Below are 1,153,433 nucleotides of genomic sequence, written 5' to 3'. Positions count from 1 at the left end.
GGGTTCTGTGAAGAACTTATCAGCTCTGCTTTTGTACTCTACATGGTACTGCATCTTAAATAATCCAAAAATAACATTAATTAGGTAATATTCCTTCTTGGAAGCATGATGGTGTCTGGGATGACAGAGCAGATCCTTTTACTCCAGGCTTCTGGTAAGAAACTGGATACACGACCCAGTAACAGGCTACACAAGCAGGTGAGCTCAGTCCAGTGTCCTTTCTGTCATTCCCAGGTGTGGTGGGCTTGCTGCCTTTCCATGCCAGAGCTGCAGCTCCTGGGGTGGATATTGTGCTGAGCTGTATGGGACAGTTTTTGCCTCTGCCAGGGAGCCCATCCAGCAATTCCTGCAGCATACAACTGGAATCACAACTTCAGCCACATTTTTGTCACTTTACTCTGCTCTCCTGTTTCTGCAGCCCTCCCCCAGGAGCCATTTCAGTCATTGACATGACAGGCCTCTCACAGAGGATGGCCTTGGATGGCTGCAGTCCCTTGCATGGACATTAGCCCAACAGAGAGCTCCCAAGTCTAAAAACAGAGACATTGAACAGGACTTTGTTTTCCAGGATAGACAGTAAGATAGATCGTAAAGGTGCAGACATGAAAGGGACCCGCTCAGGCATCACCAGCACTATCTGGGAGATACTTGTCTAAGCCCCTCTGAAAACATCACAGGAAGGATCTACCATTGCACCCTTGGTTGTTTTCTCCAGCATTAACTAGCCTGACAGAAAGTTCTTCCTAATATCATACCTTAAATATATCCATGGATACTTATACGTGCTAAGCCTCATACCAGCTGGAGCTTTTTCAGGACCTGTGGCTTTACTCCTAAGTATAGAGGGAAACTGTCAGTTTGAATCTGTTTCCAAAACGAGTGTGTTGTGGTTTTTTTACTAACATTTTTTTATGTCACAGTAGCAGCCACAAGGCATTATGAATTGTACAGATAGCAAGGGAAGCGTGGTCTTCCCAAAATCCTACATGATTCATGAAGAATTAGGACACTGACAAAAGGTGGGTAGCAGGAGAGCGATAGTGATGGTGACTAATATCCTGAAAGCCAGGAGCTGTTTTGGCTCTCCTACCCACGCCTGAGACCCTCCGTCACTCTTGTGGTTTCACAGTCATATATTCCACTTTCTAAAAAAGCTTTCACTCTCCCCCAAAGGCTTGTGCAAGGCCCACCCAAACAACGGAAGAAACTCACTGACCAGACGAAAACTGATTGCACCCAAAGTGCTGACACACATACCGCACAACCCAGCCGGGAGCCAAGCATCAGTGTTTTCCTCCACTCTTGGGCTCTTGGGAACTTCAGAGCTCAGCAACAGGATGGAAATAACTATCTGAAAGAAATGCATTTTTAAGTAGATAGCACCCTTTCAACAAGTTTCTATGTCCTCTGCAAAGAGATAAATAGGTCTATCCCAGAATCATTTGGGATGAAGATAAAACATCTGCCACCTTCTGCTGGTTCAAAGGTAGGGAAATCCTTCCTTGTCTTGACCTTTCTCTTGGTCTGTGATAAGGAGTCAGCCTCCATCCCAACACCTATGGCCATTCCCACCACATGGCAAGGCTTTCACTCTCCAGGCAATGGAGACAACCAGCCCTATAATCATGCACCAAAGACACTGCTGACCATGTCACAAGGAAGAGGCTGGGGGACAGCAAAGAGCAGGCTGCCAGTTGCAGGAATGGTTTTCAGAGCCCATAGCCTGCTCCTCATGGGCCTCTGAGGGCTTCAGCAAAGAGGGGACAGAAGAAGGAGCTGGTACTGTGCCAGACTATGTGGTCTGGCAGACCCCAGGCTGGGGACTATCATCCCAGCTCCACAGGATAATGTGATGTGGTATGGCAGTCCCATGTGCATGGCGAACTACCAGATGTTACACCAAGCATGAGACACAAGTAGGTAGAGCAATACCCTCCAACATCAGCTCACTCCACGCCAGAGCCAAGCACTGCCCCAACCCGGGGTCATTGCACTGCTCATCCAAGCCAGGACCACATGGCACCCTGGGGAAGGGTTTGTGCTGGTTCCCAACCTTTGGCAAGGCTGGCAATCAGCTCCGAGAAGGGCTGACCACCACCACAGCATCAATAGCCTTGGTATGCAGAGCCACCCACATTCCTTCCCCCTGACTCCAGGGCAGAAAACCAGGCACTGTCTGGCAACTTGCTGTGTTATTTGGGGTTAGGATCCTGGCCAAGTTGGTGTGTTTGGTGTGTTGGCTATGCTGCAGGCAGAGCTGGCTGTGTTTGCAGCACAGCATGGAAAACATGCTGCTAACAGGTCCCCAGCCTCAGCCCCAGAGGGCCCTTGTCACTCTCTTTCCACCAGAAAACCCTGCCCTGGAGGAAGAAGCCTGGTAGAGAAGGCAGCTCCCAGCACTGTCCAAGAAGTTCTGATAGTGGGCTGTTTGCGTCCACAAAGCTCAAAGGCTCAGCAAGGGGAATTATCAGGAGTCCCAAATTGTCAGATGATTCTCCATCCTAACACAGAGGTGGTACCAGTCACAACTTCTGCCCTAAGCCCCACATAAACTCTGCACATCTCTGCATCATTCTCAGCCTTTGCCTCTTCACCGGGTATTCCCATGGAGGAGAAAACATGGATTTGTGACTAAAGCACTGAGCTTAGGACTCCCTCCTCTACATGAAGCAAGCAAGTCCCTCCTGGTCTCAATCTCCTCTGGGAGCCACGGCTGACAGGTCACTGTCCCCTTCTCCCAGTGCAGTGGGAAAAGAGAGCTGCTAAGGGCTGCGTAGGCATCAGCCTCCATGCTTCCTGATGGGGAGCAGGTTAACACGTAGCTCATGCGTCATATTTGCAGTTTAAAATCAAAGACAAGCAGGAGAATAGCAGGGATGCGTTGGCTAAAGGCCACTTATCCTGCCACCCCCATGTGTGCAAAGCCTCCGTTTGAGACATCTGTGCCTCTCCAGGGACACATCATCTGCTCCTGGACTGTGGGCAGAGCCCTCTCATTCCAGCTACCTCCTGCCCCCCAGCCCTGCAATTGCCTGTGAATTAAAAGGAGCTATTCTTGCTACTTCTCTTGAAACCCAGAAGTTCCCAGAAAAGGCGCTTCTACAAAAAAAAAAAAAAAAAAAAAAATCTATGCTAACAGGAGCCTTCGGCAAGGCACCCACCTTTGTCTTCCTGCCTCACTGCCACCCACCCAAATCAGCAAGAGCAGTGGGTGGCATTTATAGAATATCTCCCTGCTGAGAAGCAAAAGCACTAGGAAGGTGGCCCAACTACCAGAGTGGGAAATGCAGTGGTCTGCAAGCACTTGGCCTCAAATCGAAGTGGTTTATTTCTGGTAACTCAGCCACAGCAGCTTCCAGTAACGCTCATAATGCTCCTTTCCGCTCGGGAGACAGTGGCTTCCAAGGGCCATTGCAGCTTGAGTTCCAGCTTGGCTTCCTTTAAAGCATGCTGATGGCAGGCTGAAGTCAGTGAGGGAGCTGAGGCTGCCCAAGATCCCACATGGGGGACACCAGAAATTTCCTAACAGAGCCCACGAGGCACTTCTACACTATGAGTAGTGACAAGTCAACCTCATATGGTCTGGCCAGCATCCACGTGTTTGAAGAACAAGAGGACAGGATGGCTTATGAAGACAGCCTGTTTCTGTCATTTCTAAGATCTGCCTTATCCAGGCAGGGATTCCAAAGACCTTCTCTGAACAGGTTGTTCACATTACCTCACACCCACCAAGCCCAAGATGGGGCAGTCTTAGCTGGGAACAGTTGCAGCTTTGCCTTACATCTACTCTGGACCTAATGATGTCCTGCATCTGCACTGTCCCATTGTGAAGCTGGGATGTTGCCTGAAAGTCATGTCATAGAGGAATTGCAGGAACAAAACCACAGCACATCAAAGCCCAGACTTGCCCAGGGCTGTTGTACAACCAGATCCAGTGACCCCATGCTGTTTACAGAACATACCACCAGAACTGGACCAAGGTGGAGTGAAGCTGCAGAGGGCAAGGGCATGGTCCAGTCAGCTACCACAAACCCTTCTCTTGCCATGCCAGACCCAGTCAGTGACTTTCTAGCCTGCTTCTCACCAAACAGAAACAGGAGGTCTCATCTATCACAGTGTCCTGCCTCCCTGCCACACTGGAAAACAGTAGCAGGGTCACAGTCAGAACACCAGCTCCAGAGAGGCAGCTCTATGCAAAGCATCACCTTTGCTCTCCACAGCACCCCTTGCTCTGTGTGGGGTTTCTCCTGACTGCATGTGTCCAGCTTCTCACCATTGTCACATCCAGGCACTCATCCCTGAGAACCTGACCCTGACCGAAGTCCCTGCAGATCCTGGCTCCAGTGGCTAAACAGCACCACCTGGGGCACTTTATAAAGCAATTGGCTAACACTGCTTGTTGGTCATTAAAACTATTACATTGTGTTCTGCACTTTATTGTTTGTCTGTGTTCGAGGGTTGCACAACCACCCCTTTTATCTGCCTGGAGTTTGGTCCCTTTGCATTTTGGCCTGTACCTCCTTCACCCGAGCCTGAAAGCTACGACACACCAAAGCCTCTCTGGGTTTATCTATACCATTCATTCCACTACCATGTTGCCCCTGTTTCCTCTTCGAGCTACTGGCAAGGCCAGAGTGCTCCCTTTCTTGAGACCATACACTTTTCATATTGCTCCATTTTGTCTCCTGTCCTGTCATTTTGGGACTTCGAGCTGGTTGTGAGACTCTGAACAGGGATGCAGCACTGAGACAGGAAAAGATGGAGCAGTGAGGGAAGACAAAATCTATGCCCACATAGAGAACACCCAACAGGTACATGTAACTGCCTGAGTGGCATCCTGCTCTGTTATCAGACATAGACATGCAAAGATGCCAGCAGCACACACACATACACAAGCATCAATAGTGTTTAACACCAGCACACTGGTTCCAGAGCCCAGGTTGAGGCATCTGTCCCTGAACCTCCACCTACCACTTTCCATTTATTCACCCTCCCAGGGACTCCCCAAAGTACTCATTGCCAACCATCTTCCAAATCAAAAGTCAGGGCTGGAGCACCAAGCAGGTTGTCCCAGCAGATCCGGTAGGCGAGTGCTGCCTGTTCACTGGGGCCAGTCGGGGGCCAATGCTAGCAAGGGGAGAAGGAATCTCATTCCCAGCTGATGTGGAAATGTTGGGGATCAGCTGAGAGCCCATCCCCACCCCTTCCGCTGCTTCAGGCTGTGCTCTGGCCTTTCCTTGGGGTAGACATTTCAATGACTGAACATGTCTCTGAATTTCCTGCCAAGTTTTAGTCACAGGGATGGAGAAAGAAATACATACAATGAAGGGGAAAGGGGAGCGAGGCAAAGGGAGGGAGAGATATGTTATCTTCAGCATGTCAGCTGGGGAGAGAAGGGCCTGAGCAAATGAAGGCAAGCAAAGCAACATGTACAGCAATGGGTGGCTTCTGCCCCAAGCCAGCCAAGGACCAAAGCTGGGCAGGGAGGTGAGGTGCTGCAGCGAGAAAGAAACACAGCTAAAGAGCAAAGGACCCCAATGAGGAAGGCAGAGGAAGAGAGGGAAAAGGTGAATAAGGGTGTAAGCATCCTCCATCCTCCCCACAAACTCCTAGTAATCAGGAGTATCTAGGAGCCTTCAGGCTCCAGACAAGAGAATTAGTGAGGATTAAGAGCCAGTGATCAGGCAGCCAGGGCAACTTGGATGATTATTTCTCAACACTGCTCGTTTGCAAGGAGTTTGATCACCAAAGCTCATAAACACAAGAGCCCTGTGGTGCTTCCAGGTACCACTGGCCCTCTCTCTTGGGAAGCCCAGCCTCTACAATGCATGGCCCTAATACATGATGTTTTCCAATTGAGGCATGTTCCCTTCTTGCCTGTGCCTCTGTCTCACCACTCAGCAAAGGAAAACACCAGCAGAGACGTAGCCATGCTCTGTGTACCCTAAGAGGGTGCCAAGGCCGGGGGTATGCCTGTCTTTTCAGTTCCCTGGCTGTTGCTCACCCTGGACAAGGATCTTCCCTCTGTCTGCCAGGGGGTCTGGGTGAGTTGGGCTGGCTAAGGCTCCTTGGTGAGGAACCCAAAGCCTCTTCTGCTCATGCCTCTCCACCTCTCTGATCCACTCACACCACTGCCCGCATCCCACCTCAGTTTGGACTCTGGGCAAATAAGCCTTGAACTCGTGCTGTCCTCCCACAGTGGCCGAATTCCCCCAGGATACAATGGAAGTGCCTCCCCAGGGCAGCTATGTTTGTCACTGTGGCATTTTGCCAAGCCAGGACCAGAGTGCAACTCAGACTGGGCTCCTACAACCCACCTGCCTCCCTGTGAGACCCCACATCACTGACCTCCAGCAGCCTCAGTGTCACGTCCCTCGTCTCTCACACTCGGCACACCAAGGAGGGCAGGAAAAGCTTTTTTTGTTTGTTTTGGTGAGGGGAAAAAAATGGAAAAGGTGGTAAAAAGAGCTGATGGCATCTGCAGTGTCACCTCTCTATACAGACTTTGACTTCTGCTTAGTCTATACAGACTTAGACTTCTGCTCTCAGTTCTTCAAATAGCAATAGATCCTATGCATTGATATTAATGCTGTTTTAATTATTGTTACTAATAACACAATTGATAATAATAAACAGTGGTATCTGATGACTGGAGAAAAGCCTCAAGCGGATCCAGAAGAAAATTAAGTCCAGGAGAAGAAGAGAAACTTTCCCTCTCCCCATATTACATACAGGGAGAGTTGTGCTTCCCCCTGTTCCCCTGGGGTTATTCAACCCACAGTACAAGACCCCTCTCAAAAAACTGCCAAAGCTGCTGAGTCCTGACTCAGTGGGCCAAGGCTGCTCACACCCAGCTCTTCCAACAAACATCTTCCGCCCCCTGAACACTCTGAGCTCTGCTTCACGGGTGGATAGCCCATGCCTGTACTCCCTACACCACGCTCAGCCCCTGTGCCACCACTCCTTATCACCCCACAGCTCCTCTGGCATCTCCCAAAGAGCACTGTGGCATCAGGACAAGGCCAGTATCCTGGGCTTCCTCTTGCCCCACTGGGAGACACTACGCCGAGTCCCTGCTCACGGCAGCCCTAAGCTGGCCTGGAAACCTCTGTGAGTGGCCAAGGAGAGGAAATGAATTCCTAGGCCTCTCCGCCACGAAGCCTAAGAAGCTAATCAGGAAACTTTATTAAAAAATAATGACAATGATAAAAAAGGAGAAAAGTAAGCCGCCTTGGAAGCCATTCAACCGCGAGCACAGGGAGCACAGGAGGCCCTTTCAAATGCAAACACAAGCGAGCGTCCTCCAGGCCAAGCCACGCTTGGGGTGGCAGGTTGCAGATATCAGCCGTGCTGAGGTCCAGCGCCAGATCACTTCTGATCAAAACCAGCCCCCACTGGCTCTGCTGGGAATGAAACACATCCCTTTGCCGCCTTTTGCCAGGATCAGTTCCCGCCTGGACGGCAATGAATGAAAGCATTTCACAGAAGCTGGCGGTGCCTCTTCCCAGCAGTTTTCCTCTCTGCAGCTGGGGATTCCCCAGCAGCGTGCCTGAGGCTTACCCAGGTCCTGCTCTGTGGGCAGCCCAGAGCTCTCCCAGCATCCAGTGCTGTGAAAGGACCAGGATCATCTCAAAAGCCTTTTTTAAAAAAGCTTTTTTTTAATAGTGTTTACAAACAAAGCATTGCCCAGAGGCTCAGGGTGCACATCTGGGACTCCCCCAATATCACAGAAATCCGGTGGGGCAGGATCTGATGTTGCCAGAGGTACCTGCACCTTGTACTGGTATTTCCTAACCTCTCCGTCCCCAGTACCCACTTGGCCACCACTGCTAGGAAGGCTAAGGAGATGGGAAAGTCTTGCCGATTTTCCCCTAGCCCCTTCTCAGGCTGGGGAGCTGTAGTGTGATCGAGACCCATCAACAGTCCTGTCACCTTCCAGCCATGCAAACAGTGAGAAGCCACCCCCTTCCTGGGGATAAGGTCTCATGGACTCAGAAATGCTCCCTGAAGTCCAGCCTGTTCACCTGTGCTGCACCTCCCCTCCCTGCAGCAGTCCTGCTTCACCACTGGACATCACTGCTCTCCTGCACTAGATACTATCCTCCACTTATCTCTGACTTGGGCAGCTCTCCAGCAGTTTCCTATCATTTTTTTGGCATCCTTCCGCTTAGGTGAGCTCGCTTGACTTGAGGGAAGGGCTCCGCTGATTTATCCTTCTGCCTCTGGCAGATGTCCCTTAGGTTGCTGTGGAAGTCCAGCATATTTCCCCACTTCTCTTCATGAGACTTTCATCCTTCCAACACTCACAGTTTGCATCTCTCACAGGAGATGTGCTGTTTCAGCAAAGCATGATGCTCCATTTTCCATCACACCTGGAGTACATTACCCCATCAGTGAAACCCTCCAGGCAGAAAAAGGCAATTCAGCATGCCCCAGGGTAGGGACAGTATCTTCAGCATTAGCCCCCAGGATGGTACTGTCCTCACCCAGATTCATCTTGCTTGTTCCCTCACTAGCAGTTAATGGACAAAATGGGCATTTCATGCAGGCAAAGCCCCTGTGGCAGAAGATTGTCTCTAGGTAGGATGATGTGCTCCTCCAGGGAGACCCAAGCAAGAGGCAGAGAAGCCGAGGGGGGAGCTCAGGGACAGAAAAGGCAAAGCCACCGCAGAGAGCAGAGCTACTGGTGAAAGGGACAGCACCATGGCCTACGGATGGCTGGGGCCTCCAGAGCTCAGTCTGCTGCATGTCAGAGCCATGGTTGCAGTTGCGCCATCACCATTGTACTGGGTTTGGCTGGGACATCCCAGATGAGGTGATGCTGTGGCCACTGGAGATGAAAATCACTTCTTTGTGTCTGGTCAGTGCATGTTGCCCTTCATGCTGATCCTGCCCACCCAGCCCCTTTCCTCTGCACCCCAGCTGTCCTACTGTGCTCACCAGCAGCAGGGCTAGACCAGCTCCAGGCAGCCAAAAGCACCTTCCAGAGAGGTCCTCCTGTGCCTGGCCGGGAGTGGTTTTGTCAGCCTGAGTCACTCCTGAGACAAACAGCCAGCAGTCCACCTCCTTGCAAACACAGCTGGTGCTGGAGCAGAGCATGCCGACTTGTCACTTCAGGTGCCTCACGCACAAACTTGCCTGCAGGTAGAAGAAAGAGGCAGGGAAATCATCAGATTAAAGAAACCACAAAGCCTGACTCTGCGTCTCCCCATCACCACCACCTCTGGACGGGATTGATAGGAAACCAAACATCCTGTACACACACTGCGTATTGTGTGGCAGGGACCGGAGCTTATCACCCGCTTCCTCTGTGAGCCTGCCCGTACCTCCCAGGGCTCAGCCCCACTCCCAGCTCCACGTAACAAGGTGAGGTGCAAATAAACTGCCACCTCATGCCGACCTCTTCCCTCCCCAGGTGGCCTCCTAGGAGCAGCTGTCCTCCCCTTCTCCTCCCTGGGGCACAGTGAAAGCAGGAAAAAATGCTGTTTCCCCTCCTGCCCCAGGAGGGGAAGGAAAGCTGGAGCCTGCACTGCTGCAAACTCAAGTGCTTTTTCCCCTCCAGGCAGCACTCACTGGGCTCATCCCCCAGCACCTTGCCTGTGTGAGAAGGAATTGCTCCAGCCTCTGGGCTCGTCCTTTTCCCCAACACCAGGGGTGCTCCAAAGCAGCCCATGGAGTTACCCCAGAAGAGGAGGGTGCAGGCATCTAGGGCAAGGGAGTTAACAGCCACTGAAGGCCAAAAACACATCAGCTAGGGGAGAAATTGGCACTGGGGTCTGTTCTGCATGTCTTGGCCACTATCTATGAGGCTTTCCCTTGTAGTATCTGTTTCCCTTTGGGCCAGCCCTCACATTTCTAAAGACCCAATCTCAGCATGAGTCCATTGCTGCTTCTGTTATTTCCACCATGCAGTCCATTACTGCAGTCCATGCCATGTGGTGGGATGCCTCACACGACTGGAGTGCTGCAGTCAATGGCCACAAGCTCTTCAGGAGTGACAGACAGGGAAGGAGAGGTGGTGGAGTGGCCCTGTATGTAAGAGAATGCTATGACAGCTCAGAAATCAAGTATAGTGATAATGGGGTTGAGAGTGTTTGGATTAGGTTAAGGGCCAATAAAGCAGATCTTGCTGTAGGAGTCCTCTATAGATCCCCCAACCAGAGCAGTGAGGTGGATGAAGCTTTCTATAAACAGTTGGGAGAAATCTCGTGGTCACTTGCCGTTGTTCTTGTGGGGAATTTAACCTCCCGGGTATCTGCTGGGATCACAGCACAGCAGAGAGGGAACAATCCAGGAGGTTCCTGGAGTCTGTGGAGGAAAACTTCCTCACACAGCTGGTGAGTGAGCCGAGCAGGGAAGGTGCCTCCTGGACCTGCTGCTTGTGAACAGGGAAGAGCTTGTGGGGGGAGTAAAGGTTGGAGGCCGTCTAGGGTGCAGTGATCATGAGATGATTGAGTTTTTGATCCTTGGAGAAACAGAGAGGTGTTAGTAAAACTGCCACCTTAGACTTTTGGATAGCTAACTTTGACCTGTTCAAAAGACTGGTTAACAAAATCCCTTGGGAGGCTGCCCTGAAGGATATGGGATTCCAGGAAGGCTGGACATACTTCAAGAGAGAAGTCTTAAAGGCACAGGAGCGGGCTGTTCCCAGGTGCTGAAAAACAAGCAGGAGGGGAAGGAGACCAGCCTGGCTAAACAGGGACCTTTGGCTGGATCTCAAGAGCAAAAGGAGAATCTATTGCCTTTGGAAGAGGGGGCAGATCTCTCATGAAGTCTATAAAGATGTAGTGAAGTTATGCAGGGAGAACATTAGAAGAGCCAAAGCGCAGCTAGAGCTCAACCTGGCTACAGCTGTTAAGGATAATATAAAACGTTTCTATAAATTCATTAACAGCAAAAGGAGGATTAGGGAAAAACTCCCTCCTTTACTGGATGCAGAGGGAAGCATGGTAACTAAGGATGAGGAAAAGGCTGAGGTGCTCAACACCTACTTTGCATCAGTCTTTAGGAGTGGAACTGGCTGTTCCCTGGACACCCAGCCTCATGAGCTGGGACATGGGGAGGGGAAGCAGACTGAGGTCAGCACAGCTGAAGAGGACGTGGTCAGAGACCTGCTGCACCACCTGGATGCACACAAGTCTGTGGGACCAGACGGGTTACACCCCAGGGTGCTGAGGGAGTTGGCAGATGTGCTCGCCAAGCCACTGTCCATGATTTACTTGAAGCCATGGCTAACTGGGGAGGTCCCATTGGACTGGGGGCTGGCAAATGTGACACCCATCTGCAAGAAAGGCAGAAAGGATGATGCAGGAAACTATAGACCTGTCAGTCTGACCTCGGTGCCAGGGAAGGTCATGGAGCAGGTCATCTTGAGTGCCATTACAAGTCATATAATGATCAGGCCCTGTCAGCATGGGTTTATGAAAGGCAGGTCCTGCCTGACAAACCTGATCTCCTTCTATGACAAGATGACCCAACTATTGGACGAGGGAAAAGCTGTGGACATTATCTACCTGGATTTTCAAAAAGCATTTAACACAGTTCCCCATAGAATTCTCATAGAAAAACGGGCTGCCCGCGGCCTGGATGAGTGAACAGTCTTCTGGGTCAAGCACTGGCTGGATGGACAGTCCCAGAGAGTGGGGGTCAATGGAGCTAAATCCAGCTGGCGGTGGGTCACAAGTGGTGTTGTTCCTCAGGGCTCGGTGTTGGGACCATTTCTGTTCAACAACTGTATTGATGATCTTGATAAGGACATAGAGTGTATCATCAGTAAATTCGCAGATGACACCAAGTTAAGCGGGAGTGTCGATCTGCATGAAGATAGGGAGGCTCTACACAGAGACTTGGATAGATCAGATCAGTGGGCCAATGTTAACGGGATGAGTTTGAACAATGCCAAGTGCCAGGTCCTGCCCTTGGGCCACAACAACCCCCTGCATGGCTACAGGCTTGGGGAGGTGTGGCTGGAGCTGTCTGGGAGAGAAGGATCTGGGGGCTCTAATTGACAAGCAGCTGAACATGAGCCAGCAGTGTGCCTGGGTGGCCAAGAAAGCCAACGGCATCCTGGCTTGTATTAGAAATAGTGTGACCAGCAGAAGCAGGGAGGTGATAGTCCCCCTGTACTCTGCACTGGTGAGGCCACACCTGGAGTATTGTGTCCAGTTTTGGGCACCTCAATACAAGAGAGATATCGAGGTGCTGGAGCGAGTGCAGAGGAGGGCAACGGAGCTGGTGAAGGGCCTGGAGAACAAATCCTGTGAGGAGAGATTGAAGGAGCTGGGACTGTTCAGTTTGAGGAAGAGAAGACTGAGGGGAGACCTCATCACTCTGCAACTACCTGAAAGGACATTGTAGAGAGGTTGGTGCTGGTCTCTTCTCACAGGTGATTAGTGACAGAACAAGAGGGAATGGCTTTAAACTGCAACAGGGGAGGTTTAGACTGGACATTAGGAAAAAAATTTTCACAGAAAGAGTGGTTAGACAGTGGAATGGGCTGCCCAGGGAGGTGGTGGAGTCACCATCCCTGGATGTGTTTAAGGGTCGTTTAGATGAGATGTTGGGGGATATGGTTAGGGGAGAACTTTGTAGAGTAGGGCTGATGGTTGGACTCGGTGATCCCAAGGGTCTTTTCCTAACTTGAATGATTCTGTGATTCTATGATTACACAGCTGGATGTCTGAGAGGTAAAAAGCAGGTCTCATGGCTAAATTGACTGTACTGCTGCATGCTTCATCAGGGCTGGGAGTTTTCATCTTGAAGGAGAAGTGAAGTGACAGAGGTCACTGCACTGCCTCTGTTAGGTTAAATGTGAATTTGTCTGGGGCTCTCCTGGAAAATCGGGTCACCTGGGAGCTGTGAAGTGCCTCTGGGGAGGCCTGAACAAGGCTGAGGAAGGCTGACAGGGGAGTAGGGAGCTCACCCACAGACATGGTGTGCATCTCAAGCACTGAAACTGAATAAACCCAACGAGCAAGTTCTCCCTTTGCCCAAGGACACCATCCCAAGGGAAACACATGCATAGCTGGCTCCTGAAGGAGATGCTGCACCAAAAGCCATGAGCTAACCCTTTGCCTTCACCTGCAGGCAGAGGAGATATTTACACCTTTCTCTGAAAGCCCACCAGGTTTCCTCTTCCCTCTGCAGCCCACTCTGCCTGGAAGAAAGGACCAAGGTAAGGATGCTGAACTGGCTACCCCTCGAGCTCTTTGCACTCCTCCACCCTGTTCCTGGACTCCGGGAGATCATTATCAGACACAGGTGACCCCCGGATGAGCTCTCAACACCCGCCAGGCTCCTGCTTTCTCCCATCCATTATGTGCCCCCTCCCTCCTCAGGGGCAACCTGGCTTTCTGGACCTCCCTGCAAGTTTGTCAGAGACGCTGGGACATGTAAGGGGTGGTGGGAGCCCTAACCGATAGCCCATGACTCACTAATCCTGGGATTAGCCAGAGTTCAGGTGTTAATTACAAAGGTGTGGAGAGGAAGAGGGGAAGAACATCGAAAACAAGAAGGTCCAAAATGGCTCCTTCACCTAAGCAGCAAGCCTGGACCCAGGTTGGCTGCAGTTTCTGAAAGACAGAATGAAGGAGACAATACTCTGGGAGGACACAATGTCCCACCTGGGGTCAGAGGGGCTGAGCACCTCCCAGGCCCCAGCTTATAAAACTGGCACAGTCCTTCACACAGGAGGGTGAGGAAACTAAACCCACTGGAGACTGTGCATGGCTGTAATACAACCCAGGCCATGCAGGAACATAAAATGGGGACACGCAGTGCAGATATTTCAGGGGAGGTGGCAGGATTTACAAATCTTCCCACCCAGACTGATTTCTCAGCCATCTCTGTGGCAGAGACATCATGCAGGGAGACCTGAATGGGCTCCCAAGTGGGAAGCAGCATAAACGCTTCAACCTCAATTCATTATCAGAAAACATCACTAATTTGCTCCAGCACAACCCTACTAAGTGCGGCTTTCTGGCTTCCAAGCCATGAAGTAGCTATCTCTGCAGGACACTTCTCTTGGATTAAGTAGCTTTACCCACATGTGGAGAGCTGCCTGGGTGCCCGGTGTGGCAGAGGGAGCCCCATGCCACCCACCAAGCCCTGCTGATTGCAAAGGGAAGAGAGGGACGGCAGAGGGTCCCTTCCCAGCCAGGGTCTCCAGACAGCAGCCTCCAGGGAGTCAGTGCTGTCAGCCCACCAACAGGTTCCTGGCGTGCCCCTTGCCTGGCCGCGTCACTGCCGCATCCCCAGGGCTTTCCTCGGGGATGTCATTAGTCAGAAACTGCGGCATATGACCACACATCTGGAAGGAGTTAGATGACAAGAGCCTCTGCCAGCTGTCTCCGTTTAGGTTTGTTCATACTTGGAAGCGCTCTGCAGCGTGATCTGTAAAATAAAAAGTTGCGTTGATTGACACAAGCTGAGGGTTTCCTCCAAGGCGCTCCCTGCCCCCACTGCCTCCACCCAGGACACCAGCATTAGTACTTATTACATCCCGGAGGCTGGCTGCATACAGTCGAGGAGGCCGTGTACAACCGTTAGTTAACTATCGCCTTTCTTCCTGACAGAGCATGGTGAGCTCCAGCAGGGACAGGGAATGTCACTGCCGGCTGACACCGGGACAGCCCCAGCAGCGCAACCCTGCTGGGAAGCCAGGACCCCTCCCGAGGGGACTTCACCCCATGCCAGGTGCTGCAGCCCGGGGGACTCCCATGGGCTCTGGGGCAGCTAGTTCCTTCCCATCCCCATTTCTATTTGTGGGGCTCCTCCAGCTCCTTTCCCAGGCCCCAGTGACCCCCTGAACTCATGCATTTTGTTCTGCTGGAGGCAGAGTAAGGAGACACCCCCGCTGCAGTGGCTAGGGGGGATGGTCTTCCTCCAGCTCCTCCCTTGGACACCCACATGCTGGACTGGGGCGGCTGGGCAGGTCATGCTGCCTCTGCTCTAAGGAAGGAGATGGGGAGGGGGACACCAGTGTTGCAGAGCACACCATGCACAGGGTAACACAGCAGCGAGCATGCTGGCAGCGGTGTATCAGTGAGGATGTACACCCTGTCATGATCACAGGTCAGGCATCCCTCACCTGTGAGTTCAGCCTAAATATCCCAGATACCTGCAACACCACCAAGCTCAGGAAGGGCTGCAGAGCTCACTGGAGAAGTAGACAGGAAGCTCAGGGACCTCCCTTTTCCGCACCACACACCAGTTTCCCATCTGAAGATGTTTCTGCAGCCTTGCCTCTGGGTGCAACAGAGATTAACAAGGCCTGGGATCAACCAAAGGAGGTTATCATCAGAAGAGCAGTGTCTAAGCTTCACTGAGTCTTCACGGATTTGTCAACAGACTTGAGATCAGCTGTTCCCAATCTGATAATCCAAGTCCCACACAGGCAGCCAGGGGCTGCCCGGAAAACAGCTGATCTGTTTTAGGATCCCCCAGGGCTGGATCCTTTCCATGAAAGATGAAGCAGGACGGGAGCAGCCAACTGCTGACATAGAGTCCTTCCCAAGAAAAAGAACACTGTTACACAGGGAAGTGGGGAGGGTGGTGGGGAAGTGTGATGCTGGGGGAGTATGTACACCTGCAAGAGTGCCATGGGTTTGCACAGTCATGCACAGCCTCTCTTAGCTTCCACAGGGCACATGGGACCTGCCCAAAAGCAGCATGAGGGGTTCGCATCAGAGCCTGGGCAATCGTCTTGTCTGTGTGATACATGATCTCCCAATGAGGCTGCCAATGCTGGGCCCCAGCCGAAGGATTGCGTTCTTAAGGACATGTCTTCAATTAATGTCTTTTCTTCCCCATTTTGTTTAAAATTGGGGTTGAGCTGCTTCTAAACAGATGTGTTGGGGTAGCCAAAATATTTGCCTTTCTGCTGGCTGCTTGTTTGGCATCCATGCCTGGCTGATGCTAAAATATTCTTTCCTCCTACCCGCAGAGAGTGAGAAGCAGCTCAGGGGGTGCAGTGGGCACCCTCCATTCAAATACCCAGAGAGTTGAATTCAGCCAGGTTCCTGCTCCTGCCATGTCTCATTTGCAACCCTGGCATCTCCCACATCACCTACAGCTACATTCTGTGGAAGCACAGGAAATACAAAAGGAGTTTCTCCCCTAGGAAATGCAGGGAAAAAGGGTCCAGCACTGCATGGAGTGTGCAGGAGGCTGGGGAATGAGCATCCATGGTGGGGACACGGCAGCAAGCAAAGCCCTCCTGCAGCACCATGAGACTGCATGCAGCAAGAACCACTCACTCTGCTCGTCCTGCAGCCCCTGCACTCAGCCCACACCAACAGCACCAAGAAGCAAACCCTCCATCAAAGGGGTTGCAGTGGCTCCTGCTGGGGTGTGAGAGTCCCACACAGCCCAAGTCACCCAGGGATTTTTCACGCACACACTGGGCCAGGAAGCACCATCAGGGCTTGTCTACCCTGTGGAGGGAGATGGCTTCAGAGACACCCTGAACTGCAGGAAGAAGTAAGGATGCACTTGGGTGAAAGACACCACACCAGGAGGTGCAGGATGGCCAGCACCTCCTGTCCCTGTGCTCGCTGCAGGGACGGACCCCACAAAACACAGCAAAGCCCCTCAGGGACTTCCAACCACTCAGGGACTTTCTCAGCCCTGGCTTGTCCAGAAACATGCCCTTGGAGACAATGTCCAGCTGCCTGCAAGGAGGCTTCTCCGCACGCAAACCCTTGCACTGGGTGATGGGAAAACCCCCTTCTTGCAGCCAGGACCTGACCCCTGTGATTCAGAGGCCGGCTGACCGGAGGGACAGTTTACGTGCAGGCACTGATGAAGGCACACCGCTAGCTCTGCTGCGTGCCTTGGGAAGGAGCTGGGCTGCACAGCGTGCAGACGCCCCCGTGACTCAGAGCAGCCTCGCCATCCCGGCGTCAGGCTCGGGCTGCAGCTGGGGAGATCGCCAGCATCACAGATGTGGGGGAAACCTCTGCCTGTCTCGTCCTTTCCTTAAGAGGCATAAGGAATAGCATCACGCTGTCCCCTCCTTCTTCCTCCCGTGCAGACACAGACTTATTCGTGCTGGAAGAAAACCACAGTCAGTTTTGGCGCTGGAAAGGGAACTGTCTCCACAGATTTCAGCCTCCCAGCACACTCTTATCCCCTGCCCTCACAAGTGCTCTCACCAAAGCTCCCAGAACCTGACACACCAGCTTGACTCTGCAACAAGCTAATAACCAGTGGAGAGAGCATTAAACCAACTGCTCCAGTCCAGCAGCTAGATTCACCCCTACTCAGTCATGCACCTGGACACCCATCCATGACACAGACAACCATTTATGCCAAGGCTTTCAGGCTACAAACAGCCCTAGTACATCCTCTGGCCCTGAGCCTAAGAGACCATGGTGGGAGGAAGACATTTCAGCGTTGCAAGCTCCTGTCTCTTTTGCTAAGTAATAACCCGGTGGGGAGAAATGCCGCTATTGGTTCACCCCAACCCCAGGCTGAGCCATCCCTGCCTATTTCCACTTTTTTTTTCCCTCTACCATTTCCCAGACTTCTCTTTCCTCACTCATCGCTGCCTGGGTCCACATGTTCAGGACAGACCTGTATACCCAAGGACAAAACACACTGGTCAGGTCAATCCCCAGATCCCATCAGCAGCGATGTGGGTCTCACTCAGGGGCTTATTCTTGCTGATGTCTTATACAGCCACCAAACCCTCAGACCTGTGACTGCAGCCCTGCAAGATGAGATGTCATGATCCTGAGGAAGAGAGACATTTTTACACTGCCCACCTGACAAATTGTTTGAGATGAGTAAAATTCACCTCTGAGCCAGCAGCCCACAGTTCAGCACCTCAGTGATGTGGCAAGCCATAGAAAGCCCTTACCCAAAACAGGAGGGTCAGGAGCTGACCTGGGAACTTGTCTCTTGCTATGCTCTCATGTAGGTTTTATGAGTTTGGGTGCCAATTTTTTGAACCTAGGTGCTTCTAAGCTTCCCTTGGTCTCTGTAGGCTTCAGTGTCTCTGCTACACTATTTTGTCTTCCACCATTTCCCTGAAACAAGACCCAGTCTCAGCTAGTCTTGTCCTCCAGCAGCAGACCTGAGCAGGCCAGACAACCCAGTGCTCCAACTCAGAGAAAAGTAAGTTAGTTTCAATAACAGGTTAGATGCCAAGCTGCCCTGTGGGTCTGGCTTGCAGTGCCCCCCAGCTGGAGGTCTGCTCTAGACCTGATATTCAGACTCTCAGCTGCCCTAGAGTTTTTTGCAGCTCACACAGACTCAGCATACAGGGACCAGCATTTGGCAGTGGCTGAATCCAAACAATAAGAAATGAGAGTCAGTGGCAAGAAAGAAGCAGCAGGTGGTGGGATATGCTGGTTGAAGACAAAGAGTTGGCACCTGTGGTCAAGCTGGTCAGAAGTGCAGAGCCAGAGGGTTAGCACGGTCCATCTCAAAGGGACACGATGCAGTACCAAACTCCTCCTTGCTGCTCCATCTGCACAGCAGCCCAGTGCCACCAAGGGTTTGAAAGTCAGGTAGGCTGTAGGCAAACATAAAGGCCTGGCAGCTGTATCACATATGCCTGTGGTAGCTCTGGCTGCATAAACACGTCAGATCAGACCATCGTCCTGGCTGACACTCCTGTTTGTGCAAATAGTAGGGAGCACATTCACACAGCAGAAAGGAGGTGTTGGTAACTCACAGACAGAAGCCTTTAGGTGACAGCAAACGTGCTGGGCTCCAGCCCCATGAAGGAGAGGAGTCAATGCGGAGCTCATCCCTGTGTCAGGATGTCCACATAACTCCCTGCCCTTTCCCTTCACTAAGGTCTTGCCCCCTCTCCTCTACCTGTGAAAGGCCAAAGGGAGAGGACAATGGTGCAGCAGCCTCAGTCACAGTACTATACCCCAGCAACACCCTGCAGCCTCCTAACTACACTGCCTAAATGCCACAGGCTATAAAACGGGTTTCCACCAGTGCCTGGGGGATCATGGCTGGGATCCATCCCTTCACCAAGTAGAGGCTCTGCCTCTCCAGTTCTCCCAGTCCAGCACGTCGGGAGACCAGACATCTCCCCCTTGCTGTATGGCCCTTAATCCCTTAAGTGTGCAAGTGTGAAGGGGTGAGGTGTAAAGCCATAAAGGACACCCCTGATGATCCCACAGCGGGGCCAGCACCAGCTCCTTCAACAGCTGGGCCTTCAAATAAAGGGCCACAGGGCCCAGGAATATCCAGTTTCTCACCTGAGCTTCAGATGACTGTGGGCTCTCTCCAGAGCCCATCAGGAAAGATGTGGGCATGTTGTGAGTGTGCCCCACAGCAGCACATCTGTGACCCAGCTGCGTACAACTGGCAGCACTGGCAGCATCCAGAGCCTTCTGAGGGGTTACAAATCACTAGCCCTTTTGTGCTGCATGGACTATTCCTATGGCTCTGAGCAAGGACTCGGTGCACCCTCTCAGCCTTCGAGGTGGGAGCTGGCTGGTTCCCTAAGGAGGATCCCCCGCAGCAGGGCTTTATGTCCAGATGCCACCACACACGAGTATCCAGTGAAGAGGGAGGATGGTGGCCTCGCCTGTTCCCTGGTCACCACTCACTGCCTCGTCATGGTGCCCCAGACAGGTCGACCTCCAGTAAGTGCTCCCCCCAAACACCCACCAGGATGAATTCCTTCCCTCTTAGCAGAAATGTCTCATGGTGCAACAACACTTCCCTTGTTTCCTTAATACCTGAGATTTAGTGCTTTGATTGCCCAACACTAGTCTGATGGACTTGAAGGGAGGAGGAGGGAGATCAAGCCGGTGTCCTCAGAACTGATGAGTATCATTCCAAAACAGCCTCAAGCATGCCATGAAGGTCTGCCCCGAGTCATTCACTGTTGAACTCCACACAGTCATACAGTAAACATCCTAATCTTCAAACCAGCAACGTCAGACGCCAAATGTTGCGATTGGCTGCTCACGTACGCTACTCATGTATTACTAGAGAGCACTTACATCTTCATCAAAGCATCAGAGTGGGACTGTATTTTTCCAGTCTGTTGTGAGTCAGTGGTGAGCAAATGGGGACATGTGGACTATGTCCAGTGATGGTGTGCCATGCGTACGCACATCTGGGGGAATAATTAGACACATGGCCACACTCTAACCTCAGCCTTCCTCTGTGGTCCCACACTCAACCTGGAAGCCAGAGAACTAGAGCAGAGTCTGGCCTAGCTGAGGCCAGGTCAGGGAGAGCTCTGGTTTGAGGACATCACTGGGGTGAGAGATACTCCAACGTTCACTTCAGCCCTCACTACCCAGTGCCTTATAGGCAGGGCAAATGGCAGTGAGATGATGAGAGGGGGAAGGATGCTGGTGAGGCTCTCAGTTCCCAAGGCCCAGCACAACACCCGGCAGTGTGTGCCCCCAGGGTTCCCAGCCCTGACTGCCCCCGTCACTCCCCCTGGACCCTCAGCTGCTCAGCAGTGTGTCAGGCAGGGTGTCTCCCAGCGGGTGCCACCAACGGGAAGCACAGGCATGCTCAGCTATGGGAAATGTGGCCCCCGTTCCTTAGGATTCCCATGCCGGACAGGTAGAGATGACATCTACAAAAATTTGCTTTTTATTTGTAAAAGACCCTTGCTCTTTCCTTTACCTTTCCATAACCCCCATATCTCTCTCCCCACCTCTGACAGCTCTCCTACCTGTACCTCTGAGGAGGAGGCTATGATAACAGCAGAGCTGGATGATGTCACTTCTCTGATGCCCAGAAAGCCTTTGGTATGTTTGCTAAGAGCTGTCTCTGGGTAGCCGCAGCCCAGGCTCAGGCAGGCTGAGACATGGGGGAGGTTTTCTGCCACCCAGAGCGTTGATGGGGAGGATGGGGATTCCCCAGGCTGGGTGAGGTGTGAGCACCACCACCCCGGGCCCCTGCAGATAAACTCCAGGGGTAAGATGGGGTGCAGCTGCCAGGAAGCAGTGGGGGCTGGCCGCCCAGCTCAGCAGAGAAGTGCTCCCAGATGAAGAACGGCTGTAGCTTAAGAAATGCAAAGCTTTCTCATATTTCCCTACCAGTGTGTTTTCTACCCCACCTCACTTAACATCAGACCTCGAGGAACATGAAAGGAGCAGGACCACCTCAGGCAGAAGCGGGGTGAACCCATACACCCTCTGGCAGGGTCACCATCACCCACCAGTTCACACCAGTGAATGCTCCTCCCCAGGGGCTAAAATGCCAATTTGCTGCAGGGACGGATGCTGCTCCTCCCCAGTTCTGCCAATAGGAAGGTCAGACAAACCCAGACCTGTAGACAGTCCACATCCATTTTGAAAAATCCCTTCATTAGGATAACAAATCCTTCCTAACAACTTATTTTGATAATATCTGTGCTTCCATGCTCCATATCAAAGCTAAGGCCTCTTGGCAAAGCCAGGCTGAGCTGGCAAAACCTCCTTGGCTATTATGGCCTGGCACAGCCAGGGACTTTTGGTTTGGGGCTTTCACACCATTGTCTTTCAGCAGCTCTTTAACACACAAAACATAAAAGCAGAGCTGCTCAACCTCTGCTCTCCACAGAGGAAGCAGGAGTGAGTGTTTGCAGGCTGCTTTTAGAGAAGAGGAGTCTATTCCAGCTCACCCCAGCCCAGTCCTCACTCCTCCCCTTCACTCATAGCCAGGGAAAGGGCTTGCCGGCCCCAGCTGCCTCTCCACCTCAGCTACCTTGCCAGATGTTGGCCATTAACAGGGACCAGCATGAAGCAGGGCTGGCCTCTGGGAGCAGGCTCCATGTGCTGTTAGTGGGGTGTGTGTGTGTGTGTGTGTGTGAGCAAGAGTGTGCGCGTGCAAACCAGCACGTGTGTTTGCAAGTGTGTCTCCAAGGGCTGCAGTAATGTAGCCGCTCCTTTGGCTTGCTGCCAGAGGTTAAACGTCTTCCTCGCACACGCACGCTCTTGGATTTTTGCTCACCCTTGCCCCCTCGCTGTTTTGCAAAGCCCCAGGCCCAGCTGACTCAACAGCTGAACTATCCAGAGGCCTGGAGCTGGAGATCTCCCTCCTCCTCGACTGTGTTCACGTCCAGCACACATCGCTTTCCCAGCACGTGGAGGTGCCAACTTCTGATGCTGCTTCCGCTGTCCTCATTCGGCTCGCTTGCTCTTGTCAGCCCAGCTCAACCTCACACACAGGAAAAGTCTAGATTTCTGATTCATCTGTTGTGAGTCCTGAGGAAACTGAATTCTCAGCTTTTGTTTTCTGAAGATGGAGTGAGATCTGTTTACTCAGGGAGGCAATGAAGTAATTTTTTTTCTCGTTTATGCCAATAGCGGAAAATCATTTCAAAGGGAAAGGAGTGGGTTCAGATCTGGCCTCAGACAAAAGCCGAATGAACACAGACCAGAATCAAAGACAAACAAAGCTTCTGGGTGGCTTGTCCATAATGCTGATAAGTCCTGACCCACGTTCTCCATCACCACAATCAGAAAAGAACTCTCCATTATGGATAGGGCTGCAGCCTACGAATCCTGGCTCCTCATCCCCTCTCTTGGCCACCCAACCTCACCCCCTCCCACTGCTAGGGCATGATTTCAGCAGTCCTACCTCCCAAGGGCCTGCTTCATCCATTAGGTCAATTCCTCTCCTAAAGCTGGAAGCGGAGTCCTGGAGTCCCGCTCCTCTTGTTTGGCATCAGTGTTCTTGTTCCACCCACTGAATCAAGCAGGGGATGTAGAGGCACGTAGAGATAAAGCAAAAATCAGGGCTGGCTTTATCCATACACATCACCCCTTCAAAACATGGACATAAGATCCTCAGCTCATGCCCAGTTCAATGCCAGGTGGATCTGAGGTCAAGTACATCTGATTCTATAACAACATTGTCACTAATATAAGGTTTTTTCTCCTCAAAGCTTTGTTCTGGTCTTAAGGTCTTCACCATTTGTCATTTACACATTGCAGCATGGCTCCCCAGTAAATGCAGCCAGAGTGCATCAGACACTGGGTGGCTGTTTAGGAAGATGAGCAGAGGCTTGTTGCTTTCCTTGCTGCAGAACCCATGGCAACCACAGCTCCCACTGTTAGCTTGTGAGGAGCAGCACCTGGAAGGTGGCTGGCAGACCCCAGTGGCTGATAGCTTCAGCCTGTCCACAGCTCTCTTGGCTACAGTGGATCAGTGGTCTTAGGTGGCCCCAGCTCCCACACAGGCCTCTGCATGCAGCAAAATTCCAGCAGAGAGCACAGAGCAATGGACAATGTATTTATGTAAACCTGTGTTGCTAAGCAGACATGCAGCTTGGATTCACACCAGTTGAAGTCTCGTTCACCCCCCCTTGGCTCTGTTCCCAGATATAATGAGTTGTACTCAAGGAGCTGAAGGGTCCTGCTGCCAGATCTGCATCCAACAGAGTAGGCGTGGGGGTGATCCATGGTCATGTAACCCCCAGGACTGGAAATGTCATCACTGACTTCACTGGGTGCATTCACTGCTCTCCAGAACCCCGTGGAGCAACTCACTGACATCATTCCTATGGCTGGGCTTGGCAGAGGTGATGGGGATGAGGCCCACAACAGCCAACAGGCCAGGGATGGTCTGCATGGTTTCCATATGTTACTTCTTTCTCAAGACTCTGTCTTTGCTGCTCAAAAGCCTCAAGTGCCCTCTTTAGCTCACCTGTGCAACAACTGTGACTGCTGTTATGTGTGCAATTTCAACAGAGCTGCTGTGAGACACCCTGGCTAATGGGGCAACCAACTTGAAATCCTTTAGCTGCTTCTGCTATAGGCAAAGGGAAATTAAATGAGTCATCCATGCAGAACCCTTCCTTTTTGGTGAGTTGGCTACAAAATGTAAAATTTTCACCACTGCTGGAACACTTTCAGCAAGTCACAGAAGGATTTTGGACTGTAGACACATCTGTGCTTCCCCAAAGGTACCTGGACAGTGGTCAAGTGAGGCGTACAGGCACATGCCAAGGGATGTGCAGAGGGGAAGGGGAGAGGAGGAGAGACCGCTGGAGAAGCACAATAGCAGAGCACTGCTCCAGAAATGATCAGCAGAGAAAGAATAATCGTTGCCATTATCAATCAACATCATTACCTCCCAATAGTTGAGGTCCACAGCATCCATAAAACTGAGTGGGGGTCACAAGAAGCTTCCTCCCAGTAACATTTCTTTCCAAAAGGAAGTTAGAACAGCACAGATTTGACTTTACCTGGAGCAAAATGCACACACCAAACAATAGTGTTGTCCCCAAATAGCCAATGAGAATGGCTCTGCATCTCAGCACTTCAAAGACAGAGAAAAATAAAGACTCTAAGTAACGTAACAAAAAGGATACACATAACTTGTCCTAATGAGCAAGAGAACTAGTTCCTAAGAAATTCATGTATGTGCACACTATCAGAGAGAAAGATGTGCTTGAAAGGAGGAGAGATTTCACTGTAGTTTGGAAACTGAGACAGTGAAGACTTCCACACACAGTCTTGGTCAGGATACTATGAAAAGGGCTTTAATTTCTCAAGAAAAATACCACTGGACTCCTCATCAATGAAGAGGAAGACCACAGGTCTGTTATCTCAGCCAGAAGATAGCACTTCCTACAGCCTAGTTTCTCCTGGCACTAGGATGTGCCACTGGGTTCAGCAAGGAAATGTGCCAAATCCTGAATCATCAGGACTTCCTGTTCACTCAACAATGATTCAGAAGATACCTAACATCTATCCACTTCTTGTTTCCCTTTTCATCATGCTGTTCATATTAGATATGGGTAGTCAGGCAAAAAATACTACACAGCCTGATTTCTGTTACTGGTGTGTCAAACTAAAGCTCCTTTCTGATTTTTCACTCGCATATACTGGAAGGTAAAAAGCTTACTGATAACTTTGCATTTTTTTCTCTCTGAGATTCAGCTGGTGAAAGATGATTTCTGGTGCAGATTCTCTTCTGGGAAGAAGACTGACATGTCTAGACTAGATCTTATCTGATATTTCTCAGTAAGCTTTTTTTTTTTCCTGATTGTGAAAATATCAATTTACTCAGAATGAACCTTTCTATGGAAAATTATCAGGGCTGAGAGATCACACAGGTCAAGGTTACATACTCAAGAAGAATGTGGGATACCCAGATTCATGGTCTGCATCAAAAGGACAAGAGAGACGGATTCATTATACTGCTGTGTTTCCTTTGACAGGATGAGGCCTGTGCTCAAATCCCTCACCTAATGAATACTGAATCCCTTACACAACAATACAGCTCCTTGGGAAGTGGGAGAGTACCTCCACAAAGAAACTTGCAGGATGGGGAAAATGTCCAGGACACTAAAGACTGAGATCTCGGTCTCTGCTTCAAGCCAAGAAAATATTTAAGCAGCTCGCATTTACAGCATTTTCAAAATACTTTGTGCCACATTGCCCGCAGTGCTCTGGGTGGCCACTGTGCTCACTGTTAATGCAGTGATCCTTGCCTGGCAAATCCGACCTGAAGCACACTGCTTATGTGTCCTTTCTCTCAGGGGGATCACTGCTGAGCTGCTCGCAAGCACAGATCCAGTCATTAAAGAGCTGAAGCAAAGCACTGAACACCTGCAGAGATTAGTCAGGTGCCCGCTACAAGGGTAGTAAATGGTGACCACAGGAGATGTTAAAAACTGTCTGAGCAGCCACTGATGAGCCACCTCATTTCTGAGAAAACAGTGGGACCTAAATCTCCTACAAAGTTCCCTCTGGCACCCTGAAAAGCAGATGGGATTTCAGGTGCTTCAGGCTGTCCACTGAAGGACCTTCTCCTCACAGGCCCTGGACAGTCCCAGTGGCCCCAAGTATTTTATCTTGTCCTCCCCCCAAACCTCATTGCCTGAGCAGGCCCCTAAGCTGGTAAGAAGCTGGCATCTCCAGGAAGACTGAAAAACAAGACAGACTGAGCAAATAAAAGCCACACTGCACACCCACTACCTTTCTCTCCAGCAGAAAGCACATGGTATTGGTCCACAAGCCACATCCTGGCTACATTCAGCCCTCAATATCTCAGCTCTCCTTGTGCATTGACAACAAAGTTCAGGTTCAGACCTCATGTCCTTTTTCTCTACCAACCCATACCTGACAGTGTAAGAGGCCACCTCTGGAGCTGGACACCAGCTGTGGGTTCATTTTGTACAGTGAGACTTCTCTGCTTGCCGCAGGGCCCCAGAGCCTCTGCCTGGCTGCAGCAGCCCTGTGGTTGGGCACACATTTGCCGTTCTGTGGAAAACCTGGCTATCAGGAGCGCTTTGCAAGCTACTGCCAGCTGCTCCTTGGCAAAGCTGCTTTCTGGCGGAAGGAATTCCCCATTGCTAGCTGGCTGCCATAGGCTAAGGAGGGCTGTACCTTCCTGGCACTTCTGATCTTCCTCCCCACTCCTCAGTGCTAGCCTTCACCCAGCTGGGGAGCAATCCTTTGCTGCCCTACTTCAGGGGCAGCAGCTCCTGGGCTGAAGGACCAGCCCTCCTGACTGCAGAGGCTCTGTGCAAGGCAGCTACCCCCAGCTCTGCCCTCCCCAGTCAGCCCCATCCCACTCCAAAAGCCCTGTTGGCAGAGTGCCTCCTGGCTCCTGAGAAAGCATCTCCCTGGGGGCTGTTCCTAATTGGTGGTTTCCTCCTCTTTCTCTTATGTCGCAGCGTTTCACTTCCTAGCTCATATTTTATAAGGCTGGTTTTTAATAGGCCGTGCAGGCTGCCAGACCTGAGTCTACCTTCAGACTGGTGGGAGAAAACATCCTGTCTGCAAACCAGAGGATATCTGTGGCTTTGTGTTTCAGTGCAGACAGGGTCTGTGGGCCCATCCAGAGGCCAGTAAGAGCTCTAAGCTTTGAGGCTTCAGGCCTCCAACAATTTGGGTAGTGCTCAAGTATCACAGTGATGGGCTGAAAGAATGCAGCTGAAAGAAGGCAACCTGGGGGTGGTTTCCAGTGTGTACTCCTGAGATCCTCTAACCCATGGCGTTGTGTATGTGATGGGCAGGAACAACCTTCATAGACTGTAAACAACTTGAATCATTACTACGTCCTCCTTCTCCAGAGGATCGCCTGGAGGTGATCAGCAGGGGATCAGCTCAGACAGGGAATAGATGAACCTGAAACGCAGCCAGATTTTATTGCTGTATGCCCCAACTGCTGAGAAAGGAGTGACTAGACACAGATAATTTGCCAGGACATGACAAACCCACAGAAGTCTTCTGCTTCCTTCAGTGGGCCAGGCATAGAAGACAGAGGCTGGCAGATGCAGCATGCTCCCCTCCTGCTGCCTTGATCATTTGTGTCTCTGTTCTCCCCTTGAGAACCCACCTGGTCTCCCCTGAGAGCCAGGACACTGCTGTCTCCAAGGCTCCTTTGGCCCTTTCTTCCCATGCAGGGACCTGTGTGGTGGTTTGGGCAGCAGAGTCAATATAACAAAGCTGAACACCCATCGCACACCAGTGGCAATTGGGCTTGGCAGCATCTTTCTCCTTGTTCTGAGAGCAAGTCCTGGCTCTGACAGGGCTGTCACAGCAGCAGGGCATGCATCCATCCACAGGTGAGCCTCCACTTGCCTGAACAACCAAACTCCATGCCTGGGAAGCAGGCAGGGATGAAGGCACACATCTATGGTTGATCAAAGCCGCAAGCTATTCTCCAAGAAGCAGCCCAGGCTGAACTCTGCAGTGGCAGCTGCAGTCCCAGTCCCTGGAGGCAGACTGCAGTGAGGAAGCCAAAGAAGCCCCACACAAGCACAGACAAAATCTTCCTCCCTCCTGGCAGACTGGTTCCCTTGCCAGATGCTCAGCTCATCACCTCCAAATCCCCACCAGCTCCTGGGCCTGAGCAAATCCACAAGTTATCCAACCTCATGTACCTCTTTGCTCAGATCCAAACCAGGGCGCTGTCACCCCTCCCCACTCCCACCTCTCACCCTCATCGCAGTCCCATTGCTGCTTGGAAAGGTTTCTCCTCTCTGAGAAGCCCACACACGGTGTGACAACTGCACCCCACACGTGGCTGGCAACTCATGAGGGGCTGTTTGTGCTCCTGCTCCCATTTGCAGAACAGGCCAACATACCGTGAATTACAAGTGTCAGATATCACAGGCACATCTCCAGCTGGATTTTCCATTCAGAAGGGAGGTATTGATTCAACAAATGGAAGCAAGTGCCTCTCAAGTGTAAGAAAGAGGGGTGACTGTCAGCGAAGGGTCAGGGCTTGATCCCCCACATCCATCCCTCCTCCTCCTAACTTGTGAGCTGAGGATGGGTTGCTCTGAAGTGCACCGCCTGTCACTGCCTGCTGGTGAATATTCAGGCAGTCTATCTCACATCTCAGAGTCTTTGATTCTATTTGCATACAAATATCCTGGGAGATAAGGGGCAAAGGAGGGAGACAGAGACAGGACTGCTTCTAGAGAGAACGGTGTGCCTTCTGCTTTCCCATGGAGAATCAGGAGCACTGCATCCCTCCCAAGCCACTGGCCTCGTTGTGCTCTGGGGATGAGCCCTACCACCAAGCCTGGGCACCAGGTCACCAAGAAGCTCTCAGCTCAACCCTGTGAATGGCAAAGAAGGATTTATTTAAGTGTGAATTACTATTAATTGCTGGATGTACTACAGCAGAACATAGAGGTTCCAGTTGAAATCATGCTTTGCAGACACAAACATACACATACAGAAGCTCATCCCTGCCACAAAGCATATAGTCTAAAGAGGAGCAGATGCCGATTCAAAAGGTCACAGCAGGAAACAGACCAAGCTGAGTGCCTCAGCTATCAGGTAGCAATTCTAGGTAGGGAAGAACACTGGGGGGAAGCAGGGTCTGTAAAAGAAAGGAGGTAAAGTACATGGGAGACTCGAGCAAAGACATTCATTGGCACAAATCTCCAGCACCATACATTCTGGCAACCAGACATCATCCTGACAAAAGCATACAAAATACAGAAATACAACTGGGTGATGCTGTTGTCCTTGGACACACAAGGATAGACAGATATTCACTAAAATGAAGTAACGAGTTCAAACTTTATCAGAGTAAATAATTTCTGTCACATCATCTGTAATTGGACTAAACCATCCCTAACACAAGAAGCTAGGGAAGCCAAGAAGTTAGCAATCCTTACCAAAAGATTGGACACTGATGTGGATGAGAAGACAAAAAAAGTATAATAATGATAGCTAACAAAGCTTTTGCAAAAGATGCTAAAATTCGTATTCCTGGTGCCAATCCCAACTCTAATGAGTAGGAACCAGAAAGGGATGTTAAGCGTGGAACAACTTATGTTACAGCTGCCTACTGCAAAGTTCTTGCACCTTCCCCTGAAGCATCTGGCAAAAGCATCAGAGAAAGCATCAGAGCACCAGAGACGGGTTCTGGGACTAAATGGATTTTGGGGCTCACCCAGTTTGGTCATTTCAAGGCTCCAGTATTTCCAGGGTCAAGATGGCAATCTCTGTATTGACATATACAAAGTCCTTGCAGACACCAGTGAAGTGGAAGCCATTTGAAGTAGCATTGCCAGTGCTTGTGATGGGTTGTGGATCTCATTATACTGTTTTTCCTTAAAGATCTAGATCCTGATGACACATGATTAGGTGAGAAACATTTTGTACATGACAAGTTTCTAGTCCTCTTGATTGTGGGGAAAACTGAAAATTATGACACCAATGTAACATGTTTTCAACATGAAAGAAGTTTCTAGTACTCTTCACTGGGAGAAAAACTACAAAATTAGACTTGAAGGCTCAGAAACCAAGAGGCAAAGAGAGAAAATGCAGCATTTATTCTTTTGCAAAAGCTCATGATTTTAAAGTTATCGCAAATTTTTGTGGTTCAGCTTGAAATGTCTGAAACCTTGAGGCTCATAATACTGAATTTAAGGCAACATGAACTGCTTTAAGCTCCCTCATATCTCAGTTCTTGCTAGCTTCTCTCAGTTGCAGGCTTTCTGCTCGGCAGCTCTTCAGAAGTCCTCCTCTACAGGGTCTGTGTCCCCCCAGGCTGCTGACTTTCTAAATTTCATCAGACAATCCATTCAAGTCACTGTTTTTCTTAAAGCTCCGGCTCTCAGACTCACTCAATAAGTGAGTGAATCTTAACACTTGTAAGGGAAACTTCCTCCTCTTCATAGCTGCCAGGAAAAGCTAGCAACAGAGTCTGACTGTAACCCAAAAGCCCAATATTGCAGGCCTGAGAAAAACACCAGTATCTTCTTACACTACTGAGACATTTATGATTTGAGAGATTTGGATCTTGGATCGTGTATCTGAACTCCTTCTGCTGGCAGCGTTGCTCTCCCCACCCCTTGATTCTGAATGGGTCTCTCTTGCCTCCAGACTGATGCTATGCTCTCCTAAATTTACACCACCACTTCCTAAAAAGGCTAAAAGGCTAAAAAGGGCTCCACAGTAGTATGGATTCTAGATGAAAAAGGAGACTGATGTTCAGGTCCTCTGAACTCTGGCAGAGTTTGGTCCAGTGCAGACACTAGTGGCATATCCCTAGTGTGGTCCTGGGCTTTGACCCAGCAAATGTGCCTGTCTCTCACCCTCCAGCTGAGCAATGTGTCCCTCTCGCTTGTCCCAGGTACAGCATCCTCTGGTCCCAGGGAGAGAAAGCAGCTCTCCTCTTCTGCCTCCGCTCCATTCCTGGCTCCCCATTTAGGTGAGCAGAGGTAACTAGGAGCTGGTAAAGGTCACAACCAGTTTCCCAGTGCTGTTGTAATTTGGCTCTTGTTTCTACAGCACAGCACCCTGTTGAGGCTGGGCTTTCAGAGCCCCAAGGGCTTTCCAACTGAAGTTGGAAGGAGTTGGACCTGAGGGTTAGGGCGTTCACAATTTGCATGGGAAGCAAGTTAGTGCTCAAATCCAGGCTCTGACCCAGGTTTAGCATATAATGTGAACATACCCACGTACTATAGTCCTGTCCTGGTGCCAATGCCTTATGGCAGCATCTTGAATGTACACATCTCCTAACTTTGTGTAACCTGCTCAGTGAGGGGTTTCCAGTGTGTCCCTCATCCCGGTATGCAGGTGTGCTGAGATTTGCATCTGTGGCTGCTGCACACAGGCAGAGCTTTCCAGAGGTGTGTTTTCCAGCTCTTTCCTGTGCCAGTATTGCCGCCACCTGGAGATGAGAGGAATGAAGGGCTCCCAGCCACTTCCCTACCTTCATCCTTCTGCTTTTTCTCAGCCACAAAGCATTCTCCTCTACTTCAGCTGGAGGGAGAGCTGGCAGCCTCCCAGCTCCTGCGATTACCATGTCCCATGTGCACAGCATGTTGCGAGCCCTACTCTAAGAAGGACGGGGCCCTTACGCTTTTGGTAAAAACACAGCTCCTGGGCACTAAGGGAGGCTTTGGCAAAAGAAAGCAACCCCCACGCAGCACACGCTCAGTGCTGCACCTTCTGAGAGGAGGCAATTTGCCCTGGGCTTTCCTGTCCTTGTTAGCTTAGAATTTAAGTTGCAGATCTGCGGGAATGAATACAGGCTTGTGTATTCGGCAAAGCTGTGCACGTAAAGAAGGGGTTTTCTGCACATATTTTATGGCACTGTCTGGGTACAGAGATGGGAGAGAGCATATACACTGCATGTGCACGTGCACATTTTCATGTTGTCTGCACGTGTGTGCATGCGTATGTGCATTTCCATATTGTGTCTAATAGGCTCTTTGTTTCTCCAGAGAAGAAGGAAAAGGAAATCCGCATGTAATGAATCCATTTATTTTATGGAGCTCCCCTGGCGAGGGGCAGGGGAGCACGATTTATGCAAAAAACCAGGCAGCTGCTGCTGGGAGGGGGACATCAATCTGGTTTTGATTTTCATTCGTAAGTGGAGGTGGCCACACAAGCCAAGGCCTCGTAAACTCCCTGTAGAGGAGAGTGGCCCATTGGTGTGAGGCTGTCAGAGCCTATATGGCCGTTAGTATCGAGCCGCTCTCCTCTGCGTCTGACTAATTCCCGCCCTGTTGTTCTGCCTTCCTAGGATGTGTTTCCCCGTGCTGAGGCCTCCCATTAGAAGACAGAGGCAGAGCTGTACTGGGGCACAGACTGAAATCTTTGTACTGAAGGGCGAAAAGCCATTTACAGAGCATCTGCAGTTCATGTCACAATCCAGTCTACTTTATACTATTAAAAAAAAAAACCAAAAGCAACATGACTTGTACACTACAGTTCAGTTCCTCTCTACCATTTATAAAAACACAGGGAGTGAGATGGGATGGAAAGACTCCTGTGCTGGAAGAAATGGCCTGGAAACTAGATACCACTCACCAGTCTTTTTTCCATCCCTGCCATTTTGCATAACTCAATGCATATTGTCAGGACTGTGAGAGCAAAGGGACAGTGGAGTTTCCCAGTGGGAAAGATGTCTCAACAGAGGCAGTGCTCTTGACAGAATTCTGTTCTATTATCTGATTCTTCATTAGATTAAGGATCCATGGAGTTTATCCATCAGTAGCATAAGACACAACTGCCCTTAGCATACTCTGACTCACTCTATGACTGTCCCATATGACAAGTAAGTGACATTTGGTTTTCTGATGATCTGCCCCCAGCTGTCTATGACAGGCATAGCTCATATGCAAAGAATTTAGCTCAAAACCTAACTCAGGTCTATGTTCTTCACCATCACCTCATGCATGCCCAATAGAGGTAGGCAAGTAAATGGACAGATATACCAATTCAGGAAACCAAGAATGAAAACTGTACTCTTCTGAAAACTGTCCTCACATGCTACCAGCTATTAATTACTGGACAAAGTTAATAAATTTTGTATTTTAGTTACTCTCTGTAACTTGGGTCTCTACAGAGGACACAGATTCTCTAGTTCTCAGCATAGAATGATATTTTTAGATCCCTCAGATACATGTTGTCCTTACAGAGAACAGAACAGCACTTGCCTGTTGACACTGAACTTTAAAAGATTTTCCCTTGGCAGAATTACGGCCCAGTGGTGGGTCAGTGAGAGAATTTGGAAGAAGAGGTGTGGTTCATTTACCACTCCCTAAAATGCCCAAACTACCTTGCAGGAGAGGATTCATTTTGAGAGCTGCAAAAAGGAAGATGGCTCATTCACAGGTAACACCTTTGTTGATTTTCCAGGTAGTCTTCACATGGCTTTCTAAGAACTTCCTTTGCCACCAGCTTGTAAGATAAGCATGTTTACACTACACTGCCAGCAATACAGTTTCTGGCATCACATTGCTCTTGCATTACCAGACATTCTGAACCTCTTGTTTCCTAGTATCTGAGGAAAAAAAAAAAAAAAAAAAAGCCGCTTTGAATGTATAAAGGCCAAGTATGCACTGATGTTAAATGCTGACTTTAAAGAAGCAGCCACAAGGAATGTTTTTTTTTCTGAAACCAGTGGGATCAGGGCCTCTTCCTGAAGCCAAAAGTGGTAGGTCAACTGGGCCATCAGTTTTCAGGCCAAGAGAAGGAGCTGCTTTTACAGGCTATATTGGGAAAAGCTCCTGTAACAGAGGAGGAATGGATCAGATCACAGAGCTTGCACCAGCATAACCTTTCAAGTATAGCGTTTGATCCATTTCACTATTTTATTTTGAAAGAGACCTAATGTGCACTAAGTCTCAGAACTACTGGCCCTGTAGCAGAGACTAACAAAGATCAGCTGAAAGGCCTCAAATATACAGTACCGTGCCATTACCCACGCTTGCCCCTTGAGAACCCTCAGTTCAGTAATTTTACTCTGTTTGAGAGACAAGACTGAGAACCAATGACCAAAACACTGCAATCCAGGTGAGTAGCTAAAAGTAAACAGATCACCTTAATGCTCTCCTGTTTTACATTTTCCTTCCTTGTACGTAAACATGGGTAGTAGCATTGCAAAGGATATTGAGAATTAGGGAAATGTTAAACTGATCTACCTCTCCACCTCATGCATGTTTTCACTTCCACTTAACAAGTCCATGTTTCAAGTCATCTTATGAGCTGAACGTCTTATGAAATCTTTGTTGAATTATACTGTATTTACCAAAATTTTCCAACGGTCCCTTCAGTCACAGCTTGTGCAACTCTTAATTTTAATGTGTTCACCTTCACACAGACCTACAGGGAAGGGAGGCACAATTATGTCCCAGTTGTGGTTAAGTCCCTGAGGAACTCAAAGACTAAGGCTCACCCCACACTGTAAAGCTCCTCCAGCCAGAGGGCTGCTGATGTAGCTGCGCTAGCATCATGTAGATGCATTTAAACTGATGCAGACCTATACTGTCCTCATTTTTGTTACTGGGTAAACAAGGAAATGGCCCTAGGCTGTGAAGAGAAGAGGCAGTAAACAATGCCCAGTCCAGCAGAAAGACTTCTAGACATGCAGACCATATTCCCACTAGGTGGCTCTGCCAATGTAGTGATGCTCTTGATCATTCGATAATTAAGGTATTATTCCTCAAACACAACCACATAGACCTCATGTAGTACTCTGTACTTCATGAATGGCCAGCATGCAAAAGCTTACTCTTGCTATTCTCTTGCAGTTTGACTTCTGCTTCTAAAAGTGTGTCATTTGATTGGTCACAAGAGAAGCACGTTGGAAAAATCACTTCATGATTTGCCAAGGTCATGCAGAACATCTGTCACAAAACAGAGAATTGAACCCAGGTGGCCTGCATACTCAGCTAGTCAACTAAGAATATGGATCAGAGGCTGCATTAGAAGCAGGACAGCCTGCAAGCACCCCAAGAAAGTTTATGCCATCATCAACAACCCAGAAAACAGGAAGCAGAATAATCTTGGGAGAAAAGGTGAGCTGCCTTCACAGATAGACTCACAAGGGCATGCTCACATAGGCTACTGCATGCCTAGAGACAGGGCATGCCAAATATCCCACAACACAGCACTATATACATGCTATGATATGACACCTCCAAATAGACGGCTCTGAGGACAGTGAGAGGAAATAGTTTCCTGCAGGATCTCTGAAGACCAAGAAAAGTCTCCATACAACTCAGGCAGGACTACACAGTAGAATTAGACAGCTGTAAGCAGAGAAGGTTCCAGCCTGGCCTCAGGGCACCTGCAAAGGTCACAGTAAATTCTGCTACTCCTTATGCAAAAGCTATAGGTCCATTGCTGCCTGATTGGAAAGGGTCTTAACATGCAATGAGGAAAGTTGAGAAAAAATTAAAGAGCCTAGTCTAGTTCAGCTGGTTGAGAACAAAGTCCCTTCTAGCAGCAAATAATTCAGCATGGCCCTGACATCTAGGAGGTGACTTCCATCCAAGAACTCCTCACCAGGAATTACACCTTTTCAGCCAGCTCTCTGCAGTTCCTACTGACTTGGCCTAATGAAAGTGACTCCTAATCAAGACTGGTTTAGTAAAGTTCCTACCAGATCAAAACTGACCTCAGCTGGCTTCTGTCATTTCCAAAAAGCTCCTGCTGATTTGGCTGACTGTCTGAGCTCCGGGAAAATTCATGTAAGCCCTGCATTTGCAGAGGGTGAATTCTCCCTTTTTGGAACACAAAGGAGATAGAAGCAAAGTCAACAGGAACAGAGTCAATTTGTCTGGGTGGAAATGTTTGCCGCAACGCCTGCTCTAGGGCTACTGACCCTGAGCAGGACACCAAGACATCCTGGGCAGACCAGCATCCTGGGTCTCGGTGACACAAGTTTCCCCAGCACCTCAGACACTTTCTTTCTAGATTTTTTTGACTGCTTCAGGCCTAGACACCAGCACAACTTCATGCTGCAGCCACTTGCAGAGAGAACTATCCTTACAAAGAGTTATTTCATCTTGCAAGGGGACAATGTCCTGAAAATGACACTCAGAAGCACCCTGTACTTTGGAGATGAGCCCAGCAGGATTTTCATCCACATTCCTCACCCCTCTCAAGCCCTTGGCAGAATGGAGATTCAAAACAATCGCTTTGATTAGAGGCTTACGGCCACTTAAGCAGCTGACTTCCATGCATGGCCCACCTGGCAAAGCAGGCACACCTCCCCCAAACCCACACCGGGCCCATAACGTTTGCAGGCTGTGTGGGCTACTCTACTTCAGGGCCGAGGAGCCTGACGCATTCCCCTCCAGCTGCGTTGTCGGCAGCATCATGCTGACAGGTTCAAGCCATGCAGAGAGGGTTGTTTTTATAACCAGCTCTCTTTTAACAAAACTTTCCCAAGCTTTTTCCTCTACATTATAGTCAAGATCACCTGCTGCTTAGGGGGATTCAAATTCTTAAAGGAAAATTGAAAAAAAAAAAAAACATGAAAGATTGACACATAATGGCATCCAAGAAAGAAGAAAGCACCTCAGCACTAAACAGTTACTCCAAATACTGAGCTCTGCCAACATCCCTCATTCCTGACTGGCAACTCCCCTCCTTTCTCTGTTGTTCCCTGGTGTCATCAAACAAACTGCAGATGCTCCTCACACTGACCTGCAGCTCTCCTACTATTCAAGCCCTGGGACCACAACATGTTGCCCAGTAGTTGTCTTTGAGCTTCGATTGATAGACCCTAATGCCACATTGACATGTTGGTCTACTCACAAGTTAATCACAACCTAGCTAGCTCTGTGATCCCATAACCCATTTCTGCTGGCATGCCTTGGCCTTCACTTATGACACCCCAACTGTTCTTGTTCCAGACTCAGAGCGCAGCTCCTTCCATACGTGCACCTCAGTCCTGACTCACCACCTCCTTTAGCCCATACAGACAGAAATGAGCAGATGTGGAACACACGAGTCACTCTGCTGTAGCAGTCCCAAGGTCTTTACAGTTCAGTATTTCATCTCTAGAAAAAGCTACCAGACAAGTCAGGGGAGGATGTGAAATCCACCTAGTAACCTGCCCACCATCCAAATTTGAACTGATACTAGTTTAAAAGCCAGATACATTATGTTTATTCTGGCTTTCAATTATTTTATTAGTAACTACAGTGACCCTCCACATACTTGCCATTCACACACTGCCCAATCAAGTATATTCTCAGTAATACTGATAAACACACTGAGCTGTGTTGCTCAGGTCTTCTCCTAAACTAAAAGAATTAAATTAGAGCACTTCAAGATGCCTGAGCAAGTGGGTTTTCTCCCAATCATGCATTATGTTCTGGCATTCTACAGGGGACTTAATTTGCCATGAGCTGCCTTTTCAGAAAGCTTAGCTGGGTATCTCTGAACTTCCTCACAGTTCCTCTCTAGTCTTGACCAACCTAAATTTGGCTAGTGCTCACATACTAATATTTAAAGCTCCCACAGTGCAAAAGAAAAAAACATGCTTTGACAGGATTCTAAACAATGCCGTTTGTTTTTTGCTTTAAAATTTTTGTGTTGAATTTCATGCTCTCAAATCCACAGCCCTGGACACCCAAGCTCCCTTCTTCCCCAAAAGGAGCTGCACAGGCAAGAGAAGAAGTTTATTCACAGCATGCTGGAGGATCAACTTCTGTGTTCCCTAGCTATTTTAGACTCTGAGGAATATTTAGTCCACAACTTCTTTGACTGAACTATCAATGAGCGCTGTGAAAGTCCATGCCTTTATGAGACAGGGATGTTCCAGCCCACTAGGAACTGGACTACAAAAAAACAACTTATTTCACACATGTGCTGCCAAAGAGCTGTCAAATGGAAACAGCTTATTGTGAAATGTTTTTGTCATGAGAATGAATATTCACTCAAGAACAAAACAAAACCTATCAAGCTCTCTGACTTCAAAAACAAAAAGCCCTCTGGCCAAGAGTTTCGAAGTTGTTCACTGCCCTCAGTTGGCTTGAGATCCAGGACCCAACAAAGTTCAAGAGCTGCTGCCCAGTAGAGCAGGGAATGAGATCCCAAACAGGTGTGGACCAGGTGTGAAAAAGTAGAAGGTTAACACACCCCATCCATCACTGGACAGCACATCTGTAAAAACGGAAATAAATATTAACTCAAGTCAAAATCTTGTCTGGAGATGAGCAGAATTCTCCCCAGTGGCAACTAAAGAATATCATGTGGTGAGGACTGCAGCTGAGCTGATTTACTGCTAAACTGTGCTTGTATGGCTGCAAGAGGCTCTTGTTCCCTCGTTGTTGAATTGCTTCTTCTCAATACCAGAGACAAGGGGTCCTAGTGCTCTTCTGAATATCTCTCTGGTTCATTTTTCCAGTTGCAAAGCAAATGGTTTGAAGTTTCATTGTCTTGCCAGACTCATAAAAAGAAACTATCAAGCGCTAGCCAAATTCTGAAGAACAGCATGTTTTATGAAAACCCAATTAAACTCTGGCCATCAGTATCTCACTTTCATCTCTGCCGAGCACTCTCAGCTTTCTTGTTGCATGCCAAGCTCATTTTCCTGATTCACTCAGTGATATTACAGTTAACAGTTTTGCTTTGTTGTTCTGGAGGGGAACGAAGGCAGAGTCCTTCTTGTTTATATACTAGATCTGCAGGGTACCAGAAACAAGTATCTTTGGGGTCAGAAGGGGAGTTTATTTCCACATCTCAGATATCAAAATGGGAATCGCTTGTCATTATCACTCACACAAACAAGCTCTGAATGCCTTTCCCAGAAAGAACTGGCTGAAATTAAATTAAAAATGAAGAAGCACTGCACTGCAATCCACTCTGGCAATCCTCATCAGTGGAATAGCTCTTCGAGCTGCACAACATGGCAGAGGCCCATATAGATCCTACAGTTCAACATACCAGGAGAATTGGAAAGTGTCATAGAAGTACTCCCATGCCCTTCTTTCCCCAAGGGAAATTCCCTTTTCCCTTATCTGTCTCTAAACAGATAAGGTATCCAGCTGGCTGTGACTCATATTAGGAAGCCATAAGAAATTGTGTTTTCACCTGACTGGCAAGGAGGCCAACAAATATCTACTATTATTTTCCAGCAGCCTCCAAGTCTCTTCCAGGCCACTGATTAATGGAAGTAAAGAATTCACTAAAAAATGCAACACATTACAAAGCAGAAAGCAGATAAAGTTAGGGATGAAGAAAAAGTGATTTTAATAGACCAACAACCATCACTACAGACCATCTGATCTTTTTCCAACACACCAGTCCAGGAAGCAAGCTTGATGATGACTGAAACAAAACAAACAGAGATGTCCTACTGTCTTGTACTGTTATCACTCTTCTGTTGTCTTCTGCTGACTTCTGTTTAGAAGACTGTCTAATAACACCATCTCCTATTGTATACTACTCAGTGTAATTTTGCTGCTAAGTGATAAAAATGCAGTGAGAAGAGCAGTCCTTGCTTTTATTTGTCATGATATTTGAGGATTTTCATGCTGAACAATATCAGAAAATACAAAAAAAAAAAAAAACCAACCACAAAACAAAACTAGAGAGCAAATCTGTTCCTTTCAGATTTGCAAAATGCAAAGATAAATCAAGGTTCAGATAACTGTGCTCTGCTGGTTAGACAAATCTGCTAGGACTCAGGGTGGTAGTAAGCACAGGTGTGTACAAGAAGTGCCACGTTCTAAACTTCTAACCAACTGGAAAACAGTAACATCAAAAAGAAATACCACTCTGAGAGCTACATCAACAGCACAGTTGCCTAAGTTAGCTCTCTTCTCAGAAATACTTGGAGGAATTAGATGACTGAAAGCCTCCAGAAGTGAAGGGCTTTGAGGCGAATCCAGCTGATATATTTGTTATATGGTGCCAGCATAATTTCCCCGAATGGCTAGAGAAAAGGGGAAGCATGAAAAGGGTCAGTTGGGAATATATGCGCATGTGGGGGATGGGGGCAGAGAAAAGGCAAAACTAGCTGAGAACAGGCTCCATTTAAATTGCATACAGACCTCACACAAAGCACAGAGAATTGGTCAGTAGATTGAAGCCATCTGGCTGGAGGAGCCATAAGAGTAAAACCCTGCTGGAGATCTCTCCATCACGTCCCATCATGGTCCAACATCAGAGCACAGCATGGGCTTCCCCCACTCCAATCTCATGGAGCTAAATATGGGCAGAAGAGCAAGAAGACGACTGCAAAGTTCATTGTTATGACAGAGCCCCTACTCTTCTTGCAAAGTATAAACGCAGCTGGCACTCTCTTTTGCACACTCTTTCGGTCTTGACTCTAATCCTTGTCACAAAAATTCCACTTCACTTGAAGTCTAGGTGTTTGATTCCTGGCTGGAACCGGCTGCAGAGCCCGCTCTGCACTCAGAGAGCCTCATGTAAATCTTGACTGGACTGATCAGAGGCTGAGCTTGTGGATCCTTGTGCACGCAGAGACGGGGATGTGAAGCTTGCAGATGTCCGCACCAAATACTCAGTGAAGCTGTTTCTACAGCACCACATCAGTTTGCCAGAAGGAATCATTGGGCATCACTGTTTTTGCTTACGCTGCCCCAAGGCCTCTGGTAAACTCAGGCTTTGGTGGCAGCAAGAGAGAAATTGTCAAGGCTATATGTGCTGCAGCCAACAGCACAAAACACGGATGCAGACAGCTGGCTTCAGGCTTTCGTGACTCCCCAGTGACAGACTACCGCAGGGTCCCCCTCATGTGAATGAACTGGAGGACTCCAGGTCTCCTTCTGCTTATCCTTGCCATTTACAAGCACGTCTGCTGTTGAAGGCAAACTCAGCATTTCTTACAATGCAGCCTGGAAACGTCTGAAGGCACAACATTTTTATTGTAAAAACATATAAAAATACTCTAAAACATATAAAACATATCTAATTTTTATGTTGTAGATAAACCCTCTGACTTAATTTAATGGAAATTAATACTGCTTGTGTTTCAGCACACTGGCATCTGAACATTCAACGATGTGGTGGTCTTTATACCAACCAACCCTTACAAATTCAATGTTTTTCATTGTCTGTTTTTCTGAAGTCCCTCCTTCACCTGCGCTGGAAAAAAAAGGCACTTAACATCTGGAAAAATTAAAGCTTTGGAAGTTTGCCGGTCTGATTGCCATGGTGTTATTACAGAGTTTTTGTTCCTTATGATTCTCTCATGCAGCCCAAATATTAATTGCCAGAGATCAAATCTCAGTGCAAATGGTTCAGTTGTTTTCTATCATTTTGACTTGCCCATATGGAACATTCCCAAAATGTCAAAAGTCATTAATATTTTTTAAACTCTGAAAATCTCAGAACTTACTATTTCTATATCAGAAGTGATCCTCAGTGACAGTAAGGCTTCTCCCTCTAACAAATGCCATCTCTGAGGTATTTCAGCTGGTGTCAGCAATGCCACAGAAAATGGGTATAAGAACGGTAGCAGTGAAAATATATGAGAGAGGCAGGGGGAGAATGAGAACTGAAGTGCTCTTGAAAAAGGAACTTGGATTAATTTTCCCACTGGATTTTTCTTGTTTACACTTAGCTTGAAATCTTGGAAGGAAACGTAATGAAATTACAACTTGGTTATTTTACTTTGAAAAATAACCATATCCACTGGGAAAATACGAAAACCTTAAAAATATAAACAAGTTATTTTCAAGTGAGTCGCTCATTCTTCTACCAGAGTGCCATCTCTTCTTGCTCTCTTTGCAGCATTTTCTTCTTACCACCTCCAGCCACCTTTTCATCGCCCTCCACACTTCAAATTATTAATTTCTGTCCCAGTATCATTCTCCTCCACCCTCTGAAGGTTGTTTCAGAAGCTGGTTGTCACTTCTTCATGAACACAGGCATTTGGGGTAAGCTGTTGTGTGGAACAGGCAGGCCTTTCCTGATGATGAGCATGTGGCCACTCTCGACCAGGACACCTGATTCACACATGTGAGATGAACTCTGCAGGAGCCTCCATGCCTTAACAGACTCAGGACACTGGACAATCTTCAGATAGGTTTCTCTATTGCAACAGTTGAGGAGGATGAACTGCATTTTTAGTGCAACGGGATTGTTTCTCTCTTCCCTTATTCAGACTTAAGAGGGGTTTTGTCACTTCGTTTTTTACAATCAGAAATTTCATTTGAATTATCCAGACTTTTTTTTTTTTTATGTAACTATAAAATATTATTGTAATATGCTTTTTCTAAGTATGGACTACCCAACAGGATAAACCTGTGAATCTGTGTCTTTCTCGCTACAGCTGAGCATGCTCAGAACAGTCCTCAGGATCTGTAGCATTTAATGTATGTACATAGCTAACAAGTAACTTTGAAGAGCTCATTAAATTTCCTCATTTAAATCTTGGATCTTCAATAGTTACTCTTGAACACATTTCTTCTGCATTTGATCACCCAACATCAAATTACAAGCTATAATATAAATTCTAGACATTTCACAACCTACTTGTCACCAGATTCAGGTTTCCTAATTTTTCAAGAAGGGGGAAGGGACGCAGGCTGTTAGATCCAAAGTGAACACTGACCTGCACTGACCCCTTCTGGAAAGCACCAAAAATGTACCATTGGAAACAAACCTGTACTGGTCTGGGGGTGCGTGTGGGAACTATGTGACCTAATAGCTTTTTCCATCTCAATTTCTATGACTTTTAATCATGCTTGGTTGGAACAGCCTCAGCCTTCATAAGCTATTTGCACGGATAAGGCTCTAGAGCAGATATACATGTCATACATTAGCACCCAAAGGACCAGAAAAGTTTCTGTAGTTGGAAGCAGAAAATAGTAATGCATTACAGGAAATAAACAGCAAAACTTACTCCATTTTTCAGACAAGAACAGAACACAAAGTAGTATGAAAAGAACATCTACAATGTCTAATCCCAAAGCAGTTCAAACAAAGGAAAATTGTTTCTTTGACAAAGGTCCCATAAAATCCCTGGAGGCCATAAACCATTAGGACATAGGTTTCTCATCTAAAATATGATATTTCCTTGCTCCTGATCAGAGCCACATTCGGGAGCGCAGGTTTAATTTTAATTCAAAAGGAAAAGGACTCATTCTTCAATGGCCAGTAACATCCCATTCTGTTCCTTGGAAACGTTCAGTGCTATCTTAAACTGTCCCTTTGCAGTGCTGACAAATCACAGACCATGACTTACAGAAAGAAACTCACTTTCTTTTCTCTCTTGTGTACATGGATATAGTATTCAGGGATCTTTTTCTTTTCCCCTGAATACAAGTGTTTGATGAAATAAACACATTCAGAAATGATCTGCAAGAAATCAGAAATATGTCAAATTTCCAAACTTGGAAAGAGATGATGGGCTCCAACTCAAATTGGCACATGCTTTGTTTGTCTCCTTGGGACTCGATGGTCTGCATTGCTAACAGTTGTAGAAAATACTCAGAAGAAAACGAAAACATCTCTGGAGAAGAGACAATTCACTCAACCCAGAGACTGCAGGTTTTTAAGAAAGCAACTATTTTCCTTCTTTGCGTTAAATTAGGTGTCACTTAAACTCCTTTAGAGACAGCGTTTGTTTGAAGGTGAGGCAAGCAAGCGGAATACTTAATCTGAACTATCACCATATTGCTGGCCTCTTTCTGTCCAACCAAAAGCCATAGTGCTGTTTAAATAGCTGCATCAAAAGTCCTGCAACACGAAGAAACTCTTGACCAGCCCCCAACACTCTGTCTACATATCTTTACCATGGTGAGCCAGCACCGTGCTTAACAACTGTTGGTTTCTACCCCATGAAAAGAGTCAGCCCTTTAGTTTTCCCCATCACAAGAGGTAAGGAAGTCAGCAGAAGAAATGCATTTAATTTAAGCCATTGAATAAACTCTCCTGTTAGGTTGTTGCAGACAAACTCCTTTCACCAGTATAAAACTCTCTATATAAAGAAAAAAAGAAAAAAAAAACTCATAAAAACCTGACATCACTCTACCACTGTGCCTAGCAATGTTCCTTCTCCTCATAAGGAAGTCATCCCTAGACTGGATGGCAGTAAATATTTTGTCTGGCTCTTATATTTAAGCTTTTGGACAAGCTAAAGATCACCCTGCTTCTAGAAATCATTACATAGCATAATGCGGCGAGAGAGGAAGAGATCTCTTCCGGCAAGCATTCTTACTCAATTTATTCTCTGAATAACTGGGATGGCCCTGTTTTCATTGCTTGGCATAGAGCACAAAAATCTGGACAGAAGCCCTGCCTTCATTCCCACTTCTTTGGAAAGTCCCGGGGTTGAGTACTTAGATCTGCCACAGAAAGAGATTTACAAATTGGACTGCAACAAAGACAGACATGTAACACACAAGAGGAAGGAGGTGAAAGAACTGAGACAGGAAGATCAAATTTTATTTTTAATTAAATTTTACACTTATGTCACAATTCATATTTTACACCACATTTTAGCTAAAAACTCAGAAAAATGTACAGAACATCATATGAGCACTGTTGACCACTGATGGAATAGAAAGGCATGAATATCTATCAGTGCACATGTCTTCCAAGGGATTGTTTTCTCACTCCATTAATTGTGCTTCCTGGATTTTTTTTAATGAGTTGAAATAAAGACAAAGCAAACAAGCATTTGGGGAAACCTCATGAATGACCTTTGCCATTGAGTACAGTTCAACTCAACCTTAAGTACGCTGTTCATGAAGATACAGCATTATCATCTAAGACGAATGGTTTGTTGGTATCTAAAGTCCCAGCTATCTGACACACTTCCTCAAATGCCGCCTCTAGGTTACCTTTCACCTAAGGCAAGTAGAAGAAGCTACGAGATGAGGCATGCTATGAAAGACGATGGGACAAGTGATCTCTCAGAAGCCTACAAGCTGTCTGAGACTTGCCAAAGGCAAGTGATATTAAAACAAAAATGGAAAGCATCTAAACTGGACCAACTGGTTACAACAGTCCTGGCAAAATACTGCTTCAAATCTTCACCTGCTGAATTACAACCCAGTGCAGGAACATGCACTGACCTCAGCATCCCTGGCAGATACAGATATGAAACTGGCAGATTTAAAACAGGATCCCTTCCCTGGATCCCACAGCTGGCCTGAAACACCCCCTAATGCAGGAGTCACCCTCGAGCCCATCCAGAGGAGCTTCTCCACCACATAGTATAAGCTAAACCACCCCTTGCTCTTCCTCTCACTAGAGAGCAAGGCAAGACTCAGAAACTGTGGCTGGACCGTAGCTCAGGCCTCCACAACACAAAACCAGCACTACCTCTAGATTCATCTCCATCCCAATCTAATACAAGCTCAAAAAAAAAAAAAAAAAAAAAACACCACACCAAAAAACAACCCCAAACAAACAAAAAACCCCAACAACTAAAAACCATAAAACAAACAAACAAACAGAAATAAGGAAAACCATGCCAGCGGGAAGATGTTGGGTAGGAGAATAACGGACTTTCGCCCCCTCCTGCCCCTCAGGTGACAGGGGCGGGGGAGAGACGCGCATCAAAATGGCGGCGGCAGAGCCCGCCTTCCCGCCGGCGGAAGCGGGAGTGACGGCAGCGCCGGCGACGGCAAGATGGCGGCGCCCAGCCTGCTGCGCGGGGGGTTGAGGCGGTTGTTCACCGGGTTCTTTGGAAGTGGTTGGGCTTCGCCACCAGTCCGAGCCCTCCGGGAGGGTGAGTCTAGGGGTGGCCCCCAGCTGCCCTGCACCGCCTCGCACTCCGCTGCCTCGCCGCGGTCGGGAGAGACGGTTGAGTTCTCTGTATTTCACCTTCTCCCCTCAAAAGTAGTTTCTTTTAGTCTGAATGAATCTCAGGTTTGCCCTCTCTTCTTTTTTTTTTTTTTTTTTTTAATTTGCAGTCGTGGAGGTGACTGAAGGCAACACGACCACAGTAAGTCTCTGCACTCTTTTTCCTCAGTAGCTGCCCTTGCCGCTGCGTCTTTCTCCTTCAGGGTGTGTGTCCGTGTCCGCCCTCCATCCCCCAAGCTAAAAAAAAAAAAAAAGGGTCTCATTTCTCTCTGAAAGACATCTCAGGGTGTGAAAGCAAAACCAAGGTAGGAGTGTGTTACGAGTGCAAGTAAGGAATGGAGGGTTTGACTCCCAAATTGTGACCCTGTTGCTAGTGATGGGTGGCTCCAGTCAGCCACCTCTGAGTACCAAACACCTTGCCATACCGCTGGTAAAGTTGGAAACCATGACTAGAGGCATTTGGGACCCAAAACACAAGAGGCAGTTCTTCAGATGGCTTTGTTTCTTAAAGTAGTGACACTTGGCATCATCTCGAGTGTGGGTAGGCATGAAGGAGGTTTGCCCAGTGGCTTTGTCACTTCACTTTGGGCTAACAACGTTGTGTGGCATCGCAGGATTGCTCTGTGTTGGTAGAGTGAAATGCACATCACTTGCTTTTGACCTGTGTTGTGTTAATCACTGTGTGTGTGCCATAGTGACTGCAGGTAATACAAAGCTTACACCTAGTAACACACTTGGTAAGAAAAAATTTTCCGTGAAAGAGGTATTGTCAAAGGAAGACCTTAAATACTAAAGGAAGACTGCTCCTGAAAATAAACCAGAAACTGTGAAGTAACTGATAAAAAAGAGCTTTTTCTTAGCTATGGTTTAAGACAGGAAGAAAAAGACCAAAGCCGTAGAATTAAAATTTTATTTAATTAACACCATGTGATCTGTTGCACTTTATCAAGAGAACTGTCATTGTTTAGAAGAAGCACTGACATTACTGGGAGGTGAAAGGAGATTGCATTATTCTGGTCACATTATGTAGGCCAGTAGTAATCTATGTCTTAGCTGGAGACAAATAACACAGATATTGTGAAATGTGTAAATATGATGAGAGGAGCAGGAATTATTTGGGAATAGCTAGAAGAGAGTGCAACTAAATGCTAACCTATATATACATAAATAATAAGGAAGGGGCAAACTTTTTTGCTTGCTAATGAAACCGACAAAACTTGGTTGTTCATGCCTTTGAAAGCCTTGTTTAAAACCTGAATGGAGCAGGTTACTTATGTTAGCTATATAATATCAAATAGAGTATGGCAGTTAGCAAGATCTCTAAGCCTGTCAACAAAAATAAATTTAAGATGTGACAGTAGATGTGATGGAAAGTCTCTTTTTTTTCTCTTACAAGTACCAGACTACTAATCTTTTCCCAGAGATCTGAAGAGCTTGCAAGCATGCCTTGAAGCTGTTTTAACCAAGTCAGGAGTGTGCACACCAACACAATACATGCAGTGGATTGCTGTACTTTGCGCTCAGTCAGTTTCAAAGGGGATGTGAATTATTATCACAAAGTTCCAATACATTAACTGAGGCTTGAAGTAAAAAAATTATATACTGTAGGAGCAGAACCCTTTATATACTGTAGGAGCAGAACCCTTTACAAAAATAATTCTTCCTGGCCCTTTGTAGAAGCATAAGGGATATTTGGATATTTCTACTGATGATTGATCCTAGCATCAATTTAATATCTGTCAGTGCCCCTAGATGAGGAAGATCTTGTAACAAATGGTGTAAATTGACCAACCAAAGGGCCGATACATTTCTCAGCATATTCTCTGGTCACTCCATTTATCCTACCAACTCTATGTCAGTCTTTTCTGAATCCATCTTTCTATGTGTCATTGCTTTTATCAGTATTGAAGGAAATGTTTGACTTGAACAAGATGAATGAATCCCAGAGAAATCTGGATTTCATCAGCATAATGAGATTGTAGAGCCCCTATATTCCCTCTTTCTAACAGAAGAATAATAGAGTCGGTTAACAGTATGAAAGTAGTTGAGGAATAATGGCCAAAAACTGTACACTGAAATTTATCTTAAGAAAAAAATTATTCTGACATAGCATTCTGAATCTTAACTCATTTCCAAGATGGAATTACAGTTAAAGAACGGACTGAAGCCAGAATAGCAAGAATCAAGACCAGCTCCCCAGAAGACAACTTTACTGATGAATAGAAAATGAGATGCTGGCCTATATTTTGTATTCATAGTTACTTTTTTGTTTTTGTAAAACTGTCTGTTCTACTTGTGGGTGGAGGAATCTTACTTAAAAATTGACAATATTCTCTCTCTTTGAGGTAGCTAGATGCTTGAACTACAAATAATGTATCTGTTTCCATTTTGTCATCAGTAGATAAGAAGGATGCAAATTAATGGCATAAAATAGTTCTGACAGTTCAGCTGGATGCCAGTTTCCCATGCATACTTACAGAAAATGACATGCTTTTCTCTTCCCAGGTTTTCAGGTACAGAACCTGACAGTTCAGTCTAAAACAGTCAGCTTTTTTCTTAAGAGTAACATTGCATTCCACACAGACTTTCTTTTTAAACTCTCTGGTGCTAGCACTATTTCAGGCTGTCAGCTGGTGTTCAAAATCTGGTTTTAATCTTAATTTGGCCAGAGGAAACTTCTAAAGTATTTTGTAAAAAAAAAAAGGCTAGTTTTATTGTCTTTTCTGTCCAGCTGCAATTTGAGATAGCTCTTGCTTCTATTCATGACCTAAAAAAAAGACAAGCGCACTTCATATTCCTAACATACCTACATGTAGAAAACAAATTTCTCAAGCCCTTCCCACAGGCACCTTCTACATATCTTTGCATGTTACTCTTGAGAAAACTTGAGTGTTAGATGTCACCATTTTGTAGTGAGATAGAAGAGATTATGAAATTATGTCGTAAAGGAATTGTTCAGGGTATTAAACTGGATAAAATATTGGTGTATTAAAAAACAAAAGCAAAAAACCACCAACACAAACCCACAGACATCTCCTAGCAGTCCTTTCTTAAATTTAACTTTTGCTCAGAATTTTCCATTGGTGATTTATAATCGAGCAAGCCCATGCATGTTTTTATCTACAGTATGCTTCTGCTATTCTGTGACATTATCATATTCCCAGAAAAAATGTGGTTTAAAGCTTTTGGCTAAAGAGCCACTACAATTTCAGGGCATGGTGGTTCAAAGGAGTGCTTCAATAAATGGAATTCAGGTGAATATGAGAACTTCACGCTGACTGTGAACTAGTTTATGTTTAGTAAAATATATATAAGAATTTACCAAATGGTTCTCTGTGCTCTTTGATTTTGTTCTTCTCCCCATAGTCTGTATAACCAAAGTGCTTGCTATATCTATATATAAGCGAGTTGAATAATTCAGATACTGTTCCCCTTACATTCACACAATACTGATCAACATGTTGTGGACTTGATGAAAAGTATTCCCCAAGTCACAGGTGCAGGTAGAGGTCTAAACCATGCCTGATCATTATATCATTTGAATTGTTCCCTAGATTGAAGGGAGAATTATAGAGGATGCTGAAGCACCAACTCCTCCAAACCCCTCTGGCCAGTGTCCCATCTGTCGCTGGAACCTGAAGCATAAGTATGATTATGTGGTAAGTTTAATGAAGGAGAGTTCCCCCATCCTCACAGCTAGATAAATATTGCTTTCAGATCTGCATACTGTACAACCTGCCTCTCTCATCTGGGTGTAGCAAAGATAATTATCTCCATCTCTGCTTCTCTGGAGTGTCACAAGAGCTTCCTACATAGTAATTGTTTGCCTTGGGTGATGGTGTTCCTGGGAAAAAGAAGGATGTGCTCATATCAAATAGGAGGTTTGGACTTACACACATGGCCATCTGATCCAAGAAGGCCATATATCTCTTCTATGCCCAGCTGCTTTTCAGAATTGCACTTCCAGGAGAATCAAACTGGAATGCAACATTTAGTCAACTGATTCAGGCCTGTTCTAACTCCAGAGAGACCAAAAGACTTGACTAGATCAATTATGTATCTTCAAGCACTACAATTTCTTACTGGGTCCACCTAGGTAATAACGAGCTTTATGTAACTTTTAAAACTTAGTGAATATGAAGGAGAGCATACGTGTTTACATTCCTTGCGATGGAAGAAATAGGTTTGATTCAAGCTTTTTGCAGGAAATGCTAATGAGAAGTTTATTAACTAATGAGAGGATTACTAACACTAAATGTAGAAGGTGAGAGGGAAATCCTCTAATGCTTTAAAACAAAAGTACAATGGTCAAGAACACTTTAAGAAGCGTGAGATAGAAGATGCAGAATGTAAATTTACAATAGGTCATTCAAAAACAGAGTTTACAGAAGGACTAAGTGTTCCCCTTGCAAGCTAAAAACCCAGTATGTGGAATTAAAAAAGAAGACCACCAGACAGGAACATGCTGTTACTAAGATAAGCCAACAGAAAACTCAGAATAAGTTAATGTCAATAGGATTAGGGTGAGAGATACAAATGCATCCGGAGGAAAATAAATCTTTGTGAGAACAAAGGTCTATTAATGAGAGGAAAAGAGGACTGAAAGCCATCTTGCCTGCAGAATGACTAAGCTGCTTGCATGAAGTCTTAGCGCATACACACAAAAGAAAAATTATGTTTTAATATCTAGGTAGTAATGGTAGTCTTGCAAATGTAAAACAACAGGAAAAAAACAGGTACAGAAATAACTTAAGCATTGAATTATCCAGTAGGCCTGGATTGCATGTAGCCCCAAGACCTTAAGGGAATTAGCTAACAAATATATTTCTTCACTTGTAGTGAAGCTTTACAAAAAACCTAAGGAACCACCAAATGATTTGAAAATAGCAAGTGAAATGTTAAGTAGTTGAGAGAGGAAGGAGAATGATGCTTTTGATTACTTACTAATTCAAACATTGCAAATTCCAAGTAATATAGCATCAAGTAGGAGTAAAACCAAATAACCTGTTGGATATGACTATTATAATTCATGAATTATGAAGACATGAGTACAGCTATAGTGCCAGACAAAATACTTGCAACTACTGCAGGCAGGTGAAACAACAGATGTGAGATGTAAATGAAATATCAGTTTAAATATTTTCCAAAGCCTGTCTTGCAGAAATTAAGTTGTTAAGGATCTGAGTGTTGTCAGTGATTCTGACTCAGGCTGAATGCAATATTAAAACAGTGAAATAAATTGGAGGCAGGGGTGTATTTAGTGTTCTCTGCTCTGGTTTCTCAATAATCTGGGAAAGCTGAAAATACAGTGAATTTGCAGATGATAATCAGGAGAAATGGCAGACACCATTAAGGTATGGTAAGTACTACAAAACCAGATCACATCTGTTTTGTGTGGCCCATGTTTGAATGCAGTGATTTCTTGCAACTCTTTTCTTCATGGTTGCTAAATTGTGATCAAAACAGACTAATTATACTGAAAAATACTTGCTTATGGTTAATATAGTTTTATGTGACGTTTAAATGTGAGGAGTCAACAGCATCATTAAATTGGGTAGTTCTACAGATTTCCAGAAGGCATGCCACAAGTTACAGATTAACAACTCCAGAGAAACTATAAACCACTGCTCAGGGATGAAATGAGCCATGGGAGCAGATTAAATCTTGGAAATTAATATATAGACTCACTCTCTACTGCTGTCTGTGGTAGAAGACTCTGTTGCACATATAAATAACAGGGCCATTGAGACCCAAAGAAGCCGTTTTGGACAATGTGATGCTGTAGAGCCTGGATTAGAAGTAGGCTGTTGGTCCCAACAGACAATGTAAAGCATGAATCTTAGGTGTGTTTGCAGACTGAACTAAGGTTTCGAGTTTTCTTCCACGCTTGAGTTCAGTTTGATTCTTAGATCCTGATTTCTACTGCTCAGTATGGAGGCAAGAGAAAACCAAATGTGAGGAGAGATCCTACAGCAAGAGTCTTAAGAATCATTGCTGAGATTGTTCCTAAGAAATTGTGGTCCTGAGAGACAAACTAGGAACATGTCCATCCTGACTGTCACATAGTTGTTGAATGCATATGCATCTGGTGTATATATATCCAGTACTCCTACTGTAGAGCAGAGGAGAACCTGGACCAAAAAGTAAAGAGGGCAGTATGAACTGGTATTTCAGAATTGCAGAAGTTTCTTACCTCAGTATTTAAAAGCATTCTTCTGTTGGGCTGATGAGAACTAGAAGAAATTTCAGTTCTGGAGTAGACCACCTCTTCTGCTTGAATAAGTCCCTTATATGTTTGAATACTTTGTAGCAGTCATGGATTTTCAGGCTTTTAAATGTTAAGATGAATAAAATCTCCATTTTCTGAACAAAAGCTCACTCTGCTTTTTTTTTTTTTCTTTTTTTCTGCAGCAGTGATGAGCAACAGAATCTGGAAATGCTTACATCAGAAAGTGCAGGCCTTTAACTGTGTGGGTAATTAAACAGTGGCACAATTTACTCACTGGTGGTTAATTGTCCTAAAAGTCTGTAAATTGAGAACAGCTATTTTTGTTAAAGATATAGCCTAGTTCATACAGCATAACCTATAATCTGTGCTTGGAAAGAGATCAGAATAGATGGATCACAGTGGTTCCTTTGAGATTGATAAGCTGAGATCAGTCAGTTGCACAGAAGGGAAAGTGTGAGCTTTTTTGCTTGGGACGCTTGTAATTGGACTGAATGAGGCACTGTGAAAAGGGAAGTGTTGAATTAGCCCCTGAGGGAGCTGAGTAATATGACCTCATAGGACTTTCCTTTTGTCATGTGCAACTAGCACAGTCTAAAGTAGCGGCATAATGAGTTACTTTGGCTGTCAGGGAACTGGGGGACCAATGTCTCCAAAGTTATTAATCAACTGAACAGGCATTGTGAGCACTAGCAGGTCATGATTCCAACCTGCCTCAGCTGTGTTGTGGAGGGCTGCAGTTGTCTTTGCCAGTTCAGTCCTTAGTCTCAGCTAAGGCTCAGGATAACAGAGCCAAAGGTATAAATTCCCACAGTCTGTGATCTGCATGTGTCTGTCCATTGAAACTGAGACCTCAGTTGAGTTTTTTCGCATCCAATGGATGCAAAAATTATTTTGGTCATTGTCAGGATGCAACTGGATTGAAACGTGTAATCCTGTTATGATATGCCTGGAGAATGGTATACAGCTCTCAGGAGTAAGGGAGGAAGGAAAAACCAGACTCTTGTATAATTAGAAATAATGACTGGCAGACTTGTCTGATACAGCCCGGTAGTTATTTGGCTACACAGACAGAACTCCTCTTGTGGTAAATGAATGTCTTAATGAATCGCACGTAAGCAGTCAAGGATCCTGCTTTTCAAAGTGTCTGCAAATATTAAAATGCAGAGAAGTCTCTGCACTTTGGTTGCCATCCATTCACAAGAATGTGCTGTACATAGTGTTTCGTTTAGCAAGTTTGTCCAGCCCTTTTAGAGGTGAAGGCTAAACTTGTTTTTCATTTCCCCCTTATCCACTTCAAACATCATTAGTCTGAGTAGGCAGTAAATATGTCATCTTGCTTTGGCAGCAATTAGGGGAAACCAAACTGCAAACTTTGCCTATTAGCCCTCGATTAATTCAATCCAAGTTGTTTTCATCAAATGCTGCAGATTACAGGGGTGGGAATCTGGATGCAGCCTCGTGGGAGCTGTCCAGTGATTAACGCAAATCTGTGGTTACAGGCTTGGCTGTCCACTAGCACAAAATATGAATTTCATGGAACATGACGGCACCGTGAGAACTTGCCAGACATATTTTTTTCTTTGACCGTTCCACATACTTGTTCGCTTCCCTCCACAGCTGCCCCATAAAGTTGGCTGTACCTGTCTGCTTTCTCCCTGTGGTAAGATGCATCTGTGTGAGTACTCTGGGAGAGGCACCTGACCTGTTAACTGTGTAGATCTTCAGAAATGGACAAACCCTCTGTCAAGTGTGCAGCATTTGAAGCCAAATGGCGTGAGTGCAGTTCGGAGCCGCAGCTGGGGCATAGATGATTTCAGTGAAGAAATGACTGCCACATAAGGGTGTTGGTCAGTTGGTGACAACTGTTGGACAGAGATGATAACAGAGAATGGATTTTCCTGGTTTTTTTCCACAGGGAGAAAAAGAGAGCCTATCTCCCTTTGCTTCCCACCTCCCCCCTTTGCATGGAAACACTTGATAACAACCCTGTGACTCCATGAGGCGTGGTGGTAATACGAGAAATCACTTGGACCACACACACCCTTCACAAGAGCCTGTGGCCTACTTAGGCTTTCATGACTGCAAAGACTGGAACAGCCTCAAACTTGCCATCAGATCCCTTTTTCCTCTTCCCCACAGAGTAATGCAGCAGACTAGTAGAAAAGTCTAGAAAGTTTTCCTCTCTCTAGGCACTTGGAGCTGAACAGCCCTTTTTCACTTAGGGAAGTGATATGTTTGTGCTAAATGGCAAATTTAGCTGTTGGTGATTTGGAGAACTGGATGGCTAAAGAAGAGGAAAAAAGGGAATGGAGTCTTGCTCTGGTTTCCTGAATCCCATTCGTTTGCATTTCAGGAGTGGCTGAAAGCGCCCTTGGAGTGTTTGGCTGGCCTCTGTCCAGTTTCCACCAACCGGTCCCCTGGTTACTGTTCTCAATGGCAAGGCCACGTGTTAGCTGGGCTGAGGACGCACTGCTTCCATTTTAACCATAGATGGCCTCTCAGGAGCTTGCTGCTAGTTGCTCAGCTGTGCCTTTCTTGTTCTTTGGATACAACATCACTCTCTATGGTGGTTGTTAAGTCACTTTGTATCAGTGAGAAGTTGTCTAACCTGCCATGTTTTTAAAGGGGCTGGATCTGAAAATCAGTCTGATCACACTCATTGTAGACAAAAGGAGGTAGAAAGGAAGCCAGATAAGGGAAGAGGAAAATTGTGTGTCATGATGATATTAGTGAGAGTGGGATTGCAGGCAGGGAGGGGGAAGGACAAAAACAAACCAGAAAAACCCAAACCAAACAAAAAACCTCTAAATTTTGACTACAACACTTGCATGACAGCATCTGTCAGAATCATGTCATTACCAGAAAGGTGTACTGAATTCCAGCAGGTGCCCCTTCAGAGCCGAGCTGGTCTTGTCCAATGGGGATGGATGTGTATTTCCTAGATATCTGGATAAAATGAATACTCATTTTATATCCACGTGTGATTGCCTTTGCAAGGGCAGTAAATGAATGCTCCAGGGAGCTGTTTGTAGAAGACCAAAGATAGTGGGGTGGGAGCAGGTCTGCAAATCTGTGAGCAACAGGCAGAGTCAGGGTCACCCAACGTGAAAAGCAACACGTACTCTTTGTTCTTGCCTGTTGCCCTAGACAGCAGGGGGTGTAAAGTGCTGACGTACCTGGTTTGAATTCTTGTTCTGTCAGGGTGCTTGCTGGCAGGTCCCATCCAGCCTGCAGGCAGCCTCTGCATGGTCCAGCTACCTCAACTATGAACATGTTTACAACAGCAGTGGAGAAGTAAACTATCAACCAGCAACATCTGTCAACAGATGGGGGAAAAAAACAAGCACATAATCTCCAGAGGCCCTTTGGGCCAACTTATGCTGACGTCAGCATGTCAAGGGGACCTGCCTGTATTGGCCTGAGGGGTACAATTGCACTGGTGCTGCGTGTGGAAATGGAGAGCACGTATCTAAATACTGGGCTGTTGCACTATGTGCAGTTAATAGGACACTCGTGCAACAGCTGTTCCTGCTGTGTTTAAAAGTTTGTCATCCTAGCCCTGTGATACTATCTGATCCTAGAGATCCCTTTAATTTTGTTTTTATTAAGAGTGCTTTACATTTCTAGAGCTCTTAATTGGAAAGGTCAACATCAGTGTAATCTAAATGATTCTTGAATCACAAACGAACCCTCAGCATGCTTCGGGTGCTCCTTGCATCCAGTGTGACTGTAACAGCCCCACCTAATGCACGCACAGTCCTAGGACTGAAGGCAGCAATTCATCCTATTAGGTCTTTCTCATCAGCACACATTCTTTTCTTACAAAAAGCTTCTTCGTGCAAGATCTTGGACTGTTTCTCTGCTCTCCACCCCTCCAGAGAGACATGAGGGAAGTTCCACCATGGGAAACTGGGTAAAAGTTTGAGGAGTAGATAGCAGAGAACAATCCTGCTCTGAGGGAACAAGGAGGAGACCAGAGGTGATCTAACATATCTTTGACCTTTAGGATAGCAGCTGTGATGGCATTTCCAGTTGTGTAAACACTATCCATCTGTAGGTCTTGTGTAACTGTGCCTGAGTACCTAGGACACATTATCAGAGCTAGAATCTTGGAGCAAGCGACAGTGAAGTAGCAGGAATTGCAGCTGACATCATGTGTTTACACTAGTGAAGTCAGGGGAAGACTCGGACCATCTGAGTGACCTTAGTGAGCTAAGCTGGCAAGCAGAGTGACAGCAAGCAAAAGCCACTTGTCAGGCTGCAGCCAAAATGCGTAGGAAGGAATCATTGTTTTGTTTTGCTTTGAGTTCTGTACACAGCGCAAGGGTCAGTGCAACACCTAAGAATCACAGCAGTTAAAGTAGCTGTAGCACTGGTGGTTTTGCTCTTTTGCTCCCTCAGGATGTCTTGCTGCTGAGTCAGTTTATCCGTTCTGATGGAGGGATGCTGCCACGAAGGATCACAGGCCTCTGTGTGGAAGAGCACAGGAAGATTGCTGTCTGTGTGCAGATGGCTCACCGTGCAGGTACCTAGCCACCTCCTGAAACAACCTCTTACTGTGGGGTACCCACAGAACCCCTTGAGAAGGATCTCCCACCCAATTAGTATAGCTCAGTGAGATGTCATTGTCCAGTCACCTAGCAAACTGATTTATGGTCCAAGTGCTGGGACAGGATGATGGACCAGAGACCATTTGTTCTGTTTGATATGTGTCTTGGCTCCTGCCTTGGCAGCAGACATTTATCTCTGTAGATAAGTCTACCACTGCAGAAAGATCTGGGAAAGTGGCTCAATCTCTAATAATTAAAGATTAAATACCAGCTTCTGAAATTACTTGATTTAGTGTAAGCTTAACCTACCCTGTTAATAACATGCACCTGTCTACCATCTGCCATGTGAAGACTTTTTTGCTTTACCCTGGCAGTGGGACCCAGGTTGATGCAGAGTATTGTGCTGATCTTTATGCCTGGTACCTGAGTTGTATCCAAGTTAAATGGGTCAGAATTTTAATGGGCAGATTTTCATCCTGGAGATGAAATCTGATTGGACGCTTGTGCTCAATGTCCTCTCAAAAAGCCTCTTTAATGAACCCAAGTGGCTGTGACTTTATTGTATTTCCTCTCTATACCCAGCAGAACCTCCTAGCTTCTCTTTGGCTGGGGTGCAGGTTCAGCAATGACTGAAGGTAAAATACCCTTTCTACTGTTCTTGTGTTTTTGCTCTGCTGTCTCAGTGGGGACCTGGGCTGCCTGACCTGCGAGGTGCAATGTAACTTCCGGATGCTATAAAGGCAAGGAAGCCCTACAAAATATTCTCACGCATTTCTTTTTCTGTTTCAGGTTTGTTGCCAAACCACAGGCCTCCACTGCCTGAAGGGCATATTCCTAAGAAACCCAAGCTCAACAGGTGAATAGTCTTGTCTTTCCACATCTCTTTTTTTTCAGGAATAGATTGGGAGAGGAAAAGCAGTTCCTTATAACTGGGTACAACGTGCCTCAGGCAACAGAGCTCAGAGTATTCTTAGCATTTCAGAGAAGGAAGGTCTGTCACAGTATTCTCTTGTCTTTTAAGGAGAAACCACATCTCATTCAAACCATTTATCCACACAGGATTAAAACTGTCACACCTGTTAGTCTGCCCTCCCTTCCTCAGCTGCACTCACCTCATCACTAACGCTCAGTGGGGCAGTCACAGGAGGCTGCCACAGAGATGGAGTCACAGCATCACAGAGTAGTTGAGGTTGGAAGGGGCCTCTGGAAATCATTTAGTGCAAACACCCTGCTCAGGCAGGTTACCCAGGACTATGTCCAGTTTTGAGTGTCTCCAGGGATGGACCTTCCACAGTTTCTCTGGGCAGCATGTTCCAGAGAACAGCCCTCGTGCTGAGACAGTGTTTTCTTACATTCAGACAGAATTTCTTGTGTTTCGTGTCCATTGCCTCTTGTCTTGACACCGGGCACCACTGAGAAGAGCCTGGCTCTGTCTTTACACCCTCTCTTCAGGTATTTATTAACATTGGTAAGACACCCATGAGCCTTCTTTTCTCCAGGCTGAGCATTCCCTTCTCTCTGAGCCTTTTGGTGCTTGGCCCCAGCAGCAGGAGGATGCCCAGGAGGGGTACCAGGAGTTAGTGGGAGGCTGAGCAGCTAGCAGGGGCCCATCACAAGCCTGTTCCCCTCTGCTCGGTCCCCATTGCCCCCAGTCAGTGATTCGCCCTCTGCCTGTCCTTCCTATGCAACAGGGTCTCTTCCCCCTCCCCGGCCTGAATGGCCCCTGGCCTTTGGTGGGCAAAGGGAAAGCCTGCGGCCGCCTTCTGTGCTGTGCTGGGCACTCAGAGGTGCTAATCCCCTGTTTATGACCTCACACTCTGTTTCCATGGGGATGTCAGAGCGGTTTATGAACCTCGCATTAGCAAGCCATGGGGTTACCAGAGGCCATGGGGCTGTTGCTGGGAGAGTTTAGGCTGCAGGGCTGGGGATGGCTGGAGATTTGAAGCGAGTTTTTGGAAATGTCCCTTGGATGCTGGCAGTCTATGTACTGGGTATCAGTGAGGATCAAATTCAAGGGCTCTACATTCGATGCAGCTCTGTAGCCATCAGATATTTCAACCCTGAAAACTTTTTCTTTCCTATGTCTTACCAAGTCTTTGGGATTCTTTAGTAGCTGTGTCTATGTAGCAGCTTTGGGGTGGAGCGCGTTACCTAGTTAGCATTCACATAGCAACCCTGTACAGCAGGTTGAGACAGGAAATGGTAAATCCTGTATCTTGCTGGAATTACACCAGTACTCCAGATGTAATGGCCTGACTCTTATAAATTGTTCCATAGACTTTTAGTGAGAACAAAGAACAGCTACCTCTGGATACTTTCTACATGCAAGTAGGTGTGCTACACCTCTAAAATTAAGAGATTTAAAGTGTAAATTAGTATCCAAGCCCTCCCTATTGCATTGCTAGTCCCTCCCTACACCACCCTTGTTTTTCTCTTCCCAGCAAAGGAACGTAGCAAGCAGGGTGGAAGCAGAGTTCAGAAAGAGAGCAGAGCTGTTGCTGACGAGATGGAACAGCATTGAAATAGGCAGGCTTTGGGGTCTGGGTGGAGACGAGAAAAAGAGATAAATCGGATTGAAAGTTTTGGTGGTGGGGCTGGAACTAAACAAATGAGTCCCAGAGCCAGGATAGAGTGCAGGGATACTTTGGGTGTGCTCTCCTGGTGCCTCAGAATACTGTCTTCCTGCTAGAAGGGAGAAGCTCTTGGAGCCTTGCGAAATCTTGGCCATTGTGGTTCTCTGAGAGTTTTGACTGTGCGTACCTGCACCTGCACTTCTCGCATTGCTCTCTGGAACAATAGCTGGCACCACATAAGGCAGGAGATATGACTGCTTTCTTCCTCTAGCCTGAAGGGAGTACTGAAGGGTACCCACATGCTGAAGACATTCAACCAGTACTTGTTTTGGGAATGAAGCCAGAGCTCTTATCAAAAGTTTCCCACAAAAATTACTCGTCCAAGCTTACCTCGTCTTTGCTGCTGTACTTGTTTCTAAAGCTGTTTGTAAGTCTGTAGTAGGGAAGCACTCAACCTGTGGTGCTGCCATATGCAAGTAAGCTGGCAGGGGAGGACAGGGGCAGAATCAGGCCGGGACTTTTGAGAGGAACAAGCTGCCTTGTTCAATGCCATGAGAACATGACCAGGTCGTCCTCTAATCTTGCCTCGTATAATATCAGAGCTGCACGCCTAAATTAGCCTGTTTCTTCACTGCATTTGTGTCTGCTCGGTTTTTAAGTGCCAGTTCAAGAAAAGATCAACAGGATCTACAGAGAATCTATTATAACAGGCAGTACATTGCACAGTTCACTGATGTATTTTCCAAACTCTTGAGCTTCAGTTCTTGAGATAGACATATTGGCTGCTCTAGTCACCTTTACCTCTCTGCTTAGATGAGAGATAATACCTTTTTGCACTGCTGCTGTAGCCCTGAGAATGCCAATGGTGAGAAACGGAGGTGCCTCATAATATGCTTGGGCGCCCCGTTAAAGCTCTTTCAAGACAGAAACACAGGTAACGTACATTCCTTAACATCAGTTTAACCGGCCCCTGTGCTTTCTGGTTCTGCCTGCCATGATGGCTTTTTGCTTCACCACTGGGTCTACTGTGAGTGTGGTGTTGAAATATGTTGAAATACGCTCTTCTGCACACCATTCTGTCCAAAATAACCCTCACCAGCCACTCTTCAGGAGCAGACTGAAGTGCCCATGTTGTAGATGCTGGAGCTATCAAATTGTCACCAGCTGCCTGAGAAGCCTTTAACCTGATCTGTGAAGGAATCGGGGATCCTGGCACAACAGCATGCCCATTGATGTGCACCAATGCTTGCAAAGGTGAAAGAGGTGTCACTTTCTTGGCTCTGCAGGAGTCTGGTCCTCCTTGGCCAAAAGAAAGTAGTCATGCAGCAACAAGCCAGCAAACAGAGATGGAGACAAACCTGTATCAGGGCTGCAAACTGAGAGGGATAGTTTTCACGGGGGACTAGTAGTATGCGGTATACTGTGAATTTAGTTCATTCTCAGTCACATGGCCTCCATTCCTGGTGTCTCCCCCTTGTTCATCTGCACTTGCTCTCTTATCAGGATCTTGTCATCTAACATCAGGAGCTTGCATTGCACATGGAAGACAGCTTTGCATACAGAAGACAGTTCCTGCTATACTGTTCTAAACTAGGAAGGTGCGAGGAGAAAAGAGTAGACAGAGCACTGTGAAGATAGATAGCATGTCTCAAGACTGTGACAGTAAGCTTTGCCCTGCTGAAGGACAGCATTTCTCTCGGTTTTATCTGTACTTTTGAGTGCTCACCCCTTCCGCAATCTGTTGTCTAACTTTGCTCTGAACTGAGAAATTATTCACTTTTTTAAAGTAAGGATTTCTGAGAAGTCACTGTCTACTCCAGATGTTACCCCACATACTTCTATGAGAATTCCTACCATCTGTGGACAGAAAATCTTACACTGAGCTGAAGAATGTTTTGCTGATGGCAAAGCTCTTGACATTAGACTACACCATCAGCTGGTAGACTGACAGGACCAAGATGAAAGCCTAAGATAACCTTAGGGAGTGGTTCCACTCACACCACCTGAGACTGAGGGAGATTCATTCTGGGGAGTGTAACTTGAAGCAGGAGTCAGAGCCCAGTATCTCTACCATAATACAGACCTCAGTGTTCACTTACTGCATGTAGACTCAGAGGAGCAACTCCTGCCTGGCTGAAGTCTGGCAGATTACTTCATTTGGATAAGAAATCTCTTTCATTTCTCTCCAGTCTTGCAGAGTTCTGGTTGATGCTCCCTTTAGCCAGGCTTCTTTCAAGGTTGTGTCAGTATTTTTGAGAGCAGCTTCATCTGCTGCCAAAAGAGGGATGAACCAGCCTGATGAAAAACTGCTTTGTCTTAGCTCTTTGCCCCTGAGACAGTGCACAGGCCAGCTGCATGGGAGGAACCCTATGGCTCCTGGGCAGAGGTGCTAAGGAAGCATATAAAGAAGGGCTGAGGAGTTGTGTTAAAATATACTTTTGGGAGCACCAGAAAAGCTGCTCTTCAGCTTTTCCTTGGCTGCAGTTGTGGCTCTCTTGGCCAGAATGTTGGGCCCTGTCACGGTCACCCTGTTTAAAGTGAGCCTGCTTCAAATCCAAAGTGTCTGGCATGCACTGGCTAGCACCTAGCTAAGATTAAAATGTAACATGCCACTGTATGGAACTATCAGCAGACTGTCTTAATGAGGGTCAGGGGTGCTGCCCTGCCATTGACCTAGTGATCTGAAGTGTGGATTTGTCATCCAGAACCCTTCTGCCTTCTCTGCCCCTCCATAAGGTGCTCTTCTGGTGCTTATTCCAGGATGTTTTCCAAACAGCAGAATCTCTGCTCTATTTTCTGAAGTGGTTTTATTGTCTCCATTGTACAAATTTTGGACATTCCCTCCTACATGTCCCAAATTTATCTGCAGAGGTAAGAATTTCCTTGCATTGCACTGGGTCACTTGGCAGCTGGCCTTTCCTTACCCACCCTCTCCTGATCCTGTTTCTACCTCTGGAATGCAAGAGGAAGAGCAGAATGCTTTGGGAAGTAGTGGCCTGCAGATTCTGCCTTATTCTTGATCATCCAGCTGTCTAGCACATGGGATCACCCATTCAGGATGTAATGTAACGTAGAGGACAAGATTGGGAACTGCAGAAAATGGTGTAACATGAAAGTGAAATGCCAGTTTGAGCCAAGCTGTGTGGTCCTGGGGGTGGTAAGAGATGTATGGGAACACCCTGTGGTCCGAATTCAACTGGGGAGTGCTCCACAGCTCTCTCTTCTACCCCCTGCAGGTGGGACAGCATCCAGGTGAGACTAACCATGATATTTTTCATTCCTTGGACTTCAGTTCTTTGCCTTTTCTCTTTCTGCCTGATTTGGTTTTGACAGTGATAGCTCATGAACGTTTCCAGTTAACTGCTTTACTAGCTCTGGTTTCTTTTGAAGAAATATAGCCATGGGAGTACCCACATCATCCATAAACTCTTGAGTCTACTGTCCTCCCCCTCTCTTCCATATCATTTGTCTGCAGAACTTGGACATGGAAAACCAATGAAGTTTATCCCCATCAATGAAGAATTACTCCCTGCAGTTCATTTTCTCATGTTTGGCCCAGTCTGGGGTTTTCAGTGTTTCCAAGGAATGACTCCACAAGCCAGTTTGTCTCGCAGCCAAGGATTGTTCCCTCATCCTCAGCCTGAATTCTCCCTTTCATAACTTCCTGCTGTTATTTCTGTATCCGTTTGTGCCCAGCCTGGCATGTTCCAGTTAAGTGCTGAAGCAACAAAATATTTTCACTAGCTTATGAAGCTGAGGATGTTCTCAGGAATTTCACCAGCACACTACAGAGTGAAAACTGTTCTCCTATTCTTGAGTCATGTGTATGCAGGCCACCACACACCAGAACCATCTGGGAAATGGTCAAGCACAGCTGCAGGTCAAATTTCTGTCCTTACTTTCAGGAATGGAAACCTGAATAGTTCAGCGGTCTTCTTTCCAGCATGAAGGTTGTCTCATGGATAACATGGACTAACACCCTATCCAGAACAGTCATGGACTTCAAGCCAGCATCTAGGTGCTCTCTTAATGTGAATATAGCACTCATTTTCTTCTGGCAAGTCCAAAATACTGGTTAAAGCACAACACTGTAAAGGTGTTCCCTTTCCAGAAGGGCTAAGGGATGTCATATGTTCCCTGTGTCTGAGCTCTGTCAGCAAGAGGTGCTGTAGATTATGGAGTACGTGATTTTGAGTGCTCAGCTGCCGCTCCATTTTCAGATTCCTACTGGAAGAACAGAACTTGGCACAGATAATATCCAAGCCAATTCCTCCTCCATCACCTGAACTGAAGGAATTGCTGTGTGTTAGGAAAGAGTCAGGTTCCCTATGAACTCCTCATGAATTACAAAGTTCTCAGGCTCTGTGGATACCTCATCCCTGGGAGCAGAATCCGGTTTCACTGCTATCAGCGTTTCACTCCAGCAGCATGTGGTTTCTCTCATCTGCATGGAAACTGTGCTGTTCATAGCATGTGAATTCAAAAGCAAAGAGCCAGAGCGGCTGCAGGTGAGCAAAGCCAAGAGGTGTCATGGGAAGGGATGTGGCAGGGAGGAGGCAGTCTTGCCAGCACTTTGATCGAGAGCTTCCTGCAGTTTGTAGCCCTCTGCCTTCTGCTCTTAATCCAAACAAAAGCCATATTGAAAAAGTCCGATGAGGGTTCAGAAGTTCAGCCTTGAACTGCACCAGCATGGCCTGTGTTTGGGCTGTGTGCAGGATTGCAATTGCCCCATGGGTAGGTCATTTCCATCATCAGGCACGTGGAAGCCCTGTGCAAACTCCCAGGTGTTAAGTGGCAGCCTCTGAGTGGGAAGCCATTGGGGCCCTCCTGCCCACTGAATAAAATGCATGGAAATGGACTTCCGCATGCCACAGGGATTTTAGGCAACTGCAACAACTGCAGGTGACTAACCACAGTTGTTTCCATCCTGTTTATTTCTTGCCTTTTCCCATCAGGGAAATCCCACCAGGATTCCCATCACGCTTTATCCAGGCTACTCATTTGTGCAGCTGGAGTCTAGGGATTCTGGTTATTGCCCAGGATCCTACAGTACTCAAGGGGGCAAGAAGAGCCCCGAGGTGAGTTGCTGGTCCCCAAGACTGGCAGTTTTGTCCCACTTTGTCCAGAGTAAGAGCTCTGCACACTGAGGTAACTGGTTAGGAGACTGTTGGACCAGCTGCATTTGGCATCCACGTGGAGGCTCTGTCCTGACAACCCTCCGCTGGTTGAGAAAATTCAAGAGAAAATCTGCCAGTGTGTGTTTGTAGGTTATTTTAAAAACTCCCCAAGACAAACCACATGGTTGGATACAATGGAAAGTTGGGTGTCTTAGCTAGAAAAGGGGGTACACTACCTTATATGGACAGAATAGTTTGCAGAGAAGTCCCGTGTGTGCTGGGGTTCGAAACTCTCATGTGAGTTTTGTGGATTGTTTTTACTCTCAGAAAAAAAAATAATCTGTGAAACAGTAGGAACTGGGGTTAGTCAAAGAGGAAAAGGAACTTTGTAGACTGACTGCTCCCAGGCATCAGGCTTTTGCCACTGCTGAATCAAGGTAAAAAAAAAAAAAAATGAGGCAGCAAACAAAATAGGACAAGTTTGAGTTTGGGACAAAGCAAGTATTAAAAGCACTAAAAGCAAATGTGCTCCAGGAAGGGAAAGCGTCCAAATGTGTGTTTCAGCTAACAATGAAAAGCCCCAGCCTGCAGTCCCCAAAGGAAGCCAAAAGCCTGGACCAGAGGGCTGGATTAGACCTGCTCAAAAGAGAAATAACAAAAGCTTTAAAATCAGGCCATTACTAAATCCTCCTTCCTATGCAGAATTGGGGTGTGCACTTCCAGCCCCCACACAGAAACAGAGGGATTTCTTAAAAAGCCACTGTCTGTCTAAACCTGCACACAGCATTGATGTGTATCTCACATTCACACATTCACTTCTCTCCCAGTGAGATCATTTATTATCACGGGAGCACTTTCCCGTAAGCGTGTGGACACGTGACCAGAACTGCACTTGGCCCACTGATTCATTAAAAAAATTCGGGATTCTTTTTCCTCCTTTGCTGTAAGTGCAGTCTCATGATACCAAAACTTGCACTACAGACCTCCCCCTGCAGCAAGGGAAATATGAAAAGGACCTACCCCCATGTGCCCATCCAGTACCCCTACAGCTTCTCCCAAAGGAGCTGCCTTTCCATGGTTCTTTGCCAGATTCCAAACTGGGGACCTGCATTTGGTCTCTCTGAACTCCCTTTGCATGTGAAATTAGAGACAGGAGAGTCTTTTTCTGCTTCCTATCCTGATGTTGTTATATAGGGGATTCCACTAACATAACATTAAAGGTCAAAAGGTCAATTTAGTGCACGCATAGGAGAACAAGTGGCTGATCTTGCTCTGTGTTGTCTCCCAGATCCCTCCTGCTGTTGCTTCTAGGTGTTTTAACTACCATAAACTCCTCAAAGCAAAAGCAAAGCATTTTGGAAGTGGCTTCATTTCAGTGGCAGGAACCTCCAAATGTGATTCATTTTTCAATTTGTGCTCTTCGGGATTGCTGAGGAAGAAAAGTGCAAGGAAAATGAGCTGCTGTTATATAGTCTGTAGCTGCCTGGCATAGCGAGCTTGCTTTGTAGTTCTCAGGAATGTGCCAAATGCCTTCAGACAAATGCATTACATGGTCTCTGTCCAAAGTTCTTAATATCTCAAATTTTCACGATGCAAATAAAAGGTAACAAAGCTGTTTGAGGAGAGGATGACTGATTGAGGTTACATTAAGACCATGGGATTACTCAACAGAGACATGCAAACATCGCTGGACAAAGTTTATCAGTCTGTTCCAAATTCTAATTTGTTGGAGCATTGTTTGTGCAGATTATGCTAGGGTTTTACTTTGGATCTTTATTGTCTGAAAAGACTCCTCTTTCTCTGAAGACCTCTATTCCCCTCTCTACTGGTAGCAAAAGATTTAAAGCCTAACAAAACTCCAGGCCACCCAGCCACAGGGTAAGACTTCCAGTAACTGATTCTGGATCTGAAATCCCCTGCGTGTTTGCAAAGCCAAGTCTAAAACTTCAAATGGTAAAAGCAGAGGATATTTGCCAGACATTGCTCTTCACAGAGATTTGTAGTTGTGATGATAATTCCATTCTAGTACCTCTTATATTGTAGGTTCTGACTTCCTGCACCAGCAAGCTGCAGTAGTATTGTACAGAGAACGCTAAAGCAAATGTGGACATACGAAAATAAAAGACTAGGCCAGAAACCCATCCCATGCAGAAGAAATAACCAATTATCTGCCGACAGTAAACAAATCCCTTTTTAGAGACTTCATTTCTCACAGAATTTAGCCTTTGTAATTAGTTTACCTTATTGAGGCCAGCTGTTGAAATAACACCTCCCATAGAGTCCAGATGCATTCGGTTTTGGACTTAGTTGCAATGAAAAGATTTGGCACTCCAGTTTAGCTGCAGATGGACAACATGCCAGCAGCCTAGAGGCTACACCTGATTTGTTTGTGAGACTGGAAGTCAAGGAGGTGCCAGTGGGTTCAGTACAGAGGTGCAGCTTAGAAGTTCCAAAACAAACAAAAAATCCTGTCCAATGATCCCTTCTGGATTGAAGGAGCTCTGCTCACAGTTACTCGTTTTATAAAGAGTCATGTGGGGAGGCAAAGGCTACAGTGCCTGCTTCTGCCTCAGTCAGAACCTCTTCTGAGTGATCGGTCTCAAACTTAAATGTATTTCTGTTGTTTTGACAGGTATCTGACCTGCTGGTCTGTCAGATCTGCAAAGCCCATCTGGAAGAGGGGCCCTAAGTGGTGCAAAATACCCATGCCGGTCGGACACCCTTTGCTGAAGGATAATGTCAAATATACCCACAAGCCTCTCTATTTAAACCACTAGTGGCCAGAACTGGCACAGTCAGTAAGCACAGCTGTTTTCCATGGTTCTGCTTTTTTTGCAAGTTTGTCAGTGTCTCCAATTTTCTTATTCCAAAACTGTCATTTGTAAGCTATATTGACTCCAGTGCACGAGCTGCAAACTGCTCCTCAGGAGAATACAAGATTCAGCAAAGCAAAGTTCAATGTGCAGAATAATTTCGAGAAAGCTGGGGGCAAAGACTCGTACCTCAAAGCCAGAAAGGATCTGAAGGCTTTTGATTCATTATGGTCCACAACTGCATTTGGAAAATGATGTTTCCTTCTTTTTCCAGCAGTGAATGGTGATTCCCCGTTAACGTGTGTTTCAACTCAGATTTGCCTCATTTGGGCTTTTGTACCTGTAACACTGATGAAGAAAAAGTCTCCTGCAGCACTGTTTCCTTGGCAGTAACAGAAATTGTTAACAAATTTTTTCATAATCAGTAATTTGCAGCAGAACACCTGTGGCAGTGGCAGATGGGCATGTGTGTGTCTTATATGTCCCCTGAAGGATTCCTGGCTTGTGCTTCACTCCTGGATCTAGCAAATACAGAATGTTGACATCCTTAATGACTTGGCCTGTTTTTTTCCCCTTGCAAATGGATTTGCCATCAGTCTTCTGTGTCAGTGATATGGCTGCTTTGAGGGATAGATTGGGACTGATGTGCATAATTTTCTGTCCTGTAACTAAAAGGTGGCACCATTTCTCTCCCTGTACAGTACATGTCGCACCTTCCACCTACTGACCACTACTACTTGAGAAGTGCTACTTACAGGGCTGGTATAAAAGGCTCATTAAATTTATTAGGGTCAGTATTGCTTTGGCTCCATTTCTTTGATATTTATCTGGGAGCTACAAATAGAGCTTTTTTTATGGACTACTATGCCACTTAACCTTGTACTGCTTTCATCAGAATCATCTGCTAATAGTATCGGCGTGGATAGGAACAAAGGATAAGGATAAACCTGCATTACCCAGGAAATCAAATCAGATTATAATGGTTCTTTTTAACCTTACTTTGTGAAATTGAAGCCCTGCATTCAGCCCCTTGAGCTAGCCAAGATCTTTTTGCTTTGGGAGACATAACCACGACTTCATTAACTATAGTGAGATAAAATCTCTGGCTGACCATCTCTATTTTATGAAGCTTTGAAACGAACAGCCCTTCAGAAAGGAAAATATTTTTCTTTCTTTTCCTACGTACAGGAGTTACTATGTCTTCTAGTGCAGGTAGCTCCGTTCAGTGAGCTTTACTAATAGAGAAGTCACTGGATTAAACCATTGCCTTAAGATGAACCTTGACTAACACATTTTGCGAAAGACCAGGTGATGCCCGCAGTTAACTTTTTTCCATAGTTTAGTGCCATGAACTGGAAAGACCCCTCTAATTTTGACATCTGAAAAACAAAATATTCTCCTTTCTTCAATATGCCTTTCTAGAGTTCAGGGTTTAGTACAGATCCCTTACAGTATGCATCAGCTTTCTACTCAGAGTCCAACTCTGGTTTTGTTTGTCATTCATGGGTGACAGCAGGCATTCATTCATGTTGTCTCCAAATTAGTTTTTTGTGTAAGCATGGTGCCTTTGTAATCAGACAGATGGCCAAGGTTTGATTTCTGACCTAGGGCTTTGCCCATCATGGAAGAAAATGCCATTTGTTACTAAAGGATCTGCAGTGACACATTACAGGGAATTCACTCTGGAGTTGAGGGAGGATTGCACACAGTGAAGTCCTAGGAAAAAAATCTAGACCAGAGTGCAAGCACAGAAGAAGCCTACTCAAAGTGCAGAGGTTTCACACATTTATTAGAACAAGCAGTAAACAGAAATCTAAGTATAAAATCAAAATGTTTTCGAGTCTTCGTCCCAGACAGGAGAGTCACATCATGAAGGGCAGATCTAAGTTCTTCTCGCCAGAGCCAAAGTAGATGTAGCCATATTGCTTGGTCATTGGGACGTGGTAGAAGGTCAGTCCCAGCCACAGCAGGCTTCGCAGCACCACCACAGTGCCTCCCTTCTCTAGCTGGACAGTCCAGGAGCCTGTGTGAGAACATGCTCATCAGTCATGGGAAGGGAGGAAGAGGCACCATTCCTGAAGCAAGCAGTCCCTAAGCTGAGAGCAGGACTGCACTGGGTTCTGTCTGACCGGTTAACAGTGCACAAAGCTGCACTGGAGTTTGTGATGCCTATAAAGAGGGAAGTTGGGGAGACCAGAAACCCTGATGTCCTTTTTTCTTTTGTCAGTTTGGCATTATAGACTCCCCTTGTTTCCAGATGTCTCTCTCTGGGTTCACACAGTAGCATATTCCCATGGCTATGATGGTAATGTCATATTATGCGTCACAGGAAGAGACCCCTGGTGCTCCAGACTTGTATACTTGATCCCTAGGAGAGACTACAGCTATTCTTGGCTGCTTCCGAGTGGGCAGCAGTTACTCTAACAAGCTCTGCCACCTACTTGGTCTAGCTAATAGCTATAGAGAGCCAAGACTAGCTATAGCAGTCATGCATAGGTATGAAATCTCTTCTTAAAATAAACTTGTAGCATTAGTAGTGGGAAGAGGAAGAAGGCGCTTTCCTGCCCCATGGAAGACTGGTTTCCCTGGTGTGGTGACTGGGAAAGGAGAAGAGAAAAAGAAAAGCAGAGTACTTAACATCTCAGAGAAATTTACAGAATTCTCTTCAGTCTTTTTTGGCTCCTCGCTTGAAGAGGATGTGCATGGTAAGGGCAAAGGGATTAGTTTCTACTTTAATCTTGCTTTGGCCCTGCAGAGGAGGTTCAGAGCCAGTGTGAAATGCAATTTCTTGTGGATGCAAGGAGCTCTAAGCCACTGAGTATTTGTTTTGCATCTGACATGACAGCCTGGGAACAATGCCGGAGGGGAGGGGGCTGGAGCACCAGCTTGGATTCAATGCTGGACAGCAAGGAGCTGCCAGGAGAAGAAAATACCAGCTTCAGCACCAAATCAGTAATGCCTAGAGGCTACAATGTAGGGAAGAAAGTTCCTGCTGAATCTCCATCTCAAAACAAAAGCAGTGGGCCCAAATTTAAAAAAAAAAATGCAGTTGGAGCTGTCAGGCTACTACTGGCCTGGAGTCAAGCAGTCAGCCTATCTGCACCCAAAGCCAAAATCTGCCAATTCCAGAGTAAACAGAAAGCCTGTAATGTGTAGGGCCAGTTAGATGGTTTTCATCGTTGTAGATAATTTTAGGCTCATCAATTTATGCTGTGACTCATGCTTACTCATGTCATGGTTAGCCTGGGGATGGGCTTCTGTGATTGCTGTCAGCTGCCAGTCCTCCCCCTCCCACTAACTTCTGACTCTTGGCCAATTCTAGTCACATCTGACAAAGGGCTGAAGGGCTTTAACACCACAAGTTCCTACAACAGCTCTCCACAGGACGTGGCCCAAGGGTTGACTGCAGCTCCTGAAGCTATTTGGTCTGCCAGCAGCTGCAAGGAAGCACAGGCTGTTTGGCTTGCCTGGCAGCCAAGAGGCAGCAGCTAGCTGGGCAATCAGTGTTTGTGTAGCTTTGGGCTCTTGCACATTCGCTCACAGTACATGTAGTCTCTTATGCAGTTCATAGCAAACTACAGTATTCAAGGGCTTGAGGGAAGAGGAAAGTTAAGGGGAAATGTATATATGGTGGCTGCAGAATCAGAAAGAAACAACACAATTCAAAGCTCTGTAAAGCCAGGTGTCATAAATCGTGCTGCTCACCTGTTACCTATCTCTTCTCTTTGTATTTCGGTACTTTTCAAAGGTTTCTTGGACACCACTGTTTCCCCTATCTCCTTCAGTACCAAGTTACACAGGTTTGTTGTATCATAATATGCATAGTGCAAGTCCTGTGTCATCTTTGATCTGTTACCTTTCGGAAGTACCCTCTTCTGTTATGTACAAACATGGAACCAAATGAACAGCAAGAACACCTACCTTCCTTGACAGCCACTGAACTTTCTGACAAACTGACTCTGGCTGAAGGACAGAAGTACAAAAGAGACACTCACAGTCTTTAAAGACTTGGGAGATTCCTGAACTTACTTCTGACTCACTCAGCTCCATGTTGCCACTAAAGACAAAGAGCTGGAACCACAGTAAAGCAAAGCACTACTTAATATAGGGCAGGATCAGTGTGGGTGTGTACCATCTTTTCAGCTTCCTTGCACTGTGACATTCTTTGTGTAGGTCCTAGTTAAAACACGAACTAGTGCCTTCACAAGCAGTGGTTTCACATACAAGGCAACCCCAGTCCCCCACGCAGTCTCACCAGTGCCACTCGTATGGACACAAACTGGACTGGATCTTTGTCATACCAGGAGCAAAAACATTTATTATGGTTCAGCCACTGGGATTACAAATTCTGACTGACCAGGTTTCCGACAAAATCTTCATGTTCTTAAGAAACTTCACTACTTGGATAGCATGGAAACCTAGATGAAGAACACTTTATTACAAGGCAGATCATCTAGTGGCTGAAGCACTACAGCCATCTGCTGTCAAATGACAAGCTTTCAAACAGTTTCCTGAACTTCACAAATTTTCAGCATTTGCTAGTGACAGTAGCTAGACTATGCCTAGGGGTGTTCAGTAACAAGAGGCAAGTATACAGGTCTGAATGTAACTGTGACAACTTTTTCCATTTCTCCTTCGAACACTAAGCTGACTTTGTTTTTAGTGCAGGATTCTTACAGCTTGAACTTGCAGAAATGATCTGCAAGCCCTTCCTCCAAATACTGGTGGTTCTTGCTGCAGCTTTACACATTGGTTTGCAGGGAGGACTGCAAGCTTTTGGAAGAGTTTCTCTGACAAAAAGATAATGGAATGAGGAATTCTTATTGTCTTTGATTTAGAACCAGTCCTCTGAGAAGCAAGTCTGTCAAGAATAGGACTGTGCCTTGCCTTGCTGGGTGGTGAAACCCTTTAGGGATTATCTAGTTGCTAACACCTCCTAACATACTGGAAGCATCCAGCAGCCTGGGTACATGTAATAGCTTGTGTATGTATGTTCATGGACACAGATGAACTCTCTGCCCCAGACTATTTACAAAGAACAAAAAGAAATACCTGGAGCATGACAAGTGGGAGAGGTGAGAGGGAAAACAGGGATACTAATACTCTCAGGAACTATATCTGGATTCAGACTTCTTTTTGTTAGACAAAATCGCAGAGAAGGTAGATTAAATCAAGTTCAATTTGATTAAATTCCCATATCTATGCTCTGGGGCAATACAGTACATGGATCCATGATCTCCTCAGAACATTTACCCAGTGTCACACAGGCTTATCAATCTCTGTGGAGTATTCATCAGCACTTAACTGCTGATCAAAGGAACTTCCCATGCATCTTCACACCTGGCAGAAATGGACAGATATAATTGAAGACAGCTCCATTCACTTTTATGCTAGATCTCTGAAGGCTGTGATGTGCAGCTGCTTCATTTCCCTACCATCTGTCCAAGCTGTGAACTCTCAAAGGGTTCAAATTTGTCATTTCATAAATGTGAGACCTTTGGGGAATATTAAGTTATTACACTTCCCGGCTCTTCACTGATCTTTGATTCTGCATCTAGTTCTATGCAAATACAGACAATAAAGTTTTGTTGATGCTGCCCAAGTCTTCCTGTGAAATGAGGACCTGGACAAAACAAGCAGGTTATTTAAGGAGACCAACGCAACATAGGTTGGGGACAGGAAAAAATTATAAGAAACTGCCCGAAACCATGATGTAATTTTCATTCAGATCCTGTTTTCAGCCAGAATGATGATTAGTTATAAAGCTGCTCTTTATTCTGCAGAGCCAAACAGCAGCAGCAGTGCCACCTTCTACCTTTGACTAAACAGATCACTGACAACATTTTTCTAACCCAGCTATCAAAGGTGATTTATTGAGTATACTTTTCCAGACTGTACTTTTGCAACACATAAAACCCATTTAGAAACTGCAATCAATACACTGTGCTGGTCTGCCTTCTAAGAAGAAATCACATTAAAGTTCTGGAACCTATCTGCTTATTTTGGTCCTTTTCTTCAAAGGAAGAAATGAAAGCCCATTATCTCAGTACTTTTTTTTTCCATACCTCACCAAGTTATCAGTATTTGAGCAAATGGTCCAGAAAACAAAATTAATATTTGACCTCATGAGACATGAAGAAAGTTGTTCTCCTTGAAAGATCCAAGACAATTGTATTCCCTTCCATCACAGCTCAAATCTCACAATCTTCAAACAAGATGTTTTTTTCAGGCCCACCTGTCTTGTAGGAGTTGGAAATAATGATGTCATAAATCACTCAAAGTACTTTAATCAGTAGCTAACGAACAGTATTAAATAATAGCTTAAAATGAATATGCCTTCTTTCTTCCTTCAATAGAATACCTTAGAAATGCATTTAATAGTACAGTATAAAAAGAGATGAGGAGAATCATGAAAATTAAATGCTGCTTTTACCCTTGGGGTTTTTTTTTAACCTTTCCTGCTATTACAAATGGTTCTTGGAGTAAAATCATTGCATAGGTAGGTGTAGATCTGTATTACTATAAAAATGCAGAAGCAGGATACTGGGTTAAAATCGTTTCTAACATTGGCTCAGAATATCCCATGGCAGTCCTTGTGACAGACAACATGTCTCTTACTGGGAGTCCGGGAAGCTCAGAGCATCAATCTGTAAAGCACACCAAAACTCCTAGATAAAACTTGTCAGGAAAAAAAAAAATAAGTTATTATTATTTGCATTGGAGGGAATACAACTAGAACTAGGAGACAGCAAGAAAAAGCTGACTTTTCTAGAGTTAAATACTTATTTTAACTTGCATCTGTGTATGAGCTGTAGCCTGTATTGTCCCTAATTCAGGCAGCAGATCTACTTCACTCATCATGCAAAGCTTACTGAGATACAGGGAAAAGGAGGTCATTGCTCTCACACTAGAGGTTTCTCACAGTAACTGCTCTGGTGAGGTTTCCATTCTTCAAAATATATTTTTTTAAACAGATCAAGTTAATTCTTAAGCTGCACCCAGCAAACCTAAGGAAGCCAAGCACTGTCTGTGCTGAAACTATTGCCTGTTGCTGCTCCAGAAGGGAAGGGAGGGAGCTGATGTGTGGGAGGAAAGAGCATGGGAAAAATATCCGCTGGATGAAGATCTGGAGCTTCCTATTCCCTCTTTGGATCAGGCTGCAGCCTCCACCCCTCCAAACACAGGCAGGAATTCTGAGGAGTTCCTTACATCTTTCCCAAACAAGAAAGTGTTTTGAAGATCCTGATGCTCACCCAGTGTGAAACCACTGCCTTTTTTTTTATGGCCCTTCAACAACTGCCAGGACACCAGGGCTGAATTTCAAAAGTCAACCTCCTTCTCAGCTCCTTCTTCCTTTCCAGTCGCCAATAGAAATCCCTGTCTCATCCCCCACGTCTGTCTCCGCTACAGGCTGAATCTTGTAATTCACAGAGGCAATAGGATGCGTGAGACATTAGCTTTTAAACAAAAGTCTTTTAAGAGGTTTGTTTGCAGAAGAACTTTCCTGCCATAACTGGTCCACTTTCAGTATGACCTCTCATAACATTGCTCATTGCTGCTTTGGAGGTGATTCAGCAGTGCCTCGTTTCAGTGCAAGCTTGAGAAGAAACAGCTTTAAGAGCTAGACAGCCCGATAGAGAGGTTCCATGTCGCAAAAGCTCACAGAGGGTCATAAAAGTGACATTCTCAATTCCTCTTCAAAGGAGGAAATGTCTCAAGGGAAAAGCAGCTACAGCATGGCTGCACTTACCATTAACACAATATGCTGCCACAAGATCAGGTTATAACATATCTTGCTGCAGTCAGTCCTGAGCGAGAGTGAAGTACAGTTACAGGACAAATATTAACACCCAGAGAGGGGCAGCATAACCGCTTCCCTTTGCAAAAGAAGCCACTGCTTGGCTGTGTGACCCCAAGCACTTAGTTCTGACAATGCTCCTGCACCCGTGGGATTTAGCTTCCATTTCACTCCAACAGAAAATCCTACACTGGGAAGCGATTCCTACTTCTAATTTGCTGTCTGTAGGGAACAAAGACAAATGGCAAAGCAGAGCAGCTGTAAGGAAAGGTCACTGTGCTCTGGCTCTCAAGAAATTTCCCCACACGGACATTTCACACATAGCCTACCAGCCATAAGGACACATCCAAACACTCTTATGTGGGGCTCAAACTCCTTCATGCCACTTACTGGCTTCAGACTAAATCTCTTTCATTTGTTTGACACACCACCTGCACCCCATATGTTAACACTGCTGTCAATATTTCCAATTCCCCATATAACTATTTAATAATAATTAAATAAAAACACAGACTGGTTGCAGGTTCAGTACTATTTTAAAAAGCCTCCAGAGCCAGGAAAGCACAGCTTACAAACAGTCAGACGCTGCCAAGCGGCTCTTGCGTGGTCCTAATGCCTGCCACGTCTTTGACACACAAATACAACCATGCCCAAACCTCAGAGTAAAATGATCTTACTTCAGAGGCTTTTTCTCTCCATTATCCTCTCTCACTGAGGACACCTCTGCAGCACAAATGATTAAGATGGGCCTGGGCCTTCCATTTACAGACAAAATACCTGCTTCCCACTGACAAGGAAGACTCAGGGATTGCGGTGTTGTCGCAGATGCACAGTATTCAGGTGCCTCCAAGTACTGGGTGAAATTCAGGCCATACTTAGACATCTGACAACAGTGCCGCTTAATCCAGTTTGAAGCAGCCTCTGCCCTCAAACCCTCATTCCCTCCCTCATCATTCTTCCATCATAGAGACCACAAAAGTGTTTGTTTAATTTACTGCTTAGTGAACCAGGTCAGGGAAATGATCTGGCTGAAAAATAGTCTAGCCAAAAATAAAGTTATTTTTCCAGCTGGAATCTGGCTGCACAGCCAGCAATGCCAACACAAAATAAGGGACAATACACAGACATAAATGAGCAGCAGAGGATGGGAAGGACTGAAAAAGGTAGCACAGAACTAATACACAGCAAATTAGTATCCCTTATAGCCCAGTTAGTTTGCCCTTTAGTCCTAAATCCACCTGATAATTAGAATAGAGATAGAATCCTTTAGAACACTTTTTACCTTTTGTTGTTATGAAAAATATTCAGACTTTGCACAGAAAGCATCCAGAACAAAGATTTGGAATGGGGCTGCACACTAGAGAAAACAGCAGGACAATATGCAATCAAAACTTATAAGGAGTAGGGAAAACTGATTAAAATCCCTGCTATTTGGATTATGACAACGACAATATAGATCATTGTATCTTGGGTCTTCTGCAGTAAATTTAGAAATCTCTGAGTGGCAAAGCACCCTTCTTCCAAGCACAAGTTTATGCTGGATCTCATCACACTCCATATTTCTTGTTCAGCTGGTCGCTGTGGAAACGTTTTTGGAGCGTGCCAGGAGTCACGTAGCATCTACCTGGGGAGCCCCTGCATTAATCCGTCACCTTCGTGGGCTTCTGTGAGCCCATTGGTTGGTAGGAAGAAAAAGGAGTCTCTCGCCCCTCCCTGCTCTGAATGAAAGACGCTTCCTCTAAATCTTGCTACAGGATTTCAGGCTCAATTCAGCTTCTTTGGGGCTTTTGTCACCAAACAAATGTGATGTCTTTGAAAGAAAGATTAACAGTTTGATGAAAGGATGCAATGGACAGCTTTGTTCTAGCCTGCTTCCCCCTAGAGCTTTCGGTCACTGTCACTTTCTTACCCACAGGAGAATATCTGTCTGACTCTCTGAGGAGATTATGGCCACCTTGTAAGATTTTGCCTCTCCTGATAACAAAGCACTGGCCACTTTGAGGAAGTGATAATGATGAACAGGGGCTAGATTAGGGGCAAAGAACCTCACATTGATCTCTGAATTCTGAGAGAACACAAAGCAGTTGATGCTGGGATTCAAAACCCACCAAATGCTTAGAGCACATCCAATTCACCCTCCTGCAGGAGGGGCAAGGCTACAAGCCCTGTCAATCCCACAGTTGCATTTCTTACCTCATCATCAAGTTAACAGGACTAGTTAAAGGGGCTTAGGACAAGGAACAGATGGCACGGATTATAAACTGTCGATGTTTTCATACTAAACCACATAGGAATTCTGGCCCAAATTACCTGAAGAGTTTACCACTTTGAGAAGACTGTCACACTGAGCATATCCATGCAGCACAGTGCAGTTGTGTTGATATTCAAGCTAATTCTGAACACTAAAGATGGCTAAGCATCTTCCAATGCCTGGGATAGCCTAACTATCTCTGCATAGCACAACTGCTATACAAATATACCCATAGATCAACCATCCCCTGTCCTTTTCCCTCTACACACAGCCATACAACACTTCAGTATGCAGAACTTCAAACCATATTATATTTGTTTACAGTAGAACAAGACAATGCCTGTTGACTCCCTCCCTGCAAAAGTTCTGTGGCCAAAGGGGCAGCAAACAGCAAATGAAAGCTATACACAGGGCTAGCACCAATGGCAGCTGCTGCACAGGCAGGAACTGCCACTTCTCACATGGAGCCCCTTCAGAGATAGATCACTGCCAGCAAAAGCTGACCTTGTTCAGACTTTAGTGACACACAGATAGCCCTAGGCTTTCCCCTGCAAGTAATTTTTCATCATTCCCTAGAGAAAGGGTTAGGCCAAGGCTGACTGATAAAACTACAACTTCTGGTTGTAAGAGGCTTTACCAGCATTTCCCATCAGTTCAGCAAGGAGTTCTTCTTTCCATGTCCAGTGAACAAGGAGCTGAAATGGAGACAGGGTGGGTGATGATTTCTTTTACTAACGAGGAAAAAACTTTAAATATAATCCCTGGAAAGTTGCTACGAACACTCTGCTTCTGTCCTCGTTGTTTCACTGCAGCAGTCAGATGGGCAAAGACTCCACCACAGCTCTCAGCTGATGGTCAGCCCTGCTCCAGTATAAACTCATCCAAGGCCTCTGACTAAACAAGACCCCTGGGGTGATACAGACCTAGGACCCTAAAGCAGTGAATGCACTGCTTTATTACCCTTAGACACAAAGCCCAAGGAAAACAGACTCCTTTCCAGAAATCAAGGCAGACCATGGACAGCCAGTCAAAAGCTATAATAGTAGCTAGCACTAGAGTCCTGCTCTGCTGCCACGTGAGAGGTTCCAGTCTGATCTTGAACTCCTGAGCTGGCTGCACCCCAGCTTGTAGGAGGGTCAATATCCTATATTGCTCCCAGGCAGCTCTCTTGGGTCACTGCAGGAGTGGCCTTAACAGCCTCTAAAGGCTCCCCAGTCCACACATCACTAGCAAAATGAAGAGTGTCTACTTTTGAAGGATGCAGGAGACATGCTTATGTGTTTGTGTATGTCCATTGCATGCCTGCAATTACTAAGGGTGCTAAGAAAGCCACTGAAATGCCCAGTGGCCATTCCAGAAATTGCCTAAGCCTGGAAGGGACAGCGTACCTTCTCCATACCTACAGTTCAGGAGGTCAGTATACCACACACAGGCTGGAAACTCGGGCCATACCTTCTCAATTTGATGCTGCTCCTGGTGCTTTTCCTTCTCATTTTACTGTTCTGTGGTTTCCTTTTCTGTGCTCAGCACTGACAATGCTGGCACCATAGTGCACCCTGCTGGAAGGCAGCAGCTATGGCCATCCTAGAATTAATTCTAGGGATAGCTGACTTCAGTTTTAACAGAGAAATTCAGGTACCAATGCTTTAACTAATAACTCGCTGAGCCAGCTATTCGGTTCAACTCCCACATCTGAAAGCCGACTGTTCTGATGCACACTAATCTGTACCACTCCTTCTGTACCACTGTGTTATGAAGCTTGTTTGTCAAAACCACTTGTATAAATGTCAGGTAACTCCATGGGATACTGCAGCTCAGTTTCACACGCCTCTCCCAACCAGGAATAGCTGTGAGCCACACTAGATATTTCAGTCTACATTTTGGCTACCTCTTTTTATCCTTGCTAACGTGAAGCACTGCCCTCTCATTCATTATGGGTCTTTTAGTTTGGATTTCAGTGAGACAGCTTAAAAAGCCTTGTCCCCGTGTGGCTCTTGGCAGGCTAAGAAGTGCTCTTGCTCTCAGCTTTCACAGAGCTGGGGAGGTACTGCTTATTGTTAAGCAATGAAAGGGGAGGGCTCAGGTCACATCTGTGAAATGTTAGCGGAGAAGGGAGGCTGGGTGAAAGTAGGTGGCCAGCACAGCACAGCACTTTGCTGGATTTTGCAAGGCCACTGGGGAGATAGGCAGCCATTTGTCTTAGAGCCCTGATAACGGGCCGACTTGCTCTCTGCTGGTGAGCTGAGGGTTGTAAATACCTCTGCAGACACAGACTCTTCAAATGGCTGGAGACAAGGCTGATAGAGGATTAATCGCCTGGGGGGGGGGGGGGGGGTCGAAAGGGAGTTAATTAGCTATGTTAATGCATGGAGATAAAGCAGGTTTGTGTCTCCTGGCCTTCTTCCTTAGAGCACCTGGGCTTATGGGGCAGCCAAGATCAGGCTACCAAAACGGCCCTTGAGAGTGGCCAGAGGAAACCATCTCCCACTTAGAAATCCAACCTCTCCATCTTCAAGGGCCCATTAGGCACCAGCTTTTGCTAAACCAATAAAGAGCGTGCTAATGAAGCTCAGAGGACAGGAGGTTAGTGTTCTAAACCAGGCTACTGTTCAGCAAGAAAGGCCAGTGCCCAAAGTATTCAGCCAAGGAAATAGCCCCAAATCCCTTTGTCTGTAATGCTATATAAGGAATGCTCCAAAACTACTGCACTTTCAGGTGAAGAAATAGAGCTACAGTCTGAGTGGCTGTCACTTCCTTCACAGTCAAAACAGCAAAGGAGCTGAAATGATCTTCTGTCTAGGCCCGTTTCTCCTCCTCTAGCTGAATCTTGAAACAGCAAGTAGGCAAGCCTCACTATGATCCCCCTGCCACTGTATACCCATTTAGAATAATGCTATAAAATCTGTCCCAGCATTACAGAGTCAGTCAGCAATTACATGAGAGGTCTCAGCTTCCCAGTTTACAATGGACAGAAATAAGTCAGGAATCTCCTCAATCCTCATGCATCCATAGTTCAGGAAGCAAAGCCAGCTGTACTGAGTCCTGCGCTCAGTCACTGTCTCAGAAACCCACTGTCACCTTTGTGTTAGTGTCACTGACAATGAAGAAGCCCAAGCTAAACATCACCCTCCACAGCTATCGTCAAGTTTACAGCCAGGCATACCAGGAAATCATCTGTTCTGGATTCCTGCGTACCACTGCCCATTAAACTGAACTCAGTTACTCATGTCTGGGACTAGCAACTTATATTTGCATTTGGCTAAAACGCAGTTCCCAGGAAGACATCCAGCATGACACTAAGATACCAAGAGACGCAAACTCATCCACTGCGCTTGCTAGCCAGTAATCATTTCACTGTTAAAATTTATACCTAATTTTTCATTTTAGTTTTTCTGGCTATAATTTTCAGATGCTGGTTCCTGCTATGCCCTTCTCTGCTATACTAAATAGATCTTCAGTACCCAATACTTAAACTCCATGGAGTATTTACACAGTGTAATACAGTCATTGTCATGTTCTTTTCTGTAAGATAAACAGATTGAACTGTTTATGTCTCTCACCAGTCCTTGAATAATTTTGTGGCTCTTTTCTGCTACTCTTTGGTTTTGCAATGTGCAGTAATCCCGTTCTGATTCCACTAACAGTATATGCAAAAGTAAAGTCACCTCCCTGTTCCTATTTGCTACTCCCCTGTTTATATGTCTACAGCTCATATTAGGCTTTTAAGTCTCAGGATCAGACTGTGAGCTGATGTTCAGTGGGTTGTGTCTGGATTTCCTTTCAGAACCGCATCTTCCAGAGTACAAGTCTGGCTTCCAGTTCCTGCTCTTAGATACATGACTTTGCAGGTAGCTACATCAAATGTATTTAAGTAAGCCCAGTTTATGAGATCTCTAACTGTCTTGCCCTTGTCTTTATTTGTCTCTCCACCAATCCTTTACTTCTAGATCATTTATAAATAAGTTGAAGAACATCGGTATTGGCACTGGTCCCAGCTGAAGCCCCTTCTGACCCCGTACAGAAATACACCCCTTCAGTGACTTCTGAATGAAGTGACTGAATTAGTGACTACTAATCAAGATAAGTTGAGGGGAATATTTCTGCAATGCTGGGATTTATTAAAGGTTAGCATTGTATGCCACAAGTCTCCAGAGATGATTTCAGAAGTAAGATATCTTGGCTCTGCCATTTTCATTTTTTGATGAACAGAAAAGGTTGCCTAACTCTACACTCTCTTAGCAAATAGTCTGAATAGTGTCTGAAACACTATTGTCTTCATTTGATCTGACTTTATATTCCTTTCCAACCAGAAAAAAAGAGCATTTTTGCCCTTCCACATTCTTATCAGCCTTTTTACTGTCACCATTTAGTGACAGTTTCTAGTACCATTACTGTGCTGCCTTTTCCTCTCCATATACTTGAAAAAATCCTCCTTACAGCTGTTATGGATTATTTCAGGTTATCCTGGCTTCCTTTGTCATTTTCTACTCACTATCAACTCCAATTTGTATCAATCATTAATTGTGACCAACTTTCTGCATTTCTTTGTATATTGCTTTTTTTTTTTTTTTTTTAATTCTAATTCCTACTTTTACTCCATCAGTGAACTGTGGTACGCTTTCAGCCAAAAGCAGCCATTTCTTGACTGGGATTCATGATTTTTGAATAAACTCTTCTCACAGAAATCCTATTTCCATTCATATCTTTTCCTAGCTACATTTTTTCTTTCCCTTTGCCTCTGACATATCACCCCTCCTGCATCAGTTTCTAACAGTGCCCTGTTGGTGTCCCTTATCTCCATATCAAAGTGATCTGAGTCAGTAATCTGTAACAAACCTTCAGAGTCAAGTTATTGCTTTTCTGAACTGTAGTTTGAAAGCACCAAAGAACCGAATTCTCCATGCCCTGTTTTGCTTCCCCAAGCTTTCCATTCTACACCTTTAGGCTTTCTCCCATCCCCTTGCTTTATCCTTGCAGAATGTAGCATTGCCTGACTGTGGTCAAAGTAAAATCATCCTTCCCCCTCCATTTTCACTTCCCCCATCATGCCAAAGTGACTATTATTTCATATCTACACACCATTAGGTCAACAAGTGAAAATGTTGTAGGCATGCTAGGAATTATTGCTATTTGCTTTGCCATTCCATTATCTACAAGAACATGTAAAACTGCCACAACTCTAGTTGCTGAAATGCTAACACCCAGGGTGCCAAACTTCATGCAGCAGAAAGGACCATGCTGGCAATCTGCCAGCAGCTGAAAGGCTACATCTAATTGTGCATAAAGTTGAGCAGATTGTCTGCTCAGACTAGAGCAAACAAGCTTATCTTTAATGCAGACATATGGCCAGCAAAACCTACAGATCCCAGCATGCCATGTTCTGGCCAGCTGGCCATTTGGATCAGAATGAAGCATTACATGATCTGATACTGCAGTGACAGAAGATCAGTATCTAAACCCCCCGTGTTCAAAAATCATGAGTCAGGCCACTCAAATTCATGAGTTTGGCTCTGAGCTGGAGATTTTAAAGGGAATAAACCCACTGAATTTACTTTTGAGACGGGGTTCACATTCTCCCACTTTTCTCTACAATCATATAAAAAAATGCATTTTTTTAAAAAAAAAGCTAAGTGACACAGCCACTTATCTCTGGGAGCTGAGACACCAAGAAAAAATAGATTCACAGTATGATTAGGGGAGGAGCAGCAACACATTCTGAACTCTTAAAGTGCACAGATAACCTGATAGATAGACAGAATCTGGAACCTGCAATCACCACAGATATCACTAGTAAAGATCAGGGTGGCAGACAGTTTTGTTACAAACCCCAGGTTTTCCAATCTTGCACTAAACTCTCTGTTTTTACCATTGTTTCCTTTATTCAACCCAGTTCTAACTTCCTTTCTTCCCACCTCTCAGCTGTCATATAAAATGTTCTCTCTGCCTCCAACTTTCCATTCTGTAAGACACCTCTGCTCTCCTATAATGACACACCATACATTTTATGACAGTTACCCCCTTGACAGCCGTCACAGATGCTCAGTCTCCAATTAATAAAGAAAACTATTCCAACAGAGTTTTTACTTTTAGACAGGTTAAAATCAGCCCTTAATCTCTCAGTCCTGTTCTTTAGGTCTTTTAAGATGCTAGGGGAATTCTAGCCAATGCAGGCTGGGAGCATCACTCAGATGTTGCTCACCCCCAGTCCATTTTTTGTGTATTTGTTGAGGGCAGAGACAATTCTGGCTTCAGTCACAATTCTAAATGCAATGGATTTGGGAATTCCTACTTCTGTTCTGTCAATAGCTGTTCAAGAGAGGACCTATCCAGGAAGGGCAAGAAAAACTTCAGGTCAAAATGAGGGGATTTGCCAGAGCTATGAACATGTCAAGAAACAGAAAAAGCACTGTCTGCTCTGGGTCAGGACTGACATGCACTGGCGGACTTGAAGGGAGGTAATCTAAGAATCAGAGTTTGAGCGCCTTGCAACCAGGAGTGAGCAACTTTGGCAGAGCCATGCTGATAAAATCAGCAGAAAGCCTGTGTCTGCCCTCTTTTGGGGTTCCCCCCCCCCATTTTCACAAGCAACCAGTACTTTAGACACCTGAATGCTCGTTAAAGGGAAGGGAGTTGATCTTTCTTTAATGTCAGAGCTCCTATCTGCATGTGATAAAGTGCAATTAGAGAGGCTACATGCCTTGCTAATCCTGTAACCAGTTCCTGTCTTACTTCCTTCGCCTGACAAACTCATTCCATCAATCCCCAAGTTCAGTCCAAAAAAGAACAGGACAATACAGCCAGAGTTGCACAGGCACTATGATAAATCTTCTCCTCTTCCATTAAGAAGCACTCAGCTGCACTTGAGCTCAGGTAGTCTTCAAGAGGCAAATTTTTTTGAGGGAACTGACATCTACACCAACAGCAACAACCTTCCAGGAAGGGGTCAAAGGTTCATGCTTACACAGACCTCAGGTTGCCACAGGAAGACAAAACATGGCAGTGGCACAGCTGAGGCCCACTTCCTATCTGCCACTGGGTAAAATACAGCTACAAGTCAAATTTGATTTAAAGACTTCAACAAAACCTCCATCTTTATGGCTAACACACAGCATGACCTGCCAGTTGCCTAGATGCGAAACACTGCAGAATGATACCTGTAATCTTTCAAAGGTGCCATTCTCCATCACAGCGGATGATGAAGGTGGCTAAAGTCAGCTCTGATGCAAACTAGCCTTCAGGCTCTTAGTCCTTGATGCCTGTTTTCTAGTGCAAACATAGAAAGCACTCCAAATTCATCCCCTTTTGCAGTGGCTCTGTGGTTTCAGGCCTCAGAAAATTAAAAAGTCTCCCTACAACAAACCCTAGAAAAAAAGAGGGGAAAAAAATGTAAACAGTAGCAACACCTGAACTACTGTACAAAACCACAGCTAGTATTTTCTTAGTAGGAACTAACCCCCCTTGCAATACTCCTTTTTGAGTCAAAAGGGCCACCTCGATGAGCCAATGTATGTAAAAATATACAGTGTCTTCAGACTACACCTCTGGAAAATGACTGCAGCAAGGACACTGCCAGTAGTTGAACGCTTTAGATTTTAGCACTGTTTATGCTCTGAACAGTCAAAAATGTTCTGAATTCAGGTGGAAGCTCACTAGGTTCATTCTCAGTTCTTTTTTGCCAAAGAAAAGATTGGGCAATATATATATGACAAAGTCTGAAAAGCTATTTACAGCACTGGCAATTCACTGTCCTTACAGCCAATTCCATCTGGCACAGGTCACCTACTATCCTATCCTGCTACTCCAGGATAGGAATAAAATAGCAAACCTAAGTTCTGATTGTGTCCCAAGAATCCTTCTAGAGAACAGGATGTGAAAACACTTGGCCCAATCCAAAAAAATGCAACAAATCAGCAAAAAGCAGTTAGAAACAAACAAGAAGTCATTCCCATCTCTTTAGAGGAATACTCTGCCAGAGGAATCCCTGGAAGAGGCTTTAAATATATTTAACAGTTGTCCAGCAGAACAGTAGAGATGTGAACTGAATATACATTCCAGTATGCAAATCTTCCTTTCTCCTTCCACAGTGTGTAATCCCACTAGAGTACAGATCATTCCACACTACAGCATTTCTAACAGTTTATCAAACGAATGTTTGAATTCAGCCTCTCAGAGATATCAGTTTAGTGTTAATGAGACCCCATTTAGATAAAGAAGAGCATTACTGAGTGGGACAAGAGGTATGAAATACTTCAAACCACATAAATTGCCCCTATCACCGGTGGAATTATCTCTCCCCATAGGGACACCAGCTGTCACAGGCTTTACAGAACTCAGGAGGGAATATGGCACTCAGGCAAAGGGTGCTGCTGGTGTGATCAGACCTGTTGTGAGGATGTGACAGCCCTGGTACACTTATATCTTACCACTGTAAACATTTAGAATTGCTTAAAAAAGGAATTAAGTACACTATTCAGTAAAGGATAAAGCTCCTTTACAGATTCACAGGAGCTTCTCCCAAGGATACCAACTCTACAGTAACACACACCTTGTCGCCTTGGTATTTCCCAGACTACTCGGGTTGCCTTCCCCTTCATTTCATCTGTTGATTCTGCTACCTTTACCTTGTGGGATATCATGCTCCAGAGAGTCTAGAAAGTCAGTGGATGGGTCCAGGTCAGCCTTTTCCAGCAGGGTTTTATTCTTCAGGTTAACAGGCTCAGTAAAATGGAAATAGGAACTTAACTTTTTTGCATCAGTCAAAGAAAGACCTGCAAACAGCCATTGGTGACCATTAATACAGTGAGCTAACATTCATTATACCATCGAATATCACATTGTTTTTCTAACACCCACAGCATAGGACAGAATCACAACCTTTCTCTAGTGGACTCCACAGAAGACTTGCCAGAAATGTGTGGCAGGACCCCCCAGTGCTGTGCATTGCAGACCATGCTAACTGCAGTCCCGGATAAAGCCACAGGCTTGAGACCAACTCTCTGTGCCCATTTAGTTACATCCTACATCTAGATGAAGAATTCACTGCAGCTATAATTGCTAAACGCTGACATAAACTATACACAGGCAAATAAAACTACAGGTTTAATGACTCAGAGCCATTACTGACTCTCCTCCCACCTTCCAGAGCTGAATCATGCACCTGAACATTACTGGCACTGGATACTCTCCTCCCTGTTCATCATACCCAAGGAAAAAATAAAACTGAAATCAAAACATCAACTAGAGAAAGTCATCTAAATTTACAGCCCTTATGATCAAAGTACAGTTGATCCTGATAATAAGAATTTACCTTCAAAGTTTCTGTTTTCATGCACAGACCCAAGAGGAGTCTTCACAAATGCTCCCCGGGGAATGATACCAACTGCTCTGTCTATCTGTTCTATCGTAGCTACGAGGCGGGCCTCCTCCTTGATCATGAGCTTTAAAGAAAAATAGGCAAATTTTAAAGGCAGGGCTTTCCTTGTTGTCATTGCTGAAAACAAACTCGAGGTGACAGTACAAACCACAATGGACTCACCAGCTTGGAGCCCAATGGCACTAAGAGGAGGACCACAGATCTGACATTCTTCTCATAAGATATAACAGAAAATGGGGCTAGGAGCAGCCAGTCTAGACTCACCAGAGAGCTAACTATCCCCTCCCTTCATCCATCTTATCCTCCCTCTCAATTAAGCTACTTATCACTTGTCTATTCATTTATAAAGAATGGTGCCTGCAGCTGCTATTAAAGCTTCAGAAACCGCAGTGAGGATCTGTATCAATTGTGCGTAATAAAACATGAGGGAGATAAAATATTTCTGAGTCATGTGTAACTCCAGGAGTAACTGAAGAAAGAGTTCAATCAAGCAGCCGTTGCTACACAATGACAGTGAAGAAGAAATCATATATATTCTACCTGAGCACAGGCTCAGCCTGCATGTTACAAATGAGGAGGAAGATCCACCACCTGTCCAGCGTGAGTGGTACAGCTGTAACAGAGTTCGAAAGTGTTTTGCTATATTTACCTCCTTACCATCTTCAATCAATCTTTCAGCATCTTCTGCATTTATCTCAGTGTACTCATACTCAAAAGAAGGATCTCCCTGGAAGCGGCCCTTCAGCTGCTCAGCCTGCACAACCATCTCCTTGGTCGCTGGTGGCAGGAGGCTCCATTCCACACAGTTCAAGCTGCCAGCGACAAACACGACACAGGCCCGACCCCGATGAAGAACAGGGCTCCACGCAGCCCTGCCAGGCCCCTCAGGGCACGGCGAGGGTCCCTCCAGGAGAGCTGGGCAGCCCCCCCCGGCTCCCCAGCCCCCTCTCTTCCCCACAGCCCCCAAACCGCCTCCCGAGGCCGTTTAGGCCTCCCCGGTCCCACCTCCCCAGGGAGGTGCCCGTCCCCCCGCACGGAGCGGCGGTGAGGCCCGGCCCGGCCTCCGAACCTGTAGAGGCGGCTGCGGGGCGCGGCGCGGTCGGGGCCCAACCCCTCGGCGATGTAGTAATTGCCGCGCACGCCCTGGATGCAGCCCCAGAACCAGACCCGCTCGAAGCGGTAGTCGCGCTGGAGGAGCAGCAGCGAGGACCCCAGCACCGCCCGCTTCTCCGGGCTCAGCCCCGCGCCGCCGCCGGCCACCAGCTCCAGCGCGGCGGGCAGCGACGCCGCCTCCATGGCGGCTCCGCGTCGCCGTTGCCAGGCAACGGTCGCTCGGGCCGGCGAGGGTCAAAGGTGATGGCGCGCTTCCGCTGGAGGGAACGGCCCGGAACGTCAATCAAAGTCAGCGCCCTGGCAACGGCTGGGGGGGAAACGGCGCCGACACGGCAACGGCGGGTCCCGCCTCTCCGTGCCATGGAAACGGCGCCAGGAGGCGCAGGCGGACGATGGCGGCAGACTCGCCGCCGCCGGCGGCCCCGCCGGGCGGCCGCTGTCGAGCCGCCGGTGCCGGGCCGCCGGTGCCGGGCCGCCAGCTGGGAGGGCGGCTGGCTCGGGCTGAGGGCCCAGCCGGGCAGGCCCCGCAGACGAGACGGGACGGGAGCCGCCGCGGCGGGCACCTCACGGCGGGGGCCTCAGTAGCGCGGCGCCTGAGCAGAGCCCGGGTGACGGCACCTCCCGTGCGGTTCAACAGCCGCCTCGGCCCAGGCCTCCCTTCCGAGGGGAGCTGAGCACGGCTGGGCACCTCGCCGGGAGGCTGTGCGTCGCCTGTGGGTCAGCCGGGGGCTTCCTGTAGAGCAAGGAAGGAGAAAGCAGGGCTCTGGAGAGCCTGCAGGCATCTATCTGCCAGTGCAGGCAGATCTGGCAGTGCCAGTCGCATGTAAAGCTAACCCCGTCCCCACGCCCAGAGACACTGCAAGCCAGACCATTAAGAATGCAGTTACTGACCTGCATAGGTGTTCCTCCATTCGGGAGGCCTAAGTCCAAAAAGCAGGAGGGTCTGCAACTGTACTGCACCTTAGCTGGGATACCACAAAGGGCTCACTCCATCTTCCTCATTTCTTACATGAACAGCAGTAAAAAAACCCTTCTGCATTTCACTGCTTAGAGTATCATTTTTACAGATCTTACCTAGCTCATGTACATCTACAAATAAATGGCTTATTTATGAATTACAACATTTGGATCACCCTTTGGAGGCTTATTGTGCTGAATCACATACAGACAGACATCCATGAAACAGCTCCTGCCCTAAAAATCTTGCAGTCTGGCTTAATACAAAATGCAATGAATAAATAATGAGACTGTGCAGCTGTTCAGACAAATAGAATTTCTGTTTGACGTCTTCAGGAACTTTAAGCTTTTATATGTGTGCATTATATAAATATATGTGTATGCACTTACCTTTAAATCCATTGTCACGTCATAAATTTCTTTTTCTTTTTCATCCATTTCCTGTTCACTTCTAAGGAAAACACTGATTCTGGGACTGCTGCCTGTAACACTCGTCACCTGCTTGTCTTTCAAGTGAGATGTTTAATGAGCTGTACAGCACACAATCTGACCCATTAGTTTTACTTACACCACACAAAAAGCAGCTCAGATTCCTGAACGTTAACCGCCTCTCTTTGACATGAATCAGGCGGAACATGCAGGAGTGACCACAAACTTTTTGTCCACACTGCCACCTAACACTGTGCCGTAGTCTGATTTTCTCTATGGGAATAGGAATTTTCTGGCTTTTTAATCACTGATGTTGCTAGAACCGTGTGTTAATATTTTATGTTTTGGCTGTTATCTGGCCAGTAAACAGTAGAACTGCAAGGCAAACTTATTTCATATGAGTCAGAGAGGCAACCTGAGACTATAATGAATTTTTGCCACTGTCAGCCACAGCTGGATTCAAACCAGATGCTAACAGCTGAGAGGCTCTTTAGCCTGTGACGGAACTTCTAATACACCCAGTCTCCAGTCTTTGCCTGTCCTGCTGAAGACTATCAAAAAGAAAATCTACAGCTTAAGGAAATTCTTCCTGGTTCAGTCAAGTCTGGTGGGTAACTGTACTCTGCCTTGCTTTGTCTTGACCCCAATTACTAAACACTGATAAGGATCGGGAAGTAAGTGGTTGTATTATTTAACAAACAAAAGGTCAAAAGCGCTGCTATTCAGCAAGGTCAAAGGTTACCATCACTGTTATTAAACAGTTTGAAGGCAGTTTCTCCCATCCCTTGCCATCCCAGGCTCGAACAAGGAGTTGCTCAGAAGTCGGGCAGCCAGGGGGGAAGAGAGGCACCAGGCATCTTTCAGCGGGCTGCTGGGTAGGTGGTTTTTCTTAGAGACCGGCTTCAGCGACGGAAGGTGTGCTCCACTAACGCACAGCAGCTCCCATCGGAGGACTGAGCTCTCCTGCCTTTGCACAGAACATGCACATACCTGTGTGCCAAACAGCTTCAGCTCCTCCCAGCTCCACCCCATTATTGCTGGTATCCTTTTGGGTGGGAAATCAAACTCGAGTTCCCTTCCACTTGTCTTGGGCAAGGTACTGAAGCTCACAGAACTATGTGCAGCCTCAGAGTTAAATATCTTGAAATACGTGTAAGTTACTGCTGAGTGCAAAGTGGCTCCTGTATGCTTGTGCAGCTTTAGAAAACACTTGAAAATACTTTTAGTGATGTAGTAGGAAGTGAGCTCATCTTCCTTCATGTTTTTTAGCATACTTTATCTCAAGAGAAAGAAAAATAGCTATTTATCCATGTCACTATTTCTGCCGGTACAGATTAAGAAGGCTGCACTCAAAATACTCTTGCAGGACAACTTGTTGCACTGTCCTAGGCATCTGTTAGGCTGATACTGCTCTCAAGTTATGCTGCTATCCATCATCCAGGTCACTTTGTCATGTGATGGGGACGGTCTGCGGTTGGTTCTGATGCATCAAGAAATAGATAGGGGTTATTCCTTCCAGGTGTGTTGGATATAAAGTCTGGTTTTCCTCTCAATTATCTCAAAAGTCCAGACTGTCTCTGGCTTCAGAAACATTGTGGCTTTGAATCATTTTCCTGCATGTAAGTCATTACTGTATAAGGCAAACAGGATAGTAAAAAATAGTAAACAAGAAAGGAAAACTGAGCTTTTCTCAATAAGGAAGGCTTGATAGATGGCTGCTTGACAGAAGCGGAGGAGATTGTGGATGAGAAACCTTTGAACAAACTTCAAGAACTGCAAAGCGAAGCCTTGAGCAATGCTGAGCATAAAGTAAGGAACTGGAGCCAAGTTAACAGTTTAACATCAACAAAAGGGAGCAGGGATGTCCCTATCTAGTATAATACTGGCACTTTCCTCTGTCTTGGAGATTCTACTAAACATGGCAAAACTCTGGGAATACTTTGTCTGCAGACTGTTTAAAAAGGATGTGGGTCTTTTGGCTTGGCCAGCACCAGTGACATTTTCTCCATTAAGGAGACCTGAGCTATCTGTGCACAGTCACTGGGAGACTCAGAGAGGAAGGGGTGAAGGTGCAATGTGTGCCATGGGCTGGGCTCCTCCACATCTGGAATCCCTGCCGTAGCAGTCCCAGTAACAGGTCAGCAAGGAATCAGGCTAGTAGGTCAGGGTGAGAACAGCTGTGCTGAGATAAAGAGGAAATCTATGGAATGACTGACCAGCCTTCCCTGGAGATTCTTTTTGGCATAATCCTGGGCAGGCAATATGCCCAAAAAAGTGGTTAACCTGCTCTACTCAGGAAAAGACAGGCACAAGAGCCAAAGAGCTTTGTCATTTTGTGACATGAAGTTTTCTATGTCTTTAATGGTTTTCATCACTCCCCTAATAGAATCTATCTTCCTGACTGCTCTTGGCACAGGGGACAGGTAAAGAGTTTACTGGGGTAAGAAGTACCAATGCGCTGATTATATCATCTTGCCTGGGCATCACATGAGTAGCTGTGATTCTTCCAGCTGATAACTGAACACCCATGTTTGTATTTTTAAGGTATCCAGAGGGGTGAGATGCAGCCCACTAGCTTTGCAGCTAGTCAGATTGCCGACAGTCTGAGTAGGAGGATGCTGGTGAGGAACCCTTGTAAAGACAAAACAGCACAGTGCAAAGCTTCTGTGTAAGTGTAGTCCTGACTGTGGTTAGGCTTCAGGAGGATTTAATGCATTGGTACGGGTATTATCCACATTTCAGGCTGCTCATCATCCTAGTGCCTTGGAACTGGGAGTTAATATAACTAATACAGGTTTTTCTAGACATCCTAAGCAGGGATAGGCACTGCATGAAAGATTGCTGAATTGTTTTGGTGATACCCTGGAAGCAGCTTGCTGACAATGATCCATGGTCTTCACAAGTTAAATTTTTAGGACACTGAGCTTGTCTCTACAAGCTGCAGTTGCTACAGCAAAATGGTGGAAGAGCATGTCTTAGTAGCAGGGACCTGAATGATTTCAGCTTTTCAGAGCTATGACCAAGACTACATATCACAGAGAGGAATGAATCAGCAGCCATTAGTAAGAACAGTCTTGGTGTAACAAGGTTTAATCAACTTGCCCTTGTAAGAAAGCCTAACAAGTCTGCAGCTGGCAGGTGGCTCCAGGCAGAACGTCTCTAAACTGTTTAAGTACAGGGGCAACAAAAATCTGAGTGATGTGTGAGAAAAGCATGTGGCAAGCTGACCATGGGATGAGCATTTCTGGCCTACTGCCTGAGAGCCCAGAGCAGAAATGAGGAAGTAGATCCAGGGGAGCTCTGGGATCAGAAGGCAGATCTCATTAACTAAAGATGACATTTTCAGGAAATATTCTTCTTCTAGTAAGCTTTGCTTTTATCTAGGCAGAGCTTATTCCCGTTGGAGACATCTGCGTCCCTCCCTTTGCCAGATAATCAGAGACCACTGGCCTTTTCTCATGTCACTTTCTGTAGTGATTGCTATTTCCAACACCTTTTTTTTTCCCCTCAGAAAAATACTTCCAAATCTGAAATTTCTGCTCAGTCTCAGGCACCTGCTTAAAACTATTAACCTTTAAAAATGCGTAGGAGCCAGAAACCAACTCAAGTGGAGTGGGTGGCTTCAGATGACTGTCTGTGCCCTCTAAGCATCAAACACCCAGAGAGGTGTTTGCATCCTCATCTCTGGGGCACTGACTTGTCAGCAGAGCTCAGCCACCCACTCAGCAAGACTTTTGCTTTTGTGTGGATTCACTCTTCCCACCTGCTGATGAATTACTTTGTTTGAACAACCCAGCTGTGTCACGCTGACACTTTTATGTGGTTTCTTTTCCCAGTAATAGAGTGGAGCCAGGTGAATTATATCTGAAAATGGGAGGAAAAGAGGGCTCCCTGCACAGCATCTGTTGCAGAGTCTGTCGCTCTGCATGCAGCATGTGGCCCTCACCCAGCCAGCCCTGCAGTTGAGCTAACAAAGGAGGGTTTTCCTTGTTTTTACTGCAAGACTGAAAAATATGTTCTTTTTAGTTCTGGAGAAAATGTTACTCCTCTGAAATTTCCAGCCTTTCTTTCCCGCCTGTGCTCAGTTCTGGGCAGAGATTGAGGAAATCTGAGATGACCCATGAGAGAGAACAGCAGAGACCTCTGCCTAAACTGTTTGAATAGCTAATACCCTTTCCAAATACTGGCACCTGGGAATCCTTTAATGACTTGGATGGTGCTTTGGGTAGACTGAATATCTCCTTTCAGAAACAAAGACTTATTCTTATTATTTATTTATCTGCCTTAAATCTTACAAGCAGTTAGAAAGTAACCCTTTGTTGTATTATATTCCTGCCCCTATGCTGGATATCACGAGGCAAAAGTGTACTCTCATTTCTCTGATTTAGCAACAACTTTAAGTCTATATTGATCAGATACTTCAGATTTATGTCAAATTTTCAAAGAAGAGAATTTGTCCCTATTCATTTAGCAAAATCTTAAATGCACACTGCCCATTCAGAAGAGAATTATATATGAAAAATTCCAAATATTAAATGGATGTGTGCCTCCAACATAGCTATTGAAAAGCTAAGTAATCATTTGTAACTGAGAGAAGGGTTGTCACTGAAAGAAGTAATAGACCACCCTGTAAAATATATTTTATCCTCTGTGTTGGGAAATTGTTTTAATCAACTGAAACTTTATTGACCTTTATTGACAGAACTCCGGTAGGAGAAATTTTTCCTTCTTCTCTGCTTAGAGACCCCTACTTGATCTAAAGAGAAAATGCAATCTGTGGTTTCATCGGCATGCGTGAAGACTCTTCTTAATAATACAATCCAGAGTCATAACCATTTGAAATTTATTTCCTACCTTTCTCCTCCTTGCCTTGATTTGTTTATCATTGTCTGCATCACTCCCAAAGCCTAATTAACTCTATAAAATCATCATTTGTAGGCTTAAGCCACACAGTTCCTTGCAGACTCCAACCTTTCTTGGTTTGATCTCTTTTCCAGTTCTCTGTTCTTTAAATAAGTGAAAGAATTTAAAGCAAAAAAATGAACAAGTAAATGCTGCAACGTTAGAGATTTTCCTTTACATGAGCGCAGCTTACACCTGTAAACTGCAAGGGTGCAGGATCACTCTGGGTTTGTTCAGCAAACCCAGCAGAATTAATCCTCCCTCCAGTCTCATTGTGGCCTGCAGTCTGTACAGGGATACAAGTAGTGTCACATATAATTATGATAATACTGAGTACCAGCTTGCTGTCCTGCAGTAACTGTTATATTTGCCTTTGCTTCTACCAGCATCTACCTCAGAATTTCTTGCAGCACAGTAACCTTGTCCTTGGAGGTCATTGCAGATCTGAGCCAGGGAAGTTTCCTCAATGACAATAAGAGAAACCACGTGCCCAAGCCCCCACTGTGAGTTTGTCAATGCAGCAGCACAGTGCTGTGCCAAGGGAAAATGGGGTGGGTCTCACTCAGTTAGTTGTTTGGCCTTTATAGGCAGCCACAGGCAACTTTGAGGCTCATGACAACCTTGGAGGCATAGAGGTGCATCTGAACTGTGAGGCCTGGGACTGTTTTCTAGCTCAGAAGCCCAGATGTGCACTGCAGTCACATCCTGCTTGCTTGTCAGGATGCAGCCTGGGTGTGTAACTGTCTGCCCTCTCTTCCCTCTCCTCCGTGCCATGCTTCCGGCTGTCTGTTGGAAAGAAAACTGGGATTGAGGGCAGGCGAGTGGGTGCTGTGGTAGACTTCTGGTTTAGACAGCCATAGTGTCTCTTATAGTTCACCTCAGGCTAATAACTGCACATTGCCAAGCTTGACCTGGCACAGTAGAATCACTGTGAGATGGGCTGTTGCCAGCTTCTGAGCACCTGAGACATGCAGACTTGGGCTACTTGGAACTGAGCCAAATTTCCTTTCCCAGAGAACCATCATGGGGCAACTTCAAGTACCATTTGTTTTATAGCTACCAGCAGGGATTAGTTAAGGTGTAATTGTTTTGGGAGAGTGCTCTTCGGATCAGTACTGACTGATCTGGCTGCCTAGTTCTAGGACTTCAGTACGTCTCTGTGTGCAAATGCTTACTCAGATTCAAAATACAAAACAAATTGATATTTCCCTTTCATTTGACCACAGCTTTATTTTTGCCCCTGTTAACCCAGAATCATATCTTGGCAGTTTCTTTGCAATGATGGGCCACAGCTGTATGAACTTGGCTGAGGGTGGGTGAAAGCTGCAGCCTCTTTCAAAACACTATCTACTTGATGTAAGCAGAAATAGGTAGGCTCTTAGATGTGTGTATTGCTGAGGGGTTAGAAGAATTGTACTGTGAAAAAAACTGTAGTCAGAAGCTGTATCTGGTTTAAAATACAGGTTTAGCTGCTGGTTGAAGCCTAGGTCTGGCAGAAATCAGTGGCAAAGCTTTCACTGATTTTGCTGGATCAGGATCTCATCTGTAGAGTGCAAATGAGGAGCTAATGGTACAGCAGTAGCAAAAATGGCAGTAAAACAATTGTGGTAAGGTCAGGTAGGATGCTCGAAGTTTTGCATGGAGAAACAAAATTATAAACCTACAATTTGAACTTGATGAGAAAGTTAAAGTGCTTGTGAGGTGGCTACATGCTCTGAAGAAATGCTGTAAGGTAATGTCATGGGAGATGATTAGAGTGTGACCTGGGCTCTGGTCATTCAGTGTACCTCTCTTCCAAAGAGAGCTCACAGCTGCTCCACATTACTGACTAATGTGGACTCCTAGGGGGAGAGATGCCTCAGAAATTGTTGTGAGAGCACAGCAGCATGGTTCAAACTCCCAGAGGACTTCTGATTACAATTATATAACAATGCTAAAGTCCACTGAACTGATTGCTTAAGCCAGAAGTAACCTTGGCTGATGACTAACTCCCTTATATGCTGTAGAAATCCTACCTTGTAAACATTCATAGACTTCGTACTCACCAAAGCAGCCCCCCTGCTCCCTCAGTAGTAAGAACATCAAGGCACTCCTTCCTACCCTATAAGCATTGGTTCAAGAGAAGGCAGCATGCAAATCTCTTTTCTGTTTAGTTTAAACAGCACCTCCTTGGGTGCTATGAACAACTCATGAATAGTAACATCATCATTCCTCCTGCCCTTTAGCTTTTAAACAGAGATTTAATGCTCATAGAACCTGAAGGTAGCAAGGGAAGCTTTTGTTTGTGCATTTAATAAGTACTTTTCTTTTTTAAATCATATTTTATAAGTTTTTTTCTTTGCAAGGTTATGACTCTAGAAAAGACCTAGGGTGGATGAAGAACTATATCTCTCTCTTAGGTGCTATGGTCCAGAAACAGATGTGAATTGTGTTCTATAGGCAATTCATGTTGATTTTTTTTTGTTGTTACAGTGGTTGGGTCAAAAAATAATGGGTCTGGTGAAAACAGTCGAGACAGCAGGCCTGTGAAAGTAAGGAGCAGGCAAGCAGCAAATGTGAATTTCACTGCACTGGTTTTGTGCAGCGAAAGCTTGGTAGACAGTGCCCTCTTTGTTCCACAAAGAAGAATGCATTCCTCTGAACCTTGCTGTTGCAAGAAGTAAGTAAAATTCTGGCTAAGAAGGATGTTGAAGAGATGCCAGCCGTTCAGCCTGGCCTGCTTAATCTTTGTGTGTTTGGAAATCCTGTTCAAGTCAGGGCTCCTCTAGCCCAAAGTGGAGACTGCAACAAATATTTGAGCATAGAATTTTGTGTCCCTGCAGGGACATCTAGCAGATGTGGACACACAAGCCTTTGCCACCAGAAGTAAAGAGGAGCTTTGACCCTCTGTAGGAGCACCAGGACTGTATCCATTTCCAATGCTGTTTCTCTTGAAAGGCTCTTGGAATTTGGAGCTATGGGAGGACCCAAACGCAGACGAAATTCTCACTCATTATATTCCCTGTGCTTCTACTAGAGTTCAGCCAGGCTTGTCACAAGCTGGAACTGTTGCTACCAAAATTAGAAGAGGGAAACAAGAATGAGAGTCTTTCTGGGGAGCCCTCCTGATTGAAAGAAATACAAAACACAGAGGTGCCAGGGGCTAAGAGCAGAGTTTTGATGCTTCAGGAAAATATTAACTTTCTGGGCGTAGAAACAAACCTGCATGGGAAGGATCTGGAAGTAGCCTGTGGGCCAGTGGTGTGCAAATGCGTGTGGTGGACAGGCTACACTCAGCACTGGGGGATGCAGCAGCTGCTGTGCCTGGCGCACACACACAGGTGCTACAGAGGCCTCAGCTCCTTGCAGTTCCAGGAACTGGAGGAAGAAGCAGCCAGGAGGAGCAAAGAAAACACAGGCTGAATAATCAGGAAAAGAAGATAAACTGTGCTGAGTGGCAGCTGGTCTTTAGAGAACAGGCTGTGTAAATACCCCAAGGGCCTTGTGCATCATCCTTGGGAAGCTAGTCCCCAGAGAGGGACTCAGCTGGATCACCATACCACTCCACTCTGGAGGTATGTTTACTTCTGCACAGCCTTCAGTGTTTCCTGTGAGAACATTCCCCTGCTCATAACCAATATATGCTGACCTTTCAACAATCAGTGTTTCCTTTCTGTGTCTATACACATCTGTCCATGCCAGAAAAAGCCTCCAAAAAATTTATTTACTGCTCATCCTCTTCTAGGCACAGAAGGCAGAGGTGCAGTCCTGTCCTACTTTTTCCAGTGTCAAGGGGGAAGACCAGCCACCAAATAACAGGATTCTTCATTTTGTCTTCCATACACAGGTGACATATAGTGTTGTTTCTGTACCTGTATGTCCTTATAATGGAAGCACTTTGTAGGAAAAACCTGACTGCCATAATTTTCAGCATCATACATACTGAGAGGTCTGCACTGATACTGTTACAGTGGCTTGGATGGGTGACTTTGGAAGACGAATGCAGTTTACCAGCACAGTGAAGTTTCGGTGCCTGCTGTTAATGTTGCTTCTGGCTGTAATTGTGCAAACCATCATTCAACAAATATTTAACAAAAGGTATCACCAGTTTGCCCTTCTAATTTACCCTTAGGTCCATTTTGTGTCTGTTATGTCCCTTTCTTTTTCTTTTTGTCCTTTGCTGTGTTTCCCTCTTCACTCTCTGTCTGTCCACTGAATCTCCAGCTATGTGCCTTGTTATGTTCATTCCCTACAATTCAGTTGTACTGGTAGGCTTGCCAGTGCTGGAGGCATACAGCAGTTTTGGCACTGGCTTAGACATGATCTCCAGTGATCTTGGCAAAAGAACTGACCCCAGCCTGGAGCTCCTGTGGGGCTCTGCAGAGGCCCCACAGAGCAGGGATGGCTGAAGGAGAGGAACAGCTGAAATTATTTACTATCATCAAACAGTTGCTTTGTAGAAGCTGATGTTTGGATCAGACGACCAGTGCTGTGGAAGCAGTGCTTAGGTGCCTTTCAGCCCTACTCAGCACTGGGGCTGTAGCTGTTGTAGCAATGAGACATTTGGTCTTGCACCAACCAAATCTTGGGCTCTCTTCCATTGTCCCTAGGCTGCAGTTTCCACCCTCCTCTTCCATGCTTTTGGTACCTGTCATCACCTAACACCTGGTTCAGCAAAGGAGCTGTCAAACAGAAAACTTTCAGTGACTGTTTAACTCTAGGAAATTAATAAATAAGAAACTCTTCTTAGTACAGTCTATACCAACGACCTGTCAAGCATACTGCTGTGCTATAGACACACTGTGCTTGCTCCCTGACACAGGCAACATCCCTGCTCTAAGAAACTGTCAGTCTGATTTAGAAATGAAAAATGGCAAGAGACAGCAAGGAAGATGTGCTCCATGGCAGGGGTCTGCCCTCTCTCTAAAGCACAGACATTATCTGAGTGTTTATTTCATGCAGGGGAAAGGAAATGGGGATTAATTTGTCTTTAGTCTGTGAGAGGCAGGTAGTAGAAAAAAACCAGAGAGTGGAAAACAAATGTAAAGAAAGAAGTTGGATGTTCAGAAAAGGGGGTGAAAGGAACTAATTTCACGGTGACTCCTGGGATCTACTTCTGAACTTACTGTCTCACTCCTTAGTTCTCTATCTAAAATCCATACAGTGTCAGTTAAAGATCTGAGTTATCCTCTTGTTTATTGGCTGTTGATGGTGCTCACAGGCTCTAAATGAGGACAGATAATTCTTTGCATTTACTGGGATACCAGAGAACTTCTGCTGTGGATCAGAATCTAATTGTTCTAGGAATATAAACAAACAGAAAATACAGAAGCACAGAAAAAAAGCAAAGTCGCTTTCAGTCTAAGTAGATAAAAGAAAGAGCTGGAGAGAGAAAGCATTATCACCTCCTTTTCATGGATGGGAACTAGAGCATTAAGAGATCGAATAACTTGCCCAAAGTCATAGAGAGGGTGGGCCAGGAAGTGAACCCAATCCATCATGAGCCCTTGCTTGCAATCCTATCTCTTCTTCTCATAAGGACTCTGCTCCACCTGTGCAGGGAATGTGGTCATTTAGCTACCAGGCAGTAGTCTGAAAGGGAGCATAAAACTCCAGTTTTAGGATGTCAGAGAATTTGTGGGTTTTATAAGGTATAAGAATTAGACTTTGGGATTTCTGTAAGAACTCATGCTGCTAATAACTGGCTACTCAATTCTGTGAACCCATAAGGAGGACTCAGTCAGATTATTTCTGTGTTTATACTCACTTGCACCTGTGACTTGCCTAAATCGACAATTTACAGGAGGTACAATAACCACCTAAATACTAAGGGCAATGTTTTAGGATGGGAAAACAGGGAAACAAAAGACTTGGAACAAAAATCTGGTTTGTGCTACCTATATTTAATGGAGACTGTCTTGAATATGCTCTTTAAGAACGTCCGTCTGGAAGCTGCTGAGGGATGGAAAAGACAGCTTGTTTTTCCAGAGATTGAAGTTGTTGCAGCCACTTGCTGTGTTGCAGGTGAGCTGTGGGCACACAGCTGGTGGCTCCTGTGAGCCCATCAATTTGCCACTGTCATCACAGTTGCTGGAGATCCATTCCTGTATCCTTCCCTCTGTAAACAGCAGCTCATAACCACAAAGCACCAAGCGTTTCTGGTCCAGCATCAGCTCAGGGAGCCAGAGAGCTGCTTGCTGAAAGCTGCCTTCTGTTTGCTTGCAGACGTGTCAATATTTACTGAGTGAGGCTCCACTTTTGCCCAGCTGGAGCATGACAGCTTTGCCACTCTTGCACTCAGTGGCCCTATCTTCCAGCATTAACATCAGAAGGTGATGAGTGACCAGGCTGGCCTGATAAATGAGAAGAGCTCTGCAAACAGAGAACAGCAAACACTTCCTGGGGGGCTCAGGACACCTGCTGAAAAAGATGTTCTTTTTTGCAAGGATCGGGTAGCATATGTTGCTGTATCAGGAGAGACACAGGAAAGGTGCTATTGGTGATGTTGAGTGCTGGGGAAGGCCCAACCATGAGCAGGGGTAAGTGGAGAGCTGTTTAGGTGTCCTGCAGGGAAGGCATGGTGTGACCTTAGAGCTGTAGCCTTGTCGCTGGGCTCTCAGCAGAGTTCCGTGGGCGCATCAGTCTGGAGCATGAGGCAAGGAGGAGGGAAAAACAGTCCAAGAGGTGCATCAGCAAGGTTGACTCCCTCTCCTGTTTCTGACTATACTGGGGATGGGGAAAGCAGGATACAGGGTACACTTGCGGGGACAGTGCTGTCACAGGCTGGAAGGCAATGAGCTCCACTGCACGGTTACAGATGCAGTTTTTCAGTTATCAAACATGTATGAGTGAGCCGTTATATACAAATATAAAAATCAAGAGGCCAGTTTCTGCCATTAAGTCTTCGAGCTTAATTCTCTGTGATTTCACGGCTATTTGTGGAAACTGTAGTGGTAGGCACATTACAAGTAATGGTTTGAATTTGGCCAGAGCTTACTGCCATGTTCTGCTCTGCATTAGGCAGACAATAGCTCCCAGTGGTGGGGACTGGCAGAAGGGAGGGATCAGTAAACAGTGGAAAGGGCTTAGAGATACTGAGGGATAATATTCAAAAGAGGCTAAGCTGTTCAGTTTGAGCTGTTTCTGCTCGGTTAACTTTATTTCGTCCCTCTCCATCAGGACCCTCTAAGGGAAAGGAATTTAAATGACTGAAGACTGGGCCTTTTTGTACTGTCTAAGTGACATAGGAGCATAAGTTCTCCAGAACTGGCTAAGGTACCTTCAAAAATCCCTCAGATATATCAGTGTGGGTGGCAGCATTTCCCTGAGGATTTAGGAAAAGGGAGGGTGAGCAAAAAGAATATGAGGAAAGAGAGTCCAGCCATTATATGATTAAGTGGTGGCTTGACGCAGCACAGTACAGAATCAGGGAGGCCGGGATAGACAGAGTATTGAAAGGAAGGCTATGGACAATGAAAGGAAGGCACAAAAAAGATACAGAAATGGGGAATAATGTGGCTTATGCACTATGTGAGAAAACCAGATTTTGCCAGCTGAACTGTGTATGGAGTCAAGCAGCGTCAGAAGCCTGTTCTGTCTTTTCTGATGGCAAGAATTGCATCACAGATGGTTTAACATGGCTTGGGACTAATGACCCAGTGGTTCAAATCTCCTTTCCCATTATGGATTGGACAGTTCACCTCAGTGGGGTCCATCATCCCGCAGTTAAATGCTCACTCTTATGATTATGGGGGTTCATTTAAATGAATTTTTACAGAAAGGTCACCCCATGAAACAAGTGCCGCAACAGAAAACGGCACCAGCAGGGCCATACTCAATACTGTCCTCTGAAGAGCAGTGCAAGGCTGCAAGGATCCCAGCCCTGTTACCTTGAGCTAATAGACCCTGGGGCAGACAACAGCTGCACTGGGCTGCCTCCCAGAAGCAGGGTGGACAAGAGCAGCCAACATCTGTTCCCCTTTAATCCCTTGTTCCTTTATGTTTTGGTTAGTGCTTTTGTGCGTAATGAGTTGCATGATCTGGCACATTCCCAGCCAGTCTCCTGGATGGCAGTTCCTAGGCAGGCAGTGCTGCCGGGACTGAAGAGCTCTCTGAGCCTGTGATGTGTCAAGAGGTGGTGGAGGCTACAAACTCAAGTGCATTTCCGATGGCCCAGCTCCTCCTGTTCCGCCAGACTCAGCAGAATTCCCAGGGCTCACCAGAACCAATCAGGAAGAGGCTGAACCATACAAGTTGGTTCCCCTTGATGTCACTGCTTCCAGTTGTTTTGATTACAAGGGTTTCATGTCAGGACAACCTTCAGGGCTTCCTTTCACTCACACCCCATTATGCAGTTAGTGTCTGCACCTGCAGGGTCCGGTCTCCTGGAGCTACCTATGCTTTTAACCTCATGTGTGTGCCATTGAACATACTCACTTACATTAGGAGAAATGGAAAGAGGGGAATACTAACAGTCTTCCACAAAGGCCTTGTGCATTCTCAGCTTCCACCACTGCCTCCAGTAGTTCACTGTGACCCTGGGAAGGGAGTCAAAGGTGGTATCTTGCTGAGAAAAGTGGTCACAGATACTCTGTGGCATCTTTCTCCATTTAAACGTCCCACTGAATAAACTCACAAAGCAGCACCCAGGGTGGCAACCTGGAGGGTGAAGTCTCCTTGTGATACAAAGGGTTTAGACAGACTTCAGGAGGGAATGTGCTTTTCCCTCCAAACTGTATGAAACTCTAGATAGCTTCCTTTTGCCTTGGTGTTTGATGGCATCCCTGCAACTCCTCCAGGTCAGGAAGCACAGGAGGATAATATTAATTGCCTTCCACCTCTGAGCTTTTTAAAACATGAGGGCCAGGATCCATGCAAATGCTTGTCATCCAGGAAATCACCAGCAAGAGGAATGTACACGGGACTGAACTTAGCCAAAGCAGTGAGGCACCAGATTCTGCATGACTGTATTCTGCAGTCAGGATCAGTAACAATGGCAGAATCACACACGGAAGAGCAGTTCAGATGGAAAAGGGAAGTCAGGAATACACAATGGGACAGATATTGGAGGCCAGTGAACCCACAGCAGCTCCAAAGGATTGTGAAATGACCCTTTTCCATGTCCAGCTGTAAGACAAAGCTGGCTGGACCTATATTCCCAAAACTCAGAGCAAGGGAGGATGAATAATGCTTGAGGCCCTAAGCAGAGGGGACTGCTGCCTTCCACATTTCCCAGACCAATATAATTTCACACTGGCCAGCATGTCTCTGCTTTGGTGCATGCTTTCTCCTCCTCTTGAAGTCAGAATGGGAAAGGGTGGGATAACAGCACCCTGCAGCTAATGTAAAAGAGCAAGAAAACATCTGGAAAGCTGAGCTCCTGCTCACACAACCAAGAGGCAGGAGTCAGTGATGGCTGTGACCTGTTGGTGACACATCACCCAATAATTTGGACACCTTTTTCTGTCCCCATCTCTGTGCTAAGGGGAGGATGGTGGACTTTCTTGCACCTCCTCCCTCGGGGTCTATGCAGCAGAGAGGGGTTGTCATGGTTGGGGAACACATATAGCTGTGGAAGCTATTGCTGTTCCATGGGTCGCTGTTCAGGAGTTCAACACTTCTTTTTTTCTTTCATGCTCACAACAACTTTATTTTCTAGAAGCCAGTGAAAACAGGATATGATGAAATCAGACGAACCTCTCTGACTCCTTCTCCCAGGAAAACAGCCTATGGGCAAGGACCCTACAAAGCCGGGAAAGAACCGCCAGGAAAAACAAAACAGTCTCCTAGCAGTGACTTTCCCTCCAGCTAGGGGGACCTCTGCCATGTCTTCCGTAACAGAACAGTTTGTACCTCCCTCTTCATGTCACTGCACAGGTCAGGTACTTGAATGCATTGCCAGATACCCTGTGTATGTTGCTTTGCAATAGCGGAACCTAAGGGTAGGAGATATTAGAAACCAGAGCACGGAACAATAAGCACTTCAGTACTGGTCTTGTTCTCTCCCCTTCTTGTCCTCAGCTCAGAGATACCCAGTTTGGGAACGTGCAGAAGATGCTGATAAAAAACAGATATAGGGCTTTAGGTTGCCAGAAAAGACATGAGTTAGTGCCCTCTATTGGAAAATCACTTTGCCTTTATTTTCCTAACAATTTCTTCTAAGTATGCAGGTTAGAAGTCTGTCTTACAGGTTTGTGTGCTCTGGGTCCCAGCTGCTGTGGCATGGAGGCATGAAGGCCTTTTTGGGCACAGAGCTGCCCACACCAACTATCCAGAAGACAGAAAGAGGAATTTGTCCTCTTTCCTGGGAACCCATGGTTCTCAAAACAAATGAACACTGCTTGGCTTGCTTTTGCTTAAACAGAGATCCAGGTTTGAATTAGTATTAGAATCAAAACAAAAACTGTTTGCTCTTTGATTATTAATCTTTAACAGGAACCTGAAAACAGTGGACTGTGAGGGTAATGCTCTAGTTGGTGCATTAGTCTGCCCTCAGGGTCTGAGATAGGCTGATGTATTTGAGTGTTGATTCTTCAATCTGAGGGAAAAAAAAAACAAAAAATGTTGTTGCAGACTGTAGGAAAGGGAGCTGGTTAGCCATATTTGCAAAGAAGCCCTCTGAGAGGAGACAACAGATTTGCCCTTTTTTTTTTTTTTTAAAGGCCTGTCATCATTAGTACAGTTCAGTCCTATAACAAGACAAAAGAATTAGGATTTTCTTTTCTTAAATAGGGGATCTGGGAAGGAAAGGAGGGGTTGCTGTCTTTTATTGCTTTCTGTTTGGAGACAGTTTAGTTACTTGAGCTCAGTTTGCTTCCCAAATTTTCAGGCTTACTCACACTTAGGACATGCCTACCAAAGCACCAGCATGTATTTGCAGCATAGCAACTGTATATAAACTCTAACAAGGACAAAGTAACAGCAAGACAGACTTCCAGGAAGGCCAGTTGAGTCTAGTCAGGGCAAGCTTGTTAGACCATGTTGCTGCAGCTTTAATTCTGTTGACATCCCAACTACTTAGAGCTAGATGAGTCTGCTCGTGCAACATCCCCTTCTCCAATTGCATTTTAAATAAGGAACATCTTAGGGATCCTCTGCAAAGTCCTGGTGTAACAAGGCACGCCACACATTGGACAAGTCCAGAATAGTTCCTTTTCCAGGGCTCTCCATATCATCCTGAAGCTTTTGGCTCTGCACTTTTTAAGAAAATGAATCCCAAATCTGTGCAGGGAGCTTGTACACAGAGCTAATTTTCATGCTGGCATGTTCCAAGGACTGATGTGGCCCCATCAGTGGCTAAAGGAGGCAGATGGAGGGACAGAAAGGGAAGAAAGGGATAGCCTGGTATGGGGAGGTTTGAATTTGGGTACCAGGTGGATGATTGACAGCTGGCAGAAGGAAAAGTGGGAAAAGAGATGGCTCTCAGCTATGCCAGTGTCCCTCAGACTTCACCAGCAAGTGATACAGAGAGGGGAATGAAGCAGAAGAGCTGGGTTGGTGAAGGTTAGTAACTCTGCAAGACCTGTACGAAAGCACACACTCAGTGCCACAGGGGAACTGGATATGGCAGAAGTACAGACTGGGCTTAGATGAGCAGACAGCAGATGCCACCCCTGTACTGTCCTGGTTTGTAACGCTTGATTTATTGAGCACTGATAACATGGGCAGGCTGGCAGCTCCTAGCAAATGATGGGCAATACCTCTGTCTTAGCACCATTTTCCTGTGTTGTGCTTACAGGAGCACTCAGAGGCTGCCCCCTCACCTCTCCCCGCTGTGAGGACTACATAAGCTTTTAACCTACCCCCAGGTGCCACAGCTTTAGCTCTGCAGCTTAGGCCTTCCTTCAGCACTCGCACAGTGTGATCCCACCAGCTATGTACGTTCCCAAGTTGCTAAATTTGCTCTTTGAAGAGGCTTGGGCAGCACCAGGGCTTGCAGTGCCACAGCTCTGCTAGCTTGCCCAGTGCATCTAGCTCACCCTGTCCTATCCTCCTCGGCCCCTTACTGGAAGACTCCTTGCACCTCTCTCCTGGCTTGTCAGACAGCTGGGGAGGGCTGCCTGCCCCTGGGGAGGGACCAGGTTGGACCACTTCCATCATGGCCATCTTGCAAGCCATTAGAGGTGCTCACTTGTGTCCACACTGCCTGGTTCTCAGTCCCCTTGGGTCTCTCCAGCACAGCCCTCCCAGCCCACAGCTCACTACTGGTTCATCAGCACGGCGAACACCTCATCACCCACTGCTATGAGGCTCTGCCAAAGTTGTGCTACGGTAGACAAATCCATGCAGTGAGGAAGCCAAACCTGGACTGCAGGGCAGGCAGGATTTTTGTGTCCCCTCTCTAGACCTGTCTGCACCTGTAGGTGGCACATCGCATCAATATTATAAATTCAGCACACCCTTCCACACCTTGTTCTAGGCACCGGTTCAGTGTTTGCACAGAGGAGGATGCCTCCACTCCCTTCCCCACCAGAAAAATAATTCTCCAGAATCAGGACAAACGGTGATGTGTCTCATGGGCTGCCTCCAACCACTGTCATGCCTGACCAAGTCCCCAGACACCTGCTTCCTTGGAAAAGCATGGCAAGGTAGAGAAGTAGCCCTGGCCTAAAATCAGTATTGCTCTAGAGCACCCCCCAAAATATGTCATAGGCTGGCAAAGAATAAAGATCCTTCTTGGAACCATATATATTTTGAAAGTTGTGGATTGGGGAGGACAGCTTGGATTTCCTGGGACTTCTGACACTTTTCTTGAAGGAATGACTTCCCTTTTTCAAATAATTTCTTACTTCGTGGTATTGCTATCTTCCTGTCCCCATAACACTTGTGTGCTTTACCCACCAGTCATCTCCTGACTGTGATGTAGACTATGGCTGCTCTTCTTGACCAAGGGTCTCTATTCCTGGCCTGTGCTATGCTTACCCTGACAGAGCCCTGATCTTTCATTAGAGAATCAGAATATGAATACCTCCAATTCACAGCCAAATATCTCACAGGTAGAAAAAAATACACCAGGAAGACTGGGCACATTTTCTTTGCCTCATTTCCACCAATTACTCATTCTATCTTCCTTTATTATGCCGAATAATTTCTCTTCACTCTTCAAATATTTGGAGGTTAGGATCCTGCTCCTAATCAATCATCCCTTACGCAAACTAGATTTTGCTTTTGTAATGTTTTTCTACATAGTAGCTCCAGCCTCCTAATCATCTTTGTTGCTGTTCTTTGAGCTGTTTTTAGTTTGTCATGATTTTTCTGGTAATGCAATTCCTGGAAGCAAGCACAATATTCCAGGCACAGGAGCCCTGCGTGTCCCATTGCGTGGGTGATGTTGCCCTCAGGTGGTTACTCCAGGGAGAAGATACAGCTTTAAAAATAACCTCCAATATATTCAGAATGGAGATTTGTAACTGCATGGGAGCTGTGGAGAGGATAACTACACTCTTGTAAGTGATGACTTTGTGACAGAAACCGGGATTACACTGGCTTTTTCTTGCTGGCCATCCTCAGCTCTAGCTCTCTGCATTTTAAGTGTAATTCCCCATGTGAATGTTGTGCTTAAAGAGCAGCAGGAAGAATCTCAGCTTTAGTAAGCTACACAGAGCTAAATGGGAATCCTAAAACAAGAGACGCAAGTACTGACAGACTTTCACCATCACCAACTTTATTAATATTAATTTTATCACTACAGCTAGTTGTCTTGGTCACATTTTTCAGCAATTCTTTTTGTCTCAAATTTATATGCATCATAAAATTATATTTCCTTTCTTTATTACACCAGGTGTTGTGTAACTCCTAGATTATAATTCATATAAAGTCATGGAAGGTGCTCAGAATGTGACAAGAGACTTTATTAAAGGTCAAATTAGAAATTCCTTGTTCTTGTCTCTCCCCTAACTCAACTCTTCACAAAGCTGACCTGTCATGCTCACTCATTCCCATCTCCTATCACAGCCTCCACTGTCCCAGTGATAATCATGTCAGGTTTTTTCTGCCTCTTCTATTCCTCTCTGCACCTTTGTTACAGAAGTAACCATAGCTAACACTGATTTTAAGGTGGAGACACACAGCTGATTTATTTAGGAATTATTATGGTAATATATACATGACATCTTATTTTGGTTTTGCTTTGTTCTGCACTGAGCTTCCTCTCTCAACACTGTGCTATCCACAGAGGTCCCCAGAGCTTTTCCCTGAGATCAACCCTAACACAGAATTTTTCATTTAAATACTAGGTAAGTGAAATATTTTTTCCAGCTTCTCTTAACTTATACTGGCATACAGAGACCTCCATCTGCCACCACTTTGTCCTGCTTACCTAACTTTTGGTTCATTCCTGCTCCCACTGAATGCAAATGCCAAAGCATGCATTGGGTTTAGAAGAAGCAGCCTTTACTACGGCATTTTGAAGTTTTTTCCAGTCATGCTGTATCTTGATTTGGCCACCTCACTGAACACTTCATCCTCTGGATGTGGTGCAAAAGTAAACTGTGGTAAGCAGTAAGCAATGAAGATTTTGCCATTGAAACCAAGGGAGCTGGCCTAGATCTTTCTTGGCTACTGTACGTCTCAGCGCTGATCACGGGGAATACCTTGCAACTCCTGTCAATGCAACACTGCTAAGAAACAGATGCTTTCTCCTATGTTTTCTTTCACAATTTCACGTTAGTTCCTTGCTTCCTACAGAACCAGTGCCTGTACAATAATTCGATGTGTCTATAGGTGCATCCTCCCAGTAACTTTTTGATCTATTGGCAGAACTTCAGCAAGCAGATGTTTCAGAAATCAGTTTTATTAAAACTGATTGCTTTGGGAAGTGGAGGGGGAATTTTATAAACATACCTAGAGAAAACAAAGTCTTAGAACAATTCGGTTAGAAAGCTTTTGTGTTTGTACTTGCAAAATACAAACTCCTTGTACTTGCAAAGAGTAGCTGTATTTTGCAAATACATGTAGAAAATGAGGCTTCATTAGTTGCACTGCTTGTGGAACTGCTTATTAATCTTTGGCAAGGATTCATCCTGCAAGCTGTTGTTGCCAAGTTTTCTTAATAACCACTTGCAAAGGGCTTTATCCTTGTACCTTTGGGAAGGGCCAGTCAGTTATGTATGCTGGGATTTTGCTTAGATAAGTCTTTCCAAGAATACTGAAAAGCTGGAGGAGAGAAAAAAAAAAAAAGATACTTACAGACTTGTTGATAGAGTTGTTTACCATATTCAGACTTACATCTTAAAATACAATACCTAATTATTTTCCCAGCTGTATTTGTGAGTCTTCGTATAAGGCTCAAGGTCCATAGTGCTATTTTCTTTAGTGCTGTTTTCTGCAGTGCTGTTATTACATTATACTCAAACATCCCTGGTTTTCCAGACTAGCTGTTTTTAATGAAAAATGAAAATGATATCCTTATGTCAGAAGTTCAGCTGATTCAGTCTTCATTTTCTTAATGCCTCTGGACGTAAAGAGTTTCTTCATATTACTGTTGTTGTTGTTGTTATACAATGTAGGCGTAACAACTAATAATGGGCAGTAGGAAAAACCAGAGAGAGAATAAGTAATTATTCAGACAGGAGGCCACAGAAATATTTCCAAATAGCTAGCGCAGTTCCCAAAAAGGGAGGAAATAACACACAGGATCAGAGAAGAAAACTTTCCAAAATTTCCAGTGAACTAAACACATCATGAGACCAACTTCTCAAAAAATACGTCTCCTCTTGCACGTTTGGGCCTGCAAAGGGGAGCTCACATGCTCCAGCAGCCCCTTGGCTGCCTCCTGTACTGATCGTGGGAGCTCTATGGGTACCTAATGCTCAGCTGATGTCTCTGCAAAAACCACACTTAGATTCAGGCTTCTTCTCCCTCTGAAGCCCTTCTTTGTAAGGGCTGGTTTTGGGAAGTTGGCTATGCAGAGCTATGACAGAGCAATGGGACAGACGAACTGCTCCTCTCCTGCAATGCACATACCCCTCGCATCGGCTGAGCACTGATACTCACCAAAAGCAAGACCAGGAGTTTGCCAAGAAGAGGATGGACAAAAGGAACTTGGGATCTGGCCTGTGATAATCTTTATTATTACAGGATCCTCAGCAGCGGTCATTGTTATTGAGAAGGATGGAGACTATTCTCTGCCATTTCTTTTTGCCTCAGCCAAATATGATAATTGCTTTTTTAGAGATTTTTTTTTTGTTGAACTAAAGAAATTATTGCGCATAGACCCCCCTATGCATACTGTCTTATCTGCAACCCTTTGTTGAAGACCTTTGTTTCTGCCACCAGTGCTCCTGTCACTACAGTAATGACAAATCACCTAGGATATTCTTTTCCATAAGATATTTATATCTATATTGTCCATTACATCTTAAGACTAGTCCCTTCCTCAAGTGCCTTTGGGCAGTTGCATCCTTTTTTCTTTAATAATTCTTGCTTCCTTTGCAAGATGATTTCACATGGAGCAACAGTTGCAGGAGATATAAAATGCACTTCTAAGCTTGTAAGAGAACAAAAATGGCATAACTGATCAGGGTTCAAAGTTGTATCTGGACTGATTGTGTGGAATTTCCTTCTGTATAAGAAATTCCTCATGTCTAGGCTGCTGGGCATCTAGGTTAGCTGAACCAAGCCTGCAAACCTTCACCACACTCACCAAAAGGTCAGCAATGCATGCAAGCCCGAGAGGGCTCTGCCTCACATTACACTCCAGGATTAACACTCCTAGTGCACAACATAGCAGGACCCATATGCCAGAGCACAGCAAGGACCCGTCCACCCACCTTTCAGGGCATGGCCGGGCGCACATGCAGGGACCATCACCTTTTGCCCATCCAGACTCTGAGCCCAAGCTCCCAGTGCCTGCTGCCTGCCTCCCATCGCCAATATCCCCGAGATTATCCCCGGGGTATCAGTGACCTAAATACACTGTTTTGGACTTGAAAGTTGCTTTTGTTTTTAATGTTGCTGAGTCGCTAAAACCAGCACACGTAACGAACTGCCTGTTTCTAAGCAGCTGTTGTGTAACTTTGCTCCCCACCCCCAGAGATGTTGCCTGCAGTTCATTTAATAGGCTCGTTTTCACTGGGAAGTGCCTGGGGGAACCTCCCTAATTAGCAACAGAGGGGGCCAGTCCTTGCTGGAGGTAGCAGTGAAACATTTGTGAGGTCTCCTGAGAATAAGGGAGGCAGAGAAGGGGCTATTTCCAGCTGGGAAAACACTTTTATTCAGCATACAGTGCAGACCAGAGCACTAAAGAAGGTGTTGGGGGGAAGGTACTTGCAGAAATGATGATGTACTTTCTAGGCAAAAAAGGAGCATTTGTGAAAGGGGAGGAGGGAATGGGAGAGATTGTCCCTGGCCATCCCAAGCTGTTCATTGCTCCTGCAATCTGAGCTTTATATAAAATACTGTGGAGCAGCACAGAGGCCTTGCTGCTGGTGGAGGCAGGAGCAAGGTTTGCTGAGATCTACTCTCAGATGTTTGAGCTGGCTCTTGTTAATAAGATTCAGGAATTAACAGCTTGAAAGCGCTTAGGAGCTCAGTGTTTCCTCTGGAGATATGATCACTGATGCTGTGCACAGAGCCTGCCATTCAGGGCTGGAGTAGACTTTGGTGCAAAGCAAATCTCCCGCCAACCAGCTGAATGTCCTGACTCTTCACTGGGAAGCTGAAAGCTTTGCTCGTCCGTTGCAGGTAGGGTGATGTGCGTGAGGCTATTCGTTAGCCCCCAGGACACAGCCATACATGGTAAACTCTCCAATTTTTCCTATGCAATCCCATTTCTGGGCAGGGCTTTTTTCATATAATACCAATTGACAAGATTTGCACGTGCTTGGACCTGTTGGATCATGGGGACCATTCCCCTCCACAAGCCATACACATTCTTTATCTTTGGCCTGTGGGAGCAAAGATCCAGTAAAGCAAAGGAAAGCCTCATTAGCCTTAAGGCCCTTCCTTAAAAGCAAAGGAAGAAGGTGAAGTTCAAAGGCAGAGTGATACCATGGGGCAAGAGGGGTTATGGGAGCCTGGAGGAACATAGGGACATAGGGGAGATCTGAAGCTTCCAGATATTCCCCCGCCCTCCAACATCACCAGCCAGCAGCTCACCAGTAGTGGCCACTGACCAGATAAAAATGAGAGACTTGGTCCCTGGCATAAGTCAGGAGACCATATTCATAAAGATCTCCTGTTACTGAGCACCATTTGCTCCCTAGTAATATTCTTAAGACAATGAACCTGATTTTGTGCATGCAAAAGGAAAATTATACAGCAAAGTCTTCACACTGTAAGATAAAGGGCAGTGCTTTACAGCTGAGGCCAGCAAGGGCCTTGCAATGGATCTAAAGATCAGAATAATCTTTTCCAAGTTGCCACAGCATCTCAAGCTGTAAAAGAGCTATGTTCAATGTGCTCCACTCATACCCCTGCTCATTAGCTCATTTGATAACCAGAGGTCGACAGCTTTCTTCCTTGTACATCAGGTTTCAATATTAATAGTATTTATGAGGCTTGAATTATGATTATGTGTAATTGGCAATGAGAAAAACAGAAAATCCAAAATAGAAAAAAAGTGGTATTACATGTACTGCAAGCTCTTTTTTCCCACTAGAGGACACCCAGTATTTGCAGAACTGCTGCTTGGCCTTTGGGTGCTTTCTCCAGCAGCAGGTCACACTACTCCAGCATTAGTGAATGGGCCTGGGAGAGTTGGCAGGTTATGTTGTGTTTGGCTCCTCCTGCTTGTATACAGCTGCTAAACCAGCTGAAAAAATACCTTACAGTAACATTTCTATGTGTGCATTTTCTATCACTGCTGCAGGGGTGATCCTGCAGGACAGTGACAAGAGCAAGAGAAAAATATAGGAAACAAACTCTCTTGTCAGTATGTGCAAAGGAAACATATGAAATCCCTTTATAAAATGATGCCAGTCATTAAAGAACTGCGGGATAGCAGCAATTGGAAGCTTAGATTGAGATGCAATAGTGAGATACAGTATATCAAATACTATTCTCTCTCCTTTTTTTTCCCCCCTATGACAGAATAGAAGCTGAACCAGGAAAATCACAACACTGGGACAGAGGCAGAAAACTCTGATAGTGCTCCAAGGAGGTTTTTTTAAAAACAGGTTTGCTAAGATATCTGTCATTACGGATAAGGGATCCTGCCCCAGTGCAGCACACTTTTGCAGGTCCTTTCCTGTGGGATTCCTCTTTTCATTTATGCGATATGCATCAAAATCTCGTAGAAGGCAGCCTCGTTGACCCCGGCAAGCAGTTTCTGCCTGGATTTGTGCATTTTGGCCACTAGAGGTTGTATGAGAGAGAGGAAAAAACCTTGTTTTCCATGAACAAGCTGCTGCAGCATCCCAGGGCAGGATTTCTTCTGGGACTCTTTGATCTCTGCCCATCAGCACTCACACAAAACTCCTGCACATACCCTGCATTTCAGCAGATGGGATCCTGGCATCTCAGCTGTTTCAGATTTATCAGTGAGGGGTTGTTGCCTTTTAGTCCCAGGGCCTTGTTGTGTCACCATATATCTTAAGCAAAAGCCATTCTGGTTCTCCCAAATCTTTTAGACAGAGAGCAGTGACTTGTATCTTTTCTTTGCAGCTTTAACTACCTCTGCTGGCTCTTTTCCCACATTCCTGGTATAGATAATTTCACTCTCAGATGTTTAAGCCAGAGCTTCCTCTACCACCCTTTGTGCTTTTTCCTAGTGCTAAGTAAGAGATAGAATTTTTCTGAGGTCTCTCTTGTCTCCTGGAGACATGACAGCCTGTTGTACCTCAACCTGGCACCTTACAGGGTCCTCAGCTACCTCCCTCATGGGTTGTAATTCTTTTCTCTTACTCCTAATAATTCTCTAGTCTTCTGACTAGAGTCCCCCTTTTCAATCAGGGATACCATCTTCCAAGAGGCCTCAAGAGAGCTAGTTTTGTTTGGGAAATAGAACCTTAAAGCTAAGTAATCCCAGATGGACATAACCAGAAATAGGTATGGTGTAGCAATAAATTGAACTTACCAAATGAAGGGTTTACAAGCTTTTCTTCCTGATGGCTCTTTTTGATGGCACAGTGGCTGCATACAAACTCACAGCAGTTTGAGACCTAATCATCATAGAGCTCACTGGTGATGATACTTCACTTTGAGCATTGCATGGAGGTAGGAATCATTTCCTCTGACAATAAAGTGTAGCTATTTCTGGAGAGAAGTACAACAAGGACACTGAGACAATATAGGAAGGAGAAGCCTTTATCCAGAAAGATTTTATCAACTGTGAGGAAATAAAATCTAGTTCCCTGAGCTAAAACAAAGCATTGCTTTCTGTGGAAAATTAAAAACAACTTTTCCTTTTTGTTTTGGCTGCTGCAAATCACAAGTGCACATGGAATAGAGCCATGTGATACACAGGTTGGAAGAGAAACCTGGAGGTCAGTCATCTCAACTCCTGCTCAGAGCAGGTTCAGATAGGTCAGGTTGCTCAGTGCCTTGTTCCTGCCAAGTTTTGAATGCCTCCAAGATGAAGATCTCACACCTTCTGGGCCACTGTCCCAATGTCCGGATACCTCCATGGTGGACAAATTTCTCATCATATCTAACCAGAATTTTCCTTGTTGCAATTTGTGTCCATTGCCTTTTGTCCTTCAACCGTTGCTCCTCCAGGATGAGTCTGGGTCCATTTTTCCTACGCTCTTCACTAGTTATCTGTAGACAGCACTAAGACCCCATCCTTTGCCTTCTGTTCTCCAGGTTGAACAAGCCCAGGTCTCTCTGTCTCTCCTCATGTGCCACATGCTCCAGCTCCCTGGCAGCCTGGTGGCTGTACACCACCAAGGGTGGGCTCACTCTAGTCTTTACCATCAAGGCCAGAACTGGACATGGCACTCCAGATGTGGTCTCACAAGTGCCGAAGAGAGTGAAGGATCACTTCACTCAACCTGCTGGCTAACATGCTTGCTCTAGAGCAGCTGGCCTTTGCTGCAAAAACACCTCGTTGACTCAGGCTCGGCTGAGGACTTCCTCAGAGTTGCTTTCTATGCATTTGGCATCCGGCCTCTGCTAGGGCACAGGGCTATTCCCTCCCCATGGAGGACTTTGCCTCTGTCTAACTTAATTTGCAACTACACACTTAGACAATAGGTGGCACTAATGGATGATGTATCTTGCATTGTCACCGAGAGAGCGTCACTGCCGAAGAGGAAGCCGGCAGAGGGAACACCTGGGTTGCTTCGCTCAGAGCAGCAGCCAAGCGAGGAGGAGCAGACATGTGGCAGGAGACCCTTCCAAAGGCCTGGTGAGCTCTCCTCGGTGCGGGGAGGAGGCACTCTGAACGGGGCTCCCGGGGCTGGGGCGGGAGAAAGCCCCTGCCGGGTCCCAGGCCATCGGAGGGGGGGAGCATGCCGCTGAGTTCTCCTGAGTGTGAGTGGGAAGGAGGGGTTTTATTAGACTGAACCTTGGTTTGTGTCGCTCAGAGAGCTGCTTCTGGGACATGCTTGCTTTGCTAGCAGTGCCCAGTTTGTGCTGTTGCCCTGATCACTGGTTTCATGCCTCTCACTAAACTCTGGGATGGAAGTGCAGAGGGATATTATTACCTGTTGCATAAGCTGCTCAGCCTCCAGGGAGGTGAAGGCTGACACTATTTGCTCTCAGGAGCCCTGTTCTTCCTTGTCTGGGAGCGGTTTGAGGAGATACCTCCTTAAAATTACACATAGGTTGTCTCAGAGATTGTTACCAAATTGCCTGTGTGACTGCTGGGGCCTCCACTATAGACACTGGGTTCTGCATCTCAGGCAGCAGTGGGAAACAATACTAGGTAAAAAGAAACAGTCAGCAGACCTGTTTTTTATGAAGTTTCATGTCCTTTTTTTTTTTTTTTTTTTTTTTTTTTTTGTCTCAAGATATTGTATGACACCAAATAGCTCCCTAACATAGCTGCCTTCTACAAGGCAAAGTAACAAGATTTTCTCTTGTTGCTTCTAATTTTGCTAGATTTTAGATTGTGCTTTTCTTGCAAGAGAATCTACCAGGCTGAAAGAGAATGGAGAATGTTTTCTTTTTCTTGCAGTCAGATGAGGCCCAAAAGCTTGGTATCAAATCAGGAGTAGTTAGAAGTAGCAAAGGTATAGCAGCTCGTTGAACTCTGTACAGGGAAATGTCCCACAAGCCTCTCATGCCAGCCCTGCAGCATGATGAGTATGACGTGGTTGGCAGCAGAATAACCCTTGAGCTTTACAGTCCCCTTTCAAGTCTGTGCACCTATTGATACACAGCAGTTAAAAGTAACTATTTTCTTGGCTGAAGTAACACAGCCACTGGTAGGATGAAACACCCCAAGGACACTTAGCGAGTTGTTTAGTGCTTTTTATCTACGTTGTGCTGAAGAAGGGAATATTATGGCAACAAACTATCTAGCTAAAACACAGCCCAGAAACATTGTCTCTTTGTGCAGAGACAGTACTCTGAGCCCCTCTCTGTCCCACCCAAAAAGTAGGAAAAACAATGGCAGATGTTGTCAGGTGGCTAAACAGCTTGTGATCCCATGGCTGGGCAGTAAAGGCAGTTCTTTGCACCATCCTCAAGGGTCAGTACCATTCAGACATCCCTATCAGACTATAAAGATTTTTTTTTTTTCCACTTTTGCAGGGAGAGCATCCTGTCCCGCATCAGGTGAGTGAAACAGCTGCTCTGTGCTGAGGGCCCCACTGCTTCTATTAGCACCCTGGCTGGGGCACAGCATAGTCCCTTCCCTACCCTGTATGACAACAACAACAAAATCTTCAGTCCCCTCACAGCCCCCTGTGATAGCCCCAGACACCTCTACTAATCCCCAAGGGAAGCCGGAGAGCTTGAGGTACAGGTCAGAAGGATGGGAAAGTACCCTACATTTAGGACTTATTGCTCAAGCATTTGAACAGTTTTGAAACACATTGCATGTCTGTTAACACCAGCTCTGGTGACTTAGCTCCCACACCTCAATAAAGTATGAAACCCTGCTGTCTAGAACAGAAAGAGGTGCACCAGACAGACAAACTGAGATCTTTATCCATGGAAAGCTATGGTGTAAGACCAGTGTTGCCCTAAAAGATGACTGAATCTGTAGTCTATAATAGTGCTATATAGTGCTATAAAGCACTGCCAAGAGGAACACATCTAGCACATACAGCTCTCTCCATCAGCTGAAGACCGTTGTCTCTGCTTCTGCCCCTCACCCCATTCTGTCTGTGCAGTTTTTATTCCTGGAAGAGTCCAGCTGCTACTAGCCCATTCACTTCAGTACCTGCCTTAAATAGGTTGGTCCATATCCTATTGATCCTTGTTCCCCAGGTCACCCTGGTTCACAAGCAGAGGGACAAGGAATCCTTGTGATCAGCAAGTCCTGATCAGCAAAGACTTGAGATGCCTAAGAAACGCTGGTGGATATAACCCTGACCCAAATCTTGCCTGTGATCTTCAAAAATAACAGAAACTCCCAGCCCCTGATGACTCCATGGGATTTGTAGGCATTTGCTACTGCTCAGGACTAACCGATGAGAATACAAGACTCAGCATAGTCCCTTTACTTTACACGCTTCTGTTGTGGAACACAAACAATTTTATGCCTCCCCAGGTCTTTTGAATATTCTCAGAAGAATGCGGTCCTGGTCCCTGCAGCCATGCTAGGGGTTGGAGGGATGCTGGTTTACTGGCTGAGGTCTAGACACAAGATCAAGACTATTGAAATGGGCGATGGATGGTGGGGCTCAGGTGAAAGACCCCTAAAAGGGAAAGAAGATGAAAGTATCCGTCCCTTCAAGATTGAAACATCTGACAAAGAAATTGAGGTACCGGTAGCTGGGATGTAAGGAGGGGCAGAAAGCTGCAAGTTGGAGCCAGTCCATCACCTGCCTTACTGCTTTGAGATGATGTCCTGGGGGTAACAGCAGTGCTCTGTTAGATGATGGGCTCGTTGCCCTTCATGAATGGTATTTGAGCTCAGATTCATTGCAATGTCCCACAAAGACTTTCTGAGACCACAGACCTTCCATGCAACCTGGGGCTACTCCTGCAGAAAGGCCACACTTTGAGCACCAGAATTTGACAGTAGGTCTGCAGATGGTGGAGCAGGGTGGGAGGGCATTGGGACAACAGTGGCACCGGTGGAGCAGGATTGAGGAGCTTCCACAGGGCTAGAAAGGTGAAGAGGGACAGGGTCTTGACTGAGTCACAGTATCTCTGTCCCTATGTGTCTGTTCCTAATTATCTGGCCAACTAACAGTTGGCAGCTCAGGCTGAGCTTCTTATTATTCTCCCATTTGGCAGTGCTGGCAAACTCCTAGTGCCAAAAACCCCAAAGCAAATTAGCATCAAGGAAAGAGTAGGATTTGGTACTCCTGGGTGCCCTAGGGGAACTATTAACCTGTAGGAAAATATATTCCTCATAAAAATGATTCAGGAGGTCATGCAGAGTATGGCACTGCTTTGGGAGGGCTCCTGGTGTCCCAAATAGAGATACAAAAGCTGGCAGAGCCAGGAGAGCCCATCCACGCCCGCCCTGGCGTAGGGCATGCATGGGCAGCTGGCCAGCCTCAGAGGAAGGGCTCCCCTCTGCAGGACCTGCACCGCCGCCTGGAGCAGGCCCGCTACGCGCCACCGCTGGAAGGGGCTGCCTTCCACTACGGCTTCAACTCCAGCTACCTGCAGAAGGTGGTGGCCTACTGGAGGAACAACTTTGACTGGCGCAAGCAAGTGGAAGTCCTGAACAAATACCCCCATTTCCAAACCACCATTGAAGGTGAGGGGGTCTCTGTGGCTTGAGCAGGCCTCACTCTGAAATGCACAGAGAGAAGGGGGAGATTTATGAAGTTACAATATTTAAGACAACAGTATGCATAACAGCTTAGTGATATGAGTGATAACACTAGTGGAGACTATATTACTAATAACCTTCTCTAGATTAACACCATTACACAGTGGCAATAAGATTAGGTCTGCTTCAAGATGGGCTTCATCTAGCTCTGAAACTATGCTAACTAATGACGAGGCTTTCTTCTGCTATGCCTTGAAGCCACCTTTGAAAATTGCAAAATTTAGCCAGACTCTGAGGCTAGAATATCCCCCACCACCAGTTTAGCCAGATGAGGTCAGCAGTTACACTTCAAGTAAGTGATCTGCAGGTTAAACTTCTATCTTGCACTTTTTCATTTTTCTCTTTTTATCAGACACATATTTTTTAATTTTTCATGTTTGTGCATGTGTCTTAACTGCATTATGCTATTCATTTAAGTGCAGCTCTACTTATATACTGTGAGACCAGTTTCTCAGGAGAGGGATGCTCAGTCTCCTGTGACCCCAGTATCTGGGGTGGGATCGATACCTCTGTCTGTGTGTACAAGATGAGACATAGGTACAGTACCAGGCATCCCCTTTCAGCTAGGCATCTTCTTGCCATGGGTTGTTTGTGTAACTTCTGCTATGAATGCTAATTACAATTTTGCCACCCTCCTTCTTCAGAGTCCAGAGCAGAAACTGTGATGGAACCAGAGCTTTAATTTATCTGTCTTGGATGTGTGGCAGGGATCGATATCCATTTTATCCACGTGAAGCCCTCCTATGTCCCTCACGGTCGAGCTGTTCAACCTCTGCTGATGGTCCATGGCTGGCCTGGCTCCTTCTATGAGTTCTACAAGATCATCCCTCTGCTCACAGAGCCGGCTGCACACGGCCTGAACGAGGGTGACGTGGTGTTCGAAGTCATCTGCCCATCCATCCCAGGCTATGGCTTCTCAGAGGCACCGCACCAGAAAGGTAAGAGATGAAAAGGCTCCATCGAAATCTGGAGGTTTTTGGAGTAACACCTCAGCCATCCCCGGGTTCCCTGGGCACTGCAGTTCGTGAATGCAGATGCTTGACTCTGCACTAACACCCACATGGCTGAGGCTCTGGGGCTGGCTGTGGAGATTTCAAAGGCAATGGTAGCTGGAAGCCAGGCGTGCTTTCCACTTTCTCCACCTTCCACTGAATTTCTATCTTCTTATGTTCACTTTATCGGCAAGGAGTGAGGCAGAGCAGCATATATTCACGTGCCTCTGTCAGGCCACAATCTTTGGCCGGGGATGAACACTACGACAAACAGGTGTCCTGTGTTTCTCTTTACCTACAGGCTTTGACACTATAGCAACTGCTCGGATATTTCATAAGCTGATGAACAGATTGGGCTTCAAGGAATACTACCTACAGGGAGGAGACTGGGGATCTCGTATTACCACAAACATGGCCCAGATGCTGCCACAGTGAGTAGCAAAGGGAATCAGTGCAGAAAAGCTGCCTCTAGTTCTTACGCTACCTTCTGGCTCCATAGTCCAGGTCCCACCTTCTGTTTGCCCTGCCTTCTGCTTTGTTTCCTCCAGGGACATTCCCACTCCTGTGCATTCGGTTGTATTCATATGCTTTGCATTGATGTTGGCACAGTTCTCATACTTTCTAAATCTCAGTCCCATTTGGATTCTCTTTCACTAGCTGTAGAAGTAAACTCTATTGCATTTTGATTTGAGACCTCAAGGAGACAGACTATCATTCTAAATCAGAAAGGAGATAAATTTAAAATCAGCAGGGAGAAAAGGAAGGAGGGAACTCAGCCTTTCAACAGCTGAACAGTACCATGAAGTATAGAACTTTCCTGTCTAAAATGCAGAGTTGAGACTGATCGGAAAAGAAACACAATACCTTCCTCAGGAGATGGTATCACAGCTCATTGTTTAGCATTTAATGAAAAGTGGGCACCACAGCCACGCTTAGGTCAGAGAACAGATGAAGTGGAAAGCTGTTAAATCAGTTAGATCGCAGGCTGAGCAGCTCACTGTTCCCAATTGCAGTTGTGCTTCACAGCACCCAGAGCACTGTGGCCACATGTGATCTACTCAAGCTTTTCAGAAAATAACCAATGCAGCCTGTTCCCTACAACACAGAACAACACAAGATCAACAGCCAGAGCTGCCAGCAAGGATACGCCACATCCACAACTTGAGTAGCTAAAGCTAACATCATACCAGTGGCACATCTGGATGGAGATGGCACCAGCTGTACCATTTCTAACACCCATAATTATTTTTTTTTAATCATGATGAACCTGAAGGGCTTTATATATTTGGCTCAGTGAAATGCTTCTATCACAGGTCCAGTAAGATTTTCTAGAAAATTTGGAGACAGAAAATCACCTGATTCAACCTTCTATTAATTAACTTGATTTTAGATCTGTGAAAGGGCTTCATCTGAATCTCATCTTTGTCGACAAACAAGGTTTGAGAAGGATAATTTCTGTGATGCTTGGGGCTTACGTACCATGGCTGGTAGGCCTCAGTAGGGAAGATGTTCGACGTATGTACCCTTTCATCCAGAAGAATATATATGAACTTCTGCGAGAGTCTGGATACCTACACATCCAAGCCACCAAACCAGACACTGCAGGTAATGAACCTTCTCTATATTGCTATGAACATTGTATACTAACTTCTTATGGTATATAAAAACCTATAGTTGAACAAATGCCAACCATGTCTGAGAAGCAATGAGTTCAGGGGACTGAATGGAAGACATGGGGACAAGAACTATGTAAAAGGAAGTTAAAGGAACAGCTTAAAAAAGATTAAGACTACAGATATCACTTTTCAAGGTCTTTGAAATGGCATGCCACTTCTCTTCGGGAAAGAACGCCTTTGCAAAAAGCCTCTTAAAGTAAAGCACAGGGTCCTGAAATTGAAGATTCTAGAAATAAATGTGGGTGAAAACAAGAAAAATATCATAAGCAAGTGCAATGTGAAACTTGCAGAAAGGTGGACACAGCCCTAACACCTGAGAAGTCAGAAACTTCACATAGTGAGGCCAGTAGATGAGGAATCTGAAGAAAGATAGGGCCATCTCAGAAAAGGTAATTAATTATTTACATCAGTCCCCACTAGCAAGGATTATGGAGTATTCCTGTATTGAAATAATCTTCATCAGGAAAGACAGCAGAGCTGTCTCAGACGGGTGTCGGATGTGGAGACCATAGAATGAATGGCACCCCATCCTGGCAATTCACTGAAAAAGAAGAAACTGAAACATTGACTAATGCCTAGTCTGTTGCTTGAAGAGATCACACCACTAAAGAAATAAAAGGGGACAAATAAGATACCAGGTGGGCTTTTGGTTTTTTATGAGCCAAACAGTGAAGGTAGCCCCAGAAAAATGAGGACCAGTATGTCTAGACTCTGATCAGAAAACTAGCAGAACTATTTTAAAGAGGATAACTGATTTGCAGATGATAACATCACAGGGAAATCATGCTTCAAAAATCAGAATTCTGGCAGAATCAAAGAGCTGCAGATCCAGTAATGGAACATATTTCATTTCCAAAGAAGTTTTTTGGAGGTTCATCCAGCAATGTTTTGAAAGAAATTAAATTGCCTTAGGAAAAGGACTAAGTTCATGGATTAGTCATAGAATCCAAGCATAGGAATAAGTAAGCAAGTTCCAGGGGAGGGAGAATATCACAAAAATCTGTGCTGGCACCTGTACATTTCAACATGACCCTAATTATTCTACAGATAAGAGTTAATGGTTAAGTGAAAATTTGACAGCTATCCAGGGTTTTGTTTAATCTAAAGATAAGTGCAGAGAGTTGCAAAAACATTTGACTAGTTGATTAAACTGGCCAATAATAAAAACTGCTGTCAACAAAGTCCAAAGCCATTTAAGTAGAGGAAGAATATCACAATGGGCTCTAGTTTGGCTGCTGCCATATGAGAGAATCCACGAGTCATGGACAGTGTTTTGAAATGTCAGCCAACTCAGAGTTTGAGAGAATCCTACAAACTCTTAAAGAAAGCAAAAAGAAACTAAGACAAAACACTAAATCCATGATACTCAGAATCTGTTGCACACCCGTTCACCCTGTTTTATAAATATATTTTAGAATCAGAAGAATACAGGAAGGGGAGAAAAGGAAGACTGAAGTGACCGAGCAACTTCCGTACAAGCACTGTACGTAGTCTAGGACTCTTCAACCTGGAGAAAGAAGAGCAGGATTTTGTAGCACACTAAAATTGTGAAATGTAGAAAATGAGTAAGGGAAAAAGCATGTATTCCCTACTCAGTCTCAAGAAATATCTACATTATCAGTTCTCATTAGGCAGGTTTAAAGGAAAGCTAAAGTATTTTCATTCACCACAGGTTGTGGTACCTAAGATGTAGTACAGGTTGAATGACTAAGTTGGAAACAAGACTGGTATTTCTGAGCATCTAATCCCTAGACATTGAATACGGTGGTTCAGAGGCAGCTTTCAGACCAGACAATGCTCATCTCCAGAGGGGTCATGTGTTAACTGGCACATTTTAGCCTGCCCTACCATGGCTGGTCAAAGCATTTACATGACTTTCATCTGTAGCAAACCACTCCAGGCCTGCCAGTACAGGGAAACTGTGGTGCCAATGCACAGACTTACTATGCTTTAGTTATGACCACTGTTAAATTGAGACCATGTTGTACATCTTCTTTTACAAAGGCACTCAGTGCTAAAGTCACACTAAAATACACAAGAGTAGGCAATACTGAGTATACTGTAAAACTACAGCCTGGAGTATGCTACAGGAATTTTCCCAAGGCAAACCTTTATCACTACTGAAGTAATCCCCATCCTGTTTTACAGGTAAGAAAGAACACAGATATAATATGCTGTGTACCTGCTATGTTTATAATGTTTGTTAGTGTTCCCCAAAGGCAGGAACTGATAGATACACAACCCTCCACTGTTTAAATTAAACAAAGTGATGAACAGCACTCAAGGTCCTGGTTATTCATCCTAAGCAGGACAGTGCTCCCCAAGAGTTTATCAAAAAATGCTTTTCAGAGTGTAATCCCTTTATATCTGAATTTGCTCCTTGTGCTACACATTACTAAGAAGCCATCAGGACTTTCCTAACTCCTAGCTTCTTTTGTATAGGAATTACCCAAGTTGGTAGTACTATCAGTTAGAGCCAGAATTCCATTGGGCTGAATTTGTCAAGAATAAAGTACTACCAGGGCTAGTAAAATACAGGCTCTCTACTGAATTCTCATAGAAAACTCTGAGGAATTCTTGAAAGTCCAGTTTAACTTCCACTGAAGTATTGCACTGCCAGGCAACTGCAGTAGCGCTCCTGTTCTTCTCCTAAATTAGGTTGTGGACTGAATGACTCCCCTGTGGGGCTTGCTGCATATATTTTGGAGAAATTCTCTACCTGGACAGATAAATCCTTTCTGCATAAAGATGATGGAGGCTTGGAAAGGTAAGTAAGCAGATGCTCTTCCATGAGAAGACTCATTGAAAGAATGAGTGATAACTAATGAGGAGATAGGTAAAAGACTGGCCAATCAAAGATTCCTTTTAAGGACAAAAGATTATACATGACAAGTAGTAGTTTAAACTTACAGCAGACTGCCTGCAAACTACTGCTTCAGCACCAAGCAGTTTTGCTCTGGGCACATGGGTGCCGATTAATTTGCTGCTTGAAAATGAGTGGAGAACAACTGTTCTTCAGGGCATGAGCCAAATACAGCATACTAAGAAACAGCTTGCAATGAAATTTCTTCATTTCTCTCTCAACAGCAAATACTCTCTTGATGAGCTTTTGACCAATGTGATGATATATTGGGTAACATCCTCCATTGTGTCTTCAATGCGATTCTACAAGGAGAACATCTCCAAGGTCTCTCATCTTACTGCTGATGCCAGGTAATGAAGTGACAGGTCCAAGACAGATTTGCAAATGAGATTTGCCTGTATAAATGTTTAGATCTAAAAACTCCAAGTTCTTATTTTCTTTTGATAAATATAGTTAAGGGTCACTTTTCTTTTGAACCTATAATTCACACAAGGTAGCCTGTGGCCAAGACAGTGCAGACGACTTATCAAAGTATATTCAGTCATTTATGTTCAAAATACAGGTCTATATACTTATTGTAATCTGGGGCTCAGTTCAGTAAAAACAAAACAGAAAATCAGCATTTCCAAACGAGTTTAAACTGAAATAGGAAGGATATGGCTTACTGGTGGATAAACTAAGAACTACAACTGTTAAGCACAAACTTGGGGAAGCAATTTGGAGAGCAGCACTTGAAACCAAGCACCTTCTAACGGCCGCTGGCTTTAAGATGACTGTAAGAGAGGCTGACCAGGAAAAAGCTGCTGAGCAAAATTCTCCAAGTGACTGATCATACAAACAAATAGGAGAGACTTTTTTCTTTGTAGACCAAACCGGTTTACCTTTCCTCTCAAGAAACTCATTTGTTAGGTTGCTACCATAAATTCTAAAGTAAACATGAGGTAGCTCATTTCTGACTTTCACAAAGAGATGTGGCATCTTGCCATGTATTACTAAACAAAACAAGGTAAGCTTAAAAATCCGAAACATTTCAAGGTTGAACTGTGTACAAAGTTGGCTCTACACATTATTAATTATAACATTCCTAAACTGAAGGAGATCCAAATACAAGTGAAGCTCTTCAGCAGATTACTGCAAAATGGGTTGCTGGGATCAAACTTCCCCAGCTGACTGTGGCAGTAACCAGAGTCAGAAGATTCTTATAGACTTTCCCCATGACTTCTTTCCAAAATGAAGTTAACTAATGTCTTCCAGGGTTGGAGTATACGTTCCCACAGGGATTGCAGCTTTTCCTCAGGAAATAGTACATACACCACATGTCTGGGCAAAGAAGGTCTTCAAGAACATCATCACTTACTCTTACATGCCACGTGGAGGGCATTTTGCTGCCTTTGAGGAACCAAAGCTTCTAGCACAAGACATCATGCACTTTGTCAGAAAGGTGGAACAGCTGTGAACATGCAGTTTAGATACATACTGGAAGCAAGTTGTTCTGCCATCAGCAGAACCTTTACTTTGAGGGATTAAATAAATCCAATGTAATCACACGCAGAAGCCAGCATTTTATTTTGATAATTATTATAGTACTAAACTTGTTAATCAAGGTCTAAAGCTCTTAAGGAAAAAAAAAGGCATCTTGTCTTTTATTTCTGGCACCATATCATTGCTGCATTCATAGTTCAAGTATAACAGAATATGTAAACGGTTTAATGCAGTAACATTACACTCATCTGGGTAAGAGAGTAGAAAGGAACTTGGCCCTTGTTCCTCAGAACTAAGGCTTCTGTTGAAAAGCTTCTTTAAATACTTGAGTGTTAGCATTCTTAAATATGCATTACAAGCAGCTTTGGTGGAAGTGTAAAGGGTTTTGATCTCCTGAGCACAAACACTCCTATGTTCAAGTTATATTTCATTCAAGTCCTGTGATTACATATTCAAGTGGGCAGCTGCACATAAGGCAGCCTTCTTCATTCTAGCAGTTTTTGCCCTAGAGCTAGATTTAGCAGTTATGACTACTATTGTAAACACTTGTTAATGGATAAGGGAGAGACAGCACTCCCTAGTGTTCTCCAAGCTCAAAAATATCAACTTAATTCCCTCATAGCTCTACAGTCTCACTCCATTCCAAAAGGTCAAAGTTAAAATATGCACCAAGTTTAGGTTACTTCAACCTTTAGCCTCCTTTCAAAGGATTTTTACCACCCCATTGTGCAATTTATGCTAGCAAGAAACTGCAAGCAACCTTGCTACTAGTAGGCTCATTTCTCTTCAAATGGGATAGACCTATTTGGAGCTATTAAGCTCATTACATTACAGATATATACCCAGCCAAATGAAGATAACTGCAGCAGGTATCTAGTTCTGACACACTATGCTCTAAGGGTTTCTCTCCCTCCCTGTCCCATTTGGCACTAGAAACCAGGCCAGAAGAAAGGGCTCAAGTTCTGCTTCTAAGTAATACATTCCAACTTAGATCAGGAATTTGACAGGTAAAGATAGCACTGAACTTGATCACACTCCTCTCACCCCTTCTTCACATTTCAGAAGCATTTAGAGTCTAAGACTTTTAAGATGTAAAAGCAAGAATATAACTTTTCTGTTGTTAAGTGAGAATAAACTAGCATATTGGGGCAGGAGTCCTAACTTCAGAGGAAGAGGGTTAGAGCAGAAACTGCTTACTTTTAATTTTAACTGTACATCTAACTGATTGTCAGGGCTGCTGGACTAAAGGTTAGTAAGAAAAAAAATAGGAAGGTGACTCCCCTGCCTCCACAGGACTGCTCAACCTCTTTTCATTACCATATAAGACCATAATAAATACAAGACCTCCAAATTGCTGAGAAGTCCCACTCTTTGGATTATTAAGTAACTGAAACTGAGTTATGGGGAAATCTAATTTTAGTCAAACATATGGGCAAACCTTGAGTACTTGAGTCTGACCAGACTGCACGGAAAGGTCTACTTTTATAGGAATAGGGTAGGTAAGAATGGTAAAGACCTTTATAGCGAAGACCAAGTGTATTAGCAATCACATACATTACCTAGAGTCCCAAACAATCAGCTAATTATTACCAGATAAATGGCTATATTAAAACTCAGGAGAGAGAAGACTTTATCCAGTATCTGCCAGTTCAGCAAGTATATGGCAGGAAAACTTTACTCCCACCACTGATTCATCTCCTGTGCCACAATTCAGCTCCCTAAAGAATCACTGTATCTGTGTGCAACTGTGCCTTAAAGGGTATTTGCTTTCAACAATTCAGGAGATGAAGACAGATGAACTCAGTCAAACTACAGGAAGGCAGTAGACACCCTGGAGAAAAGATCCAGACAGAGAAGAATACATGGCTACATTTGATAAAGTTATTATTGCTTAAGCAGCACCAAAAAATTATTCAATATTCCATTAAAAGTTCTACAGAGCACAGATCATTCATGAAAGCCTTTGAGCGTCACAGGTGCTTGAAACCATACATAGTCCTCCCAGGTAGAGGTCACATGCTGAGGAGGCGAGGAACTTATGTTGATGACTCCATCGCAGGACAAGTTAACAGTTAGTTTCCTTCCTCGGGTCGGCACTTTATAGTTGAGCTTGGGCCGGAACCAATCAACACCACAATCGCGGTGTCCTTGGAGCATAACAACAGTGCCAACAACAGGGAGAGCCTTAAGTTCACTGAAGACATCCGCAACGAAGAGCGCATGAAAGAGCTTGCGAACACAGGATGCAGTTTTCAGGCTCTCCTCAGCACAGCCCTCGTAGATACCCTCTAAATTGAGCTCATAGAGCTCCTTGGGGCTCATGACATTGCCTCCAAGTAGAATGAGAACCCGAGGAACCAGTGTCAAACTAAACATTACTTCCAAGTGCTGGAGCACTCCCTCCAGATCCATCAGCACCTGCTGGCACTTCTTGCTTGCCGAGTCCACAGAGGGTGGCTTCTTAATCAGGTCTCCATCCTGAAAAACAAACAGACAAAAAAATTAGTACATTTCATTGTTAGGAAATATTAGTCCTAATACATTCTTCAGAAGCATAGCCTATCCCATCTCTGAAAGTCAAGGAAGGTTCAGAGGGTTTTATGCTCCTTCTGAAAGATATAAGTACTCACATATAGAATCAGGAAATCCAAGAGGAACACAAAAGGCTGCTCTGTAGTTGCTTGGTTTGAATCTGAATTACACTACTGATGAATTCCCACAAGAATTAAACCCCCTGACTTTTAAAGATCAGATATAATTTCAAAGCCACTTAGGATTAAAAAACCTTTTTCTTACAGTTGTTTAAGCAACAAACAAAACAATAACGTGCTTTGGGCAGAAACTGGGAGAATGAAAGAAAACCAGTAACTTGCTGAGAACTTTAAACACCTAACTTCAAGCATTTTAAGTTGTAGCAACATTTAAAGCTACAACTACAAAAAGCAAGTTACTTTAGAAGCACTTGACATACTAAAATGAGACTTACTGAGCTAGAACAGTTACCTGACAGGCAAAACGCAAATGCTGCAGCCTCAGGGGCATAACCGCCCCCGGGGTCCCTCCCGGCAGCTCCCCGCAGCCCCCCTCACCTGCATCGCCCGCCGGCAGAAGTAGGCGAGCTGCTCGTAGGGCAGTGGGAGCTGGTGTCGCTGGTGCAGGACGTGCTTGAGGAGCTCACAGGCGAAGCGACAGCAACTCTCCCGGCTCACGGGGCCCGGGAACACCACCGACACCGAGGGGCAGGCCGCCGCCAGCCCACTCCGCTGGGGCATCATCCCAGAACCGCAGTCCAGGGCCGATGGCGCCTCAGCTATAAGGAGCGAAGGAGAAGAGATCGCTCGGGCAGGAACAAGAGGTAGCGCAACCCTAGGAGCCGCCATTTTCTGGCCAGCGGAGGGCGGCCGGCTGAGATTTGAATGGCCGCCGCCGGAGGGCATCATGGGAGTGGCTAACGCTCGTCTCGCGAGACTTGCGGCGGCGCACGCGCCCTGCTGGGCGGGGCTTCCGGCCCGGCAGGAGGAGGAGGAGGAGGAGGAGTAGGAGTGTCTGTGGGCAGCCCAACGCCAGGGGGCGGGGTGGGCTGCGCTGGGCTGCCGGGCACGTTCGCTTCTCCTGTCCTGGGCTTGTCAGCCGCGCGGGGGGTGCTCGGTAGGGCTAAGGACCGCCCGTGCTGAGGAGGCACCGCGGCAGGCTCGGCTGCTCCAGCCCGGGCAGGCGCGCCGTGAGCTGCCGCTGCCTCCTTGCAGGGCTACCCAGGGGGGCTCCGGAAAACAGGTCAACTGCCTTTACCCCTGCCCCGTGCTGGGGCCCGCCCAGAGTACATTTGCAAGGTGCGTGGCAGTGAGGGGGCAAAGCCCCGCCGGCCGTTCCCGGGCCGCTGAGCTTCCTTCGCCCCCGGCTGGCAGCCCTGTTGGCTCCGGTCCCTTGCAGAGGAACCCCTTTCGGCCCGCGGCGGGCCCTCCTCCTCCCGCAGCGGGCAGGGAGGCGGGGAGCGTGCAGTGAGTGGGAGCGGCCGTGTTTGGAAACAACGTGGCCGCAGCCCCATTGGGTGCAGCCTCCGAAAGCGCGGCGAGGGGCGGGAGGAGCCGATCCCTGGCGGTGACGGCGAGCGAGGTTTCTTTACAGCAGCCTCGGCTGCCGCTTAAAAGCGTCAAAGACCGTGAAAGTTTCACAGACACTAACCAAGCCCTCACCAGGGGATGCGGCGGCGAACGATGAAGCTTGGTGCCGGTGGTATCGGAGACTGGCAAAACACTCGTTGAGGAGATGCGGCGCACGGCAGGAGAGTGTTTTGCTGTTCCCCCACACCCCTGGCAGGAGCTTAAGGCGTCCTTTGGGGTAGCTCGGTACAGGTCTGTCGCCGTTGTGTGCTTATGAGGTACCTCCAGTGCCAAACGCCTTCAAAACCGTCCCAGCTCCCCCACGCCTGTCAGAACGGGTGCTGATAGCTCGCTGCCGCTGAACGGGCACCCGGGGCTCTGCCCCTCCGCGAAGCCTGTGACCCGCCAAAGGGGAAACCCGCGGGCGCGGCAGGTGCCGGAGGGCAGGGCCGGGGGAGCGGCGGCACCCCCTGCGCCTTGCGCGCCGCGGCCGCCAGGCGGCGCTCCCCTTCCTCGGACTCCAACTCCCATCCGTCCCTGCGGAGGGCGCCCATAGGGGAGCGGGTGCGCGCGCCGCGGGGCACGCCGGGAGCAGTAGTTCTGAGCGGGCGGGGCGCGGGGGCTGCTGGGAGTTGTAGGCCGCCGACGGGCGGGACTCAGTTTCCCGTGGCGCCGCGCGGCGGTTGCTGACGCCGGGGTCGGGGCGGTGGGGGCCGGGGTGGGGAGCCCGGGCGGGGAGCGGGCGCTGTACCGGGGCGGCGGGGCCGTGCCGGCAGCCATGGATTCACGGGTGTCGGAGCTCTTCGGGGGCTGCTGCCGGCCGGCGGGCGGCGGGGCGGGCGGGGCGCTGCGCGGGCGCGGAGGGGCCGCGCCCGGCGGCGGCTCGAAGGCGAAGAAGAAGAACGGGCGGAGCCGGGGGGGGAAGGCCAACAACCCGCCGTACCTGCCGCCTGAGGTGAGCTTCTCCCCGCCGGGCCAGCGCGCCCTGTCAGCCGCGGAGGGGGCGCCCCCCGCCCCGGGGCCTGGCGCCGCGGGGGCTCGCGCCTCTCCTGTCAGGGCCGGGCAGGGCCCGGGGGCGGGGGGCGCCGCCACGGCGGGGCTGGAGGCGGCGGAGGGACGGGCGCCCCTGCGAGCGGCTCGGTGCGACGCGGGCTTGCCGCCCCTCGGCAGCCCCGGCCCCTGGCAGGTCTGGTCGCGGGTCAGGCTGGAGGCAGGTTCTGGAGGGGCTCGGCCGAGTGTCCCGGCGGCTTTGGTGCGGAGTCGTGCCGGTATCGGGCTAGCAGCCTTGCGGGCGGTCCTGCAGCCCCGGCCCCGGGAGCGGTGTGCCCTGTTTCTCCCCTGCCCCGGTCTGTCCTCCGGGGTTTGACGTGGCAGCGCACAGTGCTTGTGCCCCCGGTGCCAGCGAGCTCCCTGCGTCGTCCACCCAAGCCGTGTCCGTTAGTAGTAACTCACTGCCTGGCTTCTGTCTGTGCGTGCTTGGCCGTCTGGGAACTAAATAGCTTCGGAAGTAAAGCTTTGCTCAACTCCTAGTCCGGAGCATCCTGTTCGCATCCCTCCCTGGGAGCCAATCTGGTGGGTGTAAGTCCCTTTCCAGCTGCCAAACTCATAGACATTGCTCAGCAGGTTCTAGTGACTCCCTTCCCAGCTAATTTGGCAACTGTTTTCTTACATAGCGATGCAGACGGTACTGACAGTGTGAGGCACTTGCCTCCTGCAGCAGGAAAAAATGGCATTGGTAGTAAGTGGGTGTGTTGGTTAGTTCAGGCAGCTGGTACCGCACTAACAGGACTGCCACTGTGGGGAGCATTACATTGCCCCAGAGTCAATTGCTTGGCCCCACTCAGCGAGCTTTTTGTGAAATATATAAAAGCCTGTGCTGGAAGGGAGCAGTTCCTCCACAAGGCAGGGCTGTGACTCTTGGCAAGAAGAGAAAACAGCGCTTTGCTACTGTTAGATCTTCTCCACGGGCAGGATTGTCCCCTGCAGTCGCAGTTTAGTTTTTGTTCCTTTCAGCTGGAGGCTGGACAGCCCCCTGTGGTTTCAGCACAGCTTCCTGTCCCTGGCTACCCTGTGCAGTATGTAGCCCAGCAAGTCTAGGCTTGTTTCTCTTCTAGTCTCAGCTGCCTTGAAGGAGACCCACCCCCTTATTTAGACGACAGCACAATGTATGAATGTGTTTTTCTTACAGCTGGAAAGCTAGTAGGTGGTTAACAGGGGAAAACGTTCCGCAAGTACCCTTTTCTCACTGCATAGCTCTGCTGCCCAGGAGCTGAGCTGACAACTCAGAACTTCCTTCTGTTGGCCTTTTGCCACCATAAGCACCGCTGTGGTTAGGAGCTGAGCTAGAAGGCAAGGAGAGGGCTGTTGCCTCTCCTGATGTGCAAATCGGTGTCCAGAGGAAAAGGAAGTGCTTAGTGTTGGCAGCCCCATTTAGTCTGCCAGAGTGCTTGGTTTCCTGCAGGCTCCAGCCCTTTCTCAGTGGTCCTTAGACCAAATCAGCGGGAAAACTACTTCAATATTAGCTATGCGATCTCTTTGCAAAGATGGAGCCTGTTGTGGTTGCAGTGAGCTTGAGGAGTACCCAGGCCTTTCTGTGACAAGCCAGAGTCTGGCTCCAGCCCTTCCTGGGAGAGTTCTGAGAATGTTGTGTACAGACAGTCCTGATCAGGTCTGGTTCTCCAGAACTGCCAGGTCAGACTCCAGCTTGCTGTACTTCAAAGAAGTCAGTTGCTTCCTTCCTTATGTCTGTAGTCCTCTCCTGCAGAGAGAAGGCAAGGATATGGAAAGGTGTCGATGAAAAACTAGTGGAGTGAGGGAGGGTATCAGAAGATACAGGAGAGGAGGCAGCAACTTTTATTCCCAGTCCCCTGTTCCTGTGCACATTGAGTAGATGGAAGCTGCTGAATAGGGTGGGAATGGGGTGCTGTGGGTGGCGTTGTGGGTAATAGATGGGTGAGGTGGTAAACTTCTAATCATTTGCTGGCCTGTGCCTTTTTGAAACTGGAACTCTCTCTCTGTGACTGTTAGACTGGCCCTATTCTTTACCAGTAGTAAAAAAATCCCCCCAGAACAGTATTTACTCTCTGTGTCCCTCTCTAGTTTTGTCCTCTGGTTTTCATGATGTGGGATGCAAACAGCAGAAACAAACCTGGAGTAAGTTCCAGTTGAGTGTAGGAATGAATGGCCGAAGAGGGTGTGACCTAACACAGTGTATTTCTGCCACTTTCCCAGTCTCTGAAACTGTCAGCATGAGCTGCAGAGTATCTGGGCAGCTGATGCTCATAGAAGTCCCTGCTGGCACAGCATCTAACCTTTCTGTCTTGTTTCATTCTCTGACCAGGCAGAAGATGGGAACATCGAGTACAAGGTGAGCCTTTTGAGGTTGCAGAAGGAGGTTATTTTGCAGTGAGTAACTTCACCAAAGACAGCATATGGGCAACGTGTCCGAGAAAGGGACAGAAAAGTGGACACTGTAGTAAGGAACTATCAGTCATCTTTTGTGTCTCTGTACCTAGCAACACCCAGTACGTTGAGCCGGAAGATTTTGATCTCGTTACTCGTTTTTAGGAATCTGTTTTAGGAGATGAGACGCACTGTGTTTTTCTTGAAATCTTCCTTTTGAGAGGCACTGCAGGTGTCCCTGATAATCTTTTGTCACTTCCTTGTGGTTGCTCTGCCATTTACACTCACTTGGCTCCTGTGTCACAGATAGGTCCCACAGTGCTGTTTTTACCCCCACAGCAGGCAGAGTAGAGATCCCTTTGGCAGGATGCAGAAAAATTGTTCTACCATATGTATGCACCTTTGTGAAACCCTTTCTCACCTGTCCTATGGCTTCTGTGCAGATACTAACATGGGCTGGGTTTTCTAGAGGTGGGTCAGTGTTGAGGCCATTGCTTCATGGTGTTGGGTTAGGGAGTTGCTGGCTTGAGCAATGGGATTTCCTCTACATCCAGGCTGTGACTATAACTAACCCCTCTGTTAAACAGCTAAAGCTGGTGAATCCCTCACAATATCGCTTTGAGCACCTGGTGACACAGATGAAGTGGCGACTGCAGGAAGGCCGAGGTGAGGCCGTCTATCAGATCGGCGTGGAGGACAACGGGCTGCTGGTGGGCCTCTCAGAAGAGGAGATGCGTGCCTCACTCAAGACACTGCGCCGTATGGCAGAGAAGTACGTATTCCCTTTCTTCTGCACAAACAGCCTCCAGTAGAGGCTTGGCCCCGGGAGTCCCCTGAGGAGCCAGTGGCTCCATTCTGCAAAGCCCCTGTATGACTGAAATTACCTCATCATGAGGCTCTGGAAATATGAAGACAGTTATAGGGCTTTTGGCTGGAAAGCTAGAGGCCCCTTCCCTGCTATCCCCAGCTTTCATCTCATTCACTTTGCTAGCTGTGATTCTAGAGGTGCAAGAGCTGCTGAGTACAAGTGTGTCTTACTCCTTTCTTTCGTGTCTGTGGCAGGGTTGGGGCTGATATCACGGTGCTGCGGGAGAGGGAGGTCGATTACGACAGCGACGTTCCGAGGAAGATAACGGAGGTGCTTGTCCGAAAGGTGCCTGACAACCAGCAGGTAGGAACCTGCGACTTGGCTGTCCTCTCCTGCTGGAGACTTAGAGGCTTCATACCAGCAGTTCCCTTTTGGGATGGGAGCCCAAACCCTAGAGGGACTTTGTCATAGATTGGCCCATAGCAGATGCTTTAAATAGCTGCCAGAGGGAGACTTGATGATAATACTTTTCATCTCCAAGATTGTGGTTGAGGCAGATACCAGTAGGGAAGATTGCTTGGATCAGAGGTGAGAAATTATTTCACTTCTACAGCAACAGTTCTCATGAAAGCCAGTGTGCAAACATGGAAGGATTTAGAGTTCCTGCTGCAGCAAATTACCTTTTTTGTGATATCAAAGCCTGGTGTGTCACATCACAGTTCCTGGCAGTGGTTTGCCAGAAGCAAGAGCAAAATGAGCAAGATTACACTGCAGTGTCCATTGTGGAGGGAAGCTCTCTGAGGCACATCTCCATGTAGTGATCATGCACACCCAGCACAGCAGCAGTTAAGTTTCATGTTTTCTCTGTTCTTATTCCTGTAGTTCTTAGACCTTCGAGTAGCTGTTCTGGGGAATGTGGACTCAGGGAAGTCAACTCTGTTGGGTGTCCTAACGCAAGGAGAGCTGGACAACGGGCGGGGCAGAGCACGCCTCAACCTCTTTCGGCATCTCCATGAAATCCAGTCAGGAAGAACGTCAAGCATCAGCTTTGAGATCCTAGGCTTCAATAGCAAAGGAGAGGTGAGAGAGTGGGCTGCTGAACTTGGAAAGCTGGAGAATAGGACTACTCTCCTGTTACAACTGTGAGTGGGACACGAGGGAAGAGAGGTGGCACAGCTCTCTGTTCCTTCAGCTGAACCTGAGTGCTATTTGTCCATTTGCAACAGGTGTTATTTCTTGCACCCTCAGTGATTCTGAGGTCAAAGTGAATAGATAAGAGCTGGGTTTTCTTTGCTTGTCTGCTGGGGCTCCTTCTCTCACTGAGTCCTTACGTTCCTTCAGGTGGTAAATTACAGTGACTCCCGAACAGCAGAAGAGATCTGTGAGAGTTCTTCCAAAATGATCACATTCATTGACCTGGCTGGCCACCACAAGTATCTGAAAACAACCATCTTTGGCCTCACCAGCTACTGCCCAGACTTTGCTATGCTGGTGGTGAGCGCCAACACCGGCATTGGTGAGTGTTGCCCTGCCTGCATGGGTTGACAGCAATGTGTGAAGAGAAATGGAGAATGGGGGGAGTGGGTCCTTGTTAGCTGGGAACGGTTGTCAGAAAAAAAATATTAGTCTGGAAGCCTCTACTGATTTCTTGCCAGCCAATACCTGAGAGGGGAGCAGAGCTGGGATCCTTTTACCAGCTGTAGACCACATTAAACTGTAGTCTCTACAGAGAGGCTTTGTTTGGAATTTGAGGCTGTGTTTATCAGAAAAGAAAACAAAGAGCTTCGACATATTCTTAGGGGTGCTGAATCCTGAAGCCTTGTAAAAAGGCAGCTGGAGTTCTCCCACATCTTTCCTTGACATTTTTGTGGCTGTATTCTGGCAAACTCTAGCCCAAGAATGAAAACTACTGCATCTTTCTGAAGCAAACAGATCAGTCACAAAAATTCTTGGTGGCTTTTATTTTTTTCTGGACTGATGTTTGGTTTTGTTTAAAAGAATAATTTTGCTTTTTCATTGCCTGATGAACTAAACAGTTAGAATGAAATCTCTAGCATGGGCCTGTGGGAGAGCCAGGAGACATAGCTGTCCCATAAACAAGCAACAGCAGTGACTGCCACTGCACCTCCACTCTCCCTTGTCTCCTGCAGCAGGCACAACTCGAGAGCACTTGGGCTTGGCCATGGCCCTCAAGGTCCCCTTCTTCATTGTCATCAGCAAAGTTGACTTGTGTTCGAAAGCCACTGTGGAACGGACAGTGAAGCAGCTGGAGCGAATCCTGAAGCAGCCAGGCTGCAACAAGCTCCCCCTGCTTGTGAATTCAGATGACGATGCTGTTACAGCAGCACAGCAGTTTGCACAGTCTCCCAAGTAAGGCACAATTTCTTTCTTCCATGGAGAGCAGGCAGTTCGGACTGGGTTGCTGTGCAGAGCTGGGGAAGGGCAACCACGGGGGAGGGGACTGCACCTTTAACTCTTTCCTCCCAGGCCTTTTTCTGGGTTGTGGGAGCAGAAGGTGCCTGAGTCTGCACTGGAGTTACTTCTCCATGACAGAAGTGTGGGTTGGCAGGGGTCTGATGCCTCCACCAACCACTGAGGCAGAGGTTACTGCAGAGTTGTACCTAGTCCATGTGCTCTCCTGCACTGACTGTGTATCACTGTAGTCTGTGTCCTCTTGCTGGACTCAGTAGATTCAGAATCTCAGCCACCTCCTGCAGCTGCGCTCTGGCCTTCTGCTTATTCCTGTCTGTTTGTGTCTGACAGCATCACCCCAATCTTCACACTGTCCAGCGTTTCTGGGGAGAACCTGGATCTCTTAAAAGTCTTTCTCAATATCCTCCCTCCACTGACCAACAGTAAAGAGCAGGAAGAACTGATGCAGCAACTCACAGAGTTCCAGGTGTGTACAGGTAGTTTGCTTCCAGTTCTGGTACTGCACTCATTGCTGTCACATGTGACAAGCATCTGGCAGCTCTGGACACTGTGAGGAGGGACATGCTGTGCTCCTGGACTATCAGGAGACATTAAAGTTAAGAAAGGACTTAGGCCTCAAAAAAAGCCTGTTAGGCTGGGTTCTGTCCTACCCAAGGGATGCCCACCTCAGGAATGTCTCTCTGGTTGCCACTTAAAAGCAGAGGTCCCTCTAATGGGAAGGTAGTGGGAGCTGGTGAAAGCTCCAAGATGGTGTCTGATGACCAGCAGAGAGCTCACCTCGCTCCACACAAGGGGTGGGCACCTTGTTCTCATTCTGGAGTGCTATTTCACAGCTGTCTGAGCAGCTTATTCTTGTTGCCTTGCTGCAGGTCGATGAAATTTATACTGTGCCAGAGGTGGGGACTGTTGTGGGAGGAACTCTGTCGAGGTAAGTGAGGCTAGGCAGACAAAAGTGGGTGTGAATGGTTGCTGGAGTCCCCGCAAGGTTAGAGTCACCTGCTGCAGATGTGAAGGCAATGTGAGGCTCAGTCCTGACCACTGCCAGGTGACTGAGCCAAGTGGGGGTAAAGCCCTACAGGGTGTTGGGAGGTGCCATGAGGAGACCATTGGTCATGTGGTAGCAAGCAGAGAGTCTGCTCTAAAGTTGCTGGGTTAGGAATGTGACCTGTAGCATGCTGAAGGCAGGCTTGCTGGGACCCAGAGTCAGTAGAGGTTAGCTATGATCCCAAGGCGTTGCTCTCCTCCTTCCTCAAGCAGGGAGACGAAGCATGCCCTCCAGTCCCAGCAGAGGTTAAGTGCATGCTGCCACATGAGAAGGCAGCTGTCCCTCAGTGTTCAGGAGTGATCAGAGCAGTTTGGCTACCAGCACATCCACACAGAATGGGTGTCAGCTGCAGTCCCTCCAGCAGAAACAGTGCAGTGTGGCAGGGCACTGGGGACAGAATGGCTCCTGTCTGAAGGATACCTGGTGTTCTTAGGATTGATTCTTAGGATTGCTTTCGCTCTTAACTGGAGGAAATCCCTGGTCCCACCAGCTTTGCATCCCAGTTAGTTGGTCCCAGGTAAGAGTCGAAAGACACTCACCTCCTTGGCCCTGGGGAGTTTGTGCAGGTTGATCTTGGAGCGTGAGATTTCTTCCTTGTCTCCTGATGAACTCTGTCCCGCTCTTCTGCCCTTGGCAGTGGGATCTGCCGAGAAGGAGAGAACCTGGTGGTTGGTCCCACTGATGATGGGAAGTTCCTCCGGCTGAAAGTGTGCAGTATCCAGCGCAACCGCTCAGCCTGTCGTGTGCTGCGGGCTGGGCAGGCAGCCACACTGGCTCTTGGACCCTTCGACCGCTCCCTGCTGCGTAAGGTGAGTCCTGCTTTTGCCAGGTTGCTCACTGGACCAGTGAGCAGGACTGGAGGCTTCCCTGGAGATCCCCCATTGGTAGGGTGGGAATGAAGTAGAGATGTTTGCAGGAAACTTGCTGGAAGGGGAGGAAATGGCCAGGGGACAGGCCCTAACTAGTCTGAGATTTGGATTGTTGTGCAGGGCATGGTCATGGTGAGCCCAGAAATGAACCCCACCATCTGCTCAGTGTTTGAAGCCGAAATCGTGCTGTTGTTCCACGCGACGACTTTCCGGAAGGGGTTTCAGGTGACAGTGCACGTGGGGAATGTGCGACAGACTGCTATTGTAGAGAAGATTCATGGAAAGGTAGGCCTGTGAGGGAAGGGAAGAAAGATAGACCTCCCTGTGGGGCGTGCTGGGATTCCACCCCATGCCTTCTAGTAAAGCTAGGGGCTGCTGGTATCTTGAGTAGCTCTGTCCCTTCCTAGGAGCACACTCCATCCCTTTATCCTGCCCATTTGGTTGATTTTCTTCCCAACATGTTAAAACACTTCCCTCCTCACAAAACAAGCCGCATGACAGACAACAGCAAGACTGTGAAGGGAGATGAACTCTCCATTCTGCAGAGCTTGTCTCTTCCTGTCTCCCCTAATGCGTACAGTAATGGGAAGAGCTCGAGCCGTGCAGTCGGAGGGAGGCATCCTGCTCATTTGCCTCATCTTAGCATCCACATGCACCTCTCTTGCATACATTGGTATGGTAGATGGCTCTAAGCTCTCCCCTTTTTCTGTTCAGGACAAGCTGCGGACAGGAGAGAAGGCAGTTGTCCGTTTCAGGTTCATCAAGCATCCTGAATACTTGAAGATCGGAGCTAAGCTGCTTTTCCGTGAAGGAGTCACCAAAGGCATTGGGCATGTCACTGACCTCCAAGCCATCACCACCAAAGAAAACGGCTTGGAGGAGTCCCTGGGGCCTGGACAGCTGAGCTTCTGACTACAACGAGGTCAGAGAGATCTCCACTCACCAGCAACTGAGGAGAAGGATGGAAGCTCTCATGGCTCTCTGAGTAATGCTTGGAGCTGCTGCTGTCCCCTTCTGGCATGGGCGTCCCTCCTCCGCAATGTGAGATGGAGCCTGGAAGAGTTTCTCGCATTCAGTGCCGTACAGGGGGCAAGTTAAGCACATTCTCCATGCTGCCTGCAGCTTTTGTTACTCTGCCCTCCTTCAGAATAGATGAGAGACACCTGCAGACCTGGGCAGGCAAGTTCTGGCTTTGTCTAGTGTTCGAAAATTACTGGTTGGGAGGAGCAGAACCCTTGACTAGTGGTGAAGGGATGTTTTTCCATCTCTGACACAAGATCTGGTCCTATTTCTGCTCTCTGAGCACCGGGTTGATAACAATCCTCTTTTGAGTCATCCTGCAGCACATCCCCCTGGGCAGGGGATGGAAGAGGCCCTGCTACCCACAGCAGGGACTTGGTTGAACCTCTCAAAATGCATTCAGGACACTTTTTAACTGTTTTAATCTTGTTTGGCTTTAATCTGCTGTGTGTCCATCTGTGTGTTGGTTTTGCATTTCTCCAATTGAGTGTCTTGCTGTGGGACAAGTGTCCTGTTTCCCACTCTCCTTCAGCATCCCACTTTCTGACTCCCAGGAAGCTGTGGCTGCTCCAGGTGGCACAGCCTCCCAACGTAACGGCATGAAGGCAGAGTTTGCACTTGCATCTGTTCCTCGCAGCAGCCGGGCAGGAGGCCATTCTGTGGAGCAGAGTGGGGCCAGGGCCTGTGCTGGCGTGTGCAGATTGTTCCCATGGATGTTTGGCTGCAGGAATCACCTGCATGTTGGCAGCGGTGGTTTGCAGTGGGCTCCCTGGTGTGGCTATTCCAGGGCCCAGACCAGCTTGGCTCCTCACATGCTTGCCTTAACATGTGAGGAGGATGGGCCATGTTACTAACACAGAAACAGGTGACTTCTATTGTTTGGATGTGATTTGACAGTGGCGTGATTTTATTTCTGTTTCTCCTCAAGAAAGATGACTTTTCTTTCCCTTGCCACTGGGGTTTGTTGTCAGAGGAAAGCTGGTGTTGCCAGCAAGGACTGTGCACAGTGGAGCACGTTTGTCTCCCACTCACTGTTATGCAGCTTCCACAGCTGTGTGACCGTTACTCCAGGCTGCTTGTAGGCTGGAGGGTGCAGCAGGGGCTGTACAGCTGTACATAGGCTTTTGGTTTTATTGCTGACTGTTAGACCAAACGTGTCAGCTGTGAGCAACAGGCCTTCAGCCAGCCCTATCGCGTGGCATGGTGGCCTGCCAGCCCTGACTGAAGAAAAGGGTGGGGGCCCGTGATAGCATTTGGACACCCAAACAACCCTTCCACCATCCTGAGAGCAAATTCTGCTGCTGGGCTGATCTGTGGATGTCACAGAGCGGTGCTCGCCACTGGGCTGGGCTCTAGCAGGTGGGGAGGTGGCGGCTGCGCCCTGCAAAGAGCATGCTGAGGCCCGAGGAAGCCAGTGGAATGGTGGTAGATGTGAAGGGATTCAGAGGCAGCTCAGTAGTGACAGGAGTGGCCTGTCTCTTGAGGGGAGCACTAAGCTGGGTGAAAACTCTGCTTCTTCCCTATCAGTGAGACAGCAGCTGCTGCCTCAGGGTCGCTGCTCAAGCAGGATCCCTCTTTCTCCCCATCCTGGCATGGGTCTAGGTGTTAGAGTGACATGGTCTTTCACCTATGCCTGCAAGGACAGGCCCCAGCTCCCAGCAGGCTCTTCCCTTTGGTGCTAGTGGGTCACTATGAAAGCTGCCTGAGGGGTGGGGTGGGGCTCCAGCTGTTTGCAGCAGCCCTGGTGTTTTCTGCCCCAAAGTGGGCATGGGGTGCTGTGACCCGCTCTGAAATAGCCAATGGCTGGTTTCACCTCATCCCTGCCATCTGTGGCATGACTGTTCTTGGTGCCATGCTCTTCATAATTGCTGTTTTGTTGTCTTGAATTTTTCTAATGCTGGGGGTTGTCTCTGTTCCCCAAGCATCTATATATATATATGTACAGAATAAAGATGTTTTATTGAGCTTGCTGGCTGAGTTTTACAATGAGTGAGGGTGGAGCTGGACTCTTGCCCTGCTGCCCTTGGAGCTGGGTCATGGGTGGAGATGGCAGCCCTTCACCGCTTTGTAAGCTTTCTACATTCAGCCCTATAAATACCATCCTGTGGTGTGGAAGGAATGCACACGTGCTCCTGTTTACAACCGTGCTCTCCCAGCTTATCTGAGCCAGCCTGGGTGTGCAGCCTGGGGTGACAGGCAGCCACGTCACCCTGAGCACAGCACTTCAGGCTGTCGTGGGCGGAACAGGCTGTGGCGAGCGCTTCCTTGCAGCCACAAATTCCCCCCGCACCCAATTAAAGGGATGCTTTCTAGGGCACACATCTAACCAGTGGTTTGGTTTTTAAAATAGCTTTGACCTTGTCAAGGGGTTTGCCACTGCCTTCTTCCATGAGAACAGGTTGTTCCCTTGGGACAAGCAGGGGCAGAAAGGCTTCCCTGTGGAGGTGACTTGTGTCACAGAAGGGATTTGCATGTTCTCAACTTGTTTTTATGTCAGGTAGTGGCATCTGCAGAGTCTGGTCCTTCCAGACACTTAGAAAATGAGACATGCCACAGGAGCGTGAGGCAACGCTGCCAGACCGGTTGCTATTTCTCTTTATGTGAGGACTTTGGGAAACTTGTCACTTTGCAGTTAGGGCTGTCATTAATGGGAGTGACTCTGTAATTCCTTCCTCTGACGATTACCAGCAGAGCTGCACGCACCAGAATGAGCTTCTTGTGCTTCCTGAAATCTCACAACTGTGTTGTCACGTATTAGACCCCCAGTGACAGTAATGCAGCAGCTTCTCAGCACAGGCAGTCTGCTGGAAGGAGAGCAGCTCAACAGCTGCAAGTAGGATGGTGCAGTTCAGAAAAGGGGAAACAGCACATGCCAATACAGCTGCACTGTGCATCGTTATCTGCTGCCTCAAAGGCTCTCTCCCCCTGCTCAGGGAGGGGAAGCCTGCAGCTGATGAAATTCTCTGCAAAGTGTGTTTCTAAACCCCACCCAGTGCTGCGTTGACGTGGCACGTTCCTTCCCCCTGTCCTGAGAGCCAAGTTCAAATTATTGGCAGCAGCACTTATGGAAGAGGCTGGCAGCTTCCAGGCAGCTAGTGGTGTAGCACAGAGCTGAGCCCTGCCACACCACTGAGCACAAGCACAGCTCTTGCCCCGGAGCCAGTCTCGCCCTCTCCTCTCCTCCTCAATACTCTGCTTTGTTGGCCCTGTTGCAATTTGTGGAGGGCTGGGGCAACCATGCTGATGTGAACTGTGGCCCAGAGAGCTGAACAAGTCATTCAGCAGAGCATGAGCAAAACAGAGACCTGTCATCGAGTTGCATGTAGTATAACCCAGTCTTGGGAGGAGGAAAAATGTGGTAATACGCTCTTTCTGCAGTGGAGGAAAGCTTTCAGAAGACTGTGTGACTCCGGCATGTTTCCCATCCCTTCCATGAGGACTCTAGCAATAGACTATTTAAGCATCAATAGCAATTATCAGGAACTGGTGCCAAGATTTCAAAAAGCTCAACAAAAAGAATGCCTGTGCAGCTCCAACTTCCTCAAATCTTATTTGACAGGAGCAGTCCGTCTTGTGCACTCCAGAGCTGGTGATAAGCACTACGCAAGGCTGCTGCACACAGGGAACTGCCAAACAGTCTACAACAAAAATCCTGACGTGGCAAGGATAAAAATCTGTCTTCCAGGTGGAGGGGAGAAGGAATCACAGGGCTAAGCTACCATCTGTAAGTTACACAGTGAAGGCAAGGCCTGCAACTGCAGCCAGAGAACCACCCTGAGCCGAGGGCTTCATATGAAGTGACTGGATAGGGGTTCAAGCTGAGGCTTGGCTGGAAAGGCCCTGGGATAAGCCGCTATGCTTACAGTGCCTGCTTTTACCGGAAGAAGAGAAAGCCATAGGAACGGAATGACTGAGGAGTGATGCTATGGAAATGCCCATGGCAGGAGGCATAGGTGAGAGAGAATACAATACAGCTCCTAGTAGCACCAAGCAGGGGAGGCACACTAGCTGCCACCAGCTAAACTGGATACATCCAGCATCACACACAGTTCGTGAGGTCCAGTTCCTCTTAGACTTGGGATAGAGATAATTTATTAGACTCTTCTGCATTAAAACTGTCAGGCAATATAAAAACTTTTAACCGTATTTAAAAAACACTTGATTCTTTAAAAACACTGATTATCTAAAAACCTCCCAGCATAGCTGGGAGTTAAGGAGGTGAGCGCTTAAAGAAAAAATCCAAAGTTCTTGTCACACCTTCTCTGGGTCGTTTTGCACTAGATGCTGCTGGAGTCTTGGGCTTGGATTTTGCCTTGGCAGGAGACCTGGAAGCTGCAGCCTCTGGGCTGGGAGCTGCTGCTGGAGCCATGGGAGCGCTGGGCTCGAGGAAGGAGCTTTGCAGCTCCAGAGCAAAGTGGTAGTCCAAGTGCTCTGGGAATTCCCATACCAGCACAAGCTGACCGCACTTCTCACAGCGCTGCTGGTCCCCCGGCGAGGCAGGAAGAAGCGGTGCGAGCTCAGGAGAGGGTGGCAAATTCTGCTCATTTCCCTCCAGAGCTGGCTCTAATTTCAGAAGGGTCCTGGAGCTGGGTGGAGTTAAGGGTGTTTGTGTAACATCAGACAGCAGCTTTTCACAGGGAAGCCTCTCGTAAGGAGAAGTAGGGCTCCCATTCCTGGGACTCTGCTTCGCAGGGGACTCCAGGTCACGCCGTACAGAGGCCAGTCCACCACCATCTGTCTCTGGGGGCTCTGGGGAGCTGGGCACAGGTGACCCTGCTGTGGTAGCAGCGGGCAGGCTGGCTGCTGCTGCCATCTGCGACTGCTGCATTTCTGTTGCCTTTTGGAAGAATGACTCAATAGCATTAGCTGACTTCTGCCTAACCTCTTTGCTTGGGCTCCTGAAGAACTTGACCCTGGGCCTCTTAGTAGAAGACGTGGTGTTTTGGCTGGTGGTGGCAGTGCCATCAGTCTGGGTGTCACTTGTCAGGAAGGTGGCGATGCCTGCAGAGAGGAGCGTGGCAGGCTCAGAGAACTTGTTTGCTGAGAGAAGCACAGATATGAGCGGTGGAGACCTATGAAAGACAGACCAACATCAGCTCAGACATCAGCCTGGGAAGCAAGAAGTCTTTTGGAGGTAAGGCTTTAACCAACATAGAATGTTCACAGGCAGGGGACAGAACTGCAGTCCAGGTATCTGGCAATGGGTAGTAGAGATGTTTCCTCTGACAAAGTATTAGTATTGCTACCTCCAGAACAGCCTCACGGAAGAGGCTGTGCTGGGCAGAGCAGAAAACCTCTTCCCAGAACAGCATTTCCAAAAGGAAAGCACACTGGAGCAGGGGGAGGCAGCTGTCAGCCTGGACTTTCAGTCCACCACAGGCCCAAGCTGCTGTGAGACTCCCAGGCAAGGTGAGAGGGTCTTAAAGGAGCAGCAGCCTTGTTGGAGCCTAACGGGCAGGACCTTCTTGCCTTAACTGTGCCTTAGCCTTCACTGCAGAGCACAAAGCAAGTAACGTTGCATAGGGGAGCTTAGTTTTCCTTCCTGTCCCAACAGCCTCCTCTCAAAACACACTCTTATCTTTAGGGTAGAAGAGCAAGGCCTAGCTAGCTTCTCTAGCCCAGCAGGGCAAGGACTGCCTCACTCCTGCTGGACATTCCCCTGTGAGTAGCAATCATCAGCTCCAAGCAAAGAAGTCAGAGGTGTCTTGCCAGATGTGAGGCCAGACTCTCACGGCTGTCGTACCGCTAACAAGTGGAGGTCGCAGCACTCCACTGTGCCCGGGATCACTTTTCCTGCCTGTCGGCATAACACTCTAGTTCCTTTCTGTCAAGTCCCTGGCTCATCCTGCACCCACCGCAGCAGAACACCACCTGACAGGGACGTGAACCCCTTCTTCCCACACTCACCAGGCTGCCTGGTGAGCCCCAGCCACGTTGCAGTTTTGGATGAGGGCAAAGGCGTCGTTGCACATCTTCTGGGCATCATAGCGGGACAGAGCGCAAAAGCGGGACACCCGGATGTTACCTGGCATGCGGATGACCACCATCAGCTGCTTGGCCACTCGGTGGTTCTGCAGAGAGAAGACGTGGCTGTGGTTCAAGCCACATCTGCAGGAAAGGCCAAGGAGACCTTCTCAGCACCCAGAACCCCAGACTATCAGCTACTGCCTCCCAATGCTACTGTTTAAGAGATGGCAGCTTGTCCTGCCCGGCCTGATCTCCAAGGGATGGGATACAGAACAGCAGGTGCTTGTACAGCTGTGCCACACAGGACAGGAAGCAGTTAGTCCTTGCTTTCCTTCAAAGGCAGCTGCACACTTTTTCTTGGCCCTCTGCAGTGATGAAGTTAGCAGATTAACCTCCCCCTGGCCTGCAGTCTACCATCCGGATTTGAGCGTATCACTTCCTCTCACAGCCCACAGCACAGGCAGAGCTGCATTGGCAGAGGGCTTGCAGGGGAGCAGCAATGCAACAGGATGAAGGGGCAGGGGCTTTCAGGTCCCTGCATCCTGAATCACAGGACAAGGAGCGTCCTTAGCCCTGCATTGTTCTGGGTCAAAACCATCCCTCCTGGCCAGGCTCCTGCACACCTCTGCTTGGGGCACCTTAGCACACAGGCACACATCTGAGGGCGAGCAGATTTCCTCCCCCAGCACACACCACCCTCAGCCTCCCGCAAAGAGCTCATGCTGCAAAGACGCCGCACGGCTTCCTGAAGGCCAACAGGGAGAACGCTGTCCTTGTGCCTCTCCTCTTTACCTGGCTCCTGTCCTTGATAAGTCTGGATTCCAGCTCCAAGGCCAGCTGCAGGAGCCAGTGTTGCACCTGGACAAAACAGTGGTAACAGACAGGTTGGGGTTCTGCTCGCAGCACTGCCGCCAGGCCAGAGCAACGCTCCGCACACTGGGGAATGCTGGAGGGAGATCAGACACAGACTATCATGAGGCCTCATATCTGAAGTACTCCTGCAGAAAATCATCCCAGGTGAGGATTTGATGCTGGAGGCAAGGCAGTGTAGATACCATACAAGTCCTGCAGCATTACTACTAGACTTTGCCAAGTAATCTGGGTCCCCTGCCCTGGATCTCTTTTTACATCTCCCTACAGCTCTGTGGGAACCTCTCCCCAGCTAACAGGTAAGGAGCATCCTCCCTCTTTCTTTGAGCTAGTTACATTCTTTCTAGCAACCAAGCCCTTGAAGCTTGGCACTGTGAGCAGCACAGGCCCACAGTTTTGCTTGTGGATATTACAAGGTTGGACCTCTCTGTGCAGGAGTTGGTCAATACATTTCTGTCAAACAGGGATTTCCCTAATTTCTGGGGTCCAAAACCACCTCCTCCCACTGAGCCTCTAGGCTGAGTTTCAGGGCACCGTGACACAGAAAAACAGTAGTTTTGCAAATTACGTCTTGGCTAAAAGGCTTTTAGCATTCTCATCTTCTCCAGTAAAAAGGCCAAACCTTGTACCGGAAGGCTTATCCTACCTCCTTCTGTGTGGCCAGGGCTGTCCTCCCAGGGAAGTTCTTGCTGCAGCCAATGGACTGAGGCAGGTACCGGTTTTTGACAGGTTCATCTTCAATTCCTCTGCACAAGTCATAAAGCCAGGACCTGAAAGCCACAGAGGAAGCATGAGGTAAAGCAGCCACAAACAGGCAGGCATCACTGGGCAGCAAGTCAGCCTGCTGCTGAGCTGTGTTTTCAGCTCTGTGCAAGCTGTGACTGCCTCTCCTCCCCAGCTCTGCAGCCGCAGCTCTACAGGCAGGCTTCCTTCAGGCCACAACTGCCTGTCAGCACAGCTCCTCCGCCTCTTCTCCTGAAGTGGCAACAGTTCACCAGTCTGCAGGGCATCCCAACCACCGCTCTGGGCCCAGATGTGGTATTCCAGGCTCCAATCCAGCCTTGTCATTTCCTCTGAAATGAGACTGTCAAGCCTGCCTGCTTCTCAGCCTGCAGGGAGCCTTTCCACAGCCTGTCCCGCTCCTTAGACACTGTAGGGGAAGACAGAGGAGCTGGCTGGCAGGCAAAACATTACCCTGGGGAGGGTGCCTGGGAGCAGGTGAAACTGGAAACCTGTTTGTGGGCCTGACCACACTTCTCAAAGATGTCACTGAAGTTTTACCTTCCAACCTTCCTGATCTCAGCAGAACAACCTGTGACTGAAAGGAAGTCTCAGTTCCTGCCAAGAGCCAAGTTGTGGTGAGTGGTTTATCATTACCCAGTTTTGTCTCCAAAGTGAGTCTGGAGCTCTGTCTCACTGAACTCTGTCAGCTGCCCAATGTACTCTACTCCCAGGATGTCTGTGATGGCAGTGCCAAGCTTGCCTCCCAGGTTACGGCTATGGCAAATTAAAAAAGAAGGAAAAGAGAAAAAACAGAAACGAAGCATCAGTTGGAGACTATGCCAGGTCTTCTTGCAGCAGCTGTCCCAAGATCAGGGCAGCCAGAAGCAGTCAGGAACTAGCAGGACAAAAGGGAACACTTGGTACATAACAGCTCTTCTGCTCAGAGGAGTTGAAATGGGAACTGCTCTTTCGCTCACCCAGTTTCAGTCTCATCCCTCAGCTCCACCTTCAAAACACGATCCCAAACCATGCTCTGAAGAATGCCTCACACACTCCCTACTTCCTCCTACAGAGAGAGGACCCTTCCCCACACACCCCCCTCTCCATCCCTAGTGAGACACTGAAGGCAGAGAGCAGCCATGCAGATCTGGAGAGCAGGACCAGGGATCCATTCCTCTGGAGCAGTGATGCTGGTTACTCTTCCCTGCACCAGGAAAAGTACTTGTGCACAGTGTGGATGCTCAAAACCAATCCGCATCTGCTCTCTGGGAGCACAGCACTGTCACTCACACTGGGGCAAAGCTACGGCCTCCCTGCCCACAGGTGCTCCTGGCTTATACCTATGCACCCCAGCAGCCGTCCTGAGCACAGCTCTGCCCAGAGAAAAGCTGCCCATGGGATGCTACAGGCTCTTTGAGTCCCTTCACTGGCAGGGCTGCAGCTCCTGAGCATGTTTCTCCTAACCTGTCACTCAGAGCTGTGAGGGATTACTGACAGGATTTCCTCTCCATTTCTTACAAGCATCAGTGAGCAGTTACTGTAGAGTTGAAAGCCTTTGCTGTTGCTATCAGCATCAAATTGCTCTCTGTCGAGGTGGCCAGGAACAGCTTCCTATCCCCAGGTCATTTTAGTTCTGCTCACACAAGAGATGACAACAAACCAACAGGAGCAAGTACAACAGTGAAGACAAACAGGGCTCTCTTCCTGATAACAGCCTGGACTGTGGAAGCACAGCACCGGCATTTCACATACATGCTCTTGACACAGAGCAGCTCAGCCTGAGCCCCAAGCTGTACAAAAGCAGGCAGCTCCTCAGTACTTACATACTGCTGACAGGCAGTTGGCTGAAGAGCTGCGGGACAAATCGTGAAGATATTAGTGTCTGGCGGTTGGGCTTGTTTAACCCACAGGCCAGTTTTGCCAGCGTCTGTAACACAGAAGAGGGCGGAAACCCTGTTATTATAAACTACCTAATCCCTGGTACTGTATCACCTCTGAGAGCTGCCTTTCGAATAGCTGCTAGGAAGGACATGCAGGCTGCACCGCTGCTTGCTCCCAGGTAGTGCCCACCTTGGGACTTGGCACCCGCTGGCTGGGTACTCTGAAAGCACTGCTGCTTCCAGACTTCCAGTTCCTGCTCCAGGCAGCTTAGGACATCTGGATCTATCACTTGTTCTGGTTGGCTTTGTTTTCCATCAGGCAAGCATGCTAGAGCTTCCAGAGCATCCCCATAATCCTCCCCAGGCTATTTCTCCACTATGTCTTGCTCCATCTTCTGTGTTTGCCTCACTTTTTCTCAATGTCACTACTTTAATCTTCTCTCTGTGAGGTCCACAGCAGCATAATGCTGCAAAAGGAACCTGCAAAATACAGAATTGCTAGTGTTGATAGTCTGGAAGGGATGTTCTCCACTCCAGCCTACCTGCTATACAGCTTTTTCTCACACTCTAATCTACTGCAGGATCAAAACCACACAGGTCAGCTTGAAATACATTTAGCTGGGTGTTTGGGGGTTTTTTTGAACAAGTTAACAATTTTCTCTTTCAGTGCTTTACCACACATCCTATCACTAAGGAAAATTTTTTCCTGCCTATTGAGCTATGATCTTTATTCAAAGCCTGTCTTACAGGCGTACATATGTTCTCACTCTTTTCTAGACAAAGTGGATTCCTTTCCTTCAATTTTTCATATCCGGTCATTTTCCAGATGTCCAATTCTTGTTTCACTGGAGGCTCTTCCAAGTTTACCCACAGTGTTCATAAAGTGAAGTGCTACAAGCTGAACCAATCACTGAGACTTCATGGGGAGAAATAATTTACTTTTTTCTGACACCTTCTCTGATCTACACAGGCTGTAAGAGGATTTGCCATTTCTTCAAGAGCATTCATATTACTGACTCATCCTGCTGCTTGTCCACAATAACTCCAGGCTACTACTTCACTTACTGCGACTTAGCCAAAAGCCTGCTGGTTGCTTTTTTCCTATAAACCACAAAAACAGTCAGTGGAGAGCATAAGACGCACTACTTGGTGATTTCAGACTGTTTCTGGGCTTTTCTAAGCCCAGAATTTTCAGCTCTAATTTCACCTCCCAGAACTTTCTCAGCCAGGCCCTGAGCCCTACCTGTGCTTAGCAGCACCTGAATTCCTACAACTGTTCCCTCTCTATAGGCTTCAGTAAAAATAACAGCTCTTAGCAAACCTCAGACAGATGCCCCCAGGATCCCACTCTAAACATCCCAATTTGAGCGCAACTCAGTGAACAAAATCATTACGGAAAACGGTAAGATTTTCTTCAGCTAGATGCATGCCTTTCAGATAACCTCAGACATGTTGTGCTTTGCTAGGGTGTCATCGTCAGCTTTTGAAACTTGGTGAGGTGCATTAGAAACCTACAGGTGAACACCTTGCATGTGCAGTTTCCCCTGTACATTAGGCTACTTATACTGTCAAAGAGGGCAAATAAATTAGTTTAGTATGAATGGTTCTTGATAAAACCATGCTGTTATCCTCCAAGTGCTTCCAAAGAGCTCATTCAATTATTTGGTCTCGCTTATCAGCTGGGTTCCTGGTGTACTCTAATGAGTAAGCTGACTGGGAAGAAAAGGGGTTTAAGTCCCACAGGAGAGTTTTGTTTGAAAAAACATGACCTTAAAGCAGGAAACCTCCACCTTGAGTTTTCAACAACAGTGGCTGTAGCCATGGAATGGGTTTTACTGACACAAATTCCCAGCAGCTTGGAGGAAGAAAATACCAGTTTGGGGCACTGAGGTGAGTCGGGTTGCTTTTCCTCTTTCTGGTCAATCAGACTTTACACCCACTGGCCACGCTTTGGGTGATGCTCAGCCAGCTGCTGAGAGCAGCCATGGGAGCACTTCGTGCATGACAGCAGCTGCAGAAACAAACGGACTTTGATGCTGCAGCTATGAAGGGTTTCCTGCTGGGTGAAATGCAGGGTGGCTTACCAAGAGCACCTAGCACTTGTTTCATTCTTTGCAGAGAAGATTTGTACCTACAGAGGTGAGCTGGCTGTGGAAGCACTGTAGCCTGTTCTGCACAACCACATGTAAGCCCTGGTAATCTCTGCATTGTGCTTGCTGGTATAGATATACAGTTCTTCAGGGACAGCACAGTACATCACAATTTCCTTACTCCCTTTAAAAAAAAAAATAAAGCAAACAAACAAAAGAATGCTGGCATAGAAAATGGAAGCTGGGAGATGCTGCTAGGCGTAGCAGGGATGTTCTCTGTTATTCTTGATTAAAGATACCAAAAAGGCAACTTGAACATCCCTTCCACTGGACATTTCTACACCAGTGATCTTCCTCAGCAAATTTCTGCTGCACAGACTGCTCTAGTTTCAAGGTGAGCCAGTGCAGAACCAGCTCTGGTACCCATGTACAGCTGGTAATAGTTCCAGTGGTTTCTGCAGCAATCTAAGGTGAAATTTATCTTCCTTAAGTTCCAAAGCACCCATTTAGTCTTTATCCTTTTCCTTCTTTAGCCAGAGCCTGCATTTTTAAAGTCACAGCTGTCTGTGAGTCCCTTTTGCAAAGAAACAAGTGCTAGGTGCTCTTGGTAAACCACCCTGCATTTCACCCAGCAGGAAACCCTTCATAGCTGCAGCATCAAAGTCCGTTTGTTTCTGCAGCTGCTGTCATGCACGAAGTGCTCCCACGGCTGCTCTCAGCAGCTGGCTGAGCATCACCCAAAGCGTGGCCAGTGGGTGTAAAGTCTGATTGACCAGAAAGAGGAAAAGCAACCCGACTCACCTCAGTGCCCCAAACTGGTGTTGTTCTTCCTCCAAGCTGTTGGGAATTTGTATCAGTAAAACCCATTCCATGGCTACAGCCACCGTTGTTGAAAACTCATGGTGGAGGTTTCCTGCTTTAAGGTCATGTTTTTTCAAACAAAACCCTCCTGTGGGACTTAAAACCCTTTTCTTCCTAGGGAGCCAACTCATTAGGGTACACCAGAAATCCAGGCAGTAAATCAATTGAGTGCTGACTGCATAGGCCACATCTCTGGGAGAAAAACTCCTCCCCTTTCCAGATGTCCTATAATTTCCCTGAAGGTGTGCTCACATATGGCTGTATTCTCCACTCAGCATCTTCTACAGGAGACTTAATAGTGCATAAGGAGAGTGTCTACAGCACATTCTGACTTGCTACTCAGAAGAAATCAGACTGATGTGTTACACACGTACCTTGTTGTGCGAAATCCCAGCTGAACACCTGAATCCAGTGGCTGCTTCTACAGCCACCCTCATTTCTTCTACAATTACTGCACCCATGGTCAGCTGCAGGTCAGGACAATCAGGGTTATCAAAAGACAGCGACGCCAGCCACTCGTGCAAGCCACGTTGCCGCAGCTCCTCTAGAAAAGGGACACAAAGGGCATCGACATGGGCATTTCTTGCTGAGCCCAGCAAAGAGACCAGTAGCATCGGCAATGGCGTGCCCACAGCAAGGACCAGAAGCGGGCACCTTAAAAGCAGCTCACTAGGGAAAACGGAGACCCCGTTTAGCACGCTCTTGCTTCGGGGGAGATCAAGCAGCCCGCCCTTTACCTCTACCGACGTACAGGGAGCGTTACCGACGGAGCAGGACAGCAGAGGGGGCCAGGCGGTGGCAGCACTGGACTCCTTTCTCGCTGCGCGGTACCGCCACAAAGCGAAGCCGTCGGAGCCGCCCCGCCGCAGTACGCAAAGCGCCGGTCCCGGGGGCCGAAGCCCCGCGGGGCCACCCCGTGCCGGGGCCGGTGCGTACCCTTCCCGCCGGGCTGGGGGCCGGGACCCGGCTCGCCGGGCAGCCCCTGGACGAAGGTGGTGGGCAGCATCGTGGCCGCCAGGGGGCGCCCGCGCAGGGCTCGCAGCCGCTCCCGCGCGCTGCCCGTCAAGTCCAGGTACGCCTCGTCGATGCTGGCCCGCTCGATGGCGGCGAAGCGCGACAGCACCTTCATCACCTCCGCGCTGGCCTCCCGGTACCTGCCGGGCGGCGGGCACAGCCTCAGGGCGCCGCCCCGCCTGAGGCGCCCCCCCCCGCCACCGCAGGCCCACCCGCCGGCCCCGCTCACCGGGTGAGGTCGGCCTTGCCCCGCGCCTGGGGTACCCGCGCCAGCGCCAGCTCGGGGCACAGCGCCCGCGCCTCCGACGCCCACATCCCGCGGGACACGCCGAAGGCGCGCGCCTCGTAGCTCACCGCGATGATCCTGCAAGAGACGGAGGGTGCTGCGGGGCAGGAGCGGCCCGGCCCGGCGGGGAGGGGAGGGAGGGAGGCACCTACCCGCCACCCTGCCACTCGGTGTACTGCACCACGGCGCAGGGCCGGCCGCGCAGCTGCGGGTCGAGGCGCTGCTCCACCTGCATGAAGAAGCAGTCCATGTCCACCAGGGCCACCACGCGCTCCCGGCCCCGCGCCATCCCGCCGCTGACCGACCGCCGCGGTGGAGCGGAGCGGAGCGGAGCGGAGCGGAGCGGAGCGGAGCGCCCCGCCCTTGGCCTTCCCGCCACCCCCGCGCGGGGCACGCCGGGAGTTGTAGTTCCCGGGGCGGGGCGTGCGTGTGGCCGCCGCGGCGGCGCCCGGCGCGTGCGCTTTCCCCCCTGGCCCCTCCCCCGGCACATGCGCAGAGCTGCCGCCGTGCTGCGCCTGCGCCGCGTGCCGGCCGCCCCCTCCTCTCGCCCGTAGGTGCCCGGTGGCGCGGGCCCGTCGCCGCCGCCATGTCCGCCGAGCAGGTGAGCAGCCTCTGCGAGCAGCTGGTGAAGGCGGTGACGGTGATCATGGACCCGGCCTCCACGCAGCGCTACCGCCTCGAGGCGCTCAAGGTACCTAGCCGGGGAGGGGAGGTGCCGGGCTCCGGCCACGCGGGTGCCCCGTCCGCACGGCCGCGGGGGGCCCGCTCGGGCCCGGTGGGTGAGGGGGGAGCGGGCCCCAACCCGTCCCCAAGCAGCCCCCAACCCGTCCCCAAGCAGCCCCCAAGGCTCTGGGAGTCGTTGGCAAGCGGGGGAAGGCGGCGGGGGTTGCGCCTGCGCGGTGCTGAGGGGGTTGGGCGCCCCCCTGCCCCCGGTGTGCTCCCCGAGGCGTTGGGGCTGCCCCCTCCTTCCCCCCCAATTACCGGCCGCCTCGTGCCCGCTCCCGTGTTTTAACTGCGTGTGCGTGTCCTTCCCTAGTTCTGCGAGGAGTTCAAGGAGAAGTGTCCCATCTGCGTGCCCTGCGGGCTGAAGCTGGCGGAGAAGACACAGACAGCCATCGTCCGGCACTTCGGCATGCAGATCCTGGAGCATGTGGTCAAGTAAGGTGGCTCGTCCCACGCCCCTGCGCCGAGGAAGGGTGCCGGCCCGCTGCCACGCAGCTACTGGCGTGGGCTCCATTCCAGTTCTGGCACCTCCAGCTTCAGGGTGGTGCTTTCAGGGCACAGAGAGCCTGTTCTGCATCAGAGGACAGTTGCTGTCCTGCTTTGTTTCTTCCCTCCCCTGTAAAAGAAGGAAAGGAGGAAATGGCTCTCAGGCAGGTTGGGAAGGTTAATTCACTAAGCTCTAAGACACATTGACATCACAAGTTGTAAATAAGCACACAGGGTTATCAGTAGGTCTTTGCAGCGTTGTCTGTCATTAGCCTCATGCTAACAAAGAGGCTTTGTATTAGTTCATCTCTGAGATTCCTGTCTCTGCTGCTTCTACAGACCTGATGCTTTGTGCTTTTGCTGCTGTCTGTTGACCTCAGTAGTGCACACCCACTTGCCGGCAGCAGTTTTAACTCAGCCTTTTCATTAAGGGATTGGGCACTGGCAGAGTTAGTGAGCTTTAGTGTCTCTCTCTAGTTGAGGTAACGAAGTGATGGTTCATTGAGAATCAAGTCAGAGATCTTTATAAATGTTTTGACTTGGTGTCCTTTTTGTTTCTCTCTTTCTTTAAAAAAAACCCTCTTGAACAGGTTCCGCTGGAACAATATGCCTCGTCTAGAAAAAGTTTATCTAAAGAACAATGTCATGGGCCTCATATCCAGTGTAAGTACCCTCTACCCCAAATTGTTGTCTGGAACATGATTCTCACTTGGAGATAGAAAGTGGGAGCAAAGGAAAAAAGACTCTAGTTAATTAGAACAGAGAACCTGAATTCAATTCTGCATTTCATTACTTCCTTGATGTGCATCCCTGGTTGTTCCAGTGCTTTTCTCTGTCTTGTAGTCAGGTCTATAACCATGTCACCTCGCATGGCAGAAAGTTGTAATGTTTGTATAACATATATAAGGTGTTCAGGAGAAAGTTCAGTAAATATGGATGTTCTTATCCATTTCAAGAATACTATGGTCATTATCTCAGTTGTGTTTACTGTTGTGATTGCTCTTGTGACCAAGTGACCTTCTTTGGAAGAAAATCCTTTGGGTTCCCAGAGCTCACTGGCTGGGGTTGCTTGGGGGAGGGTATGAGTGTCATACAAGGTAGCTGGGATGAAGAGCTGCCCAATGTTGTGTTTTCTTTTACTGGTTTTATTTTGTGTGGTTTAGAATATTTGCAACCACTGTGCTTCCCAAGTCATAATTACAAATGTCTGATATTTGCAGTTTTATATAACTGACGCTCTTCTGTGACAGGGAACTCAAAGTATTTTGGAGGAGGAAAGTCACATTAAGGATGTTTTGTCTCGAATTGTGGTGGAGATGATCAAGCGTGAATGGCCTCAGCACTGGCCTGACATGCTGAAGGAGCTGGATACCCTCTCCAAGCAAGGGGTACGAAATGCACCTGTCTGTTCTCTTCTGCTTGCTCGTAGTATGGGTTTCAGTCTTCCATCATCCTGAGGAAAGCCTAACTCACTCATGGTCAGGTGAGAGAGGCTGATGATGGACTCTCCCTGTAAGATTAAATTATTCTAGATGATTTTAGCCTTGTTTTCCCAAGGTGTGACTTGTATCTTCATGCATGCCCACTTTCTCTCTACATCTCTGAGCTAGCCTCTAGAGATTTTAATGTTTGAACTGTGCTGACGGAGCGTATTTCATTTTGGGACATCAGGAAACTCAAACGGAACTGGTGATGTTCATACTCCTCCGTCTGGCAGAGGATGTGGTGACTTTTCAAACTCTGCCTACCCAGCGGCGACGAGATATCCAACAAACTCTCACCCAGAACATGGAGAAGATCTTCTGCTTCCTACTAACTACCCTGCAGCAGAACGTCAACAAGTATAGACGCATGGTAAGAGTCTCATTTCCTTGGGTTCAGTCAGTGCTGGAGGCATTTAGGAATTGGGATACATCTTGCAAGTGGTTGGGGAAGCAAGCGCAGAGCTGTCTGATATCCTTTGCTGTTGCTGTGAGGGAGGGATCTGCTGTGGCCTGGGAAGCCGGTGCTGACCAGAGGGCCTGAACACACAAGGCTGGCAGGGTTAGTGTTGATGGTTTGGATTTGCTAGTGTAAATGGCTTGAGTGGGTGTGTGCCTCGTGTACTGTTGGAATGCTCCGCTGACACTAAGACTGTATGGCTTAGCAAAACAGAGGTGTGGCTGTGGCAGAAAGAGGTAGATTTGGTTTAACCCCAGCTGGCAACTAAGCACCACTCAGCTGCTTGCTTACTCCCTTTGCCTTCCCCCCAAGCCTCCCCACTCCCTGGTGGGGTGGGGAAGAGAATCAGTAGAGTAAATCTGAGAAAACATGGGTTGAGATAAAGACAGTTTAATAGGTAAAGCCAAAGCTTTGTGCACAAGCAGAGCAAAACAAGGAATTCATTCACCACTTCCCATCAGCAGGCAGGTGTTCAGCTGTCTCCAGGAAAGCAGGGCTCCATCACACCTAATCTTACTTGGGAAGACAAACACCGTCACTCTGAATGTGCCCCCCCATCCTTCTTCACCCAGATTTATATGCTGAGCATGATGTCCTATAATATGGAATATGCCTGGGTTCAGCCATCCCAGCTTCTTGTGCACCCCCAGCCTACTCACTGGCGGGGTGCTGTGAGGAGAAGAAAAGGCCTTGACGCTGTGTCAGCACTGCTCAGCAATAACAGAAACATCTCTGCATTATCAACACTGTTCCCAGCAGAAATCCAAAACATAGCCACATGCTAGTTACTGTGAAGAAAATTAACTGTATTCCAGCCAAAACCAGCGTGGTTTATCTAACTGTGGTAAAGAGATGCTCTCCCGGGCTTGCATCTGCTCTCCTTTGCTGCAGTGGTGTCTTTGTGATGATGCACAAAAATGCATGAGTTTTTGGTGTCTCAACATTGCATCTGGGCCTCCCTGGTCCTTTTTTTCCTGAGAGCTCAGGTCAGGAAGCCCTATTTTTTTGTCAAGTTGTGGTGAGGAGTGCTCTTCCTTTTTTGCGTAAAGAGACTTCTCCCCTGACTTCTTACCTGGAATCAGAGATGTGCAGGTTGGTCAAGATGGATGGTGAAGGCAAGTGTCTACCCCACCCTGTTCCTGTGAGAAGGAAGTGGATTTGAGAATGAAGCCCAATTGAGAAATCAGTCTAGAAAGAAGTTGCTTAGGTGTATCTCTTGTTCATCTTTTCTGTGAATTAAAATCCAGAGTTTCACTAAACATGAAAACTGGGAGGCAGCAACAAACCCTCTCCTACCTGTCCTCTGTTCATTTTCCTGATGCAGTGGACAGGCTCAACAAAGCCACCTGTAGAACAGTGTGCAGTTCATGGTGGTGGGTGGGAGACCCTGGTGCGTTTTGTAGTCTGGTTGAAATGCATTTCCAGGTAAGGTTTGAATTGCAATGCTTGAGGCTCTGAAGTGTGGCTGCTTCTGCTAACGGTGGAATCTTTCTGATTGGCAAGGTTGGAGCACCCCAGGAACAAGAAGCCCTCACCACTCCACAGGTTAGCAGATCTTTGGGATGTTTGTGCACAGGGTAAATTCTGAGGGTTGGGTGTTCATTTACCTGTCTGCACACTGAGACTTGGGGACATGATGGACAGTTCCCCAAGACCATCAGAATCTGCAGTGCTTATAAGTGTGCAGTTCTGGTATGATGGCTCAGTTGTTAAATGTGTGGGACACAACCAGATTAACTTAAAATCGCTGCACACTCTTGGACAGAGTTTCCAAACCAAAACCTTGCGGCGGAAAGAAATGGTTGTGGTGTCTTTGCATATGAAAACCAAATCAAACCTGAGTGTTTAAGAGACTCGTTTGTATTAGTCAAAAAGACAGTGCAAGCAGTGCATTGCTGCTGTTAAGTGTTTGGAACTGGGAGTCAGGCTGTAAGCTCTTGCCCCAGTGCTCTCTCTAGCTGCCTTTCTGACCATGGACAAATCACTTACCCTTTTCAGACATCAATCTCGGGACATAAAAACTGCCAGCATCTTTCTGAGTCTGGCTTTTGGATGTAAGATACTCTAAAAGGTCAAAAGTTTATTCCCTGGAAGCTTCCAGGAAGCAGTGAAATGCCTTTCCTTCTTATCCTCTGTCTCCCTGGTGCCTGCTGACTGGAGTGTCATCTTTTGGATGAGAAGGAAATGGCGGCTTAACTTCTAATTCAGAGTCCTTGTTGTCTTACCTGCCAGGGGGCTGCGGAGGTGGCTGTGATGGCTGCAGCAATGTCCTGAGCAGGAGACTGTGTCGCAGCCTCTTTGGCTAGGGAGCTGTTCTGTGAAGCTGCTTCTGGCTGCGTGGCTGGGTGGAAGTGTGTGCTGTAGCTGCTCACTTACCATCTCTTATTTTCTTTTTCAGAAGACTGATCTGGCTCAGGAGCCAAAGGTGAGTGGAGCTATGCATGAGTTAGTGCATTAGTCGTTCTTAAAGTGAAGTTTGCTTAGAACTAGGCTTTTCCCAGGCTTTGGAGTCTGTTACCTGCAGTTCTCATTTACAGATGGATTTGTTCACTCATAATACAAACTCCTGGAGAAGAGAGAAGTGAGGGGTGGCAGCAGAAGGGTCCAGGTCTCTCACTGTCTCAGGGTGGTTCCTGGTACTGTTCTTCCAGGGAGTGGATGGCTTTAGATGAGAATTCATGTTTGTGACTCTGACCTCCTGCCTCCTCTCTGTTCACAGGCGCAGGCAAACTGCCGCGTGGGGATAGCAGCACTCAACACCTTGGCTGGCTATATTGACTGGGTGGCCCTGAGCCACATCACAGCAGACAACTGCAAGCTCTTGGAGATGTTGTGTCTGCTCCTAAATGAGCCTGAGCTCCAAATAGGAGCAGCAGAGTGTCTCCTGATTGCTGTCAGCAGGAAGGTCAGTTCTTCCTCCTTAGCTCCTCTCTCTCCCCTTTCTGTTCTTTCTATTCTATGTAATTCTTCAGATTGATCAATGATATCTTTGCCCTTTTATTTAAGAAACACAATTCAAATTTGGCTCCTTATGTTAATGATATTTGACATGAATGTCATGCCAGCATAACACATACAGCAACTGTTGGAAAGTTCTCCAACTCCATGCTCGCCTCTCCTTGCAGTTTTGAAGTTGGAGATCCCTGTTGACATTTTTTTCCCCCACGTTCTACAACTGTGAAGTGGGAAATAGTGTCACCAGCTGTGTCATCTGGCAGCTCAGAGAAATGGCAGCAGGATCTACACAGGTGATTTGACCCATACATTCACAAGCATCTTAGTTTTGAGGCTGAGTGTTTATCAGCTGCCTTCAAGTAACTAGCCAGTCTGCAGTGAAGAACAGTTAATGTCTCAGAATCAGTTTTTCAGTTTAAAGTTCCTGTGGTGTGATTGCTTGGGGAAATTTCTTGAGAACAGGAATACCTTAGATTTTTTGGCAAGTTTTTACTGAAATCATTTGTGGACTGTAAGCCCCTCCCCAGATGGAAGAACAGCTGGACTTCTCCTAATTTCACTTGCAGATACAAATAAATAGTTATGTTCTAATTGAGGCATTTGGTGTATTTTACACATAGGGTAAGCTGGAGGATCGGAAACCTCTGATGGTCTTGTTTGGAGACGTTGCCATGCACTACATTCTCTCTGCTGCCCAGTGAGTACCATCCTGCCGCAGTAATTTCACAGAAAACTGCAGATGTGATTTGCAAAAGATACTGCTGCTTAAGTACAGGAAGCTGGGACTGGTTTAGGAGGGAACAAACCCACCATTCCTTTTGCAAAACCTGAAAAACTGCAAGTTTTTTCAAATCCCATAATTGAAGGACAAAGTGGTGTAAATACCACAGCTTCCCCAGCTTTCTCTTTTACCCTGAAACTGATGAGGAGGGAATCTTATCAGAGAGGCAATTTCTGAGGTTTTAGATGCCGATAAAGCAGTACTTCTTGATAATAGCAAAGGAAATCCCACTGCAGTAAAATCAAGTTGTTCTAGTCCTCTTTTTATCTACAAGATAGATAGCAGTGTGCCTGTTACCTACAGTGTGAGTAACTGTGATCCTGTTTTTCCCTCCTCCCGTCTTTCCCAGGACAGCAGATGGAGAAGGCCTGGTGGAGAAGCACTATGTTTTCTTGAAGAGACTGTGCCAAGTTTTGTGCGCGTTGGGCAGCCAGCTGTGTGCTTTGCTAGTAAGTCTCTACTAATACCATCATCAACCCTGGCAAGGTTAGTTTTTAGGGCTAGGGGTTAGGCAACCTTGATCTAAGGTAGGACCAGGTTCTCCCTGCATATTTGGTAGCCACAGGGTTCTCTCCATGCACTTAGAAAAGGCAGAAATGGCTCTGCTTGCAGGTGGGATAGCTGTCAAGTCATGGGAATGTAGAGTGGAGGGAGCCTGACTGATTCCAGGCCTCTGCTTTCATCAGGAATCATCTATAACCTCTCAAATGCTGAAGCTTCACTGAGAATTGGTCAGGTTTCTTGCTGTCTACTGCTACAGCAAAACTACTCTAAGAAACTACTCTTGTGTTGGAAGTCTTTCAAATTTCCCTCTTAAAAGTAACTCCAGAAGTATACCTGTTTGTTCTTCTACCAAGATTCTCTCAAGCTGAAGGAAGAAACAGGTTTTGTTTCTGCTGTCCATCTTCCCGATGCTTTGTGTCCATGCAGAGATGAAGACGCACACTGATACTTTGCATGCCGTGCTGAATTCCCGCTCCCTCCATTCAGCGTAGTGCTCTACATTAAAGAAGGCAGACTTGTTGAAAGATGCTTTTGTGAGGTGACTGAGCCAGCCAGCCAGCCTGCCTGTGCAAGTGACAGCAAAGTAAATTCTCACAGGGAGGGAAAGAAAAAAAAAAAAAACCTTGAGAATTTAGCCCTAAAAAAATGGACAGCAATCAAAGGGTGTGTTAGTACTTTAGTACTTTCAGTGACTTCACTTGCTGTTAAGCAGTGGGAGCTGTTAGTCTGTAATGAAGTAATGAGATGGGGATTTGAGTCCTCTCATCCAGATGCACTTGAGAGAGGCAGAACTGAGGTGTACAGCTCCAGAAGAGGGATCTTGAGGGCACCAGGTCATATTACGGTTAATGAGGAGAAGCAAAACCTTGAATTTATGGCTCCAGGCAAAACTGATTTTCCTGACAGACTTCCCAGAATGCTTTTGGTGAGAGATGTCCATATGTTAAATGCAGGAAACTTTTGGAGGAATGGGGGTGAAATCATCTGGGTGTATTTGCTTGTGAAATTCGGCAACTGCAAATTGTTCCACTTTGGTACTGCTGGGTGGGCTTGACCAAATAGAGTAAAATTGTAACTTATAGCAGCAGCAGCAGTTGTGAATTTGGTTTTAACAGAACTCCAGTATCTGAGAAGTCACCCTTCTCTTGTGAATGAGGATGGTGCTGTCCTCAGCATCTCCAGGCAGTTCAGCAGAACTTGCTACTCAGGCTATACTTGTTTCAGAAAAAATCACAGTTGTTCAGTGTTTTTGTCTCTGCTCCTTCGCAGTCTATGACCTTCCATCTAGTGCTCCTGCTTTACCCAGAGACATACCACTTGTGAGCGCGGTGTGACACACAGCTAATATTTTTAATGAGATTATTTGTCTTCCTAATAGGTCTCGGATTCTGATGTGGAAACGCCAGCCAACTTTGGAAAATACCTTGACTCATTTTTAGCCTTCACGACCCATCCCAGCCAGGTATGTAAAGGGCTGAAAGTCTCATGTATATCTGCGTAGAAATGTGTGAATGCATAGTTGAGCTAACCTGCAGAAGACTGCGAACTTCAGCTGCCACATATTGTTCTCTGGGCTCTCCATTTCAGCTGAAGACCTGGAAGGCTGCGTGGTTTCTCCTCCATTCCCACACCACTAGGAACAGCGCCTGACAGAGGTGCTGAGTAGAAAGCGCAGAATTTGCAGTCAGCTGTAGTATTTATTTACTTAGAGACTTTCGGTATTCTGGAAGTTGGGTTTTGCCTGCAAGATGCCTTGGCCTCAACTGAATAGTCAGTGTAATTAACTATTGCCTTCTGATAGCAACACTTAATGTTAGCAGTGGAGATTCCAGCACTGACATCCTGCTCTGTTCCCCTCTTTTCTCCCCCTAGTTTCTGCGATCTTCCACCCAGATCACATGGGGAGCCCTCTTCCGGCACGAAGTTCTGTCTCGCGATCCCCTGTTGCTGGCCATGATTCCCAAGTATCTCCGTGCCTCAATGACCAACCTAGTGAAGGTACGTGGGAACTGCGGCCAGATGGGTGTGAGAAGGTGCCTCGGTGAACGTGGCCTGTGGATCATGGGAGAGGAACTACATTTTTATTGTGTCTGCCAGAAGCATGATCTTCAGATTGCTGAGCAAACGACTCTGTCTCAACATTTTCCTGCCTGCTCCTTGCTTTCCATCTTCATCTCCTTGAAGCTGGTGTTATCTGTGATGAGTGACTTCTCTTCCTTCCTGACTTTGTCTGCTCTGTCTCCAGGTGGGCTTTCCATCTAAAACAGACAGCCCCAGTTGTGAATACTCCCGCTTTGATTTTGACAGCGATGAGGACTTCAATGCCTTCTTCAACTGTAAGTTGCCATCACCCTGTGTGGATGCTGTTGTCAGTGCCATTTCTTTTACTTTCAGTTGCTGGCTGAGCTTGGAGCCAACATGGTAGCGTGTTGGCTTGGCAGCTTCCACTCGTGTCTGAACTCTTTCAGACTGGATCTTGGAGTTAAATTAATTTAGGATTTTCTTGTAACAGCTCAGGCGTTTCATTTTACTTACTTATTGCTATTATTTTGCTTGCTGGCCAGGTAGGTGGCCTAGTAGCATTTGCTACCTAGTGTCAAAGAAAATGTGCCTTTTGGTTACCTAGAGGAGGAAATGAAACAGCCTGGAGTCCTGCTTGGGTTAGAGGACGAAGACAGCTCACAATAGACTTTAAATGTTATTCCAGAAAGAAAATCTATCTTGACCCTGCTAAGAAGCTTCTGGTGTGATACCACGAGCTAGAGTTGAGCAATTAAATTAGGCAAATTTAATAAAGATCTTAAGCCAACAAACATGAAACCCTGGATATTTGGTTTTTTTTTTCCTTTTTGTATTTTACTTCCTAAAATCAAGGTTGGTTCTCATTAGCTGGTATAGTTTAGTACTCACTTGGTGGCTGGGAGGATATACTTAATAAATTTCTTAAATTCTTAACTTTTTACATTTATGTTCGAAGATTTCAAGTGTTACATTTTTTTATTGTTTATTAGATAGTTTACTTTTTACTTACTGTAATATATCTGTTTGAGGGGAAACCAGAAAGTAACTAAATGTACAAAGCCAGAATCCGAAATAGTTTTAGGGAGTTAAATTATACTGCAGGTATTACATCTATAAGAAAATAGAACTGATTTGAAACACAAAATAAAATTACTTGATAAAACAGCTTTTTTAAACAATGTGAGTTGCAACTGTAGTCAGCAGAGCTGATTCTTTTGTGTGGTCAGGTACTGGAATATTTTGGAATAAATGAAATTCCTGTTCTGTACTTCGCTTTTAATGTCTCTGAAATTGAAGACAAGACCTCTCTGGGTTTTTTGAGTTCACATTAGCTTGTCAGCCTAGAATCTGAACTGGGTTAAGTCAAATCATTTAGAAAAAGTGTGTTTAACTGAAAAAAGTGGTAGTTAGTCTAATGCTGTTTTTCTATCTCAGTCCTTTGTAAGCAGCAAACACATACTTAGAAGAATTTTTAAATTGAAAAATAGAAACTTAATTGTAGTAAATCTAGGTTTCGCACATATTTTCATCATTCATATTGCATTTTAATTGTACTTCTTTTTATGTTAATCCATAATTTTTTAGTCTAAGTCACTTCACTTCAAAAATTGCTCATGCTGTTACACCTAGTTTACTGATTATATATCTGAGCTTACTACACAGCTATTGCCAGAGCAACAGTCCATAATATTCTGCAGAGCTGCAGGTGAGCTTAGGGGAAGGGAGCATTTTACAGCATCAGCTGGTTGCATGGTGTCTGATTTTTCACTGCAGCTTTCCGAGCCCAGCAAGGAGAGGTGATGAGGATGGCTTGTCGTCTGGACCCTCGAACTGGCTTCCAGATGGCTGGTGAATGGCTGAAGTACCAGCTCACAGCTCCTGTTGATACTGGACCCATGAACTGTAAGTTACCTGAAAAAAAAATAAGGATACGGGATTTGTTTTCTAATTTGACCAAGAAATTTATTTGCCTTTTTTTTTTTTTTTTTAAGTGGGAGCCAAGACTCAATACTAGGTTTTCAGGCTTTTAAGGTTAAAAGCAAAATCAAATCAATCCCACTGCTCCCCAAATTTAACCCTTTGCAGTCTACCAATGGAGTAGCTAATCTAGAGCCCCTGGCTTCTCCTTTCCCTCCCCCAAATCTCCAGGCAAAGCAGGTGCAGTTGTTGCACTGATACAACTTTACAGCTGTTTGGGCCTCCTTATCTCCATAACATAGTGGTTACTTTTGCCCAAGGAAGTTCTGCCTGTCTAGCAAATCCCTCTGTCAGTCACCTTGCTTTCCTCCTGTGAAGGAAGGCCACTTGGTGCTCTGCAAAGTCACACCAAGGACAGTCTTGCCTACAGTGCTGAGTCTGCACATGTGGTCCATTTTCTTTTCCCTTCTGTGATTTGCTGGTGTTGCTCCCTATAGTATCTCAAAGGTCAGACTTACATCTCAGGAGCCTTCACTGGAATAAGGCCAATCACACAGGAGTACCTTAATTGCTCCTGGTGCATCCCCACCAGGCATCTATGGAGAGAGCTGTATGACCAAAATATTTGTGAATGCTAAGATGTTGCAGCGTGGGAGCTTCTCAGCCTGCTGTTGTGCATACAGCAAGGAGCATGGTGAGAGCTCCAGTGTTGTCTTCCTTTCAGCTAAGACGGGCGAAGGTCTCTGCTCCATCTTCTCTCCATCCTTTGTGCAGTGGGATGCCATGACCTTCTTCTCAGAGAGCGTCATCAGCCAGATGTTTCGAACCCTGGATAAAGACGTATGTGTATCAGATGGTCTTGCCTGCTCTCCTGGCTTGTTCTGGGTTGACATGAGTGGGTTTTTTCAGCTATGTTGTCCTTGAAAAGTTTTTGTAGTGACCAGTTACCTCCATGCAAAGACCCAGTTTGTTTGGTGAGTGCCTCTCACAAGGAGGAGTGACCCTTCTTTAGATGGGACCGAACTCATTCTAGCTTACTCGCAAGCACTCTTGCTTCTGGACACTGCCACGAGAGGTCACAGGAGAGCACTCAGGTGGTGTACTTTGACATAGTGCCTTCCTAGAGGAGAGAAAGACTGATTAAGCAGAAATTTCCCAAGTTTATTCTTTTTAATTATCTCCTGATTGGATTTTTTTTAACTTTTAACTATATGAGAGAAACTTATGCTCAGGAAATAGGAGACCAGAAGCAATTTCTATCTGCTTTTTGTTTAACAGCAGGTGAATCAGTAGGAAAGCATTTTTTCTCAGTCTAATGTGGACTGAGTTGATTTTTTCATTAGATTAGTCCACTCATGCAGTTTAGTTCATCATTCTAATCACAGTAAAATGATTACAGGGTTGATATAGCTGGTTAAGTGTAGTATCTATTGGACAGAGTCAAGAGGAGAATTGGGAGCTAAACAGAGGAAATATGCCTTTCCTGGAGGTGCAAGCAATAGTATGGGGACTTGAAATGGTAGGGCAGTCTTGAGATGTCAGTGATAATGCTGCTGTCCTTTTTCCATCAGCAAGTGCACATAGCACACAGTTAAACTGAGGTTTCTACTGCTTTTCTTTCTGCTTTGAGAACAGCTGTATTTAGCTGAGAGGCTGGCCTGATATGATAGCAGCAGCTCCGTGGCCTAGCTGTAGGAGTTGTAGGATGCGTGCTACAGGCTTAAAGTACTGAGTGTTGCTTCCTTCTTTTCTTTCTTCCTTCTTCCCCTTTGCTGCCTTTGTAGGAAATCCCAGTGAATGATGGCATAGATCTGCTGCAGCTTGTCCTTAATTTTGAAACAAAGGATCCTCTCATCCTGTCCTGTGTGCTCACCAATGTGTCTGCTCTCTTCCCATTTGTCACTTACCGACCAGAATACCTACCACAAGTACTTTCCAAGGTAGGTACTTGCAGACCGTGCTAAAATTAGGTAGGCTTCTTGTGGTGCAAGGCCCTCGTACTAAACTGCAGGAGTTAATCCTCTTGGTGTTGCTGTCAGGGAAGGACTGTCCGTCATGGTAAAGATGGGGAAAAACTGAGTCTGAGTCTTGTTCAAGAAGAAACAATGTCAAATAGCACAAATTTTTGCAGATTCTAGCCTTAAACCTTAACATTAAGCGTATGCTCTGGCCAGTAAACATGGCGTTTTATTTGAAGGCCTCACTGTGCTGATGATTCACCTTTGAACTTAGAGGTTCTTCACTGACTGTAATGAAATTGCATTAATCTTACGATCTATTCCTTGACCTCAAAATACATGTGAGTGCTAGATATTAATAAATGATGTGAGTTTTTGGATTTTTTCCTTCCTTTTCTCACAGCTCTTTGCTTCAGTTACCTTTGAAGTTATAGAAGAAAGTAAGGTACGTCTGAATTACTATCTACTAATGAACTATAATAGTTGGATCAAATCATATTCTGTTTGAGAGCATGCTGAGTCTAAAGACTCCGCTGTACTAGGCTTCTCAAGTGTAGTTGTGCTCCTGGAAAGGGCTGGGAAGTCTAGATATAACTGATCTCTTCTTGGTTGACAGAGCCTAATAACCTTTGGCTCACAAAATTAGAAGGCCACAGGCATAGTCTAAGGCCGGTGCACTTAGTCTCCCAGTCTGTGCTGGCCTTCCTGAGAGTGAAACCCCTTCATTAGCTGTGGGTATTCTTCAGTAGTTGGTATATGTGGCTCTGAAGGATGGCTGTAAAGCTGCCAGCTACCTAGGGAGTGCTTGGAGTCCTGAAGTAGTAAGATCCATGGCATCCTCACTCTTGGAGTACAGCTTGTTAGAACATGGGCTTCTTGAGTCAGCTGCTGCTCCAGAGGAATGAACTTTGTTGCATGATTGTTTGGGGTGGGGGGTGTGGAAATGCTTTTTTGATCTGTACTGAAAAGTGCAGAAAACTGTATGTTTGTCTCTTGAAGATACCCTGCATTTGTCTGAACTTTTGTTTTGTTGCATTGAAGTTTGTTGTGTCTGTCCAGGCTCCTAGAACTCGAGCAGTGAAGAATGTGAGAAGGCATGCATGCTCCTCAATCATAAAGATGTGTCGGGATTACCCTCAGCTTGTCCTGGTATGTAAATTCATCTTGATCATGAAGAGTCTTGCCTCAATTTCATCTGGATTTTATGGGATCTTCAGCTTGCTAGGCCACAGCCTCTGTTTTTCTTCCAAGAAGCATTACTGCTGCACAAATGGCACAGTGTTTTATTCCATGCACCTCTTTTTCTTCCCCTCACCGCACCTGAATAATTCTGTGCCTGAAGAGTTCAGTTGTAAAGTGATGAGTTAAATGAAAAGGTGATGAGTTAAATGCAAAAGAGATGTTGAGGAGTATATGAGCAGCACTAGATCTGGTTTATGGGAATGTGCTGAATTCCCATTTTGTCACTTGTGGTGGTCTCAATTGATTCCTTAGCTGAAGATGCTAGCAATGACTGATCTCCAGACTGTCTTCTGTTACTTAACAGAATGTAGAAGCAAGAAGAGAGTATTTGCTTTCTGGATTAGCTTGAGGAGACTAGAAAAAAACAAACATGTTTAAAATCCAGGAGCTAGTGTTTTGTTTGGTTTTGCTGAACTAAACAGCCTTCATGCAACATGTGTTGCTCTGAACTCCTTTCTTTAGCAGTGTTTGTGTGGACTGGCGCTAGGATTATGGAAGCACCATAGGACATTGCTAGTTTAAATGAAGACATATTTTGAGGATGCTAATTAAGGTAATTTAGAGGTTCCAGTCTGCATTCTGCGATAGCTGCTAAGAACTAGCATGTTTGTCCCACTCTACTGGTCCTTGAACTACAGCTCCCTCTTTCCTGTGGCCAGCCAAGCATCCTCACTGAAAGAGCCACGGGCCCAGAGCAGCCTTAAAATATGTTCAGATGACTTTGCTGAAGGGGGTGATTGCTGATGCTTATACAAAGTTACAGGAAGCCATGGTTGCAACTACCAGTGAGTAGGGAAGAAACTCGACTGTTCTTCTGGAGATAGTGATAACCATATGCATTGTTATGAACCTAGTTGTGAGCAAAGAGATGGAGGAATCTGAAGTCTGACACTTGAGAGCCAAAGGAGCAAGATACTTTCTGTGTGCAAATAAAAGCACCAGAACTATTTTGAGGTGTGACACTGCTTTAAGGGATATGACTGCCTACAAAGAGGGAGATTTCCTCTGCTTGCTTCAGTCATTCTGGAGACTAAATTAAACTGGATGCGGGATGATGATAGAGGGATAGGGAAGAAAAGGTTATTTTAGACTGAAGAGGTGGCTGTGTAGAGAAAAGATAACTTACACATGCTCCTACATCTGTTCTACATAGTATAGTACACCTGTCTCTGCCTACCCCAGTGGCCCTCCTCCACACCATATGTGTGACACTCTTCCACTTGGATGTGTTTTCTAGCCAAACTTTGAGATGTTGTACAACCACGTGAAGCAGCTGCTCTCCAATGAGCTACTTCTGACGCAGATGGAGAAGTGTGCTCTTATGGAGGCCCTCGTCCTCATCAGCAACCAGTTCAAGGACTATGAGCGGCAGAAGGTTTTCCTGGAGGAGCTCATGGCTCCTGTTGCTGGCCTGTGGCTCTCCCCAGAGATGCAGAGGTATGGATCATTTCTCTGAGCTTTGAGTTGGAGATGTTGCAAAGATAATATTGTGCCGAATAAGAGAATGTGCAACCCAAGCGAGTGGGGTGCCTCATGACCACCATTGTGTTAATAGCTCTCCTGCAGTCCAGAAACTGCTAAGTAAGTCTAAGTGCTGTTTGTTGAAAATTGCTAGGTAAGAGTTGTTTAAGGTGATAGAGGAACACCTCACACTCAAAGCATTTGCAGAACATGAGAAATAAAAGATGTCTTTGCTCATCTCCAGGAGAAGTTAGGAAGATGAGCTCTCCTTACTAAAGCTGAGGTGTCCTGCAGCCCTGGGCAGCTGGGCATGCGCAAGAGTTTTCCCAGCAGGACTATCTTCATAAGAGATTCAAAGGTTGTAGGCCCCCGTGGCCCACAAGAACTGGAGGTGTTTGGAGAGTGCACACACCTCTGGTACTTTTTTATCATCTTCCCATGTCCAGTGTGGAGCACTAGCTAGTCTCCCTAGCCTGCTCTGTATTTGTTAAGAACTTTATTGCTAGTGCAAAGCTATGCTCAAACTTGCTGGTACAAACAGTAATTCCTGCTGCTGTCTTTTGCTGCTGCCAGAGTCCTCTCGGATCCTGAAGCCTTTATCTCCTATGTGGGTGCAGACAACAAAATTGCCGATCCAGTCTTGGAAGATCCTAGTGGCCTGAACCGCTCTAGAGTGAGTATCATTACCAGGAGAGGTGTAATCCTTACCGAGATGGAACTTGCCTCCTTCCATCCCCCATTTCTGTTGTAGTCACACACAAGATCTCTCCTGATCGTTTACTACTTTAGGATGCGCATCAGTAGGTTTTTCAGATTGCAGAATAACAGGCCGGCTTTTGCCTCTTTAAGCTGCAGTAGTGAGCATGTAGGCCATGCAAAACCAGATTATTCAGCAAAGCAAAGCACGCTATTCCTACTCTTTGTGCAGCAGAGTTTGGTTTTGGAGCAGCAATTGGTTTACCTAATTTTTGGAAATACGATGCAGTGAATTGTGCTTGTTGAGCCAGGCAGTATGGAAAGCATCATGCTGAGAATGCAGCATGGAATATAATTAAAATTCAACCAAGGAGAACCATGTTGAGTTAGTGAAATGTCTTCACTTCTTGGACAGACTGCAAGTGGAGTTGCTATATTTAGGTCTGTAGAAGACACTGATATGCAGTCCACAGAGCTGGATGCAGTTTGATCACTGTGTCATCACAGATCTCTACATCTGTCCCAGCACATGAAGGAGATGAGAAACTGATGATGTAGACCCTTCCTTTCAGAGGGCAACCTGCCTGGTTGCTTGCATACTCATGAGACCGTATGCATTGATGCTTTGTCTAATTGCAAGTTCCTAGGCTGTCCTGCCATGGCCAAGGGTTGCTGAAGGTGACGGAACGTAGCATGATCATTGACTACATTTTCTTGGCAGCAAACCCACTAGAGTTTTTTCCTGTCACCAGATTAGGCTCACTAGAGTGTTCCCTTTGAGATGGGATGATGATGGGTTTCTCTGAAAACCTATTTACTCAGGTTGTACTCTGGCTAAGCAACACTCTCTCTACATCTCTTGCTGCAGATAAGCTTTTGTGTGTACACCATTCTGGGAGTTGTGAAGCGAGCCCGTTGGCCTGCTGCTACCGAAGAGGCGAAAGCTGGAGGATTCTTGGTGGGATACATGCCCAGTGGAAGTCCAATCTACCGTAATCCCTGCACTGAGCAGGTCCTGAAGCTTTTTGACAATTTACTTGCTCTTATAAGGTGGGTCAAGTTGACTTGAAATCATTTATGTTGACTTAAGAATCTCTGAAAGCCAAACTGTGATAAATAGGTGGAATGCTCAGAGCATGTTCTCCCAGTGAAGCGAGCGGGAACACAGGCTGGTGCAGGTGCCCAAGTACTGTTCCTGACTGTTCACAGTGGGGAATGGCACTGGGGAAACCGGAGCCTTCTGAATGTTCATTGGCCTGGCCTACAAGAGTCCATCAAAGCCAATGGGAGCTTGGGCTGGGGTTGCCTCCCCCACCTCCAGTGCTATAAATCTGCCTCTCAGTTAATCATTTCTCAACTAACATCTCTGCTCTGCCCTCAGCCCCTACAAGGCCGCCTCTCCAGTCACCACCAGGGCAGTCCCAGCTCTCATCGCACCCTGTTTGCGTTGTTCTCTCTTCAGTGTTAAATTAAGCTGGTTTTGCTGAACATGCACACCAGCCTCCTGAAGCACTGTCTGCTATTGAAATCAGTGGATGCATACTCTCAGGCTGTTGCTACCTTGCAGTGCCTCTGCACATCACTGGTGTTGTGTACATCTGTGACAGCCAGAGGAGGGAGCAAGAGAAGGTGGAAAAGGGGAATCCTGAATAACACAGTTCCCAGAATTATAAAGGAAGAATCTGTCTCAGGGTAACTGCTGACACTGGGATTTTGCCAGGCTAATGGGGCCATTTTGTGAGATAATGCTACATGTTATGTACTTGAAAATTTGAGGCTCTGTCCTTGACAGGAGCTTGTTGGGAAAGAGCATTTTCAGATCCACTTAGCTTTTCCAGCACATAGATTTTCCAGCTCCCAGGTCTGTCAGGGAAGGGGCCCTATTACTCAAGCTCTGTCTAGTCAGGTATGTTTGGCAGTCACTGAGCTCAGGACTGTGCTGCTACCAGTGAGAAGCAGCATGCTGGACTGGTAGGATGAGCACATGCTGTCTTGGCCCACTCTAGCCATGCTTCTCATCGCAGAGCTCCGTGTCACGCAGCAGGCAGCATTTTGGCCAGTGAGCAGGGCTGAACTATCTTGTTACAGCTGCGGCATTTTACTTCAAGTCGTTTTGCCTTTTATCCTGGAAGGCTGAAGATCCTGTCAATGAGCTTTTTGGGAGAGGCTGGGTAAAGTTGCCCAAGTAGAGGTAGCCTCATGCCATTTCTTCCAAAGCCTGGAACATGCTCCATATTGTGGAAGACCAGCTAAACCAGTGCCCAAGGTCTGAACAGGTGCAACAGATGGACCTATTTGCTTGTGTGTTTGCTGTTCTTGCATTATTAAAAACACTTGGGATCTTTGTTACAACAAGCTTAGGAAACTATTGTCAAACTCTACCTGTAAAGAAGCAGAAATTCTGTGCCTGCTTGTTTACCACTTCCAGGAGAACACATGGGCTATGTTCTATTGCCAGTGCTTCCCCATCTGCATAAAGAAAGAGGCTCCCTGGCTGTTTTTTGAGATAATGCATCTGTGTTGTTTAAACATCTCCCCTGCAGACCAAAATCTTCTCTGAGCACATGGTAGTAACATACGTGGAGCAGCCTGTACTTCACTCAGAGGTATCCAGGCTTTTCTTAAGGCTGGATGTTCCAACAAGAACCAGTGAATGATGTATTAAGAGTGGTAGATCCTCCACCTCATTCCTTTCCTGGCTGCTGCTGGATGTAGAGGCCTCTGTGTAACATCTGCAAGCTCATAGTCCTTCAGTGCAAATGTTGATGATACTTATGTCTTTCTGAAGAAATTGGAGCTTGTGCTGTGGAGCTTTTGATGTGTTTTTTGCTGGCTTTGAGTGTCTTTTCTATGTACTGCTTCCTCAGGCCTCCTTTAATACAAGTTATACAAGAGAATATGGAGTCTGTAGCAGGCCGTCAGCAGACAGGAAGTACAGGGGTATGAGGAAGGCTGACTGGCAGGAAAGCTGCCTGTGTTGAGGATGCCTTCGGGAACATAGATGCATTACTGCTTGGGGATGAGTGCTTCTCTTAGCTCTGTGCTATTAGGCAGCTTTCTGTGGGGATAAGCAAGGCTCAGTGTGGCTCATGTGCTTACGCAGGAAGCGGATGTGGAAGTCCTCACAGATTGTGCTGGTTACTGTGTGAGCAGATCTGCAAGTAGCAAGCAGCACGGGTCCTACTGAGCAGCTGTGCTGAGCACCAAGTCAGGCACCAGTATGCAAAAAAGGGTGATTTGCTGGCTGAGCAGTTGGGTGTGCTGCTCTGGATATTGTGTGACGTTTGTCTGCTGTGTTTGCAGACAGAAGCAGTGAGTTGTTAAGCCATTGGGTCTTTGCCAGGGTAAGCAGCTTGAAGGTAGGTCATGGATGAGACCAAAGAGCCGAGAGGAACAAGAGGGAGTCCAGGTAACAAGGAAGACAAAGCTAGTTTTGGGTGGCAGCTTTTTGTGCCTACCCATATTTGTCTCCGTCTTGGTAGCTATATTTACCAAATTATTTTGAGGTTGCTTTGTTAATCACTGCTTGCAGCTTTTTGAGTGATGATTCTCCTGTCCTCCATGGTACCTTATTTCAGTTGCTTTCTAGCTTCTGGCTTAAATTGTTCTCTCCTTAATTTAAACCCAAATCATGAGCTCCAGCCATCTTTAGATAAAGGCGCATTTTTGGAGTCAGTCGCTGCATGAACCGATTGGCACAGCACCTTTATTGTGCTGGGATTTGTTCATGTTTTGTTACAGATGGACTGGTCAGGGTCAGCAAATGCTTTGCACAGACAAAGGCTTTTTTAGAACTCCTCTTGATGAGATGCTAATGTTACCAAGGCATTAATGCTAGTGAAAGAATTGTTTGATAGAGATGGATGCTGTAGGCATTTCTGTTGTAGATGCTCCAGCTTTGGATAAAGATTCTTCAAGCACTGAGTGTCCTAAAGGACTTATCTTCTGGCCTTCAAGCCCATCTCTAGGCATCAGGCACTTCTTGCAGCAGAGCTGTGACCATCCCTGAAAATCCCCCAAGTCCTGCCATATCCTTTGCTTGTCTTCTCTAAAGCATAAATGTCTCTTGAATTTTGTTTTTCCAAGTTCTTCTGTGTGTGGGATGCCTGGGAGTGCTGCTCACTGCTGACAGTCTCAGCTGGAACAAGCCTAGGGGTTACATCTTCATGTATGAGGGCTGTTGGATGCTTTTTTAACTCCTGTGGGAGATCAGCCATTTTCTCTCTGTTACCACTGGGACCTTGCTTAAAGTATTAATTGAGGGAGATTGGCCTGTGAGTAAACATCTGCCCTCCCAACTGTTAAACTTGAGAAGATGCTTCAAGGACTCTGAAACAACTAAGGACCATGGCCACAGCTTCGGGATATGACTGACTGGCCCATCTTGCTGGAGTTAGAGCAGTGGGATTTCAAGGTTCACCGCCACAATTTCACAGTCCTTGGGTTTGCTCCACTGCCCTGCTGCCCAGCATGAGGCAAAGCCAACATTGGCATGGAGCAGGCAGGAGACATATAAGAGGAGGTGATTTTAGCAACTAGGTTTTAGGATAGCCTCAAGCAGAAATGCACAGTTTTTTGAGTCAGTGAAACAATAATATCCAAACTTTGTGGAGGCTGGGCTGCTCCCTGGCCCCATCTGGAAAACTAAAACCAGCTTGTGCCCCCTTGAGGCCTGTTGCATGGTGTTAGATCCAGCCCAGAATGAGAGTATGAGTCGTTAAGAAGTCATTTCTGTAGCTCTTTCTTATGAAACTTACATACTTGCCTTCCTCACGTGCAAGTGAGCAGGGAAGTATTTAACACTTGCAGAGAGAAATGGGGTAGTTGCTGTTTTGGAGCTAACTCAGGCTCTCTGCAAACTCAGGCAGACGTCACTGCATTGGGGTTGCCAGGATTGTGAATGTAGATCTTCCAAAAAAAAAAAAAAAAAGTAAAAAATCATTGAGACATGAGTGAAAGCTGAGACTCTGGAGAACATATTGAGGTCTGTCTGCGCTCCCTTCCCCCAGCCATTCCCATATACCCCCCTGCTTTGGGAAACGCTGCTCTAGGGGGAGATACTGAGTTGCCCTTGATCACCTCTAGCAGCAGGTACAATGGCATTGCAGTTTTGGAGGAGGCTGCAGGATTTGTGCTGTGTGCAGCTGGCGACACCCAGAGTGGAGGTCTGAGGTCTCAAAGGAGAGAGGTAGGTGAGAGAGACACCCCCTGCCGAGTCCAGCTCTGAGTGTCAGTACCCTGGCTAAGAGGGGACCCATTTTGGCCTGGATGGCAAGAACCAGCCACCCGTGGCTGAATTGGTGTCCCTTGCTGAAAGCTGACCGTGGCCGCCTCCTGATGATGCGGAATGGTTCCCAGTTGGATGTGTTGTCCAGGGGGCACATGTGTCTGCCATGAGTAACATCTGATCGGACTGATGTTCTCCCCAGAGTCCCTCCAATGCCACCTGCCATTCTGGGGACTGTGACCCATCCCTGGGGGGCAGTGTGTGTATTTTGGAGCTGAAACAGCCCCTCCCTCTGCAGGGGCCTTAGGTGCAGAAGATCTTTTGAGATTATAGAATCTGTGTCTTGTCAGTTTTTAAAATACATTCTCTGATCCCTTTGGCCAAGCTAATAAGCTGTTGCCAGCATCAACCGGAGAATTGCTGGGAGTTTTTACTGCCAGTGCTTGCAAGGGGTGGGGTGAACCGAAATAGGTGGAAGGGGCAGCCAGGAGATTCAGGACATGAGGTGGAGTCACTCCATGTCTCTGTCGGGTCAGCCTCCCCAATATTTTTGCAGGTGGGGAAGGGGGATCCCATGCACACGTGCTTGGTCTCACCTTCCTCATCATCTGCCTCAGAGGAGCTGTTCACAAGCTGAAGGAGAGGATCCCACTGTCAAGGGCAAAAGGGGTTGATCCACATGAGTATAAACCGAGTGCTCTTCTGTTTCAGGACTCACAACAATCTCTACATGCCAGAGATGGTGGCTAGGCTGGGGGAAACATTTGCAAAGGCCTTGGACATGCTGGAGGTGGAGAAGAATGCCATCCTAGGTAAGGGGCTTGTCTCTGGGAGAAATGTGTGGGCAGATTCTCACAGGTATTGGAGGTAGTGGTCCGACAATAGCAGTGGAAGTGAAGAAGGGCTGGTGAACTTGCTGGAATGAAGAAGTTACGTAACTTGTCAGTCTCAGACAAATTGGTTTCTTCTGCATGAAATGAAGGGTACCCTACCAAACTGCTTATCTCAGCTGGGTGGTGGTCTCTGCAACATGGCATTTCAGGCTGGAGAGACTGTGGGTGCTGCAGTTGTCTGCCTTTGAGCAGAATTAGTGCTCAGCAGGATCCCTGAGTGCTGGTGCGGAGATCTGTCCTGGAGAGTAAGAGCCAAGTCCTGCAGTATGGCCCTGTCATTTGTTTCCAGATGGTGCATTAGAAACAGGCTTTTGGAACTGTCTTGAAACAGATTTGAGGTTGTGAACACAAGCCTTCCCAGCCAAGCAGAAGTGGGTGGCCTTGTGGATAAAGTGTGGGCCATGTCTCTGGAAATTGGGGTTTAATTTCAGGTTCTGGCAGACTGAAATATTTTAGAGAAGTTGCTTTGTCTTTCTTATCTCCACTTCCTATCTGTAAAATGAGGAAATGCTTCCTTTACCTGTTTTCTGTGACCTATAAACTCTGTCTGTGAACCAAAGCAGCAGGGCCTTGATCTCTGGTCTAAACTTTTTAATATCAGAATTCAGCAGTAGCTTGTGTCCCAACAGAGACGATCCCTTCAGAAACTAGAAGAGATGGGCTATTAGAGGAGCCGCACAACTGTCACCTTTTGCTTCTGACTGGGTTCTGATAGCTCCAGTAAGGGTTTTTTTTGGAGAAATAAGGGGGCTATAACAATCTTAGTGGGAACACCTCTGCTCCAGGTACAGACAACCTGAACTTGGCTGAACTCTGAGGGGAGGAAATTCTGCCCCAGGGTGCCTGCACCTCTTCCCACTTGGCTGCATGTTGATCTTGCCATGTGCTTCCCCTGCTGCTGTCAAGGTGGCTGGGACCAGCCCAGCATGTTCTGAAGGTGCACTGTGCTCTCTTATTTATGTAGCTAAAGCTTACTCTTGCCCACAGGTCTCCCTCAGCCTCTGCTGGAGCTTTATGACTCTCCTGTTTACAAAACAGTCTTAGAGAGGATGCAGGGCTTCTTTTGTACCCTCTACGACAACTGGTAAGAGCACCAGATATGCCCCACACAACCCAACATGGCACGGCTGGAGCAGTAGGCTATTGCTGGGTGCTGATTCCTTCTTGAGTTAGACTTTTCATGTCGGCTGTATCCTGTAATATCCAAGTAGGAGCAGCAGTGGTGAACTATACTCGGTGGTTGTAACCTACCACGTCCACGTTGAACACAGTTGCTGGAAAAAGTACTTCAAAATGTGAATCTGCTTTTACTTCTTTGACAGGTGGTCGGATTAGAGCACTTACCTGATATCCTGACCTAGTTTGTCTCTTTGCCGCTGTCAGCACTTGAAAGTGCATTTTATTGCTTAAATGTTTAATTCATTGTCCCTCTCTAGGTATCCCACAAAAAAGATACTGTGCTAAAGTTCCTCTATAGTATTTAAGAACATGGCAGCTATATAATATCAGGATGATAGTACTTGTAGCCTTTGCAGGCCAGAGGCATGGTATCTGTTATCTAGCATAGTTGCAACTAACTTGGTTTTTGTTGAAGTTTCCACATCCTAGGCAATGCAGGCCCCTCCATGCAACAGGATTTCTACACTGTTGAGGGTCTTGCCACCCAGCTCCTCAGCACAGCTTTCATCAACCTCAACAACATTCCTGATTACAGACTGCGTCCAATGCTCCGTATCCTTACATCATTGTCTCAGGGCCAGCTAGGGAGGCTTTGAACACATAAATTGAAAACCTGCATTGTTTTCAGTAGGGTCAAGCCAAAAAAAAAGGTGTTTGAGGAGGTAAACAAACAGGGATACACCTGGTGTGGCTGTGGTGTGAGCTTAGGAGGGCACGAGCAGATACAGCAGTGCTGGTGTAAGAGAGTAAATGCAAAGGATTTGTGTGGTGCTGGAAGCACCATGAGAGGTGGGTAATATCTTCTGGGGCGGGGCGCGCTTGGATACTGTAGAAGCTTGGCAGCAGGGTGTCTGACTAGACTTTGTGCTTGTGTGGGAGACTGTCTGGGGTTCTCAACCCACTTTACAGGGCTGGACGTTCAGTCTCACAGCTAGGAAATGGGTGCTAAGCACCCTCAGCTTTATCAACTGAACTGTCAGGGGAGGGGGCTGAATACCTGATGCTCTTGCTGTATAGAGATGCCCCTTGTTAATTCAGGGCTATGAGAAGATGGGCTTCGAGGTGTCTGTTGCTTGGGCTCCCAGTGGAATGGGCTGGTTTGGGCAGTGTGCTGCAGTCCCCCCAGCAGCTGGCCATATGTGCTGGATCTTTTCCTTAACTGGGCTGTGCAGGTGTGTTTGTGAAGCCCTTGGTACTCTCCTGCCCTTCAGAACACTACGAAACCCTTGTCTGCCCCATGCTGGGACCACTCTTTACCTATCTGCACATGGTAAGAAAACCACTTGCTTGATGCCTGTTCCCTGGCAGCCCAGACTCCCTGTAGCAGGTGGCAGCAATGTGTGAGAACATCTGTCCCTCCAAAGCCAGCAGAGACCAGGGCAGAGCCTTAACACTTAATGATTTTGATGCTGTTTAGAGGGGGCTTCTGAGACACATTGAACCCTGGCTGTCGCACAGCAGCCCTTGCTGTGAATTCAAACCTGTGGATATTAGCTCCTCAACCTTCAGCCGTGAGAATTTTTGTGGGGTATTTTTTGCCTGTGTCCTTTGATTTTCTTGACAGCTCACTCAGTGTCCCACAGCCAGTACAACCGCAGCATCTTCAGCACAGTCGGTAGCAGTTCTTGACCCGTTTAAAATGGGGCTTGGCATGAGAGCTGTGTTTACAGCTCTTGTGTTTCCATTAGCAGCTACCACTTGGGCCTCTTCGCATTGTGTCCAGTGTGGCTCCTTAGGAAGGTATTGAATCTTCCCTTTTGTCTTGAACAGAGGTTGTCTCAGAAATGGCAGGTGATCAACCAGCGAAGCATGCTCTGGTAAGCTGCTGCCCCTTCATGTGACAGGGGAGTGGGGAGTGGGATGGAGCTTTGGTCTTTTTTGTGGTCCTTTGCCCAGGGAACAGCCCTGCCAGCAGAATGCTGGAAAACATTGTTTACCCTGACGGTGACCCATTCCCCGTGGTTGGGCAGAGGGGAGACTTGAAGACATTGGCTCCCTTCACATTAAAACCTGTTCTCCTCAGTGAGGATGATGCTGCAGATGACAACCCTGAGTCTCAGGAGATGCTTGAGGAACAGCTGGTCAGGCTGCTGACCCGAGAAGTCATGGATCTCATCAGTAAGTGAAATGAAGCTAGGTCCCCTGTGATATTTGGGAAGTTTGCCCTGGAGAGGACAACAGGAATTTCTAATGTGCAGTAAAACAACTGTAATGGCCAGTAGTATTTAACATAATCCTTAAAAGCCAGGTGTGAGACAGTTAACCCTGCCAGAGTCCTAGCTAAAGCCTAGTATGAGGTCAATTAAAAACCTTCAGAAGAGAGTTTCTTGAGTTTCTTCCTTTTGTTTTATTAACATTTAGGGCTCCATGTTTTTGCGCTGTCCCTGTAGTCCAGTCTTCCTTTGGGTGTGCTCCCTTTTGGCACCCTGGAGCCCAATACAGGACACTGATTTGTGAACAACCTGAGTGTAGAGCAGTGTTGTTGCTGGCAGTTGCCATGTCTCTAGCCAGACACGAGGGAAGAGTCCCCTGCCCGGTGCAATCTCCCTTCTTTGTGTTCCCTTTCTCCAACGTGTTTTTGTCAGCGTGGCTCTGAGCAGAGTGACTGGGAAAATTGACTCAGCATAGAGATTACAGATCCTCAACCTTCTATCTCCTTTCTTGATTGCTCTTGTTGCCTTAAGATGGTGTTCTTCAGGTTATAGGCTTCAGACGTTTTTGCACATTCCTGGTTCTCAGTAGTTTAAAGCAGCCGTGGTGAAGCAGGTTCCACTGGGAGGATGCTGTGGGTGGGGTGTTTCAGCCTTCCAGGTAGTGCAGTATTTGGCTTTACACTGAGCCTTCAGATTCTTTAGATACTGTGCAAGAGCTGGGGGAGCTTAAAGCTGCTGTGAACCCATCAGAGTCTGTGGGATAGTATCTGCATGCTCTGAAGTAACACCTTCCCTTTTCTGCTCCTCTGACCTGCAACTGTTTTTGCAGCTGTTTGCTGTGTTTCTAAGAAAGGTGTTGAGCATAACACTACTGCTGCTGCTGTAGATGGAGACGGTGAGTAAATGCCTACTTTTGTCTTTCCTGCCCTTTGTGTATACAAACATTTTTCCATTTCTTCATGCATTTCTTGAGGAAGAGGCTGGCCTGTGGCTGGAAATTCTGCGTGAGGAGGGGTATAGGTTTGGTAAGAAGCCTTCAGCTCTGTCCTGCCCATTGTGTGTGGGGACCACAGAAAAGCCCTGTCTAGCCTAAGAACAAATGTGCTGTAGGGCTCACAGGTAGCATGTTGGAGCAGCTGGTTCTCACCATACCGAGAAGAGGGGGATGTGTACGGTCTTCCCCAGAGCTGGAGGTAGCGAGTTGGGTGCCCTTCCTGCCCCACAGAGGGTGGGTGGGTGGGTGCTTTCTGCTTGGGAGAGGTGTTCAGGCAAAGCTGTGCCAGCACACCGATTCTGTGTGCTGTCTCCTGGCTCCCAGCTTAGCCCTCGGGAGGCCATGTTCACAGTGCTGCCTTTGCTCTGCTCTGCAGATGATGAGGCCATGGCCACGGAGGTGACTCCCCCTGCCAGTGCAGAGCTCACTGAGCTCGGCAAGTGTCTGATGAAGCAAGAGGTAAGAGCGCATGCTCCAACTTCCACCATCCTTTGTACTTTTTGTCACACTTGTCTGTGGTGTGGCCAGATGCTGCTACAGAGATGGAGGCTGCTGGAGCATTCCCCAGTGTGAGAATCTTGGGAACATTTGTGTTTGAGGGCTTTGTTAATGGTTGCAGAAGCCACAAAGCAAATGGGGGTTGTGATCTGGTATAACATGCAGCTACAGAGTTTCAGCCCTTTTGGGGGCAAGGCTCTGGGCATTCAGCCTCCAAGGCACTCCCTGGCTCTGCCTCCATCTGGGCTTCAGCCTTTATGAGGAAAAACTTAACCCAGCAGCTCTTTTTTCCTGTAAAACCTGCCAGAGCTGGCACAGGAGCCACAGTACTAACCCATGTACAGAGTACCTTCATCCTGATACCGCTGTACTACTCCTCTCCTGTGGACGCCTCAAGCTCTTGCAGAAGCTGTTTCAGTGACTTGAGAGTAGCAGCTGATGGGAGTCTGTACGCCAGGGCCTTTCCAAGGGACATGAAGGGAGCAGGTTTCCCTGACATTGGATCCTCACAGCTGTGATGATGCATACTGGGTGACTTTGAGCCCCTTCAGGCGGAGCAGCAGCAGCACACAGGATTCTCAGAAGATAGCCCCAAGGAGCTCTTGCAGAATCCCTGGATTGCTTCCTGGCTCCTTTCAGGTTTGAACCCTGGAGGTGGGAAATAGTTCCTCTGACTGGTTTCCCTCTCTGACTCCTTTTCAGGATGTCTGCACTGCGCTGCTGATCACTGCCTACACATCCCTCTCCTGGAAGGACACCTTGTCCTGCCAAAGAACCACAACACAGCTTTGCTGGCCGCTGCTCAAACAGGTACCTCGATGAGGAAGAAGGAATTAGTTCTGGCAGGGCTGGGAGTGGAAGCTCTGAACGTAGCAAGAAGTGTGGCTGCTTCACCCCTGGGCACCTTCTCCCTCAGGAAGACCAAGCTGCTGCAGAAGGGCAGTCATGTATCCTTATCCTGCTTCTCTGCTGACAGTGCCTCTTCCCCAGGTGCTTCCGGGAAACCTCCTGCCCGATGCCGTGTCCTGGTTTTTCACAAGTGTGCTGAAGGGCTTACAGACACATGGGCAGCACGATGGCTGCATGGCTGCTCTTGTCCACCTAGCTTTCCAGATCTACGAGGCCTTGGTGAGAAATTCCGCTCTTTATCCAGATGCGAGGTTGGCTGGGGAGCGGTGAAAAATCAATGCCATGCCCGCTTGGGTATGGGCAGAGGAGCTAATGGCCCCCGAGGAGGGCAGGGCTGCTCCTCTATCAGAGCTGTGGTAACCATACTTTTCCCTGCAGCGCCCTCGCTACGCTGAGTTGAAGGCAGTGATGGAGCAGGTCCCAGGCATCCAGAGGGACTCTTTGGAGCAGTTTGATTCAAAGCTGCTCAACCCAACGCTGCAGAAGGTGGCAGACAAGCGCCGGAAGGATCATTTCAAGCGCCTCATCACAGGTTGCATTGGGGTAGGTGCTACCCTGGAGGAATATTAACCTGTTTCATTTCACACCCATACCCTGCAGAAGCAACGGGGCAGCCAGCCTGCCTGTGTCTCCCTAGCTGCTCCCCCTTCCCAGCCAGGAGCATATTTTCAGTGTTTGTTCTGTCTCTTTTCAACTTGGAGGTAGAGTGGGGATGGCAGCACAGACTGAGCAGCCCCCCAGCAGTGACTTCTCACAAAGAGGCAGGGGGTACCTTGCACAAGGGTGCTTGGGGGAACAGGGTGTTAAAATGTTTGAACAAAGCTGTGAGGTGGGTGCTGGGCTTTTGTGAGGATGGTGGTGTTGGAGCCTGGTGGCACTGAGTGAGAAGCTGGGGAGCTGGTGCACTGGGGGTTACCTCAGTGCCTTGGCACTTGAGAAGGACCAGGCCTGAGATTCTCCCAAATGCAAGCAGGGGCTTCAGCCTACAGATTGCTCAGAATCTGGGGTCTGCCTCTGGTCTGCAAACGGGCTGCCCCGGAGCTGAGTTGGGGTGTGAAGGCGGTAATGACTGACGCCTGCCTGTCTGTCTTCTGCAGAAGCCCCTTGGGGAGCAGTTCCGCAAGGAGGTTCATATCCGGAACCTCCCATCTCTCTTCAAAAAGGTGAAGCCATCACTGGAGACGGATGTGCTAGAAAATGAGGATGGAGAGGGCCTCACTGCACTCTTTGAGCCCTGAGCCTGGGATGCTGCAACCATCTCTTCCCCTACCTTATACTTTGTCTCTCCTCATAGTAAGCACATTAGATTCTTCTTGTCATTGCCTCCACAAGCATTCGCCTGAATAAAGCCCCTTACAGGTCCTGTCCCATTCTCCTCCCTACACTGGGATGGGGCCTGCGGTGGCATTTGAACCAGTCTGTTAAGCTTTCCCCAATTCCTTCCCCTCCCCTCTGCCGGACAAGCATCTTTAGACCTCTGCTTCTCTGTAAGGTGGGAGCTGAGCCCATAGACTCTATTAGGTAAAGCCTGGTCACCCTGCAGCCTTGGGTCACTCTTGCTCCACCTCTTCATCCCTTGGGGTTTAGGATTAATGCAAAAGGCAGAGTAGTGCGCCACGTGAACAGGGGCTACCCTGATCTTCCTCTGGGTGCTAGCAGCCAGGCTTGGCAGGGAACCCATCGGACACTCCCGTCGTGCCGATCAGCACCCGTCTCCGGCCGACTGGAATTCTGATGAATGCATTTCCCTCCAGGATGCTGAGCCTTGGGCTGAGGGCTGCGTGCCAGGAAGCCTAGCAGTGCTCTAGGATCTCCCTCGAGATCAGCCTTTCTAAGGTGCAGCTGCTCTCTAGAGACAGACACTGTCATACATATATATACATATATATGTATACATATATGATCATACAGCTTGTTCTACCCAGAGCCAAATGGAAGGCGTTTACCTTGTGCCAGCCTTTCTTGAACGTCTCAGGGGGAGCAGGACATTTTTTTTTTTAAATTATTTTTTCTTCTTACCATGCCCTGTAGACTAGAACATGGCCAGTGCAGGGCACACAAAATCTGGACCAATTTCTGAGGCACCTGCAAACCAAAAGGGATCTCCTCACCCTGTTGCTGTGGAGTGACAGTAAGCCTGTGTTTTTACCCAGTTTGGTACTTCTCAGAGAATTGCATGGTGTGCCAGGAGGGGCAGGGCTTAAACTGCAGTTCACAGTAGGGAGCCAGGTCAGAAACTGGGTTTTAGGTAAGGTGGGACTCGTATCAAGCCACTCCAGTCTGTAAAGCTAGTTCTTCTTACGTGACAGATGGCTCGCTTGATCTATCCTAGTGTTGGCACAGGAGCTGGGAGGGTCTGTCTGGAGCTAGCTGGCAGCAGTTTTGCCATCCAGACAGAAAAAGTAATAAACGGTGGCGGGTGAAGGAGGTGGTGTCCCTGCTTGGTCAGACTGGACAGAAAAGCTGGGGAGGAGTGGGAGCACAGAAAGGAAGAGCAGGCCTTGGGAATCCACTCACCATCCTGCCCCTGCTGTTCCACCAGCAGCCTCCACTTTCCTCCTGACCTCAAACTTTTTTAACCTCTGAGCTAACATGGCTCCTGGCTCTAGCAGAGGCTGGGTGTATTTATTGTGTTGTGATATTTTTAACATTCTGTGACTTCATGCTAGACACAAGGGGTTTTTTTTAAACCAGTTTTTAGAACCTTTTTTGTAGGAATGTTTAAATCTGAAGCTGTCTCTGAACTGTTTGTGCTACACCTCTGAATGTCAGTAAAGTTATTCCAGTTTCATACACATGGTGTCATGTTTCATTTTTATTCTTTTCTCTGTTTCCATATGATCTGAGGCCTCTGCTCAGACTGCCTTCCTAAGGACTGCTCAGCACTCCTCATTCCAGCTACCAAAAAAAGGGAGCACCTTTGCTGGTAGTCAACATACATTATCAGGGAGGGGATGAACCATTCCAGACTACATAATCAAATTTTAAGGCAAGGAGAAAATGCAGAAGTATTTATATGTCATTCACAGCTGGTTACTATTAATTCCACAACAGCCACGAGGTCCCAGTTCACAGCTTGAAGTGTAGGTGTTGCCAGAGAAACCCTTTGGCATGGCTGTTCCTATAAGCACTATGGGAAATACATGAAGCAATAGCACAGAGAGGTGCATATGCTACTAGAGTAGCCTCTAAGCCTGACCCTGGCTCGTGTGTAGTACCACAGTTAGGGTATTATATCTCTCAGCTGCCCTTTTCAGCAAGAGGGAGGTGATGCAGCTGTTGCCTTTGGTCTGTCCCCTTGCCTGATGAAGGGTGTGTGAAAGGTCTCGCAGCACAAAAGCAGAAGCCCTCAAAGAGGTGGGGCTAAGCAGCATCAGTGTTTTTGTTGCAAAACGTTTTTCCAAAGCCCCAGCTGTAATCCAGCTCAGCATGGAAGCTGCTTTGGCTTGTTTAAACTGAAAGGAGCCAGCTAGAAATCAGTTTTTCAAATGGGATCAACACATAGATGGTGTTGATTAGGAACTAGTGCCAGTGCAGATGGAACTTCCCTATGCTTATGCTGGCACTGGGGCTATACCCTGTACAGGCTCACATGTGAGACAGGTACTAAACAGCTGAGCTGTCTGAAGCTTTAAGCAAGCATAAAGCCCTGGGGAGGTATCTTGGTTAAGGCTGGTAGGAGTTTAAACGAGGAGGTACAGACTACAGGATTTAAGCCTAGCTCTTGGGTTCCCAAAGCTCCCTTCTAAGGGTAAGGGGATCAATGAGACCCTGTGGGATGGGTCAGCAGCCAAGGTCTCCACAAGCCTGCTGAAAGCAAGTGAGGTGCAAATGTCAGCAGGCACTGACAGCTCCCAGAACAGCCCTGCCAGGGAAGCAGCCTCTTCCCCAGCAACCAGTCACCAGCTGTCCTGAAAAATACCTGGAAGCAGGGCATGGGTCTGCAACACGGTGTGGTGACATGTGGCAGGCTGGGATTGTAGCCAGGATGCCAAGTGTACCTCTGCCCTACAGCACATCTGCCCTAATACCAGTAAGGATGTTTAGAGTGTAAGTAACAATATCCCTGTGAAACAGGTAGAAAAAAAGTACACTTTGCTACACTAAATTCTAGCATTGTAGCAAGGACTGACTTAAGCAATGGGAGCACACCAGTACTCCCAGCCATTCTCTGAAGTTCTAGTTTGTCAAGAGAGACTTCACAAGCCAAGACCTACCCAGTGCTGCCTAAAGGTAGTGCTCACCACTGAGACTAACTTGCAAGTTCTCCCAGGGTGGAGACAGGCCTTAGACTGTCACTTGCCCTCCACCATCCAGTTCTGCTTCAAGGTCAGCCCAGAGTACATTCAGCCACTTAGAGAACAGAGCAGTCAAATCTAACACCTAGAAAGAAATGCTTTACCTAGAGATATTTAAGAAGGGACAGACAGTCCTTACACAGCATGTTTTTAAACTCTTACCTTTGTACAGAGAAGCCCAGTACTGTACCAGAGAAACCTAGAATCATTTGGGCTGGAAGGGACTGTCAAAGCTCATCTAGTTCCAACCCCCCCTGCCATGGGTCCAACCTGGCCTTGAACACTTCCAGGGAGGGGGCAGGCACAACCTCTGGGCAACCAATTCGGTAAAGAACTTCTTCCTTATATCTAATCTAAATCTACCTTCTTTCAGTTTAAAACCATTACCCCTCATCCTATCACTACACTCCCTGATGCAGAGTACCTCTCCACCTTTCCTGTAGCCCCCTCTAAGTACTGGAAGGCCACTATAAGGTCTCCCCGGAGCCTTTTCTTCTCTGGGCTGAACCCCAACTCTCTCAGCCTGTCCTCATAAAGGAGGTGTCCCAGTCCTCTGACAGTACAGCCCTTTATCCACTACATTAGCTACCCTAGAGCTGGTTTGAGACACCTGCAAAACAGTCCTGTACTGATACTGACTTATTAAATCTCACTGATCTGCTGCAAAGTGCTTTACTACACTGCCATTATCAGTCCTCTTTGTACACTGCATACAATCTACTGTATTGCTATTATTCATCTTCAGACCTGCTGCCACTTTCTTCTCTGTGTATTACGACCTCATAATTGTGTACAGCACAGAAGGAGACAGCTGTAAAGAAAACCCTTTATTTTAGTGCATCTCCTCACTGAGGCTCGTTACCAACAGACAACAAATTCAAAGAGATGGTCCTAGGACTCTTAACAAGCCCATTTCAACCCTCTTGCCTATGGAAGAGGAATCACCCCTGCAGGCTGATGCAGGAAGCCCCAAAGAGCAGCGCAGGGATATGCTTCCCAGGCTCAGCCTGGTCAGTCCATAGGCACAGAGTCCAGCTCATTCAGGAAGCGCTGACACTTCCCCATCAGGATCTTGATGGCTTCGCTCACCAGCACATCTGGAGGCAAGATACCCGTTGACTCCACTGAAACTGCACAGAGACACAAGTCAGCACAGCCACTAGCAGCTCCAGCCTACACCTGGCTCCAGCATCTCTGTCCCTTGTCTTCCCTTACACCGCACTTCTGACAAGCCAGATCTCCACAGCCAGGGGAGAAGAGGTTACATTTGCCAGCAGGAAGCACAAACACATTCAATCCCAAAGCACAACCTCAGTAGTTACCCATCGGAGTAAGAATGTATGAATGCTGATGATGTGGGAGGGGAAGAGGGAGGCGGAGACACAGCTATACCGGCTGGCCAGTCTCTGCTTGTTTGCACAAACCACAGCAAGGCTCTGTGTTCTGTGAAAAACGGGGCACTTACAGATATAATGGTTTCGTACTCTTGCCAGGCGCACAAGGTTTTTCAGACCCTCATGACGGAAAACTTCTCTGCTGAATGTGTCCAACCGTGCATTGGCTACTTTTGCCACCTTTTTTCCTAAAGGGGAAAAGATGAAACAAGATGGGCACCTGCAGCAGGTGCTTACCCCTCAAACATGCACTCCTCCATGAGCACAGGCAGTGAAGCCACCAATATAAAGAGTTAGCACATCCCCAGCACGAAACTCCAACCTGACAAAACATTTTCTTGAACAGTTCCAACCCAAACACAAAGCTTGTGTGCACCTCTGGGCACAACACACGAAGTCTTCTCCATGCTCAGCTGCTGGAAAGAGCAAGCTTGCTACCCACTCTTACAGACAACTGAACAGCACTGGAAGCTGTTCAGCACCCAACGCCTTAGCGTTTCAGGGAGATCCCAGCTCATCACCCAACACATCTGCACGTGACAGCCACTCATCCGTAAAACCAGGCTCAGAATAGCATAAACAGTCGCTGATCAGCAAAGCGACATCACAACAAGGTTTGGCTCTAGTCTAATCAGTGTCTGCTCAGGCTTGTAAGGGACAAGGCACTTAGAAAAGGAAAAAAGTACCCTTGATATTCTGGATCTCGATGACTCCTGGGGAAAAGCACTTCTGCAACATCTCAGCTGCCTCATCCTCAATAGGCTGCAGGAGGGTAATGTCAGGAAGCAGTCGATAACTAGCCGTGGCCACAGGAGAGAACTTGGCATGATCTTTACCTGCATGAAGAATCAAGAGTCAAGGATGGAGGCAGGCCTCAGGGAACGAGAGTGCAAGGATGCCAGGGCCTAAAGTTCCAGGGGAAAAGCCAGTTCTCCACCCTTTCCCTCCACAAAGCTGTGCCCTAGTCCAAGTGCTCACCCTCTTCCTCCTGCTATCCCAGCACCCACAACTCACCTACACCCTTGACACAGTGCATAAGCACATCTATTTCCTGGCCAGGTCGCAGCAGTGCAATGAGGATGTCATCGTGAACAGGTCGGAAGTCAGCATCTGGGAAGAGGTCTGTCTGATTCCCCAAGGGCACCCATGTCATATGTTTACTGTACACTGCAAAGAGAAGCCACAAGCATCAGCCAGCCGCTGTCTCAAGCCAGGTCACTGACCTGTACAGGCCTGGACATGGAAAAAAGCAAGTTTAACAAAATGAGGGAATTGGCTCGCTCTGCTAAGAGAACAGACCAAATCCTGTCTCCCAAGACCAAAAAAGAAAAAAAAACAGCACCTATTTTTAGGAGAGATCTCACCTTTGTGATTGAAATATAGTTCATCAGGATCAGATGACTCCTTGGCTGCCTGAGGGTTTCGGCTGCATTTTATTTTCAGCTGGAACTGCAGAGTATCAATTTCTGTGCCTTCTTCATCTCCTGGGAAGGGGAGAACAGCATGAGCCTCTGTGGGATTACACTTCTGCTCAATTTACATGATTCTGATTTCCTGCTTTGAGGGAAACCTTCAGTATTTGTATTTGATCCAAGGCCCTCACCTTGGTTTCTATATTCGAAGAGTCGAGGGTCAGCTCGGATAGGGATGAGGCCCAAGCGATGAGCCAGAATCTCATCCTGCACAATGGATGTGTTGTTGTACACAAAGACTTTCTCTACAGCCATCGTTGGCACCTCAAGGAGACGAGAGATCAAGTCAGCATAAGGTGACAGCTGAACTACACACCAACAGAATACCCAGTTAGTGTCCCTTCTCTCCCATAAATAGCTGCCTTATGGACTACTTTCAGCGGCATTTCTGCCAAACCAGACTACCCAATACACCCTTACACCCAATATACCCCCTTCCTCATTCTGATGGTGTGGTTTTTTTTAAGAAGTGATAGTAAGAAGTGAAGGGCTGGTTGATCTCCAGCCACTGCCAACGGCACCCTGAAGAGCAATCAGCACTATCGCTCATGCTGCGAAGGCCCTAACTCTTTGGGCTCCTGGCACACGTGTAGAACGAATTTGCGCTTCTCTTCCAAACCCAGCAGCTGTCGGCAGGGGCAGGGCCGTCCCCGTTCCCCATCACTCAAGCCCCCCGCCCTTAGGCTGGCGCCCCCAGGCCCTCCCCGCCGCTCCCCGGGGGGCCTCGTTCCGCGTCCCATCCCGTCCCGCCCGCAGCGGTACCTCGGCCAGCAGGATGCGGCGGAAGGCGTTGGCGATAGCGGCGTCGATGCCCACCATGTCGAACTCCAGCGTGCCCTCCTCCTCGCGGATTACGTCCACGCGGAACGTCTGCACGGGCCACGCGCCGCGGGTCAGGCCGGGCGTCGCGGCCGGGACCCGACACCCCGCCACACCCCCCCACCCGCCGGCGGCGGCCCTCACCCACCTCCTCGAAGCGCCGCTGGTCCCAGGCGTCCTCGTAGCCGGGGTAGTTGCCGGGGAAGTCGGTGGTGTGGACCTGCGGGAGGCAAACGGCCGGGGCCGTGAGGGGCGCCGGGGCCGTGAGGGGCGCCGGGGCCGTGAGGGGTCCCCCCGCCCCCCCCCCACTCACGTTGCGGACGCCGAACTCGCCCAGCACCACGCGGTCCCGCATCTCGTCGGTGCCCCGCTTGGCCGCCATGGCCGCCGCCGCCAGCGGGAGGCGGGGGGGGCGGTGCTCCCCGGCACGTGACGAGCCCCCGCCCGCCCACGCGTGGCCTCGCCGCTCGCGGGGAGCACGGCGCCCCCCCCGCCGGCCCCGGGCGCCTGCAGCACCGCATCGCTCCCGCCAGCTCCGCCATTCCCCCCCGACCCTCCCCGCGGGCTCGTCGTTCCCCGGCTCCTCTGCGCCCTTCCCCGCCCCGCGCCACACACAAAATGGCGGCGCCGCCCGCCCGTGGCCTCGCGAGAGCGCGACGCCCCCCTCCCGGAACGTCCCATCCGGGTGCGCAGCCGCTGCCGAGCGCAGCCCCAGCCAGCGCGGCGCGGGCCGGGACGGGCACCATGTCTGCGCCGGGGGCGGCGGTGGCGGGCGGCAGCAGGAGCGGCACCGCTGCCGACTGGGGTGGCTTCGAGGACAACATGCAGGTGGGGCCGGGCCGGGAGTGGGCGGCGGGGCCGATCCGGGCGGGCGCTGACGCTGTCTTCTGCCCCGGCGCAGGGTGGCGGCTCGGCCGTCATAGACATGGAGAACATGGATGACACGTCGGGCTCCAGCTTCGAGGACATGGGGGAGATGCACCAGCGCATGAAGGAGGAAGAGGAGGAGGAGGCGGAGGGCGAGGCGGGGGCCGCCGAGGAGGAGGACGGGGAGTTCTTGGGCATGAAGGGGCTGCGGGGGCAGCTGGGCCGGCAGGTGGCTGACCAGGTGAGCGCGGCCGCTCCCCGCCCCGGGGGGCCCCGCCTGCCCGCCCGGCCGGCCGCTGCCAGCTCCCTTCTTTCCGCAGATGTGGCAGGTGGGGAAGAGGCAAGCCTCTAGGGCCTTCAGCCTCTACGCCAACATCGACATCCTCCGGCCTTACTTCGACGTGGAGCCCATCCAAGTGCGAGCCAGGTGGGCAGGGCCGGGCCGGGGCCATCTCCACCGGGGGGGGTGGGCAGCAGCTCGTCCCCAGCGGGAGGCTGGCAGTCCTCCCTGAGCGAGCAAGCTGGGGTGGGCTGCCAGCCTTGCCGGAAGGCTCAGATATGGGGAAACACACTCTGCATTGTCCCGCTCTCCTTAATGAGGTCCCCCAGGTGGGCTTGCAGCCCTGTCACCCAGCACTGCTGCTCAGGGCAGAAAACAGGACTTTGGGGCATCTTCAGTCTTTTAGTATTCAGCTGCATTATGGGGCTTTTGTTGGATTTGCAACAGAGCTGTGTCCAAAAAGATAGTTTTGTGAAGCTGTATGAAGAAGGGTGTCTTCCTGTTGTTCTGTCAGTGATCTCTCTAGTGGATCCCTAAATGTTTTCGTTAAATCCACCCCCAGCAAAGCTAACCCCCTGACAGTGAGGTTTTTCTCCTTTAGTTACCTTATGTGACCCTTTAGAAGGAATCTCTGTTCCCCAAGGCCTGTGACCACAGCAGAAAGCACTGCTAATGGGTGTGTGGGATCTTTTATTTTTGAAGCACTTTGTTAAACATGCTGTTGTTCTTCCTGCTCCTGATGTCATTCCCTGCTTTGCTGTGATGCAGACTGCTGGAGTCCATGATTCCTGTGAAGATGATTAATTTCCCACAGGTGAGTTCTCTTGTGCTTAATCAGACTTCATGGCCAAGCGAATGTCCCCCAGACACCTTGTAAAACTAAAGTAGTCCATATTATTAAGGACATGAGTTTGTTAGGTGCTTATCTCCCTGAAAATGTTGGTAAACCCTTTCCTGTGGTGGTTCCAAACCTCAATGTGCCATCTTTAGTGCTGGAACAGTTCTAGATCTCTAGACTTCACACATCCTAGACTCCTCATCACACATATCACATATTCTGCCTGGCTCCTGTCAGCACTGGCCTTGCTGTTACTTCTCAGGCAGCAAGGTGATAAACTTCATCCAAGGCGCTTTTCGCTTCGCTCGGGGTGGGGACCCTGGCATTCAGGAGCACTAAACCAGACCTTCCTTGATCTGTCTCCTCATGTAGAAGATTGCAGGTGAGCTGTATGGACCCCTCATGCTGGTTTTCACACTGGTGGCCATCCTTTTGCATGGGATGAAGACCTCGGACACCATCATCGTATGTCAAGTCTCAGTGATAAGTTGTGGTTTGAATGGGCTCTGGATTGTTATAATGGTCCTATAAACAGAGAGAAAATCTCTTCCATGACTGAATAGTATCTTGCTGAAAAGCGGATTGGTTTGAGGAAGAACATGTTGGTTTGGGGATGGGAGGAAGGACGCATAAGAAAGTCTTGATGCTCTGCTGCTGGGAGAGCTGGGGTGTAGGTCATGTGGCACCCTGAACGCTACAAGCCAGATATTTGATAATGCCTAGAAAGGCTCTGGGACTATGTGAGATGGAAATTGGGTGCTGGCAGGTCACTTCTTTGAGTCCTCCTCATCCTGACACTGTCTCCACAGAGGGAAGGCACACTGATGGGCACAGCCATTGGCACCTGCTTCGGTTACTGGTTGGGCGTCTCCTCTTTCATCTATTTCCTGGCATATCTGTGCAATGCCCAAATCACGATGGTTCAGATGCTGTCACTGTTGGTACGTACAGATGGAGCTGCCCCAAGATGTGGGTTGGCTGCACAGTGTTCCATCACAAGTTCTTCCCAGAGAACGGGAAAAGTCCTTGTAAATTGTTGGTACCAGGTAACTGCACTGGGACAACCTGGAATTCCAGGATGCTATTCTGACCTGCCCCATCCCAGGTGCAGCGATAACACAAAGAAGCAGTTCCTTCGTGCAGATCTCCTACTCTGCACTTCCTGATTTGAGAGCCTGGTGGTAAAAAAACCAACCCAGCCAAAAACCAGGAGATGCCAATTTCTCTGGAATCAGAGGCTCTCTCCTTTGTTTCCCAAGTTGTTGCAATCTCCGACATCCCTGTGAATCTTTCAGATGATCTGAAAGAGCTGCTGTTAAAATGGTCGTGCTGGTTGACTCTTTGGCACTGAATGGTGATTTGTGCAGCTTTGCCTTGGTGAAGTGTTGCAGGAATAGGCTGCTCATTCTCTTGATCAACAGCCCTTTGTGTGGGACTGACATTTGTAACATGGATATTTTTGTTTTGTCAGGGCTACGGTCTTTTCGGACACTGCATCACTCTCTTTGTCACTTATAATATCCACTTCCACTCCCTCTTCTATATCTTCTGGTTGGGTGTTGGTGGACTCTCCACACTACGAATGGTAAGGACTGGGCAGCCTGGGGCCCTCCTCTTCTGGGGATAAAAAAAAGGGAGGGAAGTGTTGCTTGTTTTCTGTTCCTTGGGCCTGGAAGTTCATTTCACAGCCAGTCAGGCTGCTGTGAAGAACAGCCTGATGCTTCTGGATCATTTGCCACTGATGTATGGAGGTGATGCTTAGATTAATATGCTCCCCCATTCTAACAGCTGCAGGAGCTTTACTCTGTTACGGCCTTTGCTGCTATGGAATCATGCCTGAGCATCCTGCACTCTTGGTGAGAGTGGGCAAGGTTCACTTACATGAAACAAAGTCAGATTACTCTGAATTTGTTGGCACAAACTGCGAAAAGGGCTCCAAGCACTGTTTCCACTGGCTCTCACTACTTGGTCCATCCTCCTGTGTGCTCCTGACTGCAATGCCAGAGACCCAGGTAGCGGCTACCTTGTGTCTGATCTCCACCTCTCTCCTAGGTTGCTGTGTTGGTGTCACGTACCGTGGGGCATACCCAGCGGCTCATCCTGTGCGGGACCCTTGCTGCTCTGCACATGCTTTTCCTCCTCTACCTGCACTTTGCTTATCACAAGGTGGTAGAAGGTAAGCAAGGGAGATACGAAGATATACTCTGTTAGATCTGGGGGAAGAGGAGCTGCTTTTTGCTCTCTCTGAGAGAAAGGATAGAAAGTTTGGATCTGACCTGAGGGCATCTGTGCCAGTTTCCAACCCAGGAGTGATCAGCACTAGCTTTATTAGAGGAAACTGTCAGAGCAGGACAGCAGGTAGATGTGGGGTAGTTTCTGTGTGCTGAGTTGTAGTACTTAAGACCTAAGTTGTAAGGCAGGACACTTACTCTCTCCCTCCAAATGAAGCGTAACAGCACTGGCTGTTTTTGCATGCAGAGGTCCAGTCCCTTCCTGAATCTTGCCAAAGTCAGGTTGCTTTTCTCTGACCAGGAAATGTGTCATAAGTCTTTTTCCTTCTTTGTGTAACACCTTTTTATCTTGTGTAGTACAACACAGATAGCAGAAGCCACATCTTCCCGTCAGTGCTGTTTACCAGGCCATACATGTTCAGGTCCCCATGCAATTCTGCAAGCCTCTTCATGAGTTTAGACAGCCAGATCTGTTCATGATATTTCACATTAATCTGCAGAATTTGGGGTTATAGCATAGCATTACAACTCCTTTTAGATGTAAATACTGTTCTTTCCTGGATTCATTCTTACGGTGAAGGTTCTGAGTCATGATCTGCAACTTTTCTGCTGATGAAACAGTATAAAATATACTCCAAGCAGTTTTCTTCAAAGCACTCCAGGACTGATTGTCAGTCTTGAGAGAGTAATTGACGGAGACTGGAGGACACTTGCATTGGTATGCCTGTTTCCTGCCAAGCATGCTTGTATGCTTGCATTGCAGTGATAAAAAAAATCCACATTGCACCCCCAGCTGCAGCTCCTAATGTGAGTCTGCAAGCGTGTCTCAGGATTAGAGCAAACAATTGGTCTAAGAGCAGGATCTGTGCTGGGATGAGGTGGTGAGAGGATTTTATCGATCTGCCGTGGCAGAGCAGCAGTCTCTGCATTTGGGTCAAATGGCAGGGGACTGGATGTGGCACCCTGAAAGTGAAAGGATCTGTGCTTTTTTTGGGAGCACAAAGTTTCCCTGCCCCAAGGACACGCTCTAATCTGTACCCTGTGGTCTCTGGATGGAGACGTTTACTCTTGTTCAGTCTTTGGGGCTAGATGTCTTCTCCCATCGCCTGCAAGTGCTTCGCATGTCCTGGGCCCTGCCACCACCAACCACTACCTGGCCAGAGAGAAAAGCAAGAAGAAATGTGCTGTCTGCATCTGAACTGACTCTTGCCACTCTCCCCTTATTTTTTTTTTGTTCCCTGCAGGTATCCTGGACACATTGGAAGGACCCAACGTGCCACCTTTTCAGAGAGTTGCCCGAGACATTCCAGTTGTTTCCAATGCTGTATTGAACACAACAGCCAAAGCCATTGCATTGACCCTGTAGTTTCACAGACTTGGACTTGCTTCCTTCAGTACTTTTGGGGCTGCATAGGGCCATAATAACCCACTGCCTCTTAGGAACAGGACAGAACAGCAAGAAGAAGACTTGGTGTTGTTTTCCTGGACCTGTCCTTTGGGTTGCAGTTTTGGGCAGCTGAGTGGACTGCACCTGAGTGACTCAGAAGAACTAGGTTCTTCCCCCATCCAGGTCTGGGCTGTCTTGAGTAGAGCAGTTCTGCTGCCTGCATGTTTAGCTGGGATTTCCCAGCATGGTTTGTCCCTTACCCCTCTTTCCGCTTGCTGATGTAACTCCAGGGTTATCTGCCCTGTTCCTGTCCTGAAGAGGGAAGAATTAAATTGATGTTGGTGCTGACTGATGTCTTATGTTTGAGCCTACTTGTGTAATGGGAGAGGGCTGTTGGGTTGGGTCTTCTGCCTTTATCTGTCCTGCCCTAGCCTCAAAGCAGGATTCTTTGCAGTTTTCTGCTGTCTTCCTTCAAATGTTGAGGTATGCCAAGAGACACAGCAACTTTAGTTTCTCTGGACACTTTCAGGAACAGCACAGTGTTTAACTACATGCTCTACCTTGTCAGGTTCCACGCTGATACTTCTTTTGATTTGGTCCAAGCTGCTGTCTCACCTCACTGTCCCTTCTGTATATGTCAGAAATGTATCTGTCCCCACACTTTCACAGCACCTTTTCTTATCACTCTTCTGCCCAATGTTGCTCTGTGGGACAGCAGTTCTGACTCCATGGGCAGCATGTTTATGCATGGTCTTCTGTGGGCGTTTCTGTTAAGAGGCTGGTTCAGCCCACTCTCACACAGTTTGCTCTCATGTCTCCCAGCCACGGGACTTCCACCTCGCTGCTCTGAGCAGGAGCAGCATCCTATGCCCCCAGACGCACGGTCTCCTGTGTCCTGCCTGGCTTTTCAAGCTGCATCTATGCCTTATTTCTGAAAGAACTCCTGAAGCCTTGAGACTCTCTGGCAAACTTTTCTCCAGTGTTTCCATTAAACAAAGGGAGAAATGGGGGAGTGTGCAATGGTAATAGAGTTGGCACATTTGTCTCCAGGGTACTGATGCAGGAAGGCTCCAGTAAGGATGAGGAAGCAGAGGCAACCCAGCCTAGGCTTACTTGCACTGCAGCAACTCGCAACTGAGTAGTTCATATGTAGCCTTCCCTCACTGCTCTAACTTTTACTGGTCCAGGAGTGGAAAGCTGTTTGCTGATAACTGGCTTTCACCTTTTCTCTCCCTGGAGTTCTGGATGATTGAGGGAGAGGAGCCACCAACCCTCAGAGAAGTTCATCCTTATGTTCTGACTGAAAAAAAACCCCCATGTTTCCCTTTTTTTGGTGTGCCCATGAGTTAGCTGTGCACAAGGCAGATAGCATGTGAGAACCACATTCTTTGGTCCTTTGCTTATATTAGTGGGAGAGGATGCAGCTGTAGTGGCATTCAGACTAGTGCCAAGGTGCAAGGAAAGAGAGGAAGATGGTGCCAGCTATTGTTGTCAGACAGGTTATCGGCTTCAGTTACAATAAAAATGTCACCAGATAGGAGTAGAGCATTTTCAGTCACAGACCTACTTTCCACTGCTTATTCCTGAGTTCATAATCTGTTCCCCTTTCAAGAGCAAAAAGCTCATCTGCTAAGAAACACATGCGTAGTAGACACGTTCTCTCTTCTCTCCCCCACCGCCTTGGGAAACTTATTTTCGCTAAAGACCACCACTCAGAACAAGTTATTTGGGAGAGTCAAAGTAATTATTTGTGCTAGTAATCTTCACATTTTTTGGGCCAACTGAACCACTTTAAACTCCTAGAATTTCTATTACTTTCAAACTTGACAAAATGGAAGTGTTAGTTTGTAATACTGACTCTGGTATTTCCCTCTTTATTACTCCACGGGAGGTTGGTTTCTAATTTGCACTTCTTGCCCTGGCAGCCTAGAATGGGTCTGTTTCCCTTGGTGCAAACTCTCCAAGCACAGGCAGGGGGGAAGCAAAGGAGAAAGAGACAATTGTCACTAGAATAAGTCCAGCCAAGAAAAAAAAATCATTCTGTGCTAAACTCTACCACTGCTGATCTATGGACACTGTCGAAGAAGAGCTGTGCTCCCCTCCTGCCCCTAGTCCTTGGCTAAATCAGAGGCATGGATCTGTGCCCTGTGTTTTCACTCAAAGCATGGGAGCAGCAAGAAAACTCTTCATGCTTTCCCTGCCCAGCTTGTGTGCCATGTCAGCTGAGGACAGATGACCAGGGTGACAACCAACCACCCTCTCGGAAGCTGTGGGGCTTGCTCTGCTCCAGTTCTTCAGCTCTGATTAATTCTCTGTGCAGCAGCAGCTGGAAGCTGAACTGTTCTGCACTGCCAGAAATTCAGTACTCGGCTGAGAGCTTCAGCATCTCATTTTGCTGACAGAGAGGGACGCGCTTTTGCGGGGAAATGCATCCATGCTGCAGTTCCAGGGAGCATGCTGAGCATGCTGAACACGCAGCCTTAGTAAAGTCCTTGTGGGAGGGCATCTCAGTGCTTACTCAAGTCCTCTAGTTATCAGAACAAGCCTTGCAGCCCTATCGTGCCAGACTATCTCTGCCATTGTTTCCTGCAGTGGCTCTTAAAGCAAATCTAAATCATTTTTTCCCTCCTCCCTTGCAGCAAATCTGAAATAATTCCCCCCCCCATCACACTCCCTTTTGAGGAAGGGTAGCTATGTGAGAAATGTTTAAGCCCCTTTTTATTCAATATGAAATAAACATACAAAGCTGCCAGATTACAAAGAGGAAGATGAAATGTATATTAAAGCATCTATGACCTCGTCCTCTCCTCTGCAGTACCTGGGAGTCCAATCCTTCTTACAGTCCATCCCTGTTGCACTAGTTGTCATCTGAATTGTGTTTTGGGTTACAGGAAGGCTGTTTCTTCTCCCATTTGTTTTCCTTCCTGCACCTAGTCTCACTCTAGCTGCTTCTCATCCACTCTTTTTCTCTGTTTAAAGTGTTGGCTCTTAATGGCATCAGTCTAGAGAGTCAACTCCTTGTGTTCCCAGTAGGTAAACAATAAACTACCTTCCTCATACCTGCTGGGTAACTGCATGTGAAAAGGAAGCAGTGTCTAGTTCTTCACAAAATATCACAGCCAAATTCTCCTCTGCATAGCCGTTAACTAGGTTTAGTGAGCCAAAGCTTAGGTCCTGTGCTACTTTCACTGATGTATCTGAGCATAAATGGAGGCAAGATGCTTGTCTTCTCAATGTGCTCTTGCTCCGGACAACAGGCAGTGAGGATGCCAGCACTAGGGCATCTTCATCAATGCTTTGGGGCTGCAGCTGTCAATTGAACTGGGACATCTCCCAGGGGCTTGCCTCCAAGCACCTCTCTAATAATAGCCCGTTTAACGAAGCATGGGTTAATTAGCGCCGGGAGGTAACTACAAGGTGAGACTGAGTGCAGTCTTTCAGCTGACCTGTGTGGATCAGCAGCTGGTATTTTCTTGGTCACCTCCCTGTCCACCATTCTGACATCCAGCCTCCTCACCTCACAGCCCTGCAACACATAGGATCCTGTTCTCAGCTGCACCATTTAATGTGATCCTAGAGATCAGTAGCTCTTTTTTTGAAAGCCACCACCTGTACCTCAGCTGGATGCTTGCAGCTGCTGCTCATATCCCAGTACAGATGTGTTGCCAGGCCAGTGGTCTGTTCCTGGCCTGTGTTGCGGGTAGAGTATCAAGCTCATGCACCCCTGTGCAACAGGGAAACAGGGAGAGGTGTGTAGATAGCTCTAGAGAACAGCAATGGATTACTCAAAGGGCGTGGTGATACCTGCACTGTAAGTCAGATGCCGCAGCCAGTCTTAAAGCTGACATCTGAGTCCAGCTGCTTATCTGCTGCTCCCCTTGTCTCATTCAGGACCTAACGTGCAGCCCTCAGCTCAGGTGACCTGCTCCTCCATTTCAGTAGAGAATTGTTTCACATCCCCCTCCACATCCTGGTTTTCCCCTCACTTTCCATCCCTTCTCTCCCACCCTGGCCTGCAAACCAAGCAGAGGAGCCTGGGTTTGCCCCAGAGTTACCCACTGGACTGGAATTCGCTTGAGCGCATATGCAGCCGGATTAGTTATGTGCAGAAAGCTGCCTACTTAGGCGGTTTAACCTAATTTCCACATCACTGGCTTCCTTTTTCAGCTCAGTGGAGTTGAAAACACAGGGGCCCTGCTTCCTATTTCTCTCCAAGTACAGGATTACCTGACAGGGGAGAGAGGGGACATGTCCCTCTGATCCGTACCTGTGAATTAGCAGGGGGTGGGGTACGCCCCTCACACCTCTGGTCGGGCTGAGGGTGCAGGCTGTGTGTGGCAGGGCTAAAGAAGCCTGTGGCACTTCCCCAACCCTCCACCTTTCACTAGCCGCCTCCCAGCTCCGCGAGCCCTGGGCCACGAGGAGTGGTTCACACCCACCTCGCCATTACACCATGGGTCCAAGCTCGAGGTGTAGCAGGTTTAAGCATAAATGTCACCAAAGCTGGCGGAAGACTGTTGTTCCTCAGACCAAGAGGCACCCTGAGTACGCCATGGCCCAATGGCTTTGGCCTCTTCCCCAGGTGGGAGCGGGGCTGGCAGGCAGAGCCCTTCCCAGGGCCTTCTCCCACCCTCCCGTGTCCTCTCGGCTCGGGGGCCGCAGCCCCCGCCGGCCTCGGCCCCCCCATGGCCTCAGGGCGGCAGGAGCCAGCGGGCGCCGGCATTGCCTCTTACGGGCTTCGAGTGGCACCGGAGCTCAAGATGGCGGCGAGGGGTGCCGGGGTGGGATGGGGGGTCCCTGCACCCCCGCCCCCTTCCGCCAGGAGGCGGCCCGGGCCGGGGGGGGAGCGCGGCGGGCGGTGGCGGCCCACCTCGGGCGGTAGGAGGGCCCGGAGCGGCGGCGGGGAGGAGGCGGGGCGGCCCGGCAGGTGCGGGCGGAGCGGGGCGGGGAGCGGCGGGGCTGCGCGGCGCGGCCCCGCGGGGCTCAGAGCCCGGCGCCGGTCCGGATTAGCCCCCGCCGATGGCTCCCCCGGGTCTCGCCACCCGCGGAGGGGTGGCGGCCCCGCCGGGTGGAGCGGGGCGGCCCGGCGGCCGCCGGTAAGGCTGCGCGGTGACGCCCCCGGGGCCGCGGTGGGCCGGGCCGGGACTGCCCGGCGGCAGCGGCGGCAGCGGCAGCGGCGTTGGCGCCCGCCCCGGCCCGCAGCGCGCAGCGCGGCTCCCCCCCGGCGCCCAGCCGCCGCGACGGGATCGGCGGGCAGCGGCGGCGGCGGGCGGCGGCGGGTCCCCGAGCCGGGGGAAGATGCTGCCGGGGTCCATCCAGATCTCCGGGGAGACTCTGTCGGGGGCGGAGATCCGGGACATCTGCGAGAGCCTGCGGGAGAACTCGGTGCGGCTGCTGTCGCTGCGGGGCTGCCAGCTCTCCGAGCGGGACTTTGGGCACGTCTGCCGGGGGGCGGCCGAGTCCCGCTCCCTGGCCCAGCTCAACCTCAACCTGGGCATCGTCTCCAACATCAACCGCGTCAAGCAGCTGGCCGAGGCCCTGAAGACGAACCGATCCGTCCAGTCCCTCTTGTGAGTACAGCGGAGCGGGGGGTGCCCCTGGGCCCCCTCCCGGGCGGGGACGGCTCTTTCAGGGGCTTGCAGCTCGGGGCCAACCCCTGAATTTAAGTCTTATAGGAGGAAAAAACGCCCTTGATGTTGCAGAGGGTAACCCCTCGCCCTTCACCCGGCTGGGAGGGAGCCACCTCTGCCCCCGCCGGCTGGGCATGGCCCTGGCTTTAAGTCCGGCCCCTCCAACCTGGTTGCCCCGGTGCTGGGCGCTGCCCCTGCCCCACTGGCATCCCCCTGCACTCCCTCGTCCTGGCTGAGACAGGAGGGCCACCGTAGCAGCCAGCTGATCCTCGCAGCAGAGGTTTTCCTGCACTTTTTCCCCATCTGGGGTTAGGATTTGTCATCCTCATTTCCTCTGCTTCTCCCTCTGGCCAGGTTAGTTAGCCCCCAGGAAGAAGGCTCCATAGTAATTTTCCCTTTTACCTGCACAGCCTCCACGGGAGTCCCCTGACAGATGCAGGCTTGGCCCTCCTCAACCCTGCTCTCTCCATCCACCCCTCACTGGTGGCTCTGGATCTAGGAGACTGCATGCTGGGTGATGAAGGCATCAACCTTATCTGTGGGCTCCTGCCGCCTGACGGGGCCAAGTCCGGTAAGCACCAGGGGCCGTGGCTGCACAATGACCGGTGGAGCTTTCACATAGAGCAGATGCATGCAGCAGTAAACCCTCAGCCCTGGAGGAGGCAGGCTGTGTATTTTGCCTGGGCTGAGGGATTTGTTTCCCCAACTTAAGCAGAAAAGCCAAGCAACAGAGGAGTGGTGCCCTTGGGCAGGCATGCGCTTTCTGCTATTGATCTGTCCTGCTTGGCAGTTTGGAGCTCAGGGACCAACAGGTTGCTTCTGGTTCGTGGCAGGAGCGTTTGAAACTGGAGGAGGGGACAGCTTGGACTTTGAATTTATTATTTTGCATTTGCGTGTTGATAATGACCGTAGATAAATATATGGTGTGCCCCCCCACCTCAGCATTTGGATTTATTGCCAGGGCCTGGGAATTGTCCCTGCTTGTGGGTGCGCTCTGTATGTAGTTGCATGGTCCTAGCCTCAGTGCCACGACTGAGGTCTTTGCAGGGAAAGATCTCTGGTGGTTAGAGGCCAGTGGGCCAGTTAAGACGAGAGCTGGCATGTGCTGAGGTAACACCACCCTTCTCTTCTGACTCTCAGAGTGCTTTCCACCTCTCTCCAGCACCTTCTCCTCCATGTGCTCCCAGTGCCACAGATGCTGTTATCTGTGCTGGCCACCCCTTGCAGGTGCAGGCTTCAGAGCCTACTGTGGCTGTTACCTCTCTCCAACCTGTCACCTCATGCCACCTCCTTCTTGTCAGTCACCTCACACACCCCTTACTTGTTTCCATTGTATTTGCTATTCAGGGTAAGCAGGACACAGGTTGGGTGAGCAGAGAAATGGGGCAGTCACAGTGTGGGTAAATGAAGGGCTGCTGCTGAAGGCAGTGAAATATTTCACTGATCAGTGAAATATGCATTGACAGTTGTCAGAGCAAACCAAACCCTTTAGCGTGCCAGAGTACAGAGGACACAACTCAAAGCCATTCTGGTTAGCTGAACTAGTTTCTCTGAGACCACCTTGGTGACCTTAAGGCTCTGGTTTGGCTTCTCTCTCTTCTCCAGGCCTCAAAGAGCTAACGCTGAGCGCCAACCCAGGTGTCACAAGCAAAGGCTGGGGACGCCTGGCCATTGCAGTGGCTCACAGCTCACAGCTCCGCGTGCTGAACCTGGACTACAACCCCCTAGGTAAGCTGAGGGCCCAAGGAGGAGGAGCAGGGGCAGCTGCACTCCTGCCTCTCAGTGTTTGTGCAGTTTGAGCCAGTGGATGGCTGGGGACCAAGCTCTAGAAAGGCAGTAGAGCATCACCAGCAGGATGGGGCAGCTTCTTGCATAGGTGCCTTCTGATCCCCAGCAGCAGGTTCACCCTGCCAGGCGCCTTTGGCTTCAGGGAAAGCCAGCCTTGCTGCTCTGCTTGTGTGGCCACGTGCCCTGCAGGGAGGCGCAGAAAGGAGGCTGTGCCTTGCCCACTCCAACGCTTTTGTTGTCACGTTTGACCCTCCACATCTTCCCTGTTCCTGAAGCCCTGGGTGCCGATGCTGGCTTGGCAGATGCAGTATGTCCCCATGCTCCCCCCTTCATCTTCCCAGTGGAGCAGGGAGGAGGAGGAGAGCCTGGCACTCGTTGCCATAGAAACCAACTCTCTCCAGCTCTGCTGCAAGGTGGTGAGGAGGAGACCAGGCCATGCCTCCCTGAGCATCAGCCGGGTGCTCCCCTTTTCACTCTGTCTGGAAACAGAGCCTCCCTCCAGGTCTGTCTGACCAGGTACCTCCTCTTGGGCAGGAAAGGCCCCAGGGTGTTACCTGACAGCAGCCTGGGTTTTTTTCCAAGAGGGGGTGTCACAGTTTTATGGTATCTTGGCACTCGTTGGGAATGTCAGAACATGCTGGAGTCTTGCCTCTTCACCAGCATCAGTCTTTAATGCTCCTAGTCCTGCAGTATCCACCCCCAAAAGTCTGCCCCCTTTTCAGGGAGGCAGTCCGTCAGCTGGTACAGAGTCCTCTGTCTGGCTCCAACCTCCCCCTAGACCGAGGTATTCAGTTCCTTATTCTGCATCTGGATGCCTTATGGGACTGTTAAAGGCCCTCCTGTCCTTGAGTAGGAAGGAGTTTTGGGAAGATACGGTTCCTTGGGGAATAAAACCAATTTCACTGTGTTCGTTCATGTTCCCCCTGATAATCAGTGACTGCTCCTGTAACCACAAAATGGTGCACCTTTACCTTGTTCCTTTTCTTAGTTAACAGTTGTTTCTTTTTTTTCGCCCCCCAAGGTAACTGAGATTTGGAGGTTGTCTGATGGCAGAAAGAAGGCATATGGTATTACATGAGGGAAGGCAGGTACTCCTGACAGCCTCAGTTTGCTTTTCCCACAGGTGACCAGGTAGCAGGGATGCTTGCCGTCGCTGTGGCCTCCAGTCGAACCCTCGAAGTTCTGGACTTGGAGGGAACAGGACTTACCAACCAATCAGCTCAGGTATGAGAGCCTACAGTTACTCTACAGCATTACTGACATCTCAAGGGCATATAAGTCTTGGCTGTCTATAGAGGCCCTAGGACCTATACCTGCCTCCATCCCCATGCCCACAGGCACCCCCTTCCTTCCTGTGCCCAGGGGTGCTGTTGCCTTCCCCTGGATCTTTGCATTCAGCCACAAGAGGAGCTCGTAAGCCACAGCTCTGACCTAGGGCTCCTGGATCTCCCTCAAATCAGCAGGGAGAAACATGCAGCTCTATCTGTAGTTTGGTTTTTTTGGAAGAAGTAAGGGATTGGACTTGTGACTGAGGATCAGAGCTAAAGCTCTGTGGACAGACAGGGGCCAAGGCTTGGTAGCACAGGCTCTCCTCTCAGAACCCCAGCTACCAGCGGTAAGAGAGGACTAACCTAGATATGTGGCAGCAACAGGGTGCAGAGCAGTCCCTTCCTTTTTAGATAGAGCCAGGAAATCCAGGCTCAGCTCTTTCCATAGAAAGATGGGAAGTCCTCAGGTTCTCAGAAAGTATGGCAAAGGGAGATCAAGGCCAAGGGAAGGTAGAGGTAAGAGAAGGGCTGGAGTTTGCAGGGAGACAGAGTACTGAAGTTCTTTCCACTCAACCTAGCTGCTGTTTGTGCTACTTGTCAGCCTGTTTATCTCGCTCTCCACCCAGACCTTGCTGGACATGGTAGAGAATTACCCCACAGCCCTACGGACACTCATCCTGGCAGAGAACAACATTAGTCCCGAGCTGCAGCAGCAGATCTCTGACTTGCTCTCAGAGGGTGAGGAAGAAGAGGAGACAGAAGCTCGTGAAGTCACAGCCAGGGAGAAGAACCCCTGGATCTGCCAGAACAGTAAGAGCTCTGGGACCAGGGCTGGGTGCAGGGGCTGACAGGCAGGAATTGGGGTGTCTGGGGTGTTTCCAGTGCCACTGGTCTCTCCTGATGGGGTTGGTGAATGAGACCTGTCCCTTATCCCTGTGCACTGGAATCCAGACAGCTTCCAGGCATGACCTTCATGTTAAATAGCGTTGGGCTGAGCCGCGCTTGGAAAGGCAGCCTCCAAGGACAATGCGGCTGCTGCAATGAGTGGAAACAGTACTTCAGAGGCGTTTTCCCTGATGCTGCAGGAACGAAATCTTTGTGCAAAGTCTTAAAACTCAAGGGCAGGAGCATTAAAGATCTTGGGAGCCTTTGCCAGATATCCTAGCCAAAACTCGTGTCATTCCTCACTGCTTCCAGAACCTCCCTGCAATCTGCACAGCATCAGCTATTCCTATCTCTGCGTCTCAAACGTGTGAAGGGTTAGCCAGGTGCCACAGCCCGTCTGTTGCTTGTAACAGAAAAAAAGGTGTATTATGGAGATAGTAGTAGCCTGTTGTGTATTGTCTGTATATATGATATTATATATTGTCATGCTTACTTTGCGATCCTGATGGCTTGGGTTTGGGGTTTTTTTACCTTTAGTTGTCCTTTGCTCTTCTCAATTCTCATATCGGACTAGCAACAGACAAGCACAGCCATTCTCTGGGCCTCAGAACATCTGGATCCTCATTTATTAGAGCCATAAAAATCCTTTACTGACAGCTCTGGCCAAGTTTTGGATCTGGTTTCCAGAAACTGATCCCCAAGATAGAGATCCCACGCAGCAGTTTTCAATGTACAGGACTCTGGCTCTGAAGCACAGAGCTACTAAAGATCTCCTCCCTCATATCCACGAAAAACCAAATTTTTTTTCTGTTTAAAAAGGCTTCTGGATGGGAAACTGGTACCCTGCCGAGTTTCCTACTTGCTCTGCGTGCCCATTCTCCTTGCAGCTGATCCACTTGGTGTGGGGAGAGTCGCAGCGTTCCTGGCTGTCGCTCTGTGCCATCACAGAGAGCCAGCAAGCTGCCGTCATGTTCCCGAGGCGGGCCGAGGAGGGCTGCACAAAACCTTCCATTCATGCAGCACAAAGTCAGGATTTCCAGGCCTCTGTTGCCATAAAATGGCTGCTTGCCTGCTGTGCTCCCTGCTCTTGGGAAGGCAACACCACCGCCCTACATGGGTTTGGCTGGCTTGCAGCCTGCCAGCCCATCCCACCTGGGCACTTGCTCTAGCTCGCCCTCGGTGAGTGCAGATCTAAAGGTGTGTGCAGGGCTGGGTAAGGGCATGGCTGGGCCACCACAACCACTATCACCTGCAAGTGGTTCAGAGCTGATGTTTCTCTCGGCAGGCAAGATAACAAATGCAGATCCCCACCCTGGAGCTCTCACTGCTGTGCCTGCCTTCCTCCCCTCCCCAGACATTGATTCTGTTCTGCTGCGTGGCCAGAGTAGACCTAGTTACGACTTAAATCTCATAGTCCTCTCAGCTGTTCCCTTCCCACCCTGCGGTGCTCTAATTCCTCATCCTCACCTCTGGGTCTGGAGTACAGCCCCGTGCTCTCTGCTAACCCAAATGCCTCATGGTTTTCTCCCTTCTCTCTCCACAGATTCCAGCTCCCAGATGGTCCTGATGACGTCAGGTCTCGGTGACAGCCTCTTAGCAGAAACAGAAATGTAGCTGGGCTACCCTGCCTGCTTCTGCCGAGAAGAGCACTGTGCCCGCCAGGGGAGCGTGTGTCCACCAGCCCCCCGCACCTCCGGTGGGCTGCCCTTGCTGTCTTCTCACACATTTCACGTCCCATTGATGCCTCCTTCAGCTCCCTGAGGGCCGGAGCCCGGTCCGAGCAAAGCTCTACACGCGTCTCTGTGTTGTCACACGCCCCGTCGGCCGCTTGTGATTGTCCAGTCACTGCATGTGTAGCTGGCACTGCCCTGCCTCCCCCCCGCGCCCGGCGCGGGCTGTATTTATTCAGATGTGTATAAGAGATGTTCTTTCTATCGCTTGTACTGCTGTCGCGATCAGAGTTTTATAAAGGTCACCGAGGTGGCACCACTCGTGGCGGCGTGAGCCTGGGTCACTCACTCAGCGCCCCGCCGGGGCAGGCTTCTGGCAGGTACGGGCCGGGCCCGGCGCAGGCAGGAGCGGCGCGGCGGGCCCGGAGCGCCGGCAGGGGGCAGCAGCGCCGCGCCCGCGCTGCCCGCCCGCCTGCCGCCTTTCCTCGCCCCTCGCAGGGCGACCGGCTCCCCGCGGCGCTCGCCTTGCGCGGGGGGAGGTCGGGGCTCACCCCGGTTCGCTGTCCCGGGGCCTCCCCTCGGGCCGGAGGCTCTCTGCGGGGAGCTCGGCCCGACCCGGGCGAAGGCTTTCGCCCGCACCAGCGCTGCAGGTTTCAGCGCTCCTACAAGCGGTCCTTGCTGGAGCAAGGCAAGGAAGATTATATTTCAAAGCTCAGATTAGGCTGGAAGATTAAATTGTGGCAGCAGCTGCAACTCAAGGGAACACAGAATAAAATCATTAATTATGGGGACAAAGAAACAGGAAACTCTTCCTGGGTTACCCTTTGCCAGCGCCTAGGTCAGAAGGGCACAGGCAGCATAACTTCGGAGATGGAAGAAATTTCATCAGAGCCCTCTGACCTCTGCAGCACCATTTAACATGAAAAGGAAACGCTTCCAACTATCTGTATCGGCATCTTCCAGGAACTTCCTCTCATGTTTGGAGGACTTCCTGTCTGGGGTATGCCCAAGCAACCCCAAGCCTCCGTCCCCACATAAAATAAAACCACAAGATACCGGCACTAGAATTATAAAACTTACAACCTCTGGGAAGGGGGGTATGTTACACATTCCCACATAACTCAGCTACTGAAAGGGAGAACCAATACTCACATACAACTCTCCAAGCTGGGGCTTCAAGAAAACCAACAAGTATTAAAAGAATTAGCTACACCTCATCCTACTCTAGATCAGCACGTGGAGGTCTTTGCCAAGACACAGATCAGACGGAAGGACAGCCAGCAAAATACTTGAAACAGCATAGGCAGAATTTTATGAACAACACTGAGGCTGCTTACAGCACAAGCTTTACTGCAGAGGTTTGGACAAGCCTAGCCTTTATAGCCATTAAGTAATGTGAAAATTGCCTACGTTGTGTTTTAACATTTCTCAAACTTGCCTGGTTAAATAATCTGCCCTTTTTTTAAGCTGTTGTCAGCTTCCAAGACAAAAGTGACAGGAGTACTGCTGTGAACAATGGATTCTGGTCTGCAGGCTCAGTCTGATCTTTGAGCTGACAGTACATTCAGACCCAGAGAGCAGCTTCCAGAGCTTGGATACAATTACAGAACACTGCCCATCCCACACATCACTCCTTGCCTGGGACTATGCCTCTTCTCCACCACAGATGGCTTGATTTGCACAGGCACCTTGAACCAGGCTGCTGCTGAAGTGGGCACTCAGGATGATCAGTGAATTCAGAGCCTCCTGGAAAGCTCACAGAATTGCTCACCCTGGGAGAGCTAATGGGTAGCCAGTGCAGTTCAGCAGACTCAGGACACTATACCGCAACAGGCTCTGCTCCCTCACATGCTCAGGATTGGTCCAGTCTTGGTCTTAAGCAAGAGAGAACGCTATAGCCATTAGCACTTACTTTTAAAATAGTTTATTTCTGGTCTTAAAATATACATCAGTTTGAAAATTTCAGAAAAAACCACATTAGTTACAGATTAACAGTCTGGAGTTGGGACACTGAAAGTGGGGTCAGCTCAAGGCCCCAGAGCCAATACTGCTGGCGGTGAGGAGTGCAGAGGGCAGGCACTGTGCCTGCCCCGCAGAAAAGGGGTCTGCTCCTCTGGTGGCCACTGCTCCTCCTCAACCTCCGCCAGCAGCCTAATGCTGTGAAGTGAGGCCTTGGGCACCCCTTTGCCACCCCTCCATTTCTCCACTGGTTTAAGTCTGCCTTGACCAAAAGCAGAGGGAGGCTGGCTCTGCCCAGCACCAGCTGCTTCAGCAAGAGTGGGTTTTGTCCCCTGACTGGCATGCCAGGATTCAGGAGAGATAGGGCTGAGCCCCAAAGGGTAATGCCTCCCTCCCCCACTGCCCAAGTAGCTGTGCTGTCCCACAGGCAGGCCACCAGCAGCCTCAGAGCCAGAGGAGCTCACTCAGTGAGCATCCAAGCCCAGGTGATGGCTGTGAGGCAGGAGCTGGCAGCTGCTGCAAGTGCAGGCCCTCAGCAACACAGCAGCAGCTGAAATGCAGTAGTGGAGCAGCTGATGAGAGCAAATGCAAGGACCCCACCACCATCTTCAGGGCAGGGGAGATGAACGACCTGCAGGCTGAGCGGCAGCTCCCGCTCTCAGCACCAGCCTGTTTGCACAGGTATCAAGCGAAATACTGCAGTGAAATACTGAGTCCCACCTCCCCACCAGAGGGTGGCATCCAGCTCACAACTGTTGGAGGTGGGGAACAAGGTGAGCGGGTAGGCAGCAGCTCCTAGCCAGGGTATGTAAAGCAACCTACACAGTGGCCAGAGAGGCCGGCAGCTCCCTTTCACAGGCCCTGGAGCCTCCAGGCTCGAGCTGAAGCCCTGGCTGGCCCCAGCTGCAAGCTGCAGGCCCTTTGCAGAAAAGGGGGGTTGGGGAGGGGAGCAAGATTCCCAGGGAGCTCTTGGCTGCATATCTTGCTGTAAGTATATAAATGGGAGCTCCCTCCTGAACAGAAGGCTGCTCTCCTACAGCCCAGTGAAGAGCCCTCATTGAGTAGGATGGGAGGATAACACAAGCCCAACTCAAAAAACAGACAGCAGGCTGAGGACAGAGCCAGCAAGGTTTGAGGGGGGCATGGCACAGGGAACCAGGCTGTTCTCTGCCTCACACCCCCAGGGGAACCAAGAAACACCAGACAGACGAGGGCACAAGACAAAATCAAACCAGGATGCCTGGGCTTTGCAAGCCCTCAAAAAAATACCTACATCTACAGACCTCTTCCCTCCCCACCCCCGCCCCCCCAACAAGACACTGATCACACAAGACTGAGAAGAAAAGTCACACAATATCACGCTACACTAGGAAAAACACGCAGAGAGGCCCTACCCAGAAGGGAAGGCCCCAGAGAGGCGCCAGAGCCAGCCTGGAGCCCCCCAGAGAAGGGGGCGTGCGAGGAGACCCTGGCAAAGGGCTGCTGCCGAGCCGTGAGGTAGTGCATCTACAGGGAGCAGCTCCTCAGCACGCTGCCCTTGCAGCCCTTGCGGCCCTGCACCCAGCCCTGCCCAGAAAAGCCCGGTAGCGTCCTTCACACCTTGCTCGCCTGGGGCAGGACCTTGTTCTTGAGTCTAGAGGGGTTTCTGCAGGCTGAGGCCGGGATCAGAGGGAAGCGCAGCTCAGAGCTGAGCCTTAACACACCCTCAACGCAAGCATTGCACCGGCTGCCAACGGCTGTGCCTGTTTATGCAGGGCGGGGAGAAAGAAAAAACAATACACCCCAAAACCAAAGGCTTGGAAAGAAGAAAGAAGCCCACCCAAGAGCAAAGCATCAGCACCGTTCAAACAAAACAACAGCACAGAGAGCGGGGGAAGAGGTGTGAGGGAGGAGACACACAAACACAAACCCAGTGCCTAGCAGGCAGCGTCTCCCCGAACCACCTCGGCAGACGGCACCAGCATCCCTGCATTGCCTCAGTGGGGGCCGGGTGCTGAGTCCAATGCAGGAGCCAAGCGATGAGGACCTGCAGAGGCAGATTCTGGAGAATCACCCAGAGGGCAACTGGGGGAAACAAAACCCAGCAGAAAAATGAGACACCAGCTATCCCAGCACATCCCCAGAGGCTCACAGCCATCCGCTGGGAGAGCCCTCGTGCCCCACTCATGGCCTCTGGGGGTTCCCCAGGAATCAGACACCATCACACAGGCACTCTGCCCTGTTGGCACAAGTTAAAAGAGAGCAGAGCAGCTGCGGGCAACCAGCATGAGAGCACTCAAGGCCTCAGGTACCTGAGTGGGAAGGGGGAAGGAAGAGGCAAGCATGAAGAGGCACAGGCACCAGGACGAGGGGTACCAAGAACGAGCTCCGGTACAGGCACCAGTTGAGGCTGTGAAGAGAGCTGCGAGTGTGCCAGGGCAGTGGGTGTGCTTCTGCACACTGTGTGTGCTAGTACTGTGGGTCTGAGGTGCCAGGGAAGGGGGACCTCAGCTCTTCCAGGTAGCAAAACAAGAGAATAAATATAAAATTTCAGAGCAGAGCCCCCCACCCTGTGAGGAGAGTACTAAGGGAGGTCTCTCCCTCAGAAGGTGGACAGATGGAGGCATCCCACAGCTCCGCAGCATGTGGCTGCTTCTTGCCCTGCCTCAGCTGAGAAGGTTGCCCTGCTCCTGGGCTTGTGTCAGACTGTCCTTGCGATGTAAGTGGTGGACCCCCATCCTCTTGGGGCTGCGGTGAGGCCGACTGTAGGGTGGCTTGACCCTGCCTTCTCCACTTTCCTCCTGGGCACCTCCTTGGTTGCTCTCCTTGCTTCCCTGGAGCAACATCTGTCTCTCCTCAGCTGGGCTCTCCGGCAAGCCAAGGTCCACATAGTCCTTGTGCTTCTCTGGTGAGGGGCTTCCAGGCTCAGCAGTGCCTCCACCGCTTTCCTGCAACAGCTTCTGGGCTTCATCCTGGGAGAAATCCGTACCATAGTCTGAGGAGAACTGGCTCCTGCGGGCTCTGGACTCGGTGCTGTCTGTGTCCACACTCGAGTCCCGGCTCACCGTCCAGCTGCAGCTCTGCGCAGACTCCTCACCATCTGAGTAAGCCGAGGCTGCTCTACCCAGCTCCTGCATGGAGCGGCTGAACCTCTTCTGGAGCTCGGGAGCAGTGTCACGGCTGAAAGCTGTGCGGTTCATCAGCACCTGCTCTGAGGTGGGGGGTGCCTTGTCCACAAACATACGCTGCCAGTTGGCAAGCAGGTCCTCCTCTGAGCTGGCAGAGCTGGCGAAGGCGCTGGGGATTTGAGGTGGGCTGCTGAACGGGCTGCTCTGGGAAGAGCCATGAGCCCTGGCTGCTTTGGGCGACTGCTGACAGGAACAGCTGGAGGCCGAACGGCGCCCTTCTGAAGCAGGGCTGTTGGGAAGCGTCCGGTGCCTGTCGCAGCTCTCATCTTCACTCTGTACCAGGCTGAGGGAGATGGCCTGGCGTGTAGCATATGTACAGTTGGGCAGGGGGCTGTTCTTTGGGATCCTTACCTTGTCCTCTGAGAACTCAATCACTTTGCGCCCAGGGTACATAGGATGGGGAGGTGAGGGTGTAGGGTACGGGCTTAGCTTCTCGAAGGCAGGCACCTCCTCTGGCACGCTTTCTACACTGCTCTGTGGCTTGCAGCCACCATTCTGCTGTTTCCCCACATCTCCTCCCTCCTTCCCCATCTGCCCTGCGCTGTTGCAGGCATCAGGAGGGGCTCCACTCATGTCCACATGTACAAAAACATCTTCAGCCATGGGACAGCTGCCACTGCTAGACTTGGCTGAATTCAGAACCAGAGATTCTGGTTTCTCCAAGACTCTGGCAATGACTGAGGTGGGCACAACATCAGATGGAGCCAAGGTGTGGGTTGCCTCTTGACCAGGGCCTGCAGACTCCTGAGTGCTGTGCAAATGCTTATTGACCATGTCCTGCAGCTCATAGGGAAGCTAGGGAGAAGGAAAAGGACATTAGAAGGGGGCTGACACAGAAGCCATTTAGTTACAAATAACCCACCTTTTCCAACTAGCCTTCATGTGCACTTTGTACTCCTTACCTTGACCCTAACATTCACCTACCTTGCCTTGAGAAAAGTACCTCTTTCCAAAGCAAAGCTGCTCCATGAGGGACTAACAATGCTGTCTAGCTGTCACACCAGTCACATTTCTAGGCCATGGTTCACAGGTCCCATTTTGCGAAGAGAACAAGAGAAGATAGCACACAGGCTCCGTCCCCCACGCCTGTGAGCACAGAGGCAAGGCATACCCAGCGCACGCTAGGAAGAGGTCTATCGATCTATGGAAAATCAGCCAGTGGTTGCACCGAAGTGACTCAACAGCCCCCAGTGCTGGGATCCGCAGTGCTCCCTGAATGCAGTAACTGCAGCCATGCTGCCTTGGCAGCCTGCCCACAGACCAGAATTGATGCCTTCCCTTGTTTCCACCAAACATGGGGTTTATTACCAAAGCTGCAGGACTGGGGACTTAACAGGGGGTAAGCACTGCTCCTTGTCCTGCAAATGGTGCTTCTGCTCTCCCCACCACCCTGCCAACCCTCACCACACACATGCACAGCATGAAGTGGAGAGCAGAGCTCCGCAAGTCACTCGGTGGCACAGTAAGGTCTGCCCTATTGCAGCCAGAAGGAAACTGCGTCCAAAGCTGGGGACACACAGCACACTGCATGACAACAGCTGGCTGTGAGGCAGGTTGTCTGCACAGCTGCTCAGCACCAACCCCCCTCCAGTGGCAGCCACGTGGGATGCGGCGCTCTGGGGGGCAGAATTCAAAGCTCCAGGGAGGGGAGACAGCTGGGAGAGAGGTCAAGGTTACCCCAGCAGTAACTGATACACTGACCTCAAGAGTGCTAATTTGAGACACAATGGGGGAGGGTGACATATTGGTCACCTGCTAAGTTAAAAAAGACAAGCACATGGTTTTGCTGAGAGGAACATAAGAAGGGATGGAGACTAGGGGTACAGCAAAGAGAGAGCTGGGGCAAGGGCCTGAATGATACTTCCAATCAAAGAAGTGATGTTACTAATGTGAAAGGCCTAGACTCCATCTTTGCTCATCCTGAGGACAGGATGAGACCCCACAAGGGAGAGTATGAGTTGGTACCAATTTCTGTTCAGGAGGCTTAAAAGACACCCCGAATGCTGCCTCACACATTTCTCCTCAGAGTAAGAACTGAAGCAGGGCCAGACTACCGCTGCTTGACTCCTTATCAGGCAGCATGGCCCTTCCATGTGCCCAGGTGAGGAAGGGAAGAGGACAGAGCAGGGTAAGAGAGAGGTCTGTCTTCCTGCCAGCTCCCATCAGGCACCCAGCAGGCTATCAAATTCAAGGTTACTGTGCTTTTTATAACAGCTCCTGACTGAGCTGTGAAATGGAGCTGGCCTGAAAGAGGAGCTGACAGAGGCTCTGTGCTGCCTTCTCAGGGGGAGTGGGAACAGGAGCCCCCACCCCTTCTATCTGAGACTTAAGGATGAGAGGCCAACAGCCCTACAGAAAAAGCTGGAGAAAGCAAGATGCAGGCAGAGACCATGAAGCCTTCCTCCCCACCTCAGCAGGACTGCTACTCACATCAGCAAACTTGTGGTTCCTGAAGTGGGACTTGTTACACTTGAGCAGCTGTACTGCAAGGTTACAGTCCTGTCGATAGCGTTCCTGCAAGAAAGGGCACAGGTGTGCAACAGTGTCAGACTGGCCCAATCTCTTACCCAAAAAGGCACCACCTGACCAGATGCTGCTTTAACAGAAGTAGGAGGCAACATGTGATGGAGCACTCGTGAGGGCACCTGCCATTCCCTCCTCTCCATACCCCTATGTATTTTCTCACAACTCAGCCAAGGTGCTCCTTTCAACTCCAGTCCTTGCTGCAGGCATGTACTCCATCAGTGTATCAACCCTCTCTCCCTCTGAGGATTTTAATAATCTTCAAAAGTCCCACCAGATTTACTAACCCATCCCAGAGCTCTCAGCCATGCCTGAAGACACTGTCTGATGTCAGGCATCTTTCAGACAGACAGACTGGAGGATGCTGAAAGCAGGTAATAGAAACAAACACTGGATCCAGAAACTTCATTAAATGGTGTAGAAAAGACATCAGCTCCCTCTCAGCTCTAAGTGACCCCTCCACTGGTACAGTCTGGATTCAGCTCAAACCCTAAACTCAAAAGAGCAACTACATCAGACTTGAAGATCAGGTCTTCCTTGCTCAACCCCTCAGACCCTTTTTTGTCTGTCCCTACTGTTGCGTACAGCTCTCACACTTTCATTCACACTGAAGTCATTCACATACTCCTTCACACTAATGACTTTGAACAAGAGGAAAAGCCCACATTCTCACACTTCCACAGCCATTTGCAGACTGACACTTACATTGAGTTCCTCCAGCTTATTGATGGTGGTTTTGGCATCAAGCAATTTATTAGTGAGCTCTACAATCTCCCAGTCCAGTGTCTTGCGGTCCATCTCTGCCTTTTTAATCTGGGATGTAAGAACACCAGGTGTAAAACTCCCCACAGAAGAATCTGGCTTCACCACCCACCTCAGCCCAAGCATAGCGCAATGACACGTTCAGCTGGGATACAAAAACTTCCAGACCAGACAGACAGACAAGGGGGACAGCCTGGCTCTTCACCAAGGGAAGGATTCAAAGGCCAAATGGAGCCAGCCACTCCACTAGCTGCAGAGACACCAGATTGAGTCTGAACCTCCTTAATGCAGTATCTCTTCTTGCAGCACAACCATGTTTCCCGCCTGCCCTGGTTCACACGGTGCCTGGTGGAAAGCTAGTGGTTTTGAGCAGTCAATCCCATCCTGCCACTGGCAGCAAAGACCTCTGAGCTTGTGATACCCAGCCCTCTTCTCTGGGGCAACAGAATGGGAATGCTGCCTATAGAGATCCAGCAGTCAATGCTGAATGGACAAAAGGAGTTTTTTTGGCAGGGAGAGGGCACCATCTTGAAAGAGCTTAAGTCTTGCTCTAGTAAGAAAAAGAATCAGTGTAGCTTCACCTGGAGCTCAATTAATGTCCTCCCTAACACAGACAATCTTGACTCTTTAGACTCCCTAACAGTATAGGGCCGATAGAGACCCAGATATAACAGCAGAGAGGTTCAACAGCTCAGAACAACCAAGCCATCCCCTTCTCAAGTTATTCCAACAATGCCCAAGGGTGCTCAGAGGCTGTGACCACCCAGGCCCAGCTGTGCGTCAGGGGTATGGCACAGCAACACAAAAGGGGGTAGAAGACAGTGCTTCCCACATGTGCAATCTCTTCAGGCACCAGTACAATGAGTATTAACCCAAGAAACTCAAGTGCTAGAACCAAAGAAATCTCATCCTGGGCTACATGGAGGCAATCAGCACCTCAACTGTTCAACTTGCCTGCTCACAGCCCAGAAGGGGATGGAAAGGGAGCAAATGAGGCTCCCAATCATCCACATCTCATGCAGTGCCACAGCTTATGGGCACCACTTCCCGACATGCCATGCTCCAGCTGGCTCGAAGTCAAACGCTCTTAAGATGGAGCACTGCAAGCTAGGACCTGCTGCATCTGCGGGCAGCTGCTGGTTACCAGATGAGCCCTTGGCTGGACGGGGACTGGGGCCCCTCCATCTGGGATGGTGTATGTGGGACTGACAATGAAACCAACAGGCTGAGACACGTAAAGAGGAAAAAGAAAAAACACACAAACTAAAAGACGCAACTGCAAAAATCCAGCTTTGGCTGAGAGAGGCCTGAGAGGTGAGCGTGCCCAGCGTGTGCCAGCAGCAGCATGGGGAGGAGAAAGAGAGAGAGAAGGGGAGGGAGAGAAAAGAAACAGCCATGAGTGTTATGAATGCACACAACAAACATACACACACATTGGCTCTGCTCTGACTGCCCCCATCCTCCCAGGATGACCACCCCAAGACTGGCTGACACATCCCTGGCATTTTGAGAGGGACTGAAGCAACATGACGGAATACCATGCAATTATGTTGTGGGGAACCAAAGCTCATGTGCATGACCAAGTAGGGGCCCAATAAATCAAGAAAACAGTTCATGACACCAGCCAGAATGGGGAGTAGATGGTCATGGCCAGAATCTCACCCCTCACCCACTGCCACATCTGCTGGATAAAGCCAGGGCCCCTTCCCTCCTCTGCTCCCTTCCACCTCCTCTCTGTAGTGACTTAAGAGGGCACTTACCAGGGCATGCAGCTTCTCCTCCAGGTCTTGGTTGGTTCTCTGGGAAGCAGTGTAGCTGTTCTGCAACCTACAGAAACAAGACTGTATACATGGGAACGGATCTCGGGCACCTACTCAAGCCCCCTTCATAGCTGCTAAGCAAACCACTGACTCCACAACTCCAGAGAGATTGGTACTAAGACAACCAGGCATATTAATTATGCCTCATCTCTGCCACATAATGGCCTTCAGGCCCCAAGTTACTGGAGGCAAGATGAGGTTGGCTGGGTGAAAGGATCTTTCAGGGGAGGGTGTGAATGACTTTGAAGGACTCCTCTGAGCTATGCCATGTATATGTATGTGACCAGTGACTGACATTGATTTTTAACTGAGGTACTTTCCAGGTAAAGTGGTGATGTATTTTCTTGCAGCCATCAGTGGCTCCTTTTGCACATGTGGGGTAACCATCCCATCCAAGCTGGATCCTGCCTTACATCCAACAGATGAAGAATTGCCGTTGTTGCCAGCTCCTCTCTGTACTCTGGAGGAAGTAATGGCTGCAGAACCTTTAACCCTCCTACAATCTAGGGGTGCACCTTGTGAGGGTGCAGCCTGCCTTTGATTTACACAACAGGGTGCAGCCTGCCCACATTAGTTGAGGGAGTCTTTCGTGGGAGTGATGTCTCTACCCTTCTCATTTTCGTACCTACGGAATTTGTCCTTGAATTTCTCCAGCTCCTCACGGTTCTGGCCCAGCTCCATCTCCAAGTAGTCTTGACCTGACTCCAGCTCCCTCTCCATCGCCTCCATTTTGTTAGTAACATACGTCAGCCGTCGGCGCAGCTCCTCATTCTCATGCTGCAGTAGCCTGGGGCACACACGAACAAGGTACCACCGAGTGCACAAGGAGCACTCCACACCTCCACCGTGCACAGTGCTGCCCTGCTCTAGGGCCCAAGATCCCACACAGGGGCCCCAGGAAGTCAGGAACTGAACTAGCAGAATACTCCAGCACACACAGTGAGAGGTACATCTCTGTCAGGAGAGGGAGACTCAAACTCTCTTGGAGCAGGGGCAAAGCAGCACATGCCAGCTGGTCAGCCATGGCTCCCAGCTCCCTCTCAGGTTACAGTGCTTGTATAAAGCACGCTAGCCAGATGAGCTGCACAGCTCTAGTGTCCCTCAGCAGTGAATGAAACTCACTCAATAATTTATCCCAGTCCAAGGTAGAAGAGTTGAAGGCAAAAAGAAAAAAAATCATCTCCTCCCCTGTAACTGTTCAGAAGCCCTCACACCTTTAATACATGGTAGGAGGAGGACTCCATACAGCCTTAAGCCCAGAAGCAGAAGCAGTGGGGTGCATTTACAGATGTGATCACAGCTGCCAGTCAACCCCATTCCAACACAAACTGCTCTATTCCTCCCCAGCCAGGACATGTCTGCTGGTCAGAAGGATTTCCTGTTGTTTTTCATTCCTTTGTGCTCAGCTGCTTGAAGAAACCCAGAAGCACAGCTTTCTCCTCAGTATGGCTTGGAGCTCAGTGCTAGCAGCTGTGTGTGCCCCACACCACCACCAGCAAAGGGCTCAGCTCTCACCCTCAGTCAGTAGCAGGCCTCTGCATACTGCTTCTGGTGGCTTACACCAAAACAGTGGCAACAACAAGAAAGGTTGAAAAAAGGCACTCCTCTCTCCACCTGTATAAAAGGCTCCATCTCCTACTTTCTTTCACATCCACCAACTCCTCTGCTGCACCTGCACTGAAGGTCTAGATTCCCTCTCCCTCCAGGGGGAGAAACATGCAAGGCAGAGGCTGGCAAGGCACAGACTAAAGCTCTGCCCACAGGGCCCCAGGAAGACTGAAGATCTGAGAGGAGCCCGCAGGGCCAGTCAGCTTTGCTGTGCAGGTGATACAAGCAGGATGTGAGGAATCAGCACCCACACAGTTGCAGTATGACAGGCATAAAGGGGGAGCAGGACACTTACTTCATTCTTTCCGCATCCGTCAAGGGTTCCTGCACAGGGAGGAAAACAGCTGTGAGATTCTTTCAGAGGAGTTGGTCTCTCACACTGTCCTAAAGGGCACAGTCTTGGTTGCTAGACCCTACATGTGACTCTTCCTTGCCTGCTCTGACAGGTCATGCTAGACAAGCTTAGAGCTATTGGGATCTGTACACATCACTCAGCTGTCTGCTACCAAGACAGACTGTGTGTTCTGGTTCAGGGTAGGAGAGCTAGACTAGAAACCACCACACAAGTTAGGTAACTTTACTCTCCCATGGTGCAATCTCAGCATCTCTTGTAACATCCCCACTTTAGCTGGTGTTTCACCTTCCTCCACATCCACAGTTAATGGGTAGCAGGAATCTCACAGGCCATCATACACTGAGGATTAAATTGTCACCACAGCAATCACAACACCCTTAAAACCCCACAAAATGAATGAGAGAGAATCATTTGGGAGCTGAAAAATGTGTCTACCATTTACACCACCCAGATGGCGCTGTGTAAAGGGTTTCTTTCTGCAGACGTGAAACCAGTCACTGTAACTATTCTGGGACAGCAGAAGAGACACCAAAGGTCAGAAAAGCCTGTGAAAGAAATTAACGTTCTGGACAAGATCGTCAGAGATGGCTGGAGAACTGCAGAACAAGACGACACAGTGCAGTGACATTCCTTTGCACTCTCTGTATGTTAACCCATGAAATGGCTGCTGCCTGCCAGCACAGTTGGTAGAAATTTAATTAGCACTAGCAGCAACTATATTTTCTGTGAAAGCCCAAGACTATGCCCATTTGCACAAAGTCCAAGCTGCTCATGGATTACTTTTGATGCTTGGTACAAACACCACTGTGCAAACCCGAAGTGCTGCCATGCTTTAGATTGTCCATTAAGTGTCACAGCCAGCTTTGGGTGTTTTTACAGACAGCTGTGGATGAGGTTGTTGAGCTGCTAGCTGTATTACAGAAGGCAAACCACCTCAGTCCTGGCCCTAAGATATCATGGGGCTGCTTCCTTCACCAATTCACATTTTAAAATAATTCTTACCACCTGCACACATCCTCCTGTCCCTAAAGGCAAAGTATCAATCCATTCTTTTCTTACCTCCTGACCCCAGATGGCAATCAGTTAATTCATGCAGAATTACCTAGCAACTGCCTCCCCTACCCCACAAATACACACACAGCAGATGCTAGTGGCCAGGAAAAGGGGATAATGTGATTCCTATTAAAACAAGGCAATGGCCCCAAAAGCAGGCTGGAAAAAAGAGAAGGCTTAAAAAGACCTGAAACAGACATCATACACAGATCCAGTACCCCAAGACAGCCAGGAATATTCCAACACCTCCAGACAACAGAGCTGCCTGCCTCCTGCCCCACAGCCTGGAGGGCCTCCAACCTGCAAACCTAGGAAGTTTGCAGTGGGGAGAACAGCACCAGCTCCTGCCTTCCTAACTCCTGGGACCAAAGGGAAGCCGGTTCTTCCCAGTAAGATATACGCAACTTGGAGCACAGCCATGAGTGGCACCCACAAGAGAGCAGCTTCTGGTGATTAAGCACCTACAGCCTGAGGTCTGGGGGCCTGCTCTCACTCTCCCCACTGCCATTACAGGCTAGATGAGATCCCCGTGGGGCCTCTAGCCTTTGTGAGACCCCTGACTGTGAGCCAGTGGCCTTGGCACCTACCTTGTTTAGTGCCAGGCTGAAGGAAGGGGAGGATCTAGATGGGGCAGGCCTCTCCTCCCAACTCCAGAGTGTTGGAGTGGAGAAGGATCCTTTCTCTGGGTAGTTCGGCTCCACTGCATGCTTCTGCCCAAGTTTAGCACACAGATGGTGTGGCTGTAATAGCTGTGAACAGGGACTGCTTTCATCCCTTCTGCCCTCTGCACTGCTTTTCCATGAAGACAGTGGGTGCTGCTGCCCAGAGGATGTCCCTGCCAGCCCCAGGTCTGCCAGCTGCTGCAGCTCATACTGACACAGATCTACTACCCTTGTCTCCAAGGAAAGGAGTTTTTCCTTACTGTTCTTCCTCCCAAGGACAGGTTTCTTTCTTAGTCTGGAGGTTCTCCCAGCCTCCTCAGCACACTTTCTCTGACACGAAGCCATTCCCAGCCCCTCACATCTCTTTGCTGTCTTTCTTCTGCTTGGGAAGGGGGATCTTTCAGTTGCACGCTTGGTTTTGACCCCTTGCAGGTGACCTTCCCCTTGGCGTTCTGGCATGGGGCTTCTGGGGAAAAGGAGAGAGTTCCGGTCTTGTTCTGCTCCCCTGGTCTCTCCCAGTGAGCGCAAGCGGATGGGACTCAGCACCTGCTGGGTAATCTCATCTAAGAATTTCGAGAACTGCAGTTTTTCCTCTGTGATCTTCTCCCTGTGCTTGACAGAGCTAGTGGCACTGCTGCTGCTGTGCTCCGGTGAGCGCTTCTCCCTACGGCTGAGGCAGAGCTGCGGATCACTGTACTTCTGTGAGCCACGACCACAGGAAAGTGTCTCTACTGAGTGGGACTTGGGTAAGCTCTCAGGGCATGGGCCTGTCACACTGGTCTGCTTCAGGATCCCTTTGAGAGGCGGATGTGTAGAGGAGACCCGAAACTTCCCCGGTGTCAGGACTTCAGGAGGCTCTTTAAACATAAGTGAGCGTTCCAGGCTTCCGCTCTTGAAAGAGCAAGGGGGATGGTGTCTTTCATCTCCAGACACTGCAACTGTCTCCATGCTATGGCTCACAAATTTGCTGAGGTGCCCACGACTGCGGTTTGGGCACCGCTTCCCACTTCGCTGACCCATCTTCCCACCACGTGGAAGTGCTGGCAAGACAGTCTGGTTCTTGATATTCAACTCTGCTCTGCACCCTGTCACCTCCTTCTCACTGCTGGACTCCAAGGACCACGATGAGGAGAAGTTCAGGTTGCAAACCCCAAACCCCTCTGCCTGCTTGAGCTGGCCTGCCTCGGTGTAACTAAACCCTGTTTGCTGGTGCAATGGTGTTAAGCCCTTTGCCACCCGGCAAGCTGTTACCTGACTCTGCTCGGCCAAGATCACTCCATCCTGGTCATCACGAATGATGGGTACCTCATGGCGGATCTCACGATGCTGCGGGGGCGCCTTGCGGTAAGGCTTCTTCAATGGAGCTGTGCTTGACATCCTCCCACCTGCGTGGCTCCGAAAGCAGGTTACCTACCAACAGCAGAAAATGCATAGAAGAGAGTCACAGGTGCTCCATCCAACCCTAGAAGTGACCCAGCAGGAATTCAGCTCCCCTGGAGTCCCAGAGCAGGTCCCCATGCAGAGTGCTAACAGAGCAGGGAAAGGATGTGGCCATAAGCCCTGAGCAGCAGCTGCAAGAGAGGGAGCAAAGTAAGAGGTAGCTGTGTCTTTCTCCCAGCCAGTGAGAGCAGAGGGGTGGCACATCCTCTCCCCCCTCTACACACACTCACTCACGTAGTTTGTGTGTGTCCCGATTATATATAGCTAACGAGAACAGACCTCACAGCAGCATATTGATTAGGCTCTTTAGGAAAGGCCTTTTCCAATATGGAAACTGCAAGCCTTACAGGCAGCAGTGACAGCTGGAGCAGGAGTTATTGATCATGTGCTGTCACTGTCAGCAGGGACTATGTGGGAGGAGACTCCAGCCATTAAAGAGCCCAAACCCAGAAGTTTTTGGCTTACACTGGAACCCCAATGGAGCTGACCACAGGATGCTTGTCAGAAGGAGGTACCATACCATTACAATTACTCACTCTGTCAGAAAAGAGAAAGACCACCCCTAAGTCACAGGTGGCATCAAATTAGGGAGCAATGACACTGACATTGGTACCTAAGGTCAGATTTTGCAACATGCAACAGTACTACTAGCAGAGAGACCAGATTAGTCCCTTTATCTGAGCTGTGCTGGGCAGGATTCTTCCTGATGCAGGAGCAGTAGCAGCATAAGAGCAAAAAACGGGGTAGAAGGAGAGTAGCTCTCTTGTACACATGGAAGAATCTCCTTCCCTTGCACTACTTTGGGACTGCAGTGGAGAGCAGGAAGACTTCCCCCCGAGCAACCAGGATTTCAACCACTCCATAGTACACAAGTCAAGAAGTCTTGGAGATGCCAAGCAGTCCCTGCAGAGCCCAATACCAGACTTTCCCCGATGCAACATATGCATTGTTCAAAGTCCCCTTATATTTGAGGTAAGCATCCACTTCTCCTTCCCCTTTCCCTTGCTGGATCCTGACACCGATCAAGTCTAGCATCTCTGCAATCTTCAGCACCCAACCTGCAGCACCTCAAAGAGAAGGACCTGCCTCAACTCAGATCACCCTCTCCCCTCCTCTAGAGGCAGCGTCATTTGACTCCCATTCACATACCTTCAAGGCAGTCAATGGATACCACTGGGCCAGTGACCTAGCAGACTTCACTTGCTTTGTGTTTTGGCCAGTGGAGTTTTACATGTCAAGTGTTTAAATGGAGCCCCAGGAATTCTCTCCAATTCTCACCCACTCTTGCCTAGCTGCATCTTCTTGACGCTTAGACCAAGTCCCCCAGGAGGACTGGCAAGTGTGAGGTGTCTGCACCAAGTACAGAGTGGCTTCAAACCACAAAACGCTTTGTACTTCACAGGAACATCTGCAAACTGTCCTTCACTCTGCTAAAAACACAAGCTAACAAAAGTTAGTGCCTTTCCATAGACATGAACAACTTTCTAGCACTAACCTGTAAATCTCCACCACCAGAATGCTGGAAATTCCCCCTTGCTGCAGTCATTCCCTCAAGGTACCTTCTGCTAAAAAGACTCAAGTAGGCAAAGAGATCCCTAATACTTAAGAAAAATCACATCCAGCATACCGAATGCACATTCCCCTGCATTCCCAAGCAAAACAGATGGGTCTGACCTGCTAGGAAGGCATTTCCCCTTTTCAAAGAGGAATGCTGAAGTCCTGACCAGAAGCAGGTTTGTCAACATTGAACCATAAAACAGGTGATCTAGGGAACTCTTCTGTCAATTCCTGCCAGGCTAAGGACAGGAGATGTACATGGAGATATCCCAAGCTGAAATCACAGTCATTTCTCTAGCCCACAAGGAACTGAACACTTACCAGACAAGGCTCAAATTCAAAGCCTCATGAAGCAGGGACACTCACTCAAATGCCCTGAAGAGGAGAAACAAATAGTTTAGCATCCATCAAAACAACCAGTTTGAAAACTCACCCCACAGATATATAAGAAATAGGGAATGTTTATAGTCAAGGACAACTGGATGCCCCAAACCACATTAGATCTTCCAAAAGTAAATGAAATTATCTTAGAACAGTTGGGCCACACAGCCCAGCAAGAGCTGGAAAGGCACCAGTAAGGGCATGTCTAAGACACTGAGATAACTGGGACCACACAAACTCAGAATTCATGAAGCAATAGCTTCAAGGAAGCCTTGGTTCCAGGAAGGACTAAGCAAACCTCCTGTGAAATGGGACCCTCCCAGCTAATCTTCCCCACTACTGCAGAGGGATGCTACCTGTGAAGCCTTTGGTACAGAAGTTTGGTAATGCTAACAATTACCTCACTCGTCCTTTTAAGTCAGGGCTTCTCTTCTACAAATAAGCTGGCAATTATCAGACTCTCATTTGAGCCAAAACATTACGTCCTCATACCTACAGCTGTGATAACCCACACTTCCAGGAGTGAGGACAGCAAGCTACTCTCTGGCTTCCAGCAAGCAGCGTATCATGCTCTATGTTGCTGCTAACAGGCTTCTGTAAAATAGCATCCAACCAACCAGTGATACAACACAAGTTCAGAAACAACTTTCCTCTCTGTTCAAAGGCCAGGGTACCCATCACTACAGGAAGAGAATTGGGTTGATCTGGGAGCCAGCTGTAAGAGTGTAGCTTTGTGGCCATCACTGCCACTGGTACAAGAGAAACTGCAGTGGAGCCTTCCCTTCCCTGATGCACTTCTGCTGCCGTGCTGCTTTTTCCCTGTCAACAGCACCGAGGCCTGGGAGGCAGGACAGAAGCGTGAGGTGTGGAACAGTTGTACGCACATGGGGAGAGACACATTGGAGGTGAATGGAACAGGCAGGCAACCAGGACCACGCAAACTCAAGCTTTGCCAAAACAAACTGAAGAGGTGCCCTAGTGCTGGCCCTGCCCCAACAAGCTGTCTGGCCCCTTTCCTTACTACAATGCTATAGTCGCGTCTCAACTAGCACAGGAGAAAACAGCTTCACAACAGCATAACTACTCTGCAGGGCAAACCGTAAAGTAGGGGAGGGAGAATGTGCACCTTGAGGAAGGATCAGGCCAACATAGTTTGAATCTGCTTTTCCACCAACTCCCAGCAGGAGCTGGTTCAGCATCAAGGCAAAACCATGAGCCACACAGGCTGGTAGACAAGCAGAGGCTTCCAGGAACAGCTGCACCCATGGGTCCACACATGTTTCCATTGCAGAGGTGCTCAGAACAAACATGCCAAAGGCCTCCTTGTCTCTCAGCACACCGTTCCTCAGGCTCAAACAGGACTGTCCTGCTTCCTACCCCAGAGCCAGCAACTATTCTACCTGCCATCTCATCCCCACCTACCTGGAAAAGATACTGGGATTTGAAACCTGCCCTTATGATCTGAGAATTTCCAGAGACACTCAAATACTCACAGTGCCTCCAGGCAACTTTCCCTCAAACAAGGACTTACAGATTCAAAGTGAGGACGTGTCCAAACATTTCTGGCCGCTTGTCTCCAAATCAGCTTTCCCCTGTCAGCATCCAGCAGCATCTGGCCAACAGCTCCTGAAACATGAGAAAGGAAAGTTGGTGTCAGTCACCTATCAGCACAACACATGGAAACAGCCAGGCATGCGCAGAGCAACCCACAGCCAGGTGCCAGGGCAAAAGTCAGCAGCAAACTGCTGCACCATCAGGCTACTGTCTAATGCCAGGACCCTCCAGTGAAATAAGCTCCTTGTCTTCACTGTGTCCCAGAAAAGGAAGGCCTTTTAACCATCTCTCCACTGAGCAGGATGCCTGTGCAGACTAGTAACTGACCTCTGAAAGGCAGCTGTTTTTTCTAGATGGCTCCAGGGGTCACTGCTTCCCCACCGGCATTCCTGCCCAACACCAGGAATCCAGCCTCTGTCATTCCGTTCCAACCCCTGCCACACCAACCTAATTTTGTTCTGCAGATCTCCCCACACTGAACAGCACAGTTAAGCCCTCCTGGCCTACGATACTTGAGCATCCTTTACTACCACAGAGAGAGAATCCCAAGGTGGCAGATACTCTGCAGAATAGACGGACCTTGTGCTCCAAAGCAGAAACGGATGTAGGTAACATGCAGAAATAGAAGGCAGCAGTAATTCTGCTCACTATGCTATTCACAAGCCTCTCTCTACGCTATTCACAAGCCTCTCTCTGAAGGAGCTTGCTGTCAAGTCCACATTCTGACTACCCTGTAGAAGCTCAACTTGAGCCTGGAGGCTAGCCAGGAGGTAGCTCTTCAGCTATTCAAATTAGCACTGTAATACAAGAGGAAACTTAACCTCCTGGTTCCTTTTATCTGCCCTTTCCATCTCTGACCTGTAACGTTCCTTAACATTTACAATCCTCTTCCTAGCAGTCTACAGTAGCTTCAATTCTACTGTCTTCTAGCTACTACCCACTGTAGTTTCAGTCTCATTTCTAAACTCACTGAGAGTTACAGCTTCACTGGAATGGCTCATTGAGGGCTACAAGGCTTGGGCTCACACTGATAAGCATCAGCAATAGTCACATCTACCAGGCAAACATACAGGAACACACAAAGGGTCAGAAAACTGCAGTGGAAACCTAACAATTTACTTTGTTAATGCAAAAAGCTGAGGATTTCTCCACCCCCTCACAAGGACAAAACAGACACAACCTCTTTCCTCTTCACAGTGACAGTGCAGCTGCACAGGCAGTATACAAGCTCGACTCTAGCTGGTTTTACCAGGATCTCTCAGTGTAAAATCCACTTGCAGAGCAGCTATGTTCTCTGTGTGATCTGAGAAAGGCAAAACCTTTACCGCACACCAGGAACAGATGTGATCTAGCACTAGATTGCTTATGACTATTCTGTACAGGGCCCACAGAACTAACAGCCACTTGGCATGCATGCAAAACAATGACACTACCTGTTAGCATCACTTTGCCTCCAGTAACAAGAAAGAGGTCCATAGCATACAGAAAAGGTCCAAAAAGGAATCCTTTGGACAAAAAGGGAAAGCACCGAAGAAAAAAAAGCAACATTTGTAGGCACCTACTGTCTTCCTGATACTTGGCAAGTCCCTTGAGGCTTGAGGTAGCTGATACCTAGGCTTTGGTTCTAGAATGCACAGTTTCTGCCTGCCTGCTGTTGCAGCAGCTGAACATTCCCTACAAAGAGGCAGAGGACTTGCAGACTTTTTCTCATCATCTTCTCTTGTGTTGCCTTTTCTGACCTTATAAAACAGCCTGCTTACTGACATTCAGGGTCTGCAGTCTCTCTTCCTCAGCTGAAATACGGTGATTATGTTGCAGAGATGTTTCTTATTTCAGGTGTTGTGTTATCTTTCCAGCCTCTTCCTCTTAAAAGCAGCATTTCTTTAACCTTCCTTTTCATTCAGAAGGACAAACTTGTATGACAAAGAAAATACATTTAATAAAGAATCAGTCACATTTGTTTCTAATCATAGAATGGTTTGGAAGGGACCTTTAACAACCATCTAGTTCCAGCTTCCCTGCCATGGGCAGGGACACCTTCCACTAGACCAGGTTGCTCAAAGCCCCGTCCAGCCTGTCCTTGAACACTTATGGGGAGGGGGCAGCCACACCTCCTCTGGGCAACCTGTTCCAGTGCCTCATCGCCCTCACAGTAAAGAATTTCTTCCTCACATCTAACCTAAATCTAACCTCTTTCAGTTTAAAACCATTACCCACTGTCCTATCACTACATGCCATTGTAAAAAGTCCCTCTCCAGCTTTCTTGTAGACCCCCCCTTCAGGTACTGGAAGGCCACTATAAGGTCTCCCCAGAGCCTTCTCTTCTCTGGGCTAACAACCCCAACTCTCTCAGCCTGTCTTCATAAGGGAAGTGCTCCATCACCCTGACCATCTTTGCAGCCTCCTCTGAACCTGCTCAAGCAAGTCCATGACCTTCTTATGTTGGGAGTCCCAGACATGGACACAGGACTCCAGATAGGGTCTCACAAGAGGGAGTAGAGGGGGAGAATCACCTCCCTCAACCTGCTGGTCACACTTCTCTTGATGCAGCCCAGGATGTGGTTGGCTTTCTGGGCTACAAGCACACATTGCTGGCTCATAGTCAGTTTTCTATCCACTAACACCCCCAAGTCCTTCTCTGCAGGGCTGCTCTCAATCCACTCATCGCCCAGCCTGTATTTGTGCTTGGGATTGCCCCAACCCATGTGCAGGACCCTGCACTTGGCCTTGTTGAATGCAACACTAAAGAAACATTCATTAGCTGTCACAGAGACAGTGTACTCCAAAAAACTCCAAATGTAATACCTACATGTAAAAAAAAAAATAAAAAAAATGCTTCTACTGTTCTGTGCCACATATCTGACCACCACAGCTAACCCAGCATTTTTACGCTGTGTGGGCCAGCCTATACTCTGTATGTGTATCCAGTACAGGACATTGGCACATCCTGCTTTAGGAGGCAACAATGTCTCTTTGCTCACATCACAAGAAGCAAAAGCAAGAGAGACTTGTACTCTTGCCCTCCTATGCTTACGGATAGAAGCAACCTTAGTCTCCAAGTGTCTCAAGCCAGTCTATGTGAAGAGCTGCTGCAGTAAGTCTGATCAACTAATCAGCAAGATGGATGATGAAGTAACTGCATCAAGAGGTCTTGTCTGGGACAGCCAAACAAGCTGTGTGAAGTTAAAAGCAATACCTGTAGACTTCTGGTGCCAAGTACGATGGAAAAGGACTGTAAGGTTATTAAAGGACACTTTAACATTTAATGAGAGAGATCTTTTCATTCAGAGAAGGCATATCAATTAAAAGTACACTCAGATCCATTCTGCTGCTGCCTACTTTGAAGCCCATTTTAAAATAAAAAGGATGACAGCTCCTAGTGCAGAAACTTGCATCTCAGTTCTGCTTGTACATTAATGCTCACGATTCAGATCTGAGTAATAGCATTATAGTGACTCTTGGATTACAATCGAGTTTCAGCAGGATTATTGCTCATTCTTGCTTTTCCATACCAATTAACCTTGACTGTTAGGCAGAAACCTCTGTTCCCTGCATGGGAACAATTCCAAGAGCCATCAAGAAAAAGGGATCAGGCTAGCTGTTGAACAACAGTCCGTGTAACAAGCCCTACTTAACACCTAACATATTTCCAAGGTAAATGAAATCCCTAGACTCTACAGTCTTACGTAGTTCTTGCTGAATGTAAATACCACCAGATGTATCATTTGTCTGCCATACCCACTGCACCCTGCAGAAGTCTCTTAAAAGGAATCAGAATCATACTTTTCTTACAGTCCCGCTCCCTCCTTCCAGAATACAAAGATCCCAGTTCCCCTAATTCAAATGCACTCCATAACCTTAAGTATGCATTTTACTACCTACTTTCTTTGCTGTGTTAAGAGTAGCTTAGCTTCCCTAACCCTTTCATAGAAGCCAGGGCAGATCAGCATTGCCCAAGAAACACTAACATCTCTAACATGTAACTGGAATAGAATGCAACAGCTGATTAACATCTGAACAGGAACAGGGCAGGAAGTAAAGGACCCGAATCCAATTCCCAGAAGGAATGTTAATGGAGAATAAAAATACCCAGGGGAGATTCTGACCAGGAAATGAACACTAGGTTTCTAATGCATATAAAAGCATAGAATCACCTTTAATGGCTACATCTGAAATTGCACAAGAACCAGCTTGGCAAAAGGTCATTTGCCAAGTTACCTTTAGCACTGACAGCTACATTGGGGGCTAATGACAGCTTCTCATCCAGAAACGCTGACACGCCAGAAGCCTGTTTAGTTTGTTCAGTGATCCTGTTAGCTTGATCTCTTTAGTTTGTTCAGTGATCCTTTCAACTCTCACAAGGCGGTTTAGGCTACAAAATTCCAGAGCCTCTTCATCTTTGCACCTTGGGCTTCATGTCCACTCACTCTACTGTCTTCTTACCTGTGTTCTTTTAAAGTCTTCCGTGGGAAGACTTTTGGAACATGTTTCTTAGATACTTAGAGATGTATACCAGACCATTAGAAAACAACTCACAAAGTTAGGAGAACTCTCAAAAGTGCCTGAAATAACTGTCCGGGCCCTGCTAGAAAAAGCAAATCTCAATACTCTAACAACATGTATCTGGCAAAAGCTGGGAGATCACGAGGGAAATTTGGGAGCCATGGCCTTAAACTTTCTCAAACACAATTTAGGGAATGGCTACAGAAAGCAAACATTTGAAAAGAAGTGAAGGAAGGAGTGGGTGAACATTTCTGTAGAAAATCAACGTGTAGGAATTCCCTTTCCAAGACGCCGTCAGCTCCTGTGCTGTGTAGGAGGGGAAGGGGGGGGAAAAAAAAAAAAATCATATACTACCTTCCTAGAGCATAAACTCAAAAGGCCTTTAATTAGGACAAAGTAGGGACAGCTTAAATTCCTCAACCACTGAGAAGCAGACCCTCAGCCCCTGTAAGTATTCCCTATGTTTCACACAACCCCCAGCAATTAATATCAGCAGTCCTTGTTTCAGCCTTTGGTTTCAGAAGTTCTAGGAAAACTAGTGTCTTCAGATCCTCAGTGCCAGGGACTGAATGTCACTTAGCCAATCCTCTAACAGAGGATATAGCAATGCTAGAGAACGCTCCATTACTGCAACCGATATACTTGCCTCAATATGGTCTCCAGAACATCCCCTCTATCTATAAGTCAGTGATGCACAGATGGCTAACACACTATGTCGTATCTACACAACTGGACAATAGAACAGAGCACGTTATTTGCATTATTTACAGAGGACAGATGGACAAGTTGTTGCAGTGACCCAGCCTACAGAGCACGTGCAATACTGAGGAGGCGTTAAGTCCCTGATGCTTGCAGGTGCTGGCAAAAACAAATTTCAAGAAATGAAATGTCTGTTTACAGCAGGCAGCTTTATTCTGAAATGCTATCACTACAACCACGCTTGTGGAGTAATTCACATGCCAGTTTTGTTCCCATAGAAGCTTCAGCTGCAAGTAGAAAACACAAGATGTATTGACTAGATTTATCCTTTTCAACAAGAAAGAGAACTGACAGCTGCAGTACTTAGTACTAGTACTGTAGTAATGTAGTACTCCTTTCTTGTACACAGTAACTCCTTCCTTGGCCATGAGCTTTGTATGTGCCTAAGTCACCACACGTATTAAGGCATATACTGAGGCGAGACAGTGACCAGGAAACAGCATTGAAATTAAGCAAAATTTCTTTCAAGGTCTGCCTAGGTGTAGAAAACTCCAGCTCAAACCTGCTCAGCCATCTGAATCTTTTGAAACATTAAACATTTGCAAAGTTTTGAGATGTTGCTTTTGCTGCATACACAACATGGCTAAACAGCTCTGCAGGCACTTTTATTGGCAGGCTGAGGAGGAACCTTAAAATAACATTTCAGGGGTCTCACAACTGTTCTAGACAAGAAAAAGCCTAATTTGTAAGGAAGAGTAATCTACTCTAATTAAACACTATGGCTAAGAACGACCAAGTTGTACAAAGGCTTGCAATGATCAGTTCGCCCATCCTCCACCAACATGTACCACAACAGACTCTTTCATTCCACAATCACATGGCTGCAGCCAAACATGACATACTGTTCAGCAAGTAATGAAAAGGATCAGCTTTTTCCCCAAGGTCTTGTCTACATATACACTGCACTAAATTAAATTGACTTAGAAAATAATGTAAAACAGTATAACCCTCCTGGGTAAATGCTCTTAATTCAGTTTAAGGGCACTTTACATTGAATCAACTTAAGTTAAATAGATAGATACAGGACACAAACTAAATTAAGGATGCCTATACAAGAATGCTGCACTAATAAAATCACAGCTGTTTCTAATCTGATTAAGTTAAATCAGCACAACTTCCCTGCAATGGCAAAATCCTTACCAATACTGAAGTTAACCCTTTTTTTTCCCTTTTTCTACTTCCAAAGAAAATTTTGCTAGGTTTGTGTTTGGGCTTTTTTTCTTCCAAAATCCCGCAGAATGGCAGGTCTCTCAGAATTAATATAAGCTAACCACACTCAAGGTATATTAAGGTGTTAACAGTATTGACATTTATGACTTGAAAGTTTTGCTACTCCTATGCCAACTAAACACCGTAATAATGCTCAGACAAGCATGGCATAACATTTTCTCCACTCTCCCCATGCAAGAGAGGAAGGGGGATCACAAATACTTGCACTGTACCCTGCTTTCCACACACCCACACAGCTTTTGCTTGCTGATGTCCAACATACCTGGAGCAGTTCAGACACTGGGAAGACAACGTTCCCCACTTGCTCATTCCTAAAGGTATGGCTCACCAACAACTTATCTGAGGAGTGTGGAGTTAGGGCATGTTATCTAACTGCCCCCAGGCACGGTCTTACTACTGCCCCTCTTCCACCAACATGTGAAGTTCTCTTGCTAACTGTGGGGTAAGGACATACACAAAATAAGTCTGAGGTCACAGATCTATCATGCTACAAATCCACACTCTAAAATCACCTCTCATCTCCTCAGTTCCCACAGCATTTCCTCTTGAAACATATCTGTCAAAATTAAATTCCAGCAATTCCAAAATTACTGGGTTTTTTTCCATTGTTCATTCAAAACTATCTGAACTGTTCCTCCTGAATATCAAGACTTAATTTATCTTCATTCTTTTGGTACTCTCATCTCTACCTGCTTCTTCAATCAGGTCTCTTTCTCACATCCACTCCAGCAACGCAACCATCCACCTCTCCTCATTGCCGCCTTCTACTGCCATGTCTGAGCTACTACATACAGAACTAACTTCCTCTTCAGTACAAGTTTTCCATGTTCAGCACGGAAAGATGATAGTAAGAATTCTCTCACAGCCCCTTGCACAGAAATAAATCCCTCACTGGCCTACAGAAACTAAATTGTGCCAAAACTCTGAGCAACATGGTGAGCTGCCACTTCCGCTGAGTACAAGCAGCAGCCATGAAATCAACCAGTTGTAAGTCCATTTAATTTATTATTTTTTTGAAAGAGCTGTTCTAATGTCCTGATCACATGACAACATGGATTATAGGTACACACAAGCGTTCAGTTGCTAAGGGAACCACACTTGCACATTTTCTATTTTAAGAGATTTAAACTTCAACTCTCAAAGGGCTGCAGGCACATTTTCACAATAAACTGTTTGGTCTTGAGTCTCAGATTCACCACTGGTAGCTTCTAGCAATTCTACAGTTATGTGGCCACACCATCTCTAGGATTCATGCTCACCATATATACATGCAATGAGGAAGGCAGGAATAATTTCCATTCTATATGTAAAGAAATTGAGGCATGAGGAGAAAAAATAGCTTTGTGCACTGTTTTTGCATGAAATTCCACATTAAAGAAAGACAGCCTCAGCTCTCATAAGAAAAGAATGGCAAGAAAATTCAGCAAGACACAGCCTTATTTCTTGCATCTAAAACAAGAGAGACCTGGGATAGAAAAGAGAAGGAAAGTGTGCATGAGCTAAACACCTACCTGAGAGCAACTGAGTTGAATAGCCTGCAATTCTTTGTAAGTACAAATAAAGCAGCAACCCTCCAGTAGGAGAACAATATTTGTACTATACCCAATTCTCTGCTGCTGGCGTTTAATCCCAGCAAGAATCGTTTTGGTTTAATTAGCTTTTCCCTAGCAGATGGTCAGATGTGAGAGGCAGAGAATGGTACAGGCTTAACTGTTGGGTGATTGTGCAGCTGCATCTGTAGCTGAACAGTTAAGCGTGTCCAGGAGTCCAGCTGTAGTTTGCACGACACAGTCCGTCTCTCCCATTAGTCAAATGTCTGTTCCTCTTTCTCCAGATTATGTATCAGTCAGAGGCACTACCCAAAGGCAGGCAAACAACTAACATGCAGTCTCACCACCATTCCCTCTCAGACAAAACCCTCAAACCTTAATCAACTGAAAGTCCCTCTTTCTTTGGTGACAGAAGCACATTCAGAAGCATTGCCATGGAAACTTGAGACATCCTCTGTGGTATTCATCAGAAAAGATCTTTTAGCACAGAAATATTTTATGATCTCTACAGCACTGAATACAGACAGTAGTCAGCATAATGAAGTAAAATTACAGACTCCAGCATTGTGTGAGGATAGCAGTGGATCAATTCTGCAACCATGCTGCCTGATCCTTGTTCCACCTACAACAAGCAATAGCTCATTAGAAACTGGCAGGGAAAAGCAGGGTAGCACTAAGAGAAACAGAAGTGGTGTTAGAGGAATAAACCTATCCAGCCAGAGGGAGAGCTGATCACATCCTGTGGCTCTCCCTTCCCAGAGGCTATGAGTGACATTGCTATTGACTCCTCTGCAAAGCAGGATTCCTGCCAGGCACAGATGCCTTCCACTTAACTCAAGTCACAGCCATTGCCTACTCTGAAGACTTCATCAAGCATTCTCCATCAACTTCCACTCAGTCTCTGTACCCAGGCACGCTGTGGAGTGTTAGAGCACACCCACCTACACACTGGCAGTAGTCATCTCAACAGGCCACAAAGGCAGAACAAGGAAAGGAGACAGCTTTCAAAAAATATGCTTTGGGCCTAGCAGATTCAGAACCTGAGCCAAGGGCAGGAACAGACACAAAACTTGTCTCAGCTCTGTAAACAACAGAGCACCATGGCTCCTGAAGCAGAATGTAACCCTGGAGCATCTTTCTTTTTTTCTGACGTGGCCCTGTAGTTAATCTGCCTCAGTTTGCCTCATTTGGTTTGGGTTTTTTGGGTTGTTTTTTTTGTTGGGTCTTTTTTTTTCTTAGTCTTAAGCACCACTGAACTGCTGAGAGATTTTATTCTGAGAGTTCAGTCACAGAAACACAACATGGTTTAATCCAGTTTAGGAAAAACAAACAGATCCACCCACCCATCTTTCATTGGTGACCTGTATAGAGCATGCCACTGGCTATGGCTCTTCTCTCCCCATTCACGTGGGCTCAGTCAGTCTTTTTATCAGCAGGATCCTAACCTCAGCAGAGTGGACCCACACCTCCACTCCCTGCCCTATGGGCTGTACATGAGGAGGCTGCCTGTCACCAGCATTCACAGGCTGCACTGCTTGACCTTCTGTATATGCTGTACTGTACCTCCTACGTTCACGTTCCTCCCATGGCGGGGGATAACCACAAATGCACCACTGAGACCAAGCAGGGTTGCTTCAGCTCTTCCCTCAGACGCAATCCCTCCTTGGGGCAGAGTCAGAGCTCTCATCAACCATCCCCTTTCATATTTGTCATCATTGCTAGCACCAGTGTTGTTCTTCAGCTGGACCTAATAAAGAGCATAAATTGTCTCAAGGGGCAATTGCAGCAAAGACCCAGCACTTTAGTTTTACCACAGGGTCAGCTTGTTCAGACTAGCACTACATCCCCTACCTAGCATTACTCTTGTAAAACTGAAATGCCTGCTCTTTACCACTGTTATCCTTTGGGATAGTATAAGCCTGTTAATTATTCAGAGGTTAAGGAAAATCATCTCCTTCTTAGCAATAAAGACAAGCTCTTCACCGTCACAGGGCTCCTCCCTGTAGACCCCCCTGTAAGTAAACTCTATGCAGCTCTTCAGAGAGCAAGCTGGGCATAAGAGATAGTCAAGCTGCTCGTGAAGTCCCCTATCCTCAAAAGGGTTCTAACTGAGAGTAGAGGATGACCAGTCCCAGATATCCTAAAGAAAGCAAGACATCATGTTCGAGGTACCCCTTTTTTTTTTTTTTTTTTTTTTTTTTTTTGGTGGTCAGACTAAACCACTCAAAGAGCTAGCAGCTCACCGCTCTTCTAAGGGCAAAGACCATGAACAAATGCCAGTGTATAGCCAGGCAGATGTTGCAAAGATAAGGTGTTTGTTCAGTGCCGACAGCAAGCTGTTCGCTCATGCCTTCAGCTTCAGGCAGCTGCACGAGCTCAGCTCTATGACTCTGTGACTCTGGACTAAGGAATGTCTCAACTGGAGAAGCACCACATCTGCTGCCCGGCTCAAAGTGCCCCAGGATCAGACCAATTCCCAGTTTTACTGTCCAGCCATAGCCCTGCTTTCTGCTCCCTGTCCCACCAGGGGGAGATGTAGCTACTTGGTGAGGGTTACTGCTCTAGCCAGAGGAGCACATCTCCCTGACAGAGGTGTTTGGAACTGGAAACAGAAGCAGAGAGATCTGGATTTCCTGCACAGTCCTGAAGGCGAGCATGGAAGCCAGAACAAGGAACTAGTCACTTTCTCTTCACAACATATTAAAAAACTCACTGACAGGAAAAAAAGCAGCCAAGAATCTGCCCTCCTTCCTCCTTAGCCAATGTCACATTCATTTCATTCCAGCACCCTTACACCCTTCCTGGCAATGGGAAAGTGACAACAGAAGCAGTATTTAATCCTAAAAAAGATCTCCATTTTTGCAGCCGTAACCTATATTGCATGACAAAGCTGAAATGCCCAGTGATTATATACACTTAGATGTTCTATCAATAATATTCCACATAGCCCATTTTCAGACTTACTTATATTTTGCTACACCTCATGTTGCCACAGGGCATACTGTTCAGTTTGGCACTGCAGAACAGAGGAAAGAAAACAAAGATTCAGGCAACACACTCTCTTGTCAACCAACACCCAAGCCCTGAAAGTCAGGTATGGAGTCAGTGGCAACTAGTTTGAAATAAAACGCACAGTTTACATTAAACCAAGAGAGAAGAGAGCCCAATGTGAATAATTTCTAACAGTTTCACAATGGCAAGAATCTTTTGCAACAACTAACATGCCCCTAATCACCTACCATTGAGGTCCTGCTTTGAAAAGTGACACACAAGTAGACATTGGATATTGGGTCCAATGCAGCTTAGTATCTTTGTAAGTGATCTGGATGATGGGATCAAGTGTACTCTGATGAAGTTTGCTGACGATACCAAATTGCATGGGGAAGTGGACACTTCAGATGGGAGAGCGACTCTGCAGGAAGACCTGGATAGGCTGGAAGAGTGGACTAACAAGTACCTTATGAAATTCAGCAAGGACAAGCATAAGGTCTTGCACCTGGGAAAACATAATCCAGGAGTGCAGCACAGGCTGGGATCTACCTGGCTGGGGGGCAGGTCTGTAGAAAGAGACCTGGGGGTCCTGGTGGACCACGAGCTCAATATGAGCGAACAGTGTGCTGCAGCGACAAAGGAAGCCAATGGGATGCTGGGTTGCGTCAACAAGGGCGTCACCAGCAGAGATGAAGAAGTCATTATCCCACTCTACCCAGTGCTTGTCAGGCCACACCTGGAACAGTGTGTTCAGTTCTGGTCCCCGCTATACAAAAAAAGATGTGGACAGGCTGGAGAGGGTCCAGAGAAGCGCCCCAAAGATGATCAAAGGACCGGGAAGCCTGTCGTGTGAGGAAAGGCTGAGAGAACTGGGTTTGTTCAGCCTTGAGAGGAGAAGGCTTAGGGGAGACCTTATCATCATGTTCCAGTATTTAAAGGGTGGCTACAAAGAAGACGGAGACTCCCTTTTTACAAGGAGTCACATGGAAAAGATGAGAGGTAATGGGTACAAGTTACTCCTGGGGAGACTCTGACTGAATACAAGAAGAAATTTTTTTACACTGAGAACAAACAGCCACTGGAATAATCTCCCCAAGGAAGCTTTTGATTCCCCAACATTGGACACTTTTAAGATTCAGTTGGACAGGGTGCTGGGCCATCTTGTCTAGCTCGTGTTTCTGCCAGAAAGATGGACCAGATGAATCTTGAGGTCCCTTCCAACCTGGTATTCTATGATGCTTTTGTGAGAGAGGGTGGCACATACCAGTCTGGTAACAGCAGCTCTGCAGAAACTGACCCAGAGACTGTGGCAACAGCTAAAAAGCAGAAGCTATGCTATAAAGCCAGAGCACTTCTGAGAGCCAATTCTTTCATGTCTGCTACTGTCTAAGGATGACAGTAGGGAGGTCTTCTGCAGAAGACTAGCTTTAATATGGAAATGACTGGCAGGTCACAGAATTTCAGGCTACTAAAGATTGCCAGAAGGAAAACTGCAAGTCCCAAAGATCAAAACATATTGGGTAACGAAGTGAACAGCCCAGGGCACACCCAGGACACAGAAGATGCTCTGCTATCCTTTCCACAAACCTTGCCTATGGGCTGCCCATACTGACACTGCCAAAAGTGACCACATTTCCCTGTGCCAGGCAAAGTAAAGACTTACATAAAGAGGACAAGGATGACTTGCATGATAAGGGTATATAAAACTGGTGACCATTTCTCACAGAATCATGTCAAGGATGCCAAAATAACGCATCTACACCATGATCTGTCACCCTTCACCAAGCTTCCCATCCTCATCTCTTGAGGTATCAGTCAGCAAAAGGAAGCTTTTCCAGAAGAAGCTGAAGCAGTTCAGCTGCAGCACATATGTGTAAGAACATTTACCCACCGACTGAGGGAAGCACTCCTACCCGGGTTAAATCCCAGAGGCATTCCATCTCCAGGCAGACATCTCATGCACAATTTGTACTGAACAGAGCCTGATGGCACAAGTCACTCAATCATCTACGGATTGCCAAAAGCACATGGGCTGGAGGGGGGACGATCCAACCTTAATTGGCCTTATCGGTGAAAATTAAACCCTACAACACACCCAAGCAAACAGTCAGTTCCTTTGGAGGAGCAGGCATGAGTTATTTTGCTGCAGCTATAAAGGAAACATTGCTGCTAGGACATGCCCCTGGAGTGACTGTGCCGCTCGGCTCTCCCGCTGCATTCCTGGGGTTGTTTAGCGTGGACTCAGCTCCAGCCTTTCCACAAGCAAGAAGTCTGAACCCTGAATGCCATCTGCAAACACAGCCAGACTCCACCTCCTGCATGCCTGCAGGCCACCAGGTGTGGCCAGGAATGGCACAAGCTACACACTAAACACACCTTTGATGTGGAGCTGAAAGCATGTAGCCAGGGGCCATGAACAGCACGCCGCCCGCCGCCGCGCTGACTCCCAGTGCAGGAATGTGGCTGCAACCACAGGCCAAGGAAGGCAAACACATTGCATTCCTCACCAGGCAGAGAAGGAAAACAAGCAGCAAGCCCACACACCCACCACGCTGACACCCGCCACGCTCCCCACGCATGCCAGCCCTGCCACTGCCAGGACCCCAACAACTGCTTCAACCTCAAACTTGTCTGTGTGAGTCCGAGTTCTTCAGGCAACTTGAGCCATGGGGCAAGAGAAACAGAGCAAGGCAGATGTGTTATCAACTGGGCACACAAGCCACCAGGATTGGGAAGTAACTACATTCCAGGACAGGAACAGCTCTGTGCAGTGGCCTGGGAAGGGAATTTCCCCGACTTTTTCCATAAGACAAAGGGCAAACGTAAGACTAAGCCTTGTTGAGCTGAGAGGGCAGAGCTGAATAAGAAGCTGACTTTGGGCATCAGGGGTGCTTGGAAGGATCCAGGCCTTTTTCCACCCCCAGAAAACCACTCTATCTTAAGTCAAGCAGCATCTCTGAGAGGCAGGCACTCCTCACTACCCCAAAAATCCTTTTGTAATACTTTTTGTCTGCCCCACTGCCCACAGAAACAGATTTGATCTTTATTGTACGTTATCCTCCCCCTACAGCACTGACACCTGATCACCTACGTGATCAAAGTAAGAGAGACTCAATGTACAAAAACCCAAGACATCAGGTAACCTCTTATTGCTGAACCTGTTTTAGAGTCACAAACAGACTCTATGCTCTAGTCAGAAAAAAAAATTACTCCTCTTTCATGTGGCACTCCTGAAAATCCCAAAGCTTTCCAAAGAATTCACAGTTCACAAACATGAAGTTACTCTGAACAGAAAAACATGAGGATGCATCAGGAGGTGAAGCTGCCCGCAGCATTCTCAAGTGCACAAAAGGAAGTCTGTACTGTGAACCCCCCATGTTCTGAATCTGCACTGACTTTGTATAATACAACTAAACATCAACACACTCCTAAAAACCCATTGCCCCGTGCTAAGGGCTAGCTGTGAGATTTAATAGCCAGTGTTCTCTCAGCGCCAAGCAGGAAAGCCAACACTGTCACAAGCACTGTAACGAGAATATATCCCACTTGAATCTACACCAATATCCCAAAGGCTGCCAAAAAAAAAAAAAAAGAGCCTCTACCTGCTGTGCTTCAGAGTAGGTTCTGAACTTCAGCAAAGCACAGGGATGCCAGAAAAGAGCAGGATTTCATAAGGCAAAAGTGACAGAAACTATTTAATGCAAACAGGTATGGTAGAATGCGTATTTCCTTCTACTTGCCAAGAAGCAAATGGAGGGAGACCTGCGCTGTCATTGCACAAAACAATGTCAGCAAATTCAAAGAGGAACAACGAAAGCCTCAAACACTGTAATCTGTGGGGAACCTGGAAGGGGAAGGGTCAGTGTAGCCACAAGCTCCAGAAACATGCCAATGCACCTAGCAAGCTGCCGGAGCAGGGATGGTTTATAAGGCTGTGGCCCAGCTGTTCCACACTCCCACATGTGCATTTCGAGGCCCTCACCAAGGGGACTAGTCTGGTATTAGGTAACAAGAACAGACCAGATGAGGTCCAACAGACTTTCCCATGCCCATTAAAATTCAAAGCCTCAAGCTACCTATTCCCTTCTAAGCCAGTAAGGCAATCTGCTGCAGTAGCTCCAGTACTTGGAAGAAAGAGGCATGAAAGGCCAGATTTACCAATAGATTTATAACCAAAGATATAAATAGAAGCCTGGCAGGATTTACAAAAGCACACAAACAGATTAGGTGTCTAAATCACCACATGCAGGAGAAAGGGCTTCTCCACTTCTAACCACTCCATACCTCTCCAACCCCAGCCACCACAAGAAAACCCATTTCAGGGAGGATGGAAGCCCCTGCTGCTCTACAGGTTGCAAAGGGCCATCCCTTTGCAATCCACTTCGATGGTGATGGCACCCAAACTCCCACAAGTCTCAACAGTGCAACCTGCAATGGCTGCAGCTCTCACAGAATGTAGGTCTGCCTGTTTCCCAGAATAGGAGCTGCCTCTTCAGCCTCTCCTCCCCCTTCCCCCACTACATCTTTATTTTTCATTGACTTAATACTGTTTCAAGGTACAACCCTCATCCTGCCACTGGTGGGCGGGTGAGTGGGGGAAAGGGGCCCTTTATAATTGTAGTGTTGCAATCTGCCAGCCCGGCCAGGCGGCCTGTTCCCGCCTGCACTGTATTAAATACCTTATAACTGATTACACCCCCATGGGGCATGATTAGCAGTCTTCAGAGAACAAAGTCTACTTTCATAAGAATAAGAACAGACACGTACTGCTAACCTACTACACAGCTGGGCAGGTGAGGAAACAGAGAAAAAAGAAGGGGGGGGGAGGCGGTGTAGAGTTAACTTTACTGCTAACTCTATTCTTTCCTTCCCTCCCCTATCCCCTCATCTCTGAGTTGAGATTTCCAGTGCCCTGTATTGTTCCCTTCAGACCTACCCTAGAAGATTCCAGTAACGTAAGCTCATGAACAAATGGCTGCCCATGGAAGTTGGGCAAAGTCCTAACCTGGAGGGGCAAGGCCCTGAGGCAAGCAGATTGAGTTTTGTTCTGAGTGACAGCAATTCCTTCACACCAGTTCCTAGGAAAAGGGAAGGGCAAACTCGAAGAGCAGCATCAAAAACAAAGAGAAGGAGGGAAAGCTCAAAATACGACCACATACCCACACCCCTCTCTAACCTTTGTATATATCTGGAAAGTCTATATAAGTAACAGCAAAACATCTAATTCAATCTGGAGGTTAACAGCTCTTCAGTATCAGGTGATTACTTTTTTTCTTGTGGGGAGAGAGGAGGCAGCAAACAGGAGGAAAGTCCTCTCCATCTGAGATAGATAATAGGGATCCCCAAACATACACAGTCCATATGCATTGCCGCAACAAAGAAACAGCCTGATGGAAACTTAGCCAATCTGACATGAAATGACCTACAACTCATTAGCAGGTGCCTTCCAAATCCCAAATGCCCACACAAACAGCCACAAACGTATATGGTGCTATCTGGCCTCCATCTCAGCAAAGCACAAAGAATCAAACAGACTCTACAGCCTTTCACCAAAAGGAGTAAGAAAAATGGAGGCAACTCCTAAGCTCAAACAAGCCTAGGATGAGCCCTTCCAGCTACTCTCCCCAACCCTATGACAGACGAGAACAGAGCGGGAAGCTCAAGAAAAATAGTCTTATTTCAGAGGGACGCCTGTGCAGCAGCTTTAACAAAACAGTAAGAACCTTTCTAACTGCGTCATTTTGGAAACAAGTCACCTGCTTTACCCAGAGCCCACTGGCTTTGCCCATGGCCCCATGGATGCTCATGGTACAATCCAGAAGCACTTGTGTTCAGCTGATGATGCATCTAGAAGGGGGCACCCTTGCTGACACATTCCACCCAGATTCTTACCCAACCCACCCAAGAAAGGATTTGTTGATGGAGACACCAACCCAGCTAAAAATGATCTACTTACATCTGCTTTACTCAGCAGCTGGTCCTTCAGCCAGCGCATAGGAGGTATCTGAACTGTACTGCCTAGTCTCATTTGCACAGCAAAACCTGTATATTGTCTTTATTACAGAAAGACCTGAAGGTACCAACTGACTTCAGGCTCTGATGTACTCGGCATTGATGTAAAAGCATCAGTACATTTAGAGTTCTCAAACAGATTGTGCTGCCAGGGTTTAAACAAATGGGAGGTTTCACTATTAACGCAAGTTAGTCATTAGAAGCTCCAGGAGGTAATTTAAATTATCACAGCCACCACAAAAATAGTTTTACTTTGGGAGTTGAAGTTGCAAAGCTGTAATAAATCCAAGTGACACACTAAATTTTTTAATAAAACCTGGAAATTAGTTGTGAAACCCCAGATGGCCTTATATATAATTTGATTCTGCTACCATGGGCTAGGAAAAGGGAAACCACCGTTCACACTGTAAAAAAATAAGAAGACCCAAAACCTCTATCATCCTTCAGCTCCTAGGAGACAGAATCCATCTGCTTGCATTTTGTATGTGTATATATATACACGCATGTAAAATGTATAGAAATAATACGTACATAAATAAAATCAAGAAACCACATAGCTAAGAATAAATTGTTCAATCCCCCACCATGCTGGGCTGCTATCAGTCAAGCATCTAAGTTCAAATTGGAGCACTGCAGTCCAACACTCTACCCTGGCTGCTGTACCCACCCCCCATTCCCAGAGTAAATTGCCTTCCACTCCAGAGAAGCACTCCCGCTATTCCAATACCGGTATTCACCACCAGGGCAAGAGACCCTAATTTAGCCCCTGCACGGGCCTTCTGCAAACTGCTAATCCTCAATACACAGCTGTTTTTCAAATGTACGGGCATGAGCAAACCGTAAACGATTTATGGCGCGTGGCAGGAAGACTCCTGGCTCCCTGCGTAGGTGGGGTTTTGGGACAAGATCATGCTTGGACTAATGTTTATATTGCAAGTTGTCAGTTGGGTAGTAAATCATCTCTGAAGCTGCACAGTAATACAGCTCTCTCCATCCAGCTGGAGCCTTGATGACATTGAATCCTCTTATAGCCATTTCAGATACACCTGGGGACCTATAGACAACGGCATCATCTAATCAAGGAAAATGGATACACTTTTAAGTAGACTGTACAGAAATTCTACAGTCCAGCAAGGGTGATTTGCTTGCAGGAATCAATCCAACCGAGTATGATAAGTTCCTAAAAAATGACACTCTGTACTAGTCCTAGAAGAAACTGAATTCAGTGCCTACATAGACATCTACTAACAGAGCGGATCGCTAGCAAAATTCAGTTACCTGACAAAATCCATCTAAACAGTTTTCATTTCCTAGTATTTACATAACCATAATGCAAGCAATGCTTAGAAATTCAATCCTAAAAGTTCAAGAAATATATTTTGCATACTTTAGTACATGAGACACTTTCTGCTCAGAAAAATGAAACCAGTCAAAGCTAGGATGAGAACTTGAAGTCCATTCCTAAGGAAGGTTACTTAAAACAACTCTAATTTTAAACAAATATCCTGTCATTTTCCATTATTTTCCTTGACCCCATTTGAAAGGGCTGTGCACACAATACATTGGGTACAGTTCTCCCACAGGTAAAAGGAAAGGGGGAAGAGTTCTCAATAAGGAAAAAAATAAAAACACACAAGAAAAAAACAGAACAGTAGAATTAACTGCCATCACTTTTTAGTTACGTGAGATAGACCAGATTTCAAGTCATCTCCCTAGAATATTTTTAACCTTCCCTTTGGGCAGCAGCAGAGTCCTCACTAATGAGGAGCAAAGCTGCAGGATAAAATCTGATTTAGGAGACAATGAAGCAAGGCATCTTTGGGAATTGTATAGAGCTTGTGCACCAAGACATACCCAGGTCTAAAAGCAGTTACCCTGCTAAAATAATGGTCAAAAACCTTACTGCCACAACAATTATCTAATATCTTGGAAAAATAACTTTTGAAACAAATGCTATAAAATAAAACTCATCTAGTGCTTTTTATAAGCCTAATCCCCCAACAGTTAAAGAAACTACCTCATCTGTCCCTTCTGATTTCAGAACCATTCATGCATGAGTGTCACATTAATATAGCTGGACAACTGAGACTTTAAACACAAGAGTAAGAAAATCCAGTTATGACTCCTACAACATTGCCAAAGCCAGCTTTATCGCAGAGCCAAAATACAAATACAGAACTCAACCAAAGATACAGTAGTCACTGTGGGACTTTCATTTCTGAATTTGCTGACCCCTAAAAATCAGAAATTTAAACAAGTTCTCTCTTGCCACTAGTAGCAGATCAGGTCCTCTGTGCCTATAAACCATCCTAACTCTGCAGGAAACCTTACTTTCCAATCCTGACCCATTTCACTTTCTCAGCACCACAAAACTTCTGTGAAAGTCTGTAACCCTCTACTCACAGCTGTTACGCCTGCCACAAAAGGGTTACGTTGTGCTCTAAAGCACATGTTCCCAGAACAGCCCATAAGGGAGGGTATCCATACAGGGGTCTTAAGGTTTGCACGACCTGCTCCTAGCTCTGAAAACCCACAATCACACTCTTTCCTTCAGGAGTTCCTCTTGCATTTAGGTAAACATTACAAACAAACACCTTTTTAAACATACCACTCTCCATAACCACTGCCACTTACCTTTATTATCCTATCCATCAAACCAAATTTATGCCTACTTGACCAAGCAGCACTGATGATTCTCTTGATCCTCAACACAGACGGGACATGAGCACTGGACACAGACTGTGTCTTCCCAAACACCAGTACATGGACGCTCATGCTACAACATACTGGATCTCATGTGAACAGCCCTAAAGCCCTCCCTTTCAGGCACCTGCCAGACTAAAGTCCACTACAAGACTGCAATGTGGAGAGGCCAAACTCCACACATTCTTTTCCCTCTTACAAGCAAAGGCACGAAGCACAAAGCGCTTTGCCTGACCACTCAGCATGAAGAGACAATATTTACAAGTCTTCACATCCATGAATAAGACAGTCCTCATCCACAGACTGCACTATCTTTACAAGGACCCTGCTCTCCACCAGCTTAAAATCCTCAACTACCAGGCCTAACCAGAGCAGCTGGAGTGCTTTGTGGGTTTTATTTTTGGGTTGGTGGGCTTTTTTTCCTAATGCAGTTATCAGAAAAAGAAAGGTTAGTGGGCAACCTAACATAGCAAATAAGAGTGATTCAGTACCTTGCCTCTAACACAGGCCAATACAAGGTGGTTTAGAGGATGGAGCAAGAAGCCTCAGTGGACAATTATGGAACAAACCGGCCTTCCTTTGATCCTTTACCTGTTAAGAGATTGGGTTATGTCTGAAAAATACAACTTCTAAAACAAGTTTTTTAGCTAAAGCAAGTCTGAACATTTCCACTCATCAGTGCTTGATCTTTTCTGAATCCTGCTCAGCTCTTAGCCTCAGTGCTATTATGTGGTAGTGAATTTCCACAGATCAGACATCATGTGAAAATACTTTAAAATCATTATTCAGTTTGATGCCTATCAGTTTCACTGAATTGCATTCACCTCAACTGAAGAATACATTCCAGCTCCTTCACCTCTGCACAGCAGTCTTCCTCAGGCTTGGCACCCAGCATTGTTGAAAAGCAGAGGAAAACTGAGCCCACCCAAGTGATGCTTATCCTGCATTCCAAACATTGCAATGCTATTCTCACACTCCTACAGGGCCTTCCACGCCATTTCCTTCCTAAGCACAGCTCCCAGGAAGACACTCCAGAAAAGGTAGCTCATGTCATTCCAAATATGAGACAGCCTGCAAGCTGCTGCTCTTGGCCCTCTCCGTCTGAGCACATTAGCAGTAAGACCATACATGCACATCCTGACAATGAAGAGAACAATTTCCGAGTCTGGAACAAACAATGGTACAAAAGAGAGAAAAAAATAATTAAAGTCAAAAAGATTCAGCCAGATAAGACGTTACAAGCTGGGGAAACAAGCAAACCGCTCCTAGGGAAGGGAAAAAAGCGAGGGTCTCGTAGTGTCCACTTGCCTTAAACAAGGGAGGACCTGACTTGCACTCTAGCAATTCTACCACGCTACAGAACACATAGGACAGTGGATCACACAAGGGTCTGCTTCATTTTAAAGTCAGGGCTTGGAATATCCTTTTCATCTCTCCTCCACTGAGCTTTTCTAAAGCATTCAACACCACAGTATCCAAGCATCTTATAGACACTTACGGACTCTTCCTCAAATCTGCAATAAGATGGGTGTTAATTGCATTCTGCAACCAAAGAACAAAGAGCAAGAAACCGTAATGATCTGAACACATTTACACAATAAATCTGTGGCAGAAATTAGGTATCCTACATTGCAGTTCAGAATTCTGACCGCAGGGTCATCCCCTCCAACCAGCTGTAAAGGTACTTCAATTTTAAGGAGTAACATTCTTTCTACTACAGTTACAGACCCAGCCAATCAAGATCTAAGGAAAAGCCCTCAGGTGGGGGAACTGGCAGAGAAACAGGATGGACGATTTCTGCCCTAAGGCATTAGCCCTGCTTGCATATATTACGCACATAGTTCCTTTGTAGTCCTGTGTAAAATGAATTTCAGAGAGGATCTTATTTACCCGGTTACTAATGATCTGAAATACACACAGCTAGCACAAATGTCACAAGCACTCACTCTCTCTGTAGCTCAAGGTGTCGTACAAAAAGGAGGTATCTTCCCAACCAAAGCCTTCAAGCAAGGAGATGAACTTGCCCAGCTTCAGGACCTTTAATTTACTCTCAAAGCAACAACCAAGTTGAACAGCCAAGAAAATCTGCTCTATTATGACAATTTCAGTTCCTGATAACCCTAGTCAAAAGAGCAGAGATGCGTCAGAAAGGTGTCAAGCCACATCGTCATTTCTTAGCAGAGAAATCCTGCCCTCAATCTGTATCACATTCAGACCCATTTAAGACCCCTACATGTTATGTATCTCCCAGCAACATGAAAGGCAAAGGGTTATTAGCCACTACTACATTATTCTTGTCACACTGTGCTGTAAAATCTAGGCCTTTCTAACAAGTACACATGAGAGTTAATTTGTTATGATCTAACAACCTCCAGAACTATTTCTTGGGATGATGCTGTAGATGTGGTGACACATGGAGATCTCAGAGAATTCAGTCTTCAGTGGATCCTCCATAAAACACAGCAGACATTTTAACAGATCAGGGAGCTCGCCTTCAGAAAAATCACCAGCCTCCAGGACTCAAAGGAATCAAGCCTACTTCAACTACCGAAAAATAGTCGCATTTTACTGAAACTTGTTTATTTTGCTATTGTTCAAACAGCTTGGCTCTCTTCACCTTTTTAAAAACACTTTACATACCATACCAGCTGCCAAACCCTTTCTCCAAGCCAGCTCTGGTTCCATTCACAACAGCACACCAAAAATCACTTGTGCCATCTGCCTTCATTTGTCCTGCTCTGGAACAAAAAGGGGGCAGACCTGCAAAGGACTTACACCTCTTTGAAAGCTAGTCTATTTCCCCTACATACTATGCCACATGATTGTACTTAAAAGTGGATAGCAGAGGTGAGAATTAAGGGTTTGAAAGCTGCAAAGAAAGTGACTTAGCAGCAGCTAACCAGCGACTTGAAACAGATTGGAAAAGAATGCACCTTTGGTCAGAAAGCTGGTTTGAGGAGGCAACAGGTCTTGGCACGTAACTCATCCCCTCCTGACCCACCGCCTTGTTAATATTAAAGATTAAAATAGCCATGGGCTGCACTTTGGAACTCTGCTGGCCCTGCTGAAATGTATTCCCATGATTTCAAGAGCACTGGCTGCCTGGAAAGGAATGAAAAGCCAAAAGCTCCTGATACCACAGCTAAGACCTGCTCGCTTAAATGCTGATTTAACATCCAGAAGCTGAAACACACTGTATGCAAAGCACTGTTGGGATACATATGCTTTCTGCAGTGATTCACTAAGAAATGAAGAAACGAGAAAGGAGCTGTACTGAAAGTGATTTGACAACTGAAAGGTATGATCAAAGGACCAGCTGCTGGGACCTAAACAGCTGCCCCTCTAAAATGGATCTCAGTGGTGAGTTCAGGAGAGGACAGAAAGCCCAGTGGTATACCTGCACCACCCATCAGGGGATCAGTTAAAATACGGGTGGAAAAAACAATGTGGTGGAATAAACAACCTAACAGAAGGGAGGTTCACTAGAATTACCTAACTTTGGCATTGCAATTATTGCAAGAGCAGGATCATCAGAAAGGATTTCATGGGGATTCTGGCTGCATAGACCTCTTGTGATTACACAGAAAACACAGCTACTTCAGCCCTGGCAGAACACACTTTAGACTGCTTCTCTGGATGGCATGAAAAGAGCAGTAGCTTACATCTTTAATTGCACTTTTCTTCCCAGGAGCTCTTACTGAATTTTTCAGGATCATTCCCATTCCATTGACACCCCTGGCCTCTCAATTCCGGCAATGTAGGCCTACTATGATACAGAGAACCCCACAAAGAGGGACAGTTTTTCAGATATGTGGTTCACATATTCTCAAAAAATTCAAATAGTGGGACCAAAAGAACACAGTCTGACTCAGTATCAGCTCATTCCTGGCTTTCTTACCTGCTGTCTGATGCTTCAACAAGGATTCATTGCTTCCTGTTACGCAGTCCCTTTATCCCAGTTCCTTCTCTGAATCTGTAAAACAGAGATGCATACCTCTGAAAAGCTTTCGCTGGCACAGAACTATCTATATTTGATGGATGATTCTTTTCAGCGGACAACCTCCTCTGGCATCTCTCAGATCCAGGTCATTCTCAGCCTTGCCAGACTTGCATATCATCTGCACACCCTAACGTCTACCAGTGCAATCTCCTGCCCATCTAAAAATCCATTTATTAGCACTCAACCTTTTACTCTGCTCCATGCAGTGTGCTCAGGCCCAGAGCCAGATGTAGTTTGGTATTTATTGTTCACCTGTTTTTCTTTAAAGTCTTCCCACATTCCCAGGGGCTGCTCACTAATTCTATAGTAGGAAGCATCCCTTGCACTAGAGAGGGTGTCCAGGCTGGTAGAGAACTTCCCATTCCCCCCTGACAGGTTTGGCACCAGGAGAGTGCTGCTCCCTCCCTTCCAACTCTGCCTCTGTCAGTTATACTCTGATTCCTCAACATACACATGCTGGTCCAGACTTGTTCCACTTTGCAGCTCCTACTCCAGCAATGCTCCCTGCACAGAATCTGCTTTCTCATCCCCCACATTACCTACCTCTCCATCACCCAAACAAGGCTACACCCTGCACGGACCTGGCTCGGCCTGCCACTTTAGTGTCTGCTCCGCTCCCTGCCACAGGTCTCCCCCCCGGCAGGGAGAGCTCCCTAATGCCCTGATGGCCTAAGCGATGTCACTACCGTCATCCCCCAGGGGTGTGGCCCCTTCCCCGGGGCGGAGGCTGTGACCCTAGCACCCTCCCGCACCCATCTGCCGCCCGCTCCCCCTGCCCACGGTGCGACCCGCCGGGACCCGCTGCCCTCGGGGGACTCGACACCTCCTCCCGACCCCAGGACACACACGAGGACAGGGGCGGCAGGCCCCCGCTCGCAGAGCACCGGCCCGAAGCGCGCCCGGGACGGCCTGCTAGGCCCGGGGGCGCGGGGGGCCCCGCCCGGGCCCGGGCTCGGTCCCCAGCCGGTCGCGTTCCCCGATCCCCGCCCCCGGGGCCCCAACCCGGCTCTGACCCGGTCGGGCTCGGCTCCGCCCGGGGTCCCAGTGACTTTGCGGCCGGTTCTGCCCCGGTTCGGCCCCGCCTCGGGCCCGCCCCAAACTTTGCCCCCGCTCGGCCCGGCCCCACGCTCTTGCTTCAGGCCGCCATTTTGCCGCGGGGCACGTCGGGTAATCCGGCGGAATCCCCACGCCGCAGCGCAGCTGCGTCATCGGGCAGCACGGGAGGGGGCGGGGCCAGGCGCGGCGGCGGGCGGGGCCAGGCGCGTCTCCCCGGTCACCGCGGCAACGCGAGGGGCGGGGCGGGGCGGGGCGGGCGGCGGGGAGAGGGGCGGCGGGACGACACCAACGGGGCCGCGCGGGGGTGGGGGCCGGGACGAGCCAACCTGAGTGCCGGAGGGGGGGCCAGAGTCGGTGCCCTCCCCTCAGGGGGGGCGAGGCGGGTGGTGGTTCTGTACCGGCGCTGCCAGCGCGCTCAGGCTGCCGCCGCCCCGGCTGGGCCCGGTTGCCTTCTGCGGTCTGGTGGGGTCCGGGGCCATGGTAGCAAGCGGCGGGTGGCAGCTTCGGGCAAGTCCGCGTTTGTCTCGGAAAGCTTTGCCAGGCTGTTGGGGCTCCTTCTAGGCAGGCCCCGTGGAGAGGCCTCCCTCCCCGATCGCTCCCCTCCCCGTGCTCCCCACTAAGCGAAGGTTCCCGTGAGGCCTCTGCACGGCTCTGCCAGCGGGGACACTTGGGGACGCGGTCACACCACGAGGCTAAGCCCGAACGTTCATATTCAATAAATCTCCCTGATGAGACAGGCCGGCTCAAATAGTACCACCAAGGGCATGGCACAGGGGTAAACCAACAAACCGGGGTGGGGCCCACATGTCCTCGCATAGGAGAACTGGCAGGGTTGAGATGTCTTCAAATGTATTGAAGGACACAGGACAGGCTGACAGGCTGTTGCTCAGGGGCTTTTCACTGCATGGCTCTGGCAGAGGCCTTTCGCCTGCCTGGGGCAGGATGCAGAACCTGCCCCTGCTCCTGCCCCTGCACTTGCTTCAGCCAGCCTGCAGCTCTTGATCACCTCGCAGGCTGCCTCCGAGGTTACACAGATGAGAGCAGACCTTCAAAAGAGGCAGCTCAACCCCTGAGTTGATGAAGATGACAGAAAAAAAAATGGTATAGGCTGATCACAGCAATTAGAGCCTCCAGGTGTGCTCAGGACCCCAAAGTGGGCTCACAGTAACTGCAGGGTGATCTGCCCTCTTCAGGTTTTTGCCAGCCAGGACAATTTACAGGAGCCAGTGTCCAGCATCAGCTTCTTCCCCTTGTCACACGCCTCAGTTTTTGAGAAACATCCTGACACTCTGGGGCATACCACAGCTTGTCACTAGAGAAGTATAAGCCCATCTTTGGGGCCAGGTGGCAAAGTAGGGAGAGGGGGAGAGTAGTAAATGGAAAAATCCACCTAAAACTCCCTAGAACAACTGCCTACTTCTTAAAGGAGAGGGCCTGAGGGCAGCATGTACCAGTCAAAGGAGGACAAGAGCTAGTCAAACCTGGACACAATTTGGCTTTGGTCTTTATTTGCAGTATCCTCCCTTCTATTGTTCTAGCCTTGGGACTTCAAGCAGTCAGTACATTTTAATTTTGAACCCAATTGCCCTATTTATTACACTCTGAGCTCACACAGGTACTTTGTCCATTGCCTCTCATGCCTGCTGCGCAGACTTACTCACCCTCTGCTCCCCTTCCCTGTTATAATTTCTTTCACAAACATCTTCTGAATTGTTTATTCACATGGTAAATAATGGAGCCTAGTCCAGAGGAAATTTGCATGGTCGAGAAAAGTCCTGATAGTATTTGGATGACATTCCTCAATGTACTACATTTACAAATCCTTCAGATTTGCGTTCAGGTAGTACCAGACTCGCAGCACTGCAAACTCAGCCCAAATGGTCCCCTCTCTTACACAATAAAAGACAGGTGCTCAGCAGGACCCTGCTTCCATGACCTTGGGAATATTGTGCAAAAACGTCTGCTGCACACCCAGCAAGTGCCGTCTGCACCATGCCACGCATCAGCCAGGGATATTTCAAGAAAGCCTTCGGTACTCGTGCCCCCATAAATTCTCCAAATCCTCCCTGTGCCGGAGTCAGATAACAAGCAGAAGGACAATGGCTCCAAGAATCCAGGCTGCCCATCTGCTCTGCACTTCCAGATTCTTGCTTCCACAGCACCAGCTGATGAAATTTTCATAGCTGATGAGGTTTCTCATTTCCATCGGGCCTTGCTGCCTTGGAGCCTTCACAGTTGTGGTCTGTTCAGGTTTCCGTGGCTGCACAGTGATGGCAGCAATGATTACAGTCCTGTGCTTGCTTTTGGTGACCTGTCAGAGTAGGATCTTCAAGCTTTTTGAAAGTCTAGGTGAAATAAGCCCCACAGGAGGGAGAGAGTTTGATTTTCAGATGGTCTCAGCATCTACCGCTTCCATTAAATTCATCTCTTCTCAGAATCACATCCCAAGGTCAGACAGCCAGAGGGAGGCAGGAACTGAACTCTGGATGCCTGAACACCAGTCGCCTGCTCTGAGCAACAAAACCCACTCTTTCCTCAGATCTCGAAAGCCTTGATTCCCAGTCCCTCTCCCTCTCCTCACACACCCACCCTGCCTTTTCCTGTATCCGCTGTGCTTGTGAGCTGGACTCACCACTGCCCTGAGCCCAGAGATGTGACATGATGCGGAAGCATGACGTTAGGTTACATTATATTCATTTATATAACGCCATTAATACCAAAGTGCTGCTCCCTGCTAGAGCCAGTTGCTCGCTAAAGCCTCTGAAGTTCAATTAACAAGCACCAGGTAATCTAACACTTGACTCCCAATAATCCTTTTATTTTAAGGGGCCTCTGGCGGATGTAAAGCCCTCAGCAAACAGTCCTGGAAGTACATTTGAGATTCTCTCAAATACCAGCTGAATTTATGACCCTTAGTGAAGAGCAGGGAGGAATCTCTTCAAAATACTTTCCAGCTGGCAGCACTTTATATAGACCCCTGTAACTGTATAAAAGGAACCCCTGGAGGGGCAGGTGCCACCCTGTGGAGGGACAAATCCCTCTGAAGTGCCTACGGTCTTGGCTAGTGAAGAAGTAGATGCCAGAAATAATATCTCCCCACCAGAAGAAGGCAGTACAGGCTTGGTCCTCTGGAGTTCCCCACCAACCCAGGTCAAGCAGGGAAGATGGTGGGTGCCAGAGCACCCTTTGGTGGCTGGCTCAGAGGCTGTCACCCTCCTGAGAGTTGCATGAAGTCACATCCCCTCCAGCTTGGATGCTGCAGTCCTGAAGGGACTCTTAGGAAACACATGCCTCCTCCACTACCTCTCTGACTCCAGCTGCACAGAGGATTCCCCAGTAGACCTCAGCTGGGAAACCCTCAGAGGCAGAAAAGGTTTCATGGATGGGCTGAGCCCACCAAAACCAAAAAATCCGAGACATATTTTGAGCAGAGATTGCACTCTGGGATATGCCAGTACAAGAGGAGCTCAGCACCCAAAACCAACAGCATCTCAGGAACAATAAGATCAGTGAAGCACAGGCAGTCTGGGACAGCCAAACAAGTCTGTGGATGCAGAATTGGACAGCCAAACACATCCTGCCAGTATGCCTGGAGCATGCACCTACCAGAAAAATACAACCCACCAGTAAAACAGTTGCTAACAACACCCACATGTATAATTCAGTCCATCCCACTACATAAGAGTGACGGTTGGGGCTCAATTTTTACATGAAGATGCAACCCTGAGAAAAATCCTGGAGTTTTATCACAGGCAAGCGCTAAGCTGTCAGGCTCTCCAGCAACAGCAGCTGAAGAACAGAACTGTGCTGACCCATCCCCACTCAAAGTGCTGTTTGTCTTATGGGACTGCCTAAAGGCACCCATCATGTTTGGGATGTAATTGTGCTGGGCACTGCACAGAAAGACAAGCAGACACAATATCCTGCCCCCAAGGTTTGAATCTCTGAACCTCTGGAATCTCTTTCAAAGCATCTCTGCCAATACGTGATGGAGGACAAAGGCAGAACTGGAAACCAATGACAGAAACCCACCGTTGCAGTACCCTGGTGCTTGGCATGTCTCCATGATTTCATGCCATCACAGGGTTTGAGCAGAGAGGGATGCACAGCTCACAGTGGTATTTCAGACATACTTAGGGGCGCTTTCCCCAACCTGTATGCTTGATGAATACATTGCACGTCAATATTTCCCCATTACAATTGCCACCTATGCATGGTTTTTATAATTATAAACGCATATGTATAAAACCAGAATAAATAGATATCGGTGACCCCTACTGGCCATTTCTAACTAGCCATAAAACAGCCATAAAACAGCTTCCTCTTGCCTCTTGCCTCATCCCTAGTGCAGTCTTTCATAGTGGAGCAGGGAGCGCACAGCCTGGCAGTGGTGGATTTGCACTCTTTGCCCTCACTTTTCTTCAGTTGCATCATTCCTGGGGGCAGGCAGCAGAAATCAGGGTCTTCCAGCCTCAAGTATTTGATTGTGGCATCCCCCTCATCCTCATCTCTCTTCTCACCGTTGGCTCCATGCCGTACTTGTCCGGTGAACCAATCCCAGCTCTTGCACCGAGCCCTGCACAGGTGCTTCCAACTCAGTCTGCATGGCACCATGGCTCTCCAAGGGACCAGGTACTGGGCTGTGACCTTGTACAGGGTATTCTGTCAGAAAAAGAGTTCCCAGCTGGGACCCGTGCCATGGTTACTACTGCTCCCTGCGGGGAGCTCCCTGCAGAAGTAGCTGCCCCAGCACTGCACAGTTTCTCCTCCCAGCAGCCTCACCCGAGCCCTGCCAACGCTCCCTGTAAAGCCTTTGCCCCAACGGGTGCTAAATCCAGTATGGGTGCTGCTGTGCAACAGAGACTGAAGGGCAGTTGCCCTCTCATGCCAGCGACTGAGCCTGGTGAAGGAGTGGAGAGAAATGGCATATCTGCCCGATGGGCAGGATGGCTTCTCCAATGCAAGGCAAAACTCTACGGGAAGCAAAGGCTGGAGTCACAGTGTCAGCCTCAGACCGAGACTCGAGGGGCTCTGCCTTCCTTCCCCTTTGTCAAAACTTGCTTAGCTTGTCATGCTAATAAAGTGTTTGAAATGAGCTGAGTTAAAAGTATGTGGAGAGGAAGGGGGAGGATGTCTCACCAGAGCACATGGGGAAGTGGCGGAGGGGTTAGGCGTGACGCTGGCTCTTGCTGGTGTGCGCAGGCAGACAGGGCTTTTTCCAGCTGTGGGGCAGAGCACTCACCTGCACGCAAGGGGAGGACACTGCATGCTGGGGTGTTGGGGACAGCACTTCACCAGGGTGCACAAATGGGGGGAAAGGATATGATCCCCCAATCCCTCTGAGGGCAGAGCAGGGACTCACAGGCTCTTTCAGGTAGAGGCACGTGGCTGCGTGTCATCTCCCAAGGAGCCCTTCTGCACGCCTAGCACGCGTCTCCAGCTCACAGAGACCTCTTTTTTTTTGTGAAATCTGAAGCACTACTCTCCCCATGCAGCTCTTGTTGTTTATAGGGATGGGTCCAGGCAGGCCAGGGAGGAATTACCTTTCCCTAGGACACGCTCGGTGCTTGGCTGAGCACACTGCTTCCCTGCTTCACGTGAACTACTGAAGGCCAAGGAGCCAGTCAGTCTGCAATTAGCCTCCCCCCCAGCACTCGTCCACATCCCCTGGGGCTGCTAATTACGGACTCCTCTCTTCTGCACCCAGGATTCAAGCCTTTCTAAGCACAGGACGTAGTTTTGTAAAATGACCTTGAAATTCACTGCAACAGGGTCTCCTGCCAGACTTCACTGCAAACGCCAAGATATGCCAACCTCTGTAAACATCCAGAAGCGAGATCAGAGGCAAGCACTGAGGAAGCTCAAAACATTTGCTTCACGAGACTCCCGTTAAATGCTTGCATGTTCCCGGTGAGATTAAGAGGTTTCATTGCTTGAGCTGCCAGCTGGAAAGGAAAAGGGAGAGGGCATGGCTGGAAGTGGGCTTTGAGGTACCTGTGGCTGTGTGCCAGCAAAGGGAAAGCCTGGCAGACATCTCCTTCCCTCTCTGGTCCTTCCAGACCTCCTCCTGGCAGTGGGAGGCAGGTGGGGGAAAGGGGTACACCCCCTGAAGTCTGTGCCCTTGGGAGAGCCCTGACATTAGCTGTCACACCCGCATACAGAGGGAAGCCAGAAATCACAGGGCAAAACAAGATTCTACACCTTCTCAATGAACTCATGGGGTTTTTTTGAAGGGGGATGACTCAGTCTTTTGAGCTGTGGGGGTGCAAGGTAAAATATCTTTTCTCTAGCCACCCTCCATCTATACCTCTGTCTCTTTCCCTCCCCCTTCAAGTCTAACTCCTTTTGCCTCCAGTATTGCACCTTTTATTTTTTTCCCCCTCTGGTGTCTCTGTGCTCTTTTGGATAGAAGTACTGAAAGTGGGCTCAGGGAATCTGTATCTCAAAATAACATGTGACTTAAGCTTACTTTTGCAGCTCCTCACAGCAGGTTTGGAGGCTGCCAGGTACTGAACTCAAGTTGACACAATGACACATGCACTCTCCTACACTCAGAGGATCTGTTTTAGTGGAGCAGCCCACCAGGCAGTCAGATTTTAACTAGTCCAAACAGAGCAGCTGCCTGGAGTCCAGTGCAGGGTACAGGCACCCCACCAGGAAGCAGCAGCCCTGATGATAAGGTACTCCCCGTAGCTGTCTCGGAGTGGAGGAGCAGCAAGCTGGCAGTCAGAATCTTGGACGGATGATGACATTTGGCTCTGAATACACAGGAATCACCTCTCCAGGACATCTCACAGGCACTACCAAAGCATCCATACAGTCCGTCCCCCCTTGGCCTTGGTGATGGGAAATGTGTGCTGACTACCCAGTGAATCCAGTGGGTATGTATGGATGGTGCCCCCTCATGCCCAGCATCCTTCCTCTCCCAGGTCCAGGTCCACATGGCTCAGGGGAAGGTTCAAGCATTTTTCTGTGCAAAATTACTGAAGAACCTGCCCTCATGGAAAGCTGCTCCTTACTCCATGGCCTGGAGTTCATCTTCAGTGCCCTGGAGCAAGAGGGTTTACAGCTCTTTGGAGTTCACTCCTATTTATTCTCACTACCTATATAAATGTCTGGTCATTATTTAATTTAATGCCTTTTCTTGTTCCTCAGTGGCAATGAGTTCACCGTATCATCAGCGTTTAGGATAAAGGCGATCCTTCCTGTCATTCATTTGGACTGCACATATTTCTGATTTTGCCGTGTGTCCTGGCAGACCACAATGGATGCAAATAAAAGAGGCTCATGCCGAGCCTAGGCAGTGTTCCCGGGGACTCCAGGGTTGCAGGGAATGTGACACTGGGCTTGGGCAGCATTCCTGGAGGCTTTGGGAAAACACAAAATACATCCTGGGGTAGCCCAGGGTGGCTACCCTTCATGCAGTACTGAAACAGAGGGTGAATCCCAGGGCAGCTTTCAAACACTGAGGCATCCCTTGCAGAGCCACCAGGCTAAGGGAATTAGGTACTCCTCTCCCCAGGGCCATTTCTGGTGACCTCAGCCACCAGACCTAGGAAGGTTTGAAGGGCTTTTGGAGGCTGAACTGCACTTTTGCCACCAGAGAGCAAAACTGAAATCAGGGCAACACAGGATGGATTCATCAAGACCACAACTTGGCCTTTTCTCCATTGTTCCCCAGATCTGCTGCCAGTCCTGCTGTTGAGTGTATGTATTGTCATCTGTCAACCCGGCCACAGAGTGGCAGATCATTGAGATGGTGCAAATTGGGAGGGAAGAGGCGGGAGGCTTTCCGCCTTCGACCTTCACCCTCTCCCTGCTTCTCTTTCACCCACCCCCTCCACTTCCCCACTGCAGGCACAAACACCTACTGCCCATGGAAGCTATTTCTAAGCAATCCCGGGCATCTGGGGAATGAGGGTCTGAACAAATATCGGAGCGTGCGTGTGCAGTGAGCACACGCGCGCGCACACACACACACACGCACAGCCACGTTGCTGCCGCAGAGTCAAATATAGACCTTGGGGAAGGGGGAACAATGGCTGGGGTTGGGTTACATGGCTGCAGGGCCAGCGAGCTGCTGATGTTTGTTGTGGGCTGGGGTGGAATGGGAAAAGCAAGGGGGGTGGGATGGGGGAGAACATTTGTTTTAACCTAGAGACCCCAGGCTGGTGCTGTGCGTAAGGCAGAGAGGGTGACCCAGAGCGAGAGCTGCGGGAGAGGATGATCATTTGAGTTGGCAGCTTGGAGGTGTTTGCGGTCTTTCTCCAGCTGGTTTGTGCTGCTTCTCTGCTTCCCTCAAGGGATTAGAGTGGGCAGGAAGGGGTGAGTTTCTCCGGGATTCTGCACAGGGAAGAGTTTCTTTCTTTCCTTGCTCTGGGGAAGGGTCCTCAGTGGAAGAGACGACATCACCTGTTCCCTCAGCCCAGCATCTGCTCCTCACCCCTGATGTCCGGCTGCCTCCAAGGTGCAGGTTCCAGACACTGGAAGAAAGGGAAGCAGCTCCAGCTGGTTTTGACAGGTAATTCCTCCCTCCAGCTGGGAGCAGTGATGGTGTGTTTGAAGGACGGCAGGGGAGGGAGCCTGCGGCTGGCACGTGTTGGACGGGGAGACTGTGGCAACGGGTCATTTCCCACTCCCACTCCAGATCTCTGCTTTGTGGGATTTCCTTCACTGGAAGGAAAAGCAGTGGAGGGACTCTTATGGCTAGGAAAAAATCCTTCCTAATTCTGACCCAGCAGCTGTTCCATCCGAGACGCCTCTAGGGATGGCATGGCAGGGATCAGAGCCCAGTAGAGCAGGGTCTAAGCCAAGTGCAGGAATCCTCTCCTCAACGCCCATTTCTTGGGTCCACAAATAGAGTTTGTGTCACCCTGGGCAGCCCAGGAACTGCCAGAGCAAGCCTGGGACTCAGGAGCATTCTTAGGAACAGGACAGGAGCTCTTCAGTGCTGAGGAAGGGGTGCACCCAAGGTCCATGGTGCTTGGGGTTTCCTTATGGTCCCTTCCCCCTCCTCTGTACCCACCTTTTTTACTCCCACCCATCCCTGCCTTCTTCTGTGCGTGATACCCGCACACAAAACTAAACCTCAAACCCCAAATGCCATTTCCTCAAATATGCCCATTTCCCCTGCTCTGAAATCCAACCCTGGTTTATGTTCTCCATTCCCCTGCCTCAGCGTTCAGATCTCCAGCAACCAGCTTTACCTCCTCAGCCTGGATGGCCCTCGCTCCGTGCAACAGCTCTCACCTCTGAGAGAAGTGGTACAGGGAGAGCCATGTGTCCTGCTCCACTGACTAAAACTTAACTGTGTCTCCCTCTCCCACAGTGCTGGTGTTGAGATATCAACTTGCGCAGGGACCCCTCCACAAGCACCCTCCTCTCTGCCCATTCAAATGCACACAGAGCATCAAGAGGGTTTTCTTAGACGCGTTTAACCAAGTGAGGCACAGTTGTGCAATGGCGTCGCAGCACAGTGTGGTCGGGATGGGGGCAGATCCCAGCAGAGGAGCACAAGAGCAGGTGAGGATGTTGCAGGTGGTGGTGTCGTATCTGAGACTGTGTAGGCAGTAGAATTTCAAGGAGGAGGTGAGGGTGAGGCTGAGCAGCCTACACTCAACGTTGGAAGTGCCGCCAGTAAAAACTTGGCCTCCAACCATGACTGGCAGAGCAAAGAGTGCGAGGCAGAGTGTTGCGGGGGTCAGAGGAGAAAGGTGGATCCTCCCAGGTCCTAGAGCAGCAGTGACTAAGGGAGAGGCTGTCTTGTTTTTTAACCCAGTACCAGGAACTGTGCTTTGCTCTCAGCTTCTCCCTCTCCCTTTTGCTGCAAGCCCCAGATATGGTGTAAACCAGGACTCGGAAGCAGGCTGAGCTGGACATGAAGGACTGGGGCATGAGAATGGATGGAGGACCACAGGAAGCATCTTGAAACAGAACTGGTGCGTGCCTGTCTCATAAATACCTGAGGAGCTGACAGAGCAGCCTGAGCAGCAGGAGGTTTGGACCTCCCTGGCCCTCAGGGACCTTGGAGCAGTTAGGTGGGGTGACAGAGAAAGGAGAAGGCAGTGCTCCTGGCTGACAGAAGAGCAGGAAAGAGGCAAGAAAGAGGCAGCTCCTGCAGCAGTGGGCAGGGTGGGAGGCTCCCATGTTATTGCTCAGTAGGGTTGTGTTGTCCAGACCTGCCAAGGATGGAGCAAGCAGGGGTCTGCAGTCAGAGCCAGCAGAGAGCTGGGCTTTGGTGGGGCTGCTGGCTGTTGGGCTCTCTGAGGGCGCTGGGGCCCACAGTGCCACCCACAACTGCCGCAGGGAGCGTGGTGCTGACAGGGCTGTCAGGAACTGCAGAGGGCCGGGGTGCCTGGAGAAGGTGAGATCAGGGATGAGGTGAGCTTTGTCTGGTGAGATGAGATGGGATGTGGAAGCATCCACATAAATGCCAGCAGAATGCGGTTCTTCTTTCCTGGTGGGTAATAGAAAAACCCGTGGGGCACGGGGGTAGAAGAGGATGGGCTGCAGTAAACTTGTAGTCTAATTAAGGGTTGCTAGGACCTCTGAAAGTGACAGCTATGATCCTGTCAAGTAGCAGAAACGCCGTGCAAGGTGCAGAGAGACGACGGCTGTTCCTCCCAAAGATGTGGCAGTCCAACCCCTCTCCCAGGTTGTCTTATTGTTCACCGAGGTGCTGGTGTCCACGGCTTGTGAGCAGCAGCCAGCGAAGTGCCGGGGACCACAGCTTTGCCGAATGGCTTCTGTCTTGTGGGGCGACCGCTCCTCGTTGCACCCTACTTTAAGGATGGGGCTTTGCCAGTGGAGGTGTGTTAGTGGCCCCCGAAGCCATCGGGGAGGGGCTGCAGGGGGCGGTTTCGCTTATTTCGGATAATTTGGGCGAAATGAGGGCTCGGGTCATCCCGCACCTTTTTTTCTGAGAGAGGAATCAAGCGTCGAGGTGGCCGTGCCCCGCGGGAGGCCGGCACCAGCAGGCCGGGGCCCCTACCAGGCGTGTGTGGGCAACCGCGAGGGGGGCGAGTGCCGTGCCCCCGGAGCCCCGGGCGGGGGTCTCCCCAGCAGGGCCGCGCCCCGGTGTGTGTGGGGGCACCCCTCGCCCGGGGCACCCCTCCATCCTCTGCGGGCAGGTCGTGGGGGAGGGGATCGGTGGCCCCTCGCAGACGCAGCCCCCCCGCCCTCAACCCCCCGGGGCGGTGCGGGGCGGGCAGGCCCGCGTGGGGCCGTGTGTGCCCCCCCCCGTCCCCCCCGCCCCCGGCGGCGGGAGCAGGGCAGGGGTGAGCGGGCAGGGCGGGCCGGGCCGGGGGCTGCCTGCGGTTTGAGGCGGCGGGAGGCGGGATGTCCCGGGGAGGGAGCGGGGATGTGCAGGCACACGCAGCCGCTGGCAGGCGGCCGGGGCTGCACGGCGGCGGCGGCGGCGGCAGCGGCGGCGGCGGGCGGAGCGGCGCGGAGCGGAGCGGCGCGGCACACGCGGCGGCAGCTCCCTCCGCAGCCCCGCGCTCCCCAGCCCCGCCGCCGCCGCGCCGCGCCGCGCCGGGCATGGCCGCCCCCCGCCGCCGCGCCCCGCGATAGCCCCACGACCCGCCGCGTCGCCGAGGTGAGCAGGGGGGCGGGGGGGCAGCGCGCGGCGGGGACCGGCACCCCCCCCTCCCCGGGTACACCCCCCCCTCCCCGGGTACCCCCCCGCACCGCCGCCGCCGCAGGGGGACCGGCGGGGACCGGGGCGGTGCGGGGCTCCGCTGAGCTTCCCCTCCGGCCGGCCGTGGGGGTGGGGGGAAGGCGGGTGCCCCCGTGGCCGTGCCCCGCCGTGGGGGCACTGGGGGCTTGCGGTGGTCCCAAAGGCGCGGGAGGGGGTGGGGGGGATGCGACGACAGGAGCGGCGAGCCGCAGCGGCGCGGCATCCTCCGGGTTCCCAGCCCTGCCCCCGGACCCCTAGCCCGGAGGGGTCCCTCATAGCCCCCAGACCAGGGGCAGTGCCCGCTAGGCCCCCTCCTGAGGTTGTGTCTGGTAGCCCCTAACCGTACGGAGGTCCCTAATACCACCGAGGGGGAGGTTAATAGCCCCCCGGGGGCGTCCCTAATACGCCACAGTCCCTGGGGGGCTGGTAGCCCCCAGCCTGGCCAGGCAGTAGCAGAGGAGTGGGATGGAGGGAGCTCCCTCCCCTGTGTCCCTGCGACCCAAAGCCAGGCCAGCCCAGGCGCCGCTCACACCTCCCTTGGGCAACGACTGCCCCCCAGGATGCCCCCGGCGCCTTGCTGGGGTCCAGAACAGCCCCTGGGTGGGAGCTGGGAGCAGCGCCCGTGGGGCAGCTACATCAGGAGGTCTGAGAGGCTGCACCTCAAGTGGGAGACTGTGGGGAGCCATGGGGGAAACGACCTTTGCAACGACATGTGGTTGAAGGTTGAGCTCCTCACAGCCCTGAAGGAACACGGTGTACCCACTGTTCGGCCCTAAATTATAAGTTTCATGGGAATTGCTTCACCCTCCCTGAAACGCTGTTCACCACTGCCCAGTGTTTTAGGGCAGGAGGCGAAGAAGGGTCCTGCGAGTATGGGGACAAGGGTCTCCCATGGGGAGGGAGGATGCAGTGGTCCGTGCTGGGATTTGGCTGGGCTGGTGACAGTAACATCCTGTAGCCCCTCTGAAAATGCTGCATTCTTCATTGGTGATGGTTTGTTTGCTGGAGAGATGCTTTGAGCAACATCATTGCTGTTGTGGGCTATTTTGTCTGGTTCAGGCAGGGCCCCCAAAACCTCTTCCTGCAATTCATGAGTATGTGTGGGTGGGTGGGAGGACTTCTGTCCCCATCTGTGACGTCTTTCATGCAACTGTTGACCCAGCACAACCTTCCCGAGCTACAGAGTCAAGCTGAAAGTGGAATGGCCCCTGTCCATCACACCCACGCAGCTGGATGGAGCCTGCTCCATACCTTCACCACTCTTCTAGCAGAACTGTTTAACCCCTCCCATCTCATTATAGTAATATATTTATGATATCACCCTCGAATTTCCTGCCCTTAACAACCCCAGAAGGCTGGGAGGGAATGAAGTGTTTTTGGAAAGTATTTAATGTTACTTCAAGAGGGCAGGAGGCGGTCGCAAAATAGATGGGTGTAGGAACCCTGGGCTGATAGGGCTCTCTGCAGGACAGCCGAGGAAAAGGACCACACCTAGAGAGGGCTGCGTGTTTGCTTTTGCTACCTGGGGCTGCAGCCCGGGTCTAGTGCCTATAGCTTCACTCCCTTGCTTGGAAAATGAAATAGGGCTGCTGTTTACCACTGCTTGTCTGCTAGATCTACTCAACTCCCTGCCCTCCTGAAGGGCTTGAAAAACAGCCTGGGTGCTGCGTAAAGAGTCAGCCCATCTATTCATTCAAACATACGCAGGAGGAAACTTGCTTAACATGAAGCAGAAGCCCCCCAGACCTAGGGAGGGAAGATGAAGGTCCCCACAGCTGAGCTGGTATTTCTGGCAGCTTTCTGCTCTTTTGGCAGCAGCTAGCAAGGGCAGGTGCTCCAAGATGCGGTGTAGCAGCCTGAGCTACTACATGCTCAGGATTGAGTGTAAATGCTCAGTTCTCCTTTACACACATTTTAAAAGGCTTTTTGATTCTTGGTGCTCCAATGTTGCCTTAGAGGAAGGAGTCTGAAGGACAGAGAGGAGTGCGGTGACAAGTCTGTACAAAACTGGATGTTTCAACTCAAAACTCCCAGGTAGCGGAGAGGAAGGGATGCGTGAAGTGAAGCGGCGGTGTGAGCCAGGGGATTTTTCTGAACTTGCTCTTTTCCTCTCTGGAGGTGTTCATCTCGGTGGGGCCACGCTGACCATGCTCAGGAGCTTCTGTCTCCAGCTCATGTCCTTGATTTGGATCCTCTTGGCCCATCACCAGCTTGCCCAAGGTGAGTGTCTGTAGGCACAGGTCCTTCTCTTTTATATCCATCTTTCCAAACCTGTCCTTGGTGTTGCTGGAGTCTCCTGAGTTTTCCATGCAAAATAGAGTTGGCCTGAGCTGGAAGACCAGAAAATGCTGCTCGGTCCTCCAGCACCTGGGGGGTGACTGGTAGCAACTGTAGAGGTTCTTGCTCTGGGGCCCACGGGAGTGGCAGTGCCTGAGCAGACCAGCAGTGAGAGGTCCTACTGCTCTGTCTCTCTCAGGGTGAATGGGAGCCTGAATCAGTGAGCCTGTTCAGAGAGACAGGGCGAGAGGGAAGGAGGATCCCAAAGCTGAACAGCGAATCCTGGATCCCGTGGGACAAAATCCCTTCCCAAAGATTAGTTTGCTCTCCCTCTGCTCTGGATAAGCATTGAATTCCCAAAGCCATCTGCCAGGAGAGTTGATTACAAATAGGAAAGGCAATGATACCCAGGCTTGAGCTGAGGAGTCCCAGGATGCTGCTCCAGCTCCACAGTGGCTTGTTTTGGGAGGCTTTTATCCTGACCAGTGGGACCTGCCACCTCACTGAAGCAAAAATGCATGCATGGGGGATTTCTTCCCATGCTTACTTCCTAGGCAGAACATCACACAGCTTGGGGAAAGCCTGAGCGCGCACCTCTTGGCTTGGGGGTTTTAACCTGCCCCAGTCCAGGGGGGAGGGGCTCAGTCAGGTAAGGGCATTCATCTGGGCCTGGCCTGGGATCACACTGGGCTCCTGGAGAAACCACCTGCCTCCTGACATTTGCTCTAGCTCTACTGCCTATGGAACTGGAGCAAGCCAGTTACCCTGGGACTAAGATGCCAGCAAGTGATGGGACAGAGGGAAAGGTGGAGATGAAAGGGGACACTTGGCTGGAGAAAGCAGGCCAGTGCCTAGCAGAGGATGAGAAGTGGCATGGTGAGGCCATGGCTCAGTTACAGCTGCTGTGGCCTTTAAATAAATAAACAGAACTGGATACCTGGCCCCATGTGATACCCAGTCCTGCCCCCCCGCGCCGGAGGGGGAATGCTGGCAGCTGGGTTCTGGCAGAGGGCAGGAGCCCTGACCAGGCTGCTCCATGCCAATAGTTGTCCCTGGGAAAAGGGACATCCTGGGAGATAGAGAGGAGCCATTCTTTCCATTTCCATCCTTGATCCCTTTGTGCCCCTTGCAGTACCTGGCCCTGAGCTTTCCCACCATACTTGCTGCACAACCATGGGACCAAGGTCCCAGGTGGATTAGGACCTATTACACAGGTTTCCTTAATGCACAGGCAACCCCAGCTCTTGCCCAGAAGGGCCCAAAGTCTAAGGGAGGCAGCAGAGGGTGAGTGGGGAGATGATCAGAGACCAGGTAGTTTTGAAGCAGGGTCCTGTTTCTCAAAGGCAGTGTTATCACTGCTTGCGTGACTAAGAAATCCTCATCTCTCATGTGGCATCCAGCCATTGAAAGGGAAGTCCCCACCTTACAGTTCTGTGGAAGGGCAGGCCGAGTGCTTAGGAAAATAAAAAAGGCCATGAGCCAGCAGGGAGTCATCTATGGTCTCTTCTTAATCCAACTCCACCCATCTCCTGCCTTGTAGGTGATGACTGCAGCGAGCGCTGTAATCTCGCCCACGGCTGCTGTGACCAGGATGGGAAGTGCAGGTATGGCTTGTTCTTGGCTCTCTGCTCCTGCTGCCTCTGACCATAACTGCTCTCCCTCCCTTGGTACTGTGTCCCTGGTGCCTACACACCTGCCCTGAGTTGAAGTGCCTCCTCCTTCACTCACCCACACCTGGAATCGACAATTCTGCTCTCCTTTTACCTGACACCCTCTGGAGTGGGAGATTTTGATCCCTCAACCTCTTGCTGGTCCCCTCCAGACTTTACTTCAGTGCTTCCAGGGTGCCCCCTGCCACACACTGACTGATGTTGTTCTGCTGAGCCCTTTTTGTCTAGATGAGAGTTAGGACAACCCAGCCATGCCTGGGTGATTGGTAGCAGCCTTCATGTTCAGATATGATGGGGAAGGTCTTCAGGCAGCAGAGCAGGCTTGGGGGTCAGCCAGATTGCTTGGCCTCCTCACTGGTTGAGATGGGGATGCTTTCCCTGGGGGCATGGAAGAAAAGAGCTGCCAGCGTGCACATAAATGTCTGAGGGCATCAGGGGTCCCCTCTCAGAAGCCTGGGCTGTGGTGGGGGTCTGCAGGTGTTTTCATAAAGGGCTCACCAGCAAGCTGAGGGCTACTGCAGCAGATGTGTGCGCATGATCCCTGGCATCCCAGCTCCAGGTGATGCCCAGATCCTGCAGGGGCAAAGCTCAGAGCCTGACCCTGCACTTCAGCTGAGGAAGAAACCACGTGGCTGCCCTGGGCTGCCATAGCCCCAGACACTGCCTCTTGCCCCACTGTAGGGCCACCAGGAAACCCCATCCTGCAGGGCAGCCCCAGGAGGAGCAGGCTGCTTCAGACTGGCCCTGACACTTTCTGCAAGGGGACAGACTGACTGCCCACTGCCACCCCATTCTCCTCGCTGGGACATGCTTAGCTCCATTCTGCAGCACAGCACCCAGTGTCACACCATGCCTGGGCCACTCATTCTCACCTGATGGAGCAGACATGGCCTGATGGTGACTATAACCGCACCAGGGAGCATCAGGGAGCATCCAGCTCTGGTTTTGCTGGGCCTCTGGTTGCAGTTGCAAAGTTCTTGCTCCTCCCTGAGCCTTTTTGGCAGCTGCATCTGGGGGAGCTAGGTGCTGCGAAGCCCTGGCCAAAGACACCGCACTTCTCCATGTGGCAGGTGGTCCAGCTACAGGTCTTTCCACTGAAGGCACACATGAGTTGCTGCTCCAGATTTCAGCCCTCCAGAGTATTTGCTGAACCCTTCAGCAGCTTGGCAGTACCCCATTGAAATCACCCCAAACTCAGGGAGACTCAGCTGCTTACCTGGCCTCCTCCCTGGCAATTTTTAGGTTGTCCATCTCCCTTTTAGAGAAGGGGAAGAGTTGATGGTGCCTGCTCCCTGCCTCTGTGGGTACTGGGGGGTAGGGGTGCTCACAGCCCTCTGTAAGCTCATGGCTGTCCCGGTACAAATGCATTTCCCCAGACTCTATTGGGCACACGGTATCGCCTCCATTCTCATCAAAAAGTCTCTAATTAACATATATATATATATTTTAACCATTTTCATCATGGAAAAACCTACAGTGACAATAGCCAGTCCAGGTGTGAAAGTGTCTCCTCGAACTAGCCTGGCAAAGCTGCAGTCACCACATACTGCACTGAAATGAACCCCAGCCATGAAAATGAACCCCCTTGCTTACTCTAGAGACTGTGTTGGTTTTGTTAGGTTTAATTTTGTGCTGTTTTGAGTACAGCTTTTGTTGCAGCTGGTGCCACCTCCACTCAGCTCTTGTATTGTTGTCACTTGCCTTCCCCCTTGGAGCTGTCGGGTCTGAGGGAGGCCACTGGAGCAACACAGCTTGGCTTTACTTAGCCATCACCACTGCCCCACTCCTGGGGCCAGAAGGCTTTTTGTGTGCTGCAGGTTTTCCCATCATGCTGCCCTTGTGAGCTGGCTGATAAGTCTATTCCATACACCAGCCGTGGCAAGCAAGGTTTTGCAGCTGGATTATGGTGCGCTTCAGATGAAAAATGACATTATAATGCAAAGGGATGCAATGAGACATGCAGGCTTCAGGGGCCTCTTGTCCCTTTCCCTCGGGGAGTTCAGGGTTAGGAATGGGTCTTTTCTCTGCCTGTCAGACTGGCTGTGTGGTGAGGGAGGTGCAGGAGTTGCTGAGATAATGCAGTGGTGTATATAGAGCGGTTGGCTGGAGGAGAGCAGTGGGATGTGGGCATTAAAACTGAAGCTGCCGAGCTCTGTTTCTGCTCCCTCACTCTCCCTGGCTGCAGAGGGTGAGTCTGCTCCCACTCTGTCTGCTTGCTTCCTTGGAAAGATGAGGTCAATACTAACCTCCTCTGGAGGAGGTGCCAGCAAGTTAATGGGGGGCTTTGGGAGAGTTTCCCAGTGCTGCTGTATCTGCGGGAACCCTGCATGGCAGGCAGCCGGCTTTTCTGCAGCCCCTGCTTGTTTTTTATCATGCTGCCATGCCCTGTCCTCCTGCAGGTGTGATCCAGGCTGGGAGGGCGAGTACTGCGAGGAGTGTGTGCGTATGCCGGGGTGTCTCCATGGGACATGCCACCAGCCTTGGCAGTGCATCTGTCACACTGGCTGGGCCGGCAAGTTCTGCGACAAAGGTGAGTGAGTTGTGGGCTGGACATTCCAGCCTCCGGTGCTAAGGCCAGAAGCCTAGGACACCTGCATGGGCGGGTAAGCCAGCATAGCCAGAAGCCTGAAGGGTGATGCTACTTGGGCTGCCCAGGAGATGGGATGTTGCCTGGTTGCCACACCTGGGACTGTCCCCTTCCTGCAAAATAAGTCAGGCTGCCAGCACCTGCTCCCTGTCTGCATGGCAAGAGCTGCCACCACACTGGCCAGCCTCAGGAAATGGAGCAGATAAGCTCACTGCCTTTCCCATGCCGCAGCTGGGCTCTGGGCAGCACCTCCTGCTTCCCCCAGGGCTTCCTGCCTTTGGCAGGTGGCTGCTGGACTCCTCTCCTCAGACCTCAGAGGCTCCTCTGTGCCACAAGGTCTGTACTGGCCAGCCAGACGGCATGCACAGAATCTTCACGCAGATTTGCAGGACAATTTGCTTCCTCTGCACCCCTAAGCCTGTGCATTTTGAAGGCTGTAGCTGGGAGGCACTACAGAGATGCTGCACTTGTATTGCTGCAGGTGCCTGTTGGAAGGGAGGAGGGAGAAGCTCTGATCATTTCTGCATGCCCACTGGGTTTGATGGGCTGGGTTCAAACGTCCCTCTTTTCTCACTAATTCCCACCTTTTTCTTTCCCTTCAGACATACACATCTGCAAACACCAATCCCCATGCCAGAACGGGGGTCAGTGCATCTACGATCGAGATGGGGAATATTCCTGTCTATGTCCAGAAGGCTTCCATGGAAGGGACTGTGAGATGAAGACGGGGCCATGTGAGAAGGCAGGGTGAGACATGGCAGCGAGGGCAGCGAGATTACAGACAGCATTAGCTTTGGGTCATGCACTGCCAAGCAGTGACCCAGCTTGGCTCGTTATCTGTGGATTTCCATGCGCTAATGGAGTTAAACCAAAACCATCTTTGGCTTTGGTTTAGCTTTGTGCACCGCACAGTCCCGCCGGGGCAAGGGCTGTGTTGTGATTTGAACAGATTCCCGTCCCTCACTGCTGTAGGTGTGATGAGCTGACACCCGTCATGCCTCTGGGGGAGCATCAGCAGGGCACATTTCCTCTTCAGATCATTTGGTCAAAGACCCTCCCTGGTGGGTGGTGGGCCCATGCACAGCCACAGCCTTTGAGGAGGTCCCACAGCCTCTCACTCGGGGAGACAGAAACTCCTGCCTGGTCTTCTGGAGGTAGCTGCCCCCATGCAGAGAGCCGGTGCCAGACTCACTGGCTACGGGAGCAGCTGTGTTTACCCCCGTGGGGCAGGGGAAGCTGCTTGCTCTGCAGGGTTATGACCTGTCCTTGCTCTTTCCATGCAGGTCTCCGTGCAAGAATGGGGGACAGTGTCAAGATGAAAACGGCTTTGCCAGCAACTTCACCTGCCGGTGCCTCGCTGGCTTCGTGGGGGCTCTCTGTGAGAACAACGTGGACGACTGCCTGATGCGTCCGTGTGCCAACGGTGCCACCTGCCATGACGGGATCAACCGCTTCTCCTGCCAGTGCCAGGTAGGCTTCGAAGGGCGTTTCTGCACCATCAACATCAACGACTGCGCTAGCCAGCCATGCAAAAATGGGGCAAAGTGTTATGACCGCATCAATGACTATGACTGTTTGTGTCCCGACCGTTTCACTGGCAAAACCTGCGAGATCTCCATCCCTGAGCCCACCTGGGCTCCCCCCTACCACCCTGTGAACCATGAGAACGGTGGAGGTGTGAAAAGCACAACCAGCGAGATGCCAGGGGTGACGCAGCCAGAGCCTGTCAGGACTGCGGTCACAGGGCGGCGCATAGCCAACCACAGCGAGAAGGAGCCGGGGGGAGGGTTGTTGAAAATCTCTGTGAAGGAGGTGGTGACCCAAAGGGACTCGGGGCTGAGCGAAGCCCAGCTAGTGACAGTGCTGGTGTTCGGGGTGCTGACGGCAGTGCTGGTCCTCATCACCGTCCTGCTAATGCTGAGGAACTGGCAGAGAGGCCGTCAGAGGTCAAACTGGTGCCAAAGCCCTTCTCAGGCTGCAAGGAAGCTCCAAGACCAGGAGTGTCAGGTGGGCATGCTCAACACCATCCTGATCGAGCCCAGGAAGACAACGGAGCTGTGACCTGCGAGGACTCTGAGCTGGGCCCTGGCAGGTCATCGTGCTGGCAAACCCCCCCGAACTGCAGCCTGGGGAGCCACCCCAGCACAAGCTGGGCAGCGGGGAAGGGCTCCCAGGGCACTGAATGCATCAACAAAACCCCTGGGTGTCAAGCATGGTGTGATGGCCCTGCCTGGGTCTGTGCTGCCTCCCGCCCAGCCGGCACAGCCAGCACCCACGGGCATCTGAAAGCCGGGCTGTGTTGGGGCAGCCCCTGGGGAAGTGGCAACGTGCCACCTGCAGCAGCCCACGCCACGCAGTGCTGGTATCGCCCAACGTGAGCTCTCAGAAATGGGATGGGTAGTGCTGAGGAGGGCACAGCCCTCTTGCAAACCCAAATTCTGCCAGGCCCTTTGTAACTCCTCTCTGTGACTACTGGAAGGGGCTTTGTCCTCATTTCTGCTGGTTTTGGGATGTTTCTTCTGGGGCTTTCGAGACAGTCGTGGCTGCGCAGGCCTCCCTGCCCCTGTACTGGATGGGGTGGCACCCAACTGTTTCTGGAGGCTGTTGTTTCAGATGCCATGTCCCTAGAGAGAGAGCAAATACCTTTGTTCCCTGGCTTTGTGGTTCTGTGAGCCAGTTCAAAGACACTCTGGAGATCATTTGGGGTCTCCTTGTGCCCTTCTGCCCTGGTGATGCCCCCTCCTCTTGCTGTCAGACTTGGGGTTACAAACACATTCTGTACTTTCCTCCTGATGATCTTCTCCCCCTACTTACTGAGCTGTCCTTTCTGGTCTGGCCACAAATGACCAAGCTCCTTCCCCTCTCCAGTGTGCACTTCTGCCTCACCATTTGCTGAGGAGGTCCCACAGCCCATTTGCTGACAAGGAGGAGTACGGCCTGCTCCCCTCTGGGGTCCTCTGGGCCTGAGCTCATCCTTCTCATACGCTCTCACAGGTGAAAATGGAGATGGATGAGGCTGGAGATGTGCTGTGGCTGGTTCAGGGGCAATACAAGATCCAGATTCTCCTTTCCTCTTCCAGTCACTCCAAGGCAGGCAGCTGGCTCTAACCTCAAATCAGCCATTGTAGTGTTTCTTGATACAACAAAGGTTAAGGTCCCCACAGTGGATGTGAGGACAGGCTGCCAAGCCTGGCACGACCACAGGAAGCAGATACGATACTGCTTTCTCCACCACTGCTAAAGCATGGCTAAGAGGCAACAGGTGGCCGGGTCACCCGGCCTTTGTGCTAGGTCTGCTCCTGCCTGTGCTGGTCCGCTGTGCAGCAGTCAGCATCTCTCTACCCAGGCCAGGATTTTCTGTGCCTCCTCCTGGGCATGGAGAGCTAAGCAGAGGGGTAAAAAAACCCACAACCCAAACCCTACTATTGACCTGAAGGGTTGCAGACAGAGTGAGCACTCAGCCAGGAGGGAGACCTGGGAGAGGGGACTGGGGCTTCACCAGAAAGATTATTTTTCTAATACATGGATGGATGATGTACCTTTATCAAATAAAACAAACACAAGCCCAGAAACAGTGTATCAGAGAATTGTAAAATAATTCAGGTTGCAAGGGACCTCTGGACACCAACCTCCTGCTCTCAGGAGGTCCAATTAGATCAGGTTGCTCAGCTCCTTGTTCTGGATGAGTATCTCCATCACTTCCCTCAAAAATGCAAACCCAGATAGTGGCACAGTTGTCCTGCCCCATACGCTGGCTGCAGGGGTGGAGATGGCTCCCACAGGAGGAAGAACGAGACCTGCCTCAGGACAGCAGAGCAAAGGTGTGTGCCTGCTCGGCCTTGCCTTAGAGTGTTGGGGAGAAGGGGAAAACCCAACTCTTGGGTCCAAGGATGCCAACAGGAAGAGCAATCTGATCCTAAAACTGAAAGCTGCCATGGGTTTGTGCAGCTGGGAGCAGGGCAGGAGGGATAGGGAATTTCCCTTGGAAAAGTGGTCTTGAAAGAACTAGCCTTAGAGGCCTTTAATGTAATCCCATTCTGGCCCTTCAGGGGAAGGCCTTCTCTACTGTAAACTGGAGGAAAAGCAGCAAGGTGCTTGAGTGCAGCTTTCAGGGCTTGGCAAGGTCTGCCCTCTGAAAGCAATAGGGAGCGGGTAGGGTTGTCTTTGTGCAGAGAGAGTACCACTCGGGTATCTCACAAGGAAAACTCTCTCTAGGGGGAAAAGGGGACAGGGACCTGAAAAATGGAACTTCACAAGGATGTTTCCACTTTATTTTAAATTACACATGTGAGACTAAGTCTCAGACTAGGAGTCACTGATTTTTCAGTGGGCAGAAAATTCCTCTGTAATCTCAAAGGGGAGCCTTGGAGGGGAGCAGTATCCCACCAGCCAGGCTTGCATGGCCCTAAATACCAGGTCCCATCTTCCCTACTAAAGGAAAGGCTGCAGTTCCATGCTCCCATCCCTGAGGACCCACAATTGCTGACTGCAGGTGGGAATAACCCCTTCCCTCACCGCGGCAGATCCTGGTCCTGCAGGGACAGGGCTGGTGTCTGAGGCAGGAGGAAAATCAGGCACAGAGCCAGGAGGGCTGCCTGGGCTCAGCCCAGGAAGGAGGTCACTGCTGCCCACTGTGCAGGAGGCGCTGGAACAAGGAGCCATCTTTCTGGCTTAGACAGGTGGGTGAATCCAGCTCTGCCACTCTCCCAGCTTGCATCACCAGCACACGGTCTGAGTCCAAGATGGTGTTCAGCCTGTGGACAGCAAACGCCAGGACACGTGTTGGTGGATCTGAGAAGAAACCCTGGATACTGCTTCCCCTGCTGTCAAGGGGTGCCTCAAGACACACCCAACATAAGGATCTGTGGAGCATCTCCTTGTACCCTTGGGCACACTGCAGTCTAGCTCCTCAGAGAGCCTCTGCACACTGCTGAAATGCACCACCTCTCAGGAGAGCGCAGTGATGCCTTCCAGTTGCTGCACGTGGCAGGGCACCAGGAGCGCAGAGGGAAGCTCTTCGGAGGGAGAGCTCGGGGCACACCTGATCTGGGCTTGCACAGGATGTCTCTGTTCCCATAGAAGTATTACTGAGTTGCTTCTGTTTGCCTCTACATTTCCTCAACTGCCACCTCCTGGGGGCAGCAGAAATGGACTTGTGCCCCAGCTGCCATCCCCAGAAGTCTGGCATCATTGCTTATGCTGCCACCACCAGGGAATTTGTAGTTGCCAGACTGCCAACCACAGCACACGTATGCCCGCAGTTCTGCCCAGACTGCTAGCAGGGCAGCAACCTCTGGCCCTGGGGAGGGAAGACAGGACGGCAGGAATGCCTTTGCACAGCCATGTACTGTTCAGTGCAAAACTACAGCCCTACAAAGCTGCAAGTCCAGGGAAGACACTGCAAAGGATTTGAACAGGTAAAAAGTGTTATGGAGTTCAGGACTCTGGTTACACATTCATCCCCAAGAGTGCCAGGCTGCTGCACTGGAAGTGACCTGGAAGGGCAAGGGACAAGTACTGAGTCACTTCCCATGCTAGATTTCACCCGTCCAATTAATGGTTCACCTGAAGCTGAATGACATGGAAGAACCATGGGTACAAAACAACCCCATCACCACCTCTCCCTCCTTACTGTTCTCCCCCACCTCCCTTCATCCCAGTGGAAGAAGGGTTGGGGCCATCTTGTTGCCCAGTCTTGTTGCCTTGTTTTGCCACTCCCTCCTCTGCTGGTTCTCTCCAATTACTCGTCCATCAGAGGTGGCCTCGAGGGCCCTATGCCAAACACACACCTCAGCCCACAGTGCCCTCACCTTTCTACTCTATTTATACATAATATCCCCAGTGTAGGAACCACGCTCCCTTCACACCCATCCTGGCTCCCTCCTATCTGATGTATTGAACAAGACTCATTTGATTCACTTGCCAGGCCCAGCCCACCCTGCCTGTCATCTGCCACTCCCACTTCTGTGCAGCAGGACACCAGCCCCTGCCACCTGCTAGTTTGATTATTATTTTTGTGGTAACCTTGTGCTTTGAAAACATCTTCCATGCAAGTGCCTAACCCTCCTCCAAATTCTCCTCCACTTGGCAAGAGTGGGAGCACTGCCTAATGCTAACCTGTCCTCAGTATCCACAGCATTCATGTTTTTCCCTCCTCCCTCTGCCCGTAATCATCTACTGCCCGTACTCCTACACTAAACCTCTCAACTCTAAGGCAAGCACTGTTGCCCTGTCCTGCCTGGCCGGTCTAGCTTGCTGGCATTGGGTGCAGGCTGGGACCAAAACTCAGTTTTTGGAAAACGGAGCTACCCAGCGTTCTGCCTCCCCTGGCCAGGAGTTGGTTGCGGCCCTCGGCCTCCGGCTGTCCTGCAGTGCCCTCTACTGAGCCAGAGACACCCGCTCCTCCCCCATCGCCACACTGCTCCTGTCTGTAGGATAGTTCTCCACTGCTCTTGCCCTAACTTGGCAGAACCACAAGGTCCAGTTCGCTCCCCCGGTCCCACTAAGCGGTGCCCAGGAAGAGCCATCTGCCATATGATGCAGCGTTTAGCCCTTTGCTCTCTCCCAGTTTCTGGGTACGTTTTCACATTCAGTTGTTCCCAGCACCCAGGGGTTAATAAAGCAGAAAAGGCAAATAGGCAAGGTCCAGCCTTTTGCATTTGAAAAGCCTCATCACTAGACCTCCCTGCTCAGCTCAAGGCCCAGGCATGGCAGGTACAGCCACCGCTCCCTTGTGAGCGTGAGTGGTGGGATGAAATGAGGCACAGAGCACGGCTTTCTCCATACCTGTGAGCAATTGTCAAAACAGTTTTGTCAGCAAAGCGCTGGCGGATGGTCTGCTGCAGCAGCTGGTCTGTCTTCTGATCCACGCTGGCTGTGGCCTCATCGATGCACAGCACCTGCCAGGGACAGAGACTGAAGGGAGCTCCCCAGCACCACGGGGAAGATCCCAATCCCTGCCTGGAGACAGCCCAAGAAGGTGGCACAGGCCATCTGTTCCCATCACACCCCCAACTCCGGAGCACTCTGTCCTGCTGTCCCAACACAGCCGTCAGCAGCCCATCCTCCCTCTTGGTCCAATAGAGGCAAGGCACTCACCTTGGCCTGCGTCAGGAGGGCTCTTGCCAGACACACCAGCTGTCTCTGGCCCAGGGACAGACTCTTTCCCCTCTCTCCCAGCTCGCTGTCCAATCCACCTGCAGGGGTCAAACTCAGCAGTCACCCCACCAGGCTCTGTGCCAGCCCCAGGCAGCTCCCCTAGTCTGGGGTTTTCCCAGTAGCACTCAAAATCCCAGGCCTTGGGAACCAGAGTCTTTACGCCTGGACGCAAGCCTCATCCAGCACACATTCCCCTAGAACTAGGGGCTGGCTTATCTCTCGGGATCTGCTCGAACACCCACTGGGGCTGGTCTCATCAGCAATATCCTGCTACCCAATCCATCACCTGCCAGTCCCTTGCCACTAAATCCAAAAGGATGCCAATGGGTCTCACTGACCTGTTCCCACCCTGGTCCTTAGTGCGGCCTCACCGAACCAATTCCCTACTGCATCCATCTGTGCCTTTTCCTCAGCTCCCTGACTGGGACCTTCTTCCATCCCCCAGTACCAGGGCTCCCCAGCTGCTTCTCACTGGGTTCAGACTCACCCATCTGAGTAACAGCATCCCGCAGGTGGCACTGCTCTAGCACCTCGAGGAGCTCAGCATCTGTCCGTTTTCCCTGGGGGTCCAGGTTCTCTCGAATTGAGCCACTGAACAAAAACGGATCCTGGGGGATGATGGCCAGCCTAGATCTGCAAGCAGACAAAAGCTGAGGGCTCATGGGGTGGGTTCTGCAGAAAAGCAACTGCTTTTTTTTTTTTTTTTTTCTGGGGTGGGGTGTATTGGCTTGCTGCATATCTTAGAGGCACAGAGACATGGGTCGCATATTCAGCCTGGTTTCCTTAGCACAGCTGTTCAGGAACAACAGCACAACTCATAAGAAACTTCCACAATCAGACAATAGGGTGCTACAACAGTAAGTCCTTTGCTCCTCACTCTTCCCTTTGGCATCCAACCAGTGAGAGCTCTCAGCCTCCAGGCTCTGCCAGCTACCCACCACTCTGCTCAGCCCTCCATACCTCAGCTCCTCCAAGCCCACCAGCTGGCTGTCAACACCATCCAGGAGAATCCGGCCTGATTTCAGCTCCAGCATGCGGAAAAGGGCCAAGAAAAGGGTGGATTTTCCAGAACCTGTGCGACCCACAATCCCCACCTTCTCTCCAGGATAAACAGTGAAGCTCACACCATCAAGTGCATTAGGCAAGCCCACTCTGTAGGCCAGGACAACGTGCTGGAACTCCACAAGCCCCTGGCTTGGCCAGTCAGCAGCAACCTAAAGAAGGACACCCAGATGAGACAAGGTACGACCAAAACCCGCTGTCATCTTCAGCCTCACCGCCCCACAGGCCAAGCCCATCCATCTCTTTGGATGATTGCTTGGCTCCTGAGCAGACCCAACGCACAGCCCAGCTCCAACTCTGGAGGACCCCTCCTAGGCTTGGTTTTGTCTCACAGCTTGGACCTAGCACCTGTTCTGCTCTCCTACCCCTTCCTGTCATTCCAACCTTCACCAGCTCCTGCCAGAGATTCATCCCCACCCCCCCAAGGGCTGTACTGGTAAAGGATGAACAAACAAAGTGGATTCTGTGGGTGAGGGCCTTTCACCCACTCACCGGAACCCTGTGATCTTCCCAGGAGGCAAGTTCAGGGTACAGAGCCAGAAGATGGGCCAGTCCCTGAGAACATTATTTGAGCTTCTACCTGGACCAGTTTATCCTGGGGCTCCGTGGGGATGTCTGTGGTGTATTCCTCTGTCCGCTCCACACTCACCATCATGGTCTCTGTCAGAGTGAAGCTGGAAATGAGGCCTGAGAGCAGGTTTGTGACAGACAGGGCATATGAGAGTGCCAGGCCCACAAGTCCTGCGAGGACAAAAGTATAAGAAAGAATTTTACTGGCACAGAAGGAGGCAGGATCTTAGTAGCAGGACAAAGAAACAAGGGAGAAGACAGCACTCTGGAGCCTGGGATCCCACATGAGGATGGGGACACACAGGAAGAGGGACAGGAGCTGAAGCACTACACTGTGGGTGACTTGCAGAGGGACAAGAGGCAGAAGCTCTGGATCTTGCCCCAGTGTAGGAAGATGTGCAGCTCTGGGCTAGGAGAGGAGGAATCCCTGGGCCGCAGCCTAAGGGTGGGCATAGAACAAGCCCTGGCAGCCTACCTGGATTTCCCAGTTGCTTCTGGTGCTGGATGATGGCAATTCCTGCAATAGCAGTAACCACAGCGACCCCAATCATCTGCAAGCGGATGTCCAGCCACTGCATCGCTGTATTGCTGGCAAAGAGGCAGCGCTGGTTCTGCTCCAGGCGCAGCTGATTCTCCAACTCAAACCTGGCAGGTGCACAACAGAGATTTGCACCACTCAACCTCCGTTCCTGCTGCCCCAGACCAGGGGCATTCCTGCCACTCTATAACCAGCCCCACATCAGGAAAGCCCTGGTCTATAAAGCCAAAGCTCCGTTTCTCTGGGTGCTCCTTCCTTCCACTCACCTTTGTGTTGCCCGCATGGCTCTGATGGTGCTCAGTCCCGAGAGGGTCTCTGAGAAGTGAGTGTAAATGGGAGACAGGGTGATGCTATAAAGGCGCTTGAGCTCCCGGGACGTGCGCCGGTAATAGCGCTGGATGGAGAAGTAGAGGGCAGCCAGAGGGAGTAAGACCAGACCAATCCATGGGAGGCCATAGGTGATTATCACCAGCATGCCCAAGAGCCCATACATGTTGGCCAGGAAGATGTTGAGGATAAATGGTAGGCTGTCATCCACGCAGTACAGGTCTGAGGAGAAGCGGTTCAGGATCCGGCCTGTTGGTGTGGTGTCAAAGAAGGTGACTGTGGCCTGGCAACAAGGGAAGCAGAAAGTAAGAGCCCGTCAGCTGCAGTCAATGCCCAGGAGAGCAGCACCAAGGGGAGCAAATAACCCACAGCCCATTTCCTTTCCTCAGCTGGAGAAGAAGTTTCAGACTCCAAACCCAGCATCCACTCTCAGCCAAAAAACTCATGCTGTTCACATGGTAAAAGGAAGGAGCCCTTCTGTGGCAAATGGCAGACAGCTACCAAGACAGCAGTCACTCAGATCCCATACTGGTCAACCAGTAGCCAGTGAGACAATCCTAGCCTCTAATCCTATCTTCCAATCTTCTAACCCCAACTCTAGCCTGAGGACCCAAGGAAGTCCAGATCCTGAAGAAAGTTAACTGGCATATGCCAGCATCAGCCCTGAATCTTGCTTAATGACCCCTTCCAATCTCATCTGAATTTGAGCTCATGACTCTGCAAAAGCTACTTGGATTCAACTGGCCCTCACCTTGGCTATATATCTAAACCTAACGAGTGAACAGATGCAGGTGGCAGCCATGGAACACCGCTCCATGGAATGGAACACGCCTCACAGGACACATTCTGAATGCCAGCTCATTGGCTCCTTCTGCTGGCTGTGGTGCAGCCCTTTTTGAATATAACACTATGGGGAGCTCATCAGCTAATACCAGCAGAAACCCTAATCCACCTCCCAAACATGTGCTCCCAACTATGAGAGGAACATCAAGGCAGAGTGACTTGCAGGAGCCCCAGCCTGCCCTGGACTTTCTGACCATTACCTTCAGAGCCCTCTGGAGCAGTCGGCTGTGAATGACAGTGGCGGCACGGATAGTACCGTAAGCAAACAGGAAGGCTCGAAGAATGGTGAAGAGGGAGTTGGCCCCTGCAATGCTCCCGTAAACTATCAGGTAGAAATTCACATCCAGTGAGCCATTGGAAGGGACTGCGGTGGTGTCCAGAGCTTGAATGGGGGAGCTGGAACACAGAAGGAGGAAGATTACAAATCTGCCGAGGTCCCCATGACAGTAAACTTACATGCAGGTCATGACAACCTGGCATATTCGAGCTGATACTACTGTGAGAAACCACTCGTTTCGGCATGCTGGGACAAGCACTCCAATTACTACATAGCTAGAGGTCTTCCATCAGCCCCAGGCAGAAGCCCTTCAGGCACCTCATCAGGTCAGAGATTTCGAGTCTCTTTCATTGTCAAAGCAGCCACACAGACCCCCTGCAGTGGGGTAGTCAGTTTATCTTCACAGGAAATGCCCTTAAGGGCAAAATGGGAGTGTGTTTCCATCTTTCTTTGGCATCTCTTGACCAGATTCACTTACACAAGCCCAACAACGGAGAAGAGAAGCAGCTCTGGGGAAGGCGGGGAAGCTGAGCAGACCATCACTGAGGTGTTTGCTGTCTGGGATATGCTGGAGATCCAGTATGACAGCCACCAATCTGAGATATTTCTGGATGCTACAGAGAAAGACAGACTGCATAAAGAGGGATTCAGCCTTCCAATCAGCAAATATGAAGCAGAAAAGCTGGAGGGGAAGCTGCTGCACAACTTCTGTTACTGTCTCACTGCCCAGTCTAGTCTTCCCCTGCCTTCATTCTCCACTGTTAGTAGTAGAGCAGGAGCAAGGCAACAGCCTTGAGCTGCAGCAGCGACAGGGCACTGCTAGAGCAGCAGACACAACTGCAGCAATGAGACACCAGATCCTGTTCCCACATGTGCCACCTCCCCAACTGTGCTACTTTAGTTTCAGGAAGAGAAAAGGGGTCTTCCTGCCGCAGGGAGAGTGATTAAACCCCTGGCCACTTTTCTTCCCTGGACTCCACACAACCTGGGAATGAGAGAAGAAAGTCTGAGAGATATGCTGCTGGGCCACTGCCTCACCTTGCATCAGGAGCAGTGAGAAGAGGATGGATAATGCCAAGCAGCTGCCCACTGACATCCAATATGCCTTGTACACCTGAAAAGCCACTGCCCCTTCTTTCTTCTCTTCCTCCTTGTGGATGAGAACATTTTGTGTTGATTCATCTGCCTCTGTCTCTATGGCCTCTTCCTGACCCTGTTCAACAGGGGCTGTGGGAGTGGAAGCAAAATCAAAGGTCAGTACGACATAAGCTCCTCCTGCAGCCACTCCTTGCTGTGAACAAAGCAAGTCTATGCTATGAGGGAGACTTTTCTTCCCCTTCTCCTCTTTCAAGACAGGTGCACCAATCCTGGCAGACCTTCATCCAAAGCTGGACCACTGTAGAAAAACAAATCCAAATACTGCTCCAGATCAATACCCAACAATACATGTGCCTCCTCTCCCTCTGTGCACACACTATCCACAAATCAGCACTGCCACAGCAGAGCAAGGTGGTGTAAAATCTGCTCTAAAGCCAGCAGCCATCAAGTACAGGTTCTGTCTGGGTGGGCAGCTGAGCTGTGCTGCCCTGGCCACCCTTGAGCTTGCCAGATATAGACCTTTATCCTTCTGCCTCTTGTCCGTATCCTTGAACTTGGGGAAGGCTTCCACAAGTGGCAAGATATCAGCTGGTGTGCCTGCGAAAAGAGACGTGCAAATGCTTCAGAGTCTGTGAGGAAGAGATGCAAGCTACTCATTGCCTCTTGCATGAAATGGCCCAGTTTTGTTCTCTCATAACATTCCCTATTTTCTCTCACAGCACATGCACCCTTGAAGGCCCTGCTCCATACAACCTGCTATGGACTTCTGCCTTATCAGTTCCCCACCTCTGGGGCTGTCCTGTTTCATCTGTGCATCTGCATATTCCCTTCCACCCCATCTTTGCCCACATGCAGTGTCTTCAAGCTCTTTATCACTGGGTTCCGTACTAGTTAATCCTATTCCCTTATATCCATCTTTGTTCAAGCCATTACAAGACTGGTACACAGGCACAAAGGAATGAGAAAACAGCCAGTGTACCTGTCTTAACTATTGTGCCATTGTCTATCAACAACAAGGCATCGGCCTTCTCCAAAAACTCTGTTCTGTGCGTGCAAAGGATCCTGGTCTTGTGTTTGAGAACTCCAAGAATGCATTTCCGCATAAGATGGTTGGCTACGTCTGCATCAACAGCAGCCAGGGGATCATCAAGGAGGTAAAGCTCTTTCTCCTAAGAGGGAGACAAAAGACAAGGGTACAGCTGGTGGCCCTGCCGGAGCAGGCAGTACTGTAGAGAAAAGTGCAAGTGCTGCTGTGTGGCACGCTGCCAGCACCTTTAGGCCAGCATGATGCAGTTTAAGACAAGCACATGGTACTGCTTCTTTACGTCTGATTTGGCACTGGGCACAATCTCCTACAGCATGACTTCTTTGCTATTTACCTGGTAAACGGCTCTGGCAAGTGCTATTCGAGCCTTCTGTCCCCCACTGAGTGTCACACCATTTTCACCCACCTCTGTCTGGTCACCTGCTGGTAAAATCTGAAACATCCAAGAAAATCCATTTAGAAGGGACAGGAAACTTTTGGGACCCTCTCCTGCCTCTGGCATCCTTAGGGTGACACCTTAGCAAAATTAAACAATGCAACAGTCTATACACTGGTTCTGCAGACAACGGGCAAGCTTGGCATTTATGCAACTAAACTCTCTTACACACCAGAATAGGGGGGTCACATCTGAACTACCCATTGAGAGCAACTTCTGGTCTGAGATAACTCTGAAATTGTGCCTGGGAATTTTCTGGGTGAGCAAGACCTGTGCCTGCACCAAAATCATGCCAGGGCACATCCAAATAGTTTACCAGTGAAGTTTCAATAGCTGGAAACAGTTTCCTCTTGATTTGGTAACATAGGCATAGTATACTACTTCTAAAATAGCTTGTCTTTACAGAGCATTCATAGCTTCTGCCAAAGTAAACAGGAGCTCCTAGTGCTTGGTGCTTCAGAAAATCAGGCATCAGGTTATAATCTGGAGGAGAAGGCTAGCTTCCTACCATACAGAACAGCCAGGTTTACTGACTAATACAGCCATAAGCCTCAAACCTAGAATATGTATATTATTAACAGGAGGACCACAGAACCCAGGCCTTCCATAACCCAGGGAAGTTTCTTCTGATCCAAAAAAACATCAGCTGCTGATAGGTTCTGCCTGAAAAATCCTGCAGTCATCAGCTTTGCAAGAACATCTCCTTTCCCCAGGATCAAGAGCTTTTGGCTCAGCAGCAGCAGAAACGATCCAAAGTGCTACCAGAGTGACTTCATGTCTTAAAGAACTGTGGGGCTAGGCATGGTTTGGGGCTGTAATCAGAGCAACGCTGTGTGATCGGGACATTGCAAAAGCAGTCTATAGCCTGAAAGAATGAAAACTGCTCCCACTGAGGCTCAGGCTGGATGCAAAAACTGGCCAAGAAGGCCCTGGCACGTTTAAAGTTTAGGCACTCACGTTCAGGTCCTCGGAGAGGGCGCAGGCCTCCACCACCTCCTCGTACAGCCTGGCATCATATTCCCGCCCAAAAAGGATGTTCTCACGGACAGTGGTAAACTGTATCCAAGGCTCCTGTGTGGCCAGACCAAATCCTTGCTCCAGGTCACTAACATACACTCGTCCTCCTTGTCTGCAAGCACACCAGAAGTGGGTGGAAAGGGCAACAAAGGAGGACTCTTGGCAAATAAAATGGTCTATAAATAGGGATAGCACTGGATAGTCCCTGCCTGCTGTGGTATGGAGGGACCAGGCATGGAAAGTCTTTACTTACTTAATAAGCTCTCCAGTGATGGCTGCAAGCAGAGAGCTTTTGCCAGAGCCGACCTTCCCAACAACCCCCAGGAGCATCCCCTGCAAAGGGAAATGAAAAGGAGCAATGTGATACACTAATACAGGATGGCTCATACAGATTTTTTGAGCCATGTGTAGCCTGTAAGAAAGCTGTCTGCTGTCTTAAACTAGGACTATCTCACAGGTTCAGCAGCAGAGCTGAGTGCAGTTGTTAGGTAAGCCAGACTCCTGATAGGGCAGGACATAAACCTGCAAGGACTGTTAACTCTGGAGTCGAGCTGTGTTCCCTGCCCAGTCTTTTCCCACAGCAGTGGTAGAAAGCAAAGGGAGCTGGTTCATCTCGTGTCTGTAAGCCATGCCTGGATCTCCTCCAGCACCCTTCAGCTCTGAGAGATGTAATGTGTCCTTGACAAACAAAAGAATTTGATGCACGGCTTCTAAGACCAGGAAAACATGCCACGTCTGCTCCATTATTTGGCTTCTCTAGTGACATTCTTCTCTGCATCCTTGCTCACCTTTCTCACTGACAGGTTCTCAACGTGCAGTTGCAGAGTGCCTGTGGAAAAGGGCTGCCTGGTGCTTTCCTCCTCATCTGGTGCCCATGAGAAGGCTGCACATTGCATCTCCATGGCAGCAGCAGTACCTGAAGGGCTATCTGCAAGAGAAAAGCAGCACAGAATTGCAATGCTATGAGAAGGCCAGAAAATGAAAGGCATCTGGCATCACAAATACTATCAGCTTTGCTCCCAAATGGATGAGACCACAAACAGGGCACCGCCATGATGCCCTTGATCCAACCACAGAATGAGACGTTTGCCTGCTGACTTACCCTTAAACTTATACCTCCCTTCCTAAAACCCTCCTATCTCCAATTACCAGCAGACACACATGATGACCTGCCAGATGTCAGGGAGACACTGTAAGAACAACTTGGTTTTATTATCGTTGAAGGTAAAAAGAATGTCAGGGAGCTGGCAAAAGGCAAAAAGCTTCTTCTAAAGGGTCACCAATGTCAGGGTTCTGTAGGGACAAGCCATGGCCTACAGCTGGTGAAGAGGAATGTTATAGCCTTGTCCCCCCTTTTTCCACAGAAATGAAGTGCCTTTACTCTGCCTCTGACAACTGAATGTCTTGAATCATGGACTGACAGCCAGCTGCCCTCCAGTACTGCCCCTAGGCCTCAGGCCTCCACTCTGAATGCCCCTTGCCCAGGGCCCAAGCCCAGCAGCACCCTTCACCATTACCTAGGGCATAATAAGCTTCCAGGTCCTGGTCCACGAGTTCAAGGAAACGCTGGATTCGATCCAGGGAAACTTTGGCTTCCAAGGTCCCATTCAACACCCATGGGAAGCTGTTGAGGGGGAGAATAAGCATCCCAACAAGGGCCAATGCTGTGAACACCTGCATGGGTAAGGAAATGGCCATGAGCTGGAGGTAGCACCTCCCTTGCACCTTGTCTCCTCCAAACAAGTTCACTAGTGAGAGCCTGAAGAGCTGAGAGGAGACACAGACTGGGTTTATTTCCCAGAGGAGATGCTTCAGAACTGTGGACCCACCGTAGATTGTCCTCTGCAGGAGACAAGGTTGGAGGTCTCCCCACTACCTACTCACCTTCGTGGCAGTGAGCTGGTGACCCAACAGGACATAGGTGATGAAGATGGCAATGGAGACAACAACAGGCAGTGCTGCCCACAGATACACGCACACAGCATCCAAGTACTTGATGGCTCGTAACTTCTCCAGCTCTTTAGCCCGGCAGGCATTTATCCTGGTGCTGAGGTGCTTCTCCCAGGCATAAAACTTGATCACACGAATGCCACACAGGAACTCTGTCATTAGCTGCAAGCAAAGAGGAAAAGCACATAGAGCAACCAGTGCCTGCCTAATGCATGAAATGCCAGCTAGGCATCTGGGCTGGGGCCAGGTTTGCAGTTGCCTCCTGCTAAGGGCCAGGCTACAGATACCAGGAACCATTTATTGCTAACAAAGACATAAACTCAAGTGGCAGCTACTGGGAACTTTGCTCTCACTCATTCCACCAGCTTCCTCAGCCACCTCTGCAATGTTCAGCTCAGGAAAAGGCAAAATATTACACTACTTCTCCAGTGAAGGATGTGCAACACAGGCGAAGGGATGTGTGGAATTACTAGCTCCAGCCTGGATGCCATTTACCTACTATAGCCTGACAGGACCTTGAGATAATAACACCTGACTTTCAGGCCCAGTGCTGCCATGACACAGCTAGTCTGTACCCAGAGCCTGGCTGGCTCAGCTCAGGTGTCCCTGCAGCATGCTGTCCCTGCAGCTCAGGTGTCCCTGCAGCATGCTGTCCTCTCATCCCTGCTCTCAGGTCAGCACGTGCAGAACAAGCTGAGATGTGACATGAAGGAAGAGAGGCTTCACTCAGCAAACCGGTCTTGCAATAGTTGGAGAAAGTCCAACATACCCCACACAACTAGATGCACCTTCTGTTGGGAGAAGAAGTATTTTTAAAGCTCCCAACAGTTCTGACACAGAGTTGACTTTGAAACATAAGTCAAGCTTCCAAAGCATGATGGAAATGGTGAGTGAAAGGGCTGTCCCCTCACATCGGAGATACAAGGCTAAAAGGTGGGAATCAAATGTCTGTCATGTGGCGAGGAGAGAGATGGCACTGCATATATGTGGAAAAAGATGACTGAGGGTGCCAAGCTCGGAGCAAAAGAAAACCACTATGTTTGTGATCATTGCCTTTCTTCAGACTCCACCTCACCATTGACAGCACTAGTGGAGCAACAGGATGGAAGCATCTCTGAAGGAAGCATCTTTAGAGGAAGTAAAACCTTAACTACTACACACAGAAACCTGCAAGGAAACCTGAATTAGCCCAGAGGACAAGACAAGCATTAGAGGTTCACTATCTTGTGGGTAGTGAAACTGCATCACCTTGAAACATTTCTGAGTCAAGTGTGTGTATGTGTGCCCCCTCTAGCATTTTTCTCAACAGCTGTGATTCAATTAATCTGCTTTGGATCATGACAAGTGGCCAAAAAGCCAACGTTTTAGGGGGAAACGGGGAGAAAATGTAGCAACAAACTCAAGAGAATCACCAGCTACCCCTCACCTTGACCCGTGTGTCCTTGTGTTTCAGCATCTCCTTGTTATTCATCATGATGCGGTTCGCTATGACCTTGTTGATGGGCACAAGCAGCAGTGTCAGAGCCAAGCCTCCCAGAAAGGCTACCCCCACTTGCTGGTAGAGGAGGTAGAGGGTAATGGCAAACTGGAAAGGCAGGCTCCACACCTCGTGGAAGCTGAGGCAGAAGTTGATCAACCTACTAGTGTCTGTGCTCATGAAGTTGACAATTTCCCCCACGGTGAAGCGGGTAAGGCTGGTGCTGCTGACACGCAGAGCCTTGCGGTAGATGGCAGAGATGACAGCAGCCCGCACCATCAGTGTCACCTTGTTCACCTCATAGCTGAACTGGTTCCGCAAGAGAGCACCCAGGAAGGAGCCAGCAAAGAGCCCAAGGGCATAGAGCACCCCATGGCTCAGGGGCTCTTGCCGTGACTCCATGAAGTTCACCAGCAGGTTCAGAAGCAGAGGACCCGAGAAACCCAGCAGGTTGCCAGCCAGCTTGAGAAGTCCAAGAGAGTAGAAACGAAGCCCAAAGGCTGCATGAAGGACTGAGAAGAGTTGCACAGCCTCCTGGGCACGGTGCAAGCTGTCCGGGGCATCACTACTCCCATCGCCTCCGGCAATGATTGGGCTAGTAAGAGACACTGTCTCTTCCTCTACTTGGTGCAGAGCTGCCTTCTTCTGCCAGCAAGAGTAGAACCGATCACAGACCCTGGCAGCCTGGAGCTTTCGAGGAAGCACATAGACATCCTGTGGCTGGTTCAGCTTCCACTGATAGCCATATTTCATAAGAGGGTTCATCCAAATATAAAAGAAGCGTGAGAGCCAGCTCTCACCATCTTCCGCTACTCTCTGCTGATCAGGCACTGGGATCCCTGGCTCCGAGACAAGCTGGTCTTGCTGCCAGGAGCGATCGATGGAGAGGAAGTCTTGCCTGCCAGGGGTGGGGAAGAGGCAGCCGATCACATACACAAGCAGAGAGGCCAGCTGCAGACAGAGAATGGCGAACCTGGAGGAGGCAGCAGGGTGGGCAGGGGACCAAGCTGTCCCACGTAGGTAGTACCACACCAGCGTGATGATGAGGGAAGGCAGGGGTAAGAGAGCAAGGAGAGCAAGGGCTGCCGGGCCCCTGGTAGAGCTGTGAATCGACCTGAAGAGCATGAGAAGAGCGAGGCCATGCGTGAGCCATGTCAGGGCACCAGTGCCACTGGCCAGCAATTCCAGGTACACAGGGCCCAGCTCTTGCTGAAAAATGGTGGCTGGGATGGTATCGGCAAGGAATAGGCCAGCAAGCATGAAGGAGGAGGTGATTCTGCACCCCCAGCCTGGCCTGCAAGGCACCCTGGAGCAAGATCTGGAGTGGAGGAAAGAGCAGAGAAAAAATTTACAGTTGAAATTTCACCACCTCTCAGTGAATACTCTCCTTTCTTCCTTTCCTCTTCTCCCCTTTATCTATTCACTCTTACTTAACGTCATGGATTCACCTCCCTAGATTTGTAACTTTCTCAGACTGGAGGCATTGCTGAACCACATCAGGTCAATATAGCCCAGTACCTGATCAATAACAGAGATTCAGATGCTACCAAATAGCATTTCTCTACAGAAATTTGTTTGCAAACTGCCATATTCTGTGGTCAAATCAGACTCCAATCCTTGAGGATTAACCAAAAAAAAGTATATTTAACCTCTTTAACAGAAATTCTGGATGATTAAATTCTCTGTGTCACATCTCTGATCCTTGATTTGACTTCGTGGTATTTTGTCTAGAAACATTATCACTGCTGATTTCAGTGATGCTGTGTATGTAAAGTCCATAATGTACTGCCCAACAAAATATTTCATTACTACTGGATTCATTGTAATTTGTGGCCTTTCAATGTCAGTGAATGTCTCCATGTTTATGAATTTCAGAAAAGGGTAAACAGAAAAAAAATTTTTGGTTTCTCTGAACCCCTTATTACCTTATATCCATCTTCCACGACACCTTGGATTTACATCCTCTCCCAGAAGGCTCCCAGAAGACTCCCAGTTTTCCCAATCCCCATTCACTGAAATTCTTTTGAATTATTTTCTGTGATTTTATGCTACCTTCTCTATTCTTTCTGGATTCTCTTCTGCAATGAGGGACCAGAGCTGTACACTGTACTCTGATTTAGGACAGATGCTCACAAATATAATAGCACTGTAATATTGTGTCCTTCTCTAATTACATATTTAGCACATTATAGGGAGATCTGATTTCCAGCCTTTCCACCCCACCTCCAGTCCTGCATAATAAACAAGAGCTAGACAAGTTAGTTGTCATACCTTGGAGTGCCAAGGAAGCAGGCACTGACCACTGCAAGGATCACATGAGGAATCACATTTAATGTCAGCTGATTAAAGCAATGGCCAACACTGCCATGAACCCACACAGGGAGTGGATCTTCTGGGCTGGTCCCACACAAACCAGCCAGGATGTTTTCCATCCTTTGCTGGGAATTCAGTGTGAGAGAGAGGAGCTCCTAGGGTAGAAAAGAAAAACCAGCATGAGGTACAAACTGAAAAACGTACAGCCCCAGTCCAAGGTGGACTGTGATAAGAAGTGAACATAGGGCTAAAAGCAACTTCCTGGGTCACACAGTCCAGGCTCTGTTATTGTGCACTTGCTATCATATCATCTACTTTGCAAAACGATCAAGCTCCAGTTTAAAATTATGTTGATTGTCCCCTCAAGGCACTCTGGGACCTCAATGCTCTGGGAATTTGAAGCTTTTTTTGCTTATTTCCAGGCTGATTTTTACACATGGCCAGTTTAGTCTTTGAAACTAACAGCAGGAAGCATTTGCCTTCCTAATCATCACTCTGAAAAATACTCTGAGCTGCTTAATAATCTGTTTCCATCTTCAAAACAATTCCCACAACGGTACGCCTTAAAACAGCGTGTAACATTATACACCCTCCAGATCACAGGGGAGGGCGCTGGTGTCCATACAAAAAAGCAGCCGGTGCCTCCAAGCTACACCGGTCACCGGCACCAGCAGGACTCGGTAGTCGCGTGCCGCCCCACGGCCTGAAGCACGCCCGGGAACGCCTCGACTTTACAGCCGTTTCTGTCTGCACCATCTCCAGCCTGGGGCCAGCTGAGAGCCAGAGGCTTGGCGCGGGACCGAGCTCGGCGGGCAGGAACAGGGCACTGCAGCGCCAGAGCTAGGGGACCGGGCCCGGTCATGGCGGCGCCCCCGGCCTGCGGCGGTACAGCCCTGGGGACGGCCTCTCCGGGCCAAGGGGCAGGCGGAGCGCCCGGCACGTGGCCTGCAGCGGGCGGGACCCCCCGGACACTCCCACCGGGACGACGTGCAACGGCGGCAGCGCCACCACCCCCCCGCCCGTTCCCGCCGCACAGGCACCTTTGACCCCCGCCCCCCGCCGTACCTCAGCTCGCCCCGCCCCCGCCTCCGCGCTGGCCGCAGGTGCGGTGAGGGCGCGGAGGCGCCCCCTGCGGGGCGGGAGGACGCGCTGCAGCCCCGGCACCGGGCCGGGCCGCGGGCGTGCCGAGCGGCCCAGGGAGGAGGCCGGGGGGAGGCGTTGTAGGGCCGGGGCCGAGTACCAGCCGGCGGGCAGCGAAGCCAGAGCGCCAGTCAAACCGGGCGATCTGGACCAGGGAGGCTGCTCGGAGACGGGAGCGCCAAGCTCCCCCCCCGACGGCGGCGGCCCAGGCCCGAGGCCCGGCCGCAGGCAGCCGGGGAGGCGCACACGGGCCCTGCGCTTGGGAGCGGTCGTCCCACGCTGCTCCAGCTCAGCTGCCTTTTGAAGTGCGTGCGGAGGTGGCGAACCCAAGGGCGTTCAGGGATTCGGTCAAAAACGTGAGGCTGAGATAAGGAGGAGAAGCAAATGAATCAAACACGAGCAGCTAGTTCAGACTTTCATCTTCTAATTTAAAAGAAACTAAAAGTCAGTCCCTGGTCACAAACAAATGTGATTTTCCTCAAAATTCTTCTAGTTCCTTCCTGGTGATCATGTTTATCCCTCCCCTCCTCCTATCATATTTGGCCCACAGCGCCTGGCACTCCGTGAATGTTTCGATACCAACACACACCAGATGCATGTGACAAACTTGCAGTGTAGCTGTGTCAACCAGCACAGGAATATTTATGCACCACTGGGCATCCAGAATTCAGCACTGGCAGGTATAGCCCAGGCAGTACTTTTATGGGTATAAAAGCGCTTTTGTAGTAGATGACATTACTGCAAGAGCGCTTTGCCAACAATAGATCAGTATAGCTGAAGAGGCCAAGCTCTCCTAGCACAGTAACAGCCACACAAAGCGAGATCATTATGTTAACCTAATACAATCATCTGAGTAACACAAGGTAAACAAAACCACTCAGTTTTACCTGTATTGTGCACAGTGACTATGTTTGCCCAGAGCATAAACACACACATGCAAGCAGCATCCCCAAATAGGACACTCAATCTTTACTACTACTGCACGTTGCACTGGGGGGTGAGCGCTCAACTTTCCAGCTGAGAGACAATTAACCCAGGAGGATATCCAGCTTCATCCCCTCCAGACTGTTCTACAGGAACAGGAGCGTGCAGTAAATGTCACAACACTACCTGGAAATTTTTATAGCAAATGCTCTGGATACTTCACTTTCCCAAACCCTCCCTTCGGTACTCTCTCCTGCCAGAGGAAATTAGTGTGTCCCTGTAAATAATTCATCGCAGGTAGCAAGATTTACTTTCAACATGCAGCTCATCAGAGGTACATAAAGCATGTTCTGAGCTTATTAGTGTTATTGGTGAGGTGCTGAGAAAGGAAAGTATCAGTAACATTCCTGAAAAAATAGAGGGATCTGGCTGATGGAGTAGAGTAACAGCAGAGATAACAGCAAGAGCTTGCAGGCCACAGTACCCTCTAATCATAGTTTCCTTGAAAAGAACAGGACAAGAGTGCAGTTTTCCTAAAGTCCTCTATATATGTATATTCTTGTTTAATTGTTGTGTCTGAGGATGCTGATTTCTCACAGCTGTGAGAGCAATCTTTGCCTGTGCATCAGAGTTGTGAGGCTGCCCTTTCATGACCAAGCTATCTGATGTGTATGCTGTATATGTGGCCAGTCTGCTCTTTCCCCCACAGGTTGTCCAAATGTTTCTAGAATGATAAGCTTTGCTGTAGAGGCCTTGATAATAAGTTTTATGTCTTCTCTGCTCAAGGAAGCATCCCTTCAAGAAAATGCTGTGAAAGCTGCAAACTCTAAAGACAGCATCAGGGAATATGTGAGGCTGGAGCATGAGCTGCACACAAGTGAAACTCAGATTTTGTGGTTCTGATGTCTTATTTATTTCCAAATGAAAAAAAAAAAACCCAACCAAACACAAAAAACCCCAAACAGAAAACCAGAACAAGCCCAACCAAACAACCACTTCTCCTAACTTAAGATACCAGAGAAATTCTGATATCAGGACAAAGACCATCCTCTTTCTTGAACTAATCACTCTCAGAGTGATTTTCTATTTCAGCCACATTGCATTCTAGCGTCCTGCTTTTTCATGTGCTGCATTCTGCTTGCTCATCTCTCCTAACCTCTTCATGTTCAAAAACATGAACTTTTCCACTTCAACCGAAGGATGGAGAGCTTTCAGATGCCACAAATCCCTTTTTGCTCTAGACAGCATTATCTACACTCATATGCGAAATGAAACATAAAGGACATTGAAAAAAAAACAACCTATAACAGCAACCCACCCTAACTGATCTGAAATCATGGGCACCTGTTCTGCATATAAGTACTTTTAAACAGGAACATAGCAAGAATCTAAACAGACATTCCTCCTTTTTGCTGCCTGTGACATTGACTGATTTGGTGTCCCCCAGGGCATGGTTTTGGGGCCACTCCTGTTTAACATCTTTATTGATGATCTAGACGAGGGGATTGAGTGCACCCTCAGTCAGCTTGTAGATGACACGAAGTTGGGTGGGAGTGTTGATCTGCTCGAGGGTAGGGAGGCTCTGCAGAGAGACCTGGACAGGCTGGAGCCATGGGCTGAGGCCAACTGGAGGAGTTTCAATAAGGCCAAATGCCGGGGGCTGCCCTTGGGCCACAACAACCCCCAGCAGCGCTACAGGCTTGGGGAGGAGTGGCTGGAGAGCTGCCAGTCAGAGAGGGACCTGGGGGTGTGATTGACAGCCGGCTGAACAGGAGCCAGCAGTGTGCCCAGGTGGCCAAGAAGGCCAATGGCATCCTGGCTTGCGTCAGCAATAGCGTGGCCAGCAGGGGCAGGGAAGGGATCTGACCCCTGTACTCGGCACTGGTGAGGCCACACCTCGATTCCTGTGTTCAGTTTTGGGCCCCTCACTACAAAAAGGACACTGAGTGACTCGACCGTGTCCAGAGAAGGGCAACGGAGCTGGTGCAGGGTCTGGAGCACAGGTCGTACGGGGAGCGGCTGAGGGAACTGGGGGTGTTTAGTCAGGAGAAGAGGAGGCTGAGGGGAGACCTCATCGCCCTCTACAGCTACCTGAAAGGAGGTTGCAGAGAGCTGGGGATGAGCCTCTTGAACCAAGTAATAAGCAATAGGACAAGAAGGAATGGCCTCAAGTTGCACCAGGGAAAGTTTAGTCTGGATTTTAGGAAGCATTTCTTTCCAGAAGGGGTTGTTAGGCATTGGAATGGGCTGCCCAGGGAGGTGGTGGAGTCCCCATCCCTAGAGGTGTTTAAGAGTAGGGTCCACATAGCACTGAGGGATGTGGTGTAGTTGGGAACTGTTAATGGTGGGTTGATGGTTGGACTGGATGATCTTCAAGGTCTTTTCCAACCTAGATGATTCTGTGATTCTGTAATTTAAGATATTCACCATGTGGAGTACAGGCTTGTGAGTATATTGCTTACAAAGTACCTTGCACACTATAAATAATCATACACCTGACAGTTATAAAAAAATCAGAGCATTCAAAATTGAAAAAAAACACCCAACATCAGGTTTAATTTAATCCACCCCCACAGGCCAACGCAGGCCAGATTTTATTGTTTATTATGCAGAGGCTTTTAATGCTCTAGATTGATATACCCACAGTGAGGAAGAGTTGTCTGGCAAAGGGAGACTGCCCACCCCTTCTCTTTTGAGTCTATTTTGTAACAGATTACTTAATACCCCTCCCAGGATTTGGAGTCAGGGAAGGAGTACAGGCTGCGTGCCCATAACACTTCCCAGCTACAAGTAAATACTGGGCTGAAAGAGAAGCCAGCCTAGACAAGCCTTAAATTCAGAAATATCAACCTTGTAATTATAGATGTAAAATCTCTGAAAGCAACTGTCTGTTTGGATGCGTTTTCTGTGCTCCCAGCCAGGGTGCTGCTATCAGCTGAACCATCCTCAAATTCCACAATGTCATAACTGAGGAAGGCTTGATTACTTGGCCCAGTCCAAAATTTTTCATGAATAGGCTTCTTTGCCTGGACCCGAAGACACAACATACATATTTTGCCCTTTTTTCCAGGAAAAAAAATTAATGCAAAGTTCAGAAGACAGGAGAGTATCTTCCACCGCATCTTCTCACAAGAACACTCATTTTATCATAAAAACACAGAAATTGTCTTTGTTCTTACTAGTAGCCTAGTTACTTAACATTGGAAGGAGGGCTGCACGGTTGTCTCGTGCCCCTGGATCTAGTCTTGGCTCAGACATAAGAAGGTAAAAAATGACAATTAAGGTCTTATTTGTTTTCTGTTACTATACTGCTTTTTAACCTAACAGTCCAATCTGAACTCAATTCTGGTTTCTGTTTACTTGTTCATATCAAGCTACTGCTAGCTCTTCTCATTCTGTTTTCTTTCTCCATGTTGTTTGCTTCCGCTCCTGTGACTTGCTTATTTGAGGCCTAACGAGAATATAGAGACACCTTATTACCCCAACACTGCCCTCATCATCCAATTAGCTAAAAATCTCTACAAGCAGCAGCTAACTGCAAGTTCAATGATGAGCTCTGAAATTCCAAAGAGGAGTAGGGGAGCTGAACTTGTAGCAGAGGAGACTGACACCTCTGTCCAGTGAGAGTCTGGAGCACCACTCACAGGAGTATTACAAAAACCTCTGCAAAGCAGGTAAGGACCTTGCCTGGCTTTTTCAATCCCCGAAACAAGCTGTAGTGCTTCCTCTTGCAAAGATGTGAAAACTCTCAATTTGCTCTGCACCATTGGGCTGAAATTTCAGTACTCATTTTAGGAATAATTTAACTGAATCCCACTACGGGTGCTCAGTCCCTTTAAAAACTTAACTTAGTAAGGCATATGATTAAAAGATGACACTACAGCTAGTGCAGAATGAGTTTACAAATTGTAAAGCAATGCTCAGTAAGATGACAGGGTGCTACAAAATGCTAATGAACACTAGTCAGTCAAGTATTTTTCTCTAACAAAAGAGTTCAGAAGAGAAAGATTAACACCACAACATATAAGCTGGTTTGGTTTTTTTTGGTTTTTTTTTTTCCCATTCCTCCCTTGAGCAGTTTACTTACTGGTGCACAGGTTAGACATTTTAACAAGCTTTCTGATTAGTTATTAGTATCTGGATTCCTTCACCTTCCAAATGCCACTGAAATCTATCACCAGAAACCACCAGGACATCTGTTGACCTCATCTGGATACAAGGCAAAAGAAGAGTTATTTTGCAAATCTTTTGGGTATTATATGCATAATTATATAAAACTGTCAGAAAAAAAAAAAAAAAACAACAAATTTGCTGGGTTTTGTGGGTTTGTGGCTTTTTACTCTTGACTGTTTTAAGACCAAACTGTGGTTTAAAACCGTTTAAAAAGCTGATGTAAAGAAAGCAACAGCATAGATATCCAAACCCAAATAAAACCATTTTCTCCCTCTTGCTAGGATGTTTTTATTTTATTTCAGTTGGTGAAACTGAGCACTTGACAGACACCTGACACAACATGGTTTTCCTTTTAATGGAGAAACAACACATTTGGGATAATGGTATGCTCCTTATAGTGATAAGATTGGATGCGATCTACAATACAAAGCCAGAGGGGAAATTCCTATATACACATCAGTTTCGCAGTGATCATAAAGCACAGCTCTGTGCCTCTGAGTGTCACCAGGTCTGCTGCTTAGGGTAGTTATTTGAACAGGTTGAACATCCATTGCCTCCACTGTCCTTGTGTTTTGCTCCCACCAGAAGCAGATCCACAGTCTGATGAGCATCTTCAAAGATGAAGTTCTTATCCCAGGATACTTATAATTGAATTAAGGTCACAGATGAACATTATTAACCTTAGAAGAGGAGGGGGAGGAGTGGACAACAGTAACGGGAAATAAGGTAGTCTTTTTATAGCTTGTGCTTATTTTGATGATTGGCATAACTGAGCGTATTTCCTGAGCCTGTGTAGTGGTGCACTCACGCAGAAAACGTCAAGGTGGGGTCGTTACTTTTAATACACAACTGTACTCAAGCACTCCCAGCAGAGATACCTTATTATAGCACCAGACAGACCCCCACCCATCAGCCTGCTGCTCTTTGTTGCCACTGCTCCAAGTAGTACCTTCAAGTGGTGTGTTATGTTCTAGCAAACACATTCCCAAAAGCCACAGGCAAAATTTCACCCAAGTCTGAAAAAATTGTCAGGGTCTTCAAATACAAGCCTTCACATGTCATCTAGCTAAAAATAAAACACAAGCCTAATGCATGAAACTTCTCCTAGTTTCTAAAGTAGATATAAAGGCTGAAGAATGTGGGAAATGGAGAACTTTATCAGAACCTTAATTTATCTGCATTCATTTCTTCCTACTGCTAGCCCATTTCAGTTAACTGAAAAAAAATAGTCTTTCTCCTCCTCACCAGACAGCCCTCAGCATGAAATAAGAGAAACATTTCATGCTTCACTTATGAGAATCAAAACTGTCATACTCAATTGCCTGGACTAAGCATGGTCGGTAGCTGGTGCCCAGGTGAGAGGGAGACAGGAAGAGATTCCTCCCCATCACGTCATCCCAGCTCCTGGCAGTCACTGCAAAATTCGTTCAAGAAATTTTCTGAGCCAAAGGCTCAGCCTCACCTCACCAAGCAGCCAAGGATTGTTCTTGAGCATGCTCCTACTGAAGGACAACACCCATACCAACGAGCAAAACCGCACAGTGCAAGGGTTAAAAAAACAAAGCCCTTTTGCTTTTGCCTTCAACCTAGACTACGGCCACCACAGGCTCACCAAGCTGTGGCAAGGTCCGACTGAGGCCTACTGCCTCACAGCCCGCCCCTCAGCACCCGTGAGATGGAAGCCCACCCCGCCATAGCGCCCGTGAGAAGGAAGCCCTCCCCTCCCCAGCGAAGCTCCCTCTCTCCCCCCTTCGGCCCCCACCCGCCCTCCCGACCGGCAGGGCTGAGAGGGGTGGCGCGGCGGGAAGCCCCTGAGCAGAGGCAAACAGGATAGCGCGGCGGAGCGTGTCCCCCTCACGGCCGCCGGGAACCAGCAGCGGCAGGAAGGAAGAAATGAAGGAAACAGCGTCCCGCCTCGCCGAGCACGGCCACGGCACCCGCCTCCCCGCGAGCTACAGCCCGCCCCGCCACACGTGACGAGGGCCCGGCGGCCGCCATTTTGTGCGGGCGTCCCCCAAGCAACGCCTCCCGCTCCCCGCCCCCTCCCCGGCCCGGGCTCACCCCGCCCCCCCTCCCCCGCCGGGCCCGGGGGTGCCTGGCTCGGGAGCGCGCGCAGGGGCGGCCGGCGGCGCGCACGCGCGGGGGGCAGAGGGGGGCAGCCGTGGAGGGGGGGGGGCGGGTCATTGGAGCTGGGGCGCCCGCGCAGGCCGCCGGGACCCCCGGGCCGCCGGCGCCATCATGTACCGCTCCAGCAGCGGCCGCTCCGGCCCCTCGTCCTCGTCTTCCTCCCACCGGCTGAAAGAGGGCAGCTCGTCGGGGTCCCGCACCTCCCGCTCCAGCACATCAGGGCCGGGGCCAGGCCGCGGCCGGCCTCCCATGCCGCCGCCCGCTGCCGCCGCCGCCGCCGCCGCCGCCTCGCCGCCGCGTACCGCTTCGCCCCGTCCCCCGCCGCGCCGCCACCGCTCCCCGTCGGGCCACCGCGGCGTCTCCCGCCGCTCCCCGTCGCCGCACCGCAGCAGGAGGCTGCCATCGCCGCCGGGAGGACCGGGGCCCGGGGGTACCCGGGGCCGCCGGGGGAACGAGCACGGAGACGGCAGCAGCAGCCGGGTAATTAACTGCCGTGCGCCGAGGGGTCTCGGTGTGGGTCTCGCTCCTTCCCTCGGGCGCTGTCAGGCCGCGGGAGGTCCCCGCCGTCTCCGCGGCCCCCGGCGATGGCGGGCGTTTCCCTCCCGGCACCAGCCTCCCCTCAGCGGTACCCCGACCCACCGGGTGGGCCCTGGGGGCAGCCCGTGTCGCCGCCGGCGGAGCGGGGAGCAGTGGGGCGAGGGCCCCAAACTTGGCGCCGCGGGGTCCTTGTGTAATTGCACCGGCCCCGGGCTCTGGCTGTGCGGAGGGAGAAGGGCGATTTCCCCCCTGTTCCTTATAGAGCCAAATGGGAGAAGAAATTAAAACCACCGATTTCCATTTGAAATACTGTTTTCCCTTTAATTTCCGTTATATTTTTATTTCTCTCTTATCGGTTAGAGACATTTTAGATAAGGCTCAAAAACGATGCTATCTTTTGCTAAGGCAAAGGATGTAACTCATCGCTTTCCTCCATTTAACACTGGTTTGTGTTATTGTACAAATACAGTTTAATTTATGGGAAGATAACTTTTTTAATGGGATGTTGAATGAGTGTCTGAGTTCTTACTGTTCTCATGTGCGTACAAAGCAGACTCTGTTACAGATTTATATCTTGAAGTGGCATTCGGTGATAGGTAGTGCTTTGTAGTTGGAGCTGTGCACAAGGTGTTCCAGTCTTCTTGCTCTGTCTTGACAAAATCTGATTTGAGCACGTGAAACTCTGGTTTGGCATCCAAAGTGATACCATCTTGGTTGTGGATGCCTTCATACTAAACCAAAATGTATAGCCGTGCTATTTTTTTTTTTGAGTGAGTGGCATTCGCTTACTTGGGTTTTCTCTTGTTACTCCTTGATGCAGTGATTGTCTTGTCTGGTAACTTATTACCTGCGGTATGTAGTAGATTCACTGAGTGTTTGCTGAAAGAAGATATTTTCATGCTGGGGTATTTTAGACTATGGTTCTGTGATCACTCAATCCAGCACATGTACAATTAAAAAGGAAGGTACGCTCGCTTTTCCCTCCTGTTGTGCAGTCTGTTCTGCCCCCCTCCCTTGTGCTCACATTTGTAGTTGTGAAGTTGCAGTATGAGCCGATTTGAGAAAATTATATGGCTGATCCAACAGAAATATATTGTCTGCTATGATTCATTGCATAATGGGACCCCAAGAGAGAACGGGGATTGCCTTTTCTGATGGCAGTACTGGTTCTTACTGGATTTCTTTGGAGCTGTAGCCACGGAGGAGACCACAGGTGCTTGTAGTGGAGTTAAAATTCAGCTATTGGTGCTATTTGTTATTTAAAGGTGAGCTGTCCTGAAGGTAGGGGAAGATGATAATTCTATCTGACAGTTAAACTGAGCCGAGCTGAGAACGATTTGGTTTTAGGCTGTATTTCACCATTATCTCAGTCCTGTAAGTTGTCTGTGAAGTAACCCTGCTAATTGCATTGCTATTAAGGTCCAGATTCAAAATAAGTAATTTTTTAAATTGAGATAATTTTTAATCTGATTAATGTCTGTTTGTGTTGTGGCTCAGTTGACAGTTACATGGTCACAACTTGAGGGAATGACAAACTGGGATACAGAAGCAGATCTTTCTTACACGAACTTCACCATCACTCAGTGTGCCATTTCACTGTATCCATGGTAGGCTTAGAACCTGTGCTGGCTGTAACAAAACCTTCAGCAGCAAAAGTGTTGGTGGTTCAGACTTGGAGAAATTTGAACTAGGACTTTTTGACTGGAAGCGTCCCGCTCTCCCTTTAGGGGAAACGAAGAAGCCACCAAAACCCCCCACTTTACACAAACATTATTCTTGACAAATGCTATTCTAGTCTTATTTTGTACCCTTCTGGCTCAAGTTACAGTAGTCATTTTGGTAAATTGTTGCAGATTCTTGACGTTTTTCTTGCCTATTCTAATTTCAGGGAAGGATTGAAGAATTATTAATCTTAGAAATTAGGTTTTAGCGAGTTAGCTAGTGCTGAACTGTAAGACAAATAGATTTTATTTACAAGAATATTACTGCGTTTAACCTTTCTCTAGGACAAAACTCACAATAAGAGGGGTCCTGAGGCAGTTAAATACGGCCCTTTAACCTGTATTGTGCTGTCTCTTGCATATGCTAAAGCCCAGTGTAAGTAATGTTTAGAGTATATATTATGCACATTTTTCCCATGGAAGTTTTTGTCCACCAAAAGGTGTTTGACCAACACTACTTCTTTAAAAGACATGTTATAAAGCATAAAATACGTATACAGGTTGATTTTGCTTTTTAGAAGTACTCTTTACAAAATTAGAATTAGAGAAAGATAAAAACTAGGATTATGCTGATGTTTTCCAAACAGTGGATCTAAGTGTGGTCAAAACAAAGCAGACAGCAGATATGTTGGGTCAGCACGATCGGGTAAAGTTTTAATAAAGTTTTCAGATTTATATATGTTAAGACCCCCTTTCCAGAAGTTTGAAGATACAAAGTGTGGAAATGTAGAAAGTTACACAAATGTGTGAATAAATGGTATTTTGGAGCTGTCACTGAAAGGAGATGGATTCAGACAGAAAGAAGGAGGGCTTCAAATAGGGGAGTATATATATGTAAAAGTGGAAGATACAGGATGTGGAATGAAGACACTGATGGGGTAAGGGCATGGGGTTGAAATGCAGAAAATTTTTGAGTACAAGCTCTAAGTTATTGTTGTCCCTGCTTGTCATATGAATTGGAGTATGCAAGGAGCAGTCTTAGAGATTTCTTAATCCCTTTTCTTGATTCTGGGAGTTGGTTTTTGATTTTCTTTTTTTTTTTTTTTTTGAGATGGAGTGCATGCATTCCCAGGTTATGTCATCGTTACCCATTTTCTCATGTATAACTGGGATGCTGACTGCTGGTGGAACTGTGTAAATAATTGTCAAGTTCAAATATGTACCACCATAACTGCTGTCTTTGTGTGGTCTGTATGGCAGTCACAGGCAATCCTAAAATCCCAAACTTTCTAACTGTAAACACTTTCTTTCCTTTGCCCAGAAGTTTGTTCTGAGATGTAACCATCACTCCAGTTCCTGGAGATGGTTGTTACGTAAGTGCCCAACATGCCAACAGTCTTGATGGCAGGAAGATGCCCTTCAAGATAATCACTTTTTGAGGCAGTCCTCAAAATTCTGTGTTATACTGGACACCTGTGAGTCTTCAGAGTGTGTTTATATGAGACGCATGCACCTTGTATATGTTCTATCTCAGCCAGGCTGTTGCGGGATCATAGTGTGCTATACAACACAATTGGTCTTAGAAAGTAATTAAAATGTGTTCTGAGAAATGTTGGGATTCAGATTAGTGGAGCAAACCAGAAATCATTAATATATTGTCTTTGGACAAGGTTATGTGACCAGTGGATTCCAGGGCAGATTTGTACTGCAAGTACAGGCAAATTTGTGAGGGAATTCTTTTGCTTTCTTGTTGGTGATTGTGCACTGTTCTTCTTTTGGTCTCTTGGAGGATTGAGCTGAATCTGCTGCATCTTCTCAGGGTGGATGCAGACAACATAGTGCACCTGCTGCTTGCTACTGCAGTTTTCAGCGGTGAAAGCAATATGCAGTGCATGACTGGTTTGGCAGAACTGAAGCTGTTTCATTGCTTCCTGTTAGGCAGAATCTAAACCATGTTGGTTTAAAAAAGTAAATCAAGTATCTCCATCTCCAGGCAGTCTCATGTTTCTTATGGAACTCCCTTTACTTTGATCATTCCTGCTGTCCTGGTTTGGCCACCAGCCAAACACACATAGCCACTTGCCTCACCCTCCCCCACCCAAGGGATGGGAAGCGGAATTGGAGGAGTAAAGGGAGACTCATTAGGTTGAGATAAAAACAGTTTAATAATTGTAATGAACAATAACAATAATAGAAAGTATAAATGGGTAATGCACAATGCGATTGCTTACCGCCTGCTGACTGATACCCAGCCTGTTCCTGACTAGTGATCGCAAAATACCAAGATCCCCCAGTCGCAATCCCGGAAGTGAGAGAGAACCCCCTCCTTCCCAGCCACCCCTCCTTTATATACTGAGCATGACATTGCATGATATGGAATATTTCATTGGCTAATTTGGGTCCGGTGCTCTGGCCGTGCTTCCTCCCAGCTTCATTTATACCTGCACACAGGCAGGACATGGGGGGGTTGGAGAGTCCTTGATCTCTTAGCAACAACTGAAAACAGTATGTTATCAGCATTCTTCTCATACCAGATCCCATAATGAATCTAAAGCACAGCACTATTCTAGCTACTAAGAAGAAAAATTAACTATCCTAGCTGAAACCAGGACACCTGTATTCTAGTGCCATATTCTATAATGATGTGAGGCGTAATTAGTTAAGCATAACCTGCCAGTAATGACATGTTCTGTACTGAGTATGTGTCCAAGGGAAGGTCTGTGCAGAGGCAGTTAGCTCAGGCCTACTCTGCTGTAGTTTTTTCAAAGGCAACTTTACTTAGCTCTGGTCTATCTCTATCAATAATAAAAAATGATAGTGGGAATTCTACTATAGAATGTGTTTCTATAGTCACTGGTGTTTTTGGCGTTACATTGCACTTATCTGTTGAAAGTACCATGAGGTGAGGAAAACTGTCAAAAACATCACTGCTAGGAAAATCTTTGTTTACACTGTTTTATACTTTGGTTCGTGTTGTTACTAAAGCTGGAAAGCGCCAGAAATCCAGACACTTTTATTAAGAAATTCCTGGCACTGCTTTTTATGCAATGTTTGTTTAGCTGCTTCTCCTCTACAAAGAAAGGAGGACAGCAGCAAATCTGGGACTTCATGAACTTCTCTCTGTTTTTCCACATTCCAAAATGGTGCTTTATGAAATGTATTTTTGTGTGAAAATTTCCCTTCTGGATAATGTAAATACAGAGCATGTTATTGGCAGCTGGGATGAAAAATGAAATGCAGTCAATACCTTTCCCCTTCTTTAGTAACTAAAACCAGTTGAAATATTTGGAATATTTGTTCTTCTAGTTTGATTTTTTAGTTGATCCATTCACCCCAAGTCTCGTATGTTAAGCAGAGCAGAGTCACTTGCCTTTCTGTAGCTGAGATTAAAGTTCCCTGATTGATGGGCTTGCACTCTTTCTTCAATTTACAGAGACGTTCACCGAGTCTCCGCTCTGAGTCTTCACTGGAACAAAGTTTGCGGATTACTGTTGGTAATGACCGGTATTGCATTGGCACACCAGAGCGAAGGAGGCTGCCTGATAGACTGGGCTCACCAATTGATAACCTGAGTGACAGGTATGGTCCTCCACAGATGGGGATTCAAGTGTGTGAAACAGTAAGAATGTGGGAATGGCTGTAGTGGGTGAGACCAAACATCTAATTAGGGAATGAGGGTAAGAGGGCAAGCATGTAGTGATGCTTCCCTGGAATACTCCCCCAGCCTCCAGCAAGTTGTGGTGCTGGGGATTCCTGAACAGAAGTCTCTGCCTGTGTTCATAGTAGCTTTAAGCATCTCTTTCTTTGATTTTTGTCAGCTGCTTCTAAATCCCATATAAACTAAAAGTGCACACAGTACACTGCAGGAGGGAGCAGCTTTATTTGACATTTCACAGCTTCAGCCACCTTTCTCTGTCATTTATGAACCTACCTAGTCCTGACTGAAAGGAGGGTTGTTTATGGATAGTGTGAAGCTTCGACTTCCTCATTTATTGGGAAGAGTAATCTACTTTTCTGATTTTTGAGAATAGTCTTGAAGAAAACTCTAGTGTTGCTTAAAGAAAATTTATTATTTTGACTTTAAAAAAGCTGCAGAATAGAAGTTAATGTAGTCAGACAGTCTCATACATGATAAAATAACTGTTAGAATTTTTAGGGTCCCTTGACTGGAATTGGAGGCAAACAGTTAATGAAGAGACATCTTTTATGTTAAAAATACCATTGTGAACAGTGAAGTATAACTATTAGTAGACAGTGTTTGGAAATATTTGCCTTCAGTAGGAGAACAGGTATAATCTGGTAAAATGAGAAGATTTTGTGCAAATAAAATAATTTTCTGTCTTGAAATGTGTAGTTAAAGATGGCATAGTTTGTGCCCCAGAGCATACAATTGCAGTTTCAGGTCAGCAATAAGCATCCAGCACAAAAAAAGCGTATAACTTCCATTTTTGATGCAAATATCCCCAACTGTTAAAAAAAAAAAAAGAGAGCAAGAGAAAAAGAGGGAAGTGAGCAGAAAAGTAAATTTCCCGTCTTTCTCAAGTGTAAGGTTAAATTTCAGCAGGTGCGAAAAACCAAATGATAGTTTAGTTTTCAGTACTGTCACTTTTATGGCTTTACGTCAGTTCTCCTGGGATCAGTGTTCGATTGTAAATCCCCTGTGCAGCCTGCCATCTTCTGAATGAGTGCATACACCCAGGGAGACTACAGTGGTTGGAAAGAGCAGGAGATGGTATGTAGGAGAACTGGCACTGCTCTGGCAAATTAGGAATGTGCAGGATGGAGGGGGTGTTTGTCCCATTGCTTCCTTCTCCCCAGTGAGGTTTTATATTTGACCTGTTTTGTGGTTATGATGCATGGTTAGAAGTAACATCAAGTACAGCAGCATTTATTTTAATGTAAGAGTGAAAGTGACAAAGAACTTTCACTATCTCTGTTATAGGACCCATGGATGTAAAAAAATGGTCAGAATACCCTCCTGAGAAGGTGTAAAAGTGACAGATGAATCAGAATAAGAGAAAGTGAGACCATGTAGACCTCATTTTTTATGTGACTTCCCATATTTTGTAGTGTAGGTATGCAACAGCTCCACGTGGTAACATTTACTTTTTTTTTTTTTTTTTTTTATGTCCAGTCTCTTTGTGCTGGTTGCACTTTTCTGAGTGGTGCTCACTGTCCAGAAGCTTAAAGTGTGTGACAACCTAGTCATCCCTTGGCTTTTCCTAAATCTTCTAGGTACTGCTTCTGACTTCCAAATTTCTTCCCTATTTAGCCATTTTGGTTGTTTTTAAAAGACACTTTGTATTTGGTTAAGGACATTGTTTATCATGTATTTTTTTGTCATGTTTTTTTTTTTTTCCCCTTCTGAAAGGCTGCCCTGGTACTGGAACACTGACTTTATCATGGGGCTTTAAAGTGGCCCTCGCTGTGAATCATCATTGGGTTTAATACTGGGCATACTGCATTCTTACTTGGCATGTGGTATGTTCTGAATCTTATTTTTTCTGAAGATGTCTTTCGAATTGTGAAGTAGTTGGAGCAAATAATTCTGAATTTAGTTATTCTCAGCTATTTTTGCTAAATACTCAGAGATTTCAGGCAATCACTTTTACAAGTTATTCTCTGTAATTTGCAGGGCCTTGGGATGGTAGAGAGGTTTATTAGCGTATGAAGGAAATAAAATACCAAAGGATGGAAATCATAGACAGTTTTGGATTCTCCTGCAGCAGTGGATTTTCAGGATGCCTCAGGAGAATTTCTCAGGGTGTGTGTTCACATGCAGGTCCATCCTAAAACATCTGTAGGAACTTGCCCCAAGTTTCTAGGGCAGCTGGCCTCCTGCACATGTCTAAGCAAGAATACTGAATGCTGCTGACTTCAAGGTCACCTAAGCATCTTCAGTCTCCTGCTTCAACAGATTAGTATTTCTTTGTCTTCCAGAATCTCAGTCTGTTTTATTGCTCTCCCTGTCTTCCATCTATCCCTCTGTCAGTATTTTAAAGACATTTTACTACTGTCTGAGCTGGCATAAACTATACAGAGAATCCCACCAATTCTTTCGTCTGAGGTTAATCCAAAAGATTAGACCATATCAGTACAGAGACTTGGTCTGTGTTAAGCTGTGCTCTGAAATAGCATTTTTTTGGCATAATATCAAGAGTGACAGTTGGCTTGAGTACGAACAGCTCATCTGACTTCCTATTCAAATACTGTGTGTTAAGGTGGAGTCCTGTTGGTTGCTGACAGCAGAATACCATAATTTATTTCTGTTTCTGTGTATGTGAATAAATATGCAAAAAGTAAACTTACCTTACACTGGTTCTCTGAGGCATCATGTCTATGTAGTCTGTGATCTGTTTTCGGAAACTGCAAATTCCAGTAATGCATGGATTCTGTGTTGGTGAAGGAATTGAGATGGTCCCAGTGATACCACCTTGTATCCTCTCTCAGGGATGCAATTGCCTGTAGTAGACATTGCTGGCTAAAAGCACCCAAACCAGGTAAGAGGGACATATCTCTGGTGGACTTTATTTACAGAAAACATATTAAGAGTTACAATTTCTGTAAGGCAAGTAATCCTTTCCCTCATACCTGTATTTAATCTTTGGATTTTATATTTGCATCTTAGCCATTCAGAGTGTATTTGGAACATCTTTCTAGTTGTAAATGTAGTAGGTTTGCTGTTCCTTTCTTTCCAAAGTAGGATTAAATATTCTTTCTGCTTGATCACTGCAGTCAAAGCATTTGAATTGTAGATGACACCTGCAAGCATGCATGCAAATTATTTGCACAAAAATCAGCTGAAGGTGTATGGTGAAATACATCTCATACTCTACCAGGTGTGTTCATGAAGCCCATGTAGGTTTAGCAGTCTCTCAGAAAAGGGGACACTGAGAATAGACATACCTTTATGTAGGCTGTGAGCAGCAACATTTATGTATTAAATTTAATTCTAGCTACTTGTTAGATATTTTCATGCTTTTGGAGGGGGTGGATGTGTGTAGTTTGCTGGAAACTGGAAAAATACCATTTAATACTGTGGATACTGGTGTATGCAATATTTGCCTTGTAAGATGTGTTTGATAAAGCATCTAAAAACATATGAAATGCTTTGCAATGATGCAGGTTAGAGATAAAGTGAAGTTTTGTGTTGGTTTGTTCTTAAATATCCATGTGTAAACTATGAAAATACTCAAGAAAAAGACCTTGTCTGTTTATGTCTGTTATTCTTTAGTCTGGTGACTTTAAAAACTGGGGCTGTAATTTATCTTCAGGGTTTTTTTAAGATTTCACCTGGCATGACTTGTTTTGTCCTTTCTCAGATCTATGAAGAGACTTTTCTTAGTAGGAGGTGATTTTTGAGGATTCAGGCAATCATCATACTAGGTTTTCTGTCCCATTGATTTCACCTAAGGAGCACATTTGCTTTCCATTCTTGAAGGATCTTGCTGGGTTTTTGAAATACCTATGAGTAAAAACAGCAGCTGGTGATTTTAAAGTGGTTTGTTTTGTTTCTGCCTGATCTAAAGAACAGTCCCAGGAAAGTTTTTAGGGCTGGGGGAAAAGGCCTTAGTTAAAGCAGTATGCCTAATTGGAAGTGTGTGTAGGAATTGGTCCAAAAGAAGATACTCCCAAGAGATATAGCTAGTTATTCTGGTGGTGTGCCAGTTGCACATCCTCTATGTGTGCAGGGGCTGGCACAAAGGAATGATACTGTTACATTTACTATCCCTGTTTCATAGATACCTTATCAAAAACTGTGCTGCTTTTTGGGTATAGCAGTTCATGTGATTAGTGACAGTCAAGTCTACAGATCTGTTGCAACAGAAAATGCTGCTAGAATTTGTGGTCCTTGTCCACAGCTGAAGATAAAAAGAGGATCTGGTTGCATTTGCAAGTGTGAAACTGAATTGTACCTTGAATAATTCATATGAAATGTGACCTTGGCGTCTTGCTGGGAGAGGTGAGGAAAGGGATTGTGGTCTGAAATATGATAGTAAGTTTTTTTAAAAACATGTAGTCTTTCTCCTTCACAGAAATAAATCCATCCTATCAGAACCTTTTTCAAGGTTCTCCTTCTGCACTGTGAGTCAAATTGTTCATGTCACTGCATTTGCAAGTGACTTCCTAGGAGGGATGTATAGTACCATTAAAAATAAGTCTCCCTCTTTCCCCTGCCTTTTAAGTACATAAGACGTTGCTTCTGTTTAGTGATGGAAATGTTTTTCTGAAACAGATTTAGAAATGTCTTACTCTTGAGTAGGAGTAAGACTTCATTTACTCTGACTCAAGTACTTACGTTTATTCTGTGCTTTTCTTATACAGGGATGATATGGCTGATGGTCCAATATTCACTAGAGGCCTCTCATGTCCTCGAGGCCTTGAGAGATACCCATCACATGAAGATCAGCCTTCAAGTCCCTTCATCATGAGACATGATGAAGACTACCGCAACCGAGATGTTTTCCTCCATCGCTCAGAATATAGTCCGCATTATGGTCGTCGAGAAGAGCTGCCTCGTGGATCTGACAGAGATGGTGACAAACTCAGGAAATCGTCCTACCCATTGAGGCCTGAAGAGAGGGGACGAGAAATAAAGCGTCCACGGTATGAAAAAGATGAGAAGATGCATGGTGTGAGTGGAGAGCATCAGAGTTTCTCATCAGGAACACGAAACTATCGCAGACGAAGCCGCAGCCGCAGTAGAAGCCCGAGCCCATCATACCTGAATGAAGAATTCCGAGAGCTTGACCGTGCAAGGAGGAAAAGAGAAGAAGAAGAGCGTAGTAGAAACTTGAATCATGATGCTTCAGGCAGTGGTTATGTGATCCCTGGCTTGACTAACACACTACAGACTTCTGAACCTCGGTATACATACAGGCCTGAGGAAATCCCGTCCATGCCCAAAAAATCTATTTTGAAGAAACGAGTGGAGATGGAAGTAGAGTCTCCTATTCAGGTTTGATCTCTGTCTCTCTGCCTGTCTATACGTTTCTACTTCCCAAAACAGTCACTTAATGATACAGAATGTTAGTTTGATTTCTAAAATAGAAAAGCCAGATCTTCACGTTTTTCCATCTTTGAGAGGACGGGTATCTTTTTGCAGGCCTATACGAGTTAGGATTGCATTAGAAACTACAAATGGTGAAGGCATTTATTCAAGAATCCTATATAGGTAAAACCTGAGGCGGAATAAAATTCTCTTGTGAAAATTCAGCTCTGGATGCTGAGATATGGGCCAGCTTTTATAGAGGAGCTGAGTCTTTTTGTACTACAGGCAGTCAGGACATTGATCAAAGCTCTCTGCCTGTCACAAGGCCTCTTTCTTGTTTCTTTATAGACTTAGAGTGCATCCTCAGTACCTCTGGCTGAATTTCCTTTTTTTTTTTTCCCTTTGGACTGTTGGCCAACAACCCTACTTAATTTGCACTCAAGCTGTATCAATTGAATCTCAAAATTAGAGCAGTGGGAAGGTAAGGGCTTGCAACCACTGTGATAAATTGACTTTTCTCATGTTTTAGTGCATTGCTTTTGATCTGCCTGTTGTACTGATCAGTGTTGCTTTGACAGTGACATGTTTATCTCAGCCGCAATACTGAGGATCCTATTCTATACCTTTTATTGGAAATCCTATTTAACATGACATTAATTATCCATGTCTGAAGAAATGACTGGGAGTAACCCCAGTGCAGTTGTTTCTACCTGTCTTAAGGTGTTGAAATCCGATTTGTCTGTGATTAAACTCGAAGCATAGCCAAAATTATGTTAGGGGGTTTAATTTTAAAAGTTTCAGTTCTTATGCTTGAAAAAAAACCATACAGTTGTCCTTTTGTCTGTTCTCTGAGATAAGTGTTCGTTGCTGCACATGGCATTCCAGAATCATTAATGCAACTTGTTTTGTAGTCTTCTGTGTTCCCTTTCAGCTGTATATTGTCTTTTCTAACTCCTTCTTTCAGCAATGAACTCAAGGAGAAATTAACATGTTCCTTTGTTTGTTCTGTGAGTTGCATAGTTGCCTCAGAAGGTACTGTAGTAAATAGTAACTTCTCTCTCTTTCAGCCTGAAGGCTTTTCAAGCAATCCAGCTCCCAACAAGGATCTTCCACTTCTTTCTAGTCATTCATCTTTACCCCAGAGCAACGATATGGCTCCTTTTGCTTCAGAAGTGGAGAACTTTCTCAAACGGTTTAACAAAGATTCTGTTGTGGAGTCTGCAAACAAGGAGTTGCGTGACGGTTTATATGAGTGGAGCCCACTTTCTGGAGCTCCCAAAGACACTTTCACATTTGAAGAGAAGTTTGGAAACTTCTTAAGTCACAAGGAAAAGGTAGAACCCAAGTCAGAGCCTGCTGATCGCCATACTGACTTCCTGCTGCCTCATGAGAGGGCCAGTCAGGATGGCAGTGGTTTCTCCCGAATTCTGGGCATGATGGCTGATTCTGTCAGTGCTCAGGAAAAGAGGAGACGTAGTTTTCCTGACATTGAGGATGAAGAGAAATTTCTTTATGGTGACGAGGATGAAGACACCAAAACTGAATCTCTCTCTATTCAGAAGCCCCCAGTAAGTTGTGGCAATGAGATAATAAGCCAGAAAATGAGCCCACCTCCTTCTCCTGCTCCAGCTGTCAAGCTGGATCCTTTAGAAGAGCCTAATGCTGAGTATGCTAAGATCCATGACTTACTCAAAACCATTGGACTTGACATCGGTGTTGCTGAAATTGGAAAACTGGCTGTTCGTACCCAGGAACGCCTTCATGGCAAAAAGCTGGCATCTCGTTCTCCGGATCGTCGCTCTTCAGATCCTCGCAGACTGGACCCTTGGGACTTGCGTCGCAGCCGGAGTGACACTCGTTCTCCCGAGTCAGGCCAGCAGCGCTCAGCATCACCTCCAGTCTCTTTCCAGCAGTCTAAAGATGCATCCTCTGTCCAGAAACCAGAATATACTAAGAATAAGCCAGTGGGACAGGATATACCTCCATGTGCACCAGAACAGCCTCTTCCTTCTGTCTCTCTCATCCCTTCAGTTCCACCAACTCCTGCTAGTTTGCCACCTACACCTACTTCTGTTTCCCAGTACCAAATTCCTAACTATTCCCAGTTCACTGCCACTCAAATGCCCCAAAACTATCCACCTCCCACAATGGCTCCTCCAGGATACGATGCATATGGGCACTATATGGCATATGCAGCCCCTGGCTGGACCATGTACCCCCCTGCCCAGCAGCCTAATCCTACACTGCCAGAAGCTCATGGTCTTCTTACTATGGCCATGTCAGCAAACCCCACACGTCCCAACCTCCGGGTGATTGAGACAGTCTCTATGGGAAAGGATGTCCCTGATTTAAAAAGAGAAGGTTCTGTGCTTGTTCATGTCCCTACCACTCCTACCCATTCCAAAGTGCCCCTTCGTCTGTCTTCACACCCTCTCAAAAATACCACAGAAAAGATGTCGGATGAAAAAAATCGGGCGGCTCAAAAGCAGAAGGTATGTTATCTATTCTGATAGATCAAAATATGTTGTACTGCTTGATTGCTGGGATAGAAGCTTTTTGTCTTCAGGTTCACTTTTTTTTTTTTCCTGAGCGGCTCCATTTTAAAAGCAGTTGGACTAAATTTGCTTTTGTTAAATATTTCCAGGCATTTGTCTGTATTACTCTGTGACAATTTAAAAAAAAATGTTTAAAATCCCCCCAAATTGTACACCCTTAAGTTATGGCTGAACAGATGAAATCAAGCACAAAGTTGAAGATCTTGGGGCCAGTCAAAATGTTACAGAAAAATCATAGTGGCCACGGCTTGGTTTTACTCTGCTGACCTTTAGGTATTGAAATACCTGAAGGTATCTAGGTATATAAACATCTGAAGGGACAGTATAAAGAAGATGGAGTTGAGCTTTTTTCAGTGGTGCCCAGTGGCAGGATGAGAGGCAGTGGGCACAAACACAGGAGGCTCCATCTGAATGTGGTACATGGTACAATAATACTATCTATATTAGACAGTCTTAAATGCATCCTAAAGGATGTTGTCATACACAGTTGCATACAATTTTCCCTCTACACTTGTGTTAATTATCTCTTTATAAGAATCACAAAATCTGAAGAACTTGCGGGAAACTCTTCTTTACTTGATGCCTCTGACAGCAGTTTATGTTATGGGTGTTAATATTTTCCTCTTGTAGTTACCTTGGTTTGTATGATAATGGGGAAGAATGTATTTTAAAAAAGAAACTGTAGGTACATAACTGTCAAAGGACTGGAAGATTCCTGTTTGAGTTTTCAAACTGGTGTCCACTCAGTCTTTGTTGCTAAACCATAGAATGGTTTGGTTTGGAAGGGACCTTTAACGACCATCTAGTTCCAGCTTCACTGCCATGGGCAGGGACACTTTCCACTAGACCAGGTTGCTCAAAGCCCTGTCCAGCCTGGCCTTGAACACTGCCAGGGAGGGGGCAGGCACAACTGATCTGGGCAACCTGTTCCAGTGTCTCACCACCCTCATTGTAAAGAATTTCTTCCTTATGTCCAGTTTAAATCTGCCATTGTTTAGTTTAAAACTATTGTCCCTTGTCCAGTTGCTACAGGCCTGGTAAATAGTCTCTCTCCATCTTTCTTACTAGCCCCCTTTACTGAAAGGCCACAGTAAGGTCTCCCTGGAGCCTTCTCTTCTGACTGAGCATCCCCAACTCTCAGCCTTTTTTTCATAGGAGAGGTGTCCCATCCCTCTAATTGTTTTCATGGCCCCAACAGGTCCTTGTCTTTCTTGTGCTGGGGGCCCCAGAGCTGGATGCAGTACTCTAGGTGGGGGTCTCACAAGAACAGAATAGAGACAGAGAATCACCTCCCTTGACCTGCTGGCCATGGTTTTTGTGCAGCCCAGGATACAGTTTGCTTTCTGAGCTGCAAGCGCACATTGCCAGCTCATATCTAATTTTTCATCTACATATGTGTATCTGCATTAGCGACATTCTTTCAGTGTAGCTGTGCTATGGTATGTTGTGTTGATATGCTAGCAGAGGAGCAGCACGTGGCGGAGTCTGGAAGCTTTTTGCCTTCTCAGTTGTATCACATTCCTCAGAACAAATCAGACTGTGGAAGAATGGATCACTGAATCAAAGAGAGCCTCAAAAGAAGTCACTTTAAAGTTTTGGTCTGAGATAACCTCTCTGCTTTTTTTTGAGGTGACTTAAAGAGGAGTTCTTACTCAGTGTGCTAGATCAGCAGATAAGTGAGCTTTCACTGCTTGCAGGAGTAATAATTTCTTCAGCTGACATGTTTGGAATTTTGTTGTTAATGAAACTTGGCACTTCTGGAAGAGCTCTGTTGGCTGAAGGTGTGTGGTTTTCTCCTGCTGTGACATACCCTGATAGCTCACCTGTGCATCTTGGCAGAACTTAGGGTTAGGGTTAGGGTCTGCACTACAGATGTCTTTGGCTTGGGCTTGGTCTGTACTACAAAAGTCTTGCTCGGGCTTAGTCCACCATTTTTTTGCAGGTATGGCTTGGAGTATAAAAACACATGTTCCAGTTGATGCCCCTAATGGCAGAATGGGTGTTTTGGTAATTAAAAAACCCCGAAAACACAAAAAACTAAGTGGCATTTAAGACATGGCTTAACTGCGTTGGTAGAACTCCTTCCAGGGCTTACTCCAGGCAGGATCTAGGGATCCTGCCAACATTTACATTGCCATACTAGTAGTGATTCTCTAGAGATGATGAGGCCTTGGGTCAGTTGTGGGTTGTTGAAGGGAGGAGTCAGTAGTAAACTAGGAACATTGTGAAGGTAAAAAAATTGGAATTTGTGTCTTGAAAAATAAAGCTGTGAAGGAAATTAAAAGAACTTTTCAGATTTCATATTACCTGGTTTCCTTCCGTGAGAATCACTGGAAACCAGTGAAAAGTGGATTTGTGAGCTCTTCATGCCAGAGTTTACCTTATTGACCAAGAAACAAACTTCATCCAGGTGTTTCATTTCAGACAGTTATGCCTGCCAAATATATTTGGTGGTATTGTTATGATCAGATTGAAGCAGAACCCTAAATAGTAGCAAAAATTGACCAAAGTATGAGGCAAAGTGAAGGGCTGTGAAGTCTTTTGTCACGGATGGAACATGCTAGCTGTAGAGATACTGCATCAGTTTTGAAGAGTTATTTAGCATTGGTCTTGCTCACTCCTGTAGAAGATAATCAGCTGAGCCTAAGTGCCTTGGGAAATGGTGCAACAAACAAAGCACTTTTGGGAAATACACTGCCCCCCCACCCCCTCCCAAAAAAAAATCACCTTTATATAGGGTTGTAGCATGAGCACATGATATAGTTACCTGCAGAGCAAGAGGTATATTTGTTGTGCTAAAATACTCAAGAACATTTTGAGAATAGTGAGCAGTGGTCTGTGACTGGCAAACTGAGGTCTTGCTGTCATTCTTGCAAGATTGATTAACTTATGTTGGGAAGAGAAGAAAATCCAGTCCCCTTCCAATCTGTTTAGGTGATAGAAGAGAGAGAAAAGCTGAAGAACGAACGAGAAGCACGGCAGAAGAAGCTTTATTATCTCAAGACTGAATTGGACAGGCTTCGTAAACAGCAAGGTACAGTGCATCCCCCCCCCTGCTTTGTTTTATCCACTGGTATGGGTCACAGAGTCCTAGTACCTGCAATCTATAGTTTAAAACTAATATTTCCATACTCCGGGCAATGCAGAACTCTCAAGAAGGCAATGACCTAATGACTATATTAAAATTAATTATGTCAAAATTTGTTTGTTATGCTGAAGCAAACAGTTGCTCTTACATCTTCTTCGGCAGCTTAAGTAAAATGAATTGCACTTTGTGCATTTTAGTGCTTTTTTAGAAGAAGTGACTGAAATAGTAACTAAAGACATGTCACTGTGCCTTTCAGTTTTTCACGAATCTTATTTGGAGAAGGAAAAGTGCCCTAGACAGAGCTAACTATTTTTAAAATGTTTATTTGGTCCAAGTAAGTACTGATTTCCCTCAACATTGGCAAATTATACTTTCAGGTTAGAATGTGTGATTAACTTTTGCTTGTTTGGTCACACAGGGAAAGTGGCAGTTATTAAATTGATTCTCTCTCTTGATGATTATGGTGCCTCTGTTAGAGGTGTACATTAAGGCAATACTTATAGAGGTGGATTGTGCAGATGCTGTACCTGAGAGTCAGTTCCATCTTTACAACTTCCTAGACAAGATTTAGCTGTAGTATTTTATATTAGTATTTTACTTGTTGCTGGAATAGTTGTACAGATCTTAAGACAGTTTTCCTGTTGCATTTCCAACTCTTCTACTTCCTTGATGGGCTCAGGAGAGATGTTGAGGAAAAAACGTCGTGAGAAGGATGGACACAAAGACCCGTTATTGGTAGAGGTGAACAGGCTACAAGAGAATATTATGAAGGAGATTTCAGAGCTGCATAAAGAATCTGATGCAGCTGACAAGAAGCAGTCTGAGCTAGACAAAGTAGCACAAATCCTGGGGATTAACATATTTGAAAAACCCCGGAAACCACCTGTGGAAACCAAAGATTCCTTGGAAAAGAACAGCAAGTCAGAAAATGCAAAAGGTCTGGAGAAACCATCTTCCTCCAACAAGGTAAAGTCTTCTGGCTTGTGTGCTAATGATTTTCCCACTAAGAGAAGAGGGCACCAGGGAGACAGCTGCTCCCAAACATTTACTAGAGGATCATTTGATGTCATTTGTTATCACATCTCATATCCTGGTTTTGATGGTGCATGCAGGTGAGAGTCAATGTATCAGTGTTTATAATTCCCCTCACTTCAATACCACTTACTGTTTTTGATCTTGGTTTTGCTGAGGTGTTGGTTGGATTGAACACTATCATGACTGTTTGTAGCTGTTCAGTCTCAGTGCCATACCAGGAAGACAGACCTTTTTTCTCTACAACATTTCTGGCATGGCCTGTCAAGGAGGAATGTTTGTAGCAGTGAAGCTCTCTGCAAGTTTGAACCATGTTGGTCTTCTCATTGGGTGGTGACATTAACAAATCGCAAGACTTACATATGATTGTCAGTTTAACAAGATTATTATGTACACACTATGTGTTCTCTCTCAAGAAATGTCAGTATGCATCAGTATGGTCTCTCTGACATGGTCTATACAATTGAGTGCTGGATATACCAAAACAGACTTACTGCATTCCAGAAGATCATTTTTGCTTTGGAAGTAGTGTATAATAGTAACATCTGAAAGGTTATGCATGTATTCAGGAGATTAATTATGCTGCTTTTCAGATACCTACTCATTTCTGTAACAGAAATAGCTGATAGGAGATGCTTTTTTTGTAGACCTTAGTGTGTACTTTTTGCAGAGAGGAAGATGTTAGTAGGGTAAGAAGTATTTCCTACAAGGTCACTCAAATCTGTGCATCCTGTAAATCTTTTCCTTACTTTATCCTGGTCTGGTTCAGAGAACTCATTAGATGTCTTTAATCTGAAGGCTTGGTTTTGTGTTTTGTTTTTGTTGTTTCTTGAAAGATCACTGAAGTTTAGTATCCACTTTTAAAAATCTTTTGCTTCAGTCACTGCATCATAAAACTAATGTGGGCAACAATGTCTGTTAAATCTTACATTGCGTTAAGTTATATTGCTTTCTTTTCTCGAGATATAGCATGTGTGAATACATTTTTCATTATTTTAATTTTCATTGTTTGTATTTTGTTGCAAACCCATAATAACTTGATCCCCTTTTCATAGTTCCTTATTTTAACATGGAAAATTCTGATTTCTGGCCAGGAACATTTAATATTTTCAGATACCTGTAGGTACATGGGACACTGCCTTTTAGTCTCTGAGATTCACCTTGTAATTCTGATTGTTAAATGAACAGAAAGATGGTGCAGGCTTCTTGACACTGAGATCAGTTGACTCTGCCAACCTAAGGGCAAAAACATATGCCTTTCTGCTTATTTGCAAGCTTGTGCTTGTGGTCCCTTGTTGCTGAACCTGTGTCTGTGTGTTGTAGTTATGTAGTGAGTGCAGAGGTGAAGCTGGCTTTGTTATACCAAACAGACAGATTGTTCCTTCTGGGCTCTAAATAACAGCAAATAATAAAGGCATCTTTGAGCTGGGGTTAAGCACAAACTGTGGTTAAGAGTTGGCTGTCACCTATCTTTGTGAGAAGCATTGTCTTTTTCAAGTTCTGATTGAGATAGTATTTTCATAGGATAATATTGGGTGGGTGTATGTCTGTATATAACATAAACAATGACATCATGAACATTCTTCCATGCACTTCCTTCAGATCATAAGTTGATCTCATTAAGAGAATGTCAGCTTTGCTGTGTTCTTGCAGAGAGGATATATGCAAATATTCACAGGGTGACTTCCTACTTGGCTACCAACAACTAGATCGTATTGGGATATGGATATCTGTGGGGTGCATAGTGGCCTGAGTGTCTTCTTTGTTTGATTTACAATGTATGTTGTGTGGGGTGGTGTTAATAGGAGAGAATCTATCCCTGTTTATCAAAAGGAATTTCAAGTAAGGCAGATGTTATTTAATGATTCTGAATCTGCTAAGTAAATTTGTTCAACGCCAACAGTGAATAACTTGAAAATCATACAACCAACTCAGGTCTGCTAAGTTAGCATGCTGTTCTTTAGACTGCCATGCAGATTAGAAATGATAACACATAATGGGATTTCAGCCATTGAAAATGTAACTCAAAGCTCAAAATATATCTAGTACTATCATAATCTAAATTAGCAAGGCTCATTCATGATCTATGTCAGGGTTTATTTGTTTTGCTACTCTGCAGTGTTAGTTTAGTATAAATTTTGGCCAGAGTCCTGAAATGTTTGTGTATCACTGTATGGCATCTTCCTGTACAAATCAATGTAAGTGCAGATACCACATGCTTAAATCACAAGATGCTTCACCTTACATACTTAGGTAATTAACAAAACATCATCTTTCTGTTATTGCTAAGCAATGAGTCTTCTGGAGAATTCAGGAACTCTCAAATAATCTGATAAAGCTCATTGAGTTCAATACTTTCAGTCAAATAATTCTTACTTCCTTTTTCATTCTTCATTCATCCAAGCTACTTGTACAGTAACTTCTGAATGCTTCTAGGGGAACCATTTTAGGTCTTCTGGGCACTATCTGTCTAGTATGGTAAATTGGAACTATTCAGATCTTTACGTGAAACCCATAAAGTGGGAAGGGTGCATGCCATAGGGAATTTGTTCATTTGGTTCCTTGATTACCTACAACCATCCAGCCATTACATCTGGGAGCCTTATTGGAAGCTCTTCACTGCGGCCATGCAGCGTCGTAGTCGGCAATACCAGCTCTCTGAAACAGTGGAATTAGCCTGGGCGCTGAAAAGCAGGTGATACTTTTTTTTTTTTTTTTTTTTTGTGTGTGTGGCTTCTGCTGGAGGCAGGTTCTGAGTTCTAGAGCATTATGTCTGTCCTGCCTTGTCTTAGAGAAGTGTTTTCCTTTTGTTCAATTTAGGAATCAAAAACTCCTAATGAAAAATCCAGAGGTAGAAGCCCGAAGCCAGCAGAATCTTCTTCACAGTCCTCCAAACACCCTTTCCAGTTGGCCAATATTTATGAATATTATGATGCAGGGAATCACTGGTGCAAAGACTGCAATACCATCTGCGGGACCATGTTTGACTTTTTCACACACATGCATAATAAGAAACACAGACAGGTATGTTGCAGGCTTCCTTCACTAAGTGCATTTCATATTGCTATAATTATTAACACTAGAACATACATCACAGAACTACATTTTACAAGAAAACCTGAAGTAATAATGAACCAAAGAAGTTGCTTATCAAATTCTTTTTCCCTAATGTTGGACTTGAGCAGTTTGTACAGCTACCGGTGTGTTCCAGTTAGTGTAAATGGGGCCTGTACTCAGTTTGTTTGGGAACTAGCATTTGATATTTGTGTTTCATATGTTTACCTGTTCTTTGCCATCATTTACATTTTACCCTTTTCACAGGTTATTTTCTCATTATAAATTGCAAAATGGGAGGGGAAAGAGAGGAAAACTTAGTTCCTGTAAATATTTGCACATTAATTTTAATGTGCAGTGTTCTGAAAGGATGTTAAAAAGGAAAAAGACAAGTGTACTTGCCTTACTAGTGTAATATATGAGCCTGTATGCCTCTGTCACTGTGCAAATAGACCCTGGATCCTTACAACAGACCTTGGGCTTCGAAGACCCAGAGTGAGACCAAACAAGACTCCATAAAACGCATCGATAAGATAACTGTTCCTGCCAAAGGTACGTTCATGTTTTTTAACTGTGTATTGTCTCCCTTTGCCCTCCAGCAGGTTCCAGTTGCTCAAAGAAAGGAATTTCAGACCTTTATGTTATTATAGGATTACATATACTGTATTATTAGGTAAAAGGCAAATGATTTACTTTCCTGGTTGTTTATGTGGTCATGAAACAAGAGTGTAGGAAAACATAGCGTGGGTCTTTTTTTCTCTTTAGAGTTTAGGTTTTTTATTTTGAATACCGGGTGACTTTTTCTTTCTCCAGTGTAGTTCTGAAGTGATTTTTGCTAACATATTAGAATTCAGAACATGACCACAAGAGTTTGCATTGTTCAGGCAGATCTTGTGCGGTACTCCACAGTCTTGAAACACTCTTGTTCAACACGTTTTTAGTAGAGGTGTCCCTGAAAAATCACTGATGAGTACTTGGTAGAGTGTAGATACAGAGAATCTGAGAAAGCCATATGGAAGGGACTGTAAGTAATTTGAAAATTCATATAAGATTTAAAATCTGAAATCTAAATAGGTTTGCCAGTGATCAATCTCAGTTTCTTAATCCGTTATGTATTAGTAGTGCCCACTAAAGGACAATCTTCAGTGTGTTAGATAAGTGCAGCTGGTTCTGTAGGCACAAGGATGCAGTCTTGCTGAACTTCAGTGAAAATACTTGTGTTCTTTTTATAAACCAGGTGTTTAGAATTTGACAGACAATGCCAGAAAGATAGAAAATAGATTAAGACTGTAGGAAATGTTAACCTACTTGAATAAGGGATAACCTTAATATGATGGAGAGCACTAAAATAATTTATTTAATCAGAGTAATCAAGCTTCTTTACTTTACATGTTTGCTTCTGGTAGTGTTGTTTCACATACTGTAAGCATAAGGAGAGCAGCATTAATTATTTCAAAAGAAACTGCTGGAGGTTTTCCTGTTGTTCTTTGATATGTTTATCTGGCTTTGTCAAGAGCTTGGCACTTACTAAGTTTTGTTTCTCTGATCATTTTCTTCGGCCTTTTCAGGCTCTGAATTTCTGATTCCCATCACTGGATATTATTGCCAGCTCTGTCATGAATTTTTTGGAGATCAAATCTCAGCAGAGCAGCATGTGAAAAGTCATCCCCACAATGAGAAATATAAGGTTGGTAACCGGTGTACCAGGATTGAGTCATTCCTTGTGTTAGCTTCTACTTGTTCTGTCTTCTTTCCTGAAGAATGACGTTTGACTCCTTGGAGTATATGTATTTGGTTATCTTCACTACATTCTACCCAACTAAATAAGCAGAACTTCCCACTACATAGAGACTAATCTTTCATCTGCATGAGGTTGAAATGGCATTTAAGTCCCAGTGTTGATTTTCAGACTTTTCTGTAAGTGACAGCATTGCTGCAAGCCACCACTCAATTCACATTAAATTACAGAATGTGGAGTTTGTAGCATCTCGGTTTCATGGTAGGAAGAAGTTCGTGCTCCCTTAGCATTGACATGGCACTAACTAAAGAAGTCAAAACTGTTAATTTATGTATTTATTTTTCATGGAAACAGTGGCTAAAATTGTAACGTATATTTCCACAGAAATACATAGATGAAAACCCGCTTTATGAAGAGAGGAGAAATCTAGACCGTCAAGCTGGTTTGGCTGTAGTTCTGGAAACAGAGCGCAGGCGGCAGAGCGAGCTGAAACGGAAACTAGTCGAGAAACAGAAAGAAGAGAAGGATGAGAAGAAACAAAAAATAATAAAAAAAGAGGAAGCAAAGAGCATCCCGGAGCTTGGAGAAGGAACTAGTGAAACTCAAGGCAAAATAGATTCTTCTGGGCGAAAAATGGGTATCAAGCTTAAGCTGAAGAAGGAGGATAAGGAGGAGAAAAAAGAAGAAAAGAAAGAGGAATCTAAAAAAGAATCACCAAACCAGACTTCCTTTGGGAAATTCAGCTGGAAAAAGGCTGAGAGAGAGGATAAAACCCCTGGAGGAGCTATTATAAAGGAGGAGAATACAGAAGGAAACAAAGAAGAGAACAAGTGTCAGTCTGGGAAACCCCATGTCAAGCCCATTGAAATCAAGCTGTCTGGAAAAACTGTTATTCCACACACAAGCCCATGGATACCAGTTGTTTCCACCTCAACACCAGCAAAAATGCTACCCAATCTACCAGTCCCCACCATGATTTTCAGGAAGTCTACTACTGCACCAGTTAGCAAACCAGCACCTTTGAACACCTTTTTATCCATAAAATCCTCTGGAGCTACCACCAAACCACTGCCTGTGGTGAAAGAAACCAATGCAGATCTGCTGCTGCCACCAGATATCATCTCAAAAGCTTTTGGAGGTGAAGAAGTAATTTTAAAAGGGGCAGAGGAGGATTTGAAAACAGCAGAGAAAAGTGAGTCTTCTCAGACTTCTGATATACCACCTCCACCCACTCTTTCAGCAGCAGTTCAGCAGACAGCTGTCATCCCTGCCGATGAAGTAGCTCCAGGTGTGTCTGAAAGTGAACAGACAATGTTGGCAATGCCAGTGAGACCCCCTCCACCACCACCTTCAACTGCTTTCAGTGAACAGGCAAAAAAAGTAGAGAAACGAAACTCTTGCTTGGCCACAGCCAATGCTAAAGATCTCTATGATATTTTCTATAGTAGTGGTGGAAAGGGTTCAGCTGACAGCAAGCTTGCAAGTTCTGCACTTCCAAATGGAGAAAACTGTAACCCAACAAAACCTGCAGACTTACCTGCAAACCCTAGAACAAATAACAGCTCATCCTCCTTGAAAGAGGATTCTCAGAATGTGGCAACTGAAGTTAGCCAAGTCCACTCAGCTGAGAGGAGGTCAGAACTGGAGAAAACTGATGTTCAGGAGACTTTAATACTTCATACTGAGATAAGCCCTGACATTGAAAATGGTGTTCAGAAAGATGTAGGTCAAAAATTTCAGACGACTCTTTCAACAGATGCTCAGACTAAATTGAAAGAAGATTCCTCACAGTGTAATCAAGTAACAGGGAGGTGGATTCTTGGCGAGAATCAGGCTGAAATGAACAGAAAACCACTTCAGCCTCAGCTGTCAGAAAGGTCCGTCACAGAATTGCCAGAAACCAAAACTGCTTCTGGTACCCAGATGCCTGCAGAAATTGGACTTGTGGATATAGAAGGTAGGGAGAAGGTAGGCAGTCAGGAACTCTGTGGTCTACAGAAAAAAGAGGCCCAAGAGAAAGTTGGACAGGAAGATGCAAATAAAACTGTGGTTACTAACACAAACATTCCTGGTACCTTGGAGAAAGATGCAGAGATGAAAGACTGGGAACTAAAGGTGGTAAAGCCTGAGCTTAGCTTACACCCAAAGACTTTGTTACCTGAAGCACAGAATGAAATTCAAAATTTGGGAAATTCCCATTTGTTAGAGGAAAAGATAAGTGATAACTGTAGAGCTCACTCAGAAACTGATAGTCCAGATTTGCTCTGGGATTTTCAAAACACTTCAAAAGAAAAAGCTTTAGTAGCAGTAGTGACAGAGCAGAATTCTATTGATGCCTCCTTAAAAGATGCAAAACTGAAAAGCATAGCTCTGGAAGTATCTCAGCCAGGGAACCTTGGTGAAGCTCACCGAATTTCCAGAACCCAAAGTAAGATTTCAGAAATGACAAGAAGTCCTGGTGAATGGGACACTTCTAGAACTAATAATGGAGAAGAACAGCTCATCACAACCCATTCTTCTTCTGAAAGTGGTTGGGATCTATCAGGTACTCCAAATGTAGAAATAAAAACTGGTTCTAATGTAGTTAGTGCTTCAGATCTGACAGAAGTACGGCCAGACAGATGTCTCACCAACACAGAAACCAGAAGTAGCATATTAGAAGCTCAAGAAATTCGACCTGAACCTTCAGGCCAAGCAGTATTAGATAAGCAAACCCAAAGGCAGGAGGTTGCATGGTTAGTCAATGCCTGCTCTGGGAACATTGTTGAACTCAGATCCAGTGTAGAATTAGTAGTTGAAGTTGAAAAAAAATCATTAGGACACACTGGATCTGATGCAACATTAGATAATGGTTTTATCAAGAGAGATGCAAAAGAAGTAGGGACTGGAGGTTTTTCTAGAGCTCGCTCTGATCTTGTCCAAGAGTCAGTGGTTGCTTTATCGGAAAATTCCCATAGGGAGCATCTTTCAGAAGCAGCTGTCCACTCCCCAGAAACAAAGCATAAGGTTGTAAGAACCTCAGCAAGCAACGACCTTCATCTGAATACCAGTCACTCAGGACTGAACACTGAGCAATCTGAAAGTCCCTCTGCAAATGTTCACATGGATGACAAGAAAGTTTCTTTGACATCAGAAGGTGTGAAACATAATGAGATTTCCTCCCAGAAAGCAGAGCTCGAGTTCAAAAGCACTGATTTCAGTTTAGGAGATACGAAGGTAAAACACGAATGCTTCAGCATCCTTACAGCAGGACTTTTAAATGAGAATAGAGAAGAAGTCTCAAAACTAGAAACTGTTGCATCCATTAGGCTGGAGTCCAGTAAACTTAAGAAGCTGGGCGTTGAAAAAACAGTGGATGAAACAGAGATTACTGATTTTGCTACATTGACTCCTAGTAGTCGGGAAGAAAAATTTTGCACACGGATTTCTCAAACAACTATGCCGCAGCTTGGATTGCAGTCCTCAAAGAGTGACACTACAGAAGTGGTCATGCCAGTTCTAGAAATACAGGGCATTTCTCCCATGTCTGAGATCCTTCTGAAAATAGAGGAGAGCAAAGGTGGTGCTGTTGAAATGCCATCACTGAGTTGTGATGGAGGCCGCACAGAAAATCAGGCTTCTGGGTGTGTGGAAACTTTCCTTCCTGGGCTCAAAGAAACACATGAAAAGGAGGGTGGCTCGGGAGGCAAGGGAGTGCGCACCATCCAGAGCAAGAAGACTGAGCAAACAGAAATTGCTGACAATAGTTTGGAAGCTACAACAAATTCAGGAGTTGCTGAAAGCTTAGCAGAAAGCCCAGTGGGTTGAAGTGAACCCAGCCAGTCCCAATATTTGAGGAGCCAGAGCTGGGATTATGTATATGTTTGGTTTTTTGTTCCAGTTGAGGGTTTTGGGTGTATTTTGCATCCTGTGGCAAGACTTGACTGAAGTGAAACTTACATCATTGGAAACCAGACACATACTTTATTCTGTACATAATTAATTGTGTAAAATGTTTTTTCATGTGAATTTTTTTGCCAATTTCTTTTCTACACTCTGCAATTAAAATGGAATCTCTCGTTTATAATGCGTGCGTCTTTGTTGTTTATTTTGGGGGCTTTTATTCTTTGACCATTCTTGGATGATTTCCAGCTCACCCTGTTTGTGTCAGTAGCACCATGAGTAGCCCAGCCGCTGGGACAAGCTTGAGAACAGCAATTTAAAACTTGAGGAAATGGAGACTTGCAGAAGAGCTAAACCTGAACATTTCTTTAAACTGTAATGCATGGTTCTGTTTACTTTCATTGTTTGAAATGCAAGAATGTGATTAGAGTTGATTTTGTTTGTTTGTTTATCTGTCTCTGTGATTTGTAATTACTGTTGTATTACATCTATGCTTAAGCTGTTTCATTGTATTGTATAAGCACATGTATGGATGCCACATCACTAAGCAAGGGGAGAAAATCTGTCCGACTCGCTTTTGGAGAAGAAGACTAATCGGTAAGGCTCTGTGGCCTGACACCTGGACCAGACATATTGAGGTCACTTACATGATTTGAAATGGGCTTTCTTTCATTGTATTGTGATCCAGTAACTATTTGTGTTAAATCATTTAGCAGCTGACCAGCTCTGAAGAAGCAGAAGATCAGAACCCTGGTGTCAGGAATTGGACTCGCTTCATGTGATACAGACACATGCATGCCTACCCTGAATGGTCCTTGAGCTATCAAAAGCTCTAGTGTGATGGTTCTCGTTTGTATAGCTTGTTAAAGACTAAAGTATTAAATGTGTTTGCTTGGATAAATATAACATTTTTACTTGTAAATTGTTTAAAAAATAAACATATGGTGGTCAACAAGACTTTCTTCTTGATTTTCTTTTTTTTCTTAAGTGTTTTATTTCAGTTAGTTTCTAATTCCTGTAGTAGCTGATAAAATTGAGAAATTGTAGATGATGAAGATACTGAACAGTTAGCCTGCTCAGTAAAAAACTGGTTTATTCCCAGCTGACATCAATGGAAGAACTACCGTCAGCATCATCAGTGGAAGTTTGTTTGAAGTCCTAAGCCCTGCGTAAAGCTCGAGATGGGACATCGGGGGGGGAACTCAAGCAGTTTGTATTTCTGTAATCACTACCAGCATGTGGACCTCCAGAGGAGGAAAAATCACCATTTTTCTTCCATTTCTGTGACTGTGTATGAAGAAGGTATGAAACATTTTTCAGAGTCATTGTGGTGGTGTTCATATTAGAAATGTAAGAACTATCTAAGCTGAATTTGGAAATGTAGTATAAATGGTCAAGTCACCAAAAAAAAGGTAATTAAGAAGGGAAGAGCATTTTCAGAAAGGCTCTTTAAGCTGTTTTTATGATGTTAAGCAGTTACTGCACTGAATATAAGAAGTCTTTGAGTCTTTGTTAGTGTCACTGCCCTACTTTCTTCAAATAACCGTTTGCTGTCAAAACCAAAGAAAGCAAGGTTTGACATGCTTTGATACTTTCAAAATGGAGTTGGGTAATGAGTAGAGATTGCTTAAATGTTGGTTTATAAATAAGTCCTTTGTTTCTCAGTTTTCTTCTGTATTTTTTTTTTAATTATATATCTGAGTTTATTTGTTTACATTTGACAGCTAAATTTTTTTCCCCCATTTCTCTCCCAATTTCTTCAGTGAAGTGCCTGGTCCCTTGTAAATCCACAGAGGAAGAGGGGAACTGATTTTCTTGCCTACCTTGTATTGAGGGATATCAGGGCAGGGAAAGAAGATATTAAAGGGAAGGCTGAATTTTTCCACAGTTCTGCATTTTAGATGGTGGTGTTTTGGAATACAGACCTGCTTTATGGTTAGTTTCCTGCTGCAGATTGGTTTTCATGAAGGTCTCAGTGCATGCAACGGCAAACAGAATAATTCGGACAATTGTCTTCTTCAGACAACCTTATTCAGTGATGTGTTACCTATGTGGGACATACTCGATTAACTTTATTTGGGGGGAAAGGACATCAATGTAAATCCAATATCCTTGTTATCTGCTCTCTTACAGTTGCTTCTGTAAGTAGTGGTGTTCAGTGCTGAACCTGACAGACCACGAATGGAGAGCAGCTAGCACCAAGGGAAAGCAAGAGCTTTGCAAATGAGAAACAGAATTGTTACCCCATATTTGTCTTCAGCTTTCCAGAAGCTGAACCTTCCTATGGTACAAATTAAGCTGTACTTCTGTTCATGCCATTTAGTCAAATGATTGTCCCTCTATCCCTGAGTGGAGTAGGCCTCTATCCCACACTGGAAGAAAGATTAATTTGGTCTTTTTTGAGGTAGGAATAAAAGGTACTTCTGGAACTGCTGGGCAAGAACAAAACAGATGGTGTAGATGATGACATATAGGCAGATTGCCAGACAGAGGCTTTAACACTGTCGTGCAATTTCATGAAATGGCATGTATTTTTATTTATGTATTCTTTTTTTTTTCTTTTTTCTTTTTTTTTTTTTTTTTTTTTGCTGTGGTTTCCAGAGGCATGCAGTAAATGATTTATCCACTGTACTGGTCCCCTGTGCTGGCAGAGCTGTAGCATAGTGCCCTGACTGGGAAGCCTTAAGTTCTAGGCTGGCCTTGGACTCTTGACTCCAGATCCTCAGGAGGAGGGGTGAGTTAATGGAGGGGATTTACTTGTGTGTTTGAATGGTGCAATACAGCATTACCTCTCCTTCCCGATCTAGTTCTCTAAAAGCTGCATAAGGCATAAGAAGTTACCTTTCTCCTGATTTTTAGAAGGCTGCTGATAGGGAGGAAATAAACCTACTTTGAATGTTTCTTTCTTTACACTACTTCAGACTAGGCACAAATACCTAATGAATTCAAAGTACAATGGATTAAGCCTTCATTTGATGTTGCAACCTTTAGTTTGCTGTGATGGAGGCTGGCAGAAAGGCCTTTCTCCTGGATCAAGTTTGTTGCAAAACCAAGCTTTACTGAGAGGCAGTGGAAGAAGTGCCATGGAAAAGCTGCTGGTATTCTGTCCTTCTATTGTATGTCCAGGTGTTTTTTGTAGTATTTCTCCAGTTTCTTTTAACATTTGTGGCTGCGTTTGGAAGGGAGAAGCACTCTTCAAATGTTTACGATTTGCAGAGAACTTTAAAAGCAAAAGTAATTTTTAGACAAAATACAAGATTTTTTTTTCCCTGGGTAGTCTCTTGGGCAGATAAATCTTGCTTCTAGCTTGCTGGAATCTTTGACTAAGCAGCAGATAAGCTTTTGGGGGGGGATTGTTTCTTTGTTACAGACTTTTAAATGGCATGTGAGCAGGGAAGAAATGTATCAATCAGCGTTCTGTTGTTAATTTTTTTCCAAATGCATTTGTGTCTTAGTGGTAAAAAGTACAAGCAGTAGATTAAGATATATGGTCTCTGCCATTACTTAATTATTGCCAAAGGTGAAAATAAATGCCTAATTTTTAGCTAAGCTAATTTTGTCCATGGAAACAGATGGTAAGAAAAGGGGGCAAAACCATAATTTTTTTAGCCTGGTAAACCCTAAACAGAAATAGCAAGTGAGAGTAAGTGTTGGTAGCAGAAGTCTTTAAAAAAACCAAACCCACAACAATCCACCAAACTAGTGCATCCCAAAGCATGATAAAACTCTGTTTCTTTAGTGCAAAGGGCAAGAGGAATCGCATGGTATAGGTTTTTATGTGGCACTTAAGTGCAAATGGCCTGTGTGCCGCCACTGTGGGAGTATAAAGCAGCCATAAATTTGATTTTACTTGACTCCTCTGCCTCTGCCTAGGATGAAGGAGAGAGATGCAGGTTATGATTGCTAGACCATCCTTTTTGCTAGCTGTTTTCAGCCAATATGGATGTATTTTTGGTTGTAACCAGCTTGAGCAAAATAACACAGCTGCAGACTGTTATATTCTGCCTTAGAGCAGAAGCCCAAGGCTCCATATTTAGTATTAGTTTGTGGGGTTTGTTTTGCAATCCCACCTCCACCTCTTCTTGGGCTGTCTTGTTGCTTGCAATGAGAAGGCTGATTACCATATGTTAGCAGTTCTAGGCTCTAGTAAAATGAGTCAAGTTGCTGTAATAATTCCCATGAAGCTGTACGGCAATGGGGTGCATAGAACAGAGCCAGAATTGCTCAGGGAGGTGGTGGAGAATAGTTCAGTAGCTGCAGCAGATGAAACCTGTATCAGAGCTACTTCAAGGAAAGCAATGCTTCCTTTTATTACTAGGCTGACTGAAGAATCTTCAATTTACAGACAGGAAAGCACACACACAAGGTAATGTTTTCAATTCTTAATCAGATACAATTTTTGTTCAAGAAACTGCTTTTGTAAGGGAGCTTTAGCCAGAACCTAGGCAACACTAAAATAGTACTGTACCAGTCACCTGGGAATACCACCCTGTTTAATTTGCTTACAAACTTTGTATGAATGCAGGAACAAAATAACACTTCAGGAGCAATGGTAGCTGTGAAGAATATGAAAAGCCCTGTAACAGCTATCTGCTAAAAAAATGGTAGGGATGATCCCCACATCAGTACTCGCATTAGACGTGTTCATCTCCTGTCAGATATGAAAAAACAGAAATTAAAGGTAAATGTCAAGTAATTAGATTAGAGAAGGACTCATGTAGCTGTGCACCTGGAAGATGGGTATTAGCAGGGAAAAAAAAAAAAAATCCATTAGCAAAGGAGTATCAGTCACTGCTGTTTCTTCTAAGAACTGGAGGCTTAAGGCAATTCAACCCATTTCGTATCATGTTTTCAAGGTACTGTTTAAACTTCATGTCCACTGCCAGTTAGTTTCACAGATTATATTGCTTTACCAAGTGTATGAGAGAAGTTCAAAACCAGTGTATCTTAATTGTGTCTCCAGCCATATCATCCAAGATAGGATTACAGAAGCAATTAGCACTTGTATTTCATGTATTCAGTGCAGTGAATTCATACAATGGATTCAGTTTGGCTAGGGGAAAAAAAAAAAAAAATCCTGTATCTGCATTTGCTACAGTACTTTATAATTCACATTTGATCTATCTAGCATTTGATATGATGCAGGCATGGACAGCCTGCTTCAAGCTGGCTACAATATCTACAAAAAATAGATCATCCAAGATACTGAATGACCTGTAATTACTCCTCTGAGTGTTGAATTTGTGTTTCAGAATGCAGGAAAGGCTTACAGGTTGGAAGTTTATTTCAGGTTTGTAAGATGCAACCCTCTGCTTTATAGGTTAGCATCCTAGGTTATCCTAGTTCTTACAAATCTCCTCTCCTAGTGGAGATAGTGGAGAACCTACATTCACAGTCTGTTCAACTACAGCTGTTTTCATTCTCTATTAAGCTTGCTAGATTTCTTCGTAACTACATCAAAAGCTTTTGGTATTGAAAGCTCTTGATGCAGAGGGGAAAACAATTAAAAGGGCCTCAGATTTGGGAATGTAACAGTCAAGTCCACCAGATGCTCAGCAAGCAGGATTTTAGGATGAGCATTGAGTTTGTTGTAACAAGCCCATTTTCTTTGCTGGCTTTTGGTTAATTTCCACAGGAGCTAAGAAAATGTTACCTGGAACTGCTGGACTTCTGGAATCCTGTTCTAAGAAGGTGGGTGCAGATGCATGACTGGAATGGTATCTTTCTCTTCTCTGTGGTATGAGGGCACATTCATTTCATTATTATTAATGTGATTAATAAGTGAGGCTTTTTCTGTATTCTTAATGGTTAAACATGCTGTTCATGGGTATGTCTGTAATCTAAGTTCTTTTGCCAGCATCCAGGAAGACTCTGTATGTGTGGATGCTTCCTTTCTCTTGAATATACAATTATTTTAAAAACAAACATTAAACTTTTATGAAAGAATGCTGGATCCTGAGTGCTGTTTGTTTAATTATTGTCTGAAGAGGATTAAAAAAATGCAGGCTACTCAAGGTATTAATAGTGGCAAGAGAGGGTGCTAGATTCTGAAGCTTCTTGATTCATGGGGCCTTTATGGCCCTACAATAACGTGATTTCTGTATCTCTTGGAAGAGATGCTTAAAGTAGGGAAAAGGCTTTTTAAAACTCCTGTATCTATACTTCATCTGGAATCTTCCATTTATTTTTAAACTCGGCTACCATGTTAAATTATTCATGCGAACTTTTTTGTCATATGTTCCCAGAAGTCCTTTGTTAACTCTTTTCACAATTATTTCACCTGAGGGAGATGGCGCTGTGTTTCACCACATACCTGTGCTGAGAGCAGCTACCAAGCATGTAAAAGAATAAAGACAAACAACAGACGGGCTGCTTTTTTTGCATAGATTTATCATAGCTGTTGATTATTCTATAAAATAATGTGTAAGAGTTTGCTTTACAATATATAGATAGGCTCATCCTGCTTTATATGTGATGAAAAAACACAAACTCGATTGTTGATGCTGCTCAGGGAAGGAGAGCACTTCAGAAATATTTCTTTTCCCCACACAAGCTCCACACAATGCTAATGTGTTTCCTAGCAGCAGTGCCTGGTAAGTCTTACCCATCTGTATAATTAATCTTAAGTATTGAATTGTCAGCTCTCAGCTTGCTGTTGTGTTGTAGATCAGCTTGCCCTTTCTACTTCCTTAATTTGCTACTGCAGAGCCTGGCTGGTAAACTAATTACTGTAGCACTGACATCCTTTGGTTAATAGAGCTGTAATCCAGGGATGGATTTGAACACTGTGTCTGGAGAAGACTGCCTGTACTTTCTTCCCTTTATTCAGTAACCAAAGCAGCAGAGTAACAGAGATCCAGCTACTCTAGAAAATAAAACAAGCCTGTATTTCTGCTGATAAGGTATTCAAGAACATGGTACAGTATAGCTAGGGAAAAAATTAACTGCCACACAAAGGCTGCATTTTAAATTCGTTCTTTAGCAAAAATTACCTCCTGCCTGCAGTAGGAGAAAAGTGTTGGTTGGAGTTGCTAAACCTGGTAGCCTGATAGAGATGAAGCTGCCTGCACCTCCATGTCCCCAGGTCCAGCCAGTAGCAAGGCTGAGTCTGTACTCCCAGTAGGCACACAAACACCCTAACACATGTATGTGTATACACATGGCCAACCACACAGATAAACACATATAAAAGCAGAAAACAGAACTTCTGCAAGTGGAAACAGGACCAACAGCATCATCCTCTTCCCCTCTCTGGAATGAAGGTCCTTAGTGGAATGTACAGACATATGTACATCATGGGTCCCTCCAGGAACAGGGCTTAAGTGTTCATTTGTCCATTAGCTGGCCCCAGATCCTTGTTCTCTCCAGCTGCAGGTACCTGGTCATACAAGCTCCCAAGGCCCACTGCCCCACTCAGGTTGCTGGTACTCAGACCCCCTTGCACCCACAAACACAGGTGCACACAGACTGTGGACCCCTTCAATAACTGGCCTTTGGCAGCCCACCCTGTAGCTGGCCCTGTGCCCTTTCATCTCTAACGCTCAGGCAGAACCTGACCACACAGTAGTAAGGACTGAAGAAAGTCTGGAGAGCTGAAAATAGTTGGAGGCTGGAAGGATACTAGGGCAAGTGTCATACATGCTTGTCCTGATCTTGATCTTCCCATGGTATCTGATTTTAGTTAATACTACTAACAGGCTATTCAGCTAACCAGAGCATGGTCTGAGCCAGAACTGACGTTCCTAGGTGACTGATAAATACAGCTGTATGTCTGGCAGCCAGTAGTGGGATTTTATCTGCAACACAGTGGCTGGATTCTGCTGCATCCAGGCACCCTGGAAAAGCTGCAGCATTGTCAGGCAAATGAGTAAAAAAATTGATACTGATACAAAAGTGATTAGCAGCACTTTAACGTGCACACTCTGCGCCTTGTAACACTCAAGTGTGTTTCGTGCTGTTCTACCAGTGCAGATTTCAGGATGCCTCCGTCATGGAGATTTTTGACAACCATAGAGCAAACAGGCAAGACCTGAGGTGGGGTGGTGTAAACACTGTGAAAATAATGTAGCTGTAATGAAGTAATGCCCCTTTTCAGGTTGTAATCTTTGGCCGGGTTTCCTATGGAAGTGAGGTTTAAACCATCAGGGTGTGTTATCTTCAAACTCAGTGACCCATTCCAGGCAAGTTCAACAAGTCGTCTCCACACTGGTGGCAGGTTCTTTTGGTGCAAAGCTGAAGGAGAGGCTGCAACATCAACTCATGCTTTATTAGGGGTGAATCTGCTCAGGAGGAAGTCCTTTGTCTTCAGACAGAGTTCACGTCATCCTGGACACCAAAGCCAATCAATCACAAAAGGCAAATACACAGGAAACCTTTGTTAAATGACAACTGGCATCAGAGCAGTGGAGCACCTCACACCTCTCAGAATAAATACTTCTGGCTGCTGCACAGCCTCAGGCCATGCAAAGGCTGCCAAATTCCTTAACCTATGTGTCACAGAGCACCTGACCAAGATCCACATCCACATACCCCCAGGGCTAAGGGAGCTGGAAGGGGTTTACAGGGGTCCAATGGGCAGGAAGCATCAGCCTGGGCTGGTTTGGTTCTTCCCATACGAGAAATAGGTATTACACAGCTTTTCCAGTGCTGGCACAGTGTAAGGAGTCATCTACGGCTCCAGCCAGCACACTGCAGTGCGGCTGCCTGAGGACCATGTGGACTCCCAGAGCTATAGTGCCGTGTGAGTGAGCGTGGGGAAGGAAGGAGCCGTACCCTACCAGGGAGAGAACAAACACGAGGAGAGCTGTGCTCAGTTCTGCAGCTTGACAAGTCTGCAGAGCCTTGGGTAGCCCATGGAAATCAGCTACCCTAGTTAAAACCCTGGTGTGAGCTGACAGCCCGAGTGGCTGCTGCTCCCAGAAGTAACCATATTGCAAAGCCATGGATCTCGTTGCACAGCAGCTAACTGCCTGGGACAAGATTAGTTTGAGAAGCACTTGGATGCAAAACAGAAACTAACTGTACAGAGTCCAAGTGAATTTCTTCTAGAGGGGCCAGGATGCTGCACTGTTGCCATTCACACCTCCCATGTCTCCAAAAAACTCTACATAGCTAGGAAAAAAAAAAAAATCACAACTGACAAGACTCAGAATGACAAAGCAAAGCTCTCTTCCCTGTCCTCAGGGCAAATTGTAGCTGCCTGATCCAGGTTAGCATCACACCTCCAACTGTTCTTCTCCCCAGCCATGAGATCCGTACACTTTTCAAGAAATCGCTGGCTCCCACAACACAGAAGGGAAAATAAGGCTGTTGTGGAACTCAGTGATACAGACGAGAGGGTGCCTTCCATCTGTATCTACCCTGCAGTATTGCCACAACTGAATCAAAGAGAGAAATAAAAAAAGGCAGATGTTAACTTGAGCACCAAGATGAATACAACCCTTCTCCTGGGCCTATGCTTATCTGAATCATCTGAGTAGTGTAAATACAGAATAAATACAGAATAAATGCAGTAAATATAGGATATGACAGCAAGGGTTTCCATGAAATTAACACAAAATCTTTGCTTCTCAACATGTGCAGTCATGAGTGGACTCACAAACAGTCTTCATATGAGAAAATTAATCGTTTCATGTACTGCTTGCTACTATGAAGACTTTTAAGCCCTATGTTTAGTCCTTGTCTGTGGACAAGAAAAAAAGCAAAAGACTTGGAAATAAGGGCTAAACATTATCATGACCAGAAGCAGCAGGAACTGAGGAGCAGGGGCAGACTGTGGACATATTGCCCTGCTCAGTACACTTCCAGCTGTGCAAGCAAGCTGAGCCCAACCGTTACATCAAAAAAAAGTGTTAAAAGCCTTCAGCCAATGTGTTGAATTTGGGAGGAAAAGACTCAGTCTCCCAAACCCCCAACTTAGACTGCCCACCCAGGCAAGGCTCCCAGGCAGAACACCCGAGATGCTTTGAATAAATCCAAAATGAATAGACTAAAGGAAAAGCAGGAAATTCTTACAGCCAAGTTTAGACCAGCACTGATAAGGCAGCTTGCCAGGAGCCTTAATCTATTTTCTGTTTTTTTAAAAATTGAAATAGCCTATGGTTGCCCTTTACCAACCACTATACAACTAGAAGCAAATACACAAAGAGACAGAAATACCCCTATTATTCCTTCCACATTAAGTTGTCTCTAGAAGGCAGTTTTCTCCTAAATGTGTAGATTGGCCTGTCAATATAGCAGAACTGGTGACTGAGCTGGTAGTGAAGTTTCTTCTTTCTAGCCCTTCAAGGTAGTTTCTTTGTCCTCCTACCTTTCATGAGGCTACAAGATCCCTACTTATTTGACCACAGGTTTTCCTCTTTATGCCTGACAAGTTCATGAAGTGCAGGCAGCCAGGACTCCTCTGCTGGAGTATCAACCTCATTGCTGGTGACAGACTGATTATTTTTTGCATGAGCTCTTTTGGCTTTCCCTGGCATGGCCTAGCCATTACAACATACATTGCTCTCTTACTCATGCTTCCTTTTTAGTACTGATGTGCTTTCTGCGGGACTGCTGCGTCCCAGGCAATATGGCAATGCTGCTGAAGAGAACTAGAAAGAGAAAACAAAATTATTCCCTATGATCCTATAATTGAGTTTTTCATTATTAATGATGCATCTTCATCCACACGCTTGGCTTTCCTTCCTGAAGATGCTGGCAAATAAGCAACTGAAAGCAGTGACCGGTGTTGCACCCCTCCCCTGCCCCCAAAGTTTAAAACAATTTTAAGAAGCTGCCAGAGCAGTGCCTTAAGGAGTTTCGCCGTCAGCACAAAGTGGGGCAGGCTCTGCTGTGGCCAGCACTGCTTCAGCGTCCTCAAAAGCCACATCACCAGCAGGATACCGAGGTACCGTTGCAGCCTCCGGGCACGGGGCCCCGCCGCCTCGGCAGGGACAGGCCATCACACACCTGTTGGTGCAAACCCGCCTAGGGAGAAAGGATACCCACGGAAGCAGCGATTTCAATTTATTAATTTTATTTCCTCCCGCAACCGTAACATCTGCCGCAAGGCCCCGCCTCCATCCGCCGCCACAGCTCACCGGGCGCCAGCAGCGGCGGGAGGCGGCCCGACAGCGGCCACTAGTGGCCCCGCGGGACCCAGGGCATGCTGGGATTCGTGGTCCCGGTGGTGCCGTGGGTCCTCCCGGGGCGGGAAAGCGCTCGCTCACTGACGCAGTTTGACCCTTCTGCCGCCCCGTCCCCCGCCGCCTGTTGCCGCGACACCGCTCGCCACAGCACATTCCAGCGTGGGTTCCGCGGTGGGGAGGGAGAGGGCGTTCTTCCTCCGGGCTTGTCCGCCGTGCCGCCTGAACAAAAACGTGGGATTCTCCGCGTGTCTCGGGCTCCCTCCTCACAGAAGCACCCCAGCGTCCATCCTCGCACCCACATCTTCGTTTAGCAACGCCGCCTGGCGCGACGGGTAGGGGGAGACTGCCGCGGAAGGGGCCGCGGTGATCAGGCATGACGGTGGGCAGCCCTGGAGAAGCCGGGTGAGGGGTCAGGCCGGGGACCTGCTCCTCCCTCTCTCCCTCCCTCCCCGCCCTGACATGCCAACCCGGCAGACGGCGGCGCAGCAGCGTGAGAGCCGCGTACGTGGGGCCGCCGGGGTGGGGACGGGACGGGACGGGACGGGAGCGCTCCGGGGGCTCCGCGCTCCCCCCCCACTGCAAGGCGGGTGCGGGGTGCGACCGGTAAGCCCCCCCGCGGGGCCGGGCCGGGCCGGGCTGGGCTGGTCTGAGAGGGGTGGCGGGACTGGGGGTACTGGGGGTGCTGAGTCCCGCTGTCGCACAGGTTCGCCTCCCGTGCCCCGCCGCAGGATGGAGTTCGAGCTCCTGGAGAGCGACGTGTTGGAGTCGCTGGAGGATCTGGGGTAGGTGCCCGCGGCCGAGCGACGCCCTGTCCCGGCGCTGGGGCTGGGGCAGCGGGGGGGCGGAGGGAGGCGGCCGTTGGCGGGGCCGTGGCGTCCTCGGGCCGCCGGTGTGGGCCGGGAGCAGGAGGGCGGCCCCGGTGCGGGCCCCTGGCGCGGGGAGGGCCGCTGGGCGCTAAGGCCAGGCGGCGCCGGTGTCGCCCCGGAGGCCCGCGGCCCAGGGCAGCCCCTGGAGAGGTCTCTTTTCGTCAGAGCTGGGGTGCCGCCTCCGTAGCGGGGCTGGTGGTGGTACCGCTTGGGCTTGAGAAAAGCACCAAGCCGAAGTGGCGGGTTTTTAGCAGTACGACCTTTGCAAACATTTTATCTGCAAGTGCGTGCTCATCTCAATTCTCCTGATGGCATCTCATCGGTAACCCCCCTTTTCGATGGAGTGAGAGTGAAGAAGGAAGAAAGAATCCTTTTAAGAGAAATCAGGGTAGAGGAAGTCTTTCAGGCTTCATATTTTGTGAAAAATAATAGCAAGAAAAATGACGGTATTTTCCCCTTTTTAAAAAATATAAGATAGCACGAGAAACTTGTTGTTTAAACCTGTTACTCAGTCAGAGTCAGTAAAGGTTATATAAATATGAAAGGGAAAGCAAGGAGAGCATGCCCTACTGTAAGCTTGTATGTCTGTAAACTGTTGAGAGTTCAGACAAGAGACGGTTACAATTTTACTGCTGCTGCTAGGCAAACAGCTGTATTTACTCACATTGGCCGCATTCCCATAAATCACTTTGTGGCTAGAGTCATTATACTGCAACAAAGATTATATTTCCAGGCTGAGTTGGTGATGATAGTTCCAAAGCTTGACAAATAGACTTCTGTTTTGACAGGTATTTCTCTGACTGAAATGTGAAAAGGTCTCTGCCATGATGCACATACTGTGATTGGCTTCTTTTTTCTGCCATATGCTTGAAAGGATATTAGTGGCTTGAAGGAGTTGTGATTTGTGCTCCTTATCTATGTAATTATAGGCAGAAAACATTGCTGTCTATTTTTGACATAAATAAAACAAACAATGAAAGGAGATTAAAAAATAAGTCATATCAGCCAAGATTGTCAACAGTGGTTGAAAAGAAAATTTGGAGGGCAAAAGACATGGGGCTTCAACAGTATTAATAACAGCTAGGAAAACTGCTGCATGTGACTAAATGACTTCTGTTTCCTTGTCTCTCGAAAGACTGGGTTGTTTGAGGTTCTAAGATCTGGCAGTAGCAACATGGTCCTTCACAGTTCAACTTATTTTTTCTAACTAGATACTGAAGACATTTCTAAATATATTACTTGATTATGGGTTTTTTTTAATAACATCACACATCAAAGAGTTGTTTGGATTTGTGCTTGAGGTGCTCAAATAGTGGCCTCTTGCCTTGTAAGTCAGTTTGTTGAACTATCAAAAAAGCAAACAAACCGGACAGCATAATGTTACCAAAAGGGAAGTGTAATTCTAGAACATGTACCATTGGTAGAAATGGAAGGAAAAAGGTGCTTGCTGTCAGGAATCTCCAAGTTGGATTACTGGCCAAGTGGATGTGCAGCTGAAGTCATAAATAGCAGAGATAACACAGAAAAAATGTCATATCTCTCAAAGAAAAATTCTAGAAAAGGGTCCTCTGATGTGACCAGTGACTTAAATACAGATGCTACCAAAGCCAAAGGCTTGTCATCACTTCCCTTCTACGTTGATCTGTAAGTTGAATGTTTCTGTTCTGAGTCCCTATACATGTGTATGTCTGAAATGTCCCTGGGACAGGACTTAAACTTCCTCCAGTTAACCTGTTGGAATTGTCTGGCCTACTGTGGTAATGTAGTAGGGTTGTCATACATCAGATTACAGCTTCCCACCAGCTGCTAGTAGATTAACTCTCTGCCACTAATCGAGCTGCTCTGTGAGGTAAAAGTTACTTTTGAGTGCGACTTCCTCATTTTGGTTGGATGAAGTAACAGCCTGTTACAGTGAAGTCCAAATCCTTTGTGTGATGTTAAGCACAAGAACAAAGTGTGGAAATTAACATTTTAATTTGTTGTTTGAGAGGGGTTTTTTTTCACTTCTGAGGTTGGCCAAGAGTTGACTGAACTCACTGGGTTGCTGACATAGTGGGTGCCTTTGCTTGGAAGTTTGTAAGAGGGATTTTGGTTGATTGTGCTCACTCTTGGATGTCTTTCTGTTTTGGATGCAGTGTATCAAAACAATACTGTGCATTTTTTCTTAAATACTATGGTAAGCTCAGACTTTGTGCTTCCACCTGGTTAATAAGGCATTCTTCTCCCTACTCTTTTTCCTCCCCCGACAGAGTAAACAGATGTCCTGAAAACTATGTCTTCTAAGACCTGATCTGTAGACTCATGCTTTCTTATACTAGGCCTCATTTTGGCTTATTTTGTTTATGCAAAGAAATATTTCTATTTATTTTTCTTGTGCCCATTAAAAAAGGTAATTTTTCAAAGGAGGATATTGTTTTTCAGATCACTTTTATAACATTTGTATCAAAGGCATTGTTTTGCATGGTGATCCTTTAATACATGATAGGAAACAACAGAAAAGATGCACTAGTTCAACAGTAATTATTCAACATACTGTAAAGCAGTGCCTAAGAATTATTCTTTGAAACTGCAGTTGCCCTAGATAGTTATATTGTAAGTAACATCTTCAAGAGATAGGCAGAGAAGTTGCCACTGTATATGTGATGACATTCTCCAGGATGAAACCTTTGATAATTTGTGACACAGTCTCTTTGGCAGTAAGCTAATGTTCATGGAAATACCAAGTTTACTCAGATATTTTCAATATGCTTCTTCTTATAGTTCAGTACTTATCAGTTTAGATGTTCAGCATTGCAAATGTGATGAGGGTGTAGCTCTCAATATGTATACAGCATAAAATAAATATCACAGGACATTGGTCATAGCAAATGTTAATGAACTGCTTTTATTTTACTTGTCAGTTACAAAGGTCCATTGTTAGATGACGGAGCACTGGCTCAGGCAGTCTCTCGTGGAGCCAGTTCCCCTGAATTCACCAAACTTTGTGCTTGGTTGGTATCTGAGTTACGGCTGTTTTGTAAACTAGAGGAAAATGTGCAGGCAACTAACAGTAAGTAGCCATAACTATAGCACAAATGTGCACTTAATGTGTGTTCTTGCATGCCATAAAGATTTGGGCTGAGTATTACTAAATCTGTTGTACCAGGGAGTATTGTCTCTATGCTGTTAGATTTTGGATATTTTCCACCTCAAACTTGCCTAATGAACAGCAAGTAGAGGTTAAATAATAGTGAGGATCAAACAGTCTTTCTTCTGAAATTAGCTTTTTCTTTTAATTGTTCAACCACAGAGGATTTTTTAAAGTTCTTGGATGCATTTAAGGAAACAATGGGGTTTTTTTAATCGGATCATGAGAATACTCCTATTTCAATGCTTCCGTTTGTCATTTTGATGTAATGAATACCTGCTGTTCGGGGAAAAATTCTCTCTTACTACAGTAACCATATTTTCTTTCTAGTGTTGGTTACCTCAACTCTATGCTTACTATGTATTTTTCCCTCTTGATGAAACATTGTGAGAAGGAGCCTGAAAATCAGAATGGTTTGGGTTGGAAGGGCCCTTAAAGATCATCTAGTTCCACCCCCCTGCTACAGACAGTGACACCTTCCACTAGACCAGGTTGCTCAAAGCCCCGTCCAACCTGACCTTGAATGCTTGTGGGGAGGAGGCAGCCACAGCCTCTCTGGGCAACCTGTTCCAGTGCCTCTCACCACCCTCACAGTAAAGAATTTCTTCCTAGTATCTAATAATATCTAGTCATAAAATGTTTGTTTATTGATTTGGTGGAGGAAGCAGACTGTAGTTTTCAAAAAATGTTATTTTTTGGTCAACTAGTCATGACATTCTACAGATTAAATTGTTAAATTGTTATGATAACCTGTACTTCTGAATTATTAACTCATAATGCCTTTATAGGCTTAACTATCAATCTACTCAGTGGCCAAAGATTGCTGCCTTTCACCTCAATATCTGTTCCTTTTCTCTTTCTGTTTTTGACATGTCCATCCTTTATTCTCTGAGTGTATTTGACTCCCTTTCTCTGTAACAATATATTGCCTCACCTCTTCTAGTAGTGTAAGGTTCCTACTATACATTTTGTGTAAAAATACAAGCCAGAAGTATTCTAACACCTATTTCAAGTTCTCTAAATACAGTGATAGAAACATTTTATCTGTAGTAGCATCAAGTCCTACCTTAATTCTGTGTGACTTGAGTTTATGAATAACAGACATTTTGGGTTGAAGTTCCTTTTCAATAGAAGAAAAACCTCTCATTAATCACTATTTTTTGCATAACTTGGCTTAACATATTCAGATTAGTTTCACTAATTTCTGACACAAGTATCAGTCTAAGTTTTGGTTTATGTGACTCAATTATTTTTAAAGGATATTGGTATGAAGTAAGATCAGTTGACAAATGTTGAGCTTACAGGGAGAAGTAGTAAAAACATAAGAGCTCAAACCATATTATTCAGAAGTATCTAATACATTTGTAGTGGGAAGAGTTAGTTGATACTTAAAATACCCATGTAAAATTTGTGATGTTCTTAATGTCACTTTTCATTGTAGAAGTTGCCAATGTCTGTTGTAGCTGGGAAAAGATGTCAATGAAATGTAATTTTATAATAATGAGGAATATCATGGCTTCAAATAGGTTGTGCTGTGTTTTTGAGAAACCCAAAGAAAGCATTTGGCTTCTGTTAAAAGCGAGGGTTTAATGTTAAATAGCAACTGGAGCAAAACTTTTTTTTTTTTCGAATAGCTAATTCATTCTGATCATAGCCATATATGTGTATATATATATATATATATTAGCTGTAAACAAATTATTATTCTTTTCCTTCTAAGGTCCAGATGAAGCCGAAGAATTTCAACTTGAAATGAGTGGTTTGCTGGCTGAAATGAACTGTCCATATGCATCATTAACATCAGGAGATGTGACAAAACGCCTTCATAATCAGAAGAACTGTCTCTTGCTGCTTAGTAAGTTAAAAGGGTGCTTGCAAGCAGATCTGATTTTGTGGAAGAATCATAGTATTGTTTCTTATGCTTAATGAGATACTGTTTTGTTTACCACAACATACAAAAAATGTTACGTAAAATTATGAATTGTTTTTCCCTGTAATTTACAGTGACAGAATATTATACTTCTGGGTTTCATAAATTTACCAGTCACTCTGCAGCCAGTATAAATACTCTTGAGTATTAACCTTTTTCATGTTCACCAGCAAAAAGCCTGTCCTATGACTTCTCAAAAGGTTCTCTGAAGAGGGAATAATTTGAAGACTTCTTCCAGGTTTTAGACACTGAACTTTGTTTATAAGGGTTGTTAAAATGACCACTAACATCAGATTGTTTATAAGGGTTGTAAAAATGACCACTAACATCAGATGCATCATCATTTTGGAGCCCCCACCATGATGACTTGCAAGATGCACTAAGACTTGCATTTTCCTACACTTCGACAGCTATTGGAATTGTTGTGGAAAAGGGAAAATGTTTTACCCTGGCTCCCAGTTTGTTTGATAGTCTCCCTAAGCAAATAGCTTCAAAAAAGATTTTTACAAGTGTCAGACTTAGAAATGGTAATACTAATTTTAATTTTATCTTAAATTTAACATAAAATAATGTTTTATTTACTTCTTCAGCTGCTGATGATTCTTGTAACTTTTCAGAACAGAAATTTAGTTCTGCCTGCAGCTGAGATGTAAGAAATGAATTACAGACTAGGTTCCTGTATTTCAACAGTAGGAGAAAGATGAATAGTAAGATTTTATCTGAATTTGTTTTGATAACATGTTCAGAAATGTCAGATGAAGTGAGGTAATTACTGCATTTAAACTATTTTGTAGCTCAAACAATCTTCCTTTCATCTTATTCTCTGCAAGCTAAGCCATTCAATAAATTTGGCTTGTCTGTGACACACAGTTTATCCCAGAGGTCCTCTGTGATGTACCTTTTGGTAATATAAGGCTACGTTCAGAAGCTGAACTCCGGTATCCCATCTGGCAGGAATACTGTGTTTACTCTCAAATGTGGAATTGAAATAGATGCCAAACTCCTTTTTTGTGTACCGTGATAGTCACATAGTTTTCTTTACCTATATTTAGCTAACTTATTAGGTATCCTCTTGTATGTGAGCTCTAAACCCGGATTTTTTCAGGAGAAACAGAATAGCTTTCTTTAATGGAATGCCAGGTTATTTTACATTTTAACAAAGTGCAGCACAGTTTATGTCAGTTGGAAGATGTGGTAGTATTGCTGGTAGAGGAAAGCACCAAATAAATGTAAGTAGTTAGGATTATCTTGGAGTGCAGCATCGTGAGAATACATTGTTAAGTACTGGCATCTGCAGAGATAAAAAGCATAGGAGTTTCAGGTTGATTCAGAGAAGGTCTGCAAAAAAGAATCACTATCTGGAGAATATTTACAGTGGTAGCCTTAAAAATTTCAGTCTTTGTCAGAGGAGGTTGAAGGTAGCTTGAATGTGATCTCTGAGTGCTTGAAACAAAATTCTGCTTCTAGTTTCTTTTTCAGGAGGTACTAACAGGGTGTAAATAATTGGAGCTGAATACAAGAAAAATCTGTATAAAATACCATTGCAAGAACTTACAAAGAATTCTTCATCACTTTACACATTTTATTAACTTTATAAGGTGTTCTGTGGGTTTAGCAGAAGACATTCTGGAGATCTAGAAGAAATTCTAGAGATCACTAAAATGTTTTGTTCTTTTCTTAATCTTTTGATCTGTCCCAATTTTATAGGTACTGAGCTGCTTTTGTATAGCCATGGGTTTTACATCCTTGCTCGCAAGTGTGTCTCTATCAGTGCAGTATCTATTTTTCAATCCTTATTTTTAGAAGTATTTATGTTACTGTTATCGCCACCAGTATGATTCATTATAGAAGTATCCGTAAACCTCTGTATTTTTTTTAAATCAAACTTTAAAGCTGTGACAGTTGCAAGGAAAGGCTATGTGCTAAATTTGTATCACAGTAAACGACACTTAATGCTGAAATTTTGGCTGTATATCACGTTCAGAAATTATGAGTTTAATGTATTTTGTTTGATAAAACAGTCATAATGTGATGGTAGGCTCTTGCAGTTCTGATATATTGAAGAGCACTGCGGGTTCTATTTCGTCAGTTACTGCCTTCCTTTCTGGAGTTACTATATACCTGAATTCTCAACAGTACTTTTAAAACTGGAGTTATTTTTCCACTCTGCATCTTGTCCTGGAAAGTAGAGGAGATTCATCCAGCATTTCACTTCTCTTTACTCATATCCTTGCTTTATTTCGTAGAGCCTCAACCAGTGCTTGCTTGTCTAGCTTAAAGTGCATGTCCCAGTCCCTCATCCTGCTTATTTCCATGTTCCTAGTCTCCTGTCTTTGCTGGGCAAAGCCTGAAGGAAAAGAGCTGTTTTCTGTTGAACTATGTGATTAATACCTGTTGGAATCATAGGGATTTTTTCCAGGTTTTAATTGGTTGTACTAAACCCTTCCCCTGTTTGTGTGTTTCTAGCATTGGGCTCAGTGATTAGTAGAAATATGAGCATTCTGTGGATACCAAAATTACAGCCCTAACTATTTCTAAAACAGTCCATTTGCACATTTGTTGGTTGTAAGCACTTGAGTTCTCACTGGTTCTAAATAATTTAACTCGGCTATATCTGATGCTGAAATCTAATTTTTCTTACCCAGCATACCTCATCTCAGAACTGGAAGCTGCCAGAATGCTGTGTGTGAACGCCCCTCCTAAAAAAGCACAGGAAGGAGGTGGCAGTGAAGTCTTTCAGGAGCTAAAAGGCATATGTATTGCTTTAGGCATGTCCAAGCCTCCAGCCAACATAACGATGTTCCAGTTCTTCAGTGGAATTGAAAAAAAAGTAAGATCCAAAGGAAAAAAAAAATAGAATATTTATGATGTTGCTGTTTTGATGGAAAATAGTTCTGCTACCAGGGACAGATTTGCCTCTTGTGAAACTCAGTGATTGAATTGTGAAGGAGAGTTAACATGGTTTATTGAGTATGTCAAGAGTCAGGATTTTGAAACTGAATTTAAAGGCTTTTTCCACGCCAAGGCATGAGGTCAGGGACTACTGCTATCATTGCCTTATGGGGTGAGGTATTTCTTACTGCTCTAGGTTTTAATGTCATCACCTGTTGCCGAAGACATGGTAAATGCTGAGCTTAGGCCTCAGCAAGAACATTAAGGAGAAACATATTCCAAGACATACACCTAAATAAATTTTTACAGGAACCTACTGTTTTAAAAATGTTTAGGTTAAAAGGTGTTGTAACTAAAGTAAAGCTTACACCTTTTCCCTAAGGCTTCATCAGTTCTTGTGGTTCTATTTATTTTTGTTCCTTTACATGTATGTGTTCTCCAGGTTGTTGTGTTTTTTTAAAAACTAAATTTACTTTTGTTTGAGTAATTTTTATAAAGCAGAGAAATGGAGTGGACTGTCTAGTGCACAGACCCAAGGTTGGGGACAGAAAGTTTTAAAGTTACATTAAATAACTTGCAGGATAGGGGAGAGCAGAACAGCAGAGGAGAACCTTTGTGAACTTTAAAGAACAGCTCCCCAAAATACTTTGAGAAGTTTTTGGACCAACCTTTTAGTTGCATTGTACTTAAACCCAACCAACTGAAAATAGTGCTTCATTTCTTTGCAAGAAAGCAGTTTGGATTTACTTCTTTAAGAAGAGGAGGATGGTTTTCCAGCGGAAGTCCAAGGTGTAGAATGGAAGCAGTTTGTTTTCTCGTTGGGGCATTAAATAGTGCTTCTGTTTTCTGTAAAAGGTAGAAAATACTCATAACAATAAACAATGCTAGCAAGCTTTGCTGGTGAATGAGACTATAAAAATGCAGAACACAAAGTAGATTAAAATCTTTAAAGTCAGACTTGCATACACCTTGTGGAATCATTAAGGTTAAATGAATGTTATCTCATTGATTTATGTAGGTGTTTATACTAAAAAAACACTGCAACAGTCCTTATAGTTAATAAAATAAATCAGGAGTTTCTAACCTACAGGATTTTTTAGAAATCATATATAGCTGTGGTGTTTACAGTCTGAAGACTTCAGATGTTGGTAGTATTTGAGAAGAAGAAAGTAAAGCTGACTAATAACTGAAAAAATTATTTCACTTTGTAAATGAAATTGCATCATGAAGTTGAGCAAGATGTGAAAACTTAAATAACATAGAGTGAAAACTTGACTCTTGACTAGATTAAGTCAAGAGTAAGATTATAGTTAAGAGATCACCCTAAAATTTTCTTAGTTTTAAAAAGTGATTCTTAGAATGGCAGTATGCTGATCAAGCATGTGAAAATCAAGCTACCTTTTTCTTCATGCGTACACAGTACAGTTTGGAGCAAGATCTTTGTATAATTGACTCTCTTGGTTAATGATCCATCACATTAAAAAAAGAAACTGCTGATACTTGAATGAACTGCTACCTCTACTATTCTGAAAGCACTTGGGTTTTAAATCTTCAAGTTAACAAATTTGGCTCAGCACCTTTGGAAAACTGGTCACTCTGTTAAATCAGTTGCTGGAATGAACAGTTAAGGAGAAGTTGAAAAATGTGGCTTGCAGCAGTGGAAAAGTGTTTTCATAACTCCAACCTGCTTTGATCCAAGTTTTTGTCACTGCTACTCCATTTCTTCCCTGTAAAGTCCTCAGAAATTCTGAGATGTGAAAGATAACCAAAGTTGTGCCCAAACTTCTAAAATGCAAGTTAAATTTAAATTTTTATATTGAAGATTTTCTTCTTTTGATTGTAAAGAGGGGTCCTTCTTTAGGCTGTGTTATATTTCACGTAATACAAGCTTTTTGATGCAAGTATGGGGTTTTCAGAATTAAAGAGATGATGTGTAGAATAGTCCCTCTGTCTTCAAGGGGCACTGTACCTCATGGAATCTTTCTGTTTTAACTGTAGATCTGCTTCATAGTTCGTTCTCTTAATTTTTAAGTAATTATAGCCAAGACTACCAGAAATATAAAAATAGTTGCTTTCCAAAGGAAGTGTGCTTGGTTCTCTGTCCCAGAGAAAACAACTTGATATTGGAGGTTGCTCTGACATGCCTATGACTGTCCAAGAGTCCTCTCCTGTAATTTTAATCTTTGAAAATCTGATTTTTTAATTTTTTTTTTTTTTAGCCAATACTTACATTCTTATATATCTCCTAACAGCTGAAGGAAACTCTAGCAAAGGTTCCACCTAATCATGTTGGAAAACCTTTATTGAAGAAACAACTGGGACCAGCTCACTGGGTAAGTAGTTGCAGGTGTTAAAGCTCATTTCCCTTTTTCAGGTATATAAAACACTGATTCTGTGTATAATGTTGCAGAATGATTTTTCTCATCTCTTTCTGAAAATAAGACAGTTTCTTGCAGCATTTTACATATATGTTGGTACAATAAATGTGCAGCAACAGTTAAGATATTAGGCTTGTGATTCTGTATGTCCAGATGCAGGCTAAAGTTTTCTGAAATAGCAGTTTTACAGTGGTGGTGTTGACCTGCATGCTTGTGCAGTAGCTTAAGCCTTCCTCTCCTGCCCTTTGCCAGCACTGTCTGTGTGACCTAGCCTTGCTGAGATCTTGTCACATGCCCTCCTGTGGCTTCTTTCCAGCTAACCTGTGGGTCTTCCCATCATTTCTTCCTCTCTTTCTGTCCTGCTGGAGTAGTCTGCTTCCTTCATAGCCTCTTCTCCAAGAAGCAGTGAGTGTGCAGGTGGAAGCTGGAAGAGGCTGTTCACCCAGGTGGCAGAGGCACAATCATCTCTAGTTGGGTTTTATCACCTGCAGTTCTACAAGGATGGTGCCTGTGTTAGATATTGCTGCTGCACCAGCATGAAACTATGGCTACTGCTGCAAGACTGCGAGTCTCTCTTGTGTCTCTTGCTTATCTAGTCCCAGCGGTATGCTTCCTTCAGTGCTTGTATTGTTGAGGCTGAAAGTGGGCCCCACTGCCCCCATCCAACAGGCCTCACCCAATACATAAATTATTTCCTTAATGGTGCATATCTCGAGTGTTGCTCTGACTAGACCATTGTCTGCTACCAGGTGTGTTTTTAGTGGTGGCTTCTCCCCATGGGGCACTTAGTTGTCTTGTCTGTATGCAGATTGTGCTTTAATCAAGATCCTCTTACAGTACATTACTTTTAGTCCTCTATCTTTGCTCTGTCTTTTGTCCTTAAGCTTACTACTTCTAAAAAGGCAAGGACACTCTGGTCCCTAGGACTTACGTATGTCCTTGCATCCCCTTCAGTTTGTTGCATGTAGTATTTTCTCACTTTCACTTCTCTGTCCTGGTGGGCGTTGAGAAATGCCTCAGCGGTGCATGCAGTTTTGATGTCCCTTCTGAAAAACAAGATAACTGTGCTGTTAAAAATGGTAGAAGGCTAAACATAAGGATAGCAGAGCCTTTGAAGCCTGCAGGAAATTTAGTGTCAGCAGGCATAGCTTGCTGTGAGCCCATTTGACAAGGCAGATAACTGCAGACCTAAGCCCTTTTTAATATCTCTCTGGGTTATTCTTTTCCATCCGCATAGTTTATTATCTTAAGTAGAAACGTTTTATCTATAATCTTTAGGTTTTATGTTTTCAAATGTTTTGTTTCAGGAAAAAATTGAAGCAATTAATCAAGCCATAGTCAATGAATATGAAGTCCGAAGAAAACTGTTAGTCAAACGTTTGGATGTTACTGTGCAGTCCTTTGGCTGGTCAGATAGAGCTAAGGTACAAACAACTTACTGTGAAGTTCTGGTTGATGGTAATGCTTTATAATAAGTATCTCTGAAAAACTGCTTCTTATTGTTTCATCCTTCACGACTAAGAAATAATCACAGGAGTTGTCTGGTTTTGGTTTGAGTTTCTGAAGAAGTTTCTGACAATGTAAGATGACTAAAATTTTTACTTCAAACTGATTTGTTTGGATTTTAAAACAGTATGTAAATTGAGAAGGTAGATGGTAACTAGATGCCAAAGCCAAAACATACAGTTAAATAGGCCACTAGAAAAAAAAATAGTAAGAGGAGATTACTGATCCAACCCTTTGTGTTCAGAGTACCATAATGTGAATCACTAAGTGCTGTCTCTGTGTGGTGGTAGAAAAACATCTTCCTCTAGACCATCCTTTAACTAGTAAGTTGTGCTGTCCATAGTGATCGGATTTCCTTAACTCAAAGTGTATCTGAAAGCACAGTTCCACAGATGCACATGAGAAAATCTGCTAAGGCACTACTTGTTCTTACTTGATAGACGGAGTAATATTTTATGTGCTGCTTTTGTCTTTGAATCGTGCAAGTGGCTGTGACATGACATCTGTTCTCTCTGAGTATCACAGAAGCATATGGGTTGGAAAAGACCTTGAAGATCATCTAGTCCAACCCTTAACCTAACACTGACTGTTCTCAAAGGTGTGATGCATATTCTGCTTTTTAAAATAATGACATGGTTTCCCTATTTCCTGTATTTCATAGTGAAAAAGGAATGGCAAGATTTTAAAAATTATTTATTGTCTAGGACTAAACCAGATCTGCTAACATGCTGTTAATTATGCTCCTGGCAGTGCTTAAGACTGAGTTACTAGTGATAAACTGTGACACATGAATCATCAAGGGTTTTTTCTTGATAAATGATTTATTCAAAAAGCAACTATTTTAATAATAAACTGTGACCTCTCCCCTTTTCTGCTTCATCACCTGAGTAGGACTTCTACTGGTGTACTATCTCTTAAACCTTGTGTTCCTCAGTTCTTTTAGTAGATGACTGAAGAACTATTTGGTTGATTGAATATTTTAATAGTGAATGAAAATTAGGAAAAGTATGGATTAGATTGAAAACCAGGGGCTTCTAATTGTGTTACGGCTTTGGCATCCAAATCTATGTATGTTTGTTTTTTCCTTAGGAGACTTCTTAGGTTTTTGGACTAGACTAGTTACATGAAATCGTTTCACAAAAACTGTATATATGCATTTTTATCTATTGAAATGCAAATCTAAATTTTTTAGGACCGTAACAATACAAAATTGGAGAATGTGGCTGTAGCATTCCAGACATGCAATACAGTTTGTTTTAACAGTAACTTTTCACAATGCTTTACTACATGATGGTAATTTTTTTTTATTTTAAAATTTGAAAAGTATCAGAATACAGTAGTATAACTAAATAGCTACTTTTCCAGATAGTAGAAACACCAGTAAAAACTTTATTAGGGTTTTTTTAAGTTCAAAAATTTCAAGTTACACCTAAAAGAATAATATCATAGCACCAAAATACTTTGCTCAGAGCTCAGTCAAACTTGCCAGGGAGAAATATACTACTGCTCTGGTGAATACTGTTGCTTTTCCTGTCTTTAGCTGGTGTCAGGTAAATGATTTGCATGTTTTCCTTCATTTTGAATAAACTGAGTTCAACTTGTAATATAAAGGTAGAAGCTTTTGGTTTAAAAACTTACCACAGAGTCAACTGGAAATACATACTGTCACTTCTTCCCAATTCCAGTTTTCTGCCTTTAGATGGAAAATAGGATTTTAAAATTTGCTGTGTTAAGAGATTTGTTGGAAAACTGGGTTTGCCTGTCCCCACTGCTGTCATCTGGGGTCCAGCCAAAAAGCAGCCCTTTTGTCTGTGTGTAGATTACAATGTGGTTTATCTTAACTGTATCACACATTACACTCTGTTGGTAACTGAAGATAGGTGTAACTCGTGTGTTAACTCATGGCTGGTAGCACAGATTTCTGTTGTCTCTGTCAGCTGGAAAACTGCTATCATACTTTTGAGGTGTTCAAAAAAGCCAGTATGGTTAATACCAAAAGGCAGTTGAGGAAGAGAGATACTCCACATACAAGGCAAAGTTGATGTGTAGGATGTCATTTCTAGCCTGGGCACTACACATGCCCAGACAAAGGACTGAATTAGAGCAAGCACTTGAGAATTCTGCCAGTACCTTTTGATGGCTTGCCTTTGTGAAGAAGCTGACTGGAATGAAGAGTGTGGAAGAGCTACTGCAGCCTTTTCCTGCTGATACAGTGTTGAGATAGGCTAGCATCCCATCACCTAACTGGAATGAGTGTGCATCAGGGTGCAGGCACAGAAGGCGGCCTGGAGGCTGGACAGATGTGTTTCCGTATCTTTTAGACATTAGCAGTAATTTGTGTAACTATACAACACACTTCTGTGATTGTCTGAAAGTAATACAGTCTGCATGTATATATTGATAATCTTAAAACTGTCAGAAGATCAGTGTCTTGGCAATTCATATTAGTGTTTGCTATATTGAGAAGTTAATTTGACAAATGCCAGCTTTGTTGCAGTGATTCTTAGTTATAAAGTGGTTCTCACTGTTTTTATTTTAATTTTTGTTGTTTGTAGTAGTGTCTTGTTCTTCAGTGTTGATTTGATTCTGTCAGTGATGTGTCCCATTGCTTTCCTATTACATTAGCTAACTGGGTTTTCTTTCTCTTCTTTCTAACAGAGTCAAACAGAAAAACTGGCTAAAGTCTACCAGCCAAAACGTGCCCTCTTATCTACTAAGTGCACTATTTCCATTGCAAATCTCTTGGCAGCTCGGCAGGATCTGTCAAAGATTATGAGAACAAGCAGTGGGTCCATCCGAGAGAAGACTGCATGTGCCATTAATAAGGTACCTTTGGTGACAAATATCTTGTTCTGTGGTGAATATTTAAGTAATTTGAATGTAGTAATAAATCCCACTTTCATTGTAAGTGGAATTTGGAAATAAAGGACAAGAAACTTAGTGTTTCTGTATTCCAGATTATGCATCCGTACATTATGGGAACTGCAGTTTCACCTTTTAGGTTCAGAGTGCCCTTCTTAGGACAGTAAAAAAATTGCTGGAATATCTCTGATTACTTTCAGTGGGAGTAGGTCTGCTCTGTCTTACCAGAATTACTGATGTCATTACACTGCTGCTACCTAATTCTGTCACTGTGTCTAAAATAACACCTACGTAGTAACAGTTTTTCTGGTCTATGTAAATAGAAAGTATTAAGATCACGAAGCAAGGCTCTTACAAGTTAGTCCCCTATGTATGCAAATAAGAGATTATAGTCAAGTGTGCAGTCTTAGTAATGACATAGTAGAAATATGATTTAGACTAAGCAATTTACTTTGTTTCAAAAATTATCATTTCACAGGACTAATAGGCTCACAAAAGCACACATGCTGAACTCAAAGCTCAGTAGCTATGTACAGCAGTGTACTTGTTCCTTTAAAATTTGTGGGTGCACATGCATGCTTTTCTGCCTTCTGGGTACCAACTGTATTTCAGATAAAGTTCTAATTAATTTGGGATAGAATAGTGGTGTGCCGATTGGACCACTCCACCTCAAATAACTTTTTAGTGTAGTTGGAGTGTGGAATGTAAGAAATTAAATGGGAAGGCAATTGTGACCACCATCAGACCATATGTGTTTTACTAGGAATGCAATGCTGCCCAGGTGCTGATCCATATTCTGTTATCTCCATTATCAATATTAAATGTTTTCCAAGACAGTAACAGAGTAACTTCCATTGAAGTTTTTCTGTTACATCATTTAAAATCTTGAAGTAATGCAAGTGTCCTGTCCCATTTTAAGTCTTGCTAAATTCTTAATGTCACAGCATCCTTAGACAGCTAAAGACCCCTAGAGTCTTGCTCAACTCTGATCAGTGCTGTCTGACACCTGTTAGTTGGTGTTTAAGTTTTTGCGTGTCCTTACTGAAAATAAAAATCTGCACTTTGTTTATCAAGCCAATGGCTTCTACAGCAATTCAGAGCACTAGTTAGAGGGACTGTGTGGCACTATACTTGTGGTTGTTTGAGACTATCAGTCTGCGCTAGTAAAGTTTAGTGAAAGAGTGTATTGATGCTGCTTCTACTGGTGTGCCTGCTGTTTGAACAAAAACCCCAGGTCTCCTGACTTGTCTTGTTAGCAGTGCTCGGAGTACTAGATAATCTCTGTTCAATTTTTATTAATTGGGCATGAAGGTCTGTCACATTCAAATAGACAAAAGTTTCCCCTGATGAAATCCTCTGGATGCACGAACTCTTGAGCAGCTGCTGTTTGTGGTGTGTATCAGTAAATGTGACTCTTCTGTAAGGTGTTACAACTCCTACAGCAATTCTCCCTTTTCCTTTGCAGGTGCTAATGGGCAGAGTGCCTGACAGAGGAGGAAGGCCCAATGAAATTGAACCGCCACCCCCTGAGATGCCACCGTGGCAGAAAAGGCCAGAGGCTGGTCCACAACAAGGAGGTGGCAGAGGAGGAAGAGGTGGCTACGAATCCTCATATGGAGGGCGAGGAGGTTATGACCATGGGGGTCATGACCGAGGAGGAAGAGGAGGCTATGACTCATCATATGGAGGGCGAGGAGGTCATGAACAGGGAAGCCATGACCGAGGGGGACGAGGAGGACGTGGTGGTTATGATCATGGTGGCAGAGGAGGTGGAAGAGGAAACAAGCTTCAAGGAGGTTGGACAGATGGTGGAGGTGGTGGCTACCAGGATGGCAGCTACAGGGAGAGCAACTACAGAGATGCAGGTTTTCAAACAGGCGGCTACCACGGTGGTGGTGGAGGCGGTGGCTACCAAGGAGGAGGCTATGGTGGCTACCAGTCATCTTCATATTCAGGAAGTGGCTACCAAGGGGGTGGTGGCTACCAGCAAGACAACAGATACCAAGATGGTGGGTCCCACAGTGACCGAGGTGGGGGTGGGCGTGGAGGAGGGAGGGGTGGCCGTGGCGGTCGTGGTGGCCGTGGAGGTCAAGGAGGAGGTTGGGGGGGCAGAGGTGGACAGAACTTTAATCAAGGGGGGCAGTTTGAGCAGCACTTCCAGCATGGAGGTTATCAGTATAATCAATCTGGCTTTGGACAAGGAAGACACTTCACAAGCTGAGGCTGCTAAAAACTTCTGCTTTGGCAGAGCTCATGTAATGGTAACCTGGTTTCAGAGGCCTGGCTTAATTGCTGCTTGAATTAGTACAGGTTTGTACATGGCAGTAGAATCTGTTTGGGTGGGATATTTTGCATTGAGCAAAGAACAACTTTCTGTAGACCCCCCTCCCCCCCCCCCCCCCCCCAACCTGGCTGAACTAAATGCATCATCCCTACCCACTGCACCCTAAACATTAATTAGTAGCCATGCTTTTTAGGTGTTGGACTGGTTCCCTCTGCTCCAAACACTTTTGTTCTGAAACTACCTGCTGTGTTTGCCTTCTGCTTTGATTTAGAGAAATATCAAGACCTGTCTGGTCTGATTTGTCTACTATAATACACAATAGAACTTCTGCATTTTTCCCCCTAATCATTGTTCAGTTACATGTTCTAAAACCAGTTATGAGTATTGCTTTTTGGCTTGCTGACCTCTTGTTTTAGTCACAAAGATGTTACACACACATGTGCGCACGCACAGAGAACGCCTCTGACAAACAGGTTATTTGTCTATTATATGAGCTCTGCTGTGGATGCCATGTTCGGTAGCCTTATCTCCTGCTAAACAAAGTTTTCCCACCTGCTCAACTCTGAAGACTGACTGCCGCCAAAATCTGCAAAGATCATTTAAAACTAAGCTAAATTGTGAACAGATAGTGTGTGTAGGCCTGTAGTTAGGTGTAGCAATTCAAACTGACCTGCATCCATCCAAAACAAGTTGCTCCTTCTCCAAACCTAATTTTTACTTGAAATCAGCTAGAAGAAACGACAAATTGAAATTTATTTTATTTGCAAGTTGATACCACTGGCTCAGCAAGTCTAGGGCAATTTGTTTTGGGGGTTGTCTTTTTAAAGAAATGCACTACGGCCTGGGAAGATTAGTTCCTGCCTGGAGGAAGCCCTTTTATTATTGCTGCAGAAAACAAAGCCTGGCTGAGTTTGATGTTCTAATTTTTTTTTTCTTTACTGAAAGCCACATAATGCTTCTTGCTGGGTTTTTTGTGTACATAAACATTGTCAAGCTGTGAAAGAAAATGGCTGAAGGTGTGCTGTTGTATAAAAGGTGAGCAATAAAAGTATCTGTATGTTCACTTTGCTTTAGTTTCTTTTTCTTCGTGGAAGTAAAAAGCAGTTGCTGCAGTAGCTGGAAATTTGTGGGGATTTCTGTCTGCTTCATCTATTTTATATTTTAATCTATTTTAGATGTTCTAGTCATCCCAGCAGTACTGTGTATTCTGTGCCCTGAGAAGCTGTCAGAACAAGGGTGGACAGGAGGAATTGATTTTCAGTTGCTCTTGAGTTTTTGTTCTATGCCTCCCTCTGACGTGGTGTAACAGTATGGTCTCTCTTGGGTGTCACTGTATAAAGTTATTCTGTGTGAGCACCCATCTCTCAAGTGATGCTTCTGCATGCCATGTGAACATGGTGTGCTGCTTCTGGGAATTCTCCTGATGCTCTCCAGCCTTGTGGAAAACGTAGGTTCCTGCTACTGTGCTTGGATTGCTGTAGCAGAGGCTGGGCTGATGGCAGTCTGGCTACCTCAGGTGTCCTTGGGGCTCAACCCAGATTGACGCAGGCAGGAGGAGTTCCTTGGATTATAGAAACAAGAGCATTTGAGAGAATCTGTGTGACGCTGTAATTCAAGCTAATAATGTAAATAAGATTATAAACATTGTTTAGAACATTTCTGTGTATTTAATTCCATGATCAACCTGAAAATCTGTTTAATTTATTGCGGCCACTAGGTGCTGCTAATGATTCACAGGTTGGAAGCAAAGGTCTCTGAAAGACACGTGGGAATCTGACTTAATGTCTCCTCACTTTGTAATGTTTCAAACAACGTTAACAAGCCTGACGAGGGAAAAGTTTTCTATATTGGATCCACGTCTTTGAGGATCACCGATCTATCTCAGCATAATACAGTTCAACTTACGGACATCTAAAAATTAATATTGCAGCTTCACAAATGTATTGATGGTCTCACAAGGTGGTGCTCCGGAGAAGGTATCTCCTTTGTTATGAGCATTAGCTGGTAACTACCTGCAGAAATGATTAGTGACTTTTTAAAGAAGATTCCTATAACTGAGTCAGCCTTGGACTGGTAAAGGTAGAGAGACTGACAGAGTTAAAGAGCCTTTTTCTGGGAATGTAATATCTTCAAGGTGACAGCTTCTGCTTTTCTTCACACCACTCCTCACTTTAAAGAGTTTGGTGTTTACTGTCAGTGCATTAGAATGCTACAAACCAGTTCCTAGCGAGAGGCAACCCAGGAGGCTCTTCAGAGAGCCTCTGGTTGAGTTGCATCAACACTTCAGAAGCTTCTTTCTGTGCTAGAGCTGCCAGTTTCTCTGTGAGGCTATGGCTGTTGCTGCAGTGGATAGTCTCTCTTGTTGCACACTGTGACATGGTGAAATGATGCTGAGGTGGGGTAGGAGGACAGAACTTCCCCCTTATTCCAGCTAGCTTTTACTCCAAAATATGTTGCTTCTCCCCTCTCTTCCAGGACTTATGGTAAGCTGAGTTCCACTTTATTGCTGTTTGAGGTGGAAAACTTAAAAAAAAAAAAAATCAATTCAGAAGGTGGCAAAACAGGAGCCTTTTCCAACAGGAAAGAAAACACTTTGCTTCTGCCAGCTGTTGTTGTTTTTCCTTACTCTATTGTTTCCTGCTAGTGTGCTGTGACTTTTCTCCAGAGAAAACAAGCTTTGTATATGCAGAGAAGAGCAGCTTTGATTAATGAAAGTAAACAGCCACTGCTTTGTTACTGTCTGTACGATGCTCTGATATTTACTGTTTTCCAAACAGGATTCCTGCTGCACTGAGAGGAATCTCTTAACTGGAAGCTAGGAGAGGAGAGATGGATTGTGGAGATCATTAGGCTTGTGGTGGATTGAATAGATGTGCTTGATTTCATGTGCATCATGATTGAAAGCAGAACACCATCAGATCAAGAAGACAATTAAGTAAGCCAGCATTTATACAGGGGAATAGTGTTCTTCCTTTTGACCACCGTTGTTCTTGCCACTCTTCCTCTACAAGCTTTAGGCATCTTGTTCTGTTTTTCCCATCTGCTTTTCTGTAATAACTAGTTTCCTAAAGGCTTTGCTTGCATTGCCCTACCATTCCATCTGTTAGGATCACCCTCTCAAGTGTTGTTGTGCGGTAAAATAACTATGGGGAGCAGGGGGCATGCTTTCTTCCCACATCCCACATATTAATATGTGACTTAGAATACTATGATTTATATGCACTGTGGTCACAGTCGGGTTTTCCTTGATGGTCTAAGGAATGAATGAAAATTCCATACTGTGTGTAAAACACAGAAGGGAAGGCATCAAGCTGAGCTTGCACCATGTATCACGCACCCCAGAAAGCCTTTTTGCTTGTAGCTGTTCCCTAAGTAGTTTGTCACCTTTAGGATTGGTGTTGGCTGGTAATCCTTAGCTCGCTTGATGAGATTCCTCCATTTCTCTAGTCAAACTCCTGAAGTGCCGTTACAGCTGTTGGCCCCCAGAGAGGCTCCTCTAGCTATGGGTTAGATTTCTCAGCTAGAGCATGTGGGTAACCTGCTTTAACATGGTGGGGCCTTTGACTATGTGTCTCCATTAAATTGCTATTTGCATCTGAATCAACAAAAGTGGCAAGTGCCTCAACCAACCCCAGGCCTCATTAGAAACTAGACACTTACCAGTCAAGTACCTATGAGAGAACTGGGAAGAAGAGAACCAAGATTTGTGTCAGTAGATAGTTCGAGAAGTGAACTATCGAGAAGCTTGAAAAGTCCTGTGGCATGCATATTCCCCATTAACAGGTTATGCACCTGGGAAATTAAAATTAAACTGTGTTGAAGTGGGAAGAGTTGAGTGAGGAGTAAGATGATTTTCACAGATGTGCTGACTCTCTGGGTGTCCAAAAGGCTCCTGTGGGTTCTTAAAGTACTAGAAGCCAATTCAGTTCCCTGTTTGGTTAATTCATTAACCTTCAGGCCAGCACACAAAAAGCCTTCAACTGTCTGCTCATCCCACGTGATTTATTCTTAGTTCTGCTATATTTAGGACTGCAGTAGAGAGTCTTGGAAGTGTTGCTGCTAAAGACTGTAGGCTTGTGATCCCGCTTGCTCTCTGAACTTTGGATTTTCCATGGATGACAGGGATGTTTCAGAAGTATGTGTGCATTTTTGAGATGTTGAGAGTGATTTAACAGTCCCAAATAAGCTGGCTCATGCTAAACTGCAAGCTTCCTTTATCAGCCTCCTAGCATACACTTAGGTTCGAGTCACACCAGTGTTGTGATTGAAGAGCAGTACACAGAGGTGGATGTGAACTTTTGTTTCCCCTGCGCAGGCTCTCAAAATAGTTGTGTGCTTGTTTGTTTCACCTTGTGCCTTTTCAAAGGCACAGAAACTGAAGAAGCAAGTGCTTTTACCAGCTGTAAACATTGCCTTCTCCCCTCTTTGGCTGAAAATAAGTCACACCTCTTAATGGCTTAACAAACAGGGTTAGAAGGGAAAAAATATTTTTCCTTTGTGTTTACTTTGTGCTTTTTACAGCTCTGAGTGCTGTCACTGTCATTGTTTCCCCTTTATTGTCCAGTAATTTCCCCTCTTGTCCACGTGGGTCTTTCCCACAACAGAGGAGAGAAAAACAAGTATAAAAAGTATGAAAACACTATTGTAAAACCAAAGAAAGAGGGAGTCTGCCTGTGCTGTGGGCAGGTGGAAGGTCATAACTCGTTTTCACACATGAAGCAGAGATGAAGGTGATAAGGGCTCTTTAAACTTTCCGGCATTAGCTTAATTCATGGAAAAAGCAGACTTTTTGGCCAAATTTCATATTACCCCAGCAGTAGCCTTTTGCTGATGGCTTTTCTGTCTCCTAGGACCAGACTGTCAGCAGCTGTAAACAGCACTTCAGAGTTCAGCACACAGATTTTTCCAATGAGTTTAGCGTGTTGGCTGCAGTGCTTATTTTGAAAATCCAGTTCAGTGCTGATAACTCAAAAACTTGTTCCAAAATTATACCTATTTCTCCAGTGTCCCTGGGTGGTCCAACTCTTTGTCAAGACTTTCTTGAGAAGTACTTGGATCTATTTTTTGTGCTGCACAGAGGCCTATCAAGTTAGCAGGCTGATACTGAATAAAACAAACCTTGGTTAGATGATTTTTTTTTTTTCTTTTTTGGCTACAATGATCATGAACGAACAAGCCCTTGTTTCTCCTGCCTCTTGTGTCTTCACAAAATCTGCATGCAGATTTCCTTCCTTCCTTCCTTCCCCCTCTGATCAGTCTCCATTGGGATTCCCTTCCATTCTTGGTGTCACGTAGAGGCGGAGAGATCTTTTAATATGCTTCTTCCCACGCTTACTCCCCATCTGTCTGTCAGTTGTTCTTTTTTTTTTTTTTTTTTTCCCCCCACCTGTGTTCAGTATCTGGACATGCAGCTATTTCCCATACAGATGCTTAAAGCTTCTGGAACTAGTGTCCCAGGCTGTGAGGAACCTCCTGTGGCTGCTCAGGCTTGGCCAAAGGCTTTCAGGCTCGCTGTGAGGATGACCTTGGGGGCTGCCTTAGGGCAGACTTCCACTTTGGCTTCCAAAGAGGAGTCCCTGAGCAACACTCCAGAGAAGTGACAGCAGCCAGTCTACTCCATTTTGGAAAATAGAAAATTTTAGACAGCAGCTTCCCCTAAACTTGCTCTGCTGCTCAGCTCTTTATCTTCTGTACTGAAAGGAAACCAGCTCACCTTTCCCAGCTGGGGAAAATCCATGCTTCAGACTAGCTCCGGTCAGCAAGTATGTTACTGTGCCCCCCACTTCCCCTTCCTCAGCCTTCACCTGCCTGAAGAAGGCACCTCAGAAGATAGCTTCTGTCTAGGAAAATTGAATTATTCTTTTAAAGCCCAAAAGCTGGGTAAAATGAGGGGGGTGTGGGTGAGCAGAAGAGGGCAAAACTGAGGTGGCTAGAGCAGAGGAGAGAGCTGCAGTTCAAACCTGGCTTTGCATTTCACTCTGAGGGAACCCAGTGTCTTCTTGGACTCCTTGCATAGCACCCAGGGCTACTCCATAAAGTTGACAGCAAGGCTGAATGAAACTCCCTTATTTGTGACACAGGGCTTTGCAGAAGTTTTACACAAGCACAGAAAGTCCTAGCAGGTTCTGCTCAAACAGCCAAATCATCTCTTACAGGGTTTATCCAAGTACTTTCATTTTTCACCTACTCATGTTGCTTGTATTCTTTGGCATTTGCAGATCAGGCTGTAAATAAGGTTTGATACAATCTTCTTTCTTCCCACTTCATTTTGTTTGTTTGGATTTTTTTTTTTAAATGCCCCTCCTTTTCCCCCCAATTTCTTAAAAGATCTTGAGACAGGGAAGAACAGATGTGGAAGTGTCCCAGCATCATATGGGATTGTATCTCACTTTAGCTACTTCCATTGATCCATACTCTTGTCATATGACACTTTTTCTCCTGGACACTCTCCTGGAATTGCTCTACCTCTAGCAGGCAGGATTTCACCAGGACCAGCAGAGGGGCATAGCTCAGTCAGGAGCTGTTATGGCTGATAGGTCTTGCCTTTTGTTAAGTCAGGGGAGGACAACAAGAAATTCTTTATTGTTTTGCCCAGACTGGGGAATAAAACTGTTTTTGTGAGGTGAGGAGAAGCCTTGCCCCTCTTTACGAAAAGATGTCAACTTAAAGGAGAGAAAAAGATTTTTTCATTTCATGTATTCAGGCTTCCTCCAAGGTAAAGAGTTTATCTTACACCAGCTTCTTAAAATGGTTGTTCATGCCCTGTCAGCTCTCCTCAGGTGCCTGCTAGCACTAGAAGATCAGTGTTCTGCTGCAACAGCCTGTTAATGCTTTTTTTTTTTTTTTTTTTTTTTTTTTTGTAACATTACATTGTCTATGATGAATCTACTCCTTTTTGGGGGGCCAGGGAAAGTGAAAAAAGGGTTTATTTCTACCCAGTGTCTTTTTCTCAAGTTTTCCAACAGCCATGAACACTTCCAATGTGCCAGCAACACGCTCTCAATGTTCTCTTTCTTGACATGCCTAAAGCAAAGGGTTGCCAGCAGGAGCAGATGCTTGAAATTTTCACCTAGCATTAGTCCTTCTTGGACGCTGCAGTATTTTGCTTAGAGGGATCAGCTGTGTGAGCCTGCAGTCTGTGCTTGATCTGCAGCTGCTGCTGAGGTAAGCACCTAACTGACCAAAGCTACCAGGCTTGCAAGAGATGTATTGATGAAGTCTCTACAGTAGGTTGAAACTTAAGCAGCCTAATTGCTAGCAGAACAGTTCCCCAGAAAGTGGGAGCTGCTTCTGTAAAAGGCATCACTTTTCTTGCTTAATGTGAGTTTATGCCTTGGTAACAGTATATGTGGAAAAAAAATGTGTCCTCGAAATAGCCTTCCTCTGAAGAACATAGAGCACCTACCCTTTTAAACAGTTTAGGAAAAAAACTTGTTAAGTATCTTGGCGAGTAGGTAAGTGAGAAGATTATGTACAAGAAACATTCTTGTCCAAAACCCAAATGAAGACAGGCATGATTTGTGGGCCTGATAGAAATAGGAAAACAGGTGCCTCTCAGACTAACAGCTACAACTAACTTTTAAAAGCCTGCAAGAAATGGGCTGAGGTCTACAGACTAAATGCTGGTTAATACTCTTACGTGATGTTAAGAATGAAGCTGCACATGAACCTTTCATTTATAAAGCGTTAAACGGCTTATCTCAACAGATCCATCAACAGCCTGGATCATGACCAAATTTCTCTATTCAAATTCTCTACCACATAATTTTCATTGTGTGCAAGCTGTACGCTGTAACGGTAGTTGTGCGGCCAGCCTGTTGTGACCTGTCACCTGACCCACCACAGGAACTAAAGACCGTATTTTTGCTAATTCTTGTTCCTTTGCCCACAGCAGTAAGAGTGAAGGATGCTGCTGGCCCTCATCCTAGCTTGGAAATTGGTGTTCTCTGCAGTGCTTCTTTCTTTTAACGCAGTAAGAGCATGTGGGTTTTTTTTTCCTCTCTCCAGATTTAATGTACTTACTTGGAAGACAAAGGAAACCTGCAGGTTTCAAGATGTAAATCTGAGCAGGCATCATGTAGTTGCACTGAGATTATGGTTAAACTACCACAGAGCTGCCTGTTTTGGTTAGGGAAGTTATGAAATTACTCTCTGGTCTTGAGGGCTTATAACTTGATGAAAGGATGCAATAACTTGAATTTTGTAGGAAATCTTGTAATTGGGTTGCTTTATTCGGTGTGCTCCCCAGACACCCGTTTTTGTGGAGAGATTGGGTAAGAATAATAATACGTGTATATCAATTTGGAACGCACTTTTCAGGTTTGAGCTTTGTGTTGTGCTGTTTTGCTTTTCTCTCTTACTTCCAGATGAGGGCTGTGCTCCTTAAGTAATGAATGCGTCTGAGAAATGCCACTTCAAACCTGCTTCTCAAGCCATTACAGATTCAGGTGCTGGATTTACATTAGCAAAATGCTAATTTGGGCTGTTTTTGCTGTTCAGGACATTTAGTCTTAACATATACAGGTTGCTAACCAGAGAAAAACATATCACATACGCATATATACACATACACACTTAAAACTAAGGTGTTTATTATATGCTAATTTTACTATAATCAGTGCTGGCAAAGGTGACCCCTCTCCATTGCAGTGTAACCAGACAAATGCATAGTGTCTTGGAATTCCTTCAGTCTCAGCCATATGCTGCCTGTTTGAAGGATCCCCTATCAGGGAACTGGTATCACTGTGCTGAACACTAATACGCTCACTGTAGCAATGTAAACACAGCCAAAATTCAAAACCACAGGTGTGCAAGAATTTCAGCATAGAGGACTTTGTGAAAGGTTTTTGTCTGAGATTTAATCAGTGTAACACACCTACTTCTTTTCTTAAAAGATCATTACAAGCCTCTGGAAAAGGAGTGTTATCAAACAAACTTAGATGCTTGGCTTCTGTCCTCACCATTGTTGTTGCTGGCAAACATACCGAAATGATGCAGTATATTTAAAGGAGGCCAAATATATCCTCGCTGGCATGTAGAGGAAGTTTCCACAAAAGTCATACAAGAGAAAACACTGAGTGCAGAGATCTGTTCTGCTGTGTCCGTGCAATGTTCATCCAAATGGCTTACTTGTGAGAAAATAAATAGTGCTTTATAACACCTTTCAGCTAAGAAAACAGGGAAACGGTCGACTTTAAATGTATGAGGTACAGGAAAACTTCTTGTGGCCAAATGTGATCTGTGACAGTCCATCAGTGCTTTCTGTATTACAGTTGTCATCTTCATTTTTCAGTGCTTCAGGGTGAGCAATCAGCTATCCTGTCATCAAAAGAAAGCAGTCACTTACACGGTGAATAAAAGCATGAGGCTTTGGAAGTATGAACTCTGCAACAGAAATCAGACCAATACCCTGCCCTTGCCTGGACTCGTATGTTTATCAGAATGCTGGTTCCTGTGAATCTAACATGGAGCCCTGAACTGTGAATTGCAAGGGTACAACAGCACAGAATTTAGTCAGATATCCACCAGGCTATTTTAATGGTTTTCAGAAAGAAAAGTGCCCAACTCCTAAAAGCACATACTGACACCGAGTCAAACTCCCAGTTACAGTGTTACAGTAAATGCACGCTTCAGTGTAGAAAATAGGCATCTACAGATGATTTGACATTCTTCTGAAAGTAATTCTTGTGCAAGAAGCAATGGCAGTTTTGAATAAAAAAGTGTCCTGACATAAAAAACCCTTATGAGACCTCAGACTCTAGCAGATTTTAAACTGTCTTGGCTTTTTCTGCAACTCACCTCAGATTCTTGTCTTTCTGGGAGGGTCTCTATTCCATTGTGATCCTGTACGTGTTGTGGGGACTCAGCTTCTAGCTCTATATCAGCCTGCGTGTTGGGCTTTTCGTTCTCCCATTTTGCAAAGCCTTTGTTCTTCCCAGCTTTTCCATGGAATTTGGACTTCATTTTAGGGAAAGTATGGGAACCTGAATCATTCCAGCCTGGCTCATGCCACAGTGGTTCTGTCTGTGTTGCTTGGCTGGTGGTTGCCCTCTGCAGCCGCACTGAAATTTTCCGTGAAGAGCCAGTGACGAGGGTTATAGCTCTGCCATCGAGGTCCTGGTGTTCTGCAGCAACACTGGGAAATTCAAATACTTCATCTTGGACTGAAAGAGAGGGTAGAATTGTTTATTTTAAATATTCTACTTCAAGATCTTTACAAAAAGATAACTTAAGCCTGGGGTAGGGGGGAGGTAACCTCTTATATGAAGCAGTGGTATAAATAGCAATATCCATATGCTGCTTGAAACTGATTCTGGCCTTGTGAGTGCACACTTCCTTCTCCCTCCATTTGCATGCTCAGGGGATAAGGCAGAGCTGCTAGAATTGTGCCCTATGTCTCCCAGCCCCTGCCCCTAAGTGGCTTATAAGAAGTACAGTTTCCCTAATTATAACTTTATTTCTTTTGAGCTGGGATAGGGGTACCAGTATAGAGGATAGGGAGCTTCAGGAAGGAGACTAAGGCCATCACTGCAGGAAGGGATGTTGCGATCTGAGCACTGAACACAACCTACAGTGCAGTGGAAAGTACACGTGCTGCTCTGTGTGCTGATACAAAGGAAAAATTAAAAATGGCAGCAAGGACACTGGCTGTTAGAGAAGATTACAGAAATGGTTTAAAATAAGAACAAGAGTGCTCTCACCTGGAGGCAGAGATGGACTGCTAGGCAGAGAGCCATGGTTGCTGCCTACTGAGGTTCCTCTGGAAAATTTCCTGCATGCCAGCACAAGCAGGTCTCTGCATTGCTTATGACAGTTGGCACCGCAATCTATAAAGAAAGGAATTACCAAGTCACCAAATGGAAAGCCAGAACTATCTGGTAATCCCTCAGGGTTATTAGCAGACACATACCAGGAGGGATTTTGAAGGAACAAATACTTTGATAGAAGGTGTGGAGGGAGTTACAGAAATGGATCCTTTGGTGTGAAGGGCGTTACAAAAAATGGGTCATTTCCATGCCAGCCATTGATAGAAATCTGGTAGCAGAAAGGAAGAGGGGCATGATATTTTCATTAGAAATTAGTTTCAAGGTAGAGACATGGAATTACTGGTATGATCCTGTGTATGTCATGCATAAAGCTTCTGCTCCACTGCATGAGTCTTCAAAAGAAGTTGTTGGGTTTGTTTTTTTTTTTTAATTTGACCCAGCAGAGCCTGTTCCAATAAATGCCCTTCATCAGAAGACACTGGAGCATACATACTCTGAGCTTCTGGAAGGACAGTTTAAGGTCAGTGTAGACCACTGTAGGTTAAAACTAGTCTAAGTAGCTCAGCAAGGAACATCAACACAGAGTTAGCTCTGTGGATGTGTATCATCCACCTGGATGAAACTGGCTGAGTGCCTGCACACCTAGCCTCTGTTGGGCTTTGCATCACTGCAGATAAACTCATCACTAGGTACATTTATCTGAAGTATGACTACAGTATGGACTATAGTATGGATCTTATCTTCAAGAAAGGGCCAAAGAGTGGAGGATGTGTGTCCCAAACACAGGCTCTCGCTCTCTTGCCTCTGTGTCCCTTGCCCTTGTTTGAAAATTTCTATCTATCATCTCCCTTGTTTCTCTGTTGCTGCTCCATGACCTAACATTTTGTTTTAGGCGAGCCATTGCCAAAGTGTTGTGTTTATAACGCTCTACTAAAAGAACCATTTTGCTCAGGGCAGAAGCTCTAGCATGACGGGTAAGAATTCTGGTTTCTCCCATCACTTTGTTCCTATGACCAATACAGAAGTACTTGCCCAGCTGTGGTTTTGTCTCTTCCCAAATACAATGAAGATCTCTCTTGGCAGTGGAGAATGTCTTTCATCACTTGTAGATCACACAGTCTAGCTTTATCTCATTATCCACAGTGCTGGGGTAAGCAGCAGACCTGAGCAGATTAATTCACTCCCTCCCTCCCCTGCTAGGAGCTCTGTACTCAAATGCAGAAATAATCAATAATGGGTGCAGCATGCTGGTGATGCTGGCATATGGAGCAGCTGGTAGCTGCTGCAACAAAGGGCAGGCACTAATTACACTTGTTGACCACTTTAAGATCTGAGCAAGCAGCTCTGATCTCATACGCTCATGCTCTGTTGCCTATAATTTTGACTCTACAGAATGAGTTTTGCTCTTTCTCCACCGGGCCACTGTTACAAGCAATGATTCAGGACAGAGCTCAGCTTTCAGACCTCGAGTTTACAGACCTGCTGTGACAAAACCTTATCTTCCTTCCCTCATCCTACCAGTAAAAGTATAGACCACAACTAGCCCTTTCCTAGCTGCTCAGATTACAATAATCAGGAATACCTGAATTACAAATGTTGCTTTAGCCATCAACATCTTCCCCACCCCTCTCTGAGGAAGAGATGTTCATGGGTGGAGAGGGAGACAGGAATACACTGTATCTAAAAAACCAATATTGCCAATTCTTCACTTTTCTCCTCGGAGCCAGTATAAGACTTGGGGAAAATAGTGCATATAAATATAGCTATGAAGCTCCCGCGTGAATGTCCCCATGTGAATAATTGAGATGCAACTACAACTGTGAAAATCAACAGTGCCCTTCAGCCAGAGCTGGGCGGCTTGAGAAATAAATAGGTCCAGGCCTTTAAAGCCAATGGGGACCACTACAATGTCATGTCTGACCTGCTCAATATGGTGCAAGTACTGAATAAGAAATTAAGCATTTTATGAAAGCAATCCAAAGGACTGTAAGAGCTCTAGGATTTTTTTAAGTTGAATGTCTGGAGAAGATCTTGCAATGAGATCAGCCTAGAAATTAAGTACTTCTCTGTTTCTAGCTCAGCCACTATTGCATTGCAAGGCCAGTTAGGCTTTGCTCCAAGCATGCGGATGTACATGACAGACAGCATTGCCAGCAGACCTTTTCCTGACCCCAAGTCTCAGGAGATATATTTCAGGATGTCTTGGTGTTAGGATGAGGTTTTCCAAGTTGCAAGGTCTTTGCTGGTACGAAGTGACACCTCATGGAGACAGTGGCTGCTTTGGACTTTTAGCTCACAGAACCTACTAGGTGCTATGTCCCCTAATGCACTGAGACTTCACAGTGTACCAGCAGTCACTGTACATGGACAGTACCAAGTGTAGAAGCAAAATTTGGATGAACAGATGTCAATTTAGTAAAAAATACAGTTGACCAAATTATGCTAAAACTCACCAACTATAGCTTGAAAAATCCACTCAATATTTATTTACCTTTGCATTTGTAGCCTTGTTTGATTATACCCCAGAGCTGCAAAGAAAGACAAAAGAACGTCAAGGAATCAGAAAAGAGAGCTGGAAGGAAAACAAGGTTACGATGAGGAAGTACCAATGGCTACAAAAGCACAAACAGGATACAACTGCTCTTAACACCCTTCCTGTTAGGCAGACCTCCCCCTCTGATTGTGATAAGGCTTGGGTGGCTTCCCCCTTATTTCTACTGCTTACGGTGGGAGTACCAGAGAAGGAGAGATACAGATGACATTTACTTCCAGGAATGAGTGAAAAATTGTCATCATATCACATTTACTGAAACCAGCAGAGCATATTCTGCTTCTAGGCTCGCTTCATGTTATCTGCTGGGGAATTTCCAGTGTACATTCATTCTCCAGATACATGAATGATCCATGCCATTCAAACACAGCAGAAGAAAGCACCACTGGGGATAAAAATTACGTTTTTGGTTTCCATACTTGTCCCCAGCACACCTAGCCATAGCAATCTGATTTGTGCACCTGCACATTTTCCATTAAAAAAAAAAAAAAAAATTAAAGACTGAAACAGGCAGAAAACCCACTAAATTCCATCTTTGCTTCCTCCCAGAAGCTGTCCTTTTTGATGCACATAACAACCAAATGCTAAACTTCTGCAGTGTGTGCAGTTCCACTTCTGAGAAGCTTTCACTGCAACATGAGCAGGTTTGCTTGGAAGTAGGAAAATTCCCTAGCAAATTGTTATCTATACACTCAGAAGCTCTGTATCTACAGACATGGCACTGTAAAAACAAGTGTTTTCACTCCAAGAAGCAGAGAGAGGAAGGGGCAGTTTTTCTAGCTCTAGCATTAAAGCAAGAAAATCGGAGACTCCAGTGTTCGTTTGTCCTGAACTCATTTGAAACATTACCAGGAAGGCTGAACACATCCAGGCAGTTCAAACTGCACGTGGCTGCTCACCATAAGAATCTATGCACAGTGTGCAGGGGGTGAATATGGTCATTAAAGAAATGTTCAAAAGGAAGAGCTGGAGAACATTAAGAATACAAAGGAAAGAGAAAAATAAACAGAAGGAAGATGGGGTGGCGGTGGGAATTCCATACACTGCACAAAAGAATTGCAAGGAAAAATGGGGGCTTGGAGAAAGCGGACTAGATTAGACAAGGTGGAAGAATGGTGAATAAAAGAACAGAAGGGATAACAGTGGAAGAAGGGTCCATAGAAAACCTACTGCTTGCACTTTTCCAGCTAATGCTGTATATATGCACAGTGAATGCAGTTGCTGTGGTCAGGCAGTGACAGTGAAGCCCCCTCAGCCCCTCTTGGAAGAGCAGCAATGACTTTTTTTCGCCAGTCTCTTTATCAGGATCACTGTAAGAGACATGGATTGTTATTTCTTCCATTTAAACTCTAATCTGTTCCCACTGCAGTGCTTTCTCCTCATCTTCTTAGCTCTGTACCTTCCTCCTACTCAAATTTGTCACCGCTGTTGTGGTTACACACAGCAGTGAAAGCTCAGCTGAAGTGCCATGTCATGAATTCTGACCTAAAGCTTTGACTCTGTCTGACACAGCTTTGCTGTGAAGCTGGCTTGAGCCAGCTCCAAGGTAAGAGGATCTGTGCAAATTCAGCTGACAACATTCAGTGGGATGGCTGGTCACCTACCCTGCCATGCAGTGCAACTCAAGCTGTGGGACAGAACTGTGGCCGGCCACGGGCATATCAATTTCATGCTGCTTAATGGCATTAGGTTTTAGCTTGACCTTCAAAGTTCATAAAATGTTAACAACAGATATTTTATTGAATACTGTGTGCATTGCACTGTCATGTCAATTCATCCTGCTGCACTGTCAGTGCACATTATTTTGACTGTGAATCAGTGCATCATTTTGCAATTAGGTTGGATGAGCAGCACTGAAATGCAGAACAAATACACAGCAGATTTTCTAGTTGGTTCCTGTCCTATCAGCCCAGCTCATCCACTGGACAATGCCAATGACTTTACTGAGTTGACAGGAAGAATGACCTTATTGCCTTTTCCTGTACAGCCCCTTACTCATTTGTATTCCTGCTCTGGATGTAATCAGGGAGACGTGAAAAATCCAACAATGACTAATTAGCAAATTGATGCAGATGAAAAATATCTGGTGGAGAGGATATTACAGGGCAGTCCTTGGGCCTTGCTTTGCTATGGGAGCCTTCCAAACATGAACTGAATGTCACGAACACAATGACGTCTTCCCAAGGCTACAGGCAGCCTGAAACAACAGACTCAGGCCAGTAACTGCCCCTGCCCCATCAGTCTGCTGGAGCTGTCAGCTCAACCACCCACCAGCACACTCCTCAATCAGCACTGACCATGTCTCCTTCAACATTTTTGCAGTTCTAGCAGAAATAGGTGGAATTCTTTCTTCCCTGTGGCCTTGATTGGCAGTTGCTATAGGTACCACAAGCATCTGAACAAGGCTGATATATTGCAAAAGAGGCAAGTAGAAGATGGAAGCATGGATGGGAGCATGGACACCAGAGCTGGTCTGAAAGGAGGCAGATTTTAGCACTTACCAGTGCTGTTATTGTTACTTTCAACCATGAAGAAATATTACTTAGTGGAAAAGTTCATGTAGTACAAGCTGGAGATTTTGCTGCTGATAGCAGAAGCAAATCTCTGCTGGAGAGCAGGGACGATGGTCTGAGTTTACACCCTGTATGTGGGCCATACATAAGCAGAGGGCATGGCCCTCTGCCCTTATTGCTTTAGCTGTCTAAACGTGGACATTTGAGTTCAGTGGAGTGTGTGCATTAAAGTAATTTTTAAATCATACTAATTCCTTTTTCTTTACTATACTGGGTTTGAAGAGGAAAAGTTGGAGGAGGTTTACAAACAACACAAATGTTCACAAAAACCAATAATTTCCCAGCTATGTACAGAGCACTCTAATAAATGTCATCTGGTAAGTTATGGCTGGAAGAAAAAGCAAATAAAAAAACCCTCAACAAATACATTTTAAAAATTCTTATTGTACAGAACTGCTGGAAGCACTTTTGATTTCTTGACCAAATTAGAAGATCTGTTAATTCAATAGAGAAAGGATTAAGACTGTTATGGCCATTCAGAGAATTATGAACATAACTATGTTGCCATGTGCAATTTCCTGAGAAAGAACGGCTTTTGCTTCATCTACATCCTCTGTTCCAGACACCCATTTTCCCTTGAGCTTGTTTACAAGGGCAATCAAGCCAAATTAAAGAACTTAAGATAAACCAAGTAAAGCCATTCATATAGTCTCTAATAACCTTTAGCTAACATAATTTAATTTTTTTCCCTCCTGCAACAGTAATTCTTACAAATGTCAGTATTCAGGAACCACTAAAACAAAACTGGACAGTACAGTTTGTGTCTGTTGTTCCTGAATACTGGATAAATATTGGATTAAACGCTGGATAAATACTGGATATTACCAGACTAAAACAAAACTGGGTAGTACAGCTACAACAAGAGTAAATGTTTTGTGCTTCTGAGTGCAATAAGATATTTGGTCAAGAGAATTTAGCTATGAGTGGAGCCAGTTTCACCCTGTCTACATTAAAGGGCAAAAAATTGTGTTTAAGATATACTATTATTTAAAAACATACTTACAAATCCTGCACAGTGCTCACAGAAAGTTGGTTTAAGATAAGTCATCTCCTGAAAGTTATGAATAAACCCTGGTCCCATTTTACACTGGAACTGTGATTTAGCTCTCAGAAAGTAAGCCATCATTTCTTCTTTGCTTATAAGACCATCTCTGTTAGGGAAAAAAAAGCCAGTAGAGTAGATCTGTCACTGCTCATAGCACAGAACAATTCAGGATTTTCTCACTGCAAAAAGCACACAGCATACAAAGCACATTCTTTGAAAGAGCTGCAACAGTCCTGGCAGAAAAAAAAACCCTTAGAGCCTTTGTGGTTTTTATCTTGCCTTAAACAGCAAACACTGAACTTACAGCATGGACCTTGGTTTCTCACCTCTTCATGGTATCAGAGCACAGACCAGGTCATGAAGTGAAGGATCTTGACTTAGTGCTCACACAGACCATGCGGTTATGCCCCTGGCTGACCACCAGCCTTGACAGTCAAAGAGATTCTGTACAACAAGAATTATCAGTCCCAGCTGGCTAGGAAATACATATATATACACCTCATAGAGTATTTGTTACCCTCTCTCTGTTACGTACACTCATTTCCCTTGTCCTGTACACAACTTTGTTTCAGCAGTCTGATGCCTGGCCTGGATACAGCATCTCCACTGTAATTTGATGGTACTCTAGGGATTTTGACTCAGTCCCAGCAGGAATTCCTCATTAAGCTATTACATACAGGATTTTAAAAGTACCAGGTAAAGCAGGACCCCAACCTGGGTGGGCTTATAGAACCGACTACAACTTTACCACTCTGCAGACTGAAAAGACCTGTTGCATCATGAGAGATGCTGGAGCTGAGTAAGGCAGCCAGATCTGCTCCACATATAACAACTAGCACAACTAAGAAAAGGTGATGGGTGATAGTACAGAACTCTCTTCTGAGAGGTACAGAGGCACCCATCTGCCAACCTGATGCACTCTAGAGAAGTGTGCTGCTTACCAGCAGGGATGTCACCAAGAAACTACCAAGCCTTGTACAGTCCACTCACTATTATCCGCTGCTCTTTCACATGGGCATCCGTGATACAGCCAGGAGCAGTCTGAGGAGTATTAAGAAGGATTACAGAGCCCTGGGAGTGGCGGTAAGGGACTCTGGAGTGCAGGTAGTTTTTTCATCATTCCTCCTGGTCAAGGGGAAAGGGTTTGAAAGGGCCAGCTGAATCTGACAAATCAACAAATGGTTATGGGACTGGTGCCACAGCCAGGGATTTGGCTAATTCGACTTAGAGACTCTCTTTGAGAAACCTGGTCTATTGGGGGCTGATGGAGTCCATCTGTCAGAGAAGGGGAAGAGCATCTTTGGTTATTCGTTTTCCAAGCTGGTGAAGAGGGCTTTAAACTAAAGTTGCTGGGGGAGGGGAACCTCAATCTATCCCACTCCTACCAGCTTGATGCCAGTGCCAGCAATGGGAGTCCCAAGCCTGGAGAGGGGTCACAGATCAGCAGGAGAGCACCTGAAGAACAGTACAAAGGAATTCCAGCCACTCCAGCCAGTAAGTCACCTTCATCAAGGGCACAACTTAAATGCCTATATACAAATGCAGGTATCATGGGGAATAAACAAGAGGAGTTAGACATGTGCGCATGCCTGCAGGGCTGTGAGCTTATTGGCATCATGGAGATGTGGTGGGATGACTCCTATGACTGGAGTGTTGGAATGGAAGGATACAGGATCTTTAGGAAGGACAGGCAGGGGAGAGTAGGAGGAGGTGTTGCCCTCTATGTCAGTGACCAGCTGGAGTGCAAGGACCTCCACCTGGGGATGGATGAGGAGACAATCAAGAATTTATGGGTTAGTATTAAAGGGAGGGCAGGGACAGGTGACATTATAGTGGGGGTCTGCTACTGGTCACCCAACCAAGAAGCCTGAGCAGATGAGGCCCTCTATAGACAGATAGGAGCAGCCTCTTGTTCACAAGCCCTGGTCCTCATGGGGGACTTCAACCAATATCTGTTGGAGGGACAACACAGGAGGGCATAAGCAATCCAGGAGGTTCCTGGAATGCATTGATGATAACTTCCTTCTCCAAATGATAGAGGAGCCAACGAGGAGAGGTGCTGTGATGGGCCTTGTTCTCACCAACAAAGAGGGGCTGGTGGGGAGTGGAAGCTCAAGGGCAGCCTTGGCTGCAGTGACCATGAAATGGTGGAGTTGAAGATCCTTAGGGCAGCGAGGAGGACACACAGCAAGCTCGCTACCCTGGACTTCAGCAGAGCAGACCTGGGCCTCTTCAGGGATCTGCTTGGCAGAGTAGCATGGGATAAAGCCCTGGAGGGAAGAGGAGCCCAAGAAAGATGATTAATATTCAAGGATCACCTCCTCCACGCTCAGGAGCAATGCATCCCAACAAAGAGGGCGTCAGGCAAAAACTCCAGCAGGCCTGCATGGATGAACAAGGAGCTCCTGGACAAACTCAAACACAAAAAGGAAGCCTACAGAGTGTGGAAGCAAGGACAGGTATCCTGGGAGGAACACAGAGAAATTGTTTGAGCAGCCAGGGATCAGGTTAGGAAAGCCAAAGCCCTGGCAGAATTAAATCTGTCCAGGGATGTCAAGGGCAACAAGAAAAGCTTCTATAGGTATGTCAGTGATTAAAGGAAGTCTAGGGAAAATGTGAGTCCCCTCTGGAAGGACAAAGGTTACCCAGGATATGGAGAAGGCTGAGGGACTCATGAATTTTTGCCTCAGTCTTCACTAGCAAGTTCTCCAGCCACACCACCCAAGTCACAGAAGGCAAAGACAGGGACTGGAGGAATGAAGAACTGCCCACTGTAGGAGAAGATCAGATTCAAGACCATCTAAGGAACCTGAAGGTGCACAAGTCCATGGGACCTGATGAGATGCACCTGTGGATCCTGAGGGAACTGGTGGATGAAGTGGCTAAACCACTGTCCATCATATTTGAGAAGTCATGGCAGTCTGGTGAAGTTCCCACTGACTGGAAAAGGGGAAACATAACCCCCATTTTTTAAAAGGGAAAAAAAGAAGACCTGGGAAACTACAGACCAGTCAGTCTCACCTCTGTGCCTGGCAAGATCATGGAGCAGATCCTCCCAGACACTACGCTAGGGCACATGGAAAGTAAGAAGGTGATTGGTGACAGCCAACATGGCTTCACTAGGGGCAAATGGTGCCTGACAAATTTGGTGGCCTTGTATGATGGGTTTACAGTATTGGTGGAGAAGGGAAGAGCAACTGATGTCATCTATCTGGACTTCTGCAAAGCATCTGACACTGTCCTGCATGACATCCTTGTCTCTAAATGGGAGAGATGTGTATTTGACAGGTGGACCGCTTGGTGGGTAAGGAATTGGCTGGATGGTCACACTCAAAGAGTTGCGGTCAATGGCTCCATGTCCAAGTGGAGAAGCAGGCATGAGTGACGTTCCTCAGGGCTCGGTATTGGGACTGATTAACATCTTTGTTGGTGACATAGACAGTGGGATCGAGTGCACCCACAGCAAGTGTGCTGATGACACCAAGCTGTGTGGTGCAGTTGGCACACTGGAGGGAAGGGATGTGCCATCCAGAGGGAGCTGGACAGTCGTGAGAAGTGGGCCTGTGAGAACCTCATGAAGTTCAACAAGCCCAAGTGCAGGGTCCTGCATCTGAGTCAAAGTAATCCCAAGCCCAAATACAGGCTGGGTAGAGAATGGATTGAGAGCAGGACTTGGGGGTATTGGTTGACGAGAAGCTCAACACGACCTGGCAATGTGCGTTTGCAGCCCACAGAGCTGACTGTATCCTGGGCTGCATCAAGAGAAGTGTGGGCAGCAGGCCAAGGGAAGTGATTCTCCCGCTTTGTTCTGCTCTTGTGGGACCCCACCTGGAGTCCTGTATCCAGCACAGGGGCTCCCAGCCTAAGAAGGACATGGACCTGCTCAAGCAGGTCCAGAGGATTAGTCTGATTAGCAAACATAATTTTAGAGGAACAGAATTTGTAGGAGGCCACAAAGATGATCAGGGAACTGGAGCACTTCTCCTATGAAGACAGGCTGAGAGAGTTGGGGTTGTCCAGTCGGGAGATGAAAAGGCTCTGGGGAGACCTTATAGTGGCCTTCCAGTACCTGAAGGGGGGGTCTACAAGAAAGCTGGAGAGGGACTTTTTACAACAGCGTGTAGTGATAGGACAGTGGGTAATGGCGTTAAACTGACAAAGGGTAGATTTATATTAGACATAAGGAAGAAATTCTTTACTGTGAGAGTGTTGAGACAGTTGAAGAGGTTGCCCAGAGAAACTGTGGCTGCCCCCTCCCTGGCAGTGTTCAAGGTCAGGCTGGACGGGGCTTTGAGCAACCTGGTCTAGTGGAAGGTGTCCCTGCCCATGGCAGGGGGGCTGGAACTAGATGATCTTTAAGGTCCCTTCCAACCCAAACCAGTCTGTGATTCTATGATGCTATGAAAAGAAGTTGAATGAGTACAGAATTCAACCTTGAGTGCTCTTCAGTTCCTTAAGCGAGATGTCAGACACAAGAAGCTTGTGAGACACTGTATCTTTAGTATTTGGTTTTCACGAGTTTTTAAATTGAGGAAAATGAAAAAACTGCTAAAGAAATCTCCAAACTTACTGGTCTTTGTCCAGCACACAGAAAGAGTCCAAAAAGGGGAAGTTGGCAGCTATACTTTCAAAGTCTTCCTGAGAAATATAGCCATCATGGTCATGATCATAGTTCCTAAAGACAGACTGGGGAAAAAAAAAAAGAAATTATTGTCCTAATAATATCTAGCTTATCCTGAATCTATACCAGCTCTTCAACCTTATAATTACATGTAACTTAATGTTCAGTGTTACTAATCAGATACTCTGCTGCCTCACTTTATCCCTTTTGCTACTTGGTACTTCAATATGTGTATTTATTGGTCTGTAGGGCTAATTTTAAAAGAAAACTTGACCTCAGTTTTATCTGGTGATGGTCCTCCTCACCTCTTCAGACAATTATTCTTGCTTTATTTTTCTTCTTTATTGGAAATTTCACTAAAATTCTGCCCCGTGTGACATATTCCCTTTGCTTCATTAAGTATGCTTTCTGATCACAGAAAAAGAAATGAAACAAACCCAACACAACAAGCAGCTTTCCCATGAGTATTTCAGATGTTTTTGGCTTCACTTCTCTTAGCCAGTTTCTAAGCACCTATCAAATGACTTGTAACTGATGACTGGCAGACCTTAAAAATACATCATCAAGAGGGAACCAGTATGCAAACCCACATAGTATTAAACACTTATAGTAATAAAAACAATGCCTTAAAGCACAACTTAAAGCAGCTAGTAAATGACAAAGACTGGCAAAACGAAGACAGCTGTACAGAGTGGTGTGGGCCTCTTGGTAAGCTGTATCCATAACAGCCCCAAACCGTGTTTTAATCCTGTCAAACTCAAGATCATACATCCTGAAGCAGGCCAAAATTACGGAATGGGTCTGCATCTCCCCCACCCACAGGAACAAGAACAACCCCCCACCCAGCACATTCTGGAAAGATTAAGGAGTTGCGACAGACTTCCTATTTAAACAAGCTATCAAAGAGACATTTGGACGTGGAGTGATTTTTATCAACACATATGGCACTGACAAAAGCAATACAGGAAAAGCATGTGCAGTTCTGGCATCCCACATTAAGAGAAAAATGAGACTTTTTAAAAATAAGAGCATGTGTGAAATGTAAACCACAAGATATATTTGAGGTCTGAGTGAGAGAACCGAAGACTTTGTTTAAGTTATCTTAACAACATAACCCCAATTAATGATCTGTAACACAGATGAGGTCAGAATTTCATAGCTCCTCCCAGACTTAGTTATTAATTTGTAAAAAGCAGAAGGAAACCTTGCTTCATTATCTACAACACATTCCTGGTTCCTCTGCACGCTGCTCACATCACTTAAAGTCCCTTACACACAAACATAACAGGGCTACATTCTCTCCAAAGGAACTTGGTGGTGTTTGGTTTTGTTTGCATTACCTAATGCATCACCCTACAAACTGAAGCTGGAAGATCCGAGCTATAATTCTCCATGACCTCATGCCCCCATTTTTAAAATGATACCAAGACAGTGCTATCTTTACCATACATAATGTTTTGGAGAGTCAAATAACAACAAGTTGAAAATCAGAAATAGGGTTTCCAGAAAAATTCTCTGGACCTAGTAATGTGTGAGTCCTTGTTTCTAAGTATTTTTGTTTCCATTTGTCTGTTACCAGGCATAAACTTGGTGTCTAGAGCTGTGAACACTCAACTTTGCTCTCTGAATTTATGTTTGCTAATCAAACCTGCTGAACAGCAGCCAGGCTTTGGATGCTTCTGAAAGTTTGTTCCTTTGCATCCAGAAACCTGCTTACTAATCCCATTGCTAATTGCAGGGATAAAATAAGTATTTCCAAATGTATCAGTGGCTCCAATTTATTATCAGATGTCTGAAATCCATCCCAACAATTACAATCTTTTGAAAAGCTGGAAAGTAACTATAATGACAATATCAAAGCCATCATTCTCTTTGACCAGTATATTCTTCTAAATACTTACATCCACCAGCTTTCGTATGTGCTTGTTAATGACTGTAGGGTCAGGTTTTGGTACCACTCCAGATGCCCACTCCAGTGGCACTACTGGCTTGTTAGGGGTTGTTGGGGAGGTAGGCTGCTGAGAGATGGATCAGAACACAAAGATTTTCAAATCTAAATTATTAAGTTGAATTTCCTATTAAAAGCAGCTCTATGTGTCAGAACTACAATCACAAACCACTGGAGTTCCCATGCTGTAACAATGTGCTTAGCAAAATATCAGGCAAGGTTTTGAAGGGTTGCTTGCCTCTGCTAACAGATTCAGTTGGGCTCTTTGTGGCACCTCGCGGCTACGCCAGCAGTGGTAGCACCACTAGGTGAGCTCAGAAGCAAAACCAGGCAGACTTTCCTCACTGCCATCTCCAGCAACAAGGCTCAGAGGAAGAGGGAAAAAGGAGGGTCTTTGGACACAGCAGGCATCAGAAATAGGTAAGCCCACAAACCTGCTTTTCTCCTTCTCAGCGAAGCCCCCAAGGAACTCTCCACCACAATGCAGCCTGGCCCTAACTCCCTGCTGGAGGGACTGTGCCCAGGAGTCACATGAGGGACTGCAGCAACCTGAATAAGTTAATGCTCCTGCTCTGCGCAGTACCAAGAAGAGAGCAGGATGCAGAAGTGAGGGCAGAATCGGGTTCAGAAATCCCACCAGTTTCCTGCCAAGATGTGCCAGGATGCACAGCTTAATTCATCTAGGCAGCCTGAGTAGAAAGGGGCTAACCTTTGACTTGCACTGCAGGTAACACCAGCCCGACTATTTTATTTTGAAAACAGCTTGTTCTTGACAAAACGGTAGCTGACAGCTCACTTGATGCAGAGAGCACGCAACCTGACTCCCTCCACACCACTGCAGTGCTTTGGGCATGCAGCTCAGCTTGTTCAAGTACAAAATATAGGACAAACCTGAACACAGTTTCAGGTAAGGCTTCAAAAATCACCAGTTAGCATGAAAAATTCTGCAAGGTGTACTGGCCGCCTTCTGCATCTCCCACAGGTGAAGCAGTGTCAAGCAGAAAAAATTAAGCATAGTTTGGATCAGAAGGGAGATGACCCACAGTCTCAGAAAGCCCCTGTATTAGCTGATGAGGAAAAGATCTGGGTCTCATCTGTCTCCCTTTAAATTGGTGTGAATTGCAAGACAGATAAGTAAGCCATGTAAAAATGTTACAGTTATTGTGCATAATAAAGGTATTGTAGACTTCGATATTGGGATGAAAAATGGTCACAAGGTCATAATCTACTGTGTCTAGTAGGGAAAAAAAAAAAAGAAGGATGTGTTAGTGGGTTGCTTTATTAATTTGGCTTTTTCTTATTCAATTGTCAGAAGAGCTTTTATCAGCTCCTCTTGACTCACCGTACAAATCCACACAAGTAAGTTTGGGAATTAAAAATCCCTATATCCACAGAATTAAATTTCAACAAGAAATACAGTGAACCTGTACATCCAGCTCTTTATGCCAAAAGCATTTACAGAATGTTTTAATCCTAAAATTAATGTCACCACAAAGTGATGGACCAACATGCTGGCAAGTGGTTTTGTTCTAAAAATATGCAGAAATACAGCAATCTATTAAATATGACATGTTACATGATAACATGTAACATGCCAGTACTGTGATATTCTTACAGCTATTGTCAGAGAAGAAATTTGAAATGGGCTTTCTCTTTAAAAAATCTTAGACTAAAGGGACTCAAAGCATTAGTATCAAAGTGTCAGAGTGGTGCTAGACTACCAAGTCCTCACAGTGAGCTTTTAACTCCTGCTGGTCCAAGTGCACCAATGGCAGAAAGAGACAGAATGCACTGGAGTCTTCCTCTTCCTTCTGGTCTATTTAATTTGAAGGCTCATTCAAATTTTACATTTTTTGACAAGTTGCAATGAAAACTTCATGTTACTGCCCACTAGCTGAAAGGAAATGTTGGTTCCTCCTATTTCACTCAGACTCATACGAAAAAACATAATTTAATTTATGTATTTGAAACGCATGCTATGAAAAAAAGGTACTAACCAGTGTCCAGAGACTACTTAGCTGAATTTACTGAACATTTAGAAACACTCTATCTGGTCATGCTGTTTGTGATTTAGCCTGCATCTCCTGCCTGTTTCACCAGCACAGGGATAATGGTATTGCAGACTGAAAAAGCATTTTCAGATGGATGCAAACATCTGTGTATTTTGGTGTTGCAATAAATTCTACTCAAAACCAAAAAATGTATGTAAGTGTGTCTTCAGTGGCATAACTGCACCAGGCAGAGCTGTCTTCTAGTCAACAGCTGTACTAGTAAGAACTCCCAACAAGAAGATAACTAACACGTGGGGAAAAAGCTGGACAGCGTGACAAGGAGATGCTATACTACAACTGTCAGTCAGTCTTCAGTATTTTTTTAGGCTGCTACACTGACTGAAGAGTCTCCTCTCAGTTTTGGCAGCATGAAAATCTTGCTCAAGTCTCCTTGACAGCAGGCTCATATGCTAACAGATCAGCTCCACTTTTGCCTTGAAAATGACTGCAGCGGCCCGAGGCACTTGCTCTGCAGTGCACCTGCATGGGAGTTGTACCCGTACAACAATAAATCAAGGAGCAGTTGGAACGATACAACTGTGCTGCCACGTTGATTTGACAAATTTTTCCACATACAAAAGCTCTACAGAGTCTTTCCCCTCTAAAATATCTTGTGTGCTTTGGCACTCCATCAAAGAGAAGTATTCCTCAAACAATCCAGCTTCTGTCGATTCAGCTGGAGCTTTCTACCCATCAGGGTGCTGCAACAGCTCAATGTCACTAGTTATTCATTGATCCTTAGGCACAAGTCTCCCACAGTTGCTGGGTAGTGTTAAAGTTCACAGCACTGTTTATATCACTCTTTCTTAAAGCTCAGGCTGGAGATCAAAGCAGCAACATGATAATTTTCTTCATTTACAGCAATGGCCCATTAGTTCTTCCACAACAAAGAGCTGTAACAAATCAGCTTTGCTGGCAATAATGGGACCAAGAGGGAGGCAGAATGACTGTGATAAATGTGAATTGTTGTGGCCAAATCATATCCAACAAGGATGAGAGACTCTAATGCAATTCCAGGTGTTCAAACTGAATTAGTGTTGACTATGGAAATATTCAATAGCCTCCTTACTATTGCTCATCATCTACCATTGAAAGCACACACATAGTCCTCAAACTGGTCTCCAAGACGGATAAACTATCATACAGAAGCACTATACTTGGAAATTAAGGGGTTCTGCTTCCTTGTTTGCTTTTAAGAATACTTCAAAAACAAAAAAAAAAAGCACTGCAGTGAATCACCTCAGACTACTGGACTCTGCTCTCACACCCTGCTAAGCATTTCCAGCCACCCATAGTTTCTGCTGGTGTCAGACTTGAGAGGGCTCAGCCTGAGAGAATCACATGCTGGATATGACAGGTAATAAGGATGTTAATGCACTGATGAAATGCTCAGAGGAAAGAGGAGTCCCAAACTTTGGCAACAGAAGAGAGAGTAATGCTTTAAATTAAATTAAACTATTAATTAGGAGATTTATCCTCAGACTTGCAAAGAGTAATGAAAAATGCCTTAATGCAGCAGTATCTTTAGTTGCACATACTAAAAAAAAGCAGTATCTATTCTGAAGTGTTTAAACATTGGTTGAGAGTCCAAGATACAGCCAATTGTACATAAGCAAATAGTTTTTAAAACACTACCACTAATGCTGTGGCTTACCTAAAATAAATCTTTGGACTCAATGTTGTTTTATATAACTGCACTGACATCCAGAAAAAGAAGTAATGGTCATATAGAAATAATTGATGTAAACTTAGAAAGGTTGTCTTCACATAAAGCAGAACTGTGTTTTCCATGACTTGCAGAGGTTTTGTTGAAAAATAATAAATAATAAAGTCTGGCATGTTTCACTATTTACTTCTCCCAATAGTGACACCTATAGTGTCTGTGTTTACTGTACAAGCATACACCCTAAAAGGCTTTAAGTGAATAGGAATAATGAAATTCATTAACGGATTAAAAATTTAATCAATTGCATGCAGACAAAACAAACAATATGTAAAAATGCAGTAAAAGATAACCTACAGATTTGGAGTTCCTTGGTTCCAGCACCAGCGAGAGCTTGTAGATATCATCCTCGGTGTGATAGAGGTCCAGGGACAGCTATGTGTAAGAAGGAGAGAAACCCAGTAATATTTATTAGACTGGGTTGGATAATGACAGTCTTGTAAACAGAGATATACCTCTCACTGAAGCTAAACAATAAGTTTTTCTACTCAGATCTCAAGATACACACTGAAGCTGCTTGCAGCTAGTAGGAAAGCAGCTTTTCACGGAGCTAAGGTAACCCATGCTGGTGAGAACATGTTGCTGTTCATGCCTGTACTGAGCTGAGCAGGTGCTGTACTTGAGGGCTGTCACAATCTGCATCCCAACGTGTTGGGTGAGAGAGGCTGCATGTTGACCTTCTCCAAAGAGGAACATTGGTACCAAAGACAACCCTTACGCAGAGTGCTTTCTCTTAGCAGCTTAATGATCATGAGAGATCTCAGAGAAATAATCTGGTGAATACAAAAACTTCAGGAAAGAAGTTGTAAAGGAGCCAGGCTAGAAGTACTTCAGATTGCGTTATGGTCAAATTTTGTTCATAAAGAAGGATCAGAGTACTGTGTAGTTCTTCTACGGACATCAGCCCATAGAGCAAAAGCCTCTCTGGAAAGCCCTGGGCACTGACACAGTCTCGGGAGAGGCAAGCCAGGTTTGGCCCCACTGTTGACACAGCAAAGTGCTCCATGAAAAGCAATCCCAGTTACTTGAGCCCAGCTTGGCCTCTTCTTGATCCTCTCTGACCAAGTAAGGCATATTCCTTTTCAGCTTCTGTTTTTAGAGAAATGAAAGATTTTCTTCTTCCATGTACTCATTCTTTTCCATATAGGATATACTGAGGGAAAAGAAGAGGCATAAATATGCTTAAAGTAAAATCAATTTGTTTGTTTTTACTTTGGCAGCTGTCATCTTGTGCTGATGCAGGTCTGCAGTAAATTTCTCCTTGCTTGGAGTGATGAAGAAGAAAAGTAATCAACACTGTAGCTAATGTTTTGCAATGAGAGGAAACAAACACTGCATGTTTCCTGTGATCAAGATCCTACATTAATTGGCTTTGGAGTAATTGACATGATTTGAAGTTATCATCTACCTTGCAAATCCCCAATTAAGCTACAGTTGAGTTAAAAAGATGTTTCCCAGCAGGCAGACAGAATTGCTACTGACTGAATGACTGTGACAGAAGGTTATTTTTAGAGAACCTGAAGTGCTGAATTAGCAACAAGCAGGACCAGTGCCACTGTACTGCAGAACCGCCTCTAGGAACCACCTTCTTGTAGGCAGATTTTTGTGCAATGAGTAAGACAGGTGTTGTGCCCTTTCCCAAGATAGGTACACATCCCAGAGCAAACACATGGCTTTAGAGATGTCTGGATTTTGCATTATTAATTTTGTCTAGCTGTAACAGAGTGCTGATTTTTGCGCTTCATAATTTGGTTATGGGCACCTGTGAAAGCCTGAACATCCTGCTGGTTCCTTCACCCAGCTAGTATGCTGCTGTCACAGGAATGTAAGGACCTGTCCTAAAGACAACATAGTAACTGCTGTAATAAATATTACTCATGTACTTAGTTATTCAGTGACTGTACTCTTAGATTTCTTGTTGGTATACAGTAAGAACTCCTCAGTTGGAGCAAATGATATTATCAGGACAGGCTGGGACTGACAGCAGAATTGTTAGTTCAAAAAGCCTTGCCCTGTTCCTACTAAAGAACACAGTTTTCTCAGCAGGTCAGATGAGCAGGGTGTAGATTTGGAGATGAAATGCATTAGTATTTATTTAGCAAGTTTGTATCTACCCTCTCTAAATAACCGACTTTATCAAAATTAGCAGTTACAACTTCATTATACACAATGTGTAAGCACACAGTGGACAAGGTATTGTCTAGCACAGCAGTTTTAAATACCAGCAAAAAAATTACAAACATGACAACTATGCAGTTATACAAGCTTTCATTTTTTCATTTTATATTTTATTTACAGTTTTGCTCTGACAGATAAAGTATAATCAGTTTCTCTAGGACAACCTTTACAGTGGCGGCAGTTTCCATTTTAATTTGACTTTCATTGCTGTCCTGTTTTTCCAAGTAATTTTGAGGCGGATTAAGGAGGGTGGAGGAGCAATCAGAAAGGTGTGGCTTTTTTTTTTTTTTTGTAAGTGGAACTTACTGAACTCAAGTTAGGGAGGGTGACTTTCAGTTTGATTGTTTAGATATTTCTCATGCTCTTCACTAGACTGTACAAATGACTGGGACTTTCCAGTAATTTGCCTATAGTCTCAGAACAGGTTAGATAAATAGCTGTTGAGACCTAAAAATAGTTGGGGAAAAATGGTGGCACCAAATAAGTTCTAATGCAATTAGTATAAATACAGCTTAGACTAGTTGAGAGACTGAGATCCTCTTCCAATCCACAGAAAGTGATGAAACACAGGCTTTTATTCATGTTGTGAATTAAAAACAATGTGGAAATACTACACAGCAGGTAAAGAAATCCCTTAAGCATCTTTACCAAATGTTAAGTTTTCTAATGATGAAAATGTTGTTAGAGTCCTGCCAAGCCAGGTCCCTCTTTTAATACTTCTACTTCTTAGCTCCAGGTTTTGGATGATAGGGACGGGGTCAGAACCGGGTACAGAGTCAGTGGAGATGGAGTGAGTGTGGCCCTGAAAGGAGGAGAAGAGGCAGAACCACACAAAGTGCAAGCATGCACTGAGATGTGAGTCTATCTTCGTGTAACATGCTCTGGCTCACTGGCAGCAGAGTTGTGGCATATTTACTTCTCTTGGTCATATAATTCAGACTCATTTAGACATGACCAAGCAAGGACTTGTATCACAAAAGCTTGCCCTCAGATTTTGCAGTCTCCTGTGCCAGTAAGCCTGGCATTTGTCTCACTGCCCTCCATACAACAAACCTTTGCCTTATGTGTGGCATTTTAATTTCCATGCAAAATATGGGCTTCTTTCAGCTACTTGTTCAAAGCTAAAATTCTGTGAGCTAGAAGCTCATTTTTCTCATTTTTTATGCTAACAGTAAGATTGGGGGGTGTGTGTGTGTGTGTACGACAACAGACTTCTAAATTTGTATGCAAACATCTAAATCAAGAGAGAGACCCAACCTTCCAAAATGCTGATCAGCAGCAGCTACCACTGAAACCACAGAGATTTATGTTCTCTTGTTCCCCATTCACCCTTTACACACAATGCCATCTGAAAAATGCTCATAAAGACCCTTGCCAGGTGTCCTGAAGTTTACTACCAAGCTCTTGCCCCAGCTTTTAAGCCAATCTCTCACTTCATAGCTCCCCAAAGAGCCTCCCCAAACCTCACCATTTCCAAACCACTTGAAAGGTATCAGCTTCCCCAGAATCAGAGAGGACTCCACCACTGAGGAAAAGAAAGACCAGGGCAAATTCCCACATGCTCATGAAATACCCATTTTATCTTTTTGTGCAAGTTGTTGGGCTAACAAACCAGCACCCAGTGGTTTACTTGTCAAGCAAGCACAGGCCAGGCTGTTAGCACTTGCTAAGTGTGGTGTAAAAGGCAATGCTGCAAGGGATGGAGACCAGGCAAGAGATTTACACTTGTCCTGCTTATCGGGACAGAATGCCTACTAAAAGCCTGCTTGGAGAGAAGCGGATTAATGGGAAAAGAGCAGAAGTGAACAAATAGTTGGGTCAGCTGGTTCACACACAAATGAAAAGCACTCCACATACTTGTACACATTTACTAGTTTTGAAAGGGAGTTTCTCTAAGTAAGTAAAAGATAAGAAAATTTTTTACAATTTACATTACAGTGGGAAGACCTAGCAATAAATTGCTATTTCTTCAGGGTCTGAAAACTGAGGATAACTTTGGCAGTAAGGGAGGCTAAATCTGCTAAAAGACCATTTGCACATAAAAAGGTCAACTATTTTTAGTCACTTCTTGTCAGCTTTGGGCTGAAATTCTAGCTTTCTCCTCCTCTTTCTCTGGCCGCAGCTTATAATTTAAAATTTTCTTATTAACAAAAAGATTGATCAAAACATTTCACCTACTATGGAAGTTCATTATTACTGTTTAAAAAAACAATGTAAAAAAAAGTACTGTCATGTATTCATATGTACAAATGAGGACAAAACCCACATACTGGAAGAAAAGTGAGAATATTCATAACATTATGAGATGTACCAAAATTCAGCTCCAGAAACCTTTTACAGAAATTTGTTTTTATCCTTTCCAGAAGTCACTGTCTTAAATCAAAATTCACACACTTAACACAACTACGCTTCCAGTGACTACTGTGAAGACAGAATTACCCTCAAAAGATTTACAGGGTATGTACAGATGTTCACCTAGGATACCTATGTTTGTCTCCATCATTACTGAAGAGTACCACCATGGAATCATGCAGGTAAAAAGCAGCACAAGTTAATTTTAATTCATGATCAGGACTGGAATCAACATTGCAGCATGCAGCTTCATTTATTTACAGTCAGATATGCTTCACTGTAACCAAAATCAACACAGTTATATTAGGAATTAATACATCAGAACATAGTAAGCAAAAAAGTACTTGTCATGTACCAATTACTTCTCCTGGTAAATGAAATATACTGAATTAAATATTATGTAGCTATAAATAAAATCCATATCATTTTGCTAAAACCAAACAAAACAAGAAAAATATTTTTAAAATTTAACAACGGGTAAAATACATAAAATCAGGTTGATAAAATGATAAGAATGAACCTGCAAGGTCTTAGAAAAATTTGGAGGTTTCTGCTCCTTTTGGAAAACAGGCTGTCAACCAAAAGAGAGAACAGCTAATGAAAATGTCAGCAGTGGTTCAGCTTCCATCTCTCACTTCACAATGTGTCATTTCTGCCCTTTTGGGTTCAGTTCCTTATTGCTCAGTTCTCTAAAACTTGAAGTTCCACTTCCCTCTACTCACAGCCAAGCTTGTAAGAAAGGATGAACTTTCAAAAGTGAGCAGGGAGGGAAAGAGTGGCATAAGAAAGTAACTCTCAATCCCTACTAAATCAAAACAAGGTAATAAATAACTGGCTTTATAGTCTAATATTTTAATTAGGTGGGTGCTGCAGTTGGCAATACACAGTCCTTTCTCCTCCCTGTCCCACTAACTGTGATTAGGACTTGTTCCCAAATTGCTCCTAAGTGCAATAGGAGAAGGTTTTCCTACTCCCCCAGACTTTCCCATTCCTCATTACGATGAAGCCACACGTGTATCCCCACTGTCTTGGTTGCTTCAAACTCAGGCTCATATTTGTCAGCCTCTGTAGCATAAACCCCGGTACCTGATCAGTTCCAGCATAAATCCACCACAAATCACAACCTCTGCTTAATTTCTAGATAGGCGAATTTTTTAGCATTTTGAAGTAAAGCATGAAAGGAAAAAATCCAAAACTCCTGCCCAACAACCCTCCAGTTAAGGCATTTACCTAGAATGAGCTAGGTCATGAGTCACCTCAAGTCTGTGACCTGACTGAGGAAAAGCTGGAATTTCATTCCTACCCTCCCCGGGGAGTAAATTCTGAGAAGTTCATGCTATCCAACAAAATAAACACTGGAAAAATTCTGAAATCTGCCCTAGTTACACACAGACCTTTCTTACTTCTAGTTTATTTTGTAAAAAAATTCCACTGATGTAAGGAAAGCAAAGAGATTCTTTTTCAGTCCAGACTAGAGATCTGAAAGACAAAGTTAAATAACAAGAACAGAAACAGTATAAAATGATTACATATTAAAAGAGTCCTTTACCTAACGTGACATATTTCAGACTACTCTCGGATGAGTAGGTGGCTTTTATTTGTTTGCAACAAGTGGTTTGTAAGAAATAACATGGCTTTTTTCAAGTTTCACAGGTTCTATCTTTAACTCCAAGACACTGGGTTTTGCCTGTGACCTGAACAAACTGTGGTGTTGGGTCAAGCACTGCTGCAGTTAAGATCAGTGTTACAATAGCTAAATGTCAATAGAAACAGGATTTGGTCTGATGGTTCGGGCTCCACACTTCAGTATGTTTTGAAATAAAGTGTAGTATTTATTAAAATGACAGTCATTGTCTACACATCAGAATGGGGCCTGGAAATGAATTCCTTTTAGCATTGTCAGTTGAAGCTTTTTTAAAATATATTTTTTAAAAAAAGTATTCAGTCATTTTGAAATCTCACTTTCCTTTGGTTTGAAATGGGACATTCAAATCCTTATCTGTAATTTGTGTGTGCAAGTTTCAAACCTCCCCAAATGCAGCTACTGCCAAGGGGTAAGAGCAGGGGTTGCAGGGGCTCTTTAATACCATTCAAGACCATTTTTATTTACTGGATAGGAAGAGTGCTGTGTCGCACACTAAGCATTTAAGCAGAGCAAGAACAGTGTGACAGCCAAGTTGGAATTTCACTTGTGTGTCCATGTCAACCCAGTTTTTGCACAAGAGAAGTAAGCCTCAATTCTAAGTAGTCAGAACTTAGTTTTTACTTCTCCTAACACAAATACAGCTCTCTTTCTGTCATTCTTAAAATAATTGATAACAATCCTGCTGCTGCTTCCAGCCATCACATACTATAGTAATGAAACTCTCACTTAATTCACACCTCATATGAACTTGTTTCTGTTTTGTATTCTCTCCCTTTTCTTTTACAAAACTGGGGTAACAATGTGCACTTATCGCTATAGACATTAATATTCCTACTGACATTCAACATCTGAATAGCTGAAATGAATTGTAACACACTCAGTACTTACGGTTAGCAGGTTAATTAAATCCATATTAGGCTCTAAATGATGAGAGGCAGTTTGCAGGGAAACCAGTTCACTCAAGGTGATGGAAAGCTGCTGCATTTTCACTATGTTAACTTTGTTCTCATCTATCCAGTCAGGAAAAATGACATGGACGGCAATCAAGTCTTTCAAATGAACTCCTAAAATAGGAATTTTGAAGCCAACACAGTCAGCAAAGGCCTTGCGGTAGTTGCAGTAGTTTCCATTGGAGGAGACCAGCTCTGTCATTTCGTTCCAGTTCTACAAATAGTCAGGGAAGAAAGTCTCTGTGAAAGCATTCATAGCATTTCCTTAATCTTTAAAATGAGTGTAACTCATGTCAGGGTGTTAACAGTGTTAATTTCCTCTCTGACACTCAAGGCAATAAAGCAGAGGATCTCAGTGAGCTGGATCCTTCCCCGCCAAGAGCAATGCAACCAAAGTGCCTTTTAGGATGCCCTGCCATGATCCGAGTACAGTGCTGGTGAGATATCTGCACTGCAGAACCCATTGGATCTCAAAGAGGTGATGTTCTGCTCAATATGACTATATTCTGGAGTCCACCATACCTTTGTGACTTCTGAAGACAGATGAGAATGAGTTTCTTTCAGGCGAGAAATAGAGCTGTGGCTTAGACCTCCCACAACTGCCATCAGTGTGTTGAAGTTCTGGAGGTGAAGGAGCTTCTGTAGGAGAGATTGTTCACGCATAATTAAAAATTAATGAAATACGTGTGGCAGCTATCCAGTGTCACACATGACAAGAGACAGGAGAGAACCTACAACTGCTAAAGCGGAAATCACTAAACCAGGGGACATAGAATGGTTCAGCATTTCTTTTTTTTAATTAGTTCAGCTCCACAAGAAACACACAATAGCCACAGTTGTTGATCAGAGAACAACAACAACAACAAAAATTTTATAGTTATGTCTGCTAGTTAAAAAATGCAGATATACCACACCTGAACAAATAACCTGTAGTGATGTTGAACATGCTATTCACTGAGGAAGCAGCACAGAGAACATCCAGTTCATTTATTTACTGCAGTCTCTATTTGTATTATTGCTTTATGCTGGAGAAAAAAGACTCAAATGCAAGACTTACCTGTGCAACATTGATAAACTTTGTGATTACTTCTGCCCTTTGCTGGGGTGTTGGTTTGCTGAGAACCATGAGCTGGACCCATTTGGAAATACCATTAAATAAAGCAATAGATCTCTCCAAAGTAGGGTTGTTCTCCAAGCAGCCACGGATTACATAGCTTTGGTAGTCTGTGAACTAACAGAGAAAAGGCATTTTCAGAGAAAAGGCATTTTCAGAGAAATGGTGGACAACTGAAGAATCATACTGAAGCTTTGATCATTTTTTCCTTTTAAAGCTCCTGTTGTTTAGAAACTGATCAAGACTCAAGGTCAGCAGACCCTGCTGCACATCAGTTCTTTCTTAAAATTTTGTTGTTGGTGGTGATTCTTTTATTACTTAAATGTCAATTAAAAAATTCAGTGTTTGTGTGTCAGGTAATATAGCAGCATCATGATGAGCATGATAAGCATGATTACTGCTTCCACGGAATCATCTTTCCCATAATTTATTCAACATTTAAAATATTTTATTTTGTGTAGTTTTACTTGATATCTTCATGGCATGGTACTCTATAGGAATTATCTAGTGCTGCAAGCAAGAAGCATATATGTAAGAGCTTTTATTCCACTCCAATATCCTGACCAACTGCATTGTTGATGTGAAGAGGGAAATCTTTACATCTTACTGAAATCAGTAAGAGCTCTGTCACTCTTCACAGGAGCTTGAACTGCATCCCAAGAAGCTAACTATTCAGTAATTATCTTCTTCCTCTGTCAAAAAAAATCGGTAGCACAAGGAGCTATTTCCACTAAATCCTGCTTCTTTTCATGTTATTGCTCAGTCCCTGTATGTTTGTGGACATAGTTCTACATGGGAGAGCTACAGCTCCCAAGAATTAGATTTCCCTAAATGTTTGGAAACTTATGACATAAATTAAGCTTGTGCAGGGATTTGATAGCAATGCCAGCCAACACAGGTTTCTTGGACTTAGCTGATCAAAAATTGCTTGCTAGAAGACCATATGATGGCATATGCTCTTACACAGCAGATGTTCCTCTCAGAGCTACAGATAAACAGTTATCTCAGTGTTCAGATACTTTTAAATGTTTTCTGCTATAGTTAACACGCCTTTGCTTCTCTCCCACATTTTTTTTAAATAGGTAAAACCAAAGACATGATTCAGACTAATAATCTTTTACAGTTCTATAGCTTTGAGATCACACTTCTGTGGACCTTGCAAAAATAAATGGCACTCTTACATTTGTTTATGTATGTTTACAGCATAAACATCTCCGGTCTCATTAACATCTCCAAATAAATTCTAGTTGTTTCTCTGTAGCAGTTCTCAATATTCTTTGAATTAGATTAGTGATACTGGGCTCATTTTTCAACCTCTACGTTTTGAGGTATGCCCTTCACATTATTTCCTGGAAATGTACCATGCTTAGAACTTTTTGGTTACCAGCCTCATATAAACAAGCAACACATTTTTCAAACCTCTTTAGTGCATTATAGGATAGTTTAAGATTAATTAACTCTAACTGGTTGCAGAGAAACGTCTGAGCGCGCTAAATTGAAGCCAAAGAATGAACAGGCAAATTAGAAATGGAAAGGAAAATCCGAACTTCATTGCAGGTCTGAGTTTTCTTTCTGGAATTCCCAAAGGAATTAAAATATATATTAAGTCCAGTTAGAAATCCACCTTTTTTTCTTGTCCCTCCCTCTTTCTTTGAGGTTAGCATCGCACAGATCACGGTAGGGTGTTTTCCCATGATTTGAAGTCTAGAGTAATAAATCTTTGGACGTTATTAAATGACGTCAAAAGCGATTCTATTTAGACTGGTCTCAGCTCCTCACTGATCTCTTTTTCCTTCCTCTCTTGAAACAAACAAAAAACCTCATATATTTTTCTTAGCTTGGAGTTTGATTTCTTTCATGCTCCTAAATACTAAAAACGTCTAGTTTTTTTTCTGAAGACAACTTGTCATCTTGAGAACTTACTGGTTGCATTTGCCACCAAATACAGTAGCATCATGTGACCTTTTCATATGTACATTTGCCAGCAGAAAACAGCATTTCTTTTGGCATTTGGGTCACTAATTTGTTTTGCTTTAGCTTCTACTTCCATTTTCATCCATTTTTGCCTCTTTTACATGTACAATCCTGTGTGAAAAGAAGCAACTGTAACTGAATTTTCCTCAGTGCCAAAATGGGAAAACGAGGAAAAAGAAGTTGTGCTGCCTCTGTTCTTGCAGGTTTTCAAGAGCCAGCTGGCTAAATCCCTGAGGAACATGATCTATCTCAGAGCTGAACCCTGCTTTGAGAAGGGGCTTGGCCTAGAGGCCTCCTGAGATCCCTTCCAACCTGGATTATCTTCTGATCCTAAGTCAGCAAATGAAAGGAGAGTTTCTGAAGTGGTTGGGAGTGAATGGAGACTACAAGAGGACTATATATATTTCCATCTCTTCAAAAATATTCATTGCAAAGACTCTGATGTTTCCTGAAAATTTAATTAACTGTTTTCTTCAGAGGAAAAAGAAACACCTGAAGATTTTGAACAATAACGTTAGTTAAATCAATTGCTACAAAACATGGCTGCAGTAGCTTTTAGCCGTAATTTTTGCCCAAAATTTTTCCATGATATTAACTTCTGTCACTGAAAACATCAATCATGAAAAAGATCAATGAAGTGCTGTTGGAGCCATGGCTATGTACATAATATGAAGGATTATAAAGCTTTACTAAACTGAAATGTAGAGGGGAAAAAGTCATAAATGTTAAACCACGTGAACACTCTTTAAGGACAGGCTTCTAATTACAAGTGTCACAGTATAGGCTTCTTACAGAAATTCTCCTAAAGGATTTGTGCTCCAGAAAAGTGAGGTGTTCAGCTAGCTCAATGGGCTCCAGATGGTCAAACAGCAGGCAGGCCTTTCCTTTCTTGGAAATCCTCTTCCTCTGTGTAACTCTTCTCATCCAGTCATAGGAAGGACTGCAACAGAAAATAGGTACAATTCTCATTTCTGCTTAGGTACAATGTGAGTTTGCACACATAGTATAAAAATACCAAGAGAGAGATCAGATGTTTTCTGATCTGTGATATCCAGTAATAAACACACAGAGTAAAACCCATTCAGGTGCATAACAGAAGAGTTTCGGAGACGCTACTGCAAATGATAAATAATAGCAGGTTTTTGTCAGAAGAAAAAGGACAACATACTCTTTTCTAGGTCACACCAAATTCTGATACAGAATAAAACAGACATGACTAACATCAAGGCTTAATTTTCACTCTGTAAGACCACAGGTCCATGAAATAATGGAACATCAGAAACAGTCAGTCAAACAGCTAATAAAAGAGTAAGAAGTGGGTGGACAAAAAGGCAAATAATTTGCTTACAACAAGTGGAATAATTCCTACTCATATACAGTAAAAGCACTTCAGAGAGCAGAAGGAGGTTGCTAACAGTATTTTAAAATTAAGTTTTAAGAGACAATATTCATGTGATTTCACTGATACTGTTCTTGAAGGAAGTCTTGCAACTTTCATTGACATTAGTAGTGCTGTCCTTCCAGGTTACTATGACATTTTTAAATAAGGAAAAATCACTATGCATGTGCCATATTTTAAAAGAAAATCTACAATATCAGGTGAGATACAAGAGTCTGTCTGGTGATGTTTAAAAGGTAATTTTTGTTTCAGTGTGTCAAGGAAATAGTAATGTAATCATTCTGATTCCATAATACTACAGATGTGAATGCTAAAGATCATCCAGTTAAATCATAGAAAAGAAGTACACAGAAAGCCATTAGAAAAAATTAGCAGGTTAGTGATGAAACAACAAAAAAGCTTCCCTAAGAAAATGCAAGATTTACACAACATGCCAGTCACTGCATTTCTTGTCATTCTATATGAAAAAATATAGGAAAAAAGTAATATTAATCATTTAATTTGCACTAGCTTTGTCAGGAAAATTATTTATTTCATGTTTACGTCAAAAACTTACATACAGATAAGAATCTTCTCTTTACTGTGACACTACAACTAGAATTTCAAATTTTTAGTAAATTCAAATTTAGAAGACCATCTTTTTGTAACTGTTTTTTTGCCCTCTCAAGATCAAGATGGCCTGTAATATTTTTATATTTTGCACAGAACTTGAATTCTGCAGTTACAGACACAAGCTCATAACATCCTTACATGCTGGAGATATCAATGAGATGGATGTGATCCTCATATCCGAGCTGGCTGGCTACTTCTCGAAACTCTTCAGTCAAACGAATCAGCCCAAGATCCAAGTTAAACTCCGCAGGAAATTCCAAAATCCAGTATCTGAAATCCACAGACAGCAGTTTAGAGATGCCCACGGATTCAATGGCTGCATATCAATACTCACATTTTATTCAATAGGACATAAATATTTCAGACCCAATGGCTTTTGGGCAGAGATGGTGGACTACCCCAACTTGCTGCTGTGATAATCTGTGACACTGAAGTGGAAAAAGCCACTTTATCATATAATTTCCTTTGGTTAACTCACCACAGCACAGCAGCATTCTACTGAAATGTGAAACTAAAGTGATGCCTCAGGTGACACACAAAAGGCACATATGTGTCATGACTCACACTGCCAGGACACCCAAATGACACTTGCACTTGTCCCTTGTCTAAGTGTGACACTGTATCTACACAGAAAAGATTTTTCAATGAAAATAAAAATGTGAATTTTGGTGGCAGTTCTATGACAATAACCATGTAAACAAGATGTCTCTGCTATTTAAGGGGGTATGGAAAAAGCCTTATCAGTCCTGCTTTCAATACCTCCCTCCCTTTCTTCACAGTGATATAACTTGGTCTAGAGGCAGAAAGAAAAAGCATTTATTTGAGGGAAGTAGGTTATATCATGCTAGCTTAAAAATTCATGCTTTCTCTTTTACAGCGTGTTTTTCCTACACAAGCACAGCCTAACACATGAAAGCTTTCCCATAGAAACAAGGTCAGAGACGGTGCAAGGATCAGGACATAATCAACCTGTAATAGCTTTGGCATCACTAACACACTCCTGTTGTCATAGATTATGTAGGTTGTGTGAACTGAAGACAACAGCCCAGAGACAATCTTCCTCTACCACACTAGACTAGATCTTGAAACAAAATGTGTCTCTCCTCTGTGTGGCACTGAACTAGTCTCCTTCTAAGAGATGTCACGCTCAACACCAGGTAAATCATAGTGCAAGTTTTCAGTCAGCTTTTTTAGGTCAATACAGTTAAATGCCTTAAAGACTGGATGGCTCAATGTAAACAATTATTTTTTCAAAGCACAGAAATTCACTCTTCAATATGGACTGGAGATCAAGGGTGGGTTTTTTTTAAAAAAAAAAAAAAAAACAACAAAACTTTATATTTCCATGGTTTAGTTTTAATTACATTAATAGTATTCACAGAAGCATAAAACCAAAATGCTAGGGGACCAGAACCACTCTCACCTCATGAAGTAACAGATTTTTAATCTGAATTCGTTGCAGTTCTCTCCATTGGCATCTCTGTATGTAGGCTAGTTAAAGAAAGCTTTGTGTGCCTTGAAGTCAGTAATGTTGTTTTTAATCCACAGAAGGCTCTGACTCTAGACAAGATGCATAAAAACCAGTATCAAACTTTTCTTCTAGAGATAACCAGAGTCATCTCTGTTAGCTCTGATACTTCATTCACTTTCATAGCACCTTAGGGTACAAAGACCATTTCCTGGTTGCCAGGTTTTTTTTTTTCCCACTAGCAAAAATGCCTCTATTATACTATGCTGAATATTCTGCTGAATGGTTTCTTGCCAGCTCTGGCTAGCCAAATACAAAAATATTTCTGATTACTGAAGTCTATAAGAGGTATAAATGACATGTAGGTTCTTAGCTAACACTGAAAGTTCGTATCAGTCCAAGGCTAGCCAGCCATTACACATTTGAAAAGTTATTCTGGCAATCTATTTCCACTTATTCAAAGTTAATTCAAAGTATGCCTCAGCAAACTTGTATATATGGAAAAAGTCCACAACCAATAGCAGAAAGAAGCTCATAGACTTCCACCTTTTAGGCTGAAAAAATCTCACCCTTAAACCTTGTTTGTCACTAATTAATTGAGACAATTTGACATGCAGTCACAGAAATAATCTGCCTTTGACGTTGTAATGCCAAATTGCAAGTATGTCAAATTGCAAGTCTTCCTGAAAGGATATGTGGACAGAAGCTTGCCAGCCAGCTCTGTGGAAGGCAAATACCACCGGTGCATTAAAAGAAAGGTTCTTGGCAAATGGCTGGAGCACTGATTTCCTTTGTCATCTGCAAAACAGAAACAAGTGAGTTAACCACATTATTCCTGAACAGAGAGGAGCTTTTATTCTCCAAGTGGAGTCAGAGAGAAAGGATCAAAAGTGAAAACGTTGGGCCATTATCTACCAAATAGTTAGGAAACAAAACCGAAGAACACAATTGCTCCTTTAGTGATAACTACACCTTGATTGTAGTGGTAGGTTAAAAAAAATAACCAGTGTAGATAATTGGTAATAGAATAACGGGTATGGACAGCACTATGCTGAACATTATACAAAGAGAATGCCAGTAACCCAAAGAACAAATCCCAGATTAATCCACCAAAAGGGTACGGAGATAATTTATGTATAACCCATTCCAATATTTGTTTTATTGCAGCTTTATAGCTTTATTTTAACAATTAGATTGTTAAAAAAGGGATCTGCCTCAAGGAATTCAATGTCAAAGCAGCACCTCACATCTGTGCACAGGGTTCCATCTCCAGCTGCTATACAGCCCCTTGTGTCTTTGCAAGGTAGCCACTGAAACTACAAGACGACTTATTCCCTGGCAGCCTGGCTGACCATCAGTGTTCCTCAACACCTGCGATCTTAGGTTATGCTCTGTCTGTCACTCTTTAAAAGACAGTAGTTGATATTCATGTATGAAATGGGAACCACAGATGGATGACAGCTGTCAAGAGTGTGCATACAAGGAAGAGAGGCACGACTTGCAACAGACAACAAGTATACAGGCCCTGATACCTCTCATTAGCTATCTACAAACAGGGATACATGGGGATGCGCTACACTCAGTAGCAAGATCTGCCCCTTAATTATTTAATCTCTCTCACCTTTAGATACTTGTTTCTCTCCACAAGGGAAAAACCCTTAATACCTCATTCCAGCAAAAAGGTGTCTTGCTTTTCAAGAGAATCTAAATATAGCTTTGTGAATTAAGGCCCCATTTCAATGCATTTAAACCCATCCATGAACTCATCTGACTGCAATGTGATATACATCATGGTTAATGGTGTTATGGATCAGGGTCTACTTCATCACTTTTTTCCCTCAGACCTGGTACATCACATTTAATAAGAGTGAAAAGATTACATGAGCCTGAAGTCATACTATTGCCAATTATTCCATGATGATTCAGAAAACCTTTCAAAAAAATGACTGGTCAGAAAGGCAGCTGTGTAACCACTCAAGACAAAGATCAGTGCCAGAAATAACTCCTTGAATAATTCAACTAAACACTTCTCTTGGTGAAGGCCAGCATTTTAAAAACCACTCTGCCCATCATTGTGCATTATCTGTATTAAGAAAATTTAATACAGTCTGCATATGATTAAAATTCTGGCCCATGTGATTCTGGGCCAAAATGAAACATGGAAAATTTTACAGAACAGAAATGTTGTTTGCCAAGGGAAAGACTGGCTAAATCAGAGAACAGCAGGGGTTATATTATAAGATGAATCTCAAGAACAGCAAAGTAAAATATTGAAAAAGCATACCAAACATTTCAATACAAGCGTTCAGAAGCTCATCTAATGTTGCAGCCTTTCCAAGTGTGTTTGACCCCATTGTCCTTTAATGTTGTCAAAAAATAAGAGACATTTTCACCAACTAGAAGGATGCTTCTTCAGCTGCACAGCTTTTTCACTTTATTGTTGGTTGCATTCTTAGCTGGACTTCAAGGAAAATCTGAAGAAAGTAAAAGAAATCATAATTATATGACTATGTGGAAGATTTACCAGGATGCAATGTTTACAGTTCAGCTCATCTTTCCTATAAACTGTTTTTTCTCCACATGATACAGAGCACGTGAAAGACTGCCGTAAGCTTTCCCTACATTCCAGCCTGTGTTTTTAAGTGTTGTCCAATTGTTTGTCCACTAGCACAAAATAAATCCATAGCTAGCATCATAAAACAGAAACCAGATGGTAAATGAGGGCATGCATGTACAGTGACGCACATTTTGTTCAGGTCATTTTATTTACACTTGATAAGTCACATTTTGTTAATAACCCTGCTTTTATGTTTTTAAGCATAACTGGGTTTTTTTTCCTAAGGTTACTGGTTCATGGTAATGCTAATGGTGTTAATTGGCACAGGCCATATAAAATATTTAATGAAGTTCATAGCAAACATTAAACTAGGAAGCGATTTTTCAAAGAAACTTAAGATCAGTCCCTACAGCTTTTCTAAATAAATCTTCCCACGGTATCTCACAGAAAGCTGAACACACAGAGAAACTTCTAAACTGTAGCATACATCTACTACGCATTGAATTATCAAATATCCATTTACCTGAAAGACACGCAAAATACCCTGTTACAAGTTTTCAGAAATAATTTTTTGGGTTATATTTAAAGAAGAAATCAGTATTTTATTACCTATCTGTGACTAAGCCCCACTACTGCCTGACCCCTAGCAAGTGTTTGAGATGTGACAAATAATAACTAAGTACATCCAGAAAGTTTGCTAGGAAAAAAAGCCAAGAGTAGGGTTAAAACAGTCCTTGAAGAAAAACAATGAAGGAGTTTGGGAAGGTGCTTTTTAGAAGTTGTTGCCTGTACATAACTTTTTGATGTTGGTCATGCAAAGCACTAAGGAAGCATATACATGCCTTAATTCATACAGAAATGTAAAGTTTTTTCAAACCTACCTTATCATAGAGCTCACACTGCAAATTCAATTCTGACAGGAGTGGCATCCTTCACCCTTTTTACTAACCCACCCTGACCCTCTCCCAAATGCCACTGTTACAATAAGCACAAAGTGCTTTGAGCTAGGTCCCTGTAAGCTTGCAGCCCTGCATACACCACCATGGACCAGCCACCCAAGGGACACCAGACAGTGGCATCCTTGCTGGCCCTGCTGGTGCCACCTCAGCCAGCCATCTCACACCCAGAGCATGGTTAGACATGTTCCTTTCTCAGCAAAAGGTAGGGTCAACTTATCCTGACACAGCTCCAACCTCCCAGGAAGAGAATAAAATGTTTCTTGTTCAGGCTAGGTGACACTACTGAACTGACCATGTCCAGGCTGGTTCCGAGGTGCCAAGGCCAACTAGCAGGGTGGCCTGTACCTACACCAGTAAAGTCTCTCAACCTCCCAAACAGAGTTGGCACCTGCAAAATGCCTATTGCTGCCTTATGCTAACTCCTACCTGCACCTGAGATCCACTTAGAAGACCACTGGCTGGTAAGAGAACCTCCAGCAGCACAGTGTATTGCATCCCAGCACCTGGAAAATTGTCCCACACTGGATAATTCTCTACAGACCTGGCTTCAGAGTCCTGCAGGGCCCAGGCTGCTCTAAGCATGCAGCACTGTTTTGCTTGGAAGACCTTCAAAATGTATCATTCAGCCAAAATTACTATTATTTTTTGATGGGTGCCTACAGCCAGGTTATTTCTCATGCCATCCAACAAAGGATTTAGCTATGACACACTTTTCCTGAAACTGAGAGAAGGATCCTGCAGGAAACAAGCACAGCTCACCAAGCAGGGAGTTTCTACAAGTCTGTGCACACGATGCCGCAGCAGCCCAGGTCAGTCAACAGGAAACATGAGCAGAGAGCTGCAAACATCAGGTGTGCCCTGCCAGTGCCTTCCTCCTAGCTGGAAGAAAGCACTTTCCTCTGTTTGAGTTTGGTGGTATAGAACTCCCTCTTGAAGGAACACACATCTGTTTTTCCAGGAATTAGGAATTGAGCAGAGCTCCTATTTGCATCTAATTGGGGGAAAACTACTTTCGCACAACAGTAAGCAGCCAGAACACTCACCTAAAAAAAAAGGGGAAGGTGGGTACACCGTGGTCCTTGGCTTCGAACCCACACTCGGCATTGTAGCAGAAGGTGTCCATCCTAACAGTTACGTCTGGGGCTAGGCTGGGCAGCCTCAACCCTTTCTGCAAAAGCTGTGCCATTGCACAAAACCCAAAGTTGTCTAAAGTGAACCAGAGAGAGCATACAGGGAGATACGTGGCTCTCTAATCTGCTGGTCAGGCCACGCATGAGCCAGGGTCACCCTAGGTTCAGTCTTTCTTCACAAGAGTGTTTATGTATTTAAAGGGAAAAAAAACAAAGTAGAGCATTTGCTTGGTTTACTTGCTTTGAGAGTTAGCCAGCATCTGAACAGTGTTTTTCAAGATCAGAACTTTGTACTTTGGCACCTAACTTTTGCTAGAACCCCACTTGGGGCATGTTTGTCCTTTTCAACTATCTCAAAATCCTTCTCTAAGTGCTTAAATTACTGGCTTGATTTTTCACAGAGCCAGATATCTAGCTATTTCAACTTCATCTGACTGTTTTTTTTCAAGAGGAGAAAAATAAAATAAATTTTACATGGGCTATTTCAAAATATTTTTTACCCAGCTCTTTAAAAAATAGAATCAAGAGAAGCCATTACATTTTCTGCCTATCCCTTGAAAACGGCTAGCATGAAATGTAATAGGGGAAGAGATTTGTTCTTTTTCAGTTTTGCTAGTATTACCATCCTCTATAACATAGAGCATAGGAGATTGTCATTCCTATCTTCTGTTGGCAACAGTATTACGGCAGCTACGTAGTAATCAACAAATATTTCTCCATGTAAAACTGAAGGATTTTTTTTTTAATTACATGACAGCTACTTTACCAGTAGATACCTAGATCCTGATGTTACAGTGCCATTCCCCCAAACAGTCTATCTGACCATTAAATGATTTTATTGTCATAATGCTTCTAAAAGAAGAATAAAACATTTCCACTGAAGGCAGAACTGGCTGACTGGGCTAAACTATATATTCACAGCCGAGCCAAAACCTGATATCACATCTCTTGACTGCAGACTCCAACGACTACAACCATTACATCACTACTTGTGTGATTAAGCACTGCTGTTTTACTAGAACAATAAATGTGTTGTCTATATCATGCCACAATGGTATACAACCACACCAACACCTCTAGAGATGGATGAATAAAGTACAACTATAAATTTCACCTACATAAATTAAATAAATTATATTTTGATAGTCAACGGCTTGACATGAGAAGCACAAAACAATCATACAGGTAATAACATGTGTATATAACGTATATATATACACATGTATAATAATGTGTATATATAAAAATGTATAATATATGTATAAATACATATATAATACATGTAAAGAAATAAAAGCTTTGAAATAAGTGGTTACTATTAAAAAATTAATTGCCAAAGGTGCAATTTGACTTCCAAATAAGGATAACCTAGAGAATCTCTGCCCCCAGGTGCTTCCTAATGTAACTCTGAGACATCTCATTGCGTTCATCTGTTTCAGGAGGATTCAGGAAAGCTGGATAAGAAAAACAGCTCACTCAGTGACATCACACAGTTAGTGAATGATTGCATACTACAAATGAAACAAAAAAAAAAAATTTCCCTTATACTAGAATTATAAATCCTACTGGGTTTACCATGGTTAACAGAGGCTATTAAGGACACAGGAGGCACACAATCCTCCCCAGCTATTCATTCTCATTTCTTGACTGGGTCACTTGAAGTGACAGACTCCACTACGTGTCTTGCTGGAACTTCAGGGGAATAGTCAGGACTGGGTGAGGGACGGTAGGAAAATTATCAATGTAAGTCTTAGTGTTCCTTCAAAGCCTGCAGCTTTGTCTAAAGGACCCTCTTCATTTAGGTAACAGGTACAACCATAAAATTCCTATGAACCAAGTCATGGTATCAGGCATGTCATGCTTTATTTCATGAAATATTACCATTACAGGATGTGTACTTCCTACTTAGGGGGAAAGCAGAAATATCTGCAGTGATGTGCCCAGAGGTTAGAAGTCCCTGGTGGACTGAACTACAAGACAGAGTCTCTTTCAAGTCTTGCCATCACCCTGACTGCCACATGCACACAGACAGCTACTTTGAGCAGATGGTTTTACTTAGCATTCTTGTGCAGTGTAACTGCATTTTGTGTTCAACATTTTGGAGGTCTTGAGACAACACTATTGTCGAAGGTCTTGATAGATGTATTTAAAACCAGTGTGTAGGCTGTGAGCTCCTGAGACAGATGTGGCCAGGTGTAATACATTCATTTTTAAAAGAAACAGGGTACCCTGCCAGTAAACTTGTGGTCTAATGCAAAAGCATCAAACGGTGTGAACAGAGTGGGGAGCAAGCAGTCAGGTTTTAAATGTTGGCTACTGTCGTTAGTAAAATCAAAAGACATCACTTTTACTGCTGGAGGCTACGAAGGGGGAAGTCCACACCTACAAGTTATGGCAGTTTAATATTAAAATGTCAAGCCAGCACAAATCCCTGTGTGGGCACCTTCACATGGATTTCAAGCAAGTTATATTGGTTACAGGTGCGAGCTAAACCAATAAGTTGGGTTTAAATAGGCTTAAATTTGACATACAGAGTAATATTTATTTAGCTAAATGAAATTTAAACAGCTTTTTAGCCAAGCCAAAGTAAATATGCATGTAGCATTTTCCCCATTAATTAAAAGTGGGCTATTTTCCTTCTACTTGGGGACAATAAATAGAGCCACACACAAACAGTTCAACTCTGACACAGAGACACCTCTATGGGTCTCAGTTTATCCATAAACTTTCCAGAGGCCTGCACACAAGGGACTCATATTCTTTACAAGATCAGGACATTCTTGGGGGTTTAAGTAAGCCAGACGTCCCCTCGTCTCCCCCTCCTCCAAGCCTACACCACATAACACTGAATGCTTGCATTAAATGGCTTCCACCTGGCTGCTGCAGAAAGAGTGCTATATGTGAGCAGCTGAACTGGGAAACAGAATCGGTAGCAGTATGTAGAAAAAGAAGCCAAGAAGAAATCAGGAGCCTCATGAGAAGGTTTAAGGGTAACTTCCCTTGCTACAGCTTTTTCCTTTACCCTGTCTTGCTTGTGTCCAGGGCAAGCTCTTCAGGACAGAGTTCATCTGCTACCCTGTAGATGTAGTGGCAGCTCTCACAAATGAGGCCCTTTCTTGTGATTAGTCTCCACGCATATTAGTGTAATTACCATAATAAGAATCCCAGCTGGGACATATAACAGCTGCACCTTTGCCTACACAGGTGCAGTCCAGACGTCTGTTTGGGCTCAAGTCAACAGGTCTTAGGTAGCCTAATGCATAGTTCCTGAAGTTTTTCCTCTCCAAGCAGTTAAATATTTCTTGTAGGTGGTCAGTACCAGTTTATTTGCTACAGTACACACAAGTCCATTTCTAGACAACTCTGAGCAAGTGACATGGTCAGGTTTCTCCAGCATCTGACACATGCCAAACTTGTGCTAAGCAGGAAAGGGCAATGATGCTGGGCTGTCAGGCAGCCTAATTGCTACTGCTTCTGTCCCAGTCTATGACCTCAACCATCACATGCAGCTGGCTGCAGGATAGCACATCTGGCTTACCCATGACGTTTGTCATGTGGAGCGAGGACACAGAACAAGGGAGAGGTTGTGGCACTGCTCCATGAATGCAAGATACAAGCTTTGCTGCGGGCAGGAGAGGAATGAAAATGAAATATGAGAGTCTTGGGCTCACCAGTACTCATTCACCTTTGCTACACACCTTCAGACAGTAGTTACAAAATAAACCTATTACTTTGATTCACTCTTTTTCTGAATCAAAGGGGAACTTCAGAAGACACTAAACAGAGTGAGACGTCTGTGTCTGAAAAGGGGAGAGGACAGGGGGATGGTTAATTGTACACTGCTGGTGGATGGCTAAAGCCAAGCCTCATATCAACAACAGACACTACACAAGGGATGTTTGTTGGCTCCCAAGCTCTCAGACTCCATGGGATAAAGTTTCACCTATTCTATTTAATTTGCCTGTCAATTAAAATAAATATTTAATTACTAATTTGGGTATTGGGAAACAAGACAAATTTTAAAACACCTTTCCTCCCACTTTCCTGGATCAGCTTCACTCCAGACACCTCTCCTTCCCCCCTTGTTATTGCTGCAGGTTGCACCCAGTCCCTTCAGTGAGACAACAAGCAGTGCAGGTCAAGGTCAGTATGCAGCACTTTCTCTCTGCTGCTCCTTCCTTGTCCTATGCTCCAGCATGGGTCCTCTATGGGCCACAGTCCCTTCAGGGAAGTACCTGCTCTGCCACACAGCACCTCCTTGTCCTCTGACCCCTGTTATTCCCTCTGTTCTTCCCTCCTCCTCTCTATTCCCTTGTCCCTGTGTTCCCTCCCCTTTGGCATTTTTTGCCTTTTCTTAAATATATTTCACAGAGGTGCCACCAACTCAGGTCAGCTGTGGCCTGCAATGGGTCCCTTGCAAAGACAGCTGGAAGTGGCTGTGTTTGACACAGGGCAAGCCCCAACTCCCTTAGAGAGGTCATGCCTGCAGCCCCCCTGCTGTCAAAACCTTACCATTTGCATCCAATAGAGCCTCTAAGGGATGAGAATTTGTCACCTTAGCATAAAAGTAGGCAGGTTACAAACTGTCAAAATGTATTTCATCATGCTTAATTTGGAGAGAAGAGTTCACTGAGCTAAATATTTACTTTCAGGTCATCAGAGGTCACCCAATTAACATAGAAGGGTATTATAAATGGTTTCAGGGCCTAGACACCTACTATTCTATAGGAACATACAGGTTCAATGAATAGGACCATACATAAGGAACCAAGTGGATATATACAGATCCACTCATATGCACTATCAGACTATTAGCTCAGAGCCATATAACTGCTTGTAGAAGTTCATAAATTAGCATATGAGGTACAATACATGCTGACCTAACATAAAAGAGAAGCTTACAGAAATCACAAGGAATGCTAATGGACAGTCACACGACCAAATACTTTCAGTAATCAGAAAGTCACTTGATTAAGGTTTGAGCTGCTTAGACAGCATTTTGTTTAGCATTCTTATCTCTTACCGTGAAATATAACCAAGATGATTTCTGAGATAACAGAAAAAACTCCAGGTTTCCCCACTTATAATTCCCCTAAAATAATGGATAACTTGATAGCTGGATTTGTAAAAACAACAAAGGTTTCATTCTCAATTGCAATTCTAGCATTTCATGGAACTGGTTATCTATCACAGCTCAGCTTTGTTCCATCCACTCCTACACTTGTTTCCTCAATTTACCGTGTTGACATCTGCCTCTATGACTGTAACTCCAGCTAGTAATGGCTGTAAAATCTGAACATACATCCTTGAGTTATTTAATGTACTATGATGATATCTTACTTCCACTTTCCATAGGTCAAGGTAGTACAATTGCCCAGAATGCATCAGGTTAAAAGGAAGAGCTAAAGGAAGGCTTTAGTTCATTTTCAAAAAGAGGAAAACTTTCAGCCATGCTTCTCAGTATATGTGTCACAAAAACTTGCTGTTGTCTTGCTACTTCCAGTAAAGCAAATGTAAAATTACAAGTATCAGACATTTGATTAATGTGTATGATGCCAGGGGACGCAGCTCTTCTGAGAATCTTTGCCCTTCAGATATGTTAGAGATCTCCAACACCAAAGTACAACCCTTCAGGAGAGGGCAGGTAACAGCAGTAAGAGTTCACCTACTCTAACTCAGTCTGTTTTCAGAAAACAAATCAATACACCGTCAATACATCTTACAATTTATACTACTGCCTGTAAGCCTTCAGAGAAACTCTTGGCAATTACCTCTGCTGTTCACAGACTTGCATACAGCTCTTTACAGTCCTTCATGAATAAGTCTGCTTTGTTAACCTAATCACATAGGTCAAGTCAGAGGAAAAAACCACCTTATCAGCATATATTCTTGACTGGTTACACTGTTACATGCCTTTAATGACACTGGACCAGCCCCCCCCCCCCCGATTTTAAAAATTATCTTAGAAAACGTATGGGGAAATAACCAACGCTTCAGTTCTGAAAGACAAAGACACCGTATATTTATTATCATATATCTGTTACAAAACTTCTTAATATTTATTATTATTTACCTTTGCCACCTATATTCTCTTAATGCCAAGCTAGAAAAATCACATTTATTAATTAGATTACTTATTATTAATTACTTCTTTCTTAATTAGATTAATTAGATCAATCATAGACTATATTTACCTAGACCTTCTGATATGTTCAACTTGGAGATCTGTATTTTCCCCCACAAATCTTATTTTGTCTTATTTTTAACTAAGAAAAAATTCTTCTATAGTAGCATAGTCCCTGGGTAGTGTCTTATTTGCAGCTCTTAAATCTTCCAAGAATCATGACAGTTTTAAGAGTCAGCACTGCTTTCAGTTTCACACCACTTTCCAATCAATTTTAAGACAAAGAGGAATCATAAGAGCCTCTAACTTGTATTAAAACTTCGTAAGTTTGGTATCAAAGCTCTTGTCCAATAAACCCATGGCTTCCAAATCAATTTTCCCTCAGAAGAAGCTTTTTCACCCCATATAATTCTGTAATTTCCAGTTATTTCCCTCTGTAGACTAAATGCTCATGGCACAATACTTTCTAGGCCCATGCTGGCAGATAGCCACACTGCAAACGTCTGTGCCACACATTATAATGATGCCACAGGAATTACAGACACGTGTGGAGCTTCTCAAGCATGTCAGGCTCTACAGTCTTGTGCTTTGGTCACCCAAACAGTAGAGACTATAGTTAAGCCTCTCAAAAAGCAAGATGTTACAACACATTCCCTCTTCCCTTTTCCATTTCTGCAGCTATACCATATCAAGAGAAGATAAAAATGCAGCCGCTGACACCAGTGAAGGGAGACTTCAACACCTCCTACCTACCTGCTATCATTTCCAGCATCAGCAACTGTATCTGATTTCTCACTCTTGTTGATTCCCGCTTTTTCTTCTTTGGCCCTGTTATCCCATATATTATCCCACATCTCTCTCCATGAATTCAAAACCTATACCTATCCTGGTGGAAGGAGTGGCCTTCTCATGTGGTGAAAGCAGTTTTGCTGCTGACCTTTCCTCCTGTGACTGAAATCAAAACAGGAGTTGGCTTCAGAAATATCTCTACCAGACATTTACAGCCTGGGAAATACTTATCAGTGCAGTAAACTGGAGGCAGCAACTGGCAAAACAATAAAAGCAGGAAGAGGCTTTCAGAGACTTAAGTAATGGGAAGCTGGATGTCTGAGATGGAGTAAGAGTTAAAAGGACAGAGGGGCAGGACAGAACTTTGGCTCCTTTTGTTCATTTGGCTGTTACGGTGCATTTCTAATGGAATCATCCTCCGTTTTCCCTTTGATGAATGTAGAAAATGGTTCACACATAACTGCTATTTCCCCACAGACGTGTTAATAAATCCCAGACAAGGAGAGAGCCTGGACCAGTTGCTAATGGCCAGTAACCCTTATCACTCTGGGCAGCAGCTTCCCATTCATTTTAGAGCAGTCACTGTTTAAAGAGAGAATGCAAATCAAAATGGTATGCTAGAAAACACGGACAGACACACATGACAGTAGACAGACCTGCTGTGTGATCCTAGGAACTCATGCAAATTGCTTTCTACTGCACAGTCACATGAATCAGGGATGCCTGCCTTGTGCAGTGGTACGGTTTTGCATCTGCAGAAGTCACCGATGACTCACAACTTACAGGCAAGGAGGCATACAAAAAAAGCTGGCAGAGTGAAAACACAGCCTAAAGGTCAGGCAAGATCCAGCATCTTTCTTTGTGAAATTTGGTGAGCAGATGCTGGACATCAAAATACATAAGCAGCTCCTTACATCTAGTTATTTTTATGAGATTCCCTTGGGAAGATGGGTGAAACGATGGCAGCTTTGGTTTTCTTAATGATGCAAAGTGAGTATTTGAAACACAGACATAGAATGTTTCTTAATCCAGTTCAGAGGCTTTTAAAACAGCAAGCCTGCAACAGGAAAGAGCAGGGAAAAGATCAGTTGCTCTTTCAAGCATGTCTGACTAGATTTTGTACTTTTTTCAGAGTCAACAAAGTGACCGTTAGTCAGCTGACTAAACCTTGTTTCCTTACTAAGTGGTCTACTAAGGAACACAGACTGGTTAGTACAACCATATGAAGACACATAGCAAACCTCTAAAAGTGTTTATGATACAAGAAGTCTACAGAGTACAGGATACGAGAACAGCATCACCACAGTTGATTCCTATATCCAAGCTTTTGCAACAGAGTGACTTTTATTAACAACCAAGAGAGTTTGCAGCCAACAAGTTAAATACCTTTAAAAAGAAAGTAATGGCAACATGGAAATCTCTCATCCAAGACTTGAAACACAAACACAAGCTCGTCTGAAGAAGGTGCTATAGATGTATAGATATACAGAGCAGCAAGACAACTAGAAAAAGGGGAAGGAGCAGTGTAAAAAAATTTTTCTCAAAGAAAAAAAGAGGAAAAGCATCTTATAGCTTCAGCCTTAATAAGTAATATATTACACAAGTAACTTTGATCTTTAGTTTGATAATATTATTTTGGTAGTTAAATATTTATTGTATGAAAAATATTTAACAGAGGATTGCAGCTACACAAATATCCTACTTCCACAACCAGAGAACACATTGCTACAACAGGACTTCAGAGGAACAAGCCTAACTAAACAGTTAAGTTTCCAGTGCTCATGTCTTAAGATACAACATTGTAATTCTCTAAAGCTCATGTACTTGGAGTGCAACCTGTATTTTCTGCCTAGAAGAATAAGATCTGTAGAAAATCCCAAAATGCATAGAGATGCAGGGCCAAAGATTCACCATTACTGAAAAGCAGCAAGAGCAGTTGCTGTAGCTGTTAACGGTTGAGAATCACGTACTCCACCAAGTATCTTTATGGCTGTGTGGATGAAACCCCTTCAGTTAATTGGTAGCATAAGACCTTTCCAGTGGCTGGTTCAGGCTATCCCAAATACCTGTCACCCTCATGAGTAACTTGGAAAACTTATTAAATTCATCCAGGCCTGTTTGCTTTGTATTTACAGAAGAAACTCGTAACTATTTACTCCTTAGCATGTATTTACCAAATTTAAGGAGGTAATCAAATTTTCTTGAACTCCAATAATGATTAAAACAAAAAAATTCTCTGGCTACGTGGTAAAGCTAATATTAAGTGAAAAAATTGGTCAAGTAAGGGGAGGAAATTAAAGAGCAGGTGTTCTGAAGATCTTGATTTAGAAGCTGCAATAGAAGCTTAGGGACTTGTTTTCCTTCCCCCTGTATTCAGCATTGAAAGATTGACTGCTATTGCAGTCAGATTTTCAAAACAGGTTGCTCCTTTTCAAGCTTACTTACAGGAACAAATTATATTTCTATAAGCACTAGTATACCAGATAATCATGCCCAAGTCAGAGTTTACACCAATCTCCAAATCAATATAGTTAAATCAATGCAAGAATCCCAAAAGGAGAAGACTTTGAAACATGAAGCAAATTGCAAGAGAGTCTTTTCTGAAACTATATTAATCTGAAAACCTCCTCTCTTATTTTGGTTCCGTAATGTGAGCTGAGAACTAGGTCCAAAAGAAGGATTAAGCGTCCAAATCCTGACTCCCTTTCACTTCCAGGGTCTGACTCCAGGGGTGTGATTTTATGCCTGGTCTCTCACTTCGCACTTCCTCACCCTGGAAGGTGACTGCCTAGAGCTTTTAACCTCTCTCTGTGTTTTCAATATTAAAGTCCCCAAATGCCCAACAGTGGGCTTTGAGAAGCCTATCAGTCCACAACATCAAGAAGCTCCCCACTTAGGTCAGTCCTAAGTCCTTTTGGGATCTGTACACCAGAAACTCCTCTGCCTTGCCTGTGTTAAACATCCTCTGGTCACACCTAGCACATCACTCCTATACTAGATAGGTGCCACTGTGATGCTCCAGCTCTTTATCTAAGACCTCTGAATCTCCTTAAAGATGTGAGAGATACAGGATCATTTCTTCTCATTAGTGAAAGGATTGTAAATCTCCCACTGTCTTGGCTGAGACTACAGACCAGATTTACCAGCCCCAGAACATCAATGAAATTCCACATTAAATGAAATAATGGAAGTTTGTTTGGGCTGCAGGGAGAAAGCAAGCAAAAGCACGACTGTATAATTTAAGGGGAAAAGTACTCACTCAAGAAGAGGGGGAAAAAAAGGTGAATTCTAGTTCCTGCCCCAATGCCTACTTAAAATAAAAATATACAGACAGTCATTAGGGCAGGGCCTGGAAACCAAGAGTTTTAGGAAGGGTGGCAGCTGTTCCAGGAAGTATGTGTTCATGAATTTGGTAAAGCAGAGCATGAGTAAGCAAGCTAAAGTAGGCAAGACATCTTTAGCAGAGGAGATTATTATTAGTCTTTTAAGGAAGCTGTTTCATGAACAGTGTGATAAGGCTGGAATGTCATGGCTATTCTGATTCAGATGACAAAAATCACTGTATATCCAGATAGTAGGTTGACTCAAGCCCTAGTCCAGCGAAGATTTTCTGATGTAGTTTGCCCCACTGGCAATCAGTTACATATTTGCATAAACTGGGTTTTTTACTTCCCACTAGCAACACCAGAAATTTCCAAACAAGATCTGGGTTCAAACATGGGGCACTGCAAAACAAACAAATAAACAGAATTTACCAGTGCATGCCATATAAACCAGCACCACGACTGGGCAGGCCTAAGGGAATTACGAGCTATGAATGGAAGCTTATCTATAATAGTACTATTTCAGATTAAGAAAATTCAATTTGGTGAAACCAGAGTTTAAGATGGAGAAAGAATATGAAAAAGGTTATAGCATCATGATGACAAAATATGCAACCTGGGGTCATTGTGTCAAAGGCAGACTTATCAACATGTTTAGCAAGCACAAAAATATACCCAATAAGTCACATCCAATCTATTTGACCATATCACGTATGACTTACTTAAATACTAGCCTCTAAGATTAATATCTATATTGAAAACCATGAGCCTGTTTTAGGCACGGAGTGCAAAATATACTTCAGAAGGAATGGAAAAATCCTTGTTCATCTTGGAGATCCTGTTCCTGCTCACACTTCCTGCACTCCAGAGTCTCTTGCACAAGCCCATCACTACTCTGAGTAGAACATCTGTTTCCATGGTAGGGGTTGAAAAGAGAGGCAGTTTTAACAGTAGTGGAAGAAGTTGTATATGAAAATGTATTGATATATGTAACAAGTAATATCAATGTATATTAGCTACCGGTATAGTAAGCTTGGTATAACTTTTGTGGTAGTCCAAAGCAGACATCCTGCTGAATCACTAATATTAGATTTGTGTTAATTTAAAATGATATGGTTATTTTCTGTTTGCAGGAACTAAATATATAAAGTATCTGAACAAGAATAGCTCAGGTTTCACTAATTTTGCACAGATTATTATGTTTGGCAGGTTCTTGAGAGGTTGAAGCTTTCCCTTGCCTGAGAAATTCCAGATCATTAGTAAAGAGAATATGCATAAATCACAGGTGGGAGAGTACAGTGTAGAGTCAAATCATTTCACCTATTTGAATGTGGTCAGAGGTCACCGCAGCAAGGGGAGCAGTTATTCAGAGAAGTGAGACAGCAGATGGCCACCAAAACAACCAGAGTAATTCTCAAGAGTAATTGTATTTTCTGCTGAGTTCTAAACATGAGTTGTGTGGGTATTTCCACACGCCCACACTTTGATACTGACCCCATACACACTTAGAGATAAGCTGAACTTTCTGATGGGACTGCTCATGAGTTCAGCTCAGCAAATACCTATGCGTTTAAAGGATTAGTCTTTGTATCTGAACCAGACTCACCAACTCTGTTTTGTTGATACTTCCAATGATTGCAGTTGTTATTCTTTTACGTTCTTTCCAAGAGAAAAGTTCTCCCCTGTCCCAACACCTCTAATCTGACAGTCAGGTGGTTTTTGGATATGTTACACCAATAAGCAAACCCATTAATGAAAAAGTACAACTGCACTGACTATTCACATTGAATAGAAAAAACACAGAGAAAAGCAATCAACAGCAACAATCAGAACACCTGAGAATTTACTTCATCTTTTTTATTCAGACCTTGGGTATTGTCATTCCTGACTTAAAGGAAAAGGCCAACGGGAAAACACATCTATCAAATTAAGCAGTGAAAACTGATTATACCACAAATTTGTTAACAGAAAACATTCTGTGTAAGTTGTTTAGAGTATCTGTACAAATGTTCTGTAGCCAGGCCTGGACAGCTTAGGAAAAAAAGAAAACCACAAAGTACCCCTTCAGTACTTTTGAAAGTGGTTTCCTCTCTTTATTCAGGAACATCCTGGGAGTGGCTCCTCTGTATAATGGTATTTTCAACCAGAGAAAGGGTCTGGCAAAACTACAGTTACTCTTCAGCAAGATGTTTTTCTGTAGAGCAGAAATATGCCCATTCAGGGAACTATAAGGCTGCCCTGATCAGTTCCTCAGAGTAAAGGAAAAGGATTTAACAGGAACCTTACAAGGGTCTCAGTGATATGAGTATGCACTGAGCTTCTGCAGAGGGACAGCAAATGGTCACGTTGTTACCAAATCCCCTCTACTACGTAATAAAAAAAATTCCAGGATAAACAAATTCTGTTAGGTATTGGACTTTCTGGAGATGCATCACTGGGAAATTCAAGGGCTGAGCACTTCCCCAAACAAAGCATGCTGAAATTTAATTCATATACTTCATGCCTGTGCAGACCTGCCTTGACTTATATGACCATAATGAGGGGGTATATTCGAAAAGCTGATCATATATTTTTGTGAGATCTGTATATTATAAAATAATATAAAAGAGTGGTGGCACAGAGTTTGTGTCTTCTGCTCAAATGCAAAATCAGTGTGTGCTCCAGTGACGTTCCATGACTGGTGCTGCAGTAACAGATGTAGCAGTTGGAATTCATCAGAAAAGCCATAAAGTGAAGAGGGCCTGAAGACTGCAATACTCCTGTTTCTCAAAGTACTGTCTGCATTTAACAGTAGATATCCCTACCAAAATGGCTTGGTGATAAGGATTAAAACAACAGCACCTTTGAGAATCTTGTGATGTTGATTAAGTTTTTTAAATTTTGTGGTCAGAGGATTTAAGTGTCTACTCATAAGTCTTGAATTTCATTCAAAATAAGATACAGCAATGACAGCTGGAAGCTGTAAATGAAACAGGGTTGATTACCTTAGATTTTGCAGATCCAAGTGATGAGTTATTCTCCTTTATTGTAAACAACCTTAATAATCAATAATATAGAGGCACAAAACTGAGCTCTCCCACCACATTTAAGACAATTCAGTGACCACTGAGACAATGGGTTTTCAGGTATTATTACCTGAAGGTGAGCTCAGCAGTGCAGTTATCTAATGTTTACTACGCAATCATCACTAGCTCCCTTTTATACAACACTTAATTCCCATGGATGCCTGAGAATAAAATCAGTTGCACAAGAGGCACACAGAGCTGGCTCATAATCCAGCTGATGCAGAACCATATGGCTTTACACCAGTCTTCTGCACCAACCCTGGCACAGAGATAGGGAAAAAGAAGGTACAGCAGGAGGTCCTACTTATTTTTGGTATATCTGGGGTTTAACTCAGGTTCAAAGCATGGCTCTTCAACAGTCCTTTTCATCTGACTGAGCAGTTTGCTTAACAGAGAATATTCATCACAAAGATAAAATACGACCTCTGGAAACAAGCACACTGTGGCACAGTCTGACCAAAAAAGAAGAATTCCTACAGTTCTGAAGTTCTGGGATCAGAATTAAAAAAGCGAGAGCAGACCAGTGTTTTCCCTGCACCACATGGGGTAGAGACCTGGACAGGCCTGAGGGGCCCCACTGCAGCCAAGGTTTCTGGGGGGACTAGGGGCTCCTGAGCGCAAAGCCAGGCACCTCAGGGCCCCGTAGGCCTGCTGCATTCCTGGCGTTGCATGGCATCTGTGTGGGAGGGCTCCAGCATCACCGCAGCCTGACAGTACTTCAGCTCTCGGTTCAAAGGCAGTCTACCCTCGGAGATGCAAACAGGCAGGAAGCCAGGCAGACTTCTGGTTTTGTGAACAATTGAAACTGATTGACATTTTCCTATAAAATTTCCAGTTAACCAGCAAAGCCATAAACCCTGGTTTAAAAGAAAAAGACTTCAGGGAGAAATAAATAAAGTTTCTCTTTCTTACGTGAGAAGTATTTGCATAAGGATTATTCTCCCCATCTTTAAAGGAGGAACAACATGCTTCACTAAACCTGCCAGTGTTTACCCTTGGTCCTGTTCTGAAATTCAGGCTTTGTGACTCGACATATCTACATCTTCCTCAACAGGATCCCACTGCTCTCTACCTCTGCCCCTCTTTAACCTTCCCCAAAGCACATGGCATCCCTCAGGTTCATCACATACCAAGTTCCACCACGCATTCATTTGTTCCCATTCCTCCTAAGTCTCCTCTAAAAAAACGTATTAATCATTACATAAATAATTGATCAAAGGTTCCTTTATATATATCCTATAGTGCAATTCTTGTCTTAAAGCAACACTTCAGACCATAACAGTCAAAAATTATCAGATGGGGAAATCAACCATTCATGAAGCAAAACCATCAAAAATGCAAGTATTCAAAAATAAATTTAATTAAAAACTTGGATACTTAGGAGGCTCACTCCCAGTTTTTAGGAAGGATTTTTTCAATCTTCACAGTCTAACTATGCATTTTCAAGAATGACTCAATTATATCTTAATCAGTGCATCTTCACTGTCTTCCTGTAATTCTCTGCTTCTACCTTTTCCTTTCAAAAAGATCGCTGCATTCTCCTCCAAAAAGGAACCATTTGCAAGTACTTTCTTCAGGTTGATCCCACTATTTTGAGGGGGTACCTCTGTCAATTCCTTATGTGAGTACTTTTAAGCCAAATACTGAAATTGCTCTATACTCCAGTTGCATCATTACCTATTGACTAGATCTACAGAGACAGGAAAATACGTTCATCATAAACAACCTCTTTACTCCATCATCTGAGTAAATAACACCATTTTCCCTCCCCGGCTAGCATGAGGACAAAACACCATACCTGTGTTGTTCCCGCAAGAGCAAAAACAACGCTATTGTTAATCCCAGGTCAGAAAAATATAGGCATTCTGAGCATGAATGACTGCTTATCAATGGAGTGACAAAAATACGCCTCACCCTTAAGTGTTTTTACGAAAGGTCTAGGATGAAAATAGGAAAGCAGTGGCAGTTTAGGAAATAAAAAACCCAAAACAAAAACAAAAACAGGGAAAATCACTTACTGTACTTGGTTCTGCAGAGGTATTCAACACAAACATCACCCTTCCTTGTCCAGCTGCCAAGTGCTAAAGCATGAAATGAGCAGCTGTTTCCTTCAAGCTGGGGCTGTGTGTCTTAACTAGTCACATGCCCCTCCTGATAAATCTCACTGCCGTGCCAGGAGGTCAGAATCTGAAGATCATTATTCCCCTTATTAGAAAATCCTTTTCATAACAGCAGCCTTTGCTAAAGCATTTGACTGGAACGTGGCGCTATGTGCTCCATAACTTTTTTTTTTTTTTTTTTTTTTTCCCCTTGATGACTAACACCAAACAGTAGATAAGCCTTAATCAACAGTAGGGGCAGCACAAATGGAAAGTTAAACACATCCCTGTCGATTGCTTCAGGTTTGTTTCTGACTTCACAATGTGCTGTGTTTAAATTAAGGAATTTAAACCATCAGGAACAGGACAATTTAAAACACTGTGGCATTTACAGCATCTTTAAGACCACTGCACACCACAAACGATGCAAAATATGTGAACAATCCCACTTTTGGGGATTAGTTGTTCTTAAGGGGCAACATCACTACCTTTCCTGTTGGATAGTAGAGTGATAGGTGCCTTATTAATACTGGAGATCGTTTTTATGTTGGTACCTAGCATTTTTACAGCACAGATTATGGGGCTTCATTGTGCCAGACATTATTTAGTCAGACTGTGATAGCCCTTTTGAGGTGGGGACTATCAGTCTGAACAGAGAGAGCAGAATGGGAAACAAAAGCATCCTTATCCCCATGCATGTTCCCAAATGTAGGGCAAATGAAGGAGAAACACTGAAGAAATGAACAGCTTCTGATGGAATTTTCCAGGGTGATATGTAGCCATATGCTACTGAAATTCAGCTAAGACGCTGCACCTAATTCCCTTTACCTTGGTCACATATTTAAAGATATTTAGGTATTTAAGGCAAAGGCATACTCTCAATGGGATTTTGAGGGTGAGATGCAAAACATGATTTTCTGAAATGCTTAATTCCCGTCCCACTTATAGAATATACCATGCAGAAACTCTGATGGTACTTCAAATTGAAAAGACTGACAAGACACAGGCAATTGCCATAACTCAGTATAGGCTGTGGTATTCTACTGTTTGGTAAGCAGTCCAGGTCTTGCAAGACTGTACAGACTCACTGGATTATAAAGGGCATTATAGGGCATTTTTCTGAAATACAGCCTGCACCAGTAGTTAGCACTGCAGCTGGGATCTGAACAAATTCAAGGAATTGCTCCAAGTCAGATAGGTGCCTGTTGTAAAATTATTAAATTAAAATAGCATACCTGGCTAGCACATTCGTCAGAGACCGATGACAGCCTGGAAATCACTGAACATGAGGGCTGCAGCAAAAAAGGGTAACTCAGGTGGCTTCCTTTGACCTCAGCCAGCTCTTCATATTATATAAACTCACACACGGTTACAAAACCCTGCAGCCATCAGCACTGTCAGCTGAGCCTGGAGCAGAGAAACAGCCCTCTGTGTTAAGTACCCGTGCCTTTGGGGGTCTCTCCTTGGTATCACAGAGAAACCTCTAGGTTTCCTTGGCAAGTTTACATAGAAAAAACCTTTCCTGTTACATGGGCTCTCATAACCCAGCCAGACATGGGTGCAGCCAGCCCAGAGGAGGACCTTGCTGGCAGTCTGGGAGGTGAAGGCACCCCCAGTACCTGCAGCCAGAGCCCCAGTGAGGGGCCCGCCGGCAGCACCCCCAACCACTAGCCTTTCCCCAGTGACACGGCTGCGTTTGGTGCCTTGCTTGTCCACACCTGCTTCTGCGCCCACGCCCTGGTAACGCATGTAAACAACAAACGACTTCCTCGAGGAGGAAGCATCAGCTGAAAGCCTCTTTGGTTGATGGCTGAGGGGAGACTCACACTGGTTTTCCCCGGGAGGACGAGCACGGCCCCACACCCTCCCCTGCCCAGCCCTTAGGCCCCTCACAGAGGGCACAGGACGCTCTCAGCAGTAGCACTTGGGAGGGAATTCACCCTTTAGGCCAGGCATTTCCAAAGGGCAGAAGTGCACCAGGCCTGAAGGGTGGCGGTCAGGAGGCCATGGGTGCTCCCAGCCGGGGTTGAGGGGCATGGCGGGGAGGCCCCACAGCAGCCCCCAGCATCCTGAGGTCCCCGGTGCAGCCGCCCCCAGCTCTCTCACCTTAGAGGCCTGAGCTGTGGGTTTGTGCTTGAAATGCTTGAATGTGGTATGGTGCCAGGCCTCTGTCCTGCACTGGTAAATGAGGTAAGTATGTGCAGGGCAAGGAGGAACACTTCTGGAATAGCAGGTTAATGGCTAGGCAAACAGCAAATGTTTGCTGCAGATGTGCAACGCCATTTTGTTCCAGTACGCAGTCTGGCTTGGCAACATACCAACAAGTCATTCCTCTTGGCCATCCTGGGAGGCTGCACTGAGGAGGCTTCCCCAAGTTTTCTCGGGAACTTCCATCAGGACTCTAAAGAGAGCATCCCCCTGCATGGGGCTCTGACCCTGGGGCCTTCTGAGCTGATACGGAGGCTTTAAAAGAGGGGTAGAGTAGTTGTAAAAACTATTTATTTAAAAAGGAGAAATAAACCCATGAGAAATTAGTTCATTTAACTTTAGGACACTGGTGGGATGACAATTTCAAACAGGGACTGAGAGCTGCCCCTGCAGAACTGAGTTGGAAGCTCCTGCAGACCCTGGCCACAGTTGGCTGCTCACAGACGTGGCGTAAAATATCAGGCCTTGCTCCGAGAAAGGGGAAAGCACTCAATGTACTTGAGGGCACAGCTCATTAACCAAATGAGCTATCTTTGATAAATGCCATTCCCCCTAAAAGGCATTTTCATTGGAGATCAAGGGTAACAGAACTTTATATGCAGCTTTAAGATTAATCTTAAATTTCTTTAGAAACTTTGTTACAAAATTACTCCCTGCTGATAATGAAGAAAACATGATTGAAATGTGTTCCATAATAGTACACCAGTCCACAATTAATATTATTTTGCCTATTTCTCTGATTATGCAATATCAATTGCACTCTTACCCTTTGATATCATTGATTATATACTGGTAGTACCTGGGCCATCTGAAATAGCACACAGAACAGAATCATTGTTCTGCACTGAATAGCTGACTATTTTTATTTGGTAGCCATTCTCCACATGGGAATGTAATTCGATGATAATGTCTGAATAGCAATACGATTCCACAAACAACTTGGGATACACTCCCTAAAAAGAAAAGAAGCCTTTTTACTTTCTGAACTGAGTAGACAAATTTTTTTTATGGCTCAGTAGAAAATGCCATAAAATCTGATTGCAGTTTATGTGGGAAAAAGTTTATCAGTTCCTCATGCTAAATGGACAGATTTAAGTCATCATGAAACAGAAAAGAGAAATAATTTGGGTATAATTCCTGAAAATAAGTCTAAAAAATTTTGTGGAGGATGTCTTTTTTCCTGTTTGTTTGTTTGGTTGGTTTGGTTTTGTTTTTTTAAGAAATAGCAACATACAAAAAAACCAAGGTAGCTAACGCAGACACAATGAATATAATGTTGTGTTCTTCTATCTATCAGATGGCATCTTCTGTATGACAAGCTTTGCTGTTTGCTACACAACAGCATATTAGATTCTGCTGAGAAAACAACTGGATTGAAAAGGGCACATTCTTCTCTGTGGACATTGATGCCTCAAGTCAAAACTAAGAAATGAACATAGATTTCTCAGACATGCTATGAGAAATACTTAACAGGAACAACAAAAATGAGTACAGGTAGCACTCAATTGTGACAGGGATGGGTGCATGTAAGGTTAAAATTTCAATGTCAAATAGTATGGATAGCTTTTGGAAAAGTCACAGAGAACTGAAGAATGGAAGAGTTGCCCATTTTGGTTCAGTTCGAGATCAGCAAGTTGTTTGCTTTTATTGATGCTGGCTAAATGGATCCAGACCCTCCTCTTACTGTAGGGGAGGCTTTATTTCATGGCTTGTTTTTAGCTGTTGTTTCTCTTATTATTTTAGACATACTTGGCTGTGTCTTGCTTCTGTGTTATTTAGTTAACTTCAGGTACATTCATTTATAAATTGATCACTGTTAAAGAGCTTATCTCAGCATCAATGCTTTGATACTGTGCAAAATTTTGGAATATGGGCTTATTATCTGAATATGGCAATTATGGACAGCTATTTTGTGGGTTGCCTGAAAGCATCTTTTTCTGTTAATGTGTTCTGGAGTTTACGTAACAGGGGGTAGGACTCTCAGTGGGTATAAATGTAAGGTTATACTAACTACAGGTCTGTGTTACTACATTTATTGCACTACGATTTGACTGCAGCCTTTTAGAATATGTGGAATCCATAACTAATAAACAGTGCCTGGTTTGCTGGTCTACCTCACTGCTTCTGATATTATATAGCCTTCACTATCAGCAGAAGTGAAGGAAAGCAGGCCATGGAAGGCTTCACTAGACAGGATGTTTTATAAATACCTAAGTGTGATTAAAAAGTCTGCTATAAATAGTCCAACAGCTCTTACACTAAGCTATCAGCTAAAGGGCATTTGAAGGACATAATGGAAAGGAAATTTTGATGAAAATGTTACCTACACCTCTCAATCTTACATTACATTAAGTCAGTTTTAAACTTCTATAGGCTGTGTATATCCCTAGCAATCTAAGTTATTTCCCAGTTCTTCAATATAATGCTCTAGGGGGCACAGGAGTACCACAAATGTACTGTGTACTTCCCTTTTCATACCCAAGGGTACGCCCAGTAGTCATGTTATGGCTAAAAAGGCAAGCACTGAGGAGATAAGGTATCATCAGATTAGGTCATCCTTAGGTATGACCCTTGAAATCAGTCCTTTCTCTCTATAGGCAATTACATCACAGGTGGACCCTATAGCAATGCCTAGAGTTAAGGTTGCTGGTTGCTTTCCATTGGAAAAAAATGCTTTTTAGTAGTTTAAACTGAAATTTGATATGCTGTGTTTCTGCCTGAAATTTAGAGTTTGTGAATTAAGCTAAAATATCTGATAATTCCATTCTCAGAAATAATGGAGGGGAAAAAAATGTTGTGCTCTGTTAAACATTTTTTCCAAGTGTGGTATTGATAAACAATAACACTTCTAGTGTCTGAAGTACAGATCTGCCTTTGGACAGATCAGTTGCATCATGGCAGGCAGTAGGGGATTTTTTTGTTGACCTAGTAAACATTCAGTCCAGTTGTAAGCTTCTGACTAATGTTTTCACTTGCTTAGTAGAGATTTGGGTGTTTGTTACTGTGGCTACTGAATTCTCTGGGGATTAAGCCTCTCTGCCAACAGTCCATGCCCTCAGCGCTTTTCATGCCATGTTCCAGTGGGTGTCCTACCTGTCCTTCCTGCCATCCTCCCACCACTTTTCGATGACTTAGTTTTTTCCTAAGCACTTGATCTGCATAGTGTAAACTCAGGAGCAGTATGCCTGAAATGGAGGGGAATATGGAGAAGGGGTTACTGGAGTTAGGAGGAAGTGCGTGCAGTGAAGGTGCTGAGGTACACAAGAGGTGCATAGGAGAGGAATAGAGTAGAATATTTCAGTTAGAAGGGATCTACAATGATTGTCTAGTACAACTGTGAAGCGCAGATATCTAAGAGTAAAGGAGAGAGAATCTGGAAAGTACAGATGGGAGGTGGAAGGAGGAAGTGTGATGATAAGGGTGGGTTGTATAAGAGTGGTGGGAATGGCATGACCAAATCACTTAAGGCAGCCTTTTCACTCATGTATGTTATCGGTGGTTCCACTCTCCTTTTCCTTCTTTCCTCTTGATGTCCAGCTTAGAATCTGAGCTCTGGTTTGTGGAAATGCTGTGCAGTCACAGCTGTAAATTAATGGTAATTGTGCCTTAACTCATGTAATATTTTCTCTGAAGAAGTACAGGGAGATACCAGATTTTAGGGATTACAAATTTGGCATGAAAAATAGGGCATAGTCTTAATTTATGTGTACCTTTGGTCCTCAGACTTAGAAAAGAGATGACAGTGACTAATGGGGTGAATGAAAATCTCAGACCTACTCAAACAAAAATCAAATCCACAAAATCAACTCTATTTCTCCCTTATTCCCTCCCTCACAAAGCCCACAATATGAATGGAGAAGATGGCAATTTAGAATTTCTTCCTTATATCAACATATGTAAGAAATTTGAATTAAAGAGGGACTAATATTGTTTTGCACTCTGAATACTAAGGGGTAGTGGTATTGCCACCACTAAGGAACAGGATGAAATTTTGCCATGCAGTCGAAGCAGGTGATAAGGACCTCTTCTGTAACAACAGATGTATTAATGATGTTTAACCAACAAAGCAACAAAAGCTCTTTGCTGTCTATTACCAACTAAATTGAATAGTTATATTCCACAGGGTGGGTATGCTCATTTTGGAAACAGAGTTTGAAGAGTGTGTTCCTGTAATTCTAGACCTAGATGCAGTAGCACCACCAAGCACAAAACCAAATCTGTCATAAATGATGTTTTTTTAATACTACCTTGATCTGAAGTTGAAGATTTCTAAACAGAGCTGATCATTTAGAAGAGATCTGTTTTCTAGGTTTCTTCAGCCATTCTCTTTGTGAATGATGTGCTGAACAAGGGTGGGGCATTGATGCAATGTTGAATGTACAGTGGCTCTCAGGTTTTGTTGTCTTATCTGCATCCAGTAAGTTTCAGCTAATCAGCAGTTCCTTCAGCATTTAAAAATCTTCAACAAGTATTTTTCTTCCACAGCTGATGCAAATGAGTACAAGTGAACAAAAGTATGACATCAGTGCTTTTTACATAGCTCTTCATTACATCCTCTCTCAAACATTAAGTGGAATAATAAGTTGCACAAAAAGTTTCAAGTCAGTGAATGTATGTTTTGTCATGCATTTATCTGTGTTTTATAGAAAGTACCTGGCTTTCTGGGACTTCTGTATTTTACTTGTCTCTCCTATTGTAAATTCAACTACTTTCAGCTTTACCTTGTATAAATCACTTCTATGTCTTTCACTCAAAACGTACATTGGAGAGAATGTTATTCTGCCAATTTTGCTTTATACATAAGTAGGGAAAAATGTTTTTTCCGTTTTGTTAATTTTGATGTACATGTTGTCACCACTGATATCACAGTGGTTCTTGGTTCAGTAAGTCAGTCTCTTTTCAGTGAGGCAGCATGAGCTGATACTGAGTATCTGAGTATCAACCTGAAGCAATACATCCCACCTTGCAGCTTGACATAGTCTATTTGCATTGACTTTACAAGAGTGGAAGCAATGGAGTCTGGAAACAGACGCAGAAAACAGAAAAAAACCCAAGCCTGTTTCCTTCCTCTCCCCAGAAGAAAACAGAACTTCTTTTTTTTCTGTTTTTGTCAAAATATTAAAAAAATAATGCACTGCTCCTTTGTAAACAATAACACTTTAAGCTTGTGCTTGCACTGTAAAATGAGGCATGGCTTGCAAATGCCTACCCTGGTAAAACTGGCAGGCAGGGTCTCCACTAAGTCCAACACGCAGCATGTTTATCAGTCAGACTACGTTATCCAGCAACCTGTCTGAGATCTTCTGCATTGCATGCAAACATCTTGGTGCTCATGCTTCCAAATTTACTGTGAGATGAGTGAATTTGGAGCCATCTGCACCTTCTGCGTACTCTCTGAAGTACTCGGTGCAAAGATGAGAGAGGGACTATTGCTTCCATGCTCATTAGTTGTGAGGAGATTTGCTTATTATAGTCACAACACAATATTTTTGTATGCCAGAGCCCCTTGGGGCCAAGGTCTCTGTATATGTGACTACTACATTTATTACACTTGGTTGAATCTAGGCCTTTCTCTGTTACTAATGTTGCAGTTTCATGTCTCTTAATAGTATGAGGACACTATCCTGCTTTTTTATCTTATTTCTGCTTTTGATTATTGCTCACTCTCCTACTCTAATAGAGTAGATGTGAATGAATAGAACTATAGTAGAATGATGTGCTGTGTCCAGAATTCCATATAGGTTTTGTTGCAGTATAAAAACTACAGCATTATACGAAGGCAATATGGAGGTTCCTTGTTATAAGAGAGAAAGAAGAGACTAGCCATGACTGAGAGGAAGGTCAAGCAGCTTGGAAGAATTCAGCATTATTCCACTCCCCTCCCTTGCCTCTTTTCATTTCTGAAATTATAAAGAAAACTTTTAGTTCAGTTGAGATTGAATGCTAGTTGAGTTTTCCCTTTAGTAATGAGCCCGCTGATCTTTGAAGATTTATCTTTGTCTCTAGCCTCCCAGGATAATTGTGGTCAAGTAATAATCCTAAATAACAATGAAACACTATGTTGGAAAAATAAGGTATGTTAGGATAGAAAGGATTCTAAGAATGCTGAGCTATCTGAATATGAACATATGAGATGTTGGTACACATTAGTTTTTGTTCTAACTAAAGTGACATACAGCTTTATAATGTAAACTATTATAAATTAATTAGTGGGACAATGCCAGACCTGTTAGCTTGACAGAACATTAAATTCTCCCTACAAACTGAGTTACTGTGCATATGGTTGAATCACGCTCATAGAGCAGACTACCCACAGTGCTTTGTATCACACCGTAACTGCTGTGGCGCTTTGCTACAATTTGTGCTCTATTGACCAAGTCAATTTTTTGCAGTACTGGCAACAAACTGGCCAAGTTGTATTTTCATATTCCCGGAGGTGTATGGCCCTGCATTATAGAATTGTTACAGCAGGGCTGTATTTTGCATTGTGCAGTTGATTGAGTCCACACAGTGTTTGGGGACCACTGCTACAAACTGGTCTGCATTACTAAACAGGCGGCTGAGAAGGGTCATGTCAGAAATGACATCTAGTGCACAAATGAGAGCAAATTGCTGAAATGAGTTTACAGAAGAGCTAAGGACTGAAACATGGTAGTGTGCTTGCCATTTTCCCCTGCTGTCTAGAATTGGGACAGGTTTCTCCTTCCCTTATGGTGCCTCTGCTTCCCAGGAAGTACTGTGCTAAGTAATAAGGAGATTGCCAACCCTGAAACTCAATGGAAATAGGGAGAAGATAAAGACAAGAATATTTCTCAAAGCCAGCATGTCTTTTTTGTGCTAACCCAAGACATGAAGATGGTTACTGAACTTGCAGGCACCTTGGAGGAATCTTTAGCCAGTGTGTCCTATTGTATTTTTATTAATGTTTTCTATGAACAAGCATTGGTAATACTATGTCATACAGTGGAGTTTTACTTTGTTCTAGGTGTTCTGTGAATACAGTCACTTAGGATGCATATCAACTTTAGTATTTTAGGTCTTAGTTGTGTAAAGCACAGGCCAGCCCATTTCCTCTAGCTGTGTTTTCAAAGAAGCCCTGGAGGCTGTACGTTCCAGCTCCTCTGTTCTGCTGCAGTGTGGGAAATCCTTTATAGTCAAAGGATCTTTGAATCCTGGGAACAGAATATGAATTGTGGACAAGGTGGACTTGTACTCCAAGACAACCTTTCTTGTTCCCCCTCCCTTGGTTTTTTGTTATGACTGTATATTATATCCTTCCACAGCACTGTTCTGCTGTTGTATGTTCATGTAATAAACTGTTGTTACTGGTCCTTATAAACGAGGCCCCAGGTCAAGTCTCCCACATTTTCTCTCCCACGTCTTCTGTTCAAATAGTAAGTCTTTTTAAACTGCCTATGTGTGTTCAAGTGATGATAAGAGATTTGACAATATCACTTTTGCTGTATGTATGATTTGGTTAACACTTCCATGTCTTGTTTGCTTCTGAGCAGTGGCTCCTTATTTTGTACCACAGTTTGCACATGGTCTGTGGGCAAAAAATACAGCTGCACTTTGGTATAAAGACTGACTTGTAAAGCAGCTTTTTCATTCATCCTTCCTTATGCAATAGTACTTCTCTAGTCCACTAGAAGAGTAGGAATGAACCAAAGTGAAGTTAATGGCTTTTTTTGGTAGCACACAGACTTCTGGGATAAACAGTCCATCTTACATACACACATTGACCTTCACCCTTGGGCAGTAAGCTGGTACAAAGCCTGTGCAACATTTAATTCCCGTTTGAGCTAAGGGATTTGTGTCAACTTGAGCAATTCTCACTGTAGTGAGTTGCTACTTAGGTGTGTAGAACATCACGATCTTCCCCTTAAACTTTTGTCTTGAACATACTATATCCATATGTTCTGTTGTAAGCAGGCAAGCTTTTGAGTTTTGGATGAGAAGAATGGTAAAATTAGCATGTTGTGTTTGAAGTCAGACTAGATGATCTAGTGACTCTGCCTGGCTTTAAATTTTATCAGCCTGGTGAAATAATTTTGCTTGAAATCAATGGGACTACTCATGCTTAAATTTAAGCACCTGTATAAACATTTGCATGAGTCAGGATGTTATTCAGCACATAGTTTTTTAGACCTTATCAAAGAAATTATTTTTTAGCACTGACATTTCTGTTGTAAGTGTTGAACAGCTGCTTCTCTTCGTAGAACTATTTTGCTGCTGTCCAATATTGAGCCTTGATTTCTCAATGGGTCTTAGCTGGGTTTCTTTTTATGTTCTCTCTCCCCCAGTTCTGCTTTTTGAGTGAGACTACTGTAGACTGTACATATGTTCTCAAAAAAAAATCCTGCTTTGACTGCCCCAAACAGACACAATGCTACTTCTAAGTTTCTGCTTTTATTTTTTTTTTATTTTCCTGGTAATGTTAGTGGGCTTGACTGTGACTTGGAGCACAAAGATCCCTTGTAAGAGTGTCTGGTATAGTGAAATAGGGGCTTAGGGAGAAATTAAGATACTTACTCTGGAGCAATTGCATGAGGAATAATAAATCCTACTAAACCTGAGCTAGCTTTACATAAAAGCGTGACATGGTTTGTCTGTCACCCAAAGTGCATTATTTTTCAAGTCATGTGATTTTTCTTTAGGTCAGTCAGCTTTCCTGGAACCAGAAACCCACACTGCCCACAGAGTAGTGACAGTTGACTGAAGTATTGATTTGACAACCCTAGACTTCTTTATATCTCCTGGCAAAATAATGGCAGGGTTGAAAGCATGGGAACCTCCACTTCCTCTGGTATATCAAATTCTCCTATTTAATTTTTAGCTTGGAGTCTTAATAATTGCAACCCTGTTAGTACTTGTGAACACTCAAAAGTGTTTATATGCAAAGACTCTCCCGCAGAGTAGTTAGACCCTAGCAAGTAGTAAGATTTTATAAGGTGCAGGGGTGTAAATTTCATTCTAAGGCTTTCTGGAATGATTGTATCTTCAGGACAAAAGTCTCAGTTTGCAAACTCTGAACTCATGAACTTCTGAACTCTTGCAGTTTTGAAACAAATCTTTCTATGTGTGTGGTTTTTTCCCCTAAAACTGCTACTTCTGTGACTGTGACTATGTAAGGCACCTTCCATTTTTTAAACTAGGGTTACTAACTCTTGCAATTACAGAGACAAGCTTGAAAACACTGGCCTTAAGTTCTCACTGATAGAAAACCTAATAGTAATTTCTAAGCCAGGTTTTTCCTAAAGCAATCAATATTACTTGGGAACAACATAGTATGTTTTGAGCGCTGGTAGCCGTACTGCTGACACATTTTCCCCGATTCTGAGCAGCTCTGAGCCTGCCCTAGATGATGAAATGAGAGATGGGATTGAAGACAAGAGCAGAGTAGCTTCAAGCTACTGCCATGTTTCCCATACAGCATACGATGGACAAGCTAGTTGAGCAGTCCTTGGAGATGGGTTGCCCTTATCTTCAGAATTAAAAACGGTTCTCAGTGGTGTGAGCAACTCTCTTGGTTTCAGGGGGTTTCTGTCTGTGCCCCTCATCAGAATTTGTTCTGTTAATTCTTCATTAAGGATATGAATTTATTAAGAGCATTAATTAGGCAATTTCTAAGTACCATCTACAATATCTTTTACCCAGATAAATGTGAAAGTGCATCAGTACATTATTTTATCACCTCTTCCTTTATAATTATATTGTGACTAGCTGATTTGCAAATGATCTTCTCCTCATAGTTAAGCAACAGTCTCTGTTTTGCTACATTCATTCAGTGATACTCAGCCTTAATATAATGTTGCAGATCTGAATAAATATGAATGACCCTGTGTTTGCTGTTCAGTTGTATTGCAATAGCTGTGCAACTGATACCTCATGGAAATGACTGCATTTGTTTCACAGCAGAAATTGCAATGCTTCTTTGTTTGGGTATTTATGTGCAGGTTTGTCTCCATTCCTTCCCTCCATCCTGTGACTCTTAGAAAAGCTCATCTAGTGTAACAGCAGTTAAACAGTTTAATCTTACATTTTTAAGGTAAGACCTTTTTTTTTTTTTTTTTTTGGTTTCTGCTCAGTCTTTGTGCAGGGGAATCAGTTACTGAAATTGAAAGCAAGGAATGCTACCTGAATGAGAGTATGCTATGCTAGCTGTTTAAATTGCAGTCTAAAGAACTTTCTTGCAAATATCTGTACAGGCTTCTATTTTTACAACCATTACAGGTGTTTAATTCTTCACAAGACCAGGTTTATAACTATTGGAATTGAGAATGACTGTAAATAATTGAGTCCTTTGAAATCAAAGAAAAAGCCTGATCCTTTCTATGACTAACATCTGCTTCATTGGAATTGCTGCTTGGCACCTCCCTGGGTCAGATTTTCAGCTGACTGCTGCTGTTTACAATTGTCCTATCGCAGCTTTTCACCTACATGGATGACATCCTGCCTTGCTATCTTCACAATAACAGACTCTAAACATAATAGCATCCTACCGAGATACAGTAGAATAACAACACATCACACTTCCTTTTTACTCACCAGTAACTTTTTACAATAAACCACTAATCCTAAGCAACATCTGAAAAACAAACGAATAATCTGAACAGCATATGTATAAAGGTAATGTGTTAACACCAGTGAGACTTAAGACAAAGGTTATTCTCATACATCAGTTAAAATGATGAAAATTGCATGATGAAATCCTCAATCTAGTATTCTACAGCTTCTATCCTCCTTATCCTCCTGCTTTCAAATCACAACAGCATTTCCTTCGTCAGAAGAATAAAGTACATGTTGGAAACTGGAGAAATCTAACACAATCTTAAAATAACTTTGCATCTTTCCCTCTTAAAAGTCTGTCTTGTTGATGCTAATTCAATGAATTAATATGGCCTGTACACTGATATGTCTTAAAACGGAGCTTTTTACACATGCAGTCATGATAATATAACTGTGTGTAGTATCTGAAAATTAGCAGATAAAAAATTTCTACTCATATTCTACCGTCAGTTTAAATTAGACCTCTGAATGGCAACTACATGGTATTGCAATGCAAAACCACAATGAATAATACGTATCTATCTATATTTTTATGTATGCACACACACACACAATTTACCTGCCATAATAAATACTAAAAATATAGAAACTTTCAGGTGCTTTATGTACCTTAAAACTAAATTCTCACAAAACTTCTGTTAAAAATTACATACGTTTTGAAAAGTTTATGTATTCTAAATAAACGCATCTTGTATATATATTACATATCCTTCTCCCTTCCTCTCTCTGTCTAATTCTATATATTTAACCTAATGCAGAGTTGACTTAATTATTTTTCTTTGGGTCATATAGTTACCATCAACATTTCTCTGGTACTTGATCTCAGATTATAAAATGAACACAACATAGGTGTGGAAAACAGCAAAGTTATCTTATGGATGCATGGCAAAGGCTTCTTTCACTCAAGGAAAGTTCTGAAGAATCCATACCTGAATTCAGATTTATCTAAAAATCAGATACCCTGACAAACTTTTATCTAAAAATCAGATACAGTTCCTTCTCCAAAATCCACTGTTTTCATTTATCAGTCTGGGCACATCTGAAAAGACCTAGAGAATGCAGCAAGCAGAAATGCCAGGAGGAGACACTTACCTTAAGTAGACAGGTATCCAACTTTCAGCACACTCCTTTCTTTAGAGTTCTTCTGACAATGTTGAGATGCTGAGATTTTTTGCTGCCCAGCAGTGTCCTGTGCGTGACTGTTGCACTCAGGAGCCCTGGCAGGGCCCTGGAGAGAGAAGCAGGATTGTGCTCTCTGTTCACTCCCAGCAGCTTCACTGAGGCTGGGACTCTTTTGAGCTCAATTAGTTCTAGATTGTTTGGCTAAATGGCAGTCCCACTTCCTTCTATTCTTTCCCAACTTAGTTTTCCTGCCTCCAGTGGTGCTTTTTCCTTTCTTTGGACTATAAATAGGCCTGCCACAACACAGTCTATAGCAGTAAGGAAGGCAGGAAATGCATTTAAACAAAGGAAAGATCTTAGGTTTTTTTGCTCTCACCCATTAATATAAGTAAAAGAATTTGATAAAGATTGCTCTGCAGACACAGTTCTCTTGCATGAGGAAAGCACTTGTTCAACAACATGCTAGAACGTCATCTTTTGTACTCTACAAAAAAATGAGGAGACACAGTAGCGCTAGGTCTTTTGACCTTAGTCTCTTGAGTAATGATCACTTCCCATATGTATTTGATTTTGATAAAATCTTTGAAACTGTTTGACACTGGAGAGTTGGAACAAAGATTTTCTTTGGCTTAGAAAAGAGGATAAAGATGGCTAACATATTTTAGGATGGCAAAATAGGTGTTATAGGAGCTACAGATCTTGCGTGTTTAAGAATGATGTCTAAAGCCTGTGAATCATCATTTCATCTGAGTATTTTCTCCCTCGATGAAATTTATCGTGCAGCCTCAAGCCAGAGACTAAGAGGTTGGAAGCATTTAAACAAACTAAGTGCATTTACATGCAGGAAAACAGAATTGTCATGCATGTATTCAAGGAGGATGGCTGTGCAGCTATAGCCCTTGAATAGCAACTATGTTAAAATCCTCAAATATGATTTATGAATTAATTTGAGTTAAAGAATTATTTTGATGGGCTTTCGGTCAGTTTTTTGATCAGAAGCTTTCTAATTTTAATTGTTTTCAGCTTAGTGGTTTTAAAAATACATACCAAGCTTCCAGTGCCCTGTGAAGCTTTATAAAAAAAAAAAAAAAAAGTAACCATTTCACATTATACTCTATTAAGATGATCATATAGTACTGTACTTACCTGGCTGTTTATCTTCTTCCTATTCCCACTTTTTCTCCTGTCTGAGGTGTCTGAGGTACATGCCTTTCCTTCAGTTTATACAAATTATGTAAATTGCTCTAGGAAGCTTTCTGCTGGTCTTTACAGTGGTAGCTTCATGTTAGAACAGCAGTGGTGCTTATTGAAGATAGATAAGATTGTAGTGCATGGTTTGGGATTTGTGATTAGTGAGAAGGTAGAGATTTAAAAGATGTTGCTATGTGGACAAGTAATTTTTCTTCTGTTTAAGATTTGTATGTGAAACATACACATAGGAGTCCTGCTGAAAGTGATGAGAATTAAAGACCTGTGGCATTTCAGGAATTTGGAAAACGTTTAACCTTTTGTTTCAGTCACATTGTGTAGGCAGTGATCATGACTGTTAGCTAGTGTGGTGTTTGATGTATGAATTTGCCATTCTGTGTTAGCTTTAGGTAGACTAGAGGATGTCAGGTTTACATCAGAGCAGTTTATATAAAAATCAAGAGCATCTTCATCAAAGCGTCTGCCTTGCTGAGAACTTTGCAGAGATCCTGTTTCTCATTACAAGAATGTGTTTGTTTATGAAAAGAGACATAAAAATGGTGGGTAAATAAACATTTTTGCTGATTTCTTGAAAATTTATAGTAACTCAAAGCCAAGGTATTCCTTGAAAATACTTTTTTATAAAGTTAAACCAAAATGGAATGCTCCAAACGAAACTCCTCTCAACCAGTAATTTATAGAAGGACCCGGAAGTTAAAATATTTGATCTTTTTTTAATATCATAAATTAATATTGGTAATCAGCAGACAGATCTAGAGTGTTAGGAAGATGACAATCTTTGCAGATCACGCACTACAAATCTGACAAAGAGAAATACAATTCTTTGTAGTGAACAGTGGGTCAAATACTGACTTCAGCTGAAGCACAGAACCAGTTTTAGCTAAGATTCTGTTGTGGAGATGGCTGAAGGCAAGCTGCAGTCTTTCTGGCTCTTTCAGACCTCGGACTAAGGCTGAAGGACTGGCAATGTGTAAAAGTTCATTGAATTCATTATTATGGAGCAGCTGTGGAATAGGCCTAACTAAACCCTGTTTCTGCAAAGTTGATCTCCACAATGTAACAGCACTTAAAATGTGAAGCTGCTTAGCAGTATTTCACTTGTGCATACCTTTATTCAAATATAGTTTAGTTTAAATCTTAAATCTGCTGAGTTGCTAGTGGTTACAGACTTGAATTTGCATCACACAGTTCTGTGTGCTGGGTGCAGTTAGCACCAAGCACTGCCAGAGCCCTAGAGAGGCTTTTTCTTGAATAGCTGCTTGCCTTGTGTCAGCACGGTGCCAGTAGAGCCCAGTTGCAGGAGCCTGCTTGTACTGGTTTTGCTGGTAGCCTTTCTTCAAACACACACATCTTAATGTCATTCAAAACATCTCCAAACATTAAAAATAGAATGCAAGGTTAAAGCAGGATTTCTCTCTACCATCATTCCAACTTTGCACACTGGAAGAAATTGTCACCCCCATTTTTCACTTCCACTTTGCCCTTGCAGGGTCGAGTTAAGAGTCTGTCTTGAGAGAGGTCTTCAGAGTTTCCACTTGAGAGTTTCCTTTGGGGATTGATCAGGTAGCTGGTGGAGAGCCAGGAGCAGAGTGAGAAACAGTTGCTGATGGCAGATGCTTGCAAGGTGCAGTTACATTTTTCTGTGTCAAAGCAGAAGAGATATGTTTTATCTGATAACCTCATTTTTACTCATCTTTCTTATGCATTAGCCTCTTGGAAAGCAATGGCTGCACAAGAAGATGCAGAGTAACACTGTGATGCCCAGAACGTGTGGGGATGTTTTTGGTGCCCTGGTATTCAAAGCAACTTGTCTTCACAGTTCATTTACACTCTGTGTCCTGAAAATATGTGCATGTGTTAAGGTTGTAAGCAAACTCTTCAGTGAGCTCCTGTGTGCAGCCAGCTTGTTCATGTAAAGAGAATCATGAATTCTTTACCACAGAAAACTTAGACTGAGCTATTCCATGGCAGCATGACAAAACCACTTCTTTTTGTAGGACCCCTGAAAGGGGCTTTGCACAAATAATTTTGATTTCTACCAGTGAGCCATAAAACATGACTCTAGATGCTCTGATATGGTTTCTCCCCAGTGCTGATTACTGAGTTAGCTCTAGCTCTACATCTGGCTTTTCACAATTAGAATTATAAAAATGGTATCCAAATTCCCATGAAATTTGAATATGGAAGCTTTTCAGAGCAGCTTCCAAAACAAAAAGCTAAACTACCTGAGTCTTCTCCACTGCTTTTATGCTGCTGACCAGTGTTGTGTTATACCACATTTTCCACTGACATCAGTGGGAATGGGTTTGACATAAAGTCTGCACAAGCAGGGCAGCACACTCTAGTTGGTCATGCCTATAATTCATTAAATAGCTTGAATTCTTTATAGTGTTATTTCTGTCTCTCTTCTCAGTTGTCTCCTGCTTGCCTTCATGTTTCATTGCCTCATGGAATAAATTGCAAAAAATTACATAACTTTCTCTGGTAAAACTATACTGAGGAAGAAACAATAAACTGGTTTTTATCTCATATAGCTCTTGTTTAGTCTATCTGACTTAACACCATGGAAATCACTTGTCTCAGTAGTATTGAGTAAATTATAAGGACACAGACTTTCCTTTTGATTTCTGATCCTCTTAAACACAGATGGTCTTTCTGGACTGCAGTGCAGGCTAGGGGCCAGCTCCCTAGCTTCTACAAATTGGTGTTGCTTCATCAGCTTCAGCGGAGCGACACTGATTTGAGCTGTCTGGGGAATCTGGCCAATTGGTTTTAATGGGTCTGCGCCAGTTGAGAGTAGCTGAGGAGCTATGAGTTTAAGGGCCTTTCTAATTCTAGATTACGTTCACTGCATAGAAAATGTGTTGTTTTCCTTGTCTCCGCCACTCAGACAACTCATCAAACATAGTAATATCCCAACAGATCTGCTGCTTACAGCTATGGGGCAAACTGAAGAACAGTTCACTGTGATCTGAAAAAAAGGAAGTCAGGGAAAACCACAGGTCAGACTCAAGCTGTGAGTCAACCTACATGTACAAGATAATGTGCTGATTGTCTGCCCTGTGTGTTTGTGGCCTCATGAGGTTAGCACAGTTGTGGTCTGTAGTCCCTTATGCCATAAACTATCTGTGCTTGTTTTAGACTGGTTGCATGGAAATGGAGAACATGAATAGAAGTCTAATTTGTTTTTTACCTTCTTGCTTACCAAAACACAATGTGTATTTTTCTCTCTGTACCTTAAACAAAGAACATGCATTAACCCTGATGGCAGCATAATAGTGAAGATTAAAGTTAAAGCTGCATTTACAAAATGTTGAAGTTCTTAAGGCCCAAACCTTCTGTACATCCCCATATCTTCCCTGTGATTGATTTCTGTACAACCAACCAGGAATTTACAGCTTTTAGGGAGGTGGTGACAGCAGGAAACATCTCCATGGTATTGATGAGGAAATAGAGTAACTTGCCACAGGTCTCCACACAAAGTAATACTTTCATCTGGAAAGCTTATTCTGTTGGTTGTTTCTGCTTTTCGTCTTTTTTTTCCCCCCCTTTGTATTTTACATGTCTCCTATTCCCTTTTCAGTCATGTCTTTGTATTCAAGATTCTTTGCATTCTACTTCTGTCCTGCTTAGGGTCTGTGTAATTCAGTCTAGCAGGGTTGATCTTTGCTTTCAGCCAGATCACGATTTCATCTTACTTTCCCACCTGTGAAATTTTCATGCAAGCACCCTGTGTTTTCTCCCCCACTTGTGAGAAGCTGCTGTGAACATCTGCAACATTACCTCATTGTTCTTCTGCAAAACTCTCCTTTGTCCCACTGTCCTCTGAAGTAGTCAACACTGTTGCTGCAGGGCAGCAGGTGGTGTTTCGTGCCAGGAAGGTAAAAGGGGCCAGTTAAAATTTCAGCAGGTTCTTGAACTGTCAGAAATTATCTCCAGCAAGTTCTTTTGATGCTGCCTGCATTTGTGGGAGGCTTCTCTGCATTCCTGGCTGCTCAGGTTGCTGCATTACAAGTTTCCATTCCTGCCTGCATCCCTTGTTTGTACAGGGTGGGCAGCTGCTCACTATTACTAGCATTATCTCCTTGAATACTTTTTCCACCTGTATCCATCTTATTTTCTCATTTTATACCTTGCTCACAAAAGGTCTTTTTTACAGCACTTGGCATAACAAGGTGCCCACTTTTGACTCTCATGCACTATGACTGAAAGGTATTAGTAAAGGATAGAAGACTTCAGGCATTATAGTCCTGCACTTCAGCCTTTAGATGTTTGATCTCAAAAGCCCACTTTTCTACTCTTGTATTTATTTTAATGTGTCTTTTCGAATTTAAGTTTCCAAGAAAAAAAAAGTGAGAAAACATATAGCAGCGACAAATTGTTTCCCCCTCTGTGTATAATATACTAATAAAAGAGCAATAATGTGTTTTACAGGTAATGCGTCTCTAGCAAAAAGATTTCCCTACAGGAATCTGTTAACTTTTTCATGGTTGCTAGAAGCTGGGTGCACACCATTTTACTTATCCCTCATAGCCAGGTGTAGATTAGGAAAGCAAATACTTTAAAATGACTAAAATCCATCTGCTTCTTGTTAGGCTGATGGAGTTAGGTTCTCATTTATGCTTGTTTCCCCTTGCTGTAATTCATTGACCAAGATGAGTTACTTTCCCCATTTCAGTGTGAATTTACTCTCCTGTAGTTTCCTTTGCCTCTTTTTCAAGGGGCTTCCATTCGCTGACCAAACATTTCTGGATTTCAAGGTGTTGCTTTCCTGTATCTGTCAGAGCGGGGAGGCAGGTTAAATTGTGCTGAATGCTGTTGTGGCAACTTATAGAAGACACTGTAGTCCAAGCCCCTTTGTTGCCATTTGAGGTAGGGCAGTCTGTACTAAATGGCTTCTTGGGGTATAGCTACACAGTTGTCTCTTGGAGTCTGGGTCATACTGACAAACGGGCTCTTCTGCTGGAGTGGTGAATTGAGCACCAAAAATCATAGTGGATCATGGACCCCTTTTCTGGCACATGTGCTGGGAGGGGAGGTGACTGATTTGCCCTGCCACAAGGTGACATCTCTTCAGTGCCAAATCTCTGTTGCCTGCACCTGTCTTGAGAGCAGCTGACAGCCGCAATCTCCTGTTCTGAAAGGAAGAGGAAGAGTTGCTCCTTCACAGTTCCTGTCAGGTGCTGTGATAGCATGTCACCTCCTGGCTGACAGCAACAGGGCCTTTGAGAGGCCCCAGGGGACAGGAATAGCAGTGTGCACAGTGAGACTCCCTAACCATGAGGTTTCTTCAGTGACTGCAAAGGGACAAGGATCACGCCGTGGAAATCCGTTTTGTTGTGTTGGGAAGATGAGTGTCTGTTTGTGGTGGTTTTTTCCCTGCGTTCCTAGGAATTGTTCCAGTGCAGTTAATGCCTCCCCTATCTCCTTGACCTGCATGTATGAGCTAGCTTTACATGAGCTAGACCAGCTGCTCACAGCCTGGGGTAGGAATTTTGTGGTGCCGGGAGATTAAGTAGTTGATTTCTTATACATCGGGAAGAGTCCTCCGAGTGTTAGTCAGCTGGGCTTCTTAGGTGACAGCTTTTACCTTAGGCTAATGGGTGTTTTAAAAATAGCCATTGTTAGACTCTAATTGCTCTGCAGGAATCTTTTAAATTTCTAGCGTGCTTTCACTCGAATTTTGGGGTTAGGCTTTTTTAGTTGCTGCTGTGTTCTTTTTCTGAGGCTTCACATTTCTCCCGTTGCAGAAACACAGATTATGTCTTCTTGGAGCTGTTTCTTAAGACCACTGTTTCCCTCTTAAGAGTTGTGGGTTATTTTATCATTCCTTAAACGAGAACAATGTGGCACTTCAAATGCTGTGCTGACCTCTGGTGACAGAGCCAGGAGAAAAAGTAGCTTTGTTGTTAAAACCCGTGAATGGCAGGATTCTCCAGAGTGCTCCTCTTTTCTGCAGTTTTCAGCCCAAAGCAATGCTAAGGGCTTAATCTCTTGTACTGTAGCTACAGGTCTTTATGATAGTTGCTTATATTTCTGGCCGGTTGTTGAACAGCTGGTGCTGGATTCAAATCTTCTGCTGGTTGTGCAATGGGAGAATTCTATTAACTTATTTTGTAAATAAATTTTGCAAGCTGATGATACTTCATCTCATTCATGATTCTACAACTTCATCTCATTCATGATTCTACAATAAAATGCTTTATACAAAGATAACTTAAACCCCCAAACCCAGAGTTTAAAAAGTTTGATTTACTATTTGCCCTTTAATTACATTTTAGTTCATGTTTCACGTTGCCAAGAGGAGAGTTCTTTGAAAAGGTTCAGTGAGATACTACTTGTTTTAAAACACAGAAATGTGCGAATTTTATATTTTTTCTACAGTGTGGCTAGATCTCGTTCAAAAGGTTTTAATCACTTCATTCCTTGCAGTTTTGAATTGTTCATTTTTTGAAATTTTGAAGTGTTGGAAAATTGCTGGGGTTCTTTATATACTGGGAGCACAGTTACTTCCTGTGTGAGTCACTGAAGTCGGTGGAGTTGCATCAAAATTAGGTGGGAAAATGTTACTGTAGTGATGTTAACAGATACTGACAATTCCACTTGTGTAGAAGAATGAAGAGGTGACAGTGGAAATCACAGGCAGCTAAAAGACATTAGAAGTATAAGAGAATCGTAATGAGAGTGAGCTGCTGCAGGGATGTTTTTGTTTGTTCTGCCTTGGAGGCTGGTAGACCATGTGCAGGGAACTCTTGCTCATGGTCCTTGCCCTTGAGCCCTGTGTGCTGCTGAGTCTCTTGGAGCCTTTTTTGGTTAGGTGATTAGACAGGGAAAATACCTATAGTCTTAGACGTTCCTCGACTATCTTCCTTGTGGTACACATTTGCAAGTGTTTTGTTAGGTCTAGTATGTGGTAGATGTAATGTATTTAGAAACACTCAAACATAAACCAAGTTTTACTGGATGAGGTAAGGGCCAGCTTGGCTAAAAATAGTTATCGCTGCCTACTGGTGGAATAACCCAATACCAGAACTACTATCAGATGTGAAATTAATATATATGCCTGGATGCATTATGTATTGTTTCATTCAATAGTAAAACCCTCAAAAGCTCCCTGTCATCTGCTTTGTTTTGTATTCAATGTATTGAAATGAACTAACATTACAATGAGTAATATAGTAGCTCCTCCCCCCCCCCTTTTTTTTTTTTCTTTTCAGTTTAAGGTAATTTTGAAATAATAATTCTCTATTTTTCTTTAGTTTTGGGAAAAAAATGACATCTAAGCATGGACAACTAGGAATGATAATTCCATGTTCATTCAGCTCACTGTTGTGCAAGTCAAAGGATTTCCCTTTCCTGTTTTATTTTTGAAACTTCCTTATTCCATGTTTGCTATTCAGCTCGGTTTGGTGATGCTGCAGGCCAAAGAAGAATATATTCATTGCTAAAAGCATACTTGAAATTTCTTGTTTATGGTAAAAGAAGGAAAATGAAGGTCATATTTCTCTGGCTAGTTTTGGGAAGAATATAAAGTTGACTCGGTGGTGGTGCCTTCTATTTCTGTGAGGAGAGCGATAGCTTTGACGGATGTGATCAGTTTACCTTGGTGGAAGATTTTTTGAAGCACCGGATAGTAGCTATCAGTTTCACCACATGCCCAATCTGTATTTAGAGACTGAAAACTACTTTGTGGAGTCCAATGCCAGTGAACAGGAAGGAATGGGTGCATGAGATGCTGAGGCTTTGGGTCATGAGCAAATGACAGGATATGCTGGAGGCCAAAAGAAGCTGGACTGCAGTGGGCACTGGCCCTGGAAAGGAGTATTGAATGGGACAGAAAGTGGGGCATGCCCTTGTGGCCAGAGCTGGGCTGGATGGCTGCCTGCAGCACGAAGGGGAGGTGTGGATCCTGAGAGTGGTGCCCACTCACAAAGTGAGAGGGACCACTTAGATGGAAAGTTTAATTCGGTTTTAAGGTGGAAACAGATTATATCCTGCTGGGGATTTTGGAACAGGTCCTACCCACCCTTACGGGCAGTTACCTCCTGGATGAGAAGTGACAGAAATTAAACTTTTAATGTGAAAGAAATAAAAAACCTGCTTAGCTCTACTCAAAACTTTTCTGCCAGAGACATTCCTATTCAACACACATGGTGGGATTTTTAAAAGAGCTTGGCACAGCCTTTTCTCTGCTCCCACTGGAATCCATGGAGGTGCCACAGGTTTCAGTGGGAGGAAAGCTAAATCAATATGGAGTGCTTTGGAAAAATCCAGCCCAGAATGGGTCCTGGCACCATGAGTAGATAGGGATTGGAGGTGATGCTGAAATTGTCACGTAGAAATTTTCCATGCTGGCTAGCAGTATCCTCTCCATCCCTCTTGGTTCAGAGCTAATGGAAAGCAGTGTGTGGCAAAGCATGACTTGAGGGGAAGGGAAAGTCAGTGTAGAAAGAAATAAGAATATTCTAATTTTCTCCCTTCTCTGTGTCTTTTGTCAAGACAAAAACTTTACTGCATAGCTTCCCTTCTATCCGAGACTTCCACTTAACTCTTCAAGAACATACTCATTGATATCAAGTAAGAGAGCACATTGGGCATAATGCCCCTTCTGAACGGGATTCTCCTGAGATGGACTGAACAGATTTGGTGTTCTGTTTTCTCCAAAGTGAAAGGCACACCTCTGGCATGCACTCAGGTGTGGGAGAAGGGGAAGGGGTCGTGTCCCCTCTGTCAGGTTCCCTGTCTCACATAAGGATAGGGAGCAGAAATGGAAAATGTAGCTTGGAAGGTCCCCAATGCAATCTCTCACTTCAGGCAGGGCAAACTTCAGTTTAGTGAGGTTGCTCAGCTGCTGAGTCACAGAGGTATCTTCCCAGCCCTACAGCTTGAGAGGGAGAAGAGCAGAGCAATCACAGGCCCCAGACACAGCTGGGACGGAATGTGCAGCCTGAAGACTTCTGTGAGGAGTGTCTGAGTCAAAATACCCATCTGGTGATTCAGGGGTCTTGAAGGAAATCTGACATGGCTGACATCCTGAATTTCTTTGGTTTACGTCATTCTTTCCCCACCAGCTATTAAAATCGCCTAGTAATGCAGGTCATCACAGGATAATCCTGTTTCAACAGGTTCTCTTTTTGGTACATGGGTGCTCAAATGGTAATGGTTGGTAGGGGTGGGGTGGTGTTGAGATTTGAGATCTTTCACAGCTTGGTGTGCAAATGGAGCCTGTGACAGCTGTGGAGGTGGTGCCCTGGGAGGGTCCAAGTTTTCTAGTTCTCCTGCTGTGTCAGGTTATTCCTGCAGGTGAATGCAGTGACTGCAGACCAGTCCTTGGCACGCTCCCAAAGAACACTATTACTCTCTCACAAGCTGATATTGTCGCTCATTGGGAAGCCTTCAACAAATGGCTGATTTTCCTCATTCACTCACTCTTAGTTATTCTGCTTCTTTTTTTGACACATCACTTAGATTCCCTAGGTAAATTTCAGATCTTCTGATAGAACAAGCTATATGAATACCAAATAATGATCTCAGGGATGAGCAATAGCTTCTGTGACATGTAGCAATTCACCTCTTCTTTGCTTGAATGGCTCCTTAATAGCTCCCTTGGCTTGCTTGGTGTTAGCAGAGTCCCCAGCGAGTACAAACTACTCTTCAAAGTGGGTGGCATTATTAAAAGAACAATACCGTAGTCTCTTCTAGAGGCGGCAGTGAGGTTTTTGAGTTTGCTGTTCACTTTGAAAGAATGCACTCTGCTTGAATTGCTGGCCAGATCAAGCCTGTGCCACAGTCTAATGGGGTCTGTCACTTTCCGTTTGAGAAGTTAGGAAAGAGTGCCACAGCCAAAAGCCCCTCTGCTGCCAACCTCAGATTCAAACCCCCACGAGGGTAGGGATCACTGTGAGCTAATAGGTCATGACAACCATTTTGGCACTTTTAGCATTTTAAGACTTCTCTTAGTCAGGAATTGGAGTGTCTCAGTTGCCGCTGACTAGCTGAGTGTTTGTCATGATTGCCAGTTTTGTTGCTTGGATTGAAATGATCGGTCCAGCTGTGACTGTTTTTTTCCCAAGGAATGTTAGTGCTCCCTTTGAATAGTTTTAACATTGTCTAATTTTTCACTGAATAGCATCCCAACATGAAAGTATCTGTTCATATCAAATGTCTTTCTAGCTGAAATGTGTGTAACTATTTCTGTAGTAACATCATTAACACAGCAGCATTATAAGAGAACTAGCAGAATTCAGTTCTACCATGTCAGCAATTTTATTTTTTGTAACAAGGAAATGGCTGGCTGAAAAAGGACTAATATTTTTTTTTAAAGGGTCCATATGGATGTAAAAACTCTTGGTGCCATTTGGTATAAATTGTAATCAGTTCCAGACTCTGCTGCACTCAGAAATTTGAATCATGGAATTGTATGTGGTGGTTTCTGTATTTTGAGGGCTCTTACCTAAACCTCAGCTCTTGTAACAAGTAAATGGTGTCCAATCCCTCATCTTAATGATGTTAAGAAAATGTTTGTTTAACTATGAATCAAAATGGTATTCCTAAACCCTGCAGCTTTTCAGGTGAAATGACAGAACCAGCCTTGCTACACTGGGGCAAAGTAGGTGGGCTCCAGAGGCTGAGGTCAGATGGGTTGAATTTCACTTAATTCCTTCATTGTGGTTCCTTTGTTAAAGCATTTCTGAAGGCCTGGAGCCAGGCAACATGCAATACTGAACACCGACATCTAAGTGGAGTTTAGGCTGCTTGGTCTGCTTTTGGCTCCCTCTGTGCGTTTTAAGGCATATTAGAGGTAAAAGGAGGCAAAAGGGAAAGGCAGAAGCATGCATAAAGTATGTTGTTTGCTTATGTAGTGTCTGTAATAGAAGAATGCGGCTGTGATGAGGACATGGCTAATGAACCAGAAGAATGTTTTCCAGCTTCATTCAGGGCTTAGGTCAACTGCTGCCCTCTTGAATCAGGCAGGGGAGATGGAAGGTGGCTGAACACACCAAAATCTCTTCTGTGAATTGCTGGTAACAGAAGTTGATAGGCCAAGAGGGCACTTAGGCTTAGGTTTGCTGGTTGGTTTGTTTTCTGTGGAACCAGAGCCAGCATGTGCCATCTCTCTGAACCTACTGGTAGCTCTTAACCCCATGACCAGTTTCAACCATGTGTGTAAGGCAAACGAGATGAAAAGGCCAAGTACAATCTGAGGCCTGTGATGAACAGCTAGAGACAAGTGACCCAACTAACCCTCCTTGCTGAGAGCATGGACAACATTTGGTTTGGCAGCAGTTGTGTCAGTGCATCTGCATCCATCACCCTGTCCTGGCACCTGCAGCTGCAGACAGGTGCTGCCTGTGCTTGCCGAGAGTGGCAGAGATGCAAGGAGCTGGAGCTGGAGTTAGACTGCTGAGGAGAGAGTTGCAAGGAAAGGTTACAGGAATTCAGGATTCATTTTAGTTTTGTTGCTCATGGAACAGCTTGGGTTTGGGGTTTTTTTTTGTCTGAAATCACACAAAGTAAGGGTCAGAGTGTATATTGTCTGAAAATGGCAAAGTCCCAGGCTATTCTAAACTTGTTGTTTTAAAAAGATGTAATAAACCAGCAAGGAGCCAGTCTTGTGGCTCAGAATTACATGTTCAGTATAGTGTTTGTTCCCAGACAGAGACTTCTAAGGGTACTGAAGTCTGAGTGTTATTTCCTTAGCTGTCATACTGGTGTACTCCCAGGAAAAGCAGAGCCTCATACTGCCACTGTAACTCCCTAGCAGGGGAAGGTTTGAAGGAGTACTGGGATGTTGAAAATCTGAGGCTATGGTGCTGATTGCAATGGCAGCTTTGGGCCTAGGCTGTCTTTCAGAGGTGAACACAGCCAGCTTCTGAAGCAGGAGGCCGCCGTCTGGAGGTGGAAGTGGGGGAGCACTCTCTTGTCTATGAATTTTCGTGATAGCTGAAAGCAGACCAGAGCACGTCTTCCATCCAGTGAAAGGTTTTAACTGTGATTTTGGCTTTTATTGAGATCGTAGGATTAACCTTAAGCAGGACAACTAAGAGCTCTTCAGTAACAAAATTCCCTAGTAAGACCAGACCTTCCTTCCTTCTTCCTTAACCACAGCAGGCAAGCGAGAATTAATCTTTTTTTTGTTCGTTTGTTTTTTTTCTTTTGTGATTACAGACCTGCTCAAGTTTTTGTAGTCTATCTCTTTTGACTGAGAAGAGAAACTGGCCCTCCATCCCCCTCTTGCTTAATTGTAGAAAAGACAAGTGAGCTGGGCACTTTACAAAGAGTCTCCTCCTTAAAGATCCCTTCCCCTACAATTTTATTCAGAAATTTTTCTTGCATTTTAAATACAATCAGATTTTAAATGTGCAGAATCTTCCCTAGTCCTGATGTCAAATTCCAGCAGATAGAGATGAAGGGCCCTGGGAAGGACAGATGCTTCTGCACATTAACAGGCAGATGGGCTTTAATGAGATCTACTGAGTGCATAGTACTGAAAAGAATGCAACTTACGGTATTTTTGGTTCAGTAGATGGTCCAAATATTGGAAAAGAAATTTGATTCAGAACCAAAACAAGTATTGGGTTTTTTGGTGAAATGAGAAATAAAAATCTAATTTTTGGACAATTGGACCCAATCTGAAACACTTTTAAAAATCTCTTGTCTTCCTTTTAATGCAGGGCAGGTCTAAAAGACACAGCAAAAATGTTTCATTTGGAAAATATAAAAAGGACCTGTTTTGGGATTTCCAAAGCAAACTCTTTCACTCTGGAGAAAGTCAAAGTGAAACATCTGTCAGTCTCCTAATCTCTTTCTCTCCTTCCACTAAAAACCAGAGCTGATGGGAAGGTACAGTTCATCAAGAAAAGGAAATTCTCCCCCTTGTCTTCAGTATTTTCTGAAAACCAGGCCATCATACTGAAGAGCCTTACTTGCAGATTTAGTGGGAAACATGCCTAAACCAGGAAAGAAGAAAAATTCCGTGGGAGTCAGCTTCCAAGTCAAACAGTTTCTGTAGGTCTGTGTTTGAAATCTTCCCTCTGGAAGCCTAACTTCAGGCATTAACTAATTCAGATTCTGGTCTTATTAAAACAGCATGAGAAGGAGAAACCAGCCAGACAACTCCCTAGGACTACTGTAATGCAAATTAATTCTAGTACTGTAAACACCTGAGGGGTTGATTCTTGTAACATAAACACCAATAAAAGAAAAAAAAGCACCTACAATTAGTAAACAGCTTTTTTCTAAAAAAAGAGGTGATTTTATTGAGTTTTAATATACAGCTTTAATATGTTAGGGTAATCATACAAGATCTCTCTTGCGTTCAATTTACACATTACAATACAGACGTGAGCTAAAATCTTTTGTTTTAATGTACAAAAGGAATCCAATGTTGTCCACTAGCAGCTTTGAACTTGGCAAGAAAGGTTCTAAAGACTTTAAGTGCAGTAACAACCATACAGAATACAAAGTGAATATAAGGACTTTTCGCCAAGGTATATAAACATTTGAAAACAAATGGTGCCTGCTCCACAGGGCAGACAACGAGCAAATTAAAAAAGAGTCACTGACCAATGTTCCAGAGAAGGAGGAGCATTACCCTGTGTAACAGTTCTTATAAAATGGCCTAAGAATATCTGTATCATAGAATTTGTACTGATCAGAAAAAAGGTCTGAAAAGAAACAGTAGGCAAGGAACTGAACAATCAAAAAATGACATAGTAATATAAAATATTTCCATCACTATTTAAATGCCAAATTAATCAAGCAATAGTAAAAAACAAAAAACAAACCAAAAAACCAAAGCTCTTCTGTTTAAAATAACAGCACTGTTTTTGCTCATTTTCAAAGATTTTTTTTTTTCTTATGAACACACTATATACTTGATTGTTTCTTTCATACAGAGTAATGTGTCCATTTGGTCTGTCACTTCAGTGAAGCTGATATACAATCAGCCCATCATGTCTCACCTTTGACACATTTTAATGCTTGTCCCCCTTACGTTTGCTACTCCGGTGCCTTCTCTTCACAAGTTAAATACTTTTCTTCCTTTTCTTTATACAGTGCAGAGTATATGGGCTTAGGATATGGAGATTTTCCTCTACTCCAGTTCACTGTCTAGTTCTGAGTTCAGTGGTGTGCAGTAGTTTGGCTTGTCTGAAGGTACGTACCCTGGGAGACACAAACACTTGTACGAACCTTCCGTGTTAATGCATTTGGCATTCTTGCAGAGAGACATCCTGTTGTTCAGCTCGTTGCACTCATTCACATCTGCAAAAAGGGAACACCAAAAGTCATGTACTGAAGTCTGGTGTGTAGGTAAAACTCACTTATGTCCAGCATTGTCAGGAGTAAACATGCTGTATGAATACACCGAGAACTTTAATTTCAGTTCAGATCAGGTGGAATTAGGCTGGGTCAAAAGCTGTAACAGATGAGTTGGGAAGAGGTGGAAGTTATCATAGGAAATCAATAGCGTATTAAATGGCTATAAACTGTTAGATCACCAAGTCCAAATTCAGCCTAAACTGCAAACCAAAAATTTAATAACTACTTACAAGTTTTTATCCGATGACTGAAAAGTGGCCTATAGGAAAGAAGCTCCAAGTTCCTAGTAGAGTATCAGTATTTGCACTCAATACTGTGCAGCATTGGCCTGAAATACACAGGAGCTACATCTTTTCTTGCTAAGGAGGTCACCTTGCCATAAACTCCTAAAGATTACAAGGCGTGCAGACAGCTTTTCATGATACAGCTGGGAGACCTCAGCTGCAGGTTACAAAGCGTAACCTTGCTAAGCAAGGTCTGAAATACCCACATATGGTCTCTACTAGGCTTCTACACTGAGGGGTGGTGTTTTGCTTCATCTTCTCACTGACACCTGCCATTGCCATGTTGTGTTGCTTTAAATGAAGACGTAGTCATTAGATGTCCTGGTTGTGCAGATTTACTAGTTTGAGAGTGAGAGGAATAGTTGAGTCTGTTGACTGTTGAAATCAGTGAGAATTAGGGGCCAAACCCCACCAAGTGGTTATCTGCATATTTGGGCGATTCAACCACTCTAAAAATCTGCTCCTAAAATTACTCTCCTACCTGGAATCCAGTTCCATCTGCTTAGCTCACTAAAGTCTTTGAAAAACATTTGTTTTGTATAGTAGTGTTAAATTACTGATATAAGTTTAAGCTTCATTACACAAATGTGTGTCTGATCATTTCTAGGTTCTTAACTGAACGCAGCTGTTAACGACCAAAATGAACTGAGGAATCCCAACAGTTATCTCCGTAACAGTGTTTACTGGCTTTTGCAGTAAATCTAACAGAGCTGGCATCTTTGGTACAATTCAGATGATTGTCTCTAACCCCTTTGCTCCACCCTCCTTAGGTCAAGTGACTGAGGAAACTGACAGAGTGACAGAAGAAGAAATAGGCTGTTCTCACCAACACAAGTCATTTTGGCCATGTCCAGGTGATAACCGTCAAAGCAGTCACAGGTGTAGCCTTCCTGGACTCTTACACATCGGCCATTTTCACAGCCATTCAGAATACCACATTCCTCTGCTTGTAACTCCTCAAAGCTGTTCAGAAAACCTGGGTGGAGAAAGAATTGCAAAGTCAGTTAGAGAACTGTTGAATCAGTATACCCAAATGTATAGTAAGAGTCTGAAATTCTCTCAGAAGTTTGCTGGAATGTGACTTGACTTTGCAGAAAATAGGTCAGCTTTAGCAGATCTGCACCATCTGGAGTTTTAAATGCACTAGAAAAGTGCTGTGATATGCTTCAAAATGAAAACTGAATAACTTCGTGAACTTTTAAGTTTTTAATTCGTCTTAAAAATCTGTGTTTTTTTTTTTTTTTGTAAGGGAAACTGCATAATTTGACAGTATATTTTTAAAAGGATGAATCAGTGTTTTCTAAATAGCACTTTTTATTTGAATTGTTATGTGTATCAACCTTTATGGGAACAAAGGTAAGATGTAGTAGTGCAGTTTGGGCTAAAAGTTCCTTAAAACAGTATTCTAGAAAAATAAGGTGTATGTGTGCGGAAGAGATGAATTCTAATTTATCTAGAAGAAAACATACTAAAAAAAAAAAAAATTCAATCTCAACTGCCTTAAGGAAAGTAAGAAGAAATGAGAGACTTCTTTCCTGTTGTGGTTTTGGTTAACAACCTTTTGGCTGGTATTTCAGCAACTGGTGCCAGTACAAATACCGATAATCTACCAATTGCTCCTTGTCATAATTCTAGATGGTGAATAGTCATAGCTAAAGAGTTGTATTGTATTCAGTGGTTTGTACAATGCTTTTTGTGCTCCCTGTCTTAGGGCTTTTTTGAGAGTTATGCTTTTATGTATAAGGAAGGATTTATACTTAAAAAATTATTTGACATATTTACATGTTCAGAGATTCTCTCTAGGACTGAATTGCTCCTGTTAGTCCTGCACAAGTCTTTTCACTAGCTTGTTATTTGTGGAGCAGTGATATAACAGGACTGCAGATGGCAGCCCATCACATCAAAAAGACTTTTGAGGAAAAAGCTGAGAACATTTGAGAATTGTAGGTTTACAGGCATAATGAATATATAGTATAGAAATGGAGGGGAAAGTGGAGCTGAAGTGGAGTAGAGAAGGATACATCTACCCCTCTGCCCTGTAACATAGAACTGATTTATATTGTTGCAACAGTTGTGATATGTAGATCTGCAAAGCTACCTAGGAACATGAATTTCTCCCTTTTCTTGTTTTTGTTCTTCTGTCCTTTTAGATTTACTCCATCCTGCCCTAGTTCTTGAGGCCCTCTTTTCTCTTGTCCTGCTTTGCCTTTCCTACTCTTCACTTCCTGTGTCATCCTCCACTTAACTTTTGTACTGTCACTTCCACTCCCCCTTTCTTTGACTACATACTGTTTCTATCCCAGATTTTCTCTAGCATGGTGGCATTCTTAGTAAGGATTATGCTGGTCAGTCATACAGTTGAATAAATTCTGGAGACACTGAACACATAATGTGACATACGACATATGCCACATCTCAAGAACATATCTAATACATAGGATGCATACAAGTGTACATTAAGTGGAAAGTGTTACAAGAAGGATGGCCGGGCCCAAAGAGCTGTGATGAATGGAGTTAAGTCTGGTTGGTGGCCTGTCACGAGTGGTGTCCCCCAGGGCTTGGTGTTGGGGCCACTCCTGTTTAACATCTTTACTGATGATCTGGACAAGGGGATCGAGTGCACCCTCAGTCAGTTTGCAGATGGCACCAAGTTGGGTGGGAGTGTTGATCTGCTCGAGGGTAGGGAGGCTCTGCAGAGAGACCTGGACAGGCTGGAGCCATGGGCTGAGGCCAACTGGAGGAGTTTCAATAAGGCCAAATGCCGGGGGCTGCACTTGGGCCACAACAACCCCCAGCAGCGCTACAGGCTTGGGGAGGAGTGGCTGGAGAGCTGCCAGTCAGAGAGGGACCTGGGGGTGTTGATTGACAGCCGGCTGAACAGGAGCCAGCAGTGTGCCCAGGTGGCCAAGAAGGCCAATGGCATCCTGGCTTGTGTCAGCAATAGCGTGGCCAGCAGGGGCAGGGAAGGGATCTGACCCCTGGACTCAGCACTGGTGAGGCCACACCTCGATTCCTGTGTTCAGTTTTGGGCCCCTCACTACAAAAAGGACATTGAGTGACTCGAGCGTGTCCAGAGTAGGGCAACAAAGCTGGTGCAGGGTCTGGAGCACAGGTCGTACGGGGAGCGGCTGAGGGAACTGGGGGTGTTTAGTCTGGAGAAGAGGAGGCTGAGGGGAGACCTCATCGCCCTCTACAGCTGCCTGAAAGGAGGTTGCAGAGAGCTGGGGATGAGTCTCTTTAACCAAGTAATAAGCGATAGGACAAGAAGGAATGGCCTGAAGTTGTGCCAGGGAAGGTTTAGACTAGATATTAGGAAGCATTTCTTTACAGAATGGGTTGTTAGGTGTTGGAATGGGCTGCCCAGGGAGGTGGTGGAGTCCCCATCCCTGGAGGTGTTTAAGAGTCAGGTCGACATAGCGCTGAGGGATATGGTGTAGTTGGGAACTGTCAGTGTTAGGTTAATGGTTGGACTGGATGATCTTCAAGGTCTTTTCCAACCTAGATGATTCTGTGATGTATGGTAACAATGCAGTAAAAAACTCAACCAAGTTTCATTATCTTCTCAAGTCCTTTAACAGAGCTTGCAGAGGGCTCAAGAGGGTGTGTTAAAGTGAAGACCTCTGCTAATTTAGAAAAAACCTGCCGAAAAAAAGGTGCCCCCCGTGATGTTTTTTGAAAAAACGGCATAATTTATTTGACATATAGTATATATGTATATATATACATCTTTCCTCCCCCCCCTCATAAATATGGTATGTTGTGATTTTAATTAGCTAAAACCAAAATATTTATCCCTCACAGCAAATTCTGCTTCACAAAATATTCCACTTCAAAACAGCTGGATAGGACCTGGGTTGTAATTCTGATGGGTGCATTTGGTCTGCAGAAGCTGATTGCACACAGGTGACAAATACTACATTGAAGCACATGGCCCTGCCATGGGATGGGAGGTATTGTCATATTCTTCATACAGACCAGATCAGGATTACAACCTTGAAGTCTCTGATGCCCTAAACAAGCGGGAACGCTGTCATACAGCTGTGTGTTTTGGCATTTCTTATGCGTTTCCTTGCTGCTGTATCTAATTCAGTGATAGGATGGGAGCAAGACATGAGCTCTTACGCTTCTGTCCCTAAGACAGTGGATTCAGCTGTGGATTCAAAACTTTCCACAATTTTATCGTATTTATTCACCACTGCTTATAACTTGCAAAGTGATTCTTTCTCACTCAGTATTTTATCTGTCACACTGGTTACCCAGTCATCTTTCTGGGCTTTGCATTGTTTGGTAGTTTTCATTTGTTGACCTTTCATATAAACACTAACACTCAGTACTGTTTAATTAAAATCATCTGGATATAAAGAAATAAGACATTTTACAATTCTGTCTAGGGATAGAAGGTGATTTAGATGCTAAATATAAATGAACTCATTGACCTGATTTGTGTAGTTCTGTATAAATGTATGAAGTGCAACGTGTGCAAGAAATGCGTATCGCTCTTCTAAAAGTGTGCTGTAATTCTACTGCCCCGTTTTGACCTATTACTGTTACTTAAAAAGTAACTCCTTGTACAGGAGAAGCACATTGGGGAGGAACATAGTGGCAACTTGTGGGCCATATGTATAAAGCACAAAAAGTTACCAGTTCCTTCTGATACTTCCACTTTTCCTCTCTGAAAAAATATACTGGGTCTGTACAAGGTGGCTGATTTTGAGGAAAATGCAGAGATCTTTAAGCATTTCTTTTCCACAGTTCTTAACAGTGAGCCAGGCCAGACCTGTAAAGAACCCCGATCTTCCTCAGGTACATCTGAGATGCTGTATACAGTCCCTCACACTCTGCTTGGCAGGCCATTCCATCTAGCCTGAAGGCTATATGCGTATTCTCTGATCATACTGTGCTGTACATTTTCTCTGCTGAGTGAGAACAACTTGCATGCTCTCTATTTCCCCCATATAAATTCTGCTGGAAAATCATGGAAAGCTGGCATGAAGGGTTTTTTTTTTTCCTTTCAAACTAAATGCACTCTGAAGAAATCTGTCACATGCTCCAAAGGAAAATTAATTTGTGAGAAGGAAAACTGGCAATCATTTTGACCTTTAGCTATAAATCTGTTGGTAAATACAAATTTAGTACACTTGGCACAAACTATTTCACTATATTAAAAATTAATATTGTGCTCTGAGCCCAACTGGACTCTTAGACAACACTGGCTCTTGAACCAGAACACCTGACTGAAAGCTAGTGTCATAGGAATAACTAAAACATAAATAGGCCACATTACTCAGAAGCAAACAGAAGAATGAAGCCAGCTATGGGGAAATAATCCAAGTTACAACCCTCATTTCAAGTATTTTACATAACAGAGAAACTTGCTTACGGTCTTCAACGAAGTATGGATTAGTTTCTGGAGTGTAGTGCTCCTCAAAGTCAACCAAAGCATCTTGTCCATATGGTCGTCGAGATCTTGGAACAGGAATGTTGCACAGCTGGGCATAATCCTCTGAGGGGGGAAAGAAAATAGGATATAAAACTAATCACACTTGTAACACAAGCTGCTTTACATTAGTCCCAGTGAGCTGTGGTTCATATTAGCTGGAAATAAACTTATCTTCCTAGAAACACAGTAAATCTGCAATTTCCACAGAGCACCCTCTCTTCAAGAAGAATGTCATTAAAATGTTAATGAGCCAAATACAGACTATTAAGTCATAACAAGGATAACACCAGGGATAAATTTGAGTCAAAAGCTGTACAGAAAGTTTTGGGTCAGGTTCTTCTGGCCTGCACGGGAAGCAAGAGCAGAGGGATGCTGTGTATCCCACTGCCAATGCACCCCTCTCATGGGCGATATATCTGTGGTTACACTCTTCATCCTGGTGGAACAAGGCTATCCCAGACCATTGCAGCTGCTAGCAAAAGCCATCCCAAAGGAAGCAAAAGGAGCAGGTGGGGCCATATTTCTGGCATGTTCAGCCAACCTGCAGAAATCACAAAATCAAAAATCCTTCTAAAAGAGCCCACACTCATCTGAAAACTGGATCTTCAAACCACAAGCTTAAGTATGAGTGCTGTTCAAAGCCTCCTTGGCTGTGAACCTCGAAGGGCAAGGGGAAATGCACAGGAGTTCCAGTGATCTTCTGCCTCTCTCCAATAGCTAGACTATACAAGTTGAAGCAGACCAAAGCAACTGTTGAGTTTAGGTGTCAGAGTCCATGCCTGAAATGCTGATACAGAGTTTGATTTTTTTATTTACTGTGGCACCTCTGTTTTCCTTACCATTTACTAAAATATATACAAGACAATTTATCTGAAAATAGAAAGGTTGTTAAAATACAGCAATTCAGGTGCTCCTTTACTGTTGCTACAGACTATTTAGCATCTGTTTCTGTGAAGATTGCCTGATGTTCTGAGAATCAGGCAGAGTAAGGACAGGAAAGAAAACCACCAAAAGAGAGAGAGGAAAAAAAGCCCTAAGCAGATACAAAATCCAAGAATTGCAGATGGTTACAGAGCCAGAAACCTCATGCTGTGTAGAACTGTCTCAGACAGCAAATAGTTGGATAAATCCAGACTGCCTCTAGACAGTGCAGAGCACAGCCCCACTTGCTGCCCAGCATTGTAATTTTATTTTCACAGGTACTATCCACCTGGAACAGTTTTATTTTGTACCGAAAAAAAAAAGAGTGTTCAAAATGTCCGTTTCAATTCTGTGGTCAACAACTTGGCTCTTTGAGAGCATAAGACTGTCCAGTACAGGCAAAGCTTGTGTGTGCACATCCAGAACTGTCATGGGTGCCAGTCTGAGTCTACAGAATGCACTCCCCAGAGAACTTACAGATTTCCTTACTTCACTGGAAATCTCACCACCTTCTGCTTCAAGTACAAGGTGATTTCCCCTGATGTGCATCCTCCAGAATATATACAACAATAATTACATTCAAACAACCCTCTCCCAGATGAAAAAGTACACTGCCTGAGAGAGGCGTCCCACGGCACATGAAACAAAGCCAGCATGAGAAAATAAATGGCATATAGCAAGTGTTACTTACATCCTTTAATGCACAGCTTCCCACTGAGATACTGTGATGATGAGCATAGATTTAAGAGCTGCTGTAGGAACAGAAACACCCCATTCTTCCTTCCCCACATCTAACCCCAGATAACATCCATGTATGGCGACGGTCAGGTTATCATCTCAGACCAACTCTGCTGTTTTGTGTTGAGCTACTCGTTATGCCCAAGGGCTTTGATCTGTACACAGAGAAAAGCTGTGCAGGAGTGTAAAAGCACTTTCTCACAGATGCACTCAAATGTTCTTGGCAAAGGAAATCTATGCTCTACCATGAAATACTAATTCATCTGGTCTGTGAGGAAGAATCCACCACAGAAAAACAGTCAATGAACAGCAAGGGGACAAGGCAAGCAGGTCTGAGGGATCACTACTACTTCCATACAAATGCGATGGAAAGGATCGGACAGAATCTGGACGTTGGCTTCTCAGATTACGCAGTGCTAATTTTGCACTTGGTGATACCAGTAGTAGAAACATTTGAAAATCCATAGAGCTGGAGCTCTCACGTACATGTGTGTTGGGTAGTTTGAAGATTATGCAAGACTATTTTATATTGCACGTTTGCCAATGCAAAGTTGTTTATTATCTAAAGAAAAATATAGGAATGTTGACACTAGAAACGTGTTTCCTGCCACACTGGTCCCTCACCAGTCAAGTTCTGAATGTCTACATTTTTAGGTCTCATTATAAGTAAATTAGTGGCTACAAAATTAGGAAGAGCTGTTTCAGGGCATACTGTAAACTTGGCATTTGTTACAAGGAGTTGTAACTATATCAAGGTCTTCTATAAGGCTACAGAGACAACCGTAATAATCTATTAACCAACTTGAAGTATCTTATGTTTAATTAACTATTTGTTAATACACTCTAATGTTTTAATGATTAATACATTATTTGTATATAGAGCTTTAATACAAAAGCTGACAGAATGTAGTCTTAAGTCACTTTAGAATATATACACATATTCTCCTTCTATATATCATTTTGATACACACTGATGATTTGGAATTAACTAGAATACTCTCTTAATACTGTACATTCTGTTTAGTTGTCCAAGTACAGTAGACTTTATTTCTTGCCTCTAGTCTTTTGTAACGTGTTGATTCCGTTACTAGGTGCTCAGGAGATAAACCCAAGGAGAGCAACAGCAACCCACCTAAGAAACCAACAGCAGAAATTAAGGATCAATAACAATGGCAAGCTATCTATGCTGCCTTGCTGAGGTTGTCTGTCTGGTTTGTTTTTGGGTTTTGTTTTTTTTTTCCTAGGGAAGAAAAGGCTGGGCAGAGAGGAGAGTACAAAGACTGAAAGGTATTTGGGGGGCCACATTCCGGAAAGATCACAAGAACTGGCATTTTAAAATAAGGTAAACTAGAGACTTGGATGCCTGAGAAAAATGAACCCATCAGAGTCCCCCCTCTGGAAGACAGAAGAAGTTACAGCAAGACAGATGTGTATGTACAGTTCCTGTTGTTTTAAACTTTTCCCCTTGCTATGCTATGGTCCTACAGTTCAAATTAAAAATAGTGTATTTTGGGTCACTGTGCTGTATGCTGGTCACCATTTTTCAGGGAGGGGAACTAAATGAATAGAGTGCAGTAAGATTTGTGGGTAAAAGAATGACTGGCACACAGGAAGTTGCAGCAGGTATACAAATGAGAAAACAGCATGATACTGCCCCAGGGAGATGACAGGAGGAGGCTGAGATCAGAAAGGCATCAGAAAGCAAGGGAAAATGTGTAACTACCCCTGAATGACAAAAATATTTTAGTTGTCCCTTTCAAAGTAATCTTTCATGTAAAGTAAAAAAAAAATAAATTACTGTAATTCACAATCAGTGATAAAACCTTTTTCTATATGGATTTGTTTTCTCTCCTTGCTCATCTTCTGGCTGTGATCAGGGAAAATACAACTGCAGTTCAAGAGGAAAAAAAGACTTGTGTTTTTAATATAATTTGGTCTATGTTGCTCCATGTGTTTCTAAGTTTTCCCCATAACTTGCAAATGAAGCACTGAGGCAGCTTGCTGTATAACTCAGGATAGCTATTATAAAAGGAAGCTGATGTATGCTTCCAAAAATGTGAAGGACATTTTTAAAGTCAGATGTGTGCATATAAAATGAGTGTGTTAGGGGATTACAGCTAGATGCACATGCGTACTGGCATAGATGTTAGATGTAATTGCTGATGAAAGCTAGGCTGACAGAAACAACAAGAACTGGATGCACTGACTGGCTTCTAGGTGCTTGTTAGCCTAAGTGCAGCTGTGCAAACGTGCATCTAATTTGCATATACAGTGGTTGTAACTGCACAAGCCTGTGTGGGCCTTATTTGTACCTGAAGGCCCAAAAATCCTGAATTCTTTAGTCAGAAAAATTATTCCTGACATAACCATGAAGCAACTGCACTACAGCAAATCCTAGCTCCTGCCCATAAAACAGGCTTTATTTCTCTTCCAGCTCCTCAGAATTGTCACCAACACACACAAAAAAGGAGCCAAAGCTATCAACACCAGTGAGTCCTTCCAAATTATGTAAGAATGCAACAGTTTCACCATGGAATGAATCACTGGAGAGAAGGACAAAGCCAAGGAAGCATTTATTGCATGTAATATACGTCCCTTCTCAACCAGAGGTTCTGGACATCAGCCTGAATTGGTTAAGTTTATGCTCTCTCAGGAGACTGCATCATCTGTGAACCAAAGATTAAGATATTTCTGCTCTACATTTAGATTGTACTGTTTGACAATTTAGATAACTTCACTGATGTCTTCCATGAACAGATGCTGAGGTTTGTGGTGGACAGCATTCACATACATTCTACAGCTCCTGATGCTAAAGAAAAAGGGAAAGGTACTAGTCTTATTTTTTTCATGAGTTACGGGTATTTGTAACCTCACATGGAGACACTCTAAATGAAATTGCTGAGGAAAAGCTCACTGTGGATGTAAAAGCTTTTGTTAAAATTAGTTAGCAACCTGATTATTTCAAAACCTCTTGGTAATCACCTTTTGTTCCACAACCAATGCTGCTCAAATTTCCTAAAACAATCTTCTCTCTCCTACTGCTCAAGGTGGATTGTTAAAAGTTATAGTATGAGTCAAGTTGTTTCTGCTACAAATTTGCAAATGGCTAACTCTTTGCTGACTCCCACGTATCCTTGGAATGTGAGGTTCCCTAAGGAAAACCCTTCCAAGTCTACTCTGCATCTCTCTCTTAAACCTCAGAAAAGGCACCGAAAATCTTCCCTCTACAGAAATGAAAGCAGCCAAAAATCTGCAAAACTAAGGATAACACTTTGAATATTAAAGGCCCAATCACTGTAATATTTTGAGCCCCCAAGATAATCCATTTGTCCAGAGTCCCTACCAGAAAGGAGGGAGGCACAATGCCATCCTAAATGGAAAGACAACCTGTGGTTTCCAGAAATCAATATAGCGCCTCCCTGCTGATCTTTACCATCTCAAAAGCAGACAGATGGAAAGTCATCCTTTACACACATCAGTTTTCTCTGTACTTCCAGATTGTCATGAGTGACATTAGCCAGAACTGGAAGGGAACACCATGTTCTCATAATATGGAAGCTCAGCCCAGAACTAACTCATAATGTTTACAAAGGATACACAGAGTTCCTTGCAACAAAAATGCAATCCAGACAATCTGTTCTGCCAGAAGGGGTAGAATTCAACAGATACATGTAGGCATCTCCAAGGGTCTGCAAATTAGTCACCCAGTGTCCCTTTCTAGTCCATGGAAAGGCATAACCACTTCTAGGACACCATCTCATCCTAAAGAAGATGTCTAGAACAGGTCAGAAGAATCTAACACTCAGGGTGCCTACTTCTCTTTCCTGATGGAAAACTGGTAGGACCAGTACAGATGTGGATTTCTGTATAAAAAAAAAAAAAGTGAAATTGGCCAAGAGAAATCCTATATTATACAACTCCCCAGATGATTCACATTACACATCACCCTCAGGTGTTCTCCTAGTCTGGGCTTTGCAAATGCTAAGGTGGAGATAAAGAGAAACTTCAAGTACAGCATGAGACTTCAGCAGTTCTTTATGTGACTCCTAGTTCGACAAAACATCTGTAGCATCTACTGACTGTAGTTCTACCAATGTCCTTTTTGCAGATTTTCTAAACATAAAGTGGTTCTATAAAAACCCACAAACTACTAGAATTTAAAATTTACAATAAAAGAATAAAAGGTATGTATTAGGTTACACAAATAAGCAGGCTGAGAAAATGAATGCTGGTGTCCTTTACACCTCCCTAAGAATGTGTTCATGATTTATCTTAGTAGTCAGACCACAAAGTTCTTAGTTACAGATGTAATAATGTACCCCCACCCTCAATAAATAGTTATTAAAACATCTGTTAAAACTGTAGAGTCCCAGTCCTACCTTACTCCCTTTTTCTGTATTAAAACTTCTCCAGGCAGCCAGCTACAGAAGGAGAAAGCACCCTTCTTAACAGACCATCATATTTGTAGTTCAGGCGCACATAATTCCACCTCCCTAGCATCCTGAGGTGTTACTGAAGCAAAGGTGGTACTACACTGCAATAACAAACTCCAAGAAGATCATTTTACAAATACAAAAATAGGCAGTCTCCCTAAACGAAACACTGATCCTGGCATACCACCTTACTCAGTATTTTCTACCTCCTCCCTTCAAATTTCCTGTACCCTGTTACAATACACCTTGCCTAAAATCCACTCCAGTCCCATGAGGGTCTCACAGGAGCTTCTGGAGGCTCAGCAGGTTTATAATTCAGGTGCTACATGTTCAGGTTAACATGTACCTTATTTTAAATTCCAGATTTTTCCAGTCTTGGCCAGTTGCTCTATGTTCTGGCATGGATGCTTTGACCCAGCTGCTAAACCCATCAAGTGCTTGTCCTGCTGCCAGTTACTAGAGCATGATAACTCTGGATGGTGACAGCTGGGTCTTAGGGCACTACCAATAAATTGACCAAGAAAGCAGAACTTCTGAAGGCAGGTCATCCAAGAGGTTTTTTTTGGGGTGAGTGCAATGAAGAAAGAATATTTTGCTTTTGTTATCTAAAACAGAAGTATCCAATTTCCTAATTTTCCTCAATTTGTCAATTATTACAGATTGTAAATGACAAACCTCAAATAATACAGAGGTTTCTTAAGGATAATTACTACAAGTTCCTTGGGCATGTACAGCCTAACCCCACAATAAGCCCAGAAAGAATACATTTCCCTAGTTAACATGTTGGTATTTGATGCAATCTGTGAAAGCCTTTATCTGTAATATGACAATATCATAAGATCATAATATTAGGACCAATGTAACTGAAAACAATCTGTCTTTGCGTCCTTTGTTTAATGACAAGAAGGCCTGCCCAAAATTGTTTGTACAAGTAAGATGTACTCAATCACATCACTACAGTTCATGTTTGCACTATTTTGATCAGGACTTCAAACTAGTATTTTGAGTTTGTTCCTTGATGTCATTAAAATACTTATCAGTGTTACTGTTGTTAAGATGTCTCTGTTCAGTTGCAATACTTCAACAGGTGTTACTTTGTCTCAGGATCTGAATGCTTTAGTTTTTCAGTGGGGTTTGTTTGATCAAGCACGCATTTGTAGTTTTTAGAAATCTTAGCAACTACGTAAATTCAAGCTGATGAAAGGCTGGATTTCTTTTTCATTTATCTGGATCAATTCTTACAGAAGTTCTCTATCTTCCCTCTGGTTTTATGCTGGATGCTACTTAATCAGGACATTTAAATCTTGTCATGAGAAAATGGAAGTGCTTTCAAGACAAGCTGGGACACAAAAGTTAGGGGCTATTTTCATTAAAGCATGAATTTGTTTTAGAAGGTACTTGACAATGGGTCACTTATGGTGGTAGGCCTGCATTTCCTTCTTTCTAAGCGCAGCATCTAGATCCTCAAATACAAGGGGAGTATGAACAAGATAAAAGGAAACCACAGATCAGTGAATGATCTGTTCTATGATCCAACCCATTTCGTGGTGAAAGTCTTCCAGTGATAATGCTTTTCACATCCCCAGGTCTTCTTTAACATGTGGTACAAATCTTCAGAATGCCCCTACCTGTGGTACGAATCTTCAGAATGCCCCTACCTGTGGTACAAATCTTCAGAATGCCCCTACCTTGGGAAATAAACAGACACCTTCAGTAGTAAATCTGGCCAACACAATAAACAAATATGTAAAAATGGAGAAATTCCAGTTTCCCCAGCCAGGACTTGAACCTGCGACCTCCTGGCCCAGAGGTGTGAAAGCACTCTCTCGAGCCAATGATATCACTTTAACTGCTACAAACTGAAGACATGTCAAATGAATCATTTATTCAGTTCAGTCAGCTTTCAATTTTTCTTGGTAAACGTTCCTGAAAACAAGAGGAAGGCTTCCAGGTTTCTGTGTGTGTGCGTGCACATGGGTGTGAGGACACACGAGCATATACCACCTCCAGTAAGAAATGTAAGCTTGTATGTTTGTTCTGACATAAAAAAGATTCAATATGCTTTTATTTTTTTTTTAACTATCTATGTTCCAATCTATAAGGATGATTTAAAGTAACTGGGATCAAAGTACGCCTCATAGTTTCAGTTAAAGCAGATACTTTTCAGTGCGTATTAAATGTCACATAAAAATTATCTTACATCTGGAGGGAGAAAGATTTGATGATCCAACATAATGCTCTTCAGATTTGACTGAGGGTCATCCAAGTGTGGTTGAGCATGTCATCCATCAGGAACCTTCATGTCATTTTTAAATTAATTTCTCAAGTTTCTTCATAGAGTTAGTTGGGATCTACACCCCACTGCTGTCACAGGATTGCTTGCTTTGGAATCCTGTGGTCCTAATGATCAAAATCCATCTAATTTCAAGTCTAAATATGTTCAGACTGAACTTGTTCCATTTTTTTCCTCACATCAGTGCTGCTGTTTAATTTAAAAGCTTGTGGGAATCCTCCATGATTGTGCTGCAGTAGAATCTTACCATTTGCAGCCTTTGCTCTGCCTCTAAGTTTGGCTTTTTTCATCTTCTCTTGTAAGAAAGGTTCTCCATTCCCTGACCATCTTGGTAGTCCTTCTCTGTTCCTTTTCAGATTTACCCTGCTTTAAATGTAACTATCTAGAAAACCACAGAAGCAAGTCTCGTTCCTAACAGAACTCTCTCTACCAGGAACAGTTTTCCTTCCTTCTCTCAGGATTGCATGCTTGCATGACACAGATGGGTCACTGTCACCATGTAATGAACTTAGGACAAAGAAAAACTCCTTTAATTTGATCTATCTTTCCACCTGAGGAGCTCCAGGTCATAGCAAGAATTCCCACTATTAGTTATTGCCTTGTATTTTTTTTTACTGTTACATTTCATTCCATTGCAATTGTTATTCTAGCAGGTGTAGTAACTGCTTGCCTGGGAGTGTCCTCCTAAAAGATTAGTTCTGACAAAGACATTTCAGAGATTCCCGTATCTTATAAATCAAGCTGCTGTCATGCCCTGTTTTTCTTCTTCAGTTTCTTTCTGGGGTAAGCATCAGCCAGCAGTTATTCCAGCCAACATCATCAAAATCAGGTGCTTTTTCCAGTTGCTGCACTTCCAAAGCAAACTCAAACACGTAAAGATATCTAAGAACAGGTTCAGGGACCTTGCAAGTAAATTATAAAAACATCAAACCCAAGCAGACACAAACAACCACATTAATGCTTCACTGAGCTTCTCTATGTAGTTTTAACTCCAGAGTTCTTGCTACAAGTAAAACATGTACTGTTTCAGCCACAACATTATGGTTAGAGTAACACAGGCCCAAGTGAAAATCCAGGTATGATCACAATAAAATGCTTTACTAGTGGAGCATGGTATTTCTGTGTGGAAAACCGTATTACTGAAAGACACGTGTAGTAAAAAAGCTACATCCAAGGTAGGCCTTGGAATAGTTTATATGGGGGAAGAAGCTAGTACGGTACCAGCCTATATATACCAGGGCTGACAAACCTCAGGCACAGTATGACATATACCTATGCTGCTTCCATTGGTCTCTTCTGCAGCCCCAGTCCCCAGAAATAAGCCTGTGCGTCAGTGACAACATGTGTCTCTATAGCCATTTAGATTTTGTAGTCACCACAAGAAGCTTCTACCTGAAATATCTTGGAACAATGCCTTATTTCTAAACATGTAAACAAAATACATGTTTTTAAAAATAGACTGTCAGTCAGTTTTAATATTGTTACACTCCCTGGAAATTCTTCAGTCTTCATTAGTACTCCATTTCCCTTATCTAGCTTAAATATCTGTACATTTCATAACATCTGAGCATATAGCCATATAATAACACCTAATTTGATACGTTTTGTGATTCTAAACCACAACTTACCACATCCTTTTCAAGAAACACATCACATTGCAGCCAGCCTGGCAGAATATCACACTGAATAATGCATCTGAATGTATAATACCAGCAAGAAAACCCCAAAACAGTTATGTAACCTGCTGAGTATTGTGTGTGTGCAAGCACATGAACTGCATCTCTATTTTCATATATGATTTTTAATTTGTCAGTCATGTTAAGGAACTCTGCTATCCTTAAAATGCTCTCCTGCTTCCACCAAGGTTCTAAATTGCCAGTCACTGATAGCTGCCCCTGAAAGAAATGGGTCCTCTAAGTGCCAAAAAATAAAAGCAGCTACATTTTCAAAATTTAGACTGTAAAGATTCCCCGTTAATTAATGAGAAAAATTTCCATTAGTTCTTGAGGGTTTTTTTTTTTGTTCTGTCTTATGTTATTAGCCCAAGTATAAATGCAAGAGATTAAACTGATTAGTATTTCAGATTTCATTCTAAGAACTGACACGTAGGTTTCCTTACCTGACTCTTTCATAGGACACAGTGCACACTGCATGCCCCAGGCTTCACCGTATAGGCAACAGCACTCAGTGTATGTAGTCTGCTTTCCAACCAGAGGTCGACTACAAACAAAATCATCACTTAGATGCTGCCAGCAAAGGTCCTGGTAGACCTCAGTTTCTTCAGTTTGTTCTGATGGAGAAGACAGTATTAGATCATCATCGCAGCACTGTTATTTAAAAAAGATACACAATGCAGAATTTTCTAAACTTAGATTAGAAAAAGATCATTTTTAAGTGCCTGAGGTGGCTCATTCCTTGAGTGTTCAGCTCTGCAAAAATCTTAGTAAGGTTCTGATTTGGCACTCTTAGGCCAATTTAAAAGCACATTGGGTTGGACACCCAAGAAATAAAACTTCCTAAATCAGTAGTCATTGCTGAACACTTAACACTGACTCAGCTATGCTCTCATGGAAGTTAACAGTTTGACAAAAAACAGTGTTAGGGCAGAGGGGAATATGTGGGGAACTCCATCCATGGAATGAATCTTTGATAATGGTTATTTTGCTTTTCTTATATTGCTGTCAATGGCATCTGAAAGAACTTTTACAGCTAGGGCAGAGCTGAACAAAAATTTTACATGGGCTCAATGGGAGACTGGACAGATACTTGGAAGAGAGTCCCATTAACTAAACAGACAAACTTCATCAGGCTCAGGAAATCCCCTGAGCTGAAAATAGCTGGAGGCTGGGAGAGTGCTGGGGAGGGTGAGGAGAAGTATTGTTTATCTGCTCTTCTGTTCCCTGATCATCCACTTAGAGCTATTGTTAGAGAGAGAATACCACTGTGAACTACTGTCACATTCTTATGAATATGAACAAAAACATGTATTTTTGTCAAAGCTGGAATATTTCAGAGGCAAACTAGTTCTGACAAAGATCTCAGTAGGAACAATTCCTAGTCGTAGCAATCTCTGATCACTGCTGATCAGAGGGAGAGGAACTGTAAACTTAATCTTCCACTTGGAATGTAAAAAGCTCAGCACAATGTTTTGTAAAGACATCTGCAAGGTTTTGATTTTGTTCCAACATGGAGTGAAAAATAAGTGTTGTCACAAACCAAGGTTCTGTTTTGTCTCTGCATATATATTTACTCCATTTTTACATGATGCACTGGTGCGTGGCTGAGTACAGAATTGAAACCTAGCTCAAGAGTAAAATGGTGAGTTCTGGAAGTGCAAAGGTGATCAGCATTTAGATACCTATTCTACTAAGGACTTGCCAGAACATGCAGTGAAGAGCAGCAGTGGGTCTCTGCAGCCAACTCCAAATTCTGCTGGCAGTAAAGGAACCAGCCTGCCCCCGCCTCCTCTGCCTTAGGGAGGACATTGCCAGTAGTGATACAAGGCTTGAGCGCTTTGTGCTGGGTGAGAAGATCATTGCTGTGTCAGCCCCAGTGTTGCATGACGGAAGACCCTTTGGGCCCTTGCATTCTCTTCACATCCTAGATGCACCCAGAAGACAATCCTGCTCTTGGTTTGTTTAACTGAAGATTGAACAATAGAAATGCTGTGGTTCTTTCAGTTTCAGGCAAGAGGATGACCACATTACTCCTCAAAAGTATCAGTCTTATAATTTGGAGTGACTAAAGCAGGCATTCAGTCTGTATTCCAATTTCCTTTCACAGAAGCATCTTAGGAAAATTCATTGCAAGTTGCAGGGACCAGAGGTCTGGATTTATGGCTGTACAGTGCCAATATTAATCAAACCCATTGTAACATTTCTGTCAAAGATGTGTGTGGCATAGACAAAGCTGTGCAGACTGCATAATGCTCTGGATTTCTGAGATGTTCCTAAGAATCTCGTAATATCTAACATTTTTCCTGAAATCGGTGTTTACTGAAATTAAAAGAACATGCAGAAACCTTACTTTAAGAGTGATGCTGCAGCCCACAGCTTGAGAATGTGAGCTCGATGTACCCTCAATATTAATCAATTGAAAGCACAGCCACGATTTCATCTATTTCCTCCCATATCCTGTTATTCCTGGTTTTATTCCTTGCTTTGTGAGAAGCAGTCACTCACTTTGAGCTGCATCTCCAGAGTTAGCCCACAGCCAAACCCTGGCCTTAGTGAGACAGCAAGTAGGCTGTGCCTCATTACCTGTAAGGTTGGATGAGGCAGATGCAGAGCTGGTGAATTGGGGGGCTGAGGAACCCCCAGCCCAAGCCTAATCTCATGAATACTTTTAGCCATCTCCTGTCTGCATTGGCAAAGTGGAGCCCTGTGGAGTCCTACATCACGATGCCTTCTGGATCAACAAGATGGTGGTCCAAGCATTGCCTTCCAAAATCCTCCAAAAAAGCAGGCTCATCCAAGTGTGACCCAGCCTGAGCTTACTGGGCTCTAGCCATGTCAGCACCACCTCATAGAGGTGTACTCACTTCAGTAATATGTATAATGGATCATACCACTCGAATCTGCTGGTCTGATGCATCGCTTTTCTGTTGCGTCCAGAACCATTGGGTGTGTACAGAAACAGTTGTACGATCCTTCTGTGTTAATGCACTGGCCATCAATACAGCTGTTGGGGTCCTGACATTCATCCGTGTCTTTAAAATGGAAGGAAATGTATCAAGGAGAGCCAGCACAAAGTAGTTGCATTGTGTTAATCCATGTTTCTATTTTCCTACATTAGGAGCAGATTTGCCTGCATGCCTTTTGTTAATTACCACAAATACTAATTGCTGGCAGCAAAATCCTGCCTGTGCCCATAAAGAAGGACAGACAGATCAGCAGGATGCTGACCTCTAATCCGCAAGTACTAGGGAGCATCAGGATGAGGAGGCTGGCTGGGGGGGTTGGGATGCCAGGCACACCCTGTATCCCACACAGTTGCAACTGCTTCCCACATTCCTATCCCTTTAGGACAGAACCAGCAGGCATTAGAGGTGGGCATACTCTCTGAAATTCTTCATGAGCTTGTCAGGAGAAGGGATCACCTTACAGTAGTTCTATTCTTTAGTTTTTCTTGGAGAGGAGAAGCAGAAATCTAGCTCAAAGGGAAGAGCAGGCCATTTTACTTCAAATAAATTACATTAAATCAGAAAAAAACCCCACCCTTTGTAAAGAACAGTCATAGAATCCCGAGGTGAAAGACTCTCTTACTACTGTTGCAAAACTTCCTTTCATTATGGTATTCTGCACATTATACGTGGTTTTCTGATTACAAAGCAAAATCCAGGGCTATGGTTATGAGTGATTTTCAGTTGGATACCAGAACCAAAGGAGAACAAGGTGGTACAGAATAAAATGGGCTTATCAATGACCTGAACTGTAATTTCACATTGCATATGAACTCCTTGTGGAAAATATCTGCTCTTGGCAAAATAAAATCTGCATAATTTGGTTTACTATAGTAAAACCAGCACACTTACCAAATGAAAGGTGAACTTCAACATACAGGCTTTCACTGCCCACTCCATACATAAAGAACAGAAGGCTAAATTGTACCTTGGCAGAGTGAAGCAGCAGTGTGCATGTAAGGAGGGAGCCACCTCCGATCACTTTGTGCTGCCTGCAAAAAGGCTGGTACCAGCTCTAGACTATGCACTCAAAGGGGCTGTTTTGGAGATGCAAACTCCTGGGAGAAATTTGCTGAAAAAGGAAGTAAATAAAGCAAACCTGGATCTATGTGCCATCGCCATGTCAGCCAGAATTGCTGCCCAGCCAAGCAGAAGGGAAGGGAAATGAGAGGTGCTTAAAAAGCTGCTACAGGAGTTCGGAGGTGCAGTGTTCCCCCCTTTGTTGGGAATGCTGTAGTTCTGATGGGAATCCTGCCGTATGAGTCTGCTTGTTTTACCTATCTGCATACCATTATAGTGACAAGACCACTTTAAATAAACTTACCAAAGCACTGGAGCTTAACAGGGTCATAGTATGTGCCTTGTTTGCAGTAGCATTCATAACCTGGCTGCGTATTCAAACAGAAGCCATTTTTACAGATTTCTTGTCCAAAGAGTTGGCATTCATCAGCATCTGGGGAGAAAACATTAAAGGCTGTGTTACCGTAAGTATTATGAGGCCACACAGAGCAGCAAGATGGGATAAAGCCTATACACTTCTCTGTGCAAGCAAATGTCACTTTAGGCAGAGGGCCCCAGGAACACAGATATCCGCGGGGAAAAAAAAAAAAAATGGCATGGAAGAGGCTATGGTGTGCTGGTAGCCAGAATGGGAAAGGCAGAACTGGTGGACCATGACTTTCCCTTTCCCTTGTCAGAGTGTCCTGTGGCACACAGAGACTGGAAGAATCTGCATCTCCCCCTTCTTCCCTTTGATATCACACTGCTCTTAGCTCCAAGCAAAACAGATCAAGAATAAGGCCTGTATCTTCCAGTATAATTTGCTCAACCCAAGGGATTCCCACCATGGATCTAATTTAATTACACCATCTAATTACAAAACTAAGCAGTTAGGCTTATGGATGGACTTTGTGAGTACTCTCCTCTCTCCATACACTTTGATAACTTTGATGCTGTGCATGGTAGGCAATTTTCATATCCACACTGCTTGTGACTTTGTTTTTCAAAGCTGTGTGCACAACTTCTGTGGAGACTTCCCACCACACAGGAACAATTGTGTCTGTTGGTAAACATAAGGCTGCAACTACTATAGACCTAGTGACAGCTGACAAAGAGAATCTACCACACTTTCGAATGAGGCTAAATGTTTTCAGGGAGGTTTCATGGAAAACATATGCCGGCTCATATACAGCTTTTCACAGTTGTACACATTTTTTCCCTAGTCTTTCATTTATGTATTTGTTACTGTTGGAATTCCATTCACTTCTTTTTTTCCAACCTACTTTTCATTTTCTAGACCTACCTAGAATAGTCTGTTAAAGCTAGGCTGGTATTAAAAATGGCAATAAAAAGCACAATGTAAAGTAGGTGATTCTCCTCACAATACCAACTGTCTTAATCCACTGTTTTCTATAGATCTACTCCCCCCATTTACTCTGGTGCAACACAGATTTTAGCCCAAAGCTGTCATTTCCAGCTGTACATCAGTTTTAAAGGTGAATTATTCATATGCTGTTTCCAGAAGAGCTGAAAGTGCTATAAAGCTATTCATTTTTACAGACACTCTTACAGCCACTAAGTTGCTTCAAACATTAAATATTTTAAAGGTTGACTGTTTAGCAGCAAGAACAATGCAAAGATTAATATAGAACATCATGTACATGTCTGTCTTTTTCCTGTGGAACATGGATTTGTGTCTGAGGCAAAATGTGAAAGCCTGGGAGTAGAGTCAAGGAAGGCTGAGTATATTTGTTTCTAACAGATAATTCCAATTAAGAAAACAGGAGTTGCTTCTAAAAGCAGAAGCTTGTGCACAAAAGCAACAGGAACATAAAAGTTCATGTAACAGAGAAAGATCACATTACTGAAAGTACTTAGCCATTTATTGTTTGTCTTTTGTGCCATTCCTAAGGTTATTACAAAATAAACTTGCTGAAGACAGAAAAAGTCTTATTAATGCAAGGATTTGTGGAAGATGTTTCCAGACGAACTGCTTCCACACTTCAGCATTTATGGCAGCTAGAGATACCATCAACCCGGAGGTAGCACAAAACCAACGCAGATTTACTCTGAGACGCATTTGGATGTACTGTACACACAGCATGTCTCAAATCTACATCGCCAAGATATACAGAAATCTTAGATCTTCAAAGATAACATGCTTAAATAATCTCTGAACAAAAATACTCTTAGAAAAGTATTAGGTCCTGTAAGATGAACTCAGTGACAGTGTTCTGACTCATCTAGATGCAAATTGCCAGTCTGTCCAACACTGGTCCCTGCTACCATCAGTCTCAGGTCTGGATTCATCCCCAGGCACTTTGTTCTTTACTCCAAGTTGGTGGACAAAGCAACACCTCCAGAGAATGGAGGCCTTACATGAGTTACCCCGTGTAAATTAGTTTAAATGAAATTTGTTTAAATGAATCTGGGTATTAGTGCCTTTTAACCTTTAGTATCTTTTCCATGTCCCATGCACTTTACTGGTACAAAGAAACACCTGCTAAGGATAACACCAAAAAATATTAGTAGGACAGAGAACTGAACTCATCCATGATTTACTCACTAACTTGATAGGAAAACTGACCTTGTAGTGTCCTACTCAATGCAGAAAGATAATTTGAAAAAGTACACATAACAATAGTTCGGAAAAAACCCAGAAATCTTTCGAGTCCCACCAATTTTTATAATCTCTCAGAATTAGGTCTGACAGATTAGTGATTTACCTAGAAGCAACTCTAAGAAATTTTTACCTATCAACCATGTGATACTATGCCTCTATTAAAGTCTTTACAAAAATAGTAAATTTTACTGCATTTTTATGTGATACAAACACACAGTACTTTGTACATTTAGTTCTTGACTTGCAAAACAGCAATTCCAATAGGAACTAATATATGAAATTTGTGCCTTGCTGAAGATCCTGTAGCTGCTATGTGACCCTAAGATAATACATTGACTTCATTTCACCTAAGACAAATACAGTGTGTTTATGCCAAGGAAAATTAATTTCACAAATTATTAATATTGATGACTACTTCTGAAACTTGAAAAGGAATTTCACTGATCTCACTCTTCCTTCTAAGTGATCAACTCCCTCCCGCCCACACCCACCAACTCCTGTCACTCATATTTCTCTACCATCTTTTGTTCAATAATTATTTCATTAAGTTCTGTAATTAAAATACCATTGCTGAATTTCTCTTCAGTTTTTATATTAATTCTCACTTGTAGATCTAATATTTAACAGAACTTTTCTTGTCTCTCCCAACACCCCATACACTTACTTACAAATTGAAGGTGGCTTCGTATTTCATTTGTGGGTATTTGAGGTTTGTGGTCTCCGCACCTACTCTCACAGTATATAGCACTTAGTATAAATTAAACCAGAATATTACAGAGACTGTATAATTGACATTCTTAACAATCTGTCAAATGATGATTTTTCAGTAATGTTTCATATCACAAGCTGTTTTTTTCATCTAATAAAATTTGAATTAGTACGTTTACATTGCTGGCTCACATTTCTACACAATCAACTACCAGAACTTCTGAAATAATTAAACTGAATACAAGTAAGTGCTGACCTTTGTAATTCTGAGCAAGAAGCCCATAAGATGATTCTCCAGAGGGAATGAAACCTTTTCCTTCAGGACACAAATCAGTAAATTCAGCTAGGAGAGAGAGAAAAAAATTGTGTCATTAAGAAAAAGTTATTCACATATGTATGTGTTACATATGTGTTTCAGGGTATTTTGAGAAATCTGAGGTGATGTTTTGCCTTATTCATATCTATCAGGCAATCTTGCACACCTTTAGCTAAATGGGGGATGCTGACATTACAGCCCGACTTTCCCCTGCTCTCAGATTGCAGAGCTAGACTTGAAAAACCCAGTTAGGGTACCCATGGCACCACAGAGCTCCATGCAAACTAATTTCTCTTGCTCTTTGGCAGGAGAATGTAGTCCTTACTGGGTTTCATGAGCTGCAGTTTAAACAATACCAGTAGCCAAATTATCTTAATTAAAGCTAGCATGGGCCTCTCTGAGCTATACTGCAAGCTGCAATCTAGACGTACCCCAACTGAGATACAAACCCCTGTCCACATTCTTCAGTCCTTATACAGGAAAAAAAGCTAATTGACTGCAACAGGAGAACATGGTGTGGATTACAGAGGGAAATTATTTAAAGTGTCTTGGAGACTATACAGAATCAAATAAACCTATCCAAGCAGAGAGGCTCTGTTTGTAACGCATTTAATTTCAGTTTCACTGATTCTAAAGTATAGTTAAAATAGGAATTAACCACGATGATACATTTGTGTGAAAAGTAATCTTTAATGTTTAATCGCAAAAAGTTTACACATGTTCTCTCTTAGGTGATTTTTTCCAGCTGGATTCTGAATTTCAGCCATCACTGTTTATGTTTCAAGTACTGTTTTCAGTATTTGTGACAAATATCATATGGCTCTGTTTTTCTAATTTCATATTTGGAGGTTAAACAACGGTCTGCAGACAACATGATTAACCGAATTGTTCAGTAAGTAGCAAAATGTAAAACTAATATCATAATATATATCAGTAATTCATAGTGCTGTAGAAAAACATTGCAAAGAATAGCTGCAGACCCAAAACCACTGCAATGCTTACTTTTATTTTCCAGCTTGTGGGAAAAATCTAACATGTCACCATAGCATCTGGAAGAAGCTTCTGTGATAATCCATCTTTGTTTAAAATCAGTTGGAGATAATGCTGTTCAGTAACAGGCTGTTTTTATCCCTAGTGTAACTGCAGTGAAGCCAATGGATTTACATCAGGTGTGAATTACTCCTATTAACTTTTCCTCTGTGGAAGTCTCCCATGGATAAGTCATGAGTAAATACTACAGAATATGGGATTTAACGGGCAAGCCTTCTCTGAAGGTAAAGCGCACTACTGTTAACATAAACACAATACTTCAAAAGATTGCAGAGGGACAGAAGGCATCCTCTTACCAGTTCCAAAGACAGGGCATGGGAAGATTTCACAGTTATCACCCCAGCCAGCACCCAAGGTACAGCAGCATTCTTGTTTGGTTACATTGGACGTAAGCACATTGTCACAGAAATTAGCGTCGTTCAGATTGTAGTAGCATTCCTTCTTTCCATCTTCTTGTTGATCAGCTTCTACTGGTAATTCTAAAGGCAAAAAAACCCCATAAATCACGTAAGATAACACAGGAAGTGAATCCATTTTACAGGAGGATCAAAAGAGCCACGGTACCTCAATTTCACCACAGTGAAGAGCAGCATTGTCAAGCAGGGGAAGAAAATGGTTAAGTATAAATTTTGGTTTAACATTTTTGTTCTTAGGAAGAATGATGAAAGTTGATAACCTTCCTCTGAATTTTTCAGATATGTTCTTCAACATGGCCACAAAGGGATTCTTCACATTTGCACTGCCTTCATATTAAGCAATGCATGAACTACCTGCTGTCAGGCTCAGCTATCTAACCACACTGCCCAGCTACTGACACAGTGCGTTTCACATATGTTCACAGAGGTGAGCAAACATTACAACCTCATTTTACAGATAAAGAAGCTAAGGCACAGAATGAAAAGGCCTGATTTTCAAAAGAGTGAACATTTCCAGCCCCTTTTAATTTCACTGGGAAAAAAGCATGTTCCACATTTGAATACAAGGCCCTTTGTGATTTTTGAAAAAGTGACTGACTCCACAGTAAGCAGAGGAATATAATGCCGATGTCAAGTTAACTGACTCTGTGCTTTAGTATGAAATAGGCATCCAGCCAAGAAGTCAGATTTTCTGCCTTTAGCAGTTGAGTGCGTCCTCTCACATATTTATAAGGACTGGAAGCAAAATAAGTCTCTCCCACAGACCCAATAAAAAACCCTATTAATAGTCAAAGACCTTTCTAAAGCAAAGCACTCCTAAAGTACACCAAGAAGCAAGTGTGAAAAGAAATACCTAGCTAAAGCTTCTACGTTTGCAGAACTCTGTCTATCTCACCTTGCACTTCCACAAAACTTCTCATCAAGAGCTCAGAAGTGGGAACTATCACATAAAACTGTTATTCACACTTCATCAACACGAGAAACTTTTCATAGGCCATCCATAAAGTAACTGAGTTCTAAAATTACAAACGCTCACATTTATTAATCAAACCCAAAACTTTGTTTGGGAACTTAAGATAGATATATCTTGAGGTGATTAGTTTAATTCCTTGGGAAATTCTTTATGCTTAGCACTTAACAAACGTTTAATTCACAAAAACCTACTAAAAATTATTGCGTGTTGGCTGATTTTCCATTGACATTTCATTCATTTCTACGCAGGCTCTTGCACTATATGCGAAGCATGAGACATTTCTCAACTAATGCATGTGTCCAGGCAGGAATCAAAACCTTATTTTATACCTGAGTGACAGCGCATTTCAAAATGCTACAAGATTAGCAAGACCCAAAGAGTTGTGGTGTGGTGTATAAACTACCTTTGTTTGCCTTGCAGTTCTTTTTAAGGAACAGCTTAAGGCTCACCCACTTAAAAGTACTGGTATAGCTGGGAGAGCCAAATTCACTTGATCACCTCATCTGTCCACCTCAGCCTCTTTATGACAGTTACAGGAAGGACTTTCTTCTAATTTCATCTACTTAAAAAATAATGGCTGTGACGTGGGAGCTTGAAGACAGTGATTGTCCAACAAATGCTGAAGGAATTAAATGAACTGCAGCTCTTGCTAACTCAAGCCTGTTATCCTTGCCCACCCATACTCCCCCAAGCAGGTGGGGCAAGGCAACTTCTAGAGCATACAAATACTAAATTCATTTTGAGAAAAGCGGGTTTTAAAATACCAGTATGGATTGCCTATTACCGCACTTCAATAGTATGAATGTAATAGTTCTTTTGGCTTCTAATTCCAAATGGACAATTGGATTTATTTCTGTTTTCCTCAGAAAAGTGACAGTTTCTGTTTTGGGAGGTTGAAGGGCTGGCAGACACCTCTATTAAAATTTAGTACAATGTTGCTACCTAAAAGCAAACTTTCCTTTGCTGCCCCACCAATATAACCAAGTTGTACATTAAAGGAAACACCCAGCTGAGTGTTTATTTAATATTTGTTAGTTTAGCCTGTAGTCTCCCCCCATCAGATAATTACAATTTTCCATAATGTACTGAATTTAATAAAGTGCGGTGGTTTTGTGGTATCAGTTGCTATCCAATAGGAACTATGTTAAGACTATCATGTCACAGAAACACAACTGAACTAAATCTGTTATTCCAAGGTGAGAGAGCAGTATTTTAGCCACCAAATTATACATTTTCGTTGGCCATTTGCCATCTAACTGAAACAAAGCCAAATCTTCAACAGGAGAAAAAGCATGGCAGTCTTCATGCTGTTTACCAGAGAAAGACCAGAAGCTGCCCCAGGAGGAAGGGGAGACAGTCTCATCATGTCATTGTTTATTCCAATTTTACATATGATGTGTTGGTTTCTCCTCCCATTATCTGTTCAGCAGCTTGAAAGTCTGTTGTTTACACAGCTGTGACTGAGGGTTAGTCAAGCAGGCGTCATGAATGTTTGGAAAGCAAATGAGACACAAATCTCCCTTTTTTTTTGAAAAAAAACCCAAGACCAGTCTGTGTCTACTTATAATTTCTCTGTCATGTATTATTAACCATTTAGTAAACGTTGTTTTTGAAAGTGGTTTCACTAGATATGCTGACAAAATATGATGGGAAATGGATACTTACTTTTTTGTATCGTTGTTTCAGATTTTTTGTTGTCAGAAAATGTAAAACATATCTCTACTTAAGGCTCACCAGTAAAGGAATATAACTTTATCAGGTCGTGGATACGACTGTTCTATTTAACTGCCTACAAGAGAGATTCTGCTACTAGACTGAACTCTGAAGTATTAGAGATATATTTATATACCTTAGTGTAACCTTAATCCAACAATATGCTTCAGCATGCGTTTGATGCAAAAATATGCATTAGTAATATAGGATTCAGTGCATAACCATGATATTAGCATATGCTTAGACTTGAGCGTACACTTAAATATTTGCCTAAATAGTGGCCTTTTAATAACTGTGATCTGAAAAACCCAAAACATACAGAACCAATGAGATCTTAAATACTGTACTGTGTACTGACGCCTATTATTTACAGGTGGCATCAGTAAGGTGGTTGCTAAAGTGAAAAATCATCATTACAAGTTCATGTCTTCTAAAACCTCAGCAAAGACTCCAGTGACTCTGAGCAAACAGTTTGAGTAACGCATACTATCAGAACCTGATTTTCAAAAAGACAGTAAAAATATATTGGTATGTGCCTATCATCAGGGTGTACTTGTTTAGATTTCTCAATTGGCTCAACATCTGGCAAGCTACAACACCTAACGTGTGTGCGCAGTGTGTATGCATATATGTGCATATGTACAATTGAGGGATCACTGCAAGTGATGCATATTTAAAAATGATATCTGTGGTGATTTAGGCCCTGCCAGGACCAGAGACCACACTGCTGTTGTCCCTCCCCCATCCCCAGACCAGACAGGGCAGGGAGTGAGATACAAACCCCAGGGTTGAGATAAGGAAAAATTTAATACAACAGTGTAACAAATAATAAACTGAACAACAACAATAGCAATAACAATAAGCAGTAATAGCAGTAAACAGGACAAAAGATGTACAGAGATATATCAACAGGATAGAGCAGCCCTGTCATGGGTACCCTCAGGGACAAAAGCAACACAGAAACTGTTCCCGTGCTTGGGCGCTTTGATCTAACATCAGCATGGAATCAAATAACCCAGTTAGAGCTCCCTCCCCACTGCTGGGGAAACTTAACCCTATCCTAGCTGAACCAGGACAATATCTAAGACTATGTTCATAGATGACTGAAATTCAGATCATTATTTACATTAGAAAACCATGCACATATTGCCATTAAAAAATTAATACAAATATAAAGAGTTTCCTTTCAAGTCTTAACATTTAAAAAGCCCTTAAAGTTTAGGAAATTTCGAATTTGTACTTGGGCATCATATTTCTAGCCTTGAGGAAGCTTTTGGATCAGATTTATAAACTGTTACTTGGCAGCCTCAAATTTTTTGTGCTGGTGGTTGGTTAGGTGCAGGGGAGCTTCCATTTTGTTTTAATACAAATCAGTCTAGGAGGGACTCATGTTTGGACATCAGAACTGTGATTTTTACCTATAAATCCTACTGTAATCACTGTTAATTCCTGCCATAAATAACTAGTCACATTTCATGTAACCTGGAGAAAGCAACGTCTAAATTATCTGTAGGTACCTAAGTGGGCCCTGGTACCTTTGTGGAGTTCTGTCACAGGAATTCTTTTTACTGGCTGAGCTATAACTCAAACTTGAGATCCTACTTACCTTTGTATATGTAGGCCAGACTCCTGCTGATGGGTTTATACACACACTTCTGCTGGCAATTCTCCTTTTAAATCATACCTATTATAATCCTCAAATATATGCTATCCTTTATAGCTTCTGGGTTCAGTGCAATGCGATACATTACTAATATATTAGCATAATTAGTAATTTAGATGCATACTAGAACATGTATTTTCTTATGTAGGAATAATTAAAAACACGTTAATATGGAGTATTACTCAAACTGCATTCAGGCTGGTACTTGCTAGAAATTAATCATAAATGGCTTTATATACCTTGTTAAAAGAATAAATGAGACTTTAAGCCAAACCAGGCATTTTTTTTCCTCTCTTAGGTACGAAGATGTATAACAATGAAGTTTCATCTAAGAGAGTTCTTTCCTCCTTTATCTTTTCTTCCTTCTGAAGCATTTGCTACATTTCGTGAACAGCAGGGCAGAGAGGAAGGGAATAAGACAATCAAGCCTTGCAGAATTTTTTTTTTTTTTTCAGTTTGTTACCAAATATGGGCTAGAATTCCTGATACATACACTAAGGGGATTGTTTCAGGACACAGCTAACAATAGATGAATTTCCACCAAGTGAAATCTAAATAGAAGGAAGTCTCAAGAGCCCTAATGGCAAGTAAAGAGAAGTGTGAACACAGCATTCCACTAAGCTAACAGCCTTTAACCACATGCAAAAAAGTTCCCAAATTAAAGTAGCATTTGAACAATCTTTACCTATTTGCACTTGATATAAGGTGGACTAACATTCTTTTATGCACAAAAATACAAAATGTGAAACAAGCAAAAGCTAAGTAAACTACACTGAACTATAAGTAAGTGCAAGAGGATGATGCAGATTAAATTCTTCCCTTCTGAAAGAAGGCATGATGCAAGGTAATACTGACAGTTGATGTCCACATGCACTGCAGGAGCTCTCCAAGCACCACGTCTGACTTGAGTATGTGGCTTATCAAAGCCAGAGGATGTGTGGCTATTCCATTGCTCTTTGCAGGGAGACAGCATGCTACTCCTGTATGATCGTGCTGCAGCTGGTCTCAGGGGAGGATGAAGTACTTATTGTTGGGCAAACCAACATGGTTGTTATTTCCTGCAGTGAGCACGTGAGGTTTATGCCACTTACAAGTGGGGAGAAAAAGACTGGTTTTGTTCCCTTTTCAGTTAACAGCTGCACAAGGACCACCCACTGGTTCCCAGAACAAAATAGGAATGAGCAAAGTGAGCAGATGTAGAAGAATGAAGTGTGCATTGTCAGCTCCTGAAATGTCAAATCCAGAGGTATATCATAGACTCATGGAATGTTTTGGGTTGGAAGGGCCCTTAAAGATCATCTAGTTCCAGCCCCCCTGCCATGGGCAGGGACACCTTCCACTAGCCCAGGTTGCTCAAAGCCCCGTCCAGCCTGGCCTTGAACACTGCCAGGGAGGGGGCAGCCACAGCCTCTCTGGGCAACCTGTTCCAGTGTCTCACCACCCTCACAGTAAAGAATTGCTTCCTTATATCTAACCTAAATCTACCTTCTTTCAGTTTAAAACCATTACCCCTTATCCTATCACTACACTCCCTGATAAAGAGTCCCTCCTCACCTTTCCTGCAGCCCCTCTTTAGGTACTGGAAGGCCACTATAAGGTGTCCCCAAAGCCTTCTCTTCTCTGGGCTGAACAACCTCAACTCCCTCAGCCTGTCCCCACAGGGGAGTTGCTCCAGCCCCTTGATCATCTTCGTGGCCTCCTCTGAATATCCTCGAGCAGGTCCATGTCCTTCTTATGCTGGTGGCCCCAGAGCTCCAGGTGGTGTCTCACAAGAGCAGAGTAGAGGGGGAGAATCACGTCCCCCGACCTGCTGCCCACACTTCTCTTGATGCAGCCCAGGATACAGTTGGCTTTCTGGTCTGCGAGTGCACATTGCTGTCTCATAGTCAGTTTACTATCCACTAATACCCCCAAGTCCTTCTCCGCAGGGCTGCTCTCATCGCCCAGCCTATATTTGTGCTTGGGATTGCCCCGACCCATGTGCAGGACCTTGCACTTCGCCTTGAACTTCATGGGGTTTGCATGGGTCCACCTCTCAAGCCTATCAAGGTGCCTCTGGATGACATCCATTCTATGTCTCCAATTTAGAGACAAGGATGTCATGCAGGACAATGTGCAAAGCATTTGACAAGTCCAGATAGATGACGTCAGTTGCTCTTCCCTTCTCCACAAACACTGTAACCCCATCGTACAAGCCACCAAATTTGTCAGGCACCATTTGCCCTTAGTGAAGCCATGTTGGCTGTCACCAATCACCTCCTTGTGTTCCATACACGCTAGCATAATTTCCAGGAGGATCTGCTCCATGATCTTGCCAGGCACAGAGGCGAGACTGACTGGCCTGTGGTTCCCCGGGTTCCTTGTTTCACTTTTTAAAAATGGGGATTATGTTTCCCCTTTTCCAGTCAGCGGGAACTTCACCAGACTGCCACGACTTCTCAAATATGATGGACAGTGGTTTAGCCACTTCATCCGCCAGTTCCCTCAGGATCCACAGGTGCATCTCATCAAGTCCCATGGACTTGTGCACCTTCAGGTTCCTTAGATGGTCTTGAATCTGATCTTCTCCTACAGTGGGCAGTTCTTCATTCCTCCAGTCCCTGTCTTTGCCTTCTGTGACTTGGGTGGTGTGGCTGGAGAACTTGCTAGTGAAGACTGAGGCAAAAATTCATGAGTCCCTCAGCCTTCTCCATATCCTGGGTAACCTTTGTCCTTCCAGAGGGGACTCACATTTTCCCTAGTCTTCCTTTAATCACTGACATACCTATAGAAGCTTTTCTTGTTGCCCTTGACACCCCTGGACAGATTTAATTCTGCCAGGGCTTTGGCTTTCCTAACCTGATCCCTGGCTGCTCAAACAATTTCTCTGTGTTCCTCCCAGGATACCTGTCCTTGCTTCCACACTCTGTAGGCTTCCTTTTTGTGTTTGAGTTTGTCCAGGAGCTCCTTGTTCATCCATGCAGGCCTGCTGGAGTTTTTGCCTGATGTCCACTTTGTTGGGATGCATTGCTCCTGAGCGTGGAGGAGGTGATCCTTGAATATTAATCATCTTTCTTGGGCTCCTCTTCCCTCCAGGGCTTTATCCCATGCTACTCTGCCAAGCAGATCCCTGAAGAGGCCAAAGTCTGCTCTCCTGAAGTCCAGGGTAGCGAGCTTGCTGTGTGCCCTCCTTGCTGCCCTAAGGATCTTCAACTCCACCATTTCGTGGTCACTGCAGCCAAGGCTGACCTTGAGCTTCACACTCCCCACCAGCCCCTCCTTTGTGGTTGCCCTACATGGGGCAGTGTCACCACTTGACTGGTCAGTCTCTGAGGTCCTGAGAAACAGAAGCCAACTGATAAGAGAAAAAAACACCAGCAAGGCTGAAGGAAAGCAAGAATCCTTTTTAAGAACTAACAACAGTACTTTCCTCCTTTTACTTTGAAAGAAAAGTAAGAGAATGAATAGCAAGATTTCTGCTCCTAGCACTGCCACTTTTCCCTATTCTAGTTTAAGAGAATATGGTGCAAAGTACATTCTCACTGGGACCTAATTTGTATATGTCTTCTGGTCTCCTATGTGAGATATTTGTCCTTGATGACATTATCAGATAAGAGACAAAGGTGAAGCACATGTTTTCTTAGGGCCCAATGAAGGCTGGAGGGAAAAGCAGAATGGCTTCTTTCCAAACTGATCACAGTAAAGCTATGTTCACTGGTGACAACAAAATGGAGTTATTACTGACAGTATTCATCTGTTGACAGTACAGTCAGTCACACTGTGTTTTTCATATCTTCCCTCCCCACAGTGACATTGTGGTATGCCCTTGAATGCTCCTTGGACTTCACTTCTTTTTACATGGGCTCAGATCCTCTGCTAATTTCTTTAGTTTTGGTTTTGTTGCAACAACTGAATCCTTCCAAGTACTAACTCCTCATAGTACCAAAATGAAGATGGCATTTGCATCTCCTGCAAATCTTGATAATGTGATTTAAACACAGTTCTATAAATTAATGGAAGAATTTTAAATGCTGCTACTTCAAGTTATCATCATTGGGTGTTAAAGCTAATCTGCTTCATGGTGGAAAGGTACTGCAGAATTTGTCCTTGCAAACGGGAATGGGGATAGTACCACTGTGCATTGCTCTGCTGCCTCAGCTATCTTAATTTTTTTAATTTCTCCTTCCTAAAAAAAGCTCCTGTGAGCCTGAACCTTTCTCACAAGATTTTGCAAAGGTTTCATTTTGTCACTCAGCTGTTAATGATATTTCACAGGCAACTTCTTGAGTGCTGCTGACTGCTACATTCAGTGATCTAAATACTTGTTGCAATTAGGTCACAGATATTTGAACCTTGTTTACAAGTCTGAAAGACCATGAGTGACAGGAGAAAAGAGCCACAGCCTTGTGAGCTGTTGAGTCTGCATCCTGGCACTAGAGACAGTTATTCTAAAGCTTTCTGGAAGCTAGATCAGTCTGCAGTGTACAACAAAGAAAAATAAAGATTTTCATTCTGGAGGGGAAAGAAGAAAAAGCTGTGCCAGTAAATCCCTTCATTTCTTGTACTCTGTTGTTCCTTATTGTGGGCTTGTTCCTTTGTCCAGACTGGATCAATATAGAAATGTGGAGGCAAGTTTAAGAGTTCTAAACTAATTTTTAATTTTCCAGTAATATTTGTAACACCCAAAACACCTAACAAAACCTCACAAATCCAGTAGAGTGGACTACTAGGAAAAACAGGATGAAAGGTGGAGTAAAACAAGCAAGGGGACTCAAAAAGGCACTCAGAGAGACTGACAATTCAGTTGCTTGATTTTTTGCTTTCCCAGCTACCTTTTCTGAGGACTTACGTTAGTGCTAGATAATGCTAAGAGGATACTGCTATATACAAATTCTGTTTTTAATCATATGCTCCCTTAAACATCGTCCAAGCATACGAGTGGATCCTTGTAAAAATTTGAAAATAAAGTAAAAAAATTCAAGTCATTCAGGCCATAGTCTTGATTCCATATCAGATTTCATTGTTCCAGTACAGCAAACAACAGATTGTTTACTCTTAACTCCTGTAACTGTTCATTATTACTGCCAAGTCTGTTGACATATAAAATCTAGGTGTTTCTGCTCTATTTTCATTGCTGATGATTCACTAATAACATATTCCATCCTAGAAATGCCTCTTTGCATGCACACAGTTTTAAGAAGACAAAGTTTTAAATTTTTCTGTTGTAGTTAAAGCAATATCAGTATTTAAACCAACTTTACCTTTCCATTGGTTACATATGCAGTCAAAATCATGCCAGGCATGCAAAAATCTGCTGGTGTCTTACCTGGTGAGGTACGGAAGCGACACTGTCCAGTCATCGGATCATACTCCTGGTTTTCATCAGAGCACAGGCACAGGAAAGAACCATCAACATTTTCACAGAGGGCTTCACCACATACTCCACTCAGCATTTCACATTCATTCACATCTGGGGAAAAAATCCAAAACATAAATCAATTCAGATCCATTACAAACAGTTGGTTCTTTTATCTGCTATATCTGTGCCAATATTATCTGTCAGATTACAGATGTGATCTCTGGGGAAGGATTAAAAACTCACTAATACCTAACTGGATTCATAAACAAGTAGTCAGTCCTTTGAAGCAAAAGCTCCTGAAAGCCACAGTACAGTTTATAGACTATTGATGCTTATTAGGTGCTGCTTGTAGACCAGAACATTGGCTTTCATTTTTTCAGGGGTTTCCTTCTTGTTTTTAAATACTTGCTTTTCTTTGTACCCTCTTCTTGGGATTTAAGGTTCAAGCTCATTTAATTTGTTTTCTTAACTTTATTATCAAAGTTCATTTGACTTAAGGAGCAAAATGCGTACCCCCACCATCGCTATGTGCCTCTCATACGCATGGCCTCACTGGCTGCTCTGGAACCCACAAGGAATATGCCCAGGTCACCCAGGGAGACCCTGCCAAATGCTGTACATTTCCACTCCCAAAAAACCCCCATGTATTTTTAACTTGGAATCCCTATGCCTGCTAACTAGTCTACCCTTGATGGGAGAGTTGTCTGCTGTTTGAAAAAGGGTTACCAAATACTGTCAGGATCACTTAACTTTACTCTCTTTTCAGTTCCTAAAGTTTACATTTGAAAATCTACTTTGTCTACAAATGACAGAATCTGAAAATTATAATCTGTGTACCGCAATTCAGAAATTCCTATAATTGTGGTTTAAAGTATAACTTGTGAGGCAATGTCTTATCCTTTTTACCTTTTATCCAGCAAGAATGGAGGTCTAGTCATACGACTGAATGTTGATTTCTGTGTATTTTTATATAAATATGCATTTTAACTTATATTTTACTCAGCACTTTTAAAATGTACTTAGATTTTTCTTTTTTTTCTGGATCCCTGTCATAAGTAATAAGTCTTCTTTGGGGCACATTGTCTGTCCAGGAACTGAAGAGACTTACCTTTACCTAAAATTGTTTTGGTAGGTAACTGGCATCAAAATTTTTAAGATTTTATATTATACAGTGTATACAAGAAAAAAACCCAAGACATTATTTTATGGTGCAGAATCACTTCACTGGCAACTCAAAATTAAATTTAGTTTCACACCAGCTTTTGCTTTCCTTCACTTGTGCCCCTGCTCTTTCTTTGCTTCATTTGTTTTCATCTGTGAAAAGTCACTGTATGCAAAAATATACATTGGTATGTTGCAAACTAAATGCCAAATGGCATAAACAATTTTGTAGTAAAACTATTTAATATATTAGAAAACACATACAAACACTTCTGTAAAACTTCTAACACCTCCTTTCTGTTTGGTATTCCATTTAGGTTTCTGTTCCCGGTAAATGTGTTTCATCCTGAGTCTGGCTTGAAGAAACTGCTTAACGAATACCTTTCCTTGATCTGGTATTAATTTTGTATTAGAAACTTGTGCTGCCTCAGGTAGTTCTCAGGTCCAACAGTCACTCTTAACAACAGATCTGGAAACCTATTCCTAACAAGAGAAATGCGCAGTGTTTACGTATCTACAAACATCTCACATCTTTTCATGGTGATAGGTGTCTTTCCTGGAGCTTGAAGACAATGTTTAAATCTGTTTAAATATGAGGTGCCTAGGGAGTTGTGTCATCTAACTCAGCCTGGCTGTGCCACATGCCAGACGTTATTTTCTGTAGGGGGTATACCGTACAGAGTTCTGGTTATTCAGCTAAGAGAATAAACAGATGTTGCATTTAAATAGGCTAAAGTATTAAATTCAATCTATTATGATTTATATTTGTGAATGGTCCTGGTGTGCAGAAATAGTGGGTTTTCCTGAGTTTTTTTAAGAGATAAAATGAGTGGCTCATCTTATTTGCTGTTGGTTTCCTAATAACATGTTCTCATTAAATGGATACACAGTTAAGTTTCCATCTGGCACAAAGTTCCATGAGTAAAGCATAGCTCAACCTTATTTTACTAGTAAGTGGTATAACTTTTAAAAATAAATGATGGAAAACAAAACTGTTGCTGTGAAAAAATGCATTTTGCTCATACGCTGCTTTTTGCTCACCAGAACTGTGCAGGAATGACTACCTGCACCTAAGAACTCACCCGTACACCCTTGCCCATCCTGTGGATCCTGATACCCCTGGTAACAGAGGCAGCGGTAGGAGCCATCCATATTTTCACAGAACCCGTGACTGCCACATATTGTGCCATTTGCACATTCATCAACATCTGCAAGGAAGAATTTTAACATCAGACAGGCCATGTGACAGTCAAAGGTGGACATTCATGAAGAGTGCAGAAAAACAACAGACAGGCCATTTTTGCAGACAGATGCAGTGATGTCCCTCTATGCATTGGGAAGGAAAACACAAAGGCCAAGACAGAAAAAATTAATGTAAGCACATGTACAATTTAAGGAAGCATTTCAATATTAAATTTTGCAGGAAATATGTCAGACAACGGTTTTGGTCAACTGTTTCCCATTTGTTTCACCAAACCTGCCAATCATGGCATGATGCCACATACCACAGCGTTAGACATAGGTTAAATACAACCATCTTTCTGACTTGCAGATTCTGCCAGTGTAGCATTATACAGTCAACAATACACGTGAAGTGGAACCCACTGTGCCTACAAAGAATTCAAGGGGATGGTTGCGTCCACTGTGCAGAAGTGCTGTACAGAGCTCGTAATGGCTCTCAGCACAGAAGAGGATTTCATGGTGTAAGTGGTAAATACCTGGACTGAGCCTTCTGGTTTAAATCCTGTGAGTTTACACATACGAATAATCTTACTCAGGTAGGCAAAGGAATAACAATGCCTGCATGCCTTCTGTACTGGCCCTTTCATTTGCAGGTCCCATTTGTGGTTTGCTGGCCTTAGAAGTAAGAGTCAGTTGTGTGAATAAGTCTGTTCTTTGACTCAGCTGCCCATCAAACTATAATGAAGCAGAGCTGCTTGTGGCAGAATGTGGTTTATTTTTGTAAGTGTATTACAAGTGCTAGGAATGTATTATTTTTATCTTCACTCACAGTAAGAGCTAAACCCAAGGCCCTGACCATCTGTGGTCATTAAAGATGTCATGGTGTGTTTTTCAGGAGGAAGAACATTAACTGAAACTGGGAACCTGCCAGGATACTAGGATTAGTAACTTCTGCCTTCTAAATTCCTCTGCAGTTTGAAGCAGAGAAATTATTGCTAGATTTCTTTCCTAGAAACTACTTTGACTGTTAAGTAAGGTTGCTGTCCACTCGGAACTACCTTCTGCACTGTGCCTCAGCAGTAATTACATTTTAAATGGTGAACAAAGTGATCTGCTTTTGATTTTTCTGGATACTAGCTACTGTCATTAATTCTGCATGTTAGAGCAGACCTTCATCTGATGGAGCCTATCGTCATTCTACCTCCAGAGAAGGCCTTAGGCACTCACTGAACTAAAGAGCTGGTGGGACTGAATCTTGCATTGTCACAGAGAGAGGGCTCCTCTGAGCAGGTGAGCAGCAGTGTTGGCTGGTCTTTCTGAAAGGATAGGGTAGGGTTTGAATGTAGTCCCGTCTACTCTACCAGCTCTTCACAGCTGTGTCAAAGGCCTAGCAAAGTCAGCAAAGATGCACCTTGTTCTTCTCCTGAAGGCACTTGCTGAGCAAGGACATTTTTACTTTATAATCATGTCTTATGTTCAGCTAAAAGGGAATTCTTGGTCTCTGAACCACGTGGTCACAGCTCCCCAGGCTATCCAGATTTGAGCAGCATGTACATTACCATCCCCACACGTTACCTGTTGTGCTGCCCTCTTGCTCCCCAAGTGCTTAAATTCATCTACACATGTGTGTGTCTGCCTCAGGGAGAGGCTTTTTTGTGGTCTTGAAAACCAGCTTTTCCTATGTGCTGTAGTTGGGGTTTGAACAGGTTTAGAATCACATATAGATTTTTAAGGCCAGAAGAGACTATCCACAATCTCTTATATAGGTTAAAAAAATGTCTCTGGCAATTTCTGTACCAATGGAGTAAATTGTGGAATTTTACAACCTTTTTCAGAAAGGTATCTAATTTCACTTTAGGATGTTTAAGTGGTGCAAAACTCACCTCCTCTCCTACTGAACTGATCCATGTGTTAACAGCCTTCAGCTAAAATATGAAATTAATGCAAAACCTGCTACATACTCTGAAATCTAGGAGATATATACGAGTATAATTGACAATTATAAAAAAAAGGACTTGAAGATAGAACTGGCAGAATAATTTATCTGATTTGGTGGTTTTGTCAATAAAGATTTTAATGGTCTTTACATCTTGATTTATTTAACAAAGAAAAAATACTGAAGGAGTTTATTTTAGAAAGGGTTATTTGTGTTTGGCAAAGAATACAATAGCTAATATGCTTATTCTCAAGGAACTGAATATGAAAACTCGGGTGGTTCATGAATACTGAACTTACGGGAATATACCACAAACCCTCCCTAGTAGAATTAATTCAGCAACAAGAGTAAGCAACACAGCTGTATTAAAGACACTGTCAGAGGTGGAAGGTTACCTTTGATACCCTTTCTTTTTCCAGTCACCATAATGACAGAATTATTAAAAGATGCATATGGAATTACTGGGAAGAAGAAGATATAAATTTTTTACAGTTGTGTTTTCCTGATCCCTCCCTCCTGCTGCTGTGCACTATGCCTCCATAACATATCTTATGTTAATGTTTAGTCTCAGGTGATCATCTGAGTTTTACATATCTGGTCCAAAAATCTGAACATGCTATCTCTTATTCAGAAAACCCTGTTCAGAAAAGTTAAGAAAGGGAATTCAAATGAGTGAACAATGGTGGGGTGACAGCCAGGAATTTAAGACAACAGACAATAACATAGTGTTTGCATTTTCAGTGGCCAACTAGAGTTTAATAACAAAAGTTCCCTGAGCCACAGGACAGTTACTCTGTTAAAAGCCTAGACAGAAGAAACTACAACTGGGGATTTCAGAATTACTTAAATGACAGTATTTCTCTTACGTAACAGCTAAATGTTAAAGGGAACAGATAGGGGAATATATCATGCAGCTGGTTCTCCAAAGGTAAACTAAGGTCATTGACTAAAAAGTAGCAGAAAAAATACTTGTGATTGTAGCAAGTGTCCTAATTTAGTATCCAATATAGCCACAGAAGACAGTTTTGGCTTTAAAATGTACACAGTCTGAACATGACCGGATCTTTCAGTGTATGGGAAATTAGAGAAGGTCCAAGAACCAACTATTTTTCCTTGTCTAGACAGCTCACTCAAAGGACTCCTGTTTTACAGCCGGAAAAGGAATTTGTTTCTTTAATCACCCCGTAAAGCATGAGGCTTGTAATTGGCCATTCTCTTGCTATATGGAGACAAAGCAAGGGGAAAAACTAAATATGAAACCAAATCATCCTATGTCTATACAGTGACTACAGCAGTAACTACAACCTGTTTTAGAATCCATGACTTTGTGCTGCCTGCTTTAATCAAAACTCCTTTGATCTAACATCAACAGGATCTAAAGGCAAAACATGTGCACTCCAGCACACTCCTTTTCAGCTCAACTCCACGTTCCTGTTTTCCTCCAACCTGAACAAGATGAACGCATACTTAACCTCAGGTGAGATATTTAAATCTCACTGAAATCTACTTACATGGCAAAGTGTCTGGAAGAGGAACTGTTTCCTAGGACAGTTCTGTACAGTGCTCAGGGGAACTGGGCTCTGACTCTAAGCATTCCAGGGCTTATTCCATAACGCCCACACATAAAAATCACTGTCATTAGAAAATCAGAAAAAATGAATAGAAAGACCTTCGCCATCTAGAGGCAATAATTCTGGATGGTCTTCCAACATTATGATGATGCAGGTAAGAAAGAGACTCTTATTTCTCCCTTTGTGCTCTTTCTCTAGCCAGCGTCCAGGTAAGAAGTAGTCAGTGCCCTAAAACATCTCTGTCAGCAAACGTGAGAAGGCTGGTGAAATCTGTGATTACTCATTGTGGAACAAGAAGTTTGCTCACAGGGGCTCGCTCTGGGGATGCATATCTGAATCCATGTTTGGCAGAAGCCTGAGCTTTCTTACTTCAGTATTTAATCAGAGATTTGGTGAAGCTGTGAAGTTGTCTACTGCATAAAACTTACTCCATGTAACAGAAAGCACTCTGCCCCAAAAGGAGTCCTAGATTTACCATACCCTTTTCTTAAAGCTGCCTCATTTTCCCTATATACTGGCAGAATTACGGTTGTGATGTACAGTTAGTTACAGCAAACATCTACTCTTAAAATGTCTTTGGTGGCAAAGGTAACAGTGATGCACTGCTCGCAGGTCTGCTCTCTGTTTCCCTGATTTTCAGACTTCTTAGGTATGCAGTCATCTTAAATGGTGAACAACGTAGCATCTTTGTGTACAGGTTTGTAAATTACTCTTTTGATATGTGGATGCTCTGTACAAGCATCCCAAAGGCTCAGACAGGAGACTTATCCAGTGGATGAGTAAAGGAGAACAGGATAAAAGACAGTGAGGGGGAAGGAAGAAGCAGAGGTCAGAGAGCTCTGGGGGGATGCATAATTCTTTTTTGGAGTGTCTCTTTGTATTGGGTCTGGCTGAACTGGAATCGGTTTTCCCCTATAGCAGCCCTCACGGTGCTGTGGTTTATGCTGGGAGCTGCAGGGTGTTGATAGCACCCTGGTGTTGTGGCTGCTGCTGAGCAGTGTTTACACAGCACCAAGGCTCTTTCTGATATTTTCCCCAGTGGGACGGGGTGGGCAAGATCTTGGGAGGGGACACAGCCAGGACAGCTGACCCAAACCGACCAAAGGGATACTCCATACCATATGACGTCTGCTCAGTATAAAGCTGGGAGAAAGGAGGAAGGGGGTGGGGTCACCCTTGGTCCTCCGAGGCAACTACTACGCGTATTGGAGCCCTGCTTCCTGAGAAGGCCCGACATCGCCTCTTCATGGGAAGTAGAGAATAAATCTGTTTGCTTTTGCTTCCGCGCGCAGACTTTTGCTTTGCTTTGCTTATATTAAAACTGCTTTTGTTTCACCCACAAGGGTTAGTTTATCTTCTTTCCCCTCTTTACCTTGTTGAGAAAACAAAGGGAAGGGGGGGGGGAAGTGATAGAGCGACTTGGTGGATACCTGGCATTTAGCCAGAGTCAAACCATCACACTCTTGAGGCAGGCAGTGAAGTTTGTGGCTTGAAGCAGAGAGAGGGAAAAGTGAGGGAGCCACTGAGAGACAAATGGAAAGAGGTGCTTGGGGCATGGTATTGACTGAAGCACCAGAGAACCTCTAACGTGAATTTTTTCCAACATAGTTGACTAGCAGCCAGCTGGGTAAAACAAGACCCCCAGCAAGCTCAACTGGGATCTAGGGAGCTCTCTGAGAGCCTCCTGTTCAGAGCTTGGCGCAGCTAAATTGCTGAGCCTGGGGCCAGGCGGCAGTGGAATGCCACCACTACAACAAAAGTTTGTCTACACCTTGGAAGAAGACACAGTCCACAGCTGTTCAGTTTACTTTGGCCAGTGGCCATAAAAGCTCCATACCAGAACAGAACCACATGGGGTTCTTAAATGTTTTATGTTGTTGTTCTTTCAGACTTTTTAAAAAAACAAGTCAAACTCGTACAAAAACAGTCTGGAGATATGGAAAATCTGCTCCCCAGGTACAGAGAGGCATCTGAATCCAGCAAAATTTCCTCAGGTTCCTTCTCTGATAGTATAAACAGTTATTCTCACTCACTTAACTAGAAGTAAATTCACAGAGGCACCTAGTGTAAAGAACAGTAGCTCCTGCAAACTGGAAGTCACATCCTTTCCCAGTACCTGGAATGTCACATGTTCCTTTTGTTTCTGATCTTTTGTTTCAGCTTGCAGAAGCTGACACCACCACCACACATATTAACACTGACACCATCAGTGCTCTCTTGAAATGAATTTTTTCAACTCTAGATTTGCTTTTATTAAAATGACAGAATGGAGAAACTAATCATGGTAGAAAAGGAGTGCTGCTGCTTCAGAAGACTAGAAGTACCCGTGCTTCGCCAAGTTATTAAAATACTTTTCCAAGTGATGAATATAAAGTCTGATCTGTATTCCATACACACCACCAATTACTTGTGAAGCATGCTCAACTGGTTTTGTATTTGTTGTTTTATTCTTCATTAAAAAGTTCCAAAACTACTCACAATCCTGGAAATAAGATCTTGTGATATCATCTTTTTCTATTTAGTACAAGTTTGGCTTTTTGTTCTAACGGAGATTAACTTTGTACTGCTTCATCATACGTGATGGTAACTCTTCCCTGGGAACTGTGTTACTTTATTATCTGTCAGAGATCCAGACAGAGGGGCTCATTGTTTCTGGTGCATCTCCTAAAATTAGATGCCACTGACTTTTTTTAAGTTGTGTTTCTATTCAGTTCTGCCTTTTTTATTCCCAAGGTTAATAACTGTTCTTCTAACTCTGTTTTGGAGTAAAGTGTTTGCTTTCTACTAAGAGCAGGCTGCATTCTTCTCTGACCACTTTTTTTTTTTTTTTTTTGTTTCAACTATGCTCAACAGTGAGACAAAATAACTGCTACTACTTTTCTTGTAGAGAAATTGAAGAAATTTAACCATATCCTTCCTAAACAACTGGGTGAAACATACATATGCTGCCAAAGAGTCCATGAACATGCTTTGGAATTATCCCCATTACTTGTAATCACAAAATACTGCTTTGTTCATCAATCACTGGAGTTATTCAGATTCACTTCCTTTAGCCTACTTGACCAGGCTTTTGTCTTGGCAGTAAGAGAATGTTTCTTTCAACTTATGCCATGATTACAAAATAAGTAAAGTTGAGAGAGGAAAAAGCACCAAAAATACCGCAGGATTTTTTTTAGTTATCAATAATAATTGAAACATCATAGTGTGTTTGATGTCATGCTGTACCTAAATATATATCACTTATTCCCTTACATCAGTGTAACAGTATTCTGCCAATTTCATTTCATTAGATATTACATTACTAACTATATGGCAAGTTATATGCCAGCTCAAATAATAATGCTGTAATGCTGTTCTTCCTCTGGTAAAAGTAGAGGGACTAAATGTGACAGCCAGACAGGAGTTTCAATACACCTCCTCCACTGAAGGAAGAATCTCTTCACTATCCCTAAGTGAACTATGAGAAGAGCTGGCCCAGGAAAACCAATCACATACAGATTTGCTGGCCCACAATGTGGGATGGGGAACAAGCTCACTTTCTTCTTGGCTGCTTGACATCCACTGCCCATAGGTTTTAACACTGAGCTATCATCTGCTCAGTGCTTCTCCTCTGCATGCATCCTGCCAAACCATGATTATATAATCTTTTCCCCTTATGAAGTTTTCCCCCAAGGCTTCTTGTCTTGATAAGACTGCCCTTCTTCATCCAGTTAGGGGAATTTTTGTTTTCTGTCAGAATCACTGACTACAGAGAGTCACATTTCTTCTCAGTACCATTGAACACAAGTGTCCTATTTTAAACTCAGTGCAGGAGAGTAGCATCACTAGCAAGTGTGTGTTCCATTAGCAACAGGATATGTTCTCATGCTATAACCAAATTAAAACCCTAGTTACACCTAAATTTCAGGCTCCTGGTTGATGTTTTTCAGCAGTGTTATTACTGGAGCAGCTTTTACAACCTTATATGAAAAATACCTGTATAAGCGTACCTGGGTACACTTAAAAAGAAAAATCTGGCTTTAGTACTGTACAGATCTAATTACTGCTATTTACTCAATTTCTGCTATTTCAGAATGCCCAAGGTTCTGTCATAGATAGCATTTGACTACAATTTCTCACTGGAGTTCTGTTGGGTGGATGCTCCATCTGCATCTTTTTTTTTTTTTTTTAAAAAAAAGCCTTGACAAGCAAGGTTTTGTTGTCTCACACACAGCAATGAGAACATTCAGGCAGCTCAGGCTTGCTGCTAATGCACTTAATTTTTAAATGAAATAATCCTAAATGTTTATGGCAAGAAGGTCTTTCACACTGAAACTTCTCAGAAGCCTGAGTTCCAAACTCGCTTTACATACATTTTACATATATTTATTCTTTACACACTTGCTATAAGATAGAAATCATTTCCCATCTATGAATAGATTTTCATATTATTACGGATGTCCACGGGTTTCATATATCTTAAGAAAAGAATATCATTCCTTCCTTTGCCATCATTTTAGGTTAGTATTCCTTAATTTCCATTAATTTATTTTGCTCGGAAAAATAGAATTTAAACATAGCAAAATTATTAAAAATCAAGAAAAGCAAACCACAGATTTATAACAAAATTAACTTCATTACATTGACCATTTTGTAAATTTCCTGTCATACTACTTATAATTCAAAGAGCTACATAGCACACTATCCATTTATAAGAAGAACAAAGGGACCTTAGGTGTTTGCAGAGTTAACAGTGGGTTTGGGGTATTAGACCCAAATGAACTGTTTTTCTTACCCAACTAATAACAGAGAATCAATGGGAAGGCGTTATTGTAATTTGTCTCACCTTCACATCTTCGGCCATCTGCAGACACAGAAAAGCCCCGCTCACATATGCACTGGTAAGAACCATCCGTGTTTAGACACTCCCCGTGAGGTGAACAGAGGTCAGATCTCTCACATTCATTGATATCTGAAAACAGAGACATTAATAGCTTTGCAAATCATCATACCCTTAATATTAAGCTGAAGATCAATTAGTCTTAAAAGCAGCTTTTATTTCCAACAGCTATGTAAATAGCTATGTAAATGAGGCTATTTTCTAGAGTAACCAAATCTTTTGGGATCATTCCTCAACTCTGTATAGGCATCAGTATGTTCTACTGCATCATACTCTCACTATACCACTCTTCAAGAAGGACAAGCAGATGAGAATGATTCGTGATATACCAGTATAAGCTGCACACTAGCCAACATTTCTTCTGCATTAGGGGAATTCTCAGATGGCTCCATCTCACTGCTTTTTGATTGCTGCACGCTGGTCAACTTGCGCATCTGGCTCTATGTGTTACCATCAGGTCTGGAATTGCATCTTTCCCAGTAGGCTGATTTTATATAATTTAAAGCCAAATATTCTTTTTTGCTGATGGGGAATGGGAATGGTCCCAAAAGGCTGCTATATAAGAGTGTCATAATTGTTTTTTTTTTCTTATTTTAAAAAAACAACATTGTAGAAAGCATTGTTCAAACACTGCCTTTCAAAGTTGTGAATCTGAAAAACAAGCATTTCTTTGATTGATGTCTCATCTTAACAACAAAACCTGCCACCAGAACTTAAGGACTGCACTCATTTATTAAGGAGGTACAACTTTCACATGAATTACCATTCACATTGTCATTGCACTTTTGTATTTTGCTTTACAAAAACCTATTAAGAAGTTTTCAGTACCATGCTGAGATCAAACACAAACTTACGAACAAAATTTACACATGTGGGTCATTCATCCATCATCATAGATACTAGAATTTCTTATTCTTAACTGTGTCTTCAGTTGCTTAGATTCTGGCCATTGTTACAGCCATACAAAAAGCAAAGTAGACAGTAATTTTGATAGACTAGAGAAACTGTGATTTCCATACCATCATTTCAAGACCCAGGACACGCATTATAGAATTTTCTTTAGATACAGACTGATTCTGTCCTGTGTGTAAACCTTCTGGGCTGTCCTGATGTCATGGCACATATGTGGAAAGAACAGAGGCAGCTCTGGGAAGGGTAATATCTGTATGAGGTGCGTCGGGAAAAGTCAGTGTGCTGTGCTTCACACAACACCCACGTGTATAAAGTTTTCTCTGAATTTGTAGTAAATGCAGACCAATGACATACTTCCTGAAGCTCTCTGAAAGTCAGGTAAGGTGGGAGATCAGCAATGACAAGGACAATATGGTACCTTCTCAGGACCCACACTGTTGTCATGACTAACCTGTCAGTTTCTTAAAACTGCCAGAAAAATACTGAAAACCAAACCAGCTGATTACACAAGGTAGAATGATGTACTGAAAGATAGGAAAACAAAATTAACAATGTTAGGGAAATAGTATAATTTGTCTGAAAGAGCAAACTGTGCACTTTCTAATGTTTTGGACTCTTTTCAACTTTGCTCCTTACCAAAACGTGTGTTCCTAATTTCTTGTCTAGTCCAGATTCAACTTGCAGACATTGCATTCTGTGATAAATTTGCCAGTTTAATTCAATAGCTCTCTACTTTCAATTATGGTTTCCTTTGAAAGTAGTAAGACTCTGATTGAGTCACCTCTTAACTTTTTTCTTCCACAAAACAGTTTAAAAGCATTCATTGCTTTTTCCCTCTAGGCCATCAGCTTTTTTTGGATTCATCTCTACCTCTCCTCAGTGATCAGCATCTGGTTTTGAACTGTGGGCACCAGAACATCAGTGTACAACACTGTGCCAAGAGCAGTTGCATTAGGGCAAAATAGAGGTAAACAATATCCTGCTGGATATTCTGATTTTTCAGTCTGCCAGGGAGTGCATTAGTTCTGCTGGCCACAGGGTTGCACTGGAAGATCATACTCAGCTGACTGACGCTGACCCCTAAATCCTTCTCAGTGACTGTGTCCCAGAAGGAAGTCCACCACCTGATAAGCATGACTGAGATGCCTTCTTCAATGTAGAACTGGATATATTGAATCCTGTATTGTTTGCTCATACCCAGTATACCATGTGATCAAGATCACTCTGCACTAGTGGCCTATTACCTGGATCTTTTACTAGACCCCTAATCTCTCCAGGAAAATTATCTCTAAAATCTTATGTTTTTCTCTTGCTATTACAGAACTCTGATAGAATTAACATTTAGTCATTTAAAAAATGTTTCAGTTTAGCTACTGCTTAAAGTATTTTGAAGGTACTGTTGAAATGTAAAGACATCATCATTTATGATACAAATGTGGTTAGTTTTGTCCAGTACAAAATACAGGACAAGAAAATATACTGAAGATTTCCATCTTTGACAAATAAAAATTCTATTGTTGCATCCTGTAACAGTTTAACAACAAATAGTTGACACAGTAAAAAAAAGTCTAACCACACTTAATTTTGTTATGCAAAGATCTCCCTTTCACTGTGTCAAGTTCTTCGCTATTCTAACTTGTCAGTCACATTCATCATATCAGTTCCTCCTTTCTTCCATTTGTTTTGATATTGATCTGGCTATTTCTCAAGCAGCTTCACTCCTCTCTACAACAAGTTGTTATTTTTCAGTGTTGGTCTTCTTTCTCAAGTGTGTGGTGCTCTCACCTGAAATAATTTTCCATTTTCATTCACATTATTCTGTTAAAAATTCTGTCTATACTGTCTGTCCCTTAGTTGGCTTATGAGTGCTTTCACAGTTTTGTTACATTTATCCATTTAAAACACAAAGCCTATATACTACTGCTTTATATAGTGGAGTGAAGAGAACAGAGTGGTATCAAAGCTGCACTGATTTGTATCTTCTGATCAGTTCTCTTTTATCTGCTAAAGTAAGGTCTAGTATGTAGTTCTGTATGTTGAAAGCAACATTTTCTGAATCAGAAAGCAGTCAGACAGGACACTCAGAACTTTTACAGGGAATTTAGTGTTGGTTGCACAAGATCTTCAACATACATCAGCTGGAACACAGTCTCTCAGCTCAAGTCTAAACTGTGGATAAGAGAGCAGCCAAAGCAAAGCCCAGTATCCTGGTCCTCCAGTCATTTAGAGCATGAACATGCCATCACTTTCCAGCTCTAATACCATGGTTCTCGTCTCATCAGAATGGGTGGCAAGAGGGAGTTATCAGGCATGCCTGAGTTGTGCCAACATGGAGTTGGGATCGTTCTAAACTAAAACCTGGGAAGTATTTTTCTGGGTTTGGCAATGCTGACTCAGCCTCGGATAACATATTCTCTTCCTCCCCACCCATCCTCCACAAAGCACTGCGTTTTAGAGCTGAGGGGGGGGGCTTATCTAATGTGACTTGACACTAACTATACTGCTCTCTCTATTACATCCCTGATTCATAAACATAGAAGGTTCTGTCAAAATAAATATTTCCAGGATTTGGGAAAATGCAGCACCATATCTCCGTTAGCTCTAATGTAGATAATCTTTCAAATGATGAAGTCTGAGATTTCAGCCTCTTGAAATAATTTCTCAGCATATATTTACAGAGAGCAATATGAAGAGTAAGAAGGTACTACAAATGGTAACTAAATGAGTTTTTCTCCTCCTTAGCACGATTTGTGACTATCACAAGATATGCTTACAAACTTGCACATTTATAATCATCATCCAGGTATTTTTATGGCTATTTCATACCTTGACATCCCCTATTTGCTATCTGCTGGAAACCATCTGGACAAGTGCACTTGTAAGACCCGTCAGTATTGATGCAGTTTCCTCCAAGGCAAGTATTACTGTCTTGAAGGCATTCATCAATATCTGAAATAAAAATGTAACTGAATTATTAGATAATGCAGAAACAGATGAAAGTAATAGTGATACTTTGATACTAATGTAGCAACCTGAAGCTACAATGCCCTTTAATAACTGTGTGCGTGTGTGGAAATCAAGTTTACTACACATTAGGATGTCCTTTTAATTTCCCTTTCATCATATCATCAAACTTCTTGTATTTCTCTAGAGTTTTAAAATTTGAGTTTGTATGTCACTTATTCCTAGCAAATATGCCTAACATGTGCCATCTGCATCTCTCATGAAAGGTATCATCACAGATCTTTATACCACTCTCTACCGTACTATAAAGGTGTTACAGTATAGTAGTTAAAAAGAAATCCAAGCAGCTCTTCTTTTAGAAGATGGACACAAAAACCCTACTAATGCAAATTCGTAGTTTGGACATGTTTAGACCACTACACAGAGATCTCTGAGCCAGAATTGACATGACTCAGACATCCACCAGTGTACAGACAAGCCCAGCCATAGCTGGTGTGTCACACCAGGCAAGACAGAGACCACTCACAAAACAACCAGGTGGACAGGAGGCTTGTCAGACAGGGACTGCAGTGTGTGCACTGCTGTGCTAACGGTTACTTTTTCATGCAGTTCATGTGATGCAATACAGCCATTCCACAGGCTTAACAGCTTGGTCACAAAGCTAAGGAGCTGGTTTTGCACAGTGCTGTGCCCAAGCCATAAATCCAGCCGCAGAGTCAGAGCACGCAGGTTCTGGCTCACAGCTGCCTATACACCACGTTCCCAGTGATAAGCCTCAGGCCCATACGCTCTGCTCTAGTGTCAACATCCATGGGGTAAATGTGCTGACTGACACATCACAGGGCAAGTTTCAGGATACAAACTAGATACAGAGTAATCAATTATTTCCAGAACAGGACACCGACATTGTCTTAACCTGAAGTCTTTCCTTCCCATTTGTCTTCCAAAGGGCTCAAAGCTACTGTGGGTATAGGATTATTAACTCAGCAAGTGCCTACATTCCAGTGATATGATACAATTTTGTTTCACTACAGCTAAAGTTCACAAGGTATTTGACGACTGTGCCTCTCAATTTTAAAAGTAAACAGAAAATGAGTAAAAAAAAAGAAGCATCTCATAAGCAACTTTTCCTCGCCTTCACAGTGCCCCACCTTGTAATTCACTAAGTCTATTGCTCTGATAATGCAGACAGCTTCCTTTAAAAAACAGTTATCAAACACTTTTTCCACTGCCTTTGATTAGTCTGATTTCTTAAGCATGAATTTCAGCTGATTAGAATTTTAACTTTTTCCTGTGTTGCAAGAATGAGTAACACTTGTAATTAAAAAATAGGACCTCTTTTCTACATTTATCTCTGGGAAGCCCACACTACATTAGAGTGCAACTATCCTTGGGATTTAATCTATTTGATAAAATAAGAAATGTGGATAGCTTTCTTACATAAATGAACGTTGTTGCAGATAAAACTGCCCTTTATGCTGACAAAGGTGTGACCTTTTGATAACCACATGTTTTATAATAATTTTCAACTGAGAAATTGTGGTTTATTTAAAACAGTAATTAATCTTGACTATGAGCATGAGAAAAAATTAATGACTCCCTTGCGCTGAGTTAATGCCAAGTCTCACAACAAGAAGGCGTCTTCTGCCAAATTCAGTCAAAATGCATTATTTTCCGTATAGGATGCAAGCCTCCCTTTCTCCAATGGAACTCCTTCACAGGTCCTGTGGTTGCTGTACAAGAATCTCCAGAAAAATCAGAGCCAGTAATTCACATTTGAGATGTTCAGTGCTTTTTACCACCCTTTAGACAAGTGTGTCTTGAACATTTTGGCTAGCAAAATCTCTGAAGACTCCTACAACACTGGAGCCTCCTATGCTTCAGACAGACTCTTTCCCAGTAACTCAAGTCCTTTGACATGTACAGTCTATATGGAAGCCCAGCTGGTGCATATTCATACTTCCTGTCAGTTGAGACAAGGAGAGAGGTGTCCATACTTTTGTGTTCCCCGAAAGCAACACAGAGCAAAAAGTCTAGTGTCGCTTTATCTTGAGAACAAGATGCTGAATGAGAGAGTAAGACAGAAAGAAAATAATACATGCACATGGTCATGCATCTTGAAGACCTCTGACTACTAGGCAGTAACCTCTTTTTCTATTGTCAAGTGGAAGGTTGTGCATACAACCTGTGGATGGTCATGTACTTCCAGGCTACTATCTTCCAAGCAGATAATAGCAAGTCTCTACAGATACTGCAGAGGGAAAGTTCTTCAGCCTTGGATAACAGGATATACAGGCATTTATAATAGGAATGGACATACAGATTATGGCTCTCAGACAGAACTGAAGGTATGAAGGCCTCAGTCCAGCTTTCTCATTTTCTGGACAGTTCAGTGCAAGGATGCATACAGAACATGTATACTGCATGTATACACCAATGTACAGAACAATTACTTGCAAATTACCTTTATTCTTAAACATATGGAATAGTGTGCAAAGGTTTCCAGACAAAAACTTTAGCCAGAGCGTTGCAAAAAGCACAGCTGAAAATGAGCACAGCACAATTCTGCCAAATTCTGCAATATCCCTAGAAGTTTGCACAAGTGTATAATGATCAAACCAGCAAACTGCTTCTTGAGCTGCTACTTTTTTAAGAAAACTTCACAAGTAGAAGAAATCCTTGTTAAATAAACAAGCACATTTCTTGCAAGTGATTTGCCAGTCACATTGGCTTTACAGCCCGATACATTTTTGGGTATCCTTTGACATGACAAATGTCCATCCCCTGAGTCTTTGAGAAACTGGACAGAATTTGAGCCACTCTGTTCTCTTCACCAACTGTGCTGTGCTACACCCACAGTTTTTATCATCTCTTTCCTGCTTTCTCTGTGAAGCATTAGAAGACATTCAGGTAAACAGGCTAACCCAAAAATCAGAGATCATCATGTGGAGAAACACTAGATGTCTTCTCAAGGTGATCTCTTTATGGAAGCTCTGCTCTGTAGTCCATGTACACATCTAGCTGAACTAAGTCACCATTTTCATGAAGATGGGAACATGCCTCTGAGGCTGAGCACCTCCACTGATATGAAAAAAATGTGAGATTCAAATCTGTAGTCAATTGAGTTACCTAAATTTTGCTGAATACTTCAAGGAGTCTTCAAAAATAATTAGATCACAAGGTTAGAAAGGTGAATATATAGCAGATAGAGGAGTTGCACAAAGCATTCTTACTGAGAGCAGAACAAGCATAGTCTGTTCAAACTTAGTTTCCAAGGTGCAAAAAGCAGTCCACAATACCCTGTACTTCAGAAAATACTGAAGCGATATAATGAAAGCACAGAAGAGTTTCTTCCACTTCAAGAGATGAATAGATTTTGCACAGGACTTGTAATATTTATGAAAATCTTCAGTGATCAAACTGTCTCTACAGAAATTAACCGCTCTGTCAGTGGGTGGAGAAGCTGTAGATCTGGTTACAGACTGTTGCAAATGAGACAAAGAACTTGGGGTGTGAGGGAGCAGTTTTACTCTTTCTTCTTGGATGATCCAATAGCTCTTCTTTTGCCTTGAGAAATTCTGAAATTATTTTTTTTTAAAAATTGCCCTTGAACAGGATCCAGGAAGAGATGAAGGTAAAGAATGGACCTGTCCTGACAGGCCATTGCATAGTGATGGAGAGTAGCAACAGTTACCATGGCTTCTTGGGCTGTACGAAATGCACCAAAGCAGTCTTAAAAGTAGTTCTGGAAAACATTTGATCATCAACTACAATGGATTTAAATTAATTTCTATATTTCGTTTGCTCTTCTTCACAACAAGATGGTTTAACTTGCCATTTCATATGCTCACAGATGCTGACAGCATTTACAAATTCAAAATCTCTCTCTGTAGACTTGCTGGTTTGTAAGGCTTTCTTGATGAAGGAACCAAAATGCTTGAAATGATTGTGCAGCCCACTCTCTCACTATCTCCCTCTCTAACATGCAGAGGAAAGAATGAACCTTTTCTTGTTTAAGGTGGACAAGGTAAGAACTCATAAATTAAACTGCAGCAATAGGAGATTCCCATCACACATTTGGAAGACACAAGGACAGGAAAGCACTGGCACAGACTGCTTGAAGAGATGTTTGGAATCTCATCTGCTGAAGCCCACTCAGAGCAGATTAGATGAATACCTGTCAGGAATGAGACTGTGTGGCCTGTTCTGCCTTTGGGAGGCAGAATAGACCAGTGATCCCTTCCACCACATTTTTCTTTGATTCTTGTCAAAGTATCTCTGCATCTGTTGCAACTCATGAATATCCTGAAACCAGGTGAGAGCAAAATTCTTTGACACAAGTTTCTAGTGCCTTGCACCATCAGCCCACATTTCTTGAAGCTGATGCAAGTGATGCTGGTATTCACTAGGAACTCAGAGAAGACTGTGTTAAGTTCTTCTATGACCAGATTCTCCAAACAGGTCAGTACCAAAGAGTATCAGTGTAGTGAGTAGATTTTATAAGATATCCTTATTCCATGTTGGTGATGATGAGAGATGTTGTCACTCATTAAATGCAGACAATCCAGTATCACCAACGATGATAAAGTCTGGTATGATATTACAGGTTTTGGGTGGCTCAAGGGGAACTGCTCTTCTGCCTGGATCACTGGAAGAGGAAGATTCCTGATCTATTGCTGCGGGGGAGAAGGTGGAAACTGCCTCCTAGAGTGCTCTGTAGAGGATAACCTAGCAGCAGAACACTGTTAGGTAGAACAGCAGTAAGAAGCTGCGTCTTCCATGGTAAAAGCAGCTACAGAAAGCACACAAAAGACTGGAAAGCTTTTATGTGCTAATACTACATGTACAGTGAGACCTTAACTGAGAGTTCTTTTCTTGCTAGGGTGAGATAAGGAAGCAACTGAGGTACAGTCTTTTCTGGACCTCACTAGTAAGTAATCTCACATGCTCAAAGTGACCATGAGTAGTGCAGCAGATGTACCATATCATGTGGTACAGCCAATGATGGAGAAGAGGGAGTAGCTTTGAAATAATTCATTAGAAAAAAAATCTGTTTGCCAATTACTGGACAATTGTTCTACTTGAGAGATAATAGAAAGTTTCTGTTTTCTGTTAACACAGCATTTCTCCCTACATTGAGTGTACAACTTTCACCTCTTATTTTTGTTTTTACAAGCTCAGTATGTAGACTGCCTTCCGAGACAGTGAAAGCTGTGAGCTCCAGCAGATCTCCCTGGAGCTCATCTTATACTACGTTTCTCCTGCCAGTGCACATGTGGGATTGTGGCGGCTGGCTACAGGTTCCCAAAACCAGTTGGAGAAGTTTTAACTTAGCAGGCCCCCCTGTGATTAGTGTATGCTGGCAGAAGCTTTTCTAATACAGAACTTCTGTGTCAGAATTTAAGCAACAAGGTTTGGAAAGGCTTAATTGTTTTTGGTAATAATATCAACTACTCTTCCAATCTTACTGTTGGAAACACATGTGCTGATTTCTTGTATGTGGAAAGATGACAGGGACTATTTCTAAGAATCCATTACATATGTGGCTGCGTAGGTGGGGACTGTTGAAATGTTGACAGTAAAGTACAGAGAAAGAAAGAGAAGCAATTTTTCTGCCCCATTCTCAAAAGAGTGCATGCCTATAGCTGAAATACTCGAGATCTTATTGAAAAAAAAGAATCAGTAGAAGTCCAGAAGCTTACCTTCACACTGCTCTCCAGCAGATGATAATGTGTAGCCTTGACTACAAATACATCTGAAAGATCCTTCTGTGTTCCTGCAGCGTCCATTCGTACAGAGTGATCGGTGCTGGCATTCATCTATGTCTGTAGCAGAAGAGACAGTGAAAACATAACACATCTGAAAATACCAATTACTAATCAAATGGTGTAATAACCAATTCTGAACAAAACAGCACAGCAGGGTGTCAATATCCAGTACTGCTTCTCTTGGTCTTACTTAACAACGCAGACAGTCATACATAGTGCACAAAAATATATTAAATTGCAGATTGGATGTTTTCCTTGAGATGACTGCATTCAGCATTCTCTCCTGTAGTGTCAATATATCCTTCAATGCACAAATGGGTACACACAGACACACAAATACACACACACGCTGCTTGAGAGCTGCTTTTGTTTCTTTTGTATCTGGCAAAGGTAACAAGCCAGCTGCTTCAGTGAGTCAGCAAAACCCACAAAATACTTTCCAGCAGGATCACTACCTTTCAACAGGGTGTGGTTTTCAGATGCACACTGACAGGCTGTTCCCCTATTAAGCTGCACCTTAAGGCTCCTTTAAATACTTGCCTTGTAACAGTATTAATCCCCTAAATATGGGAAAATGTCTCTGCGCTTCCACAACCACTGCTAACCCCTCAGCGCTTCAGTTCTCATAAACTGGGGTCAGCCTGGGTTAACAGATGGACCTGAACATCAAGCTTAAATTTTCCTTTGAAAAACTTAAAATATTGGAGGGGAGTGGCACTTTGAATTCAGAACACAGCACATGTCTTGTTTGAGCTAGGAAGCCTGTTTTCCCTCTGTTATTTATATGAAATACTCATTAAGGAACAGTAATTAAACTGATATGGTAGGTTCTTAGTCACTTCTAGGATTTAAGCATGGTTGAATGTCTTTCTGAAAATATAATCCAAACAAGAGAAAGTTATTCAATGAGGTTTTTCAGGTCTGTGTTACAACTACATAGTCTCACCCCTTGAGTAATGGTCCCTTGCAACTACAGAAGTTTTGAATTTAAGGATCACTGAAATCTGTGGGGCTGCATGAAGCATCTGGGCATGTGCAGGGGTCCGTACTTTAGGAGGGTGCACTTTAAGAAGAACAGTCTGCACATGCCAGCTCAACTTGGCAAAGGCCCTTTTCCATGAAAGGCTCAGAGGAAGCAGTCAAACTTTGTCTACATACTTTCCCCAAGACCAGTCTGCTGTGTGTCCTGGACAGCACATTTAACTCACTCAAGACACTTACACTGATGTTTTGTTTCAAACTTCCTGACAAACTTGCATGAAAAATCATCTAGTTTTACTCTATTTTTTTTAGCATTCAGCAGTCTGAAAGTGCTTGTTGCTGTACATAGATATTTAGGGAAGGGTGGGGGGAAAGGAAAAGAAAAACCAACATCTGAAAGAAATGTTCAGGTTTTTGTGCGCTTCCCCAGCTTAGAGACACTCCCAGATTTTCTCCTTTGGAGAAAGGTTCCAAGAAGTCCCCTCTCAAAGGAAAGGGATATTCATACCTCCTGTACACACTTTAGGTTCTCTCTCAGACTACTCCACTCTGACTTCAGACCTAATTTTGTTCCACTGGAGGAGTCCTGATGGGAATTTTGGATGTGGAAGAAATGCAGAACCTGACACTTTGGAGGCACAGGTACTGTTCCTTAGAAACAGAACTCTCTCTCTACTAAGTGTACTACTTGAAATGCAGTGACACCAATGCAGGCATCAGCTCTGTTAACTGACACTGCTGGGTTCCAAGAGGGTGCAGCCTGGGTTTTTTGATCCCACTCACCCACATGAAAGAAAAAAAAAGACAGAAAGAAAAGCAATTAAGGCAGCAAAAGCCACTGTACCCAAACCTCCAAAATGATAGAAATGCCAAGGATTTTGCAGAAATTCCAATTTAGCAATATAAATACTACCACACATTCTTGATTGGCTTTATAACAAATGTCAAAATCTACAATGTGACCACGGAAGCCTTAAAATAGAAATACAAATTCTTACATTTTTGGTTATTTAGCTTCAGTGTTGTATACTTGTTATTTCTCCATTAAAAGGAATATTATTACATTAAAAATATTATCTAAGAGGTAAGTGCAAACTTATGAACTTTAATCATATTCTTTCCTACCTTCACACTGATCCTCTGATGCAGAGAGTTTGAAACCTTGGCCACAAACACATCTGAAAGACCCTTCCATATTTTCACAACGTCCATTTGTACAGAGATTGCCATACTGACATTCATCTATATCTGTGAATACAAAGAAAGCTTAAGTGTATAATTAACTTGGGTACAACCATTTTTCAGTTGAGCTTGGGAATTTATTCTAATTCTGCCATAAGCATGGTTATAATCAGTTTTCCTGTATATTTTGACCTTGACATTTCTGCAGCAATTCTGATTTTAAAAAAGGATTTGAACTTGAGCTGCCTTGTGCTCAAATACTCAACTATATTCAGAGCCCACATGACTAGAACAATGCTTTTGACACAGTACTGCAAGGACTGCAGTTTAGGTTAACAAACCTTTTTCTTTCTTTTCTTTTTTTAAATACAGGTTACATTATGAGCTGTGTCCACATGATCCTTACCTGAATAAGATTATTTTGCCCATAATTTTCCCGCATTAGCTTAAACCAGCACAGTTTTGGTTTAGAGAAGAGGTCAGCAAGTGCTGACACATTCATTCTTGCATTACACAGATTTAGTCTTAGGATATGTACCTGATAAAAGCACTAGGAGCTGCCAATACCTTGAGCCCATTAGCACTAATTCTAATGCTATTTCAAGGAACAGTTCAGAAAAGCAGACACAGCTCATGCTGGCAAGGCTGTGTTAGAAGCTCTTCTCGCTGAAACAATTTTAAAAACATATTCTCTGGTCAGAATCCTACAGCCTGCTGCCTCTGCTTGTTTACCTGGAGCTTACCTACAGGTGCGAGGGAACAGGTAGGTCCTCTCAGAAGCTAGAACAGACCTCAACTACATTTTCTGCTGTTGAGTTTTTCCTGTTTTTTCAAAGCTAGGTTGATTAATGTACAGGATTTAAAGGAGTTCTCCAGTGCATAACTAAAGACTATACAAAATACATGTAATGCGAGACCTTTGTAGACAACATTTTCCACATTGACTTAAAGGAGGCAGGTTCTAAAAGACTTAGCTGACACTCAAGCAATTTCAAGGGGATTTCTGCACTTCACACAGGTCCCTTTGTAAGGCTATTCTATACAGGCAACAAGGAATTTCATTGGATTATGCCTTTGTAACAAAAGTTCTCTTCCTGGTCACAAACCATCCATTACTTACAGGAGGACTTGAAAGAAACTTTTTTTCTATAAGTTATCCCATAGACACCTACTGTCATCATCCTCTGAAAGAAGGATATTAACTAGATGGGCCATTCTCTTTAGCCAACATGCTACGTTACTATTTAAGAGTAATTTTGAAGAATTCCTTCTGAATGTGATTTTGTATAAATCAACAAAGAAAAAAGCAAACATATAAATAAATCTTTTGTTATAAACCCAGCCAGAATTAATTCAATATTCTAAAATAATCAATATTGTCTTTTTCCTAGGAGTGGTTTTCAATGTAAAAAATCCCCAAAAGGTTAATTTTTAAGTTTTATTTATTTATTTTGGGGATATAGTTAACAACAAGCAGATGTCCCTGTTTGGAAAAAGCTGTATTTTTTAGCTTCACTGATGCAGAAAAAGAATTACACCTTATTTGCTTTTATGTGCCAGAAATCATATTACTCCCAATTATTCTGTCTTTTGCCACCACAAAGCACACAAAATCCGTCAACATAAAAGAGTAAAACTGCTGATTATTCGAGGCACTTGAGCTATTTAGGGAGCTGTAGCACAGGGAGAGCTGGAAAAAGATTAGAGGTCTTTAAATCATCATCATAGCTCTTAGTAGCTGTTATGAATATCTGCAGTAACTATTTTCCTCATATATACTTATCATTCATGGCTCTTCACAAGCTCCTGTACAATCTGACTTTGACAAAGCCCCTCTCTCCCCACACACAAATTAAATCACCATTATTGTCCATATTTCAAATGACCTACAATTTTTGGTTCCTCTCTTGAGTCTCTAACTCTGTAAATAAGATGCCCTGTTGCAGCCCAGCCAAGAACATGAAGAGGCATCCTCCCAAGAGATGACAGCACAGATCCACAGGTGCTCTGCTATGGCAGCTCAGTAGGTGATACTACTTATACTCTTCTGCAAGACTAATTTCTCAGATCCCTACTGTGGCAAAATGTGCTTGCTCAGCAAAACAAAACCTTTGCTCTCAATGTATGCGATCAATGCTCTAATTCAAGAATTTCTTAAAACTTAGAAAACCTAATTCAGCAGTCAGGCATGTGAATTTCCAACTGAATAGCAAACTTGCTTCTTACAGATTCATTTTCATTTACTTATCTTCAAGCTACATGAAAATGAAGTCTACAAAATCCACCACAGTGAAAACCATGAGGATGAAGTGGTCTAGAAAGTTCTGTCAGCCTAATTTTTTTCATTTTCTATATACATTCATCAATGCACAGAAGCTCTAGATTCACATACTACTTTATTGCCATTCTACATCATGATATATCACTTTATTTGGATGTGAAAATGTGGAGAGAAAGATGAAAAAAAAAAATCAGTGATTGCAAGTAAACTTTAAAAACAAAATTTCAAATAGTCACAAAATGATACAAAAGCATTTAGGGACCCGGAACAGCAACAATTTCAAGGCAATGAGGTGCAGTGTGTGCATGTGCTGTTTTTCATTTCTTACAATATGCATCTCACATTGGCTATTCCCACCTAAACTGCAATTAAATGTATTCTACTTAAGTTTGAGGTGAACTGATTGACTTGCATTTATGAAACAAAAGCAGCTATGTTCCTGGCTTTAAATCCTGGAAGATTACAATAGCGATAGCATCAAGGAACTGTAGAGTTGTTACCCTAGTCTTTCCAGGGCTTAAAGTGCAGGCAGATGAATGAGATGAGTTTAAAAAAAAAGAAAAATGCTGAAAACAGCACTGAGTACAGTACTGAGGAAAACCAGTAGAGCTGCAACTGACCTAAACTAACAGCAGAAACAAATGAATTTGCAGAACGGATTTAAATACCCTTCATAGATAACTTGGGAAATATTTTCCTTTCCAATGTCTTTAAATTGTAACATACTGCAAAGCTACAGATTTAAGACAAACTGTCTGCACTACATTTTCTAAAATGTTTATGGCTCATTTTCAACATGATGTAAGTCTAGGATAAACAGAAAATGAAGACTGATCACATCACTAATGATGTGAGATGTCTAGGCTTAGAACATTTCATAAAACAAAGGAAAAAGGGAAACTATGTGCAGTAATACAAGGAAAAAAAAGTATCAGCAACTTGGAACTAAGACTTACCTTTACATGACTTAGTTCTGTTTGTAAATTTGAGCAGAACAGTGACTTTTTTTCTCTCATTCTGCTCCTACTAATCTGGTTAGCAAGAATGAAACAAGTGAAAGTTATGCCATGGCATTTTCAACCAGGCTATTTTCATATATAGGTATAGAAATTAAGCTTGAAATTGAGAAAGAATGCAAAGTAAGTCAGCTTTATATTTTTCAAAAAAGGAATTAAGTAACAGGAAACCTTTCTAACAGAGTGCATGTGCCACATTCTTTGCAAAGGCAGCAGGAATCCAGGCAGATGGGAAGGAGCAAAACAAAGATAGAGTGCTAAGTGAACCACATCAGTTTGTTGTAAACCTTTGATAGTTTGCTATAACTCCATTAAAATCCATGAAATTACCCGAGAAATACATTCCTCCACAATGTCAGATGACAAGACCAAACAATGCAGCCATGACATGTTGATAAATTTACAATACATTCAGACAGAAATAATTTGCTATACAGTATGCCCTCTTCAGAAAACAGGGTGGTTGAAAAAGGTGTAATCTGTACAAGCAAAACTGGTAGTGAGGCTCTGACAGCCACACCATCCATTTTTCAGGTGCTTCACTGCAAGCTGGCTCTAGTCTTGCTCCACAGGTCCAAAGCCCATTTGCAGCTGGAATACAGTAGATGTCCATCTTCCAGAGCTTTTTCAATCAAAACAATGCCCTTAGACTGCTTCATGAACTGAACCAAACCACAGCAATTGGGAGCAATTAGGAAATAAGCTATGGAAGTACGCTGCCAATCTGACCTACAACAATAACGCAAACACCTTCTATGTAGGTTATTAGACACCTGCTTACATAATGTGGTTACTCCAACCATCACAAAATATAGGGCATGTGCTACAGAGTGGACAGAAGGATTCACAACAGACAGCAGATCTTTCACAGCTGAGGTTTAAGTTTCTGAAAAAAACTCTTAAGTAAGTTTCTGGTAGTGTCACAGGAAGTGGCACTCAAAACTGCAAAATATTATTTTTTTGCATAATGGATTAATTTGCACTTTCTTACCTATATCTCAAAAAACCCAAAACTGATTTGGGAAAAAAAAGCAAATCTAACATTTTAAAAAAAAAAAGACAAAGCTATAACATGAGAAATCTGTCCTAAATCTGTTTTACTAATATGCTTTATGAGCAAACTCCCATACCCTACTGAAAAGCCTGCCAGTCACATTGATGTGTTAGCACTCTCAAGGTCTTTCCATTTGTTATTATAATACCCCAAACAATGGCCTACTAGCGTTTCACTGATAATATATCCCCTTCAGTTCCGTATTTTCTATTTCAAGAAATCTGTTTTGTAATTATAATTGTATTGTTTGCATTCTAGATTCAGTGTTCATTTATCTACAGTAAAACACAATTTCCTCATATATACTGTGTCTGAGAACATAAAGTAATTTCAAAAATCTCGTATTTCCATATTGAATAAAATGAGGACCCAGGGCACACTGCTGTCATCAGGTTGTATCACTGATGGAATAGGAAATAGAGCATCTCAAAACAAGAACCATAACTGGAGATTCATGAAGAGTACTGAACATACCATGGCACTGTCCATTCCAGCCTCTGAATCCCACTCTGCAAGGAATGCACTGGTAAGAGCCAGGAGCATTAATGCACTGTGCATCTGGACAAGTAGTTGGAGTCAGGCATTCATCAATGTCTTCAAAACAAAAGATAGAAGGAAATAGTGGTCAAAGCCATAACAGAACACTGAACAATAAGCTAATTTGGTTATTCTGACTGTGCTCGTGTTATACTAATACATTTAAAGAGTTGAGTACTTTATCTGTTAGAGACCCAGGAAGGTACAAGCTCACACAGATTTGTACCAACAAAGGGGCATCTCTGAGAAATAAATTAATCATAGTAAATGCAACTGAATCTGATTTTTCTGTTACGCTACAAATCTCTGATAGGCCTTCCAAATTATACAGCAGATCAGATTTTTGGCTTAGACAGGTGAGAATAACTTTGCTTACGTCACCCCTTTACCACACTGAGGCATCCTGAGGTTCTTCCTATAGCCCGTCTCAAGAGACTTCATAAGTGCATTGCAACAACAATAAAATTGTAAATCTAGCTTCTCAAAGCAAAGAGGAATTCAGTATTCTCCAGTGTCCTGGTGTTATGCAGCATGAATGTATTATGTGGACTATAAATTTAATTGTGTGAATGGTAATCATGTTTACAGGGAGTAGGGAAGGCACAAGCAACACACACATCACTGAGGCTAGCAGTGCTTAGGGTGATAGAAGGACTTGCATCAGGAGAGCTCCTAGTTTACTTGTGATGAGATAGGTCCTGAAAAACTCATGGATCTCATGTCCAAGCTCTGAGCATCTACCAAGAACTTCTTATCCTGCACCAAAGAAACCCACAATACATGCAATCTAAAAGAGACTGCATACAAAAATCATATTCAAAGACAAGTTGCTGTCAAGCAACCAGTGATCAGAAGCTGTTGTAATTAAAACTGTGTAGGCAGCCTCATTTCAGTCTGCTCCCATACTTGAGTATCATTTTATAATATGGTCTTTAGTTACGCAATAATTATAATATTTTCTAGCAAATACTTGCTTCATGCAGTGCACAGAACTAATGAAATTTCCAGGCACCTTTAAACCCTAAGCTCCTGTCCCTTCCCTGCTCCAAGCCTACAGGTTGTGTCTTTTGCAATTAAGGACTGCTACTCCAGCGTAGTGGGGGGGCAATTTACTCCTAGTTTTGTGAACAAGCTCACAGAAGATAAGTAGCCTCCAACACTTGTAATTTAACTGGATAATGCTCCAACCTTCAGAGAATTGAAAACTCCGGCTCCAAACAACTGACTGGATGTGGGCAAATCACAATTTTTCATAGAATCATGATTGTCCAGCTGAGAATACTTTCTTGTAAAAACAGCAACAGGCCTCTTCAGCCACTACGATGCAGACCTGTAAACGTTTCTCAGTGAAATTGCTGTGATATTTTTTGAATTCAACTAACAAAAAATCCACTTCTGCTGAAACCTGTTCTCAGAACTGCCTGGACTATCTGCCCTCAAAACACACAACATGAATGATTTATTTAGTACGGAAATTTTCAGTCAAAATAATGCCAAAATTCTGCAAAGCTTAAAGAAATCACAAGACGGTTTTACAGGAATACTTAATTGTGTGCAGTGATGTTCAGCTATGCCTATAACACTGTTCTACATAAATGACAGACTCTAAAACACCCATATATGCACTCTTTATGTTTCCCAGGTTAGGCCGACACAGAGCTTGTGTTGAGTATAGTTTGAAGGCAGAATGAAGATTGGGTGAGGAAGCATAAATGAATTGTGTGTATTGAGTACACCTTGGAGGATTCTTGCTTTGTATTTGAAGCGTGGAGGAGGTGGGAAGGAGTTATTTGTGGAATCTGGGATCTGTCAATAGGGCGACTATAAGGTGTAGGTGTAATGACATGGTGAAATGATTCTCTGAATGTGTCATTTCCTTGGTTTGATGGATTTAGTGTAGGAGGGTTTTTCCCTTAAGCAACCTTAAATAACTTTCAACAGAGAATGTGGTTTCAGAAATTACGTATTGTTAAATGATGGAGGACTACCCACACTATTTAAAATACAGGCTAATAAGAAATTTGACACACTGTGATATTCTGATTTCTAGCCTATTTTAATCACAGATTCCCTACTGACAAAGAAGATTTGGAAAAAGTAGTTGTAAGAGTGAAGTATGTGAAACATTTATTTAAACAAACAAAAAAATATCTCTGAATAGAAAGAGGAATCTTTTAGCAATGCTCAGAGCAATAAATATATCCACAGCAGCCTTAAGTTATTTGCTAGGCAACATAACATGTTAATAATTTTATTCTGTCCTAATTAACTTGTCTACGGCATGAACAAAACTATGTTTAAAATTAAATGGCTGCTTGTTTTTAGTTCGCAGTTCAAGTTGAAAATGAAAAAAGAACAGCAAAAATGGCAAAAATATCAAACTGAAAAATAATGTCAGGTTTCGAAGGTCAGATGTTCTAAGAGCTCTTGCAGCATGAAATACATGCTAGATATATATTTCCAAATTTTAAAAAAAGTCAAGTTATCATTTGATGCTTGTCAAAATGTACGAAAAATTATAGATTTTTTTTCTTTTTTAAACAGAAACTTGCTAGAGTATGCAGGGAAGGACTAACAATGAAGATAAGAGATTCCATGGCAAGAGCTGTTAAAATAGCTGTCCCAAGATGGTTCTGTCCATAGCGGGGGAACTCTGTTGAAGCATCTAAAAATTAAATAATAGGAATTGAACCGCAGTTCCAGACATCAAATAACTGAGAAGGCTGGAAAACACTCAAAAAGGTTTCTTGTTTAAGATTGCACCCTCTGAGGATTCTCCCTTTGCAGCTCAAGCCGTAGTGCTAAGCCTCCCTCGAACAGCAGGCAATGCTACCAATTCCAAACAGTAGTAATATTTGACATTGGTTTTGTGATATGAATAAATGGTAACCTCACTACATCATCCAGGACATACTGTAGATAAAACAAGCAATGTATTTTTGAACATTCTGCCATTTTCAGCTGGTGATCAAGGGGAAGTTAAATGATCTGAAGGCAAATTAAATGAAGAAAGTAGCTGTATGAGGAATCCAGCAGTAAGATTAAGCTAATTAAGGTAATTACTCATGGAAATAAGCACAGAGTGGGATGGAGAAAGGGAACTCTGAACACAAATAGGTACAAAACCACCGTGTCAAGACATTCCATCTGAAATCAAATAGCAAATGGAGATTGAAAGAAATTAAAAGAAATATACCACATATAAAAATATTAAACATGAAAAAAATCTGTGTTATTTTAATCTTTCCATCTAATGGACAGATTTCTTCAAAAATAAAGAAATAGATGTAAAGTTTTCCATTAAGATCAGAAACAGCAGTCAATGTAAACAAATGGCTCGTCCTATTGCAGTCTGGCTTGACAACTGTTACTGTATTACTACTGGTGAAGACTCCAAACCTACCTTCACATTCACCTCTCCTGTTCATTTGATATCCACTATCACAATATTCACATCTGTATGAGCCAAGAGTATTTATACAAAAGCCTTCCCCGCAAGTATGAGGTCTTGAACATTCATCAAAATCTGCAGATGAAGAAGAGAAGAGCAACTTTGCTTCACCATGAAATTACTGAATGCTTGCATCTCATCTAAACTCTGCTTTAATTGAACAGAAGTAAGTTTGCATTTTTGACGCTGTTTGCAAGCCACAGCCCTATAGCTGTTCTTATTGAGCAGTTCCATCTGTGCCTCACTGCATGTAATTGCAGAGAGAATGAGATCTAGAAATAACCAGGCTGTAGGGAGAAGTCCAGTGAGCAGCCCTGTGGCTGCAAAAGCAATGTGTGCCACTGTGTGCATACTGTGCCCAAGGCAGTGCTAACTTGAGGAAGATCACAGCCAATTCAGGCTGTTTGCATTGTTTTGAAAAGTCCATGGCTGATTGCAGCTATATTTTAAAAATATGGTTTGTTACAGCTGCTAGTGATTGAAAGAGTTTTGAATATTTGTATTTTCCACTACAGAAAAGTGTTTTTACTAAATGGTATTTTTTCTAAACAAGCCTGATACTGAATAAATGATTGTTTTTCAACAAATAATCATTTTGAAAAGTAGTAGGAGCTATTCAAATATTTTCCTCACAATACCTGGTAAGAGACAGTTAAAAACACTTCCAGACATCAGTCCAGTACCAATGACGTTAAGGAGAAAAGCTGAAAAAGGGACTTTAGGGGGTTTTAGATAAGCTTGATTCATTTTTATATTTTTATTTTCTATAAAGGAGACTAGTAGTTACCAACGCAGTCAGTTCCATCTTCACTGGCCATGAATCCAGCTTGGCAAATACATAGGAAACTTCCTTCTGTATTTTCACAGCGTCCAAGGGAACAGAGATGAGGCGCCTGTTTACACTCATTAATATCTATAAAGGGAATAAAACCATGACTATAGATTAACATATTCAGTTGTGATTCTTTTTGTGCATTCTATGCCATGCTTTTGAAAAGACTGATCTTGCAATTATTTTAACTATTTGAAAAAGCATGTTTTCCTCTCCCTCAGAGCTGAAAAAAAGATGCATTAAATAGTTTTGGTTGGAAAAAAATGCTCTTATTGGCTTAGACTATAAGAATATTGCATTGGCCTGAAGAATGTGACATGATTACTATTCAAATCACTACACCGACTGCAAGCTGAGAACAAGTTGCAAGCATGGAACATTAATACAATGTGAATGAAAAAGAAGGATTTCAAGTTGCCATTTGGCTGTGTATGTGTGTAAATTATTTTTCAATACTGTAGTTGCACCTCATAGCATGTGTATGAGTGTGAAGTTACTGAACTTTTGGTAGAATAAAAAGGTGATAGTGTATAATCTGGCAACATGATATAGTAAACTCTTCCTGATTCAAGTTACAGAGAAACCAGCATACTCTGAATGAAGGAAAGCTACTGATAAAATTGCTTCCAAATCTGAAATAGCTCATGTAGAGCCAGTCTGGGCTCTGCCTCTTGTTCAGAGCCCTCTATTCTAGAATTTACTAGCTTAGAAGGTGATGAAGACTTCACTTTGTAGATGTCCTAATGTGCTTCCAGGAAGTTTACAATATACTTTCTCTTTTCAGCAGAAGGTTGAAAGGAAGGACCTAACAAAATGACTGGATTTAGTCCAGCTGCAGAGCTGGTAGCTGGGTAAATCGTTTCGAGAAACAGGCACTAATTCAGTCATTCATTCTCCAAACAGAAGTGTATTTCTTCCTAGAAGAAGGCTGACACTTTCAGATACATGATATAAAGCTGAAAAGAGATGGTCTTTCTAATCATTTTTTCTCTCACCTCACAATGGGAAAGGCTTTCATTCAATTCAATTAAATTCACGTTCAGTTCTGAGCAGCTGAAAAGCTGTATCAGAGACTAGCTGGCAAATTTTATTTGATGTACAAAAACTAGTTTCTGTGCAACTTGGAAGCACTTGGTAGAGGAAGCAGCTCCTGACTGCTCTGTAGCATATTTCCCCCGACCAGACTGTATATTTCAAGCATTTCATAGCACGGTTATTTCAGATTTTTGAAAGCATGCATTCATACCAGAGCATTTTGTCTGCTGATCGTTAAGTTTATACCCCTCGTAGCAGATGCACGTGTATCCCACAGGCAAATTGACACAGTGTCCTGCTCCACAGATATCAGGATTAACTGTACATTCGTTGATTTCTAAGCAAACAAAAAAAGCTTGATGTTAAACTCGCTCACACAGTTCAGTAAGTATACAATATTCCATAATCCAATTAGAAAGATCAGGCCTGAAAACAACTGTAAATCAAATCTGTAAGTCCCGAGTTTCTGTAGCGGATACCTCATCTGGAAGAATCTGAAAACCATCTAGGCTTTTCCTAGTGACACGGTCTCATATTCCATGCAAGATCTATAAATGGGTACATTAAAAAACAAAGTAAAATGAAGATAATACAAAATAAAAATTTATATGATTTAACCTTTGCATTAAGGAAATTACTGTAGTGGGTTCCTGATTATTTTTACAGAACGCTCATCTGTTAATTTTGTAAGATAAGGAGATTCAGATATGGTCAGCATTGGATGCTACACCCTTACAGCAGTTTTAAAAGTTCTCCAAGTATATGTTCTACCACAAAAATTACTAATGACTGTTTAGTTGCAATTTAAACTAAGGTTAGAGAGCAGCGTGAAATCATAATGCCTGGAAAAAAGTTATCTGTAAAGAAGAATCATTTATCCAGGCTATTTAGAAATAGATGACATAGAAATTTAACTTAATGTACAGAACTAAGGCACTCAAAAACTGCTCAACTGCATTCAGTTTTTTAAATCCAATTAGGAATTTGTCCTACAAATATTGCTTCATTTGTACCTTACTATCTCTTAAATATCTGAACAACCTTGGAACTGTATCGGAACAACAGATTGATTTGTTTATAGCACACAGCAATTTCTAGTTTCACTCCTTTTCCTAAGGAAAGAAAAAAACAGCAGAACATGGAAAACTACCTATTTTTTTTCTAATTGATATAAGTCCCCAGCAGGGTAACCTTTCCCTTAAGGAAGCAGGGAGCTGGCTGGCAGAAGGGGCAGAGTCACAGCAGAGCTGACTGTGGTATGACAATCACCATTAGTGGAACTTTCCTATAGGATTGACGAACTGTAATTATAGGTAATAGAAGGAGGCAGCTGAATGCTTTCAGGACAGGATACTTTCTGTACTCTTACAGTAGATTCCAGAGGATTTAACTACAGACAGAATTGTAATTCAAGCAACTGGGTGATTCAGACCCCGCGCATGTTGTGTATAACTCATAAATCCGTTCCTGCATGAAGTAAAGCCATCTTGAAGAGTTAAAGTTTTGTTAAAGCAAGTGCAATTTCTCCCTGTGAATGCAAATTGGGAAACCTCTTGGCAGTCTAGATGTAGCTACCATATACAATAGTGCATCTTAAAGCATTTACCTGGATATTGCAATTACTTCAAAGCCTGTGTTAATTCTGAGCAACTAGCCAATGTGATATTGTAATGCTCTCATGTATACACACAGAGTACATTCACCTTTTTGTTTTCAAATTGACAGCAAGTGAAATTTTCATGCCTTTTGGACACAGACATCGCTTAGACAAGTTTCAGCTATGACAGGAGAATTACTTGCATTTCTGTTATTTTCACTTCTTGACACTTGGATGTAGAAAAGGCAACTTTAATACAACAAAAAAGGAAGAAGCACAAACATCAAAATAACATTTTAAGACAGATGTCACAGTAACTCCTCATTTGATTTTTGTATAACATGTTGATTTACATCACATGAAGTCTACATCCCTCAAAGAACATGATCGTGTATACTTCATGAACACCTATGCAGACTGTCTAAAGACCTAACTTGTACCCAGGAAGTTTTCAGTTCTCGGCTTCAGTTGCAGATCATGTAATTTGAGGTGGAATTATTAATTTTTCCTTCTATCTTTTATTTGGGGGCACAAAGATGGCGGGTACATCATGGGAGGGCCCAGACCTGGCTCTGTTGACAGTAGCCTCATTGCTGTGTTGTTCTGTACTTTCTTTCTCCTCAGAGTACTCCCTTCTGTTCTACAGCTACATTCTCTTCGTTACAGTAACTCAGAAGTAGCATGGAACAAGTTATAGTGTCAGGAACTCACAGGCATTTCACAAGTTATTTTAGTTCTAGAAAGGAAGTACAATACCTGTAACTTGAGTAGGTGCAATTACTTGACTTGCACTTGAAGTAGAGACTTCAGGAGCAACTTCAACAGGCAGAGGAGGAGATGTTTTCTCAATCACTACTGTGTGACATGGAATGGAAATCAATCATATCCAAAAAACCACACTTAAAGCATTCAAAAAAACCCCCTTAAAGAATTCACACATGATACTGAATGAGGCAGACACTATGGAGCTTTTCATTAGTTTATTCTGCTCAGATCTGGAGTAGAAGAAATAGTATAACTGGGGCTTCCATCATTCCATTGTGCTTGTGAAAAAACCTGAGGTGCTAAAGATACCAAGCACAATAGTAAAACTTTTGCAGCAGAAGTTATGCATAAATCTACAAGGAGACACCTAAGGAAAATTTCCTCTTGAAAGGGGTAAAAGGCCTCAATTCTGCTGATATTAAAATTTTCATGTACATAATCCAGGATATCATTTTTGCCTGAAATATGTCTTTGCCTCCTAACAAGTCACCCAGCTAATGCCAACCTCTGTTTCTCCCACGTCAGCTTTCATGACTTTGTTTTTTTCTGTATTCTGCTCATGGAAAAATTGCTTGTGAAGCTGAAATCAATTTTTCATTAACCTCTGTTATAATTGCTACTTTTCCATTCTTTGAAGAACTGTAAGTACTCTCTCATACTAAAAGACATGCCAAAACAAGTTACCTGGAAACTGTGGATGCAGGTTAATTGTTGAAATCCCAGGAGAAAGCTGAGGCTGCCCAGGCTCTAGTTCAGGCTGCTTTTCTTGATCAAGGGAAGCTAATTCCTAAAACAATGATTAAAAATTTATATTCTGGAAACATTCTCTTAATTGAGTCATCATAATAACCTACAAACTCCTGGCTTGACAAACTTCTGACATTCTCACATGTGGCTTTTGATAGCAGATCATTAATTACCACCATTTAAACCTGAAGGAACACTGAATACTATGTTTACACAATGGCATACAATTTAAAATTTATATTATTTGAAACAGCCATTTCATGGAACTTCTAATTGTATCTTTGGCTTTGGAGGGCATCATTCTCTCGTTTTTAATTGCTTACAAATAGTATTTAATTGCAGTTCAGCATCACACAGAAGTATACAATCACATATGTATCTAAGTCTTTGACCACTGGGAAAGGTTCTCTTAGCTATCGCACTGATCATCTTATTTCCATAAAAGTGATAGATGTTTTTAAGTCTATAGAAAAATGAAATTAAGTACAGCTACAGTTATTCCTAACAAATCCAATTCTCTTCAGCATAGAGGATCTGGAACCTTCAGAGTGGGGGGGGGGGGGCTTAACACAGATGCGCACCTGCTCTTCTCCACTGAATACACAGCAACCCTAAAAAACCTAGGAAACTCAGCCATTAATACAAGTCTCATAAGCAGGTGTCACAAATGCTCAAAGCTTCATACTGTTTCTCTCCAGTTCATTTTCTCTAGCTGACAGTATCTGTGACTCTACTCCGTACTGTCTGCAGTTTTTAGCATCTTCTTTAAAAGACCATCTCTAGAATGGAATAGAACAATGTAAAGCTAGACCCTCCACCAATGCCCTTAAGAGAGGTTAAAGTGATCTCTTTCCTACACCTAACTACCTGTCTGTTGTATATAATAATAGCATGAGCTCTTTCTGCCTCAGGGTTTTCACTGTAAGTCCACAGTGAGGTGTTTGTTCCTCATAAATCCTAAATCCTTTTCAGAGTTAACATCACATCTCAAACACATGATCTGCATTCCAATTCCTAGATAAATCACATCATGTTTTACCTGATCAGGGGCTGCAGTTGCCACTAAAACCAGAAAGAAAAAAGAAAATTAATAGGTCTTCACATAACATTTACTTACACATTCTATTTAAAACTACTAGCACATTTGAAAGTGGTTGTTGCCATTGCAGAAGAATTTCAGGCTTTAATATCATTCCAAAATGGTGCAAACTTGAAGTAATGTTCCTGAAGCAAGCATAAAAACTAACCTGAAACCAGAATAAGATTCTACACGTTGACCAATGCTTATAATTTTTTATGTGGTATTCAACTTCCTTGTAGGTTTCTCAACTGTTTGTTTCCTTAGAAACAATCTGAGAAACTCATAGGTTATTAGCTAACTGATTAAACTTTTAAATTCCTTCCAAGGAATATCAACATCTGTAATTATTTTAAAGGTAAATTAGTATGATAATGATATACTAACCATTAACAATTTAAAATAATTTATTGTATATAACAAGTTTTGAAATTTGCATTTTCTGTAAGCAAGCAAAAGTGGTATGCTTTTTTTTTTCCTTCACAAAAGTGACTTTTTTCTGGGAAGGAGACATAGAAATTTCATATAAGTTTTCATTTGCTATTGCAGTTTGTCTTTTCTGTATTTGTCTTTTACAGATCAAAATCTGTACGATTCTGTAAAAAACTGTACAGATTTTTTCTTTTCACAATGAACACTTTCCACAGGATAGATTTCTTCTTAAAAAAAAAATTAAAAAAAAATCACTCATTCTAGTTTCTTCAGTATTAGCAGGGAGGCTGATTATCAGAACTGGGAGAACTTCTAATAAAATATCAAAAACTCCAAATGCAAACGTATCCAAAAATGGAATATAAGATTCAAACATGTGTAAGTGTCGTTACTGACTTAGATTAAGCATATTTAAAAAAATTTTTTTTTTTTTAGAATTCCCTTTTTCTCCAGATTCTCTGTGTTTCAAAATTTACTAGAATGTGGCAATCTTTCTAATTACTGAAGTAATATTTTAGCAAATGATACACCACTTTTTTTCACTTCATAACACAGAAAAGCTAAGAGGTTTATGTGAGATTTTATAATCCAGCACAGCCTGTAAGTATATTTGAATGGCTTATTCTTCTCCCCAAATTCAGTTTAGCTCCGTTTTCTTTTTGAAAGCAAAATTAGAGCAGTGATTTTAACTGGAAAGTAACCCATGCTGCACGGAATTTTGCCAAGTTAGCTGACTGAAGCCTCTTTCTAATAATGGCCTGACATACAGATACATAACTGCTACTTGGAAATAACCTATTAAGTACTCAGTATCATGAAAGGGTTCTTCAGCAATGTGTTTTTTTCTTGTCTACAGTTAGTTCATGCCAAGTTTTCTGGCAATGTGTTTATAATAGTGCCGCTTTCTGCATTTCTTTGCTTCTGCATTTGTTTTAGACTCAGGACAACCTCAGCTGCTACAAATTCTTAGAGGAGCTTGGAGAAAACGAAGTCTGAGGAAAGTATCTTAGAAGAGTCAACTAATTGTTAAACAGCCCAGCAGAGAGGGGCTGATCCAAGGTGGTCACGCCAAGGGAGTGCACAGCTGCAGGGGTGAGAGCAGACCGCACCGAAGGGGATTCATGCCCACATCAGGTGGTGCTAATCTACAGGAACATATAGAAGGAAGATGATGAAACCCCCTCAGCTTCTGCCATCCCAAATACTGGTAAATCAAAGACTGAGTTGAGTCCTTTGTTACATGTTAGAGATTATAGAAGTCTTACAACAAATATTTACTATTTCTTATCATAAAACTTAGTGAGATTCAAGCACTGATTCTCTCTATATTGTTCTCAGCATCTGGTAGGAGCTATACACAAAGTTTCAGAAGTAAATCATGCAGCACAATACATTCCACGACCTGGAACACTGCTGTGGGATGTGATGCCTTTTTGTCCTGCACTGTACAGAGCTACTCTGCAAAGAAACATACCATTGAAGACACATACACAGAAATATAGAAAGACTAAATATTCCCACTCTCACCTTCTTGCACAGCCATCTCAGTCTCACTTTTCTGTGAGAAGGTCAGTGCCTCCACTGGCTCTTCCTTTGCTGGGAGAGGTGGAGGAGAAGTACCTTTAACAACAGGCTGAGTAATCGGGGTCTTGCCAATGACAGGTGGCTGTACTCTAACTGCAGGGTGATGATATAGCTTGTTTCTGTGAGGGCCAGAAACCGTATAACCCATTCCACCAGGGCAGATTTCCTTAAAAGCAGCTAGATTTGGGATGGGAAAATATTCCTTTTAGGAGTCTAAAAGTGCAATATGTTGACATAGCGGAAAATATAATGACTACCACTAACAAATTTAATCTCATATTGTATATACATTTTTACAAAAAAAATACTTAAAGACAAGCTATGCATTTCATGCTAATATAACTGAGCATTTTCCTAAAATCATGTTCTGGCTGTTATTCCCAGGAGGTTTCCACTCCAGTTTACCATCTTTCTTCAGTTATGTTTAATCTATCAATATATCAAGGTCATTTTTTGTATTAATCCTCTTCAAACAGTATATTGTTTCTGAGTACGAATTTAAATATACAAATTGTCAACACTACCTACATTGCATAAGGAATTAAGATCACTATTTCTATCATTCTCTTTTAGCAGAAACCAAAGCAAAAAGCTCACCATCCCTGTATTAGAGGAGCAGAAGAATCAACCAGTAACAACATTCATTCACAGAATCCAATTTGACTAAGTCAGAGGTCTCATACCAGCCCTGATCCAAATTCCACTAAATTGAGTAAGTCTTTCCACTGACCTCAGTGGGCTGGATAAAAAACAAGATCAGTATCATAAAAAGCCAAATCACCAATGGAAGAGAGGGGAAATAATCTCATTTATACAGCTGCTACAGAAAAAGGTAATGAAAGTCAGGCGGCAGCACCTGCTCTGATCTCTGCAGCTGCTCTACATGAGCATCAGGTTATGCAGTCCTACTGGAAGACTAGAATGAAAAAGAAATACAGGTCAGCCTTCCTCCCCATCAAAGATAATAGCTCTACTCCTGTCAGGGACAGGGAGACCTTCGGGAGCCTTGAGAGAACAGCAGTTCATTGTTCTCATTGCTCTAGGTAAAGCTATGTTGGGAAGCACCAAAAATTTAGACTCCCATGTGCCCGATGTGATTTCTTACAGCTTCTTAACAGACGTGCAGAGTGGGGCATTCGTAAGTTCACAAATTCTGCTTTGAACACATCAGGGTTTTAAAATTAATTAGCATCTAAAATAAAACCACAAAATACTAGCTATAGGTACTCCAGAGATTAATTCATTAAATTATACATTAAATTGCAGTATACATTAATTCCACACTGTGTTCTGATGGTGTTTTAGTAACAGAAAAAAAGAAGGGTCAAACTGATTAAACTGAGTGGATTCAGAACGATGACATACTTTCTGCTGGGAAATGCTAATATCAAAACTTGTCAAAAACCACCCAACTGAGAGTGGGAATTCCGGTCAAAGGAGGAAGACAGAGAAAATCAGACACCTGTCCCTTCAGATGCATACTCAGGATGTAGGAAAACTTGTCTCAGGTCATATGTTCTCAAATGCAAACTAGAAATGTGAGCCTTATTCTACCACAGCTCTGGTATGAAGTGCTCCCAACATCTGGTATATAAAGCTGGCCTCTCTCAGTCTCTCTTTTGGAGCCAGTCCATTTTGTACAAATATCTTAAAAGCTATCAGAGAGTGAGATCATGACTTTTTAATTCAGTGACTCTTACATGAACAGGGGATGCTGCAGTAAATACATTACCCCATTCTGGAGTATCCCACTTTCAGACATTTTTCATAGAAAACTGAAAGGTTATGAATTTAACCTGTACAGAAAGGAACATGTTTTTAAATCATGAAAGTTGTCATGAAATGGGAAGTGTTTCCCACCCAGATAATCAGAATTTTCTACTTACAGGTTTTCTCTCTGAAGTCTTTTCATTAAGAAAAATCACCAAAATAACCAATTCCACATAATATTCAATGATGTATTTCTTATGACTAGAGAGCAGTCAACAAAAAGAAATATTCTCTGCTCCAAAATACACACAATTGGGCATAAAGCCTCATGCAATATTCTCATAGATGTAAAGCATCTGCATTTAAACTGTGAGTTTAATATGTGAGAATATATTTTTTCTCTGTTAAAAAGCCATAGAAATATTATTTATCTGAAAGTGAACTGGACTTTTAAAATCCTAATCAGTGATCTAGCAATGGTCATGCAGGAAACAATGGCTTTCAAAATCAACTGAAATGCTCAAAAATGTTGGTCACTTCCATTTCTGTAAGCCCAACTTAAAAAAGTAAGGAATCTGCTGCTCTCATCATGTCTCTCTGATGTGTATTTCCCAAAGCAGCTAGTTTTCAAGATCTGAATCTTTATAAAATACTCAAGAAATACACAACCTGTATCATAACAGTGACATTTGCGGCAGCAACTCCAGTAGAACAGTGGTTTACCATTACAAATACCCGTGCTAAAATACTGAACAGGCTGGACAGTAAGTAATGATGCTTTATGTTTTTATAAAAGATGAATTTGGCCACATATTGGCCAAATATTCGGACAAAAAAAAAAATTCAATTGATTTTGACTAAAGACTCCAATTTTGGTCATTTAAGTTTTAAGCATTTTAAGTTTTATTCCTCTATTTGAGGAATAGAAGGTACTCAAAAGCAGCAATCAGTATGTATAATACGTGTTATCTTAATCTATAAGCAGCCTAAATGAGGGTGGTGACCAACCAAGCTGCTATTTTCCAAGTCCTCACATATTTAAAAAACAGCAGGACTCCAAGCTAACACTGATAATACAAGTGAGCTTTATGTATCAAGTAAGGAACTGTTTGAGTGGAAGATGGCATGAAATGTTTAAATACCAATTTATTGTTAAGAAGACAACATCATGCTTAGCATATTCCTCAAGATGGATGATTAAGATATAAAGGAAGATTAGAAAGCAGAGATACTCCCACACATATCCCACTAACTGTAATGTAAACCACAACACATTTCATTCTGTAACCTAATTCTCAAAGGCTGCCATCCTTTCACTGGTGCCTTTAACAACTGAAGAGTATTAATAAGATTTTGGGTTAATTTGCCTGTATCTAGTCAGAATACAATGTACAATAAGTTATCTTCATGTGATGGAGAATCAAAGTTCAAGGGCATATTCTGAGATGCAAATATTGTTAATCTGGAATTCTATCAGAACATATCAAAGATAATTCCTCTGCTTTAATCACAAATCCCTATGAACAAAACTACTATATATGTGATTATTCTACTATCATGTAAAGAACTGTCATAATTTACTGATGGACACCTCTTGTTTAAAATAAATTACTGGATTTTGGTTTTTAAAGCATGCATAACAAACATAGGGTGGGGGCAAGAGCTTGTATTTTTAACAGACAGTTCTTACCTGTTCCTGGAAGCGGACACTTCTCACAGTGTGGGCCCCAGGCTTTGCCAACACTGCAACAGCAAAGCTGCTTGCTGAGCTGAACAGAAAGAGGATGCATGCATTGCTTTCCTGCACTAACAAACCGGTAGCAGGGTCCTTTCTCTTCAGCAACTATAGGATTATCAGCTGCAATGAAAGTGGAAGAGAGGATGGTACTGTTCACGTGAAAAGCAAAACAGAGAAACATCACTAGACCTCCAACACCAGTTAAATGGATTAATATTACCACCTGCAGAAGTTTTATTTCAAACACCTATCTCAAGTCACAATCACAATATAAAAGATTCTGATTTTGCATCAAACACTCCCAAATTCCAACTCATCCTAGACCAAGGATAAAAAACATTTTAAAGAAAAAAAAAATTCCAAACCAGCAGTTGCCATACTGCCACAATAAAGAGTCAGAATCAGCTCTCTCACTTGTACATAAGTCCAACTGCTTAAGGTCAGTCATGGGCAATACATGCTTGTGTCAAGCTACATAGCTACTGAAACATTCAGCTATAAGTAACCCATATAAATAAGAGTGCAAAATGTTTAAGTATCATACATGAAACTTTGTTTATAAAAGAGACAATTATATATTTACATTTTGTTATGCTTAGTTTTAATGTGAAAGAGCCGAAGGCCATAAGCTATGACTAATAAAAGGTAACAGGAAGCTAAGGTCCATCCAGATTTCTAATTTATGCATCTGCCTTAACATACAGTTAACAGTTCTGGGTAATACATTCACTTAACTAAAAAAAACCAAAGACTAATATGACATGTAAAAGCAACAATAAAAACCAACTCCTTTTTTCTGGTATTAAACTGAAAAATGGTAAGAAATTCTTCAAAATGCTGAAAAATTTTCTCAGTAATTGAGTGTTATTAACCAGTAGCAAAAGATAATTATGCTGAAAAAATGAAAGAATTCACCTATGGCTCTAGACTATATTTCATAAATCTAAAGATAGCTCAGATAAAGAAGTTAGGAAATGAGGTATTTTTCTCTTGTAAATATTCTTCCCCAAAAACTTAAAGTGAGAAAGTTAGTTGTTCTCTATGCCTTATTTTCTTCTTGCAGAGGTAGTTGATCTCAAACCAAGTAAAAGCTGATTAACAGAGGAAAATATTTGCATTCATGCTGTTCAAAACTTTTGCCTTCTCTTAATTCTTTCTTAATTTTTAATCCTTCTTAATCAGAAGGAAAATGTGCCAAAGATCATCTTGGGCTGAATGTTTTGTAATAGAAACCACCCAGGTCAAAGCTGCAGAGGTAGAAGAGAGTAGGGCAGGACACAAGGGCAGGACACATTCCTACAATTTTGGCTGGGGAACCAGAAGAGAGGGAAAAAAATTGTGGGAAGAACGCCCACAATTGTTATGTGGTGAAAAATACTGAGGGTAGGAGGAGGGTGGATGTAGCCTTGCAGGTTTTATGGCAAGAAAACCAGAAAAAAAAAAGGTGGCAAGAATCCTGGACAGCCACTGGTAGAGACCGAGGCTTCCAGGCCAAAGAGACAAAAAAGCAGCGTGAGCACTGAGACTTATATAAAAAATAAAAATTATATAAATAATAAAGTGAATATAAACTTATATTAAAAAGTAAAGTGAATAAACTGGAAGAGGAGGCAGGGACAGCAAAAAAGATGGGGACAGCTTAGAAGAGTTGAGGCCCATCAAATACTCATATGAAGTGCAACTAAGTATCTATTCTGGTAATTTGATTAGCACTATTACTTACGTATGCATCTCGAGAGGGTAGGATCTGGCACAAATCCCATTTTGCAGGTACATCTGTAGCTGCCCATGGTATTCAAGCACTCACCATTAGGACATACTCCCTGTAACTGACACTCATTGATATCTGTGGGAAAATGTAAAATAATCAGATACTGAAATACACACTAATATTCTTCCTTGTTCAGAAGTTATCTTTTTTCCAATATATGCAGGAGAACTGTTACAAGTCAACATGTTTTCCCATACTGACTACATTTAAGTTATAACCTTTTAAAACTGCTGAGAATGTAACAGAAAGCCAATTACGTTTATACATCATTCTCAAGTACTCTGAATTAAAAAACACACTTTGTCTTATCAACCCCTCTTTTCCTGACCAGACAATTGCTTGCACAGTCAAACACAACTCATGAGAACATTCACAGAGACAAGTTTTAAGCAATGCAGTATATTTTATACAGGAAGGAACACTGCTTGACACATTTAATACAGTTTTTATTAGTATTTGTATTCAGTAGTGCCTGAAGGTTCAGTGTGCTGGAAGAAGCACAACGCAAAAATACCATCTCTAGCCTAAAGAGCTTACCATCTTAATAGCAAGAATATGCTTTAGGAAGCACAGAATACATGTGATGTAGCGCAAAAAGGACTGCATCCATGGGACACAGCTTTGTGATAAATAACAACTACTTTGATAAAGTCTGCTGTTACTAGGCTACCTACATCAGTGTCCCTTTCAGGGTCTCACTGAATTATTCTCCCATGCCCCAAGCATTGGGCCTCAGGCCTTTATCATGCTTACAGTTGTATCTATAATTCACTTACTTTTAGAATAGGACGTGTCTGACAGTCATCTGGATACCATCTGTAACTAAGTCAACCAAACTAGGATTTTATTTTGGGAGACAATAACAACGTAGCTTGCACTGATAATCAAAACCTTAAAATAATAATAATAATGATAACAACCACCCCCCCGCAACTTATAACTGTCTGTGTCAAACTGTCATGTCTCCTCTTTCAGAAAAACACAGACAGCACATCAAAATAAACCTACTTTAAAAGGTTTATGTGCATTATTTCTATGTAAGACTTCCCTTCCCTATCCCTAAGCTAGGAAAAAATGCCTACCCTGCTGGGTAAACAAGCTTCAAGTGGAAGTCAGATATTCCAGCTAGCGCCTTGGAAACCAGGTATTAGTGATCATTTTATCTAAAATATATAATATTTATTACCTTTTCTCTTGGTTTTTATAAAACCTTCACCATTTTATTTGACCTCATTGTATGTTGCTGCCCAATTCATACAATCGGTGAGGGTAAGAAGTTGAGTAAGTACAATATAACAGATGTGCTAGTTTGCTTTTGGAAACTGACAGATCTTTCATGTTCCTACCTCCTTCATTTTTCTCCACAAGTTCATCTACTTGTCTCACTATACAGGAGCGCATGAATTAAGCTCACAGTACAGCAGACTAGCAGTTGCCATGTCAGCTGTGATCATTTCCAAATATTCTGTGTTGAGCTTAATCATCAGCTCTCCCATTGCTATATTTAATCTAGTACCTTGATACTGCCTGGATCAACTTTACCTCTATACACTTACCCACATGTGACAAAGAGTGATAATTTATATCCTAGAATTTTGGATGAAATGTGATGGAAACCACATGATTTACAAAGGATCAGCTCTGCCTCAAAGGAATTTTTCAGTGAAATTCCCAGACTATAGGACTTTCTAACCTCAGAGAGAGCTGACTATTTAAAAAGGAGAATGGCGTAAGAGAAGAGCACAAAACCCTGCTGAAATATTCTCCTACAGCAGTCTGTCTTTTGATCCATCCAATCTTTGAACAAGATGTCCCATATAAGCACAGGAATATCTTATTTAAAGATTGTACTAATACAGAATATTTAGTAAGCTAGATTTGTTCTGATGCACTCAATAAAAATCTTTTAGACAGTTTATTCAGTTGCTTAGTCTGACTAGGTTCTTTCTTTTGCTCTGAAATCTCAAAATATGATTGAAGGCATCTATAGAGTGCCAATTTATCCCAAAAGGAAGATCATAATTGTTCCAATACCTTTATGTTTTCTGACTACTGCAAGGAATGAACCTAAATCTTAACAGCTAGCAAACCAAAAACATTATTGAAACATCCCTAAATAGGAACATATTGACACTGTTGTAAAGTTTTGGGCATGACAAGAAACATAACAAAAGACAATGAAATACCTAGAAGCTAATACAAAGAAATACTGGAACACTCTAGAACCCACAATAGAATTTTCTACCTACTGGCAATTTAGGTTGTCAGATCAGTTCTCAAATGCTAAACCATGGAACAATTATTTTTGCTTTGATGAAGCACTGACTCTGTTGTCAGAAACAAGATAGAGGAAGAGACAGTATGCTTTGTATACAGGAAAAACCTCAATATCCATGTTCATTAAAAAAATTAAAATCTTCAACACAAATACACAAATTGCAGATACGTGCAAAAAGCACATACAGATTTTTGAGGCAGAGGAAAAACACAAGAGTCATTAAGAGATGGAAGAAAGAGATATCAAAAATTAAAAATGAAGATACGTAATTTTAACAAGGACTGCGCACTTTTATTCTAATCTGACTTTCGCTTTTTATCATTTAACATTAGTTACTCATTGGTGTTGACATTGGTACATATAAATGAAAATAACTGCTCACTTTCTACATTGTAAAAGCCAGACATTTTTAAAGAACTTTCTCTCTTTAGAAATTCTAAGGACAAATTTTTATTTATAGGAAAATTGACATTTTCAAGGGAAGACCAAGTCTCTTGTTTGTTAACCATTAAAATACACTGCTATTTGCTATTATGTCATCATTATGAAAAAATCGGCACTTTTCCTTCCTTTCTAGGACGATAACTCCACTATTCTAAATGTATTTAAGCGAGGTAAGTAATTAGATTAACTTAAGTGCATTCATACTTTCAATGTTTAAAATTATTAGTGATGCATTTTTCAGTTATTAGATGATGATTTTACTCATTATTTGCATCAAGCTTAATTTTAAGGAATGTTGAAAATGTACATATGGCTAAATGTTATTGTTTGAATACTGAAAGTATATAGGCACATGCAAAATAAAAAGTAAAATCCTGCAAAGGCACAAACAGATAAGAAGAGGAAAAAACCATTTACGAGACCTGTGTTCTAACTTGAATTTGAATCATGTTATTCACAAAACTAGTATTATCTGTACCACTCAACTATATCTTTCAAGTTTGTAAAACTGTATCTGTCGAATGGGGTAAAAAATTTGGATTTGCACTTAAAAAAATTCTAGTTTCAGGTTACTGACTTCAACTGGCTAAGTGATCTTGAGTATCCAGTAGCAAAACTATGCTATTTGGATTTTATAATGATTTTTTTTTAAAACATAGCTTATATTTAAGTCTTTAGACAGATAAACTGCAACTGTGAATTTTAAAGCAAATTAAATAGAAATATCTAAAATGGAATTATTATCTAAATAGAAATTATACACATTTTTACAGATAACTTTATTTCATGTCACTGATGAGAAAAACTGTCATAGGAACATATCAGATGCATTTGGCGATACTGGAAGAATCCTTTTTTAGAGTTTTGCCTACTAATAGTGAAGGTTCCATGGCATTATTTACTAAAATGGCTAATTTGCAGGTAGATGGGACTTCCTATAATTCATCAATGCAGTCATCTTTCTTTCCAAGCAATTCAACTATTCTCCAGGAAACATTCACAAACACTGTCATTACTGCCTCTGTATTAAATCTCTTCCCAGATGAACTGTTTTTGTATGTCTAGTATTTAAAAATATATACCCCATTCACATGCACTCTGTTACTACCATTTAATGTGGGCACTGCTACATTTAAGTCCTGTCTTACATACATATATATAAACAGCAATGAATGTTCCTTCCAGAGTTCCTGAAATGGATTGTATTGGGTTTGCATGGCAAGGTTTTGGTAGCAGGGGGGCTACAGGGGTGGCTCCTGTGAGAAGCTGCTAGAAGCTTCCCCCATACCCCAACAGAACCAGGACTGGCTCTATCAGACCTCCAAGATGGACCTGCCACTGGCCAAGGCCAAGTCCGTCAGTGATGGTAGCGCCTTTGTAATAACATATTTAAGGTCAGTGAGGGGAAACTGAGCAAGAGCAACTGCAGCCAGAGAAAGGAGTGAGAATAAGTGAGAGACACAACTCCGCAGTCACCAAGGTCAGTGAAGAAGGAGGGCGTGGAGGTGCTCCAGGTGTCAGAGCAGATTCCCGTGCAGCCCGTGGTACAGACCCTGGTGAGGCAGATGTGCCCCTGCAGCCCATGGAGGTTAATGGGAGCAGATCTCCACCTGCAGCCTGGGGAAGACTCCCACACTGGAGCAGGTGGATGCCCAAAGGAGGCTGTGACTCCTGTGGGGCTCCTGGTAGGACGTGTGGACCCATGGAGAGAGGAGCCCATGCTGGAGCAGGTTTGCTGGCAGGACTTGTGACCCCGTGGGGAACCCACACTGGAGCGGTCTGTTCCTGAAGGACTGCACCCCGTGGGAGGGACCCACGCTGGAGCAGTTCATGAAGAACTGCAGCCCGTGAGGAAGGACTCACGTTGGAGAAGTTTGTGGAGGACCATGTCCTGTGGGAGGGACCCCACACTGGAGGAGGGTAAGAGTGTGAGGAGTCCTCCCCCTGAGGAGGCAGGAGGGGCAGAAACAACAGGTGATGAACTGACCACAACCCCCATTCCTTGTTCGCCTGCACTGCTGGGGTGGAGGAGGTAGAGAAATTGGGAGTGAAGTTAAGCCTGGGAAGAAGGAAGAGGAGGGGGGAAGGTGTTTTAAGGTTTCGTTTATATTTCTCATTATCCTACTCTGATTTGATTGGTAATAAATGAATTTTCCCCAAGTCAAGTCTGGTTTGTCTGTGACAGTAATTAGTGAGTGATCTCTCCCTGTCCTTATCTCAACCCACAGGCCTTTTGTTATATTTTCTCTTCCCTGTTCAGCCAAAGAGAGGGAGTGACAGAGTGGCTTTGCTGGGCACCTGGGATCCAGCCAGGGTCAACCCACTACACAGATATTTCTCTTGCTAAATATGTTGCATTTTTAAAGTTAACTTTATTCTGCATGTTCTGATGCCTCAGCATAACTTCATTATGGTGTATTTTTAATGCCTCTTTTCCAAGTCATGTCTTCTCAATGAGCTCATAAAATTACTGAGCTGATGCTCTATGCTGAATTACACAAACCTATCTAGGGATTCAACAGAAACAATCCATAAATTGATTTAAAAAAAACATTCAATTTTTCAAAAGAAACATACATATATGTAAGAATAGTGTTCACTTAAAAAACAAAAACCCCACAAAACCCCTCCTGATTTACTATCTACTTCACTTTATTTCAGATTGTGGTAAAAGGCCACCTACCCAAAATGTTTCCTACCACCTGCCAGCCTGCCCAGCTGTGCAAACTACATTGGAATCAACTTGTTCAGACAGATGAAAAATAAATCTGATTCAAGATTAACAGACTTTTTTTTTTTCCTCTTTAGCCCACTATTTCTTGTATATGGACATGAAAATTATTTCAGTTTTAAAATAAGCAATGAGAATTCATTTGCTCTGTTGTAAAAACCAGAGAAAAAGAGATTTCAAAGTTGTCTGAATAATCTTTTGTTGTGCAGAAGTACAAACTGACAACATGACTGTAGAGTTACTTGATCAAACACCTTCATCTACACAGAGGAAATTTTTTAAGGGGCTATGTAGCAGTACTATAAAAAGATACATATGTAAATAAAACTTTCTGAAGACCAACTAAATATTAATTTTCAGTTTTCAAGGAAAACAGAGTAATGAAGTTCCACTGGTAAAAATCCTCTGTGTTAGTGATACATAAAAAAAAAGTTTAAGCAAGGCGCTTTTCCACATAACACCTTGCACAGCTCCACAGCAAACTCTCACAGTAGATGCTGTTATTTATGATTTATAAAGAACTGGTAAATAAAGCATTGATTATATAATAGTTGGTGCTTGATAATGTGAATGGCTTGTCGCTTCTTAATGGTAATAATCTGGTGTCACCCCACTGGCACGAAAGAAGTGTTGTCATTCTGCACTGACAGCCTGACCCTTTGCTGTTACTCTTTAGTATTATACATGCCAAATACATGGAACTGGTCCTTGACACACTGCGCTCCTAGATTTGGCAGCCTGTCTCCATGAAAGTTTGACAAGAAATGAAAGTTTTTATCTTACTTCAGATCTGTTGAGGTGGCAGTGGAAGCCACATGCTATCCCAGAGGCCCTGTTCGTGACTCCGCTCTCACAAGTTCATCCAAATGCACAGAAACTTTACCATAATCAGGGTCTTGACAGCAGTGCTGCAGTACTGTATAGATGAGACTGCTGTGTTGCAGCTCCTCCTATATCCTCTTCTAAGAACACAGCTTGATATATGGTGAGGTCAGCCACCAGAGCCACTACAGTGCTCTCAGCTTCAAACAACCCAGATTCTGAAAGCAAACCGCTGCTAATCTATCCCACAACCTTTAACAATGACAACAGTTAGTGTTTGATACCTTCCCTCAGATTTTTATAGGTCTACTGGGTGTCAGGTCAACCTGCTCTCAGAAAACGTAATGTGTTAGTGACTCACTGCCACAGAACTTCCTGGGGAAAAAAAACAAGCTAAAACAACCCCTTCCTAACTGAATGCTTGTCTGCTCATGTGAAGTGTGTGACTATGAACAAAGTAATCTTCATGACATTAAAAAAAACAACCAACCCTCCAAAATCAAACAGAAGTGAAGGAGGAAGATGGGAACAATGTAAGATGGTATTCATTTAAACAAGAAAGCACATGCTAATGTTGAACTTGTTATAAGCACGATAATTATATATAGTATTACTAAGTCCAAACCCAACTTTATCTTCAAAGAACTTTACATACGTTAATTAGTAGACAGAAGATGGAAATGAATGGATAACTGAGATATCAAAATGAAAATTTACTTTACTCATGGCTTTTTTTCCTTGCTTTTTAAGAATGTTAATGAATAAGTTTTATCTGGATTTTCGTCCAGGGTAAGGCCATCTTCAGGGTTTTGCATTAGAAATACCCCAAAACACAACCTTTTTGAAAGCACTTTACCAGAATCTTGTGCCACAAAACAGAATCAGATGAAAAACTGACCTCAGTTTTTACTCATGACCACACACACGCACACATTTGCAACTGCATGGGCTGAATCTCACAATTCTAAATTAAATTTCATTAAGTCTAAGTGCAGGCTACAGTTAATACAACAACCTATTTTCTTCTAATAACTGTGACTTAGGGAAAGACTGAGTAGTCCAGAAGTAATAAAAAACCAGAAAACCTTTGAAAAACAACCCTTATTTGTTACTTTTCTCTGAACAGTTATTCCTTGCTTAAAGATCCAAAACCCCAGTGGCTTTTCAACATCTCAATCTATATTATGAGGGTCAGGTTCTTTCATTCAAGTACTGATTTACTTGTTCAGCTCTCATACATGCATTGCACACTGGGGAATTGTGCTGACTGAGAAAAGAAATACATGCATCAAAACTTTAAAAGGATAAAGTTAGATATGTAACCAAATTCTGTTCTAAGGTACTTAAACTTAAGTGACAAAGCATTTATATACCTAATGGAAGGTTTCCCTTTGGCTAATGTATAGGTATTTTTGTACAGAAGGGTACAGTGTAGTAGAAAATCTCTCTCTCTCTCTCCACACTGTATGATGATGCATGGAAGAACTCTGTGTTGGGGGGAAGGACATGCTTCCAATGTACTGCTTGCATTCTTCAATTTTAAAATGGCTTTTAAAGTAGACTAAAACAGCCTTTGGGGATGCAGTAGCTTCTGTTCAATACTACTTTGGTTCTCTACTGGAAATGTACATGCAATGTTCTCCTACCTTTCCCTGAGCAATGGCATGCCTAATTCAATCACATTCAGGAAGTGAATCATTTCAGCTTTATTCCAGGATTAATGACACCATAACATAGTCTGAGTATCCCTTCTCCAAGGATAATAAACCATGCCAGGATAACAAACCATGCCAAGTGTAAACATCCAATCCTAGGAAAAATTCCTGTGCCTGCTTATAACAAGGTCTGTACCTGTCACTTACTGCTGAAAGAATACGCTTTGCTTGGTTATTGTAAAACACGCCAAGAGATTTACTGGGTGCACCACAAAGTTACTGTAACCTCCTTTAATTTGCCCATTTACTGAAATACTTTACTAGATTCCTCAGAAAGCAAATATGAAAATGCTTCACAGCCTCCTGGTCTTCTACACGTTAACAGGTCAACACAACCTGAAGAGCTTAGTGTCTGTTACAGCCAAGGGAAGTGGTGCAGAAGGACTAGTAGATCACCAGAGAGCTGTTCTGCTATAGACCAACCTACAAAAGCTGACAGTTGGAATATCAGCTCTGTAGTGTTTCCCTTTAGCAGCTTCCAGCTGGAAGACTCTTTAGGAAGAGAAGTTCACTGTGTTTTGGCTGTGTTAACCATTATAACAGCTCTTCAGACCACCCAGGCCCAGCTGGTCTAATGCAGAATCACAGGAAACACTAAGGTGGTGTAAAGCTGTCTTGTCTGCGTTCAGCCTTATAGCTCATTTGGACGCATGGAGCAAGTCCACTCTCTACCCTTTTCAGATAATGAGGCCCATATTTGGTCATAGACATAATGGAATTCCTATAAAATGAAATTAATTCTTTCATCTCCATGCTTAATGCATTGAATTTATGCTCATCAAAATCATCACAGCCTGAAGCATTTAACCACATTTAACTTCAAACCAAAATTCTAGAACTGAACATACATGTATGTTCCAGTCAAAGCTGCAATCTTCTGACAGCATGTTATTTCAATCTATCTCAATTTTAAAGAAAATATTTTTGCTCAAGAAAAACAGTCTATGAGTTCAAAAAAAGTCAGGGTCACTACAAGAATTCTGAACAATGCAAATGTAAACAAAAAAGTCTAATTTGTTTTTTTAAAAAATCATTGCTACCATTCATGTAAAGAACGGAGTCAATTTTCTTTTCAGGAGCCCTGACAACTTTGAAATTATAGTGTCAACTATCAAAATTGGACCAGGATTTGGGTTTTTTTACTACATTATGTTGAAGTAACTAAAAGACATTTAAAATTTTCATCACCAAAAAGTGATTTAGCATTGATTAAAATAATAATCCCTCTTTTGAAAAAATAGATCTCATTTGTATATAATGTGTTTTCTATTTTACACATTTGGTAGGGGATTTTTGATTATAGGAGTAAATCTGTCTCAGACAATGAAAAATTCAGTCACATTAGATGACATGAAGAAAACAACTTATAATTTCACAATTTTTAAGACAACACATGACATAGATGAGAAGGCATAAAATTAAATATGATACAGCCTGCAGCTAGGACAGTCATGATATCCAGAAAGTTCTTATGAGAACTGGACCAAGAAGGGGAACTTGTAGAAGCACAAAGTCTAGTCAGACCACCAGAGCCCTGGTAGCTGCACTGAAATACTCAGAATAAACTCGCAGCTAGAAAGTACTGCAGCCCTTCTCACACACTCTGTCCCAAATGCCTGGTGCTGGAGGACACAAGCAATCTCAGCATCAGCAGCCCACAGCTGATGTGAGGCCTAAGCACCATGGAAATGTAAATTTCTGAAGCAGGACTTCTGCACTTAGCTGTAAAACTAGATTTTTCAAAAACAATTGACTATTTAAATGACTAAGTAAAAGTGAATGAAAAACATTTATCTCCTTTCGATGCAAAGCAAGCAACTCGTCTTTTACTAAGAACCACACACACAAACACTTAAGACAATTTGCTGCATTTAAGCAAAGCAAGCCTTCTAGATCAATTATATATTAATCAGAATTTGCCAAAGTACGGGGCAATATCTTAATTAAAAACATCCTAGTGGTCAGTCATTAAATGTTATTTAGTAATATCTGCCTTGGCTTATGTTTTCATGCAGTAAGTGCTTTAATATGCACAATATCTCATGTTGCAAGTTAAGACTGGAATATATAATTTATATCTCATTTGTGAAAAATTAACTCATTCTGGTAGTTATATGCTAAGCTTCACTGGGAGTGCCATATGAGCGAATGATCTTCAAATTGGCTCAATATGCAGGCATCATTTTTTATTCTTTTGATGAAAATCAATTACAACTGTACCTACTAACACCACTGAAAATACTGTTACATCTGTTTCTGCCATAGCTATATTGTTAACATTATTAATATCCTCAGTTCTAAGAAAAATAAAATATCCAGATTTCATGGCCTCCATTACAGTTGATTGTTTCAATTAATAACCAGATTACTATGAACAAGGCGTAAAAGAAACCAACAACAGAGTTTGCTAATTAAACTACTGCAATATATATTTTTAAAAAATACAGAAAAAGCACATGTAAATATTCTAAGAAATGACCCACCAATTTCTGTGAGCTAAGAGAGAAGCAGCAGGAGAAATCAATCCAACTCATTTTGTGCTTCTGTGTGGAATTTACTGGAAAACAAGTTTGCAGAGCCACACTTTTCAAACACATAATCAATGTCCAAACAGCAACCCAGCCCAGTTTCTGGAGATATATTTATTTCTCAGTATGATGATCATAAAAGAACTCTTTGAAAGAAGGTTGTTAACTTAGTAGCTAAGTAACATTAAACAGCATTTCTTATGAAGCAAAGCTCTTTTATTACTTAAAAGTAATAAAATATATATACACCATGCAGAGAAAAACTATTTATTACTGTATTTTAGGGACAAATGTAGGAGGGCAGAATATACTTTCAAAATTTATTTAAAATCATGATGAAGCCAAGGGAAAAAAGCTTGAAGTCCCTAGAGCATATGATTACAGAATCTGATCCACCAACATACGAGTATTAGTATCTGCAAGCTCATATACATTTAATTTTAAGCATATGGGGACTTTTCAAGAACTTCCATGCACAACTTTTTACTTCACTGAAAAACAACTATTCAGGTATTTTTCCAGTTCTTCAAGATAAGATTTTTGAAGCGCTCTATTGGCAATATGTTAAGTTTCCTGAGAAATGAATCCAACCTTTTCACCAGCTGTTTTTTTCATTCTATTTCAGTTTTCCAAGAAAACCATTAGCAGAAGAAGGAAACAGTAAGTATAACTCTAAACAGGGAAAGAGAAATTAGCATTGCATGTGGATTCTGACAAAGAAGTTGCAACTCTGATAAACTGTATTTTGGCTTTAATGACAGCCTTAGGGCATCCATGTGTGCACATGTAATAAATCACCCCACTGAAAAGATAATTACTGAGGGGGAAAAAAGCTTTCTTGATAGCAATTACACTAAACTGTTCGAATTAGCATACCAACAGATGGTTCTTTGTTGTCCTACATACACATTAGAGAGAAGAATGTTTCATTACATTAGTTCACTCACTTGAAAGGAAAAAATCAGGATCGGTTATTAATCACACTAATGCTACATAGGCTTCATAAACTAAGGAGGCTTTTGATTGCAAAAACAATGTAGAACAAAAGGTTAATTAGGCTTTTAGGCCTGAGTTTTCAAAGGCAGTGAAAGTTGGATGATATCTAGGTGAAAACAGCAATCTCTTTTAGCTGCAGGCAGGGTTTCAGAAAAATATCCCCATTACTATTTGGTCTGGCAATGCTGGCCCTTTCTGAGCATGGACACAGCATGCGCACCCTTTCAGCAAAGAATAATCTAATTAAAATGTATACTTGCATATGGACATGCTGTGCCACTCTTTTCCAATTTAATTATAAGGATTATTACAAGAATATGAATAGTCCCCTGCCAGCAGCTTAAACAGTTTTCACAGCTATTGCTGTTGCATTGCTCCGTGTTTGTGATACGGACAGCTATTTCTTCATTAGCCCTGTCCTCTTTCTTCTAGAAAAGCACATCTGCTTCAGATAAACACAAACAGGACACTTTTGCCTGACCTACTGAGAAGCACATGCTAATGACCATTTCAGGACTGAAATGCACCCTGCCAGCAGCTTTCACATATGAAGCTAGCTTTCCTGATGACCATTCAGACAGAGGTCAAAATCCTGACCCTCTAAAAGAAAATGGTAATCTTGTTACTGACTTCAACAGGACTAAATTTCCTCCTGGCTTTGTTTCATGGGTATTCCTTCTCCCAGCTCCTTCCTTATTTGTACCTCCTTTTTGGAGTGTGTTTGGTGAGTAAATTACAGAGAAGCCACCCAAGCCTCAATAAAGCAATAAGGAGAATGTGCACCATTCACCACCTCTGTCCTCTCAGGAAAAGTTAAGAGATTGTCCCCATCTTTAATCCATCAACAGTCTACCTCCTGGTGGGATAATCTGACTCCCATTATCTGATTAAACTCTAGGCTGTAAATTTCCATGTATCAACTACAAGTTATATTTAGAGGCTACAGCTCACTCTCTTCTGGGATAATGATAGCAGTAATAAAACAAACTAAAGCCTCATATTTCTTGCAGTATTAGTTATGTAGTACAAAAATGTGTCAGTGGAAAAACTATCAAATCCCAGTACAACAAACAATGACTAGCCTACCAGGTACGAATCTGTTTCTGCACACTACCATGGCAAGACTCCTTCTCTATCAGCCCGTCAATGCTCAGTGGAACAGCTTCCTGGCCTACTTCTGGCAACTTTCACAAGCTCCAGACCATTTTTTAACTTGTCTGTAGCCCCTGATTAAGTATCTTGGTTTCCATGAAATAAAGTTTGCCAGCACCTTGGTACAACCCCTTGAAAGAAACTGAATGCCCTACTCACCTTTAAATGCCTGCTGGGTTCCTGCAGTCCAGGAAACCATTATGCATACAGTGGGTTTGCACACAACTACTGGAGGTTTCGAATGCTCTTGTCTCTCCTGGACCATGTTCAGAGGGACACATGATGGTACTAATGCATCATGGCATCTTCCAGAGACACTTTCTGTGCTCAAAGCTAGAAATACTCTCTTTTGCAGACTCTAAAAGACCTTGTAACTAATATGTAGAATGAGACAATCCTTTTCAAAATGGCTGGAAACATCTTGCTGAAATATATGCACCACCTGCATGTTTAATTTGAGGCATGAAAAGGTGTTGTATTTATGCCTTACACTTATTTCCTTCACCTTTTCACTTTGCAGTCCTCATCAGTAAGTTGCCACCAAGATCTCCACATCCCTCTTAACAAATAAGAGGACTCTACAGTCTTTCACTGCAGATCAGAGAACAAGTTCTTGAGATGAAATTTACAGCTCTCCTCCATTTAGTTTTTTTCTGTTTTGACCCAACCCAATTTTCTCTGACAATCCTCCAAATGCCCCTACCCTGCAAGCTGGTAAACCACTGTGGCAGGTACATCCACCCAGTGAAAGCAGAGCTTAGTGGCTGCTGAAGTGTAGCAGCTCCTGACTGCCTTTGTTCTCAGGGCCTAGAGGTAGCTGGGGCCTTTGGTCAATGGGAGCCGCTATTGACTACAGGTCAGATTGGGCCTGGGTATAAATGGAGTCCCCTGGGCGAGCCATTTGGAGCTCATCCCCTGGAACAGCACACTGTGGTCAAGGACTCTCCCCTTGGGTCAGGATGCTGCCCAAGGAAACTCCTCGAGGGACTGTGGGTCAGGACGCTGCCCTGAGCAGGTCCTCGAGGTTGAGAGCCCTCACTTATCAGGTGAGTGATAAAGCAGTTTGGATTGCCATCAAACCCTAGGTAGCAGGACTTTGTAAAGTGTTTTGGGTTGCTGTTAAGCCCTATAGAGTTCTTTGTTATGCATTTTGGTTTGCCATTAAACCCTAGAAAGTTGTTCTGTTCTCCTCTCACAGACATCCAAACCTGTAATTTATGGAGAGCTAGTTAACTGTGTTAATAATAAATTTTTTAATTTTGGTGGATGGTTGTTTATTTGAGAGCCTTTGTAACAACCACTAGGCAGAGAACTGAGCAGGAGATAGGCTCAAGTGGCTATACTTCTAGATAGCAGCCCACATCTCCCTCAGCAGTGGAAGCAGCATGAGGTTTGTGTTTAGTGCTCTACAAACTGATTTTTTTTTGTTGGTAAAATACTTTTTTTATGTGGCTGGCTGCTGCATGTTCCTTCATCGATGTGCTAACTGCAAAGTTTCTGTTAAACAAAATTAACTTTATCTCCAAAGTGCCTACATATATCCTTTAACACCAACTACTCCTTCATTTTCTCCTTCATGACCACTACTACTTGTTGAGAGCTCTTTTACTCTTGCAGTGTCAACAATGACTAACAAACCTGATCACAGATCAGTATCAGTCTCACTTGAACCCATTCTTCCCTTCCTTCCCAAATCTCCTTCCAGAGCACCACTGCAGGATTGCTCACATCTTCTCAGAGCTCCTTTCTTCTGTTTACTTGAGCTGTACCAAACAAGTCAGACAAGCAATTAAACTTTTTCCTACATCCTCATCTGGCACCTCTGTTCAATACTCCAAGATACACAGAAAGAACGATATGACTGTATGTCTATTGTCATCTCTTCAGATCTGTCAGATAGAGAAGCCATAGGCCAGGAGAATGTAAGTGCCCCAAGCCTTTCTGTGTAGCTGCATGATCATGCAGATCCCACAACCCTGTATCTTTTGATAACTTCTATGCTTACAGCCAGGAGATACAGGGCATAATCTTCCAGTAACACAATTTACACAATGTCTAACTCCATCCATCCTCACCAGCAATCTGCACATTCTTGAACTATGTGGGTCAACGCTTTATAAGGCAGCCAGGTACACATGGTTTTTCATTTCCACTTGCCAGTGACAATATCTGGCTGTTCTCACTACTGTTGTGTCTAACCTCTTAAGTCCAAAAGAATTGTTCTCTGATTATACTTTCATGATTATAGAAATTATTCTCTACTGTTAGTTTCATCTGACTTAACTGAGTAAGTCTGCAGTTTCACTGTTTAGCAAAAGAACTGACAGAACAATGCATTTCTACTGAAAAACAAAGTAAATGAAGTAATCTTTATACATCATCAAAGAAAACAAGAGTATACATAAAAGTTTTGATTTTTTTTGCCCTGGAGGAAAAAACCCACTAAACACTCTACGGACTTGCCAATATCTGGCAAGAGTTAAAAGTAGCCTCAACATTTTTTTCCCAAATACAAATCAACAGACTGGATTCATTCATCTAAGTGATAAATATCAAAGAATCTGTCACAGAAAACTGGTATAAAATAAACACAATCAACTGTGGACACTATTGTACCTTGACAAAATGTAGCATTGATCCTCTTGTAGCCTTGTGGGCATTCCATCATAGGACTGTATCCATGGTAAGCTGAAGAAAAAAATGTCAAGTTAAATACCGCTGACTTACATGCTTAGAGAACCTGACAGTCAAATTATTACGTAACTATTAAAAGAATCATTATAAGTTTTTATGATGTATGGCTAAGCATGAAAGATCAAGAAATTAAGATTAAAGGCTGTACAGGTAACCTTAATTCCATCTTTCTCCATATGCATACCACTTAAGTCTTCAGTTATCCAGTCAAATTTGTTTTTTTTCCAGAAAGGAAATCTTTGAAATCAGAATATTATCTTTCAGCCTAACTGTTCTCAAATATTCAAATAATTACTTTCCCAAACCAGCTACAAATACCATGTTGGGAAAACATAAAGATTCATGATGGAATCTCATAGAATCACGGAATCATTCAGGTTGGAAAAGACCCTTGGGATCATCAAGTCCAACCATCAGCCCTATACAAAGTTCTCCCCTACACCATATCCCCCAACAGCTCATCTAAATGACCCTTAAACACATCCAGGGATGGTGACTCCACCACCTCCCTGGGCAGCCTATTCCACTGTCTGACCACTCTTTCTGTGAAGAATTTTTTCCTAATGTCCAGTCTAAACCTCCCCTGATGCAGTTTAAAGCCATTCCCTCTTGTTCTGTCACTAATCACCTGAGAGAAGAGACCAGCACCAACCTCTCTACAATGTCCTTTCAGGTAGCTGTAGAGAGTGATGAGGTCTCCCCTCAGCCTTCTCTTCCTTGAACTGAACAGTCCCAGCTCCCTCAATCTCTCCTCATAGGATCTGTTCTCCAGGCCCTTCACCAGCTCCGTTGCCCTCCTCTGCACTCGCTCCAGCACCTTGATATCTCTCTCGTATTGAGGTGCCCAAAACTGGACACAATACTCCAGGTGTGGCCTCACCAGTGCAGAGTACAGGGGGACTATCACCTCCCTACTTCTGCTGGTCACACTATTTCTGATACAAGCCAGGATGCCGTTGGCTTTCTTGGCCACCCGGGCACACTGCTGGCTCATGTTCAGCTGCTTGTCAATTAGAGCCCCCAGATCCTTCTCTCCCAGACAGCTCCAGCCACACCTCCCCAAGGCTGTAGCCATGCAGGGGGTTGTTGTGGCCCAAGTGCAGGACCTGGCACTTGGCCTTGTTGAAACTCATCCCGTTAACGTTGGCCCACCGATCCAATCTATCCAACTCTCTCTGTAGAGCCTCCCTATCTTCATGCAGATCAACATTCCCACTTAACTTGGTGTCATCTGCAAACTTACTGATGATACAATGGTTTTAAAACTGAAAGTAGGTTTAGAAAGCAGAAGTATCTTCCATGATCAGCAAAATTACTGGGTGCCATTTCTCCTGCCACATTGAATTAAAAATATTTGAAATATAGAGGAAATAGATGCAAATAAACTTTTAAAACAAGGCAAAAAGAAGAAAAAGGCTCATTTGTGATTTACCTAACAAGTTGCTGAACTTTAGAACATTGTGTCACTTACTGGCTGATCAGTGTATACTGTCAAGGGCATAACAACACTGCAAAACACAGACTGAATTCAATTTTGCCAAAATAGAAAGTGTTCGGTTAACTAGCTTTTTATTTCTATTTATTGTTTCTTTCCTCCACTTAAGGTTGCCTTTGAGAATACAGAAAACTGTTTATTGATTCCTAAACTGTTATAACATCATAAATGAGAGCAGTAACTTCTTTGTATGGTTATGCACTAAAAGTGAACCTCTTGGCAAAGCCCAGTACTTTGTTAAACATAGAGGACTAAACTTTTGGCACTATTATCACACAAGTGCCTTTAATAAGAGTCAAGAGAGTTTTTCATAATTTGAATGCTACAACAGAGATACCTTATATTTGGTCAGATCTTTTGTTTTCCTTTAAAAGTGTTCTAAATGTTCAGCAGGCAAAAAAAAAAAATCAAACACTTTACTTTCCATCTTCACTATATATAAACTCTCAAATACGACAGAACAACTGAGTGGGATAATGTTTTCAATTGGCTTCACTTCATGTATAATGCCTGAATTGCACATTTATCCTTGCAGCTTATTTTAAAACTGGTAACTGCTTGACTACAAGGGTAGAAAAAAACAGGAAAAAAGAATTATTTTCATTAGTTCTAAAGCTTTTCATATTACTTGGAAAAATTTAAGTGATGATCTTGAGTAGTAGTTTTTGGAGATAGTTTTATTTCAAATTGCTGTGAATTATTTAAAATAATTGCTTAATTAAAACATTAAGATTCTCCTTAGAGATTGCTTAAAGTGACAAAATGGTTAAACACAAAAGTAGTATGGGTCAAAATACAGCAACAATGTTCTTGCTGCTTTGAACACATACTTTCCCATCTTTACATTGACCACAATCATTTTAACACAAATTAAAATTTGAAAATTTTGTGTCTCACCATAAATTGGCAGCTACACATTTATTTTCAAGGTAGCTCCAATCTTTTTACAATGTTATTATTAAAACCAGTTGAAATTTAAGGTGAGATTGTCAAAAGTGCACTGCATTAGCCTATTCCTGGTCTCCAAAAATGTAAATGAAACTCCTAATGCTCATATTGGCAGTCAGATTGATAATTGCACTGATTATGTCCTAACTTATCTGTGTTTGCCATTATAGACCTGATTCAATTCACACTAAAACCAAGAGGGTGTCTAACTTTTTGTGGGCAGGAATGGTACCCTGCAGTACAGCCTGGTGGAGGAAAACAGAGAAAGAGCAGAGCTCTTCCAGTTGTAGATGGAGACTAGCCCATAAGCTATGCCAGGCTTTTTCCTGTGCTGCAACGCATTTTCTCTTCCAAGGTGACTCAGCTGCTCTAGAAACTGCAGTGGTGGAGTGAGGTCAGAGATTTTAACCTCTCCCTTCCTCCCTCCTCATCCTCCTACTCCCACACTGAACAGGAAACAGTGGCTTACTAGCAGCTGTTTTCTTCCTTCTACAAAGAGCAGCAGCATAAGCAGGTCAGAGTAGAGTAAGGAGCTTGTTCAGTGATGGCTAGTGATCCATCTGGGAGCTGGATGGAGTCCTACATTACTTACCCTTTAGTCACTTAGACAACCTGTTTGTAATTATTAACTGTTAGCAAGAAACCTGAACAATCATAACATTCCCCATGTAACACAGAAATGCACTTTGTCTTAAAAGTCATCTTGTAGAAGCCCTCAAAAATGGAGCTCTGTTCCCAATTTTCTTTGTTTTTCAGTAATACTGAATAACCCGTAAACTTACAGGCATGGGAGCTGTCTCAGGCCAAGGCACTTGACTTTGTCATAAGACAGAAGCCCTGACTGAGCAGTGGCTATTACCCAAAATATGTAAGTACATCTTTACAAAGTAACAAAGCCCTATTTAAGTCCATGGTAACAAGACACACAAAAACTTCTGTATATCCTTAAGTAACTGACTGAAGAGGGAAGAAAAGTGCCTGCTAATGAGACTGAAGTATATGTTTAAATATTTTGCTGAAGTGGGTTTCACAGAAGATTACGTTAAAATGAACCTGATTACATATTATTGTAAAACCAGGTCAATCTTAAACAAAGTTTATGAAGCATAAAACCATAAAAGCAAAAGAAAGTCTGTCTGCTTCCAAAAAGTCTACAATAAAAAGGGTAATACCAATTTAGTGGAACAGGTCAAGATTATATGGGACTAATGTGGGACTAATTTTGCCTGCTGAGACACTACCATGGACATCACTTAACTGATAACTTACTAATAATTCACTGGACTCCCAAGTTTTTCCATCCAATATCATATATATATATAATATATAAAAATATATATATGCATAATCTTTTTACCACTGAAACATTCTCATTATTGTAAAAAAAAAACAAAAACAAACCTGATGAAATCAAAATCCTTAAGCAGCCACTCCACACTTTCATTAAATCTTACCATAACTTTACATTTATATTTGAAAATGGTTTGCTCTACAGAAGCATAACACTTTGATACTGACATGAGGCTTAATTTGTCACTATGCCCAAAGGACTCTTAGGTCCAGATCCAAAACAGATTTAAACATTCAAGTAGTGTGCCTAAGTTCAAACTGAACGGCTATAAAACTCTAGGATGCTATAAGATCACTTAAACTCCTGCAACACTCCAAAATTATCACCTTAAAAAACTGAAAAGTCACCATTTGCATCCATGCAGAATTGCTGTAAGTCATGGCATGATTAAATAGCATCATGCTTAACTCATTCCTAAACAAAATCCAGACTAAGAAAATTTACCTCTACCAAAGCTTCCCGACAGATTTGGTGAATATTCTTGAAGCATAACCCTACCAAATCATACTTCTGATATAATGTAGTGGTAGGTGACACTGTATTTTAATCTGGAGAAAACAGACAGTGCACCCAAGTCTTCCTTCCTTCCTAAAACACTAACATAGAGTAAGACCTCTCACCTCAAAAGATGAGAAATGTATCCCACTATGTCTAGGAGACACAAAACCTTACTTTCTAGGAATGCTTTAATCACAAGGACTGGATTATTCCAAGTGGCAACATTCTCTGTCTCCTCTTGAATTCACAGTTACATTCAAAAAACCAATTCTGTATTGAGCCAGAAAGCAGGAGGGAACATGACTCATACCATAAGTAATTAAGGACACTGGGGAAGAGACTGGGTTCCCAGTACTGTTCCAAGAACTGTTTCTGCATTTTATGGGTTAGGGCATCTCCTCATAGATATAAAATGTAGATTAGAAAATCTTCTGGCAGATAAAGGAACTCTGAATTGTCCCCTCTTGTGCAAGTGTGCTAGCCATTAAGCTTTTATGATAAAAGGACAGTGCTCATCTCATTAGCAATTCAAAAAAATTACTCTTTACTCAGTGCTTTGAAAAAAAGGGTAGTGAGCTTCCCTTCAGGAGAGGTTTAAGGGAGAGTTCAGACACTTCTCTGTACTCATCTAGGAAGCATCTGGGGGCCAGGACTTCAGACACAGTTTGCCCGAGTGTTTCCCTGTTTGCTCTTAAATCATGCCAAGCATATTGGCATTAAGCAGCTGCCTGATGTACATGTTGTCCATTGTGGATTCCAGGCTGAGACGACCAGTGTTTTACCTGAACTATGAAGAACTAGAAAATGGGCTTCCCTTTGAACCAGGCACTAAAAATTTGTGTTAGTAGTTCCAAACAGTTTTTGGTTGAAGCACATCTCAGGCTTTCATCATTTTTCTCATGGTGTATCTACATCCACTAAGCAACATTCTGCACATCTACATGCTTCTGATGAACGGTAACTTCAGTTCCAGTTAAATTGCTCCTTCTTTGGAGAAAGCTATAAAAATCAGGACACATTTCACAATTCATACACCAATACAGAATGCATGTCTCTGTTAGAAACTCTATTAATGTGCTACTAGAATAAACCTTTAGATACCCATGTCTTTTATTAACTATGGCCTTCAAAAACCCCAAGGAGTCTCTCTTTCAGAAGCACATCAGAAGATAAACATACTCCTAAACGTAAAATTTAAATACTTCATAAACTAGCAAATCAGACTGAACCAGCATAAATTTGTATCAGACTTTCCTGTGGAAGGAGGATTAACAGCAGGTTTTCTACTGGAATTGTATTTATGTCCACATTAAGACTTGTGGACAAAAATATGCTTCAAAAAAAAAAAAAATCAAACACTGAACACATTTCTGGTGTTGCTATCTGGATGAGTAACAGGGGCCTAGAAGACTTAAATAAGAATGAATGCAACTCCCTACACTATTTTTGGCCCACTAAACGCAGGTCAACTCCATCTGCAAAATAAAGATTACATTCTCTTTTCTCATCTTTCATTTAGTGATGAAAATATGACATGACAGACAAGTATTATTATTCCTGTGCAACAATAATGTAATCCACAAAACGTTTAAGAAACTAGCTTCACCTATCATGCAAGTAATTTGAAATTTCTTTCTCATTATAGTATGATGTCAAATCATAACAAAACAGTGAAGAAAGTCTTTGTCATTGCCTAATTTTTGAGGAAGATATTTCAAAAACAGAGCAAAAAAAACCCTGGCAATTGAGAGCCTGAAAAACTTTGGCTCCAAACCTGGAAGTTCATCTGCAGTCCCAAGAGGTCACTGCATTCTCTCCAAGCAATAACTGGTGCCTCTATAATTCAACATTTCTGTGCAAACTTTAAAAAAAATAAATCCAGCTGGAAGAGGCAAGATGATTCAATGTCATTAACCTTCCTGTACTGAGAAAATGCAATAGTACATCACTGACTTAAGGAGGAGGAAAGGGAAAAAACCCCAACATGTTAACTTTGCTGGCTGCATTGAGTGCCTGCATATTGTAACACTGCTAGTATGCAGGAGAATTCCAGCTTCTGCAACCTGTCCCTAACCAAACCATAACATATTCTTTCTACTGGGTTGTTTGTTTTTTTTTTTCCCCATAAAATGAAAAAATACTACTTGAGGGGAAAAAAAGCCATAGACTGATCCAGATAATAACAACAAAATAGCACTTACATGGCTTCTTGGGACATTTCTGGCATTTGTTAAAACCCCAGGAAGTACCCACGGTTCCACAGCAGTCTTCTTGCTTGGAAAGGCCAGGAAGTGCTTTGCCACACTGGAATAATCAGGTAAAGAATACTCTGGTTAGTGATACTGTATGATTCTCACTTCTAGTACAATGCTCTTGTTCAGTCATCTTGGGTCAACCTCTTGCTGAGACACTGAAGATCCACTGGAGCTCTTAGCTGAACTTGAATAGTGCCCCATGTGTTGCAGTGGCTCTCTACACAGACATGAGTGAATTAGGTGACATTATTATATTCTCCTGTGTCAACTTGAGAAAGAAACAGAAGAGAACAGTAAGTCACAGGAACGAGTGAGTGTATTTCCAAGGTAGCAACTTGCCATTGGCACCTATTTCCTAGTTTTCCTCAGAAAAATGTGCCTGTCCACTTTTTGAAAAGCTGTACAAATGATCTCAAATATCTTTCCAATTACTCTCTTAAAGACAAAATATATGACTGTTCTTTCTGTAATGTTATTTCCTACTAAAAAGCCTCAACTTCCTGCCACCTTCTGTTTAATGTTTATGACCACTTACTGAAAATTGCCAAATTATGACAGATTCTGCTGCCCAGATACTGAAGAAGGTAACAGATTACAAGATGACTGAAGTCAAAGTTAGCAAAGTCTTACTGTAAACAAGTGTCTCTTTCCCCATGTAAATATTGAAATCAATCTCACAGTATTTTCTGAGGTCAATATTCCTTTTTTCTCCCCAATCAAGAATCTACTTGTGTTTTTTAGTAATAAGATTACTAACTGTTTTTTATTAATTACTAAATTTTGGAAGCTTAAAAGGTACTAGTTATGTTCTTGGCTTTTGCAGTTTTCTTCTATTTTGCCTGGTAAAGAAAGCTTAAATGTATTTCTGAGATGCAGACATTAAAAAAACCGCATCTGAACTCATCAATTAGGTATAAAATGGAAGTGCACAAAGCACAAGAGAAGCTACACTTAGTAACACTTTCAAAGCAAATGCTGATATAAACAGGCATTGCAACAAACAATTCAAAAGTGTGAGTTCTCAATACAGAGTGAATAGATCTTCCCTAATCTAACTTTCCTTCCTGACAGCATATAAATCTCTGACCCAGATGCTCACTTCTGCTTAGCTTTCAGCTCAAGATAGCTGGCTCATCCTACAGCACAGGCTGTGTGTGGCCTTGTGGTTGCTTTCACTGTGGCTGGTAACCCAGTCACTCTGCAGTGGGGATGACATGCTGAACGCACAGGCACTGATGGCCTCCTCTAATCTTCTTTACTTTTTTCTAGTGTGCTATTCATTGTACTGACACCCATGAGACAATGATGTTTCTGAAGTACAGAGTTACTCTCTGTAGCTTCAGTGTGACTACTAACAGGATAGCAGGCTAACCCCACAATGTCAGAGCTCTGACTCATCAGAGGGTCCCCTCTTTGCATGGGGAGGGCTGCAAGGCATCATCCCAGCCATCTTCTCTGCCCCCTTTTCACAGATACTCCCTAGGTGCCTCATGAAATATCACAGCAACAAATTAAAAGCAGCACCAATTCACTGTTTAAACATCACACTGGAATGTGCAACCTGTAGCAGCTCAGCACTTGCTGCACGTGAAGCTTAAACACCCATCAAGAGATGTGTAAGCAGTCAGGAGCATCCTCTGTCCCAGTGAAAGGCAGCCTCTCCAGCAAAGCGGAGCTTTTAGAACAAGGGCAACTCAGTGAAGTTATGGTGTGTCTCTGCACATCACCCCTATACAGCACTTGTGCTTTGAGCTTCAGAGCATAAAGAACAGTGGCCAAACAGGTTAAAAGGGACTGCTCAGTTATTGTGCAACTTTAGGAGTCTATTTTCACAGTACTGTCTGCAGCGGGTCTGGTGACAAATTTTCCCATGTTCCAAGTGGTGAGAAACAGTCCTCTCCTGGATGGTATTTGGCTGTGTTAAAACAGTAAAGTATCTAAGCAAGCTCCACCTTTCAGATGCAGGCCCAGGCTTACACTATGTGAACACATGCCTTTTAGGCTGTCTTGCACTTCCCTGGCTTGGGTACTGGCAAGATTAGTATAAGATTGACCATTCCTGATCAGTCAGAGTCTGCTGAGTTCTGTTTCAAGAAGCAACTCCCGGCCTGGCACTTCACAAAGGCCATCAAAATGCACAATCAGGAATTCTGCACAACTCTCCCTGCTACAATAGCTCAGCTGTTTTAAAAACTGGAACTAGCTCTTTCAACTTCCTCTAGCTAGATGATATACAGATCTTGCTGCAGTTCTCAGAAGCTCAAAAATCTTTCAACTGGAGAGCACTCAATAACGTCTTCTCCAAGTGGCTGCCCTAAAAGCTTAGAGAATTCATGTTATGTCTTTACGCTATGCTGGTTTCTCAAACTGCATCCCAGGTAAGCACGCTCTAGAAAGGACCTTTTTACAGCTACTCAGTTTTACTTTATAATTGCAGCTCGTCAATTCCTTTTGTAGAGCTGAGACTGCTTTTTCAAACACTGAGAAGCCACTTACTAAAGTTGTATACTGTGGCTGTTATTGAGAGTCAGCTAAACCAATTTGCATTAGTCTTCTCCCCGCCTTGTGCCTCAGTTTTACAACTCTCCTCTCATCGAAAAGAAGTGGGCGGAATTAAGGCTGGTGCTGCACCTCCCCTTATGATCTCAGAAATGGAGCATTTGGGCAGCAAGGCACATTACCTAACAGCCAGTGTTCCTCTGCAAGGTCACAAGCCTCAAGGACACATCCCAGCAGCTCGTGTGTGTTAAGGCAAGACTCCACTAACATGACAGCCAACATGCCAATCATGAACTGACCCTTCTTTTTTTCTTCCCCAGAATAGAAAAGGTGTCATTTAACAGTAGTAAATTGAAAACATATAAAACAAAGAAGAAGAAGAAAAAAAAAGAAGGAAGATGGACTAAAGCCCACTTTTAGTTTAGGTGTGGTGCTACAGCGTTTGCTCTCTACTGAAAATCATGATCTCTGTGGTCATAACTTTTTCAAATTTCCATATAAAAACCATGAGCAAAAATAAGGATGCCAAAGTCTGAGTCATCTGGCAACTGTGGTTCGTAGTCCTGTCAGTAAAAACTGGCAATGATTAAAGCTGCTGCTCCCATTGCCTCTATGGTGAATTAAAGCTTGAAGAATCAATGATAATTTGGTTAACATCCAGATCATTGTAGAAACTGGCCAGCGAGGAAAAGCAACTGCCACATGGGGCTCCTAGTGGTGTAAGATCTGTGTAATTTTGGAGTTATGCATCAGAAAAAATGACTGCTTTGCAAAGTCCTAAGCCAAGCAGAAACAGAGAATTGTTCTTTGGCTAATAAACCCTGATTTCTCTGGTACATCTAATAGTGCTTCAGATACTTTTAGCACTCATGGCACTGCCCAAACTGTTTCCTAGCCAGCTACAGTTTCTTAAGATGCTCTTCCCTTTCACAAACCCTAAGCATCAATGAACTGAAGGTTCTCTTTCTACAGGTCTTGAAAACTTTTAGGTAATTCCTATCCACTTCAAAAGTCCTACCCACTTTCTACTACTGAGAACTCATTAGTTCTTCAGACAGTCTGTTCCAGTCTCTGAGTCACAAGTGACTGGAAAAGTCACTTGGGGGAATCCGTAACTATTTTTAGTTTGTCTCACCATTCAACACAACTCCAACACATAAATATGAGCCTAAAATAATCAGGGAAGCTAAACACAAGCATACAGCTTGCACTATGCATGAAGATGATGCTATTCCCTAAGCATAGGTTTACACTTTTCTATCCATCATCCACACACATTTTAAACTAATCTAGCCTGTATTCCTGAGGGCTTCTTGCAAAGAGGACAGATTTTCATGAATGATACCTCTGTCACAAGCTTATGATTTGGAGATAATTCTTACTGGTTCAGAAGGCAAAGAAGTCATGAAGGATTGGTATAAAAGAGCTCAACTGTGTTGAAAGTGGCTCAGCAGTAGCAACAGTATGAGGCACACATGGTACTGCTATAAAACAAAGTTCTTCCTGGGTAAAGCACTCACAGACACTGAAAGTATTGTTTCGAATTCACATATTTTTCCCCATGCGTGCCTGGGCTTCTATGCCAATATTTTATATAACTGAAGGAAGTACTGAATATTCCCACTGGTAGACTGAAATTCTGGCTGACCCTGTGCTGGTGCACAAAGGCCACCCCAAGCCACATCACCTCTTTGTTCCTCTGTGCAGACTCCAGCCTCTGCCTCATCTCCACTGCCTTGGAGTGCTAACACTACACTACTTGAGTTGTGCACTGCCACCAGGGTTTCATGTGTTTTCCAATACCATGGAAAAGGAAGGATTATGTCCTCGAAATCTCTCTGCTAAGGCAGTAAAAGGAATTTATTCAGATCCCTGTAAAGTGTGGTAGAAAGCCCAGTCTGGCAATTAATCTCAGCGCAACTGCAGAAGATTCTGTCTGAGGGACTACAACGTTTCCTGGGACCCCCACTCCTGCGTGACCCATCTACAAATCCCTGTCACAAGCTGTTAGTTAAAACCACAATACAGGCATAAATAAAGGAGTGTCACATGATTAACTATGATTGAAATTGATAGGTGCTTTGCCTGAGTTAATAGCTAATGACTCTGGGATTCAGCTCAAAAGACTGCATTTCACATACCACAATAGCAGAAGTGAATGGATACACTGTTTAACTTTCTGTAAACTATTCAACAGGCACAGACCTTGGATTGTTGCTTTCTTTTTTTTTTCCTATAGGCGCGACACAGTAAGAAACCTCAAACTTAATAAACTGTTTTACTGAAACAATTAACAAACACACTTAATTAGCCTGCTGACCAGCTGAATGACAGGTTGTTACAAATGAAGAGTATTATCCCATGTAGCACTGGCTCACTAACAGGCATTGTCTCATAAGCAGAGGAGAGAAACTTAAATACTTCCAGACTTTCTAAAAGAACTGGTAAAGAATTTGTTTTGGCTTAAGCAGAACATTCTTCATAGGCAAGTAAAAATTATCCAGATTTCTTCTACTGGAGTAATTAAAACAATGTTTGGTGTTTTTGGTATCCGATACATCTTTAATCTTCTGATATTTCAGAGTATTGATCTTGCTAAGAATCTATTGCGAATGAAGCATTAATCCTGGAAATGAATCCACACTGATTGCTGACAGTCTATTTGTTTAAAAACTTCAGAAGCCAAACCATGAGCTTCAAGGAATTCCAGACAGTTATTTTATTTTATGAGATGGTATTTTTAAGACTCTTCTAAAGAAAAAAACATTTTAAAAGTGCTCTAAGAGAAAAAGTACCAGTATGAACCACAGAATTTTACTTGTATCATTTTTCCTGCCTAAAGAATATAAATAGGGAAGTTCATTTCATACAGCTGTCAAAAAATGAAGATACCTGAAATTTATCTCCATAGGAAATGTTTTGTTAAATCTGAAGTTCAACAGGGATATTTATACAATTGAATGAATAACATCAACTGGCATATTACTACTGTCATCGTCTCAGGACTACACACACTATGATCATATTGCATGCAGTAGTATCGATATATTAGGTTATACATTAAGAGCTATCAACATGTTTTGCTGCTCTGATTTCTAACTCAAAAACACTGATGCCTTTGTTGAATATTTCCCATCGTAAAACACTCATCTAAGCCCAGTTCCTAAAAACTTTATGTATATTTTCAAAGTTAAGTACCTGATCAGTGTATGCCCTTGTCTGAATCAAGTAAATACTTAATGATTTGCAGTCAGAATCTTTATTATGATATGATGTTGACAATTTCTGACCTTCTCCAGCTGCCTTTTATCACTTGGCTTATTTGTATTCTACCAAGTCTGACAGCAGAAAGAAGGGTGTTGCTCAAACCAAAACAAAAGTTTCCTATAAAAGATGTACTGAAACACAGTATTAAATAAACTATTTCCATAGAAATTTATCCCACTAAAGATGCTGATGAACTACCATCTGTTTATCAGACATACTTGTTATTTTTCAGAACTAAGCAGCATTGGAAACACATTCGAACACATGTGTGTTCTGATCACTGAAAAATGGACAGCCCTTAAATTTTTCAATAAAGTCTTTACTAATGCTCACCATTAATGTTATTTAGCTTAATTTATTTAAAATATGCAAATATGCTTCTATTGTCTGCTATAGGTGGTGTATTTTGTTTTCTTTTAATGTGATTTTCCAATGTATTATAATACACCAAATTTCAATTCCTAATACCAGAACAACTCTAATTCAGACATTCTTCTCAACAGAGCTGTAAGAAGTACAGATCTTTTCTGCAACACCTTTCAAAGTACTTCACAAGAGAAGCACAAAGCATCATTCAGCAAACAACTGACAAGCGAGGAGTGGAACATATACCCTGAACACTGCAACCTGGAACTGACCTGAATTCAAAACACCCCAACAAATAGGGGGGAAAATCAGCAGACAGTATTTTAAAAATTCTTTCAGTGATCATTTTAGAGAGCAGTCCAGCTCCTCTCAGCAGTTACACCAGCACAACTGAGGGACAGTGAGGAGGAATGAACAAGCACAGGCACACGTGACGCTTCTTAGTCTGCTTCTCATCTGGACATTTTGGCATACGCTGCCTTCAGCCAAGTATAGAATCATAGAATCATTCAGGTTGGAAAAGACCCTTGGGATCATCGAGCTGAAGTAAAAAACTTCAATATCTGTCTCTCTTTAGAATAACGACTCTTGTGTATTTTGTTTTCAAGTTATGGATGCTGAGATCACCAGAAGTCTCCTTCAGTAAAATGGATACTCAAAAATATGTGCTGAAGAGAACAGAATTACTTGTGAATCTAGTCAGAAAGAGCCTGCTTTAGAGAAATTTGGAAATACCAGCTTCTCCAGTCTCTTGCTGCTTTGCAAAAAGTGCCTCCCTCTTTACAGTTATGCAAAACTGAGACCAAATCTATTTTGAGAAAAGAAGACTTCTTTAGCCAAAATATTGAAATGCAGTAACCATAGGAAAACACATTAATATACTTAGTAGACACTTCAAAGTGATCTTAAGGGGGAAAAAAAAAAGCAGTACTTAATTATCTTTAGATGAATTTTGACAGACAGTAGGGATTCTTTTCTCAGTTTAAATGCAAAATAATCATATGCAAAATTTACAGGACTCGAGATGACCAACACAATCTTTACTAGGTGCACCACTGATACTGTAGAAGTATTTTGGGAAATAAGATATTCTGTGTCATAATAAAGACATTTTTATTAGAATTAAAATGAAAAGCAGCTGAAAAGGAGGAATTAAAGAAAAGAAACAATCTTCCTTATTTGCCGGCTTTTTAAACAGGATTTAGGGAATCAGTGATCTAAGATGACCCACTCCTTGGATTTCAGAAACACAGGACAACATGCTGTGAAGGACCTTGCCGGACACCACATTCAGCCTCCAGTTTTTGAAGGCACCATAACATACAGTGCTCTCCAGAAATTTACTCCATATTAAGCAGGTTTTTTGTCCTACTGCTTCCATTGTATCTGTTACCCAATTTCAAGTCTCTATTTTCTCAACACCATTTTCTATATAACAAGGTGCAAGTTTAGGTAAAGTTTTATTTCCTATATGTTTATGACAACAATAAGTTTCTGGCCTGCAGCTTAACTGTTAGTTTATGACATACCCTGCAAAAAATCTTTTTGGTACTAAGAAAGCATTTGATGAACCACAACTTTTGTTTGCAACATATCATAGTAAGCTATCATGTAACATGGTAAGCCATCCTGGAGCAATCATTGTTAACATCTCCCAGAGGAGAAATAATTGCTAAGTGTTCTACTCAGAGAAAAGAGAGGCAGCCAGGAAAAGTGAATTGACCTGAGTAGAAAAGAGAACCATCCAGAATGCTATTTGCTTCCTATATTACTTTTTAAAAATTGAAATATTAATACTACTTTTATGGTCACTCCACTTTATTTCCCAATGCTGAGGACACTTCAGAAAATAGTCACAACTAAACAACACTTACATACATGTGTATATGTATTTATGAAAACTTGTATCTGTATTTATCTACGCTAATTAGAGTAGGACATTTCATTCCTCTAGCCCCCCTCTCTCGCTCCTCCTGTCCTTCTAAGCTTATAGACTGACATCTTTTCACACATCTTTTACTACCCTTTTCTCATGGCTGCTACCTTTGGTCAGTCACTTATGTTACTTCAGACAACTAAGCAAATAGGAGGTCGATAAGGATTTCTGTGTTGTTAATTAAGAGTGATTGGAGGTCTGAGAATCCAGCCAGATTCTTCAACCACCTGTACCATAATGTCCTCCAAGCTTCAGATCAGGGTGGCTCCAGTTGCTGACTTTAACAGCATGAGCTCTGTTGGAAATACACTGCAGAAAATACACCATGGTTGTCTTGGGATTTGAGTACAGCAACTATCCTACTGTTTTTGCAGGAGTATTGTTGTTGAATGAGATAGATAAGGGAATTTAACTAACGGTGAGGTGAGGAAGAATGTGTTGAGAGATGAGGAGTATTGCACAGAAGGCTGTGGAAAAACCAAAGCATTAAAATCAGAGGATCTATAATGGAAGACCAGCTGAAGTTAAGGAAAAAGGAGAGGACAAGAGATGGAGACAAACATAGAATGGTAGAGGTTACACACACACACAAAACCACAGCAGAGATTCTGATGTGTTTTTTTCCTGTGCTTTTAGCCTGGACCAAAAGTAAGTTCAGCAAAGTCTTTATTAAGTTGGTTGATTTGCCTACAAGAGGCCCACATATCCTTCCATCAATCTGCTCTATAGACAGTAAAATCACCTCTGATCTCAGGATATTTAATAAAGCATTTCTGAAGCCAAATATACAATCCACCCTGCAAAAAAATGCATAAATAACGAAGACTGTTGAAAAAAGTACAGATATTAAAATTATCCAGCATGAACTCCAGAAAGGATTTGTAACACATTGCTACTAATAGGGAAAGATCAGTTTAGCATTTCATCTGAACAAATAAAGAGAACCCTCATATTTAGCAAAGCAAATATCAAAGAAAGAGAAAACCAAATTCTTTTAGAATAGATCTGTTTAAGAGTAAAAAAAAAAAAAAAGAAGTCTTTCCCTGTTCAAAGTATATTTAACATACAAATAAATAATATGCATTGCCTGACTGCAGGAAAAGCATATTAACATGTCAGGTTCAAATTTGAGGGGTGAATGAGTCACTTAAATCTATATTTATGGCAAGGTCTTAAATGAATGCTCTATGAATGTCACACTACAACTCCAATTCTAAATTGAACCATTAAATTAAAGAACAAAAGGCCTCTGAAATCCTTGCTATCCTCTTCTTCAAGAGTGACACTGAAAGGATCAATAAAATTTGTAAAAACTGAGAACATGCATTATTGTAAACTAGGAGGCACTACTCTTTCTTGAGAGCACTGCAAAGACACATTTTTTCAGGGAAATACTGAAAAAAAAACTTTTTAAAAACTGGAGACTGAGCATTTAGTAGGATTCCAAGCCTGGCATTAGGGCAATGGAAGCATATTTTCCCTTTTCTCCCCCTTTAAAAGGAGCACGTTCTTGTCTTCCAGTGTGCAATGAGTGAGCTTTAGTTTTAAAATAATTGCAATGTGAAGGCATGCACAGGTCACAAAGTTTTGGGTATGTCATTCAAAATACCTCACTTACGTGTGTGGCAGAGAGAACTGACAGGAAATAAATCAAACATAAGACATAAGAGATAAACGATGCAGCACCCACTGCCAAGGCTAAAATTGAGGAAGGAATTTTGTCTTTCCCTATATATGAGTGCAAATAGAAATAAAAATAAATAATAAACCCCTATTAATTATCATAATTATTTTCAGAATTTTATGATCAAACATTAAAATGTCATGTTTGTTAGACCTCTCATTCTTTGGAAATACAGAGAAATAGTTGTTTGACACAGGCCTTGCTTAATTTTGTCACGTAAAATCCATGAACTTTCACTTGATCATGTGCTTCAACACTCGTCAAAGAACAAATTCAAGGTTTTGCTATTCCTCAAACAGACAAGCACAAATAGCTCATCAGTATAAATTAACACTGTAGATCCAAATCAAGCATTCCAAGCATTCCAGTATTAGTGAATACTAGCTTTTAATGTTCTATACACAAACTTTGGTCTTCTAGAAACATTTTTGGGGCATGTTGACATTTAAATTTACTTCTTCTATTACATTTTTTGGAACAAATTATTTTTAAACACCTTCGTGTGATGGCCCAGCATGAGCAGGTTTCGGAACCTTTACTTCCACAGCAATGACTTGTGAAACTAGGATTAATTATGTCACTAGTAGGAATGCTACAATACTCTGCAGAAGCCAGTCACTGGCTTCACCAGTCGCTTAAAAATTTGATCTGAAAAGTTAAGTTTCACCAAGGTGGTAAGCAATAACAGGGTCTTACTAACTTTTTAACAATCTCTTCACATATGCTTTTTTTTCCCCCTCTGTTTATTTACATATATATGCAAATATGCAAAAATGATAACACTGTATGGCTTATTAAAGTGTTTCCAAGAGCTGAAAGAAGATATACAGTTTTTAACAGTCATATGTAAAAACTGATGTGAACATATTTTAAAAGGTTTTGGTGCTACAGCAAACAATTTTTTTCATGATTTTTCTATCCCATTCAATGGTCACATTTCAACAGATTCAAAACATTAGCCTACAATACTGTAAAACACATGAAGTTTCTGAACAGGAATTTTAATGAAAATGGCAACTCCTTGAAAGACACTGGCTGTTGAGATACACATGAAAAAAGATTCATTAAACCAAAGGACAGTACAAGCTGTGGAAGATGGTGTAACCTTAGTTGTTCAATCAGGACTGACAGAGCTAGGATTTAAGACATGTCTTTTTATTTGGAGAAATAGCTTATAAAAGGAGAAGTTATAGCTAGAATAACTGAAATCAGAATGTCAGGGATTCAAATCTGCATATAAATAAATAAATACGTTAGCATGAAGGAGAAGTAGGTTCAGAAAAATGTTATTTTGTAAGAATCTGATATTCTCAAAATCATTTTCTTTTGGAAAAGAATGTCTAATGTGCCCTTGCCTAGATATTGGTGAAAATTCTTTTCATTCTCTTATAATATTGTTTTAAAGCTACCTGTCTCAAAGCCTTAGCAAGCATTTCTTACCTGTGTTCCAATAGTCTCCTGGAAGCAGCGCCCAAGCTGAGTTTTAACTGAAACAGGAAACATATGAGGAATGGGTTGTTGATTTGTGTAAGTAGTATGTCCTTTCTGGGTCTTCTGATACGGAAGACCTTGGTAAGAGACCTGTGGATGTACTGGCTGAGGTACTTTCGCTTTTTGTCCTGTTGATGTGCTGTCAATTCTTGAAACTTGATGGATCTGAACTGAGGCTTCAGGGGGATGTTTCACATGGATATTCACTATGTTAGGAGGGAATTTCACTAAAATAATTGAAGGAAAAACACATAAGAAAAATCGGTAATAAAATCCAATGTCAAAAAAAGATAACTTAGGCACCTCTAAAACATTTCTTTTTTTACATGAGAATTTTCATAGAGTACCTCTTTACGGCACTGAAATACAAATGAAGCCTGAATTTGGGAGTTAGAAGGAAGGCTGAAAGAATGCATAGAGTCTCCTTAACAGAACAAGAAAATGAAAACTCTTCACACAGGAAAGAACGACATTATAGGATTGTAAAGACTGCTACATAAACATGGATGTCCAAATTGGCTGGTGTAACGTTAGTATTTGTGGTCATACTCTGTAATAAGAATCCCATTCAAAGTTCCAGAATTCAAACTCTGTTGGGTTATTTTTGGATATATAGTAAGTTTTATTTTCTTTTTCAGATCCATCATCTTTCTCTGGAACACAGAAAAAGATTCAGATTTCATCCCTTCACCTTTATATACCTGCCAAGTTCCAAGTTTGCCCCTGCAAGAGTTGCCAGCATCTCAACCATCTAAAATCACCACTCCCTTCACTGAACTTTGAATTTGGAATTTGGCAGATAAAGTGGGACGGGATGTTTTTCAGATACTTCCATTTTTAAATATAGTTATAGTTTTAAGTCTGGGTATACAGACTGAGATCCTCCAGTCAATGTAATGTGTACAGAACTATTTATGACCCTCAAGCCTCTTCTCACTGAAACACAAAATGCCCTTTAAACATATAACTTAAATTATTGGGGGGTGGGGGTGGAGATAAGAGAGAGGAGGTGTGTAAAAAAGTTTCATAGTTTGCAAACTGCATAATAAAGTTAGCATTTACTGTGCCTGGCTGGGTCTCTCTTATCAGCAAGTATGGCACAGACCACTTGAGGCCAGCCAACCCATTAGATGAACACCACTTCCAAACATCAACAACCAACAAGTATAATTTGACATGCTTTCTCTATAACACATACTGCCTTGTTGAGTCTTCTGAATCATCTCCTTGCCTCCAGGAGGCCAGACTGTTCTTTGGAACTTGATCAGACATTTTCAGTTCTTATTTAACAAATTTCAACCTCGCAGCTCCATTTCACAGGAAGAATATTTCATTTATTTTCACTGCTTTAAAATTATATTATTTTGTAAAAATTGCTTTTAGTTTTTCACATTATTTTAATTTCTCTAGACACATTTTCAGTATTAAGTGGTCTTACACAGGAATTCCTTAAAAGAAACAAACTTATTTTTACTCTGCCCTGCATTATTTAATTTATGAAAATCTTCAACATATTGCAGACAGAAACATCAGGAATAAGGTAGCAGAAAGCAGCAAAATATGGCTGCAGGCCTTAATGGCTCTTCAGATCTTGGCTGTAGCAAAAAACAACCTTCAAGCAAAATTCATGCTATATGAGTTCTGTTACAGGTAAACTCACAAAGAAAAGATTCAGGAGAAGCAATAAGGTCGTTCCTAGGCTATTAGACTGGTTTTGCAGGGCAAGACAAAGACAATATAGTCTCATTGTAAAAAGACCAAAACTTACATCCCAACTTAACACCATACATTTTTATGTATGAAGAGAGATCCCTTCAACTAGTTAAAAATATATTAACCCTCAAAGAAAATCACTGAATTGCTCTGCTTTAATCTATTGATCTATCTAGAGATGTTCAGATACTGAAAACATCAAATTTAGGCTGGTTCCTCCCATGTAGTATTATTACCACAATCCTATCCAGGTCTTGGATCACTGCCTAGGTGTGCTGGTTAATTCTAATTTTTGCCAGCCATTTCAGGACAAATTGTTTTATTCTTTCCTTGAAAGAAATGAAACATTCCTCTCTCAACAATCCAACATCCTCATTTAGGTATGGAAAGAAAGTAAAAGGCATTGTGACTGCTGATGGTTCTGATGACGACTTGAGGGTCAGGAATAAAAATATTCAAGAGGTAAAACTCTTTAGCAATGAGAAACCTACTGTGTGTTTCATGTTTTAAGACAGCAACTCTAAATCTGAAAAACAACTGTCTAAAGTATTTTTTTTTTTATGGCCCACCATGCTGTCTAAAATAATTTGATCTGGAATTAAATAGTCACAGAAATAAACTGCTGCTCTACTAAACGTTTAGATAATTATACACTCCTCTCACTCCTACCCCCCCACCCCCCCCCTTTTTTTTTTTTAGTCAAAAAAGTTCTGTGGAGCTTTAGGGATAAATACTCCAACGTGTCAGGGGAAACTATTTCCCAATGGACTGTGTAGCAGTCCCTAGAGAACAAATCCATTGAAAAGACAGGGCGGATACTTAAAATTGAGTTTATAAAATACTGTGTTTCCAGGATGATACTGTCAACACTTCCTTCACAGCTATGTCCCTTTCTGAAAACATAATCACTACATTAGATTATATTTATCACAAACACATAAATAGTTTGGCCTCTTGTTATTCAGGAGCAAGCTGACAAGAACTAAGCCTCCCCATATCTTTCCCCGACATATTTTTTACTCAGAGGTAGCAATCTTGGAGAGGTAATCTGGCAATTCAAAGAAACAAAATTCATGTTAATTCATATATTGTGAAATTGAATTGCAGAGGTCTCTCCATATGGACAGGATGTCACCCAGATAAAATGCTTCCTAGAGTCATAGGACACACAGGAAACAAATTTAACACTTCTCTTCAAGGTTATCAAAACTTGTTACCTCACAAAAAAAGTATTAGGGGAAGGGGAAACCTGAAGCTGACTGAACTTTCTTTGAGGAAAATTTGATTAACATCACAGCTCTTCTTATTTCTGATCCTCTGTCTTTTTCACAGCACTAGCAGTAGGAAATCCTTACCATTTTTTTTCTATGATATTGTTACATGACCTCAAGAGAATGTTCTATTTAACTGAATCATATCATGGCCTACCTACATTAAAAAGTTCAATACAAAATTAATTTATAGGACTCTACCAAATGATATAATTAAGATAATCATGGACTGTATTTTTAGTTTTACATTAGGTTTAAATTTTGTTATGTTGAAAAGCATTGTCTTTTCCCTCCATTATTAACCATGAATCAGCTGCAACTTTCCATCTAGGTATACTGCAATTTATGGACTCTGTTCAGCCACAACCATTCTCTTTCTGAACGGGTCTACACTCCTGGAAGAAGCCCTCTGCATTATCCTTTGACTCTACAATCTGCATTAAATTCCACCACAACATGAAGTAAACTTACTTATAAACTCTTTTCAGAGGTAGTTATTTCTTATTATTTCAGTCATTGAGAAGTACTTTCCAGTCATTCTGGTGAGCTCATGATTCAAGTTGTGGTGTCAAGATTCAAACTATGTAGACACATCACTATCATTACTGGTTGGATACTCAAAATTAGTTAGTAAAATCAACTCCAAAGGAAAAAATACTTATCAAGAAAAAAGTTACCTTTTACACCTTGCTGTCCAGACATAGTCAGTGGTAAAGTATGAGTAGAGTGGATAATTTGTGATCCTACAGCCTTGTTCACCTGTTGTGGGTGATGGTACAGTTTTGGAGTATTGGCAGTCTGCACAGGGATCTGACAAAGTTTACCAGTGTAATTAGGAGGGCACTGGCATTTATCTCTAGAACTGCACTGGCCTCCATTCATGCATGGAAGGTGGCAAATAACTGAAATGAAAACAGAAAGAAAAATGTTGTTAATAACTTTAGCTTTAGTGTTACCTGACCACATAACAAACAGAAGTTAAAGAGGAAAGAAATAGGGATGAGGCCCTTTCTTCTTCTGACATCTGAGGAACGACTATCCATCTGACATGCACTTTAATTGCCTTGTGGTAGAACCACTTCACTTCCCCTCTGTAAACTCTGCCTCGTTCACACCTTCTTTCCATGACAAACGCTCCTTTTAACCTCTGCCTTGTTTGCATCTTGTCTCCATGACAAACATGGCAAACACATTCTTCCCTTCGAAATCTCAGCTATTTTATTTCATTATGCTATTAAGCAAGATGCCAAATTAATATGGTGTCTGGCTGCACCTCTTATTCATACCTTGGTACAGGTATTCTTATTTAGTCAGCCTCTCATTTCTGAAAATCCTAGACCACATACACTTCCCTGGAAGACTGGGGAAAAACTCACCAGAAAGTATAAAGTACTGGGAATAAATTTTTCCATTTTCACTGTAAACCTTGGTTGTTCTCTGGACAACCATGCCTTACTGAGTATCTAGATTTTTTGCTTAACATCCATCTCTCAGATGAAAGAAGCTAATTTGTATACACACTCATGAAGTTCACAAAATATTGATTCTACTCAATTACTTCAGAGACAAATTCCAAAGCATTAAAATATCTTATGTTGAATATAAAAACAAGCATAATTACTTCTGTGCCAGCTAGTACTTGTACATTTACAGCAATATAAATTATCAAATGAAACATGAAAAATGCCAACATCAAATGAAAAATATTTCTTAACTCAGAGATACAAACAGTAATAAGCATGGTTCACCACTTTCTAAAAATATGATGTGGGACTTTATAATCAACCATAATCTAGCTGAGCTGTCAACTTTTTCAAGAACTAAATGATGTAAAAACAACAGGAAAAATACTGTAAGCTTTTGTTCAAGACAAACTAAGGTCATTTTTTCAGAAATCAAAGGGTTTTGGAGAAATACCATACAGTATCCGTTTGTCAGCTTCTGACTGTAAAAATAAATAAATAAAAACCTAGACCTTACAGTAATTATGGCATTTTGCTGGATTGGTATTGCTTGAGCTATATTAAATTATAATAAAAATGAGAAACTGTAGATAATGGAACTGTTGATAATGAAAGTGGTGTGATCTCTGGACAACTGTAGCCTGTTGCTATTGTAAAACATTTTGTGTGTTGCAAGAAGACAAAGTAGGACATTCAGCAGCTCAAGGTGTTCCAAGCCAGCTGAGTAATTCACCTGGCCCAGGAAGAGCGCTCAAGAAACAGTGCAATCAGCCCAGCTCATCGCAGAGCACCCTCACATTGTATTGACAGGGCCTGGAATGGTGATGCTTGATCACCAGATAGGTCTACGCACAAATGTAAACAGTCAGAATTCTTTTTCCAATTTTCCTGCAAATGTATATTTAATATTTTTCTTATCTCATATGTTCATTTCATATAAACAGACTGAAAGTACTTCAAGCTGTAGCACTGTGCTAAAAAGCCTAGTTGACTTTGGAAAGCTATTCGTGCCAGTGCAGGCCTCACTTCTTTGGGTCCCAACTCTCTTGGGACTTTACCTGAGTATATAAAAGATACCCTTAAAGAATGGCTGTTACTTCAGGGCAAAATGAAGGATTTTTGACCACAGCAGTAATTAAAGCATGACAGCTCACTCACTCTCTGGTACCATTTCTCCCTGATCAGCCACAGGTTTACTGTAATGACAACAACACACAGAGAATTTTAGGTACTTATAAAGATTTGTCTGAGCAAGGTTGAAAGCTAAGGTGGTTTTCCTGCAAAAGTAACATTGCACAATGAAGTAGTGTAAAGTAGCATTAAAGGAACAGCAATGTGGTGTTTGAAAGAAGTACAGTGAAACAAAGGAAAACAGAAATAGTCTCACTGAGGAATTCTTTGAGTGCAAGAAGCCTATCCCACAGATTTTGTTCCCTCCTCTCTGGCCCCAAGGCAACAAGGTAATGTGCAAAATTCAGCTTTTAAACTATATACCCAGTATTTCTACCAAAATATTTTTTTTTTCCCCCCAAGCTCCTGTTCCTATAAAGCAACTGATGTCTGGAAGGCCATGTTGTGTGGGTATCTGCCTTACAGGGTGCTCTTCAGGCTTTCCTGTACTGCAGGAGCCTGCTGGGTAGCGAACAGGCAAGTGAAAAGCTTTGCTTTCAAGCAAACAAAAGTTTGTGCTAACAGTCAGAGAGGGACCTGGGGGTGTGATTGACAGCCAGCTGAACAGGAGCCAGCAGTGTGCCCAGGTGGCCAAGAAGGCCAATGGCATCCTGGCTTGTGTCAGCAATAGCGTGGCCAGCAGGGGCAGGGAAGGGATCTGACCCCTGGACTCAGCACTGGTGAGGCCACACCTCGATTCCTGTGTTCAGTTTTGGGCCCCTCACTACAAAAAGGACATTGAATGACTCGAGCATGTCCAGAGAAGGGCAACGGAGCTGGTGCAGGGTCTGGAGCACAGGTCGTACGGGGAGCGGCTGAGGGAACTGGGGGTGTTTAGTCTGGAGAAGAGGAGGCTGAGGGGAGACCTCATCGCCCTCTACAGCTACCTGAAAGGAGGTTGCAGAGAGCTGGGGATGAGCCTCTTTAACCAAGTAACAAGTGACAGGACAAGAGGGAATGGCCTCAAGTTGCGCCAGGGAAGGTTTAGACTAGATATTAAGAAACATTTCTTTACAGAACGGGTTGTTGGGCGTTGGAATGGGCTGCCCAGGGAGGTGGTAGAGCCCCCACCCCTGGAGGTGTTTAGAGTCAACTGTGCTGAGGGATATGGTGTAGTTGGGAACAGTCAGTATTAGGTTAATGGTTGGACTGGATGAACTTCAAGGTCTTTTCCAACCTAGACAAAAATAAAAAAAAAAAAATACTGGGAAGGAAAATATCAATAGAAAAGAGTTCATTCATATCCATTTTGCTGTGGGTATTCACACTAATAACTTGTGCAAATAAGCGCAAACAAATGCCACTGAAAGACCTAGTATGAGATAAATAATGAAGAATGTTTAATGTCTCAGTATTTAAATATAACAGAAAATAAAAATTCCAAGCTGCCCACCATTAGCATGTGGTGAAAATCACTCAGTCACTGATTTAAGTAGAAATATTTTGATTTACCCATCTTGAAGGTCTGGCCTAACCTATGAGGAATGAACTTTAAACGAGAATACATTAAATCTATTCTGACAATATGAAATTCTGTAACAAAAAATTTTAAATTCTGAAATACACAATTGTAAATTATACTCAGCCATGTAAAAACAAAGGGGATGTGATTGCCAGGCAAAACTGAAACTTGGTAATCTCAAATGACAAATATTAAGAGAACTTTAAAAAAAAAAATCCAACAAACAACAAAACCAAAACCAAACACCAAAAAATGAAAAATGAATTACACTGAAATAAAATATCTGATAATTTTAAATAGGTATAATAAGCACACAGACACACTAAACATGATGTTTCCTCAGTTAGTTTACAGCCAGAAGAAAGAGCTACATTTGATTATGGCACTGGTGCTGGAAATCACAGGCACAAAACTTCACCAGAGATGGCATTACACACAGACCATTTGAGAAAAGTGAGCTGAAGGGGGTTAAACCTACAAAAAGGCAGAGGAAAGCAATGCTATTTTTCCTCAACAAGGCTCTGGGTATTTCAGGTTAACAAAGACCAAAGAGCCCTGGGGAAAGGACCACTTAAGATAGGAACAGGATATAAAGCCAGGGCATGTTTGAACAGTTCAACTTCTGATGAAAGTCTTTTGCTTTATTTTGTTTTGTCATTGAGGTTAAAGAACTTAAACAGAATGGTTGAACACTGCCTCAGGCATAGAGGACATTCCTGACAAAAACCAGACCCATGAGCTGGGAGAGACCATTAGAAGATGCTGGGTTTGCATGTATATTCACAACTGGCACTCAGACAAAGGGCATGCTGGAGCCTGATTCGCACTGGACTGTTGCCATTTCCTCTGAAAAGAAAAAAAAAGGAAATAAAAATATCCATTATGGTATAAAACTCTCTAGCTGCTCAGAGTCAGATAAAAACGTGAAGATAGGTCTGCACAAAACGACAAGAAATTTCAGTTCGCACATCGGTATCTTACAAACAAAACAAAGAAAGTATCAATGGACCTAAGAAAGGCAACAAATTCTTATCTTAGATCTGCTGTAAGTCAAGTCTCTCAACTGTCTCTTAAGGATCAGCCAACATACAATGGAACAAATTTAACGATTTCTTAATATAAATGAACATCCACCCTTTAGAAATGTTTAAATTTAGAAAATTTAGAAACAAGTTTAAAGAATTACAAACATTTTAAGTATTCTTTTCCTCCTTGGGCAATTAATTGGTAATAACAAGCTTGGTTTTCTCTAGCATCCAAAGGCCTTAATACCCCTGAGCCTGGCACAGCTTGGTGGGTATCACTGTTCAAAATGAGCCAAGCAGAGAAGGTGCATAGAGATGCCCCCACAGGGAGTCTCTAGAAGGCTGAATACATAGAAGAAGGAGAACATCTGCAATATGAACCCTGATAAAGCTGCCATGGCTATGGGATGGAAACACAAGAATAGGGCATGAAATCATCAACAAAGAAGCTAGGAAACCACTGATACACAGTTTGTCCATGTAATTACATCAGCTAATTTGTTTTCAAGATATTTAAACAACCTTGAACAGCTCCAGATAAACTAATTTAATCAAGTATGAATGTTTCCAGTTAATTAAAATACTGTGTAACAAAACAAATTCCAAGCACCTAAATCCTCCTAATCCTTAAAAAGTAGCCCATGCCTACCCAAACAAGCCCTTAGGACAGATGGAAACTCCCTTCCTGTAACCAGTGTTGAAGAAAATGAAGATGGTTTTTGAAATGTTCCTTATCTGACTCCAAACTTCTCTTCTTTTACACCTCAGGGAGCGTGCGATTTTATCTTGCTTTTGCCTTTTCTACTTACGCACTATCAACTATTCAAGTGTAAGCACTATTCCATTACATCAACAGGCTCTCCAAGGAAAACCTTAAACTGCTCATTGGATTACAGTATTTCCACTGGATACATCACAAATCAGCAGATCAATTTTGTCTCCGAGTACTACACAGTTATGCAGCATTACTACATGCCCCATTTCTCTTTGAGCAGCCTTCATCCATGATGTTACTAAGCACACAGAGAGCGCAGGGACTGGCACATAGTTCTAACAAGCACAATTTTTCACAGGAAAGAAGAGATAGCATTCACTGAGGGGAAGTACTGACATATGCAACACTCTTGCAATGTAGAGCCTCCAAACACCGTATGTTTTAGGCAAAAGTTGAAACCCGTAAGTGCTATACATAGATTTGCACAATGGCGCCAAACGTACTTCTACTTTCTAATTGCAGAAAATCTTTAACAGTAACTCACAAAAAGCACACAGACATAAGCTACAATAATGATGCTATCCTCCAGTTTAAGCTCTTCCCTACTGCCCTTCTTTTTTTTTGGCCACATGTCTTGTTGTCCCTCAATTTTCTAACTACTTCACCCTAAATGGTTTTCTCTTCAGATTCCTCGTTGTAATTCAGAGGTGTTAAGTACAGGAGTTGCAAGTTAAGTAAGCAACTAATTAATTTTATTTTTTTAAAATTAAGATTATCTTGATATTACAAGTTTGTGGTTTGGGAAGCAGAGGGAGAAAAGAAATGAAGCTTTAAGTGATCTTGATTTAATAGTATAACAGCTCTACATTCACTTCTGAATTTGTCCTAATGTTTGTATTTTGAGAACTTTTAAGAAAAACATTCTATTGCAACAACTGAACAATTTTTAAAAGTAAATCTGATGGTGAGAGCTTCAGCAGCAGATGAAAAATGCTCTTTTTTGCTTACCACTGAAAACAGAAAAGCAATGCACTGCTTATGTGAATACCCTAGTTAGCACCCACAAATCCCTTGTTACCTACACCACTGCTATTCACTGATCCAAACAGTGAGGACAGCACCAGGTCTGGCTCCAGACATAAGCAGTCCTGCAGAAATGGCTACTCTCTGCTACTGCGGAGACAGCAGTCAGGGTATGTGACAAATGGCAGTACTGCATGGGGGGATGAACCTCCCCATCACAGCACTTTCTAATAAAATCTCTAGTATTCAACAAGAAGGGAAAAATGTTTTGAGGCTCTCCTCCAGTTTCCTTTGTTGCATGCAATCTTGGGCATAAACAATGGCTTAAGTATAAGGCAAGAACTCAGGTAGATTCCTAACCTGTAATATGCATAGTAACATGCAATTATATTTTGAAAGATGTTTGTACAAGTGTGGAAAATCAGTACAGGAAAGGTGGGTACACCACTTTCTTAGTTGGGTACACCAAAAAGATAGAAAGTAAAAAATTCAATGAAAGAGTTTTAATATAGAAATCTCTCTAGTAAATAGTTTCATTTGGTTTATTACTAGTTTAAGTAGTTTTAAATTAGCTTACACAAATATAGACTCTTCTGAAATGGCATGAATTTAAATGTGTAGTATTTTCTACAATGAATAATTGCAAATTAGTAGGAATGACAGACATTAGGTAAGGGGCATACTTCAAAGAACATCTTTACTTTAAAGTACATTTCTTTATTATTGGAGGCTGTTTTTATCACACTTGATGAATACAATTTGTGAATAAGAACATCAAAATCTAGTTTGTTTATATATTCCTAAGACTTTGTTTCTCCTTATTCTATGCTTCTGTAGTTATATCCATCATCAGTAGAATATATTCAAAGCTGTTATACGCATTCCTTTGCATATGAACTCCCAAGTCTTAATCTTGTGAAAAAATGCAGTAGTCACTTCAGTGGGTGCATTAACATTCACATTTGTTCAGTCAGAAATAAATAAAACAACTAAAAATGTTCAGAGTTGGCAAAAACCTACTTTATGCCATTCAAGGTGGTATGTTCCATTATGCCAGACGTCTGACCAGAAACTTATACAGGGGAGCTATACCAAATGTGGTCCTTTAGACTATCATCTTCACACTGCTTATCAACAGATGTTTAAATACTATTAACAAGGATCTTATCAAACAAATTTTTACTCTGAATGCTGCAATACATTAACAGAACTCATAATAAAAGGCTGAAGATGATACTGAAGGCACTTCTGATGTTTTCTCTGGAAAGAAATAAGATCTGCAACACTGCAGGGAAAAATTTAAAACAGAAACCTACCTCAAACCTAATGGTATGATAAGAAGAAATAAGCAGCTACTAAACTGGGTTTTCAGCTATTGTGAATGAACATGGCCATTGACTTTATGAGAATTTTTCTTATATTTTAAAAACTATTATTACCAAGGAATCTTTAACAAAATACTGCAGGCCCACTTGGGAAATTGGATCATAAGTACTGCTGTTTATCCAGACAAGGAAACCAAATTATTGCCAAAATAAACAAGCTTTGTGGTGTTATTCCTGTCTGGATCATACATGTTTTTGTGGCGGGGAGAAGTCTCAAAGAAAATCAAGAGAGTTAGCCACAAAGAAGAGTCCCAAAACAAATTTAATACTTCCAAAATACAAACAATCTTTTTTTGCATAGAAATGTTATTTTCTGTAGGTAAAATTATTTTCTTACATTTGCCCTGTTAAAATTATTAAAAAACACAGTACTAAGGATAAATGCAGAATGATGATATCTCTCAGGAATTATATATAATCACTTATTATTAACATCTCCCTCTCCCACAGAACAATATTAATGCTAAGATGCATTGCAGGGGTCATTTTGTTGGTTTACAGTTGAGTGCACATGACATTTTAAGACTGTTAACATTAAAGATGTAAGCAAACATCAGAGTCCAAGGATGAACTCAACTTAGAAGGAATTCTTGAGCAAGAGAATGAATCGCATGCAAGTAATGACAACTGTCTTTACTCCACTCTAACCCAACTGTAACCACATTCAACTCTGTCAAGACAACCAAAGCAGCAGGTTGCCTCCAAGAATCCCAGAGTAAGGAGTTTGGTGTTCACACCACATACAGATGTACGCACCTTCCTTTTATATAAAACTTTTTTATCCTGAAACTACTAACAAGTATACATAAGACTTCAATATTTTTTTTTTTTCTGCAAAGACCACCCTAAACTTCCAAACATTATGAGAATGTAGGGCTTTTAAAAATGGATTGCTTTAGGGACAAGATAAACTGTCCTAGAAATGCATCCCTCATTTTATCATATTATGACAGAACAGATGAAATACCCATATTTCAGTGTGAGGAATCTAGGCAGAACAATTAAGGGGAAAAGAGTTTTAGCCTCCATCTCCTGCCAATGGTGTAACACAGCATTTGTTTGCAAGTTTCCAAGGACATGCTGTAATAATGGTATGTTTATGCCCTTTCTGAGATGATCTAAATGGTGTTGAGGATGAGATTCTTGTTTCCTCTACTTAAAAGGCTTGTTAACATAACCAGAAGACTACTTAAAGATTTCTCTCAGACTGTGAAACTGATAAATATTCTTGCAATCTGTTTTTTGTTGATCCAATGTGGACCTCTATTTTTAAAGAACAGGAAAAGAACATTGTATCCTTCTCACAAAGCATGAGATTTCATCCTTTTAGTCCCTTTATAAAGATCATTATCTTGAATTTATCAGCTCTCATGTACTAGATGAGACCGTCATTTAGACGAGACTAGATTTAACAGTTCTCATGTACTCTAAAACCAACTCTAATTAGTATTTCTAGTTACAAACATTCCAGAAAGTAATCGGGCATTTCTGTATAATGCATGTATGTTGGACAGATTGTTTCCACACACAAAGCAAATGGTTATTGAATCCTTCTGCTTTTATTCTATCAATAGTAATAATTTTATAAATATGTCTGTCATCTTATCTCCTTATACTGGGTCTGGCTGAGCTGGAATTAGTTTTCCCCTCTAGCAGCCCTCACGGTGTTGTGTTTTATGCTGGGAGCTGGCAGGGTATTGATAGCACCCTGGTGTTGTGGCTACTGTTGAGCAGTGCTTACACAGCACCAAGGCTCTTTCCAACATTTCCCCCCGCCAGTAGGACGGGGTGGGCAAGATCTTGGGAGGGGACACAGCCAGGACAGCTGACCCGAACGGACCAAAGGGATATTCCAGACCACATGACGTCTACTCAGTATAAAGCTAGAAAAAAGGAAGAAGGGGTGGGGGGTGGGGTGTCACCCTTGGTCCTCCAAAGCAACCACTATGCCTATTGGAGCCCTGCTTCCTGAGAAGGCCCGACATCACCTGTTCATGGGAAGTAGAGAATAAATCTGTTTTCTTTTTTTTGCTTCTGCACGTGGACCTTTGCTTCGCTTTGCTTTATATTAAAATTGCTTTTGTTTTACTCACAAGGGTTGGGTTTTGTTTCCTATCTTATTTTCTTTCCCCTTTAAGCCCTGTTGAAAGAAAAGGGGGAAGGGGGGGGAAGTGATAGAGCAACTTGGTGGGTACCTGGCATTAGCCAAGATGAAACCACCACACTCCTATACCACTAATGGGTGACTTCTCACGTAATATTTAATGTCTACCCTGAAATATTTTTCTGTGAATTCTTTAGCTATCCTTACCAACTTTCTATATTTAGTAATTTTTAATTTATACTTTATCACTACTTTTCCCCTTTCCACTTGTCATCAGCGATCCCCCTGCATCCCACTCGTCATTACAAAATGATGCTGCTGACTTCCTTCTTCCTTGGTGAATCATGACTGAACACTTCCAGAAGTAATTCCAATTTTTTCATACCTTTCTATATTTTTTTCTACTAATCAATTCTACTTTTAATTTTCACTTATCAAAGAATCCTTACCGAAGAAAAATCATGTAAGAAGACTTAGAGAAAAATAGAGGTAGCTTTGAGGATTGGATTCACAGCACTGTTCTTAGCTTGAATCCAGTATCATGACTGAACTCAGTAGAGTTGAGAATCACTGAGCAGACCAAGCAGCAGTCACTAAAGCCGTCTGGACAGGCATGATTTTATACTTTAAAATATCCTGCAAAGAATCCCGGAGAATTGCTCTTGCTCTAGAAGGATTCTTCCTCTCTCTCAAAAAAAAAAAAAAAAAAAATAAAAAAAAAAAAATCCCAAACTCCAGGAAATGCCATACTGCACATATTAAACATTTGGGAAAAAAAAAGATATTGCACTAAGGGAGCTCAATACCTATCATCATGCCTATAGCTATTTGATGATTATCCATTATTTCAAAGTTGTTGCATGCTTAACTTTGCGAAGAAAAGCTTTACATATGTACTATGTGCTTGCTGTAGCCATGACCATTTTCAGGCTGCAGTCATATCATTTTATAAAAGAAACTTTCTACATTTTCCAGAGACAAACATGCATTTTCTTTGCACTATACATGTTCACAACGTAGTTCCAAAGCCAGGAACTACAGCAGTTGTTTTTTAAAATTTTATTGCAGATCTAGACTAATATATTTAAAATTAAAAAAAAGGAAAACTAAAAAAAGAAAGCCCAGTGCTAGAATGCAGTCCACCTATTCTCTTAATGTTTTCACTGTTGTTCTTGCAATCTCTTTAAATGAAACTGTACTTCACTAGTTCTTCTCAAACTCCTCCATACACCACTATCAGCACCAGGCTTTAACAAATCATGTAGTACCTGAAAGCCTACTTGGAGGAACTTCTGTGATGCTACTTAATGCAGCACTACATGGCAATTACCAAGGAAGGCAAGTAGGAGAAAGCATCCCAAAATCAGATCACCTACTATCTTCAGACATTTTACATTTTCATATCTTCCAACAGCAAACTTCCCATTTAAAGTTCATTCTCTAACTCAAGTGGTAAGTACAAGCTCAGCTTCTGGGATGACCATTATCTCCATGAGCAATTGAGCTTTATGTGAGCTGCTGAAAGGCTGTCTAGTGATGAGCATCACTTAATGGTAGTGTCAACTCACTGTAAGGTGCAGTAAATATAACAAATTAGGTATAAGCTACAAAAGAAGAACTGTCCATTTATGAAAAAGGGAGAGAGATGCTGTCTTCAGTGGGGATCGAAAGCTGGGAGAACTCATCCAAGGAAAAACAGTCAAGTAGGTATTGCATTTGTTGGTTTACAGTTGAGTGCACGTGACATTTTAAGACTGTTAACATTAAAGATGTAAGCAAACATCAGAGTCCAAGGATGAACTCAACTTCGAAGGAATTCTTGAGCAAGAGAATGAATCGCATGCAAGTGTATAAGAGCAAGGTGAACAAATTTCTGTCTCCGTTGCCTGTAACGTAAATTTCAACATGCACCTCATACATAGATGTTGACATTTAAGCTTGTCTCAGTCTACATGCTTGTTCCACTATGTATGTTTTTCATTATAAAAGCACATCAGTAGTGGGGTATCATTCATCTTTAATGAAGGCTACATTGTCAGCTATGGGAGATTCTGATACTGAAAACTGGGGAGCAGGTTGGGATCATAAAGGACAAGGTTGCAATACATTTTAGAGAACTAGACACTTGTTGAGTGACCATCATGATCAGAAAGAAATCCAGAACAAATATGCACTCTACTACTCATGTATCTTCCTCAGTTTTAAAGTCAGTACTTCAAAACACCTCAGGAAGAAAAGTTGGATGTTCGTGACTTGAAGATGTGTACACAAAGTCAACCAAGAGACATTTGATAAGCCCCCATGTGTTTCATCCATCCCTCAATGTGGGTCTAAAGGGCATGGGAGTCTCATAGGATCTGTATTACATCCTTCCATGCTCATATGATAAGCCAGATATCCTCAGACATGTCAAATGCAACCAGAGACCTGTGTGTAGGTGACTGAAATGAGCATCATCTGACCAACAGCTGCCAAAAAAATATAGAAGTGTTATAGTGTGGAAAGAATGGGATGGCTGAAAAATGGTATTAGAATATTGAAATGCTATCAGAAAAAAAAAAAAAAAAAAAAAAAGGCATGCTCTGTCATGGAAAATGGACTATAAGCTGTGGTTACTCAACATAAAAAGGGTTAGCAAAAATTATGGTAGTTGAGAAATGATTGACAGGAGGACTCTGGCTCACCAACAGGCATGATGTTCACAGTCACTCTTTGCTAAATCTGCTTCTAATATTCTCAGTATCTGAGATGATTCAGACAGTATTGTTAGAGGCAAGGGGCTAGACAGTGTTAAGCAATGACTCACCCTGATCATATTTGGTGAATCTATTGTTTTTATTAGAGCTGATCCTGATATATATTGAGTCTAACAAAAGAGTTAAGCCTAGAATCAGTATACTAAGTGGAAGAAAACACTAATTGCTGTTTATCAGGAATTAATGCATTACAAATGGCTGGTGTCAGACATTTGATAATGACGGTAACACATACAGAAAAGCTACTCCAGGAATTTCATCAGATTTCTACAGTGTGTTGATATTAATTTTGTTGTTTGTGCAAGACATACGCAACTGAAATAAAATGTCTAGGGAAGGCTCGGTTTGAAAGTGTAGCAAGTTAGCAACACTTTTAAAAAACCATAACCCTTAAAATAATTTCCTGCAGAACACAAAATGTAAACAGATTGCAAAATAGTATGTTGCAGTATGATTTTAAGCAGTCCTGAATAGCTTAATCACCATTGTCAAAATGGGAACAGCGAAATCAAGGTGCCCCATGTCTGATGAAAACTAACCCATTTTCAGTGCTTTTAAGAGCATTACTCTGTATAGCGGACATGTGCCCAAGCATGAGTAATACTAATGTGTACTGGTTAATGCTTTAATGTATCTGTTTTCAACAGACAGAATGAGAATTCAAGAGGACAGGTAACATGGAAGAACAAGCATCTTTATGGCTACAGGATCCTTCTAGGTTGTACCATTCCCTTCTGCTGTCAGTTGAGCAAGCTCTACGCACCTTTAGGGACTACAGGACTAATGAGTAACTTGACCATAATGACACTAAGCTGTTATTGCTCATACAGTGTTACAATCTGATCAAGTCACTGAACTGATCCTCTGCTCTGACACCATTCTCCTATTAGGCTGTTCCCAAAAAACACACTGGACTCATGCATGGAGTAAAAAAGTAGTAACAGTTGGTAGCATAAAGCAGAGAAAAGAGCTGCTCGTAGATATCACATACTTGGTTACCATCAGACAAAATGGCAAAATGTCCTGAAAAATATTTAAGATATTCGTCACACCTATTAAGCAAAGCCTCTGAAGATCACAGAAGCAGCAAAGCTGACACTGGCCAGGGACATCAGCATCCTTACAATTTCTGGTGACGGAAAATAAATATTTAAGCTAAGACTCATCCCATTTAACCTTTGTGCCTTCTTGAGCCATCTAAGTTAGGAGTGTTATTATCTGAGGTTTCCCACTCTGTCAGTGAAGAGAGGCTCGTCCAGGCCATCTACAGGCCAACCTGTCACAAAGGTGTGTCTCTTCATTCACTGACTACTAGGCTCCTGACTTGAGCAACTCAGATTTGGTGAGTGGGATGAATCCTCAACCTTAGATCCAAAGGATCTATGAAAACTGATCCACCACACCCCATACCACAAGATATCCTCCAATAACAAAATTACATTTAGAATAGAAAAAGCCATAGAAACTGTAGTCACAAAAAAAACCTTCCACAATTTCCAAATATCAGGAGACTGCTTTCCGATTACTGTAACATTACCACAGTGTTCATTTCCGTGTGAAAGAGTTTACAAGAAGAATAAAGTAGGAATAGATTCTTTCAAGTGTATACCCATTAACATACAAATAATAGCTTGTAATGCAGACCTTCCTGGACTAGTTAAAAAACATGAAAAACAAGCTATCGAAGATTTTCTGGCACTGACTGCATCACAAGAAATTGGAAAGTTTTCTAGGGAGTTGACCTTGAGGAGGTGACACAATACGAGAATACTGGGAATTTATTCAGAGGTTGAGTAATAAATTAGGTCATAGGAGACCAGTGAAAAGCAAGAGACTCAAATCCTGGAGTTCTGAAGGAGGAAAGGAGCAGAGTCAGTGCTAATGAGTAGGAAGGATAAAGGTTACTCTGCAGAGAATGTACAGTCGGAAATCCATTAAAACACACACAGCTTCTCATTGTGGTTCTTTTAACAACACATGATAGCTGTATAAATTGTTGCACAAACTGCATAAACCTAAAGTACAGTCAGCCTCTGACTGGTCATGTCCAGTTCCAAGCAATTAAACAGTGAACCCAACTCCCCTAAACTGTGTACAATCCGATCCACTGACAGGCTTCAAACTGCACTGTTGTACTTGACCTTGTGTGCTGAAATGTGTGCAAATACAAAAAAGTACCTTTGCTCCCATTGCCACATTAGGCATTTTTGGACCTGTGTAACTTCTAATTAGATTGAAAAAAAGGTGTTCTAGCACCTACATATGTAGCATCTAACGTAACATGCTGAACTTAATATAATCAAACATAAGTAAGAGAGACACAACGGACACATACTAACTGCAGATGGATAATATTGCAGCTTATGTTATGAAGCTGGTCTCCTTTGGTTCCCTATACCAGCGGTCTCCAAAACAGGATGTGCTCACCCCAGGCGGTGTGAAAGACAATCTACTGGGTATGCTGGAGAGAAATATGTTTTGTACAATTAATAAATAAATTTTCAAAATAGAGTTTACTTCATCTTTATCTCACCTATATTTAATTTCTATTTTGTATATGTTTTATAATGTACATATATATGATATATACAGCAGTACATGTATATAATTTATAAATAATAAAAAATTTTTTACTGGTAGGGATGTGTAATCAAAAAGTTGGAAACGGCTGCCCTATACAATCTATGGACAGAGGAAGTCTCTCTCAGGGAGAATACAGAGAACTCATGTTTCTAAATTATGACACGAAAAGTTGCCAAAAGTTCCCCTAAACTTGAAGTACCTGAATAATATAAAATATAAAAATTTGACTCTCACAATAGTTCAGCTTTACATTAAACTAAAAATATGACCTACAAAACAAATTAACAAAGTATTTGGCTGAATAAAATACAGATGAGAAATATTCTCTGTGACTGGGTTTCTTAAACTCAACCCCCTTCCTGTGCAAGCAGCAAATACCCAATTTTTCTTCTACTGATTGACTGGCATCCCTCAAGACTTTGTAAGAGGTTTATAAAAAAAAGTTTACAATTCCCATGGACTTCAACTTGATCCATATTTGTAAATTTGTTGAAAGTTCACAGCTCCCTTTTAACAGGTCATAATTTTTATAGATAGAAAACTCAAAGAATTTAAATATGTGCATAATGAAGATATAGTTCATGTTCCAAAAGAAAAATCCAGAAATCTCTGTGCCTCTATGCAACAAAATAGGCCTCTGAGTTACAGTGATACTCAAATCTAAGAAATAATTATAGGTGGAATGAATAGGTGAAAGTTAGACAGGCTACACTGTGCAAGGGCAGTAGAATAAACAAAACCGGAATAGACTGTAGAGAGGCTGAACAGGGAAAGACTGCGATCAGTAGAACAGTGACAGCTGCTTGCTTCCTTCTGATTGTGTTATTTCCAGAATGACATATTAAATACAAACCCATTTGCTAAGACATCTATCCATGATAAATGCCATATTTTTACCAGTAAAGAAATTTGTCAGACTCTCCTGTGCTTGCATAATTCAAAGGCAACTTTTTTCTTTAAGCCAAAGTTGGCATATACTTCATCTTCAGTGAGGTATGTGCAAAGACATTTGGTTTAGCAATAACAAAATTATAGCTGTACAAAGTAGTGTGTTTATTTGAATATGCAACAATGTAATCATTCAAATAAATGCACTCTTAGTTCTCTTTTTACAGTACTTCAAGTCAGATGTACATAAACTAATCCCTATAAATTAAAACCATATACAGTAAAATAAAGCATTATGCATTTTAACTTTGTGTTCTGTTTTGCTTTAACTTTGAGGGAAACATACTCCATGTGTTTTTGAATGGCTGCAGGTGTGGATTTTGTACCATTTCCATTTGTGGTTTTTCCTATGACTGCACATCCAAAAACTGTGTTCTCTATAATATACAGTTTGGTGAATGCTTTGAGAGCAGATGGGCTTTTGCTTTGCAGTGATGATCTAAAGTCCTTAAGGTGAGCAAGGGAGTGGAAATTAGTTGCTGACAGCCTTCTCTAAGTTCAACCTCATTAAAATCATCTGGCTGAACAATGTATTTTCTTTAAATTATCATCTGGCCTCTGTTAGAATAAGAGGGGAGATGTCAAATTTGAATAATTATTTTAAGATTATGAAAAAAGATCTCACAGATGCTGTAAGCTTTATGGTGGAAACCAGAACTATTTGTTGATGACAAGTACTGACAAATACATGGGGAAAAAGAAAGCATTCCTTCTGAACAGATCTGGATACCAACAATAACAACAAAACCCTTAAGATAGAATTTTTGTTTGTAATCTGAGTACAGGTGGCCAATAATTGAAAACACATTAAAACCCTGAGCGCTGCTCAGACTACAGAGTGGTACCTTTATATTACAGTCTAGAGTTTTAGTCCACTAGTGGTTCAGATTAGGAACACCTACACTACCTGGATTGTAAGTAAATTAACTCATTCTCCTGGCTGCTCAAACTTCCTTTACAGAACAAAGGGAGATTGAAAAAAAAAAAGGAATATCTGTTAAATTCATGCACATAAGTGGTTCCTCCCAAATTGTTTTGCATTGGCTCTTCAGGCTGTGAAATACCTTTTTCTTAGTATCTTCTATAAGGTAGAGATGCAAAACAATTCATAAAAATCATTCCACTGTTATTTGTCCTTCTTTCTATTTTAGCTACTCAGTCTGGTGTCTGAGGAAAAATACTTGGCCTTCATCTTGCTACAGCTGTTACAATGCTGCTGGATGAATAAATATTTCAAGTATGGTCATCATTTATACTGATCAAATTTCAAATTACCAGCTAAAGCAGTGAATAAACTCTAATGTCCTGATCCTTTCCTTTTTGTTCCTGACACACACACACACACACACTCTGACAGACTGATCAACTTCCTTGACTGCTGTTGCAAAAAGTTTAAAAAGTTAATCTTTTAACCAAGTTGTGCGAGAATTCTGAAATTTTCAAGTGTCTGCCAGTGTCTGGTAAAAGAAAAACAAAATTTCATCTGGCAGAAAAAAGAGCATTAAAAAATAAAGCCTGACAAGGCAGAAATGATAATTACTGCAGGAACAGTAGAAACAAAACTTTTACCAAATAAGGTTACAGGGTAGCCTGTATAGAGACAGTAGAAGGGCTAAATTGATAATACGGGGGGAATAGCAAGGTTCTTACATCATAACTACTTCAGAAAAGGATACTATGTCAACTTTAAGTGCAAAATCCAAGGTATTTCAGAGTAACACTTCACTCTTACCCACAGAGAAAAACTACTAAAAATAGACTATGAATTATCATACACAGTTCTGGAGCTAAGCAGTTATTCCAGAAATAAGCTCCTCATCAATTAGAATGTCTGATAGAACATAATCAAGTTGAAAACCAAAGCATTGGGGGGGGGGGGGGGGGGGGGGGGGAAGCAATTCTCCTCAGTTATGTTACCAAAAGGAATTAAAAAATCTCTGCATTTGTTATCAATTATTTTAAATCTTCCATTTGAGAAGCTACATGTACATCTGCTAAATCTCAGCTGAAACCATAGGAATAGTGTTTTGCTGGGACACAAGTTACATAGATCAGACATGATGAGTCATTTACTCAGGCTGACACCATTCACCAAGCAGTAAACAATAGAGAAGAAAGCATCTCTAACATGTTGCCATTCTAGCAACCTTTGCTAAACCCAGAATAACAAGGAATAAAATATAAGGGGTAGAAAACTGAATGTATACACCTCACAAGCTGCCAGAACAGTCTGTAAATTCTCACAAATCTACACAAATACTTCCATAAGCTGTTGGTCTTTTATATGCCTTTACAGATCATCAAACTTGCCCTCCAGTATTATTTACAATAAATGCCTTCTCTTACCAAATGATATTGAAAAAAATCTTCCTCAAATGGCACAGTCTTACAGTAGTGCTCCAATGTAGTAGGATGTGTGTAGTATGTATGATATGGAGCAAAGCAACAACAACTTTATTAAATAGCAAATGGCATCAAGAAAATGCCATTTGTTGCTCTTGGATTTCCTGTAATATACAAACTACAGATAAAAATGTGCTGGCTTGCTTACTGTTATTTTTAACCAACACAATTATTTGGCGAGAAGTGTTTGAATAAAAAGCAATGTTACCTTCTACAGCACTGATAGAAAATCATGATCATGTATGTCAGAATAAAATTCAGAAGTTCTGCCAACTTTCACTTAAAAAGTTACTGCTTTACATTTTCACAGTTCTAAATAACTATGCTCTCTAGACTCTTTCCTAGATAGGAAATTCTGTTAGAATAATAACTACATAATGAGTCTTTTTAGTAAAATCCATTCGAATAACCTATTGTTTTAAAATACATTGGTGAAATTTTCTTTCATTACTTTCAACAGAAGACCAAGTAAAATTTGAGTAAAATGTTTATGCTTCTTGGAAGTTTCTGTGTATACATAATTGAAAACTTCTGGACAACTTCAATTATCCAAAAACGTTTGTACAGAGTCAACACAATAAAACAAGAAAAATTTTTGATACAAAATTCCAATAGGGTAAGTGCCAAAATTCAATAAGCAATATAATTTGGGCATTACTGCAGTAGTGTACAGGATCTGCACATCACTGATCCATGCTGAAAGTTTAACTTATCTTCAAAATATGCAGGACCAGACACATTTTCACTTCAGACACCATGACACCATGTCACCAAATGATGTCCAACAGATCCTTATTTACATGTATAGGACCAGAGACAAATGGACCTTTTATGGATGAGAAGAAAGGAGGATGGACAAACATCTTTTCATTCTCTTCTAGTCTCACAAGGAAGATTGACTCACATGGACTGCAGGCCACAGCACACACATTTGACATCATTCTCAACTTAACAACTCACTATAAAGACCAGTGAAGTTGTAGGAGAAACACTTTAACTTTCACTCAAATTCAAAAAACCAAGAAATACAAGGTTACTCAAAATTTGTCCTCCTTCCAAGGAAAAAAAATTGCACATCAAAATATTCCTTCATCCTCAATAACAGCCTAAGTAAACTATGGTTGCACAGAACAAAGCCAGGAGGAAGGACAACTGTGCAGGCTATATGAAAAGGGATCAGAAAAGGAGATGGGAATGTTAAAAGAAGAGATACTGATAAGCGTTAAAGACTGGCATAAAGGGGAGTGGTAGAGCAATAATTCTATCACCACCTTTGCCACAATCATCTCCTATGGCCTTGGGAAAAAATTCCTAAACTCTCCAGCTGCAGAATGCTGCTATCTCCCTGTTTGACAGAGATACCCTCAACTGCTCAGTCACAGAATTTCTACAGAAAGATATGCACTTCCCACTGAATAGCATGCAACTCTTTTTAACTTCTCATTTATAACAGTTTGAATGAATCGCTTTAAATGAGACGCAGGGCTGCAAATGAACAGTGAACATAAACCTAAGTATTAAAAAGACTACTTCCTTTACAAGTTCTGTCATTCCTGTGCAATAAATGAGGCGGGGATCCTGTGGAAAAAATAAGAATGTAAATCTATAATTAAATACATAGCACAATAGAGAAAAAATTAAAGAGCATGTAGAACCTAATTTGGGCATTTCCTAATTCCTTGCTGCTTTATTTTACAGTTACAAGTTAGTCACTTGTCCTTCTGCTTGTCCTTCTGCTCCTTACAGAGAGAAAATTCATTTCAAAATTAGGTATTTTGGAATGTGGAATAATTTTGAGGAGAAATAGGACACATCACTCAGTAACTTCAACAGTGAACGAGAGAGAAACCTCACATTCTATATGCATCCCTTCCTATGCACATACACTGACCCTGTTTTACAAGTCTCTGTAGATATATCAGGACTGAAATACCATACAAACTGCACATGCATCAGTCCAATAGAATAATGAGAATCATCTATTCAGCAGAAGCTTCCACTCAGATTAAATGCTTTCATTCTCCAAGCCAATGAAATATTGGAGGTTGGTTAGTTTGACTGTGCAACATATCCCATTCACAAAATGAAACTGCAAAAAAAACCCAGTTTCACTGAAGCAGACTGGCAATCAAGGAGATCCTTCCTTTCAAATACCAAGCTTTCATCACCTTCAATTGAAATGCTAGAGTTCTTTGTGAGAAGAGCCAAAATCTCAGCTACCTGAAAAACTACATTTCCCCCAATCTGTTTCTTGTTGTGGGTTTTTGTTTTTAATGGCTTATCCCTATCTAATAAAATTTCCAGGAAACAGGATTTGTTCTTTGCTTGGACTCACTGGTACCAAGTTTCAGCTGAAATGACAAACTGAGCAAATTTTAAGAATCTGAAATAAACCATGGAAAAAATTTAGTGGTTTTAGTACAGGCACTGGAATCTGAAAATAAAAAGTGTTTGCAAAGTTCAGCACAAAGTTTAAAACCTATACAAAAAAACCCTTTACTCTTGGTTCATTATTAGAAAAAATGGATTATTAAGAACAAAACAAAGTGGTGGCAAACTACAATCTGTCATCAGAGAATCTAAACTCAGTCTTGTGTACTAGAATGCTGCTCCTGCTACAGAAACACATTTAGGTCTAACAACCTAAAGCAGTTTCCTAATTTCCCCACTCAGAGTAGGTATCTATTATTAGTAATAGAAGTTTCTTTTCCAAATACAGCATGTGAACTTATCTTTTCTAGCTTTAGGAAGAACAAATACTTTAAAAAACATACTGAAAAAGTGCTGTTTGCTGCTTTAAGTATGTATTTTCTGACACAACAGTCTCCTTCATGGTTGCACTTTCAAAATGCCAAATGATCAGAGTAAGAATTTCCATGCATTTTGGATAAACAGTAAGTAAACAAGCACAAGCAAAACATAATACAGATGTTAAAAATATAACAAAAATAAATGATCTCAGAAGACCCAAATTACTTCTGCTTTATGTATCAGGATACATCTCTATCAGGACAAGCCTAAGCTTATGAGAGGCACTACTTAGCAAACAGATAAAAAAATTATTTCAATAGTACAGATTTTAAACTCTGATTCAAAAGCTCCTGAAAATCTGTGCTCAGTGAAAGAACTCAATCTACAGGTGTAGGACCTCTCCTCTCTGGCTATTAAGAAGTTCACTCAGCATTTTTATTTTTCACTTGAAAACCTTGAAGTCACAGTTCAGACCTCTTTCTTATTCCTCATCTGTAAAAATGATGATACTTAAGAGATGTGGTGAATACTTGTGGTCTTTTGAAAGTAACAGGGAAGATAGATAGCTACAGGCAGGTTAAAAATCCCTATAAATGTGTAGCAACTTGGTTTTGTACTTTTTAAAACATAACACTCCTCTATCTTTCTATCAAATTATTATAAAATGCTTTTGTTGAATATTTCTAGCAGCTTATTGTACATGGTGCATCATGAGCTGCATGGCCTGAGGCCAGGAAGGAAGGTGTAGAACACGTCTTCACAGGTCGATTTCCACTCTCCAAGTTTTCAAGTATTTGAGAGAAGGTCACGTTACAGCACAGATTCACATAGCAGACAAATTACATGACTGCCTATTCTCAGCATTTCATAATTTCAGTAAAAAATTAGGTCAAATGGGGGGGGGGGGGAAATAACCCTATCCTTTCACAGTAGCCAGAAAATTAAACAAAAAAGCTGTGGTTCTTGCCAAAACATTAGTAAAAATCTGTACTGACAGTAAATATAAGTTTAAAGTATTTGATTTAGCATTCTTTTACAAAATCCTTCTCTTTTTTAATGCCTCAAAGCAAACAAAGTGTGCTGTATTGCTATTTTAAAACACTGGCTTTATTATAATGAGTCCAAACCATGTATTTTTACAAACATGCATATTATCAAGGAATGTGTTATTAATTTCAAGAGCTTTCACCCAGTCTGATATTCTAGTAGGAGTGTTAAAGAAAGGGAACTGCTCTTTGTATCATCTGTCCGGATGAAAATAAGAATAGTTTGGAATAGCTTTTCCCCCCCTCTCAGAGCCTGAAATATAGTGCACTTTAAAAACGGTAGTATTGGCCAGCCTGATCACTGCCTGTCATTATGTTTATACTAGATGGAGACTAAAATTACAGTGTTCTTATCTGGCATTCTTGGAGTACAAATAGGCAAAATAATTAATTTTACAAGTTTAAAATGATACTATTATATTTTCAGGATAACAACAAAATACTTTCAAAGAGTAGTTAAGGATATCATAACGTGAAACAACAAATTTAAAAGTGTTGAGGTATGTATCCATATATCTGCATTTCTCCTAGCTTACAAGACTAATACTTGCACACAAATTCCTACCAACATCATATAACGTACAGTTAAAATATGCTAATCATTATCCTAGATAGCTTTCAGGATTTGTTGCAACACAGTCAAGCAGTTGTAGGGTTTAGACTGGCATACTGCTGACACTCTTACTGAGCAAGCAGAAAGAATAAACATTAACAGAAATGACTGGCTTCAATAACTTCAATTGGACTTAATGTTATTTCAGTTTCTAAAAAATGACAAATATGAAATCTGATTTACTCTCAGCCATAAGAAGAAGTTTTAAGCTGATAAATTCTTTAAAAGGATTGTAGTTTTAAGGAACTCCTGAATAATTTTTTGAAGCTAGATTCACTGTGTTAGCTGGATTTTATGTGCATTTGATACCTATTCAACAAGCAAAAAGGGGAACCAAAACTTTTTGTGGAATCTGCCATTTTCTCTATTTACCAACACAAACTCTGAAGAATGAACTTTACCAGAAGCTTCAGCTTAGCATGTCGTAGCCCTGCAGCTGAAAATTCAGATGAAAAATATGGGAATTTTTTTTCTATGACACAAAAGGAACTTTTGGGAACATTTCCGAAGGATACCAGAAAGCTTGTCTAACATACAATGGTTCCTACTCAGCACAGCCCTCCAAACAAAGAGTAACAGATGCACAACTGGTATTAATAACAAAACATCTCCTCCCTCTTTTAGTCAAGAGAGGACAGTTAAGGACAAATACAGTTTCAGGGTACTTACCTACTCGGAAGTTAGTGGCTGTCAGAGTGTCAGCAGCATGGCCATTTTCACTAATGAGGGTGGTGGTATTTCCCTTCTCACAGTTGTTCTGACAGTTGCCTTTGGTACAAGTCACTTTACAGATGCTGGGTGTAAAGACCACCTTGATGCGACCGGTGTGATTTCCCACTGTCAGCGGAGGCAAAGAAAAAAAGAAAAACAAACAGATCACTTTGGTATCCATTGATTTCCTTCAAAAAGTTTTGGAAAAAAAAAAAAAAAGGCGGGGAGGGAGAGAAAGGCGACAGGTCTACAGGAGGAGGGCAGTCTGCAGTGCTCTCTCTCATAGATCTCCAGTGGTGTCTCTGAAACAGGAGTAGGAAGCTTAGCAAACAGAACTCCGGGATCTGCTCCAAAACCACATTTAAAGTCAAGTCACTGGAGTGGGATTAGTAATCACAATGCTGCACTTTATTCACAGGCAGACAAAGAGCAATACCAAGGGCATGACAACTTAAATAGCCAACCCTGACAGGCAGATGTAATGTAAAGAGGCTGTCTGTGCACCTAGGGGTGAATAAACTCTTGTGTCCTCCTGCATACTTTTCCTGTTTCTGCACTTATTAAGTCACTATTTGTAGCTCGACCCCTGGAAATGTTTTAGGCATGCGGCATGTCTGAAAACATCTGTCTCAAATCTCCTGGCACCCCAGCCCAAAGTGGTCAAACCTTGTGACGCAGCTGCCTGGACCCATTTTTTCACAGTTTTTTGGCACTATTTTTCTACAAGGATTTACATATTATAGACTGAGCTTTGCTGTCAGCCTTTGTTTAAGTAATAAATAGCTCATAGGAAAGGGTAAGTATCAATGCTTAAACATACTCGTTCTGAGCTCAAAGATAAAAAATGGGTAGATTTTTTTTTTATATATATACATACTTCCTTACAGTAATTTTAAAAACTTGAACGTAATGAAGACTGAGCAAACACTAATTTTGAATTAAGCTAATTAGAAGAACTTGTTACCGAATTTGATTTAAGAACAGATGTATTTGACTCCACATCTAACAGCTGAAGATAAAGAGATTAAAACCACTTATTAGGAAAATTAGGGGAAAAGAACAGATTCTTTTTGAAATTATTTCAAAAGAAAACAGTTTGTCCTCTGCACACTTACTAATAATAAATTCTCAAGTTTTTGTAAATACATCACAGCATCTTTGTGGAAAGTATTAATAAATACTTTCATATCAAACTCAAGTGTCCCAAGAAATGATGCACATAAGGAGAAGAATCTTCTTCCTCATGTCATAGAAATAAGTAAGTTTCTGGATAGTTGTCTAACCTAGTTTATGAAATACCCTCTGGACAAACATTTTTTTGAAAATCTGAAGAAAATCTTCCCACTTCAAAAGAATATAAAGCCTTCTTATTTCTGGCTCTTCATAAACAAATAAATTAAAAAAATTGGGCCAACTATTTTGTCTACAGTAAAGACATTGCTCTATTTGAACAGCAGCTGTAGTACAGATGCTCCCACCTTTTTTTCCCTAAAGAACAGTTAGAAAAAGCAGAGCTCAGACAGACATGGGAATAAAATACTTCAATTAAAGGCTGGGATTCTCTATGATTTGTCGTAGATTTAGAAGATACCCTGGATTCCTGGATATCAAGCATTTCTTACGAAAATTATTAATACACCTTTCCCAATGAACAGACCTAAGTGCCTTGTAAACTACTGCAGCTAGAACCTTCTAAGCTTTCCTTTTGTTAAGCAGTTTCACAAGCAATACTGCCATCTTTGTATTTGTTTATATAGTATTTATTGTATTTATTATATATTATATAGTTATATATATATATTTTTTTTTTCCTAGAAAAGTCCAATACATTTTATATTTTCAGATGTTTTAGCAACATATTTCCTTTAGGATGTGATCTAATTAAAAAAACACTGTTAGTTGAGTCACAGAAGTCAGTCCTGCCTGCACTGTAAAAACCAGTATTGGGGGACCCACACAAGTTTTCCAGCTTAGCTAAAAAAAAAAATTAAAAAAATAAAAAAAAATATTAAAAATTTGGCTTTGCCAGTATAGATAGAACTAAACAACTCTCCTTCATAGTATTCTGTACTATAGTGCTGAGCTGTAGCAAAATTTGTTCATAATGTTTGTAACAAAACCCCCTCATATTTTAAAAATAATTTTTATCGCACAGTTTAGATTTTACCAGAAAAATTCTGCAGCACAATTTTTTTTGGTAGAAGAGACGCCTTAGTATGAGGCTGAAAGGGTGAGAAAATGTTAGCATGTCCGTTTGAGAGTAACATACAAACAGCAGTTGAACAGTACCTACAGAAACACAGGCCAGTATCAACATAGGTAAAGAGCATCCATGAAAGAATACCCAAGTGCAGGTTTTCAGAAAAGTAAGAAGTCTAAAAAACAACATAAGCCCTTACCCCTACCAATATTCAAATCGTTATTCAGCAATGCTTTTGCTATAAAACAAATTCAACTCTCAGGACATTCCCACTTCACTAGTTGCAAAAAGCCAGAAATAAAACAGCTTCATATTCTTTTGAAATGGGAAGATTTCCTCTATCTTTCTCGGATTTATGAAAACTGTAGTGAAACTAATTTTCTTCTCTTTGCCTAGCAGGCCACAGCTTTTAACATCCTCAAGTCTTCTGGAGACATTTAGGAAGGATACAAAGCTAATGATGGCATCTGAGCTGAAAATTGACTAGTGTATGATGAGGCAGAGACATTATCTTCACCCTTCTCTGTAGCTGTACCTAAAAAGACAGTACTATCCTCACATATCCTAAGGTTTAGGGACCTGAACAGTGAGCATAATACATGCACTTTTAAATTGAAAACAGACCACAAACCCTTCTCCTTAAAGGAAGCTTTTGGCAGAAACCCTGCAAGGTTAGACTCTTGGACTTACTTGAATCCTCTCCCTTTCTTCTCTTCTGTAGTTTTGGGGTTTTTTCTCTTCTCCGAAGACAGGGTGATTTAATTCTAAATAAGAAACTATATCCTTCAATACCTCTTTGCTGGTTTGGCAGTATTAATGCTAAACCCCACAATTTCAATCTAGAAAAAAGCCCATTGCTGCTACAGCCTTGACCTCTTTTGGTTTTGGGCTAGTTCATATTAAAGAAGGACACTGCATTTTTACACATTAATTTTCTCTTTAAACTCCAGAAGCTTTACTGATGATACCACTGTGACAGAGACACAACAAGATCTGTAACTTCAATTATCTCAAATTCATTTCTGGAAAAAAACGATGGTGCTACAGCACTGCAACATACCTAGAATAATTTTTTTTAAAATATATATATGTAGACAGAAATGTATCATAAACTCTTCAAAACCAATTTTAAACATATGGAAATGAAACACCTCACTCTGCTGTTAAGTATAACACCAGACTGAAGAAATACAAATGTGAGACCAGATAAATAAAGGAGACTAATGAAAGACAACAAAAGCAGAAGATACAAGCACCGAATAAATAGTAATGCTACTGAAAAAATGGCAGAACTAGAGATAAATTCAGATTGTTGTTTTAATAAAGACAGGACAATCAGGATAACTAATAGCAGCTAAAGCTTCATCCCTGAGCTACGCAGCGAATTCACAAGGACAGCCAACTGCACCATCATCCTGCCTTGTAGTCCAGGTTCACTTACGCTTAAGAACTCCTAGATACAGTTGTCAAAAGAGATCAGAGGAAGACTGTACCCATAATTTCCAAAATCTGTGAAACTCTCTTGAGCCTGATTCAAAAAAGGAAGATGCCTGGGTAAAGTGATGAGATTTTAGTTGGAAATTGGCACTGCATGTATTTGACTTTCTTTCCATCTCTGTAGTCACTATGATATAATATTATGAATGTGGCAAGCTCCTGCTATGATAAATTTATGATTTAGCAACAACTGCAGGAGAAATGGAAAATATAAGCAAAAGAATTTCTTCATAGTATTCCTTCTGCCCCCACTGTCCATCATGACAAACTGATTTTTTTTTCTGCATTAGCAGAAAAAGTGAATGAGTTAAGACAAGGCAGGTGACAAGTTTTAGGTCCAGTTGGTCACAACAGCTCACACAGCCATGCTTGGGCAGAGCTGTGTAAGGGGAAGGATTTATCCTCAACTTCCCGGGTCCCTTTGTCTGTAAATGCTACTCAGCCTTCATTTCTTTCTAGAAGAACTTCTACAAACACATCTTTTTCTTGGTTTTATGGCTGCCCTCACAACTCCAGCTTTCTGCTAAGATTTAGCTAGACAGTATTCAATAGCTGTAGCGGATCTCAGAAGATTTGTGGCATATCCCTGTTTTGTGGGAAGACAATGGGCTAGCAACACAAGCGAAAGCAGAACTGGTATTCAGTTAAAAAGATGACTACGCTGTACTGTCTCATAGGTCAAGCAGGGCAAAGAGAAGAAAATATTTTAGTGTGTTGAAAAAATTGTGTTATTGTGTATAAGATGGTTTTGTGCTTCACAATGATCTAATCAAAAGTATTCACAATAAAAATCACAAGCAGTGGTATATACTGTGGACTCGGCTGGTAGTTTACACATACCTCTCCCATAATCCTTGCACAAAACTTCTTTCTGACTACTTTTAGAGGGGTTTGTGTTTTTCTTAATACCTTCACTTGTGACAAATATCCTGAGGCAAATCACTTGAGGAAACAAAACTAAGCAAAGTAGGCTTTCCATCTGTACCTCCAAGAACTACAAGATACACACTACTCTCTTTTCATGACACCCTGCTTCCACACTGAACCTAGTATGTTTTCGTAGAAGTGTATCTACACAGAATCTCATCAGACCTGAAGATTCTGTCTTCAAATTACATTATCCTCCCCAAACCAACAGAATATTTTAGGTAATTTAATGTTTTCAAATGATAATCATGATGCATGAGGAGAACTTTGGAATGAAAATGTATCTTCTCAACTTAAAGCTGATAAGCTTTTAAACAGAAGCAAAAACATTCAACGTTTTAGATTTCCAGATGACCAACTCCCTCTCTTTTTTCTTAATTAAATGCTGACAGAAAAAAAGGAAAGAAGCAGAAGGAAACAACTTATTTCCTAAAACAGGTGTCTCCCAGTTATTTCACCAGTCCACCTGGTTTCATCCTTACTAGATATGCTCGTTCAGCCAAAGGGAAAGCTGACACTGTACAAAAATCAACCACATAAGTAAAATAAAATAGTTAAGCTTTTAGAACTATTGTTGAATGACCTTTTTACACTTCTGACAATATATGAGGAAGTTCTCTATTATCACTACTTAGTCATCAGTTTAAAACAAAAAAACAAAAAAACAACAAAAAAAGGCAAAAACCTAGTTCCCAAAGATCAGAACAAGTTGAAACTTGTACATCAGTGTCTGGAAGATGTACTAATGCTAAGGGGGTGGTGGTGGTGGTGAGTGTGTGTTAAAAAAAAAAAAAAAAGGATCAATAAAGACACCCTAGATTCACATCAGACCAGAGACTGATGTTCCCTAAATTACAGATTACACATGGAGAGGAATACAACCCTTGCTAGGCATAGAAAGGCCTGAAAGAGATTCCAAAAGATTACCTAATCTCCCCTCTCTTCTTTTTCCCAACACAGGATGAAACAGCAGTGTTACACAGAAAGTTTGTCCAGCCTATTCTCAAAACCTTTCTATTATGCAGATTCCACAGCCTCCTTAAGGAATCTATTCCAGTGCTGCAGCCTCTCTTATCATAAAGATATTCCTAATACATCACCAGCATTTCTCCTGTTGTAATTCAAGTGTATTACTGTCCTTCCTTATCTACAGCAAACTCTGACAAAACCTCATGTCTCTGTGGATTAATTTCTAACATACTTGAAGACTGCTACGAATGTCCCTCAGTCTCATTTTCTCCAGACCAAAACAATCTTAACTTTTTCAGTCTAACAGGCCATGTTTTGCAGACCTCCATTCCTTCTTGTTTTGCTTTTGATACCACTCACTCATCTTTTTTCATATACACTGTGCAAAACTAAACAATACTGCAGTTGAGGTCTGCTCAGCATTGGGAGAGCAGCAGAATTAGTTAATACAGCTTATGTAAAAAGCTTCTGTTGGTATAATTTATTTTTCTCCTCCAACAGTGCATTATTGATACTTCATACTCAGAACCAGTCTGCAGGCTAGGTCAACGGGCCACAGATCTCCCATATGGATGTCATCCCAGTGAGGCAAACATGGAATATTCCTTACATGACCCTAGCAGGACTGAACTCTGCCCTTACTCTGCTTCAAGTATGGGAGTAAAGCCTTCTGCATTCAGACCTCCTGCATTCAAATCTTGCCTATCTGAAAACCAGGCAGAATATGAGCCTTACTCTTTCTGTAACAGTCACAAGAACAAACAAGTCCGAAAACTATATGGATTCAAAAAGGCAAGGCACAGCTGCTGGGTAATTTCATTTTTGGCTTCAATATGCAATGCCTATCATCAGGTAAGGCAGCACATCTTTGCTCTTTCCAGAAATTTAGTTACAGTATACTTCCATACCTCAAACCAGTTCTCTTTTCACAAGCACTGGGAGAAATGGCAATGAAACTAAAAATAAGGTGACCCAGATTTATTTCATCCAAGATCCAATGGCTTTTCTCATGCTTAAATGTACTCCCCACAGTTCTGCATGAGGTGAAGTATATGTATGCATACCCACCCAGTCAAACATTTGGAACAAGAAGACAGTATGTCAAGCTGTATTTCACTTGCTGTCTAGGAAGCTATAGCTATGCATTATTGACATGTAATTCATTCCAGCATTCCTTATGCTTTTTGTTATTTCTGTAACTCCTTCTTCCTGTTGCATTTGTATGATCTTACAGGTATTTGTCTGATACAGCTTAACCTCTGATATTTTGTCACTTTTCAAGCCACTCAGTTCTACTACCTTCATGCAAATCAGCAGGGCTTCAAAGAGCAGAACACAAGCCAGCTACCTATTACAACAGTAACTGAACAGTGATCTCCACAGCTTCTTTTTGTTGCCATTCGTAGTGCCATCATTGCTATTATACACACTTTTCTATATACCTATTCCTGATTATCTGTATCACTACATCTTCACATCATTTCCTCCTTCTGTCTTTAGATGCTCCTAACACAATCTTTTCTCTCCAGTCAGAAATGAGCTATCTTCTTGTTTCTGTTGTACTCTTGTTTGTTTACCCTCATTTTAAGCCCTGCTTGCTTCTTCAGCATCCTTGACAGATAGACAGAGAAATAATCCCAAAGACTTGATACTTACAAGGTAAGGAAGAAAATAACTGAAAAGAAGGTATCTGTAAAAGGCTTTTCCCCTCCTGATTATCACAGATAATCAGCACATTAAACTCTTCCTTGCTCCCTGTCACAGCAGAGTGAAGAGGGACTTCAGCTGTTTTCCTCATCACCATCCCCCAAAAAAACACTAAAATACAGCAAAATTTTTGGTGTATTCTAGGAGAGGCAATCGATGCACTCTTTAGTTCATTCAGTCTTACTTTAGGATAGAGATGACGGTAAAAGGTGTATTGTTTAAAGTAATTTACTACCGCAAACTTGCTCCATTCAAGTAGGTATTCTTCATGAATTTTGGCAGATTCTGACAAACTCTCTGTTCTGATTCTGACAAACTCTCTGCTTGTTGTATTTTCTTTTATATGGTTGGATGTCAAAGTATCAAAGGAACACATGCAGGTACAAGTGCAGAGATCCTTTTGAAAGACATTCATAATTTTATTTACATGCCCCCCAGGAGCCCTTTGCTGATAAATTCTCTTAATGATACAGCCTTTTTAGGGCAAGTCAGAGAAATTCACAGTAATTACAACTGGTTTTGTCCTATGCAAGTACATAACTTACAAATCACACCTAGATTTGAAATCTGGGATCTCTGCCAGCAGGTTTTATGAATCACCTTTTGCCTTGTCTTTTTTACCACTACAAAGATTCTCTATATGCAGCCCTCAGGCAATAAACATCCTATCTTGAACTATAGCCATTTTCCATGTTTAAAGCAATTTTTAAAACCCTAATCAGCAGTAGGTAATGAGAAATAACTATCATTTACCTTAGCATAGTTTAAGATGTTCCAGAAGAAGGTACCAATCCAAATAAATGAATAGAAACTGAAATGTGGTCTGAGATGTCTGATGGAATAGCCTTAATTCTAGTCAATTAAATTTATTGGGGGTAATTCTTTTAATCAGATTCTTGTTTATTTCTTTTAAAGGTGTTACATATAGACTAGATCCACAAATGGATATGATGCTAAAAAGCTTAAATTTTAGCCTCAAGTTATATACCACTAATCACTCCTCCGTCTCTCCATCTCTTCTACAGGGGATGAGAGGAGTTAACTGCATGGAGCAAGGAGCCTAACCAGCACACTGAAGAGGAATGTGCCCAACCCATTAAACAGGAAATGCTGAGGACATAAGACGGCTTAGTTCAAATCCTTTTAGAGCTCCGACATATTTCTTTGAGGAACTGGGTGACTCTTCACTACAGCTGGGTTCCAAACCCCACCATGACTACGCTGCAGCGCCCCTTAGGGAGCTTAATCTTGCAGCAGAGTTTAACAAGGCTTAGTTGACTGCACTTCTAAGGATAGACAGGCAGACAAGTGCTTCAGCTGCAGGTCTGGGTGGGAAAGTAAGCAAAATACTAGCACCCAGATGGCCTGTTTTCTTCAGAATGAAGCACCTCTCCTGAAATAGAACTTCAAGCTCTTCACAATTCTCATGCTTGAAAGTTCACATCCACGCTTCACATTTGGGGCTGGAGACAACTCCAGCTGTAAGCAACCTAGCACAGGATTCAGGTCCACAAGTCTTTTTTAATTTTCATTCAGGTTATCCAGATTCTTAGGTACCAAAAGCGTATCTAGACCCAAAAGGCTTTAACTTGAGGGATAAGAGAGCAAAAGCCAAAAAGCCACATTTAGGACACAGACATACATCTAGAACAGAAAGTCATTCTACATAATGCTCATCTCACCTATAATGAAGCAGCAATGACTTCACAGCCTACCACAAGCAATTTTCTGCGGATGGAAGCTACTGCAGTTACTACTGCAGGAATTGAATGCTCCCATAGTGAAGTCAGCATCTTTACACACAAACTTGCAGCCACAGATGAACACATTATTACTGTCATTGACACTTTAGTATTACCAGCTAAATACAACTACTACTGTCCACTTTATCAACAGGACTCTTTCAAGGAGGTCTGAATTAGGCCTTTATACACTGGCAATGAGACTCATTCCTACATGATCTCACTCATCTGAAATTATGTGTTTTGCCTAAGGTAATTACCTAGACTCCTTTCATGATCAAGACAATAGACTTTACCCTTCCCTAAGATAGTATTACAAGTCTTAAGTTGGAAGAGTTACTTATTTAGAAAATAAATTCTTGAGATAGACACAGGTTTTTTACCTCCCAGCTATATGTGACTCCCTTAAATGAAACTAAGTCTTAGGTGCAATGCTCTAAATGTGTTTACCATTTCCAGGAAGAATAGGGCATAAAAAATAAATTAATATTACCTTACTAAGTATATCCACTTAACATCCCTTTTCCTGAAAGGAAGCAACTGAAAAGTACTAAGGAAGTCAACAAACTGTAAACAGTGACAAAGGAAAGAACGTCATGGAATTAAGTTCTAAATTAACATAGCCCTCTCTGCATGCTGAATCACCGTTAAAAATCTTCTCAGCACTGCATGAAGCCAAGATCTTTTTCCCTTAATCTTCTGAAGGGGGAAAAATTATGACAGAAATAAGGATGTCACCAATTCTATAAACCTCAGTTTCACTGGGTATGAAAGGACCTTCTTGCAGTACTTTTTCTGTCATTTGTTCGTTCCTTCTGACATAGGCAATGGCACTGACAGAGAAGAGCACTTTCACATCTCCTGTGCGTACAACCAGGCTTGGCTACTCGCAACAATCAGAACCAATTCCTGGTATCCAAGACGTGTATCACAGCAACTCTGGAGTCAGTCAGGCTAAGGGACTTTTAATGTTTAAATGCGTGGGTTCAATCAGTCTCTTTATCCAGCTAAATTACTATTTTTCAAACACGTCATAGAGGTTTTCCCCTACAGAATTTTCTGGAAAGCTTCTTCTCTTTTTCTTCTTCAGAAATCTTTGGTTTTGGAGCCAATTCTCTTTCATCACAGCAGTTGAGATGCATTTGTCTCAGTCTCTGCTTTCCCCTAGCTATAACACGTTTTGAACTGATCTTAATTCCATTTGCCAGATCACCAATCTGTTTTTCCAACATTTTTCCCCACACTGCTGTTTATCAGTCTTGGCCTCCATATTTTAAATCATAGAGAGATGATAATTCATTTTGGGGTAAATGTAACATTTAAATTAGTTCCTATAAAAGCACCAGCAGCCTTTGCTTGTCACGCAGACATTCAATTACTGGTGAGCTCAGGGCCATAAAATCTTTTCAGAGTCCAAAGAGAAAAATACAGTACTTTTTTGGGGGTGCTTGATTTACTGGCCGCCTCAATTGTGAAACCTTTATGGATACACAAACAATCACTAAGACAGCTTACAAAGGGTATTGTTAAAATGCCTGCAGCTATAGTATATTGAGAAGCAGTTTGTATTTATATAGAGTTGTTCTGTCTCCAAGGATTTCAAAGAATTTTATAGTCTTCTATAATTGCTAAATAAACTATGTTCATTTGTTACTTTTTTCAGAATTTTTCAGTCTACTTTTTAAAAGCAAAAGCAAAGTAGATGTGCTGCTTGATTTGGTAGAGTTAACTGCATTACCATGAATCTAGTTAAGCCACTTAATTTATATTTAGAGTTTAGCTTCTTGTTTTCAAGTCCCACTGGAATCAAATGCAAACTTTAAATGGCTGTAATGAATTGTTATGCCTTTCAATAGCAGTATGGGTAACGTGCTTAAATGGAGAGAAGAAAAGGATGCTTTACTAACATTGTTTGAGTTTCGTCATCAAAAAATCCACAGAGTTGCTTGACCCTGATCCTGACTGTATCAATTTTTTCTTGAACATTTTAGAATGTCCCTGAAAAATCCCCCCTGCTTCTTAAAGGGGAGCAAAGGCTTTGAACACACATGCAAATGTTTTGCATTGGAGAAAACAAAACAAAAAAAGTCCCTGACAGATATACACTTACCCCATTCCCTTATTTGTATTTGATTATATACAACCTGAGAAGAAAGACATGAATGTCAGTTCCCATGAGTGACTGAAGTGAATTTGACTCTACATTCCCTCCAAATAGACAGTGTTGTGATTTTTCAGTTATTTCTGTTTGTTAGTCTTCTAACTGTTCGCTCTCTTTTTACTCACTTCACTGTGCTGGCTAGAGATTGCTTAATCAGAGTATAGCCTTAACACCCCTCCCTTACCTCCAGATTTCCCAAACCTTCTATTTAGAAAAGTTATCAACTCTAATATCACACGCACATAGGCAGAAATTACAAGGAACACAATGTAATGCTCTAGTTAAGATGAGCCAGTGAGAGAACTGTTTTGCTGTTTATGCATAGTGATTCCACAAACAAATACCAATAAGGGTGGAAAGAATAGCTGACCCACTGAAGACCTGAGGAGCTTTTTCCCTAGACACTGAATTGTGGTAGAATGTCAAATCATACAGATGCATTTACATGGAACATGTGTCATACCTCTGGTGCGCTTTTTTTAAACAGTCAAACATTTACATATTTTACAGCTGTTTACCCATACATACTGATGGGGAAATGCTATTATTATGATGTATGTGTCACATAGTGAATTCAGAACAGTGCAATTTCACAAAAATAGTTTAAATTGGAATTTCAAAGTGACACCTGTTTTTGTTTAAATCAACCTATGAAGTCATCAGTAAAACCAGCATGTGTAAATTATGTATGAGCTTAAAAAAGAGCTTAAGTTATCAGTGTACTCAGCTTCCAATAGTAGGAAAGCCACTGTTATGCCAAAATTGTAACAGAGCATTCTGCACATAACAATTCTAAGCGGTGGGACATTTTCTTACAGATTAATTTTATTTCATTTTATAACATAATTTTACATACATTTGTATATATATGAGGCAATATAATGTATCAATGTTACACAACTTTCATATGATTGTTTCAGCTTCATCTTTACACAAGGCTTTAAGTGCTGCCCACAGAACCACGTGCAGATTCTAAAAGTCTAATACCCATACACACATACTTGTCCAACTTCAAGCCACAACACACACAACTAAGCCACAGTAGGGTGCTACAATTCTGTATTCAATTAACCATTATGTAACCTGTACTACTAAAATTCAAGACACATGTTCATTTTCTACTTAAAACAGAGACAAGTCTCCATAATGCATTTTATACAGAATTTTGATGATCAAAAAACCCCTTATGTACCTAAAAGATAAGTTTATACAATAAAACAGTATGGAAGACTTTAACACACTACTTCAATTGCAAAATTCATGTACATGTTGTACTGTCTTCCTGAATAAAGAGATTAGGCTCATTTTCCTTCTTAAACACGTATTTATCCTTGGGATAACTTGTTATATAAACACATGCTTTATTTACTTCATACAGTGCTGTTCCAGTTGTGGGTAAAGTGTTCGATATCTACTCTTAAGTTTTCCTTTTCTGAAGAATCATTTAACACCAGAAGTGGGCAGGGTGAAACTGAGAACTTCCTAGCGTCTTACTGCTGTAATAAGCAGTTCTCACAATAACTGTGTTGAAAGGAATTCCAGAAAGCACACCTTTGGTTTAGAATTTGTTTACCTATCATATACTTTTACATTCTGGGCCAACAGAAAGAAACAGCACAGGATTCCTTGAGCTAATTTTTTTCTGCATTACATTTATAACGCCAGGGAGATCAGCATTGATATTTAGAGGATCCACACTCAGCTCACACTGACTAGTGATTACTATTAACAGTGACATTAGAGTAGTGGAAAGTGTCTGAGATAAACCTGAATTTCTGAAAGTACCATCTTCGTACTGTTCTGTTAACTACTAGTTTGCAAATAGAATTTTACAGTTGAAATTTCTGTGCTGATGCCATTGCTACTGTTAGAGTCTTCAAGGATTTTTTAACCCTGAGTTTTCAAATATTCAGGCAGATTATAGGTCAAGTGTGCCAATACATACTTTTAAGAAAGCAATGCTTCCCTTGAGAATTACTCAGAGCTCATGGTGAGCTTATGTAAGACAGGCTATTTGGCTGGCCTCAACTAAGTGTTCGAGTATTTTTCATGTTTATATTAGAAATGTTGAGATCCACATGATCTCATCCTTTTCAGTTTTTCTTTGCTGATCATATCAATTCCACTCCAAGGTTATTTTCATCAATATATATTCAATCTTCCTACTGGTGCTAAACCATATTTGTACCTTCCCTGCAGCTGTCAGCCTAACAAACATGAGCTATTTTCATTTGCTTGAGAAGGCTATGAAATTCCAAAGCCTTATCCTTAACTATTAGCTAATTCTTCACAAATATATCTGAAGATTAATTTGTAGAAGGTTAATTATACCAGTGTACTGATTAAATAAAAATTAGGTAGATGCTTTACAGTGTAATAACTTTAACAGATGATTTGGAAGCATGTGAATAGAATAGCATTTCAGCTCTAAAGACAAGCACTTTAAAATATACGATGTTATATTTATGGGTCCTGATTTTTCTCTCTTTCTGTACTGAATGTGGTATGACCCCTTTGAAAAAAGCAATATATGGCCATACAAATAAAACTGTATTACAATACTAGGCATAAGGAGACAGAGTTGTGACCATTCTGAAAATCTGAATGAGTAAGTGAACTCAGAAAATGTTTAATTCAAGATCTTTAACATTATTTCCAGGTGGGTTTTTTGTTTGTTTTGCTTTTAAAAACCAAGATTTTAAAAAAATCACTATGAACAATTGTAACACTAAATTTGTTATTTCTCATTCATTGTGCCTGAAGCACTTGAAATTTTTTTTATGCAAGCTTTATGACTAATTACACTAGCGTGTCTTAGGATAAGAAGGCTTATATCCCACAGCAGAAAAGATCAAAATGCTTGATAGTAGAAATGGCTACTGGCAGGTAACTGCATTTCATGTCCCAGGGTAACTTTAAATGCTGTTATTGTAGCCCCAATGGCTTACTGAATTTCCAAGCTCTGTTCATGTGATATAGAACTTCACAGTAAAATTCCATTTAAAAGGAAAAAAAGAATGGATTGTTTTGCTGTCTCTAATAAGACTACTATACTGCGTGTTCTGAAAGCTATCAGAGAAGTGAAACTGCTCATGAGTACACCAGAGTAAATGTCCCAGTAGGAACCTTAAATGAATTTTCATCAAAAAATGTTTAATGTGACTAATCTTGAACATTTTTTATCCCTAGTGACTCCAAAAGCTGATCTGGGAACACTGTAATGGAGAATATTCAATCACAGCTGACTGCAATAATCAGAAGATGCCCAGAAGCACCTACTCAGGGTTGGTGGGTTTCTTCCCAAAGCACCACTAGCCCACATCTCATTTGTGTCTACCAGAACAGACCCGTCTCTAAAGGTATCTCAGGACTGACACTTGTTCCAGTTTTAAGTCTATCCATTTCATGTCACAGAATTGAAATAATCTGTAGAAGTCCACAAAAAATAATGCCAATTGCAGCTACAGCTGGAAAAATATATTTATTCTATGGAGTACATCTTTCACAGATGTCAGTCTGTCACAATGTTAATAAAATGCATAGAAATGCTCAGAAAAAACAACAGAATTGCTTGCTTTACACCCCATGTTAACTGATAACTATGAACTCTTGGGCAATGCCATCAAGTTCTATCTGGCCACTATTTCTTCTCTTCTCCGAAAAATAATAAAAATTAATAATAAGAAAAAAAAAAAGATCTTGAAGTATTCAGTACTAACTTTCTGGCTTTGGCTTTTTAAAAAATTCATTACATTTTCCCACTCTTCAAGTATCTCCACATTGCCATTACTGATTCCTTTGCTCAATGAAATAAGAAGATCTGCCATGAAACAAGATTGTACATTTAACAGCAGTGACAAAGTACCATGAGATTGGCAGCCACTTTCATAAATTTTCTGATATTAACTAGAAAATGAACATCAGCCCTACCATAAGCATGAGATAATTCGCTGGAGCTCATCCCTCATTTCAGGACAGGGCTAGGAACTGCATATTGGTGGTTATCACAGAACACCTGACATGAAATTTCACATCCTAATCTTACGTTACTGTAATTAATTCAAACATCCTTAATATTAAAATACTGACAGTTGAAGTTTAACACTCAATTTTTATGGCAACAAATAGTCTTTTATCCTTGGAGTCTATTCCAGCACCTCTAGAAATGAGAAGCCGCCCTAAATAGATATAGCTGGCAATGTTCTAGGTCTCCTGTTCAGGCTAGGGATATACAATCTTACACTCTAATAACATGCTGCTCAAGCTGCACTTTGTACTAGCAGATATCTAAACTGCTTCATCAGAAGTTGCAATCAGCAACTCCCACCACGCAAATGTAAAAGTGGAGTGTGGTGGTTTGAACTCAGCTGGCAGCCAGACGCCACGTGGCGGGCCATTCACCTCCCCTCCCCCCTCTGGTAAGATAGGGGAGGGACAAAATAAGAGAATCCGTGGGTTGAATAAAAAAAATAAATTTACTAAATACAACAAGAGAACAACAGTAACAATAGTGAGTCCAAAAAGAAAATGGGTAAAATGCAACAGTGGCTTACTGAATGCAGCAACTGCCCCCCACAGCAACAATACTGCCTGATGAGCAGACGGCGTGTCCGGCGTGTCCTCAAGCAGAGCGAGCCCGAGGGAGAGCCACACCCCCCACCTGGGCATGACATCACATGGTACGAAATACTCCAATGAAAATTAACTCCATCCTGGTTGAAACCAGGACAGTCTCCACCCCTTATTCTATACCACTGATGTCATGCTCAGGTTTCCAAATACATCTTAAGGAATCACCATCCACTTTTTTTCTTCCCCCCCCCCCCCCCCAAGGTCTCACAGATATAATTCCCTTAGTCTACGGCCCATCCTTCCACAATGTTTGCTGAGTTCATTTGGTCCATAACTTTGTGTTCCATCTGTTATGACTGTCTATAAGGCTGAGGAATAAGGCGGAGTTGGCTAAGTTGGTGGAGCAGGAGGCTTTGGATGTGGCATGAGGATGTTGCAAGGCACTAAATGCAATAACAGGGTTATTTGATAGTCTGGTTCATTGGCTATTCTCACCTAAAAATCAAATCTGAGGCAGACATTGGACCTCTACATTCTTCTGCATCACCCACAAAGTGCACCCAGGTCCTTGGGCAAAAGTAATCCCACGCATGGGCTTACCTTTACCCAATGCAGGAGTAACCCAGATGGCCTACCCCAATGTATTCCTAATGTGCACTATGGGGGCTTTATCCCCATCCATGGTATGTAGGAAGTTTGATTGAGCTGGGCCCGCTTGCTTGGCAGATCCTCTGGTACTGACTAACCAGGTGGCTTTTCCTAAATGCATGTCCCAGTGTTTGAACGTTCCACGACCCATTGCTCTCAGTGTAGTTTTCAGCAACCCATTGTATCGCTCAATTTTCCCAGAGGCTGGTACATGGTAGGGAATGTGATATATCCACTCAATGCCATGTTCTTTGGCCCAGGCATTTATGAGGTTGTTTCAGAAACGTGTCCCATTATCTGACTCAATTCTTTCTGGCGTGCCATGCCGCCATAAGACTTTTTCCTCAAGGCCTAAAATGGTGTTCTGGGCAGTGGCAAGGGACACGGCATGAGTTTCCAACCAACCAGTGGCTGCTTCCACGTTGTAAGCACAGTGTTTGCCTTGCCAAGTTTGTGGAAGTGTGATATAATCAGTCAGGCCTCCCCATATTTATACGTTGACCATCATCCTCCATACCAAATGGGTTTTAACCATTTGGCTTGCTTAATCTCACATTCATGGATTCCCTGTGCAGTAACATCCATGGTTAAGTCCACCCCTCAGTCACAAGCCCATCTATATGTTGCATCTCTTCCCTGATGGCCTGATGAGTCATAGGCCCAGCAAGCCAGAAATTGTTCACCCTTATGTTGTCAGTCCAGATCTACTTGAGACATCTTAATCTTGGCAGCCTGATCCACCTGTTGGTTGTTCTGATGTTCTTCAGTGGCCCAGCTCTTGGGTACAGGAGCGTCTACATGGTGTACTTTCACAACCAGATTCTCTACTCGAGCATCAATATCTTGCCATAATTCAGCAGCCCAGAGAGGTTTGCCTCTGTGCTGCCAGTTGCTCCGTTTCCACTGCTGTAACCACCCCCACAGCGCATTTGCCACCATCCATGAGTCAGTATAGAGGTAGAGCACCGGCCACTTTTCTCGCTCAGTAATATCCAAGGACAGCTGGATGGCTTTCACCTCTGCGAACTGACTCCATCTTCTCTTTCAGCAGCTTCGTGTGGGGCTCCATGTGCTTTCCACCTTTGATGTTTTCCCACAATGCGACAGGACCCATCGGTAAACAGGGCATATCCCTTCTCGTTATACAGTAGCTCAGTATATGGTGGGGCCTCTTCAGAACACATTACCTCTTCCTCTGGTGCCACTCCAAAATCTTTGCTTTCTGGACAATTTGTGATCACTTCCAATATTCCTGGACAGCTGGGGCTCCCTATTTGAGCCTGTTGTGTGATTTATGTGACCCATTTACTCCACATGGCATCAGCTGCATGGTGTGTAGAGGGGACACTCCCTTTGAACATCCAACCCAGCACTGGCAATCAGGGAGCCAGGAGGAGCTGTGCTTCAGTCCCAATCACCTCTGAAGCAGCTCAAACCCCTTCATATGCTGCCAGTATCTCCTTTTCAGTTGGAGTGTAGCTGTCTTTGGATCCTCTGTATCCCCAACTCCAAAACCCCAGATGTCAACACCTAGTGTCCCCTGATGCTCTCTGCCAGAGACTTCCAGGTAGGACAATTCTTCCTGGCTGCAGTGTAGAGACCATTTTTAACATCTCACCCTGTCTGAACTGGCCCAAGGGCTACTGCATGAAATATTTTCTACTTAATTTGTTCAAAAGCTTGTGGCTGCTCCGGGCACCATACAAAATCATTCTTTTTTCAAGTCACTTGACAGAGAGGTCTTACAATCTGACTGTAATTTGGAATGTGCAGTCTCCAGAAACCCACAACACCCAAGAAAGCTTGCGTTTCCTTTCTGTTAGTCGGTGGGTACATAGCTGTTATTTTATTAATCACATCCACTGGAATCTGACGACGTCCATCTTGCCGCTTTACTCCTAAAAAACTGCATCTCTTATGTAGGTCCCTTGACTTCACTATGCTTTATGGCAAAACCAGCTCTCAGAAGGATTTGGATTATTTTCTCCCCTTTCTCAAAAAATTCTTCTGCTGTATTACCCCATATAATGATGTAATCAACTTATTGTAAATGTTCTGGGGCTTCACCTTGTTCCAGTGCAGCATGGATCAGTCCATGGCAAATGGTGGGAGTGTGTTTCCACCCCTAGGGCAGCCGATTCCAGGTGTATTGGAACCCCTCCAGGTAAAAGCAAACTGTGGCCTGCATTCTGCTGCCAGAGGGATGGAGAAAAATGCACTGGCAATATCAACTGTGGCATACCACTTGACCACCTTCGACTAGTTCATACTGCAGTTCCAACATGTCTGGCAAGGCAGCACTCAGCGGTTGTGTGACTTCAGACCACGATAGTCCACTGTCAATCTCCACTCTCATTAAACTTTTGCACTGGCCATATGGGGTTGTTAAAAGGGGAGTGTGTCTTGTTGATGATTGGCTCTCTAGCGGATGGATCAGTTTATGGATAGGGATTACAGTGTCTCGATTGGTGCAGTATTGCCGTCGGTGCACAGTCATAGTGGCAGTTGGCACCTGTTGTTCTTCAACCCTCAGTAATCACAACAGAAGGATCTTCTGATAGACCAGGTAACACAGACAGCTGTTTAATTCCTTCTGTTTCCAAGGCAGCTATACCAAAAGCCCACCAATACCCTTTTGGGTCCTTAAAATACCCTCTTTTGAGATAATCTATGCCAAGAACACATGGAGCATCTGGGCCAGTCACAATGGGGTGTTTTTCCCACTCTTTTTCACTTAGACTCACCTCAGCCTCCAATACAGTCAGCTGTTGAGAGCCCTCTGTCACTCCTGAAATAAAAACAGGTTCTGCTTCTTTAAAATTTGATGGCATTAGGGTGCCTTGAGCACCAGTGTCCACTAGAGTCTTATAGTGCTGGGGGTCAGATGTGCCAGGCCATCAAATCCACACAGTCCAGTAATCTCGGTTGTCCCTGTCTTCTACCTGGCTGGAGGCAGGGCCCCTCTAATGTTGGTCATAATACTCGCTAACGACAAATGGGTTAGTGTGGTGCGCACGGGTTTCAGCCTCATCTTGATTACTGGAAACCGGAGCAGCATTTCTCCTGAAAAGACAATGTTCTGTACTTGTTCTTCCTTCCAGCTCACATACCCACTTTTCTAGGAGGTAGGTAGGTTTTCCATCCCATTTGTTCATGTCTTCTCCCTGGTCATGCAGGCAATGCCACAGCTTCTCCCATATTGTGTACCGGTTCTCTTGAGGAGAGAAATGATTGCACCTAATAGCCGAGATTCTGGTCCGTGCAGGTGGGGAGTAGGACATGTTCTCCCTAAGTTACTGTACATCTTGAGATAACTGTTTCACAGCCACGATGATGGGGGAAGAGACACTTTCTTCATATTGTCGTAGTCGGTGAACCAGTTCATTCACTGTTGGTCTCTCTTCATCTGTCCAGTCCACTACTGCTAATGCACTGGCATATGATGAGGGTGTGCCCCGTACAAAAGTCCTCCACATGAGCTGGGTGCATCGGACTTCATCTGGATCAGCGGGTAGCTGCGCATTATCTGGGTCATAGCAAACTACCTCCTGCACAGCTAGCTCCCTCAAGCATTGAATGCCTCTTTCCATAGTGCTCCACCTGGTCGACATGTCAAGTCATCCTTGAAGGGATTACTCTCCCTCATACTTGACAGAAGTAACTTCCGGAGACTAAGATTTTGTATCTCCTTTCCAATGGCTTTGTCAATGCCCCCTTCCTTAGACAGGGATCCCAGCTGCCTCACCTCCCTGCCCTCTAGTTCCATGCCATCGGCCCCGCTATCCCAGCACCGCAGCAACCAGGTAGCAAGTTGCTCAGCTGGCTGGCAGCTCTGATCTTTTCTTATGTCTCGCAAAACACTCAAGGACAAGGATTGGGTGACTGTCACTGGCTCTGCCTCCCCCTGTTCTTGTGATGGGCCTGGTTCATCATCACCCTGTACACTGCGAGGGGATTTTCTTGTGTATTTCTTCTTCTATATGGGAGCAACTGACACTGTTGCGGGTTGGTCCTCTGGTTCAGCTGCAGTGCCTGTCCCTGGGCTTGCAATGGCTGCAGTCTCTGTTATTTGGGTCATCTCAAATAGTAGCATAAACAAAACCTGAACCACATTGGAGAAACACACTAGCTCCTAACAGCACGGTAACCATATTTAGATCAACATTCCACAGATATCTGAACCCCCCAAATTTCTCAAACACAGCTGTAAATAGCCCCAGGACTGATGACCGCATGCTATCATAGATTAGCATCACATAGTTAACCCAACTCTCATGGAAGGTGAGCAACAGCATGGGAAACATGTATTGCATGTGAGGTGATAAGATCTTAAGGAGCCAAACAATCCACATTTTACCCTTTTTTTTTTGTTATCTCAGACAAAAAGAAAAGCCTTCATGTCCCACGTTGCGTGCCAAAAACTGTGGAGGTTTGAACTCAGCCAGCAACCAGATGCCAAGTGGCCAGCCATTCACCTCCCCCTCCCGCCTCTGGTAAGATAGGGGAGGGACAAAAGAAGAGAATTTGTGGGTTGAATAAAAAGAAAGTATTTACTAAATATAACAAGAGAACAAGAGTAACAATAGTGAGTTCAAAAAGAAAACGGGTAAAATGCAACAGTGGCTTACCGAACGCAGAGCCCGAGGGAGAGCCACGCCCCCACCCGGGCATGACATCACATGGTATGAAATACTCCAAGGAAAATTAACTCCATTCTGGTTGAAATCAGGACATGGAGGCAGAAGGTAAAGTGGCCTTTCTTAGGCTGCTCGAAAGCCCAGTATCAGAAATTTCAGAACCACACAAATACCCTTAGACTTAGTCTTGCATTTTATCTCTGAGACTACACTTAAGTCATGGCTGATTTTATCAGGCCACAAAACCACTTTTAACTATCTGTCCTTTGGGTGCTTTAGGAATCACAGTCTTTCCAGTAAGGGTAGAATGTTTAACTAACACACTGCTCACGGAGGGGCTGCTTAGAATTTGATAACAAATACTCTGTCTTCAGCTCCTGGTTTTCCTGCTCCTAGTCATGTCCTTCAGAGTACCGTAATTATCAGAGAAGCTTCAATAAGGTAGAAAGAGCCAGAAGCACTGTCTCCTTTGTCACAGAGCTGCATGGAGTTGTCTCCTTATGCTACGATATAACCCATTTGTTTAGTGGCAGCTTGGTACTTGTACGCAACATTGAGTGTATCTAAGGTAGACTGACTCAAACAGCCTGAAAGAAGGGGACAAACGTAAAGATTTTTTTGGCCAGAATCCAACCAACAACAGTCACTCCAAGTACTGGGAGAACTATACAACCTGAGATTTGTATATTCTTTGGCTAGCAAGAGGCAGAAGAGAGGGACACAGTCCAATCCTGGTGGCTACTATTATCTTCCTTGGAGGAAAATTACAGCTGACTGGAAGAAAAACAATGGTATCTTATCTGCAAAAGGGACTATTGGTTGATATTGACCATGTGATTAAATATCTTTTTGAAGCTTCAAGAAGGGGATGTAGTGCTTTGCAAGCAGGATACTTCACCCCTGAAAATGCTGATCAAAAGACCTCCAGCTGCCCACTGTTCTTTCAATTATGGCCAAGATCCTAATTAGCCATCAATGATCTTACACTTGAGGAAGAGAAAGCAGGGGGTTGTCTTTAAGTATAAATGGACAGACCATAAAGATATGCAATGCAGAAATCACAGAATCATCTAGGTTGGAAAGGATCTTGAAGATCATCCACTCCAACCATCAACCCAACATTAACAGTTCCCAACTACACCATATCCCTCAGCACTAAGTCGACTCTACTCTTAAACACCTCCAGGGATGGGGACTCCACCATCTCCCTGGGCAGCCCATTCCAATGCCCAACAACCCGTTCAGTAAAGAAATGCTTCTTAATATCTAGTCCAAACTTTCCCCGGCACAACTTGAGGCGATTCCCTCTTGTCCTATTGCTTACTACTTGGTTAAAGAGACTCATCCCCAGCTCTCTGCAACCTCCTTTCAGGGAGCTGTAGAGGGCGATGAGGTCTCCCCTCAGCCTCCTCTTCTCCAGACTAAGCAACCCCAGTTCCCTCAGCTGCTCCTCGTATAACGTTGAGTTCCAGGCCCTTCACCAGCTTCGTTGCCCGTCTCTGGACACGCTCGAGTCATTCAATGTCCTTTTTGTAGTGAGGGGTCCAAAACTGGACACAGGAATTGAGGTGCGGCCTCATCCACTGGTGAGTACAGCTAGTACAGGGGTAAGATCCCTCCCTGTCCCTGCTGGCCACGCTATTGCTGACACAAGCCAGGATGCCATTGGCCTTCTTGGCCACCTGGGCACACTGCTGGCTCCTGTTCAGCCGGCTGTCAATCACACCCCCAGGTCCCTCTCTGACTGGCAGCTCTCCAGCCACTCCTCCCCAAGCCTGTAGCGCTGCTGGGGGTTGTTGTGGCCCAAGGGCAGCCCCCGGCATTTGGCCTTATGGAAACTCCTCCAGTTGGCCTCAGCCCACCGCTCCAGCCTGTCCAGATCTCTCTGCAGAGCCTCCCTACCCTCGAGCTGATCAACACTCCCACCCAACTTGGTGTCATCTGAAAACTTACTGAGGGTGTGCTTGATCCCCTTGTCCAGATCATCAATAAAGATGTTAAACAGGAGTGGCCCCAAAACTGAGCCCTGGGGGAAACCACTTGTGACCAGCCACCAACCGGATTTAACTCCATTCACACAACTCTTTGGGCCCAGCCATCCAGCCAGTTTTTTACCCAGCAAAGTGTGTGCCTATCCAAGCCTCAAGCAGCCAGTTTTGCCAGGAGAATGCTGTGGAAAACGGTGTCAAAGGCCTTACTAAAGTCAAGGTAGACAACATCCACAGCCTTTCCCTCATCCAATAAGCAGGTCGCCTTGTAATAGAAGGAGATCAGGTTTGTCAGGCAGGACCTGCCTTTCATAAACCCATGGTGACTAGGTCTGATCCCCTGGTTGTCCATTATATGACTTTTAATGGCAGCTGAGATGACCTGCTCCACGACCTTCCTGGCACCAAGGTCAGACTGACAGGTCTATAGTTTCCTGGATCGTCCTTTCTGCCTTTCTTGCAGATGGGCGTCACATTTGCCACCATCCAGTCCAATGGGACCTCCCCAGTTAGCCATGATTTCAGATAAATCATGGACAGCAGCTTGGCGAGCACATCTGCCAACTCTCTCAGCACCCTTGAGTGTAACACATCCAGTCCCACAATGATGCAAATGCAAAGATACTTAGAGAAAGAAACCAAAGAAACCATATTTACAGATTTATATGGAAAGGCTCTTCCCTAAATCCTCAGCAGAACACATTTGTCTGTCAGGAGACTGCAAGTACCTTAGGTCTCCATGTTAATCAGTCCATTATTTAACGGCAGGAACTTTTCTCCAAATCAAGCCAGCAGACGCTCTGTAATACCTAACCCATAATTCATCAAGCTCTTCATCTTTTAAGCCAAAACTTGTCCTCAAGCTCCCCACACAATGGGGCATGAGCCAAGGCCACAAGCTGGGCACCTACACAATCCTTTTTTTATAAATATGAAGCAGATATTCTCATGCAGCCTCCATACTGTGCAGAAGTTCATAAACACATAATAAATTAAATATAGAGAAAAATAGTCACCAATGAGACCACAATCCTGGACTCCAGCTTTCCAAGAAGGGTATCCATCATACTGAAGTAAAGGGAACTGTCATCTTTTGCTGACTACACTGACAGTTATGCCTGCTCTAGCAAGTGTTCACAAAGCACCTTTTATCTGAAGGAAAAACTATCATCTAGAAATACCATTATGAGATTCCAGCAGTGAATTAGGTTCAATTTTTTTCTTCATCCAGAAAATCTGTTTTGCCTCTCAACAGGATGCAGAACATTGGAGCATTTGCAAATCTAAGAATTATCTCATGTTTAATTATCTTAACCTTTTTCTGTCTTGAAGTGTTACTGCAATTCAGGTTAACAAAATACATTTTCAAGATCTTAAAAGGGAGGAGGCACCTTTGGCAGGGTAAAGAAGGGAATATGCTTTTTGCAGTTGTACTCACATTGAAAAGGTGAGGCAAGTTGATCCTGGCCCAGTCTTAGTGGTAATGAGCCCTCGGTGGACTGTTCTCCTGAAATCACTTTTTTTACTGGATAGTATTTGGGTTTGATCACATATTCCTGTGTTTGGCCATGATGAAGATTCATCATCAGTGTCTGAGATGAAAGGGGTATCATCCTGGTTTAGGAAAAAAAATAATTAGAAGAGACAGAATGATGCAAGGATGAATAAATTAGACTGGTAAAATACTAAATTCACCTGTACTCCAAGTTCCCAAAATATAGTTTGGGAAACTTACTAGCTTCCAATTAAGCACCTGATTTTCCATCCATTTAGCATTCTCATGGTCTTGTCAGCTTAAAAAACACCTAACAAATAAAGACTACAGGGATTAAATCACTTCATTTTTGACATAGCAAGGTGACTGTCATGGACAGCTCAGAAAACAGGGAGGAATAGGAAAAAGTCCTCCTCAAAATCATGAGTTAGAGCTCGACTCTGTTAGCACACAGAGCTTTCCAGACTAGTCAGAGAAACAGCAGTGCATTCAAAAGTCTCTCCATTTCTTATAACTATTTCACACCAAGTATGTTAAGTAGAACCTAAACCCAGCTGACTTACCCTCCTGTTCCCAGAAAACCTGTTCCCTTCCCCACCATACCCCTCTCTACCCATAGAGCCGAGCACTGCTCCCCTTCCCCTTTTTCAGCCTGTTTCCCATCTCATCAGAAGGTCTGTTTCCCAGCACCATGTTACTTCCCTCATCCACTTTCTCTTTGCCTGCACTATTAAACATCTCTGACAAATATTCCATAACCACATGGCTTCCTTTAACAGCAAAATTATTTCCCCTTCCTGTTAAACAAGATGATTCTTTCAACCTCCCCGACTCTCTTACCACCAATCCCAGTTCCTTACTTGTACTGTTAGATTCCTCCTAAGACCTCAGCTTCTCACTGCACAAGACCTCGGCATCTTTCAACAGAAATTCCCTCCTCTCCCTCGCAAAAAACATTGTATTTAGCCACCATCAGCAGTAGGAAACATTTATTTACTAATAAATTGGCCTTCACTCTTCCACATGCTACCCAGCAATAGCAAATCGTGCAGCTCTTAGTCATGCACAGTGAAACTGTGCACTGCTTGGGGGCCTTGGGCTGCAGAGTTCCACTGCCTAGCAAGTAATGGCACACCTTCAAGCAACAAACCTACTAATAGGAAGTCTTCAAGAAGGTGTAGCTAGTGTAGATCACACTAGAAAGACTGCATTCCTCAGAGTAGTATCAGTTACTAACCTAGTAACAGTGGCTACTAGGACTACACTGTCCTTTGCTCAAACGAAGGCATAAAGAGAGGGATGCTGTAATCCTCCCTCACTTTCTTCTCAACTAAGAGTCTGTAATAAGTTCGGTCTGCAAAAGTGGAAAAATGGGAAAGTTATGGGATCTGTAACAACCATCCCTCAAAGAGCCACATTTCTGCAGGGTAAATAACTGTCCTCTGAGAATAAAGAATGGGCCCTGTATCACAGAGGACTGCTGAGCAGCACTTCCCCACAGTGGTGAGACTGAAGAGTTTCAGCTGAGTGAGAAGTCAGATGATTATTGTATTGTTTTCCAACATGTGGAGCCTGAGCCAGCCCCTATCTCCAGAGCAATGCCTGATTCTTTAGTCATGTTATTCAAGGATGCTTAGTAACTGCTGTAGCCAATGGATTTGTGGTTAGAACAGACAATGGGGTTTTGTCTTACACAGATGCTCTTGTTAACTTGGATCAGCTTGAGAAAAAGTGCATTCATTAACAGAGACATTCTATGACTCCTACATACAACAGAAACTCCTCAGACTATCTCCAAGTCAAATTTTTCTAATACAGTGCTTACACAGTCTCATTATATTCAGCAAAAATCCTTTCCGCAGATTAAGAGAGAACACTGTACTTTCCATGTTGTCTTTAGGTTTCCCACCAGCAGATCAAAGGGAGGCTTCAGGGACATGGGAGGTCTGACTCAGAATTCAACACAGTCTGATAAAAAGTATCTCCAAGGAAGACCTCAGCCTGAGATAAAGCTGAAGTCACTGCCTTCCATACAGCTTACATATCAATTTCATTTTTCTGAAGAGTCATTGCAATCCCTCCTACACAACCTGCTTTTTCTGCAGGTCTCATTTGATGCCTATGTATAAAGACATCCATCCATTCCTGTACCTAGACATAGGAGAGTCTCTACTGAATTCTTCCCATGTCATGTATAAGCAAGCCACAACAGGGGTCAAAATACTACAGAAGTGGATACTATAGAATCCTATTAGAAGTTACATGTATTTATTTAAGTTTAACAGTGTTATCTTCTTTGACTGGACACAGATGCTGCCGTTCAAGTGCCTGTCTATTTTCTGTTAAGACTATAACATTGCAAAGTGTTACCTTTAATATTGTCACATATCCAGTCATGCTGTAGCACAATGCTGTCAACCTACAATACAGTCCATCGTAGCAACTGAAATTAAAATTAAAAAAAAAACCCACACATTTAAAACCCCAAGAACACACCATGCTACACCATAGCTAGGAATACCATACACTGAAGGCTGAAAGTTTTACCATCAAAATTTATAAAAAGTTGCCTCTTCCTTCCATTTGAGGTATCATAATTTTCTTCCTTATTTTAGCTTGCATGAAGTATTAATGTTACTTAATTCTTGTTAAAGCATTATAAAAGTAAGCTTTGTTTTGCAAGAGTGGTTTACTTGGTAGTACAAAGGAAATCGGTAGTCTTTACTCTAGGAACTCCAGTTCTTTAAAAGGAAAGACCTTCACCTGATGTGTGAGTTGTTAATCTCAGTTTTGATACAAAGTAAATCACCTCTTCTTGTATCAAGGTGTAACAATAGTTGCATGAAACCAAAGTTGAGACTTGTCCAGACTCTTTTTCTTGCACATTTGCAGCCAGTTTTGATGATCCTAGTGTATAACTACCAAAGATCTTGAGTACAGGCATGCACAAAAGTACTCCCAATGTTTAAAAGTTGCCCAGTATTGGACATCCACTGCTAGTGTGGATGTGAGTACTGGCAACAGGTTTTTGCTAGTCTGACTGGTCTTGCTCACCAGAAGCACAGTTCCAGTAGGAGCTGATATGGTCAAACATCAAAGCATTTATGAGATCCTTCTGTTTTGAGTAGTTTTCTGATATTCAAATTCTTCTCAACACAACCTAGTTCTTGAAGATGTTAGTTCATAATCAAAAGGATATTGCATTGCTAACTGAGATGCTGCATCTTCCACTAGAATCAAGGATACTCCTCTCACTACATCATGGGAGCTGTATGAGACCAGGCACACAGCTCTATCAGTGGCTTGGGTATAGACGCTAGTGAAGGACCTGGGTTGTTTCTTCCTAGACCAGCACATAGGGGGTCCTTCAGTGCTGCAAGACTTCCAAGTAATAAGATATGATTTCAAGTGGGCTCAGCAACACAGTGAGGGGTGGATTTTTTTTCCCCTTGTATTGATCCCAGCGAAAATTCTTCAGAACTATCCCTTCTAATTGACCTGAGAAGAGAGAGGAGAGCCTGAGCCTCAGCGAGAAAGCAAGTAATATGTCAGCACTGAAAACAATACATACAAATTTAAGATGTCACAAGGAAACATTTCAGGCCTAGTTTGGTAACAAGCCTCACTCCAGACACTGCTGAGCCTTTGGAAATTATCTGAACAGCTCTACTAAAACATATTCCCAGTCCTCTTAAAATCAGTGTTTGTTGTTACGACTGTTGGTGTCAGCTTGCCAGACATCCTTCCTACCAGCTCAGGAGCACGAATACTCCTCCTTCCTTTCCTGTAGTGTGGCCTCCAGACCTCCTGTAGGTCTGCCTTGAGCCCTTCATTCTGGTCCTGTCTTTGCATGGAGGCCCAGGTACTGTATCCACAGTCACATCACCTGCACATGGGGCCCTGGCACAAAACAAAAGCCAAGCCTGCTATTATGCTCAGATTCATTTAGCTGTTCCAAGGCAAATAGTTCAGGCAATTTAACCTTTGTTCAGAGTATACTAGGGTAGCAATTCTAGGCAGTAAATAGAGCATTTTCATCTATTCCTGGTGTTGGAATATCAAATTAATAAGTAAGCAGCAGGATAGAATGTTTTCTTCACAACACTGCTTAGGATTCAAGGCCACTAGGAATACCTGGTGCTATCTTACTACCGCAGCCCACAAGAAGATATTCAAAGTAGGTCACAGACACTCTAAACCAGGTTTTTATAATTTAAAACAAAGAAACAAAAGGCATACTCATCAACTCATGGCCACTATACTTAAGAGATCAATAGTTCTTATCTATTAATAGATCCATCCCTGGAAGTGTTCAAGGCCAGGTTGGACGGGGCTTTGAGCAACCTGGTCTAGTGGAAGGTGTCCCAGCCCATGGCAGGGGGGTTGGAACTAGATGAGCTTTAGGGTCCCTTCCAACTCAAACTGTTCTATGTTTCTATGAATAACAACCATCACCACAGCCCAAAGTATTTTATTGCTTCCCAACTTTAGCATGTTGCTTACTGCACATCTGAACATCACACAACTCAGTGAAACCCTAGGCATTTTTGCAATACAAAACATTCAATTATACTAAAGCTCCCTGTAACTAGTTAACTAGTTAAGAAGATGCAATCATTAGTTCCAGTCTTGAAATTTTGCATGAAACAGCCAAGACTACACAAGAGTTTTACCTTACACAGGCTTAGGTCACCGATTTATCTAGTAGTTTGTAATTAGAAGGTCAAAACTGACATTAACTTAAACTTGACAAAAGCTTTCCATTGCTGAAGTGTACACTAGCTAGACAAACAAATACATAATTGCATTTTCAACAAACAATATGATAAATACTAATAAGGTTACAACAGCACTACAGACGGAGAACAAACATTTGCAGCTAACTATCATGCAGAAGAAAGGTCGTTTGCTTGATAAAAGCAAACCAGGAATGCGATGTATCAGAGTAACTCTGGCAAGCAGAAAGGAGACCAGCAACATTTGGCATGAAAAGTACTGTCTAGACCAAATAAGAAAAGCCTGACTCAGCCTGCTTTCTTCATTTTATTTACTGTAAGTCTGATGCTTCCATGCTTGTCTCCTAGCTAGCAATACTTTGAAAAAAAAAAAATCTAAATTGCTAAACACAATTGTTTTACACAAACCTACAAATTAATTCCTTCACCACTATCTCCTCTCAAACTCACAGTGAACAGTCAAAAGGAGAAGAAAACCCAGCACTTTCTAAAGCTGTGAGATAATGAAAAAAACGTGCAGGACAGTTCAAAAGGCATGAAAATAGAACTAAATCCACCCCCCACCCCCCATTATTAAAATTCAGTTGATAGTTCAGCCTGACCTTTGCCAGCTGTTTCCCTCCTTACACTGCTGCTCTTTTTTTAAAAAATTTTTTTAAACATATATGAAAAAGTTTAACTTCCCAGCTGATGATGAACAGATGGGATTTCTTCAAAGCCCTTTACGTTATCATATCCAACATTAATCAGGCATGGCCTACTTCACAATCTCCTACCAATCATGAGATGAAAGAGAGGAAGTGTTCAAGCTTTTCTTTCTTTTCACCATTGCAAATACTTTGCACAAAACTGATTTTATGTACAAAGATGTATTTTTAATGCATATTTAAAAATCCCATCCCTGAAATATAGTACAAACACTGCAGAACAAGCACTGAGACCTGCCTGACCTAGAATAACCAGGACTGCATTAGTATTTTCATTATAAACCTGCCTTGTCTTTGTATCTTTGTGGTAGATGTTTCCCCAGGCAAAAATTTGTAAAGATCATGGTTTGGATAGAACTAATTTGTTTTCAAACAATAGCTTCAAGTTATTAACTTTTTTACCCGTTTAAAAGGTTAAGATGTTATTTACATCACAGACAAAATAATATTTGATAATAAAAAAGTGTATTTGATTTGTAAAGGAAGTAGTATTACAAATCTTAATAAAGATATTTAATCTACACCAAGATAAAAAAGAGTAAACTGGGAATCAAAATTGTTTCTAAAGTTTCCCACAGAAATGTAAACAATTAACTTTTACCCACAACTACCAGTTTTGCCCAATTTAAATATAATTTTTGTGGTAAAATCCTTGTTGAAGACATTATCAGGGATTATCTGCTCTTAAATGTTTGCTAACAAAGCTAGGCCTGTATTTGCAGACTCAACTGAATGTTCATTGGTTAGAATCCTTTAGGCAGCATAAACTAGTGTAATAGCTGAACTAAAGCTCTGTGAAACAAGTGTTTTCAAACTAAGCGCAACTATGATTCTACTGATTCATTCCATCTTCCACATACAACATAAACGGAAATGTGTAGATCATGAACATTCTTCCAGGTTTCTAAAGAGAAGAGACACACTGAGTTTTCCAGAATCACAAGCAATAATTCATTTCCTAGATGTCAAAAAACAGAAAAAGGTCTTAAGGCAAAATAAATGTATCTGTTGGCTAAATATTCAGATACAGAGCAAAAATACAGATGCTCAGTCACACAACCTGATGTAAGCTACCGTTCCTGCAAGTTATGCAACAGCAGATAAGAATTTCTCATATAATAGAGCATTTAAATATTAAATTTAAAGAATACTCCTTCTGAAAATGAATGAAATTACATAAATGGTAATTCTGTTAGTGAGAAAAAGGAAAGCTTGTTTCTAGATCTTTTCATTAGAATGAGAACAGAAAGTTTGTTCCACCCCGCTCCCAAAGTTCTATCAAAATAAAACTGATGCAAATCTGAAAAAAAAAAAATCTTCTTAGATTATTAAGTCTTAACTATCCTCAAAGTAAACCAACACTTAAAGAAATGGTATGCATGAAGGCTAGGAAAGTCCAGTATCAGACAACGATGAATAAGGAACAGACATAAATCTGAAGTATCACAGTAACAGCAACTCACAAACTTCCCTTTTTGCCATGCACCAAATTAACAACTAGAAGCTACACATTATTCATTACCTTATGCATACCTTCACTAACGCTTAACCAGTGAAGCTCTTCACAAATCCAGATGAATTAATTCAACATCCAGATTATTTTATACAGATTCTCAGCCATACATACACTGTCAACTTGTGAGGCACCTCTTATCAGCAAAGTTGAAGGAAGGAAAAAAAAAAAAAAAGAAAAAGAAAAAACCCCAAATAAAAAAACCTAGGTGTGTTGCTGACTTGTTCTTGTTGACCTGATTTTGTTGATTTTGGTTTGTTTTGGGTGTCCTGTCGTTGCCTCCCCCCCTTTGATAATACTGCATTTGTGTAAGATACTTTGCCAGTGTCTTTTGGAAATCAGGGACAGTATCAAACTCATGAATAATACAGCTTTTCAAAGAGTAGCTGTCAATGTCACAAATATTTGCCTTAAAAGTTTGACCTTCAGGCATTCATTATGTTGCAACAGTAAGTCAAGGTGAAATTCACTACTTAACAGCAAGCTTACTTAACCAAAGCACTGAGCAAGCTCAATACATAATATTTAGTGAATTAACATATGATATCCTTCCCCCGTTTCACATTACATGTTCTACAGAAAAATCATTTTTGTTTTCATAGGGCTAGTGGCATGTTATTGAATATTACACTGACACTATGTAATAAAAAAATTAACTCTGATAAAGACACATTAACTAGTGATAATTTCTAATCTGTTCACCCATAAAACAGACTTTGGTATTAGAAAAGTATGCTGAGATGACAATTAAAAATAGAAACATAAACTCCCACGATGGATATTATATGATAAAGGCAAATGAGCACAGCTGCTGCAAAGCAAAACCATGCATTACTAATCTACTCAAATTCTTGAGTATGTTAAATAAAACAGCAGACAAAGAGCCCAGTTGGTTGATACAATTTATCTGAGATTCACAAAAGACTTTGAAGACTTTCCTTACAAGAGGCTACTAAAACCCCCTAAATTATAAAACAGGATTGCAAGCTTAAAATGGGCAAAGATACAGAACAGATACACTTTCTTTTCTTGGACATATATTAATGATAGTATGTCCTTTTGAAGTCTACCAACACATACATGGTTTGGAAATACTTCAGTTAAATAAGTGAAAGTATATTAAATTTTGTTAACAGTAATTCAGAAAACCCTCAAATCTAATTTGGTCTTCCAGACTATCAAGCATATATTTACACAAGGTAAATTCATTCTGAGAATACATTTAAGGCCTTGTCTGAATTAAGCAAAAGTCTGCCATTTAGGAATCTAATAACTGAATAATAGTAAATATGCCAGTAAATAACATAAAACCTTGGTCTACCCTTGAGATTCTGACAGGTTAAGTCATGATGATGTAAAAAATAAATGCAGTGAGGAAGTAACTACACCATCAAGTTTTTCTGTAGATGCAGATGGATTAGCAAAAGTATTTTGTCACTACAGCTTGTTATGTCTAGGAAATGTTTTACAAGTATGACCTTGCTGGTATAAGCAGAGCTTCTCAGAAAGGGTCAGAAATAGGGAATACATCATAGGTTTATAACCTGTACATAAGTCTGATTTATAAACAAGTAGGAAAAGGTACAAACCCCCCAAGGCAATTAATAGTGACTAGACAGGAAGAGAAGACTCAGAGTACCTGGACTGTAGATAAAAATTGAGCATTGATGAACATGACAGTGTGCATCAGAAGCAACCAGAACTTGTCACACATGTTACTATGTCTACGCTGACTGCAGCCAACCAAACAAGAGACTCTAGCGTCTGGTGAAAGTTTCCAGAGTACAAAATAGGATTACAAGATAAAACTCAAAGCGTAACTGAGTGTAAAGAGCTGAGGGAAAATAACAAGGAAGACTTTTAAAGGCACTCACACCCACAAAGCTAAAAAAGAGTCCATGAAGTGCCCAGGCAGGGAAAAGCCAGACTGTTCAGTCCAAGAGAAAATTCTTTAGGGAATATATGACAAAGATGCAAAATAACACTTAATTCAAAATGAAATGCAATAAATTCTAGACTGAAAACAAAATACTTTTCCCACATACTGCATAATCCCTTTATGGAAAAAACTATCGCAAAATATGATGGATCATAATTGCTTCCAAGGATGCCAATGTAAATAGATGATGAGCACACCTCAAATTCAATGATGAGATCATAGAAGAAAACTCAGAAATCCCTGTGCTTAACGGTATCAGTTTCCTACATAATAAACAATGTAAACAAACCTTAATTTTCTCCTTGTAAGTAAATGCCAACAAGTGTGCTAGTCAGAGTACTTTATCCCTCTGTAATACACACTGATTTTGTACATCAGCAACTACTAGCAGATGTAGCATGATACTGACTTTGCCCCAGTATTATACACAAAAAGTGCCATGTGCTCATTATAGAGAATAAACTATGTCTTCATGTGTTTGAATGGGAAGATGATTATTGCACCATAACCATCTTAACCATATTTCCTGAAGGCTTTCTAAATTTACTTGACAAGAAGCATAGTACTTTATGACAGGCAAGCCCAGAAAATTTCAAGAATTAAATCCAGACTCCACCTTCAGTATGTGTATTTCTCAGCAGAAGCTTTTTGCTATACTAATTCAGCATCAAGAAGTTCTGACAGACTGTACTGTCTAGAAGATAAACTCCCTGAAGCACCCCAGGGACTGATCTTACTAAATTATGCCACAGAATTTAGCAATCCTAAAGATGGAGAGTCAGGCAAAAAACCAAAACCCAGAAAGTTTATCCAAGTTCTTCTCCTCCACAGCAGCCACCTAAATTCAAGTGATGCAATAGCATGCTCCCTGCCACATACGGGAAATCTGGAAGTGATGCAAGACAAAAACATAAGTACATGTTGTGCTGTATCCCTGATGGCGAAAAGATAAGTAAATAAAAGTTTTGAAGGCAGAAATAATACTTGTATTAGGCCAAATCTAAGCTTTCAAATATACAACTACTTTCTTAGTTGAACCAGATAAACAACTCATGACCTGTTTTTTTTCATACCACAAAATTGAGTAATAAAGATTATCCTTTGGTTTAAATCATCACAAAAATTGAACATTTCCATTTGCAGGCAGAACCAGGAAAAGGGGGGGGACAAGAGCAAGCAGTTACACTTACCAGGAATCTAACTTCGGGGGTCAGGAGCTTCCAAAGCCTCGTGAAAAAAACCTACCAATAGTCTGAACATAACATCACACAACATTTTCTAAGTAATTAAGGCAGTAAATTCATGCAGGATCAGAGGACAGCAATTTCCAGAAATTATTAGTGAATTTTAGTTGTTTCATGGAATTCAATCATAAAACTTTTTATTCATTAAAAATGCATACATATGAGGCAGTATGTTTTCATCATCATGGATTTTCAGAAAAATAACATCCAGGGAAATTGTGTGTTTGTGCCTACATGGTATAATGTCTTAAAAAGATAAATAGAAGGTAGTTCTAATCCTGTCTGTGTCGGTACAAGATCCCTGATGTAGAAAGATCACTACAGCAGAGCTAAAGAACCAACTAAAGCTAACGGAACTAATAAAGCATTTATTCACTGACATGACCCTGGGAAATTCCTCTGCCGAAAGAACCTTGACAACAGATTAACAAAGCCAACATGCTTTATTTATACTTCTATTAGAGATACCACAAAAAAATAATTAAACCCCCACCAAAACACTATTTATCAGCTTATCAGCTTTTTTAATAATGGAGACCAGATATAGCTGATTTTACTACATGACTAGTTGCTTTAAAGCTTAACGGGAGTAACACTTTAGGAGTATCCCTACCAGCTTATTGCCCCAGATTCTGGAGAGATACAATATATACATTTTCCCTTCAGACAGGAGAAGAAGAAAAAATAAATTTAGTACATCAATACTAACTCTTGGCATATATATAGATCACTAAAACATTTCATACAGCAAGCAAATCTAAAAACACCACGCAAAGAATCTAGATATAAAAATAGGCTGTCTTTTTCCCATTTACTCGCTTAACTTAATCCTACTAGAAAAAGATGGGTTGCTTGAAAACTGAGTGTTAAAATAATCTTTTAGAAAGCAAACCCAGGTAATATAAAGACATTAACATTTTTGTCCAAGGAAGGTTCATGATTTTCAGCAAAAGTTACAGTGCTAAAAGTGGGAGTAGATTGCAACTGAACAGTGACTCACCATTCCACTGCTAATGAGCCTAATGAATGTTATAATTAATATTATAATGATGCACTGATGCTATTTCTGAAATAGGTAGAAGGTAAGCTTATCTAGTGGTCTGAGGTCAGTGACAAATACTAAACTGTTTGAAGTCTCAATTTTACTACTGATCTTGCTATACAAGAGCAATACAGTATACTCCAGAGAAAGAGATTATTATAAAAAGGTTAGAATAGGCCCACATTTTTTTCTCCTCTCCATTTCTGTATCTGTAAAACAATGAACTACATCACAACCTACATCACAGCATCACAAAGGTGCTGCAAATTATTGAACAGTGAAAGGTTTTAAGACTGTACAGTCCTCTGTATACATGCAAAAGAACATCAAAACAGTTAAACCGGTTTTAATATGATCTGGTTTCCCAGAAGATAGCATAAAATCCTGATTTCACTGAATTAAACAGTAGAATTGTGATTTATTTCATTGCCGGCCATGGTTTCATCCCAGGACTTTGCTACTTGTCAAACACAGCTTTGCACCTTTGGACTTAAAACCCATAGATGTTACATTCAGCAGCCTTTACCCTGCCTCGAAATGCCGAAGTAGAGATTCTTCTTGGTTCCTAGCCCCCGTTCCTGAAACCCACATTTGTCACCCTGGAAGGCAGTGAAATGCAAACAAACATAAAGAACACTGTATCCCTACTTCAGCCCACGATCAACACAGGGATAAAGTATGAGAAAGATCTAATTACTTATTATAAAAATAAGTCCAACTACAGTTCAGCTTGCAAGACAGCATCTATGAAGAATTTCTGACATACGGCTGAACCAACAATGTCTGGAAGAACTTGGATCTCCTATTCCAAACCACTTTGCCTACTTAAAAAAAAATAAAAATACTGTGACCAAAAGCCCAGACTGCATTCCAGAGGTCTAGGAATAGCTTGTTTTCCTATTTGCAGTTGGTAAATTTGAAGTCTGTAAGGCATTCCTCTGGTTTTTAAGGATGTCTCCAATTTCTCCTCAAAAATTCACTTTGCTTCTTTCTCTACATGTAAAATTTTGCTTTCCCTAGAACTACAAGCTTTATTATAAGAAATATTTTTCAGAATATATTTTAAGAAAATGCAGTTGCTATGCATGCCTTCTTTCTGATACTGTCCCAGTCTTGGTTTTGGTACAATATAATACACACGTATTCTAAGTTGCTGAAGTTTGTGACTTACAGGTTTGTGTTACACACAGACGTAACAGTAAACCACATTTCACAGTACTTTTTTTTTTCCCCCCCCTGTTGCATAAGGGATTTCTTTTAAACATAAGCTGAATACTGTCATTCCAACAAGTCTATACTATAAAAAGGACAGGTTATAAGGTGTTTGAAATTACATCCTTAGGGCTCAATTGGTAAGTTTCTCCTCACATTCTTTTGATTTATATGTTTCATTATTGAATGTCTGCCTGAGGTTTTTTTCTTTCCTCATTAATGACTTCAAAGAAATACATGCTTGAACTCCTAAATATATTAAAATCATCTAAATTATCTTAAAACACCCAGTGACTGCTCAGCAAACCAGAAAAAGCAGACTGTGCTTCTGGAAATAACATACTATTTAGTGAACTGTACACACAATCAATTAAAAAAATAAACACATCTAATTAAAGAATACCATCAATACTTATACATATAATTTTAGTTTGTTAAAGCTGCTAAAGCACCACAGTAACCTAGAAACGTAACAATAAATTTTAAGAACTCCTGAAAGTACCTAATTTATATATTTTTATTTTTAATTTTAAAAAGGTTTTCATGGCATACCATTCATGCTCTTTATTTCCACAGGGAAAGAAATAAAAGAAAAAAGCAAACATTTATGCACCTTCCACAATGAAACGATTCAGATGTGCAACTGAAATCTACAAACTCATCAGTTTATAGTATCATTTTAACTAGCATCTGATATATCTACATTTGTTAACTTAATGGAAAACAAAAATCTAAGTGCAGCATTTCCCTCTACAGGAATGAGTTCTATTACAGAGTTTTTGAAAATTAAAACAGGATTTCAATTTTTAAAAAGTTACACACAGAACTGAAAAACCATCCTCAATGTAGCTGTACTTTGGGCTGTAAAGAAAAGACAAAATTATTCTGTTACTACAATAGGTACCTTAATTATAAACCAAATCAAAATCTGTATTTTCAGTCAAATGACTGACAGTGACAACTTACTGCCAAAACCAGCACAAAACTGAGTGGTCACAATATTTGCATAGGTTAATACATGTTGAACCACCAGACAGATCAAACAACCTTATGCACATACTAAAACATATACACCTTGCAACCAAAATTCACTGAGATAATTTGTCATGGTAGGAATATAAGCAAAATAACTCAGTACCATCTCAGCACCATCGATAAAAGCCTTGTATTTTGAAAACATCCTATTCTGTGGTGCCAGCTGGTTTGTGAATTACACATCTTCAGCAGCCCAGCAGAACTTGTTCCACTGAACTTTTGGAAACTGACATTCCTGCCAAACAGACCTTTTTGAGGCTTGTGTTTAGCCCCACATCCAAACAGCCTGTAGAAACTCTGCAGTCCTTGGTTCTACATGAAGCAAATCCACCTCTAACTTAGTAAAGCAAAAAGGATTTCAGAAAGCTGTGGATACTACTGTGAAACTCATGTTACACATTTCCAGGTCACTTTGCTACCTTGAGCGCATTCTTCCTGTTTCCAGCACTTAAAACATTCCTGTCATCGGCTGGTATTTCTTGATATTTTTTCAGTCCTTTTGGCAGGCCTTGCTGCTCAGTACTACTTCTAGAAACTCCAACAATAAATACTGTAGGTAGTGAACCTTACACACCATTTAATGATGAGAAGGCATAGCTGTTTGGAACCCCTGGACTTAACACACTACTGTTGAGCAAAGAGTGAAAGGTGGAGCTGTCACGGCTCATCTCCCACTCTTTAAACACTACTTTGGGCTTAGCTTGTTCAAATGTCTTCGTCCTTTATTGTCAGATCCAGGTTTATAGGTACACCTGCTCACATACAACACGAGCAATGAGCAAACACTGTAAGCTCCACTATGCACACCCACCGGCAACAGGTTTGAGTGATGAAGGCCCTGGTTCTGCCTTTTCAGCTGACTAGAGGATAGAGAAATCCTGCAGTCTCTCCCTGGTACTTGCTGGCCAGGCACCCTGCCATCTTGAGATTGGTTCCCATTCTTCTGCACAAAATGGCTGAATCATGCATAGGTGCTTTCTAAATCTGCAGCCAGCATTCCATGGGAGATATATAAAGCTGGATTGCTGTAATTCTCCCTCTAACAATCAGCAATGTGCAGATACTGTGGGCATCCTACCCACAGAGGTGGTTTGCCCAAGTACCCCTGCTGAGAATGATGGGTACCGATACTAGGCAGATGACGATCCTGTGATGCCAATATTAACTTCACAACTGAACAAACTGGGGGGAGGGAATGAGACACAAGGTCAGGAGGAAAAAACGAAAATAATAAATCCCCCCACAGGGGAGCCACAGTACACCTATGTTACTGGGCCTAGAATGGTCACAAGCAGAACTGACTGGCAGGCCTTTTATAACCCTTTCATAACACTTTCAGGCTGCTTTGTAGCTTATATAGAGCTTTTTCTCATAAACAAACTTCTTTATGCATGGAGATAGAAACTGTTGTAGTGGAGAGGCTTGTTTTCACAATTAAAGCAATCTAGTTACACAAAAATATCATCTCCTGTACATACTTGTTCTTAAAGAACAGCTTCTTTCCAGTTCAGCTTAACTCTTGATGCAGCACAAATGCACTTAATAGCCAAGAAATATCCCAAGTATCTTCCTTGACAGAACTGAAAAAAAATCCACAGGCACCTGAAAAAATACCCAATTTCAGCAGTACAGGACATGCAGCTATTACCTACGACAATTAAAACTGATCAGCTGGATGTTAAGAAAGTAACTTTAAAGTCTCCTGCATTCTCTGTTCTGTAGCTTACTCTGCATGAGCTGCTGCAGTTCTCAGCACTGTTCTCTGCTGTATGAGGCTCTGCAGTTTCACAGACCCAAGTACTTTATTATTAATTGTGAAATAATGCATAAATGCATGATAAAAAAGAACAAAATTTTAAAACAACATATTAAAGGGTAAAATTTGGGCTGCACTTCCAGCCGTAACTATTTTTCCTGCCCACTGATCACTTGAGTTCTTAACTACAGTTCCTATGAACTCCAGAAAGTTTATGTATGAAACTGGCACACACTGAACTGTATGCAAACTGCAATAATTTCATGTTACTAAATTCAAGATCAATTTAGAAAACAATTAATGACAATAAATATAGAGCACAACAATTACAATCTATTTAAACTACAGAGAACAGGGTTTTTTGGGTTGGTTTGGTTCCTCCCCCCAAATAACATAAGGATGAAAGAGAGGAAGGAAAGAACAGAAACGCCAAGAGCTGACCCTTGAATTTTGTAATAGAGTCACATATTACTTCAATTCCCTTTAACAAGTTTGACAATTGAAATTATATATTTTCAGAAGACAATCACTGTAATTCATAGTTTACCTGAATCTAAAACTATTTACCTAGTTAGATAACCACAGTCGAAGCCTGCTATGGCTCCTCATAGCATGTGCTTAAGGGTACAGCTGAAAGAGCAGTTGTGAAAGCTTGTGCCAAGCATGCTAAGTCTCCCAAAATAAGTCTTTTCTAGCAAGCACCACCATGTTAAGAAGCTAAAGATTTTAAGAACACATACATACTGTTTTCTATACAGTTAGAAATGTCTTCAAACTATTTTCAATTACCGTAACTGCATTATACTGCGTACCAGGAGGATGCTGAATTAGAATAGCAACTACTTCTGACTCACTAGTATTTTAGAATTTCATTAATATTATCAAGAGACAGAAAGTTCAACATGTCAAGCAACTTAACAACTATTATGCACAGAGCTTATCATGTACCCCTCTCAGCATTAAAAGGAACTCTGACTTTGAACTGTACTTGTAGGAAGAGAAACATCTAACAAGCCTTCCCACAGAATTTTCTATCTACAGCAGTAGAGCCACCACAGACTGAACAGAAAGAAATTTGTGGCAATCACTAGCTTTTATTGCCTCTTCGGTTTCATTCTTTTAGGCTAGAGGAATCTTCCCCCCTTTCTCTTAAAAGAGAAAATAACAGACTATTCAAGTATTTTTTTAAATGCCATGATCAAAGTAAAATGGTAATGTGCACCTTTTTTGTGTTAGAGATGCATTGTCTACAGTATAATCTAACAAACTGAACGTTATGCCTACTAAAGGCTACACCTCTAAGCCCAGGTACACGATTCTTGCAGCATTCAGAACATGTTTTGTAAGATACATGGAGAAGAATCTTTTGACTTAAAAGACTAAAGCCAAAACTTGGCACACTTGGTCTTATCTCAAAGAAATTTTCTTTTGCCAGACTTGAAAAGGAGTTGATTTAAACATTTCCAGTTTGGAAGCGAAAAAGAGATTATATTTATGATCACATAACTTAAAAAAAGTCAACACAGAAAGCCAAGCAAACAGCAGCTTTATGTTTTAAAACTCTAACATATCTTAATGAGGATGAATACTTTGACCATTTAAAGAAAATTAAATTAATTGAAAATGTTGTAGAGTGTCCATGAAGCATGACATTGTCAAAGAAGGGAGCACTGCCAATGAAAGCAAAGAATATTCATTTTAAGTTAAGAATCATCTGCTAGTTTCCATAGCTACTTTTTAAACAATTATAAGTGCCATCATTTCTTAGAACAATCTTGTTTGCTATGAATAACTTTAAAATGGCTGTTCTCAGAAAAAGTTACTTGAAAACATTTACAAAAAAAGTACAATAATTAACAGTGGCTGCTCTTTTAAACTTTTTGAAAAGACAAACAGGCAGTGTTAAAATGCAAACAAGCAGCAGACAATATTTACCTTTTTCATAATATTATTACTAGCAATGCAGTTTAAGCCTTTAGATACCTCAACCAGGATTCCAATCTTGCCATGTGAAACACTTCAAAATACACAGCAAGGCAGAAATTACAGTGCAAAGACAATACAGGCCAAATACACGCTCCAAGAAGTAAGAATGAAGGAAGAGGAGCTCCAAGAGAGGAACAGACTTCTCAAAGTGAAAATTTGTCACCTGATCTCCCCGGGTCATTTTTATAAATAATTTGTTTCATTTTCAACAATGACAATGCAATACAAGTAAATATCAGTTAAGCAGATCAGATAACAACTCATCCTTGGTATGAATAAACTATGCATCATGTAGAAAAAGTAGCTGCAGTTCACGTTACACAACAACATCCTGCTACCCTGCACAGAGCAACGTAGATGGTGTGTAAATTAAAGGTACTCTAGGTCTCCATCTGTACTTGTCAGGCCTTGCTAGAACTTACCCTTGGATAAAGTTAAACCACGCATTACAAAAGCTATATAGTGTTTACACAGTTATGCTGTTGCACTTCATAGTCCGCGAGAGAATCCGGTAGTCTGAAGATTAACCCCTATGACATCTCTAAGAGGAACTTTGCCATAAAGCATGCAAGCATTTCAGGGAAAAAATACATTCCTAACAGTGAGCCCAGTACTTTCCTCTCACCTGGTTGAAGGACTCCATATGCAGGTGGAGTTAAGAGCACTAATAGCACAGCACTTTAAAAAAGAAATGGCCACATCCACACAAAACAGTTATCCAAAGATGTGTTAAGTGCCTGGACACAAAATGGCAGGAGACTGAAAAAAGTCCTCTTCCTTTAAAACCCTGATCAGCCAAAACAGCCAGAAATAAAACTTGTCCGCCCTCCAGTAAAATGGCATCCCAGCTACAAAAATAGGAAGCCATGAAGAGTTTGTGTCTCCCTTTTCCAATGGGAACCTGGAAAAGGGGTGAAATGTCATCCCTCCAAACAGACTAGCTATTACAGAAAGGACTGACAGACTGACTACTCTGGAATTAGCAGTCTCCCTCTACTCTTTCAGTAACAGAAGAATTTTTCAATGAATGGGAGGAAAGGAGGGGGAAAGTGGGGAAAAAAAACCCCACTGAATTTATACACCTCTTTTTCCTTTTACAACCTCATTCTCTTCAGTCTTCATCACCTGAATTCCCATTTGAAATGTTCCAAGTGTACAGCTGTTGGTTACATCTCTTTCTAATCTCACTTCCAGAAGCACATCAAGAGACAATCCAATTTAGGAATTCACTGGATTTCTAAACAGTCCATAAAAAAAAAAATAGAGAGAGAGAGATAGATACAGCCCTCCAGGGTGCAACAGAAGGAAAATACTTCAGGATGAAAAACATACTCTGCAGTGAAAAGCTGCTGCAACAGTGAAAGCAGGGATGAGGGGGAGCTGGCTTCTTGTTAAGGATCTGCATCTGTGCAACAGCTGGAATTCTCAAACAGGAATTATATAACAACAACAAAAGCTGTTCAAAGTAGTAAGGAGGCACAGATGGGACTGCGATGACTAGCAGTTGTCCTCCACTGTAAAGCTTCAAGGTTCTAGTGCAGGAAGCAAGAGAGACACCAGAGCTTTTGCTCCAGTAAATAAATATAATAATATATATGTATTTCTGCTTCACCATAATTAACTTGACAGTGACATCAATTCCACAACCATACTTGCTCACCACACAGAAACCATACCAAAGCAGAAATCAGAGTATTCATCAATTGTGCAGGGTTTACATCTGATTGCTATCTTTTCCTCTGTATGTATAGCATATATAGGCTGTAAAATGGTCTAAAGAGCTCTCCCAGTATAAAAACTATACAAAGATAAGTAAGTTTAACTTTATGCTTCCAAAAATGGTCACATTTTAAAAGTACTTAAATCTAAAGGGATTCCAGACTCGGCAATCGCTGATGATGATTACCAAAGTATTAACTTTACTTCAAGGTGATCTGGGAGTGTAGTTCAGAAAGTAGTTGAGCAACATCCTGGGAGTGTATGGGATCACAGAGAGACTTTTCCAAAATAATGTAAATATATTAAGATTGTAAATTCTCTAACTGTGAAGCTGATATAAAGACAGGAGTACTGCCTACAGCCTCTAAGTTTAGATCTTGATGACTGTTTCCTGTACCACAACTTTGATTAGACTAATTCTTAAGAACTTAACATTCTCTGTGTAATAAAAATAATTTGGAATCATGTATATTATACAGAGGCATTTACTTTTTCTGTCTTATCATGACCTTAGCTATTGAAAGGACAAGGGGTAAAGGTTTTAAACTGAAAGAGGGACATAAGGAAGAAATTCTTTAATGTGAAGGTGGTGAGACACTGGAACACGTTGCCCAGAGAAGCTGTGGCTGCCCCCCCCCCGGAAGTGTTCAAGGCCAGGCTGGACGGGGCTTTGAGCAACCTGGTCTAGTGGAAGGTGTCCCTGCCCATGGCAGGGGGGGTGGAACTAGATGATCTTTAAGGTCCCTTCCAACGCAAACTATTCTGTGATTCAATGAAAGTGCCAAATGACAGCACATTTGTCTCATGCTCTTAAAACTTGACACTTTTTGCTAACAGTTTGCACAAACAAGGTGCCAGAGAAGTCATCAGTTTCAATGCATGGCTGAGAAAATGGTGTAAATATAGGGGACTTCAGAGTTATCAGAAACTGGAACAGAGAAAGCTCTGTGAAAGACACAACTCCATTTAAAGCTCAATGAAACTAGGTTGATGGCACTTACAAATATCATAAGAGAATTTTTTTAATTGGACACCGGGAAAGAAAGTATACAGTTCTGAATGATGCAGCACACTCAAGTAAAGAACAAAGCAAAAGCTGCTAACATTTAAACAGGTAACAGTAAGAAACAGAACAACCTGTATGCTTTTGAAATTATGCTTTTTAGCAGAGGAGGCAACTAAATCAGAAGTACCTATGATTCCACATGAAACATCACAAGTTCAAGAAATAGAAGGGAGAAAGAATGACCAGCTTTATACAGACTTAGTAGGAAGGAATCATTCCTACCTTGGGAAAGCAAAACTAATGGGAGGATTGGGAAAAATCCATGGAATATCCTGGATATGAAACAGACCACCTGGTGGAAGTGATGATACTTCTCAAGGAATAGCCTGTCAAGTTAGATCAGCAAATTGACCATATCAATCCCTAACACAACATCTCATTTCAATGCAAAGTAGAGGAAACAGAGCATTAGGACTACATTACTAGCTGCCTAAGATGGTTACAGCTACCATATCACTGAAGCTACAAAGAAAACAATAGTAATACGAAATTTCAATTACCCCCAAACAACAGCATAACAGTAAACCAAATTTTTAGATGTGATTAACATCTTCATAGATCAGCTCATCAGGAATGCAGAATAGAATAAAATCTTGTTTGGCCTAATATGTGTACAGGATCCAACCATACACGGAAGAGATGCTGCATCAGTGAGCAAAACTTAAGGTTTAACATCCTTGAACGGGGAACAAAAGATGCACTACAGCATTTCAGTTTCAAAACAGGAGAATGAACATAAAACAGAAGCTAGTTGAAAAAAGTTAGAGCTGAAAGACTGTCCAAAAGTCTTTAGATGCAATTAAGCAATGTATTAAAGGAACACACAGAGAAGAAAAGACCAAAGAAAGTCTCAATTGATTCTTCCCATCTGTGTTCATCATGAAGGAGCTTTGAAAGGTTCCTATGCCTTTCTCTATGAAGGATTCTCAGAATCCGTTTCAAACTGAAGGACAGAGAAGATGGCAGAACAGTCAACACCAAGAGGTCATTAGACCAGACAATTCTCATCCAAAACTTCTAAAAGTTAACCAAGGTACTACCTGTCTACTACATAGTACTCTGGGCACAACAGAACCCTATAAAGAACACAGTAACTTTCATCCAAAACCAAAAATAATTAGATGGGGCTTAACTTGCCTTACCACTGATATGGAACATGGTTTTGTTTTGGTGCAGTTTGTTACAATCCACGCACAGTGTCTAGAGAGGTGAATCAAACACAGTGAACTCCTGGAGACTGACTGGAATCATTTAAATGAGCTGTTTTATGTCTCACTGTAATGAAGGTTGTCTGTGTTGGCTTCCTAACATAGCTGAGTCATGGCTGAATGATAGGGCAGAGGTGGAAGACACACACATTTGGTTGATCTTCCATCACACTAAATATGCAATTAGTAGAGGAAATTGTACAACAGGAGAGCCAGGCAACAATTGCCCTGATATTACTCCAACAAAGACCACCGATTTCTTGCATCAAACCTTTACTCAGGCAAGTGGTGTTACATAGCCACATAAAACCATAAGCCAACTGGATGCTGCCATCACACAAATTAGCTTCCTTCTCCTGCCTGGAAGAAGCTCTGTCTTCAGATCCCAGCTGGCTCCCTATAATTTAAGTATCTATCAAAAAAAGATTCTTCTTCTGAGAATCCTTTTCCTGTAGAAGTTACTAATGAAAACACTGAACATCCTGTAACAGCTGAGAGACCTTCACTTCACTAGATGATAGCTCAAGTGTGGATAAAACAAGATGTTCATCAAAGGTAGGCTGCATCATCTCAGGAACATCAATAATCTGAAGTGTGGGACACTGAAGTTAAATCTCATGAATGTCTTGCATGGTGTTACAATGGTTCTACTTCATATTTTCAAAATTATTTCCCAGATATCTCTGCTTTTCTGGTGGACAGAAGTCAATATACTGCTGAGAGTTCACTGCATATGCACAGTACTTGGTATGGCCAGATGCTGTCTAGCTCCAGTCCATTGAAAGGAGTCTCTGTTGAACTCTCAAGATTAAGTAAACTGGATACTTGTAGCCCCAAAGATTTCAACCAAAACAGGAGTGGTAAAAATCACAAACGTTCACATCCAAAAGGTCTTAAAAACAAGTCAGTAACAACAGACTGGACTTTGTCCGTCAAAACACCAAAGGCTTCGGTCTTAAAAACAAGTCAGTAACAACAGACTGGACTTTGTCCGTCAAAACACCAAAGGCTTCCCCCAAGGCAGTTTGCCATTCCCATCTGCCTACTTCTCATACCACTGGGAACTAACAGCATCTATGAAATGACTAGCCTACTTTATAACAAACTCATGTTTTTCTACCTTTCACACCATACTTAAGTAAAGCCATGGTCTTTAGACCCAGGTCTGTTACAACCCAATTAACAGTGAGAATACTCAATACAGAGGTAACTACAAATTATCTGTTACCTTACTGACTAGCACTGAAGTGTGCACCTGCACTGTTCAGAAAGGACGCCAGGACTAAGAGCGATATAGTCATCAAAAAGTCATCTCCATGTTCTCCGCCAACACAAATGATCCCAGTCCTGAGGGATGCCAGCCATTTCAACTAAACAGTGACTTCAGCTCCTGCAGCCCAATGACTACGTTCCCCTAGAATGATGAATGGAGGTCTTCTTGAGGACTGACTCAGTGCCTGGCAGCACAAAGAGATGAGTAACTGCCTTTGAACCGGTTTTTGTTCTAGCACACATACATCAATAGCACTGCCAAAGACTACAGAAGTGAGAATAACTGTATTATCAGAATCTCAACACACTGGTCTCAACTTACCCATAGCTGATGCCAAAGATCCTTTATGTATGCCTAGTACTGCTGCAGCAATTAAGTTAACCATGTCCTCAACTGACAGCTCAGAACCACTTTACTAGTTCCAAACTGCTTCTGACCTCATTAGGAATAGTGTGAGGACAAAAAGACTCAGCAGCAAAAATGTAAACTCATATGCAGACTCTATTTACATAAGGAGACCACTGTGCAGAATGCCCTGCTATAGTAGGAAAACAAAAAAGAGTTAATTATTGTTTTAGAATTTCTAGGATGACATAATTAAATAGATATCTATACTAATATCATAGAATCATCTAGGTTGAAAAAGACCTTTAAGATCATCAAGTCCAACTGTTAATCTAGCACTGAAAATTCACCACTAAACCGTGTCCCTAGGCACCACATCTACATGTCCAGGGATGGTGACTTAACCACTTCCCTGGGCAGCCTGCTCCAGTGCTTGACAACCCTTTCTGTGAAGAAATTTTTCCTAATATTCAATCTGAACCTTTCCTGGCACAACTTGAGGCCATTTCCCCTTGTCCTATTGCTTGAGTGGGAGAAGAGACCGACATCCACCTACAGCTTCCTTCCAGGTAGCTGTAGAGAGCAATAAGGTCTCTCCTGAGCCTCCTTTTCTCCAGGCTGAACAACCCCAGTTCCCTCAGCCATTCCTCGTAAGACTTGTTCACGTGCTTCACTGTCCTTCTTTGGACACGCTCCAACATCTCAATGTCTTTCTTGAAGTGAGAAGCCCAAACCTGAACACAATATTCAAGGTGTAGCCTCACTGGTGCCAGGTACAGGGGAACAATCACTTCCCTAGTCCTGCTGGCCATGCTATTTCTGATACAAGCCAGGATACCACTGGCCTTCTTGGCCACCTGGGCACAATGCTGGCTCATGTTCAGCCAGCTCTCGACCAACACCAAGTCATTTTCTGCCAGGCAGCTTTCTGGCCACTCCTCCCCAAGCCTGTAGCATTACATGGGATAAGTTTAAGTGTGGGATCAAGAAGATCCAAGACAGCTGATCTTCCTCAGAACAATTATTATAAAAAGTGTGCAAGACAGAGACAGAGAATGAGGGGTGTAATTTTTAAAATCTAAAACAAATCTTTTAAAAAACTTTAATGGCAAAGCAAGAACAACTCACTCACCAGGAGGAAACTCAACAAAGAATTAACTTGGCTAACAGCTTGGAGACCAGCTGAGGATGTCTAAGCTGGCCAACATCTGGGAGGAACCACACAGGAGAGGTGCTGTGCTTCCTGTACCATTGGTACAGATACAGAGCCGGCTGCTAATTCATCAGATGTCAGTTGATTGGCTCTAGGCAAGAAGTCTGAGCAGAGAAGGGGTATTAACAGTCACCCACAACAGAAAATACCTAAGGACAATCACTCAAGCATTTCTCTCTGTACATACCTTTAGTTTTGGCTAGGCAATTTGCTGCTGCTTTACTGTCCCCATGCCTGACCCTACACACAGGCTGGGTTTGTGAGGAGAGCTATACCATTCACAGAGGGAATAAGGGGAGGGCACAAGCAGACAGACCGGCACACAGGATGGGACACTGCACATCAGGAGAAAGGCAAAATAAACATTTTGTTATTTTTCCTTCTCAGTTATTAGTTACAGAGCTAGAAGTCTAAGTCCCATTTTGGGAAAATGTTGTGTTTAAAAGAGGGTGTTGTGCCCCCTGCCCTTCAGCTGAACTGTACGCCATAAAAGAAGTTGAACAGGAGGATCCCAAATAATTTGGGATTGACTGTGACTGCAACTCATTTGTTTTTAATTTGTGTTAGTACTCTGCCTACTGAAGCCACAAGTGAATACAACAGAGCTCACAGGTATTGGTTTGTGTCCACCTGTCATTTGAAGAAGAGGGGCTTCACTTCAGCCTTCAATAGAAAGATAATTACACACAATGAATGAAGTCGGTGGTTCAAAAAAATGTGCTGCCAACAAATGACATATTCCAGTGAATTCAAACCACCCTTTTCAAAATTCTGGCATTCTGCAATATGAAAATAAACCCTAAGTAGAAGGAAAAGCAAAGCTTGCCACCTACTGCCCAGTGACATAATAGTATGTACTAGTATTGTCTATCTCCACTTAACAGTCTACCTTGCCTTTGAAACTCATTTTCCTGGCACAGAACATCTAGAATTGCATCTCCAATTGTCTTTTTATTAAAATAGAAAAAAACAAGGCCAACACACAGAATATCCAGAAGCAGTATTTTCCTTTGTATCAATTTTAAACTGCTTATAATATCCCTGACAAGCCTGAAACATCATTTATCATAACATCCAAACTGACAAAGAATCCCTTTTAATATCCTCCAGTCATGCTATGGCTTTAACAAAGCTTCATGGTAAGTTTTCTGTATAGAGAGTACTTTAAATTAAAACAATTATTACAATACATTAAGCCTATCCAAAAATATCTTTTTTCTGCACACACATCTGGAGGAGACATATTTAAAGCTATAGATTGCATCAGTAACAAAACAGGATTGTAATGAAGGCTGGTTTATTGCAAATACTTTGTCCTGGAAATTCCATGTCTCAACAGCAGAAACGATGCTTCTTTTTGTTTTCAAGCACAGATAAATTCTCTTCAATAACTACAATGCTTCAGTGAGCCCTTAGTCTGGAGTTTTCCTAACATATGACATTAAAAGACTCCTCTCTGAATAACAGTAGGCCCTTTGCATAGGAAGTTGCTTAACTCAAAGTTAAGCAGTCATGATTCAGTTGCTTACATAACTTCTGAGTACTCTAGCAGACTCACCTTCACATACACCATTAGACACTTTAAATTAGTCAACAGTCCACCCTATGGTCCTCCAACACCTCTCTAAGGCCCTATGAGATAATTCAGGGAAAATTTGCTGAAGAGGGAAATCAACAAGAATTTACTGCGGAGTCCCGCTAATAGGCTACTGGCTGGTTACAAAGTCTCAGACAATATCTGAATAACATCAGGAGAAGATCCAGTTTTCACCAACTACCTCATGTTCTTCACCATTTCCTCAGGGGTTGGTGCTGGGACCAGTGCTGTTGAACATCTTTGTTGGACACACAGGCAGTGGGATCGAGTGCACCCTCAGCAAGTGTGCTGATGACACCAAGCTGTGTGGTGCAGTTGGCACACTGGAGGGAAGGGATGTGCCATCCAGAGGGAGCGGGACAGGCTTGAGAGGTGGGCCTGTGAGAACCTCATGAAGTTCAACAAGGCAAAGTGCAGGGTCCTGCACATGGGTCAGGGCAATCCCAAGTACAAATACAAGCTGAACAAATTGTGGATTGAGAGCAGCCCTGCAGAGAAGGACTTGAGGGTATTAGTGGATGGAAAACTGACTATGAGCCAGCAACATGCGTTCACAGCTCACAAAGCCAACCATATCCTGGGCTGTATCAAAAGAAGTGTGGGCAGCAGGTCGAGGGACGTGATTCTCCCCCTCTACTCTGCTCTCATGAGACCCCACCTGGAGTCCTGTGTCCTGCTCTGGGGCCTCAGTATAAGAAGGACATGGACCTGCTTGAGCGGGTCCAGAGGAGGGTCACAAAGATGATCAGGGGGCTGGAGCACCTCCCTTATGAGGACAGGCTGGGAGAGTTGGGGTTGTTCAGCCCAGAGAAGAGAAGGTTCTGGAGACACCTTCTAGTGGCTTTCCAGTATCTAAAAGGGGCTAAAGGAAAGGTGGGGAGGGACTCCTTGTCAGGGAGTATAGAGATACAAAAAAGGGTAATGGCTTTAAACTGACAGAGGGTAGGTTCAAATTAGATATAAGGAAGAAATTCTTTACTGTGAGGGCGATGAGGTACTAGAACAGGTTTCCCAGAGAAGCTGTGGCTGCCCCCTCCCTGGCAGTGTTCAAGGCCAGGCTGGACGGGGCTTTGAGCAACCTGGACTAGTGGAAGGTGTCCCTGCCCATGGCAGGGGGGTTGGAACTAGGTGATCTTTAAGGTCCCTCCAACCAAACCCACTCTATGATTCACACTCATATCTTAAATCCAGTCATACAAAAAAACCCAAATAAAAATCTGTCTCTCACCAGATAGTGATGAAAAGTAACACCCAAATTTCAACATAAGATGACATGACTAATAAACCTCCTTGGTAGTGGTTGGATTAGCAACTGATTACACATTGTGTAAAACAATAGTTTTGGATTTCTGGGGGAATTAATCAAAGTACAAGGATACATGTCATACGTAACCTTTATAGAGCTTAGGTAAAGTGGAAACTGCTTCTCAGTAGGAAAAAGTTTGCTTCTCAGTGAAGTATTCAGACTCTAGCACTGAAGAAGAAAATAAGTTTACTCAAGTTGAAGTATATGTCTCTTGGGGTTCCTAAATAATGAGCAGAAGAGGCTATTCACAGATGAGAAATCAATGAGGCATTTGTAATTAATCAGACAGGCTCAGCCCTGAAAATACATCTGCCTTTGTCTAAGGCCAGCCCACATAATTCCCTGAATGAAGGTTCTTGAACCATCTAGTTATCTGCTACACTAGCAAAATGCTAAGATTAAGTAAATCCCCCAAAGAGGGGTTCTTTGTGTCTTTGTTATCTATTTAATAAGGTTGTTAAGAATGAATTCTCAGTATAGACAGGAAGTGTTAAGACAATACCAAAAGTTATACTAATACCTAAGACATACAAATCACCTAATAGTTGCAGCTAATTTTATTTCAAAGGGCTAAAGATCAAATATTAAACAAGATTTCTGATACAGACCAAAGGCTTACACATCTACAAACATAGGAAGCCTCTTCTCCAAGTTCAGTATACTTAAAGCAGAGGAAAACATCCCTGGTTCAGTAATTGTTTGATCATTACAAGAGTAAAAAAAACCACCTATGTTTTTCTAAAGGCAGAACACTGTTAAATCATATTTCTATACTTGAAATCAGTAAACCCTATTCTCACTTTGCTTTTCTTTGGAAGTTAGAGGTACAGATGTATTTTGACACTAGACATTAGTTTTCAAAATCAACCTACTGAGATCTATTCCCACAGCTCTAAAGAGAGGGGAGTGATAATGACATTAAAACGGTTTCCATTAGCTTGTTGACCATACATATTCTAAAGGAAATGGCTACTTGCAATGTTGTTTTTATTTCAGCCACATCCTATAATCACTACTGTTGCACAGTAGTTTGCTTAGAGGAACAAACTTTAACCTGAGTGCGTTACTTACACCGGTTTGGGTAAAAAGTCTCAGTCAATTGTAAAATTGTTGCACAGTTGTTGTGGTATTACAAACATTTGCTACTAGAGCAATCTTTTTAAAAGTAAGTGTTCTGAATGCCTAGAAAGACCTTCTGCCACGTGACAACAATGTCATGTCAAACCAAATTTTAACAATACAAATACTTCTTCCTAAAACTGAAAACACACTGTCATCCATGAAAAGCTGTGCTCTTTGGTCCCCAGCAAGCCACTGGAAAGAAGTTCTTGTGTTTCCCAATATCTCCTGAAATAATACCTTGATGATAAACAGCAAAAGTTTCAATAGTAGTACAATTTTTAAAAAAATAAAACTGGAAGTGTCACATTGGAAGAGAACATGCCAGTTCACAACACAGTAACAAATAACACTGAAAACACCTCATCAAAGCCCTCACTACACATCCCCATGCAAACACTGAATGGCCTGGCACACTCTTTTTAAGCTAGAAAAAAAAATTTAAAATACTATGGTTTGGAAGGGTGGCTCACAGTCCTCTTTTCAACTAAGCTGAAAGTACCAGTACAATTTTAGAAGTAATTTATTTTCCTGAAAAGCAGTGCCTCAAAAGTAAAGGCGATTATTTCTACATACATGGAATATGCCTAAATTGTTATGTTCCTATTTTGCTGTTATTTCAGTACCACTCAAAAAAAAAAAAAGCCCTGATGACAAGTTAATTAAAAAGTTGAGTTTATCTTGTGGAGTGCATTCAACTTGCTGGGATTGTAGGAAGGAAGGCTACACTGACATTCTCAAAAGGAATGTGCCTTATAGGACAATATGGATAACTGACCTCTATAAAAACTTTTGAAGTTGATTAGGAAAAAATCAATAACCTGAGGGATAATAGGATACACTACGGTTCGTTGCAGCAGGTTTCTTGTTGAAAGCATTGTGCAAAGGCACCTCAGAATCCAGCCCAAATAGCTCACAATGGCAAATTAACTTTCCTGATTCTCCCTGGACCCACCTTGCATTAGTGAACCTAGAAGCAAAAAAGTACACCACGAGTTCATTACATGTTAGAAGCCTATACTGAAGGGATACAGTCATCAACTTAACACTGCAGACGGACTGCCAGTTTTCTATCTCTCTGACACAAACCAGTGGGCTCAAGAACTGCTGAAAAAAACCTCACCTCTGACCACTGGAGTTAAGTTTTGAAGCCTGAGAAGCAGTAACACCCTGATGTTGCAAAGCACATGGTGTTGACAAGCTCACAGGATTTAGACATTCTTTTCTTAGAATATTAATATGGAACATTTTGCCTAGAATAAAAAATATTAGTTTTCCAAGATATCATCACCTGAATTATAGTTCAGTTGCTTGGAGCTCCAGCTCTCCTGTATAGCCCAAGAGAAGAGATGGTCTCTCCTCCTGAAGAAAGAAGGCAATGTATCACACAAGGGAAAGAATATCACCAACAGAGAATGGAACCAACTGAACTACAGCTTTCAAAAGTTAAGAAGTCATCACACGCTTTCTAGTTTTAGCTTGGATTAAAGTTTTTTTGTCTTGTTTTGATTGATTTCCATGACTAGCTTTAGTGTATGAGTGTGATGAAACTTTTTAACCTGGACTTTAGTAGCAAGGTGTTTGACACAGTTGTCTCCTTATGTAAAAGTTGATGAAATACGGATAACTGGATTATAAAGTGGGTACAAAACCTGCCTGCCTGAATAGGTGGTATTCAGTGAGAACAAAATCCAACTCACAGGAGGTTAAGTGGGTAACTATTTGTTTTCCTTAGAGATTGATACAGGGACCAATATTGTTCAACAACTTTATTGATGACCCAGAGCAGGGGAAAACGTAGTCTCAGCAATTATACAGACAATTCCAATTTGGAGGAGCGGTTGAAGGCCTGAGGGATTTTGACAGGCTGGAGAAATAGGCTTAAGATGTTCTAAGGCAAACACAAAGTCCTGTATCTGAGACAGAGCAACTCTGTGCAACAGTGCAGGTTTGGCTCTGAAATAGCTAGAAAGCAGCTCTGCAAAAAGTGATCTGGGGGTCCTGGTGGACAGTGTGCCCCTGCATGAAGAATGCCAATCATATATTGGACTGCATTAGCAACAGCATGGCCAAGCAGGTCAAGAGAATGATTATTCCCTCTATCTGGTGCTTGGGAAACTACTGTATCAAGTACTGTATCCAGTTATGGTGACCTATCTCAAGAAAGATACTGAAAGAGTGGAGCGAGTCCAGCAGAGGGCCACCAAGACTGTCAGGGACTGGAGCACATACCACATGGGGAGAGATTGAGGGAGGTGAGTTTGTTCAGCTCTAAGAAAAGACAGCTCAAGAGGATGATGCTGCAATCTGGAACTGCTTCTTAAGAATATATAGAGAATACTGAGCCAGACTTCTAAAAGCAAAAAGACAAAGGGTAACAATCAATGAGCAACAGTGGAAATTTCAACTACTTCAGGAGAATAATTTTTTTTTCCTGAGGGTGGTCAAACACTGCAAAAGGAGCCCAGAGATACTGTGATATCTCTTTCCTGGTTTCAGCCAGAATAGAGTTAACTTTCCTTGGGCTGAGAGGGAGCACAGCTAGAGAGCCAGGCCTGGATCAGTCATTGGAGTATTCCATATCACGTGGCATCATGCTCAGTATATGAAGGGACACATGCTCTCTCATTTCTGTTTCCAGTTGGGATTTTTGGTGTGGTTGAGATTGCTGCTGGGGACGGACTGCATACCAGTCACTGGTCAGTGAACAACTGCATTGTATATTACCCATCTGGACTTACTATTGTTTTGTTACTATTACTGAATTTTTTTTATTCAACCTACAAATTTTTTTTTTTTTTGTCCATCCCCTATTTTACCCGGGGTGGGGGGTGGGTTTGGTGGAAGAAGACGGGGAGATAAATGACTGACCATGTGGTGATTTGCTATCAGCTGAGTTCAAACCACGACAATCTCCAATCCTGCAGCCTTGAAAATGTCCAAAGCTCAAGCACACAAAGCCCCAAGCAACATCTTATAGGTGATTCTGCTTTAAGTAGAGGATTGGACCAGATTGCCTTTACTTCCAACCTAAGTTTTTCTGTGCTTCTGATACCAACACAACTCCTAAGTCCTTGCTTTCCTTAAAAAAATGGTGGTGTTGGGTCTTTTTGTTTGGCTGAAAAAAAAAAAGTCAAGGTCTTTTTTGAACAGAATTCTAATATTCTGTCAAGAGCTTCCATAAAGTATGTTTTAAACAGACATCACAGCTAAGTTCAAGTGCAGAGCCCTTTTAACTGAAGATTAGTGGTTTCACTTGCTCTGTACCATTTCGGTACAAAAAAGCTATCATAATGGTGATGAAAATGGATGTCCTCCAGAAATATTTACTCTCACGCTAGCTATTAACCTTCAAAAACATTCCTCTAATCTTTTTTTAAGCCATCACCTGGTCAGTCATCACATAAACCAATCTTACAGCCACATGTTGTACAGTCAAAGATACAAAAAAGAACTCATGCCTAAGACAGGAAATAGCTAAAACAGCAGCCTCTTGTATTTTGCAGTAAACCTCAGTCAAGAGTTTACACAACACAATGTCAATAATCTTTATTGATTATCTTATATATATAATGTAAACATATAACGTACAATTACAGACTATATAAATATATTCCATTTTCAGTTACAACTGTCCTACATTGCTGATTTCAGGGCGGTCACAACAGTATGCCCAATTCTTCTCTCAGTCTTTTTTTTTTCCCCAATCTAAATTCACAATAATCTTACATAAGTTAGTAAAAATTGGGAAAATATTGGAAAAAGTACTACATCCTCGAACAGAATGAAAAAACAGTTTTAAGACACAGGTTGATAGGTTCACAATAATTAGCTATTTTTGGTGGTATGTCTGCCTGTAATAGCATGGGACTAGACCCAGTGATCCAGGCATACAGGTTTGGAGGGCACCTCTTAGGAAACATTTCTAGGTGCATCAGACACACCAGTAAGTCCAAATCTGTTATCTAAAGTCTGTGTATCCACCTTTCCTTTGATGAGCTTTGCTTTGCCCAACACAAAAGCAAACTCAAATTTCATCAACAACTGCCTCCAAAAGAGACTGAAGGAGCTATGCTGTTGACACTTCAGTGTATTACTGTGCATCAGCTGGCTGATGCTGTACTCCTTCTGGTGACCATTTCCAAAACTGTACTAGAAAGTTTCCTTTTAAAAATAATTTTTTTCTTTTCAGCTCCCACAGCTGGTAAATGCAGAAAATCAAGCTGTTGGAGCTATACCGTTGCCAACAAGTGAGAGAAAAAGATGTGAAAGGGACACCCAGAGTTACTGGAGAGCTATCACAGGAATTCAGGACCGCAAAGCATGTCTGTTACTGAGATCAGAATTCCCAACAAGTTCCAATAAGAAGCAGATTTTTGTTTCTGAGACACCACTTGTTTTCAATTACAGCCACCTACATCTTCTGTTAACATTCTTCCAAGATGAGACCTTGTACCTGATAGAATCCATCTTCAGCCCAGGGCTATGACAGACTTTGCTAGTGCTAAGTGCCTGTGTTATAAATCCAGGCTATTCCAGGAAATTAATCTCTCTGCAGGTTTCCTCCTGTTCTTCAAACAGAATAACATATTCTTCAAAAAAGGATCTCTGGGAAGAAATAAATTAATTCCCTGCTTCCCTACATATCGTTGCCACCATGATCCTAAGAAAACATGTAAGGACAAATCTCAATGACTCAAGTTGGAAAAGTTGCACTGATATACAAAACAAAAAATTGACAGAGGATGGCAAAACAGAAGCTCTGTAGAGACAGGCCTCCTCTAGGAGCTTATTCTGGTGTTCCAGGTTGGGTTCTGCCCTGACTCTCACCAGCCCTTGACAGCTCTGCATAGCAGCAGTGTCTAGATCAGCACACAAACTGCACTGACAATGGATGATTCCACTCCTGCCATAGCCTTCCCTACATTCCTAGGAGTTCCAAAAAATATCCAGGCAGCCTCACACAACATATAAGATCACAAGACATTCAAAGAGGAACTGAAGCAGGAACTAGCCCATTTGCTCTGTGCCAATGGTAGAGACCTGACCCCAGAGGATCTTTCAGCCCTGTAAACTGTTCTCTGAGAACTACTGCTAGCACTCATGTCAACAGTTGTATTTAAACATCCATCTTCTGTGGCACTTTATATGACTGCTTTGGTTTGTTGAAACAGCCCATTTCCTCTTCATCTCCTGCTTCTATGTCTGGCTCCTGACAAGGTTGTAGGCTGGCTTTCTCATGACTCTAAAGACTGTTTTCCATTTTTTTATTATTAAGCTGACTGAAACGGATTTATTTTGATGGGATCTCAAAGACTAACAGTCCTATCTTCCTGAAAAGGTCTCTTTAGATATAGGGGAAAATCCTTAGGTTGAGAAGGGTTCCATGAACAAAGCCCACCTGGGTTAACACTGCTTACATAAGCATGCAAAGGCTATGGATAGCAGATGACGTTTTTTGTCAGTCTGAAGTTGCTTCCTCTACAGCTGGGATACTGTCTCATGGAAGCAGGAACAGAGATTTTGGTGAAGCATGACATTCTGTAAGTGCCCTCTAGAAACACTTTGAGCATCACAGCCTGGCAACTAACATAACCGCACAGAATATCATGTTTTCACCTTCTTTTTTCATACAAAAACCCCACCCTTTATCCCTGGACTCTGCTTTTCCAGGAATAATGGAAAACAAGTCTTCTCTAGAGGCAGCCACAAGCCTTCTAAGCACAGTTTCAGAGTGCTTGGAAGAAGACAGATTTTTTTTCCAGGCAAGAACAAACTTAATTATTCTCTTTTTTTTTCCTTTTCTTTTTTTTAAGTATATTTTACTACCCAATTTGGACAACTGGCCTTTATCACAACAGGAAGAATTCCTTGGAATGCTTGTGTGTGGAGGGAGGGAGAAAGAAAAAGACACACAGTACACTCTACAGAAATCAGTACTGATAAGACAGGAATTGTCTGGCCTCTTTCTACTGATTTGCTGAACTGCACTTTGTGGGGCTAAGCAGAGAAGCCAGGTGCTGAGGATGGGAAGGAGCAGAAAAAAAGCCTGCTGATTTTACCGGTAATTCCCCCTTCATATTAGTCACTTCAATAACCCTTGCTTCACCGATAGGAATGAAACTGGACTCAGGGTACTATAAAAATATTGAAACTGGGTAGCAATTTCTTTGTCCTTCAAGACAAAGGATTGGAAGGGTTAAGAACCCAGTAAAGAGGTTACCAGACAACATCAAAGATCATTGTCAGTGCCCAGTGGCCTCGAGGCGTGGCAGGATGTACTTTGTTGTCAGGAGTGTATAACTACTCAGGTGCAGACTTCTATAATCAAACCCTTCTGGGTTCATTTTTATAGTTTGGGTATGGGAAAACACAGTTTATTTCTGAGTCCTGATTATTTTGCTCTGGAGGCCAGAAGCGAAATGGACTGCACCCTGCTTACAGCTATCCAAGAGCAACACCTGTTATAGGATGGAAACACTTTTTGCCACTGAATTCACCTGAAAACTGGAAGAGCAGTAGTTGCTGCAGACACCTAAAACTGTCCACATTCAACTTGATTGCTATCCTCCTGTGCACCTCCCTCCCCCCATATCAAATGCAGCCCTGAAACAAGTTAAGGTCAGACACATTCATAAAACAAAATTATAAATAGAGAAATTTCAAACTCACCAGAAGTATTTAAACTAATGAAAGTAATATCAAAGTCTTGCTAAGTCACAGCTACTGAAGAAGCAGAGAAAAAATTCTCCAACAGGGGTGTTTCCTGGCTACCTATGACAGGCAGATACAATCCTAAACCTCCAACACAAGCAAGCAGAAGTATCAACTGTAGTAGAGTCATATACAATTTTAAAGAAGAAAATGTAACACAAATGAAAGAAAAAAAACGGAACACAACACAAGCACCGATCTTACTTTCCTCAGTTACGTGAGGTGTTGAAATTCTATGCCAGACTGTTCTAGACTAAACTCAAAAAGTCACTAGTGTAAATTAAGAATAACTCCTTTGAAATTAGTACACCATTGCCATTCTAAGGAAAATAAAGTTGACTGATATTATGGGATATTCTGTTCTGGCAGGAGATTTGGCTCATAAGTAGCAGAAGTTTAAAAATCCACTGAAGTCTGACAGTTAAAATAAAACACATTTTTTAAAAAAAAAATCTGTTGAAGTTTCCAAGTATGACCATTTGAAAACACTTGCAAGGAACAATGTTTTATAAACCTAACACACTGGATTTCTTTGAAAGCAAAGAAAACACTTACTGTGGTTGCATTTGCTGAGGTAACCCAACAGGAGGCTTCTGCTTGATGGTGAATGCCATCTGAGTCATAGGGCCAACCTTCGGTGGGACCTGCACCTTCTGAGAGAAGGTCTGCTGAGCAGCCTGCTGGGGTATGGGCCACAGGGGAACAGCGCTCCGGCCTCCAGTGGAAGATGTGTCTTGCATGACCATATCCTCACAGGAATTGCCTTTTGTTCCTGGTTTACACACACAAAGCTGAGGTCGAAGGCACATCCCTCCATTTTGGCACGGTGGTGCACAGTTAGCTAAGAAAAGACATTTTAAAAAATACCTGTGAAACAAAGCATGAAGGAAAATGCAAACCCTCCCCACAATAAAAAAGGCATTAATTGCTAATGTTAATTGGAGTAGGAGAGAACAACATTGCTAAGCTCCACAAAGGATGGTATACAAGTTGGTATAGCTTTTACTGCTTTCTTATATAAGACATGCACAACATCTGAACAACTTCAGAAAGTAAAATGACGGTGAGCTAAAGAATAGGAAATGCACAAGTTAAATCAAGAAACAGATCATTATTTCAAATCTTCCTGTTAATGGCTCTTTACAATCTCCTTCCTTCCCTGCATCCTCCCTCCTCATACTTTAAACAACCAAACTGCATCCAATGAAACAATATCAGGCAGATTATAGAATTTTACTAGTGATCCAGGCTTGGATTCACTCTATTATTATTTAAAATCACAGATCCCCCATAGGTACCTAGACAGAATCCTTACAGCCACATTATAGATGACCAAAACGATTTAGACAAGCATGAACTGATTCAAGCCTTCCCCGTCTAAATCCCAAATGAAATTCCCTCCAATAGCACCACTGTAATAACATAAAGGAGACACATAAACTGCTGCTACAAAGCCATAGCAACACCAAGGGGTTGCATTCTTTGAATAAATAGACAGGTGCTTGTGATTATCCTCACTAGCTTCTATATGCTCTTTGTACCACCAATGAAAAGGGATCAGATTCTTCAAAAGAATTCACTTTCAGATATCTGCCTTCAGACAAGATGAATTACACTGTGTTGCTCTATCTACTGACTACAGAGGGAGTCTGAGTAATCAACCTAGATGCAACACTCAGCTTGTAGACCTAGTTAACACAGGATCAATTCCATTCTGAATGAGCAAGAAACTTTAAGAAAATCCCACTAAGAAAAAAAAAAAGCAAAAGCAATTGCTGATCCTATATATATACACACATAACACTACAAAGGTATTCCTAATTTGAGGATTTATTTTGGATGCTTAAACTTAGAATGTTATTGTATTTAGAGAATGTTAAAATAACATAAAGATGGCAAAACAAAGTAATTCTCCTATCCAGAGGATACAATTTAGCTGTATGATACAATTCTAATTAAAATAACCATCACAATAATTTCATTAGTCCCATTAGAGATGGTATACAATGAAGCATTTAAGAATCACTGCTGAGCTACTTTGCTCCTTCAAACAAAGCATACTTTTAATATTGTTAAAGATCTTTTAACATAGACAAAAATTATATGCCAGATCATAAAGTCTACAGGTTTTACTAAAATAGGTAAGACTATAAATTAAACCATAACATGGTATTCTGCACCATATTCAGGCATATCCAACTGCACAATTAATTTATAAAAAAAAAGTCAGTTCACAGCCCTGGTCCAAATAAATTGGAGTACTCAGCACTTCAGTCAAGTTTTAATACATACTTTTACATATAAAAATAAGTGAATATATTAAGCATACATATGAATTGACAAATTAGCCCTCCAAATTAACACAGGCCCATCCTAATAAGTTAATAGATATCATCTGATACAGATATATCACATACATCACCTGTACACGACACCAGAGTTGCCCTGCAACTTTAACATGAGCTTTATATGGGGTTCTCACATGTACTTACTTCCCCCTTCCACATGCTGTTCAGCAACATATACTACTTAGCAGAACTAGGTTAATTGCATATTATGCATCTCCCTGGCAACAAAAAAGTAATCATTTGTTCACTTATTTCTGTTTATTTCTGAGACTATATTTTCTCTTTGACTGCTGGAAGACTGAAGACCACTTGCACTGTAAACTTGAGAAGGGATTTACAACAAGCATATGTTGTAATATACAAGCCAACTCTTTCTTGCACCTTGCTTTGAAGACCTAGGTTTTGCTATGAACAGTAAAAATTCACTTATTTGCATATGACTGAAATTAATTCTATCTTTGGAAAACAGATTCAGGACCCTTAAATCCTAATTAAGTTTTATTGACTTTGGAGAGACTCTAAGACCAGAACAGTGATGCCGTTATCTGGGTCATCTGTAGAAAATATGCAAAGATCACAATTAAACAGTTAGGGCACAGTTGGGAGTAGTTTAGGAAAAGATCACATAATTTCTGTTAAAAAAAAAAATTCATGGTTTTCAAAAGTCCCATTTTTACAACATTAAAAAAATGTTCATACTGAACATGTATTTCTGGACATCATCTACATCAACATCCAGGCTTCCCAGCAAGTTATTTAAAAAACAGACACAGACACTAACAAGACCACTCTAAGAATCAATATACCAAAACATCCACTCTGCTAGGATACTGATCACTGTGTATGTCCTCACTCTCAGAAGTTAAATAAGAATTTACACATGCACAAAAGACAACCCTGAGAAAACTGCAACTCTTTTTCCTGTAGTTAAGAACCAAAGCTGTGCTTCATAAGGCTAAGAAAACTTAAGTTTTCACTTATCAAACTGAATGTAATAAGGTTGCAGTGAATTTAAAACTGTGCAGCTGAAAATAAAGCCTGATTTGAAATTACTATCTTTTTTACCCAAACCGACCTGAAGATTCTTACTTCACTGACAGCAATGTAAACCCTGAAAGTTCCCCAGCTTTACATACACATAAAGCATATGAAGCTCTGCAGGACAAACTGCATTACCCTAGCTGGCCTTATAACAAAACAAGCACCAGTAGATCAAGCAACTATGTCATAGTTTGTCTCAAATCATGTTTACAGCGACAACAGATTAAAAAACTGATTCATTAGATCTTCACAGGAATGCACCCTTTGACTGAAGTTCTTCATTAATGTTGTGTAATAGAAGATCACAAAACAGGCTAAAAGATCATATTTTCAGGAAAGGATTAAAATGAATGCTTTAATCGACACAATACAGCAGTTTAGTTTTAAAAACATTCAAGACAGCCTGAGTGTGCCAAATGTATGACCTAATTATTTCATTTGAAGACAACAATAATGGCACATCTAACTCGAAACACCATTATTTTCCACAAAGCTAAGCTTCCAAAAACTGGAACATGGAAGTATTAAGTTTAAAACTGAAAAGTGGGCCAATATACTCCTGTTAAAGGCAACAGGCTTGATCCTATTCAAGGGTGTCATGACTGGATATTCAAAACAAAGCTTGGTAAAGATGCAAATAACGAGACTAGGCTTAGTGGGTCAGATCAAAGCTCGATTTAGTCCAGTCTCCTCTGTCCATTACTAAGGTGGATGCTTAAAGACAGGGTGAGAAGCAGTATAAGTTTGTACCGCTGCAGGCTTCAAGAATTAGAGGCTCAGCAACTTCCTGAGCAAGAGTGCCGCTTTTGTGTTTAATAACCCTCCGATTTTTCTGTCAGTTCACTGATGTGCTTTTTGAACATGCTTGTATCAGCATCAAAAACTTGCTGTGCCAAGGAAGCTGGCCATGCTGGAAGGCCAGGCATAGACAACACAACCAAGCTCCCCTCACTTTCCAGAAATGTGGTGAAGGAACATGGGGTTGTTTAGGGTTGGTTTTTGTGGTTTAAGACCATGCAATCTGTATCTACTAAAAATAAAAGCCACAGTGTCACATTTGCTTTGGAAGTCCCTGAATCACAAAAAGCTGAAAGCATATCTGTGGCTGTATCCCAACATGTTCATCCTTTTTAAGCATCCTTCCCTAACCAACTACTGCTCACCACCGTCACAGACAGAACAGTGGGTTAGAGGGACACATATCAGGCCTGATACAGCTGTATTTACGACATTCAGAACAGCAGGTATAAAATACTAACATTACCATTAGGCTCAAATACACCCCTTCCAACACATCTGTATGTCAGTTTGGGACTGAGCTACACATATGTGCTTTTCAGTCCATGGTGCATGTTATTCTGGTTAAAGAGCATATAAATATTTGCAGGAACAAGACCTAAAAATAAAAGATTTATAACAGTTTTAAAAGATGTAAATATTTTAAAACTTCTACATATACAGAATGCATTTCTGTTTTAAATTATGCTTAATGTAGTAGGTATTATATGATAATTTATACTTACTCATTTAATATATTGAAGAAGTTTAGATAAAAACTTTTTTCAAACCTTTCAAAAGACACAAGATATAGGTACAACTAACTCCACTTGTTTTGAAAAAAATTTTACATTAAATTCCTGATACTTCTTGAATTAATATCATTAATAACTGATTCCTATGCTAACCACTTTGATTTTACCTCAATTCACAATTACCTTCTTCAAAAGTCACATCTCATTTACAAGTTTATTTTCCTGTGTCTCTAGATCATACGGAGAATTGAAATTCACAAAAATGTACTTTTCAGCAAGAAGCTCACAGTAAACAGATTTCCCAAAAGTTTTCTGCACCCAAGTTTCTAACCTTTTAGCCTCAGCTCCACCTTTAAGCATCTTCTTTATCAAACAGCAGCTCTTGGTTAGTACTTAAATATCCACAAAAATTTTTCAATGTCATTCCTGAATTTCTAATCCTTTGATACAATGATTACACTGAAAACAGCATTGTGAGTTTTGTGTTATTTCTAATGAGTCTGTCCACTAGATTTTTCCTTTCTGCTTCCACATAAAATTTAACATACCCCCCCACCATCACCCCAACCACACAGTCAAGCATCAGTGTAAGCAGAATGCACTGACTTCCCACAAATTTCATCACTGCGCACACTGGCACAGCATGTATCAACTTCTCTCATAGAAGTGCATATAAATCCTATCAGACAAAACACATGCTAGGCAGCAAATAATAGAAAATACAGTAATTGGAAAGAGAATTAAGATGTGCATGCATCAAGTTTAAAGAAAGGGGAAAAAAACAACACTGTGACATGAATATATCTGTTCTTACAGCAAAAATTGCAAGATCTTTTACATGCAACAAGAATATCGCTAAAGACATAGCAAATACTGTCTTAGTTCATTAATTCAAGATTTCTTTTCCTCAAGCACACAAGGAAACCAAACCAAAGCTAGCTCATCTTGGTTGAGTGCGCATCCTAAACAAAAAGTTGTGACACAAAGGCACCTTTAACTCCTGCTGTGTTGAAAGACAGTGATGATCTCCCACTGATTCCAAAAGAAAAGCAGTGAAGCACTTTCTCTGGAGATCAACAAGTTGTGGGTTCTGAAAGGAAAGAGGCATATTCCAGTTTCCCCTCAGAAAAATCTGAATATAGTGCCGACATCCTGGAGAAAAGCAAAGTTTATAATAGTTTCCTCTTCTCCAAATTGTCCTACTGATTCGCTCACCACTTACTCTTACACTTTTATTCTGGATACCATTTTAAGTCTTTTAAGTCATTGTCAGGACTGAGGCTGCAACACTGGAGAGTAGAAACCCAAAGCTAACTTAAAGGAATACTCGGTGTTCCCCATCTAATGCTTGTCTCAGGATCTAGTTCTCCCTTTGCGTATCTCTCTCCAAACCGTTTTCAAAAGCTGAATTTTACCAGAAATATATCCAACAGTTGCACACATTCACTGAGGATGAGGGAGAAGAATTTGTGACCAACGGTGAGACAACCATGTTGTAAGACCATTTGATAAAAACATTTGAAATTACTTAAATAATCAGAAATGGCATTAATGGCAGAAAACCTGTATGACATCTATTACAACCATCTGTGTCTCCCCTACACAGGAACTTTGTTTTTATCATAACTATATGGTCTTAGGGAATTCTTTCCCCAAATACACATCAAATAAAAGCATGCGTCACTGCTGGAATTCTTCACTGGTCCACTTCAAAACATCTGACACATTCCCACACTGGCGTGGATGGCTACGTAAACATGACCTCCGACAAAGGAGGGAAACAAAAAACAATGCTTTTGGCATACATATTTCTTTTAAAACAAACAAAAAAATCAGAGTTTCTTGCCTAACCTAATGACAACATAACATCTTTTATTATTTTCTACATATCTTCATAGTATTATCTCTAAATGCTAAAATTTATCTGAATTTAACAACTTAAATACTTCAATAGCCTAACTTTAGCAATAGGGTGCATTATTTTATCAGTCATAAGAATATAACATGTTGTTTGATACTTGGCATTCTCATTCATGTTGTGTTTACTGGAGTGTATATAGCATAAATACTTAAGAGTGCACAATCTGGGAGGTATTTTAAAGTATTTAATTATATGAGATCATAATTCTAACAGTAGAAACATTTCACATGCTATAGATCCTTCTATCATTTCAGTATAAAAAACCCCCATCATCCACTACAGAATAGACTAAGCCAAGGAAACCAGCAGATTCACGTTACACGCTGTTCCTGTCTGCTGGAGTGGTTAACACTCCAGTATGCAATCCTTTTAATTCTCTTAACCTTTCTCATCAGAGTGCTTATTCATTCTGTTACAAAATACTATGTCAGAAATACACAGGAAAATGAACAAACTAAGAGAAACTCAGTAAAGAGACAACTGAAAATCTTTAACTGGATGCAGGACTCAGACAACTGAAGTGTTACAAAAAAAGAAATACTAGAGAAAAAACTATTAATCATAATAATTAAAATGCTAAGAACAACAAAATTTTTTCCTAAATACAATCAATTCTCAGTAAGAATTCACTATTTAGTTGAGCTGCTTTGAAAATCCAGACCTAAACTGCCATCTATAGATACTAAAATACCTGATTTGAATTACGAAAAAATAAATCTGGTCAGAGGACACAAAACAATCCCCCTTTATCAAACTCTAGGTTTATGCAGGGATGACTATCTGCATTTCACAAAAAATAACATGGTGAAACAGAACTATTTTTAGCTGTGTATTTAAATGAAAACCTTGCCTTGGTAACACATAAAATCCTCATTCCCCTTCTGTGTGCAGTCAGAAATGCAGAGAGAAGCTAAAGCTCTGCTTTCTTTCTGTAGTCAATGGAGAGGACCTGTCTTCTAGGAATAAATTAGGCTGCGCAAGTCAAGTATTGGTGCTTTTAAAGGCAGAACAAAAAAACTAAAGCAAAAACCTCAAACCCAACTTAGTATCAGTCCATGTTAGTTACAGAACACAGACTCACTTGACAAGCTGAACCACTATCTGCTGACACCTAGTACTGCAGTATTTGAGCAAGGAGCCAGCTGAGGGAGGTGTGTGTCCCTCTCCATCAACCCTCCACTAACTCTGTAGCTCCCTGGCAATCCAAGCTTGCTTTAAGGCAGGATCAGTTGGTACAAGCAGCCCTTCACGTTGGATGCTGCAAAGAAGGGTACTGTTAGAGGTGCTGCACCCACCTTCTCAAGGCCCTGCAGAGTGCAGAAGCCCACCCCCCCCTACAGCCCCACTCTCCCAAAGGCCATGAGGCTTGCTGATCCCATACTCATGGCTGCTTTGCCCTGCTCTCTCACTTTGCTGGAGAGGAAGGAGAGGGGAGCACAGCCCACCTCCAGCTCTTCCCTTCTCCAAGCTCAGGAAGAGCAGCAATACAAAGAGAGGTGCCAGAGTACTATTTTAAATATCAAAGTATCACTTTACTGTCAACACGCCATTTTGTTTCTGCACACATGCAGAACCAGGAGAAGAACACTGTGCAATCGGTGGATGAACCACAGCTCCCCCCAGCACCTACACAGCTTTCTACACCACTTCCAGATTACCCATTGAAAACAAATAGCCAACAGATCTGAAAGAGGAAAAAAAGAAAACCCCACACTTCTGGATTCCTTCTGATACTATATTAACAGAAGTGTTCAAAACTTTTTATGCCCTGTAGATTTGCCACAACTTTACTACATGTCCTGCTTCTTTTGTTAACACCAACTGCTTCAATGTGCTGAACGAGTTCACTACTGATCTGTGGTCTGCTTCAGTGCAGCAGCACAACATCCTGAGAAGTTTCTTTTAATGTTGTTTTGTTTTAAATCCATACACACATGTAGTATTTGTATGAAATAGAGACTATATATCATTATAACCTTACTTGTTTCCAGTAGAGTCCCAAAAGGCTCACAAAGAAAAAGACTGGGTAGGTTTCACCTCATATTGATAGAGGACTTATGTTTCCTCACCCGAATGTAGCAATGGCATTGTCACTCTGTATGGCTAGGAGCAGCTAACAGCTCCCCATCTTTTGACGGTTCTGACTGCCTCCCCTCGCAGGGAGGGAGGCTGTCTGCCATTGATGGCCAGCAGCCGGACACTGTGCTCAAAGTTTGCCTTACTGCTTTAGCTCAGGTCAGGATTCTTGCTTGAAAAGTATCTTGCCAATCACACTCACCAAGGTTTGGTTCATGTTGTGGGGCCATCTTAAGGCACATGCACTGTACTTATTTTAGATGCAGAGAAAAAAAAAGTAAAATAATAAAAAAACTAAACCCAAAACATGAACACTCCAAGAACACACCTAATGTATTTCAGCCTTGCATTGGCATTTATTCCATGAGACCAGACTACACCTAGTCTAGTCCAAAATAAAACACTAAGCCCTGAAACACACTACTATGGGCCTCAGGTCATCAAAACCAAAGGCTTTAGGGTATAGATCTGCTCCTGTTAGTCAACACTGCTTGCTAATGCAGACAAAGCAAGGGAGTCTCATTCTCCCTGCTTCCTAAGGACAGTAAGTAGAAAAAATAAAACAGAGTAGAACTACTACCAAGAGCTAACAGGAGTCTTCCCACTACAAAAGCCAATCTATTCCTCATATATGAAATTTAAAAGTTTTGTTTACATATTGGAGTAGCAAGCACAGCAGAGACAAAACCAAGCTACAAAAGTTTTTCAACCCTGAGATGTTTAAAAACATCAAAGAGTAGATTAAAAAGGACTAATATATAGGTCAGCTCCATGGGGTCAAAGTAGTTGTCTCTAAAATTGAGACATCTAATTTTGATCTAGACATAACTTGAAGAAGATCGATACTGCTTTTACTAAGATGATGGTCTTAGAATGAAAAGAAACATTTGGGGAGAATATGTTATAGTTAGGCTTTGTATACACAATGGAAATAAACAGAACTTGGTAAAACACAAAGCCACAAAACTGATTAAGCACAAGCCTCAGGAACCATTTCTAACCAGAAAACCTCCATGAAGAACAGCTGCAAACACTGAAGTACTCAGTTCCAGTGATCAGAAGTACAGATCTCCTGGATACCACCATTTCCAAGAGCTGAAGTGAAGACAGAAAAAGAATAGATTCTGAGCAACCAATACTAAAATATTTAGTGGTACAGGGTTTTGCATCTAAACTGGGGGACCCATGTATGCTTCCAAGTTTCCAGATCTGGATCCTAACCATAACAAGACCTAAGCTTGCAACCTTTCCCTCACCTTCCCCAAGAAAATTCAGGAGCACAAGCTACAAGCAACCTAGGGTGTGCTCCATCCAGGTCTTGGACAACTAGGGGTCTAGTAGTCACATTGTGAACTGCCCTTGTCCTGAAACAGACATGAAACTGTAGCGTGCTAACTCAGCAATAGCAAATAATATAGCTCTTGAGGGTCAGGGATCAGATGGCTCAAACTGAACAGCAATACATAAGCAGAGGCCATGCAGATTCAGGAACTGAACAAAGGGGACCCTTCTTCTCAGCAAGTATTACTGTTGCATATTTTCTTATTCTGAAAGATAAATTAAAATTTGTTCATCTGTAGCGCATTTATTTAACGTTGAGTTGGGAAGTCTTTCAAAAGAGAAGAGAATTAGCAAGATAATCTTTTAATACAAAAAAGACAACAGACCACTTTTCTTATTTTCTGATGACCTTTCCAAGGTGCGTGAGCACACAACAGACAGGAAAGAACTTCATGACCAAACTCAAAGAATCCAGTCCTGTTCCAACTCCAGAATCCTCACCTTGTACCCACATGTGGAATACATACACGCACACATATGCCTTCAGCTAACAATGACACAAGAGTCTTTTTCTCTTAATTGACAATGATAGTGTATGTGGGTTCTACATCTACACAAACAGTAAATCCTCTCCCTATTTGAAATTTATGCTAAACATAATCCTGCAAAATCCACTTCGTCACCTGTTTGGCCTATGAACCTTTCTTACACCTCTGCAACAACCAGCTCATGCTTCAGTATACCATTAACAGACAACTATTTCCTTCCCACTAGCATCAGTTAATTCTCATGTTAGTAGAAATTAGAATACCTCCAGGCAACACTGTTTTTTCAACTATCCAGTTTACACTTAGAACACTCACAAACAAACTGGTATTAATACTCCAGAAAAAACATATTATTATGTTTTAGCAGGGAACTACTATTACAATAAGGTGGTTCTTTTAATTTATTTCTTCTATAAGATAATCAGATCCTGCATACAATAGGTAATTTCTTTCTTGACTTCCCAACATGAAAAACATCTTCTTGTAATCATTAAGAAAAAGAAAACAAAACCAGAACAAACAGAACAGCATATTTTGTAGAAAGTAGTATTAACTAACAGAAATTTAGGAGAGAGTAACAAAGTAGGAGACAACAGGCTTCAATAGGATAAACATGCAGCTGAGAGGCAGGAACTCCTAATTTCCATCTTAGGCCTTCCAATCAGATGTTCTAACTTGTCCAAGGCTGCATTTAACCTATGGTTCAATTTCCATAAGTGAAATAAATAACAAAAAAACCACACTTGAGGTTCTACTTGCCTTACAGCCATGTTATAGAGATAATTAATGTTTGTATAAGGATCTGGTAATGCAACAAGTACTAACAAAACATGATGTCTCCAGCCTTGGTGGTATCTTATTATTGTGCTTACACAGATTATAACCTATGATAACTACGACTAGAAGACAATCTTTGTCATAAACCCTTTCACGTGCTTATAACTTTCAAAGGTGTTTATTGCTGTGGTTGAATTTTTCCCACCTTTGTCTTTACCCAAAGGTGGATGTTCTGAACACTTCAAAAAGGTAATTTCAGATTTTTAGCCGTCATTCTCCCAGCATAAAGCAATTCTGAATACTTCTAATGCTGAGCTTTATGATTTCATCTTTTAATTAGAACGATGCAGTTCTTCATAAACAAAGTCACATCAAGTTTGAAAAAGAAGTTCCTAAGATAAAACCTTACAGTAAGGCTTCCAAGAGAACGCAAATACTATAAACACACAACAGGCAGTTCAGCTTCAAACTAAAATTTAGAAAAAGGACTTGAAAAGTCCACTTTGCCTCTTCTGTACAGATGCTGCCCTCTGACCTGAGCAGAAACATTTCAGATACCCCCTGTTGCTGCTACTGAGGGAAACGCAATACAGCTGCCACTGCTCCCAGCCAGACTAACACCCGCCTGGGATGGAAGTCACTCAAGGAAACAGCAGCCTCAGCCATAGCCCCATGTGTGAAAAAGCAGGGGTAGTGAACACCACCACGTGCAACAAAGGAAGAGGGTTGATTAGCATAGCCTGGGCTGCAAGATCATACCCCTTCCCTTCAACTCCTCTTTCTGTGGCTTACAGGCAGGCTTATCCACACAGGTGCAGCAAAGCAAAACCACATGGTGCTCGTTCCAACCTGGGATTACACCTGAGCTAATAAGCCTCACTGATCAGAGCTGGCTCTCAGCACTCTGGTTCTGGAAGCACGATGTAGACAAATGGAACTTGGCTCTGGAAAAAGCCAGTATGGGTCTGGGGTTTATTAGCTCAGGCTTTGCACCACGCAGAAGAATATAAACTGGCCCTAGAGGCCAAATAGCTTATTAAAGTGATACTGAGCCTGAGCTAATAAACCCTGACAGATCCAGACTGACTCTGCATGAAGTCAGCTCAGGTGTGCCTGCATCCGTGGCACAATTATTCCTCAACTGCAATAATCCACTCAAAACCAAATTAGAGTCCACTGCCTGAATTTAAAAATCACTTCTTTTTACAGGAAACAAAGGGGTTAACTTTTGTTCACTTATAGGGTTTCTGTTCTTCTGAAAGGAACTTTGGGAGGTTCAAGAAAAGGAGCTATTTGGCTTTTATGACTGTGAGACTAATCTTCCACAGCTATATCAAGTCAGTGCTATCTCATTGTCTGCCTAAGTTACAAACCAGACAATTTCAGTACATTTAGTGCTTCCTTTGTCTTGCCAAGAGAGGAGTAAAATCAAGATCATCCAAGCCAAGTGTATTATACCACTGCTAGGAGGTATCAGAGTAGCATCAGAGCAGACAGCAAAAATATTTAATTCTAAGGAGAGCCCAATATCGGAGACGCAATATAAGAAAGGTCAAAAAGAAACATGCAAACCCCCCCCTCTTTCTTTTAATTCTTACTTTGCTACTCCATTCCTTCAATAACTATATGAATGAACCGTGTAATTTAAGGATTTCAATGAAATTCTTCATAGCTATCCCATAAAATTGTAATTCCCTGACTTAATCCTTATTGAAGACCCTAAAAATAGAAAGGAATAAAAAAGACAACAAAAAAGGAGACAACAGTGGAATGATAATGTGAGAAATCAAAAAGATGGAACTTAAAGGACAGAAAGCAAAGAAAACCAGTTAAGTAATCTGGAATTAAAAGTTACTAGAAGACAGAGGAAGAGCCACAGAAAGGCAAATTGTTTAGGTTTTATTCAAAATAGTGAAAATAAAATTGGTTGACGATAGCAGTTGAAATAATTTTATCAGATTAAATAAAAAACTAACAGTTTTTTTCACTTTGATTACTCTTTCAGCTAAGGTAGGTGTTTATTAAAGTCTGCAATTAGCCTCAAAATAGCATCTCAAACACTGTAAACTAAAGGAAGTAATTCTAGTACTTGCAATATGTATCAAGCAAAAAAGGTGACTAACCTAACACAGCAGCATGTATTTTAAGATGAAAATGTTAACTGAGAAGACTCCTAAAGTTATGTCTAAGTTGGTCAGGGAAATTGTGAAGTTTTGTCTTTAACAGCCTACTGCAATAGTCTTTGCTTCTTAGCAACAGCTCCATGCAGGTCAAAGGTACTTGACCTTACTGAGGATTACAAATGTGACTGCTCCCTATTGTTAGAAGTCCCACACAGGGACAAAAGCCACTATAAGAAACCCAAACAGAGTTTGCATCTTGAAAGTACTGTTTACTCCAACTCTCTAGGGGACAGAAGTCTGTCCTGCTGAACTAAAGCTGATGTTCCAAGATCTACCCAATCTCGCTGATACCTAAAGGGGTTTTCTGAAGTGGTATGTCATTCCAGTCTTCCATGACCTCATGGCAACATCGCTCCAGTTTTAGTCATCCGCAGTCATCCTGAATCCTGCCTAAATTAGCAGCCTTCCTCTTTCACATTAGAAAGGGCATTGACTCGATCAGGGTTATTTTATGCGTGTATTTTGTGTTTCTAGATATCCTTGTAAAGGTACATCCCTCTTCTCCAAACCCACTTCTTTTGCCTTTTTCAACGCTTCAAAAATTCCATGCCCTAAGCACAGCATCATCACGTGGGCAGCTGGTGAAGGGACGTGAGTGTGGACCGCAATTCTTGCTCCCAACCTGTGCTCCTCTGGCAGGCTCTTTACCCTATTAACCCCCCTGTTCAAAAAACCTCCCACCACCCAAGCATTAACACGGTTTTCCTCCCCACAAAAAATAACCTCTGCAAAGTTCTCTCCAAAAATGCCACTATCTGTGCTGAGAATAAACGTAAGAGGCACCTGCTGTTCATCTTTTAGCGAAGCTGAAGGTTAGCAAGCAGGGATTTGGGGACGAAAAGCGAAGTGTTACAACTGCCGCTCACCACGATGCTGGGGGAAGGGCTCGCGCAGGCGCGCTGCTTAACCGCGCCGCTGGGGCGCAGGTGGGATCTGTAGCTCAGCCGGCACCTCTTCGCCCACCGCCGATGTCGGGGTCCACGCCTCGCTCGATGACAGCGCGGTCCCCACAGCTCCCCCCGGCAGCCACCGCAGCGCGGCCCCCACCCCCCACGGCCCCCTCCCCGACCCACGCGGTTACTCACGTTTGATGCACCGCTGGGAGCCCGTGGCCTTGCTCCAGCCGTGGCAGCACTGCCCCCCGCAGACATTGACCCTGCGGGAACAGCAAAGAAAGGCGAGGGTCCAGCGGGCTCTCCCCCGGCGCCGCGGCGGCGGCCGGCCCCGCTCCCCATCCCCAGCCGGGCCGCGGGGCGGGCGCTGGGCCGGGGCGCGAAAAGGCGGGAAGAATGAAACGTCCCGAAGAGCGTCTGAGGAAACTCCTCGCCCGGCGCCGGTTCCGACTGGAAGAGCCGGCTGGCGCCTCCCGGGAGGGCCGGGGACGGCCGGGCACCCCGAGCACCGCTCTCGGGGACGCAAACGACGAGGCGGGGGCCGCGGCTCGCCCCTGGCATGGCCGCGCCGGGCCGGGGCCCCCCTCGCCGCCGCAGCGGCAGGATTGAGGGAGAGGAGGGAGGCGGCCGCGGGGCTCCTCGCGCGCTCGACGCCTCAGGCCGGGGGCAGCACCGCGGGGTGCGGGACCCGCCGCGACCTTCAGGGCGGGACGGGGTGGGGGGAGCTGACCCTGGGCCCGGCCTCAGGTGAAAGCGGCCAAAAAACCGGGAAGGGGGTGGGTTTGCAGCCAGCCGGGCACCGGCGGCGGGCAGGTAACGCCGCGGTGCCCCCCGGGAGCACGGCGAGGGCCTCCCCCAAGGGGAGGCGACGACGGCCGCGACGAAGATGCTCGGGGTGGCGTGGGGGCCTCAGCCGTGCTGGGGAGCGGGGCCGCGCGGGAGGGCGCCTTACCCCGGCAGCGGCGGCAGCTGGTGCTTCTGACGGAGGGGCAGGCCGGCGCTGCTGTTGCCGTGGGGGCCCGGCGGCGGCTTGGGCCGCGGCCCGAAGCGGGCCGGCTTGGCGAAGGAGGCGGCGTGAGCGGCGGAGTTGGGGTGGACCTGCCCGGAGGGGCCCAAGCGGAGCTGGACGCCCGCGCCTCCCGGCTTGCTCATCCGCCGGGTCCGCTCCAGGGTGCCGCCGCCGCTGTAGCGGGCGTTCAGCTGTACGTTAAACGTGCGCTGCTGCTGCTGCTCCCCCCCGAGGGGGGCCGGGCGCTGATGCCGGCTGCCAGAGGAGCCCCCCCGGCCGGGCTGCAGGACGTAGGTGATCCTCCTCAGCCTGCCCTTTTCGGAGGCAGCGAGCGCTGGTGACAAAAGTGCACAGGCAGCGAGGAGGAGGAGGAAGAAGCCCCATCTGATCCGAGCCATTTCCACAGCGGGAGCCCCCGCAGCCGCCGAGCTTTGCGGAGCCCCGGCGCAAAGGCGGGGGGCGTGTGTGTGTGGGGGGGGGGGGGGTGGGGTGCCTGGGTGCTCCCCGCGCCCGGAGTGCAGATCCTTCCTCCGCTCGCTGCCCCCCAACCTGCTCCGTGGGGGGGGGGCAAGGAAAAAAGCCTCAGGGTCCTCCCACCCGCCCCCCAAACTGGTAGAAAAGTTCAGCACCGACGTCGCCCCGCGGAGCAGGAAAACATCGTTGGAAGAAAGGAAGCGGCGGGTGCGAGCCGAGCCGAGCGGGAAGGGAGGAGGAGCAGCAGCAGGGGAAGGGTGTCTGCCGGAGGGGGGTGGTCGCAATGGAGAGCAGATGTTTCGGTTGCCGGAGCTGCCAGAGGTCTGCGGCCGTGTGTAAGAAACGGTCCTTAAGCGAGTCCGGGCTGAGAAAAAAACCCCAAGCCACCCTCTTTTTAAGTTTCTCCGCGAGTGAGTGAGTGAGCGAGTGTGTGCGGGAGGGGCGGGGGGCGGCGGGGGGGTGCCCCGGTGCCGGCCCCGCGCAGCCAATCTGGGGCCGCCGTGACGTCAGGCGGCGCTCCCCGGGCGTGGGGGGCCGCGGCCGGGGCCAGGTGACAGGGACGGGGACGGCGAGAGGGGGGGCCGCGGGGGTCCCGGCGCCGAGCGGGGCGATCGGAGCCTGCGGCAGAGCCTGCGCCGCTAAGCGAGCCCCCCACAGTACGTATTTTAACTTACGGGCGCTAACTTGCCGTCTGCCTGCGGCACCGGCGCCGGAGCTATCCCGAGCTGCTGGGGTGGCATACCTGCACCTTGGCAATAGCTGAGCAGTTCTGCGCCGGTTTAATGGCGGCAAGGCTCTAAACCCCCGAAAGCTTTATATACATGCTGCACTTCGTAGGCAGGAACTCAGTGAAAGCACTTGCGCACGTTAAAGGTAAGCACATTCCTCAGTCTCCGCCTGGTGAGAGCCAGACGTTTGAGACTGCTCTTCGCAGAAATCCTAGCATGATTAGGAGGGACCATGTACCTTCTTGTTTTTCTTTATGTTTGTAAAGGAGTATGTATTCCTAAAGAACAAAATACAAACCACAATTGTACACTTCGAATTAGTACATAAGCAAAACTGCCTGCGTTTCCCTCCAGTGTGTTTTAACCGATGTCACCCCTCAGCGTGGTAAATGAAGGAAAAAAAAAACAAAGTTCACAAAATAACCCGAAGGTTACATCTTTTAAAATACTCAGAAGCTGATGTGTCCGAGTTCTTTCCAAGCAACTTTGCAGAGAATCAGTTTGCAAATCCAATAGCTTGGAATCCAGGTCCTCCTCCCTGGGTTCTCCTCTGCTCTTTTCCAGAGCTTTAAGGACACTGACCCTGGCTCCAAACTGATGAGATTCTGTTCTTAAATGCTCTTGGCGCAACTACACAGCCGGCACAGGGAGCAGGAGGGTTTTACATTGACAGGATTCCAGGCAAGAGCCTGTATTAAGAGCACAACAGTCCCTTCCTCCTTAGTTCTCATCTATTTAAAACTGCTCAAAAATAAATAGATGTTTTAAATAGATGAGAGTTTGGAGCTTTCTAAAGTCACAGTGTAAGGGAGCCACATCGATGTTAAAGGCTTCTGCTCCTGTGCACTCTGAATTGAAAGCCAGTGTTTGAAAAGAAAATGCTACTGGCACCAGGGGCTTCTAAATCCACAGTGGGCTAAACTAGAATGAAACTCTGTGGTGGTTCAGAAAAAACCCTGACATAAAGCCTGAAAGGATCCCCAGCTTGAAGATAACTAAAAAGTTAACTGTGAGATCACTGCCTCCTCTCTTAGCAAACATACATGTCCCTTTTTTTAACTTGCAAGACATTCTCAGCAACCCAACTGTTCAGCCTTCCGAAGACTAATTATTGTCAATCCTGAGTAGGCTAAATGTTTTTACAGTGTTTAGGGAACAAAAAATACCTTGAAACCAGAGAGGTGGGGTGACGACTGAGTAAGTAGAGAGAAACTGACGTGGTACTCAGGATTGTTGCTCTGCACAAGGCCGCTGTCCTTCAGAAGTTTTCCAGAATGAGATCACAACTACGTGTGTGGCTGGGTTTGTTGAACAGAGGGCAAAAACTGCATCATTCCACAGCAGAATCCAGTTGCTTTTAAGAAATGTGGGGTTTAAGTCATGTCAAGCCGGGGGCAAATGCAGTGTATTACTGGCTACTATACAGCAAACGGTAAGGGGCCTCAAGGGAAATATATCCACAAACGTGGATGCCTTGCATAAAATGATCAAGCTTTAAAAACGTTATTGAAAAAATATTAAGTATTATTTGAGATTAATTGGTTGAGGTCAAGCACTCCTCACAAATTTACATGGCAGATCTGACGTTCAGTGTTCTTTTTCCTCTAACAAGGAAATCCACACCTTTCTTCTCTGTTTGTCTGGGTTTGGTCACCTTTTTTTTTTTTAAGCTTCCCCAACCCCCCCAAGTCTGGAGGGTCTTGGATATTAGGGGCCTGATTTGGCTGCAATAACACATTGGGTTGCCCATAGAAGTTCTAACAGCTAGAAGAGACTTCAGTGAACCACCACTGCAGTCTAAAGCTCAGCTCAAAATTTCTTCACATATAGAAGGGGTCCCTGCTTCCAAAGGGCAAAAGGCGCATCTGTCCAGCACCAAACAGCTAGATGCTGGCCTTCCAAAAACAAGTCCGTTGGCTACTAAAGTTCCCGAAGAACCTCTAATAAATGGTATCACTGCTCATGAAAAACCTGCTCTGGCTGCCTCCCCATCCCCTGTGGAAAAGGCACTAACAGTTTGCAATTATAAAAACAAGTTAGTATCTCACACCACCTACCAGGCACACCACTCTCTTAAAGAAGAGTTGGGAAAGCAATTCATGCCATTGCTGTTCTTTTCCCCTGTGGTTAGTGACTAAAGTATGAACACAAGGAAACATAAAGAGAGGTTCTCAGGCTCTACACCTCCTGCCAGAGGGGCAGCCCTCTGGATACTCTGCTGAGGATGAGAAGGGCAGAACTGGCTGGAAGATTGGGAGCAGGATGGGTGCAGGAGGCAGAACTGCTGCAGGATGAGATGGCAGGATTGTTTGAAGGGCTAAAGTCTTAATGGACAGGGGAAAAGTCAGTTTAAGAGTTTGAGTATCTGCAGCAAGAACCAAAATAACATTATTCAAACCAATGTAAAAGCAAGAACTAAAGTGCCATATACGTTTTTGTTCAAGTCTCATGACTTTGGGGCCAGTCTCATGAGTTGAGCAAGGAAGGACAATTGTTTCTGAGCTGTCAAAGTTGGCAGCACTCTGACCTCCACAGTTCTTTTTGAGCAAATGAGGGAGACAGGACTGTGTGTCTCATGGAGGATGTGTCTGGTGCACGGTCTCGCAGGGCAAAGCAGGGACCTTTGCAGGATGCTCCGGGGAAGATCTACATTACATTGAGGGTGAAGTCATCCAAGCGTACGGGCGATCACTCAGCCTTCTTATGCAGCACGTGATGTCCAGGTTAGCCAAGCAGTACATTGATGTGTCAGGCTACAGGGCCAGCAAGTGGCCCTGGCGGTCTTGTAGATCCACCAGGCAGCAAGCCTTAGCCTACAAGGAAAGCTGAGTTGGGAGCTCACAGTTAACAGACTAGAGTTTGACATGGTTGAATGCTGCATTCAATGCCAATTTTGGCTATAGAAAAGCACTTCTACAGTAGTGTAGCTCAATTAGCTTCAATAATATTACGCCAGACTTCTGAGCTAAAGGAGGAAAAGCAGTCTCTATTACTTCTTGTAAGCTGAGAATCAGCTGGAGACCTGTATCTGCTGTTTTCCTTTTCTGTACTATACAAGTATCTGCAAAAAAAACATGTATAGTACAGGCTAAATTATACCTTTAGCCACAGGTAACCTGACTCTTATTTAGAAGGTATTTCTTTTGAACAAAAGAGAACAGCTTAGTCTCATTGTCATCACAGTAGGGAAAAGAAGCAATTGACCTTTATTATGTCACTAAAGTATATATCACACGTGACTCTGAATACACACATGAAGTAGATTTGCAGACTAAGACATTAATGTAATTTCTACACGGTATTTTTTGAACAGAACTGTACCTTCCAACTATGACTGTTGTTTATTCCTTCAGGCAGAAACTGTAATTACTCTACAGTTTGCAACTAATATCCTGAGGCCTCAACTGTTCGTGAGTGTTACCACAGTATAAATATCACTAATAACATTCCACAAAAAGACAAGTCCTGCTCACTCTATTCATGTAGACACTTACATTCACTTCCAGGGAACTCAGATAGACAGACTAGGTCTGGATGGATGTGTGAGGCTTGGAAGGAAGTGGCTTAGCTTTGCTGAACCCATTTGCCACCACTGGCCTTCCTTTGTGACTTGGAGATCTGTAATGATCAACACTGGCACATCTCGGTGTTTCCAGACTCACACTACATTACCTTGGGTAAATAACCTTCTGCCTCCCCCTCCCTGGATTTGCTACCATGAATGCATCTTTGTAGTGCCTTACCCAGCACCTCCTCTGAAAGAAGTCATCATCTCCCAGTGCATCGTTATTGCTACTTGCGATCAGAGCTCTGTCACATTAGGCACTACACAGATATGCCAGCAGATAAATCACAGTGGCTTTTCTGCCCAGGAGCCACATGGTCCTGAGGCAGACTAGCTTTTCAGGGATGAAGGAGCTTGTATGATGAGACTTGGAGCTTGGCCTGCATGTGAATGAGTATTTTGGAGCAATACGGATCCTGTGTGGCACTGGGTATCTGAAGCAGTCAGATTAGCATGCAGGTAAGAAGCAGTCAGATTAGCATGCAGGTAATCCAGACCTACAAGTCTAGATGGGAAAGGAAGACTAAACTAATGATAGCCAGGGTAATGGTCATCACACCCCCTCGTACTGCTACCAAGAGAGATTGCCATGCGGACTTTTTCTGTTTGTTTGCATTAAGTCACACTGAAAGCTGGATCCATTTGGCAAAAGTCTAATGCCAGTCTATCACTAGTGACCACCACCATATCTAATAAAATACATGCTTAAGGCAAGTAGGAGTTGGCTTCTTTTCAAGTTGCTGACATAACTGTTGTAGTAAAAGAAGTTGTATGGATTTGCATAGTCTTGAATTCCATTTTCCTGAACTAGCCGAAATCCCTACTAGAATATTTGGCAGTTTCACAGTTATCCTCACATACATAAAATAACTGATTCAGAAATACAAGATTTTTTTCAAGATATGAAAATCTCCACACTGTGCTGTTGCAATTATTCTTCCCCTCAAGGAAATAAATATATCTTGTCTACAAAGCAATTAAAATATCCCTTGAACTTTTTTGTTACACTATTCCTTGCAATTGCTTGTTTCTTTGTACAATGCCGTGTACACTGAAAATAAATAAACTGTGGAGGAAATTAGGTGGAAAGGACCACAAAAATGAGAAAATACATTTAATTATTTCACTTTACCTTAGGAGAAGACATGTTTAAACTAACACATTCTTCACAAAAGCAAAGTAAATATTATAACTAATATTTGAAAACTCTAGCCGCATGGCTATGTCATATGCCAAGAATACTAACCTCTACAAAAATAAACTTCAGCTGTGGATCTTGATTTTTCACTGTTGCACTGTGTGCTGCTCAGACTTCTGAAAGCTGAACAAAAAAGCGTCTAGGTAAAATAAAATCCCTCCTGACTTGAATTACCATCGAAGAATGTCTTAAAGATTTCATAATTATACATAACCCAGGAAGACCAGCCCATCGGCGTAAGTGGAAGAAAAGTGGACAGAAGTGGTATGAGACTATGGAAAGAGGAGCCACAGCTTGTAGGCACACCAGCCGTGATTAGCCCTGCAGCAGCTGCTTAATAATCTGAAAAGTAATGTTTTCACCCCCTTGTTTGTGGTCTCCCTCTCTGACAGTTTGGGATGATGCTGGGTGGGCAGCCTGGGTATCTACTCTCCGCTTTAAACTTGCTCTCCATGTCACAAATAGAGAAACTCAGCCCTGCTTAGACTGCTGTGCTACAAACTGGTACCTGAGCTTGACTGTCAGAGTAAACAATTGTTTAAAGACCAGCTGGGCACACAGAGCAGCAGATCCTGGCCCTCTGGATTAAAAAAAGGGCAGAATACTACTTCTAATGATGCATTTGGAGCAGCTCCCAGCCACACCGTTAGAGGTTGGGAGTATGTGTGTAGGTCCTCTGTCTGCTGCTCTTTCAAGGTTTGTGGTGGAAGGTGATGAAATGAAAATTACAAGCTTTTTTTAAAAAAAAAAGTAGGTAGGGAGAAAAATGCTGGGCTTTCATTTCCATCACTTTTTCTCCAATAGCAGAAGGTGTCTGCAGAGGTGTTTAATGTCAGTCTGCAGTGTGTCTGTCTGTCTTTTGCATCAGGATGCTGGAATGCTGACCCTGGTTGGAGCGGGATGTCTGAGGGTCCACTCCACTCTCAGTTATCATGTGAGTCTGTGATGAGATGTGGCATTGTGCCTAACAAGCAGCCTCAGGTGGAAACAGGCGCAGCTCATGCCCCTTTTGGGTGGGACAGAAACCAGTTTCAAGAAAATAAGCCCGCAGGGTAGTAATGTACAAGCCTTCCTGGTGTAGGCTGCAGGTGGGAAAGAGCTTGAGGACTGGAAGAGCTAGGACATGCCAGAAAGGGTGAAGCAGACCCCAGAAAAAGGCTAAACACCTGGGCTCAAACACAACGCCAGGCACAACCTGAACTGAGCTCGCCATAGGCAGGTTATAACATAAAAGTACTGTAGAGAGACACGCCAGCCCTGCACAGAGCCTCACCAGTATTTAAAGAACAGAAATTCAGTCTGGCCTTATAGCAAAGAGGCTTAGCCAAGAAGGGCCCAGTAGAGGCTGAAAAACACCAGATAATTAAAACATGGTTTGTAGCCAGCCAAATCAAAGTGATGTGACTTCCAAAGTAGATGAACTGTAGCTGTCCCAAATAGCCTGTGAGACTCTGAGTGAAAAAGGCATGTGGAAGTCGGAGGAAGCCATTGACTTGATTCGTCCTTATCACACTAACCTCATGTCTCATTCCTAATTAAGGGCTTTTTTTCTGAGGAAGGCTAAGTACACCCAGCAGTAGTTCAGATGCTGTTGCATTCCTGTGCAAAGGGTGGCAGCAAGAAGCCCAGCTCCAGAGTGGTCTTCCTGGGACACAAGAACAATAATGGGGGAAGGACCTGCCTAGCAGTTCTCAGCAGGAAGGACCGTGATCCCAAATTGTGTGCAATGGACGACCACCCTCCACAAAAAGGTAGAGCAGGGGCATAAACAAGTAGATATGCTATTTTTCTCAAAAGGCTTCAGTCTCAGTGAGCTGCAAGCAATGGAAAGACTTCCTACTGATCTTGCTGGTCTCTGGATTGAAGCCCATTTGTGGGAGGGTAGAGTACTTTGTGCAATGACTTTAACCTGCCTCAGAGTCTGTCACATCACCAGATCCTTTCTCCATTCTTGTTGGTTAGAGTCAGTTTTGCAGTATTTGCCTGTTGGGCTCAGGACACTGAGCCTAAACAAAGGATGATTATGAAAATTATAAATTGTATCCTCCCTTAACAGCTGTGTTTAAAATAAGTCTCTATAATTGTCAGATTGTTTTAAGCTTGCCATCATAATTTACCATGCTTCCCTGAAGCAGTAGCAGATGAATCTAAACAGTGCACGGCTTGCGGTCCATCCATAGCATGCCCACAACGGTGTCCTGCTCTCAGACATTCCCGTGACGGCCAGCCAGTGAGTCACGCAACCACAGCTTCTCATGCCAGCAAAGAGAGCCCACCTGAAGGGCAGCCTTTCACTCCTTCCTGTGTTCAGGCACTCACTCTCTTCTCCCAGTAGGGCTCCAGTCTCTGGCATAGGCGGTGTGTCCGCAGAGGTGTGCTGATGGTCTCTTCAGAAGGCTTCTGCCCACAAAAGCAGACACTCCTGCTGCATATCTGCAGGCTGATTTATTAGAACACAGATTTGCAGGGCAATATAATATCACATGCAGCCAATAGAAACAGCAGGCACAGAGTCTTTTAGCTACACGCATCTGTATTCCTACCTGGAAATAACCTGAAGATGTGCCTCAGTGATAGTCTGTGAGGTAGATTCTTGTTTGAATCACATGTAGTTGGGGTGTAAAGAGTAGAGCCATTATCTGTCCAGACTAGGGTCACCCAGGAAAGCAAACATTTGTAGCAAGAGTTGCAGCTCATGCAGCCCTTTTTTCTTTTTCTCATTTTACTTGCGTTGACTTTTATTCAGCAGCACACAGAAAATTCTTCAGATTCAGGATCCATGCATAGATGAATTTTCTAGCTTTGTTCATATTAAAGTATAAAATCTTCAGAAAAAAAAAAAAAAAGCAAATTTCCATCCTTTCCTTTCAAAACAAGCATAGCATTTCCGAGGATCACAGTTTTGACCTATTAGAGTATGTACAATCTTGAACTGAAAAGAAGTAATCTGAAGACAAAAAGAATGATCTTCTGTACAGAAGCTTCTTGTCTACTCCTATTCAAAGCACATCGATGGCCATCTCGGACCTAACATCAAGTAATTCCTATACTCCTTGTAAGCTGAATTCATCTGTGTTGCCCCTCATTTTCTGTGGGGCTGTAGCTGTGGCTGACAAGGACTGGGATTCTTCTTCAGGATGGTAAGTTTGATGATTTCCAGCAAGGTCTAGCAGGAGTTTTTCAAGCAGAGTTGATTTAAAGGCAACTGCATTTATGAAAAATAGAAATTATGACTGCCAACTATTTAAATTGAGAGAAACCATCTCCAGTTGAGAGACCCTGAACAAAGTCCATATGTAAGTCCTTAGCACTGACAGGCAAAATCACCAATGGGTTTTTTTGAGTGTTTGCCAGTTTTGCTTAAGATACACTACATAATGCTCTCAGGATCTATGGGAATCTCTTGTGCTTCTTTACAGTTCAGTTCATCAAATACCGCCATTTTCAACTTCAGTGTTTCATTATTTAAAGAAGCTTTTGAAAGCCAAATTGTTAAAATTCTTCAGTCTTGTCATCTATGTTATCAGGTATTTTTCAAAGGCTAAAATAGATACCTAATAAATGATTGAGATCTGCTCAAAGATAGGGCTGATAAATTGAACTTTCACTCCTACTACTTGTTATTATGTTTTATTAGCTTTAAAATGAGGTAGGTTTTTTTTTTCTTTCTGAAAGAATGTCACATTTGTTTTTACTGTAGAGAGCATCTAGGTGATTTGACAACACAGGTAGAAAAAACTCTTTTTACAAAACTATGCAAATAGTTAGTTACTCCGAACAAAAGATTCACAACAGCAGTCTAAATATTTCCACATAACTCGATGTAAGGTTTATGAAAAAAAAAAAAAATCAAATTCATAACTCATGTATTAAAAGTGTTTGTTTGGAATCTGCATCCAAATCTCATCTCATCCCTTTTGTTTGTGATCTTCACGTTTTCAGGCAGACAGTGCCTGAGGATTAACTTCTGCCCTGTTCTGGAGAAACTGGGGAGTTTTGCTTAACTTATGCATGTTTTAGACTGCTAGTAAGAGCTCTCATCCACATTAGGGAAGTGGGCTTTTTTCTCCTTTCTTTTCGAACATGTTTGTACAGATAAACTGAGGCTGAATTTGCATTTAAACTAAACCTCTTTAGCAAGTAATTTTCTTGAAGTGTAACTCCTTCCAAATGTTTCCACAGCAATTTTTTTTAAATGCCCATAATGTTGTCACCAGGCAGGTGGCTTATTATTCACATTAGGAATAAAAATCAAAAAAGGGTTTTGACTGAATTCTCTAATAGAGCTTTCTGTGAATGAGAATATGGATATCATACTGTTGAAAGAGCTACTAGTGATTCTCAGTTCCTCAAAGCAGGGAGCATTTTTCTTTATTTTTTGGTAAGTGTGTCTGCTGTAAAGAAACGTATGATAGTTTGTCTGATGTATTGAAAAAGAGTTAACGTGATCATCTAGTTAAGTATGACATGTGTTGAATTAGCTAGTTTTCACAGTTAGAAGAAACATGCTTTAAGGCATCTTTTTCCTCTCTCACTGTGCAATAATCTTCAGTACATGTTAGCCTTTATCCGGTATCATGAAAGCTTATCTTCCCAGCAAAGGAGGCTTCAAATTCTCTCTCACTGGTAAAGTAGTTTAGCTCTATGCCAAACTGGAAAATTTCACCCTTCCCCAGGGGTAAATAAAATCCCTATAAGCAAGAGTTCAAGTTGAGCAAGTTCTTCACTAGTTACTCTTTCCATGAGTCACACACTTCTCTTCTGCAGAATCTGTCCAGCTCCTTGTCTCAGCGATAGAAGATCAGCATAACCCAAATTATCCTTTATAGCCAAAAAGAATACTAACCTCTAATGCTAACAAGAATAAAAGCCCTCTGCAGTTACAAACCAAACTTTTTGCCTCCTTTCCTTCTGCAGTTTTCTTCACTTTCCCATTTCTCTTGCTGTTTTCCTAGGTCTGGCTCTCCAATCAGAACAACATGCTTACCTTTCAGGTTTCTCATATTGATTATTTCTAAAGCAGCCACTGGTCTTCTTAATGTTTTGTCAGTCAGGGAGTTGCTCTTCTTTTCGTATACTATCTGATCACATCTGCATTAGGAAATTACGTTGTTCGCATGTGACCATTCTTTGCAGCACTCCAGTGCACAAGGCTTAGACTGAAACCAGCAGCAGTGTGGGGGTGGACACTGAGCCTGGGTTCAAGGGCGAGCGCTGCCTGTTACAGTCCACTTCTAATGGGTAATAAGATTCTTATCTTGGGAAAAGCTAAAGCTCTTTGAGCATACTGGCTGATACTGTAATCAATTAATCTTGCACAATGTCTTAACTATTCTATACAACCATTGTTTCCACAGGGTAATTCCAGTAAGAATAGTAAATGAGAACATGTTTTTAAGTTTGTGACTTTAAAAAAAAGAAATAGCATCTCAGAAGATAAACCTGTTTTGTCCAAACAGGGAAATCTAGTACAGTGATTAGAAACTTCAAGGGCTAGGTGTTATGTATGGTACATGGGAAACCTTTCTTCAAAAATAAGAAAAGAACACATTTAAAAGAACAATGAATGCTTAAGCCGAGAATGTGGGTGAGAAACCATGAGTTCATTTTCATCACTGATAGTGCTGAATCCATATATTACCAGCCCATCTGAAATACTGTGCACAACAAGCAGAGTGGTCCTGACGGGGAGCCTTGATTTTCATTGAGTATTATGGCGATACGTGCACAAAGGTCTGTATATTGTCCAAGAGGATCTTGTCATAGACAATAATCCCACTAAAGCGCTTTGAATGTTTTCACAGTTTCATTTTCCAGGATATCTCCAGAAGTGTAGCTGGGGATGTCTAGGCATTGTGGAAGATGAATTTTATTCTCTTGACCTTCAGTTGTAGGTTAAGCCACTAGGTAGCCCACTAAATCCAAAAGGAGTTACACTAATATTCTGGCTGCCTAAATCTGTAACTTAAAGATGTTTAGAGCACAGGTTTATGAGTATACTGGAGTAACATAAACTATAGCCCAAAACTCAACTGCAGGCACTGAATTATTCTTTGTTTATCTGTATTTGTTTTACTAGGTCTCCTTTTTCTACCTACAGGTTTTATGGTATACAAGAATAAACATTATTAGGATTTATATATAACAAATGCCAGTGTACTTAGAGGAAAAATCCAAGCCCGTAACAGGTTTTACTTTGTTTTAAAAGCACAATGGTGTGAAAAATAAGCACATGTTTTAGGTTCCCTTTTAGCGCTTTAGAGCATTGTCTGGCCTTTCCAAACCATATACATAAATATGACTATATAACCCGGAGATAGGAAAGCACTTGTTTAAACATGCGCATGCCCACAGTACCGTAATTTACAGAAACTCAGAGTTGGCACTGTGTTCTGACACAGAAATTTAGGGTTGCACCACATGTACTGAACAATTGCTCTAATGTTTGAAATACAATGGCCACACTGTTTTGTTTCCAAGTTCTTTAGGAAAAATCAGTACAGATTTTTTGGTACAATATTACCTCTCTAGGTACTGTAGAAAAGTATTTAGTGTATTATTTCTGAATATACCTTTTACTTAATAATACTGTAAAAAAAAAAATATCTTCAAATTAAAGCCTAGGCACAACTTACCCACAAGCACTTGGGGCCAAAACTCTGAAATTGAGTGTGGTAGCCTGTGGATTCAGAAGCTGCAGGTGGAACACTAAAACACAACCAAACAAATAAATAAAAAAAATCTCCACCTTACACATACCAGTCTCACTGTTATAAACCACCAAGTCAGCCAAGCACTTTGTTTTATGAGGTGTTACAGAGTCAGAAGAAAAGGGGTTGAAGGACTGTCTCAAAAAGTAATGGTGCAAGATAGGGGAGAAAAAACCCCACATTTGTCCCTGTTAAAAGACAATTCCCTGTACTGGGTGCAGTTGCAATATGCTGTATAACCATGCACGCACTGGTGTGCCTCAGCCCAGAGAAGTTCACTCGGAAAATCCCACAGGTTTTCCCAGATTAGTCTCACAGGCTTTTCCTCCATAACACTGCAGGGACCACAGTCCAGCCACCTTGCCATACAGCCTCCTCAGTGAGTGGCTGTAAGACAGAAAAAATTTGGTGACATGTTCATTCTAAGCTTATTTCTTAATGGGAAGTCATCCCTCTGCTTTCCTGGTGTCCAAAACTGACCTTGTCACCTCGACTTAAGGAAAGTACCTGTGTGGGGTGACTGCACTGAGCACAGAGCTGCCAGTAGTATGAGAGGATGTACTAGCCTGGCAGGAAATCTCTCTGCAAGGCTCTAAGAGGAAGGAGAAGGCAGTTCGGCTGTTCAAAATGACATTTTTTTTGAAAGAGTGAAAAATGTGAGCCCAAAAGTGATCTCTGTAGCCTTGCAGGACCTCCATGGTCTCTGCTGCTTTTGACGCATCTTGACAGAAGCCTTTGACAGAGTTACAGGAACACTACAGAAATTATTTTTTACCTTGCACTTTAGTCGTTCTCAGCAAAAACTTCGGCTATCTGGGTTTAAACTGACACTGCTCACTGTCTGCCTCAGGTTCATTTCTAATGCTGTCTAGTTCTATTAAGCAGCTAATAATACTCACACCTATGCAACACTTTTCATTTATAGACTTCAGCACACTGGCACAGCTGCACCCCCTTTTTACACAGGGGAAAAGTCAAGGAAAACGAGGCCGACACTGGACTTTCTAACGCATGCTGCAGTTTGGGTGGCAAAAGGCTGACGGATATTACTTGTTTTTTTTCTCTGGTGTGCTGGAGAAGGGTTTAATTAGCCACAGCAGACTTCAAGCGTGCAGCCATTTATGGAGCTGAAGACCCCTCAGGGTTCCCACACGTCCCCCAGGCACAGCTGGTTGTGCTTTGTGTGCTTTGGGCTCGGGGGGCTCAGTCCAAGTGTGGCAGCACCCTTCTGCCACAGCCCCGGGGCGCAGCACATCCGCTACACCCAAACACGGCCTGCTCCCACATTACAACGATAAGCAGTAATAAAGGCGTGGGGAGACATGCAGTCTTAGAAAGGTTGGTGTGTGAGGGCAGAGGGAAGGCAAAGGGGATAGGGGGACTGTGTAAGGAAACTTCCAGGATGGTGAGAAAATGCATTCAGGGAAGGAGGGGGCACTCTCACTCTCCACCTTGTACACTCAAGTTTTGATCCAGCAAAAAATCTAAGCATCGCTTAAGTGCCCCTTCAGTTTCAGGAGCTGGAATATAAATGAGGTGTAGTATGCACCTGCACCTGGCAAGATGTGAATTAAAAGTGTGCAGGCAGATTTAAGCCTGGAGTTCTTTATTCTGAGTGCCTGAGTTTTGCAGTCTTAACATATTTCCACGTAGACATCTGTTCATGTTCCTGCCCTGTACTGGAAACATTCACAGGTTTATAATCCATTTCTCCTGATTATCCTGCCCAGGTAAATGAGAGCTTGACAGAACGGGAAGCCGAGCTCCTATCATTACACAAAATCTCAGTGTTGGATGGGCCAACAGTGCAGTCTTGTTGTTAGGAGCAACCTCGTCATCCATGGTGCAGAAGTATACCAAGCTTCATTTTCATAGCCTGTAGAGTTTTTGCCCTACCACTTCTTTGTAAGGCTGACACCCTCTTTTAATTTCCAGCCTCTGTTCATCCATCACCACTTCATATTGACTCCCTGCTTTTGGTGGGAGAATTTTCTTTCCATCTTAGCAAAGTTTGGGGCTTTTCCTGAGAGGATAACAGGTAGGTCAAGTTAACTGCAAGTCTATTGGCCCATCACCTACGGATTAATAACAACTACTATGTTAATACAGGACTTTGTATTAGAAGATACCAGTTCTGGATGTAAGAGAAAGACTATATATCTAGTGCACTTCCCAATACCTTGAAATTGTTAATATAAAACATTAAGTTCCTTTATAGAGGTGCAGACAATGTTCTTGACTTAAACCACTAACAAACATGTGATGTTCAAGAATTATTAAGCAGACTAACAGGTTTATCAGTTAAATAACTAAGCTTTAGCCTTAACAAAACATTTAAATAACATAGCCTCAACAAAACATTTAAGTAGCATGGAATTAAGGCTTACATAATTAGAGACAACACACTTAAACAAATTTTTAGAAAACACCAAATAATAGAGTTTAATCTGACAGTGAAGCTTATCAGCTTAAAAAAAACATGAAATACTGAGAAGCACACAGTTACCTGACATTCAATCTCATCATGGTTCATGTGTTGAGCAAGAAATGCACACTGGGCTCCTCTGTTGAATACAAAATACTTCTTATGTGGTTTAAGATTTAAGGCATTTGTAGATTTACCAGTTAGATTGCTAGGTAAAAAAAAAAAATCAACAATAAACAGAAGTATATTTTAAGAATAGGCCATCAATTTTTTTATAGCATATGCATACAAATACTCAGAAAAAACATAATCTGACTTTCTAAAACAGTTTCAAGCAAGTCACCAGCAGCTGCTAGGTTCTGATTTCCTTTCAAAATTAGATTATTAATTTAGGTGCAACTAGAAGGTCAGTTTGGTCATCCCAGTTTAAATCACATTCTTTGTATAATGCTGTTCCCTATTTTGCAATGATTTGCTATTTACAAAGAAATTCTGAGTTGCTGGAAAGCTGTGCCATCAAACAGCTGGCACAGCCAATCAAAAATAGGATTTTCCTTTTAAAGGTAATATTGCCATTCACAGCCGTTGGTTGTTCGTGGCTCTAACTCAGCTGTTCAGGATAACAAGTGAGCAGACAAAGGCACATTTTGCCCTTTCAGACCTTGCTGCACTGCTCATTCTTAGCTTTTGCTTTGGGAAATGAAGGGAGGGCACGGGCTGCTGGCTGGGGAGTACCCCTGGGAGCTGATGGGCAGAGATATCAGTTTCCTTGTAGCTCCTTCGCACCCATCCACATGGGCACAGCTTCGGACAGAAATACAGTGTGGGGTGAGGAGGCTGGGGGCTGCAGCCCAGCTTTGCTGCCCCTCTGCCTGCTGCATGAGGGAACACCCCAGGCTGGCACGGGCCCTTCTCCTTGCTAGGGCTGTTCCCTCCTGGAGACTGAACACCCAGACTAACCCATTATAAGCAGAGAGCAAATTTTTGCCTAACAGCTGTGAAGGGGAAAACCAAACCCAGGCACCCCCACCACTTTGAATCTTTGGTCACATTTGAGTGAGTGAACGTAAACAAGTGTGCTGTGATACCTCTGTGCATGGAAAAGCAGGCAGAAGGGAGAGCTGGAACATGCACATGGGAGGTACACACAAAACCCTAAAAATGAGAGGCTATAAATGTACTGCAGAATCAAAAGTAAGTGAAACGTTTTCAGAAAATCCTGAAGGGAAGAGTGGAAGAAAAGCAGACCAGCCCTCTGGGAACTCTGCTTTCCTAAGTCATAAAACCCTCTGTTTTTCCTGTCTGGAAAAGTTGTCCACAATGCTCAGAACAATATGTTTTTATTTTTAGTCTTTTACACCAAACAACCATGAAAAAAAAAATCAGTGTCAACTGCTGTGAGTGGGCAAAAGTACCATGTTGATTTCAGAGAGATATGTTTTTAAAAGCTGGAGTTTGAGACATGGAAGTGAAATTATTGAACAAAGTTAACAAGTAAAATTAGCATTTCAGAAACATGTTTATGTCCTTAACTGAAATATGTTTTCCAAATTGTTTTCGTTTTTATGCCATATGTTAAAATATTGCATGTTCTTCACAGAAATTTATGGAATTCACAGAAATTTAGAATCTCAAAAAGTTTTGAAAAATGGACATGCCAAATGTGTTGTTAATAAACCAAAAAAAAAAATTTTATTGAATGAAATGGCTTGAAAACAAGCCGAACTTCCAAAATGGAAAGGAAGATACATTTTTTCTTCTTTTTCTGAAGGCATCCGACTGTGCAGGAATGCTTTGTTGAAAATTTAAAGACGGACAAATAATCAAAAACTTGGTGGAGCATGGAGCAGCAGACTGTATTAATTAACCACAATTATCTTTGCAGCACTATTTGGTTTTGCATGGTCACAAAGTATATTAATGCATATTGTATCTAATCCTTCTATCGTTAGATAGACAAAACTCCAGACATCAGGAATTTGGTTTGGCTAAGTCAAGCACAGTGAGTTACTTCAGATGCTGATATCTGTTTCTTAAAAAGAATCATTGTTACTTTTTCCTGTATATTCTATAGCTGTACTGACTGAGGCTCAGATCGTGTGGGCGTGCTCAAGGAAAACCTTCAGACAACACCCAGATATTGCAGAAATTTATAAAGCTGTTAATGAGGCTTTGCCTGGGTGTGTTGCTGTATCTGCAGCTGAACTGGGTCAGAGACTGAAGCTCCTGGGCACCCTCCCAGCTGCTCACTGTTGATTTTTCTTTTTTTCTCCTGCCAGAGGCTACCCAACTCTGAGATCTGCTTCTGTCACTGCATGCTTAGGTTGACATTGTGAAATTATGCAGTTGTCATTCTCATGATTGCTTCATCATTGATACCTCTCAATAGGTACTTGCTTAATGGATAGGATCCCATGTGTATTTCTCTTAGGTCAGGGATAGTCATTAGATTTTTAGTTTTTCACGTGTGGTAAGCGAAGTGGAGTGAGCTTGCTGACCAGTGTGGCTAAGTCTGCTGGAGGAGTCCAGAGGTTATAGCAGCAGAAAGTCATAAGAGGCACTTCTTGCCTAGAGGGGCTGGTGACATCTCTGGGTATGTGAGCCCCTCTTGAGCAGCCCTCCTGAGAAATGGAAGCCTCTGCTCCACTTCGCTGGGCTAGTCCTTATTCTCAGACTCTGCTGTGCCATAAATGCAGACCCCCTCAGATGCTAACCAAAGGCAACCTTTTAGTCTAAGTCTGGCACACGACAGGATAGGTGTTAAGGAACAGACACAGATAGGGTTTCACTGCATTAATGCATGTGGCAGGGTTCTCCAGAAATCTAACAAACTGAAAGTGGGGGACGAGGTGAGAAGAGGCCAGGGAGTTTTGGCAGCCTGCCACAGCAAGCCAAGTGTTTGCTGTGTGTATGTCATGGGCAGATCCTCTGCAAAGGTCACAGCAAGCTAAACATTACAAATCCTAAAAGGTCTTTGCACAATTAACATTTTAAAAATAATATATATTATATAAACTGCTGTGTTTTAAAGAGGTCAGGAACAGAAGGTAGCCCGCAGCCAGGAATATGCTAATTAAGGTATATAACAGAAATACTAACCAAGTGACCTTAGGGGTGGAAAAGAGGCAGGAGGAAGGGGGAAGGCATGACATAATCCCCTTAGTACCATGTTATACTCCAGTGCCCTTAAAAATGGGACAGACAGGCAGGGAGAGAGCAGTCCTGCCATCCTGACTGGGAAAAGCTGGATCCACTGAAGGCAGCGGCTCTGCATGGGCCTAAAAGCCACATATAACATCTCTGATGAGCAGCCACCAGCACACACCACCCTGGGGTACACAGTGCACAGTGGCCTGCAGCCTCATGAGCCCGTGGAGACCCTAGAGAGGATGCTTACCACATGTAGTTTGGGTTTAACTACAGTAGTGGGGTTTGCTTTACTTTTTGCTACCTTTGTATTACAGATTGATGGTTTGAAGTAAGCTTCTTCTTTTAGCCTCAGTTTAAGGGAAAATCTGACTGTAAGTAACCTCACACAATAAAGCACTCTGTTCCTGTGAGCGTGGCAACGTTTAAAACTTTTCCTGTAACCATCCTCCCTATCTATATTTTTCATGATACTGTAATGATAATATAGTCAGCCTCCTCTTAGTCACACAGGCTGTTTGGGAGATGGTATCTCTGGGTCTGAGGTGAGGGAAGCATCTGCCAGCAGACTGCTTTAGCCAGGAAAATCCTCTGGCACACAGGGTGATCCAGGAGTCTGCCAAGTAAAGAGCACTATGAGGGAGTTTGTAATGAAGCAACATAGCCTGCACATACTTCTTTACCTCTGTTTTCTTGCTGCTAAGAAGGATCATCCTTATGTTATGGCCCAGCTCCTTGCTTATTTTGTTTAGATCTACCAGCTCATCTTCCTTTTCTGTCCTCAGCTGATCTTGCAGGTAAACTGTGCTCTTCCTATTGAAAACCTGTGTTCATCTCTATCCCCTCTTTCTCAGCACCACCCTTGAGTGTGGCTGTGAAATTCCTCATTTGGTTCTTTCTGTCCCTTGATCATGACCTGATGCCTTTATCAGCTTCTGATGTTCAGGCTGCTGGGCATGCAGCAAACAGCAGCTTGGGGCTGAATTTCCTTGGCAGAAGCATGGGTAGCTGCCAGCAGTAGTAATGAGGAAGAAGGATGGAGAATCTTAGCCAGATTCTGTCACATGAAAATACTCTCTTAATTAGGAATCTCATAGTAGCTTGGATATACGTGCCCTTTACACCTGCCCATAAGTCCTTGCATACTGTATTTTTCTTAGCAAGTTTTCACTTATCTTTTGACTAGCATTCTGGAGTGGTTCTCAGCATTAGCAGCAGGATGAATAGGATAGTCCCATTTAACTTTAATTTGTAGTTTGAGCCAAGGATAGTATTCAGATATCAGCTCTTACTATTATCATGATATAAACTTTCTTGCATGCAAGCACCCAGTCAAAGGAATGCATGCCCATACCAAAAGTTCTTTCAATACCTTTTCTGGCATCTGTTGTATGTTGCCTGAACAAAGAAAGAGAATGGGTCTTTTCAGCCATTTAGCAGTTCATACCTAAGGTCTTTGTTTCTGGGGCACAGGAATGAAGCTGGTCCCCAGAAAAAAAAAAAAAAAGGGTTAAAAAGAGCTCAGTGTAATCTTGTTTCCCTTCATGATTAACTGCAGCTAGGGAAAAAAAAAGGGATCTCTTTCATGAGCTTTAGGTCGTTGGAAACGTATTGGAGTCATGCTGCTTTGTCAGCTGAACAGGAGCTACCAATGTGACACACTGCTAAAAGAGACAATACTGCTCTTGGATACACAAGCATATACCAAGGGTATATCAAGTAGGATGGCTATTGTATGTCTGCATGCAGTCCTCAGTAATTACTTCTAGAATAATGTCCAGGCTGAGTGCCTGCAGTTCAAAAAGGAGTTCAGAGAAAAGTCACAGCAGTGATTAACATGGACATGACCAACCTTCCTCGTCCCATAAGCCCTGTACCAAAACCTTTTTTTGATCAAAAGCCAGAAAGGGCAACTCCAGGAATGATCAGTAGAAGGCAACACTGGTCCCTCAGGGGTCCCACCACTCACTGCATGAAAAAGGAGACAAGGCCATGACAGAAGATGGGCTGGTGACTCACCTTTTTCCATAACCATGCTGCAGTCCTGGCATGAGACTGCACCTTAACTGATTGCATTTCATGTAGCTCAAGCACTGCTGGTTAGCCACCTAGAAAATAAATGTCTTGTATGAGAAAGACTATGAATTCAGACTACTTAGCTCATCAAAAAGAAGGTTAAGGACTGACATGTTCAGAGATCGATATATGAGTAGTAAGACTTTGATAACAACTGTTCAAATCAGCAAGCAAAAGGACTCTGAAGGTTGCTTATGAATAATATCCTCATTTCTTAAGGTGAACAAACTATTTTTTAATGTAATTCAGCATTTTGAAAAAGAAAGCTCAAGGCAGCTTTAAATGCTTCTTCCCTCTTAAAGCCATTCTCCTCTGCACAACACTATGCACAAGTATTGCTTATTCACACAGTGAATGGCTGTAGTTTTATAACTAAAAGAAATACTGAAAATGATTCTCTTTTTTTACTATATTGAAAAGAACAAATAAAAATTCTCATACCATTTCTAAATTTCTACTTTGGAAATCTCTATTTATGATATAGGAATTCATAAACTTGAATACAAAAATATACCCTAATCTTTAAGCAGTCTAACTACTCTTGCAGTTCACCAACAGTGTACACTTACCAGCAAATTGTGCAGCACCTTCAGACTTGCTACAGAAAAAAAAAATTCAGAAGCCCTTGGCCAGAATGATCCCTGCTAGCAGAGTTTTAAAACTTCACAGCATATTACGGCACAGAGCTTTTTGTTTTTTGCAGTCCACAGGTGCAGAAGAGTTACTAGGAGATGAAGAAAAGCAAGGGATTCTGGGAAATGAACACAGTTACAAATCCTTAAACACCATTAAAATGTATTTTTATGAAACATCACAATCCCTCTTTCTCAGCTTTCTTAAGAATAGGCTAATAATCACATGACAACGATGAGCACTTCATCAGCCATTATTGTGGCTAGTGGGGTTTTAAAACATCACCAGAATTATTGTATGTTACTATTAAATTCTCTTTGTCACCATTGATAGAATTGATCGAGTGCTGTTCAGCGAATAAACACATTGGTGAATTAGTCTTTTTCTTGGTCAGCTGTTGTGTTGACAGGACTCTTTTATCCTTTGAGTGGCGGATGGTATGTGTTGCTGCTGGGAGGCAGCAGACAGAAAGTCAAGTAGAGGGTTTAGGGAACAGGCTAAGAAATGCCAGTGGAAGCTTGTGCAATGTGTGAGAATCAGCCAGATTCAGAAGGGAAGGAGAAGCCACAGCTAGTAACTGTAAGACTGATTCTGGACAGCCATTTGGATTATCTTCCTGATGACATGGCTGGTAGTTGCTTTTAAAGATGCCATAGTGATTTCAAACACTGTTTGGTTTTCCCGGCAGTTTCAGAACCCATCTCAGCTCCAGGAAGACAGACGTTGAAATAACTTGCCAGAAAGGACAACACCTAACATCCTCACAACAGCAAAGGGAAATGCCACTTTTTCACACACAAACATATTGGAGGAAAAGGAAAAGAAGAAGTGATTAGGACAGTCTTCCTCTAAATATAAGAGCTGCATATGATAATCCTCTGTGTGAGTCCAAATGTTTTTGTTATCATGAGTCCAACTCTATCAAATTAAAACGGAGCCATAGAAACTAGTAAGTCAACCTATACTTGCTTTGTGTACCTCAGTATGCCACATCCAGCATCCCTGTAGTTACCGGTGATCAGAGAAACAGCAGCCTGTGACATTAGGCAGGTATTTTTTCTCAGCAGTAAGAGTTTCTTTCTGATTTCTCCCTAATGCTTTGTCCTGTCTCCAGCACCAGGCCCAGTCCTGGCATCCCGAGCACTGGCCCTACTCCCGTGCGCCAACTGTGCAGGGGGAATCGGTGCAATGAATTTTGCAGCTACTGTCTGTGTGCACCCGTCAGTGTCACCAACCACATTCCTGGGACCTGACAAATGCTGGAACACCTCTCCTACGCATTCTTCTCCTCCAGTTTTGGCTCATTCTGCTGGTTTTCTTAGAAAAAGGAACTAACTGTGGTCGTATGACTTTAAAACGTAGAGCAGGCATTTTGGCCCCTCAGCAAAACAGTTTGAGTGAAATCCCGGAGAAATGTACAGATGTTGTTTTGACCACCAGAGGGGGCCTGCATTGTCCGAGATTCACAGTAAAAACAGAAAACCATGTTTTAGGAGAGGAAGAAAACAGCAAGTATGTATTTTTACTAGGGTAGCACCTACAGGCACCGAGCGATGATCGCCTGATTGCAACACATGGATGAGATGAAGGGAAAACAAGTTTAAGTGGGGTGAGCAGGGAGTGATGCTGCGTACCCACTCCATCAGCTATGCCCGGAAGGTATCCTACAGAGGAAATTCTTGAGGAATAATAAGAGTTTTTCTATGAATCTGTATGTGAAATAGACTAAGATTATTTTGGCTGTTGTATTGAACCACTGCCTCCTCTCCATGTTCATTTAACGAAAAGTAATGCTATAGATGCAAGTCAAGTTCTCAAAACTGTTATCAAATATCATCGTATTAATATCGGTCTTTTAATTTCAAATGGGACATTTTTCAATCGTCAATATTTTATTGTCATTTTGCACAGATCTAAGACAGGGTTAGGTATCCCAGCTACAGTACAAAAAATACACATTGGAAATACAGTTTCCAATTAATTAGTGAGAAATCCTGGCACAAAATTAAACATGTAAGAATGGAAAAGCTTAAAGAAAAAAAAAATGGTTTTTTCCCTAAGAAAATGAACTGATATACAATTGAGAGATATCACTTGTCATCAACAGCTACTTAGTTACTGTACTGTAAATCTCAAAAGCACTTGTTTTTCCTTTGCCTGCACTTGGCTTTTTTCATCTGTGCAAAATGAATGCAAAGCATGTGTAACACCATACCCCATGCTTGTGCTCTAAAGCAACTTTTGACAAGCATCCATATATAATCATATAAATAACAAGGCAGCAGAAATTCTAATCCAGCATTTAATGTAAAAAATCCTGTTTATGTTCTGTGACTTTTACATTAGGCCATCTATACAAAACAATGGCATTAACACCACCATATAGAATTTTAAAAGATAGGAAAGTTACTGCTGCTTGAATAGCTATTGACAACTTTGCATGTTCTTCCTTGGAAACACGGTACAAAGAACACATATCTTCCCGCTGAAAGCCTTATTCCTAGAATCGCCCAATAATACATAAACAGGACCACTTAAGGCACACAGCATTTGTCCTCCACCTTGACTTACTCCTCTATTTGTAGCAGATATGAGAGCTTGTGGGTGGCCTGACATGGTCCTCATTCAATTTTATTTAATTACTCACTTGATTACACTTGAAAGAACTATTAAAATGGCATCTTAATTGCTCAGTGTTATCCAGCATCTCTTTTCAAAGCCCATAAACTGTCAAGGATTAAAAATGATGTCACTTTTCTGAATTCCCTATTCAGAGGAGAGAAAAAAATAATCTCCATCCAAGCCAAAATAAGTACATAAACACATAAAAATACACAGCCCTTGAGGAGGGGGCCAACTCTCCCCCTTCCCCATGCTGCACTTCTGCTGTGAGCAGGATTTGGGGAAAACAGATAATAGATGAAGCAGTACAGCCAGAAAGCTTTAGGCAGGAGGGAAGAGCCATGTTTGGGATCCTCAGATCCTGGAAGATGGAGGTTCACAGACACACCCGACTCCACCCCCCAGACATACAGGAACTGCCATCCTGGGTCAGATGAAAGATCCATCCAGCCCAATATCCTGCCTTTGACAGCAGAGGCAGATGCTTAGGAAAAGAATATAAGCACAGAACATACACAACAGAGTGATTCCCTCTCCACCCCCTCCTCCAAATATCCTCCCGGTTTCCGACAATCAGCAGTTTAGGGATTTCCTGAGCCAGATGTTGCATCTGGACTACTGCTTTAAATAGCCAAATAGAAATTGAAACCCCTTTCCACCAACAGAGAGATACAGGGTCTGAGCTGTAACTGCACTCTGGCCAACGCAGTAGCAGCCACAGAAAGTGACTTTACTGCTTCTCTGAATCCAGAGAAAGTTTCTCCCTGTTTCTGACCTTCACATAAAAATGCCCAAAATTCAGGATTAGCACTAAGGAGAATTAATAGCCATTGGACTTTATAAGATAGACTATGCCACCAGTAGTCTTATTAAGCAATCTATTAGTTGTGTGGAAAGCCCCATTTTTACACGCACAAACATGTAAAGCAGATGTTAACTGCAAGGCATATGGAATCTAGCCTTAAATACCTTATATATCAGAAAAGTTTGGTTGGATATTTGATTCAAATGCACTTCAGTCTAGCTGGGAACTGGAAAAAATAATTAATAAAAGATAAGTGTTGGTGTAGAAGCATGAGGCATTAGTGCAGTGTGCAGAAGATCTCCCATACATGGCTGTAAGGACCAGCTCTCATGGATCCAGAATGGAGATTAATTTTTACCTTTGGAGAAGGGAGGAAGTGAAGAGAGAATGCTTTCTTCAGGAAATCATATTTTCCTGTGCTTGATCTCCATGCATAGCTTTGCCTTTTCTTTGTTTTATTAACTGATCTGAAAGAAAAATTGTCTTTTACTTCTGCCTGAAATAATCTCCCCTCCTCCTCCTGACCAAATGTCACCCACTTTCTTTTTTTTTAATTTTTATTTTTATGGATTAAACTCAAAAATAACTGAACTCCAAAACCTGGCATGCAAGTTCTAATATTAGTGTACACACACATTCAAGCTTGAAAACAACTCAGTATGATAAAAATAAAGGTGTTGGCAATTCTGAATATGGCTGTTTGGCATCTGCTAAGACGTTTAGAATGTCCTCATTAAACTTCCCCATATTTTGTGACTTGACACAGATATACCTGCCTGATCCAGGTGCTGCAGAGGCAGCAGGCAATAAAGGAGAGATGCTTCACAGTTATCACATCAGAACGTTCTGGATGGTGAGAGAAAAGGAAGAAGAAATCACCTAAACACAGACACACTGGAGAGTGTTTTCTTCCAGGAACTGCAGCTCCCAAATACTTTTGTTGCATTCTGCAACTTTAAGCTTTGCAGTTATTAAGCACTTGACTCTAAACGGTTCCAGTCCATCAGTTACTCAGTGTATCACAATATACATTAAACTGGTCGTACCACATTCCATTCCAGCAGAACGAGAGCATCACTGATAGTTTTGTGACAATTTAGTTCCTGATTAATCCGAGTGTTTAGGTACATGTTCACTTTCAAGGAAGAAGGATACCACTTGTGTACCCAAGCAGTCTGCTTAGTTGAAGTTTACTTAGTTTGGAGTTTACCTACTCCAAAACCCGAAAGCCATAAACCCAAATGACTGTGCACTGGGGTTCCCAGCATCTTTAAACTGCCCGGGGGAGACTCGAAATTGAGACATCCAAGATCAAGGTCAGACCTCCCATTAGGTAGGGATGTGCAGGTCTTTCTATTTCTCCCTTTCTCTCTTAGTGGATAAGTCAAACACCTTTAAGGTCTCACAGGGGGTTGCAGGCAGTGGAAGTAACACTTACTTTCCTTCAATCCCCCCACCTCCTCTTTTGCCCTTCTGCCCAAACCTCTCTGCAGTCCACCCTGCAGTCACTGGTTCTGCCATCCCTGTGCAGCCATATAAAAGGGACAAAAGATGAGGCTGTCTGCAGGGCTGAGAAGGGAAGACAAGGCAGGTGGAAACCAAAATCATCCCTTTCTGTAGGTACCTTTCCAGGACAGATGCTAGAGAATCTTGCCCATAGCTTTTGGCAATTATATTACATATTTGACCTTATTATTGTCAGTAAATTATTTTAAAATCATAAGAAAGTATCACTATGTAATAAGAAATTGTCAGAGACTTTACACATTGATATGGCAAGTTAGGACTGCCAGAAATATCCACCTGCATGTCACAGCTAGTGACTCCTGTTAGAAAAAGCAGCACCACTGCAGTGTCTTACTGCACACACGTGTGTGTGTATGTGTCTCAGGAGAGTGTCCAGCCTGAGCCCTGCCATACCCATGTGGGCTTAAACACTAATTCCCTGAAAAGAAGGGAATGGATAGTTCTGGGTGCCAGTAAGGCATACACACATAAGTAAAATAGATACCAGCAATCTTCAGGGCCTCCGAGATGCAACAGATCATCCACCTGAAAGGTCATTTCTATCATGTGAGAAAGTGCACTTAAGTAATCTCTGAATTTTCTGAGCATGAAGCATGGGCAGCTTCTCAGAAAACATTACAAATATTGAAAAATTTCAGAGTATGTTTTAACTCTAAGTTGGATTTGTCATCAAGAAATGAAGTACTGAGAGCTGTTGCTAGCAGACCAAAACAAAATACACATTGTTTCATTTGTGTGTCTATTTTATACATTAGAATTTGGCATTTTCTCAGGCATGACTTAAAACCAGAAGAAATGGATCAGTGTCCTCTGTGCCTATGTATGTGCATACATGGACACACCTACATACAGTAACAGCAATCATAACACATGATTTATTATTAAGAAAAAAAAATCCTCCTATGGGAAAACAATGCTGAAAGTGGCTTTTTCCATTTCTTTAATTAGAACTCAAATGGTTTCCAGTTATGAACACAGCTCTTGAGAAATGACTGTTTCTGCCTATTGCTTACCCAACTTACCTCCCACGTCAGTTAAAATTCAAGGAGTCATTTAGCTTTACATCTCCTAGTGGCATGGGCTGACTGCAGACATATAGTCACACACAGCCCTGCAAGCACCACTCTTGTCAAGCTTAAGAACTCAGTCTTTCAAAATGCAGCAATGACAATTCAGTTCAAACAAGACGGTCCAGTAGTTGTAGTTACACCATAATGAGAACTGTCAGTGGAAGCAGCGTATTTTCTGACTAAGAAATTGATGTTCACTTCAGGCCTATGCAAAATAATGGGGGGAAAAAAACCCTAATTAAAAACTTGGTTTGGAATACTACTGTAAAGATTTTTTTAAAAACTTATTTTTTTCTTGTTTGCTGCTTGCCAGATGTTAACAGGATTTCTGGGGCATTTGCACAGCTGATGGAGATCTCTGAGTGCAAAGTTTACAAAAGACATATAAAATGTATCTCCTATTCTCAAAGACAATTTATTATTTTTAACTACCCCAAATGAAAGCAATAAAATTTCCTGCTCAGCACTTGAGGAATGAGTATCTGACAAGGAATGCAGCAGAATGGCCCCCAAATAACTTTGCCCTGACCCACCAAACACAGGGATAAAAGAAACGAGATGGTTCTTCACTCCCCTCCTCCTTTTCTGAGAAGTCAGCATTCTCCACTGAAAATAAACCAGTGTCAGTAAGTGACAATTCTGGAATTCTCCCTGGGAGTTTAATCCCAGCTGAGACACTAAATCACTTCATGAGAATGTGTCCTATTGAGAAACATTTGTATCAGGGTTCCATTGCACTGTCCTTGGGTGCATTCTTTTTTTAATAAAATAGACATTTTATTCCACTTGGGGACATCATAAAATTGCCACCAAATAATACTTCATGTGGCAGTTCTGTAATAATCAAAGAGACATGCCGGGTACATTATTATAAATGTTAGTCCTAATCCTCCAGGCAAATACTAACGGATAGTAGCAATTTGTGTAGTCATTGGAGCATAAAAATGAACTTTTAAAAATATCTAACGCATAAAAAGCAAGCAAACAAACACAATGGTTTGCTTGTCAGAGCACAAACAACTTCCCCACAAAACATCTGAGAAAGAATGAAATGGCAAAAGTTTGGACAAATCCAGTCTAATCATTGTGTGTGGGTCTCTGCCTGCACTAGGAAATTTTGTTGCTTTCCTATTTCATCCTGGCATGGATGCCATTGCACTAAAGGAGCAACAAAGGAAGCAGTAATATGCACAAGAGGAGACAGATTTAACAAACTGAAAAACATTGCCTGTTTTCCTGCTCAGGACAGTGGATACCATAGCTCTCAGCAGACACGTTAGACCCAAACTAGCAAAAAGTGATTGCAGAGATATACAACAGATGTTTAAGTGACACTGCAGATACACACACAAAGCCAAGGTCCCCAGGTAAACAGGCCTATTTCCACTAGGAAAATAATGACACTATTCTATGTGTGATAACTTATCCTGCAGGAGGCAAAACCTCTGACTTTGAGTCCACATGGCTATGATTCAGACTTCTCACCTGAACTTCTCCAAACTTCCACTGAAAATGGAAGACGACATTGTATTGGAATCATTGAACAATTTCAATATGTTCTTTTCTTTTCTAATTAAGTGGTTGAAAATAAACAAGCAGATTGACCCACATATGCAACAAGCTCTAATTTCCTAATTTTTCACTATGGTTTCCCTCCTCCCCACTTCCAAATGTTACAATTGCACAATTTGATCTTTCCTTTTTGGAAATTAGGAGCTTTCATGCTTAAGGGCAGCCACCTCCTTGCGTCCAGACCCTGGACAGCAAGATACGACAGGTAACATGTCCTGGGAGCCTGCTGCTGAGGTCCAGGCAGTGATTCAGAGCTGCCCCATGGGACCAGCATGCTGGGAGAACTACCAAGCCCAGCATAACTTGGTCTGGCCTCTTCAGAGCCACATGTCCCATAGCATCCTCCAGCTATCCTGGCTGCCAGAGAGGCTTTTACGCATGAAACTGGAGAAACAGGGACAGTAGGACGCCAGATGTCCATGCAGTGCTGCACTGATATATGCCTCCTGCCATGGCCCTTCTGGGAGCACCTGGCCAAGGAAGTCAGACACAAGCTTAGTTTTTGCCTCAGGCCGAAGAAACCCAAGTCATGTACAGTAAACCCAGAACAGAGCTCACCTCTATCTCAGTGGTCATGGCTGGCATTCATTTAGGATGAAGGAATTTTGGTCTTGGTATCTGCACCAGAGATGTTTTGTAGCTTCTTTTTAATAAACAACAGACATATGCATATGTACATACATAGGCATATATATATTTAACTAATCAAGTTTTGATCTAGCATTTGCTGAGGGTGGGTACCCTCAGCTTATTGTGGTAAACTGTACAGGGTACTGAAGACTATTTAAATTTTGAGAGAGCCGTATCCATGTTTGTGCAGGCCTGATCTAACTGGCTGTGTGTTAAATTTGTTCTCCGCTTCCTGATTGCACTGGGTCCCTTCCAAGGGCTGCAGGACCACCCCAAGCATAACCAGAAAAGTAAGTGCTCCTGAGGCTCCAACTGGAGGTACAGAATAGAAATCCAGGCACCTCAAGAAGGGAGGGTACTTGATGACTGGAAGGCAACAATGTGAGGACTTTTTGGCTTTGTATTTTGGTATTCCATCTTGAGCCCCTATGCCCTTTGTGGGGCTGAGCCTGAAGCTCCAAGTAGCATGCTACCTCCAAGTAGCATCTTGCAGGTGTTAACAGATAGGCATGCTGCTGCTTCAAATCCGACCATCTATATTGCTACAAATATGTTATCAGAATTATGCTGTAAGAATAATTTCTCAAGTCGTTTTCAAGGAGCAAATAATAAGAAACACTACATCTATGAAAAAATCCAAACAAACATAGCAATTGTTTTGTAAAGACTGTTTTTCATAAAAATATTTAACAAGGGAAAAGGAATGCATGGAATCCTTGATGGAAGGATGAGGTGAGGGTAAAGGATGCATATAAATTGAATATACTGTCTTTTGAAAACTGCCACTTCTCCTATTTATAATATGATTCAATTAATGAAATGAACTAGCCTGAACACAGAAGACATCAGTATTCAGTGACTATTGTTTATTAGTCAACATTTATATTCAGAGTAGCTTAGTAACATCTCTGAGTGTTTGGTGGAAATCTGTGAAACTGTGCTTTTAGGGGACAGAATCTGCTTTTTTAGATGATCTTGAAAGTACCTTACATTCCTCTTTATAGTATAAACAGTACAATTAAAATGGTAAAGAGCTAGGGACCAATCAATTGCAGGTTTCACAAAGAAAATATTATTAAATTCTGCATGCCCAAACCCTTTAATTGCAGTATTTGAAGATCATTGACCTCCTCTGCTATAGTTACCCTAAGCTTTCAAAATTAAAATGTCACTGTAACAATTTCTTGAATAGATTTCTGTCTTTTCCCTCTCTCTATATGGAGAATTTCCATTAAAATATGTTGCTCACTTAAGCCTCTGTATTTATCACAGAATGGTTTTGGGTTGGAAGGGACCTTAAAGATCATCTAGTTCCAATCCCCCTGCCATGGGCAGGGACACCTTCCACTAGACCAGGCTGCTCAAAGCCCCGTCCAGCCTGGCCCTGAACACTTCTAGGGAGGGGGCAGCCACAACATATCCGGGCAACCTGTTCAGTGCCTCACCACCCTCACAGTAAAGAATTTCTTCCTTACATCAAACCTGAATCTACCCTCTCTCACTTTACCCTCATCCTATCTCTACACTCCCTGACAAAGAGTCCTTCCCCATCTTTCCTGTCACCCCCTTTATACTGGAAGGCCACTATAATGTGTCCCCAGAGCCTTCTCTTCTCTGGGCTAACAACCCCAACTCTCTCAGCCTGTCCTCATAAGGGAGCTGCTCCAGCCCCCTGATCATCTTTGTGGCCTCCTCTGGACCCGCTCAAGCAGGTCCATGTCCTTCTTATACTGGGGGCCCCAGAGCAGGACTCCAGGTGGGGTCTCATGAGAGCAGAGTAGAGGGGGAGAATCACGTCCCTCGACCTGCTGCCCACACTTCTCTTGATGCAGCCCAGGATATGGTTGGCTTTCTGGGATGTGAACGCACATTGCTGGGTCATAGTCAGTTTTCCATTCACTAATACCCCCAAGTCTTTCTCCGCAGGGCTGCTCTCACTCTATCCACTCATCGCCCAGCCTGTGTTTGTGCTTGAGATTGCCTCGACCCATGTGCAGGACTTTGCATTTGGCCTTGTTGAACTTCATGAGGTTGGCATGGGCCCACTTCTCAAGCCTGTCCCTCTGGATGGCACATCCCTTCCCTCCAGTGTGCCAACTGCACCACACAGCTTGGTGTCATCAGCACACTTGCTGAGGGTGCACTCGATCCCACTGCCCGTGTGTCCAACAAAGATGTTCAACAGCATCAGTCCCAACACTAACCCCTGAGGAATGTCACTCGTCCCTGCTCTCCACTTGGACATGGAGCCATTGACCGCAACTCTTTGAGTGTGACCATCCAGCCAATTCCTTACCCACCAAGCAGTCCACCTGTCAAATACACATCTCTCCCATCTAGAGACAAGGATGTCATGCGGGATCGTGTCAAATGCTTTGCACAAGTCCAGATAGATGACGTCAGTTGCTCTTCCCTTCTCCACCAACACTGTAACCCCATCGTACAAGCCACCAAATTTGTCAGGCACCATTTGCCCTTAGTAAAGCCATGTTGGCTGTCATCAATCACCTCCTTCCTTTCCATACACTCGAGCATAATTTTCAGGAGGATCTACTCCATGATCTTGCCAGGCACAGAGCTGAGACTGACTGGCCTGTAATTCCCTGGGTTCCTTGTTTCCCTTTTTAAAAATGAGGGTTATGTTTCCCCTTTTCCAGTCAGTGGGAACTTCACCAGACTGCCATGACTTCTCAAATATGATGGACAGTGGCTTAACCACTTCATCTGCCAGTTCCCTCAGGACCCACAGGTGCATCTCATCAGGTCCCATGGACTTGTGCACCTTCAGGTTCCTTAGATGGTCACGAACCTGATCTTCTCCTACAGGGGGCAGTTATTAATTCCTCCAGCCCCCACCTTTGCCTCTGCAGCTTGGATGGTATGGCTAGAGTACTTGCTGCTGAAAACTGAGGCAAAAAAGTTACTGAGTTCCTCAACCTTCTCCGTATCCCAGGTAACCAGGTCAATTTATACTGATTCTGTATACTAGAAAGCAGACAAAGTATTGGCAGGCATAGAAGAGACAGAATCAAGTTAGCTACCTTTATGACTTCAGTAAAAATGACAGACTGTGCTTCTGGTGATAGAAGTGACCAGACTGATATTTGGTCTCCATAAGGCAACATACTCTCAGCTCTGGAAAGATGAGACAAACAGTTGAACCAGTGTTTTCTCCTTCTTAGATGTAGCTCTGCCATCTTATGTGTGAGTGTCGTGGCTATGTCAAATCACAGTCTCTCATAGGATATTACCACTAAGGAGAGGCACATGGGAAACTAGTAATTGGTAATAAAACTGCCTAGTCTTTCACCTCTTGCTGGTAACTCAACAGATTTCCCATTTCTGCACTTGATGGGATAGTATAACTTTGGGAAAAAGTTGATGTGCTCAGAGCTGTGACACACATTTCAGCATTAACCTCATTTTGCAGAGCAGACATCACTGCTTCATGCAGGCACTGGTGTTCACATTATAAAAACAGATGCTTTAATGCTGTGCATAATGACATAACAAGATCCCATGGTTAGAAGATGAATTTAGATAAGTTCAAATGGTAAAGTACACAGATTTCTACTGTGAGGAAATTAAGCAGTTAAACAGCTTATGAAAGGATGTAGTAAATTCTTCATGACTTCAAGTCTGTGTCAATATTGAATTTTTTCACACCTGGCTCAAATGTTCTGGGCACAAACCAAGAACTGCAGGGTGAAATTCTATGGTTTGTCCTATAAGGAAAGCTGAAAGAGATGAATATTAATAATGCCTCCTGGCTTTAAAACCTACCAGTTCTTTGACCTCTGATCAGTGCCACTAAGACACTTGGAAGAAGTCTCCAATCTACAGTTTTCAGATTTTCTGATTTTGGAAGCATGCTCCTATTCTTTAGTGTTTACTCCACTTCATATTTTCCTGACTGTTTGGGGGAAAAAAATACTCAAAAAACAACCCAAAACCTTCCCCAAAAGATCTGCTTAAACTACTAAATACTTTTGCCTACTTCAGATGCAATCCTTGTGTTATGCCTTCATTGTGAGATAGTAAAAAGAAATTTTTAATTGCTTAACTTTGATTTTTATCCTGAAAGACAAATCAAGTAGCTTTTTCCAAAGATAATCAGGGGCCTTATTTCAGCAGTCACCACATATTTCAAGTGGAAGATGTGCTAAACATCTCTGCAGGCATCACTTACTGTGTTAAGGATTTACTCAGTGTTTGAAGAAGTAGAATCCTAAAGTTAAACTCCAAAATCCACATTTAGTTAATTTTACAAATAGTGAATACCCTCTGACATGGCTGACCGACGTTAGACCTATTCTGTTATATAATGTTGAAAGTAGACAAACCATTCGAACTCATTTCCCCTTTGACTTCCTACAATCTAAATAAGTTAATGCATATATTTTTCATCACCTGTCTTTCATATGGGGGAGAACAGAAGATAAAGATCTGTCCTACTAAGGAATCTGCAGACAACTGACTTTCCAGCGAACCCCTATAATGTATAATTCATTTTCCAAATGAGATCCTGCCAAACCTGGAGAGTTTGTGTGCAAATACATCCTGATGTGATTCAATATTTTATTCAACAAACTGATACCACTATTATTCTTGGCCTAGTTTCCTAAGATATTGAAAATGTATAATCATAATATGTGTCTTCCCTTAATAACTTCTGAGCACATGGCCAATTTCAGTCGCATTTTAAGAGGAACAGGGATATGAAATATATTCAGTTTCTATGAGATTGTTTTAAAATGAACTGAGGATAAGCTTCTATTACTGCCCCACTGAAAAATGACAACAGTATTAGACATCATCGAATGCAAAATGATATGGGTATCCAGAGCTATCCATAGCTCTGCGAACAGGTTTGATTAGCATTTGCACTGTAGATGAGACAAGATCTACCCATAAGACAGAAAGCTAGATATTAGACCTCAGTAGCTCTACTGCTCAGAAAAGCATTTTCTATACAGTGATTGACAGATATTTTAATTATTTTTTTTTTTTTTTAAAGACAAAAGTGTTTGTGTAGTCCCAAGCTGCTGCACACCAAGCAGCTGCCTGCAGGTGCCAGGCTGCAGGCTGATTCCACGCAAAAGACTGCCTCTGCCTCCCAAGAACCACTGCTGCAGTTCCCCACTGCTGAAGAGAAACACCTGGAATCCTCCTACTTAGCCAGGCACTTCAACCCAGGAGCCATCATGTCTATGCCATGGCCTGCGAGCAGGTCCACAACCAGTCTCCAGACCTCCCTCCTAAGAAAGGCTGGACAGCTAATCACACAAGCCATAAAATCTCATGCAGTAATTTCATCCAATAATACTTGCATTATCTAATTACAACATTATGGCTTTCATTTGCTGTTGGAATTCTGTGTTTCAATCTTCTTTTTTACAAGTGAAGTTCTCATCTGCAAGCTAAAGAATATAGAATTATGCTGTATCTATAAGGAGAAGAAAGCCACTAAAAAAACCACTGAATTGAAAAATGACCCAGCCTCTATGTCAAGATTTTTCCTGGAACTGATAAATACTAGATAGACTGTAAGAAAAATTGAAAATAAACTCTAAAATATGGCTCTAATAAGCTAACCAATTTGGACAGTCCTATGGAAACTCATAAAATGAAGTTCAAGCCACAGAGATTTAAAATACAAAGGCAGAAAGATCAGATTCTTAGACTCCATATACACATAGGACAAAATATTTGTTTTGACTGAAAGACCTCCCAATATATTTTTTTAATAAATGTTTACTTACATAATACACATTTGTATGTGTAAAGTATAATGTACTCTTTATACCCTGACATCATCCATCCCATCTCTCTGATGAAAACCAATCGTACTATATGCCTTAAATATTTTGTCACTGGAAGTTCAGCTAGAAAAACAAACGCTAACAATTTTATTGTTCAGTTCCTGAAAGAATCCTGGTTTTCATTAAAGCAAAGACTAGTTATAAAAGCTGCTTTTCAAGGGCTGTGTATGGTACTACAGACTGATAGTAGGTACCTAAATGGAGCCCACGGTGACAGTAAATCATGGCATATTTGCATCATCAATCACTAGTTATTTGCAACCAATTGCTATGCAATTAAAGCCTCTGATAGCATCTACAGCATGGATATACGTGTTATAAAATTGATAATTCAATCACTTTCCTGTGATTTTAATTAGTTACGATGACATGGGAGTGGTTACCTCTGGCATTGCGAAGCACCACATATAGCCAAGCTACAGCTTTTGTGGTTCTGAGCAGGACTGGGGATTATTGCTAAGAAACTGTAAAGATATCTTCTCTAGTAAATAAATATGTGATAGTTCGGATGTAAAGTTTTGGGTTTTTTTTTTAACACACGTAAAGAGCCTGGCCCTACAACAAATCAGTTTGTTACTTCAGGAGTTTTGCCATTGACTTAACTGGATACAGAGCCATGACGTGACAAATCATTCAAGGTACAATAGATGTGTTTGTCCCTATGAACTGTGCTCCTACTGTTTCTCTAGCCTTCCCTTGCATGTGCTGTCTGAACTAAATTCTTTGCTCTACACAGCATACCTTTCTTTTACTTTCCCTTTTGTAGGGAGACAATCCTGACAAGATAATACAGATCTCTTGCAATGCAGAGTATTAATCATATTGAATCATTTCCCCAAGTGTTTTTACCTTATTTTGGAAAGCACGACCTATCAGGAGTAGCATTAGTCAGGGTTGAGAACCCCAACATTTCCTCTGTCTGCTGCTGGAAAATTCTCTTTAAAATTTTCATGCTTATTCTCATCTGAAAGGTAGACTTTATTGAAAAGTTTGAAAGTAAATATATCCAGCTGTTCCTTAAAATATGCAAGGTTGGAAAAAAAAGCACTTTTCCTACTGTATGGAGAAGAAAAGAACACCTTGTCTTTCTCTGCGTAGCTAGGAATGCCTGCTCCATGAGATTTGGCATGTATGTTATTCTGCAACATATACATGATCATGCTGGGTGATTAAAAAAACCCACCATCAGTAAGAGAAAAAAATTCACTTCTGATTGTATTCAGTCTCCTCAAACCCACATCCAAGTGTAATGAAACTCCCCCCTTTCTCAAATTAAATTCTTAGTTTCTTCCACTCTCTGGGTCAGTTTCATACAACTGGTTAACACAAGCAGGCAACCAGGCCAGTAGTATACTGATTTCAGATGGTTCTTGTCCTACTAGGTTGTAAGAGCCTCCTAGGAAATGCTTAGTGACTTTAACTTCTGCTGACCTCCAGGCAGCTGAGTGCTCTCAGCATCTCAAAAGACTGAGCCCCTGTATTCACAGCTTCAGACGTGATCACGGTTATAACTATGAGGTGCTTTTAAAGCAGTTTTCAGGACTGCTTGTTCCCTTCTTCTGCCAGGGACATCAGTGAAGTAAAGCATCAACTTTCCATTAAATAAAAAAAAAGCAAAAAAGCAAGGCTTAGGCTTTGTATCAGAACGGGGTTGTGCCACCCCGTCCTTCTGAACTCATGGGGCACCTTTGCTATTACCTGAGAGTGAATTAAAAACGGCCAACCTAGAAGATTTTATGTCCCTAAAATACTAGAAAAAAGCCCAGTATACCAAGGGAGGCGGGCCCCAGCCATGCAGCACAACACATGCTGTAGGTCTGACCCTGTAGGATCTGTGTCTGCCTCAAAAAAAAAAAAGGGGGGCATGCAAAAAGACAGGGACTGTACCCTGCAACCCTATGTGCTTCCCTGCACGTGCAGACAGCAGAGCAAGGTACTTCAGCTAGGAAGGGCAAAGCAGAGCCAGGGAAAGGGTGTGGTGGGGACCAGGCATGCTCAATACTTCTTTATTTCTACAGCTGTATAGGAAATTTTAGCTGTTGGCAGTCTGCCTTGGCAAGCCACACCTTGTCACCCTTTCTGAGCAGAGAGGAAAGAAAGAAGTAGGGGAACTAAATAAAAGCCCTCTGTGGATTCAGCCACCAGTCCACCTGAAGCCAGGAGTGTACCAAAACGTGGTGTTTGAGTACCTGCTTTGCTTTGGCTACAGGCTAGAGATTTCTGTTTTACCTTTAAATTGAGGAACAGTTGTTGGCCTAAGTGCTGGAATAGCAAACACTGGTAGGACTGTGAAACATATAGAAAGGCTAGATGCTTTCCCCTTCTCAGCATGGGAAAGAGCTCAGCCGAAGTACTCTGCCCCATTTGGACTCTGCACTTCACGGACAGAGCCAAATGAAGATAGCCCTGAGGAGAGCAATGGAAACTAATCTGAGGTCCAGAAAACCTGACGTAGAAGGAAAGACTGAATATATTGGAGTTGTTTAGACAAAAAGATTGAGGAGACTTGATAACAATCTTCCGTGTGTAAGGCTGCAAAATGAAAGGGAAAGGAACAAACTGTTTTCCAGGTCCAGTGTGGACAGGATGAGAAGACTTGACCTGCAGTACGAGAAATTTGGGGAAAAGAGTCCTCTAACAAAGAAGAAAATAAAACACTGCTTAGTTTGTCTGGAGAGATCATTCTGGGTGGTATTTAAGAATAAATCAGACAAATCTCTATGACAAGTGATGTTAGTTTAACTGATCCTTCCTTGGGACGGAGAGTGGAGTTCCTAACCTTTCTGAGATCATAGTTTGAGAAAACTCTAAATGAGATCAGCTGTGTGTCATGGTCACACTACAGACCTCAAGACATCATATGTGAACGAAAGTCACACGTGTATTGGGTTTGTGTGGCAACATTTTGGTAGTTGGGAGGGCTACAGGGGTGGCTTCTGTGAGAAGCTGCTAGACCCCACGCTGGAGCAGGGTAAGAGTGTGAGGCATCTTCCCTCTGAGGAGGAAGGAGCAGCAGAAACAATGGGTGATGAACTGACCACAACACCCATTCCCTGTCCCCCTGTGCCAGTGGAGGGGGAAGGAGGTAGAGAAATCGGGAGTAAAATTAAGCCCTGGAAGAAGGGAGTAGTGAGGGTAATGTGTTTTAAGATTTGGTTTTATTTCTCATTACCCTATGCTGATCTGACTGACAATAAACCGTTTTCCTCAAGTTGAGTCTGTTTTGCCAATGATGGTAATTAGTGAGTGATCCCTCCCTGTCTTTATCTCAACCCACAAGTCTTTCATTATATTTTCTCAGCTGAGGAAGGGGAGTGATAGAGCGGCTTTGGTGGGCACCTGGCATCCAGCCTGGGTCAACCCACCACAGTCAGCAAGGACTGTGCCATACTGAGAGGCCAAATGGAATCCTTGGCACTTCAGAGGAGGATCTTGGGTACTTATTTCAGGCCATATTGTGTGTGAAACACTACCTACTGACACTCACTCCCCAAGTAATTTCTGCTTACTGGGGAGCTGATTCAGACAATACAGTATTCCAGTCACTGATAGGGCCTCACTTGGCCTCCTTTCACAAGAGGGAGGAAGGGGTCTGGGAAAAGAAGTCATATCCTCACACCAGTTGTTAGAAATCACAGCTTTTTTTTTTTTTAGGTCAACAGAATTCTCTTATATCTGCTTCCAAATTTGGATTAACAAGGAACTGGAGTATCTCTACAGTAAGCAGAACCCTGGGGTGGGAAAGAGCCTGCTTCTTAGACAAGTTAAAAAAGAAGACTAAAGAGAGTGCCACATCCTGCACATCTCCTGTATGTGCAAAGGGGCCAAGAACCTTCTGGCCACACCCAACTCAGGTGAATCCTCTTCTGCAACTAGCCCAAAGACAGCAGGAATCCCTCCAGGAAGGGTCACCATCCTTTTCCTCCTGCTGGCCAGACAATGTCCTCGCCCTCATTCAGCTCTGCAGGAAGCACATTCTGGTGAGTGCTGCAGTTTAAGGAATGCAGGCATGTTAATTATTAGAGCTTCAAAAGATACAAGTTCCAATGGGCTAGATTCCAGAGCTCTGAATGAAATGAAAACCTCATCTTGATCTCCCTTGGTCCACAGTGCGGGTTGTTAGTGAAAAAACAAAATAAAAAAAATAAAATTGAATACACACAGAAAATGGTTTACCCGTACAAAACAGTGCACAGCTTTAGGAACATGGGATAATTTTAAAGCAACTGTTGTTGAGTAGTGTTCCTTACACAGGCTTACTCTTCGCTGCTGTTAAGAAAATTCAACAGGAAGATTTCAGTGTAATGTTTACACCGCTCTCCTTTAAAACAGATGTAAGCACATCTCCCCCTTCTCCACCCTTTGTTTGGAGTCTACATCTCAGCTCCTGCACTGTGACCGTGCTATGTAATGGGTGCCACTGAGATTCTGAAAGCTGTAAGCAAAAAAGGATCATTTCAAAATATTTCAGAACTGAGTTCCTCTGTCAGTAGTTTCTCTTCTTTCCCCACCATAGTTTCTTGCTGCAGGAAAGTATATAAAGCTATTACTCTGCTGCTTGCCTCCCTCTCTGAGGAAGCCTGTGAGAGAAGCAAGAAAATCATCAGATGTGTTCATCCTCTGTTTGTTGAAAAGCTGTGATTCTAGGCACTGGAGGTAGCAAGAGTAGCACAAGTATTTCTTCACCTCTAGTTACTCAGGTAAGGCAGCACAATCCATGACAGAAGTTCAAAATTTGGTTCCTGCTGTGGCACACATGGACAAAATAACCTTGTTTAGATTATGACTGAGCATCAGATGGCTCATTGAGTAAAATTTTAGATCAGATGGTATCTAAAGAAATATGAGGTGTCTGCACAGAAGGAAAGGAAGGATAATTCTCTCATGACAGCTTGAGAGCCCAGCCACCGTAACAGTCGAATACTGGCGAAAATAGAAGAATCTCATTCTGTACCCAAACAAGTGTTTTTCTATTGGGTGAGAGAGGAAATCATGTGAGAATTGACTCAGCCATGGAGGCATGTCTCCTCACTAGTCCAGGCAGAGACAGAAGCTTCTCCTTGCTAGCCCACTGGTGCCAAGCTGTCTGAATGTCAGAAGGTGCAAATCTCCAGCTCTTTCTACTCTTTAAGACACTCTGTTTTGTGAACCACAGATGTTAAATAACTGCTATTTCTAAAGGTTAAAATCTCTACTATTCACTGCTAGCATGTGACATGTCTCCTCTTGTGATGGCTGTAGCATGTGTCTGAATGGATTTGGCACAACTTAAAAGTCAGAGTTCCTAACTCTAGTTCCATTTCTCACTTGCTGGATGGTCTGGGGCAAGTCACTTCAATCCTCTGTGCCTCAGGTTCCCCACATGTGAAATAGAGCTAACGATACCTCTCTAAAGCCTCCGAAATGGATGACTGAAAAGTTCTAGGTACTATTATTAGTTTATTTCCCCAGCAGTTCTTCAAATTGCATGGGACCCTCTCACAAAAATACAGGCCACTTAGAAAAAGTGAGGAAATTTCCAGCAGTTCAGACTCTAAGCAGAAGGTCCAAACCTAAGAATTTGTCTAGTGAGAATCCAAAGCTTCTCATTTAATTAAAAAATAGACAGCTAACTTAGTCTCCACTTCTTGCCTCACTGATGATGACTAATTCACAAGTGTTCTCCAGCACCCAAACAAGGCAGGGTTTGCTGTGAGCAGCCAAAAGAAAAGTTAGAGGGAGGTCTCTCTGGGATCTATGAAAAACATGGATATTATGCTCTCAACACGTTCCAAAAACATCAAGGATGAAAAATTGCATTTCAATATAGCCAAGAGTTCAAGTACTATAAAAGCACCATTAAAATGTACATTTGTATTGCATCACTGAGGCAGAGCATCAAAGGATACACACTAGAGTTTTACTTCACTGACTTTAATATAGGCATTGCTATATCCTGGCTGCACTAGGACTATCTCTTTATGACTTTGCCTTTACTATCCAAATATATACATGAAGTGCTAGACGTTATTTCAATGGACTGCACTGAAGAACAGCATCCTTATAAAACCAGTAGAGGATAATGCATATTTGACTGGATAATTACCTACACAATTATGAATGTGTGCAATTGTGAAAACTAAATAATTAGATTTAACATTTACCAGTGCTGGCTTTCATAGTAGGGCCAAAACGGAAATCTTCTGTTCCAAAGTGCAAATCTATGCAGTCTGGATTAAAGAACATAGTCAATCAATAGCTGATGGTGGTAGTTGTGTGGATTCACTGAAAGGACAAAAGCACCATTTTGGAAACATACTACACATCTGCTGTTGTGCACATAACATCGAAAATCAGGAAATATACCATCAAATCTCTTATGGGAAAAAGTCTGAACCAGGCTTTTCAAGTACACAATATCTCCGATATGCACTGCGGTACTGCATCCTGAAATGCCCAAGTTCTTTTCAGTAGAATTTCCTACAAAATTGGAGCCTGTGTCATCATTCATTTTGTATTCACCTGTGTATTCATTCCAACGATTTCTAAATGAAATTTCCAACCAGCTTCTAACACTGGTAGAACTGTGGAAGATAGCTGAATTCCTTCTTCTTTTTTTCCTGAAAATAGACAGATGGGTAGAGATGCTATCAGAGTCCTGGCTCTGAGAAAACTTGCCGTTGTGAGTTCAAGACATGAGAGAAGCCTCATGGGAGAAAGCCCTTATATAAACACCCGAATGATGGGAAAAGCTTTGCCTGGGGCTCACATCCTCTTAGATAGTGAAAGTCAATCACCCATGAGACAAAAAACCATAGGAAACCAGGCTTCATTAGTTCTGCTGCCACAAAATTACTTGTTTAACGAAATGGCTATTCCAGGATTTTTGACGAAAAGCACTGTACTGTAGGCATGTGCAAGTCTGGATTTCTTTTTTTTTTTTTTTTCCTTCTTCACTAAGTGCTTCTGTTTATTAAACTCTAAACTGTGTACCTAACTCACCAAAAAACAGACTCTCACTGCTGTAAATATGAAGACAAATAAAATACTGACCTATGAAGCACACATTAGAGTTGAACGAATGTTTGAGCAACCAAGTCATGACAAAATTCTACTGAGAACAACAAAGAATGAACAGTTTAAACTACTTGCCTACTTTGCCAATGAAGTGATGCCTGATTTTTAACAAGTAAATCTTTAGCAGAACATGGAGGAAAAAAAAAAGCCCCAAATCAAGCTATTCAGAATTTTCTTTTCAGCAGTATATTGTGTCCTAAATTTTCATCAGGGGTTTTGCATGCCAAAACATCTGAAACAAGATTTATTATCAGAGAGCAAATGTTGAAAACACAGTTAAAAAACGCAAGTCTATCTTGACATCTCATAGCTGGTCAACTCAGAAATGAGGCATACAAAATCCTTGTTGATTTTATTTTTAATCATGGGTTGTGTGTACACTTTTTTGCTTCTTGGAGTTCTCACTCTGGGAGAGAAGGAAATGTAGTCACAAAAGTCCCTCCGTATTCTTGACAGTAGGCACTCTTCAAACACTAAAGCAAGTTAAGAAACTGTAATAATCTGCCCATCAAATTCTGGATTTCACAAATACCCTCCACACCCTGGAAATCTTTTGTTATTGTGATTGTACCAGCATTCACAAAAACAACCTAGAGACTTTGACCAGGGTCAAGGAATTGAATCGTCTGGATTCCAAAAAAGTAAGGCTCAGCAGCTATCTTCCCTGGTGGTCTGTTAGTGTGGATTTAAACTGGTTTACATTTTTCAGGTCAGCAGGCAGGCTACAGACTTCAAAAAAACCCCACAACAACTGAAGTTCACCTCAAACCAAGTGGCCAACAACCATAAGCCTCACCGGGCTCTGGCTCAAAAGCCTCAGAAAACAGGGAGGGTGAAGGTGGCCACAGTCCCATATATGAAATATGGACATTGGTATGGACAGAGATCCATCCACTGCTCTGAAAAGCAATTGCTTGAAGGATTTATTCATTCTCTCACACCTTTCCTGCTTTTTCATCCAGTCTTTTCAAAAAAAGTAAAAAGTTTGTAAAGGGTTGCAGTCACACAGATATGGATCAAACAGTTTAGTTCCTTGTCTGTATTGTTCCCAGTTAACAGGATGACAGGAAAACACTTCTTAGCTGTAGCCAGATCAAAACTTCTGTAGAATAATATTTTCTTTATCCTTCTTAAGCCCCACTTAAATCGACTTTTCCCCTTTACTGTTTTGTTTAAATCATCCTTTTTTTTCCCCCTGTGTCTTTATTAAGGAAAGTCCTCATAATCTTTCTCTTTGCACCTTAAAAGTTGATTCAGTTTGCTACCTCCTTCCTTCACTTTCTGTGACATTAGAACCATTTTCAGCTTATTCCCCTACCATGGGACCCGCTTTATATGTCTTTGCACAACTTCCTCATATCTGATCTTCAGTTCTGTCTGCCCAGGTTTTACGTGACTGGAGCAACAACAGAATGGAGGAGTTAACCAAGCATGAGACGAGCTAGGAGAATCACTGGTGTTAGGAAGACAATGAACATACTCTAAAGTAAGAAATACCTGCTTATTTTTTCTAGCTTGGCATGCCATAACTATTCTCTGCCTCACATAATGCTCTGCCCTGGGGAGCAAGTTCCCACGTCCTGGACAGAGCTGACTGCTATCACTCCAATTAAATGCAATTTTGCATTTAATGGAGATGTTTAGATAGGGGATTTTAACCTGGGTCTCTTGAATCCCAGACAATTACTGATTCTCAGATGATATATACATACCTCTCTTCAGTGTTTTCAGATGATTCATCAAGCCATTTTGTAATTACTTGACATTCTTTTCTTATTTTAGTATCTTCTTTGGTGAATTCCACTGATATGTTCCCTAATCAGTCTTTGCCTGTAACTCAGTGGTTGAGTCACCATCCCTGGAGGTATTTAAAAGATGTGCAGACATGGCACTTAGGGAGATGGATTAGGTGGACATGGTAGTGTTAGGCTGATGGTTGGACTCAATCTTAAGGGTCTTTTCCAACCTAAATGATTCTATGATTCTAAATGGTTACTTAACACCAGAACTCTCACCAGCTAAACTCTGTGGCACTTAAGCATCATTACTCTAAGGCCCTCCACTATTTTTTAAACCATGTTGATGCACACATTTAAGCTGATTTCAAAATTTGTGTACTTCATATTCCATGGTCCTCCACTGATTTAGTCATTATGTAAAAATAACATAGTCAGGCGTGATGAGGTCTGTTGGTGACATAAACAAGGGCTACGACTGGAATGGAAATATCTATATGTAGGCACATGTTCATTGAGAAGAGAAATGATCTGTAAGAGTCAGGCATCCTGGGAAACACAAATTAAGGCGGTAAATGCTCCAATGCAGATAGCCTGGAATGTGCAGGATCAGATATCTGGGACCTTGATCCTCTGATTCCTGCCACCCCACCCCCTACCCCGCCCCCACTTGTATCTCTGTAAATAACATTTCTGAATATGAACCACCCTGCATCTGGCACAGGATTGCTTATGCCAAGCTGACTACACCCTTCCCCTGGGGCATAAGGTCATGAATCATGATAAACACAGCAGTATAGGAATTTCACACCTTATAAAATAATTGTTTACAAGTAATAGCAGTGATTACTCCAACACATTTCTGCAAAAAAAAGGGGAAAAAGTTAATTAGATATGCAGACACGGTAATTAGGCTGTAGCCACTACCAGTTATCTCTTTACCCAGCAGTCTAAGTCTTCCTTTATTCTTCTGCTGCTTTTTCTCCAAGGAAGCTTAACCCCCTGCAATCCTACCAAGAGGAGAAACATCACTTAAACACCCTGCCCCTGCAGCACAAAACCCTAATTCAGTTCCTTTCCTTGCTCCCCAGGAAGAAACAAGCCAAGGGGGTGCCTTGCAGGGTATATTCATTTTGCTTACTAGCTTAAGACTAGTCAGACTTGGAGACAATCCAAACTGTTCAGTCTCGTAGCCCTCCCTTATGCAATTGCTCCAAGCATAAACCACCCCACTGGGAGCAGGCTGTCGGAAGATATCCAGCACTCGTGAGCCTGTGTGTCCTTTCGATGTGTGTCATGGATGGCCAGCCACACAGAAACACCAGAGGCACCACCTGGGAAAAGGTGAAGAGCCACTTCCCCAGCCCCCCTGTCCCAGTCAAGCAGAGATCAAGGGCAGATGACCTGTGGCACATACCGCCAGGGCACAGAAGTAGCTGCTCAGTCACATTTCCAGCCTGGGCTGCCACTTATCAGCTGAGATGCAAGGACCCTAGTTTAACCAAAAACCTGCTGTGGCATTCCCAGGCTACAGTTTGTGTTTCCTTCCACTCCAGCTTAGCTGCAAGTACCATCATAGTTAAAGTGCAAAGGCAACAGTTTTCTGTCTCCCCATACAGCTGTTCACCCCCAATGTGGGGTCACAACACACAAACTCCTTCTAGCCCTGCAAGTGTGCCTGCACCACACTGAAGTACAGCGGTTCTCACTGTTGTGCAATGAGCTGTGTGATGTCGGACAGGGTATGTTCTACATGCCACAGACAAATTTCTCTCAGTCTTTTGGCAGCAAAGATTACTCACAGGCTCAGACTTTCTACATTTGGAAGAATTCTCTTTAAAGCTGAAAACTCGACACAGGGACTTTCCAGACCCTTCAGAGCTATTGGAAACAGCAAGAGCATGTGTCCTCCTCCACTCTCACCAGTGAGATATTCAGGAGTTCCTTTGGGCTCATCTTAAAAATACCCAGAGCATAAAAATAAGCTGTGCTTGAAGGTCAGTTAAAATGTAATCTTGCAAACGGTGATGAAAGTGCTCTGCTAGACACAGCTGAGAGTAGGGGCTGGGATTTATTTCCCCACACCTTCCATAAGGCAGTACTTATGCCGATGGCAAGGGGAAGACAGGGAAGGATTCCAGAGGGTCAAATATTGCAGATCTCTTCCTTTCTGTGTAGGGACTGACATAGTGGCACCGTGCCTACAACAACAAGGTCCTGCTCCATGACCAGGGATTCATAAAACTGGGTCTAAAATTGGACTAGATGATCTTCAAGGTCCTTTCCAACCTAGATGATTCTGTGATTCTGTGGGTCACAGGAAACAACAGCTACACCTTCCCTTGCCATTCAGCCACAGGATGGGTCCAGCTGCTGTTGAATTTACAGGTTCTCTGCAAGGAAGACTGCTATGGCCTGGCTGCCCCACCAGTGCTGTCATCTGTAGCTGGAATATAGCACAACAGGGAATGCAGGCATCCGTGAATTTCAGATTTCTATTTCTTCCTGCAAATTAAACCCTTTTATAGTTATATTTCTCTAAAGATATTCTGGGCATTAGTATTTGTTCGGCACAGCTGTGAGAGGCTTCTTTGACTTCATATAGAAGTTACATCTGCTATATTCACCATCTGCTATATTCACAGGAAAGTGTAATATATAAAAATAACATTAAGGTGGAGATAGCAACTGATTAAATGAAAGAAGATTAAAATCCTTGTTCTGGGGCAGAAGAAAATAATTACTTTTAGTGGTTGCTGCTTACTAGTAAGTTTGATTATTTTATGGTTCCCATCTCTTTACCCTTTCCTGTTTAATTATTTTCCCTTATCAGTCATTTAGAGCCTAAGGACCTTCAAGACTGGCTTAAATCAGTCTTGTCCTCTTTTATGTTTTCTTGTCAAGACCGCTGTTATCTACTGCTTCTTCCATCTGTGGCTTATTTGTTCTGCCAAGGCAACAAGCTTCTCTTTGTCAGCTCCCCAAGGTCGCCTCTGGGACATCTTCCATATGTGTAACTATATCCAAAACCAATGACTCTAAGGTCACCTGCAAAGCCCTTTGGCTTTTACAAGGCTTTACCTCACATCTCCTCTACTCGCTCATAGAAAATCACAGTAACTTGTACATAAAATGAATGTGCTAAAACCTCTGCCTATTTGGCAGTCCTTGGAATGTGGTTTTCCTGGAGGAGGAACTGTATTCTTCAGCTATGTCTAGACTGGTCAAACTAACAGTGTCTGAGCACAGGCCCACCACAGTCACCCATCTTGCTGAATTGGTAGCATGGGCTCTGCATGGTTTTGGCTTAGGCCAGCTCACTCTCTGCCAAGCATTACGTGGACACTGTTCGAGTTTGGACATTAGGATGAGCCAAGGCCCATTCCCAATAGGCAGCTGATGGGTTCAATGTTGTCTGGGGGAGAAAAATGTTTAGCTGTATGGACATGAGCTCTGTCATGGAGCAGGCTGATGTCCTACTAAATGTTACTATAAAACTGCAGTCCTTGCAACAGGGATTGCCCATGCCCCTGAGGATCTCACCCATGGCTGAGATCTCAGCTTGCTGCCTGAATCTCAGTAACTAAACAATGGCTATGTTTTTCCCTTTCTAAGATTTTATGAGTGCATATGAAAGAGCATACAAAAATTTTTGCCTTCTTTTTTTCCTCACACTACTTGAGCATCCCTTTCTTAAGGTACAGGGACACCTCACTTAACACTGTACGGAGAAGAACCAATTCCAATCTCCCTTTCATTTGAGAGAAGCCAAGAGGAAGGATCAGAAGTCTCTACTCCCATTCCGCTTGAGCCATCTGAATTACCTTTGGTGACTCAAGAGTTAACAGGGAGCTGCCGAAAGGTGCCTGTGAACCTTTCAGGTTTCTCTTAAGAGACCATGCTGGAGCAGTGGGAGCTGGAGAGAGCCTGACTCCAGAAGAGCTGTGCTGCAGGAGAAAGGAGGGTCCTCACAAACTCTCAAAGAACATCCTTAAGACAGGGCAGCCGTAAACAAGTTGCAACAGGGAAGGTTAATGTGTGAGGTGGTGACTTAAGGCAAGGAAGAGGCAACAGAACCAGTGGCTGCAGAACTTGCAGAGGGCACTGCCATGGCTCTGGAGGGAGTAGGGTGTCAAAGAACCCCTTGGTGTGATTGCAAATAAAGCTGTTACTCCCTCCAGTAAGGCCTCTCTCTAAGGCCAGGGAGGAGAAGGAAAGATCAATAGGCACCTGGGAAGTTATCATCTCTCTCTTATGAGGCCTTAGAAAGGAGAATTTGGTGACAAAAGCCACAAGAAAGGAGTAAACAAAAGCGAGAACATTTGTGCATGTCCTCTGTTGTCAACAAGACACACTTTGATGCCATTCTCAGGCCAAACATCAGGTGCTGGAAGGCAAAGGAAAAGACTGATGCCTGGTGGAGTGGTCATCTTGTTCTTTGCACACCTCTGACAATAACACATGGAGCTTTTGCTGCTGTTTTGTTTTAGAGACAATAAAACCAAATAGGGACGAGGAGAGTGTGCTTATATTCTTATCTAGATTCTGTTTTTAAATGAGGAAAAATTAGAAGAGTAAATAAAATATCTCTTAACTGGGATTCCTAGTCACATCATCCCTTCCAACTCCCGGCACGGAACTGAGCTCCGACATCTTCTAAACACCATTTCTTAAACCCTCCCAGCCCATGACTACAATACAGTCAATATTTAGGAGATAGAAATTGTTTATAAAAAAACAATTTTATACCCGTGCCCTCATTCTGCCACAATTAAACACCATTTCCCAAGCTGTGCTGAGATCACTGATGGTATCAAGTGCAAACAGGACAATAAATTATAAAGACATATTAGCATCATTTGCCTTTAAAAGGCACAAAAGCACACACATCAATGCACTCACTCATATGCAATTTTGCCAAGCATTAAAGACAAAGTTATTTTTAAGCTTCTGTCAAATAGATGCATGACTGCCATGAAGATGTTTATATGTTAAATTGTCTATTATTTCAGATCTCTTACTCTTAAATATCTACTTTTTATTTTTAATTATTTTTTCCAATTAAATTTTGAAATATTCACAAAGGCTAAACACATTTAAGCTTGCAGAGAAGCACATTTAAGGTCTGATAACATTTTGCTCATGTAAGTTTGAAGAGTCACTACTTTTTCAGAGGCGCTGCTCTTACTACTGTGCTGGCATCCACCCTGATAAATCTACACACACAAGTAGCTAGCTTTCCTCCATTGCATCCAACAAGAATATGCAAGCAAGTTAGGCTCGCATGCAGAACAAGTCATGAAGGCTACTGTAGGGGCTCTAGTTTAGAAAGCATTCTTTACACTACCAGTCCTGAAATGAGCAGAAAGGCAGTTTCTCAGGGGAAGTTCATGGCCTCTGCATTTGAGAGATCAGAATAACACTGCTGCTCCATTCCTGAAGTGCTGATGCAATATTTTCACTAGAACTCTTGCAGAGAAAGTCCAAAGGAAAAAACCCCTAGATTAAATTTCAGTGACACTAAATCAAAGTATGAATGCTTAAAACAACTCAAATGCAATTTTGTGCTTTTCTACACAGATATTACCTTGCCATCCCATAATACAAAACCCATTTGTTTTCACTGATGCAGAACCTTGTTGTAGAAATGTCATTACAGCAAGAAGCTGCATCAGGGAGGATATCAGGTTTTCCTTTGGATTTAAGTCTTGAAAGGTGGACATGACATATCTGCACTGATCCAAAACACATGCAGGCAGTGTGTGACAGCATATGCCAGCTGTGTTCACTGTTGTCACAGCAAGCTACCTTCACTGCCTTACCAGTACTTTCACAAGGAAGTAGACCTGTATTTAAAAAAAGATTTGCAAAGTGCAAAATATTTTCTAGGATTAACATATCCAGAAAATGTCCAGAAAAGATCTAAACACACAAAGGAATTTTATATATATATATATATATATTTCTGGTTTTAAGAAACTAATTAGTCATGTCCTTCCAAGGTTCCTTGGCTCAGCTCCCCAAGCCTCCACATGCAGCAAACCTACCATTCATCTGAAGGCATTGCCAGCAAAACAACATAGGGTTCAACTGCTTTTAGACAAAAATTGCAAACCTTTCCTCTTAAAAACCAACCCCACCATGGTAAGAGTGACATTCACAAAACTGACATCTCTTTCACTCAGTTAAACCTCATGAAAATAATAAAACCTTAATCAAAAACTCTGAAACTTTGCCTGAAGCAGAATGCTTGAAAGAGATGAAATCCAAAGATTCCTTGATATCCACAAGAGATTTGATTACAGTCAGCAATGTTATGCAGCAGGCGCTCAAACGCTGCAGTGATGGGTGGGAGCATTCACGCGCAGGATGGATAAACACTGAGAAGCAGAGTCCCAGACATGTCACCTCCTGCCGCAGAACATCCCAGAATGCTTTGGTTTCCCTTAAGGTGGAGAGAGGGCTGCTGCAAACAAGAGAAGTATGTGTGTGTATTTGTGTGTCCTTGCAGACACATACGTACGAGTGGTCTGCAGCATCTGAGGTAAGTTAGGTAGTTGGTGTTACTCAATCGAAGGCAACAAAACTCTTGGTAGAGTGAGGCACTCATGAGAATATAATAGACACAGGATGTGCCAAGCAAACAAGCTAAGCAAAGGCTTAACCTCAGAAGATAGAATCTTTCTCCAAGATGTTCAGGAAACCTGGAAAAATCCTACTGACCTCAGTGTCAATCCTCCTGATTAATAGTTTGTGAAAAGTCTGCTACAGTCCTGATTAAGAACATCTCAGAATCTGAATCATATTTTACAGCTGTTTCTGCAGTAAAACAGTATGTGCAGCCAGAAGCGAGTATCTCGCTGCTTGTGCCATTCTGAGTGGTGTCACAACACTGCGCATTCTCAGTATTATTATCACTGTTTCATTTCATTTTATGGACCTTACTTCTTAAATTGTTTCCATAGGCCATTTCCTTTTTTTTTTTTTTTTTTTTTCCCCCATTGATTTATAATCCAGGACTCAATTTGAAGTTCTATTTGAAACTTCATAAATTATTCTACATCAATACTCTTGAACTTGATTTATTCACCCATCAGCTTTCTTAGACATTACTACAGCAGTAAAAGCTCTTGTGAAGTAGAGATCAAATTCAAGACATACTTCAGCTACAAATAAACCTCTGCTTAGCATGATACTAAGTTAGTTTTGCAGTTACAGATTACAAAAATTATCTGGTTCCAGCAGCTTGCCAAGTTTAGGAACTACTTGCCTGCTTTTCACTTTCAAACAGAAAATGCAGACTGGTTGAGGCTACACTTAGGTTTTAGGATTACACAGAATTTACAGTCAAATTACAAGCCTCTAAGAACAGGAGGTGATAGCACTGACAACAGCAAAACCTGAGCTGTGCAAGATGGACTACTATGAATAAAACAAATACAAAAATTGTAGGTACGGCTGGAGTGTTCCTTCAGACCATATGGGCTGTTAAAAGCCCTGCAGTAGACTGCCATTTGTGCCTCAAGTTTGGTTCTTTTAATTTTGGGCTATTGCCAAGCTGTGACTTACCTTTGCTCTCCAGCTGCTTCTGTTACTTCTGGTTGGTCTGCCATCTCTCTCTGGCAATGTAGTAGTCTGGTTATTTATTGCTCAGTCCCTCTGCTTAAGGAAAGACTTGTGCCTTCCTGCCAGATGAACAGAGCTAATCTTCTTTTCCTTGTTTCAGCAGTTCCACAGGGACCATCACCACTGGTGCTGCTGTTCTCCCTCCACAGTCTGAGTTTTGTGCAAAGGCTTATTGTGCTCTTAAACCCCCTTAAACATGAAGTCCCAAGGGGCTCAGCCAAGGCAGAGGGAAAAATATCCTTCCACTCCAGGTAACTCTCATCTCACTACAAATTACATTTTTCATGTTGCTGATAGCTACTTTTTATGCTAATTGCAACCTTAAGGTCCTTCCTAGCATCTTTCCTACCAAGAATGCATAGAGAAACCTTAAAGAAGTGGGGAAGAGAGATTACAGGGAGGGGCGGAAGGGGCACTACTACTGGAAAGGGACAAAATGAAACTGCTGTGGGACAGAAGCACGCAAAGCACTATAAAAATTGGGGGTGTTTTTATGGGGACCAAAGGTCACAAAATTGGCAGAGAGTTGAAAGATCACATAAAGATGGGCAAGCTGGCTCCATGCCAGAGGAACTGGAGAGAGAAACAAAGGTGGTTTCCATGATTGCAGGATCACCATTCCAGCAAACATAAACTGAAAATGAAGCAGGACAAGAGGCTTGGGGGTGGATGAAATGATTGCACTTAACACAGAAAGAATATGATGCTCATTTAGAGATGACAGTGGAGAAGAGCTGAAGTGTAGGGGTTAATTTATGAAAGTGACTTGCAAAATGCTTCACTTCAGCAGTAATGTCATTAATAGGCTAACTTGTAGTTTTGAAGATTTTCATCCCACTGTTACTTCTGGCTTTCTATTGCATGGCTCTTGGCTGGTATTCTTTGCCTGGTTCATTACACTGATTTTTGGCCAAGAACTCTTGTAGTTGACTCACAGTTCACTGAGGTTTAAAATAAATAGGAAAAAAAATGGGGGAGGAGGGATATGTGACATCACTGGTGATTAAAAGGTTCTTGGTGTGTTCTGAGAAAACATTCAGGTCAGAGTAAACTGGAAACAGAAAAATGGACTTTCATACCTAGGTCAACTTAGAAAACAGTTCTATACAGAAAGCAGTTAATTATCCCAGATTTTTGATCCCACCCTGTTTGTGTAGAGACTCAATTTAGGTTTACATCAGTATTAGTGGGTTAAATTTGTAATAGGTTTTTTATGTACCCCAACACAGAAGGGCAGTGACTCAATTACTTGACTTGTCCCTACCCGACATCCTTGTCTTGCTCAGTGAAGCCAGCCTGAATCCACAAACTTACTTTTCCTGCCTTAAAAATCAAATCAAAAGTGTGAAAGAAGTGAAAGGGCAAATGCTATAGAAATAGTAAAACAAAACAAAAGCCTAACAAGACTGCTGTTTTTCTCTGGAGTTTTTGTTTGTTTAAAGATCAGAAACAAATCTACTTAAGATACAGTATATATTATAAGGTAGCTCCTAAGAGTAAGGGTGTCTCCATTTTCAGTAAGGAATTCTAACCTAACACGCTGCCAAGGGTTATCAATTTTCAACTTATTTGCTGAAAACTAAATACAGTCATGAATAATGATTAGACCTTGGTCTTTGAAGGATGTTAATAGTTAGAAAAAGAACCTTCTGCTACTACGTTCAGCCTATAAAGGATTACTCTTTTATTAGTGTAGCTCAGGGATTAGTAGAAATGTTTGTCTAATGAATGCAGCTACTATATTTGAGCACATGCCTGAATAAACTATTTGTGGACTGAAACCTATCTATTTATAAGTACTTCTGAATGGTGCAAAAGCTATCTGCGTTGCAATGGCTTTTGCATAACAGTAAATATTTTATTGCCATTCACATTGAGAAATTCATCTCATTAGCTCTCAGAAATAAACTGGCAATCGCATAAAATGTACAGGATGGACTTTCCTACATCAGCCTGATTTGCTTATAGCTTTTTAGTGCAAAAAAAGGAAGTGTTACTGGTTTGGCAGTTCTCAACGTGGGATAGGCACATTTTTTATGTGCACTTGTGTACAAAAAATGTCTTCAGAAATGCAAATTGAAGCACTTCTTGAAGTAAGTGCTATCCATGTCTGTCTTAATTCAAGTTAACCATCAAAATTTTGTGATAAAATAATTTCTAAAATTCCACTCTGTTCATTCTTCAGCCATAATACAATGTCAATTCTATTACTATCTGAATTTAAAATGCTTCATAAATGGATGAAATCAGTTTTGTAATGTCAGACATCAATGGAAATCACTTATATGAATAAAAAAAAGAAAGCTACATAGGTTAAAAAATATCTTAAAAATATGTTTACATATTTTTAAAACTAACCAGTAGACAAGAAATAAAAAGCTCTCTGGAAAACTGAGTTGAAACAAAGAGAGCAGGAAGTTCAGAGTTAAGGCAGACAGCATTTATTGTTATTTAATTACAAAAGCAAAGTTTTTTTTCCCTGAACCACAGTGAACATTCAGCAAAGTCACAAATTTAGAAGATCCATGTTCAGGCTGATATTTAGGCCTAACTTTGTCAAATCTGAATAGGACACTGAAAATAGGGACTTTGAGTAATGTAGGAGAGACGGAAAGGCTCTATCTGGTTTTCTGAGAGTGTTTAACACATTCACTTTTCAATTCCAGCACCTTTAAAAGTTTCTTCAAAAATACACCCAGAATAACTAGTCATTTTTGAAAAGGAAGACAATCAGTCCTGTAGTCTGCACATAGATTAGTGGCAAGCATGCTTGAAATGCACAGATAGGAGGGTGACGTGTTCAAGTCTCTGTAATACATACTGCTTTCATGAGATATAAGTGGTATAATTTACAGGAAAGTACACCTTCAGAATTAACAACTCTTTCTATGACACACACGACTGTATACATGTGCATGCTTATACATGCATACATATATGTATACATACGTACTTACACAACACACACACAATATAAACAAAAAAAATCAATTTCTTGAAGTAATTTCTGAAACACAAAGCACTTCATTTGAGTAGTAATCACACTGAAAACAACTCCATACAGTTGATGGTAATTTTTTCCTCTATAGAATAAGATTTTCCTATCAAATTCCAGTTTATTTTTAAGTTCAGAGAACCCAAGTTGTACACTATCAGCTGTTACCTTTTCCCTATTTCGTACGCACTTCTGGTACAGAGCTCTGCATGAATGCAGATGAAGTTAAATACTTCTGTACTATTTTAATTTGCATTGCTCTGGAAATAGTGTGAGTTTTTTTAGCTTCCTTTTATCACCTGAAATACATTATGTCCATCTGTACTGTTATTCATACAGTCATTGATATTGAGACAGAAATACTGAACAGAAGAGCTAAGGCAAAATAATTTTTTTACTTTATACCTTCTTGGGCAGTACTGCTCCAAAGCAGAATAAAGTTAATACCTGTTTTTTCTGCCTTATTTATTTTGAAAATAATTAGAGGTGTCATTTTAACCAAGGTATGTACACATCTGAAAGGTAAACTCGTAAATGTATCCTCTGTATTTGCATATAAGCCATAATCCATATTTAGATCTGAAAAATTATTCCAAGCTCTATTTCTTTCCAAGGCACTTTTGGTACAGATCTCTGTATGAACGATGGGGTGAGAGCTGCCTGCCTTTCTGAATGTACCAGTCAGTGGGGTGGAAGGCACATCAAGGACAATGTGACGTGGAACACAACATTTACTGGCATTTATTTGGGATGACCTGCCTGAGTCAGTGTGGCCTCACTGGCCCTAAGAACATTCACTTCTGCTCATGAGTAATGTCCCAATCCAGGAAGACCTTTTAGCACCACACCCGCCTGTGTACGCTTCCTCTGTGTAGACAGAGCCCTCTGGGTGAATCAGGAGATCTTCCCTGGGTTCTAACCACCAGCGGCTCAAAATACACCATCGGTTTAACCATATTAGGTCAAAGACATATAAACAAACCGTCTTAGGCCTTGGAAATAAATTCTTTTTCATACATCATACTTCCTTCAAGCTTTATTGGCTTTATACTCATCTTCAGAATCCTGAGACAGCTGCTTTCCCTGTCTGGGTAGGCAGAAATTTTACCTCTGTTTCACACCAAATTAGCTCTAATGGCAGACAGATTACAAAATGGGTAATCTCTAATACTTCTAAAAAAAGATTGGAAGTACCTGAAGTTCTACTGTGAACATTCCTGTGAAATATTGCTTAATCAAGTCCATGCTACACTAAGTAATCATTATTATACAGCTGTACATAGAGCACCTGAAAATAACATAGATGTTTTAGAGGCATCTGTAGATGTGACAACTACACTGGGAAAGGACTGTCCAGTTTCGCTAAACCATTCGGCAGTTGTCATGGGAGTGATCTAAGTAAAAAACATTTCCATGTTAGAAGACAGATGCTCCCTGTAAAATGGAGATCTGGAAAATCTGCAGTCTGTTCAGGAAATGTTCCTTCCTCTTTCCATACCAGCTGACAATCAGAGCTTTTATAGTAACATTGTCTTCATGACAATGGTCTCCTAGGTCTATTCTGAACTCAGGCTGCTGGCATGATCACAGAAAATGAGTACCATACAAAACTAAGGTGGCTTTTGTATCTGTACAGTTTTAAAAGGCCCCTGTAATGAACTTCCAAATAAGTGGTATAGGCTCACCTGGTATCTGAGAAAGATAAAAATGCCACTAATACAAAGAAAGAGGTAACAAGAACATACCTGGCTAAGAGACTTACATCAGGCAGTCTCATGAATGAAGTGGCTGAGATCTTCTGGGTGATTATCTGTTCAGAAAAGCCTGTGTCTCCTGAAGAGTGAGCCAGCTCCTGCCTCTCCATCTTCCACACTGTGTATATCGTCTGTACATATTTAAATTGTGTACTTTCAACTCTCTGCAGATATCTCCTACTTTCAACTCTCTGCAGATAATCTCCTACTTTCAACTCTCTGCAGATATCTCCCCTTTATCATGACAGGAGAATAGGTACTGTCATAACACTAGCCATCCCACTCTTCAGGAACACACTGTCTGTGGATAGTAGGCTTTCCCTGTATTAGGTGAAAGACAAAGTTGTTTTATTTCACACATCTGCTAAGAGAGGGAGGCTAAAATGAGGAAAAAAGGATCTATGCTGAGAAAATATGTGAAGTATTGCAGGGGCGAGACACTGGAAAAGCAGAATGACTTGTTCATATGCCCACCTTAGGCAAAGAAACAAAAATCATTTTCAAAAGCAAAAAAATCAAAAGGCAGAGGAAATAAAGGCCTTCTCACAGACCTCGCTAATATTCTGTATGAAATGTTAACTTCCCATCTATTGTTATTAAATGCTAGGCAGAAGCCATTTCACAAAAAGAACTGTGGCTTCATGTTCTGCAACTCCAAACTTCAGTTATAAAAGTGTCTCAGGTAGACTCAATGGAAATTATTTTCTTTTAAATCGAGGAAACTGAATTCAAGTCTCATATTTTCAAGTTGATAATAGGGATATAATTCTGGTTTAAAATTTGCCATAATATCCAAAGGAAAATGGAATATTTTTCTGTCACCCTATGACTCCATACCTAAACCATTTCTTCCCAATAAAATTTAGTGCTGGGAACAAAATAATAGTTTTAAAGATTTTTTTTTTTTCTTATCCTTTGTGAATAAGGTAAATCACATCAATGTAAACTTATGAAAAGATAGTAGTGGTGGAAGTCTGTCACAAAATTCACAGCCTGTTTTTTTCAGTGAGGTGGGCCCCTCTCTATACATATAAGCAAAATCTCCAGGAGGAGGAGGACCTCCAGCAAATTCACTCTGCACAAACTTTAACTCCTTGTCCCTTTCTGGGCCGTTTCAATGAAGAGGTGTTTTGGAGACAGCTCTCCTTGACTAGCAGGTAGACCCATTGCTAAGACTATTTTTTGTGGGAACCTCATGTTAAAATGCTGGCAGCAAATAATTTATTCCCCATTCTAAGAAGCTTTACAAGGATACAAGGCTTCACAAAGGCCTCAAGATGGTTTCCCCCTTTAGACAGCAAACTAAGCTTTACTGCTGCTTCAAATCTCATTAATTGTTTTCCTTTTACCTTCCAACTTTCTCTTTAGGAAGAGTATTCTTCCCCTTTAGTAACGGTGTAGTTTTAATGACCCCACCACAGACAGTGCATACCCAGAATATAGATAACCACATTTTTGGAGACTGCATCATTCTCATACACAAAGGCCAAAATCATGATATGAGTGAGGAAACTATTTTGCATAGGTTTCTGGAAAACCCTGAAAAAAATCCTACTTTTAAAGAAGAGCTGTAGCAAAGATGCTTAAAAATGGAACGATGCAAAGTAGTTTAGATGAAAATAACTTATTCAGGTCTACTCAGATGTCAGTATTGTAGTTTAGACTGCTGTTTTATTGCTGCCTCAGTGTGGGGAAATCCGCGTGCCTGTAAAAGGCCGAAATGAAAAGCTAGTCTACTGCCCATGGGACACAAGCTATCTATTTCTGAAAAATGTAATAATGCTTCAAGTAATAACTGTTTGTAAATCCTAATGCAGCAAACATCCGGGTATTACAAGAAAAAGACTAAATTCTTACTCTCAGGACCCCACTCCTACTCCCCTGTAAGCAATTAACACCGAATTAAAACAGGGAAGTGCCTGACGACCTAGCAACCCACCTGAGGCCTGGCCTTGCCTGCAGCCCCCCAGCGCCCACCGCGCTCCCCGCCGGGACAGCTGCCACCACTGACCGGACAGCCTTTCAACTCCTCTGATTGGCCGGCGGCAGAAAGACGCACCCTCCGATTGGCTGTGCGCCTCGCTGGGGAGGGTGACAGGCGGGGCCCAGGTCCCGCCTCTGCTGCGTGCTTCTCCATCTCCTCCCGCCCTTGGCGCCTCTCCTGCTCCCCCACTTGCAACATAGGTGAGGCGTCCCAGGGAGGCCTGGCGCCTGGGTCTGATGCAGCCAGGCAGAATTACTCCTCAATAATCGCCTTATAAAGACAAGTAGCTCTGTTGCAGAAAATCTGGGCCTGAGGAACGAAAACACACAACGTTAAGACAGTGAGAGCTGATAAGAATCTTAAAAAGCAGGCTGAACGCTGAAGAAAACTGGCCACAAGAACAGCACTGTATAGAAAAATGTTTATTGAGAGTGTTGTTGCATTAGAATTGTTACCATTTCATCAGCAAAAGCTGTGGCAAAAGAAACATGTCATTATTGTCTTCCTGTCACAAAATCTGGTCCGTATGTCAGCACTGGTCTCTCAGCTGGTTGCTCAGTTCTTGAAGTTCAGCAATCATATTGTCCATAGTTGTCACCTCATCAGCTATCTCACCATGAACCTCATTACTTGTTACATCTACAAAAAGTTGCTGCATGACAAAAAAAACCACATTATTTTAAAATATACATACAGTTTCTCTGTTTAAGCGTGGAGACAGAATACAGGAAGCTCATCACCACTATCCTGCCTTTTGTATTTTTGGTACCTATGTTGGTATCTCTCTCTTTTAAAAGGCCATTCTGTGGCTAATAAACAGAAGGTGCACATATATATATATTATATATACACACACACACATTCTGACCCGATTGCCTACACTGACTCCTGATCCCATCAAAAGTAAAGAACTTTACTGTGAATCTCAAATTAGAAGAGCATTGCACATATTGTCACTGCCATTTACAAACCCACCTGCTGATAAATTAGTAGTTGTGAATTTTAATAGCCATATTCCACAATGTCATATTCTGTTATTTTCTCCAAAACCTCAGATAAATATGTTTTAACATCTGATATCAAGACATGCATGGGTGAAGACATACATTAATCTGTGTATAACTAAGTTATACAAGAGAAAACAAAACACTAGAGAATAATAAAAATAGTTTGTTCTTAAAGACCGTAAGACATTGACAGAAACACAAAGCAGCTCACTCATGAGCAATAATAATCTTCATGTATTTACAGGGAAAATGGGGGAGAGGAAGGCTGAATGACTGTCTAAAGCCCTGAGATAGTATGTTGCTACTGCAAGGCCAGGACCTGTCATTTGACTCAAGTAATATGGAGGCTGTGTGAGGTACCACTCCACAGAAATATGGTGGTGGTGGACCCAAACATATGTTTCCCCTTCCTTATGTAAAGGAAGAGTGATTCACACTTCATTTGACACAAATCAAAAGCCTACATTTAGAGACAAAAACAAACCAAGAAAACAAAAGTTGCCCTGGAGTACATCTGTACATCATTATATCATCAAAACATAATGGGACAATACAGATACGTATATAAACAAAAATGTACTTAAAAGGCCTGAACCAAGATCTTCAATGTGTCTCAGAACAGTGCTGCCACTGAACAAAGGAACATCTTACACAAAAATAGGAACATGTTCCTGCTACAAGTATAGAAACTTTACTGAATTTCTGCCCAAAAACCTCACACTGGGAATGTGACAGAAAAGTGGTTCTTTCTGGCTAAGACAGCTAAATAAATCAGGATGATATAATTTTTTTGTTGTTGTGGTGGTGTTGGTTTTGTTATGTTTTGTTTTTTACATAGTAAAAGAGACCTATTCAATCGATGCAGCCTGGGGAAGTTTCGTGCATCATCATTCTTTGAGCTTTGTGTCCCACGTTTCCCCAGAACAGTACCCACATTTCTTGCATTTCTGATACAGCTCCGTGACCTTTCTCGTTTTCGGAGAACCCGCCTGTCGGATCCGAATGATGCATGGGGGCAAGAGGCAGAAGAGAGCCCACTATGCTATTTGCCAGAGCATGTGCCTGCCGAGAAAGCTCTGTACAGAAAGGATCCCATGAACAATACCATTAACAACACATTTTCAAGTTGCAGCCTTTACTGCAAAATTTTTCAATTTCATCTTTTAAAAGTTACTTTCAAAGTTCCTTTATTCCTTCTGAAATCTTAACTACTGAGTCTGCTCTTACCTCATTTCTTAAGTGCTCTTCTCTGATAAAAGGAGAAACAACCCCACACTAATACTGACTCAAAAAAGGCAGCAAAAGAAGATACTGCAGTCAAGCTTGCACACGCATAAACAGTGCTAAACTGTGCACAGGATCTTACAGAAGATGACTGAGTTACAACATGCGTTGGAAATTCAATGTCACTTCAAATTAAAAATAAGATGGCATCTTGGAAAGTATGCAAAAACAGTGAGGTCATACTAATAGCTTTATCTTTAACATTTCTGTTTTCTCAGAAGTGCCATAAAACTTAGAGGCACCATTATCTGCCAATAATACAGATGTTAATTTAATTAGTGCCTTCAGAAACTAAGAATACAATTTACTAGACTCACCTATTCTTACTCTTTCAGATACTGCATGATCTTTCATAATATAAACCAACTGTACTTGTAATTATATAATTTATGTTAAGTAGTCTTGCTTTCACTACAATCATACTCAGTCTATACACTTTGTTTTTAAAAGCATTTTGTGAATCACAACAAAAGATACATGTTGTGGCTTTTTTCATCACATTCCGAAGACTCATGTATGCCAGTATTTAACAGCACAGTTACAGAGCCAGCTTGTGTCTGCTTATACAACTTTCCTAGGCTTTTATCTATAAAACTATAGGACTTACAAGAGCGTGAGCCAAGTTTAGCACACTGATGATGGATCAACACTTTGTAACACAAGCACACATGTTATAAAACTTATGCTCTGTAATTCACATTTACTAAACCTCACACGCAGCCAGGAAGAATAATTTTTTCAGACATTAAAGGTATTTTTGAATGAAAATGTATTCCAGATCAGTCCTCCGTTAAACAATGGCTGTGTCTCATATTGTAAGATGAAGGGTAAACCTAGGATAATGATGGTGCAGAAATAGACATGGCTCTTCAGTTGTCTGGCTATGGTGGCACAACTCCAAAACTCAAATGTATGATTCAAACACGGTGACATTTTCAGATTAATTAACATCTGAATTGGTAGGGTATCCATGTAAACCTTAGTAAAATGTTCCCTCTTTTAATAAACAAACCCAGTTTTAAAACACTTCAAGTGGTGCAAAGTAGTCCTGACAGGTTTTGGTCCTTTCCACAGGTTTACATCTATTCTTTCTGAGACTGCCTTGCTTTCCCCATGACTTCTCACATAAGAACATGTACTTGAAATGACTGATTTCTTCCAAACATTCGAGTCTGCTTGCCCAATGTTTTAAGTAAAATTCTAACTTATTCTAAAATGTCAATGATATTGCTAAGACTAGTGGATTTATTTCAGTGAAAGACCAGCAGGAAGAAGGGAAATAAAGTCTCCTTAAAACTGGAATCCTTAACAGTGTAGAGGTTGTATATCCATCCAGTGATGCACTGGATCAGCAAGTATTATGTGATCTATGTGACTCAAACCAGAGAAATGGTTTCTGGCAACAGAACAAAGATTTCTAGCTTTCAAACAAGAATTCCTACCTCTCACGCATTCCTACCTTTGCTTTGGATGACAATCCACGTAAATTAAGCCGAGCTGAAGAAAGTATCTGCAAAGCTTCCTGATGATTAGATTTGTTCTTGCTGCATTTTATAGCCACTAGAAACCAAACAGAAGAAAAGGATGCCAAAACAAAAAAAATCATTACCTCTATAGCAATAATCTTCAAGCAACATTAATCTAAAATCTTAATACTTTCCACAGATAATATTTTTAATGTCGTATCCCCCCCCCCAAAACCACAAAGAAAAAGAATGCCAAGTAATTTTTAGAAGATAACTCTAAACCCAATAGGTATATGTGTCCTTCTTAAACACAAATATCACAGCACAATGAATGGTCCTACCAAGTTTTGTCCATCTCCTGAGTGGAACAGTCAATCAAACCTATGTGATGGTTTGAGCACTGAAATGAACTATAGATGCGTTTTCAAGTGCATGATGAAATTGCTAGACCATTAAATTAACTGATTCCATGTTTACCAGTCATATGTTTACTGACTCACCCAACGCAATTTCTGCCTCATTCCAAGTAGTTTTGTATGCTATTAGGGTGATGCTCTCTATTAAAGGACTCTCAATAGTAGGAATAAATATAATGGGTAAAGTGTAATATTATTTTGTTACTAAGCTTAATAAGTGTTTGCTACATTCTTCACGAATAACAGAAGTTCTTTTTGGGTGGAACATACCATGTGCAATCTCTATGGCTCCTTTCACCACTTCCTTAAAAGAAGAAACATCTTTCTCCCAATCACTTGATTGAATTTCACATTTATGTGCCTTAGTGAGAAACTGCAGTGACTGCAAGGAGGAAAAAAAATGATCAGTATGTGAGAAAATAAACTAGGAGACTAACTTAGTTTTAAGTATCTATGAAATCAATGCTCAATCCAGAAAATGAATATATCTTTACTATGTTTGGTTTCCTGTGTGTTGGAGTAGTGTCCTTCTCTGCAATGTTAAGCACCAGCTGTAACACAGATGTTTTTCGCCAATATTGCATCTCAAGTACAAGAGGCATATGAAGTAACATGTCTAATTTTTATCTTTTTAAAAACTGTCTAGACTGATGGATGTGACCCATGTTTGCCAAGTCATTGTAATTAAATGCACATGAATAACAGAAAAATACTTGTACTCACACTCTGAACAGCAATTTTTTACCTAAAAAATTTATAACTGAATACATCAAAGCTTTTTTTCTGTATATGTATTCTTGGCAAATAATGTATTTTACAGACACAGCTATTAGCTGCCATACTACTCTGGCTCTCAGTGTGAACAGGAGAAATAAGTGTCAACAATATGGAAGGTCAGTCCCATTAAGAAAAAAAAAAGAAGAAAAATTTAAGCAAAATAAATTAAATTTTGCTTTTGAGTTTTGTTTCATTTCTACAGCATCAAAAATATGAAATGAACACATGCTGGAAATTACATGCCTTGGTTCAATGACAACTTTTCAATTACCTTTTTAAAGAGTTTAAACATAATTTAAAAAACTTTCCACATGGTACATACACACGAGCGCAATAAAGATTTCTGGTTGTTGAACAAAGGCAGATTAAACTGGGGGGTCGTCACCCCAGAAGCTTTCACCTTCTCTCTCCCACTGAAGTTCCAATCAGTATGGCATGGATGACTGAATGGCTCCTGCTGCTTTAGATTGCAGGAAAGGTGTATTAAGTCAAACCAGAGCAAATTAATTTTTTTCATAATAACCTAGGTTATAACTGGTAGTAGCTCTAGCCAGCAGAGGCAACAACTTCCAAGAGAAGGAACAACGTTTTTTACCGCAGTCTGATTTCAGACTGCACGTGTCTTGTGTCAGAGCAGCAAATTAGGAGGGTTTTGCTGACAGATGTCAGAGAGAGGAAAGAATTCAAAGTCTTTTGGGCTGTTTGTTTGTAATTCTGGAATCTGGATTTATCCTGGAAGGAAACAATTATGAGCTGGGGAAAGTTCAAGGAACAGAAGGGTTTCATAGCTTGGGTATGGATCAGCAGGAAACTTGAAGGTGGGAAAGATTCCTCGGTGGGAGAGGGGGACTGAACTGCATTTAGCATAGGAGAGAATGAAGTACTGAATAAGGTGACAGGTCGGATACATAAAAGTGTAAGAGTAAATAAATACTGAGCTAAAGAAAAAACCCCACATACCCAACACTTCAATAGTTTTACACATCTAACTTGTAAACTCTGTTTGACTTAGATTCGATTTACAAAGCACTGCTGTAAATTGTAACTGTAGACTCCAGTGATTCATGGCATCAGATACCGCAGCAGAGCAGAAAGGTGAAAAAACCCCCAAACCAGCTCACACTTTACAATAGTCACACATACGAGGTTGTTCTTTCAAATGCAATGTTAGGGATAAAATTGGTTAAATATAATTAAATCTGCACTAAATAAGGTATTACATTATGGACTAAAGGCCAAACCCTACATTTTGTAAGGAGGCACATGACACTATGATATATCTGTTCCCATCTCTTTGTCCCTTGATGCCACAATATAGTAAATAATGCCCTTTCAGAATTCATTAACCTTTTGCATAAGAAATGTAGGTGGAAAACTGTAACAATACATCTGGAATTTTTCTACAGATATATTCACTTAATATCCAACTGACACATGATGATACTCGTGGCAGTAAAGCCAATAAATACTGGTTTTAACATTTTTACTTTATAATATAATATCAGTAAAACTACTAGTGATTACCTCACTACTAATTAATGGTAAATTAATTTTTACACTGTAAATTAATATATGCTGTGGCTGTAAGCAGTTTTGCTCTTTCATATTCTGTATCTATGGTACCATCATACCAGGATACTTGGGTACACACGTAAGCATACCTTAAGTATTTATAAACATCATTGCATTTTGCAGTGCAAGCTAGACCTAAGCATGTTCCATAACCAGTCTGATTAGGAAACACAGTTAAAGTCCTGTCTACTCTACAAATTGAAACCATGTTTTTAACTGGGTTAGTGAAAAATACTGTGATGTAACCAGATTCTGAAACAATTACATTTATAGTACAGACAGGGCCTCTGCTACTTTGCATGTCTGAGTAAGAATTTGAGGATATATTACAGGATATTGCAGTGTCTGTACTTCTGAATTCTAAATAGGCCAAATCCCTTTTATTGTTCAGCTGTAAAGAAAAATAGGGAAGCATAAAAGGGAGGAATTGGAGGTGGACACTGGCAATGACTAAACAAGGCATTTCACAGGGCAGAGCATAAAGAGGAAGACAATAAGCAAGGCCCCAATAATTATAAGTTTAACCCCACAGGCATACAATTTGTAGGCCCAACCATATGCCTAATATACCTGACATCAAGCAACAAGCAATCCCCCAGACTGAAATTTTTGCCCAGGCCAAAGGCATACCCCCATTAGGAAACACATACTGAATGTTGACCTTGTGTATTTTCAGCTTCAGTGAATATCTGTTAACCTGTAAGTGTTTTTGGAGCGTGAAAGGCTACTTGAATTTTTGAAATTTAATACCAAATGCAAAGCACACTCTAGCATGCAACAAAGTAAACACTTCTAGCAGTGCAGAGTGGTTATTTTGGAAATGCAACCAACCCGATTACCTGGGAAGTGAGAGAAATGAGAGATGGAAGTTAACACAGCAAAACCAGAGATGGGTTAAGAGAAACCAATGGTTCAACATATTTCCATTTTATAAAGGACAAGTGTCCTTAAATAAGGACAAAGCACCTTTAGTCTGGGAACTATCTTAAGCGCGTTTTCCCTTAGTGATTGCAAAGAAGAATACAGATGGCTTATGATGCCACTGGATCATGCCATTAAGATCCTCTTTTTCAGAAGCTGCAATATCTTAACTTCAGAATCAAAGATTCAAATTTAAAACCACCCACAAAACACCACTATTAGATTACAGACATTCAATTGCTTCCAAGAAAAGTTTCAGAATGCAAACCCAAGACACTGCACATATGATGTGATCAGGTGATCTAAAATGAAATACTGATAAAAGAGAGATATTTTTTAAAAATCCACAAAAACTTATGTAAAATGTCTTGCTCCTGTTAGATAGTAAGAATGTGTGCTGTAGGAACATGAAAAGCAGAAAATAAGCTTATAGAAACACTAAAGCAAAACATGCCTGGAACAAGAACATATCTTACCATAGCACCATAGTTTGTTAGAGAACAGACGGTTTGTACCAGAAGTGCATATCCATAAAAACATATACCTCACAAAACATTTACCTTTTCAATATCTTCACTACTATCATTCTGTCCATTTCCATAAAGTTGGGCATAAAGTCTCCAGATCTTCCCATCATTTGTCACTCGTGAAGTCACTCTGCCCAAGAGCTCTTGCAATTTCCCCTTTAATCCACTCACTACCTCTCCACTGCGATCTGCCATACCATTCACTACCGCTCTGACCAGAATAGCCAGCACCTTAAAAAAGCAGCAGGGAAGAGTTTTTATTTCAACTCAAATCAATATCAATATATATAATGATATATGTAATATTTGGTCTCTATTAATGATTCAGTAAAATACAAATACCGTATGACAAAAGTACAGAATTTACTAAAAAATACATTATTAGGGGAGTAATTCAACTAATTTAAACCTTATCTGTAAGATTCTAAGGTTGGTGAAGATAAAGAGGCCAAAGAGTTAAGTCAGAAATTTGGATTAACAGGACAGGCTAGTGTGAAAAAGAATGGTACAGGAAATTGTGGCAGTATCCTAAAGATATTTTCACCTTGTAATAGAGTTATGAAAACATCAGTAAACAGGTTGAACCAGATTAAATCTCTGTTTAACTACCTGCAGAAACTGAAAACTGGAAGATGTATAGTGGATGAGATGGAAACTGGAAGGCAACTGAATACCACTTTGAGAAACTGTTTACTGCACTTCTGGTGAATTTCTAGTCAAGTCAGTTCAATCAAACTTTTTACAAGTACTCATTTAATGGCCATACTTTCTGTGTCACTGGCTGGAGTATGTGGGATCTGACCTGCAGAAATACTGAGCACGTGCAGCTGCTGGTGAAATGTATGAAATGCTACATTAATACCAAGTGTCCCTAAAAAACCCATGAGTCTTTGTGTCCCAAACTGGACACTGAAGAATTAGAAAACAGTTTTTCTGTGCTTCAGTTCCTTCCCCATAAAATGAAGAACAGCAAGTGTAAATTAAGACATTGGATCATATGGTGAATCAGAAAGAAATAAAACCAAGAAAAGCTGTGTCTTATTGAGAACTACCTGTTCTGTGTAGTGCATGAGACACAGAGACTGGGGAAGAAATAATGAAAAAAAAATTTGAAGTCTCTTAAGGTCGGTATTTAAAACAGGCCAGTAAAGGGTATACAAACACCTTCATGCTGGTACTTCCTAACTTGTGAGGCTACCATTTGGCAACTTTAATGTTTCAACATTTTTGTCCATATGATATCAATACTTACAATGAAATTACATTAATAGCAATAATAATATCAAGACAGTAATAAAACCAATTTCCAAGATGATCTGTGAATAGCCCCAAACCACCCAAATATAACACTACTGAAGTAAAAGCAGAACAGGGGTGCATCCTCACAAACCAAGATGTAGTTCTGATAGAAAGTAATGCAAAAATTATGACAGTATCAAAGTACATTACACTTAAAATAAAAACAAATGTAGTTTAGTATTTGTGATATGTCATTTTCCTAAAACAACTTTTCTTCTATAGAATGACTCAATTAACATGCATCCCACGAATTAATTGTTTTATCAGATACAGGAAATCTTTGGCAAAACAGCCCAGATAAATCAAAATGGCTGATGATGTTATGAAATAAATCTATGTAATAGAAAAAGTGAAAAAAACAATTATACGTCTCCCTGGTATCTTTTCAGAATCAATATGAAATCATAGTAGCATCTGAACATCAGCTAAACAGCTCCCCCTTCTTCCCCCCCCAAACCATATCAGTACAGCCCTTATAAAATGGTATTGCACACTGGCTGTTCTTTCTTTTCTGTTAAAGAACTTGGATTTTCACTTAAGATAATAGAAAATATGATCAACTATTAGCAGTCCAAGAGTTCTGAAATTCATACCACATTTGTGATTTGGAATCTAAGGGGCTAAAACCCATCATTAAATGAATCAAGTCTTCCATAATGATTTGCTAAAAACACCAGCAAGTACTGATATTTCCATTACTACAGCATTGTAATAAAAACCATAAAAGAGGTTTAAGAAGAAGCATTAAACCACATTCTCTTTGAAAAGGAACTAGAACTGGTCCTGAGGATTCATACGTACAAGTATGACTTCTCAATCAATTTTTCAGTTTAACAAAATTGTTACTCAAGTCCAGAAAGTTGGTTCACATGAATATCATCTATAGTTACCAAGAGTTTTAAAGCCAATGATATTTTGTTTGCACATGAAAAAAAATTTTCCTCAGTCAGTAGGATTTAGCAACTGAAAAGTTATCCATATTCCTACAGAGTTCAGGCTTTGCTTACACTTTCATCACAACAACCTATCTCTTTTTTCTGTAATTTATCATAAAAACTTTATCATTACAGGAGTTAAAATAAAACTACTGTGAAGGCCCAGATTAAAGGGTCCATTAAACAGTAATGAATCATTAACACTACTTGGCTTTGCCTAACTGTTAAATAAAGCTATTTCAAATTGCAAGTGAATTGTGCTAATCATCAAAAAGTTAGCAGTGTAACAGAGCTTTCCATTTTAGACAGTTGTCTTAAGTGTTAAATTTTAATTTATATATTTGAGAGATTTTAAACTGCTATACATACTAAACTATTAAAGCAATGCTCTGTTGCCCAGGATCCCACACGAGCAGTAGAGATTTTTTTTGTTCTTTTTAATGACTCTTTAAATGAACTGGGCTGTATATGGCCACCGCGCAGAGAATTTGTGTTTAGTATGACATCACACAATCTGCATTCCTCCTTCTCCTTTGCTTTTGTGAATAATGTGTGTTTACTAAAAACTGAACAAAAACCACCATGGGACAAAACCTTAGAAACAAGCCCAGTCATATTTAAATGCTGTGATTGCTATCAGTCAATCTCGTTCCACGATTGTTCTCCATACAGCTCCTTTCATGTAAAAATTCCTTTGGTTGAACTATTTTATAAGCTTCACTAATACAAATCGAACTTGACAGTGCTCAAGTAAGAAGAGAACCCTCAGATATCAGATCCAAAAAGACAAATCTGCAGTCTATGAGGTCTCCTTATGCCCCCCCCCCCAATTAAATCTTTATTATAAAGACAATTGTCATTAGTGAGCTACTTAAAGGAAACAGAAATTTTTAATTCCTCCTCAAAGTCTCCTTGGAACATGCTCTTGCAGCTTTTTATTAGAAACAGTCTGGCAATATGAACTGCTGAAATAACAATGATATTTGATGGAAAGGGTAACAGAAAAACTTTGCTAGATTCTCAAGAACACAGAATTGCAGAGAGGAACCACTTGTCCATTCTTCTGAATTCATATTCTTTGACAGCACAGGATGAAGATCTGATCTGAAAGCAATGTAGCAAAACAGCTTTTCCACCCACAGACTAACTTTGCTACTCACAGAACTTTCCAAGTAAAAAAAGATTGCTTGTCTCCACAAGCATGCATGTGGTGCAAAGTAGTATGATTAGCAGTTGCAGAAATTTTTCAGGTATATTTACAACCTCAGACTAATAATTCAGAGGCTAATTTGATGATGACAACAGGTAAGGTTTTCTCCTCAGGTCATTTTTAGTGACTGATATACTAGCTGAAACTACAATGAAACATAATTCAGTGAGCCCTTATCTTTTATTACATAACGCCTATATTAAAAGCTTTCAAGGCGTATTTCTCCATAGGTTAATAAACATTAAAAGGAATATGGGAACTTGAAAAATTTTAAGAACTAGTAAGGAAGGTAAGAAAACATGTTTATAATATTTAAGGGGAATATGAGGAAACTGAGACTTTCAAAAGGATGTCTTTGCTGTAATCTTTTATTGGCTTGCTGCTCGTTTATAAGAGCCGCCCTTTAGGATTTCCTTATTCAATTCTGTTTGCAGAATCTGTACATACATATCTTCAAGCCTCATGATAGCTTGATCTCAGAACCTTTGCCACAAGGATGACATCGTTAAATAACTAGAATAGCTTAGAAGCAAAATTTCCCAAAGCTGTGTTCTATACTCAAGAAGTCTGGCACAAAAAGACTGGAACGGCCTAACAGAAATCACAAATGAAGATATTAATGCCTTACTGTTACTAGAAGAAATTAGTGATTTACAAATACGGCTTCATACTATACTGAAATAAAATAATTAAATCTTATGTAACTACACAAAATCAAGGACATGTCAAATTATGTATTCAGTTGCACCCTCTGATGCATTCAGTCTCAGAAGGAGTATTCTGCAACAATGATTATACTAAAAGTGATTGATGATTGGCTTTCTGTTTTCACAAAGAACAGGAATCAATGACTCAACTTGTTTCTTCCAGTCCTGTGCACATTTATTTTTCCAGATTTTTAAATTCATACCTTCTTTCTGACCACTATGTCATCTAGTTTAGTAGTCTATCAATTGAAATCTAAGATGGCTACAAATACAAAATAGAACCTGAGAGAAGATCATACTGTGTTGGATGGAAACAGAGGCGTATGCTTTCACTTACTCATGTACCATGATTATATTTTGTTAAAATACAATTGCACAAGAGGGTTATAGAGCATCTCGATTTAAAACAGGCCAGTTGGCAAATGGGAGAAGCTCAGAAATTAATGGTGAGCTTTATAAACAATCTCAGCAGAAGCTTTTAGTTTTATGTGCTTTTTTGTGTTTTGTTATGGGTATACTCTTTTCTTCCTTGTAAGATCATTGATTACAGCCTTTCTGAAATTCTTTAATCAGGCTCTGAGGTTTTTCTTGGCCAACTAGCAAAAATTCTTCTAATTGAAGAGATTGTATTAGAAGTTATGATGAAATCCATAAAGCACTTCACATATCAGAAGCCAAAGTTAAAATTAGGATACAAAAAGAAAATTAGCATACACAGCATATATATATACTTCTGTAAAAATTATAGAAGTTGTATGAGAACAAGATAAAAAAAGAGTTATATAACAAAAATAGAAATTTGGTGCAAGCAATATCCTCCAATATTAGAATAAAATTTTACAAAACAAATAGGAGTCTGTATCATCTCAAAATATCTAAAATTAGAGTGATATCTAAATATCACTCTATAAAATATCTAAATTTAGAGTGATAAGCCGGATGGACTATCACAGAATGGTTTTGGTTGAAAGGGACCTTAAAGACCATCTAGCTCCACCCCCCCTGCCATGGGCAGGGACACCTTCCACCAGACCAGGTTGCTCAAAGCCCCGTCCAGCCTGGCCTTGAACACTGCCAGGGAGGGGGCAGCCACAGCTTCTCTGGGCAACGTGTTCCAGTGCCTCACCACCATCACAGTAAAGAATTTCTTCCTTACATCTTACCTAAATCTACTCTCTGTCAGTTTAAAACCATTACCCCTCATCCTATCACTACCTGCCCTTGTAAAAAGTAAGCTACTCCTCACCTTTCCTGTAGCCCCCTTTAAGTACTGGAAGGCCACTATAAGGTGTCCCCAGAACCTTCTCTTCTCTGGGCTGAACAATCCCAACTCTCTCAGCCTGTCCTCACAGGGGAGCTGGTCTCTTTAGTGAGTATTGTACTCATGTACAATTTGTTATTAAAAAGTAATAAGAAAAAAGTTTTTAAGATCCCTGCCCCCATGAACAAATGAGATGCTTCTGCTTGCATAATTAGTTCTATTTGTTCTCCCTCCTCATTGCTGGACTCAAACTCCCAAGATCCAGGAAAGCTAGTTCTCATCATTTTATAGGATAAAAAAAGAAACGTCTGCAACCAGTGATCAGCAGCAGCTGGGTCCTTTTACCCTGGTGCTACATATAAACTCCCTAAGATCTCATAAGCTCTTCAACTAGATCCATTAATTCTGAAACCACTTTTGGGGCTATTTCACTACTCTGCTTAAGGGATTCTTTGGCTTGCCTTTCAGGTTCACCTTGCTGTTTTCACTGAGTGTACAGAACCCTGTTTGGATCAGGACCTGGTTTTAGGCAAGGTAACATCCCAGATGAAGCTGTTAAGTAGGCTCTCTGGATTTTGTCCAGAGGGTACATTTACAAACACAGAAGTTAACTGAACTACAGTGAAAGATGAGCAAAATACCTCCTTTATTTTTCTCCATTTCGATTATTAAGAATCAATACTCTGACTGTAATGCACTCAATCTATGAAACATAATACACTTTCAAAGCCTCATCTCTCATTTTTCAAACAAATGGGAAAAAATTTATTTAAACTAAACAATTTATATTATTATTTATATCCTAAGATATGCAGGAAAAATATGGAAAGATGGGGTTATGCACTGTGTTTTATTTAAGCAAAGATCTTAAAACTACAAGGCTCATATATGTCCTTTCACAAAGCCTGAGGCAATCTGGATGCAAACGTTTTCCTTTTTGTCCATATCAATTTAAAATACTTAGTCTTACAGTCCAGATCTCAAAAAAATTAAATGGCTTGCCTATATAACTTCACTGGTATGTGTACTATCATTACTGATACCATGATCAGAACAAATCTCTTTCTCACAATAAAAATTAATTAACTTGTAGGACAACTTAACATGAAAACTTCCCCACCTGTGTATCCTTGTACTTTTCTCTTAAATCCATGAGCCGATGATAAGCTTTAATTGCTTCTGAAAACTCTCCAACATCTGTACTGGTGAGAAGATAGTTCTCCCATATTTGCCAGTGCTCGTAGTTGCACTTGAGAGCTTCTTGGAGGGTTCGAAATGCTTTGATTCTAACCAATAATAAAAAAGAAGAATATTCTATATTAAAGATTTAATACAGATTTCTATATTAAAATCAGTTGGCACTTTATAATCTAAAAAGCTGCTTATTTAAAAAATCAAGTTTAGCAAATAGAGCAATGTAAAAGTTATTGTTCATGATTTACAATACTGATTATTCCTTAATCTCTCTTGACAGTTACTTTCTATCAGTTCACTCCACAGTACACTCTGTAGAGTCTGAACTAGGTAATTTCTATGTTAGCTCTCATAATTACATTTGGACAAAAATTCATTATAAATGTGCCATCTATGTCAATATTTTCTTTCCTCAATTTTTAACTGGAACCATAAGAAAACAATCTTACTCATCTGTAACTCTCATCTGTAACATCTACTTACTCAGCTCTAACACACACTAAAAAATTAAAAATCATGAGTTCATGGCAGATGCAGAATGACTTACTTCATCACACAAAGGAAGGTTACTTAACAGTAACAGCTTTTGGTGATTTATTTTAAACATTTGCACATGGTAAACATGCATACCCATTGCACAGAAGCCCAGTATTTTCAAGCATTTTTTTCTTATGTCACTGGAAGCTTTACTTACTTACACTCTCTGTTCCCTGATGCTACACTGCTCGGTACAAATGTGTCAGAGTGGCCCCAAACGCTATTAGGGTCCTTCACCAAAGGTGCTGCTCTGTGGACCATCTCATAGTGGCAGGAGAAAGTGTTGTAGCATAAAGGTGGACAGACTAATTCCTATAAAGTCATTGTCAAGTCAGGAAGAGTCTTTATTTTTTTCACATGCATCCACTGCAGGCAACTCTCTACCATTCCCTTACTAAAGGAAAGAATAATGGCATTCTCTGGTAAGGAACGTAAGAGAGTTCGGTCAAGAATATGGGCTGAAAGTGGATGACCTACAGTTTACAGAGGTATGACCTCCTGTACAACATGCAACCAGTGCTGCCAGAGAAAAGATAGGAGTAAGAAGAGTTAATGAAGAACACGTTGGTAAGGCTTAAATGTACTGCCAAAAGTTTCATTAAATTTGAAACTTTAAAAAAAGCTTTGCGAGCAAATTAGAATGATAGGGTTCTTAGTACTTTAAGAGATTGAAGCTTACTGTCAGTTGGACAGTCATGATACGTAGAAAAAACACAAAGGAGTGATTAGTTTCCTTTAAATGAAAACCTGAAACAGTGTTTTCCCAGGCCAGTAAAAATCTTCTTTAAGGAGGTATGACAAAAAATCTCTTCTTAATAAAGATCATATAAAGATGGCTTGTTATGAAAATTTGCAGTTCACTTGCTCCATTGCTTGAGTGAGTTGCTAAAAGCGATGTCTCTAAAGAAAGACAGCTGAGAGAAATTGTTGATTGAGTTTCAGAAAGAGGGTCCGGGAGAGTGTAAATATCCCAGCCAGGAAAAAGGATATCTAACTAGTGGATCAGGCCATTACAAGTCTGGAATGGCTGGGTCAGGGAAAAATGTAAATAACTGCCAATCTAAGCCCACAGCATTGAAGGAGTTTCCAAATACATGTGAAGAGAGCTGACTGATAGAGCAAAATTATTGAAGGAAAACAGGTCATTTGGCATAGCTACAGCAGCATAGTCCACAGGCAGGATCTTCCCATGTTTACTCTCCTTTTCTCTCTGATACACTGATATACGTGATGCTGCTGAGTAAATGTACTAACAGTTGGGTCTCCTCCACTGTTAAGTCTTAGTAAGAGATTTCAGACCCCAATTTTGATAATTATATTAGAAAAGAACAGAGACCTGCTCCTTCCTCTGTGGATTTTGTTATACAATGGAAGCTGAGATCTGCCACAGCACTCCGACAGGCTGGAAGATGTTCTGGCTGACTGATGTACCCCAGTCACCTTAAGGAACTGTTTCTGAAACTGCTCTTCAACATATGCAGGATTAGCCTGTATGATCTCTCCCATCTTCTCAAAAAAGTGAGTAAGTTATCACAGGTCAGATGAAACTGTGAAATGTAGACAAGATGCCAGAGGGAAGGGATAGACATTGTATTCCTCAAATCATCACTTTTACTACACAGATAAATTTCTCTAGGTTCTCAAAATAAATCCCCTATGTATTTAATAAATCATATAAAGATGGAGTGTCTTTAACCTGGGCAACAATTAAACCAATTCATATCCAAACAGGAAACAGTAGGTAGTACCAGTGCCTCATCCTGTCTCTGAAACCAGGAATCTTTCAATCAAAGGACAGAGGGCCAGTCCCAGTTTGTTCTGAGAAACAGGAGATCTAGATTTCAAAGGCCTCCTGGCACCCAAAAGAGTTTTTCTGGTAAACCAAAGAGTAGTCTGTTTTCATCACAATTAACTTTTCTGGAGGAAATTCAGAATACACAAAACTTGTGGACTCTTACCAAGCAAACAAACCCAAACCCCAACAAAACAACTTTCCATTTGGGTGTCAGCAAGTTGTTTGCATACACTTTTGAAGAAGACTTACACAGGTTATATTTGTCTGTTGTATGAGACTCTGCTAAACCTTACCCAAATGCACAATCCTTGAATGGGACTGATTTAAGAGCCTGGTTGGAGTAAAGCTTGATTTTGATGAGGAAGCAAGAGAAAAACATTAATTTAAATATTTTTATTTTTGGTTTCCTTTTTTTTTTTTTAATCCTCCCCTCACTTTTTTTTCTTTTTTTTTGCTAGCAGGCTTGAAAAGATTTTACACTTTCACTGCTGCTAGAGTTCCCCAGAATAAGTTATACTGAAGTGCAATTCTACAGATATCCTCTGCTTTGAGAGTGGATTAAACTAACTCACACACAGTCTTGGTCTGTAAGTGACTACGCAAATAATCAAAGAAGATGCTATTCCACAGGAAATACAGGCCACACTCAGGTATTAGCATGTAATACTGACTTAAGATTTCCTGCATACATATTCCTCTCCTGTGTGATTCCTGTGGAAAAGCAAGCTCAGAAACATGCCCCCCTTTACTGTCTTTGATACAGTATCAAATAGGTTACACGTTTTATACCTATTTAGCATGTTAAATCACAAGAGTAGATTAACAATAATAAAATTAATAAAGTGAAACTAATCACTCAGTAGTTTCTCAGGCTTGTGTTAGATGAAGAGACAAAAATTATTTTGATTAAAGAGACTTTTCTGAAACAAGCATAAGCCAGTACACTGAGCATGGCATACCCTTTTGAACTTTATGCAAAAGAAGGAGCAATCTATCACACGCATTCTCAAGGCACTGTTGAAGATGAAAGTAACTACTGAAAAGTTAAAACAATCTCTATTACTTTTTAGTCCTGAGTAGTTACTCTAACCTTCATTTTCTCCTCCCTCCTTCCCATTAGCATATCAAACCATCTCTTTAATTCATTTGTATTACTTCTCACATTTCCTTCATATGTTTACCCATTTACCCTTTAATGTAAATTTACTATTCTTTTTCTCTTTTTTAATTTGCCTCCTGACTGCATAACCACTTAAACAGATGTTAGATTTTGAGTAAGCTTTTTAAAAATTTATTTTATTCTTTCATTTCATTCTTTGAGGACAAGTTATAATGTGAAGATTCTTCTTAAGTATTAAGTTCTTTCAGGTATTCTGTGTCTACAAGTAACTTTTAATACATTGAATTGAAATATGAAATAAGAAAGGCAGAGTCCATTTAGGTCAAAGCTTATTGCAGTAACAGTTAATTTGGAGGGAAAAGAACAAGCAAGCTTTTATGTGTGCAGATCTCCATCTACTTTCATAATATAAAAATAATCTGCCTGTTTTTCCCTTAAATCTGAGATTAATGCAGTATGAATTGACATAGGGCTGAATATATAGTGTGCCTGAAATGGACCTATCTTATTAACTTCACAGTCAAATTAGTTTCCAATTTGGATACGAACGTTTTGCACTGGTTGTACTTGCTACATCATAAATACTTTTAACAAGGAAGAAGTGTTGCTACTTTTATAAAGCTTATGAAACTATTTCCTGTAAAATGAAATCTGTTATCAAGGATCTAACCTGGGAGAGAGAACTGAAGGGATAAGAATTAAAAAATACATGGATTTATTCTTATTATGTGGTTAACACGATATGAAAAATTCAACGTCAAAAAAAGGAAATCCCAATTATTTATTTTAGAAGCAGTATCTTCTAATCCCTTTGAAGTACTTACTTCTGTTTTAATCTGATATAAGCAGTTGATAAATTGTTCCAGGCCTCAGCATTCTGTAATGATAAAAGGAAAAGTACCAAAACAATTATTCACTTTAATATGTTTACTTGATAAAAATATGTAAATGAAACTACTGTGAAATATCAATTTTGCTAATCACACATATTAACACATATTTTCTACAAAGCAGTAAAACCACTACACTGAAATAGAAATGATTATATTAAAAAATAAATACATAATTAAATATTACTGACTACCAGAACAATCAGGTACATAAATATCAATTAACTGCCTTCTGGTTGGAATACACTAAGTCAGCTCTTGCCTTCAGTTTAAACGGTAAACAGGCATCCTTTTCTGGACCAAGCTGGGATGGCTGGAGAGGTCAGCGCTCCCAGCAGATCATCACTTCTCACTAGATGGAAGCTACTTACTTGCACCACTCTGTTAGTGGAAAAAAAACATCTGAATTTCCCCTAATGCCTCTTGGGCAAAACTAACAGGGTTAGCTGCAACAGTGTTTATCAACTGTTGCAGCTGAAAAGGATTATGGAGTGTTGAAACTTTCCTTTGGTAAAACCAGCAAAGCCATGTATAGAGATGATTCCTGCCCACTGCCTTACACTGCTGTAGATTTGAAGCCACACCACTGAATTCAACACAATGACAGCTAGTATAAGTTTGAAGAACAGTACCTGGGTACTGCAATGAAATGTATTCTGGTAGTAAAGGCTATCCGCAGGCTTAAGGAGCATTTAAATCATGTTGGTAAATCTTTTTGAGGCTTAATTAATGAAAAAGGTAATTACATTGCTACAGATCGTTGTATAGGTTTCACCTCCATAATTAAGAGCTAGACAAGCATCCTTTACTCACAAAAGAAATACCACTTAACCCACTGGAGACGTCAACTGGCTTGTTCATATGAATATAATCAAGTACAGGCCCCAGGGAGATAAGTGAACACAATTTTAGTATCTACTTGGCAGTAAATCTACTGTACTGAAACAAAACAAAATAAAGTAAACATTTCAGTTAAATACAGGGTTGTATGAATGCACATCTTTTTTACCCAAACTAAGTTACCACAGTTTATTGACAAAGAAAAAAGAATACTCTGTCACCATTCATTACTCTCTTATTCCTTTCCCCAAGAGAAGAGAATGAATAATAGTTTCTATCAAGCAGGTGGCATTGACTCTAAGCGAGCAACATGCTGGCAGTCAGGCTGCTTGACAAAAGTATTGCCAGTGCATTCCTGAGTGGTAATCCAGCTGACACCTCTGCTATCTCAATGCACAGAGACACTCAAATGGTAATATTGTACACACGCTTGCCCTGTGCATCCTGAAAAATTGGCTAATAAACTCATTCTTCCTGTGTTCATGAACTATATAGTTACAAATTTACCTGTCATACAAACACTGACTTGTTTTCAGGAGAATTCGATTACTTAGGGGACTAAGTATTTTAGTTTTTTTATTTTATCTCTCTTTTTAGCACGCCTCATAGTCTATTCATTCCCTTTTCTGTTTTAGCAATGTATGCAAGCATAAAGGAATTTATGCTCAAACATATTTTAACATTCACACATGCATACTTGGACAAAGTTAAGTATTGGGCAAGTATTTTTATGATGCCTCATGACAAAAATATATCCTTCATGCACAAGTTTAATTTATTCAAAGGGCTAGGGTTTAAACAAGTTTTTCATTATTGCTTTGTTTGTTTATAATGAAAACATCCTTGTTGCTTTTAGATAAGCCATCTGAATCGCTTGTTGAAAAGTACATACATCTGGTTCCAATGTCACACAGCGCTGAAATGCTTTGGCAGCACCTTCATAGCCTTCTAAAGCAATGTATGCGCAGCCCAAGGAAAACCATACACCTAGCTGGAGAGAAAAAATGATTACATATATATAGATATATATATATATACACACACACATAAATTTCTGCACACACACAAAAAAATCTTCCTGGATGCTCAAACACACACTAGCCTTTTTTTTTTTTTTTCATTTTACCTGATTTTCAGCTATCATAATAGTATTGCATTGGAATAAAAAATACCCTGTATGCAGAATATAGGAAAACTTTAGGTTCAAAGTTTTAACAAATATGGATAAACAAAGGTGTTGACTATATAAAGACCACTTAAACATATGTGAGGTGCTCTTTCACAGCACATCTTCATTCAGAGAAGAAGGTCATAGCTATTCAGAGGTTTGCATATTTTGCTTTAACTTGTGAAAAATCCACATTCACTTTATAGTATTACAATTATGTCAAATGCTAAAAACTAGGACAAGTATTTTGAGGAAATCACATTTTACAAGAAACATTTCTAATGACTGAACACGAACACTACAATTATACAACTATTACAATTATAGCTCTTTCTACCTGTCAGAATATTAGTATTTTCTAGTTTATAATGCAATGTTTAGAGATAGAAATGTATTTAAATAATGCCTTGTGTAGAGAACAGAACTCTACCAGTTCAATAATCTTGCATTGTAAGTCTTTAGTTCTTATAACCAAGTATCTCTCATCCATACAGATTCAACCAGGGAGAAGAGCTCAGCACCTCCCTCTTCACATCACCTCCTTGGGAAGCGGTAGAGGGCAACAAGGTGACTCCTCAGCCTCCTGTTCTCCAAACTAGACAAGCCCAAAGTCTTCATCTGCTCCTCACAGGACATCCTTCCAGACCTGTCACCAGCTTTGTTGCCCTCCTCTGGACACATTCACAGACCTTCACATCATTCTTAAATTGTGGGGCCCAGAACTGCACACAGTATTCAATGTTGGCTCAGCCACACCTTGAATACAGTGGGATAAATCCTCTTTTGGCCAGCTGGTTATGCTGTGTTTGATGCATGCCAGGATGTGGTTTGCCCTCTTGGCTGCCAGGGCACACTGATGACTCATATTGAGCCTGCTGTCTAGTGATAGAACATGTGAGAATGGTTCAAAGCTGCACCAGGGGAGGTTTAGTCTGGACATTAGGAAGTTTTGCTTTACTGAGAGGGTGGTCAAACACTGGCACAGGCTTCCTAGAGAGGTGATCAATGCCTCAAGCTTGTCAGTGTTTAAGAGGCATTTGGACAATGTCCTTAATAACAAGCTTTAACTTGGTCAGTCCTGAATTGGTCAGGCAGTTGGACTAGATCATTGTAGGTCCCTTCCAACTGAAATAGTCTATTCTATTCTAAATAATATCAGATGTAGGCATAAATTACAGCAGATTAAATATGTATTTTCATAGCTTTTCAGCAGCAAGTTCCTGATTTGCCACACAGTTAATTCTCAGAGCTGCAAGTTAGGCAGTACTATCTTTTAGAAAACCTCTGTAATTCAGAAAAGTATTAAATCCTAGGTACACCGACAGAACATTTTCTGACAGCATTATGCTGTTTAAATGTGTGCAGTCAAAATCAATCAGAACATTGTATAATGTGCTGCAAAATAATTCCAGGTAGTACTACCTACTGCAATAAGCTCAGCTGTTTCACCATTCTAAATGCCAAGATAAGAAACATAAATAGGTCTTCTTGGAAAATTTTTGAGAGAGGGAAAAAGGTTGGGAAGAGGAAGATGGAAGAAAAGGTTACATTAATTTATACGGCACAACAACATATTACTTTTCAAGATGTCTGATTAATGTTTATATCCTCTTGTGTTTTGAGTACTCGTTCTGAAGCAAGTGATAACTCAGGTTCTTCAGAGGAAACCATAACGGCTATTTAAATACAAAAACATTACTTAAGAAACATTTGCAAATCAGGGATCTTACAAGGTTGAAGTTGTTGATTCGTAAGCAAGGAGCTTCTACCTCTACAGAGTAATTGCAAACTCTGTAGCAGACATTTTTGCAGCTCTCTCCAGCTCAGGCTCATTTTTCTGACTCTGAGACCCAACTTAAAATCAGCAACAAGATATCTGCTCCTGACTTACCTGCTATAGAATTCATAGTTAATCTGCTTCAAAAGATCCCAGAATGCAAATGTATGACATTCATCCCTGTCAGATCTGGCACCCTGGTTGGCAGACTTGATATCAAGAACACAACTGAATGAGCTTGGCAATAAAGGAATCATTTTGCATTTCAGAGTGTATGTGGATGGCCCATCCTCAGAGAATTCGGATGAATAGATGAAGATAAAACTGCCAATTACATCTGGCCTGGGCAAACATGAAAATCTACTTTTCAGCACTGTCAGCCCGTCACCTTTCATGATCCTTAAACTCATCATTCAAGGAAGAAACTACACACGAGGAGAAAATAATGTTTCCAAAAATCTCAGAGGGCAAAATTAGTAGGAAAAACCCATTTAGTCAATCTCATTTTTTAAGCCTCTTTTATCCACCAAGTTTCCAGAAGTCCAGCACTCCCACATGGCTGCTACCTCATTAACTCCTTTTAATCTTCTTTCTAGATCAATTTCTGGATCTTTCTAGATCCTTTCTGGACACAAAAAGCCAGGGTAAAGATGTGACCAATCAAGTATGAAATTGAAGGCTAGCTCCAACTCTATAGCTCAGGATACAAATTAAATAGTGCATCTGTAAAGGGTGAGAGAAAAACAATCACTGCATTTTTAATAATTCTAATGAGTAACAGCAGCACAATCTCACTTCCGAGCTTGTTCTCTCAGAACCTGATTTGACTTAAACTTCTATCATTTTAATTTTTTGAGACTGATGGTGTGCAGCTACATCTCTTAGGAACTGGCTTACCAGTGCTTAAGTTTGTGAACTCCTTTCTCAAGTAAAAGTTACAGCATGAGGAGAAAGTAAAATGATTCTTTATTCATGTGGAAAAAAGCTATATAAGCAGGTACCTAGTAAAAATAACAACAGTGACTGCAAAGAATGATAAATAATTTTCTTAATAATTGGAAACAAGGTATTTTGCCTAGTAGTAGCTATGTATTAAAGTTTTGACTTAGTGGAAAAAAATGTAAGAACTGGACATGATGGAGAAGGTTGAGAAAGGTGTCCAAAAGGCATCCTTTAGCAGACAAGAAGAATGAGATGAAAAGTCTCTGGCGTGGGAATTAAGTCAAGGAGCTTCATGAGATGCTACGATACGGAAGCAAAAAGTAGACAGAAAATGGAATAGGTTGTGCAGATGGAAGAATGTCATCTATATGTTAAAGAAAACTTCTGCATGAATCATATAATAAATTAACTGTGTAAATGAACAACATAACTGATACAGATTAAAATTTCAGGCCTCAGTTAAAAAGCAGTATAAAGACTGTATCTCAGAATACTTGACTAAAGTGGAGAAAGTAACATGCTAAGGTATATCAGAAGGCTGTGAAAGTGGAAATCTCAGAAAATAGAGGAAGATTTCAATTATTCTGCATAGTTTAGTAAATACGATAATGGATGAATTTCCAAGACTAAATATTTTAGGTATGAAGAAGCTAGTCAGAAGACAGTACTTACTTTGATCCTGACCAGAATGAATGAGCTGGTTCAAAATGTTACCATACAAAAGATACTTTGTAATGTATCTAGATTCACTAACCCTTCAAGAACAAAGGCAACTCATTATGTTGGCTGAGGAAATTAAATTTGAAGAGATACTTAAAATGGAAAAGCTATGTTAAAATCTAAAAGGGGCAGCTAAAAGGCTAAAGGTCTACAGAAGACTTGAAACATTTAAATGGAAGACACTTCAAGGCTTGGAGCAACTGCATATTGTAATTCAAAAAGGCTCTACAAGGACTAGACAATTATAATGGTTAGAAACAAAACAAATTATTAAGATTATTATTTAAAGTTATTGAGATTATTAAGAATAAGAGGACATACTTTAAAAGCTGGTGTGCTAGACAAATGAGAAAGCTTGAAAAGAACAAGTCTGACAGGTTAAATAAAAAAACATGGTAGTTGTGTAAAAAACCCAAACAACCAAAACTAACCAAATGAAAAAACCAAGGTTCATTGCCTTTGATCTACTATAGCAATAAAATGGTATTTTATCATCCCTTAGATATCTGGAAAGGGAGCATTATTTTCTTCCACAATGTAAGAAGTACAGTGACCCTAACAATATATTTAGGATACAATTTAGGAATAGACTTAAGCAATTTTTTGTGGAAAGAATGGTAAAAATTCCTTTTTTATTGGAGAGAGGGCACAAAATCTGCAGATCCCATTGGCTGATGTAACAACTGCTCTGAGGAAAGTGACTGACTGAAAGGCAGCATAAGGAAAACCTCACCCAAAGTTCAAAAAATGACTTTTGTCAAGGCTTGTGGAACTAGGTTAAAGTTCCTTTTTGTGAAAAAAGTGCGTTGGCTAGAGGTTCAAATGTTGCTACTGATTGGAAAAACACATGAAAATGAGCTGTAAATTTTTATCCTTTTCAAAAGTGAAGACAGTGACCAGCAAAGGAAGATAATTTAGGCTTGGACTCTTTGTTAAAACTTGCCATCAGGAATTTCCAGGCAGTCTTTAGTAAGTCTAAATGACTATGAAAATGCTTTTAAGAAAGTCTAAACAATTCTCTCATACTAGTGGGAATATCGTTCCAAAATAATCTAATTACAGTATAGCTGAATACTTAAAAAGAAAAAACCCAAATCATATATCTGAAGAAAATCTCTTGTATTTTTAAAGCAATTTCTACTATTTGCATACAGCAAATAGATGCAGATTTTTTTTTTTTCAGAATCCAGTACTCTTTAGTACAATAGTCTTAGGAGTGCAGCAGTGTTTAGAAACAATCTATACCCTGTAGAGCAAAATTAGTCTTTGAAGTTAGTAATTACCATAACATTTTAAGAGCTGTAGTTGAGTGAAATCCTAGCTGATTACATTTTTAATTAGTCATTTTTGGGCATTATTTATCCTCCTTATAATTCAGTTTCTTTTGAACTCAACATACTGACAGAACGTACCATAGTTTTAAGTAAGTATAGAGACATTTATCATCATTTCCAACAAGAGAATCCAGCTTAACTCTTGTTTAAGTTACTTTTACTATTACAAGATGAATTAGAAGAATTCTTGAGAATAAGGCTCTCATTGCACTGTCCAAAACTTTAAATTCCGGATGTAGTTGATGGCAAGCTGACTTCTAAAGTGTGACTGTTTTCCCAAATTGGAGAGATCACTTGTCTTGCTTCACACACAAGAAAATTTGCCTGAGAAGTTATGAGCCAAAAAGTCTATCACAAAAGAGGATTATTCTTTTCTTGCAGACTGTGACATAGTGGAGAACGGTGTGGGGGAAAAAAAAGGTGCTATGAACACTCTTATTTCTGGAAAATTGAAGCAATATAGAGAACCATACAGTTTTCAGCACAAGAATGAACAAATCTGTAATTTAACAAGCCGTAAGTTTTGTTACACAGACTTTCACCTCTGGAGAACTGACTGCATGAGCTCTTTTATCTCTGGAATTGCCTCAGCCCGGCCTTGCAAGATGCCCACAGTGAAAGCGCAAGAGAAATGCATCTGTCATCCACTAGGCATGTACTAGAACAAGTAATTCTGTAAGCAACAGTGCTAATGAAGACGAGTTTCTGATATATTTGAACTAATATATATTGATCCTTAGCGGATCCTCCGAAGTCTAATATGGTGGTTGGCTCATAGTGCAAAGACCTACCTCAGAGACCTCAATCAGATTTGACCAGTTGGTCAAAGAGTACACAAGATTAAAGGAGAGTTGACAGAGAATGCTTTTATCCATTAGATATTTGGGAGAATAACTTGCTACAGTCTAAAAATGTATTCCTCCAAAAAGGTTTCTGATAGCCACAAAAAAAAAAAAAAAATTCCTTTGTAATAGGGCGTCCTTGTTTACCTGATAAATTAGTCACAATTCTGGAAAAAAATAATTAATTAGTATTTTCCTTGTATTAAAGTCCTTGCATCTAGAATCACCTTACTCTCTGCTTTTCATCCACAAGACATCCTGGAATAGGAAACAATTTCTGTAGTGACAGAACACAGATAGACTTTAGAAGACCGCTGTGTGTATGATTGACATACTGCCGTATGTCAATCCACACTATCATTTGCTCAATCTATTTGTTTGAAACAACCTCAATCTTAAATAGGGCTTCCTGAGCAACAGGAGGAGGAAATGTTCGCTTTCTTATATGGACTGGCCTATTTTTCTTGGAATGTCTTTCATTTTAAGCTTCCTTTGGATAGGACACAAAATAAAAAAGCATCTCAGCAGGATACTTCTCTGTTTTGAGCACTGTAGGCCATCTTCTGCAGCCCTTTATTATCTGGGAGTCCTCTTGATTTCAGTAAGGTTCCTTTCTAAGTAATATATATTTTGTTGGCATTTCCTGAGTCAGTAAGAGTACTGAAAGACGAGTCAAGCATTTTAGTTCATTTTGCTTTCCATTTTGAAGGTGTTTGTAAGTTATCTGGAGTTCACTTGAGTAAGAACAGGATTCTGATTCACTAGAATAAAATATGTCACTGAAATACAAGAAAGCTTCCAAATAAATGCCTTTAAAGGCTGGAGGCCTTTAAATTTTCTCTAAAGCAAAAGTCCAGCTAGTTATGTGGAACTCAGAACAGCTGCTTCAGCAGTGTTTTTTTTGAGGGCAAAAAGGATGAATATTGTACTTTCACATGTACCTGGAAATGGCTATAAAGAACATAACTTATATACATGAACAACCACAAAGCTGTTTTAAATTCTCGAGACCTTTCACAGGGTGGACCTTATGGATAGAATATAGTGGCTGAGAAACTGAAACAAGATTACAGAAACTGTCAGTTTCAGTTTTGGTTTCAGTTTTGATGTATTACTGTAATAAAAGCTACTGTCATCACAAGTGTAACACAATGCTTCTCAGTGACTCCAGAGCAGGACAGACCAAAATATTTGAAAACAATTTCTGTGAAATACAGAGATCAGTTTGTAACTCACAGCCAACAGCAAGGCAAAAAAATAATTTCATTAAAATCTGTACAGCATTCTCCTTGTAACTGTTTTACTTGACACTCATTCATGATTTATTTGAGGACAGTTATTAATTTTCAGTGGCTTGACCTCTTTGAAAAAGAAGAGCTGTACAGGCAAAGAGTTTGCTGCATGCAAAGACCTGAACACAAAAGCATGTCTTCATTATGCTACCATTTTTAGCTTGGGTTCCGAGCTGTGGTGAAAAACTTGCTAAGAACAGTAATAAGCTGTTACTTTGACAACTGTGCACAGAATTGCCTTTTAAAAAAGTGTCATCATTCATAACTGAACATACCAACTAAAACAAAGCCACACGTGTATCATTGCCCAACCTGCATAGGATTGATCTGCACTGAACGTTCAAAGCACTCCACACATTCCTTGAATTCCCGGTTGCGGAGATGGAGGAGGCCTTTGGAGCGTTGGGCACGGGCGCTACGATGCCTGGAGAGCTCCCAGGCCTTGTCGTAATACTGGTGGTCTTTAAGAACATCACCAAGCAAACAATATAATCCTGGTGTTTCCTTTTTCTCTAATTCCCGTCTGAGTATTTCTTCTGCCTGTTAAAGAACAAAGAGAAATCAATACATAATGGGACAATTTATTTTCAGTTAATCACCTACCTGAACAAATACCAATTTAGCACCTTGTAATCATCAGCTGAAGACTAAGAAGTAGGGCTAGTAAGCAAATAGTATATTGATCCAACAAAGCATCAAAGATAAAGTCTAGAGAGAATTTGGTTCCAAACTGTTTTTTTTTTTTTAAAAAAAAAACCAAATTCAACATCAACATAATACAGTGGCTTTTCGTTTAACACACCAAGGAAAATGTATCCATTAAACCAAGCAGCAGCTTGTTCCTTATCTGATATATTAGGTGTGTATTCTGTCCAAAGAGCAAATATCTGCCCTGGACATCAAACCTACTTCATAGCAATGCAGTATCAGCACCATCAAGGTATGTGCAATCCTAAGAGTTTATCATCTGTGTTTTTTACATATCCTAATAAGCACTCTTGCAACAACTGTCATTCCTTCTTCTCTAACTGCTCTTTTCTGAAAATAGTTGTTTCCATTCTACTATGTCTGAAGACACATCCACTTTCATACTGTTGGTTTTGGAAATGCTACTCTTGTATGTAAGATGCAGAAGTTATACATTTATCTAAATATTTGAGATAAAATATATTCAGATCATGGAAAAGAAGACACAAGCTGGGTCTCCCAGACATCTATTATGGGCTGTAACCAACTTTCAAAAGTTCTTTATCTCAGGGTCATTATCTTGCTCTAACAATAAAATTATTGTTTCTCTTTTAAACAAGAGATAGTCTGCTTTCTGCGGCCTTTGAAAAGATAAATACTCTGGACAGATGATCTGTTGCTCAGACCAAACTCTTACCTCAATCCCCTGCTGCGAAAATGTAACAAAAAATAATTCAGCTTAGTATAATTTTTCTATTAGAAAAGATCTATTTGAACCATTAGACCATGAAAGATCCAACACAGTCTGCCACAGAACTAAAGTTTGACATTGTAATACTAGTTATTCTTCTATCATAGCTAGTTTATGTAAAAGAAAAGTTGAGTTCATCTATGCATTTACATTATTACTGCTTTTCTTGTTTCTGTAAGAACTGTTTTCTTTGCCCTTCAGATCACCTCTAGAGAATCAGTCTCTTACTCCTCTTCCTCCAATCAGTAAAATTCATTGATCCTTTCTGAAAATCATCTTTAGAAAAATGATTTTTGTTTACTTTGTTTTGAACTATTTAATACATCGTCATTTTAACACTTTATTATTATTACAATTTTTATTAAATAAAGTAACAGTAAAGTCTACAGATATTTGAAGTGAACAGATGTGAAGAAGGGATGTATAGTTTAGACTTCTAAAGAGATTTTAAACTAGCAAAAATGGAAACCCATTAAGAAAATTAGTGGCTGAATATTAAGAAAATAATTTAATGGCAAGTGTTTTTAAGTGCCTTGGGAACAGTTCTCTGAAGAAATCCAAAGAAACTATTACTTAAAATTTAGAATTAGCCTAGTTAAAGCCCTAGAAAATCTTACCTAACAAGAGGACTACACTTACAGAGCATTTGGTTGAAGGGCAGTTTAATTCCTCTTCCCTACTTCCATTAGTTGCTATGACAAAATTAAAGGAACACATATTAATAATAGATCTTTAAGGGGACTTTTTCTAGAGCAGAGGGAACTGGGCACTTTATTATTGCAGAAATCACATTAGGCACCAAAAGGTAAGGGTTTTCCCCCTTCAGATGAAGAAAAAAGACTGAAATGTTGCTGTGTAAAACAGCAGCTACAAGGTGAAAAGTGCATTGCATGCTGATGCTTTACCTCTTCCTTCTGCAGGGCACTCTCAAACTCAGATTGCTATTCTGTGGCAGTGCCTAGTACTAATGATAAACTGGATAGAAAGCCAACCATTCACTAATTGTATTTCACATTTAAGAGCATAAAACCATCATGTTCTGGTCTAAGCTTACAAGAACTCATTGCCAACATAAATATTTCAGCACACAGATAAAACAGAGAACTAAATAAGCAGAAGCCTGACTTCTTCATCAGATCAGCTATCTGATCACCTTTCTGGCATGTTACAAACCCTTTTATTACTTAAATCTTTAAAAGCTAATACAAAGGATCATAACTACAAACTAAAAAACCACTGTATTCTCAAAACATCTGTCATCTGCCTTTTACAAAACCAGATAATGCTTTACAACTTGATTTCTCATTTTTCTTAGGTTTTTGTGAATAAAAAAACCCAAACCTCTCTAACTCTGTAGTAAACTACTTTAAAAAATGCACATTTAATCTTTGATAAGAATCCTGTTTCTGCAAAAAACAAGTCTTAACAAAAATATCAAGAAACATTTTCCACAAAGCTCACACAATGTACATAAAAGAAATACAACCACTAGAGATTTATTCTTACCTAATAAACAGATATTAGTGATAAATTCACATGCTTTGTAACTATAAATTATATGTAAATGAAATAAGCTTTGACAAGAAAATTAGCAATTAAAAGTCACCTAAAAAGAAAAAAAATGAAGCTGTATAACCCTTGCTGACTGAACAGATGTAATTATAACAACACTGCTTTTCACACAGTGGTCTGCATCAGAATGGGTGAAATTCAATACTCAGTTCAAAAGTCAGTTGATTTAAACATGAGAAAGATTTAGGCTGTTATCTTGGTTTCTGGACTCCTATGGTTGGTATGGGAATTAAATAGGCAATGCTTCAGAAAAATCCCCAAACAGTAAAGAGGGTTCTGTTTTAAATAAAAGGTGTCTTTTTATTACTCACTAGAGAGACTCCTGGAATCCAAGTTCAAGATTCATCCTGCATTTGGATTCCTAACCCTAAACTCCACTTGCTGTCCCATCCATGTTTTCCCATGCTTTTATTTAATTTGTTTCCTAAAAGACTCATTAGCCTCATTCTTCACAGATTTACCAGTTTTGTTATTTGACAATTCATTCCTCTGCTAGGTCAAAGTATTCTCTGAAATGCTTTAATCTTTTCTGCTTGCACGTTATTTGCTAGGCTACCAGATAAGTAGCATGAAAAAGCAAAACAGATGAGTATGGAAAGAGGTAGTGAGAGAAAAGGAAAGCTCTTCAGTTTTCATCTTCCCTATAACTTCATGCATGACCTTGGGCAAGTCGTTTACTCCCCTTTTGCAATTTTGTAGCTACATACAGGAGTGCTTAGCTGCTTTCTACATCTGTTATGATATTAGTGGAAATCAAACAAGTTCTTGAAGAAGCTCATGCACTGATCCGTATAGTACTGTTTGACTTTGCATCTGGGAAGCATTTCATGAATTTAAAGGTGAGTTTCTGAGATCTTACCATAATTGTGTTTCCTCGCTCAAATGTTTTGAAATATCTGTGTCATGTCATGACAAGAAAAATAACTGTATAATGTGGACCGCTGGGTATGTTGGTCTAAAACCAGCCTGTGTACCATGCTGTTTAATTTGAGGAGATGATGGAACAGAGATAGGGCTGAAAACAGTGTTGTAAAACAGAATACCAGGCTGACGATAAAAGGTAGATCTCATGAACTTATCAAAGGTCAGCAGCTACCATGCTCTAGAGCTCCTGCAAGGGAGAAAGACCTCACTTCAATTAGAAGAACTGAAAATTCACATCTCCGGTTCATCCTTTCTTTTTTTGATTTAGCAGGAAAATAGTACTATTTTCAGTGTATTATCCATTTCTGGTGAAGTTGAAGAGACTTCTTATACCTTAACCAAATAAAGCTGTCCAATGTAAATAATGCTCTCGAGATCTCCAAGTCCCCCTCAGAGTTAAAAGAAGGGAGACGGACACTTTTCAACACCAGTTCTCACTACACACATGGAGATTAGTGTCTCCTTTTGCAACAAGTCTATTAAAAGAATACAAATAAAAGACTGGAATGAGAAAGCCACAGTAAATATCAATATACTGAGCATTCAAATTTTATAATACTACTTTTTTTTGGTCTGTGCCCTGTTTTGCTCATCACTTGGCACTCTGATACTCTTCTGTTGACTCATGTCATGACATCAGTTTCTACTGATTTTGTTCACATTATGAACAGAGTGAGTATAGAGCCATATCTAGTAAAAGATATGTATGTAGTAAAAGAATTTTGCTAAACATTAGTGGCATGTTACTCTTCCAAATTTTTCCTGCTACACAGCCTTATTATAATTGAGTGAATTATGTATTTCCCAAGTGCATAATATGGAGCTTCACGTGCTCCATTTCTTTGTCAGTGCATAATTCAAAAGTAGGAGGAAGGAACATACTACTTCGATGTGTAAGAACTCAAATGCATTGATATTGCTGATATCTGGCTGTTTTATTAGATTTTTCAGTATTTAAATTCAGGTTTTCTATATAAAAGCATTTGTAAGTGAAAAGCGGGCAGAAGTTTACTTAATAGAATTTGTTGTTTTGGGCATATATATGCTAAGTTCTTTAATGACGTGAACATCCACTGAACAACATACTGCTCTAGTAGATTCCCATGCAGTTCTAAAAGAATAACTACCATGTTTTAAAACATAAAAACATTTTTGATAAATACAAACGGTTCAAAACCAGTTTTCAGTTTCCTCTGAGAGCTTTCTGGTAAGTAGCTCAAATAGTCAGTCCCCTCAGTGTAGAGCCAAATGTTTCTAGTTTTCTGGCTTTTTTTGGTCTGAAGTTAGCTTTTTTTTCCAGCATTACCGTTACTTAGTACCTACATAGCATTTTCTGGTTTTCAAAGCACAGCACAAACCCTCATTCTCAAAGCATTTCTAAGCAGTTTCCTGTGTCAGATATCCTGTCCTATTCTCTGAGTGCCATTTTCATAGCTCCCTAAGGGCAGTTTGTGATTATAACTAGGACAGAATGCATTTCCAGGAAATGGAAAATACTGACCTCTATTTCTCCACTGTACTGAAAAGATTGGGATATTAGCATACTATCCCCAAGGCATGCATAATGTGACACAGGATTTGCTAGCAAAACATATCTGTCAGTTTATAATGACCAAAATCTAGGCATTAGTGCATGACAATCAGAAAAAAATATGTAAGTATGAGAAATTCTGCATTTTTTTCTATTAATTGAAGTTATAGCTCTCTATTCTGTAAGCTTAAATTAGTTTAAGCATAGTCTTTGTACTTACGGTGACATAAAGGCACACAAACATTCACATATTTAATGCTACCATATACCAAACAGAAGGAAAGAACTGGGAAGAAAAGAAAAAAACCATGTTTTTGTCTGAAAGTGCATACTTCTGAAAGCTATATAAATTCTGAAAACAATGTTTGATAGTGTAGGTTCCTGTTACAGTCAAGTTACACACAAGTAGGCATTTCTTCTAGGTATCATTTTAAAAAATCTTCCTACCATTGCTCTAATTGTAACTACAAAATATATCAACAATAGGAAGGCTGCTACAGCCTGCTACCATCATTTAAAAACAATTCTGTCACCAATACATAGAGTTAGGTGATGGCTTTATATTGTCTTTGTCTAAAGTTGACCACATATAGCTGCAGCAGTGTTAAAGAAATGATGGAGAAGTTCAAGAAAACATCAACATAGACTTCACAAAATAAAGCCATTTAATCTTAATGCCACTTCTTGTCTCAAATGTTTATGGAATTTGAATATGTTAACATTAGTTAATTAAATACATCAAGCACCGATGTTGTTCTATTTAAAGTGTTTTTAAAAACTACAGTTAATAGTTTGAAATCAAGTGAGAAAGAAAATTAATATCCCTGCAGACAAAGCTCCAAGACCCCATCATGAATGACTGGTACACCCTTCCTGAAATGCCCACATTATACCTTGTTGTGCATCCATAGTTTTTAACTTAGTTTTCCTTGAATATTTTCAAGGATCACTATTGTAATCTGCTTGCTTCATAAGTTATTTCTTATTTACAAACTTCTATTTCATGTGGTCATTAGTCCGAATCTTATTTTCTGTTTTTAGCATTCACAGGTTATGACAGACTTATATATCATGTGTCCATTTTTCCTAAATAGACTTTTCTCATGATATCCCTGTGGAAATGGTTGTCATTAATGAATTTACAGCTTAAGCCAGACAGTCCTTCATACTTCAGAACCTATTTAAAGACAGGCTCTCAACTGTAAAAAACACTTTTCTTACCTTTCCATGTTGTCCTGCTCTTTCATAGCAGATTACTGCATCTTCCCACATTTCCAGCTCCTCAAATATCTGTAAGGCAGAGCTGGTGCACCCCAGCTCAAAGAGCAGGCTTGCAAGTTGACGCTGGAAAGATAAGAAATTCCAGGTAACTGAAAATAGATAAGTAAATACTATATACATTTTTAAAAGATGTTAGAGACATTTCTGACATCAACAAGAAGCAGACAGAGAATATGGAATTATTCTTCTGAAACCTCAGGCTGGAGCCTCAAACAACACATATACATCCAAAAAACCCCAACCCATCAATAGAAGAGTAATTGTTTTGATTTGACTTTTGTTCATGTCAGTAGCTTAATTACATTGAACTAGTTTGTAATATAATGCAAAATGAAAACAGACATGGCAAGGACGAATTGACGGAGGTGAACTTCCACCCCTTAAATGAAGGGTGGTCTGTGTGGCTGCAGAGCAGCTGCAGCAGGATTTTGGGAATGCTGGGAGTGGGAAACTGAAGCTGAAGGGGGGCATTTGCATTGTTCTTCTAGCAATGCTTTGCCAGAGTAATCTGTACCTGTGAAAAAACACAGATGGGAGAGAAAGGCTCTGATACAATTTTGTTAGGTGCTTGTGAGAAAGCACTGTCCCAAAGAGCCACTGTCAAAGAATGTTATTTTTTCGTCAAATCAATACTGGATTTGAGTTCAGATTCAACTCCCTAGTGGAGTTTTCATCACAGATAAGTCAGCGTCTTTGTTATTTCAAATTCGGGTATTAATTTGATGTACTTATGAAAATAAACAAGTCATCTTTTCAGTTAAAAAAACCTCAAAACACAAGGTATGTTCTCATGACTTTGAAAAGTTGTCTTTGGTCTCGTGTTTGTTTTTTTAGGAGATTAGAATCACGTAGAGGTTTTCATCTTTGAAAAAAGGATAACTTATTTATGATGTGTGACAGATATACAATTTGGTTTGCAAAACCAAATGGGAGCATTCTGTTTAAGGACACTTAATTATGCGATGAGATCCCATACAGTGAACCTCTGCAGTGTTTTTGGTGATCCTGAATTGATTCTCTGAAGTTCTCTGCAGATGTCATGGACCTCACTTTATAGGCTTGCGTTCCATATCTGTTACAAATCCAAGGAGTTACCATAGGGGAATAGACTGGTAGTCAAAAAATTAAGAACTGGCTACAGTTCTCTGGCATAAATATGTAACAAACTCCGAAAATCTCTAACAAAGTAATTATTTGTTAGCTTGATAATAATAATTTAGGAAAAAACTACATTTGCCAGTGTCTGGAACTAAATCTTATTTATGTTTTATTAAATTTACTCAGAGTCAAATTTGGCAAAATTTATACAGGCAATGCCTCTTCATTACTATGACTAGAAGACTGCAGCCATCTTCCATTATAAATTCCTATTTTAGTATTTCTATCTTTGGCTTGGAAAATTGGCTTGGATTGAAAAGTGCCACTCTGACAACTGGTAATGAAAACCACATTTGCTAGCTTTATTGCAAGTGCCTGTTGAAAGGTTGTGTGGAATAATTTCAGAATGTTAAGAGAAGATACAATTGATTAAAGCAACATGCATTGAGGTTAGAAATCAAGAAGGAATAAAACACCATTAAAAGTAAGCAACAAGACCGCCTTTAGAGGTAATGTAATGCAGTTTTCTTAAGTTTGTTAAATACAGCATCATCAGATAAGACTAATGTGTAGATTTCTGTCAAGAAAGAGTTTATTGTCAAGATAAACAGTGCAGTTTTGAAAAAAAAAAATAAAATCCTGTCAGCACTAGTAAAAAGGGGCATGTCTGGAAAATAAAAACTTTCTCAACCCAAGGAATTCTTCACTGTACTTTTGACTCTTAATTTGGCTGCTTTGACCATGATCCATCTCCTGCAAACAACCCAACGTGAGTGATCATCAAAAGATGAGAAAGATACAAGTAATTGCATAAGTAAATCAGTAATAAATAGTAAGACAGTGGCAAGATTATTTTTCCAGGAGATGTTTTGGCAGTTTTTAAGTTTTGGTCCATTTTTTATTGGAGGAAAAAGGAAAGTAAAGAAAAATTGCACTACAAGCAATTCTGTGCATAACAGAACAAAACATCTGAAAGCAGAACACTGAAGAACTTGATTTCTTTCCAGAAAAACCTGGCGTCTTGTTAGGCTATGTCTTTATTTCTACAGTGTTTCAACTGAAGATCATATCATGCTCTCTTGACTTTGGAGTCATGCAGTATCAAAACCAATAAAAACATCAGGCTTTTAGTGTAAAGCTTGAAATAGGATTGGCTTCATACCTGTATGGCCCAATGTGGAGGCACCTGACAACAGTAGAAAATCTTCATGCGTTCAGACACTGGTGTATTTGCATCTTCAAACTGGTCTGCAAGTGCCTGTAAATGCAAGATACATTCTGATTTACTATTTACTTAGACTTAATCAACCTAAAAAAAGTAATTTAAAGCTTTCCAGATTTTAGGCATCCTTGACATAATGAGAAATTAAAGACAACACTAAATGCCAGTAATCTTACACCATAACATGCTAGAGGTCTTTTTATTATCCCAGGTAAGAAAATGTAATAAACTTTTATGTAAAAACACTTTATTACATCTAATAATAAATTTAAAAGCTATGAAGAGATTCAAATTTCAAAGTCCATGTATGTAACAGGAATAAGAACCAAATTTACAATCCCAAACAAATACTTGCAGTGTAAAACTCTGTCAAATACTAGTGATCTTGTCTAATGCATTTCAACCCTTTAGCTAGTTTTTCCCTGTCTAAGACAGTATTGATGTGCTTTAGGAATGAAATTTCTTATTAAAAAGAGAGAAAGATGAACACATTATAGTGGACCATGCTTTTGGAAAAACAGTTCTAATATGGAATAAATTATTGTGACTTGGAATACAATTCATTTCAGGCTTTTCTTTTTTTCTTTTGGTGGAGCTTTGGATTGTTGAAATGTTTTCTTCTGAAACACTCTGAAACAGAATGGTAAATTTTGCATAGTGAAAATGCAGCAGCTTCAGCACTAACTTTTTCTCTGAAAATCCACTATGAAGTTATTCTAAAAAAAATTCAACAATAAGAAAAATACTATATTAAAAGATAGCTATAGTAAAAAAATTGTTTAGAAATTTTAAGATAAGGAAGAAACTCTCTTCAACTGCCAGTCATCACTAAACTTGCAAATTTAAGGCCAGCGGTTTACATAAAGGAATATTAAATTACCTGCCTTCACATGATTCATCTATCCGAGTCTCACATATAACTCAGTCAAAGATTTATAGAAGGAGCTAGACAGGTTCTCAAAATTTTCTCAGCATGGAAAATGAATGCAAAGATTCCCAAACAAAAAGAAAGATTGGATAGGATTACTTCTTTCTTCCTTTCTAAATCCAACTGTGGCTACCCAACCTATATCAACCATGCAAATAATAGTTATGTAAAATTAAAATAATCAGTTACGTGATTTAAACTGCTAAGCATATTGTAACTGCTATCAATGTTAATGGAATTTATTAGGTGGCTTCATTCTTTTAATAAGAAAAATAGTCACAATAATTTAGGCTTTTAATCCATGCTTAACCTCCTAATTTTGAATACTAGTATTTAAAACATTCAGTCTTATTCACATTCTCTCTCATAAAATTATCTCCAGAGACCTATTCCTTGAGATTATACAGAAACCTACCCCAAGAAAATGGCTGAGGTGTATTTGTAGTAAGAAAAGGGACAGACTAATAAAATCGTATTCCTTTACATAGTTCCAAGCAATCCAAAAGGGGTCAGACACAAATAAAACCTTTAAAGCAAGTTTTATTTAATTAGAGTTTACTTGACCATGAACTACATAACAAAACATATTTTGCAGTTTTAGTTCTTCTGAAATGTTCTACTGCTATGTAGAAGCACATTTTTCTATATTCTGTTACAACAAAAATTAAATTGAAAAATTGTCCAATTCCTTGGGTAATCATTTTACAAGACCAGACAAAGTAGTAAACTACAGTTGGAAAATTTAAAAATAATATTCACTCTAAGCCTGAGCAAAGCCATAAAATCCTAAATATGTCCTGTAAAATAATTTTTTGAGGAGTACAGAAGGAGAAGGAAGACAGAAAATGTATTAAGTCAATCAAAATATTTTCTTCTTGTTTCAGCTTTTTTTTTTTTTTTTAAATTTCTATTGTTCCAAAAGAAAAACAGTTTTTTAAAAGCAACATATTTTATTGGAAAATTTGTGGCCACATCATTTCTACACTTCCTAAGCAGAAAAGCCTAATGTAAATGACATGTTGTAGGAGAATATTACTATTAGCATGCAGAATTCTCCTCCTTCCCAAAACAAATACTGTACTGTGTTCAGAGTTCCAACAAAAACTAAAAATGTAGGTAGAACATATGAATATTACACATTCCTTAAAAAAGAGTAAATGCTAATGAACTTAAAAGTTATTAAAATACATGGTTTATGCACTTTCTTATATGTTGAAAAAATAAGCTCTGATAGTTCTGTCTACTAGTGAAATACAGAAAACGTTACTCAAAAATTGCTGAATTCTGTTTCTGAAGAAATAATATATGGGTTGTATAGTGGTGAGAAAATGAGAATCCTAACCTTATTGCACAGCTAATACCTAATCACGGAACCATAAATTAATAAAATGAGCAAGAGAGCACTGCCAAGTGAGCATTCTTTTTTATTAATAATCTTCAACATAAACACTGTGTGAAAAAAAAAAAATCTATGTAAATCCAGAATATTTGCAACACAGTCAAAAGACATAAGATTTGGTGTCTAAGTTTAACTTGAGCCTCAAATTCCTGCCTTGAAAGTTGTGAAATAAAACTAGAGCAGAAACCAGCTAAAATTCACAACTCTAAATGATATACAAGTTCTTCCATATGCAACATTTAAAAACATTAAGCTTAACAGATCACCCACAACCAAGTAACACACCCTTTCCCCAAGGCTTAAACTGACACAGATAACGAGTTCTTAAGTCAAAAAACACAGTACAGAGAGATACATTAATCCAGTCTGGAAACAACAACAACATAGATAGTTTGGATGGAATTTTATATAATGAGCAAAGACTACACTATTGTCATGTGAAAGAAAGAAAAGAGCTCTAGAAACCACAACTCATTCTCCCCATCTCAAATCTCTGGTATGAGATTAAAGAAATACAATAGGTAGCCTGTGTTTGGGATAAGTATACCATGTTAATTTGAAATAATCACATTTGAACTTCTATCACTTTACTAAGCAACCTCAGTCTAAGCACTTTATTAATCAAACTCAGCTTGTAATTATCCATGACTTGACTACATGAAGTTTATAAAGGATTTTTTCACCTTGGATGTTATTTCATACATTTACTCCCATTGCACATCCTTGCTTTGCTTCCATGTTCAACATATGTGTAGCATCACTATGGTCCTGATGATAAAATATTGGCTTTGATTTTGAGCCTGACTAAATTTCAATTTCTTCATCCTCTCCAGAATTTTTACTGTCATTTTCTTCTATGGCCAACAGAGCTAGAGCTTTCTTTTTAGCCAGACCCTATCGCTGTACTTAATCTCTGGAAATACTATTACACTCATAGTTTCTAGTCAGAGCTGTCATTTTCTTTACGATGTAATGCTATTTGACTTCTCAACCTACTTACAGTACCGCTTTTAAACTTGTTATTCATCCAGCTGGTCTGAAGTCCTTCCCTCAAAATTTTGTCCCTTTTGTTAAAATACAACCTTCAGGTAGGTTTTTGCATCTAAGAAAAATAAATGGCAGATGTTCACATCCTTCTTTCTATTCCTACGTCTTCATTCCAGATGGAACAGTTGGCTTTCTCAAAAAAAAGTCCCTTACTATGTAAAACTGTAACCATGTGTAAACATTTTTTCCTTCCATTTAATCTGAAGGATCTCCCGATCCTTCTTTAGGTAAAAATCCCCCCAAAACCAAACAAATAAAGCCCCAAGCCCCTGTCTTTTTCAGAAGAGCAAAATACTCATTACTTACCAAAAACTTCATGAAAAATGCATCACACTTTTGTTTGTGCAGCAACTATTTAATTCCATCTCTTCCCTTAATAACACTGAAGATAGGCTTGTCCATATTCAAACCCAGCATTGCTGGCCCCAATAGAAGATCTCCCTCAAAATAGTCTTGACTCGTAGTCAGCATGTTCTCCGTACTATTTCATGTCATGTCTTCCCAGGTTTTCGTATCAGTAATACACAATATGATTGCACCACTTTCCCCTTTATCTATCTTTTCCAACAAGAGCATTTCCAGTTTTAGTGTTCCAGCCACAACTGTTCCACCATATTTCTTTCATCTGCGCAAAAGTTTATTTTCACAGACTGCGTCAATAATCACAGTTAATTTTGGTTTTCTGACTTCTCCCACTGCTAACCAGGCATCCGGCTGTTTCCACTGACCACACCCTATTTAAAACATTAGTTTTTACTACTTTTGTAACTGATTATTTGCTATGCACTTATCAGTACCACCATCTCAACCCTTGTTAGCATCTTACATTTCCTTGTACCCTCTGAATCCAACCCTATTTAATACCTCTGAGACTCCAGTGGTGATGTCCACCCAAGAGTCCTTTCTACATGAATGCTCCCAACAGCCATAAACTACAATTTTTCTCTATCACCTAAGGCCAACCAACATGTTGACTGTGACATTATCTTGACCTTCTTTTGCCCTTCTCTAACAACTCTAAGACATCCCAGTTCTTACAGGTTTTTACCATATTTAACATGGGTTTAGCCTGAGTTATGCCAAAGAAAACTGACAGCGTCATACATTCCACTTCCGCACTACTGCTATGGTCCAGCATGTACTACCCAACTGGTACCTTAACTCTGAGAAGGCAGAATAAGATGAATGAAAAAGTACCCTTCAGTCCTTCCTAACACATTAACCCCAGATGCACATTTCCAAGACGTTCTTATGAGTTTCTGGTCTTTTTTCTTCAATTTCTCCCAAGTCTGACAACTTCTTCTGAAAATCACACACATCAGCCTGACCTCCCCACACTCTGCCTACCTACCTATTTTCATTTTCCTTGTCCTTCTATTTCTGTCCATAACCCCTGTATGTTTTATAGTCAGCAAGTTGATGTCACAAGTCTATTGCTCTTGTATTCTAGCTGCTTCCTTAGCTCTGTGCTTCTTCCAGTAATTCTCCTGTCAGCTGTGTGCTCTGTGGGTAGGTTTATTTAGCAGAAGTCAACAAATGTTTAGCAAACTATGCAGCCTCTGTAATGTTTTCCTCCTTCATATCATAAAAACACCAAGCTTCAGCATCTGCATCTGTAACTGCTGGTTACAGCTTGTTCATAAACTTTGCCAAATAATATTTGATGCAAAATAATTTTAATGTCCTCAAAGATGATGAAAATACCACCATTTTAGTATCCATCTCTATATTTTCCCCTGCTTTGTCCCACTTCCAGTGCTACTCCACAGCACCAACATCATCCGCTGTCCTTTACAGGAAAAAAAAAAATTAACCCTCCACTCATTTAATCCCATCTTCTGCTTCTTTTGGTCACCACCTGCACAGCTTTTCACCCTCTGGCTTAGTCCACTCTTGACCCAAGTTTAGGTTTAGAAGCTAAATACATACCAATTTATACCATAAACAGAAAGCTTTCCCTTCAGAAATCAAAAACTAATACAAGTTTTTCCCTTTTAGCTCTGCTTGCTGATCTTATGAAAATTACGAAGTACATACGAGTAAAACCTACTGTATTTGCTGAACACCTACCATCCCAGCCCCCTGTTTGAGAAAAGTAGACTAGGAATATGTCAAAACTGAAGTACATCCTCAAGAAAGGGAGAAGGAAGGCTTTGCAAAAAATGAAACAATGAATTAGAATATTAATCTTGGATTAAAAATTAAATAGATAATCAAAGAATCATCTAGGTTGGAAAAGACCTTGAAGATCATCCAGTCCAACCATTAACCTAACACTGACAGTTCCCAACTACACCATATCCCTCAGCGCTATGTTGACCCGACTCTTAAACACCTCCAGGGATGGGGACTCCACCACCTCCCTGGGCACCCATTCCAACACCCAACAACCTGTTCTGTAAAGAAATGCTTCCTAATATCCAGTCTAAACCTTCCCTGATGCAACTTCAGACCATTCCCTCTTGTCCTATCGCTTACTACTTGGTTAAGGAGGCTCATCCCCAGCTCTCTGCAACCTCATTTCAGGCAGCTGTAGAGGGCGATGAGGTCTCCCCTCAGCCTCCTCTTCTCCAGACTAAACACCCCCAGTTCCCTCAGCCGCTCCCTGTACGACCTGTGCTCCAGACCCTGCACCAGCTCCGTTGCCCTTCTCTGGACACGCTCGAGTCACTCAATGTCCTTTTTGTAGTGAGGGGCCCAAAACTGAACACAGGAATCGAGGTGTGGCCTCACCAGTGCCGAGTACAGGGGCAAGATCCCTTCCCTGTCCCTGCTGGCCACGCTATTGCTGACACAAGCCAGGATGCCATTGGCCTTCTTGGCCACCTGGGCACACTGCTGGCTCCTGTTCAGCCGGCTGTCAATCAACACCCCCGGGTCCCTCTCTGACTGGCAGCTCTCCAGCCACTCCTGCCCAAGCCTGTAGCGCTGCTGGGGGTTGTTGTGGCCCAAGGGCAGCCCCCGGCATTTGACCTTATTGAAACTCCTCCAGTTGGCCTCAGCCCATGGCTCCAGCCTGTCCAGGTCTCTCTGCAGAGCCTCCCTACCCTCGAGCTGATCAACACTCTCACCGAACCTGGTGTCATCTGCAAACTGACTGAGGGTGCACTCGATCCCCTCGTCTAGATCATCCATAAAGATGTTAAACAGAAGTGGACCCAAACTGAGCCCTGGGGGACACCACTCGTGACCGGCCGCCAACCAGATTTAACTCCATTCACCCCAACTCTTTGGGCCCGGCCATCCAGCCAGTTTTTTACCCAGTGAAGCGTGTGCCCATCCAAGCCTCGAGCAGCCAGTTTTGCCAGGAGAATGCTGTGGGAAACGGTGTCAAAGGCCTTACTAAAGTCAAGGTAGACAACATCCACAGCCTTTCCCTCATCCAATCAGCAGGTCACCCTGTCATAGAGGGAGATCAGGTTTGTCAGGCAGGACCTGCCTTTCATAAACCCATGCTGACTGGGCCTGATTCCCTGGTTGTCCATTATATGACTTTTAATGGCAGCTGAGATGACCTGCTCCATGGCCTTCCCTGGCACTGAGGTCAGACTGACAGGTCTATAGTTTCCTGGATCATCCTAAAAAACGTAAAATATAGGTTTTACAAATGGCCAACTCTGGGCATCTGCCTTTACTTATCAACCTTTTCAAGTGCCAAACTATGAACACCAGTAGAGACTGCCTGGGTGGGTCTTGGCTTATGGATCAGGCATTGAAATGTCTGATGGCACAAAGACACAGCTGGAATTGTTCAGCTGCCTGGAAAAAAGGTGTTTGAAGACAAAGGGCATAAGATACAAAAATGCATCTGCAGGGAAAACAATCCTGCTCTCTCATCTCATCTCATTATTACTATGGTTTCTAAGAATTTAGCACGTGTATGGCCCAAACTGAACAGGACTCACCTATGTTATTTACTCAAGAACAAAGTAGAGGAAAGCTTTGTAAAAGTAAAGCAACTACATGTGTAACTCTGTTTTATTCATAAACTAATTTTACAAATTAAGAATAAACATGAAAATTTGTCATCAAAAAGCTTCTTTGATTCCTTACCACAGAACCTGGTCATGCAAATAGTTTCTTCTGCTTTGTATTCATGAAACAAAACTGGGGCATTTTCTTAAACTTATGCAACTAGAAGCTCTTGTGGACCCTGTAATATTTACAGACTTCTGTAAAACTTCCAGAGATTCATTGTTAAATTAATTCAAACTTTCATGCACCTTAAGACCTAATTCTAAATGCTTTAAAATCTTCACTTTTGGGGGCAGAGATATTAAAATACTTGTCTAACAGAAAGCATACATAATTCTTGAAGCTTTAAAACTTTAAGTGGTTTTAGTATTTTTTAAACTGTCCTCTGCCAAATTACATTTTCTAACAATAAAGCCTGAAAAATGCTGTAAAAGAAAGAACTACAGTCCAAGTTAATTTGAGATGTATTATGACAGTATCTGTCACAGCCTTGTTCTGCAATAGTGTACTCAGTAACACATAAATACAGAATTACTTATAAAAGCTGCATTCCCCCTGAAGAAAGCATATATAATCAGTGTCCGAAATTCAGAAACTGTATGTACATTAGGAAGCAGGTGACAAATAGAGAGAATTAAATATACAGAATAATCAGGGCTTCCAAATTTTCTTTCCTGTGAATTAGATCAGATATTTCAAGCTTTTCTAATGTGCTATAAGTATTTTAGTACCTTGTGGATATGTAATCAGCTCGAGTTACACTCTTTTGGTAAGCTTTCTTTAAAAAAACCAAAAAAACCCCAAAAATTGTATTTACAATCCAAACAACAAACTTGTTTCAACAGCTCTTTGTCAACCTCAGAGCTCCTGTAACCAAGACCACTGGGACAAATGAAACATACACAGACTTCTAAAATCCAGTGGTCAAAATAGTTAATCTTCCAGCAAAGCAATGCCAGAAACTATGAAGCAATAAAACAGTTTTCATAAAACAATGCAGTAAAGTTTTGCTTAATGGGAGAGAATAATTTCTGGTTGATAAATATGGATATAATGTGGAAACAATGAAAACAGTTGAGATTAGTCTAAACTTCATGGGGGAGATCATGACCAAATAGTGCTTTCTTTATTGATTGCCAATTTTATCACTAGATAACAAGACAGAAAACCAGTACATTTGGACTTACTACATTCAACCATTATTCAGAATGGCATTTTGACATTTAAGACAACTGTTGCTTGGAAATTAAAATGACTTAAAGAAATAATGAGCTATCCTTCTAAAAAGGCTCACAGATTATATATTTCTTTTAAATGATGAAAATCTCCAAATAGTCAAGAGCTAAAGCATCCAGACACAAAACAAAAAAGCTATTAAGCAAGGATGCATTTCAACATCAAGAAAGAAACCCTCCTCCTCATTTATCTAATTTTCAAAGGCAAATTATGACATTAAGTACTTGAGGAAAATTATTACAATGATCACTATTATAAATTATGATTTGTGATTCATGGAAAGTCAAAAAGACCATTTCTTACATTGTCAAAGATGCCAAGATGAAGAGCACTAATTAATGAAGATTTTACATTACTCACATTCTCAGAAGGCTGAAAATGTTCTGTGAGAACTCCACAGAAGTTCAGTGTTTAAAAGGGCAAAAATTTTACTCTCTTTTTACCCCTCATTTAAATACGTCTTGGTTTAATTAAAATCTTGTAGCCTTGAAGACTTACATTTTTGTTCACTCTGCAAGCTCACCCTTTCAGTCATTCTTCCAGTGAAAGTATTGTTTGATAGGATTGACCACAAATGGTGTGTATATTTAAACCAACTAGAGAGCTATGTATCAGACTGCTCTTTACGAACTAACAGCTGGTTTAAGACTTGTTAAAGCCAACTTTAAAATGTTGTATAGCACTGACGGCTACTTTGTATTGTAAATGCATGGTTACAGGGCACCAAGAACACAGGAGCTGCAAAGATATCAGGATGCTTCACAGAGAGGAACTACCAACAAGGCAATGCAACTCTAGAACTATAAAAACAAGCAGTGCTTGAAATGAAATTAACTGAAACATTCACGGAGAAGGCTTCAGTCTGCAACTTTTCAAAGCTAAGTCTGTTTGCACTGAAATTGGTGTTTTAACTACTTTGACCAATGTTTGAGTAAGAACTTGACTGTAAGTAATCACTACTTTGAAAGAAATCACAATGTTCAGTGTCCGAGGTTATTTGCTTTTTTAAAAATGCCATAAGAAAATGGCTCCAGTTTCTAGCAGCTTTACACACAGAAGAAAAAAAAAGGTTGATTTCCTTTAACTGAAATGAAGACAACAACCTGAAATGAAAACACGAACTTTCTACATGTATTCTTTCAAACTAGCTTAATCCCTTTTTAAATAGTAGACTAACTCCCCAACTAATACTTTGCTTTTTTTTTTTTTCCTCCCACCCTAGATTGGACACAGAAGTCTCCTTGATCTGGAAAGAAAAGAGGCCTTCTTGTACTGGATTCAGCACTACTCACCCCACAGTATTTTTTTAGTGGCTTATTTTGATGGCTTCTTCTGTTAAGATGCTCCATCTCTCACCAGCATAAGTACTCACAGTATCTCACACGTTGTTTTATGGCTTCTCCTCTGCTATCTCCTATTTCCCTTTCCCCCTAAACAGCTAAAGAAACTTGGCATCAGCTATCCCTCAGCAAATACTTAAAAGTTTAAAGCTTCTGGGCTGAGAAGAATGCCAGCAGATGCTTTTTCAGGACAGCCATCTCTGTGGCATTTGCCCACAGGTTTAATTTCATTGTCAGTGCCTGATATTAATCTGAGAATAATGCAGTACCCTCTCCAAGACAGATTATGCCTAGAAAATTTATCCCCTTTAAAAGCATAAGGAAATAAACTTACTTTTAAACCAAGGTTGTGTCCATTTTTTGGCAAAGGAGTAACCTGCTTGCAACCTTTAGAAAGATCTAATTGATTTGGTGTCAGAAACCATCTATCCAGGTGTATACTGTGATCTTTCCTCCCCACCCCTGTCACGTATTACAATAAAGTGTTATATTAAATAATTTATCTCAAACATTTCTGTTTTGTAATATATAACAGGTATATTCTTTGAGATGTAGTTCTTCCTCAGAAAAGCCACAAACTGAAGGGGATAGTCAAGCTGAACCCTTTTGTTTAATAACTTATACACTCCGTATTGCATTGTTAGTTTAGGTATGATACTCAAACATACATGCCTCTTTATGACCCATTTAATCTATTCTGTATTCCACCCGGAACACCATGCTCAAGAAGAATAATCTACTGGAAACACCCTGTACTTTTTCTATTGCTGGCAGATCTGAGTTTACCTATCATGTACCTCACATTTGCATTTTGCTTATGGTAAATTGTACAATAGTGTGTGTATATATATACTCACACACACAAGAAATAAAAAAAATTACAAGTTGTCCACAAGTAGCAGAAAACGCCTAATTCAAGCTTTATCACAAAACATATTATAAGTAAATATACTACAAATAAATATTCAAAATAAATATTTATATATAGCAAAAAAAATAATTAGAACTTAAGAATTAGACAGTAATTTCTGAAGGACATAAATGACAAATACTTAAAATAAAAAAAGAATTTCAGAGGAAGAGTTCTTAAGATCATGTTATTAACTGCAAGTATGTGAACATTTTCAGCTTCCTCTTACCTAAGGTAGCAACTGAATGGTATTTTGTTAAAGAAATAAAGATCTCAAGGAAAAAACACAGCACAACACATGATATAATCAGGTAACTCAGTACAGTTTTTTACTGGTAATCACACCAAGCAGGATTCTTTCATGTTACTTACATGTCCTTAGAAGTCTGTAAAAGCAGGAAAAAAATATTGTCTAGTAACCCGTAACCTGAAACCACAGATATGCGGCTGCTCTAATTGCTAACAGCTCTTTTTGCAGCATTAGAAATAGCTAACTTTTTTCCTTTTTACACCAGGCAAGTGCTCTTTTGCTGAAATCTGTTTTTCAGCTATTCTTAGTTGCAAATCTCAAGAACACCTTTAGTTATTTGGTGAAGGGGACAGGAGTATGAAGAGAAAAGACAGACAAGTTGAGTCTCTTTTGTCCTGAATTTGATCAGAATGTCTCAGATAACATCTTGGGACACCCAGTTTTTTTTCCCTTCTTAAAAAAAAAAAAAAAAAAAAAAATTATCTTTTTCCTAAGAATAGCTTCCCTATACAGTGAAACCTTGACTGATACCCAGTAGTTTCTGTTGAAAAATTACTTGGCAGGAAATACACATTCTTCCAGTAGCTGAGCCTGACCCAGCAATCACAGAGTATATGATGGTAAGTACATTAGAAATATGACACACAGGCAAAGTGTTTAAACTTTAGCAATCCCAAAGAAAGTCAATCACATGTAAAGTCATCTGTTTTCAATATATGTATTTTCTTGAAAGACATCCAATCCAGTTCTTCACATGTTCCTGGAAAGCTCTCTATACATAAGGGAAAAACAAACAACCCCCCTATCCTTCTCTGTTAATGACTGATCTACTCACCAAAGAGGAAAATAAACATCTTCAGCAACAACTGGCTTGAAATAAGTTTGATTTCCAGTAAAAAATGAAAACACTCTAAATGCATTAAATATTCCATGCCTGATTGTATGACATATTCAAGCACATCAAGCTCCCCTGAAGACTCAGTTCTTTATCAGAAAAGGAGGAATCCACAAAAATACAGTGCTTTCCGCAGTCATATAGCAGTGTTGGGCACAGCCTGTCTGGTACACAACCAATTAAGAAACCAAACCAAAATAAAATTTTCATTCCGCTGGATGGAATTTTATGGTCTGTGCTGGTCACTCTCACCAAACAGGTTAAGGGACAGAGACTGGACAACAGATCTTGTCCTATTTTACCAAAGAGCAACTACAACTAAACACGGACTTAGGATACTAACAACCTTGCCCAAGAAAACCATGGGCTGTAGAAACAAAATGACAGTCAGTGCAACACATACACCCTTTAATCAGTTAACAGCCTCAATTACTTAACCGAGGACAATCAGCTGCAAGCTCTGGTGGCACCAGTCTTGCACTGGAGGCAATTTTCTTGCACATTGGGACAGAAGAATGTGAGCTCAGGAGTTTGCTGGGCCTCTGGCCATTCATCCAACCCTCAGCCTGCACCTTTAATGGAGAACCAGAGGGAAGAAGGCAGATTTCAGACCAGATGAATTGTCCTGGCAAGGTGCAGCTTCAGAGCTCCTGAAATAGTTTAAGATTGCACTATAACTTGGCATTTTATAACTTAAGTGTCTAAACTTGCACCATTATTAATGAGCTTTGCTTGCACACATTTTACACAGGGGAAAATGGAATAAAGCAGGAGATGAAGCATTCTGTGGTAGAATCATTTACTGCATGTTTCTATTTCTAGGCAACTTCAATGTTTGCACAGATCTGCATCTGGAAAAATGGGCAGGTATAGCATAGCCAATGTGTATAATAGCTACAAACAATAATATTTATGCCATTTCAAATCTAGTTCAGACATGGTAGGTCGTATCACTTACAAAAACTTCTCCACATCTGTCAAAACGCCCAAGTGTTATCACAAAACCACAGTGCTATAGTTGACAACATTCAGACAGACAGCAATACTATGAAGAAACTGGGTAACTGCTAAAGCAAATGGAAATACTGAAAAGAGCCAATATCATATCATCTTAGAACGCTCCACACACTGATCCAAATGATTATTTGAATCAATGGTCCTTAAATCAGTTTGGAAAGTTCAGAAGCCAAATATATTCCTCAATTCGTAACTATAACTGGAACAGGAACTACATGAGTTGAGTTAGGCCAGCAAACAGTTCTCTGGTTCAAAGCTACATCCAGCCCACACTATTGCAAAGTTTGTCTCCAGTACAGTAATTTCCAATCAACTGATTCTTTACAGGTTAGATTCCCAAAAATCTCCTACCTCTGAACATTTAGAAACCACATAATTACCATATTAAATATTTTTTTTAATAACCCAACTCACTCTGTAACTCACTGCAGAACTAGGCCCTTGGCATGATAGAAATTCCTTCAGTAGAAACATCTACCAGAAAAAGCAATTCTAACTCCCTACTACAGCATCACAGTTACAAACTAATTTCGAAGCATGAATCTTTTCATTTTTTGAATTAGTTCTTGTTTTTGTAATATAATCATTTAATCTAAAAAAATAAAAATAACATTTTCCCCCATTAATTACACAATAGTCCATTCTTTTCTATTTTATCTTTTCCACAAGCATTATTTTCCTTCACTATTTCTAAATTTAGCTCACAAAGATTTCTCATCAGTTTAATGATATTTTTTACAAATCCCTTCACCCCACTTTCTGTGAATCCATACTCTCCAGGTTAACAATTACATATCTCTGTGGCTTATACTTCATCAGTTTTGTTGCAGAAACTGATGTGTTGAAATTTTACTCTTAACTGGTGTTCAAGAAATAAACTGCCTAAAGCATTCTCCTTGATTATCCCTGGTGTTGACCTATATAATAGAAGCAAAATGCTTTCAATGTAATGTTTTCAGACTCTACCCCAATTTGGCTGTACGTCTTTCTTGCCCCTACTGTAAAATATGAGAGTAATTCTTTTCAGCTTTTATCAGATTTCCCTCCAAAAATCTCCTTTGATAATAAATGCATTGGCTTCTCTTAAAAATCACAGCTGTAAGCTGACCTGAGGAATTTTATTTTTTTTTTAATCAGGAGAAAAGAAAAGCTTTACTGACAGACTGTTTACTCTTTCTTTATTGAGTATACAAGGACAAAAGCAAGGACCACTAATTATTGGCATTTGCTAAGTCAGCTTTGACATACTACCTATTCCAACTTTTGCAAGTATTAGAGCACCACTATGTCCATATTCTTTTGCTTCAAATACTTTTAAAACTAAAACCAGTCTCTAGTCTCTCATTTCCTGCAATGGTTAAAGCAGCACTAAAATACCTTCTAATGGAAAAATTTTTCAAGAACAATGCTGGATCACTTTCAAAATATTGAAAAACACATAGACACAAACACTTCTATCAATAACATTTGTCTCATTGTTATTGTACTATTTCCCAGGAATTGTTTTTGTATATCTTAGCTTCATTTCAGTAAACAAGAAGGCCCTATCTACTACACATATGACTATAAATGAGTCTTTCAAGACCTAATTCATCCTCTGTTTTGAGGTACAGTTCACTGTGGCCCTGGAACTTCTTGATCTGCAATAACCTATGCATTTAGTGCCTTCTCATCATGTCAAAAAATTATTTTAGCAGGCTCTGCAGGGGAAGACTGGGGGTATATTCCTTGGAGAAAACTGTGAGAGGACAAAGAAAATTGCTTTGTTTTATTGAAATAATTTAATTTCTTACCTGCAATAAGTTGATCACCACTACTGAATTATAACTGCAAAACTATCATCATCAGGGCATTTTATACTTGCTCTGCATATAATTTTATTCTTCTTGAGAACTACTAAAATCTGAAAAGAATGTAAAATTCACCATTTGTCTTAATTTGGCTCTTAAAAAGCCATTTTATGGAGTAAATGGTTTCTACACTTTTAATAAGACTACTGCCCTAATCAACCAAAATATGCATACAGATACGTGTCATTGAAGATAAAATGTATTTGAGACAGAGAGAAGAGATAAAAATTTATACAATTTGAATTAATAAACTTCAATATTATTTCAGTCAGCAAATAATTTGGGTTTTTTTGTTATCATTGCTTTATGTGTTCAGTGTTTTTTTGGTTTTGGTTTTTTTTCCATCTGTGACAATGTTATTTTGCTTTAAAAGACTAATTTCCATCAGTGATGAGAATCAAGACTGTCATTCAATTTTACAGAGCCTTATTTCCATCTTTTTCTTAAATCAGGAGGATCCAATGCAAACATCTTTAAGACAACTGTATCTTCAGCATAAAGCTCCTGGTTTGGTTTTTTTTTTTTTAAATTTAAATATTAGAGAATGATGAATGGCATTTCTCACATCCTAAATAAAGTTAACTCACCATTGTTTTAAGACTTTTCTAGATAGAAATGAAAGCTTGGTTAGCAAATACAGCAAATGTACATTATTATATCAATTAAATAAAATTATAGGCGTTGTAACCAGAAAGACAACTATTGATGCGTTCTGCATTTACAATTTGCTCCTTTCTTATAGATATCTTAGAAATGCATGGGTTCTGATTACACTGTTTTACAAGACATTAAATTTAGCAGATCTCAGTGTTTCAGGCCTGATTTTATAGAGTAAACAAGAAAAATGTGCCTTCTTGCCTTATCAGCTCCCAAGGAGTTTCTAAACTCTGATTAAAGAAGGTTTTGAGCTATGAAAGAAAGTATGTCTTTGCACCTGTGTGGCAGCTATTGAAGTCTGGTTTACTACTTCAATGTACTCTCATTCCAGGTACTTTGTCAATAATTTTCACCAGATCATGCATCCAATTATCTTTAAAATGTTGGCATCAAAATATATCCTGCTGATATATTAATTTAGATTACTGATTTTGTAATAAATTTTTGTAATACAATATCTAAATATTAATTGGATGTACCAGTTTTTCTCTACCCTACCTTATGTCATAATTGCGCTATCACTTCAACTTTGTTGTTCTACAGGTAGTGACTGCATCATCAACAGAGATCCTGAATGTATAAAGATATTAACATTTTTAAGTAAACAGTTCAGATAAATTATCAGTTTTAAACAATTATTCTACACTCCTTACTCTATTAAAAAATAGATTTATTACTTCTCGTTAACCTTATTTCAGAGAGTGACTATTTAGAAAAAAATATGCTTCTTTTACTTACTACCTTTAGTAGGCCTTTTATCTATAAGGTTTTTCAGCCTAATTCTCTGGTGTACCAGTTAAAACTATTTCTTTTTCCTACTTTACGTGGTGGAAAACTACTGTTTATATATTTCCCAGCCCATTTCCTTTGTGATATTCTGGTAATTCATTCTTCCCCACTCCATTACTACTTTGTCCTCAAGCAAACAAACTAATTCTTCACCTTAAGCTTACTCCCTAAGTATCCCCAACATGTTTAAGCACGTTTATCATACAAAGTTATCCACATCGTAATGACTTCAAACTCCAGAATTATTCAGGAAGAGACTACCTCTTGAATCTACAGTACTGGTTTCATTTATACAGTCACTTTGATGTGCATAAAGGGGGAAAGCCAAAAATTTGTAAAGCATCTATGCAAAGAACTTGAAGTACTGGACTACCAATAAGATTTTTTGCAAAACTCCAGGTGAACTTTTCAGAGGTGAGATGATGTCGATAGATGTTGATAGATGGGGCAGAAGTTGTTGATTAGGGTATTGCAATTGTACATGTCTGTATTTTTTCTAAAATGAGTCATGCAGTAGATTCTTATATGTGAATGGTTTTGTTTGTTATATCAGGTCCCTGCAACTGTGTATTTCACTTTGAAAACAGTACTAGATGACTAAGAAACAAATCTTCGCTTAGGTTGTCAATGTCATTTTACTAAAAAAAGCTTCAACTTCTCTAGCCAGGGCTTTTGCAGCTGGGTGGGGAAGGAAAGCACACGAGAGGAAATGAGTGCCACAATCCCAAATTAAATATAAAGCATTTTGATATCAAAACAAGCAAAAAGAGGTCAAGGTCATAGTAGAAGATAACTGGATTCATGAATGTCTGACGTAGTATTTCCTTCTCATTCAAAACTGAGAGCCAAGCAGTATACCAGGCAATTTAGAGCACCTCCTGTGCAACTGCCATTTGGAATGTTTTGTAGTCAAACACCACCACCTAAAGAAGCATGGTAAAACAAATGAGGCCTCTAATAGCACAACAGCACTACTGACTTTCAGAATGCTGAGCTTACTGTCCTGGACAAATATTGAGCCCAAAGTTACTGAGTGATAGTGCTTAGGATAGGGGTTTTAATCTTAAAGTCTGTTAATGACTTAAGCCTCACGACAAATCCACTTACACAAAATCTTCAGAAAAGTACTATGTATATTTTTTATCTTTATCCCACTTACATTTATGTTTTTACTTATTTTAATGTTACTTATCTGAAATAGTTTATAGTTATTACATTGTCAAGCAAATATACCTTCTTGAATGTTTTTGTTTTCAAAGAAAAAACTTTCACCTATCAATGATGTTATTAATTTTTCTGATGCATCAAAAAGTGTAAGCAGAACTTCCCCTAAAGTCTCTAGAAGCTTGATTTACAAGCTTACTTGTGAAGGATGGATTTAAAACCAGACCACTCATTTTCTGCTGCAAAAGCAAGAATACTGATATAATCCATCAGTTTGCCATGACAGCACTGCGTTTAAAATTAGTCCAAATACAGGCTAGATCATTTGGTGTTTGGGGAAAGAACACCCCCATTTCCATACATGCATCATGCCCCCTTTTTGGTATGCCTGCAGCTTATTTGTTTGCAGTACAGCACTGTAGTCTCTCTCTTACTCTGCAGTCTCAAATGTCAGATATATCTGCCTAACCTTAACTTTAATCTGCATCTTTATGTGAGTCAGAAACAGAAGAGGTAGTTGTAGTCCCCCTCCCAAAGAGATCTGCATTGAAGGTTCCCCCTTTCCTGTAAGGGGACTTGATATTTTTGTCACAGCTCAATATAGCTGCATCTGCCCTAAACCAGTAGACAACGTCTCATGCGATGGTATGTGTAGAGACTCACCCATGGAGGACAATTGCATCTTGTGTAGATAGATGCAAGTCCCCTGTTTGTAGCTAGTGATACTGCCATTGGTAAACAGTAGTTATAAAACAGTCTGCACAGCGTGCAAAACCTGCAGAGGAACTGCATATGCGTCAAAATAGCAAGCCTGCATTAAGTTCCAAACTGTTGTGGTTATACTGCTTTTATAGGTCCTAAATCAGCTTGCATTGGGGGAAGGCACAATTGCAGTCAGTGCTGAAAAACAGATCCAAAGACTTCTTGCATCAGCTTTGCTTTCTGTTTTTCACTGAAGGAGGAAGTAAGGACAAGGATAGAGGAAGAAATAAAAAGAAAAGCTATCACTGTTAATTTAGAGTTTAATTAGAATATAGGAGGAATGGACAAGTGCCTTAACAGATAAGGGGGAGTCTGGTTCATACTACCTGGCATATGCACTGGACAATGAGACTCAAGAAAATCTGTCTACCAGTACTGGGCTATTTCAGAAAATGGTTTGTTAGCTCACTGCAGGATACATATCCCTAGATTTGCAATTATATTTATAACTTACAGTTTTAAAGATTAATCTATTCAAATTTAGCAACAACTGTAAAGCTTCATCTATTCAAATTAGCAATAGGTGGGAATAGAGTGTCCTCCATGCCTTACATCTGGTCTGATTACATGTGGAACTTAATTTTTTTAATTGTTTAGTTCATTGAAGTTGAGCTTATTATGCCTTCCAGTGCAAAGCTTAGGCAAAAAGATGTGAATGTGATGTCCTGGATCTGTTGATACTCATATTTTTCTTTGGAACTTGCTGTCATCACTTTGTCTATAAAAAAATAGCGTAGTATTACTATTCAATATGGTTTAAGGATTCTCCTGTCTGACATTATGACTCCCAATATCATCATTCAAGTTGTCAGGACATTGAGTGGAGAGACTCTAAAGGGAGAAAGGCAAATTCCTTCAGAGCTGATATTCAATGGGAAACGTGGAAAGAATGGGAGGGTTAGTATTTTTGGCTACTTTTAGAAAGACCATTGACACTAGAAGTGGAACAGCTCAGGTATTTAATTTTAAAGTTTGTACTTTAAAAGTACTACTGAGAAAATATGAAGAAACTTTAGCACAGAAAGAATGGCTTCATTCTTTTCCCCACACCGGCTAATAGTGCTGATCCAAACTGGCAAATACAACAGTGTAGTAGAAAACTTCTAGGCAGAAATCATTACATGGAAAATTATACTATTCAATATAATCTTTTTCACCAGTGGTACAAAACCACTTCAGTTATTCCTGAATAACTCTTGGCAGACTGGATCTATGAATCCCCTTGTCCACCCCCGTATGGTAATTGCATAGTGGAAGAAAAATAGGGGCAGCCAAGCACCACCACGTTAATTATTTTGAAGTGTGTAATGAGTTCAGTGTATCTCCAGAATCACTTAGGTCATGTAACATCTTCTGTCAGATCTGTCACCTGCTTAAGCAAAATGAAATACATTCTGGAAAAGTGTGTCTTGAGACTATCACCAAGAGGTCACCCTCTTCTGATTGTTTTCTGAAGAAAGAAGGTTTATTTCCAGCCTTCTGGAGACCTTGTCATCTTGCATAGAATTCATTAAGGATAGGTTTTATAAGACACCTGGGTTTTCTCCTCTTCATAAACACATTTTAGAACATGTTCTAATAATAAATACAATTCATAATAGCTGAGAACTATTGGGATATCAGTGCAGGATCTCTACAGGATAGGAGAGGTCTGTCTTCCACTTACTACTCTTCTGAAGGAAGTGAGTTAAATCTCTCAGTTCACCAGTGCATCTCACAGTAACTTTCCATTAAAACTTTCAACTTCATGTGAAACAAATTTATTAGCGATTTTCTCCTCCTTCCTCACCTCTCCCATTCCATACACAACTAAAAGCAAGTATTAAAATCTTATTTAATGTAATCCTAGAGTACAAGAGGGGGTTAAAGAATATGAATAGGAACAGTGACCTAATAGTTTAGCTGAACAGACAAGTGATATCATTCCCTTGGTCATACTAAAAGTCTCTCTACATTGCTCCAACCATGGTCTTGAGAGGCCTGGCCAGAAAGATATGAGAGTTGAGAAGCAAAAGTGGGAAAAATCTGTTGGCCTCAAACCTCTGTAGATCAGCCTATTGGGAGAAAGACTGCTCCCCTCTCCCTTTTGAACTCTTCCCTTAAGTATTTATTTTGTCCAACTTAGAACAACCACCAAATAAAGCAAAGTACAGGAAGCAAGTTGACAAGGAGGTGACAGTTTAGTTTTGAAAATAAAAAGGATATGTTTCTATGATAAATTACATAACTTTCTTGCAGAACCATTGAAAGACCATCAGTGTGAAAAAAACCCAAAACAGCAAAGTTGCATTCAGGGTCATAGAGCTCAAGATGCCAGTTCTGTAAGATCTGTACCAGCCTTTTCTTTCTATAGGTGTATATAAACTCTTTTTAGATTTGAAAGACTTGAACACTAACTAGCATGTTTCTATAGCAAGAAAAATTTAAAGAAAAAAAAAAATCATTATTTCCCTTCTTCATACACACAGAAAAACATTAGTTGCTGGAGAAAATGACACTCTCAAGTATTATTTAAGTGAAAATTACAGGGCAGTTGACACAGAATTCCCAACCACATACATTTGTGTATGACTAAGGATATAAAACAAGATCTCATGTGACCTTTCACTCTTAGACATAATGATTAGCCTATAATATTGCTAGTCTTCTCCCAGCTCTCCTGAAGTCTTATTAAAAAAACCCTTTCAAGACACATTTCTCTCCCCCTAATAGGCAAATTCCTTTGCTGCCAAGAAAAGCAAGCAAGAGAGAACTGTATGAAATACCGCATGTGTCGTGCTGCGTGGTAGGAAAACCAAGCGATTAGCTTACAGGCATGCTACCACCAGGTGCAGTGAGCAGCAGAAAACACAATCAGAAAAGGGGCACGTAAGCTGATAAAAGGTGCAAGCATAGAGGTAGCGAGTGTAACTACTCAGGTAGGAGCTGAAAAAAAGAAACTGCAGGAAGGAGCTGTAACAAGTCACTGTAGGATAAGCCTGAGCAGGCTACTGCTGTAATCAAGCACATGGCAGCTTCATCTCTTTCGCTGCCCATGTAATTCAGCAGTAACAGTGCTCTCACTTCACCATCCTTGGTACAAAGCATGGCATTTTAATTCATATTGCTTCATTCTTAAAAAATATTTAAAAATCTACCGAAATGGAAGAGTACACTTGTTTCAAACAACAAGAAACTACAGTGGGATGCTATCCTCTGTGCTTTAAACTGGTTTGTTTGGTTTTGCCTTGGCTTTTTTTTTTTTTTTTTAAATGGCCCCTCTCTTTTCACTTTTTTCATAGCTCCTAGACCACTCAAAATTCCTTTTTTCTCCCCCATCCTATTACTTGAGCTCTGGCTGCACTTTCAGCAGTAATCTGCCGTTTAACAGCTTATTCCGACCCATTTTCCACTATTAATAGTTTCTGAATTACTTTCTTACGATAGAAGATAGGTGGAGATCCCAAAACTGATGCAGAAATGACAGGTTTCTGATTATGTGGAGAGCTATTTATCAACATTTTTTTTTTCTTCCTGTCTTCTTCTCTCCCTCTTTCCTTACTTTCCACTCTAGCACTTCTCACCCTCCCTCACCTACAGCCGTATGGAAGAAAATCCAAACATTAAAAAATCATACTGTATCCAGAGACACATTTTGGTTGGCAGTACCTTGATCCAGACTCCAATATATGTTATAGTGGTCATGATTAAACATTCTAGTGGAATGTAAAATAACTGTTTCAGCTCTCAAAAAGTGTTTCCTTTTCTTAGGAAAATGGTTGAAAAAAAGCACTGGCTTTAGAAATCGTTACTTATATTTGTGGATCCAAACATTAATTAGGCAAAAACTGGACAGAGACAAACAGTATCATCCAGAAAAAGTTAAGCAAAAAGTCTCTCCTCACTTCCAGTTAGCTACTAGCTGAAGTACATTCCAGAGTACCCAGAATGATCATTTTAAAACCTGTTCCAAATACTACATTATCCGTAGTTCAGCTTTTTAAAGTAATCAGAAAAAGGTTTTGAAAATGATCATTCCAATTCCTTTTGAAGCTTTCCCATTAGAAGAAAAAACACCTTACAAAATAATTTCATCAAAACTGTTTAAAGTGAAGTAGGGATATACTTAATACTTGAAGTCTGGCAGCTAAATTCAACTAATACACCCTCATTTCAAAAATACCTGCAATTATTTTCAAATAATTAAAATGTTAAACAAAGTCAGGCCCACAAAAAAATGTAGCCGAAAAGTGCTTTCTTTGACAAACCAACAACGTAACCTGGCTTGCTTTAGGGCTGAAAAGCAGCATATGCCTGCCCAGTGATATTCATCTAAAAAGATGCTTATCAGCTGCAGATTCATTATAGAAGCAGGTAGGGGTGAAAATAGGGACAGTTACAGTAGAAGAGGACAGGAAAGACCCAGCATCAATAAGTCAGAGCCTAAGATAGCTCATGCACTCTTTTAACAATCCTAAAGTAACTTAGAGGATTTAGCTTACTGCTTCTTATTCAAGCTGTGTTACAAGAAATTTTATAATTCTTTAAAAATGTGATATTGCAAACAATGGGGGGGGGAATCTAATCATATTTAGATTATCCACATTATTACCCACATCCTCCCTTAAACTTCAATATCTAATCTTTCTACAGCAGCCTGAACTAGTAAACATGAAATTGTAAAACAAACAAAAAGCTCCCACAAAAACAATTTGTATGAAAATTCTGTGGTTGTGAAATCCACTCTCTACTGATAAATAGCTGCAGAACTTGCTAGCTCTTTGACATTTTCATGAAGATGATATATCAAAAATGTATGAAAATAACACTGTTCACCCTATGTTTTCTGATTCCTTCTTAGAACTGCTAGAAACCATGATATTAATAAATTCTGATCTGATGGAATTCAGGAATGAAAACCTTAAATGGAAAGTTATTCAAGTTATTTGATTAATTTAGCACATATCAATCCTTAAACAACTTTTAACTATTATTGGAAACTGCTTGATACTGTAACCAATCAAGACAAATATGTTATTGTATTCAAATGTCTAGAAAACTTAACGAAAGCAAACATAAACATACTAAGATCAAAGATAATATTTACAATCACAGATTCTATATCTACTGTGGTCACCTCTCAAAATGTCACAGTGCAGGCTAATCAGATTCTTCACATGACTGCAGTCGCAGCATATGAAGTCACATAAATGTACTTGCAACGATAACCCCTTCAAGAAGATTTCTGTCATGAGACTGTCAAACTGTATAGTATAACAATTTTCAGTACTCAGGTTTAATCAAGCTAGACAAAAATGTTGGAGACACTCCAGCTGTTTTATGACTTAGGGCATCAAGGATCCTGAGATCACTTTCCAAATGCTGTCCGACGCTACATGTCCCAGACTTGGAATCCTGGCTTCTTTGACACTCTCCTACTGACCCCAGGAATTCCACTATAGCAACTCTATGTCCTCCTCAGCAAAACTAAAATGCAGCAGCACATCCAACCTGCGCTCCTTCAGAGATTCATGCATCAATAATGATTTTAAAATTAAACATCAGCTTTTCAGGATTTAATTACACAGTACCATAGTCCTAAATTTTATACATTCCTGACTGTTTTAGTCAGCAGGACTGTTGCCCAATGGACATATAGGAATGCCTGCTGTTCACGTGTGACAACAAGACTTAACAGCATAAAGATGACAAATGACTGACAAAACCGTGTAACATGAAAAAAAAAAAAAAATCTTTATATATTATATATAAATAATAAATATTTATATATTAATCTTTTCTTTGAAAAATTTATTTAAAAAAAAATTCTTACTAGCTGACATTTCAGAATCTCAAAATTTCTTTTTTGTATTTGAAAACTGATCAACTCTGGAGCAAGATTATTTATTCACTGCCTTATACTTGCAACAAAAATATTAATCACTAAGTATCACATCAAAACTGTAAATTGAAAGTGCTGCTTTATTCACAAATGGGCTTTTTTGTTCTCACAAAACCAATTACTATTTACAGGTTCCAGTGTTTTCTACAGATTTACTTGAGTAAAAACTATTAAAAAATATATCAGTAGCAGCTTCACAGTCATGAACTTCTACAGAAAAGACTCTTCAGATCAGAGGTCAGAAACCAGAGGTAAGAAAAGAGATTTTAATTTAAATCTTCCAAAACTTGTCATGTTTTTGAAAGAAAGTGATCATTTATTACTTCTGCATGTAAGAGTTTATCTCAAGACTGGCAGACATGAAAGGATTTGTGGTTCATGCATCTAATTTGGAGACAGAAAATTATTTCACTGCACAGTTCAGCGAGAAATTGCAGAAGCTCCTAACTCCTGCCTGTTTCCATTTGGCATATAAAGAACCCCTGTTTATAACAAGACAGCTCAGAAGTCTTACCTGAATCTGCTTCATTGCCCGTTCCATTCTGCGAGTACTTCCTTTCTCAAGCTTGGTCCGAAGGAGTAAGGCTGATGTCTGAATGGCCCAGAACTTTGGCTGAGAGAGCAAGCACTGCAGAGAAAAATATCATTTTTTCATTATTTCATTTTAAAAGATACTGAAGACAGTATAGTTTTTAACCGTGTTCTCAAGCATGAATGCTGTTTCCTATTCTGTAAGTCAGATATGTGGTTGTAGTATTTATTTGATGAATTGAAGGCTGTACAGATTACCTTAATCTATTTCCAATATAAGAGTGTCCATCAAAATTATTTTCTCCTTCTCAACTACTGCAGCATTGTGTGTATAAGTACCCATATCGCATACACCAACTGCACAAATCAAAATGGCTACTCAGAATGAAAGGAGAAATAAAGAATTTGATAGCAGTCTGGCTCAGCCTTCTCCACCCCTGCATACTGGACAGCTGCAGACAGCAGCAGGGCTCCTACTTTTTAAGGCTGAACAAAACCAGCTCTCTCTTGGCCTTTCCCCATATGCGAGGTGCTCCAATGCCTGCATTAGCACCACCTCCACATTAAGTAGGCTGAAATTGCTAAGAATCTGAAGAATATTAATTAATTTAGAATTTGCCATGACTTGAGAATAACAGGAAAAATTTTTGACATGTAGATGTATAGGGAATATGGAATAACCTAGATAAATATTTCCTAAAGACATGGTAAGTTATCACTTGGAATGCACTGCCCTTGATGCCAGGATTTGATGCCAGTCTCCAACCACTGATTTTTAGGAAAGCCCAATAGGAGGTATGTAGCCAATATAAGTTTGACATCCCTTAATAATTTACAGACCACCTGGATTCTTTCCAGTATGGTTTCAGACACAGTATTCCATTTTTCTGTAAGATACTGGCTTTGAAAAGGGAGACAAGAGGAAAACTTCCTTGCTAATTTTATTGACACTACAAATACGATCCAGCTTCTCTGAGAAAATAAATTTGTCCATAGATATCCATAGACTGGAGAAAAAGTCCCAGTGGTTTTATTCTTCCCTCTCAAAGATCTCCCAAAGCATTAGAAAGTATACTTTGCTGGTGGTTTGTGTGAAACGCCTGACAAATTTCTGTCATATTTTAATCAACCTGTTTTTCTTTTCCCTAGTGTTTTCACAGGAAAGGAAACAGAAACAAACACGGTAAAACAAATTCTCTCTATGCAAAACTACAATAGGAAAAGAGGCAACAGCAAATGAAAGCATAAATTAAAGCAGTATGAGTGCACGTATAGCCATCAGATACTTCAGCATCAGCCAATCCTCCCTCTCGTGACCAACAAATCTCTGCACTGATTCTTTCATGACTTCTAATCAGTATTACATTAAAAAGTACCCAGAGGCTTCTATACCATCCTCTATCTACTGAGGACCTGTAAATATTTGAGGAACACAATCACAGTGTTCCTCTATATTCTGTATACTTTCAAGTGCCCTCTCACAAATTATGATCAGTAAATCTGTAACTGGTCCAAATCCTAGTTCTGAGACCTCACCTCTCTCCTGTCTCATCAAGGGAAGTTCAGTCTACTACCTATTTTTGTTTGGTCTTAAGACAAATCATCCACTGCGGGACACTAGCAAGGCATTCTTAACAGAGGACCCTGGTTTCTGAATTTATTCTTCAGTGGCCATTCCAGGTGGCTGCTAAAAAAAACCTTAAGGGATTTTTAGGGCAAACACTTGAACAATGTTTACTTCACCCTAAAAACTTCTGTTGTGATAAAGGTTACCCTTTCCCCCATTTTCATCACTACTGATATGCTGTCATTAATTTTATTTTTTACTTAAAGGGAATTTTTTCTCTGCTACATGGTGGTAGATATTAGTATTTATTTTGCATAGGAATACAACATCTCTCAAAAGAATAATGAAAACTAAAGGGCGTGACTAATACTGCTCCAACAGATATTTTCGGTTCCAATTACAGCCCTTGTCCAGCAGCAGAGCTGGTCCCCTCACTCTGGTTCACCTTAGCAACTGGCACAAGCAGGGCACAGCACAAAGCCTCTGTCCACGCACTCCAGCTCTGCAAGAGAACCAGCAGCTCAGGAAAGCCTCTCCCCTGCCTTTACGTATATCTCCTATGCCGCTGTCTAGGAAGAGATTTAAGCAATCATGGTGTATGAGGTGTGTATAAAGTCATATGGGGAGGGAGGAGAAGCAAAGAGAAACAGGGTAGAAGAAAGGCAGAGGTAATTATGTTTCATACCTCTGCAAAAGCAATGTCTTATCTTGAATAACAATTCTGCCTTTCAAAGGTATTCATAAAACAAAATGTCAGGTATACCTGCTGTACAATTACAGAAGAAAAATTTAAATTCTCTAACAGTTTTATTGATACAAAAAAGCACTGCAGCTGTATAGGACAATGAGAAGCAGGCCTATTTCTCAGTTAAACACTTGTAATTTTATACTTGTGCTGAGCTCAGTCCTGTGCCAGAACTCAAATGCTCACCTTTTCATTGCCTAACTGTAACTTTTAAAGCACTATAGATACAAAAAAAAAAAAAAAAAAAAAAAAAAAAATGTATAAAGGGCACAAATGTTTATACTCAAGGGCTGTAAAGAATAATTTCAGAACATGTATCCATAACTATTAAGCAAGCTTTAATCTTCTATCCCAAATCTCCACATAAATGTTTTCTTGTAAGTCCCAAAGGTTTACATTTTCACCTGAAGCCAAATCTAGACTCTAATTAATGAGACTGTAGATTAAAATAAAACATCTGCAAAGAAGAAAAACTAAGTCAAGATTATGCAAATTTTGTCAACATATCTGAAAGTTTATTGTACTTTACCAAAGGCAGCTAAGAAAATCAACAAAATAATTCTAAAACAAAACCACTATTGAGAATCTTCACAAGTAATTTTTCTTCTTACTTTAGGAAAGAACAGTAAAATAAAGAAAACCAGGAAAATTAGATGGGGTGAGAAGAAAGGAAAGAAAATAAGGTTATGCAACATTTTCTACACTGAATGGAATGTTTTCACACGGAAAAACTCATTTCTCCAATTCTTCCCCACATTTTTTCCTACACATAGGGACCCTTTATATCATCCTCTCCCATCATATATTACAGTGTGAAAAGGAGATTACCAAAATATTACACAAACCAGAATATTTTATTCAATATATCATCCTTGCATGACACTGGAATGAAACAACATGATCCTCAAAGTTTTAGTAACAAAGTAGTCCATTATTGTACAATATCTTTTTAATATCCCCATTACTATGTAAGAACAAAATGACAAGTAATACCTGAATTGTGAGCTAGGTACACATTACTAATGACACACAGATCAAAACCAGCCACATGAGTTCTGCCAAACCCAGGCTAAGTCTCATTAATGACTGATTCAATCTCATCATTATTCAGAATTTAACCCTAGGTATGATGCACTCCCTGATCACTTTAATCATTTTCTGGTAGAGAAAGAGAGAAAGAACGGTTGCAGTTTGAAATGTCTATAAACAAATCAGAACAAGCTAGCAAGAATCTTCAAGAAAACTTGTGCCATTGGTATTTGTATGTATACATTCATACAAATGCATGTGTATGTTATTTATGAAGTTACAATGTTTTTGGTTTTAAGGAAACTACACACAGAGAAAGCAGCCTGCATCTTAAAAATCAAGAATGTAATATATTCAGGATAAAACAGAAAAGTTAACCAAATAACCCTGGGAAAGCTGGGACACAGAGAGAAGAGTTACACAATACTACAAGATATCCAACCAACAATCCAAACCAAACCAAAGTCTTCTGCTGGGCAGATAAATAAGACTATCAGTCAGCCATGACTTATAAAAGGTATAGGTTGTTCAGAGCAACTCTTGTGCATTATTCCATCTATTATTCAAAAAAGTACAAGTACCTATAGGAATTCTTTCTGACATCAAAGTCAGGAAAAGCTTACATGAGTTTATTAGGCATGCTAGGCAAGCTGGAACAGGTAAGTATGATCCTTGTTAACCACAGTTCTAAATAATTTGAATATTTTCTGATTTTCCCTTATTATAAATTTATAATTTAAGTAAGACCATGCTTTTATTATTGTACCTTGCTCCCTGATAAGCTGTCCGTACCCTAGCAAACTACTATGATTGCTATAATGGAGCTATCATTTCAAAGTGGACTTTCAAACTCAGCACTTTTAATTGTGATCACTTTTAACTGAGTTTGCACATCAGTCTATCACTGAACCAAAAATATTCTGCTTACTGGCCAAATCGCCAGGATGTGGTGAAATGACTTACTTGAAGGCACAGGCGTGAGATACCCTAAGGATTGCTCTGTTCCTCTGTCATCCCCTCCAAAGAAATGACCTTTGGTTTAGATTCACTCAGGTATTTGCTAACATATTTTAAGTTATAAACAAACAGAAAACACTGGGAGGGATTTAGAAAAAATGAAAAAACAAATCCCTTTCTAGTTTCTTTTCATTACCAATTTCAGTTAACATACTTCAGCAGCTTTGTTGTTTGCTTTTCTAAAAAACCACACATAATTAAGATTTCCAAATTACTTACGTGGATTAATTCATGTCTATTTATCATTGGTCTTGCTTCATATAACCAAGTATATCATTATATGATGTTTTTTATTAATTCATTCAGATAATTAACATGAAAACATTATTTCTTCAATATAACCAAAGGCAAAATGACAACCTTATAACTCATTCTATGCTTGTCTGTAAGGTAAGAAAATACTGTGGCTTCTTTTCAACCTCCTACATTGTGCAGAGTAGTCAGGTGAGTGCATTAAAAAACTAGTTGGAGACACATGGCTGAGGCATGAATAGGCAAAATTCTTGCTTCTTGCAGTTTCATTGCAGACTTATCTGTTTATGTCTGGTGAAGAACTCTCACTGAAAGCTACCTTGCAATTGCTTCATTTGTTTTTAAGCATACAGCAACAGACTCTTTGATATAAAAAGTTCTGTGCAATTCAGTCTTAAGAAACAAGAGAAGAAAATTAGTATGAGATTAGGGAGAATTTGATTTTGTTTTCCACAGTCTCATCCAAATAAGGTGATGCTTAAATTTCTGTGTAACTAAAACAAGTTTTTAATAAAGTCATGTTCAAATGAATTTGTTTAATTTGAATTTTTTTTGAAGTGTCTCCTGACAAAAAAGGTAAAATTAAATAAAAATAATGACTTTTAGAAAAACCTGAAAGATGACACATTATTGTGGAAAAGTTTCTTTAAATTTCATCCACATATTTACAACAGAATAGTATTTTATAAAAGATACTCCTTGGAATTCTGAAAAAAGCATGCAGAGGAAACTTTGCCTTGGGAAGCAGTTAGATGACCTTTACAAAACTATTTCTAATTGCCTAAGAAAGATTAAATCAAGCCAAGGTCCAGAGAGAAGCAAAAAGCATAGAAGTTTTGAGAAATATCCTTAGAATATCAACTCCTCTATTAATTAAGCTTGAATGCAGATGATTTCCAGTAGTACTGGCAGCTTCTGGTTGAAATGGGAATTGTAACATTGAACAGTAATTCTATTAGAACTCTATAAGGTAAAGTACATTTGTGACTAAATGGTTTCCAATACCAGTGCATTTTTTTGTGTACTGAAAGGCAGAAGTATCAAGAGGATAAGGAAAATACCAGATTTCTAGTTACAATTAAGCAGCAAAATCATGGCTTGGCAACAAAACAAGCCAGTCAATAGGACCACTTTTTGCTTTTCTGCTTAGTGAACGTGTAAAAATTTGCTGTTTGCTGAAACAGAGCAAGTAGCTTCTCTCTTCAACATACACACCAATTGTGCTGTACACGTTCATGCCAAAGATTTAAAAATAAATAAGAATAAAAAGAAGGTCTGATTATGTATCATCACCAGTGAACACATAATGCTGAGGCTTCACAAAACTTAAATTCACCTGGCAGTGTTTTCCTTCTTATCACAACACTCAACAGTTTACTAATCCTTCAGTGTCCAGAAACTAAGAGGAAACCACAGTAACTATGCACATACACAAAACCTTAAATACACAACTAAAATACATTACTGTTTTCTAAATAGGCAAAAGATAAACTATATATTTAAATGGACAAGAAAAAGTACTTGATGTTTAAGCTGATCTATCTATCTGTATATCAAAGGATTGTTTTTAAGCACAGAACATGGTTCTCCTGGTCAATATAAGTATTTTAACGTGAAAAAGTTGCTGAGCAACCATGTAAAGGAACTAACTCCTATCTCCTTTTATCTATATACAAATTCAAAGTTTGTATTTCATAATTATCACAATACACATGCTCTGTATTCTCAGAGGTAAAATTGCTAATAAACTAAAAATGCACTTAGAATCACAGAATGTTGAATAATAATTGGAATGAGTTTTGTCTTTGATCCACCATTCTCCTCTGTTCAATGCTACCCCAAGATTTTTCCTCTTTTTATTTCCTATCATGTTGTTATGCATAACTCTCTATCATTACAGATCATTCATATTGTTATATATAACAATATATAATTATTGTACATATCTCTCTATATGTATTATTATATAATTGTATTAAAATTAAACCCTTAAACTAAAATATGTATCTGTAAATCCTCATCTAATTCATCCCAGACAAAGTCTAAACACTATCATTTTGGAGAGGTTGTTTTTTCCATACTAATAGGGGAGCTCCACCAGTCTCTTCATAAACCATCAGTTTACTGAAATTGAATAATCTCAAATTCTGATGAAAACAACTCCCATTCCTATACACTTATATAATACAGAATACTTTCAGTTTCTCTGAGAGTATCACCTTAACTCACGACAACTTGACTTTAGGTTCAAAATTCAAACATCACCTGACATAGATAAAAATTCCTCTTGGACAGCGAATTGGAAAAGGTGGCAACAAAACACCACACGCCAAATTCAAAGCTATTGACTTCACTGCTTGTTCATGGTAAGTTATACTAATGGATTCTTCAGTACAATCTTCAATTTATATAAAACATCATGGCTACGTGATACTTCTGAACAAACAACAGTGCTTGGGAACAAACAAATATGACGCTGAAGCAAATGATTTCAAACCATTTTCTCACTGCACCTTCTGTCATCTATAACCACTGGCACTGCAAGCAACATTCCCAAATAATAATTTTGGAATTTACACCACTAATCAAGGCGGTAAAATTCCTCACCTTCTAAGTATTATTGAAACGAAATATATGATATTTGATTGCATGTGTCAATAGTTGGATAAGACCTACTAATCTGAAAAAACAAATTTTGAGCATCTGTTCAAGACCTCAAACCTTCAGATAAACAGTTAACCTGTAGAAACATTAGGATTGCTTTACACACAAACAGTTAAAGATGTAAGGCTATATACTCTCCAGTCACATTTTATTAGCTATGAACACCTTTCTAAGGTGTATTTTCTAAGGCCCAACAGGAAAAAAAATACATCAGGATTTCACTCCAGATGATTCTTGTTACAACGTGACAAATACTAATCCTATTTGGTACAATTATGTCCTCAGAAAACAACATGAACAAGGTAAGGGACACAAACAAGGAAAATAGTATTTTCGTAGCTTCAGAACGCAAGGCTTCTATAGATCCTAGGATAGTGGATATATGGATATATTTAGTAGTTATCAGGTAGAAAGGCAGAGAAGAAAAGACAGTCTGTAATTTATCCAGCAGATCTAGTTCCTAGCATACAGATGTAGTAGATCACATTTTTTTTTTTTCTTTTTTTAAGATCTAAACAAAGGGAATACTCACATTAATATGTTAGTGTGTATTCTACTCCACACATGTCCCCTCCTCTAGGTCAAATTAACTGCTCAGACATCAAACAAACAAAGGCCCTGTTGATATGTTTTAACAATTATCAAAACCTGTGCTGTATATGGCTTGACATATCTGTTAAAATTCACACTTTCACATAACACTGAAATCTATCCTACACTTAAAAGTCACTCTAAGGGTGATTTGAGCTGGAAAATCAAAATATTACCAACTTATCCTGCAAATTAAAAGTGTATATACATCAACACAAAGACAACTGTTTTCAAAATTTCCGGTTTTTTCCTATCCTCCAGACAGTAATGTCAGCTAACAACTGACCAAATCTTTTTCCATATGGCTTTGACAACTATATATATATTTTTAAAAAAAACCAACAATTTGTAATGTCTTCGGAGTTGCAGACTACCAACTGATCAAACAGTCTTAGAGCAAAACTATCGAGACAAGAATAATTTACATTTTCTTTGCAAACACCACAACTTGTATTACACACTTAAAATGAATTATATGTCAGGCATTGTTCAAGTCCTGTGTTAGTGTTTCTTTTTCAGTGTTGCATGAGGAGAATGTGTTATTACTTGGTTAGGTCTTAAATATTTTCTTGCCTAACAGCATCTAATATAAGTTCTACATGGGGCACCTTTGAGAAGCCAAGACCTTTGCACTGTAACAAGAAAACAAAGAATTATGCAATGCTTGAGCCTGTATAACATGCATTAGCAGAAGTCCCATATTTTCTTTTATTAGGTCTTTCATTGATTTTAATGAGTTGTTACATCAAGACAGCATGTTACAGACTCAATCATATGACCACTTGTGATTTTTTTTTAAGGTCTCTTCAAATTATCATGGTTTAAGTATCATCATCTTTTTAAAATAGTTGTGTCTATTTCTGAGAGACAGGCAGAAATTCTGAAAGTATCAAAGTGACAGAAGAAAAGATTTACTTTCCTGCACTGGCTGAAACATCAGCATGTGCACAGTGCCATTTTCCAGTACTGCTTTAATATTCCATATATATTTCAGTCGGTTTAGACCACACATTCAGCATATTTTTTCAAAAGTCTAAAGCTATTCACTCAACTGTATGACAAGGGTTTATTTTGGTCTATAAAACTAATCCTGGGACTGTACAACTAAAATAGCTTTTCACCGCAACAGGTGTTAGCTGATCATGAGCAGAGCTGGGCTTAAAGGTCTTAGCCACAGCCATTAGAAATACCTCTCAGTGTTAAAAAGTCAAGAGCAAGGCCAAAACACGATCAGTGATCCGCATCAAGGGACTAGTTTAATTAGAACGGTATTTTTAAAATTTGCTTTGTCTAGTCTTGTCTGGTAGCCTCAGCATTCAAGTTGTAACATTACATCATTGTAAATACAGAGTACATTTTGTTGAATTTGACTGCTAAAACAAGACGATACTATCTGATTTTTTTGCATTTTTATATACTCCAGTGTGTCTGAATGAGATTCTTTCACATATATAATTTCACAGTCTTGGATAATTGAATGCATTTGAAATAAAGTATTAATTATGAAAGCTTTAAAATTAAATACACACACAATGGACAGTTCCTTCTGTCTCCATCTGCAGCTATGAACAGTTGTTACAAGTTTCCTTTTTGTGTGTCCACACTTTTCATAAATAAAAATGTATGCAAAGATGTTAAAAACCTCTTAAACAGTTAATTATTTAGACTATACTAGACTGTTTTAGAAATGAATGCTAGACTCAATATAGCAGAAATTGCACTGCACTTACCTAAATGCAATGTAAGTTCTTAAGTATCTCTTTTAATCTCAGTTTGCAAGTGACCAACGCTCTCTGGAATTTATCATATCTGAAATTTATCACATCTGAAGGTACATTAAACACAATGTAAGAGTTAGTAGCTGGCTTAATTCAAAGGGGAAGACTGGAATAAATTTTCTTCTCACAAGACTTATAAAATATTCCAGTTGTGTATACAGGAAGGCTAACAGCATTTCACTTTAACCGTATTTTCCACAGCTTTTTTTTTTACCCCACTAAAATAGAGTTCTGCAGCAAATGGATAGCTTTTGATAATATCCACCCAAAGGAATCCCAACAGATTAGCTAATAGGAAGAAATTATTTACTATGAGGGTGGTGAGATAGATATTAGGAAGAAATTCTTTACTGTGATGGTGGTGAGGCACTGGCACAGGTTGCCCAGAGAAGCTGTGGCTGCCCCCTCCCTGGCAGTGTTCAAGGCCAGGCTGGACGGGGCTTTGAGCAACCTGGTCTAGTGGAAGGTGTCCCTGCCCATGGCAAGAGGGTGGAACTAGATGATCTTTAAGGTCCCTTCCCACCCAAACCATTCTACAATAGTCCATCCTGCTTATCACTCTAAATACATTTCGCCTCCATGGCACTGGTTTTAAACAGTAACTCTTGTTCCTTCTGATATATACCTTACAAAGAACATCTTCTGGGTAATTATTTATGCTAGATCAGCTGGGAAATTGTGCTGGCTTTTGTGTCATTTCTGTACTTAAAGGACTTCAAGGAATAAAAAACAGGCAGGAAAGCTTGGAACTTGTTCCCCTGGGTCTTTTTTACACAGGCAGTGGTGACAGGAAGGTTCTATAAGAAGGCCATTTTGAACAAGCATCAACCTTAGGGGCTCCCTGAAAACGCCTCTTACTCTCCATTGAATTTATGAAGAAAATTTATGAAGATTCCCATCTTACGCATATCAGTTAGGTGTCCAACTGGGGTGCTTATTGCCAGTGAATGCTCTAGACAGATTCTCAATAATTTTATTCTATCGTCCTGTCTCAAATGTCAAATCTCAAAACTCTCCCTTGAGTTTGTCATGGGGTTGCAGACGCCTTTGGAATGACTGTTAAATCTGGGTGGTGGAAAAGATATGCTCTAAACCAGGCTTTCTCTATAGACCACAGATGTAAGTGTTTGCACAGATTTAATCAGTTTCAGTATTATACTAGCTGGTATGCTAGCAATAGGTGTTAAGGAATAGGAAGCATTGGTCCCGTCACTAAAGTGAACTGTCTCTTTAAAAAGAACAAAACACCCCATTGTGTACAACTCTTCTTAATTTCCTCTAAAGTAAGACAATCATATTTCTGTAGGTGGCACTATAAAAGCCAGACAAAAGAAGTCAAGAATAATTTGCATTAAAGGACCACATCTTGTCTCTTTTCACTGAAGATATTGGAAAGGAGTATTGAAAACAGAATCATCAGTAAATTTTTTGCAAAATAAATGCATCTGCTACTTTCAAAAGTTCAACTCTACCAAAATCTTGCAAAGACTATAATCTGTTATCTGCTCAAAAGATACTGTGTTACTATCCTCATTAGAAATATCAAGACACTTCAGTATCTTTCTTCAGCGATCTCTTCTACCTATGCTTAAAAGAAAACATTCTTTGTTGAAAAAAACCCAACATAGCTGCTTCTCAACAAGAGAGTAACATTACTCCGCATTCACCAGCATTCTTTTCCTTTATTCAGTCAAGACTCAGACTCAGCATACTCAGCTGACAGTATAGATAGAAGTCCTGATGGGGAAAAAGGATGACTTCCTGGAAGAAAACATCCTCAGACTTCAGAGCTTGTTTGTTCATCTTGTCTTCTCTAGCAAAGGCAACATAAATAACATTCAGGTAAAAGAAGGCTGCCTTACCTCTGGTCTTGGCTATTGTAGGTATTATCATTAGTTAGGGTAACATCTAACTTCCCTCTCCATTCTCCATAACCATCTCATTGAAAGCTGAAGTCATCCCTAGGCCAGCTCTCCTCTGCAGTGACATATTTTATATTTGAAGGACAGGGAGGGAAAAGAAACATACGCAAGGTCTATATCTGCGCCTTTTACTAACAGATATAAATATGTCGTTCTGTAAAAGGCTGCATCTTTCTTTTCCCCTCCTTCTGTTTCCATGTACAGTTCCTCACACACAGAAAGAATACCAATCAAAACAAGTACACTTTTCACTAGTGTACAGGGAAATGGTTAAGCACTTGTTAGAACCATGTTCATGTCCAAAGCTCAATCCGTATCTGTTTCTTCTTCTTCCTGCTATAGTCTTTACGTCTTCTGAACACACATCAAGAATTTCCAGAGCTTTCTCTTAAGTTGGATGTTTCTATGGTTTTTCTTGGAAAATCTCCTGTCTAACTCCGTAAGCCTGCAACCCAGAAACACACAAATATTGTCTGTATAAGAAAATTAAATTAAAGGGGGTCTTTTGATGTGGACATTGGTATACTGGAATCTGATCTCTAGTCAGAAGTAGAAGAAACACAAGCACGTGATGACTGTCTTTCCAGCTAGCTGTGAATGTAGTTCTGCAGACAAAACTGAAATGGCGGCCCAGTGTCCCCTGCATTATACACTTCAGAGAAAAAGGTCAAAGAAAATGAGCACTAGAGAAACATTCCCTTGCAAGGAGAGCCTCATATGTTCCACAGAAAAAGCTACGTGAAAGGAGTACAGAGATTTATGCTTACTGAAGAATTTTCAGTGAAAACAAAAGACTCAAAGAAAGCTTTGTACGGATTTAAATATTACAAAAACACAGAAAAGCAAGCTCACATTAACTCATATGGAACAAAAAAGCAAAAAGTAGGAAGACACTTACAGTGAGTTATAAACATGATTCTTTGATTCTGCATAATGCAATGTTATTTAACCTGCATATACGCAGGTATCTAACTTTCAGAGACACCTATGGAAGGAACAAAAATCACAATTCATTTTAGACACATTGGTAAAATCAACTCAAATCAGGTTCTGCTAGGAGAATGTTTTAATGTGTTTTTCCCATTAGGAGTTTCTACTTTCTAATAATAGAACAAAGGTATTATCTGAGTGTCAAATTACTTGTCCAGTTCCGCTTATCCATCCAAACTGCAGATCTATCCTGGATGTCCAAAATTATTTAAATTTCTTCCATATTAACAGGCATCAGTGGGCTGATATTTAGCACGTTTCTAAGAGCTTAACACTCTGTAATAATACTAAGCGGTATACATACTGTATCCTCTTGTAAGAGTTAAAAAATAATTTTTCATGCTGTTGCTTAAAAGCTGGTATTTGGGTTGTATTTTGGTTTGATTTTTTCTTTTCATTTTGAGACTATTTAAGTTCAGAAGTTAGTTTTCCTTGGAGGTTCTCAATTAATTTTTTTAGAAGGAAGAAACTAAAGAAGAAAAGGAAATGTCATAGAGAAAGAAGATACTGTTTTATTTAAAGAAATCTGCTTTCAATGACTAGCAAAGGGTAAACCACATAAGATATGGCTCCTATTTTCACTTAGAATGGAGTCCAGCCATATTACTGACACTCACTCTGTTGTGCCAAGCGTATCACTTATTCTGTGTTATGCCGAAAACAACTTCAGCCAGATTTGACTGTAGTAGCATTGTCTTTTTCAGGTCTGTGGTTTGGACTTCCTCCTGAAACAGCATAAGTTCAGACTTCCACACCACATCACAGTACTGCATTTATTTCCTAAGGCCCAATCTCAACAGTAATAAATCAGGTTTTTGGATTCAAAAGACTAGACTTTAACTCTTTGGTACCAATGATAAGGATTTCCCTTGGTATTAAATAACAGTGAATTTCTCATTTTAACTGTTCAGCCTCAGGAATTTCACTGTCTGTGCCAAGGTTCTGAACACATCATGCGCTTTTTTAATAATATGCTGAAAAATAGAAAAGCACATTATAGAAATTGCTCTCTGCACAGGTAGTAAAACAGTGAATTTGGTTTGAGAATGGCTTGATATCATATTTTAAAGATAGTTAGTTTCAGGACTATATGCAATAGTACATGCTGTCTGAGGACTTGCAATCCATTTAGTCTCAGGACAAACAAAGCAAATGACTGAAAAAAAGATGAAAGAGAAAATTGGTGCCAATGGAGAATATTTTCTAAGTTGTTTTATACAGATCAACCACATGGGAGAAGAAACATGTCCTACCCATTGCTAGGTATTCGCTTGGAAACTACCACCGTAGGCTCTCAAATCCTCTGCTCACTACACCCCACCCTCAGCCTTGCCTCTCCGACAAGGAGCATTTTTGGAACAGACAGCATTATAGGTTAACTTATCCTCTGCTGATAGAAATTTATTCCTCAGGGAGACAGGACTTTTCATCCTTCCATTTCTGGTACTGCTGCCTGTGGCTACAGACAAGAACCATGATTTGTCAATGCTTTCTTTAGGTTGGTCAACTCCTTCTGAACATGCTTTTTAAAAAAAACCACACCACCACAAACTACTTCTTACTCAGCAAAATCCACGTAAGATTACACACTGAGGTTCCCATTCCTTTTTTTCTGCTTCTTTGCTTATTTGAACTGTTCAGGGCAAACTCAATGTTTGCAGCACTCCAGAGTGCTGGAAAAATCCCTTAGGCCTGACAGATCCCTGCATCCTTATGCAACTGCCCCGAGGTGGTGGGATTTGTCTGTTCTGCCTGCCTACTTGCATTTATGAGTTCAGCACTATGATTTTTCCATAGACTGATAGTGATGCTTCCTGTTTATTTGGTCTATCAACAGCCTCTCGAAGAATATTGCTTCATATACTGCTGCTATCAGATGCAGATTCTTATATAGATTCTTACTTACAGAAACTTTTATCTTTACTTTTGCAATCATAACTTCAGGAAAAATACCTGTGTACAATAATTGTCCTTAAAACACCTTAAATGAATCTCTTTTGCAGGAAGACAACATAGAAAAATACTGGTTCTCAGACAGTTTTGGAGCACAGCTATAAAAATTATACAACACAATGGAGCTTTAAAAGCTCCCTTCACATCCTCAGTAAAAGGCATAAAATTATCTTCTTGAAAAGAATGAATTTAAATGTTCTCATAATTTCAGAACTTTAAGATTAGTCAATGGCACAAGAATACTTTGACAGTTGCATACAGTTTATACATTATAATAATACCATTTATGAATCCATCCTATAATGATGTTAACTAGCCAAAATCAGCTATTACATTTTTTTTCTGTAACAGGAACAGCCCAAAAATTCAGGAAGAATTACATGCCCAAACCAGTGATTTATAGTAAGGCTGACACTGACTTTACTATTAAGCCATGTCAGAATAAAGTATAGAATTTCTATAAAACATCTTTACAACCTTCAGTGTGTAAGAACAGCTGTCTGTAGAAGAACAGTGAGGCACAGCAGAGGAAAATGCACACAATGCCAGACAGGATTCTACAGTGAGTGTGACATACCTGGTTTTCCCTTGTTTTGAATGGCAGCACCCACTCCAGGAAATCTGCCTACAGCAGTCTACATACTGCAATACTTGGGTGTTCAAAAATAAGTGTAACATGAAGTGGCAGTTGGAGGCCAACTAGGGCACTGCGATCATGAAATAATAAGAGTATTCTTAGAGAGGCCAGGAGAGGGGGAAGCAAACTGCCATCCTGGACTTCCAAAGGGCTGACTTTGACTTGTTTAGGCACCTGCTTGACAGGATCCCTTGGGAGACAATACTGAATGGTATAGGGGTCAAGGAAGGCTGGGTGCTCTTCAAGAAGGAAGTGTTAATGGCTCAGGAGCAGGTGGTCCCCAGGTGCTGTAAGAGAAGCCAGTGACAGAGAAGACCACCCTGGCTGAACAGGGAGCTTTGGCTGCAACTCAGGGAGAAAAGGAGGCTATGCAGGGTGGAAATCAGGTCTAAAGCCCAGCTGGAAATTAATCTGGCTTCAGCAATCAAGGACAACAAGAAATGTTTCTGTAAGTATGTGAGCAGCAAAAGAAAGACCATAGAGAGCCTCCATCCCCTGCTAGACACAGGAGGAAACATGGTAACAAGTGACAAGGAAAAGGCTGAGGTGCTTAATGCCTTCTTTGCCTCAGTCTTTAATAACAAGACTAGTTGTACTGAGGGAATCCAGCCTCCTCAGCCAGATGAGAGAGACTGGGAGAACAACCCCCCTGCTTTCCAGGAGGAGACAGTCAGTGACCTGCTGCATCACACAGACACACACAATCTGTGGGACCGGATGGGATACACCCGAGGGTGCTGAAGGAGTTGGCTGGGGTGCTCGCCAAGCTGCTTTCCATCATTTACCAGCAGTCCTGGCTGACAGGGGAGGTCCTGACAGATTGGAAATTGGCCAATGTGACGCCCACATATAAGAAGGGTTGGAAGGATGATCCGGGAATTTACAGGTCAGCTTGACTTTGGTGCCCGGGCAGCTGATGGAGCAGCTCATCGTGGGTAACATCACACAACACATGCGGGACAACCAGATGCTCAGGTCCAGTCAGCATGGGTTTATGAAAGGCAGGTCCTGCCTGACAAACCTGATCTCCCTCTATGACAGGGTGACCTGCTGATTGGATGAGGGAAAGGCTGTGGATGTTGTCTACCTTGACTTCAGTAAGGCCTTTGACACCATTTCCCACAGCATTCTCCTGGCAAAATTGGCTGCTTGCAGACTGGATGGGCACACGCTTCACTGGGTAAAAAACTGGCTGGATGGCCGGGCCCAAAGAGTTGTGGTGAATGGAGTTAAATCCGGTTGGCGGCCGGTCACGAGTGGTGTCCCCCAGGGCTCAGTTTGGGTCCACTTCTGTTTAACATCTTTATGGATGATCTAGACAAGGGGATCGAGGGCACCCTCAGTCAGTTTGCAGATGACACCAAGTCGGGTGGGAGTGTTGATCTGCTCGAGGGTAGGGAGGCTCTGCAGAGAGACCTGGACAGGCTGCAGCCATGGGCTGAGGCCAACTGGAGGAGTTTCAATAAGGCCAAATGCCGGGGGCTGCCCTTGGGCCACAACAACCCCCAGCAGCGGTACAGGCTTGGGGAGGACTGGCTGGAGAGCTGCCAGTCAGAGAGGGACCCGGGGGTGTGATTGACAGCCAGCTGAACAGGAGCCAGCATCGTGCCCAGGTGGCCAAGAAGGCCAATGGCATCCTGGCTTGTGTCAGCAATAGCGTGGCCAGCAGGGACAGGGAAGGGATCTTGCCCCTGGACTCGGCACTGGTGAGGCCGCACCTCGATTCCTGTGTTCAGTTTTGGGCCCCTCACTACAAAAAGGACATTAAATGACTCGAGCGTGTCCGGAGAAGGGCAACGGAGCTGGTGCAGGCTCTGGAGCACAGGTCGTATGGAGAGCGGCTGAGGGAACTGGGGGTGTTTAGTCTGGAGAAGAGGAGGCTGAGGGGAGACCTCATCGCCCTCTACAGCTGCCTGAAATGAGGTTGCAGAGAGCTGGGGATGAGCCTCCTTAACCAAGTAGTAAGCGACAGGACAAGAGGGAATGGTCTGAAGTTGCATCAGGGAAGGTTTAGACTGGATATTAGGAAGCATTTCTTTACAGAACGGGTTGTTAGGTGTTGGAATGGGCTGCCCAGGGAGGTGGTGGAGTCCCCATCCCTGGAGGTGTTTAAGAGTCGGGTCGACATAGCGCTGAGGGATATGGTGTAGTTGGGAACTGTCAGTGTTAGGTTAACGGTTGGACTGGATTATCTTTAACGTCTTTTCCAACCTAGACGATTCTGTGATTCTATGATTCTGTAAGAGGCATGCCTCAATCACCGTTTGTGGGCTAAATGGCTAGGGTCAAATCTGGAGATGACAATTTCAGTGAGAGTTCTAGGATGGCCTCAGCAGTTTCCCAGTAAAAAACATATTAACAAGTCTTGATGTCCATTAAAAAAATGTTTACCTTCTGATTTCTTCCAGTTCCTGACTTCACCAGTAGAAGTATTCTGTCTTTTTAAAGACCTACTTTTTCCATTACATGCAGTAGGATCAAGCAGCTGATGGTCACCAACAGTCTGGCTTTAAACCTTATGTACAAAAGTTTAGTTTCCAGGATTAAAACAAAGCTGCAGCCACCCTTCCTTTCAGAGACTGGAGACAACAATGGTCCCAAAATAAGACTAACTCCTTAAGCAACAATCAAAGGTGAGGAAGGCAAGGAATAGGGTCAGAAATATGTGAGAAAGAAAGGAATTAGGGAAGATGAGAGCAAGAGTGAAAGTCAGATAAACAAGAGGTGAGGGCTGACGAGTATATGGCATGGACAAATAAACAAAAAGGGAAGCTGACATAGACACAAGTGACTAATACTGAAAAAATGAGTGAGAGACTGCTGGGGTGTATGAAAGAAGATCCTGTCTTGGTGGGCAAAAGTGAGAAACATTCCTATATCTGACAGAGTTGTGTAGAGAGAAGCTAGACTCTGAATATATTTATTAGAGACAAAAGGCAATGTCTGGGATGTGCTTAGATTTGAAAGAAGTTAAAAGCATAAGCTGTAATGGATTAAGATTCAAACACCTGTGAAAAACTCACCTGTCTAGCACCTGTCCAGTTGCACTATTGCACATAAACAACAGCAGTTATTAAAGTAACTGTGGAAATTGGATGAAGAATCATAGAAAAGTTTGGGTTGAAAGGGACCTTTAAAGGTCATCTAGTCCAACCCCCCTGCAATGAGCAGGGACATCTTCAACTAGATCAGGCTGCTCAAAGCCCCATCCAGCTTGACCCTGAATGTTTCCAGGGATGGGGCATCTACCACCTCTCTGGGCAACCTGTCCCAGTGATTCACCACCCTCTTCATAAAAAAATTATTCTTGATATCTAATCTGAGTAAGCTACAAGACATTTTCCTTAGACAAACAAAAGCAGCAATCTTTTTAGCCATGCACCTCCAAACTTCTCGTATTCCCAGCTCTGTTAGAGATTCAACACACACATAAATAAACGTTTGCTTACTACAGATAAGGGAAAGATACAGAATATACAGAGAAATACATACACACACTGCAGTTCTTACACAGTAAGATCTAGGATGAGGAATATGGCCTTATTCCAGCAGTTAAATGACCTGCTTGCTTTCTGAATCTTACTACTAAGATATTTAACAGCTTCAAACCATGCAAGATGTTAAAAATAAAATAACCATTTTCTAAACAGATTTCCTTCCTTTATTCGAAAACTGAAAGGGTTTAACCGACATATATTAAACTAAAAAGCAAGGAAAATGTACTCAGTTTTAACCAATGATAAAAACAAAGCCAGGTATGATACTAATTTGGAGAAACGCAAATGCATACGGTGTTCCTCTCTAAGTGTGGCAATTTTAAAATCAAACATCTCATTTTACGGCATAGAAAAGTCTTTCACAGTCTATAGAAATCTAACTTATTTTCTTTCTCATCTTTTGTCTGGATTAGATAAAGTCATTGTAGAATGTGTTGGCCAACATATTCTGACAAATGTACTGAAGAAAAATCTAGCTGACACAAGACATGAAGTCTTTCAAGAAGAAAAGCCCAAGCTCAATTTAATTAATGCTATACATGCTTAAGGATAATATAGACAAGGCAGCAGAATTTTCTTGAATACATCAAAATACATCAACTAATACCTAGTATCACTATTTTTATTCCAGTTCAGAAAAGGCCTCAAAACTCAGCTTCAGATAGAAAAACATTAAGTAGTTTAAATATTTTTCGAACATTTTTGCAAATTGAAACAAATAGAACATGAGGCTTTTAAACATTTTATTGGCATTTATTTGAATAGTCTTCACAACTAACAGCTCTACTTGTCATGTTTAATGCAGCCAATACAAACATGTCAAAAGTATTTATGCCATACCTTATTATCATATATGCTAAGCATATAAATTATACACAGAAAAAACCCTCTGAATTTTCTCACAGTAATTATGAGACTCGTTTACAATACACATTGCATGAACAGTCCACTGAATGAGCTGGCATTATTTCTATTTCCTGATGCAACGAGTTAACCTTCATAAACACAGTATGAATCTTTCCTATTAATGTATTCGCACAACTGTAAATTAGTTTTCATAAGGGTCACAAACACTTCATGTAAATTACCTTATGACCTTTTTTTCATATTTGATGTTAAAAATAATTATAAAAAATAACACTTTTTTTTATCAGTAAGTTATTCCAGTAAAAATGTATTTCTGGAAGAAAAAAAAAGCTGAGTGATGGGGTCTGCTGGCAAGAATACATGATTTTTCCCCCCTTTACTCATAATGTACTGTTTAGTACATGATCAGTACTAGAATTCAAGCATTCTGTAAATACAAGAAGAATAAACAAACATACAACCTCTATGCAGATGTATTTAAATGTTCCACAGATTAATTTAATCTTAATATCTTAATTTCTGGTCAAAAGCACTTGAAAATTCCACTTTACTATTTAAACGTTGCTTTTAATAAAAGAGAGGAAAGGAAACATTGTAGAAATACCAGAAACAGAGCTGTTTAACCTTCGTCCTTCTATAACATAGACAGCACCATGCTTTTCCACAACATACTGAAGCCAACTAACTACTTAAACAAGGGCAGCATACTGTGCTAAAACATACCCAAGATCACTACTGAACAGAATGGGGTTTACTCAAATGAAGACAGCTAAAGATGTAAATGGGTATTTTGCTGATTCTAAGCTCTACATGTTTGTTTAGGAATTTTTTTCAAAAATAGGAAAAAAACGCCAACTCTTTCCCCTTTACATCTCATTTCAGAAGCCCATATCATATAGACCTAGAACATCATTAAACATCATTTTCCCCACAAAAATCTTAAATTGACCATCAAAAAATCCCTAGAAGAAAATACCAATTAGAAATCCTTTCTATTGTCTTGGCTACCTAAAACTTCAGGATCAAAAGGTCCAAAGGAAGGAAGAACAAAAAGAAAAAAGGAAAAATCATTGGAGACATTTCATTTTTTCATCCCTAGTTTTGGGAGAAAGAAATTTAATGCAGAAGCAGGATAAGATAGATTTATTACAGAGTGTGTCTTACATTTTTTCCAGCTATTCTAAATATCCAAAATAGTTAGAATTGACTGCACCTGTTTTTCTAAAAAAAAAACCCACAACAAAACAACAGTGGCATTGTAGTGATGATCAATGAATCAAGTAGCATCACATTTGCACACTTCAAACAACTTGGGGGGAAGAAAAAATACATACTTCATGACTGCACTCAAGGACTATAGCATTCTAATCAAACCTATCCTAAACTGTGTACTAAGTCCCAAAAAACTCTGTTATTTTTTCAATATTTGATCTTTAATATAGACCAAAAAGAATGTTTGGGGTCCTGATATGAGAAATGTTCTACTTCCAGACCAAACTACAGACATTATATGATCTGAGAAAATTAAACTCAGTTGCTTAGAGACAGTAGCAAGTTGACCAGGAAACAAGAATTCAACCACCGTCATTTTTTTCAGATGGTACGGAACACGCAAGATTAAAAACGTTGGGTTAGGAAAAAAAACCCAAACGGACAATACTAAAACTAGGCAAAGGAGATGAGGGCAAGGCATTATGACAGCTAAACGAACTTAAAGAATAATTCTTCCTCACATACTATAAAAGAACAAAAATATAAGTTAACTTTGAAAAAGAAGGGAGATTTGGATTTACCCCTTGTTTAGTTCATCTGTCGTCACCCCCCCAGGCAAGCCATCAGCTCAGTATAATATAAATTGCAAAAAAAAGTGACTGCTAGTGCTGATAACATATGAATTGAACTGATCATCAGAATATTGTCAAAAAGTAAATACTAAGTACTACACAGCAGTGAGAATGTCTTATTTCCTTCAGATGATACCTCAGACAGCATTTTCTTGAATAGGGGCTTTAATTTCATCTTCTTGTTGCAATGAAATCTTTCTTGCTCAAGTAAATTATAATACTTATAACTGGTGAAGGACATAAGAGGGGGAAGGGAAGCCTGTGACATGTCAACTGGCTGTCAGAGAGGTTGCTAGAAAAAAAAAAGTGAGCTGCTGATAGATAAAGAGGAAGGAGGAGGGGGAGAAGAAAGGCTGCTGTGGGAAAAAATGTTACTAACTGTCATCAAATTTGCCTGCTTAACTTCTCAGACCCTCAGACAAGCAAATAACCTATTAATATTTAAACAAGATTTTCATGTTCTCTTACCACTGAGATTTCAGTGACACCGCTAAAATCTATCACTTGAGTAATTCTATACTGATTATATGAAAGAGCAAACTATTCTAGAAAGGAAAAGCTATCCCAAATTTCTTTCTGCTCAGAAAGGCACACAATATATCAGGAATCATCTCCTGTAAAATATGATGCAAGCAGAGCTGTCGATCCATGTACTCAGGGAAGAATGTAGACCACAGAGAACAAAGTTGAAAGGGATAAAAGTGTCAATTATGTTGAAATCTGATACTTTGTAAAATAAAACAACTTCAAACAGACTGTTACTTAATCCCAGTTTCGGAATGGAATGCAAGATTCCCCCCTGCCCTGCAACACATGTACTACAGCACCAAGTTACTTTACCCTAAAACGTAAAAACACATACAACAGCAGCAAAAATAACTGACAATATTAGGTTAATTTCCTTTCCACAATGCATTGTAAACATAAGCAACAGAAACTTTGTGAAAAAGCTTCCAAGAAATCTAGTTGAGTCTTTACACATGATACTCCAGCAGAAAGAGGCAGTTTCTCTGCTGCTATGCTCAATCTGATTTGCCTGTAATGCGTGATGGGCCAGAAAGCATACATGCATCAAATTAGCAGCAAGTGTTTAGATCCTGACATTCCTGGAAAATGATTCAGACTTCTGAATAAAAGTGCTTAGAAGAAAAAAAAAAAAAAAGAAAGGAAAAAATAAAAAGCAGCTTTGAACTCATTTACTTAAAAAAAAAAAAAAAAAGTCTTATAGTACTAGCAGGGCTTTGCTAAAAGTCTCTGCAGTGTTATAATCTTGTAACCAACAGAGGCTATTCAAAATGGGCAACACAGCTTAGAGAAGAAGTGAAAGAGACTTTTTATAAAGCCACGAAAGTTACAGCAGTAGAGACACATGGCACTCTTAATGAGCTTTTCAATACTCTTGCTGGTTATAAAACAAAGAAAACTGCAGCCATTTTCTCAGCAGAGAAAAATGCACTGCTTTTAAGTAACAACTTCTCTTTAGAAACCAAATTGGCATGTTGGTTTTATAGAGATTATGATAGGAAGGCTTAACATTAAAAATATGTCATGAATTGATTGTTCCATGTTAGTATCACAAATGCCATACAAAAGATAAGAAAAACAAAGCATTCCCACTGCCACCTTAGAATTCCTCTTCCCAAACCGCCCAGCCTACAGTGAAAAGCAGAAAAAGTATTCATATATGCATATACACACATACACTCTCAATAAAATGCACACTATAATTCTTTGCTGTGATTTTCAAAGGCATCATACCACATCAGTTTCTATTATACTCAATAAATGCCCACCTCCGAAAAAAAAAAATCTCTCCAACCATTCTCAAATTCCTTAGTAAAAACAGTCTCTTATAGAATCAGTAGCTCAACACAGCTGAAAAAAAGGAAGATATAAAGCACTCTTATCTGGTCCACCTTTGGAAAACAGTATTCCTTGGATTTTGACAGACTCCCTCCACATTCTCCACGTCCTTGATCAGACCTTGGTATCCTTCATGGCATTATTTGAACAATTTCAAAATGATCAGGTATTTTTATTACAAGATGGCAAATAATTTTGAAGTTTTGTACTGAGCAAAATAAAAGCTATTACACCTTTTTTCCCTTTTTAAGGAAGATATCCTCACTTGTTCAAAGTGTCAATAGACAGAATATCTGCCAGAGCTTCCTTTCCTAGTTTTCACCACTTCGTAAAGAAATCAACTGCTCTCCTCTCCAAAAATTATAAAATTCTCGGGAGTGTAACAAACCAATGCAACTAAACTTTCCACTGTCCCTTTTCTTTCCTTTCTCATCTTCTATGGGTTCCAAAGGATACAATATGGGGGAAGCACAAAGCAGGAGGCTTCTCTTCCACAGTTTCTCGTTAGTTTTTCTCCTCAGTTCCCTTAATACTGTTGCCACCCCTCAAAGTCCCTTGATCATAAAACCCTAATAAAGGAAAAAAGTAATATTCTCCCACACTGGCCTAAGTGCTCATCACATTTACCACAAAGCCCATTTCTCCTGGACAAAGTGAGGTCTAGGACAGATGGAAGGGGTAATGTTAAGGACCAGCTGCAGCTCCTTAACCCTGGGTATTCTATTGAAGTGTCCTATCTAACTATGAAACACTGAACTGCCTCCCCAGCATGTAAACTATAAGCTATAGTATAGGCTTTCTATGAAGTTTTAAGAATTTGTGTTGCAGAGTCTAATCTTATCATTTGTTTGGGGTTTTTTTGTGAGAGAAAAATGCAACACCATCCAGTATTTAATCCTTGCCCTATTTCCCTGCAAGAACTGCATAACTTTAAAATTAAAACATAAAGGAAGATTTACCAGTTCTTACATAAGAGCTTTCATATGTTCCTGGAACTTCTTTACATTTCAGAAAGACTTAGTTTCCAGTTCTAAAGTTTATGTTCACATGACTGACATCTTCTATAAAGCTTTAAATGTAATTTTTTAAAAGTGCTTTTAAAAAATATACTGAACTATCCTGCACATTTATATAACAGTGTTGTTAATTTAATCTCCTCTTTGGTATATTGTCTTAACTGCATTACCTATTCAAAATAATGCAAACAGAAAATATTTAATAGGAACAATTTTAAAGACTTCACTTCTCCTCACTTACGAGAAAGATTTTTTTTTTTTCCCCTAAAAAAGTATTTGGCCTACTGATATACAGAGGTTCATGATGTACTTGTGAACTTCTAGGGAAAAACTGCTGCCCAATATAAAACCCAGCAGATTTCACATTTGTATTTTTACATTAAAAACAGTACATTAAAATTAAAGATAGGATAACGAAGTATATTTACGCATTGCAGAACTAACTTGGGGATCTGAGAGTAAACTAAGCCACGAAACCTCGATGTGAAAGCAGTACTGAGTTAGTTCTTTGGTTTCTTGCATCATATACTTCCTACTTCCTATATAGAAAGCTCTGGATAAAAAAAGTTTATTGTAAGGAAGAAACCAGTAATTCTAACAGAGAAGCACTGGGTTTTATTACTGGTTCACTGTCCCTCTTTTCCTCTCAAACATGGCTTTTAAATGTAATATTCAGATAGCTAAATCAGAAAGTTTGCCAAATATGATATGCATAACTGTGTCTCTGAAGCAGCTTGTGTGATATTTGATTTCTAAATATGATCTTAACTTTCTTAGCAGTCCAAGTGTTTACCATAGTAGAATAAGAACGTAACTGTTTCCCTAAACCATTATGTGTGAGAAAAAGTATTTAATTCCCCTTAAAATCAAATGTTTGTGTTTATTCTTGTGCATGTGAACTATCTCTCACAAAAAGATATCAAACCAACAATTTACATATAAGCAGAAAAAAAAAGAACATCAAATGTATGTAATTTCACCTACAGATTAACAGCTTTAAAATTGAAATATTATGCTGATGATAGGAGAACATCTGACTAGAACATCTAAAGCACTGAAGTCCAAATTATTGTAAGAAAAGGAGCTATGCCAGCCCATGAGACTACATACACAAGAACACAGGATTTGATACACCCCTACACCTTGCTTCAAAAATTAGCAATACTAAAAGTAAGTCTTAACTACAAAAATAAGGACTTTGAGGACAACAGCAACTATTTCCCAAGCGACTTCAGTAAATGAAAAGCAGCAATCCTTTTGTATTTGACTGCAGTCACCAAGAAGTGACTAATAGTGACTCAACAAATGTTATTTTTAGGACTGTAAGTTACATTGTTTAAAACATACCCCTCTCTCGTACAAATCTATTAATTTTCAACTTCTACAGATATAAAGGGAAGTTTAGAATGCCTGTTTGCCAAACTACACCTAGTAAGAGGCAGGACCACATCATCTACTTGAGTTCACTTTGAACATCCTTCCCCACTCCTACTACCTGGACCTTAATTCCATCTGCTAGAGAGAAACTGCAGGTCACATATACTTGTTTTGCAATGTCCAGAGCAAGAGAATCTCTTGACAATTCACTGATCTATTAAAAAGGACTTACAAATTCTCAAGTTTCCTAAGATACCTTGAAATACCCTCCTTTCTTCAGGAAACATAAATTTCAGCAGATATCAGATGAATGCATGACAACCATCTAACCAGCCTGCAGATTTAGGAATCCACATGTAGGCTGAGAAGATGCCTGCTCACACACACACACACACACATAGCACTTTAAATGATGCTAAAGAAATCACTAGAGCAGCATTAATATAGTGCTCATTTGCCTGTTTCACTAGTAGTACCAAAGCTTGGTAAATAGCTTAAATACAAGTGATAACATTTGCAGTGCCACTTATTTACTCAGCTAGCAGACACCATAAGAACCAAGGCTGTGTTAACATTCACACAGAACATCCCTACTGCCAGGGAGCACAGAGATGGATTTGCTTGCCTTGGTGATTCAGAGCTAAGATGCAAAAGAGCTCAGAGATTTTATCATTAAATTCTGCAGTAACTACCCACAATTCTAGGTTCAGCTACAAACTCCACAAAAGATGCTTTTATTGAAAAGAATTTACATAAGCTGCCTTATATAATAGCTGACTCCTGCTTTCAGTTTCCATGAAAGCTTTAGAATGGTACTTGTTTTTGTCTTGGAAGCATAGGTCAAAATCAAAAGAGAAAAAAATGGCAAGATTTAATTACATGCCTACATCCAGTTAACTTGGGAACATTAGGCAAAAGTTTAAAAGGAACACTATTCTGATACTGAAATTTCTTATTTCCTCTAATTTTTAGGCTACCAGCTACTTCTTTAAGTCACTGCTGTCCACTGAATTCTGCACTACCAGTGAGATCTACATTCCTGTTTGTTGGCATTCCTGTTATAGATCATTCTTTTCTGCTACACAGAGTGCAAAGTGACAGGGAAGCCTACACATATCTTTCAGCTGTATTTCTCTGGAGATCTATCCTGAGAGTGGTTGCTGATCTTACAACGGTGAAGCAAACTGTAGCTGACTTTGAAGTTCTATAAAATGATAAATGAATAAATGAATGAAAACATAAGCTCCCCACAGTCACGGCAATGAATATTTAAGGTGTAAGTTCATCAGCTGTCCTGTGATTTTTGAGGAATCAGCCACTAGATGGCAGAAAAATGCAGTTCAATTTTCTCATTGTTATGAAGAATTCAGGCACCACCTCAGATAACAGGTACTATGATCTATCAAGCAATGTCAGATAAAAGATGAAAGTAAAGCTGATGAACTTTCTTGCCTAATATATGTGCTATCTTGACTTCTTCTCCTCTGCTGTAAAACCCAAAGAGTGTTTAAATGTTTGAAAACCCAAACCAGCTAAATCCCACTCTTACTTTCATTATTCTGGAAAGTACACCATTACAGGAGTAGGGCAAATATTGTTAAAGACGTTCTGTTATCACAATATCACTCCATTTAATATTAAAAGGATAGGATACATGGAGAAGTTATTTCAAGATTCAGGTATGTAATGACTGCTCTTCCACTCAAGAATTATGCAAACAATAACGGGTAGTGAGAAGACTGAAGCAGGGAGTATACAAAAAAACAGTCCAGGGAGTTTGCTGGGAAATAAAATATGAGAAGAAAAATTCTGAGTTTTCACAGAAAACTCTGAATTTAAAATATATCATTTTAACAACAAAAATAGCAGGTTTTAATGAAATTATATGCACCTCTTGAAATTTTACACGTGTCAACATTTCTGCAAAAGAGCTATACTTTAATAGTTTCACCACTTATTTAAAAAGCCTGCAGTACTCAGTTCACCAGTTTTTTCATTCCTGTGACTTTTTCTGTGTGCATTTCCTTGCTTTGTACATATTTACTCTTTCTGTGAGTTTTTTCACCTCCTCTAATTGTCATCATTCTTTAATATCCTTATTGGGTACACTTCAGTTACTGCAATATGAAGTGAGAATGGACAGTCTCATTTTTTCTGCATTTCAATTTTTTCCTGCTCTCTATTCCCACCTTTAGAAAAACAAAAAACCCCTGCAGTTCAAAACAAAATGCATCAGAGACTTTACTGTGAAAAAGCACTAAGGTCATTGTAGCAACAAATTGAAAACCTACATAAACCAAACTGGTTTACAGTGATTCACTCAGCTCCCTCATGGAGATCTTGCACATACTGTATTGGTACAGGGACCTAAACAAACATTAAAACCAACCTACTTTACATTTATCTATCTAACAAAAAGATTAGGCTTTTCTTTTTTTACAGACTGAACTTCCTTTTACCACCACAAAAAAACCCAACTAAACATTACCATAGGTAACCTTAGATTACTGTCCATAGTCCTTTCACATAACTACAAGTGTCAGTGACAAAATTCTAGCTCAATTGAAATCAAAGGGATTTTTGCTGAGATCCTATCTGCAAACTCTAACCAAGAATTTACTTTTTCAGATGGCACCATTATAGCAAAAGGGTCTCAGACTACAAGACTTGGGTAGGAAAGCAAGTCCTCTTTACTGCACCAAAGCTGAAGTCTAACACTGTGGAAAGTAAGCAAAAATGGCAATATAATCACTGGCCTCTCCTCCTTCACATCCCCATATAAACTACTGGTGAAAAACGCACAAAAGCAGAGAAGATCAAGGAAGGAAGGAAACTGTGTTTTGTATTGAGTAAAAAAAAATTACACTGAAAAAAGAATGAGTTAGAATTTTGGAAGTTGCAGAATTTCCTACAGCAAATCAGCCACTGAACTGGGAAGAAACATGTCTAAGCAGAACATATGATACATAGACCAAAAAAATCTGACAGGATAAAGCTGAAATTCCTTTCGAACTACACTTAAACACTGTTCAAAGACGAGCACTTTCAACACTAGTGCCATAGGAAGAGTTTGTTGTAAAAATGCATAGTTTAATATTACATTATAATTCATATAGTTAATAAAAACTAAAACAAACACGTATAAAATGTTTTGTGCATGTTTTAAGGAAAAATTACATTTTTTAGATGTCAAGCTTATCCTGCATGATGATGGCTGAAAACTGGGTTGAACTCCAGCATCTTGAAATAGGGAAAAGTTAATGAAACAACTGACTACTAAAACAAATCTGGTTTACAAACAGTTTCATGATTAATGCAGTTGACAGGTTACTGCTTGGTACTTAAGTGAAAACATGTTTACTAAGAAATCCAGATAAGTTACTTACTGAAGTAAAAGCCAGAAGTTCCTCTTCAGTCAATTTGTGTATTGGATTGTTCTTTTGGAAGTCTATACTGTAAAGAAAAAAACAAACAAACAGCAATGCTGGCTTAATCTTTAGAATACCACTATGCAGAACACATTTTTCAAACTTGCAGAAACCTAAAGGACATTCTGGAAAACTGTTACAATGACAAATGGGAGTATGGTATGTGCAGAAGGCAGCCTAGACCTAGGAGCAGTCACAGAAAAAAAGAACCATTTAGAGGACCAAGGTATTTTATGAAATGTCTTACTCAGTTTAAGTTTACGTGAAAAACAATTTTACAAATCCTAAACAGTTTTAAATCCATTCTCTATTTTTACACAGGTCTGTTTTCAGTTAAAATTCTATGACTAATTGAACACAGATTCTGCAAAGCAAAAAAACACGCTCAAGAAGTGCTGAAGGGTAATCTCAAACATACACCCTCTTTCTAGTCACTCAAGAACATGACTACAGGCTCCATCTCTCACTACCCTGCATTACCTCTAGCTTGGGATATATAAAGGGAGAACAGCAGAAGAACACACAGAGATGAGAATTAAAATTATTTTGTTCACGGTTGGACATATTTACAGAGATGATAAAAGAAACTGGGTTTACAGCTCTACATGGATGGATGCTCTCCTTAGACAATACCCAACCAACATTTACAAATATACTACAAGAGATACCTCCAAGTGGCACAAAGAGCAACAAGGCTACAGTTCAAGCTTCCTGTGAAAACAAAAGATACCAAGTGAAAATATATCCTGCATCATACCACAGAGTATGGATCATCACCAAACCTATATACCGGCTATATACATAAGCTTAAATTCATCACACTATTCCTTAAATGTCGCAACAGGCTTCATACTGTAGGTTAAAATTGCAAAGATATTGTCTAAATTATGATGATAGGTCACAGACTGAAATTATGCTCCCTACATTACATGTCTTACTTCAGAGACAAGACTTTGCCCCAGTCTAACTTTCTTCTTCCTGTTTTGTTAATTCTTCTTTGTACATATGGTAAAATTACCATTGCAGAAATAACAGTCAATACTTTGATTAAGATCTTATTACTAGCCACAAGAACAAGGTACAGAACAGAGGCTGTCTGTTGAAAACTCAGTTATCTTTGAAAGGTTATCGTGATCAAGAGAGGCTTCTGAGAACTGACAGAAAGCAAATGTCTCTCCTGTCTTCATTGGGAGCAATAAGGAAGATGCAGATTAGCCTCATCTTATTCCTTGGAAACAAATGAAGCAAGTCCTCCTCGAAGCCATTTCTTAACACATGGAGGGAATGGTCAGTACAGATTCACCAAGGGAAGTCATGCTTGACCAACTTGATAACTTCTATGATGAATTTGGTAGATTTGGGGAGAGCAGTGGACATTGTCTAGTTTCAGCACTGTCTCCCATAACATCATCATGAAGTAGCTGATGAGCAGACACTAATGTAGACTGAAAACTGGCTGAACTGGTAGGCCCAGGGGGTTGTGATCAACAGTACAGTCTAGTTGGAAGCCAGTAACTAGTGATGTACCTCAGGGGTCAATATAAAGTACAATACTGTTCAACATCTTTATTAAGAATCTGAGTGATGGGGCAGCATACCCTCAGCACATTCGCTGATAGCACAAAATTGGAAGGGGCAGCTTTGCTACCACCCAAAGAGATCTTGACAAGCTGGAGAAACAGGCTGCCAGGAACCTATGCAGCTCTGCAAAGGGAAATGCAAAGTCCCGACCTTACTTGAGCAGGGGCTTGGACAAGATGATCTCCAGCAGTCCCTTCCGACCTCAACCAATCTGTGATATGAAGGACAAGAAGGTGACAAAGTAGTCTGCATGCATTTAGGTAGAAGAAATGATGCTTGATTAACAAGATAGCCTTCCATGATGAGATGACTAGATTTGTGAACTTCATCTTGACTTTGGAAAGGCACTTAACATAGTCTTCCATAACATTCTCATAGACAAAATGATGAACTATGGGCCAGGTAAATGCACAGCATGGTGCACTGAAAAACAGATGAACTGCCAGTCTCAAAGGATTATGATGAGCAGCATGAAGTGCAGCTGGAGGCCAGTGACTAGGGATCAAACAGTTTTTAACATCTTCATTAATGACCTTGATGATAGGACATGATTCAAAGTCCTGCAGTTGGCAAGGAATAGCCCCAGGCACCAGTACAGGCTGCAGGTAGCCCATCGGGTAATGAGCCTGGCAGAAAAGGACCTGGGGTCCTGGTGAAAACCAAGTTGAACATAAGCCAGCAATGTGCCCTTGTGGTAAAGTCATCCAAACCCTCCTGGGCCACATTAGAAAGAGTGCTGCCAGCAGGTTGAGGGAGGTGATCCTTGTCCTCTGCTCAGCACTGGTGAGTCCACACCTAGAGTGCTGTCACCAGGTCTGGGCTCCTGAGGTCAAGAGAGACGTGAACATACTGCAGCAAGACCAGCAAAGGGCCACAAAGGTTATTAAGAGTGCAGCATCTGACATACAAAGAGAGGGATGAGAAAGCTGGGATAGTTTAACCTGGAGAAGAGAAGGCTCAGGGGGATCTAGTCAATGTGTATAAATACCTGATGGCAGGGAGTAAACAAGACAGAACCAGACTTCTCAGTGGTGCCCAATGAAAGGGCAAGAAAGAATGGACACAAACTGAAATCCAGAAATTTCCATTTAAAAAAGTAAGCAAAACCTTTATTAATGTGAGGGTAGTAAAGCACAGGAAGGAGTTACCCAGAGATATTTAAGGCCCAGTGGACATGGTTGTAAACAACCTGATCTAGTTGACTGTTTCAAGCAGGGATGTTGAACTAGATCTTTAGAAGCCCCCTTCCAAACTCAACAATTTCATTAAATTTTCATTTCATGATACAGTTTCTATTTTTCAGCCTTTTGTTTTGCTAATAAAAGGAAGAAGAGTCTACTTCTTACTGAAAGCTAGAAATAAGCTGACTTTTTTTACATTGTACTTAAAAATTTCTCTCTATACTATGCATGTTACCAGCTATCACAACACTGATCTCTCTTGCCATCGTATTCCAACTACGTCATGTAGAACACAGAAGGATTTGTTGTTTTTCTTCTTTGTAAATTTTTTTCCCCTTAATCTCAGTCAAAAAAATATATTTAGTTTCATTTTTTTCCCTGAATAACAACAAATGTAACATTTATGCTGTATCCAGGACATACTGTAGGCTCCAAGGAACAACTAAAAGATGTGACTAATGAGTTTAGACTTTCCTCATACCTGAGTATACTTAATGAGACTATATAATAGCTGTGAGAGTTGAAAGGAGACAGCACAGCAAAGAAAGTTTGAGAAATGCATTAGTTGGCAGTTTATTTACAGTGACTGAATATCCCAAATGAAGAAAGAATCTGCTTTTCATAGAGAACCTTCATCTGCCTTCAAGTGCTTACAATCTAAAATGGTCAAGACAGAAAAGGTAACACACATTGATTTTCTTTTTGTAAATTCTACCAAGTCATAGCAAGAATGCATTTTGAAGATTTCTTATACTATATTGTTTTTTACCTTTAAGTTATCTCCCCCTCACTTGCTTATCTGCCAGATGTGAAAAAAGGCCAGAGTGCCTGATGTGTTTTTGTTTTTTTTTTTCCTCTAAAGAAGAGACGTGATAAAGTATTAAGACATAATAAAATAACTTTAAGAATAAGCAGCAAAGCACTTAAGAAAAAGAAAAATGGATGCTACTCAAGCACTCTTAACTCTTTATCTTTGGATGCCCACAAAAAGAATTAGAATTATTATCTGTGTAGCAGCAGAGTGCCAAGCCTCTTTCCTGATGGCATGGGTCTCTTCCAAATTCCACCCCCATTGCATGGGGTAACAGAGGAAAAAAAAAAAAACAAAAACCAAACATAGGAAGAGAAAGTTCTCTCTGGAGAGCACTGCTTCAGGATTTCTAAAATGGCTATTCCTTAGGAACCATGAATATTCATCAAACTAGAGCAGTCTAGGAATGAGTACAGTTGAAACATTCAGGAAATTAAGGGATGAGTTTGAAACAAATTCTACTCTGCCAGTGCAAATGGCATTTGTTCAAATGACTGCAGCCAAATACAGGTAGTCTGAGAGACAGAGCAAAAGCATAGTTACATCCCTGTCTGAGATTCAATTTCCTACTTCTATTAGGACATAAGATCCCTTTCCCCCTCTTCTTTTGTAACTTAGAAGTTCTACTCTCTAATAGCGCTTTTCTTGATGCTTTCTTACCAAACTTACCCCAAAACTTCTGAGAGGTGGGGACATTGACATTTTTAAAAAAGATTTGCACATATTATTGTAGGGAGGAACATGGCCTGAGTAGCTGAAGGACAACAATTTCTACAGTGGAAGAAAGCTTGAAAGATCTTCTAACTCTTCTTCCTGCTCTACAAACCTCTGTAACTTCAGACAAATGTTTATCCAGTCTATTCCTAAAGACCTCCCATAATGAAGGTTCCACACATGCTTTATACCACTTACGCTAATGCTTCATAACACCTGGCAGCTTGAGCAAGCTCTAAGAGCATGACCACAAGGAAATACCATCTATGCTTTTGGTTGAGTACTGATGTGAAAGGGCTTCAAAAGGCAAATGAAGACCTTGATATCACTTTTTATTCTATGTTCAATAAAGTTGGACTCTGTCAATAAGGAAAGCTAACTATTATTCCTCCTTCCTGATTTAACTTGTGTGATTCTAAATTTTGGTGAAAAAAACAGCTGAACAGAAGAAAAGTATATTAACTATCACAGTAATGCATTTCCTCTGCATCTTCCCACAGGAAAAAACCCACAATGTTAATGATGGGCTTTTTTTTGAAGTTTTAGGCAATACTGCTAGGAAACAATTGTTGTATATATTATTGGGGTTTTTTTTCTTCCTTGGGAAAAATTTTCATGATAACAGGAAAGTAATAAAGAATTTCCCTGCTTCTGTTACTTTTTTCCTTGTCAAATGTCAGCTGCTAACAGAAATACTTAGCCTGAGATAGTCAACTGAAGTCAATAAACACTAGTCACTAATACAAATGTGACTTCAGGGGAAAAATAACAAGTTTGTCCTCTATCTTTGGGGGAAAAAAAGGTAAAAAAGGCAGCAAGAAAACTTCAAATCCAGGCAACGGAATGTTGACATGATCAGAACTTTTGAAAAGCATGATAAATCAAAAGACTTAAATTTTTACAAAAGTGGAACTTATTTTACAGCATCCTAGAGATACACTGATTCATGCAGAATGGATTAATCCTCTCCTTATTTGAGATGGATATACCACAGCTTTTAAAGCTTACAGATTCAGTTCTTCCAAATCAAAGCAGTGCTAAAATAGGTCTTTAATTACAATTACTGCTGGTTTCATGTACACATAAGTACAGTAATACAAACCCTGAAAGAGAGGAGAAAAATGAAATTGCTTTACAGATTTTCTATAGTAAAATAAAACTTAAAGCTATATTTTAAAATAATCTGAATCCAAATCTAGAGTAGAATTGTAGCTTGGTTTTCAGCATTTTTAATGATGCATCAACTCTTGTCAGAGTACTTTACAAACATTTCACTTCTATGCCTGTGTTTGTTCTGATTTCAAGGACAGGTTAAGTAGTTCACCCCAAAGAATTTCAGGAGCTGAAATCAGATTGGAATTCGGGATCTGTTTCTGTAGGATCTATGATCAGACATCTTTTCCTAACAATATGAACAGAAGTCACTAATCGTCACATCATTCAGCTTTGCAAGGTATTTTCTGTCCATTCTTGAATCCTATCTTAGGGAGTTGAATGAAAAAGAAGGGGGAAAAAACCCAATAGAAACAGACATTTGTTACACAGATACAACAGAGCCTTAGAGAGAGATCTACTCCGCAGCAAAGAAAAGTATTTTCTGGTAAATCAGCAAAAGCTTATTGCCAATAACTTCCAATTTACAACCAGTTATTTAATCTGATTAATCAGCTCTACATTGGCAGCCCAATGGATAAGGCATCCAGTTTAACTAACTATTTATATAGTTTGAGACTTAATAAGCTATAATCTTTGTAACAGTGGAATTAATAGCAGTCATTCCAAAGTATTCCTTTTTGGATTATGACTAAACATTTCTGTTTCAAGAAGTGATTTAGAAAGTTGACAAATGTTAATGAATGTTGTTAAAACCTATTAAAAATAAATCAGTGTTCTTCAAATAGCTGAAGTTGTATTAAAATGCAGTATACAGAAAGGTTCAAAAAACTCTGGAGTATTAAATAATAATGAGATATTTCTAAAAATATAATTAAGGAGTTAAAAAAAATGTTTAAGGAGCAACCAACCGAAAGAGACAAGACCAGTACTAAATCCTTCCTCCAATACAGCATGAACAATTGTGGGAGTCTATAAGATCAAATGACAGCCCTGGTATAAAAGCCACTGCAGAGAAGCTATCTAAATTCATTGCATTAGCATTTATTGTAGAAGAACATAGTAAAATTGCCACAAAAGAGGCTGTTTGGGTAAAGGAGAGAGTAACAGGAGAGAAGAATCTTCCATAAATTAAGAAACTGCAAAAGAAGTTACACACTAAAAAGTTAACAGGACCAAACAGTATTCAGAAAAAAATGTTTAGAGTGAGTTTTGGGATGAAAAAGCTGAGACACTAAGAGCAGCATATAAGTCCTCATTTAAAACTTCCTCAGTGCCTGAAGACAAGAGAGCAGCAAAAATTATGCCAGCCTTTAAAAGTGGTGCCGCAGGACCCGTGTAATTACTGGTTGTAAGCATAATATCTGTTGCAGGTTATGGAGAGACTATATAATGAACAGAAGAACTAGAAATATCTGGACAAATACAATGTGTATGGGAAGAGTCAGTCAGGCTATCAGAAAAAAAAAATAAATCCTGCATTACAAACCTGTTGGGGGCTTTTGGAAAGTTTAACTAGCATGATGATACACAAAAGCTGGTTGATGAAATCAGCTTGGATCCCTCTAAGGTTTTTTCAGAAGTCCCTCACCAAGACAGACGTTCAAAAAGCATTCATGAGATAAAAGAGAATGTCTTGGCAAATGTCAATAACCAATTAAAAGATAGGAAATGGTATGAGAGAAATAGCCATTCCAATGGAGAAGGTCACCACTGTAATCCTGTGTAGATTTTGTGCTGCGATCTGTATGCTGTAATATTAATAAACTGGAATAGGAAAATGTATAATGAGGTGAGAAAACTTGCAAATGATATGACATTCTTTGAGGTAAGGATGTGAATAGACAATAAGGAGCTGCAGAAAGACCTTACAGCATAGAGCAAAAGGATAATAAAATAAAAATGCCAAGCAATGCACAATAGGAAACAGTCATAGTTTCACAAAATATTTTAGGCTCCAATCTGACCATTTCTATTCAGGAGCAACTTTTTAGCACTGCAGCTGCGCAAAAACATTAGCTCAGTACTAAGCAGCTGTTAAAAAGGCAAATCAAAAACTGAGTAAATAATTAGGAAAGTAATACAGAATAATGCGCAAGGGCATACTACACGGAGTATACAAATCAATAACATAAAGCCTGCACAAAATATGACATAGAGCCTTTGTTTGTCCACCCATGAATAGTATGTTCAGTTGTGCACCTTTCATTTCAAAAGCAGTAATTCAGTATTGAAAAAATGTCAGAGTCAGACAGATAGAACAACTGGTTTTTTATGATGATGAATAATGATGTTTTATGCTTACATAAACGTAACAAACTTCTCCAAAAGGAATGTTGATTAGGCTAGGACTAACCAAAGAGGGACATTGTAGAGGTTTTAAAAACTGTTAGGAAATAAGAGAGTCACTAAATGAAGCTACTGACAACCAAAACTACCTGGAGGAGGTTTTTTTTGAACAGCAGACACAAAATATGTAAACAGACACCTTTGCCAAAGGATACTACCAACCCAAAAAATTTTCATGGGCTCAACAGAAGACAACAAATATGTGAGAGATCCACTGACAGCTACCATGCAAACAAGCCAAATCAGGCTCAGGAAATCACTGGGGGAGAGGCTGGGAAAGTATTAGGGAGAAGGGAGCAACACATGCTTGCCCTGTTATTATTCATCTTTAGAGGTGTCTTCTCACAGCCACTCTTGAGGACAGAGTGTAAAGTTAGATGGATGAAGACAGCTGCTGAGTTTTTGTTTGCTTATGCTTCCTGGCACATTACCTCCCTGAATTTGCATTGTCTGCATTTGCAAGTTTCCCAGGTAACTACTTAGAACTACAGTTAACTAGCATAAGATAGATGATGAAGAATTGATAGGTCAGACTTTCCACATATGCATTTTTATGAGTATCACTGTATTTCTACACAGTTTTACTAGCTGTGTAATTTTCTGAATGAGAGAGAGCCAAATCCAACAAATTGTTCACTTTACAAGCATTTACAAAGTTTCACAAAGGTATTTCAAGTGACTAATGTTTTTATGTGAACATTCTGAATAGCAAGACAGGAAGTTCATTTCCCCAGTGGAATCTCTTCACACAGCTGTATGTACTGGTGCACAGCAATATATTTTGTAGCAATGATTTTAAACACCCATGAACTAATCACAGTGAGATCACTATACTGTCTGGCACCTGTAATTGGTTTGTTTCACAAAAATAATAATAATTTATACTTACACGGTATGTTTGTAAAGATGGGCCAGAGTGCCAAAAAGTATTTAACAGAAAAACTTTCATCAACTTTAATACTGTCCAAGATTTTATTTCATAGCTTTTACTTTCATACAACAACATGTATAAGCTCTGCCCTTCCACAGTCATAACCTTTCCATTTCAATGGCTTGGAAGAGAGAATGCTCTCTATTATAAAACAGATGAAAACAGTTTTTATCTGCCATTGCCTTGTACTTCTGATACAAGCCATAGAGCATGACCTTGCTATAAAGCATAAAGAAGGGTGCAATCATATATATAATCTTAATAAGCACATGATCCATCTTATCTAACTTTAACCATGTAAAATTAAGGCCTTTAATCTAGCTAACTGGTTATGCTTCCTTCAGAATCCACACAAAAATATAGATAAATGTAGGGAGTGATTCAATTCATTGTAAAATAAGTGCCTGAAGTGAAATGAATCACACTCTACAGATGCTGATTTCTCCATTGACTGGAGGACAGACAGCTAATATTAGATTCTCAAATTTCAAGTAGCTAAATGTTTTGCTTCTTCACCTACCCAAATTTCCCATGATGTTTCCATTGCCAACACGTGGGGTTTTTTTTTTAACTACTCAATTGATTCAAAAGCCCGTATTTGGTAATTCTGTTAAAAGTCCTTTAGTCCTAACGCTATTTAGTGCTTATGCAGTTGTTTCAAGTACATTTCTACAGCTCACTGTGTAAACTGTATAGTATATTATTATTCAATGTATTACTGTATAATAAAAGTTAGGTTTCCTGATGCTTTCCTTACCAGCTGAAGACTGGTGCATAGTCTTTGGCTGAGCTGAGGTACCTCCAGCATAACACACTATTTTGACCTGATTTGATCCTTGGACATTTCTCTTACTTTCCAATAATTTTCTATAGCTGTATCTAATTTCTAAAAGCCTTCCGTTGTTAAAAACTGGTGAATCAAGTGATGAGAAAGGATTTTTTCCCCAAGCTGCTGACACACAGCTGCTGTTGTCTGTTTTAACAGCAATCTAATCTGGCTATTTCTAAGTGTCAAGTGAACGATACTCCTCTCAGATTCTCAGCATTTTGGCACCTATACTATATTAACATCATTATTTAAATCATACACTGTCCCATTCTTGGGTTTTTACAGATATTTTAATTTTATTTTTGAGAAGAAAATATCTTTTGAAAAGAACTTTAGTATCTTTTTCCATCAGCCTCTGAAATGTTGGTTCAAGGTTCTACAAAAGTTTGTCTACAGTCTTAAGGTTTGACTAGAAAATAAATTTTATACTATCATGACTAGTTATTTTCATATGAAATATTGAAAGTCCTAGCCAAGTGATGCTTCTGCACTCCTACGAGTTTCTTTTAATATTTCCTTGAGGTTGAATTACCCCTGCAGTGATATGATCTGAAGACACCTCTAGACATTTTCTTCCTATACAGATATACAAAATCTGGATATGATGGAACAGGAAACCTTTGCATAAGCGAGGCAGACTGGAGTGGTTTTTTCCTCCCTCTACACCTTGTTTTAGGCAAATGTTTTCTTCTAGATTTACTTCCATAGACTACTCAGTATTTGGAGGAAAAGTAATTTGCAGAGAAGAAATAAAACAGCCAAAAACTGTAAAGGAAACTGCCTCAAATTACAGATGCCACAGAGAACTGGCTGAGTAGAGTGTACACTCCTATTTTTTTATATAAATGGATTACTAATAAATAAGGTGTTCTTTCCTTACATCAGTATAACAAAGAGGTTTAAAAAAAAAATCTGATTCAAGCTCATGCATGTTATTTACAAGCTCGCTTAAGCATGCTGCATGAGAGGTTGCTTGGGTTTTTGTAAAGACAGCTGGTGTGAGATATTTCAACACTTCAAAAAATATTTTATATCCTCTTAAAATGTTATTGGGGAGGAAGAGATGAAAGCGTTAGAACTGATACTGTAATAATACTTTGTTTAGCCATGTAATCATTTTAACCTACTTGAAATGAAACCTATGTAATTCTAATTAAATGGTTTCTGAAAGTTGTAACGATTTCTACTACACACAAACATTTCTGCATGCTGCTGATTTTTAGTTAACTTATTTAGCTTCAAAAATCTTTGTTGAATTAAGGGGCATTTCTGTGACATTTGCTGTAAAACAAATGATAGCAAGCACAGTGACACGTATAGAAAAAGATTTGCTCACATTTACTCTTTCTTAATCTGCAGGCTGCCTTTCTTCCAGGTCAGTGTCTGAAAGTTTATGTGCATTAGAAAAAACACTCAGTGCTGACAACAGCAGTCAACAATAATATCATTAAGGTGGTGCTAGACTTAGAACAAAGTCTAGCTAGAACTGCTCTGTAAAGGAATTCTGAAGCCAACTTATTAATTATGAAATTAGGTTTTTACTCCACAGAACTGAAGTCCTCAAGCACTAATGAAAAGCAAAGAATTTCCTATAGCTAAGGTTTGAGAAGTATGTTTTGTTTCAAAGCCAAGACTAAATTCTTTAACATATATATGCTTCCTTGCAAATTGATATGCCAATAGCTGATACAGAAACCAAGGGTATGGCCAGCAATCCAAGCCTAAACTCCACTCAGTCACAAGGGTTCTATCGTAAATCCCCTCAGAAGAACAGTTCTCAAAGCTGGCATTCCAACACTTCTGCAACACAGCTGGATATCAAATCTTGTCTCCTTCTGTGACTGAAATAGTTTCAATTGCTTAACATTATCCCACCCACTGAATGGCATTTACCACTCCTACGGGGAAGCAACACTGATTAATTTTTTTTTTTTTGGTGGTTGTTTTTAGTTTCTTAAATGAGCTTCTCGCCTTGATTCCTGCCAAACTCACATACCACTTGGATTAGAACGTACACATACAGATGGCAGTCAAAGATGACTTCTAGCCACTATTCAGAGCATGACAGTGGTGGTTTCAAAGTGACGTACTGTGGTCAAGAAATCTACTGCGCAGCCAACCAATGTAAAATTCAAATTCTACCCTTTCATTAAAAAACAGGGAAAAAGAAGAAAGACCAAGAGGCAAATTAAAATTTCCTTCACAAGGCTGAAAGCAGGAAGGATAATATACTCTGTATATAAGACAATACTGTGTTAAAAAAATTAAGTGTGCATGAAAATCTTTTCAAGAAGGGGAAGTCTTTGCCTTGACTTGAGTCAGTGTGAAAGACTAAAAGTGACCGAGCCAAGAATATGTGTCAACTCATGAAGTGCTAAGGCTTGGACAACTGGCCCAAGCCAGAGTTGACCTACAGATGAATCCTGTATATTTTATAACTGAAACCATTGTGCTAGTAGGTATTATACTAAGTTATAACAACGCACTTATGCTGATGTAAAAATTGCTAAAGCTTTGAAGTACTGAAGCCTGAACAACAGGCCCCAAGCCAAAGCTGCTACCTTAGTCTGTAATCATTAACAAAGTATGTAAACTCGCTAGTGAAAGAGGCAGCTTACACAAAATAGCATCAGTAGTGAGGAGAGACTGTATCCAACCTCCCTTGTTTAGCCTTGTTCAAGGCTGAGAACCCAAGTATCTGGCCTTGTTAGAAACTCCCTTGGTTCCCCCTCCCAAGCCCTGGCCAGGCTTTGGGTGGAATCCAACAGGAGGATGAAACCAGAAATTTTCCGCTCAAAACAAAGGTGCCAGCTATTCTGGCCTGTCAATCTCTGGTATATAAGGCTGGGCCCCTTTGCAGCGACTTTGGAAGCCTCACCTATGGGTGGAGGCACCGTGTAGGATTTCCCACTTGCCGGGACAGGGTCTCGAAACCCTCGCTGTAACCGGGGCTCCCCAGGCACTGCGGGTCTAGGTGATGGTAATGTATGCAAGTGGTGATGTATTTTTCTTAATCTCCATTCTCTCTCTCGTGTAGTAATGATTTGATGCATTACCCTGTTTTTTGCTGTTTGCTGCTTTAAGTGCACTATTCTGCTTTTTCTTACTGCATGTTTTCTGTATTACACTGTTATCACTAGTAAAATACGCCTGCTCTTTTCACTCTGGTGTCTGAGTTTAATTGGTATCCTTAATCAGCAGAACAACTCAGTGTTCAGTCCTTTGTCCTCAAACTGGATCAATGTGGCCTTGAAAAGAAAACAAGTTTAAGACTTGGGGAATAAAGAAAAAATGAAGCCAGAGTACACACTCCACTTGTGAGTTCCTGATTACAGTGGATGGGCTGATTGGTTAAAGGGCATACCTGAAACCACAGACGTACAACTTCACATTTGACTTCAACTATATAGCTAAACAAGTGTCTGGCCCTTCAAAAAAGCTGCAGTCTGTGAAACGGGCATATGAAAGGAAACAATCTTGTCTCCACTAACGATTTCCACTGCACTTTACGTGCACTTCTGCACAAGAAGGGGAAAAATAACTGAAAATTTTGGCAAGTGGGGAGAGAAATATTATAAACTGTGCTACAAAAGAAGCAAAAAGCCCAGCACCACAGAGGAACTACTGCTAAATGCTGAGTCTGTTCATGCCATTAATTTGTCTCACTAACCTTTAGTCAGCCTTTTACTGTCGTCACACTATCAAAAAGACAGATCTTATAACATTCATGTGCCCTTGCAGAGGAAACACTGGTCTGAGACTTGGGAACTAGGATTCACTCACTGTTTGGCTCCTGGCCTCCTCCTGGCTTGGGCAAGATATTTCAGCAGTACTGCAGATTCCATCATTTTACAGCTCACAGATCAGAATAGTGCCTTCAGTGGTATGAACGATGAACACTACATCAAAGTCACCATTTTTACTTTAACGTATTAGTATTTCTGAAACAAATCACACAAAAAAATGTGTGATAACTGTCACTGCCTAAATGGCTACTACATCATAGAAAAAAGTATTTCTTTATTAGAAAATGAGGACATTGATTAGCAACTGGTTCATCATCCCCAAATCTCAAGCTGCTTTTCGTTCTTCTGTGTCATTTCCAAAACCCATGTAGCATATAATGTCTGAAAGCCAGGAAAAGAAAAAAATACAAACTTAGGCACAAAACCATGAGGACTTTGTACTATAGCTTTTAACTAGCAATGGATGCTCTGAATTTATACAAGTATTCCCATTGCACTGAATAGCAGAGGAGCATTTTTCTTGAAAGATGTGGCTGATCCTTGTAGGAAGCTGACCACTGCAGACTCTGAAACATGTTTTCAAAATTTACAAGAGCGTCATCACCACATAGTAGCTAATGACACTTGACATTTGAAACATGATTAATCTGAGGCACAAAGAACAAGGAGATTTGCTAGGATTAGAGAACAATATAGCAATTAATGAAACATTGCTGAAATTCTGAACTGGACACTAAAGTTCACTCATATATCTGAAAATGCTATCCACCTATAATGCAAACCTTTTAGCATTTTAGCCAGACTATATGCTAAGGAAGGGAAAAAGGTCCCACCAACTCACCACTTCATTACCACAACGATTCAGTATTTTTTTTTAAGGAATGATGAACTAACTTACCATATTCCAAGGATTACAGCAAGCTCTTCTGCACACAAATCAGGTACCTGGTACTGATCAGCATCTGCTAATTTGATCTCATTAAGTACTGTATCATCATTCAAATCACAATTCTGTTGGGGGAGAAAAAAAAATTTAAAATAGATAGAAACTGTTGCAGAGAAATTTATGCCTTCCAAATATGAAAAAAAGATAGACTTGTCTGAAAAAGGATAATACTAACATTAGAAAACATAATGGACAGTAATTTACTATGATTATGATAGAATAACTGACAAAGCCATTAGAAGGAAATATCTTCCAAACCACTTTTGCTACAATGATATTGGTTGTCATGCAACAGGAACAGCATTCAGAGCAACTTCAAGATGTGCTGGGTTTGTATGGCAGGGTTTTTGGTGGCAGACAAGGGGGCTACAGTGGTGGCCTCCTGTGAGAAGCTTCTCAAAAGCTTCCCCATCTCCAAGTTGGACCCAACTCTGGCCAAGGCCGAGCCAATTAGTGACAGTAGCCATGCATCTGCGATAATGTATTTAAGAAGGGAAAGTTGAGAGGGGCTCGGGACTTTGAGCATGAGTTACAAGAAGTACCCCTATGCGAACACCAAGGTCAGTGGAAGGAAGGTGGAAGAAGGGGCGAGGTGCACCAGAGAAGAGAGCCCCCCTGCATCTTGTGGAGGTGACAGGGATGCTCAACTGCCACCATGGAGGCTACCAGAGGTGCAGAGTTGCCTGTGGAGGAGCCCCTGGACTCTGTGGGAAGAAGCAGCCCCCACTGTTGTAGTTTGGTGCTGCAAGGACTGCAACATGTGAAGGTGACCCATGCCAGAGCGCCTCAAGAAGAATGCCTCCCATGGGGATGACTCATGATGGGGAAAGTTTGTGAAGGACTGTGTCCCGTGAGAGGGATGCCACATGGAGCGGCGGGAAGAATGCAGAAGAGTCTTTCCCCCATTTGCAGGAAGAAGCGGTGAACTGACTGCACCCCACATCCCCTGCCCCTATGCCGCTGGGAGAGGAGGTGGAGATGTTGGGAACAAAGCTGAGTGCGGGAAGAATGGAGGGGTGGGGGGAGGTCTTTTCAAGATATGGTAACACTTTTCACTGTCCCATTCTGTCTGGTAAGTGTGGTTAACCTTAGTGCTTTGAATTAAAGTGATGTCCTTTTTTCTTTCCCTAACGAGCCTGTCTTTTGCCTGTGACCATAAAGGGTGAGCCATCCCTCCCTGCCCTCATCTCAATTCCTGAGCCTTCTGATTCATTTTCGCCTCCCCAGCGCTGGGAGGGAAGTGGTGAGTGAACGGCTGCGTGGTGCTCAGTTGACCTCTGGGCTCAAACCATGCCACAAGGTTACCTGAGTATTGATTTTCTACTTAAATAAGGGCTGAAGGGGATTTTTGCCTTTCAAATTGTTGCTTACAGTATTATCAACAACTTCCTCCTATTTTTCATATACACCTATATATATGTACACAGACAACCTGAAAGAGATTAATGTTAAATGCTTTCCTAACATGCAGGTTCTCAGGTTAGTGACCATGGACCTCTAGGAATGTATGGATTTCTTTTTGAGTATAAGCAAATTGCAGCTAAGTAAAGCACACCTGCAGCACAGTTAAATTCCTTACTCAGGGAAGTGGTCCTCCTCATGTTTCTTTGTGATTTTTTTTAAAGAAGTTTTGCAGCTTCAAGAAACATGCATTGAAAAAAGCCCACTGAGCCAGCACCTCCAAATACTTTGTCCTGGTAAAGGCAAGAAGGGGTATTCTGAAAAGGTTTGCCCCTGGACAAGTACTTGTGACTTCCCATCAGATTTCTTCTGGAACAAGTTGTTCAAAGAGTATTCAGTTTAACTTTTACAAACCAAGTACACTACCTGAAGTTCACTGTCTGTCATTTAACTTAAAGAAGAAAGTAATATAATCTGTGGCTGAAAAGTGTAAATTACTTTGTTCATAGAATTTATATGTGTTTGGAAACAACAAAAGATTCCTTTGGCTGAAAGCAAGAAGGAGGTAGCTTGAAAAATACCCCCAAACAAAAAAATCAGTCTTTAAACCAATTATTGTACTACTGGTTTTTAGTTACCAGTGGTAGTTTTTATAACCTAGTAAAAACAGAAAATGGATTTATATTAACAGTTTTTCAAACTTCCTATTAATTTCCCTTCAATGTCCTAGTAGTAACTGTTTCCAGTGAATAACTTCCATTAGCAAGGTCAAAACGAGGGCCCACAGAACAAAAAGCGAACAAGAATGCATTCATCACCAGTATTCTACTACTATATAAATGAAACTAAACAGTGATTTAGTAGAGAATGTGAAGAAAATAAGTTTATTTTATTTTAAAGGGATTATGACGACTCTTAAAAGCGTATTTCATACTGTCATTTTCTTCTCTTACTACATTAGCATATATAAGGATTATCTACCACTTCCAGCTGAAAATTAATTAAGAAAGAGCACTATGCTAGTATAATGATACCAATTCATTAGATATAAATTAAATTGTAATTTATGATACAAGGTGATTAATTAATTTTTTTCAGCTCTGGTCTATATAATCTTTAAAAATCTAGCCTGTATAAACAACACTAATTGCTTTAACTTCACTATGAATATTGATGAGCTCAAACGTACAGCAATGGTATGCCAGAGTTTTAAAGTACGATTTCCATTCCTAGATTTAAAAAAAAATAAAAATCCTCTTTTAACCAAAACATAAAACTGCTCTGAATTTTTTAAAACTAATCAAGCTATTTTAACATACCATTCCCTATCAAGACTTCTTATGCATCATCTCAAACCTGAGATTTTCGTTTCACAGAAACTGACCTGTGAGCAGAGCTTTGAATTTACAACCTCAAATATTTATTTTGAAATACAAATAGTTTTCCTTCTAGTGACACCTGAGATAACATAATTGCTCAGCACCAGAGGGAAGTAGGAAGTGCTTGACCAGAAATCAGCCCACCTACCAGTCCAACAATTGGTCACATTGCTATCTTGGTTGTATTTTTAACGGTATTAAATTACTGATCACTTAATTGCAAATAACTTGTTCAGTCATGTTATTGAACAATAATAGGGGGGAGAACTTTAAGACCACAGAATTAAGCACTCCAAAACAGGAGCTGAAAATTAGGTGTGACCAGTCTCAACTTGGCCTTTATACATACTGGCAGAGTTTATAGTTCTCTTAGGAAATTTTTCACTCATCCAGGACAATTCCTGTCTTTAGAGAAATAGAGTATTTTCTTTTATCTGCAAATGTAAAATAAGAACACTGGAGAGGGGAAGAAAATTTCCCTATAGCAATTATGCAGCATGGTAAAAGGCCTTTTAGCTTTCTATATGCACGTGTTAATTCTATGGAGATTCTCAGCACCTCTCAAGACTTAGCTTCTATGCATTTGCCAAACCTTTAAAAATTATACAAGTTACATCAATCATCTGCCCTAAGCTTAGACAGTGATGATGTTTGTATTTTCTGGCAGATGGAAAATAGCATTAACTCCAATTTTAGCTAAAAGAACTTTGAGATACACTCAAGGCTGACAAATTTGAGGCCAGACTGGCAAAAGAAACACTAGGACTCACTGTTACAGTTAACATTGAAAAACTGCATTAAGTTATATTTTGACACTACATTATCAATAGAAACATGCTAGAGAAAGAGGAAAAAATCCCCCAAATCTTTAATTGGTAATTCAACACATGGATGAATTGGAGAGTTTGCTTAGTCAAGACTAACAGAACATTTGCAAGCAGTGTTAATAAAACATCTGAACTTCAAATACCTCAGGTTTTGCTCAAAGCAGTACATGGTTCTACTAATATTATTTTCTAGAATTTCTGATACACACAAAATGTAGAAGGTTCTGATTTTTAAATTTTTTTTTCTGAAGTAGACTGTGGGAACAGAAGGCCTAACTTTCCTTAATGGGCAGCCCAAGTAACTTATGACAGAATTATATGACACTGTTGCATAATATTCAGCTCCCTCCCTGTAGCCAAAACCTTTCAACTACTTTCCAGCACCACATTTTTACTTTTCCGTAAGAGTAGATACCCGAAATTTTCTTTCTCTTTCCGTTAAACTTTTGGGTCTGTTCACTGAAAGGACATGTGAATATAATATTTTATTAGCAAGAATAATACATTTTATTCCAGGTTATATCTACAGACTAAAACAGTGCCACCATTTTTATTGAAACAATGTCATTATTTTATTCCAAACTAAAGTCCTTATCAGATACAGACTACAAGCACAAATTCTTCAGAAAGTTGTGAATAACTGGAAAAAATAGTCATACAATACCCCAGTTTTAGACTGTCTGAGAACAATGCATCCTATAATTTAGTTCTAGGTAAAGTTGTACTTTAAGTCTACAACTAAGTCTGACAATCACCCAAGTGGCCTCCCCTGAGCTCTCACTATCCTTAAATGGGTTATTACACATAGTTCTATCATAAGCACAAGTTGTGACATATATGCAGTCCATCTCTTTACATCAAATTGAATAAAACACTAAGGACACAGTAATGGACAAACACAAAAAGCTAGGATAGCCCCCCAAGATATTTATGCGTTCAATTTAGAAGTAGATAATTACTTTCAAATTCTTTTGCTTAAGATCCCTGCTTAACCTAAAGTCTATCAAGGCATAACCTTTTATGCTTAAGGCTCTTCAACCTAAAGAATAAATCTTGGATCATAATGCCTCAATTTATCTCTGGCTTCTTTAGCAAACACAAGTAACTTTAATCCCGACCACAACTTCTGCTCATGAAGGAAAAATGCCATCCCAAAAAAATTCAGTGGTTGTTGAGCAATTTATAATTCAAGTCATCATGCATACCCTTAAGACTAGTAAAGCCAAGTCACATAATTCATGCCAGTAGGAATACCTAGACCAATCTCTTACCTTCACACTGTTACTAAGCATGTCTGTCATTACGAAACAAATATGTGCATTTCTGTGATGCCTTGCAGGCTATTTTGAAAATCTCTAGCCTGTTTTCCTAACTTCATCTTACTTAGGCACTATAAATTAATACATAAACTGTAGAAGATCACATCTGCAAACATGCTTTTAGTGGAGTAGCCACACCTGTCTTGCAGACAGTTGCATGGTTTTTTACCCCATGTCCTTTAATATTAGGCAAACAACTGCCCCACATTTTTTCTAAAAACTGTCAGAAATCTTAAGTTTCTTCTAGGCAACACAAACTTTTCCCTTGCAGACAACCAAGAAAAGCTTCAGAGCATTTTCGTATTAAGAAATTAAACCCATTCTTCTCATATACATACCATTGTTAAGTTTTCTAGAGGTGTTGGAGCCGGACTTAGTTCACTGTGAGGAAGGAGAAATTTATCTGTTCTTTGGACATCCAAAATAAGCTGTGCAACGTATTTTTCCTGAAATCGTGTTCTCTTCCCCAAAGCACCTACCGAAAATTAATATAAGATTATATTAAAGAACACTAAAAAACAGTAATCCCATCATGTACTAGAAAGTTGTTCAGAGAACAGCAAAATAAAGAGAAATGCATTGAGAATTAACCTACAAAATTTAGCAGTGGTTTAACTCTGCTCAATTTGTTTGCAGTGAACTACATGTGTCCTCACTGCTAGCTCTGACACACAAAGTAACACATATTACAAAGATACAAGCACAGCTAGATAGGTCTTGCAAAGCTACTTTTAGATAAATTCCCCATAACTCACATATCATCTCTTAAAAACTCAGTCATCAAATTTTAATAGTTCCCTACTTATTTCTTAGCAATAAATCACAAACAGTTGTTCAAGTTGTCTGCTAAAAGTTAATCACATACTGGAGACATTTAGGCAAATAAAAACCCCATACTATCTTACAGGCCATCATTTAAAATATTTCATGTCTTCATTTGAAGACTTAGGTCTATGAAGAGTGATTACAGACATGACATTACCATAATACAGCACAGAAAACACTGTAAAAATAACATGGGAGAGTGAAACAGCAAACCAATGAAGGCTGTCTACTGAACTAATCAATATTCAGAATGCAAAATATGAAATTCCTCTCAGTGTTCTTTCTTCAGTTCTTTATTTGACCCTCAGACAACTTTTACTAGTTTTTAGGGTGGCAATTAACATTTATACCAAACTGAAAAGAAAAACATGTCTGTTCTTCTCTGTTAGCAACCTGTATTAGTATGATACAATGCTCAGATACTGTGAACTGTGAAACTCAAGTAACAGAAACAGAGGACTGAATGCTGATACACTTGCTTTTGCAGGACCAATTAAGATCGAGTTCTTAATTTCATTATCATTTAGTAAATTTTGCAGAACATTAAAAAAATAAATCTTTGAAGTAAAGATGATTGACTGCTTGTGTAACAAAGGCCTGAGGATGAAGCTGCTGTCAGTAAGAATCACCCGGCACATGCACTGAAATAGCAGTCACCCTCTTTTCTTCCTGGAGGTGGAAAGACAGCAGTAGGGAAACCAGAAATTAAACTGATTTATCCTTCTCTGCCAATCATCCCTTTTAATGGAGAAGCCCTGTGTTAAAAGTTTATGAAGAAAAAGAAAAATATCACCTTAAAAATCACAAGGCAAACTGCAGAGAAAAGACACACACACACACAGAGCGAAACACTGGATAACAATTCATACTACTTTTACACAGTAGCACTCAATTCTCAATTTTAACAACGCCTGAAAATCATATGCTGTAATTCACTGCCTATTATGTCTTATCACTTAAACAGCTAGATAAAACACTTGCAAAGCTATTTCAGTTATTGATAAATTTACTTGCTACCACCCAGAAACTGATCTGTTTATGTTCTGAGATGCACACCCTTCCCGCTCTATTGTTTCAAGCAAAGAATTCCTTGCTATTAGAGAGATAAAACCTAGTCATCTTTATCTGGAAAATCTATATCACATTTGTTTAAGCTGGGGAAAAATTTGCTTGCTTTATACCACCATAAATTCTCACAGAAGGGAGGAATCTACACAGACACTTTACTTTCTGTTCCGTATTAAAAGTTCCCAGGGATGCATTACTGGGTATGAAAACAATAAGCAGAAAATATGCAGATCTCAGTTCAGCATTATTAATCCTTCAGATCTGCTGATCTTAAATTTATTTTGGATTATGAACCTTCATCTTAGTAAATTTACAGGCAAAAAACACAGCCTTCTATTTTACTGGAAATTGTTTTGTGGAGTTACTGATGGATGTGACTCATAGTGAGGGACGTAAGAATGCTTTTTAGTAACTGATGAATACAGCACAGACCTGGATTAATGAGACTTAAAAAAGTACACAAGCCAAAACAAGTAGGATTTATTCAAACATTTCTAAAATAACTTTGGAAAATATTGGTTCTAAATTCTCTCTTTAAGAACAGCATAAATTTCCATGCCATAATAAAATGTTCAACCAGTAAGGATACACCCATCAAAGAATAAAAACCTCTTAAAATACCTTCCTAAAAAGGAAATTCCTTCCAAAAGCCTTAAAAATGTCTTTGCTAGAGGTTGAATTTTTACATTAAAGCAAAGTCTTTTTTGATGATGTAACATTCCTTCTGTTTAGCCAAAACATGCATGTCAAATGAATTTGTCTAGAATGCCAACAATTCCCACATGTTCACTTCAGTTCATCTGCCTTCAGGTTAGACATACTTCATAACTATTCTAATAGATTTATGGAGATAAACCACAGAACTTTAGGAGTTTCACAACATTTTTCCAAGAGACTACATCACCACAATCTGTCTCTGGGACTAGCATAACCTCTTGGTAAAGTAATCAAAAATACACATCATTCCACCGCATCCAAACTTTGTTTTCCCCCCCTCTAAACAGCGTTTTTTCTACATTAGATTTAAGGAAATTATTCATCTAAAACTAAAGATCTCCTTTAAAGGGAAAAAAGCCCAACATATAGTTGTAAGTTGAGGAATACCAGTGAATAGCCACCTGCCACTTTGATTTTACTTGTTGTTAGTTAATTAAATTTTTATAGCTTAAGTATCATCATAGGCACTGATATTTTTAATAAAAACACAAGAAAAATTCAGGTTCATTTTAGACAAACCACCTTACAATATCAAGTTTGCAGTACATGCCACACATGAAACACATCACAAACACGGTATATATTGCACATAGGAAGAGGTAGGATCAGTTGAAATGCATGGAATTCTTTAAAGCAAATAATGTAGGAAATTCCTCCTAAGTTTTAAGCAGATACCATTGAATATAATCAATTCACAATTTTGCAAAAACATTATGTAACAAGATTTTCATTACAGATATTTTTAATGTAAACCTTTAAAACCTTTGAAAAAATGAGCATGGAGTTCCACTGAAGTTGTCTGTGTTCGGTTTTGTTTTTTGTTTTTAATTAAAATTATTAAACTGACTCAGGATAAGCAGGGGTAGCTGCAGTTCCAATCTAAGTGTAAAGAAACAGCCTTGAAACATGCAGAGGTGTAATAGGTAAGGAGGCTGCAAGTTTCAGTTCTTTAGTCCTATCCACTCATAACTCTATAGAAAAAAACTATATAGAGGTTTTTGCATTTCTACTCAGGACCAATCAAAAGTTCTCACACAGAAGAATATGCATGTTATGTCATGTGGATTACCTAGCAGGACCAGCTAGACCAAAGAGTCCCATATTTATACATGTAATTTTAAATTAAGTTACAGGTGCAGCAATCTGATCTGCCTGATTCCAAAGAACAGGTTTTGAAAGGATAATTATCAAGTCTCCACAGTGATTGAATCCTTGATATTTCTGTTCTTCAGAAATTTGACTTTTCTATTTATTTCCTGTGATAACAACAGTCCAGGAAGTGACTTCTAAATGCTACTTACATAGAGTAGATCTAGGCTAGTGGCATAAAAGTTGAAAAACTGCATCAAAGCATCATGCAGACTTCTTTATAAGTGTCTCCAAATAAAAAAAATATTCATCATGAAAAGAACTAGTTTTAGGAGTCCCATAACCAAGACAATTGGACCTAAAATTTGATATGAAACACAAGAATGATCACAATACTATAGCTGCTCAGACATCCGTATTGGGGATGATACTGTAACCAGATAGTGTATTTCTCTTCCCTTTTCCAGCAATGCTAATTCTTAGAAGACAAATAAGTCCTACCAGTTAACAGTCGATGTTTTTCAAAATATAGTTCTTTTTTACTTGGATACATAAAAAAATCATAGGTTAGTTTGGTCCAACCAATCACTGTCATAGACTGTACAAGCAAAACTTACCTGTCAGATTAATCTGCAGTTTCGTTATGTCCTTAGCTGTATTAAAACACTGTTTAGCTTTGCTATACTCATAGTAATGCAAAAATGTATAGGCACACTCAAGATGGAATTGAACTGCTAAATGCCAGCTTTCACCACCTGCGAACAAAGTTGCTGCTTCTGTCACTGCAAATTAAGAAAAAGAAAAGCTATCAAGATGCAGTCCAGGAGAATGGTATTTTTAAAATACACTTAAAACACCAGGAGAGAAAGTTTGTTATACTTAAAACAGACCTGTTGTTCTTTACACCTCCACACATTTAAAAATCCACTGTCAGTGTATAAAAGATATGCACTAAAGTATTTTTCAAGTTTTACACCTAAGGATTACTATGAGAAAACCAAAAAGTTTAATCTTCTCTTATACAGCAAAACTGAACTGGGATATATTCCTCTTGCAGGAAATAAACAACTCTGTCTTGAACCTACTAAAGAACCTAGGAACTCGGAATACAGGATATTGAGGTAATACCCTCCTTAAGTAGCAGGCTTCAAATGAGAAATTTTCATCTTGAAACTGAATGGGGACTTAGGGCTCTCTAGGGTTTGGTTGTTTCATGAGTTTGTTTTTTCTTTGTTTGGGGGTTTTTTGTTTGTTTTTTTATGATTACTGATTTACTGAGTGATTAATGATCATGTTCTCCATCTAAACAAGTACCTTCGTAAATAAACCCAAAATCTTTAGGGATGAAGACTTGATATTTTTTCATCCAGCACAGAAGCATTTGTATTTCTTATACTTGAATTCTACCTATCAAAATACAGTAAATGACAAAAGAATATTCTTGCATACTAAAATACAGACAATTACGTTGAAAACAATTCATGTGAATGATTCTCAAATGGAAGTGTTTTTTTGCTTTGGGCTTTATTTCTTAATTTTGCCAGAAAACAGTTATATAATAGAATTCTTCCAAAGCTCACAGCATCACAGTACCTAAAAAGACTGGCACCCAAGAGTAACATAGATGCTGTGTTACTTAAAAAATGCTTAATTTTTCAAACATGCTTTTTTAAGATTAGTAAAAAGTCTTACTATACGAAAAACTAATATTATCAAGGATTTTTAAAACATTTTTCTATGACTTTTGAATTTAGAGATTGGAAGCCAACTTCAGCCTGAACAGATTTTGCTTAAACTTCCTAGACTTTTTTGAGTAATTGTCAATCCTCAAAATCTTTCAATTAATATAGAAAGCTGCTAAGCCTGAACATATTTTTACACAACTAGAGAAGAAACAAGTATCATAACATTATTTTTTAATTCAGAAAATAAGAACTTGCATGAATAAAGCCTCCTAGTAACTTAAGTTTTTCTAAGTCTGAATGTAGAGATTTTGTTTAATGAAAGAAAATTGGTAATTTAAAAATATTACTCCAAAAGTGGGATAGAGAATGTAGCAATTTACAACTTAATCCTTAAAAAAAACCCCTTAAAGTACAACTATTAAAAAACAAAGCCTGTGAATTTAATCATTGCTTTTAACACAAAGACTATTCAATCACATTACTTCAAGATTGAGAAAGCTGAATGTTAATCTCATATTTAAGTAATGTATACTCTTCATTAAAAAATTATCTTTTTTAATGCTTTTGTCCATATTTATCATTAAACACATTCTGTTTTTAAAAAGAATAATGCCCACATGACCCTAAAACATCTGCCTAACTTTTTTTTACTCTTTTTACAAAAACTAATTTCAGTAAATGATTTGGGACATCTGCCATCTTTACCTGTTTTTCACACTCTAAACTTATATAACACCACTCTGATGGTTTCTCAAAGGAGAAAAATCATATTTACATAAGGAAAAAATAAAATGGGGTTTTCTGCAAGGTATTACTAAAAGTGCTCAAATTTTACTGAGGGTTTTATACAAATGCAAACAGATTTGCATTGACTCTTTAGTGTAGTTTGAGCCACTAAATCCTGAAGGGCCACTGTCAGTGCAACAAAGCTTACAAGATACCAAGCGTGCAGGTACACATAGGGAAACCGCACAAAAATGCAACTTTTCAACAGAATTATTTTGATTTAATTACAAAGAAAAAAAACCTAGTTATAATCTGTAATCATACATTACTTCTTGATTTTTCCATAGCTAACAAGTTTCAATAATTTGAATATAAAATTATTGTGCTAAAACCACATATACTGCTATAAAGAACTGAAGTGATACATCAAAAAACAGTCTTACTGCTCCTTGTCTAAGTATCATTTACTGACAGTGCTAATCCAGAAAACTTGGATAGTTTAGGCATTTGAGACTTCAAAGACCTTTGTGGAAAGCTGAAGCTCTCATTACTAGTTAGATGTAGCTGGACAGAAGCACCAATGTCTCAAATGCAAGACACCCCTCCAGCATCCCATACCGTATTTGGCACAGGACCAAAGCAATACTAAAGTGCACTGAACCCTGCTGGCTTTGCACAACAGTTGTTTCAGAACAGCAGGGAATCACTGCAGATGTCTTCTATCCAGGTGATGATGTTGATTTTACACTTGAGAACAATATATTTTAAACAAAAAAGATAATTTATCCTGAATTTGAAGGTCTTTTTCTCTAATAATTAAGACAAAATTTTCTAGTCAAGTTTTACAGAACAAGCAAGTGGGTTTTTCAAGCCCTAATCAAAGACTATTTAAAAGGTTAAGTATTTGTTTTATGGAATATGAAGGTACTTGTCTGAAATACCAGATGGCTTTAATTAGAAAGTAAATAAACCATTAGAGACAGGAGGCAACAAAACCTGCTTGGAAAAACTCACTACAGATTCAAGCGTACTTTACATCATCTTCTCTGAAAACCATATCCAGGAGTCTCAAAATAGGTCACTGAAAACAGACAGCTTATTGCCCTCTGTGCGTATGCAACAGCACCCTCTACGCAGATAAGGGCTGCGCTCAGTATCATCTGGTCAGTAAATTTTAATTAGAAGAAAGAAGAAAAGGAAGGAAAGGAAGGAAGAAAAGGAAGGAAAGGAAGGAAGAAAAGGAAGGAAAGGAAGGAAGAAAGGAAGGAAGGAAGGAAAGGAAGGAAGGAAGGAAGGAAAGGAAGGAAGGAAGGAAAGGAAGGAAGGAAGGAAAGGAAGGAAGGAAGGAAAGGAAGGAAGGAAGGAAGGAAAGGAAGGAAGGAAGGAAAGGAAGGAAGGAAGGAAAGGAAGGAAGGAAAGGAAGGAAGGAAAGGAAGGAAGGAAAGGAAGGAAGGAAAGGAAGGAAGAAAAGGAAGGAAGAAAAGGAAGGAAGAAAAGGAAGGAAGAAAAGGAAGGAAGAAAAGGAAGGAAGAAAAGGAAGGAAGAAAAGGAAGGAAGAAAAGGAAGGAAGAAAAGGAAGGAAGAAAAGGAAGGAAGAAAAGGAAGGAAGAAAAGGAAGGAAGAAAAGGAAGGAAGAAAAGGAAGGAAGAAAAGGAAGGAAGAAAAGGAAGGAAGAAAAGGAAGGAAGAAAAGGAAGGAAGAAAAGGAAGGAAGAAAAGGAAGGAAGAAAAGGAAGGAAGAAAAGGAAGGAAGAAAAGGAAGGAAGAAAAGGAAGGAAGAAAAGGAAGGAAGAAAAGGAAGGAAGAAAAGGAAGGAAGAAAAGGAAGGAAGAAAAGGAAGGAAGAAAAGGAAGGAAGAAAAGGAAGGAAGAAAAGGAAGGAAGAAAAGGAAGGAAGAAAAGGAAGGAAGAAAAGGAAGGAAGAAAAGGAAGGAAGAAAAGGAAGGAAGAAAAGGAAGGAAGAAAAGGAAGGAAGAAAAGGAAGGAAGAAAAGGAAGGAAGAAAAGGAAGGAAGAAAAGGAAGGAAGAAAAGGAAGGAAGAAAAGGAAGGAAGAAAAGGAAGGAAGAAAAGGAAGGAAGAAAAGGAAGGAAGAAAAGGAAGGAAGAAAAGGAAGGAAGAAAAGGAAGGAAGAAAAGGAAGGAAGAAAAGGAAGGAAGAAAAGGAAGGAAGAAAAGGAAGGAAGAAAAGGAAGGAAGAAAAGGAAGGAAGAAAAGGAAGGAAGAAAAGGAAGGAAGAAAAGGAAGGAAGAAAAGGAAGGAAGAAAAGGAAGGAAGAAAAGGAAGGAAGAAAAGGAAGGAAGAAAAGGAAGGAAGAAAAGGAAAGAAGAAAAGGAAAGAAGAAAAGGAAAGAAGAAAAGGAAAGAAGAAAAGGAAAGAAGAAAAGGAAAGAAGAAAAGGAAAGAAGAAAAGGAAAGAAGAAAAGGAAAGAAGAAAAGGAAAGAAGAAAAGGAAAGAAGAAAAGGAAAGAAGAAAAGGAAAGAAGAAAAGGAAAGAAGAAAAGGAAAGAAGAAAAGGAAAGAAGAAAAGGAAAGAAGAAAAGGAAAGAAGAAAAGGAAAGAAGAAAAGGAAAGAAGAAAAGGAAAGAAGAAAAGGAAAGAAGAAAAGGAAAGAAGAAAAGGAAAGAAGAAAAGGAAAGAAGAAAAGGAAAGAAGAAAAGGAAAGAAGAAAAGGAAAGAAGAAAAGGAAAGAAGAAAAGGAAAGAAGAAAAGGAAAGAAGAAAAGGAAAGAAGAAAAGGAAAGAAGAAAAGGAAAGAAGAAAAGGAAAGAAGAAAAGGAAAGAAGAAAAGGAAAGAAGAAAAGGAAAGAAGAAAAGGAAAGAAGAAAAGGAAAGAAGAAAAGGAAAGAAGAAAAGGAAAGAAGAAAAGGAAAGAAGAAAAGGAAAGAAGAAAAGGAAAGAAGAAAAGGAAAGAAGAAAAGGAAAGAAGAAAAGGAAAGAAGAAAAGGAAAGAAGAAAAGGAAAGAAGAAAAGGAAAGAAGAAAAGGAAAGAAGAAAAGGAAAGAAGAAAAGGAAAGAAGAAAAGGAAAGAAGAAAAGGAAAGAAGAAAAGGAAAGAAGAAAAGGAAAGAAGAAAAGGAAAGAAGAAAAGGAAAGAAGAAAAGGAAAGAAGAAAAGGAAAGAAGAAAAGGAAAGAAGAAAAGGAAAGAAGAAAAGGAAAGAAGAAAAGGAAAGAAGAAAAGGAAAGAAGAAAAGGAAAGAAGAAAAGGAAAGAAGAAAAGGAAAGAAGAAAAGGAAAGAAGAAAAGGAAAGAAGAAAAAGTCACATAAACGTGCTAAAGATTTCTCCTACAGATTTTTTTCTACTTAACAGAATCCCAAAGTGTTTTCATGTGCTTTGCAGTATTCAAAGTTAACATAAGAAAACTATTCCATCAAATAAGAATTGCAGTACTCAAAACCGCAAAACCACTGGCATCTAAACATCTTTGATGATGGGCATCTATGGAACACATACTTAGAACAAAAAAAAGTTACCCTTTGATGATGGGCATCTATGGAACACATACTTAGAACAAAAAAAAGTTACCTAGAAACGAGCAAAACACCATTTACAGTTTCTAAGATTTTAAAAAAATAAATTACAAACGTATCTCCTTAGCCTTCCTTATCTGAATGAAGCACACTAGCACCACTTGTTTCATAATATAAAATGTACAGAAATTTTTAGCTAAATATTTAGAAAGTATACATTCTAGAAGTACTGTACAACCTAACACACAAATATTCAAGCCTTACTACATTAAAACTAGGCAACAACAATTTTATCTCAAAAAGCTTCCCCTTAACAATCAAACTAAGCAAAATAACGCTCCCTGAAACAGTTACCCAGCATAAAACCTCTGCTTTTGAAGTGGCTATGAGAAGTAGGTGGGAAATTAGGTTTTACAATATACCTTGGAAGTCACATTTTAAGGAATTTTTATTTTCAATGCAAGCATTTAAACGGGTAAACTTGTAAGATTACCCCTGCTACACTGACAACACCCATTTTTGAAGTAAAGCTCAATTTGCTATGATTTAATTTGGAAATTAAAAATGCAATTTAGATTTAATTCTTTGGACCTGTTGAAGTCCAAACCCCATAGCCAGTCCTTAGCCTATAAATTAACATGCCAAAAAATTTATCATGTGCTTAAATTACACCTGTCAATTCCTTACTAATGTATGTATCAAATCAGTAACATTTCCAACTTTTTAAGAACTAAAAATTTTAAAGCTACAGCCTAAAGAATAAGTAGAATTTAATCGTAAGATTCCCATATCTGTGCAAGATAACTCTAGTTAGTTCAAAATTCTCTAATAAAGTGTACAAAAATCTCAGTTTTCATCAACTGCAACTAAACCCCTGCACTCCAGTCCTTTTAGCACCCAGTACAAGCATTAAGTCAGCTGCTTCTTCACTGCAGACAACCCAATAAAATCCTCTGCTTCATTTTATTACCATAGTAGCATCTTTGGTACCTATTTGGAAGTTCTTCGAAGACCAAAATCCACTTCATATTTTATATATAATTTGCATGGCCTGAATCTACATACAGTTGAGATCAAAAAAGGTCCATTAAGGTGTGGAAGGAGAGGGGAGACTTGAAACTTTGTCATTAAAGATTGCCTTCTTTGTCAAAATAAAACACACATGACAACTCATCTCTAAATGTAATAGAAAATTTCTTAAATGCAATTGGTTGAAAATTTTGGGTTTGTGAAATTAAATGAAGAATCTTTAGCTCACTGGTAAGGGGAAAATGTACATAAAAGCTTGCTTGCTTTTTCCAGCTTTACCAGTTGCTGTAGCGAATTTTATCAACAGTCTATGTAAGAGTTTGTTCCTCAGAAAAAAACGCAAGTGATATAATTACATTTGACATTGTAACTTTCTACATTACGTTTGTAAACATCAATATAGATAATACATAACTTAGTTTTAATGCTGTCTATTTTCTCTACACATAATGCAGAGAAGTAACAAATCTCAAAAGTTAGGTGGGGATAAGGACAACAGGAAAATAGAAGTTTATCGCCCCCATGAAGATACAGAAGAACAAGGACATTGCCTTTTCAAACCCAGCTTAGTTAAATAAGGAATGAAAACTGTACAGAATGGCTTCAAGTGTACTTGTGATAGGTTAACAGTTCTAAGCACAGGGGAAGAAAAACTTTGTCTACAATGATATATTCCCATTTTCATCTTAAAGGCCAGAAAACAGCATATGCCATACAAGTCCATTTCAATTTAAGCGAATTCTGTTACCTCTCTACTCTCTGTAGCTATCGAACTGTCTGACAAGCATCATGTTGTGAGAGTTGTGCCTACAAATTCCCATCCCTCATGATAACTAACAACTGATGCTTTAGGCCAATAAACCAAGTAATTAGAAACATACCTTGTTTTATACAGGTCTGGGCAAGAGTAAATAGCTCAGGTGATCTCTCCTCTAACAACTGCTGGTGAATATTCACACATCTTAGAGTCCACCAAGATAATGTCTTAAAGAAAATATGGATATTTAAAGTTAATAACAAGAATAGATCCTTTAAAAAAAAAAAAAGCTAAGTGGCTTAAAGATATAGATTTCCTAATCTATTTGATTTTAACTGCTAAAAGATATAAAACCACACAAAGCAGCTGGTTTTTCATAAAAGTGAGCACTAACGTAGCATAAAGATGAACATATTCAAGCAGCTGTACAGAGCTTTAAGAGCTTCATGACCTTTCCTCTTAATTTCTCTAGCTGCTCTTTGAACCCTGAAAATCTTTGCAACCACAATCTGGTAAGAAACTCTGTGAACAGAAGAAAAAAGACATAACTTGTGTGTGCTTATTTTGGAGCAGTTACTTGCTATTTTGATTTCATACCTCTTAATTTTTGTAACAGAAAAAGACAAAAAAAAAAAAAAAGGTGTTTCCTACTTATCTTCTTTCATGTCACATTCATGATTTTAACGGACAGCCATGATCTCACACTTCAGTAATCATTCCAACCTGAAGAGGATCTTAGACCATTTAGTTACTTTTGGTATGGAAGCCATACAGTATTTCTGATTACTCAATGTTTTCCTTCTATGCATTTTTCCCTGTTCTGTTTAATCTTTTTTTAATTCTTCAGGTGGGGGTAGAAAGGAGACTGAGAGGTAGAAAAGAATCAGAACTGCTAACGACAACACCTTACAATCACAATTTAAAGTATTAATATTTGTATGTGGAGTTTCAGAAGAGCAAATACCTTACTGAACTGAGTAATTGCTCTGTAGTAGAGCTGAATCACAGCTCAGGAAATACCTGATTTTAGAAAGCTATGTAGACAAAATATAAGTTTCCCAGCATATCTTATCCCTCTCTAGCTGCACCAGGTGGAGATGTATGGAAAAGCTAACTGATAATACAATATTCTCAAAATTATACTTAAAGATTTCATTTGTGAACACAGGGTATTCCTCTACACAAGCTCTAATGATTACTAGTTATTCTGCTACTGTTAGCACACCATTTTCTATGAAACAGATGTTTGATTGCTTCTGAGAGGCACCCATCTTCTGAACTTTTTATACAGGTATGCTTACATCAGACTGACCTAAGGGCTGTACCATATTCAAGCATAAACATCTAAACCAATCACATGCAGTTGACTGTAACGTCCCTAGAAAGGAACCATCAAAAAGAATAACAGCATCTGTTTCAAAAACCAATGAAAAATGACTTTTGATATCAAGCTGTACAGACTAAAAGCACACAGACTTTGTGAATAAGGACAAATCCCAACATTTCACCACTTCTTTAGAAACCTATAGGCAATTTAAATAAGAAGGTTCAAATTACTTCAGTTTAGTGTTATAAGCATTCATTTTCCCATACATGTGAGTATCCGGTTTAATGATACAATTTCCTGAGGCCTCATGCTTGCCACTCAGAAATGTTAGAAAGAACATGTTTATAAAGTTTCAAGTAAGCTAGCTGAGCTCTGTACAATATTCTATCAGCAATGTTAATTTTTTGGGGAGCCAAGTTAAAAATTTTTGGATGAATTTAAGCATTTAATCTTCCATGTACAATAGCATTTTTTAATAAAACAGGGCTTTATTAATGCTTAGATAATATATTTTGGAGTATTTTACCTTGCTTTTAATTTATTTACACCTTAAAGGAGCAAAAATATTAAGAGACTTCCTCTGAATGAAGCTGAAACAAGAAAGAATGGCAAGCTTTAATTGCTACATTGACCTGATGATGAAAGTAGATTTTATCAGGTGTTGCCTTTGAACTACTGTCCAAACTTGATGTAGCCACAAGTAATTGAACCTCCACTGGGTAGAAGGCGGGCCCCCATTATGTCAGTCTGAGGAGAGACAGCAAGGGATTTCTCTACACCAGGTACATTTTCTGCCTCCCCGACTGACCCAATTGCTGAAATTCAACAGCACTCATCTGTGAATAACCGGGAAAACGATGGAAGAGCTTGGCTTCCAGAAGTGCAGTACAGCCAACATCTCCCACACAGTTTAATTCATCACTCATACAAAGACCCAGCTGGGAATGGATGTTGTCAGCCAAGCCTAAAGAGGGACCATGTGGCATTTTGATCTCTAGCCAAATTCTGTTCAACTGGAATGCAATAAAGAGAAGTTGCTGCCGTTTAAAGTCCCCAAGTTCCAGACAGTCCTGCTACCAAACAGTTCGCCGCTAAACTACAAAGGAGGTAGAGACAAAAACCCTCTCAAGAAGAGGTTCAACATATCTTCTTGTTTTTAATGTACAAGCAAAAGTGAATTAAGGCAGCCTCCACATGGATGCCTCTGCAGAAGAGGTAGAGGACAATGACAATAAAAAGGACTTCTTTGGATCTAGATCTCATGGCTTAGAATTCATACAGTAATGGTTAACAGTATTCCAGAGTGTTAAAAAGGAGATCATATATGTATGCTGCATTACAAGGCATTCCCCCATGCCCCATCAAATGTCACAAAGTATGCATCTTTTTAAAAAGTGGCTTCCTATTACATTTTCTAATTTTTCCAGGTAATGAAGGCATCTTTCTTCTCTTTTGTGGAAGACAGTGACAAAATAGCTTATCTTTAAGAAAAAGATACTTCTGTTTAATTGTAATCACTTTGTCTGAACTGTTTCTTAGAGGGAAAAACCTCAGAGCTACAGAAAAAAGAAATGGAAGTTATACTGATCCAATGAGGTATGATGAAAAGAATGAGAACCACTTAACGAGTAGCTGGCAGTCATAATCATTAGTCACATATTTCTTACCTGAAGAGCTGCAAGTTTGTGTCTTGCATTCACAAGGATTATCCTGGCTACAAGCAGCAAAATAGGATGAGACGTCAAGGTATAGACTGATTCACCATCTAGAACCAGCATCTTCAGAATAGCTGCCTGCAGCATTTTTGGCTGAAAGAATAATGAAAAAAAATGACAAGTTTCAGGAAACATAAGTAAGTTTATAAACAAATCACATAATAAAGAAATAGGAAAAATATCTATTCATATATTTAAGGAAAAAATCTGCTGAAAATATTAAAAAAAAAATTCACCATCTCTTGGAGTCTCAATCTTTTAACAAGTCATGGTGCCTGGTGAATTCTGCCTTGTTTCTTGCTGTCCTGATACACCATATCAAGATGATTTCAAAGACTCTGATTTCCTTCTGCCTGAAATTGTATGTCCGGTCAACACTATCCCCAAACACATTCCAGTAATATAATCCCACGATCTAAGTAGACAAGCTTCTGGGAAATACCTGTCATTCAACTTTCAGTTACAAAAATAAAATAATTTGTTAATTAAATTAATTCTACAACACTCAAATACACTAGCTATTCCTCCAGTGATGTCAGTATATGTTTTCTTCCTCTTTCCCCAGAGGGAGCTTCCTGCTGGAGTGGCATCAGGGCAGCAGTATTAAAGCCATTCTTCCCTTTGTCCAATAAATAAAAACCTCTCTCTGCTTTGGATGCTTTCCTGTATGACATTCCCTACAGTAATTCTTTTACTTAATGGGCTTGAAGTAGCTCTCCAGGGAAATCTCTCTCTCAATGGTGACAGTCATCTGACAGTCACCTATTCTTCTCTCCCTTTTAATGCAATGAAAGCATTCAAGCAGTTTATACTCAGACTCAGGGAGATGTCAGTCCATCAGTTTATTCCTGGTTCTCATATGGCAGGTTTCCTTTGCAAACTAAAAAAAAAAAAAAAAAAGTACAGCTTTTGTTTTCAGTTGGTATGAAAGGAGCAAAAAAGGGAATGGAGGGAAAAGAGAAGATGAGAAGGTTAAATGAAAGCTTGCATTGAAGTCACTTGCCTGAGAAAGATTCTTATTCAGTCCACATAATCGGGGCAGAAGTTATTTGAATCACATTTCAGCCTTTAAAACTAAATTAATAATGTAACTCCTAAGTTATCTGAAACTCTTTTCAATAACTTTACCAACATGTTTCATTAAAGACAGAAGTTATTAGGCCACATTATTCCCCTAGTTTGCTTTTTAATTCACATTTCAATTCTTTCACTGGAGAGCTCAGTCCAGCTAATGTAACATCACAAGGAATGCAATGAGAGAGGGAGAAGGGAGACATGCCGCGGCCTTGACAATGTCAACAAGTCTCAGAGCCAAAGAACTGCTGTCTTCTATTTTAACAAATCCACATTCTTTTCCACGAAGCAAATCCCATATAGGAAAGCAGACATCCTTTTCTTTTAGCTGAGAAACCCTAAACCAACATTCGTTCTTCTAACTTCTGCTCTAAAACTGCATTATCAGTGCAGAATTCTAACAACAGAATTTACTGCCATAAGGTAGTCTTTAAGATGAGAGAACAGCTACATTATAGAAAACATAGACATTTAAGCTTTTACAGCTTCAAGGGCTGAAAAGTTAGGAATCAAGTCCCCAAAAATCCTTAAAACAATGGCTAAGAGTAAAAAGAAATTATGAGTTTGTCATCTTATGTTTAAACACTTAAAGGTCCAACACTACAACTCAAAAGTTTCACATATCTTAAAACGGCCACAAGCCAAGACTTCCTAACACAATGTTCCTGACCTAGTAAACCTGGGTTAAAGCACTGAGTCTTTCCATTCTTCACCTGATTTGCCATCAAAATGTTTAATTATTTTATTCAGGAATATAATTACTTTATCAACATACACTAAAGAATCTCCGAGGCAATCATCCAGTTTCTGTTAGACCTACAGGTGGTTCTGTTCGACCACTTCTGGACTAAATACAGACAAATTAAGATCAATTCACTCCAAATACACATTTTTTAATCTCTGAAACACAGCTGGTTACGTATTCAACTTCCACATTTAATGGCTACTGTTAAGTAACTACTACTAAAGCTCTAAATCAACTGCAAACTGGACACTACTCTCAGCTATCTGTAAGTATTTCCCAGCACAACTGTTGCCACCTGAATATTGATGATAATCAGAAAAACACTTCTGCCATTCACATTCAATAGCTCTGTGAATAGAGAACATGAGAATTTTACTTTAGAGGCTTCATGTTCTTTTCTTGCTAATGATAACGATTAGAGGCAAAGTGAGCATTTGGTATGCTTTTGTATAAGGTCTGCTCTGAACTGGTCTTCCTAACATTTCATCAACTCTTTCTCAGTCTCAGGGATCCTTCCCCTAAATCTTAAAAAGGTAAATGCAGACATAAACAGATGTAGAAAAAAGTCAAGACTAAAGGCTTGGGAAGAATTAATTAAGAAAACGGTGGGCGGGGGGGGGGGGGCATGAAGGAGAATCAGAAACAAACTGTCCAATAAGGAGTCTGTATCAGATTTTAAACAGTACAAAGACTACTGCACAACAATTTGTCATCTGGCAAAGCTAAGGTGATACATCTTCCAGAATAAGAGCGGATGTACTGAGGTTACCAGCCAAAGATTTGGTCCTTTGTAACAGAATTCACTCTTTACTCTAGACTTTAGGGGATGGAAAAACTTGTTTTGTTTGTAACTTCTCCAGCTTTCTGCAAAGGAAATAAGATTACATTGGAAGCTGTCTCCATCTTCATGATCCAAACCAGCAACAGATAACGCATGTAGAGCTGAGTTTTAGACTGAAGATAATAAAGGTAAGCTAGTGTAAGCAAATCTTCCCTGAGAGTGCTACATGTAGAAGCACTTAAGTTACAAATGTTCTTGTTCATATTCCTTAGAAGGGTGAGTTTGCTCCATTTTTAAGAGAGTATTTTCCAAGTGGCTGCATTAAGAACCTTTCTTCTTTTCCATATTCATAGCAAGGGAATGTAGGGCAAGACCGTAGGCTACTTGAGCAGATTATCTCTGCTCAAAGGCTGCCTCTACATTTAGCCTTTATCATCCATCCTTATATTCCCCACAAGAGGGAGAAATCTGCAAAATCTTCAAAGCATGTATCTTGCTGGTCACAGGTATTCAAACAGCATATCAGTCGGCCTAAAATTCAACTCTTTCTTCTTTATGGCTAGTTTAATGAAAGCTGAGCATCTGGGTCTGGAAAAACGAATTCTCAACAAGGAATTCCTTGAATTAACAAAGCTAAGGAATCATAATGAATTTGAGATAGTAGTACTACATAGTACATTGGTGTTTTTCATATGAATCATGAACATGGTTATCGATATCAATAGAAGTGTGGTAATATTTCAGTCTCTTCCAGCAAAAGGATCAAATAATGAATAAAAGAAGCAATAATACAAGTATAAGGAAAAAGAATTATTCAAATGCATTCCAAAACTCATTATTTGGAATCAACCTGGAAGTTACAAAAAGGCCAGCAGGAACTGTTGATATATGTATTTGGAGGATTCCTACCAGTTATTAACAAGTATTAGCAATTAACACATCGGGATCTTCTTCCAGATGGAGCTTCTGACTGTTAGAAAATATATCCTACTTGTGAGTATGAAACAAGACAACAAACAATTAAAGCAGCTTGTCCTCACAACATTCTTGTAGTCATCGGTGGTAGTAACTAGTCCTACTACACAGTTTTGTCCAGTTCATCTACAGAAGATACTAAAGTCAATTGTATGAGCTAATAGGCAAAAACTCTGAAACTTAAGGCAGAGTAAGTATGCTCAAACTTCAACAGTTCTGCACCTTTTATCCCCTTACATGCAAAGAAACAGTGACAGTTCTGTAAGACACAAGGAGACTATTACTATATCCCACTTATTATAAGCATTTAGCTAACTAAAAATGTTCTAATCTAATCCCAGCAAGTTCAAAGCCAGAACTGTCAATCCATCTTAACTGAAATCCATTACTTTTAAAATCTTCCTTTAACATAATGCACTGATTAAAAAACTCAAGGTGGTATCAGTCAGACTATTAACTGGTATAGTAAAGCCCCAAAGTTATTTTAGTAAACTGAAAGACACCTAATAACTAAAACGTTAGCTGGTTTTCTGTTTAGAAATTACTGAACTACTTTTATGTGTGAACTCAAAAGAGAAAAGCACAAGACAGTTCTGCAGGACATAAAAAGAAATCCTAACGGAGTACATGAACTAACTGTAATTTACAGAGAAGGCTGGAATCAATTTGGGGTATGAGGAATAATGTACACATACTCATGGATATTGTTCATGGAAGACATCCAAGAGGCCCCTACCAGCAACTTATCTAAGAGAGGCTATTTTATTTGTTCTTCACTGAAATTAATTACAGTCTCATGCAGTCTTAATGCACTCATAAGAAACTGATGATGCATTCAGAAGTTGTCTGGGAGCAGAAATGAAACTATGCCACTGATCTTGAGGTGAAACTTTCAAAGGATACAACTGGCAGCAGTTATATAGCCTGAAAATGTGACATCAAGTCTAATCCAATAAAGTGTTCTGAAAATTAGAACAACAGTTTTGAAAATATTCTTGAAATAAATGAGACATTGTAAGGCTGAAAGTTAATATTACTCAAGAGCCATTAAAAGTCATATAATGGACAACCAGGGGATCAGACCTAGTCAGCATGGGTTTATGAAAGGTAGGTCCTGCCTGACAAACCTGATCTCCTTCTATGACAAGATGACCGAACTACTGGACAAGGGAAAAGCTGTGGACATTATCTACCTGGATTTTCAAAAAGCATTCAACACAGTTCCCCATAGAATTCTCATAGAAAAACTGGCTGCCCATGGCCTGGATGAGTGAACAGTCTGCTGGGTCAAGCACTGGATGGATGCACGGTCCCAGAGAGTGGGGGTCAATGGAGCTAAATGCAGCTGACGGCCGGTCACAAGTGGTGTTGTTCCTCAGGGCTCGGTGTTGGGACCACTTCTGTTCAACATCTTTATTGATGATCTTGATGAGGACATAGAGTGTATCATCAGTAAATTCACAGATGATATCAAGTTAAGCGGGAGTGTCGATCTGCATGAGGATAGGGAGGCTCTACAGAAAGACTTGGATAGATCAGATCAGTGGGCCAACGTTAACGGGATGAGTTTCAACAAGGCCAAGCGCCAGGTCCTGCCCTTGGGCCACAACAACCCCCTGCATGGCTACAGGCTTGGGGAGGTGTGGCTGGAGAGCTGTCTGGAGGAGAACGATCTGGGGGTTCTAACTGACAAGCAGCTGAACATGAGCCGGCAATGTGCCCAGGTGGCCAAGAAAGCCAACAGCATCCTGGCTTGTATCAGAAATAGTGTGACCAGCAGAAGTAGGGAGGTGATAGTCCCCCTGTACTCTGCACTGGTGAGGCCACACCTGGAGTATTGTGTCCAGTTTTGGGCACCTCAATACGAGAGAGATATCGAGGTGCTGAAGCGAGTGCAGAAGAGGGCAACGGAGCTGGTGAAGGGCCTGGAGAACAAATCCTGTGAGGAGAGATTGAGGGAGCTGGGACTGTTCAGTTTGAGGAGGAGAAGGGCAGAGGGGAGACCTCATCACTCTCTGCAACTACCTGAAAGGACATTGTAGAGAGGTTGGTGCTGGTCTCTTGTCTCAGGTGATTAGTGACAGAACAAGGGGGAATGGCTTTAAGCTGCATCAGGGGAGGTTTCGACTCAACATTAGGAAAAAATTTTTCACAGAAATAGTGGTTAGACCGTGGAATAGGCTGCCCAGGGAGGAGGTGGAGTCACCATCCCTGGACGTGTTTAAGGGTCGTTTAGATGAGATATTGGGGGATATGGTGCAGGGGAGAACTTTGTAGAGTAGGGCTGATGGTTGGACTCCATGATCCCAAGGGTCTTTTCCAACCTGAATGATTCTGTAATACTCAGAGCAGGCTAAAAGAAACATGAAGACATTATTTTTTAACCTTGGCATGGGAAAAGATCATTTTCATTTGAAAACCTGAAAAATGGAAGGTCTATTTAAAAAGGGATTGTATCAGTCTTGATGACAGAATATGGAAGATTACTATAGATGGAGAAAGTTAGAGCTATATTTTTAACCCACTTTTTCTAAATATCTGTGTGCGCAAGGCGGAAAGATGGATTAACAGAAGCACAAAAATGTCAGTTTATCAAGATGTTCATTTTTACAGAGTGTTTATAAGCTAAGAATCCTTGGAAAGAAAAGTCCATAAAGATAATTCAAAACATACAAAAGCTTTTGAATTAAGATGTTTAATAAGGAAGAAAACTGGATATTATATTTTAGCACATGAATGTTTAGTACTCTTGGAAAAAAACCCCACTAACATTTCAGAAGATATAGATAGCAGTAAGATAAAAGTAACTACTTCTGCCTGAATGTAAAAATAGATAAACCTTGCAGTAATATCAACGTCTAATGCAGCATTCATTAGAAATCAAGTATACTCAAGTCTTGTTTTCCTTTATAATCTCTTGCCAATTTAGTTTCCGAAATACCACCTCTGCATAAGCAAAGAATCTTCAATGCATTACATTCAGTCACAGCAGAGACATAACAGAAACTAAACAGGATGCACGTATTCCCTTATTCAACAGGCAGTTAGTATCTCATTCTTCCATTAAGACAGACAATAAATGGAATGGTTAATAGAAATTATGAACATTGCGTTTTACAGGTCTGAACTCTGTGAATGACAGCAATTCTGTGACTATCATCTTAAGCTGCAGCCTCTGTGTTAGACTGCAGCCTGCACATATACACTATCTTAGAATAGAGTTCTTCTGTAAACAGAATTCAGATAAGAATATTTTAATACTATAATCTTAAAGATTATAAACAAATTATAAGAATGGAAGAAATTAGTTTGTGTTTCTTGTTTTTTTTATTATAAAGGCAAATTGAACTCCTCTTTCCTCAGAAACAGCATATGTTAAGATTTCTGCTAATTCATCCTGCACCCTAGAAGGTTTAGTACACATGGTTTCCACTGTTTCCCCTGTTACTTATTTAGTCATCACAAAATGAGATCTGAATTTCTAGTATCAAAAACTGAGCAAAAAGTGTCTATATACACACCATGTCAGCTCTAAAAGATAAACCAAACTGATGAACATCTATTTTAAAAAATGGGGGAGAGATACTGTACGTGAATTAGTTATTTAGAAATACAACCTTGCAAACAAGCCTAGGGCAGGACTTCATGAATTATGGAATTCTTGCAAAAACATGCCACAATAATGCCATAGATCCGATGGGTTTATGTCTAACTTTTCATATACTCAAACTCCCCTTCATTCCACAGTTCACAGCATTTGCATTGCTCATGGTCCTACCTATTCACAGTGAAATTCTAAATTCAAACTCATGCATTAGCAGAAACTAGTCATGTGTTCTTCCCTGACATGCAGCTGTAATCAGTATTTTACCACAGCTTTAATTCCAAGAGAAAAATTAATGGTCAGTAAACTGTGCTGAACCACAGGTGCAGGAGTGTCACAAGATGGAGTGTGGTACTGCCATGAGAAACAACATATGAATCTCACGGAAAATAAGTTATGGTGTTAATTAGTTATTTACATTAAAAGATGCCAAAGTAAATAAAATTGACAGCTCTCACTTTCATCTCTTACATTCCCACCCTCTTCCAAGAGCTCTATTTGAGTTAGCATTTTCATACTAATACTACTACAATTCACTTGGCATCATTCATGAGCCTAACAGGATACTGAGCATCCAAATCTACTGTTCTCTTAGTATCTGCTGGATATTCTGCGATTTGCAAGATATGCAGCTTCTACCTTACCCTAAGGAGAAAAAATTTCTAAGCCATTTATAAATATCTATCTTTAATCCAGCTAAGAACACATGCCAAAATAAATAAGAAGTTTATTGACTGCAAATGCCCTTCAAGTAAATGCTCCCATGTAATAAATATATCTTTCCCATACAAAACCATCATATGCAGCAGGAAATCTCTTAAGCAGAGAAACAGAGCAACTACTTTTAGGATGCTGCTTCAAAATCTCATATAACTGAAGATGCTTGCAAAAGAAGCCACTAGGATCAATGATCAAGGCTAGAATGAATCTAGCATTGTGCCTCACAGAAGTGCCTTCTCTGATATGTTTATGTGTTATGGTTATTTGCAAAAAGCAGTGACGATAAGAGAACAGCTGATTAAAATCCAAGTATACCTCACTGAATTTCTGTAACAATGCAGGTGGCAAAAAGTCATGAAGCTTTAATTGAACAGGAGGCCCAGTCCAATTGCTTTGAACGAAGAGCTGCAAACTGCCCACGCCAAGTAGAAATATCAGCCTCTGCCTGTAATATAGATAAGAAATGCAATTAGCAACATATTACATTTTTAATTAAGGCTATAAGATCTGATTAACTCTCATACTAATTCAAAATCCTCAGCCTTAAAAATATCACTCGTTCGGAAAATACAGTGAATGTAATATTCAGGAATGCACATGGGGAACTAAAAGGCTTAGAAATGTATTTGTTTATAATGGTTGTAATTAATGACAAACATTTTGGAAGCAGTTAGCTCAGATGTTTGGAAATTTAAGGCTGTATGTAACTATCAGAGATCAGGAGATCAGTATGGGATACAAATTATCCCATATTTGCCTACTGCACGTTGTTATATTTTCTTAATAAAAAAATTAAATGAACATCAAAAAAGTTCAAAACTATCATCTCCAAGTTGGTTCAAATACTTTGGCATCAGATCTTCTCTCAATCATGCTTTTTAATTTAAATCATATTATTTTATTTAAAGATGGAATTGTGAGACTGTTTCATTCCTGAAACCAAATATGGTGAGATTTTCCTCATTTACAAGACTAATTTCATCTAACATCATGATGATATTATTTCTTTATGCACCTACAGTAACAAATAATCTTATGCAGTCTGCAGAATGCACAGCACAATCCCTCAGAATTTAATGATCTATTTAACAGGTATAGACTTTTAGGAGATTTACACAAACTTTGGTTTGTTTATGTTTTCTTAATGACTTAGAACCTTATTGTGTTATAACTAGTCATGTGCCAACAAGGGTGCCGTCACATATATAACATGCCTCCTGCCTACAAGTTAATGTTTTATTTGAGCTGGTTTGATATAAAATTGGTATGTTAAGGAGCATGACTGAATTGGAAAAATCTAGTCTTTCTTTTTTTCTCTGTAAAACAGGGACTTAAAGATGCAAGAGTCCTCCAAATGGAAACATAAGGATAGTGTTATATAACCCCTAAAAAACAGTTAAATAGAAAAGCCACACACAAACAAGTGGCTGGTGGGCAAGAATGTGACAAAAGATGTAAAACAATGAGAAAGCAGGGGTGGGGAACACTTGACTGAAAAAAAAAACCAACCAACAGAGCCTTCAGGAGAGTTAGAGAACAAGGACTGGTACAAAGAGTTCTTGTCGAACAAGACAAGGTAACATTTACTAGCTGTCATTGCTCAGCCAGTAACTATCTACCAGCAAGTATTATTTAAATACATATCTAAGATTACCATCAAATTTCCAAATAACTCAAGAACACAAAGCACTAACAATTACTGTACACTAAATTACTACCATTACACACAAAACAACCACATAGACATACATTTTCTAATTACTGTCCCATGATAAATTATGCTTCAAAGCTTCTGAAAGATAACATACAGAATAATCAACCATCTCTGCACTGTGATTTGACAGACGCACTTCATTATTTTATCATTTACACTATTACTTCTACTAATATTTAGTTATTTAAACATTACTGACCCCTATCTATCTGGCAGGCAAACTTGCTTGAAGTCTTGACACAGTTATATCCATGCAGAAGGCCTCTGAAACAACTGATAACCAATTCTATCACTTTGGCTGGGATACTGGCCTTCCACTGGCTAATCTGTCATCACCAATTGATTTTTTTCCCCCATTTTTCAGATCCTTGACCCGCTTCCAGTCTTTCTGTCACTCATTCTGTATCAGAAAATCAATTCCAAGCTCTAATCCCTGCAAATGTTAGCCTACTCTGCCTATTCCCCCTTTTTTCCCCAAGAAAAAATTTAGTCTCCCTGACTGTCCTTCACACTTAGAATGCAGACCTGCCCAGTCCCAAAGGCTGCCTGAAAACTGCTCTTCTGTACTGCCCAAAAAGCAACAGAGGGATGGCTGCAAGTGCCCCACTTACTATGGTGACCTACAGTTTATTTCTTATATTTCCTTAGATATATGTGCTTACCCATCCATCTTGTTCTTTCTTTCTCTATGTGAATGGAGAATGTTTGCTGCCTTTTTTTTTTTTTAAGCACTGCTTGCACCAAGTCCAGTAGGATTGTGATCCACAATGTAAATCAGATGCTTATATACACTTCACTGTAATATCTTACTGCTATACCTAATCTTGCTCAAATTCAACATAAAGAACAATAAAGCATATGTATTTGAAAAAATGATGGATTTGCATATAATGCTAGAATTTACATACAAAATATAAGAATAAGAAAGTACTCAATAGCCAGGCTATGCTTAAGATGCAATTAGGTTAGAGGTTCTGGGTTTGGGAGTGTTTCTTTTTTTTTAGTGAAGCCAAAAATTACAGGAGAGAAGTCAAAGCAAAATTAGACACTGATTAGCTTTTTTTAAAAAATTCATATACATCAAAGCAAGCTGGAGAAACAGCAAGAATGTCTTCATTTTTCTTTGTCAATATATATAGCACACTAGTTAACCAATCATCAGATGCCTCAGGAGAAATACCAGAAATACCATGCAGTGCTCCAGTCGGGAAATCATAACAAGGTTTATTGTATAGATTTGTTCAGGAAAGTTTGGTATTCATTTATATGTTGAATAAAGTAAGAGTAGTAAATACATGGTCAAAAAAACCCAAGTGTTAGTGCTGATTTCCTTGTTCCTTTAGGTTTTGGAATTAAACATAATAAGAGACCTTCAAACTTTTTTTTGAAACATGCTCTCCAAAAATATTCTTTTTGTTGTATTCTCCACATTATTTCCTTCCAGTCTTTAGAATCAAACTGTATGTCAGACAATGAATACACCTCCTTCACATGGAGCTCAGGAAAAAACGAAAAGGCATTTCCCCTCTACATGGTTAACACATATACTATTGCTTCATCCTCTACAATTTGTTGATTTAAAATACAGTCATGAAGCTATATTATCTGTAGAAAATAACTGTTAACTATTGAAATGAGTAGCAATAGCAGGAAGACAAAAAAAAATTTTAAATCTCCTATTAAATACGTTTATTGTAAGAAATGTTTTGAGACTTCATTTTTAAGCCATAAAGGGTAAAAGTGCCATAGTGAAAAAATGTCTTGGGCAGGAGAAGGAGGGAAGCGGTTAAAATGATAGAAAAAGTTGCAGCAAATCTTAAAATACTGTTAAATATTTTTCTTACAGAACCATGGATTTCAAAGTGGAAAATGTTACAGGCTATGTCCAAAGAAATTACAATCTAGATCCAAATTCTGAGCTGTTTTGCCCTCCAGCTGCTCAGTTTTAGCTTCAGAAAAATAACTCCTTAAAGAATTCTTTTAACACTACTATAAAACCTTATTTCATACTGCGTTTATATTGTGCTAAAAGAATAAGTTTAATATTATCCAACTTTCTGTTTCTGATTGAATTCAATCCCCATTGAGTTTTTTTAATCTCCAGAATTACAACTTTCAGTTCAGGAAAAAAAAAAGCATATGTCTGAACTTATCCCATTATCCCATCTACTAAAAGTCACAAGAAAACCAGTGTCTTCCTGAATTTTCTGAGCTAGAACCTAGAAGTTTGCTGCACTTCCTTTGTATCACTCAGCAGAAAATGTCATTTTACCCATTAAAAAAAATAAACAAAAACATTTTCATTGTAGGCAATGGAAGGTCTGAGTGCGAAAGTTGAATGAATTCCTTCCATAAGGCAGTCACAGGGCACAGGGCCTTGCAGGTAGGAAAAATAACTATGTAACACATTTTAACCTAGAAAGTCATTGGAGACAAACATACGTGGTACAGATTTAAGGGGTATAAACAGTGGCTACCTAAAATAGGAAACAATCTGTCTTTCAGTAGAAGTTTTTCTATCAAAAGAAATTAACAACTTACTTCATTAAGCACTATTATAATTCAAAGCTTCTTATGTTATCACTAATGGAGCTTGAAAAATATCATTTGACTGCTACAAAAAAAAAAAAAAAAGGTTTTGGCAGACACCAATATATTCTGAGGACTACACGCCTTCATTTTGAATAAAACTCCAGGCTGTAATTTTGGGCAGAAACCCCTCTGTCTGCTTCTGAAAGACTAAATACTGCACATCTGTCTCCGTATCTTCTGCCTAGAGTCGCAGAGGGAACAAGAAAAGCCTCAAAGACCAAAGAGCTGGAGTATGAGCACCTGAAGAACAAATTGCTTTGCTGTCTGCAGTAGGACAGCTGTCATTGAGTCCTGTAAGTGGCATATAGGCTAAAAAAATATTACAGGGCGAGCAGAAGACGACAACATCACCATGGCAGGATACCTATAAAGTTATTACTGGGTGCATGATATAGATTAGGATTATCTTTAAGATGAATGGTTGATAAAGGCAGCAACACATATTTCATGCAATGATTAAGATCAGGATTGGGTCTATTTCAAGCCCTGACTGATCTTTCTTTCATTGCTGCATTATTCAGAATAAGCTTTTGCAAGATGACAGAATCCAGCAATATTTAAAAATTTCTCTAGACTGTGGTACCATCTAAACCATCTAAATATTTAACAGCCACAGCACAACAAAGAAAGAAAAAAAAAAAAAAGCACCTAGAGACAAAATGCACGGGAACAACCTCTGAACATTCTAACTCAGAAAACAGGAGCATATTATATTGTGTACCACATCAGAAGATAAACTTCTGACACACTACAGTCACTAACAAATCTCAGCTCAGTATTTTGGAGGTGCCAACTACCTGTTTCTCTCTGGTATTTTACCAAAACCTTGTTTTTATGTCTGTCATATCAAAACACAGGCATTTATACTCATCCACACTTACTGGCAATACATTACCTTCCTCTTACTTTCTTTTTACCTATATCTTCCCTTACCTTTTGTTATTCTTTTGGCAAAACTTTTTCCTACCCTCACCTTTTAAAATAAACAAATATATACACAAACACGCATGCATATATATATATATATATGTATGTACTTTTCTGCTTCTATTATCCCTCACACAACAGATTTCAGTCTGTTCGTAATTTATGTGGTAAACACTAGTCAGACTCTAACAGCAAGAATTAACATATGCAGCAAAATTTGACAGAATCTAGAGAAAGTCTTGTAAAGAACTAATTGATGAACAGCATCCATGAGTAATACCTTACTCATTTTACATTAAGAAGAGCAAAACAACCTTACTATGGATCAGACTCAGAAATGCAGGCATTTCTCAGACAGTAACATTACTTCAAGTAGTCACATAAATGTAATGCAACATTTTAGAGAGAAAACTGTTAATAAATTGTTTGATGATACACAGGAACATCAATTTACATTTGTTGGCTTCTTTACACCAGCAGCTTCAGAGGTAATCACTGTATATAAAGGTAGTGTTTTCAACAAACCCTCACATCACAATACTATCCAGTGAAAGAAACAATGATAATGAATACATGTCCCAGGGGAGTGAGGGGAACAAACTGAGAAAACTGTTTTCTGTTGGAACAAGAATTTTGGAGGTCCCATGTCACATAATATAATATTTTTAAAAGTGTCTTTTGTAAAAATCAAACAAGGCCTCTATTAATCTTCCATATAATAAATAATAATTTCCACCTTTCCACATTATCAGCCTCTGCAGAACAGTCCAGGTATGATAGAATCTGTTTCTCCAAGTAACTGTCAATGTTCTCCTCCATTGCAGAAGATGCACTGAAAACATTCTGGATGGCTGAATTTGAAAATATTGCCTCGTATTTCCCATCAAAAAGCAACTGCAATAAGGATCCACTTTCTGGGGAAAAAAAAAAAAAAAGAAAAAGGAAAAGAAGAAAGGAAACAAATCAGTGTCAACTTTGAAATAACTTTGTATTACAAGACCTATTCAAAGCCAAACATATACTACTCCCCTTTCAAGGAATCAATCTTCATTTACATTGCAGAAAAAGTGTGATTGCACTGAAACTAAAGAACAGCAGTAGCAGGCATCACTTTATTCAAAATAAATTTTACAGAACTTGTATTAATGTTACAGTGAAATACAAACTGGAAGATGAATGTAAAACAAAAATCTGCACTGAAATTTCAGGGGAAATACATGGATGGCTTTTCAAACAGGTACACTACAGTTACTGAAGACAACTTCAATTATCACAAGAGGGTTTTCTTCTTCCAAAAGATATATGGGTGTGTTACAGTAAAATCCTATAGATAAGACAATTTCATAGACTAGAGAACTTTTTTAGGGGAAATGTAAAAAATAAAAAAGGTTCAACTTTTGCAGAATTCAGTGAACAAATTCCCATGTAAAACTGCAAAAAGTACTGTCCTTCATTTAAATGCTTAGAACATTCATAAAGAATGGACAACATGATTTTATCTTGATACAATAATTGTTTTCCTATGCTAAGTTTACCATCCCAATGAGAAGTCTGCATATGGAGTCAGATTCTTAGGAGTAACTAACTACTAAGATGAATTTAGATCCAGGAATGTTTCGCTGCTAAAGCCTTTCAAGACAAACAGAAGGCATGAAATGCTATACGTTCAATTCCTAAGAAGCTTCAAACCCATCAAGTTCTTAACGCAAGGTACAACTTTGTTCACAGAAGGTATCTTCCCTTTTTTCTTCAGATATGCTAAAGTGTAATCAATCCAGCAGCTGTTAGAACAACTTCAACATGTTAAAACCTTCTATTGAGCAAAATCAGCATCTGCCTATGCTGCAGCTGTGGCTACAACTCATGTAAATGTATTAACTAGTTTAAAACTAGCTAATGCAGTGTTTGTAATGGTGCAGCTGAGGAAATGCAGAGGTCTGCATAGGATAGGTGCCTTAATATTTATCTGTGATTCCAGTTGGGGACTGCAGCTCTTGTGCACTCAGTGTTACCATAGCTATATTAATACCCAAGCTAGCCAATTTAACACTAGCACAGGTATAGATCCACACAAGCAGAAGCTGTGCAAGGAAGTGAACCAAATACCAACTCCAAGCTCATCCAGCTAAAACAAGTCTTCTAAGTTTCAGACATACAGGAAAACCAAGCACAGAACCAACTTCAGTAGTAGTGACAGGTGACTTGGCAGGAATGCGTGACAGACATTCATTCTAATCGCTCCATAGCGGACAGTTGACCACAATTTACTTTTGTTCTTTACAACAACGATCAACTGAATGATGTAAGAGAACATGTGTACTATATGATTTAAAAAACACTTCAAGCTGTACCTGGAAGGGCAAATGCAAAAGAGTAACAATGGTTCTGCAGCCCTGCTGCAGAGAACAGAAATAATAAGAAATCTTCTCCGATCTATGCTTGGGGACACTTTCTTTCACCGAACGACAACCTGTTTATGTTGGCTTATAGTTGCCCAGGCGGGCGATGCTGTAGTTAGTAGAATAACTATTGGCTGCAAGGACACCAATGAAGAATATTGAGGTTTTCTTTCTCCAATAAGACTGTAACATAACTGTAAGCACATAAAATCTGCTTTTGATTCTGTGTGTAGCTTTTTATAAGACACCATACAAATTCAAGGTCACAGCCTTTAAGTTTCATTTCAGGATTATCAATGGGAAGGGCCCATGTAAGTGTCAACTAAAAATCATCACAAACCCCATGATTTTCTCTCTCTACTGCAAGACACCTTTCTTCAACAACAGTCTTCCCCACATCTTATAACAGCACACTACTTAAAAAAAGAAAACCAAACTAAAAAACCCCCCACACACCAGAAACAGCATACACAACATTCAATGAGGAGAGAAGACAGATCTGACAGATGTCAGTCATATCACCTCACATTCCTGGACAGTACAATAATTAAGTTTTAGTAAGAAGTAACGTAAGGAAATAGAGCCGAGTAGGTACGTACAGTTCTTTTCCAAAATTCAGTTAAGTGCCTGGGTAAGGATAAATGAGTGTTGTAAGATGCTACAACCTCTAAACGTTCTAAACAGCATGGCCCATGACTTAAGCACAACTGTATTTCTAGCCTGTCTGAAATATGGAAGTGCCTTTTAATGACATATGTCACATTTTAGAAGCTGCTGCATTCCCCTGCGGGAAAGCTGGGTCAGTAACAACCTAATGAAGTCCCCCCAAGAGACTGCTTTCCATTGCTCCCTCCAGAAACTATGAGTAAATAACTAATAAAATATAGAACAGGTAGTTCATGCCAGACTTTTCCTCCTCCTGTTTTGCGACAAGAGCCAGTTTCATATCACTGCCAAATTCAGGCAGGCAGGTAGTCTTTCACTCGTGGGTCATGAGGCGGCCGAAGGAAGCACCATGCTGAAAAGCCTCCAGAGCGCCGACAACACGCAGCGGGCAGGGAGGGTGCCTGCCGGTCGCCGGGCAGGGACTGCCGCAGTCTCCCCACCCGCAGCCCCGTCGAACCGGCAGGTAGTGGCCAAGAAACTCCGAGGAGAGCTCCGGCGCGGCGGCCGCACCTCTCGCCTCAGCCCTGCCCTGCCGGCGGCGCCGCTCCGCTCCTTCAGGCGGACGAGCCCGATGGGTCTCCCCCGCCTTGCGGCGCTGGCAGGAGCCCCCCCGAAGCCCGGCGAGGGGCAGGAAGGACGGGAGAGGAAATGGGACACGACCGCCCCCGGAACGGGCGCGGGTGGAGGGAGCCGCCAGCCGAGGCCCCGGCTCGGCCTGGGGCCGGCGGAGATGTTAATAGTTGCGGATACCCACAGGAACGGCCCCACACAGCGGCCGAGCACCTTCGCCCCGCCTGGCCGGGACCTCCCCTCACCTGCTGCAGCGACTTCGCCCTGCTTCCACTCCAGGGACTCCGCCGCGCTGAGGAAACCCCTCAGCAGGGAGCGCTCCAGGGCCAGCATGGTCCCGCTGCCGCCGCCGCTCCGCTCCCCACCGCTGCCGCCTCGCTCGCGGGCCCTGCGCTGCCGGCGTCCCCCTCAGCCCATGTGCAGGAACTGACCGCAGGGAGCCGCCATGACACACGCGCCGGGCACGCCGGGAGGATGCGGCGCCGCGCAGGCGCGGCAGCAGCCCCACGGCGCGAGCGGGGGCGCCGGACACGCCAGCGCGGGGGAGGCGGCGCGTGCGCGGTGTCTGGGGGCGGGGCGGGGGTGGGGGGCGGGGTTGTGGTGTGGGAGCGCGCGCCGCCCGCAGCCGGTAGTCGCGTGCCTCAGCACGAGCTCCACGTGCGCGGGGCGGGGCGGGGCGGGCAGAGCCGTGGCGCGCGGCTGCGGGAGCTGGCGCTGACCCCGAAACAGTAGTTCGTGGGGCGCGCGGATGTCCGTGGCCTCTGCCTGGGCGTTCCCGGGAGCAGGAGAACCCTCCGGGAGGTCCCCGTGGGGGAGCGGCAGGGGCTGGCCGGGCTGCCGTTGGGGCAGAGCCTCGTAGCAGTGTCGGCCTCGTGTTGCCGCTGTCACCAAATGGGGTAAAAGAACTTAGGACACCAATTTGATGTAGATAAGCAGACGCGCTCCTTTATGAACCACCGGGTGCGTAGGGGAGTTGTGTCACCAACAACGCACACCTAACTCGTGTAGCATGCTGATTATATAGGATACGGTAATACGTATTAATCAAGTTCTCAATCATGTTAACTCCCATAACTCATTTTCTTACTCCTACCTCTTTCCAGTCATGGGCACTTGAGTCCTGAAATGAGTTGGGGGGCTGCTTTTGCGACCACCACAGACTACTGATTCTCCAACACCCTTGACCCAAAGGATTTTTGGCTCACGCTGCGACTTTATCGTGCCTTGAGGCCCTTTCACAATGTAACTTTTACGGTACCGGGTCTACAGGGCAATAAATCGTCCCTACTGGACAGTCTAACAATGGTACCTCATCACAAGTCTTATTCTTTGTATAGAAATCTAGTGAATGATTATCACTAGTCTACATGGCCTCAGCCTGGGACTCTAAAAGAACTTTGTAGCAGTATATAACTGCTTATATAGCTACTCTAAATCATCCCTTCAAATCATTAAAATCAGCTCAAATTAATAACAAAACAGTAACACCACGGTGCCAGGAGCAGCTCAGCCAGCTCATTTGTAGCAAGGATCCCTGTGGCTGTCCCTATGAGCTTGGTTCTACCTGCCAGGCAATGTGTTCGTCATGTTTTCTCTCAGGCAACATTTGCATAGGATCAGGAAGTTAGACTGTGTAAAATCAGTTTTTCAGCTCCATAGGTGAGAAGAATGATAGTGTTTCAGATTTAAAGTAGATTAGGAGAGAAAACATTAGGCGGGATTAGTAACTAGGGATGTCTTTCAAATAAGTCTCAGTACCTGCATATCTGAAGGTGGTTTGGACACAGAGAGGTTGTTAATTGGCTTATTAAGGTGTGAAAAGAGGCAAGGACCGTGCTTTGGTCTGTTCCCGCGTCTATTTCAGCACCTGTCCAGATACCTATAGGAACACAGTTCTGTCCCATTGTTTCTGAGCTCTACACTTTCATCATGTGCACGTACAGCAGAAGAGGAGAAAAAATATCCCATGCCCTCATTCAAAATTGAATGAAATAGTTGAAACAATTAAAAATACTCTCTCAGAGTTGCTACTGAAACTTGAGGGTAACCAGTCAGAAACCAGAAAGCCATCACAGCAGTGAGCAAATTCTTAATATGGAAGGATGAATGTTCTGAAGATGATTGTACTGTAAAGGTTGGAATTAGTTTTGCTATTAGGTCTAGTGCGTAGTATCATGAAATAGCATATTTGTCAATCTTAAATTGTTAGCCTTCAAAAATTAAGCATATCTAATATAATAATTAAAATTTGAGAAAGGCAATGCAGCTTTTTATTTACCATACTGCAGTAGGTTATTGCCTGTTGGGGCTTCAATATGCAGGCTGTTAAATTAAATTTTAATCAGATTCATAAGACCAAAATGCATTTAAATAAAAATCTTGTTTTTCAACTTTTCTGACCTGAAACAATTCATTCTATTTATATCAGTTTTGACAAGAAAACTGATAGAAATTTATATAGTTAATAGATAGCCATCAACTCACTGTTCCAGGAACTGTGAACAAAAGTGAATGTTCATCCTGGAAGTAGTGTGTTACAGAAATTCTTAAACATAGTAAATAATTCCGTTTCCATGTACTGTGTTAGAAAAATAATGAAATCCATGAAGCTTATTTTATTAAATTCACTGTTAAAATGTAGAATGTCTGAAATCAAAATTAATTTACTTGCTTACTCTTTGTGTGTGTGTGTAGCAATAGAATTGTGATTCAGTATGAAAAATACACTAGGCAGGAGTTAGGCTAATTCTAAATGTAACTTACACAGTAAAAAATTTCTTTACCTTCCAAGTAATAGATCTGCATCAAATGTACACAGATTTTCCAAAATTAAATGGATAAATTCTTAAATTAGGTCTAACTTAATACTCCTTTTCACCACCAGCACCTTTTTTTTTTTTTTCAGACAATTCAGAATGTCTGTGAAAATACAACTACACATTTAGTAAATAGATGAAAAATACATTTGCATGGTCTTGTTGATAGTATTAAAAATTCCTCGTGACATTTTCTGATTTTTTTATTTTCAGGCAAAACTGATGAAGTAAAATTTTTTGGGAATAAATAGTTGGTACCACCAGCAGGAATTACTTCACTCCTGACTGACAGTGGACTGATTGTTACTGCTGATGTGAAAGATGTTTCTGATTGTTTATCAGTTGCCGTTTGCCACAGACTTTCTGAAGTCTGCTGCTTAAGCTAGCTTCCCTAAATGATTTAAAGAATATGCATCTATTTCTGAAAGAATAGTCAACAGGTTTTGTTTGCATTTAAGGATTGCTTCTGCCAATTAGCTCAAAGGGAAGTAAGCCTTTTACAATACACTGCTTAGTCAGTGGGGTAGAGGTAGAGAAGCTGTATTTCTGATGTGCCAAAATAATAGCAGTTAAAAAGTTCTTCTCTAACAACTTTATAAAGCAGTAACAGGGAGAGGCAGTGAGGCCACTGCACGACAAGAAAAGAAAGAGTGATTCAAACCAGTCTTTGAGAATGTAAAACAAAGAAAATTATCCTTTGCAAATAGCCCTGGACAGCAATTCTCTGATACTGTGGTGATGCTCCTAAAAGTGCTGACATTATTCTTATTTGCTGAAAATATTATACACTAATGTTACTGTATCTCTTTTTGTATGGTACCCAAGATCAGTAAAAACTTAGACAATGATGAAATAGGTCTCGAGTAAATATACACTCTGTAAAACAAAACTGTAAGATCTGAGGCGCAGTCTTCCCACTCTCAATAGGTTAGTTTTTCTTAAATTTAGCCATTCATTTTACTATTGTGTTTCCTGATATCCACAAATAGCAAATGTTTCTCCATTCCTTCTTTCTCCTTTCTGTCACATCAGAACATACTTCATATGAACTTTCATAAACTAATTCTTGCCTGGTTAATTAGCAGAAATTTGCTCTGCCTCGACTACATAACATCTGAGAGTTTTCAGACAAAGAAACCAAATAATTTAATTTACTGTTCAACTAAAGCAAAATTCAGAAATTACTCTTTCATTAGATAAGCATGTCATATCACGCCTGAGTTTGCGAAGGGTTTAATGCCTCCTTAGATGAGCTCACACAGAATCATTATCTCTGACGTCTTAGTTTTTTTAAACAGCAGCATTTCCTGTCTTTCCTTGCTAGCTTCAAAAAGAGAGAGAAGGATTTAAAATCAGATATATATATTTTTTTTAATATTAAAGAGCTTTCATTCGTTGGATTCTCTTTGTTGGTCTGGAGAAAAAAAAGCTAAACAAAATTGCTTCCAAACACACTACAAACAGATATTTTAGCTGGAATGGATAGAATCTTGAATTAAAGCTAAATGGTAACTTGAATCTCTTTTGTGCACTCAGTAACACGATTATATTTTTGAACACAGTGTGGAAAAAGTGCATGGTCACCTGTAAGCAGAAGTGTGGTTTACCTCACATTTTATTAAAAGAATGGATAGTTCTGGTTCTTGGTATGCATGTGTATCACAACCAGGTCAGGGTGGCTGCCATGCTTCTACTGTTTCACCACTGTGATACTGTGCTGGCATGGGAATGGTAGGTTAATCAGAAACTCTGATTATGACAGGCAGTAAACAATGGAGGGGTGATGAGTTTCATATTCTGAGAACCTAGCTGAACTCCTAGCATATCATCTTTCACCAGGGAACAGTGAAGCTCTTGGATAGTCAATTCCAATTGTGCTTGAAAATCACGGTGCTGCTTTCTATGTTGGTCCTCGAAAGTCTGAGGTATCTCTGTGACTTTTGACATCAGTAAGGTTTGGTGTGTGAGTTAAAAGAATAAGGACCATTGGTCATCCCTGTTTTATAACATGAGATTTGGTGAGTACTGTGAATGAAAGGGGGTATGTGTGTGGATGTGTGTGTGTTAATTGCAGAATATTCCATGTGAATAAGCAGAAGAATACCAGATATGTTTTTGCGACTATTTTTAAAACAATATAATAAGCAGTTCTCTTCAGCTTTCTGTCTTAGATTCTGAAAAACGAGTTAAATTGTTATGTGGTTAAGCATTAATGCATTTTACATATATTGTATTTCAGCATTGGTTTAGAGCTACAGAACAGTCACACAACTTAGATGTTACAATGTACCTTCCAATATGATTCTTCCAACTAATTAGGGTGAAGGATTTAACTTTCATAGTGGTATTAGCTTAAATGCTCCATGGTAAGTTATAATGAGGGCCAAGAACATCCTGTCTGATGAGAAGTGTACCATCCCGAAAAAATTCTAGTTGCTTACGCCTTTGTCAAATAGCACAAATATGTAGTTTGATGTTTTCTATTAGGAGAGTGTTCCTTAGCTTGGACTTCTAAGCAAAGGAGGTGCAATTTACCTTTTTTTTAAACAAGGGCACAAAAAAGTTTCTTCCTGTGTTTTGTTTTGTTTTTTTTTTTTTTTCTCTGAAATATATGTTTTGGATGAGCAGGTATTTAGTGTTAGGGGCATGGTGCCCTATATGTCCAAGAAATACTTTTTTGCCATCCCAGTTTGAATTTGTGTTAAGTAAAAGTTCAGCATAGTTTTGCTGTGTGATAGAATTATAATAACAGACAAATAATATTTAGGTGTGAGGACCAAGTATTAAGGCAGGAGGCCTCAAATTCTCGAAGCATCTGGAAATGACAGAAATTCAGTTTTCTACTAAATTTAAGCTAGATAATCACTTGTGCAATATTTACGAGAAGTTAATGTTTTACAGTGATTTTGGATAACATGGAGCATCACTGAGGGTACTGTTGGTCCACCAAAGTTTGAGGTAGGCAAAACTGACTGCAAATGTTAGAAGTTTCAAAGAAGAAGGTTCTAGCAAAATAAATAACTAGATTATAGTGGAGGGAAGTGGACAGAGAGAGAATATTCACAGTTAAAATACCAGTACATCTCACTGGTCTTTAGCGACCTAAAATCTGCGCTAAAATGAATTTTCATATTCTCCATAATGAGTTTCTCCCTAAATCTTTGAAACTACTCTCTTATTTGAGGATTATCTGTCCTGGGAAGAACAAAAGCAAGATAAATGTTATCTTTCAAAACCTGCATCAAAATGCCTGTCAATATTTACGATATTTTTATAATCTGACATAGTGAAGGATTGATGATATCATTAACAGTGGACTAAGATGACTCATTTCCCCGTCTTTCATGACTGCTTCTGCTGAGCTCTTCTCCTGGCTGCCCAAAGGAGAAACTCTGACATGTTCTGAGCAGGCTTCCAGAGATTTGTAGGAAACAGACCTATTCTTTTGCAGTCATTCTTTTACAGGTGACCAAAAAAAAACTTACAAATTTTTTGTGCCAGTAGCCATGACATACTCAAGAGATTTTGCATTCACTTTGCACAGTTGTTAATCATTAGACTCACAAACATCAGGAAATCTGCTCGTGTCACTCACAATCTCTTACTTTCCACAGGCAAAACTCTTGGTATTGATAAGGTAGGATTTGACTTTCATTGTTATGTGTAACATATGTACAATCTTTCAGATCCTGTGGTAAAGGGAATGGTATCTGTTATATTCCGGTCCCCTTCTGGGTTTCCTGTGGATAGTAGGATGAAAATAAGTTCCCATAGGTTTTTCAGATGTTCTTCTCAGTAGCAGAATTATGCCTTACTTCTGTTGCTATGGGAAATTCTCTCTTGTTTCTGCTGTTGTAGGTTAAGGAACATTCTAGTAGGGTTATGACAAGAGAGTGGACTAGAAATGAGTATGATGAGAAATCACTTTTTATATCTTGTTGCATGCCCGAACTCTGCTGATCTATTATACATCCATTCTATTCAAAGACTAATTGTAGAAATTATTAATAAAAATTTAGGAAATAGTAAGAGATTAGTCCATGTCTACATGTTTTATTTAACATTATTCTAATTTATGTTCTGCCACAAAATAAATTACAGGGATTTGTGACCATACTTTGAACATGAGAGTGGGGAAAACTCTCATAGTCAACCTGTTCACCTGAGAGAAAAGCAGTTGCTTTAGACTTATCTTGCATCTCAGGGAAAGACCTATTCTTGTTCAGCTTTATGAATAAAAAAATAATTAAAGGCAATTTATAAAAAATAATTAAAGGCAAATTTTTGTCTTTTATCTAGTCTTGATTTTAGGATATTCACCTGAATTGCCTAAGGTTCTGTTTGGCTATGTTAACACCTCTAGCTTTACTGATAAAGAGTGGCCTGAAACAAATATGGTCACTTTACTAAGGATCAGAAATAGGCTAAAACCAGATTTGCCGTAACAAATTGGGGGGGGGCGGGGGGAGGGAGGGAAGAAAAAACTTTATCAGAATGTTGTTAAAAATGTGGGAGTCTATTAAGAGCTGGAGAATACTATTTGTCTTCGTATGGATTCACAGAGAGCAAAAATATGTCAGTGATCTGACATCCCAGAGTGGCTTTGAATTGTCTGAATCACAGAGCTGCATCATAATGACTCATTCTCATTGCATACTGACATTCTTGCTGGGAAAGAACTGCTGTCTCTCCCTTGTAGTAATTTCAGTTTGCACACTTTTGTTTTCTCTTCCCACTGAAGTTTTTGTTCTTACAGAAATCTAGAGCTGAGATTGCCTTCTTCAAGAAGACAGGCACTGTTCTGCAGGTGCAGTAGGTAATTTATTTCTGTATTAAGAGCAAGTATTCATGCCACCAAATGGAAAAGGAATATAAAATCCTATCTAGTGTCTCTAGGGGCTTTGCTAAAACTGAAATCCCTCCCATGTCAGTGCACAAGAGGGTAGTAACACAAGCACCAGTTGCAGATTTGTACTGTTTGTGTACTCCTTTCCTTTATATATGTAACATCTAAACCCTTTAGAATAATGACAAAACAAGAAAGTGAGCAGCCACTGAAAGAAAAGCCTTTCTAAAATAAGGTGATCAAACAGTGCCGTGGATTTTTTGTATTCAGTTTCACTCAGCTCAGAACTATCCTGCCTGGTGTGAACCAGTATATATCCTGAGTTTTTCCCCATCATAGATCAGTCCTCAAACAAGTGAACCAGGAATGGCACACACAGAGCAGATGCTTCACTTAAACACATGTTCTTCTAATCATTCTGGATGTAGATGAGACATTGTTTTCAGGGCAGATTTCCAAATTTATGCTGGAGCGGTAGAACCCAAAACATTCTTTTATCGGAAATTATATTTTTTTTTCCCCCTTCTTATGCTTACCATCTTCTGTAACCTTGGTGACACAGTGGGTGATCTGTCCTTCCACAAAGTCATTAGAAACGCTACTCACTGCATTGTTCACAGGGACTTTTCAGGTGTATGTTAGTATTACCGCCAAATCCTTGTCAGCACACTCAGGGTAAGAGCATATGACTGTTGATGTCTGGCAGTAGTCCTACAGGATTTGCTTCTAAAAACTGATAAGTCCACACAAGATGAGGCAAGATCACGCTAAAGAGGCAGAGTGATAGAGCCCTCCTGAATACATCTTTTCTTAGAACTTCCAAGGAACAGGTTTTGGGTCTCTGCTGCTACATGTGTCTTGATAATATTCTCAAATCTCCGTGTCTGGATATTTTTTTTTTAAAAACATTACGAACCCATTCCTTGCCTTTTCTTATCCAGGAAATTGAAGCTTAGGTTATTTGATTCAAGTTTTCATTTGAAGTTGGCAGTAATTCTAAGGCTGAGGGCCAATTCGTCATTCCCATGCTGGATGCTCACAGGCCATTTCAACATTTAATGCAGTTAAACTTTGTAAAACTGTTTAGCTGGCTTTTTCCCTTATTGTCAAATAAGTCTTCTTAGAACCCATTTACGAATTCTTTTCAGCAAGAGCTTTTCAGAGTGGTGAAAATGCATTTATACATTTACGCTTATGTTTTAATGAGTATTTTTTTAATTACAGAAATCAAGTATAACTTAAAATTTCCTCAAATTATGTAAACACGTCGTCACACAGTTTCTGAATGCTCAGAGGCAAATTCATTAACATTTCTTGAATCTTAGGGACAGGTGGTTTGGGGTGGTTTTTGTTTTTGTTTTTGTTTTTCCTGGAAAAGGCTAAAGAGTTAGGGAACCAGAAGTTTTCACTTAAATTTCTTAGCTTTATTTTTTATTTTAATCAGTAATTCTCAAATTCTCTCTGGTTTCTTTCTCAATTTTTGTCCTTTTTTTAAATAAACTAGCCTCCGAGAAAAGAGTTAGGATGATATTTAGTAAAAAAAAAAGAGAAGCCTTAGAGTTCATGGTAGTCTTCCCATTTATAATAGTTGCTGTAAAGAAGATGATGTTCAGCACACACACATTCAAACTTCTGTGATCTTCTGAGGGTAGGAATTTTGCCTAAATGATCTCCTGACCTCCCTGATGAAGTGTTTTCCTTGTGATTTTGTCTCCTCTTCAGTTTCTCTCTGAACCTTGAATCACCTTGATGAGGGAAGGTTGCATTCCCATTTGGTGGCTATGAAATACACTTTGCAGCTGTACTGGGATAGAAACAACTTTCATCAATATAGAGCTTTACTGATCTGATCTGTTGAAGGTGTTAGTCCTAAGGGAAATGAGATCTTTCCATAGATGGTTGTGATCTGATAAATGAGCATGTGTGTTGATTAAAACTGTGTATTCCATTTGCAGTGCTGCTCAATCATACTTCAATACTTTTTAGTCTAATGATTTTAGACAAATGATTCAAAGCATTTAGTCAAGCGCTTCTCAAAGAAACCCAGCAACAACTTCCTCCTCTTCTTCCTCTGCTCTCTTCTTTCAGCTTGTTATCTCAGTCCCCACTCTGCACCCAGGCAGAGCCCCAAAATGAGTAAGTCTCATTGTGGGAATGACATTTGCATGACCTGAGAAGACTAGGTAGAAGTATAGCTTTGGTTGGGAATTGCTGCTGCTCTTTTATTGGTGGTTTTTAAAGTTATGTATTATTCATTCTTAATGGCATTAGATGTTTCATCTTCTAAAATAATGCTTTATTACTTTTCTGTAAACTTAGAAAGGTTATCAACAATTGTGTGTTGCTTTCCTTCTTTTCTATAGATATTTTTTAACACCAGACAATAGATTGCAGAGGCGACATTGAGACTTAACTGGCATGGAGCCAGATTCTGATAACATCACAGTGTGGTATAGGTCAAGACTTAATTTAGTCTGGCCTCTAGTGTGAACAGATTCTTCTCTAATGTCGTCATCTCTTTGCTCCTGACATAGAATAATAGCTATTTCTATTTACATCTCATTTTCAAGCCATAAAATTTCTATGCTAGTACTAAAAATGGAAGAAAGGTACAGGATATAGTGTCCTTGCTATAGCTGAATTGTTTCTGGAAGAATAGAAGTAGGTGTTAGGACTTGATTTTCATCTTGCTCTCTTAAAAATTAATAAATAAAGGTAAGATAAGGTTTGTATCTTTAAGTCATCTAGTTAGTGTAGCAATATATGGTCATTTATGTTGTGAAGCCCTCCAGTTCCTAACTTAAACGAATCTGCTGCAAGAATTTAGTGTGTGAAACCTGAGTTTTGTAGACACTATAGGTCTTTGATAGAGAAGTTACACCTAGCTTATACTTGTAAGTAATATTGTGCCTTGATCTTTTTTTTTTTTTTTTTTAAACATGTAGTAGAATTACAAACACATTTTCATATCTTCTAGTTCCTTACCTCTCCTTGCAATGGTTTTCTCCTTAAAGTCCTTCTTGACAAAGTCACAAAATGTATTCTGTCTCTCTCTTTTTTTTAATAAGCCATACTGTCTTCCATTTCTGGCATTCAAGTTTCTGGTCTTTCCAGGTTTTCAGTTGGTTATCTGGGAACTCAGTTGCTGGTTTTGTTTAGTAGTATTTGTATCATCTTCTCCTTACTGCTTATTGGGATTTGAGTTTTATATGCATGGGATCTTTAATCACCATTTTTTGGCATCTTAACATCTTGAATTAATTTAAGCAGATGAAAGAGATCAATAGGTAAGGTCTTAAATATTCTTGCTAGCCAGATGCTCATATATTTTGCATGCAGAAATCTTCCAACTGCTGTCAGGTTGACAAATGAACTGAGTTTTGAATGTGTCCCCTGTTTGCTTTAATGGCTGAGTGTTCAGGTATTCCAAACCCCATGTTCTGTTTCTGCATTGAAGTGCGTAGGCCTAATAGCAGGGAAGCTTCATGTTTATTATTTTAGTATATAGTATATTTCTGGTTTAGTGCTGTCAGAAATAGTTAATTTTAAACATTTGTCAATATCTTCAGGCTTAAAACTCCAAACACAGAATCTTTTAACTGCTTCAATACTTGCACAGGGTGTACTTGGGGGAGGAGGACCTTATTTCAGTAGCTGGCTTTTGCACCCTAGAATTGAAAATCTAATTCTTGGTTACCTGTGTTACCTCAAATTATTCTTTGAATTTGCTATAAAGTTGCTATAAATCAAAAACGCCTCACCTTAGCGTATAGATATTTCAGTTAGTCTTAGATATTATTGCATTATTTCAATCTTTGCAAACAAGCTTAACAAATCTATAGCAGTTACTATATTCTTTGATATTATTTATGGTAAGGACTGGTACCAAAATACACACACTGTCCTGCTGTAGGAAGGTCCCACAGTCAGAATGTACAGAGTACCTGCTGTCACAATGTAAAGCCTTGAGATTGTTGACACATAAGTTGGAAGGTAGTGAAGCATGTGGGAGCAAAATTTTAAAGACATTATGAAGTATGCTATCATTATACTACTAGAATAATTGTTGTAGAATTCAAGACATTAGATATCATAAAGATTTTATTGTTGCTTAATGACTTAGAAATACAAACATAGGGAAATCCCATGGGTCTAAGCACAGTCAAAATCTCTGCCAAGGTGCAATTTGGAAAGATGCCATTTAACCTCCAGGAAAAGATCCTGCCAGAAGCTTGGACTAATAACAGTGTTCAGACTCACTGCCTAAATAAATAGACTTTACAGTCTATTGGATGATGACGATACATAAAAATATATTAACAAATCCCAGTGATGGGATAATACCAACATCTTAGTCCTACCTATGATTGAAAATAAACAGAGCACTTAACATAAGGGAGCAGAAGGAAACTATTCAGGCCCTGTATTACTGTTCTTTCTAGCCTGATTCCCAGGGAAAATAGATCTATGCAGGCTTGTCTTGCTAACTGTCCTCATTTAGTACGTTCAGAACCCACTGGCCACGTTCAACCAAAGTTGAACAGAAGCATAACTTGCCTCTAAGATTATTAAGTTTTTTCTAGGTTTGTGGAAAAGTTGAATAGATAAGGAGAAGAGAAATATGACAGCCCCAGTTTGTGTCTCCTACATAAAAACTTTTGTATTGCTATGTAACAGAGAATTCAGCTGTGGGAGCTGAGGGGAGGTGGGAAACCACTAAATTCCCTGAGAGCAGAAAAAGCTTCAATTGTAGCTTGCAGTCACATGAGACACAAATCAGTTGGAAGCCAGGCCTTACTGACTCTTACGTATGCAAAACTCCTGATTTAGTTATATCACCATGATCCTTAAAATTTCTGGTCACAGCGCACAAATTTGGAAACTATTTGCTTTTCCCAGTAATTTTTTCTATCTTAATTTCTCTTTGTGTAATGTAGTTTTCTGTACTTACACTTATTACTGCTTTTCCAGTCTTGTGGTATCCATGTACATGTAGGCTAAATTCTGCTGCCATTGGCAATGCAAGCCACTATAGTTCCCTTTTGTCCTGTATTGCAATTAGTGGTATCATTGTCTTCCATTATATGACAAACTTACATTCAAGCCTTTTTATCAGTAAAAATGTGTAGCTTAAAATCTCTAGATTTCAGTTATGAAACAGAATTTGTGACTATAACTCATGCTGATGTCTTCTGAGGAAGGAAGAGGAAGATTGGATTCTGATGTACAGTGATTTTCTTTGTAAAGTTTTTCTGTATCTGTCACTGTAATGCTAGTTGTTGTTGTCAATGTGTTCTAGACTTTCTAACATGGAGGATGTGTTACTTTGCTTCAGGTTACTAGCACAGTCTTGAAAAAAATTTCCAAAATAAATACTAGCTAAAGAGAAAAGTGTGAGAGGGAGAGATGAAAGGGAAAAGGCTTTATATTTTTCTTTATTGAGTCAGATCTGCCAAAATCCTTGGATTGCAAAGTTTACAATTATTTTCTTCTGGTGTCTTCTTAATTTCTCTTAGGATGCAATATATAATATTAATGAAATACCTTTGATTGGTAGCAGGGCCTAACAGGCGTTTATGAGTAGGATATGTAGTATTGTCCATGGACTTGCAAAGTTTATAATTTAAACTAAAAAAAAATGGTGAAAAAATGAAATAGTCCCATAAAATACCCTTGCCACACCTGCCCTTGCAGAGAACAGTTGAATGTTGCCATTAAGCTGTGTATATTTCAATGAAATGGAAAGTTGCTGCTGCTACAGGGACACCTCCTTGGTGGTTCCCAGCTGCAGCACCACTGGCTACTTCCTTTGCACATTTAATGCTTTGTCTGGACCCAGGAGAAGAGCTGTGAATTTCTGGAGCAGTTTCTTTATGGAAAGGCTTCTTGTTCCTCCTCCACTAAGAGGAGGTCACAATTCTAAGTTACAATTTTTAAAATGCTGACAGGGAGGGTAGGACTTCAGTCTCTAGGTGAGTGTTTGAAGCTGGAATTTTCTTTTTTGAAGCTGTTTTCAAATCACACTTTAATTATTGAAAAAACTCAGCTAATAATTTGAAGCAGTGGTAACAGATTAAAGCCAGTCAGAAATAACCAGTTTTAAAGTAGTTTCCTTTGAACAAAACTTTCTCTCGAGCACCAGAGCTACGCTGACAGTGGAAGTCAAGTATAAAGCATTCTGTCTTGTTGCTTTTCTGTAAAGAAACCTAAAGCAACAGTAAATATAAGGAAAATGTTACTACTAGTTTATTCCTTTGCATAACTTACAGGACTTCTAAATCAGTTTGCAGCTGGCTTCACATTTTAATGCAAGAGAATGTGAAATTCAGCTTTCATGGCAGGTGTAGGTGACATTCAGAACTTCTCTTCTGAACCCACCAAGAGCTTGGAGACAGCCAAACTTTTTTCCTCCTTGTCTTTCAAATGGCAAAAGCAACAGCCATGGCCAAAAATAACTACTGAAAAGGATGTAATGTGGAAATCCCCAAACTCTTGAGGATTCATAAAAAAATTGTTTGTTGAATATGACTAGAAGCTGTCTGCCTTGTGGGTTCTTTTTAAAGAAAGCAGCTGTCCTTGTCCTGATATTTTTTCATCTTAATTATGTTTATCTATATACCAGAACTAAAAGTGAGATAAATTCCTTGCTCACATGTGTTTGAATATAATTCAAGCTGGAAGAGTAGTCTGAGACACAGAAAAAGGATCAGTTCCAGAAATAATGATCTTCTAGTACTTCTAGAGTCTTCATAATTTCCCTAGGCATGAGTGAATTCACAACTTCTGTAATGTGTGGCTTTTTGAAGAAGATGAAATAAAATATAATTGAAATTTAAATAAAGCCAATGCTAAAGCTTACTGCTTTGTGTGTTAATGCAGCAGCAGTCTGCATTTTTTTTTTCAGCACACACTTCAGTGCTACCGTAGTCAGATATCTGCACTTGGAAAATTTTACAGATTTTTCAGGTGGAATACCTACCTTTAAATTTTCTTATAGTTTTTGTAAGCGAACATAATACCTATTATTCAGATGTCTAAATGAAGTGTGAGAGATGTCTTCTTCTTAAATATTGCTGTGTGGTGCAAGGCAATTGGTTTTACTTAGAGTTCTGGCAGCTGGTAGGTTTCAAATGTGAGAAACTTGGCAAGTTCAGTGCAGGATAATCTTCAAGCTGCAAGTAGCTTGGATGAAGCCACAGGATGAAACAAACCCAAGAATGACATCTCTTGAAAGTGATTCATCTGCATTCACTGAATGTAAGAAAACTGAGTTTTCTCTCCAATGTTGACAGTGCAGTTCAGCGTCACCAGCTAGAGCTTTGCTTACAAATAGAGTGCTCACATAATAGAGCACTTGCAGGTTTTCCTATTTGTAGATACAGTTTTTTTGAATAAAGAACATTTCAATAATGGCTTTCACGCTCACCTTTCTTTCTGAATTTCCAAGGTTGCATTGTTATTTATTTAGAGTAGGGCCTTTCATAGACCCCGCTGTGCAAGTCACTATACAAACTCAGCATAAGAGGTTTGTCAGTTTTCAGAGAAAGAGTAGTCTAAATTCAGTACTGCAATGGAACTGCTTTTCTTACTCATCGCCTGGGAAGCAATTTCCTTATTTTTAATGAACCATATTTAAACAGAGCCTAGAAACCTTAATCACAGCAGAAGACTTGGGTAATTGTCCTTGCTAGAGGACTGGCAGGCCAGTGAGCTAAGTGGGGGGCAGACAGCTGTCAGGGCAGGGTTCCCACCAGCCAGGGCCCACTGCCCACAGTGCCTGAGCAAGGCAGGACCACAGGCTGGGCACAGGTTCCACCAAGTCTAGGTCATCACACAAACTCACAGTGACAAGGCAGGTCCAAGGTCAGGCCAGCCCAGGGGTTAGGATCAACTGGGTCAGAGTTGGATACTAACACTGTGGTAGCTTAGCTCAGGCAGAGACTGATAGCCTTGGGCTGGGCTTAAATAGAGCTCTTGGGCCCATGGGCAGAGGGGTGTGTGGAGGCCTCAGGTGGGGCTGGTCAGGGCTGTTAAGGCCTGTCAGTGTACTAGAGGCCCTGACAAGAACTCTGCCAGTGTTTAAGATAGGAAGATAGAGTTGTTATAAAATGTACTTGGAGATGCTGTGGAAAGCCAATGCAGTAAAAAAGAAAACAATGTTTTCATAAGCCAGCTGTGTGAACAGCTGCATCTTGTCTGATTTTATCTTTTTAATGAAAAGATCTGAATGCTACGTAAATAACGGAAATTGCTGCAAACCCTCCATGTATATACAATCAGTACATTGCAGGAGCTGTCATGGTAGATAGTGAAAAAGGATGAGAAAAGAGTGTTGAGAAGTGGCATTGCAGACAAGCCCGGAAGGGTTTTGTTTTAGTTTGTCCATAATGCAGTGTGAAAGATAGCGTGAATGTGTTTGTGGTAGAAGGGGTAAATAGGTGACGGAAATGGCTGTTGCTAGCTGTGTGAGGGATCAGGCTGTACCAATTTACATACGTGTATATCAAGAGTTCTTGTTCAGGAGGTGATGAATAAGGGGAGGGGGTGGACATTTAAGAAAGAGGCCTAATACATTATTGTTATTGACAAGGAAAGTAATTAGTGGTAGCATTTTATGCTGAGACTCATGTTCTGGAAGAACTGCCGTGTAAGTTGTGGCAGCATTAATGGTAGACATCAAGCATCTGGACAAGAGGTTCAGTGGCTGACGAAGACTGTTTTGAAGTCTGCTTTGTTTCGTTGGAGTGCAATAAAATTTTCTAAGAAAATGAAACCTAGTTCATGTTCTCTCCTCCCCTACACAATTTACATCCTTTCTCCAAAAGACCTCTTGGTTGTTTTGGCATAAAGAGCATTTCAGCCTCACAGCTCAAATATAGGGCAGATGGTGCCCTTGCGGAATTTAAATAAGACATCAGCATGTTGTCACCTGTAAGTGCAGTGGTTCTGCAGTGCAGTCACTGGGATGTCAAAAACAGAGGAAAGAAATTTTCCGTCAGCAAATGCTGCATACAACTGTTTTACGAATTGGTTAATGCTATTTGGCTTGCTGCAGTGCACCTGGCAGAAAATTATTAGAATGAGACACATATGCACACAAAAGTACCGTGAGTTACAAAAAAAAAAAAAAAAAAGTAATTGGTTTCTGCATGTAGTAGGTTGAGGGAATTAGAGGGAATTTGATATATCCATAACTGGCAGGTTTAATTTGTCAGCTTTTAGCATGGCTTTAGACATTAATAGGACCCAGTATGAATTTAAAAAACTTACTACCTTTATCATCATCAAGGATGAATACTCAGTTTTCTTAAAGTAAACACAAGCTTGTCAGCTGCAGTCTGTTCCTAAAGTGAATGCTATATGGAGAATGTGTACCTACATTTCCCCTTTCATTTCTGTTACTATTGTCATTATCATTTAAACATTACATTAACATATTGCTCAAGTGAATCATTGTTTCAATTACTGAATTTCATTTTATATTTTCTTCTTAAAAGAGGCAGAAAGGTGAAGAGCTTGAAAAATATTTTAGATGGAGCACAGCTATTTAGGGTGCCATTTCAGGAAAAATGGTGTGGTTTTTACTGTTAACCTAGAAAATACTATAGGAGTGAAAAGAATTGGGCGTCCAAGTATGAGATAAAGTACTAAACGCTACTTAAATAGTCTGGAGTGGAGAGCCTCACATTACCAGAACAGACCACTTTTTAAGGAAAGAAGTGAAGCTCTGCGTGAGCAAGGAGAATATAGAAGGGAAAGAACAATGCAGACATTAGAAAAGTGGCTCATAGTTTTTGCAGTGATAAGTGAATGGAAAAATCTATGAATTGATAAAGGGAGTCACACAGGGAAACAGCACTTGAGAACAGTGTTTGAGCTTAAGATGTTTTAGTGAGATAAATTCATACTTGTTTGAGTCAGTGTTTTTTTGGATTTGATTCTGTGTTGCATCTCTTGAGAGTCAGCAGTAAAGATTCTGTTTTGGGGAGTTACACCACCCAGGTGCTGATTGATTGCTACCGGGGATTGTTCTCATTTAAGACGGCATATTCCAAGATGCCATTGAACAATATGCAGCTATAGATAATCCAAAGCACTTGACGTTGCACATTAATCTATTTCCTTTCCTTTCTTCCATCTCAGTATTGACAAATTAATGAAGCTTACCAAAGCTCATCAGAAGAAAAGAGACCATGTCATTCCTGTCAGAAGAATTATTTTGATTTTGCTTTTCTGTCATCATTAGTGGGCTCACACACAGATACAGCTACAGAAATACAATCTGTCTCTTTATGAAGGATAAGAACAGAAGATAGGGAAAAAAAAGAGTTATTGTCCCCAAGGTGGTTTGGTTTTATTCTGGTGTGTCATGTGAGAGGCAGAAGAATTCCCAGAAAATATGCAGACATATGGAAAAAGAAAGATTTTTGTTTGTTTTCTGTGTGTATTCAGGAGGATGCTTTACTGATGATGAATTGTTTGGGGTCTTGTTTGTTTGTTTTTCTGATCTATGCATTAAGGTTTTTCTGGTGCAAGGGCATGTTCGTAATATAGCTTACCCCCAAAATATATTTCAGAGCACATCTAGAGAGGAATTTAAAATTGGCGAGTTAATCAAGCTGAACCAAAATGAATAAACATCACTGGTGAAAGGGTTAGGTTGAATTCACCAAGAAACTGTCTTTTTCTAATGAATCAAATTACTTTAAGGCTCTATTAAAATCTATAAATAGATTTTTTTTTTTTTTTTTTTTTCAGAGAAGGAAACTGGCAGTTGTAGGGTAAATTTAAAAATTAGCAAAGTGGAAGAGCTGAGGCTGTACTTGCATGAGCAGCTGAGCTGGCCAAAGAGCTCACTGCCTCTGAAAATGAGAGGTCTCACCACTCTGCCCTCCTGTCTTGCTTCCATTCACACTGCCCTGTCCCTTCCCTGGAGGTTGCTCTGCTACCCAGAAGACCCTTCCCTTGGCAGGCTGCAGTTCCTGACATATTCCTCTTTGGACAGGTGGGTTTTTGTCAAGTTGAGGATGACACTGTCACAGTGATGGCAGTGGTCAAGATGAGCACAGCTGTAGGAGTGCAGCTCTGAAGTAAGGCAAAGGGAACCATCTTCATTGCCACAACAGTGATCTGTTAGATGAAGTCACGCCATCTCACATGGCTGTGTACTGTGCCTCAGGATGAAATGGATAATTAAAACATTTGTGTTAAATATCAAACCTGCTTAACTGTTTTACAGAAATAAACTGCCCTGACAAAATTGCTTCTCCTTTGGAGTCAGGTGTTGAAGTACATTTTGAACACGAAAAGAAACAAATCATGACCCAATCCATATTTTTAAGTGTTAGTTCACTTTGGCCCAGACTAGGTGTTCTGCAAGATGGTATTTGTTTCTTTGGGTTATCTAATTTGTAAGTGAAGATGTAAAAGTCATATGTGCAAAAAGCTGGCTTTAAAGGAGCTGATTGGGAAGCTGATAAGAGTTACAGCCCTGCAACCATTAGAGGCTGTGAAACCCATTTTAAGAACTAGATAAATGCTGAGGGGATAACCAGCGTTCCATTTTATCTATATAGGAAAGAGCTGTTTAAAGGGGCCTTGCTTTTTCATTGCACCTTGGCTGGATGGGCTGTAGCACACCTCTGATTAGATCAACTGTGTGGAAAGAGAATTGCTATGCCGTATTCAGCATGGCTGTGGTTACTGAGTATACCCACTGCTGCAGTAAGGAGCAGGGATTAAAGCTACGTGAAACAGATTTCCATCTATTTTCTCCAGTTTATTTTTCATCTATTTTACCCAACGGAAAAAAAAGAGCAAATAGAAAAAAAAAATGGTTTGAATCAAACCAAAGTTAGTAATTTCTTCCAAAGCTTGTCTTGGAGAGATCTTACACAAAGAAACAGGGAGTAACAGCTTTGACTTCCAGGTTTTGTCGCAGTCCTTCCATTTTGCATGATGCCATATATATTTTTGTTCTACCAGGCTGATGTAGGATTTCGAGTTGCATTTTGGTTAAGGTATAGACTGAAATTCAGGCAAGGTTGGTTGCTTTTGGGGGGAGAAATAAAATTCTGTTTCTCTCCTGTACTACTGTTTCATTGTTTGAGAAACCTTATGCACATAGTCAAATTAGATGCAAAGCTAATTTCAGTTGAATTTATGTGTTCAACTATATGTACATGTACAAACGGTGAACATGAAGTGCTGAGTTATTGCTCACAAACTGTCCTTAAAAAGAGGAATGGAAATATACAACTTGCAAAGTTAATTTTTATTTTAATTGTCTTTTACAAATTTCAGAAAATATTACTATTAGCTGGAGCTAGGTTTTTATTCTAGAAAGGTCTTGGGTTCTTACTGCTCAGTCTGTAAAAGTGTGTCTCTGTCAATATAGTATTTAAGTCTATTTTACAAAAATGAAAACCAAATTTTTCTTACCAGCAGCTGACATCAATCATGCCCTGCCCATGCCCCCCCCACCCCCCAACCTTTAGTGCTAAACAGTGTTCCAAAAGGAAAATTTATGAGATCACCTATTTAGACTCTCTGACATCATTCTGTCATGGCAATGAAGTGATTTACATGGAAAAATATATTACCTCTGCTTTTAGACAAAATGAGTTTATGATGATTAATGGTTTTACTGCAAGTATGAGAGAAACTGGAAATGGCCAGACTTTTTAAAGTGAAACATGACCTATGCTCAGTTTTCCTCCTTATTTTCTTCACCTATTGTAAAATGGTTTTGGTTTTGAGTAAATTAAAATGTACAAATTATGTCTTGTAGCTGAAGTAAGCTATAAACGGAGGGTATCCATGGTAACGCCAGTATATAACTGGAACTAGAGATAAAAGGGAGAAAGCAATTAGCTTGAAGCACAGAGTCTAAACTACCATGATGGTAGGGGACCTAGATCACGTATTGCATGAGTAGTAAGTGCTGAGGGAGTTAGATGTTTAGTTTGGGGAAGAGCAGGCTAAAGGGTGCCTCCTGTCACCTCCAGCTGTCCCTCCTGTCAGCATTTCCATGATACAATTGACTGGCGGAGGACTTAGTATACAGAATGGTCATATGAATGGCAAAATAATATTTTAATAAGAAAGCAAAGAGCAAATCATCTTTCCTGATAAATACCTTAAAATGACACTTGAAACGTTTCCTTTAGCTTCATACAGAGCTGTCTTTTTCCTTAGATGTCATATAAATAACAAGTAACACACAAAGGCCTAAACGAAGATGAGAAGATGATGTTGAATTAAGAACTCTGAAATATTTACTTTGCATATGCTAACTGAATCTAAAACCCAAAGGCCATTAAGGCAAAAGCTGTTCAACTAAGGGAATAACTTAAATTTAGGAAAAATGTAAATAATGGCATTTTTTCCAGAGGGCTTATGGAACAAATTCAGTCTGATAAAAAGAAGGCAAAGGTTGAGGTGAACACTTCTGGCAATTTAATCTGCATGACTACTTTGCATCAGTCACAGGAAGCAATATTTGGGAATGAATGGAGAATAATTTCCTTAAGACAGATCAAGCAGGCTTTGCTGTGGGACCCCAGATTCTGACCAGGAGGACACTTAATCACAGCCTGTAATGAATGCTGGGGCACTGAGCACTGTTCTGCTGCCTCAGTGGAGCTTTGACACATAGAAGGTCAGTGTGTTGAAATGTGGAAAATGAACTGTTAAAACTGGATGAATTTACAGTCATGATTTGTCCTTAGTGACATTGACTGGGCAACTGTCTTTGAGAGCACACTGGGCAATGGAAAATCACTTGCTGTTGGATTCTGTGCTTGAAAAAGCATTTGCAAGTAAAAGCAAAGTGTATTTAAAGTAGTAATTAAAAATACACTTATGCAAGTCATACTAACATTTTCAGGAAGACAGCACTATCACAACAAGCATTTTAACTATGTTATTTTTATTCAGATGATTAATCCCTGTCTTGCATTAGGCATCCATTGAATTTAGCATTCTACTGCAGTTCTCTGTATGCAGTCTTGAAATTTCAGCAGTATCCTTCATTGATTTCTGCTAGCAGCACAGACTCCTGAGAGCTCTTCAAGATAGAACCATCTTTCCTGAATTACACAGTTGTTTACCAGGAGCCATGTACTGTTGTTCTCCTATTCTTTGTTTAAATGGTTTGGCTTCTCCTCTGATACAGGTTATTGATGTTCAGTTCCCTGCTGCGTGTCATTTGTTCATCTGGCTATTTGTTTTCTAACATGAATGATTTCTTCAGAGGAACAGGTAGAAAAGAGCGGAAGGAGGTTTAACATAGTAGGCAGTGCAGATACAAAAGGATATTTCGTTCTCTGCATTGCTCTGCATTTGCTGTCATCAACAGCAATTGTTTGTGACTGAGTGTATGTTTGTAGTGTTGTGTGCTGGCTTTGGCTGGGATAGTGTTAATTTTCTTCACGGTAACTAGTATGTGGCTATGTTTTGGATTTCTGCTGGGAACAGTGTTGATAATGCAGAGATGTTTCTGTTATTGCTGAGCAGTGCTGACACAGCGTCAAGGCCTTTTCTTCTCCTCATAGCACCCCGCCAGTGAGTGCACAAGAAGCTGGGATGGCTGAACCCAGGCATATTCCATATTATAGGACATCATGCTCAGCATATAAATCTGGGGGAAGAAGAAAGGGGGGGGACGTTCAGAGTGACGGTGTTTGTCTTCCCAAGTAACCATTAGGCGTGATGGAGCCCTGCTTTCCTGGAGACAGCTGAACACCTGCCTGCTGATGGGAAGTGGGGAATGAATTCCTTGTTTTGCTCTGCTTGAGCATGCAGCTTTTGTTTTTGTTTTACCTGTTAAACTGTCTTTATCTCAACCCATGAGTTGTCTCACTTTTGCTCTTCTGATTCTCTTCTCCATCCCACTGAGGGGGGGAGTGGGCAAACAGCTGGGTGGGGCTTAGTTGCCAGCTGGTGTTAAACCACATGTTGGTCTTTGGTTTTGTTGGGGTTTTTTGTTTTTTTTTTAAAACAAGAGTGCAATCTGTATTGAGCCAAATCATTACTTGGATGTAACTTCCACCTTTTCTTTCCTGTTCTGTCATATGGATCAGGTGGCCTCGATTAGACCCTTCATGTCAGTAGTGTTTAAAGCCTCCCAGTGGGTTGTATGACAGAAGGTATTTCAGTGTCTGTGTGACCTGCCTGCACACTCTGTTGCTGTTATTGATTATGAAACAGACAGGATATGTGTTGAATTGAATACGGAGAATATTTTTTTTCCTAGTTTAGGGCTTCTATAATGCTCTGGGACTTACCCAGAATCCTACATAGTATGGCAAAATTCAGCCAGCCAGATGGTCGCATGATTTCTCTTGTGACTGCTGTTGAGCTAGACACCAGCCCCTGAGAATTTCATTATCACACCAAGTTTCACTGGTTGAAACTGCCTCAAAATCCACTTGAGATTTGCCGAGTGACAACTCAGTAGTTGAGCGGATGGGTCCTGTTGGCAGGCGTTTTATTTCCTTTCCAGCAATCCTGCTGTTGGCTATTAGTTTTTGATCTGCCATGTCACCTCCATTTCCTCTTGAATCATTGCCACAGTATGTTGCCAGCAAACATTTGCAAGGTTTTTAGGGTAGCCTGAACTGTAGCTGTAGCCAGGATGGAGGCTGGGACTCGCACCCCACAGGGCTCTTCCCAGCCAATGTGCACAGGGATCTGGCAGCCTGGCTTCCCTAATGTGAGAATGCTGGTGCTTGGCTGGGCTGGTTGCACATATGTAATGGTGATAGCCTCATTACATCCTAAATTAACCACGCTGGTACCCCTCGTGCAGTGTTAAAGAGTTGCTGCTGTACTCTGGGCTTAGCATTGTGCTGCGCTGGGCTTCATCTAAGACTGCTGTACAGCTATGTGGCATCCAACTCCTTGCCACATTCCTACAAGATGCTTAAAATAATTGCAGAAATAAGCTTATTACTATTACCAGAGGTTTCAAACAAAGGAATTTTGACTGACAAAGTCCTGGAAGTTTGCACTGATGTGTTTATTGCTCACTGAGTTATGGGCAAAGGTTTTCTGTGGCTGAAAACTTTACAGTTTCAAGGGCAGAGAACAGGACTTCTGGAGACATCCAAACCATTGTTTAGGAGTAGGTTACAAGACATTTTCTGTTGGTATTCTTTTTCTAACTCACATACTTGTTTAAATATCTGAAAGAGAATAGAAAAAAAAGGAATATCCCCGCACCCCCACTCCCCACCCCCGATCTTTTGCTTTTCTCCTGGCAAATGAGGAAACACTTAATAAAGCAACAAAGGCAGTCTTTAATGATGGCAAATTGAATTTTTTTTTATAATGAGATTTTAGTTTGTTTTAATTTTAATTTTCTGGTTGGGGGCGTTGCATTATTTTTTAAGAGGTGTTCCTATGTTTGCTATCGGGGAACTGGGATGTGGTGGTTTTCTACCCATAGAGCTTTATGCAAGGAGTTTATGAACTACTGAAGCCTTTGTGCATGTCTGTGGATGTAGGTTGGTAGGCGAGGAAGAAAACAATGAATGGAGGTGCAGGACAAATAAATTTAAAAAATCTTGCAGTAAGTGATTGAGCTAGAAGTATGGAGCACAACAGTGGCAACAGGAAAGTGTCTGCAGGTGTTTAAATGCAGTGAGACATGGTCTGTTTGAGAAGCATGTTCCTCACGTAAAACCATGTCTGACTTGTTCCTAGCAATCTTAGTAGATCGGTCCACTTGTTATTTTTATATTTGATTTAAGTATATTTATATTTAAGTATAATTTTGGGCATTTCTCTTGAGGTTTAACAACTTCTGTTTGTAAGTCTCACCACAGTTAACCTCATTTCTAAATGTCTTTGAAAGGGACAATAACATGACTTTTCTTACTCCCGGAGATTTTCTTAGGGCTCTGCTTGCACTGGTTCCCAAGATTAACTCAGCTATCTTCCCATCAGAAGCTGGGGTGCTAAATGCCCTGCATGGTCTCTGATAAAGAACCCGCTTCTTTCCTTTCTGGACTTCTAACTAAACAACCTTAAATACAAAATTTTGCTATCTGAATTACAGAAATGTTACCAACTCTAGCATTAATATTATCTAGACATTTGAGGATGATATTGTATTATTAAATGATATTGATATTATAGGCACTCTTAATGTAAACAGTAAGTAGCATTAATACAGCTGGAGAACTAAGTGGACCAGCTTATCACTTTTCAAGAGCCAAAAAGTTGCTTCTGAGGCAAGCAGCACAGAAGAAATTGCAGCCTGCAGAGATGACAGGACACAATATGCAGAACTCTCTCAATCAAGATGGAGCATTGTGGTTTGGGATTTGTTTTCTCTGAGCCTTTATTAAAAATAGAGGCAGTGTGAAATTATTTTAGAGCTCTACTATAGTAATTCACCAGGTAGATATTGTATTTTCTGCATTCATGTTCTAGGAGAATAAAACAATGGCAAAAACACAATCTCTGGAGAATGAAATGTTTTCACCTGTGATTCATTTTAGTATTGTGGAACTTACTTTTACCCCCATTCAGCTTACTTATGTCAGAAAACTCATGCTCCGGTATAAACATCTGCACATTCTACCTAATGCTGTCACTATCTATGGAAAAGGAGAGGAAAAATAAATCTCAAAATACTTTTTTGAGGACTTTTGCAGACTGCCAGACAGACCTGATGCATTTATACATGTATAAAGATGTATGTGTGTACATACATAGTAAAAAAAAAATAATTTGAGAGCCTATATCTGAAACAGCTTCTATACCTTATACTTGTATCTTATGGTAAGACAAATGTAAATCTCTGTCTCCTTTCCATTGAAAAATGCAGCTGATTTCTAACTACAGAAAGTTGACAGTCCAGGAAGGTGAGTCCACGTGATGGTGACTGGCTTTTGCAGAAACAAATAAGGAAACAAGAACAGAACACTTCTAAACCAAACTAATACAAAGGCAGCTTGGAGATAAAAAATGAGGAAGACATGCCTGAGAGACTCCAACTAAAAACCTAAGCCTAAATAATTCTTCTTCACAGAGATCAGAGTAACATACTATGGTCCTGGCCTAAAAGTAGGTTAGCTAGATTTGTGTTCAGATATTTATGGGTAAACAAGGTAAATTAATAATATGGTTGTTTGCTTATGAAGTTGTTTGCCTCAGGATGTAAAAAAGAACATTTATTTATGGAATACCAGAAACATTTTGGAAAGCCTCCCCTAATAAACATCTATGTATAGGATTACATAGTTGCATGGGAAAAAAGATTGTTTTGTGGTAATGTTTTCTTAACAATGTGATTCCTGCCAGAAACTGAACGCCCTATTTGATGTAGCGAGCAGAGGTTAAGGCCATTGTAAGTAGTGCAGTACATTTATTTCCTGTATTGTATGGGAGCTTTTTTTTTTTTTTTAAATAAAGAATTCAAGCTCTACTGCCGCTTAATAAATCATCATCCAACCACAGTACTGAGAACAGACCCACACTGAAGCTCCCTGGAAGCTATCAGTAGTCCCAGTGCCTTACCTGTGTTGGCATGATTTTACCTGTTTGCGAGGAAGCCTTGTCAATAGGCTAGCAGATGTGCACAAGCTCTACCTCAAACTTATGTCAAAGATTTAGAAAAGAAAAACAGTAACAAAACTCAACCAACAATGCCAAATAGGCTACTGTAGACACAGTCAGTCTATAGTCACACATACTTTTATTACGCTAGTACCTTAACATCCAACATATAATTACTGGAGTGGAACTTGGAAGTTGTTTACAGGGTTCTTACGTTTCAAATTTTTTTTTTCCTAGACTGTCATCTTTGGGTTTTCCTGGATAGCAGTGGTAGGATTACAAAGGACCATTAATCCATACATTTATGCACATCTTTTACCCAAAGAAAATCTTGCAGAGGTATCATTCCTGTCTGTATATGAAGAGTACTGTGTCTACAACTGCAAAACAGAACAGTTGTTTATGCACAGCAATCAGTGTAATGAGTGGTTTGCTCTATGGAGCACAAGTTCTCAGACTGCTGAGCTGTTCTCTCTTCAGTAGATAATGTAGATTGAATTGATCAGAAAAGCCCGGCATTACTGTCTGTGAAGCGCCAGGAAAGGCTATTGACTTTCTGTGTGGTGCATTCTTCCTTCAGCAGAGCAACTACAGTGATTCCCAGGGCTGGGAACATCCCACTCCACACTGCATGGCAACATGTCAGCGGTGAAACCTGGGCCAAAGGCAGCACTGAAAACCATGGGCTGAAATTCCATAATGATCTAATCAGCAGTTTGCTGCCCTTTGTGCTTTCGAAAAGAATTTTCTACAAAACCAGCAGAAAACACAGGACTGTAATGTGATGGTTAGAAACTGTGATCTATCTGTACAGGTTTCTATTCTGTTTGATAAAGTGGTAAAAGATGAGGGGAACTGGTTAAAAAAAAAATAAAATAGTTGTCTACATACCTCATAGGATTTACTGTGATTTTACTGGAAAGTGACATAGCTACCTTCTGTGTTCTATCTGAAAAACTAAAAATATGTATTTTGTATCAGTTGCCAAGTTCACAATTTACTAGACTGTAACACAGTCGCAAGTTAAGGATTGAATTTCTGCATTAAATTGGTACAATACCGTTCTAGCTCAGGTTAGAGAAAAAAAAAAGATATTTGGTACATGGATAGAATTTAGTTTAATATCCCATGCAGCTGTTTACATCTGCTTAATTAAGCAGCAGTGACTTCACATTAGCATTGCTATGATACCATAAATACACACTAGAGAAAAAGGTACATTCATGCTAGCCACCCTCTTTAATGTCAAATCACTGCAAGTTAGGTACGTTTTATTTCAGTGTTGATTTTTAATGGTAAAAAAAGTCTTCACGTTTAAGGAGGCTCTTCAGTTCTGATACATTCAGGTTTGGTACAAGTGCCAGGATTTTATAAAAAGACTATGCTCCTGTAAGCAAACAGTTTAAGCACTAAATGAAGAGCTTTAATGGAAACCAATATATTTGGAAGTCAGCAGGTAATTTTGCTTTTGGAGCCTTTACAAGAGTATCACAGTCACTTTGTACAGTAATAGAAGGGAAATAAATACCCATCTAGAAAAAATGCAGTGCTGTTTTAACACTGATGAAATTCTAACATTTTGAGTATGTAACATAAACTCTTTGTTTCGTGTATTTACCAGCAGCTCTGGCACAGAGCTGCTTGTTTTGTTTTTTCATTAAGGATCCCCAGAAGTAACACAAGACGTGCCTAAGCTGGTATTTTGAGAGGTATGTACAAACAGGACAGGCCTCGGATCAACACAACGTATCAGCAGAACAGAAAAATTGTCCTTTGGTCAGAACTATCAAAACCTGTTAACCATCAGCATAAGAACACAACCTCAGTTGGTGCCATTTTTAATGATTAGAAATAATACATTGTAAAACAAAAAGTGAAAAAACTTCCAGCGTGATACTTATAAACAAAGAACAAATAGAAAACAAAAAGGTTTCGGTTTTGCCTGATTTATAGTATTTATAATACAACAGATCATTAGTCTGAGGTAATACCAGTAATAAATTTTTAGTCCTTCAAGGACTGCTCAAAAATTAAGAACAGTGATAGTAATGCATGTTATGTTAAAAGCAAGACTTGATTATTAAATCAAGCAAATCCCTTACTCTTTAGTCAGGGATCTGTGGTTGCAAGTATAAAATTGGAAAGAAGTCTATACAGTAGGAACTACAGAACGTTAGAGTCCTGCATGGCACGTCATTAGTCCCTGTCAGTACTTAAGCATACAGCTGATTATGTAAAAATCAGACATTTCAACAGAGAAAAGACTTTGTTCCAGAATAGCCCTTAAGAAATTTAGAATACTGTTAGTTTGCATAAAATAGCCAAACAAAAGATGAATTCAGAAGTCCAAATTTTGGTATGAGGTAAAACCATATGCATTTATTTCATCTGCATTTTAGAATTAGTAAGCATAAAATTAAATATGTTGACTGTAATGAATTCAGTCATACAAGTGCAAGTCTTCAGCTAGAACGTATTTTATGGCAGTTTATTTAAAAAATGTACCAGTAAATCATAAAAGAGGGATCATGTCCATTTAACGTTTATTGAAGTATACAGGAGGTTTTCTTTAGAATCAAATATGAGCATGAATATATGGCCAAACGGAAAAATCTATCAAATTCAGTGAAAATTTTCTGACTTTAAATAGTAGCTGTAAGAATGACCAATATATATTCTTTGTTACAACCGCCCTCACTCTACAAGTAAAAAAAAATAATAAACATTCAGTAAACATTCTTTCCTAAGGTAGTTTCCCTTATATATCAGTGATTTATCCATTTCTTGTATACATAACTTTTTAAACATACCAATCAGTGGTTCTCACAATTGAAAAATAAAAGCACAAAAAAGTTTACACTCTTGTACAGGTAAATAAAAGATCATCTTGAATTAAACTGTATATCCTTAAGGGCATAGTATAGTTTCAATTTTATTACCTATTACATAATTAGCTTCTTACATACAAATATTGACATATTTGGCTTGTGCTTCAAAGCCTTTGTGTCTAGAAAGTCCATGTCAATGCAACTCATAACTTGAAATCACTGGGGATATCTTTGCTGCTGCTGGGTTTAACCTGTTCGTGCAACATAGTCTCTTCTGAACTTGCTGTGGCACTGCATTTTTCTGTGGAGTCATCAGTGTCTGGATCCAATCCTTCAGGACAGGGAAGTTTTAGAAGTTCTTCCCGCAACTGAGCTGTATGACGCTGAACATACAAATAAAAGTCAGTGTGGAAGACCACAGTTAAAACAATACTTTTCATAATGTTAGACAACAGAAAAAAAAAAAAAAACGTAGAAAAGGTTTAAATGTACTGTTTCAACAACTGGATAAACTTTTCCCCTGTGTTTAAGGATTGGTACTTTCCTGGTTGTGACAGAGTAATTAGAAAGTGCTGTTAGGGACAAATTAAAGTTAGTAAACAAGTGCCGCAAACAAGTGCATTGATATAAGTGCTACGCTATTTGTCTTGCAGTCAAGTCATATCTGCGTTCTGTGATCAGCAGAAACGGGCGTGGACTAGGCAGGTCACACAGACAAATTTCTAGAGTTCACGATGAGATCTGTTACAGAGACACAGAGATTTGTATACTGATCATAGTAACTAACAGTAACTTCATTTTGAAGACCAGTCACATTGAAAGAATACAACTTTAGCAGTAGAAAAAGAAAGCATTTAATAAAAATTTGTTTTGCTCCTCAGGGGAAGAAAAAAAGAATTATTACATAGGTCTGTTGTCTGTGTGGACACAAAATACACAAATGATAGCACTTGATTAGGATGGAAGAAAACCTTTATAGTGGTTGTAGCTGTTAATAAAAGCTAGCACAGGGTAAAACTAATCATAATGGACCACAGTTTAATAACTGTGCTCGTCTATTCAAACAAGCTTGTTTTCTGGCAAGGAATGGACTGTAGTACAACCTTATTACAAATTCCCACCCACCCTTAGAGAGAACAAAATAAACTCTGTCTTACGTAAGTATTTCTAGAAAAATATACAGGACAGGCACTAAAGGAAAATTGTAACTTGTAGAAAAAAAATCCTGAGGAAATGGAGCGCACATAGACTTTATCTCCTGACAGTTCAGAGACTTAGGTTTCTTTAAATGTTTTAAAGTTGCTGAGGTTTTCTAATATTGTTATTACAAAACTCAGCTGCTGAGCAATTTCACTGCTGTTTGTCATCTCTGGATTAAAGAACATAAAATTAGAAAAACAAGTCTCACCTTTAGAGCTGCTGCATGATGGGACATAGTCCTGCCTACCCGTTTGTCACTGCTGTACTGCTGTATGTCTGCTATCCACTCCTCACACTGAGCCATGATCTCCACTCTTTTCAAGTAAAAATGTTTGTGAATGACCTGCAAGAAAACATTGCAAACGAAAGAGCAGCGTTCATTGATTTCTAAGAACCATATGCCTTAACAATACAAAATTTGCAAGACTCCTATGAGTCCAACTGGATGCAAGGTTTAAAAAAAAAAAAAAATCAGCATAAGGATAATTCAGCATTGAACCACACTGCAGATAAACTGTGGAATTTCTGTCCCTGGAGGCTTCCACGGCCCAACTGTAAAAAGCCCTGAGGAACCGGGTCTGAATTAATCTGATCTGATTTTGAGGAGGTGGTTGGCCTGGACATCTCTCCCAGTCTCTATGAATCTACAATTTATGTGCAGCCTGCCATTTCAGCATTTACTTGTTATCTGGGTGAAGGGTGAATAAGTGCCAGAAACACAGTATCACACCAGGGAAAAGAAAAAGTAATAGAAGGTTAGACACATTCTTCAGGTCAAAGATGATCTTGCTATGCAGGTACTATGTATGGATGTTCATGTTTGCATAGGAGCAGGGTTACACAGATGCAACGTTGAGGCTTTTATTGTTGTTTTCACAGTGTTATTTTATGAAAGAAGCATAGGCAGGAAGTACAAGCACCATGTCTTTCTTCCCTGGTCACTAACCCACTTGCTGCCTGAACAGAAAACAGAGAAGCAGAAACAGTGTCCACAGTATGAGCACAGGAACATAACATGCTTCTGCACAGAGAAGGAGGATCATACCAGCTGCTGTGGAGGAGGCTGCAACCACATTACACGCCCTAGGCAGAGGCAGCATTCTGGGCACACTGAAATTCTCAAGCAATAGTAGTTGAGCTGCCCACAGTTTGGGTGGGAATCAGTATTTGATTGCGTAGTAATTTTGATATTTCTATACAGATTTGAGTCTGAAACAACCAACCAATCAACCCTCAAAGTTGTGAAACTCCAGTTAGTGTTGGCTTTGTCTTAAATAGTTTTCTAACACTCTGCCTAGTGAAATAAACAATAAAATCAAAGAAATCTTATTGAGCACAGAGTTCTTGGCAACAGTGCAACATAACTGACAAAAATCATCTTTCCTCCTAGAGGTTATAGAATATAGCTATCTTGTCTAAAGAAAAACTGCATATTGAAAGGATAATTGACTTCAGTTCTGGATGCATTCCTTATGTCCATAATGGAGCTTGGAAAAACTCCCAAAGACTGGCAGTTTAGATCTCAGCCTACCTGTCATTTAAGACACTGAAGGGAAGACTGCTCAGATTTGTGAAGACAAGATCTTTGGAGCTGAAGGATGCACGTTCTTTCTTAGACCTCAGTTTTCAGGGGGCCTGTGCATTTATGTTACTGAATAATCATCATTGTTAAAATTCCTAACACTACCCTACAAAAAATCTCGAAATCTTAACAAGCAGCTAGTCTCTCCGAGAAGTGCCCAGATAATCTATACTAGAGATGTATTTTCATTTGGATGGGGTCCCAGATGTATTCCAGCATTCTTCCAAAACTTAGCTGTTGCATCAGAGAAAAATGTAATGCTTTCCAGGGCATAATTTCAATTTTTTGATATGCAAAGATACATGCCACTTTACATAATGGTAGGGAATATGTATTCACAGAAATAGAAGGGGAGTTCTCATCCTGCACAAGTTGATAAGGCACTGGCACTGGGTAGGACCCCAAGCTTAAGCTAGTATGATTGTGTTTTTAACAGAAAAGCAAGCTATCTTAGCCTCAAACTTCTTACAGAAGTAGGCTATCTTCCTCATACTGTCCTAAAGACCTCAACACAGGGAAAAACAAAAAACTGTATATTGGAAACTGAGGAAAACTGCAGTTATCTAAACTGTAACAAACCACTTTGGATGCAAAGCTTTTAAGTGTTGGTCAGTTCTCCTCCATGCAGAAAAAACTTGTCTGTTCGCAGGTTAACAAAAGGAGTTTCAAATGTTCAAGATACCTCTGCAAACTGCTATCCTACCTCTTAATACTACTTTTCATTTATGTGTGGCTTAACTTAACCGGGTCCTAGCTACACACCACATTTAGAAAGCTGGTAGTTGTATTGTTTTCAACATCTGCTTTTTGCTAACACTGTGATGTGCATAAGTCATCTGTTCCCAGGGAATGACTGGTTTTCCACCGAAATGCCGCCATTTGGATACACCTTATTACTTGACCTTCCTGTAGAGGGGCAGGATGTCAACTTAGAAGCTGCCTTTTTCATACAAGGAGTAAAAAAGCTAAGCTGTGAAGTCAGCACAATATTGTTGAGATTTGTTTGAAGAAAAGTGTAATAACAACAAACTGGTATTCATTTACCAAATACTGTAATATTCATATCCTTCATTTCTGTATATGTGAAAAGGAAGATGGAACATTATGGTCAGGTAGACCACCACCTTCTGGTATCTTCAATTCATTTAAAGCTACTGTAATTTGAGAACTTTCTGCAAAAGTGGAATTGTTACATTTAGCTAGAAAGAAAAAGACCTATTAGCAGGTTATTTGATTATATGTCACAACACTATCTTCATTATAGTCTTCAACTTACTGTGTAAAACATTTAAGAGGCAATTTAGGACAACCACCATGTTTTTCCCATTAATTCAAGACATCAGAGTACACTGCACACCCTCCTCCACTTCCATGTAGATAAAATATTTAACTCCTGTTCATGCAGGTAGAGTGTCTACGGCTTCTCATTCCACAGGACACAGTAATGTTAATGGAAAAAGGGTTTTGCATTCCAAAGGATGATTTTACAGACAGCAAGGAGGGGTTGGGAGACTACACTCTCACTCAGATGCCACACTTAGCAATGTGCATAATTCTAAAATAATTATGCTTTTTCAGTATTTTAGTATGCAGACAATTGAAAGCACAGGTGATGATGCTAATTGAAAGCACAGGTGATGATGCTAATTGAAAGCACAGGTGATGATGCTAATTGAAAGCACAGGTGATGATGCTAATTGAAAGCACAGGTGATGATGCTACAAGATGGTTCCACACCTCAATTTAGAAGTGTTTTAGTAGTTCAGAGTAAAATGTGGTTTTCTCCCAAGTATTTGCTACCATGAAATGACTCATGTTTGACCAACCATTTTGCATTTGTATTCATCCAGATTCTCTTACTTGGTGTATCTTTGACTCTTTTTTCCTTGAATCCTTTGCCATACATGTTCAAGTCCCTGAAATCTAACTGACCTTCTCTGAGAAAGGAGCTGGACTAGAGACACTGAGAGAAGTCTCTATCAACTAAATTATTCGATGATGCTATGGGTGAGTTAGTCTATTTTTAGGAATGTAAACAAACTTGATTTCTTTGGAATAAATTTAAGACAGGGTGAATGCATGAAGATGAGTATTACTTTTATCAGCATCAAGACAGTTATTTTCAAGGGCACAGATTTCTAGTTTAGCACATATACTTTGTGGATCCTTCCATAAATAACATTCAGGTTGGTATTTGTTTTAAAGTATTTTTTCAGTTTGCATTGTTTTCGTGTATCCAAAGTGCTTCCTAATACTTGCTTCAAATTCATGTTTCTTGGAAAAATACTTCCCATTAGCTGTGCTGACTAACGAACACCGAGTGTCCATTTGTTGGGATGATCAACAGTTTTCACATGAAATGTAAAAGGTACCACCTGGTATGAAGAATGAGCCAAGCTGCATGAACCATGTTTTATCAAACTGTGCACTAAGCCTCCTTACAGGTCACTCCCAATTTGTGTGCATTCCTCCTTCCCAGAAAAGAATTTGTGAAGCCAGGTGCATCCTTATTCACTTCAGTCTCTAGTCAGCTGCCCCAGGGAATAAAGAGGCAGCTAGAAGGGACATCTCATGAATGATGTTTCCCAATACTTGCATTGTTCTTAATACTCGAACAAGAGAAATAAACATGATATTTACTGTGTTTCACAAAACTTACCTCCTTAAAACATGGCGATGGATTTCTGATTTGTTCAAGCATTGCCCACTTGACTGTTGCCTGTCGTATATTTCCATCATACTCCCTGGAGCTCTGGGTACCACTCGGAGTACCTCTTGATCGTTCATAACCCGGTTCATTGAAATATGGTTCTGCTACCAGTATTAGGGATTGGACAGACACTAACACCTGTTCAGAGAAGAAACTAAATATTAAAATTGTGCCAAAACTTGATTTTACAAATCTGCATAGTTTGCTCACCTTATATACAAAACCACTTCTATGGCAAAGTACTGTCATTTGTAATGCAGGCTACGTGCAAGTAGGGAATGTGCATGCTTTTAAAGCAAAACTGTTACTACACATAAAAACCATTAAGTCCCTCAACTGTGTATTTAGTTCAAACACTGAGAAAATGACAAACATAAGTTAAAAAAAAACAAAAATACAAATATAAGTAAAAAAAAATGCTTAAAAGATGTCTGATTGCACCCTTTTGTGAAAGAAAGCGTATTTGTCAAGTTCTCAGTCAACAATTCTTCAATTTTTCCTGTGGCTCAGCTTACTAGTTCTTCTAATTCTGGACTAGATGGAAAAGGAACAAGGCGGGTGAAATGCGAACCACTGAAGTTAAGCTTAGTATATGTGCTCTCCCATTTTTTCTTTCAAAGGCATTCAATTGTTTTAGGTACGTTTTTAGCCCTTTAGTTTCAGATTTTACATTTAACACTGTATGTCATATGCCATTAAAACAAAACCTCAGTAATTCTCTTCAGACACGGAAAAAAGTTTTCAATACTGTATCAACAAAGCACCAACTATTCAGTGACAAGGAAATGACAATTTTTCCCACTTTCAATTTTATTATCAAATACGTGTGAGAATAGATGCTTACATATGTACAAGGTATCTAAGTATATAGCCAAATACTCCTAATGTAAAGCAAATAAGTAAGTAGATATATAGGGCACTTCGGAATCCAAATGTATATCTATTGCATATTTGTGATTTGATGGCTTTGATTTGATTTTTCCAGTATTACAGTTCATCCCTGTCAACTTCCTGTTGTACTTAATCAAAATTATGTTACATGCAAAAATATTATACAGCTAGAAAGACATAGTTGACTTTTTTAAAAAAAAAAAAAATTAAGTGAAGGATAGGGTTTCCTTATGTACTCAGGACCAAGTCCAGCAAGAATTTTAGGGGTTACAGAGTTCTGTGACACAAACCTAGTTCCAGAACTGTAAAGAATTCAAAAAAGGTGATTTAAACACCTACATTTACTTGAGTATTTTAAAACTGATGATATGCTACATGCTGGAGAATGGCGTTTTCAGCACCTGACATACTTAGGTGCAAGACATCCACTGCAGTAGATTAAAAATGTTAAGGCAGCTGTTTCTGCAACTGACTCTCCTCCCAGCCTACATACAATTTAAAGCTTGAAGCCATTCCCTAACTTAACAGCCCAGTTGGTGAGTTTGGATATGGAAGACAACAGTCCTTCTTTTTTGTGGAACATGTAGAACATATTGCTTACATCAGATAGATACCGTGTCAGCGACAATTCAAGACTTCGGTTCTTTCACAGGGCGGTGCCCCAACAACTAGTTAGTTGTGCTCTGTGCTTAAGGGTGGCATTCTCTCGGAGTTTCTCTTGTAGCAGGTGTCCTTGGGTTTCGACCAAGATGGAGTTAATTTTCATTGGAGTATTTCATACCGTGTGATGTCATGCCCAGGGATATAGGTGGGGGGCTCTCTCAGGTGGGCTCTCGCTTGGGCTTGGGCTCCTTCTGTCTGCTCATCGGGCCGTGTTGTTGCTGGGGGGGGGGGCAGTCACCACGCTCAGTAAGCCCCTGCTGCATTTTACCCATTTTCTTTTTGGCCTTGCTATCGTTACTGTTGTTCTCTTGTTATATTTAGTAAATTATTTATTTTTACTCAACCTACGAATTCTCTTCTTTTTTGTCCCTCCCCTATTTCACCAGAGGGGAGGGGAGGTGAACGGCCGGCCACGTGGCGTCTGGCTGCCAGCTGAGTTCAAACCTCCACACAAAGCCAGCACAAAAGCGTTCCCACTTTCTGTACTCTCTGTGAGGTGTACTCCCTCCATAGACACAATGCCAAACCAGTAACTCCTATCAAAGCCACAGCCTAAGAATCAGCTGAATGACCCATGTTAATGTCAGTCCCACCATCACCCCAGAGAAACACACCCTTTTTGGTGCCATGACACTTTCTGTCTGTAGTGGTGTAGTTGGTGTGCTTTAACGATAGCACAGGAAGGCAATCTGGAGCAGCTGTCTTTATCCTGATGGACAGGGCTGTGCAGAGGGAAATGGGAACTAGCACCACCCGTTGGGCTGAGAAGGCAAGTAAGTTTTTCTGTTTCTCAGGCAGGTGCTCCAGCCAGCTGCTGTTACGCGGTATCACAGGCACCATCACATCCTCCCCCGGTGCCCGCCATGCAGTCAACTAGAAGCAGCAACGGCTATTTTGTGTTACACTTACAAATTAAAATATGGATAAATATATTAAAATATAAAAAGAATGTGCCTCACAAATCAGGTTCCAGCAAGCAAATGGTCACTTATGACACTAAAAAAGGCCAAATATTAATGCAAATGTGCTAAGCCAAGGTAGAGTGCTTCAGGTACCTAAGGTGTTTGGGTGACCTGTGGCCTTTACATGTGTCTGGAAGTAGTTGAGTTTTTGGTTTTTTAATTTGATATTTTAGATACATTTTTTTTTTTAATAGCTATGGTAGAGAAATTTTACACTATGCAGCACTGTACTTTCTTGGCTGTAATAACTGCTTGTTACTTTGATTCTAATTGTAACGAATGAGAAACTCTACACTGATCTTCCAGTTTCATTTGGGTTACAGAAGTTAATTTCTTAAGTATTTTGGGTGGTCTGACAATAGTTTAATCTCTGAGCCAGAAAAAACATGTAGTGCTTAATTCTTTCCAAGCAATTTATTTAGTCCTACAGCTGTTTCCCATTTAATAGCTATAAAAGTGTTTTTCTCCCAGAATGGAGGGGGGGGGGACATGGGACTTTTTCCAACAGCTTTCTTACCATTTTCAAAATGAAACCCTAAAAAACTTTTAAATTTTATACTTAAATGCTGCATGAGATTTCTAACAATCAAATCTAACATTTTAATCTAAGAAAAAGAACTTTAGTTAAAATAAGAATTCCTAATACTTGCACCTTTCTACACTGATTTTATCGTTACAATCCAGAATTTCAGTTCATCTCTTAAGAAGCATCTTGGGAGAGTTACACTATGTAAGGAACCACAACTTAGATCTCCAAATTGTAACTGACCTGTGAAGGGAACATTAATGTCTCCAAGAATGGAAATTCCACAGTCTCTCTTGGACACCTGTCCCAGTGATCACGCTCAAAGTGAAAAAGTTTTTCCTAATATTTAATCAAAATTTCCCGTGTCCCATCCTGTCTCAATTGGTACCTGTCCTAGTGCTCTGCATCTCCAAGAGGTGTCTGGCTCGATCTTTGCTGCACCTTCCCCATTTAGGTACTGAAGATAGCAGTAAGATCTCTTTGCTATTTGTCCAGCCACTCTTCCACCCACTTACAATGCACATCTCACCAGTTTGGCTACAGAAGTACTAAGGGAGAAGGCAAAGGTCTTGCTGAAGTCAAAGTAAGCTACATCCACTGCTCTCCCTTTTTGCAAAGCCAGTCACCTACTGTAGAAGGCAAGCAGGTTAGGCACTTTTTGCCCCCAGTAAATCCATGTTGGCTGTTCTCAATCACTTTCTTGTCTTTCATGTACATGAAAATAGCTTCCAGGAGGATTTGCTCCATAATCTTCCTAAGGACTCAGCTGTTGCTGACCAGCTTGCAGTTCCCCAGATCCTCCTTCTTGCCTGTCCTGAAACTGCATGTGAGAATGGCTAGGAAGCTCCCTTGAATCTTCCGACCCTTCAAGGACAAGAGCTAGTGGCTTTGCAGTGACATCAGCTGGCTCCCTCGGCAACCCCAATGCATGAGGTTTGGCTCCACAAACATGTGGGTCCAATCTGCTTGAATACCATTTCTTCTGCTGTGGTTAATTCCTCATTCTCACAGACCTTCCTAGTGAGGGCTCAGGGACATGGGACGTCAAACCTTACCCCTAATGAGTGAGGCAGAGATGACCTTTGCCTTTTCTATGTCCTTGCCAGTAGGTTCCCTGACCCACTGAGAAGCAGGAAGGCCTAAGGAAAATGTGTTCTTTTGCTGCCAACATACTTATAAGAAGCCCTTCTTGTTCCTCTTTATATCCCTCACCATTTTCAACACCAGCTGAGCTTTGGTTTTCCTGATTTCTCTCCTGAATATATTCAGCTGTTATCTTTTTATTTCTCACAAGCAGCCTATCCCCTCCTTCTACCTGTTGTGTACTTTCTTTTTGTAGTTGGGCTTAGGCAGGATTTCCTTGTTTACCCATGCTGGCTTTCTGCCACTCTTACTTGACTTTCACATACTGGAACAGACCATTCTTGACTTTCTAGGAGACTGATCAACTAGCTCTCCAAGGCCAATTCCTGAACAATCTGAAATCTGTTCTGCTGAAGGCCAAGGTTGTAATTCTACTATGCTGAAACAGAAACTAGTCTTTAAGGATTTGGAATGGAAAATATACCTTGTGCTATGTATTAATTACTCCAAGGAAGGAATAAATTCAGAAGTGCCATAGGAAATAAGTCACTGCAAGCTTTACTTTTATTTAATGTATTAGTCAGTGTGCTTCTATGACGTAAAGCTGAAAATTATAATGGCTGTATGTTCCAATAAATTCCAGTCTAATTTAACACTAATTGTTATTGAACACAGTAATCCTACACTTTAACTTCCTTCAGCTTTATTCCTCTATTCAGCTTACCTGCAGACTCTGGAGGAGGACCTTTACAGTTCACACTAGCATACTTTGCTTTCTTGTCTCTCACAACATGGAGCCTCCTTTGTCTTCACCACAAATAGCTTGTGATAGAGACATTATGCGAGTTCTAGAAGGTGATGCCATCCTCCAGGATTTTTTTTTTTTTTAAATAAAATATTTGAAATCATTCTGGCAGTGCAAGAATAAGCTGCACACATGAACAGCCATTCTTCAAGACAAGGCAAATAGAAATATTGGTTGGAAAGAACACTTTGAAGAACTTGTCTACTCTACAGTGTTTCTTTTCTAGTTTTCCAAGGATGTTTTTTAGGACTTTTGTCTTATTTATGATTGAGGAAGATAATTCTTGTTTAAAAGCACTAGAAAAAGAATCCTTAGGACTGACTGACATACCAATTACTACTCCTAAATGACATCTACTGAAGAGAAAGAAGAAATGCTCACCTGCAAAAAACTTGATGTTTGGGGATTCCATTTCTCTTCTGGCCTCCCATGCCATGTGTTAAGTATGCTTAAACACACCTGAAAAAGTGACATTATTAATATCACAGACAAATATGATAAAATTGTTTTGCTTGGGCAGAACAGAATGCTAATATTTAATTTTTTTCTTTTATATACAATCTTTTATATAACTGCATTTAAAAGACCTATTTGTGTCCTATGAAAGTGATTGGAAATGAAAGCAGATAAAAATAATGTGGATAAACACAAGCAGCATGTTAATAAATGAACAAGGCAAGGTAGACAACTTTTCTTCATGGAAAACCCAGATTCTAGTGGCTCAAAAATAAATGAATTATGAGTACTGTCTGATTCTTTGCTTTCCTCTTTAAATACTGTTCTAATACTTACTGTTGTGGTTTTTAAAGACAATCATTCTGCTTAAGCATGTGAAAGGCGGTTTCTGTCACATAGACTATCAAGGAATTAAAAATATTCCTTAACTTTTACGACTGATCTGGACTTAGGGAAGTCTATGGAGTTCTTGAACTTCATCACAAAATGAAACAATCAAAGACAGGGAACACAAAGAAACAAACTAACCAGAAGAAATAGAGAGGCAAGTATTTGCCAAGACTTAATGTTAGACAAAGAAGAAAGGAGTTAAAATCTCCAGTATGAATTACATTCGGTGTCCATGTTAAGAAAAAGCCCTATGTCTGGTACTGGAAAGGAGTATTACAGCTTGTGAAAACAGGGGGCATGTGGAACCCATGAATGATGGTGGAATAAGGGAGAAAAGTTAGCCTATGGATTAAATGTTTACACACAGAAAAGACCCCTATTTAATAGCTATTTAAAATTAATATATTTAAAAGCTATTTAACATAAATAGAAGTTGCATCTCCCTGATACGCACTTGACGTTTTGTCAGCTCTTTGAAGCCTTTAGAATGAGCCACAACATACCAAGGAAATGGGAGGGAAGGAGGAAATCTTATTTGTTTTAACTTTTACTATTTCCAAAAGCTTTACTGTCTTCTGAGAAAAATAGCATTACGTCAATATTTTAGAGTAATATTTTCTTTTATAAAGGATACCAAGGTTAAGGAAAATCTTTATCCTCCCTCAAGAAAAAGGACTTTTGGAAAAAAGACACAAGACACTTGGCAAACACATCCAGCTGCAGCTGACAGTAGTGTACTTTGTCCATGGAAAGGGAATGTCAGCTAGCCAAAATAGATTTCTGCCTGGTTAATTTAGCAAAGAAGGTGGAAAAGAACATTTTTTCTAGGTCAAAGTTACTAGATTTTTGGTCCAATCCAGCTCATAAAGCCTTTAAAAAAGTCTCTAAGACTATTCAGAAAGGAGATCATTCTCATCTGAAACTGTTAAATCACTCTTCATTTCAGTCTGAAGACCAGTTTTAACCAAACAGCTTCCTCTGGTATGTTAGGAGTGGCTGACCATTTGATTGCAAAAGGGAAAAAGTTTCATCTGTTTCACTTCCTTATTAATCTATACACAAGAACAAAGTTGACCTACCTTGCCATCATTGTAGAGGTTTGGATTAAATCTCACACTGTGGCCTCCAGTTGTTTCCAGATTCACAAGTGGAGGGGAATTAGGATAGTCTTGTGGAAAGTATACATCAAATTCAAAGCAACCATTTGCATAAGGGGTGTCTGCAGGACCAGTAATGAGAACCTACCATTGTAAAAGAAAAGACAACAGTTTTCAAAAAGTCCTTACATGCCTCACACAGTTGAGATTTTTATAAGTTAGATGAAGCATTTTATTTCCACATGCTACTTACCACAAAATACTGTTAGCCATCATAATCATATGCAGGCTGTCAGTCTGTTCATTTTGATACTCTGGGTAAGTGAAGCCCCCTGCTAATGTTCATTTCTCCAGATTACAAATGGAAAGCAAAACAGAAGGAGCTAAAACTCTATCCCCTATTGGATGCCGTTAATAGAATTTTTCTTCAAACTTCAGGTCCAGAGATATTCAGTGCACTTCTCCATACCTACTACTTTTAATTGACTTAATGGTTATATGCAAAGATACACTTTGACCATAATGGAGTGACAAAATTAAACTTCTCCGTTCAGAATAACCAAAAAAGAATGAACCTTGTTCTGTGAAGCCTCCTTGGCTTACAGAGCACTCCTGGGGTAGGTGAAGTCTCCCTGCCCCCTGCAAAGTTATTGAGAAATCAGGAGCAGACTCTAAAATTTACACTACTACTTACGTTAAAGTTTGGACAGCAATTAAAGTACACAAGAAATACTTCTGGTTTTTCTTAAGATCTAAGGCACCTTCTTAAACATTTATATGCCAAGCTGAGGGAGGGAAATAAAAATAACTTGGCTTCTTTACCTTCATAATGTCAAGCCGCTCCTCATCACAACGTACGAAAACGCTGGATGAAGATGAGAGAGGCAGTGAGGTTGAAAGAGTCACAGCTTCTTGAGCAAGACGTCGGGCTCTGGCAGCACTGTTGGCGTCACTTGCATTTTTTACCTGAGACATGTAGTGGTAATTTACTTTAAAAACCAATTTTCCGTCATCATCTTCAGAAACCATTTCAAATGTATCTAGAAGAGAAGAAAATTTTAATGCATCAGGAAAACAGTAAAGTAAAACAGTCAAGTTAATAGATTAGTCTTGGATAAAGATTCTGAGTATTAAAACCAGAAAAGTTTAATTTGCATTACACTAATGCAAAAAATATGTATTTTGTGAGTTAACAGTGAGCACAGAAAACAAAGCCTTAACGTTCCTGGGTCGAATTAATTTCTGCAGCAAATTTACAAGCTTTCACATGCAACTTGTCAAATGTACACCATTTCTGATTTGGAAAGCTACCAGCTACTCCAGACCAGGAATATAATGATACTTATTGAATACATAATACTACTAATAAAGGGATCAGTGCGAAGCAGAGTGCCAGCAGTACTTGTGTGGTGGTTGCAATCTTATTAAAGAATCATAAAAAATTAAAGTGAAGCCAGTTTTCTTTAATCACTTACTACGCAAAATCTGCAGCATGGCTGCCAGCATGAAAAGCTACTGCTACAAACTTCCTCACCTCCTATTCTTGGCATACGCTCCACAAACATTTGGGAGGAAAATCCCTTACAAGTACAACAGCAAAGAAATGTGATTGCAAATGCTGTCACTGCAACTCAAAAAATACTCATAGAACATGTTTTTGAAATATTTTTATAACTCTTTTCGGATGAGATAGTATTTGTTGTTTATGATTTTTTTTTGAACACTTTCCCTTTATGGTGAAAATAAGCACCGATTCCCATCACACTTTACAGATGCAACATACTGCACTCTGTGAAATGACACAATGAAGTTTATTACAGTTTCATTTTAAAAAACACATTTTGATCTGAATTCTATTCCATTTAAATAAAAGCTACATTAACAGACATCTATATACAGTTATATGTGAGCCTTAAAAAAAAAAATAATCTAACATTTCAATATGATTTGAGGACTGAAAGACTCACAAACCATTACTGAAATGAAAACATGAACACTGTTGAATTCATCTTGTCCCTTGAATTAATCTTGTGTATGCTTAAAACATTTCTTATTAGGTCAGTCAAAGAGTGCGTAAGGTGGTAACCTGAAAATACAGTTTTATATAAATTTCCATATGTGAAAAGTATCAGTGGACACATATATAAAAAAGTTGGTAACTTATAAAAATAATTAGGGATTCCATCCAACAGATTATATATTTCTTCAGTATCTCATTTCTAAAACACAAATATTCACACTTTTCAACCTACCAAACTGGAGCTTTTTCATGACAGCCACATACTTTTCTTCAAGAGACCGTAAAATAGACAAAGGCTTGGGCTTCACAACAGCCTTTTTGGAGTATTCAGCCATTTTCTTTTCTGTTATAGAAAAAGTGATGATTATTTGTAGTTAACCATGTAATTTTGAGACAAGTACAGCAAGCATTTGAAGATTATTCAACTTGAATTCTATGGTCTCAAAACTGGGGACCACAGTATACAAATCTGTTTTTCTTAGCACCATATATTTCGTTACCTGAACAGCTTGCAGTAAATAAAGTACAAAATCTCATCTTAGAAATAATTAATGACTGCTGCTGCTGTGAATATTCTTTTATCATTTCTTCTAATGCGTTGGGGTTTTTTAAAAATGTAAAATAGGAAGTAGGACATACACTTGTGTGGATGGACATTCACACATGTATTCTTGATACACACTCCAAAATCAGGCGCTGATTATACACGCCTTTTTAAAATGTACCCCCTTGATTAAGCTACCTAAACTTTATAGTTTTCTTTAGTAGACAGCCAGATGGTCCTTTCAACATCTGCGGGTTCAATCCCCGACTTAGATTTTTTTTCTGCATTCATCTGGTTAAGGGTTCATCTAATTCATAAGATTTAGCTTTAACAGCAAAGGTTTTACTATTAAAGGTCATGTATGTTGTTTTCTGCCAAGGCAAAAGAAAAAAAAGGTCCTGCATAATTGGGCTGAAAGTCGTGACATGGACTCTTAACTTAGCCGAATTATTCTGTTTCCTGGTTCAAGCATCTAAGACTACCACAAGGTTCCAACTGCCTTTGAAAGCGTAGTCTGTGGCTGGGGGCAGGAGGGAAGTATTTTTTCTTGCATTTAAGCTAATTTATCTGTTAATGAATGTATTACAAATAAACATCATACCGTATTTATAGAATTATTTCTATTTTACCTTGGTTTGCCTGGCGCAAACTAGTGGTAGCAGCATAAACTATCTCCGCAGTCTTTTGAATGTCTGGTACCAAGAGCGTCAGTCCCTCTGGTTCTTGATCAGAAGTATCTGGTTTTACTCCTGCTTTAGCTTTGTCTTTTTTAGACCTGTTTTGGGCAAAGAAATAGGAAATAGCATGAGGGAACATTTTTCAACCAGTCATATAGTACTCAGCATATTTGTCAACAGGAAAAAATACCAAGAATTAAAGGATGAAGATTAAACCAAGTCTTCTGAAAGAATGTCTCCACATTATCTCCAGGTTAATCACTGAATATAGCAGTCAGCTGTGACAATACTGAACACACAGTCTTGATCTGACAAAAGAGAAGTAAATCTGATATGGAAAGCAAAAATAAGAATACAAAGTCAATGAAACTAGTATACTAGTTTCTGCTTCAACTATTTAGTACTTTTGATCATTACGCTGCATGTTGACCTTATGTTTGCACATTTTCAAAAAGTATTAGAAAAGGTTACTGAATCAATGTAACAAAGATCATGTCATGAATGTGCATTCCATCTACCCATGCAGATCCTCATGCAAAATCAAGTCCTAAATAGGTAATGAAGTGCTTTCTCCTACTATGCAATACACTAGCAATTATTTAAAATACACTAATGGTAAAACACTAGGAAACCTCTCGTAAAAATTCACAGCATGTCTATGAACTGCAGCCCAGGCATCACAAAGAGAGTGGGTCAAAAATGAAGTCTGTCTCTCTCTGCAGTTCTTTTCTGGGCTGTAGAAGTTAAACCCTTTTATTTCAAATTTATTTCATGTAAAATAATTTTAAGTGTCTTACAAATACAGAAGGCATCTATATTATACTGGATGTTTATAATTACTATTGCAAATTAAAATTTCAATGTAAACACCTCTAATTTTTATAATGAAATAATGTGAAAATACAGTATATACTAACACTGTTGTTTGATAGAAGCTAGTTGCCTACTAATTTAAGATATATTCAAATATTTAGATTGTGACAGCCCAGTCTTTACTAGCATATATATTCAACTGTTGAAATGAAGACATGGTATTTGGTAACATTGTAACCTAAATGTGCATATTTCAAAGCTTCTAAGAGGTAGTAAAACTTACATTGTTATCCTGCAAAACTTACTGAGATTTTAATGCTAACAGTCCAGAATTATTTTACTGTAATTTCTTGTAAATTTTTTGTTTTAACAGCACTTGTCCATTTTAAGACCCAAACAAGTTCAACAGCCAAGCAGCACTGGTTCTCTTTCCCTCTACCATACCTAGGCACAAACCAGAAAGCTATCTACACAAGAAAGATAAGCAATTTAATGCTTTGAAGTCCCTAACATATTTTAGCAGCTACCCCATACTATATCCTTTCCATATTTTAATCTAGACTGAAATCATGCATAAAGAATGAGTCTCTAAACTATTCAGCAGAGGTGATTACAATAATACTGAAAGTCTTTATACTGTACCTAATCAAATGAGAGTATCCCTAGAGTGCATTAATAACAAAATTCATTACTGCAGCATGGTACATTTTCCTGGTTCCAGATTTAAACGAAATGATGTCAGCCTGCTGTTGACTTCAAGCAATACTGAGCTTTCAGGTGCTCAGAGTTAGGAAGAAAGCATCAGAACCAAACTGGCATTTGAGGAACAGTAAGAAAAAGAAGCCGCAGCTGCCTCTCCCATTCATACTTCCCCAAATCCTCATCACTGCCTTCTTCCTGGCTGAGATCCAGGTCAATATTTTCAAAATAACGTATTAAGCAGGTTTGGAAACGTATATTTAAGCCCACTAAAACCTCAGTGATAACCTCTTTTAACATCACAGACATGCTAGCAGCCACCAGTCCCAAGAAAGGTGTACAGATTTAGAACTGCTTCCTGTTGATGTAGAATCCTTAAGCCACTTAACTGGAAAATCCCTGGAGAAATTTTGGCTAAAATGAAATGTCAGTGGGTTCATCCAAGAGAAAGATGCATGAAAAGCAATAAAAATGTGATTGGTGAAGGTACTGAAAGTGAAATGAATTCTTACAAAGTTATTTTCAAGACAGTTATCTTGTGGGTCTTTCATCTTCCACATTGGTTTTACAGTTTAGACCACCAGGTTTTTTCCTTCTACTTGGGCTTAGAATGAAGAACATTAAAGTGTTGGCCTCATTAGACAAAATGGTTAACTACATGCTTAAAACCTCCAACAGATATACTGAGCTACTGACAGCCAACTACCTAAGCAGACAAGGACCATATATCTAGTTGAAGCAGTAGGAAAAGGAGACATCTACTCAAATGCAAATTCTCAGTACTAATAATACAATTTCCTCACTTTCTCCCTGCCCTCCAGAACAGTTAACACTTCAGTGCTTCTGAACTATCCAAAGATAAAGTGTTTTCTTAACGTCTCCTTTACCACCAACATGACGATTCTGCCCACTGTTATCATGAGCAAAACAGACAAAACCCCTGTCTCCTCAGAATGTACTTTTAAATCAAGCGTCTGCAGAACAGCTCTATCCTGTCACCTGTAGTTACCTGGAGTTTCTGTGATGGTCTACTTGACCAAACTGCCTAATTTCTGAGTCAGGCTGTAACTGTCTAAAAGCAGTTTAGGCAGCAAAGTGCAGGAATGATTCTATCTCGGACACACACAAAAAAGCCCCCCACCCCCCCCGTCTCATATTTGACCTTGATTCTACTTAATCAGGGACTTCAGTCAGTTTAGGGTGTATAAGCTATCTGGCATCACAAAACCACAAAATCAGATATACTGCCTTATTGACATTTAGTTTCCTCACATAAGTCATACTTATATACTCTAATGGTTAAAGTAACACTAATGTTTTTTCCCCTCTTTGAGGAAAAACTCAACTGGTATTGCCATAACTTGCAAGATTCCTATTAATGATAACTTCCATTTTGTCTTCCCTCATTTTGTCTTCCTACTTTTACCTGATTCAAATCTCTTGCTGTAAGAATGCCAACTTAGTGCAATTAATCCTGCACAGTTCGTAAGGTGTCTGCTACATTATCATATTCTCAACATATTTAGTGTTATACACAAGTATATGAACATACTTAACAGTTCTTTACAGTTTCTCAGATTATTGACTATCAGCATATGGTAAATCAAGTATATCCTAGGCCCTAGATGAGAAAATCTGTGAGAGGTTCCCCAGTGGTATGTACTTTCACACTGATTATAATTTTTAAAAAGTTCACATAGTTTTGTCATCACTTGCCACTTGAGACAGAACTGAACTTCACTGCAGACATTACATTTGATCTTATATTTCTTTTACATTAGAAGACCACAGCAGCCCTTTCTAAAATCATAACCTTAAAGCATGGTTTAGCATGATTATTAAATAAAAAGATTTTAATTTAAATAAGTAAAATATTAATTTATCAACAAATTTAAATTTATTAAAAAAAAAGATTAGGTACACTATAGGATTAAAATCCTGTGTGAAACAGCTCTGGAACTGAAGATGGAGGTGTGAAGCTGGTCCATCTCCTGATGTAACGATACGTTCTGGTCTGCAAAATCTAAAAGTCTATACATTTTCCTAAACTATATGGTTATAAAAGGGGTGAGACACAAATGTAATTCAAAGCCCTGTGAAAAAGTTAAATGAGTTTTAGATATAACTGATGCAATGCTGGATCTTAGAACACGTGAATTAAACAGAGGTCAAAGTCACTTAGGGTCTCCGTGTACCTGTTGTGGCCTTGTGGCCTGCTGTATGGATCTGAAGTAATAAACACTTTAACAGGCTCTGACAGATTCAGAGTTGGGAAGCAGGATTTTCAAGGGAGTGCTAACATCACTCCCAGGACAGAATTACAGCATTACTGAAGATTATTTTTTTGGGGGTCCATAAACCTATTTCTTAGTGTAATCTGAAACATGTGGTGTTACTTTGTGTGTACATGAAAGAGCAACCTGGTGACCATTCTACCATTTGTGAGCTTGTATAACATGGGCAAACCAAATGTCACCCTCCCTTCTTGGTTTATCTCCACTTCCGTACTGTCGCTGCACTCCTGACTGGATTCAGAGTTGCAGCGAGCTCTCTCCAAGCTGCATGTGACAAATGTTTCAGAGGGACAAGTAGAGTCCCAGCTTGAAAGAGGAAATTGCTGGGAATTACAAGACTCGCCCAAAAATATATGAACGAGGAGATGAAATACCAAAATTGAAGTGATAAAGCCAGTAAGATCCCCCAGCTCCTTCCCTGCACTCTAGCAGCCTGCATATAAGTTTATGTATGCAGATAAACTAACAGCATTATCAAACTCCTGAGCTCTGTTTTTCAATGGTATTCTAAAGAAACATGAGAACCAATAATATTCATAAATGATACACGACAGTCAAATATATAGCCATATGAATATTCTGCTGTGTATTTTCTCTATTTTTAGAAAACATTTATATGTCTGCATTATACTGGACAATTCTTTCCACCAAGATTCTGCTTGTGAAGCAAAATTTAATGGTTATTTAATACAGGTCAAACGTCACAATTTTTGGAGTGGAGTAGGAGCCAAATATTTAATTTAGACTTAGAAACTTCCCCATACAGCTTTTCAATCATTGAAGAAAAAGCAGACAAGATCCTGTCAACTCATATTTAAAGGGATGACAGTCACTAATATATTTGCTAGAAGAGACAGCAGTGTGCATGCTAATAGTTTAAGCCATTAATTTAGCTTGTGTTAGAAGATGACAGCCTTCTCTTCATGCTGTGCTAAATGAATAATGAACGATACACTCCCAAGGCAACTTTAATTTTTAAAGCCAATACTAATACTTACTCACCCATGCCTGATACTTAGAGGTAAACATGATGACGTGTTATGATACCATTATCAAAGTTCTCACAAAATAAAGCCAGTGAACCATTCAGCCCCTGTGTACTACAGGGACAGTGCTTATAGCAGCATTCTGCTCAGTTTTATACTGAAGCTCACTGTCTTGGAATAAAACTACCATAGGTTTGCAACCATGCTATCACTCAGTCCTCATGGTCCCCCATCTTCTGTAGGTTTCCACAGGTACCAAGCAGAAGCTCATTCCTTCCAGTAATTCACAGATTCTTAAACCAATCTCCTGAAATCAGGCAAAACAAGCCAGGGACTGTGCCTTTGCAAACAAACACTGGGGAAAGCTAGTAACCTTTTCTGAGATCGCTCCACATACCCTTCCTTGGGGCTTCGAGCACTGTATTTATTCCAAACCAGCAAAGGCTGCAGGCCTGCTCCCTGCAGCCAACCAGCAGCTCCCAACATGATCTTGAGAGTGCAGCAAAAGAAACTGACGGTTGTTTTGTCTTTTTAAGAAAAATAAATTAAAACAAATTAGGCCTCTATTCTTGGGACCCAATTATAAAGAAAAATCTTTGTTTGCAAAATGCACCCTTTCACATAGAAGTTCTGCAAAATAACAGTGAAGACAATGAAAAGCCATAGCAAGAAAAATGCCTGAGGCCTACCTGGTTGTATTCTAGCATCCCCATGCAACAGAGAAACATCTAGGTCATAAGAACAATTTGATAGGCAGGGCCTGATACATTCAGACAACCTCAGAACTATGCAGGACTGACCCTTAGCAGCAGGGTGACAAGCAATAGCAGTGTGAAGATGACAGAATTCAGACCTCCCTCAAGCAGTTATCATGGAGGTGGCCAGGGTGATGTAGAAATGAAGCATGATTAGGAATTTTAGACATAGGCTTGCTATACTACATGTAACACAAATAAGCCATCAGCTTGCTTTGGCAAATTGAACAATTTGCCATGAAGCTCACCTAGCAGATGGTGGTTCAGCTAAGCCTGCTTTACTATACAACAGCAGTTCTCTGCAGCAGAGGGCTCTGCCCTTATAGTAAACAAATGTCTCAAACCTGGCCTAGTGGCAACCCATTACACAGCCCAACCACTCTCACATTAGTGATGGCTTTTGACTCCCTAGCAGTCCAACAAACAGTCATGAGAAATCATCTCATATTTAATGTCTTCTTCACTACCCAGAAATTTCCCAATTTTCTAACAGAATAATATGGCCCTTGAAAGTAAATGAAATCAAATGCTAACTGGAGTCCCAAACCCAAACTGTTCCCCTTAAATTCTGGATTCAAGTGGACATTCATGCTCCAACATGGATATGACATTTGGTAGACATGCAAGAACTACTGCTGTTCAGATAAAGGAAAGTTTTGTCTTTGAAAGTAGATGCCATAATTATGTTGTTCTGGCATCTGACCTAAAAGGGGCAGCACATTATCCCATTTAAGAAGTTCATGCCAACACTTACTTATATTGTTGGCACATGTTCAACTAAAATGCTGAGAATTACAGCCTTCCACCCCAGTGATTCCAGGCTGTACAGGCTGTTGGCATTTTCATTCACATCTACATGCTGCTTTAAAGACAAACAGTATTATGCATCAACCAACCAGTGAAAGACAAGATTTGTTTTTGTGCTGATATATCAAACTAATACAAGAAAATTGTACAGGTAATGTAACTGAACCAAACGTGGAAGTTTTTTCAAGTTCATCAATTATGAAAATAATACCACTTCTAGAACTTTGTTTTCAGAACCTAAGCTGACACTGAAGAACTAGTCATACTGTATTTTATTTTATCGAATTAAAAAGAGCTTATGAATAGTAATCATGTGCCATTTTCACAAAGAAACTTTTTAGAATTTAACCTTCGGAAGTGACATGAGAAGATACAGGTTTTCATGTCCATTAAATCTGAGGCTAAGAGATGACCACATTAGTTAAAAAAAACGTGATCGTGGTGAAGAATTTTATACATACATTTATACTGGAAACAGAATACACAGAAGCCAAATATATTTTTTTTTCTATTTTAAGGCAATTACATATACTATGATCCACATAATACTGCCAGTTGACATTTTTAGATGGGTATTCAACATAGAGAACTGTTATTTGTCCTTGCTAATTCTCTTCCTTTTGCATTAAGTCAGAAAAAAAAAAAAAAAAAAATCCCACCACAGGTACATTACATGCTTGATATGCAAGACTGGCAATCTCAGTCAAGAAGGATTAACAGAATCCATGGGTAAAGTCCACTCCATCAGCAGTTACTAGAAAGAGCTCCCAATAATGGGATTCCTACTCAGAAAATCTCCCCGATATTGGTTGGTAAATATTCTCAGTTTACATTGGGAGGAAGAACATTCTACACACCCCTTTTCCTGACACTGTATTTATCTTCTTTACATGATGTTTCAGCATAAACTTAGTGACAACGCTAATTTTTGTAGGGAAGGACAGGTATTATTTCCTAATAAGTCATCTTTAAATTGAAAGCAAAGCAGAATCAAGAAACCAATTAATTGCTGGAAGAAATTAAAATGTGTATTGTAGCATTTGCTTTTCCAAATCCCTCCGTCAGAGCAGAAAAAGATGATTCAGCCATTAAAACCCCCCAAATCCTTGGTTCTGAAAACTAGAATGGTTGAAGACATGTAGAAACAGAGATGGAAAGTTGGTTGTGAAATCTGTACCAGCTACAGCATGTCCCAGAGCAGGAGGTACTGGGAAGCATGCTGGGGGTCCTTCTGTGCGCGCTGGTCTGGTGACTGTCCCTTCCAAGAGCAACCACATGCAGCACCGACTTAATCAGTCAAATGACTAAACACCAGGTCCTCTGACTTGTACCCTGCCCTGTGGGCCATAACAAAAGAGCAACATTTCACAGAAGGTGACAGCCAGACCTCAGTGATAGCATTTCTGAAGACAAGAAGCCAGAGTTTTGCAGTGTGAGAATTGATGGTAAAAGCCACTATGAAGTAACACTGCGTGAATCACTCAGCAGTGCTCTGATCAGATGATTTGACCTTTGGAACAGTCAGAAATGGCAAAAGAAAGATCAGGAAGGTAGAAGTAAGCAGTTTAGCCTGTTAAAATAATACAAAGCTGCATTGTATTTATCCAGAATGTGCAGTTGTTCTTTGTCAAAGGAGAATATTTAGAGGGAAAATTGATTTAGCAGTATGGGTACTGGTTGTTACTGAGTTGAACAGGAAAAAGAGTGCTAGTCCACATCTTATTCTTCTCCAATACCTATGGGCCCAACCAGCTGGAGGGATAAACAGGACAATAATACCCAGGTTTGACAGAGTAACTGTGGACCACACCAAAATCATCAAGGAAGAAAACCATCTAACAATTAGTCTGGGCCTGGAAGAGAATCTGTGTTTATTATTGCCTTTATAACCATTTTACAAATGGAGTTACCTAGAGGATGGTCTCTGGTTACTGAAAGAAACTGTCACTTATGGTTTGTCTGTATGTGTTTCCTTAAAAAATCTGCTGAATTCTGGAAGGTGTGAGAACAAGCTCAGACAGCATCAAGTTGCAATGCTCACACAGCCCGATGGCATCACAGCTGAGATGGGATATTCAGACGCTTTTCCATTTGTTTGCTAATTGCTCTGCCAGACCGCAAGTGTTTGACAAGAACTGTCAAACAGAGTTTCCCAGAGTAGGCTGGAAGACCCTGAAGTCTGGCATGGATGGCTCCAGGGCATTTGTTTGTAATTTCACATCATCTTCAGCATAGCAGCTCCCCTCGGACGCCTGTGCTAACGGATAAACTAGCTGTCATAAAATCACCAACGTATAGAAACATGATTTTCATATGTAGCACCCACAGATACCACTAGTCAAAAATTTTCAACCATTTCTTTATAGCTAGAGGTCTCATCACAAATAGTGACTCCCAAATCTTTTGCCTCCTGAAACTTATTCTTCCTGACAGAATTCAAAGGGCTCCTTCCTCTCCTAACCAGTTAGCCTCCAACAGAGAATCTACTGAGGAACCCAGTCCTCACTCAATGGGTCAAGCAGCACAGAAGCAGTATAGAAGATAGTTAGGACTTCCCTTGCAAAAACTACCATTTGGTTTGGTCCTCCCCAGTCCCATTCTTTACAGAATGGGCTTCTTCAAAAAGGAGGAATGCTGCTTCTTCCCAAGGAATGCTCTTGCCTTCAGACTAAGAGCAGGAAATGCAGAGTCCTGAAAAATAAAGACTCACCTCACTGAAGAGAGAAAGAAATTTAAGAATGATGTGAAGCTCCTAGATTCTTGAGCAGCAATCCTCTTTCTGATCAGTGACCAGTTAGTTACCAATGAAGTCACAAGATTATGCAAACCTACCAGCTTCTTGGTGCCATACAAAAAAACCCTCCTTGTAAACAGTACAGTAAACCAAAATACATAAGTATAAACATAAACCTAGATCAAATAGATGCTATGTTTTCACTCTGGACTGCAGCATCCATTCAGAAAAATATACAGAACTGAATCTTCTTTCACTTCTATATTCATAATATGTATATAAGTACAAAATACAGTTTAAATGAAGGTGAGGGATGATAAAAATTATTACCTCAGTCGGTTGGTATAGGTGTCTACACAGGTCTTCATTTTAGCCAGCAAAGTCCCAACAGAAGCTTGTGACTCCAACTGTTCTTCCTCCTCTTCACTACTTTCTCCTGACAGAGGAAGCAGTAATGGTACCATTGATGTGCAGGATGCAATAGCACGGAGTAATTCTAGCAGAGCTCGGTAAAGGGGAACATGTCGGGCCATATCCAAAACTAAGAGAGAAAAACAGTTTACAAAAATTGCTAAAACTGAAGACCCTTCCACTCTTTATACAGATGTTTTAAATAGAAAAGACAGATTTTAATAATTATTAAAATATTGTTGATATTTAATGATAAAAACCAGGAATTTTTAATAGCCATTTATAATTTGTGTTTTAATGGACTTGTCCAGAAAAAATTGCATAAGGTACCTGGAAAGCAAAGGTTAGCAAAAACCACAAGATGACAGAAGTGCTAACAAGGTACAGAACAGGATTACCACATGCCATATTTATTTCTAGTAGCTTAATGTACAACCCTGTCTCAAGTTGTATGCTGACAGCAATCGCAAACAAGTATCTGTGGAGGAAAAATTGTAACCTATGGTGAAGCAGGGTAGCATCTGCTGATTCTAAGAGCTTAAACATTAATGAAGAAAGACTTTCACATCACCCACTCTGTTTATAGTTATCTCCTCCATTGGGAAAATTTGTCTGCATTATTGCAGGAATATTTATGGTCATGAAATAAATGAAGTTATCTACTAAGAAGTCTAGCTTCGCTTCTTTTCATGGAGAAAGCATCATTTAAAAAACCATTATGTATTCTTCAGAGCATGCAAAGCCTCTGAAGAAGATGCAAATTTTATCTTCATACATATGAACCACAAAATAGTAAAGATGAATAAGAATATATATTAGGTAGGCAAACCTACTGTCTTAGGGCTGCTCAGTGTGATGTATATGTCTCGTAGAAGTAACTGTGGTTAGAATATAGATATCAGGTTCTCTGACAAGGAAAGACAGGCAGACACATGCAGTTCCAAAGGATTCTCTAGCACCACTTTGTTTTTCTTTTCCACTTGCTTGGACAAATATGTAATGGATGTCATTTCAACTGACTTTGTATCATTAATAGAAATCATGAAAATGTAGTAATACGCAGATACTTTAACACAGCTGCTTCCTCTGGCCCTAGGACATGCTATTTATAACCTAACTGCAGAAAAAAAAAAATGCTTTAGTTCAAAGAATTTACAAATGACTGAGTTTATGAGAAAATAAATTACACTTTTTCCAGCAAACACCCCCCCCCCCCCCAAACAAAGAGTCTCTGACAACTTTCATTAGGATGGAACAAGGCACAGAACCCTTTAATGTTTCATTTAGCACATCTCACCTTCCAAGCTAAAGCAGATCACAAACTCTCATCTCTTGTCACCAAACCCTTAGCTCTAAGTACAGCATGATGGGACAGTATAAATTGCCAAGCAAAATTTAACTAGCCGATTTATCCAGGTTTAAAACTGGATTTATCTCTACTAAGAGTTCTTTGATCAACAGCTTGCTATTCATCTTTTGAAGCTATTACAATGGCACAAACTCTCATCTGGGTGAAGTTTTGTTGTGTTGAACAGGAAGAAAATTTACTGAAATGAAGCACTGACCTGTCAGGCCTTGTATCATGGCTATAAAAATATCCTGTGTCAAAATATTCCACATATTTAAAGCAAACTCCATTGAATTTAAACATTGGCATTAAGAAAATGAGTTTCAATTATCTGTCAATTCTTACATTTTATATATATCTATATATATCTATATCTACATTCCTTAGGCTTGGTCTCTAGTGAACTACTTTCCACAGAAAAATCCCCACTGTGTAAAATGGCCTTAAAATAACCACTGATCTGATGATGTGTAAATTAAAAAGAAAAAGTGGTGTGTGTGGGAGAGCAGGACAAAAGACAGGGAGAAAAGGAGACCATAAAGCCCCATAGTGTAGCCCTCAGCAGAAACCATCTCCTACCTGAAGTGCTAAGGATCAAGCAGCTCCTCAATTTATTCAACAGCTGTTTATTATGAAGATAGCGAGTGAAGGAGAGAGACAACCACTTAGATAACCACAGCATTTCACTTCTGGAAAGCTTTTATTTATTTATTTTAACCATTAGATTTTCATGAGGTCAGAATACATAATTTCAAATCCTTCAGTGCTTGCTTGTCCCCTCCTTTGCTAAATGCTTAGTTAAATTCAAAATTACTGTCAGGAGGGAAACTGAACTGATGTAACTTTAAAATGGGAATGTTTTCCAGAAAGATATGAGAGAATTACTGGTTTTAGCAGACTCAACTCTCTTGCACTGCTTTGCAATTGTTCCCATGTGAAACGAATGAAATACATTCACTTGGTTTTAAATGAAACAATCTTTTAGGGGACAACTACCAATTTCTTTTACCTTAATGCTGAACTCTTTGAAACTCAAATTTCTTGACACTATTATGTGTCTTACACTATTTTTGTCCAAGGCCTTTATTATACTTACTAAGGATTATGATCCATGCAAAATGCCAGAACTCCCCCCCGCATCCCCAATCTGAATCTGAAACACGTTTATCAGGACTGGATATCTGGATAAGTATCAGAAAAACTTCCTCTAGAGAACGCAAAATTGGCAATTTACTATTTATTTACTTGACAGTTCATCTACTCCTTGTGCCTACTTTGCTTTCAGTTGAAAGAGATTGCCAAACTGACCACGGTATGTTTTCTCCAGATACAGCTGTGCTTTCTGAAATAGGTTAAGAAGACTTCAGCATTTAAAAAATATCTACATGTAATTAGATATTCAAAACTGAGTAATGCTCAATTTTTAAGACACTATGTTTAAGCCACTAGAACTACAAGATACTCCTTTGTAAAATACCCCCCCTGGCCCAGATCTACTGTTTGCTAAACTGTCTGTCTCCTCCTGTTGTGGCCAGTTGCATCTCCGGATGTCCTAACAGCACCTTTCTGGCCTGTCAGAGGCTTTGCAAGTCCAGCAGAGTTCAAACTAGAACCTCAGCGTTCAGGCTGTACCACTCAGAATCCATCATCACCTTTACTGCTTTTAGTGTCTGCAGCATATTTAGTTGGTTGGGATTTGTGATAGATGTCTTCCCTTTATATATCATTAAGTATATATTTGGGGAGATTTATTTCAGAAATATCAATGTTTCAGTTTTGTAAAAAAAATATATTTAGAACCTGTAACAAAGTCCTTTAAAGGAACTGAATCAAAAGACTAAAACCACAAATAAAAACATAAAATACAAATCTGCAGATTAACGCATCCTATTTCCATCAAAGAGAAGCAATGGAACCTTTGGACTATCATTCTCACATACAGACATTTTACCAAATAAGACAACAGAAATTTGGACTTTGAGCAAATATAAACTTCAGTGAAGAACAAGTGTTAAAAGTAACACACTGTTTACTTCAAAGTGTGCTATTCCTCGGAAATCTACCCAACTTTTTTCTGCCTGACTGAATTCAGAAATGTAGGTGCAGCATAACATTTTACTTGAATTAAATGAGGTAGCTTCTTGTGTAGGAAAGAAAATTCAACATATCACAAAATAGAAACAAATACTTTTGCTTATAGCAGAGATATAATTTGAATAGTATTAGCACATCTTAAATATGTCAGAATTTTTTTTACATGGGTACTTCAGTTGTATAAGAAGGCACTAACGACATTTAATCGATATGGACATATTTAATTGCATGCACAGAAGCACAGCAAACTGCAAATACAAAGCATTCCCAAGAAAATGAAAACAGGAGATTAAAATTCTTGGCTTTGTAAGACTGACAGATGTATATATTATCCAGGATTCTCTGTTATCCCAAAGTCAAAAATGTTATTAAATAATGACATTTCTTTGCCAAACAGCTCAGTTTGGTGCTCTGACTCCTGCGCTAAGTGCACCTGGACTGTCCTCGCTGCTAGACACACGCAAACTGGGGGTCTTCCACATCTGTCCATTTCTGTACTGTTGGTGATCCCTGATTCTGTGGGGCAGTGAATTGCTGAGGAAGGTCCAACCCCCAGTACCAGACACCAGTTCAGAAGCTCCCTCTTGCTGACTCTCAAACAGAAGTGCTGCCCGAGAACACCTATCTGAACATTTGCTAGGTTTCCTGAGTATTTCTTCAAATGACTACTGTATGCCACATACTTACATCAAAAGAGAAATAAATATTAAATTATTTTATTACTAGACTCAGAGCAGGGATTTGCACTCATCTTTTATCCTGCTTCCTTGTCTGCCTTAAACAAGGCTGGCAGGACAAGGCTGCCTGGCAACAACAGTGTTGTCTCAGAGAAGGCTCTAAAACCAGTGTCTGGAACAGGGCTTTTGCACCACCGGACTTCCCCAGCGAGCCTCCTAAGTGCTTCTCAACTTGCATTCAGCAAATACACCCCGAGATCTCACCTTCTGGCTATACCAGTAGTTAACCTGTTCAAACAGCGGAGCATGAAGCAGAGCACAAGCTCAAAACAGCTGCTGAACCTGGAGCATGAGCAGGCAGCTGCAGGAGACCTGTAAAATGTCCCCTTGCCAGCAGCCAGGAGGCAGCTGTGACAGCCCAGGGTGAGGGAGCGGGGCCAGGAGGTGACAGAGAGCAGCAGGGCAACACCACCACGGGGTGGGTGGCAAGACTGTAACAGCAGTGCTTGAAGGTTGGAATCCCAGTGCTACCACAGACAGCTGATTTAAAAGAGAGTAACAGCAGCATGCTTATTACCGCCTTTGTTTTTTAATTGCGGGAATTATGAGTTCCAGAAGGATGAGTGGATATGTCCAAAAACCAGGCCAATGTCTATTATTTTTGATGATTAGCAAGCGAGTTCACTGTAACTGTTCTGGACAATAGGCAGCATGCATATATCCTCACAGTTCATATCACAAAGATGTCTCATGTAATTCTGTTGCATTTATGAAAAGAAGTCTCAGAAAGGTCACTGCCATTTACTAAGACAGGCAGGGATGGCAAACATCTGGAAAACATGTCATGGTTTAGTGGGACAAGGTCTTGTCCCTCCCTCCCATTCCTTTAGGTAAATAAAGGTCAAGTTTTAGTGGAATCGCTCAGTTCAGTTAGCCTCATACCACAATATTTGCAATGTAGAGACACTAAAAGCTAAAATAGGTATAAACCAGACATTTCATAAAACCAGATCTCCCTCACATGCTAATAGCAAGAAGTCTGATTGGGGTGGTGGAGGGAAGAGGAGTCTGACAAGTTATTTTAAGAAGACTTTCAGAAACTGCTGAACATCCTGTCTTTTCAAAACTGCAGGCTTTCACAAACACCTAAAGGTCATGAGATATTAAGGTACTGATCACATTTTTGAAGGCTTCTAGACACAGACTACTTATTCCTGGGAAACAACTGATTAACATTCAAAGAATGTGTGTGTGACTTCAAAACATTTCAATGACTTTCCACATGCCTATTTATTCATCACCAACGCAGATCTATTTCTTACAAAGACCTAAGACTACCCATATGCAATTACAACCTTAATATAATGAAAAAGCATATGAGGGCAGGTAGTTTCATAGGATCAAAGCATCACCTTCAATTGCATATATATCTGTAACAAGATAATGGCCCAACTGAGTCTAATGCTCCTTTGATTTCTTTTAATATTATACAATATTCAAACAAAGAATAGCCAGGCCTAATGGCCCATTAAATAGATAGTACTGAAAGAGTACTGAAAGGCAATAAATTTTTTTTTGCAATTCATTTAACATCCTCAGTACAACTTAACTGGCTATGAATAAGATTATAAAACTTATTCCCATTGCAAAGGATATTTAAAACATACCACAAAGAATATGCACATTTATTTTAAAATAAAGGAAACTACTAATGTAGCATACCCATTATACCCCCAATCTTCACACTTTACAGCAGATAAAAGAAACAAATAGAGAAGAATAGTTTGTAAGAAGATGATGAAAAGTTCGGCTTTAGTTGCATCTAACGTGAAGGCCTTCTCACTGTGATTCTCACTATGACCAAACTAGGAATTACTACCTCAAAGGAGCCTACAAACGATGTAAAATAAAACAAAACAAACACTTGAGGAAAAAAGCCAAACACCTCCACCAGTTTTAAATATATCATATTGCCAGATGCATGCTCTCCTTGCTTCTGTGCTAGGAGAAAGCTGTGTATATATGCTCTCAATCTACTGTACATTATTTCTCATTTACAGACTTGCATCTTTTAAGAAATTCTTTGATTTCAGTTATTTTAGAGGCCCACAAAAGTATGGATAGTTCTTATGTGCAATTTCTTACTTCTGAACAATATACATGACTGACTTTCTGCCTTTGTTGAAGGAAAGAAGAGTGTGCTGGCAAGGCACCAATGGAAACTCATTCCAAATTACAGCCCTTTTATTTGTTTTCTCAAAGAGATCTGCCACTGCAAACATGAGCGGGATGGTCATGAATGGACAATTCAAAAGAAATAGACATTCTGGAAAGAATGACTAAACCCAGGAAATGTAAACAAAAAAAATATTGCAAGTAACTACAAGCGTGGCTTCTATTTAACAGATCACAAGAAGGAAAAATAACAGGTTAAAACTTGAAATGAACAAATTGACCTCTACAATCAAAGATGAAGTTGAATTCTGATTTTATAATTACGCTGTCATCTTCCATTCCAAGAGGTCTCTACCTTGCATGCAGCAGTTTCCAGTGGCCCGAGAGATGCCTTCAAGTTTCATTTCATATTTTGTTTTGGATCTATTTTTCTCCTATTTCAATGAGAATTTATATCTTCCTGGAAAGATGAATGGTTGTATTCTGTTAAATATTCACCCAGAAGTAGCCATCTAGGCTCAGTTTTAAGTAATGCAGAAGAAAACCACTGAGAATTATGTAGAACAGCTATATTATGAAACTGTTCTATTCACATCATGTACAAATGTTCAAAATTTACTACAGTGTATCCAAACCTCCTCTGCAAAAAACCCCAAGAAAATACCTTTGTATTTCAAGACACCTATTTTTTCTTTTATAGCAATGAAGTTTTTTAAAGAACATTGTCTTATTTTACTTTCAGATTCTTAAAGTGATGAGACCCTTCTCATTACCATGCTACTTACTCAAAAGTCCAATGTTAAGATCGTGACTGCAGTACCACACATACATGCCGCTACATTTTTATTTTGTATTTTATTTTACATTTTTTTACCTCTGAATAATTTAAAAATAGATCTTAAAGTTCTGTCCATTTTACACCATTTCTAAAACATGCTTAGTAATTACTGAGGAGATATTTTAAATGCCTCAGTATGTTATTCACAAACCTAAAACCCATAGCCATGCTTAAATTAAAGACTTTCAGCATCTCATTATCATATTAAAGACTCTCAGTAGCTACAAACACCGCTGTTCAAAAAAGCCACACAAAGGAAACGCTCGTTTTGTATTTTTAATTAAAACCTTCAGACACAGTCTTGTGGCCGCAGATACTGCCAAGTATGAGTGAGACATGCTGTCTTTCCAATAGGGCCACATGGGTTTTTTTGCTAAATATTTTAAAACCGGAGCCTTTCCTCAGCCCTCCTTTACTGCATCTTTGCAAACATATGATCTACGAATGCAGTCCACGCTGCAGGCAATAGTGTCAGTTCCAAATACGTCATGCTCTGCTGCCTCTTGATTTTCTGTTTCAGAATCAACCCAGGGCAAGCCTCTTTTATAATAGGCCTAATTAACACCCTGTGTTCTGCTCTGTTTTGATAGAAAAAACAGATTGCCTACAGAGTATTTCAAAATCAGATCTCTTTAAGAAAACATCAGCCTTTGGGTAAAAATAAAACAAAAGCTTTCTAAATACTGTCATCTTGTAACAATTTAATTAGCCTGAGTTTTTCTTTACTTTTCCTTATAGGAATAACAGAAGCATTTTCACAGTACCATTTTGAGTATCAGAAAAAATGGCATCAGAAATGACTAGTCCCCTTGCATAATGAAGCAGGGGAAGGAGGAGTTAAGTCCCCTTACAGGTCATGAGTTACAAATCCTATGTCAGAGCAGTAAAACAAAGCAAGAAGGGTGGGTGTTTGAATTTAACATGTACAGTGTCAGGCTCCAAGTTGATTATTATTATTGTTCAAATACAGCCTTAAAATTTTGCTCTTCTGATGTCAGCCTGAGCACATTAGCAGTTAAAAGAAAAAAAAAATCAGATCAGATGTTAGGAAAGGTGAGAAGAAATTAGAAATTACTTAATGAGACTGCATTCAATCATTAGTACCACTTTAACACCATATGCATTTCCCCCCCTTTCTCAAGGAGACAGAACTAGAAAAGGGACAAGAAAAAGGCAACTAAACAAACCAAGGTACAGAGTTGATCTGCTGTTCTATCTAAAATGAAATAAACTAAGACTTTGCAGCCTTGATGACCAAATGTATCATAAAGGTTTTTTAAAATTATGACTGGTAAAAAAATGAATAGAATTGGACTGACCAATATATTCAAAGGAATAGGTGCACCATTAGAAGAAACAGTGCCACTTGTAAAAGAACTTACGCTACACAACACATCACTTAAGCTTTGGAAAAGCTCAGCACTAAATGCTGGGCAGTAAATAGTTACAGATTCAAAAGTAATTGGGTAAATTCATGTAAGAACAGGCTATCAAGGGCTAATAAATGAGGAGACACCACCCTTGACCACATACTAGCAATAACAGGACACTACCTGTGTGTCAGCCCCATCCCTATATTCTCCCATAGGCATCTGTTATTGTCCACAATTGGTGATAATGTAATGGGGTAAGAACCTTGGTCTGTCTTGGCATTGATATAAGTGTCTTCTAGAAAACTGGGGGAAAAAAAAAAAAATCACTTAACTGCAATATAAAAGGAAAACTGTGTTCAATTACAGAAGCAAAACACATTGCTCAAGTTGGTTGGTCAGTCATCTGGAGTTAGTCTAGTAACGTGGCTCAAGGGAGCAGAGACCATTGCTCTCAACTATTCCAGGTTTGCTTATTTTTAAAGAATATTTGATTTTGGTGAAGTTAAGTATTTTCAGGAAAGCTTTGTTTACAAGCAAAGTCAAAGAACACTTAAAAACTTGCCACAAATTTATTCACAGAACCAGAAAAAAACCTTTGCCAGAAAAAACACAAGGCATTATTAGGCTGTTGAGTAACAGTTGAGTAAACAGACACAGATTCCTGCATTTTGAAAGGACAGGGAAAAGAAACTCTAATGATACAAAACACATAAAAACCAAATTGAGCTTTTAAAGCAATGACTACTAAAACCATGGCCTCCAAAAATGGTCCCCAGTTTTGGAGATATCACTATCTTCATGCCACATTCTAATCCCTGAGAATGGAACCCATTAGAGAGATCACTGTCTGCCATTACATAGTGCATCAATGACCCTGAAAAGGTGGTCAGGTAATGAAGGGATGCTTCTTGGAGGCTACAGAACCATCTAATATGGGGGTGGGGAATACATCAAGTAAGAATAATTAATGAGAACTAAAAATAAAAAATTTCTATATTAATTTTATTTTATTTTATTTTTTTTTTAAATGGCATAGTAGGCATCAGTGTAGAAAGGATGTGAGCAAAGTACTGCAGAGGAAGTCCATACTGCCATGGGATCCAACCCCACCACTTTTAAGAATCTCTCCTCTGAGAGACTGCTGGTTTTATCCAACATCAGTTCTTTAAAAACAACAAAATATGAAGAAACATAATTAAAGCATAAAGTTATAAGCAAATCATGTTTTACCCAAATCTAGATAACAAGTGTAAGGAAGCAGTGTAAAGCTACAGGATTGCTCTATATTATCCAATAAATACATAAAGAAAGGCATAGGTAAAAGAAAGATGTAAAGAAAATACATGCAGGAAGATACATATAAAGAAAGGCATTCAAAGACTGCATGAGAATAAAAGTTTTTTGACTGGTCAGGGGATGAAAAAACCCCCTTCTTATTAATACACGTCTTTACTATGACATCTAGTAAGATAAAAAGGACTAGTAACTTCTATTTGAGGTAGATGTAATGAAATAAATCTATTGTTAAAGGTAAGCTAGAAGTGTGAAATTAATCTTCCACTTAGCCAAGAAAATAAGAAAAATATTTTCTGTAGAGAAAAAAAAATACAAGATTTAAACATTCTGCAGACAAAACCTTTCTTGAAAAAGTTAAAATAAACCCAAAACTTGACTACCACCTCATGTTAAGGGTCTCAAGTGCAGGCACTCCACAGAGATGAAAGGACAGGTATCGCTGCTTTAAGAACACGAGGCAGGACTTCTAAGGAAGTTAATCTGGCTTTCATCATCCCTGCACTGGAGGAGGGAATAGTGATTTCACTAATTTTGGCAGAAGAGTGGGCAAGCAGCCACCTTGAAATGGTCTTCAGTCTGAGTGTTACCCCTTTCAGCCCATAAATGTCACTAGTATTTTAGAATAAGATGGGACTTGAAAATAAGATGGAAACCTGCCATTTCATTGCACATGCTGTAGAAATCAATGTGGAAATTCAAAATTAGATAATGAAGTTGTGGGGTGTTTTTAAACCATTACTTCAGCAGATGGAAAAAGGCCAAGACTTGGGTCTTCTGTTCTAACTGTCCGCAGGGGTTACCAGCATTGTTACTGAAATGAAAGGACATGCAGCTCTTGTGCTTTATGGAAAACTTTCCATGTGTGTGAGCACACCTAGAAGATCATGTCCTCAGGGAACAGAAAGACGACTACTTACAAACCTCATTCTGTCTTAAATATCTAATTATTTCACTTGGCCAAGATGGCAGAGCCCCTGTGCATATGCAAAACAGAACCTTTATCACTTCAGTGTATTTTCTACAGAATGGTTGTTTAAATACCAAGACAGGTTTTTGGTAAACATGCCATGAGGAGAAACATTCAAGCCTAACAGCCTCCCTGAGTCTATGTTACATGAAAGGTAACCCCTTGCACTCAACTGTATATTGAAAGTGACTTAGAGTGCAAATAGCTATGTGGTAAATTTATTAACCAGTTTAACTGAGCTCCATGTTTGACCAGGACAATCATCTCTGTGCCCAAGACTTCTGGAATAAGAGAATTTGCACCTTGTGTGTGCAGCCTCCTGAAAGTTCCTGCATCACTTAATAAAATGGATCATCTTCCATTGTGTTACAGTATAACAATAAAGACTAATTAAAAAAAAAAAAATTATTTTGTTAATGAGCGGTACTACCTTGAAGTTGTCCTCTAGAGTGGACGGGAAGATATAAATACTATTTAAAAAAGCTAGAGTTTGCATGTTGGAATAATCTACCAGAGATTAACTCTTTTTCTAGACTACTACTCCATCCACAGAGATCCATTTCCTTTGACTTGTACTCAGAAGAGTAGGAAAGGAAATACTATGAATGGGAAGTGTCTGCATAAGTGTATGGGAAATGCCAGATATATTTACAAGATTTTATTTTCAAAAACAGGAGAGAAAAGAACATAAAAGAAATAAGAGACTATTACCGCCCATAATAATGAAGACTTATCATTTGACCAAACAAGTGAGATTTTTAACTGCTGAAAACAAAAGCCAGCCCTCACTTCAATGTTTCAGTAAGTTCATCTTTAAATGCATGCCGAGCTACACACCTCAGCTGACAAAACACTTCCCAGAAAATACAGTGAGCTCACTCTTAGGAAAGTCCAAAATAAAAATGTCTAGAACTAACCACGGCAATCTGCTCTGTACATGAACAGAAAGAAAGGTATTGCTAGTTTGTTTGGTCAAGAAATTTTTAGCAGCTTATCCAGTCATGCTGCCATTAATTGATAAAGCCACTATAATGGAAAAAAGACAAAAAAATTGAAAACGCATTATTGCAATCCTTCTAGGAGTCTCTCGTGTCTACCAGTAAAACAAATGGTTACTGTATCTTTAGCAACAAGGACCAGGAAAGCATGAGAGGTTTTTTTTTTAAAAAAGAAAGAAGCAGATACATGTCTGTGATAATATATGGAACCATAGGACTTCTATAGGCCACATTCTCCTCTGATGTCATATTCTCTTCTCAAAAAAGACTCAGTCTGTTGGTGATGAGAGGCATAATTTTAAAAATTAATTCTTAATGCCTCCAGTAGAATCTGTGAACGTTTGTAGCATGTGGTGTCGCACAGCAATCTATTCCAGACTCCCAGCACTCATTCCCAACCATGAGTACCAAGTCTAAATGAAACCACTTGAGATTTACTGACTAAAATAAGAAAAAATGAGAGGCCCAATAATATTTACTCTGGAAATTTTGAAAGATGCAATGTGGTATCTCAAATTTTAAACAGCCTGCTGAACATCTTTACTAACTACACTCAGAGAGGAAACCAGTCTAATTCTTAAAGACTCCCAGTCTTGTCCTACAAGCAGGAATACAGCTGCCAGTGTTGGCTTTCAATTAATGAAGGGAAAAAAGGAACTCCTGGATGAAACACTCATGGGCCTTAGCAATTGGATAAATGGATCAGGAAAGCTTAAGGATAAGCTCCCTACACTTTAAACGAGACAGAGGCTTTACTGCCTGAGCCTTGAACAGTCACGTCAGTGACCTGTACTGTTTTCTGGAAATCAAACAGCTATCACAAGATGGTGACAACCTATTGGTGGAGGGAATTTCATGGAACACATATGACCAAAACTAAACACTTCTGAAGACAACAGCCCCTATCCTTTTATTTCTCAAGTTTATTCAAAAATAAACACACAGAAACTAACTTCAGGAATGAAATGTACAACAGCTGCATCTCATATATGATTTGTTAGCTTCTCCACATCCTTGAATCAAGGATCAGCATCTAACTGCATTTCTTCTGAGAGCTTATTAAAAAAGGTAACTTATCTGTGGGAGGCAGGAAGGCAAACACCACAGTTTAGATTCTTTTTACGTAAAACTTATTACACAGTGGAGTGCAAGGCATCAAGGTCTGTCAGAAATGAAAATAAATAAATAAATAAATAATCTCACATAAGTACCAGAAGAGTGATGTCTAAGTGGATCCAAAGGGGAATTGTAAAAAAATTTGTAACAGGACCTTGGCAGGCAAATACAGATACATAAGCAGTCTGTTGCTTATGCTTTCAGGACACTCATGCCATCTTGTAACCACAGAGGTCCAGAACTTCTCCAGATGAGAAAGAATCTGTGTTTACTTATGTTTTCAGGACTGTAAAACACCTTCAGTGGCTTAGTCATCACTTGGAAAAATTTCTGTGATTTAAGGCGCATAAAGACAAACAAATAAACAAAAAACCCCACCCCACTCTTTAATTCCAGAGTAGTCTTTCTGAAAAGTACTCTGTAATATTCTTTGTCTTGCTGCCTAAATAGAAGTGAGAAGCAGGAGAAGGAAGAACAAGGTGAGATGCAAGAAGTCCAACTGAAATCTAGCCTTTACCCCTCCTATTTCTCACCTGATAATTTCTTGACTAACTTTCCCTTCAAACTCCCTTCCTTCTGGAAAGTCTAACATGCACTTTAATTTACTGTGATCAAGGGAGTGGGGCCAGAGGTTACAAGCTAGTCTGAAGTATAGTCTGTACCTGCAGCTGCAAAATCCACCACCAGCTCTCCAGTTAATGGATTTATGTTTAAAAGTAATCTAAAACAATGTGCAGTAGAGAAAGAGATAAAGATTGAAGGAGAAGTTAGTCTCTCAGTGGTCTTTGCTAAATAATTATTTGCTGAAAAAAAATATTTCTATTAGCTCTTTGAAGTAAACTTCAGTCTTCAAAGGATCAAGTGCTTTATCTGCCATGCAGTCCAGCACCCAATTACAAACAATAACTAAGCTGCTTCATTCTTCATAACAACTAGGTTCTTAATTCTCAAAGATCTCAATACCATGATGTTTCAATACATAATTAGTAACTACTTCCTATAAATTGCAACAAACTTCTGCAACACAATAGAGCTACAAGTACAAATTTACAACTCGTTCTTTCATAAATATTTTATATTATTAACCACTCAGATAATAGGTTTTGACATTTTAAAAAAATTCTACTAGGGAACAGTCTGCTACTTTAAATGTTTTGAAACTATAGTAAGCATATATATTCATGTTCTTTTGCAATAGAAAATAGATTTCATGAGATAATAATTTCATCATCTTATTCCAAAACTATTTCCAACTAAAGATGACAAATCAGAAGAAAAAAATGTGGCAAAAGGTGCTAGGATGGTGGTATCTTCTAGGTTTGTTTTGTTTTTTCAGATCAGTCATCTGGAAAGTTATATGGAAAGATTTGTTCTTCCTCACAAGGCAAGATGCTTTAAGGGCTTTGGAGAAAGAGGAATTTTAGTACTGCTCTTCTCTGAGAGCCACTAGGATCAGTTCTCACTACTCTGCTTCCCTTTGCTTGCCCAGTAAGGACCTAATATTCACTTAATGGACTCCTCTAACACAACAGAATTTATCAACATGACAGCTCAAAAACCTGATACTTGAAAGCCCTAATACCCCTCCAGAAGCATGCAGCCTATACTCAAACCAATGTGAATAAACAGTCCCAGGTACCTGCTGTCTTTGACCTCTTGAGCTGCAGAGAACAGCACTGAATCATGACTAAAGCATTTTAAAAGTTACTAACCTCTTTTTACAGGTGCAATACCCATACAAGAGATCCTTTTTGACACCAGTGAACAAGAGAAAAATGAAGATTGCCTGATATTCCATGTAAGGCCACAGACTGAAGAAGAGAAAAAAACTTCTCACATTTTTTCCATCATTCCCTTCCACCATATCCAGAAGGTAGACACACTCAGCTGGGGCTGAAACCCTCAGCTCTAGCTCAGGAACATTCATCAGTCACCAACTTCTGAGTTGCTTCAGTTCGTCAAGAGTGATTAAAACAGTTCCCTCAAAACAATGTGACATGTCACTCAACACCCTCCAAAGGCAGATTGGCTAAGTTTTCCCTAAACTACTACTCAACTATCAAACTTGCCACTTTTCTTGACAAAATACCAGTGTGTATTCTGACTGTATTCACAGACAACAGAGCAGTGGTTGAGTTTGACCAGTCTTCGGAGAAGCTGGTGTCAAAAGGGGTGTGGCAGAAGAACCTGTACTACTCTATGCCCGTTAAACTGATTTCTTAACACAGAAATGATTTAAAGAAAGTGTGAGAGACTGGAGTAGGTAAATTTCTGGTAAGTGAAGACTGACAGGTGGTAAAAAACTCGAGGAACTTGCGTAGTTACGAGAAAATTCTGAATCTTTCAAAGCATATTCTGGGTAACTAGGTTACAAAATCAGGAAAAAAGCCCAAACAATAGCCAAAAGGCATTGCAACTCCTCAATCAAACCAAGATGTAGACACATAGTTCAAGTGTCAAAATTCAATGCTGTCAAAAGTCAATGCTGAGATGAAACACATCAAAGAGGTGTGAATGAGAACAGTAAGAAATCTAAAAGTAACTTGTGTTGCTACAGATGAAGAGTCTGAGTTCTTCCTCTTTTTTCAATAGAAGAGTAAAAAAATAGTTTGAGACCTGGTTCAAACTGGCTATGCCCATCAATACTGACTCAAGGGCATCACACATCAATCTCTATCATAAAAAATAGGCTAACAGCTCCCACAAAGAAACAGAAGCTGTGATTAGTTCTCGGGAGAGAGAAAAAAAAAAGAAGAAAAAACCTATGTAAGAAGAAAGGAACTTAGATATCCGCTTCTCAGTTATGCTAAGTGAACCAGTTCATCTTAATTTGTGCATACTATTGCATCTCCCAACAGATACAGCTTTGCTCTGTTGTTCTGCAATTTAACTGAAACAGTGTCAGATCTCATAAAAAGAAGTTTATGGAGGCTGTCAGAGAAGAAAATTAGAACGCATCACCTACAGGATGCATGTGCTACTACATTTCATGTAGTTTCCTACATCTTAGGGAAAATGCAGAACAACTACAAGGGAAAACAGTCTTCATGGACAACTGATGTATGAATGATCTTTTGGATTTCATTACAGCATTTTAACCTAAATAGATTTTAAAGTCTAGACAGCTCTTTACATTTTGCTTTCCATTTTCTCCTTCAAATCTTCCTTTACACTCTGCTTTAACTTGCAACCTTCTTCAGAGCATTTGCTCTCTATAAGGGCAAACAGTATCTGACTCAAAACATGCTGTTTTAATGAAAAAATACAGCATATAGAATAATCTTAGCATACGTGAAAATAACAATTATTATATATAATCCATAAAAATACATGAGAAAAAAGAAAACTTACACGTTGGTTAAACATACTTCTGTACGTTCCTTTTGTAAATGTTATGTTCTGGGTGTACTACATTACTCATAGCAGTAGCATATAGTAAGGTAATAATCATCTAAGGATCAAAACTGCAAATTCTTGGATTTATACCACTGAGTTTTTACAAGATAGCCTGGCAACTTCCTCTTGAAGTATGAATATCCTTAAAATATGATGTACATTTATATTGCCTAAGGTCTATTCCCATGCAGTACAAATGCTTAAACATCAGCAGTAATGAACAGAATGACCTCTAATCAACGGAATTTGTACTGCTCTTGGGATGCTACATAAATCAGTTATGAAGAAGTTGCCAAAGTCTTACTAAGTGCTTGAAAGCTCTGCCTAGATGGAAGTAACAGAATTAAATTTAGGATCTTTTTGGATACTAGGGTCCAAACGCAAAAACTATGTAACCATGTAACGTTCACCCCAAACCAGGTGGTTTTATTACTGACTTGTATAAAATGCACTCCCAGACCCTAATGCTATTTTACACAAAATGTAAAACCTCCCTATCTTTCCAAATATCATCAAATATTACGGATAAATCAAGGCCTTTTCAAAACAACCTATATCACTCATCTCACTCATGTGAGAAATCTCGCATGAAATTTTCTCTTCATACTGGAGATGCATTGTAGCCATAAGGAAGTTATTTGCAAATACCGGCTTCCACCCAACCTGGATGAATGCCTTAAGTTTCCTATAACTGAGAAATGTTAAGCCTGACAACCTCACTTTTTTTCTTCCCAAACAGCAACTCTTTGCCAGCACTGATGCTTAAGCAGCTACTGCCCCATTCCTTTTACTGTGCTGTGCTAGAGATTTCTTTTCAGGTGGGTCTGCTTTCCAAACCACTTCATGGCATATCTGCCCAGACACGTATATCAATGCAATGGAAGGATGGGAAGGGAGAAAATACAACAAACCAAGTTCCACGGTAAACGTCGGATCTGAATCACGGTGTGCAGGTGGTATTGCTCCCCCTTGACTGCATGCAGAGGGAGCCCAGAGAGATTTGTTTCCTTGGGTTCCCCTTATCCACCAAAGTTCCAGTTGCATCACAGCTACGAAAATGGCAGAACGCTATGAGACCTCAACCATGGCAAAAACCAGGCCAAGAAATATTTCGTGAATCTTTTGCTGCTCTCTGTGGATACATCTTAATTAGCTGGTTATCCTGCAGTGGAGCTGCTTAATTTACTTTATTGTCGCTATTTATACTTGATAATATTGCAAGAAATTCTTCTGCTGACCTTGAATCTTTATACCTGGTTGTGTTGACAAGGTGACATATTCCTATCCTCCAAATACGTCATTCATCTTTAAATAAAAGATGCACATTGCACCACCTCTTCCCTTTCACAAAGGAAAGGGTTTGATTTTTAACATGTGAGGGTTAATATAGGACAATGGCTTGAAACACTCCATTATTGCTAGGTGCTCTCAGCAATGTGAACGGTCAGCATACACAGGTGAAAATCTCCCCATCTTTGAATATATGAATTGATCTAAATGAATCCAAAACCATGTTCAAGATACATAGACAGAAAATGATTCCAAGGAAGAGTGAAGTTACAGCAGCCTTTTCAGAATAAGTGAAGAGCTTAAAAGGAAAGACCACATACATATATTGGAATGTATTTTAAGGAAGCTATGATGGAGAGATTTAACCTAATTACTCAATTCTTCTAGAGTCAAGCAATTTCACTGAGGCAACATTACTTTCAGGATAAAGGGCAAACCATGCATAAGTACCATACAACTCATGGTACTTCAAACATGGTATTTACCATTAAAATAATGCACATATAAAATATGTAGTTTTGTCCATTACTAAGAAACCAACAGATATACTTAGACACTTCAGAAAAATTAGAAAAAAAATTAACATGTAAGTAAATTAATTTGAAAATTAAAGTATTTAAAGCCATGATTTTACCCTCTTTTGCTTTCTCACAAAAAGATTACTGAAAACTGAATTTCAAACAATGCCTTGTAATTTCTAAAATATGCTGTTCTGGAAAATGATCAAGGTTTCCAGTTAACATTCCTACTGTTTGAATTCAATGCAATTAATTATCTTTTGGTTTTTCATATGCATAAGCCTGTGTACTTTCAGATTCTGAATTGCTGGATATTGTATTTTTTTTTCAAATAAGTTTTCCAGTATATGTAAATTATAGCTGCCTTCATATCAAGATGTTATGCTATACCAGTGAAAACACACTGCATTGGCAGCATTCATAGAAAGTGACTGAATAAAATTATTTGTAACGCAGATACTTTCAGAGGTTATTAAGTTGTTGCGCTTTATGTGAAGAGACTTTGAAGAGGGGAAGACTTTGCAAAGCTCCCTCCCCCTTTCCAATAGGGCAGGCAAAAAATACCCCTCTGATTTACCTAGGAAAAACTGAATTACTTCTTCCTATGAAATCATAACAGGAATATTTTTCTTTAAGTCTGTGTTTTCATTAATTACACGCTAACCCGCATTCTTTAGGTAGCAAACAAAAAGAGGAAAAGCGTTAGAAGTAGTATTTCCCATAGAAACAACTGCCTGTCAAACAAAGCATAAAAAGACAAAAGGCAGAAACACTGTTTCAGCTTGAATGCCTTAATGTCACCATTTGTCACGCAGCACTTCCTCCAAAAACCCCGAAGTACAGTTAACTCTACTCCTCTTTACACCACACACTTCCTCCACTGGTACAGGATTAAAATGTGCAGGGCCTGACAATGAAACAGCAGAGCCATCGCACATTGTTATGCAACTCACTGTCTGCAAGGGTGGCTCGTAGCTCCTTCTTTATTCAGCAAGTGCCAAGTGCATGTTTAATCAATGTCACCACCGTGTGCAGCTAAAGCCACTGTCATTCCTCTCTTCAGATGTGCCTGGCTAAGTTATGCAATGCTCTGAAGAATACCTTGCCATTCTTTCCAGAGGCTCTGAATGCAGGTGTGAGACAGCGTTCACACTACTGCCACTAAGGCAGACTTCTTTTCATCCTTTTCCAGGCTGGACTAAAATTACATAGTGTGACTGCACGTACTTCGCTGCATTTGGAATTACAGCATGTCAACGTGAGAAAGCCTCTTCAGACGGCTGCCACAAAGAGTAAATCAAAGGCTGGGTTTTTCTGAAGTCTTAATAAATAACTAAGCGTAACTGAATAAAACCAGGAGCTGTTTGTTTTTTTGGTTTTTTTTTTTTTTTTTTAAAGACAAAACTGAACAGCATGCATTTCATTGCTCTGCATCATCTGAGGAAAAAAAATCCTCAATTTTAATGAGAATTAGTCAACAGCGAGGATTGGTACCAGAAAGGGTTTTACTGTTTTTAGACTACACTTGCTTTAGTGGATTACTGAGAGAGGAGGCCAGACATTTGGAAGATTCTGTAACATTATCATCCTCACAGATAAACTTCTTCATCAAGGAACTGTTCATGCTCCTATCTGGTCTGTCTCAGTGAGGACAGCAGCCCCTTCATGAAGATAAAAGCCTGGCTTGCCACTGAATCGACGAGTAAGAAGCATGTCTGATGACATTTTATTCCTGATGCAATGTAGGGTAAGAAAAAAAATTTTTTTTTAAACCTTTCTGTGAGATATGCTCTGAGCTGATAGTTTTAATTAGACTCACAGCAGAAATACGTTTATCTCCAATGATTAAAGATGTTTGCAGGAGAGAAAAATGCTATTGCACCATAAAATGTGATTGAAAATCTTCAGTAAATTGGGATTATCTGAACTAGTGGAAATCCCAATCAAATTTTCGTTTAATGTTAGAAATTTCAGATCAATAAGGCTAAAACAGCATAGCAGAGTCTATGCAATATCGACATCTCAGACACCAATGAACATAATTTGACACAAAGTATGTTTCTAGAGGATATCTGACTACAAATTAAGAGTCCAAGAGCAGCTAAGTAATAGAGACGACCTGTCAACTTCACTTTTGCAACAAAAAAGGTAATAAATCATACACGCATCTGTAAATATCTATCTTAAATCCTTATAGTGCATAGAATTTTGTTACAATAAAGTACTACTGTCCTTTGGCAACAATAAACATATATAATAATAACAACAACCTTTATATATGAAGAGACAGACATTTTCTGTTAAATGTTTACTGTTGCATGGATGTCCAAAAGCTGATCTATTAAACAAGTAAAAGGATAAGATCTCACCTGCAATTGCCGGTTTAGGGCTCACTGGTCAAAAAAAAGACTGGGATGCTATAATTGAGGAGGCATATTTTCCTTGATCAAAAATAGTAGACATGAATATTCCCAACTGTTTTTGTCCTGTAATAGTTAAATATTTAACAGCTGAAAATTCACATCATGTCCCCAGGCATTTCAGAGTATCTGACAATGCCCACATACCTGCTTTCATCAATTTGATGTTTCGTAAGGCAACAAAATAGCTGTCTGAAGACAAATTTTATATTTCTTTTATAATAAAGCATATTAATTGGTTTGAAGCATCAAGCTATTTTTCACTCCTCCTATGAAATCTGCACCTACAGAGCAATTACTTTTAATATGGACACGTTCATACAAAAAGAAAATAAAGAGGGATACATCTCAGTAAATACAGCATTAAGAAATACTGTGTAAAGAAGTACAGAATTTAAAAGATCAAGCTTGCATGTTTGTCAGACCAGATTTACCATTTGCTTTCTTTCTTCTAGCTAGCTGCCAGAATACTGGTGAAGATATTTGCAGGAAAAATGGGGACCTCTGCCATCACAACACTGGAAGATGTAAAAAGGCAAGAGGAGAAAGAGGAAAAAGAAGAATCTGTTTTAGCACTGCTTGGGATTATTGGAACTGTGCTCAATTTATTTGTTATCGTTTTTGTGTACATCTACACTACACTTTGATGACATTTTTGAACAGCACACAGTGCAAAGACCAGAGATGGTAAGAATGATTTCTAGATTTAAAGCAAAAAACCCCACTGTCTGAAAAGATTATCAAAAACATTCCAGAGCAAAGTGTCTGGCTAAAGGCACTGCATCAACGACTGCTAAATGTATCTGCGAGCCCAGCTAGGGTGCTAAATTACGTAAATGAAGGCAGATGATATTCAACTTCTCATTGATAACAGATGAAATCCAAATAGCAGAAACAGAGATGGCACTGTTTTACTCCCAGCAAACATGCAAGACACAAGAAATGTAAGCAAACACTGAAAACAATCAGAACATAGAGATTAAATATATAAATACATATAAGCAAGCCCCATGACGCTTTTGATGGTTTTGTGCAATATGTCTCCTCATAGCTGAGACCAGAAAACAGACAAAAGGGTTTTATTTTTAGATCACCATAATTTAGGCTTATAACTTACACTAATGTATAAGTGTGGAAACAGGAACTGTTATACCAAAAATTGTAATATTATAAATAAAATTTTAACTATTGACTATATTCTGCAGCATTTTTGTTAGTCTTGTGGAAAGCTGAAAAAGGTTACATTTTCTTGCCTTTACTGAATCTGTATTTGAAAACATCATGCTATACTGTGTGCTTTTCTAATTAAAAATCCTTTAAAGTGGTGTGAAAAAATAAAGAACAGTTTCAGTACTTCTTTTAAGTAATATTAGTAAATACAGTGACACACTAATACATATTCTCCAAATGAAAAAAAGTCTTGCTACATTTTCTATATCACCATTTTAGAATGTGTTTAACATAAGTCAAATACAAATTTCATGTTTTCACCCGGATGCTTATTTTCAGGTAAAATAAAACTTATCACACAAGGATTTGTGGTGTTGCATGGAAAACCAGTTTAATAATCTTTGCCCAGAAGAGCGTACTCTCTCCTTCTGGAGAAGGTCCTGAAGACATTTTCTCTTTTTGTACCGTTTATGATTGAGGCCTAGAATTGCAACTCTTATGCATACTTCATGGAATATGCAATTAGACTTCTGAAATTGAAACTATTTCCATGTTTTAAATTAAACCTATGTATGTCTTTGAATTAGATTCAAAGCTGCAGATAGTATGAGATCATATATGTTTTTGTATACATGAATATATCTCACGTGTATCTTCTAATAGAAAAGCTACTTTTGAGAGCTTATGATGAAAAACACAGTAGAAAAACCACACCAAAAAAAGGGAAACACCGATTTTAATAAATATTGTTCTTGGTATTACATGTGCCACAGAGGAGCAACGGAGGAGCTACAGTTCTGAAAATCAGCTCAGTTCCTTCTCCTAGGCTGCAAAGCTACATCCAGCCCTTCCATAAAATGACAAGCAAAGAAATACATCCCTTGTATAGGTGATAGTTTACTACTGTATAGAACTTCATAACTGCTAAACCAACTGAGCCTTTGGAAGTCACTTTAAAACAAGCACATGCATAAAATAAGGTCAAGGATCTAGAACAGAATGAATTTGGCAGTGATATTTCATTCAGCTTCAGAAACTATGCTGTAACACTGATTTATGGATGAAAGAGGTGGAATACGATATATTCTGGTTTTGCAACTCTGGGTCAATACTGGATCACCAGAAGAAACGATAAACAGAGCTGAGGCTGCACTGGAAGGAAGCATGGACAGACAAGAAAACTTACTCACTGTCCATAGTCTACAGCAAGTCTCTAGTGTTGTATACTCATTTGCAGTATATGAAGCACCAAAGCATTCTGTACAAATAAGCTACATTCTAGAGGAGTTATGCAGGTTATTCATGTATATTTAAACTGTAGAAGAAAGTCAATACATTATTAAATTTTTCAATGTACTTCTTATATCTACATATTTATAGATATTATTGCATTAATCTCATAATACAAAGATATTTGAGATGGGTCTTAAAATGAGAGGTTACAAGAACCTGAAAACTGAACAGAAATATGAAAGTCAGGTAGAAATTACTGCTGTTTATTTTGATCCTGAAGTTATTTAAAACTTGAAAATTCTGTGAAATAAAAAACCAGTTTTATTTCATGTTATTTCAGTGGATAGCTCTCTTCTCAAAATTGTGAATCAACTAGTACTCTAGCACTGGAGTGAGATACTGCACCTTTTTTTGTAAACACTTCCAACAGCAATACAGACAAAAAGCAATCCCAAAGTTAGAACCAAACGTGGCAAAGGTTCAGCATCTTTCTGTTACCAATGAGTGAGTTCATTAACATTAATGAAAACTAGTGGAACTTTTTATTTTGGTAATTATATACTGTCTATATAAACTGCCATTGTACTTCTAATTTCAATTATAGCAAAAGGCTTTGACCCTCTGACGGAAGGCACAGGGTAATAATACCATTAGAGACTGCCCTGACATACAAGTTATATTTTGTTTTAAAACAGAAGGCTAATATCCTCTCTTAACAGGTAATACTTGTGCTCTATACTCATGTGGACCTAATTCTAGCTTTAGTTAAATGAACTCCAGTATACAGCTCTGGTGCTTATACGTTTAATCTGATATACGCATAAGAATCTCAACAACAAAAAATATCTTAACAGCAACTACCTGTTATTGGACACAGTAAAAAGTCAACAGTCTAGGCAAAAGCAGAATTTCACGATTCAACATTTATACTGCAGTAGCACCTTCACACCTTCAGCAATGCATGACTGAAGATGTAGTACTCTTAGCTGAATGAGCTCAGTGTACCAACTTCAGAGATCTGTAAGGGAACACAAGCTTCCTAAAGTACTCAGCCTACTCAGTCCAGTGGAACCAGACTGCTTTGAAAAAAGTAAAGCAACACCATATAATGCCTTGAGAATAAGTATGATTAATTGAAAAGAAATATTCTAACTTCAACAGGCAGTCTAGTGTAGTTCAAGTTCTGAGGTAAGGAGGCGAGGCCTGAAAAGTATAACTTTAATGGACTCAACTAACAAAGGTATATCAAAAGAGCCACAAAAAAGAATTCAGCACGTTCACCTTCAACAGATTTGTCCATAGTACTTACTGAATAAGGTTCTCAATGAGGTATTTGGCAGCAGGATAAAGCAGCACAACTGTTAATGAATCTACAAGTCCAGGGTGCGACAGTACTTGGTAAACTATGAAAGGTGCATTAAAAGCAAATATAGGACTCTTACGAAGTGGAACATGCTGGTCAGTAAACACAAACCTTTTAGTAAAGCCCTCACATAGAAATGTACCATCTCTTCTCAGCGGTCAAACCAAAGCTGAATGTGCTAATCTAACACCGCAAGCTATGCTAACCACATCACATGAAGTCCTTGTCCACCAAAGAAGGAAGGGTAGCTAAGAGAGCTGAGAGGGGAGCATGCAAGAAAACCCCAGCTAAAAATCACAGTATTAACTGCTTCCTGTAAGCCTGGGAGTTTAAGCAGGATTCTGCAACTTGCTATGAGGTCTGTCTTCCAAGGAAGAGGTAGTACCAAACCTCTCTACCTCTTTGGCTTTAAACAAGATTAAGTCATCTCAGGGTTCGCTAGATACTAGTTCAGGGGCAAACCAGCACAACTATACTGTTAAGCAAGAAGAGTCTACCTAATATTGTGGTATCACTGATAAATGCCAACTCCACCGGGCTTTTTACTATCCAAACCCATAATAAAACACAGTCCCTGTCCTAAACGTCACTTGATTTTCTTTGTTTCATGATTCCCTTCCACTGTGTTCCCTCTATAAACCTTGGTAGCTACAAAGGCTACAATTAATACTGCTTTCTTTTCTCCCACTTGTAAATACTAGCTTGTATTAGTCTTAATAAACCTAGGTTCATCAGTCAAATAACTTCTATCAGCAAAATCTAGACCTTCAAGACAGCCATGTACTCCAGCTAGAATCTGATTGTCACATTTGCTGGGAATCTGTTGCTGCACAGTGAAAATTTTATTGTTTTGTTCAACGAGAGAAGTGTTCACATATTTGAAAGAATTCCTACAGCAGTAATTCTTTCAAATGAAATGTGCCATATACAAGACAACAGTGAAAAGGTTTTACGTGACAGCTTTCGGCGTGAAATGTGCATAACTGCGTGGTAATGAATACCTGCTAGATGTTCCATGATACAGAAGAACAACAACAATTTTACAAATGTAAACATGAACTAAGTCCTCAGAAATAAACACAAGTGTTTATATCTCAACATGTTACAGAGATAAACATTTTTCATTTATAAAATGAAAGATAATAAAAGCCACAGTAATGCCATAACAAGATATGAAGCAAACACAGGAAAAAATGATCAAGAAATGGGGTGAGGATTACAGCAGCTATTGCTCCTTGTGACTAGGGCTATGATCTATCTTCCATAATAAGGAAAGTCCTTCATAGACAGATAAACCTTCCTTCTCTACAAGAAAAAAGCAATTATGGAAAGTAATGAAAGTGGTCAGTTCACAATTTTCAAGGACTTCACAATCACCTTGCTCTGATGCAGATGAAGCTGCGGAATGTGTCAGTGCTATCTGGTTTGCAATGATCTGCTTCAAGGTGAGCTTTCTAAAAGACTAAATGATATGTGAGCACTCCTTATCTGATCAATATTCCTTTTATCTAGAACAATCTATTCCATGTATGTTTTGGGCAAATTAAGCAGGGATAACAACATATTTAAGCAATAAAAACCCTAGATAAATTTCTAACAGTGACATAGGCCAATTTTATATTCTGATACTGGAACTGTTCAAGAATTTTGCCAAAACAACTTTATAAGCGGGATGTATCATACTTGTAGCTAACTGAACATGTGTAAGCAAAATATAAAATTCTCCTCAATACCAAAATATTTACTATCTTGTATCACCACAGTGGTATCAGCCTACTGTGCAATAAAGGGAAAGAACACACTCGCAGCTTCATTGCACATATTTCTTATAAAGAAAATGTTTTCTAAATAATTTTACGCATATAGTTGATCTATATATAAAGATCACTGTTACTGCAACCATTAACAACAAAACCTAAAATCTAGTAGAAGAATACCTCCAGCATAAAGGTAACCTTTAACTGGTCCCACCAGCATCCATTCAAGTCTGAGAAAGTTATTGTTACTAAATACTGCTATTTTCTGTCAGCATTGTGCTGGGCACAGCTTGTTCCTGCTGGGGTGCCAGAACCTGGTAACACTCTATTAGTATTCTGTATGCAGTGTCTTAATTTCTCAGTCCAGCATATTACAGGAAGAACACAGTTACCCGCTTCTTCTACATGAAAGTACCTTTTGACAGCAGAAAATTACAGCACCATGGACATGAGTGTTACTACTAATGCTGTTCCCTTTCCTACTCCCCCTGGGTAGGCATTCAGACCTACTGGAGAAGAGATAGTATTCAAGATAGAGAAGCCTAAAATTAGATCAAGTCTAACAGGAAAGACTCAAATATGTTCTAATACCTTGCATTGGTTTTTGAGGTTTTAAAAAATAAAACTAATTTAAAAAAAATGTTGCTTCCACATTTGAAATGTTTCAACTATAAACACATTTTTAAAGTTAATTTTTCAGCCTTATAAGCACTGTATCAGAGCTTAACATAGCCCCAGAGCTTCTCAACCTCTGTCTCTTTCGCAACAGCAAGACTGTTAGCTATGTCTCCTGACACTCTGTCAGTGACACCAAGAAACCCAGCACCACCTTCAACTCACACTCATTAATGTGAGCATTATCTGTCTGCTTCTGAACTAAACAGTAACTACTGCATTGGAATTATGCCTGGCTATCACTAAGACAAACTGTTTTCAGGGACTCCTTTCAAACTAAATGCATCTGACTCAAATACTCATGAAGAGATTGTTACCAGAAGTCATCCTTTTTGCACGTTTCATACTGATATCCTATTACATTTTCAGAGACAAGCCTGACTGATATAAACCTGATTTTTTTTTTTTATTTTAAATCCAGAAGAACATTGTTAATTATAGTTTTATGTACAGACTTTTGAACAAATACAGCAAGAAACACTGAAGACGCACAAAAACCTTCAGAGTTCTAAATTCCAAAGGAAAGAACCTCATTATTTGTGAATTTGTAACTGGAAGAGCAGGTAACAGCTTTTTTCCGAAAAGCAAGGTTTTGCTTTGCTTTAATACAGTTGAGCTGTTACATTAAGAGCTATACATCCATTTATGAAAAAGCAGGAAGCATCTGCTTTGTTCACTCTTTACTAATTGTTAATTCACAAGCACATTTCAACATCCCCTGCCAACCACAAACAACAGTAGTCCAGCAGTGGAAAACATACCTAAAATGAACATTTCTCACTAAAACTTTGCTTTTTCTTTGTACTTTGGGAAAACAAATGGTCCCTGAAAGCCAAACTAGTTTGAACTTCTTGCCATCAGTCACATACCTCATCTCTCCTATCAGTATCTGACTGTTCTTCCCCAGTTAAAGGTGACTTATACAGACAGATATGTTTTTCTATTGAAAACAGCAAAAAAGCAATTTCAGCAACCGCAATTCATCTATAACGCAGAACCAACAGCTTCATCCTTTAGATAACATAACATTTTTGCTAGGTCTTTCCATGATTTTTCCTTTCTACCTCAACAAAGAAGAATTTCTGAGTATCTGTTAGAACAATTACTTTACTGTTTCACTTTATCACTTACTTTATTGTTTTCCATTATATTTTCACTTGCAATAATGAGCCTGGTGTACAAGCTACATAGTTCATTTTCCTCACTGTAATATGTGCAAAACAGAACTAACAAATTCATTGCAAAATTAGGGAGATGTGTCAAACTGCGGACTGGCAAGTGAAACATCTTCGTATTTTTATTAGGCCCCAGCAGACTTTTTGAACTACTTCCAGTCTATCATACAAGATTATGTAATGCTCTAGTTACTACAGATTAAAAAGCCACGTCTTGTTTTAGCCATGTTCTTCTTTTAGTCCTACGTAGCTTTGTAAAGACTTAAGACATGGATGATCCTCTTTTACCTCTGAGATAAAATATACTCTGTAATTAAACAGGAAGCTATGACATTGTTTCAAGAAATTCACATCACCACACCCTACAATTGGCATCCAAAAGAACTGCAGTAATGTGATGTTTACCAGTTACTCCAAAAACAGGGCAGGCAAAATAAGGTCCAAAATCAAATTTTTCAGATTGGGAACAACTCCTGCTACTTAAGGATTAAATCCATCTTTACAAACAAAGCAACTCAACAAAAATCCAACCTAAGGCTCAATGAATGTTTAAAAACTTCAAAATTGACGGTTACCTAAAAAAAAAATGCTTATCAATATCTTCATACTAAAGCCTGTCATCTAGTGAGACTGAACCACAAAACTCAAGTCTGCTGGTTTTGCCATTAGTTCCACACTGGCATAAGCTTAACTCATACTGCTTGACACTACATCTTGTACAACTGAAACGGTTTCCACAGCAAGGCACAACATACTTGACGAAAACTACCAAAACATCTTTGTTTTAAAATTATGAGTAGAAATGTGATGACAACATATAACTCATTTGTTTTTCCTTCAAAAATCCCAAACAATTTTGTTGTTTCCATATATTTGAAATATTTTGCAGTTTTGACAAGGGGCTTATTTTTGTATTTCCTAAATAAAGCAGAAAAGGCTCTGGTCAAATTAAGAGTATTTCCCTAGTATGTGCAACATTTACCAACTTCAGGCACATACTTGCTCAATTTTCTTACAAAATGAACATTTTATTTCACAGTAAGATTCGTTATCTTGTATAAATTAAGTCTCCATGTAACTTCTGTAGAACTAAAATGTAAACTTTTCAGATGGAAATACTATTTTCCTATTAGTTTCAACAGTTTAAGAAATAAATTTCAGATTTTAAAAAGACATTCAAACAACAAAGTTTAAACTCTTACAATAAATGAATATTTCAAGGAACACTAACATTTTGTTTTCTAAGGGTTAGGTGATTGTTCCATTAGTACAATTCTAAATTGGCAAATGCACTGAAATGACCTACTATTTACATAAAAATGTATTTATCAGAAGTAAGCCAACTTTTGATTTAGGAGACAATGGCACATTACCTGAATCGTTGCGGAGGTATGACGACATTGCTGGAATGAGGCAAGACTGACTGAGTAGCTCTAGAAGAACAGATGGAAGAGCACTGCTGTTTTGTCCTCTACCCTCATGGCTAGTTTGGGTCTCTCCATTTGATGTACTCCCTGCAGGATTTATGTAACTGGCAAGAACCTGAAATACACAAAAATATTTAATCAAAACTGATTTACTTTAGGTTAAAAACTTTGACTTTCCTCCCTTAAAGAAGATGCCATAATACTTCACTAGCTATTTCAGCAGTCCCAAAGATGTCTCAGAAGAAATTCTGTACAGTTATTATATCATGACAACTTTGGCTAACAATAAAAAAAAATAACTATTACAATTCTGAATGACTTTAAGAGATCAATTAGTATGAATTTTGACAAGCCCACTAGAGTTACTGAAAGCAGGAGTTCATGAGCTCACACCACAGACATGCAGCTGATCAGTCCCATCCACTTTAGAACATCAACTAGCAACGAAAGATTATTTTTTTTAAACTAAAAATTCTCAAAAAAACTTTCATTTCTTTTTTGGATGGGACTTAAGGGTTTACAGATGAAACCACAATTTACGGTGAGCATGGCAGCTACCTGGCACACTCACCAATGAGCACAGCTCTTGCAAACACAGAGCAGCTTTCCCCTCAGCAGTGGTGGGGGAATCACCTCATGACTGCACACCTGCCCCTCCCAAGGGGAGCTCTGGCTGAGTTCACAGGCCCTTCCATGTGTTGTAGACGTACAACCTAATGTACTTCCACAGCTCTGACTTGTGGGGCTGTACTCTCAAATTTAGTAACTTCAAAAGCTTGAATGGCTGTATTATGTGAAGTCTTGGGGGCTCTCTTCCCATTTTAACCCCTTCTCCTTTCATTCTCCCTCTTTGCTCTAATGCCATTACTCATGTATTTTGCTGCAGCATCTTATCAGCACTCTGTACAACAGAATTTTTCTAAGCAACTTTTCTAGAGAAGGGACCAGGGAAAGTCTGCTGTACAACTGGACTGACATCTTCAGCAAAATGCTGAAGGGTTTTCTACTTCTGCCAATTGCTAACTGCCCAAAGCAAATGCCTCCTTATTTCTTGACTTATCAAAGTTATAGCTAAGCCTCTGCATGGCACAATATCAAATACTGCCTAGAAGCTTTACCAAGGGTAATTCAGGTGATTTTTCCTCTTTCTTGCTTAGGAAAATAGTTTTGGATTTTTTTTGCTTTTGCAAGGGACATGATACAAGTGCCTTGTAACTTACAGTGAGTAAAATAACTGATTACATCAAAATAGTATCTTCATCAGTTGGGGCATGGGCATTTCAGAATTTCATCTCCTTTGTGTTCTACCCTAGCAGTGAGGTTAGTGAATGCATTTGAGCTGACAGTTCTGTGAAAGAAATTTTTGACAACTAGATAGAATCTCATTTTGCTGACACTGACCTCAGATACAGGGGTTGGCTGCATTTCACAATGGACTGAAAAGCCTAATTAAACAGGATTTTCTTCTCCTTAGCATGAGGCATTTGGAAGGCATCAGAGTTTTACTAAGATCTGGATGTTTACTGGTGATTTACTATTGTAATTTAATGGACATACTCATGATTTTATAGTATGTTTGAGCGAGATTTTATTGTATTGACACAACACATTCATGGACACTTGTAACAACTAAGTGCATTTCCTTAAAGCAGAGCAAAGATATGCGAGAAATGAATAGGTAAGATTATTTGGCACACAAAGCAATTCCTATTCCCACATCCTCCCCCTTCAATGTACAGCCTTTACTTATGACTGAATGCAGTGATCTCAGGGATATGCAACAGCTCCAGGGAAATACCACTGGAATGCTTCTTGGTTCACTGTCTATTCAGAACCGTCACACAGGCTTACCCATGCAGGTCTTTTTTATGCAACAGTCTAGCAATGTTTGAAAACAGCCTCCCTCAAAATTTAATCTATACCATTTTTCATGTAGACAGGCGGTTGTAAATTATCTTTTGCCCCAAATACCATAATTACTCTGCTATATGACTGAAAAAACACAAGTTCCATTTTTACCTTCCAGGCCTAATGTTTCAAGTGCTTATCATTAATCAAAAGTTCATTGTTACACACCTGTAGAAGGCAGGTCACATGCTCTTCTTCTAGCCTTTGCTTAGTCAAAGCTTGTTCAACATCCCATCCTGAAGCTGTGGAGCCTGTTCCAAAGCCTGTACCCTTAGCCCAGTACAACTGCTGTTCTTCTGTTGATGCACTGTTGTGGGTACTTGACACCTGTGGCTAAGTTAAAAAAAAGAAGGTCCCAATAATTTCACGGTTTTTATTTTATGAACATTGTCTTTAGAAAGCCTTTGTTCTGCAAAAGAATGCAATCCCAATTTATTAACTTTATAAAGGTATCATCAGGATCCAGTGAAATTCAAAGCTTTAGATAGAAAAGACTGCCACATACACGAAGTTCTAGTACAGGTAGGCACTAAACTGTTGCAAGTGATTCTTCAATTTGACTAGGGCTATAAGACCATTTTTTTTCTCTTTTAAGATACTATCACTGCTTATATGATGTAAGGTATTAAAATGCTACTTAATCGGTATCATGCTAAACATCCGAGCTCTGTAATTATTACTATTTAACACCTAGTCAAGTTTAATATCATCATTAGATAAAGGGGACAGGATTAGAAATGTTATCAAAAGTACACAACTGAAATCTTAAGATGCTTAAACATGCACTGATTTTGAATAAATGTTCCAAAACAGTAAGAGGTGTAAGTTACATGTACAGCTCTGCATGGGATCTCTTGGTCACTGAAACACACACTATTTCCTCTCCAGATAAGAGGAGGGAAATATCCTGTCCTTAAAATGTTCTGAGAGATAGCATTTTTCCAAAGGTGCTTGCACAGCTTTTTCCAATGGTCTGCCTCACTGCATTTTACTAACGTAACTCCAATATTATATTGCTTAGCCCTTATCAAACTATTTAAGTACTTACGTTAATTTTGAAAGTTTACCAGATCTTTGGGGAAAAAATTACAGAAAAAATTCTGATAAGCAATTCTAACTAACGCTTTCTTAATTATTTATTTAGCACCCTAAACAAGTGTCCATGTTTTCTGAAGCAATGAACACTTGCTACTTTCATTATAATTACTCAGTGACAATTAGCCTTACTAGAAAACAGGTCATGTGAGTAGCTGCCAAACTTTAATTTGTAATGTCTGATTTACAGCTCTGAAAACTTTCATCTTCTGTTCAGATCTTCTTCAGATTATACTTGAAGGAAAAGAAGTGATGCGCGGACTACAACAGTAAAAAAAGTGATCATCTATGAACTACCATACTGACAGTAGTCTGGAATCACCATTTAACTTTTACATTGGGAATGTAATGCTTCTCAGTAATGAAATAGCTGTGTTGTTATTCTCATGTAGATACTACTCATTACATCACTCATGAACACGTGTCTTTAACACTCAAGAGGACTGTCATAAGCACTGACTTAAAGCACTAAAGGGAAAGCCTAGCCCCAGAAATACAAGCGTCAGTGCAGGTCTGATAGATCTCTAGTTTCAAGTTACCATCTATCACCTGACAGATATGAATTATGAGAAAGCAAGCTGTTTAAGGAGTCACGGTAGAACTGAAGCAGAGGTAAGAATTAACGGTTGCCCTTTCCCTCCAAAAGCACAAAAATGCTAAGGCATTAATATGTCAGTAGACTGATACCCAATTAGAAGCAGAATATCTCAGTTTCCTCCTAAATTTGACTAGCCATTAAAGTGAATAATTCTCAGGCACAGCTTCATCTCTTCCTTGCTCAACGCCTCATCAGTATCAGAGCTGCTAAAATACAAACAGCCCTATATTTTGCAGCTACTCAGCCATATTTAGCCACTGGGAAGTTTTTCATGAAAGTCTCTGCCACAACAATGCTGAAGAGGGCAAGTCATTAATATTTTTAAATGCTTTTATAGACAATTGGTATGTTATGCAGAAATGGCAACTCATAATCCTAAAAAAATAAGGGGATACATGTTTTGAATAGAGGGTGGTATAATACAGGAAGTACTATGAAATTTCCCCACCAGTAAAAAAAGTATTAAAAAAAAAAAAATCACTGCATTAATTCTTTAATTTTCACAGCTCATTTACATTTGTGAAGCATTTAAGAGGAAATAATTTGCAGCCCGTAGAGTTTAGATGATGAATGCTAAATAAGGTAATGAGGTCATGCTATGTAATGAGGATTAAAGAACCACCACCCATTGAGCATTATGACTCTCATGCACTGGAAAAGGTCCTGTGAAAGAAACTGATCACATCTTAATGCCTCATGACAAGCCTCTGTTGGATAAACTTCATGATTACTATGCTTCTTTGCAACACGCAAAGGCAATTACTTAACCAAGTACTTTCTAACTATTTTTGTTCTTTATTGAAATGCCAACTCTGCAGAAATGAGACTATAGTGAAAGCAGTGAGATTTTTTCATTTTTATAGTTAAAACTCTTACTACTTCTCAGTTGCAATTACTCTGCTAACACATACCTCTGCCTGGTTGGGACTAGAGCTGGGCACTCTTGGTGCATGGTGGCTTAGAGCAGACAGACAAGCAAGGATAAGATGTATAGCCCCAATCTCCAGTGCCATCCGCCTAAGCAGTACTCCATCATCAGTAGTCAATGGGGTAGTGCTGAACAAACTGCGCAACACGTGGAAGGGCAGAGTTGGAAGCACATTCGCTGAAGGAGACTGCAGGATATGACCTAGATTGAAGAAGAAAAATATCAAAACCACATTTTCTTTCAACAGTTCAATACAACCTGTTACTCTCTGCAATAGTTTAGAAACACACAGAGAAATCTACTGAGGATCTGCATAAGCAATCTAATATTAGGTTTCTCTTCACAAAAAATTTTCAGCAGAATAGTGTAGAAGAAAGAACGTTTATTTCCTTTATGGATTTGGTTAAGAACCAACATTACAAAATCTGTTTCACCATTTCCAGGAAGAAAACTTAAGTTTGTGACTAACAGTGAGTATACTTCTGTATTAGACTATACTTCCAGTTGTACTTCTGAATGAAGAAAACAAAGGTAATTAGAACTACTTCTTTTTTTTTTTTTTTTTTTTTTTTTTAAATCCAACTACAGCAAGTTAAAGAATGCATGTGGTCAGCTAACTGCAGCTCAGCTGATAAGGTGTAGTTTACCCGATACAGGATTTTCTTTTTCATATTTGCGTGCCCCAAGTACAAATTAAGTCACTAAAACAATCCAAGCTGTGATGCTATTCAGGATGAATACATGATGAAATACTAACATGATTTTAATTAAATGAGCTACATATTTGAATTTTGTAGTAGAATTATTTTACATTTTTAACCCTTCTGCATTCTGAACAGTAGTTACTTCTTTTAAAAGCCACATTTCAAATAATAGTGTGACCTACTAATGCAACATACTGAGATTTGGGAAACTGTCTTGATTTTTTTTCTACTTAACACTACATTTCACATTCCTTCCCCAGTGCATATGTAAATAGAGATATGTGACAACTGAAAATGCTTCAACTACTGAAAATACTTCAAAATAGTCAACTGCTCAGAAGTTTGCTTATTTTAAATTTATTTATCCCTCATTCCTTATCAGCTATATCATCATCCAGAGGTGTAAACTGAAATACATTGCAATTATGCATGTCTATATTTGTATGTATATGTATCTACACACATATATGCATACACACACAAGTTAATTCCTATCTCTTTTGTAACGATGGAAGTAAAGAGTCCTCTGACTGGCATCTTCATAAATAAAACTGAACACCTCTGGAAAAAAAGCCCATCTGATAGACTTCCAGAACTGCAGGTATAGCCAAATGACAAGACGACCAAAAAAAAAAACCATCTAAACATTTGCCCATGATTTATCTTGCAGACAACTGAATCCATGTTCCGTCTATAAGCCACGGATTTGTAAGTGCAGCTCTTCATATTATGCAAGAAAGTAAAGAGATTCAAGGTGTATGAAATGATGCATTTCCAACAGAAAAGGAAGATATAATGCTTTGTACAGAGAACTAAGGTGGACTACTGTGTACAATTGATCTCAAATTCTTAAATTGTTGAATTCAGACATTTGGCTTCGGGAATGGAGAAATTGACTGTTTAGACTAGGAAAAACAAAGGCTAAAAGGGAATACAATTCCTGTCAACAAATGCATCAGAGAAAGAAGAGCTATTTATGATGAGGAACAATGCTGGCACAATAATAAATGGGCACAAACTGCATACGAACAAATTCAGGTTGAAAATTAAAGCAGGTCCTACCTATGAGGAAAACTATGTTTGGGAACTATATTCCAATAGCAATAGTGGATACACAAAAACAAAAAAGAAAGCAATCCAAATTTTAAGGGTTTGAGGTGTTCTTTTAATGTAGAAAAAAAAAATCGTTTGCAATAGCAAGGGACTGGGAACCACTCAAGGACATAAAATCTGAGGGACAGCATAGAGTCCTTTGGTTAATTACTACTCAAATTAGGTGGAAGCAAGTAGCTAGACTGAATTTTTGTCATCCAGTTTATTTTTGTCTACTGTCCTATACCTAAATACCAGAGAAATAAAAAGATAAACAGAAAGGAGGGTAAATGAGTCTCTTAGTTTCTCGGTTGGTCTTATGAGCTACATTGTCCAGCACTCATTAGGCTGCTGAATAGAGACTAACTTCAGTTGATTGTTGCATAGAAAAAACAGCATTCTTTTCAAAGTCATAATGAAAGGGAATATTTTAAAATGATTAAAACATTTTTCACATACACTCTTTCAGTCTTTCAAAACACTAAGAAATACAAATATTAGAACTATATGCCGAATTTCAGGTTGGGTTGCAAAGACACCGACTACAAATTCTCTTGGGTCATCTGTTCATCGAAGAATATTCCATTTCTTCCTTTGAACTCACACCATTAAGGTAGAGCTCCTGCTCAGCTAATCTGATCACCAAGATCTTCAGATCTTTCTCTTCTTTTCTAAAACAGTGTTATTCAACATCTGCTATAGCTATGCTGCTATCCATATTATTCTGAATTTGGCTGCAGAATTATGCAATGTTTGCTCAATTAGTTGAGCATATCCAGCTACTCAGATCATTGTCTGAATACACTGTTATCTTGACAGTGTCATTTTAAGTTTTATCAGCAGTTATTTTACAATTACTCTGACATCTAGATGAGAACACTTGAATACTGATGTGACAAAACTCTGCCAGACAGAATTTACTATTTAGAGACAACAGACTATCAAAGATGTTAGCAACTCAGTTCTGCAAAAAACAATTCTAACTTCCTCTAAAAGCATTACAGTATAAACAAATTTAAGCAAAATGATCTAGCTGTGGACTACAAAGAAACATAATAATTGCAGCACATACTTCCTTCACCATCATCTGTAACTCCCAACACCAATCTCAACAGACACTGAGCATGTTTCCGTTCTTTTAGCAGCACCTCAGCATAGCCTGGGAGACGAAGAAATAAACCAAAGGCAGCCAAAGAATGCGCGGGTATGGGAGACATAGTCTGAACTGTTGACTTGATCGGTGGAGGTTCTGCAGCAATTGTTTCTGGTGCTTCATACACCAATTCCCCTGACTGTTCAATGGTAACCCATTCAAACTGATCACTGTCCTTCTGCTTTTCCTGTGTGGTCGATGTAACCACTGGAGTGCTCACCTTAACCAACAGAAACAAAAAAAAGTTTTGTAGTCGTTCAGTTAATCACCTAGGCAAAAATTTTATTAAAGTTAGGATCTAAAGGACATACAATCTTAATTCAGGACACAGTTAAAAAGTCACATGAAATTCACTACCATGGCTAAAAAGGGCATACTTGTTGCATTTTCAATACAGTTCTAGAAAGTCTCACCCACAGAAAAAACCAAATATTTTGCCAACCTAAAATCCTCAGTTAAAATGTATTGCTTAAAGTCTAGAGGTGTAGGAGACACAAATTACACTGAAATAAACAATACAAAGATTAGTTTATATATCAGACTGTTAAATAAGAAATGCCCCTTTTATTTTTAACATTAAGCCTTGAGTGTGAACTCAAGTGTTTAATTTTTAATTACATATTCCAAAAAGGAGAACAATTAATCCTAATACGTTTAAAAACTAAGAAGAAACTTGGGTATCTTAGCAGTCTTGTAGCAGCTCATGTGCTCCTTTTGGGCTTTTGATTGATTCGGCAGGCTTTATTACTATTATGCTCTAACACAATTGTTCACAGTTCTATTTTATGAAGTAACGCTGCACAGAGGACTATGCAGCGAGGCATTATAATGGGAACCAGAGTTTAAGGGGTAACAGTTGTACACTTCCCCAAGAAACAGTTCTACACTCAGTTAAAATGAAGGTATAACAGGTCCCTCTCATAATTAAACATCAGAGACATTTCAGGCTTTTATGCTATTCAGATGAACTAATGCAATCATATTTAAAATTTTAGTATTTATCACCACACTGATCTAAACTAGAAGAGATTAATCTGAAAAACCTTTGCAGAATTTAGTCAGAATATCAAATTCATATTTAAAAGTCAAAGCCATGTTTAGCCGCATTTATTCCAATCATCTACACATTAGGAGAATCAAAAGCAGCAGTGACTTTGAGAAATATAAAAGTAAAATTAAAGAATGAAATGTCCGGAGAATTCATCTGTGTTCATTCCGAATCTTCTATTTGGTATTATTGTACTTAATTTTTATGGATCACAGAATTCTTATTAAGCATTTGAATTCAAACTTATATCTCAAGCTAAAAAATTGTGAAAAGAAAGTAACTTTCCAGGACTACAGAAAAAAAAGGAACAAAAGGGATGAAATTTCTCATGGTCATAAATTGCCTTTCATCTGTTGCAAAATTCCATGAATTAGTCTTCTTCAATGCAGAGTATACGGTAACTCTCTTGGGTTTCAAAATACAGTAACGGTTTATGTGAACACACTTCCTTAACGTTTAATTTTTGAACAGGCTTGATACTAGACCTCTAAAACATCTTTGCATAACTGTTAAACACGGGATTCAAATTAATTATCTGACCTCACTACAGGATTCCCATTCCTGTCATAGTTTTGCAGTCAGGGTACTGAACAGCACTCTTAATTCATGATTAACTTACTTTCACAGTGAATAAATATTCACAATCTTTCCTATTAGGAGTATCAGCCAAAGCTTTCAAAAATAAAGCCAAACAGAATTTGAATAATTCACAGGTTATTATTTCCCTTTTTAATAAAGATTGTGTACCTAGAACAGCAGTTAAAGGAGTAATTCTATACTAATGCCACTACTGACATTTTTGAAATGCCTATCAGTGCCTCCAGTGAAATTCTATACATAAGTATGCAAAGAAATAGCATATTATTTTATTTAGACATATTATTTATGAAAATAAAGATAATTAAGATTATACAGTTAATCACCTGTAATAATAAATCTGAAATAAAATTATGTAATCTGCTTTGAGATTTTCACTTAACCATAAAAAAAGATCTCTGAGGCTGCATTTACATGAGTAATTAAATGATAAGCAAGTATGGCTTCATAGTACATCAGCAACTTCATGTTAATTCATAAAGTATCTTGGTGGGTGCATTAATGGAAGCAAGGGAAGCAGCAACACTGAATTCATACTTTTGTTCCACGAGGACAGTGCTACTCAAGCAGCCTATAACATGCACAGGGAAGCAGCACGTATAGCTGGACTGGGCTGTGGAGTTACACACTTGCCTATTTTAAAGCAGCTTCCCCACGTAACTGAGATGTCAAATTGAACCATAGAGAAATATGAGGAAAATACTGTCCTCAAAGAAACAAACCACTCTTCACAAGTTCTTCTACACTGATTTTTTCACTCACTTGCTGAATTACATCAGGATAAAGCATGGGGAGTCTCTCAGCAATAAGGGCCAATCCACCCATTCCTGCAAAAACTTGCAGCGGAGACTGAATGGGACAGGTTTCAAGCAGCGATTCATCTAGAACTGCATCCATACATTCATCCCCAGGACTGATGGCTTCATCTTCAGGGCAAGGTCCCAGTAAGTCTGCATGCTCTACAAAAACACAGAGGTAAGAGAAATTAATACATCATCATCAATACTATGTTTATTTCTTCATCCTCGCTTAAAAGTGGACTTAAAAAGTATCAGTTCCTTCTTAAGCAAAACCTGAGTTGAGAACCTGAAATGAATGAGTACAAGAATATCAAAAGAAAATAAAAGTACTCAAGGTACCTTTTTTCAGTGATGGCAAGATCCATGTCATAACTTGGGATTATTTATACAGGGTTACATGTTAATTACTAGAAATTTATGTTTTACTAGGATTTAATCTATACCTTCAAGATTTTGTTAATTCTGGAATTATGACATTTTTTAACTGTCTTTCCTCTAGTAGGTAAGTTTGTTACTCTCCGATGAATAGTTTACAGGTGAAGAAAGAGAAGGTAATCTTACTTAAATTAGTCTGTATTTTTCCTCAAAAATGCTGAACAAGATTTTTTTTTTTTAAATTTCCCATTCCCCATTATTTAACTCACCATTCATGAAGTTGTATCACCTATCACTCATCATACCTATCATTCTCACATCTCTGAGGTATCAAAATGCCCCTCTGCCAAAGCTGTGAAATGTAATTCTATTCTTCTCATAAAAAAAGCTCAACATCTCTATTTTTAACTTTCTACTAGGCTCCATCCTCCCAGTTTATGACTAAGCACCCTAATATCTTGTACAACAGTCAAAAAAAAGGTCATTTTTATACACTGATGCACAGAGGTTGTATATAAAGAACTCTACCACAATTAATTTTGCCAAAAATCTTTGCTCGTTACCACCAGTAAACTTCACAGTCAATATTCAATGTATTTCAGCTAAAAAAAAAAATCCGGATTGCAGAGTATGTTGTTAAATACTATAATGCAGTGGTCCTCAAAGCCTTCACTGTATACCCATATCAAAAGGCAGCATAGACCAAATGGTCTCAGTATTTCTTTGCTGTGAGCAGCCTGACACTCAACTGAAAATCCATATATGGATTATAATGTTTCTATGCACGCGGTATCATTTATTATATATTTATAAAAACGCAGAAGCATGTTAAAGCATAATTCTTGCAGCTACCAAAGTGAACTTTTAAAAGTTTTAATCACATATACTTTGTTTTTTAAAACCTTTCCTTCCCTAATTTGAAAGGGAACAGGAAACAGCAGTTCTTTCTCCATCCTAATTCTCAACTTCTAAATGTGCAAGAAGCACCAGGTTACAAGGACATCATGAATATGTTGGGGGAGAAGCACATTGCTATGGAGCAATATGAACAAAGTATTGGATTTAACAAGCTCAAATCAGGAATATGTAGGAATATGTACAGGAATTCACCCTAATTCAATGTGATGGACTATGAGAAATAGAAAAGGTCACATACACTTCAAAAGCATGATAATCCTTGTACAAAAGAGCCCAAATATAACATTTTGAGTACATATGGCTTTGATGTCTACTGTTCTTAAGAATACAGGCAGAAACCACCTCTGTGGAAGTTTTCCCTATCACTAGAGATAGTCAGTGACATATCCACAAACATGCTGGTCTCAGCAAGGGACCACCTTCTGTCAGACATGTGGAGGATTCCACCACGCTAGGCTGAACATAATTGATAATTCAATTGCTTATGATGACACGACTTGATCAGACCAAAAGAAAGGTTAGATTTCCTTGATAAGGAAAATTTTAAAATAAAGATTTTGAAGGAAGACTCACCCCTCCATTTACACTGTAAGCCTTCCCAAAGAAGGAAAACAAGAAAACAGACACACACAGATACTCACTATGTACAGAAAAATCACTAAGACTAAATGCTTCTCTGCAAAAGACACTTGAAAAATGTTACCAGTGAGTAAGAGTATAAGCAGATCTTTTATTATGAGTGCAAATATAATGCTATTCCTTTCACATCTTAAATCTTGTTGCAAGCAGTTACATTTAAGTATGCTTCTCCAGTAATTGTTTTAGTTAATCTTCTTATAACCCAAATTTAAACCATTTCACCTCCATGAACGTCTGCAAGTTTTCAGTGAAGTCATGCACTTCAGCTGTGGAAAACTGCTGATCTCAAACAAAGTAACAGAAGCACACAGAACAAAATGTAAATAAATTACATTTTTCTGCAAGTATAGTACTAGTAAATGCAGCACTAGAAACATCATGTGAAGCTATAAAATCTATCCAGCAGAGATGGTGTCCAAAAAAAGTCTACTTCAAGTAGCAAGTAAGGAAATATTCATATGTAAGGATGATTTCTATGGCTATTAAAAACTAGCAATGAAAAAGCAGTAGCACTAACCTTCATAACTGATGAGTAGTGAGTGTGAAACATCTGAATATAACTAATACTCTGCTGTACAGCACCACAGATCAGCACCACAAAGTCAAATTTTCAAAAGTGTTAGTCTCATGTTTTAAAAAAAAGCTTAGTAACGTAATAAAAGTTCAGTGGATCTTCATGTTTTCACATGCAGCTCTGCTACTAAACTGAAACTCCTCTAATTATTTTAAGTTTTATTCAAATAGAGAAATATTTATTGTAGGTTTAGAATTTAAATAAACAGCAAAACAAACCAAAAATATTATTTGAAAGGCCACTCAATATTGTGAGAGATCTGTATATGCAGCCATTACATGAAGTCCTGAAATACTTAGCTCTGATTAGATAACAAAAACATAGATTTTTCTTTCAGCTCTTCTGTTTCTTATCTTTTCTAGAAAGAGACTGATTATCAAGTGAACATTTTTAAAAGAAGCCCCTGTCTTAAAACAGCCAAATGATTAACTCTATAATTCCATGCTGTGTCAGCAGGCTGGTGATCAGCAGATCACCTTAGCTTCATTTCAAGGTCCCATTCCTTTAAGTCCTTCCCTAAAGGAATGATATAAAAATATTTCAAAACATATTCCTGAGATACAGCACCTCCCTTCCCCAGCACTATGTGTAAGCAGATAGAAAGCAATTAGAAAAAAAAAACATTATCAAGAAACAGACTATATTAGAAAATGTTAAAGATAATGTTTTTAAAAGCTACATTACAAGACCTGCTTAGATGGGCTTGAGAATAAATGCTTCTTTGAAATGGGAATTTAAGGACCCAAGTTGCTGCAGTAAAAGAAGTCATAGGCTTCTATAACTTACATGGTTTCAAACAGCTCCTGCATTACTTAATCTGCCCTGGTTATCAGCACAAACATTTACTACAGAGAACTGGAATACATGTCAATAAATAAAATACACTTTATGTATACAATCATATAACCATATCATATACAACACTACATTGAAGAAAGAAAAGTGAAATCAGAACAATATTGGTGTATCTTGAATTTGATCTTTATCAGGAAGTTTAGCACTTGTGTTGTAGTGAATGGCTGAGAAACATCATCCAAGAACATACAGAAAACAGCTGTTTCTTACCAAGAAAATCAAAACCAATTTGTCCCAAAAGACCAGATTCAAAAGCAAGATACTAATAAAGTAAGAACACTCACCTTTTTCTGTGTGAAGACGTTTAAATGAGTCTGTTTTTGACAAGCTTGGATCTGAGATGACTTTGGAACCAAGCTTAACTGTCAAATCTATTGATCGGTATCCTTGAGGGAGTTTACGGTCATACAGCAGAGTCAGAAGCTGGGCAAGTGTCATTTCAGCTGGTAATGGTTGGCCTAAACAACAATGGCAGAGTCAGAGAGGAAATTTATGATTGTGTTATTTTAACATACGCATCCAGGTGCTGTGCTGTTCATTACTTGTACCACAGATGCCAGGTAGACTAAATGTTATTTGGCTCCAAACTAAGGCCTTAATTTTACTGTTTATTCTCCTGGAAAAAGGGGACCCCTCTGTTTGGAACCAACCATCAAGTAACTATGCCAACGCTCCCTAAGGCAGCTCTGTGCTGAGAGCCCAAGCACTTGGCATATTTAACAAATGGCTAAGGCTGTAATTTGATGTGCATTTTAAGCAGGTACCGCCTGTCCCCTGCTATTAAACCCCACCTCTGAATCACCCTTGAATTATGGTGGCATAAAGATGGGTGACCATAAGGTAAAATGGCTGAGAAAAGTGGAAAACAAAGAAACCTACAATTCTTTTTCAGTCCTATTAGTACCAAGCATAGCTCACTACTCTTGTGTTGGGACACAACTCAACAAGAAAAAATTAATGGTGCTGCCAGGAATACTTTTCTCAGCAGCAATGCAGACTTGAAATGCACATGTAAAACAGCCCAAACTGATTACTCAAATCAAGATTTTGGCCACTCTGTTGTTTACGAAGAATACGTTCTTCCCCGAAATTACAAGTTACTCTCAAGGCAGAACAATTTTTCCTGATAACAAGTAGGCTTATACTTGAAGTGTAATGTTTTAAAGTTGGATCATATAGTGCAATTAGCATGCCCATTTCATCTTCACTGTACTTAAGTAACACAAGTTCCAGCAGGAGTGTTTTTAGTAGCAACCTGTTTCTTCAGTGGAAGATGGTATCTTAAGAAATGAAAATTAAAAATGTCTTGACATTGTGCAAGTGAATAAGCTTTCTGCCCTGTTTTTCATCACTGATTCTGCTCTTCATGGCTTCTTTTTTTGTAACATTTGGCTGTTGCCCAATACATGATCAACCAGATCACAAATCCAAAATTGTCTACATTACCATTAGTAGAGAGTCAACCTTCACCAGCTACATACTGAAAACAGGTACTGAGTTTTGATATGACTAACAGCTTAAAACATGCTGCTTCTGAAAACACAAGTATTATGGAATTCAAGAATACTCCTGAACTGACAAATCAACCTTCCAGAGAGCAATGCAAATTGGCTGCCCACCCAGAACATGAAATAACAAGGTGCAAATACCAGTTCAGTTCTGCCTTACAGGTGAAAGAAGATGTGAGTCATCTTACAAATCCACACCCCTCTTATTTCTGAGTGAAAGTAGAAATGTTTTTGAGATTTTGTTTGGGAACGAGGAACTAAATTTCAAGGAAGATCAGCATAATTGTTAATTTTGCCAAGCCACTGTGATGTTATAATGCTCCACTTCCAGTTGAAAGATGTTACCAACCCAGAAGCGCTCTATACTTCAAGATGCTCAACTGAAAGATGTCCATTAGCATTACATCTACTTTCTGATAACCTATTTGTCACTGAAAAAGACCATAAGTTTGAAGTTTAAAACGAGTTATTAAAGGTACCTGGTAGAAGTTTATGGTATAGATGAAAGACTGGAACACTAATGGTTTTGCTGGAAGATTCTCCTCCTGAGGAAGAGGTACCTACTTTATCCGCCATCACTCTTCCTCGCCTTGATGGTGGACGTGGAGGGGTGGATGAAACAGCTCTTTTTGACTGAGATTTCAAACCTAGTACAGAAGTATAAAAAAATTCAGTCATTCTAATATTTAGCAACTTCAGTTAGCCAAGATGCAAGGCACTCAGTACCTTCAATGATGGCAAAAAAGTTGAATTTTTCAGCACTGGCTAATTAAACATCAAAATAGCACTGATGTATAAAATATATTTAGATGATGAATCAGTATTTTTACAGTTACAAGGCTGCACATCCTCCTGAGCCCCAAAAGTAAACCAAACTGTATTAGATGATATCATCCATAAAAAAATGCAAAAGCTATTCTGGTTCTGTTCTTAACCTTAGTTAAAGACCCTGTCTAGCAATGAGCCCTACAGTAAAAATTTTTTACGTTGTTTTCTCAATTGAAAGCAAGAAAGGCAAAAAATTCTAAATTGACAGACATTTCAGCACAGACTACAGATAACAACTACTTGTCTGGCCTATGAAGGTGATGGCAACTGCAGTACTGTCAGTACCACATGTGATGAAAGGTGTCTTTAAATGTGCTTGTAAAATTGTCTATGTCAAAACATTTAAAGTAAGCACTATATGAAAATGAAAAGGCAGAATAGGTACATAAAAGCTCACTAAGCTTATATAGCAAGACTTCTGTGTTTTGGGACAGCTTAAATTGACTTAAGGTATAGTGAAATTATACTACTATCATTTACCCTTCTTTGCATGTGACAGAGCATGTAAAAAAGCCAGCAGGTCAAGATACAAAACCACATACAACTACTGCCTTATAATTAGCCAAGAGCAGCTGCAAAGCTAACACCACCCACACCTGAAATGCAATAATACACTCTGGTTTCAGCTGATCAGTAGGAGCACCTAAATATGCAACACATTCTCCAATAATCACAGTATACTAAACTAGCTTTTCTCAGGAAGATCAGGCTCCAAATACCATCTCTATTTTCTATTAATTTCACTGATATGGAGCAAGTTAAGATAGTGGCTGCATGAGGCTCTGAGGACAGTAAAAAAAACCCCAGAATATATGAAAAGATAAAGACAGAAGAAGAAAAGATTTCACAAACAGTAGTAGAAACAAATGCAAGTTAAATAAGTTTACATGTAAACTGTTTTACTTAACTGGAAAAAATACAAATGGAAGAAAAACTTAAGTATGCTTGTATAAGTCAGTATGATCAGAGATGCAACCGGTATAGGGCATAGCATACTCAGCCATGTCTCATCTTCAAGCTTGGTACATTGTTTTTTTTCTTCCTATATTCTTCATTCATGTTTTAACTCTTCACTTGAACCTATTAATATTTTAGGTGCTACCAAAACATGTTTGTTTACCTTGTTTAAGTGGCATCTACTGCAAATATATTTCAGATAAAGATGTTGTAATTAAAGCTTTAAATATATACCAAGATCCCTGAAACTGCTGCCACATTCAACACTTGATTTTAGAGTTGTATCTACATCTAAAAACCTGAAATAAAAAACTTAAGAAATATTAGTGCCAGAAATGAAAAGAAACGGGCATCTCTTTGTCATGCTTCATGAAGTGTAAATGAAATTGAGGTATGACAATGAAAGCAGAAAGCTAGATAGGAAAAGAGTAGTTTGAAGTTCATTAATCTCTCTCACATGCACACCAGAACTTCAAACTGAAAGACTAATGGTCTCTACAGCCATCATCAGAACTGTAATCTTCTTTCATCACTGCAAAATTACTATGTTCAATCTATCACTTCCATATTAGTTTTAAAGCAAAAGGGTTTACATGAATCATTTCAGAAGGATCTCCACATTAGTTTTTAGAAGGTGAATGCTTTGGAAGAAAATCCTGTATTTGTGGTTTCCAAGTGGAATAACATGGTTTTATGCTTACATTTCCATCTGACAGTTTTTAGCTGAATACCACCAGTTGTTATGCAAAGTATATGGAACCTTTTATTTTAAAAGCATACTGCAGGAGTAGAGGTCATTAAAATCTGATGCACCAGCCACTGCAAAAAGGTAGAGGTAGTAATACCCACACCGAAGTAATAGTACACAAATACTAATACATTGCCATGTAATTCAAGCTCCAGATGTGATTCTACAAAATCCTGCTAGATGCCCTAGCAACAACATCCACAATGTATCACTGGCACACACATTTAGGTACAAATACGTCAAAGTAAGCTTTACCAGGAACCAACCTTTGGCTGCCTAACAGCCTGTTAGATTAACTGGGCACTACAGGTTTTCTAACCATCATCAGTAATGAAAAGAATTGTTGGTAGGTATTTCTCACCCTGCCCACACTTCTAACCCAAAAAAGATCCATTTTTCAAGAGGTGGAAGAAAAAGACATACCAGAAGCAACGACGACACTATAATTGTCCTGAAATCCATTTTCTGCTTTAACTTTTTCTTTCTCTTCATAGTTCTTTTTTTCTTTATCTTCCTTCTGTTCATTAATCAGCTTAGCTGTAATACTAGGTGTATCTATAAAGGGGGAAAAATAACAGGGAGGGGAAAGAAAGGTAATTCAAGATACCAAGTTGATTTTATTACAGTTTCTACACTGTTAACAAGGCTATTCTCAAATATTTTAGTGGCTTAGAGTTCCATCCCAGGCAGAAATAGTCTTTTAAATATCTATGAATTAAGATATTATGATAATTCTGGTCCCCTCTTCCTGTAAAAATCTGTTATCTGACAATTGTACTATTCAGGTGATACCCAGATTTGTTGTTCAGTTTTTCTGATCAGCCAACATCAGTAACTTAAAGCTAAGGTGAATAAAATACCAAATAACCAGTACGCATCCTGGACGATCCAATCTGTGGTGATACTGCACATTTTCTACCTATGGTAAAGGGATGTGATAGCAGATATAGCAATGATTTTAGACACCCCTCTTTTTTTTTTTTTTTTTTTTAGAGACTGGGAGAAACAGTATGACATAAACATGCTTGTTGTGATTTATTTTTGCAAAAAGAAAGATATAATCAATTTGAGATGTTAATAGCGTAGTTAAGTAAAAAAGAAATTAACCCGAGGGTCAGGCTCTGACATAGGATCTTCACAACCTCCTATCGCTGCAGTGATGGCAGTCTTTTTCTTTCTGCTCCCAAACCATTCTTTCTTTCTCCCTCTCACCCCAAACACACACTATACTCCTCAAATATTCAAGTCTTCTTTACTATGTCCTAACCATGGACTTCATGGAATGATATACAAGTGCCACAAAGCTTTTAATACCAGAGAAATCTCATTAGATGAGGTATGCAAACGTAAGAGAACCTGAAATTTCACAGAATTAAATCTTCCAATTTAAAATGACAGTGAAGTTGAGGAATAATAATTTGTAACAAAAAACTAAAGTTATGGTGCCCTACAAAGCCGGCATTTGATCAATTTCAATTACAGATGTTACAGGATATCACATCATCACATTCCCCTCCCCAGTCCCTATTAGCACTGGTTATCAAGTTGACTGTAATACACCACTAAGACAGCTATGTGGTGCAGTTTATGTCACTACTCAACAACTGATCTCTACCTCATATGCAGTGACCATCCCACCCATTACACTAATTCTGACCATAAATTGCACAAAAAGACCTTAGTCACATTCTACACATGACTATCCGGACAGTAAGTGAAGACAGAATTCTATCAGAAATAGTAAACTATTCCCTGGTAAATAAGTGTCAAGCATTTTTCTAGGATTTGCTATTTTAAAATTAAAATCCCAAAGCACACCTTGTTCTGTCTCATACTCTGCCAAATACCATTATAGTACTTCTATCACCTTGTTAGGTAACATATTTATTGCCCTAATGAATTTGTTAATGATTTTAATGTAAAGATTTTCAGTAGATATAAAAAAGCAATAGTTCTTCTGAACTCCATGAAGATCTGCTTCAGAAATTAAAAGTTGATCTACAATGAGTTCCAAAACATCACATACAAATATATTTACATATAAGAACATACATACTTAGTCAGATGAGCGTGTAACTAAGCACACACACTTCAGTGCACATCTGCAATATGACAAAGTCATAATTGCTGTGATGATCTTTGACTTTTCTTTGCTATAACTGAGAAATACATCTTAAGAGTAAAGAGGAAGTGCTAGGGTTGGGGTTTTTTTGTTTGTTTTTTTTTAGACATGCTTAGAATTGATTTTTGATGTGAAATGACCTAACAAATTTTGCTCTATTTCCTACCTGAGAAGAATCACCTTGCATCTTGCCTGGTTTTATCTAGAGAACTCTGGCACAGACTATAAATTCTACTGTTTAACTACATTAAAAAAAAAATAAAATCATTAAATCTAATCTTTAATATATAGTTCTATTTTCTATTCTATTAAATAAACACTAAAGTTCAAGGTGGGATTCATTTTAAGATCTACCATCCATGTGTCAAAATTCATATATGGACCGTGGAGGCCTGATCAGAGTCCCCTACAGAGGGGTTCATCTCTCCATGTGTATTCAGGTAGTATAACTGAAAGTACTGAACATAAACCAAACAAATTCCTGCCTTAATATTATCCTCTCATTGTAGATAATTATAAAATTAATCTCTAAAACTAAATTATGGTTTTCAATCTCCATTTAGTAAGCAAACTCAAATATTTATATAATAGGCAAATGTAAGTCCATAAGAAAGTAGATTAAGTCTTCATTAATGTCCTTTTCATAGCAACATGATTTCATCTCCATCTTGAGAAAAAATTTCAAGTTCCAGGATATTTAACTGACATAACGTGGTAATATTTAAGTGGCTGGATGAAAGACAGGGTCTTTAAAGACTGATATTTGCAGTATAATTTGTAAATATGCAAATATTCCACGAGACATTTGAGTACACTAAAAAGCAACCAAATAACCCCAAACCAACCAACCAAAAAACCCCCCAACCAACCAAGAAAAAGAATGGAACAAATATCCCACCTTCCCCACCTCAGTTTTAAAGAGGGAAAAAATAGTATTTGACCAGTAAATGTGCATTTCACATGCAACATATAAGGCATATGCAAAAGCTTACAAGTTAAACTACTGTTTTATATTCAGCAGTAACTGATGAACACTGCAAATATGCATGTTAGACAGACTTGGTTTATGCAGGTTTTCTGCTTTTGTTTTTTTTTTTAAACTGTATCTTAGAAAAATAAAACATGAACTACTGCAAACTTGCCTGACACACGATCAAGAACCTCTGCTAGAGTTGTTGAAACAGGCAAGTGAAGAGTACGAAATTTGTGTCCAGCTCCATACATTGGATGTTGAATTACGTGACTAGTCGCATTAATTCTACCTTTGTACAGCTGAAAGGAAAGGAAAAGTCAGCATTTAACATCACCTTTATGTTCAGAAATAAGTTAAAACACTAAGTCCTTATAATAAAAAAGAAAACTGACAGGTTTGGAGGTATACAGTAAACATGCATCAAATTAGGTTAAGTTTAATTTTTTACCTCAAAAGAATTTGCTTAGAAAGCCTAGAATATTTTTAGGATCAGAAACAGTATGATATCGTATTTGTTTTAAAAAACCCAATTATTTTACATAGCTGTATATGAGAGAAAGATTGAAAGTCTGAGACTTGCAATTATTTATGAAATTAAAACTTAATTCTGAAATTAAACTCAGAAAAATCACAATATACTTGGAATAGAGAAAGATGTCATTTCTCTATTGCTCTGACTTCGGGATAAAGTTTATTCTAGACTTAGTGTCTACTTTTTGCTGTCATGATGGATAGCTAATTTACTAGTAGTTAAAACATTTCAAATATTTTGTCATAACATATTTTAGCCTGAACGCTGTTTGCATTTTATATCATTCTTTCCTCACAATACTTTTTCACAGACTTTTCTGCAATGTGAGTGCCACTTATCCCCTTCCTCGTATCATCCGGTGAACTTTTACTATTATTCACATACAGGACCAATTTATTGTTGGGCAATATTCAATAAAAAAAATTAATCCTTGATGAAAATCAGAATTCAGCTTCTAAAATACAGTTTTGGTAAGAATTTAAGAGATAAAAATGGTGATCCAATCTTTAAAAGGTTATGTTGTTGGATATATCAGAAGTATATGCTGCATATCCACACTATTTTAGAGTTTCTCTTCGGATGTTAGAGGAGGAATCGTAAGAACAGAGAGACTGTTTTCTGGTGATTTTAAGAGAAGAAACTGAATTATCTGACAACTTATTTTCAAGATATTTTTTCTGCTTTTACGTATCTAGAACAGTCTGTAAAAATCTGTCTCATGTAAAACAAATTAACATTACCAATGGCCATAGTAACAATTAATCTCAGCCAGGTTAAAATGAAATATTTAAATGTTTGTTCTAAAACTGTATTTGTTCCTCCAATCTGATCCAGTTTCCCTGTCATATATCTCATGTAGTACTTTAGTTCTGAGATGTAGTAAGAACAGTAGAAACCAAAGCAGAAAAAATATTTTCCTTGTATAGGAGTACCAGATCTTTTAATAATTTGTTTTTCCTCTAGTTCTTTATTCAAAGCCTTTAATGGAGAGCATAGCACTTGAGTCATTAATTATCATTTTGTGTTCTGGTGAAACATGTGGAAGTATAAAAGCATATATCTGCTTTATAAATTAATGCAAGTGTTTGTCACTCAAGAATTTATTTGTTGTGTTTTGGCTAATGCTGAAGGATCTCTGCCAATTTCGAAGGATCAAAACTGTGACTGTTTCTTAACGAAACTGATAATGAAGAACTGCTGGAAAGACTGGAACTTGTATCTATATTTGCTGCTAATGTGTAAGGATAGTATTAGAAATGCTTTTATAAGATAGATTTCAGTTGTCAATTCTTTCAGAAGCAGTCTATTTTCAATAAGACGGCTTTGTCTTCCAACAGTGCCTTAAATTTTCTTTTAAAATGTGGAGTTACAATTTACCAACACAATCTTCCCAAAATTCCGTGATGGCTACAGTAGGAAAAGCTGCCACCTGACATTTTGAAGTTGAATATATGTGTTTTTTTGTTTGTTTGGTTTTTTTTTTTTTTTTTTTTTTTTTTTTTTTTTTTAAGCTAAATTTATTCCATGTTCACCATAGGAATATCAAAAAGTCTTACTGGACATGGGGACTGAAGAAACAAAGTCACTTTCTCATCCTCTAGCATCAGCTGCAAAAAAAGCCTCCTAATAAATCCTGAAATATTTCCAGAGGTTGGGAGGTTCCCACGCTGAGGAGAGGACTGGAACAATTCACAGAGAACCTGGGAATGCAAAATGACATCAGATTTAAAATATTTTTATATTTAGGTCTCTACAATATACTCTATACGGGCATAATAGGCATTGCCTAAGATCTACCTTCCAGTTATCATTCAAACCAGATCAGAAATGAGCACTACTGAAGAAAATACCAGGAGCAAATAAGGTATTTTTATAAAAAAGTTCAAAACACTGACTACAGCATCAATTTTTAAATACACAGGCTACACAAAAAGATAAAAAACTAAAGTATGGAGAAATACAGCTTTCAAATTCTTAAAGCAAAAATTTCCCACAGCATAATGCAGTATTACAACCAGCCAATGACAGAGAACTGTACTGAATTTTTTCCGAAGTCTACTTGTTCCCAGGGCACTGTCAGTCTTACTGTTGAAAAATATTTTTTAAATATTGCTTTTATTCAGCTACGTTTGCAAGGATAACAAATGCAAGGAAAATAGCTGAATTTACACTAGAATGACAGAAGAAAAGCCATATTCAGTGATAGCCCGTATTTCCCTGGTAGCAGATGGCACACGGTATGTGGTTGCGCAAGCAAATTTACCAGGAAATCTCCTTAAGTTACTAATATGACAGATGTGTATGAAGCTTGATTTTCAAATTCCATTTCAGAAGAGTTTAGACCTAGCCAATTAAATATAGTATTTTGGAGTTTGGTCTAGAGTTTATTCCTCTAAACCAAGAGGAATACAAATCTATACATATAGGACTAGATGGCCATGCAAAACCATTTTTATGCTTTCAAAGTCTAACTAACCAGCTAACAACTTTTACACAAAACTTTTTCAATCAATGACAGCTTACAAAAAAAGGTTATTTTAAAGAATTTGAAAGTTGGCTGTAGTTATTAATAAATTCAAAGGTTTTTTTTTCTTCTCTCTCTCACCTGTGCCATAAGTCTCTGGTTATTAGGATGGCAAGAGATGCACTGTAGGAAGAAAGCAACTGTTGCATTTTCAATTGCTGTCCGCTGCTGAGTGGTCAACCCTGTTGTTACAGTTGAAGAAAGCAAGCTAGATCTTGCAGTGGTCTGTTGTGCTGTCACATTGTGTCCTCCAGAAGTAGCACCAGAATGGCACAACAGAAATAAAAGTGCTGTCCACAATGGATTGACTTCAGAGCCACCCAACCAATCTTTCATCATGTGGCTGTTGCCAACTTCTGTCAAAAACCTGAGAACAGGAGCAACCAGGTCTGCCGTGATAGGCATTTTATTAAAGTGCTGTGGAACATGATGCCTCCTGAGCCTGTCCTGGGTGATATCCACTGATTGTGCAGTGCAGTCAGAGCTAGAAGTATGGTTAAAGCAAAAACTAGCAAGACTTCTTACAAGCAATGAAGGCAAACCTGAGTCCAGTAATTGCTTGATAGCTTCAGGAGACTGAGATGAGGCAGCAAGAGTAGCCAGGTGAGACTCTGTAAGTGCAAGAGGGGCTTGTGCGTTTTTAGAATCATCTGTTAAAGACGAACTAAGGTCCTGCTTTTTGCTGTCATCAGTCATGGACAGTCTATGTTGACACTGCATTGGAGGAGGAGTGATACCCATCCATCCCATGAGTAAGGAAAAATAATTTGGGTGGATGTGGCACATTGAGCAAAGCAAACTATCAACAGCTTTCTTCAAAACCATGTTGCAGGGAAGAGACATGGACCAGTTAAACAGTGACCTGTAGAAGACAGAAAATCATGTCAACGCATAGTTTGCCAGACATACTCCCTTTTCTTCATTGGTTCATCTTTCCATATTTATGATTACCTATTGTAGAAGCTGTTGTAAAACACACTGCTAAGTCTGAAAGCCTCTTTTGGATCACAATATCAGAAGGACATTTATTACCCAAAAGTCATTCCTCAACTGTAGGTTTAAATTTCTTTCATCATACTGCATCTAAAATAGATATTATAGAAGCCAACTTTTCTGGCATGCTGCACATGAAAGACAGCATTTCAGTCTTTTGATAGCTGTCACATAATTTATGCGTTCTTGAGCCAACTCCAACTTCTTCATGCTTTCAACTCTCCAAGCTGCAGCTACTAGGATCACACGCATTCATTTACATAAAGGTCTCTTAATCCTTTGTAAGAACTGAAAGTATTCTAACATGTTTCCAAAAATTTTAAAAATTTGCTTTATTAGAGTTCTAAAGATGTTGCAAAAAAATGAAAACAGCAACGATCTTCTTGGTTTAATGATGCTGCCCTCGCTATCTTTACCCAACCTGAACTTAGGATACAAGTTCATAACAGAATTATTCTTCAGAGATACTAAAATCCCACCTATTTTTGATTTTACTTCCATCCAAATACTATCTGCTTGAATGCTAATCCAAGGGGAAAGCATGAATGCAAAAGCTAATTCAGTTTAAATTTCAGAAGTGGTATTTGTACAATAGTGAAATCATCATTTCTTCATATGGACTTGTTCAGAGCAGCTGAAGTATTAAAAAACAACCCCCAACCCCACAGCTGCACTCATAGTACATTCACACCATACCTAAGTTACATTATCTTAACCTTTGCATATAAAGGTGAACACACTCTTCATGCCACTTCAATGTTAGGTCTTTAAATAAGTTTAAATGTGATGCATGATGATACATCCAAAGACAAGGATTGTTTTTTCCCTCTTGTGGATGGAAGTGTTATTCTATGTTTAGTCTAAGGGACTCTACGAGTCTAGAACAACATGGGTCTAACCAAAAGTTATCACCAGTCTAGTGAATGGTGGATTAAAACCCTGTCCAAAATAAAGCATCTCAGTGACCAAATGACCCATAACTTTGGGAAGATAGTCACAATTTCCCAAAGTCCACATATCATAAAGGTACACTTAAACTCTTCTCCAACCATATATTCACACAATCCTTCCACCAAAATTTTCTGTGTAAATTAATGCTCTATGAAAATAAGATTATTTTCTAAATAGATATTAAAAAAATAAACTAAGAAATAAATTAGTATCCATTGGCCAAAGAAATACTGAAATGGAAAATGGGAATGATAGGAACTCATGTCCAAGAAAAAAGTGAAATATCACAGGAAGGACAAATCAGGAGTTATAGCTAGAATCAGTGAAAATATTTCAAAATTTAAAATATCAAAGAGGATGAAAAATGTACATGAGAAGTTATTTTTATAAGAAGAATTATTTACCCATAGAAGTCTGACAAGAATTCTTCCATATTTATTGAAAATGTATTTTACAATTTTCACCAGATGTTGGCTGATATGAATTGGTTTTATTTGGCAGGAGGTAGAGGAAAAGGGCTATATTGCAACATGCATACTCAGACTACGTACAATAGTTTTACTAGTTTTCCTGCATTTTGTCCTGGGATGAAAACAACATACTCCAAAACACGAGAATTCAGTTGTGAAACACTCTTCTATATTAGTATAAATCTAAATGGGCTATCCATTTCAGGAATTCTATTTTTATTAGAGTTCTTCTTCCTTTTCAAATGTTAAAACTCTTAGAATGTGTCCTGGAAATGAATTTCTGTTAAAATGTAGGGCTGAAAGGACTAACTGACCTGCAATTTAAAATCCTTAAATTGATTCCCAAAATGAACAAGCCCACTTTGAATTAACAGTTCTTTATATGACAGTATCACTGAAGTGTCTTGGGAAAAGGTTTAACTTGTAGTCATGTATCTAAAGACCATCATGTTGCACATACACAAGAGCTCCACATGCTTGTACCAGTACCCGTAACTTGGACATTTCCCAGTGTTTGAATGGTTGACTATGCCTAAAGGAGACAGCAAGGTAGTAGAAAGATAGGAATGCTTCCTAAGGGCAACAAGAAAGTTATGTGCTATAAAAGTTCCTTTCATTAACTGGAATTGTATCCAGTGGTCCAAATGAAAGACACTTTACTAAATATAGGAATTTAACAGCTGTATTTCTATAATACACATGAAACAAAGCTATGTGGCTTCTCTTTTTTGTTTTGTTTAAACAGAAGAGATGGTTAAACAACATGAATTAGGAATGTTAGCTCATATATTTTCAATCTGGAGTCACTAAAAGCAGACATTTGGTGGTTAGAGTGAACTTTTCTTCAGAATCCAGTAACATCCAGAAAATTCATAGTTCAAGATTTTGTGCTTTGCTTCTTTCAAGTAAGACTGGCTGGAACAGAAGTGGTGACTCCACAGAACCAATCCACCCCTCCCCTACTTCTTAGCTATCAGCTATAGATATTGGATGACATGAATAACTAAATAAGGCTTATATAACAGGATCCTAATGAAGATCATGATTTATAGGTACTATGAAAATTACCACAGACACCCAATTTCAACAATAACAGCTCAGTTATTCATTAAAAAAACACAAAGAAAAACATCCAACAGTTTATCTTTCACAAATGTGCAAGTATATACATGGATTTGCTGTTTTGTTTTGGATTTTTGTTTTTAAACTCAATTATACCTTGAGTATGTGATGTGCCCTTTTGTGTTTAGAACTACAAAACTACCTGTTTAGATATCTTTAAGTATTCACTCTACCAATTAGTGTCACGGATGACAATTTCCACTACAATTTCACAATGTACGCACTTCAAGTCGTATCATTTCAGTAAACAAAATAATTCAGTTATAAAAAGTACATGATGCAAAATTTTGCTTTACTTACTCAAAGAGCTCTCTGTCCAACAATGCTGGTAAATCATATTCAACAAGCAATTCATAGCTATGCCACAAAATTGCTGCTACGCAATGCAAATGGGAAGGAGATGGCATCAAAAGACCATACTCTCTTGTTGAGCTATTTGGACAAATGTAGCTCACCCAGCCACTTTTTTTCATAGCTGCAACTCTTGCGGAATCGCTGACCCATTTCAGCAATGCTTGAATTCTGGAAGGCAAGATGATGTAGTACATTATAAAGGGTCAAAGAAACACTCAAAACCAAATAACCTTGCTGTCTTTTAAAATCTGATTTCTGTATTTATTTCTTCCTTTGAAGAAAAGTTCAAGAGTGAGCTCAAACTGTTTTCTCAAGACTTAGATCACTAACAGGGAAAAAATTAATTAAAACCACTTATCTTGGACAGCCAAATGTAAGCTTTCTTTCTACAGAAAAATAAAACATAGCGGGTGTCTGAGTATTTGAGAGAAAAGTCAGTTGAACAACAGAAGTTTTATTATATTTGTAAGAGCAAAAAAAGAGGGACAGCATTCTCTGCAAAGGATGCAAAGAGCTAGGATGGATTTCTGCACTGTCAGGCTATCTCATAACAATCAGATTTCAAAAAGTCTTGTTTTGTGCAGTAGTATCAAGCCACTATTTAGCAGATTATTTTTGTATACACTTCCACATAACAACCCAAATAACATTACCTATCTTTTGTTCCAGGGTCTTGAGTTGTTCCAAGCTGATAAAGAATGTCTATTGTGGAGTCAGAAGAGAGACCGTTTAATCTTCCAAACAGTAAAGGGCTATTCAGATCTTGTTGCATTAAGCAAAAAAAAAAAAAAAACACAAAGGGAAGGGGAAATAATAGAAGTACTTACATGTGTATTTTTTAAAAGTACCAATAAAATTATAGAATTACAATATTAACACTGAATTAAGAATTGCCACTAAGGATGCAATTCTTATACACACCACTATCTCAGAGCTCTGCATTTTGTATGTTTAGCATTCAGCCTTACTATGAAAGGAAACATCATTGCAACATTTATCAGTTACAGCATTTAAAGGTTTAACTAGCAGGATTTTCTTCAATATATTCCAAAAAGACTTAATTAACTCCAGCAGAGCTGTCAAACTGCATGCTTCACACAAATCAACATTTATTTCAAAATGTCAGCTTATTTACCTTCAATTTCCATCAATGGAATAAGGCTGAAGATTTCCTCAGATTATTTCCTATTCATCTTTTCCTCACCATATTAATTTCCTGCCTTGTAGGTAACTACTCTCTTATCTAACAGCACTCCAGCAAAAGACAGTAGGCTAGACTGAAACATTAACTCATGGCAAAATAAGTCATGGAAGCCATTTTGAATAGTCCTTTCTGTTAGTACCAACAACAGGAAAAATATGAATTCAGTTTTGTTTCATTTAAAAGGCACAAACCAGCAGAGCAAACTGGTATGGAATAATAAATACAAACCCCCCAGTGCATTAACGAAAGAGTTACTGAAAAATTTCACTGTGGGACATAGATTAGCTGTTCAAATATCTTGATTATGTACCTACACTTGTAAATGTTTTCAATGCTTAGTGCTATTCAGAATTTATATTGTCCTACAGACTATTACTGTCCAAATACTGCTGCATTTTCTTTACTCATGGATGCTCTTTACTTTGAAACATCTGGACATATAGTATGTATAGTAAGACGCACTTAGAATATACTGCATGTCCTACTCTTGTGTCTTCAAAATATGCACCTAATTGTCTGGTCTACACAAAAATAAGAAAAAGCAACCCTGGTTGCACTGCTTTACTGCTGTAGAACTACCAATATACAGAGATTGTGATACTGAGAAGCATAACAAAGCACAATGGCAAGTTCTGGCAACCCAGATTCAGAATCAGAAAGTAACGTGAATGTACTATATTTGTACATTTATACAAGCAATGTTTTTAAGCAACAACTGTAAAGAAAAACATTGCACTCACCTGCAGGATCGCTCCCTGACGCTGAGCAGTTTCTTAGAAGAATGTCAATCAATTTTAGACCTATTCTGGTGGATTGAAGTCCGATTTTTACAAGCACGGCCTCAATGTTTGGAGAATGCATACCACAGTACGGTGACATTAGTAAAGCAGCACATGTCTGCAACAGATTAGCAGTGGGTGCTGCAGCACTAGCCATCATTCCTTCTAAATCACTTATGTGAGTGAGGCAGTGGTGTAATAATCTTAACCATCCAATACTGAAAAGGAAAACATAAAAACGAGATAATCTGTCACTTTCTTATTATTTTGTTTTTAATCTATAACATAACTACCTGTATTAGATTCTAGGACAAGTACTGCAGAAAACTGCTGTGACATGATTGGACATCATCTGAGAAAAGCAAATTAAAATGACTGAATTTAAGACCACAGTGTAATATACATTAGCAATGCTGTTGTAATCATTGGTTTAAGGTTGTAAGAAAGGCAGGGTTTGTGGGTAAGAATTACTACCATTACTTTATTGAGATACTTACAAGACTAAGTGCAAGACACAGTAAACATTTCAAGACATGAAGAATGTACACGCCCCTTCTTTCTTTAGATACTTATTTTTGTGCAACTTTAAGTTAATTTTTTCTGAAGTACAAATACAGCAATAATATAATTTGGCTATAAAAATTTGTTTCACTGCTATTTAAGATCAAAGACCAATTTCAGTTACACAGTTTTTATCAAACATACAACGAACAGTACTCATGTTCTCTCAAAATTTTTACCAGCAGAAAAAACAAAGGTTTTTAAAACCTTCCCATGCTCTCTTTTCAAATTTATAAACATTAAGGTTCAAAGATTAAACCTTTCAAAATAGTGAATTTTTACAATTTAGTAAGCTAAATTTCAGAACTAGGAAATCTTAAAAATTTATCCATTAAATGAAATTCAAAGTCAGAAAACTTGAACACTTTTTTAAAAAAAATCCTTAAGGGTTGATTTATTTTTGTTTAAAAAACGAGTAAGAAAGTCAAGATGCCACCTAACCAAATAAAAGCTTAAGAAAACCTGCTGATATGCCAGAATCATAACAACATTCAGTTCCTATTTCTCAAATGCCTGCAAACAGCAATATTAGATATGACTTCCACAAAACATCCCACTGTTCTATTTCTATTCCTGCTCCAATACTTATGTAATTCCGTTGACTTCAGCAGGGATAAGAAATATGTTGCTATTTCAGGTTTTTTTGACAACTGTCTACCCATTAAAACCATGGAAGGCAACTCTAAATGCTTTCCTGTGCTTTGCATTCTTTCACCATTGCAGAGATGAAACATCCCCTTTTACAGAAGCAGATTAAGCATGCTATCAAAAAAGTGAGAAACAGTGCTTATATATTTACCTCCTGTGGAAAAAAAAAAAGCAGGCAAGTTTTCTAAGATATTTGAAACAGGTTTTGTAAACATTAAAATTCAACTACAAAAAACAGGTAGTTGTGAATAGTTTGCTACTGAAACATCATTCACAAGCAAAAAAAAAAAATCCCACTCCATGAACTGTCACAAACATGCCTCTGTCCATTGATACAAGAAGCTTACCTTGTTTTAGAGACCTGATCCTCAGAGGGAAGGAATGGATTATTGACGGTTGCAGATGAGGTGTTTCCAAAGGCTGTGAGGCCTAACAGTTTGATCTGAGAGAGGCCTAGTGTACTGGCATCCCGAGGACGATGGAGACGAAGGCAGACAGCTGAGGCAACTTCAGCTTTTACAAGCTGGATTTTTATGTAGGTGAGACCACTTGTGATAACAGGAGTTGATAAAGGTAACATATTGACACCATCTGCACTTATTTCAACAGACACTGATGATGGGCAAGCTACAGAGTAAGATAAGAAGGTTTAACACTATTTAAAAATCTGTACTGGTTTCAATTTTAAGTATTAAACACACATCCCTGGTAAAGACACAGAACAAGATGAGTGAAATGATCTTAGGCAAACATTACTCCAGCTGCAGTTCTGTAATATTTGACCTGTGCAATGGTATACATTAAAATGCATAAGCATTTTGATACATGGTGTATACAGTTTATTTCAAAGACTTGAGATAAAGAAAAATCCTGTCAGTGTAAACGTCATATTTCACTAGCAGGACTACCACAGTAAGAGCTGAAAAATCTCATGCTTTATTCCAACTACCATAACAAAACCATTTTTTCTGAAGACCCCTGAACAGTATCACACTCTCACTAGGGAGTTTTGAGAAGTTTGACAAGGTTTTTTAGCATATTTAACATTAATGCTGCAAGACGTGTACTAAGCTAGAAGAAATCAAGCAGAGGCAGGGCCTTCCATTCTCAAGGAAAGCAGAATTATCAAGCTTTTCAACTTATTTTACAGGCAATTCTTCAAACCTGTAAGCTTGAGTTCCTCTGATTGTACACTTTGTATTGTTTCCAAATTCTACCCTTCAAATTTTCAAACCAGCATCCATGTCAGTGAATCTACTTACTTGCCAGAGAGGCCAGGTGAGGCTGGATGTGGATTTCCTTAAGCAGCACGGCCGCGGGAAGGTGAATCGTGAGGTCACACCAAGCTTCCTCAGGTAAAAATATATACGACCATGCAGCAGACCGAGCTCGTCTGTGGGGAGGAGTAGCCTGCAACAGCACTTCAGCAGGTTGGGCAGTGGGACTGCTTGAGGTGATTGAACCTTCAAAACCAGCAGCATTTACATTGATTATTAAAGTTTATTAATAAAACCCAGATTAATTTACAACCTGAACTGTGGAAAATGCTTTTTATTCCTATCTCACCTGTTTTGGTTTATTGATAACATCCCACATGTAATAATGACAACTGCCAAGATAGTTTTCTTTTACTCAGACTGTTTTACATAGGCTGTTTACATATCCACGTGCATATGCATGTGCTTGAAAATCTGCTAGGGGACACTTGCTACCAAAATCCTGAACTTCCTATCAAGAGCTCCTTACAAAAAAAAAACCAGCCAAAAAGGTGCAGGTTGAAAGCATGCTTAGAATTTGAATTCACAGTATATGTAATGAAGGCTTTAAAGGTTTAAATGTTACAATGATAACATAAATAACTTAATAGTCAAAGTCTGCAAGCCTTCTTTAAAAAGGGTTGTTTCACATGAAAACTTTTTTCTAAAAGAGACACTAGAATCAAAAAATATTGACCACCGCAGCTGCTTATTTTTCTAATCTTAATGTGAGTTAAGAATGAAGTAGGAAGATACAGGTTATGTCTTTTTTAGCAAGTAGTATGGCACAACAGGACCAGACATGCTGTTCAAACTACAGGTACTTGCAGCATTTTACTTTAAAGTAACTCTAGCCTGGCCCCATGACTGAATACTTAGAAGCAGCTGGAGGTGAATTCCTGGACACATTTTGATAGACTTTCACCCCAAATTAATGGAGTTAGTCTCTCAAAGAACACTACATGATGGGAATCAGAGTGTAGTTAGTGAGAACACCCAGAGGTTAATTTCAACAACACACTCCTGACTGAAAGTAAGATCTTAAGATAGATGCACACATAGCAGAACACCAAGAACTGCAGCACTTTGCAAGTTGGGAGATAAGGCATGCAAGAATCCACCACCATATATGCTTAGGATTTTTACTACTTAAAGTAATCAAAGACCAACATTTGCAGGATTCTCAAAATTTACTGTTTAGGAATTTGTGAAGTGCAAGGTACAGGATTTTTAACAGACCCGTATTCTGCCAAATAAACCTTTTTTTTTCTGTCATTATTTTTGATACTCTTCAATGACAGGACTGAATGGATTTCTTTCTTGTTCGACAACTTCTCCAGAAATTTTAAAAATAATCCTTTCTTTTTCCCCTCTTGACAGTAAGATACACTGTATGAATACATTCATGGGCTATGGTAGGCTACTGGGCATCAACAGAAAACACTGAAACACTTGTAGTGAAAAGAAGCCTTTGTAAGATAGTAGAGTACATCTACATTTTTAAACACGTGCATTTTAATTAATTGGCAGCCATTAATTAATTGCCATTAAAACAGCACTGCAATTCTAACAAACATTAATGCAGGCAACGCTGAAGCCATTAGGTGCAGGTGTGAGAGCAGCATCAGCAATATCAGCCCTATGCTCCAGTTTCTTCTGCTTTATTTGACCCAGTCTGGGGTTATTCTTTGTCATCCAACTTTGCTATGCTTCTGTAACAGCTCCATCAAGCCTAATGTGCCTTAAGTAAAGTCAAGTCAGTCTTAGTGTATCTGTGGCAGATGGTGGGCTGGAACTGGGTACCTCTTGCCCTACGGGAGGAGGAAGGGGCCCACCTTGATGCATGACTACATCAGATACACATCACTCCCTTTCCTTCTTTCCCCTATCCACACAAGGTCTGCAGAGGTGGGACAAACCTCCTCCCCCAACACCTTGAAACAGTAAACCCTCTGTTTAGATTTAATAGTATTGCAACATTTGACACTATCACAATATTGTTTGTTAAGAACTTGATAAAGATTCAAATGACCAGTGGATATTAATGTAGGAGAAAGGAAGTATTACTTACCCAAAGGCGCAAAATTGTGTATTCCTTCTGCATTATCAGGCTCAGAAGCTAGCACTCTAGCTTTCAAACTGCTATCTGTTGCTTTGGTGGGACCAGAATCAAGAAATTTCATAATAGTCGAAACCATACTTCTTGCTGTGTTAACAATAGCTCTTGTGCTCGTTACCATGTTGTTACAAATAAGCTGAACACCACCTGTGTATAATGGAGGAGGGGGGCGGGGGGAAACCAACACTATTCAGAACCATGCAATAAATTCTAAGCAAGCAAAGGCTTATTTAGTAAATTTGCTCCTCCAGACACGTATCTGTATTCCTTCTTTAAGTGCCAAAAATATCTACAATAAACTTTTAGCTGATGCAGCTAAAGAAAAGACATTGTTACCCATATCATGGAAAGCCTTCAGTGCCTCACTTGTATCCAACACTCGTAAAATGAACCAGAGCAGTGGCTCAGATAACTGACAAGTGGCAAGAGACCCCTAGAAGAAACACAGAAGAAATTATGTATTTCTAGTTAAGAAGTACATGGTTTCATAGAAAAGTGATATGACAGAAATAAGTATGACTGCTGTTAGCTTCCCCTTTTAGTAGGCAAAAATTCCAGAGAGGAAATTCCACCACAGTTGACCTCTCGGCCAAAAAATAGCAATCTCATGTTCCACATGGTTCACTTCTTATGTAGGAGAAGCCTTTGTGTTAAGGAAAAGATCAAACTACTGGGGTAAGCAGCTGAAGTGAAATAAGAATATTGAGCATTAAAAAAACCCACTAATATGAACACAATAAATGTGTTTCCCACCTGAATGTAATAAAATATTCAGTCTATCTTCGAGCTTTTAGCCAGAAACATTTATGGGAATGTTAAAGTGTCAGTACAGAAAATCTCTCTCTCCTACCACGGACAACAGAGAGAGGCTTCCTAACTTCAACACCAAAGTGAAGCGGGGTTGGAAAAATGTTAACATTTCCTTTACGTAGCAGTAGCTCAGTTTTCTGAGCTTATTATAGGTTACAGTATCAACTAACCTCTAACTCCCTTGAAGCACAGCAGACCTAAGGGAGCTTACCTGTCTTCCCATGTACCCACAGGCCATGTAGGTAAGAATTGGCTGCAGCATCACTTGCACCGTTGTTGCTTTTTTACTAAGCGTTGTCAGGATAGTGAACAACCCATCTCCAACTGATATTGCATCCAAGCCACCATGAAAGTTTTCATGTTTAGTGAGATGTAAGCCACTTGCACCTTAGCAGAAACAGAAACAGTTCAAAGGTCAGAAATCAAGTCCTAACAAACCACTACACCACATAAGAGAACTCAAGGATATTTAAATTTCCTTTGAATTAAATGTTCACATGGATTTTACAAACTATAAATGGGCTAATTTTCAGGATCATATAAATTATTATTGGTGCTCTCAAATACATGCTACCTTCTTTACAGTATAATATGAAGGCTTGACCCAGGAAGTCAGGGAATTTAAATCCAATTTTAGATAAGACCATAAAGAGGAAAGTAATTAGTGAAGGAAACAGAGTAAGGACTATATGGATTGGAATCAATCCTAGCCAGAGGCAACTAACAAGTATTTCAGATTTTTTTCAGATAATAATATAAGTCCACTTGTGCAGCCAAAATCCCCAAAACACTTAACATATATATCAGAAATACCTCTCCCAGAATTCTTCTCCTCAGTGTTACAGCTCAGGATTTATTCATGAGGATTTACTGAATATAAGTATTTGGCAATATTGATTATGCATTGCTGAAATTGAGGATGGAAAGCAAAAGGAAGCCCAAGGAAGAGATTACCTCCATAAATACAACTGTCTTACAAAGCATATGATATCAATCTGGAAGAGCTTTTAAAAGTGGTTTTAGATTTCAGTGGAGGGTATCGATAGAATAATTCCATTTCATTTAGAGAAACTGGAGTTATACTAACAAATAATAATAATAAAAAAATAAGGTGTTCATGTGAACATGCCTTAGACAAACATTTTGTCAAGAGAATTGACAGTTGTAGTACTTTAATCATCTTCAAACTGCCAAGAAAGAAAATACTGATAAACACTGGATGCATGCAGATAGAGAAAGAAAAGTCTTAAGACTCAGCCTCTGCATGGTCTAGTAAAGTTAAATGGCATGAATAATGGAGCTGAAGCCAGCTAAGGTGAGTTTGCTGTGAAGACTCTGAGGTGAGGAGAAGGTAGGATAGGAGGGGAATACTGTTAGTTGCATGATTTTCATAGTCTTGTCAATGACAAAGCATAAAATCCTAATGAAATAAATAGACAAAATAGTCATAAAGAAAATGAAACAAATGTTTTAACTTCATGTGACAAGTGAATTACTCAAGGCCATCCTGGTTCCTGACCAGCTGGCTTGCCAGATGCAGTAAATTAACATTATTAGCATAGATTCTGACATCAGAGTCACTACTTACCAGTACACATCTGCAGACATTGTCTTGTTTATCTTTTCTGGGTAGCTAGCTCAATGCATTAACTATTACATGTTTACTCTATGCTGATAACTGTTTTTTAAATCCTATAGAAACTTGAGTGCAGTCCTGGAGAAATGTTTTGTTCACAGAAATTGTCTGGAGAGAGCTTGATACAGTTTTTCATGAAGGAACTAAACCACCAATAGCTGTGTTACATATTCCCAACAGACATATAAATTAGTTTCAATAACCTATATTAAAAGACCTTAGGAGGAACAATCCACTGAAGGGATCAGCTAGCACAGTATCCTGAATTCAGTGAAAAACATTTTGAAACAACACTATCTTTCCAAATTGCCTTTTTAAAAATGCAAAACAACTGCTGGATAGAAATCGGTGGTTTAGAAAGACATCAAAGTTTACAAGAAGAATATCAGAATTCCACTCCAAAGAAACACATACTCAGAACAAATCATCATCCCTAGAACAAACTAACTTCAGTGATCACAGCATACATGCAATATGACACCAACTACCCTGAGTAAAGTAGGAAACGTTCTGGAATTAATTTCAGGAAGGTTCCAACAGCACAATCCAGGCTTGTCAAATTCTGCTTGCTGTTTAATTTGACTACTGAAGATTACTACTTTTTCCTCAATTGCTTTTATGCCAAAATGAACCACTGGTCTAACATTCACATGCTATCATCCAAAAAGTACACTGTTTTCTGGTAATAGGATCGGTTAACAGTTTCACATCTGTTTAAAAGAGAAGAGCACAGAAAAGGCCAGAGACACTATCTTCAAAACAAAGAAAATCACTATAATTTTACAACTATTATGCCTGAAATGGAGTTCAAGCTCTTTGCCTATGCTCCTGCAAAATGTTTTTTCAGTTTTGTGCATGCAGAAACATTCACAGTATTTCAGCCAGTGGTTTAATTTGTACAAATGAACTCTATGCTATCATCACAGCTCACAAGCAAGTCACATAAAAGTAGACTCTCTGAAAAAATGCACCTTAAGCACATGTCTGACAAACAGCAACTTTGCTGTTGAAAGTATCATCAGCTTCCTCACTTGTTTGGAGCCAGAAGATCCCACCCACAAATACATGACCGGAACTCCCTGAACATGATGTTAATGAGATTTCTGGTGAAACAGAGGAATAGAAAGTTTATGTATTCTGTGCAAGGGCCACAACTAGTAATTACAGTTAGTCTTTAGTCTTTTTCATAAATGACTAAAAAAAGGCAAAAATGCAATACATACAGAACAACTGAGGTAATGTGTCTGTAGTACAAACTGAAGACTAATTCTAATCCATGCACAGAGGCATGCGAGGGGCACAGACTGAAACATAGGAAATTTCATTTAAACATAAGAAAAAGGATTTTCTACATTAAGAACTGAACATTGTAACAGGTTGTCCAGGGCGGTTGTGGAGTTTCCACCCTTGGGGAATTAGAAACCCAACTGGACAAGGTAATGAGCAACCTGTTCTCTGAGGGAGAGTCTCAGCTGACCCTCTCTGTGCAGGGAAGCTGAACCAGACATCTCCTGAGGCCCTGACCATTCAACACTGACCGTTCTGAGATTCAGCAAATTCAAATGCCAAATGCTTTCCTGTTTGGTTTTAATCACTATCTCCCACTCACCTCATGTTAGGTTTTTTTTCACGTACCTGTCCTCCCTTTCACTTATCAGTCTCTTTTCCTGTAATTTCTGTGACACATTCTTTCATGTCTACACCCAGTTTATGGTTTTGTTAAAGTTTTGTTTCATCACCCCAAAAGATTTTCTGTTTTATTTACAAAATACCTACCAATAATCATTGCCATAGCACTGCTGTTACACTGTCCAAGTGCAGACAGAATCTGGCTCATAATTTGTTGGTTGGCTAACACCAAGTCTGCCACATACGCAGTTGATCCTTGAGTATTAGGGTTGCTTCCATTGCCATCTTTGCCTCCCGAAACCTTTTCTTCATCAGAAACACTGTCTGTAGTACTGCTTGCTACTGGAACACGGGCACTATATTCTCGGTTACTGGAAAGAGGCAGCTGAACTAAAATGTTGACCAGCTTTAACAAATCAAACATAAGTTGATCCCTTGTCATTTCTCCACAAACTGCTTTAGCATCACCTGGACGGATAATATTGGCAAAAAGCCCTCCAAAACATGCTCGAGCACCCACAGAACTGTCTGAGCCACTGCGAGACATCACTTTGTCTGAACATGTAATGTAATGATGCACAAGGAAGGTTATAGACTCAATTACTGCAGAAATAGTGCTAACTGATACAACTTCAAAATTCTGTTCCAGGGTAAATTCCAAGAGTTTCACTTGTGCATCCAAGGGTCCCTGGCCTGTCTGGAAAGCACCCCTGAAAGAAAAATAAAAAAAATATATTACATTGTTCAATATTAACAAAGTAAACAGATTGAGTTGCTTGGTGTTTTTGTATCTGTTTTAAGAATGAAAAAGCACACCAGACTTTCAATAAATAAAAATCCAGTCATTTTCAGAAATGCATGTTGAAGCACATTCTCATCTTTCATACCAGTCAAGCATTCACAACTTTTTAATATACTGGTCATTACACAGCCTGTAGAACTTGCTCATGCTATCACTTTCCTGATACCACTAAGGATTAAAGTTTCCTTTGAAAAAGTCTAGGATACATATTTTTTTATAATAATTCAGTTAATTTTGTAGGTATAGCCTTGGAATACAGCCTTGTTCAGTTGTGGGTGAAAATTTCATATGTTTGCTGGGAAACTTAATGGGAAGAAGTCATCCAGTATTTTAATATCATCAGGATTATTTGTTTTCTAACAGGAAATCATGATGGGTATTTTCTTCCCATAGGTTTGTTGATCTTCCCTGTCCTCTGTTTCTTCCCCCACCCCCCACCCCTGTCAGGTAGAAAGAATGGCTAGATTTTAGCTATTTAAATAGTAACTATACGTAAGTCCACAAGAAGGTACTCAAACTGTCACAGGTTGGTACTTGTATGATGAGTGCTTGAAGAATCTCTTTTAGGGATGTTTATTCTCCCAGCTGGTTTTATATGTACATTGGTGGACTACAAAGTGAACTTTCTGAATCAGTATATTTAAAATAAAACTGATGCTAACTCCCAAAATGTGAGTTACTGATTTTTGATATATTTCTCTGTATCTTTTGACAGTGATTAATCTTACTATAACTCTTAAAATTAGATACTAAACAAACCAGTTTATAGAAATAGCCCTGAAGGAAATATTTGACATTTAATTAGTTCTAACAGTAAAATACTGATTTTCTTCACAGTCTTATGCTCTGATCAGACATGGTATACTTCATTAATTACCTGAGGTTTTAGAAATAACCATCTGAACCCTTTTCTGGTTGTTTGCTTCAGTCCCACCTCTGGTTTGTCTCAAAAAAAATCTAACACATTTCAAAAACTATCCTTTCAGTGGTCTCATTAGCTTATTTCAAATAAATTATAGCACACAGACACACATTCCAAGATTCACTGTGAATTAGTGATTTTATTCTATTATGACATTTCTTGTCTAAGTGATTGATCAGCAATGTAGCCTGGTAAACACCACTCATTCAATTTAACTTATTAAGGTCAGGTCTTTTAGAGAAGGCAAAAATTGTTCTGTGTATGATTAAAGAATAGATAACACCAAAGTGCCCTCTACTGGGAAGCCAGAAACTGAGAAAGCTCATCCCCAGTTAGAGAAAGCCTTTGCCTTGCAATGAGCAGAATATCAATATCAGAAATAAACAATAATTCCTAATGTACTTCAGACCAAACAATTGCCACATTTTCGGTGTATTGCCATATACGCAACAGCCTTATTCTGCTCATCAACCTAGCCTTGAAGAGGCAGAGCTGTAAGAGACAAACCATAAGGTCTTATCTCTCCTCTGGCCAGCGGCACTACTTTACACTAGTGAGGAGACAAGACATCAATAGGTCCCAGAAGAGTGAGGCAGAGGAGGGTTTCCACTCTCAAGTGAGGAAAAGAGGAAAAAAAAGACAAAGCAATAAATATGCACATTGCATAAATAGGATTATGCATTCTCATATTTCATCCTACCATGTTATAAAAGCCATCCATACACTTTTCACGATCTACAATAATTTCTAGAATCTTTCATTAATTCAGGCATCTTAGAATACATTTTTCTTTTTCTATACACAAGCTCATCAACAGTGCCCTTATTTAGGGATTACTTTAACAAGGCCTGTATCTTAGCTCTAGAGAAAATCAGTGCAAACAACTGTTTAGTGCTTCTATTCACTGTCCCTCACACATGGACGGTTGGGTGTGGATTCCAGTCACACTTCCATGTGAAAGAAGCAGCTCAGATCCAGTTGGTAGTGCTCCAACCACACCAAAGATCTCCATCCATATACAACTTGACAGTATGACAGGGTGGGACATACACATCTTAGTTGTGATTCACACTTGCACAGATTTTAAAGACAAAGAGGGCATGAAAGGAAAAAATAATAGTTACAATTTACCTTTCTGTTGAAAGTATATGTATTAATTTCAATAAAAATTCACTGAACATCTGAGGACAAGTTGAAGAAAGGTGAACTTGTAATCGAGTGAGAAATTCTTGCATAGCTTGCGTCGCTGTTGGTCCAACCTAGAAGGAAAGGCATTTTAACACGTATTATATAAAACTGAAATATCTTCAAGAACATTAAGTCATATCTAAGAAGGACATTTTCTAAGAACAGAAAACTATTATGTAGCTTAGCTTGCTTTCTGAAAAATTTGATGGGGTTTTCACAGAACTATTCCATATTGATTTATACTATCTGTTTTTCTATTAATCTTGAGCAAAGAGCAAATAATTCAGTTCCTTGCCTAAGACTCATTTTGCAGCTTGAGACTTTTCTTTTCAGTAACGTACACTGTGCTTCACACAATACATTTCTGTGCTAATCTGAATGTCTTTACACAAACTACACCTTTACATATAAGCGTTTTAAATTAATGGCACTGTGTAATGTTTAAGTTCTGGAAAAGACTGTATTTTCTGGAAAATACTGGAAATACCAGGTGTTTTCTCTCTCAACTAAGTGTTCCTGAGACTCCTGTCAAATATTACATACAATTAAGTTAACTTGGGCTTTTTTTTTTTTAATCACTAATCACAGATGTTTCAAAGACTGCAAAAAGCAAAAAAACCCAGTTGAAATTAGGAGAAACACCACATGAATTCAGAAACAGGCAGAAAATAAAACCATAACTTTAAATTCTGTAATTATCAGATATTTAAACTTAGCCTTCATTGGCATTTTTATCCCAATCCAACAAGACTTCAGGAAATTAACTGAAATTACTTTTTTTGAGCGTGCAACTAAGGAATCCTAACATGGAACACATTCACTGACACATTGCATGGCATTCTCTCCCTATGACTAGTCTCAAGATAGTTGTAAAAATGTATGATCACTGCTCAGACTGTATCACCAATATGAACTTCCCTGAGGTTGTTTATGAGAAACAACTAAAACTGTAAGCAAAAAAAGAAACAAGCCAAGGATATGATAGATTATGAGTAACACGTACTCATATCAAGTGTACTGAAATCCTATTAGGAAGGGTTTTTCTCTTATTTTAATTACTAGTTACCTGTGGACTGTGTTGATTTGTTCCATGAGGATTAGTGCCGGAAAGAAATTTCACTAACACATGAATGAGGTTTGGATCTGACACCAACAACTGGGCAGTACTTTCCTGAGCTCCAATAGCACTACTTGGACCAGCTTAAAAATAAAGACATAAAAATTAAATCTGTAATCTTGAGCATTAAGTGTAAATCAAATATATTTTATGTCCCTTATACTTATTTCATGATGTGTAAATATTCTCAGCAAAATCAACTACTGAATGCTGCTTACTCGGTACTACAATTTTGAGTGTAGAGTTTTCCATTAAGTACAGATGTAAACCTCCCAAACTGTTCCATCAGTGTTCCAAGCTTGCTAAGGCAGTATTCCTGAAAGTAGAGCTTAATTCTGTAGAAGCAATATACACAGACATTTTGCTTTGTATCTCTGCTAGTCCAACATTTTAATAAGGCTTAAGTGCATTTGTTAGTTTGTCAGAGACCCCATGTTCTATTATCATGTAAGTAATCAAGATTATTTTTGTCCTTGGCACATTCAGAGACTTCTCATCATTGACTACAAGTATAGGGAGCTTAACAGATAAGAACTCTGAGGACCAGAATTAGAATTAAAACACACCCTTCCATGATCAAACAAATGAGCTTTATTAAATGTGATCTTATTCATCAGTGGTATATTAAATCAATTAAAAACACAATTTGAAAAAAGCATAGCTACCCATTGAATAAAAATATGTATTCTTATAATATTACATCTACCTAAATGACGTTACAGGTTATTACTTCCTGAAGATGTGGTCACTTTCAGACTATCTCATCATAAATAAAAGATTAAACCAAGAGGAAATGATGCTCTGGTACAAGAGCTTGGCTGGCATCCTTCCTCACCCAAAGATAAGATTCTTAATTAGGAAGGTTCTTAAAAAAACCCAAATCCTGAACTACTTGCTAGTCATTCTTTTATCAGTCTTCATCATTCACAATAACATCTTAAACTAAGGAAAGTTAAACTAAAGATCCCAACCAGGAGGGAAACATCTCCATCAAAAACAGAATTAAACACTGACTGCTTCCATCTCAGTTGAAAAGCTTTCAGTGCAATGGAAAAAAAAACATAATTGAAAAGACACTTGCTATGAGAAGAAATCATTACGGGAAGACAGAAGGAGAAGATAATTCACAGTAAGTTTTCCTTTTATCAAATGCCATTTTATTCTCAAACTATAAGCAGATTTCTTGCTTTAGATGAATGCAGAAAACTAATGCTGAAAGTATTTCCTGTACAGCTATACAAATATTTTGCATTGATTTATCAACATTAGTAGTGGAACAAGTCTGTATGGCCATGACTGATGGCATCACAGTAACTGGAGTTAAATAAAAGCAAGAAAGCATCCCACAGCATTCTAGTTCCATTGTACTGTAGACAATAAGCCTGTTCTAGTTAACATTTGATAGTACAAAAGATGGAAAGGCTAGGTCTTGTCTGGCTCGGGGGCAAGTATGTAAAAAGTTAAGCACACAATTTCACAGGCTCTCTGAAAGAAAAACTGAAGCCTTCCATTGCAGGATGTCCCTTGAAATACCAGTCTGGGTGAACTCATCAAGTTTATTTTCCCCCTGCTGAATCTGCACCCCTAAACATTTACTTAAGGAAAGCATACAGTACACTGATCTTCCCTCTAAGAAAACTAGGTATGTAGGTTGTTGGTGAGGTTTTTTTTTTTCGGTTGGTTATTTTGGGGCACGCATCAAGATACAAGTTAAAAACTAAAATTACACTCAGGTCACTAAGAACACTAACTGGCTAAGCTCATAGCTCTTGCAAGTAGACTTATTACTACTTTTTGGGTTTGCTTTGAAAAAAGTTCCACTTATAAACTACTAACACAAATCACTATCATTAAAATTACATTCAACTGCAGCTGATATAACTAATCAAAATGAAAGTTAATCTCAATTAGTTTTTTCCATTTTTCATAGTTTTCTGTGACTTTTCATTGTTTCAATGTAACTGCATCATATGAATTCTGTATATGACATCACTTTCGGGCTAATGTCACCTGAGTTTCTCCAAAAGTACCGAAGTCTCCAAATTAATTTCAAAATGTGTACAAAGCACCCAAAACGTTTATATTTTTATTTGAAAAAGGGAGATACTTTTGTGCTTTCCTGCATTCCTAAATGGTACCTTCATAGACAAAACATACTTAATTTTCTTCAGAGACCTTGAAACACCTATGAAGTCTATGATGATCAGTGTCACAAGCAACACTGCTATTCTGTTTTCTTTGAAAGGGAAAACAAAGCAAACCAAATCAAACTGTCCATTGAAACTACAGCTTTTAGAAAATGTATGCTTGCATTTTTCAGAACAGGGCATATTTGGGGTTTAGCTTCAAGTCATTTAATTTGTTCACTTGGCATTTCTTTGAAGGTAACATTTACAGCTTTTTTCTGCTACGTTCAACTTCGCTTACTAGGTTTAATTAATTAAATCTGGCTATTTGCAAAGACTTCACATCTTAATACAAGCAGGTGTTATGTTAGAACTCCCCCAGAACTGACAGTCCCACCTCATCTTCTCTTGACAAGCAGCAGCCAAGTCCACATGCTAACCCTCAAATAATTTCCTTCCAGGATTAGAAGGCTCCATAGTTTTTCTACTGTTACATGATAGAGCTGATGCTATAACCGAATAAATGTTCCTTTATTACTTCCTATGTTATTTTCTTTTTATATTTTCTATTTAACGGCTGAAAATAACACTAAAATACAAAAAGCCACTTCTTTTTTTCTACATTATATTCATAGTTTGACATGTTTTGTATGACATTCTAACTCAGATTTCAGGATGCATCTACATTATCTGCTCTGTCAGGTAGCATTCATGCTTAAAACACTGCTCCCAGGTGACAACAATAACATAAGCAAAATGGCATGTGAGGAGAGCATGAATACCTCTTGCTAAAGAAACAGATGACAAAATGCACTATGAGATTGATTTGAAAGATGACAGCTGTTTACTTTAGAGCAACTGTAACTCTCAAATTTTTCTTAGCCAAGTATTATTGTAGTTTTGCTTCTGCCCACCTTCCTTTACATGGCACTAAATGGTTCTACGTGTCATCCATAAAATACTGATTTTAAACACCATCCTTGCAAAATTTGTCCTTGGAACTTGTAACCAATTAAGGTCATTGTTCTGAAAAGAAATGGCAGCAGCATTGGGTTTATCCCTGAAAAAATCTTGCACTCTTCAGATAAGAGGTTCTGAAGCACAGAAGTTACACAGCCTTAGCTCTCATTCTGAAGACATTTATAAGCACATAATGGCATAATGAAATAAGATTTTCTGACCATGAACTGACCTGTCCTAGACTGTGGTTGTTCATAAAATCCCAACATAGGACAGTTTCCAAAAAGAATCTACCCTGTTCTACCCTGTATTTTTAGAAAAATAACAACGAACCAGCTTTGAAAAGAACATCAGCATGTGATCTCTAGAACCACCTCATTTCTCATTACAAGATCTTCTAATTAATCGACCTCTTGAAGAAATGGTGACCAAAACTGTAACCTTCAGAGTACAATAGTTCAGAAGCAGGTTCAAAGAGACTACTCGTAGAATGCAAATAAGTCAAGACCCTTATCTAGAATGGATCGAAGAGTATGAAAAAGCACTGCCCCCTCACCACCCCTTTTTTCCCCTTCATTTCCTTTCTTTTCTTCTTTTTAAATCAAAGACTGGGGAAAACAGAATGGCTTGAATGTGAACATATGCAGCAAATCGTCATAATGAATTTCAATGAATAAAGGAAACTCAAGGAGGTTCTCTGAGATCTAATGATTTAGTGGGATTTTCTCGGCGCTAAAAGGCCCATCTGCAAAGGAAGTTTAATGAATCATCTGAGTGGCTACACCTCTAAGTTGTTTATCAGTTTCTGAAACAGCAAATATAATTATCTAATGAGGATTATGTCACGAAGAGGTGCTTTCTTGATTATTTAAAAGGCTTATTGAATTTGAAGAGGTTTCTTATACCTGAAACCATCTGAATAAAATGTTTTTGGTGGTGGTGGTAGTTTTTTCCATCAGTGAAGATATTCTGCAAGTATAGATATTAAGCAAATGAACACATTTGTGGGCTTGTTGTATTTTGAGTATTAAAAGGGGAAAACCCCTCATTTTTATAACCACACATGTCTAGCAAGACAAACCTAAATTATCCCCAATGAACTGTAATTAGCATCTTAGTGGTTTTAAAAAAACCCTAAACAAAGCAAACTCTAACCATAAGCAGTCAATAGAGTGAAGATATGTGAACAATTTGTACTTCATAGCTTGTATTACAGAATTAATTACAGAATTAGAGAGGATACAAGAGAAACTTGACTCCAAAGAAAGTTGACATGTGACTTACATTTCACCAGTCTTTAAAACTGTTCACTCTCTACTGGCTGTATATATTAAAAAAACTCAAAAACCTATCCCTCTTGGAAAGCATGATATTGAAAAATTTAGGCTGATGACAACTCCTGAGACACTGTCTGTAATGGTTTAAGATACTATAATTAGCCTCAGTTCTGAACTAAATTACAGGAAAACCAAAATTATTGACTGGAGAAGTGCTCTGATGGATCCCACCTTCGATTGTCAAGAACTGAACAGAGATTATTTCATTTCTTAAATATGACGACTCAGTGCCATTGAGACAAAATACTGTTTTTCGAATTATTAGCTGCTGAGGCATCCTGGTACATAAGTTACCTGATGGGTGCTTAAACCTGCTCAGCTCCTGGTTCTATCAGTGAGTATGGGAAAAAGGGCAGTTAAAGGATATATATCTGTGTTAATACACACACATATAAAAGGAGACACACCTTCAACCCTTTAATTTACCCTTCAGAAAGCTCGCATCTCTAACCCTTTCCAACTCCAACCTTGAGCTCCCAATCCTATATACACAAAAATCCACAACCACATTCATATGCTGAAATGCACCTGCCATGAGCCATAGTGGTTGCTTCTGAGCAGCTTTTCATTCCCATCATCACTTACTGATCTCAAGCAACCGGCTAAGAAACTCCCACAAACATGCAGCTGCCTCTCTATCAGTGTCAGGAGCACAAACAGTAAAGCCTCATACCACTTGGAAAAGATTCACATACAGTCTCAATGGTATACACAGCATAATTTTTGGAAATTGCTAGTCTACAGTTACAAACTAGAGTGTTGAAAATACACTTGGGTGTTAATTGCAGGCACGGTTATCCTACAAATCAGGCCACATTCTATTCTCAAATACCAAGCACAAGATGGGAGGTCTCAGTTTGTGAATATCAATTAAGTCTTTTCCATGAGTTTATTCACAGCTCTACTGCTTCACCTAATAGCAAAAATTTCAGCAGACTTTTGTGAGACTGATCTCTAAATAACATCACAGAAAAAGAGACAGAAAATTAAAACCTAAAGAAGAAAGTGCATCCCAAAACCAGTGATTTGAATGGCATCTATGGAAAAAAAGATTCATAAGCATCTTTGAGGAAAACTGTGAAGAATGGCTGTGTCATCACAGGATGGCAAATTGCTTCCCAGAAGCGTGATCTTCAGGTGGTTCTGGGTTTCTTTCTTCTGTAATTACTGTCGTAAATATGTTCGGAGTGAAACCAGAATTTTAAAGAGCTCTGTCTTGGTCTAACATGTAGGTTTTAAAAGATTCCAGTCTCCAAGTTCTTACTATTTGATATCTTCTTTAGCCTTGAGGACAGGGCCACCAAAGCATTCCTCACGACAGCTGCACCATGGTAGTGAGCCATTTAAAAGATTAATTTCTTCATTTAAAAATTACATCCTTCAATTTATGCCAGTCTTGCAGCAAAATCTCATTCACAAAGGGAGATTATTTCTAGTGTGTTATGGAGCAATATACAGAACGTGAGATAATCTGGTGTGCACAGGAAAACTAGACAAAAGGGATGGATTTCTTTTTTCACAGATTCAACTTCCAGGGACTTATTTTCAGATAGCTTAACATAAGCAATGACTAGCGCCCGCATGTTTCTGAAAAATATCTCTCTCACAGCACCTTCATCCTTTCTCTGCTATCTCTTCCCATAGTGTAAGGATCATTAGCTAGACCTAAACCTCGTTTTTAGAAGACATTGCCAACCTACTTATAATGACATTTCCTTTTACCACCACGGTTTCAGTTTCCCATAGTACAAGCAATGCAAGGTGCCCACTCTTGAAAAGCCGAAGTTATGAAGAACCATCAAAAGTACTTATATAACAACAGGAAAGTTCTGGTAGTCTTCTGGATGGGAATCAACACTCATTTGAACGTCACTGAAACAGGCAACATAAATAAAAACCCCAAAACTTACCATTAAGCTGCATATTTGTCATGAGCGTTAGGCTATGAAGCACAAGGCACCATGTCCGGAGTAAGGTATTAGGATACCATGCCAGTACTGACAGGAAGCTAGTTACTGAAGCTGACAAGAAAAACATGGTTTTTTAAGCTTTAATATTCAGGGTATTACTATAATTTCTTAATTTCACTGTAAGGTGCTATATTTATTACTGTTATTAATATTATTGTTTGTTGTATTTACTTTGTTGTGACAACTATTGTTGCAGGAAATTAAGAAAAGCCACATCACCAACACTTCACAGGAACTGGGCCACAGAACCGTATATACAAGTGCCCAGACCCTGACACCTCAGAGAACATGATGCAAAGAGACCAGTTTCAAAACTCTCATGGAAGTCAGCATAACAGGTTCACTACAGCGGGCATTAATGTTCTGGACTATCATCACAAGATAACACAGATTTTCTAAACTGTACAATATAACATGTTCCAAAAAAAAAATATTTCAATGTGTCTGTACTAGATTAGTAGTCTGATGCCAGAAAGTAATAGGGGTTCCCACCTCTGCCAAACCCTTTGATAATGCAGAGATCATAGGAGAAGAAATTTGTCAGACGATAAATTCTTCAAATTTCTTCAAGGAGAAGAAATTTGTCAGAGAAGTGTACACAGGTACACAGTTCACCATAGACTAAGAAGTATATTTTAAAGTAAGTCGTCTTGGGAGTAATGATGAGTTAAGATCAACAAATTTTACGATTTATTTTTGGAGGACATATCCAAATTCAAGCTATCTTCTCTCAGTTACCTACTAGTTACACATTTTTCATGTTAAGATAATGAGTCCAAGAGGTCTTTAATAAGAACACAGAAATTAGACCAACACTAATCTTATTAAATAAACCTATTGTAATACTTCTTGCTTTTATCTCACAGTTAATTTCCCACATTTAATGTATTTTACCTTGGTTTAAGGAAATTACAGGTATTCGGTTTGCGTTATAAAGGAAGATATCAGCGCCACTATCTTTACTTCCAGAGGAGCTGGAATTCAGGCTTAATGTGAGCCACAACTGTAAAAGGGATTCAAGCTGAAAAAAAGGAAAAAAAAAAACCAAAACACTATCAGACAAAACTCAAGTGTTTTTCCAGAACTCCAGAGCATAAAATGTTATCTTATCAAAAGGCTCATCTACATTTTCAGCTGCTACTGTTTCTCACTCCCCCCCCCCCCCCCTTTTACTGGATTTGAAGACTGTCATACATAGTAACATTCAAGGCAAACTCAGCATAACTAGTGAATGCTTCTACATTTCTGTAACTGATTTCTTCTAAATGCAATTATGTTTCTCTTAAGCAGTTTCTTCAAACATGTTAAAAGATCCAGCTTTACACACTGCTCATAAATATCTGTATCAAACTTACACTTGTAACAGTGGTTTGCATGTGAGCTTTTAGAATGTCTCAATATAGTCAAGTGATGTTTACCAGTCAACCAAAATTATTCAAAAGGCCAATTTAATTATTGGGAAACCTCCTTTACTATCAGAGAGACACTGATGCTTACTCTGCATAAATCCTGTGAGGAAAATAACTATTTAGATATTCTGAGGAAGCATCAAGGTACTTTACACCACAAACTGTATTTGGGATGAGATATTTAAAGAACAGCTGAGGGCGTCAGTCACACAATTAAAATATAAACAGGCAGGAAAGCACCTGATCACTCATATATAGAACACATGGCATTCTTTTGTATGTATCAAGAGTGTTGCTAAACCAATTACTTCAAAAAGTACACTTTTAATGTTAACATTTAGGATCACCGGATAATTCAGGTTGGAATTATTCAAGCATAATTGGATTGGATAACGAACTCTGGACATTATCCAATCCAATTTTCTGTGCAAAGAAAGGCCAAAGAAGATGTCAGACTGGGTTGCTCGGGGGTTTATTCAGCTGGGTTTTGAAAACCTCTACAGATGGATACCGCACATCTAGTAACGCTCTTCCTAACAATTTCTAACAACTATCTTTCAGTGAATCTATGAACTTGTTTTTAAATATGAAAACATATACCAACTTTTTCACTGTAACAAGAAGTGTCCTATTTGATAAAAGCTTTCAGCAGCTTGTCTATTACATTATTGGTACTGTTGTCCATGACAGCTTCATAAGCAATAAAGCACATAACAGGTTATTTGCATCCCAAGTCGTATAGAAAAACAACTTTCAAATTTAGAGATAAATACTGTCAAACCATCTCAAAGTTAGTAATTTTATACCTGAACATGGTGGACTTGTAACATGGAAAAGAGTTTGTTGAAGCAGGTGCTCAGCATAGGTATAGATGACAACTGTACAATCAACTGGGCATTTTGGTTAGCAGCATGTAATCCTCTTAGCAATGAATCATCTGTTCCACTAGGAGACTGGGTTACTAAAAACAAAACAGAAAGTACAATCCCTTCATGAATTGTTTTGTAAGAGTTGCTAAATGTAACATCATATTTATTTTCTTGCATTTTATACTTAAGGGAAAGGCACTGATAAGAACACCTTCAATGTAGTGTTCAGCTGAGTTAGACTACTGACTATCATAGGCATACTTGAATATCTATCTCCATCTTCACAAAAACAGTTTGGAAAGTGAGCCCACATAAATACTTTTTCACAGTTCTTGCTAAACAGACATTATAGAAGTGTCCTGATAACATAATGGTAAGACAAACAATTGGAACATCTCTTTCATGCATTATGGTAAAACTATTGCAGTCAATAAAAAAAATTCCAGAGAATAAAGGCTGAGAAAATCACTAAACCTACTCCATCATCAGATATTCAACTAGTCACTTGCATGCATATTAAGATACATGGAGAGCTACAAAGAAGCACATCTTAACAAGATGAGCAGTGCAACTCACTGAAAATGTGTTCAAAAAGTAAATCATCATCATGAGTGCTTTTATAACAAAGTTTACTGAACAACTGAGTTCAAAATTGTATTCAAATCTTTTCACTTTCATCACTGAAAAGGTGAAACTGAAGTGCAAAGCAGCTTTCAAACAGGTGAAATTTCACAATGAATGCAAGAATGAAGCTCACAAACCCAGAAAATTTAATGTTTACTTGCACCTAGATCAGAAAACAATTCCTCTACTGTAGTATAATTCACTATAAGAGAAATAATGCATATTTGACCACTTTCACAAAATGTCTTAAATATATGTATACACATAATTCAAAAATCCGAATAAAGAAATATCTCTAAATCTCGCCCTAACAAGAATTCAGGTGAAATATAACTTTTTCTAAATTGCTATGTGACTGCAGAAAAAATTAGTACAAATTTCAAAGCATCATGGTCATTATGTGAAGAGAATGATTTGACAAGATGTAGTTACATGTAGGAGATGTATTTGTTAATGCTTGTAGAATGGAATCAGCCTCCAGGGTGGACATCATTTTCAGCATCAGCTCAGCCTGCTGTTCAAGTCCAACTTCTAGACGTGCATCTAAAGCTACATAAGGCAACAGACAGGGTAAAACTGAATTATATCAAATATAATTAGTTACTCTAACTTCCTGTACAAGCAATACAGGTATACATTAAACTGAAAAAATCTCACTATCACTAACAGGAAGATTCACTTTTATATACAACAGGAGCAGAATGTAGAAAGTTATACTCTGAACTGAACGTAAAATTCTTAGAGACGTGAAATATATAATTAATAAAATACTAAATTTCTGTGAAACACACACATATTTCTTTTAATTGTCACTTTAATGTCACACATGATTAAATGTTTAAGCCTGCTTTTCCTAAGATAATAGCTCTCAAACAAGAACCATAAGCTGTTTTTCCTGTGTGACGGGGGAAAGATCTATCACCCCAGTTCAGCAGTACTCCTCCAACCAAGTCTGCCATGTCATTCCTTAAGGTAGAGCCCACTATCCAAAATCAAACAACTAGAAAAGAGCTTCCAAATTTTCCTGAGAAAACAGGAATTATTTACAACTGCCTATAAGTGCTTGTTCAAAAATGTTAGAAAATAAGACTTTCTGCTGTTAGGTTGTTTTAAATACAAACTTCACATAATATTCAGTTACCACAGAAACTGTGGCATATAGAAAATTTAATTCTTTCCACTTAATGCACATAATGATTTGCAACATAATTTGATATATAAATTGCTAAATTCAGTTATCACAGAAAGAAGACCCTGAACAGAAATTTAGTTCACTGCTTACCTTGAGAGACCGATACGCTCACAGTTTGTGATCCATTTTTCTCTGTAGTTACCGGTGGTTTTGCAACTGGAATCCCAACGCCTCCGATGTAAGGATTGTAATTGTAGGTGCCATAATCGGCACCCCAATAATCATACCAGGTGCTGCTTATAGGCTTAAAAAAAAAAAGAAAACAAGGAAAAAAACAAACAGCAACTCTTTAGACTGCCCAAGTACAATAATAAAATTTGTAATGACTAAAAACATTGAAGTTACAAATAGTTAAAACGAGAAGATTGGATCCAATAGCTTTAGAAAATTTTGTTACAATTTTTATTGCAGTATAAGCTACTGAATCCTTCGCGATTGTCAAAATCCAGCAATGTAGTTAGCTGTCTCAAAGATTCAAGAAGCCAATTTGAAACTGTTATAATCAGCTATTATTCACAAATTTGTACCGTATTGTAAATTTGGAAGTGGAGTATCACACAGGTATTTTGAGAAGTTATTTATCAAGACAGAATGCTATATTATTAACTGTACTATTAAAGTACCTTGAAGCCTCAGTGAGGCTCAGGGATTATTTGTGCTGGGGTCTGCAAAAGAAAGAATTGAATAATCTCTACTCAGGTGTCATAATTTAAGACACTAAAAAAACATATGGATCACAAGAAAAAAAAAAAGTAATGTAAGACTATATGAAAGCAATCTGTATATGCCTGTCTTTTTTATGGCAAGATCCAGTATTAGCTGTCATTTTACATATGCATAAGCAAATCTTAAGAAGGATAAAGAATGAAGTGTTTTTCTGATTGTTTTTTTAGAGGACATCCAATCAGGTAATAAGGTCATGAAGATACTTGTGGATGAAGTGGACTATAGAGTACTGCCACATGAAATGATAGCAGAATAAAGAAAACAGAAGACATCAGCAAAAATGAAGCAGTAAGTGGAATTTTTGGTAAGGTGAGATTTAAATAAAAAAATCTTTACATGACAGGTAATCAGTGGAATGAGGGAATATAGAAAACAAAGGGAAAAAAAGAAAATTTAGTGTTGTCTGAGCAATTGGTGAGAAAGATAATTGAGGTTAATTCAAATGAGTGTCAACATTTAAGTCAATAGTGAGAGGAATGGGAAAACTCCAAATGAGAGCACCATCCTTATGAACAGAGAAAAGACACTCAGCATTTTATTATGAATAGTTTTGTTTCTTTACAACAAACATATTTTTCTTTTTTAATATACCTTGACAATATACTATTACATATAAATGTAATTTTACTACCTCTGATATGTTTAGCTTCCATTTTAAGTATGAAAGCATTTCATAATTTTCTTGTTCCACAGTGAAGTAAGTTTTGAAGTTAATTACTTCTCTTCATAGTCTGAAGCTGGTCTGAGCACTAGTTATTGCTGACTTTTTAAAAAAACATAATACTAGCAGTATTAACTCTTAAGATCAATCACAGAAGCAAACGGCACTCTATTCCTAATAAAAAAGGACAAGACTTGATGTTCTTTTTTCTTTTATATTACGCTTTTGTTGTCTTCAATGTGCTAAACTATAGTAAACTCAGAACCTCTTGTTTACGCAGATATCTTTGTGTAAAAGCAAAATATTTTGTGGTCAACTAAGATACGAATACATCTGAGATTTGAACACAATCTTTACATTCTTTCCTGTCATTTCACATTAAATGTTTATAAAACTAAAAGTAGGTCTAAGACATAAAATACCACTAATGAAGAAGTGTAAGAGAAGGATTTTACTATTTCACACATAAAGGTTATCCTGAAACCTCAGGTGTGTCATACCTTGAAGACTTTAGCTGCAAGGGGATCTTTCTCCAAATCAATATCCAAAGGATCAATATCAACTTCCATTAGGTCTTGCAGTAATTCAAGGTCAATGTCCTTATCTTTTTCCAAAGACGAAAGAGGTGGAGCACCTTTGAATGATTAAAAGAGTATTAACACTACCAAGTACAAATTATAAAACATGGATATAATGTACGCTTAATGGATAATTTTAACGCTTTTAATATTACAGCTCTTAGTAAAAAAAAGTTGATGAATGCAGTCAAGTTGCCTTTTTAAAATAATTGGCAAAATAATAATTTTTTTACTGATCAGATGTAAAACTAAGTTGAAGAATTGCTTGTATTCTGCCTGTATTTTCAGAAATGAATGATCCTATCACCAAAACTCTTTTGCTGATATTTTAACAGGTGAACAACAGCAAAGGTTTTTTTACTTTTTTCAGTACACATATGTATGTCAAGATAATGGAATAATTTACCTGTGATGTCATGTGTCAAAGGCTCATCTATTGTTTCCACTAACTGCACGGTGGCCTGCTGGAGAGAGTCATCAGAATCCCCAGCCGAAGCTCCAGCATCTTCTCCCAAAGCACTTTCTTCCATAGCTTCAGCTGCTATAGGTGCCAACAACTCTCCTATGTATTAGATTAAGCAGACAACTCCATTTCAAGATTTATTGCAGTTACAAATTCACATGCCAGCATGTAGGCCAACTGTCTGTTTTTCTTAATCTAACTCTAAATTCTCAAACGGCTACTTCTTCAAGGGGAGGAGTTCTGAATAATTTTCAAATAACAAGGGTCATATAAATATTAACTTTTCAATGAAAAGTCACTAATTCAGGATTGACTGTAATTGCAATTTTAAATTTCATTTTTAAGGCACTAATCTCAATTTTATGATTTTTTTTTTGAACTATCTTAGTAGTGTCATCAAATTCTAGCACAATAATAAAAACCAAAACAAATATTAAAGGAAGAAAGTTTCAAGTGTAACATACATTCTGAAAAATATGAACTTAAACCAAACCTGCTAGAATATCCTGCAGCATACAAGTCAGAGAATACTGAGCCCACGCTCCTCCCCAAGAGATGTCTCCTCTGTTAAAGTCAGTTCCAACGAGAAGCAGCAATAATCTTTCCAATTGAGTCTCATTTACAATTTCACATAAATGAATTGTTGGTCTTGTAGCATTTGCAATTCTAGCAAGAACCTATGAAAACCAAAGAAATATATGTCTATTCATATTTAACACTATGAATATATTTAATAGCTTTAATATTATGATTATTAGATTTTGCTTACAAGAAAACCAGGTATTTTTACTAGCTTAAATTTTAGAATTTTACAAGTGTAATTATATGAGAATTCATTTTTAAAGTTACTTTTCCTACACAATTTTGAAGCCACCATATCATAAGTTACACAATAGGTGACAAGTCAGAACAACTATCTCACCAGAAATTGATAAATTTTAATGCTGCAACTAATTTTTACCAACTAATCAGCAAACGAGCTGTAACAGAAAGCTAATTTACTGTGGTTTCCATTGCAACTGCAGTTATTCTTCATATTCTGTTTACCTTACAAACAAATAGAAGTAAATCTGCATGACAAGTAAAGTCCATGGACAAGAGAAAGAGTGCCAGCTTCTGCACTACAGAAATACAACGTTCATGTGCCAATGTAAATGGAAGTGGTTCAATTTCTGGAGTTTCCTTTGTTGCCGATACTTCTGTGTCTAAAGTAGAACGAGGCCATTCTGCAGTCCGACGTAAGCGTATTAAGTCCTTGAAGTGCTGCAGAAATGTATTTGAAACAACAGTTACATTTTAAAACTAAACTCTAAATCTTGTCCCAGGGAAAATCTGAGGCAGCAGTAAAACTTAATAGAAAGAAAGTCTATGAATATATGAAAATCTGGAATGGAATTAAGGCTTTATCAGCAGAAATTTCTTTTGGCAGCATGTTATCTCAGGTGACAGTCTCATAACCAAATTAACCAGTTCTGCACAAGTGCCAATTAAGTCTTTATGTTTACCATAAAACATACTAAAAATATGTATTTTAGAAGTCTCTTTCATATTTCTACATCTGCATATAAAGCTATGGTTACCATGAAGCAAACTGCATATAAAAATAGCTAATATGGACATTTACCCTTAGAAAAATGCTGACTTCTCAGTTCTTCGCATTACATAAATCATCAGTAATTTCTAACTTAATACTTCCAGGGTACAAAATGTCCATTAGCCACCATAAATTGAACTAGTCTGATACTTGACAAGGGCCCTAAACTACAACCTTTTTGACTGAGGGTCTAAAAATTCAGTGGAGGAAAGAAGGTGCTTTTATTAATCTTCCCATCCACCAAGGGCACACATTTAGCAGCTCAGCTCATTGTATCAGCCACACAAGCAGTCTAAGATAACATCTCTTATAATCTCACTTTAGCAGCTACTAAAGTAGACCAGATAATGAACCATTTACTATTACAAAGGTTTCAGCTTTCTCCTAAATGCAATAAATGTTTTCAGTTAATCACAGCTTGTCATAACTGAAAGCGATTAGTAGGTGAAGTAGTAAAAACAGCATGAAATGCCTCTATCAAGTGTACAGAAATACCATAACTAGGTGTTAGGATACTGCAAGGGGAAAACTCTTCAGTTCAACATGGTTTTTTGATGCAACATGGCTGCTATAAAGTGAAACAAATAGCTGAACAGCATATTTCAGACAGTGACTTATTTGAAGATGTCTCAAGGGGGCCACCAGTGGAGTAGCCCCCTGATATAACCTGCTGAAATAAAGCAGAAGATAGTACAGGAAAGAACAGCTCATGACAAGCAGAGTTAGTGAAAACTTAGGGCTTTATTTTTATGCTGGTGTTTAAATTTTGTTTGTCTCTCTTTTTCATAATTACTGGAAGTTGTTGTAAGATTTCCCTTTAAATTGCCTGTAAGGTCCAACATTCTACAATCTCTTTCCCCAGGCCTACTTTCAGTCATCCTAACAGACATTAGTATTTCTGGAACTAGAAAGTAAATATTTAAAGAGACAGTGAAGTAGCTATAAAGATTTACACTTTTTTTTTTTTTTCTTTTGTGCTCCCCACAAAGTCCATGTTGCCATCTCTGGAAATCCCTGAATTTTAGCACCTCATCTCATAATCAAAACAATTCTTTAACTACCACATCCACTCTCAGTATCTGGGGCTTACTGCAAGATGCAACAACTTACATAAGTACTTCTAGGAAGCTAAGAAGCTACTGAAGAAGCTCAGAAAACATTCTCGAAAGTCGTATTTCTTAAGTTTGGGGAGTCATTCCTTGGCATGATTATTTTCTGATTACTCAACCAGGAGAGCATCCAGAAGAGTATCATGCATAGACATTTGACATATAAAATACTATTTTACATTTCTATTGGTATATATTATCCAAAGTTCAAAGATTTGACCAGCATTCATTCCTAAAGCTACAAGATTATTAGTTATTTTGGACATGACTACCTAAAAATACCCTTTAGAAGCATAAACTATTTTTCACAGTGCAAGAGATTTCCAGACGGCTGCTCCTTTCAGCATCAGAATATACTTGATAGCAGCCATGATGAAACAACTTTTTAAAATCAGGTCAATATAGAACAAAGATGACTTTGCAGGAACAGGTCTTTTCACACAAAGGACAAGAAGTCAGTTACAGTTTCAGAACATCATACCTTTGAAGTAGCCTGCTTTAGTTTTGCCTGTTCTACTAAAAGTTTGTATGATGATCCTTTGTTGCTTTGTATTTTCTCTTTTTCCATCTGTTCCACCAAAGCCTTCTGTTTTGCTTTTAATAAGTTAAGTTGCTAAAAGAAAATGTTAATAGGAAAAAATGAAAATTTAAGCAATAAGATGTTAAAAGGATCAGTATGTTCATATGATAGTAATCTTCAGTTCAAATTGTAACTCGAGCTTTTAAAATAGTTTATATACAGTTTTAACTGAGGCACCGTAAGGGGGCTACTAGCAGACCCAGAACAGATGAAGTTTCAGAAGAATCAGTATTTTTAAAGGAGCTCAAGACACATGCCCAGGGTCATAAAACCTGCATGGCTGCATTTAGAAATGAAAATTTTGTGTCTTGTAAGTCACAGCTTAGGTGCTTGCATTCAGGTGTACCCAGATTTATCTAGAAAGTAAATTATATTTATTGTCCAATACAGGCTACAGTGTTCAACAGTACACTTCAACACTTGTTCTTCCAGCAGACCCCTGCCCCATGGTTTGAGGTGAATGTCAAAAGAAGTTAGGCAGCCTTTAGCTACAGAACCAGACCTAGGCAAAAGCAAGGCTGAATGAGTCCCAAGGCCTGTTCATTCAAGAAATGAGATATACTATAAATTACATATACTTCTGTGAAAATAGCCACTACCGTGCTAGAAGTCACCTGTTTATGATGCACAAGCTGTTTTCTGATCTTTCGGGAATACAGTCTATCTAGGCTACTGTTGCCTTTAGTAGATCTGCTCAGACTCTGAGTGTGAAGGCTATTATTTATAAAACTCCACTGGTTTCCTAAAAGAAACAGGAAAAAAAAAAAAAAAAAGGAGTTATTAATCCATCTTATTAAACCTCACTTAACTCCATTTAAAAGCATTTATGTTGCCACAATGGTTAGCATCTCCATACACTAAACACTAAAGCAACAAACAAAATCTAACTCTTAGTGTTATGCAGCTATCATCACTAATGGCAATATTTTGGTGTAATTTTAAAATGCAGTGGCACCATCTTGTTTTCATTGTTTTTAAAACACATAAGGAGGTAAGCAAGACCATCCCAACTAAAAATACCCAAACAGTTTCCGTAACAAAAAAGCTTTACAGTTGTCATTTAAAAAAAAAAATGTTTAAGGAAGACCATAGCTAATCCACTCAAATAATAATAAATAGACAAAACCCACATTTTAAAATACCAGATACAAATACGATGGGAAATACAAAGCAGTTATGAAGTCATACTGTTGCCCTTTCTCTCAATCCAGTCTCAACACAGGTACTCTCAGTTGCCAGGTCCTGGAGTCACAGGATAATATACAGACATTTTGCAAACTAAAATCAATCCTGAACTTTTCACTTTCAAAAAAATGAAAGAGGTTATATTTCTAAGGAGAAGTGGATGCAAAGAAGCAGACAACAATGCAAATAAAATGATCACAACAGCTGTTTCCAAAATCTCATTTTTCAAGTGAATTGAAAATGTATTTTAAGTATTTGAACTGCTCCCAAACCAATACTCATAGAAGGAAGTTTTGACAATAAGTGTTACCTACCTGTCAAAAATCGTTCCCTCTCTTTTCCATTGAGAGGTTTCTTGGCTGTGGCTGCTTCGTCTTCAACAGTAGCTACATAATCCAATAGTCTGGATACCAGCATTACAACCCAACTGATCATGGGAATGTCTAAAACTCCTTCAAAATAAATAGATTTGAGTGCCTTAATAATGTTTTGAAGCCATAACAAACTAGTTTTGAAGAAATCATAAAAAGCATTAGATGGCACACATTTCACTAGGTCAAAGATTCCGTTCCTTTATTTTTGTAAACGAGGGTAAGAGTCTGAGCACTCATAAATGAGGGAAGAAACAAAACATTAGGTATAGAACTCAGGTGCAAGAGAAAATGTTGCAGTTCTCTTAGTCTGATGAAGTCAGAAGTCAAAAGCTTCATCTCTACTGTTAAATCTAAAAATTAAACAGCATTTAAAAAAAAAAAGTCATCATATGTCTAAATTTCCTAAATACCATATGCAGAATGATAGCTGCTTGCACGAAAGCACATAAATTAGATGACTGAAATTCCATAGTGTGAAATTCTTCCATCAACCAGGGCTTCAAGAGAGTTATTTTTACTCCTTTGTTAGTGCATTTCCATGTAGTCATTTGAGTAAGATGCAGGAAAGTCAAGACTGAGTTCTGACTAGATGAACCAACCATGCTGGCAGTACTAATGACTGGCTATTGCCTATTTCAGTCTCACACACTGAATGAAGTATTTTTATACAGGCAGGAGGGAAAAAACCCCTATCTTACACATCATGCAAGAAAAATATTTGTGTGCATAAGCAAATCTAAATTAACAGTTCTGAAGTGAACTCATGAGTGCTCAACAAAGACCAGAAACCTACAATTAATGACCACTTAATGGCAGTCATTATGCAAATCACATACTTTTACATAACACCAACACAGCAAAGTCATTAGTACTAGAGGTTACCCACACATTGTCATATCTGCACACTGTGCTGAGCCACATTTAACTACACTTTTCATGCACTGACCTCAAAAAAGCTTTAATTAATTCAAACTATTATTAATTCCAGATCAAACAAGAAAACTAAGGCACAGAAACAACTCCACAATCACATATAGCTGCTGGCAGACTTAGCAATAGGATGCAGGCCCTGACTGTTAACTCCAGTTCCCTGTCCACAGTGTCAGAAAGCAGTTCACCCCAAGCTGGTGGAGGAACAGGAGGCCTCCCCATAACAGGGCCTGAACAGGAACTGCAGACTAAACGGCAATAGAAATGAGTAGCACTGGTGGCCACCACACACCTTTTTGGTTGGCAAAATAAAAAGAAAGGAGCCTGCTGCAGAATGAAGTCTACACATTTTCATAGTTCTGTTTAAACAAGTGCATTTTTTTCCTTTTGTATTTAAAAAAAAATAAACCCCAAAATTTTCAGCTTCTCTCCCTCCCTCCAAGTGTCTTTTGCTTACTTCTTTTTTCCCCCTCTGCCTCAAAGTTTACAGCTTCTCTCTACCTACAACACTCACCTCTTGCTGATTGTCCTTTGTTTTCTTTTTCCCCAGTAAGTTTTCACCCCTTTGACCCTTAGTTATGCATGATAGCTCTCAAATAGGAATTTCTTCTGCTGTACCTGATGCTTCCACCACACAGAATAATGCCCTAGTACTCACCTGTACTGTCCAGGAGGAAGGAAGCTGGAAGACCAGCAAATAAAGCTCTGAAGTATCAGTTACTTCTGCTTCCTAAAGTCCTCCGTGAGGACAACTAGTAAGGCAAGAGCTATGAAAGGAATTGGCAGCTGTGGGGAGAGTGCAAACAGAGGTAGAGGAGATGTAAGCTTGGGTTTGCCTCAAACTAGTTAGAGACTACAGCAGGATATGGCCAAGATAGAGAAAGTACACGGTAGACCAATGGGAAGCAATAGGACAGCTTCTGACACCAGCTGTAGGCTTGTTTACATCAGGAGACAAGGTAAAAAGTAAGAACAGAGTCTCAGCTGGCATTTACCAACTCCACAATGCTAAGAATTTTAAACAATGTACCTTCTACAATGCTCTGCTACATGTACATAACAAAGGAAGCAGCCTAAAGTTTGATGCTTTCAAAAGCAAGTGCTCTCTTCAAACTCAGGGTAGCTAAGAAAACACTCAAAGAAAATCAAGTTTCAAGAACGTAATTTCAGCAATTTTTCTTAGGGCAAAAAAAGAAGATTCTTTGTGATTACAAAATCCCCAAATAGTTTGCAGGAACCATGCAGATACACCTAACAAACTTGTCTTCATAACCACGTTTCACCTCCAGAGCTTGAAACTTAGAAAGGATCTCATGAGCAAAAAGGGGCACTTCTTTCCAAAACGCTACATTCAAAAGTCATTAACTAGAGCATCTAGAACTGTCTACACATTGGATGTTCCCCCCCTTTGTTAAACTTTAGAGCTTCCTAGCTGAATTAAAAGCAACCAAATAGATTTTGCTGAGGTTTAAACAAGGGGTTTTGGGGGGGTGGGGGAGGGGAACCTCTTTTAGCACCTAAAGAAGTTTCAGCACATTTTAAAAGACAACTGTTTTGGAAATATAGTAAACAAGCAAAATACACCAAAAATTGTGAGCTAGTCTGTTTTCTAGCTTATAATGTATATGAAAATATAGTTTCCCAAATTAGAGGGCTACCTTCAGTTCTTCTGTGCACAGGTAAATGAGGTTGCAGTGGTGACAGCAGGTTATCCAGGAGATTAAGTAAACTTTCTAGAACACCACTGTTGCTAAGCGATCTTTGGCCAATGCAAGAAAGCAACATGAAGACCCTAAAAATAAAATATACATGTTTAAGATTTTATTTCTTTTTCAGATCCCGTAATATTCTGAAACACCCCTTATAGAACAATACTCCCCAAGGCTTTCATCTGAGACACAAGCAGATTGCTACAGAAAGGGGTACTGTGGCTCAGCAAGTGAACTGGATTTCACATTCTATTGTAAGAATAGTGCAGTATTTTAGGGTGAACATTTTCTTTCACCCTCAAGAGGTCAGCAGAGCATTCAACTTCATACATCTGAAACGAGATCTCATCCAGTTTATTTCCTATTACATATGATATACTGAATAGCAGGGATAGAGAATTAAATCCGTGTATTCTTATATCCTTGAATTAATTCCTATTAAAAAATATAAAAATATAAATGTTGCTGTCCAAAGAAGGCAGCTAGACACAGAACAGCAAATATGTTTGATTAAAATAAAATGCTAATATTTAGAATATCAAAGACCTTAATCAATAATCTGAAATAATCAACACACCTAACATTCAGTGCTCAGCTCTACGTCTGTTTGCTTGTATCTCAGAGAAATCTTTTGTATTAAACGCTAATAGTGCGTTTTCCAGTCTCAATCCTACTTCAAAATGCATTAGAAGAGCAGCTCTATGATGAGGGTGCATTTAAACCTGATAAAGGAGAAGGCAACTTTTGACACTGGGGAGCAATCCTGCTAGGTATGCGAAGATCTCCAAGAAAGGAAAAATAGCAACTTCTTGTGGTACGAGCACCAAATAGGTACAATAAATAACTGCATTCAGCCATTTATCATTTGCAGTGCTTTTTGGGGACTATTTCTTACATCAATGGAATAGATGGATAAGTATCCCTCAGCCACAGTTTGTCAATTCCAATATTAAGTTATGAACAATAGAATGATTTAAGTGATTCACAAGTAATGTATCAATATAGACTTATACCTTACCTGTCTTGTGGGAATATGAGAAGTTGCTCTGAATTGTATAATTCCTGCAGTACATTTGAGAGAAACTGACCCCACCATCTTTCTCCTCCACAGAGCTGAACCAGCAGAAGGCCAGTATGCAATCGTATCTTTGGGGTTCCACTGATACACAGGTGTTTAAATAATTCTTCACAAGCTTGAGCATGAAAAGTACTTTGCAGAACCACAGGAACAGAGTGCCCTTTTAAGAAAAGGGAACAAGCAACTATGTTTAAGGAGACAATGGCTTGAAAACATAGGAGAAAAAGGTTTGCAGGAAGTTTTTAAAACTATTATGATTAGACAAATTCACACAGGGGAGAAGGAGGCGGGAACACATGGGGACACAGTAATTTGCAGGTGACCCCTAACAACCAGGCCATTGGGTCAAAACCAAATCCATTCCATGTCCGTGCAAATACCCCCATGGAATCTACACAAGGCAAAAACCAAACCACCATTAGAACAAACTGGCACAGAAAATGACAAAACAGACACACCTACCAGTAGAACAATGTTCTGCTTTTTTTCTTTTTTTTCCTTTTGAAAAAGCCACCACTGCTACTTGGGTTTTTCAATTTTGATTCCCCAAGAACTTTCAGCGGCAAATTTAGGAAATAAAAATCCTTACTGGATATTGAAAATCATGAACTGAGTAGAGATACGGATTTTATGACTCCCCCCCGCCCCTCCCCGCCCCCCCCCAGCAATTTCTGCTTCCCCTCTCCACTTCAAACTGCCTAATCCATTCCCAGTGTTGTGCAGAGTTCCATGTTCACAGATCCTTCCACAAGCTCATTCTACGTATGATAGCAATGTAAGTATTCTGCCTGGGCAGTCTTTTGTTACTTCAGCAAACAGCTGAATTGGCCCACAGAAGGATCAGATGACTATCTGAACAAAGGAACATGCAGCCAGGACTATGGAAAAGGACCCTGACTCCCTCTCCTATCCTTTTCGGGAGCAGCAAGTGGTTAGGTCAGCTTGGTGCCACTAATGAAACTTTACACTGTATGTTACTAGTTACTGAAATCATAGTAAAACATATCTGAACATAGTTTAAAAGATTTATAGTGGGAAAGTACAGACCAAGAAATAGAAACACTTGCAAATTGTTTCTACTAACATCCAAAAATATCAAACCCTCAAAAAATACTAACCATTGGAAGAATGAAGCAAACTAAGCAAAGTATCCAGTAAGTATCTAATGATGGTGCGTAACTGTTCTGTGGATGACATCTGAATCAACTCTTTTGGATCAGATTGTTCCTTCAATGTTTTCCTGCTTGCACCTAAAGCTACTTTGAGCCTCTGAACAGCATGGTGAGCCAAGTTGAGTTGAAGCTGTAGCTGAATGCAGTCCTGGTAAGCAGAAAATACCCTGCTATCTTCTTCTACTGCCTTGTCTGGCTTTCGTAAAAAGTACTGCGCATTGTTAGCACTATTGAGTGGTGGCAGGTCAATACTCTGCAGAAGGATTTCTAACCGATGACAGGCCAAATTGTACCTAAAGGAAAACATTCCAACACACAATTCAACAGACGTTAGCAAATGGCAATACACTTGACAGTCACCCTGCCAGAAGATGACTTCTGGTCCCTTCTGAATGCACTGTTAAAACAGATATCACAAAAAAAAACAAAACCAGTGCAATCTTTGTTACTGCTATAAAGCTATTTCCTGTAACAACTCTACAACAAAGGCAGACTTTTCTCTGGTCTGAAGAATATCAAGGGAAGAAAAAAAAAATCTAGAACATTATGATATCCCAGTGTTTTAAGTTCAAATAACTAGTAAGTACACATATTTTTTTCTTCTAACCTGCATTGTATGTCTTCTTGCAATGCAATCATCATTGCCAAGTGTTGGTCAATTTCTGGCTGATTGGCAGCTTCACCTTCTCCTCTGAGGGGATCGTGCATTAGTTTCAGCTCATTTTCAAAGGGCAAGATATACGTATGGCCATAATAAAATCCCAATGGGATTTTTGCTCTGGCATTTGTGCTACCGTATCGACCAATAACAGTGATCTGAAAGAGAATGCAACTATACTGTAACACAACTGTATCAAAACAGGCAAAATAAACAACAAATCAAAAAATCATAAAAAACCTGATGGCCAACTAAAGTTTGGTCTGAAGTGAACTTAAGAGAAAGTTCACATACTAACAAAGATCAAGAGTTCAAAAGATAAGAGTATGCAGCCTATCTCCTTTTACCTTCATAAACCTGCAAACTGGGGGTGGCAATAAGTCATGTAAAATAAGTGAATGTGTGCTAATATCAGTGGCCACTACTAGTCGCCTTCCATCTACTTCTTCTCCTAAAGTCCAGATATCAATCGACAAAGAAGCCAAATCTCCACAAGTGGGAATCAATACATCCGTCAGCAATATCGGTCTTCCAAAATCTAAGGTCACGAATCTTCTTGCTCCTAGGGGAAAAAACACAGGATTGCCTAAAATACCAGTGCATGCTAACCAGAAAAGAGATGTTACTTCTCAAAAAATAAAGACATTGTGTATTTATTGTTCAAAAGATGTATATTTGAGGTTAAAAATAGCTGCACAGTCTCAGAATCTCTCACTACAACTTCACCCTTTGAAAAGAAAATTCTGGTTTCAACTTAAACTGTTATGCTTTTTACGAATTATTTCAGAACAGGTGCTCTGTCCAAAGACTCAACATATTTCCTCAGCCCCCAGGATTTTTCACCTTGATAAGCATCACTGAATGCTGGGCCTTAAACTTCCAGATACAACAGAAATGCAAACTGAAAAATATCTGTTCTTTGGAATGCCAAGTGAGACTGCAGCTAAGCAATTGTCTTACAACCCTGCAAAAGACTTCTTATCAGAAAATGTGTCAACATTATTATTGGGAACTCTGGTTTTACCTGAATGCATTCGCTCTATAATAATTGACTGATGAGGTGGAGGCTGAAGAAAATGTGAAGCGTGAGATATTGCAAGAGCAAGACCAGATCCAAGTGGATTCTGAGGAGTGGGAAAACATCAGTAAAATGAAGTCATTAATATCCACGCATTTATTATAAGCTGTTCTTTACAAAAGACTGTGAGAAAACCTCTTGTGATTTAAAGATGTACAATTTTGATGACACCTCACAAGTAGTTAGATTTGAGCATGAGCCATCAAAATATATTAACTACTAAATTCAAAGGTTTAATAACTCCTTATACAGTTAAGCTAGCTCCAATTAAAAGAAATCATTTGAGGTACTATAACTCTGTCTTTTGTTAAGTCTTCCTTTTCATGGTCTAAATTTAGTGATACAGTTTTCACAGCTCATCCAAATAAACAGGTATTTGCTAGCACTCAAGTACAAATTAAATCCTGATGAGGCTTACAGCATCTTGTTTCTACAAGAAAAGCAAACAAAAATAATTACCGTTCTAGACTTGCTTGTATTTTTGTTATGTGCTGCAAGGTTAACTGTTGGGGGATCAATGACTGAACCAGGGAAAAGCTGAGCAAGCTCTGCATTAATAACAGCAGATACTGCCTCATTAGGTGGAGTCAAAGGCGGAGTCATGAATAGAGGAGTTGTTTTTGGTGTGGGTGGAATGACATCTGAAGGATGGATGAAGAACCCTGGGGCTGCTACTGGATTAGAAGGCACAGAGTTGTGAACAGGACCAACTGCTGCTGCTGCTGCTGCCGCCGCTGCTGTTGTCTGATGCAGTTTTGCTTCCAACTTAGCTTTCTGTGGGGAAAATGAAAGCAGTGTATGTAGCAGATAATACTGCTTGTGAACACAGCAGTAGTATTGAACTAGAAGTTCAGCCTTCATTATAAAACTGGATTTAGTAAGTCCAAGCTACCTACAACGTAGGCATATTAGATGTCCAACAACATGAAAAATGAAACTATTCGATTTGACCTCACTTGCTGATAAGAATGAGTAATTAATTGGAGTAATCAAAAAATTATAGAAAACCCTACTACTAAAGAACAAAGTAGAGTCAATACAGTCAAGCTTTATACTGACAATGGCTTTATGACTGGTACTTCCCTGTGTTGCCAATTGCGCTTTTCATTTCAGCGGGCTTTTTCAATTTCACACTGGTAAGTATTAAGACTTAGTTTTGATTACAGACTCCCAACCCACCCTCAAAATACACAAAAACCAAGTCTGAAAGACCAAAGCTGCATGGGAGACACTCTCAGTACTTTGCTTAATATGAGTGATCCTCAGTGCAGAGCTGTTTCTTCCTCAAATACACTATGGAGAAAAAAGGAAAAAAAAAAAAAAAAAAAAAAAAAGCAACTAGCTCTGCAACTACTTTCTCAGCTTTTGAAGTTTAGAGACAGCATTAAAAAATAGCCAAATAGCCTCCAACCTGTTGCTGAAGCTTCAAAAGCTGCTGCTGTTTCTCTTGCAGCACCTGGAGCTGTTGCTCGGCTGAGGCCATTGCATGAGAGAGAGACTGCAAAGCTACCTGGGCTGCTGAACTCAGTGCTGTCGAGGCTTCCCCAACCGTTCCAGAAGAGAGGCCACCAACTGCTGGGGTAACCCCAAAGGTACTCACTGGCATGAAACAAACAAACAAAAAAACAAACCAAACAAAAACGTGTATGTAGAAAAGAAGTTATAAACCACACTTCTAATTTCATTCCTTACTAATGTTAAGAGCAATGTAAAAACAAATTTCCTTTTACCCAGTTCTTCCTACAAAGTAATATCACCTCCAATTACAATGTATATTGTTTATAGACTACGTACACTCATCATACATGCAACATTTTTATTACAGGAGAGCCACCTAATGTCCTGGAATTCTTTCGCCACTTAAGGCTGCGAAGTAAAGATGCAAGCTTGTATGATATACTCTCCAACAGAAACAAGGATTCAAATTAGTAAATTTGGAACCCAGTTTGTTTGCTAAGCTCTAAGGAGTTTAACTTTGCATATAGTAACTATTGAAAAAAAACCCAACACGTTTCAAGGCTTACAAAACTACAGGCGATCTGTTTGTCAAACAGTGCTTATTATGTCCAATTAAAAATATCATTTTGTGGAGCTATGCTAAATAGAAAAAAAATGAAAAATTGTATATACCAGTAAACGTACTTGCATCGTCCCTTTCTATTCTAGTTCCATCACTTGTTGAAACACAGGTAAAGTGCAGAGGTTCAACTTCCAGAAGTCCAGTCAGGGAAGTAAAACTACCTTCAGCAGCTGCACAGTTACTTATTTTCCCATTTCCTGAAAGAGAAATAAATATCTGCACAATCAGCTAGTGTTTTCTTGATGTTAACATTTCAAGTCAAGAAGAGTCAAAAGGGACAACGAAATATAATCCACATAGTTTATTACTTCATCTTAACACTATCACATTCACAATATAAATGGAAGTGTATTTTAAAATGGATAACGCTGCCAAATCTGAACAGAGTATTTTAATAAGTCAAACTATCACGTGTGACAGCAGAAGCATAGTGTAACCTTCTTAAATCCAGAAATAATTTATATGTGGATGATCCAGTCTTTCTACACTGTGAGAGAATTAGCCTGCAAAAATACTTTGGTGTTACTGGAAATGAATATAAAGTAACAGACGGACTAAGATCATACACCAAGTTAGTATAGAAACTAGTCTATTATTCAATATACTAACAAATTCACAGTGCTGTATGGAGGGAGGGATAGGAAGGAGATGGACAAGAGCATACAAAAAAAAAAAGAAAAGGAGTCAGTATGACTGATGAATATGCTTGCTATGAAAAGAATTTCCTGACAGGTAAAAATTGTCTCATTCTTAGGACATACCATGACCTAAACATTCACTTATAAACTAACCTGAGATGATAGAGACAAATATGCTTTTAAGATATTTTAATGCCTCTGAAACAGAACCCTCACTAAATCTGTAATATTTAAGCAGAAGAGTACCATATGGTAGCTTTCCAACTTCAGAAAAAACCCATTTAGGTTTCTCTGCATATGAGATGGTTGCTAGTCTAAATGGGTAATAACGTATCTCAAGGAAGCTGCTCAAAAGAAGTGACAGATGCTTGCTTCCTAGATGACTCTGACCCAGGAATGATAGCAGCCTTTCTGTTTAATCTCTAGCCTTTTCTTAGATCTTCTACAGGATAAGAAAAGAACAGATTCCAGAAAGAAGCTTTTTTCCTGCCCTAAGGGCTACAGGAAATGTAAGAGATCTCACAAAGCAAGAGAGTATCTTGATATTCGTTATGTACAGCTATAAAACTGATGGAAAGCATAAAAACAGATCTTCACTAAAAGAAAACGGTATAATAGAGAAAATTACAAATTCTTCCACAATAAATTACTATTAAACTTACATACCTGATAGAACATCAGACAAATCAATTTCATCTGACTGTACTCCAATGCTGCTGTTGTACACATTTTTACAAGAAGAGCCACTTATTTCCAAATCAAACAGAACTGGATCAAAAGGTGAACTGTATAATCCATATCTGCAAATAGAATAAGACAAAAAGCACAGCACTGTTCAAACAATAAGAACTTGTATAAAATTATTTACAGAAAAAGGCCAAGTATTTAATAATCAGGATTTATTATATTCCAAACTATTCTTTTCATTCAATTGACAGACCTCAAAAGTTACCCTTTACTTATATTTCATTAAAGTAATTTATTAGGTGACCTTTTCAAACAGCTTATGATGCTAAATAAGTAACTCTTTGCTACTAAACAGTTTTGAAGATGTAATATTGTCCTGAAAACATGACACAATCACACTCAGACATGGAAACTAGAACTACAAGTCTTAGACAATTAGCTGCAGCAATATGCATGCCTGCACATGGTAAATCAGACATTTATCTCAAGTCATTAAAACACAGTGCTGTTTTCCAAAACAGAAGAAATTCTACCTCAGCTTCTTCTTCCAGCTGAAGTAAGAAGAAAAAAAGGAAATGCTACTAGGGATAAAAACCAGCATTTCCTAGCAATTTAAATATCTCAACATAAGAAAATCTCATTACACCTACTCTGGCAGTACAGCAGTGGAAAAAATAATACACAATTACTCAGGTCCCAAATCAATTAGGGTTTTATAAGCCAAGAAAAAGGAAAATCCAAAGTAATAACTCCATCAGTGGGGTTCTTTTGGTGTACCGATACCTATTACCAGCAACAGACAAGGAGTTAAAAATGGAAATCAGGCCAAATTATTAAGCAGAAATAGAAAGAAAGAACGTATCCGTGTAGGTACAAAAGTAAGAAGCACGTGACACTTCACACTTTGACTGGCAAGAGCCAAAACAAATATGAAATATTTCCATGAACACACCAACAGTGACAGGAAGTTGCACCAAAACTCTTCCTCCAAGCAGCTTCTCTGTTCCTTAGCAGATGAGAAAAGCTCCCAATAGGTAATGCTGAGAAGGCTGGAGTGTTTAAATGTCTTTTTTGATCAGTCACAAAAGGATAAACATTTACATGAATACTACAACAGCCACAAGGTAGAACAGGTTCCAGACTTCTCTGAATGTTAAAATGCTTCCACATTGGCTGGGCTCAATGCTTTTTGTCACACAATACCAAGACTAACCAGTCAGAAGATGACTTTATAGGAAAGGACAATAATTGCTATTGATCTAAAATAAAAAAAAAAAAAAAAAAAAAAAAAGAGAGAGGAAAGAGAATCTGAGAATTACAGATCAACCCATTTAACATACACTCCCCAACCAAGTTACTTACAAGCACCTACCTGGTAGCAAATTTAAGATGACAACTTTATACTAAGAACACGTATTAGATGAATCAAGGTTGCTCTCTACAAGCCTGTACTACATACGAACAGTGCATACTGCACATCTAGCAAGACTGACATGTTTGCTGTGTGGCCTTTTTTTCATAAGCAAAGCAAGACAACATGCTACTGTAAAGTGGTTACTAGAACACACAAAAATGCTCAAAATTCAGCAGGGTACCTTTCACAGTCTGTTTTAGACCTCAGATTTACAAATCAATAAATTAGGTCAGCTCAACATTAACACTGATTACTTGCATGATTTAAGTGAAGACTTTATTAAGCATGTGATAAAACCTAAAAAGGGGTTATAAGAGCTTTGTAGAATAGTATCAGAATTTGAATGTATTGCAGATACTTAAAAATATTCTGTCCATCCCAGATTTATTTCAATAAGCATAATGCCTTTTACACTGATCCTTCAGCAGGAACAATCATGTTCACAGTTTAAACCTGCATTAGCAACACTTTTCAGAAAGGGATACAGAAGTTATATCAACAAAAAGCAAAGAATGAATCCACAATGTCACATAGAACACCCATCATGCTATTCATCTACCCAATAATGAATATAAACTATGTGAAATATCTCTTCTGCTTCAGTCAGAAATCTCAACTGGAATAATATTTGCAATTTTGTATACCACAATTCAAGGAAGATAAGGACCAAAGAAAACAGCTCAAGGAAATGCTTTAAGAATTACTACAGATCTGGAGAATACAATCAAGATTAATAAATCCTCTAGACATTCAGAATTTGTTAAGAATGAAATAATCTGCTCTTTATCACAAAGGTGGACGGGACACAATCTTTAAAAGGCTTTAGTTGCAGCAGTAGAGATTTCAGATTAGATGTGGGCAGAAGATAACAGTTCAAGTGCTAATGATAAGAATAATTAAGCTATGCAATAACTTGCAACACTTAGAATAATTAAATTCCATCACTACTTTAATCAGGTGCTTTCAAGAACAGGCTGAATAAATTTGTCATATTTCCTAGAGACAAACTAACCTGCTTTGTTGTAGGACAGCCTAAAATACTCTCTGAAATTCCTTTCTTGTTGTTCACTGAACTGCAAGTCATGTAACATACCCATCTAGCCTCATCCTTGCAAGTTTTACTTGCTTTATTGCAGCACATGATAGTAAAATGAACACTACTCTGTGTGAAGACAACATGAATGTGCAGATCCTTTAAGCAGACATCTGCTTTTATTTGATTACCAAATGTTACGCTTTTGTACCCGGGAACAATGACAAAGAAGAAAAAAACAGTACTAGAAAACTCTGCAACACAAATGCACACCAATATGATAAAAATACAACTCAGGGAGAGGGAAGGGAAAAGGAGTAAAGCAATGGCTGCCTAATAATGTTTCTTTTTAAGTGAAAAAAAATTAATGTTAATCTTCTACATTTTAAAAAAATCAAACAAGAAATGACAGTACTCTTTTGATCTGTAGACATATAAAGGAAAGACCAGTAAATTTTGTCTGAATTAGTAAACTAAGTTAAGAAATAGTCAGCCCTTGCTAGAGTGAGCTACAGTTATCAGATGTGGGATTAGACACGTGTCTGCTGCTATTCTTATCCTAATTATGGGGATACTGAGTTAAGAGAAAGCAAATTTAGTTCCAAGAAAAATATCAGTAAAACACCATCTAGAAACATTCAGAAAATCTAACTTTGAAGGGTTCCAAGAACAGGGCTCACTTCAAAAAGCTTCCCTTGAGATTAAAGTCACCTGTGTTGGCCACTAAGTGATCTGAAATGGCACATGTGCCAAACTCAGAAGTCGGCAACTGGAAAGGAAAGACACTTTTATTTCAGATACGCTGTTTAAAGGAGGTACTTGGAAACAATTTGTATGAAGAAACAAGTCAATTTCTACAGAAAGGCGCCATTCTCACGTCAAGTGGAATTTTCACGTTTTTCTCCTCCATTTGGTTTCTAAATAAAATTCAGCAAGAAAACACAAAACCTTTTATTTTCCAGTTCACTTTGTGTATTTTTCAAAATTCTCCATTATCCAGTCACCATTTTTATTGCTGAGATAAGTCTTCTAGTCAACTGCAAGGATTACAGATGGTGAAATAACAACACAGAAGATGAATGTAGTAAACAGCATGGTAAGGATCCACGTATAACACCTGAGAACAAGTTTTTATCAAGTACTTTGGGATTATAGTCCTTTTAAAAACAGCTAACCAAACAAAAAAAACTTCATCTCCCCCTCCAAACTTAGCTTACTAAATTTTCCATTTGATCCAAAGATTCTGAACTATCCTCTACCAAACCTCTTCTGCCTTGATTTTGCCTGATTTGGAGGAAAACTCTTGTCTACAAATCACAGCTGAAAGAGCTGTTTAACAGTAGCATGTTCCCATCATCATAATATGGCTTTGGAAACTGCTACAGAACTGAAGCACTAGAGATTTCCTTCAGATAACATGTAAATCCAAAGTTAAATGGCCAATCAGTTCAATATTTAGAAGATGCAACATCAGAATCTGAAATTACATTGATATATAATTTATAAGAAGAACCTGCATTCCCAGTAGATTACTCCAGGTCTCTACACTTGGAATCTGGCCTTCAGTAGCAATATGTTAAATGTATGGTCAGTTTACAGAGAGACTACAATTTTGTGTAGCAATATGCAGAACCCGAACTATTCTGTATATCTGATTCCCTCTCATACTCAAAATACGACTTACACTAAAAATGATAAATACTACTGAAGGACTGCACAGACTTCAAACATTACATACACATTCACTGATTTAAAGTGCACTGTAAACTGCAAGATAGCTATTAAATTCACCTTTAACTTTGTATGTGAAAAGTATTTTCCAGAACTGTATCAAATTAAGACTTGCTCAAACAAATGGCAAAATGCATTTTTTTTAAACAGCTAAACTTTTTCAGAACACCAGAGGATGGCATTAGATCGTCTGTATGCTTGTTTTTACTAAGTTTACAACAACCACATTTCTAAGTACCTTGTTTGAAGTAATGCCTCCATAGGTGTTAGGCGATCCTGCAGCTGTCGGGACACAGCAGTTAGCAATGATGCACAAGCTGTACTACATCCTGCCAAATCTTCATCCTTTACGTAATTCAGCAATACGAAATACCAATACACAGATCCTGAATTAAAAAAATAATTAATTTCAGGTGAAACATGATGTGAATTTTCCACTCAGAAAGCATACTTTGAAGCACAATCAATGGAAGTGATAAATCTAATGGTTACTGAGTACAGCCTAGAAAGTGTTCTCCCCATTCCCTTTTTTTGAGAGACTTCAGTTTTGAATCATTCTGTAATCATTCGTGTCCACAAGTACTTCAAATTCTCTTATCAACTAATTCATAATTGAAGAAAAAGAAAAAAAGGTTCCCAAGAGACAGCTTTTCACATACTACTTGCATTGCTTCTGCCCACTGCTTCTACTAAGCACAACAATCAAAATGCTCTTGATACACTAAGGTGCTAGGAGATGGTTCCAATCCCTTCAGAGTCAAGGCTTACTCTAGATTCAGCTCTTTATTCTCTAGTTTTGGCTGCTGTCTCCTTAATTTGCTAGAGGTACTGTTTCCTTACAGTTCTGTAAGGACAGTGCAGTGGTTCCATACAAAAACACAAACCTCAGCTTCCTCCTCCTCCCCCTGCTATGCATTCCATACCCTCAACAGCAGCATGTTAAATGTTTCCACCTGGGTGCTAGCACAAGGATTTTGGACTGCAAATTAATTTACCTGAAAGACCCCTTGGTCATGTCAAGCTAAAAGCAATTCAAGAATGCCATACTGTGAAAAACACAAAGGAGGTCTTGCAACCCCAAATATGAGTGCTAAAGTCATCTTCCCATTCTATCTGGTACTCAAAAGGCTTCAACAAGGGCCAATATACCATTATTCTGCAATGTAGATGAGGAAGGAATTTAATTTAGTTTAAAATTTCCTTTTGATGCAGAAGTAACAGAAGTGGATTGCTAGTTGGACATCATTTGGATATTCAGGCTCCCTGGAACAAATCTCCTAACTTTCAGAAGTAACAGATAATCCTGACTCTTACTTATGTCAACAGAATCTGTGATTGCTGAACACCTTTGAGAATTATTGCAAAGCTTACTCAAGCTCTCTAAAAATATCAGTGCCTTAGCACTCTGTTTTAAGCAAGCTAATTTGCTTAAAATTCCATCATCTACAAATACATGCTTCATACTTAGATACCACCTGACCAGACCACTCCAAGAAGCAGTTTGTACTAACTGAACAATTACCTAACTCTTGCTATAGTCCAACAAAATGTGCCAAATAACAAACGTACTGTGTATTTTATGACAACAACTACTGTATACATACCACCAGTTGCAGCAGCAGGCAAAAGAGGCATATTGTCAAGTAAAGCTTTTAGAAGAACTGATCCAAACCCCTGCTGACTTGGGTCACATCTGCCATTGCTACAAAGACAGACACAGACACTTAAACACTGAATGAAGTTAAGAATGAAATATGAAATCTCCACCAGAAGACGAAGCTGAAAGACTGATGTTCTGTGCAGTCAATACCCTAACACATTTTTCCTCAACATACAATCTTCCAGATCTTGTTGCTTTATAAATTCAATGTTAAATAATAACACATGCACAATTTGGACTGCATGCAGAAACCTCCAATATATATAAAATATAAATATATAAAAATGCGTATAATTAACACTGACCTGATGCACAGTGCAAGAAAACGTGCACATTTGTGAGCTATGCTCCGCCCAGCTTCAAAGAAGCAAACACGTATAATGTCAGAGACACATTTACGTGTTTTCGAAAGCAAGCTGTCATTTCCTTCTTTTGAGCTGTAAAAACAAGTTGCATACTTTAGAGAATCAAATAAAACTTTTTTTTTTTTTTTAACAGAACTGATACTAAGAAACAACCATGATAATTTAAACACAATTTCTCTCTTACCTGCCAGGTCCATTTGAATACACTCCAGCCAGCCAACAAAGCGTGTCTAGTACAAGACTCTGAGCATGTTCTGTAGTCAGACCATCATCTGTCTTCTTGCAAAGAGTGGTGAGCAGCTTCTCATGGAACTCTGAAAACTGTAACATGGCACACCGTTGAACTCTAGGGAGGAGGAGAAGGAAATAAAAAACCAGAGTTATCCAATATGGCCATTCTCTCATTAAAGTGTCCCTCCAGCTCTCTATCCTGTCTTAGGAGCAGCAAAAAAAGGATACCTAGGTGAGAGTAAAACTAGGGCACAAGCTTATACGATACTTTCCATGCACACATTCCCAATCTTCCTGTTTTCTGCTCACAGAACTTCCCAGGTTACTGTATATTTAGTAACCTTCAGGGATTCCCCCCCCCCCCGTAACTTCTACACCTAAACAAACTTTCGTCTTCTACAACACTCTTTGGCAACCATTTACACATACCTCTTTGCAGCCTCTTTGACCTCTCTAACCCCATTACAGCCAGTGCCGCCATTGTGGAGTGGCAGTTAGCAATAAAAACTAAATACTGTATTATTTGTATTTAACTGTGCAATACCAGTCCATAGAGACTTTAACCAGTTTTTTAAGTAACAATTTGTTAGTTAAGTTTGACTCTAAACTTTTTCACAAATAATACACTCTGCTGTAAGAAACAAGACAAGTGAAAATAGAAAGGAAAGATGCTTACTTTAAAAAAAAAAAACCCTGTCCAAATAGTTTATCTAATTTACCAAGAAAACTTATTTATATTTATCCTTTTCAAGTAAATAATCAGTCCATTTTCAGGCAAATAATCAGTCAACATACAGTTTCATGCATGGTGTTATTCTACCACAACGTGCACATCACAGTGCCCTCCAACTCACAATTTACAGGATTTTGCACATAAAATACGTTTACGAAATGACAACTTGAAACTGTGGTTTGACCTGAACTATTTTGAGAACTAAGAATTTTATGAGAAGCATAACTAAAGCTAATATTCTTTATAATTAAAAAGCCCCTACTAACCTTTCTTTTGAAATTGAAGTTTTTTTAAATCTTCGAATTGTCACAGAGACTTCTTGAAGTAAGTCACAGCCTCTCAGATTATCTGATTTTCTTGAAGAATTAGTGGCTTCAATTTTGGTAGATGGCTTTTCCTGATTTTTTTTTAAAAAAAAAAAAAAAAAAAAAAAATTCATAAATCACATTATTTTTGATGGCTTCATTTGTATACCTTGTTCAGTGAAATGCATACAGTTCACTAAAATCTCCCACTCAGTTTGAGCACTGTATTAAAACAGAGTATTTATATTCACTAATTGCTTTAATACAGAACAAATTTAACAATATTCTCTAAATTATTATGTTCTAACCATTCTAATAATGTCCACAAGATGTACATCAGATCATCCAATCTTACAATGATCAAGAGTAAAATACACACGTACATATGAAAATCTTCATGGAGGATGAGGTCTATCAGCTACTGAAAATGCTCATAGAAACAGAAGTTTCAAACCCAAGTGCTCAGAATGGGAAAGTGCCAGAACAGGCCTTTTCAACTAAACTTGCACAGAAGAAACAACTTAGAGACAACACAGTGTCAACTCTTAAAAAAGTAATTTTTAATGGATCTTCATTCTCCTAACAGATGTTTCATTTTCAGATCATGTAAATCATACCAATTCTACAGCTTTAACACAGATGTCCTTCTTGGCTATTCATTACCTTGCCTGCTGCAACTTTTGCCAACAGTGAAGCAAGGGAATGGCCCTTGTTAGTCTGAGGTTTTAGAGATGGTATTCTAACAACTGGTCTAATGCCACCATTGCAGATTTCTTCTGTTCCTCTGTCATTCACTGCTTTAACATGAATTAAAAACGAGCGGTACTTGCCACCAGCCATGCCTAAAAGTGGAAAGAAGAAAGGGGGGGTGTGTGAATTTTCATAGTTTACTAGGGCAAGTTGTAAAGAGATTTCACTTTCACAGATACAGTGCACAAGCAGAGCTCAACTACATTAATTACAGGTAACTCACTATTGTGAGTACTGAAAAGGTAACTCACTATTGTGTTCTACAGCAATGTGAAAATAAATACAAACCAAAGTCTGACTACAGAAGTATGACATGCACTTCAGTCACGCATACTTCATGTTTACCTTTAACAAGCTTTGGACTTGTTAGTGTCAACATTCCAGCATGTCCTGATAGATCAAGTCCAGTAGCCAGCCATACTGGACCACAAAGTATATCCTCCTTGTGTTCCTCCAGAAACGGACACAATCTAAGACCTTAAAAAACATGAGTAACATGGACCTGAATTACTCATAATTAAGTCAGAAAACCTGATAATTTGCATGGGTTCAAAATACACCATGTCAAACTGTGATCACTAAATACATATAAATGCTATAGTGAAAAAAGTAACAATTACTTGAGGTTCACTTCTAGCCATTTTCCAGTGAAATCAATAAAGGTAAATGACAGTTTTCAAAGAATTTTCAGTCATATTATGTGGATAATATGTACACTAACTGGGTCAGAGCCACAAAATACACAACTGATAAAATGATAAGCCAAAATATTTTGATTCACCGCTCTTACTGGGTCTTTTCTGAAACTGGACAGAATCGTTTAAAAAAACCACAAAACAGCAGACTGATTTGTTTCTCCTGTGGTATATTGAAATTATCATTCTCTCTAACAGATTTTGCAGAAGAGCACTGGTTAACAAAAAAGTTTATAAAACCAGGCACAACAAATCTGATGTGGCTGAAAGTCAACATGACTAGTTATAAATTCTTTACTAGCGGTTTATTATTTTTCTTGATTTACAGCGTCAATCTCTACAAAAGCCAGGTATGAAAATAAAAATTCTATTAAAACTAGCTAAGGACACCAAGTAAAATACTGCTGGAACAGGATACGAGTTTAAGTTATAAAGTTGCCATATCAATCTACTTTATTTCTAGATTTGAATAAATACTAATTTGCTTTTAAGCACCAAATTTATGCAGTAGTTTTGGAAGGGTTTCTGTGGGTGTCTGCGTGTCTGTGTTTTCAACTCGTACAGTAACCACACCACTTAGAGGCACAACACTGAAGAGGGCTGAGAAATTAGTCTATTTTAAATGGCTGAGAAACTTTTGCAAAACTTCCAGTGTTTCATTAAAAAAAAAGCAAGCTCATATTTTAAAGAAAGTATAACAACATAAATAAAACTTACATTGTGGCTCTTCTACATCCATATACTGCATTTCTTCATTGAACTCAACCAGTCCTGGTTTTCCATTTCTCTCCACTTCAATATTATGAGCAGGAGATAAAGGAAATGTGATCTGTCTATCTACTGCTGCTTCTGGAAATAAAAATATTAGCAAGATTTCATAAACATTGCTTAAGGCTCACAGAAAACAGAAGCAATAGTTTTCACAGCAAATATATCAGCTTTCTGCCCAAAACATTATTTCTAATGTAAGAACCACAAATGTGCGAAGGCATGTTTTTCACATTAGGATTGCAATTGAAATTGCAGCAAATAGTTAAACAAATATTTCTTTGAATGACCTGTAAACAGCCTGCTTTGCTTTAAGGCTTCCCAAATTATTTTCTCCTAATAATCAACTGCAGATTACTCCTAAGTAATTAGATTACAGTATTGAAAGTTTGATAATTTAACTGAAAGTAACTGGATTGCTCCTGCTGAACATCAGATGTTGTTTTGATAATACTTAAGTATAGCTCTTTTTTCAATTAAATGGTTCTCATGAATCACAGATGAAGACGACATGCAAGCAAATGAACAAGAAGCATATACAATAAAATAACTGCCAGATCAAAAACATTAGTTCCAGACCAGAAGAATTAGGTCTCTGGCCTTCCCATTATTACACACTACATATTTAACCGGTTCCAGGGTTCCTACACATCTTCCTTAAGTCTCATCTTAAAATTTCAGTTACTTTCTCCCCCTCAGAAGGGGACAAGGGGGGGCAGTCGTAGAGTTAACTGAACTTCAGTCTGAAGATTTTATACATTTTCAAGAGCCACCAAACAATTCTGAATATTACTTCTCTCTGGGATTGGAACATTTTTGTTAATATCTGGCAGTGATACAAATTTTCTACATTTGTTCTCCGTTATAATGAAATAATTAGTACCCTATTACTTCAGTCATAGTGCACAGAAAAAAGGCAAATGTCATTAAAGGTCTTTTTCCAAAACCCTAGAAATTGAAAAAGGGTAGGAAACAACTGCAATGTAATAACACTTAAAAGGATGATGGTTAGTTGACGCTCCCCAATCCTACTGAATCAAAGAAAAAACCTTGCCAAGGTTGCCTTGTAGGCACTCTCACATCCCCCCAGCCTTTTCCAGACTGCCTGTGTACACCCTGGCTCTCCATTCCATGCTTTCTCTATATCCATAACAGGAAAAAAGCAAATTCCATTACATCTCATGTAGGGAAGTGAAACGTCACTTTCTGGAACAACTCTGTCACATCTTATGATTGGTATGTTGTACTGTGAAGCATTCACTGAAAGCTCTGGCAATCTGTTTCACAGCCAAATCAAATGTCTCCAAAGTATTAGCAATTCATGGAACTTTTTGCTTTGAAATATTTAAAACTGAAACATTAAGGAAAATTTAGCTTTTTTTCTCTTTTGTTTCACAGGTGAAGATTTTCAGATTACTTCTGACATCCAGACGTGTCAATGGACTGAATTCTAAAATCCATGCTGAAAACAAAGCAGGTTCCATTCAGAAAAGCAATGTGGGTCATCTGCCCAATTTTTTGCTTTGATAGAACAAAATTCTGCTATGTGTTAAAATTAAGGTTTTACTTCAAGCGTTAAACAAAGGAGGAACCTGTAAGAACACCCGTTGTCTGCTGTCCTGCAGTCACAGCTAGCACTTCTGTTAAAACTCTTAAACCACCTTGTATCCTAAAAGGATATGCTGTTCTCCAAACAATATTACTATGCTAGAATATTTTGTTCTTGGATAACCACCAGTTTATAGGATTTCTTTAAGAAGTATCTCCAGCACACTTTTTTCTTGTTAAACACTGGGGGATGCTACAGACTGAGAAGCTGGATGAAAGCATGTCAATGAATGAATGTCAATGTATGCCTGTATTCCTTCTCAAAATTTACAGCTCTGTTACTCTTGTTTAACTGTGCAGCTCTTACTTGGCATTTAAAAAAATTGAACAAAAAAAAGGAAGAGCTTTTATAGTCGTGCTTGCTGTTCTACCCAACGCATTTCATATCCAGCAGCCAACTTAATGATATCTGACAGCAACACTTCCCTGAAATAACAAGTTCCTAGAAGCTTTTCAGAAAGAGGTGGCCAGATAAAGATAACTAATTAATGCCTCAATAAAAGGAAGCGCTTCATGTAATACCTTCCATCCCTAGCAGACAGGGCAGCTTAGTTAATGAGCCAGATGATGAGAGAATTCCTAAGGAAGCCAGGTTTTATCTACTGCCATCAAAAAAAGCCTTGATATTTTCTCTTATGCATCCAAGAAGTACTGGCAAACAATTTCTTTCTGTGACTTGGAATAATTATATATTTTTTTAAATATATCAAGAACATTAAGAGCACCATTTGTTTCATCAGTCAATCCCTAGGATGATTTACACTTGACAACATTTTTTTTAATCACTGTAGGATTCAAGCAGTACAGAATATTAATTCAGTTCAACCTTTTTGAGCTATGCACTTTTATTTGTATAGAATTCAGGATTTTGAAACTGTTCACCCAGTTTACTTCCCCAATTTACATTCAAACATGGTAAGTGAAAACAGACTATGATGCTGAGAAATCGAATAAAATAGAAATAAGTAAACTGAAATATTTACACAATTTTAAGCAATTCTTCTAATATATATCACAGAGAATAATGAGTTCGAGAAAAGAAATAATCTGAAAGATATGTTAAGTTCTTTCTTACCATTGACTTTCCCTAAGCCTGGAGCTTTATTTTTCAGTAAAGTTACTTGAATCTGGGGAATGTTTGTGATGTTTGAATTCAAAACAAATTTGAAGTCCACATGTCCAACCATACAGGCTTTTGGTAGAACCAGTTCAAAGACATGCTCATCCCAGCTGTTGCTGTCAGGAAAAAAGACAACAATGACCCAGTGTTAAGAGAAAAATCAGATCAAGCAGACAGCATTACCCGGTGCATTCTCCATCTATGCACACTTTCTTTAACAAGAATAAAAACTTTTTTTGCGTTAGTTGACATTCACGTGAATTTCTGAAGTGAAAGTCTTTCAAGCTGCAGTTAAGCACATTAATTTTGTGAAAAACATGTTAAAAGTCAATTGATAAGAGAGGGCAAATCAATGTTCAGATAAAGGTAGCAGTGAAAACATTCCCGATTACCTTCATTACAGTACTGTTTTCATATTACTATAAATACCAGTTGCTCATTTCTAGAAAAAAAAAAAACCAAGAATGAGGGGAAAAAATAAACCCCACACTAAAAAAGGATATACCAATCAGTGAAGCGTATGAACTACCTTGCAATCTCAGGTTGGGTCTTCTCCACTGGTGTTATACAATGTGACTTTCCAATGTCACAAGAGCCACATCCAGGAGACTCAAAATATTACTTTCAAATTATTTTTTTAAATACATTTGATAATTTATACACGATGAGAAGTGAGTCTTACCAGGTGCACGCTCAGAAGCCTGCGCTGTGCAAAATGGGTGCTGCTTTCTTTTAATGAGTCATATTTTCCTTTTGAAGCCAACTTTGGTTTACACTGAAAGTGTAAACTTGAGATAATAAGTACCCCTCAGTGATCAGTTCCATAGTTTGATACACTAAGGTATGCAATAAATAGTTCAAACTGAAGAGCAATTCAAATAAAACTATTCATGCATTGTCAAATATGTATACATTTTAAGAAAACTGCACCTCCTAATCTTCTCAATTTATCAGTAAATAATTTTTTAAAATGCAGTAGCTCTGATAGCCTGTGTTTATTTAATTGTATAACTAAGAACATTAAGAAACTGAGTATGCTGCTATAAATATTGGTTAGATTTTTACCTAACAACTAAATTACAAAAAGGTATTTAACTCAAATAATATGCTGCACAACAAGTATTATGCAGAAAACCATTTTAAAACAGATTAAGGATTGGTACAAATCTACTTAATCCTTTGCATTTTTTACAGTAGGATCTCTGAAGGCCATACCTCCCCCAAGCAAGTATATTAATACACTCATGACAGATTCCAGGTATTCATAATGAAAACAACTCGTCATGTTTCCAAAACAAGCAACATAGAAAAGCAGTGATTTTGGGAGGGAAGATGGACAAAAGCAAAAGATGGATAGAAGAGAGCTTGTGGTTATGATTTAGGAAGCAACAGTGAAAAATTTTGAGCTAACTGTACAAATAACTCAGGTAAATAAAATATAATGAACATTTATCCTACAACTCCGGGGGGAAAAAACCTGTTAACACATGTAACACTAAAAACTTAGAATCACTCATGCTTTTCCTCTGGCTCAGAGAACGTGTAGGTCAGTGCAAAACAGGGAGAAGTTTGAGGATGGGTTTTTATGTCTTTCTATAGGTGTCATGTAAAGCATGGACTGAATGAGACATTCAAAGAAACAAGCCTTCTGAAAGACTAAGTAATATTCTGCTCATCCAGTTTAAGTTAAAGATCTAGTACAAAACCATAAATAACAAACCAGTTTGCCTGCAGTAGTCTTTTGTAGTCTATACGTTGCATACGACACATATTGCCGCACCAAATTACAACTGTTATTCGTCTACCCCAGAAATCTGTTTTTGACAGAATTCAGCAGCAGATGCCCCAAAGGAAGTTTTATGTATCTCTCATTAAGCATGGAATAATGTTCCTCTATGAAGGTCTCACCTTAATCCAACAGTGAAGAGATCTTCTTACAACTGTGGCAATGAACTTCACAATCTATTTCTGTGATGAGTTAAAAACTCCCCTTTAAACAGCTTTTTAATTTCTCATAGCTCTGTTTAAGTGCATCCTCTTTATTTGTGTGTAAAGCTTCAAGGAAGCAAAGAAATTAATTCACTTCCTTATTATTTTCCTCAATATTTTAGCATTTCCATCCTAAACATCACTTTGATAATCTAACGCAAGTTCTTTTAGAAACTTTTCTCACCTTTGAAACTCTTCTGAATCTATAGCATCTTTTTAAAGAACACATAATCAAGACTGTGTTCTAAATGCAAACATACCATCATTCTCACAACTACAAAATGTTTCCAACATATTTTTCATTCCCTTTCTAGAACAACTCATCAATATTTGATCTTCCACTACAACTGAACTTTGAGCTGCAGACCCATTTCCAGAGTTTAAACACTCAAAACCACATCAGTAGGTAGCTTTTCCTTCTTTCACATATTTCCAAATATGTCTGCATAAGATGAATACATAAAATATTTCTTAATAAATTTGAGAAAAAGCCAGGAAACTCAGATATCACTGTTTTATCAAAGCACATTAGGAATTCATGTACTGTTTTAAAAAGGATTAGCCCAATTTAAGATTTCAGTACCACTGAAGGGGAAATACTGATATTCAGATAATTCATAAGGTAAACCAGGCTGTTTTTTCCGTTTTCTTCGTTACATAGCCTTTTTAAAATAACAAAGTAGGATTGAAAGAGCATGAGTGTAATATAATGCCATTCCCTAAAATACATTTACAGGATTATTTCCTTCTATGTATTTGAGAAACAAAAGAATTACCATATCAAATTGCATTACTCATCCATATTTCATCTTGATAGGAATCAGTATGAGACACTCAAAGAGGAGATAAAAGGAACCTCATATTAAGGACCGACAAAATAATCCAGAAATAAAAAGTTTCTTCCCAGATAACTTTTAATTAAGAGCTAAGAGCTAATGTTGCTCTCAATCTTTAAACTGTATATTCTACCCTATGAACAAAGGGACTGTAATTTAATAATTTTCTTCATGAGTCATTTAGCAGCTGTCAAAGATTTCCAACACTAAACCAAAACTTTTAATTTTACCTCTTTACATTCCTGTTTTACTTTGCAGAAGGCATAATTCTTTTCCTCCAATCAAACAATATTCATAAGCTAATGTTCTACCTATCACCTTCCAATTAACAGCTATTACCCTCCCTGTTTGCTTCCTTCTACTTTCATATTGGTAGCTTTTTACTTTTCAACTGTTGCTGAGCACAAGGGATAATCAATATTTTTAACTGCAAGTTATTTTGCCATGAACCACCTCCTTTCCACTTGTTACATACAGAATATTTTACTCACACAAAGCAAAAACCACAAGATAAAGGTTTTAAAGCCTATAATGCACTGCAAGTTTTTAACCATAGCTTATGAACACTTAATTAAAGCAAATTTAGCTCATGTTAGGTGTCAGTCCTGGAAACACCTGCAACTACTACTTTCCAGACCTGTCTTCCCAGTTGGAATGCTTCATTATCACGTGCTAGCTTTCACTTATTTATATGACAAGGTTTTTTTCCCCCACATATGATCTCTAGCTCCCCTAGCATCTTTTGGCTATTTCACTGTTTCCACTGAATGGGCATTTAGATTTCACATTACTACCCAAATCTTATATATCAGTGAAACACATGTGTGACAGCCTGACCCAAAAGATATGTAGTGCCTTATTACACACATCCCTTAAAACACACAACTAAACTTCTATCTATATTTTGTTTCTCCAAGCATTTTCAGGCAGCAACACTGCTGTTCTAGTCCTTAGGATCCCAGAGGAATTCCAAATTCTCATGCCATGTGTAAAAAATTAAGTACTATACGTACCAAGTCGGTGCAGTTCATTTTAATGAAAATACTGCCTAAATTTTTGCACAACTTAAGTAAACATCTCAAGTAGAAAGATTTAACTTGACATGAGCAGACATAAATCCAGATTTTATCATCACATCTTTAAGACACAATACAATTTCATTTAGGACAACTAATTAGTCGTACTAGCACCTGCAACTTGTATTTTCTGATTAAAAAATGTACTAAGAATGTGTGTATGCATAAGAAGGGTGAACCAGACTTTTAAAGAAACAATCAAGAATATCTGTAATTCTGGTGAACATGCTTCTCTAACTATATAATGAAATGGCAACATCTGGCAAAGAAAAATATATGAATTCAAAACTTGAGTTCTCAATTTGTTTCAAGGTCCAGTGAAACAACCCTGGCAACCTCACAAAGACCTATAATGCAAACTACCAAATAGGGATTATTAGCCTTGAATTTACACGCACTTACACTTGCACACAACTTAATTAAATTGCAGGAAATTGGTGATTATAGCAGCTGTATGAACTAATTAAGCAACACACACAACTTTTTCTGCACTGTTACCCTACCTACCTGTCTGTCTGTAACTTCCAAGTTCGAGTATGCTGAGCTGCATCCCCATGGTGCTGCTGGTGCAAATGTTGAGGATGCCGCCTTTGCTGCTGCTCTTGCTGGACTTCTACCCAACAGGGAGGGACAGTGGCTGAAAAACGTGGCGTCAAGGTCTCAAAACGGGTCAGTTCCACCAGGGATGTCAGTGTTTCAAGGGTAAACGGCTGGTCCACCAAAAGATCAACTCCTGAATAGTTACAGAACATACAGTAATTACTACATAGATATTTTTTCCAGAACATCCTACAAAGAGTTTGAAATATATACAAACTGCTACAGGTAAGATTAACTACATGTTTTACGAAGTTTCTAAAAAACAACAATAAAAAGCACACAGAATTAAAACACCCCAAAACCTCCCCCAAACAAAAAACCCAAATACAACAACCAAACAACCCTAGCCTTGAGCCAGTACCCTTTGAAGGCAGCTCATCTGGGATAAATTTTCTAAGCACTAAGAGCTCTGAGCAAGTTGTCTGGGATTCAACCAGAAGCATCAGGAAAAAATAATTAGCCAGCTATAATTTAATGAAGTAAAGCTGATTTAAACATTTTTTTAATACCTTTATTGACTCAGATAAAAGTACCTCTTTTTTTTTAATATTTCATGAAAACAGACATATGAAATTACTACACAATTGCAACATTTTTATCACTGTTTAAAACATTACTCTGGCACCTGCTTATCCATATAGACTTGTTCTATAGTGAATTAAAGGAATGTTTTGGAAGGCTCCCAGTTTAGCTTAAAAGAGGGATAAGTGAAAAATTAACAAGCTTTATGCAATGCATTTAAAAGACACTGGGCCTAAACAAGTATTTTTTCTTCTTGTCTTCATACTCAAGTCTTGTCCTGAGGAAAGGAGGATATTAATTGAAGAAGTACTGAAAATGAAAATACCCAGGGAGACAAACACATAAAGAAACATTCCAAGGGGACTCTAAAAATAATGTTTCCTCAGACAAAAAAAAAAAAAAAAAAGAAAAAAAAAGAAAACTTGAGGGAAATAAGGTAATTTTTCTTACACTTTGAGCATTTTCCCTTAATGATACATTTTGGAGAAAATCTTTTAGTTGTAAAGAAATCATGATTTTCAAAAAGAGAAAGTTTGCTATCTGATTACTACTGTCACCACCCTGGAGTGGGGGCAATATTAAATACACCAACACAAACACCATCCTCAAAGTAAAGTCTGAACCTAAAGACTATCTTGCAAAGCAAGCCATGTTGAAACCAGAAGCCAGCTTGAGAGTAGAAAGGCACATGCAATTCTTCCCCCAAAAGTGAAGAACCTCAAGATACCCAGATTTATGGCAAAAAATTCACTCTCATTATAACAAGTATGATTTCTGCTTTTCAGTCTAGGAGGCAGGAAAATGCTGAAGAGATTAGAAATAACAAATGTTTTAAAAATTTAATTTCAATACTACAAACACCATTTTTTTTACTGCCAAATGTGACCCTCATTAGCACACTGACAAGTGAGATCACTCATAGCTCAAACTATGCAACAATTCTATCTTTAAGTAGACTGGGTTTTTTATGCTTCATTCTCCCTCCTCCTCCGACAGAAACAATTACAAATTCAGACTATTACATGTGGTTGCTCCAAATTGGTATCAACCCCTAAAATTGAAAAATGGAGGCCTTAACTTTCCAGTGCTATTAAGCATAGTTGGCTTCTTTTGCAAAATTACATGATTTTTTGTTATATTGTAATAGTGAGTTATGAAAAGCTGAAGTTCTAACAGCAAACTTGAAAAAAGGTTTTAAACTGGTCAGGAAAACTAACGTTCTTTTTCAATTAGCTTCTAAAAAAAGCAATTATTTCAAATCTGCACTACAAAAAACCGTCTGCTCCTTGAAAGAAAATAATAATTTTAACCTAATCTAAGATTTACAACTCAGTAAGGTTAACATATATTTCCTTCTAAAACAACATAATTTAAAGTGTATCCAAGCTGTAAATGCAAGCTAAAAAATAAAATTTAAGAAATGCATTACAGAATGTCAACAACAGAGAAAAATAAACACACGAACAAATCCTACAATATATATAAACAATATATGGACAAAACCTCGTGCTTGTTACTGTGGTTTCTATCCTGACTAGAGTATGTTTTAGCTACAGTTTCAAAGAACACCGAAGTGATTTCATAAAACCACCCTGCTGCTGCCTGCTGTTAGCTATGAAGGAGATACAGAGATCAAGACTTCATGCTCACTGAGATCCACCTAGCTCATTTCTCCAAACAGCAAGCTTTTTGTTGAGCTATATCTCTATCTGCTAACACAAAAGTGGAAGAAAACATTTTTTTTCTGCTGTTTTGTACTTTGATCAAAAAAGAATCAACACTGATGTACAAACGTTGGGGGCAATGTCTGATCATGATCCATACACACGCTGACAACCTCATTACTTAGAAAATGTTTGCACAGTCCTAGCAATTGTTCACATATTATAGGCTAAGAATCCAGTATTGACTTTAGTCTGAACTATTATCCGGGTTAAGGATAATAAGACCTCTGCAACCACCATTAGGTTTCAACTTTCTCTCCAGCCCCCTCATTTCAGTACTGGCTTCCTATGACTTTTAAGCTCCTCTCACCGTTTTTAGTGGCCCAGTTTGATGCCACAACAAAACAGTACTCAATTTATCTGACCATTACTGTGTATCCAACTACTCTCCGGAAACCATTACAGACTGATATCAAGCAATACTACACTCTGAATTACCGGACTACTTAAAGGAGGACTGGCAGCTTGTGCACCATCTAAAGATACAGCTACTTTGAAGTGTCTACATAATTAAATTCCTTTCTTGTTCCAATAAGCCATATTTGAGCCTATAAGGAAAACTGGATGGGGAGGAGAACAAGAAAAAAAATAATTTCTCCATTGCAGTACTGGCAGAATGTAAACAGTAATGATCATCAAAATTACCATTTGATTGCAAGTCACTTAAATCTGCTGATAAGCTACTGTACAGGGAGAGCATCTATTGAAGTACACATATGTCCTGGATATTCATATTCTCTTTATTGCTTTATTTGCCATTAGCAAAAGAACAAAGGTGCAGAAGAAAGACACAGACTTCTTTCCCTTACATATGTACAATGGTTTAATACCTAGTGTTTTTCAAACTTCAGGAATGGCTCCTTTGGTGAAAAAGAGGAGCAGGAGAAATTCAGTCCTCAAAGTAAAGAAGACAGCAACTGCTGTACTTCTGCTTATAATCTCATGACAAAAAGCATCTTTTCCTTCCCTCTTTTGATCATGTCTTGTGGAGTAAAATCAGGGGTCATACAAACTTAAAGTGTTAAAAGGCTGGTAGCAAGCAGGGGTTTGGGGAGAAAGATGGCAAGTAGCCTGTTGACAACAAAGATGCCATGATCCAAAGTGGTCCCTGTACTGCCACTCAGTCCTCTCCCATAGAGGGAGAAGATACATATATATATATATATATATATATATAGGATATATGGAGGATACATACATAGAGACACACTTTAAAAACCTCAGCGTGACTCAAATCTTTCTCAGGCTTAACCAGCAAAATTAGATTTAAGTTTTACTTACAAGTTATCTACTCTAAAGCATCTTTGATGAGGGCTGAGAAAAGATCAAGAGACCCATACAGGATCTCCCATAACCTATATACTTAATGTTCTCTCTTACAAGTAGGAGAAGCCCCTCACATTTTTCCCCTTCCACCTGACTACAAAAGGAACAACCCTCTCTCCCAACTCTTCATTTAAGCTAAGGGGGCCAGAATCCTACAAAAGGCACCAGACTGGTGGCAGGACTGGTATACAAGAACTGTAGTAAAGACAAGACTTAAATATGATGTTTAGGGTAAAAATAGAATTTGGACAATTAGGAACAATTATTTCTTGCTGTCTAAGGGCAGACCACTTTCCAGAAAGGAAAGTAGTAGGTAAATGACAGCAGAATTTGAGCATAGTTCAACGTAGACAAACTGCTAAAAACAAAAATTCAAGAGTTCACATCAAAAGCTTAATTTATCAACAGCAACTGCACTGCTTGACGTATAGAGAGCACAAATGTCACTGTATGCAACAATACCTGTTGAATACATGTTTTGTACAGTTTTATTAAGTAGAGCTGTACAGCTTCTGCATGAAACGTTAAGCCAATTTTACATAAAGAACATATGATTTTAATTCCAAATAAAGAGCTCAAGCCTATTTAAATAATGAGGGAAGCTCACTGTCTGCACAATTACCTGTTTTTCCCTGTCTGTCACACTTAAAATAACATCTAAAGATGGAAAAAACAAGCAATTATACAAAAGTCTTGCTTCTTTTAAAATCAGGAACTGTTAAATTGTTATGCTTGTACATAACCAGGGATAGATAAACAGCAACTACGGAATTCCAATTTCAGGCAGCAAAAAAGTATAAAGCAGCACACTATTAAAGAACTCAAAATCATCTTAATACAGAACTTCGAAAAATTACAAAAGCATTTTTACTTACAATACATTTAAATGTGCAATTTACCTGTAATGCCTGGACTAGAAGGGTTAGATAAGGGCTTGGTGCCTTCTGATGACTGTTCTACATTTTTGGAAAGGGATCCATCTACAAGTATATCAGCTTCATCTATGTCATCACAGGTCCCTCCAATCTGAAGGAAATGAAGTTCTCCACCTAAAATTGTCACAGACAACAAAAGAAGATAGTTTAGGCAGACATACAGCTAAACTCAACTCACAAGACAGGCTTGCAGTTGAAGTGCTACACAATTATGACAGTAATTATGCAGGACCTGAAATCAGTAAGATTATACAGGAATACTCACTTTGCTTTACTACTACAAATTTTTTCAGGGTAAATGCAAAACAGAACTACAAAAATACTGACTGCAGTTGTGAATGGCATCAAACGAAAAAAAATAGGGGGGGGCGGGGGGGGTAATAAAAGGTAATTAACTAAAGAAACTTCAATAGAAACACAAAATCATAACCATTATGACACTTTCCATAATTCAAATTATGCTTTTAATCAGAAAATATTCCATCATGTCAAGTGAAGGCCTACATTACCTCATTTGTATAGGTTGCATGTATTTCCTTTTAAGGTACAATATTTGAGAACTGAAAAAACCACTTCTCCACTGAACTCTCCTAACTAAGGGACCCTTTACATTATTTCATCAAACCTGGAATTACAACACTGATCACATCAACAGTCAAAAGAGCAAGTCCAACATTTTCTACGGACACAGTGCTTTGATGGAAACTTGAAATCAAAGAAGTTGCCCATTACTTACCATTACAGATATACATAGATTAATTCTGTCATTCACAAAGAAGTCAGAGAAGGAATGCTCAATTTTACATAAGGTTGGAAGGAGGGGAAGAGTTGTTAACAGTTTCAGAAGATACAAAAATCCTAATCAGAAGGATTTAGAGAAGAAAATCCTACATTAGGCCTTTCATACTTTTGCTGAAAATTGATTACAGACTATCCTTCAACATCTGACTAATGTTATGACAAACCTTGTTATACAAATTATCCAGGTAATCCAAAACAAGCAAACTTGAGATAATACACATAATAAAAACCCAAGGTAAAAGCATAGTCAGCAGGTACATGTTCTGCACTGTGAGTGGTAAGGGGAATGAAACAGAGAGCAGTAGAGAGGCACAATGAGACAGACAGCAAGCATGTGAGAGACACAGAGAAAAGACATGAGAAGTACAGAGAGAGTTGGTATAGGTTTTGCTTCTGGACCTCAATAAGAAAGGCCCAATAACAAATGGCTTAACAAAAGAGTTGTTTTAACAAGACAGAATAAAAGGAGGAAAATAATAGCTCAAATGGCCAAAAAGGAAGAACCTCTCCATGGACAGGATCTGTGCAGTGTGCTGTGGGAAAACCTACCCGGGATCTGGGTGATGCTGCATGATAGATACTGCACCCTCCCAGCATGTGAAGGGACATGAGGTTTTCTAACTATCTATATTTGGTTTTTATTCTATCTCATTAAACATCTATTTCATTAAACCATTAGGCCCTGCCAAGGAATGGCTTTTCTCATCGAGGTCCTATAAGAAGACAGTACCACCCCTCTCTCAGCTCCAGTCCACCTACCCTCAAGTGCAGAACAGTACATCCCAAGTAGATACCAAGACTGGAAAGGAAAAAAAATAGTTCTAGCAAATAACACTTACTAGTTTCCTTGAAATTATAAACAGCCCACAAATAAGTAATTTTCCTCAAAGAAAGAGAATTAGTGACACATTAAAAACCACAGACCTTGACAGCTTCATTTGGTAATCAGCTCAGACTGTTTCCTGTTCTGTTTACTGCTCGAAGATCAGAATGATCTCAACAATCAAAACCAGGTAATCTCCTGTCCTGGAAATAAAGTACGCCTTCATGCAATGGAAGTTCAGCATACTGGCTTGCACCATCTGCCAGTTTTATGGCTCACAGCAGGAGAAATGCTGAAGAACTTCAGAAAGTTCTGGGTTTTTAAGGGAAATTTATGCCAAGGTCTCACTTATTCTGTAGCTAACTGGGTAGGGTTTGGTTTTAAAGAAACAAAACCTTGACTCTCAAACCAAGTTTCTGAGTTTCTGACTAATTAACATCAGCAAAACACATCCTTACCATTTTATCCATACTTCAAAAAGAAGAGAAAGTCACAATCCCTGCATTCCTGAGACTCCAGCTCTTTTCTAAGAAAAATTCTGTGCTGAACTTGAGATATCTCATCTTCTCATATTTGTTTTTAAAAAGCTTCTGTAAATAAGTTTATCATGAACTTCAGTTATGCAGTATTAGCCTATAAAATTATTAGTCCTTAGGCATGCTCCAAATTACTGGTGCTTATGCATGCTCCAAAATCTTGCAGGTGGCTTTGTTTCCGTATCACAAAAGAGGCATTTGTTCTCCTGGAACAGCCGAAGACAAGCTTCTGATGATGCATGCTTAATTATTTGTTTCAGAGATATCACAGTTCCTATAGTCAAGTGTCAGGAAAAAAACCCACAACTGTGCAGAAGTCAATGCTGCACTTTTTTTTTTTTTTTTTTTTTTTCTTCTTTTGGTGTTACTACTGGCTCATGGTATGCACTATGCACTACTAGACTCATCTGGTGCTTTCCAATTCTAGCCAGGTAGCAATTATTCTAAGCAGTGGTTTATCTGAAGACTTCTCTGCTTGCATCACTTTGAAAGAGGCAATAAATGCTTCTTCTCACACTACCAAGAAGATATGAAAGTTGACACTGACTCAGTGATAACAAATGAGAACTGGAAACCAGCACCATTATACTTCCCAAAAACAACAGGCAACACATTCAAAACACTGTTAATTTAATTCTGAATTGTATTTAAAAATCCATAATTTGCTTGGACTCAAGAACCTGGTGGGTTATACAAACAGAACATAAGAATCACAAATCCATCTAAATAAATCCCAAGCTTCCTTCTGGCAGAACAGTTACGGTTTCAGGAAATCAGCACTGGCACAAGTTAGAGAACGTATCAGACACTAGACCACTACAGTCAAAGCCAATCTGGTGAAATGTTCAGTATCCTGAACATATCCTGCACTCTGGCAGGAGTCTGGAAGAGTAACACAATTGTCGATAGCGAAACACAACACAAGCACATAGCTAAACAATAGCCAAATAGTTAAAGAAATTAAGAAAACAAAGCCATAACACAGGAAACTATCCACTAGAAAACTCACTCCTCCTTGTCTCACCACTAGGCTGTAGAGAAAGGGTTAGCTCTAAATATTCTAGTTCAGAACACTTGAAAAATGTCCTCAAGAAAGCTTCTCCAAAACCTCACTCCACAGAATTTACACTATTCTTGGAGATTTCAGCTGTAAAATTCCATCCAATTTATGAAAAAATAGAATGCCATTGAATAGGGACAAGTGAAAGTTACTATGCCTAGCAAGAAATAATTAAATGCACTATTACGGGATGAAGGAAAATCAGCGAGCCAGCAGTTCTGTAAAAGAGGCTCTTGTGAGTCAGAAGATAAACCTGATTCAATTTCCTGTTCAAAAGTGCAAACATCCCACTATGTATACACACACATGGTATGTACAGACTGCAGAGTTGCTAAGGAATTCTTCTGTTCCATTCAAAGACATCTGTAGGATTACTGTGCCTGCTTTTGGGTATCTCATCAAGAAACATGTGGACTGACTTGAGCAGGTCTTTTGGAGGGGAGAATAAGGGTGTTTGTTTCTTTCAGAGTCCCTGATGAAAGCTGAAAAGGATTGAAGATATTCAGCTTAAGAAAATAAATGTTTGGAGGAGGCCAGTACCTAAATAAACTCTGTCTCCCCCCTTTTTGAAGCAATATATTTGCCATGTTCATAAAGAATAGTAATGACTCCAATCAGCAAAGATACTGCAGGCTAAACACTAGGAAAAAAAATCATCAAGGACAGCATGCAGTAGAAGAAATTTCATGAGTAAGTTGTTAAATCTTCATGCTGAAGATCTTCAAAAACAGGCTGATCGGTACTCCTGAATGGGTAAGTATAATTGATCCTGACTTGAAGATGATCTCTTAGCATCACTTCCAACACTAATACTGATGTGGAAAAAACCCTTGACCTCTCCCCAGTCCCATTAGACTCCATTGTCTATGAAAGTACAAAACTGAAAACACTAAATTGATTCCTGAACTTCAAATACATCAGTACACAAGGCTGACAATGCCTGATGACATGAAAGAGACAAACAAGATATCCAAACAAAAAGAGAAAAAAGCTGAGAGAGTAATTAAGCACTATACAACTCAAGGGCAAAAAATCTGTTGTAATTGAAAGGTACAGGATTTGAGGGAATCAGTTCTCAAATGTATGAAAGTGCTATCCAGTTCTGCCAGGCTTGCAACAAGAATATCAGCATGGACAACTCACTTCTGACATGCCAAACTCCAGTCTGAAAAAACAACTTCTCCAAAAAAGGTGAGTGACTAGAAAACTTGTTATAATGCAATACTGCAGGCAAGAATTTAGGAGAATTATGTATTTAGAAAAGAACATTAAAACAAAATAATCACAAAACAGACACCTAAGAAAAAAGTGCTTATAAATGATAGTGTAAAACAATCAGTAAGATACAAATGTACAAGATGGGTTACATCCAGTGTTCATGATCATCTTTTACTGCTTTCAACTTTGACTAATTTCAAAACAGACAATATCCAAAATAACTGATCCAATATGATTTAGGAATCGCTGTGTGAGAGAAGCTGATTATTGAACTTCAGTTGGAGCTGGGTCTTTTTGTCTATTGGCTCTGAAGCAATATAAGCACAAGACAGAACTGCTAGAATGAAAGAGCACTAGAGTTCTTTCTGATGAAGAAAACCAGTAGAAAAACTTCTAATTTTCCCCTCCTGTTTTCCTGAACTATTTCCAAATAGTAATTAAACCGAAAATATAACTAAATGTATTTAGGGAATTATTGAAGAACTACTTCTTAAAAATTAAATTTACTTTCTGTTGATAATTTTTTTGCTAGATTCAATGCAAAGAGTATTTTCAACAGGATTCAACAGGGAAATGATTTACTGTAAAACCTTCACTCAATACAGACATTCAAAAGTTAGATTCGTGAAATAATCAGATTGTAAATTTCAGGTGAGCACAATACAGGAATGCTTCATTCACTAGAAGGAACTTAAGCACTTGAACAGATCTTACAGATTTTAACGCCTACTCAATCAGACAGTTTGGCAGGGAAGTACCTGCTTCACCACAAACCCATGAACATTTCCACTTCTGGTAGCATTTGTCTGAAATGCCACCTCACTTTCCTACCCAATAATATTTCTTCAGAGGGCTTCAGACACTTAAGTTCCTAATTTGACAAGGGAGAATTATCAGTAGCGGTGCAATGATCTTAAAAATACTCCCAAAAAAACAAGCACACATTCAAAACTGCCAAAACAAAATACAAGCAGAGATTGGCAACTTCACGTTGGATAAAAAAAGGAACACTTCGGATACATCAATTTTTCCACCTCGTTCCATATTCTGAAACAAAGTTCAGCAAAATTGCCTGAATGGTAAACACAGCTAAGTAGCGAAATTAAGGGAAGTCCAAAACAAACTCAACAAAAGAAAAAAACCAGAATGTATACTGTGGACTGTTTTCTTAAATAATTTTTGGTAGGACTGTAATTTAAAAAAAGAAATATTATTTGATGAAAACTGAGATATAAAGAGGGTGGTGACAACTGTAGCTCTGGAAATTTATGCATCTAAAACAAACTATATCTGATCCTCTTACCAGATAACAGGTTTCAAAGAATATCAAAAGACCATGTTACAGTTGTAACCCTATTCAAAAACAATACCTGTCAGCCTACTGCATACATTTATAATTTACTTATTTTGGATGTTATAAAAGCAAAACTTAAGCTGTTTTATATTAATGACACAAAACATTTTAAAGGCCCATATAGAAACACAGACTGGTTTGGGTTGGAAGGGACCTTAAAGATCATCTAGTTCCAACCCCCCTGCCATGGGCAGGGACACCTTCCACTAGACCAGGTTGCTCAAAGCCCCGTCCAGCCTGGCCTTGAACACTGCCAGGGAGGGGGCAGCCACAGCTTCTCTGGGCAACCTGTGCCAGTGCCTCACCACCCTCACAGTAAAGAATTTATTCCTTATATCTAATATAAATCTACCCTCTGTCAGTTTAAAAACATTACCCCTCGTCCTGTCACTACATTCTCTGATAAAGAGCCGCAGCCCCCCCTTTAGGTACTAGAAAACCGCTATAAGGTCTTCCCAGAATCTTATCTTCTCTGGTCTGAACAACCCCAACTCTCCCAGCCTGTCCTCATAAGGGAGGTGCTCCAGCCCCCTGATCATCTTTGTGGCCTTCTCTGGACCCGCTCAAGCAGGTCCACGTCCTTTTTTATACTTGGGGTCCCAGAGCTGGACACAGGACTCCAGGTGGGGTCTCACAAGAGGGGAGTAGAAGGGGAGAATCACGTCCCTCGACCTGCTGCCCACACTTCTCCTGATGCAGTCCAAGATACGGTTGGCTTTCTGGGGTGAGATCGCACGTTGCTGGGTCACAGTCAGTTTTCCATCCACTAATATCCCCAAGTCCTTCTCCGCAGGGCTGCTCTCAATCCACTCATTGCCCACACTGTATTTGTGCTTGGGATTGCCCCAACCCCTGTGCAGGACTCTGCACTTGGCCTTATTGAACTTCATGAGGTTCTCACAGGCCCACCTCTCAAGCCTGTCCCGCTCCCTCTGGATGGCACATCCCTTCCCTCCAGTGTGCCAACTGCACCACACAGCTTGGTGTCATCAGCACACTTGCTGAGGGTGCACTCGATCCCACTGCCTGTGTGTCCAACAAAGATGTTCAACAGCATCAGTCCCAACACTAACCCCTGAGCAATGTCACTCGTCCCTGCTCTCCACTTGGACATGGACCCATTGACCGCAACTCTTTGAGTGTGACCATCCAGCCAATTCCTTATCCACCAAGTGGTCCATCTGTCAAATACACATCTCTCCCATCTAGAGACAAGGATGTCATGCGGACAGAGTGCAAAGTGTTTGACAAGTCCAGATAGATGACATCAGTCACTCTTCCCTTCTCCACCAACACTGTAACTCCATCGTACAAGGCCACCAAATTTGTCAGGCACCATTTGCCCCTAGTGAAGCCATGTTGGCTGTCACCAATCACCTCCTTGCTTTCCATGCACACTAGCATAATTTCCAGGAGGATCTGCTCCATGATCTTGCCAGGCACAGAGCTGAGACTGACTGGCCTGTAGTTCTTTGTTTCCCTTTTTAAAAATGGGGGTTATGTTTCCCCTTTTCCAGTCAGCGGGAACTTACTGGACTGCCACAACTTCTCAAATATGATGGACAGTGGCTTAACCACGTCATCTGCCAGTTCCCTCAGGACCCACAGGTGCATCTCATCAGGTCCCATGGACTTGTGCACCTTCAGGTTCCTTAGATGGTCTTGAATCTGATCTTCTCCTACAGTGGGCAGTTCTTCATTCCTCCAGTCCCCGTCTTTGCCTTCTGCAGCTTGGGTAGCATGGCTGAAGCCCTTGCTGGTCAAGACTGAAGCAAAAAAGTAATTGAGTCCTTCGGCCTTCTCCATATCCCAGGTAACCAGGTCTCCTGTTTCCTTCCAGAAAGGGCCCACATTTTCCTTAGTCTTCCTTTGATCACTGACATACTTATAGAAGATTTTCTTGTTGCCCTTGACATCCCTGGACAGATTTAATTCTGCCAGGGCTTTGGCTTTCCTAACCTGATCCCTGGCTGCTCGAACAATTTCTCTGTGTTCCTCCCAGGATACCTGTCCTTGCTTCCACACTCTGTAGGCTTCCTTTTTGTGTTTGAGTTTGTCCAGGAGCTCCTTGTTCATCCATGCAGGTCTCCTGATGTTTCTACCTGATGTCCTCTTTGTTGGGATGCATGACTCCTGAGCTTGGAGGAGGTGATCCTTCAATACTAACGAGCTTTTTTGGGTCCATCTTCCCTCCAGGGCTTTATCCCATGCTATTCTGCCAAGCAGATCCCTGAAGAAGCCAAAGTAATTACAAAGCACTACTAAGGGGGATATTAACTATAGTCTCCCTTGACTAAAGGTAAAAGAAAGCAGAATACAAAGAGATCAAAGTCTACTATGTTTGCTTAACAGAACTGGAACCTAGAGTATAGCTGCACACTCCCCCCCAGAGGTCAGCTCCAGGTAGTCCCTGCAGAAACAGAAGTACCTGAAGCTGACACTGAGAGATAACGTTTTGAAGTGGAATAAGAATCATTATTCCCAACTCACAAAGATGAATGATGTGAAATGCAGGTCTGAAACATCTTTACATAAAACCACTCAAAACCCAAAACACCCATTCACATAAAGATTTTTTTTCAGTTGTATCTTAAAGGCAGCTAGAGGAAAAATTATATCATCTACCAACAAAAATAATATGTCAACAAGCAGAAGCAGTAGAAAAAAAAAAGGTTATTCTGCATCCAAAACTTCTGGACATTAAAGTACCTCTTTGCCTACTCCCACCATCCAAGTAAACAGGAAAGAATGTACTCCTCAGCTTATATTTTTGAATAGTTTTCCAACATCATCCAAGCATTTCCAGTGCATGAAGGTTTCAAGTCTTCTACTTGGCATTTTCACTTAAGTCTTTGAACTAGAAGCTACTTGATAGAAGGATTAATGTTGAATACATTTGTGAATATAGTTATTCTACTTTCAACACATATATTCCTAATGCTGTCAGGCTGCAGGCACCATTCCATATGTGGCAGTAACTACAGAGGAGCAAACACCTCAAACTGATTTTGGAAGAAGCCTAAGAAAATTGCATTTAAGAAAAAGTAATAATATTTTCAGCCACCTAGCAGATAAGCAAGCAATTTTACCAACTTAGAGAAGAAAGATTAAAGGATGATTACAATTCAACACAACAAAAATTAAGCAAAAGCTATTCCTTACACCAAGTTATTCAAATGTGCAATAAGATGTAGGATAAATGTAAGTTAAGCTTTTTGATTTGCTTTTTCCTTTTAGTATTCCTGAATTTTATGCAGTACAGTTATTTATAAACATTTAAGATCAAGACACTCTTTACAAAGCTTCATATTTTGGCATAAACATTAGGACTCTCAGGATTCATATGTATCTAGTATCAGACACTGAAATCCAGACTTCTAATGGACACTGGTTCCTTAATTTCTCAAAAGTGAGAAAAATTATACCAGGAGAAGTGACTTAAATGTTCAAATAGTAACAGAAATATAAAGCTCCCAAAGATATATAAACAGTGAAAATAATGAATTCTGAAGTTCACTGTAATTTGGATGCAGAGCAGAAAAATTAAATTCCAAATAGAGGTGCAGTGGGTGGAAATGAAAGATAAAAAAAATCAATTGATAAAAAAATTAAGAGTTATCAAAGTACTATATTCAGAAGAGGAAACTTAAGGGCAGAGAGATACCTGTAGCATATTGGACTACAGAAGAAAACCAAACAAAAATTCCAGTCATCTTAAACACAGCAAGAACAGAAGAAGTCACAGCAAAGCTATTTATAAATTACTAGATCGAGATTGTAACACTCTCAGAGAGAAAAAAAGTATAGAGATATTTACTGAGAAAGCAGAATAATGTGCTTGTCTGTTATGAGGAAGATAAAGGATTCTCCAGTCAGTAACAGAGGTGGTGGTTATCTAGGCAGAAGACACAAATACTCCTACGCACACAGAACAAATGCTCCCAACTCAACAGACCTGCATGTCTTACACTCAAAGTTCCAAAACAGGTTTAGATAATACCGAATGCTAGAAGAATATAATTACCATACATGCTAACACCGGATGGGAAAGTACCGTGCACGGTAACAATAAGTCCTTTAACTGTTATCATTAATCTTAAAACATAAGAAAGACAGAATAGACTTATGAAATAAATGAATAGTAGTAGAATTCTGTAGAAGAAAACCTTAGCAAGGGTTGGGTTTTTTTAAATGACATTGCAGTTCGATCAGCAAAGTACAGGTAAAAACATTATGACATAGATGCTACACCAACGGTTTTCAAAGGCAATTAACCCTTCAGTTAGAAGTCATTTTTAACTAGGAAAAACCCATGCATTATTAAATAAAGCTGGAACAGTTTAATAGACATTTCTTCAAAAGCAGTTACCAAAAGAGAACAATTTAGTAAATATGTTTCCATTGGGAATCTTCAAATGTAAATACTGGCTGCTAACATGCGATGTTTACATCCACACTAAAAAAGCAAATCTAAAATCTCCACTGCTCAAACTCTTCGTAGGTAAGTGATGAACACAGGGCCCTTAACAGACATGAGGTTTTTATAATAAGCTCGAGTTTATCTGTTGGAAATAACAGGTAAATCTGATTTGAGTTTAACAACTGCTCATAGGAGAACTGTAATCAGCATGAAACCACCATGGAAGGAAGAAATGTGTCAATTTACATTCTTCTAGTAAAGTTCCACATTATATTGGTGGGAGTTCATTTGAAATGTGTGAACCATTGCATCAGCTTAGTCCCTCTGAAAGGCTAAGCATTTCCACCAGAGCTCTCTTCAAGTGCAGAACTAAATGAGACATTGATGCATTGAGGAACTCAGCTGGATGACAGCCAGAGCTGCTTCCACTGCCCCAATGGGACACAAGGAAGCAGGGAGGTGTGTGGTGGTTTAGGGATGAAGTAGCAGTTGCCTTGAATTGAGATACACTCCCCTCTGTCTTGTGTTCATTTTAGAAATTTAACAATCCCACATAGATAGTCTGGCTCTCAAACTCAAGAAAGCGTAATCCCATTGCAAAAGGCTGAAGCAGAACCAGCAGCCCCGTGTGAAAGATACAACTGACCACTGGAATAAGGAATAAAAGCGTTATCTTCTGTACCCTGAATATCATCAGACAGGAAACATTCTTCTGAAACATGGCTCTCTAGCACAGAAATAATTACATACAAGAAACACTTTTATTTGGTTTGGATTTAAGAAAATCTGTGGCCCTACGAGAACAAATTTACTAGTACCTTGGAGATACCCAGGAGTTATTCCCATTTTAGAAATTAAAATCTACCTTTAAAATAAGGCATTAACTAGAGTCCATGCTCCCAAGAACAGAATTAAACTGTACATAAATTCAAGGGAATTTGCCTATTACTGTTTTGAAACTTAGATTCTGACATTCTATAATATAATCCAAATACATATAGTCAAATGAAGCATTAAAAGGAAATTTTTAAGAAAAGTCTTACCTTTGGTGCATGCACATAATCTGTCTGTGCCCGAACAGTATATCACAGAGACAAACATATCTGGTTCCTCAGTGCCCTCTTTTTTAGGTGGCTCCACTTTGGCCAGAATTTCAAAGTTCGAAAGATCTAGTATTTTTACATATCCTCCCTGAGTAGTTATTACCAGGTGCCCAAGAGTAGAGATCTCAGATCTTCTCTCTCTCCCACTGCCATTTTTAGAAGTTAACTGTATTTCCTCTATAGGCTCCTCACAGTCATCCTCTCGATTATCCAATATATCTGGTGGGAGCAAAATCATTGAGGTAATTGTGTCCTGGGGGTCTTTGATATGTTGGATTTTTACTGGCTCCTCCTCTAGAGTAACTATTCTAGTGGCATAATTCATCTTATAAAGCACTAGGTATCCACCACTAACACTTCTCTGTTCAGGTTGAATTATTAAAGGAGTTGGTACATCTGCTGGTGACTCATGCTGGATTACATCAATACTCGTGCCATTCACTACAGCAAGACTTGATTCTAGTTCCCCCTTCCTTCTATTACATAGTGCCGAGTTTAATTTATTTAAATTATTCAAGGCCTCTACTTGATTTATTGCACTCAGAGATTCAACAGGACAAGTCCGCAGTCCTACTAACAAATGAACTCCATCTGCACAAGGAGTGATTGAATCTACACACAGGTTCTCCTCCTCTGCAAACTTTGGCAGACGCAGGCACTGAACCAAAGTCCCAGGCTTGGGAACCATAGAGCTCCACTTGTCCGAGTCCGGAGAAGTTAGGTTGGCTGCAGCATCTGCAAACTGCTGAATGTAAGTCACAGGGGGATCCTGTAACAGCAACTGTTCCTGACTGTCCAGTTCCATTTCAATGATCTGTGGAACTGTGAAACCATCATCATGTATGCTTTTACTCATAATATTGTTCATCTGTGAAAAGAGTTTTCCTGCTTTTTCATCAGACTCCTTAATGCTGTATAGCAGCAATACAGGTAAAGTCCTCCTTACCAGAGGGGAATTCAGTTCTGAATTAGTGCAGGATTCATTGTCAGTTGATCCCTGTTCCGAGACACTCTCACCTCGAGTCCTACTTAAGCCATCCAGTGACCTCTGAGAGTTACTGCTAACAGGAGAGGTAGCAGGTGATTTGTATGTTAATAGACCTCCGGCTAATAAACAAGGAAAGGGAATGTTGTGCTGTTCTAGATGTTTTTCCTTCATCTTTTCACTCTTACAGCTGGCTAAACAGGGATTTGCCCCAAGTTCTTCTAGATCCTTAACCGTGTCTTCCAGAACATTTGCAACAATTTCCCACTGAAGTTTTTCAGGTTGCTGAAGAATGCTGAGAGCTGTTATATCAAGGCTGACTTCCATAGTTTCTTTCTGTGATGTATGCCCTTTAAAACAAAAATGCTTAATATAACATAGGTTCAAAAAAACCAATGGAACTATATTGCATATATTACGGATTTATCCTCATAATTAAGGAAAAAGCACTACAGTTTCAATACATTAAAACATTTCATATATTCAAGATTTGATAATCAAGAAACAATAACCCAAAAACATTCCTTCTGCTAGACTAATGGTTCTCCTAATTTTATCAAAAGAGAAAAGGACATTATTCTTTGGAACAAGTCTCCCAGCAAACAGCATTATCATTCTACCAATTATTCGGGCTAGACCACCATACTGAAATCCAGCTAAACAATTCATCTTCTGCCATGTATTTTTTCCACATCCTTCCTAGGCAATCTTGTATCATCAAAAATCTGCAATTCAGCAGATTTATTCTCCAATCTTAGTTGAGAAACATGCCATTTTACTCTAAAACTTGATAATTCTCCCATGTAACAGACCACCTAATAGAAAGAACTCGAAGCTATGACAAAACTCAGTAAAAACCTGAGAGATAGCCTGATCAAATTAAGCAGTACTGCAAAAATAACAATGAATCAAAAGAGTTCAACTAACTTGAGCTATAAAAAACAAAGGACATGGTACAAATCCAGATTAAGAGGTGATTTAAGCATAAATGACAGAACACCATCTTTGCTAATACATTTCTTGAAAAAAATACTTTTTACATCTCAAGTCTATTTCTTTCTATGTATGCACATGCACGTGTTCTTTTCTTCCCCACTTGATCTTTACTCCAGATGTAAACCGGATTATGGAAAATAAGCATGTAATCTTCCCTCCCATCAAAATTTCTCATTCAACCTCTAAGAAAACAACACAAGAACACCATGCATAGAACTGTTCTGCTTCCATATGAAATCTTTATTCAGGAAGAGAAATACTCTACTGAAATGCATACCCACAGGGAAACAACCAAGATAAAGGAACTCTCTCTGGCAGTCCTCTGACTTTAAAGGGTTTTGTACAGCTGTAATTCGTTCCCATTCTAAGCAAGTTCTTTTAAATTAGTTTGTGTGTTCTTTGACAGCAAGATAAGCAATGCTTGTTGTCAAATAAGACATTTATTAACCAACAAAGTAGGGTTTTTCTTTCCTCCTGCGTGTAATCTCTCCACCACACAAACAGTGACTTAAATACTGGCATTGCTTTCAAGGTCAATCTTTTTCCTTTTTTCCAATACAGTGAATATAGTATCAATGGTTTTGACACATTTTTTTTAAAAGCCTGAGAAGAACAGTTTCCCTCCTGACCTCTAAATTATTACATGGATCAGATATAACCTACCTGTCACAGATTCCGATCTGGAATGCTCTTCACTGTCTGAATCCTCCAGTAGGTCATCACTGAAAAAAAAAAAAAAAAGCATGTATGACACCATGTACACTGTAGCTGCATTCTTATTTTTAATTTTTTTTTTTTTTTTAAAAAAGATAAAAAAGACAATGTGTTTTATAGCCTGGCATTTCTTTCAGTCAGCACTGTATACCTATTGATGAGTTGGTCACAAACACTAACAATATAAAGATTTTTTTCCTCTGTCATTGAACCAGTAGACCAGCTTTCTGTTTGCCTCATTTTACTGTTGTATTCCCAACAATTCAGACACAAATGAAATTAAAATGAAAGCCAGTTCTCAGGAATCTTTCCAAGAAAAGCAAAACCAACCAAACAACCTCTAAGAACTGATGACACCTTCTTCAGAATTCCTCAAATAGTCTCTGACAGGTGGAGCTGCCAGACTGGTCTTCAAATCTACCAAGGCGATTTTGTGGCTAGTACAGAAAGGGTGTATGAAAAGTCTGTTGCTTTTAAAAATACTAATAGATGAATCATTTTTTTCATAAAAGCATATTCTGTTCAATACACTTCTTCAAGAAAAACAGGTCCTTCAGTAGTTCTAAGAAGATATGAAGATTTTATGCATCTGGTTTTTCCAATACAAGAAACAATTTCCTGTTACAAGCTCTTTACACACAAAGAACAGTAATGCCTTTGCAGCTTCAGAGATAACTACTCACAGTACCAAGCCAGTACCAGCTCAAACTTAATCAACCTTCACTTCATGACAAGACAGTGACAATTCAATACTTGGATTCTCACCCAGCTTCCCTTTGAGCGGGAAAGTGATAGTAAATTTCATATACATTAAATGAAGTAAAAGATGCTTATTTCTGAGCAGTATGATTGTACTGATTGTACTGTCCTTTAACCAGCACTTAAATTGACTTAATTCTTTAACTCTCAAGGAATATACAGCCCTAAAGCTATAGTAAACTAGACCCTAGTGGCTGTTAGGCTACACACACAGATGTTGCCCACATTTCTACATACCTTCTTCAGAAGAGCAAGCTTTGTATTTGTTCTGCAGTACTGCAGGAATCACACCAAGCTTAAATCAAAGATTTACTTTCCTGGGCATGTAGCAGTACTGTTACTTTCCATGATGATGCAGTTTAAGAAGAAAGAAAACTAGCAAGACTCCCCAAACACCTTTTGTCCTGAGTTTTCCAACAATTATTCACTCTTTTGTTTGAGTTTTAGCAATATGAGAAAGGAGTTTCCAGTAATAGACTGTAAGAAGCCTAAATGAAAGAACAGTGCTTTTTCTCACATGACATTTTCTAAGCACCGGCACACCCTCTAGCTTATTTAAAAGCTTGCAAGAGGACTGTCTAATTGTTTAGAGTCTGTATGTATACGTTAAAAGTACAAAATGAAAGCAATATCCATGTAATTTATTTTCAGAATAACATAACCAGAAATTATGATGAAGCAATCAGATAAAAGCATGTTCCAGAAGTCCACGAGTAGTCTTTACTTTCAAAACCTGAAATGCATAATCGATAATTAAAATTAAAAGCTGTTCCTAAACTTAGAGTCCTTTCTCTTTTTTTCTACCTCTGGAACATCAGCACAGGGCAGCAATGAGATTTGGTACCTCTCTGTTAGTGGAATATAAAAACTGAAACTGCGGGAATAAAATGGAGCTGGCTTCAAAGATAGCAATTTAGATTATTGGGTCTTTTAAGTGTTGAACTGTGTACAGATATACAGTGATTAAAAAAATTATCTCCATTAAAAAAAAATCTTACCAATCTTATGTTTGACAAAGCATGACTTAACTGAACAGCATTTACCACTTCACAGCAGCATTTCATATTTCTAATTTTGTAGATCGGCATACCTGTCGCCTTCTAATTTTGGTATATCTGAGCAGCTAGATGAATCTTCTAGCCATGCCAGTGTTGGTCTCCTTGAGTCAACCCCTGAGCTCTGTTCTCCTGATAACATAAGTTGCTGCACAATAGCTGGATCATATGCATTGATCTCAAATTTTAAGTGGACCTGAGAAATAACAACAAAAATCAGAAGAGGTCTTTGATTTAAATCAAGGTATGCTAAATCAGTAATCAGTTAATAAAAACTGGTTGTTTATTATATTGTATACCTTCATAAGTTTGGAAACATCCCATATGCAGATCTTTCCTCGCTTTGTTGCAGCAGCTAGGAAATGAGGGCAACTTCCAGATCCAAAGCAGGCTATTCTGTCAGTGCCATCTGTGCAGGGAAATTGTGCTGGACTTGTTGCCAGTGTGACCGAAAGAGGTACATTCTGAGTGTGCTCACCCTTGACAAATGGGCAGTTTGGGGAATGTCTCTCATGTTCAGACCTTTTCATATTAAAAACAAACACAGCAAACATTGATTTCTTACTGTGAAAAATATACACATCGTATACAAACTCAGCCCTTGAAGTGAAACTGAAACTGAACTGTTTGAACTGTACTGCAGTCAACTATACAAGAGAGTTCTGAAGTTACTAACGCAGGTTTCCCTGCTGTTTCTCAATAGGAGACCATATTACAACCTTTGATCGCTTAATAGATACTCATATTCAAATGGAAGAATCTACATACTGTGATCAATATAATTTGTCTGTTTGAAAAAATAATTCTTCTGTAGGTAGTAGCCCATTATGTCCTCATGAAGAAAAGCAGACTAAATTCTACAGAACGTACACTAGAATTGCAATGTTAGGACATACTGTGAGTAACCTTAATAAGATGAAGCAATGTCCTGTCTTCAGTTCTACATCTACATTTACAAAAATCAAAACTGAAAACAGTCCTGAATGACACATTGACCAAGAATCATGAAAAAAACCCTTTTAATCTCAATATATACCTAAGGCAGAGCCATGGCAAAGAGCAATTACACTCCTACAAAATGTCTGGAAAAGAACAAGGGAAAGGATGAGACACAGACTATGAAGATAATATTACAACGAAAAGTTTTGAGCAAGCCACGAATCTGATGTGTTCAGTTAACAATTCTAAATTACCAAATAATCAAGACAAAAATTAGATTAGGAATTCTTTTAAAATCAGTATAAGGTCCTGCATTTCTGTCACTATGCTCAGTTTTAGCTGATTCGGGAAATTAGTAATGGATCTTGCAACTTCACATAAAAGGCAAACATGCGATGCATCGCCATTGCAGTTTAAGAACTTAAAAAAAGATGTGTTCTAGTCACAATCATATAGAAGATGGAGTTTAAATCCCTGCAAAGAAATGTTGGCTGCCATCTTTGCTATGGCACAATTTTAAATGAAATAGCAAATCACAATTAAGACATAAAACCAACTTCAATTTCTTGGGCTTACTATTTTACACAGATTTGACATAGTAGCAGGAATTACTCTGTGATTTGTCCCATAGAATCATTCTGGAAATCTGTTCTTGTTCCTTAAACTCATCAGAAATCTTATTTGTGATAAGGTTGATCTTTGTCCTCCAAAGCTTTCTAACCTTTTCATGCACAGAATTAAGTCTACTCCAAATATCATTAAACTTACCAAGGCTCATCTGTAGGCTCCCAGCATACCAAACACACACTGCAGGTAAAGCACATGGCTCTGTCATCTCCTGATGAAGCAGGCTATAAAAATAAGAAAAAACACTTGAAATTTATATCGTTATGTACTACAAAACACTGCCAAATAGGTGATCAAGTCCTCTTCTCCTTCTAGTGGCATAGCAAAGCACCACATCAAATGTATAAAAGACCACAAATTACATACTATAACGTGGTAGTAATTCACGTTAAAAGGATACACCATATTACTACAGAAGAGATTCAGAACCAAAACCTGTGCAAGCCACTGGATAAAAAAAACACAGACAGAACAGAACTCAGTATCACTGCTAAGACTTTTTTTTCTTTGAAAGAAGTTCACAACATTCAAAAAATTTAGAACCTCAGCAGAATAACTGCACATTTGTATGCTTGAAAAAACACAGGGTAAACAACTATTTCCTATTATTCCTTCAACCTGCTAGAATATAAAGCATTCTATATCACTCCTCTGCAAAGAATAGCTGTTTCTAGATGAAGCAACATCGAAGGAAAGAATGGAAATTTCCATTCTCTTAAAATTTAGCATTTTCATGACCACATTTCAAGTTTCATTATGCTTGAGAATACGCAGATGCAACTCTAATATATGAATTCCCTGCATTTCTCATAAACAACCTTAAGAAATCCTCCAAAAACTTTATCCACTTGCACCTATCAGGCTTTGCAGTTGACATGAGGCAGACAATATTGACATAAAATGATATGCGCTACCTAGCCATTGGTATCTAGATCCATATTATAAATAATTGTTGTATAATAGAAATAAATTCAAAGAATGAAAAATTTAAAGAAACGAGAGGAGTGAAATAAAACTTTGAGGTTGTATTTATTCTCTAAGCTTAATAATTTAGTAATGTGGTCTAGGACTGTTGCTTGTTACAACACAGTTAAAGTCCCACTAGGAAAGTACTGTTACAAAACTGTCAAGCTTATTGCTTTTTTTGGCTTCACTTATTAAAAGTAAGGATATTTACTCAACAATCTAACAAAGAGCAAGAGAATCCATGTAACAAGTGTTTAGAAGTGGTTTATATGCTGAGGTTCAGAACAGTATTTTCTGTGATCTCTACAAAGAAGAAGAAACCTCAAGGCATGGAAAAAACCTTAAACTTAAAAAAAGAATAGAGCTGAATGACATACTCTTTCATTATGATTTTTGCATCATTGAAGGAATCCACATAAAAAAAAAGACAACATTTTTCTCTGCTCCCCAAACCTTCACTTAGAGAACAAATACTAAGAACAACTAAACCTTTTACCTGGTGATAGAACCCAGCTTGAGCCATAGGATCTGGTTGTGCCCACCTATAACCCACATGAGGCCATGAAGTGAATGTCTCCCGTCTGTTAGCTTCACTATACATTAAAGACCTAGAAAGGTTAAAAATTCTGCATTACCCAGAATTGTCACTTAGAATAAAAAAACTATGAATTATTTTCCATGCTTTAGTAATCATTAGAAATACCACAGATAGTTATCTCTAACTTACACTTAAAATCATCATTAACAATTACAGAAAAGTGACAAATTTCTCTCACTTGGGTGCCTAAAGTACATCCTCAGCAAAAGGCCAAAAGCAATACAACAACCTACAGACCTTAAAAGCAAGATTAATAAAATAAGCTTCCAGGTAGTCTATTTGGTCTAATTGCAGAAAAACATCACATATCCAAAGCTACCAGGCATTTAGGGAGGATACGGAATCTAGCCTGATAGAAATGCTGGATTTTTTTAACATGACTACTGCAAAAATTTGGGTTTAGTAGTTAACAGATATGAAAATGTACATTTGAAATTACTCCAAAGTGATATTGTAGGGTTAACTGAATATGTACAAAGCCCCCAACATTTGTCACTCATTGCATACTATAATAAAAATTATAAATTACTGAGTCACAAAATATGAACAACTCTGCAACTCGGTATCTACAGAGAAGAAAAGCTCCCATCTTTTTCACCTTCACTCAATGCATGTCCCTCATCTGAAATAGTATATAAGAAACAACTATCAGCTGCATTTTGTTTTTTTTCTTCCTTGACAGAGTTTGTTGTCCAGGATCATCCCAAGAACAAGTGCTGCTAGACTGAAAAGTGCCTCACTTCTTGTTTCTACCCCTCAGTTTCACGAGATTTTTGCTGTCTTATAAATAATGGATGTATTAAACATTTCTTTATCAAGAAAATACACTATTCTTGCAACACTCACATAAAGGCTGTCTTAACTCAACATTATTCCACCTTAAGAGACAGATCTCAGAGAGCTCTAATAAAAAATACAATATGGTGAGGTACAGGTAGACCTGGAAGCTTGGGGAGGAGAAGTAAGAGATGAAATCAATTTTACTAAATTGAGCTGGAAGAAATGGTAACACACTTCCAAAATAATATTTGTACAGAAACTTTCAAGAAGGAATTAATTTATAGACTTAGAAGATTTATCAGCATTCTAACTAGTCTTTACTTGGCTTAGGAGGGTTAAAATAATGGGTTATTTGCTTGTATATACATTATTCCTTGGATCAGAAAGACATGAAGCAACAGTCTGAGGTAAAATTTTCTCTGGGCCCAAAAAGATAGTAGGTGACTAGAGAGTTCAGAAGTAGCACATATATATATATATACACACACACACTCTGCAGAGGCACAACTTCCTAAACTAAAACACAAAACATAAGCATAACGCTTTCTTGTGTGAAGGAAAAGGAATTGATTTCATGCTGCAGCATAGTATGTATGTATCTTTGGTAGACAAATGAGTGCTCTCTTTGCATTCAAAAGAGGTGTACATAATACTCTTAAAAGCTACAGTTTCTGAACATCTCAATATTGCAGTCTCAGTAAGTTTTCAGTACTAGTCTGAGTAAAGCCAGTAACTTAAGTAACTAGTCATAAGCACCTGACTGTTCAGATAAAAGCCATAATCAAACATGATGAAGAGTAAAGCCTAGGTGAACATATCACATTAACATGCTACAATACCACCTAGGGACCTATATTTAGGGCTGCTATTGTTACCTTTGTGAAAGTGTATGTTGGGATTAAGAGCCAGGTGAATTCAATTTGCCTGACGTTAAAGTCGGAATCCAAGCAAAACCATCTTGTGGCACCCATAAACGTTTCTCTTAATTTTAGTAATATGTATAGTCCATTATGCATTGAACAGTTAATTAGCAGGACATGTAAGAGCAAGAGAGTACAGAATAGGACTAATTTCTTTGGCAAATAAATTAAAGTCATCTAAGAGCTTAATCTGATATAATTAAGCAGTCAAATTCATCACTTATTTCATCTTAACATACCTGTCCACAGATCGACCAGGTCCCACACCAAGTTCTGGTCGAGCGCTGGGTAAGAGGTAAGATAACCTATCCATCACAGAGGATGCTACAGGTAAGGCAGCAATATTTTGATTTATCTTCTTGAGTTCATTTACAATGGCACTGGCGACAGACTTCAAAACGTGATGAGGAAGGTGGAACGTAACCGTTGCCCACTAAATTAAGAAAAAAAAGTCCCTAGTTCCAATTTTAAAATTTTAACATCTAAACATCAAACAAATCACAAAAATGTCAAAAATAAAACCACACACACTTCTTGATTTTAAGAAATACTACAAGAACAGACACACAAGAGCAACACAGACAAATGCAAGGAAGTAACTTCAGGTTTTAAGTTCCGCTGGATTTATCAGCAAGAAACTAACCTTGTTTGTTCTCTTAACAAGTCAAACTTGACACAGAGGAACTAAGGAACACATAATACATTCCATTCCCTTCAAATAAAATCCACCACACTAAATCAAGCATTTTGTATGCATCAATAATAGCAGTCAAGCAAATTAGACTTGGGAATCCATGTCAGACAGCCCAAATTCTTACCTTTGCAACTTTATGATTTGCTGCTGTTTCATGTGAGGTATTTTTTAAACCATCCTTCAGTTGTGTGATGAATAAGTCATATCCCTCTGTGCTAGAAACATCTACTTTTTCTATGCAAGCAGATAACAGCTGCTGAGCCTAAAATGCAGATGTGCAAGAGAAGTTAGCATCCACATTGAATAACTACAGGCAATAATTACACCTGTTGCATATCCCATAAAAAAGCCAGAGTTGAGTAAGTAGTTCAAACTTTACTATGTAGGCCTTATCAATGGATAAACTTCAGCAATAGTGACAGTAATTACTACAAGTTCCCTCAAGAGCAATATTACCAAATGTTAAACAAGTTGGTCATATAAAGAATTAGAACATATATTAAAGCCAAGTGAAAAGGAGACATCTACTGCCCAATGCTTTCCCTTAAAAAGGATTCATTCAGCTTTAGGGACAAAAAAATGAGAGCAATAAGAAAGTCTGGACATTTTTCGGAGTAGTTTTGTATCAAAAACAAAAAAGATGACTGAGAAAAACAACGTTGCAACAAAATTAGAGAAAAAATACTTACAATGATAGTATAATGAAGTTGAAAAGGACAAGCTAGTTTAGAATCTAGAAATTCTTAAAACTCAGAAATAATGCATCTAGCAAGGACCACTACAAACATCCATTTATCGACTTTTTTTCTTCCAAGTCCCATCTGTTTCTAGCCTGTCCCTCTGTCTGCTAGCTTCATGCAGACAGGCAAGATTTAAAGGTATGCTTTATGTGCAAAGCATAGAGTATTTTGTATCAGTTGTTAAGTGGGCTAACATCTGAAAAATGTGATATGAAAACTTTCAAGTTACAAACAAAGGGAAATATTTCCCAAGGGCAATGGTCAGCCAGTCCTTTAAACAGCCACAAACTGTTCCAAACAGAATTGGTCGAACGGCCACTTGGTTATGTCCTTGTGGAGTTCAGGGGAAGAAAGACAGAAACAAAGCAAATCAGTCCCCTAGCTAAGGCTGTATCTGTATCTCAGATTTCAATAAAAGACAATTACAATTCTTGTGGCATCAGAACAACAGAGGTTCATAAATTTACAGTGTTCTATGGGAAAAAAAACAGCATAGGGGCTGATTTATCACTTGTCAAGGCTGCCAATCAAACAGAAATGCATAAACTCGTATTACCAGCTGATCAGTCATATAAAAAGACTACTTAAGTGCAAAAATTTGCAGAAAAGTTCTAGGGACTAACAAAAAAATAAAGGCTCTTGCTTGGATAAAGGTTCTTGACCTTCCTATGATGAAAGAGGTGGACTGATTCATTTGTATGATATTTGTTTAATATTTACTGAAGTTTTCTGAAGTGTGGGTACCTCCTCTTTACAATTAGAAGAACTGAAGACTGCTAATGTTTTTCCTCCCATCTCACTGATTTTGCCAGGAACTTCCCAAATATGTTCCTAGTGAATTATAATATTTCCCATTTTTTTCCAGCAGGAAGGACCTTTACAGAGAAGTGCTCTATACCTTGAAATAAGGTATAACTCTAACCTTGAAATAAGAGTCTGCAAACTCTTTAGAACCGAAGAATCCTTAGCTGAAACTGACACAACTTATAGGTTGTATTGAACCATGAAAGACTGCAAACCAGTGACAGCAAAACTTATGAAAGGAAATGCTGACCTCTGTCAGTCTCTTCACACTCAGCCACACATACCAAGATTTTTTACACCCACAAAGGGTGTAAAAATTATGCCAGTGGCAGCAAGCCTGAGGAACCCAGAAAGCTCTCTTTGGGGACCTCTATGAAGCATTTTATTGCTGTTCCTCCTACTCAAGACAAGTAGTTAAAAACCTCACATATAACACACATTCTTGGTTCCTAATAAGCATCTATTATTCAGTATTCCAACAGAACATAAACATTTTAAATCAATTCTCAGGAAAAGTTTTTGGTGGTGGTGCATCATTCAATATTAAAATTTATTTCCCAGAGATGAGTGGGAAGTGCTCTTTTCTCAGACTGCTTTAAGGATTCAGAACCTGGCTCTGGTAGTCCAGTTTTGGTTTTTCTACTGTAAGCACTATTCTAATTATTACCATTGGCAGATGCATTGTGTTCTTCCCAAGCAAAGAATTAATCTCGCTTGTAATTAAAATCATTGTACAGACTTACTTCCTGGGTCTATTCCTTTATGACCACTACAAAGGTGAAAGCTACTTTCCTCATCACCAAGTGCCTTAGAATAGAAGCAATTCTTAGCAATCTTGTATTAGATAACACTTGAAAATAAGAACATATATGCTACCCCTCCTAATAAACACTATGCTAGCTGAAGGTAAACCAATGCAACAAAATTCTCAGCATTACACTTGAAGCAAAAAGGTATACATTAGATACCCTTAAAGTGATACTAAATGCTTGGTTATACTGTCTCAAACCAAGAGGAATTATGTTACAGCTGCGATAGTCCAAAGGCAAAAGCGAAACCAGGTTTACAGGGAAAAAAGTCTTCTAGGTAGGTCAGTTGCCCTAATAAAAAAAGTCAGATTCCAAGAATCATTCTTCACATGTAGCAACATCATATTAGCTGATTTTAAGTGTCTTTTTTTCCCTGAAAGTCTAAACCAAAAATTCCAAGAATGCCTAGCAGCTCAGATTGATTTCTAGAAGTATATATAGATTCTACACATAAGCACTGACAAAGCTCTGGAAACAAGTCCTTATTTCTGGTCACTAAAACATTCCTTCATATGAAATAACGTGCTCTTGACGAGGTAAGGTCTTATTTGTTTGAGATACGGATAACTGCAAAAAAGCTACTGCGCTATGACAGTTAGTAACTAAGAAACATTTCCATTACATGCTGTTAATATCACACAAGAAACTCAGGGTCAAACGTCTGGTTTCAGTATTTCTGTCAGTTATATACACACCTTTTTTTCCCCCCCCTCTCCACATCTTACCTCTGTAACTGGCAATTCAAGCTGAACCACATCATCTTGTTTTGAAACAGGTGTCTGCAGAGCTGTGTCTAACAGTAAGATGCCATTGAGATCTTTCCTACATCCTACTGCATAGTCATCCACAAAGATCACTTTATCCACAGCAGAAATATACTGACATTTCACCCGTCCACCTGGTTTGGCTATAAAGTGAAAGATAAAAAGCAGTAGTCAATTAGAAAACAGCTTTTATAAAAGACCTTGAATATGTGTTCTGGAAAGTAACGTAACACTTCAGCAAAATCTTTACGTCATGAGACGATCAAAAACTAGCATTTCAGTCACTACAACTTTCACCAAATTTTTGTATTTCCTATATTAAAAAACAAACAACCAAAATCTATACATGCCATCAACAACTACAATTACTGTATTCCTACAATGGAAGCCATCATTCAAGTCCTGCTCCTACCAGGAGGCCTAAACTAGTGTTTTCAAGCCTTATATAGATGCCTGATGTACTCGATGTTAGCTGACAATCAATAACAAGAAATAAAATTACAAATCAGTGTGAAAATTAAGACAAAATTGCTAAACTACCATTAAGGCTGATTAACACCATTTCATCAAGCAAAACAATACTCAAATTTCTGAAAACTAAGTAGAGCATATAACATGTGCCACTGCTACACGTGTTTGTTGAGACATTAAGGTACCTTATTTCTGCTCGGGGCTGCACACGTGATGTCAGTAACAAGTCAGAGAAGTTCAGTGGGGGTGGAGGAAGACTGTCAGCAGATAAATAAGGAAAGGCTGTGGCAATGGATATTATCACCAGAACTGTTTCATGTTACTTGACATTACTATGTATCTAAGGCTTGATGGATTGTAAAACTAAATCCATGTAATATGCTACCTGTGTAGAAGGCAAATTGCTTTAATTCAAGGAAAGTGTAAGCTGCTGCTACAGAAGCAGGCTGTATGTATGTTGTAAGTATACAGACACATCATCCAAAGGGCAAAGCTGAAATTCCTGGATTGTCAACATAGATCTCTTGTTGCACAGGAAAAGGAGTTCCATTAAATTTTGCATTAATCAAGTCCCATCCCTCTTCTCCTCTTTCCTCAGACACTGGATACTGTTTTTATTATGAATAATTAAAAATCACCATTTAGGTAGCTAGCATACAGATAAAGAATCCAGATAAAGGCAGCTACAAAATTCTGTCGTCTTCACACTTTGATATAGTTAAATGGAAATTAAAACTTCTTTAAATATAGGGCACATCAATCCAACCACATTGCATTTGTGGTATCCTCTCTTGAAAACTCAGGTCAAGAATAGTTGTCAGCTGCCCTTCTCACCAAAATTTTGGAAACAATGACTCATATTCTCAAAATATAGGACATACGCCTTTGCCTGCATGAAGTATACTGCAGTTCTAATCATTGCTATAACAGTCAAACACTTCAAGAGCCCTGGAATCACTTGATAGCTGTAAAGTCGTTAGTCCTAGCTCAACAAAAAAGGGTACTCTGAATGGCAAATCAACTAGTTCCAAACCGTATTTTTGCCAATACATTGGAGTTTCTCATGCAAGACTTTCTACAAACAACACAGCTGCAGGCAAGGAAGTCAGTCATTCTACAGGAAAAAAAGTTTCAACAAAAATTCAGATACAAGTTTTAATGTCTTTAAAAGTATTAGTTTCAACAATGTACTGGAAACTATTATGGAAATAAACGGAAAGGTATCTGATGCCCTAAACGTGAAACCTCAGTAGATTCACATGGTGTTTGCAGTCTATTCAGTGTGATCCAAGTGATGGATCACTACAGGGCACTTTCTTTAAGCAAGCACTTCTCTCCTCCTCGTTCCAGAGAAAAATGGAAAAAGCAGCTCATCTCTTCCAGCAGTGCCAACACCACGAACACTTCTTTTTGCGCTTTTCTGTCAAACACAGGAGTATGCTCATGCCCTGTGACCAGGAGTTCAGCAGCCTGTAGAAGCGCCCCATCCCTGTGGCTCTCCATACTAGAACAATCTTATTTTATCATTTCTGTAGTGAAGTTAGTTGAATTTCATGTCTAAACCACCAACTGGTTAATTAATATCCTCTGTGTAAGTAGTCCCAATTTTTAGAAGTCATTAGGCATGTTACCTACCTACTAATGAGGTAGGTAACATGTCTAATCAACATAATATTTCTGCTCCATTAAGAAACAAACCAAAAAGTTATAACTACAGCAACAAAAAATACATCACCTAACTGCTGTGATTCTCACTGTGCTAGGTAATATTTTTGTTGGTTACACTGACAGAAAGCTTGGGCCAAACTATCTCTAGACACTTATTTGCAGTTGCTGGTTGTATCGTATTTGAAGCACATAAAACCAAAACAAGCTCCCTTAGCGTAAGTCGATGGAGCTTCAAGGAAATGGTTCAATCAATATTTAGTGTTGGAACAACACCCTGGGAAACACATTCTGCAACTGACTGTTTACACTTTGAATAGTCTGTGAACTGTTGACAAGCTATTTTGCAAATTTAGGAATTTAATTCTGAGGTTCAGAAAATATATTTCACAATGTTTCTATACTAGTCACAAAGTATATCACAGTGCACATTGGCTGGCCATATGATTAAAACAGTAGGTTGAGAACCAGGAAACTAAAGAATTTAGAAGTCACCACTATAGAAGAAATGCCTAGAATAGTCATCCTCAAAAGCACTGGCAGAAGGGTCCTTTCTAACTCAAGATTGACATTTTACAATGTCCCAAAGGACTCTGACCAATATCCTTTGAAAAAAACCTACCGGTAACACTACAATATTATGTCCTGCCTATCCAGTCTGGCTAACTTTACTATCAGTAAGTCATGATCTGCTTCTTCACAAATCACAGTTGAAAAGTTTCACATAAACTCACTGAATGACTTAAGCCAGATCATCAAAACCCCACTGACATTCTAGCCCTAATTTCTTCAGCTGTAATTTATTTTGGGTGATGGAAGGAGAAATAGTAATTCAAAGTTTTTAACAATGTTGCTTTTCAGTTTTGGCACAAGTGGATCATAGCTTCTCCCAAGATCTCTGGCTTATCTGTCTAGGTTTAGAAACAAAACAACTCACAAAGAAGTCATTAGGCCTTTTGTCAGTTCCTATAAGGAAACTTGGCAGGCTGCTAGCATGCTAGAATTTGCAAGTCCAACAGCATACTACATTATGGTATGCCATCTACAACAACCTTAGAACTAGCAACCTGAAAATTTAAAACAAAATAAGCATCAGAATGCAGAAATGAAGAATTTGAGAAAAAAACCCAAAACATTCCTCCTCCGCCACCTTTGTTTCAAACACAGAACAGTGATCAGCAATTTCCTGTGATCACAATCTGACCTATAAAAAAATGTTAACAGAAAACAAACTTGTTTGGAGAATACATAACAGTTTAAGCAGCATCTACTGTCCGCCCTTCTCTGCGGGTATTAAGATGAACCAAACTAATTAAAGAATTAGACTTGCATTTCAAGAAGTAGAAAATTAAAAGCTTGTCTACATTTCTCTGCTACAGATAGGTTTAGTTTCAAAGACATATCACAAAGTCAGTAATTCTCTTGACAAGAAGCTCACAATGCAGAGCATGCAAAAAACCCAAATAGTTTACTGTATTTTAAAAACTAACACTTTTATCTGCAGCTATAGAGTGGCAAACACATGCATCACAGCACTAATTCCATACTGCTAAGATCCACGACAAATCAAATATCTAAAGGAACATCCATAACTTCAGCCTAAGAATGCAACTAGGTCTGAAGATTAAGAAATAAAGAAACATTTTTGGAGAAACAGAAATCCCATCAGGTCAGCAAAACACACACATTACATGCACTGATATCAGTTTTTGCACTTCCAATTTAAACCAGAATATCCAGACAGTATCTCAGTACTCATTTCAAAATACTGCAACCATGGGAAGCTAAATGGATGAAGTTTCAGGATATCAAATGCCCTATCTATCCTGTCAACTTCGTAACATTAGATTTGAACAACAAGCTATTTAAAGGCAAGAGAACCCAAAAACTCAAGAGAAGGGAACGGTACAACTACAGAATTCTTTAAAATTTCTGTTAGAATTAAAAATAAAATTTTAATTTTCCCTTTTCTGTTGTGAAGTGTGGATGTAAAACATCAAGTTTAGGAGATATTATCACTCATGGTAACACGGTGTGCGAAATCCTCCTTCCAGAAGTCAGGTCAGCAGACAGCAAAACTATCCTTTCCATTAGAGACAAAAATGTTTCTTGCCAAAAAGTTGCTCAGCTACTTCTCACACACTTTTCACATGTACCTAGGATTAAAAAACCCATACATATCAGTTGTCCTCATCTGTTGCAAGGCAGGTGCCTTTCTTATTGCTGTTGTTACACATAATTGTATAATCAACTGAAAAATCCAGTTTGCAAGTATAACACCTCACTGTATGCTACCCAAATAACACAAGTTTGCCAAGGCAAGCATATCAGAAGACCTACATTTTGTGGAAGTTCTACTGTACAAATGGAAAAAAAAAAAAAAAAAAAAAAAGCAAGCCTTAAAGTTTAACTTGCTGTCTTAACTTGCCATATTTGCAGGAACCTATTTTGAACGAATACTACACGAAAATCACAACTATGGATTAGTTGCAAGGGGTAACATTGTCACACAAAAGAGGATAAAATTCAAATCACTGCAAGTCTGGTTTAAAAACGAGAAAGTTGTCTCTAAATTGTTTTACATTGGTGGCTCCCAAAGGAAAAACACATGGTGGTTATGAACGTTTGGGAACACAGTAACAAGATAGCTAAGGCATGGCCAAACCAGGCCGTGACTACTCATCATTACTGAATTTATCAGTTATAGATTATCTCTTGTTTCTACTCTTCTCCTCACCGACATCTTCAGTGGAAACTTCAGCAGCACAGTTTTATCCTCCAGGTCCAGCCACCTAGCCCCTTATTTGCTCTAAACATCACCTCAGCAAAGCACTCTCTGAAGATACTTCATGGGTCCCTCCTTTCCCAAAACAAAAGCACTCCCAGACTCAAGGAAACAATTGGATGAAAACAAGTCCAAGTTGCTGTTTTAAACGAATGATGTTGATGGGCTTAAACCAGCTATATATTAGCAGTATTTTTTCTTTTAGATTTCACTATAGACACACACCTCCATCTGACACGTCACCTGGAAGATCAGTTCAAAATGAAAGAATAAAGCAAAAACGCATTCAGAGCTGAAACAGGAAAGAAAACTGAAAACATTCTTCAAACAGAAGAAGGCTAAAGGAGGCAGAAATACCCATCTTAAAAACCACAAAGCACCTTCAAACTCCCTTATTTGCCAAAACTGGTACCAAGAACAATACATGTGATCTAGAGTTTATCTTCTCCTTTAGCAACAAACAGGACAGAATTGCTTCAGTATTAGCTTTATTATCTGATAGCTGGTTTTAATAATCCTTATTAGAATAGGAAGATGTGTTATCTGGGACAAAGCATTGCAGACTGCCACATGAATATTAACTAGATGAGTCTGATCAAGCAACTACTAACAGAAGCTAACATTAACACTTAAAAGGTTTCAGAACATAAACAAAAACCCACTGAGGTCAAGGCAGTTCTTATCTCACCAGCTTTGCAGGCATAGGGTCCTCTTTCACTCTACAGACTTAAACTGAGACTGAATCAGCAGGAAGATTCTGGTGAGCTCTTAGTGCCCACGCTCTCTACGTTGTTTCAGATCTCCATGTATCTAACATTACTGCCAGCTCGTATGCTGCGCAGAACACAACTGCTCAGGGCTTTAGACCATTATCCCAAGAGCAAATTACAAAAACACACGGTATTCTACAATCCTTCCTGTAAACTCAAGTAAATCGTGAAAATTTAAGTTCCCGCTATTCTCCTGCAAAACCTCACAGAGGACAGTGTCTTCCTTAAAATCTTTCTCAAAGTGAAAAACTATGATTAAAAATTTTCAGGAAAGTTGTCTTTCACAAAATGTAGACAGACAGATGACACAGCATCCACCCAGACCCAGAGACAGGCAAGGAATAATACTTGACAGCTCAGTAACAGGAAGTTCCTGTTCTTCAAGAACAATTCCCATCGCACCATTTCACAACAAAGAACCTTTGCCAGATGTAGTTTTACCACCAGTTCCTCTTTTTGTCACTACAGTGGCTAGAGCATCAGAGTTCATCCATTATGTATCCCGCAGTTTCTGCAACAGGAGAAAACACCTCCAGTTATGGCACTTTTTACACTCCCAAGACTGACAGGAAATGGTTTAGCTTTCCCCACTCAAACCCAATATTATAAGGAGTTTCCAAAATACTAAGCTGGAAGAATCAGCAAGTTCTCAAAAGCAGATGGGTGGGCTACAAGGCAAGTGAGAAACTGGCTAGCCTGTCACACACAGTGTTAGTAGTTAATGATTTAACACCTACCTGGCAGCAAGTTATGAGTGGCATTGAGCAAAGCTTGGTATGATATACCATCTTCATCAGTGTCTTGGATGATAGGACAGACTGCACCTTTAGCAAGAGTGGATGACACCAAATGGGAGGCAACTGATACATTAAATGGAGGGCTGCCTTTTAAAAGGATCTCAAAAAGCCAGAGAAAAGGCTTGATAAAAACCTCCTGAAGTTCAAAGACAATGCAAGGTCTTACAGTTGGTATGAATAACCCCATACACATCAACAGAAGCTGGGGACCAACTGTCTAGGTGGCAACCCAACAAAACCAACTTGGGGATCCTGATGGACAGGCTGAACAAGAAGCAGCAACGCATCCTTCAAGTGACAAACTATTACCACACTGGGGATCTCACAGGCAGTAGATCGGGGAAACGATTAGTCTCCTCTATTCAGCAATTTTGAGCCCACATCCAGAATATCATGTCCAGCTTCCGTCCTTCATCTGAGGTATCAGCACAAATGTGAAATTCCCACGAACAGGTACTAAGACAATGTTATGGTTCAAACCCGGCCAGCAGCCAAACACCACGCAGCTGCTTGCTCACCTTCCCCTGCCAGGATGATGGGGAAAAGAATTGAAGGGGTAAAGGGAGACTTTTGAGTTGAGATAAAAAGAGTTTGATAATTGAAATAAAACAATAAGGGAAAGAACAAATGGGTAATACACAATGCGACTGCTCACCACCCGTCAACTGATACCCAGCCCGTTCCTGGCTAGCAATTCTGAAAACCAAGATCCCAAAATTGCAGTCCTGGAAGCAAGAAAGAACCCCCTCCTTCCCAGCCACCCCTCCTTTATATACTGAGCATGACATTGCATGATATGGGATATTTCATAGGCTAATTTGGGTCCGGTGCTCTGGCCATGCTTCCTCCCAGCTTCATGTATACCTGCACACAGGCAGGACATGGGGGGTTGGAAAGTCCTTGATCTCTTAGCAACAACTGAAAACATCAGTGTATTATCAGCATTCTTCTCATACCAAATCCCATAATGAATCTAAAACACAGCACTAGTCTAGCTACTGAGAAGAAAAATTAACTCCATCCCAGCCCAAACCGGGACAGAGAGCATACAACACGTGAAGAAAGACCAAGATAACTGGACTCATTTAGTCCGCAAAAAAAGGGTTTAGGAGGAAATCTAACAGCAGTCGTCCTTTACTGGAGCAGTAGTTCAACAGCCATGTTGAGCAACTACCCATCTTTCTCTTTTTAACATTACTTCTAAGGAAATACAACACTGAACACAGAGGCAACCATACTGGATCAGAGGATAATGCACACAACCCCATGTTTTGTCCAAGACAGTGGTCTGAGCCAAGTGGTTACTGAAGAATTTAAGAAAGTGTATGTATGTACGGCACCTTCCTATAACACTCTCAGCCCCTGCTAATTTGTGCTCAAGGGCCTTCTGAGCCAAAAGTGATTTCTTTTATATTAGGGACTTTGAGAAGTTGTTCTCCCATCAGTTTGTCCAACACTGTTGTAATTCTACAAAACCTAGCATCCACAATGTTCTGTAGCCAGGAGCTCCATATTTTACTATTTCTTACTTCTTTTGAAGCCCTCAGCTCTTGTACTAGAGGAGACAATCAACTCTCAATTTACATTTTTCACACATCCAGAATTTTGCAAACCTCTCTCTATCTCCCCATTCCCAATCTTCCCCAACATCTTTTTTTCAGATTGAATACTGTCTGACATACATAAGCCATCCCACACTGTAAGTTTCTAGTTCTGTTATACTCTTTTTCAGATGGAAATACTAAAATGGCGCATGTACAAGCACTGAACTGGACTGACATTCTCAGCTGGGTTCTTGACAACTTCTCTAGCAATTGCTTATATGATAACTACTGAGCATTTAGCTGGTATTTCATATTTCTAGCACAACTCCAAGACCTCATTCTGGCATTATGAGTCCAGTATACCAAGCTCCAACTCCACTAAATTCTTATGAGTACTTCAAATTAATTAAATGCATTCTCACATTCTCCTAATAACTGCCTCTATACAGGAAAGCTGAAGTAGAACAGACTGGATCCATTCATATTTAAGTTATATTTAAAAGTGAAACTATTCTTTAAGATGTCTTTCCAAATTCTTTAGAGAAGCTGGCAAAATTGAAGGACCTTGTAAGACACTGAAATGCTGGGGTTTCAACCCCAAGCCCCAAATTAAGGTTGACATATGGGTGATTCCCACAGCCCTTCCCAAAGGGGGGTGAGTTTGCCTTTAGGCTTCCCTCCAGGGTGCGGCCGGCCGGGCAGGGAGAGCCATTGGGTAAATGAGCCCCGGGTGTCTGCATTGAGTAACCAAGGGTCAGGTGTCCCACTGAGGGGTAAAAGCTGGGACCACTTGCAGGCAGGGGCAGTGTCTGTCTGTGAGGTGGATGCACTGTGCAGAGTTCCCTGTTGGGGAAGGACCTCCTGCCTCCCTGGAGCTGGGCTCCAGTCAGGTCTGGCTTTTGTAAACGTGGGCTGTGTAGAGATTCAGTATGTGGCTTCCTTGGTCTTATGTATTTGGCTTGTTGACTCGGTTGTCTCTCGTCCCTTCTATGGGAGACTGCATTTCACCATTTATTCCACCCATTGTTGCGGTCAGTGGGATTGATGTCGATTATGTATAATCTGACTGACTTGTTTGTACCCCCAGTGCTCACCCATGTACTGACCCTTTTGTATCAAATACAATTTGGTTATTGGTTCATCTTTATGCTGGCTGTGTCCTTTATGCTAGACCTGATAATTGGCAAAACAGACACCTATTTGCAGCATAGGAATACTTGAACATGGTGACTATGCAGGTTTAACTTTAGTTCTATCACTAAAAGGGGACATACAGAAAAGCTAACTTAAGCCTTGTAAGACTGCTCTTGCCAGGCCTCTTCTACAGGTAACAGGAAGCAGGTTCCTCCAAAAGTTCAGAGTAAGGACTTTTCTTCTCTCTGTAGTGAATGGAGATTATTTGTTGGAAATACTATTATTCATTGAAAAATGCTAATTTTGTTAATTCTGATTTACAAAAGCTACAGAAAACTGAATAGAAAAAAATCCACTGTTAAAAAAGTCTACTGAGCAGTGTTGCATGTCATTATTTACATAACAACATGAATCTAGCATCCCATAGAAGACAGGTCAACTAAGTTTATCACAGTATTTCCTCACAGTAACCACAGTGCCTTCTTGCTCTCCAGTAATACACTCCCTATCTGCCCAGCTTCCTACTTCCCTAACCCTTTCCCCATTGTCATCCAGCCACTCCATCCATTACAGTCCTCAGTCCCACACCCTCCCAGCTCTTCCTTTCTGTAAGGAGTTCTTCATGATAGAGTCTCTGTAGCCTGTTGCCCAGTAAACAGTTTATCAAACTCTTCTGCTACAGCTGCCAAATGCTCAGGTGAGATCCTGGTCACTTCACACTCAAGTCAGGTGATCAAACAGTTTTCCCTGCACGAATTGTACAGGGGACTTAAGAACTGCAGACAGACTGTATGCTATGCAAACCTTCATTAACCAGCACCTGAGACTGGATATGTGTTTTCACAAATTCCACTAATTTTCAAGACTACTTAACTGATAAGCAAATTCCCTCCTCTCTTAAGTTACACATTAAAAAAAATTATCAATAAAATACTCACTGAACAGCCCAAGCAAATACCTCAAGAAAATTTTAAACATAGTGTTTACATTTATGTGGCAGATAAGTTATGATTTCCATAATTTTACACTTTTAACCTAGACTGTGAAACAAAAGCCGTTCTCTCTCCCTCGCTTCTTCTGCATCATCCTTATCTGTGGAGCACTCTTTCCACTAACATACATGCAAATCTTCAAAAGTAATGTTTGCATGTACCAAACTTCCTGTATACTTTTTGACTAGCAGTGTGCACTAGGTCCTTACCAAATCTTGATACTGTTCCCAAAGGCAAGGCAGCAAAGGAATTGGACCAATACACAATCCCATATTTGCCTCCACAGAAACCAAAAGAAGCCGCAAATGTTTGTATCCACGTGTACTTCACAAATGGAAGAACTGAGGGCAATAGCTGTTCTTTCTTGAAGGGTCCTCTCAGGGAGAAGTACTCATCTGGTTATTGCAAGCAGTCACTGCAACTAAGAGAGCATTAACTATTTAAAGGACAGCTTTCTAACAGCAGAAAGCAATACTGTGGTATCGCTTAAGAACCATCAGGAAAGTGAACTGATCCACATGTAAATTTTTCATTTAAAAATAAAAAAAAATGATGAGTAGCCACTGATCCCAGTAGAATAGGCAACACGCAACAAGATATCTCATAACATGACCTAGGACAGATTGGTACACATAAGAATTGTCCAAGAGTCCACATGGTTTTAAGCTTTATCTCCATCTCTAAGACAGCCTAAGAAGCACTTTAGAAAAACATTACACTGTTCAGGAAGAATTAAAGAATCTTCATAACAGCAAGGATGGACAGCTTTGCTTCCTAACTTGAAAGTAAACTGGAAAGAAAATCTGAAACAATAATCAACACCATATCAAAAAAATTAGACATACTTGTTATTAAAAGCGAGAGAAACTAACAAGGTGAATCTTCAGTCTAGGACTTTTTTTTATACTGTCTTATAAAATCCTAAATGTTGTATTTCACTTAAGCTCAAGTTATGGATAGCAACCATAAAAATATTATAATAAACAGTTTAACTAAAGATTCAGAAAGGGGTTCTACCGAGTAAGCTAACATTACAGTGAGCTGCTAGAAAGGACCAATTACAGGACAGGAGAGTATACTAGATCCAAACCACTGATCACCATGATGTTCAAAATAGTAAAACATCAGGGCTTCTAGAAATCACTAGGCTGGGCAATCTAAAGCAAAAACCTTCTCCATGTTTCCATTACTTCAAGTCCAGGAGAGATTTACCTGCTTGCTTTCTTAACATTCTGGACTTGAACTATCAATTATCTCTGCCGGAACATAATTGTGCCAAGTTTCTTCTATGTTTTGTATAATACAGTATACAACATGACTGGGAGCTGAGCTGAAGGGTTTATCACATAAGCATACTAAAAACTGTCTTGTCCAAAGCTGGACTGGGGTTGAAAATCAGTATTTTCCCAAGGACTTTTCATATCAATAATACCTTAACTACCTGTGAGATGGAATAGGGCAGGAAGTCAAAGTTCAAATTCCCTGACACAGAGCACAATACTTCCTCTTTGGTTCAGTAAGAAGCATTTCAAGATACATCTTCCTGCAGAAGGCCTTTTTCTAAGCCCATTTGCAGAGGGCTAGGAAATTCCTGATTATATGACATTAAATCATTCTGCAACCTTTAACAATATGATGATACTGTTGCAGTGATAGCCATGAATCCATCAGTCCAGATATGAATGATCTGTCAATAAAATGAAAAATGTTGTGCCTGGCTACATAACATATGCCTGCATCGCTGTCTGTGTTACTTCTGGACCCCTACAATAAACATAGTAATGAAAACACCCCTTAAAAGCATTTGAAGAGATCTCTATTTTTACCCTGTTTTAACTTTTGCAGAAGATAATCCAGATGTGCTTGCACAGAGCCTGGAAATACCAATTAACAGTACATTGACAATCTCGCAAGATGCATACCAAGTAAGAAGGGATACCTGACATACTCTGACTAAGCTAGAAGACAAATGGAACACACAGAGGTCCGGAGTCTTTATTGGTATAAAACACTGAACTCAAATCTTACCATTTTCCTATTCTCTTTTTCCAGCTGCTTAAGACTTTCCATGAATGACCTTAAGATCACCTAAATCAATGGAATGATCTCTTTGAGAAGCATTATACCCAGATTAGCATTGTCATCCAAGTATACTCATAATGCAAGTTGGGCTATAGCAGATCACTAGATATTTGACAATACTCCCCAGGCAATGAGAAAATAAACAAGGAGAAAATTCTGTATTAATAGCAAAAGTCTTCATTATTAATATTTTTTTTGGTCTCATAGAACAAAGGAAAATAAGAGCCAAGAAGATGAAAGAACTCAATCCAATTCTGAGGAATGAAGACAACTTGAGCAGTATTACCACAATGAGTGTGAAACAGTTGATGTCTTCAAATAACTCAAGCCTAGAACTGCACGGCAGAGTATCCCAACAGCTTCTTCCTGGAGATTATAAGCAGTGTACACTCCTCTTAAGACTTGCAAGACGCAAAAGAGAATATTTTCTTCTTGTTTTGCCTCCTGCATCACATGGAAAGGAATCAAAAAGAAACAGAACTGGCTATCCCGTGATAGATTCCAAGTCTCCATAATTCAAAGCAATCTGGCTGAAGACAAACAGGACTTCCCAAAAGGGAATGCTGGCAGATAGACAATGGTGTTGAACTTGCTGCTACAGCTGAGCCTCCTGGACGGGGATCTTCTATATCCTTCTGTAGAAGGAACAGCAGTTGAGGGCCTCTGGTGACAATGTAGAGTCTCCATTTCCCCTATAGGAACTCCTACATATGTACAATGAACAGATCCTTCCCTGTATGGATTCAGAAGTTTATATTTTAGGGCCTCTATAGTAATTTAGAAGGTTTTAGCTATGAAACACTGTGCATTTTAGCGAACAAGGCCCTGAAGCTACTGCTATGTTTAATTAATCTAGAAAAACCTACAGAAACATTCAAGATGGTCATTGTCCATCTGACAGTACATTTGAGTTTCTTACTGCTTCCTGGCCAAGCTTCTCTGGCAATTACAGCACTCTCCCAGTTCAAGCAGTTTTCTTGTTTTATTTGTAAATACAAGGAACTGATAAATCAAACATCTCTAACACTAAGAGAGTCAGTCAATATTATTCTGAAAGTTTGTTTTGATTCTTCAAGGGGGGGTTGACTAGATTTTTTGGGCTGGGTTTGGGTTTTTTTTTTTGAGGCAGAGAAAAAGGCTCATCCTCAGTGCTGTATTTGGAGGTTAATCATTCATGCTCTTTCACTACCACCGTTCAACTTGAAACTGAAAGCACACAAATATTTAAATGCCTAAGAGGAAAAATAAAGTACTTGATAGACTTGCATGACAGATTCAAAACTAGTCCTGACTAACCACAACTGGGAAACACACAGAAATGCATAATATCCAGTAATCACAAGAATTGTCTTTGCACTCCTAGTCTGGCTCTCTGAAATGCACAGTGTGCGTGCAACAGCCTTGAGAGAATAAAAAGGACAATACTGTGACCTGGTAAGCCAAAGATTAATGTTAAAGGATCACCTCATTTTCCCCTTACCCACGGTACTCTTATTTACCACCATGCTCTGAGCAAATGATCACCTGGCCCTCTTGAATGAGTGCCCATATAGGAAACAGATTAAAGATGACCACACACTTTCCACAGACAGATCTGATGAAGATTCAGTGTGGTATAATAATAACCATTATCCTTACTGGATTGCTACTGTTTGGGCTCAGGAGAACAATCCCCGGATCATCACGTACATCAGACCAATGGTGTTCACATGAGAAACTGAACCATGCAGACCAGAGACCACATTCTAATGTCTGGACCTTATCTATAACTGAACTGTCTTCTGGCTGTGAATATTTTTTCTTGCTCTTTTACACACCAAAGAAAGCAATCTGCATTTACATTCTAGTGAAGGCAGCCTCTACCAGACTCAGTACTCCACAGGTTCAATCTTTTCACTGAGAATGAGCTCAAAACTTAATGTATTGCTGCAGTGAACTGCAAACGCAAATAAAAGCAACACCGAGGCCTGGTGGCATTTCCTTCTTTCCCCCACTCCCTTGATGGCGGATCCTTTCACTTGCTCTGATTTCTAGAGTGGCCTGCTATGTTTTGTTTTTCCTTGGGTAATGAGCTACAGCATTTCTGTCCAATATAAATATTTTGGCAGGGCAAAAGACCCCAATCACCAAGGACAACCAGTATCCCAAGAGAAACAGTTTCAGTTCCTAGGGACTCTATTTTTAGTTATAGCACCAGGAGTCCCTGAATCAACAATGTCCTTTGACCTGTCATTCATGGCAGGGGAGGGAGCAGGGACAGAGTTGGTCTACAGGTCTGGGTGTCCAACTACTACTATGCTACATGAAAAGACCTCACACTGTACAGAGCTGACAAACATCAGAGAAGAGTTGAATTTGGTTTTCCTCCTCTTCCCAAAGAAGGGCTGAAGAGGGAAAGAACAAGAGTGAACACGGTTGCTAAGAGTCCCAACAGATACCAACTGCCGAGATGAACCAGATTTCTGACAGGCATGTTGATCTGAATCTATAAGGACATTCATTTAAAGTTTCTTCAAACTGAACCAGGGTTATCATTTTTTTCCAGTAATACAATCATCAGTTATATTGCATAGATAAAATCTGGGTAGATTGCAAGTAATTCTGTTGTTTCATGTGAGGAGGAGTAGACTCCATCTTTTACAGTCATGCTGTCACAGAGAAGACTGACACTAGAGGAAGTATACATGACTGAATGTACGTAACAGAAGCAAAGCAGTAAATTAGTTTTAAATAGTTACTATTTAGGGGAGAATTTCCATTAGCATTTTGAATACTAAATCAAATCCCTTGCAAGAATTCTGTCAAAGTGTAAAACAACAGCTTAGGCTTTGGTTTACAGTTCACTTAATTTTCTGTTCACGAGAGTTAAGCATCTCCTACGTAGACAACCAGTTACAGATTAAGTCCTCGATTTATACCCTCTTCATCCCCAACTTAAAAGCAATTCTCAAATTCTGGCAATAGGTTGAACAAAAGCAAGAAATTAAGTTATTAATTTAAAAAATCACCTTCGGAGAGAGAAAAGAGAATTATAAAAGCAGAGTGATCGGTATTCTGAACAAAGCAGGAAACACCACACAAGAGGCTCATTTTCAACACAAGCAACCAACAACAAAAGCAGCTGACAGCTTCTTAATAATTCCACAAAACTTTTTTTTTTATTGCCCCAAACACTTAACTTTTGCATCTTACAATGCACCACCTTTAACTTATGAAAGTAAATCACAGGTTTCTGGCTCGTTCTCTTCAGTTTGACATTGTAATACAGTTTCTGGTTTTCAAGGTGAAAGTATACACAGTACTTAGACTATGGCATCTCCCTAAGATTCTTGACGTTACAATGTGGGAAACATCAACCTGTCACTACCACCACGCAGCAAAGCTAGATCTTACTAGGAACACCCAACTATACAACTGTAAGGAGCACCTGAATGTGGAAACACACAACTAGTAAGAATCATCTCTTTCTATTCCAAGGGCTGGTCTCACAACATATTAAAGAAGCCCCCTGCCAATATTTGGACAAGTACCACAGCTTAAGAACCATTAATGAACCAGGAATAAAAGCTGTTATTGGCTTATAGATTTTTCTATTGAGCTAGCTTGTAAATAGTAGAAAAACATCAATGGGCAACGAAGAAACTTGCTTCGTAGTTACGGAGATGCTACAGTCTCAGCCTCTACAAAGTCAGGACATAATCATGCCTCCTTAACATAATCGCAGGGATACTGTTACTAGCATGAGATAAAGTCAAGATACTCAGCAGACTGAAGAACTACACAAACATATATAAAAACATACCATCAAATAACTTTATGAAGGATTCTGATCTTAAATAATTCTGAACTGTAAGACAAATGACACCTTTAAGAAAGATGTCTTAACAAACCCAGATTAAGGCTCAACAAATAAATTACTCCAGTATCACATAGCAATAAGAACTAGAACTACATGTATCCTCCATAACATGCTGCTTCGATTCTCTGGAAGGTTCAACGTTATGCTACCCACAAGTACACCTGAAAAACCAAAACAAAAAACCACAGCCCTACACATCACAGCACTGCACCCCCGTTTAGTCTTTTAGCAACCAGGCCAATATATTTCACAGAAGAAAAACGCCTCGGTGCTGCCTACATGAGTACCTCTGCCCCGAAGAGTAGAACCGTTCAGGCTTGAAAAACAAGAAGGGGTGAAAAGGAACCAGGGGAACCCCCCGGCACCGAGGGCCTGAATGAAGCCCGGCCGCCCCCCCGATAGCCTCCCCAGAAGGAAGCCCCCGGCCCGCCCCGCCACCTGTTTCCAGGCGAGCCTCCGGCCCGCCTCCCCCGCGCCGCGATCGTGCCCGGCAGCCGCCCCGAGGCTGCCCCGGCCCGCTCCCCCCGCCTCCGGGCCGCGGCCGAGGGGCCCGGCGGGCCGCGGGGGCCCTGCGCTCACCGTTGAGCGCCGACGCCTGCAGCGTGGCCCCCGAGGTGCCGTCGATGACTTTGATGGCGCCGCGAGCGGTCACGGCCAGGATGGCGTTGAGCGCCGGGTGGTAGCACAGGCTGCAGAGACCGTCGGCGTCGCAGCGCAGGCAGCCGTCCCGCAGCAGCAGCCACTCGCAGGAGCCCGGCCCGGCCGACACCGGCCCGGGCCCGGGCCCAGCCGGCGCCGCCGCCGCCGAAGAGCAGGAGGCCGCCGCAGCCATCTTGCCGGCCGCCGCCGCCGCCGCCGCCCTCAGGACAAGAGGCCCGGGGGGAGCCGCTCACTGACAGTCCCTGGAGCCGCCGCCGCCAGTCACCATCCGGGTCCGGGGAGAGGGGGAAAGGGAGAGCGCCAGCGTGCGCAGGAAGTGACACCACCGCGCCGGATGCGGAACCGACCGCGGCCTGACGCGGAGCGCGGGGAGGGGGCGTGGAGGCGGAGCCAGCAGCCGCCCGTCACGGAGAGAGGCGGGGCAGAGAGGGGGCGGGGCGGGACGGGGCGGGGGCCGCACCAAGGGTACCCGCCCCCCCGCGGCCGGGGGCGTCGCGCGCATGCGCGGGGGTGGTTGCGCGGGGCGTGTTGCGCGCGCCTCTGTGCGGGCGGGCTGCGAGCCCTGGGGCAGCGCCGGCCCCGGCCCTGCGGGAGAGCGGCGGGGGGCGGCTTCTGCCCCGGGGGGCGGCTCCTCTCTCGTGGGGAGCGGGCGTAGCTTCCCCCTTCTGGCTGCCTTTCCTGCAGGGCCTGAGCGCCGTCAGCTGGCCGACGTCCTTCCCCAGCCCTCGTCCCTGCGGTGTAGTTACCGCTGAGGACAAAAACCGAGCCGTGAGCGTGCGAGGGTGTTCGCCACCTTCCGCCCCGGGGAAAGCTGAGTCGGGGTTTGATTTTCCATGCCCTGGCTCTGAGATTGGTTTACTTTTTGTGCTGGAAGAATGATGTGAGAGAGCCCCGATTTAAGTTGCCTCCAGCGTTGGTACCAAGTCGAAGTGCCACTCTGCTACAGCCTCCCCTGGGAATAAACTCGGTCCTTGAGAAGGGCGGCCCTGGCCGCCGGCGGTGGGGTGGGGGGCTTCTGCCTCGTCGTGTGGGCGGGGTTGTTACGGGGACGGGGCCGTGGGTATCCGTGTCTAAATACATACAATGGTTCCAGGCTGATTTTTTTTTTTTTTCCAAAAAAAACCCCCTACGGATGGAGTCATTGTACGCATAAAAGCATTTTCTGAAGCAAGGTTTACCATGCTTCCAAAATGATACAGGCAAAATCACACCACCCGTATTTTGTTGAGATTTTTCTTTTTCACCACCGGAATACCAGTGCAGCTTGTAGCTAAACCTACCTGGACGCATTATTTTATCTAAGTGACTTGTTCCACTAAAATATTTGAGAAACATTTAAGACCAGCAGTAGCTTAAAAGCTAAGACCAAGTTTCTCGCAGAAGAGTATTTTTATGAGGAGGACCCAAATTAGCACAGGCTGCCGCAGCACGGAAATTATTTAAGAAATACAGTGTCTGTGTAAAGAATACAAAGAACAAAAAAACCCCCAAAAGGTTATCAAAATTTTCCTGAGAGCAAAATAAGCAGCCTTTAAGTTTGCTTCACTGCTTCAAGCAAAACATTAAAGACCAGTAAGGGTAGCAACAAAACTTAAAGCAGATCTCCAGCTTATGTTGTCTCCACATCAAAGCAACTGATTTCACATACTTTTCAAGTAGGTATAATTTTTATTATAAACAACAGAGTATGTCTGATGGGTAGAGAAAGCCACGTATGCATCTAGTCGCTCTATACAGATCATCCCAAAAGCCTGTCTCCCTGAGGTATGATACCCATATCTTACCCAGATCTTGAGATGAGGTGTTGCATCTTGGAAAGGGTATTTTTGGTAGGTGGACATGCTCTAAGTTTCCAGTTTGACGTAAGTATACGTATTATCATAAAAGCTTATTTATATCCTCAAAGCTTGAGACTGATGACATGTATAGGAATATAGATGTGTCTTCATTCAGTAAATATAAATGAGCTTCATACGTTCTGTAAACAAGTTTAATTCAAAATTTTTATAAAATACATCTTGTATTTACACACATACCTCATCTAAAAATATGAGTTTGTTGAATGCAAAGTTATTACAAACTATCAGAACCATTTGAGAGCTGTTTGTACATATTTCTTGCACAGCATATGCAAAAGGTGACCCTAGAGTTACTAAGATTAAAAGGTGCAAATCTGCAATTGTGTACAAAATCTGTACTATGTTAAGTGCATATCTACATTGCATATTACACATGTGCCAAGTCTGTGGAAAGGAACAGTTAAAATTGCAACTATAAATTTCACAGAACATTAGTAAAGAGGAAATTAAGGTATTTGGAGATTAAACAGAACATTCTTGCATCCTCTGAATATTCATAAGTCATTTCAGATGCACAGGATCCATTATGGACATCTAATGAACAGCTATGCAAAAAGAAACTAAGCCTAAAGTTCTCTGACAGCCTAGTAACCTACATGTGTCCTTGCCCTTCATGTTTGTGGTGATGTCAGTTAAACATGTATTCACGGGGTCTGGGTTCAGTCTTCTAATACTAGTTGGATATTCCTGTTAAAAAATAAATGTAAGTCATGAAAGAAGAGAGAAGACTAGATTATCATGCAAGATTCCAAAGCTAACATGCTTTTTTTAATACACTGTAACTTGCGGGGGTTTTTTGGGGGGTGGGTTTTTTTTTTTAGAATGTGGTACAAATGCTCACAACACACTTGCAGACAAGAACTATAAGCTGCTGGTATAATTGGTTTAGTACGACTGCAGTAATTCCGCCAGAACTTCTGCAGAAGTCAAAAATTATGGGAAAAGTTGATCACTCTACTAGTTTTTCTCCTTTAATGTATTACAAGCTAGAGTATTACATTTACAATTTATATCCAGCATCAACTCTAAGTAGTTCTGTTTAAAACCAAGACAAGAATCAGTCAGAAAAGCAGACTGAATAAGTTAAAGGTTTGTGGTTGAGTTTGAATTTAAATATATTTTGCATCAGTAATGACTGATAAAAATAAGTTACCAAAATGGCAAATAACACAGTCTAAAAAGCTGAAAAACTACAGTTCTGGTAAGGAAATATGTCCACTGGGGATGAAAGACAGCCTTTGCTATTACTTTGTCATGGTTAATTTTTATATACAGCATCAAAAAGAAAACCAACCAAACATGGGGAATGCTTTTTTCCTGTCACCAAAAGAAAAAAGTATTAAGAAACTTAATATCTATTTAGCAATACAAAATACTGAAGATTGCAAATGCCTAAGTTAGTACCATGCAACATGAACTTCAGTGGACTTCCCTTGTGAAGAAACATTACCATAAGGAGCATTATATAAGCAGTCAACACATTACACAGGAAATATTTAACATGTCATCACGTTATTACATAATCCTCGGATAGTCAAAATTAGCAAGACCGTAATTGTTACTAAGGCTGTGATTCTGCCTTATTTAGTGGAGGGAGAATCTGGCCTTACAAACCTTTTTTATTTCTCTTTACGAGGGATTAATAGTACGGGGAGGAAAAAAATGGATGCGTGTTAAATACCATGCTATTAAAAGCAAGACAGAGCAAGATGTTGTAAAACATAGTTAGGGAAGCATTATTTTTATTTTGTCATCATAAAATAACATTGTTTAAAGATCACACAAATTTGATAGATCTTTTTTCTCCAACATTAAGCCAGCACTACAGTTGAGAAAGGTGTTCACCCGTTTCTCTGTAAATTTATACTTTAAAGTAAAATAATTTGATGCTCTATGCATTTTATTTAATTATGTCACGCAGTAAATATCTTGCTCCTTTGGTCAGAGATAGTAAATGAAGACTTCAAATACTTCTATCTTCAATTTTTAAAAACCCAATATACATCCTTAACCAAGGAGTATTTACGCTACACACAAGCCATAGATACAAAATACACAGTATATACATGTTTTGAAAACAAATTGGAATTTAAAAAAACTCAATAGCCAAATCAAAGTAATTGAGGCACTAAATTAAAAGCAGTATCTTCATGTCTTGATTATACACACTATTCTGTGAACAATCAGGACTGTTTCATAAATATATTTTATCTACAGAATTTGCTGTGCCAAAAAAGCCAGCTGTGTTTAAGCTCAAAAGAAAAATTGCACTTTGAGATTGTTACAGTTAACTTCTCATTTTTCTCCTCGAATATAGTAATCTGGTCCTAGTGCTTTTGGCACAGGTAATGAGTTGTGGTTTTGCTACACTTTCTTATAAAACACAAGGTTCTTTTATTTTGTTCATTAAAATCTGAAGAGTCTTAAACAAACCTAGAACTTTGATACAAATCTATATAGCTACAATTGTTTCATTAAATAATATACACAAATATGCTCTTCGATCTTAAAACATCTTCACAACTGGATACAAAACAGTCACTTGTATTATCTCCAGTCTCCTTAATCTTACGCATTATCAGTCTGCAAGTGAATAAAATACAGTTTCTGGCCACATCTTGCACTAGATCACACCCCAGTGTACAAGGACAGAAAATAAATGTATAATAAAAAGATTGGATAAATTAGAAGGGGTTTCTTGGTCTTGAATTCTTCTCCAACTAGTAATGATGCAGCACTGTATGCAGCCCAAAAGACTCCAAACAACTGAAAAAGAAGAACAACAGTCTTAGCTGACACTACAAGAGAATCTCTCCAAATAACAAGATAAAAATCAGTTATTCTCTCAATATAATTAAAAAGAACCTCCCCCCCCCAAGTAATTTTGCAGGAAGAACTACACACATGCACAAAAAATACTATGCCTTTTCATTTAAGTTAGAGAAATATTTAACAAATAGGCATGTTATTTTCATTTGAGACATTTTTACTGAAGTGAGCAGCTAAGGATCTACAGTAAGTTTTCTCTTATGTAAGACATACAGATACCATTAAGCAAGCTGTAAGCTTACATACACTGATAATTTGAAGCTTCACTGAATTAATAAGTTTTCTTTCTACCTTGGCTGTCCCCAACTGTTAACCCCTCCCTTTCTTTAAGCAAAAGGGTTGATATACTTGACTCTTCCTCCTACAATATATACCAGAGAGTTAAATTACCATTTTTTATTTCAGGATTCATCTGGCTCTCAAACTTTTCTTTAATTATGGTGCCCCCACCTCAAGTTAATTGAACCTCATATTCCTATTCCTTTCAGGTACAGTGAGAAGCCTGCCAAAATACAATCTGTATTAAAAATTATATTGCTTACTAAGTTAAGAAAGAACCAGTTTAAGAGATTGCTAGAAAATAACATTACCTATGAATATCCACTATGTTATACGAAGTTAGCATACCTACTTTAAAAAAAAGAAAGTCTTGAGGTCAGTGAATTTGACTCAAGCGAACAAGGTTATAGCAAAAAGTAACCAGATATTATTAACCTCTAGCAGCACCTTGAATATTAATAAAAAAAGAAAAATACTCAAAACTGAGTGGCATGTAAAAACACTGTAATCTTCTGCAAAACATGAAATGAAAGAAGGCAGACATAACAGGACTCTACCAAAGAACTTCTTCCACAGTTCTGTCAGAGAAGTTGAAGCCCCTTGAGGGATTATGGGGCTCATTCAACTGTTGGTGAAAAAAACCTCAAACCAACAACCAAACAAAAAACTCAAAAAAACCCAACCACCAAAAAAAGGTGCACATGATTGCATACTTCTCTTTTTGCTGCCTAACCCAGGACTGCATAGGTGGACAAGAAGGACCATCAATACCAGGACTGAATTCCCTAAGATACATTAGGAAAATAGCAGCAATTAAAACAATTGAGGTGCATTACTAAAATAGTTTACTTTCCTGATTTCAAATGGAAAAAAACTGACTGGAACAGCATTATTTCACTGTAAGTTTCCCAACTTCAGGACTGTGAAAGATTTCCCCAAGCACAGAGCTCTCACTCAAACTGTAAGTAGTAGTGCTTGTCACAGCATAAGTAGTTTTGGCCATATGGGGCTCATCCTGCATTTTTATACTAATGCAAAGGTAAGAACCTTGCACAGATTCACCCTGAAGTTAATGTAAGACTGTCAGTAGTAATCAAGTAACTGAGGTTTCATTAACATATATTTATTTTCAAGTTACCTATTACTTAACTGGGAAGTTAATGATTTGCTTTCTGACTGTATCACTTAATAGTAATTGCAAGTTATTGAATCACAAACACAGCAATTTTGTTATCACACACTTTACTTTTACTTCAATTATACTGATTACCAGCAAGCTAAAAGGACGGAAAATCAATCAAATCAACAGAAGAACAACTCAAAAAGCATACTGTTTCGCTAGTAACAGAATTTTCTCAGTCAACCTTTCCAGAAGTTCAGCAATAACTTCAAAGGCTACCTAAAAGGGTTTTAAGCAGTACTGGAAATGTTCAACAATGTTAGGTAGTTCTGGGATCTATCAGGGAACGTTGATAGCTTCATAAAAGCAGGTGGTATCCAACAGCAGGTGGTATCAGGCAAGTTATTCTTGCTTTGTGCCTTACATTCCACATCTGTAAAACCAGAACAAGACTTACCTTCTCTGCAAAGGCTATTGAGAGCTTTGTACTGCTACCGCTATGGGAAGGTCTCAGAACAATGACTGAAGTCATATTCATGCTGCAGTAACTAAAAATAAACTCAATGATGGGGGAAGGGATAGGCCAGCTTATTTTCAGATTCTTCATTTTGAGGTTTAATTATGCATCCTCTTCTCAAAATGATAATCCTATTTATTTTTAATGCAACTATTATAGCACAGTGAAATACTTTTACAGAACCTAACCTGATAACACCAGGTGTTGTTATAGCAACAGCACTGTATATCTCCAAGTACTCAAAAAAAGCATTTAAAACCGAATTTGTTTAGCAGTCGTGTCCACCATGCTAACCAAAAAAGATCACAGACCTCACATTGTAGTTCTCAATATTTTGACACATTGTTACGTTGTCCTGAAGAAATTAATACTTGAAGTGTTAGTAAAGTGACTTAAAAATAACTGCAAACAATCCTCAATAGATGATACTGAACTTACTTTTATTAGGGTAGAGACAACTTCAAATGATCCAACCACCAAAAGTACAGGTGCTATGACAATGAGGGGAAGTAGGGAATATCCTATCACACCAAGAACTTGGCCATAAGCAACCTGAAATTTTCAAGCACATAAAAACAAGCTTTGTAGTACTCAATCTTTGTCACCAAATGCAATTTGATCTTGTTATAACAGTAATAATGAGCTAGATATTAATGACATTTCAACTAAAGGAAGCTTGCTAGGATGAAAATTGGTTTTGTATGCTACCCCCTAGAATTTTGTAACTAATCATTCAGTTCTCTTAGAAACATTTTTTTTAAACACTGTAAATGGCAATTTTATTACTTTCATGGGAAGTATTTACACAGGTTAAAATATATAATTTCACCCCTCACATTTTTATGTTCTGCCTTAAGTGGTTCTCAACTGCCACTCTCCATGGAGTGTACATACAATACCCAGGAGCACAGAAACAGAAGAGACTTCTCAGGCATCAGCTGTAGTCCAGACTGTCACAAGCAGCAAATATTAATTTTCTGCATTAACATACTCATATCTATTATAAATAAATAATATACATGAATACTTGTGGCATCAGTGGAAGACCTAGAACCTGATCCCTCTAAGGCACAGAAGTCTTCTGATTTCCAGCTTAAATGATTAATATCTTAAACAGATTTGTTCAAAGTATTTCCATAACTGTGTTCAGCTTCACACGGATTGAAGTGTCTGATTCTCCCCTACTACTATTTGAAATGTTCCTGGCCCAGCTGGGCTTTTTGGATTTAACAGGAAAAACAGCAGCAAGACAAGTGACCATCTTGCAAGCGATCTCTGTAGCCACTGATCCTTCACAGTGAATTGCTCAGACCTATACTTTTTCCCCAGTTTATACATTCTGATAATTTCACATTTTGAGCCACAAAACAGATTGATTTAAGGGTATCTGGATTATGCTGGTACGCAGAAATACCATGTGATCACATTTCTAAAAGCTTTTGCTTTCCAAACAATGTTCACACAAAAAGACTCTAGCAATTATGATAAAAGGAAAATGTAAAAAAATTAAAGTAAGTGTAAATAATGTAGGAAGTCTGCAGCACGAGTTCATCATTAATGCAAGATTCACAGTAAACATAAAAATCAAGTATCACTGAATATTTAGTTCTTCGCAACACAGTTCAATGCATTTTATGCTGCAGAGCCATTTTAAGAAGTTTTTACCCTCCTGACTGTCCATTGTAGCTGTCGGTGGGCCTCTGCTGTAAGTCATTTGTTGTTTACACCTGAATCTCTTAGTGACTCAACCTGTAGACAGCTATTCCAACCCTGCTGGTGCAAGCAGCTGGAAGGAGGGATGTAGGCCAGAACTTCAACTGGCTTTGCAGTTGAAGAACATGCGCTGACTGTCATCCTTTAATGGGTTTGAACTGCATCAGACCAGGGATGAAAACAAACCCTGGTAGGTGCTCTACCCACAACAGCATTATACAACTGCTGTTAGCCCCATTAAAAAAAAAAAATAATTAAAAAATAAAGAGCAGTGCAAGAGCAGTACAAAGGAGGAGAAAGGGTTCTGTTTAGCTCAGTGACCAAAAAATTGAAAGAACTCAAAGATGGACTTCAGTTCTGAATCACAGGCACCTCTTAGAATGTCTGGGATTCAAGTACAAATTTCCAGATTATCACATCCAACATGCCATCCACAGCACAGAAGATTAGCTGGTCACCTCTGTATTTTAGATTTTGGAGGACAAGAACCTGAAATGTAGACATTATACATATCAACTGCATCCATTCTTAGTGGGCTACAAAGTCCAAAGCCAAGCACCAAGGAAACCCAGCTACTAATGAAAAACGTACCAAGAGACTTCACATTACCTCCCTCTACGTCCTTTTTGCATACAGGTACTTACTTCTCCTCCAAGAACCCTGGCCAGTAAGAAAATTGTCAAGGATCCAAATATCCAAATAGTTATAATCCAAGAAACAACCTTGAGAGATAAAGAACAATTCATTTTTATTAATAATTTTCATTGTGAGAAAGAAAAACTCATTTCTATTAATAACTTTCATGGGAGCCAAGGAATTTATTATGGAAAACTGAGTTCCAAAGTGTGGCAAGAATAGTTTTAGTTAGTATCACAATTCAACTTGAGAATAAAATTCAGAGGTTACATTTACAGAAGCACATTAATGGTAATTTTAGTGCACATGGAAAGCGCATGCAATGTGTTTTGCAAGTATTGTAATATTGTAGCACACTAGGAAGAGTTTAGTTAAAACCAAAGCTAGGACTGCTCTAGCTAGAAGTCTCCACATCCTGCCTATTACAAACTGGGGGGGGTCAGACAGTTTTTAGAAGTCGGCCCAACAAGGGATTGGAATTCTGTTTCTTTCATCCGTAAAGATGCCACTTTATTCTTTACTCAAACTGAAAATGCTCAGAAGACGTGGGACTTTAACTTTCAGTAGAACTCAATGATGATTACAACTTAATAAACAGCCCCAGACTCCTGAGACAGTGTCTGTCGTTATATTTTCTTGCTTCTTTCACTGCTCTGCTCTTAAACTGAAGAAGAAATCTTAAAATCATTCTCCAGATTACCAGAACCTTCAGAGTAACTTAGCTACTCTTGGAGTTGAGCCACTGGGAGGATTAGAAGTGAAGCTCCCCCTTCTGACATACTTTTTTAGAAGAAAACAACATCAGTCCTGTCTCTGTATTTCCAAACGCACAATGACTGAACTTAAAAATTAAGTTAGTACTCAATATTTTGCTTAATTAAGAGTTCCAGATTCCCAGATGAATCGAGGATAAATAGATAAAAAACACAGCACCACTTTCAAAAAAAAAAAAAAGATAACGTACTGGCTTTGTACTATTTGTGAAAATAGCACATGGCCTCCTTCTACTTCCTTCTTTTAGACAGTGGAGGAAAGCAGAGAACCAGATTAAAGTCTTAGAGCAGGAATGCTGATCTCTTTCCAGCTTACAGCCCACCCACCATTCAGTTCATCTAGTCCAGCTGATGTCAGTCATCCTGTTGCCAGCTACTCACTTTCCCTCCTCACACATCTACAGCACTCTTACATATCACTATGGTACATCTACTGTTCCAAAGAAGCATCAGACCTACTGTTCACATACAGTAGGTGTACAAACTGCAGAAGGGCGTTCATCTGCCATGGGATCAAGGAATGGTCCTTGCTTTGCCTAGGAGACAGCTAAGTGGTCCACCGAGAAGATTCTCTCTCACCATTCACAAAAATCTTTGTATAAGACTGTTCTGCTACTTTACATATGGCTTATTGCTATACTACATTGTATTCCAAACACATATAAAGATTTCTGAAGCAGGATCACCTAGGCTCACACTGAAATTGTGACTATAAATGATACCACTTCTCTATTTCAATCTGAATGTAAAGAAAAAAGCTAACGGTGTTTATGGAGGCCAATTATATATGCATAATGCCTCCAAATAGCTATTTGCCCTGGAGTTCAAAAGAAATTATGGAAAAAGTCTATTGACCAGAGGAAAGTTACTTGATTGTAATTGAGCAGGAAGGACAAAATAGCAAAAGGACTAAATATACCAGATAACAGCAGTGATATAGTATGAATTAAACAAGTAGCTTTATTTGTCAGGAAATTAAAATTCATGGCATCCAAATGTTCTTCAGTAACACTTTTTATTACTAAAAAGTACGTTAACAAAAGGTCACAATTAAAATGGAAAGATTCACTTATATGACTATAGAGCCATTAGTATCAATCTGTTTCCTCTAGAAACCTAATCTTTCCTTTGTTTTACTGTATAAAAACAAACCTGACATTTCATCATGATTAATTTAACCGTGGGCTATTTAATACATTTCTTACTGCTGTCTTTCCACCTATCAACTTGAAAAACAGCATTTGAAAAGCCCCACATTAGTATGTAAAGGAAAGACTTTCTACCTACATAAGAATGCTAATTGCTTAGCAATCATGTTCCCAAATTTAGTTCAGATTTCTTTTTAGGTTTAAGGCTCATACGTACCTTAAATTGTCCATATAAAGAAATCATTGAGAAGAAGAGAACAACTGCCAGAGGACCCCAAAAGTCTGGATTGTCTCTTACTACCTGCCTATTAAACCCAAGAGATGGCATAGGCATCAACACGCATCGAATTTTGTAGTAAATATCCTTTAGATCAATGTCAAGTTCTTCCCTGAAATTGTAAAGCAAGAGAGCATTACTACACACCACAGTAATGAATAACGAACTAGAGCATAAAAAATAAGTGCGGGGGCAAACAGTAGGCTTCTAGAGCAAGTCTCCCATCTCCCATAAGCCTTTCTGAATCTATGACTAGCAAAGGCACAGTTTGTCCACAACAAAGCAACACCATATCTGCATCCCACACTCAGTCACTGGTGTGACACAGATATGTTTAATTGTTCAAAAATCTATTACATGACTGAGAATAGAAAACATACACAGCATACCCTGACAGCCTACATTAAGACAGTAGATCTATTTTCTGACATGCAGGAACACGTGACACATGCATACCATTGTAACTACTTAAGAGCCAAAGACATGCACACACAAAAGTAGGATGTCTGTGTATTCCTATGCTGAGCAATATGCCATGAGCACATTTATTATGGAAACATTTTATTTCAAATTCTACAAGAAAGAATACCTTTAAATTCACTAATCCTAAACCATTCAAAATACACCAGGTAGAAACAATTTTTTAAAATAAAATTAGTTTAATTTGCATCAACAACAGTAGTTTTCAGTTGACCAGTTTATGCCAATTGTTTAATTATTGGCTTGTTTCCAGTATGGATAAAAATAAATAAAAGCCATTAAACTAGCAATAAATTCTATCTACAGTTCTTGCCCTTCTTTGTCTTCTCCACTCCTTGCTACAAACTATCTGTCAGCAGCTACAAATTGACCAGAAGATTCTTTTGCAGAGGAGACTGAACTGGTACATCTTGCCCTGACTGTCCTACCATGGGAAGGAACCAGAGTTTCCAAGTAATGGACAATTCCACCTCTTTAAGTTATGCATGGAACCTTAAGACAGAACTGTATGCTAGTGTCTTCCTTATGCAGTCATGACTGAGGAGCCCTGAAGAGCTGCAAGAGACTTCTGGCAGATATCCCTCTGCTCTACATTTAACAGCACAATGGAGAAAAACGTAGAATCATATCCTAAGGTGGTCTATGAAGGTTTTGTACAAAGCTTTGATTTATGGCTTTCTCCTCAGGATTCACCACAATTTCTTTTCTTAAAAAAAAATGTTAAGTACTTCTCAGTGAGTCTCTCAAGGCACTTTCAGGATTGCTATTACTGAAGCTATTTCAGAATTGGTATTACTAACCTGTGACTAAATAACAAAAATTGTTCTTTAACACATCCCTGAATCTAAGGAGTAGACTAAGAAGCATGTTTTCCTCCATTTATCTGAATAGGATGCAGCATTCCTGTATTTTACTCTGAAGACTGTGTAACACAAATACTTCCTGTCTGGAAAAAATTCTTTGTCATCTCCTAGGGCTTCTGACAGTTTCTCATGTGAATAAACTGTCTTTCGCATGAAGCTGACAGTTACCCCACTTAAGAAGTGAGGGTAGCTGTAACAGGAAACAAGCGTTTGGAGTAAGACTGCCCATCGAGGAAAAAAAAAATCTTAACTCTATTGAACAAAACAATCGCACAGTAGCACTGCACTGGTGAACTTCTCTTAGCTGGCTGCTATTCTTTAAATCCTTAACAGGAATCAGGTTGCAAGGCTTCATTACAGTACATGTCCTGGGAACAATTAGAACTACATAAAAACTGGTGCATGACAGTCAGATTAAGGCTTTCTCTGTTAGGGTGATAATATTCATCCTGTTTGCCACAAACTGCTAATTTCCCTGGCATGTTGTCCTCACTTCCAGCAATCAGCAGCTTAGAACAACTACCTGTCTTTGAATCATAAACTTGGGTTTTGTGGTATAAAAAGTTAAACAAGAGGGAATTCATATGCTATCACCTCAGTACACCATTCTATTTCTTAATTAAAAGGTAGAGGTTTACAGAACACAAGGAGCTATTTCTGCACACTTCAAAGTACTTTTCAAGTAGCAGTTTTATTATTAAGCTCTTCACACTTCAGTTCTCTCCCAGCACTCTCATGCGAGTTCTCCGGAGTACTCTCCCGCTCACTCCATTTTTTTAAAAGTATCATTATATTTAATACACAGAGCAAAACACCGAGATACTGAGAATGAAGTTACTTAAGTGCAGAACAAGGACTAAGACCCAGCCTGCCTGACTCACAACGTCGCAAACTTAAAATACAAACTTTCTTCAGTCAACCACGTTTCTGTAAACAGGAGGGATGCAGAGATTTTCAATCTTAAGGACATTTTTGTCTTTCAACACTAACACACTTTTAATCTAGCTTTACAGTGTAAAATAGCATCAAAGATTACAAAGTTTGTACTACCTTACTTCTAGCATTCCTACTGTAATAAGCATTATTCACAATACTCAGAGTAACAGACAGAATTTCCTTAAGATTTACTTAAGGTGGATCTTTCCAAGGGAATGTCTGAGCCTCTGATTCTCTGACAGCATTAAGAAGCTCACAACATCAGGCAGAAGGCAGAAATAATACAAGCTAATTTTTGTAACCATTACAAGAACAACAGATGAGAGCAGAAAAGCCACAAAAGCTTTATATGTATAGAGATTAGTAAAACTGGATTTTACTCCCTCCTTCCTTCCTCCCCTGCAGTGAGTAACAAGGCTCTCTTTTACACTAAAAATAAAACCCATAATGAGAAACATGTTTTCATTCCTGCACCAGAAAACACTCATTGGTCAAGTAATTTGTCAAACAGAATTCGAGTGATAGCAAAAGGCTGTGGGACAACATGAGGGGCTACAGGTTGTTTGTTTTTCCTACACAGCTAATAAAGACAGATACCCCAAAATAATTATATGACATACAGGAGTGGCTTGTTATCTTCTGGGTCATCATCTTCCACTTCCAAAAGCCAGCCATACCCTCTCTGTCTTAGGAATGTAGTTGCAGTAGATTCTTTGATGAATTCTCCTCCAAGATTTAGCTTAACATCTGGAGTTGTTATGGAGCCACTAAGATCTTAGAGAAAAAGGGAGAGAAAGATAAAACTTTTTAAGTCTTGCCAAAAGTAATTTGATTTCAAAAGTGCTGGAAGATAAACAACAGACATCTAAAGCTACAGTATGTGCTGGTCAGCACCATGGCATATTCAAAGTTAAAAAATAAAATCATATTTAACAGATACATAATTTGAAAGGGTACTTCTGGTTTTAATGCAATAGTAACTGCAATAGTTGGTTTAGGTCTCAAATTACCAAGTTTTAGCTTCTAGATGTAACTCTTGATGACACAGTGTTCTGGTATGATAGGAAGGTTTCAACTCGTGCTTTATCGTTAAGCATTCAAAGCCATAAAACTAACTAACGAAAGTCTCATAATACTGTAAATTGTGGATTATTTACCATTTTTTTTCTGACCACACTATACCTGTTTCAGAGCCTATTTCTGCACAGGGGTATTGTTTCAGCCAAAACCATTCTCTGCTTTTACGCCCAATTTTTAATGAAAGGAAAACATTTGTAGGTGTTTTCATTTGTAGTCTGCCTTTAATACAGGTTAAAATGTTAGAAAAAGAAAACTATCAGATATCCTTAGGCTCCAGCCAGTAAGAGGAGACACAAGGAGTTCTGTTCAATATACCATGATCTTGCTCTGCCACAGTACTACATAAAACACAAGCAATTTATGTATGTTCTGGCTTTGTCAGTCACCAATAAATATTAATTTTATTCTCACATTGTATCCAGTTATATACAGATCAAAAATACAAAATTTTCTGAAACATATGGAAAATATATAAAGCAACTTGAAGAAAGAAGAAATATAGAAGAAGGGAATAATTATTCATTTAGGAAATCATGGATTTCCATTATTTGATAAAAAGGAAAAATCCAAACAGAAACTGTAAAATTTTTGTGCAAGTCTTATTACAAATATATTGAGGGACAAAACCTGTCTCCTGATCCAACATCTTTTCACTTCACAAAAGAAAAATGTTATTTTGCTTTCCACTGTTGTGTGTTCTGCACATAAAAAAGCTGGTAGGCACGAGTTTCCCAAAACACCTAGCTATAGCCAAGTATTTCTGAAACACATACAGAGGCAAGTCAGGACACATTTGTAGATTTCTATCAAAATGCAACATAATTTTATAGAAACAAAATTTATAGAGTGACAAAATCTTACAGTCTTCAGCTGGCATACCTGAAGCGTTCACTGATCACTCAGTGTCGCAATTAATTTAACACAATTCTCTTTCCCAAATCAGCTTGCCAGGCCACTAAAGCTTAACTTTAAGATTCTCCATAAATGCTTTTCAACCATTTCATAATCATGAGAGTTAATGATCCATTGCTTTGATTCTTGGAACACCATATGCACAAGATCCTTGTAAAGATCACTGTAACTTAAAGAAGAAATTTCTCTTTGCTCCTGTCAGAATCAGCACACATATGCTGTTCTCACCAGACACAAGTAAAGCCTTCTTCTGCTGTTTACAGGCAGAAGAAAAAAGCAAAATGTATTCTAAATGCCTGGGCATCGAGGTAGAGAAAGCCTCAAAGTCTTCTACTACCACTGGGACCCTTTTGTCATTTAAAAATATTTGTTTATGCTATAACATAACACTTCTCTGCAAGGAGAGGTGCTTGCTATTATTCTATGTGCACAAATGTGGCTGTCAAAACAAGTTAACAGTCCAACCAAATATTTATTTCTCCTTTCTCAGTGAACACTGACAATCCATCCCGAGACAGGGAAACTTCTACACAAGTCTTATTTACTAAGATTCTTTCTAGCAGTCAATGGTTGGTGAATACCTACAGCCACACTTTTTTATCATGAAACCTATTAATATGATGTTAAGTCTATTTTGCAAGATATCTCAGGAGGGACATAAAGCTGCAGAAACCAAGGAAAAAAGCCCACCACCTCCTCTTCTGTAAACTGCAGGACAACTGAGCGCTGAAGAATATGCCAAGAATTGATGGTTTTTATGCTTGCCAGTGAGAGCCAGGGTGCCTTCAGGCTGAGCGCCACAGAAGCAAAACTGAGGTATCTCACATGCCCGATTTCAACCGGGCATTGTGGAAAACCAGCTTTCAAAACAGTCTTTGCTCTCCATTTTGAACAAGCACTACAAGAGGTAAAAAACCTCCCCAAACAGCCTGTTCTTTATACGGTATCTGTCCACTTAACTGAGAACACCTCTCCAGCATTATTTCTCACAAACAGATCCTACCTCTCATGAAAGTAAGACGGGAAATAAAACAGCTTTTACTTTTCATATGGATAAGATTTGGGAAACAAATAGAAATTAGACTGCCACGTGTAGTATTTTAATTTAAAAATATCAAGCTGTTTATGTTTTTGTTAGGACAGGACTATGTAGCACTTTGCAGACAGATCACACTTTGGTTGTGTTCACAAAGAACACCAAGCTGAGTCTAATGCAACAGATCCCACTGGAAAGGTGGCTGTATTGGACTGGGTTCAGCATTGGTCAACAAATACTTCCACAGGGAATTCTGAGAGCTTCTATTCAGAACTACCTGGATCCTTTTACAGGCAAAGGTGGAAAACAGAACAAACAAAAACAACAACAAAAAACCACAGGTGAGACTGTACCTGTCGGGACTGGGAAGTTCACCAAAGAACAGGTGTTCTACAGTAGTTTTTCCACTCAGTAGCTCTTTTCCAGGGTAAGGCACGAGTCACGATTTACATGTTTGCCTACCCCTATTCAGAATTACAACAGTAACTAAATACACATAAAGTAGAATGCTCGCTGTTTAAGTGGGTAGAGCCCAAAAGATCATTCTCCATCAAAATAAGCTAGCACGACATTCACTCTTCTATGTTCCTTTCCATAGTCTTAAGGCAGATCTTCATGGCATGCTGGTACACCACAGCTATTTGGGCAGCAGGCAGGCAGTGGGCCACACTTCCGTCACACCCTAACCGACATACAGGATTTCTTTTTCCCCCCTCATTACTGCGCTGGAAAGAGACACGGCAGAGACTCCGGCACAGCATTACAGCAAACGCGAACACCGGGTACAGCCTTCAACACACACCGGGCCGCGCTACCGGCCAGGTGGGAAAGAGGGGCGCTCTGTGACGGCACTTTTCGCGGTTACGCCAGGCCGCCGCCGGGCACAACCTCGGCTACGGCTCAGAGAGAACCTGAGGCACGGCGCAGCACGGCCGGCTCTGTCGCTCCCGCGGCACCGCGGGTAACGCCGCCGCTCCCGGCCCCCTGCCCTGCTGCGGCGGAGTCCCGCAGCCGCGGCCCGAGGGCAACGGCCACCGTGGCCACCTCAGTCACCCCGCTCCGCCTCCGGCCACGCCACCAGTCCCGGGGCGGGGGGAGGAGGGCAGGAGGGCAGGCGCCTCTCGCCTCCGCGGCACCGGAGCCGCCCGCTCCGCGGGGGCCTGGCTGAGCCCTGCTCCCGGGAAAGCGGGAGCGGCCCCAGCCGCGGCCCCGCGCTCACCTTCGGCGTCTGCCGAGGAGACAAAGGTGAAGTCCCCGCTGCTGGGCGCGTAGAGCGGCGGCTGCTGAGGGCCCGGGGGCTGCATCTCCCCGCCCTCCGCGGGGCCGCTGGGGACGACGAGAGCCGAGCGGGAAGCAGGGCCTGGGGCCTCCCGGATCCCTCCCAAGGCGGCGGCCGGCACCCGACACCACAGCGCAGCCGCCTCACGGGGCAACAACAAGCGACACCGCCCCCCCGATTGGCTGCTTGCAAAGCGCGTCGTGATTGGCCGCCGCAGAGCCAATGCTGACTGGCTGCCCGGCTCCGTCTCGGGGGGTGGGGTCACCTCCACCCCGCTATAAACCTGCTCCTCATTAGCCGGGCCGGGCCCGGCCGGGCGCGGCGTTGCCTTGCCTCGCCTCTCCCCTCGAACGGCCGCCGCCCGGCTCCGGCGTCATCATTCGGCCGCCGGCCGCCGCGGCCACCCGGGCGGCTCTCTCTTCCCTCTCCCGCCCCTCCAGGGGCGGCCCGCCGCCGCTGCCGGATTTGCCCCGCTGTTGTTAGTACCCGTTCCCCGGGGCGCCGGCCAGGAGGGCGCGGAGGCCCCTTGGCGGCGCAGAGCTGCGGTGGTGGGATGGGGACGCAGCCCCGCGGCTCAGCCCCCGGCCCGCTGCTGAACGGGCCCCCTTGGTAGCGCCCTGGGCTGTTAACCTTCCGGGACCTGTGGGTGGCCACCGCGCCGTGTCGGTGCGGCACGTGAATCCAAGCCAACAGCCAGCCCCGGGAAATTCACTACTTTCAAACACACACCACCACCCCCCCCACCCCCCCGCGAAGTATTCCTCCAGCCAGTGCCACTCGTGGCACCTACTGACGATGAGAAACAGGCCCCGCGGCTTTGTAGGACTGCCAAGGCAGCTCGGAGGTGTGAGGGCTGCTGTCATCATGATGGGCACTGTTCAAGACATGAGGCTAGAACTGATCAGAGGGCTGACAGCAGAAATTGGGCATCTGCAGTGCCCTGGGATAACAGCTTTACCTCCTTGCTGCCATCTGCAAGCTTTCCTGGTTTTCTACAAGTTGTTTGTCTGCACGGCCAATGCTCTCTGGCTGCCCCAACCTACCATCTGCCTGTTGCCATGCTTAATTGTAGATCTGTTTCTCATTTCATAGTGAGATACTTTCTTTATGTCTTTCTCTATACTGTTTGACCTGTGTAATTGCTTCCTGCATACTGTAAAAAAAAAGATTTTGAACTTTCAGTAACAAAAGATTTGCTGGCTGATACACAGCCTTTCAAATAGAACTCTGGACTTTTTCTTTCTTTCTTGAATAAAAGCATCATCCCAAATATTTTCCTTCCATGATTGATATGAAAGAATTGTAGAATGGTTTGGGTTGAAAGGGCCCTTAAAGATCATCTAGTTCCAACCCCCCTGCCATGGGCAGGGACACCTTCCACCAGACCAGGTCGCCCAAAGCCCCGTCCAGCCTGGCCTTGAACACTGCCAGGGAGGGGGCAGCCACAGCCTCTCTGGGCAACCTGTTCCAGTGCCTCACCCACCTCACAGTAAAGAATTTCTTCCCCATATCTAATCTAAATCTACCCTCTTTCAATTTAAAACTGTTACCCCTCATCCTATCACTACAGTCCCTGATAGAGTCCCTCCCCACCTTTACTGTATCGCCCCTTTAGGTACTGGAAGGCTGCTAGAAGGTTTACCCAGAGCCTTTTCTTCTCCAGGCTGAACAACCCCAACCCTCTCAGCCTGTCCCCATAAGGGAGGTGCTCCAGCCCCCTGATCATCTTTGTGGCCTTCTCTGGACCCACTCAAGCAGGTCCATGTCCTTCTTATGTTGAGGGCCCCAGAGCTGGAAACAGTACTGCAAGTGGGGTGTCACGAAAGCAGAGTAGAATCACCTCCCTTGACCCGCTGGCCACAATTCTCTTGATTCAGCCCAGGATACGGCTGGCTTTCTGGGCTGCGAGCACACATTTCTGGGTCATCTTGAGCTTCTTGTCAACCGACACCCCCAATACATCCTTCCTTTTGACTGTTCAGAAGGATTTGCCTCCATCTTTTTATATTTTATATGGCTCCACCTCTCAGTATCATCATGGTCATCTGCAACCCTTTTGCTAATTGTTTTCCATATACAATCCTAAATGTATTCTGTTACTCTACCTCTTTTTTTCTCTCCCATTCTTTTGGATTTGCTCCCTCTCAGTATCTACATGCAGTTTTTGTGTTATTTGTTAAGCTATGCATGTTTCCTGTATATTAGTGGTATCCTTGGTGCTTCCCCGCAGTTCTGAGGTTTCTGGACTGCTCTCCTTCAGTTCCTTTCTCTAGAAGGAAATCTGGCAGAGTCACAAATCAGACATAGAATGCAGCACATTGTGGGCACTCTAGAATGGCTGACTTTTTACTTCATAGTTAAAATGCACTAGCATATCCCAAAACTTTGAGCGGCTACATCCAAGATAGCCCCTTTACCAGGCCTTGCAAGCAGCAACTCTGATGGATAGAATAGAGTAGATTTCAGTTGGAAGGGACCTATAACAATCCTCTATTCCAACTGCCTGAGCAATTCAGGGCTGACCAAAAGTTAAAGCTTGTTATTAAGGGCATTGTCCAAATGCCTCTTAAACACTGACAGGCTTGGGGCATCGGCCATCTCTCTAGGAAGCCTGTGCAAGTGTTTGACCACCCTCTCAGTAAAGAAGTGCTTCCTAGTATCCAGTCTGATAACCTGCAAGTCATCACCAAATGGTCTGTTCATGATCTGATTCATGATAGTGAAGCACGTTTTTGACTGACCTGCAGAGACCTATGTAGTACTAAAGAAGTTGTAAAATAATACAATTGAGATGCTCTTGCAAGAGGACAAGCATGACGGCTCTGCCTGTCATCTATGCTTTGAAGTATCAGGAACCAGGATCTCACTATTTATGTGTTCAACAATTACTAGATTTAACAGAAAAGCTCCAAAATAAAACTGCTTGGGCTTATCCATTAGCTCCTTCCTTCTGCTCCCTGCTAAATACCAACACATTTATTCTCAGAGGACTTTTTTTTTTTTTTTTTTTTTTTCCTGATATCTCAGGGAAACAGGCTTAAATTTGGTATTCATGCTACATATATTTAATTCTACTTCATACATAGAACTCAATAAATGCCATGGAGTATAAATAGGGATATATTTTAAATTGAGAAAGTTATGAGGCTAGAATTTGCATTAGAGCAGTGGTTTGATTTGGAGAAGGAACCTCCTTTCTCATATATATTCCATTAAAGGAAACCACTGCAAGTTCCATCTCAAATTATTTTGAACAAGTAAAAGGCAATCTGATTTTTATGGAGAGAGCAGGACTGGAAAGTTCCTACTTTGCCATATCCAGCCATAACTGAAGTTTGCATTTATTTCAAATATAACTTGGGATCGGGTTCTCTGTGGGCATTTTACAGAGATAATCAGTTTCCTTGCAGCAGCAGCAAAAAAAAAAAAAAAAAAATCTATAATTGCATGTAAACTGAATGATCCTTATGGGTCCATTCCAACTGGTGAAAACCTTTAAGATCATCAAGTCCAACCATTAACCTAACACTGCCAAGTCCACCACTAAACCATGTTCCTAAGGACCACATAGAATCATAGAATCATGGATCTACATCTACATGTCTTTTAAATACCTCCAGCGTTGCTGACTCAATCACTTCCCTGGACAGCTTGTTCCAATGCTTGACAATCCTTTCCATGAAGAAATTTTTCCTAAAATCCAATTGAAACCTCCCCTGGTGCAACTTGAGGCCATTTCCTCTCATTCTTTTGCTTGTTACTTGGGAGAACAGACCAACACTCACCTTGCTACAACCCCCTTTCAGGTAGTTGTAGAGAGCGATAAGGTCTCCCCTGAGCCTCCTTTTCTCCAGGCTGAACAACCCCAATTCCCTCAGCAGCTTTTCGTAAGTTTTGTGCTCTAGACCCTTCACCAGCCTCGTTGCTCTTCTTTGGACATGCTCCAGCACCTCAATGTCTTTCTTGTAGTGGGGGGCCCAAAACTGAACACAGTATTTGAGGTGTGGCCTCACCTAGTGCTGGGTACAGGGGGACAATCACCTCCCTCGTTTTGCTGGCCACACTATTTCTGATACAAGCCATATTGGTCTTCTTGGCCACCTGAGCACACAGCTGGCTCGTATTCAGCTGGCTGTTGACCTACACCCCCAGGTCCTTTTCCACCAGACAGCTTTCCAGCCACCCTTCCCCAAGCCCGTAGCACTGCATGGGTTGTTGTGATCCAAGTGCAGGACCTGGCACTTGGCCTTGTTGAAACTCATACAATTGGCCTTGGCCCATCATCCAGCCTATTCCAATCCTTCTGTAGAGACTAAGCTCCTTTAGGCTCCTTTCTCTCTGTTTGGTGGTGTTTGTTTTTTTGTTTTTTTTTTGTTTTTTGTTTTTCGTTTTTATTTTTGCTTAATTACATATAGGGATGACAACAGAGAATGCTGTGTCAAGGAATTGCTTGCATGTAAGGCAAACCGTCATTTGCTTCATTGTAATTCTGATGTATTGAAGTTGGGTCTCAAAACCTTTAAAGAGTTTGGTACCTGTCTCCTAGCAAGACCAGCAACAAACACTGCTAGAACAAGACTTGGAGGTGTGTGGGACAAAAGTATTGTACTTGATAAATGTGAGGAGTAGCTCTTAGGGCACCCTAAAATGGTGGGAGGAGATAAAAGAGAAGGTGATGAAGTCTCACACTGTATCAGCTTTGAGGAGAGAATTTGAGACAATGATAAATAAAGACAATATTATGCAATAAGATGAGTCACAAATGCACATTTTATTAATGTGCCAAACAGGGGCAGTGACAAATGAGACTGCATGATAGGCTGGGTGACTAGTTCTTTTTCTCCTCATTTCATGGCTTCATGTACTGGATACTCTTGTCCAATATCTGGAAATATTTTCCATATTTTCTCATTGTCTATGATTCTGACTCTGATCTCTGTATGAACATGAACAAGTAAGTCATTCTATTTCTCTGCTTTCAATAGACTATTTATAAAGACATATATTGTCATTCACTATCTTCTTTTTTAAACATGATTGTGATAACACAAGGAAACTTGTTTTAATTATTTCTTTTCCTAGGGACTTTTTGACCAGCTGAGATCCAAATGGAATTTCACATAGAAGAAACTCTGAAGGAGACAGAGGGAAGACATTCTGCCCAAGTTTACCTAGAATAAGAACAGTGAGTAGATTTTCAAGAGTTGCTCCTCCTGATGCCCTGTCATACAAGAACAGTCAGGGATCAAGAAACACACATGATCCAGGTACTCTGGATTTTTTTTCAGCATTTGCTCAAATATTAAGATTTTGGCTGTCCTCCCCCACCTTTCAGCCCTTCCCCTTTCCCTCCAGGTTCTTCAAGTGAGCAACCCTTTGTCCCCTGCCTAGGCTGTGCCAGCGGAGGGCAGTCTAGCACTGCTTTTGCCGGATCAGATCTTGCCCAGGGTTTCAGTTCAGGGTGGAATTCTGAAAAAAAGTGTTCAAAACCAGTCGAGTAACCTATTTCACCTAGATGCTGCTTCTAGATTTCTCAGCATTTTATGCATTTTCTATTTCTGTGCACTTTAGAAATGACTTTCATTGATTAAGGCTCAGACTATGTGTAAAAATGTGAGCAATGATAAATTGCTCCAGTTGGTCTGCTGAAGTTTAAGTTGTCTTATTGCTCTTTGCACATAACCACCATTCGATGTATCTTAACTGTTTGCAAGTGCTGGCTTCACTTCTGCCACCAGTGGAACAATTTGCCTGCACATTGGCTTGATGTGTAGTAGTCAGGGAAAGGAAAAAGGGAAAGGAAGTATTTTAAAAGGCTGTACAAAGCTGTGCTGCATACAAATGCCTGTCTGATAGCCATAAATACAAATCTATCTGCAAATGGTTGTCTTAGGAAGGGCTCCTGTTTAATTTTCATTTTAGAAATACAAGAATCATGCAATATGTGAATTTACTGGAACATTTTGTAATCTTTCATGGTATGAAAAGGAAGTCAGAATCACTGATGCTGAGTCATCTTCCAATTTTTTGGGGGAGGTCTGAAGCCAGTTTTTATGACAGGGGAAGTAGGCAGAGTTGCTGGGGATTTTTATGCCTAATGTCTCAGAGTAATACCATATTAGGCTAATCTTCATGCTGGTAGTATAAATTACCCACTTTGAAATGGCTTTTGCATTTACATCTAAGATTGTTAAACCCTCTCTTTGGGCCTGCTTCACTATGACTAGTTGCTTGAGTCAGTGCTGTTCTAATTCATGAGGAAAGCCCTGAGCCCTGGCTTCTTGGAACAGCAAGACCCTGTGGTTTAGTCTAGATATCAGAGAGTCCTGCAGTGAACATCTCACTCATGAATTAAAGTTACTATTTTTCAATGAAACCATTAAAGAGTGAATGAAGTAAATGCCTCATAGATAGACTAATTTCTACTGATAGTAGAAATATTTACTGACTTGACCATTAACCTTGGACTGAAGGCTAGTCTTTTTGTTAAGTGCTATATCATAAATTTTCAAGTAGTTCTGAACTGAAACTTGTTTTACATCAAGTTCCTTATGTTTCTGGCAACAGAAAGGTATTGCGCAACAAACACTCTAAGCAAACAAGATATTAAGTAATTGTACAAGGAGGAAACTTGCAGAGAAGGAACCTACAGATAATATGGACTCAGTTTTTGACAAACCCATGACACTTTACTGCTTGCTGAGTCTTTTTAAGAGCACACTGATGTGGGTAAACCGCTTTCATTCTTACCATTACCTTACTTTCTGAATATGTGTAAAGAAGAAAGTTTAGAGATGTTTTAACTTCATTTTGCTACACATTTTTTTCCTCTTAAGAAACCTTATATGTCTTTGGCAGTGGGGAATTTTCATCTATTTATTTTAACTCTTTCTTTAAACAACAAAGAAAAGCCTGTGTGGCATTTGGTTTAGAAAAGTTGAGATATTTAAGGTGATATTTGTTACAGGAGCAAGTTCAATTTAGTCTTCCAGCACTTTAAAGCCAGAATACTTTTCCAGAGTTTATGGCTAAGTAATAATCTAGTATACTAGCAATTATTATTAATTACTACTAACTATTAGCATACTATTTAGTGTGGTACAAACTATGAGATTATTACTATGTAAAGCTGGTAATACTGGAGACTTGTAGATTCTAGAAGATCTAGAATACTTCAGTTTTGGCTTAGAGAGGGTTAATGTCAATAGGCTGTGCTTCTACACTTGATATTTGAGTATTTAAGGATTTTACAAAAAAGCTTGTCTAAGCAAACAGTATTTTTCATTCACTGTATTGTTAAGTTACTCTTATAAATTGTGGTTTTACTTACATAAGGATGGTGATTAACATTTACAATGAGAGCTGGGGATTAAGATTGAGAGCTCTGTGAAAATATCTGCTCAATGCTCTGTAAAAGCAAATGAAGGAATTGTTAGAAAATGGAGAACGAAAGAGAAGATTATTGTGGCACTGTGTCCATCCATAAAGCCATATGGTATCTTAATACCATGGTCTGCTCTAGCATTCCATCTCAGAAAGAATATAATGGAAATGGAAAAGATCCCAAGGAGTGGAGCATCTTGCAGAAGGCACTGCTGGATATGGGATACTGAGCTAGATGGACCTTTAATTTGACCTGCTACATATCATCACAAATTTACTTTATTTTCTCAATTGTATCTATTAGAAGTGATTTTATTTAAGGTACTTTTATCTAGTTTTATGTAATGAATACATGAATTTAATTGTTGGGTTTGTACTCTATTACCTGCATTACCGTTTCTATCCAAAAGTATCTTTGTGTCATTCAAAATAAAAACAAATAAATAAATAATGTGTGCCTCATTCCCTGTCCTTAATGATAAAAAAATATAAAAAATAAAAATCTGCATATATATATTACGCTATGAAACTATGTGAAACATGAACTGAAACAATGTGGAAAATGTATCTTTCTGGTTGGCAAAAATTGTGACCAAATTTACTTTAAAGGTTATATTTTAATGATTATACTGGTCTATAAGAATGATTTATTTCTTAAGAATTAAAGCAAAGAAGATTAAAATCACTTGCTTAAATCAATTAAATAATTTAATAAAATCAAAACTAAATCAATTAAAATTTCCTGCTTATTGATTTGAAACATGCTTTAAAGTTATCAAATCAAAGTAATTTTAGTCAATTCACATAGAGGGAATATTGTTATATCTGACTAGTTTCATACAGCATTTCATGAAAGGTAATTTTTTTCCGGTCTAGGAAAATGACAGTAATATCTGGAGTATTCACTCTTCTGATATTTTTTGGTTTTCAGCCTGGTTATTAGATAACACTGTTCACAGTTCAAGCATTGAAACTTTCAGTCTAAAAAAGTAAGATTTACAAACTACAGTTTCTTTGTATTTGGTTAGATGTAAATAGTAATTAAAACAAATAACCTTAAGAAGAATATGTCTTTTCAAAAACCAATACATTATAATTGATATGTTTATGTTCTAGTTATCTAATATGGCTATTGATTAACCTTGTAAAAAGTCTTGCTCTAAAATGTTTTTTTAAAGGTAGCTTTCACAGAGAATTTTTATTAAAAATCTCTATTTCAACATATTACAGATAGACAATTTTGGATTAATAATTTTTTCTGGCAAAACGTTTTTCTGAGCTGGATACTTCTCATTTTAGTTAGCTTACAGTCATTTCTACAATTTATTCCAAAATATTGCAGACAATTTCAGACTTGTAAAGACCACCTTCTTCCTTTCCCCCACAATTATACAGAAGGTTAACTTTTAGAAAATTATCCCTGTAGAAGCCTTATTTACTGTAATATTCAAAGTCTAAAAAAATTAGAGGAATGATAGTTCAGTTTTATCTTGACGTGCAGTTAAATCAATGCCCCTAATATTTATTTTAAATTCCATGCAATAAAATTGCAAATTTGAAAAAAATGTAAAATTCTCAAAATGCAGCTCTTTCTGAAGAAATGCTTGTGGCATATACACATCTTCCCACAAAAGACATTCCCATGACTGCACGAGTTACTAGTCTCTCCTGGATTTTGCAGAAGGAAAGAGAATAGAGCTACCCAACTGAAATGGGGTTGTCCCTAATGACTCCAGTTTACCAACATGAGGCCAGAGCCCTACCTCATTCCTATCACATCCATCTTTTATCTCCTTATTGCCTACACAGCGCTGTTACCTACCTTCAACTGACTATTCAAAAATAATTTTGGCCAGATATAGGCACTTCTTGGCTAGCTTGGGAGCCGAGAATCTGTGTTTCTCTAAGCTACACACAGATAAATATAATATATATATTCCTTCTGGTTAGGAGTGCTTGCATGCCCTGACACTGATTCTTAGCCATTCCAACCACAGAGTACAGAAGCCTGTTTGGGATGTTTTCATCCTGGGATGTGTTCAGGACTGCCTATGAGCTTGGACATTAAGTGTAACTCATTTGATTTTTTTAATCTTAAAATGAGTGCAATAATGTTTAAGTATCTCATTTAGGTTTTGTTTGAAGAATCAAATCATATTTGTCATGACCTGCATGAACTTATCAAGATTTTAAAAAGCGGATCCAGAAATATGAACCCATATTTAGACATATCAGTAAATAATACAATTTTCAAAAGCAATTTCCATTGAAACTTTTAATATGTTTCTGCAATGCCAGCCAACATCTCAGACATGTCATGTGACTTTCATACCTGTACTGATACATTCCATACTGCATCTTTTTTTACCATAAACCTCCCATCCATTCGCAGAAACTTTTATAAACTTTTCTACATTTCTACTAAGATCTCACAATTTCCTGAATACTGTTTGTACCTGTGTAGATATTAGACACTCAGTGCACTACAAAAGTGTGCACTGAATACTGAAGGATAGTTTATCGGTCAGCTACATAAATTTTTTTTGAAATTACTCATCAAGTAATCAAACAGATGATAAGAATGTGGAAGATCTTCAAATTAGTTCACCTAAAGATACATTCCTGAAAAGTCTGTCTACTTATTCTTCAACTGGAACCAGACTCTCAGATCTTTAGAAATTACACTGCGAGATTTCAACAAGTTAAAGAAATGTGATATTAAATATCTGGGCAAAATATGCCGACCTACTGCAAACCTCAAGCTGCACATTAGCGATAGTGCTGGTATTGCAGGAACATTGAATGAAGTCCTTGAAACCTGGAAAAACTTACAAGATCTTACTGCGGAGTCTACACCTCTTACTGTGGAAGATGAGCACCAGACCACAACAATGACAAAGCTAAAAACCTTATATGTAAGAGATATGCAAAGTGAAAATCTAGAAGGTACAGTATTGCTGGCAGTAAATGAGCTCTTCTAGAGAAACATGGATGAGAAGGTAAAACAAAGGGGCTCATGGCTGCCTTGTATATGGAAGATGCCTGATTTTGATCAGTTTGAGAATTGCTACAATGTAATTCTATATTCATGGTCAAAGTGACTACAGTCTACTCAGTTATGTAAATTTACTTATTTAGTTGTGTAGGTCAGGTCTGGCCTTTGAATTCCTGTAAGTTGCCGTTTCATTATATTCTTGGTTCTTGCTACATAAAGACCTCTGACTTCTTGTCAGTTGTCATTCCATCCTATTCTTCGTTCTTTGTACACAATATATTAAAAAATCTGGGTTTTAAAATAAAATGTTAGGTGGGAGAAAAAATTTAACAGCTTTGGTGCAAATAATCCACAGTAAATGAGATAATGTCTATATGCTAAACTTTGTAAGTGCCATGGGATATAGCATACCATCATTTTAACTTAGTTTTCACAACAGATGCATATGTTTTTGGCAATCAAATGACTGTTGTAGCCTAATCTAGACCTGTAACATTGGACAGAAATTTTTTCTCATTGCTTCCTACGTGTTTGTCATAATTTCTGTGTAAGCACTATTTTGAAAGAAGTCTAGTCCTGATATTAATACCTAATATGATGGATAATCTGCGGTATCTTTTGAAAATTCTTTCCCATAATTAATGCTTCTAGCTTGAATAATCATTTTCATTAAAAATTACAGTGGCGTAATAAAGAAGAGACTAACTATGGTCTAGTATGCTCCACATATACCTGAGGTGAAGGATTCTGCAATTAGGATGAGGGACATGTATTTCCTTAGGCTGTGAATCACACACATATGGGATCCTTCAACGCTAATGTCAGAGCAGGGCACTAATGGCAGGTGGGTGCCTCTGCTGCTGCACTGCTAGCTTTTCATCATTCAAGCTATCCATGAATGGAGCTTGTCTTGAGAAATGTATGCAAATACCGATGATACCAAATCTCAAAGGTAGTAATCATGAGTCAGCAAAGCACCCTTGCGGTGATAAAGACTAAACACATCATGGGCTGCATTAGTACCAGTGTACTCTGGGAAGTGGTTTATTCCCTTCTGCACTCTTGTGGCCATCTGGAGTAGTATGTACAGTTTCAGGCTGCCCAGTATAAAAGATACTAACAATCTGGTTAGAGACCAGTGGAGGGCCAGTAACATGGCTAGGGAGCTGGAACACCTGATACACCAGGAGAAGCTGAGAGAACTGGGCATGGTTTGCCTGGAGAAGAAAACACTAATGGGGAAACTAATTGCAGTCTCCCATTGACTTAAGGGTATTATAGAAAAGATGTAGCTTTTCAGAGGTGCACAACTAAAGGGTAAGAGTCAACAATTTCAAGTTTTTAACAACAGAGGTTGCAATTGGACATAAAAAGGTTTTTACTAGGAGAGTGATCAAAAGGGTTTTTACTAGGAGGGTGATCAAACATTGCAACAGGGATCTGGAGGTCATTTAATCACTAACCTTGGAGATTTTAAAAACTTGGCTGGACAAGGCCCTGAGTTAGCTCATCCAACTTTCAAATCAGCCCTGCTTTGAGCAGAAAATCAAAGTAGATGACCTCAGAATTCCTAACCTGATTTTTTCAATCATTCTATGACATATAATCTCAATATTATTCTGGAACTACATATTAATGAATTCTCTTTCCTTGTGTACACTTATGCCAAGATTATTAGGGAGAAAAGAATAAGAATATAATAACAACAGCCATACTGATTCAGAGGAAGGGTCCATCTACCTTGGTTCATTGTCTCCAATAGCACCTATAAGTGGATGTCTAAGGAACAGCAAGAACAATGTAAGAATCTATAATACTTTCTTCTTAATAATATCATAGCCTGTGTTTTAAGCTCAAACCAGTTGCCTGTGCTTATGATTTGTTTATTGGGTGATGTCCTCAAAGGGTCCTGCTAATACTTGTCTGTCTTTGCTTTGAACCCATGTAAACTTACTGCATCTGCAGCATCCTTTGGCAAAGTGTGTGAAGGGCTATGTCCTTGATGTTTGTTTTGGACTAACTTCAATTGATGTCCTCTTGTACTGAAAGAAAAAAAAATGAACAGTCAGTCTCTATCCAACCTTTTTCTATGTTGTAGACCTCTGTCATATACTCCCTAGGTCACCCCTTTTAGATGTTCATATTTTCACACAAAACTATTATTTACCTTTCACAAGAAGGTAATGTCACTGAAGTGTATCTGTTCTATAAACAAACTTGTTCCTGCATTAAATTAACATGTTGTATGCATCTATGAGGTTTTTCTTGGCAGGTGGATTTACTGATGGAATAAAGAAACTTGTGAATGCTGAGAGGCTTGTATTTGACAGCATAAGTATGGATGAAAGTGATGCAAAAAAATTAGGTAATTTCCTTTCATATTTTACATCATAATCAAGTATATAGTGCTGAGAATGTGAATATTTTAACAAGTTGGTCTGAAGTTAGTACACTATTAGGAGTTGAAAATCCTATCATCTAATTTAGAGAAGTAATTTCTTATAAATTTGCATTGAAGTCTTGATATATTCTGTATCCTGACTGTCACAAATTATTAGAGGGCTCCTTTCAAGTTAGTAATGCATACTGTAGTCAGATCCAACATACTGATCCCAGGACTGAGCTAATCTGCATGAACTGCAAGTCAGGAGGTTGCAAAGCTGATATAGTTCCCCTTCCTGACCTATTGCTGACTTTCTGGAAGGTCAGTCACTGGATACCAAGGTTATAAATTTTGAAAAATGTTTGCTAAGGGCACACAACCCAGTAACTGAAATGGAGATGGCAATTCGTATGTCTACCCGTCCTCTCTTTTATGGCATGGTAAAAAAATGCTTCTCCTGGATTTGTTCCACAGGCAGATCACATTTGATCCTCTATGAGTTACTTTCTCTGGGCTGAGGGGCAGTTTATATTGATTACATGATACAGTAGCTGAACAGAAGGTTGTGTTTATTATTTTTTTTTGCAAACAAAACTTATCATATATTTCATGGCATCAAAAAATAGATAGTTGTAGTATGCCAGGCAGTAAACATCTAATTCTGTCTAGCTGTAATCAAACATATCAAAACAGTTCACCTAACAATGTGAACTGGGTTTGGTTTTTTTTTTTTTCATTCTATTCATAACTGAAGGTATCAGAAATTTGAGAAAGCTATGCTTGTTATACATGAATCATTTGACAGCTATTCGGGATGGCATAACCTACATTGTAAGATTAGTCTCTGATGAAGTAAGTGAACTTGAAGAAATCCAACTAGTCAACTGCTGTATGTCTACTGATGCTGTGGAAATTCTAAGTAAGAATAGTAAGAGTAACTTTAAAAACAGAATACATGTGTTTTGAAAATCGAAACATAATTCTATAATAGAAGAAAAAAGCATATCAGGATAAAATCAGAAACGCTTAGGTTTGCGATGAGTTTCGGTTAGCAGAGATGTAAAATGCAGTAAGGAAAGTATACATAAAGCTTTTATATAAATTCTAAGTATGAAGGTTACATAAAAGGAAAACATAAACTATTGCATAGCTCTGTAAACAAACAAAATAGAAAAACAAATAATGGATGATGCAAGCAGAACTAGTTTTCAGAGTTGTTTTTGTTTTAATCATTACCAAAAAGATTCATTCTGATCAGGTGCCTGCTCAAATCACTTTAACAAGTTCACAGTACTACAAATAAGGATAAATAAAAATTATTTAACTAAAACACATGAACTCAGGTTGGCAGAATTTATGGAAATTCACAATTAAGTATGTAAGGAACAAGCTGAAAGAATCATTGAACCATAGACAATTGTCTCTGAAAATCTGTGGTGGCAGGGAAGTGAAAAAATCCAGTATATTTTCCTTGAAAGGTGGAAATCATAGACAAGCCAACCTCACTTTGATACCAAGAAAAATTCTGAGACAGATTATCACACATTTTCTAAGCACTTTAATTATAGAGGTAAAAGGTAGTGTGAAAAAATCATGTCAAATCTATCCAGGTAACAGAGTAATAAGATTGTAAAAAGATAAGTTTGGATCTATCATAACTCAAGTGAGGGCTTTAACACTATCCTATACAACATCCTTAACAAGAAACCAATGAAATATGTATAAATAAAATTAAACTTGTAAAATTACATTCAAAGAGTTATCAAAAATGTTTCACTGAGAGAACATTTTGATACAATCAATTAAGTAGCCATTTAATAATGAATAAAATATTGAATAAAAAATTAAAAATGGATTTAAAATTACTGGGGTGCATCTGTGAAAATAGATTTCTGTAGTAAATACCTATTTTTTATTTGGACACAGAAAAGACATCTCACAACAACACAGTTTAAAGAAGGCAGTCTCATCAACATTTATAAATTTCAATCCTTTCAATTGCTTAGGTGCTTAGCAGAGCAACTTTGTACTTCTCAGATTGTTCAAAATGTGAAAGAATAACCAAGCTCTTGGTGAAACCTCCAACCCTTTTCCCAGAGCTGTATCTGGTTTCTTTCCTTCCTACTCCCTCAGCAGACAATACTTCTCACCAAAGACTGTATTTAATGTTCTTTACAGTAGAAGCAATGAAAAGTTGAATAAGTTAGAAAGACCATTTTTGTTCTGCCTCTTCCTTTATTTACTCTTCATCACTGGCACCTGATGCGGCAGACCCAGGCGAATTTCTTGCCCTCCACAGCTTTCTTTTGTAAGAAAAAACAAGTAGAAAAGCACACTGTCTATTTTCTTGTGGATATTAAATTGCAACATACTGAGTGTTCTTGTCTTGAGATGTATAATCCACTCTGACAGTTAAGACATATGATACAAAACCGAAGAGGTCTATTAGGCCTCGTAATTAATGTACTAGGATGTGGACAGGTGTTTGAAACAACCAACATATTTTCAAAGGACTTTACATTTTCAATTTAAAGGTAGTTGTGAAAACTCAGATCTAGAAAGTAGCTGACAGAAAAAGGTTACTAGCTATTGCTGAACCTGAAGAAGAAAGTGTGGGTAATCCAAGAAGGTGGTTTTGTAAGAACAAGATCTTAGAGAGGTGGTGGTAAAAATTCAGTCCTGGAGCTTGAATGGAGATCGGTGATCCTTTTGTGAGGATGACTGTAATTAAGGCACTTTAGGGAGAAACAAGGAGCAGACCAGGAACTCAGACAAGATGCTGAGAAATTAGAATGACTAAGAAAATATGTACTTTTTACTCTATGTGGCTGTGCAGTTTTATTGCCAGTTGTCATCTTGGACATAATAGGACCAAGCTGGAAACCTGAGCTATAGAGCAGGCAGATTTGAGTAAGGCCTAGAAAGAAAATAAGAGCCAGATGAGGGCTTATGTCTGATGCTATGCCAAAAAGCAAAGGACTGTGTGAACACTGAGGCAATCACCTTCCTAGAGCTATAGATGGAATATGTAGTTTTTCATTGGAGAAAGGGAAAGGAGAACTAAAAAACAAGTACATGAAGTCACACAAATGAACACATGATGTTGCTTAGATAGTTGGGGACAAATCTGTACAAGTTTGATTTGACAGTGCTATCAAATTGAACTGCTGACTTCACTTGTTTTTAGGCTCTCATGCTATTCAGCCTTACTCTTCCAGCCTGAAGGCCATTCTGTTTTCTATGAAAAAATTAACAAAACCATGCATAATTTAATTATTGTAATTAAAGGGCTATTATCTTCTTTCCAACGTGTTGTGTTCTCTTTTGTCCCAGAGTGTCATCATGTTTCCAGAGAGTGCTTTGCATTGGCAGCCTTTTGCCCTCACTTTGTGCTGATGTAAGTAAATACATACGGTGCATAACAATGGAAAATCAGGCACTAGAAATTTGGTAGACTATCTTGTGTAGAGACCCGGAGTGTGTTCCATGTCTTGTGAGATCAGAAACAAATGTCATTAAATCTAGTCCTTGGAGGAATCCTTTACTTGGAAAGTAGTGGAAGTGTCTTTGTTAGAACTGCTGATAGAGGGAAAAAAGCAAGCAGGCAAAGAGCAATGCTTTAACCACTTTCGAAATGGGTAACTGAGCCTTTGGAAGACACTTCTAAGGGTCAATTGTAGCCCATGGATAGTCTCAACCCTACTAGAAGAATGGCATAATAAGATGAGACCCCAGTTGTTCCATAGTGGAGTCAGTGAATAAACCTACATTTTGGTGTGCTGCTTTTCTCACTAAACCAGCATGTTTCAGTTCTTCTACAAAATATTTTAAAAGTGAAAAATTAACCAGCAGTGTCATCCCCTCCACCCTATAACGCAAAGGAGCCTGAGATATATACAAATCTGATTTTTCACATCCCCTCAGTTGATTTCCCCAGTTTTACTCTGCAATATCTTGAATCATATTCTTTTATACTTTGTACGTGCTTGCAGTAAGCACAGTAGCGCTGACTGTAAACATGAACAACTTTAGGTTTGTTTTTACAGTCTATCCCCTTCCTTCCTAAAGTCTGATGATTAACAAGCTGAGTTATAATGCTATTGCTACACATTCACAACTTAGGGATAAAAAGATGCTGATGAGATACTTAAAATGTCAAAACATAGATATATAGAAAGCAGGAAACTGCACCCTACAGAAGATCATTGTTTGTTATTACAATACTGTATAGTGTATGCTTTCAATGATTTACGAAGGATCATTTAATCTGCCTTCCCAGCCCTCTGGATCTGAATTAGTCTCTTGATAGCTCTGATTAACTTGGCCCCCTTCAGTCATATAATGCTGTTTTTGCTTGTAGATAAGCAGCTTTTGGTTCGTTGTATTTGGACTGTTTCCCACAAGTGGTATAAATGTGTCCTTAATGCTTCTTACAAGTTTGTTAATAAGATTAGAGGGATGATTGTAATATTTGTTGATTACTATCCAGAATACTGCTAATCCATTATGGTGGTGAGGAAAGGGAAGTACACAGCATGGATTTGAACATAAATCTCAAACAGTAGCACTTGTTAACTTGCAGCAGCTTATGTATTTTATTGTGCTCATTGCCAATTAAAATTCTTACACAGAAAGCTTGCTTCACCCTAGGCTTGACCTGCCTCATATGATGCACTGAGGTGGCAATTTCCTTGAATTAGGGTAGTTTGGGCATGTGACAAGTATTCTCTGACCACCTTTCTTACTGTGAGTCTCTAATAACTAGCTAGCACGCAAGAAGAGCATTAACATCTTTATTGTGTTAGTTCTCTTGTGTGAAAACATAATGGGTTCCAGTGGAAGGAAAATAAGATTGGTACGATTTCTAACCAAAGACATTCTGTCACATATAGCAAGCAATCCTTTCAATTTACTCCTCTGCATTTGCTTTCTTTTTCTCCTTTAACTTTACTTCTTTCTACTCCTGTTCCTATTTTTTTTTCTGCAAATCTTCCCTGACATCCTTTTAACAAGATTTTTAAAAAATGTTTAACAAAAAAAGAATTTTAAATTTTGTCTGGGATGCAGGAATGATCAGCTGCAACTGCTCAAATACTTTCAAGACTGGGATCTCAAAAATTACCTTGAGATTTGGATCAAAGGGTGCCACCTCCCAAAAGGCAGAATATAACAATAAGAATAGATTTGTCAGTGTTAACAGTCAGAAAATTTTCTCCAAATTACAAAACTATCATAAGAAAAACAGCAAAGGATTGTTCCTTTTCAAGGCCATGATATTCCAGTATCCAGAGAGAAATCTCATTGATCTGGAAATGCTTGCAGAAACCTATCTGCTTCTAGGCCTTCTTTCTGGCACACAGATGTCTCAGGAGCTAGACGCACAATCCCTGAGGTTCTCTACTCAAAATTACCCCAGACAACATCCAATTGAAGGTCTGAATCTGGAGCACACCTAGCTCAGCATTGCTAGTAGCAATAGTGCCTTACAGGAAAACTGGTAGGAACTCATGCACCGAGGGCAAGACAACATGTCAGTTGACAGATAAGCCTAAAAGAACCCTGTTCTGAACAATATAGTAGAAGATGAGAGTGAACTTGCATGATTGGTAGGAAATAAACCTTTTCCAGCACTACATGAAAAGAAGTCAGAGTGACTAAGAGGTTTTTCCGCAGGCTTTAGGACAAAACCAAGTATTTCATTAAAACTACAGCCTGCAAAATGAGTCAGTATACTAATATACTACAACAGTCAGGGTTACGCTGTTGTAGCATATTAGTCAACTCATAAGGATATATCTTCCCCAACCTTGAGGGATTTTCACGGGCAGATCTGCAAAAGCATAACCATCCAGGCCAACACTGCGAGGCAGTTAGGCACAGTTATGCTCCACTGATGTCACTGAGAGTTTCTCTGGCATCTTCAGTAAAGCCTGTGCTTCATTGCTCCTCCTCTTGAACTGTTCCCTGACTCTTAAACATGTACAGGCTCGTTTTTTGCAGCGTACTAATGCTAGTCTGTACCTGGCACAGAATCACCCTTAAACTGTTGTACTCCTTCTGTGGACCATAAGAACATAAGAATAACTGCTGTGAATTTTCAGCAAAGATTGAACAAAACTTTCAGATCAAAGGGAAATGAATTACTGAACCACTGGTCTACACAAAAAATATATGACTCTACTGCTGCTAGATTAGAAATCAGGAATCACTCTTCAATATTCACTTCAAGCAGGAAACTTCTTATTTTTATCAAAATGATGTAAGGTCAATTTGTTTTTTAATTAAACCTGACATCAAGTTTCCATTTTGAAGCCTGACCTGACTCCTACAAAAAATCCACAATAAATTTTCAGTCTGCACTTTAGAGGTAGAGGAAAAACAGCTTTGTTCTTGAAAATATGGAGTGGTCGTCACACATCGTCAACTGTAAGAATGAATTTGCTAGCCAAAAAACCCAAAACAACAGAATAACAAGCTGAATATAAACCATCCCATCTCCTGCCCTAAAGACAGAACAGAGAATATTTCCCCTACAGACTTGATTAGCAGAAGTTTTGTGACAAATGAAAACAGTTAATTATTTGAGTTGTACTTGAGCCAATATGATTTTATTTAGCAAAGGCTCTAAAAAAACATTATATTAACTTCATGTTACTGTGGGAAGTTGAAAAAATACAGAGATGTAGGGTTTTCTTTCCTTAAAGGAATTTTTCAGAAGAAAGTACAAAATGTAACCTAAAAAGATGGAGACTTGTGACATTTTTATTATCCTTTGCTTAGTATGATCAGTGCTGTGTAGTTCTATTTTAGTTTAGGAGCTTCAATAAAATATATTAAAAAAAACCCAGATACTAACTCATGTTTCTTTCAATGAACAGCATACACTGGAACTTTTCTGACCCTGGAATACATATGAACTAGTTAATGATCTGATCCAGTGCTCCAGATAATTTATGGGTCAGTCTATTATATTTATTAGCAACCACTGGGTGTCACTGTGTCTCTACAAATGCAGATAAGAGAGGGTTGATTTATTAAGGAAACAAATGACTATCAGTTGCAGATAATACATACTATTATTGTGTCTTTTTATGGAACTGTCAGGTTGCTTACTCTCCTGTATATACAAAACTCTTAAAAACCCCAAGTTCTGTATATTGAACAGCCAATGATCAGAAAACCAGCAGGCATCTAAGAGGTGGCAGCTCTAGGAAAAAGAGAGAATCCTTCATTTGCTTTATAATGCAATCTGTAGTTGTTGATTGCTGGCACCAGCACAGGTGTAGTTCATTTTATGTTCCTTTGTTTGCAATGCGTTGGCTACAGAAAAATGGCTACCATACATTTTGTCCAACCTCTGCAAGTATTGTATTACTTAAAGCCTCATACCTTATTGCAGCTAAAGGCCATTTTCCTTTAAAAGATTCATAGTAGCTATAAATATCCACTTCAGCATGGAATTCAGCCTGTAAACAACATGTGCTCCAGAAGGAAGTTCTTTCTTCAGTGAATATTTTAAAAAGATTGATTGTGGCACAGAACAGCTCAAAACTCTGGTTTCCAACTCTCTGTTTCATCGATAGCTTTCACTCTGACTGAGGAAGCAAAGGCCAGGGTGACTTTTAGGCTCTGGACAGACCATTGTATATATTACATCCCCCAAATTCTTCTCCAACTATTTAGGTTTCACAAGACAGAGTGTAATTGTCAGTGAGGGTTACTGCGTCCTGCTCGCAGAGAGGGCAAAATTATCCTCAGCAGCACCAGCCCGGCCTGGATCTGAGCTCTGCTCGGCTCCTGACAGCAAGGGCTGAGGGGTTGCTGCAGGACTGACAGTGGGTAGAGCAGAGGCAGAAAGACGTGGTGCTGTCAGCCGAAGAAGGAACCTGGAGCTTGCTCACCATGATACTTTAAAGTCTTCACTGGAGAGTCCAAGCATGTGAGTGGCCTCTGAAAGTCTTTTTTCATATGATTCTGCCATGTATTGTTGTCATGAGCCGCACATATTCAAGGCTCAAAAAAAATACATGGTGATACTCTCCTGGCATCTGTGGACTTAACAGCATGAGCAGAAAGTATTAAGACTGGCAGGTTCTCCTGAAGATATGAGATGCAACATTTCTTTAGCCTTGCTCCTATGGTTACCACAGAGCAAGGACAGAAAGTGCTGGTGAAGTGCTTTTCTGTTTAGGGTCAAATTCATGTGATACATTTAGCTATCTGAAGCATTTATAATACAGACAGGCAGCTGTAGGTATCAATGACAATATTCTGACTGATCAATCACAGCAAGAGAGACAGGAAGGTCAGTGACCTGATGAAAATAAGAGAGAAGTACTGGCTTAGCGTGACCCATGTATATTTTATCTTCTAAAGTCTGAATATACGTTAGAAACATTCCCCAGTGAAGAGCTGGTGCAACTATTCAGTTAGCAATGCCTCTGTGAGTCTGTAGATGCCTAAGCAGTTACATAGATTGAGGCCTTGAAGCTGCAGCTAGAATTGCCTAAAACTCAGTTTCTTGTGCTCTGAAACATGGAAGATTTCCCCTCTGATCTGGATGGAAACTACAGTCATTGTCATTCCCCACAGATTTCTCCAGTTTTCTTGCTTTGGTTTTTTTTTTTTTTTTTTTTTTCAAAAGGCGATAAAGCTGACATCTCCTGGGGACTCCCCAGCGGGTTTGCTGCCGCAGCCCTGCGTCCTGGCTCAGCGCTCTGCTCTCTGGCAGAGAGCCCAGGAACACTCAAAAGCTCCCATCTGTGTCCTGGCTTCCCGGCTCCTAACCCCAGCTCAGGCAGTCTAAAAACTGCCGTGTCTACATTTGGCACCCAGTCCTCCAGCAGGGAGAGGGGAAGTCTTGGGAGACCCTGTGTGAACTGAGGCTCCCAGTGCTCCTGTGCTCTGTGTTACAGCCTGGGGTGTAGTCACAGTCAGTGAGAAGGGAATCCTCCAGCTGGACAGGCAGGGGCCTTGAAATCCTGGGGGCTCTAACCATCAGCTAGCCTGAAGAGCAGGCACCCACCCTTTGCAGAGAACACTCTGTGTTCTGTAAGCACAGAGTAAATCTATGTGGGGGCCACCGCCAATCTGCCATTATCCCATTCCCTGTCCAAAAATGAATTTGATCTCTCAAGTCCCAAATCAGGTCTATACCTGTGGCAGCAAGATTTATGAAGAACTGCTCTCTGACGTGCTGTTCTCTCCTCCCAAGTCTGTAATGACAATGTCCTCATCCTCCTTCCTGACGGAAGGCAGAGCCAGGTGCTCTTTGGCCCTTCCCCTTTCTCAACAAGGCTTTACAGGGATGGAAGTGAGAGGAGCAGTCCTCTTGCTACCAGGGTGGAACCTGTTGTACTGGATTATTTTTGCTCTGGTCTTCTTCTGTCAGAAGGGCTGAGTGATGGACCTTGCTTGCTCTCTGCAGAAGTTGTCATCAGCTGCTGTAGCCCAGAAGCAGGGCTGTGAAGCCAGTAACCAATTAGAGGGATTTCTTGTAAAAATTTTGTCAAGTGCTCTCTTCTGCAAATCACCTTTCTATTCACAAACTGTAAACTTTGGGTCTTCAGCTCCTTCCAACTCAACTCATTATAAGCTTTTCCAGAGCTGGCCAGAGCTTTAGACCTTAGAAAAACAAACTCCTGAACAGTCCGCTAATTGTCAGAAAACCGGACAAGTTTTTAAAGGAAGTATAACTATGATTTGGGGAAAGTTTGATGACACCAAACTATTTCCAAAGAATATGTTGGTTTTGACAGATCAGCATTTTCCAATGACATTACATTTGGTCCTCAAACTCCTGAACAGCTCCAGTCAGGTCTTCATTCTGGTTCGGTGACATCAATGAGATCACCATCCAGTCATGCCAGACAGCAAATCCAGTTTTGTAAAAGGACCTTTCTCAAGCTGTGAGTTTCTGCTTTGCAAAGGGTCTTGCCACTACTTTAAATTGCTCTTTGCATTTCAAATTTCCCTTGCTTGAAGGGAAATTCACAGGATGCTGAGAAAGAGGAACAGCAAAGGCATACATTTTCAGTGAGATCATTTGTTCAAGTGTAATGAACTGCAACTGCTGATGACATTTTTGGAAAGGACGGTTAGAATGATTACCTTAAGCCAAGTAACAAGAAATCAGGATGTTTACACACTCCATCTTCCATTCTGCAAATGTAGAAGGAAGATCTGTGGATGTATGTCTCTTGGTTGAAGGCAAGTAGGGGCTGTAAGGTAGGAGGTGACAGAACTAGCAGGAATTTGCTGACATTCAACTCACATGCTGTGATTAAACTGACATGTCCTCAGATACCCAGCAGTCAGAGACACTTGCAATATCACTGAGGGATCGTCACCAGGAGCATCTCTTTTCAGATATTTGGAATCCATTTGCGCAGGATTACTTCTGAGGTCTTACTTGGTTTACCGTGTTACACACGCTTTTATCAACTATGTTTATCCCACTCCTGCAACTGTTAATGATATGGGAGTATATCCAGTTTCCTGGCCCTAAATCTTGTGCTGACATTTATTTATTTATTTGTTTATTTAACCATTTTGAATTGTGGTACTGGACAAGATACTGCAGTCTTTGGTGGTAAGACCACCACCAAGAGTGTGCATGCATAGTTTCTCAGATTTTGTTGTTTTGTATGGAGTAGAGTTTTAGAATGATGTAAAATGGCCTGTGGGTAATATTACTGGATAACCAAGATCCAGCAGTAAGATTTTAATCCTTTAAATTTCAGGTAATTGGTGAATTCAGATTCAAAGATCATGATCCAAATTGGCTTCAGAAGTGCTTGGTTCAAGACAAATCAAAATGTAATGGGACTTGCTTTATAAGGCTGTTTCTGATTTGCCTCCTTGCTAAGGAAATAAGAAGTTCACCAGAGGGGGAGAGACAAAGTATTCTGGAAATATCAAGAATTTGGTACCATCAAACTTCACCTGGGTACCTCTTGGATTTGTCTTCAAAGTGAGACAATGCAAGCTAACAGTAAAGCAGATTCAGTCTCAAAACTTTTCAGTCCACTCTTAAGCAACATAAAACATAGTGACAGCTGTAAAAGTCCACTATGCACTAAGGAAAATTGTTAAAACATGCATACTTTTGATCACTTGAGACAATAAATAAATAGAATAGCAAGCACTCCTAGACTCAGGACTTTAGGTGAGTCAAGTTGGAAATACTTACATTTACTGACCTTAAAGTAAACTTTACTGAACTGTGGACAGATGAGGTTACCTTGCACTGTTTGCAAGGTATGGTAGTGCCACAACTCCTGACAGATCAGGCACTTTCAGGCCCACCCCTCAATCAGAACTGAAGGAAGCAACTGAGAATGCAAATTTTCTTTCTCTGGTCTTTTGTACACAGAAGTAAGATTTGTTTTGGGCTTCATGGTTACTCTTTGGGCTCGTCTGCCCAGCTCTGCGATACGGGATTTACCACAAACTTCTATATGGGTCACTTAGGACCCTCTAAAGTACATAGCATGTGAGGAGCTTATTGCTTAAGTTTTATGGGACTCAAGCAAATAAAACTGTTTGAATAATAACAATATCTCTTGAACTCAATAAACCTGGAGGATTTTTAGATACAGTTAAAATGGCGCACAAGCCAGAAGTATTATTAAAACTGATTCATCTCAGGGCTGTTTTAGCCTGAGAAGCTCGCAGCTGGTTTATGTCAAGGTTACTGTGGCTGCAACATCCTGATGAAACCAATTTAAACCTCCCTTATTCATTTTTCTACTGTGTTGTAGCTGTCATCAGTGTATAGACCCAGTGCTAACCTCAAGGATATCTTTGAAAATTAAAGGTAAACTTGAGTTTATAGGTTTTGGTTAAACAGATAAAAACCCCTGTAAAATATCAGGGACTATCTAGATCTTCAGTTCAATGTAAATTCAGAGGATTGTCATAGAAACAAACGCATTTTTTTTTTTTCATACGGGAAGAGACTAATGAATTAGAGCAGTGAGTTAAATAATTTAGAAGAGTATGGTTGACTGCTTAACTCTCAAGCAGCAAGCTTGTTCTATTTATAGCATCTTTTCAATTTGTTCTCCCTTCTGTATGTATTTCAATAATTTACTTGTTCACTAATAAAGTAAGGTCAGTAAGTCCACTTCCCTCTTCTATACCATCATGTGGAAAATTTGTGTTTAGGAGACTTGCTTCTGAGGTTAGCTGAAGAGGGTGCATAAAGAAGATGATCAGTGTGAGGGCAGAGGTAGTGATGCTGATGTATTGGCATATATGAGCAGTCCTGTGACTGACTGATTTATCAAATGTAGTGTGATGACACTGTTGCATGACTGACAGTTTCATTTCAGAGTCTGGGATGACACTACATAATTATCCTTCTGCCAAGAAATAAAAGGGCAAGTTGAATGCTGATCCAGTTAAGCAGTTCCAGGAAGGGAATATTTCACTGCAAGAAAGGTACAGTTGCAATGCAGAGGATTCCATGTGAATTAGGCAATGCATTACCGGGTGCATGACCTCTTCATTAAAAGCAGGACATGGGCAGCATCTCTCATCATATTTGAAAGGGGCACATAAACTGTTATGGCCAGGTATTCAGACAGCTGAGAAAGCAGCAGCAAGGTCCCAAAGGCAATGACAGAGGCTCTGAGATGGAAAATAAAGAAATAAGTGCTCTGGAGATCAAATAGCATCATCATGTGTGTTTCCCTTCATACCAATTAACATTATATCAGTGCTGGAGACATTACTGAGGGGCATAATGAGTAGTTTGGTCTCCATACCCATTTTAAACTTTTTGCTGCTAGTCATTCAAACTCCAACAACAGTTTTAGCTCTCATCAGCTAAAAAGTGGACAAAGCAAATGCTACTTAGTGAAAAGAAGACCAAGAAGCTCCAGATTATGATATATGCAGCTTATGCCACAGGACAAGATACAGAGAGGCAAGCAGACAAAACGGTACATGGTGTAGTGTCAGAAAAAATACCTGCCAGGAGGAGTCTCTCTGTGGGTGAAAATGAACCATTGACTAATATGTATCTACATTTAAAATCTAGGGAAGCAAAATGTTGCGGAGCAGCAAGTCTCCAAAATCTACTTCAGTAGTAGTTGATTAAAAAAAAAAAACAAAAAACCCCAGCTATATAAAAATGAGAACTCCTATTGGAAAAAATACCTAAAAGGGGCAACTGAAAGAGTAAATGTTAGCAGTTAACATGAAGACTATTTATAGACAAGACATCAAAGCCTCAGAAGGATGGCAGGACTTCTACCACACAGACTTCAGATATATCAGCACACTCTACCCTAAGCCCAAAGCAATCAATTGACACAATTTAATATCAATTTAATGGAAGGTATTTGAAGTCAGAAGACAGGTTTTCAAATATCTGAGGCTACATTGAAAGGAGGAAAGTTGAAAACAGTGTAAAAACTGGCAGGTTAAATATAAATGCATATGAAGGCAGGTTGGAAAAGAGTTTGAGGAACAACTTGAAAAGGACATAAAATGTCATATAAATTCTTTTTCAAACAGACAAGGAATAAAATTCCAGGCAGAAAGTTTTCACAGCAGTCAATGGCCAAGCATAAAAGGGAGTACTCAGAGAACATAAGGTCAGAGCAGAAACAGTAAAAAATAATTTTTTGTACCTATGCTCTTTTTGGAGACTTTGAGAACATTTCTCCATCAGACTCCTTGCTGGTGGATGAATCTGAGGATGTGTCACAGACTGAATTGTCAGTGGAAGTGGAACCATCAACAAATCACTGTATGCAGATGTTGTTTGGAGCAGAGTTGTAAAGGAACACAAGTCTGAAATAGCTGAACTATTAACTGTCATGTAAGACTTCTTGTTTAAAACCACCCTGATAGCAGCTGAAAGGAATTTCTTAAATTTGTTCAAAATAAGAATTCAAAACCATTGAAAACACCAGCTAAACTGGTAAAAAGAGCATTAGACAATATAATAAGTGAGCTGGGGAAGGGGTTAAACAGTGAAGTGGCAAAATTTGCTGACGATACCGTATTGTTCAGGGTAGTCAAAATGAAAGCTGTCTGTGAAGATTTGCAGGAGATCCTTATGATGCTAAAGGAGTAATAAAGCAACAAATGAAACTGGATTCATAAAGTAATGCCTATGGGAGAAACAATCCTACATACATTTTAGACTCAGAAATAGTTTCTATCACTCAGGAGAGAGTTTGAACGGTAACTCCCTACTATTGAACAGTTAAGCTTCTAAAATGCTGGGAATTATTTGGGCAAAAATATGGCATGAATCCACAGTGGGCCCAAAACTTGAAAACTGTGTGCACTTCCAAGTGCCATAATCTCAAAAAGTTTATAGTAAAAATAGAAAAGATACAGAGAAGGACAAGAAGGACTGTTGAAGCTAAACAAAGGCTCCCCTGAGAGGAATGGCACAGAGCCCAGAAAACAACAGAGGGATGCTGTGATAGACTTCTGTGAACAGAGAGTTGCAAAGAAAAGGTGAATAAGAGTTAATTGTCCACTGTCTTTCCTTATACAAGAACTATGGATATCAAATAGACCCAGCAGGTGACAGATTCAAAACAAACAGAAAAGAGACACTTCACATAATGCATCACAAGTCCTTAAACCCCCAAGCTGAGTATGTACCAGGGAAGCATCATTAGTTACCTTCCCTATTCTTATTCTTGGAAGAATCCAAGTATAAGAATAGGGACTCTCCTAAGACTTAGAGTCTTAGGGGCAGGTTGCTATTCTCATGTCTTAGGAGAAGGTTGCTATTCTCATGTCATAAGACAAATTTAATTCCTCTCATTTCTATTTTCTGAGTTTATTTGTTAAAGGCTCTTATCATGTCAGCAAAATATACAAGGACCTGGAATTGAACCACTGCAGCAAGAACTTCCCAAGAAAGCTGAGGATAAACAGATAAGTTTAGTTTTGTTGAACTTCCAGCAGAAGTCATTTTGGTTAAACATGTATCTCCACAGAGAAAACATCCCTTTTAAGGCAGAACCATATTAGATTACAGGGTATGTGACACTATTTTTCCACATTCCTTTTTAATGTTCACACAAGCTCTTCCTCCCAGATGTGACATTTCGCCTGACACTTACTGCATGTCATGCACTGGCCTGAAGGCAGTAGGTGAAAGTGACATGGCATTTAAAGAAAATGTTCCCGACAACATTGTCATGATCTGCAATCACATGAAAATCACTGCTGTTTATTTACAGTGGCTTGGTTAAAGATCTGTACCTGGCCCGAGGGCATAAAGCAGTGACCTAAAGTCTTAAATAGAATTCCACTTGAAATAAAATAAAACAAAGGAAATATGCCACAGTAATAATATTTGAAAGATCTGCTGAGTGGTAAAATAAACACTGCCTCTATTTATCTGGCTATCAATCCATGGAGAACATGAAGTAATTTGTCATGCTGGAATGGTGAGACTCATGAGCATCTTTGGGATCACTTAACTTACATACATGAAAAGTTAGTGGGAAGACACAAGATCAAAACTATTCCTTTTTTAACTTGGCATTACAGTCGACATTAAGTAAATAATAATTTCCCTTTCCTTTTCCCAGCAGTCATCAGTCTTATTTACCTCAGGAATTCCAGCTATTCTCAGTTTAGTTTAATAGCTGAAAGAATCTTGTCATGTGCATTAAGAAAGCATTTTTGTATATTTGCATATTTTAAAATGGAATTTACAAATAAGCTGGTTTGATTTAAACAACTGTATTTTAAAGCATACATGATGTTCTATAAGTTGGGAGACAGGATGTGTGGCTTACAGAGGTTCCCTCTGCAGATGTGGTGGATAAGCTTGGGAACCACATACATCTGTCCCCACAGTACAACCCTTATGGAGGTCTGCAGGGCAGAGGGGAGCTGTCGCGTGGCATGCGCTCACACCTTCAGTGCCTGCAGCATGGGGCACTCCAGCCCCATCCCTGCAGCTCAGAGAGCAGCCCGGGGCTGTCCCTGTTGGCCTGATGGAAGAGCAGTACCCGCCAGGCAGAGCAAAGCATCCATGGAGATGGGTGCATGATCTGGCAGTCAGGTGCAAGATATGCCCAGACTCTCTCTCTTAGTATGCGCCTGGTCCCATTGCTAAGTCAGGCCTTGCATTCATACAAAGAAAAGGAAGAAGTCTGGGCTCAAATATGACCCAATAAACAACACAGCACCCATGATTCTGGGTAATTTTCTACCTAGTCCTCTTTCTGGGTTGTATTTCTGAGTGCCTGGTAGATGGGTGTGAAGATGCTGACTCTTTTGCACAAGAAGAACAGCAGAAACAGGTGTTGCTGTTCCTAACAATTACCTGTTAAGGTATATAAAATCAAATTAGAATTACAAGGCTGTTCTTTCATTTTGTGTATCCTTGTGCTGCATTTACCACATGCTTCCACATTTTCAGCAAATAAAGTAAGAGTGCTACCGACACTCTAGTCATGACAAGGCTGCCTCACTTGCCATGTACACCACTGAACATTGACCAGAAATGCTGCTGGACAAAGCAATAGATAAAACTCTCAAAGATTCAGTGCGGTGCTTAGCAGCAATGAAAAAACAAATCCACAATATATAAATAGAAACACTGCCTATAATCTGGAAGAAATAATTTTAGAATGATTTCAAGTGGACAGCAGCATGCAAACATGAACAATATGCACAGAGATTAATATTCAGGGGCTAGTATGAGGGGAAAAAGCAACTGTAGTAGTGTCTGAGTACATATTCTGGGGTTACAGAGAGGGTAATGGAGAAAATGGCCTGGTTCTCAGAGGGGAGCTGCATGGGGAGTTCTCTCTCTCCATTTTACATTCATAAGCAAAAGAAAGAAAATGATCTAGAATCAAAAGATAATCTACTTAGCACTGAAATCCTGATGCCACGAACTCTTCCCATAAATTCAGTGTGCTTTTGATAAAGCCCTTATATATCCAGAGCAGGGAAAAGAAAAAGGAATGACCAGGAAAAACATTCTGAAAGGTGGTTTGGTTATCTGTTTGAGGGATTTAAAGAAATGGGGAGGAAACAGCAACGAGCCCAGGTCAATGACACTGCTGAATGCCTTGCCTTCTTTACATTTTGCATCTCCTTAGGCTTCTCATTAGAACCGTATCTCTGGTCTGAAACAGTAGGAGTCAACAGGATAAATGTACTGTAAGAAACACATTTTCATCCAACAGTTTAAAAGCCTCAGTAAAAATGGTAAAGCTTAATCTGTCCACTGTGGGCTGTAGCAGCAGACAGCATGGGTGGGGCTTCAGTGCAAGTCTTGGCTGCCTGTTTTTTTAGGGAGCTTGAATAAAGATATTTATTCTTGGAAGAAAATAGGTCAATTATTTTCTATGGCAACTGGAAAATAAACACACAGACTGGCGGCAAAACATCTATCCCCTGTTAAAAAAAAAAAAAAAAAAAAAAAAAAAAAGACCAAGTAAAAGGTTACTTTGTAATATTCATTGCTAAACTATTTATTCAGTTAAATTCCATGTTGTCTTTTTACAGCCTTGCCGAGCACAGTCCACATTGCTGGGAGATGATGGGATGAGCCCCAAGAACTGCTGTGGAAGCTGAGCCTGAGCTGGAGCCTTAAACCCGACCGAGGCCACAGCTGACAGTGTGTGGGGAGAAATTTCACCTGGATGCTCATGCATCAGGAAGCATGAATCATGAGCGCTGTCTCACTTCCAGCAGGATTTGTGCGTGCATCATTTGTATATAAATTAAATTTACATCTTAAAAGATGTCAGTACTACTGGGTTGTTGAGGTCAGAGGAAAGTTACTTATTTACTCACTTCCCTTTCTCTGCAGAAGCCAGCAGTACTTGCTTTCAACAGCCTGAAGTTCATTCACTTTTCTTATGCTCCAGCCATCTTTGTTTCTATAGATGGGTTCTTCCTTCCAAAAGTTGGAGGGCTTCCTCAGAGGGAGGGGGGGAGCCTCCTGGCTCCTTTAAAAGAAATCTGACTTCCCCACCATCTTTGCTCCCCTTAAGAGAAGGAAGCCTTAGCTCTTCTTGGACTATTTAGGACTTTCGGTTGTACATCTCCCTGTTAGTGTCTCTTCCTCTTTGTTGACAATGGGTGATGTGCTAAGCCATTGATTGTGAAAAAAGGCAGGTAACATATACCATTATGGTCTATACTCATCAGATGACACTCAAATTCTTATTTCTTATACAAATTTGGAGTAACTTGATGGATCTGAGTTGCAGAACCATAACTTCAAACTTAGAGTCAATTGAGTACAATTGATGAAGCTTTAACGAAGTACAGTTAACATGAGAAGCCAGCCTATGTTCTTCTTGGGAGAACTCATTTATTTCAAAACAAAAGGATCAAAATGGTGGAATATAACTGAAGTGTGGTTTTATAAAATATCTCTGAATAACATGAAAAAGGGGCAGCAGTAGTGAGGTAGTAGGCACAGCACTGAAATATAAATACATGAAAATTCTTAAAAATATCTTCACATTTCTTATGAATGGAGAGGAAAACTTGCTACTGCTCGCTGCTAGATCAGGATGTCCTAAGATCTGCCAGATGGGGAGAAAACTTAGTAATGGATTCAATCACATATCTTCTACACAACTTGACTTACAGGAAAGTACAAATCCCACTTCTTTGACTGCAGAAAAAAAGCAAACAACCTGTGACAGTTTCTTCACTTACCCCTTCAAGACTCTTCCTACCAGAGTCCTGCCTAATCCAAGAGTCACCTCTCCAGGCTTCCCACAAGCCAACACAGCAGACCTGTTCAGATTGCTGAAGCTGCTATTTCTCTCTCTTCCAGTATGTGGTCTTATTCCTCATATCCCAGAACCATATCACACACATACATGCACACAGGCATGCACATACAAACACACACACACACACACACACACTCGCACATACCTTTCCAAGCACCTCATGCATCCAGTGTCTCTGCTCAGAGCATTCAGATGCCTGAGCAGCTTTGCCTTGCCTTTATTTTGTGTTGAGTATCTAAGAATGCAACAGTCCCGGGGAAGAAAGAGAGCAAGAAAAATCCAACCTTAACCCAGAGACTGTAGTATTAGGGGTCCTCAGCCCTAAAAGCGAGCAGATATGGGCTCTAGTGCCAGCTTCCTTGAATTATTTTTCTTTCATCCAATACAAGTGCACTGTGTATTGTACCCTTTCTCTTTTTTTTAATCTGAGTGCTTTAAACAAGTGTGCAGAATCAATACCTCTCCTTGCTTGCTCTAGGTGATGGGGCACTATTCCTCCCCAAGCTCCTGGGACAGCCCAGCAACTCAGCCCTGTCTTTTAGAAGCTCAATATGTGATGTAGGAGGCATTCTTTGAGCATACTTTTCAGATAAGGTCTGTGAAGGGTCATAGGTAAAGAGGCATGAAAAGCTACATAACAACAGAGCTAAATTCCCAGACTAGGTTGCTTCCGAACGTGTATGGGTTACATACCTTTGGGTGTCTAACTCACTTCTGATCTCTAAGTACTTTTAAGATTAAATATCTTGAGGCAGGAGGCTTTCTGGACCTTCTTCTTGAAATTCCTGCCTATATGCAGCATAGCTAAAGCTTAGACAGTTTGGATGATGCCTTAGGTTCTGATAGTCTTTTCCAGTCAAAATAGCATTTTACCCCAATGATATTAATCTTAACTTTTCCATTGCAAATGAATCAGCATTCAGCTCAGAAGCTGTGAGTCATTGGAGCATAACTCTAAAAGGCTCATACTCTTGGATAATTTTAATAAGTGAAGGTGCCAATGGGTACTTGGATTTGGAGAGAAAGACTGTTTTCACAGTTTCTATCCACTGTAAAGACTGCATGAACTTCTATTGGTACAAAACACCTCTGTTAAAAAGAGACCAGGCATGAAACTTTTTTTCTCAAACATCTTCTTCTTTACTGACAAATCCTTAGGAAAAGGAATTTTGTTAAAAACACGAGTTTCACTCTTCTCCTTTCTCATTTTTACCATTGAAGTTTCCTTATAATCCTGTTTATTATTTTCCACTTGTGGAAGTCACCAGAACTGATCCTTTTCCCAGAGACAATGCTACACACAGGCTTACTTAAATTAGTTAAGTGTGGAGAGAGAAAAAAAGACAACCTAACTAACTCTTGCAGTTTCTAATGGTCCATATCCCATTTAAGCCATGGCTGCCACTTTGCAGGCATAAATTTCTTGGGCAAGAGAGGAAGTATGTTTTTTTTTTTCTCTTCCTGTTACTTTTAATTCTTTGTTCTCCTGCTACAACTCCACCACCCTTCCTGTTCCCAGAACAGCAATTTGGTGGCATCTCTGAGGAATCTGAAAGAAGATGGGGAAAAATGTGCCAGAATACAGCAGGAATGGCTGATAGGAAATAATGGAAGAAAAAAAGGAGAGGCATTGATCCTTGTGGCTTGAGATGGCTAGCACAGTCATGCAGCACCAGGGGCAATCCAATGACCCATATCCAGGCCATTCCAGAGTGGACTGCACTGTCCTCCTCTGCATTCATCATGTCTTCCCAATATGTCATTTTAGAGGTGTAAAATGAACTTCAAATAAGGATAAAATTACACTTGAGAGAGAATATTTCATATCACCTAACAATCTAGATTTTTTACATGTGAAATGTGGATTTTAATGTGAAAAAGCACCCTGCAGCTTCCTGAAGATCCTGAGTACCGGAGAGTTAATTAGTTACTCATCCTGATTAAAATTCCCCCTGCAGGCTGGTGTGAACAGTTCTAAACATCTGCATATATCGCCTTACAATATAAATTTTTATTCCAAAATACAAAGAAGAACAATGAATGTGGCTTATTACTCACTCTAGTGAGTAATTGCTGCATAATGGTAACAAAAGACATTTGGAGAAGACAATGCAAGTGACCACTAAACCTATTTTTGGTCTGCATATCTACAGTATTGAATAACTGCCTCCATTTGGTTTGATTTGCTGGCCATCCACACTGCTAAATGTTAGTTTGCTCCCAGCAGCTGCATAATACCTTCTAAAGCAAAACTGGGATGTGGAATTGGACATCATGGTGCCAAGAGAAAACTCAGGGCCAAATGCTCCATGCTGTGTGTGCCATTAGTCTGCTCAGGAAGGAGTCTGCTCCCATTTCTGAACAACCTGATAAAAAGAGGTGCTGACACTGATGTTGGGTATGAGCAAGCAGCTAACTAATATTTGGAAGTGAAGATAGAGCAGAGAGGGGAAAGACAGGCAGGAAGTTTTGTTGATGTTTAGTTGTCTATCATCCGTCAGAAAAGACTTCCAGAGAACAGTGTTACAGGGTCGTGTTTTGGCTGAACTGAGCACTCCATTAGGTCTGTATTTATTTGGATTTCCTGATACTTCGATAAGATGCTAGAAGCCTCAGGAAATTAAAATGAGCAGTATTTTTAAAGCAAGCAACATCTTTTTGTAAGCCCTTCTACCAGCTTCTCCCCAAGCTCCTGAGAGAAGAAACAGGCTGTAGAGCTGGCCAGGAGGGCTGCTGAGGCTCAGCTGTTTTCTACACGAGGGCCTGTCTTGGAGAAGCAAAGACATCAGAGTCTACCATTTAAAGGGAACAAGATGAAGTTCAAAAGCCTCATTACATTCCAATTCTAAAAATACTGCAGGAAAGAAAGTAATTTTGCTGGTAAATGGGTCCACATTTATTTGCAGGCTGATGTAGCTTACACCTAAATCCCAAACTTTGTTTGGAAAATTTTTGCCAACTGGTACAGACAGGGTATATTAATACACAAGCAAGGAATTCCACATACAGGAGGAAATGAAACAGTAGGAGATAAAATTGGAATATTTGAGAAAATGGTAAATTTCTGTAAAAGAAAAATGCTTAAACTCTATTAATGGAATACAAGTAGTTTTTTCTTCAGGAAACTGGAGAGTTAACCCATTTACAGATAATATGACACTTCCCAAAATAAGTTCTCCTACATGTGAGACCAGTGACTTGGTAAGAAGATTAATCTCTTATCAATGCCTTGTTTATTTTGAACATTTACAGCTTTATGACACTAACAGAATGATTTATCAGTGGCTCTGAAATGCTGTAAACATGTCATCCAGAGTTTCTACATGCACTTTTGCTTTGGGATCTCTAGGACAAATTCTACAACTCAATTGGTATTGGTATTCACATTTTCTAGGATAGAAGATATTGATATGGTTCACATTTATAAGATTGTAATGAGAAGCATCAAGCAAAGAAAGGTGGAAATATTAAAGAAAAACTAAAAGGATCAACCTTAATTACTACTCACAGCAACTTATTATGAAGTCCTATCAACCACATGGAAAAATGCACCTCCTCTGGATTCTACATCTAGAAAGAAAAACATCAAATAGCCTTTCTTTCTTTTTTTATAAGATGGCATCCAAGATTGCTCTAATTAGCAACAGGAGACTGAAACCACACAAGAAAATAGCTGAAACATAAGCTTAAAGTATTTTGGAAAACAAGACAAAATGCCTCAATGTGATTCTCTTTTTAAAACTGAAAATGGAACAGTTAATTTATGCCACAAACCTGTGTTTATGGCAAAGATTCATGTAGTCTGTTCCCTCAAAATGGTGGGAAAAAGTACTACTTAATCAGAGGAGTTAAAAACTCAAAATGCTTTCCGCAGGACTGAATTCTCATTCAGAATCACAACTGCATATAGAATCTTTTGGCTGATATGATCAAAACTTCTTCCTATGTTCAGCAAAGGGAAACAAGAAAATAATTGACAAGATCAGATGTTGTGGAAGGACATGTTTTAGCAAATCCTAACTTGTTAGTGGAATAGGAGGCCCTACTGTGTTCTTCTGTTGTAATAGAGAGCTGCAAAGTTTTCATAACTTGAATGACTGTGTGCTTTAATATGCTAGAGGTACAAAGCATATACTCAGATGCTGAATTTGATAAACCGCCAATGCATTTCTCATTGTCCACTTCTTTGGCAGGAAAAAAAGTATATATGTGGCCAGGAAAAGTAACAACCCTGATTCAAACTCACATCTCTAGAAGTGCCGACAGAAAGTAAATTCATATGTATTCTTGGTACTTTCTTGTCTTTCTCAGTCATCAGGCTCATCATTCATGATGAAAACACATTCTTTAAAAATGAAATAATGCAAAATGTTTGAGATCCAGAGGGCTTTAAGGGAGCCTAGGTGGTCTACTTATCTCTCCTGCACCGCTTCTCTATTTGTTTGTTCATAATGTTGGAGGAAGTTTCTGGTTTCTGGGGACATGATAGATCATATAGCTAGCACTTACACAGAGTTAACAGGGCTACAAAAAACCAGAAGGTTTATCTTGGGAAGAAGATAATATGTAGTCATTGAGAAAGAGCCCAAAGATATAGCTGAATGACACTCTGGAGTCGACTTTGTTATTCATTGTGATTACTGACAAATTTAAATTGTGTGTTTACATACAGTCCCTGTGCATTTCTGTAAGACTATCTATAATGAGAAAGAAGTAGCTCTAATGATTATAAAACTTCACTCCAGTATTATAATGTTTAAATAATCATTAAGATTTATTCAAACAACATATATGGGTTTGTTTTGATATTTATGTCAGTGTTATAACCATTCCTACAGCTTTATTCTGCCTCTATACATACAAGATTGAGGGAAAAAATTAAACAATCATTATGAGAATATGCAGTCTAACAATGAAAGATAGACAAATCTGCTCTAGTATGATTTCTATTTCCACTTCCACATTGACAGAACAGTTATTAGACTGAAGATAATTTGCTACACAGAACTGTAAGAAATATATGCAAATGAAATAAAAGAACATTGAGGTTTCATTGTGATGGCCTCAGACAAAAAGAATAGCAATGATGTCCATAAATCCTTAATTCCATCCCTTCATATACATGCAGTACCGATAATTAGAAGATTAAGTATCATTTTTTTCCTGCAGGACTTCTATTTCATTCAGCATGGTGTATCCTTACATTTGTCAGTGACTTCTCTAAAAATCTCATTAGATCCTTGCTGGCCTTGCAAGACCTGAACCTATTGAAAAGAAGCTCATTTTTCCTCATTCTTCACAGCAGCAGTCTGCAAAACCCTTCGTGAGCTGGGCTTCTGAAGCCCGGGGAGGGGTCAAAATCTTTGTTGGGAGCCTTCAATTTACATCTAATTAAGTCTATGAATAAGCAAACCTTGCTTTTTGCCTGACATAAATTCCATGCTCTTTGAGACTTTCAATTGTCACAAAATCAACCACTGCTGAGCTATGAATATCATCTTCAATAAAATGTTCCTCCTAAAATCTACTGGTAGAATGCATATAGCAGTTTTCAGCAGTGATTATATGCTATAAGACATTGTCAGCACTAACCTTTTCCCATTGTTTGGGCCTCCCTTCTGCTGCTTCTTTACTGCTTTGATTATATAGCAGCAGTGCTAGAATTATTTATGTTAGGATTTTATACTAATGCATATCACCATACTGCGAATGTGCCACTCATTCATATGCAAATTTAGAGGCAAAGTTCATATTATACTTCTATTCTTGCTCCTGATTGGAAATCTAATTGTAAGGATTCAGCACTAATAAAATTAGTACAATTATCAGTACTCTCAATTAATTTATTTTTTTTTAACAGTCCTGCAATAGCTGTTTTCTCAACTGCTAAATAAGGATACTTAAAGACTGCAGATGTTCTCATTACAGGAAAAAAAAAAAAAAAAAAAAGGAAGGAGAATGTCTAGCGTTCCAGTTTTGAGGAAAACATTTTAAAATGCAAATTTTAAATGCTGACAGCAAGAAACATTTAAGGAGAACCAGAAATCCATTAATACTTTTTATTGTAATTTTATTTTAAAGCTTGTCTCAGTTTCGGGGGATCTGCCTCACATTTTATCAGAATGTTTGATAAGCGACTTTTTGTTGTGAAACATAAAGCACGATAGGGTAGAAATGTAGTTTAAAAGCAGAAGAGAAAACTTCACCAAAAGAGAGCAGCAAAAAAAGAACTTCAAAACGTTACTGCAAGTTAGGAAAAGAGTTCATCCTAGATGAACAGGGGACAAAATCCCGTTCATCACATTACTTAGGAAGCAGGATGTGGATTAATGTAACCACTGGTGTGGGCTCACACTGGTTTCAATCCCAAATAAACTCTTCTGTGCAATTATATGGGACAGGAGCTGCAGTCTGGTAGCCAGATTTTGAAAATGGCAAGAAGATTTTTGCTTATTGCGCTCACATTTATCATACTTTCATTCTATACATCACCAAACAAAATTACAAATGGTAGCTACTTATATCCTACATTTAACTTTCGGTCATAAAACTGTTGACAGTGTAAGTAGAGTCGACTTGACAGATATCAGACACCCATAGATTCCTTTCTAAATTATCTGATTTTTTCCTGATCCCAAATTTGCCATCCAGCCAAAACCTCATTTTGCAGTTTAGTGCTGTCAGACAAGAGCATGCTGCTGACCTCATGTTCCTTAATCTTGTCACTGACTTTTCTAGCTGACACAAGAATCTTGTGGATATTTTATAAGCCCAGAGAGTTGAATTTTCTTAAGATATCTACTTTTTGACTCTGTCAGCAAATAAAGTACAAAGAAAGATTGAGGAAAGAAATCTCTAGTTTGTATGGCCACCTAGCTAAAACAAGCTTTTGTATAATCTGAGACAATCTCACCTTTCTGTAAGAAAAAGCTTTAGGGATCACCACAGCTAATCTTTGGACAGCGCTTTAAGAACCCTGGGGATGGCACCCACATGGCACTCAGGAAGTGAGGGGGTTAAGTCAAAGGCCTCTTTCCAGAAGATCCCTGGACTTGGGTAGCAAGAAGCTCCATAAATAAACAATTTTTGTCAGCCCAAAATTCAAAGAAAAAGAGGTGATCTGGAGGAATCCAAAAGAGGTGATCTACTGTGGAATTATCATGACAGAAGCAATCTTACAGATGCTGTCCAAAACTAAAATTAATTGGTAGAAAGGAACATCTGACTCAAATAGCAAATAAATTAGATTGGATTGACATACCACAACACAGATGCATAATTATCATCTTGCCTAAAAAAAATGAAAGAAAATTACAAGAAACATCATCTTTTCTGATAGCAAAAATTATAAAAAATAAACACGCATGAAATTACCTCTTCAAAATCTTGTTATTATTGATACTCTGTGTTCTCTAAGATCTGATGCTTTTCATACAAAGACACATGGTGGACCTGGCAGCTGCATTACCACTATTTTTAAAGTTAAATTTTCAGGCAAGAGTATGCATAACAACATAGTTCTGTTTCTTCATGTATTGTGTATGATAGAATCAGAACCAGTTAACTCTTAGCCAGTGTATTTATTCCTTAAGTTCCTTCCCCTGTAATACCCTGTGACAATCAGGGAATGTACTCTTTGATATGTATTTACTGGTGGCTCTCAGAGACATGATACGTTTGTATAGCAAAGTCAGAGCATCAGTGAGAAGGGCATGGACCTCTCCTCTAAGCAATTCCTCTTCTCTGCAGCCTCACAGACAGAACTTGTCAAAGGCTGTTGCCAGAGCAACTGAAACCTCTCACAAAATAACATTTCTGATGTGAGACAGCTGTGCTTCAGGAAAATACAAAAGCAACAATTTTCGAAATGGCTAGTGTTGAAGTAACTTGTTATGAAAACGCCATACTTTGATAAACAGTCATAAGAAATTACAGTTTCATGGCTGGTGGGATCATCTCTTGTAATGCTGCTTTCCTGATAAATATAACAATAACCTACAAAACAGTGTTTATGAGGAGGCTTTTAGGATAAATTCAACCTTTTTCTCTGTGGATGAAAAAACCTCTTGATATTTTAAGTCTAATGACTCAACTATGGAATAAGTTCAAAGGACTGGCTGCAAAGGGTCGTGATATACTCATCAGTTCTGTATGCATCTGTCCAAGGAGCAAGAAGAAGCAAGAAACCAAGCTGTGCAGAGCCTGAAGAACAGTAAGAGAACAGAGGCTTTTGGGTCCTGAGATTGAAGACTATGACTCTGCTTTACTGCTGTAGTATAGATGCTAAAAGTAACACTTCCATGCAGGTTGCTTTTCCTGTTTGACTGCATGCAGAGTAGATCATCAGTGAGGAAGCAATTCCCATCCAGTCTTTAGCTAGAGAAGTTGCATTTAGGCTTAACAAGTGTTTTTAAAAAGTGACTGAGGACTGCCTGAAAACAGAGTCTCCAGAGAGTCTCTCATTCATATATCTTTCACCTACTAATTGATTTATTTATTCTTTTTTAAAATTTTTTATTTGAGCTCAACTTCAAGCTGAAATCTGTGAAAAAAATGTTGATTAAGAGAAGGTAAGAGACAAAGGACACATGTAAGCTGAGTTACAGCATATACAACAGGTTAAATGGCATAAAGTTCTTTGAGCAGGCTATTTTCCACTCTCAGACCATTCAGCTTCCCCATAATTCTTATGATGCAAAGCACATGAAGGTATAAAGGCAGCCACTGGCACTAGATACTTTAGTAATTACATTCAGAAAAATGGTGTCATATTGGAAAGTGGCTGTGACTGAAGAGAATTTCTAGGGCAGCAAATGTAATTTCTTAGATTTCTTAGAGTTGGAAACTGATAAAGATGCATTGCTTATGAATGTCACTCACACCTATAGCCACCTTCATCTTGGATATGGAAGAGATGAAGGAAAGAGTGGTGGGATTAGAAAGTGAACACTGACTTTGGCATTTGTATTTCTCTTTGGGGATATCAAACTGCAAGGTGCTGAGCATGCTGCCCCTTATTAGAGTAGCCCTGTTGATTTCAGTGACCCTAAAAATTTGTTTAGGTCCATCCCTGAAGATTTTTCTGGATTAGGCTGTCAATGTTTGATATTTTTCAGAATCAATTTCAGAACTCTCTCACTGGTGTATTTTTCTTCAGAAGACATAACTGACATGATACTCATTTCAGATGTGTTCACCTTTGGGTATGTTTCAAAATTTCCTGACACTAGATGTCACAACAGTTATGTCATCTGAAGAAAACTATTATCTACTCTTCATAGGAATATCTGTAGGCTTTTTTAAGAGTTTAGGACTCTACTATGCTATCATTTGTCAAATTAATTGAAAAATAGTTTCTTATTTGTCTTCTTCACTTTTTAATGTCATCAGTACTCAGATGCATAACTAGACTTATAGAGAGAGAGATTTTAGTGTCACAGCTGTGTTAATCAAGAGTCACTCCATCAAAGTTAATGTATTATATCAGGCCCAAACTGAATAAGAATTGTTGATGCAAAGAAATCAGTACAAGTCTCTTGAAAATGATGTTAGTAAGAGCTTTTTTCCTTATCAGATTAGTCCATCTAACCCATATTATATGTTCACCACTTTATGTCATTGTTTCCTGTTTACTGTCCTTCTTCTAAGTGGAAACTTTTTGTTTCCTGTAAAATACAAGATTATTGATATTTACATTACCTGCATAAGGTGTACCTGTCTTGACATCCCACTTACCTTCTTCAAGATTTAGGAAAGGAAATGTGCCATTTTGCATAAAATGTAGTTCACTACAAGACATTGAAAAAGAGTGCTCTGACATGGTAATTTCATTATGGGGTTGTGAGCCCTTTCCATCTGAATCAATTTAATCTTACACAGTTTATACAGCTTTTAAAAATCACTGTTAGCAATATTTGGACACAAATGTAAGTACAGAACAGATTGCACTTCAAAATGTCTAGAATCTAGCTATGAATATTTTTCTAAATGTTTCAGCTGTCCAACTTCCAAGTGCTCTGGAGCACTTAAATTAGAGCATTTGTATTCACCAAACTGATAATTTCTAGAAATCTATTTGAAGAATCCTTGTGTCATTAATGTTTTTTATATACTGATAACTTTTAACATTGGAACTTTGATTACTTTATTGCTTATTTATATGATGCTATTAAAAACCAAATTACTATTACATAATATTCAGTATTCAGAGACACTGTGTCTATCCTCATTTTCTCACTTTTATCCATTCTAACAAATGAAGGTCTATCCACTGGTAATCATCTTGCATAGAATGAAAACTTCATTTAATTTCAGAAATAACTTTTTTATCCACAGGTGTTTATTTTGCGTTTGTCTCTGTAACTATCTCAGCTAGAAAGAATGGGGTAATGATGTGGAGGCACCTTCTAAATTATGAAAAATTATGTCCACCATTTGATCTCATCCTTTTTGTGGATCCAGTACAGCTATTTGCTCCCATAGTATCTCGTTACCTCAAACAGGAAGATTCAGACTTTAACAGATGCAAAGACCAGAAATGACAATACCATCAGTAGGTATGTGGAGCTCCAGTGGCATTTCATAAGTCTTCATTATCAAAGGGGAGATGCACACATCTCATCTACTAAGCCAGTTCTGAGAAGAAATGCTGAGACAAAAAGCAAGAATTTCCAGAGTCTGAATGGAAACCTTGTTTGTCTACAAAATATCTTGAGATAAACTCCTGAAGTACCTTTGATAATGTCAGGGAATTAAATGGGAATTTGACTATTGACTTTAGTGCAAACATGGTTTTGCTTCTGTGTTAATAAGCTGAGCCAGTGTGCACTCTGATAGATGAGAGGGAGATCAAAGTTCTCCACAAAAGGACCTTTGAACAATTACCTCTAGTTTTCAAGAGCTCCTTCAGACAACCTGACTGGGTGGAGAGGAGACAAAATGCAGGCTTGCTTCATTTCACACATTTTTCTCATTGTAGAGTTGAAATAAAGGATCTTCTTTCTGAGGCCCTTAATTATTAAAACTCTTTGTACCCTTCTCCGTGTTCTCTCATGAGTCTCCTTCCTTTGCTTCAAAATTTCTTTTCCAGTTTAAAATCACTTTGACAATTGGGAAAAGCTGTTACTTTCCCAGCAGGTCATGAAGTCCTGTTTGCAGTTGTTGGGTATTACTTTCCGGATGCTCTTTAAACAGAATATGTGCAAGCACTGTAATATTTTCTGCCTTTGAAACACAATAGAACATTTTTTTGTGTGTGAGATCTTAATCATAAATTGGCTTCTTGGACAGGAATATTCACTTGGCATTAAGCAACAGTAAAGGACTTTGCTTTCACTTCTGGCTGCTTTAGAATATTTCAAAGGTAACAGGAAATATTCCTTCTATGATTTACGTTCTATCTTAATCGTGCTGCAGTATTTCCAAAACAATATTGAAGGATGTTCTTTTATGGGTAGCTAGGAACAAAAATATCTTGTTTAACTTGTGAGCTATGTATACTTTCTTGGCAAAGATTAATTTGAGAGAGAGATAAAAGGTAGGTTTTTTGCTCCAAGGAAGTGTTTTACTCTAGCAGATTGAATTCTGTTACCACTGCAAACCTTTTACAGATTGGGTTCAGTTATAAGAAATAGAACTAGAAGAACTGCTATTTTTCTGGCTATTTCCCAGAGACTGTTGGTTTGACAGTTTTTTGTAAGTCTTTGTCATGCAAGGCATCCTAGTGTTTGTCCTCTATTTCTCATTTCTGGAAAGGAAACCAATCTCAGTGTCTATTACAGCTCAGCATGAAAAAGGTGAGGAGTGAAGAAAGATCGTTGTCGATGTTATCTTCTCCTAACTTGCATGCTGTTTTTTCTTCTCTTTGTGTCGACTGCTGTAAGCCTGTGTATGGGAATAGAAACACAGGACTCTTTCTAGAAGACTGATGAAAGGATATAGATCACCTAAAACAATGCCTTCATGAGATCCAAGGTCAATTTGTGTGCAGAATCCTGGCAGGGAGGAGCACTGGCATGCCACAGGAAGGGAGATTTCTATATGATGTTGTGCTAGGACAGTCAGGGGCATCTGGAATTAACTGGCATTTGTATACTTCACTGAGTAGAAATATTTTATGACCGTTCATTTTATTTGTAGAGTATCTTTCAAGATGCAGGGTTTTTTTTTGTCACAAGATCATGGCAACCATGGGATGTGGCTTTATTTGGGTTTTTTGGTTTGTTTGGTTTTTTGGGGTTTTTTTAAGACTGCAGAAATATCTAGATTTATCCAAACAGATACTTTATTTTCTATTTATTGCAGGCACTGAAAGTGGCAGCTGATTTTGATTTAGTTGATGGTGGAATTAATATAATAGGAGCCATGCAGTATTTCCTTATGTTTTAACTTTCCTACTGTCATTTAAAAAATCAGCATTATTATTAATTTCTGAGATCTGGAGAGATTATGTTGAGCTGAAGTGCAAGTTTACTTAAAAATAAAGACAACAAATAATATACTGTAAATGTTCACAAGTTTACACTGCAAAGCCCATTGAATTTTAATCAATAATTTTTGCATCAAAATTCCATCACTTCCTAGTATTTGCCCATCAGTTACACTCAGCAAATTAAGTTGAGGTGGAATCCCCTATTATATAATGACGTCTCTGGTCCCTTGTGATGGTCTGTGCATCCTGCCCAGATGTGTACGTCTAACTTCCACTCACCAACAGTCATGCTTGTCTCCACATGTACATGAATGCATCCTGTTGTCATCAGGATGACCCTTATTCCAAAAGAAGTTGGCTCCTTTACCACAGCTATGCTTCCCCCTCCTCAAAATGTTCAAAATTACACATTTCTCTCACCACTTCTGTGTTAACAACAGACCCTCACACACCTCTCTGTGGTATGTGAAAGGACATTTCTGCAGATCTGTGGACCCTCTATATGCCCCTTTAAAAATATGCTTCACTTTGGTATTTGCAAAGCACTGTCTATGGAAGTTGATACTGATCTACCTGTGAATGCAGCTGGGACCACAGTGGCAAGCTTGCACTTGCTTTCAATTCTAATATATTGTATTTAGTTGCAAAGTGGCTGTTTTTCTTCCTCAAAAGCTGGGCTGTAGATGCTTTACACACATCTACTGTGAACTTCTGACAGTCTCTGAAACTAATGCTGATGGGCTGTGACATCACATGTGCACAGGCAGAATACAAAGAAATATTGAATATATAATAAAAGAATACATATTTCTAAACCTATTGAACATGTAACATGCAACAGTTCTGACTTAAAATGAATCTTATAAAGTACAATTGCTACTTATGTTTGTGTGCCCATGAAATGTATAGTTAAGGAAGACTCATTTTCCTTCCTCTTGCCTGTTTGGCTCTGATGAAAAATAAGCCATGTTTAAAACAAAGTGTGACAGTTACAACTGAAATGTGGGCTTGTGCTCACAAACACACTTAAAGAGGTGTCAAATTGCGTTTACACTTATTAAACTGCAAATTTCTGTCTAAAGAAGAATTTAAATGTTTCCAGTCAAGGTCTGGTTTTCTAGCCTAGACAAGTTGGAAAGATTGTCCTCTCCAAAACAAATGTATTTTTTCTAAATTTGACCTACCTTTAAGAATTTCCAAATAAGCAGCTATTTGTCCTGTTTCTGGTTTCAATCAAAACCAAAACCAGCACATTACTATTTCATAATGCTGTAACTGAAGTTACTAATTTTTCTTTGTCTGTATTAAATTGAACACAACTTACTAATCTTAAATTGCAGGGATACAAACCAGAACCAGAGTACCCAGAAAATGTTGATGCCCGTGTAGATCAAAATTGGCGAGGTCTGCAAAGTTCTAGCTTTTGGGTTTGCTCCAAAACTTTTAATATTGCAAAACAGACTTCTTAGCTAGGAATCCTAAAGATGCTCAGAGAATTAAACATTTAGAGAAAGGAAAGGCTGTACAAATATTTACTTATGATTATTATTGTGGTACTTTCAGATCCAGGCCTCCAAACACTTAATAGATGTACTTAACTTTAGTGGGAGTACTTCCACTGAGTTAGTAGAAATATTCATCGGCTTAAAGTTAGACACAGATGTGTTTGCAGGACTGGAACATTATATTTTATATGACTGGTATTAAATTCACCTTCCAACTGTAGCTTTAAAGTTCATTTCATAATGGAACTCCTGGGGAAACAAGCTTAGAAATAATATATGGTCCTGGAAAAATATTTTGAGTTCATAAATAATATGATAGAGGATATTTTCAAACTTTGGAATAACTTTTCCATTGAGGCAGCTTTAAAGACTGTTTAAAAGAAACATGAAACTTGATTTAAACATTGGAATATGTTGCCAGAGGGAAGAGAGTATACATTTTCATTTTTATGAATTAGGTTTTTCTGAATTATCTTATTTACTGCCATCCCATTTGCATTTGCAAGGAGCTTATTTTACAAAACACAAGAAAAGACTCTTCATGTCTAAGGTGGATTCTCATCATCTGTGAAAATGTATCATAGATTTCTTGAATTGAAATTCAGGTGTGCTCTCATGCTATATAAGTAAGAGAATTCAGTATGCTAGGGTCCAACTTATCCTTTGCCCTTTGCATTGTTAGTACCACTTATACAAAGTCTGTAAAACTCCATCATGACATAGTGCCACCTGCCCTGGTAGAAATGACCTGATGTTGGTGCAAAGTAGCAGTGCACAGAGCCCAGAATGCTTCTCTATTGCAACAAAGCACTGCTCATAAAACTGTAGTGAATGGAAAAGGGTGAGGGGGGCCATAATCCCCTCACTGCACTACATTTGAAAGTGGGATCTGATCTGGATCTTGCAATGCAGTGCTGAAAGCTGAAGGAGGTGCCTGAGAAAGAGAAAAACCACATGAAAATGACAGCAAAACCCTCTTTTATAAGACAGAGAATTATAGGCCAGCTGAGAGGGAGAGCAAAGCACTGGGCTGGAGAAGCATTTGGGAAGACAGGATGCGGTACTAACAGTAGTTCATCTTTTTGGGTAAGGTTGTTTTTCTTTTTCGGATGATTTCTAATTTTAGGCCACAATTAAATTTAAACTTTTATGACTTTTCTGTGAGGCCAAGTGGAACATCCTTGTATAGTTCCTCACGGTACTAACAGACCTGAGAACTTACACCCAGGAAATATTTTTCCTCCGCTTGAGGAAGGACTTGTGGAAAAGTCATAAAATGTAAGAAGAGAGAAAACTGATAGCATTTTGTAAAGACTATTACGGAAGTACAAAAAAATTTAACACCAAAGATGATCTTCTCCATAGGTTTCATTAAACAATCCTGGGAATACTGCATAAAAAGATCGTTCTCCATCATATCCTCTGAGACTGCATCATAAGGACCTCTCTCATATGCAATCTAGTCAAAACACTAGAGTTCTTTTAACGTGGTCAATACCTTCTGTTTAGGAGATAAGTTTTCTAATGCAAGATTCAGGTCAAACAAAGGTGCCAGATAGTATAAACAGATGAAATTTTCTGTTTGTCTAGGGGAGGACTGCCTGAGCAATATTAAGAGGTGACTATAAAACTTTTCCTCCAGGACCTCTTTCCAAGCACAAGAAGCACTCTGAGGTCAGAAGAAATGAGTTCAAAGGGGGTTAATTGCCATGCAATGCTTAAGAAATTACAGACAGTGCTGCCTATATTAAACCAAACACTTTTCCAGCCTCTGGGGTGTCACTAAAAGGTACAAAGATTGTTTAAAGCTGTCTTCCTTGCCAAGATGCCAAATGTTGTACAGCTAGTTTCCTATGCTGTGAGCATATTTCTTGGCCACATGTATGAAAGACAAAGGAACTGGACTGTGCATTGACACAGATCTTCTGGACATGCTCCTACTGTCCTCCAAGCCACTTCACTGAAGGGATGCAAACTTCCCTGTAAATCTGCTCCAAATCCAGTCACTTGAACGATCAAACCTCTGCATGCTGCATTCAGGATCTTTCTTCCTAGGAGAGGATGAGTAATGTCATGACCAGGATTTATGAAACTGAAGTCTAAACACGGTTTCTTTTTTAGTAAACATGTTCATTTTTTATGGGCAATTTTGTGACTCCCATAACAGAGTTTGTAAGATTTACAGGCTTTATATCTAACAGAGATATATATATGTCTGAATTCACAAGTAGTTCCCACTACTCAATAAATTATTACTGGAAGATACTTATTTCACCCTCTTGAGGTTATATACAATTAATAAGCTGTCATTTCATATCAGCTTTGCCTATATTAATTATTTAATCCCAATTCACACATTTTATGATGCCATTGGTTAACAATCATTCCAGGTGTAATGCCAGTGAAATCTGTGGAATTCCATCACTGATAAAGTCATCCAAATACTGTTTTCTTTTAATGCATTTGCTGTAGCAAAACCTCCCAAAATAGGGAGCAAGCATATTTTTTGGCTATGTTGATGTTAGCAATCAGTACATAGAATTGGACATGCAGAATGAAACACAGTGCAGAGGATCCAGCCTCAACACTGTGTTTCACACCCAGCACAAACCTCATCCCATGGACTGAATGCTTATTAGCAGTTCAAATGCATTAGATCTGCTCTTGGAGAACTTCCCACCTAAGCTTCATCTGGAAGGATGCCATTTTGCATACTCCATAGCTTCTCCATGATGCAAACCAAAGTGTGTGCAAGTGAGTGTGAGATCCTTTTCACAAGTGCCCTCCTGGCTGGCACTAAAGTGCCAAAATAGATGAACCTTAATGTTCAGAGATGCAAAAGACCAGGATTAACCACTCAGAGCTTACTTTGCAGCATTATATAAAAGGCCCAAGACAGATCTGCGTGAGCTAATTCTTCCCAGAAGTACAGTGATTCTGCCTGGGATCTCAACAACACTGTGGGGTCCCTGAGCTCATTAACCCACCATTCTCATTAGTGCTCATTCTTCAACTAGTTTTTTCAGTCTTATCTCGACAACCTCTGTGCTGCCAAGGGATCCAGGCTGACTTGCCCTTAAGCAATCACTGAACAGAGCTATTATTGCCAGTTTTATTTAATGTGTAGGTGGAAGATTCTAAGTGACACATCACTGAATTTGCGGGAATGCATGATCATCAGCTGAACCCATATCTGATTGCAACTCTTATCTTTAAGCACAAACCCATCTTTCTCTTTAATACAAGCAGTGTCAATTATGACTGATCATAGTAAAGACAAATACCTTTACTGCAGTCTTGTAATTCAACTTTACTTTCCAGCTACCACAAGATTCACAAGAGAGAAAGTTATGGGCAACAATTATCAAATAAATCACTCATTGCTTAACAAATTATTCTTGTCTCACTAAAATTTGAGATGCCAGAATACTTTGGTATTAGTTTCCTTTGCTTCAAGAAGTTTGAAAGATTATTATGTTAAACACTATAGAAAAGCAGAGCTTGCAGGGAGAGGCAGTATTTTACATTAGATAAACTGATTATTTTACATTAGACCAAACAGAAAAAAAAGGATAACCTTTGTGCTCAATTCTGTCAAAGAACCCAGACACAAAACGATCATTTCAGGGCTGTGAGAATATAAAGGGTTAATGCACACCTTGGGACTGATAGACCAATGCATGAATTAAAATAAATGGAGATATATTAATCCTTGGCAGAACAGATTAGTTTCAGGTGATCTTACCTTAAAAAGCCATGACTAATACAGAAACACTGTTCAGATTAAGACACGATCTTTTTTAACATGCATAGCAATACCTGCATTTATGTGGCTTGAGGAAGGGGGGAGCAAAGGTGGAGGTTAAGGAGTATCCTACTATGCCAATGAGATCAGATATCAAAGCCATCATGATTCTTGTTTAAGGATTAAAAAAACCCCCACTGTAGACTATGGTAAAAATCTACAACACGATTCTAATTTGGTGTGAGATAGAAATAACTGTGTAGACAGATCAACAGTATTGCAACTAAACCATGGGCAGAAAGCAACTGTAAAAAGAACGTATTTTGCAAGCTAATACGTTGGGGAAAAATAATCTGAAACATATTGAATTTAACGGGAGGAAATAATACTAGTAATGGAAAAAGACTATTTGTAGGGAAACAGTAACACAGAGGACTTCTGTAACAAAAGAGACGTATTCTTTGTGTCACCAGAAACTTGATATAATTACTTACACAGAATAGACAGTGTAAAGGGAGATAGGGTGAGAGAAAAGTGTGGAGAGTCTGATGAAGACTTGCTACCTTCACAAGGTATCTTTATGAGGAAGATCTGCTGATCTGTCTATAAAATCAAGAAGGGATATAAGCAGCCTAAATAAATGAAAGACTAGAAAACCCTAGGGCTAAACTGTCTTCACCTTATTCATATGAGTAGCCTTTTGAAATCAACAAGATAAATAATACTATGAGCAAGTCAGACACAGTTAGACCTTCAAGAAATATTTGTACATGAAACTTAGATTTCTTCAGGCAGTGTGCTTCACTAAGTCACTGGGTTGGGATTCAGAAATACATACTACTGATAATATTTCCAACTCCCTGGCTACAAAATCTTGAACATGCTCATTTCTCTGCATACTTCCATCCCTTTTCTTTCTTACTTATTTAGTTTGGAAAACCTTTGAGGCAGAAACTTATTCTTGCTGTGCAAACATGCTTAGCCAAGGACACATTTTTGAAGGGAATTTCTAGGTACAATTATCACACATCAATACATATTCAATATAACCTTTTAAATACATATTCACACTAAGGTTACTTACCTTCACATCATCAGTTAGATCTAAACTCCATCCCTGTTACTTTGGTGGGTTTTTTTTTTGGTTTTAGTCATATAAATACAATTTGAGAAAGGTTATGTTCATCTGAGAGGGAGATACTTGGATTAGCTGGATTTGAGTAAAACATTGTAACTGCTATAGTTAACCACAGCTATAGCTTTCCACTATAATTTTGTCTAGTATTCTATTACCAGTTCACTGTTACAAGTGAAATAATATGGTGGTACGAGCACACAATCGATAATTAGGCAGCAAGCAAACTTGCTCAGGAGGTTTATAAAGTTTAGGATTCCATTACAAATATCCCTAAAATATTCTGCTAATGAAATTCAATTAATTTTTTTTAACCAGAATTACCATGTGGCCTTGGAGAGCTGTGGTTAGCACTAAGCAGCATAAAATACTGAGTCCTGAAGCAAAAGATTGCTTTGTCAGGTAAATGCATGAAGCATGAATTCCCAAAAAGGCTCAACAATATATGAGATAATGGGAGACTAATCTTTCAGAAAGTCAAGTTGACATATGTGTAGACTAGTATATGTACTCTAAGTACTGTGAAAGGAAAGAATTTCTTAAAAGCCTATGCTTTGTTCTTAATAGACCATTTCTTGCATAAAATCTTTTTGCAGATCTTCTGTCAAACAAGTTCATGGAACATAATGCAATTGACCTTTACAGTGTAATGCATTGTTGACAGCCACCTAATCAAATGGTGGGTGCTTGAAGATGCTTTTCTTAAATGTATTATGCCACATTTAGATTGCATTATTTGGGCAACGACACAAAATTAGAAAGGGCAAGATATTTTAGCTATTTTTACAGTTTCAATGGGTTTCTCTGGTAGCTGCTTAAGTATCAAGTGTAGTGGGACAGCTACTCTCATTACTTGGAGTCACAGTAGGGCTCACACCCTAGAAAAACCTCATTCGATTTTAGGTTCATTTTCTTGTCCTCTACCTCTAAGTGACCCCATCTGCTCATACCACCTTATTCTTTCTGCACAAACTTTCCTCTGACCCAGCTCTCTCCATCTAATTCAAAATATGAGCTTGTCTCCACACCTTGCCTTTTAGCATTTCTCATTTCCACTTACACAAAACATTTCCTAAACTGAACCACTGGGGAGAGATTCTTCATAACATGTAAGAAGGCTGGAAGAGCATCAAAGGGCCCTAAAGTATTGTATCTAGTGAGGGATCTATTCCAGTGCTTAATCATTTTATAGTTGGGAAGTCTTCCCTAGTGTCTGACCTGAATTTCCTGCACTGCAATTTAAGCACATTATATTTTTTCTTGATCTCAAATAAACATGAAGAACAATTTGTTTCTGTCCTCTCCACAACAGTCTCTATGTACTTAAAGATTGCTCTCACATCTCTCCTCAGTTCTCTCTTTCCTAGACTAAACAAACCTCATCCTTTCAATCTCAGAGGTCAGATTTTCTAGGCTTTTGTTCATATTTGCTGCTTCCCTTTGGTTCACAGATTTCTTAAAATGGGCTGCACAAGCCTGAGCATAAGGGTCCAGATGAGGTCTTTCCAGAGCTGACTGGGAGAGTTACGATGCATACTTTTAAGGTGTGTCTTACACAATTTATTCATCCTTCAGTTTGTGATCTACTAAATCTCCTAACCGTTTTGTCCAGAAAAGTCATCTAGCTGTTTGTTCTCCATTTTTCAACCATGCAAATAATTATTTTAGTGTACTGCTTTGTGCTTGTCCTTACTGAAACATAATTATTTATTTAGTATTTCAGTAATAAAATACTATTTTCTTCCCCAAGATCTACTTCACTCGTGAAAATGGTGAAAATACTGATTTAAGAAAAGACTTTTCTAAATGCACTTAATACAATCATCTATTTTGACAAAGCAACATTAATAACTATCCTTGGAGTACCATTTTCAAATCAGTTTCCCATTCATCATCGTATTAGATTTACTTTACCATATATCCCCAAGTTGCTTATATCATCTAAGACCAAATTAAGATAGGCCATTTACCGTTTTCCAGTATTCACATGGCCAATTACTGTGTTATAGAAGGAAATTAGATTAGTGCTGCATCACTTGTTCTTTATAAGATCATTCTGCTATTTACTTAGTACCCTGAGGCCTTCTAGCAATTACAAATACATTGTTTAAATACCTGTTCTGATATTTTTCCAAGAATGGAAGTTCAGTCAACCTATCTCTTTTTTAATGAGGTACATCATGTTTCTTTTTCTGTGAAACCACAGAGAATGACATAATGCTGCCTTTGAAGAATCCCCTCGGTTCCCCTTGGTACAAGTCATGGCAGGATCAATACCAGAGGTGATGGCAGAAGGGCACAAATGGGCCAGGGTGGTCGCACTGAAGACTCTTCAGATGACACTGCTGCATGTTTGAGACACATGGAAAATACATCATAGAAAATACACTTCACTCCTGGCCTGCTCAGCCAAGGTTGAACACGCTTGACAACGCTGAACTCCCCTGTCACTTACTATCCTCTTCTTTATAGTGTTAACCCCAATAACTCGCATTTTAAGTGATACTGTACAGAGTCTGGGTGCCTTTCTTAACGGATCCTAATGAACTTGCATCTTCTGGTGCAAAACACCGTGCACCTAGACAAATGAAAGTCATTCTTCCCTGTACAGATGCTCACTGTCTCTTGTCATACTGAGTTTTAGAACTCACCAGCTGGCCTCATGCTGCATGATTCCCCCTTTTCATCACTACAAAGCACAGGTGCTTTGTGTTTCTTACTTTATTAATTTTTTCTCATCGTTCTGATAACATCACAGAATCACAGATCATCCAGTCCAACCATTATCCTAACACTGACAGTTCCCAACTACACCACGTCCCTCAGCGCTATGTGGACCCTACTCTTAAACACCTCTAGGGATGGGGACTCCACCACCTCCCTGGGCAGCCCATTCCAACGCCTAACAACCCCTTCTGGAAAGAAATGCTTCCTAAAATCCAGACTAAACTTTCCCTGGTGCAACTTGAGGCCATTCCTTCTTGTCCTATTGCTTATTACTTGGTTAAAGAGATTCATCCCTAGCTCTCTGCAACCTCCTTTCAGGTAGTTGTAGAGGGCAATGAGGTCTCCCCTCAGCCTCCTCTTCTCCAGACTAAACACCCCCAGTTCCCTCAGCTGCTCCCCGTACGACCTGTGCTCCAGACCCTTCACAAGCTTCTTTGCCCTTCTCTGGACATGCTCGAGTCATTCAATGTCCTTTTTGTAGTGAGGGGCCCAAAACTGAACACAGGAATCGAGGTGCGGCCTCACCAGTGCCGAGTACAGGGGTCAGATCCCTTCCCTGTCCCTGCTGGCCACGCTATTGCTGACACAAGCCAGGATGCCATTGGCCTTCTTGGCCACCTGGGCACACTGCTGGCTCCTGTTCAGCCGGCTGTCAATCACACCCCCAGGTCCCTCTCTGACTGGCAGCTCTCCAGCCACTCCTCCCCAAGCCTGTACCGCTGCTGGGGGTTGTTGTGGCCCAAGGGCAGCCCCCGGCATTTGGCCTTATGGAAACTCCTGCAGTTGGCCTCAGCCCATGGCTCCAGCCTGTCCAGGTCTCTCTGCAGAGCCTCCCTACCCTCGAGCAGATCAACACTCCCACCCAACTTGGGGTCATCTGCAAACTGACTGAGGGTGCACTCGATCCCCTTGCTAGATCATCAATAAAGATGTTAAACAGGAGTGGCCCCAAAACCAAGCCCTGGGGGACACCACTCGTGACCGGCCGCCAGCTGGATTTAACTCTATTCACCACAACTCTTTATGCTATCCACTAGCTTCCCCCTTCCCCACACCATGAGATAGTGTCAATGACAAACTGAAAAGCCACAGCAATTAATTACTCCTAGCAGTTATGTTTGCACCTCTTCTAAAAACCAGTTTGGGGCGTGACTGCGAGTACGCATCTACCTGCCTGTCTCTTATTGTTGAGATGCAAGAGGACTTTCTGTGAGACAATGGCCATGTGAGCAGTCCTGCATGAGAACAAGACTGATAAGAGCCTCACCTGAGCAAGAATGCGATAAGGATGTGACCCTGAATGAGGGGGGAGAAACTCGACGAGACAAACAATCCCCAGAAGGGGTTGGGACAGAAGAGGAAGTTCCACAAGGCAGGAAGCCTGACAAGGCTGATGGGGCACTTTTTATCCAATCATAAGAAGGTTTAAAGTGCAGGCTAAGTTAACTGTCCAGTCTTGAGGACTTGTACTGCATGTTACTCACACGTGCGGGAAACGGGCATTGCTTGATCACATTGGTCGTGTGCATGCTCAGCTCTCCCGCATCTTACTGATGTGGGTGACTTGTGGACACCTGCAGCCAGCCAGCAGCCAACCTACCTGGATGTGCTGGCACTGTTAACTCACTTTGTGTGCTCAGGCACACAGGAGCTTGCACGCTCCATTAGGCACTGTCCCATCATATCTGTGGCCATGTTTTTTGCACAGACAATGAATTTGGTTTTGAAGATGGCCTTGGTGCTCTGCCCCATGGGCAACCTGGGTAGGTCAAATGGTTTCCTTGTGGCATTTGAACATGCTGCTGGAACTCCTGTGTATGCAAGGATTCAGACCCAGCTCACCTCAGATTGACTGAGTAACCACAGAAACAAAAAGCCATACAGATTAATTAAAATATAGACCAGCTATATAGTATGACTTCTAAAAAAGTCATTAATGATCACAATATTTTATCTTCTACCTAAATAGTTTTCTGCTTGAACATTTTCCAAATAATAGTCCTTTCTGGAGATGCTGGATCTCTGAAGATATTTTTTAAAAGAATGGTAGAGACCAGATGTTGATTTTTGAACAGGATACATATATTAAACCTCTACATCTTCATCCTCATATATGGTGCTGCATTAGAGTGAGTTATGCTGGGCTAAAGTCAGGAGGCTAAAAACTTCAGACCTGACATTGTTGGGAGAAAATCCTCACAATAACATCAAAACTATTTCATAACAAAATATAAAGTTATGAGGAACATAGTACTTATTTAATGAGTCCTTGGCCCTCTTAAAAATTTGAATGACTAATGCAACTTCATTACTTACACACCCAAAAGTCTAAGTATGAAAGTTGTAAAGGGTTTTTTAGGCTTGCCTGTGCAACCAAAGAGAACTTGTGTACAGATAAGATGTAAAGATTTAACATTAAAGATGGTGTGCTTTGCTTTTCTCCAAATGTAACAAAAATTGCTCTGCCATATTTTTTCAAATGAGTGTGTCAGAATCCACCTTTTATTGTAGTTTTGTGCCTACAGAGAGATGCTCATCTCAATAGAAAGATAACCCAGAGAGTGTATAGTGGAGCAGACTTAGGTGCTTAATTACTGTTTCTCATTTGTCCCTTCACAAATCCTCAGAGACAATGGAATGTTCTCTGCCTTGAGTTACATTTTTTCTCTTTCAGTTTTGCATCATATCACAGGGGATTTTCCAGTTCTTTTTGTGTTTTCTGGTCTTTGGTTCCAGACTTTCCTAATCAAAGACTTCAGTAGACTCCAATAAGGGGAATAAAGTTTCAAGTACACGATAAATGTATTAGTATGCATAAGCTCTTTGCTACAGCCATGTGCATGTATAACATGTTCCCACTGGACTTACCCTTTCATTTTTCTGTTGACAGAAAAAAGAAATTGAGCAACTGCATCTCTTCATTTGTAATCTTTGAACTGCTCAGCTTTATGCCTGTATTGATACTGTGGACCAAAAATGCAGACAAGAACTTGATTGCTTGCAAAATAAGAGGAGTTTTTTTGAGTCTCCAGAACTCCAGATTACAAGATATGTTTACCTGCCTTGGGGCTGCAGGGCCAGATTTATTCTGTACCTGAGTTAGCCTGTTGCCAAAATAACTCAACCCACCTGACTATAAACTGTGTTATTCCCTTAGAATAGGAAAAAAAAAATAAAGCCAAGGGGAAACTTGTTTATAGACCAGTCTACACGAGCCATTAAATGGAAGAAGCAGACACACATAACCCTATGTCAGCCATTCAATCAATATGAAATTGCACTCATAATTAGAGCCTGTGAATGAGCAAGGGTCCTTCAGCCACTCCTCTTCTCATGGGTTTGGGAAATACCAAGACAGTTTTTTTCCAGAAACCTTTGCCAACATCTGTTTTAGAAAAGTAATTTTTCATTTTTTATCCTTTTAATCACTTTTGTTGCTCCTTTGAGCTCTAGCAACCCAATGGAATAACTAGCTTAACTGAGCTTTCAAAGCTAAAACCAAATGAGTACAGGAATCCTTCAGTGGCTTAGCCAGTTCTGTTTTAAATATGTTGCAGAATGGCTCTTGAACCTCTCCTTGCCTTCCCAGGCTTCTCAGGAGACCTCCATAGCAATGTCTATCAAATTCAGGGAAGAGAGGCAATACAGATGACAAAGAAGAAGAGAATAAAGGTAAAAGGCAGGAGAAAAAGCGCAACAAAATAAGATCCAGGAGGAAAAGAGTTATCAAAGACTGTATCTAGACAGAGATTCCTTTAAGCAGCTGAACTCAAGTTCTGGGATTAAGTACTGTAAAATCATTTCCATATCTTTTATCTTCTCACTAAGCCATCAAGATACTAACTGACAATGGTAACAGTCCACTTCCCCAGCCTTTGGTATGTCCGCAATAAATTGTTGAGCTGTATTCCTGATGGTTCTTTATGAGAGAAAGCGTATCATTTATTGAGAGATATATGCAATATTTTTCAGGTAGCAATTTTTTTTAAAAAAATAATTAGACACTACAGCATTGTTGCAGAACATGGATTGGTACGAGAATAGACTAACTGCAAGCCCATCTGCTCACAATTCATGCTGATCCCAGGCTTGAGGACAAGATGAGGGAACGCAGGAAGCACTATTTCCAAGCTGTTAATTTGTTGTCTGTGAGCAATGGCAGTGACTCTTTGCCTGTCAGATTTCCACATGAATAAAGCATGATTGGGAGACACTCCTGGTTCTCTCTCTGTGAAGTATGAGAACCCTGTTCTTGAGTGCTAATACAGTTTTCCCAGACAGTCAGTCCTCGAGCAGTGGTTCAGGAGTCAGAAGAAACTTTAGCAGGGGCACAAAATGGTTTAAGACTCAGAGGGTGAGCTGTCAAGAGTAGCCAGCCATTTACTGGACAAAGAAAAAACAATGCTGAGGAAAGAAATTCAGAATGAGAAAAAGGGAAGAGGGGGGGAGCACTGAAGAAAAAAGTAAGTCACAAATTTCCATGTGACTAAAGCAAATGACTGGAGGTCCAAGCTTCTGGGATTTACTGAGAGCTTTCCTAATGACTGACCTAGCCTCTCTCCCCTTGTATCTGTGCAGGTTCCCAGTGGTATAATTTCCACTGTACCATTTATCTGTATTACAGACATGCCCGAGGGCTTTACATAGTTGGAAAGACAGTATCTGATGTGTACCAAATTTTACCACATTAGAGGAGATTAGACATTGCAGATAAAACTCATCTTTCTCTTTCAGACTGTCTCCCTGAAAGTGCTCTGCATTTGTGTCAAACCCACCAAAAGACTAGCTCCATGGCCCATCATTTCAACTGATGTATAGCAGCTTTGTGGTTAAGGCACTCCAGAGCTATTTCTTATCTCTCTGACACTGACTTCTGACAAAACACAAATTTCTACGTGTCTTAGCTCCTGATTTATAGAATGGAAATGTTCCTAACAGACACGTTACAAGGATCAGCCCATTTGTGATGTGTTCACCCAGTCCATGTAGTGTTGTACTTGGGGGAAAAAATTTTCTGCCCTAAACAATGTGTTTGTGAGGCAGGAAAAATACATTGTCAATCTGCTACTCCTGTCCAGCACCTACATTCCCCATTACCAACACAGATGATATCTGTCTCTAAAATTTCACGAGAGTGCATTAGAAAAAACCTGGACAAGACTAACACATACCAGAGACTGAAGTAATATGCACAATTATCTTGCTGGATAAGAAAAAATAAACACAATTATCTGAATAAAACCAGAACTTGCAATACTTAGATAGGAGGCATAGCAATTTTCATTTGAATGAGTTACCAATTCAGTGCTTGTATATCTACTTAAGCTGTCAAAACATTACATGCCATGGAATATATTATATATATTAGATGGGTCAGATTTAGGCCACTTCCTTCCCACATATAAAATCAGAGGTGGTTAAGTAGGGCACAGATTTTAAGCTTGTTCATGGCCTCCCATAATCCTACTCTCAACAAGTCCTGCAGTAGGAGTCAAAAGGCGAACAGAAGGAATAGAACTAATTTACATTTTTTGTTATTACTGTCTATCAGTCTGATGTTCTCAATAATTTCCTCTGACAGAAGTCCTTAAACAGCCAGTCATGATATGGAGCAGATGACTTAATCATTTGACCACATCTCACACTATCCAGAAGTTGCCTGAAATTCTCATGCACTTACTACATGTTGTTGCGGTCTTTCTACCACTCTGTCACCCCACACACCAGAAGTATTAGAGTGAGCTGATCTACTGCTCTGTAATCTGCAGACCAGCTGGCTCTTGTACATGAGGCTGTGGAAAAGGGAGAAGACTAGGATACTGTGAAGCAGATGCAAATTTTGTCTCTGTAGGGCTCAGTGTTGAAAATAAGAATTTAAGAAATACCCTACTGTGCTGGATCAGTATTCTGACTCCACCAGTGGCTAGGAGATGCTAGTCAGGGAGAGCACACACTCTTGGTCACTATTTCCCTACTACTCCTCCCAGGTACACAGTCATTGATTAAGGAATTCCTGTTTATTTTCTTTAATATAGTATTGCACTGGTTTTCCAGGAGTTTATATTTATTTTTATCCTCTGCTGAATGTATCTGCCTCCAAAATTTGTGGCAACAAATTTCAGAACTTGACTGCCTGCTGCGTGAAAAAATATATACTTTCACATGTTTTCAACCCCTTTTCCACTAGTTTTAATGGGTGTCACCCAGTTTTATTGCTGAAGGCTTTGGTGAGTTAACAGCTCTGCATTTACTTCATTGAGTGTCTTTACATTTCTCACTCAGCATTCTCCACTCAAAATTGAAGATTTAGCCCTTTAAGTCTCTCATTTTAATGCAGTTTCTTGACATCCTTAATCACTTCTCTTGCCTTTTGCTGCACCTTTTCTAACTCCACTATGACTCCTTGTGATGTAAGGATTAAACTGCACACAGTGCCCAATATGTGAGTATGAGATTTTGTATTGCAACAATTTTCCTCATGTACAAAAGCCAGTTGGTCTGCAGATTACAGAAAAATTACAGAGCAGTAGATCAGCTCACTCTAATACTTCTGGCTTTCTGTTCTTCGTGCCCTTTCTGATGAAGTTTGGCCTTTTTTTTTGGCCTTTTGACTACTATTATATCTTAAGCTGACGACTTCAGAGAATGGCTGATGATGATTGCGAGCTCTCTTCCCTGATGTTTAACTGCCAATTTCAAGTTCAGCATCCCATGAGCACAGTTTAGACTATTTTTTCCTCAGATTAATTACTTTTTTTTTTTTTTTTTTTCACACTGGCACTAATTTGATATTTTTTTGTCCACTCACTCAGCTTTGTGGGGTCTTTCTGGAAAACAGGCCTACCAAGAGGCACATTCTTCAACTGCAACTGCAAGACAAAACTGCATAATATCTCTCATGTGACTGGAGCACTTCCAGCACTCAAAGCACTTTTCAGGTACCCTGCAAATAGGTGCCTCAGCACACAGGAGCATCTCTCCTCCTACCTGAACAGGTTCTCAGGTGCTGGGAGAGCAGCAAGTTGAAATACCTGCATGCTTAGTAGGGGTTGCCTATTTACATGACAGTAAAAGTGTTCTTCAGCCATTTCTGGAATGACTAAAATATAAAATGCTTGCATTTGAGTGGTTATAATTTCATCTTTAGGATAAAGAATTAGAAAGAATTTCATTGCCTGAACAGCTATGAGAATTTTGCAGCCTAGTGAAGATTTCATGTACCTTCTCTTTCACTGGTTTCTGTGTGTAGTGACAGCTTGTCTGTCAGCTCCTCTGACAATCCAGTTTGTTGTTCAGTCCTTTGAGATCCATCTTTTATGTCAGGCTATTCTTATCTACAGAGACATCAGAAACACCGATTCCCTTGCTATGTCCATGAAGAACCAGAACACAGAAAGTTAAAGGAAGCATAAAGGAAGCATCATATCACGGGTTTAAGTAACATTGTAGTGTAGTATCAGGCAGGCAAATTAATTTCACTGTAATGACAGAGCCAGATTACTTTTTTCAAAATTTCCCCAATACGAGACAGATTTAGCAACAAAAAGTAGCAAATAAAGATCTGTAACTGGCCAGGCAAGACCTGGCCAGGGAATGTCAGAGGCAGCAGATTTATGTTACAGACTGTAACATAATGATGCAAAGGGGCTGTCAGAGTTGGAGTAGCAGGCGCCCTTTGTACTCCTGAATGTAGGAGCTAAAATAGTAGTACACAAGCCAGTTGCTTTGATGGGCTGTGCTTTATGTCCTGCATGAACCTTGCTTCCCTTTATCCATGATTTGTTTCCAAAGCTTGTACTCAAATGAAATGCTTCAGAACCAGACATATTTTGCAAGCTATCTTTCAGTCTTCAGTAATGTATGTGAAAGACAGTTCAATCTTTTAGTGCTCTCCTACAATGTAAAAATCAGTGGTTCATCATCTTCACGGTGTTTTTAGAAAAACCCACTACAATAAGATTATACCATAAAAGACAGATCATACATTCTGCCTCAGGTGGCCACTCCTAGAATTCCTCTTCCAGAATGACTTAGTCCATACTCCAAATTAGCATTCCCTAGAAAAAATTAGCTCTTTCCCCTTAGAGCTTGTCTCTGCATGCCAGAAGTTTTCACTTAAACCTTCTCAGCAGGACTGCCACCTGCTTCCAGGGCAAGGTCCCTCAGCCTCTTACAGAACAGAAACAGCTTAATCTTAATTTCTGACAATGATATACAGCGAGAGGCTGAGACAGCTGGGATTGTTCAACCTGGGGAAGAGATCGCTTGGGGGCATCTTCTGAGTGTGTGTAACTACATGATGGTGGGGAGCAAAGAAGACAGAGCCAGGCTTCTCAGTGGTGCCCAGTGAAAGGACAAGAGGACACATATTGAAATAGAGGAAATTCCATTTAAACATAAGAAAAAGCTTTTTCCACTGTAGAGCTGGTATAAGACTGGAACAGGTTGCCGAGGCAGAGTGTGGAGACGATCCTTGGAGATGATTGAAAACCCAACAGGGCACGGGCCTGAGCAACCTGCTTTAGCTGACCCTGCTCTGAGCAGGGAGGATTGGACTAAACAGTCACTAGAGGCCCCTTCCAACCTCAACCCTTCTATGTGATGCTGTGTGAACATCCACAGACTTGCTCTGCTTTCTTGCAGATTTGTCACAGGATATACAAGGGTTTGAATGCAACTCTCAAGCATGTATGTTTGGGATAGGATGGGTTTACACTGAGCCAACTCAAGAGAAGAGGAGCAATAAACTTGAAAGACAGACATCTAATTTATGTTTGGACATCTGGCTCTGTCACGTGCTGTAAGTCTGACTCTCCACATGGAAGTGAAAGGCAAAATCCTCCAGAACCAGCATAGTAACAATTGAAAAGTGTGTCTCAGAAAAGAACTCGCACATGTATTTGCCTACAGATTTGAGTGGAACTTGCCTAAGCACTCTGCTGAATCAGGACTAAAATTCACCATACTAACAGGCACTTCACCTCTACAGGATGACCTACTTAATTACACTAATACCTTTTAAGAGATTGATTCCTCTCCTGAGGTATGCATTTTTCCCTGGTGTTTTAGGAAAGCCTATGACAGACATTATGATGTGCTAAGTGAACTGCTAAACATTCCAAATAGTCCCACATAACAAAGAACACTTTTTTCTTTAACATGCTTTAGAGGAGTAAAGTAACTATATCTGGAAATTTAAGAGCACCATTTGAAGTGTTTATGAAGTTGTACATGAGCTATTTGGTTGTAACAATGCTTAACTGTAATTTAGTGGTGTTATTTGCAAATTTTTTTGTCTTTTTTATGACTTGTTTTTTATGGGACTAGGCAATTTACTGTGCTGTGCCAGTATGGGTTAGACTGTCCTGCTACAAACTAAGATCCATCTTCTTTTGTTGTTTCATATGGCAACTCAGATTCTTAGATAGTTCCAGGAATCATTTTCCACAATTATGAGTACAGACAAGTATCGGCCTCATTTGCCTGTCTTGAAGTAACACAGAGGTTTTACGCCAAAAGAAGTCCCTTTGAGGAGACTTAAATTACCTAACCAAAGCCATTATCTATTCATTTTGAGAAGAATGCAAAGATGTAAGCATAGTACAAATATTGCTAATAAACATATCCAGACTTACTCCTCCCATCAGATACCACTGAAAACAGTTGTCTTTGTAGCATGACCAAGGTTAGATGAGTTCAGCACCTGTTGCAGCAAAATGTGGTAACTATTGAGTGTTTTTCTAAAGCAGGTGTTGAACTCCCTTGACCTTATTTGCATCAGCTGGATGAAATGGACAACTGTTCTTCTTCAACAAAGAGCATGTGTGTGATCTTGACAGACAGTAGTTTCTGTGATTTTGAGAAAGCCTAAGAGTAAACTCTGAAGCTTAATAATTTCAGTAAAGTAGAAATCAGCCCTGAGCTAAGCACCTTCTCCAAGCTAAACTTGAACTTTAAAAGGTTTGTGATTGATTAATTTAGATGATGCCTCTTACAAAGACACCAGTTCTTATTCTCTCTATTCAGCTCTTTTTTTCAGCCATCTGGAAACCTATAGCTGACCTCTCCCTTAAACGTCTCCACATGCACTTGTTTTTCAAACTTAACTACTTCTGAAATCCTAACCTCTATAATACCATTCAGCACAGGGCTATTGCTTTCTATAAGATTTGTTTCTTGAACATTTATATTAGATAGGCTTATTTCATACCAGTTTCTCCGAGAAGAGTAAGCGAATTTGTCCCATTGTGTAATGTGTTGGTAGTGTGATAATCACATACTGAGTAAGAAGATTTATGTGGGTGGATGTTTTCCTTGTGATTCAGGCCTTCTTTCCTCTGAAATTATAATCGTGTTACCCTTTTCCAGATAATTCCAGGAAAATATCCTATTCTTTATAATCGGTTTCAATGGAAGTTAGTAACAGTGGTGTTCAGAAGGCCTTGTCCTTTTACTTGTGTCGTGATTTTCAGATGCTTGGTTCAATGGACCAAATAGTTATACCTTCCATTTACAGAGTACTAAGTTGTACTGGAAAAAAAAAAAAAAATTTGAAAAATATACAGTTGTATGTAATCATGAAATAATAATATTTTATTTTGTTTTCAAATCATTAATATACATTAGCATCTATACACAAGTATAAGATTAGAACTGCAAAGTGTACAGCACTGTATAATAATGTTCACATACAGCCGTAATAAAAAATATAAACACAAATGCTTCTAAGATATAAAAGTATGAAAATTCTGTTGCCAAAGCAAATAGTATTTTACTGAGTAAAACTAATTAACGATCCCTTATTTTTATTCTTATTCTTGTGATTTTATATTCTCCCTGCCCCTAATTAGTCATTTCATATACAGAAATAAAGTAATTTTAATTTCTTTGTTTAATTTCATGAATGCCCACTGTGAGCCATATCTAAAAATTAGTTCATTCAGAAAAGAGACTATCATGAGCAGGGAATTATTTTTCAATTTAAAAAGGGGGTATGAACTTAGTTCAATATATGGGCTGTCTGTTTCTAGGACTTTTCAAGATCATAGAATCACAGAATGGTTTGGGTTGGAAGGGACCTTAATGACCATCTAGTTACAACCCCCCCTGCCATGGGCAGGGACACCTTCCACTAGACCAGGTTGCTCAAAGCCCCGTCCAGCCTGGCCTTGAACACTGCCAGGGAGGGGGCAGCCACAGCTTCTCTGGGCAACGTGTTCCAGTGCCTCACCACCATCACAGTAAAGAATTTCTTCCTTATATCTAATATAAATCTAACCTCTTTCAGCTTAAAGCTGTTACCCCTCATCCTATCACTACACTCCCTGATAAAGAGTCCCTCCCCACCTTTCCTGTAACCCCCTTTAAGTAC

General features: G+C 41.1%; 20 protein-coding genes and 1 long non-coding RNA gene across 43 annotated transcripts; 9 read left to right on the top strand and 12 right to left on the bottom strand.

The window, feature by feature from the left end:
- Positions 1 to 45,233: 45,233 nt before the first annotated feature.
- Positions 45,234 to 67,252, top strand: MRPS18A (mitochondrial ribosomal protein S18A). The gene is made up of 6 exons (XM_074896974.1): positions 45,234 to 45,351; positions 45,536 to 45,567; positions 48,980 to 49,084; positions 56,056 to 56,179; positions 56,994 to 57,060; positions 66,527 to 67,252. The coding sequence occupies exons 1-6, from the start codon at positions 45,252 to 45,254 to the stop codon at positions 66,669 to 66,671; spliced, it is 573 nt and encodes a 190-aa protein (XP_074753075.1). The 5' UTR covers positions 45,234 to 45,251; the 3' UTR covers positions 66,672 to 67,252.
- A 1,240-nt stretch (positions 67,253 to 68,492) lies between these two features.
- On the bottom strand, positions 68,493 to 87,431 carry RSPH9 (radial spoke head component 9). 3 transcript variants are annotated; one of them, XM_074896971.1, is made up of 5 exons: positions 87,199 to 87,431; positions 86,779 to 86,941; positions 86,064 to 86,193; positions 85,372 to 85,524; positions 68,493 to 68,730 (listed from the first exon to the last, which is right to left on the bottom strand). In XM_074896971.1, the coding sequence occupies exons 1-5, from the start codon at positions 87,423 to 87,425 to the stop codon at positions 68,570 to 68,572; spliced, it is 834 nt and encodes a 277-aa protein (XP_074753072.1). In that variant the 5' UTR covers positions 87,426 to 87,431; the 3' UTR covers positions 68,493 to 68,569. The 3 variants fall into 3 exon arrangements, with proteins under 3 accessions (XP_074753072.1, XP_074753071.1, XP_074753073.1); XM_074896970.1 differs by having other exon boundaries at positions 85,378 to 85,524; XM_074896972.1 differs by having other exon boundaries at positions 85,378 to 85,524; positions 86,064 to 86,148.
- Positions 87,432 to 114,657: 27,226 nt separating this feature from the next.
- Positions 114,658 to 125,517, top strand: LOC141969708 (epoxide hydrolase 1-like). The gene is given in 11 exon segments (XM_074925774.1): positions 114,658 to 114,699; positions 114,701 to 114,795; positions 116,145 to 116,168; positions 117,109 to 117,322; positions 118,092 to 118,272; positions 119,055 to 119,285; positions 119,641 to 119,770; positions 120,730 to 120,944; positions 123,674 to 123,782; positions 124,103 to 124,228; positions 125,133 to 125,517. Coding segments are annotated over 11 exon segments (1,569 nt in total). The 3' UTR covers positions 125,335 to 125,517.
- A 1,252-nt stretch (positions 125,518 to 126,769) lies between these two features.
- On the bottom strand, positions 126,770 to 128,800 carry MAD2L1BP (MAD2L1 binding protein). The gene is made up of 2 exons (XM_074925785.1): positions 128,450 to 128,800; positions 126,770 to 127,838 (listed from the first exon to the last, which is right to left on the bottom strand). The coding sequence occupies exons 1-2, from the start codon at positions 128,798 to 128,800 to the stop codon at positions 127,308 to 127,310; spliced, it is 882 nt and encodes a 293-aa protein (XP_074781886.1). The 3' UTR covers positions 126,770 to 127,307.
- A 322-nt stretch (positions 128,801 to 129,122) lies between these two features.
- Positions 129,123 to 141,001, top strand: GTPBP2 (GTP binding protein 2). Of its 2 annotated transcripts, none has more exons than XM_074896969.1 (12): positions 129,123 to 129,190; positions 132,801 to 132,827; positions 133,450 to 133,634; positions 133,925 to 134,033; positions 134,553 to 134,750; positions 135,012 to 135,186; positions 135,821 to 136,040; positions 136,434 to 136,569; positions 136,973 to 137,031; positions 137,786 to 137,957; positions 138,138 to 138,302; positions 138,732 to 141,001. In XM_074896969.1, exons 3-12 carry the CDS (start codon positions 133,501 to 133,503, stop codon positions 138,927 to 138,929), a joined length of 1,566 nt encoding a protein of 521 aa, XP_074753070.1. In that variant the 5' UTR covers positions 129,123 to 129,190; positions 132,801 to 132,827; positions 133,450 to 133,500; the 3' UTR covers positions 138,930 to 141,001. The 2 variants fall into 2 exon arrangements, with proteins under 2 accessions (XP_074753070.1, XP_074753069.1); XM_074896968.1 differs by lacking the exon at positions 129,123 to 129,190 and adding an exon at positions 130,239 to 130,415.
- A 2,099-nt stretch (positions 141,002 to 143,100) lies between these two features.
- On the bottom strand, positions 143,101 to 153,057 carry POLH (DNA polymerase eta). The gene is made up of 10 exons (XM_074896967.1): positions 152,881 to 153,057; positions 152,672 to 152,806; positions 152,365 to 152,582; positions 151,803 to 151,972; positions 148,421 to 148,524; positions 147,252 to 147,371; positions 146,521 to 146,644; positions 145,797 to 145,862; positions 144,945 to 145,108; positions 143,101 to 144,109 (listed from the first exon to the last, which is right to left on the bottom strand). Exons 1-10 carry the CDS (start codon positions 153,015 to 153,017, stop codon positions 143,248 to 143,250), a joined length of 2,100 nt encoding a protein of 699 aa, XP_074753068.1. The 5' UTR covers positions 153,018 to 153,057; the 3' UTR covers positions 143,101 to 143,247.
- A 210-nt stretch (positions 153,058 to 153,267) lies between these two features.
- Positions 153,268 to 184,060, top strand: XPO5 (exportin 5). 4 transcript variants are annotated; one of them, XM_074896964.1, is made up of 33 exons: positions 153,268 to 153,419; positions 153,765 to 153,886; positions 154,528 to 154,600; positions 155,188 to 155,325; positions 155,609 to 155,791; positions 157,382 to 157,423; positions 158,277 to 158,303; positions 158,598 to 158,783; positions 159,454 to 159,530; positions 159,964 to 160,063; positions 161,497 to 161,580; positions 161,991 to 162,116; positions 162,364 to 162,454; positions 163,914 to 164,042; positions 164,782 to 164,897; positions 165,842 to 165,997; positions 166,419 to 166,460; positions 167,075 to 167,164; positions 168,495 to 168,694; positions 169,292 to 169,391; positions 170,283 to 170,464; positions 175,353 to 175,453; positions 176,522 to 176,618; positions 177,129 to 177,265; positions 177,886 to 177,983; positions 178,484 to 178,530; positions 178,737 to 178,831; positions 179,696 to 179,761; positions 180,237 to 180,319; positions 181,061 to 181,168; positions 181,349 to 181,486; positions 181,646 to 181,810; positions 182,365 to 184,060. In XM_074896964.1, exons 1-33 carry the CDS (start codon positions 153,315 to 153,317, stop codon positions 182,503 to 182,505), a joined length of 3,645 nt encoding a protein of 1,214 aa, XP_074753065.1. In that variant the 5' UTR covers positions 153,268 to 153,314; the 3' UTR covers positions 182,506 to 184,060. The 4 variants fall into 4 exon arrangements, with proteins under 4 accessions (XP_074753065.1, XP_074753062.1, XP_074753067.1 ...); XM_074896961.1 differs by having other exon boundaries at positions 167,057 to 167,164; XM_074896966.1 differs by lacking the exon at positions 157,382 to 157,423.
- A 2,317-nt stretch (positions 184,061 to 186,377) lies between these two features.
- Positions 186,378 to 189,738, bottom strand: POLR1C (RNA polymerase I and III subunit C). Of its 2 annotated transcripts, XM_074896959.1 has the most exons (9): positions 189,564 to 189,738; positions 189,399 to 189,470; positions 189,194 to 189,301; positions 188,563 to 188,695; positions 188,324 to 188,443; positions 187,974 to 188,126; positions 187,646 to 187,795; positions 187,031 to 187,147; positions 186,378 to 186,695 (listed from the first exon to the last, which is right to left on the bottom strand). In XM_074896959.1, the coding sequence occupies exons 1-9, from the start codon at positions 189,630 to 189,632 to the stop codon at positions 186,577 to 186,579; spliced, it is 1,041 nt and encodes a 346-aa protein (XP_074753060.1). In that variant the 5' UTR covers positions 189,633 to 189,738; the 3' UTR covers positions 186,378 to 186,576. The 2 variants fall into 2 exon arrangements, with proteins under 2 accessions (XP_074753060.1, XP_074753061.1); XM_074896960.1 differs by lacking the exon at positions 188,324 to 188,443.
- Positions 189,739 to 189,791: 53 nt separating this feature from the next.
- YIPF3 (Yip1 domain family member 3) lies at positions 189,792 to 195,201 on the top strand. The gene is made up of 9 exons (XM_074896958.1): positions 189,792 to 190,078; positions 190,152 to 190,358; positions 190,438 to 190,544; positions 191,166 to 191,211; positions 191,608 to 191,700; positions 192,045 to 192,176; positions 192,707 to 192,820; positions 193,288 to 193,411; positions 194,711 to 195,201. The coding sequence occupies exons 1-9, from the start codon at positions 189,869 to 189,871 to the stop codon at positions 194,830 to 194,832; spliced, it is 1,155 nt and encodes a 384-aa protein (XP_074753059.1). The 5' UTR covers positions 189,792 to 189,868; the 3' UTR covers positions 194,833 to 195,201.
- Positions 195,202 to 199,781: 4,580 nt separating this feature from the next.
- Positions 199,782 to 206,419, top strand: LRRC73 (leucine rich repeat containing 73). Its single transcript, XM_074925761.1, has 6 exons — positions 199,782 to 200,423; positions 200,894 to 201,054; positions 202,089 to 202,211; positions 203,395 to 203,495; positions 204,166 to 204,349; positions 205,968 to 206,419. Exons 1-6 carry the CDS (start codon positions 200,152 to 200,154, stop codon positions 206,036 to 206,038), a joined length of 912 nt encoding a protein of 303 aa, XP_074781862.1. The 5' UTR covers positions 199,782 to 200,151; the 3' UTR covers positions 206,039 to 206,419.
- A 1,583-nt stretch (positions 206,420 to 208,002) lies between these two features.
- On the bottom strand, positions 208,003 to 249,830 carry TJAP1 (tight junction associated protein 1). Of its 2 annotated transcripts, XM_074896956.1 has the most exons (12): positions 249,697 to 249,830; positions 248,582 to 248,656; positions 224,913 to 225,007; positions 223,322 to 223,375; positions 221,255 to 221,413; positions 218,229 to 218,257; positions 216,951 to 217,112; positions 216,266 to 216,332; positions 215,783 to 215,812; positions 214,449 to 214,556; positions 213,651 to 213,734; positions 208,003 to 212,015 (listed from the first exon to the last, which is right to left on the bottom strand). In XM_074896956.1, exons 5-12 carry the CDS (start codon positions 221,378 to 221,380, stop codon positions 210,699 to 210,701), a joined length of 1,923 nt encoding a protein of 640 aa, XP_074753057.1. In that variant the 5' UTR covers positions 221,381 to 221,413; positions 223,322 to 223,375; positions 224,913 to 225,007; positions 248,582 to 248,656; positions 249,697 to 249,830; the 3' UTR covers positions 208,003 to 210,698. The 2 variants fall into 2 exon arrangements, with proteins under 2 accessions (XP_074753057.1, XP_074753058.1); XM_074896957.1 differs by lacking the exon at positions 215,783 to 215,812.
- Positions 249,831 to 258,158: 8,328 nt separating this feature from the next.
- DLK2 (delta like non-canonical Notch ligand 2) lies at positions 258,159 to 271,501 on the top strand. Of its 2 annotated transcripts, none has more exons than XM_074896954.1 (6): positions 258,159 to 258,260; positions 263,535 to 263,636; positions 265,234 to 265,297; positions 267,763 to 267,893; positions 268,553 to 268,697; positions 269,234 to 271,501. In XM_074896954.1, the coding sequence occupies exons 1-6, from the start codon at positions 258,188 to 258,190 to the stop codon at positions 270,009 to 270,011; spliced, it is 1,293 nt and encodes a 430-aa protein (XP_074753055.1). In that variant the 5' UTR covers positions 258,159 to 258,187; the 3' UTR covers positions 270,012 to 271,501. The 2 variants fall into 2 exon arrangements, with proteins under 2 accessions (XP_074753055.1, XP_074753056.1); XM_074896955.1 differs by lacking the exon at positions 258,159 to 258,260 and adding an exon at positions 261,257 to 261,335 and having other exon boundaries at positions 269,234 to 271,498.
- A 116-nt stretch (positions 271,502 to 271,617) lies between these two features.
- ABCC10 (ATP binding cassette subfamily C member 10) lies at positions 271,618 to 289,136 on the bottom strand. Its single transcript, XM_074896952.1, has 22 exons — positions 289,127 to 289,136; positions 288,020 to 288,216; positions 285,698 to 287,066; positions 284,206 to 284,433; positions 283,839 to 283,995; positions 283,110 to 283,249; positions 282,575 to 282,654; positions 282,262 to 282,433; positions 281,203 to 281,301; positions 280,803 to 280,992; positions 280,343 to 280,420; positions 279,764 to 279,952; positions 279,204 to 279,339; positions 278,649 to 278,844; positions 277,545 to 277,888; positions 277,216 to 277,385; positions 276,751 to 276,911; positions 276,069 to 276,322; positions 275,596 to 275,741; positions 275,049 to 275,146; positions 274,737 to 274,849; positions 271,618 to 272,704 (listed from the first exon to the last, which is right to left on the bottom strand). The coding sequence occupies exons 2-22, from the start codon at positions 288,178 to 288,180 to the stop codon at positions 272,569 to 272,571; spliced, it is 4,617 nt and encodes a 1,538-aa protein (XP_074753053.1). The 5' UTR covers positions 288,181 to 288,216; positions 289,127 to 289,136; the 3' UTR covers positions 271,618 to 272,568.
- A 7,321-nt stretch (positions 289,137 to 296,457) lies between these two features.
- On the top strand, positions 296,458 to 326,283 carry ZNF318 (zinc finger protein 318). Of its 3 annotated transcripts, XR_012632903.1 has the most exons (13): positions 296,458 to 296,905; positions 302,057 to 302,202; positions 306,949 to 307,582; positions 308,683 to 310,107; positions 313,105 to 313,204; positions 313,938 to 314,224; positions 317,111 to 317,314; positions 317,797 to 317,896; positions 318,913 to 319,031; positions 319,467 to 323,561; positions 323,678 to 324,266; positions 324,728 to 324,899; positions 325,566 to 325,681. XR_012632903.1 is itself a non-coding variant. In XM_074896951.1 (10 exons), exons 1-10 carry the CDS (start codon positions 296,537 to 296,539, stop codon positions 322,887 to 322,889), a joined length of 6,807 nt encoding a protein of 2,268 aa, XP_074753052.1. In that variant the 5' UTR covers positions 296,458 to 296,536; the 3' UTR covers positions 322,890 to 324,706. The 3 variants fall into 3 exon arrangements, 1 of the variants encoding a protein (XP_074753052.1); XR_012632902.1 differs by having other exon boundaries at positions 319,467 to 324,266; positions 325,566 to 326,283; XM_074896951.1 differs by lacking the exons at positions 324,728 to 324,899; positions 325,566 to 325,681 and having other exon boundaries at positions 319,467 to 324,706.
- An 8,123-nt stretch (positions 326,284 to 334,406) lies between these two features.
- On the top strand, positions 334,407 to 353,001 carry FAM98A (family with sequence similarity 98 member A). 3 transcript variants are annotated; one of them, XM_074896950.1, is made up of 9 exons: positions 334,407 to 334,425; positions 334,797 to 334,875; positions 337,860 to 338,008; positions 339,807 to 339,941; positions 342,662 to 342,846; positions 345,161 to 345,241; positions 346,594 to 346,710; positions 349,451 to 349,618; positions 351,120 to 353,001. In XM_074896950.1, exons 2-9 carry the CDS (start codon positions 334,823 to 334,825, stop codon positions 351,873 to 351,875), a joined length of 1,644 nt encoding a protein of 547 aa, XP_074753051.1. In that variant the 5' UTR covers positions 334,407 to 334,425; positions 334,797 to 334,822; the 3' UTR covers positions 351,876 to 353,001. The 3 variants fall into 3 exon arrangements, with proteins under 3 accessions (XP_074753051.1, XP_074753049.1, XP_074753050.1); XM_074896948.1 differs by lacking the exon at positions 334,407 to 334,425 and adding an exon at positions 334,525 to 334,594; XM_074896949.1 differs by lacking the exon at positions 334,407 to 334,425 and adding an exon at positions 334,609 to 334,696.
- A 7,427-nt stretch (positions 353,002 to 360,428) lies between these two features.
- On the bottom strand, positions 360,429 to 426,965 carry RASGRP3 (RAS guanyl releasing protein 3). 3 transcript variants are annotated; one of them, XM_074896945.1, is made up of 17 exons: positions 426,824 to 426,965; positions 395,193 to 395,382; positions 393,606 to 393,706; positions 392,864 to 392,928; positions 391,579 to 391,710; positions 390,222 to 390,369; positions 387,399 to 387,572; positions 386,864 to 386,980; positions 386,280 to 386,555; positions 379,514 to 379,591; positions 375,396 to 375,512; positions 373,444 to 373,559; positions 368,832 to 368,979; positions 365,196 to 365,232; positions 362,639 to 362,764; positions 361,737 to 362,101; positions 360,429 to 361,256 (listed from the first exon to the last, which is right to left on the bottom strand). In XM_074896945.1, the coding sequence occupies exons 2-17, from the start codon at positions 395,260 to 395,262 to the stop codon at positions 361,248 to 361,250; spliced, it is 2,079 nt and encodes a 692-aa protein (XP_074753046.1). In that variant the 5' UTR covers positions 395,263 to 395,382; positions 426,824 to 426,965; the 3' UTR covers positions 360,429 to 361,247. The 3 variants fall into 3 exon arrangements, with proteins under 3 accessions (XP_074753046.1, XP_074753047.1, XP_074753048.1); XM_074896946.1 differs by lacking the exon at positions 426,824 to 426,965 and adding an exon at positions 414,190 to 414,251; XM_074896947.1 differs by lacking the exon at positions 426,824 to 426,965 and adding an exon at positions 412,874 to 413,099 and having other exon boundaries at positions 392,864 to 392,926; positions 393,604 to 393,706.
- A 14,335-nt stretch (positions 426,966 to 441,300) lies between these two features.
- On the bottom strand, positions 441,301 to 667,482 carry LTBP1 (latent transforming growth factor beta binding protein 1). 7 transcript variants are annotated; one of them, XM_074896937.1, is made up of 33 exons: positions 656,255 to 656,709; positions 655,495 to 655,565; positions 641,258 to 641,543; positions 605,916 to 606,091; positions 581,388 to 581,555; positions 557,949 to 558,173; positions 554,237 to 554,514; positions 542,991 to 543,093; positions 536,420 to 536,491; positions 521,090 to 521,212; positions 519,319 to 519,486; positions 515,862 to 516,095; positions 513,864 to 513,886; positions 512,762 to 512,864; positions 512,069 to 512,167; positions 509,927 to 510,052; positions 508,636 to 508,761; positions 507,801 to 507,923; positions 504,335 to 504,454; positions 499,453 to 499,575; positions 497,281 to 497,403; positions 491,441 to 491,563; positions 487,649 to 487,774; positions 479,217 to 479,342; positions 476,941 to 477,084; positions 467,167 to 467,349; positions 465,761 to 465,847; positions 462,499 to 462,627; positions 461,061 to 461,201; positions 458,613 to 458,783; positions 448,049 to 448,171; positions 443,495 to 443,644; positions 441,301 to 442,327 (listed from the first exon to the last, which is right to left on the bottom strand). In XM_074896937.1, exons 1-33 carry the CDS (start codon positions 656,707 to 656,709, stop codon positions 442,158 to 442,160), a joined length of 4,998 nt encoding a protein of 1,665 aa, XP_074753038.1. In that variant the 3' UTR covers positions 441,301 to 442,157. The 7 variants fall into 7 exon arrangements, with proteins under 7 accessions (XP_074753038.1, XP_074753039.1, XP_074753041.1 ...); XM_074896938.1 differs by having other exon boundaries at positions 512,069 to 512,164; positions 656,255 to 656,547; XM_074896940.1 differs by having other exon boundaries at positions 515,862 to 515,930; positions 656,255 to 656,547.
- Positions 667,483 to 671,498: 4,016 nt separating this feature from the next.
- On the bottom strand, positions 671,499 to 712,585 carry LOC141956381 (uncharacterized). The gene is made up of 3 exons (XR_012632901.1): positions 712,474 to 712,585; positions 676,578 to 676,666; positions 671,499 to 671,619 (listed from the first exon to the last, which is right to left on the bottom strand). It is a non-coding gene; the product is annotated as an uncharacterized LOC141956381 (long non-coding RNA).
- A 2,294-nt stretch (positions 712,586 to 714,879) lies between these two features.
- Positions 714,880 to 855,795, bottom strand: TTC27 (tetratricopeptide repeat domain 27). The gene is made up of 20 exons (XM_074925747.1): positions 855,576 to 855,795; positions 852,432 to 852,609; positions 846,778 to 846,907; positions 838,516 to 838,656; positions 835,646 to 835,748; positions 828,477 to 828,641; positions 824,499 to 824,635; positions 819,187 to 819,299; positions 804,992 to 805,058; positions 775,980 to 776,093; positions 751,306 to 751,401; positions 748,986 to 749,108; positions 742,612 to 742,839; positions 735,117 to 735,215; positions 733,319 to 733,371; positions 728,969 to 729,134; positions 722,470 to 722,667; positions 718,910 to 719,021; positions 718,217 to 718,317; positions 714,880 to 715,118 (listed from the first exon to the last, which is right to left on the bottom strand). The coding sequence occupies exons 1-20, from the start codon at positions 855,661 to 855,663 to the stop codon at positions 714,996 to 714,998; spliced, it is 2,535 nt and encodes an 844-aa protein (XP_074781848.1). The 5' UTR covers positions 855,664 to 855,795; the 3' UTR covers positions 714,880 to 714,995.
- A 28,290-nt stretch (positions 855,796 to 884,085) lies between these two features.
- On the bottom strand, positions 884,086 to 1,071,488 carry BIRC6 (baculoviral IAP repeat containing 6). Of its 2 annotated transcripts, none has more exons than XM_074896935.1 (74): positions 1,071,187 to 1,071,488; positions 1,054,470 to 1,054,651; positions 1,051,516 to 1,051,653; positions 1,050,937 to 1,051,130; positions 1,048,896 to 1,049,007; positions 1,047,575 to 1,047,657; positions 1,046,167 to 1,046,389; positions 1,045,903 to 1,046,063; positions 1,044,003 to 1,044,061; positions 1,041,299 to 1,042,693; positions 1,030,008 to 1,030,157; positions 1,025,444 to 1,025,669; positions 1,020,991 to 1,021,151; positions 1,018,257 to 1,018,388; positions 1,017,190 to 1,017,321; positions 1,016,758 to 1,016,936; positions 1,016,056 to 1,016,186; positions 1,015,010 to 1,015,171; positions 1,014,766 to 1,014,897; positions 1,014,405 to 1,014,502; positions 1,013,039 to 1,013,186; positions 1,008,602 to 1,008,735; positions 1,007,348 to 1,007,494; positions 1,006,629 to 1,006,816; positions 1,005,677 to 1,005,991; positions 1,005,164 to 1,005,263; positions 1,004,487 to 1,004,701; positions 1,004,089 to 1,004,297; positions 1,003,428 to 1,003,774; positions 1,002,250 to 1,002,469; positions 1,001,181 to 1,001,314; positions 998,533 to 998,670; positions 997,648 to 997,775; positions 996,935 to 997,066; positions 994,798 to 995,013; positions 994,244 to 994,427; positions 993,694 to 993,849; positions 993,210 to 993,343; positions 991,413 to 991,566; positions 990,563 to 990,679; positions 989,444 to 989,598; positions 988,123 to 988,249; positions 987,169 to 987,279; positions 980,785 to 980,918; positions 979,662 to 979,789; positions 976,954 to 977,516; positions 973,753 to 973,928; positions 973,068 to 973,164; positions 972,684 to 972,878; positions 970,619 to 970,819; positions 969,704 to 969,983; positions 968,109 to 968,365; positions 966,818 to 966,926; positions 966,111 to 966,332; positions 962,356 to 963,136; positions 961,307 to 961,450; positions 959,388 to 959,517; positions 956,547 to 956,678; positions 954,070 to 954,237; positions 952,367 to 952,540; positions 948,684 to 948,880; positions 946,196 to 946,496; positions 943,311 to 943,528; positions 940,875 to 941,039; positions 938,745 to 938,913; positions 909,412 to 909,622; positions 899,946 to 900,091; positions 899,005 to 899,115; positions 897,575 to 897,792; positions 896,735 to 896,896; positions 895,191 to 895,268; positions 889,829 to 890,017; positions 885,796 to 885,930; positions 884,086 to 884,770 (listed from the first exon to the last, which is right to left on the bottom strand). In XM_074896935.1, the coding sequence occupies exons 1-74, from the start codon at positions 1,071,437 to 1,071,439 to the stop codon at positions 884,591 to 884,593; spliced, it is 14,583 nt and encodes a 4,860-aa protein (XP_074753036.1). In that variant the 5' UTR covers positions 1,071,440 to 1,071,488; the 3' UTR covers positions 884,086 to 884,590. The 2 variants fall into 2 exon arrangements, with proteins under 2 accessions (XP_074753036.1, XP_074753037.1); XM_074896936.1 differs by having other exon boundaries at positions 1,007,360 to 1,007,494; positions 1,018,257 to 1,018,382.
- A 1,751-nt stretch (positions 1,071,489 to 1,073,239) lies between these two features.
- YIPF4 (Yip1 domain family member 4) lies at positions 1,073,240 to 1,089,161 on the bottom strand. Its single transcript, XM_074896934.1, has 6 exons — positions 1,088,945 to 1,089,161; positions 1,085,318 to 1,085,471; positions 1,082,359 to 1,082,530; positions 1,080,229 to 1,080,306; positions 1,078,310 to 1,078,423; positions 1,073,240 to 1,075,892 (listed from the first exon to the last, which is right to left on the bottom strand). Exons 1-6 carry the CDS (start codon positions 1,089,027 to 1,089,029, stop codon positions 1,075,755 to 1,075,757), a joined length of 741 nt encoding a protein of 246 aa, XP_074753035.1. The 5' UTR covers positions 1,089,030 to 1,089,161; the 3' UTR covers positions 1,073,240 to 1,075,754.
- Positions 1,089,162 to 1,153,433: the final 64,272 nt, after the last annotated feature.

The sequence above is a fragment of the Athene noctua genome, chromosome 1 (assembly GCF_965140245.1).
Source record: "Athene noctua chromosome 1, bAthNoc1.hap1.1, whole genome shotgun sequence".
Taxonomy (NCBI): Eukaryota; Metazoa; Chordata; class Aves; order Strigiformes; family Strigidae; genus Athene; species Athene noctua.
This window is presented reverse-complemented; position numbering and strand designations above follow the sequence as displayed.

Bases quoted from the DNA above. Each gene is read 5' to 3' on its own strand.
- ABCC10 (XM_074896952.1), bottom strand. From the start codon at position 288,180: ATGGAAAACATCCTGGCTGGTTTGTGTGGGACCAGCCCAGAAGATCCA. The intron at 281,302-282,261 runs GTGAGTGCCTAA...TGGATGTTTCAG, and splicing joins CCCTCTCCGAGGACCTGAAC to ATTTTACCAGCAGGTGACCA. The intron at 278,845-279,203 runs GTAAGTGAATCT...TCTGTGTTCCAG, and splicing joins TTCTCCGTTGTTGGGCTTGT to CTCCCCCATTCAAGCTCTGG.
- FAM98A (XM_074896950.1), top strand. From the start codon at position 334,823: ATGGAGTTCGAGCTCCTGGAGAGCGACGTGTTGGAGTCGCTGGAGGAT. The intron at 345,242-346,593 runs GTAAGTAGTTGC...GTTTTGTTTCAG, and splicing joins AACTGGGACCAGCTCACTGG to GAAAAAATTGAAGCAATTAA. The intron at 346,711-349,450 runs GTACAAACAACT...TCTTTCTAACAG, and splicing joins GCTGGTCAGATAGAGCTAAG to AGTCAAACAGAAAAACTGGC.
- MAD2L1BP (XM_074925785.1), bottom strand. From the start codon at position 128,800: ATGATGCCCTCCGGCGGCGGCCATTCAAATCTCAGCCGGCCGCCCTCC. The intron at 127,839-128,449 runs GTGAGGGGGGCT...TTTGTTTTTCAG, and splicing joins TCTGCCGGCGGGCGATGCAG to GATGGAGACCTGATTAAGAA.
- XPO5 (XM_074896961.1), top strand. From the start codon at position 153,315: ATGTCCGCCGAGCAGGTGAGCAGCCTCTGCGAGCAGCTGGTGAAGGCG. The intron at 153,420-153,764 runs GTACCTAGCCGG...GTCCTTCCCTAG, and splicing joins ACCGCCTCGAGGCGCTCAAG to TTCTGCGAGGAGTTCAAGGA. The intron at 168,695-169,291 runs GTATGGATCATT...TGCTGCTGCCAG, and splicing joins CTCTCCCCAGAGATGCAGAG to AGTCCTCTCGGATCCTGAAG.
- YIPF3 (XM_074896958.1), top strand. From the start codon at position 189,869: ATGGCGGCGCCGCCCGCCCGTGGCCTCGCGAGAGCGCGACGCCCCCCT. The intron at 190,359-190,437 runs GTGAGCGCGGCC...TTCTTTCCGCAG, and splicing joins GCCGGCAGGTGGCTGACCAG to ATGTGGCAGGTGGGGAAGAG. The intron at 193,412-194,710 runs GTAAGCAAGGGA...TGTTCCCTGCAG, and splicing joins TTATCACAAGGTGGTAGAAG to GTATCCTGGACACATTGGAA.
- POLR1C (XM_074896959.1), bottom strand. From the start codon at position 189,632: ATGGCGGCCAAGCGGGGCACCGACGAGATGCGGGACCGCGTGGTGCTG. The intron at 189,302-189,398 runs GTGGGTGAGGGC...TGGCCCGTGCAG, and splicing joins ACCAGCGGCGCTTCGAGGAG to ACGTTCCGCGTGGACGTAAT. The intron at 187,148-187,645 runs GTACTTTTTTCC...TTTCCCCTTTAG, and splicing joins CGAGATCCAGAATATCAAGG to GAAAAAAGGTGGCAAAAGTA.
- BIRC6 (XM_074896935.1), bottom strand. From the start codon at position 1,071,439: ATGGCTGCGGCGGCCTCCTGCTCTTCGGCGGCGGCGGCGCCGGCTGGG. The intron at 991,567-993,209 runs GTATGACACACC...TTTTTTTTTAAG, and splicing joins TTGCAGCTAAAGTCTTCAAG to CCTATAAGCAGCACCTGGTA. The intron at 966,927-968,108 runs GTGAGTGCAATG...TAATGCAACAAG, and splicing joins GTCAGGGAGCGATCCTGCAG to ATCTGAATAGCCCTTTACTG.
- LTBP1 (XM_074896937.1), bottom strand. From the start codon at position 656,709: ATGGCTCGGATCAGATGGGGCTTCTTCCTCCTCCTCCTCGCTGCCTGT. The intron at 504,455-507,800 runs GTAGGTTTGGAG...TTTGTTTTGAAG, and splicing joins CAGGAGAGGTGAATGTGAAG to ACATTGATGAATGCCTGACT. The intron at 442,328-443,494 runs GTGAGAACAGCC...CCCTTTTTGCAG, and splicing joins GGCCAAAATGACTTGTGTTG to ATGTGAATGAGTGCAACGAG.
- POLH (XM_074896967.1), bottom strand. From the start codon at position 153,017: ATGGCGCGGGGCCGGGAGCGCGTGGTGGCCCTGGTGGACATGGACTGC. The intron at 152,807-152,880 runs GTAGGTGCCTCC...CGTCTCTTGCAG, and splicing joins ACCGAGTGGCAGGGTGGCGG to GATCATCGCGGTGAGCTACG. The intron at 145,109-145,796 runs GTAAAGAGGAGA...TTCTCTCTGCAG, and splicing joins TTATCAAGGACAGGAGCCAG to AACCACCGAGTGGCCAAGCA.
- MRPS18A (XM_074896974.1), top strand. From the start codon at position 45,252: ATGGCGGCGCCCAGCCTGCTGCGCGGGGGGTTGAGGCGGTTGTTCACC. The intron at 45,352-45,535 runs GTGAGTCTAGGG...TTTAATTTGCAG, and splicing joins AGTCCGAGCCCTCCGGGAGG to TCGTGGAGGTGACTGAAGGC. The intron at 57,061-66,526 runs GTGAATAGTCTT...TTGTTTTGACAG, and splicing joins AAGAAACCCAAGCTCAACAG to GTATCTGACCTGCTGGTCTG.
- YIPF4 (XM_074896934.1), bottom strand. From the start codon at position 1,089,029: ATGCAGCCCCCGGGCCCTCAGCAGCCGCCGCTCTACGCGCCCAGCAGC. The intron at 1,080,307-1,082,358 runs GTACGTATGAGC...TTATCTCTCAAG, and splicing joins CTTTATATGGACAATTTAAG to GTTGTTTCTTGGATTATAAC. The intron at 1,075,893-1,078,309 runs GTAAGTTCAGTA...CTTCTTTTTCAG, and splicing joins TTGTCTCTACCCTAATAAAA to TTGTTTGGAGTCTTTTGGGC.
- RASGRP3 (XM_074896945.1), bottom strand. From the start codon at position 395,262: ATGGGGTCAAACACACTTGGAAAGGCTGCAACATTAGATGAGCTTCTG. The intron at 391,711-392,863 runs GTGAGAGTGGTT...TGTGGATTTCAG, and splicing joins AAAATCTGTTACTTCATGAG to ATACTGGATTTTGGAATTTC. The intron at 365,233-368,831 runs GTAAGTATGTTT...CTTTCTTTGCAG, and splicing joins GTGAGCACTGTGCAGGATTT to CTCTGGGGTATAATCAAACA.
- DLK2 (XM_074896954.1), top strand. From the start codon at position 258,188: ATGTCCGGCTGCCTCCAAGGTGCAGGTTCCAGACACTGGAAGAAAGGG. The intron at 267,894-268,552 runs GTGAGTGAGTTG...CTTTCCCTTCAG, and splicing joins CGGCAAGTTCTGCGACAAAG to ACATACACATCTGCAAACAC. The intron at 268,698-269,233 runs GTGAGACATGGC...CTTTCCATGCAG, and splicing joins GGGCCATGTGAGAAGGCAGG to GTCTCCGTGCAAGAATGGGG.
- TTC27 (XM_074925747.1), bottom strand. From the start codon at position 855,663: ATGCTGGCCCTGGAGCGCTCCCTGCTGAGGGGTTTCCTCAGCGCGGCG. The intron at 729,135-733,318 runs GTAAGTACTTCA...ATTATTGGTTAG, and splicing joins TATATCAGATTAAAACAGAA to AATCAAAGCATTTCGAACCC. The intron at 722,668-728,968 runs GTGGGGAAGTTT...TGCTTTTTTAAG, and splicing joins AAAAGTACAAGGATACACAG to GTGCTGGCTATTCTGGTCAG.
- TJAP1 (XM_074896956.1), bottom strand. From the start codon at position 221,380: ATGTCAAGCACAGCTCCATTGAAGAAGCCTTACCGCAAGGCGCCCCCG. The intron at 218,258-221,254 runs GTAACAGCTTGC...CTCCCTGTGCAG, and splicing joins TCTTGGCCGAGCAGAGTCAG to GAACCCTTGACGGATGCGGA. The intron at 213,735-214,448 runs GTAAGTGTCAGT...CCTTTCTTGCAG, and splicing joins ATAAGCTGGAGGAACTCAAT to GAACGCTATCGACAGGACTG.
- LRRC73 (XM_074925761.1), top strand. From the start codon at position 200,152: ATGCTGCCGGGGTCCATCCAGATCTCCGGGGAGACTCTGTCGGGGGCG. The intron at 200,424-200,893 runs GTGAGTACAGCG...TTACCTGCACAG, and splicing joins CGATCCGTCCAGTCCCTCTT to CCTCCACGGGAGTCCCCTGA. The intron at 202,212-203,394 runs GTAAGCTGAGGG...CTTTTCCCACAG, and splicing joins CCTGGACTACAACCCCCTAG to GTGACCAGGTAGCAGGGATG.
- GTPBP2 (XM_074896968.1), top strand. From the start codon at position 130,239: ATGGATTCACGGGTGTCGGAGCTCTTCGGGGGCTGCTGCCGGCCGGCG. The intron at 130,416-132,800 runs GTGAGCTTCTCC...TTCTCTGACCAG, and splicing joins CGCCGTACCTGCCGCCTGAG to GCAGAAGATGGGAACATCGA. The intron at 136,570-136,972 runs GTGTGTACAGGT...GCCTTGCTGCAG, and splicing joins AGCAACTCACAGAGTTCCAG to GTCGATGAAATTTATACTGT.
- RSPH9 (XM_074896971.1), bottom strand. From the start codon at position 87,425: ATGGAGGCGGCGTCGCTGCCCGCCGCGCTGGAGCTGGTGGCCGGCGGC. The intron at 85,525-86,063 runs GTAAATTCTTAT...GGCTGTTTGCAG, and splicing joins TGAAAACAGAAACTTTGAAG to GTCTTTCTTTGACTGATGCA. The intron at 68,731-85,371 runs GTAGCAGAATCA...GTTCTCACACAG, and splicing joins TGATATCCCACAAGGTAAAG to GCTCCTGGACTGTCCAGCTA.
- ZNF318 (XM_074896951.1), top strand. From the start codon at position 296,537: ATGTACCGCTCCAGCAGCGGCCGCTCCGGCCCCTCGTCCTCGTCTTCC. The intron at 307,583-308,682 runs GTTTGATCTCTG...TCTCTCTTTCAG, and splicing joins AAGTAGAGTCTCCTATTCAG to CCTGAAGGCTTTTCAAGCAA. The intron at 317,315-317,796 runs GTATGTTGCAGG...CTGTGCAAATAG, and splicing joins ATAATAAGAAACACAGACAG to ACCCTGGATCCTTACAACAG.